General features: G+C 37.8%; 10 protein-coding genes, 3 long non-coding RNA genes and 5 pseudogenes across 88 annotated transcripts; 9 read left to right on the top strand and 9 right to left on the bottom strand.

The window, feature by feature from the left end:
* Positions 1 to 43,492: 43,492 nt before the first annotated feature.
* LOC453421 (E3 ubiquitin-protein ligase RLIM-like) lies at positions 43,493 to 46,381 on the bottom strand (annotated as a pseudogene).
* A 138,059-nt stretch (positions 46,382 to 184,440) lies between these two features.
* DTWD1 (DTW domain containing 1) lies at positions 184,441 to 212,500 on the bottom strand. 6 transcript variants are annotated; one of them, XM_001167630.5, is made up of 5 exons: positions 212,295 to 212,500; positions 207,979 to 208,297; positions 201,108 to 201,251; positions 198,631 to 198,889; positions 184,441 to 186,246 (listed from the first exon to the last, which is right to left on the bottom strand). In XM_001167630.5, exons 2-5 carry the CDS (start codon positions 208,240 to 208,242, stop codon positions 185,999 to 186,001), a joined length of 915 nt encoding a protein of 304 aa, XP_001167630.2. In that variant the 5' UTR covers positions 208,243 to 208,297; positions 212,295 to 212,500; the 3' UTR covers positions 184,441 to 185,998. The 6 variants fall into 6 exon arrangements, with proteins under 6 accessions (XP_001167630.2, XP_024204969.2, XP_016783686.2 ...); XM_024349201.3 differs by having other exon boundaries at positions 210,996 to 212,407; XM_016928197.4 differs by having other exon boundaries at positions 210,982 to 212,369.
* Positions 212,432 to 509,528, top strand: FAM227B (family with sequence similarity 227 member B). 6 transcript variants are annotated; one of them, XM_063794134.1, is made up of 18 exons: positions 212,470 to 212,716; positions 218,181 to 218,303; positions 222,149 to 222,202; positions 227,205 to 227,267; positions 243,408 to 243,639; positions 245,282 to 245,349; positions 255,700 to 255,735; positions 256,519 to 256,623; positions 258,257 to 258,355; positions 265,012 to 265,113; positions 289,598 to 289,724; positions 323,051 to 323,188; positions 461,398 to 461,495; positions 465,239 to 465,400; positions 497,357 to 497,433; positions 498,559 to 498,633; positions 506,194 to 506,263; positions 509,393 to 509,528. In XM_063794134.1, the coding sequence occupies exons 5-18, from the start codon at positions 243,552 to 243,554 to the stop codon at positions 509,489 to 509,491; spliced, it is 1,344 nt and encodes a 447-aa protein (XP_063650204.1). In that variant the 5' UTR covers positions 212,470 to 212,716; positions 218,181 to 218,303; positions 222,149 to 222,202; positions 227,205 to 227,267; positions 243,408 to 243,551; the 3' UTR covers positions 509,492 to 509,528. The 6 variants fall into 6 exon arrangements, with proteins under 6 accessions (XP_063650200.1, XP_063650201.1, XP_063650204.1 ...); XM_063794130.1 differs by lacking the exon at positions 227,205 to 227,267 and having other exon boundaries at positions 212,432 to 212,716; XM_016928182.4 differs by lacking the exons at positions 212,470 to 212,716; positions 227,205 to 227,267 and adding an exon at positions 215,280 to 215,477.
* On the bottom strand, positions 342,672 to 409,791 carry FGF7 (fibroblast growth factor 7). Its single transcript, XM_001167319.8, has 4 exons — positions 409,593 to 409,791; positions 408,446 to 408,997; positions 347,674 to 347,777; positions 342,672 to 346,618 (listed from the first exon to the last, which is right to left on the bottom strand). Exons 2-4 carry the CDS (start codon positions 408,729 to 408,731, stop codon positions 346,424 to 346,426), a joined length of 585 nt encoding a protein of 194 aa, XP_001167319.1. The 5' UTR covers positions 408,732 to 408,997; positions 409,593 to 409,791; the 3' UTR covers positions 342,672 to 346,423.
* Positions 466,025 to 467,807, top strand: LOC453418 (signal peptide peptidase-like 2A; annotated as a pseudogene).
* GALK2 (galactokinase 2) lies at positions 509,529 to 688,310 on the bottom strand. 50 transcript variants are annotated; one of them, XM_063794103.1, is made up of 15 exons: positions 687,939 to 688,190; positions 682,084 to 682,181; positions 673,561 to 673,941; positions 642,813 to 642,901; positions 625,837 to 625,960; positions 607,200 to 607,290; positions 603,778 to 603,924; positions 558,808 to 558,906; positions 557,174 to 557,326; positions 555,429 to 555,506; positions 545,458 to 545,668; positions 519,152 to 519,197; positions 518,969 to 519,039; positions 518,280 to 518,481; positions 509,529 to 510,107 (listed from the first exon to the last, which is right to left on the bottom strand). In XM_063794103.1, exons 3-15 carry the CDS (start codon positions 673,611 to 673,613, stop codon positions 509,900 to 509,902), a joined length of 1,572 nt encoding a protein of 523 aa, XP_063650173.1. In that variant the 5' UTR covers positions 673,614 to 673,941; positions 682,084 to 682,181; positions 687,939 to 688,190; the 3' UTR covers positions 509,529 to 509,899. The 50 variants fall into 50 exon arrangements, 43 of the variants coding, with proteins under 43 accessions (XP_063650173.1, XP_063650171.1, XP_063650175.1 ...); XM_063794101.1 differs by having other exon boundaries at positions 682,084 to 682,205; positions 687,939 to 688,164; XM_063794105.1 differs by lacking the exon at positions 682,084 to 682,181 and adding an exon at positions 648,837 to 648,966 and having other exon boundaries at positions 687,939 to 688,161.
* Positions 656,067 to 666,336, top strand: LOC112205567 (large ribosomal subunit protein eL15-like; annotated as a pseudogene).
* Positions 687,010 to 687,703, bottom strand: LOC134808448 (NADH dehydrogenase [ubiquinone] 1 alpha subcomplex assembly factor 4-like; annotated as a pseudogene).
* A 19-nt stretch (positions 688,311 to 688,329) lies between the features above and the next one.
* COPS2 (COP9 signalosome subunit 2) lies at positions 688,330 to 716,598 on the top strand. 2 transcript variants are annotated; one of them, XM_510388.8, is made up of 13 exons: positions 688,330 to 688,430; positions 698,865 to 698,978; positions 699,640 to 699,717; positions 704,293 to 704,418; positions 706,508 to 706,597; positions 706,718 to 706,795; positions 709,431 to 709,605; positions 709,837 to 710,015; positions 710,134 to 710,186; positions 713,124 to 713,221; positions 714,381 to 714,463; positions 715,184 to 715,242; positions 715,849 to 716,598. In XM_510388.8, the coding sequence occupies exons 1-13, from the start codon at positions 688,377 to 688,379 to the stop codon at positions 715,991 to 715,993; spliced, it is 1,332 nt and encodes a 443-aa protein (XP_510388.2). In that variant the 5' UTR covers positions 688,330 to 688,376; the 3' UTR covers positions 715,994 to 716,598. The 2 variants fall into 2 exon arrangements, with proteins under 2 accessions (XP_510388.2, XP_001166766.1); XM_001166766.7 differs by having other exon boundaries at positions 706,487 to 706,597.
* An 8,138-nt stretch (positions 716,599 to 724,736) lies between these two features.
* On the top strand, positions 724,737 to 737,747 carry LOC134808449 (uncharacterized). Its single transcript, XR_010151381.1, has 2 exons — positions 724,737 to 724,859; positions 737,501 to 737,747. It is a non-coding gene; the product is annotated as an uncharacterized LOC134808449 (long non-coding RNA).
* A 59,028-nt stretch (positions 737,748 to 796,775) lies between these two features.
* SECISBP2L (SECIS binding protein 2 like) lies at positions 796,776 to 854,684 on the top strand. Of its 2 annotated transcripts, XM_001166673.6 has the most exons (18): positions 796,776 to 797,371; positions 805,546 to 805,724; positions 807,643 to 807,967; positions 810,227 to 810,362; positions 814,625 to 814,854; positions 815,139 to 815,163; positions 815,825 to 815,940; positions 823,759 to 823,893; positions 825,679 to 825,759; positions 826,291 to 826,458; positions 826,605 to 826,746; positions 830,491 to 830,660; positions 831,446 to 831,578; positions 833,945 to 834,107; positions 842,215 to 842,435; positions 843,325 to 843,479; positions 846,733 to 846,952; positions 850,406 to 854,684. In XM_001166673.6, exons 1-18 carry the CDS (start codon positions 797,348 to 797,350, stop codon positions 851,086 to 851,088), a joined length of 3,306 nt encoding a protein of 1,101 aa, XP_001166673.2. In that variant the 5' UTR covers positions 796,776 to 797,347; the 3' UTR covers positions 851,089 to 854,684. The 2 variants fall into 2 exon arrangements, with proteins under 2 accessions (XP_001166673.2, XP_510387.3); XM_510387.7 differs by lacking the exon at positions 823,759 to 823,893 and having other exon boundaries at positions 796,786 to 797,371.
* A 7,929-nt stretch (positions 854,685 to 862,613) lies between these two features.
* Positions 862,614 to 863,344, top strand: LOC134808446 (uncharacterized). The gene is made up of 2 exons (XR_010151372.1): positions 862,614 to 862,673; positions 863,178 to 863,344. It is a non-coding gene; the product is annotated as an uncharacterized LOC134808446 (long non-coding RNA).
* Positions 863,345 to 868,600: 5,256 nt separating this feature from the next.
* LOC467677 (keratin, type II cytoskeletal 8-like) lies at positions 868,601 to 870,299 on the bottom strand (annotated as a pseudogene).
* SHC4 (SHC adaptor protein 4) lies at positions 869,759 to 1,016,822 on the top strand. Of its 2 annotated transcripts, XM_510385.8 has the most exons (14): positions 869,999 to 870,096; positions 873,200 to 873,430; positions 877,630 to 879,614; positions 917,304 to 917,374; positions 951,429 to 951,492; positions 957,875 to 957,994; positions 970,068 to 970,121; positions 974,369 to 974,420; positions 984,385 to 984,508; positions 986,093 to 986,264; positions 990,978 to 991,038; positions 998,638 to 998,817; positions 1,007,204 to 1,007,457; positions 1,016,106 to 1,016,822. In XM_510385.8, exons 3-14 carry the CDS (start codon positions 879,030 to 879,032, stop codon positions 1,016,259 to 1,016,261), a joined length of 1,893 nt encoding a protein of 630 aa, XP_510385.2. In that variant the 5' UTR covers positions 869,999 to 870,096; positions 873,200 to 873,430; positions 877,630 to 879,029; the 3' UTR covers positions 1,016,262 to 1,016,822. The 2 variants fall into 2 exon arrangements, with proteins under 2 accessions (XP_054522888.1, XP_510385.2); XM_054666913.1 differs by lacking the exons at positions 873,200 to 873,430; positions 877,630 to 879,614 and having other exon boundaries at positions 869,759 to 870,096.
* On the bottom strand, positions 962,413 to 964,085 carry EID1 (EP300 interacting inhibitor of differentiation 1). Its single transcript, NM_001246498.1, has one exon. It carries the CDS (start codon positions 964,040 to 964,042, stop codon positions 963,479 to 963,481), a length of 564 nt encoding a protein of 187 aa, NP_001233427.1. The 5' UTR covers positions 964,043 to 964,085; the 3' UTR covers positions 962,413 to 963,478.
* A 14,071-nt stretch (positions 1,016,823 to 1,030,893) lies between the features above and the next one.
* On the top strand, positions 1,030,894 to 1,103,848 carry CEP152 (centrosomal protein 152). Of its 14 annotated transcripts, none has more exons than XM_063794090.1 (28): positions 1,030,894 to 1,031,303; positions 1,036,460 to 1,036,553; positions 1,044,071 to 1,044,174; positions 1,044,392 to 1,044,461; positions 1,044,543 to 1,044,818; positions 1,045,946 to 1,046,099; positions 1,048,645 to 1,048,785; positions 1,050,726 to 1,050,865; positions 1,053,109 to 1,053,309; positions 1,057,976 to 1,058,123; positions 1,059,858 to 1,059,949; positions 1,060,729 to 1,060,892; positions 1,069,406 to 1,069,610; positions 1,073,015 to 1,073,140; positions 1,073,768 to 1,073,877; positions 1,074,633 to 1,074,761; positions 1,074,905 to 1,075,037; positions 1,077,384 to 1,077,569; positions 1,079,110 to 1,079,391; positions 1,081,520 to 1,081,651; positions 1,085,229 to 1,085,879; positions 1,089,310 to 1,089,430; positions 1,093,165 to 1,093,332; positions 1,096,796 to 1,096,892; positions 1,097,445 to 1,097,548; positions 1,099,689 to 1,099,842; positions 1,100,086 to 1,100,159; positions 1,102,498 to 1,103,848. In XM_063794090.1, exons 2-28 carry the CDS (start codon positions 1,036,467 to 1,036,469, stop codon positions 1,103,535 to 1,103,537), a joined length of 5,289 nt encoding a protein of 1,762 aa, XP_063650160.1. In that variant the 5' UTR covers positions 1,030,894 to 1,031,303; positions 1,036,460 to 1,036,466; the 3' UTR covers positions 1,103,538 to 1,103,848. The 14 variants fall into 14 exon arrangements, with proteins under 14 accessions (XP_063650160.1, XP_523070.2, XP_063650167.1 ...); XM_063794089.1 differs by having other exon boundaries at positions 1,030,956 to 1,032,046; positions 1,100,086 to 1,100,189; XM_523070.7 differs by lacking the exon at positions 1,077,384 to 1,077,569 and having other exon boundaries at positions 1,100,086 to 1,100,189.
* On the bottom strand, positions 1,057,927 to 1,058,790 carry LOC112205592 (uncharacterized). The gene is made up of 3 exons (XR_002939621.3): positions 1,058,716 to 1,058,790; positions 1,058,111 to 1,058,143; positions 1,057,927 to 1,058,014 (listed from the first exon to the last, which is right to left on the bottom strand). It is a non-coding gene; the product is annotated as an uncharacterized LOC112205592 (long non-coding RNA).
* A 13,197-nt stretch (positions 1,103,849 to 1,117,045) lies between the features above and the next one.
* Positions 1,117,046 to 1,117,633, bottom strand: LOC101057104 (oxidation resistance protein 1-like). Its single transcript, XM_003952649.5, has one exon. The coding sequence runs from the start codon at positions 1,117,631 to 1,117,633 to the stop codon at positions 1,117,142 to 1,117,144; it is 492 nt and encodes a 163-aa protein (XP_003952698.1). The 3' UTR covers positions 1,117,046 to 1,117,141.
* Positions 1,117,634 to 1,153,433: the final 35,800 nt, after the last annotated feature.

Below are 1,153,433 nucleotides of genomic sequence, written 5' to 3'. Positions count from 1 at the left end.
CAAACCTACATCTGATTGGTGTACCTGAAAGTGACGGGGAGAATGGAACCAAGTTGGAAAGCACTCTGCAGGATATTAGCCAGGAGAACTTCCCCAACCAAGCAAGGCAGGCCAACATTCAAATTCAGGAAATACAGAGAATGCCACAAAGATATTCCTCGAGAAGAGCAACTCCAGGACACATAATTGTCAGATTCACCAAAGTTGAAATGAAGGAAAAATGTTAAGGGCAGCCAGAGAGAAAGGTTGGGTTACCCACAAAGGGAAGCCCATCAGACTAACAGCGGATCTCTCGGCAGAAACTCTACAAGCCAGAAGAGAGTGGGGGCCAATATTCAACATTCTTAAAGAAAAGAATTTTCAACCAAGAATTTCATATCCAGCCAAACTAAGCTTCATAAGTGAAGGAGACATAAAATATTTTACAGACAAGCAAATGCTGAGAGATTTTATCACCACCAGGCCTGCCCTAAAAGAGCTCCTGAAGGAAGCACTAAACATGGAAAGGAAAAACCAGTACCAGCCACTGCAAAAACATGCCAAATTGTAAAGACCATCAAGGCTAGGAAGAAACTGCATCAACTAACGAGCAAAATAACCAGCTAACATCATAATGGCAGGATCAAATTCACACATAACAATGTTAACCTTAAATGTAAATGGACTAAATACTCCAATTAAAAGACACAGACTGGCAAATTGAATAAAGAGTCAAGACCCATCAGTGTGCTGTATTCAGGAAACCCATCTCACGTGCAAAGACACACATAGGCTCAAAATAAAAGGATGGAGGAAGATCTACCAAGCAAATGGAAAACAAAAAAAGGCAGGGGTTGCAATCCTAGTCTCTGATAAAACAGACTTTAAACCAATAAAGATCAAAAGAGACAAAGAAGGCCATTACATAATGGTAAAGGGATCAATTCAACAAGAAGAGCTAACTATCCTAAATATATATGCACCCAATACAGGAGCACCCAGATTCATAAGGCAAGTCTTTAGAGACCTACAAAGAGACTTAGACTCCCACACAATAACAATGGGAGACTTTAACACCCCACTGTCAACATTAGACAGATCAATGAGACAGAAAGTTAAAAAGGATATCCAGGAATTGAACTCAGCTCTGCACCAAGCAGACCTAATAGACATCTACAGAACTCTCCACCCCAAATCAACAGAATATACATTTTTCTCAGCACCACACCGCACTTATTCCAAAATTGACCACATACTTGGAAGTAAAGCACTCCTCAGCAAATGTAAAAGAACAGAAATTATAACAAACTGTCTCTCAGACCACAGCGCAATCAAACTAGGACTCAGGATTAAGAAACTCACACAAAACCGCTCAACTACATGGAAAATGAACAACCTGCTCCTGAATGACTACTGGGTACATAAGGAAATGAAGGCAGAAATAAAGATGTTCTTTGAAACCAACGAGAACAAAGACACAACATACCAGAATCTTTGGGACACATTCAAAGCAGTGGGTAGAGGGAAACTTATAGCACTAAATGCCCACAAGAGAAAGCAGGAAAGGTCTAAAATTGACACCCTAACATCACAATTAAAAGAACTAGAGAAGCAAGAGCAAACACATTCAAAAGCTAGCAGAAGGCAAGAAATAACTAAGATCAGAGCAGAACTGAAGGAAATAGAGACACAAAAAACCCTTCAAAAAATCAATGAATCCAGGAGCTGGTTTTTTGGAAAGATCAACAAAATTGATAGACCTCTAGCTAGACTAACAAAGAAGATAAGAGAGAAGAATCCAATAGATGCAATAAAAAATGATAAAGGGAGAGAAGGACTGTGTGGTAGATAGAGCTCCCTCTCCCCTCTCCCCTCTCCCCTCTCCCCTCCCCCCTCTCCCCTCTCCCCTCTTTCCACGGTCTCCCTCTGATGCCGAGCCGAAGCTGGACGGTACTGCTGCCATCTCAGCTCACTGCAACCTCCCTGCCCGATTCTCCTGCCTCAGCCTGCCGAGTGCCTGCGATTGCAGGCGTGCGCCGCCACGCCTGACTGGTTTTCGTATTTTTTTGGTGGAGACGGGGTTTCGATGTGTCGGCTGGGCTGGTCTCCAGCTCCTAACCGCGAGTGATCTGCCAGCCTCGGCCTCCCGAGGTGCCGGGATTGCAGACGGAGTCTCGTTAACTCAGTGCTCAATGGCGCCCAGGCTGGAGTGCAGTGGCGTGATCTCGGCTCGCTACAACCACCGCCCAGCCGCCTGCCTTGGCCTCCCTAAGTGCCGAGATTGCAGCCTCTGCCTGGCAGCCACCCCGTCTGGGAAGTGAGGAGCGTCTCCGCCTGACTGCCCATCGTCTGGGATGTGAGGAGCCCCTCTGCCTGGCTGCCCAGTCTGGAAAGTGAGGAGCGTCTCTGCCCGGCCGCCATCCCATCTAGGAAGTGAGGAGCGCCTCTTCCCGGCCGCCATCACATCTGGGAAGTGAGGAGCGTCTCTGCCCGGCCGCCCATCGTCTGAGATGTGGGGAGCACCTCTGCCCTGCCGCCCCGTCTGGGATGTGAGGAGTGTCTCTGCCCGGCCGCCCTGTCTGAGAAGTGAGGAGACCCTCTGCCTGGCAACCGCCCCGTCTGAGAAGTGAGGAGCCCCTCCGCCCGGCAGCCACCCCGTCTGAGAAGTGAGGAGCGTCCTCCCTCCTCGTCTGGGAGGGAGGTGGGGGGGTCAGCCCCCCGCCTGGCCAGCCGCCCCGTCCGGGAGGTGAGGGGCACCTCTGCCCGGCCGCCCCTACCGGGAAGTGAGGAGCCCCTCTGCCCGGCCAGCCGCCTCGTCCGGGAGGGAGGTGGGGGGGTCAGCCCCCCGCCTGGCCAGCCGCCCCGTCCGGGAGGCGAGGGGTGCCTCTGCCCGGCCGCCCCTACTGGGAAGTGAGGAGCCCCTCTGCCCGGCCAGCCGCCCCGTCCGGGAGGGAGGTGGGGGGGGTCAGCCCCCCTCCCGGCCAGCTGCCCTGTCCGGGAGGGAGGTGGGGGGGATCAGCCCCCCGCCTGGCCAGCCGCCCCGTCCGGGAGGGAGGTGGGGGGATCAGCCCCCTGCCCGGCCAGCCGCCCTGTCCAGGAGGTGGGGGGGGCGCCTCTGCCCGGCCGCCCCTACTGGGAAGTGAGGAGCCCCTCTGCCCGGCCAGCCGCTCTGTCCGGGAGGGAGGTGGGGGGGTCAGCCCCCCGCCCGGCCAGCCGCCCCGTCCGGGAGGGAGGTGGGGGGTCAGCCCCCCGCCCGGCCAGCCGCCCCGTCCGGGAGGGAGGTGGGGGGGTCAGCCCCCCGCCCGGCCAGCCGCCCCGTCCGGGAGGGAGGTGGGGGGGTCAGCCCCCCGCCCGGCCAGCCGCCCCGTCCGGGAGGGAGGTGGGGGGTCAGCCCCCCGCCCGGCCAGCCGCCCCGTCCGGGAGGGAGGTGGGGGGATCAGCCCCCCGCCCAGCCAGCCGCCCTGTCCGGGAGGTGAGGGGCGCCTCTGCCCGGCCGCCCCTACCGGGAAGTGAGGAGCCCCTCTGCCCGGCCAGCCGCCCCCTCCGGGAGGGAGGTGGGGGGGTCAGCCCCCCGCCAGGCCAGCCGCCCCGTCGGGGAAGTGAGGGGCGCCTCTGCCCGGCCGCCCCTACTGGGAAGTGAGGAGCCCCTCTGCCCGGCCAGCCGCCCTGTACGGGAGGGAGGTGGGGGGTCAGCCCCCCGCCCGGCCAGCCGCCCCGTCCGGGAGGGAGGTGGGGGGGGTCAGCCCCCCGCCCGGCCAGCCGCCCCGTCTGGGAGGTGAGGGGCGCTTCTGCCCGGCCGCCCCTACTGGGAAGTGAGGAGCTCCTCTGCCCGGCCACCACCCCATCTGGGAGGTGTACTCAACAGCTCATTGAGAACGGGCCATGAAGACAATGGCGGTTTTGTGGAATAGAAAGGGGGGAAAGGTGGGGAAAAGTTTGAGAAATCGGATGGTTGCTGTGTCTGTGTAGAAGGAGGTAGACATGGGAGACTTTTCATTTTGTTCTGTACTAAGAAAAATTCTTCTGCCTTGGGATCCTGTTGATCTGTGACCTTACCCCCAACCCTGTGCTCTCTGAAACATGTGCTGTATCCACTCAGGGTTGAATGGATTAAGGGCGGTGCAAGATGTGCTTTGTTAAACAGATGCTTGAAGGCAGCATGTTCGTTAAGAGTCATCACCACTCCTTAATCTCAAGTACCCAGGGACACAAACACTGCGGAAGGCCGCAGGGTCCTCTGCCTAGGAAAACCAGAGAACTTTGTTCACTTGTTTATCTGCTGACCTTCCCTCCACTATTGTCCTGTGACCCTGCCAAATCCCCCTCTGCGAGAAACACCCAAGAATGATCAATAAAAAAGAAAAAAAAAAAAAGAAAAAAGAAAAAAAAAAAAAAAAGAAAAAAAAATGTATTTGATTGATGTCTCATGCCTCCTTAAAATGTATAAAACCAAGCTGCACCCCAAGGACCTTGGGCACATGTTCTCAGGACCTCCTGGGGACTGTGTCATGGGCCATGGTCAGTCATATTTGGCTCAGAATAAATCTCTTCAAATATTTAAAAAAAAAAAAAATGATAAAGGGGATATCACCACCGATTCCACAGAAATACAAAGTACCATCAGATAATACTATAAACACCTCTACACAAATAAACTAGAAAATCTAGAAGAAATGGATACGTTCCTCAACACATACACCCTCCCAAGACTAAACCAGGAAGAAGTTGAATCTCTGAATAGACCAATAACAGGCTCTGAAATTGAGGCAATAATTAATAGCTTACCAACCAAAAAAAGTCCAGGACCAGATGTATTCACAGCTGAATTCTACCAGAGGTACAAGGAGGAGCTGGTCGCATTCCTTCTGAAACTATTCCAATCAATAGAAAAAGAGGGAATCCTCCCTAACTCATTTTATGAGGCCAGCATCATCCTGATACCAAAGCCTGGCAGAGACACAACGAAAAAAGAGAATTTTAGACCAATATCCCTGATGAACATCGATGCAAAAATCCTCAATAAAATACTGGCAAACCGAATCCAGCAGCACATCAAAAAGCTTATCCACCATGATCAAGTGGGCTTCATCCCTGGGATGCAGGGCTGGTTCAACATATGCAAATCAATAAACATAATCCAGCATATAAACAGAACCAATGACAAAAACCAAATGATTATCTCAATAGATGCAGAAAAGGCCTTTGATAAAATTCAACAACCTTCATGCTAAAAGCTATCAATAAATTAGGTATTGATGGGATGTATCTCAAAATAATAAGAGCTATCTATGACAAACCCACAGCCAATATCATACTGAATGGGCAAAAACTAGAAGCATTCCCTTTGAAAACTGGTACAAGACAGGGATGCTGTCTCTCACCACTCCTATTCAACATAGTGTTGGAAGTTCTGGCCAGGGCAATCAGGCAGGAGAAGGAAATAAAGGGTATTCAATTAAGAAAAGAGGAAGTCAAATTGTCCCTGTTTGCAGATGACATGACTGTATATCTAGAAAAGCCCATTGTCTCAGCCTGAAATCTCCTTAAGCTGATAGGCAACTTCACCGAAGTCTCAGGATACAAAATCAATGTGCAAAAGTCACAAGCATTCTTATACACCAGTAACAGACAAACAGAGAGCCAAATCATGAGTGAACTCCCATTCACAATTGCTTCAAAGAGAATAAAATACCTAGGAATCCAACTTACAAGGGATGTGAAGGACCTCTTCAAGGAGAACTACAAACCACTGCTCAATGAAATAAAAGAGGATACAAACAAGTGGAAGAACATTCCATGCTCATGGATAGGAAGAATCAATATCATGAAAATGGCCATACTGCCCAAGGTAATTTATAGATGCAATGCCATCCCCATCAAGCTACCAATGACTTTCTTCACAGAATTGGAAAAAACTACTTTAAAGTTCATATGGAACCATAAAAGAGCCCGCGTTGCCAAGTCAATCCTAAGCCAAAAGAACAAAGCTGGAGGCATCACGTTACCTGACTTCAAACTATACTACCAGGCTACAGTAACCAAAACAGGATGGTACTGGCACCAAAACAGAGATATAGACCAATGGAACAGAAAAAAGCCCTCAGAAATGATGCCGCATATCTACAACTATCTGATCTTTGACAAACCTGACAAAAACAAGAAATGGGGAAAGGATTCCCTATTTAATAAATGGTGCTGGGAAAACTGGCTAGCCACATGTAGAAAGCTGAAACTGGATCCCTTCCTTACACCTTATACAAAAATTAATTCAAGATGGGTTAAAGACTTACATGTTAGACCTAAAACCATAAAAACCCTAGAAGAAAACGTAGGCAATACTATTCAGGACACAGGCATGGGCAAGGACTTCATGTCTAAAACACCAAAAGCAATGGCAACAAAAGCCAAAATTGACAAATGGGATCTAATTAAACTAAAGAGCTTCTGCACAGCCAAAGAAACTACCATCAGAGTGAACAGGCAACCTACAGAATGGGCAAAAATTTTTGCAATCTACTCATCTGACAAAGGCCTAATATCCAGAATCTATGATGAACTCCAACAAATTTACAAGAAAAAAACAACCCCATCAACAAGTGGGCAAAGGATATGAACAGACACTTCGCAAAAGAAGACATTTATGCAGCCAAAAGACGCATGAAAAAATGCTCACCATCACTGGCGATCAGAGAAATGCAAATCAAAACCACAATGAGATACCATCTCACACCAGTTAGAATGGCAATCATTAAAAAGTCAGGAAACAACAGGTGCTGGAGAGGATGTGGAGAAATAGGAACACTCTTACACTGTTGGTAGGACTGTAAACTAGTTCAACCATTGTGGAAGTCAGTGTGGCGATTCCTCAGGGATCTAGAACTAGAAATACCATATGACCCAGCAAACCCATTACTGGGTATATACCCGAAGGATTATAAATCATGCTGCTATAAAGACACATGCACATGTATGTTTATTGCGGCACTATTAACAATAGCAAAGACTTGGAACCAAGCCAAATGTCCACCAATGATAGACTGAATTAAGAAAATGTGGCACATATATACCATGGAATACTATGCAGCCATAAAAAATGATGAGTTCATGTCCTTTGTAGGGACACGGATGAAGCTGGAAACCATCATTCTCAGCAAACTATCACAAGGACAAAAAACCAAACACCACATGTTCTCACTCATAGGTGGGAATTGAACAATGAGAACACATGGACACAGGAAGGGGAACATCACACACCGGGGCCTGTTGTGGGGTAGGGGGAGGGAGGAGGGATAGCATTTGGAGATATACCTAATGTTAAATGACGAGTTACTGGGTTCAGCATACTAACATGGCACATGTATACATACGTAACTAACCTGCATGTTGTGCACATGTACCCTAAAACTTAAAGTATAATTAAAAAAAAAAAAGATTTCTACCCACTTGTTCCCAGACCTCTATGTCTAGCATGCCTTCTTCCAGAACTATGGGTTATGGGAAAGTTTGCATTAGGTCCCTTAATTGAGCCTGTGAAACTGAGGCTCTGCTAGCTTTAAGCAGCTATTTCAATATTTTTATATACTGTTTCTGTTGAGCTGATAACTGTTGTCTCATGATGAAACCCTAACCTGAAAATTCCCTCAAACTTGGAAATCCTGAGTGGGCACCAATGACTTACTGACTGCACAGTCTCTTCACCTTCATTTTTGAAGGTTCCATTGTGATCTGTTGCAGCATTCCTCACATGGAGCACCAGCTGCAGGGTTTGTCCCACAGACCCTGGCTCAGCAACAGATGAAAGGAGTAGTCAGACACAGGTATCCCGTGAGAGCAGCTAGGGGACTGCCTGGCACTAGGTGGCGGAAGAGTCAGCAGCCCTGATAAGCCAGAGCTGCATGTATTTATTCAATACTGGTATAATGTCAAAGGCCTGGAACCAACACAATCTGTGAGTAATTAACATTGTTGTCCCCTCTTGCAGGGAGCAGTCTTGTGCGCGGATGATCAAAGGTTGGTCTCTGGATGACATAAGTAAATAAGCTTTTCTAGATAGATTTCTTTACACTCCCTTGTTACGGAGTCCTCGCTCTTAGCCTCAGGGTGAGAGAATTAGCTGCCTTCAGCTTTATTCTCTCCGGAAGCTTTTGCAAGACCTTCCCACCTTTCAAGAAGGTTTGCATCTTTCCTTATAGCTTCTCCTACCACTCTGACCGATCTCCTACACAACATGATGCTATGGAAGGAGCTAAGGACCTGGGACCAGAATGAAATCACATTCCTCCTACCCCAGTTAATTGCTTCCACATCTCACCCTAGTCATTTAACATTAGCAGAATCTCAGCTTCCTCATCTGCAAAATGGGAAGGTGGTAATCACCACAGAGGACTTGTAAGAATTTGTTCATATATTTTAACAGTTAAATGAATGGATTCTCAAGCCAGGCTGTCTGAGTTCAAACCTTCTTCTATCACATTTCAGCTCTGTGGCCCTGGGAAAGTTAATTCTTCTCTCCCTGCTTCAGTTTTCCTATCTGTAAAATGGTGATAATAATAGGATTCATCTCATGGGGTTGTCATAAGGATTAAATGAAATAATACTTGTAAAGCTCCTGGAATAGTGGCTGGTACAGAGTAAGCACTCAGTAACAGGAAGAGTTAACATTTACTGTGCATTATAGTCCTTAGCACAGTGGCTGGCATACCACACATGTTCAGTGACTGCTAGTTATTATGACTACTGGGACTTCCACTCAGCCGAGGGAAGGAATGCCTGTCCTCACTTTTCATTTCCTTCCTCTCGACGTCTGGTATGAATCAGATGTGAGTCCCCTGAGGTGTCATCCTGGCCCTGGGGGGAGGAGAAGGAGAGGCTGTGAAGCCAAGTGAACAGATCAGTGACATCAGGCGAGCATCCCAGGCTCCATGGGAGAGCTCAGGCCCAGGATCAACTGACCTTTCCACAGGAAGAGGAGAAACAACAGCAGCCCTCACTTTCCCTGGGTTTTCCCTGATTCATGATAAATCATGCTTCCTAGGTCCTGCCCTGTGAAGAAAGATGTTTCTTCAGAAGACAGGAGTGTGTGGCTAGGGTCCCAGGCTCTGAGCTCAGACAAGATGTTTTGATGATGTTGCCTGGGCCATGGTGAGAGGAGGTTTTAGCTTTGAAGGGGCCTCCAAGTCCCTGTGGTAATCACTGAAGAGGATGAGTACCTATCTCAGAGATGAATGTCCTCTTCAGGGGTCAGAAGCAGAGGTGACTAAGCAGTTTCTGGTTGGCTCTTTAGCATAATTGCTATTAATTTCTCTAAAATTAGTCCATGCCATATTCCTGGAATGGACAAATTGCCTGTACATCAAGGTAATTTCCAGAGAAAATTTCCTGAGAAGATAATTTCTCTGGAAATTACCTTGATGCACACTCATTTTTTCTATAAATATTGGAGGGGTCACCATATGCCAGGCACAGTGCTAGAGAATACCTTCAAAGAGGATTTCACAAAATCCTAAATGATAATTAATATTATATAATATTTTGCATATTAATATAAATGGGTTCAAAGTCCAATATGGGCATAGTGAATGGGTATATCACGCAAGGCTTTACAGATAAAATAACATTAGGGTTAAGCTGTTGGTTCCCAGAAATAGACTCACCTGAGTTAAAATTCTACCTCTGCTACTTACTCTGTATCTTGGAGAAGGTTTCTTAAACTTTCTGAGCTTTGGCTTCTCCATCTGTAAAATAAAGATAATAGTACCTTTTTAAAGGGCTCTGTATGTGGATTGAGTGAGATAATACATATAGAATGGTGTGCCAGGAACACAATTAACAAATGGTGGTTATTTTTATTAGTGAAAATCTGTACACGTCTAAAAATTCCATGTGGACAGTTTCCCAATATTATGGCATATTTGGAATTTACTCTTCAAGTTTTCATTCCATGGATGGTTGTGTTTGAGCCTAAAATCCTGCAGTCAGCGCTGCTGAAGACTGTCATGGTTGCTTAAGATCTATTGAAATTCTGAGTATTAAAGGCTGAGTTCAAGAGGGGGAAGGTAGGGCCAAATAGAGTTAAAGAGTAGAGAACTTTCCCTGAGGGGCTCACACACTGCCTCTTCTGCGCATACCTCCTAGCCTAACACAGGAAGTCTTGTGAGGCCATTCTCACTGGCTGGCTGCATTCCAAAGTTAGGGGAAAGAGGAGAGAGAAACAGAGCTCTAAGTCACCTTGAGTTCACAAACTATGCAATTCCTTCTGTGAAAACCTCTATCACCCCTATAGATTAAGGCATCGTGTACAATACATGACCCTTCCCCAAATGGTTCAAAATGTGTCTATTATGAGCATCAATTTGTGCCGGGCACAGAGGTCATATATGTTTGCCATCCTCTATCATTTCCATGTAACATGAGCAAAATGGCTGCAGCATCCCAAAGAGAACAGTAACTTTGAGCTATTCAGTACAGAGTTCTATAGAAGTATCCTTGGTTCCTTCTGCCCTTTCTGTCTTCCACCAGTTCCATGGGTCTTTGTTTCTATTTCTATTTTTTGAGATCTCTTTCTCTCTTCTCATGATCCAGACTGTGCCACAAGACATCTTTGAGAGGCCTGAGACTGGCTAGCCCAGGAGAGGCTTGAAAATGGCTTGGATGAAGCCAAGACCAAGTGGGATATACCCCTTACTCAGCTCCTTTTTCCCCCTAGGGTTATTTAAATTGGAGTTCTCTTACGGCATTTAGTTTATGACTTTGTGTGCAGCCGTGTTGTGATTCAGAGACTGTTAAGTTTTTTCCAAGGTTAGTCCCCTACTAGAACAGACACCTTTGTGGTCAAGGGCTGGGTCTTTTCATATTTTCATGGTCATGATTTCTTTTAATGGTGTCATCAAAAGAAGTTTCAAAAAGCAACTTCCTAACAGGGGGCCAATGAATATTTGAGACCTGCGTGGCTGGAGTGCTACGAAGAGGATGTAGTTGGAATGGAGAAATTTCTGGATAGTCCTGAATTTCCATTATTCAAAGTTGGCCTAGAATAAGACAGGCTCAGGTCTGGCCCTCACCCACTTATCCACTCATCTCACATCATATGTCCCTAGCCCTTTATCATCAAGACTCACTGGCTCTCTTTAAGAGCTGCAAACATTCCACTTTGCACATGATGGTCCCACTGTCTTGAGTGGTTCCATCCTCATCAACCCCCCAGCTCACTTTTACCAAGTTAACTCCCTTTATGCTCCTTTGAGAGCTTACTTCAGTCACCACTTTCTCAGGGAATCTCCTCTAATCTCCTTCATGTGATAAAATTCTTTTATTTCTAGTAGTCTTATAGCACCTTTACCTCCCCTTCAGGAAACTTAATACTTAACACATTTGCTCATGTAATTGACTGGTATCACTGTCACCCTCCCTCTAGATGATAAGCTCCATGAAGGCAGGGCTTGTGTCTATTTTTATTCACCACTGCATCCTTAGTGCCTACCACTTAATAGGTACTCAGTAAATATTTTGAATGAATAATTTGAAATTAATGTGGACATTTAAATACATTCACAATAATTTACTGAACATCTACTATGGGGAAAATGTGTGAGGCTTATGGAGAACAAGAAGAAAGGAAAATACTAGGAGTCACAAAGGTGCCAATAACATAAATGAGGTTGCGGGGTGAGGATTGCAGAGTAGACTAAGGAGCAGGCCAAGAGAATATGGAAATTGATTGATGTCATGAAACAATGCACATAGGATAGAATTGGCTTCATTAACAAGGGTGAAGGAATGCAGGTGGGGCTGATAAGATGAATTGATTTGTTGCAATGTCAAATTTGTGGCATAGTTTAGTAAGAGTCCATTAATTATCTATTGATGTATAACAAATCACTTTCAAACATAGTTTCTTAAAATAGTTATTACCCTATAATTTCAGTGAGCATGGATTCATTGGGTTCTTTGCTCTGGGTCTCTCACAAGGTTGAGTGCAATTTACTGAATACTTATGTCTCACCAAAATTCATATGTTGAAATTCTAACCCCCAAGGTAATGGTATTTGGAGATACAGACTTTGGGAGGTGATTAGTTCATAAGTGCAAAGCCCTCATGAGTGGGATTTGTGCCCTTACAAGAGATAACCTAGAGAGCTAGCAGTGCCTTTCGCCATGTGAGGACACTGCAAAAAAGCTCTGTCTGTGAACCAGAGAGCAGGCCCTTATCAGACACTGAATCTGCCATCACCTTGCTCTTGAACTTCTCAGCCTCTAGAACTATGAGAAATAAATTTGTGTTGTTTTCAGGCTACCCAATTTCTGGTATTTGTTATAGTAGCCTGAATGGACTAAGCTGCTGGGCTTATAGTCTCATCCGAAGACTTGACTGGAGAATTATCCATTTCTAAGCTCACATGGTTGGCAGGATTTAGTTCTCCTGAGCTTTGGATGAAGGCTTTGGTTGCCTACTGACTGATGGCCAGATGCTTCTTTCAGTTCCTTGCTGTGTGGGCCTCTTCATAGGGTAGTTCACAACATGGTAGCTGGCTTCAACAGAATGAGCAAGTGATAGGGCAAAGGAGAGTGCCAGTGAGGGAATGAGAGCAAGATAGAAGTCACAGCTTTTAACCCTTATCTTGGAAGTGACATCCTATCATTTTTTGCCATATTCTGTTAGTTAGAAGCAACTCACTAGATCCCAACCACACTCAAGGCGAGGAGATTATACAGCAGACAGAGATCACTGGGGGTCATTTCAGATTCTGCCCACCACAGTCTATGATTGCTATTGCCAGTTAGAATTGGAAAGAAGAGCAACATTTTTATATTTCAAGGGTTATGAATTGTGTTATTTTTAAGTAGCAGGCAAAAGGGACAAGGTAAATTGAGAGAGTATGGCCCACACTCTTATATATTGTGGAAAGAAAACTGCTGTGATAAAACACTACTTTCTGCTTGAATCTTGGCTTAGGAAGCCTCTCCCAGACAGGAGAGTAAATCATGATAAAGATGGAAATTTAGAGAAGAAAGGCAGGATTTTACATATAACTCATGTTCTGAGACCAGGGATAAGATGTTAGAACAAAGTTAAAAATTTCCTTGTTCCCAGCCCTCACAAGATTCCTCCCACACTCCAACACTCAGCAACTACTTGGCCCTTTTCCAGCCTCACCTGGAAGTCAAGAACTGTGTCGCATTAATGTTCATTTGGGTATTTGTTGTTTCCCAAAGACTGCAAGACATACCTCATTTTATTATGCTTTGGTTTATTGCACTTCACAGATATTGCTTTTTTCTTCTTCTTCTTCACAAATTAAAGGTTTATGGTAATCCTGTGTTGAGCAAGTCTATTGGAGTGATTTTTCCAACAACATGGGCTCATTTTGTGTCTATGTATCACATTTTTATAATTCTTGTAAGATTTCAAGCTTTTTCATTATTATTATATCTGTTATGGTGAATGTTATTGCTCATTGACAATGCACCTAGTCACTCAAGAGCTCTTATGGGGATGAACAAGAAAATGAATGTTGTTTTCATGCCTGCTAATGCAATATGCACTCCTCAGCCCATGGATCAAGGAGCAATTTTGACTTTCAAGTCTTCTTATTTAAGAGATACATTTCAAAGTTATAGCTGCCACAGATAGTGATTCTTCTGATGGATCTGAGCAAAGTAAATTTAAAACCTTCTGGAAAGGATTAAACATTGTCAATGACATTAAGAACATTCATGATTCATGGGAGGAGGTCAGAATACTAATATTAACAGGAGTTTGGAAGAAGTGGATTCCAACACTTATGATGAGTTTAAGTGGTTCAAGATTTCAGTGGAGGCAGTAATTGCTGATGTAGTAGAAATAGCAAAAGAACTAGTGGAGCCTGAAGATGTGACTGAATTGCTGCAATCTCATGATAAAACTTGAACAGGGGAAGAGTTGCTTCTTATGAATAAGCAAAGAAAGTGGTTTCTTGAGATGGGATCTATTCCTGGTTAAGAGGCTGTGAACATTGTTGATATGGCAACAAAAGATTTAGAATATTCCATAAATTAGTTGATAAAGCCATTGCAGAATTTGAGAGGATTGCCTCCAATTTAGAAAGACGTTCTACTGTGGGTAAAATGTTATCCAACAGCATTTCATGCTACAGATAAATCTTTCTGAAAGGAAGAGTCAATCAATATGGCGAACTTAATTGCTGTTTTATTTTAAGAAATGGACATGGATGAAGCTGGAAACCATCATCCTCAGCAAACTATCACAAAGACAGAAAACCAAACACCACATATTCTCACTCATAGGTGGGGATTGAACAATGAGAACACTTGGATACAGGGTGGGGAACATCACACACTGGGGCCTGTCGAGGAGTGGGGGGCTGGGGGAAGGATAGCATTAGGAGAAATACCTAATGTAAATGATGAGTTGATGGGTGCAGCAAACCAACATGGCACATGTATACCTAAGTACATGTGTACCTGCACGTTGTGCACATGCACCCTAGAACTTAGAGTATAATAATAATAATAATAATAAAAGAAATTGCCACAGCCACCCCACCCTTCAGCGACCACCACCCTGATCTATCAGCAGCCATCAACATCAAGGTAAGACCCTGTATCAGCAAAAAAGATGACAGTTCTCTGAAGGGTCAGATAATTGTTAGCATTTTTAAGCAATAAAGTATTTTAAAATTAAAGTGTGTACATTTTTTAGACACAACGCTATTGCACACTTAATAGACTATAATATAGTATAAACATAACTTTTATATGCACTGGGAAACCAAAAAGTTCATGTGACTTACTTTGTTGAGAAATTTATTTTATTGTGGTGGCTTCAAACTGAACCTGCAATATTTCTGAGGTATGTCTGTATTTCTGTTATCATCAAGGACTGTCTTAGTCCATTTGATCTGCTATAATAAAATACCACAAATTGGGTAGCTTGTAAACAACAGAAATTTATTTCTCAGCTTGGAAGCTTGGAAGTTCAAGATCAAGGCATTGGCAGAATTGGTGTCTGGTGATGGCCCACTCTAGTTCATAGAGCCTTCTCACTGTGTTCTCACATGGTGGAAGGGACTAGCTAGCTCTCAGGGGTCTCTTTTATGAGGGAGACCACTAATCCTATTCATGAGGGCTTTGCCCACCATGCTGCCCACCCCATGACCACCCAAAGGTCCCACCTCACCTCCTTAACACAACCTCCCTGGGGGTTAGGATTTCAACATGTAAGTTTTGGGGGTGCACAAACTCTCTACTAAACATATGTGATTAGGAACACAACATTGTGGCCGAGACTAAGAAGAACCACCTCAAAAAGACATCAGAAAACTCTTGGAAGAAAGCACAGTTGATTTGGTGGTGATTTTTTTCTACCTTGATTTCTTCTTGCTGTGGAAAGGAATTGTGTGTATAAATCTTTCTCCTCTAGCAGTGTTGTGGCTTCCCAGGGTTATCAGAGCTTAATCTGATTCAGATGAAATTGTATGCACTGCAGCTGCAAATGAACATCAAAGAAGGAATTCACAACGGTTGTAGGAAAATTGGGTTTCCTCCATTTGTCTGCCAGTGAATACATTGGCCCTATCCAAAGGACATGGATTCAACTCTGGAAGATGAGCTTGGGGATGAGAGACTGCACTCTGGCTTCTGTGATGAGTGGGTAGCCTGCAGGTTTTGAGAAGTGAACTAAGACCAAATTTATGGTTCACTTCACAAATTGTGGAGGCTCAGCCAGATCAAAGAGAAATCAACAGTCTGGAAGACCATGCCTCCTAGTTTTATAGCTTGAGGAATTCCATTTGTTTTTGTTTGTTTGTTTGTTTGTTTGTTTGTTTGTTTTTACAAGGAATTGGAACAATTCATATCCTGAATTCTGGTCCTCACCACGGACCAGGCCTGTATGTCTCTCTCAATATAGAACATACCAAACACCTGGATTTTTTAGAAGCCCTGGATTTGTCTAGACCCTTTGCCCTTCATTCTTCTCACCACAGTCCCTGAGGCTCTTAAGGACAAGAGTGTAGTATGGGGGAAGTGGCTAGGAGCTCTGAGATCTCATTTTAGCTCTACACCTATTTACATTGCAATCGTGGGCAAATGATTTATCCACTTTAAGTAATTCCTCATTCTGTAAAATGGGAAAAATAATATCTACTCTGCTCACCTCACAGAATTACTATAAAGATTAAATATCAACATTATAGGTAAAAACTACTTTATAAATTATAGTATGTAAGCAATACTTCCCCTTATCCCCATAGTCATCTTCAATTCTCTGGTTTCTTAGTCATTCATGTATTTGTCCAACCATTTATTTATATTATCTCACTTGCTCTGCTATTCCTCTAACTGGCATCTTAAAAAGCATTTTACTACTTCCTTCTCTCACATTCATATTTGCTTTTGTGTTTTCACTCTTCCTTATGTATTTTCTTTATGAATGAACTCTTTGTCCTCTTTATCACTCAGCCTCTCCTATCGTCTGTTCCGATGTCGTGGTTAATTCCTGCCCTCAATTCCCTTACTCTGTCCTGCATCCATCTCACTCCTTCGCAATGCCATAGCCCATCCCAAGTAGGCCAGAGGCTGATTCTTGTACTAGGAAACATCACTGAAGAGCCCTGTCCCAATGTCATGATGATGAGTTGTGCATCAGTTTCCTTGTCTGAGAAACGAGTATACTCACTAACAGATTATGATGCTATGACTTTATACCCGCTTTTTGCTGATGAAAAGACCTACCTTAACTATATTTGCTGAAAATGTGAGTTTAGTAAGTAATCATAGATAAACAATTATGGAACACTTACAATATGTAAACACAATTTAATTCACTTAATTATGTAAGTCCTGCACAGTAGATATTATTTGAAGCTTAAGTACAATAAACAAACTTCCCAAGATTATGCAGACAGAATTAAAAGCCAGGTGCGTCAGATTCTAAAGTCTGCTCTGTGCACTACATTCTTTCTATAGCCTTACCTCGAAAATTGTTATTTTTGTGATGGACAAGAAATCGTATGACAGGTGTGGGAACAGTGGCTACATAGATGAATCAATGACCCTGAGACAACTTGGGTTGCAAGAGCTGTAGGTGAAGAGGACTGATCTGTTTTTAGGAAGGTAAATGGACAACAGAGGATAAGCCCAAACTGGGATTTGTTTATCTTTCCCCGGGACTAAGGTTGTTAGATTTATAAAAATACAAGTTATCCAGTTAAATTTAAATTTGAGATAAAACAACAAATAATATTTAATATGAGTATATTCCATACAATATTTGGGATCTAACATATTAAAAAATTATTCAATACTTATTTGAAACTCAACTTTTAACTAGGCAGTCTGTGTTGAATCTGGCAACTCTACTATGTGCTCCAAAGCATTTTGCCTTTTCTGCTATTGCAGTGCTTGTTGTTCTTTGCACTATTGCTAGTTTTTCGCATATTTCCAAAGCCCTTACAAATCACATAGTAAGACTTAGGTTTTCTAACTATGACTAAAAAGACTTGATGCAATATAAGAAAATATTGATTAATTTGACTACTTAAAAGTAAAAGCCTTTTAAGTGGCAAAAAAAACAAAAAACAAAAAAAAACACCATAAACCAAGTCAAAAGACAAATGACAAACTAGGAGAAAATACTATAAAACGTATCATAGATGATAGATCTAGTTCATAAAGAACTTTTAAAAATTGAGGAAAACCACAAAATACTATAGTAAAAAGGGCAAAATACATAGATGATTCATAAGAGGAGTTTAAAAATGGCCTCTTACACATGTAAGAAAATGTTCAATTTCACTCATAATAAGTAAAATGCAAATTAAAACTACACTGACATTTTTACCTATCAGATTGGCAAATATTTTAAAGCTTGACAATTCACTGTTGGCAAGGCTGCAGGGAAATAGGTTCTCTCATACATTGCTGGTGGAATGTAAAATGGCACATGTTCCTATGGAGGAGAATTTCAAAACACGTACTAAAATTACATTGTGCATTCACCCTTCAACATAATGATGCTAATTCTAGGAATTTACTCTGAATATATACTTCCAACAATATAAAAAAAACATATGCACAAGGTTATTCCATGCAGCACTGCTTATAATTGCAAAGTATAGGAGCTACCTAACTATCTAAGCATAGAGGCCTAGTTAAAAGCTCCATTCACACAATGGAGTAATATACAGCTATAAAAAAGAATGAGGAGATCTCTGTTAACTGGATAAGGAGTAATTTCCAGGAGATAATATTAAGTGAATAAAGCAAAGAGCATATAGTATGTTACTTTTTGTGTGCTAAAGCAGGAAAAATAGTTTTTACTTAGGAAAGCATGCAAATATTCTACATATTCAACAATTAAAATTAAATCGATAAGAAAAGGAAGGAGGAAAAACATAAAAGCAGAAAGAAAAGAATAAACCTAATCATATTTCAGTAAATATGGTAACCATAGTGAAAGAAAATGAAGGAGGGAGGGAGGAAAGAATAAATAAATCTAAGTAACTTAGAAACACAATTTTTGACCATATACCCTCAATTTTGGCCAAGGTTGGGCATGAGCGGCGAGGGGAGAAGGATAGCAAACAAATCCTGAACTCTTAGTACTTTTTTTTTCAATTATATAAATATAGGCAAAGCAATTCTGAAACTATTTTAGATAAATTATAGGATTAAGTGAGTAAATGAGGTGGAAGGGAGTCAAAGTTCTCTCTATGGAAGAAGGAACATACAAATACAGCATGAGAAATCCCACTACTGGGATTCATACCCATTATACAAAAAAGATACTTGCACTTGCATGTTTGTAGTAGCACAATTCACAATTACAAAAATGTGGAACCAACCCAAATGCCCATCAATCAACGAGTGAATAAAGAAACTGTGATATATATGATGGAATACCACTCAGCCATAAAAAAGAATGAATTAATGGCATTCACAGCAACCTAACTGAGATTGGAGACTATTAAGTGAAGTAACTCAGGAATGGAAAACCAAACATCGTATGTTCTCACTCATAAGATGCAGCTAAGCTGTGAGCATACAAAGGCATAAGAATGACACAGTATACTTTGGGGACTCAGGGAGAAAGGGTGAGAAGCGGGTGAGGGATAAAAGACTACAAACTAGGTGCAGTGTATACTGCTCGAGTGATGGGTGCACTGAAATCTCACAAATCACCACTAAAGAACTTACTCATGTAACCAAACCCCACGTGTTCCTCAATAACCTATGGAAATAAAATTTAAAAAAATTATAAATGATTATTGATGGTAGTCACACTGTTGTGCTATCAAATACTAAACAACAACAACAACCACACACACACACACACACACACACAAAAACATATATAGCATGAGAGAAGGCAAGAAAGAACCCCATGGGCATGCATTGAAATTGTAGGTATCAGTGTGAACTGATGATTTCTAAATTATGTAAATGCATGTGATGTACACATGTAAGCAAACATGCATATGTTCATTTGTGTTTGTATGTATGTTCAATGTATGTTTGTATATATATTTTATATGTGTATATGTACAGGTATACATGTATGTATTTCCTAGGCCTGTTGTAAGAGTCAAGAATCAAAGACACTCCAGTAGCAATGATCCCACCTAAAACCTAAATCTTGGTCTCTAATACCATTCTCCACTAAAAGGAATCAAGGGTCTTTGATATGGCTGATTCAAGGGATGAGATAGGGTAGGTAAAAGATAAGCCTGGAACATCTTGTTATGCTGGAAAGTAAGAAAGCACTTTCAAAAAAATTATGGAGTCATGTCACAATTACCAAAGTGCTAGCTGGAAAGGGTTCTCATTGGCTAAATCTGGGACAATTTGAGGACCAAAATTCTTGAATACAGTGATAAACTATAAACAATTGAAAAAATAAAAAATCATGAGTCCATACTGATAATAAAAAGATAAATAAATGAATGAATGAGGGAGGATGGAGGGCTGTTGCATACAGTAGAATGCTGATAGCCAACTTGTGAATGTTGAGAAATTATGGGAGTTGAAAAATTATTATTTGGCAAATATTACAGTAAAGATTGCATCAGGGAAGAATCATCAATAATTGCTAAATCTGAAAGTTCTGATGAAGAGAAAAATATCCACATTGTCTTAAAGTATCTTCTGTGAAGAAGAAAAAAATAATAGTAATTCCATCGTGGAGAAATTGAACAATAACTTGACAGAGTAACCAAAATTCGTCGAAGTAGATGGACATGGTGTTCCTCCACATTATGTCCTGAGGATAACACACCATCATCTATGCAGTATTTGGGCTGAGAATACAGGACTTGAATACAGCCATAAACATGCATCAGAAAACCCAGAATAAGAAACACTCTACTGGCAAAAAGGAGAGAGAGTGTATTTTTTTTTTTTAAATGACAAAGAAAGGCTGTGGAAGTATTTTAGGTTAAAGGAGATTACAGAGACCTACCAACTAAATGCAATACATGTCCCTAGACTGGATCCTATACCAGAGGGGAAAATGCCATAAGGACATTAATAAGTCACCTGAGAAAACTGAAATACAAATGACAGATTAGATAAAATATTGTATCAAATTTAAATTTATTGGTACTGATGACTATACTGTGATTATGTACAAGACTATATCTATATACACCATATACTTGAGAAATACACACTGAAGTATTTAAAGCTCTATGATTTATGCAGCTTACCATAAAAGTTAAGAAAAATATTATATAGATAGAACAAGTGATAAAGCAAATGGGATAAAATGTTAACTACAGGTGACTCTGGGTCAAAGGCATGTGGGTATTTGTTGTACTGTTTCATAATTGCAACATTTCTGTAAATTTGAAAGTATTTTCAATTACCAGGTGATCAAAGTTAACATTGCCAGTAAGGAAGATGATCATCATGCCTCCAGAGCTGATACCTTGAGGATGCATCACCCATCCAGTATCGCAGTTGAGAATACACAACCTGAATCTAATCTCAAGGAAATGCAAAACACACTCTATTTTAAAAAGAAAGTTATTTTTTGTTTAGCGTAGTGAGATTTGCATTTTACATGGAGAGCTTCAGTGGCTGCATGGAGGAATGGGAGAAGTTTCACCCAGAAAAGACAGCTTTGTAACTGCTTTGACAGCACATGAGAGAAATTATGAGGAACACATTAGACAGGAATGTAGGTGTGAAAATCTTCAGATTTAGGAGGAGTTTCAAAGGTATAGCCAGCTCAGCTTGAACACCTATTCAATTAGGTGGCAAAGCATGGGGAAAAGTAAAAATAAGCACAAGGTTATTAGTTTGGCTTAATGTCGATAGATAGGCCATTTATTGAGATAAAGAATCTTTTAAAACAATAATTTCAACTTTTATTTTAGATTTGCGGGGGTGAATGTATGAGTTTGTTACCTGGGTATGTTGTGTGATGCTGAGGTTTGGGGTACAACAACTGAATCCTGTCACCCAGATACTGAGCATGGTTCCCAATAGTAAGTTGCTCCACACTTGCCCCTCTTCCTACCTCCCCACTCTAGTAGTCCCCAGTGTCTACTGTTGCCATCTTTATGTCCATGAATACCCGCTGTTTAGCCCTTACTTATAAGTGAAAATGTGCGGTCTTTGGTTTTGTGATCCTGTGTTAATTCTCTTAGGATAATGGCCTCTTTGCTGTATCTATGTTGCTGCAAAGGACATGATTTTGTTCTTTTTTATGGCTTCATTGTATTCCACGGTGTCTGTGTACTGTATTTTCTTTATCCAATCTACCATTGAGGGGCATGTAGATTAATTCCATGTCTTTGCTATCGTGAATAGTGCTGTGATAAACATACAGCTGCATGTGTCTGTATATACCCAATAATGGGGTTGCTGAGTTGAATGATAGTTCTGTTTTAAGTTCTTTAAGGAACCTCTAAATTGCTTTCCACAGTGGCTGAACTAATTTACATTCCCACCAACAGTGTATAAGTGTTCTCTTTTTTCCACAGCCTTGCCAGCATTTGTTGTTTTCTGACTTTCATAATAGCCATTCTAACTGGTGTAAGATGGTATCTCATTATGGTTTTGATTTGCCTTTCTCTTATGATTACTGATGTTGAGAATTTTTTCATGTTTATTGGCCACTTGTCTGTCTTCTTTTGAGAAGTGTCTGTTCATGTCTTTTGCTTACTTTTTAATGGGGTTGTTTGATTTTTGCTTATTCAATTCTGATTTTAGCTATTTTTTTTTCGCTAGCTTTGGGTTTAGTTTGTTCTTGTTTTCTAGTTCCTTGAGATAGAGAATTTTGAAGAAATAGTAGAGCTAAAGAAAGAAAACTTTCACTCTTATTATCTGGGGTCAAAAATACTGACCAAAATAAATGTGTTCCTCACTCTATTTCAGCCGTGATTTGTAAGCATTGAATACTTACTAGGTCCCAAGCATTGTGACAAACTATATACTGACATTATCTCTGTGATTCTCATCATGACACATTTTATAGATGAGAAAAACACTGCTCAGAGTTGTTGGAAAATTTTACCAGTTTCATACAGCTAATAAATGGAGGAGGCATTATTTGAACCACAAATTATGCTTTTCCCACTATGTCATTCCACCTTCCAAAAGAAAAGTATAATTCTTGAATAAAAGCACCCCACAGATTTTTTTTCTTGTTCCCCTTTCTTCCTAAGGGATATAGTAAAGGGCTGGAGTTGATATTGGATTTCCATAGTCAAGATGATAAAATTAAAACTATGATCTAATCATGATTTTAATTGGTTCTTTTTGGTTTACAAACCATGGTCCACCAACTGCTTACAGTCTCAAGGTGGAATTTCTAACTTTCTCCAGAAAGTAGTAATCATACAACAGAGAGATCCCTGAAGCTAGAAGACTGTATTCCATCCCTGACTCTGGAGTTTACTAGCTGTAAAATGGTACCTCACAGGACTATTTTAGGATTAAATGAGATGGTGTACATGTAAGCACATAGAGATGTAGGTGTAAGTACTATTTTACTTGTGTCTCTGTGCTCCTCAACTCTCCTCTGCCAAATAAATCCCTTGGCTTATTAAAAACAAAACAAACTTTAAAAACCAGGTCTGTGAAGAAAAAGACCAGTGAGATTCATTGACTCCCACTCCTTCCTCCATTGCCATGTCCAGAGTATTCCTTTCTCATTAGGAGTAAATGAACTGCAATTGGATCAATGATTCTAAAGTAGCACAAAGAATAAATGTGGTAGAGACTTGGTAGTCATTTTCTGTAAGGCCTACAATGCCAAACCTGGTGTGTTTAGTCTGCTTCAAGGACACAGTCTTCATCTTGTTCCTGTCACTAACCACCGCATGACCTAAGTCATCCCTCTCCCCTCCTTGACCTCAGATTCATCAAAATGAGTGGTAGGTGCTGAAATTCCTAAGTCGATGTTCATCATAGTCTTGCTTTTAAGTCACCTATAGCTGAATCAGCTGGGCTGCTTCTTAAAAGGTGAAGATTGCCCAGATCCCACTCACAGCTCCCTAATTAGAATCCTTGGGCAAAGGACCTGGGAATCTGCATTTTAACTCCTTTCCCCCAAGTAATTCTAATGCACACAAATTCGAGAATCACTAACCTAAATTCCCTTTCAGATAAATAATTCTATGGTGTAGGCCAGTGCTTTTTAAACTTCAATGAATTCCTTGGAAATGTCATTAAAATGTAGTTTCTGATTCAATTGGCTTGCAATGGGGTTTGATAATCTGCATTACTACCAAGCTCCTAGGTGCTGCTGCTGCTTTATGTGACACTACATGGTCACACAGTAGGTTGACTTACTTTTTGGGATGAAAATAATCTAGGCAATGGCTCAAGGGTCCATACACATGGATAAGGGAGAAGGGCACACACATGGATAGTGACCCAAAATATTTACTTGGCTTGAGTGAAGACTTAGCTGACTGATTACCTTTGGGTGACTTAGACCATTATTATAGAGAAGACACATATTTGGAGACAGCAGACTTCATTAAGCCCCCCAGTCTGCCACTTCCTAGCCCTGTGATCTGCAGAGTGAGTTAAACTTTTAGAGCCTTAAGTTCTGAATCGGCAAAACAGAGACAATAAAATATCCACCTCACAGAGTTGCTGTGAGCATTAAATGTAATCTCATATATAAAATTCCCAGCCCAGTGCAACAATATCAGTCCCCCTAGCTTTTCTGGGGACCCTTCCAAAGCTACTACTTAATTCCCTGAGGAGGACTACTTATTGGGACCTACCCCTCTCCCACAGACATCACCATGTGGAGGGCAACAGACTCTCCACCATAAGAAAATAAAAATCTTGATTTTCCCAGGCTATGGAGTGATTTACCACACAGTTGCTCTCCCAGACTTGGAAGGCTGGCAGCAACTCTGCCAGAGACAGATGGGAGAGCTGGAGTCCAGTCACTTGTCAACGATGTTCACTGAACACATTTATAAGGCTTTTCACAGTTTTCTGGCTCCTCCTGGATTAGCCATACACCAAAGGCAACCACATGCCAGGAAGGAAAGCTGCATGCACACGTGCTGGCCGAGGCCCGCAAGTGAAGTTTCATTTTTCTTTCCTGTCTGCTTTCATTACTCATTTATATGTGGTTGTGGTCAACATACCACGCAACTTTTCATGCTAAGTTCTTTTAGTTTTTTTTTTTTTTTGACAGTCATTACTGTCTTTCCTTTCCCCCTAAATAGTTCACTAAATAAGAAATGAGTTGCAATAGTATGAACTTAATGTGAAGAATTTTCAACTATTTTCATGGTCATTTGTAAAGGTTATCTACAAATATTTGGTTAGCAATTTCAGTGTGCTCAGCACCATCCCAGGTGCTTGAGGGATATATAATCAAATTATTTGTTAAGTCACTTGGTCAAGCTATAGGAAGCAAACAATGAAAGTGGTTTTCTTTTTCCTTTAGGACAGTTTCCTGTATGCAGCTCTGGCTGCATGTTGTAATCACCTTAGGGAGCTTTAAAAACATACTGATGCCTGCACCCAAACCCCAGAAATTCTGAGTTAATTGATCTGGGATGCAGCTTGGAGACTGAGAGTTTTAAAAGCAGCCAAGACTGAGGAACATTGCCTTAGAAATTAATAATGTCTACACATAATTTTTGCATATTGACTCAACTTTTAATCACTATTTATTTTCAAGACTACCCATTACAAAACCTTTTCACAGAAACAATCTATTTTAGCCTCAAAAACAACCCCATAAAGCAGTTAGTCAGAATTTGTATATTTGTGTGTTAGCCTCAATTTGTATACAGAAAAGTGGGTCTCTGAGAGGTTGAGTAACTTGCTCTGCAACACACTGCTGGTAAAGGCAGAAATAATCTTTGAACTCATGGATCCTGGTTCCACTATTTCTTCCACTACTTTGTAACTGCCTCAATTCAGTCTATCATTGAAAAACCATTCATTGGACCATAATACATCCTACTCTAGATTGTGTGAACTTTAAAAAAATTCTCTGATTTCTGTACTGGCAGATTTAAGTAATATTCATAAGAAAAGAAGGGCAGTGATAATGAGAAGATGGGTCCTTCCTGGTTTGGTGACACTTGACAAATACAATGTTATGTGTCAACAGACATTCAGTGCATGATGCTACTTATTAAAGAATTTGATGTATCCTGGCCAAAGGCTGGATACTCAAAGCTCATCTCTAAGAGCCATAAATCATCTCAGAAAACAGACCACATCCTTCTGTGATGAAAGACATTCTGAGTTCTCTGAAAGGCTGAGCAGATCCTTGCTTGAAGACAGAATCATCTGTTGATTCTCATAAATAGAGAGATTAGATAGAAGGATGACATATTTCTCAAGCTGGTGTGATAGTACACTGATGTGAAGCCTCCATCCCTGAGGTATTTTTCATGTCACAGGAAAAATACAAATTTTTTAAAAACTATATTAACTCTTGAGGACATGAAGTTACCACATTATCTACAACTTCTTTTATATATTATTAACCTCACCAGATGGAATGGGGAAAGATTGGCTGATAAAATGGATTCTCAGCAATCTCTTTGAACCTTATGAAGGAGCCTAGAGTTCAGGTGTCATGGTTCTGACTCAAGGCTGATTCCACAGCAAACGGGAAGGTGATGGTCAAAGGGTACCTACTGATCCGTGAGTGATCATGGGACAGCACATTAATTAGCATAGTGTTGCTCGTGGGGTTGGTCCAGTTAGGCTTCCACAATCATTTGTACTGCATAAAGACACCATCCAATCAAACCACTGATCATTCTGAAAACAGTTGTTTGAATTAATTCCAACATACAGTTTGCAACCATTCTCGTATTCTAGCATTTTTATATGTGTGGGCACCACCATAAATGAAGAAGAGTGTGTGCACATTAACCTCACAAATGGGATTATAAGAATTACTCATATCATCCTGAAAGCCCAAGAGTTTTGAACTTGAAAAAAAAAAAGACCCTAAAGGGTATCCCTTAACCAATCCTATCAAAATTATCCATTAATGGTATCCTTAAATGCAATTGAAATGTGATTTGTCTTTACAGTTTCTCAGTCTCAGAAACTCTGGAGATGGGTCTTCAAGTACAGAGTTTGCAAATCTGTTGAAATGATGACCTTTAGGCAGGACCAACTAGATAATTTATGAGACACAGTGCAACATGAAGGCACAGGGCCTTTTGTTTAAAAAGACTATTAAAAATTCCAGTATGGTGACAACAGAGCATTAAATCAAGCTCATGGCCCTGTGTGACTGCATAGATTGCACATTCATGTAGCTAGACAGCCCTGTCTTCAGGGCAGCAAGACCCCAATAGTGCTGTGTATTCCAGCTACCCATCTATTGAGTCATTGGAAGCAACTGACACTTTGTTGTGTGCTGCCAATTGTTATGTAGGCAGATGGCCCCAGCTGTCCATGGGACATTTGCAGAGATAGCAACAGAAGGAAAATATGATGAAGAGTGAAGCAAGTATGTCTGTCAGAAGTAACAGTGGAAGGACAAAGTTTTGGTACAGCTGTCAGGGAACTCAGAAAAAGGAGTTGACTACAGAAGATCCACCTGAACGCCAATAATGTCCAAGGGAGAGAGTACCCTGGGTATTCTCATACCTAGATGAGATTATGTGGCAGTGAAATATCATGAGATATTTCTCATATATCTCTATCAACCAATCTATCTGGATCTGCAAAAATCTATTAATTTTTTTTTGTATTTCTAGCTTTCCACCCTACCCCTGAGCTAATGGTTGGCTCTGTACACATTATCTCAAGGGAGAGACCTGCCAGCATAAAAAGAAGAAAGTATCCTAATTGTCATCTTGGATATAGGTCCACAAGCCTAAGTCCCAGAGATAAGAGTGAATTTGGGGCATAGAACTTGTCTTGGCCAGAACCATGAAATCAGAATTTTCCCCTGTCTAGAAGAATAATTTTCCTGGTCTTGGAAGGGAGAGTAAGAAGGCTTATGTGTCTCTAAGCAAGAGGATATATACCCCACATCCCAGACAGAACCATCTGGGAGGTAGTCCTAGCCCTACAGAGAGAATAGCTGTATAGGCAACTAGGCAGGTAGAATAACAGGTACCCTTGGCCCCAGGTAGGGCCTGAGAGCAGGGGCGGCAGGCAGCATACTGGAAAGGGACGGAGGATATCCCACTGGCAAATTAGATAGCCTGGTAACGGAGGATCAAGGACCACATGATATGCAATGTGCTCTCCCCACTCCCACTCTGACATGCATAACTTTGCACAGGATGGAGGAGAGAGAAGCAAGAAAATGACTGAAGCTATATTTTCTAATAGACTGGCAGGAAAAATATTAGAAATAAAAATTAAATCACAATGAATAATTTTTCTTATATACCTGTTTGTGCACTGGGATTCATTCTAACTATTCTGTGATGGTATTTTAGATAGTTAGAATATTCATTCTAACTATTCTGCTATGATGTTTTCTAAGCTCTTCCAATTCCCATTGGTCTTAACTCTGCTTTCACTGAGCAACTTAAGAAAGAAAAGACTTAATTAAAAAAAAAAAAAACCTTTTAGGTTCACAGCAAAATTAAGAGGAGGAGGAGGAAGGAGAAGAAAAGAAGAAGGAGGAAAAGAAGGAAGAGGAGGGGGAGGAGAGGGAGGAGAAGGAAGAGAAGCAACAGCAGTAGCAGCTATATTAGTATAATGTAATAGTGAAGAGTGTAAAGGCTATGGAATCAGATTGCCCAGGCTTATCAGATTCTGGCTTTGCCATTTATACAATGATTTTTAGCAAGTTCAGAAAAAATCTAATAGTATTGGTATGAAGAATAAAGATATTAACACATGTAAAACATTTTGACTAGTGGTTAAGTATATGTAAAGGACTATGTAAATGTTAGCTTCTGTTTCTAGTTTTATTGTTCTTATTTAAAGTATTCTTTTCCAACATATGTCCAATTGTACGAATATCTTCTCATGTTGCACATAATTTATTCTCATTTTAATCTAACTGCATTATGTCATACATATTTTATGTTTTTATGATCATTTTTAAAAGTTAGAATAATTTAACTCACTAAATATTTCAGCACTTAACTCAAAACTGATTATGCTATATGACAGAGACACTAAAATGAAATAAATTGGAAAAATTAGCAAAGGTGACAAATAGTTAAAACACCAAAAAGAAATATATATGGCCAAAGGAAAGGCTTACTCTAATAAGAGGTTGGTAAATGCTAATTAAAGCAATAGTTACTATTTTCACCTAGCAGATTGGAAACAAAATTTGATAATATCCACTTTAGATCAGGGCCTGGGACATTGGGTACTCCCCCTCCTCTGCTGGCAAACTGTAAGCTGGTACAGCCATTTAACTACTAACATTTAAACACATAGACCAGACCCTCTATATCCAACCATTTCACTCTTCTTTACATGCCCTCAAGAAACAGTCGTTAAAGTGCATCAGGAGACAGAAGCAAGAGTGTTCATCTAAACAACGTTTGTAATTATGAAAACTGAAAGCTACATCAATACCTACCAATACTTGGAATGGTTAAATAAGCTGTGATATATTCATCCTTAAATTAAAAACAGTGAGATATATCTATTAATACTGACATGAAAATCTTCCAAGGCATGTTGCTAAGTGAAAAAAAAAAAAAAAACAAATTGCAAAAAAACAAGTACAGCCAAGATAGCATTTTTGTAACATACAGTAAACAAAATAGATACCTCTATAGATATGTGTATGTAAGTGTACATATATATGTGTAAATGTATCTGTGGGTGTTTGTGTAAGTGTCTTGAAAAATGTCTCAGAGTGCACACCGAACTGTTAACAGTGGCAATTTTTAGATGGAAAACTAAAGTTGGTTAAGGAGAATTTTAGCTTTTTATTGCGTTAATTTTTTTATAATGACAATTTTTAAAAGTGTTCCTTGTATAATTAAGGTTGAACTTTAAAAAATTAAAAGATGAATAAGACAAGGTTCCTGAATTCCAAAGTTAATATTCTATATGGTGGATATGTAACAATTTACTTAGCCATTGACCTATATTTGACAGTTCTGGTTGTTTCCATTTTTTAATATAGATTTTTATATACTGAAGTTTCTTTTTCTTCTGTTGATTTATTTTTCTAGGATAAATTCCAAGAGTAGGATTACTGGATAAAATGGTACAAACATCTTTCTGGCTCTTGTTATATTTTTCCACACTGCTTTCCAAAAATGTTGTGCTTTTCCTTCCCTATCATTACTACAAAGTTTAAAAAAAAAAAATAGCTCTCCTACTACCTGGCACCAACCTGCTTTTCTGTTGCCATCTCCTGGTTCTCAGGAATGTGTACTTTTCATTTCAGTTTTCAAGCTGTGTTAGAACTGGAATCTCCTAGAGGACCTTCACTTCATAGTCTTTCTCTTATGCCTAGTGTATGTATATCCCTGGAAGATAGATATGATTAACATTTCCATTTTTACAGAGGAAAGCACTGAGGCTCACAGAGGTCAGGTAACTTGCCCAGGGTGCCATAGCTAAGGAGTAGCAGAGCCTATACTTTTGACTGTGTCTCTACTCTCTCCATATCTGGTATGGTTCTCCAACAATTTGGTATGAACAGAGTTGATTTGAACCTAAATACCTCTTGATTACTTACAGAGTCTCTATCTGTCATGGCTTTCCTACCCCATCTGGTCGCTTGGTACCAGCCCATGTCTGTGTCCTTACTACCTTTCTGCCTGGGCTCCTCTTCTTGGCCTAGTTCTCAGCTGGCCAGTTTGTTTCACATACTCAGACTTCTTCCCTATCTGCTTCATCTACCTTAACCAAGATGTTAGACCAGTGATTCTTAATCCTGTATACATGCCAGAATCACTGGGGAGCTTAAAACCAAGGAACCAAACACACTGGAGCCTGGATTTCATTCCCAGAAGTGTGAATTTAATTGATACGGGGTATAGTGTGTATGAGCTTGCTTCTGGGATTTTTTTTGAAGTTCCATAGAACTTTGGGATGAGAATCTCTACCTTAGATGCTATTCTTATCTTCCTCCTGGGTTTATTGAGCAACATGCCTTGTTTTTGTTTGTTTTGTTAGTAATAGCTTCCCTGCCTCCCTTGGCTGCCACCTCCACTTGCAGTGGTTTACCTATCTGCCCTGCTATCATTCTGCCTGTTCTGTTTTCTTCTGTTCCTCTGTGTCCTCTCTTAGCAAAAGCACATTGCTGATCTTACCTTCAAATCTTTGTCCTTGCTATTGTGGCTGCTTGTAATCACTCCTCTTTTCTCTATTGGAATCTTGTTGAACCAAAGTTTCGCCTTCTCCATGCAACTTTCTCTCATCACTGCCCACACAGCTGGCTGCTGCTTCTAAACGCCTGTTTGAATTCCTACCTGCATCATTCTAGTGGCTTTTCATTTAGCGACGAAAGGCAGTATGTGATTTTCATGTGTGGACAGGAAGCTCTTAACCACTGTTAAGAGCACAGGATTCAGAGTTGGGAAGATTGGTGTTTCAAATTCCAAGCTGCCACTACTTACCTACTCTAAGCCTCAGTTTTCTCATTTATAAGTTAAAGATAACAGTGTTGCATATTTCATAGAGCTTATCTGAAGCATGGAGAGCATTCAGCACAGTACCTGCTACATGGTAAAAGTTTGATACATGTAAACTACTGGAAACAGGATATATATGGTAATGAGACTGATTTCATTTAATTAAAGTGGTAGAAATTAGAATTTATGCATCCAAATTTCCCCTTATCATCTGCCCCCTAAATATTGGGCAGAGAAATGGAAGATACCCACTTATTGTGATGATGCTGTATTGCCCAGATCTTTTCTGGAAATACTCTTTTGGAATTGCTTACCGAGCCAGTTTATGTGTCAGAAAGAAAAAGGGCCCTATTACTCTACTCCCTATTTGTTTTTACCAAAAAAGGTAATACTCAGTTTCATTGCACATTGTATTCATCAGCTTTAGTGCCAAATGACCTTTGGCTTCTTTTTTTCCTTTTAACTTCAATCTACCCCAAGAGGATAAAGATGCCACTACTAAGAATATGTACAAAAAGTGTGATGGATTCTTAAGGGAATTTCAGAACAGAAGTTCCCAAAAAGTTCTACCCAGGAGACTGCAAATGCCTTGAGAATGGGGACCTTATCTACAAGCAGGCGTTCTTAACCTGGAGTTAACTAGACTTTCGCCTTACAACTTTTCTGGTTTAGAGGGTCTGTAGCTTTCTTAATATTTTCAAAGGGATAAAAAAATGACAAAAAGAGGGTAAGAATACTGTTTTAAAATATTTTATAGGTGCCAAGGCTCCTAGGAGAGGGCTATTTTGTTAATAATAAATTTAAACGTTTAAGGAATAAAAATGTATTATCTTTCAAATACTACAATAATAATATTCATCTATTATTATAGCACACATTGTTATTTTAACAGTGGGGGATGGATTTGAATAAAACAGTAAATATTCCCTCAACCACTCCCTGACTTCACTTGGGCATGTGTTCATGAAACAGCTGGCAGGGTTCTAGTGTGTGGAGTGTGACTGTGGAAATTTTTAGAAGTATTTTATAAAGTAGAGAGAGTCTAAAGGAAAACCCAGCTATCACATTTCAAAAACAACAATATCAGAATATGAAAACTGGGAGGAGGATTATTTTACCATTGTGTTTTTTTGTCCAGTGGTGTGCTGGTAAACCAGCTCTCTGGGAGAGGGGAAAAAAAAAACAAGCTCTGATTTGTAATGTTTGCCAATTTCTATGGTGTAAATACTCCCACCATGGCCAATTTCAAACTACCAGTATGAGATCACTGAATAGTATTGGGAAGAGATGCACAGAATTTGTTCTGTAAGCCAGTACAAGCTGTCTCTAGTACACCACTGCTTGTAACCCTTATAAACCTAGATGCCCAGGAGAAGGGTTTCTAGAGGAGGTTCATTTTACGGCAGTGTATTTTGTAAGAAGCATAATTTAAGAGCAAAAAAGGAATTGGAAAGGAATTCTATTGGAGGGTATTGAAGGAGATTGAAACACATAGTTTAAAACACATTTCCCAAACATTCTGTTAATATTCATCCTCCTCCACCCAACCCACTAAGGTTTTCTCTCCCATTTCTTCTTCCTCCTCTAATTATCCCAGTGTTTTTTGTTTGTTTGTTTGTTTTATTAGATTGACTAAATCTCCTAGTAGGAAAGAGTCCTATTTATGATCTGACTGCAGGTTTGGTGGGGAGAGATGGGCTACCCTTTGATGGACAGGGAAGGGGGAGCTGAGGTCTGGGAATAGTAAGATATTAATAATCCTTATTCTATCACATTATTTGCCCACTTTTTTATTTTCCCATTTTTTTAATTTGACCATTATTTTTATTTTCAAATAAAAAAATTTGAGGAGGAAAAAGTATACAAGTGAAACTACCTTCTCTTCAAGTTTGTGGCTTGTGAGTCAACAAATCTTTACAAACAGTATCCTTTAAAGAAGAAAAAGCAGTGTAAATATAAACCAAATCTTTTTATTTTTTTTTTCCATTTTCATATGGGTATTTCTTAACCTGTATGTACGTTTATAAACCAATTTGACTGATGAGCTTTGGGATAGTAAGTTAAAAGCCAAGCCAATTGTTTGTCTATCCCAGCTGATTTTATATTTGCTATCTGGTCAAACTTGCAATGTGACCATGAACAAGTCATTTGGCCTTTCTGAACTTGAGTTATATCATCTGACATTGGGATTGAACTGAATGGTGTTTAAATTGCTTTCTAGCCTTAAGAGCTTGTGGTACTTATGTTGCATTTAATAAGAAGCTTCACAATTTTTCTTTTATGAAATAGACTAATAATCTCTATGTTTAAAATGTCATAAGCCTGCTAGTTTGAATAAGTGGATTTATATCTAACTTGACTAGTTAACCAGAACTCTTCTGCCAATAGGAAGAAGAATTTTTGCTTGAGACTCCAGTTTTCTCTGCTCACATTTTTCTCTGCTGCCCTCTCTAGACTTCGAGGTTCACCAAACTCATCTGGAGGAAGAAACCCTCCTGAGGTTGGAAGGAATACTAAGGATAGATCAAGGATCCTCCTCTAATGGTCATCAGCAATTCAAACTCTGTCCCTAGATCATTCTGGATTTTCAGGATTCATATTTTTTAAATATACTTGATCTTCTATGTATTTCCTTCTCTTTCTATTTCCTGCTCCTTCACACCCATCTCAGGGCTTCTGGCCGAGGAAAAGGATACAGTGAGTGGGCAATAAGCATGTCTTTCTATCCTCTCTGGTATTATATCACTTGGCTCTTATCTATCAAATACCTGATGATTCACTTTGTTTAGGAGACTGCAGAAAGATAATTATGGCACTCACAATAGCTAATATTTATTGAATGCTTATATTTGCTAAGGACTTTACAGACATCTCATTTAGTTTCTAACAACATTAATTCTAGCCCCATTCTATACACAAGGAAACTAAAGCTGAAAATGGTTAACCCAAGGTCAGAACGAATGAGAGAAGCAAGACATGATGTACATTCCCAGAACTGCCTGGCCTAACTTTTGTGCTCTTGTGCTCCTAACCACTGACTCTTCTGTGGTTGTATCTGAAGCTGCTAAAACAAAGCTTGGAGTGAAAAGCAGAAGGCCAAGTAAAAGCTTTAAGATGGGGAGGATTAGATGGAAATTTGATTTCATGTTTTTCAAGCTAAAGAGAGGACTTGGGCTGCTCGGGTGAACACACACAGCTCTCAGGATCTGCTCCCTTTACTTGACTCTCTATCCCGCCCCTAGACTATCTGATGCAGGAAGTTACAGGCTTAGCCCCGAGCTCAGGTCATTCTGATTATCAAACCGAGGATGGGAAGTTAGTGGTGGGGGACAGGACTCTCAGCTCTATTATTTTAGTTTCCTGCCCATGTATCACTCATTCAGGTGCATGAAAACTCACCTTTTAATTAAACACTGGTGAAAGTTATCACAAAACTAGGCTGGACATGATGGCTCATGCCTGTGATCCCAGCACTTTGGGAGGCCGAGGTGGGCAGATCACTTGAGGCCAGGAGTTCGAGACCAGCCTGGCCAACATGGTGAAACCCAGTCTCTACCAGAAATACAAAAATCAGCTGGACATGATGGTGTGCACCTGTAGTCCCTGGTAGTCAGGAGGCTGAGGCATGAAAATCACTTGAACCTGAGAGGTGGAGGTTGCAGTGAGCAGAGATCATGCCACTGCACTCCAACCTGGGCAATAGAGTGAGACTGTCTCAAAAAAGTCATCACAAAACTAGTTATATAGTGCCTTCTCTACTGAGCAGAAAAACTAATCTTAAGATGATTGCTTTATGTTCATTACCAATGACTTTGGAACCTTAGTCCTAAGAAAATAAAGAAGACACGAGACATCGCAGAAAGTGTCCAGCTATTTTGGGGCTGCAAAAGCATTTATCTTAAATTCAGCCTCCCTGCATTTTTAGTCTTCCATTTGGAGACTGAAGGTCTTTTGCTTCATGGAGGAAGGCTAACAACTGTTCACTGGCATGACTTAACTCTCTACATTGAAGATGATGAAGTGACAGGGAGAAGCAAAAGGGATAAATTTTTTTCAATTTATAAGAAAACATGATGGCACATATAAATATGAAAGAAGAACTCAGGAAGAAAGAAAATATGCTTATATGGTTTGGCTGCATTCTCATTCATCTTGAATTGTAACTCTCACAATTCTCATGTGTCATGGGAGGAACCTGCTGGGAGGTGATTGAGTTATGGGAGCGGGTCTTTCCTGACCTGTTCTTCTGATGGTGAATGAGTCTCATGAGATCTGATGGTTTTAAAAACAGGAGTTTCCCTGCACAAGCACTCTCTTCTCTTGTCTGCTGCCATGTGAGATGTGCCTTTCACCTTTTGCCATGATTGTGAGGCCTCCCCAGCCATGTGGAACTGTAAGTCCAGTAAACCTCTTTGGTAAATTGCCCAGTCTCAGGTATGTCTTTATTAGCAGTGTGAAAATGGACTAATATAGTAAATTGGTACCAGTAGAGTGGGGTGCTGCTGAAAAGATACCCAAAAATGTGGAAGTGACTTTGGAACTGGGTAACAAGCAGAGGTTGGAACAGTTTGGAGGGCTCAGAAGAAGACAGGAAAATGTGGGAAAGTTTGGAATTGCCCAGAGACTTGTTGAATGGCTTTGACCAAAATGCTGATAATGATATGGACAGTGAAATCCAGGCTGAAGTGGTTTAAGATACAGCTGAGGAACTTGTTGGGAACTGGAGCAATGGTGACTCTTGTCGTGTTCTAGTGAAGAGACTGGCAGCATTTTGCCCCTGCCCTAGGGATTTGTGGAACTTTGAACTTGAGAGAGATAATTTAGGGTATCTGGTGGAAGAAATTTCTAAGCAGCAAAGCATTCAAGAAGTGACTTGGGTGCTGTTAAAGGCATTCAGTTTTATAAGAGAAACAGAATATAAAAGTTTGGAAAATTTGCAGCCAGACAACACAACAGAAAAGAAAATCCCATTTTCTGACAAGAAATTCAAGATGGATGCAAAAATTTGCATAAGTAGCAAAGACCCAAATGTTAATCCCCAAGACAATGAGGAAAATGTTTCCAGGGCATGTCAGAGGTCTTCACAGCAGCCTCTCCCATCACAGGCCCAGAGACCTGGGCCATAGCTTCAGAGGCTGCAAGCCTCAAGCCTTGGTAGCTTCCATGTGGTGTTGAGCCTGTGAGTGCACAGAAGTCAACAATTGAGGTTTGGGAACCTCTGCTTAAATTTCAGAGGATATATGAAAATGCCTGGATGGCCAGGCAGAAATTTGCTGCAGGGGTGGGACCCTCATGGAGAACCGCTGCTAGGGCAGTACAGAAGGGAAATGTGGGGTTGGAGCTCCTACACAGAGTCCCTACTGGAACACCACCTAGTGGAGCTGTGAGAAGAGGACCACTGTTCTCCAGACCCCAGAATGGTAGATCCACTGACAGCTTGCACCGTGCACTTGGAAAAGCCACAGACACTCAATGCCAGCTCATTAAAGCAGCAAGGAAGGGGGCTGTACCCCACAAAGCCATGAGGGTGGAGTTACCCAAGACCCTGGGAACCCACCTCTTGCATCAGCATGAGGCATGGAGTTAAAAAGAGATCATTTTGGAACTTTCAGATTCAACTGCCCTGCTGGATTTTGGACTTGCAGAGGGACTGTAGCCCCTTGTTTTGGCAAATTTATCCCATTTGGAACAGCTGTATTTACCCAATGCCTGTACCTCCATTGTATCTAGGAAGTAATTAACTTGCTTTTGATTTTACAGGATCATAGGTGGAAGACTTGCCTAGTCTCAGATGAGACTTTGGACTGTGGACATTTGAGTTAATGCTGAAATGAGTTAAGATTTTCGGGGACTGTTGGGAAGGCATGATTGGTTTTGAAATGTGAGGACATGAGATTTGGGAGGGGCCAGTGGTGGAATGATATGGTTTGGCTGTGTTCCCACCCAAATTTCATCTTGAATTGTAACTCCCACAATTCCCACATGTCATGGGAGGAACCGGGTGAAAGGTGATTGAATTACTGGGGTGGGTCTTTCCTGTGCTATTCTTGTGATAGCAAATGAGTCTCACAAGATCTGATGGTTTTAAAAATGGGAGTTTCCCTGCACAAACTCTCTTTTCTCTTGTCTGCTGCCATGCGAGATGTGCCTTTCACCTTCTGCCATGATTGTGAGGCCTTCCCAGCCACGTGGAACTGTAAGTCCAATAAACTTCTTTTGTAAATTGCCCAGTCTTGGGTATGTGTTTATCAGCAGCATGAAAAGAGAATAATACAGATGCCTTTAAAAACTGTTTTGATGAATTGTCCATTTGATAGACTCAAAGACAAGCAAGTTTGGTACTTCTTTAATCATATTTCGATTTTTAATGGAGTATTGGGTAAGAAAGGGTCCAGGGGTGAGTGGAGACCAAGGGCATATGTGGGCTTTTTGGGATCTGGATCTTGTACAATTTAGGGGAGGAATCGCAAGAAAAATAATACAAATACAAAATTAGAAATAGAGCCTTGGAATAAGCTCATGCAGGCGAAAAATCTTGAGATGATGCTTTATTCACTTTGTTTAAAAATCCTTGTATGGTTGAGATAAATTTTCTACATCCAGCTGGGAACACAGACACACCATACTGAGATATTCTGAACTGATAGACTACTGAAGGGTCAGGGAGAGAGATGAAAAGAGGAGGATACAAAGAGGTCAATAAAATGCTGAGGAATTACAGGGAGCTTACCAGGTGATGTTGTGCAATATTCAGAGAGAAAGTCATATGTGTACACAATTTTTACACACCAGGGTTGTCTTTAAGAAAGCACAGAGGTGCCCCGGGCTACATGGACTATCTATGTGGTTTTCTTGCCCAGAATTTGACAGGAGAGATAAGGATCAACAGCTTCACAGCTGAAGTTACTGTTTGTTCTCTCTTCTGGTTTTTACTAATTTTGTTTTGTTTAATATGCGTCTTCAGCATGGGCAACTCAAACAACCAACACAGTTCATTTGCTATCCACCTCCTTTCTTCTTTTTTTCCCCTAACAATATGGATTGATTTTTTTTGCTGTCAAAATAATAATTTATCTCAACACAGGAATCAAAAGACGTAAGACATGTAAAACATTTTAAACTTTGAAAACATTTTAACTATCATCAGATTTTTACAACTATTTTTAGATACCTCAAAATGTAGGGTTAAACTAAACTGATGATGTCTCTTTTAAATTTTGGGGCAATAGAGAAAAAGAAGGCCTGAGATAGTCCCAATTCTCCAGACTGACCAGGGCTGTGGAGAATCCTAATTTTATGGAGTGCAGATGATTTGGATGGTCTTGTTACTAGTCATGAGAATCTTAAACCATTCAGCAGCTGACAGACTGCATTTACATTGGAAAAGAAAAGTTGTCAGAAGCTTTTATGGTGACCACACAATCCAGGCACAAATTTCTCATTATAGAAAATATGATATCTTTATAGGAAGAATTAATGAAACTCACAAAGGAGCACCTAAAGAACAAATATCTAAGCTTTAAAATATTTTACCAGAAAACAAACAACAAAATATACTGCAGATCAGATACAGATGGGCGAGAGAGGAGGTTTTAAAAGCAGATTGGCAGGGGTGTTTGGGAGACATGGTAATAGGTTCTCTCTGTCCTGAAGGGAAGCCAGTGGAGGGTGAGAGGGCGAATTTCTCTGAATACTGGCACTCAACTCCTCACAATAATCAATAAAAGGAACGTTGGATGCCTAATATCTGGCCCCTGATATGTGCCTTAGGCCAAGATACTCATGCAGCAGGAAAGGAATATAAGAGGGGTGGGAATGCCTCTTGACATCTCTGTCCTAATGCTGGGGAGAAGCACTGTCTCTCAGTACACCTTCCAGTCAGCCCTCTTTCCACGTAGCCCAAACAGAGGTGAGTCCAGCCAGGGCAAGGGCATTTTCCAACATAATGGATACAGGTAGGACAATTTCAGCAGAAGAGGATTGAGCAGCATCCATAATTTTAGTTCACAAGGAGATTCAGTGACTCTGTATGTAGTGATTTGTACTTTTTGATGCTAAAATAGGAAGTAGCTTGCTTCCTTTCTTCTTTCTGTCTTCTGTTTACTTATTTATTTTTTGGATTCCAGGAAATTGCTCAATTTACACACACTGGATTCATGATTTTATAGAGTTAAGAGGCTTTTTCTTCATCATCATAGAGTAAAATTTACTTTTTTTTTTCCTTTTGGTATACAATTCTATGAATCTTAACATGTTGATTTGTGTTACCATGACCATAATCAGGATACAGATCAGTTTCATCTCCCCCAAAACTCCCTTGCATTATCTCTTTATAGCCTCCAATTATCTGCTCTTCCAGTTTTATGTAGGCAGATAGTTTGTCTCAAGTTAGAGGAGGTAGTCTGATTGTCCACTCATTCATTCCTTCTTTATGGACAGTCTTCTGGGCAGATGGTAGTATTTGTCAAAACATCATAAGACACAATTCCTGTCATTAAGGAAGGTATGGCCTAGTTCAAGGCTAAGATATCTCCATGGTAGCAATAAATTATCAAATGGCAAGTGAATGATACTGACAATATAGGAGATCACAAAGGGCTTAGAAAGGCCAGGAAAGGCTTAAAAAGAGAAAAGAAACTTGACCTATAGTCTAAATGGATGGAAGGAGTTTTGAATGTCATGTAGAAGGCAGGAAAAGCCTTTTGGGTAAAGCAAGGACATAGAGGCATGTATGTGTATGAACTTGGGAAAAGCCTTGTAGGAAGGGAAGTGGGACTTTCTTTGAGTGGTAAAGGAGACTAAGTGCAAAAATGGTCACAATTCTCTGTCCTTTCCCATATCCATACCCATTTCAATATGACTACAGCTCCTCTCATGAACAGATGGAATCTATTCCCTTACTCTTTGAATCTGGGTTTGCCTACTAATTGCACCGACTGACAGAATGAGGCAGAAGTAACGGACTGCCGATCTTGAGCCTAGACTCAAGAGTCTTTGAACCCCTTTTCGCTATCTTGGAACCCTGGAAAGCTGCCAGGTGAACAAGTCCAGCTAACATGTTGGAGGATAAGAGACCATATGGCAGAGAGCCACATGGTTGTTCTAGCCAATTCCATCCTAGAGCAGTGAAGAACCTGCAACCCCCAAACATGTGAGAGAACCTTGCCTATAGCAGCAGAGATGCCTAACTGACGCACAGCCAATATCTGATAGATGAGTGAGCCCTAAGGAAATGAAAAGTATCCAGCTGACCCATCAACTTGTGAGCAATAATAGATGCTCATTGCTTTATGCCACTAAATTTTGGGGGAAGTTTGTTACCTAGCAATAGCTAACTGATACAAGTGTCTAGGGATCTCTATCTTATAAGTAATGAAAGAGTTATTAGTAGGTATTGTGACCCAACAAAGAAGGTACATTAGGAAGTTTCCTATCAACATTATAGTAGTGGAGATTAGTGATAATTTTAGTCTATCTAAAATTCATTTTTATTTTTATAAAAACAATAAATGCATAGTTTAAAAGGTTAAACAGTACCATGAGGCTTATCAAGGAAAAATGTAGTCCCAAGCTATACCCTTACTCATGTCTCAGTATTGTTTCTTAGCTTTCTCTTCTGAAATCTCTCTTCATATTTGTAACTATTGTGTCTATACTCATCTTTATATTTACCTATTTTAGATATAATCTCTTGCCATCATGTTATTGCAGATGAGAATTTTTCTGTTCTCCCTACTTCTCTTCCATACCTTACACCCTTTTATTCCAATTTATCCATGTAATAATTGGTATTATCAATTTAATAGCACCATGTTTGTTAAATAAATATTCTACATTTGTGTTATAATGTCTATGTAAATATTCTTCACTATTAGGCAGGCAGAGTACTAAAATAGTTTCTTTTTATACAAATTTTGTTTTTCTTTATTATTACTTCATTCTTTTATTTGCTTAGTTTTCTATGTACCAGTATAAAATAGATGCATAATTTTCTCTAAATATAATGACAGATATGGAAAAAAAACCTCATTTTCATTCTATTTTTCACATAGCCAGATGCATTAGTTTGTTTGTTTGTTTACACAGGTCTCCATCCAGGAGTTCTTTTGTTTTAATCTTGACTGGTTTTCTTTTATCTTATTTTTTTTTAAAAAAGGTAAAATGTGTTACATTAGCACCATAACAGTGAAATCTGCTTATATTAAAAAAAAATAAGTGAAGCTTTGTTTGGACATGATTCCCTTGCAAGAGCAGTACATATCCTTAGTAAACAACTACCATATTTACAAGTTAATTTCCGTGATACTTAGGTAGGATTGAAAGCCAGGAGAAATCATGAAAGAGTGAGCTTTGAAATAAGCTTTACAGCTAAGCTGATAACAGTGAAGGTAGCCAGACAATTCCTAAAGCAGACTTGCTTATTTTGTAGAGTATTTGACTATGTCTGGGTAGCTAGCTTGCTTTTATAAAGGCCAAGGACAAGTTCAATCCCTATTTTGGCCTGTTAAAGCTTTTCCCAGAAGAACAAATATCTGCTGCATAGTCATTCTAATCCTAACCCCAACTAGCCTCAAAAAAGAAATTAGGCAAGAGGACTGGGGTTATCATGAAATTACTCTTACTACTAAGAAACCAACATAAAGTTCATGTCCATAGATAGCGAGTCAGCAGGTCTCATTTTCATATATGGGCAGCACAATTAAAATCTGAATTTCAAATAACCCAACATGACTCACTTTCGACGAAGGATAAAAATCCCTTAATCTTCAACTGGTCTTTAAATTCGAGATGTTAGGTCTGTGTTAGAGATAGTAACGAAATATTATCAAGTGTGCACTGGTACCTTAAATGTCAAATCTCAAAAACAACACAAATTCGAGACTTTCCTATTAACACACACATGTGTACCAACTGCAATTCATATGCTAAAAGTGGTTTTATGGTCTCTTTCATCCATCTTTTCATTTTTGAGGAGCAGACTTGTAAAAACATCAATTTAACTTGTGCTAGGTGGTAGTGGTTTGTTTTTCTTAAACCAAAACTCTGCCAAACTTGCCGATCTTCTGCTTCATCTACTGAGGTAGAATACCAGGTCAAGCTGCTGCTGTGGCTGCTCTCATGATATGAAAGCAGTTTGTGTCTGCATTATTACTGTCTTCAGGAAAACTTTAAATTCTTCAGAGCAGTTTTCTTTACTCCTCCCATCTTTCATTTCCGCCTAAATCCAAGTTAAATTATGCAGTTTCCACTGGTCTTCAACACAGTTTGATTCTGCACTGTCCTTTCCTTTGCCTGTCACAGTAGCTATTCACATACATTAAATCTTATAGATATGTTCTACTCTTGACATCCACACACTTACAAAAGCAGCTTTGTACTTTGTTTGGTGTGTTTGTTACTGTGTTGGTTCACAAAAAGCAGTTTTCTCAGTTCTAAGCATGGTACTTTACAATTTTTAATGCATTCATACAACAATCCATTGGACTTCTGCACAGCAAAAGAAACTACCATCAGAGTGAACAGGCAACCTACAAAATGGGAGAAAATTTTCGCAACCTTCTCATCTGACAAAGGGCTAATATCCAGAATCTACAATGAACTCAAACAAATTTACAAGAAAAAAACAAACAACCCCATCAAAAAGTGGGCGAAGGACATGAACAGACACTTCTCAAAAGAAGACATTTATGCAGCCAAAAAACACATGAAAAAATGCTCATCATCACTGGCCATCAGAGAAATGCAAATCAAAACCACAATGAGATACCATCTCACACCAGTTAGAATGGCAATCATTAAAAAGTCGGGAAACAACAGGTGCTGGAGAGGATGTGGAGAAATAGGAACACTTTTACACTGTTGGTGGGACTGTAAACTAGTTCAACCATTGTGGAAGTCAGTGTGGCGATTCCTCAGGGATCTAGAACTAGAAATACCATTTGACCCAGCCATCCCATTACTGGGTATATACCCAAAGGACTGTAAATCATGCTGCTATAAAGACACATGCACACATATGTTTATTGCGGCATTATTCACAATAGCAAAGACTTGGAACCAAGCCAAATGTCCAACAATGATAGACTGGATTAAGAAAATGTGGCACATATACACCATGGAATACTATGCAGCCATAAAAAATGATGAGTTCATGTCCTTTGTAGGGACATGGATGAAATTGGAAATCATCATTCTCAGTAAACTATCGCAAGAACAAAAAACCAAACACCGCATATTCTCACTCATAGGTGGGAATTGAACAATGAGAACACATGGACACAGGAAGGGGAACATCACACTCTGGGGCCTGTTGTGGGGTTGGGGGAGGGGGAGGGATAGCACTGGGAGATATACCTAATGCTAGATGACGAGTTAGTGGGTGCAGCACACCAGCATGGCACATGTATACATATGTAACTAACCTGCACATTGTGCACATATACCCTAAAACTTAAAGTATAATAATAGTAAAAAAAAAAAAAAAATGCATTGGAAAAGTACTGAGCCTCTACAAAATAGCTTTACATTTTTAAACAAATGAATGTGATTTTTTTCACTTACACAAGTATAGGCTTTTTAATATTTCCACGAGATAAATACCTCAATTAAACTATAAGCTCACTCTACAGCGTGCCACAGTGATGGGCTTAGGAGACAGTTATACACTTAGAAGATCCTAACCTTAGTGTTATTTACACTGACATGTCCAGTATTACAAAGTCTGAAAGGTGAACAAAAAATATTCAGAATGTGGCTGAATTTGTGTCAACTAATAACTGGGAATGGTATAGCTTTAATCACTTATGAAACACATACTGTAACTTAGTCTAAACTGGTAATTTCCTTTGCCCCTCTCTGTAGAGCGTGAGAAAATTTAAAGATCAACATGAAACAGGAGCCATTGCTAAGGCAGATCTTTTAAGATAACAAAGGAAAAATTGACAAGTGTATATGATAAACTATCAGTAACAGTGATGCTACCAATTTAACTGGTATGGAAATCAGATTTTTAGGTCCTAAAACGTGGCTTTTAAAATATTTCCTTTTATTCTGGAACAAAAACTGGAGAAAGGACAATGATTCCCTCAGAAAGCAATGACTCAATTCAGGTTGTTATTTTACATTTAAGTACCACTCAAAAAGTGGACATAAAAGCAAGTGATTCCTGTTTGCCCATCACTATGTCAGCTACATAGCTAAGAGTTCAGATCTTAATTACACAACACTTTCTCTGTTACCAGAAGCTAAGACTGCTCTGCGACAAATAGGACAGGTAGAATTCTCAGATAACCAGCGATCGATGCAGTCAGTGGACATGGTACTCATGGGAACAAGGTAGTTTACGAAGTTTGTTGCTTTCTGTATATTCTGTAATGCAAACACTACAGGTTTTTAATGCACCATTTTCACCAAAACTTCTCATTGCCAAGTTGTCAATCTGTTCTTTAGTGAGTCCTCTAGGTTGGTCATCATCATCCTCATTTAAGAGGAAAACTGAGCCAGGCTAGGAAGGGCAAAGAGCCACTTTAATGAAATATGACTGGGGCCGTATGTCGACCCTCTCGCCTGGCACCTGATGAGCCTGATGATGAGCTTCCTTCATTACTGCCTTCAAATAAATCTGAGCTAGTTTCTGAGCTTTCACCACCGGAACTGGAACTAGGACTGGAACTGGAACTGGAACTTGAACTGGAACTCGAACTGGAACCAGAACTACTACCACCACCAGAACCCCCTCTTCCACTCCGTGACTCTGCCCTTTCCATATTTTGATTTGGGACTGAGCCAGTAGGCTCTGAGTCGCTATCACTGTACATAAAATAGCTTATCTCACCAAAACCTGTCATTATCTGCCTTAACATCGTCTGAATTGCAACAGATGTAGTCTCACATAAACCAGTATTTAAGATTCTACAAATGGGGATTCTGGTGCTACTGACATAGGTTCTCACACCTGCCCACTCAGAACGTGAAAACATATGCCTGAAACCTCCTCGCTCACTTTCATAGGTGATAGTGTTGTTTGGCCTCTGAGACCTAGACCGAGTTCTGCTGGCTATGCTATCTCTCTGCCGATATTCTCCAGGACTAACTCTTTTTACTTGAAGATCAAGGACTATGGTTAGAGGTCTCTGTGCTGATCCTGTAGATTCACCATTGGCAGCTGTGTCTGAAGAACCTGCTGCTTGAGAGGCATTTCTTTTTCCAGAAGCTGCAAAAAGACCTCTACTTAGCAACTCAGGCCCAGATATTTGCTGTCTCAATGTCACACAGGGCCGGGTTCTAGAACTTCCCTCCATCTCATTTACCAAAGGATGTTCAAAAGTCTGAGATGAGATACTATGATGAGATCTTCGTGGAATTTCACTCATTGGATGCAGAGGTGACCTACTTCTCTCAGCTCTTGCTCTGGTTCTCCCACGGTCTGGGCTCCTGCTTCTTGCCCTCCCCGACCTCTGGTAGGTGGGACTTCTGTTAATGCTTCAGTTGAATTTCGTTCTGATCTAGATGGCCTTGCAGATGTTGATTCAGATCGTGGGTTTTCCACTTGCCTTTGGCTGTTGTTTTCCACATTTTCTCCACTAGAACGTCTTGCAGATGGCTCATTTTCATTCTCTGAATTTTGGCTCCCATTATTACTGTTAACATTTATCTCTAAACTGAATCTGAAATTACCGCTGTTTGGATTAGTCCGGCTCACTGCTCTCCAAGATTGGTTTCCTCTTTGCCCACTTCTTGTTGTATTTCCAGTTTGTCTGACAGAGTTAAGCCAGTCTATTATAGAGTCACCATTAGACACACCATCTGAAGAGTCTCCTTCTCTATTTTCACCTGAGTTTTGCAGTGGTGGGCCTTCTTTAGTTTGCTGTAGTCTTCTCAGCAACTCTTCCTCAGTACTTTCACCTGGGGTGCCTAGCAAATTATTATCTCCATAAGCCTATAATCTTCTTCACTCAGGTTATTTACAAATGGATAGAAAGCTTCTTCCCGATCCAATCGGTCCATCTGACTTCTGCACTGTGCTGAAGACTGATCACCACTTCCTTTGTCGTTAGAAACTGAGTTTTCCATATTAATGAACAAGTGGAAAATTACCAGGTTTGAGGGTCAGGGTCCGACTCGGTTGGTTCGGCCGCTGCCTCCGAAGCTGCTCCGCACCTCCCTGGCCGCAGCTCTCAAGCCCGCCTCCAATAAGTAGCTGGTTGAGACCCGCCTCTAGCCTAGCGCCTGCTCGGAGACGTTGCTCAGGCAGCCATTATCTTCCCCATTGTTACCAAGCAGCGACAGGAAAACTCTTGACTGGTTTTCTTTAGGCATTTCCCATGAACAGGCATTTTCTATGTCTCTGAGTATTTTCTCTAGGATTTCCTGTGCTGGAACCATTCTCACACCTTCCTCTGTCTTGGTGTAACCCCTTATTGTGATGAAGAATATCCTCCAGTATTATGTGGCTAAAACACCTTTATTCTATAGTATCTACTTCAAGCTTCATAGTCATGAATAGAAGATAACTTTCCCTCAGAATTTCTAATGCATTGCTTCACTGTTTTCTGGCTTTTAAAGTTTTATGCCTTTCTTATTCACAATCTTTGACTGTTGCCTGTTTTGGTTGTTGCTATTGTTCATTTGTTTAATTTATTTTTGAAATTTAAGCATTGAAAATTTCACTACGTTCCTTCATGAATCCTTTTTCCCATTTTCATTCAAAATTGTAGGTAACACAATAGACTCTTTCATTCTGGAAATTTGTGTCTGTCTATGGACTAAAAATAAAAAATTTGACCTGGTGCAGTGGCTCACATCTGTAATCCCAGCACTTCAAGAGGCTGAGGCAGGAGGATCGCTTGAGCCCAGGAGTTCAAGACCAGCCTGGGCAACATAATGAGACTCTGTCTCTATGAAAAATAGAAAGGAACATAGCTGGGTATGGTGGCATGCACCTGTAGTCCTCGTTACTTGGAGGCTGAGACAGGAAGATCACTTGAGCCCAGGAGTTCGAGGCTGCAGTGAGTTGTGATTGTACCACTGCACTCTAGCTTGGGTGACAGAATGAGGCCATGTGTCTAAAAAAATAAAAAATAAAAATTCTACATTGTCATTTTCTCTTTCTAAAATTCCTATTAGTCTTATGTTGGACCTCCCAGGTGATTCTTTAATTTTTTAAAAATGTTTTCTTTTCTTTTTTCTATCTCAGCTTTTTAAAATCCTGCTTTCTGGAAAATATCCTCAACTTCACATTCCAATACTTTATTGAGTTTTTCTTTTTTGTCCAAACTTTATTTTTCCTAAAAATTCTTTTATGTACTCTGATTTATCCTTGTTTGCTTTTTTTATTTAGCAAGTGATTTTTTGTTCTTTAGCCACAGTTCTCCCACATTTTTGCATTATCACATTTTTTCATATTTTTAAACATTAGATACATAATTTGTTAGAAATTTAAAAGGAAAGCACATTCTTTTTGCTAAATAATGTCACATATTTAACTTAAAGATTATTAACTTTTTGAATATCAAAAATTGAAGATGCTGGGAATCACATTTATTTGTAGGTCCCAAAATAGCCCTGAGGTCTGAATAGGAAAATATCTTTTATAATCTGTAACAAAACTCTTACCTCAAAATTAAACACTATAAAATTTACACAATTGTATCTGTACTCCGTATCTTTACAATATCCAGAAACCTACTGGAGTTTTAGAAATAACAATGCAAATAGGTTTACATTCAGAAAAGAGAGCTTATACTAAGAGAATATAACTTGAAACCAGGCATCCTGTACAGGAATCTGTTCAATCCTTAGACAGTCATAAAGTCATCTTTGTTAAAAGCACAGGTCCTTGGATATCCCCAAATGCCAGGTAGAATGAAGATAATTCCAGTACATTGGCTTTTACTGTTCATCTGAATGGGTTATGATTTTCAAATTACTGTTCCATGGATATAATATCTTCACTTATCTCTCTCTGAAGATATTAGTTATAGTTTCTTTACTCTGCATGTATTTTTTCAAGTTTTTTCCTTGTTTTGATTTTGATTTTTATTTTTCATGTTGAGGCTCATCTGATGATTTTCGATTGTCCATTCATATTTCAGAATGAGATCTAGAAAGCTGGTTGCATATTCTTTGTGTCTGTGCAGGGCTTGTTAACTTGTGGGCCTTATAGTAGGGTAATCAGAAAGTGACTAACTTTTTGGTTCAGGAACCCTAAAACATTGGTATCTGCAGGACTTTTCTCTGGGATTTCCAGTCTTTTCAGAGAAGAATCCTTAAATCTGCTGCAAAAAGCAGATACAATTGTCTAGAGTATTCTGGGAGCAGAGTAGAGGAAAGTGCTGCAGAGTTCCATTTATTGAATAGTCAGACTTTTGCTTAATTACTCATTTTACATTCTAACACTACCCTTGTTTTCTCAGTACGCAGAACACCCCTATCGATTTCTGTAGAAAATAAGTCTTCATTTTCTGCAATTTAGAAGAGAATCACTCATTTGACTGCACATAATAATAATTATTATTATTATGTTGCCTAGGCTGGACTTGAACTCATGGGTTCAAGCAATCCTCCTGCCTCAGCCTCCACATAATCATTATTTTAAGTAAGTATGCAATCATAATATTAATAAGTATATGAATAGCTATCTTTGGCCTAGGGATCCTGTTTTCAACCTGTGCCATCAATAGGCGAGTTTAATTATTATATCATGTTGCTGAAACAAAAATTAATTTCCAAAATGGAAATTTGGTGAATAACAGAGTTTAAACTGAAGGTTTGAGGCTTGACAAGTAAGATGATTCACATCACAGATGCCTCACACATTTTGCCATTACACATATCAGTTTCTCCAAATTTCCTCCAGTACAGACAGCTCTCTCATGTCTCTTCTTTTTCTCAATTTACAATTCCTTACCAAAGCCTATTGTGTGAGCATTTCAGTTCCAAGTCTTAACCCCAGCTTGCAGACCATACTCACCAGCCAAACAATAGGATTTTACTTGAGATGCAGAGCAAAAAAACAAACAAACAAAAACAAAAAAAACAGAATGGAATAAATTTTTCCCTAGCAAAAATAATTTAACTATTATTAAAAGTCATACTGATGAAACCTATCAGTAAATTCAGAATCACAGTAAAGCACTTAGTCACAATGATATTGTGCGTGATTTGTGATTTTATTTTCAGAAAATAAGAGAAGTTTAGTGTGAAGCCAGTGTGTGGTGATGGTTATGGTTATCTTTTCATGTACTCATCAGCACATGCATGTGAGAGAACTACCTAAGGCTAGGAATGTAACCACCAAAAGAATTAAAGGAAAGAATACTGAGTACTGCTCACACAGGTATAGGACTCGTTCCTGGATCCATCAACCAGATTATTAGTGGGGAATAATTAGCCCTATGATATGCACAGCTCTGGTCCCACCTTGTGAATCATAAAAGCAAGACCCAAAAGGATTAAATAGTTTCCAAGTGACTTAAATCCATCCTAGAATAAAGCTCAATAATTATAGGAATACAAAAATATCCAGAATCCAAGAAAGAAAATTTCCCCATGTCTAGAATACAATAAAAAACTACTAGGCATGAAAAAGAAGCAGAAAACTATAATCTTTGATAAGGAGAAAAAAATCAATTTCAACCAGCCAAGAACTGACACAAATATTAAAATTAAAAGACAAGGACATTAAAAACAGTTTTTATAACTACATTTCATATATTCAAAAAGTGAAGTATAGATATGAAAGATATAAAAAAGACTCAAAATTTCCAGAAATGAAAAGAACAATATCTGAGATAAATGGTACACTGAATGGAATTCACTACACATTGGAAATTTAAAAAGAAAAGGTAAAGGGACTCAAAGACAGTTTAATAGAAAACTATCCAAAATAAAACATTAAAAGATTTATTGTGGCACTATTCACAATAGCAAAGACTTGGAACCAACCCAAATGTCCAACAATGATAGACTGGATTAAGAAAATGTGGCACATATACACCATGGGATACTATGCAGCCATAAAAAATGATGAATTCGTGTCCTTTGTAGGGACATGGATGAAGCTGGAAACCATCATTCTCAGCAAACTATTGCAAGGACAAAAAACCAAACACTGCATGTTCTCACTCATAGGTGGGAATTGAACAATGAGAACACATGGACACAGGAAGGGGAACATCACACACCAGGGACTGTTGTGGGGTGGGGGGAGGGGGGAGAGATAGCATTAGGAGATATACCTAATGCTAAATGACGACTTAATGGGTGCAGCAGACCAACATGGCACATGTATACATATGTAACAAACCTGCACGTTGTGCACATGTATCCTAAAACTTAAAGTATAATAATAATAATAATAATAAAACATTAAAAGAAAAAATAAAATAAAATAAAATAAAATGAACAGATAATAACTGAGCTGTGGGATAATTCAAATGGTCTAATGTATTTGCAATTGGAGTAGTTTCATAAGGGGAGGGCAAAATATTTGCAGAAATAATGACCAAAAGTTTTCCAAATTTTATAAAACTAAACTCTATGGACCTAAGAAGCTAAATTAACCCCAAGCACATAAACATGAAGAAAACAATGCCAAGGAACATCATAATTAAATTGCTCAAAACAACTGATAAAGATAAAATCTTAAAAACAGCCACAGAAAAAGTAGAGGGATAATTATAAAGAATGACAGCAGATTTCTCATGAAAAACAATGCAGGTAAGAAGAAAATAGAACAATATCACAAAGTATAAAGTATTAAAGAGAAAAAAAAAACCCTGTAAATGTGGAATTCTGTATACCTAGCAACAATATCTTTGAAAATTAAAAGTAAAATAAAGATTATTTCAAACATACAAAAGCTGAAAGAATTAATCACTAGTAGACCCACACTATGGTAAGTATTGAAAGAAGTACTTCAATCAGAAGGAAAATGCTACCTGATGGAAATATGAATCTATACAAAGGCATGAAAAGCACAGGAAATGATACTACATGAGTAAATAATAATCTTATTATTTAAATCTTTTAAAAATATACTTAACTGTTTAAATAAAAATAATGACAATGTAGTATGGTATTAATAACATATATAAAAGTAAAATATGTGGCAACAATAAGATAAAGGCCAGGAAGGGCAAAATGGAATATATTGTTGCAAAGCTCTTATACTATACATCTATACCTAAAGTGGTATTTGGAGATAGACTGTGATAACTTAAAGATATATACTATAAACCCTAAAGCAACCAGTAAAAGACAAGAAAATAAGCACACCAACAAAGGAGATAAGTGGAATAACAAAAAATGATTTTATAATGCAGAAAAAGAAAAAAGGTAAAAGAATGATGGAGCAAATAGAAAACAAAGGGCAAGATAATAGTTGTAAACTTAACCATATTGGTAATCATAAAAAATGTAAATTTTCTAAACACCATAAAAGTCAGAGATTGTCAGAGTGGTTACAAAGGAAGACCCAACTATATGCTACCTACAAGAATGCCCTCTAAATATGAAGGCACAAAAAGGTTAAAAGTAAAAGAATGTAAAAATATACACCATTCTAACATGAGTCAAAGACAGCTAGGATGGCTATATTAATATCAGATTAAGTAGACTGCAAAGCAAAAAATGTTACCAGGATAAATAAGGTCATTTCATAAAAATAAAGAGGTTAACTCATCAAAGCAATCCTGAAAGTTTGTATATAAAAAAACAAAACTTTAAAACACATAAAGCAAAAACAGAACTATAAAGATAAGTAGACAAATCCCCAGTTAATGCAGGAGACTTTAGTACTTTTCTCTCAATAATTGATAGATAGGACAAGTAGACAGAATATCATTAAAGATATAGAACACTTAAATAGTATCATCAATCAAGTTGACCTAATTGACATTCATAGAACAGTCCACTTAAAAGTCTCAAAATATGTATTCTTTTTAAGGGCACAAAAAACATTTATCAAGATAAATCATATGATAGACCATATTTAGATCATAAAACAAGTCTCAATAGATTTGCAGGGATTCAAGCCATTTGAAGTATGTTTTCTGACAACCATGTAATTAAATTATAAATCAATAACAATGATCTCTGAAAAATCCCCAAATATTGAGAAATTATTAAATAAATTTGATTAGCTTAATACTCTTCTAAGCAGTCCAAGGGTTAAAGAATAAATCAAAAGGGCACTAAGAAAGTATTTTGGATAAAATTAAAATACAAATTCAATATATCAAATTTGATGCTACTAAAATGAGATGCTACAAAAAAGTAATTATGGAGACATTTATAGCACTAAACACATGTATTAGAGAAGAAGAATAACTTTATCAAAGATCTGTTTCCACATTAAGAAACTAAAAAAAGAAGAGCAAATTTCACCTAAATAGAAAAAAGAATTAAATAGAAAGAAAATATAGTAAGCAGAAGAAAGGAAATAATAGAATAGAAAGGAAAATAGAAAAAAGAAAATAGTAAACACTGGTTCTTTGAGAAGATCAAAAAATTATAAAACATCTAGCCAAACGAATCCGGAAAATAAAAGAGATAATATACACAAATTATCAATACCAAGAACAACAGAGGTGACATCACTGCAGATTCTACAGGGATTAAAAGGGTAATAAGGGAGTATTTTGAACAACTATAAATTCCTCAACATAGGTGAACAAATTTCTTAAAAGACACAAACTATTAAAGTTTATCTAAGAAGAAACAGGTAACATTAATAGTTTTATGAAATAAATTAAATTTGTAGTTAAAAACTTCTGACAAAGAAAAAAACCAGCTCCAAAATAGCTTTACTGGTGGAACTTTCAAATATTTACTGGAGAAATAATACCAAATCTACACAAACTGTTGCAGAAAATTGAATTAAGTAAGAGAAAGTATTTCCCAATTTATTCTATGAGGCCAGCATTAACTTGATGCCAAAACCACACAGACGCAACAAGAAAACTATAGATCAATATCCTTCATAAGCATAGATACAACAATTTGAAACAAAATTTTAACAGATTAAATCTGGCAACACATGAAAATGATAATATAATCAAGTGTTATTTGGTTTGTGGAAGAACTAGAACCCTCATATATTGCTGGTATGAATGTAAAGTGGTATAACCACTGTGGAACACTGCTTGATAGTTTCTTTAAAACTAATGCACACATCTATCATATAATCCATCAATTCCAGTTCCAGATATTTGCCCCAGACAAATGAAGGTATCTGTCCCTACAAAGACATGTCATGAATGTGTACAGAAGCTTTATTTGTAATAGCCAAAAACTTGAAACAACCTAAATGTTCATCACCTGGTGAATGGATAAACAAAGTGGAATGCCCACACAATGGAATGCCACTTAGCAAATAAAAGGAATAAACTACCAATACAATAAGAATATAGATGAATCTGAAATTAATTATGCTTAGTGAAAGACGCCAGACAAAAGAAAGAATATACATTTTTATTCCCATTACATAAAATTCTAGAAAATGCAAACTAAACTGATAGAAAGCAGTTTGGTTACTGCCTGGGGATTAAAAAAAGAGAAACAGGGAAAGATGGGAAGGAGAAATTTCAAAAAGGCTCAAGGAAAATTTGGACTAATAGATGTGTGCATCATCTCAATTGTGGTGATGACTTTACAGGTGTAAACAAACTGTACACTTAAATATATACACTCAATTGTATGTCAATCTTATCTCACTAAAACTGTTAAATATGTGGGTCACTACAGATTAATATCTATTTCTGAAAAAGCCTCAACAAAATATTACCAATTAAATCCAACAGTATATTAAAGGAGTTATATGCCATGACCAAGTGGGATTTGACCCAGGTGCGCAAGACTGGTTCAACATTTGAACACCAATTAATGTAATTCATTATATCAACAGGCTGAAAAAGAAAAATCACATGATCATATTAATAGAAAAGGAAAAAGCATTTGACAAAATCCAGTACCCATTTATGATTAAAAACTCTCAATAAACTAGGAATGGGGGGGACTTCCTTAATCTGATAAAGAATATCTGTAAAAGCATCTATAGTTAACATCATATTTAATGGTGAAAAACTAGTAGCTTTCTCACTAATATCAGAAACAAGGTAAGGATGTCTCCTTTCACCACTCCTTTACAACACTGTACTGGAAGTCTTAACTAATAAAATGAGACTGAAAAGAAAAAGGAAATAAGAAATATACAGATTGGGAAGAAAGAAATAAAACTGTCTTTGTTTGCAGATGACATGATCCTCTATGTAGAAAACCTGAAAACATAAACAACAAAAATCTAGGAACTAATCAAGGTTGCAGGATATAAAGTTAATATACAAAAGTTCATTATTTTCCTGTGTACCAGCAATAAACAAGTGGAATTGAAAATTAAAAATACAACACTATTTACAATAGTACCTACAAAATGCAATATGTGAGTATAAATTTAACAAAATGTGGACAAGATCTACATGAGGAAAAGCACAAAATTCTCATGAACAAAATTTTTAAAAATTACATAAATGAAGAGGCCGTCCATGTTCATGGATGGGAAGACTCAATATTGTTAAGATGTCAGTTCTTCCCAACTTTATCTATAGATTAAATGCAGTGACAATTACAATCCCAGCAAGTTACTTTTTAAGATATCAATAAATTAAATTTAAAGTTTATATGGAAAGGCAAAAAGTCCCAGAATAGCCAACACAATGTTGAAAGAGAAGAACAAATTTGGAGGACGGACACTACCCAACTTCAATACTTGCTACACTAATCAAGGCAGTGTGGTATTGATAAAAGACTAGACAAATAGATCAATGGAACTAAACAGAAAGCCTAGAGATAGACCCACATATAGTCAACTGATCTTTGACAAAGCAGAAAAGGCAAACAATGAAGTAAAGATAGTCTTTCAACAAATGAGTTTGAAACAACTGGACATCGACATGCAAAAAATTTAATCTAGACACAGATCTTACACCCTTCATAAAATTTAACTCAAAATGAATCATAGACCTAATGCAAAACACAAAACTAAAAAACTCCTGGAAGATAACATAGGAGAAAACCTAGATGATCTTGGATATGGTGATGACTTTTAGATACAACACTAAAGTCATGATCCACGAAAGAAATAATTGATAAGTTGGGCTTCATTAAAATTTAAAACTTCTGTTTTGCAAAAGATAATGTCAAAAGAATAAAAATGCAAGCCACGTATTTGCAAAAGACACATCTGATAAAGGATTGTTATTTAAAATATACAAAGAACTCTTTAAACAATTAAAAAACAAACAACCCAATTAAATGGGCCAAAGCCCTTAACAAACATCTCACCAAAGAAGATATACAGATGGCAAATAAGCATATAAAAAGATGCCCACAGGGAAATGCAAATTCCAACGAAAACAAGATACCACTATATACCTATTAGAATGGCTAAAATCTGGAACCGTGACAACACCGAATGTCGGTGAGGATGTGGAACAACAAGAAGAACTCGCACTTACTGCCAATGGGAATGCCACTTTGGAAGACAGTTTGACAGTTTCTTACAAAACTAAACATAGTCTTATCATATGATCCAGCAATTGCACTCCTTGATACCTACTCAAAGGAGTTGAAAACTTGATATCCACACAAAATTCTGCATAGATGTTTATAGCAACTTTATTGATAATTGTTAAAACATGGAAGCAACTAAGATATCTTTCAGCAGGTGAATGGATAACTAAACTGGTACAACCAGACAATGGAATATTATTCAGTGATAAAAAGAAATAAGCTATCAAACCTTCATTCCTCTGTGAACAAACATGGAGAAATCTTAAACACATATTATTAAGCGAAAGAAGGCAATCTGAAAAAGCCACATACTGTAAAATTTTAACTGTGATATTCTGGAAAAAGCAAAACTAAGAAGACAGTAAAAGATCACTGGTTCCCAGAGGTTTGGGGTGGGGGATACAGAGATGAATAGGCAGAGCAGAGAGGATGTTTAAGGCAGTGAAAATACTCCATATTATAGTATAATGGTAGATACTTGCTATTATACATTTGTCCAAGCCCATAGAATGTATAACACTTAGAGTTAAATCTAATAAACTATGGACTTCCAGTGATTATGATGTGCTAAAGGAGGTTCCTCAATTGTAACAAATGTACCACTTTGTGGGGAGATGTTAGTAATGGGGGAAGCTATGCATGTGTACGGGCATGTCCTGCTAGCAGTGGCTGTAGTAGAGATTTTGATTTAGTAAGTCTAAGGTGGAACTCAAGGATCTGTATATAACCTATGATTAGAAACAACTGCATTAGGCAAAATTAGCATGCAAGCAAGTATTTTACACTTGCCTCCAACAGAGCCCTCCATCATCAGGCTGCTGTCCTCTCGTCCTCTCACGCCATGTTAACTCCTCTCTCACTTGCCTAATTTCCACCTAAGCAAATAACGGTGATATTTTAGAACCCATTTAGAACCATCTCTTCTTACTTCATTTCTTCTCATCTGTCTTCAACCACTGTAGCCTTTCCAATCCCTGAGTCAAAATAACTTGAAGATCCCAGGCTAATACATAATACTCTCCTCTTGCTCCAGGTCAAGGATACTGAAGGAAACCGCTTCACTACATAGAATGAAAAGGGTTTCAAAATAAAGATTTATTTACAGCAAATGAGCTATTGTGGATCACACAAGTCACTGTATCAGGTTCTCTTACGTGCCAACAGTTTTTCTTTACTTACTCACTATATTGACTCTGTCTATGGACAACTAGTGCTATCCAATTTTGGTTTTAAGAAAAATTATTAAGGCTAAGAACAAAGTTGTTTATTTTTTGTCATCCAAGTTTCTGAGGAGATGTTTTAGATAAGCAATTCACCACTGTCTTTGATCTCAAACTATCAGCTTCAAAGTATAACATTTAAAAATAATAGTATGTGGTTTCTATTATTTTACCTGTTTTGCATGAACTGAGGATTATTTTAAGATGTCTTTTCTGGTTTTGAGCATTTTTGTAAGATGATCAAGCTAGATGTTTGTCCTCTGTGATAGAACTCAACTCCTTTATATAAATATCCCAGACTTTATTGATTATTGTATCAGACAGAGGTAACATGAATGCATGGCTCTTCTATGTATGACATTTAATGAAAGTTCAGTTGGCCAGGTGCGGTGGCTCATGCCTGTAATCCCAGCATTTTGGGAGGCCAAGGTGGGTGGATCACAAGGTCAGGAGAGTTCAAAACCAGCCTGGCCAACATGGTGAAACCCCATCTCTACTAAAAATACAGAAATTAGCCGGGCGTGGTAGTGGGTGCCTATAATCCCAGCTACTTGGGAGGCTGAGGCAGGAGAATCACTTGAAACTGGAAGGCGGAGTTTGCAGTGAGCCAAGATTGTACCACTGCACTCCAGCCTGGGCAAAAGAGCTAAACTCAGTCTCAAAAAAAAAAAAAAAAAAAAAAGTTCAGTTAATGCTCACTCCCAATCCTTCTGGAAGGGCTTTTGTTTTTCCTCTCTCCTTTGTAACTGCACTTAAAGAAAACATATTACACTTTGTGTATCTAATATATTTGGCTGGATGGGAGATGGTTAGCACTATTTCTTTTGCATGATGGTGGGTAAGCCTTTCTGTTCCTTTTGATCAGATCCAAGAAATAAATCTGTGTTATAGACAATATGTTGCAGAAGGGACATAAATATACCTGAAAGGTCTAATCAAGGGTACATAATTTTTTTTGTTTTCCCTGGTTTACGATGTAAGAAGCAGTATAATATAGTGAGCATAGTCGAGAAGCAGCAAGAGCACTAACTGTCTAAAATTAGAGAGGCTGTTTTCTAAATTCTGCTCTTCCACCTATGTGATCTTGGGCAACATTCTTTATTCTTGTGTTAATTCATTCATAAATCCCACAAATATGTCTTGAATATTTTCTATATGTCAGATATTGTGGAAATCACTGACAATGGAAGAGTAACACAGCCCTTGGTCTTATAAAGTGTGGCAGGTATGACAGTGTACCTCAGAGATCTCCAACTACAGGAGCAAAATTGATTGAGGGCCTCAGATTCTGAGCTCTGAAATCCAATGTAACATTTGCACCAGGCTATGCTTCCCATGGGCTGCTCCCCAAGAGTGACTGACGACAGTAGGGATAAGCAAGTTCATTCCTGGCAGACACAGCTGGAAAACTCAGTGATGGTCTTGTTGAGCATTCTTTGGACTGCACAGCAGTCTAGTTCACTTCAACCTAATTTTCCTCCCCTCTGTCCTTCACTCAGGATCCAGCTTCCAATACCTTTTCAGGGCTCTCTCAAACTTATGCTCCCTCCCTGTTTTCTCTCTCAGGCATTTCACCCGACAAAAATCCTGGCACATTTAATCCCATTTTAAATTTGTTTGCTTCTTAGAGAACCTAAGACTGACATATGGAGTACATTTTAGTGGAGGAGAGAAAACATAACAAGTAAATAATAAGGTAATTTCAGAGCGTGATAATTACTTAAGGTTAAAAAAAAAAAACTAGTATAGTGGAATAGAGCAGTGGCCATGGGTGGTGAGAGGAACAAAGCACATTGTTCTTTAGCTTGAATGGGCAGGGAAGATTTCTCTGAGAAGGTGACGTTCTAGTTGAAAGCTGAATGATGAGGTTTAAAGATGCTGAGAAAGAGCAGTCTGTGCAGTGTGAAGGGCTGCAGCCCAGCAGAAGCTGCGTGTTTGAAGAACGTGAAGACAGGGATTTCAGTAACAACCCGCCAGAAGAATATGGCAGCAGGTGAGGTCAGAAAGACAGATAAAGACCTGGTCATGGAAAGGAGTCTATATTTTATTCTAAGTGCAGTGAGGTCAGAAAGACAGATAAAGACCTGGTCATGGAAAGGAGTCTATATTTTATTCTAAGTGCAATGAGAAATTATTGGAGAGTGTAAGCAGAAGTGTAACAATTTGATTTATATTTTTGAAAGATGACGTTGGCTTCTGAGAGATGATGGACTGGGAGGGGGCAAGAGTGGAAACAGGTAGAGCAGTTAGAATACAGGTATCTAGGAGAGAGGTGGCATAGGCTTGGACTATGGTAGTGAGGATGCTGGTGAGAAAAATTAATGATCGATTCAAGATATGCTTCGTGTGTGTGTGTGTGTGTGTGTGTGTGTGTGTCTGTGATGGAATCTCTCTCTGTTGCCCAGGATAGAGTGCAGTGGTATGATCTTGGCTCACTGTGACCTCTGTCTCCCAGGTTCAAGCAATTCTCCTGCCTCAGCCTCCCAAGTAACTGGGACTACAGCCGTGCACCACCATGCCCAGCAAATTTTTGTATTTTTAGTAGAGATAGGTAGTACTCCTAATGGTATGAGTCATTGAATACACAGATGTGGAGAAGCAGGAAAGATAATTAAATGTTGATTTGACATATTCTCTGCCCTGCTCCTGAGAAATCTGTGAACTCAGGAAAGATCAGAAAAGGAATATGATAACTTAAGTATGAGGAGAAGGTATGACAGAGGTCTAAAAGAGCCCTTAAAAAAGAATGTTCAGTAACGTCATGGAATACTGAGAATAACCAAAGTTTCTCAGAGCCTCATAATGCCACAAAGTTCAACGCTACGGTTTTACCTTCCTGGGCTACCTATTCTTCCCTCACTGATTGGATGAGATCAATAATCTCAAAGGTCAGCCGTGCGGTGGCCCACACCTGTAATCCTAACACTTTGGGAGGCTAATCTTAAGCTCAGGGGTTTCAGATCAGCCTGGGCAACATGGCAAAACCCTGTCTCTACAAAAACTGCAAAAATTAGCCAGGTGTGGTGGCACGTGCCTATGGTCCCAGGTACTCATAAGGCTGAGGTGGGAGGATCACTTGAGCCCAGGAGGCAGAGGTTGCAGTGAGCCCAGATCATGCCAGTGCACCCTAGGCTAGGCAACAGAGTGAGACTCAATCCAAAAAAAAAAAAAATCTCAAAGGCCCCATACAGCTCTACTATTCCATGACCCTATAATCACCACCCCATCCCAATATTATACTGGTAAGAAACTGAGGCCATATCTTGAGCTTATGGTAGAATTGAAATAAAGCATAGATCTACTCTTTTCTACCCAGTACTCTTTTCACAATAAGAGGAGCTAATATTTATTGAATGTGCTGAGAATTTTACATATCATCTATCATTTAATCCTTAATATAACCTACTATAAGGTAGGTATTATTATTATTCCCATTTTATAAATGATAAAATTAAGGCACAGAAAATTAAGCAGTTTATCAGATCTTCCTTCAAAGCATATCTTGAGGCCAGGCACAGTGGCTCACACCTGTAATTCCAGCACTTTGAGAGGTCAAGGTGGGTGGATCACTTGAGGTCAGGAGTTTGAGACCAGCCTGGCCAACATGATGAAACCTGTCTCTATTAAAAATACAAAAATTAGCCGGGCATGGTGGCACATGCCTGTAATCCCAGCTACTCAGGAGGCTGAGGGAGGAGAATTGCTTGAACCCAGGAGGCGGAGGTTGCAGTGAGCTGAGATTGCGCCATTGCACCACAGCCTGGGTGACAGAGCAAGACTCTGTCTCAAAAAAAAAATACATAAATACATAAATAAATTACTCTTCAAAAGAACATGGTAGAATCCAGAGACTCTGCAATGTATAATGTATAATGTCCAGTTGCCATCAAAGATCACCGATACACAAAGACAACAAAAAATAATCTAGAGAAAAAAGGCATTCAATAGAAACTGACCCTGAGGAGGATCCAGGTAGTGGAAATTCCAGACAAGGACTTTAAAACAGCCATAATAAATATGTCCAAAGACTCAAAGAGAAATATACACACAATGAATGAAAAGAAGGGGAGAATTTCAGCAGAATTTGAGTCCTAGAATCCTTACCTGCTTAGGCTTTGATACCTCTTCTAAGCCAAGCATTGGGTTCTAATTTACTTTCACACAGTATTATGGAGCCATAATCAATACTGAGAAGCACCACATATTCCAGTTTAAGTGGGTATAATTGCAATTGGGAAGAGTGTGCATGGTAGTACTGGTGGTGTGGTGGTATTAATGATGTTGGTATAGTGGTGATAGACAGAACTGAAATTCTAACCAAATATCAGAATGTAGGAGGAAAGTATTCTAGATTTTTGTTCTAATTAAATGAAATTATACATCTGTGATATTTCCCATGAACTTTGTCATTTGATCATAGCTGAAATTATGTTTCTTCCAGTGTTTCTTGAGAAAGAGATGGATTTCCCCAACTAGTAATATCTAAGAGTAAGAAGACTTAGTTCTAGATTCTGATACTTATCAAATTTGGAAAAGTTAATTAATATCCCAGGAAACCCCAATTTTTTCTTCTTTAAAGCAAGAGGAAGATGGGGTAAAATAATCTTATTGTAGCTGTGACATTATATCATTTAATGAATCCTTGACTTGGATTGAGTCTTATTCAGTCCCTTTATCTTGGTAATAATAACACCTGTCCAGCTTACTACACAAAGCAGCTATGAAGAACAAATAAGATGATAATAACAACAATAACAATTGGTTACATTTATTGAGGGATTACTATTTTACAGGATGGATCTAAATGTTTTCTTTACATGTATTAGCTCATCTAATACAACGAGATGGGTACATTTTTTATTATTCCAACTCTACATAAAAGTAAACAGAGGTTGTTTTGCCTAGGTCTCTCAGTTAATAAGAAGTAGAAGTGGGATTTCATCCTGGCAGTCTGTAGTAAAGATGTTTGGAATCAAACTCTCTCAACCCCTACTTAGATAATGTAAATTAATACAATCACTAATTTGCTAACAGATAACAATTTAGATAACAGTTTTACCAAATTGATATCACTAATGGTTAACAATTTGGTAACAGTTGTACAACTAGTTGCTCACTCCTATGAACCTGGCACTCCACTCACGGATAGTCATCAAGAGAAATTCTTGTGTATGCACAGCAGAAGACAAGACAAAAATGTCCAACAAAACATTATTTGCAACAGGGAAAAATCTAACTTTGCATTATTATGTGAATGGTCCATCAATAAGTGAATGGGTAAATCTGTTATGGTAAATTATATATATATATATTTCTTTATTCTATATATGTAATTATATATAAATATAGATATTATTATATATATTTAACAATTAAGTGAATATATATCAATATGAATAGAACTAGAATTGTACCATCCAATATGGTAGCCACTAGCCATATAAAGCTATTCAGCACTTGAAATGTGGCTAAGGCCATACATTAAAATAATATTTTCTATATATTTGGTTAAATAAAATATATAATAAATTTGATTTTACCTGCTTCTTTTTACTTTTTGTGATGCAGCTACTAGAAAATTTAAAATTACATGTATGGTTTATATTATATTTTTATCAGCTCACACTGATCTACAAAATATAATTTGAGTGAAAATAAGCAACCTTAAAATGATACAGCACGAAAGAATCTGTAAACACTTCAAGGCATGCAAAGCATGTTTATGAAGACATACACATGCAATTCAAATACAAAAATGTGGACTGAAATGGTACCCTTCAAATTTATAATAATAGCTTCTCATAAAGAAAGAGATAAGGGGTTGGAACTTGAAGAAACAAAAGAAACTTGATTTCATTTATAATATTCTGTTTTACATATTTAAACAAAATATCTGAAGCAAAATGATTAAATAGTAACATGTGATCATCCTTGAGAGTGGGTTCTTTGTAGATTTTGGTATTTTATTTGAACATTTCAAAAATGAAACATAGCAAAAAAGTTCAAATTAGACTAATAACTTTACACACACACACACAGACACAGAGAGAGTGAGAAAGAAAGAGACAGAAAGGGAGAGAGAGAGCGAGAGAGAGAGAGAGAGAGAGAGATTTACAAATCTCCCAGTCATTAGGCACCATCATCCCCCAGAGAATTCGGCAAAGACCACCTTGGAGATATGCAGGTAAGTATGAGGAACTGAGTAGAGAGGCTAAAGTACATGCACTGTCGTAAGACAATTATGTGTGTGAATATTTGTAAAAATAATGACTTTTTGTGACTATAAAAGTAATTTGTGCTCATCATAGTGTTTTAGAATTTTTGAAAAATATAAAGCAAAAAATAATTTTCTATAAGCCCATCACTAAGAGAAAGTTACTGGATATTTTGGGTTATTTTCTTTCAGTCTCTGAGTATTTGTATTTTTCCTTTTGCTAATATCTAACAGATATTTTGAAACAAACCCCTGAATGAAATATAATTGTTTTGTCTTTGGTGAAAAGAAGCTTTGCCTTGGGGCTCCAGATTGGGCTTATGTCTTTCTTTAAAAAAAAAAAAATTAAAACAAAAATAAAGTCAATAGCTAATATTTACTAAAAGATGTACCATGCCGGGAAGCTGAGGCAGGAGAATGGCGTGAACCTGGGAGGTGGAGCTTGCAGTGAGCCAAGATTGCGCCACTGCACTCCAGCCTGGGCGACAGAGCGAGACTCTGTCTCAAAAAATAATAATAATAATAAAAAATAAAAAAAGATGTACCGTGCATGCCAGGCAAGTTACATGCCTCATATAATTTAAACGAATAGTAATAACTATTGTAATTCCCGTTTTACAAAGAGAAAAATGAAGCATAGAGAGGTTTAGTAGGTTGCTAAGGAGGAGTTAGGAAGAGGTAAGACTGTTAATCAAACTCAAAGAATTTGATAAATACCGAGCCAATATCCAACCAAGTCTCCATGGAAGACTCCCTAAGAGTGATTCTTTGGATTTATGTTAAATTTGGATATGTGTGTGTGCACACATGTATATGTGTGTAGGTGTGTGTGTTTGTGTGTGTGTTGGCTCACATACCTCCATTACTCTGACCTCAGAATAAAAGGTATACCTGGCCCCTTCTAGGTAAGTTCAAAGCTTGGATGGGACTAGTCCCAAGGCTAATGTGAATGTGCAATGGGGCTTAGGCTGTAAAAACATCATATCTTCATATCTTTGAGAGGAGGCAGTCGATTCATCCACTCAGACATGCCTTGTGTTTTTATAGATTCAGAGATTCTCTCTGCAGCCATTGTCTAACTTACTCAAGCCTCAACAGGCTGCAATTGGAACAAAGAACTCCAGAGTCCCAGAGTCATCAGTGTCTGAGTACATGTACTTCCTTCTGTATCTGAGCACATGAACAGGTATGAGTAAGCCAGGTGAATTTTGTTAATAAAAATACAATTTTATCTTACATTTACCATTTGCTGAGCCCTCATTATGTAATTTTCTCTAGACTAAGTACTTCATATGTTTTACAATGCATTATTTCCTATGAGGAAGGTTGTATTGGGATTCCCATTTCAGTGATCATAAAACTGAGGCAGAAAGAGGTTAAGGAACTTGCTTGGGTCAGAGATGGAAATAAGAATGATGGAGTTGCCCATGCTTTCAAACTGAGGACTAGACTACAAAGTACATCACCCATACTCTTTCTCCTTTAGCACTCCCCAACATTTAAAGGCTTTCTTATTTTCCTTTGCTAACTCATGTAATGCAACAACATTTAGGGCCAGTGGAGAGAACATATTTGATATAGAATCCACCAGATAATGATACAGCCAATCAGATGACTCTTATCTTTTGTAAGGACATTGTTTCCTTCAGTTTCTCCCACCAGTCATGCCAAATTTGGGTTGGATCTCTTTTGCCAACTCCTGGTTCCACCCAGTTGGTGTTCAGGAATGGTTTATGACCCAAAGAAGCAATGCTTTAACTGGCTTGTTTTTGCACTACATGTTGCAGTCCTAGGAGGAAACTTGAATGGTTACCAGTTTATAAAAATAAGGAAATGAAAACCATGCTTAATAGCAAAGAAGACTGCCAGTGATTGGAGTCAGCCATTAACCTTTCAAAATACGATGGGAGATGGGTGTGGGGCAAGGAATGGGTCAGGGGAAGGATGAATCAGAGTGTGAAGGCAGCTTAAGCCAAAGGATTGTCCAACAAACAGATTCTAGACACTTAATAAACTCTAGTAACTCCATAACAGAAGGAGAGGAAGATATCTTTGAGTTAATTTTTCTTTAATTCCTGTTCATTGGAAGCTGAGGTATAGTCATCATTGGGGGCTTTGATAATTGAAATGACATGCTAATTAGGACAGACCAAAGCGGGTCTGGAAGTGAATGCACCTGTTGCTGGGGGGACCCAGCCACTCCCTTGGCCTTAAACCAGCACTTCACTGTAATACCCTTCCTATTGTATTGTTGGTATGGCTTTCAAACAATGTGTTTGGGGTTTTTTCACTATTCCAGGTTCTACTAAAGGCCTGGATCTGCATAATATCGCAGACGCATGATGAGTAGGAGTTAGCAAGAGAATAATGTTGTTTATGATGAGATTGTAGAACACAGTCCCTAAGGAAAGGGAGCTAGTGAATTAATGGCAGAGGCAGGGAGGATAATACTCTAAGCACATTTCTGAGTCCTTGATTATTGATGCAGAGATAAAATGTGCACATAAAAAAAGAGAGTAAAATAAAAATGGAAGGGAATAAGTTCATAATTTTTTTGCCCTTAAGTTCTTTAACCTAGATTAAGGAATGGGTTTTAAGTGTGGTTTAAAAAAATTTTTGCTTTACCTTAATGTGTCTGTGATAATTCTCTCTTTTACCAAGGGATGGGTATTGCAGACAGAAGAATCATGTACTTTCTGGGAAATGATGCCAATGCACCATTTTTTCTTAAGTTAAAAGAAAAAATAATGACAAGGCAAGAAAAAATAATTTCATAGTAGTGCCTTTGAAATTCCTCTGCATATATTTTGTCAGGCTCTAAGGGCAACACTTGTCTGGGGAAGACAGCCCTGTCCTCGTACTCCATGTGTAGGCCTAAAATTAGTCTCCATAGTCACCCAAATATCACAAAATGCTGTTCTTGTTATTCCCACCCTTCACAAATGGGCCCATGTAACAGTGGAACTAAGCAGTCAATCTGAGACAGCTTTACCAGTTATGATGCTGACCTCTTTCTTGACAGGATCTGTTGGAACTTGCTGTGATTCCTTTTTATACAGACAGAAAAGTGGCACTGCACCTGTATCTCAGGCAAAACATTGTCATTGGCCAGGCTTCTAAGACTGTAAAACAAAACAACTAATAACCCCAAAGGGTATAAATCCTCAAAAAATAGGACTATTGGCCAAATTCAGAACTGAGTGTAAAGAGTACCAGCAGTTCCTCTCAGTGATAACGTGAATCTCCCAGAGCTTTGGTGGTGATTAGCTTAATAGGGAACATGTGTTTCTGGGCTGCTGGGGCACCCCTGGATTTACATTTCTAAAGAATTCATAGAGTCATTTTATATGTCAGAATAAATGGCACTGGGGATAAGAAGAATGGTGAGTTTTTGTAGCAGTCTAAGGCTGGGCTTTACTCAAAGTGTTTTCTTATGGGGAACTGTAGTCTGCACTAAACAACCAGACTTTCCACTCACGGTTTGCTGTTCAGTGCTGAAGTTTCATGGCCATTCCTTTTGCCTTTGTGTTTGGCATTGTTGTTCCTCCTGAACATCTCTGTAAGCAAACATAGGTTTTAATAACCTTGTCTCTCTGCTTTTATTAGTAAGATTATACATTTACATTTCAGAGGATTTAATTGTTTACTTATTGTCTTAAAAATCAAGCGAGGAGGAGTAACGTCAACAAGGTGGTGAAGTAGGAATTCGTAGCTCTTGTTCTTCCACAGAAACACCAATTTAATGATACATGGGCCAAAATACCTTTGTAAGAATGTTGAACTCTAGTTAAGACATTTCAGTACTCAAGGCAAGCACAAAGCAAAGAATAGCCACATTGAAACAGGTTAATAGGGCAATTTCCCTTTACCTACCCCCTTTCCCATGGAGAGACAGTCCTGGCTCACAACTTCTTTCTTGAAGGCAGGGATACCTGGTGGACTTTTCTGTCTCCCTTCATTCAAAGTGCTAATGAAACAGGTATAGTTTGAATGCCTGGAGGCAGCTATGAGACACATGAAGAAACAGGGAAACATGGCCCAAAGAAGGGAACAAAATACATACATAACTGATTGTAAAGAAACTGAGGTACATGAATTACTCAAAAAGAATTAAAAATAACTGTTATAAAAATGCTTTCTGAGCTAAAAAATATATGAACAAAATAAGAATATCAACAGAATTGGAAATATAAAAAAAGAACAAACCAAACAGAAACTGTGAACATGAAGAATACAATAACTGAACAGAAAAATTCACTAGAGGGATCAATAGCAGACATGATCAAGCAGAAGAATCAATAAGCTTGAAGAGAAGTCATTTGAAATTACACAGTCAGAAATCAAAAAATTTTTTAAAACTGGAAAAGAGTGAAGAAAGCTTAAGGGACTTATGAGATATCATCAAGCAAATCAATATATACATTTATACATTATGGGAATTTCAGAGGAAGGAAAAAAATAAGAAGAAAGTTTATTTAAATAAATAATGGCTGAAAACTTCCCAAATGGGAAGAAAATGGATATTCATATTCAGGGTCATTTTATTAAGAAAATTGGTCGATTCATTAAGAGGATATAACAGTTGAAAATATATATGCAACCATCATTTGAGCATCTGGATATATAAAGCAAATATTAAGAGAAATACAAGGAGAAATAGATAGCAATACAGTAATAGTAGAGCACATCAATACCCTACTTTTGACAATGAGTAGACCATCCAGACCAAATATCACTAATGAAATAGTGAACTTGAACAATACTTGAACAATATGATATAACAGACATATACAGAATATTTCATGTAACAATAGCAAAAAACACATTTTTCTCAAATGCACATGGAACATTGTCTGGGATTGATCATATGTTAGGCCATAAAACAAGCACTAACAAATGCCAAAAAGATTGTTATCATGTCAAGTATCTTTTCAAACCACAGTAGTATAAAACTAAAAGTCAATAACAGGATAAAAATTGGAAAATTCATAAATATGTGAAAATTAACTAACAGTCTCCTGAAATTAGAAAAGAAAATCTTAAGACATGTGAAAATGGACACATAACATACCAATATTATGGGATGCAGCAAAAGCAAGTCTAACAAGGCAATTTGTAGTGATAAATGCCTACATTAAGAAAAAGAAAGACCTCAGATACAACCTAACTTTACACCTCAAGGAACTATAAAAAGAGCAAACTAAGTTTAAATTTAGTAGAAGAACATAATAAATACCAGAGCATAAATAAATAAAACAGACTAGAAAAATTTTTAAAAATGCAACTAAAGGCTGATTTTTGGTTTTCTGAAAGATAAACAAAATTGACAAGTCTTTAGCTAGACCAACTAAGAAAAAAGATAAAAGACTCAAATAAATAAAATCAGAAATGCAATAGGGCCCATTACAACTGATGCTACAGAAATTAAAGGATTATAAGAGAGTACTAAGAACAGTTATATTGCCAACAAATTGTATAACCAACAGAAATGAATAAATTTCTAGGAATTTATTCCCCTACCTTATCACCTTACCAAGACAGGATTATGAATAAATAGAAAATATGAACAGACCTATAACTAGCAAAAAGATTAAATACATAATCAAAGAACCTCACAACAACAAAAAAAAGCCCAAGACCAGATGGTTTCACTGGTGAATTACTGCAAATACTTAAAGAAGAATTGCAGCTTTTCTCAAATTTCTTCTAAAAAATTTAAGAGGAAAGAATACTTCCAAACTAATTTTGAGGACAGAATTATCCTGATGGTGAAGAAAAGAAAACTAAAGGCCAATATTCCTGATGAATATAGATGCAAATATCTTCAACAAAATACAAGAAAACCAAATTCAACAGCACATTAAAAGTATCATACACTATGTCAATTGGGATTTATTTGTGGAATTCAAGGATGGTTCAGCATATGAAAATCAATCTGTAATATACCATGTTAACAGAATGAAATATAAAAACCACATGACCATCTCAATAGGTGTGTAAAAGGCACTTGACAAAATTAAACACTCATTAATGATTTAAAACCCACTTAAGTAACTACCTGTAGAAAGAAATTATATTGACCTCATAAAGTTTATATATGAAAAACTCATAGTTAGCTTCATATTCAATGCTGAAAAATGGAGAGCTTTTCCTCTAAGATCAGGAATAAGACAAGGATACTCACCCTCACCACTTCTAATCACCATAGTATTGGAAGTACTATCGGGAGCAATTAGGCGATAAGAAGAAATAAAATGCACCCAAGTTGGAAGGGAAGTAAAATTGTCCCTGTTCACAAATGACATGATCTTATATGTAGAAAATCATAAGGATTTCACAAAAACAAAAAACAAAAACAAGAATAAACTTCTTAGAACTAATAGCAAATTTATGAATAACAGGATACAAAATCAACATACAAAGATCAGTTGTATTTTTATATACCAACAATGAACAATCAAAGGGAAATTAAGAAAACAATTCCATTTAAAATAGCATCAATAAGAACAAAATATTTAGGAAAAAACTTAACCAAGGAGACAAAAGGCTTATACATTGAAAACTGCAAAACATTTCTGAAATAAATTAGAGAAGATACAAATAAATGGAAGACATCTAGTGCTCATGGATTTGAAGATGTAATATTGTTAAATTTAAAGACAAAAATAAAATAAATAAAATAAATGGAAATATATCCCATGTTCTTGGATTGGAAAGATTAATATTATTAAAATGGCCATACTATCCAAAGCAATCTAAAGATTCAATACATTCTCTATCAAAATCCCAGCGGCATTTTTTACAGAAATATAAAAACCATAAAGACATATGCATTTGTATGTTTATTATAGCACTTCACAATAGCAAAGACATGGAAGCAATCTAAATGCCCATCAACAGTAGACTGGATAAAGAAAACATGGTACATATACACCATGGAATATCTACACAGCCATAAAAAAGAACAAGATCATGTTCTTTGTTGAAACATGGGTGAAAGCAAATGCCATTATATTCAGCAAACTAATGAAGGATCAGAAAACCAAATAATACATGTTCTCACTTAACAGTGGGGGCTAAATAATGAGAACACATGGACAGAAAGAAGGGAACAACAGACACTGTGGCCTATTTAAGACTAAGAGGTGGGAAGTGGGAGAGGTTTGGGGAAAAAAAAACCTATCAGGTACTATGCTTAGTCCCTGGGTGACAAAATAATCTGTACAGAAAAACCCCTGAGTTATGAGTTTACCTATATAACCAACTTGCACATGTACCCATGAACCTAAAATAAAAGTTAAAATTTTTTTTAAAAATATGAAAACAATTCTACAGTTTATATGGAACCACAAGGATTCCAAATAGCCAAAACAACCTGGAGAAAGAAGAACAAAGATGGAAGCCCCACACTTCCTAATTTTAAAATATATTACAAACCTGCAGTAATCAAACGATATGATACTGTCATTAGTGACAGACCAACTATAGATCAGAATATGGAGAACAGAAATAGCTTACATATATATGGATTTATAAGTCATGGTTCTCCAGAAAAATAGTACCAGACAGATATTTATTATGAGGGATGGGCTCACTTGATTATGGGGGTTGAGAAATTTCATAATCTGCCATCTGCAAGCTGGAGGTCCATGAAAGCCAGTGGTATAGTGCCAGTTCAAACCCAAAGGCCTGAGAACCAGGAGAGCCAATGTTATAATTTCCAGTCCAAGTCCTAAGGCTCAAAAACCAGCAGTGCTGGCATCCCAGGGCAGGAGAAGATGGATGTTCCAGATCAAACAGAGAGCGAATTTGCCCTTCCTTCACCTTTCTGTTCTTTTCAGGAGCTAAAAGGATTAGATGATACCCATATTGGAAGAGTGATTTTTACTCAGTTTACTAAGGCAAGTGCTGATCTCTCCTGGAAATACACATACACACACACACTCAGAAATTATGTTTTACCAGTTTTGTGGGCATCCCTTAGCCCAGTCAAGTTGACAGATTAAAAGTAACCATCACAACAGTCAAACAATCTTCAATAATGGTGTTAAGACTACAAAATGGGGAAAGGATAGTCTCTTCAACAAATGACATTGAGAAAACTGGATATCCCCATGCAAAAGAATGAAAATGAACACCGACCTTACGCCATATACAAAAATCAACTAAAAATGAAAGAATTAAATGCAAGACCAGAAATAATAAAACTCCTAGAAGAACTTATAGGAGAAAATCCTCATAACATTGGTCTTGGCAATAATTTCTTGGATCTGACATCAAAAGCACAGGGAACAAAAGCAAAAGTAGACAACTGAAACTACATCAAACTAAAAACCTTCTGCACAGCAAAGGAAACCATCCAGAGAGTGAAAAGACAACCTATAAAATGAAAGAAAATATTTGAAAGCCATATATTTGATGAGACGTTAATATATAAGAAACTCCTATAGCTCGAAAGTTTAAAAACAGTAACTTGATTTTAAAATGAGCAAAGGACTTGAATAGACATTTCTCAAAAGAAAACAAACAATCAACAGGTATATAAAAAGATGCTCAACATCACTAATCATCAGGGAAATGCAAATAAAAACCACAATGAGGTATCACCTGACACCTGTTAGGATTTTCTTTAAAAAAACAAACAAACAAACAAAAAACAGAAAATAACAAGTATTGTGAATATGTGGACAAATTGGAACCCTTGTGGACCACTGATGGCAAAGTAAAATTGCTAAGTAAAACAGTATGGGGTTCCCCCCAAAATGAAAAATAGTATAGCAATATAATCCAGCAATTCCACTTCTGGGTGTTTATCTAAAAGAAATCAGGATCTTGAAGAGATGGTTGTATTCTCATACTCATTGTGGCATTATTTGCAACAGCCAGGAGCTGAAAATAATGTAAATACCCATCAATAGATAAATGCATAAAGAAAATATAATTGTGGTGTATATATATACATAAATATATATATATGCACACGTACACACACACACACACACACCCCGGATGTGCTTATCCAGCCATCAGAAAGAAATTCTGTCATTTGCTACAACACAGATGAACCTGGGGGACATTGTGCTGAAGGGGATAGGACAAATACTACATGATTTTACTTACATGAGATATCTAAAGTAGTCAAATTGATAAGTAAAGAACGTTGAATGGTGTTTGCTTGGGGCTACAAAAGAGGGTGAAATAAAGAGTTGCTGTTCAATGGGACTAGAGTTCTTGTCATGCAAGATAAATATAGAAATATTTCAAAGTATTTAAACCTTCCTTTTGAATTTTTCACAATGATTTTTTTATCTCTAAATTATGATATACAAAAATATACTTTGTATCTAGTAATACTACATACTAAATAATTTTTAATTATTGCATTTCTCACTCTATTAGTTTGTTTGTAATTTTTAAAACTTTCCTTTTGTTGTATACCCCAATTATTGCAACAGGCATCTTTGACTTATAAGAATTTAATGTCAATTAATAATTTTATAAACTTTCCATATCATGCAAAGACCTTGTAACACTTTAACTTCATTTAACTCTCTACTCGTTGTGATTTGGCTATTACGTATTTCAATTCTACATATACTTTAAAACCAACAGACATTGGTATTGGTTTTAAATAATATTTATTTATATTTTCCACTATAGTCACTCTTTCTTTTGTTTTTGTTCCTTCTTGCATTATTACACTTGTGTCTAGGATCATTTTTCTTCTGCCAAAAGAATCCCCTTTTGTATTTCTTTTAATGTAAATCTGATAGAGGTAAGTTATCAGAAGTTTGTTTTTGTCTTTGAAAAGTATTTATTTTGTCTTCGTTTTTCACTGATATTTTAATTGAGTATAGCATTCTCAATTGACACATATCTTTCACTATTTCAAAGATGTGATTCCATTTTTTAATGGCTTCTGTTGGTTCTGTTGAAAAGTTGGCTGTCATTACTGCTTATTTGAAGGTAATGTGTGTTTTTCCTTGCTGCTTTAACAATTTTTCTTGTCTTCCTTGGTTTTCAGCAGTTTTACTACGATGTGCCTATGTTTGGCTTTCTTTGAGTTTATTTTGTTTGAATCTATGACTCGATGTGTGGGGTTTTTGGGGTCAGTTTTGGAAAATTCTCAGGTAGTAGTTCTTCAAAATTGCTTCTTTTTCAATCTCACCTCCAATTACATTTATGTTAGACTTTTACATGGGTTCTCATATGTCTCTTATGATTTCTTTCAAAAATATTCTTTGTATTTTCTCCCTTTCTGGGCTGTATTCTGGACACTTTCTGCTGACCTATCTTCCAGTTCACTAATCCTCTCTTCTACTGTGTCTAATATGTGAAGTCCATTCTTTAAATTCTTAATTCAAACTTTTTCTAAAATTTCCCTTTGATTCTCTTTCACATATTCTATTTTAGTAAAATTCCCCATATTTGTATGCACTTGTCAAACATATTAATTATAATGATTTTAAGGTCTATATTTGATAATACCCATATCTAAACCACCTGTTGGCCTGTTTCTATTATCTATCTCTTCTCTTATTGTTCAGTCACTTGGGCGTTTGCTGTGTTGTGTTGTTTTGTTTGTTTTATGATATGCCGAGTAAAGTTTAATTGAATGCTTGACCTAATATCTGAAATGTTATAAGGGTTCTCTGAATAATATCATTATCTTAAATAAGAGGATTTAATTTTCTCCTGGCAGGCAGTTAATATATGTGCAGATCACCTTGATCTAGTCAAGGTTGGTATAATTTGATCTGCTCTTATTATTACATTATAGTCCTTTTAGAGATCTCTATTAAAAACCTGAGGTGATCCATCTACCTTTTCTACTTGAAGGATCTTGAACTCCAACTTTTATATCCCTAGCACCATGGATTACCAAAATCTCAGTTTAGCATTTTAGCCTGTTGGCAGCTGCTTTTTGCTTTGATTCTTGGTTTCTTATCTCACAGATGCACAGCTTAGGAGTTAAAAACACATCAAAACAAAAGTTGCCTGCAGAAAGTCAGCCACACTTTTATTTGGTTCACCTTTTATCCAGGAACTTGGCCCCTCAATCAAGTTCTGTAGCTTTTGTCTTTCCATGTCAGTGAGACTACTATAAGCACTAGGCCACCATTTTCTTCATGATTTCCCTGCCCCATGATTTGATTTGAAAATGCCCTGGGTTGGGGGAAAAAAACAGTGACAAATATGGGACTCTCTCAAGGCATGCCCCTGCTCTCTGGGATCCTGGCCCCTCAAATTCTGGTTGCCTTGGTTGCCCTCTTATCTGTACAAACTACTGTCTTATGATAGTTTGCCTGACTTTTATAACTGTTCTCAATTATTCTATGATAGTCAGAAGTGGAAATGCATATTCTGCCTGGAAGTACTGATTTAGAATTTTAGGATTTTGTTTAGAGAAAATGCCAAATTATTTTTATACAAAACCTGGCCCTGATGTCTGGTTTCAACTTTCCCTGAATGGCAACATAAACAAATTCTAGAATTACTCTTTATCTAAAGCTCCAAATAGATTCTTTTATCTTTTTATCTTTGAAGCTCTGAGAAAGGTTTTTGTACTAATTGTATCTGAGAAATATATACTTAATCCTTTGAATCACAACCCTATAGTTCCTTTAAAGGTGCTTATGGTTCCATCCTTCTATATATAAATAATATATATTAATAAGTGTATTACTTATTAATATGTGTATTATATTATTATAAGTGTATTATTAAATAATAATATAAATAAATAAGTGTATTGCTGTCACTCTTCCCTTCATCCTTACTCCTTTTCTAGCTTGAGACAACTGAAAAACAATTAGCCCCATATTCGGCACAAAATTGACGCAAAATAAATATTGATGAATGGCTGAATAAATGAATAAGCAAATGAAATTTCTTCATCCTGTAAAAACTGGTTGAGAAAGTTTTTTGATTCTTCACTTTTATTGTTATTCCACCCCTTATTTTAATGAAAACTAAAGTTTATAATAACTTGAGGCTACTTCTAAGGGTCAAAAGTTTTTGAGATACAAGGGACTGAATTTTACAGATTTTAATTCATACAAAGGTATGTCAATACGTTCATCCATTTGTTCTGAATCATTTATTTGCTTATCATGTAGGTGGTCACCCAGAAGTGATTTTTGACAAAAATCTTGGCTGCATGTACTTGACTAATCTTGACTAGTATAAACAGTTCTTGCCATGTGATTGCTATTTGGAGATACAGCTGGTGAGACATAGCTAGACTGATTCATTGCCTTGTCTCATTTTTAAAAGGGTCTCTCTTACAGTAAACTTAGAAATGGGAAGTCACTATGTTATGTACTGAATTTCTGTCAGGGCCTGCTCTGTCTGATTTCTCGGTCTTTGAACATTTTTTTTCTGATGCTTTCAATGTCCTCCTTTTTTCTTATCTAGTGAACTATACACTTCAGTGTTCAAAATGTTCCCTTTTGTAAAGTTTTACCTAATATCTCAACAACATCACATGCTTTCTCTTCTGGCTTCTCTTTGTTTTCTGATATTCTTCTATAGCGCTTGTCATTGCAGTGAATTATTTGTGTCTCTCTTCCTTACCAGACTCTCTCACAAGGGCACAAGCATGAGACATATCATCTAAAGAACATAAACGAATCATAATAGCTTCTTCCTTGGTTCAGATAGTTTATTAACAAAAAAAATTATGAGTTTGTAATGTAATGTGACCAGTACTCCCAGAAGTTTTCAAACAATGCCAGCAAGAGTCTATAGAATTTAATTGTGTAACAAAATAAGATAGTCATTAGGGGAAATGTACTTATACAGATTATTAAATCTGTATACGTCTGTCTTTTTTTCATTGGAAATGAACTCAACAAGGAGAAGTAAATATTGTTGTATGTTGGCTATGTATTTTAAGACAGCGTTGGTGTTTCACCTTTGACCTTCACCCAGAGCCACAGGTTGATAAAATGCAAGATTATTTGATCATGATCTTATGGCTTTAATTAGAATCCTACCAAATATGTGATATAAATCTCTTTTCAGCCATGCTTGCAACATATAGAAGTACGGAGTAATGCATGATATCCATTTCATTGTCTTGGCTTAAGTAGTTCATACAACTCACTTTGATATTTATAGAAACTAAAAATGGCAATTATTCTTTCTACATTTTAATGGCTTATTGAGACATTAAATAGTTCACACCCTAGTCATAAAATAGAGGTTTCTTCTGATATAGAAACTACTCTTCAGACCAAGTATTAAATATCTGGTATATGTCTAACTTGCCTATAATCTCCGGAATCCAACTAATCTCCTCCAAAGTTGTTTTATATCATTGTATCTCCTCCAAAGTTGTTTTATATCATTAAGAGTTTGTTATTGCTATAGAAGACAACCTGTTTTACACAGGGCCAAATTTGTTCCTTCAATTTTTTATGATAGCACTGATTATCACAAGACTGTGGTACCGTACTTGTACTGAGCCCTGCTGAATGTAGAACCCAGCTATTTTATGATTCTGTTTCATACAGATACAAACCCAGGCCTGGACTTGCTTTCCCTCTACGAATGAAAAGTGTAAGCAGAGCTGGAGACAAACCAGTCTCACTTTCTCCATTGCAGAGTCAGGATTAAATTTTACTATGAGTCACAAGCAGGGACAGGCTACACTCAGGATGAGTGACAGCTCTGTGCTCGCTGGCCTGGGACCATTAGATTGTCCAGTTACCAAAGCCTTCATCTGCTGAGTGCTGGATGTGCAAGGATCCTACTGCTGCTCCTCTCCTGGCCCTCCTGCATATGTCTACAGGGCTCCATGAAACATCCACCTAACCCATCATCATTCATAAATAGTCACAATTTGAATCAATTCAGATTTGGAAATGATTCCAGAGTCATTTGGACAAGGCACTCATTAAATGAAAATCATCTACGCTGGTTCATATTGCACCAATTATAGTCTGATACAAGCTACATGCTAATATGTTTTCAGGTTTGAATCGCTTCAGACTCTGAACAGATTCAACTTATTTAAAATATGAACTATCATCAAAGTATTTGGGGAATAACAAGAGATATCCTTTGCCGATCTTCTCCTTGATCCCACTCCCATGCCTGTCTCTCACAGGCTTTCAACACACGGCTATGTTATCTCAAGGACACTCTGAAGCTGGGTTTTTTGGCTGATCTGACCTATCCCCCTGAACACCAGCCCCACGCAGCCATCAACAAGGCACAAAGGAACCCCCATTAGTTATTGGCTTTCACAAGCATCTCTTACTGGAAGGCACCAGATTCCAATTTGTCTTTCCTTGGCTCTTGTTTGTGCATTTTCAAAGGCTGAAAGAATTCCAAGGCTTAAAGGACTTGAGAGGCGAAGGAAAGTCATGGACTCAGCCACTGGAAACTGAGCCACTCCAAAAAGCCCTGCTCTCCCCCGAGGTATATGCTTGGGAGAGGAATTGTCTCATTTATCTCACATTTGGAAGGCCTTTTTCATTTTAATCTGCTTTTTCTGCTGTATTCCATTCTTGGCTTAGAAGGACCAAGTTAGCCCTCCAAGTGAAAAGTGTTTGTAAGGATAAGTCCTTCTGATCACCGACCTTGTGATAAAATTGTGAGGAAGATGAAAGGCGCTTAAGGGCAGTGGTCCTCAAACTTGTTTGGCACATTGGCTCACTGAACTGTAGGTAGTATCCTTGGAAGAAGTTCTAGCATTTGCATTTTTATTGTTGGCAAGGGCAGCTTTCTTTAAGACCTATTCACACTGAAGAGAATGCTTACTCCCTTTCTCTTTGCAGCACCGACTCTCACCTTCCAAACAGACAAGATGGGCTCCACTCACATTCAGAAAAGCCAGAACTAGCTCTCTACAGCAACATGGAAATTGCAGAGACAGCTGTGCTACTGCTCCTAGTTTGTTCCAGACAGCACTGGGAGAGAACTCTGCCTGCTAAGGCTGCTTCATGGTTCCCTGGCCAGTAGCTGTGGCATACCGAGCTGGGATGATGCCACTGCTGGGATGGTATCCCAAAGGACAGACTTATCTTTCTTGCTTTGCTAGCTGTCCCTGACTGCACTCCAACTTCATAGTTTAGGATCTCACTGGTTTGTGCAAGATTCAAGTCTCAGTTATGCCAGCACAAAAAGGTTATGCACCTAAACTTTTTTTTTTCTTGGTCACTATGTAAGGAGCTGGGGGCGGGGGGGTGGGGGGCACAATAATTTATTCAAATGAAAGGAAAATTATATGCTCTTTGGAATCCTGAAAACAGAGTGTATTTCTATTATTGGCCATGCTAAATCCTTTCTTGCTTTTTGTAACATAATAGAAAAAAAAAAAAACAGCTGCATAGTCTTGGAAAGTGAAAGGCAAAGCAGAGAACCTGGCTGAAGTATCTTTGATCTTAGGTGCTTTCAGATATACTTGTCTTTTAAATCAGGTATAGGAAGAAGTCCAGTCCTGTTCTCTCTTGACTTGCCCTTTCAACTAAGTCTTCCAAGGTACTTAGTGCTAGTTGAGACATTGGTCTCCCAGGAACTGGAGAGAGTCCAGGGCTGAGCTCACCATGACTACAGGAAATTCAACTCATGCTAATGACTTATGGTGCCTGCCAACCTGAATTAGATGCAAGTCAGACTCAAGAAGCCAAGGATTCCATATTCCTTCCACTGTCCTCTGGAGTCATCTTCTTTCTGCTGTGCAGTTTCACTTGTTGGTTTCCAGACAGAGATAGCACATAGAACCTGAAGTCTTCAGCTAGACTTTAAGGTGAGACTGAGTTGGAGCATGTTGACCTAAATCTGGTATTCTCATCCCATACAATACCCTGCACATTGTCCCTTCATATCTCTCCATCTCTATCTGCATTCATTTTGCTTTCAGGTTATGGTGATTTCTTCTAAGAAAAGTCATCTGCAGGCTTCAAATCTCCTAGGACTGACCACAGCTTGTTGCTTTATGTCTAAGGCTCCTGACCCTGGCTTGGCATCAGAAATGTTTTATAATTCCTAGGTCTCACTTTGTACTACTATAGCAGAATCTTTGTGGTGGACCAGGTATCAGGGTTGCTTTCAGTATCCTAGGAGATTATGACATAATACTCCTAGTGCACTCCCACTAGACTAGTCATGACACAATTCATCTCTTTCTTGTTTGAGACTGAAAATTGGGTCTCCTAGCTTCTAATCCTTGATTGGCTTCTAAATTTTCTGCATGACCTTGCCCTAAGTCACTGGATTCTCATGGGCTTCAAGTTTTTATCTGTAAGGAGGTGAGAGTGGATGGGTGTTGGTCATAAACCATATCACTGTTTATCAAATCTAATTCCCCAATATGTTTGCTTGTAGAAATTTTGTATAATTTGGATCTAGTGGTCCAAATTCATTTCACTTCATTGCATCCTCCTCCAGCCTCTGTCATCCCACAAATCCTTTCTGAGGTTTCACACATTCTGAAGCTAGGATGACAGAAGGAGATAGGTGCCTTTTAGCATAATAATATATGGAAACCTTTCTTGCAGACATTAATTTTGACAGTGTAAAAGGTCTACTAGCCTTTTAAATAATCACCCTGATGCTAGAGAGTAAATGCTTCTTCAGAGCTTCATATCTGTCTCTCCTCCTTTCACAGTATCCAGAGCCCTCCCAGCTCAACCAGACAGAGATAAATGATTGAATTTGGATAGGAAGTAAAAGGAGGGTTGGCAAAACATATAAACTGAAGGGCCTTGCGAGAGGGGACATGAAAAAAGAGTGCCCAAAGAAAAGAGGTTTCTTTGCTGATCACAAGGCGGATGGCTACATGGGAGAGTAAGGGGTCGGGGGCACACCAGAATTAAGCCCCTGTATCTATTATTGAAGAAGATTGGAGTAGGGATATCCAGAATAGAGTGAGAAAAGCCATTCCAGACTCTCCACTGCTCTCTGTTGTTGCATGTATTAGAATGTCCCACTCAAATTCAGAGAGCTTTTTGTATAATCTTCTGGATACTGTGTAAATGAGGTAAGATCTTAAGTTTTTTTAATGATAGAATGTACAATCCACCTATAAGTGCTAGGGTACACATGTGATCACTCTTGGAGAGTCTGATTTAATAGATCTGGAGTGGTGCCCAGACATGCATATTTTTAAATATCCACAGGTGATGTGATACACAGCTAATGCTCAGATTTACTTTATTAAGTTAGTTTTTATGTTTTATTTTAACTTGTCCAATTTCTTACCACTCTCTCTCCCACCGCTCAAGTTCTTCCCTGCCTTTGTGGGAAAATGCACCCTTTACCCAAGTCTGAATCCTCCCTGCTTCAGGGCACACAGTTTGACAAGCAGAGCACAGGCTAGAATTAATTTCCTAATTGTCCCGTTGCCTGGGTGCTTTGTGGATGGCACAGCTTGCACGCTGTAACCAAAGGAGGAAAAAGAATATGGGCTTTGGACACAGCAGATCCGTGTTTCAGTCTCAACTCCACTTTCCAGCTGTCTCTACTTGGGCAAATTACTTAATCCATTTGAACCTCAATTTGATTGTATGTCAAAGAGGGATAAAGATGCTTACTCAAATGACCAAATTCAGTGGCACTAGTCAATCTACAATTATCAGGCCTCATTTGACCTACGTGCAGCATTTGCCATGTTTGATCATTTCCATCTTCTTGAGCCACTGCCTCTGTTTAGCTTCTGGGACATTACTTTAGACTTACTTTTCCTTGCCCCTGTGGCTATATTTTTACCAGCCACTTTTGCTGAATTCTTTGTGCCTTCTCAATTTCTAATCATTGGAGTGCCCAAGACTCAGTCAGCAGATCTTCTGTCACCTGTTTACAATTATTTCCTAGGGAACCTCATCCAATCCTATAACTTATTTGTTTGTTTCAGATGAAGTAAATTTTATTGATATAGTTTTGAAACAGACAAAAACAATTTAATATATAAAATAATAATGACCAGACTGGGAATGGTGGCTCATGCTTGCAATCCCAGCTCTTTGGGAGGCTGAGGCAGGAGGATTGCCTGAAGACAGGAGTTCGAGACCAGCCTGGCCAAGACAGTGAGGCCCCTTTCTAATTAAATACAAACATACACGTTATCAGAGGGACTGGTATTTCTGAAGCCTCATAAAGTTTTCAGGATAAAAGACTTTAAGGTAAAACTAAAATAATAATAACCCATCCAGTTCTATAACTTTAAATACCATTTTTATGCTGATGACCTTCAAATGTGTATCTCTAGCCCTAAACTTTCTCTGAATTCTAACACATATCAAATTGCCTACTCAATAACTCTACTTGCATATGTAATAGGCATTTCAAACTTAATATGTCCAAAGCAATCTTGTTTTCCTCCCCAAATTTGTCCTTTCCATAATCTTCCCTACCTAAATGAGTAACATCTCCATTTGTCTCATTTCTCATGACTAAACCCTCATTATCTCACTTCACACTTCCAATTGATTAGCAAATCTATTGGCTCTACCATAAACTATATCCAAATGTGGCCTCCACTACTGTTATTCTGTTCCAATCCTCTGTCTCTCTGAGCTATTGCAATAAAGGAGTAACTGGTTCCCTCAATACATCTTGCTCCATCATAGTCTGCATTCCACATGCTATCCAAAGAGGTCACTTCTCTGGTCAAAATCCTCACATGCCTTTGCCCCTCACTGAGAATTAAATCACAAGGTCTTTCCAAAGCCTTCCCGTGAGGGTTTATATGACATGCTTCTCCTTTATTATCCCTCTAATTCTCATAAATCACTCAGCATCTTGATCACTCCTTTCCAGACACAGTGGCCTCCATGTTGGGCCTCAAACATGCACATGAGCTCCTGCCTCAGAGCCTTTGTACTGCCTAGCCCTCTTCCAGGAATTCTCTCCTTCCACATATCTACAGTTCTTCAGGTTACTCTGTTTACTTTTTTTGTTCAAAAAACTACCTTATCACAAAGTGCCTCCTTGGTCCTTTATCTAAAATGGAACACTCCCAACTTCCATAACTCTTTATTTTCCTACCCACTTTTATTTTTCTTCATAAAATGTATTACCACTTGACATAATTATATATTTCTTTGTTATATTTTGTTTGTTGTCTGTCTCCTCTCACTTGAAATTAAGCATGTAAGAGTAGCTCTATCCTTAACATATGGAACAGTGGCTGACAGGTAGTATAGGGCTAATATTTGTTAAATAGACACATGAATAGATATGAGTGATACAATAAGTGAAATAATGCATGTGAAGGGTTTGGTACATGGCTGACACTTATTAGATATTTAGTAACTGGTCATTTCCTCTCCACTTCTAGCTTTCCTCTCTCCTTTCTCAAGGAGTCTGTTGAACTCCTACTACAAGCAACTCACTCTGCTGGATGATGGGGATACAAAATGTCTCAGCTACAAGGAGCTCATATGCTAGTAGGTGAAATAGAGATTTAAAGAACCACCAAACAATGTGGTTAAGAGCTCCAAAAGAGACAATATAGTATAAGAACACAGACAAGATGACAGAGGAGTCAGCTCTGTCCTCATAAGTTCAATTGTTTTAAATTTTAGCTCCCACAAATAAGTGAGAACATGTGAAGTTTGTTTTTCTATGCCTGGCTTGTTTCACTTAATGTAATGACCTCCAGTTCCATTCATGTTGTTCCAAATGACTGGATCTCATTCTTTTTTATGGCCAAATAGTACTCCATTTCATATATATATACCACCTTTTCTTTATCCATTCATTTGTTGATGACGTAGGTTGCTTTCAAATCTTGGCTATTATAAACAATGCTGCAGCAAACATAGGAGTGCAGATATCTCTTAGATATACTGATTTCCTTTCTTTTGGGTATATGCCCAGCAGAGAGATTGCTGGATCACACAGTAGCCCATTTTTAGTTTTTTTGAAGAATCTGCAAACTGTTCTCCATAGTGGTCGTACTAATGAACATCTCCACCAACAGTATACAAGGGTTCCCTTTTCTCCATATCCTTGCCACCATTTCTTATCGCCTGTACTGGGGTGAGATGATATGTCATTGTAGCTTTGATTTGCATTTATCTGATGATCAATGATACCGGGCACCTATTCATATACCTGTTTGCCATTTGTATATCTTCTTTTGAGAAATATCTATTCAGACCTTTTGCCCATTTGAAAATTGGATTAGGCCAGACATGGTGGCTCACACCTATAATCTCAGCACTTTGGGATGCTGAGGCAGATGGATCACTGGAGGTCAGGAGTTTGAAACCAGCCTGGCCAACATGGTGAAACCCCATCTCTACTAAAAATACAAAAATTAGCTGGTTGTGATGGCAGGTGCCTGTAATCCCAACTACTTGGGAGGCTGAGGCAGAAGAACTGCTTGAACCTGAGAGATGGAGGTTGCAGTGAGCGGAGATCGCGTCACTGCACTCCAGACTGGGTGACAAGAGCAAGACTCTGTCTCAAAAAAAATAAAATAAAATAAAGGATTATTAGATTTTTTTTCTTATAGAGTTGTTTGAGCTTTTTATACATTCTGGTTATTAATCCTTTGTGAGATGGGTAGTTTGCAAATATTTTCTCCCATTCTGTGGGTTGTTGCCTTTCTTGACAGTTTCCTTTGCTGGTAAAAAGCTTTTTAACTTTATGTGATCCCATTTGTCCATGTTTGCTTTGGTTTCCTGTGCTTGTGAGGTATTACTCAAGACATCTTTGCCCAGTACAATATCCTGGAAAGTTTCCCCAATGTTTTCTTGTAGTAGTTTCATGGTTTGAGGTCTTAGATTTAAATCTTTAATCCATTTTCATTTGATTTTTGTATGTGGTGAGAGATAGAAGTCTAGTTTCATTCTTCTGCATATGGATATCCAGTTTTCCCTGCACCATTTGTTGTAGATTGTCCTTTCTTCAATGTATGTTCTTGTCACCTTTGTCAAAAATTAGTTCACTGTAGATGTCCATACTTATTTCTGCATTCTGTATTCTGTTCCAATGGTCTAGGTGTCTGTTTTTATGACAGTACCATGCTGTTTTGGTTACTATAGATCTGTAGTATAATCTGAAGTCAGGTAATATGATTCCTCCAGTTTTGTTCTTTTTGCTTAGGATAGCCTTGGCTATTCTGGGTCTTTTGTGGTTTCATATAAATTTTAGGATTTTTTTTTCTATTTCTGTAAAAAAAAATGTTACTGGTATTTTGATATGGATTTAATTAAATCTGTAGATTGCTTTGGGTAGAGTGGACATTTTAACAATATTGATTCTTCAAACCCATGACCATAGAATACTGTTACATATTTTGTGTCCTCTTCAATTTTTTCAATCAGTGTTTTATAGTTTTCATTGTAGGGATCTTTCGCTTCTTTAGCTAATTCCTAGGTATTTAATTTTATTTGTAGCTATGGTAAAGGAGATTCCTTTCTTGATTTCTTTTTCAGATTGTTTGCTGTTGGCTTATAAGAAATGCTACTGATTTTAGTATGTGATTTTGTGTCCTGCAACTTTACTAAATTTGTTTATCAGTTTTGATAGTTTTTTGTGGCATCTTTAGGTTTTCCCAAATATAAGATCATATCATCTGCAAACAAGGATAATTTGACTTCTTTCTTTCCAATTTAGATGCCCTTTATTTCTTTCTCTTGCCTAATTGCTCTAGCTAGGACTTCCAGTACTATGTTGAGTAACAATTATGAAATTGGGCATTCTTGTCATAGTCCAAATCTTAGAGGAAAGGCATTTGGTTTTTCCCCATTCAGTATGATACTAGCTATGGGTCTTTCATATACAGCTTTTATTATGTTGAGATATATTCCTTCTATACCAAGACTTAAAAATTTTTTTTATCATGAAAGGATGTTAAATTCTACCAAATTATTTTTCAGTATCAGTTGAAATAGTCATATGGTTTCTGTCCTTCATTCTGTTGATACAATGTATTGCAGTGATTGATTTACATATGTTGAACAATGCTTGCATCCTTGTGATTTTACCCTTGGTCATGATGAATGATCTTTTTAATGTGTTGTTGAATTTGGTTTGCTGGTATTTTGTTGAGGATTTTTATATCAATGTTCATCAGGGATATTGACCTGCAGTTTTCTTTTTTTGATGTGTCTTTGTCTGCTTTTGGCCTCATAGAATGAGTTTGGAAGTAGTCCCTCCTCCTCTATTTTTTGGAATAGCTGGAGTAGGATTGATAGTAGTTCTTCCTTCAATGTTTGGTAGAATTCAGCTGTGAAGTCATCGAGTTCCAGGCTTGTCTTTGCTGGAAGACTATTTATTACAGCTTCAATATCGTTACTTGTTATTGGTCTGTTCAGGATTTGGATTTCTTCATGGTTCAATGTTAGTCGGTTGTATATGTCTAGGAATTTATCCATTTCTTCTGGATTCTCCAATTTATTGGCATATAATTGCTCACAGAAGCACTAATGATCCTTTGAATTTCTGTGGTATCAGTTATAATGTCTTCTTTTTCATCTCTGATTTTATTTATTCATGTCTTCTCTCTTTTTTTTTCTTAGTCTGGCTAAAGGTTCATCAATTTTGTTTACATTTTCAAAAAATAACTTTGTTTCATTAATCTTTTGTATTGTTTTCTTTATTTCAATTTCATTCATTTCTGCTGTCATTTTTATTATTTATCTTCTTTTACCAATTTGGGGTCTGGTTTGCTCTTGCTTTTTTTAATTCCTTAAAAAGCACCATTAGGTTGTTTATTTGAATTTTTTTCTTCTTTTTGATGTATATGGCTATAAACTTTTCTCTTAGTATTGCTTTTGCTGTATCCCATAGGTTTTGATATGTTATGTTTCTATTATTTGTTTCAAGAAATTTTTCAGTTTCCTTTTAAATTTCTTCATTGACCCACTAGTCACTTAGGAGCACATTGTTTAATTTCCAGATGCATGTATAGTTTTCAAAATTCCCCTTGTTAATAATTTTAGTTTTATTCTATTATGATCAGAGAAAATGCTTGATATTTCCATTTTTTTTAATGTTTTAAGACTTGTTTTATGACCTAACATGTGTTCTATCCTTAAGAATGATCACTGTGCTGAGGAAAAGAATGCATATTCTGCAGCTTTGGATGAAATGTTCTGTAAATGTCTATTCGGTCCTTTTGTTCCATAGCGCAGATTAATTCTGACAACATTCAATGTTATTATTGATAAGTAAGGACTTACTCCTGCCATTTTTTAATTTGTTTTCTGGTTATTATGTGGTCTTCTCTTCATTCTTTCCTTCCTTCCTATTTTTTAGTGAAGGTGATTTTCTCTGGTTATATGATTTAATTTCTTGGGTTTGTTTTTTATTTTTTGTGTATCTGTTGTATGATTTTTTATTTGAGTTTACCATGACACAAGCCCCACTGTGGCCACCACCGCTGGGACTGAGTTAGGTTAGACCTGAAGCCAAGATAGCACTGGGTGTCATCAAAGGCCCACTGTAACTACTATCTGACTACTGCTTATGTTGACTCAAGGCTCTAGTGCTCTACAATCAGCAGGTGAAGCCAGCTAGGCTTATGTCCTTCTTTTTAAGGCAGCAAGCTTCCCCAGGCTCCAAGTGGATCCACTGATGCCATCTGGGAGCCAGGAACTGGAGTCATAAACCATAGAAGACTACCTGGTATTCTACTAAAGTTTAGCTTGGCTGGCACTTAAACCATGAGACACAGCCCTTTCCACTCTTCCCTCCCCTTTCCACATGCAGAGGAGCCTCACCCTTTGGCCACCACCACAGGCCCATAGGGATCATTGCCAGGCTACAGCCAATTTTCACTTATGGCCCAAGTGCAGCTTGTGGTGAAGTCTGCCAGGCCTGGGACTCACCCTTCTGGACAGTGGACTTCCGTCTGGCCCAGGACAGATCCAGAAATGCCAACTGAGTCAACACTTGGAATCAGTAACTCTAAGTGCCTGCTTGGTGCTCTACTTCCCTGTGGCTGAGCTGGAAACTAACGTGCAAGTCAAAGTCCCCTTTTACTTTTCCCTTTGCCTTTCTCAGGCAAAAACAGTTTCTCACTGTAACCACCACAGCTGGGAATGTGCTGGGTCTCGTCTGAAGCCAGCATGTCTCAGTCTCACCCAAGGCCCACAGTGTAGTACCTGAGTATCACTGCTGGATATTCAAGGACCAAGGCCCCTTTAGTCAGCAGGTGATGGGTACTTCCTGGACTGGGTCTATCCCTGAAAGGCAGTGGGTTCTATTCTAGCCCTGTTTATGTCTAGAAATGTCATCCAGAAGCTAGAGCCTGCAATGGGGGTCTCATGACTCTGACTTATTCTTCTGTGGCTGAGCTGGTATGCAAGATGCAAGACAAAGTCCTGTTTACTCTTCCCCCTCCTCTCCTCAAGCAGAAGGAAGAGGTCTCTTTTAGAGCTACAAGCTACACTGCCTGGGGATGGGGGAGAGGTGGCACAAGAACACCCTTAGCTGTCCCAGCTGGTGTCTCAGTAGGTCACATGTCCCCCACATCCACTGGCTCTGAGCCCAGCTCAGCATTAGGACACACCTAGCAACTGCAGTCCTTGTGGCCTAGGCTGCCTTTCAAGTGTATTTAGTGCCCCAGAGCACTTTTGCTCACAATGGTGATGCTTGCTGGAACTCAAGTTCTGTCCAGTGGGAGGGACAATTCCCCTCTGACTAGGCCTGGACTAAATATTCCCTCCATAGGTGGGTGTCCGCTGAGTTCAGCCCGGATTTGCTTTCCACTGTGACAGGGCATAACTGAGTTCAATGCAAAGTCTCGCAATTCCTACACCCTCTCTCTCCCAAGAACACAGATTTTCTCTCTGTGCCAGATGGCCACTGCTGGGGCATGAGAGAAGAGTGGCATCAGCAATTCAAGACTGTCTTTCCTATTCTCTTCAATGGCTCTTTCAGTGATATGAAGCTAAAACCAGATTTTCTGACTGCTCTACTAATTTTTGGTTTGTATGAGGGTGCTTTTTCGCGTAGATAGTTAAATTTGGTGTTCCAGGTGGGAGGCGAGAGTGAATGGTGTAACCTTTTATTCAACCATTTACTCCATCCCTCTCCTGCCTTCTGTATCTAAGGATGTTGCTTTTTGTATTTTTTTAAAGTTCTATATTATTTTTGATACATAATAGTTGTACATATTTATGGGTTACTGTGTGATGTTTCAAATCATGTATACATTGTGTAATGATAAACAGGGTATTTACCACATCCATCATCTCAAACATTTGACATTTTCTTTTAAGTACATCAGAAACCCTCTTCAGTTATTTTGAAATATATGATATTGTTAACTATAACCACCTTACTGTGCAATAAAACACCATAACTTACTCCTCCTAACTAACTGTAATTTTCTACCCATTTACCAACTTCTCTCCATTGGCCTTTCCTCCTACCCTCCCCAGCTTCTGGTAACCACTATTGTACTCTGTACTTCTGTGAGATCACCTTTTGTTTGGTTTTACAAATAGCTGAGATCATGCAGTATTGCATTTCTGTGCTGGGCTTATGTCACTTAACATAATGTCCTTTAGGTGCATCCATGTTACTTCAAATGACAAGATTTCATTCTGTTTTATGATTGAATAGTATTCTACTCTGTTTACATACCACATTTTCTTTTTTTTTCATAATTTACTTTTATTGTAGGTTCGGGGGTATATATGCAGGTTTGTTACATGAGTATATTGCATGACGTGGAGGTTTGGGATACAAATGATCCCATCACCCAGGTAGGGAGCATACTACCCAGCAGTTAGTTTTTCAACCTTTGTCCCATTTCCCCACTTCCATCTCTTGTAGTCCCCAGTGTCTATTGTTGCCATCTCTATGGGCATTGAGTACCCAATCTTTAGCTCCCACTTACAAGTGAGAACATGCAACATTTGGTTGTCTGTTACTGAATTAATACATTTAGGATAATGACCTCCAGCTGCATCCATGTTGCCGCAAAGGGAGTGATTTCATTTTTTATGGCTCCATGGCATATATTTACTACATTTTCTTTATTCAGTCTACCAGTGATGGGCACCTAGGTTGATTCCATATCTTTACTATTGTGAATAGTGCTGTGATAAACATAGAAATGCATATATCTTTTTGGCAGGACAACTTATTTTATATTGGACATATACCCAGTAATGGGATTGCTAGGTCAAATGGTAGCTGTTTTAAGTTCTTTGGGACATCTCCAAACTGCTTTACACAGTGGCCAAGCTAATTTACATTCTCACCAACAGTGTATAAGCATTCCCTTTTCTTTGAAGCCTCACCATCATCTGTTGTTTTTTGACATTTTTTTGTAATAGCCATTCTAACTGGTGTAAGATGGTATCTCATTGTGGTTTTGATTTGCATTTCTCTGATGATTACTGATGTTGAGCATTTTTTCATGTTATTGGCTGTTTGTATTCTTTTGAGATGTGTCTGTTAAGGTCTTTTGTGTACTTTTTAATGGGGTTATTTGTATTTTACTTGTTCAATTGTTTGAGTTCCTTATGGATTCTGGATATTAGACCTTTGTCAGATGCACAGTTACAGAATATTTTCTATCATTTTGTAGGTTGTCTGCTTACTCTTTTGATAGCTTTCTTTGCTGTACAGAAGCTCTTCAGTTTAATCAGATCCACTTGTCAATTTTTGTTTTTGTTGTAATTGCTTTTATGAACTTAGTCATAAATTCTTTCCCAAGGCTGATGTCCAGAGTGGTGTTTCCTAGGTTTTCTTCCAGGATTCTTATAGTTTAAGGTCTTACATTTAAATCTTTAATCCATCTTGAGCTGATTTTTGTATATGGTGAAAGATAAGAGCCCAGTTTCATTCTTCCGCATATGGCCAGCCAGCTATCTCAGCACCATCCTTTACCCATTGCTTATTTGTGTCAATTTTATTAAAGATCACATGGCTATAGGTATCTGGCTTTACCTCTGGGTTCTCTATTCTGTTTCATTGGTCTATATGTCTGTTTTTGTTCCAGTATCATGCTGTTTGGGTTACTGTAACCTTACAGTGGTTTGAAGTCAGGTTATGTGATATCGTTAGCTTTGCTCTTTTTTTTACAATTGCTTTGGTTATTCAGGCTTCCTTTTTGTTCCATATGAATTTTAGAATAGTTTTTTTCCACTTCTGTGATAAATGAAGTTTGTAGTTTGATTGGAATAGCACTGAATCTGCAGATTGCTTTGGGAGGTATGGCCATCTTAATGATATTGATAATTCCAATCCATGAGCAGGAAATGTTCCTCCATTTGTTATGCCATCTCTATTTCTATCAGCAGTGTTTGTAGTTTTCTTCATAGAGATATTTCATCTCCCTGGCTAGGTTTGTTCTTAGGGTTTTTTTGTATGTGGCTATTGCCAGTGGGGTTGCATTCTTGGTTTGGCACTCAGCTTGAAATTTATTGGTGTATAGAAATGCTACTGATTTTTTTACTATGATTCTGTATCCTGAAAATTTGCTGATGTTGTTTATTAGAGCTAGGAGCTCTGGGGTAGCGACTATGGGGTTTTCTAGGCATATAATCATATTGTCTGCAAATAGAGATAGTTTGCCCATCTCTCTATTTGCATGTTTTTTATTTTTTTCTCTTAACTAATTGTTCTGGCTAAAACTTCTACTACTATGTTCACTAAGAGTGGTGAAAGTGGGCATTCTTGTCTTATTCTGGTTCTCAATGGGAATATTTCCAGCTTTTGCGTATGCACTATGATATTGGCTGTTTGCCGCAGATCTCTCTTACTAGATTTAGGTATGTTCCTTTGATGCTTAATTTGGTGAAGGCTTTTAATATGAATGGATGTTGAATTTTATTGAAAGCTTTTTCTGCATCTATTGAGATGATCATGTGGTTTTTGTTTATAGTTCTGTCCATGTGGTGACTCACATTTGTTGATTTGCATATGTTGAACCAACCTTACATCTCAGGATTAAAGCCTACTGATGATGGTAGGCTTTGATGTGCTGCTCAATTTGGTTTGCTACCATTTTGTTGAGGATTTTTGTGTCGATATTTATCAAGGATATTTGCCTGTAGTTTTCTTTTTTCATTGTGTTTTGCCAGGGTTTAGTTCAGGATGATGCTGGCCTCATGGAATGTGTTAGGGAGGAGTCCCTCCTTCTTCATTTGTTGGACTAGTTTCAGTAGGAATGGTATCAGCTGTTCTTTATATATGTCTGGTAGAATCTGGCTGTGAATTTCTCTGGTCTCGGGCTTTTTCTGGTTAGTAGGCTTTTTATTACTGATTCAGTTTTGGAATTCATTATTGGTCATTCAGGAATTTGACTTCTTCCTGGTTCAATCTTGAGAGGTTGTATGTTTCCAAGAATGTATCTATTTCTTCTGGCTTTTCTAGTTTTTGTGCATAGAGGTGTTCATAGCAGTCTCTGAGGGGTTTTTTTGTTTTGTTTTGTTTTTTTGTATTTCAGTGAGGTCTATGGTAATGTCCCAGTTTGTCATTTCTACTTGTTTATTTGGATCTTCTCTTTTTTTTCTTTATTAGTTTAGCTAGTAGTCTATCAATCTTATTATATTCTTTCAAAGAACCAATCTGTATATTTGCTGATCTTTTGTATGGTTTTTCATGTCTCAATTTCCTCCAGTTTAGCTCTGATTTTGGTCATTTCTTCTCTTCTGCTAGCTTTGGGGTTGGTTTGCTCTTGTTTCTGTACTTCCTCTAGGTGTGATGTTAGGTGTGATGTTAGGTTGTTAATTTGAGAGCTTTCTAACTTTGTGATGCGGGCATTAGCGCTATAAACTTCCATCCAAAACTGCTTTAGATGTGGCCCAGAGATTTTGGTATGTTGTATCTTTGTTACCATCAGCTTCAAATAAATTCTCAATTTTTGCCTTAATTTTATTATTTATCCAAAAGTCATTCAGGAGCAAGTGGTTTAATTTCCATGCAATAGTATGGTTTTGAGCAATTTTCTTAGTATTGATTTCTATTTTTATTTTGCTGTGGTCTGAGAATGTGTTTTGTATAATTTTGGTTTGTTCAAATGTGTTGAGGATTCTTTTATGAATGATTGTGTGGTCAGTTTTAGAGTATGTGGCATGTGCAGATAAGAAGAATGTACATTCTGTTGGTGTAGGGTGGAGATTTCTGTAGATATCTGTTAGGACCATTTAGTCCAATGTCAAATTCATGTCCTGAATATCTTTGTTAGTTTTCTGCTGCAGTGATCTGTTTAATACTGTCAGTGAGGGTGTTGTAGTCTCCCACTATTATTTTGTGGTTATCTAAGTATCTTCAGAGGTCTAATAACTTGCTTTATGAATCTTGGTGCTCCTGTATAGGGTACAGGTAAATTTAGGACTGTTAGGTCTCATTGAACTCAACCTGTTGCCATTATGTAATGCCCTTTATTGTCTTTTTTGATTGTTGTAGGTTTAAAGTCTGCTTTGACTGAAATTAGATTAGCAACCCCTGCTTTTTTCTGTTTTCCATTTGCTTGGTACATTTTTCTCCATTATTTTCCTTTGAGCTTACACATGTCATTGCATGTGAGATGGTTCTCTCGTGGATAGCTGGATATAGGCCCTCAATACAGTTGGGTCTTGCTTCTTTATTCATCTTGCCACTCTGTCCCTTTTAATTTGGGGCATTTAGCTCTCTTATATTCAAGGTTAATATTGATATGTGCAGGTTTGATTCTGTCATCATGTTTCTTACTGGTTATTACGTAGACTTGATCATGTGATTGTTTCATAGTGTGAATAGTCTATGTAGTTAAGTGTGTTACTGTGGTGACCAATAATGGTCTTTCCTGTCCATATTTAGCATTCCCTTAAGGATCTCTTTTAAGGTAGATCTAGTGGTAAGGAATTTCCTTAGCATTTGCTCATCTGAAAAGGATCTTATTTCTTCTTCCCTTATGAAGCTTCATTTGGCTGGACATAAAATTCTCTGTTGGGATTTCTTTTCTCTAAGAATGCTGGATATAGGCCCTCAATTTCTCTTGGATTGTAAGGTTTTTACTGCAGTGTCTGCTGTAAGCCTGATGGGCTTATACCCCTTGTAGGTGATATGCCCCTTCTTTCTAGCTGCCTTTATCATTTTTTCTTTCATTTCAGCCTTGGAAAATTTGATAACTTTTTTGCCTTGGTTGTGATTGTCTTGTATAGTATGTCACAGGCATTCTCTGCATTTACTTGATTTGAATGTTGGACTCTTTGGCTTGGTTGAAGAAATTTTCATGGATGATATTCTCAAATGTGTTTTCCAAGTTGCTTGCTTTTTCTCCCTCTCTTTCACCAATCTATGACACCAATGAGTCATAGATTTGGTCTCTTTACATTATCCCATATTTCTTGGAGATTTTGTTCATTCTTTTTTTTTATTATTTATATTTGTCTGATTGTGACAAAAGTCACAGTCTGCAGAACTGGTCTTTGACCTCTGAGATTTTTTTCATTAGCTTCGTCAATTCTACTATTAACACTTTCAATTATATTATGAAATTCTTGAAGCAAGTTTTTCAGCTCTGTCAGTTTGGTTTGGTTCTTTCTTAAAATGACCACTTTGTCTTTTATCTCCTGTATCATTTTATTATATTCTTTAGATTCCTTGGATTGAGTTTAAACTTTCTTCTGCATGTCAATGATCTTCATTCTATCCATAATCTGTATTTTATTTCCGACATTTCTGCCATTTCAGCCTGGGTAAGAATCATCGATAGGGAGCTAGTGCAGTCGTTTGGAGGTAAAAAGTCACTCTAGCTTTTTGAGCTGCCAGAATTCTTGTGTGGGTTCTTTCTCATCTGTGTTGGCTGACGTTCCTTTAATCTTTGAAGCTGCTGTTTTTTGGATGGCTGTTTTTGCTTTTATCTTCTTTGATGTCCTTTGAGGTTTGATTGTGGTGTGAGGTGGGTTGAGTCCACCGGCTTCAATTCTAGTCTGCTCCTGGGTCTTGAAGGAGCCCCTCCGATTACTGTTTCTATGCCCACATTACTTTTATGCATGGGGTTCTGGTCCATAGGCCTCCCTCAAACAGGGGCTGAAGATGGCAGACAGGCCATATCTTTGCCAGGTCTGCCCTAATCTGTTGTCTATGTGCTTTCCATAGCAACATGTGGTTGCACTTGCTTGCAGACTTCGGGCAGGAGCAGGACTGCTGTGTGGAAGTTCTAGCCAGTGTGGCCTGTCTGGATTTGAGAAGCAGGGGTTGATGGAGTTTCCCATCCTGTCTTCCAGGTGTTTCCTGGGCAACAAGAGGCTATGCCCCTCAGCAAATTTAGACAGAAGGAGGACTGCTGGTTTGGAAGTTCTAGCAAGTATTGTTCACCTGCTTGTGACAGCTGGGGGTGGGTAGAGTCACCCACTCTGCCATCTGGGTGTTTCTCAGAACAACAGGAGGCTGTACCCACTGGCTGAGTTCACATAGAAGCAGAAACACTGGGCTAGAAGCTCCAGTTGCCATTTCTTGCCTGGTGACCAGCAATGAGGGTGAGGGGGTGATATGGTTTGGCTTTGTGTTGCCACCAAAATCTCACCTCAAGTTATAATTCCCATAATCCCCATGTATCAAGCGTGGGACCAGGTGGAGGTAATTGGATCATGGAGGCGATTTCCCTGATGCTGTTCTCATGACATTGAGTGAGTCTCATGAGATCTGACGGTTTATCAGTGTCTGGTATTTCTCCTGCTTGCACTCACTCCTTCCTGCAACCGTGTAAAGAAGGCACCCACTTCTCCTTTGCCTTCCACAATGATTGTAAGTTTCCTGAGGCCTCCCCAGCAATGTGGAAATGTGAGTCAATTAAACCTCTTTCCTTTATAAATTACCTAGTCTCAGGTATTTTTTCATAGCAGGGTGCAAATCTACTAATACAGTAAATTGATACCAAAGTAGTAAGGTGCCGATATAAAGATACCTGAAAATGTAGAAGTGACTTTGGAACTGGGTAACAGGCAGAGGTTGGAACAGTTTGGAGGGCTCAGAAGAAGACAGGAAGATCCGGGAAAATTTGGAACTTCCTAGAGACTTATTGAATGTTTTTGACCAAAATGCTGATAGTGGTATGGACAATGAAGTCCAGGCTGAGGCAGTTTTAGATGTGCATGAGAAAGTTATTGGGAACTGGAGCAAAGGTGACTCTTACTGTGCTTTAGCAAACAGACTGATGGCATTTTGCCACTGTCAGGCCTCTGAGCCCAAGCCTGCAGGTATACATCCAGATGGCCTGAAGCAACTGAAGATCCACAAAAGAAGTGAAAATAGCTTTAGCTGATGACATTCCACCATTGTGATTTGTTTCTGCCCCACCCTAACTGATCGATGTACTTTGTAATCTCCCTCACCCTTAAGAAGGTTCTTTGTAATCTCCCCCACCCTTAAGAAAGTTCTTTGTAATCTCCCCCACCCTTAAGAAGATTCTTTGAAATTCTCCCCACCCGATAATGTACTTTGTGAGATCCACCCCCTGCCCACAAAACATTGCTCCTAACTCCACCACCTATCCCAAAACCTATAACAACTAATGATAATCCCACCACTCTTTGCTATCTTTTTGGACTCAGCCCACCTGCACCCAGGTGAAACAAAGAGCCTTGTTGCTCACACAAAGCCTGTTTGGTGGTCTCTTCACAGGGATGCGCGTGACAGCCACTACCCTAGAGATCTGTGCGCATGACAGCCACTACCCTAGAGATCTGTGGAACTTTGAACTTGAAAGAGTTGATATTAAGGTATCTGGGAGACATTTCTAAGAAATTTATAAGCAGCAAAGCATTCAAGAGCTGACAGAGCATAAAAGTTCGTAAAATTTGCAGCCTGATGAAGCAGTAGAAAAGAAAAACCCATTCTGGGCGAGAAATTCAAGCCAGCTGAAGAAATTTGCATAAATAATGAGGAGCCAAACGTAATCACCAAGACAATGGGGAAAACGTCTCCAGGGCATGTCAGAGACCTTGTGGCAGCCCCTCCCATCATAGACCCTGAGGCCTAAGAGGGAAAAAATGGTTTTCTGGGTCTGGCCCAGTGCTCCCCTGCTGTGTGCAGCCTAAGGACTTGGCACCCTGTGTCCCAGCCCCCCCCCCGGTAATGGCTAAAAAGGGCCAAGGTACAGCTCATGCTGTTGCTTCAGAGGGTTCAAGCCTCAAGCCTTGGCAGCTTACACATGGTGTTGGGCCTGCAGTACATACAAGTCAAGAATTGAGGTTGGGAACCTCCACCTAGATTTCAGAGGGTGTATGGAAATGCCTGGTTGTCCAGGCAAAAGTTTGCTGCAGGGGCAGAGCCATCATGGAGAACCTCTGCTAGGGCAGTGTGGAAGGGAAATGTGGGTCAGAGCCTCCACATCAAGTCTCCACTGGGGCACTGCCTAGTAGATCCTCCAGATCCCAGAATGTTAGATCCACCAACAGCTTTCACTGTGTGCCTGGAAAAGCCACAGACACTCAACACCAGCTCATGAAAGCAGCCAGGAGCAGGGCTGTACCCTGCAAAGCCACAGGGGCAGAGCTGCCCAAGGCCGTGGGAACACCCTTCTTGCATCAGCGTGATCTGGATTTGAAACATGGAGTCAAAGGAAATCATTTTGGAACTTAAAGATTTAATGACTGCCCTATTGGGTTTTGGACTTGTATGGGGCCTGTAGCCCCTTGGTTTTGGCCAATTTCTCCCATTTGAACAGCTTTATTTACGCAATGCCTGTACCCCCATTGTATCTATGAATTAACTAACTTGCTTTTGATTTCACAGGCTCATAGGCTGAATGGACTTGCCTTGTCTCAGATGAGACTTTGGACTGTGGACTTTTTATTAATGCTGAAATGGTTAAGACTTTGGGGGACTTTGGGGAAGGCATGATTGGTTTTGAAATGTGAAAAGATATGAGAGTTAAGAGAGGCTGGAACAGAATGATATGGTTTGGCTCTGTGTCCGCAGCCAAATCTCACCTTGAATTGTAATCCCCATTAAGGGAGGAGACCACCCGTTATATTGTCTTATGCCCAATTTCTGCCTGCAAAGAAAGAAGAAGTAAAAACTAAAAGGCAGAAATGAAATCCACAGGCAGACATCCCGGGGCCGCACCCTGGGCCTGGTAGTTAAAGATCGACCCCTGACCTAACTGGTTATGTTATCTATAGATTCCAGACATTGTATGGAAAAGCACTGTGAAAATCCCTGTCCTGTTTTGTTTTGTTCTGATTACCGGTGCATGCAGCCCCCAGTCACGTACCCTCTGCTTGCTTAATCGATCACAACCCTCTCATGTGGACCCCCTTAGAGGTGTGGGTCCTTAAAAGGGACAGGAATTGCTCACTCAGGGAGCTCGGCTCTTAAGACAGGAGGCTTGCCGATGCTCCCGGCCGAATAAACCCGTTCCTTAACTCGGTGTCTGAGGAGTTTTGTCTGCGGCTCGTCCTGCTACACCATAATCCCCACATGTCAAGGGTGTGACCATGTGGAGGTAATTGGATCATGCAGGTGGTTTCCCCAGTGCTGTTCCTATGATAGTGAATGAGTCTCATGAGATCTGATGGTTTTATAAGTGTCTGGCATTTCCCCTGCTTGCACTGACTTCATCCCGCCACCCTGTAAAGTAGGTGCCTGCTTCTCCTTTGCCTTCTGCTATGATTGTAAATTTCCTGAGGCCTCCCCAGCAATGCAAAACTGTGAGTCAATTAAACCTCTTTCCTTTATAAATTACCCAGTCTTGGGTATTTCTTCATTGCACTGTGAGAACAGACCAATACAGTGGGGTTACTGCCCTGCTGGGTATTTCCCAGGACAACAGTAGGCTGCTCCTGCTGGCTGAGTTCAGGCAGAAGTGGGACTGCTGGGCTGGAAGCTTAAATAGGAGTTGCCTCCCTACCAATGCAGGGTTGGGGGAGTGAGGTAGCCTGCCCTGCAATCTAGATGCTTACTGGGAAAACAGGAGGCTATATACATAAGCTGAGGCCCCAGAGAAACAAGACTGCTGGGCTGGAAACTCTAGCAGGCATTTCCTGCCGGCTACCAGTGATGGGAAGGGGTTGGGCCACTCACCCTTCCATCTGGGTGCTTCCCAGGACAACAAGAGGTTGCACCCTCTGGCTGAGTTCACACAGAAGCAGGACCACTGGGCCAGAAGCTCTAGCGGGTGTTGACTGCCTGGCTACCAGTGGTGGGTGAGGGTGGGATCACCCACTTTGCTATCTAGGTGTTTCCTGGGACAAGAGGCTGCACCTTCTGGCTGAGTTTACACAGAAGTGGGACTGCTGAGCCAGAACCTGGTACTGAGCACCACCTGGTGAGGGGGTGTGGAGCAATCTTACTGCTCCCAGGCACTGCAACTGTGGCCTCTACTGGGGCTATGGTATCTGTGCTGGTCTACTTCAGGGCCCAAGGCTTGTAGAGGTCCCCTTGGATTCAAGAGTTGCCCTTGGAAAATGTCTGTGTGGCTCTTTGCCTCAATCTAGAAGTGTGGTGAGGGTATGCAGTGAGGCCAGGGGCATTTTTCTGTTCCTGGTGTGCATAGGTTCCTGTGGAGAGTGTGAATCCCCCAAATGGGCTCTCATTCACTCACTCACTCACCCTCCCTTTTGCTTTTGGAGATGTTCTCCTGGCTCCATGCTGAGCCCAAACAGGCCAGTGCCAGCTTTGCTCCTCTCTGTTCTCTGTGTCCTTCTGCTGCCTCGATGGATCCTGATATGGTTTCTCAAATGATTGGCCTATAGGGTCAATGACTACTAGCCCTTTTATTTTCTCTCCGTGAGAGCCGTACACATGAGCTGCTTCTAGTCTGCTATCTTGACCTCCCCTCCCCAAATAATTTTTTAAATGAGCTGTTAAATTCAGCTTCCAAGTATTTTGTTGATTTTTGCATCTATGTTCATCAGGACCATTAGCCTATAGTTTTCTATTTTTTTGTTGTAGAGCCTTATAGAATGAATTTGGAAGAGTTCCCTCTTTAATTTTGGGGAGTTTTAGAATGATTGTTATTAGTTCTTTAAATGTTTGGTAGAATTCATCAGTGACTCCTTCCAGTCCTAGGCTTTTCTTTTTTGGGAGACATTTTATTATTGATTTAATCTCATTACTCAGTATTGGTCTGTTCAGATTTTCTATTTCTTATAATTCAATTTGTAAGATTGTATGTGTCCAGGAATTTAACCATTTTTCTAGGTTTTTTGATTTGTTGGCCTATTGTTATTTATAATAGTCTGTTATTTTAAATATTTCTGTTGTATCAGTTGTAATGTCTCCTTTTTCATCTCTGATTTTATGTATTTAAATTTTGTCTGTTTTTGCTTAGTCTGGCTTAAAGATTTGTCAATTTTGTTTATATTTTAGAAAAACCAACCCTTGTTTGGCTGATCTTTGCATTTTTTATGTCTATATTTGTATTTCTGTTCTGATCTTTATTATTTCATTCTACTTTTTTTTTTTTGGTTTTGAAACAAACACAGTTCTGCTCTGTCACACAGGCTGGAGTGCAGTGTGGCAATAATAGCTCACTGCAGCCTCAAACTCCTGGGTTCAAGTGATCCTCCTACCTCAGTCTCCTACCTTAGCTGAGTAGCTAATACTACAGGTGCATACCCCCACACCTGGTTAATTTTTTTTTTTTTTTTTTGTAGAGACATGGTCTCACCTTTTGCCTAAGCTGGTTTGAAACTTCTGGCTTCAAGTGATCCTTCTGTCTTGGCCTCCTGCAGCACTGGGATTACAGGCATAAACCATTGTGCCTGGCCTGTTCATGTTTATCTAATTTCTTGAGGTACAATATTAGGTTATTTAGGACCTTTCTAATTTTTTAATGTAAGTTTTTATTGCTATAAACTTCACTTTTAGAATTGCTTTTCCTGTATCTCATTGATTTTGGTATGTTGCATTCCCATTTTCATTTATCTCAAGAATATTTAAAATTTATTTAAAATTATTTATTGACCCATTTGTTGTTTAGGAGCATGTTGTTTAATTTCTATGTCTTTGTATAGTTTCCAGAGTTCCTCCTGTTATTGTTTTCTAGTTTTATTTCATTGCAGTAAAAAAAAATACTTGATACAATTTCGATTTTTAAAAATTTGTTGAGACTTGTTTTGTGAGCTAAAATATGATCTATCCTGGAGAAAGTTCCATGTGCTGATGAAAAGGATGTGTATTCTGCAGCTGTTGAGTGGAAATGTTCTGCAAATCTCAGATTCATTTGATCTAGAGTGCATTTTAAATCTCATGTTTCTTTGATGGATCTGTCTGGATGATCTGTCCATTGCTGAAAGTGGAATGCTAAGTCCCCTACAATTCTTATGTTGCAGTCTATCACTCCTTTTAGATAGAGTATTATTTGATTTCTATATTTAGGTGCTCTGGTTTTGAGTGCATATGTATTTACAATTATTATATCCTCTTGCTAAAATGACACCTTTATCATTATATAATGACCATCTTTGATTCTTTTTACAGTTTTTTTACTTAATGCCTATATTTATCTGACATAGGTATAGCTACTCCTGCTTTTTTTTATTTCCATTTACATGGGACATCATTTTCCATCTTTTTATTTTCAGTCTGTGAATGTCGTTACAGATAGAGTGAATGTCTTGTTTGCAGCACATAGTTGGATCTTATTTTTTAATTGAATAACTTAATCAAAAATATTCAGTTATTTTTCATAGGTAAGGATTTATTCCCACATAGTTGGATCTTATTTTTTAATTGAATAACTTAATCAAAAATATTCAAAGTTATTTTTCATAGGTATGGATTTATTCCCACCATTCTGCTAATTGTTTTCTGGTTATTTTGTAGATCTCTTGTTGATTTTTTCCTCTCTTGTTTACCTTTGTGGCTTGGTGGTTTTCTGTAATGATAAGCTTTGATTCCCTTCCCTTTCTAATTTGTGTCTCTGCTCTATTTTTTTTTTCTTTGTTGGTACCTTGGGGATTTCAAAAAACAAAACCTTATAGTTATGAAAGACTATTTTAAGCTGATAACTTTACATTGGTTGCATACAAATATTCTAGACTTTTACACTCCCCCTTACAATTTGTAATTTATTGCCTTTATCTTTTTACATTGTATATTTCTTAACAACTTTTTGTAGGTATGGTTATTGAACATTTTAAATTTTTTTTGTTCCCATTAATAATGTTTTCCTTTTAAAGAACTCAGCCCACTTGAGAAGAGAACAGTAAGATGGGAGCACAGAAATGAAATATAGACAAAAATTCAAAGATAAGATTGATTCCTGCACAATTTGGCTTGGAAACAGCCTGCAGATGATAGCCTTATTTCCCTTGTTTTCTTGGCTCCCTGAAGCTTATCTGCCCACTTACAAATCCCGCCCCCCACCCCCAACTCATTCCCAGTCTGTACTTCAGTTAATGCTAACTTGTAGACCCAGTTCCTAAACCCTGAATCATTTTGAGGGCTTCAGTAACAAGTCATAATTAATTTATTAAATCAACATTGAACATTGGCCTTGCCCTTAAAGAGCTCACAATTTCTTGGAAGAGACATTAAGAAAACAGAATAATTACTTTGAAACTACATATTTTGTCCTACTAGAGAATTATTTTCAAAGGGCTGATGGAACAAAGAGAAAATATTCAGCAATAATTAGTGGGCACTCTGAAATTAGAGGAGCCTGGCTTCAAATACAGATTCTGATGTTCTCTAGTGGGGAGTCCTTTTCTTTCCCCTTCAACTTTTAAGTTCCAGGGTACATGTACAGAATGTGCAGGTTTGTTACATAGGTAAAAGTGTGCCATGGTGGTTGTATTAGTCCATTTTCATGCTGTTTATAAAGACATACCCAAGACTGGGTAATTTATAAGGAAAAAGAAGTTTCATGAACTCACAGTTCCACGTAGCTGGGGAGGCCTCACAATTATGGCAAAAGGCGAAAGGCGCATCTTACGTGGTGGCAGATGAGAGAATGAGAGCCAAGCAAAAGGGGAAACTTCTTATAAAACCACCAGATCTCTTGAGACTTATTCACCACCACGAGAACAGTATGGGGGAAACCACCACCATGATTCAATTAACTCCCACCGGGTCCCTCCCACAACATGTGGGAATTATGAGAACTACAATTCAAGATGAGATTTGGGTGAGGACACACCCAAACCTACAGTGGTTTTCTGCACAGATCAACCCATCACCTAGGTATAAACTCCAGCATCCATTAGCTATTTTTTTCTGATGCTCTCCCTCCACACCCCCACAGGCCCCAGTGTGTGTTGTTCCACACCATGTGTCCATGTGTTCTCATCGTTCAGCTCCCACTTGTAAGTGAGAGTATGCGGTGTTTGGTTTTCTGTTCCTGTGTTAGTTTGCTGAGGATAACAGTTGCCACCTCCATCTATGTCCCTACAAAGGACATGATCTTGTTCCTTTTATAGCTGTATAGTACTCCATGGTGTCTGTGTACCACATTATCTGTATCCACTCTATCACTGATGAGCATTTGGGTTGATTCCATGTCTTTGCTATTGTAAAAAGTGCTGCAATGAACGTACAAACATTTAAAATTTTAGCCTTCATACTAAAGGTTTGAAAAACTATATACCACCTAAATTGTAGTAATGGAGTATTCTGAATTTTATTATGAGTTTACCTCTACCAATGAGTTATACTTTTATATGATTTCATGGTAGTAATTAATGTCCTTTCACTTCTGGTTGAGGCACTCCCTGAAGCATTTCTTATAAGGCTGGTCTAGTGCTGAAGTTCCTCAGGTTTTGTTTGTCTGGAAAAGACTTTATTTTTTCTTCATTTCTGAAGGATAGATTTTCTGGGTATAGTATTCTTGGCTAAAAGCTTCCCCCGCACTGCCCCCACTTTCAGCACTTTGAATATCTGAACCCAATCTCTCCTGGCCTGCAAAGTTTCTGCTGATAAATCTATTGATTGTCTAATGGAGATTCTCTTATATGTGACTTGACACTTTTGCTGCTTTTAGAATTCTCTTTGTCTTTGATTTTTGACAGACTGATTGCTATGTTCCTTAGAGAGGACCTCTTTGGTTTACATCTAGTTGAGGTTCTTGAGCTTCATGGATCTGGATGTGCATATCTCTATCAAGTCTTGGGAAGTTTTCAGCTATGATTTTGTTAAATAAGTTTTCTGTGCCCTTTTTCACCTCTTCTCCATGTATAATTACCATTATGTGAATTTTTTTTTATTAATGGTATCTCATAGGCCTTGTAGGTTTTCCTTGCTCTTTTTCATTCTTTTTTTTTTTTTTCTTTTCCTATGGCTGGGTTATTTCAAAAGACCTGTTTTCAAGTTCAGATTTTTTTTTCTTCTGCTTCATCTAGTCTGCTATTGAAGTTCTCAACTGTATTTTTTCGTTGTCTTCGATGTCTTCAGCCCCAAGATTTCTGTTTAATGATATCTATCTCTTGAATTTTTCATTCAGATCATGAATTGTTTTCCTAATTTCATTGAGTTTTTATCTATATTCTCTTGTATCTCATTGAGTTTCTTAAGGTATTTTGAGTTATTTTCTAGGCAATCTGTAAATTTCTGTGTCTTTGGGGTCAATTACTGGAGAGTTACTGTGTTTCTTTCATAGTGTCATTATCTTTGCTTTTTCATTGTGTACCTGCATTGACATCTGTGCATTTGGTGAAATAATCACCTCTTCCAATTTCACAGAATAGCTATTATAGAGAAAGATATTTTGCTTGCAGATGTGTCCTAGAGTGTCAGTTGGGTAGGGTGTGTAGGCTTTTGTTCTGGCTGGGTTCAGTAGTATGGTCTCTGTGCTGTTTCTTCAGCTACAGTCACTGTCAGCAATGCCTATGAATACTACAGTGGCTGAGGCTCAGGAGTCTGTGCAACTGCTCTGCTGGGTTGGGTGCATCCTCCCCACTGGGGACAGGGGTACCAGGCTGGTCCACATGTTATGGGTGCATGGGGGATGTTCTCCGAGGGTTGGGTGCAAGCTCTCAGCTGCAGGCAGGGGCACTGAGCTGCTCCATGCACTGTAGATACATAGGGGCTGCCTTACCATGGTTGGATGTGGCTTCTTTCCGGGGGAGGGGATACTGAGCTGTTTTGTGCACCATCGGTGTCTGTTCCTTGGGAGGTAGGGTGCCACGTGGGCTCAGGCACTGGAGTTACGGGTGTTTCACTGGGCCTAGGTTCCAAGTAGCCAAGTTGGGGTGCTGCAGCCACTGGGATGGAGAAGATGGATAGCTTCTTAGGCAGTCTATTCCCAGGGTGTAGGGATGTATAGTTGCTCCGTGGTGGAGTGGTACACTACCTTGTATTGGTGAAATGTAGTGGTGGCAGAACTTCAGAGATGAGCAGATGCAGTGGCTACTAGCCCCCAGAGCAGGACACACTTTAGTAGTCCTTGAGACTCTAGTCTCAAGATGGTGCTGTATAGTAGCAGCTTAGATCATGGTGAGGGAAGGGGCACAACATGTGCTCCTTCTTTGGAGTCATGCAGCTATGTGAACTCCAGGCAGCTCCCTAGACTGGTCTCAGGTACCAGAAGGACTTCAGCGTTCTCCAACAAAAAGACTATAGGTGCCCATAGTTTTAGTGGGGGATGCTGGGGGCCTCCTGCTTACCTTTTCTCTGCAGAGAGAATCCCTCCTGTTCCAAGCTGATCCTGACTGGGGAGATAGGGTGGTAAAGTCAGGGCATTTCATTCTTATCTTTATGTGGCCATCCTGAGTCTCTATGCTCCACAGGTTCTCTGCCCCTCCTCTGTTGTACTTGACTGCCCACCTTCAGATACTCTCCTTGAAATGTAGGTGTTTGTTGTTGTGTTCCTGTGTGTGTGTGTGTGGGCAGTTGGGGGGTGGGGTGGACAAGTGTTAGGTTTGTTTAGTCAGTTATCTTGCTGACATTGCGTTTTTCTTAATTGGCCATATCTAACTGCCATTTATTGAGAACTTATCCTACTATGCATCATGCTAAGTTTGTCACATATGTTATTACATCAGTTTTCACAACAATCGTATAGTAGGTGATATTGTTACTGTTTTTTTTATAAATGAGAAAAACTATCACTTTAATAGATTTTAAGTGCCTAATTTGTTAAAACTTAATTAAACAAAGAGGCAGTGCTAGGTTTTAGAATTAGGTTTATTTGATACCAATGCCCATGTTCTTTGAGATCTGTTACATTTCTGAAATGAGATCTAACCAAGCGTCCAAGTCCATTTGTCTATGTCTGCTTCCCGTGAGGTATCTATGCAGCAGGGTATGGCATTCTTGGCCTTGTACATATTATGCAGAATTGTTTACTCACTGGAAATTTCATCTCCCATTGTAATTTTATATCCATATTTATACATTTCTCTAGCCAAGTTATACCACATGTACTCATGTACTATTTTTCTGCTTTTGCTGTCATATAAGCAGGATCATATGAATCACTCTCATGTATCCAATTATAACACTGCTAGATAGGAAAAAATGACCACCAACGGTAAAGTTAGCCTAGTCAATATGATTAGTCTTTGTAAAACCATAAACAAAATCAGGAAGAACATTTTTTCAAGCATTTTGCTGACAGCTCTTTTATAATCCAATAATCATAAAAAGATGAAATATTTTCTTAATCTACATACATCCTTTCTTAGATGAAGAAAATATTAAAATCCTATTAACCATGAATTTTCTTTCGAATAGTTCCTTCTCCCCTGGTGAAGCTCAACTACGCCCTCTATTCATCAGGATTTGTGTGTGTGTGTGTGTGTGTGTGTGTGTAACTTTAGAGATGTGGTGGTGACTTATCTCCTGCCTCTAAAGACACTATTCGTCAATAGATTGGTTGATAGTATCCACAAGAAAGCAATTAGATTCCTTCTTTGAAGGAAATATACCAAATAGATGGAGACTTTATTAATTAAATAGAAGGACTAAGCCTTTTTCATAGTAGTGACTATGCCACGATCACTCTCCTTATCAAGAAAATCATTCTACACAGAGTTAACATCAAATGATGGATTCGTGGCCATCTCCAGTGGTCATAATGAAAACCACCCCAAATCCCAGATTCACCATGGATAAATTGCTACACTCTAAATAGTCCAATGCTACATAGGATCAGATCAATTTGGCTACAAATGGACTTCCTCCTCCCTTTCCTCTTTCTACTTTCTTTCTAGTGATAGTAAGAATAACAATCTTTATTGAGTCCTTACTACAAACCAAACATTATTCTAAGCTCCTAATACATATCATTTAATTCTCAAAAAAATCCTGTAACATAGCTATTACTGTGCCCCTTTTCTAAATCATAATTATGTTATCATTTTATAAAACATATACACTATAAAATTCCCTTCCTCCTTTGCCTGCCCTCACTTCCTAATATCCATCACTTAGGAGGTAAGAGAGAGAAAAACTTTCAAGGTCAGTGTGATTTTGTTCTTCAGCTCTGCCTCCCTGCTATCTTGTGCCAAGCAGGGTCTCTAAGGCAATATCATCCACTTCTGGGGCTGTTGCATGCATGTGGATATAATTTTTCTAATCCAAAGAATGCTGGACAGTCCCTTTGGAACTTTGATGCTCACTTTAATGGAAATCTGTGTCCTGCTGGAAGTCAGAAGCGAAGACATCATATGTCAATGCCTTTCCTCACTGCGATTTGAGTTACAAGTTGAAGTAGCCACTTTTTTCATAAAATAATGATTGACACACTGAGTCAGTTTGGGTGTTCAGGCTTGGGTTTTTGACAGCATCTTTTAAAAATGAATGAAATGAGCCTGCCCCATAAAAAAAATATGACTGACAATATTTGTTGACAGCAATCAAATTTAAGCTTTCAAGTGAAAATTAGAACTTTTGAAATCTTATGTCTACCACTGTGACTTGACGCCCTCTCAACACGTAAATACTTATCTGATAATACTGGTGTTGATTTTAACAAGCCTGATTTTTTTTATATGTCCTAATAAATTGTGTCAATACTTACAAGATTTGTACAACTCAATAAACCAATATTTTCCAAATGAACAATCAGGCATACTACAAAATCATATATGGGTTAAAAATTTCCTTCAAAATGCAGGGGAAGTGACTGGATTTTAAAGTAACAGAGTATTACCTTTAATAAACTAGCACTTATTGATCAAAGAATATATATAGAGTTATCCAGAAAGCTTTTAAAATAATTTACCTGTTACAACTGCAAATTGTTTGAGGCCAGATTTTCTTCAAATACTTTAATCAAAACAATATATAACAATAGAAGGAACATAGACTGAAATTCCAGCTGTCTTCTATTAAGCCAGACATAAAAGAGATTTGCAAAAATATAACACAACACAACACTTCTCATTATCTTTTCCTGTTTTGGAAAATATAATAACTATCTTTATTAAAATTTTAAGTTAACATGAAATGGGGTTATTTTAAAATAAATTAATACATTATTATTAAAAATACTTTTGTTTTTAATTTCTACTACAGTAAGCAGTATAGCTATAACTTATACTAGCAAAAGATCTTTGGGGTCCTCAATAATTTTTAAGAGTATAAACAAATCCTTAGAACAATAAATTTGAAGATCTTTGTGCTATGTGTGCAACATAGTAAAGTAAATGGTATGGGTGTGCAAAAGTAGAAGAAACAGTACGGGTTAGAATTGGCTTTGCTCCAGAGTGGGATGAGACCACAGACTGCTAAGATTTAGATGAAGGAACCAGAGAAGGAACAGTATGAGAAGGGCACAGTAGTAAGAACAGTCATGGTAGATTTGGAGTTCTCTGAGTCAATCGGTAGTGAATTAAGCAGTGAGAGTGCCTCTCATGCTCAAAATCTCTTCTTCCACTTCACCTCTCTGACCCTTCTTCCATTATCACCTTTTCTCTCCCTCCTTGCACTCCCTTTCTGTTTCTATCTCCACGTCTAGAAAAGGCTCCCTGCTTTGGAGAACATGTGATTATATTGGGTCCACCTGGGTAGTAAGCCCTAATCTTCCCAACTCAAGGTCCTTTACCTTAATCACATCAACAAAGGCCCTTTTCCATGTAGGGTAACATATTCACAGGTTCTGGGTATTGGAACATGGACATCTTTTAGGGTCCATTTACCACACCATGGGATAGTTTTTAGCAAGAAAGTGGCACAATAACAGTGGTATTGAGAAAACATTCTACAATAATTACCTAGTATGAACTGATCTGGCGCCAAGCTTAGAGCAGAGCTCTGCCTCTGTGGAAAACAGCTTCCATGTGTTTTTAGTACAATGCAGATGATGCATCCAAAAGGACATCTGCTGATATTCTGGTAGGCTTATCACTTTCTCATTGCCATCCTGCCCACATTTGTCATTCAGGTTACCAAGGGGACAAACATCCATAGCTTCTGGAAGCAGCTTCTTTGCTTCATTTCCTATCTCTAAAATATTACATGAATAGAAAGGGCGCAGACTTGCCATACTAGATCCTAGAAACTAACATTTCAGCATGGTAAGAAATTTTCCCCTCTCAGGCACTGGGATTTCAAGGGTGACCTTTCACATGAAGCATTTCATTAAAGAGTGTGGTTGGGTTACCAAATATTGAAGTGAGAGGCAACATTTAAATGACTATTTGTTGTGTTACCACCAGTACTCTGGAGAACAATAAGCTTAAGTGATTTTGAGTATTAATTTATCAGGATGGCTAAATTATAAAAGAATGCTTGAATTCGATTTTAAAAAACCCACAAGATGAATGTAGCTCAAATATTTTCCAACATAAGCTTCCTTTTGAAAGTAATTTAAATGTTTGTCTGCCCTCCCATCACATTTATGTGTGATATGTTTGGTAATTAAGCAAGGAGGAAAGAAAGGGAATCTCTGTGGTATAAATTCCAGAAACAACTATAGATTCATCCAAAGGTCGCTTATAAATCAGAACAAACCCAAATTCATAAGCTAGCCTCAAACAGAATCAACTATCTTATAAAAATGAGACAAAATGACAAAAGCAATTATTTTCACCCCTAAACATGTTTATAAAAAACAGGATGCTGTTTTTTTAGTCAGGCAAATAACTTACCCAGGGCATTCTTAACTATTGATGAATATTACAGCAGAAGAATGAACTTTGGCATTTGCAACTTGCATTGTGCAAAGCATATCATCTATTCAATTCTCTTGGGTGTGTGTAGCTCACTATTTTTGCCTACGCATGTTTTCTCAGGAAAAAAATGTTATAAAGTCAGAACCATTCTTAAACAGAACAGACAGCGTTTTCCCTAACACCTTCTCACTTTTATTTTGCAAGATTTTCTTCTCCTAAGGAAGTAATCACAGCCCTTCTCTCTGGAACCTACCGTAAATGGTCATGGACAGAACTTAGAATTCTGGACTCTCCTATTCCTAATCCATTGACATTTCTCTAAACTGTATCCCACCTTTTGGACCCAAGGTATTATCCAGCTAATTATAGACAGATGTAACCTAATGGACTGTTTTGTGAGAATGCTAGGTTCTCTTTCAGTAACATTGTAGCCTACACACCCACACCCCACCATAGTATTTTAGTTTGAAATTTGAGCAGGTTTAGTGATTAAGATGTGAAGTGGATAATGACATCCGAAAATTGGAAGGCCAGGGAAAAGTGCTAAATTTGGGAGCTTCTGGCATCCAACTGGGAGAATGCATGTACTATGGCTCCAGAAAATAGGTGTAAGGAGAGTAGACAGTTTTTAGGGGAAATTTAAACACATAAAAGGGAAATTATATCTACTTCACAAGTTTGCCTTTGCTTCTGGTCTGTGATTTGTGTGGGGTTTTTAGTGTCCAGCAATTGCACTGAGGAGACAGTTAGAGTCAGCCATGTGTCTAAATAATTTCTGCTCTATTCTAGGAATCATGAGTACTTGGGCAATTTCCTTTGAACTCCCAGTTTTGTTGGAGAGTTCAAGAGGGAGAAACAGCCGGGCGCGTTGGCTCACGCCTGTAATCCCAGCACTTCGGGAGGCCGAGGCGGGTGGATCATGATGTCAGGAGATTGAGACCATCCTGGCTAACACGGTGAAACCCCGTCTCTACTAAAAATACAAAAAATTAGCCGGGCGTGGTGGCGGGCGCCTGTAGACCCAGCTACTCGGGAGGCTCAGGCAGGAGAATGGCGTGAACCCGGGAGGCGGAGCTTGCTGTGAGCCCAGATGGCGCCACTGCACTCCAGCCTGGGCGACACAGTGAGATTCCGTCCAAAAAAAAAGAAAAAAAGAAAGAGAAACAATGAGCCTAGAGAGCTGCGAGTTTGTGTCATGTCACATCCATATAAGCTAAGGGAAATCTCCTGTTAAAATCCTTGGAATGCCCAACCTTGGAAATTCAGAAATGTTAGACTACTGCCTTAATGACTCTGGAGAGACTCGCCTTCCCAGGGTTAATCAATTCCTAGAGACAGTAAAGAAATTGCCCAGGAGCACACTGGCAACCAAACGAATCAATTGAAATGCAAACCAACCAATCAAGAGCCCACACCCCAAGCACTTCCTTTATTAGAGCTCTCATATTCTGAGCCTCTATCCACTCGCTCTAAGCACTCCAAGGCCAGGTACCAAACAAGCAAGGATAGTACCTATGCCCCAGAATCTGCTGAAATTATTCAAACTAGCTAATCCTAAATCTGTTTCCACTATGTCACTTGTTCCTTCCCACAGAAACAAAAATAATAATGTTCTTTCCTACAGTTCTCCACTCTCCGTCTGTCTCCTAACTGGCCCTGGTGCTTCCCCATGTGTGCTTGTGGCATGCCCCCTTCTCTTGGGATCTGTGAATATAACTATCTTTCTAATGGAAGTCATCTCCTAATCTTTTGGCCTTATCATACCTAATAGTAATAAAACCTGTATTAAACAATATGAAATAAAACCTCTCTGGCTCCCTGAAGTAGATGATCTCTAGAGTCTCTTCTAGCTCTAACACTCCTTTATCCTCTTACTTTAAATAGGAAAGCATTTTACCATCTTTACAATAGATATTTCAGTTATAATAAGGTCTTGAGCTTCTGAAGTTACTCAGTTTTTAATGCCAAGGGTTTTGTGAATCAGGACTTACATAAAGAGAAATTACACAGAAAGTCTTGTGTAAGAGTCATTGCTTAATCGGAAGCAAGGGAAAATGTTAGTTCTATTTTGAGAAACCTTTCATTTTCCTCTATTATAGCTGAAGAATAAAAATCATTCTAGTATGCTTTTTCTAGACTCCTGTTAGCTTTTCTACTTTCCTTTGCTTTTCTTTCTTCTTTGCCTTTGGATACAAAGTAGTATAAGGTTCCCTCCTGATGGTGTGATTGTATGAGTTTGGGATGCATGTTGGGAGAATCAGGAAAATATTGGGATAAAATTCTCCCTTTAAAAGGCACGCAGAGTATAAGGCAAAACACAAGAACTATATTCCAGTATATAAAGAATTAGATTAGTAATGGGAACATTACTGAATATTTACTGAACTAAATTCTCATCTAGCATAAACAGGGATTCCCTGTGTAGTCTTAATCCATCATCTCACCCTTCTTTGCCTTTACTTTCTGAGAGAAAAACAATTATTCCAAATCCTCCACAAATATAATTAGTAGGATTGTTATGAGGAATCATTTGACTTTCAAAATAAATCTGAAAATTGCTTTCAGTTACTAAAATAAATTGCAGAGGAGGATTATGTTCGAGACAAAATTATGTCTTGTGTAAGGGAATAAACAAGGAAGTGCACTTCGGTGAGAGAATGAACATTTTGGTTCACGTTGTGATAAAAGGGTACCATAATTATTTGAAATCAGGAAAACAATTTATGGGTTTTTTTCAAAAAATTTTGTGTGAATTAATTTTTGTTATTGTGTTTGTTTCTGAAAATGCACCCATTTATATAATCTCTGGGAAGTCAGACAAAACAGATGTATAGCTCTCTGCAATGGGCAGGACTCAAACTGAAGTACAGTTGGCTGGATATTTAAGAGTACAGTGAGGAAAAGTCTCGCCTTTCTACTCCACCTGAAGTTGTCAAATGAAACTTTCCAGATATTTTACAGAAACAAAATGCCTCTGGCTCACATTCTGTTTGCCTTTGAGTCTTGCTCAAAACATATTTTTTCAAATGAAAAAAGGAAGCATGAAGGAAACAGACTAAAAGTCAAGGAACTAATTTTGTGCAGAAGGAAAACAAAACTGTGGAATCTCTGGGTTCAAAAATTTGAAAAAAAAAATTCAACTTATTTAATGCCCTCTAATTTGAAGATGAAAGAATGGTTGGACTGAGTCGTTCCTTCAGAAAGAGCTCTTTCTCTGTGCCTCAGACATCTGAAAGATCACAAAACCTTCCTACAGAAAAATTTCTAAGGTCAGAGAAACTGCCTTCTTCTGCTTACTTCAAATCTCTCTGTCAATGTAAATTTAATACTCTCCACACAAAAATACTAGCTTCATATACATACGGACAAAAATATTCACAGAACTTTTCAGAGTTATGAGTTTGGCTGGTTTTGTCTTGCTTTAAAGTGAACCCAATACTGAAAATCTTAAAGACCTTTCCCTCAAATAATAAATACAGTGAGTAGCACTCTCCCTTGCCTCCAGAGCTATACTGATATCACCTCTAGGGTTAGGAATTGTGGGACATGAACGAACAGGTAAAAATAAAAATATTGGGTATACCATTAACTCTTCCATTTTGAAAATAAGGTAGCTGAGGTTCAGAGAGATAGAGGTGCACGCTGGAACTTATCCTGAGACCACTTCTGAAAGTAATTTGAATCAGGCCTGAGACACAGGCCTCACCCAAGGCCTTGTCCTTCCTCTTGCTACAGTGATCAGGGAACGGTGAATGTCTGCACTGGTCTTAGATTCCTTATCTGAGTGACCAAGTGTGACAGAAAGAGTTAGGGGGTCCTTATGGGCACCCCCTTCTATCCACACCTCTGCTCTATAGATTCTAAACCGCCAGAGGATTCTGGGTACAGGCCTTTGAGCAAGCTGTGAAGGTGGTAACTGAAAATGCAAGGTGAGGAGTCAGGACCTGGAATTCTCAAGGGCAAAACCAAATAATATAGCCTTTTCCTCCCCCATCTCCTATCCTTCATTTTTCTTTCCTTTTGAAAATGTTTTATTATGAGCAATACTCAATAACAAACAAAATATGAATCAGAGACATCTTCTTTGAGAATTTGGAAGCTATCATTTGGCATCTTCAGGTGTGGGAGAAAAGTGAACCTTACCCTCACTGAGTTCCTACATGTCCAGCCCATTGTACTTCAGCTTGAATAATGGCCCATTGTGGAAGACCCTGTGTATATATTTATTTTGCCTAACTGCCCAGGGATTTTGTGAGTGGATCTATTTTCAGAACCAAAATGAATTCTCTACAGCAATCCTCAAATTTTATTCTGAATGAAAATCACCAAGAAAGCTTGTTAAAATACAGACTACTGAGCCCCATCCCTACCTTCTAATTCAGTAGATCTAGGATGAAACAAATGCTAACAAGTTTCCAAGTGATACTTACGGCTAGTCTCAGGGTTCGGGGCTAAAAGCAATGGCTCTTTAGGACCCAGTCGTAGATATGATGCTGATCGCCTTATATGCTACCACACACTCTGATAAGCCCTCTCTTTTCCCTGACTCAGCAAAAGGCTATATCCCATGTAAGGAGGAGATGATGAAAATGATGCATTTCATCTTCTTTAGGAAGCTTGCTGGTTTTATTCCAACCTCTTTAATGATTATTTTACACCTCTTTTTAGGCTCATTTATTTTACCCCTCACACATAAATGACTACAAAATTCTATAGGTTCTGTATCCTAAATACCTGCAGAGGGTCTTCCTCTCCAGCCCTCTTCTCATCTCTTGATTCAGGTAACAATTATCTCTCACTCACAATTTTGCAAGAGCTTTCTATATTTGGTATTCTTTTCTTACCATCCTTCAACTCATTTTCATTCCACTATCACAGAAAGTTTCCTGAAAAAGAAATGTGATCCTAAAACTGTGCTGCTCAGAATTTCTCTAGTGTACCCTCTTGGCCTTCAGCAGAGAAGAAGAAGGGAGGTGAGGTCTCAGAGACATTAATTTTCACTTTCAGTCATCCTCTTCCTTCCTCCAACCACACCAATACTCATAGCATTCGAGACCAACCTTGGCAGAAGGAGGAAGAGGTGAAATTGGACAACTTTCTCTACTCAAAACTGCTACCTTTCATTTCAGTTTAATAGCATTTATAGGTACCTGCTATTTGCAATACTTTGTGCTTTTTCACCAATCCTCACAAAAATCAGGTGGTGTTACAGGGGGAAGGAATGAGACACAGCATGAAGGAGCTACCTAAGGTTATACCAAGCTAGTTAGATAAATGTGCCTGTACAGGTTGCTTGCCATTGAACATCACAACAGTCGGTTTGTTTTTCAAATATATGATTTAGGCAGTAGAGGTTAAGAACAGAAGCCCTAACTTCAGGCACTCTTGATTGGAAACCTGATTCTGCCATGAGGTAACCATGAGTAAGTTACTTATCCTTCTAATAATCCCCTTGTGATAATAGCAACCTAAAATAACCCCTGCAACCTCTGACTCCGTGTATTCATGCCTTTGTGAAACAATCTCCTCTTGAGTGTGGGCAGGACCTGTGACTTGCTAATAGGATGTGACCAAGGTGATGGGATATCACTGCCATGATTATACTGTGTTATAAGTGAAGGGATTTTGCAAGTGAAATTAAGTTAAGGTTCTAATCTGCAGAACCTCAGAACCCCTGTAGAACTTCTGTTCTGATCTCCCCTAATCAAGTAGTCCTTTAAAAGGGGGCTTATTCCTTCCCTGAGCTTAGAGATTCTGGATAGCAGACTCCCTCTTCTGTCAGCCCTAAAGAAGTAAGCCATTATTAATTTTACAGATGTACAGAAATAAATTTTGCCAGAATCCACATGGACTTGCAAGAGTACCCTGAGTCTCAGATAAGACTGCAGCCTCTTGAACATAGTCTTGTGAGACCCTAAGCAGAGGAGTCAGATAAGTTTTGCCCAGACTCCTGATCCATGGAAACTGTGAAATAATAAATGCATGTTGTTTTAAGCTGCTAAGTTTGCATTATTTATTTATTTATTTTTTATTACTCTTTAAGTTCTAGGATACATGTGCGGAACGTGCAGGTTTGTTACATAGGTATACATGTGCCACGGTGGTTTGCTGCACCCATCAACCCGTCATCTACATTAGGTATTTCTCCTAATGCTATCCCTCCCGGTGCCCCTCACCTCTCAACAGGCCCCGGTGTGTGATGTTCCCCTCCCGGTGTCCATGTGTTCTCATTGTTCAACTCCCACTTATGAGTGAGAACATGCGGTGTCTGGTTTTCTGTTCCTGTGTGAACTAATTTACACTCCCACAAACAGTGTAAAAGCATTCCTATTTCTCCACATCCTCTCCAGCATCTGTTGTTTCCTGACTTTTTAATGACTGCCATTCTAACTGACATGAGATGGTATCTCACTGTGGTTTTGATTTGCATTTCTCTAACGACCAGTGATGATGACAAGACATGGGCAAAGACTTCATAAAACATCAAAAGCAATGGCAACAAAAGCCAAAATTGACAAATGGGATCTAATTAATTTAAAGAGCTTCTGCACAACAAAGGAAACTATCATCAGAGTGAACAGGCAACCTACAGAACGGGAAAAAATTTTTGCAATCTATCCATCTGACAAAGGGCTAATATCCAGAATCTACAAGGAACTTAAACAAATTTGCAAGAAAAAAACAAAAAACCCCATCAAAAAGTGGGTGAAGGATATGAACACTTTTCAAAAGAAGACATTTATGCAGCCAACAAACATATGAAAAAAAGCATTCATTTTTTAATGCAGCAATGGTTAACTAACACATCCCTTCTTCCTGTATTTCACCACCAACAATCCTCCTCACACCCACCAAAAAAGGGAAAGTGGTAGAGGGAAGGCAGGGACCAAAGAGCACAATGTGTACTGGGCTGAGCTGGTTTGGGAGCAATCACATCTTTACTTATCCCCAACCCTGGACAGGCAGAATGGCTTCAGTAGTGCTGCTCTGAGGAACCAGATAAAATACCCTAGAGGAGTGTGGCCTACCAGAGGGCAGAGGAGTGATGGGATTGGACAAAAAGACACTCTTCTTCTTCCACTGTCCCCACAGTTCTGCTTATTTCTGGAACTCAAGGAGGTAAGAGCTGTGCCAAGAAAAGAGGGTAGAGCTGGCTCTGCTTCTCAGGCTTTAGGCAGCCAGGAGCAGTCAGCTGTGACCACTCAAGCACTAAAGCACCTGAATACCTAGGAGGTGTAAATCCCTAGGCTGTGGCTCTGTGGGGTTGGGGTTTGTATAAAGACAGGTGTGAAATGCTCTGCTCTTTAAGGCCTATAAAAACTGGTGGGTAGAACAACATTAACATATGGAGAAAGTTAAGTAATAAAGATGGCCACATCAAATGATTGGCACAGGCAGTAATGCATGGAGTGGAGAAACAGAGCTAGGCTTGATGACACAATACCCATAGTCATAGTTTGATTCTGCCACTAACTGCCTTGGGACTTAAGTCCGTCTCAACACATCTTTGGACTTGGGTTTCCTGGACTCTAATATAAAGAGCTTGTATGTTTGCTGGTTTGTAATTTATTCAGAAATATAGTGCCTTTCTCAAGTGAAATGAAGAAAACAGATGAAAAGCAGAGCTCTTCTAGCTAAAGCAAGGGAACAAGCATAAACACAACTGCAGGGGATGAGCCCTAAAGTCCCTTCTGACTTTAACATCTTCTGATGATGTGGTGGTTCTCCAGCAGAGACTGCCTGGGATATGAACTGGGAGGATGCATGCAGGTTTAAGCACCCTGCAACTATCATAAGGTCCTGCAAGTGTGGTAGTACTGGTGAGAAGAGGAGCCAATACAAGAGCATACACCCTCTACTCCTGCAGGGCTTCCAATGTATACATCAAGAACAGACACAGCCATTTGCTTTTAGCCATTCTTCTATTAGGCTTGCAGCAGTCAATGTCAGCCAGAACTTTCTGTAGTGCTCCAAAGACTGCTCTACTCTAAGTCCCAGCTAGAAAGGCTGAGGTATGTAAGTTCCATTCTTTTTATGTGAACTGTACCAGGGAAGTCAGTTTTACTATTTCGGGGAGACGCTGCATTTCAACTGTGTGTGGCATCAAATAGAAACTCTCACCCCACCCATGCTATTTTCTATTCACAAATTATACACCCCACAATCTCTACCAACCCTCACAGCCAGCATTATAAACACAAACAGTAGAAACAAGCCTTTCCTCAGATCTTGTAGTTTGGGCCCTGGCCAGTTCCTCGAAGAGCTTTTGTACTTGTGCATCAATAGCTGTCTCATATAGCTTCTGGTATTGTGTAGAGAAGACTAATAAATGAACAGGATATTTATTTTTCATCCAGTGCATTTACTGAACACCTACCATGTGTCTAGTACTGTCCCAGCCACTGTGGATACAGCAGTGAACTAGACAGACATCCCCTAGCACTAGAGGAATAAGTGCATCTATTCTTCAGGGGAATAAGTGTGGCATACTGCAGAATTCACTGTGCTTATAGATATTCTAGCTGACTCAATGGCAACCAGCCATCATTGAGACTCACTTGCCATAGGGATTTCTCTGCAGCTGATACCACAGCTATAAAGAGAAAATCATCTTGCTATTTTCCATGGGGAAATTTGGCTCAAAAAGATAAATGTATTTTAATTTTTTTTTTCTGAGATTGTTTAACAGTATACTAAAGTAAGCATTTTCAAGGTGTTCTCTGTTAGGCCTCCTGGCAAAGTTTCTGTGAGGGTGAAATAGACAAATTGCAAAAGATATGTGTCCTTGGTTGCTTGTGTGCTATCCAGGCTCTCACAACTGGCCATGCCCCTAGCATCCTGCTTTGCTGGATAGATTTCAGAGAAGGGTCTTCTGAAGGCCATGAAACCCAGTTTATGGCTCTGAGTGTAGACTAGGGTAAGGTCCAAAGAAAGGGCTTCAGATTCCATGCACAGCAGCTCATGTTCCTGTGAGGTTGTTTTATGACTCTGTGCAAATCCAGAATCCTGTCATTGGACAAAGTGGTCAAGTACAGGATCAGTATCAGAGGATAGAGGATGATGGGGTACATGGTCCTATTTTAGACAGGGAAGTTCAGAAAGGCCTCCATGAGAAGGTGATATTTGCATTCAAACTAGAATAAAGTAAGGGAATGAATTATAGATTTCTGGAAGTAGAAAATTCCAGAGAAAAAGAAGAAACTGTACAAACATACCAAGGGTAGATAATGTTCAAGTTACAGGAAGAAGATAAGTGCAACTGGACACAGTGAACAAAGGAAAGGTCAAAGGGCTAGATCCTGTGGGCCAGGTAAGCAGACTGAGGGAAGGACTTGGGATTGTTATTTGTGTGTGTGTGTGTGAAAGAGAAAGAGAGAAAGAGAGAGAGAGAGAGAGAGAGAGAGAGAGAGAGAGAAAGGGAGAGAAAGGGAGAGAAAGGGAGAGAAAGGGAGAGAAAGGGAGAGAAAGGGAGAGAAAGGGAGAGAAAGGGAGAGAAAGGGAGAGAAAGGGAGAGAAAGGGAGAGAAAGGGAGAGAAAGGGAGAGAAAGGGAGAGATGGGAAGTTATTAGAGAGTTCTAAGCAAGGGGTGATATAATCTAACATTGTGTGTTACAAGGCTCACTCTGACCAAGGCTAGCCCCCATGGACCCAGCTTCCAAGCCCACTACAGTGCCAGGCCAGCCATCATGGCCTCAGGTTCCAGGTCCACCCCAACATCAGGCTGGCTCCTGTAGCCATAGGCTCTAGACCAGTCCCTGAAGACCTAGCTTCTAGGCCTACCTCAGCACCAGGACAACTCTTATGGCCACAGGCTCCAGGTCCACCTAGTACCAGGCTGGCCCACCACTGTGGACACCAGCATCAGTCCCACCCCAGTGAACTCAGGCTCTGGGTTTCCTCCAGAGACAGTTTACCCCCTGTAGCCCCAGGCTCCAGGCCAGCCCTCATGGTTCAGGGATCCAGGTTGTCACCAGTGGACCTAGCCTCCAGACCTGCCCCATCACCAGGCTGACCTCACAGACAGCTTCCAGGCTGGCCCCTAGGGTCCTCAGCTCTATGGATCCAGGTACCAGGCCAGTCCCTGTGGACCCAGGCATTGGGATCACCTACCCACTGACCCAGGCACTATGCCAGCTGACTTGGAGACTTTCACAGCAAGCCTGCCTGCAGACCCTGCTGGCTACTCTGCTCAGAGTCTCTGGACAAGCTGACTGGTGAAGGCCTTTCACTGGAGATGTCAGTCTATAAAGACTGGAAAAGGTGCCCACTTATTCAAATGCAGACACTACTGCAAATCCACAAGGATCACAAATAATCAGGGAAACATGACACCACCAAAGGAAAAAAATAAAGTACCAATAACTGACTCTCAGAAATGAAGACCTATAAACTTCCTGACAAAGACTTCAAAATAATTATCTTAAAGAAGTTTAGTAAGCTACAAGAGAACACAGACAACTAAACGATATCAGAAAAACAATACATAAACACAATGACAAGTTCAATAAAGAAAAACAAAACAAAAACCAAATAGAAATTTGGAGCTGAAGAACATAATGACTATACTGAAAAATTCCATAGAGACCTTCAGCAGCAGACTTCATCAGACAGAAGAATCAAGGCACACAAAGATGTGTTTTTAAAAATTAGCCAGGCAGAAGAATAAAAAGAAAAAAAGTGAAGAAAGCCTATGCAACTTGGGACACCATCAAACAAATGAATATATGCCTTTTTTGCAGTACCAAAAGGAGAAGAGAAAGAGAAAGAAGCAGAAAGCTTATGTGAAGAAACAATGACAGAAGCATTTTCAAATCTAGAGAAGGAAATGAACATCTGTATCCAAGAAGCTCAATGAATCCCAATAGATTAAACATAATGAGATCTTGATTGAAACACATTGTTATACAATTCTTTAAAAAATAAAGAATTTTGAAAGCAGTAAGAGAAAAGCAACTCATCACTTACAACAGAACCACTACAAAACTATAGGTAGATATCTCAGAAGAAATCTTGCATGCCAGGAGATAGTAGGATAATCAAGTACTGAAAGAAAATATCCTGGCAACCAATAATACAATACTCAGCAAAACTGTCCTTCAGAAATGAAGTAGAGATAGAGACTGTCCCAGAAAAACAAAAGTTGAAGGAGTTATCACCACTAGATCTGCCTTACAAGAAATGCTTCATAAATTCACGTTGTAATGAAAAATGCTAACAACATGTAACAGTACAAAACTCATTGGAAAGGTGAGATATAGTCAAATTCACAATACTCTAATACTGTAACAATTGTGTGAAAATCACTTTTAACTCTAGCATAAAGTTAAAAAGAAAAAATCATTAAAAATAACTATAGCTACAATAATGTGTCAAGGAATACACAATATAGATAGATGTAATTTGTAATATCAGTAATATGTAAGGGAAGGAGAACTTAAAAAACAGAGTTTTTGTATGTTAAGTTGCTTATAGCCTAAAATAGCCTGTTATAATTTATGTAAGTCTCATTATAACCACAAAGAAAAAAACCTGTAGCAGATACCCAAAAGGAAATGATAAAGAAGTCAAAGTATACCGCTGCCAAAAAAAAAAAAAAAAAAAATCAAATCACAAAAGAAGAGAGGAAGAGAGGAATAAAGAAAAGAGCCCAAATAGCCAAGGCAATCCTAAGCAAAAAGAACAAAGCTGGAGGCATCACATTACCTAATTTCAAACTATACTACAGGGCTGCAGTCACCAAAACAGCATGGTACTGGTACAAAAACAGGCAGATAGATTAATGGAACAGAATAGAGAGCCCAGAAATAAGGCTGCACACCTATGACCACCTGATCTTTGACAAAGCTGACAAAAACAAGCAATGGGAAAAGATTCACTATTCAATAAATGATGCTGATAAAACTGGCTAGCCATATGCAGAAGAAGCTGGACCCCTTCCTTACACCATATACAAAAATCAACTCAAGATGTATTAAAGACTTAAATGTAAATCCCCAAACTATAAAAACCCTGGAAGACAACCTCGACAATACCATCCTGGACATAGGAACAGGCAAAGATTTCATGACAAAGACACCAAAAGCAATTGCAACAAAAGCAAAAATTGACAAGTGGGATCTAATTAAACTTAAGAGCTTCTGCACAGCAAAAGAAACTGTGAACAGAGTAAACATACAACCTACAGAATGAAAGAAAATATTTGCAAACTATGCATCTAATATTCAGGTGTATAAGGTCTAATATCCAGCATCTATAAGGAACTTAAACAAATTTACAAGAGAAAATAACCAACCCCATTAAAGTGGGCAGAGGAAATGAACAGACACTTTTCAAAAGAAGACATACATGTGGCCAAGAAGCATATGAAAAAGCAGCTCAATATCAGTGATTATTAGAGCAATGCAAATCAAAACCGCAATGAGATATCATCTCACACCAGTCAGAATGGCTATTATTAAAAAGCCAAAAATAACAGATGCTGGTGAGGTTGCAGAGAAAAGGGAGCCCTTATACACTGCTGATGGGAGTGTTAATTAATTCAACCATTGTGGAAAGCAGTATGATGATTACTCAATGAGCTAAAAGCAGAACTACCATTCAACCCAGCAATCCCATTACTGGTTGTATACCCAGAGAAATATAAACCATTCTACCATAAAGTCACATGCATGTGAATATTCATTGTAGCACTATTCACAATAGCAAAGACATGGAATCAACCTAAATGCCTATTAATGACAGATTGGACAAAGAAATTTTGGTACACAGACACCATGGAATACTATGCAGCCATGAAAAAATGAGATTACATCTTTTGTGGGAACATGGATGGAGTTACAGGCTGTTATCCTCAGCAAACTAACACAGGAAGAGAAAACCAAATACCACATGTTCTCGCTTACAAATGGGAGCTAAATGATGAGAATTTAGGAGCACAAAGAAGAAAACAAAGAAGAAACACTCTTCCCTTCACCCTGGTGGAGCAGAAGGGTGTGCAATTAATTTCTGGGCTATGAAGACACCAAGAATGAGCTTGCTCCCTAGATTTGGCAATTTTCAGTTATTTCTAAGCTGAAGCCTGGCAGGAGAGAACCCAAATTATTAATTACATTTGTTTCCAGTGTTCAAGACAGTTTCATGAGTGATATTCACTTCAGAGATATATTCTGCCAGTTTACTACAACCCCAAACTGCTTGCTTCAGAGTCTAGGAGCTCTACATGTCCTTTGGGCACAAGATCTGGGGCAGTTTCAGTCAATGAAAGTAAAATAAGGTTAGAAGCTGAAGTGAGGGTTGTTTCCCCCACTGACCCCAACCCCCTTCACTAGATTTACCATCCCCTGGCAAGAGCTTGAGGTTGACTTACGTTTGTCTCATCACTTGTAATGTGACTGTAACACACTGAACTATCAGAATCCCTTTATCTTTCACTTCTGTCTGCACGTTCAGGGAAAGAATGGGATATTTATGATCCCATCAATTTAATAGACCATGTCAATTTCTGCATCTCAGTCTGTAAAGCATACCCATGTGGATTTGAAAACTGCCTTTCAGACATGAACTTTATTTTTCATAATGAGGAACAGAGACATTATTGGGGAAGTGAAATGGGGAGAGAGGAAGGAAATAGTAATAAATCTTACCAAGGCAACTTCCAACCCTGGATTATGTCATTCAATTAGGATATGCTTATATAGATAAAGATACTAGTCAGTATTTGCTTTCTTGCCTTAGAAAATCCTTCGTGTCACATTAGCTCACACTGGTAGTCCATTTACCTCATAGAAAAAGCACAGAGGCAGAAATCTGTCCTAATTTTTTTAGGTATTTAAAAGATTATCTTATGTTTCATAAGAGTAACTTTTAGATTTATGTCTGCTACTGTTAAACTTCAGCAAGCAAATAGCCATACATGACTAGTAGCTATAGTTTGATGAGAGGCTACTAGCATTTCAAATCAATGGATTAAAAAGGTAGTAACACATTTTTTAAAAAAGTATAGTATTTTTAAAGCAATAAAAAGTTATTTTTGTTTCCCTAGCCTATTAAAAAAATCACACTTAGGCATTTAATGATCTTGGCTATTAAAATAGAACAGTGGTATATCAAAAGGGAATTAGGATGTAGTTAACCATGCCATGAATTGTTACCATGTATAACAATAATAACAGATGTGCTAGGGACTTTACATGTGTTATATTTAAATATATGAATGATTAAGTTCAATACCCTTAGAAAAAATTAAGACCTTCTGATTTTATTACATGATGAAGGGTTTGCAGCAGTTAATTTTTGAATGTTATTTTGCTTAATTTAAAAATTAGTTTGCAGTTCTAAGCATAAAGCTTATGGTGGGCACATTATCCTGAAACTTAGAATTGTTATCCTTCTTTCATTTAGTTAATGAGTATTTACTGAGCAACTACTTTGTAATAAAGTCTGGGATGAATCAAATAGAAATTTAATTCTAATAAAATGATAAACAAATGCGATTCAAATAAAAACATTTCATGGAAAAAATGTTTTTTTCATGGAACTCTTATAAGTTTACTTAAAATTTTGATGAAAAAACAAAAGGCCAAAAATTTCCAGGATTATTTTGCAAAAAGAGAACAAAGTAAGACATTTCTATCTACGAGACACCAGACTTATAATACAGACAGTTTGTATTAATACAGGGAAAAATAAGTAGTCCAATGGATCACAACAGGAAAACCAGAAACAGACATATAATATATATATATGTATATATATATATGTATATATATACATATATATATAGAACATATGTGAAAGCAAAGACAGTATATAGGTCAGCAAGGAAAAAACAGGCTATTCAATACATGATACTAGAGCAATTATTTATCTACATGAAAAGAATCAAATAAAATTCCTATTTCACACCCTCCACAAAAACCAATTTCAGGTGAATTAAAGGCCTAAACGTGAAAAGAAAATCTGTAAAACATGTAGAAAATAGTTAATACAGGACACTGTCTTTGTATTGTTAGAATTTCTTAAGAAATACAATAGTAAAATTCATTAAGTATATTCATCAATTGCTTACAATAAAATCTGGCTAAATTAGAAATTTTCTGAATGAAAAGACACCATAAACAGACGGAAACTACAAGCCTCAAAGTGGGACTAATAGGTACATGGAACACAGAAAGAACTCCGGCCGGTCAATAAGAAAACAATCCAATTGAAAATGGATGAAGGAAGAGGAAATCCAAATAGCCAGTAAGCTCTTGAAAAGATATTGAACTTCAACAATGGCAGATTAAACAAAGTGACACATTATATCACGACTATCAGAATGATAAATGCTTAAACCTGACAATATAAAATGTTAGCAAGGATACAATGAGAACTTTCATGTATTGCAGGTGGGGATTATACAGACTGCAGAGCAATGCAGCAATACCTAATAAAGTTCAATATGCACGTGCCCTGTGGCCTAGCAATTCCATGAGAAATTCTGTCACATTTGCACAAGAAAACATGTGTAAGAGTGTTCTTTACAGCATTACTTATAGGAGCAACAGATTGGAAACAATTCAAAAGTACATCAACAAGAAAATAGATAAATTATGAAATACACTACAGGAGTGAAAATGGACTAGAATGGTATCTTTCAATATGAGTAATTTTCACGAATATAACATTAGATTTTAAAGGCAAGTTTGATAAAGACACATAGAGTCTCCTTATGTTTTAAATGTATATAAATTTTGAGAGCATGTAAGAACATTATATGTTGTTATGGATTTATGCATATACATATAAAAGCATAAAAAATTAAATGAAATATTATACCTAAAATTTATGATAATTATTACCTCTGGGTGGTGGGGGGTGTCAGGCCTCTGAGCCCAAGCTAAGCCATCATATCTCCTGTGACCTGCACATATACATCCAGATGGCCTGTTCCTTGCCTTAACTGATGACATTCCACCACAAAAGAAGTGAAAATGGCCGGGCCTTGCCCTAAGTGATGACATTATCTTGTGAAATTCCTTCTCCTAGCTCATCCTGGCTCAAAAGCTCCCCTACTGAGCACCTTGTGACCCCCACTCCTGCCCGCCAGAGAACAACCCCTCTTTGACTGTAATTTTCCTTTACCTACCGAAATCTTATAAAATGGCCCTACTCTTATCTCCCTTCGCTGACTCTCTTTTCGGACTCAGCCCGCCTGCACCCAGGTGATTAAAAAGCTTTATTGCTCACACAAAGCCTGTTTGGTGGTCTCTTCACATGGACGTGAGTGAAATTTGGTGCCATGACTCGGATCGGGGGACCTCCCTTAGGAGATCAATCCCCTGTCCTCCTGCTCTTTGCTCCATGAGAAAGATCCACCTACAACCTCAGGTCCTCAGACCAAGCAGCCCAAGGAACATCTCACCAATTTTAAATCCGGTAAGCGGCCTCTTTTTACTCTCTTCTCCAACCTCTCTCACTATCCCTCAACCTCTTTCTCCTTTCAGTCTTGGTGCCACACTTCCATCTCTCCCTTCTCTGAATTTCAGTTCCTTTCCTTTCCTGGTAGACACGAAGGAGACGCGTTTTATCCGTGGACCCAAAACTCCGGCGCCAGTCCCGGACTCAGGAAGACAGTCTTCCCTTGGTGTTTAATCACGCGGGGACGCCTGCCTGATTATTCACCCACGTTTCAGAGGTGTCTGACCACGCGGGTACGCCTGCCTTGGTCCTTCAACCTTAGCGGCAAGTACCACTTTTCTAGGGGTCAAGAATCCCCCAACCCCTTCTCTCCGTGTCTCTATCCCTTCTCTGCTTTTCTGGGGGACAAGAACTCCCTAACCCCTTCTCCTTCACCCTTAGTGGCAAGTACCGCTTTTCTAAGGGGTAAGAACCCCCCGACCCCTTCTCTCCGTGTCTCTACCCCTTTTCCGCTTTTCTGGAGGGCAAGAACCCCCCAACCCCTTCTCTCCGTGTCTCTACTCTCTCTTTTTTCTGGGCTTGCCTCCTTCACTACGGGCAACCTTCCACCCTCCATTCCTCCCTCTTCTCCCTTAGCCTGTGTTCTCAAGAACTTAAAACCTCTTCAACTCACACCTGACCTAAACCTAAATGCCTTATTTTCTTCTGCAATGCCACTTGACCCCAGTACAAACTCGACAGCGGTTCCAAAGAGCCAGAAAACGGCACTTTCGATTTTTCCATCCTACAAGATCTAAATAATTCTTGTTGTAAAATAGGCAAACAGTCTGAGGTGCCTGACATCCAGGCATTCTTTTACACATTGTTCCCTACCTAGTCTCTGTTCGCAATGCGACTCGTCCCAAATCCTCCTTCTTTCCCTCTCACCTGTCCCCTCAGTCCCAACCCCAAGCGTCGCTGAGTCTTTCTAATCTTTCTTTTCTACAGACCCATCTGACCTCTCCCCTCCTCCGCAGGCTGCTCCTGGCCAGGACGAGCTAGGTCCCAATTCTTCCTCAGCCTCAGCTCCTCCACCCTATAATCTTTTTATCACCTCCCTTCCTCACACCTGGGCCGGCTTACAGTTTCGTTCTGTGACTAGCCCTCCCCGACCTGCCCAGCAATTTCCTCTTAAAAAGGTGGCTGGAGCTAAAGGCATAGTCTAGGTTAATGCTCCTTTTTCTTTATCCGACCTGTCCCAAATCAGTTAGCGTTTAGGCTCTTTTTCATCAAATATGAAAAACCCAGGCCAGTTCATGGCTCATTTGGCAGCAACTCTGAGACGCTTTACAGCCCTAGACCCTAAAAGGTCAAAAGGCCGTCTTATTCTCAATATACATTTTATTACCCAATCCGCTCCCGACTTTAAATAAAGCTCCAAAAATTAAATTCTGGCCCTCAAACCCCACCACAGGACTTAATTCACCTCGCCTTCAAGGTGTACAATAATAGAAAAAAGTTGCAATTCCTTGCCTCCACTGTGAGACAAACCCCAGCCACATCTCCAGCACACAAGAACTTCCAAATGCCTGAACTGCAGCGGCCAGGCGTTCCTCCAGAACCTTCTCCCCCAGGAGCTTGCTACACGTGCCGGAAATCTGGCCACCAGGCCAAGGAATGCCCGCAGCCCAGGATTCCTCCTAAGCCACATCCCATCTGTGTGGGACCGCACTGAAATTCGGACTGTTCAACTCACCTGGCAGCCACTCTCAGAGCCCCTGGAACTCTGGCCCAAGGCTCTCTGACTCCTTCCCAGATCTTCTTGGCTTAGCAGCTGAAGGCTGACACTGCCCGAATGCCTCAGAAGCCCACTAAACCATCAGGGACGCCGAGCTTCAGGTGACTCTCACAGTGGAAGGTAAGTCCATCCCCTTCTTAATCAATACGGAGGCTACCCACTCCACATTACCTGCTTTTCAAGGGCCTGTTTCCCTTGCCTCTATAACTGTTGTAGGTATTGACGGCCAGGCTTCTAAACATCTTAAAACTCCCCAACTCTGGTGCCGACTTAGACAATACTCTTTTAAGCACTCCTTTTAGTTATCCCCACCTGCCCAGTTCCCTTATTAGGCCGAGACACTTTAACTAAATTATCTGCTTCCCTGACTATTCCTGGGTTCTAGCCACACCTTATTGCCGCCTTTTCCCCCAGTTCAAAGCCTTCTTCACATCCTCCCCTTGTATCTCCCCACCTTAACCCACAAGTATAAGACCCCTCTACTCCCTCCTTAGCGACCGATCATGCAACCCTTACCATCCCATTAAAACCTAATCACTCTTACCCCGCTCAATGCCAATATCCCATCCCACAGCACACTTTAAAAGGATTAAAGTCTGTTATCACTGCCTGCTACAGCATGGCCTTTTAAAGCCTATAAACTCCTCTTACAATTCCCCCAATTATACCTGTCCTAAAACCAGACAAGGCTTACAGGTTAGTTCAGGATCTGTGCCTTATCAACCAAATTGTTTTGCCTATCTACCCTGTGGTGCCAAACCCATGTACTCTCCTATCCTCAATACCTCTCTCCACAACCCATTATTCTGTTCTAGATCTCAAACACGCTTTCTTTACTATTCCTTTGCACCCTTCATCCCAGCCTCTCTTCGCTTTCACTTAGACTGACCCTGACACCCACCAGGCTCAGTAAATTACCTAGGCTGTACTGCCGCAAGGCTTCACAGACAGCCCCCATTACTTCAGTCAAGCCCAGATTTCTTCCTCATCTGTTACCTATCTCGGCATAATTCTCATAAAAACACACGTGCTCTCCCTGCTGATCGTGTCTGGCTAATCTCCCAAACCCCAATCCCTTCTACAAAATAACAACTCCTTTCTTTCCTAGGCATGGTTAGTAAAGTCAGAATTCTTACACAAGAGCTGGGACCGCGTCCTGCAGCCTTTCTGTCCAAACAACTGGACCTTACTGTTTTAGCCTAGCCTTCATGTCTGCGTGCAGTGGCTGCCGCTGCCTTAATACTTTTAAAGGCCCTAAAAATCACAAACTGTGCTCAACTCACTCTACAGTTCTCATAACTTCCAAAATCTATTTTCTTCCTCACACCTGACATATATACTTTCTGCTCCCCGGCTCCTTCAGCTGTACTCACTCTTTGTTGAGTCTCCCACAATTACCATTGTTCCTGGCCCGGACTTCAATCTGGTCTCTCACAGTATTCCGGATACCACACCTGACCCCCATGACTGTATCTCTCTGATCCACCTGACATTCACCCCATTTCCCCATATTTCCATCTTTTCTGTTCTTCACTCTGAACACACTTGGCTTATTGATAGTAGTTCCACCAGGCCTAATCGCCACACACCAGCAAAGGCAGGCTATGCTATAGTACAAGCCAACAGTCCGCCTCTTAGAACTTCTCATTTCCTTTCCATTGTGCAAATCTGTCCTCAAGGAAATAACTTCTCAGTGTTCCATCTGCTATTCTACCACTCCTCAGGGATTATTCAGGCCCCCTCCCTTCCCTACACATCAAGCTCGAGGATTTTCCCTCGCCCAGGACTGGCAACTCTTAACTCCCTCTTAGAGTGGATAGATGATCTTTGCTGGCAGGGGACCCTCCGATAGTTTCACCCTGATGAAGTTCTATTCTTTACGTTTATACTCACTCTTATTGTCATTCCCATTCTTATGCCACCCTCTACCTCCCAGCTATCTCCACCACACAATCAATCTTACTCATTCTCTCCTAGCCGTTTCTAATCCCTCCTTAGCGAACAACCACTGGCTTTGCATTTCCCTTTCTTCCAGTGCCTACACAGCTGTCCCCGCCTTACATGCAGACTAGGCAACATCTCCTGTCTCCCTACACCTCTGTACTTCCTTTAACAGCCCTCACCTTTACCCTCCTGAAGAACTCATTTACTTTCTAGACAGGTCCAGCAAGACCTCCCCAGACATTTCACATCAGCAAGCTGCCGCCCTCCTCTGCACTTACTTAAAAAACCTTTCTCCTTATATCAACTCTACTCCCCCCATATTTAGACCTCTCACAACACAAACTACTATTCCTGTGGCCACTCTTTTATGTATCTCTCGGCAAAGACCCACTGGAATTCCCCTAGGTAACCTTTCAACTTCTCTATGTTCCTTTACTCTTCATCTCCAAAGTCCTCTTCTTGTTTACTTATACCCAGCCCCAAAAATAACAGTGAAAGCTTGCTCATAGACACTCAACATTTTCTCATACACCATGAAAATCGAACCTCCCCCTCTATGCAGTTACCTCATCAGTCCCCATTAAAACCTCCGACGGCTACCGCCCTAGCTGGATCCCTAGGAGTCCAGGTACAAGACACCCCTTTCAGCATTCCTTCTCATCTTTTTACTTTCATCTCTAGTTTTGCCTTGCACAAGGTCTCTTCTTCCTCTGTGGATCCTCTACCTATATGTGTCTACCTGCTAATTGGACAGGCACATAAACACTAGTTTTCCTTACTCCCAAAATTCAATTTGCAAATAGGACTGAAGAGCTCCCCGTTCCCCTCACGACACCAACATGACAAAAAAGAGTTATTCCACTAATTCCCTTGCTTGTCGGTTTAAGACTGTCTGCCTCCACTATTGCTCTCAGTACTGGAATAGCAGGCATTTCAACCTCTTTCATGACCTTCCATAGCCTCTCTAATGACTTCTCTGCTAGCATCATGGGCATATTGCAAACTTCAAGTTGACTCTTTAGCTGCAGTTGTCCTCCAAAACTGCCGTGGCCTTGACTTACTGCTGAAAAAGGATGACTCTGTATATTTTTTAATGAAGAGTGTTGTTTTTACCTAAATCAATCTGGCCTGGTGTATGACAACATAAAAAACGCAAGGATAGAGCCTAAAAACTTGCCAACCAAGCAATTATGCTGAACCCCCTTGGACACTCTCTAATTAGATGTCCTAGATCCTCCCAATTCTTAGTCCTTTAATACCTGTTTTTCTCCTTCTCTTATTAAATTTAGTTTTTTGATTCATACAAAACTATATCCAGGCCACCACCAATAATTCTACACGACAAATGTTTCTTCTAACAACCCCACAATATCACCCCTTACCACAAAATCTTCCTTCAGCTTAATCTCTCCCACTCTAGGTTCCCACGCTGCCCCTAATCCTGCTCGAAGAAGCCCTGAGAAACATTGCCCATTATCTCTCCATACCACCCCCAAAATTTTTGCCACCCCAACACTTCAACACTATTTTGTTTTATTTTTCTTATTAATATAAGAAGACAGGAATGTCAGGCCTCTGAGCCCAAGCTAAGCCATCTTATCCCCTGTGACCTGCACATATACATCCAGATGGCCTGTTCCTTGCCTTAACTGATGACATTCCACCACAAAAGAAGTGAAAATGGCCGGGCCTTGCCCTAAGTGATGACATTATCTTGTGAAATTCCTTCTCCTAGCTCATCCTGGCTCAAAAGCTCCCCTACTGAGCACCTTGTGACCCCTACTCCTGCCCGCCAGAGAACAACCCCTCTTTGACTGTAATTTTCCTTTACCTACCCAAATCTTATAAAATGGCCCTATCCTTATCTCCCTTTGCTGACTCTCTTTTTGGACTCAGCCCGCCTGCACCCAGGTGATTAAAAAGCTTTATTGCTCACACAAAGCCTGTTTGGTGTTCTCTTCACACAGATGCAAGTGAAAGGGGGCATCTCAGGTCAGGCCCCAAAACAGAGCCTAATACAGGGATAAATATTGGGAGATGTGATCTCAGGGCAGCAAGAGTGAAGGAAAGGCAAAATGAGACAGGAAAGGATAAGGAAGAGAAGTACAGCAATGTAACTGCACAGGCCGCACAAAGAACCATCCTCGGAACAGTCCATTAGAGAAAGGAAGGGAGAAGAAATGATTATTTTAGGTTCTTACAGTCTTCTTGCTCTCATCGGTCATAATTTACTGTCAGGAAACTAATTTTTCCACGCTTCCAGGTTCTCTCACCGGGCCTTTACACAACTGCTGTGGAAGGCATCTCCAGTGCTCTGTGGCATGATAGCTTCATTCAAATCTGGAAGTAGTAAGAAGATCTAGGGATTTCTAGTGCTTGCCTGCTGGAACTCATGCAGTGGAACCGCTGCCCTGAGTGTACTGCAGTGGCACTGGCAGCTCACATGGAACAGCCAAGGGTCAGGAGACATGTGAGGGAGAGAGAATCTGAAAGGTTATGTATAAAATACTCAATATAAAGGGAGATGTGACTGGGAGGTATAGGAGGATTCAGCTGCATTAATAATGTTTTATTCCTTAAGCTGAGTATTAGGTTCATAGCTGTTTGTTCTATTTATACCTTTCAGATAGATAGATAAGATATAGATACAGGTATACAATCATGTGTCACATCACAATGGGAATACATTCTGAGAAATGCATCATTAGGCAATTTTGTTGTGTGAACATCATAGGGCATACTTACACAAACCTGCTGTCCTCTCCTATGATAACAATACCTTCTTCTGGAATACCTCCCAAAGGACGAGTCTGAGGCTGTTTTACAGTTAACTTTTTTCTTTTCTAAATAGAAGGCACATACTCTAAAATAATGATATTTATAGTACACTAAAAAGTAACACACAAACCTAGATGGTATAATTTACTACATGCCCAAGCTATATGATATAGCCTATTGCTCCTAGGCTACAAATGTGTATAGCAGGTTACTGTACTATATATTGTAGGTGATTATAACACAGTGGTAAGTATTTGTGTATCTAAACATAGAAAAGGCACAGTAAAAATACAGTATAAAGGATAAAAACCTCCATAGGGCGCTTAACATGAATGGAGCTTGCAGAACTGGAAGTTGTACTGGGTGAGTCAGTGAGTAAGTGTTGAGTGAATGTGAAGGCCTGTGACATTACTGTACACCACTGTAGTTTTTATACACATTGTACACTTAGGCCACACTCATTTATAAAAAATATTTTCCTTCAATAATAAATTAACTTTAGCTTACTGTAACTTTTTCATTTTATAAACTTTTTAATTTTTAAAACTTTTTGAATGTTGTAATGACACAACTTTAAACACAAAAATGTACAACTCTGTGAAAATATTTTCTTTCCTTATATCTGTATTCTATAACTTTTTTCTGTTTTTAAGATTTTTTTTTACTTTATAAACTTTTTTGTTAAAAATGAAGACAAACACACATTAGCCTAGGCCTACACAGGGTCAGGATCATCAATATCACTATCTTCCACCTCCACATCTTGTCCCACTGGAAGGTCTTCAGGGGCAATGCATGATGCTGTCCTCTCCTATGATAACAATGCCTTCCTCTGGAATACATCCTGAAGGACTAGTCTAAGGCTGTTTTACAGTTAGCTTTTTTCTTTTCTAAATAGAAGGCATATATTCTAAAATAATGATATTTACAGTACAGTAAATAATAAACCAGTAGCATAGTTGTTTCTTATTATCAAGTATTATGTACTGTACAAAACTGTTTGTGCTAGACTTTTATATGAATAGCAGTGCAGTAGGTTTGTGCACACCAACATCACTGCAACCATGTGAGTAATGCGTTGTGCAATGACTTATAATGGCTACAACACCACTCAGTGATAGGAATTTTCCAGCTCATTATAATCCTATGGGACCACCATCATATTTGCAATCAGTCATTGACTGAAATGTTAAATACATGACTGTATATTACACATTAAACAACACCTCTAAAGATGTTTTGATCCAGTTCAAAGGGCTTTAAAGATGTTTAATGTATTAAATTGAGCTATGTTTTGAAACTTATAGAAACTAGTTTTTTTCCTACTCTTATGTTGGAAGTTGTGCTTAGTGTTTTTTTTTCTGTATACTTTTATGTTGGGAAGCACAGAGCTTGTGAGGAAGTATTGATCAATTATAAAAAAAATTTTATTTTCATGTTTGAGTGATGAGTAAGCTAATTTGTATCATTCCTATAATGGAGGTTTCATAGAAGAGGTGAATTTTAAAACTGGCCCTAAAGATAAGAAAATCTGGAAAAAAAGTTGATAGGGAAGAGCCTTTCATAAAAACAAACTGAGCATGGGATGTAGAAAACTAGCTCAGGGAACAAGGGAATAATTATTTGACCAGATCATGTGAAGGAAGAAATGGGATATATAATTGCAAAGATACAATAAAGCTAGAATGCAGAGGAACTTGAAATGCCTAGTAGTCTATATTTCACTGGCAAAAGATAAATTGAAAATTCTAAACTATATTTTCCAGCCTGTCAGAAGTTTGATATAGTCACATGTCTGAGTTTTGACCAACAGGACATGTAAGAATGGCTCTTCCAGGCCTGGTCCATGAAACCTTCCTTGCCTGCTAAACAGATAAAGAAAATCTGGTGGAGCTCTCTGAGGCCCCAAAAGATGGCAGAGTCACTCTGGAAGAAGCCTGGGTACCTGGATGACTATGTGAAGCAGAAACCCCACCATATCCTCTCTGTGTATCCCCAGTGGTTGGTGATATAATCAAATAATAAATCTTTGTTGTGTTAAAACACTGAAAATAACTCTGTTTGTTACAGCATTTAGCCTATTCTGACTAATATACTACATAATTGCATTTATATGCCTATCTCTTACTGCTAAACAGTGAGCTTTTTGGGGGGCAAAAACATATAGTTCTTAATTCACATTGACTAGCACAAAGATGATCAATAAGTATTTACTGAATTAATACATACTCAACTAAGGCAGGAGAAAGGACTAATATATTTTATAATGTTCTCCTTGTACCCACCTTTTCTCCTAAAGTGATTGTTGAAACAAACATGCAAAGAAAAAAAAGTTCTTAAACACAAGAAAAACAAAATAGCAAGCCAACAAGATTTCACCATTTCTCAAATATTCTGAGTATCTGACATTTGTTGCAGTAGAAAATAAAGGTTGGTTCTGAGGTTTCCAAAAGGGACAATCATACATCCTTCAAAGCAATAAGGGAAAGAAGGCTTTCCATCCATCATTCTCATCATGAAAAGAGCAAAATTCTCTACATTCTATAAGTCTAAAGTAATTTCTATCCCTAAGTTGTTACTTGTAACAAGGAAACTTGGAGTCAGTTTTGCAAGGCTATTTACTAGAAAGTCATTTTGACGCATTTACTTGGGGCAGCTATTTGTCATAGCTGAGTCAAAATGCATTAAAGTGGCTTGAAATGTGCAAGTTTTCCCCCTTTTTTATTACTAGGAAATATTTACAACACATTAACCCCAGGCAATCTTAGGAGACTTTCATTTTAAGGATATTGGCATATGTTTTTTGAGTGCTGAGAGAATCATTAAATATATAATTAAGAATTCCCCATGGAGATTGATGCTAAATTAGTAGATCAAATTACTATTACTCAAATATCCCCCCTTTCCCAAATTCCATATATATATATGTTTGTGTGTGTATGTGTGTGTATAAACACATTAGGAACCCCAAAATTTTCAAATTAAAAAAACAGCTATCATTATTAAGCAGAAATTCTATGTATTCTTTTAAAGTAAATGAATATGGCTATTATAACTTTAAAAGAGAAATCATGACACTTGGAGCATTCATTCATGTAAATTCCTAGAGAATGGGCAGATGCTTAAGTTAAGAATGACTGATGGTCTTTTGTGAAATGCGCGAGCTTGGTAAATACAGACCTCTTGGTTATCTGTAGTTTGTCTTTCAGATTGTGTCTAGGTGTCTCCTCATTCTTACTCTTCCCTGATCCTCAGCTCATGCCTTGCTCAGCCCTATGCCAACAGCAATAAGGTGCGGATGATTATATCACACATTTCTTAATACTAAAAACAGTTGATGAGGCTGGAGGATCACTTGAGCCAAGGAGTTAAAGTCCAGCCTGGGCAACATAGTGAGACTTCAACTTTAAAAATAAAAAAATTAAAATTAAAAAGTTGAAATTGCTATACCGTTTGTTTGGGAGTTGTGTGGAAAAAGTCCATACATGAAATTAACTGCCTTAAAAGAGCAACCTCAGACTGCCTTTATCCCCCACATCCTTATTCTGCCTAACTCCCACCATCCTGTCAACCTCTATTTTGCCTCAAAGCTTCATGCCAAAGCAACTTCTGGTACTCAGTTTGGTAATTTGGGTTCCTAGTTGTTGAACACCTTCTATTTCTGCACATGAATACAAGCACATACATCTCTTTAATATTCTCCCATGTACATTATTCATGTTGTGAACTTTGTTCATGATTTTTTTCTTGGGTAAAAACCAACCCCTCCTTCAATTATAATGAAAGTTTCAAGTTAAATTTCTCAGGGAAAGTAATAGGGAAATATTTTGAATTGAAGTGCTAAGAGGAAACTTAATGGCAAAGTACATCTCCAGTTCTGTTAACTGACAAGTTTAAACTCATGCTAAAGTCTCCAAAGTATTAACATAGCCATATAATTTTAAATTTTTCTAGTAATTCAAGACTAAGACATGGATTTTTAACATTTTTTCTAGGTCAGTGAGTTATGCAAATGTATCTGGTTTCCAAGATGCTGGGTTATGGATGTCACAAGAAAAAAAGTCAACAGTCCTAGTCACAAAAAGGCAATGAAAGCAAGGAAAGAAGTTCTCTAATTAGAAACTTGAATTAGATGCTAGATGCAGTGTGTTGAATTTAAAATGTCTGCAGAATCAAACCTGACTTTTTAAGAAAGAAATAGTTTTATCAGAGAAAGTCATAATAATGCCATTGCTGTTTGAATCAAGAGGAAAGTAATAAACATCAGAGAAGTAGCAGTGTTTTTTTCAGAGCCATTTCATGTCTGTTCACACAGTGCTTACGCATGAGAATGAAGCACATTATGGTTCAGAAGAAATGAAACAGCAAACAAAATACTATCATGACATATTCCATTTCAGAAGGCTTAATGATCTGTTGTTTTTATGAAGATTATTATGTTCTGAATATCCCTATTCAGAAATGTCCCCAAGAAAATATCGTAGCCTTGAACAAAATAGAGGAACAACTGCAATCCTAAAATAGCAGGGCAGGAGACAGTGGAAAGTAGAAAAGACCTCTCAGTGTGTTCCTTGATGAGATATGAAGACTGATGATAGATTGCTTTTACTATTTTCTCCCATGATTTATTTTTACAATTATTTGATGAGAAATAGCATTTTATCAGAAAAACACTGCTGTAATGTTGATAAAGCATTGTTCTGAAAGAGAGGGAGCTTCCCTGAAAAATTTAACAGGGTAGTCATTCAGCTCTTTCAATTCTCAATCTCTCTATGTGGCTCCATCTATGTCAATGTTTTTACACCATACAATAGCTCAAATTGTTAACTTGATAAATCCAGAATAGAGTTCTCTCTTGTTCTACAAACCCATACATCTATATATCCCTTCCTATTTGATATTTACTCCTGAACATCCTTCAGGAACTTCAAATCCACTGAACATATCTTCATCATCTTCACTGTAATTTGTGGTCCCTTTGAGAAGTGTCGCAATTACTGCTGCATTTGGAAACAGCTCATCCTTGACTTTCCCCATAAAGATTGAAAATCTCCTTGCATTAAGAGACATAAATTTCCAATTATTTTTAGTCTGTGTTTCTCACAGTGGGTTTTGTTCTTGCAGCAAAGAATAGTATAATCTTCTATAACTGCTATAGATATTAATGAATAAAATGTTACCAACTCTTCTGATCTTGTTGGCAAAAATTCTACCGGTGTGTTAGGACTATCTTCTTTTAGAAGCAGCATTTCTTTTGTGAATAGTTAGGTAGAGAATGGTTAGATAGGTGGATAAAGGGACAGACAGCTATACACATCAATGATTTATAACATAAAGGAATAAATGGAGGAATGAGTCACTGATTCTCAGTGGGGTGAAAAGTGACCCAGAATGAAGTGAGTGAATCCCTCTTCTGAGGGTTTTTTCTTGATCTGCTGTAAATATGGCTCGAATTTTAGAGATCAATCCTGTTTTCAAATATATTGCTCCATTTTGATACCACTTGTATCAATTTTGGCATTTGGGAAATATGGTCACCAAACTTATGGTAGAAAATGATAAATGTTTCTATCTCATATGTTTTCATTAGGGTTTTTAAAAATATTATGTAAGAGAAAATACATTAAATGTTCAACTGTAAGTATACTTCTATTTTTTAACTTTCCACTTTACTTTGGTCATTTCTCAGTCCTCATCTTTCTTGTTCTAACAGCAGCTTTCAATAAAATTGAACACTTCCTTTCTTGAATATTTTCTTTACTTGGCCTTAGTGTACCACTCTCTCTTAGTGTTCCCTTTACATCACTGGCTGTTCTCTCTCGTCTCCTTTGGTGGCTCCTTCACATACACTTGACCTCTAGACCTTGTCCCACCTCAGGGGTCAATCTTTGAACATTTTTATATATCTACAATTTCCTGTGGTCTCATGGCTTTTAAAAACTATGCTATCTTTTAAAAGCATCTACCACTGATGCTCAAAGCCTGGACCTGTCACCTGAAGTCCTTTCTGTCTATTCAAAATCTCCACAAGGATGTTTAATATTAGTTTAAAGTCAACATGTTTAAAACAGAACTCCTAATTTTTCCCTAAACTCTAATTGTCCTGCCTTCAGCTTCATCTCTACCAACAGCAATTCATCTATCCAGTTGCTTGGGCCAAAACCCCTGCACTTTTCTTTGATTCTTCTCTTTTTCTCATACCCCTCCACCAATCTTTCAGGAAATCTTGTTGGCTCCACCTTAAAAATATATCCATAATACTACTAATTATCATCATCTCTTTCTGTTCCAATTTATTTACCCACATCCACTGCTATGACTTTTGTCGAGATATCATCTCTTAGGCTGGGCACAGTGGCTCACGCCTGTAATCCTAACAGTTTGGGAGGCTGAGGTGGGTGGATCACCTGAGGTCAGGAGTTCAAGACCAGCCTGGCCAACATGGTGAAACCCCATCTCTACTAAAAATACAAAAATTAGCCAGGCATAGTGATGTGTACCTGTGGTCCCAGCTACTTGGTAAGGTGAGACAGGAGGATTGCTTGAACCTGGGAGGTGGAGGCTGCAGTGAGCTGAGATCACACCACTGCACTCCAGCCTGGGTGACAGAGCAAGACTGTCTCAAAAAAAAAAATATCATCTCTTACCTTGATTATTGCAATAACTTTCTGTTTTTTTCTCTCTTTTTGACTTCCCTATAGTCTATTCTCAATAGCCAGAGTGAGCCTTTTAAAACTTGAGTCAGGTCATGTCCTTCTTCTGCTCAAAATCTCCAAAGGTTTCCTATCTTTTTCAAAGTAAAAAGCCTATAGAGCCTTAAATGACTTGGTCCCCCAATAGCTCTTGTCCCCTCTTCTGTCACTCTTTTCCTTATTCATTGTGCTCTAGTCTTACTGGCTTTTTTGCTTTTCTTTGAATTCCTAGCACTCTGCCATCTCAGGGCCTTTGCTCTGGCTGTTCCCTTGATTAGAATAATTTTTCTCTAATACTTCCAAGTCTCACCCCTTATTTTATTCAATTATATGCTCAATTGTCACTTTATCAGAGATAACTTCTCTGACCACATTAACAAAGTAGCAACTTTCTGTCTCCCTAATCCTGGTTAATTTTCCTCCAGTGCATCTTAAAACTACCTCACATACTACATTTTTTGTTAGAAGGGAATGCCTATCCTGTGTTAGCAGGTATGGAGAGAATCTCCCAGGATATTATGACAGTCAGGAGGTAGCAGACTAAAAGAAGTAAGAAGGACTGGGCAGAGGCACTGAGGAAAGAGACTGTGGTTTGTAGAAAAGAGCTTTCTTTCTGTGGGCAGGGTTGATGCTGCTGTGCAATCAGCTCTCATGGATTCCATATTGTCTTAATGATCCTGGGAGAGATTAGTGGAAAGATAGAGATTGCAGGCATACATTGTTTGTACATGAGATACTAGAGGTGGAAATGTCACCATTGTTAGCATCAGTTTCCTCCAGTCTTTGCCATGTTGAAGTATATTCATGCTCCAACCGCAAGGTTTCCCATAATACAGCAGGTATCCCAATTATTTTGGTCAATTCCCTGATAAGGGTGACACTTCACATGGTCATATTTCTTATTCCTTTCTTTATTTTATTTATTTATTTTTTTTTTAAGTCAGAGTCTCGCTCTGTCGCCCAGGCTGGAGTGCAGTGGCAAGATCTAGGCTCACTGCAAGCTCCGCCTCCCGGGTTCACGCCATTCTCCTGCCTCAGCCACCAGAGTAGCTAGGACTACAGGCGCCCGCCACCACGCCCGGTTAATTTTTTGTATTTTTAGTAGAGATGGGATTTCACCGTGTTAGCCAGGATGGTCTCGATCTCCTGACCTCGTGATCCACCCACTTTGGCCTCCCAAAGTGCTGGGATTACAGGCATGAGCCACCGCGCCCGGCCTTCTTATTCCTTTCTTTAAAGGCAATGGTATCGATGACAGTGGTGAGTTGTTAATGCCACAAGACATCAGTTCAGGAGCTGGTGCCAGGCCTACCACGGCTCACCTCAAAATCCCTGACTTCCCTAAAACTACATGTCTGTACATGTCTGGTTCTAGGGTTATAAAAGCAACACTCTGGCAAAGACCACCTTGAAAATGTGCACCCAGACTGCATTTTTAGGTATTTGAGAAATCACAGAAATAGCTTCTTCTTTCCATTTTTAAAAGTGGAAAAATAGATGGCATTTTTAAGGATAAAGAGAAATTAAGTGACTAAGCCCTACTAACTGCCACCTAGGCCAATATTAACTGTCAAAATCCCCAGAGAGGATCACAAAGTAAGAGAAGTAAGTGTGTTTTGTGTATCCCTCCCTTCTGGGAGCCATCTTTCCCTGCCCTTCGATTTCCAACCAAAGGACAGTCATCTTGTGGTCTATGCATTTCAATTGTCATTCCCCTCCCTAGTCAAAAGCTTCTTTCAGAAAATAATCTGATATAAATCATTTATTCCTCAAATATAAGGCTACTTGCTTTGTTTTGCCTCTGTGAAATATGTTTCAGCTCTGCAGCAGGGTGAAGATCACTCACAGCTGTCAGGAAGATTGAAGTCAAAAGTTGGGGCAAACTTACTCAGGCACTGGGGAAATCAAGACCCGCCGGACAAAACTTTGTCGGTGAAACAAAACCAAGGCATGGATTGTACTGGAGTCAGAGCAAGAGGTAGTCATTTGAGGAAATGGCGTACACAAAAATTATTCTAAGATCAAAAAATGAATCCAGTCCCAGTGTGGGGAAAGGGTTGAATGTATTCTGTTTTTTAGTAAGGCTTAAGAAATAGGGCATATATGCAGTTGGTCTGGATAAATTCCCAGCCTTGTCAGGACAGGGAATGGGGAAGTGGGGAGTGTCGTTGGGGATGATTCTCTTTGGGAAAGTAAAGACTCTTGGGGGCAGAGCTGCACTTCCATTGTTCTTGAAGAGAGAACTAACATCTACTAAGCACTTTTTTGGTGATAGGCACTGTGCTAAGAGCTTTGCTTGCATTATCTTATTGAATTATTGCAACAACGTTATGATGCAAACACTGTGTTTATCTCCATCACTTGTTAAAGCTCTCAGAGTAATAAATGTTGAATTCAGGCTGTGAATGCAGCTCTGGCTGTTTCTGGAGACAACACCCACTCGGAACAGCCATATGGCCTCCATATGGTAGAATGTTGGACTAACACAGCCTGCATTTGATATACAGCAACACTCCCCAGTGTCTAAGAGAATGGAATGGGTCCTCCTCAAAACTTTCCCTCATATAATGCTGTTTCCCTGAGATTTCCAAAGATCCTGATGGTTCTCTGGGTTCAATGATGTTAATTTATGTGTTTTCACATCTCAAAATTTAATGAATTAGCAATGGCCTGCAGGATCTGGTCTCTGAATTACTAGCTTGAGATGGATCTCATATTCTTCTTGATCCAATCCAGATGTGCCTAATGGAGGCAGCCTTAAATAGGTATTATCATAAAGAAAATTCTTACAAAGGCGTGAGTGGTGACAATTATATTTTAAATTTTATCGTCACCTAACAACATGTCAGGCTGATTCAATTCTTCACTGGGATTTCTGATTCTCCAATAACTGTGGGCCAGGGGACACACTGCCCAAATCCCTGAAGGGAGTTCTCCTAATAATTGGAATATGCTGCCTAACTCAATTTCTAATTCCCTAAACTCTATTCTGGAATACATAGATATTGAATCAATACTTCCTTTGTGTCTCTCATCACAGGGACTCATGCACTAGCACACCATTTGTTGGCATTCATTCATTCAACACAGAATCACTAAGCATCTACTCTGGGCCATACTTTGAGACGACAGTGAACAGGACAGGCATTGTCCTTTGGGAATCTTATAGTCCAAAAGTAGAAACCACATTTTAGTGTAATCAGATATTATCCGTGAAGGAGTCCCACAGCACTTCCCAACAAGCTTCACTTTCTAGACATATTTTTAAATCTTAATAAAAATGCTATAGAGTTTTTGACTCAAGTTGAAACTGTTCTTGGGTCTCACTTAGATGAAGACAGTTCTTAAAAGACTTGAGCTTCCTGACCATAATATATTCCACTTCAAATATGGAGTAAATGTATTCCTGCTTCTGTATATTCTTGCTATGTATACAATTTGCCCTTCCTAGAAAACTTTTTGTTTCTACTTTGTTTATCTAATTCTTGCCTTCCTTCAAATCCCAGCTCAGGTTCCCATATTCTTTGAAACTTTCTCTGGCACAAGGGAGTTCTTTGCCTAAAAATTCCCAGGACATTCATTATCTTGTTGTCATGACTCCTTGGATTATTTGTTTCTTCTCATATCTACCCTCCAGGAGTTTTTGACTTTTTCACCTTTGCATCCTGTTGTTTAGAAAAGTGTGTAGCACATCACGGATACCCTGAAAATGTTTCTTAATGATAACACATATTTCTCTATTAACTTGATGATTATCAGGCCTAAAGAATAAACTTTTCCCAGGTAAACACTTTGTGACAATTAGCTTTTGGCCAGAGAAATTTACCCTTAGACTTAGGGTCTGCAGTTTTCTTTTAGGTTTCTGCATGGATTACAAGGCAAACTTTCTTTGTAATTAGTCCCAAACATGGTGGCGTATTATGGAAAGGAAGCAGAGAGCAAGAACTTGTGGTTTCCAAGACTGCTATAGTAGCTGATACTCTTAGGGAAGCAGCACTATGTTTGGCACCATTAATTATATAGGCACTATAAATAACATAGAATAAGAAATTGGATGAAAATCCCAGATAGACTACTAAGAATTAGGAGAACAAGATAAGACAATGGATTCAAATACTGAGAAATGTCAAAACGTAACAAAGAACAGGGTGACTCATTTGATTAATGTCCAGGGAAGTTGTTAAGTATCCAGATCACAGTCTAGGCAGTGAGGGAATCTGGAAACAAATCAAGCAATCTCAACATTAAGGGCCAGGAACCCCAGACAATTCAGGGCAATAACTCTACAGGGCACCTAGAGTAAATGTTCTATATTTGTCTCTCTAGCCCAGCGCTGTCTAATAGAAACATAATGTGAGTCACTTATATCAGTTTTAATTTACTATGGTCACATTAAAAAGTCAAAATTAGGCTGGGCGCTGTGGCTCTTGCCTGTAATCCCAGCACTTTGGGAGGCTGAGGCAGGAAGATCACTTGAGGTCAGAAGTTCAAGACCAGCCTGGCCAATATGCAAAACCTCGTCTCTACAAAAAATACAAAAATTAGCTGGACGTGATGGCACCCGCCTGTTATCCCAGCTACTCAGGAGGCTAAGGCATGAGAATCACCTGAACCCAGGTGGCAGAGTTTGCAGTGAGTTGAGATTGCGCCACTGCACTCCAGCCTGGGCAACAGAGCAAGACTCTGTCTCAAAAAAAAAAAAAAAAAAGTCAAAATTAAAAAGTGAAATTAATTAAACTACTATATTTTATCTAACCCAATAAATTCAATGTATCACCTATCTGTATATTCAATACGAAAGTCATATTCAATATAACTGATGTATAAATGACCTAGTTTACATTTTCTTCTTTTCATGGTAAGTCTTCAAAATCTGGTGTGCATTTTACACTAAGAACACAATTCAGTTCAGGCTAGCCACATTTCAAGTGCTGATAGTCAGGTATGGCTAGTTGCTACCATACTGGACAGCATAGTTCTAGCCTACTGGTGAGAGTTGATTCCTACGACTGCTAATCTTTGGGTTGCTTCACCATCATCCCTAGTTTTGCTTTTTATATACTAAATCACTTGTGGTAACCAATTCCCCAAATAAAAACTTCACTGTTATAAATATTTGAGGCAGTTTCTGTTTTTTTTTTTTAGATCAGAATATGGCTAAAACAAAAGTACAAACCAAAGAAAGAATACATACAGAAGGAAAATCAGAGGGTGTACCCTAGGAAGATAGAAAAGGAAGGTCACAAAAGCAAACTTTAGCAGCAAACACCAAAGCACTGTTAGAAGGGAGCGATTGTTGGCAATCAGACTTTTACAATTACAAGAATAACATTACTGGTTGTGCTGAAAAAGGGGGTCTCAAACTCTATTAGCAAACACTTGACATTCATCTCTTCCTCCTTTTATTCCCTTGCTCCATTGCTGTAATTCTATGCACACTATGTAATCCTCATTACAATTTGGTTTCTCATGCAGGTCTGTCTACCAGATAAGAAAGCCTTAGCTATGCAGATTAAAAAACTTGGTCTCTTTGGGACTTTATCCAACCCTTGCATAAAGGTGTCTCCACTTTTTAGTATCTTGCTGCACATGGCAGATCCTGGCAGGAGTTTCCTATATTGCTTTCAGTCAGAGACCTGATCTGGCAGGCCTTAACTCTGTTTTTGGGCCTCCATCAGCTCTCCCTCTGTGAAAGAAGAAGAGATGAATTCTATTCACCATTGTATGATCATAGAGAGCTGGAAGAACTTCTTGTCAGCTGGTCCAAACTCATAATTTTTACAAATGGGGAAAGTGAGACCGATGGGGATTAAAAAAATTGCTTAAGGTCATGCAGCAAGTTAGTAGCAGAATGGAGATTATGACCCATGTTTTCTGCTACAGTGCTCTTTATACTGTGTCATATATTAGATTATTACCTTAGATCACCCAATACTGATTTTGTGATTACAAATAAATTTTAGTAAGTAGGCAAAGTTACAAATACAGAATCCATGAAAGAAGACTGTGTGTGTGTGTGCATGTGCGTGTGTGTATGTGGGTATGTGTGTATAATGTGATATTCAGGCTCTGTGCCAAGCACTTTATGTGTATTGCCCTATTTAATCCTTGGAGTAACTCCATGAGATAGGTACTAGTTTTATGACAGTGTGCAAATTTCGGTTGAGTAACTTTCCCCAAATTTGAAAGGAGTAGAGCCAAAACTTCTGTCTTGGGGTCTCTGAATCCAAAGCCTATGTTCTTAGCCATTATGCTGAATTGCCTCCCTAAATGTGGTGCATCCCATGAGCTTTTCTTGACTTCAAAATTGCTTCCTTTTCTGGGTAGAGGTCAAGGGATGGTCTGTATTTCCAAAGCAACACTTTTTTGGTGAGTATAATCTAGAGCTGACTTATACTGTCAATCATAGCATTCTCTCTTTTCACTTAACCTGTATGGCTTAAAACACTGACTATCCATGAGTTGGCAAGATGTTTAGCCCAGATGTTTAGGTCTGAATTCTTTAATAGGAAGGGTGATCAATGCTATAAGAAATTCTTCTCAATTTAAGGTTAAGGGCTCCAAAGTTCAAATCCATGAAGTGTTTGGAGTTGTGGAATTGGATTTCCCACCCTCATTGAACCACAGACATCAATTTTAACATGATAGAGAATATAACATTGTTTTAGGAATATCAAAAATACATAATTATAAAAGCTATCACTTATTAAAATCTTATTTAATGATTGAATGACAACACAATTAACAAGGTACTCACTGCTAATATGTAAGTTGTATGGGAAAAGTAACAAATGCTTTCAAAGCTTCCAATATTTTGCTCCTTTCTCTCCACCAAGTGGATCTATAGCTCAATCCTTGAACAGCTTCCAAAATCATCTGCTATTGGCTTATTGATAGTGTTTTTTAATAGATTCTGCAACAAGCATTAGTTTCACGACTGAATGCAAAGCTTATAAAACTAAGCACTTCGAATACTTGTCTCCAGCAGCTCAGCGTTGTTTCTTTGCTGATTGTTCTGTATTCATCAAATATATTACATGTCAGTTCCAACTGCATGTAAATGGACCATAAGAGCATTAAGGAGTATGACATGAAACAGTGACTATACCCATCCCTCTCCTACTTTCTCAAAAGTGTATGGTGTTCACTGTTTATTGCTTAGAGGGATTTGCCAAGAACAATGGCTACTCAGGCCAGTAGCATTTATTCCAGTTATATCTTGAATTGATTAAAAACTCTTTCTCCATGCAATGATTATTTTTACCTTAAGCCAAAGGATGAGTTTTAATAAGGGATTTGTTGGAATCATCAGAGAAACAATGATATGGAAAGTGAGAATGAAATGATAGTTGTGTTTATCTTGTCAGTTATAACATGAATACTGAATGGAATTATTCAGGTTTGACTGAACCAAATAGCCAATTTATGACTTAAAGATGGAGACGTCACTTTTTTATCCATTGGATTTTAATATTCAAGAAAAATCTAAATACATTAATTGACAATAAAAATTGGGAGATTCATTTGTTAAGACTGGGCACTCTATGCTTTATTTTCAGTTTGTGGCTGAAAGAAAAGTAAGAAATGTTCCATTTCGGTACAACTAGCAATATTCTGGGATAATTTAAGAAAGTAACAGATAAAAAAGGAAGTACTAGTTTTGAGGAGTTGGGGAGGAGAAAGAGTATGTTGGCTATTTTGAAATAGTTTATTCATTCCAGGGAATGGATAACTGTTGGAGCTGAAATCAATTCCAAAGAAATAAAAACATCCCAGCTTAATTGACTGAGGAATAGGTATGCTTCAATAATACTAATATGCAGGAAAAGAGATACTTTGGTTACAGATTTCCTAACTACTCACATGGAAGACATGTGAATTTAGATGCCAACGAATGGATGAATGAGCAAAACACTGGGAAAAAAAACTTGAAGTAGGCATATTAAAAATTGTATGCTTTCACCTGTAAAAGAAAACTAGAAATTTTCCAATTCCTCATGAATATCTTTCATAAAGAACAGTCTTTCCTGAAAAGCCTAATTATCTAAGGGACTTTGTAAGGATGGTAGGAAGATTTTGTCCAAAGACAGGTGGGTTAGGGAAAATATGAAGTTGCAATTGATTACTGAATATCAGAGAGCTGGAGTTGCAACAGAGGGACAGGGGACTTTTTAATGAAACATTAAAAATTTAGCTTATACAGTACTCTGTGAATGTTACACATTCACATTATACATATGTTTCTAAGTATACATTATCACTTTATACATATGCACTAGTGTTACAGTTATGGCTTTTTGCTTAGCAATGTCACATGGCAGGATTGATAGGTTACTTATGAATTATCAGTCCTAATTCTCTCCTTGAAGATAGAGGGACAGGCCATTCTGAGTCCTTGGAAAAGAATGCCTTTAACCAAGGAATAACAAATCTAGTTTTAAAAATATTTGGCACCCTTATTCCTATTTTTAAAAATTTTAAATTGATACATAATACTTGTACGTTTTTATGGGGCACATGTGAATTTTGATAAGTGCATAGAATGTGTAACGATCAAGTCAGAGTATTTAGGATATCCATCACCTTGAGCATTTATCATTTCTTTGTGTTGGGAACACTTTAAATCCTCTCTTCTAGTTATTGTGAAACATGCAATACATTGTTGCTAACTATAGTTACCTTACTGTGTGACCAAACATTAGAACTTATTTCTTCTACATGACTGCATGGTTGTACCCATTAACCTACCTCTCTTTATTCCCCTCACCCCACAGGCACCCTTCCAAGCCTATGGTATGTACCATTCTACTCTCCACCCCCATGAGATCACCTTTTTAAGCTTCTATATGAGTGAGAACACGTGATATTTGTTTCTGTGTCTGGCTTATTCACTTAACATAATGACTTCCAGTTCCATCCATGTTGCTGCAAATGACAGGATTTCATTCGTTTTTATGGTGAATAGTATTCTCTTATGTATATTATATATGCCACATTTTCTTTATTCATTCATCTGTTGATGGACATTAAATTTGATTCCTTATTTCTGGAATTGTGAACAGTGATGTAATAAACATGGTGTGCAGGTTTGCCTTTGATATACGTTTTTCTTTCTCTTGGATAAATATCCAGGAGTGGGATTGCTGGATCGCATGGCAGTTCCATGGTTAGTTTTTTGAGTAATTGTTATACTGTTTTTCCTAATGCTTGAACTAATTTGCATTCCACTAAAAGCATAGAAAAGTTCTCTTTTCTTTGTATCCTTACCAGCGTCTGTTATTTTTTGTCTTTTTAATAACAGCCATTCTAACTGCAGTAAAATGGTAACTCATTGTGGTTTTGATTTGCATTACCCTGATGATTAGTGAGGTTGAGCATTTTGTCATATACCTGTTGGCCATTTATACGTCTTCTTTTGAAAAATGTCTATTCATTTTCTTTGCCTGCTTTTTAATGGGATTATTTGTTTTTTGCTGTTGAGTTGTTTGCGTACCTTGTAGATTCTGGATATTAGTCCCTTGTTGGATAGTTTGCAAATATTTTCTCTCATTTTACAGATTGTCTCTTCACTCTGTTTGTTGTTTTCTTTGCTGTGCAGAGCTTTTCAATTTAATATAGTCCCATTTGTCTATTTTGTTGTTGTTGTTGCTTGTGCTTCTGTAGTCTTAGCCATAAAATCTTTGCCTAGATCAATGTCCTGGAGTGTTTCCCTTATGTTTTCTTCTAGCAGTTTTATGGCTTCAGGTCTATACATTTAAGTCTTTAATCCATTTTGAGTTTATTTTTTTAATGGTGGGAGACAGGGAATTAGTTTCATTATTCTGAATACAGATATTTTATTTTCCCAGAACCATTTAATGAAGGTGTCCTTTCCCCAATGTATGTTCTTGGCACCTTTGTAAAAAAATCAGTTGACTGTAAATATGTGGAGTTATTTCTGAATTCTCTATTCTGTTCCATTTTAATACTTTCACTGCTCTTTCATAATAGTGAGAGCATTCCTCTGAGGAGCTTTAGGCTTGAATTAACTCTTTATAACTAATATTGGTATAATTATTATATTTGATAGAAACTTCTACATGACTCTGCATGTAGAATCAAGTGAAGTACATGCCAGGTACAGTGTAAGAATAAGCATTGGCAAGCCACAGTTCAAATATTTCATAAAAATAAGTGTTAAGGTCTTTATCTGCTACTCAGAAGGGAAAACACTAATTATAAACAAACTATTAGTTGATCATATGTTAAATCTTATTTAACCAGCTCACTTTAACCTCATAAAGAGTTTTGACTTCAGCCTTAACATATGAAATAAATTTCTGCATGTGTTCACCATACATTTCCAAAATACATAATACTACATTCTTACTCTTTAGAGAGACAAAGGTAAATTTTTTGTGCTTTATTTATGTTTTATCTCCAAATATATGACATGCCCTGAATTTGGTACTGGGGATATCCGTGGAAACTCCAGCCTGGTAGAGGAGATAAGCACAGACAGATATTTGTAATACAATGTGCTGATAGATGATGTGCTAAGTGCTATGAGAGCATAGAGAAGGGAATATCTAACTGTGCCTATGTTAGATAAGGAGAATGGTCCAGTGGATCAATGAATGCTTGAACTTGGTATTGGAAACTGAATAGCTTGGGCAGCTTCAAATAGGAATGATTTGGAAACCTGTTATACAAAGAGTCCAAGTGATCGGTAAGGATCTGAGGATGACACACAATTGAATTTATTTAACGAGAATTTACATAGTGCTAATGTGTCAAGCCATGATCTAAGCACTTTATAAATATTAACTCATCCTGTATAACTTATAACATCGCTATGAGGGTAAGTAGTATTATAATCATCCTCACTTTATGGATGAGGAGACCAAGTAACAAACGCCAAGACTTTTGCTTAAGTTAACAAAGCTCATGAATGATAAGGCTAAAATTTGAACCTAGGCAGTTTGGCTCTAGTCTCCTTCCTCTTAATCACTATACCACACTGCCTTTTTGTATTCCAGAGTAGGAGTTCATCCTTTGACTTGGGTAAATAGGTGAATGGCATCCCATTTATGGAGACTGGGAACACAGAAGGAGCAACAGATGTCTTTCAGACAAGTGTGGAGCTAATGAGTTCAGTTTCAGGTATGTTGAGTTTCAGATCCTTCTGCTCATTACTTTGCCTAGACCTGAATCACAAAAGATAATTGTTGACTGTAGCTGATTATTTCTAGAGCTCTAGAAAGTGGGCTAAGTGTCAGTGTCAATGCTGGCCTAAAGCTTCTTGGGATCCTGGCTGTGTAAGCTGAAAGCAGTGGCACACCACAGAAGGAGGCAGGACATGTGTACTCACGGTCCTTCTGCCTACTACCCAAATTCCCTTAAGTCAGACCCCGACATGGGGCAAATCACCGAGACCTGTACTACCCTGAGTTTTTTATATAAGTTTGGAAATCTGCAGTTCTTTTCTCCTTTTTGTCCCTCAAATCCACTGCAAAGGTAAAAGACCTTTTGCATTTTGTTGAGCATGTTTTGAACAACAGTCATAATCCAGAGGTCACTGAGTTAGGATCATTGTGACAGAAATGTCAAATAAGTAAGCATCTAGAAGATTTCACTTTAATTCATTTAAGACAAAGCAATGAAAGTAATATCTACTTAAGAGAACTAAACTCAGCCAAACTTCTGCCCAAACCCTCAGATTCAACTTTCATTGCTGTCAGTTGGAATTATTCAGAAATATTTTAAAAGAGGCAACTCAGTCTATGATGTATCATTTTGCAAGTGCTTTTTGTCTGTTGCTTATTGTTAGTTTTATTTTTTCTCACTTGCCAAGGTTTGGAATAGGGTACAAGATAAAACAAATTTTTGAAGCAGGTTTCAAAACTTTGGTGGTTGTCGAATTCCATTCCTTAATATTCTTGTCTCAGGAGAGGAAAGAAATAAAACAATTTCTCAACAAATAGGTAAAGTAAGTCTTGACATTTTGTCCTGTCATGAAACTAGGGGATGGGACAGGGAAAGGCAAATTGTTTTATATTCGAATAAGTGTTGTTTCATTTGCAATAGTTCCTCTGGGAATGTCTGTCTCTGAATTCATTCTCTGACTCTTAACTCTTCAATGTGCATACAGTTTTCTAAGTTTCCATGATGTAACACTCATTCAATAGTTTTCCCATTGTCCTAGAGCATAGTGAATTCTCCCTTAATTTCTCCCAGAAGTTCACAAGTCAGGAAGTCAGAAAACCAAAGCAGACAAACACTTCTAAGTGTTTGGCAGAGTTTGTAGATTATATCGGGGCATCTCTCTCCAAGTACGAGCTGTACCCATACAGAATGATAAGCATGTGAAGCTACTCAAAACAGTACTTCTAATACCAACACATGGGTTTATATTAAGATACTATATTATTATACTTGGAGAGTGTTAGTGACTTTTTATTTTAGGGACTCAGGACTTATATATCAGACTGCACATGAGTCATCTTTACTAGGATGTCATAGATACTTCAACCTCAACATACCTAGTATCTTCTCTTCAAGACAAATTCTTCCTCATAGAGTTTCTACTTCAGTTAGTGGCATCATCACATACCTAAACCAGGAAGCCAAGAGGACTTTCCAACTCCTACATTTCCCTGATTCTCCATACCTATCAACCAGCCTTGGCTTTATGTATGATATTCTAAATATCTCTGAAATACAATCTCTCTTCTCTATCACCATTGCCACAACCATTGCCTTATTTCAGGCCCATATTACCTATCCTCTGGACAATTGCAATTACCTTAAAACTAGTCTCAACCACTTCTAGTCTCTTTACCCATCCTATCTATTCTTCCTTCACCAAGCCATAAAAGCGAAATTTCTAAGTCATAATCTTATAATTCCCTTTCTTAACCCCATCTCCCAGTGGCATTTAAATTCTTATATATGAAAGTTCAAGCTCCCCAGCATGGCACCTAAGGCCCTTTATGATCTAGCCCTTTGAAACTGTGTTCTAGTTTTTCTTTATCCTCCAATAGTGAGGTATCTTGAACTTTCCAAGGCGTTTCATGCCTCTGTCCCTATTCAGACGGACTCAGTGCCTTCACAGCTACTATTTGAGTAACACTCAAAGCATCTATAAGGACCCCATGCAGCACATCCTAAATAGCTGTATGGGGTCTTTATGGATGCTTTGGGTGTTACTCAGGGAATTATCCAGGAGTGCCTCTTATCTAGGTTCCGTAACTGTCATCATGTTATACCTACATTTTCCTTCTCTGTCAAATTCCTTTGGTTCTCAGTAGAGTTCCATGACCTACTTAGCTTTTTACCTAGTTTCTCTTTAAAGCTTTCCTCTTGTTTTCTCACATCTGGTTCCAAGCAGGAAAGCCCTCAGGCAAGTGATACTCTATCCCTACATCCTATACCAAGTTCCTCATATTAGAGCCCAACAGGAGTCCATCTTGGTGGTGGAATGAGTTTCTGCCTTTGTACAACAATGCCATCTCTACCCTCTATTAATTACAGATGCCCTTCATTGTCCTTCAAAACCCAGCTCAAGCCAGGCATGGTGGTTCATGTCTATAATCCCAACACTTTGGGAGGCCAAGGTGGGAGATTGCTTGGGCCCAGGAGTTCAAGACCAGCTTGGGCAACACAGTGAGACCTCATCTCTACAAAAGTTAAAATAAAAATAAATTATCTAGGCATAGTGGCACGTGCCTGTAGTTCCAGCTACTTGGGAGGCTGAGATGGGAGGATCACTTGAGTCTGGGAGGTCAAGGCTACAGTAAGCTGTGATCACACCACTGCACTCCAGGAAAGGGCTAGATCCCATCTCAAACAAACAAACAAACAAATATCAGCTCAAATGTCACCAACTCTGAGAAGCTGTTCTTGTCTGGATTAAGATAGTCATCCCCGTTTATCTGCAGCTATATTCCTTGTACATATTTGTATGTCATTTATTCCTCTTTATTGGGTGATCTTGGGCAATACTTTTAAGTTTGCTGTGCCTGGTTCTGTAAAAATAGGATAAACTCTCACTGTTGCTATCATATTGTAGATAGTAAGTGTGTTCTAAGAGCTGGTAGAAAAAAATGCCTCTAACTAGGAATAGAAAACCATGTACACTCCATGGCTATTTTAGAGATCAGAAATAGCATTTCTATAATTGTAAGTTTCACTTATCCATGTATAAATAATTGTGGCCCTGAAAAATTGTGGCCCATTGGCATAAATGGGTCCTCAATTTCACAAAATGCCTTAGTGAACTTAAATAAAATTAGACAAAGAATGTTACTATTTGTTGACACAGATTATCTTTATATATCATAAGCAGTAATGAAGTATTTATTCACACACTGGTCTCCTAATATTAACTTACGAGTTGCCCTCGTTTGGTGAAGTGGTCTCTCATCTCTCATCTCTCCTCTGATGGTAAACTGAAGAGCTTATATTCATGATTTATAGATAGCATGCCTTTGCACAACTACATCCTTACATCAGGGCCTCCTATGTAACTCAAGTATCAGGGAATCACATGAGGACAGCCCTAAGAATAATTCTATTCTCTAAATGGAACAGATTCAAAAATAGGTTTTCAACCCTTATTAGATCATTCGGCATCCATTGAATGGTCACCAATGACACTCTCCTCATCTTTTTCTCAGTCTTTGTTCTTCTTGCCCTCTTTACACTATTTGTCATTCTTGAAACCCACCTTATTAAAATATTTTCCTCTTGGCTTCTACAATTCTCAATTCTCTTTTTGAAATCATGCCTCTTCTGATTTTTCATTTCTTCTGCCTATGACTGTGGGTGCTTTACTTGCTTTATATCTTGAGCTTCTGCTTTTCCTTCTCTCTATCCTCTCCTCTACACTTGGATGGGTGGATGACATCAAATCAATATCTTCAGTCCTGAATATCCCAAGACCCAGTTTGGAATTTCTTTCTCTCTGCTGGATATTTCCACGAAGATATGCCAACACCATTACTTTAAACTCAATACTCTGTATCCAAAGCCAATAATTGCAACCATCTCAAGAACAGATTCTCCTATCTCTGGTAGTGATGCCTCATGTTTCAGTCATACAGACATTTGATTAATGAACAAAAGTTAAAGAAATATTGGGAGTACATTTTTTTCCCTCTGCTCACATAGAAGGCAGATAAGATTAGAGTATGCATTTTTCATAACTTTTACTTTATTTTTGAAATTTCTATCAGCAACAGGGTTAAGCTTATGTAGAAGAATATTCAACTTAATAAATAGCTGTAAAAACATGTTTAAAGAAAATATATCTGGCTTTTTCTTCTTTAAGGGGAAAATGAAAATTAGAAGAAATAAGGCACAAAATTTTGTGCTTTTAGGTTTAGAATAGTATGTTTACACATTCCCTTTTTTTTTCTTTCTTGCTGTCAATTTTTTTTTATCAGTTAGGAATTCTTGGTTTACTAGGTCTCATTCTTAAGGAATAGCTTTTTGGGTTCCAAGATCTTTAACCAATGCCAATTTATAAATCAAGGTTTTCTAATACAAAGATCTCAAAGGTTCAGTTTTACAAAAATTTAAAAATAATTTCCCTTGGATCCATACTTGCTAAAAGAGTCAAACTCTCTCATCATTTTCTCCATGATGCCTAACAATACCCTACAAAGCTACTGTAAGAAGAGAAACTCCCTTTTTGCCCCTGCTGGTAGAGGTGAGTGTTCAGTTCTTCTGCTGCTCCTTAGGCCCATGAATATCAGATGTGTAAATAAAACTCACAATTGGCTGAACCTTCTCATCCTATTGTTTAAACCTCACCCATGAGATGATTCAGACTGTGTTTACTCAACTGCAAACTATTTTCTGATCTCAAACAGAAAATTAGTCAAGCCAGTTGTTGGGGTTACAAGAAGATAGGAAGCTCAGAGAAAGTCTACAGAAAGGAGGTAGAAAGAAGCAAGTTCTTTCCAGAATCCCAAAGTTCCATGAAATAAGGCTTTAAATTATGCAAATTAATAGATTTAGCACTACAAATGTACATGGTCTTAAAATGTTAAGCAAAGATGCCACGGTAACTGTAGAAGGTGATTATAGGCCTGACACAGAAAACTTTATTTTTCCTTCTTAAAAAAAAAAAAATGTTTTTCCTCCTGTTTTTCTCCTAACAATAAAAACAAAGGGGTCAAAAACATGCCAAAGAATGATGAATTGAAGGAGACAAGGCCATTTAGGGATCATTTAAATGTCTGTGTGGTCTTTCTGTTTTAATAATATTCAGATGCTCAACAATTTTCTTTTTCTTTCCTTGTAGATTTTAAAAATACAGCAGTAAAAGATGTAAGAAGCCATTGGGAAATCTGTCTGATGGTCAGAACTTAAGACTTCTACATTTGTTTTCTTCTTCTCTCTACTCCCCCTCCTTTTCTTTTGGTCTCAGGATTCTTTCAACATTTGCATAAAACAAATATTTTACAGTTCAGAGAAATTTTTAGTACAGTTTTCCTGTGCAAATTGCCAGAAAGCCTTGCCTGAGCAAACTGCTCAACCAAAAGTAGCACTATAGAGTGCTCTGGAATGTCAGTTACTGTGAGACAAGGTCATCTACATTAAGTCTGTGGTTTCGAATTCCACCTGAAATGGAGTTTGGGGTTGTTTGTTGATTTATTTGTTTTTGCGATTCTGGATCTATATTTTATTTTTAGCCTATGAAAGCATTCAGGGTTGGAAATTTTCTTGCTTCTATCCAAGTAACATGTGTGGCTATTTTTCCAAGAATGATTGATGCCGGATCAACTGAAGCAAGTCCATCAATAGTCAATCTCCATTTCGAGTATCAACATACCTTCTGATAAAGATTATCTGTACATTACTAAACCTCAGCTTCTTATTAGAACTAGGAGTACCACTGAATTACAGATTCAAAAAGCTCTATGGGAGGTTATTTCTTTCATTAACTGTTTGGACACAAGATTAGTCACAGAAGTTTGAGTCACTAGATTATTTGATTTTAGTACCTAATGCTATTCATTCATTTTGATTATTTTGTAGATTACCCCACTATGTCTTTATCAGGCATTTGAAACTCCTTAAAGCCTCAGGTATTTTGGTTTTCTAAAGTAAAAATAGTTAAAAGAGGCAATGTGTAGAATCTACAATTTAAAAAAGGAAAATGTTAAAGTTAAGCAAACGTATGTGCTACAGCTCCCAACTTACTCTTACTAAAGCCATCAGGCCAACTCAGAGACAGGAAGCACGCAAAGCTTGACACCTAGCAGGTTTCAGTATCCATCCGCCAAGTGAATAGAGGTTAGAATCTCAAATCCTAGAAATGAGAGTCATTTTTCTCCTCCTTAGCTTTTCGGAGTTTAAGAGTTGAAGCAGCCCTGAAAAGTACTGCTTAAGTAAGATAAAGCTATCAGAATTGAACTTTGATTTCTTCTGGGAAACTATATCTAGTTCATCTGAAGTGTTGTGTGAACTACAGAAAGGTTCCACTGCTGGAAACTTCTCCCATACTGTTGTGCCTTACTACTTAGAAGTGTCCGTGCCCTCTTCAGCTGTGACTCTACTGACCTCAGGAACTCACTGAACAAGGCATGTGGGGACCCTTGCAAGAGCCCTGGTAATGGTGAAATGATCCTATTGTTACACTATTTATGGAGCAACAACTTTGTACAGAGAATGACTTGCTTGGCCTCCAATGCTGAGAATGCTGCTGATGCCGCCACGTAATAGCATCATTTTAGGTGTCCTCAAGGACAGAACTTCCCTTTTGGGTAATGGAAATTAGAACAAAGAACTTCACAGGGGAATAAATATTAATGACTGATGTGACTTTCTTTAAGGAAGAAAAAAATATGCCAGTGTTTATTCTCTCCTGCATCATTTCCATAATTTGCTTTTTTACTGTGAATTTAGAGCAAATGTGTCATGCTGGTGTTTTGTCTTGCTTGTTTGTTTGATGCTGGGGGCTTTATGTGTTGTACACTTTACCCCTCACGTTGTGTAATTTGCATTAAACCTGCAGTAAACATCCTTTATTGGCATCTTAGAAAAAAAATGTGCTCTATCCAGATAAATATCAGTTGATGAAACTGACTTAACAAACCATGTCCAGAACCAATCAATATTTGTGAAATCCTTCGAAATTTTTTATTCTAATATACTGAGTTGGAGAACAAAATACCATACTAAATTATTTATCCCATGCAATATTTAGGATACACTTAAATACTTAAAAAATTGTTATTTATCTGAAATTCAAATTTAACAAGGCATCTTGTATTTTATCTGGCAATCTTAGCAAGTGGCAGGCAGAACACGTTGGAAGTGGCAAAGAGGGGACTGTGTCGGGGTGACTGCTGAAAATCAGCCCATGTACCATCTTCAATACTCAAATCTTGGTGACTGATTTCCTATCCATGTTGAGATAGATGTATAATACCTATTATTTATCAGTGTATAGACAATCTTATTTCTACAAATGTAAAGAACAACAAAAAAATAAGCACCACTCTGAAAAAAAGTGAATCATTTTGTCTCAGTAGAAATAGTTGAAATTATGGTGCCTTTCCCTCTGAACATATACAAGACAATTCTTTAAAAAACATTTTAATTTTTATTAAAGTGTTTGTTTTATATAGTTTGAGAAATCAAATAGCAGTAGAGTAATACATGGGATTGCCGTCCCTACTCTGCCTACAGTAATACAGGGGATTACCTTCGCTACTCAGAGTAGGGACACTGTCCCTACTGCCCTCCCCTACTGTGGAACCCCACTTCCCAGAGGCAACCCACTTTTAATTTTGTTTGTTTCTCCTGGAGTTTATTTCCATATTTCTAGGTTGCACACATTAAAATGTTATTACTAGACAATATCTGTTGATTTTTGTCTATAAAAATTATGATATAGCTCCTTACACAGACCAATGCCTTCCCCCAGCATACACACATTCTAAACTCCTTCTCTGAACTCCTACCCATTCTCTTAATGTAACAATCTTTGATTGAATAAAAAGGAACAGCATTATTAAGATATAAATATGGTTTATAGCAGAATCACATAGTATATGTTATCTTCCATGTACATCTTATGTTTTCCCCAGAGTTAATAACAGCTTAATTTTTCAAAGCTTATTCTTCTATGTACTAACTCTAATTTACCCCCAAATTCTTCTAAAGAATTCTAAAACTGTTTTCATGGTCAAAGTCAACAGAAAAGTTAGAAGTTCCATTCATCTTTTCATTAAAAGTAGCCTTTCCGAAGGCCTCTGTCCTCTTATTTTGATCTGGACTAGCTACTCTGCAGGCTTGCTACACATTGTTCTATGATTTTTGTTCAATATTCTCTTTTGGACTTCCCTAATGTTTCCTGTATTGACTTATCAAGATCCTAGATCCTCTGTATTCCTCTTTCTTTAATTAATTCCTTATATTGGTGAAGCATTTTTTTTTTAGAATTTTGGGAGGAAGGATGCATGGGTGGTGAACACAGACTCCTGAGTATCATGGAATTACATCATTCATCAAAAAAATCTGCACTGATTGTAAGTTTTTAGAGTTGGAAGAAATTTTTTAAACTACCCATCATTTCACCAATGAGGAAATCAAGACTGATATAGGTGAAGTAACTCTTGTTAAGGTTACACATTTATGAAACATATATAAGACTATTCAGGAAAATAATTTAACAAATTCTTTTTTAACTTTGAGAGGAAGCTTGCGACACCCTAAGCTACCAGGTTAAGCATGGGCAGAGGTGAGAAAGAAGATAAGCATAACTGTATCCCTATTAAAGCAATTCTTCCTAACCACTACTAGTACAGGGCGCTGGCTTATTAATAATGATCCTGAAATAAATGTATTTACTACATATTGCTGTAATTCACTGACCTCCATTGATTAATAACTAAAGAGAGCTTAAGACTTCTGATGGTTCCAACAAGCCCTTTCAATATCTTTGAAATCACTTAGAAAAGATATAAAATAAAAATTAAAAATAAAAATAAATACTGTATTCTTTTGAGGATTCACATGGCAAGGTTAAAGGGATCTCAAAGTTGCTCTCCTTTAAGCAGTAAAATACCTTCTTTTTTAACCTCTAACCTCCCTCTTTTAAGTACAGCTTTGGTATCCTAGAGCTTCTCCCAATATAAGAAACTTTTCAGGAAAACTGGGGGCCAGTCATTTCTAAGGATCACTCCATCTTTATGAAGGAAAGCCCTGACATTCATAGCAACAAAAATCGTCTCTATCACAGATAGGGAGCATAGAATGGGAATATTGTTTTGGTTGAGTCTAATGAAAATAATGTTGGACAGGCAAATGCCTTTGTAATTACACCACAGACTGGGCCTGGGTATGAAAGTGAAGGTTTTACCTTAAGGTAACAAAAGGCCTTTCATTGTTAAGCAATAATATCAAATTTAAATATCAAAGAATTTTCAAAATTGTCTAATACAACAGTCACAATTGATTCAGAGGACTATAAGATGGTCTGCACCTAGTTAATTAAAATAGAACCACTTTAGCAATGTTAATTTTGGCCTGCGCTGTTATGAAATCTTTTTTCATTGATTCTTGAAGTGTTCTTGCCTCCATAGAATTTTCCCCACGTCTGAAATCATGTGTCAAGTCATTTGTAATCTGTTAAAAGCTATTGGTGACCTTTCTTTAAGCTTAAAAAGAAATAACTCCATCTGTTGGTTTCATCACCAGGGAATTCTGGAAAAGAGAAATCTCAGAAGTAAAAAGAGAAGAAAGGCATTTTTATCTCCTGACCTTTGAAATTGTAATGTCATTTAATTTAATCTGATTTTTTTGTTAACAGCTATTTCATTGTAACATTTCTGGGAACTGTATTAAGTCAAATGTTCATAGACAAGCAGGTGTTTTCTCTCATGTTTGTGTGTGTTCATATTTTCCCTTTTTCTCTCTGAGTAATTCATTCTCATCATGTGCTCCTCATTTTTTACCTTGTGAATCTTCTTTAGTGAGAAGTTCTTTGTTTAACAAATATTTCTTGACTAAGTGGTAAATAGTTGAAGATCACAGTTTTCCCCCTAGTAAACACTATTTGTAGCTTTATCAGTAGTCATTTGAGCCACAAGACAAATTATGCTTATTTGTGAGATCCCCATATAAATATGGCCTTTGCATTTGCACTTTATTTTATTTTAAAATCTATAAAGTCAAAATGAGTCTATGTATTTTTTAAAAACTAAGAAAAATGCCTTTTAATCTTTATATGCCTTTTTATGTTTTAACCATTTCTTGGGATCTTTCTTTGTGTAGAGTAAAAGGAAAGGTGAGAGAAATGTCTTATGGCATTTAACATTCTAGGATTTTTTCTCAGTTGCCTTTGACAGTCTACTAGTGAATATTTTAAACTCCCTGTAAGATTTCAACTCCTTTGTCCCCTGTGAAGAAGCATTGACAATTATAGACCAATTAGTGAGTAAATAGACCAACTCTGCTTACTCAGAATGGGGTAGAGTGGGGCTGGGAAAGAGAAGCACCATACTGTGAAGCCTCTCAGAAACATTAAGCTCATCCTGGTTCCATCAGATAATTCAGCCATGTGCAAGAGCTGGCTAGAGGCCTTCAACAGCCAACTCAACCAACCTTTCTTAATAAGGTCAGATGCCCATTTTCAGAAGACAGCTCTTGGCAGGCACTTACCTGATGCAGTTTTGGTCCTAAGGGGCATCTTCCTGCAGCCCACATCCCTGTCCCAGGTTGTCCTCTTAGTATGATTGACACTGCCTCATGTCATCATACTCAGCCCCAGGCTAGCCTCCACTTCATGCCTTGTTACATGCTGGGACTCACATTCTCTGTCTGGATACAAAGAAACCTCGCTGGCTTTAAAGCATCACCCCCAGGGGTTGAAAGGAGTTTAGGAAGGTCTACACTTTTCCATTAATTCTGAGCACAGTCATATTTAGCTTACATTTTCAGATAAAATTTGCATATAATGTAATACACAGATGTCACATAAACAGTTAAATGTTTTGACAGTGTATGCCTGTGTAACCAGCTACTCCAATGAAGATATAAAACAAAAGTCCCCTTATGCCCCTTGGTAATCAACCCCTGATCTCTACTTTCTGAGGCAACCACTGTTTAAATTTTTCCCTATATTTTTGCCTGTTCTTGACCTCCTTAGAATAAAATCACATGGTATGTCAAAAAGAAACAACAAAACCCCTCAAACACTATGTGAGCAAGAAGCTAAAACCAAATGGTAAGCTGGGTGTGCTTTTTTTGAACCACAAAGAGTGAGTGGAACCAATCTTCAGGGTCACTGACGACTTGGTAGCCACAGTAAATCCTGTTCATTGTCTTAGGGAGAGTGTTGCAGGATTTCAGAAATGAAATGCTTCCCTGGAACATATTTATTCTAATTAATTGGGGTACTACAGGATTATCCAAGTGCAAATTTTTCTATAGGTTTTTTTTAAAATACTAAGCCTCTCTCAGGGTTTGTATGTCTCAAGAAGTTCAAGTAGAATCCCTTTATTTTTTCGTAAATCATTCCTTAAGAATTAAACCTCTAATGTAAATGGGTATAACACTGAGTAGCCAGTAAAGTTCCCCAAATGTTTATTTTATCCCCATTATCAATAGTTCAGTGATTATCAGGGTCCACAATAATTTTCTCGCTCACCTCCATTTTTATTTCCATGGCCTCAACTGAGGAATTAAAAGTAAATATGTATATTTTGGGAGACTGTTGATGCATTGTTTGTGGAATCTTCTTGTGGACTAAATTGTTTTAGCTGCTGTGTCATCCTGAAAAATAAATTAAATGTGCTTACAGCCTGGGATTTTTACAAAGCTGAGTGCTGGACATACTGTTATTTCATTTTGTTTGATTTTAGTCTGCGCTTCTAATGTCAGAATATTCTGTCATAGATATAAAACATGCTCTCACTGACTATACATTACTTTATATCTCCATTCCAGCATTTTTGATACTACAGGACACATTTTTTTTTTCTTCCCTTTTGGATGGTACTCAGGCATTTCAGCTTGGTGTAGGTAAATCCAAATGAGGCTCCTTGCAGAAAATATCTTTGTAATTAGCTATTGTGTTCTGGGGTGGGATCAAGGAGGTATGAAGCTATTATGAAAGAAAAGTTAAGAATAACAAACTTCTCTTCCTTTTAAAAGGAAGCACTTCAGAAACTAAAGTTTAGTTAAAGTCACAGAAGATCAATATCAGAGGAGAAAAGGTGAAGCTATTCAACTAACCCAGGTAAGTAGGCAGCACCTTGGAAAGACTGTGGTCTTGAAAGGTGAGCCAAGTGAAAGTGCCACCTCCATGAAGGCCTCTGAGCCAAACTCTACATCTGAAGTCTATGTGTTCTCAATTATCTGCTCAAGGTCTGTGGGCTGCAGTTCTATGAATAGATGCTGGAAATATGTTCATGAGAAGGATGCAGACCTAGAACCAACTGGAATGTCTACCTATAACACCTTCCTCAAACAAGTGTCTTATCCCTCTGGCCCTAGAGACAAACAGTTCATGCCTCTCAGTGCGTTGGCAATGTCATGTCCTACAACTACAAGAGTTTTAATGTCAAAATGTGGCAAAGGGGTGGAGGTAGGGAAATGGTCAGTTGTACTCCTCACCACTACTCTCAGGTCCAGTCTGTAGGAATATCTGCAGGAAGGGCTGCTCAGGATTTTTAGGCACATGGTGATAATAAAAAGCTGACCAACAACTTTTAGTTGGCTTTATTACTGTTTTCAAATTCTCTGCAGAAAATGCACCCTCTAATTGCCTGTACCCATTGCAGACTGCTCCCCCACAGATCCTCCCACCCTATAGCCTCCCTTGGGAAGCCACTGCTGGATTCTCACAATTGGGGTACCCCAGAAAACTCCACCATCCTCTTTCACCAAAAATTCCTCTCACAGACCTGCTAATTTTGTCTGCTACTTGAGGAAAGCTGAGAAATATAATGGTTTTCTGCCTGCAGGAGACCACAGGAGAGGGATGGGTATTGTTTCCTTGGTAGGAGGTTAGGCAGGATTCGTCAGGGAAAAGAGTTTAAGCATGAAGACTTTGATCAAGGTCAATAAAGTCCAAATGCTATGTCAATAATCATAGTATTTTATTGATTTAATGTCAAAAAGAAGGAACTGGACACAGTGATTGTTGACTTGGATGCAACACACTGACTTGTATAAAATAGAAATTCTACATCAGGAATCAGCAGATCTGGGTCCTAATCCTAGCATCACCACCGACTTTATTAGTTTGAACAGATTATTAATAATTATATGCCTCAAGCTTGTGGGGAAAGAGGAACACTTATACACTGTTGGTGGGAGTACAAATTACTTCAGCCATTGTGGAAGACAGTGTGGCAATTCCTCAAAGACCTAAAGCAGAACTACCATTTGACTCAGCAATCCCATTACTGGGTATATACCCAAAGGAATATAAATCATTCTACCATAAAGACACATGCATATGTATGTTCACTGCAGCACTATTCACAATAGCAACCTAAATGCCCATCAACAATAGACTGGATAAAGAAAATGTGGTACATATACAGCATGGAATATTACACACCATAAAAAAGAATGAGAGCATGTCCTTTGCAGGGACATGGAAGGAGCTGGAGGCTATTATCCTTAGCAAACTAATGTAGGAACAGAAAACCAAATACTGTATGTTCTCACTTACAAGTGGGAGCTAAATGATGAGAACACATAGACACCTAGAGGGGAACAACATACACTGGGGCCTATCAGTGGGGGAGGGTAGGAGGAGGGAGAGGATCAGAAAAGATAACTAATGGGAACTAGGCTTAATACCTGGGTGATGAAATAATCTGTACGACACACCCCCATGACACAAGTTTACCTATGTAACAAACCTGCACTTGTATCCCTGAACTTAAAATAAAAGTTAAAAAAAACTATGTGCCTCAGTCTCCTCTTTTTAAAAGTTAGGTTGATTATATCTGCTCTTTCTTTCCCAAAGGGTTGTTCAGTAATAACATGAAGATGACTGAAGAAGAACTGGGCAGTGGGCAACAAGAGCTGGAAAGAACCTTTCCAGCCTTTCTACTCACTGAGAAACAGGCCTCTTCAGCTGGTTTCTGGGTCTCCTGTTCCCAAAGTAAACAAATGACCTCTTACTAAAAGGTATATTCCACATACCTATACTGACTTTATAGTCTAGACATAGACTTACTGGTCTTTATAGTCTTTGTGAAGACTATAAACTGTTATCTAGCTGAAGACATAAACTCGTGTTTTGAACCAACACAAGACTGATATTTTGATTATCATAATCGTTATAATTGTTGTTTATTTTTATTGAAGTAATCATACGTACAGAAAAGTGTATAAATAATAAGGGTATAGCTCAATTTTTTTTTCATAGCTTGAGCACATTCATGTAACCAGCACCCAGATCAAGAAACAGAGCATAAGCAGCACCCCAGAAACCCGCCTTGTGCCTCCTTCCAATGCTTCCACTTAGTTACCACTATCCTGATTTCCACAGCCATAATTAGTTTTCCTAATAGCTCTTTAACAGGATAGATATGCTACATCCATGGAGATGCTAATACCTCTTAAACTGTTGTAGATCAGACACTCATTTTTTATCAAATGTGCTTCCCGATGAATTAATAAGGAATGGGGAAAAAGTGGGTAGAGTACAGGGGCAGATGCAGAAGAAAGGACTGGAAATTATCTTCTCCATAATTTGCTGGTTAAGACTAGTGTGTCATTTCCAGCAGGCATATGATCTTGTACTGTAATATTTTTGGAAAAGGAGAGGCTTAATTACATTGGAACTATTAGGTTTCTTTTGCCTCAGATAAATTGCAAAACACAATTTATAGAAATTTTTTAAGCATTCTCTGTGGCTTAACTCGATAATTGTCCATACTTGGTGAGAGTTTGAGACGTAGAATATAATATTGTCATCTTAGATTTTATTTTGAGGCCCTTTACCATGATATTCCCAACAGTACAGAATCCAATTGCCAGATCTTGGCAAGATCACCAATGTATTTCCTGGGTAGTGATGGGGCGTTGGGAACAGGATGCAGGGGCAGGGAAGGGCAGGGTCTATGCACCAACTGCCTTTGTGCAGAAAACCTTTCCTTTCCCCCATATCAAACCCTCAACTGCATTCCATCAGCTGCTGGGCTGGCCACAGCTGTAGCTGTTTCCAAAATGAAGATGGAATCTAGCCACATTTGGATTTAGTATTTAGTCTAGAACTGCTGTTCCTTTGGATATTATTTTGAGAAGTACAACATTGCATAGGGGTTTAGTTTTTCTAACTAGCTCGTGAAAAAAATTTACAAATCCTCTTCTCCCCTAAATATAAAAGATTGATGTAAAAATATTCTGTTTATTACATTTTCCTTTGGGGTATCCTTATTCAAATGAAAAAAGAGATGATTACTTGATCTAGCTTGATCTGCCTAAAAATCTTTTTTCTCCCCTAGAGCAGATACATTATATACCATATTAGTGACAACACAGCAGTGTAGTTGACATAAGAATCTACATCGTGAAAGACTGGTGACTTCTTGTTATATAAGCTGTTTGATTTAGATCAAACAATATTCTCTAAGAGCCTACACTGTACCAGGCACAATGTTAGATACACATGACAGAATGACAAAAAGACATTGACCCAGCCCACAAGGAGTTCACAGACCAGTGAGGAAACAAAAGCAAAACCAATGATAACCATATAACAATTGCTTATTATAATGAAAATACTATATACAATGTTTCTTGGAAGAACAAGTTATTAATTCTCACTGAATGCACGGTCAGGGAAGACATCACAGAGGAGGTGTTGCAGAATAATTGGCCAGCAGAGAAGAGAATCACACGACAGGCAGAAGGAATAAAAAATACAGAGGCATAGAGGAATGACATAGCCTAGTGTTCTTCAGAAACTCAAAAGAAATGAAAATTGTCTAAACAAAAGGTTAAGGTTGGCAGCTGGTGAGGCTAAAGCAGAAGTTTGGAATCAGATCATGGAGAGACTTCATCCCCTAAAATGTTTTAAGTAAAGGACCAATACAGTTACATTTGCAGCTTAAGGATTGACACTGGCATAGGAGCAGAAGCTCAATTTAAGGAGGGTGGTAAAGAAGACAAGAGGATGGATTAAAAAATAATGTTGTTTTCAGGCTTAAAATATACCAAGTCTTTAGTTTCATGCACACACTCATTCTCACCCTCACCCATTCTCTTGATCACCTCTCTCTCTTTTATTTTAATTACTGCCTTTCCTCCATACCTCTCTAACCCTTTCTTATATTTTATGTAATACTATACAAATTTTAGGGCAAATCCTTAAAAATATCCTGCATCATCCCATAGCCAAATGCCTAAGCTCCAAAACCAACTTATGAAAAAGTGAGAGGTTAATATGACCCATAGAAATACTACTTCATTTTCCATTATTATTAAGTATTTTGGAGAAGGCACCTGTTAAAGAATAGATGTGTCTGGTAGCCTCTCTGCTGGCTCTGATTAAATAATGGCAGAATTGGTAGCAGAGCCAAATATGGTTTCACTGCCATAATAAACAGCAAAGAAAGTTTTTCATTACTAGTGACCTGCTGGTGATGCCTACCGTTCCCGGGAGAACTTGCTTGGCCTTAGCCCTTGACCAATCAACCCTGACCTGTCACTAGTGTCCTCATGAGTTGTGACATAGATTTCTTTGCACACTTCTGCATGGGTTAGCTAGCTTTATGGCCTGCTCCCTTATGGAAGGCATGGGTTTACAGGGGAAAAGGAGAAGGTTATCTATGATGATGGAGACATTTCAGAGCATACACATGAGCCACAGTGTGACAAGTTAAGGTGAAAAAGACTTTGAGGAGAACAAGAAGACTGCCAAAGGATCTCCAGATGGGAAGATCTAGATGAATCTGGAAGGAGAAATGATTTGCACTTCCAACATGGGATGTCATCCTTAGGGAGTACACATGAAATTCAGGAGAGGGGGACATAAGAAATTTGAAAAAAAAAAAAATGACTATTTAAAACTTTTAAGTAAAAGTTTCATTTACTTATAAAATTTAAATGTAACAGAAGGAGAGTGTGGGATACTTATATTTGTGAACAGAGAATGTGGGTGTTTTTTTTTTTTCTTTAAGACTGGAAAATACTTCTCTAATCTACCCCTCTAACTCATGGAATAGAAGGAAGCAGGGAGGAGTGTGAGCGAAAAGTGAAGAAAAGCTCAAATTTGATACCTAATGCAGTGGTTTAAGATATTTTTTTCCTCATTATGCCTCAGTGTTTCCCTCTATAGTAAAAGGGAAGTAGCCCTTTGACTCCAAAGTTATTAACTTTTAAAAGAGATAGAAGGACATGTCTTTCAAAATTGGGTAGACTAGAAAACATATCTAAAGCCTGTTTCCAATGAGAAATTAAATAAAATATTTAATGTCTGTTTGCAAAGAACAAGAAAACTTGTACATTTCCTAAGTAGGTTTTGACTTTTCCTCTTTAAGCAAAAAATAGAATTTACTTGCAGCATAAGGGTAAACTTAGGATCAAGAATTATGTTTGCTGCATAATACCTAGCAGATTTTTAGACCTTTTAGGAGCTTTTCATGTTTCGTTGTGGCATAATGGAAACAATATCAACTGTACAGTCAGAAAAATCTGAGTTCAAAATCCGACTTAAACTTCTACTGCTGGCCAAGAGTAATCCCACTACAACCTATCTTTCCCATTGATTCTAGAACACTTGACTAACACTATCAACCAACCTGATCTAACTGTAAAGCAGACTCCAAACTTTTTTTTCAATTGAAAATGGATATTCATGAATATAGATAATATCCTGGACTATAACACAAATCCTAAAAAATTAAAAATAATTGAAATCATACAAAGTGTATTCTCTAATCAAATAGGTATTAAATTAGGAATCAATAACAAAAATTCTGGAAAATCCCCAAATACCTGGAAGTTAAGTGGCACACTTCTAAATAACCCATGGGTCAAAGGGGAAGTTTCAAATGAAATTGGAAATCATTTGGAACCGATTGAAAATGAAGATACAACATGTCAAAATTTGTGGGATGCAGCTACAGCTATGTACTTCTCAGCAGTGCTTAGAAGGAAATTTATAGTATTAAATGTTTATATTGAAAAAGCAGAAAAACCTCAAATCAATAATCTAAGTTTCAAACTTAAAACAGTAGGAAAAAAAGCTAATTAAACCCAAATCAAGCAAAAGAGGAAAAGATAAATAGAATAAATCAATACAACTGATAAAAAGTAAAGGAAACAAAAGGGAACAAAAAACTTGTTCTTTGAAATGATCAATAAAATTGATAAATCTCTACTTAGATTTATCAAGAAAAAATAGAAAACTATAGACCTTACAGGCATTAAAGGTAGAAGAAGGGAATCCTACAATCACTGCTTATAGATTCCACAGGTTAGATGAACTGAACCAATTCTTGAAAGAGACAAACTGACAAACTCACTCAAGAAAAAAGTTAACCTAAATGTTTCTATATCTGTTTCAAAAAATGAATTTTAAGTATAAAGTTTCCAAAAATAAAAAAGTCCAGGCTCTGATGGTTTCCCTGATTAATTCTACCAAACATTTAGGAAAGAAAGAATAAAAATCTGTAAATACAAAAATTGCAAGTCTTCAAGAAAACTGGAGATAACACTTCCCAACTCATTTTAGGAGGGTAGCAGTACCCTGATACTACAACTACAGAAACACAGCACAAGAAAACTATGCCCCAATATACCTCACAAACAGAAATGCAAAAATTCTCAACAAAGTATTAGCAAATCAAATGCAAAAACATAAAAATGATAATAAATAACCAAGCAAAGTCTATCCCAGGAATGCAAGATTGGTCCCAAATTAGAAAATACAATTAGAGAAATGTATTTTACCATATATGTATTTACCATATATGTATTTTCTGCATACATATATGCAGAAAAAATGATAAAGTTCAAATTCCATTCATTGTATATTTTTCAACAGACTCTCAGCAAACTAGGAACATAAGGGAACTTTCTTAATCCCATAATGGGTAGCATGTGCACACATGCACATGAACATGCACATACAACTTAAACCTAGCATACTTAATGGTGAAGGTTTAAATTCCCTCCCTCCATGATTGAGAACAAGGAAAGGATGTCTGTTCTTATACATCTATCCAATATTCAAGTCCTGGCCAATTCAATTGATCAAGAAAAAGAAATAAAAAGCATACTTACTGAAAAGGAAGAAATAAAACGTTGTCTATTCAGGGATGATGTGATTGTCTATATAGAAAATCCCAAGGAATCTAGCAAAATGTTCACAGAACTAATAAGTGAGTTTAGCAAATTCACAGGATACAAGGTCACTTTATAAAATAAATCACATTTTATAAAGAGATGGTCCCCAGCTTACAATAGTTTGACTTGTAATTTTTCTACTTTACAATAGTGCAAAAGTGATAGCATTCAGTAGGAACTGTACTTTGAATTTTGATCTTTTTCCAGGCTAGATATGCTGTAAGATGCTCACTCATGATGCTAGACAGTGGCAGCAAGCCGCAGCTCCCAGTCAGCCAGGAGATCAGGGGGGTAAACGTCCTATACTCTATAGTGTATTGTGTTGCTAGATGATTTTGTCCAACTATAGGCTAATGTAAGTGTTCTGAGCACGTTTAAGGTAGGCTAGACTAAGCTATGATGTTTGGTAGGTTATGTGTATTATTCACACTTTTGACTTAAGATTCTTTCAATTTACAGTGTGTTCATCAGGAATTAACTATAGTTAAGTGGAGGAGCATATGTACTAGCAATGAACATTTGGAAATAAAAAAATTTTAAAAACAGTCCCAAGCATGATAGATATATCTGGTATGTAGTGGATGCTCAATAAATATTTATTGAATGAGTAAGTATGCAATTGGACTTTCAAGTGTATTCTATTTTTGTTTTTCAATACACTTACATTTCAAGATATGTTCTTCTAGGTATTATTAACATGGTCTGATATCCTTGACAGTATAACAATTATTCATGGACAATAGCAGTGTAGAATAAGCTGTATAGCTAGAAGCAGCCAAACAGGCTTAAAACATTATATTGAATAATCTACCTTAATTTTGATTGAATTCCCTTTACCTGTGGTATTGAAATTGGTATTGTATCCTTCTTGTAAGATAAACTTCTACGAAAATGTTAGTTTCATGTACCTCTGTGATATGTTACACGCTCTGTACACTTGGGTTAATTAACATTTATCATTAAAAATTAAAAATTATATCTGCATAATCTTAGTGACCTTAATTACACTGAACTTATTCACCTTTCGATGCAAATGTAGAGGGACAAATCTCAAGACTAACATTTCTGAAAATGGCAGTCTCCAAATTAGTAACCAGGTCCCCGCAAATTAGTATTATACACCTATTTCCAACCCTAATTTTAGAATGAAAATCACAGACAAGTGGTATCTAGTCAGACAAGAGGTGTCTAGTCAGACAAGATACCTCTTTGGTAAAGTCAATACATACTGGTTATTTGTGATTAATTTTAGTTTGTTGCATTATTACATTCCTAAACTGTAGTTTTTTAATAGCTGGAGCAATGTTCTATGTTAGTGGGTGAAGTGGGAAAGTTTATTTGAGACACCAAAAGGGAAACATAGCCTTCATTTTAAAGCATTCAGTAATGAAACTATTTTTATCTAACTATTCAAACAGACAAATGGGCTCTAAATATATAAATTTGTTGTCTTTGCTTTGCTTTACTCATTTCTTTCTCCCCTCCCCTCCCCTCTTCTTTCCTTTTCTTTTCTTTTTAGACAGAGTCTCGCTCTGTTGCCTAGGCTGGAGTGCAGTGGTGTGATCTTGGCTCACTGAAACCTCCACCTCCCAAGTTCAAGCGATTCTCATGCCTCAGACTGCTGAGTAGCTGGGATTACAGTCATGCACCACCATGCCTGGCTAATTTTTGTATTTTTAGTAGAGGGTTTCTCTATGTTGGCCAGGCTGGTCTCAAACTCCTGGCCTCAAGTGATCTGCCCACTTTGGCCTCCCACAGTGCTGGAATTACAGGTGTGAACCACTGTGCCTAACCCTAAATATATAAATTTTTTAAAAGTAAGCTAAGAGCTTTAAAAAACTTCTAAATATATGACTGGCTCATCTCTTGACATAGAAAGAACCATTACTTTATGTATTAAAATTGTAGTCAAAGCAAAAATTTTTATAACTACCAAAATACTTATTTGGCCAATAATCTAAAATCAGAAGACTGATAGGAATACAAAAGATTTACTGGAAAAAAAAGATTGATTGCACTATATTCCTAGATTGAAAGAAAATGGAGTTTGTCATTATTCTAGCATGGACTGGAAAATTAGACTACAAATATGGATGCAGCAGAAGTGTTTCTAAGATGGAAGTTTAAATCAATAAACATTTACATCAAAAAGAAGCTAGATCTGAAACAAACAACCTAAAGTTACACCTCAAGTACTAGAGAAATAAGAACAAAGCCCAAGGTTAGCGGAAAGCAGGAAATAATAAAAATCAGAGCAGAAATAAATGAAATATAGATTATAAAAACAATAAAGATGATCAATGAAACCAAAAGTTGGTTTTTATAAAGATAAACAAAATGGACATATCTTTAGCTCAACTAAGAAAAAAAGAGAGAAGACTCAAATAAGAAAAATCAGAAACAAAAGAAGAGACATTACAACTGATCCTACAGAAACAAAGTATCATACAAGAAGACTACCGTGAACAATTATATGCCAATGATTTGAATTACCTACAAGAAATGGATAAATTCCTGGACACATACAACCTTCCAAGACTGAATCATGAAGAAATAGAAAATCCAAACAGACCAGTAACACATTAGGAGATTGAATCAATAATAAAAAGTCACCCATCAAGGAAAAGCCGAGGACCTGTTGGCTTCACTGCTGAATTCTACCAAATATTAAAAGAAGAACTAATACGAGTCCTTCTCAAACTCCTCAAAAATTTGAAGAACAGTGAATACTTCCAAAGCCAGACAAGAGCACTACAAGAAAAAAGAAACGACAGGCTGATATCCCTGATGAACACAGATGCAAAAATCCTCAACGAAATACTAGCAAACCAAATTCAACTAAAAGGGTCATTCACCATGACCAAGTGGGATTTATCCGAGGGATACAAGGATCATTCAACAAATGCAAATCTGTGAATGTGATACACCACATTAGCAAAATGAAGGAAAAAAACCATGATCATCTCAACAGATACAGAAAATGCGTTTGACAAAATTCAACATCCTTTCATAACAAAGCTCTCAACAAATTAAGGTATAGAAGAAGTGAACCTCAATATAATAAAGGCCATATGCAACAAACTGACAGCATATAATAGAATTAATGACTAGATAATGAAAAAAATCAGTCAACTACCTGGTTTCTTGATATGGTGCTTATCTGTTATTCAGATTAACTATTTTCAATAGTTGCTTCAAGTGATGTTAGCTGGGGTTGCTCTTATGGCTGAGTTCACCTGTTAGCTAAGCTGAACGAGCAAGTTCATGAAGGCTTCTCTTACCTGGCTGGGGCCTTGGTGTTGACTGGGGTACTTCAGTTATTTCCCTTCTTTCCTTGGTGTTAATGACTGGAGTACTTCAATTATTCTTTCTCTTTCCTATGTGGCCTTTCTTTCCTTGTAGTGTCTCCAGGGACTTGCCACATGGTCCTTCTCTCCAGCAGGATAGCCTAGATTTCTGAAGATGCCATCTTCCAGCTTTAAATATCTCTGTGCATTGATTTCATCTTAATTTACTTTTGGAATAGCTTCTTAATTCCCATTGTTCAAATAAACTGAGGTGTCCAAGCTTAAATTTGGAAAACATTTTTAACTTTCAAAAATAGTTTCCAAAAATAACAAAGACTTCTATCTTTTAAATACAAACAACATGTTTTCAGGGAAATGTGTCTTGGAAGAAAAAAAAGAAATTATTTTCCCTAAGATTACAAAACATTAGGCCACTTGGTTCAGCCAGGGTATTTGCTTCCTCTCTCCTTCCCTCCCTCCTTTCCCTTCCTTCCTCCATTTCTCACTCCCTCCCTCCCTTCTTTCATTCCCTTTTATCTCCCTCCCTGCTTTCTTCCCTTCTTGCCTTCTCCTTCCCTTCCATTTCCCTCCCTTCCTTCCTCCCTCCCTTCTTTTTTTCTTCCCTTCTTCCTTTCTTTCTTTCCTTCTTCCCTTCCCTCTGGACAAAGTGCATGAAAATCAGAATGTATTGTGCATTGAAGTATTAAAAATTTCTCTAGAGTTGCCTAAAATACTTGTGAAATATTTGCTTGAGAAACTGGAAGGGAAAAAAATGTTACAAAAGCAAATATTTAATAATACAAAAAGAGACAGGAATATATATCACTGTGACTGTGAAAAAATCCTCTATAATAAATGATAAGAATATTAGGTAATCTCTGAGAATATAATCAATCTAGATTTCCTTTAATTTTTGTTTTAGAATCCATTTTACTTGGACCTAAGAATCCTTGAAGGCAACAAACTAATTTATTTTTCAGAATCAGGGTGGTTATAAAATTTCAAAATATATGATCAATTAAAAAATAAATAATAATCAACAATTAGAAAAATTGATTCAATAATTTAGATTCTATTTGCAGCATTGCCAAATATGTATGTTTGTTTTTAAAAGTTGACATTGATAATAAAATTATAAACATTAAGGTCTTAGTGTTCAAGGTTAAAGAAAGAAATATTATTTTACAAATATTTGAATTTTTATTTAATTTACAGCAAAGAACCAGGTGCAATCAACACTTTCACATAGGACAAACATAAAGTATTTCTTGAGCTAACAGTTAGCCTTCACTTTTAAAAGTAAAACCAGAACTTTTATTCTTCTTTCTGCTTCAGAAATTAACAGCTGCTCATTAAATATTCATTGATGCTTGTTGTAATTGTACTGTATTTCACTAAATAAATGTTTATAACACATTTAACCACAAAATAGATATCACCTCTAAGTTTAACTTATATTCATACTAAAATGTAGTATTAATTTTTCAAAGATTTTTTGATGGGCCTAGAGAGGAAGGTAAAATATGTAGATGGCATATCTTCCCATAAACTTAGTGCATACCTAGAATACTCTTGAAGTATTCTCTACTGTTTTCTATTCCCAACTTCAGCCAGCAAAGTAATTTACACATCATAAATGATCTCAGGGAAAAGATGAGAAAAGCCGAACGTGCCAACAGTAAAACGTGGTCCCAGAGTGATAATAAAATCAAAGGCTGTAAGATCCTTTGTGAAGACTTTAGAATGACTTCAAGCTATACCTCATCGGCCCTGTAGGCTACATAATCTTTTGGGAATTATCTATAGCACCCCAATTCTTAGCCAAAGGTAGAAAGGGAATGTCTCAATATTTACAGAAGTTGCTTTTGTTCTAATGGGGTGGACTAATCTGATATAAAGGCTCACAGAGTTTTAAAGAAAATTGCATTGATGAGGATACCACCAGCATGGACTAAAAAAAACACGGCAGCATGAAAAAAAAATAGAGGTACGTAGGCCCGATTTTCTACAGGTCTTTTCTTCATAAGTCTTTCTTTCTTACCCCCTCTTCTACTAACGAAAAGACTGTTGTAACAGTTATCAATTGCTATGTAATAAACCACCCCAAAACTTAATTACCTAAATCAACCATTTTAAAATTTCTCATTTCTGTGTACTGGCTGGTGGTTCTTCAGCTCCAAATGGTGTTACCCAGGGTCACTTATGTGGTTGCATGCAGACAGTGGCTAAGCTGAGTTAGAAGGTTCAAGTTCTCTTTGTCTGAGGACTTGGTGCTTTCTATGCACTGAAATTCATATGTTGAAGCCCTAAACCTCAATGTGCTAGATTTGGAGGTGAGGACTTTGGGAAGTAATTTGGTTCCAAGAAGCCATGAGGTTGAAGACCCTCCATGATGAGACTGGTGCCCTTATAAGGGGACAAAGATACCAGAGTTCTCTCTCTCTCCATCATGTGAGGATATAGCAGGAAGATGGCTGTCTGCAAACCAGGAAGGGAGCGCCCACTAAACACCTAACCATGCTGAAACTCTGATCTTGGATTTTCATATTTTCAGTCTCCAGAAATGTAAGATATAAATTTCTGTTGTTTAAGTCACTCAATCTATGATATTTTTTGTTACAGTAGCTCCAACTGACTAAGGCAGTGCTATTGACTGGGACGTCTCAGTTCTTCCTTAGGTGGCCTTTCTCTCCACTCTTACTACACTGTATTTTCAGGTTCCACAATCTCATTTTTTTAAAGAAAAAAAGTCACTCAATCTATGATATTTCTGTTATACTAGCCCAAACTGACTAAGGCAGTGCTATTGACTGGGGCATCTCAGTTCTTCCCTAGGTGGCCTTTCCATGTGGTGTCTCTAGGGACTCACCATGTCCCTAGAGATATGGATATCTCTAGAAGGATATCCTGGAATTCTAATATGAAGATTCAGGAGAGTGAAAGTGAAAACTGCCAGACCTTACTTTTACCACATTTTATTGGTCAAAGTGAGTTAGAAGGCCAATCCAGATTAAAAGGAAAAGGAAATGGACTCTACCCTCTGGAGAGAGGAGTCCAAGGAAGGGAAGGAATTGTTTGAGGGACATCTTCGAAAACTATCACAGTCTGCCCCCGGCCACAGTTCTTGTCTCACTAACATGCAAAAATGTACTTACTCTGTACCCTAAGAGTCTCACTCCATTATGGCATAAGTTTAAGTTCAGAATCTTATCATCTAAACCATGTCCAGATATAATAAACTTCCTCAGTTACTGTTTCTCAAGTGAAGATGCTTGAGAGTAGCTTGTCCCAGTTAAGGTTTTCTAGGATAGGAACACCACATAGAGACTATCATTCAAAAAAGGAGACAAGGAAACAGGAAGCATAAAACTAAATTGTTTTCAGGGTCCCCCTACACCAAAGGAAGAGGCTATTCCTTGATTGTGGTTGAGTTCATCCCTCTGGTAGTGGTTTCCTAATCTATTGCTCTCCTTGCTTCTTGGCTCCTCCCTCTGGGATTTTGGCTCCATCTTCCATTTATTTTTCCTTTTCTATAAAAAAATGACAAGTACTAGGTTGAAAAATTTCCTCTAAATTCTGCTTTCAAATTGAACAGTTCCTTCTTTAGTTCACTCAGTAAATGTCTTCCTGTACATTATGAGATGCAGCCATAATAAGTTAATCAGTACTTTCAACATTCACCTGGAAATCTCCTTAAGACATCTACAAGCTATTAAGTTTCATTTTCTGTTCCACATTAAGACAAGCAAAATTATTGCTAAGCATTCTGTCAATGCATAACTCAATCCTCCATTTATTTCAATAATTCAATAATTTATTTACTGCCTTCCCATCCTCCAGTAAGAGTTTGTTCACTATTCTTCAAGGCTTAGCTGGCAGCTTCTTGCCACATGTATTATAGTGTGCTTAAGCAACACAATTTATTCTTATATAGTTCTGTAGAAGTCCAACACAAAAATCTCACTGATCTAAAATCAAGATGTTAGCTGAACTGCATTCCTTTCTGGACACTCTGGAAAGAATCTGTTTCTTTGCTTTTTCCAGCTTCCAGAGGCTGCTTGGGGCTTGTGGTTCCTATCACTCACCTGTAAAGCCACCAATAGCAGGTTGAGTCCTTCTCATTTCACATCATTCTGACATCCTCTCATGTATCCGTCTTCCACTTTTAAGGACTCATGCTTATATTGAGCCTACCTAGATAATTCAGGATAATCTCTACATTTCAAAGTGCTTAACTTAATGACAGAGGCAAAGTCCTTTTTACCATGTAAGGTTTAACCTTTTGTTATGGTAACACCCCACTCCTGATACCAATTTCTGTTATCTATTGCTGAATAACAAACTACTCCAAAATGTCATATGCTGAAAAAAAACTGATTTGGGATTTCTCAAAATTCTGTTTAAACTCTTTGATTTTTTGCTTCCCATGGGCATTAAGGTAACTTTGGCAGCTACATTCAGCTGGACTTCAGTCACCAGACATGGGAAGGGTATGACCTCAAGCACAGTGTCCTTCTGCAGTTGAAGCAGACTCTGAAGGAGCTGACAGTTGGAGGCTGCTGACCTCATTCCTTGCAACTGGGAGGTCAGTCCTTTCTTAAAGTGAATCAGGCAGTGTATCTCTTTGCTTATTACAATCCACCCTTTGCTCCACATAGATCTATGTCTCCCTGTATGTTTAGGGAGCAGTTCCTAAAGGAATCAAGAGACCTCTTTTCTTGACCTCTCAGAAATTTAGAAGATGGGAGATTAGTGGGACAAATTACAGTGCTTGCTGCTGCAGTGGGGCTTGGGAATGCAATAGAAGATGGAAGTAAACAGACCCAACAACAGTGCCTGCTGCTTCAGTCAGGCTCAGGAATGCCATCAATACTTGTCACATCCCCTCATCCTCCACTATCAATTCTAGATTTCCCTCAGCCTCTGCTACCACCTCTGCTGCTCCTGGTGGTTTATCTGGTATAATTCAGACCCACATTCCTTGAGAGGCCTGAGTTCCAGGCCATCATGCCCTTTTGAGGATGGCTTGCCACACCTACACATTAGTCTCAATTTGGTAGGTTTATCACTTGGGCACATTTATTACTTCTGCCCAGATTGTGTAACCAGGATTCCAATCTCCTCTTGATTAGGGTCAACTGATCTTGACTCCTTTTATTGGCTGCTGCTCCCTAGACAGACACAAGGAACCGAAAGTATCCAGGTAGCTGCTGCAGCTTATGTTTTTCAGTGAGATTTTTTATATATCTCTCGGCAAAACTGTGTCCCCTTGTGGGACCAAGACCTCTCACTGCAGAGTTCAGAGTTATGAAGAGGTGCAAAGTACCATATGGGTCATTAAAAGTGATGGCACGGAGGGGAGGCACCTCTTCTTCTACTCTCTTTGCATCTACCCCTAGGAATAAATGGGTTCCAAGACCCATCTATTCTTCATATTGGGGCACATGCTATATAAGGATAATTGATCCAGTACATACTCTGTATCTTGGAGTATGGCATCCTATCCTTGTAGAATTTGCCTATGAGCTGGTGTTCAGCTGTACCTTCAGCAGGTTGTTCCCACGTTCTATCAAGCTGACAAATTCCAAGTGGTGAAAAAAGTGATATTATTAGTGGATCCTGTGGATATGGGTCCACTCCTGCGCTTGCTTTTCCATAAAATAGGTTTCCCGATCTGATATGATAAAATGTGAGATCGCATGCTGGTCAATACAATACTAAGTAAACTCAAATGGTGATACTGACTGAGGCTCTGCAAACAGGAAAAGCAAACTCCTATCTGGAAATTGTGTCTATTTCTATGACAAGGAAATGCTGGTCCTTCCAGTATGGAAGGGGCCCAATGTAACCAACTTGATATTGAAGAATGGTATTATATCAGGGGTGCAGTATTGTCTGTGTTGCTTGTAGGTTGGACATTCAACAGCAGCAGCAGCTAAGGCAGCCTTGGTAAGTTGAAACTCAAGCTACTGAACCCTATGCTTAGTCTTCATCCTTTCCACAGTGGACATTCCATTCATGTGCCCACTGTGCTAGCACTGGGTGGCGAATAACTGAAGCAGGATGGATGACGTCAACTAGGCAATGTGTTTAGTTTGCTTTATTGTTTAGAGACTCTTCAGTACTGAATGCTCTCTGGTGGGCACTGCACGTAATACAGAGACCTTCACAGTTCATGTACATACTTGACACAAGTATGTCCATTCACATGCCTCTATTCTAGACTTTCTGTGCTTGATCTTCCAGTATTTATTCTTAAGGACAAATACCAGTTTGGCTACTTGGACTATTAAATTCTAGATGAGATTTGTATGCAACCAAAGAAGCCCTCTTTCTATAGAGCATTAGTGGCACTTGGCCATTCAATTCTGTTATTCTTAAATTTACTATTTCCTTCATGAGTCTCAAATACCTGATATACTGCACTTGCTGGCACATTCTCTTCCGTGGGTAAATCTTCTCATTTTACCACTAATAAAAGTTACCACCTTGAGCCATGGGCTTTTGTTCCATGTGCCACATGTGATGGGATTCTCATTGGCAGCTCAGATCACTCCTACTAACAATTACCACAGGTCGAGTCCTCTAAAGAGGAATGCTGAGATGGAGTTTGGGGTGTAAGATGTTTATTAGAAAGTGTCACCTTTCAGGGGAAGGGGAGGAAGCAGGATTGGGCAGAAGAAGAAATTAAGTTGTAATAGAGGGAGCTCTGAGGAAGGTTTTGCCTGACAGTGTAATAAATGAGGCTGAAGTAGCAAGGCCTTACATCTCCACTGAGGGCTGCCCTGAGATCTAAGACGAGGGTAACCTCAGGTGAAACTTTTTCTATAGCTGTTGCAGATGAAGTGCTGATACTGGTGGATTTCTGTTCTTCACACTCCCTGCAGCTAATTAGCAAGTCCTTCCTAGAAGGGGGATATAGGCAGCACATTTTCATATCTACCACAATGTCTAAACTATCTGCAAATACTGGCTCTACCTTAAAAATACATGCAGGATCTTGTCATTCTGTACCACTCGCCCATGATCACAACCCTTGTCCAGGCAAATATCATCTCTCAAATGGACTACTGAAATAGCATTCTAATTGGTCTTCCTATTTCTTACTCTCTTGCAGTCTATTTTTCACAAAGAAGCCAAATAATCCTTTAAAAATATAAGTCAGATCCTGTCACTCATTTGCTTAAATTCTCTGATGGCTTCCTATCTCATCACTCAGAGTAAAATCTTAACATCTTACCATGGCTCCACACCACTATTACTCCCTATGATGTCATCTTCTATCATTTTTTTCCCTCCCACACACTGTTCCAAACTAGTGTCCTTGTTATTCCTCAAACATGCCAAGTATACTGCTGCCTCAGTACCTTTGTGTGTATATATATATACACACACACATATTGTTCCCTATAATAAAAACATTATTCACTTAATTATTCGCATGGTTCACTCTCTCTCCTTTCATTTAGGTCTCTGCTCAGTTTTACCTTATCACAGGCTTTTCCATCTGACCATGCTATTTAAACTGGCACCCCTTTCCTGCACCAGTCACTATCAGTTCCTTACTCTGCTTTATTTTCTTCTTAGCACTTACTACCTTGGCATGCTATAGCCATCACCTAGACAATAATTTGACACATAGTATGCACTCAAAATTTTTTAGAATGGATGAATGAATCCTGAAACCCTGAAACTTCCCTTTGCTGACTTTTTATGTTTTTATTTATTTTTTTTGAGACGGAGTCTCACTCTGTCACCCAGGCTGGAGTGCAATGGCACCATCTCGGCTCACTACAACTTCTGCCTCCCAGGTTCTAAGTGATTCTCCTGCTTCAGCCTCCCGAGTAGCTGGGATTACAGACACATGCCATCACACCCGACTAATTTTTGTATTTTTAGTAGAGACAGAGTTTCGCCACGTTAGCCAGGCTGGTCTTAAACTCCAGACCTCAGGCGATCCACCTGCCTTGGCCTCCTAAAGTGCTGGGATTACAGGCGTGAGCCACCGCGCCTGGCCTGCTGACTTCTTAATGCTCTCTTTTTTGGTTTTTGGTTTTTGGTTTCCTTCTCCATTTTACTGGAAAACATCTTCAGTATTCTCCTAAGCATCTTTATCTCAAGAATATATGGGAGGTAATACCTTTGAGACCTTCTGTGTCTTTATACTATATACATACTTGATTAATTGCATGACTAAAAATAGAATCCAAATAGAAAACTATTTTCACTTAAAGTTCTAAAGGCATCACCCCATGTCTTCTAGTTTCCAATGTTGTTAAGAGGTCCTTTAATATCCTGATTATTGGTCGATATACGACCTATTTCTTCTGTTTGAAATCTTTTAGTATTTTCTATCCACAGTGTTCTGAAATTCCTTGATGATAAGCCTTAATGTACATCTTTTTTTTACTCTAATGACTTAATGTCCTCAATTTTAGAAATCACAAATTTTTTTCCACGCCTTTCCCATTCTGTTACTCCTATTATTCAAATGAAGGACCTCTTAGATTGGCCCTTAAATCTTAAGTTTTTTTCCTCCTATTTTCTTTGACTTTCTGAGAGATCTCTTCAAGTGAAAATAAACAAACTTCAAGCTGGGGTCAGAAATGACCTTTCGAAAGAAAGCCAAAATAAGGCCTCGTTGTTGGATTAGCTAGTAATAGTGGCAGAACTGCTGAATAAAGAGTGAGGTCATAGTAAATCAATCAGCTAATTGCTGGTATAAACATTACAGCACAGGTCAGTGAATTTTCTCCATCAAACAAAATATTCTGTAATATATAATGAGATAAATATGATTCACTATAACATATAAAATAAGACTATAGTTGTCAGTGCCTCAAGGGAATACAAAAAATGTCATAATTAAAAATAATTTAGGCTGGGTGTTGTGGCTCAGCCTGTTAATCCCAGCACTTTGGGAAGCAAAGGCAGGATCACTTGAAGTCAGGAGTTTGAGATAAGGCTGGCCAAACATGACAAAACTCCATCTCTACTAAAAATTCAAAAATTAGCGGGGTGTGGTGGCACATGCCTGTGATCCCAGCTACTTGGGGGGCTAAGGCATGAGAATTGCTTGAACTTGGGAGGTGGAGGTTGTAGTGAGCTGAGATAGCACCACTGCACTGCAGCCTGGGAGACAAGAGTGAGACTCTGTCTCAAAAATGAATAAATAATAATTTGGGGACAAGCGCTTTGGCTCATCTCTGCAATCCAGCTAGAAACTCAATATCATGATGATGATATGCAGTGTATATAGAGCTTAATATACAGTGTATGAATAGACTTTCATTCCATCTACCTAATGCTCATTATTTTTTGTAAACTTAAGTAGTTGGTATACAAATAATCTCCAACCTTCTCCTTTACAACCAAGGGTAATAGCTGTTACAAGCTCTATTGCCTTTCCCCTTAAGGTTTTTAATTAAATACAATGTAACATGTAGCCTATGGTTGCATTTACAACTTTTAACTAAGATTGGCCTTAGGTATTTGGAATTCAGAATTTTCTATTCTTATGCTATATTTTATCTTCAACTCTTATATTTAATTTTTATTTCAGCAATCACTTTTTAAATTTCTGAGATCTTTTTTATTGCTTGTTCTTTTTCACACTCTCCTATTCTTGTTTTGTGAATATAATATACTCTTATTTTGAAGACAGTTTTTTTTTTTTGTTGCCATTATTCTCCGTTTGTCTATTTCCTTTGGATTTTCTCCCCTCCTTTTCCCCTTTTATATTTGAAGGATTTCACCAAGTGTCTAGTGATGTTTGGCTCTTATGTATGGGTGGTGATTTTTGGCTGGTGGCCTTCAATGTAGGGTCAGTAAGTGTTTGGCTAAAGTTTTCACTAGGGTCTTTTAATTGTCAGTATTTGGAGATAAAAAGTTGCTATAATTAATGCTTCCAGTAACATGGAAGACAAAAAATATACCTAATGCATTCATGGTATTTGGTGATATTTCGAGGCTCTTAGGTACCTTATCTATTGTACTTAATAACAGTCAGCTTATTCTGTCAAAATGAGAAATGTAAGAAACAGACAAGCTCAAAATTAAGGCAATGGGTATGGAAATGGAACTGAAATGAAATACATAACCTAGGATATGCAGAACTGGAAAATAAAATTGTTTCTCATCAAATAAAATGTGATCATTAAAAACAGCCTAGTACAAAGACCAAATCAAGGGACTGCCATTAACATGGCCTCAAAGAAAAGAACAAATAAAAGGTGTGGCCATTTACTCCTATTTAAGACTTCTGAAGGGATTTAGGGGGACCTTCAGGATGAACCAAAGGGCTCCTAGAAAGATTAGAGGAATGAGACACTTGATATGCTTAAGATATACATGTTTCTACAAATGAAATCATGAGTACTTTGAGAATCTCCGGCTGACCTAGTTAGTCACTGCTTCTCTAAATCTCTCCTGCTGCAGCCTTCCAGACCTTTATTACCCCAGTAATTCTCACACTGGGGTAAACCTTAATTTCTTTACTAAACTTCTTTATTCATGTAATACTTGTAACGATGCTGCTTTTCTAACTAAATCCAGACTAAAACACCCGACTTCCCTAGAAAAAGAGACCCTAAAGGAAATATATCCACTACTTTATTAAAGGTACAATCCAGGCTGGTAAGAGCAAGGAAGAAAGGAAGTGAGGCTGGCAATAATGGGAGGCAAATGCAAACTGATAAATTACTGTGTAGCACTTGCTGCTGTTTCATGAAAAGCCATGAAGAGACACTGCCAATCATGTGGCAAGTACACTTGCTTGGCCACAGAGTACGCTTCTGGACAGGCAAGATGAAAAACAGTGTCTCTATACAGTCCATCAGAAGAAGAGCAACTTACCCAGCAGCTTTTTCTAGTCCATTGATCCAAGTTTTTCAGACAGTTAACTTCACAAACCTACCAGACTACATCACCTAGCCCTTTTAACAGTCATTGTGGCATGGGGTTTTTAAAGCACAGAAGTGTTGTTATAGGCCAGGGATTCTGAACATATGGCCAATTGATCTCAAGCAGAGGAATCATACAAACCTGCTGGTAATCTGTTACTATATGAGGTGGTAGCTAAGGCAAAGCAAGTGGTCAAGAGCCCAAGAAACATGAGACTGAGAATCTTCTAAGGTACTTGAAGAAGATGATCTGATAATGCATCCAAAGATGAGATATCTATAGCCACAATAAATAGCTATAAGACATTGGTGGCATTATAGACATTCCTTGCTCACATATTTGGAATCAGGTAGGTGTCAGTTAGATGACTCTGCTGATCTTGGCTGGAATCATTCACATATCTTGGGTTTGGCTGGCCATCAGCCAATCTAGACAAGATTCAGTGAGGGTGACCAGGGCAACCTGGCTCTGTTCCATGCAGTCTCATGCTCCAGCAGGCTAACTCAGCCATGCATATTCTTATGTCAACAGCAGAAGCACAAGTGTAAGTAAAAATGCACTAAATCTCTGAATGCAGATGACCCAGAATCACAGTGGGGGGAGTACTTCAAAGGAACCTGAAAAATGACCATGAATACAAGCAAGGATAAAGAATTAGGGCCACTGTTACATCTATCACACCAAAAAAACAAAAAACAAACAAAAAAAACTAAGACAAGTATAGTCAATTCATTGTTCTAACAGGTATTACTAACTTCTTTTGAAAAGAACCTGAGATTTTATCTGGCCTTAGCTGTAAATTAGGCTCTTATGAAGTACGTGGGTCATCTTTCTTATGCCAGCTGAGAGATGGAGGCAAATGAGTGATAGAATTGTTCTCTGTCTCTCGCTTTTTTTTTTCTTTTCCCTCTGAACTGTTATGTTTAGTTGGTTTGTAAAGCCAGTTAAATGCAATAGATTTTGGCTCAGGGAAGTCCAAATTTAGCCTAGAGAAATCCAACTTTGGCCCTGCTTAAATCAATTCAAGCCTTCCTCTATTCCCAGGGCCAAGTTCTAAACACGAAAAAAAAATCTATTTTAATTCCATTCTTGTAGAATAACTGCTAAAATAAGCAAGCCAGTTAGTTTATTTGGCTAAGACTGTAAGACTAATAATGTTCAAGCCTTATATAATCCACATTCCTTTTTATGAATAGCATAATATAATGGTGACCTTACTGAACCAAACCAAATCAGAAGTTCCAGATTCTAGAACAGGCTCTGCTACTAACTAGGTGTATGATCTATCAATAATTTACTTACCTCTTTAATTCTCAGTTGCCCCATGTATATTAATAGGAATTGTTCTTAATTACAATACTCCAAATGTCCTATTTCCATGGCATGTTAATAGGTGCTACATATTCAAGTAAGTTTAAGATATATCAGCTTAAATAAAGTTCAAAATGTTTATTTCAGGACTTTTCAGAACCTTTAATATGTTTTGCCTTCTGAATCCCTGGGAGGGAAACAACGTAATGTACAGCAAACTAATTTCACCAAGAACTCTTTCCCCCATAAAACATCATGTGTCCCACTGTATATACTTCAGGAAATGTGCTATTATTTCACCCAAACAGGTGAATTTATCAGAGTCCCCAAAAGAAATAGAAGGCTATTTCAAGTGGGGACATTTGAGAAGAGTGTAATAAAACAACTACAGTATTTACAAATGTATGAGCAGGGTTTAGGTAAAGCAACAAGTTGTAGTGAACTATACTGGGGCTAGTAATAACTGTAAGCTATTACCAACCCTAAGTGAAAAGGGGTAAAGGGAGGGAGCAGGAACTAAACCTAGTGAGGTAACTGGGGTAACTGCTTGGGAACAGAAGAGATAGGATTCCTGATAAGGTACTATTTAGTAGAGGAACACAGCCAACTGATGATGACATGGCAGGAAAGGAGCCAGGGAAATAAATAACATCATTTCATTTTCCTCTCAACTTCTAATCTCCCACTGGTGCTTCCCATTTGTTGAACCCAACCAAAAGCAAGAGAGCAAAGGAACCTACCTCACAGAGCAGGGAGCAGAACAGAAAAGCGCAGACAGAAGCTATTCAGCACAGTAGGGCTCTATTCACAAGCAGCTAGGTCTAGGTAAATAAATGATGTCATCAGGACTCAGTCTCTCTTTTTCTCTCCACTCTGCTTTCCTTTGCTGACTTCATTCTAAGTCAGGCTCTTTTCACCTGGCAGCAGAGATGGCCACTAGCAGGTAGGCTTCAATTATTATCAGTTCACAATTCCAAATAAAATAAAAAGAGTAAACATATATATAACACTTACTATATTTCAGGTACTGCTGAAAGCCCCTTAGATATTAACTCAGTTATTCCTATAAGGTAGTTGCTCAGTATTGCCTGCTTTGTACAAATGGAAGAAAATGACATGGCTGATAAGCAGAAAGGCTGAGATTTAGATTCAGGTAGTCTAGCTCCAGAGTCTCTGCTTTTAACAACCTTAGGACTTAAAGAAACAGCCCTAGATACCGGAATTCTAATTCTAGTTCTGCCTATGTTTGCTACTAACCTCAAGAAAAATCACTTATGACCTATTTTTCAGCCAGCAGATTGTAACCCCATTTACTTCTAAAGGTGGTCATGAGTACAGGTGAAAAGATATAAAGATGTTGAAATAAATAGCTAATTAGATCTAATGGAATATGTTGTATCTAATCACAGAGACATAACACACTATATTAAAATGTACTAATGAAACTGAGGTTTCACTGAGCAAATAACTTCTGAAGTAAGTTTTTAAATCAACAGTATCTCTGAAAAATTCCCCCAGATACAATTTCCTTCAAGAAATATGAAGTGATATACATGAAACTGGAATTTTTTCAAATGGTCTTACAGGCATTATATATGATTATTTCTTAAGAAAAAACAAAGCACAAATATAAGTTTATTAATGTTAGCAAAATAAAAAGACATAAGTGGCTTGTTAAAAACTAATGTGTAAGTTTTCCTGTTTCCTTATCTCCAGAGCATTTGGCATTCTTTATCAACTGGTACATAAAAGAATAGAAAAATAAAAGATTGTCATATTGCCCTCTGTATTTCTCTTTTAATATATCAGTATGGTAGTCTACCAGAAAGTAGTAAATGGCTTCAATTGTAGAAAGGAAAGTATCTGGCTTTCCTTTTTGATGGCGCCAAAAGCAAGTTTTTCTTGTTTTCAACTCAACTTGTAACAACCCTGTCAAAAAAAAAAAAAAAAAAAAAAAAAGAAAGAAAGAAAGAAAGAAAAAATATAAATATTTCTTCTTAACCACAGGCTTGGTACAATAATAATTTCTCTTAATTATTCTAAGAATTTTTTTTTAAAGACTGCAGATAACTTCCTTCAATCTCAGTTTGAAACAAGATATTTTCTTAAACACCTCAAGGTATATACAGAAGCAACATAAAACAAATAATAAAATCTTATACATGACAGTTAACACTGAGTCTTAGACCAATGAATTAAAAGTAGTTAACATTTAAGATATTCATGTCTTCCAATCTTCTATGTATCAGCATCTTCAAAAATCTAAATCTCTGACAGGACTGCATTCACCAATTTTCAGAAGGGTTTCATTTCCTTGACAAACTGACTTTTTTGTTTATTTAGAGATGAGGTCTCACTCTGTCACCCAGGCTAGACTGCAGCAGTGTGATCATAGCTCACAGTTACCTCAAACTCTGGACTCAGTGATCCTCCCAAATAGCTGGGACTACATGTGCACACCACCATATCCAGCTAAGATTTTTTATTTTTATTTTTTTTTAGAGACAGTGTCTTGCTATGTTGCCCAGGCTGGTCTCAAAATCCGGGGCTCAAGTGATCCTCCTGCCTTGGCCTCTGCCTCTCAAAGTGCTGGGATTATAGGCATGAGCTACAGTGCCCAGCCTAAACTAACTTTTAAAATATCATTCTGAAATTCACTGAGAGATAGGCAGCTTAATGTTCCTTAATACTGGTAAAAGTTTACTTCTTGATTATCATTTTCAGGCTATATTCATGAACAGAGTATCCTAAAGCTGTGTGGTTTCTTTTGTTTGCTTGTTTGTTTTAGCTCTGTCACATGTATGCTGCAGAGCTCAATAACACAGGTAGAATGCCTTGCTCTTGTACATTTAAAAAGGGAATAATTAATGCAGTCACACAACAGTACTCTCATTTGTTATAACTCAGCTGTCATCATACAAACCCAGAATGCTTTTAGCTCCTTAGGCCAGTAACTGGACTCATACTATATTTAATTTTTTGTTTTTGCAAATTTTACTTTAAAGTGAGAAATAAAAGAGAGAAAGTAGCATCAAAATTGGCCCAATGACCAACTGGAATTTCTAAGTCACTAATGATTTCCCACTGTCACATCCCACTTTTACTCAATGTAAAATGTAGCAGAGACAAGAAATAAATAATAAAAGAAATACAAAAATATTCAGAGATATGGAGGATCAAATGACTAACAGGAGTTCGAGGAAGAGAGAACAAAGAGAATGGAAGAGAGGGAGCAGTTAAAGAGATAATGACTATGACTTTTCCAGAAATTATTTTAAACTATAAAAAGCCACAGATACATGAAACATCATGTGTCTCGAGCAGGATAAATACAAACAAATCAGTGCCTAGTTCTATTACATATTTAACTGAAAAACACCAAAGATAAAGAGAAGATTTTAAAAGAAGCCATGGAGAAGGGACAGATCATATACAAAGAAAAGGTAATTAGAATGACCAAAGACCAAAGACAGAATATTGAAGACACTAGAATAATATCTTCCAAGTGTCAAACAAACAAACACAAAAACAGAACTGGCAACCTAAAATTGTGAACCCAGCAGAACAACCTATCAAGAAAAAAGTGATAAACATTTAATAGACAAATGAAAACTGAACATACGCCAACAAGAGACCAAATTAAAGGAATTCCTAAAGGATGTATTTGATAAAACACTGAGTAAAGAAAACGGTAAACATCTATGCAAATCCAGATAAATGTTGCCTGTATAAAACAAAAACAATAATAATGTCTAATTTGTAGACTGACAATAAACGACAGACAAAAATAATGATATTAACAATAACAATGTGAACCAGGAGGAGGCTGAATGAAGCTTCAGCATACAAAGTCCATACAATGTAAAAAAGGAGAGGTTAAACATTGTTTGGCTTTGAACTTTTTAAGTGATATGGGCAATTCTCTAAAATAACTGAAATAGGAATAAAAATAGAATAAGAAAAAACCTCAATCAAAAAAAGAAACAAAAATTATAAAAAAGGACAAATAGAAATAAAAATTAAGATGGTAGAAAGTAGATCCAATTATTTCAATACTCACAGCAATTGTAAATAAACTAAACTTACTATTTAAAAGACATAGATTATCAGATTGAAACCTGAGAAGGATGACCCCTACAATTAAATAACTGGCTTCAATTAAATATTGCATTAGAGGTCTTATTTAACATAGTAATAAAGAACAATAAATTAATTAGATGGATAAGAACTGGAAAGAAATACAATTGGCATTACTTACACAGAAAATACAAAAAACCTCAGGCAAATCATTAGCCATATAGTATCTTGCAGAAGAGAAGGATTCAAACAAGACACAAACATAGTGATAAATTCCACACTAAAAATTTTTTTCCTCAAAAGAAAAGAAATTGAAAAGATGAACCACAAACTGCAAGAAGATATTTTGCAACATTATCTATATTCTAGAATATACAAAGAATTTCTACAAATCAATTAAGATAAAACACAGAAAAATGGGCATAGATATTTCACAGAATAGGACACGTATATGGCCAAATAAACAAACAATGTAATTATCAATCCTATTAGTAATTAGAGAAAAGTAAATGAAGATGACAATGAGACACCATTTTAAAATACTAGGTTGGCAAAAATCAGACATTTGATAATACCAAGGTAGGAGAGATTATGGATCAATGGAGCGCTTATACATTAATGATGGAAATATTCCTTTGTATGTCCACTTTGAAAAACAATATGGCATTATCCTGTAAAGGTGAATATTCTCATACTCAACAACTCAGCAATGTGACTCCTAGGGATGTTTCCTAGAGGAGCTTGTACTTGCACAAGAATGTGTGTAGTAGCATTATTTGCAATAGGAAAAACTAGAAATAACCAAAGTGTTTCATTAGCAGGAAACCAGATAAACTGTAGTATATCACAGATATTATTCAGCAGTGAAATAGAATAAACTATAGCTACAGTGATATGACAATATATGTAAACCCTAGAAACAAAATGTGACTTTAGAAAGCAAGTCCCAAGAAAACGACACACAGGTCAAAATAAAGCAAAACTAAATCATATGTAGTTTATGAAAACATATATATAACACTATAATCTAAAAAAGCATAATTCAGGAAAATAACTGTCAGGGGAAGAAGGGGAATGGCACAAGGGAAAACATAGGTAAATGGAAGTTAGAAATACTGGTGCTTGAGTTCTTAATTGTTCATTATATCACTATGCTTTATAACTTAATGTTACATATACATGTGTGTGTGTATATATTATTTCATATGTATCACAATTTATTTAAAAATATAAAACAGTTAAAAACAAACAAACAAAACCTTTTTGCTTATTTAGTGAAGGAATTGGAGCTTGAAGTCATGTTCCAGCCCAATTCTTTCCATTAGACTTAAAATACAATCTAATCATGTCAATGACAAGCTTAAAAATTGTTTAATGATGCCACAGCACTATGGATAAAAGAACAAATGCCCAAGCATGCTGAATAAAATATGACATTCATAATTTGAATTTCTCCAGTCTCTTTTACCATTCTCATATATGTATGCATTCTAGACAACATTAAATATTTCAGTTTCTTGAATGCAAAATATTTTTTATACCCTAGTATTTCTAACAATCAGTAACTTTATAATAAAATTATAGTAAAAATCATAAACATTTTTTCTTGAGATGGGATTTTGCTCTGTTGTCCAGGCTGGAGTTCAGTGGCATGAGTGTAGCTCACCGCATCCTTGAACTCCTGGGCTCAAGCAATCCTCCTGCCTCAGTCTCCCAAGTACCTAAGACTACAGGTGCACACTACCACGCCTTGCTAATTACTTTATTTTTTGTTGAGATGTAGGCCTTGCTATGTTGCCTAGGCTAGTCTAGAACTCCTGTGTTCAAGTGATACTCCCACCTTCATCTCCCAAAGTGCTGGGATTATAGGAATGAGCCACTACACCTGGCTCAAAACTAGTAAAATATTTTAGCAGTAGAAACTTAAAGTAGATAATTACAAATGTCTTTTCCTTCCAAAAGTGCTGCCTCAGTTTCTTCAATTGCAAAGTGAGGGTGACATCCTTTACCTCATATATTTGATGTGAGGATTGAATAAGGTAGTATAGGACACAGCACTCACTGACAGGGAGTGTAGTTTAGGCAACGCTTATAATATGAACAAAGTTATCACTTTAAAAGTTGTATCAATACAGTCAAACTGAAGGGAAAGAGCTGGCTAATTTTTATAACAAATTACAGTATAATGCCATTTAAATATAATTTGGACTCACACCCAACAAAAAGAAACAATGTCTCCCCCTACATTCTGCCAAGGCTTCCTATGATAAATCTTTAAGAATGTTATATCATTCTTCACCTGTAGGTTTAGGTTTACCTTTTATAATTAAATTAGGCACTCTACCTTCAAGTGTTTTATTTTGACATTGGTAGAACACACAGAGCTATTTTTCTGTAAAAATTTGGCAAAACAGTAAGGTTTTACATTGTTAAAGGGATTCTTAACCTCAGCATTCATAGTAAAATAATGGAAACATAATTTCCAATACACCTGAGGGTTTAATTGAGGTATAGACTCAGTTTGTTCAGATTAATCTCACGAAATGACGAAGTTTTAAAGCCTAAAGCCAACAATTTATAAAAACCATGGATTGTTTCTTATGGAAGTCACTTGGTTTATTCAGAAATCAGTATTTCACATATACAGAGGTTATAGATATGTATAGAGCCCTAATTGTTTCCTGTGGTGCAATGAGGAGCCACAAAGGACAGGGGTTGAAGTAGGTCATGCAGAAAACTTGCCTTTAGAAATCTGTTCCTTTTATGATTTTAAAGAGATTAAGAAGCCCCTTTAAAAATTTTTGATCTAGCACAGAACTGAAATATATGATACTTTCCATGTGAATTGGGAAGGAATAACAAAAATCTTTTGTACAAATCTGATTTTAGGCAAGCCAAATTTGGACACTCTGAAAAGAGATTTTGAATAATACCACAATAATTCCTTTTATAGTTTTGTCAAAGGTTTTTACTTATGTTTTTTCATTTATCTTTTCAATTACCATATAAGGTAACTATAAAGAAAAATGGCTCAGAAAAATCTTCAAACTGGCAAGTAACCTGCTGCTGTAAACATCCACAGGAATGTGGCAGGCAGTGTTCCCTTTCTCTCTTTCAAAGAGCACAGCCTTAGGGCTTAGGCGTTTGTCTTTCTATCAAACATCAGCAACAAAATTTCTTAAAGATCTTATGCTCCGTAGTACCTGCCCTTCACTCTCTCCCACACACATAAGACACAAAGCGCACACAATTAGACTTTCAAAGCAACTTTACTAATGTGTATGAAGATCTCAGATGCATAAACTATATAAATTAAGCTCGTTAAATCTAGTGTTGTCACTCACTTCAGCTTGGAATTAATGAACACCAATCAGACTCCAAAAAGTGTCAAAATGTTCTTTTCTAGATAATGCACATTTTTAACACTAGCCTGAGAGAAGCTCTCCCAGTTTGAAATAAACTGTTTAAGCAACTGCCTAATATTAACTGAATAGCTTTCTTGCCTTCTAATCATACATGGACAAGTAAAGTAACTGTTTTAAATCACTATTATTAGGAACCAAGTTTTTCACTCTAAAAGAAATAAAAATCCTTATAATGTTAAATATGAATTGGAACTATCTGTGTGAACTCATGATACATAACTATGTATTTTTCCTGGCTCTATCCATTGAAGCAATGACATCCCAAAAGTAATGAATTTACCAGATCTTAGTTTCTAATACCATTTCCTACTAAAAGAAACTATAGCTTCTTAGAAAAACAATTGATTCCAGGTCTGAGACAGAAAAAAAGTACGAGTGAACTTGCCTGTTGCACCAAAAAGACAAATGAGGCCATGCCATGAAGTATTGAAGGGTTTCCACTGGCAAAATTTGAGAGAACTAGAGCATCAAAAAGATTATTATCAAAAAGATTAGCATCTTTATTGATGCTACACTATAATTTATTATAGCATATTGAATTAAAAAGAAAATCCATAAGATCATAGTGATCTCAAAAAGGGGTGGAAAGAGAAAGAAATAAAGAACAGGAGAAAAAGGAAAAGCTCTTCTTTACATAAGAATACTGGCTAACTAATGTAGGAAGAAATCATGTAATTAAAATTTCACTATTTTTCAATTCTCAATATAATTATTCGATTTATGCAGGGATCATCAATGAATACTAAAATCACTGGTGAAAAGTTTTTGGGAAACAGTCCACAGTCTGAAAACATCACCCCATAGATTACCACTACTTACAAAGAGAAAAAATAAACCTTTATAATGGAGAGATGGGGTAATCACCACTTTAATCAAGTAATGAAAGTTATCACAAATAATAGACAATTTGCATTATGTGCCTCCTAATTTGATGCAACAATAAAGTATGAATTCACCTATGAATTGGTTAGCCATACAATTTATCAGCTAAAAGGTTCATTTCTGAGAGTAAAATTACATGTTATTAATAATTATACCCAAACGATAGATATAAACTAGACATAGACAACCCTGGATTTATCCTTACCTGTAAGTATCCTAGGCAACATATTTAGACTGAAACTAATCACAATGAAACATTCAGACAATTGACCTGTCCTCTTCACAAAAGTCTAAGTCATGAAAAATAAAAACAGGACTACTCTAGATTAAAAGAGACTAAAGATACATAATAACGAAATAAACCATGACGAGTTTAAATGCTATATGGGGGGAAGCTACAAAAGGTATTTTTGGGTCAATTAGGGATATTTGAATATGGACAGTATATTAGATGATATTATGTAATTTTCATTAATTTTCTTAGGAGTGATAATGGTACTGTATTTATTATACAGGAGAACATCCTTTTTTTTTTTTTACACAAGTGTCATAGCAGCTTTATTTGAAATAGTAGAAAATGGGAAACAACCAGTGTAAATGTCCATCAACAGATAAATAGATAACACTAATTGTAGCATATCCATACAACGAAATACTACTTGGCAATAAATGTATGACCTATTGATACATGCTACAACAAAAATGAGTGTCAAGTTATTTATTTTGTGTGAGAAAGCCAAACCAAAAAAAGGAAAAGAGTACATACTATATGATTCAATTTATATAATATCCCAGAAAATGCATCTAATCTATAATGATTAGATATAGATCATTGATTAGAGATGGGGTTGTAGAGTGTGGAAGTGTGCTGTGGGGAAAGCTGGATGAGAAAGATTATAAAAGGTCAGGCATACTTTGTTCTTTCTCTAGTTCCGTACGTTTTTAAGTTGTTAATTTAAGATTTTTAAATTTAAGCATTTATACATACAAATTTTCCCTTAGCACTGTTTTTGCTGCATCATAAAAATTTCAGTGTGTTGTGTTTTAATTTTCATTTATCTCTAAGTATTTTTTTTTCTTTTCTTTTCTTTCTTTTTTATTTTTATTTTTATTTTTATTTTTTTTTATTTTTTTTTTATTATACTTTAAGTTTTAGGGTACATGTGCACATTGTGCAGGTTAGTTACATATGTATACATGTGCAAAGTAAGCACAAAGCTAGCAGAAGGAAGGAAAAATTGGAGTAGAGACAAATGAAATAGAAACTAAAAAAAAATAGAATGAACGAAGACAAAAATTGGTTTTCCAAAAATATTAGCAAAATTGGCAAATCTTTAACTAGATTGGCTAACAACAAAATAGACAATAATCAGATCACTACAATAAAATGTTGAAGTAGGCATATTACTAGTTTTTGTACATAAATAAAATGTTTACAAGAGAGTTCTATGGACAAATTATATGCCAACAAATTGGATAATCTGGATGAAATGACCAAGTTCGTAAAAACATAAAAACTACTGTAATAGTCTACTTGAGCTACTACAATAAAATACCATACATTGAGTGGTTTTAACAACAAAAATGTTTTTTGTAGTTCTGGAGGCTGGTCAATTGAAAATCAAGATGCTAACTGATTTAATTCCTGGTGATGGATTTTTTTTCTGGCTTGCAGGTGCAGCCTTCTCACTGTGTCCTCCTGTGATCTTTCCTCTTTGCTCAAAGGAGATCTCTCTCTCTCTCTCAATTCTTATAAGGCTGCTAATTCCATTAATGCACTAACCTCATTAGTACCCCATCATTGTGATCTCATTTAACTTTAATTATCTCCTAAAGGTCTTACCTCCAATTACAGTCACATCAAAGTTAGGGTTTCAACAAATGATTTTTTTTGGGGGGGGTGGGAGGGTGCATAATTCAATTCATAACACCTCTCAAGACTAAAGTACAAAGTAATAGAAACTATCAATAATAGGAGATTGAGCCAGTAATAAAAACATCTCCCAATAAACAAAAGCCCTGGTCCTGATGGCTTCATTGGTGAATTGTACCAAACACTTAAAAAAAATCAAATACCAATACTTCTCAAAATTTTTCAATATAACAAAGAGGAGAGAGCACTTCCTAATTAAATCTATAAGGCCAGCATTACCCTAACATCAAAGACAGACAAAGATACTACAAGAAAAGAAAACAGTAAACCAATGTCCCTTATAAAAATCGAAGCAAAAATCCTCAGCAAAATATTGTCAGACTAAATTCTACAGCATATTGAGAGGATTATACATTATAATCAACTGGGATTTATTTCTGGAATGAAAGGATGGTTCAACATATGAATACCAATCAATGTAATATATCAGATTAACAGAACGAAGAAAAGAAACCACATGATAATCTCATTTAATTCAGAAAAAGTATTTGTTAAAACTCAACACGCTTTCATGATAAAATACTCAAAACAATCAAAATAGAAAGAATCAACCATAACATACTAAAAGCTGTATATGAAAATTCCACAGCAAAGATCATACTCAATGTTGAAAGGCTGAAAGCTTTTGCTCTAGTATCAGGAACAAGACAATGATGGCTGCTTTCCCCACTTCTGTTCTATGTAGCATGAGAGTTCTAACCAGAGAAAATAGGTAAAAGAAATAAATTTGAAAAAAAAATACACCTAAATTAGAAAAGAAGTAAAATGAATATGTTTGCAGATGACATAATCTTATAAGTAGAAAATACTAAAGATTCCACACACAAAAAAAAACTGTTAGAACTAATAATGAATTCGGTGAAGTAGCAGAATACAAAGTCAACATATAAAAATTAGTTGCATTTCTATACATTCACAATGAACAACCTGAAAAGAAAATTAGAAAAATAGTTTAATTTATGATAGCATCAAATGTAATAAAACACTTAGGTATTAACCAAGGAGGTGAAAGACGTGTACAAAATCTACAAAACATTGCTAAAGGAAATTGTGGCTCACGCCTGTAACCCCAGCACTTTGGGAGACCAAAGCAGGTGGGTCACAAGGTCAAGAGATGGAGACCATCCTGGCCAACATGGTGAAACCCCGACTCTACTAAAAATACAAAAATTAGCTAGGCATGGTGGCACACAGCTGTAGTCCCAGCTACTTGGGAGGGTGAGGCAGGAGAATCACTTAAACCCAGGAGGTGGAGGTTGCAGTGAGCCGAGATCGTGCCACTGTACCCCAGTCTGGTGACAGAGTGAGACTCTGTCTAAAAAAAAAAAAAAAAATTAAAGAAGACATAAATAAATGGAAAGGCATCCCATGTTCATGGATTGGAAATGTAATACTGTTAAGATGTCATACAATGTGATCTTCAGATTCAATGCAATCTTTATCAAAATTTCAACGAAGTTTTTGCTGAAATAGACAAATTCATCCTGAAATTCATATGGAATCTTAAGTTAAACACTATAGCCAAAATAATCTTGAAAAAGAAGGACAAAGGCAGAGGACTCACACTTCCTGAATTCAAAACTTACTTTAAAGTAATGGTAATCAAAACAGCATGGTACTTGTATAAAGCCATACATATTGACCAATGGAATAGAGTAGAGATCCCAGAAATAAACCGTTGCCTACATGCAAGGGTTTATTTTCAACAAGAGTTCCAAGACCTTTCAATGGAGAAAGAACAGTCATGTTCTTTTCATGATTTTCAACAAGAGTTCCAAGACCTTTCAATGGAGAAAGAACAGTCTTTTCAACAAATGGTGTTGGGAAAATTGGACATTCACATGCAAAAGAATAACTTTGGCACCTTACCTAACCTGATGTATAGAAGTTAACTCAGGATGGATCAAAGACCTAAATATAAAGCTAAAATTATACAACCCTTAAGAGAAAAAAATAGGGCAAAATCTTCACAACATTAGATTTCACAAAGATTTCTTGGATATGATCCTAAAGGCACAGGCAACAAAAGCAAACATGGACACACTGGATGTCATAAAAACTGAAAACTTTTGTTAATCAAAGGACACTAACCATGTAGTAAAAAGGCAACCTACAGAATGAGAAATATATTTGGAAATCATATATCTGAGAAGGGATTAATATCCAGAACATATAGAGAACTCCCAAAACTCAACAACAGAAAACAAACAACCCAGTTTAAAAAATAGACAAAGGACTTATTCAAGAGTCTATTCAGACTTTTCTCCAAAAAAGATTTTTGAACGGATAATAAGCATATGAAAAGATGCAAAATATCACTATTCATTAGGACAATGCAAATTAAACCACAATGAGATACCTCCTCACATTCATTAGGAATATTACTATTAAATAAAGCAGAAGATAACAAGTGTTGGTGGGGATATGAAGAACGTATAGGACCCTTATGGACTGTTGGTGGGAATGTAAAATGACATATCAGTGTGGGAAACAGTATGACAGTTTCTCAAAAAATTAAAAACAGAATTACCATATGATCCAAATACCCAAAGAAATTGAAAACACGGTCTCCACAAGATATTTATATACCCATCTTCACATCAGAATTATTCAGAATTACTAAAGCATAGATGTAACCACTCAATAGATGAATAAATAAACCAAATGTGGTTCATACATACAATGAAATGTTATTCATCCTTCAAAAGGAAGAAAATGTTAACATATACTACAACATGGATCAACTTTGAGGACATTATGCCAAATGAAATAAACCATTTATAAAAGATAAAAAAATAAAAAATAAAAAAATAAAAAATAAAAAATAAAAGGTCAGGCAGAAACTTTGGCAGGGGATGGACAGGTTCATTTCCTAACTTGTAGTGATGGTCTCACAGCTGTACACATATGAGAAAACTTTAATACTCTGGAAACATGTAGTTTACTACATGTTAATTCTTACTCAAAAAAGTTATTTTTAAAAACTGTAAGGAAGGCTGCGCGCGGTGGCTCACACCTGTAATCCCAGCACTTTGGGAGGCCGGGGCAGGCAGATCACCTGAGGTCAGGAGTTAGAGACCAGCCTGGCCAACATGGTGAAACCCGTCTCTGTGAAAATACAAAAAAATTAGCCAGGCGTGGTGATGGTGTGCCTGTAATCCCAGCTACTAGCGAGGCTGAGGCAGGAGAATCGCCTGACCCCAGGAGGCAGAGGTTGCAGTGAGCTGAGATTGCACCACTGCCAGCCTGGGTAACAGAGCAAGACTCCCCCTCAAAAACAAACAAACAAACAACAACAAGAACAACAAAAAACCTGTAAGGCAAAAAACAAAAAAACAAAATAGAAGATCTAACTTCTTAGTAAATGTGTTCACCATTAGGGTGTTTATAAAAGAGATGTCATTCTTTATTAATATAGGAGAATATTCTTATTCTTAGAAAATGTACACTTAGGCCGGACGTGGTAGCTCATGCCTATAATCCCAGCACTTTGGGAGGCCAAGGCAGGAGGATCACCTGAGGTCAGGAGTTTGAGACCAGCCTGGCCAACATGATGAATCCCCGTCTCTACTAATAATACAAAATTTAGGCAGGTGTGGTGGTGGGCACCTGTAATCCCAGCTACCTGGGAGGCTGAGGTGGGAGGATCACTTGAACCCAGGAGGAGGAGGTTGCAGTGAGCCAAGATTGTGCCATTGCACTCCAGCCTGGGCAACAGAGTGGGACTGTCTCAAGAAAAAAAAAGGAAAATGTACACTTAATATTTAAGGGTGAAGTGTTACAAAGCCTGAAACTTACTTTCAATTGATCAACCAAAAAATATATAATATATAAATACACACTCACATATATAATAAAAAGAAATAGAGAAATAAAGTAAATATGGCAAAATGTATAGGTATTCAGTGTAACTCCTCTTTCAAATTATCTGTAAGTTTGAAGTTTTTTCGAAATAAATCTGAGGGAGGAGCAGTCCAAAAAAACATTTTTTTTTACCTTGAAGTCGCTCATCAGTGAATATTTTGTTTGTTTGGTTCCAGGTGCTATCTATAAATATAATTTTTTTCAGTGTTGTGCCTTTGCACTTGCTGTCATTCAAATCACAGAACTCTTGTTCTTCAGTTCTTTTGCGTTTAAAAGATGGCTTGTCAGGGTCATCATTTTTGCCTCTAACATTATTTTGAATCCTTTTTTGCAGATGAAAAGAAATATCTTTTATTGAGATAGACTGAGGTCCAGGGAAAATGAGTGCAACCTAAAACAAAGAAAATTGGGTTAGCAGTGTGCTACTATGATCTTCAAAATATATAAATTTTGATTGACTTAAAATTTTAAGAAAGATATGTTGAATATCTGAGAAATAAGCATTAGGTTGGTTCTATTGTATATGGTTCTTTAATATGTATGGTAAAGTTTTTGGCTCTCCCCTAGTAATTTATAATCATAATATAATAATTAAAACTATTATTTCAAAATAAGTTATTCACTGACTGACAGATGCCAAGTTAGTCATACTTGAAATAAAAAGACTAAATTATATAATTTTTCATAAGATAAAAAGCAAAGTACATGATACTTCGTAAAAGAACCACTGAAAACTGTTCAATGATTAAATGCCATTTTCATCTATATCATAAGCCAAAGATAAAACAAATGATACAGTGAATGCTGGTGAGGAAATGGTGGTTTGAGAGCAGGATTAAATAGCATAACTCTTCATGGAAGCAATTTGACCATTTAAATCAAGAGTCTTAAAATATTCATACCCTTTGGTTCAACGATCTCATTATGTGAATGTAATAAAATAATCCTAAACACAGACACTTACAATATCTAAGTATATTTATTACAGTGAAAAATTAAAATGAAAAAATCTAACCTTCCAGGAAAAATTACATAAATATGATACCACTTTTCTTTCCGCACATTTTTACTGAGATTTATATTGTTAGAGCTTCCAATGTCTGAACAGCTCCTGGCACAAAGCAGGCACCAAGTAAATATTTGTTAAATGAATAAATGTTGGAGAATCAAGGGAATTTTATCCCCATATGTTTCTCTATTTCCCAAATTTTCTTCAATGAGCACACAAATTTTTAAAATAAAAAGATAAAAACAAAATCACAATAAAATTAAATTATGAAACAAAAAATCTTGGCCGGGCACAGTGGCTCATACCTGTAATCCCGGCACTTTGGGAGGCCAAGGTGAGAGGATCACTTGAGCCCTAGGAGTTCGAGACCAGTCTGGGCAACATAGTGAGACCTGTCTCTACAAAGAATAAAAATATTAGCTGGGAGTAGTGGCGCACACCCATGGCCTCAGCTACTCGGGAGCCTGAGGTATGGGGATTGCTTGGGCCCAGAAATTTAAGGCTGCAGCAAGCTGTGATCATGCCAATGCATTCCAACCTGGGCAACAGAGCACGACTCTTAAAAAACAAAAACCTTGAATTTTATACATTTCAAAGTTGTAAAAGTTTTTAAATATTCATAATACATGTCTATATTTCCCCCTATATCCAGTTAGCAAAGTCCAGGGCTTCTGAATTTTCTTAAATTATAAGCATATCACATCTCCTTACAGAACATAGCACTACATTCTATTTAATCAACATAAATGGAGTCTAGCTGACCAAAGAAAGAAACATTTTCCTAGATCCAAAACTCAAATATTATTTACAAACATAATTTTTTATATAAACTCAACCAAAAAATACATATATATATATAGATATAAATAGGAAAGTAAAAATTTACCAAGTTCTTCCTGGAACAAATGAATGCACTAATTTTTAATTTTGTTTCTATACTAGCCACACCAACAAATGGCCTCCAAGAGACCAAAAGGCTTTTACATGCTTCTTTCAGTAACCAAGGCCTTAATTTTTTGAGACACATTGTAAAATTACTTTTCAGCAAGAAGACCCATAATATCTCACCAATGTGACAATTGCAACTGGGTGAAAACCAATTAAGAATCTAAAAATGAGCAAGGAAGGCCTCTGAGCAGCCAAAAGAAATGTTATAAAGGCTATGCACTAAAGCTCTTAATTTAGGAGGATTCCTGAATATCCTAACTCAGTCTTTCTTCTTTTAGAGAAATTCCAACAATATTTGTAATCTGGTTTCCCAGTTTGCATCAAATTAGATCATCTATATGTAGCACAAACAGGAGAAGGAGAGGAGAAAAGGTAAAAGCAGGCACAATAGTATTGGCAAGGAGTAAAAACCTGAAGAAATAAGGCAGAAGAGCTATAAAATGCAGAAAGACTCAAAAACGCATAGCAGTCTAGAAACATCTGATCTTTGAAGATATCAATGAAATAAACTGTATATAGTCTAACATTACCTGAGCATAATACTTTACTAAGAAAAATATTAAATTATGTTTGAGTAAGTTCAGAAAGGCAATGGAGGTTAAAATTCATTTTTATATCCAATGTGAAGAGTTATAAAAACTAAGTTGCCTACTTCATGGTCCTTTTCTTCATATTCTGGAATACAAGGATACGTGTAAATGTTTACAAATTCAGGTGCCAAGAGTTTTGCATGTATAGCAGTACTTTTGCCATCTGTTTCATTTGGATGTTTAATGATGTCAATCTTCAATGGAAGCTAAAGGTAAAAAAAGCACAAATAAAAAAATATATAAACATTTTAATTTTTATGTTAATAAAAAGGGTCTTTAAAGCTAAATAGGAAGCTCACAATAAACTCCTATAAATATGCATATGGTTTAAAAGATATACCAGAATATTAAGAATGGTGATTGTTACAAAACCAACCCAAATTTCTTCCTTGGCATTGTTATTCATGTATTAGGACAACTATTTTCAACTCATTTAACAGAGAATCTTCTCTTAAAGCAAAGCTCCAATATCATTTTCACTTAAGTTATATTAACTCCAATTCTTTGCATTTCACCATGTGTGCCAAGGACATTTTAATAAATCCTATAAACTTTAGGTTTGCCTATTTTATGCCATTTTATTTTATTTTTATTTATTTATCTTGAGATGGACTCTCACTGTGCCACCCAGGCTGCAGTGCAGTGGTGTGATCTCGGCTCACTGCAACCTCCGTCTCCTGGGTTAAGCAATTCTGCCTCAGCCTCCCAAGTAGCTGGCATTACAGGCACCTGCCACCATGCCCAGCTAATTGTTGTATTTTTTTAGTAGAGACAGGTTTTCACCATGTTGGCCAGGTTGGTCTTGAACTCCTGACCTCAAGCGATCTGCCTGCCTCAGCCTCCCAAAGTGCTGAGATTACCAGTGAGCCACCACACCTGGCCTCTTACGCTATTTTAAAAAGAAATGTAAGTTTGGGCAAAAAGCTTCAGATCTAAAATTCAAGTTGAAATTCTGTTCCTTAGACATACTTTCCAGTCAAAACTGTTATCCTTTGCAGGAAACATCATGATTTTCGGCATCACATTTTCAACAGCACAAATTAAATAATTATCAATTAAAAAATAGTAACAATAGACCGAAGAGGTGTAATCTTTATATCACAAAACTGTCTTCAAAATCATCTTGCCTAAATACTCCCCAATCTTTCTGGCACCAAGAAGGACTGGTTTCGTGGAAGACAATTTTTCCACAGACCAGGGTTGGGGGAGAGGGTTTGGGGATGATTCAAGCACATTACACTTATTGTGCACTTTATTTCTATTATTATTACATTATAATATATAATGAAATAATTATACAACTCACCATAATGTAAAATCAGCAGGATCCCTGAGCTGGTTTTCCTGCAACTTGATGGTCCCATCTAGGACATGGGAGACAGTGACAGATCTTCAGGCATTGGATTCTCCTAAGGAGCATGCAATCTAGGTCCCTTGTATGCACAGTTCACAATAGGGTTCATGCTCCTGTGAGAATCTAATGCTGCCGCTGATCTGACAGGAGGCAGAGCTCAGGTGGTAATGCGAGTGATGGGGAGCGGCTGTAAATACAGACGGAAGCTTCGCTTGCTCTCCAGCAGCTCACCTCTTGGTGTGCGGCCTGGTTCCTTAGGACCGGTACTGGTCTGTGGTCTGGGGATTGGGGACCCCTGTTGCCTAAGTATTTCCCTTGAAGTTTCATTATTTGTTATAGATGTTGTCTGTAACATGTCTCTATGCAAAAATAATATTCTCTTGGATTTTGTAAATTATATTTTTCTTATTTCACTTTGGCTTTTTTGGTTTAGCTCTCTTTGTAATGCTTATACAAGTACTGCATTCAGCCATGATTATGAAAAAAATGCCAAATCATATCTCCCTTACTATATATAAGAAACCCTCTGGAGATGTGTTCTTGACTTCAGCTTTTAAATGACCTTTTGTTTTATTTGGTAGTTCCCACCGTCTCCAAGTTCCCATCCCATGCTAAATAAGTAGGATTCTAGGAATTTACCCTGGGCACACTATTTTACCCTGGAGGACAAAACTATTTTTCTTATGTCTTAAACTGTACATATTTAAAGTGTACAATCTAATAAGTTTTAACATATGTTAAATTCTTGAATCCACTGCTACAGTCAAAATAATGATTTGCCACTATCAAAAGTCTTCTCATACCCTTCTTCCTTCTCCTCTCACCATCAACAATTGCCCTCCTCAGGCAAGCAGTAATCCACTGCCACTATAGTTTGTACTTTCTAGAATTTTATATAAATGAAATCATACAATATACCCTCTTCATTTGAATTTAGCTAAGAATAATTATTTTGAGGTTCTTCCATGTTGTGTGTGTGTGTGTGTCATTAGTTCCAAAACTATTTTTGAATGGAGCAGCTACTAAATAATTTCAATTTCAAATTTTTTTCTTCCTGGACAATTATGTTGGGGACAGAACAGTATAAATAATACACCCCAGGAGGACCTTGGCCTACAAATAAATTCCTCAAATAGTTTTCAATTAGGGTTTCAAATGCTGTATCTCCTACCCTCCCCACTTAGGCCTAGCAATCATTTATAAGTTAGGCCCAATGATCATTTATAAGTTAGGCCCAATTGCTTCTAATCATCAAACCAACTTCTAGTTATGGAAAATTTACCATTTAAGTAGGCAGTTCACAAATGATTTTACATCAGTCTACTTCTGGCTGAACACTACATCAGAGTTTCCTCATGACGCTCGGTCTCAGTTGAAACTACCTTCCCTCTCCCTAGGGTCTCTGAGCACCACATCAGTATTATCTTAGCCCAGGGAAGGTAGGAAGTAAGAAAAGAAAAAAAAGCAGATCATGACAAGAAAAGAAAAAGAAAGCAGATCATAAAAGTGAACTTCTTATATGGCTGATGAGTAAAGCTGAAAATTCCAAAAGTTATCAATATTTCTGATCAGCTAGCTATCTTGGAGGGTATCATTTATATCAAGAACACAGGAGTGTTACTGACAAATTTTATAAATCATGTGCCTAGCCTATTTTTTTAATTATATGATAAAAGAAAAAGCTTTATGAACTAAAGTCTGCAAGCATAATTATGCAAAACCTGTACACAATCCAAGGTATTGTTAGTTTTCCATGAGCGTGAGATCTCTCGCATCATAAAACCAAAGCACAGAAACAGATCAAATCATGGAAATCCATGTTTGTGTTCTAGTTCACACATGTTAAAAGAAGATTATTTCTTAAATAATGACAAGAGTACAGAGTAACAATAATAGTGTTGACCACACAGGAACAGAAAACCAAACAACGCATGTTCTCACTCATAAGTGGGAGTTGAACAAGGAGAACACATGGACACAGGGAGGGGAACATCACACACTGGAACCCCTCTGGGGGTGGGGAGCTAGGGGAGGGATAGCATTAGGAGCAATACCTAATGTAGATGATGGGTGCAGCAAACTACCAGGGCACGTGTGTAACAATGTAACAAACCTGCAAGTTCTGCACATGTATCCAAGAACTTAAAGTATAATTAAAAAAGAAAGAAAAAAAATTTGCTTTTTTACAAGCTACAAAAACATTTGCTCTGAGGCTTTGTATGGACATTAAAGCTTAACTGTGTTTAAAAAAAAAAAATAGTGTTGACCAGAGGGCAGTCTGAGTAGAGACATTCTGTTTTCAAACAAGTAAAGAATATCAATCTGCCCTCGAACACTTATGTTTTATAAAAGAGACTTACCACAAATCCTTCTGCCCAAGTTTATCAAAATGCTACTGACAAGGAGACCTAAGCATTTTCCCATGGGATTATCAACTTTCCCCAAGAGAGCCTTTTAAATTCTAGGCTCTAAATGCCTATGGCCTAGCGAAGTGTAACCATTGTAACATTGCACCATAGTGCAGTACTTATATGCTTGTGATGATGCTGATGTAAACAAACTTACTGCACTGCCAGTCATATAAAAGCATGCTATACAATAATGTTTAATAATGATAATATAAATCTGTTACTGGTTTATATATTTACTATACTACACTTAATTTTTTTAGTTTTAGAGTACACTCATCCTAATTAGAAAAAAGAAATGTTAACTGTAAAATAGCCTCAGGCAGGTCCTTAAAGAGGTATTCCAGAAGAAGGCATTGCTATCATAGGAGATGACAGCTCCATACATTACCCCTGAAGAGCTTCCAGTGGGACAAGATGTGGAGGTGGAAGAAGACAGTGATACTGATGATCCTGACACTGTGTAAGCCTAGGGTAATGTGTTTGTGTCTTGGTTTTCAACAAAAAAGTTTAAAAAGTAAAAATAAATAAATAATAAAAATAGGAATAAGGTTACAGAATAAGAGTATAAAGAAATATTTTTGTTCAGCTGTGCAATGTGTTTGTGTTTAAATCTAAGTGTTATCACAAGTTTTTAAAAAAGTTTATAAAGTAAAAAAGTCACAGTAAGCTAATTTATTGAAGAAAAATATTTTTCATAAATGTAGTGTACCCTAAGTATACAGTGTTTATAAAAACTACAGTAGTGTACAGTAACATCACAGGCCTTCACATTCACTTACAACTCACCACTGACTCACCAAGAACAACTTCCAGTCCTGCAAATTCCATTCATGCTAAGTGCCCATAAAGGATTACTATTTTTATACTGTACTTCTACTGTACTTTTCTATGCTTATATTTGTTTAGATACACTAATACCATTGTGTGTACAACTGTGTACAGTATGCAGTACAGTAACATGCTGTACAGATTTTGTAGGCTAGGAGCAATAGGTATTGCCCAGGTGTATAGTAGGCTATACTATGAAGGTTGTGTAAGTACATTCTATGATGTTTGCACAACAGTGAATTTGCCTAACGACTCATTTCTCAGGACACATTTCTCAGGATGTATCCCTGTCATTAGGAGACATATGACTATATTTATGAATGCATTCCCTAGACTAAAATTGGGAGGGAATTACTCATTATATTGTCATCCTCCTTTCCCAAGTAGGCTATCTAAAAGCAAATGCTGAATGATTTGTTAAAATAAAAATAAAGTAAAAATTGGAAAGGACATTTTGTAGAGCTGTTATTACCATTAATGTATATTAAAGTATCAAATTTTATACAAGGCCATTAAAATATAAACACTTTAGAAAACTCTGCACAGTCCAGACCATTGAGAGATGATCAAACACTAATGTCTTGAGTCATTTCTATTAAATGGTGTATATTAGACCACTGATTTGGAAAATACCCTCTATTATTAAATATCTATGAAAATATCAGCCCTGTAACTATATTACTGATTATTATTATTATAATATGCAATCCATTTTTTAATACAATACACCTTAGGATAAAACTTTTAATGGAATCCCTTCTTTATGTGGCTATGAGAGAAATGTAAAATAGAATAATTCTACGTATACTTCAAAAACCATACTTCAAAATGTAACATTCCTGTAAGATAATGGGAAACTTGAAAATAATTATTACCCTCAAGTTCTTGTTTTTTTCTGAGCAAACTGTGAAGCTCATATTAAATTCCACACTTACTTATTTTTGGCTAGTAAACTTTCCATTAGCCTATACATGTGATTTTAGATGCTGAGGAGACCATGGACTGGCCAAGATGATATAGGCTAAACTGAAATTCAAATAAAATATGAGTGTCAAAGTACTCTTCTTACTTCAAATTCAAATGAACTTTAAAATCATCAAAACAAATATTTTAAAATATAGCTACAACTTATTTTTTTTTTACTGGCAAGTTCTAATGAGTCCATGTGTAGAATTTAGTCTCTCTAAAGTCTTACACAGTCAAATTTTATACATTAATTGATTTATTCCTAAAGTTTGGGATAATGTTAGACAAGTTAACATATATATAATAAATTCTTTGATTATGTAGACATGACGTTCTACAGACCTTTTACCTATACAAAAGTAGTCTTGGTAAGCCCAAAAAGTATAAAGGTAAGCAATCAAATCGGGCTTAAAATCACTCTAATGATAACACAGCCCAGGGAATTGGTCTTAGTTTTTAAATTTTACTTTATTTTCATTTTGGTCAATGAAATCTGCTCCATCCCCATGTATAGGATAAGTCACAAAATCTTAGGTGAAAATCAACTCTAATTCTACTAGAATAGTATTTTCTCAAGGAGCAGTCCAAAGACATGAGTGTTTGGAGCTCCTTCAGGGTGTCTATAAACTTTTTTTTTAGTATTCATAAGTTTATATCACACATTTTTTCCCATGTTGTAAATAAATTAAAATCATTAATGAAAAATTAATTGGTTTCATTAAAAACACCATTTCAGACCCAGAGACAAGAAAAACAAAGAGGTTTAGTGGTCTGTAGGGCTAAATTTTCCATAAATACACTTGGTTTTCATGCTAGGAATGATAAATTCCTCTTCAAAATGTTTAATTGTGTGATGTTCTTGTTCTTTGTTCAGAAGCCCAAGCTCCTTGTACTCTCGTTTCCAGCATGCAAACAACCCTCCCACTCTTGTTGTGCCCTGACATGGCCAAACATGTCCAGACATGCCTTATACTATAGCGGACAAACCACTCTTAACCCCTCCTTTTACAAATCGTGCATTTACTCTATTTGGAAAAGTTTAAGTCTTAGCCAACTGGAATCAGTTTTGATTGTGTGGTCCAACCCTAGCCAATAAGGGAAGGACACAGGGACAGGAACTGCATTAGGGTTAAAAATCCCTTCCTTCCTTTGTTCAGTGTGCTCTTGCGATCAGGCGCAGCACCCTTCTGCAGAAGTAAATGTGCCCTGCTGAGAAATTTTCTGTCTAAGTGCTAGTTTTTCTTTGCAGCAACAAGCACTTGTTTCTAACAATAATAACATTATTTATTAAGTTTATCAATTAGAGTAGGTATACATGAGATGTTTTTAAAAAATCTATTTTCATACTTTCAAACAATTAAATTTCTTACTAACCTTCACAAGTGGAATCTGTTCAATAGGTACATTTTCAACTGGAACATAACATGTATAGCAGTAGAACATTCTGGAACCACCACATCTGAGACATTTTGATCTCCCACTTTGCTGAGCTTTTTGAAGAACTTCTTGAGATGCTAAACATAAGTTTTGAAGGGGATCTTCTGAAGCTATGGAAGTAGTTTGTGACTGTTTTGTTTCCACAAATTTTGAACTATTTTCTTCACTTCGTTTGAGAAATATAGGTGGATTGAGAGACATTCTTCATTCAAACCAAAGTTTAACGGCTATTTCTAAAACACATATCATAGGTGCACTGTAAAAAAAAAGTATCAAGAGAAGGAAAAATAAAAACAGAAAACATTTTACTCAGTCTACAAAGAAAATTACTCAATTTAAGTCACAATTGTGTGCTGTTTTAGTACTTATTAAACATGTTTTAAACCACCAAATTGGCACACTTTAAAACATAAGATTAAAAGCAATAAACTGAAAGTTATTTCAAATATAAAGTTCAGGTACTGAGAATCCATTTTTCAAGAACCCTTTTTTGTTCCAGAGATGGCAGTTTTGTTTTCCAGATATTAGGAATGCAATGGTTTCACGTTAATATCAGACAGGGATATATTCAACCCTGTTGGCTCTGACTTTGAATTGACATTAATGAAAAATAGAAGATTCTAGTGGAATTGGCAAAATTTAGTTGGTTATGTTCTAAAAGATATAACCCTCTCCAACTTAAAACACACACTACATATGTGTGAGTGTGTCTGTGTACATGTGTGCATATACATATAAAACTTCATATCCAATAAAAAATAAGAGGCATCTACTACTCATTACAATTTGTAAAATATCCCATAAGGTAAAATATATTATCCTATAAATTTTTAAAATTTACAGAGTAACATTAATGTCCACTTACTCTAAGAATTTGTTTTTTAAAAACATACATCATTCAGATTCTTTAGTACTAGAGAAAAATGGTAAAATAACTTTCCCACTTAATATTTTCTTCAAAGAAGGGTGATGGCTGCCAAAATTGCTATCTGCATACCCTGTAAGGAAGATATCTTTCAAGGGAGAAACAACACTGGTGCCCTATTGATTTGATATGCATTCCACAGCTGTAAAATAATTCTCTTATTATAAAGCCTTCTGGCATTGTGGTTTAACTACGAAGCTCCAGGCACTTTAAGTAGAAACAGCGACAAGAGAAATGCTGTGACTCCAGCAGGAAACATTTTGTGGTCTCCCAAACAGAAAGTGAACAAAAAGTCCAGAGAAACATAAAATACAACATAATTTGCTGAGAAGAAGTTAGTGGCACTAATTTAATTACTCATCAAATGAATTTTTCTTTTTCTTTTTTTTTTTTTTAAGATTGTAAGTCCCAGTGAGTTTGAGACACAAATAAAGAGATACAAAAACGCCGGTTATAGTAGAAAAAGGTACTTGCCAAATGTACCCAAGGGGAAAAACAAAATACAGTAAATATTTTTGCTGTGTACTGATTAGGCACAGATTTGCATTTTGGGTAAGAAAGCAGTATTTAAGAACAATGGTCCAATCCCTTGTTCCTGCCTCACAAATAGAAAATCTTACCTACTTCTGACTGCCACTCCAACTCACCTGCCTAAAAATGGCTTTGATCTTTGTGATCATGCCCTCAATGACTGAAAGTGCAGGATATTAAGATGCCCTCTTTTCTTGAGCCTCAGATTCTTTTAGGAATCACATGAAAATATTAAACCTCATCCCTAGAAAATGCATATACAGATACAATATTTTGCACACAATTTCAGGAGGTTTGGAGATCTCCTAGAGTCCATCTACGACCCAGGTAAGGAAGTTCCAAGCTTGGGAAGGGCCGGGCATGGTGGCTCATGCCTATAATACTAGCATTTGGGAGGTTAAGGTGGGAGGATTACTTGAGCACAAGAGTTTGAGAACAGTCTGGACAACAAAGTGAGATCCCATCTCTAAAACAGAGAAAAAAAAAAAGCTTGGGAAGAGATCCTAATAGTCCCCAGAAATGAGAGTTGCAAATGCTCTGTTGGCGTCTCTTTGCTGCACATACGAAGCTAAGTTTCACCCAAACTCTCTTTGGGTTTGTCCTGGTGTTGCCTGAGGTTCTTACAGAGAAACATTTTGAGGCTTTAATAGTCCTGAGTTATTCAGATGATGGGATTCATCCTAAAAAATGAAATTTGATTGGAGTAGCTCAACCTGACTTCATTTCCTTGGGTAATGGAGTAGCTATTTAGTGGGAATGCATGTACCACTCAAAGGCCCAGGCATAGTGGGACTGAAAAATGCAGTTCCTGTGGATGTCATGAAAGTTACTGTGGTTGCCTGACATTTAACAGAAAACTACTGGTGAGTTTTTGGAGTTATCCTAGGGCACTGAAAGTGCATTCCTCCTAGAGATACCTCAGAAATATCACTTTGCAGTTCATGGACCTGCTATCCACATAACTAAATGGATATTAGTGAAGCCTTATATAAATAACCTTCCTCTACAAAAATCAACCACCACAAATACCTGTAAGACAGTAAAAGAGAAATGTTTATGGCTCCACCTCTTAGTTCACCTATATACTCTCACTTATGGCTGAGGTGGCCACGTAGAAGAGGCCAGCAATTGTAAATCATGGGCAGCTCCCTCCAGTGGTCTCTGAAACTACATGATCAGGGCATCTGTCCTAACCGAGCCAACAGCCTGCCTCGACTGTGAGAAAATCATTGCAAATGATTTTATTGCAAATGGGGTTATTTAAAATTTTTAAAACATACTTGTTAACATCAAATATGTGCAAGGAAGTACAATTTGAGTCATGGGGGCTAAAAAGACTTAGAAAACATAAAGACTGTTCCTAAGGAACTAACAATTTTAACACCTTGATGGTGCGTCCATCATTCTGGAACTTAAGGCTAAAAATACATTAATTTTTTATTCCTCTTTCTACCCAATTTCCACCCCAAATTAATTATACTCACCAAGTTGCATCTACCTTGTATATAATCCTCTATCTTCACTCTCAAAGTCAGGATTCTAATTCAGTTCCTTATTAACTCATAGATGGGCCACAGCAATGTCTTAAACCTCTTTGAGTACTTATTATTAGTTCCACATATTTGACATGGAAAAATGCATTTATTGTGGAGGTACTTTAGTGAATCTATCCCCTCCAGCATTCAACTCTGTAAGAGCAGATTCCTTCCCTGATCTCACCTATTCCTGATTCTTATGCAACAGCAGGAACTCAACAAACACTTGTTAACTAAATCAAAACCATTCTGCAAAACACATCCAGTAAGCATCTCGCTACTGAAGTATCTGATAAACTACCTTTATGGGCCGTCTGCAGCCTAGCACAAGTGGCAGGCTGGCAATTTTTTTTTTCTCCAAAATAATAACAAAAAGCTTCTACCTCTTCCATTATTGTAAGCTGACTCACCTCCCAATGGAACACTATACAGACTCCCCTGTCCTATATTGTGGACCAATTCAGTATTAGAAAAAAACCACTTCCAATTTTCTTTAGAGTGTTTTTAAGAACTTGGTCACATAGGACTTACAGGTCCAACATTCATTTTTCATAATCCAAGGGAGTAGTACCCTTTTTCATATAGGATCAATGGCCTCTCCCACACCACCCGCCATATGGTAACAAACTGTCTTGCCTTCGTTTTCATGGTGCACTGGGTTAGTCCTTACATGCTGCGATCTAAAGTATTGATTTTACCATCCAACTTTGTGGGCCTGGCGACTGAAAATGTTAATATACTTCCTTATTTGTCCTACATTCCCAATAAATAATTTAGACGTAAGAAACAGGCTCTTTTGCTTATTATGTAACCACAACCTCAATATTTTAAATACACTGCATGGCATCACTAATTCTACGTCTGTACTACGCTTCCCCTTCCGTGATAACCAAACCCCCACAAACCACTCCAAATACTAAAAATAAAATAAAATAAAGTATGGGGTTCCTAGGGAACTGACTTTGCCAGGACATACTTTTCGTTGGGGCGGAATACACCGAAAATCATTGGTAGGAAAAATAATTTTTTTTTTTTTTGAGGAAAAATTTGGAAACCTTTTTCCCAAAGGGCCCGCAAGATCCTAAAAAAAGCAAGAGACCGCGCAGGAACCGAGGATCCCCCTCACAGGCGACACCCAGCGCGACCTCCGCTAGGGTCCTGACAAAGAATGTCCACTTCCCGCGGCCGCACCTCTGGGGCCAGACCACTGGTCTCCAGAGAGGCGCGGGGACCTCCACCAGGGATCGGAGTGGTACTCAGACCTGCACACCCGCGAGTCCTCGAACAGCTCCACACGTCTCCAGCTCCGCCCGAGCCCGAGCCACGCGCCGGGCCGTGATCGCGCACGGACCAGACGGAGCGCTTTCCGGGAGACACCAGAGGGAGGAGCCAGGCAGTTACTAGCGTCGTTGCTAAGGCAGGGGCCGCGCACACCGCACACCGCGCGGCTTAAGCAACAGGCTGGGACGACAGCGGGGCGGGGTTAGACGGGAAGTTCCGCCTCAGCCTCTCACTCAGCGGCGGTGTCGCACTTCTCCCGAGAGGCTCCGGCGAGGGGCAGGGCCGCGTTCGTCCGGGACCCGCCTCAAGCCTCGCAGCCTTTCACCCAGTTTCCTCCCGATTCTTGCTGGGACAACAAAATTGGGAAGCGGTTCTCGAAACATACTGTCAAGGCGTAGTTGCAGTGAGTTGTGAAGAAATGTTGATCCCAGAGAAAAGTTTGCATTTTGCCCACCTCAAAGATATTTTGGTTGTGAGAACTTGGCTACATTACTCTTTCGTGGCTATATCAATATCATTATTTCGTGTGCTGTGTGGTGATGAAACCTATTAGAAAAATCATTTGTATCTTTATGATTTAGTTTGCATAAAAACACGCATATAGAGTTAAGAGTACTTTGTGTTTTTCCACTTTGAAGTATAATATGTGGATAAGTTATTAGAACATTTGTCCGTGCCTCTCCCCAAACAATGCCCAAACGGAAGTGCACTCTAACAACTAAGATTTTAAAACACAATGGTCAAATGTTGAGCGATGTTTTATTGACTACTCTGAATTTATCAAGTGGTAGATAAAGGACATTACAATGCCCTAGAAGTGCTCACGATATCAAGTAAAGCATGTTAAATTCAAGTACAGAAAATGCAATATTCTTACTACTGAGATAAAAAATGGAATTTAATAAATTACAGGAATTTCAAGAAAGCTGAGAATGGAGTGGTCAATAAAGGCTTCTTTTTCGGACTTGGGTAAGGCCTTGAAGAATGATTTAGGTTTAGGACAGTGTTTTTCAACTGGAAAGGGGATTGTGTGGGACCCAATAGTGGAGGTCTTGACCCATTTGTAAGCAAGGAAATCTTTTTAAACTTAAAAAAAAAAAAAGAAACAATATAGATTGGAAATATCAGCGCATGTAAGTAAGTTTAGTGTTACTTAGTAAAGTACTGCTTTATGGAGCTTTTAATTGTATATATGCGTGTATGTGTGCACTAGGGCTTGTTTGTAAAATGTATTTCTTACTGTATTTCAAACCCTAAAAAGTTTGAAAGCCAGTGATTTAGGGAGAAAGGTGAATTTTCTGGGTAGGGAAAGTAGAATAGCAAAGTCTATAAGCCAAGAAGAATTCACAACCATTTTCCTTTTTAGTTTAACTCTAAATTTTATCAAAGTAGTTAAATTGCACAGATTAAAAAGCAAATAATACTACTTGTTAGATTGAGCATTGGGTTGCTATCGTATGTAATAAATTACTCCAAAATATGGTGGCTTAAAACAACCATTTTATTATGTTCACAGGTGGTGTTGTCAATAGGGCACAGTCATCAGCTTTTCTTTGGTAACTCAATTAGAAAGACTAGAGTGGGCATGCTAGCAGAGCTTCTGTAACTATATGGCCGGGGCTTCCTCACAGTATGGCAGCAAGGTAGTCAGACTTCTTAGCTTAAACTCAGAGCTCCAAAGGGAGTGTTGCAATGAACAAGGCAAAAATTGCCTGACCTTTTCTGACCTTGCCTCAAAAAGTAACGCGGTGCTACTTCCCTCACTTTCTTTTGCTTACAAATGTGTCAAAGTCCTGTTCCATTTTAGGAAAGGAGACATAGATCCCTCTTCTCAAAGGATTGGCAAAGAATTCTTGTCCATGTTTTAAAACCAGCATAGCGAGTTTACTTCTGTAACAGAAAACCCCAAAATATCGGTGGTTTAATACACTTTTTTTTTTCCTCACAAAAGATCCATTGTGGCTATTTCTAGTCAGACGAAATGTTAAATTCAAGGCCAGATGTTTTAATTTTTAATGGTTCTGCTGCCTTCTAGGACTAGCTTGTTTGACAAGAAAGAAAGTATGGCAAATTACCCAAGGTTAACTCTAAAAATGACATGTATCAATTTGGCCACATTCTGTTGGCCAGAATTTAGTCCCAAGGCCCCTACTTCAACTGCCGGGGATCCTGAGAAATGTAGAGAAACACACACATATTGGTGAGCACTAACAGTTTGCCACATTCTAGGTTAAAGAAAACCCTGTAGTACCCAACCCTTCTACTCTATTCTCAATTCTTCTCACCAAAGGAAAATTCAAGTCTTTTAAATATTTCATCTGTTACCCCCATGTCTAAATATACTTACATTGCAGTTTCTTGATTTTCCAATTTCAGACATTACCCACTGACTTTCTCCTATGGAAGGCAGTGATAAAGGTCTTTTGTAACACCACCACCTCCAAGTGTGTGAACATTCCCTCTCTACCTCATACACTCTTCTTGTCCCTTCACCTGTCAATAGTGATATCATAGGCTTTGGCTAAATCAACATTTAGTGTTATCACTACTGTCTAGGTAAATGTCATTCAACCCCAAGGCACATAGTATACTAAGATCGCATTAACTTTTAATACAACTTTTTACTTTCCTTTCTCTTAACTGCCATTTTTAATGTATTATTTATCTGTTCTCAAACACTGGCAAACTGCTAAAGCATCACAGTGAAATACATCAGTTAATCCAGTAGATTTTTTTTCCTTACAGATACTCTTCCTACAGCGTTACAACCTTTAGTTTATTTAGGATTGCTGGTTTCTCCAACATAATACTGCTCTCCTGTGTGTTAGATCTCTTGTTTCCTTTTTCTTTGTTTAATCCCTTTTTAAAAATGAACTACATTCTCTAATACCTTCTTGGAAAAAGGTAAATAGGAGTGTAGTAGATAGAATAATGGCCCCCAAAGATGTCTATATCCTTATCTCCAGAACCTGTTGATATTTTATATGGCAAAAGGAACTGCATATGTGATTAAGGAGATGGGCTAAATTACCCTGGATTGTCTGGGTGGCTGGACATAATCAAAGAGTTCTTATGAGAGGAAGACAAGATGTCAAGAGAGGGGAGAAGACTCTACACTGCTGGCTTTGAAGATAGAGGGAGGAGCTCTGAGCAAAGGATAGCAGGTGACTGCTAGAAGCCCCTTTTCTCACAAAAAGATCTTCTGGGAGAAAAAATTATGTGTATTAAGCCATTGATATTTTGTGTTTTTTTGTTACACAAGTAAATTTACTATGCTGGGCGACAAGAGTGAAACTCTGTCACACACACACACACACACACACAACATGAAAGGAGCATAGCCCTGCAGACCCATTTCAGATTCCTGACCTCTAGACCTGTGAAATAATAAACTTTGTGATTTTTTAAGCCACTTTGTTAGCTGTTTGTTACAGCAGCAATAAGAAACTAATATGAGATGAATTTTTTTTTTAGTATCTTGCAAATCTGAAAAATGCCACATTTAATTGATGCTCTGTTTATATTTAAATTTACAGATTGAAAGTCATTTTCTGGCATAATCCTCTAAATTATTGTTTTTTTATCCTCTGATTCTTGTTTACTTTAACATTTTTGTTCTAGTTTCTAGAAGATTTCTTCAGCTATTTTTCACTAGACTGTTGTTGAATAATTTATATCATATTTGTACTTTGCATTTTTTCTTATTCTGTATTCATTTATAACATGCAGTTTTGGCTTCAGGGATGCATTATCTTATTATAGCTCTCTATGAGTCTTAAAGACTTTTTTGAAGTTTCCTTCTGTTCCCCACATTGTCTGTATATGCCTAGATTTTATTTTTAGTCACTTGTTTGGATTTCCATTTTTAAAAAATATTTTTTATTTCACAATTAGTCCATAAATAATAATCTTTAGCTTTCTATCCATTTTGAAATACAAGGATTAAAATGGTGATAGAAAGCCTCATGGTGTCTGAACAGGAATTGTCAAGCATTCAGCTTCATAGTAGAGCAAGGTTTATCATTGGAAGTTTCTCAAACATTTAAAGAAGAAAAGGGACCAATAAAGATAAGAATAAATCAATGAAATTAAAAACAAATGTGCACTAAAGAAAAGCAACAAGGCCAAAACTGGTTCTTTGCAAAGATTAATAAAATTGATAAGCCTTTAGATAGACTGACCAAGATAAAGAAAAGTACAAATTTCAGAAATGAAAAATGAAACATCACCACAGACACTACAGATTGTAAAGATAATAAGAGGATATTAAGAATAAATATTTATATCAAAATACTTGACATTTCAATTTTTCTTGAAAGATAATTTACCAAAATTAAGAAGTAATCGAATAGCTGAATGATCCTATATTAATTTTGATAGCTTATATCTGTATTAGTCTACCTAGGATGCTGTAATAGAATACCACAGAGTAGATGACTTAAACAACAGTAGTTTATTTTCTCACAGTTTTAAAGGCCAGAAGTCCAAGACCAAGGTGCCATCAGTGTGAGTTTCTAGTGAGGCCTCTCTTCCTGGCTTGTAGACCACTGCCTTCTCACCTTGTCCTTACAAAGCCTCTTCTCTTATATAGACAGAGAATCAGTTAAGTGTGTGGCATTTTTCACATCTGCAAAATGCTAAAAAAAAAAATCACTCTTTCTCCTCATACTAGTTTCTTATTGCTGCTGTAACAAACAGCCAACAAGCAAAGTGGCTTAAAACAACACAAAGTTTATTATTTCACAGTTCTAGATATTTTCACAGATAAAATATCTGTGTGTATATGGAGAGAGAGTATAAGCAAGCAAGCTCTCTGGTGTCTGTTCTTATAATGACACCAATCATATTAGAGCCCTACTCTTTTAGTCTCTTTTAACCTTAATTGTCTCCTCAAAGGCTCCATCTGCAAATAAAGTCACATCTTGTTATAAGTGTTAGGGCTTGAACATATGAATTTGGGGTGGGGGCATGATTAGGTCCATAACAGTATCCTTAATTTAAAACTCCCCCATAATTTCAGGTGCGGGTTCAGGGAACATAACTAGCAGTGTCCACCAAACATTTAAGGAAGAAAGGAAGAAATAGTACTGATCTTTCAGATTTTAAATTCTTTCAGATAATAGAAAAAAATAGAGGCATTTCCCAACTCATTTTTTTTGAGACCATAATAGCCTTAATTCCAAATCTTCACATTATAAGATAGAAAAATTCAGGCCAATCTTTCTTATAAACATTATAATAGCTTATATTATTAGCCTTCCCTTGTCCATTTCTTGTTATATGCATGTCGTTTGTCATGTGATGTAGTAGAACCTCCAGCTTCATGAGCAGAATATATTTTCCAGCCCCTCCTCCCCTGCTGCTTTCTTGGTGCATTAGTCCGTTCTCACATTGCTATAAAGAACTACCAGAGACTGGGTAATTTTAAAGAAAAGAAGTTTAATTGACTCACAGTTCCACAGGCTGTACAGGAAGCATGGCTGGAGAGGCCTCAGGAAATTTACAATCATGGCAGAAGGTGAAGGGGAAGCAGATGCATCCTACATGAATGGAGCAGGAGGAAAAGGGTGAAGGGGGAGGTGCTACACACTTTTAAACAACCAGATCTCATGAGAAGTCTATCACAAAACAGCGCTAGGGGGATGTTGCAAAATCATTAGAAACCACCCCCATGATCCAATCACCTCCCACCAGGCCCCACCTCGCCAACACTGGGGATTCCAACAGTTCAATATGAGATTTGAGTGGAGATACAGAGCCAAACTATCTGACTTGGTAAAAGTCAGAAGTGAGGTTTGTGGGTGAGGGGAAAGGGATTGTTTGGCTGAGTCATTTATTTTTGCATTTGGGTGTCTTTCATACCCCAGTTTGGTCGCCCAACTCACATTGAAGCCTAAGACCCAGCTGATTTCTCTTCATTTCTGCAAAGTTACTGTACCATGGCAGGCCAACGAACATGTCAAAGGAGGAGCAGCAGAGCTGGCCCCAGGGTAAGGAAGCTTCCACAGCTTTATGTTCACTTACAAAGGTTATATTTCTCTTGGAATTTCAGGTAATCAGGGCTCCCAGGTAGAGCTGGCTTTGTCACTGAAACACGAAGGGTTTGGTCTAGGTCTTAATGCTCGCTGCACAGATGGCCAATCACTGAGATGAGTATTGCCAAGGAAGAAAGCTTTAATAGGGTGCTGCAGCCGAGGAGATGGGAGATCAGTCTCAAATCCATCTCCCTGACTGACTAAAATTAGGGTTTTATATAGCAAGGAAGAAATGTAACCATGTGTGGGAAAACAGAAATTAGGGAGTGGTGGTAAGAAGGAGGAGTTGGTTAACAAGAAACAGGTGGTCAGTTAGGCAATCATGATGGGTGATGGTGAGGAGTCTAGAGGCTAATTGTCAAGATATAGTGGTTTGGTATGTTTTAGTTCCTTGACACTATCTGGGAGGCCTGATGGTTAGTTTTCTGGGAAAGGAACTCAGATAAGACCAATGTAACTTTCTCAAGTTTTAAGACTAGAAGGATTAATTTCTATATTTATTTAAAGAAACCATAAACATTAGTTCTATGGGACAATTAGGCTTGTTTTTAGCTTCATGGGTTTACAACTTCTGCAGTTGCACAGGGCCTTATGCTGAGAAGTACATGCATTTGGTTTAATGCTCTGATGTTATTATCTTCAAACTCAATAATTTTGAACAAGGAACTCTGAATGTTTACAAGTTATTTAACTGGTCCTGCCTCCTGGCATTCACCACTTTTCACTAACCCCATAGAAAAATATGATTTTTTTTTTGTCCAAGTTTGTCTTATTATTATCATGGAAGTGTAGGTGTTTTATATCCTTCTACATCCTACCAAAAGTAGAAATCTGTTTAATTTATACCTTACCTTATTTTAATTTTACCCCAAAAGAAACATGGAATTTTTGAAATAAGTTAGAACTTCACTATGCAAGTTTCACTTTCTTCACTTTTCTAATTCCCTTTAATTTAAATGTGCATATTATTTTTGGTGCTTTGTACTTGGAGTGGTTTGACAGCCATTACAAGAAAAAAAAGTCAGTGCTTAAATTGTTTTCATTAAGTTTGATTCTGTATATTTGTAAATGTATTGTGAGTTCCTTCTAGCCAAATTGCTATACCCATGAAGCTAAAGATATTATATCATGAGTATTTTTCTGTCTGTAAGCCTTTTGCATGCACCATCTCTCATATCTCTCATTCTTTTCATTTTGACTAGCTCTAGAGTTCCCTGTTTCCCATAACATGTTCTTCACATCTCTATGCATCTTTGCTTCTGTCTAAACATTTGCTTTCCTTTTTTAAATTTTTATTTTTAATTTTTAAGGGTACATCATAAGTATATATATATTTATGGCATACATGAGATAATTTTTGATACATACAATATATAATAATTATATCAGAGTAAGTGGGGTATCCATCATTTCAAGCATTTATCACTTATTTATGTTGTAGACATTCCAATTATACTCTTTTATTTATTTTAAAATGTGCAGTAAATTATTGTTGACTATAGTTAGCCAGTTGTGCTATCAAATATTAGATCTTATTCATTCTCTCCAGCTGTTTTTATTTGTCCGTTTGTTTTTTAGAGAGAGTCTCGCTCTGTCACCCAGGCTGGAGTGTAGTGGCACAATCTTGGCTCACCACAACCTCCGCCTCTGGGGTTCAAGCGATTCTCTCACCTCAGCCTCTCGAGTAGCTGGGACACCTGGCTAGTTTTTTTGTATTTTTATAAGAGACTGGGGTTTTACCATGTTGGCCAGGCTGGTCTCTCATACTGTTGACCTCAAGCAATCCACCTGCCTTGGCCTCCCAAAGTGCTGGGATTACAGGCGTGAGCCACCATGCCTGGCCACTCTGTTTTGTTTTGTTTTGTTTTACCTTTTTTTAAAATTTTTTATGGAGATTGGCTCTTGCTGTGTTGCCCAACCTGGTCTCAAACTCTGGGCTCAAGCAGTGCTCCTGTCTTGGCCTCCCAAAGTGTGCTGGTATTATAGGCATGAGCCACTGTGCTTGACCCTAACCTATATTTTTGTACCCATTGACTATACCCACTTTCCCCTCACTTCCCACTACCCTTCTCGGCCTCTGGCAACCATCATTCTATCTCTATCTCCATGAGTTCAATTGTTTAATTTTTTGACTCTCACTAAATACTCATTTTCTATAATGGTTGTCACATACACTCTTTATCTTCTTCTTGTATTATCAGTTATATATTTTCTTATATTCATCATATATTTAGATGAATGAAATATCCCCCAATTCAAATATGTAATTATTTTTTAGCATTTTTTTCTAAAACATGAACTTGTGATTCTGTAATCTTGACCACTTTATATATTGATATGAAATATGTGTTTTAATAAATAAAAATGTAGTACAATCTTTTCAGTGATATCATCATGGATATTAGGATATTAGACTTCTGAATTCCTCTTACTTTTGCCTTCTCACTGGATTTTCATTCTCTAGAAGTATTTTTATTATTTTTCAAGTACCTATATATTTCTGACATTCATCTACTCATTTATGCTTTAATTTATGCACACTGCGAGTACTTATTATGCATTGACTATGAACCAGCCACTGTGTGAAATTTAGAAAATTCAGCCATGATTCACATATACACCATGGAATACTATGCAGCCATAAAAAATGATGAGTTCATGTCCTTTGTAGGGACATGGATGAAGCTGGAAACCATCATTCTCAGCAAACTATCGCAAGGACAAAAAACAAACACCGCATGTTCTCACTCATAGATGGGAATTGAACAATGAGAACACATGTACACAGGAAGGGGAACATCACACACTGGGGCCTGTTGTGGGGTGGGGACAGGTGGGAGGGATAGCATTAGGAGATATACCTAATGTTAAATGACGAGTTAATGGGTGCAGCACACCAACATGGCACATGTATACATATGTAAAAAACCTGCACGTTGTGCACATGTACGCTAAAACTTAAAGTATAATAAAAAAAATAGCCTTTCCAAGGAATTGGCCGGCTACAAAATAAACATACCAAATTAAAAAAAAAAAAAAGAAAATTCAGCCATGATTGCACCATAGTTTCTGTCCTCATAGAGATAATCTGCTGTATGTTACCACGGAGAAAACTTTGGGGGATAAGAAAAGCTTGATGGACAAAGTGACTTTTAATTTGTTATTTGAAGTAAGAGTTAAATAGGCCAAGAAAGGATTGAAAGAGGGTTTGGGAAAGGGAGACTTCTGGACAGAAGGAAGAATGTAGGCAAAGTCTCTAAGGCGAAAAGGAGAAAGTTGTGGTCTGGATTAAAATTAGTTTGTGTAATGTTGAATACATTTTGAAATCACAAAGAAACTACTAAAAAATGTGATTTTTATCTATTAGACTGAAATATCCAAACATTTAAATTTATTTTAACTATGTAACTAGTTAACTTTTTAAAATACTTTATCAGCAAGAACATATTATATTTTTGGCTCTGGATTTATTATAGAGGCTATCCATGATAGCCCAAAATATCTTGGAACTCTTTTAGGAATCTGAAATGAGGACCTAAAGCAAGATTCATGTGGAGTTTTTCTCTAGGGCTAGTGTATAAGAGGGAAGCCTATTACAAAATTTGGTTTGGAGGCAAAGAACTTAAACATTTATGTGTGTCCCTTTTCAAAGTGGAGGGATGGTATAAAGTGAGCATTTTATGGTATCTTACCGCTCTGAAAATGATAGAGTATCATTTTATTTAAGTAAATTATTTGTAAATATTATGAACAGTCTAGTGAGTTTATGCCAATGAACAATGTTGATATTACTTTATTAGAAAATGCAAGAACCTCCAAAGAGCATTGAAGAATTCTTAAAGTTTCAAAATTGGGTGAGTAAAGCATCTTATTTTATGTGCCATTACATCATTTTAAAATATCAGTTATGGAGATTTAGAAGGCTTAGAATAAACTTTAAGACTAGAAATTTCAGAAATATGTTTCAATGAGGAAAGTGTGTATATAAATACTTATGTCCTTTGAGTAGTCTCTATGTTGTAGTCTTCCCTCTTGTCAACATTCTATTCTCTTTTTCACATTAAAAAAATTCTAGCCCTATACAGACATTTCTATATACTTTTGTTATTGTTAAGATTTTTGTCTTATGTATTTACACCTTAAAGAATATCCAACAGTTATGCTTACTTATCTCATTTATTTATGCACCACACCTGAGACAGGTAATTTGTAGAGGTGTTACATCAATATTCCTTGATTATTGAATCAGAGTGAAAAATTCAAAATGTGTTTTCATGTTGAAAGTTCAGTTTCCATTGTTATGCAAAATTACTGACTTCGCCTGGGGTTATTGGACTTGCTAAGTCTTCCCTTGGATCCATGCACCTGCAAGTGTGAAGGTCATATTTGTTTTGCATTGAGGAATGTCAAGTAAGGGCCAGAAGAAAGATGTCAGTATAGAAAACAGAAAAAAAGGTGACTTTTTAATTAGATATGTTTGTATTTTGAGTGGATTGGAATATAAATAATTTACATTTATTTATGCTTAAATGTAAATAGTATTTGCTATGATTAAACTGCTAACAATGTAGTTTCAGAAATATCTACTTTTAAATATCTATCTTCTGTTTTTATATTTGTTTAGATAAGTTTTTTTTTTTTTTTTACTTTCAATGTTTTGGGAAAGGATTGCGCTCAGATGAAAACATTCTTAGTCATAAAAGTTTACTTCAGTCACATGGTGTATCTAAGTATGTTGAAATACTTTTGGAACAAACTTTTTGTAACTATTTTGATTTAAATAATGATGCAAATGTGCTGCAGCCTAATGACAATGTTTAAGGACTTTTTAATGTTTTAAGTTTTAAGTTAAAATTAAGCTAAATTCAGCAAATAATGGAGACTGTATTATTATACATGTTTGAGGACCTAGGATTTTAAATAAAAAATTCTAATTATTTGAAGTAGTAAATATGTTATCCCTTTGCTTAAATTGAGAATGATACCAATCAAATCAAGATAATGGGTTTATGCCAGCTCTTCACTAAATACAGGATAAAAATCAAATCAAACCATGTCTTATTAATAGTATGTCAGTAGTATCATCTTTGTATGCAAAGGATATATTTATATTTGTATTCAAAGGCTATATTTATAGCCTTCAAGTTTTATCAGGTAGCATTTGGTAAAACAACATATCCATTTGTATCATTTTGTCATTTATAGGTTTCTCTGTAAATCTTTTCATATTTTCTGAATTTCCCAACCAAATACTCATATTCTGTAGTTATTTTTTATGGTTTGACTATGTTTATACATTGCCAAACTATTGGATATTTGAAAATATTCAGGAATAAAATGACTAGATGTTTAATTTTTTGTTTGCTATACAAAGTCTTTGTCCAATAGACAATGGTAGAAAAGTAGTGACTGCCATGAATTCATTTAAGAAATATTTTTGAACACCTGCTGTGTGCCAGGCACATATCAGTGAATATTAGGATATATCAGTGAATAAAAACAAGCAAAGATGCCTGCCCTTATGGAGCTATTATTCTTTTAGAATTGAATCATGTTATTAATCCAAGCTCTGCTGTTAACTAGCATTATAATAGTACTTGCAACCTACATGTTAGCTACTTGTTTCTCTTGTCTTCTACTTAATCTTTTATCATATCATCTAAAGTCCTCTCTTTTTTGCCAGTTCCTACCATTTCTATCTTTTTTGGTAATTTTAATATTTTGTATCATCTACTCCTCTCTTTCACCTCTTCCTATCTCCTGTTGTACTTCTGTGTATCTTTTCATCTTCAATTGTTTTTATCCTCTCATTTCTCTATTGATCATTTCTCACATTCCCTTCACTCCATCACAGTTCTATTTCTAGTTTTATTTTTATAAAAATATTTTTATGTTTTTATAACATCTTCTTTTTCCACTATTGTTGTATCAGTGTCAGCTCTCTTACTTATCCTATTCATTCGCTCATTTAGTTATTTCTGTTCACTACCCACTATTTGCCAGATATTTTTCTGGGCACTGGAGTTACAGCAATGAACAAAGACAAAAGATTCTACTCTTAAGGAATCTACATTATCTTCCCCCTTTTTGTCTCATCTCTCTTTACTGTCACACTTTAAAAAATTCTTTTTGGTTCTTCAAGTACTAAAGTGTTGATTCCAATTTCTTCCATATTTATATATTATACTTTTGATTTTTCATGTTATTTATTTCTTATTACCTTTTCTCTGTGTCCATGCAACTTTTATCTGGTAGAACTTTAATTCATCTTCTCTTAGTTCATCAATGTTAATTTTTGTTAACAGGCCTGTTAGATTCGTAATCTGTATCTGGAGAGTACTCCATGATATGATTTTTCTTAGAGGATCAAAATTATTTTATGATAGAGAAAATAATAATTTCAATCCCATTCTCTTTTTTGAGGGAATAGCCTGATTTATTTGCTTATTTGTTTATTCATTTATTTATTCATTAATCCATTTAAATCCTTATATCAAAGCTTAATATAAAGGAAAAAGAGCTAAATAATAGTCACTTTTCTTACTAATTCTAGTCATGCTTCTTATTTCTTGCCTTCTGTTTGATACTTCAGCATTGTCTCTTGGGCTTTGGGACATGGGTGAAGACTTACCCATATATTCAATAAAAAAAAATTCCTCTCTAAACTCCACGAGAGCCCTTTTGTCTGTCTACTCTCCCTTCTCCATCTCTAGTTTTGTATTAGCATATAATAATTTGTGCTTCTGCCACTGCCAAAGTTAATTGCTATAATTAAAATAAACATGACAAATACATAGCCAATTCTTGCTTCACTGACCCTGTTTTAAATAAGATAAATGTTCTTCTTACTTATCACTAAGGACCACAGTGCTATAACGTAGAATTTAACTCCTTAGGGAAGAAAAACTTCTAGTCCAATTCTTTTGTTCTTTTGGGATTTGAATACATTTATTTACTTTTAATTAATATAATCACCATAGACTCTGGATGCTCATACTCTAGTAGTAGTGTTAGTAGTGTTGATTTTCTTTCTGGCAGTATGAACTGCCTGACAGCTAATCTGCCTGTTAGCTGCTAGTTGACTTGATTTGCCTTTTTAGGTCTGGCCACAAAATTTATTTTTTAGATAACACTCTATTCAAGAGGTATCTTATTGAAGGCAAAATATAAAGGAATAAGGAAGGAAAGTAATAGAGAAATGAGATGGGGAAAATAGATTATGATCTGCTACAAGATATGATCTACTCCAAGATAATCATCTGGTATCCATTTAATAATACAGCCACAAAGAATTAAAAGAATTTAAAAATCACCTTCTTTATATTAATGGCTTTGGGACACCAGTCTATCCCTTGATTACCTTGGTGATGTAGAGAAGACAGAGTCTCATCAGCCTTATGGAATTTTTGGAAACTTTATTCAGTTCATAATATTTCAATATCTTGGGGAAAAGGATTGTGGTATAACAAGTCTGACATAAAGAATACATTTTCATAAAGATTTGTACATATTATAACATCTTTTCAAATTCCTTTTAGCCTCTTCCTTCTCCCTCAACTCCCCTAACAATAGCAACACATAACTCATAAGGACTGTGTTTTCAAATGTGGCTGCCATTCTAAATTGACAGTGTTGGTCTTCAGGGATTTTACTCTGTGACCTTCTCTTATTCTTCAAAATCTTTTAAATTTTTGACACAGTTTTCCAGATTTCATTGCTGGAAAACTTTCCCAAGTGGCTATGCGTCTTATTTAAGATACACATTTACAGGATTTGGAAGAGGGCACTTAACGTATTTATATAGCACTCTTTTTTTTCAAAATGACAGGGGGACCTTTTTGGAAAAGTTTTGCAGTGTTAAGCACTGGGTATTATTTTCATATCTTACTATTAGCACAGTTAATAAATGAACACATGTATGATGAGTTTAGGATTGCTTTTAAAGGAAGAAAAAAGGAGATGGAACAGGCCAAGGTGGGTTTGAAATTTCTCATCTGCAGACCTCAGATTTCTTCCCCTTAAGCTAAGGCCCCAGTGTATTTTACCCAAATTCCATTGCAGAGTTTCATCCTACACAAGTCTCCCACCATCCCAAAAAGTATTCTCTTATTCATAAACTTTTAATTATGTTGACTAACTTTCTTTGTTTTGCTATTATTTGGTTATATTAAAAGATCTTGTATTTAGATTTGCAAATATTAATGTTGTGGTTCCACTTCCCTTCTCCTTCTCTTCATTTCCCTTGTTTCCTTTTCATTCCATCTGCTTCCTTTCCTAAACAATTTAGTATTAAAGCCCTTTGGTGGCCAAAACAAGGCAGGCTTCCACATTGAGAAAGAAGGGTTTGCTTGGTGGCCCAGAGCAAGATTTCTGAGCCCAACAATGGTGAGGAGGATGTCCATGTGACACCACAGGTATCAGAATCCAAGGGAATGATGATGATATTCACACATAAAGGGAGAAGAGGAAGGTAGCCTTCAGTCTGATGTGGGAGGTCAGAGATCAAGTGGGGGTAAGGAGGATGTCCTCACAGAATTGGCAACCTAACATGGGATATTAGAGCCCAAGTAGTATGAAAAGGATATCCACGTAGGGAAGAGTCTGGGAGCAAATATGAGAGATTGGTTACATAAAAGGATTGATCAAATAAGTAAATATATTAAAGATAATGGTATCTAGGTTTTTAATTGTTAGGGATGGCAATTATAATATGGAAAGAGAGAAAACTAGAATGGTTAGAATTGGAATTAGAGGCATCAGTGTGAACTCATGGCTTTGAATATATAAAAGTAAAAAAAAAATACTTAGGAGAAATGACTCCAGCAAGTTGGCAAAATAACCTTTATCCCTTTGCAGAAATATCAATTTGAACAACTATCCTTGCAAGAAAAATACCTTTACAAGAGCTAAGGAATCCAGGTGAGATATTACTAGTCTTCACTATATGGGAGTCCTAGGCATGGCACAGAAATAAGAAAAGATACCTTGAAGAGGTTAGGAAGGACATTTTCAAGTTACCAAGCAAGGGCAGAACAGTGTGGAGAGAGATACCTTTCATCTGGGAAAGGGAAAGGAGAATGAAGTGAGCACATAACTTTGCCGTGGACCGCAGCAAGAGGACTGTGCAAGCCCACCCTCCACAGCCCCAAGCTCCAGGCCAGCACCTGTAGACCCAGTCTCCAAGTCCACTCCAGTGGCAGGATAGCTCCCACAGCCCCAGGCTATCCCTCTCAGACTCAAACTCCAGCTCCATGCCAGCCCCTTGGATTTTTGATTTTAGGCTACCACATGAGGACCCAGGCTCCAGGCCCACTCCAGCACCAGGCTGCTGCAGGCTCCAGGCCATTTCCAGGGGAGGCAGGCTCCAGGGCAGTCAGACTTCAGGTCCACTCCAGTGTACTCAGGACCAGGTCTGCACAAGTAGACCCCAGCACCAGGCCAGCCCATGGACCCAGGCTCCAGGACTGCTCCTGAGACCCAGGCTTAAAGCCAAACCCCACAAGTCCAGGAACCAGGATATCCCCCCAAACAGATTCGAGGCCCACCCCAGCACCAGGCCAACCCCGACTCCAGTGTCAGGTTGGCCCCTGTGGACCCAGGCTTCAGTCCTGCCTCCACAGATTAAGTGTACAGGCTGCACCCAGTGGACTGCTGTGCCAGGTCAACATCCCTTGAGCCTAGGACTCAGGACCACTCCGGTGGACCCAAGAGGTAATACCACCTAAGGGAACCCAGAGGCCCAACCCCATAAACCAAACTACAAGGCTAGCCACTGTGGGCTCAGGTAACAGGCCTGCCCACATACTGAACCAGATACTAAGTCAGCTTACCTGACAATTCCAACAGGAAGTCCATGGACCCCACCAGCTGGCCTACCTACATTTTCTGGGTGGGCTGACAGGTGAAGGGCTTTTGTGCTGAAGCCAGCCCCCAGAAGAGGCGCCTGTTCTTCAGATGTGCAGACATCAAAACAAGGCCACAGAGGTCACAAATAGTCAGGGAAACATGACATCACCAAAGTAACAAATAGAAGCATCAGTTACCTAAAAAAATAGAGATCTACAAACTGCCTGATGAAGACTTAAAAATATCATCTTCAAGAAGCTTAGTAAACAAGAGAACACAAAGAAAATCAGGAAAACAATAAAGGAGCTAAAGTAGAGGCTTATAAAAGATAAAAAATCATGAAAAATCCACACACAGAAATTCTGGGAGCTGAAGAACATAATGATTAAACCAGAAAAATCCATAGAAAGCTTCAACAGCAGATGTGATCAAGCAGAAGAAAGAATAGGGGTACTCAAAAACAGATCATTTGAAACTGCTGTCAGAGGAACAAAAACATAGAATGAAAAATAGTGAATAAAGCCTATGAGACATGGGACATTGTCAAGTGAAACATATATACATAATAGGAATTCCAGAAGGAGAAGAGAAAGAGAAAAGGGTAGAAAGCTTATTTAAAGAAAGAATGATAGAAATATTCCTAAATTGAGAGAGCAAAATAAACAGCAGGATCCATGAAGCCCAAAAAGACTCCAGATAGATTAAGACAAAGAAGAAATCTTCCCCAAGATACATTATAATGAAATTCTCAAAAGTCAAAGATGAGATAATTTTGAAAGCAGCAAGAAGAAAGTTATTTATTATATACAGGTATAAGATTATAAGCAGATTTATCAGCAGATACCTTGAAATCCAGGAGAGAGTGGGATGATAATGAAGTGTTGAAAAAAAAAAAAACTGTCAACAAAGAATTTGATAACCTGGCAAGGCTCTCCTTCAAAAATGGAAGTCAAGATAACAAGTTTTGCACACATGGAAAAAGTGTTGGGAGTTTATCACCACTAGATGCTAAAGGGAGTTCTTCAAGTTCAAATGAAGAACACTAACAATATAAAAACATTAAAGTATAAAACTCACTATAAATGTAAGAATATAGTCAAAATCAGAATACTGTAATAGTGTATTGGTAGTATGTAAATTACTTTTAACTCTATTATAAGAGTTAAAAGGCAAAAATATTAAAAATAACTATACATCAAACTGAATTCAACAAAACATTAAAAGTATCATTCATCATGGCCAAGTGGGATTTATTCTAGGGATGCAGGGATGGTTCAACATACACAAATCAGTCAACGTGATATGTCATATCAACAGAATGAAGGACAAAACCCATATGATTTCCGCTGATGCTGAAAAAGCATTTAATAAAATCCAACATTCCTTCAAGATAAAAATCCTCAAAAAACTGGATATAGAAGGAATATACTTTAACATAATAAAAGCTATATATGACAGACCCACAGCTAGTAACACACTGAATGGAGAAGAGCTGAATGCCTTTCCTGTAAGATCAGGAACACAACAAGGATGCCCACTTTCGCCACTATTATTCTAACTTTCACCGCTATTATTCAACCATAGTACTGGAAGTCCTAGGTAGAGCAATCAGACAAAAGAAAGAAATAAATGGCATCTAAGTTGGAAAGGAAAAAGTCAAATTCTCCTTGTTTGCAGATGATATGATCTTATATTTGGAAAAACCTAAAGACTTCATCAAAAAACCCTCTAGAACTGGTAAAAAAATTCAGTAAGCCTGCAGGATACAAAACAACATACAAAAATCAGCATTTCTATATGCCAAGAGAGAAAAATCTGAAAAAGAAATTAAAAAGTAATCCCATGTATAGTAGCCAAAAATAAATGAAATACCTAGGAATTAAATTAACCAAAGAAGTGAAATATCTCTGCAATGAAAACTATCATGAAAGAAATTTAAGAGGACACCAAAACATGGAAAGATATTCCATGTTTATGGATTGGAATAATCAATATTGTTAAAATGTCCAAACTACCCAAAGCCATTTACAGATGTAATGCAATCCCTATCAAAATACCAGTGACATTCTTCACAGAAATAGAAAAGAAAATCCTAAAATTTATATGAAACCGCAAAAGACCCAGAATAGCCAAAGCTATTCTAAGCAAAAGATTAGAACAAGAGGAATCACATTACCTGACTTCAAATTATACTACAAGCTGCGTTAACCAAAACAGCATGGTACTGGCATAAAAACACATATACACTCATGGAACAAAATAAGAGAACCCAGAAACAAATCCACACACCTGCAGTGAACTCATTTTCAACAAAGGTGCTAAGTACATACATTGAATAAAGGACAGTTTCTTCAATAAATGGTGCTGGGAAAACTGGATATCCATATGCAGAAGAATGAAACTAGACCCCTATCTCTTGCCATATACAAAAATCAAATCAAAAGGGATTAAAGACTTAAATTTAGGACCTCAAACTATGAAACTACTACAAGAAAACACTGGGAAAGCTCTCCAGCACATTGGTCTGGGCAAAGATTTCTTCAGCAATATGCCACAAGCACAGGCAACCAAAGCAAACATGGACAAATGGGATCACATCAAGCTAAAAAGCTTCTGACCAGCAAAGGAGACCACCAGTAAAGTGAAGAGACAGCCCATAGAATGGGAGGAAATACTTGCAAATTACTCATCTGATAAGGGATGATTAATAACCAGAATATATAAGGAGCTTAAGCAACTCTATAGGAAAACTAATAATCTGATTAACAAATGGGCGAAATATTTGAATAGACATTTCTCAAAAGGAGACATACAAATGGCAAACAGTCATATGAAAAGGTGCTCAACATCACTGATCATCAGAGAAATGCAAATCTAAACTATAGTGACATACAATCTCACCCCAGTTAAAATGGCTTATATCCAAAAGACAGGCAATAACAAATGCTAGTGAGGATGTGGAGAAAAGGGAACCCTCGTACACTGTTGGTGGGGATGTAAGTTAGTACAACCACTACGGTGAACAATTTGAAGGTTCCTCAAAAATCTAAAGATAGAGCTACCATACAATCTAGCAGTCCCACTGCTGAGTGTATACCCCAGAGAAAAAAAATCAGTATGTCAAAGAGATATCTGCACTCCCAGGTTTGCTGCAGCACTGTTCACAATAGCTAAGATTAGGAAGCAATCTTAAGTGTCTATGAGCTGATGAATGTATAAAGAGAATGTGGTACCTTTACACATGGAGTACTATTCAGCCATAAAAAAGTGGGAGATCCTGTTATCCACACAACATAGATGGAACTGAAAATTTTTATGTTGAGTGAAATAAGCCAGGCACAGAAAGACAAACATTGCATTTCTCACTTATTTGTGGGTTCTAAAAATCAAAACAATTGAACTCATGGAAATAGAGAGCAGAAGGAGGGTTACCAGAAACTGGGAAAAGGAGTGGAAGGATTGTGGGGAGATGGGGATGGTTAATAGGTACAAAAATGTTAGTTAGAAAAAATGAGTAAGACCAAGTATTGATAGCACAATAAGGTGAGTGTAGTCAATAATGATTTAATTGTACATTTAAAATAACTAAAAGAGTATAATTGGATTATTTGTGACACATAGGATAAATGCTTGAGGGGATGGATACCCCATTTTTCATGACGTGATTATTATGCATTGCATGCCTATATCAAAACCTCTCATATACCCCATAAATATACCTACCATGCACCCACAAAATTAAAATTAAATTATTACAATAATTTGATAATGAATACACAATATATTTAAAATGTAAATAGTGAAATCAGTAGCATAAAATGTGAGAGTGGGAGTTAAAGTGTAGAGTTTTTGTATGTGGTACATATGAAGTTGTTATCATCCCAAAATATAACATAATAACTGTAAGATGTTTTATGTAAGCCTTATATAACCACAAGGAAAAACCTTGTGTACATACAGAAGAGATAAAGAGAAAGGAATAAAAGTGTACCATTATTTAAAAAATCATCAAATCACAAAGGAAGAGAGGAATAGAGGAAGAAGAGAATGAAGTTACTATTAGGTTGGAGCAAAAGTAATTGTGGTTTTTGCCATTAAAAGTGATGGCAAAAACCGCAATTACTTTTGCTCCAACCTAATACAAAACAATCAGAAAACAGTGAACAAAGTGGCAGTATTAAATTCTTTTTTTTTTTTTTTTTTTTTTGAGACGGAGTCTCGCTCTGTCGCCCAGGCTGGAGTGCAATGGCGTGATCTCCACTCACCGCAACCTCTGCCTCCTAGATTCAAGTGATTCTCCTGCTTCAGCCTCCGGTGTAGCTGGGATTACAGGCACACACCACCACACCCAGCTAATTTTTGGTATTTTTAGAAGAGATGGGGTTTCACCATGTTGGCAGGCTGGTCTTGAACTCCTGACCTGGTAATTCGCCCACCTCAACCTCCCAAAGTGCTGGGATTATAAGTGTGAGCCACCACGCCTGGCCTGGCAGTAGTAAATTATTCCATGTCAATAATTGCTTTAAATGTAAATGGGTTAAATTCTTTAATCAACAGATGTTAAGTGGCTGGCTGGATTTTTTTTTTTTTTTTTTTGAGATGCAGTCTTGCTCTGTCACCCAGGCTGGAGTGCAGTGGTGCGATCTCAGCTCACTGCAACCTCTCCCTCCCGGGTTCAAGAGATTCTCCCTGCCTCAGCCTCCTGAGTAGCTGGGACCACAGGCAGACACCACCACACCTGGGTAATTTTTGTATTTTTAGTAGAGATGGGGTTTCACCATATTGGTCAGGTGGGTCTCAAACTCCTAACCTCGGGTGACCCACCCGCCTTGGCCTCCCAAAGTGCTGAGATTACAGGCATGAGCCACCATGCCTGGCCGGATTTAAACAAAAAAAAAAAAGAAAGAAAGAAACAGCTATATGCTGCATACAAAAGACTCACTTTAGCTTTAAGGACACACATAGACTGAAGGTGAAGAGATGATTAAAATAAATTTATGCAATGGTAATAAAAGAGAACTAGGATAGCTCTACTTCTATCAGATTAAGTAAGCTTTAAAGTCAAAATCTTTTAAGAGAGACAAAGAGGGTATTCATATAATAATAAAAGGGTCAGTTTGCAAAGAGTGTCTAACAATTGTAAATATATATGCACCCAGTGTCAGAACACCTAAATATATGAAGCAAATATTAACAGAATTGAAGGGAGAAATAACAGCAATACATTAACAATAGGAGACTTTAAGGCCATATTTTCAAAAATGGATAGATCATATGGAGAGAAAATTAATACGGAAATAGAGGACTTGAACAACTCTCTAGACAAAATGGTCCTAACAGACACATACAGATCATTCTATCCAAAAGCAACAAAGTGCAAATTTTTCTCAAGTACACAAAGAAAATTCTCCAGGATGGATTATATATTGGGCCACAAAACAAGTCTTAACAAATTTTATAAGATTGAAGTCTTATCAAGTACCTCTTCTGACCACAATAATATTAAACTAGAAATCAGTAATAGGAGGAGAACTGGAAATTGAACAAAATGCTCTTGAATAGCCAGTAGGTCAAGGAATAAATCAAAAGGGAAATCAAATTATCTTGAGATAAATGAAAATGGAAATAATGTACCAAAACTTATGGAATGCAACAAAGGATTTCTAAGAGGGAAGTTTATAGCAATAAATGCCTACATTAAGAAAAACGCTCAAATAAACAATCTATCTTATATCTCAAGTAACTAGAACAAGCAGAACTAACTAAGCCCAAAGTCAGTAGAAGGAAGGAAATAACAAAGATCAGAGCAGAAATAAATGGAGAGACTGGAAAAACAATAGAGATGATCAACAAAACTGAATTGTGTTTTCTGAAAAGATTAACAAAACTGTCAAATCTCTAGCTAAACTAAGGGAAAAAGAAGAAAGATTCAAATAAATAGAATCAGAAATGAAAGAGGAGACATTGAAGTTGATACCACAGAAATATAAATAATTATAGTAGGCTACCGTGAGAAATTATATACAAATAAATTGAATAACCTAAAATAAATGAATAAATTCCTTGAAACATACAACCTACCTTGACTGGATCATGAAAAATAGAAAATCTGAACAGACCAATAATGAGTAAAGAGATTGAATCAGTAATTGAAAACCTCCCAATAAACAAAAGCCCGGGACCCTTTAACTTTACTCATGAATCCTACCAAACATTGAAAGAAGAATTAGTATCAATCTTTCTCAGACTCTTCTGAAAAATAGAAGAGGAAAGAATACTTTCAAATTTATTTTATGAGGCTAGGGTTACCCTGATACTACAAGGACATGACAAAAGAAGAAAACTGTGGACCGTTATCTCTTATGATGAATAGTAATGGCAAAATCCTCAACAAAAACAAGCGAACCCAATTCAACAGTACATTAAAAGGATCATATACCATGATCAAGTAGGATTTATTCATGGGATGCAAGGACGATTCAACATATACAAATCCATAAATGTGATAAACCACATTAGCAGAATAAAGAATAAAATTATTATCAGCTCAACAGATGAAGAAAAAGCATGTTAACAAAATTTAGCATTGCTTCATGATTTTAAAAACTCTCAGCAAATTAGGTGCAGAAGGAATGTACTTTGAGATTATAAGGACCGTATATGAAAGCCCACATCTAACATCATAATCAATAGTGAAAAATGGAAAGGTTTTCCTCTAAGAACAGAAACAACACAAGGATTCCCACTCAGCACTCCTATTCATTATGGTATTGAAAGTTCTCCTAGAGCAGTTAGAAAACAAAGAAACAAACCATCCAAATAGGAAAGGAAGAAGTGAAATTGTCTCTGCAGATAACATAATTTTGTATACACAAAACTCTAAAGATTCCAGAAACTGTTAGAAATACTGAATGAATTCAGTAAATTTGCACAACATGGAATCAACATTCAAAAATGAGTAGTATTTCTGGGTACTAGCAATTAACTATTAAATCAAGAAAACAATCTCTTTTACAATAACATGAAAAAATACTTATGGATAAATTTAAAGAAGGAGGTATTGGCATGTAGCTTTTTTTTGTTGTCTTTTCCTAGTTTTGGTATTAAGGTGATACTGGCTTCATAGAATGATTTAGGGAGGATTCCCTCCTTCTCTGTCTTTTGGAATAGTTTCAGTAGAATTGGTACCAATTCTTCTTTGAATATCTAATATAATTCAGCTGTGAATCCACCTTGTCCTGGACTTTTTTTTTGTTGGTAATTATTTATTACCATTTCAATATTACTGCTCATTATTTGTCTGTTCAGAGTTTCTATTTTTTTCCTGGTTTAATCTATGAGTGTTGTATATTTCCAGGAATTTATCCATCTCCTCTAGGTTTTCTAGTTTATGTGTGTGAAGATGTTCACAGTAGCCTTGAATAAACTTTTGTATCTCTATGTTATCAGTTGTAATATCTCCCCTTTCTTTCCTAATTGAGCTTATTTAGATCTTCTCTCTTTTCTTGCTTAATCTCGCTAATGGTCTGTCAATTTTGTTAATCTTTTCAAATAATTTAACAAGCTTTTTGTTTAGTTTATCTTTGTCTTGTCTTTGTTGCTTCAATTTCATTTAGTTCTGCTGTGATCTTATTTCTTTTCTTCAGCTGGGTTTGGGTTTGGTTTGGTTTCTGTTTTCTCTGGTTCCTTGAGGTGTCACCTTAGATTGTCTTCTTGTGCTCTTTCAGGCTTTTTGATGTAGGTATTCAATGCTGTGAACATTCCTCTTAGCACTGGTTTTGCTGTACCTTAGAGGTTTTGATAGGTTGTGTCAGTATTATTGTTCAGTTCAATTTTTAAATTTCCATCTTGATTTCATTGTTGACCCACCGACCATTCAGGAGCAGGTTATTTTATTTCCAGGTATTTGCATGGTTTTGAGGGTTCTTCCTGGAGTGGATTTCCAATTTTATTCAATTGTGGTCTGAAAGAGTACTTTATGTAATTTTGATTTTCTTGAATTTATTGAGACTTGTTTTGTGGCCTGTCTCATGGTCTGTCTTGGAGAATGTTTCATGAGCTGATGAATAGAATGTATATTCTGCATTTGTTGGCCAGTATGTTCTGTAAATATCTGTTAAGTCCATTTGTTGTAGGGTATAGTTTAAGTCCATAATTTCTTTGTTGACTTTCTCTTTTGATGACTTGTTTGGTGCTGTCAGTGGAGTATTGAAGTCCCCCACTATTATTGTGTTCCCATCTATCTCATTTCTTAGGTATAGTAGTAATTGTTTTGTAAATTTGGGAGCTCCAGTTTTAGGTGCATATATATTTAGGATTGTGATATTTTCCTGTTGGACTAGTCCTTTCATCATTATATAATGTCCCTCTTTGTCTTTTTTAACTCTTGTTACTTTAAAGTTTATTTTGTCTGATGCAAGAATAGCTACTCCTGCACTTTTGGTGTGAATTTGCATGGAATATCATTTTCCACCCCTTTACCTAAAGTTTATGTGAGTCTTTATGTGTTAGGTGAGTCTCTTGAAGATAACAGATACTGGGTTGATGAATTCTTATCCATTCTGCCATTCTGTATCTTCTAAGTGGAGCATTTAGGCCATTTACATCCAATGTATTGAGATATGAGGTACTGTTCTATTCATCATGCCAGTTGTTACTTTAATACCATGGTTTTTTTTCTTTGTGTTATTGTTTTATAGGCCCTGTGAGATTTATGCCTTAAGGATGTTCTATTTTGTTTTGTTTTGTTTTGTTTTCAAGATTTGTTTCAAGATTTAGAACTCCTTTTAGCAGTTCTTTTAGTGCTGGCTTGGTAGTGGCGAATTCTCTCATCATTTGTTTGTCTGAAGAGGACTTTATCTTGTCTTCATTTATGAATCTTAGTTTTGCTGGTTACAAAATTCTTAACTGATAATAATTTTGTTTAAGGAGGCTAAAGATAGGACCCCAGTCTCTTCTGGCTTATAATGTTTCTGCTGAAAAATCTGTTGTTAATCTGATAGGTTTTCCTCTATAGGTTACCTGATGCTTTTGCCTCATAGCTCTTAAAATTCTTTACTTTGTTTAGACTTTAGATAACCTAATGACTGTGTGCCTAGGTGATGATTATATTGCAATGAATTTCCTGGATGTCCATTGAGCTTCCTCTGTTTGCATGTCTAGATTTCTAGCAAGGCAGGGAAGTCTTTCTTGATTATTCCCTCAAGTAAGTTTTTGAAACTTTCAGATTTCCTCCTCAGGAATACCAGTTATTTTTAGGTTTGGTCATGTAACATAATCTCAAACTCCTTGGAGGCTTTGTTCATTTTTTAAAAAATTATTTTTCCTTTGTCTTTGTTGGACTGGGTCAATTCAAAAGCCTTCTTGATTTTGAGCTCTGAAGTTCTTTCTTCTACTTGTTTGATTCTATTGTTGAAACTTTTCAATGTCTTTTGTGTTTTTCTAAGTGTGTCTTTCATTCCAGAATTTGTGATTTTTATTTATGATATGTATTTCTCTGGAGTTTTTTTTGTGCATATTCTGTATTTATTTTTAATTCCCTCATGTTTGTTTTCCCCTTTCTCTGGTGCTTTCTTGAGTACAAAATTCAGCATCCCTTTATGATTAAAACCCTCAGCAAAATCAACATAGAAGGGACATACCTTAAGGTAATAAAAGCTATGTCAAACCCACAGCCAACATTATACTGAACAGGGAAATGTTTAAAACATTCCTTCTGAGAACTTGAACAAGACAAGTATGCCCACTTTCACCACTTGTATTCAACCCAGTACTGAAGTCCTAGCTAGAACAATCAGATAAGGGAAAGAAATAAGGGCATCCAAATAGGTAAAGAGTATGTCAAACTGTCACTGTTCACTGTTGATATGATTATATACCTAGAAGATGATAAAGACTAATTTGAAAAGCTCCTAGATCTGATAAATGATTTCAGTAAAGTCTCAGGATACAATATCAATGTATACAAATCAGTAGCACTGCTATATACAAATAACAACCAAGCTGAGAATCAAATCAGGAACTCCACCTCTTTTACAATTAAATTAAATTAATACAATATAAAATAAAATTAAAAATACTTAGGAGTATGTCTAACCAAGGAGATGAAAGACCTCTACAAGATAAACTATAAAACACTACTGAAAGAAATCATAGATGACACAAACAAATGGAAACACATCTCATGTTCATGGTGGGTAGAATCAATATCGTGAAAATGACCATACTGCCAAAAGCAATCTACAAATTCAGTGCAATTCCCATCAAAATAACATAATCATTCTTCACAGAACTAGAAAAAACAGTCCTAAAATTTGTATGTAACCAAAAAAATGCCTTCATGCCCAAAGCAAGACTAAGCAAAAAGAACAAATCTGGAGGCATTATAATACCCAACTTCAAACTACACTATAAGGCTGTAGTCACCAAAACAGCATGGTACTGGTATAAAAACAGGCATATAAACCAATGGACAGAACAGAGAACCTTTAAATAAAGTCAAATATTGACAGCCAACTGATCTTCAACAAAGCAAACAAAAGCATAAAGTGGGGGAAGGAAACCCTGTTCAACAAATGTTGGTGGGATAATTGGCAAGCCACATGTAAAAGGATGAAACTGGATCCTCATGTCTCACCATATACAATAACCAAATCAAGATGGATCAAAGACTTAAGTCTAAGACCTGAAACCATAACGATCTGAAGATAATATTGGAAAAACCCTTCTAGACATTGGCAGAGGCAAAGACTTCATGACCAAGAACCCCAAAACAAATGCAACAAAAACCAAGATAAATAGATGGGACTTAATTAAACTAAAAGTCTTCTGCACAGCAAAATAAATAATCAGCAGAGTAAACAGGCAACCCATAGAGTTGCAAAAAAGTCTTTGTAAACTGTGCATTGGACAAAGGACTAATATCCAGAGTCTACAAGGAACTCAAATCAGCAAGAAAAAAAAGAAATAATTCCATCAAAAAGTGGGCTAAGGATATGAATAGACAATTCTCAAAAGAAGATATACAAATGGCCAAAAAACCTATGAAAAAAATGCTCAACATCATTAATTATCAGGGAAATACAAATCAAAACTACAATGCAATACCACCTTACTCCTGCGAGAATTGCCAAAATTAAAAAATTATATATATATATATATAGGTGTGGATATGGTGGAAATGAAACACTTTTACTCTGTTGGTGTGAATGTAAAGTAGTACAATCACTATGGAAAACAGTATGGAGATTCCTTGAAGAACTAACAGTAGATCTACCATTTGATCCAGTAATCCCACTATTAGATATGTACCCAGAGGAAAAGAAGTCATTATATAAAAAAGACACTTGCACTCGCATGTTTATAGCTGCACAATTTGCATTTGCAAAAATATGGAACCAGCCCAAATGCCCAATCAACAAGTTGATAAAATGTGGTGTACATATACCATAGAATACTACTCAGCCATAAAAAGGAACCAAATAATGGCATTTGAAGCAACCTGGATGGAGTTGGAGCCATTATTCTAAGTGAAGTAACTTAAGAATGGAAAATCAAATATCATATGTTCTCACTTACAAGTGGCAGCTAAGCTATGAGGACACAAAAGCATAAGAACGATACAGTGGACTTTGGGGACTTGGGGGAAGGGTTCGGGGGGTGAGGTACAAAAGACTACACATTGGGTACAGTGTATACTGCTCGGGTGATAGGTGCACCAAAATCTCAGAAATCACCACTGAAGAACCTATTCATGTAACGAAAACCACCTGTTCCCCCAAAACTATTGAAATTAAAAAATAACAAAAATAAAAATAAAAAATAAAATGCAGATTCTGACAGCAAAAAAATTTTTTAAAATAAGAAGGTAAATGCTCTATATGCTGAAAACTGTAAAACATTGATGAAAGAAATTGAAGATGAGAGCAGTTCCAAAATGGCCGAATAGGAACAGCTCCAGTCTACAGCTCCCGTGTGATTGATGCAGAAGACGGGTGATTTCTGCATTTCCGACTGAGGTACCTGCTTCATCTCATTGGGACTGGTTGGACAGAGGGTGCAGCCCTCGGAGGTGAGCCAAAGCAGGGCGGGGCATCACCTCACCCAGGAAGTGCAAGGGGTCAGGGAATTTCCCTTTCCTAGTCAAGGGAAGCCGTGACAGACTATACCTGGAAAATCAGTACACTTCTGCCCAAATACTGTGCCTTTCCCACGGTGTTAGCAACTGGCAGACCAGGAGATTCTCTCCTGTGCCTGGCTCAGTGGGTCCCATGCCCATGGAACTTTGCTCACTGCTGGTGCAGCAGTCTGAGATCTGCGAGGCTGAAGCCTGGTGGGGGGAGGGGTGTCTACCATTCCTGAGGCTTGAGTAGGTAAACAAAGTGGGCAGGAAGCTTGAACTGGGTGGAGCCCACTGCAGCTCAGCAAGGCCTACTGCCTCTATATACTCCACCTCTGTGGGCAGGGCACAGCTGAACAAAAGGCAGCAGACAACTTCTGCAGACTTAAACGTCCCTATCTGACAGCTCTGAAGAGAGCAGTGGTTCTCCCAGCATGGTATTTGATCTCTGAGAATGGACAGACTGCCTCCTCAAGTGGATCCCTGACCACTGTGTAGCCTAACTGGGAGACAACTCCCAGTAGGGGCCAACAGACACCTCATACAGGCAAGTGCAACTCTGGGACGAAGCTTCCAGAGTAAGGATCGGACAACAATATTTTCTGTTCTTCAATATTTGCTGTTCTGCAGCCTCCGCTGGTGATACCCAGGCAAACAGGGTCTGGAGTGGACCACCAGCAAACTCCAACAGACCTGCAGTTGAGGGACCTGATTGTTAGAAGAAAAATGATGAAACAGAAAGGAATAGCATCAACATCCACAAAAAGGACATCCACACCAAAACCTCTTCTGTAGGTCACCAACATCAAAGACCAAAGTTAGATAAAACCACAAAGATGGGGAGAAACCAGAGCAGAAAATCTGAAAATTCTAAAAACCAGAGCACCTCTTCTCCAAAGGATCGCAGCCCCTTGCCAGCAATGGAACAAAGCTGGACAGAGAATGACTTTGATGAGTTGACAGAAGTAGGCTCTAGGAGGTCAGTAATAACAAACTTCTGTGAGCTAAAGGAACATGTTCTAACCCATCGCAAGGAAGCTAAAAACCTTGAAAAAAAGACAAATAGCTAACTAGAATAAACAGTGGAGAGAAGGGCTTAAATGACCTGATGGAGCAGAAAACCATGCCATGAGAACTTTATGACATGTGCACAAGCTTCAATAGCCAATTCGATCAAGTGGAAGAAAGATATGGAATCAACCTAAGTGCTTTTCAACATAAGAATGGAAAAAGAAAATGTGGTGTGTGTGTGTGGCTGTATATACATAGAACACATTTTCTTTGTGTGTGTGCATGTGCATACATGCACACATACACAAAATAGAATATTATTCAGCCTTAAGAAAGAGGCTGGGCACAGTGGCTCATGCCTGTAATCGCAGCATTTTGGGAGGCCGAGGCGAGCAGATCACAAGGTCAGGAGTTCAAGACCAGCCTGGCCAACATAGTGAAACCCCATCTCTATTAAAAAATACAAAAATTAGTTGGGCATGGTGGCGCGTGCCTGTAATCCCAGCTACTTGGGAGGCTGAGGCAGGAGAATCGCTTGAACCTGGGAGGCGGAGGTTGTGGCGAGCCAAGATCGTGCCACTGCACTCCAGCCTGGGCAACAGAGCAAGACTCCAAAAAAAAAAAAAAAAAGGAAGGAAGGGCCAGGTGCAGTGGCTCATGCCTGTAATCCCAGCACTTTGGGAGGCTGAGGAAGGACAGAAGGAGGGAAGGAAGGAAGGAGGGAGGGAGGGAAGGGAGGGAGGGAGGGAGGGCGCAGTGGCTCACACCTATAATCCCAGCACTTTGGGAGGCTGAGGCAGGCGGATTACGAGGTCAGGTGATTAAGACCATCCTGGATAACACAAACCCTGTCTCTACTAAAAATACAAAAAATTAGCCGGGCATGGTGGCGGGTGCCTGTAGTCCCAACTACTCGGGAGGCTGCGCCTGTAGTCCCAACTACTCGGGAGGCTGAGGCAGGAGAATGGCGTAAACCCAGGAGGCGGAGCTTGCAGTGAGCCAAGATCGCACCACTGCACTCCACCTGGGCGACAGAGCGAGACTCTGTCTCAAAAAACAAAAAAAAAAAAAGAGAAAGAGAAAGAAAAGAAGAGAGAGATCTCTCTATTTTTGACAATGTGGATGATCTTGGAGGACATGATGCTATGTAAAATAAGCCAGGCACAAAAAGGCAACTGTGGCATGATCTCACTTATAAGTGGAATGTATAAAAATGGAACTCATAGGAGCAGAGAGTAGAATGGAGTCTTACTGGGGCTTGTGAAAGAAAGGGAGAAATGGATTAAAGGGTGCAAAGTTTCAGACAGGAGAGATAAATTCTGGGGATCAATTGGTCAGCATGATGATTACAGTTAATAATAATGTATGGTGTACTTGAAAATTGCTAATAGAGTAGATCTTAAATGTTCTCAACACATAAACTCTGTGAGGTGATGGATATGTTAATTACCTTTTTGGCAGTCATTGTACAGTGTATACATTTATCGAAGCTTCACATTGTACATCATAAATATTTACAATTTTAATTTGTCAATTATACTTTAATAAAACTAGAAAAAAATGAAAATAAGTTAAAATTATCTCTTCTAATCTTCCCCCTTCCCTTCCCCACAGATATTATGGAACTGTCGTAGACTGAAAGGGACCAAAGAGACATGAAGCCAAAACTTAACATTTTTATTCTGAACTAGATTCTTTTGCTATAAAGGGCATAATTGGTTCCACTGAAACTTGAATAGAGTCTTTGTATTAAATATAAATAATGTATCAGTGCCAATTTCCTGATTCTAATGGTTGCATTTATTATGTAGGAGAATGTTTTTGGTTTTTGGAAATATACATTGAAGTTTTAAAGGATGATGGGCTATCATATAAGCAAATTATTCTCAAATGATTCAGGAAAATAGTTTTAGTAAAGGACTTGTAACTTTTCTGACGTTTGTGATTGTTTCAAATTTTTAAAAAGTGATAAAAAACAATGCCGTGGAATAAAATCTCAATTATAGCTCATTGGTTTTGAACTCTATTATTTAAATTCATTAAAAATGACTTAAGCTATATTCTCTCTTTCACGTTTTTTGCAGGATTATTGGCCAAGGGAAATCCATTTTAGAGATGATGATAAATGGTCATGCACTCTGAAAAAAATAAAAGAAGATAGTTCATTTGTTTCAATTTATACACACCTATGGGAAAATGTTCCTCGAATATCTGAAGCACTTTTGATCATGGAATCAAAATTAAATGAATATTCACTTATTTTGCAAAACCACACCTCTGAAATATTTAAGTGGAAAAGCATGATTTCTGAGACAAGTGAGCCTTATTTATTTTTATCTTTTATAGAAATGGAGTCTCACTATGTTTCCCAGGCTGGTCTCCAAATTTTGGCCTCAAGTGATCCTCCTGAGTCACCCTCCAAAAGTGTTGGAATTACAGGCATAAGCCAGTGCACCTGGCCAGTCCTTATTTTTTGTGTTAGTGAAGTAATGGTCAGTTGTCTGTGTGTGTGTGTGTGTGTGTGTGTGTGTGTGTGTGTGTGTAATCTCATAAAGAATGAAATTCTAAGGTACAAATATTAAAAATATTTTATTTTAAAACCTCTTCATTTCAAAATGGTTCAATACAGATTTTTTTAGTTGAACAGAAATATGTGGTTTCAAAGGAAGTATTACTAAAACAAAGCCTTAAAACAGTTGTTAAACTGTTAAGCTTTTGTTAAATTGGAGTGGAGGTACAGAGTATTAGGAAAACAGGAGAGCAAGATTGCATCAACTAATATTCTTACTAGAAACAAACATATCAGTAAGGGTCAGGATAGAACAGAAATATCTGAAACTGAAAGTAAAAGGGGTGATAGTTAACCTATATGGGCTCTCAGGCTAGTTTCTAGGGGTAGCTGGTATTCACTATGGAATAGCTGAATGAATGACAAAGCATACAGCAAGTAATGATAATTTTTACTTCTTTTCAATATTTGTATAACATTTTTCTTATCTAATTGTATTAACATTTCCAGAATAGTTTTAAATACTTATAATTATTCTTGTCTTATTCTTGATTTAATGGGCAAATTTGTCATATATATAAGTCTTGGAAATGATACTAATTGTACTTATAAAGTGTTTTTAGGTATTAGATTCATTATGTTATTTTGGTATTTAATATTCTTTTTTGAACTTAGATTTGTGTAATTCTGAAGATGTGTTTAAATACACTTCTATTAAATTAACTTTTTTAAAATTTTCATATTTAAACTGTAAATTTTTAAAAGTTTATATTTTTAATGTATAAAAGTTATATATAGCTTCTGTGTATGTATATATAAATACACACACATATATATAGCTTGCATACACACATACAGACACCCGTGTGTGTATAAATTCGTCTTGTAATGAAATAAAATACCCACAAGTAAACAAAGTATGAACATATCCTTTCATATCTTCCTTCTGTTTTTTAAAAAAGGTAATTTTATATATATATATATAGTCCTCAATATGTAGATATCAGAACTTGGATTCAAGTCTATCTAGGTTATCTGACTTCAGAGCCCCCCATATTGTCTCACTGTGCCCTGCTCCACAGTACTGCACTTTATTGAAATTAAGGTGACCATGAAACAACCAAGTGTAAGTGGCTGAGCTATTTGAAAAATGTGGATTTTTTTAGGAGAAGGGATTGACATAAAAGTTTAGACATAGGAGTAAGTGCCACAGACATGTTAGTTGGAACATGGTATTTCAGAAAAAGGAAACAGAAGATATACTTTATATAATAATTCCAGTTATTCATTCAGCTAACAGTGTGTATTAACATATACTTATCAAAATTGCTAGTTGATTTCATTGAATAATTTTGTATATAATTTGTTTAAAGTATTTAAAATTTTGTTTATTTTTAGAGGAGGTACATATGTATAATATATATACTGTGAATTCTTATTTTCTTAAAGGTTCTTATAGAAAATTGGAACGATATGGGGAATTTCTAAAGAAGTACCATAAGAAAAAAAAGATAATGGTATGGTATCTATGTTTTTATCATCCTTGAAAGTTGGATTTTCACAGAAAATATAAACACTACATTTCCACAGATGAGCACTAATAACACTTTTGTAAATGTCCTTTTAGTCTACTGTTACCAATCTATCTCTATGTTTTAAAGATAGCTGCACTTACTTTCTTTTCATACTCAATATTACTGAGTATTGGCATCTTCGCATAACTACAAGTTATTTGAAGACTTATTTCAAGGTATACTATTACATTTTTTGGTTATTTAATAATTTATAACATACTTAGTAGTGCAGGTCCTATATCAGTCCTCTTATTTTAGAAAATTAATAATTCTTTTTGATGACCTTTACTTTGCCAATTTTAAAAAATATTTTTGAGATTTTGATAAAAATGGCAAGTCTTTTGAATTACTTTCAGATACTTAGTCTTTTTAAAAATATGTTCTAAAATTATATAATGTTAGAGCTAGAAAAACTTTGTATCACCATTAGTCTAGCCACCTCATTTAATGCTTTATTTTTACAAATTTAACTTTTATTTTCAGTTCAGGGTTACATGTGCAGGTTTGTTATATAAATAAACTTGTGACATGCGGGTTTGCTGTACAGATTATTTTGTCACCCAGGTATTAAACTTAGTGCCCATTAGTTATTTTTCCTGATTTTCTCCCTCCTTCTGCCATCCACCCTTCAATAGGCCCCAGTGTCTGTTGTTCCCCTCTATGAGTTCATGTGTTCTCATAATTTAGCTCCCACTTAAAAGTGAGAACATGCAGTATTTGTTTTTCTGTTCCTGCGTTAGTTTGCTAAGGATAATGACCTCCAGCTGGATCCATATACCTGCAAAGGACATGATCTTGTTGTTTCTTAGGGCTGCATAGTATTCCGTGGTGTATATATACCACATTTTCTTTATGCAGTCAACCATTGATGGGCATTTAGGTTGATTCCATGCCTTTGCTATTGTGAATAGTGCTGCAGTGAACATATATTTGCATGTGTCTTTATGGTAGAATGATATGTATTCCTTTTGAGTTCTTTCAGAAATCATCAAACTGCTTCCCACAGTGGCTGAACTAATTTATATTCCCACCAGCTGTGTATTATAAGCATTCCCTTTTCTCTGCAACCTCGTCAGCTTCTGTTATTTTTTGACTTTTTAATAACAGTTATTCTGACTGATGTGAGATGGTATCTCATTGCGGTTTTGACTTGCACTTCTCTAATGATCAGTGATGTTGAGTTTTTTTCATGTTTGTTGGCTGCATATATGTTTTCTTTTGAAAAGTGTTTGTTCATGCCTTTTGCCCACTTTTTAATGGGGTTATGTGCTTTTATCTTATTAAGTTCCGTGTGAGTTGGATATTAGACCTTTGTAAGATGCGTAGTTTGCAAATATTTTCTCCCATTCTGTAGGTTGGTTGTTTACTCTGCTGGTAGTTTATTTTGCTATGCAGAAGCTCTTTAGTTCAATTGGATCCTATTTGTCATTTTTTGCTTTTGTTGCAATTGCATTTGCCATTTTTGTCATGAAATCTTTGCCCATACCTATGTCCAGAATGGTATTACCTAGGTTGTCTTCCAGGGTTTTCATAGTTTTGGGTTTTACATTTTGGTCTTTAATCTATCTTGAGTTAACTTTTGTATAAGGTGCAAGGAAAAGGTCCAGTTTCAATCTTCTGCATATGGCTAGCCAGTTATCCCAGCACTATTTATTGAATAGGGAGTCCTTTTCCCATTGCTGGTTTTTGTCAGCTTTATCAAAGATCAGATAGTTGTAGATGTGTGGCCTTATTTATGAGTTCTTTATTCTGTTCCATTGGTCTATGTGTCTCTTTTTGTACCAGTTCCATGCTGTTTGGGTGGCTGTAGCCCTGTAGTTTATAATAGTTTGAAGTTAAGTGGCATCATGCCCCCAACTTTGTTGTTTTTTTTACTTAGGATTGTCTTGGGTATTTTAGCTCTTTTTTTGGTTCCATATGAATTTAAAAATAGCCTTTTCTAGTTCTGTGAATAATGTGATTGGTAGTTTAATAGGAATAGCATTGAATCTACATATTGCTTTGGGAAGTTATGGTCATTTTAATGATATTGATTCTTCCTGTTCACGAGCATGGAACGTTTTTCCATTTGTTTGTATCATCTCTGATTTCTTTACAATTTAATTTAATTTTATTATTATACTTTAAGTTTTAGGGTACATTTGCACAATGTGCAGGTTAGTTACATATGTATACATGTGCCATGTTGGTGTGCTGCACCCATCAACTCGTCATTTAGCATTAGGTATATCTCCTAATGCTATCCCTCCCCCCTCCACCCACCCCACAACAGTCCCCGGTGTGTGATGTTCCCCTTCCTGTGTCCATGTGTTCTCATTGTTCAATTCCCACCTATAAGTGAGAACATGCAGTGTTTGGTTTTTTGTCCTTGAGATAGTTTGCTGCGAATGATGGTTTCCATCTTCATCCATGTCCCTACAAAGGACATGAACTCATCATTTTTTATGGCTGCATAGTATTCCATGGTGTATATGTGCCACATTTTCTTAATCCAGTCTATCATTGTTGGACATTTGGGTTGGTTCCAAGTCTTTGCTATTGTGAATAGTGCCGCAATAAGCATACGTATGCATGTGTCTTTATAGCAGCATGATTTATAATCCTTTGGGTATATACCCAGTAATGGGATGGCTGGGTCAAATGGTATTTCCAGTTCTAGATCTCTGAGGAATCGCCACATTGACTTCCACAATGGTTGAACTAGTTTACAGTCCCACCAACAGTGTAAAAGTGTTCCTATTTCTCCACATCCTCTCCAGCACCTGTTGTTTCCTGACTTTTTAATGATCGCCATTCTAACTGGTGTGAGATGGTATCTCATTGTGGTTTTGATTTGCATTTCTCTGATGGCCAGTGATGATGAGCATTTTTTCATGTGTTTTTTGGCTGCATAAATGTCTTCTTTAGAGAAGTGTCTGTTCATATCCTTCGCCCACTTGTTGATGGGGTTGTTTGTTTTTTTCTTGTAATTTGTTTGAGTTCATTGTAGATTCTGGATATTAGCCCTTTGTCAGATGAGTAGGTTGCAAAAATTTTCTCCCATTCTGTAGGTTGCCTGTTCACTCTGATGGTAGTTTCTTTTGCTGTGCAGAAGCTCTTTAGTTTAATTAGATCCGAGAAGTGTTTTGTAGTTCTTGTAGAGATCTTTCACCTCCCTGGTAAGCAGTATTCCTAGATATTTTTGTGTGTCTGTGGCAATCGTGAATGGGATTGTGTTTCTGATTTGGCTCTTGGCTTGAGTGTTTTTGGTATATAGGAGTACTAATGATTTTTATACATTAATTTTGTATCCTGAGACTTCGCTGAAGTTGTTTATCAGCTTAAGGAGCTTTTGAGACTATAGGGTTTCTAGGTATAGGATATTGTCATCTGAAAACAGGGTAGTATGACTTCCTTTCTTTCTATTTGGATGCCCTTTATTTCTTTCTCCTGCCTGATAGCTCTGACTAGGGCTTCCAATACTATGTTCAGTAGAAGTGGTGAGAGAGGGCATCCTTTTCTTGTGCCAGTTTTCAAGGGGAATTCTTCCAGCTTTTGCCTATTTATTATGACATTGGCTGTAAGTTTGTCATAGTTGGCTGTTATTATTTTGAGGTATGTACCTTCAATATGTAGTTTAATGAGAGTTTTTCACATGAAAGGATGTTGAATTTTATCGAAAGCCTTTTCTGCATCTATTGAGATAATCATGTCGTTTTTTTATTTTAGTTTTGTTTATGTGATGAATCACATTTATTGATTTGCATATATTGATCCAATTTTGCATCCCAGGGATAAAGCCTACTTGATTGTGGTGGATAAGCTTTTTGATGTACTGCTGGATTCAATTTGCCAGTATTTTGTTGAGGATTTTTGCATCAATGTTCATCAAGAGTATTGGCCTGTAGTTCTCTTTTTTTGTTGTTATCTCTGCCCGGTTTTAGTAACAGGATGATGCTGGCCTCATAGAATGAGTTAGGGAGGAGTCCTTCTTCCTTAAGTTTTTGGAATAGTTTCAGCAGGTATGGTACCAGCCCTTCTTTGTACATCTGGTAGAATTCAGTTGTGAATTTATCTGGTCCTGGGCTTTAATAGGTTGATAGGCTATTTATTACTGATTCAATTTCAGACCTCATTATTGGTCTGTTCAGGGATTCAATTTCTTTTCGGCTCAGTCTTGGGAGGGTATATGTGTCCAGGAATTTATCAGTTTCTTCCAGATTTTCTAGTTTATGTGCACAGAGGTGCTTATAGTATTCTCCGATGGTTGTATTTCTGTGGGGTCAGAGGTGATATCCCCCATATAATTTTTTTTTTTTTTTGCAAAGTGAAAGCAAGTTTATTAAGAAAGTAAAGGAATGAAAAAATGGCTACTCCATAGACAGAGGAGCCCCAAGGGCTGCTGGTTACCCATTTTTATGGTTATTTTTGATGATATGCTAAACAACGGGTGGATTATTCATGCCTCCCCTTTTTAGACCAAAAAGAGTAACCTCCTGACATTGTCATGTCATTTGTAAACTGTCATGGTGCTGGTGGGAGTGTAGCAGTGAGGATGACTTGAGGTCTCTCACTCTCGTTGCCATTTTGGTTTTGGTGGGTTTTGGCCGCCTCCTTTACTGCAACCTGTTTTATCAGCAAGGCCTTTATGATCTGTAAACTTTTGTGCTGACCTCCTATTCCCTTATCATTTCTGATTGTGTTTATTTGATTCTTCTCTGTTTTCCTCTTTATTAGTCTAGCTAGCAGTCTATTTTGTTAATTAAAAAAAAACAAAAATGGGAGTTGTCCTGGATTTGTTGATCTTCTGAATTTTTTTTGTGTCTCAGTCTCCTTCAGTTCAGCTCTGATTTTGGTTATTTTTTGTCTTCTGCTAGCTTTGGGTTTGGTTTTCTTTTGATTCCCTGGTTCTTTTAGTTGTGATGTTAGGTTGTTAACTTCAGATCTTTTTAACTTTTTGATGTTGGCATTTAGTGCTATAAATTTCCCTCTTAACACTGCCTTAGCTGTGTCCCAGAGATTCTGGTGTGTTATACCTTTGTTCTCATCAGTTCCAAAGGACTTCCTGATTTCTGCCTTAATTCCTTTTTTTTTTCCTGAAAGTCATTCAGTAGCAGGTTATTCAATTTCCATGTAATTGTATGGTTTTGAGTGAATTTCCTAGTCTTGATTTCTAATTTGATTGCTGCGTGGTCCAAGAGACTGTTATGAATTCAGTTCTTTTGCATTTGCTGAGGAGTGTTTTACTTCTGATTACGTGATCGAGTTTAGAGTATGTCCCATGTGGGCAATGAAAATGTGTATTCTGTTATTTTGGAGTGATGACTTCTGTAGATGTCTGCCAGGTCCGTTTGACCCAGTGCTGGGTTTAGGTCCTGAATAGCTTTGTTAATTTTCTGCCTCAATGATCTGTCCTAATATTGTCAGTGGTGTGTTAAAAGTCTTCCAGTATTACTGTGTGGGAGTCTAAGTCTCTTTGAAGGTCTCTAAGAACTTGCTTTATGCATCTGGGTTCTCCTGTGTTGAGTGCATATATATTTAGGATAGTTAGGTCTTCTTGTTGAATTGAGTCTTTTACCATTATGTAATTCCCTTGTCTTTTTTGATTTTTGTTGGTTTAAAGTCTGTTTTGTCTGAAATTAGGATTGCAACTCCTGCTTTTTTCTGTTTCTCAGTTTCTTGGTAAATTTTTTTCCATTTCTTTACTTTGAGCCTATGTGCGTCATTGCATGCAAGATGGGTCTCTTGAAGATAGCGTACTAATGGATCTTGGTTCTTTATCCAGGTTTCCACTCTGTGCCTTTTAACGGGGGCATTTAGCCCCCATTTACATTCAAAGTTAGTAGTGATATGTGTTGGTTTGATCCTGTCATCATGATGTTAGCTGGTTATTATGCAGATTTGTTTATGTGGTTGCTTTATAGTGTCACTGGTATGTGTACTGCAAGCAAGTACAGCCAGGCTGGGGCCCTGGGAGAGGCCAGCAGACCAAGGGGTGCCCAAGATGGACTGGCCCCATCTTTTGGGCAAGATGGCCTTCCGTAGTTCAGGTCTGACAGTTCCCCTAGGGCTGTCATCTTGTTGTTAGTTCGTTATTATGCAGACTTGATTGTGTAGGTACTTTTTAGTGTCACTGGTGTATGTACTTAAATATGTTTCTCTGGTGGCTAGTAACGGTCTTTGATTTCCGTATTTAGCACTCCCTGAAGGACCTCTTACAAAGCAGGTCTGTTGGTAATGAATTCCTTTAACATTTGCTTTTCTGAAAAAGATCTTATTTCTTCTTCACTTATGAAGCTTAGTTTGGCTAGATACGAAATTCTTAGTTGGAATTTCTTTTCTTTAAGAATACTGAATACATCTGGGTACGGTGGCTCACGCCTGTAATCCAGCACTTTGGGAGGCCGAGGCAGGTAGATCACATGAGGTCAAGAATTTGAGACCATCCTGACCAACATGGTGAAACCCCATCTCTACTAAAAATACAAAATTAGCCAGGCGCAATGGTGCATAATTCCAGCTACTTGGGAGGCTGAGGCAGGAGAACTTGAACCTGAGAGGGGGAAGTTGCAGTGAGCCAAGATTGTGCCACTGCACTGCAGCCTGGGCAACAAGAGCGAAACTCTGTCTCAAAAAAAAAAAAAAAAGAATACTGAATATAGGCCCCCAATCTCTTCTGGCTTGTAGGATTTTTGCTGAAAGGTCTGCTGTTAGCCTGGTGAGGTTCCCTTTGTAGGTTTACCTGCCCTTCTCTCTAGCCACATTTAATATTTTTTCTTTTGTGTCAACCTTGGAGAATCTGATAACTATGTGTTTTGTGGATGGTCATCTTGTATAGTATCTCACAAGGGTTCTCTCTGTGTTTCCTGAATTTGAATTTTGGCCTCTCTAACGAGATTTGGGAAATTATCATGGATGATGTCCTGAAATATGTTTTCCAAGTTCCTTTTCTCTCCCCCATTTTCAGGAACTCTAGTGAGTGTAGATTTGATTTCTTTACATAATCTCATATTTCTCAGAGGTTTTGTTCATTATTTTTTATTTATTTTTGTGTGACTGAGTTATTTCTGAGAAGCAATCTTTGAGGTCTGAGATTCATTCCTCAGCTTGGTCTATTCTGCTGTTAATACTTGTGATTGTATTATTAAATACTTTTAGTGTGTTTTTCAGCTCTGTCAGTTCAGTTTGGTTCTTTCTTAAAATTATCCTTTCAACTTTCAGCTCCTGTATTGTTTTATTGTAATCCTTAGATTCTTTGGAGTTGGTTTCAGTTTCTTCTGAATTTTCATGATCTTTATTTCTATCCATGTTCTGAATTCTTTGCCTGTCATTTCAGCCATTTCAACCTGGTTAAGCACCATTACTGGAACTAGTGCAGTCATTTGGAGGAAAAAGACACTTTGGCTTTTTGAATTGCCAGAGTTCTTGTGCTGATTCTCATCTGTGTGGGCTGATGTTCCTTTAACTGTGGTGTAGTTTGAGTGTAGTCAGTTGGCTTTGTTTCTGGTTGTTTTCAGAGGGCTGAGACTTTGTGTTGGGTCTTTTTTGTAGCTGAATTATTGTCCTTGGTTTTATCGGGGCATGTATTTGCAAAGTATTTTTAGTGTTGAAGTTTGGGATGTGATTCAGTAGATGGTGCTTAAGCATGCTGGTTAGTAGCTGGGCACTCGCTCAGCCAAGTGGCTCTTCTGTATTTCCTCACATTTACAAGGCATGCTCCTTTCAAAGAAGTTTTAAAGTTGTGACTACTTAGTTTTATCAAATGACTTTTCAAAATCTATTGAAATGGGCTTTAGGTAAATTATACTAACAAAAGTTTTAATAGTTATTCTTTTTGTTAAATATAAAAGTTTTATTGGATCTATCAATCAGAATTTTAACATGTATTTATATTTTTGTGGTCTCATTTTCAGGTTATATGACCAAAAACTATGTTTTCTGTTACTGCAACTCTGCTGCTTGAAAACTTCCTCTGTTTCTTTTCCTCCTGCAGAATAAAGCCAGGACTTGGAGATTAACCTTAACATTTAATTAAATCTGACTTCATCTTTTTTATTGATACATAATCATTGTACCTATTTACAGGGTACATGTGATATTTTGATTCATGCATGCAATGTGTAATGATCAAATCAGGTTATTTAGAATAGCTATCATTTTTTGTGTCAGGAACATTTCAAATATTCTTTTATAGCTATTTTGAAATATACAATACATTGTTGCTAACTATAGTTGCCCTACTATGCTATCAAACAGTAGAACTTAATCATTCTAAACTATATGGTTGTACACATTAACCAACCTCTCTTAATCTCCTCCACTCCCCAAACACCCTTCTCACAGCCTCTGGTAACCACCATTCTGCTCTATACCTCCATGAAATAAACTTTTTAAGTTCCCACATATGAGTAAGAACACATAATACTTGTCTTTCTGTGCCTTATTTCACTTAACAGACAACCTCCAGTTTTATCCATATTGCTGCAAATGACAGGATTTCATTCATTTAATGGCTAAATAGTATTCCATTGTGTATATACACCACATTTTATCTATTTATCCTTTGATGGAAACTTAGGTTGGTTCCATACCTTAGCTATCGTGAATAGTGTTCCAGTAAACCTGAGAGTGCAGGTATCCCTTTGATTTCCTTTCTTTTGGAGAGATACTGAGTAGTGGGATTGCTGGACTAATTGTATGACAGTTCTATTTTTAGTTTTTTGAGAAACCTCTGTACTGTTTTCCATGATAGCTGTACTAATTTACATTCCCACCAGTAGTATTATAAGAATTCTCTTTTCTCTTCATCCTTACTAGCATTTGTTGTCTTTTGATAATAGCCATTCTAATTTGGATAAGATGATATTTCATTGTGGGTTTGACTTGCATTTCTCTGATGATATGTGATGTTGAACGTTTTTCATAGGCCATTTATATGTCTTCTTTTGAGAAATGTATATTCAGATCCTTTGCCTACTTTTTCATGGTATTATTTGTGTTTATTTTTGCTGTTGAGTTGTTCCAGTGGCTTAAATACTAATATATTCTGGATATTTGTCTCTTGTTAAATAGATGGTTTGCAAATATTTTCTCCCATTACGAAGGTTGTGTCATCACTCTGTTAATTGTTTCCTTTGCTGTACAGCAGCCTATTTTAATATAGTCCCATTTCTGACCCCATCTTTATTGATCTATAGCTTTCAAGCATATAGCCTTCTTTCCAATCATATTTGATCTCATTTTTCCTAAAAAGTCTCTCTTTCTTATTCCTGTGTACACTTTAAAAAGTGAGAATAATATGATCCTCTTTCTGGAAGCAATACATCATTCTTTCCAATTTGTTTTATATGTCATATGTCATCTCCTTTCCAATATATGTGTATGTGTAATATGTGTGTATGTGTGGTATTGTGTGTGTAAAACTTACTTGTAAGCTTAGTTATTGTTGGAGTAATTAGGAATGTGGAAATTAACCTGCTATCTATCTATCTATCTATCTATCTATCTATGTCTGTCTATAGTATATATACATATTATGTATGTTATATATATATATATGTAAACATGACTAGATGATCAAAAACTAATCTATGTGTATAAAGCAGTGTAGTAGACATTAAAATTTGCCACCCAATTCCCTTTCAAAGAAGGATCTGTGCTCTAGGGCCTAAGAGTGCTGTTAAGGGACACCCTTCAACTGTCAGCCCCTTCATTGGTTTACTTACCTCCAGAGAACTTCCTCTTCTGAGGAAACATCTTTCCAGGAACCATCCAGTGACTGCTCAAGTTGGAGCAGAAAGGCTTGGCTATTTCAGTCCAATGCAGGACAGCTCTGATCGATACTTTCAGCTCTAGAACTCTTCTTTGAGCCAGTTGTGGCTATTAGGCCTCCATCATAACTAATTTCTCCATCTGCCCAATTCTGCCTCTTCCCTTGACTGCCAAAGGCATTGATTCCAAAAGGCATTGATTCCAAAAGCACTCACAACAAACATTCTGAACACTAAACTTCCCCAGAGAGTCTATTTCCCAGGGAACCAAACTGTAATAAGTAGTTTGTTTATTATAGCCCTTATATCTATTTGTTTTGTTTGTATATGTATCTGATTCCGTTTTTGAACCATAACTAGTTTGAGGGCAAAGGCCATCTTTGAATTTCCAATATCAAACACAGCAATAGTATTTTAGGCCTCTGTAGGATATATATACATGTATCTATATTTATCTATGCATACTAGTTAACTGAACAAATTTACTAAATGTAAAATTTCTTTAATTTAGAGTTTTAAAGAGTTTATTTAAAATGTTTTCCAGCTTTCAGATGAAATGGAGACAGAGAAGAATATAGAGGTACTTAAAATTTCTGTTCTGCCAGATTGTATATCAAGTGTATTATGTAGGACTAAAATAATGTTTACAACAATATAAACAAGGCTCTAAATATAGAGAGAGGTACCAGAGGAGAGAGTTGGAAACAGGTATAGAAGCTTTCTCTTTCTGCCTAGTCTTTATTTACTTATGTGTAGTCTAGCTAAAATTCTTGATCATTTGAGTTTATATCAAAATTAGTTCTGAAATATGATTTTGTTTTTATTTTAGATATGGCATATGAATGTGCTAGGGTTCTTAATTTCAAAGAAGCAGAAAATATGAAGGTTTTTCTTTTTTTGCAGGGGGTGTGGGGAATGGAGCCTCACTCTGTGGCCCAGGCTGGAGTGCAGTGGCGCAACCGTGGCTCACTGCAACCTCTGCCTCCCAGATTCAAGTGATTCTCCTGCCTCAGCCTCCCAAGTAGCTGTGATGACAGGCGCGTGCCACCACGCCCAGCTAATTTTTGTATTTTTAATAGAAACAGGGTTTCACCATGTTGTCCAGGCTGGTCTCGAACTCCCGACCTCAAGTGATCCACCCACTTCAGCCTCCCAGTGTGGTGGGATTACAGGCGTGAGCCACCGTGCATGGCCAAAGGTTTTTCTTAGATGGGTTATATAATTTTTAGTTAATTTAGTAAAAAGAAGTAAAGTAATTATGTTAGTGAGTGATAGTTAAATGTTGGTCTTCTGTAGTTATATGAGTCTACTATAGTGAGAAGAGTGAAATATTTACTCTCCTGTTACATTTTCCTCTTTCTAGGGTTGCAGCTTCACAGGATTCAAAGCAAATGAACTTACTCAGCTACCCAGACATTTGGATGCTGAACAAATTTATCTTTTTATTTTAAAAGCCCATAATTTTGATGTATGTAAATATTTCATTTTATTGTAGGATAGATTTTGACAGTATGATTTAATGAATCAGACCTTTACTTAAAGCTATGATAAATTAGGTGTTCAACAAGATTTGATCCTTTGGGCATTAAATTTGGCAGGAAAGACCAGTGATGTGTCTAACCCACTAATTACCAGAAAAGAATATATTAAACTCTGTGTTACTGCTTTGGGACCCTGAGGTTGCTAGCGTACACTGGCTTGGCATGTAACCGTAACAGGTGTTTTTTCCTTCTTGTCTGTTCCTGCTCTGTCAGCTCAGGATGTTTTAGCCTGCTCATTTTTGATCCTGAAATAAGTTGTGAGTGCCCTTCTTCACAACCCTTCTGGGTGTTTCTTTTGAGTCTTCAAGTGTCTGTGGGAATTTTGGGGTAGTATCCCTGTAGGGTAACCAAACAATGAAAAACTGCAGGTGTTGGGAGGTAATTAGATCAATAGCCAGTGAATACGAGGGCTAAAATGAGGGTGGGATGGTTACCTGGTAAAACTGGTCATTTTGCCCTCTATTTCAATTTTCTGCTCTTTGTGTTTATGTACATTACATATGTTCTTTTTCATTAAAAAGTATTAAATCCAAGTTGAAGCTGTTACCAGTGTACATCATACTATACTTAGTGGCCTATGAAAAAGATGTGTCCCCACAGAATACATAATAATTTTCTTGCCATGAGAGTTTATATGGTATCCTTTTTATAGACCTGTACTTGAAGAGGAATTCATACCTCTGGATGCACTTAAAAGAAATCTTGAATGTTACTCAATCTGGCATTAAAACATTTTGTGACTAAGAAGATAAAGTAATCTTATTGAATCTGCCTATTTAAACCAAAACTTATATTTTCTAGTAGTTACAGTAGACAAATTTAGCCGTTTATTCCAATTTTGATTAATTGTTTGTTTAGGAAGAATACTACACAGGCTCAGGATAGGGGCTTATTAGAATATAAGTCCATGATTGATTGTTGATATTTGTCCTCAGTGGAAAAGGGGGAAATAATGGCATGAATCTTACATTTTTGCTGTTCTTGGTGTCCTTTCAATATCTACTAGCCAAATATGATTATTGAGCATATGAAATATGACTAGTATGACTGAGGAGCTGAATTTTTTATTGTATTTCTTTTAACTACTTTATATATAAATCTAAAAACTATATTTGATTTAGTTATTAAAAAGCTTTTAATTATGTTTGGAAGAAAATTACAAACATGTATTCTATGAAGTCTAAATATTAATCTAGTACTTCTGATGAAAATGTAGTGTTCAAGTTGAGATATGCTATCAAAAATATATACCGTATTTCAAATGCCTAGTACTAAAAATAGAATCCAAAATATTTTAATAATTTTTATAAAAATTATGTTGAAATGATATTTTAAATATATTTGGTTAAATAAAATGTCACTAAAGTTAATTTCACTTTTTACTTTTTTAATGTGGCTACAAGAAAATTTCACATTATGTATGTGGCTCATGTTAAATTTCTGTTGGACAGTGCTGATCTATAAGCAATGAAAGCATACTCTTTATAAAGCCTATTTACATTAACATGTTTTGTAATATATTTTAATCTCCATGCATCTCTCTTTTGTTTTTTTCCATAGGAAAGAGTTTTTAAAATCTGGAAGACTCATTTTCTCTCAGAAGCCTCCATTGCTCTTTTGCATGACTCCTTTTGGTGGTGGTTTCTCCATAAATTTAGGGTATAGTGATTTTTAAAAATTTATTTTTTAAGTTGATTTTTGGCATAATTAATTTTTCAGTAGAGATAAGTCTAGTACAAAAATGCTTTTCTGCATGCAACTACAGAGATTAGTTTTTGAGCATTCCTTAGAAATCCTATATGATGTCTAGAGTTCTTTCAGAGGAGTTAAAACTTTAATATAGATTTCAAAAGATTCTGGATCTTTGAAATTAGACTTCATATATTATATCTATCATAATATATATCACATATTATATAATTAGAGTCTAAGCCAGATTTTTAATCAGAAGATCCAGAATTAGAAAGGTGAGAATTCTGATTAGGATTGAACAGATAAAGAAGGTGTATTAGTCTGTTTTCACACTGTTATAAAGAACCACCTAAGACTGAGCAATTTATGAAGGAAAGAGATTTAATTGACTCGTATTTCCGCATGGTTGTGGAGGCCTCAGGAAACTTACAATCATGGTGGAAGGCAAAAGGGAAGCAGGCACCTTCTTCACAGGAATGCAGGAAAGACAGAAAGGGAAGGGAAAGTGCCACACTTTTTAAGCCACAGATCTCATGAGAACTCACTGACTATTACGAGAACATCGTGGGGGAAACCATTCCCATGATTCAGTCACCTCCCTCCCGGTCCCTCCCTCGACATGTGGGGATTACAATTCAAGATGAGATTTGTTTGGGGACACAGAGCCAAACCATATCAGAGGGGGTATCTGGGAATCAATAAGAGAAGAAATAAACAGCACCTGAAACTGTGTTTTACTGGAAGAATTTCAGTAATAATATTATAATACCCTTAATATTTAAAAAAAATTGCTCTTGGGACCTTAACTACAAAAAAGACAAATACCTGGAAAGTGCATCATTCCCCTCTAAACAGCAACAAAAGGAAGGCATTTAACTTACAAAGTCAGTTTTTTTTTAATCCATCATACAAAGTAGATTTCAAAGCAATGTTGCCAGGGATAAAGAAAGTAATTTTATAATGTTGAAGTGGTCAATTCATCAACCTAACATAACAATTCCAAATATTTATGCACCTAATAAAAATGCTTCAAAACACATTTAATAAAAACTTTTAATGCTTCAAAGAGAAATACACAAATCAGTACGTATAGAGACTTCAGCCCCTTCTTTGAATAGTTGGTAGAATATACAGAAAATCAGTAAGGATACAGTATGATATAGAAGGCTTGAACAACACTGTCAAGCAACTTGACTAATTGACATTTATTAAACATCTCTCTTGTGTTAGTTGGTTTTGTGCTACAATAATAGAATGGTGATTTATAATGAACAGAATGAATTGGCTCACAGTAGGCTGGGAAGTCCAAGATAGAGGGACCGGCATGTGGTGAGGGCCTTTTTGCTGCATCATCCCTTGGCAGCAAGTAGAAGAGTGAGAGAGGGAACAAGCAAGAGGGCCCCTCCTATGATAACAAACCCACTTCTGTGATAATGGCATAATCTGTTCATGAGGGTAATGTCCCCAAGACCCAAACACCTCCCATTAGGCCTCATCTCCCAACACCACTGCATTGGGGATCAAGTTTTCAATATATGAACTTTGGGGGACACATTCAAATCATAGCACCTCCCAATAACAGCAGAATACACATTTTTCTCAAGTCCACATTAAACAGTTGCTAAGATTAACTACATTCTGAGCTAGGAAAATATCCTAATAAGTTTATAAGAATTTAAGTCAAACACAGTGTTTTCAGATCAACATGGAATTATATTACAAAATAATAACAGATATCTAGAAAATCCCCAAATATTTGGTAATGAACACAATTCTCAGTAACCATGGATCAAATCAGGAATCAATAAGGAAATCAAAAATTATTTTGAACTAAATGAAAATGAAAACATTAAAATGTGTGAGATATAACTAAAGCAGTATTTAGAGAGAAAATCATAGAATTAAAATCCCTACATTAGAAAAAAGAGAAAGTTCTCCAGAAAGAGAAAGTTCAGCTTCTACCTTAAGAAAGTGGAAAAAGAAAAAAAAAAGCCAAACCTATGGAAAGCAGAAGAAAATAAAATAATAAAGATCAGAGAGAAAATTAATAACATTAAAAAGAGAAAATAAAGAAACTCAATTAGGCCAAAAGTTGGTTATTTGAGAATTCTAAAAATGAGGTAGCACAAGAGCAAATTGAAGCCTGTGTTTCCCTGAGTGACCATAGAAGAAACAAAACCCAAATACAGCTCATTACTTGACTTGAGTCCAGCTCCTAAAGGCTTAGCAAAAGAAGAGGAATGCCTATTCCCAAGCATAAATATTATATACCTCAGTTTCTACAGGCCTATGAAAGTGCCCTGCTCTCAAACAGAAGGTATAAGACATATAAAGAAGGAAAGGAATTGTGGGTTGTTTGGTATGAAAATGATGAGCTTAATGAGAAAATGTCACATTGTTTTTCCAGGTGAATGTACAATTTTATACTCCCATTGTTAATATGTTGAGTTCCCATTGTTCCTGAACAACCAATGGGTCAAAGAACAAATCAAAAAGGAAATCAGAAAATACCTTGAGACAAATGAAAACAAAAACACAACATACCAAAACTTATGAGATGCAGCACAAGCAGTGCAAAGAGGGAAATTTATAGCTGTAAATTCTTACATTAAAAAAGAAGAAAGCCATAGCAATTAGGCCAGAGAAAGAAATAAAAGTATCCTAATAGAAAAGGAAGAAGTGAAATATCTCTGTTTGTAACAACATCTTATATACAGAAAATCCTAAAGATTCCACCAAAAAACTGTTAGAAATGTTGTATGAATTAAGTTGCAGGATACAAAATCAACATTCAAAAATTAGTAGCATTTCTGTACACTAACAATGAATTATACAAAAAAGAAATCAAGAAAACAATTCTGTTTAAAATAGTAATAACAAAAAGTAAAATACTTAGATTTAAACTTAACCAAGGAGGTGAGAGATCTGTATACTAGAAATATAAAATACTGATGAAAGAAATTGAAAATGACACAAATAAATGGAAAGATATCCTGTGTTTATAGATTGAAAGAATTAGTATTATTAAAATGTCTATACTACCCAAAGCAACCTACAGAATCAATGCAATCCCTAACAAAATTCCAGTGATGTTTAAACAGAGATAGAAAAAAACAGTCCTAAAATTTATATGGAACTGCAGAAGATCCTGAATAGTCTGAGCAATCTTGAGCAAAAAGAACAAAGCTTGAAGTATCACCCTACCTAACTTCAAAATATACTACAATGCTGTAGTAACCAAAAAAAGCAGAGTATTGGCATAAAAACAGACACATATACGCATAGAACAGAAAAGAGAGCCCCCAAATGAATCTACACGTTTACAACTAGTTGGTTTTCAACAAAGACGCCAAGAACACATAACAGAGAATGGACAGTCTTCAATAACTGTTGTTGGGATAACTGAGTATCCACATGCAGAAGACGGAAATTGAACCCTTATTTCACATCATATACAAAAGTCAGCATGAATTAAAGACTTAAATATCAGATCTGAAACTGTAAAACTACTAGAAGAAAACAGAGGAAAAGCTCCATGACGTTGGTTTGTACAGTGATTTTTTGAGTATGAAGCCAAATGTACAGGCAACAAAAGCAAAAAATAGACAAATGGAATTGCGTGAAACTAAAAAGCTTCAGCAGAGCAAAGCAAACAGTCAATAGATTGAAAAGAGAACCTGTAGAATGGGAGAAAATATTTGAAAACCATACATCTGATAAGGGGTTAATGTCCAAAATATATAAGCAATTTAAACAATTTAATAGCAGGAAAACAACCTGATTTTAAAAGGAACAAAGTAAATTAGTAGTCATTTTGGAAAATAGTATGAAGTTTCCACAAAAAAACTGAAAGTAGAATCACCGTAAGATCCAGCAATCCCATTTCTGTTTATATCCAAAGGAGTTTAAACTGCTGTGTTGAAAAGATTTGCATTTTCATGTTCATTTTAGTATTAATCGCAATAACCGAGATATGAAAGCAACCTGAATGTCCATCAATGGATGAATGGATAAAGAAGATTTGGTATATAATTATATATAATATATATTTAATATGTAATATTAAATATATTCATAATAATAAATTATATAAATACATAATATGTAATATTTAATATATATTTAAATATATTTATATATTATATATAATATAAAAATATATAGCCTTTAAAAAGAAGGATATCCTGTAATTTCCAACAACCTAGATGGAACTGGATGTTTTGCTAACTGAAATAAGCCAGTCACAGAAAGACAAATACTGTATGATCTCACTTACATGTGGAATTTAAAAAAGTCAATCTCATAGAAACAGCAGAAAGGTAGTTATCAGAGGCCGAGGGTGGGGAGAAATGGGGAAAGGTGAGATGATCAAAAGGTGCAAAGTTTCACTTACACCAGAGAAATAAGTTTTAATGATCTATTATACTGCATGGTGACCACAATAAATAATACATTTCAAATTTGATAAAATAATTTGATAAAATTTTTAAAATGGGCAGAGGCTCTAAACACTTCTCAAAGGAAGACATACAAATAGCTATGTGAACAGTATTTGAAAAAATGCTCAACATCACTAATCGTTAGGGGAATACAAACCAAAACCACCATGGGATGTCATCTCACACAACTGTTTGATGTGTGAGATTTTATCTCACATGACTGTTATCAAAAAGATGAAAGATAACAAGTTTTGGTGAGGTTATGGAGAAAAGGAAATGCTTGTATATGATTGGAAATATGAATTACTACAGCTAATATGGAAAACAGTATGGATTTCTCAAAAACTAAAAATAGAACTACCACATGCTCCAGTAATCCCACTTCTGGATATACATCCAAAGAAATTGAAATCAATATGTCAAATACATAACTCTATTTCCACGTTCATTGCAGCACAATAGCTAAGACAGGAAATCAACCTAAGTGTCCATCATGGAAATCAACCTAATTGTCAACGAATGAATGGATAATGTGGTGTAAGTACACAATAGAATATGCTTGGGCCTTGAAAAAAGGAAATCCTAACATTTGTGACAACCTGAATGAACCTGGAGAACATTTTGCTAAGTGGAATAAGCCAGGCTCATAAAGACAAACATCACATGATCTCACTTATATGTGGAACCTAAAAAAGTTGAACTCACAGAAGTAGAGAGCAGAGCAGTAGTTACAGAGGCTGGGCTGAGGGCTGGCAATGGGCACATGTTCAAAGGGTAAAGAGTTTCAGTGAGACAGGAGGAATAACTTTTTGAGATCCATTGCACAACATGGTCACTACAATTAATAGTACTATATTGTATACTTCAAAATTGCTAAGAAGGTAAATTTTAAATGTCTCACCTCAACAAATTATAAGTAACTGAGATAATGGATATATTAAGTAGCTTGATTTAATCATTTCACATTGTATACATTTATCAAAATGATACATTGTACCCTATAAATAAATACAATTATGATTTATAAGTTCAAAATAATAAAACATTAAAAATCAAAGAAGAAAGATCTGAAATCAACCACACCGTCTCACACATTAAGTAACCGGAAACAGAACAAATTAAATCCTAAGTTAACGGAAGGAAATAATAAATATTGCAGCAGAGATAAATGAAATAAAGAATAGAAAAACAGAAAAAAAATAAAACTAGAAGTTCTGTCTCTGAGAAGAACAAAATGGACAAACCTTTAGCTAGAATGACTATTAAAAAATAGGGAAGACTATAATTACTAAAATTATAAAAAAGTGGGGGCAATATTTTCAATTTTATGGAGGTTGAAAGGATTATAAGAGTGTTGTAAATGAATCTATGCCAACAAATTGGAATAATGTAGTTGAAATAGACAAATTCTTAGAAACATACAATCTAACAAGATGGAATCACAAAGAAATAGAAAATCTAGATTGTAACTATTAAGGAGATTAAATCAGTAATCAAAAACCTCCCATCAAAGAAAAGCCCTGTTCCAGATGGCGTCACTGGGGAATTCTACCAACATTTAAAGAAGAATAAACACCAGTCCTTCTGAAACTCTTTCAAAAAGTTGAAGAGGAAACATTTTCTAACTCAACCTGTAAGTTAGAAGGTATTACTCTGATACTAAAGCCCAAAAAGACACTGCAATAAAAAGAAACTACCAATATCTTTTATGGTGAATTTTGAGACAAAAATCCTCAACAAAACACTAGCAAATCAAAAGCAACAGCATATTAAAAGGATTATACACCATAACCAATGGGATTTATTCCTGGAATGTAAGGATAATTAACTCATCAAATGTTTGCATGCTTTTTGTTGCCAGGTACTGTGCTAAGGCCTTGAAATACAAAGTTACAAAAATATGATCCCTGTCCTTATTTAATTTTACTGCATGCCTTTAAGATAAGTATGTATTACCTACATTTGACAGATGAGAAACCTGGGACTTAATTAACTTGCCCGGGGTAATACAGCTAATGCATAACAGCCAGTGTTAAAATTTGGGTCTGCATTATGCGAAAACCCATGCTGATTCTCCTTTACCAATTGATCTGCTCATGAGAATAAATGAAATTGCTGTCATCATGTAAACAAATTCCAGTTTTAAATTGTAATATTGACTTTAATTTCACATATTTTTTTAAGCCTGACAGAGAAAACCAAGATTGCTTATTCGATAGAATTTCAGAAAGTTATGTGACACTTTTCATGAGCATACCTCTAAGTCGAAAGGATGCATTTTTTCAGGTAAGCATTGAAATTAACAGTTATGCTAATTATTTTTAAAGTGAATGAAATAGAAAAAATCGTTATTTTATTTAAACCCATATGAGAATATATTTTGTTACTTTTGAAAGCGAAGTTGGTGTAGAGTATTAGTAATATTTTGAAAGTTATGCTCTTATTAACCCCTCAAAATATTGTATTCCCTGGCATCAAGGTCTTACATAATCTCCTTAGTGACTACAGGTACTTTGTTTGCATATTAATAATTTTAAAACTACTGAGTCATTCTATGTATGTTCCTGTTTTTTTTTCTGTTTACCTACAAAATTATTTATGACTTTTCTTTTACTTTATAATGAATCTTGATCCATTTAAGCGGACTTTACAAGTTTATTTTATGCCCAAGGACTAAGCACCTGTTACAGTAAAGCACAATACATAAAATTATGAATCAAATGCTTGCTGTGCTTTTCTGTTATTGTACTAACTGATGGATAGGATTGATTCAAATAAGTAATGTCCCTGGGTAGTGTGAAATGAAGATGGTAGGAATCTCACTGGGTATTTTTAAGTTTAATATTTAGCATTTCAAAACACAAGTCATATTCAAATACTTTGTTGCATTAGCAATTTGTAAATCAGAAATCATAATAAATACTTTGGAGTTTGTAAATGTTTTCATGAGAAAGCCATACCCAAAATAAAAAGGTAAGTGTCTTTCATGATGAATATATAAACAAGCCTAAATTCACAAATTTGCCAAATATTTATATTTAATCTTGACCTATCTTACTCACAAACACATTTGTAAAGTTTGATAGAAAGAAACTACCACTAGCAGACTGGGAATAAGGATACTTGGCTTCATGTCCAGAATATGCTACCGATTACCTGGGTGATCTCAGCAAGCCACTCAGCCTCTCAGGTTGACAGCTGGGTTGTATATCACATGAAGAGGTTGATTAGATCTTGATTATTTTAAGACAGTGATTCTTAAATTGTTATCAAACAGTGATGTTCTGACAGGTTTTTTCTTATTTGCAGCAAAAAGTTAATGATTAGGCATGTTGCAATTAGATTGTCTAAAGATCACAAAAACAGCTGTTTCTGCTACCCATATTCTTTCAGTTAGCCTATTCTTCTATGGCTTTTATTTTAACTATTTACTGAGAGTGCCTAGTCCACCTACATGATTTTATGAAATCAAGCATGTTTTAGTACAGGGCCCTTAAGAAAAAGATAAGAGGCTTTTAAATATGGACAAAGAATAAAATGGTGGTAACATTGTGTATCCCCCATTCTTTAGTTTCTGTTTCTACTTTTATGATCCAAATGTTCTCACTTGTGATGGATGTGTCTTTTGATAAATCTTATACTTACAACTTCTCTCAAACCATGATTTGATTTTTTCTGGATTCTGATTTTCAGTAACTTTTTCTAAGAAATTAGAAGTTGTTTAATTAAGTTGCAAAGCCTCATTTGAGAACAGACAAGATGTACTTAATGATTAGACTCCTGGACTTGCACTAAGTCTTCCTTTAAAACTCCCTGTCCATGCATTTATATGTGAGAGCCACCTGCCTTCAGGATCTCATCTTTTATTGACCATAATTTCAATTATTTTTAACTAATTCAAATAAGTGAGGGTTTTATTACTATTAACTCATCTGATTTATATTTCCTAAGGAAGATAAATGTATTAATATTTAAGAAAGAAAAAAATTATCTTCCAGTCTACTATTTAGCACAAATTAATCTGAACCTAAATATGTTTTGTATGGCTTTTATTTTCCTTTCTTCCAACGTCACACAATGATATTCTCTCAGAAATTTTCCAAATAGTTTGACACTTAATCTCCTTCATCTCCTGAAGGCAGGATATTCATAGAAAATGTTTAGAAGTTCCCTTTATTCACCTTATTCAACATTTTAATTTTAACCATTGGTATAATTTGTGTACCACAAATAGAATATGTCATCATTTCTGGTAGAAAAAAATGCTCATGGCTCATTTAATAAAATTAAATATGTCAACATATTATAGAGTTTTTCCCTTTTCCCTTCACTTCCCAAGAAAAATCATGGAGATCTTAAAAGAATACCATCACTTACCAGCAAATTTGAGCACTAATAGATTAAGTGACTGTATTAGTCTCCTACTACTGTTGTAAAAATTATATATTTAGTGGCTTAAAGCAATAGAAATTAATTTTCTTAGCTGTGGAGGCCAGGAGCCCCAAATGAGTCTTACAGGGCTAAAATCAAGGTGTCAGCAGGACCAATGTCTTTAGGAGGGCCCAGAGGAGAATCTATTCCTTGCCTCTTCTGTCTTCTGGAGGTTGCCAGTATTCCTTAGCTTATGGTTGTATCACTCCAATCTCTGCTTCTGTTTTTGAATTGCTTTCTCATTTTCTATAGTCAAATTTCCCTCAGATGCCCTCTTACAAGGACACTTAGAGCCCATGGGATAATCTCCTTATTTTAAGTGGGGATTAAGTTAAGATCTTTAATCTTAACCCCCACCGAAGATCTTTAACTATCACATTTGCAATATGCTTTTGCCTTATAAGGTAACAGTTACAGGTTCCAGGGATTAGAACATGTATATATTTTGCACCAATATTCAGTCTATCACAATGACTTGTAAGAGACCTTCTAATTCTAAAATTTTACAAAGTGATGGGCTTAATATGTGATTATAAATACTTATCTGAATGCAGAGTATGCAAATAGTTGTATCAATTTGTCTTTAATATAAAAATATTGTGTTTTTCTATGTTGAATCACTCCCTGAGAGGAATTTAATAGTTTAGGGATTTGAAAGCTAACAGGGTACTGGTAGTCCCTTATATTTGTTGATTTCTGATTTTTTTTTTTTTTTTTTGAGATGGAGTCTCACTCTGTCACCCAGGCTGGAGTTCAGTGGCGCAATCATGGCTCACTGCAACCTCCGCCTCCCGGGTTCAAGCGATTCTTCTGCCTCAGCCTCCTGAGTAGCTGGGACTATAGGTGCCCATCACCACCCCTGGCTAATTTTTGTATTTTTAGTAGAGACGGGGTTTCACCATATTGGCCACACTGTTCTTGAACTCCTGACCTCGAGATCCGCCCACCTCAGCCTCCCAAAGTGCTGGGATTACAGGTGTGAACTACTGTGCCCGGCCTCTGATTATGGTTTTAATATTGAAATAGTACTGATTGCACTATATAAACTCATGCGAACAACCTACAGTTACTTAAAAATATACTTTTTATTGCTATGGCTCATATGCATCATTTACAAAAATTGCAACATTTACTTTAGGTTCAGGGAGTGCACATGCAGGTTCGTTACATGGGTATATTGTATGAAAGATCCTGTCATCCAGGTAGTAAGTATAGTATAGTGAGTTTTTCACTCCTCACCCCCAACACCTCCCTCTTCTATCTAGTAGTCCCCAGTGTCTATTGTTCTCATCTTTATATCTATATGTATTCAATGTTTAGCTCCCACTTATAAGTGAGAACATGTGGTATTTGGTTTTCTGTTTCTGTGTTAATTAGCTTAGATTAATGGCCTCCAGCTGCAACCACGTTGCTGCAAAGGACATGATTTTGTTCCTTTTTATAGCTGTATAGTATTCCATGTTGTATATGTACCACATTTTCTTCATCCAGTTCACCATTGATGGATAGTTAGGTTGATTCCATGTCTTTGCTATTGTGAACAGTGCTGTGATGAACATACAAGTGCATGTGTCTTTTTGATAGAACGGCTCATTTTCCTTTGGGTAAACATGCCTTGTTATGGGATTCCTGGGTCTAATGGTAGTTCTGTTTTTTAAGTTATTTGAGAAATCTCTAAACTGTTTTCCACAGTGGCTGAACTAATAAACATTTCCACCAACAGTGCATAAGCATTCTTTTTTCTCTGCAGCCTTGCCAGCATCCATTGTTTTTGACTCTTTAATAATGCACACTCAGATTGATGTGAGATAGTATGTCGTTGTGGTTTTGATTTGCATTTCTCTAATGATTGGTGATGTTGAGCATTTTTTCACATGTTTGTTTGCTGCGTGTATGTCTTCTTTTGAGAATTGGCTGTTCTTTTCCTTTATCCACATTTTAATGGGATTATTTCTTCTTTGTTGAATTGCTTAAATCTTAAGTTTATAGATTTTGGATATTGGGCCTTTGCTGGATGAATAGTTTGTGAATATTTTCTCCTATTCTGTAGGTTGCCTGTTTATGCTGTTGATAGTTTCCTATGTTGTGCAGAAGCTTTTTAATTTAATTAGATCCTGCTTGTCAATTTCTGTTTTTGTTGTAGTTGCTTTTGCAGACTTAGTCGTAAATTCTCTGCCAAGGCCAATGTCCAGAAAGGTACTTCCTAGGTTTTCTTCTAGGATTTTTATAGTATTACATCTTATATTTGTCTTTAATCCATCTCGAGTCAATCTTTGTATATGGTGATAGGTAGAAGTCCAGTTTTGTTCTTCAGCATATGGCTAGCCAGTTACCCCAGCACCATTTATTGAATAGAGAGTCCTTTCCTGATTGCTTGTTTTGTCTACTTGTTGAAGATCAGATGTTTATAAGTGTGCAGCTTTATTTTTGGCTTCTCTGTCCTGTTCTGTTTGTCTGTGTGTCTGCTGTTCAACCAGTACCATGCTGTTTTGGTTACTGTAACCTTATAGTATAGTCAGAAGTCAGGTAATGTGATGTCTCTGAATTTGTTCTTTTTGCTTGGGATTGCTTTGGCTATTTGGGCTCTTTTGTGTTTCCATATGAATTTTAGAATAGATTTTTCTACTTCTGTGAAAAATAGCATTGGTAGTTTGATAGGAATAGCATTAAATTTGTAGATTGCTTTGGGCAGTATGGCCATTTTTAACAATGTTGATTCTTCCATTCCATGAGTGTGGAATGTTTTTCCGTTTGTTCATGTCATCTATGATTTCTTTGAGCAGTGTTTTGTAGTTTTCCTTGTAAAGATCTTTCACCTCCCTGGTTAGCTGCATTCCTGGGTATTTTATTTTTGGCTTCTGTAAATATGATTGCATTCTTAATTTGGCTCTCAGCTTTAACATTATAGGTGTATAGAAATGCTACTGAGTTTTGTACATTGGTTTTGTATTCTGAAACTCTACTGGAGTTGTTTATCAGTCTTACAGACCTTTTGGCAGAGTCTTTAGGATGTTCTAGGTATAGAATTATATCATTAGTGAAGAGAGATAATTTGACTTCTTTTACTATTTGTATGCCTTTTGTTTCTTTTTCTTGCCTGATTGCTCTGGCTAGGACTTCCAGTACTAGTTAAATAGGAATGGTGAGTGTGGGCATCCTTGCCTTTTTTTGGTTCTTATGGGGAATGCTCCCAGCTTTTGCCCTTTTAGTATGATATTGGCTGTGGGTTTGTCATAGATGGCTCTTATTATTTTGAGGTATGTTCCTTCAGTGCCTACTTTTTTGAGGATTTTTATCATAAAGGGATGTTGAATTTTATCAAATGCTTTTTCTGCATCTATTGAGTTGATCATATTTTTTTAAAAAATTATATTTATGTGGTGAACCACGTTTGTTGATTTGTGTACGCTGAACCAACCTTGCATCACAGGAATAAAGCTTATTTGATCATGGTGAATTCACATTTTGATGTACTGCTGGATTTTGTTTGCTAGAATTTTGTTGAGAATTTTTGCCTCTGTGTTCATCAGGGATCTTGGCCTATAGTTTTTTTTTTCCTTTTGTCTTTTCCAGATTTTGGTATCAGAGTGATGTTGGTTTGGTAGAATATGTGAGGAGAAGCCCCACTAAGGTTCCTCAGTTTCTTTGAATAGTTTAACTAGGGTTGGTACCAGCTCTTCTTTGTTCAACTGGTAGATTTTACTATGAATCCATGTGGTACAGGGTTCTTTTTGGTACATAGGTTTTTATTATTATTATTACTGATTTAACTTCAGAATTTGATATTGGTCTGTTCAGGGTTTCAATTTCTTCCTGCTTCATTCATGGGAAGTTTTATATTTCTAGGAATTTATTATTTATTCTAGATTTTCTAACTTGTGTGTGTAGTGTTGTTCATAATAGTCTCTGAGAATCTATTGTATTTTTGTGGGATTGTTTGTAATATCTCCTTTGTCATTTCTGACCGTGTTTATTTGGATCTTCTCTTTTTTTCTCTTTATTAATCTAGCTAGTGGTCTATTGACATTGTTTATCCTCTCAAAGAATCAGCTTTTGGCTTGGATGATCCTTTTTATGGATTTCTGGGTCTCAACTTCATTAAGAACTGCTCTGATTTTAGTTACTTCTTGTCTTCTACTAGCTTTGGGGTTATATTGTTTTTATTTTTCTAGTTCCTTTAGGTGTAATATTATATTGTTAATTTGAGATCCTTGTAACTTCTCTATGTAGGTGTTTAGTGCTATAAACTTTGCTCTTAACATTGCTTTGGCTGCATACCAGAAATTTGGGTATGTCGTGTCTCTATTTTCATTTATTCCAAATATTTTGTTTATTTGTGTCTAACTTAGTTGTTTACCCAAAAATTATTTAGGAGCAAGTTGTGTAATTTTCATGTGATTTTCTGGTTTTGAGAGATCTTCTTGATATTGATTTGTGTTGTTATTCCACTGTGGTAGTATTTAACTTTTTTTGAATTTATTGAGACCTGCTTCATGGCTGAGCATGTGGTTGATCTTAGAGTATGTTCTATGTGAAGATGAGAATAATGCACATTTCTAGTTGATGGGTGGAGTGCTCTGTAGATATTTATTAGGTCCAACTGATCAAGTGTTGAATTTAAGTTCAGGACTTCTGTGTCAGTTTTCTGCCCTGATGATCTGTCTAATGTTGTCAGTGGGGTGTTGAAGTTTCCTACTAATATTGTGTGGCTAAGTCTTTTCATAGGTCCATAAGTACTTGTTTTATTAATCTGGGTGCTTCAATATTGGATGTGTATATATTTAAGAAAGTTAAGGCTTCTTGTTGAATTGAACCCTTTATCATTATGTAGGGCCTTCTTTGTCTTTTTTTACTGTTAGCAGTTAAATGTCTGTTTTATCTTATAAGAATAGCTACTGTTGCTCTTTTCTTGTTTTCCCTTTGCATGGTAGATCTTTCTCCAACCCTGAGGCTTTAGGTGTCATTATATGTGAGATGGGTCTCTTGAGGAAAGTAGATAGATAAGTCTTGTCTTTCAAGTCAACTTGCCACTCTGTTCCTTTTAAGTGGGGCATTAAGACAATATACATTCAAAGTAAGTATTGATATGTGAGATTTTGATTCTATTGTAAAGTTCTTAGCTTATTGTTTTCTATCTTCTATTATGTAATTGCTTTATTGGGTATGTGGGTTATATACTTAAGTTTAATTTTGTCTTAGTAGGTGTCATTTTTTTGTTTCTACATTTAGAACTCCCTTAATGATCTCTTATAAGGCTGGTATAGTGGTAATAAATTACCTTAGTGATTGCTTGTCTGAAAAATTTTCTATTTCTCCCTTACTTATGAAGCTTAGTTTAGTGGGATATGAAAATTCTTTGTGGGAATTTATTTTCTTTGACAGTGCTGAAAATAGACCTCCAATCTATTCTGGTTTGAAAGGTTTCTGCTGAGAGGTCTGCTGTAAGCCTGATGAGATTCCCTTCATACATAATCTGACCATTTTCTCTAGGTGGCTATAAGATACTTTTATTAGCATTGACCTTAGACACTCTGTTGACTATATGCCTTCATGGTATTCATTTTGTATGGTATCTGGCAGGTGTTCTCTTGAGTTTTTAAATCTGGATGTCTACCTCTCTAGCAAAATTAGGAAATTTTTCTTGAATTATTTTTTCAAATACGTTTTCCAGGTTGTGAACTTGTTCTCCTTCTCTTTCAGGAATACCAGTAATTCATAGGTTTGGTTGCTTTACATAATCCCATTTTTTTGATACTTTGTTCATTTTTCTTAATTATTTTTTATTTCTTTTTGTCTGACTGGATTAGTTCAAAATACTGATCTTCAAGCTCTGAAAATTTTTCTTCTGCTTAGTCTAGACTATTGATAAAACTTTCAGTGGTATTTTGAAATTTCTTTGTTGAGTTTTTTATTTCCAGTGCTCTAATTGATTTCTTTTCATGATGTTTAGCACTTCCTTCATTTCCTGGATTCCTTTAGAAGTTTCTTTGTGTTGATTTTTAATCTTTTCTTGAATCTCATTGAGCTTCCTTGCAATCCATGCTTTAAATTCTTACTTGTCATTTCTGAGTTTCTTTTTTGGTCAGGAACCATTGCGGAGGAACTAGAGTGATCTTTTGGTGGTGTTGCAACATTCAGACATTTTTGGTGTCAGAATTTTTTTTTTTTTGAGACAGTCTTGGAGTCTCGCTCTGTCGCCCAGGCTGGAGTGCAGTAGCGCAATCTCAGCTCAACTGCAGTCTCCGCCTTTCAGGTTCAAGTGATTCTCCTGCCTCAACCTCCTGAGTATCTGGGATTACAGGCACGTGCCACCACGCCCTGCTAATTTTTGTATTTTTAGTAGAGACGGGGTTTCACCATGTTGGTCAGGCTAGTCTCGAACTCCTGACCTCGTGATCTGCCTGCCTCAGCCTCCCAAAGTGCTGAGATTACAGACGTGAGCCACCACACCCGGCCTATAGTGTCAGAATTCTTATGCTAGTTCCTGCTTGTCTGGAGAGGAGTGGGTGGGTCTTTTGGCATTGCCTCTGTTGCCTTATGGTGTTTTGGCTTTGCTTCTATTGCCTTATGCACTTCTGTGGGCTGGTTTTATATTGAGCTGTGCAGTTTGACCTAGAAGTTGGTCAATGGTGCTCTCAGGTGAGAGCCAGTTGCAACATAAGCAGGTAGGTAGGTACCTGATCTTTGTTTATTGAGGTGCTCTCTGTTGTTTCAAGTGAAGGACTGGACATTGGAGTACCTGGTGCCATAAGTTTCCTGTTCTGTGGGGTTGGAGAGACACAGCTGGAGCCCCTTGCTTTCCCACAAATACCCAAATGGCAAGCACAGGCACCTGCCCTGATGAGGGTTAATGGGAGGAGTTCCTTATGAAGTGCACTAAAGACTCTGCAGGGAGTTGAGATGGTTGCACCAGCTTCCTATCCTACATAGGCAGGAACTTGATCTGTTTTCCTGTTACACAATTGTTCCAGGGCTCATGACTCCTAGTTTAGATTCATATTCTAGTCTATCTCCGGACTACAATGAGGTTGAGAGCCACAGTAAATGCCTGTTTTATGACTCTCTGTGGGAGTGGTTTCAGGGCATAATTTAATCTCTGAACCTGATACAGACAGTTTTATGGCTCACCTGTTTGCCAGTGTGACGGTACGGCTGCTGCTTGTAAATGGTGGGTGGGCGGGGGGTCTCCACCTTTGGGCCCACATGAGTGAGTTTTGGTTCTGGTGGTGGTGACTGGTTAGGTCAGCCTGACTTTGGGCCCTGGGGAAGTGGTCCAGTGCCTGTAGAGTTGGAACAGGGTAGGGGTAGGGTACGTAGGTAATTTCCAGGCTCCTAGATGGCTTGCAGAGCAATGGGTATGAGTCCTGAAAGGGCTGTGCCAGAATCAGGCTAACCCAGAGTTCAAGTGCTGGTTATGATGAAGAGTGGCGGGTTGGTCCCTGGGTCACTGGCCAAACTCTTAGGTGGCAGCAGGTAAAATGCTTAGATGGTGGAAACCAGGGGCAGGCAGAACACTTAGGTGGGGGGAACCAAAAGGAATATCACAAACCTGTGGGAGTTGGGTTTTCAGAATGGCTGTGGACTGCAGATGAAATGTTCAAGTAGGGTAAGGGTGGCTATGCAGTGGGCCTTTCACTGAGGAGGGGAAGATCCCTCAGCTGGAGCAATGGAGACTGGCAGCTGTGGGGCACATGGCACACTTGCACTTCACTTTTACCCAAGCAGTGCTAGACTTCACTGTCAGAACAATGCAAAGGTGCCAAGCCTTGTTTGTTACCTTTTGCAGTTTTGTCCCAGAGAAATGCAGAGCTGTGACTGACAACAGGTGTTTAGGTGGATCCAGGGCTGCTGCACTGGGAGCCCAGGTTGGCAAGCCCTGCCTTGCAAGGAGCAGTGTGGGTAGGGGTCACACGGTCTTTAGTCTGGGTGCTTTCTGGAGAAATGCAGAGGTGTGACCACCCACAGTATTCAGGCAAAGTTGGGGCTGCCACATTAGGAGCCCAAGTCAGCAAGCCCTGCCGGGTGAGGAGCAGTGGGGATAGGAGGTCACATAGTCTGCAGCCTGGGTGCTTCCTGGAGAAACTCAGAGCCATGACCACCCAGGTTCAGGTTGGGGTGGGGCCACTGTGCTGGAAACCCATGCTGGCAAGCCTTGCCTACTGAGGAGCAGTGGGGCAGTCTGGCTGCTTCTTAGCACCATGGCTGCAGCCTCTGTTGGGGCTACAGCAGATGGCACTGGACTACTCAGGGATTCAAGGCCTGTAGGGCCCCATGTGGGCTTCAATGGTTCTTCTGCAAAGACTCTAGGTGGCTCTCCATCTCAATCTGGAGGCTCCTGGGGGTCAGGAATATCTCTCATGTCCGGGATTGCAAAGGTCTATCACAAAAGTGTAGATCCCCTCAGGACTCTCACTCACTCACCTTTCCCTGCATGAGGGAGCTTCCCCCACTCTCCATCAGTTCTGGATGGACAGCTGCCTGGCTTCACTCCTCTTTGTTCTCTGTTGGTCCTGTTGCTTCTTTGGTGAATCTTCATGGGATCTCCTTGACAATCCACTTGAGGAACTAGTATTTACTCACCACTTTGTTTCATCTCCATGAGATCAGTGTATACTAGCTGCTTCCCATCTGTCGTTTTAAACTCCTCTGTACATGACTTTCTAAAAGAGGAAAGCAATAGCAAAGTTAAGTGAAATGAATAATTATGAAATCTTAATTGTTCATTTTATTCTCTATCTGAATTAAGTTTTTTTCCCAAAACATTGTCAGATTGACTGGATTTTCAACTCTTACTTGTTTATGTCCCTCAATTAAAGGTACAAAGAAGTAATAAAATGGCCAAAAGCAAGTTATAAGAAAAAAAAAGACATATATATTTCATAAAGTAAATAATAATTTCTAATGTGGCTGACTAGATGCAGCCAGGAGGAATATCTGCTACCAAGGGACTGGGACACTGGGAAGACTTGTGCACTCTGAGCATATCATCAGAGGGAAGGCACTGAGAGTGGATGGAGGGAGAACACACATACTGGGATGGACGGGGAGGAATATGGGAACTCTGCATGGGGCTACCATGCACAAGGACTTCTTCCTGGCCCCAGTGACTCCTGGGGAAGAGGTGAGATGAGCAGGTAAGGGGCAACCCACTCTCACCAGGGACCTCTGGAATCCTGGCATCAAAGGACCCATGACCCCTATGGACGCTTGAGCTAGCAGGGAGAGCTGGTTGGAGATATGTTGGAGCAGGACTGTAGCCTGTGCAGAGGCCAGAGGGATTAGTGCGGGAATGTCTGTGATGGAGCACAACCAGGAATACCCATACCTGAAGGCTTGCCATGCTACCCTAGGAGACTTTCATTTTAGGGGAACTGTCAGACCTGAACAGAGCAGGGTATCCTTGCCTCGGAGATGGGCCAGTCTGACCTAAGTGCCCCCCTGTCTGTCAGCCTCTCCTCGGGTCCAGCCTTTCCATGGTTGCTTGCAGTATGGCAATGGATGCCCAAATGGGCTGCCTCCCGGGGGCCTACATTAAAGCTCTTGCAGTGGCACACAGTGCCTGGCCATCAAGAGTTCCAACAGAATGGCCCCTGTCTGATGAAGTGCTTTTGCTGGCACCACACATCAGAATGTTGTGGCCTGTGGCCCAAGAACACTTTAGCCCACCAGCACAGCAGATTTCTAACCTCAAGGGGCCAGGGAACAAAGCTAGGGCAGGATACCAGCTCTCCAGAGTTAGAGCACCCTGCCCAGGAGTGCTGAGCTGAGCTGTATAGCCTTCTAATTTCTTTCAGAAACAAAGTCAGTAAACTGAAGCCACCTTATACCACAATTAAACCCCTGACAAAATCAAATAAGATAAAAGAAAAAAAAATCCAAAGAAAGCAACTTTAAAGATTGAAGAAACATCAGCTCATGAAGATGAGAAGGAACAAGTGCAAGAACTCTGGGAACTCAAAAAGATAGACTGCTTACCTCCAAATAACTGTACTAGTTCCCCAATAATGGTTCTTAATCAGGATGAAATGGTTCCCGGGTCACTTGTCAGACTCGATGAGCAGGTCAAATATGCATCGATAATAACCTAATTCTAGATACAGAATTTAGAATACAGATTAAAAAGAATTCATTGAAATTCAATCCAAGGATTCTAAGGAATACAATAAAATGATACAGGCGGTAGAAGACAAAATGGCCATTTTTAAAAAGAAGAAGCACTGATACAGCTGAAAAACGCACTTCAAGAATTTCAGAATGCAGTTGCAAGTATTAACGCAGTATAGACCAAGCTGAGGAAAGACTCTTCATGGCTCAAAGACTGATTCTCCAAAATCAACCAATCAGACAAATACAAAGAAAAAACAATGAACAAGAATGAACAAAACCTTCTAGAGATATGGGATTATGTAAAGAGACCAAATCTATGACTCATTGACATCCCTGAAAGAGGGAGAGAAAGCAAGCAGCATGGAAAACATTTCAGAATATTGTTTGTGAAAAATTACCCACCCTCACTAGAGAGGCCAACATTCAAATTCAGGAACTGTGAAGAACTGCAAAATACTATACAAGAAGACCATATCCAAGTCACATAGTCATCAGATTCTCCAAGGTTGACATGAAAGAAAAACATTAATGGCAGCTAGAGAGAAGAGGCAGTCACCTACAAAGGAAACCTCACCAATTTACCAGCAGACCTTCCAGCAAAAGCCCTACAACCCAGAAGAGACTGGCAGCCTATATTCAGCCTTCTTAAAAGAATTTCCAAACAAGAATTAATATCCAGCCAAACTAAACTTCATAAGTGAAAGAGAAATAAGATCCTTTTCAGATAAGCAAATGTTAAGGGAATTCACTACCAACAAATCTGCTTTATAAGAGGTCCTGAAGAGAGTGCTAAATATGGAAAGGAAAGATTTTTACTGGCCACTAAACCAACAACATTATAAAGCAATCACATAAAGAAGTCTGCATAATAACCAGCTAAAAACACAATGACTGGATGAAATCTGCATATATCTATAATAACCTTGAATGTAAATGGGCTAAATGCCTCAATTAAAAGGGACAGAGTGACAAGTTGAATAAAGAAGACCCAACTGTATGCTGTCTTTAAGAGACCAATCTCACATACAGTGATACCCATAGGCTCAAAGTAAAGGGATGGAGAAAAATCCACCTAGCAAACAGAAAAGAAGCAGAAGTTGCTATTCTAGTTTAAGATAAAACAGGCAGAGGCAGAGCACAATGGCAGAATAGAAACCTCACTGATTGTCCCCCCACAATAACACCTAGTTAACAACTATCTACACAGAAAAAAACACCTTCATAAAAAACAAAAATCAGGCCAAGTACTTATAGTGCCTAGTTTTAGCTTCATATCACTGAAAGAGGCACTGAAGAGATAGGAAAAGCAGTCTGGAATCACCAACACCACCCCTCCCCAACCCCCAGCAGTGGCAGTGTAGTGCAGAGAGCATTTCTGGGTGCTGGGGAAAGAACACAACATTGTGAGACAGTTAACTCAGTGCTGTCCTGTTAGAGCAGAAAGAAAACCGAACCAAACTCAGCTGATACCGGCCCACAGAGGGAGCATTTAAACCAGCCCTAGACAGGGGGGAATTGTGGATCCCAGCGGTCAGAACTTGAGAACCTGCAAACCTTGCCACAGAGGGCTACACATTCTGTGTCTCCAAGTAAATCTGAGAGTCTAGGCCATAAGGACTGCGACTCTTAAGCAAGACCTATTACTGAACGAGGTCCAGAGACAATGGACTGGAGTGTGCATGCAACATAGTGACACATCAGTAGGGGCAGCCAAGGGAGTACTGGCATCACCTCTCTCATAACCCCAGGCTGCACAGCTCACAGCTCCGAAAGAGACGCCTTCCTTCTGCTAGAGGAAAGGAGAGGGAAGAGTGGGGAGGACTTTGACTTGCATCTTGGATACCAGCTCAGCCCCAGCAGGATAGGGCATCAGACAGAGATGTGAGGCCCTTATTCCAGGCCCTAGTTTCCAGATGACATTTCTAGACACACCCTGGGCAAAAATGGAACACACTGCCTTGAAGGAAAGGGCCCAATCCTGGCAGCATTATCACCTGCTAACTGAAGAGCCCTTGAGCCCTGAATAACTAGCAGCAATACCCAAGTACTACATTGAGGGCCCTGGGTGATACTCTGAGACTTGCTGGCTTCAGGTACCAGCATCGCCACAGGTGGGGAGAGCATCAGCTGTGCTCTTGGGGTCCCCAATTCCAGGACTTGACTCTTGGGCAGCATTTCTGGACCTGCCCTGGGCCAGAGAGGAGCCCACTTCCCTGAAGGTTGTGTCCCAGGCCAGGCAGCATTCAACAAGAGCTGATTTAAGAGCCTGTGGCCCTTAAGGGAACATTGGCTGATAGTCTGGCAATATTCCGCATGGCATGGTGTGGCAGTGGCTACAGGGTGAGATGACTCTGCCTTTGGAAAGGGGAGGGAAGAGTAGGAAGGACTGCATCTTGTGATTTGAGTGCCAGCTCTAAGGTTTTTTTTCTTTAGTCTCTGGCTCCCAGGCAGCACACCTGGACCTACCAGGGGCCTGGGGAACCTCGCCACCCTGAAGGGAAGGACACAGGCCTGGCTGGCTTTGCCACTTGCTGATTGTAGAGCCCCAGGGCCTTGAGCAAACATATACAGTAGTTAGGGAGTGATTGCTGCAGGCCTTCAGTGAGACCCAGCATTGTTCTGGCTTCAGGTCTTACCCAAAGCAGTCATAATGGTGATAGCCACAGGAGTGCTTGTGTCACTCCACCTACATTTTTAGGTGTCAGAACAGAAAGAGAGATTCTGTATGTTTGGGATAAAGTAAGGGAGGAGAAAAAAAGTCTCTGCCTGGTAATTCAGAGAATAACCTCCACAAGTCTGCAAGAACCACAGTGTTACTGGGCTTGGGGTGTCCCTTAAAGTAGATACAGCTTATATCACAACACCCAAGCTCTTTCAGGTATCTGGAAAGCCTTCCCAAGTAGAACAGCTATAAATAAGCGCAGACAGTGAATATTACAATAAATACCTAACTCTTTAATGCCCAGACACCAAAGAAGATCAACTGGCATCAACACATCCAGGAAAAGACTTCAGCAATTAACTAAATAAGGCATCAGGGACCAGTCTTGGAGAAACAGAGATATGTGACCTTTGAAACAAAACTTAAAAATAGCTGTGTTGAGGAAACTCAAATAAATTCAGGATAACCCAGAGAAGGAATCTGAATTATATCAGATAAATTTAACAAAGAGATAGAAATAAAAAGAAGCAGAAATTCTGGAGCTGAAAATGCAGTTGGCACACTGCAGAATGCATCAGAGTCCTTAAATAGCAGAATGGATCAAGCAGAAGAAAGAATTAGTGAGCTTGAAGATAGGCTATTTGAAAACACAAGGAAATCAAAAGAAAAAAATAAAAACAATGAAACATGCCTACAGGATCTAGAAAATAGCCTCAAAAGGGCAAATATGAGTTGTTGGCCTTAAAAAGGAGGTAGAGAAAGAGATGGGGTAGATAGGTTATTGAAAGGGATAATAGGCAATTTCCTTAAACCTAAAGGAAAAATATCAATATCCAAGTACAAGAAGGTTATAGAACACTAAGCAGGTTTAACCCAAAGATTACTTAAGATGTTTAATAATCAGACTCCCAAAGGTCAAGGATAAAGAAAGGACCTGAGAGCGGCAAGATAAAAGAAAGAAACAACATACAATAATGCTCCAGTACATCTGGCAGCAGGCTTTTCAGTGGAAACCTTATAGGCCAGAAGAGAATGGAATGATATATTTAAAGTGCTGCAGAAACAAAAACATTTACCAAAAGTAGTATATCTGGCAAAAATATCCTTCAAACATGAAGGAGAGATAAAGATATTCCCACACAAAAGCTGAGGGATTTCAGCAATACTGGACCTATCCTACAAGAAATGCTAAAGGGAGGACTTCAATTAGAAAGAAAAAACATTAATGAGCAATAAGTAATCACTTACATTTACAAAACTCACTGGTAATAGTAAGTACACAGAAAAAACACAGAATATTAAAACACTGCAACTGTTGTGTGTAAAATACTCTTATCCTAAGTAGAAAGACTAAAGGAGGAACCACTCAAAAATTATAATTTCAACAACTTTTTAAGACATAATACAGTAAGATATAAATAGAAACAACAAAAAGTTAAAAAGTGGGGGGACAAATTTAAAACATTGAGTTTTTATTAGTTTGTTTATGGAAATAGTATTATGTTGTTACCAGGTTAAAATATGGGTTTTAAAATAGTGTTTGCAAGCCTCATGGTAACCTCAAACCAAAAAACATACAGTAGATACACAAAAAATACAAAGCAAGAAACTAAAGCATGTCACCAGAGAAAAATCACGTTCACTACAGTAAGACAGGAGCAAAGAAAGAAGGAAGAGAAGAACACAGAACAAGAAAACAAATAACAAAATCACAGAAGTAAGCCCTTACTTACCAATAATAATATTGAGTGTAAGTGGACTAAACTCTAATTAAAAGACTGGCTGAATGGATGAAAAAACAAGACTCATTGTTCTGTTGCCAACAAAAAACACACTTCACCTATAAAGATACACATAGACTGAAAATAAAGATATGAAGAAAGGTATTCTATGCCAATGGAAACCAAAAAAAGGAATTGCTATACTTGTATCAGACAAAATAGACTTAAATACAGAAACTATAAGAAGAAACAAAGAAGGTTATTACATAATAATAAAGGGGTCAATTCAGCAAGAGGATATAACAATTTAAAAATACATGTGCAAATCAACAACGAGAAGAAATTTTGAAAGTAAACATGTGGAAATTAAACAATATGCTCCTCATGACCAGTGGGTCAATGAAGAAATTAAGAAAGAATTTGAAAAATCTCTTTAAACAAATGACTGTGGAAACACAACATGCCAAAATCCATGGAATAGGGTGAAAGCAGTACTAAGAGGCATATTTATAGCTGTAAGTGCCTACATCAATAAAGAACAACTTCAAAGAAACAGTCTAACAATGTGTCTTAAAGAATTAGAAAAGCAAGAGCAAACCAAACCCAAAATTAGGAGAAGAAAATAAATAATAAATATCAGAGCAGAAGTAAATGAAATTGAAATGAAAACAAATGATAAGAAAGATTAATAAAACAAGTTTGTTTTTTGAAAAGTTAGAAAAAATTGACAAATCGTTAGCCAGACTAAGTAAAAAAGACAAGATACAAATCAGAAATGAAAAAGGAGACATTGCAACTGATACTGCAGAAAGTCAAAGGATTATTAGTTGCTACCATGAGCAACTGTATGCCAATAAATTAGAAAATCTAGAGGAAATTGACAGATTTCTAAATATTACCACCTCCCAAGATTGAACCAGGAACAAATTCAAATCCTGAACAAACCAAGTAATGAGATCAAAGCCATAATAAAAAGTACCCCAGTAAGGAAAAGCCCAGGACTTGCTGGCTTCACTGCTGAATTCTACCAAACATTCAAAGAAGAACTAATACCAATTCTACTCAAACTATTTCCAAAAAAGAGAGGAGGAGGGAATACTCCCAAACTCATTCTACAAGGCAGTATTATTTGGATACCAAAACTAGACAAAGGCACATCAAGAAAAGAAAAGAAAACTACAGACCAGTATCACTGATGGATATTGATGCAAAAATCCTCAACAAGATACTACAAACCAAATTCAACAATACGTGAGAAAGATCATTCATCAATACCAAGTGGCATTTATTCCTGAAGTGGAAGGATGGTTCAACATATGCAAATCAATCAATGTAATACATCGTATTAACAGAATGAAGGATAAAACCCATATGATCATTTCAATTGATGCTGAAAAAAAGCATTTGATAAAATTCCATATCCCTTCATAATGAAAATTATCAAAAAATTGGTGATATAAGGAATATACCTCAGCATAGTAAAAACCATGTATGACAGACTCAGAGCTAGTATCATGCTGAATGGGGAAAAACTGAAAGTTTTTCCTCTAAGATCTGGAACATGACAAGGATACACACTGTCACCAGTTGTTCAACATAGTACTGGAATTCCATCTGCTGATGAAGAGAATGTATATTCTGAAGTTGTTGGTAGACTATTCTGTAAATATCTGTTAAGTCCATTTGTTCTAGGGCATAATTTATGTCCATTATTTCTTTGTTGACTTTCCATCTTGATGACCTGTTTGGTGTCGTCAGTGGAGTATTGAAGTCCTCTACTATTATTGTGTTGCTGTATATCTAATTTCTTGTGCCTAGTAATAATTGTTTTACAAATCTGTGAGTTCCTATGTTAGATGCAGATAAATTTAGGATTGTGACATTTTCCTGTTGGACTGATTGCTTTATCATTATATAAATGTCTCTTTTTGTCTTTTTTAACTGCTGTTGCTTTAAAGTCTATTTTGTCTGATATAAGAATAGCTACTCCTTGTTGGTTTAAAGTCTGTTTTATCAGAGACTAGGATTGCAACCCCTGCCTTTTTTTGTTTTCCATTTGCTTGGTAGATCTTCTTCCATCCCTTTATTTTGAGCCTATGTGTGTCTCTGCACGTGAGATGGGTTTCCTGAATACAGCACACTGATGGGTCTTGACTCTTTATCCAATTTGCCAGTCTGTGTTTTTTAATTGGAGCATTTAGCCCATTTACATTTAAAGTTAATATTGTTATATGTGAATTTGATCCTGTCATTATGATGTTAGCTGGTTATTTTGCTCGTTAGTTGATGCAGTTTCTTCCTAGCCTTGATGGTCTTTACAATTTGGCATGTTTTTGCAGTGGCTGGTACTGGTTGTTCCTTTCCATGTTTAGTGCTTCCTTCAGGAGCTCTTCTAGGGCAGGCCTGGTGGTGACAAAATCTCTCAGCATTTGCTTGTCTATAAAGTATTTTATTTATCCTTCACTTATGAGGCTTAATTTGGCTGGATATGAGATTCTGGGCTGAAAATTCTTTTCTTTAAGAATGTTGAATATTGGTCCCCACTCTCTTCTGGCTTGTAGTTTCTGCCGAGAGATCCGCTGTTATTCTGATGGGCTTCCCTTTGTGGGTAACCCGACCTTTCTCTCTGGCTGCCCTTAACATTTTTTCCTTCATTTCAACTTTGGTGAATCTGACAATTATGTGTCTTGGACTTGCTCTTCTCAAGGAGTATCGTTGTGGCATTCTCTGTATTTCCTGAACTTGAATGTTGGCCTGCCTTGCTAGACTGGGGAGTTCTCCTGGATAATATCCTGCAGAGTGTTTTCTAACTTGGTTCTATTCTCTCCATCACTTTCAGGTACACCAATCAAACGTAGATTTGGTCTTTTCACATAGTCCCATATTTCTTGGAGGCTTTGTTTATTTCTTTTTATTCTTTTTCATCTAAACTTCTCTGCTCATCATCACTGGCCATCAGAGAAATGCAAATCCAAACCACAATGAGATACCATCTCATACCAGTTAGAATGGCGATCATTAAAAAGTTAGGAAACAAGAGGTGCTGGAGAAGATGTGGAGAAATAGGAACACTTTTACACTGTTTGTGGGACTGTAAACTAGTTCAACCATTGTGGAAGTCAGTGTGGTGATTCCTCAGGGATCTAGAACTAGAAATACCATTTGACCCAGCCATCCCATTACTGGGTATATACCCAAAGGATTATAAATCATGCTGCTATAAAGACACATGCACACGTATGTTTATTGCGGCACTATTCACAATAGCAAAGACTTGGAACCAACGTAAATGTCCAACAACGATGGACTGGATTAAGAAAATGTGGCACATATACACCATGGAATACTATGCAGCCATAAAAAATGATGAGTTCATGTCCTTTGTAGGGACATGGATGAAACTGGAAACCATCATTCTCAGCAAACTGTTGCAAGGACAAAAAACCAAACACCACATGTTCTCACTCATAGGTGGGAATTGAACAATGAGAACACATGGACACAGGAAGGGGAACATCACACACCGGGGCCTGTTGTGGGGTGAGGGGAGGGGGGACGGATAGCATTTGGAGATATACCTAATGCTAAATGACAAGTTAATGGGTGCAGCACACCAACATGGCACATGTATACATATGTAACTAACCTGCACATTGTGCACATGTACCCTAAAACTTAAAGTATAATAATAATAAAATTAAAAAAAAAAAGAATAGCTACTCCTGCTCCCTTCTGGTGAGATCATATGATAGGCCACAAAACAAGTCTTAATAAATTTAAGAAAATCAAAATTATATGAAGTACTCTTTCATACCACAGTAGAATAAAATTAGAAATTACTCCAAAAGGAACCCTCAAAATGATACCAATACATGGAAGTTAAATAATCTGCTCCTGAATGATCTTTGGGTGAACAATGAAATTAAGATGAAAATTTTAAAATTCTTTGAACTGAACAGTAATACTGACATGACCTATCTAAACCTCTGGGACACAGCAAAAGCCATGCTAAGAGGAAAGTTCATAGCATTACATGTCTATATCAAAAAGCCTAAAAAAGCACAAATAGACAATCTGAGGTCACATCTCAAGGAACTAGAGAAACAAGAACAAACCAATCCCAAACCCAGCTGAAGAAAATCAACAACAAAGATCAGAGCAGAGCTAAATGAAATTGAAACAAAAAACTATAAAAGACAAACAAAACAAAAAGTTGATTCTTTGAAAAGATTAACAAATTTGACACACCGTTAGCAAGATTAAGCAAGAAAATAGAAGATCCAAGTAAGCTCAATTAGAAACAAAATGGGAGACATTACAACCGATACCACAGAAATACAAAAGATCATTTAGGGCTACTATGAACACCTTTATGCACACAAATTACAAAATCTAGAGGAGATGGATAAATTCCAGGAAATATACAACTCTCCTAGATTATATCAGGAAGAAATAGAAACTCTGAATGGAGCAATAACAAGTAGTGAGATTGAAACAGTAATAAAAAAATTGCCAAAAAAAAGTTTGAGGATCAGATGAATTCACAGCTGAATTCTATCAGACATTTAAAGAAGAATTGGTACCAATTTTACTGAAACTATTCCAAAAGATGGTGAAAGAGGGACTCTTCCCTAATTCTATGAAGCCAGGATCACCCTAATACCAAAACCAGGAAAGAACATAACAAAAAAAGAAAACTACAGACCAATATTCTTGATGAACATAGATGCAAAAATCCTCAATGAAATACTAGCTAACCAATTCCAACAGCATATCAAAAATATCATACACCACGATCAAGTATGTTTCATAACAGGGATGCAGGGATGGTTTAACATACCATCAATATGTCAATAAATGTGATACATCACAAAAACAAAATTAAAATGCGTATGATTATCTCAATAGATGCAGAAAAATTATTTGACAAAATCCAGCATCACTTTATGATTAAAACCCTCAGCAAAATTGGCAAAGAGGAGACATACCTCAGGGTAATAAAGCCATCTATGACAAATACACAGCCAACATTATACTGAATGGGGAGAAGTTGAAAGCATTGCCCCCTGAGAACTGGAACAAGACAAGGATGCCCACTTTCACCACTTCTATTTAACATACTGGCAGTCCTAGCCAGAGCAATCAAAGAAGAGAATGAAATAAAGAGCATCCAGATGAGTAAAAAGGAAGTCATACTGTCACTGTTTTCTGATGATATGATTGTATACCTAGAAAACCCTAAAGTCTTCATCCAAAAAGCTCCTATATCTGACAAATTAATTCACTAAAGTTTCAGGATATGAAATCAGTGTACACAAATAAGTAGCACTGCTATACACCAACAACAACCAAGCTGAGAATCAAATGAAGAACTCAGTCTGTTTTACAACAGCTGCAAATATAAATAAATAAATAAATAACTTGGGAATATACCTAACCAAGGAGGTGAAAGACCTCTACAAGGAAAACTATAAAACACTGCTGAAACAAATCACACATGAGACAAACAAAAACACATCCCATGCTCACAGGTAGGTAGAATCAATATTGTGAAAATGATCATACTGCCAAAAGCAACCTACAAATTCAATGCAATTCCCATAAAAGTAACATCATCTTTCTGCACAGAACTAGAAAAAATTCTAAAATTCATATGGGACCAAAAATCCCACAAAGCCAAAGTAAGACTAAACAAAAAGAACAAATTTAGAGGCATCACATTACCCGACTTCAAACTATACTACAAGGCTATGTTACCAAAACACCATGGTACTAGTATAAAAATAGGCAAGTAGACAAATCAAAGAGCATAGAAAACACTGAAATAAAGCCAAATACTTACAGCCAACTGATCTTTGACAAAGCAAACAAAAACATAAAGTGGGAAAAGGAGACCCTATTTAACAAATGGTTCTGGGATAATTGGCAAACCACATGTAGAAGAATAAAGCTGGATACTTGTCTCTTACACAAAAGTCAACTGAAGATGGCTCAAAGACTTAAATCTAAGACCTGAAACCATAAAAATTCTAGAAGATAACATTGAAAAAACTCTTCTAGACATTGCTTTAGGCAAAGAGTTCATGACCAAAAAACCAAAAGCAAATTCAACAAAAGCAAAAACAAACAGATGGGACTTAATTAAACTAAAAAGCTTCTGCACAACAAAAGAGATAATCGTCAGAGTAAACAGCCTCCTGAGTCGGTGCAAATATTTGCAAGCTATGCATCCGACAAAGGACTAATATCCAGAATCTACAAGAAACTCAAACGAATCAGCAAGAAAAAAACAAATAATTCCATTAAAAAGTGGGCAAAGGACATGAATAGACAATTCTCAAAAGAAGATATACAAATGGCCAACAAACATATGAAAAAATGCACTACATCGCTGATTATTAGGGAAATACAAATCAAAACCACAATATGATACCATTTTACTCCTGCAAGAATTACCATAAGTAAAAAATCCAAAAATAATATATGTTGGCATGGGTGTGGTGAAAAGGGAACACTTTTACACTGCTGGTGGTAATGTAAACAAATAAAACAACTGTGGAAAACAGTATGAGGATTACTCAAAGAACTAAAAGTAGAACTACCGTTTGATCCAGCAATCCCACTACTGGGTATCTACCCAGAGGAAAAGAAGACATTATATGAAAAAGTCACTTGCACACGCATGTTTATAGCAGCACAATTTGCAATTGCAAAAATATGAAACCAGCCTAAATGCCTATCAACCAACAAGTGGATAAAGAAAATGTGGTATATATATATATATATATATATAAAGAAATGTTTATAAAAAGAAATAATCTGTTCACAAACCTCCTTCACATGTAATTTACCTATATAAGAAACCTGCACATGTCCCCTTGAATATAAAATAAAAGTTAAAAATATTAAATAAATGTATAACTAGTTTTAATTATATATATATATTTATATATAAAATGGAATACTACTCAGCCATTAGAAGGAATGAAATAATGGCATTCACAGCAACCTGGATGGAGCTGCAGACAATTATTCTAAGTGGAGTAACTCAAGAATGGAAAACCAAACATCATATGGTCTCACTTATACATGGGAGCTAAGCTATGAGGATGCAGAGGCATACATATAGTGGACTTTGGGGACTCAGGGGGAAGGATGGGAGGGGGATGGGAATGGGAGGGAGATGAGGGATAAAAGCCTACAAATTGGGTACTGTGTACGTTGCTCAGGTGGCGAGTGCACCAAAATCTCAGAAATCACCACTGAAGAACTTTTCCATGCAATCAGATACCACTTGTTCCCCCAAAACTATTGAAATCAAAATAAATTTTTAAAACAACAACAACAATCCAACCCAATAATTTCATCATCTCCCTCCACTGGCTGTGACTCAGACTTACTTTCTCAATAAGTTGTACTAATGTTTATAAAAAGAAATAATCTGTTCACAAAACCTTCTTAACATGCAATTTACCTATATAAGAAACCTGCACATGTACCCTTGAATATAAAATAAAAGTTAAAAATATTAAATAAATGTAAAACTAGTTTTAAAAACTAAAATTTAAAATCATAAGGAAACCAAAGAAATTTAATTTCCAGGTGGTTGGAGGGAGTGGAGAGGGTGGCATTGCTCCTTACTGAAACATATTCCAGTTCAAATTTAGCTTTCAGGCATAGTGATGTACATTAATTTATATAAATGTGATTTTAGAATTTAAAAAATGGCGAATTTTTATTCGGTTAATAAATTGCAAGGCAAATTTAAAAAATAATAATTTCTTTGGCAGCTGACATATATTAAAATTTAAAAATATAAAATTAATCTAATTTGATTTTATTTTGGTAGATATATCCTGATTGTTTGGCACAAGCCATATATGCAACGTTCCATGAAGCATTTCCAGAATCGAGTTACCTCTTTAATGATGAATTTAAAGAAGATCTAGGGAATAACATTTTTCTTTGGTGTTCAGGTATGAATATATCATTTAAATATTAATCATTGTTTTGGTTTCTAAAATTTTGGGGTTGCAGTATTTTATTTATTCCATCCAAAAATATTGGTAGTTCTTTTTCTTACAAAGCATGCCATAGCAGTACCCATGTGTTAAAATAAATGTTATTTATTTTCTTCTGAACATTTCATCATACCATAATTATTTACTTATTAAATTTAGAGCCAAATATCTTATAATCAATGGAATTATTATGGAAAACTGAAATGTCACAGAAATAAAGTCATACCATGTATGTACTATATTTGGACCATACATGTTTTAAACTGCTTTTAGAATACTACTTATATTTAATTAGCGAATAATATTATTTAGGATAAAATCTAGAAATAATTTAATTTCTCAGAGAACATTAATCAAGGAAAACCTGTTTGTGAATCACTGTGTGTGTGTAGGTGAAAATGGTAGGATTGAAAAGCTAAAGGAAAGCAAAACTCTATCCTAGAACATTTATCAAGAAATTTAAGTACTAGAGTTTAAAACTAAGGTATAGAAATATAGTTTCATGTTCCTAGAATGACCTCCCAGCATTTGTTATAAGATTATTATTATTAACCACCAGAAGCTATTAACTGTTTTCACATAGTTCTTGTAAATATTTCAATCTAAATGTTATTTGATTTTTAAAACTGCTTAATGTCAGTTTTTACTGACCAAATCACTTTTATAAGAAAATGTTTTATACTTTATGGAGGGAGCCTTTGAGAGGTAAAGACTTGAAAACAACCCTGAGAAACCACCTATGAATACACACGGGTAAGAATCTCCTGCCAGTTATATAAAAAATCAAATTAATTCAAACATAAGAAACAAAAACGAAATGACCACTGCATTCAAACAAAGATACTACAAGAAAAGGACATGATGAAGGGCAGAAGAATTTTCTACAGACCTGTTATGAACTGAATTGTATCTTCCCCAAAATTCATATGCTGAAGTAAATTCATCTCTACTACACCTCACAATGTGACTGTATTTGGAGGTGTGATATTTAAAGAAGTAATTAAGGTTAAATGGCATTACATGGGTGGGCTCTAATCCAATATGATTGGTGTCCTTATAAGAAGTGGGAGAGATAAATGATATGAGCAACACGGTGGATTAGGTTATACCAGCTTTTATCTCTCTCACACACACACAAAATAATTAGACAGCTACCCATGAACAAAAATAGTCCTAGAAGGGGTTAAGAGTCAAATTTAAAACCTACAGCAACACAGTACAGCAAAAACCAATAATTGCACAGAAAGGATTTCTGGGGAGATTGGCATATGTGAGACATCTGGATACAGCTAGGAACAAAGAAAGATGGGGAATATCAGAATCAGTCATGAGGCAGGTACCACTCTGGTCTCCAGTGGCCTGCTCTGCAAAGGATCCTAGCAACCTTTTCTACTAAGGACTTCAACAGTTCCTGAGGCAGCCACACACTCCCTGCAGCTTTCACATCAGATGTCCCCTTAGTGTTCATCCTTTCTGTCTTCAGGACACAGGACACTGCTGGCTCTTCCACTGAGATGGTTAACCAACAGCCATTGCTGTTTTGACCTCCTGGAGAGAGAGAGAGACACTGCTGTGCTCCAGCCTCAATAAGAAGCCACTGTTGTGCTACCCAGGGCCAGAACCTACTCACATCCAAAACCATGCATGCCACAGACTCCAGAGCCACAGACACTCTTTGCATACCCACATTCTAGGCCTCAGCTTTGTTGCAGGAGCATGCATGTCCATGTTTCATATTCCAAAGTCATTTTCACGACAAGCTAGCCTGCACCTGGGACCATGGAGCCACTTTTACTCCACACATGTCTTCACTTTAAATTCTAGCTCTGCAGCCACTCCATAAACACCTCCTATGGACACCAGAGCCACTGCTGCAGCATCTGCATCTGCATCTGCATTGTGGACTCTAGAGCAACAGTAAATTTGCACATGCCCATGCTCTGGACCCCAGATCCTAGGGCAACACCTGCACCCGTGACACTGGACCCACTGCAACACCACCTCAGATTCCTGAGCTCTGCCTGAATTTACTCTCCAGACCTTATTTTCTTGTTTCTCCAAAAGTTCCCATGTCCCACAAACCATTATTAATGCTGCTGCAGAGGGACCTGCACCACAGGCATCAATGTCCCTACTGCCCCAGACCCTGGAGCCACTGACTCTTCATGTGTACTCATTCTCCAAATCCTGGCACCATGGCCACTTTGTGGGCACCGAACATCAGACACTGATGCCACCACTACTACCACCACGAAGATGCCCACAAACTGAACCTGGCATTTTTAGGGATATCTGTGGTCATGAATTCCACTATGGGAGAAAAAGAGATTAGTAAGATCCCAGCAGCCTTTGTAGCTGAAGACGCTAACAACCCTCACAGCCATTGCAGACACCACTAGCCTTGGCGACTGAGGATGCTGCAATTTTCAGTGATGCTGACCTCATCTGACAGAGCTGCATGGGGAATGTAAGCTGTTGCATGCTCACCAAGCCAGAAACACTACACCTCACCTAGTCAATGCCTTCACACCCACCCATAGTTGAAGCTCTTTCCCCACCAAAACCAGCATGTAAATTCTGGAAGAGGTGACTGCACCATCAAATGTGCAGACATTAATGCAAGGCAAAAAGAAACAAGGAAAACAAACATGATACTGCCAAAAGAATGCAATAATTTTCTAGTAACTGACCCGAAATAAATGGATACTCAACAATTTCCTGATAAAGAATTCAAAATAATTAAGGAAACTAAGTTAACTAAAAAGAGAACACAGATAGACAACTAAACAATAGAAAAAGATACTTGAACACAATGAGGTCAATGAAGAAATAGGAATTTTAAAAACCAGAACTCTGGAGTTTAAGAATACAGTGAATGAAATGAAAAATGCAATAGACAGTGTCAACAGCAGACTTGATCAAGCAGAAGAAAGAATCTGTGAACTCTATGACAGGTCAATTGAAAGTATCCAGTCAGAGGAGCAAAAGGAAAAAAGAATGAAGAAAGTCTACAGGGTTTATAGGAAACCATTAAAAGAGTTAAATTTTACATTGCAACCTTTTCAGATGAAGAGAGAGAAAGGGCAGGACCTGAAGCCTTGACCCACTGGAGCATTTGCACCCCCTGGTACCCAAAGTGAAGTAGCACCTCACCCCCTGGGGACCCAAAGTCTCAGCCTACCAGAGCATCCTGCTTCTCCAGTGCCAAAGCTGAGTCAATGCTTTCACCTTCCAGGGACCCTAAGCTTAGGTCCCCCAGAGCAGTTGTGCCTTCTGCGGCCAAACTGATGAAGTGTTCCATGTTCCAGGGAATCAGAAGCTTGGCTGAGCTGTCCTTGTCATCTTCATGTTGAGTAGGCTGAGGAAAAGGAGGAAAAAGAGGGATTGGTCTTGGCGGTGGTAGAGGCAGATGAAAATCCATATGTAAGTGAACCCAAGTACTTCAATTTATATTCTTCAAGTGTCAACCGCATAATCAAATTCTCTCCTGGCTTGCAAAGTTTTTGTTGAAAAATCCACTGAAAGCCACCACACTCCCTTGTATGTGAGGAATTTTCTTTACCTTATTGCTTTCAAAATTTTCTGTCCATGATTCTTTTTTTAACAGTACAGTTTTATTAACTAGTACATTAATGTTGTACGTTAGATCTTTAGACTAGTTCATCCTACATGTCTGCTCCTTCATAGCCTCTAACCTTTATCATCCCATTCATGCTGTACCCCACCCACCTTGCCTGGTCCCGGTAACCAATATTTTATTCTTTATTTCTGTATCTTTGATTTTTCTTATTTTCCAAATATCAGTGAGATAATGAAATATTTTTATTTATGTGTCTGGCTTATTTCACTGGATTATTCCTTCCAGGTTCTACATTGTGGGGCAAATGGCAGGATCTCCTTTTTTAAAATGCTGAATAATATTCTGTTTTACATATATGCCAAAATATTTTTATCCATTCATCAATCAATAAGCACTTAGGCTGTTTCTATACCTTGGCTATTGTGAGGAATGCTGCAATGAACATGGGAGTGCAGATACACTTATGATATGGTGATTTCATTTCCTTTGGGTAATATACCCAAAAGTGAAATTGCTGGGTCACATGGTAGTTCTATTTTAAATTTCTTTAGGAACTCTCATACTGTTTTCCTCAATAGCTGCACCAGTCTACATTCTTACCAGTAGTGTACAAGGGTTCCCATTTATGCACACCCTTACCAATTTTTTTAATCTCTTGACTTTTTAATAGCCATTCTATGTGAGGTGATATTCATAGTGGTTTTAATTTGCATTTCCCTAAAAATTAATGATATTGAGCACCTTTTCATATACCTCTGTGTCTTTTCATATATTTGTATGTCTTCTTTGAAGGAATGTCTATTCAAGTCATTGGCTTATTTATTAATTGGGTTGTTTTCTACTTTGAGTTGTATGAATTCTTTATAAATTATAGATATTACAATTAATAGATAGTAGTAATATTATTTGTCAATATATTTTCCTAATTCATAGGTTGCCATTTCATTTTGTTGATTATTTTCTTTGACGTGCAGAAGACGTTTAGTTTGATGTCATCCCATTTGCTTATTTTTGCTATTGTAGCCCAAGCTATTGGTATGATATCCAAATATTCATCACATATGTCAGTGTCAAGAAGCTATTGCCCTATGTTCTCATTTAGAAGTTTTATGACTTTATGTCTTACATTTAGGTAGCCTATCCATTTTTTTTGTGGAGTTTCTGAGTGGCATAAAATAAGGGTCCATTTCATTCTTTTGCATGCAGAAATTCAGTTTTCCCAGCACCATTTATTGAAAAAACTATCTTTTCCTCATTGTGTTCTTTTGGTGCCCTTGTCAAAAATTAATTCACCACATATGTTTGTCATTTATTTCTGGGCCCTGTATTCTATACCTGATCTTTGTGTCGGTGTTCATGCCAATACCATAGTTTTTTAAAATTATTATTTCTATAGCTTTTTAATATAATTTTAAATCAAGAGGTTTAATGCCTACAACGTTTTTTTCCTCATAATTGCTTTGCCCTCTCAGGATCTTTTGTGGTTCTATACAAATTTTAGAATTGTTTATTCTATTTCTGTGAAGAATGTCATTAAGATTTTGTTAGAGATTGTGTTGACATTGTATATAGGTTTGGGTAGTATGGACATATTAACCATATTGATTCTTCTGATACATAGCATGGGATATCTTTATTGTTGTCGTCTTCAATTTCTTTCTTCAGTGTTTTACAGTGTTCAGTCTGCAGACTTTTTACCTCCTTAGTTAAATTTATTCTTAAATAGTTATTTTTGACCCTCTTATTAAATGGAATTTTTAAATATCTTTTTTGGATAGTTTGTTGTTAATATATAGAAATGTAATTGATTATTGTATATTGACTTAGTATCCTGTAACTTTGCAGAAATCACTTATCAGTTCTAACTTTTTTGTGAATGCTTTAGGATTTTCTACAGATACTATTATGTCATCTGTAAATACAGATAATTTTATGTATTTCCTTTCCCATTTTCAAGTTTTTTCTTTCTTTCTTTCTTTCTTTTTTTTTTTTTTTTTTTTGTCTGATTGCCCTTGCTAGTACTTCCAGCACTGTGTTAAAGAGAAATGCAAAGAGAGAGTATCCTTGTCTTGTACTGGATCTTAGTGGAAAAGTGTTCTGGTTTTTCCAATTGATTATAATGTTAGCCATGGGTTTTGCATAAATGGCCTTCATTATGTTTAGGAACTTTATTTCTACATCTAAACTGTTGAGAGTTTTTATCAAAAGAATGTTGAACTTTATCAAATGCTTTTTTTGCATCAATTAATATGATCATGAGGCTATCATAACTGATTGTGTTGGTATGATGTGTCACATTGATTGAATTGCATTTATTAAACCAGCCTTGCATGCTAGGGATAAAGCCTACTTAGTGATGATGTATAATCTTTTTCATGTGCTTTTAAATTTGGTTTGCTAATATCTTATTAAGGATTTTTACATCATTGTTCATCAGAGAAATTGACCTGTAGTTTTCTTGTAATATCTCTGTCTGGTTTCAGTACGAAGGTGATGCTGATCTCACTAAGTGTGTTTGGGAGTATTCTCTCTAGTTTTATTTCTAGAGTTTAAAGAGTACTGATATTAATTCTTCTTTATATGTTTGGTGGAATTCACCCATAAAGCCATCTGGTGTTGGGCTCTTCATTGTTGGGAGGTTTTTAATTACCTTTTCAATGTTTTTATTTGTTGTTGGTATGTTCCAGCTTCCTATTTCTTCCTGATTAATATTAATAGGTTGCATTTTTCTGGGTATTTGTCCATTCCATTTAGGTTTTTTCAATTTGATGGCATATAATTATTCATAATAGTCTCATAATTATTTTTATTTCAGAGGTATCTCTTGTAACGTCTCCACTTTCCTTTTTATTGTATTTATTTGAATATTCTCCCTTTTTTTAGTCTAGCTAAAGGTTTGTCCATTTTATTTCCTCAAAAAATGAACTCTTAGTTTTATTGATTTTTAAATGATTTTTCTATTTTCTATTTGCTTTGTTTCTGTTCTGTTTTTTGTTATTTCCTTCCTTCTGCTAACTTTGATTTTAATTTGCTCTTGTTATTCTAGTTCCTTAAGGCATAATGTTAGGTTATTTATTTGGGATTTTTTTTCATATAGGCATTCGTTGCTATACATTTCCAACTCAGAACTCCATTTGCTGCATCCCACAGGTTTTAGTATGTCATGTTTCCATTTTCCTTTGTTCCAATTTTTCTTTAACTTCCCTTTTGATTTCTTCTTTGACCCATTGGCCAGGATTACATTGATTTCCAGATGTTTTTTAATTTTCCCACATTCCTCATTATTAACTTGTAGTTTCTGGCCATTGTGGTTGAAAACAATACTAGATATGATTTCAAACTTCTTGAATTTGTTAAAAAATTTTTTGTGGCCTAACATATGGTCTATCCTAGAGAATGTCCCATTTGCATAAGACAGAAATGTGTGATCTACTGCTGTTGGATGGAATGGTCTGTATATGTCTGTTATCACAGTGCAATCCAGTAATTTCATTATTAATCTTCTGTCTTCTTAATTTATCCAGTGTTGAAAGCAGAGTGTTAAAGTCTCTTGTTATTATTGTATTGCTACCCATTTCTCATCTCATGTCAAATAATCTTTGGTTTATTTAGGCACTCTGATGTTGGGTGCATATATACTTTTAATTGTTACATCCTCTTGATAAATTGATCCATTTATCATTAAAAAATAATGTTATTTGTCCCTTGTGACAATTTTTGGCTTAAAGTCTACTTTGTTTTGCTATCATATGAGTGTTCTTGCCAAATTCATGTGGAACCTTATTTCTCAGCATGGTAATATTGAGAGGTGAAACTTTAAGTAGAGTTTATTGGGAGGTGTCTGAATCATTTGGGCTCTACCTGCAGAGGTGACTTGCTCTTGGTCTTAAGGTAGTGAGTTCTTGCTCTCATGTACCTGAAATGGTTCTCATGGGAAATGATTACTTCCTGTGAGTGTGTTATGATATCAAAATAGACTGTTGTAATTATAATAGGATTTATGTAAGTCACATGGTAACTACAAAGTAAAAACCTACAGTAGACCCACGAAAGATAGACAGAAAGGAAGCAAATTACACAGCCAGAGAAAATAATAAAATCGCAAAGGAAGACAGCAAGAAAGTAATAAATGAGCAAAGGATCTACAAAACAACCAGAAAATGAAAAACAAAATGGTAGGAGTAAGTCCTTACATTTCAATTACATTGAATTTAAATGGATTACAATCTCCAATCAAAAGATAGAGAGGGGCTGAATGGATTAAAAAACAACACCCAACTATATGCTGCCTACAAGAGACTTATTTCAGCTTTGAGGTTGCACTTAGAAAGTGACAAGAGGAAAACAGATAATCCATGCAAATGATAATAAAAGAGAGTGAGAAAAGCTCTACTTCTATCAGATAAAATGGACATTAAAACAAAAACTTAAAAAAAGAGACAAAGAGGTTATTCATATAATAAAGCAGTCAATTCATAAAGAGGATATAACAATAGTAAATATATATGCACTAGATGTTGGAGCACCTAAATATATAAAGCAAATATTAACAGAACTGAGGGAAGAAGTAGACTACAAAGCAATAATAATAGGAGACTATAGGACCCTATTTTCAAAAATTGATAGATTTCTACAGAGAAAACTAGTAGGGAAACAAAGGACTTGACAACACTGAAGACAAAATGGACCTAACAGACATATACAGAACATTCCATCCAAAGCAGCAGAATGCACATTTTTCTCACGTGCACACAAAACATTTTCCAGGATAGATCATATGTTGGGCCACAAAACAAGTCTTAACCACTTTAAGAAGGCTGAAATCGTATCAAGCATCTCTTCTGACCATGATGACATGAAATTAAAAATCAGTAATAGGAAGAGGAAAATTTATAAATATATAGAAACTGAACACCCATTGGGTCAAGAAAGAAATCAAAAGGAAAATCAAAATATCTTGAGGAAAAAATGAAAGTGGAAGCAACATATCAAAACTTATGGGATACAACAAAAGCAATTGGAGGATGTGCCATTGATGGAGCAGTGTGGGGGGGGGACACACAAAAATGTGCACCACAAACTGTTTTAAACATAAAAAATTTAGGGAGTTTTAGTCATACGAGCCTTTCTTAAGGACTTACAAGTGGCCATATGCTAGCCAATTAAAATATGAAAAAGATTGTATGGTTTCTACCTACAAATATTTGTAAAGATAAATGTAAATATTTTGGTGAATGAGCATAAGTAGTTTTTTCTTCTTATTTAACTTTGTAGTTAGAGCTGTGTGACTCTATGATCTTAGAAAAATCACATCATTTTCTTCATCTGTTTACTTTGTAAAGTTGTTCTGATTAAACAATAAAATGGTTTTTTGAGAATTCTAATATTTTAATAATATTGTTGAATATTAATTACGATTATAATTGGAAAAATTCTGTAAATGCTCTTTTTTAAGAAGATATGGCATACTTGATGCTTTTTGCATTATTCTGAAGCAATTTTCATTCCCGTTTTCTCTAGACTATTTTGTCTAATTTTCCACCAAAGAAACAATCATTTTATTTGCAATTTTTACTGGACAAAAATATTTGTCATTAATTTTGCTTGTATTGTCATTACTTTCTCTCAGTCTTTTTAAATGATTGTTTGCTGTTCTTTTTTAACTTACAGAGCTGAAAGTTTTGTACATTATTTTCATATTTATTGCTTAGTAATAAAAGATTCAAGGCTATGAGTTTCCCCTGAGTAAACCTTTATTTATATCTCATGATGCTTAACTATAATTTTTTCACCACAGGCTTTCTTCATTATATGATTCTAATCCCTAAAAATGTTTCAAATAGCAAATTTTCAAATAGTGGCAACTGACATTTGATAATTTAATTGAGAGGAATATCAGTGTGCTCCCAAGCTGTTCAAAAACCCCAACCAGCTTCCCTAAATATCTGTTATCATTTATCTATTATATATAGATAATCCCTTAAATATCTATATAATATTATGTATATTTTATATATAGATATTCCCTTAAATAGCTATATAATATTACGTATATTATATATAGATATTCCCTTAAATAGCTATATAGTAACCCACCAAGGATTTCTTCATAAGTCATTTAATAGACAAAGTAACTACCTGTTTATCTAGTAACAAGTTTATTAATGGATATGTTTTTTGGCAGTATTCAACAACAATGTACAATAATGGCCACAAATTATATTTGCCTTCTTAAGGAAATGAATAAGTGCTGAAATGTAAATGAACAATGAAATATGTAGTAAACATATTGAATATATTATCTAAATTGTGCCAGGGTTGCATGTTCTCTCAGGCGTTTGGCAGAGAGAAACACTGGGCCTCTTGGAGGACTAAACCCACAGTCTAAAGACAGGGAAGATGATGGGAGTAATGCACAATGCTTTTAAACAACAAAAGCATGAGACATGATCCTTTCTGGAAAATAGCTGATGTACAAGTGCAGCATTAGCTGTATCTTCTCGCCTAGGCTCCCAAGAAATCTAAACATTTTCACAATGAATGAGATATTTTGTGTTTTTATATTCAGAAATGGAATTTTGATTTTAAATATTTGCAAGTTGTTATAGAGAATATTCAAATCTTGAAGAATTCTGATAGAGATATCTTATTTCCCTACACTTTAAACATTTTATTACTGATTTTTAAATTTTTCTATGATTATTTGTTTTTAACATTATTTTATTGAAATCTAATATACATCCAGTACATTACACAAATCTGTAGGGTGTGCCTTGATACATAGTATATAATATATATAAGCATACACAATACATAATATATGTACACAGACATATATACATGAAATCAACATACACATCAAGGTATGGAACATTTCCAGCATGTAGTTGCAATTTTGGTTTGTATTTTTACCTAAGAATCTTTCAAAATAGTGCTTTTTAGTGGCAAAGAATTTCATGTTTATAATTTAATTATTAGTTTAAACTTTTTAATATTATCTTAAACACTGTGGCCTGTGTATTATCCTTGTATTTTAGAATGTATTGAGTTGTTCTTGTCATGTAATAATGCATAGTAAAACATTATAAATGGAATCTAATGACTTGAAAACAAAAGAATATTCTCTGTTGGAAATAGGATTCTATGTATTATATTTGTGATTCTATAGAATGCTGTACACTTGTGCTTCTGTAGGGTTTTCTTTATATTTATATTTCTTTATATTTACAGTTTTAATATGTGTTGCACTTTTAATTAATAAAAATATATTTTCTTCTATTAAAACTCAAATGAGTTTACAAATAAGGGAAATATTCTCTTTTTTGTCTAACATATATCTTACTTGAACAGTTTAGATACATTTGTTACTCTTCTTTTTACAATAAATAAGTTTTTGGTATATTAGCTACTAATAATTTAACATTGGAGCAATTTTAGAGATACATACAATTCAATTTTTTCTAGCCTTTCATTATAGTTCTATTACAACAGAGGCAAAGAAATTGATTTCACTTTTACCCAATGGTATCTCAAAAAATGTTAACTTTTTTTTCTTGCAGAAAGAATCTCTTAGTCATTTGCCATAACTATTTTGATATCTTCAGATTAATTCTACCAGTCATAACCTTATAAAACTTCCTGAAACAAGATCAGTTTTTGTTTACTTTAGTTAGAACTACCTATTCTGATATTTAAGTAGTATAGAGCATTTATATTAGTGTTCTTGCTAGGCAGTTTGTGTGTGGAATGATTTTATTGATGCTTTGAAGTATGCTTTGAAGACCCATAGGAGTGGCCTAAAGTAAACATTCCAAACTGAATTTACCACAGGATTTCAAAACCATTCTGTGTGAATCTCCTGGATAATTGATATTGCCTCATCTTCATCTGTTACATATATTGTTTTCTAAATACATAATAGGAATCAATTAAAAGCATAATAATTGCAAAGAAGCATTAAAATTGTATTTGTAGATGATATGATATATCCATGGAAAACTCTAGACAGTCAATAGTAAAACTAATTTGAACAAAAGGGTTTCAAAGATAGCCACATATAAAAACTTAAGGGCAAATGATTAAACAAACTATGGTGCATCTGTGCCATGGAAAACTACTCAGCAATAAAAAGGGAATGGATTATGGATATATGAAATGACTTGGATAAGTCTCTAAAGAATTATGCTGAGTGAATAAAGTCAATCCCAAAAGTTCATATACTATTTGATTTCATTTATATAACAATCTTCAAGTTACAAAATTACAGAAATTGGGAAAAGATTAGTACTAGCCAAGATTTAGAGATGAGAGAAGAAACTGGGAAGGAAAAAGAGTAGATGTGACTATAAGCAAGCAATTTGAGAGATACTTGTGATGGATCTGTTCTGTATCTTGACTCTATCAATATCAATGTCTGTATCCTAGTGTGATATTGCACTATAGTTTTACAAGGTGTTACCATTGTGGGAAACTGATTGAAAAGTACAGAGTATCTCCTTGTATTATTTCTTGCAACTCTATGTACATCTACAATTATCTCAAATAAGAAGTTTAATTTAAAAAAATCAAACCTACATTTTCTTTTGTGTGTATGTTTATTTTTAGATTATTTTAGATTATTTTTGATGCAGGTACATGTACAGGTTTGTTACATAGATATATTGTGCAATGGTGATATTTGGGCTTCTAGTAAACCCATCACCCAAATAGTAAACACAGTACCCAATAGTTCATTTTTTAACTCTGACCCTCCTCTCAACCTCCCCTCTTTTGGAGTCCTCAGTGTCTTTTTTTTTATCTTTATATCCATGTGTACCCATTGTTTAGTTCCCACTTATAAGTGAGAATATATGGTATTTGGTTTTCAGCTTCTGAGTTATTTCTCATAGAATAATGACATCCAGCTCCATCCATATTGCTGCAGAAACATGATTGTATTCCCTTTTATGGCTGCATAGTATTCCTTGGTGTGTATATTCCATATTTTCTTTATCTGATCATCCATTGATAGACACTTAGGTTTATTCCAAGACTTTGCTATTGTGAATAGTGTTGTGATAAACATACGAGTGCAGGTGTCTTTTTTGTATAGTGATTTGCTTTCCTTTGGGTTTATACCCAGTAGTAGGACTGCTGGGTTCAATTTTTAATTCTTTGAGAAATCTCCATGCTTTTTCCCATAGGAGTTACTGTATTATACATTCCCATAAATGGTGTGTAAGTTACCTTTTCTCCACATCCTCACCAGTATCTGTTATTTTTGACTTTTTGATAATAGCCATTCTGATTGGTTTGAGATGGTATCTCATTGTGGTTTTAATGTGCTTCTCTGATAATCAGTGATGTTGAGGATTTTTTCTTATGTTTGTTGGTTGCTTTTATGTTTTCTTTTGAGAAATGTCTGTTCATGTCCTTTGCCCACTTTTTAATGGAGTGTTTTTCTCTTGTTGTTTGTAGATTGTGAAAATTAGTCCTTTGTCAGAGGCACAATTTGCAAATACTTTTTCTCATTCTGTAGATTGTCTGTTTACTCTGTTTATTATTTCTTTTGCTGTGCAGACAGTTTTTAGGTTACGTCTCACTGGTCTGTTTTGTTTTCATTGCATTTGCCTTTGAAGTCTTAGTCATAAATTCTTTGCCCAAGACAATGTCAAGAAGAATTCTTCCTAGTTTTTTTTTCTGGAATTATTTTATAGTTTCAGTTCTTATATTTCAGTCTTTCATCTATCTTAGGTTAATTTTTGCATATGATGAGAGATAGGGGTCCAGTTTCATTTTCTGCATATGGCTATCCAGTTTTCCCAGCACCATTTATTGAATAGGTGTTCTTTCTCTATTGTTTATTTTTGTTGACTTAGTCAAAGATCAATTGGTTGCAGATATGTGGGTTTATTTATAGGTTCTCTATTTTGCTTCATTGATCTATGTGTCTATTGTACCAGCACTATGTTATTTGGGTTACTATAGCTTTGTAGTTTAACTTGAAGTCATGTGATGTGATACCTCCAACTTTGTTGTTTTTGCTGAATTGCTTTGGATACACAGACATTTTTTGATTCCATATTAATTTTAGGGTTGTTTTTTCTAATCCTGTCAAAAAAAGACATTAGTAATTTGATAGGAATTGCATTGAATCAGTAGATTGTTTTGGGCATCATGGTCATTTTAATGATATTGATTCTTACAACCGGTAAACATGGGATCTTTTTTGATTCATTTGTGTCTTCTGAGATTTCTTTCATCAGTGTTATGTAGTTCTCTTTTGTAGAGATCTTTCACTTTCTTAGTTAAATGTATTCCTAGGTATTTAATTTTTGTGTATATGTCTGTTGTAAATGGGACTGAGTTTTGGTTTGGTTTTAGCTTGAACATTATCAGTGTGTAGAAATGCTACTGATTTCTGTACACTGTTTTATTTCCTGAAACTTTACTGAAATAATTTATTAAATCTGTGAGTCTTTTGGAGGAATACTTAAAGTTTTCTAGGTAAAAGATCATGTCATAGCAAACAAATAATTTGACCTTTTTTCCAATTTGGGTGTCTTCTATTATTTCTCTCTTGCCTGAGTTTTCTGGACAAATTTACAGTACAGTGTTGAATAGGAGTGGTAAGAGCATGCATACATGTCTTATTTTGGTTCTCATGGGGAATGTTTCCAGCTTTTTCCCATTTAGTATGATGTTGGCTGTGTGTTTGATGGTTCTTACTATTTTGAGGTATGGTTCCTTTGATGACTGAAGGGATGTTGGATTTTGTTGAATGCTTATTCTGCATATATTGAGATGATTGGATGGTTTTTGTTTTTAATTCTGTTTATATAATATATCACATTATTGATTTTCATATCTTGAGCCATCCTTACATCCCTGGAATAAAACCCACTTGACCGTGATGCATTATCTTTTTGGATGTGCTGTTGGAATCAGTTTGCTGGTTGTGTTTTTGAAAATTTTTACATCCGTGTTCATCAGAGATATTGAACTGTAGTTTTCTTTTTTACAATGTCCTTACCTGATTTTGGTACTGGGTGATACTGGTTTTGTAGAATCAGTTAGATGAGATTCCCTCCTCCTTGATGTTTTGAAGTAGTTTCAATAAGATTGAAACTAGCTCTTCTTTGAACATCTGGTAACATTTGACTGTGAATTTGTCTGGTCCTGGACTTTTTTGTTGTTTTTTTAATTGATTCAATTTTATTAATCCTACTTGATCTGTTCAGAATTTCTGTTTCTTCCTGGTTCAATCATGGGAGGTTGTATATTCCACAAAATTTATCCATTTCTTCTAGGTTTTCTAGTTTGTACGCATAGAGATGTTCAAAATAGTCTCTGATGATCCTTTGTATTTCTCTGATATCAGTGGTAAGTCAGTTTTATCATTTCTGACTGTGCTTATTTGAATCTTCTTTCTTTTTTGCTTGGCAAATCTACCTAGTGGTCTATCAATCTTGTTTCTCCTTTCAAATAACCAACTTTTCATTAATGTTTTGTATCACTTTCTTAATCTCAATTACATTTACTTCTGCTCTTATCTTTGTTATTTATTTTCTTCTTGTAGCTTTGGGTTTAGTTTGTTCTTGTTTTTCTAGTTCCTTGGGGTAAATATTAGGTTGTTAATTTGAGATCTCGATATTTTTGATGTTGGCATTTAACACTGTAAACTTTACTCTCAGCACAGATTTTACCATATCTTAGATGTTTTGGTATATTATGTGTCTGCTTCATTGATTTCAAAATTTTTTTATTGCTGTCCAAATTTCATTTTTTACCCAAAAGTCCTTCAGGAGCAAGTTGTTTCGTTTCCCTGTACTTATGTAACTTTGAGAGTTCATTTTAGGATTGATTTTTAATTTTATTCCACTGTGGTCTGATAAGATACTTGATACAATTTCAGTTTTTGAAATTTATTGAGACTTGCTTTATTGCTAAGCATCTGGTCAGTTTTGGAGAATGTTCCATATGCTGATGAGAAAAATGTTTCTTTTGCAATTGTTGGGTAGAATCTTCTTTAAATGTCTATTAGGTTCATTTGATCTAGAGTCCAGTTTAAGTCCAGAGTTCCTTTCTTGATTTTCTACCTTGATGGTATCTAGGTCTGTCAGTGGGGTGTTGAAGTCCTCCACTATTACTGTATTGATGTCCATCTCTTTTCTAAGGTTTATTATTCTTTGTTTTATGCATCTTTGTGCTCCATTGTTGGCTTCATATATATTTAAGATCGTTAAATCTTGTTGAATTGAACCCTTCAATATCATATGATGTCCTTCTTTGCCTTTTTTTTTACCATTGTTTTAAAGTCTGCTTTATTTGATGTAAGAGTACTACTCCTGTTCATTTTTGTATTCTGTTTGTGATATATATATATATATATTTCTCCACCCTTTAACTTTGAGTCTCTAGGTATCTGTACACATTCGATGGGTCTGTTATAGGCAGGTCCTGTAGAACTGATCTAATGGTGACAAATTACTTTAGTGTTTTATTTCTCCTTCATTTAGGAAGCTCGATTTGGCAGCATATAAAATGATTGGCTGGTTTATTAGTCTGTTTTCATGCTGCTAATAAAGACATATCCAAGATCGGGTAATTCATACAGGAAAAAGGTTTAATGGACTTAAGTTTAATGGACTTACAGTTCCATATGGCTGTGGAGGCCTCACAATCATGGCAGAAGGCAAGGAGGAACAAGTCATGTCTTACATGGATGGCAGCAGGCGAAGAGAGAACTTTGCAGGGAAACTCCCATTTTTAAAACCATCAGATCTCATGAGACTTATTCACTATCCCAAGAACATCAGGGAAAAACCTGCCCCCATGATTCAATTACCTCCCGCTGGGTCCCTCCCATAACATGTGGGAATTCAAGATGAGATTTGGGTGGGGACACAGCCAAGCCATATCATTTTACCCCGATTCCCTCCCAAATCTCATGTCCTTACATTTCAAAACCAATAATGCCTTCCCAACAGTCCCTCAAAGTCTTAACTCATTTCAGCATTAACTCAAAAGTCCACAATCCAAAGTCTCATCTGAGACAAGGCAAGCCCCTTCTGCCTATGAGCCTGTGAAATCAAAAGCAAGTTAGTTACTTCCTAGATACAATTAGAGTACAGGCGTTGGGTAAATACAGCCATTCCAAATGGGAGAAATTGGCCAAAACAAAGGGGCCACGGACCCCATGCAAGTCTGAAATCTGGTGGGGGAGTCAAATCTCAAAGCTCCAAAATGATCTCCTTTGACTCCATGTCTCACATCCAGGTCACACTGATGCAAGAGGTGGACTTCCACAGGCTTGGGCACTTCCATACCTGTGGCTTTGCAGGGTATATCCCTCCTCCAGGCTGCTTTCACCAGCTGGCGTTGAGTGTCTGTGGCTTTTCCAGGTGCACAGTGAAGGCTGTCAGTGGATCTACCATTCTGGGGACTGGAGAGCAGTGGCCATCTTCTCACAGCTCCACTAGGCAGTGCCCCAATAGGGACTCTGTGGGGGCTCTGACCCCACATTTTCCTTCTGCACTGCCCTAGCAGAGGTTCTCCATGAGGGTCCCTCCCATGCAGCAAACTTCTGCCTGGGTATCGAGGCATTTCCATACATCCTATGAAATCTAGGCGGAGGTTCCCAAACCTCAATTCTTGACTTCTGTGCACCTGCAGGCTCAACACCACATGGAGGCTGCCAAGGCTTGGGGCTTCCACCCCCTGAACAAACCACTCGAGCCCCTTTTAGCTATGACTGGAGTGGCTGGAACACAGGAAACCAAGTCCCTAGGCTGCACAGAGCAGGGAGCCCTAGGCCCAGCCGACAAAACCATCTTTCCCTTCTAGGCCTCCAAGCCTGTGATGGGAGGGGCTGCCATGAAGACCTCTGACATGCCCTGATGACATTTTCCCCATTGTGTTGGGCATTAACATTCAGCTCTTCATTACTTATGCAAATTTTGCAGCTGCCTTGAATTTCTCCTCAGAAAATGGGATTTTCGTTTCTATCGCATAATCAGGCTGCATTTTTTTTAATCTTTTGTGCTCTGTTTCCCTTTAAAACTGAATGCTTTTAACAGCATCCAAGTCACATCTTGAATGCTTTGCTGCTTAGAAACTTCTTCTACCAAATAACCTAAATCATCTCTCTCAAGTTCAAAGTTCCACAGATCTCTAGGGCAGGGCCTAAATGCCACCAGTCTCTTTGCTAAAATATAACAAGAGTCACCTTTGCTCCAGTTTCCAACAAGTTCTTCATCTCCATCTGAGACCACTTCAGACTGGATTTCATTGTCCATATCACTATTAGCATAAAAATGCTGATAGTGAAAGCCATTCAACAAATTTCTAGGAAGTTCCAAACTTCCTCACATCTTCCTGTCTTCTGGGCCCTCCAAATTGTTCCAACCTCTGCCTGTTACCCAGTTCCAAAGTCTCTTCCACATTTTTTGGTATCTTTTTAGCAGCACCCCACTATACCTGTACCAATTTACTGAATTAGTCTGCTTTTGTGCTGCTAATAAAGACATATACGAGACTGGGTAATTTATACAGGAAAAAGATTTAATGGACTTAGGGTTCCACATGGCTGGGGAGGCCTCACAATCATGGTGGAAGGCAGGGAGAAGCAAGTCATTTCTTACATGGATGGCAGCAGGCAAAGAGAGAGCTTGTGCGGGGAAACTCCCATTTTTTAAACTATCAGATCTTGTGAGACTTATTCACCATCCCAAGAACAGCAGGGAAAAACCTGCCGTCATGATTCAATTACTTCCCACTGCAACCCTCCCACAACATGTGGGCATTGAAGATGAGATTTGGGTGGGGACACAGCCAAACCATATCAGCTGGCTTTTTGTTTTCTTTAAGAAGACTAACCCTAGGCTCACTCTTCTAGCGTCTCTGCTAGCTTCAAGGTTTCTGCTTAGAAGTCTGCTGTTGGTCTGATGAGATTTTCTTTATAGCTGATTTGCTGCTTCTCTACATCTGCTCTTAAGATTTTTTCTTTCACATTGAAGAGAGTAAAAGAAAGAGAGTCTGAGTACTGTATGGAGAGTAGAGATGGAGAGTCTGATTACTGTATGCTTTAGTGAAGCTTGTTTTGTATAGAATCTCCCAGGTGTCCTTGAATTTCTTGTATTTGGATGTGTTCATCTCTAGCAAGATCAGGGAAATTTTCCTGAATTATTCCCTCAAATGTGTTTTCAAATTCCTTTTTCTTCTTCTCCCTCAGAAATGTTTTTAAGTCATAGGTTTGGTTGCTTTACGTAATCCCGTATCTCTTAAAGACTTCTTTCATTTTAAAAAATTCTTTCTTTTTTTAATTTTTGTATGACTGGGTTAATTTGAAAGACTAGTTTTCAAGCTCTGAAATTTTTTTCTTCTACTTGGTCTAGTCTATTGTTAAAGCTTTAAACTGTATTTTGAAATTCTTTCAGAGAGTTTTTTATTTTTAGAAGTTCTGTTGGTTCCTTAAAATATATCGATTTCATCTTTCATGTTCTGAATTTTTTATCTGTGTTGTTTTTCAACTTTGTCTTGGGTCTTATTGAGCTTCCTTACAATCCATATTTTGAATTCTTTATGTGTCATTTTAGAATTTTCATTTGGTTCATATCCATTGCTAGAGAAATGACTGTGATTCCTTTGGGGATGTCAAAACACTCTGTCTTATTTGCTTCCAGAGTTTTTGCACAGAATCCTTCTCAACTGAAGAAGCTATCACTTCTTATTTTTAAATTTGCTATCATTTAGATGGGACTTCTAAATTTTTTATTCTTTTCTCCTTTGTGGGTCTGACTGTAGTGTATGTTGTGTATGATCATTTTGGTTTGTTCCTGGGTGATCTCCAGGGGCTAAGACACTGTTACGGGTTCCTTGCTTATAGATAGCTTTTGGACATGATTTTCTCAAATGGCTCTTGTTGTAGCTGTGTATTGGGTGTATGAGCTGACTCACTGTCTTCTGTGCGGCTGAGAGTGTGGACGTCTTAGGAAGCTTATCTCCTGCCCTAGCATGGTGTGTTTCAGCAGGTTATTTGGTGGTGCAGTTCAGTTCCTAGTACAGTAGGTGGTGCTTAAGACTGGAAGCCAGATCACCCTCCAATATCTTGATAATGAGTGGAAATGCCACCCTGATAGGGGTGGTGGAGGGAGTTCATGGTTGAATGTGCTGAGGTCTGGGGTGGAGAAATGACGTGGGGGCTGCACCATCTCCTCATCTTTGGCAGGTAGAAATATAATTTGCTTTCCTATCATGCCCCTGTCATAGGGCTTGCAAGCTTCAGTTAAAATAGATTCTGTTCTTTATCTGGAGACCACGATGTGACTAGGTCCATGGAAAACACCCATCTGGTAGCTACCAAAATGGCCTGGGGAAGAAACTCTCTCCCCAGCTCCAAACAGCTCTGCAGCTAGTCTGCACTCTTTTGCAGGAAGGGGAGATAAGCCCTCCCTTTGTGCAAGCTCAGGTGGCAGCAGGCACGCTTTCAGGGAGGTGTAACTGACACAAATAGCATAGGAAAGGCTGTCTCCAAGTTTGTTTGCTTTAGTTCCCAGTGGGGAAAGCCTTGGCTATGTCCACAGCTGTAGACAAGGGGAGTAAGAGATGAACCCCTCTCCATGTCCATTGTCAGCCACTAGTTGCTGCCCTTTTGCTAGGCAGAACAACATTGCCCCTTTCAGAGATCACCACACACCCATGTTTCCTTTGTTTCAAAGGGCACTTTAATGGGCTGCACTGCCCCTTTTCCTTGGGGCAGCCCATGCTAAGGGCTAGGTCTTCAGGAATCCCACAGCTCCCTAGGGTCTGGCTGGTCCCCTGTGATTGCCAAAGTCAGAGTGTGTTCCAGAGCATGTTTCCAGATGATCTGGTGATGCAACAACACAGGGCTAAGATTCCCTGGATGAGACAGTGTCCCATAACAAGAGTACAAGCAGTATGGCACCCACCACCTCAATTCAGGTTTGAGGGGAGCGTGAACACACATGCACAATCTGGCTGCCCTGTGCTGTACCCCCAGGAAGTTCCCATATCACTTCCAACAGCATTGCTTGTGCTCAGAAGGGAAGAGGGACTCTGACAATTCAGTGGTCAGTAGTCTGTCTTGGGGTGAGGGGAGCAAAGAAATATTTCCACCTATCCTTTCACTGGGACTTCAAGTTCTCCAGGCATCAATCTCTACCAGACTCTTGCTGTCTTCCTTTCCTGCAGCCCAGCTTCTTCCTGGGGGTTTGATATGGTTTGGCTGTGTCCCCACGCAAATCTCATCTTGAACTGTAGCTCCCATGTGTCGTGGAAGGGATTTGGTGGGAGGTAATTGAATCATGGGGATGAGTTTTTCCCACGCTGTTCTCATGATAGTAAATAAGTCTCACAAGATCTGATGGTTTTATAAAGGGCAGCTCCCCCTGCAAATGCTCTCTCTTGCCAGCCACCATGTAAGATGTGCCTTTGCTCCTCCTTTGCTTTCCACCATGATTGTGAGGTCTCCCCAGCTATGTGAAACTGTGAGTTTAATTACACCTCCTTTTTCTTTATAATTTACCCAGTCTTAGGTATTTCTTCACAGCAGTATGATAACAGACTAATACAGTAAATTGGCACCAGGAGAGCAGGGTACTATTAAGATACCCAAAAATGTGGAAGCAACTTTGGAACAGGATAACAGGCAGAGAGGTTGAAACAGTTTGGAGGGCTCAGAAGAAAACATAAACATGTGGAAAAGTTTGGAACTTCCTGGAGACTTGGAGGGCTCAGAAGACAGGAAGATGTGGGAAAGTTTGGAACTTCCTAGAGATTTGTTGAATGGCTTTAACTATCAGCATTTTGATGCTGATAGTGATATGGACAATAAAGTCCAGGATGAGGTGGTGTCAGACGGAGATGAGGAATTTATTGGAAACTGGAGCAAAAGTGTTCCTTGCTACGCTTTAGCAAAGAGACTAATGGCATTTTCCCCCTACCTTAGAGATCTGTGGAACTTTGAACTTGAGAGAGATGATTTAGAGTATCTGGCAGAAGAAATTTCTAAGCAGCAAAGCATTCAAGATGTGACTTGGGTGCTCTTAAATGCATTCAGCTTTATGTATTCACAAATATATGGTTTGGAATTGGAATTTATGTTTGAAAGGGAAGCCAAGCATAAAAGTTCAGAAAATTTGCAGCCCAATAATGCGACGGAAAAGAAAAGCCCATTTTCTGAGGGGAAATTCAAACCAGCTGCAGAAATTTGCATAAGTAATGAGGAGCCAACTGTTAATTGCCAGGACAATGGGGAAAATATCTCCAGGGCATGTCAGAGGTCTTCACAGCAGCCCCTCTCATCACAAGCTGGGAGGCCTAGGAAGAAAAAGTGGTTTTGTGGGCTGGGTCCAGGGCCTTGCTGCTTTGTGCAGTCTTGGGACTTGGTGCCCTGTGTCCCAGCCATGGATGAAATGGAGCCAACATACAATGTACAGATCAGGACATTGCTTCAGAGGGTGCAAGCCTTGGTGGCTTACACATGGTGTTGAGCCTGAGGGTGCACAGAAGTTAAGCATTGGGGTTTGGTACCTTCTGCCTAGAAATTAGAGGATGTATGGAAATGCCTGGATATCCAGGCAGAGGTGTGCTGCAGGGGTGGAACCCTCATGGAGAACCTCTGCAAGGGCAGTGTGAAAGGGAAATGTGGGGTAAGAGTCCCCACATAGAGTCCCCACAGGGGTACTGCCTAGTGGAGCTGTGAGAAGAGGGCCACTTTCCTCTAGACCCCAGAATTGTAGCTCCACGGACAGCTTGCACCATGTGCCTGTAAAAGCCACAGACACTCAATGCCAACCCATGAAAGCAGCCAAGAGGGAAGCTGTACCCTGCGAAGCCACAGGGGTGGAGCTGCCCAAGGCCATGGGAGCCCATCTCTTGCATCAGCATGATGTAGATGTGAGACATGGAGTCATAGGAGATCATTTTGAAGCTTTAAGATTTGACTGCCCTGCTGGATTTCAGACTTGCATGGGGCCTGTAGCCCCTTCACTTTGGTCAACTTCTCCCATTTGGAACAGGTATATTTACCAAATGCCTGTACCCGCATTTTATCTAGGAAGTAATTAAGTTGCTTTTGATATTACAGGCTCATAGTCAGAAGGGACTTGCTTTGTCTCAGATGAGATTTTGGACTGTAGACTTTTGAGTTAATGGTGGAATGAGTTGAGACTTTGGGGGACTGTTGCAAGGGCATGATTGTATTTTGAAATGTCAGGACATGAGTTTTGGGAGGGGCCAGGCATGGAATGATATGGTTTGGCTGTGTTCCCCACCCAAATCTCATCTTGAATTGTAGCACATAATCCCCATGTGTTATGGGAGGGACCCGGTGGAAAATAATTGAATCATGGGAGTGTTTTTTTTTCCATGCTGTTCTCATGATAGTGAATAAGTCTCATGAGATCTGAAGGTTTTATAAAGGGCTGTTCCCCTGAACATGATCATTCTTGTCTGCTGCCATGTAAGACCTAGTTTTGCTCCTCCTTTGCCTTCTGCCATGATTGTGCAGCCTCCCCAGCCGTGTGAAACTGTGAGTCCATTAAACCTCTTTTTTCTTTATAAATTACCCAGTCTGGGGTATTTTCTTCATAGCAGTATGAAAATGAACTAATACAGTGTTCTCCCAACAGTTTTGAGCATAATTCCCTTAGCTTTTCACTCAGGTCATGACCATCAACCTGTAACTTTAATCTTTCTGAGGAGTACTGGCATTCAACAACCGTAGGCAGCCATCTTAAAATCCTATAAAAACACAAACCTATATTTTTTAAGATAAAAGATAACCATGCTGGTGAGAGTGTAGGTTAATACAATCATTTTGGACAACTGCCAATATCTACTAAAGCTGAGCGTATGCATACTTTTGTCACAGAATATGTATGACTTCCAGGTACATGCCCTATAGAAATGTGCACATTTCTGTACACCGAAAAAAGAGCAAATTGTTCATATCAGGCCTGTCTATAATCATCAAGACAGAAACTGTAAAAGTGCCCATCAGTAATATGAAGTTTACGTAAATTGCAGAATATTCATACAATGAAATATTACCAGAAATAAGAGTGAACAAATTATATCTATATACAACAATATGGTTAAATCACACAAACTTAGTTAAACTAACAAAAAGAAAAAGCCAGATACAAGTGAGTAGATGCTGTATGAGTCTATTTATATAAAGGTCAACATCTATAAAACTAATCTATTGTGTTAGTAGTGAGACTAATAGTTACCCTTGGAATGGGTAGTAACTAGAACAGAGGACTCCTAGGTGCTGGTTATGTGAGCACTATATATTAAATTTGTAAAAAATTAATTGAGCTATACATTTATGATTTGTTCATTTTTTGAATATTTATATGAATTTACAAAAAGTTAAGTTGAAAACAAAGGCAATAGTAGCTGCAGTAAAGCCTCTATGATTTATTTAATCATTAATATGTTTGTATAGATTTTTCTTACACTGTTTTCTCTTACAGTTTATATCCATCAAGAATCACATGTTTTCTGAGTCTAATTCTCATGAATGATTTTCTCAACTTATATTTGTGACTCAAATAGATTTTTATCTTTTATTTGTGACTATTTTGCACTGGCAAAAGCACTTGTTGAAAGAATTTTATAAAACATATTTTTATTTCTTTGTTGAGGAAATGTTTGTATTATAGATCTAAAATACTAGATTCAATGTTCTCTTTAATGTATCATATATTCTTCTTCAGGATGAAGTAATCACTTTCTTAGGCTGTTTACAGTATACTGAGTTCCATTAATTTCATTAACAACTGGCTTTAGTTTTGGTTCATTTTTTCACAACTAAAATTTTCATTGCCTAAGTGACTTATACACAATAAGGGAAAAAAAGGATCATAAGAGGCTGTATTAGTTTTCTATTGCTGCTGTAACAAGTTGCCATTTAGTGATTATAACAACACAAATGTATATCTTACAGTTCTGGAAGTTAGAAGTCTAACTGGAGTAAAATCAAGATATTGACAGAGATATGTTCCTTTAGAGGCTTTTTGGGAGAATCTGTTTCTTTGTAGCTTCTAAAAGCTCTCTGTATTTGCCTTATAGCCCTTTTCCATTTTCAAAGTCATAAGTGTCTGATCTCATATCACATCACTTTGACACTGACTGCTTTGCCTCTCTCTTCCACATTTAAGGATTCTTGTGAATTCATTGAGCCTGCCTGAACAATATAATCACCCTATTTTATGGTCAGCCAATTAGCAAACTTAATTCTATCTTCTCCCTTAAGTCCCCTTCACCATATAACAAGACATATTCATAGTTTTGGGGGATTAGAACATGGGTGATTTTGAAGACTGCCTCTGCCCACCACAGAGACACATTAAGGTTTTGTATAACTGGCTAGACTATGTCACAACCTTTATGACTGAATTCCACCTCCCAGCCTTACAAAAAGTAAAATTAAAACCTGTGCCATTACTTATGGCTTCTGCCTAGGATTTAGATAGCTAAAAATACATTGCTCCCTCCCTTCTACCAAAAAACACTGAACTATCTGCAATTTCAAAACCTTTCCTGAACCCATCAGAAGTTGTAGGCACCAATCCAAAATCTATTTTTAAAAAGTAGCCACCAAGCAGAGAGGGGATGCAAGCCTTGTTTACCTGGAGGAGATGCAGTACTTTGCCATAAAATCAAGTAAGAACAATTTAGCAGAAATTTTTAGTGAATTGCTAAAAGCTGAGCATAGGTTAGTGTGCGGATAAAAGAGAAGTTGCCCTACATTTATGTTGTACACCACGGACCTCATAAGAAAGCTTAGGGATAGTGTGACAATCCTGAGAATGTCTGGGAGAATGGAAGAGCAGTCACTGAAGGAAAGGGATAAAGCCCCTACTCTATGTAAAAAATAACAATAAAAAAATTTTTTTAAGTCTTGGCATGGGGACAGCAAACCCTATTGTCCTTAAAGAACTGGTGAAGACCTGATTTACCTACAAGAAAGAAGCAGAGAAAAAACCCTCTACTTGTGAGGCCAGGACTACATACCAGATCCAAAATATTAGAGGTGTGCTACAGCTGGAGCAAGTCTGGATCATTGAGAAGACCCCATTCCAAGACACAGGAACATAGCCCATCACTGAGCTGATTCAGGGCAACGGAGGATATCCCATTGCCACCCATCTAACAAACATCAACTAACAAATATCAGCAGTTTATTTCTGAGAGAGGGGAAAGTAGTGTATAAAAATACTGTTTTTGAGAAGAAGGCACAAAGAGAAGATCTAAAGTTGATAGACAGACAAACACAACAAAACACTTCTGGAATAATAGTTCCCATCCTAAGAGGAATTTGAAGCATATCAGTACTAAAAGTAATAATAGCAACAAGAAAACATAAACACAGTTCATTCTAGACTAGATTTGGTCAGTTTCTCTCACTAAATTTGAGCAAAAGAAGAAGCCCATTTTCAGGCATGAAAACTACTTACCTCATCTTTACTACACTGCATAATATATTTGGGCTTCAACAAAAATTATAAGGTATGCAAAAAAGCCATAGAAAAAGAAAACACTGTCAAGCGAAAAAGCAATCAACAGAATCAGTTTCAGGTAAGGCTCATAGATTGGAATGTCAGACAGGAAATTTGAAATAACCATAATTAATATGTGAAAGGCTTTAGTGGAAAAGGTGCACAACATGCATACTTAGATGTGTAATTTCAGCAGAGACATTGAAAACTCTAAGAAAGGATCAAATGATAAACACGTGAACAGAGATGAAGAATGTCATTGACAAACTTATCGCATAAACTTGTCACACCCAAGGAAAGAATCCATTAACTTGAACATAGATCAGAGAAATTACCCAAACTGAAACACAGAGAGAAAAAAGAGTGAAAAATACAGAACGGAGCATCCAAGACCTGTAAGACAACCTCAAACTGTCAGGCATATATGTAATTGGAATCCCTAAAGGAGAAAAGAGAGAATATATTATAAAAGAAATATTTGAGAAGGTAATGGCTGAGATCTTCCTAAATGGAAAAGAGTGGTCTTTTCAAAAAATTGTCCTGGAGCTCGTGGATATTCATAAGTTGAAAAATAAACTTTGATTCAAATCTTCTAACCTATGCAAAAATTAACTGAAATGGATTATAGCCCTAAGTGTAAAACTTAAAACTATAAAACTTTTGGAAGAAAGCATGAAAGAAATTTTTGTGACAATAGATTAGGCACAATTTCTTAGCTAAGACATCAAAAGCATAGTGCATAACAGAAAAATCTTGACAAATTGGATTTAATCAAAATTAAGAACTTCTGTTACTCAGAAGGCACTGTTTATAGAAATGAAAAGAAAATTCACAGCCTGGAAGAAAACACTGGAGTATCATATTTATAATAAAAGATTGGTATCGAGACATATGAAGAGCTCAAAATTCACTGAAAAGAAATCAAACATCTCAGTTTAAAAATGGGTGAAATATTTAAATGGAATAGGAAGAGAGGAAGTCATATTATATCTGTTTGCAGATAACATGACCCTATATTTAGAAAACCACATAGTCTTAGCCCCAAAACTCCTTAAGCTGATAAGTAACTTCAGCAAAGTCTTAGAATACAAAATCAATATACAAACATCACAAGCATTCCTATACATTAACAATAGACAAGCAAAGAGCCAAATCATGAATAAACTCCCATTCACAACTGCTACAAAGATAATAAAATACCTAGGAATACAGCTAACAAGGGACATGAAAGACCTCTTCAAGGAGAGCTGCAAACCACTGCTCATGGAAATAAGAGAGGACACAAACAAATGGAAAAACATTCTGTCCTCATGGATAGGAAAAATCAATATTGTGAAAATGGCCATACTGCCCAAAGTAATTTATAAATTTAATTCTATTTCCATCAAACTACCATTGACATTCTTCACAGAATTAGCAAAAACTACTTTAAAATTCAGATGGAACCAAAAAAAGAGCCCACATAGCCAAGACCTTCCTAAGCAAAAAGAACAAAGCTGGAGGCATCACACTACCTGACTTCAAACTATCCTACAAGGTTACAGTAACCAAAACAGCAAGGTTCTGGTACCAAAACAGACATATAGACCAGTGGAACAGAATAGAGACCTCAGAAATAAGACCACACATCTACAACTATCTGATCTTTGGCAAATCTGACAAAAACGAGCAATGGGGAAAGGATTCCCTATTTAATAAGGTGCTGGGGAAACTGGCTAGCCATATGCAGAAAACTAAAACTGGACCCCTTCCTTATACCTTATATAAAAATATAATTCAAGATGGATTAAAGACTTAAACATAAAACCAAAAACCATAAAAACCCTAGAAGAAAACCTAGGTAATACCATTCAGGACATAGGCATGGGCAAAGATTTAATGATGAAATTGCCAAAAGCAATTGCAACAAAAGCTGAAATTGACAAATGGGATCTAATTAAACTAAAGAACTTCTGCACAGCAAGAATCATCAGAGCAAACAGGCAACCTACAGAATGGGAGAAAATTTTTGCAAGTTACCTATCTGACAAAGGTTTAATATCCAGAATGTACAAGGAACTTAAACAAATTTACAAGAAAAAAACAACCCTATCAAAAAGTGGGCAAAGGATATGAACAGACACTTCTCAAAAGAAGATATTTATGTGGCCAACAAATGTATCAAAAAAAGCTCAACATCACTGATCATTAGAGAAATGCAAATCAAAGCCACAGTAAAATACCATCTCACACCAGTCAGAATGGTGGTTATTAGAAAGTCAAGAAACAACAGATGTTGGTGAGGCCGTGGAGAAATAGGAACACTTTTTACATTGTTGGTGGGAATGGAAATTAGTTCAACCATTGTGGAAGACAGTGTGGCTGTTCCTCAAGGATCTAGAATCAGAAATACCATTTGATCCAGCAATTCCATTGCTAGATATATACCCAAAAGAATATAAATCATTCTATTATAAAGATACATGCACATGTATGTTTATTGCAGCACTATTCACAATATCGAAGACATGAAACCAACCCAAATGTCCATCCATGATAGACTGGATAAAGAAAATGTGTTACATATACACCATGGAATACTATGCAGCCACAAAAAAGAATCAGATCATGCCCTCTGCAGGGACATGGATGAAGCTAGAAGCCATCATCCTCAGCAAACTAACACAGGAATAGAAAACCAAGCAACTCATGTTCTCACTCATAAGTGGGAGTTGAACAATGAGAACACGTGGACACAGGGAGGAGAAAAACACACACAAGGGCCTGTCGAGTGGGGAGAGGGTGAGGCGAGAGAAGGCAGAGCATCAGGACAAATAGCTAATGCATGCAGGGCTTAAAACCTAGGTGACAGGTTCATAGGTGCAGCAAACCACCATGGCACATGTATACCTATGTAACAAACCTGCACATTCTGCACATGTATCCCAGAATGTAAAGTTAAATAAATAAATAATTTAAAAAATAAATATTTGAATAGGCACCTTATCGAAGAATTTGTATGAACCTAAGAACATCATCTCAATTATTGGCATAGCCATAATAATTCTGGAAGATTGTGGGTAATGATAAGGGACAAAAAATAATTCAGAAAGAAATGTACAACTCTTAGTAATTAATAGAAGAAGCAAGCAAAAAAATGAAACCTAGGACAGGTATAAACGATTTAAATAATATGATTAACAAACATGAAGTAATGTATACATATAGAACACTACAATTGAAAAATATACATTACTTTCAAACACAAAATATTTATAAAAATTCTTTTTATATTCAGCCAAAAATCAAATACTTCCAGCTTTCAAGAGATTTAAATCATATGGAATCATTCATTGAATGCAATGCAATACATTAGAAACTATGATAAAAAAATAGGAAGTCTTTATGTAAGTTGAAGATTAAAAATATGTGCCTACGTGTGTAAATATGTAACAAACCTGCACGTTCTGCACATGTACCCCAGAACTGAGAGTATAATAATAATAAAAAGAAATATGTGCCTAATAACATGCTCATCTATCTGAGCCCCCACCCAGTTCTGTTCCCTTGCTGGAGAGGCATTGTGCTCACTGGGTACATACCCAAAGAAATATAAATCATTCTATTATAAAGACATGTACATGTGTGTTCATTGCAGTACTGTTAACTATAGCAAAGACATAGAATCAACCCAAATGCTCATCAATGATAGGCGGGATAAAGGATATGCAGTACATATACACCATGGAATACTATGCAACCACAGAAAGGAACGAGATCGTGTCCTTTGCAAGGATATGGATGCATCGGGAAGCTATTTTCCTGAACTAACCCAGGAACAGAAAACCAAACACTGCATGTTCTCACTTATAAGTGGGAGCTGAACGATAAGAACACACGGACATATGCAGGGGAACAACAAACACTAGGGCCTATTGGGGATGCAGAGGGAGGGAGAGCATCAGGAAGAATAGCTAATGGATGCTGGGCTTAGTACCTAGGTGATGGGGATCTGTGCAGCAAATCATCATAGTACACGTTTATCTATATAACAAACCTGCACATCCACACATGTTCCCTGGAACTTAAAAGTTAATGAAAAAATAAAATAAGAAATATGTGCCTACTAACTCAATCTTCAAAGAAGATATCATAATGGAAATTAGAGAAACGGAAACTAGTTTGGAACAAGTTGACAAGAATAAATACTATGTCTCAAAATATATAAGATGATAGCTAAGGTTCTTGGAAGGTAATTTATGGCCTTTAATGTGTATTTTCAAAAAAGAATAAAGACTGAAGACCACAGTGATCTGTTTAAGCATCCATCTCAAATGGGAAGAAACTAACCCTTCAGAAGACTTTTTGTTTTTGACATCTCAATTCTCTATATTATATTCAAAAAGAGAAAACAGAGAGAAAGCAAAGAAATAATCAAAGAATTACTTCAAAAAGTTTTCCATGCTTGAAAAACTTGAGTTTCTAGTTTGAAAGAGGTTATCTAGTGCTTAGGACAATGGATAAAAATTGCTGTATGCCACAGTAAATTGTGAGTCCTCAGAACCCAGAGAACAAAAAGAAAATGCTAAAAAAAAAACTTCCAGAGAACAGAAAGATTAAGAAACAGAATTGTATCATCCCTCTTAACAGCAGCTTTGAAAGACAGAAGAGAATGGAACAATGTCTTACAAATTCTAAGGGAAAATTATTTATAACCTAGGACCCTAGACCCAACCAATTTGTCAGGTAAGTGTAAAGATGAACTAAAGACATTGTTAACTTATATACATCTTTCCTCATCAAGTTATTGGAGAAAAAAAAACCACCAAAATAAGGCGTAAATTAATGAAGAGGTTAAGATGAGAGTCAAGAAATGGAGGCTTTAACACATGAGACATGTAAATTGAATCTCCAAAATATTGGTGAAGGGAGCTCCCTAAATGATAACTGCACAGGCCTAATGAAAAAATTTGTTCAGATTCGAGCACATTGGCAGGCTTTGGGAGAGATGTCTCCAAGAATATTAAACTGAAAGCATCTCTAATGCATCTGAATGTATTCAAAGGCAATTTAGACAATAGTGGGGGGAGCAGTTTGGAGCTAAGTTAATTATAAGTACATAGAACATAAGAAAACAAAAACATCCAACAATTATTAACTTCAGATAAAGAAATTTTCTTAAGAAAATAAGTATAGCAGATTCATTTTTAAAGTCTCAATTGACCACATTATTCTCTATATTCAAAAGGAGAAAACTGGTTCAGCTGTCAACAAGATTTTACATAGTTATAATAATGTAAATGCTGATATTCACACAATGAAAATTATAACAGTTGATATTATGTAAAGAATAGAAAGTTAGCTTGTATGTGGTGATAATGGGATAGGATGGTGAAAGATCGTTAAATCTTTATCTTCCCTAGTTGGACGTCAATAGAATGCCTAAAATTAATACATCAAAATGTAACAATATAGCCCTTTTTTTGTGTGCTATGGTTATGGGTCCCAGATAAAGATAGTTGTTTCTGGGAAGCAAGATATGGTCTTGGGGATGTGTGAGGAACTATGGGACTTTGGAAATTAAACAAATAGTTTGACATATAGTTTCACTCTTTAAATTGTATGTCTGTATAAATTTTATAAAATGAAAAATGAAAATTAGAATATATGTAAGTTACCAAATAATTGCAAAGACATTTTAGGTTTTTAGCTCCTTTATTTTATGTGCCATTTGTTTCTAAATCCTGTAGGATAACAATTTCCTAGGAAATACTTGAATAGATCCTACTAGAGTTTAGTTTTTTAAAACTGGCAATGTGAAAGATAAATTTCGAGTGTTGTGGCTCTATATTAATGTCATTCTTTGGAACAATTCATGTTTTTGACCAGTTTGAATTAAAACTTGTAAATAATATTGGAATGTAGTCAGATATCAACCAGTGGCTAATTTGCAAAAAAAAAAAAAAAAAAAAAGTAACAGTGAAACTAACATATTAAGTGCTTACTAGGGATCAGGCACCATGTTAAATAATTTCACGTCTGCCTTGATGGCAGACAGGGACTAGATTGAAATGACTTTTGCGCCCCTTGTGTCAAGCACATAGTTTGGTACATAGTAATCCCTCTCTCTCTTTATATATCAGGACCAAGTAGGGTTTATGCAATACTGGACAGTATTAACCATGTATTTTATTTTCTATATTCTGATACTTTGACATCTGGTACCTTGATGACCCTAGAAGGACTGCACTTCCTAGGGTTAGTTAATTACTAGAGGCAAATTGCCCATGAGCATGTTTTTTAAATGCTTTTTGATTTTTAAACAAACCAACCAATTCAGAGGTCACACACAACCATTTCCTTTATTTGGCTGTTACACTCTGGGTCACTATCCACCTGCCCAAATCATCCCAGGACTAGGTACCAGATAGGGATAGCTCCTATGCACTAAAGCCTGCTGAAATTATTTAAAGTAGTCAATCATAGGCCTTCTTGCCTTGCCTCTTCCTTCCTAAGGAAAGCACAATAAAGACTCTCCCCCACAGTTCTCCCCTCTTTCTCTGCCTCCTGACTGGCCCCAGGGCTTGCCCATGTGGCCCCCTGTGGCATGACATCCCCCTACTCTTGGGAACTGTGAGTAATAAACCATCTTTATAAACGCAATCTGCTGATCTGTTGGCCTTACTATACTTCAATTTTTCTATTAATGCACAATATTTTAAAACATAGGCAATCTATCTAGAAGCACTCAAGTGAATCAAACTGAAGTCTGCTAAATAAGTGATAACTGTATCTAAAAACATTTAGAAAATTACAATTTGATGGCTCAGTCTAGTGAATAACCCTCATTGAACACTCACCGCTGAGAAAATATTGGCTACATTTATGAGCATGTTAGTTTATAGTCATAATTATTGTTAACATATAATATTAATAATAATATTAGTTCATATTTGTGTCGTACTTTCCCATTTACCAACACTGTAACATATATTTCAAAATAATTTATGTTATTCTCATTTTTATTGCTGAGGATACAGATGTTTAGAGTGGTTAGATGACTTATCTAATCCTACGCAGCTTAAAAGGAACAAAAAAGGAACTTTTTTGTTGTGAGGATGAAATGTATAATTATCATAAAAATGCTTTGACAAATTAAAAGGTATTTTCAAAATCCAAATTTATTTGGCTAAATATGTATTTTATATTAACAGGTTTAAAACCTCAAAAAGGCTTTTGGACCCACTGGAAACTGAAAGAACTCTCCACAACCACCATTCATGGTAGCAAAAAAGCACCTGCAAAATCAGTAAAGGAAAGAATTGCAGACAGTCAAGAACATATATCAACTAGTAAGTAAAGTTTTTGTATACTGCCAAATGGAATAGGTAGCAAAAATCAATTAATTTATATATTAGGCAGAATTTTCTAATGATTTATGTTTTTGGTGAGGGCCTTAAAATAACATTTGATTTATAGATTGATGTTATAGTGGTACACACTTAAGTCCTTTTTCCATTTGCCTGTTACAAAATAATGATTTTTTAAAATGTTTATCCTTTTTATCTTTATGTATACTACATATATTCTCACTTTTACTTGTATTGCTAACTGGTTAATCATGTATTGTCTCTATAGATAAATTTACCTTTTTTATTTTGTTCATTTAAATTATGTTTTATTTAGGGTTTCAGTTTTGTGGTGTCTTTGTCAAGACTTAACTAAGATTATAAAAATACCTACCTGTATTTTTCTAGTATTTTTAAATTTCCATATAAATTTAACTCTTTATTATAAACAGCATAGTTGTATTCCAATATGATGGTTTTTTTTTTCCAAATGATCCGTTTATTAAATAGTCCACTTAGAGCCTACTTGAAATACCAATTTATTTACATTTTAGTATTCTTTTCTGTTCCTTTGAGCCACGTCCAAATTCTTGTGCCAGGACCAAAGTCCTCAGTTACTCTACATTAATAAGCTTTGTAAGGTGAGTTTATTTCTCTCCTGTTTATGCTATTTCTTTAATACCAAACATAAGTCTAATGCTCAGGTCTCATGTATGACCAGTTAAATCAGAATCTAGGCTTAGTAATGTTTAAAGCTCCTCAGTGCCTCAGATGATTTCATGTGCAGGCAATGTTACAAACCACTAATGCAGAGGGAAATACCTTTCTAACCTATACCTTGATATAGGCCAAGGAAGAGGAGGAATTAACCTACCCAGCCTATTCTTTGGGAAGTTATTCTTTAGTTAATCTCTGATTCTAGAATTATTTAGTTAATTATTCTTCTTCAGATCTGAGAATTTTGAATTTAGAGCATCACCGTTTTAACTGTGGTTTTCTATATTCTTATCGCAGTATATATCATCCAATATGATTTCTATCTTTTATTAGTTACAGGAAATTTTCTTGTTTGCTGTCACCCTCAGTGTTTTACCAAAACTTCGTATATATTGTTATGGGGGCTGGGGGGCTATTTCTAGGGATTTCTAATAGAAAGAGTAATAGTCTACTATCTTGAGCCAATTTTGTTTATCTGTTTTGACTTCTCACCCTCACATATGAATAACTAAATTGAGAGTATTTTGTGAACTTTCCATTTTCTTTTTAAGTAACAGAAAAGTGGTAAGAATAGCATTCAGAACTCCCATATATCCTTTACCTACCAATTATTTATATTTTGCTTGTTCTTTAAATCATTCTCTTTCTTCTTTTTTCACATAAGCAATTAAAGATTAAATTTCCCTAAGCACTGCTTTAAGTGTGTTGTATTTAGATACGTTGTATTTTATCACTTAATTAAAAATTTTCTAACATTTACTGTAATTCCTACTTTGACCCATTAGTAGGTCAAAGTAGGGTTATTTAGAAAAGTATTGTTTAATTTCCAAATGTTTGGGACCTTTCTAGATATCTTAAAATTACTGATGTCTAATGAAAAAAAAAAACTACTGTGGTCTGAGGGCATACTCTGTATTATCTTTTGCAACGTGTTGAGACTTGTTTTATGGTTCAGAATGTGGTCTGTCTTGGTGAACATTCCATGTACACTTGAGAAGAATGTATATCTGCAGTTAAAAAAAATCTCAGTTAGATCAAGGTGGCTAATAGTATTATTCATATCTTCTGTATCGAGTCAGCTAACTGTAGCCTGTGGATTAAATCAGGTGTGTAGCATGTTTTTATACATTCTATGAACTTAGAATGGTTTTTGCATTTTTAAGGGTTGTAAAAAACAAAAACGTAAAACAAAACAAAGAATATGTGACAGAGACTACATTGGCCTGAAAATCCTACAATACTGACTTGCTTTTTATAGAAAAATTTTGCTCACCCTAGTTCTATGTCTTTATTGATATTTTATTTAGTTCTATTAATTACTCAGAGGGGATATTAAAATATAATTTTAGAATTATCTATTTCTCCCTTTAATGTTATTGATTTTTGCTGTATCCATTTTTAAATTATTGAGCAAATATACTTTTATTAGGTTTTTCCTTTAATCATTATAAAATGTTCCTTTGTAGCTATGATAATTCTCCTTTTTTTGAGTTCATTTTGTTTAATCTTAATATAGACACTTCAGTTTTCCTATGCTTATGGTTCACATCGTATCTTTTCTCATCATTTTACATATAACTAGTTCATATTCTTATATACTTTTTGTAAACAATCTGTAGTTGAGTCTTGTTTTTTTATTCAGGATGACAATCTCTTCACTTTAATTTGAAGTGTTACTTCACTTACATTTAATGTAATTATTGATATGATTAATCTTATTTCTACTAGTTTCTATTTGTTTTGAGATTTATCCCATCTGTTCTTTGTTTTCCCTGTCTTCTTTTGGTTAATTGAATATTTTTGTCATTCTATTTTAATTCCTCTATTGGCTATTTACCTATACCAGTTTTGTATTTTTTGAGGCTGCTTTAATGCTTGCAAAATGCATTCTTAAATTATCAAAATACTATCTAAAGTTAATATTGTCCTACTTAACTTAAAATGTAGGACCTTGGAGCAGTATAGTTACATATACACCCCCTTGTCTTTTTTGCTATTGTCAAATATATCTACATAAATAATAGCCTCACATTACATAGTGTCATGACTTTTGTTTCAAATAATTACATGTTTTTTCAGCTTTTTTGAGATCTAATTGGTGTACAATAAATTGCATATATTTAAAGTGTAAAATTTGATGAGTTTTGACATATGTATAAATCTGTAAAACCATTACAACTCGAGGTAAAAAACACATCTATCTCTCTCAAAAGTTCCTTATGCTTTTTTTGTAATTCCTTCTTGCCACCAACCCACAGGCAATCATTTATGTAATTTTTGTCACTATAGGTTAGAATGCAATTTTCTAGAATTTTACATAAATGAAATTATATAGAGTGCATGCTGTTTTTCAACTAACATTTTTTATTCCACATAATTATTCTGAGATTCATTCATGTTGTTACATGTATTAATAATCTCTTCCTTTGTGTTGCTGAATAGTAGTCCTCCATAGTAGGAATATAATATGATTTGTTTATCCATTCATCTTTTGGTGGCTATTTGTATTGTTCTCAGTATTTGGCTATTATAAATACAGCTGCTATGAACATTTATATACAAGTATTTGTTTGGATATAGGATTTTATTTCTCTTTGATAAACATCTAGTAGTGAGATGGCAGAGCAGCATGGTTATGTAATGTATTAGGTCATTCTTGCATTGCTATAAATAAATGAAAAAAGAGGCTTAATTGGCTCATGGTTCTGCAGGCTTTACAGAAAGCATGGTGTTGGTATCTGCTCAGCTTCTAGGAAGGCCTCAGGAAGTTTACAGTCATGGCAGAAAGCAAAGGGGGAGCAGGCACATCACATGGTGAAAGAAGAAGCAAGTGAGAGAAAATGGAAGGGAGGTGCCACACACTTTTTTTTTTTAAACTTTAACATGCACATGAATGACCTTTATTTTATTAAAAGTTTCTGTTCAGTGGGTCTGGGGTGGGACCTGGGATTTTGCATTTCTAGCAGTCTTCAGGGAATGCGAGTGTTGCTAGTTCCACACACTTTGAGTAACAAAGTTATAAACAATATATATCTGATCTTTTCTTTTTTTTATTATACTTTAAGTTTTAGGGTACATGTGCACAACGTGCAGGTTTGTTACATATGTATACATGTGCCATGTTGGTGTGCTGCACCCATTAACTCGTCATTTACATTGGGTATGTCTCCTAATGCTATCCGTCCCCCCTCCCCCCACCCCACAACAGGCCCCAGGGTGTGATGTTCCCCTTCCTGTGTCCATGTGTTCTCATTGTTCAATTCCCACCTATGAGTGAGAATATGCGGTGTTTGGTTTTTTGTCCTTGCGATAGTTTGCTGAGAATGATGGTTTCCGTCTTCATCCATGTCCCTACAAAGACATGAACTCATCATTTTTTATGGTTGCATAGTATTCCATGGTGTATATGTGCCACATTTTCTTAATCCAGTCTATCATTGTTGGACATTTGGCTTGGTTCCAAGTCTTTGCTATTGTGAATAGTGCTGCAGTAAACATACGTGTGCATGTGTCTTTATAGCAGCATGATTTATACTCCTTTGGGTATATACCCAGTAATGGGATGGCTGGGTCAAATGGTATTTCCAGTTCTAGGTCCCTGAGGAATCGCCACACTGACTTCCACAATGGTTGAACTAGTTTACAGTCCCACCAACAGTGTAAAAGTGTTTCTATTTCTCCACATCCTCTCCAGCACCTGTTGTTTCCTGACTTTTTAATGATCACCATTCTAACTGTTGTAAGATGATATCTCATTGTGGTTTGGATTTGCATTTCTCTGATGGCCAGTGATGATGAGCATTTTTTCATGTGTCTTTTGGCTGCATAAATGTCTTCTTTTGCGAAGTGTCTGTTCATATCCTTTGCCCACTTTTTGATGGGGTTGTTTGTTTTTTTCTTGTAAATTTGTTTGAGTTCTTTGTAGAGTCTGGATATTAGCCCTTTGTCAGATGAGTAGATTGCAAAAATTTTCTCCCATTCTGTAGGTTGCCTGTTCACTGTGATGGTAGTTTCTTTGGCTATGCAGAAGCTCTTTAGTTTAATTAGATCTCAATTGTCAATTCTGGCTTTTGTTGCCATTGCTTTTGGTGTTTTAGACATGAAGTCCTTGCCCATGCCTATGTCCTGAATGGTATTGCCTAGGTTTTCTTCTAGGGTTTTTATGGTTTTAGGTCTAACATTTAAGTCTTTAATCCATCTCGAATTAATTTTTGTATAAGGTGTAAGGAAGGGATCCAGTTTCAGCTTTCTACATTTGGCTAGCCAGTTTTCCCAGCACCATTTATTAAACAGGGAATCCTTTCCCCATTTCTTGTTTTTGTCAGGTTTGTCAAAGATCAGATAGTTGTAGATGTGTGGCATTATTTCTGAGGGCTCTGTTCTGTTCCATTGATCTATATCTCTGTTTTGGTACCAGGACCATGCTGTTTTGGTTACTGTAGCCTTGTAGTATAGTTTGAAGTCAGGTACCGTGATGCCTCCAGCTTTGTTCTTTTGGCTTAGGATTGACTTGGCAATACGGGGTGCCACACAGTTTTAAACAACCAGATTTTGTGTTAACTCAGAGTGAGAGCTTACTTATCACCAAGGGGATGTCCCAAGTCATTCATGAGGGCTCTGCCTTCATGATCCAACCACTTCCCACCAGACCCCACCTCCAACACTGGGGATTACATTTCAACATGAGATTTGTACAGGGACAAATATCCAAACTATATCATTTCACCACTGACCCCTCCCAAATCTTGTCCTTCTCACATTGCAAAATACAATCATGCCTTCCCAACAGTCCCCGAAAATCTTAACTCATTCCAGCATTAACTCAAAGGTCCAAAGTCTCATCTAAAACAAGGCAAGTCTCTTCCGCCTATGAGCCTGTAAGGTCAAAAACAAGTTACTTACTTCCAAAATACAATGGGAGTATAGGCATTGGGTAAACATTGCCATTCCAAAAGGGAGAAATCAGCCAAAAGAAAAGAACTGAAGGCCCAATGCAAGTTCAAACCTGGCAGAGCAGTCATTAAATCTTAAGGCTCCAAAATAACCTCCTTTGACTTTATGTCGCACATCTAGGGCACACTGGTGCAAAGGATGGGCACCAAACGCCTTGGGCAGCTTCACCCCTGTGGCTTTGTGGGGTTCTGCCTCCACAGCTGCTCTCACAGGTTATTGAGTGTCTGTGGCTTTTTCAGGTTCAGGGTGCAAGCTGCCAGTACATCTACCGTTCTCGGGTCTGAAGGGCAGTGGCCCCCTTCTCACAGTTCGACTAGGCAGTGCCCCAGTGGGTACTCTGTGTGGGGGCTCTTATCCTAAATTTTCGCTCTTTACTGCCCTAATAAAAGTTATCTATGAGGGCTCTGCCCCTGCAGCAGGCTTCTTCTTGGGCAACCAGGCTTTTTCATACATCCTCAAATCTAAGCAGAGGCTGCAAAACATTCTTCACTCTTGCATTCTGTGCACCTACAGGCTTAACACCATGAGGAAGCTGCCAAGTTTTATAGCTTGCATTCTCCAAAGTGGCAGCTCAAGCTGTACCTGGACCTTTTAAAGCCCCAGCTAGAACTGAAGCAGCTGGGATGCAGAGAGCAGTGGCCCAAGACTGTGCAGGGCAGCAGGTCCCTGGGCCTGACCCATAAAACCATTTAGTCTTCCTAGGCCTCAGGGCCTGTAACTAGAGGACCTGTGTCTTAGATTTCTGGGATGCCTTCAAGGCCTTTTTCCCATTAGCACTTGGCTCCCTTTTGTTATGCAAATTTCTCTGGCAAGTCATTGCTACAAAGCCTACTTGAATTATTCTTCCAAAAGAGCCTTTTCTTTCTCTGCCGCATGGCTAGGCTGCCAATTTTCTAAACTTTTATGTTATGCTTCCTGTTTAAATATAAGTTCCACATTTATCATTTATTTGCTCCTGCATCTGAGTGTCGTCTGTTGCAAGCAGCCAGGGTTACATCTTGAATACCCTGTTGCCTAGAAATTTCTTCCACCAGATACCCTAAATTATCACTCTGAAGTTCAAGCTTTCACAGATCCCTAGGGTAGGGAAACAATGCAGCCAAGTTCTTTGCTAAGGCACAACACAGATGACCTTTGCTCCAGTTCCCAATAAGTTTATTATTTCCATCTGAGACCTCATCAGCCTGGGCTTCACTGCCCATATCACTATCAGCATTTTGACCACAACCATTTAACTAGTTTCCAAGAAGTTCTGAACTTTCCCTCATCTTCCTATCTTCTTCTGAGCCTTCCACACTCTTCCAGCCTCTGCCCATTATGCAGTTCCAAATCTGCTTCTGCATTTTCAGGTATCTTTATAGCAATGCCCTACTCCCGATACCAACTTTCTGTATTAGTTCATGCTTGTATTGCTATAAAAGAATACCTGTGACCAGGTAATTTACGAGAAAAAGAGGTTTAATTGGCTCATGGTTCTGGACGCTTTACAGGAAGCACGGTGCTGGCATCTGCTCAGCTTCTAGAGAGGCCTTAGGAAGCTTACAATCATGGCAGAAGGTGAAGGGAGAGCAGTCATGTCACATGGCAAAAGCAGGATCAAGCAAGAGGGGGTCAGAGGTGCCACACAATTTTAAACAAGCAGACCTCATATGAACTCAGAGCAAGAGCTCACTTATCACCAAGGGAATGGCCCCAGCCATTCTTGAGGGATCTGCCCCCATGATCCAGCCACCTCCCACCAGGCCCCACATCCAACATTGGGGATTATATTTCAACATGAGATTTGGTTGGGGGTAGATATCCAAACTATATCATGTATGTATAACATTTTAAGAAATTGCCAATCTCTTATCCAAAATTTTACATTTCTACCAGTATACAACTTATATTTACTTCCTTACTAACACTTGTTATGGTCTTTTTAATTTTAGCTATTCTCGTGAGTTATATACTGGTATTTAGCTAGGTTTTATTTTAATTTCTCTGATGATCAATCATGATGAGCTTCTTTTCATGTGCTTATTTGCCATCCATGTATCTTAAAGCTCCAAAATAACCTCCTTTGACTTTATGTCCCACATCTAGGGCACACTGGTGCAAAGGATGGGCACCAAAGGCCTTGGGCAGCTTCACCCCTGTGGCTTTGTGGGGTTCTGCCCCCACAGCTGCTCTCACAGGTTATTGAGTGCCTGCTGAAGTGTCTGTTCAAATATCTTGGCCATTTTTATTTGAGTTGTTTGTCTTCTTATTGAGTTATAAGAGTTCTTTATACATTTTATGCTTATTTATTTAGTTAGTTCATTTTTAAAGACAGGATCTTGTTCTGTCGCCCAGGCTGGAGTACAGTGCCATGATCATAATTCACTGCAACCTAGAAAAAAGTTATTGATGTATTTAGAAACAGGTCCTTTTTCAGATATATATTTTACAAATATTTTCTCCCAGTATGTGGCTTGCCCTTTCATTTCTTAATAACATCTTTTAAAAAACAAAAGTTTATAATTAGAAGAAACCCATTTATCAATTTTTTTAATATAGTGTGTGCTTTTTGCATTCTATTTAATAATATTTGTGTACCCAATTTCACATAGAAATTTTATAGTATGTAGCTTTATAGTTTAGACTTGTAGCTCTTACTTTTAGGTCTCTAATTCATTTTGAGTAATTTTTCTTAATCATATGTATAAACATTAAGAATCACTTCTTTGCATATTGCTTTAGCACCATTTGTTGAAAAGATTATCCTCTCCTCATCGAATTATCTTGGAAATCAGTTGACCATACATATTGGTTTATGTCTGTTCTCTGTATTCTGTTCCACTGATGCCAATAACCAGCTACCTTTAAAACTGTAGTTTTATAATATATCTTGAAGTTAGGTACTATAAGTTCTCCAACTTTGTGCTTCTTTTACACAATTATTTTGGTTATTCTAGATTCTTGTCATTTCCATATAAATTTGAAAAACTGCTAGTCAGTTTCTAAAATATATACTCGGGCATCTTTATTTTAAATACATTGTATTGATCAATTTGGGGAGAATTGGTATCTTAACAAAGTGAGTTTGTCATTTCACAAACATAGAATATGCCTATATTTATAAAATACTTCTTTAATTTTTCTCAGCAATGTTTTCTAGCTTTTACTATACAGACACATCTTTTTCCAATTATACATGGCATTTTAAATTTTCAATTTTGATTATTCATGCTGCTATATAGGAAAAAACTTTTTATTTTGCATTTTTATTGGGTGCATGTATATTTAGGACAGTTAAGTCTTTTTGTTGTATTGAATACTTTATCATTATGTAATGCCCTTCTTTGTCCTTTTTGATTATTGTTGTTTTAAAGTCTGTTTTGTCTGATATAAGAATAGCAACCCTTGCTCTTTTTGTTTTCCATTTGGCTGACAGATCCTTTTCCATCCCTTTATTTTGAGTCTATGGGTGTCATTTCACGTGAGATGGGTCTCTTGAAGATAGCAGACTATTGGGTCTTGATTCTTTTTTCAACTTGGCACTCTGTGCCTTTTAAAAAGCTTGAAAGTGTATTATATATTTTATTTATCTCTAAATATTTGAAATACGCTTTTTATATCTGATGCTAAAACGTGACAAGATATTTTTGTTTCTGGATGAGATGGTCTAAGCTGTGGGAGCAAGGGCCAAGTTATAGTGGCTGTTTCTTTTAATTCATTGCTCAAATTTTAATTTAATAGTTCATGTTCAACCTGGGAAAATCTTCAGTTTGAAATATGTACTTGATAAAGTGTGTTAACTTAAGAGAGCTAAGGCTCTATTAACTGCCTTACTCTCATAAATGAGTAATCTTTTTATGTGACAGGTGACTTTTATTATCATCTTCATTTTTATAAGTGACAAAACCAAAATATAAGTTGATTAAGTAATTTTCCTAAAGCCACGTAACTGATCAGTGCTAGAATATAAATTGAAATTCAAGAAATTTTGGCCACAGAGTCTGAACTCATAACCACTTCACGTACTGTCTATCAGTCATTTGATTTTACAGGCTTATAATTAAATTAAGGCTTAAAATTATCATTGTAGAATAAGTATTGTAACTTATGAGAGTTACCATAGCCTTAATACTTCATTTATGGCAAATGTGAATGAGTTTTTAGGTCTTTTCCTGGATTAAATTTTAATAGATGAGGGTGAATGAGGAAAGATGCTAGTAGAAAGGCCAGAAAGGTAGCAGAAGACTGGACAAAAATTTACTTGTTTTCCAGTTTTGTGTACGAATTTCTCTAGAAATAGCAAGCAATGGTTAGGGGACTTGGAAAATTCACACTTTGGGGCCAAAGTGATGCAGAGGCACAATGGCAACAATGGGCCGGAATTTCTAAACCTCTAAAAGAAACACAGCCTCCATTGAGAATTACATGTCTACCACACACCACTGTTTTTGATGGTGGAATTAAAAGAGAAGTTGTTGTAACATTTCAAAGAGGTAAAGATCACTAAAGAGGTATTTTTTCTATAATCTTCTGCTTAGATTGTGACTACTAGGAAATCTACTTAAGAAAGAAGTTTGTTCAAATTTATGAGTTTCTTTTTTGAACTTTGAGCATCTCATATTTCTCCAGAGCTTTAATCTACTTTTAAAACTATCTTCTGTGTTTTTATATCAGTTAGTGGTCAGTGAGCTCCCCCAACTCATTGATTTTGTCCTTGATGGCAGAGCAGGGTATGGATTGACAGTGAGAAACTGAAACATTCCTATCCTATAGGAAATCATTGCAAAGGGACTTGGCTCATGGTATCTGAGAGCTTCCATATCCTGCTTGTTGCTTTACAGTTTCTGTGTACCTTACCCCCAGTCTGGACACAGTCATCATTGTGGAGAATTCTCTGAACATAAGATTCAGATCATGTATTTACTGGTGCCATAAGTATGTTTTTGTTTGGAGGCTTTCCTATGCTATAGTCCCTAATGTTTCATCTGCTCTAATGTATTCAACTTGCACATAAAGAACTTGAATGTCTTTGAGCAGGTCATACAACCCCTTTGAGCTTTATTTTTACAACTGAAAAATGAGGTGAGTAGAATATTTCTATATTCCCCTTTTCCAGCATTTTGTTCTTTAATGACTTCTATCCATAGGTGCTGAATAATCTTCCAAAGTGATTGCTGACTGTTCAGGTGTAATTAGTAATAGAGACTGGTGGTTTAGGATTCATGATTTGAGAACTCCTCCTTCTCTATAGCTGTGTGTGTGTGTGTGTGTGACTTTGTGTATACTAAAACCTTATTCTGTGTGCTGGAGGAAGGCTAAGGCAGATAAAGAGCAGAACTAGGGTAAAACATTAGTATATGTACATATGCATGCATATACATATATATGACTTAAAAGAAATATTCTGTATTCCATATATACTGCTGTCTTAGGATTGCTTCTTCTAATCTAAAACATATTTAAAACATAATTTTTTTCGACATTTGAGATGCTTATTGTAATGTGGAGTTAACTTTTTTCCAGAATTTTACAAAGAGGACTTTCTGTTTTGTTTTTAATGAAATAAACACACAGTGGATAGTTAAAATTTGCCTTCCAAACAAAATGTCATGATATCTCCCTTTTTAGGACTGGAATGTAAGCAGTTATAGAATTTCAGTATCTGGAATGACTCATGATTTATAAGCCAGCTCCTCTTAAACAGTGTATTGTTAGATTATTTACAAGACTATAATTTTAATGTTAATTTCTTTATTGTGGTACAATACCATTTAAGCTTTTGAACTCAAATAAAGATCATTTTTAAAAACTATTTTTATACCTCTCCCCCAGTTTCTAAATTCAATTTTTTCTCTTTGTCAGATTTTAAGGTTAAAACAATAATAAGTCTCATTCTTTTTATAAACTATAGCTTAAACCGCAAGCAATAAGAAAAATCCTTATATTCAACTATCATGTACTTTTATGTACCTAGTACACATTACTGTACTTGGCACTGTAAGGAGATAAAAAATAAAAAGAAACACAGTAGTTACTCATACACAAGTACTAGGTGATATTTAGCAAATGACATGTTACAGAAATATTTAAAGTAATAGCCAGATGCTTTAGGATTCCATATGTTATAAAGAGCTACTTGGATTTTATTATTTATTTATTTATTTTATTTATTTTATTTTTCAAGACAGAGTCTCGCTCTGTCACCCAGGCTGAAGTGCAGTGGTGGGATCTTGGCTCACTGCAACCTCTGCCTCCCGGGTTCAAGCAGTTCTTCTGCCTCAGTCTCCCAAGTAGCTGGGACTACAGGCATGCACCACGACACTCAGCTAATTTTTGTATTTTTAGTAGAGACAGGGATTCTCCATGTGGGCCAGACTGGTCCCAAACTCCTGACCCCAAGTGATTTGCCCACCTTTGCCTCCCAAAGTGCTGGGATTAAAGCACGAGCCACCATGCCTGGCCCGGATTTTAGTTTGCACCTCTAATTTTGCTACCTCTTCACTATTAGCAATGCTCAGGGATAATAAAAAAGAAACCATTAGAAGTAGGATATAAAATAGCACTTTGAGAACTAAGCCAGTAAAATTTCCACATTATGCTTTTCATTATACATCATTAAAAGAAAACCAAGAAATTTGCACAGCTAAGGAGTGAGGAAACCCCAGAAATATGCTATTAAGATGGTCAGACATACAAACTCCCAATGTGGTAGCAATTTGTTAAGTCGTATTGTTGTTAGTTGTATTTTATACTATGTAGAGGAAGACTATATGAACAGAAGCAGAGTGAATAACATAAGGCACAGAGTAGCCCAAAGAACTGGAAATTTGGTAGAAATTTAACAGAACTATTCAGATTATTATGAGTTAGATTTCATCATAACTTGGAGAATATGTATATTTCAAACCTGTTTTCTCTCCTTTTGCTTTGATGCCATGCTCACCAAGCAATTTCAAGTTATTTAACTTCCAAGATAATTTTCCATGTCTACCATAAGATCACCTGCAAATACCTCCCCCAGATATATTGGTCTCTTGGTTGGTAGCATTAGTCAGAGGGGCTGGGTTTAATTTTGAAACAGCAGGTTTCCATTATATTATGAAATGAATTATTAGCATATTATACTAAATGACATTAAAATGCTGTCTTATGGAGAAGTGAATGATAAGAGTTTGAATACCTGAGAGATTTAGTCATCAGTTTGCATAAAACAATGTGATGTATTTCTATTCATTTGCAACAATGACATTTGTATCATGCTTAGGTATTAGAATGACTCTTTGCAGTGAGGTGTGCTTATTATTCTGTCACTGAATTGGAATTGGTTTGTCCATTAGTTTAATAAATATTTGCTGAGTGCAATGAACATTTACTGAGTCCTTATATTTCCTGAGTATTAAATATATTTACTGAGTGCTTAACAGATGCTCTTAAAGGAGCTTCGGATACATAAGGGAACAAAACAGTATCCTTTTCCTTATGGAACTTATGGGCTAGTGAGGAGAGACAGACAATAACCAACAAGTGTGATTAAATAAGTTACATAGAATGTGTAGTAGGCATACATATACCTACCACACACCTCTAGACTGTGGTATGAATACTGTGTGAGGGAAAAAAAAAAGAGCGTCCAACTGAGAGGATTGCAGGGGAAGCAGTATCCTAAGAGGACAGCTAAGTTTTCATTAGAGTAAATCAGTGCAATGTATAAATCTAGCAAAATGTTAGGAAAAGTTTTCACTAATAAAGTCCGTCTTGTAACATGGACTTCCAGAACAATACTGGACCTTGTTAAACACAGAATGAAGTCAACCAGAAAGTTTACAACAAAAACAAAACTGAAATTGCAGTTTTTGACAATATACGTTTCTTTGTTCAACTGAATTTTTTGAATTTATTGCTGACTCTATGTTTAGGGTGTGTGTGTGTGTGTGTGTGTGTGTGTGTGTGTGTCTCCCACTAAGGCAATAGAGTTGATACTGGTTTGGCAGTTGTTTAATATATGCATATTTATATTTAAGACTCAAGCATTAAAATTGCTGTTAGGGTCAAAGCACAATGGTAACTTATACATGTGCTCTACAACTGACATGCTAAAGACTTATGAAGTTTTTTTCTTGACAGTCTGTCAGCTATCACTTATGGTTCTTAGTGGTTCCAAAGGCTCATTTGTTCCAAATCTGATCCTCATAAAATTGATTATATATCTATAGGTATGTAATTGTTTTAAATTTTGAAGCATGGATTTTATTAACACTATTACAGTGCCTGACACTGTACTATTTACACACATACACACACACACATATATATATACACATACATACATACACAGACCCCTTTATATATTTGTGTAACTGAAATAGATGTGGACATATATAACATAAGTGTGTGTATTTGTCTTGCTTAAGTAGATGAGTGTAGGTGGATGGATAGATAGACACACAGGTATGCCTAGTTGCTTAAGTAGATAAGTGTAGATGGATGGATAGATAGACATACAGGTATGCCTATCCATCCTCTATTGAGATAGAGATAAAAATTCTCTAAATGCTAGATTAATGGCGTAGATTGACGTGCAGTGGGAATTTATAGAAGAGAAAAATCATTGTAAGGCAGGACCAAGTCTGGTAATCATTAAAGAGGAGAATCTTGATTTTGTTCTTGATGGCAGAACAGGGTATGGATTGATAGTGAGAAGTTGAGACATTCTGGATGATAGAGACAATATAGAGAAATCCCAGAGACACAAGGAAGTATGGTGCGTGTACAAAATGACATGAGAACAATGGTCTAAGGATACTATGAAGTTTGTGAACATTGAGGAGATTGGAACAGATGGATGGAACCAATTTGTTGATGGTTTTGATTTCTAGTTTAAAGAATTTTACCCAAATTCAGTGAGCCCTAGAGAGACAACATGGGTTCTACAATTGGTAATTGACATAGTTTAAATGACATTTTAGGAATATTAGGTAACTAAACAGGAATTGAGACAATGAGGACTTGGAACAGAAAAACAAATAGGATGCTATTGCTAAACTTTAGGTACAATTTAATGAGGTCATGAAAGTAGTGAGGAAGAGATGAGACTGAGGGACATTAGGTAAGAAGAGTTGAGCAATCTTGGTGATTACTGGATAAAGGAACAGATTCAAGAAGAAGATTCAGGACACAGTCACCACTAAAATATGGTAACAATGACTACATTATTATGAAATTATGGAGTTTCGGTAAGTTTAGTTAATTGAATGAGATGAGCAATGTGGGTGCCAGGTTTGATCATTCATGTAGAAGACCATGCTATTTAATACATCAATGCGGCACCAACATCCCACTCTTCCAGCTCCATAAAAACTGAATGTGAAGATAATTTTTTAAACCACATTTGCTATTGTTATTCTGATTATAAAGATCATATATATTAATGTAGAAAATTTGAAAATGAAGTATTTAGAAGACAATAAAATATCACCTGTGATTTAACCTTAATAACATTAAGGCATGGTAAATATTTATCTTCTGAAAGGGAATAAAAATTCCAATATTTTTGAAACAGTGAATGGAGATAATTAGGAAGATTTATTAGCAAGAAAGTAACATTTTTCTTTTTTCATTATAGAGCAATATCATAAAAGTTGGACAAATGAATAGCTAGTTGAGTGACATGTACAATAAATGAGAAATATGAAAAATTAATAATTAACGCTGTAAACTATAGAAACTTAAAGTTGAATTGAGATAAGCACTGACACCTAGCAAAACAATAACAGACAGGAATAAAGAAAAGGGAGAAAAGCTGAAAAATGTTACATGATTCATTCTAAGAAGGCCTATGAGCGTGAACTGCTGAACACACTAAGCTTTCAAGGATAAGAGATGAAGTACTTCAAAAGCAAAAAGTTTTGATCTCTTGCTTTTCCTGATGGATTCTATTTAAATTGTATACAGGACTAGCTATCAAATATCTTGTGCTTTCAAACCTGTGACTGACAGAATTTTTTAAAAGTATAGATGTGTTTTTACCTCACATAGTGATTGCTGCATTTGTTAAATAAGTTATTTTTAAAAACAGATTCTAAAGGACTTGCCAATATATAACACAGACCTTTGTATGGCAATAGATAAGATTATGTAGGCATGATGACAAGACTGGAAAGATCTTTGTATATAAAATTTATTATATATTTTATCAATAGATTATTAATATGGATCAGTTAGTAAGCAAGTATTAATAGTATTAAGTACTTTTTGACGTTCTATTTCCTTACCAGATTCCATGGGGAATTTTAAAAAGGCAATAGTTACTTTTACTTTTATCACACTCAACATATATTTATCATACAGTGTTTGATACAAACATGGTAGAATTGTCAATATATGCTTGTTTAACTGAAGTAGACGAATACACATATACATAAACATTGCATATATGTGTGTGTGTGTGTGCATATGTGTGTGTGTGCAATCAATTACTATATTAGAGTGCAATAGGATTCAGAGAAGGAAAAAAATTGTTATAAGGCAGGGGCAAGTTTGGGAATAGCTCATTAAATTTGAGCTTTGTCCTTAAGAGCAGAGCAGGGTATGGATTGATTGACGGTAGGAAGTAGAGATATTCTAAGCAGTGGGGACAGTAAAGACAAAACTCAGAGGCAGAATCAATTTGCAACTTGTGTAAATCATGATAAATACAATGGACTAAAGAAACTATGAGGTGTATATTGAACAGTGAGAAGATTGGACAGTCGAGTTAGAGCCAATTGTTTGACAGCTTTGGGTGCTAGTTTAAGAGATTTAAACTAAACCCAACAGGCAAAAAAGAGCCAATATGGGTCTTCAATTGGCGACTGAAATAGTCAAAGTAGTATTATAGGAAGATTAAAGAATTAGGCAGTATATGAGATGGGAAGGAATTTGAAACAAGAAAGATTAAGGAGCTATTGCTAAATTCTAGGCATGAAGTAATAAAGCTGTAGGAGGATGAAGAAAGATGAATCTGAATGGATGTTGAGAAAGAAGTTAGCTGAGTGTTGGTGATTTACCATATTCACAGAGTCAAAGGGAAGGAGAGACAAGAATAAGAGCTGACTAAATTTTGAGTATAAAAATGAGAATATTTACTTCCGGCACTGCTGATTAGAATGTATTCTGGAAAAAACTTTCAGAAAATCAGTTTTTCAATTTTATTTCCTGTAATCGTCCTAAGAAAATCAGAAATATAAAGAAACATATATAAATTGTTCATATTTATCTTCGTAAAATAATTGAAATAACCAAAAATAATCAACAATCGGAGATATATAATAAAGAAGTGATAGTAAAGTAGAAGCCCTCTCATCTAGCCTGGTTGTATCTATTAATTGGTTGATTAATGGAAAAATTTCAGTCAAGTGGAGAATCATTAAGGTGATATGTACATGCCCTAAATATATTTACTTCAAACATAAAAAGGTACTTTCGTCATTTTTCGATGTAGAGCTATGCCCTTTCCTCTGAGTATGATTCTAATAATGATTATACCCATTAAATATTGTCTATAGTATCCAGTATCCGTTTCTTTAAAATGAACTAAGAATTCAGTGGTATCTGCCAAACAACTTAAGTGCATAATTTCTCTAGATTTTTATTACTTTTTCTTGTTGTTTTGCCCACCTAATTAAGCAGCAAAGTTTTTAATTACTCACCTTCTTCCATTGCCACTCCTTAGCCACTATAAGGACAGGCTCCTATTCTGAAGAATATGGAAAACAATTGCAATTTTAAACAGAGGATGCATGATCTGAAATATATTTTAATAGAATCACTATGGCTGCTCTGTTTGAGAATGGACTGTGGTGGGGGAGGGAGAACTTTTGTGCACTTTGTATTCCATAATCATTCTGATGCAAAAACAATTGTAACTCTCTTTCTAGTGTCTACATTTCCTGTGAGCCCCAGTTGTGAATAGCAGAAATATGGAGGCATCTAGGAAAACCTAGGGGCAGGAGGGGCTGGGAGGGAATAAGACCTTTCAAGGTGTTTAAAGAAGAGACAAAGATGAAGAAGCAGGCATAGTTTCTGAAGAGGTTTTTTGGTTTTTGTTGTTGTTTGCATTTACCTAATTAGTTCTCAACTGCAGAGGCTCATTAGAATCTTCTGGGGAATTTTTAAAATACCACTGCATGGGCCACCTGTCATATATACTGATGTAATTGGCCTGCGTTGGGGCCTAGGTGTCTCTCTCTCTCTCTCTCTCTGTCTCTCTCTCTCTGTCTCTCTCTCTCTCTATATATATATGTATATATAATATATATATATATATATCTCCTGTTCTGTATATATCTATATATCTATAGATATATACAGAACAGGGGATACTAGTGTGTACCTACCATTGAAATCAATTGTTTTCAAGTCTTTTTAGGTCTTATTCTCAGATGGTCTTGGGTAAATGGTGGTTGATTGCCTTCAGCATCTAGAACAAAACACTCTATGGCCTAGAGGAATTCCAGCTGGCATCTATGATCTTATTCTCTTGAGGCAGGGCAGCTAAAGGGAGGATTATCTTCATGTTGAGTCTGATGGCAGGGTAATTTGCTTCATGTGGAGGCAAAGGGATATTGTTAGTTTTGCGGCTACATTGGGAGTTCTAAGTAGCCACATCTCAGGCTAATAGGAAGTCCAGATTGGTTCAAACCTTTTGTTAATTATCCTGTGTAGGAATGGACCACGCAGTATCCCTCAAGGAAGAATCAAGAATGTTTCCACAGAGAATATACATATTTCATCTCTTTCTCTGCTGAATGGATGCCCACTGAAAGCCATGAATTACTCTTATTAGACCCTGTAGAATCCCAGTTTATGGCAGTGACGTTAAAAACATCTAGTTTATGACTTGGATCAGGCAGCCTGTAAAATGGCTTCCAGTGATCCCTGCTTTCTGGTATGTATGCCCTTGTATAATACCCTCCTCATGAGTGTAGGCAGAGGTAACATCGCTTTTGAAACTAGGCTATATATATTAAAATAAAAAAACAAACCTGTGGCTTCCATTTTGGGTACTTCATCTCACACTCTCCGATTTCTTGCTCCATGGGAAACAGACTGTAATGTTGTAAGCAGTGCTATGGAGAGGTCCATGTGGTAAGGAAGTGATAGGTCCTGATAAGAGCCAGTGAGGATCTAAGGTGGATCCCTTTCTGAGTTGAATATTGAGATAGATGACTACAGCCCTGGTCTACACCTTGATTGCAGCCTCATGAGGAATTCTGACCAAAAACACTGTGCTGAACCATGCCCAGGCTCCTGAGCCACATAAACTATGAGAAAACAAATATTTGTTTCAAGCTATTAAGTTTTAATTTGTTACACAGCAATAGATAACTAACACATGGAAGGATTCATCAAGAGAAGGGTTTTTTCATAAGTGAAATGTTATTTTCATCTCACATTTCAATTATTAGAATATAAATGAAAGAAAATAAATTTGGATAGGCTCTCATAAATTCAATGATAAGAACTTGGAAAATGCAACCACATGATAACCAGGAAGTAAAAGGAAAACATAAGAGGCATCTTCCCCGACGAGAGTAAATATCTGGTTCCTTGAGAAGTGTAGTTTGAGAATGGAGAAATCAGATGTTATTGGAAAGAGGCTAGGACTGTATTATTTCTTGCTTCCTGTCAAGTCTTTTCAACTCAAGAGAAAGTAAATTTTCTTGACAAACCATTCAAAATTAAAGGATAGGTGGGAGTATATGTGTCCCTGAAGGAACAAGTGACCTTCATTGAAAGCAGCAGCTTGGTTGAATAAATACTGTACAGAAGTGGAATAAAGAGTAGCTGACAACAATGCTGAAATAGTTACACATGAAGTTTTAATGAGCTATTTCATATTAAGATACATATTGAGAATTCAAACCAGAGAGACCAGTTAATAGATATTTTCCCAACTCTGTTTTAGGGTGATCATAGAAATGATACCCACAAGTTAGTCATAGTGGCCTGCATCCATTTCGATGTATCAGTGATGTATTCTGATTGGCCAGTAATCACCCATACTGACTGTTAAATATTTTTGTTATCACTCTTATGCGTGGTGAATTTGAGTTCTGGTTTTCTTTAGCCTTGTGTTATTTATGTGTAAAGTTGGATTATGGGAGGCAAATAATCTTTTGTGTCTCATTCACGCTCAAGTAAATGGCAGTGGGGTAGGGATGTAAACGAAACTGCATGATAAGCCCTGCAAGTCATTCTGATGTATCAATTTTGCTTACTGGTGTTTAATTGCAGACATTGTCATATTAACGCAACCACAAATATGTTATGGAGTAAGATGCAAAAATCACATGAGTCTTAAGAGAAAAGAAATGTTCTGTCTGTGGTGGGCCCCCTTTGCATTATTCTCTAACTTCTTATTTTACACCTCTACTATTAGAGAAATTTCAGTAGAAAATCATAAGGGGCACTGTTTTAGAGTTTTTCTTGTTATAGGATTGCTTTTACTACAGCTGGGTCCCCTCGTACATCTTTATGTTCTTTGGCAGTCTAGAGAACCAGAAGAGCAAACTCTATGAGATAGAAACCCTAAGAATTTACCTCCAGCATCCCTTCTTTTCTGTCATTAAATTGAATTTGTAGCCAACTCAAAGGCTGACAATTTATACTATGGTTTTTATATTTTTATATTATAATTTATATTATGGCTTATGTCAACATGTTTTGTTCACTGCTTTGAAAGTATGTTTTGTTTACTTTTGTTATCATTTCATGTTTTAATTTTTTCTTTTCTAATTGTTAGAAACTCATGTATTTAATTTTATCTTTCAAAGAACATTTTTAAAAGGCTTACTCTGCTTATATGTATATTTTGCACAAAGCTTTCCATTCATAAACAAAAGGTGAATAGAAATCAGAATTGAAAACTACATAATTTCTTTTCTCCTTTTGAGTCAAATCATCACAGTATAGATTAGTCATTGTGTATGAAGTGCATTGCCAAGACATAGTCACATTTGTGTGCAAATGTAAAGGCTATATCTCAACAGAAATAAAAAACAAAAACATGCCGAAGACCATTAGCTAATAATACTAATAATCGAAGAGTAGAAAGCATGTGCTAACTGATCTAGACTCTTGTGACAGCTGCATATCTACCCAGCTGCATGACCTTAGGTGTATCAAAATCTCAATTTCCTAGACTACAAATGAGTAAGAGGGATGGAGGCCCCTTACAGTTTTAAGATTCTAGGATTCTAAATGTGTGTAACTAGAGCAAATTTTATTTTCTAAAATTTGCATAATAAATTTAAAAATAGGAGAAAAACAAATAATTAAAGTACATATCTCTAGAAGTCTTTTTTAGGTGACTTATACTACCAGGAATGGATTTACCACTAAATATTGGTTTTGCCTAATTCAGCATTGCTATGTAATTTGATGGAAGTATAACTCCATAGACAAAGAGCATTTGGTCCTAACATAGCTTGTATTTTATATGTATATACACTATTTCTATTTAAATTTCTGATAGTCATGTTTTACCCTTTTAAAATGAAGATTAGTTTTAGTGTGTATTTTCTTTTGTCTATAAACATTCAGTGAATTCACACTGAAAACTGATTATGAACAGATAGTCTGCTAGGCACTAAGGAAACACATATGAAAAACTAAGTCCTCCTCTGCCCTCAATAGGCTCACAAGACTACAGTTACTGAAGCCTGACCTCAAAACCTAGCTAGCAAAGTCCTTGAATCAGGTGATAGTTCAGAATACCATTCATGCTCTCTCCCAAGAGTATATCTGAGGAAGGGCAGTTCTTTCTAGTTTTCTACATCCTGGTCATATAGGTCAACCACAGGAAAATTAAATGAATCTATTGTTTTTGTTGACCTAGCCTTTTCATATAACTCTCATCTATAAATGTATTACCAAATACTATTTATGTAAAGGGACTTGAATGACAAATATTTTGAAATTAAAACCACAATGGTTAGCATACCTTTTAAATTAGATAAATATTGACCTCCCATTGGTGAACATGTAAAGTGCTACCAAGATCTGCCAATGAAAGACTTTTGAAGTGGAAATTCATCTTTGTAATAATCCTGTTATCTGTAGGCTGACCTCAAGCCTTCATGACATTCAGGGCCCCTTATTCTTAACTGTATCTTCTATTTTGGGCATTGTGCTCTTGCCATCTAACAGGAAAACAACTTTCAGTGCTGCCACCTTTTGAACAGCAGAGATTTCTAGAGATTAGAAAATTACTAAATTTAAATATACATAGTTTTAAAATATGATACTTTTCTACCCATGCATTCAAATATATTCTAACTTTAAAATCCTGTAAATACTTATATTTGTAATGATTTTACTTATATGATCCAATTAATTGGCAAGAATATGTGGTGAAAGATTTTTTACATATTTGTATTGTTCTGTGTGAGACATCTATTGTAAGCATTGCTTCAGGCTCTTATTTTTGTCTGCCTTCCAGGATTTGCTGGCCCAAGTGCTGTGTGCTAGACTTAGTGTCAGTCAGAAAAGGGAGGGAAACTTGCAGTTGAGCCAGACAGTTTTGTTATTCCTTTAAAATTAAAAGCATATGAAACAGATACAGCTTATTAAGGTTTTTTTATAAATAACATAAACTTAAATAACAAAACAATAAAGTTCAAAAACAACTTAAAATAGAGTTTAATGCTGTAACCATAGGAAAAAAGCATGATTATTTGTGGGAAGAACATTATTAAAAGCCATATTCCCAAATATGAATTATACAAAGATAGATTATATTACTTGAAAAAAACTTAAAGATTTCTCAATTTTACTTTGAGGAATTATAAAATGTTATTTTGTGGCAAGTAAGATGAAGTACAGTATTATCATCAATCACTGTTGCTATCTTATATACAAGATTTTTGGAAACATCCTTTTAGCAATACCCTTTCCACTTGAGCAGCATTAGAAATTTTGTTCTTATTAATAGGTATAAGCATGTTCTAATCCTGTACTTTTGTTAAATTATCTATTTTATTGACTTTCATAGTAGTTTTTTTGAGAATTTTTTTTCTGATTAGAGTTTAAGTAGATTATAATTTTTCACTAGAAAGCATTTAAAATGCTGCTCATTTTCCATAGTTAATGTGGCTTGATTATCTGACAAATCCTGCCAGAAGCCTGTAGGTCTGATATACCTTATATAACATCATATGCATTATTATTATTATAGCAGCCATTTTATAAGCAGATAGGAATATTTAAATAATCATTATCAGATAATCAAATCTAACATACTCTTAAGGGTAAATTAATTTAAGAAAAAAATTACTATTACTAACATCATGATTGTACAACCAGTTTTACAATTTTTTACAACCTTTAGTTACTAAATCTGATTTTTGTGTATACTTTTCAAATCTTTCTTTAATGCAGTGTCTTAAAACAAACATAAATGCACAAGTCCAGCTTGATCAGTTTTTCAGTAGTTTTTCAGCCTTTCTTGATTACTAAAAAATAAAAGGAAAGAAAATTTTGAGAAGAAAGAAAACAGTCCACTTAAAGAAATCTCCCTGCTGGAACTGGTTCTTTATATACCATATGCAATTAAGTTATTGCCATAGGAAGAAAGTGGGCTGTTTTTTGTTCTTTCTTCGTTTTTTTTCCTCTTACAGGAATCCCCTTTTGATTTAAGGCAACAAACATTTCCCCTCCGTTGTGTGTCCATTTAGCTGATGCATATGTGTTGTAATGGTTTTCCAGAATTAGTTCTTTGAAGTTACAATCTTCATTGCATTCTTTCTGTTAAAACAAACAAACAAACAGACATTATCCAAATGATTTTTAGAGAGGCTCAATTAAACGAAGAGTAAGCAGGTAATATTTGGTAGAATTGAAACATACACAACTTTTTTTAACCCTCAGATTGAGCAGGCCTAATGTGGTTTATTAGCTATACTTATGTAGTATATTTGCATAAAAAGGTATCTTAAATTTGAAATAAAAACACCACATAATACACAGCTAGTTATGAAATATGTGTAGCTTTTTGGAAGTTCATGTCAACTATTCTTTAAATTAGGACCTATTTCCCCCTAAGTAACAGGCCTCATATTACTATTCCCACATCACTCATTCTTTAACCACTGGAAATTTGGTATAATTAGCAGAACCTCTGCCTCCCTCAGGTGAGAGACTTGTTTCACAACTTTTCTTTATTTACTTCTACATTGTCTTCAATGGTAACGGAAGATAAAAGGTTAATTTGTTCATCCATGCAACCATTTGTTCATTTAATTAAACCTGTATCATTATGCCTAGCTGTGGGAATACAAAGGAAAGCCAATTATATTTTATTATAGTGGGATGAACTGTTACATATTTTACATTGTAGTGAAGTGGGGACAATGTGAATAATTACATTTCAATGCCCATGATTGTGAGATTGATGTTGATGAATGAACTAAACATTTCAAGATTTTTTCCCAAGAATTTTCATGTCAGCAATGTGCAAATTGGGTGAACTTTAACAAAAAGAGCTTTAATACTGGCAAATGGAAATTTTGGATTTTAAATATCTAAAATGCACATGGAATTTTAGAGCTGGAAGGATCCTTAGAGGTCAGTTAATTCAACTCATTTTACAGATGAAGAAACCAAAATCCAAAGAACAAGCCATTTGTCCAAAGTCACACAGAAAGCATTTTTTCTTAACGTTTGAGTATAAAGTGTTTTAATAAAATCATTAAATTATACAGTTGGAGATAAATTAATTCCATTTTTACTTTTCAGAAAGGTGAGATATTTTGACAAAAATGAGTTTTAAAAATTAAGCCTAAGCAATCAATTATCAATACCTTTGCATAGAGTTTTCCTTCCTTGTTCATTGCAAGATAGAATTCACTTTCCACCCCTTTGATTGCCACAATTCCAACTGCCACTGTCCTGATTTCCATGATATCTGCAAGGAATCACAGAAAGACATGTCAAGTATTCGTTCAGCTTTGCAAATGATCCACGAATGGCCGTTTGTTCTTATTTCTGTTTTAATTGGAAGTTTTTAAAATTTTTAATGTGATTATTTACTCAGCCCAAGACCCCTGACCCACAACAGATACACACAAACACCAGGATAGTCATTATATAAGGGAAGTGCAAACCGATGGTTTTTTATTTTGTAGAAAATGTGTCTGTATCAAATAAATAGTTACATATTTGAGTTCAGCTTTTTATTCTCTAGAATTAAATTTCTAATTTACTATAATAATAATAGCTAATGTTTATTGAACTCATACCACATGCCAAGGATTATTGCATTGCTCTTATGTATTAACTCATTTACTCATAACCACAGATTGAGACAGGTAGTCTTGTTATCCCAGTTTTACAGATCAGGAAACTGAAGCACAGAGAAACTAAGAAATTTGCCCAAATTCTTATACCTGATAAGTAGCAGAACTGGAATTTGAACCCAGACATTCTGGCTCTTAATCATTATATAATTACTTTTCTATTTGGATAAAGTTTATCTTAAAAATTATTGCCAACAGAATATACTGAAAGTGAAGAAAATTCTAATTAAAGCAAGTGTAAATGATGGTAAACAGAGCCTACTGCCTTAAAAAAAAGATTGTTTTAAACTGATAGTATTTTGATACATTAAAAGACCATTTAAAACAAAATTATGAATCCTGTTTATATAATACTTCATAACTTTATACCTTTGTAATTAACTTTTAAATCTTTGTTGAAATAGTATTTACAAAATGTGTTTACACAAGAATGGTAACTTACTATTTTCCTTTATTATATATATGTTCCTTAAATCCTGTGTTTTAATGACACACTAAATAAAGTAAAATCTCAAGATATTTATTAAAATGATGTAAGAATTAAAATTTTAATGTACTTTTATGCGATTTGCTATTAATTACATTTTCTACATGAAGGTACAGTCCTGAGACATTCTTTTACCTATGTCTAACACAGTGCAAAGAAAAGTCAAAGTGTCAATTATCTGTGTGGTTGGGCCTTCAAAAACTATTTTCTAAAATATCGACTTAAAGAAAAAACTAGTTGTTTTGCCCCATACCTTCACTTCATTCTCTTATTTTTTTTTTACTTATTTTTGCTACCTGGATAATAAAATTTCTATTCATGTCATTGGGATTTAATGTAGCCCAGCTAGTATTTGTCATTTGCCTCACATATATGTTGCATATAGAAGCCCTTTTCCCAATATACTATACTTAACAGTAGTCAGAGCTCGTCCAGTTGAGAGTTTCACAGCTACTCATCTAGAAATTGGGTTTTATTAAGAAAATACAAATGAATGGATATTAATCTTTTTATATATTTATTAAGCATTATCACAATGCATACAACCCTACTGTGGTTTTAGGACACAAATTAAGAAAAACAGCCCTGGTTTCTGACCAGAAGTTAAAACCTAATAGAAACAGCAAACATGTCCATATATTTTGAAGAATTTTGAAGAACACAGGCCTGAATAGGCTAGAGAAAATTTTAATAATTGTTTACAAGCACATGAAGGATTATGATGTTGATGCATTCATGTAACGTTCAACACATCTTCACTGAGAGCCAATTCTATGCTAGGCTCAATTCACAGACAAGCCTTGCCCTTTTAGAGCACTCTATTTGGTAACTACAACTTCATTGCATTAAAGGAAGCACAAAGGGAAATAACATGCAGAAGAATACTATTAGGTTAAATTTGTACTAATAAAATGAAAAATACTGAAGAAATTCATTGATTCAACATATTTGCAATACCTCCAAAATGGAATAAATGTATCAGTTAGGTTGATGCAAAAGTAATTGTGGCTTTTGCCATTACTTTTATGACAAAAACTGTAACTACCTTTGCACCAACCTAATATTTAAAAGACATATGGAATAGTTGGTTTCTAAAGATCTTAGCATTGTAAAATATCATTAAGAAGTCAATATTTTCTTTTCCTTCAAGTCTCTTTACTCCTGCCATTCCTCCCTTTATTTAATATATTTTCTTTTAGATAAAAAGAGAATGCTGATGCACAAGCTTAGAGTGTCTTTCATGATCAGTTATTAGGGACTGGAATCTGTAATGTTTGCTGGCTTTTCTTTTACAGAACAATTGTAAAACATAAATGTTGACTGATAGAGTTATTATTAATTATGATAGGCAGACATCTTCCCTTTTCGGTCCAGTCATGACAATAAGTTCATATTGCCCCTCTCCCAAAACATTTTCCTCTATCCCCTGCCTGTCTATTGCCCACTATTTCTTTTTTTTTTTTTTTATACTTTAAGTTTTAGGGTACATGTGCACATTGTGCAGGTTAGTTACATATGTATACATGTGCCATGCTGGTGCGCTGCACCCACTAACTCGTCATCTAGCATTAGGTATATCTCCCAATGCTATCCCTCCCCCCTCCCCCCTCCCCACCACAGTCCCCAGAGTGTGATATTCCCCTTCCTGTGTCCATGTGATCTCATTGTTCAATTCCCACCTATGAGTGAGAATATGCGGTGTTTGGTTTTTTGTTCTTGCGATAGTTTACTGAGAATGATGGTTTCCAGTTTCATCCATGTCCCTACAAAGGACATGAACTCATCATTTTTTATGGCTGCATAGTATTCCATGGTGTATATGTGCCACATTTTCTTAATCCAGTCTATCATTGTTGGACGTTTGGGTTGGTTCCAAGTCTTTACTATTGTGAATAATGCTGCAATAAACATACGTGTGCATGTGTCTTTATAGCAGCATGATTTATAGTCATTTGGGTATATACCCAGTAATGGGATGGCTGGGTCAAATGGTATTTCTAGTTCTAGATCCCTGAGGAATCGCCACACTGACTTCCACAATGGTTGAACTAGTTTACAGTCCCACCAACAGTGTAAAAGTGTTCCTATTTCTCCACATCCTCTCCAGCACCTGTTGTTTCCTGACTTTTTAATGATTGCCATTCTAACTGGTGTGAGATGATATCTCATAGTGGTTTTGATTTGCATTTCTCTGATGGCCAGTGATGATGAGCATTTTTTCATGTGTTTTTTGGCTGCATAAATGTCTTCTTTTGAGAAGTGTCTGTTCATGTCCTTCGCCCACTTTTTGATGGGGTTGTTTGTTTTTTTCTTGTAAATTTGTTTGAGTTCATTATAGATTCTGGATATTAGCCCTTTGTCAGATGAGTAGGTTGCGAAAATTTTCTCCCATGTTGTAGGTTGCCTATTCACTCTGATGGTAGTTTCTTTTGCTGTGCAGAAGCTCTTTAGTTTAATTAGATCCCATTTGTCAATTTTGGCTTTTGTTGCCATTACTTTTGGTGTTTTGGACATGAAGTCCTTGCCCACACCTATGTCCTGAATGGTAATGCCTAGGTTTTCTTCTAGGGTTTTTATGGTTTTAGGTCTAACATTTAAATCTTTAATCCATCTTGAATTGATTTTTGTATAAGGTGTAAGGAAGGGATCCAGTTTCAGCTTTCTACATATGGCTAGCCAGTTTTCCCAGCACCATTTATTAAATAGGGAATCCTTTCCCCATTGCTTGTTTTTCTCAGGTTTGTCAAAGATCAGATAGTTGTAGGTAAGTGGCGTTATTGCTGAGGGCTCTGTTCTGTTCCATTGATCTATATCTCTGTTTTGGTACCAGTACCATGGAAGCATTCCCTTTGAAAACTGGCACAAGACAGGGATGCCCTCTCTCACCACTCCTATTCAACATAGTGTTGGAAGTTCTGGCCAGGGCAATCAGGCAGGAGAAGGAAATAAAGGGTATTCAATTTGGAAAAGAGGAAGTCAAATTGTCCCTGTTTGCAGACGACATGATTGTTTATCTAGAAAACCCCATCGTCTCAGCCCAAAATCTCCTTAAGCTGATAAGCAACTTCAGCAAAGTCTCAGGATACAAAATCAATGTACAAAAATCACAAGCATTCCTATACACCAACAACAGACAAACAGAGAGCCAAATCATGAGTGAACTCCCATTCACAATTGCTTCAAAGAGAATAAAATACCTAGGAATCCAACTTACAAGGGATGTGAAGGACCTCTTCAAGGAGAACTACAAACCACTGCTCAAGGAAATAAAAGAGGATACAAACAAATGGAAGAACATTCCATGCTCATGGGTAGGAAGAATCAATATCGTGAAAATGGCCATACTGCCCAAGGTAATTTACAGATTCAATGCCATCCCCATCAAGCTACCAATGACTTTCTTCACAGAATTGGAAAAAACTACTTTAAAGTTCATATGGAACCAAAAAAGAGCCCGCATCGCCAAGTCAATCCTAGGCCAAAAGAACAAAGCTGGAGGCATCACACTACCTGACTTCAAACTATACTACAAGGCTACAGTAACCAAAACAGCATGGTACTGGTGCCCACTATTTCTTTACTGCACTTTACAAGAGGTGATGGCTGGATGTGGTAGCTCACACCTGTAATCCCAGCACTTTGGGAGGCTGAGTCAGGCGGAACACTTGAGGTCAGGAGTTCAATACTAACCTGGCCAACATGGCGAAACCCTGTTTCTACTAAAAATACAAAAAATTATCCGGGTGTGGTGGCGGGTGCCTGTAATCCCAGCTACTCAGGAGGCTGAGGCAGGAGAATTGCATGAACCCAGAAGGCGGAGGCTGCAGTGAGCCAAAACGGCGCCACTGCCCTCTAGCCTAGGCAACAGAGTGAGACTCCGTCTCACCCAAAAAAAAAAAAAAAAAAAAAAATTAGTTGGGCATGGTGGTGCATTCCTATAATTCTAGCTACTTGAGAGGCTGAGGCAGGGGAATCACTTCAACTTGGGAGGCAGAGGTTGCAATGAGCCGAGGTCACACCACAGCACTCCAGTGTGGGTGGAGTGAGGCTCTGTCTCAAAATAATAGATAAATAAATAAATAAAAATAAGGTGACGAACATTTTTAATCTTATCCCTCCACATATTAGGGTTAAGGATACCAAAAATTCTTCGTAAAGATTCTACGTTTAACTGAGATGAGAATAGACTTATATTCTTAATTGCTTGACATATTTAAAAAATACCATTCACACTGGGAAATCAACATATCTAAAAGACAATTGCTTGGGGAGAGCATTAAGCAGTGTTGGCAGAATCAGTACCTTATCAACCCTATTTTCTAGTCTATTTTGTTCCATGTCCTACGACCCTCTTTTATTCAAGAAAAGCTCAAGAATAAAGAAATTAACATTACCACTCTTTTGTTCAGTTGCAGTGTGGGGAGTGATGTTCCTTTCAATATGCACAAATATTTACAGAAGTGTTAACTATGGGCGGGGCGCAGTGGCTCACTCCTGTAATCCCAGCACTTTGGGAGGCCAATGCGGGCGGATCACCTGAGGTCAGGAGTTCAAGACCAGCCTGGCAAATATGGTGAAACCCCATCTCTACTAAAAATACAAAAATTAGCCAGGCATGATGGTGGGTGTCTGTAATCCCAGTTACTCGGTAGTCTGAGTCAGGAGAATCATTTGAACCTGGGAGGCAGAGGTTGCAGTGAGCTGAGATTTCACCATTGCACTCCAGCCTGGACAACAAGAGCTAGACTCCATCTCACAAAAAAAAAAAAAAAAAAAAAAAGAGGTGTTAACTATGAAATCCTACCCTCCAAATCAGAAGCCACGAAGTTGCTCAGAAAACATAATAGAAAAATATGTAATATGCAGATATTAAGTTAGTTACCAATATAAGTTAATTATACTTGGTCTTTTTGTCTACAGTGTATCCGTTGCCTCACATAAAACAAATAGAAGAGGCTGTCTTTCTTTGTGGATTTACATTTGTGCTTAAGAGAAGTTTATTCACATTAAGTAGCACTCAGTAAATTTATTTCCAAAGATTTAAAGCATATTACATAGATGCATTAAATTGTTGACATAATGTCCATGATAGCATAATGGTAGAGTTCAAAAATACAAATAAAAGAGAGAGAGAGAATCAGCTCATGCAATAGAACATGAAAAACCAGGCAATATGTCAAGCACATTGACCATTTAGCCTTGTCAGCAATATTGTCAATAATAGCATAAATGTATTATTTAGGATGTCACCCTTACACACTAGAGACTATGCCCTAAATAGCTTCCCTGTTTTTTATCCTCTGGTTCAATAATTCATGAATTTATCTAAACCTTTTTGTCTGTTTATTATTTAAACCTGTATCACACTTGGAATGAAAAATGGGAAACTTTGATCTAAATTGCAATTACTTTTTTAAAAAATTCTCTAAAATCTTTCATAATTTTAGGTGTCCCTCTAATCTTGTATTTCAGAAATTGATACTAATTCTTTTTTTAATTACCAATAGCTTTGTGATTTTAAAGTGCTTTAACTTTCCTGTTTGAAAAATTACTTTTTAGTGTTTCACTACACAGAATCCATGCCCACCAATCTCAGCATCATTAATATTTCTTTTTCCTGAAACCTTTAAAGCTTTATATTTAAAGTTTTGAAGGGGTATATATTAATATGGCTGTGCTAGCATGATAACTAAATATTATTTTCAAGTTGGAAAAAAAGTGGAGGCAGTGGTTTGATGGTTAGCCAATCAGAACATTTAATCTTGTCCTTGATCAAATATACCCTCTTCGGCATGTTAAAACTAAGAACTAGTATCAACAAAGAAAAAAACATTTAAATTTAAATACATTTTATGATTTTCTGTCAAGCCTGGATTGTTGAGTGGGAAATCTTAACCATTATATATTTATATTATGTTTAAGGCTATAGATTCCATTCATTTTACATCACTAAAATACACCGACATATACATATATGCAAAAAATATATCAATATATCCAACATATACAAAAAACACTGAAAACACAACAATAAGAAAAAAAAAACCTAGTTAAAAAGTGGGCAAAATCTGGACACCTCACTAAAGATACACAAAGGGCAAATAAGCATATGAAAAGATGCTCAATATCATAGATCATTAAAGAATTGCAACATGGATGCAGCCGGAGGCTATTATCCTAAGCAAATTAACACAGGAACAGAAAACTAAATACTGCATGTTTTCACTTATAAGTGGGAGCTAAACACTGGGTACTTAGGGACATAAAGATGGCAACAACTGACACTGGGGACTACTGGCGGGGAGTAGATGAGGGAAGGGTTGAAAAACCATTAGGTACTACGCTCAGTACCTGGGTGATGGGAGCAGTCATACCTCAAACCTCAGTATCACACAATATACCCAGGTAACAGACCTGCACATGTACCCCAGAATCTAAAATAAAAGTTGAAATTATTTAAAAAGGAATTGCAAATTAAAACAACGAGATACCTCTGTACAACTATTAGCGTGACTAAACTCCAAAAAACTAACAGTGCTGTATGCTGGCAAGGATGCAAAGCAACCAAAACTCTTTCATTACTAGTGGGAATGCAAAATGGTGCAGTCACATGGGAAGACAGTTTGGCAGTTTCTTAAAAACTAAACATACTCTTACTATATAATCCAGCAGTCATGCCCCCAGGTTTTTGCCCAGTTGAATTGAAAACTATGTCCACACAAAAACCTGAACATGACTATTTATAGAAGCTTTATTCGTATCATCAAAAACCAGACGCAACCCACATATCCAATAGGTAAATGGATAAACAAACTATGGTACACGTATACATTGGAATATTATTTAGCAATAAAAAGGTATTGAGCTGTGAAGCCACAAAAAGACAAGGGGAACCTTAAGTACATATTGCTAAGTGAAAGAAACCGTCTGAAAAAGCCACATACTGTATGATTCCAGCCATATGACATTCTGGCAAAGGCAAAACTTTAGAGACAGTAGTATCGGTGGCAAGGGCCTTGAGGAGAGCAGAAAAAGGATGAAAAGCTGAATCACAGGGGATTTTTAAATCAGTGAAACTATTCTGCGTAATACTGTAATAGTGGATACATGATATACATTTGTCAGAACTCATAGAACTATACAAAGCAAAGCGTGGACCTTAGTATAAACTGATGGTATAAATAAATATTGGCTCATCTATTGTAATAAATGTGCCACATTAATGCAAGATATTTATAATGGAGGAACTGTAGGGGGAAATGGAGATTGTTTATGGGAACTCTATTATCTGCTCAATTTTTTTTTTTTTTTTTTCGAGACAGAGTCTCGCTCTGTCGCCCAGGCTGGAGTGCAGTGGCGGGATCTCCGCTCACTGCAAGCTCCGCCTCCCAGGTTTGCACCATTTCCCTGCCTCAGCCTCCCGAGTAGCTGGGACTACAGGCACCCGCCACCACGCCCGGCTAATTTTTTTGTATTTTTAGTAGAGACGAGGTTTCACCGTGTTAGCCAGGATGGTCTCAATCTCCTGACCTTGTGATCTGCCCACCTCGGCCTCCCAAAGTGCTGGGATTACAGGCGTGAGCCACCATGCCCGGCCTATCTGCTCAATTTTTTTTGTAAATCTAAAAGTGTTCTAAAATACAAAGTCTACTAATTTTTAAATGCAGCTGACTTTAATAATATAATATCATTGAGTGTAGAGAAACTATTTGTACCGACATTTTACGTTATTTATGTCCAAAATATATAGAACATATGTGATTTGTTATTAATTACTATTAAAAATGTCTTTGGTAATGGATTAAGATCTTCTTACCCAATGGATAACTCCTTTTTGTGAAATATGGACAGTAAAGAGGAGTAAGGTCATAATAAAAACACACTTTGGAAATTGTAGGATACAAATACTGGATATACAGACCACTGTTTCACTTGTTAAGTGTACAGTATCTCTCAGGTGTTTGGGAATGGAAAACAAGAGCCAGTAATATTTTAGAAACTTGATCTGATTACTTTAATTATGATATCCTATCTGGATATTAATAAATATATACAAAAATTCAGTTAGTATTTTCTCTTTCCACAGAAAAAATAAAATAAGTGATACCTAGCAGTATATGCCAAATGCAAAACAAAAAAAAAACAGGAAAATAAATAGGAATTCAGAAGAAAGAAGTGGTCAAGGGAGGATTTGAGGAATAGATAGAGCTTGAATTAGATCTTGATGGATGAATAGAGTTGACATAGGTAGAAAAGATGGAAACATGCTAATTGAGAGATAAAAGTACTATGTGCAAGGCCATGGAAGCAAAGATTCAAAAGTCATGTTCAGAAGATTGAAACTAGAGCTGTATGTCTGGAATAGGAAGTGTAACAAAATAGTGAGAGGGTGGAAAAAGAGTTAGGGCCAAATTGTCAAGGGTCTTGAACCTCCCAGGATCAAGCAATTCTTGTTCCTCAGCCTCCCTTGTAGCTGCAATTACAGGCATGTGCCACCATGACCGCCTAATTTTTGTAATTTTAGTAGAGACCCGGTTTTGCCATGTTGGCCAGGCTGGTCTCAAACTCCTGACCTCAGGTGATTCACCTGCCTCAGCCTCCCAAAGGGTTGGGATTACAGGTATAAGCTACCGTACCCACCCCAGCTGTAAATTTTCTGCAAATTGTGTACATTCTTGGGAATAGTTACAAAGTAAAAAAAAATCAAATTGTTTTTAGATGTTATGAAAAAAATTAATAAATTTAATAAATAATAAAGTTAGCATATTTTATTTGTTAAATATCTGCTAATCTGTATATTTTATTTTCAAATTTTACTGTCACTATCTTAATATTAAAGTTTAAATACATTTGCAAGCCTTTGAAATTTTCACAGGCTCCCATCTCTGTGCCTATAGGTCAAATGAATAAAATATCCCTGCCCTTAACTCTGAAATCTTTTCAAAGGACTACCCTGGTTCCTTTTCACTAGCACCAACTTTCTTGAACACGTAGCCAGAATCTGCTCATTTTTCTTCAATTTAACTTTTGCATCCTAACTTCTAATCTCTTTATTGGCGTTCTCTCTTCAAGCTCATGAATAAACTCCTAATTGCCAAATCCAAGAGTTCTTTCGGTAACGCTTTATTTTATGCACTGTTTGGCTCACTTCACACTCCTTGTTCTATTCCTAATTCTCATGTTTCACTAATCATACACTACTGGAGTGCAGGGTGAAAAAATTAATCAAACTGATCAATTTTTGTGTAACCAATTCTATAGATCTTTTGTGATAATTTATTATATTGTATCTATGCTTAAAAGTATGTTTTCCATACCATTGTCTGAAATATAGTTTATTCTAACTTTTATAGTTTGAATTTTAAATATAAATTCAAATTATCTTAAATTCATCTGGAATTAATTCTGGGGTATGGTGTGAGGTGATACTCTAAACCAACAGTCAGGGGATGGGAGCCTGGGGGAGGTTCAGGATGAAACTGTTCCACTTCAAATCGTCAGGCATTAGTGAGATTTTCGTAAGGAGCATGCAACCTAGATCCCTGGCATATGCAGTTCACAATAGGGTTCACGCTCCTATGAGATTCTAATGCCACAGCTAATCTGACGGGAGGTGGAATGCTTGCTCACCCGCCCTCATCTCCTGCTCTGCCGCCTAGTTCCTAACAGGCCATGGACCAGTACCGGTCCCCAGCCCAGGGGTTGGGGGCTCCTGCCGAAAACTGATATTTTATTCCTTCAAATAGCTATCTAGTTTTTTCAACATTATTTATTAAACATTCTATTCCTTTTTTACTGATGCCTCTCTTTTACCTTTTATTGACTGTTTTGTCCCATTGATTTACCTGTCTGTCAGCTATATAATCTCATTAATTTATTGTAGGTTACCAGTTTTCAGGTGGTTCATTACATTTACAAGTAGCTCTGATTGTGTTACCAATTATACGTGAATATATCCTCTGAAGCTATGCAGAATAAATCAATACCATTTCCACATAACAGCTCTTGAAAGAGGTGAAGACATTGATCGTGCTTCCCATTATCCTTAGTTTCTTTGGCCGTTTCTCATACGGTATGAATTCCAGACTCTTTACCAGCTACATTATTTACTAAAAATAAGTATCTCAGCAAGAACTGGGGTGATATAGATAGCCTAAGACAGAATAGTGTTCATTATTTTCCTTGATATAGACCATAAATGTATTTTACAGTAATACAATCTCACCATCTCCTTAAAAATATTTTTAATCCTGTCATTATTTTAGAGTTTGAATATAATAAAAAGTTCGCCTATCAAAAATACATTTTGTTTTAGGTTAGTATATTTTCCAAGGTTATATTATAAAGTTTGTTTATATATGTATTATATATAAAGGCAAATGTCAACTGTTCCCCTGCAACAAATGATGAATGTTCCTCATTTTCTTTAAATTAATTATGTTTTTAAAAACCTCATGATTTTTGAAAAAATACATTTTAAAATGACCTCATATAGCATGTATAGAATTAAAAGTGAGTTAAATAAATATATGTTGAAATATAAATGTTATAACATCAAAGATGACAAAATCTAGTTTTGGAATCTAATCATTAAAATTCTTTCTATGCTTTAAAAAAATTAGCTCACTTATTTTTACAATTTCTTTGGTTTCCAAATGTTGAAATAAGAGAAATAGTTTTATTCTTCTATTTGTAAATAGTGCTCCATAAATAAAATATTGCCGGAGTAGAGAGTCATTATACCCCTCCAAAACGTGAGACCAACTCCAATATGATTGTCACAATATTTTCTGTAACATACAAGTTATTTAACAAGTATTTATTGAGTGTTTATTGCCAGACCCGTTCTTGGCACTAGGACTGTAGTGATCTGAAGAAAATTATCTAAAAGTTAACTGTAAATTGTCAAATATACATCAATTTAAAAAATAAAATAAAAGCGAATTTTGGAGTTCTTTTATGCTTCTAATAACTTATATTTAACTCAATGTTCTTTATACTTTCTCTTGTTAACCAATGGTTTGTTAAGGTTATAAATTTAGCAGCATATGACAATGAATGAACTTATTTATATAATAGTGAACATCATCATGACTTCATTAAATGACAAAAGGATGAGTTAACTAAACTGCGAGTAAATCTGGCTCATCTTTCTAAATTCCTGGCATTCATATTTGATATGTTTGTGGAGGCACTCAAACCATTCTTTTCTAAATTGAAAAAATACAAAAATGTTTTTTAAAAATATTAAGTTGAAAAAAGATTACAGTATGCCTTTAGTTAAATTAATCCCCCAAGTACCTTTGGAAACATGAGTGGTCCACATACAATTGCTTAAGAAATGGTGAGTTTTAATTCACCCACTTTAATTCTGTTTATAATTTGGCATGGAATAAATCACAAATAACTGATACATGAGTATATTAAAATTTATGGTACCCAAAAAATTAGATACTCCTTTCTCTTATTTGTCATTGGCAAATTTGGGAAATGTCTTCATCTGTAATGTCATGTAACTTTTCCATCTACTATTTATCATTACATCTGTGCTTTTTCCCTACCCATTTGAAGTTACACGTTTTGATTCTGGCCCTTTTCTTATGAGGCATAATAAGCTTTCTATTCTCTTCTTGTCATATCTTTGCCCCTTAAGTCTTCAAGCTTATGACAGTATAATGTCATTCATTGTGATGTTCATTCCTTCAATCATATGTATGCATTTTTCTCCCCAACTTTCTGAGCAAAGACTTTTAATTGTTCCCAACTTTTATTCTCTCCTTTTTCCATAGCAATAGAATTTTTAGCTGACTGCACAAAATAAACTTTCCATTTCCCAGTCTTTTTTGCAGCTTAATGTGGCCATGTGACCAAGTTTTAGCTGATGTGATTTAACTGAGGTGTCCTATGGCAACTTCCAAAAGTCTTCCATAAGAGGTACCCAGCAGAAGCCCTTTATGCTCACTTTTAATCCCTTTATTCCACCTTCCTGCTGGAATTTGGATTCTACCTTGGGTTATGAGAACAAAGAGATTATGGAACAGTGAGCTAAATGGACTTGGAAACTTCCAGATGTTTTTGTGGAGCAGAATTGTCACTCCTCCAGATGTTTATTGCATGGAGAAATAAACAATTTTTTAAGCCAAACTGAATCTTAACTAATGCACCCCAATTTCACTTTACTTCAAATGCATTATTCATAAAATGTACATAAAACTCCAGGAGCCTATTTATTTTTTCAGTTATTCTAAGCTAACAGCCAGAAAGACAAGTCTTATTTTCAACACTGTTGTTAATGGCCAGGTGTTTACTTTCACAGCTTTTTTTTTTTTTTCACTTCTAAAGTCATGAGATAAAACTAGAAGAAAAAATGAAAACAACACCTGTGCTGTCATGTCTTTCACTTTCTTATCCAGAACTTCACTGTCACGAGGGATTCCAAGTTTCTTCTGGTGCTGTCATTTATTCCTACATGTGTCAGCATTTAGTTAGCTTGATACATCTTTTCTGGCTGCCCTTTAGATCTTGATACACGTGTCAGGAAGACCACAGCTCCCCACTCAGCAAACTGTCAAACCTGTGTTCAACTGCTTCCTAGCCAAGAAATTCCCTAATGTCAGCTAGCTTTTCTGGATGCTCATTATTGTTACATAAAGCATGAGATGCTGTTGTCACTCTCAAAAAGACCAGATTCGCCATTCTTGATTAGAAAATCATAACTTTCCATTTTTGAATAAAACATTGTGTTATTCAATGATTAATCAATAAGTCATTGATTACTTAACTATGTTCAATACTCTAATATCTGTCATCTTTCTTCTGTATATAAATTCATTACATTTGCCATATTATTATTATTATTATTATTTTGAGATAGAGTCTCACTCTGTAGCTCAGGCTATAGTGCAGTGGCGCCATCTAGGTGCACTACAACCTCCGCCTCTCAGGTTCAAGCAATTCTCCTCCCTCAGCCTCCTGAGTAGCTGTAATTACAGGTGTGTGCCACCACACCAGCTAATTTTTGTATTTTTAGTAGAGGAGGGGTTTTGCCATGTTAGCCAGGCTAGTCTCGAACTCCTGACCTCAGGTGATCCACCCACCTCGGCTTCCCAAAGTGCTGGGATTACAGGCACAAGTCACTGTATCCGGCCTCACATTTGCCATATTCTTAATGATGGTTTGGATTCCCTAGCCTCTTTAGAATTTTTCTTCTTGGCTTCCTTTCTGAATTAGTTTTTCTACTCCCTTTAAAAGTACTTATCTTTTCTAATAAGCTGTAGCATAGAAAAGAGTATCAACAAGACTTTTCACTTTCACATCTACTCAAGAAAAACAGTTTATATTATACGTGAATTGGTAACCATCTCAGGCACAAGATATGGAACAAACACAACAAATATGTTCCAGGTGGGCTGCAGTAGTTCCCTTGGTGTCCTTACATCCTGGAATTTCTCCCAGCAAGCTGTTTGAGTTCTTGGATGTATTTCTTTTCATTCTTTCTAGATGACACCCTTGTCACTGCATTTCTACTTCATTGATCTTCTAGAAAGTGATACATAATACTGGAATGTACCACCTTAATGTCAAACTTCAGCAAATATGATAGATCACAAATACTCATTTATACTTAACAGCAATGATCCAAATTATTTCTATCACATTTACACATTCCTCTTGCTATGCCCATTTTTTCAACTTCCAGGCCCAATGGATGTTGAGGCTAAAGCAAAAGAAGTTAGAGAAGTAAAATATCATTTCAAACACAGGTCATTTTGAGAATTAAGGTATCATAAAAGTTAAGGGGATGCTATTTTTACTAGGTGGGAGTGATAGTGTGTTGGAGTTTTTATGAAGATATTAAGTTTGAAGTGATAGTGGTTTTGTATATACTTGTCCTAAATTTGGCATAAGAAAATCACTTTGTGATCTAGATCCACAGTGAAATTGTAGCGGTACTAGATATGTAGGATCAACAGAATTGCTTATTGGTAATAAAAAAGAAATTTGCTCAGCACCAAAAAATTTCATATCTGACTTTTTAAAATATAGTGATAATGATAGTGTTTTAATTTTAAAAATATTTAATATGTACTCAGTGTTCCCAGTGTTAAAGAATTATAAGGTGCCACTTAAAGTATTCTCACATGTGGTTTTTCTATCCCTGTCTTCCTCTTTAATTTACAATCTACAGTAACATTTTAGAATTCCATCATTTTCCACGCTTTGATCATAATACCATGGTCGTCAAAAGATGGAGCAACATTAGAATGTCCCATTTTGATTATGGTTGTATGCAGGGCTTAAATTTTACCAGAGAATTAAGAAATATGTTAAAGCATAGCTACCATTTCTATTTAATGCCATCCTCTAATGAAAAGATGGAATCATTAAACTCTTAATTGTACTGTGAAGGTGAGAATTCTTTGGTTTGTTGTGGATTTACATTTCTCCATTCTCTTTATCACTATTTCTCATTTTGAGTTTGCTTATCATTATGACTTCTTAGAGTCGTAAAAAATTGAAAGGTAATGACAATATGTTTCAGCCAGTAGCTTCTCAATCACATTACTGCTATTATCAATCACTTTTAAAGGCATAACTTAGTTGTAACCAGTGTCTTGATAATGAAGATTATTTCATTCTCTGACAACTACTAATTAGTTCTTGCAAATGAAGTCCTTGGCTACTTTTTGTCTGCCTTATAGTAAAATCAAGGAATTTAAGTAAATACTTTATTGAATTATTTCAATTCAATACTTTATTGAAGCAACACCTGATAATTTAATTCATAAGCCACTGTTTTGGCCTTGACTACAGAAATAAATTTTTCTTGTTCTGACTCTAAGAAAGGGAGTAAAAATTGTGCTATGAAAAGCCAAGTGATTTGTTGTTCTGAGATTTCAGAATGAAGTAAAGATAGTGCTTATAAATCACATATAATGTATTAAAATTAAATATAATTGTAATGCTCCATATCCTTCAAGTAGAAATAGAATTAAATTTAATTTAATTTTAAGAGTATCCCTGGAATAAACAGCAGTTTTCTGTATAGACAGTATTCGATAAGTGGTATAATTATCTCTAACCAAGAAATGTTTCTCTAAAAGAAAATATGTTTGAAAGCAGAGTAATATAATTTTATATCAACTGTTATAGACAAATGTCTTATAAGAAAATAAATTACTCAAGTACCATTTTACATTTATTTCATTCAGTCTTACATTTATTTTACAGATGTTTTATGAGTCATTTATTTTCTTGTAAACAACTTGTATAAGTTACCTCCATCATGAACCAAGTCAAAATCATGTAAGATATATACATATACATAAAACATGTAGCTGTATTTTTTTAAGGTGTCAACCTGAAACATAAGCAAATGACCTTTAGTAATGTATGCATGTTATTCAAAATTGACTTTTTCAAAAGTGACAGTGAAATAGAAAAAGCCCAAATTATGAGCACTGAAGTTGAAATAAACTTGTTCCATCAGTTAAGCAGAGTGACTGCTTAACACGGAAGACAAACCTCTTTTGTCAGTGCTAGTATTGGGATAGGACCATTAACTGGATATGCTGTGCACATGTTGGCTTTGCTGCCTGGAGGGAATGATTCAATGTTTGAGTTAGGAAAGAATTGAGTTCACTTTCTCCACATTTCTTTATTGACTTTCACTTTGAAGGGGCAACACAAAGGACTCTGTGGAGGTAGTGACCTCCAGCAGGCTGGATACAGAACCTGCTTCCAGGTTCTTCTCTTTTCCCATGAACCCTGGAGTCCACTATTGTAAAAAAACACAATGATACATATGGTTGATAATACTAATCTTGTGGTTGGATCACTTTACCCTAAGAAAGCATGCCCTGTAGCTGTTAAATAACAGATTTAAGTCAGAACTTTGGAATACACTAAAAGAAATTAGAAAACTAATCGAAGCCTGCAAGAAAGAAACACAAGTGGATAAATTATTACTGAAACCCAGAAAGTATAATTCCCCTCAAATCAGCATGAAATTCAAAACAGTTCCACATGATTGCATAATTGCTGGTATCAAGTATAACTGAAATGTCCTGCAACAAGAGAACTGATTCCACATCATCCTCATTATTAGGGAATAAATCAAACATACTTCTTATTAATCCCATATATATTTTATAATGATGTCAAAAACCATTTAAATGACATGTCTGGTTAACCAAAAGTAATTATGCCATTCATTCAGGGATTTATTAAGAAAATAAAACATTAGAAAATCTTTAGAAAGTACATCAGCATGTGGTACAATTATAGCAATACTTTCTTTTGAAAGAATTTAAGTTGCAGCAGCTTGTTTCAGCAGCGTTAGAACTATATCAGAATTTGAAGCAAACTATTCGGTTGTGCAATATACAGTGTGATATTTATCCAGTAGCATATTACTGAAGAATGTCATGGGAACATCATTGAACTGTATTGCACAGACTTATATTTCTATACCAATTTACTGATCGTTTTCCTTATCATTTATGGCCTCTCAGGAATGCAACGGACCCACCTTTCTCCTTTGGGCCAGAGAAGATATATTCCCTGAATCAGACAGGAGGAAATACTCTTTGTTTACTCTCTAATCACTAAAGATTCTAAACTTTTATACAGAAAGAATTATTTGTCTGACAATGTAGACTATTTACATCTGCTAAATACAACACTGTGTTTTTTTTAAAATGGCTCCAAAATTATCAGAATAGGTGTGGATATTATAGTCCCAGAACATGTGAGAAAGTATCAGATTTTTATATGAAATGGAAATAGTTGAAGCAATCTATTCCCACCATCTAGAAAATCTCTTCCATTTTCTGGATTTTCCTAAAGTCTAAAATATCTTCAACAGGAAACCAGATTTTCATTACATAGGATGAGAGGTAAGTTTCAAAATACAAATGTACCAGGGAGGAGTTAACACCTATGCATAAATTTATACTGTGTATAAGTGACTATACCTTCTCTGAGAGCAGAATTTGATGGGGCTAGAAGGAAGTGATCACAAGGGCACTAAGAGTGAAATTGAAGGGGGAAAATGGTCAGAAAAAGAAGTTATAGAAACTTTCATTAACGTTTTGTTCATAGCTACATCTAGGAGTCACAAAGCATGTTATGCTACACTTTATCTAATTCAGAGACAGCCGCTTAGATGATAAACTACACATCCACTTTCTCCCTTTATTTTAAATACTAATATACTCCGTGAAATTTACCATCCAGTAGATATATAATGTAATCTTTCTTCCCTCCCTCTTTAACTTGTGTCTAAATGTTCTGCTACCCAGGCATAAGATAATTCTAAACATTTTGGTTTCAAATCATGCTGGTCATCAGCATGGAAAAATTAAAGCACAATTTAAAGTCATTTTGGTCATTGGCTTTCTTAGCACTTTTAAAGCATATGCTCTTTGCTAGCAGTCTAAACAAGGAATTCTTATGTGGAGTAGTTAATATTTTTTCACAGAAATGAAAGTGAAAGGAAAAAGAGGCAGAAATAAAAACATCTGAGTTTACTTAAAAAGATAATTAAAAAATTTAAAAAGGGTTAAAGACCCCCAAGCTCTTACCAGAAACAATTATGTTTCATCTCTATATTACCAATGTATATCCAGCCGTTCTCTTCCGTTTCCATTGCCATCACATTAGTCCAGGCCTTCATTTTCTTGTGCCTCAACTATTATTATAGTTTCTTAGCTAGATCTTTGCCTCCAGCCCTACTGACTTTAACCCTTTATGTATTCATAAGATATATGTTATAAAGGTTACTCTTCTGCTTCAAAAGTTTCAGTGGTATACTCTATTAAAAACAAAAGCAAACAAAAACCTCTTTTATTTACTATCCAAAGCTCTCCAAAATCTGACTCCAGCCTACATAATTTTCTCCCACTTTTCTTCTACAACTTAGAAGATCCCTTGACTTCAAACAGATTTACTAATTGTCTTCCTCTCCCATGCAAAATGTCAGTCTCTACCTGCTCTGCCTACCAGTTCCTGGAATTACATAGAATGCTCTACTCAAGTACTTCCCAAATATTGCCTCATGGACTGATTGCATGGAATCACAAGATGAACTCTAAAAGATTTTCAGGTTTCCAGTTCCCGTTCCTCAGAAAGTCTGATCCAATAGGTCTGAGGTGAAGCTTGATAATTAGTATTTTAACAGCTTCCACCTACCTGAGTACCCAAATTGAAATTCCAGTTTCTCCATAGTGATTAGTAGTTTTCTAATCTGTTGTCATCTATTTTACTTTAAGAACATACTGCTGTACTATTAATTAGCACCCACCTCTATTGTTCTCTTGTTATTTATAAATTTTGCCTGTTTTTAAATCTAGGTTGTAGACTATTTGAAGAGACTATCTTATGCTTCAGCTAACCCCCAGTACTTGGTACAGGGATTTGTATTTGACACATCCTCAATAAATGACAAAAACACCATATTAAGTAGTGTGTCAAATTATAAGTTGGCATATGATTGTTTTTATTCCAAGATTAAAGAATTAACAAGTTTTCTAATCATACTAAATGTCGAAAAACTAAGGTTAGATTGAATAACAAAAGTATTTGCTAAATTTCCTTCTAATTTTCATTACATTTTGGAGTTTAATTAAATAAGCACAAAATTCCTTGGTTAATTTAAATAATACTTTATCTCAGATTGTATTTTATGATGCCAACTCAAAAAAGTTGAGAGAACCCCAAATATCTCTGGTTTTTCAATCAATTATAGGTCTCTCTTTTCTGGTTTTGGCTAAATCTCTCTTGAATCTATTTATATTTTCAACATGCAACACTCATATTATGGGTAACAACTTACATATGTTTTCTATGTACTCTGTAAGATAGCATATATATTTATCTATCTTGCTCCTAACACATTAACACTTTAAGAAGTAGGCCGGGCATGGTGGCTCACGCCTGTAATCCCAGCACTTTGGGAGGCCAAGGTGGGCAGATCACTTGAGCTCAGGAGTTCGAGCAGCCTGGCCAACATGGTGAAACCCATCTCTACCAAAAAAAAAAGAAAAAGAAAAGCCAGACATGGTGGCAGGTGCCTGTAATCCCACCTACTTGGGAGGCTGAGGCAGGAGAATTGCTTTAACCTAGGAGGCAGAGGTTGCAGTGAGTTGAGATCGTGTCACTGCACTCTAGCCTGAGCAACAGTGCGAGACTCCATCTCAAAAAATAAAATAAAAATAAAATTAAGAAGGACATTCTAGTTCTAATATTTCATGAGTTATCCAAGCCTCTGTTCTTATCCATATTATGATTTTATATACATTGAATACAGTCCATTATAGTTTCTTAACTAGACATTTATAACATTATAGTTTCTTAATTAGAAACTAGTTAAGGTGTTTATTATCACCTTAATAAACATTTATTATTCTAGATGATAGCCAAAATGTTTTTTAGGTATGTCATGTATGTCTTACGTTATTCATTTATTCATTCTAATTGCAGGATGCTTCCATTGTACTGTATAGTTTTTATTAACGCTAAGCAAGGAGAATGGCATCTGTCTTCCAGATGTAGATACACCACACTGTTTACACGGAGATACTATGTGTTCTGTTTTGTGTCTTACATTCTTCCTGATAGTGTCCATTACTTTATTGGTCATTTGGGACCACTGCACATTAAGATAACATTTTTATGGGAACATCTGAAATGATTTATTGGTGTCATTTTTGCAAGAAAATCATTATTCAGTGACTTTTATCTTGTAAATATAATTTAAATTTTATTACAAAATTCAATACATTAAAAGTCATCTGCCAGTTTTTTGCCTACCTATATATAAATGTTCTGTCTTCCAGCATTTTATCATCATTAGCTTAGTTCATGAATTTAGAGATGTTAGCCCAACCTACAAACTTAGAATTTTCACTACACGTACATACTTTTAGATCATTTATAAAAATGTCAACTAAGTTGGATCATTTTAGAGGAATCTCACTGTTAACACATTTTTATTTAAAATATTAATTCAAACTAATTCCTTTTCTGTTTCTCTTTTAAGAACCAGTGATTCTCAACATGATAGACTAGAGGTGGGGGCAGAAATTGTTGGGCAAAAAATATCCTTCGGGAAATAAAGTGTCAGAATCACCGCTTTTTAAATCTACACATACTCTGTGGAGATTCTGATTACCTACCCTCCCTACACCCTCATTTAGAAAATCCATCCCCTGCCTAACCCATCCCTCATGAGGCTTATCACAGTAGTTAGCCAATGAAACTAATAGAATTATTGTCCATACAGCAGGTGTTTGGGGATGGAAAAAAAATCACAACTTATTCAAAGCCAGGTTTTAAAAAGTGTCTCACCTCCGCCAATGAAAAAGATCAGCTTTATCCTAGGATAAAAATAGTAACTCTAAAGCAAACAAACAAACAAAAAACAAACAAAAACCTTGTTTGTTGAGCCACATCAAATCAGTTTGAAGTAGTCTAAAAAACGATATTTCTGTGCTTATAAGAGCGTTAGCAAATACTTACAATTTTCCCCTTACAGAAGCTGCCTTGCCTTTCCTCAGAATCTATTCCATAAACATTATAAGTACTTTGTAGCAGCATAGTAGTGAAACAGAAAATCAGACAGAAGGAACTGTGTGAGAAAGGCACAGAAGCATAAAACACTGTGGCATTTGGGGGTTAACTTGGTGTGCTTGCAACTTATACACAGTGAACTTCCAGGAAAAGAAATAAGAAATATAGGCAGGGCTAGACCATTAAGAACTTATGCAGCTAGTTGAGTTTGGATTTTTTTTTTTTTTTTTTTTTTTTTTTGAGACAGAATCTCACTGTGTCGCCTAGGCTGGAGTGCAGTGGCACAATCTCAGCTCACTGAAACCTCTGCCTTCCGGGTTCCAGTGATTCTCCTGCGGCCTTTCAAGTAGCTGGGATTACAGGCGCCCATCACCACACCCAGGTAATTTTTGTATTTTTAGTAGAAGTGGGGTTTCACTATGTTGGCCAGGCTGGTCTTGAACCCCTGATTTCAGGTGATCCACCCACCTCAGCCTCCCAAAGTGCTGGGATTACAGATGTGAGCCACTGCGCCTGGCCGAATTTGAATTTTTATTCTATAGGGGATGGTAAGCCACTGAAAACTTTAGAAAAATACTTCTAGCAGCAGTGTGGGAGATAAATTGGCAAGAGGCAAGACCAGTGAAGAGATTGTGGTACTGATCTAAGCAGGAGCTGATGGAGGCCTACTCCAGGGCAAGAATCGTCAGGATTGGGAGAGAGTGAACTTGTTTCTTCAAACAGGTTATGTTTCCATAAATGGTTCATATAGATCCTGAATCTATTTTGAGTGATTTAAGACACAAACTCTTTAAAGACCTCAAAGTATTGTTGATATTTAGAGAATCCAATAATGCTATATTTATCATGACACAGTTCCATTCTGCCAAAATTGAATGTATAAAGTGCCTTAGGACCTAGAGAATAAAATGTATTTATTTATTTTGAATGTAATATCATTTATAATTTATCAATAATCTTTCAGAATACAGTCATCCTTTCTATACATGCCAAAGTCTTCACTAGTCTAAGCTGCTTTCATAATCTGATATATCATATCTTATCTTTCAAAGTTGTATTTTAACTTAATTGGAAGTAAAATAAATTGAATGAGAGAAAGAGGAAGGAAGAGCAGTCATAGAATCTGTGAGCAACAGTGAGTTAGCTTTCCTCTTCTTGGTAAGAGTTACTGTAGCCTACCCTTACCTCCCTACTCTATACTTTCCAGTTCTGTGCCAACGAAAGTGGATCATGCACAATGAATCAAAGATACAAAGTTAAAATAGAATCAGTAGAGACTTTTTAACAAATTATGTTAGAAATTATATTTGCCCATGCTGGAAAAGAGAATTATGAGACTGGACTAAAAATACTTCTGGACTAAGGCCAGCTCTCTAGTGAGTACAAGGGGAAAAAGCATTGTGATTAAGAAATATCATCCGAAAACTTCTAAATTTAGTAAATATATGTTAGGAGCTTACTATTTATCTTGCAAAATACATGTTTAGAAATTATTTTCTACAAGATATTTTAAATAATGAGACCACTTTCAGTGTACTCATATATGATTAAAGTACAAAAAAGCAATAATCAATCTTTTTTTCATCCCAGATCCTCCTAAGTCATCCCAGATCCTCACACATTTCTCCTTTCACCATGCTCTCATACTGCCTTTAAATACAATTTTTTTTTTTGAGATGGAGTCTCACTCTGTCACCCAGGCTGGAGTACAGTGGCACAATCTCAGCTCACTGCAACCGCCACCTGCCAGGTTCAAGCAATTTCTGACTAATTTTTGTATTTTTAGTAGAGATGGGGTTTTGCCATGTTGGCCAGGCTGGTCTCGAACTCCTTACCTCAAGTAATCTGCCTGCTTCGGCCTCCCAAAGTGCTAGGATTACAGAGCCACTGCCCCTGGGCAATAATCAGTCTTAAAGCTATGTGTATTAGATAAATGAGGTTACCCTAGTAACCATATGTAGATAGTGAGCTTGCAGTTGTTTAATTTGAAATTAAATCAGTACCATAATCAGCATAAGAAAATTCAACTTGAATTTCACATGGTATCTCTTTAAGTTTTAATGGAGTATAAAAATTTTTCCTCAAAAAAATAAGGATTGCTCTTATTCTTTTTGATGCTTTGAGAATGTACATATTGTACCTGCACTATCTGAATACATAGTGTACAACTTATTCTAGCCAGTATTTGCAGGGATTAACTTCATATGCCTAAATTAAACAGAAGTACGTGGCTCTTTCAAAGAGATAGACAAGACATCTAGCAGTAAGTAGGAGAAGTATAGAGCATGAAATATGCAGTTTCTCAGATTAGCTAAAGTCTGCATTGAAAAATAGACATGATGTCAGATAAGCCACTCCTCTTTTTATAGTTTGGATGATGGCCAAGGAATATGTATTTAATGTTTTTCAAATCTGCATAAAATGAAGCAGAGTTATTGACTGTATACCTACTCAGTATCTAACATTGTGCATGGATTTTTACAGGGAATACAAAAAATAAATTGTTAGCTCTCTATCTTTGAGGAACTAATTGCCTTTTGAGATAATGAGACCTGCAATTAGCCCAAATGACAAGGAAGACTCTAAGTGGCAAAGTAGTAAGGAAGAGAAAAGATCTGTCACTAGTCTAGTCGAGGAGGACTTCAACAGATAGGAAGAAGAAGTTCATCAGGATGGAAGAGATATTTAAGTCAGGGAGAAACATACTAGAAAGAAATAGACTAAGAAAAATGGCAGAGGTGGGATGAAGGGTAGTATTTTCAGGGGAAGGCTGGCCCCACAAGATGAATATCACTCATTCTTTATGGTCTACATGGATGCCAGCTATCAACACTGAGCTTTGACATAGTGGAATTTGGCTTGGACAGTATTCCTTTAAGAAAGAAAAATTAAAAACAAACCAAATGCATTCTGAAAAAGACAAAACAAAACATAATCAAACAAACAATGTTCTTCTTTGATATCTGTCTCACACACAAAGCTTTGCCCTCTAATATGTCTCTGCTAAGGACAGAAAATCATATTGCCAAAACAAAGAAGCTGCACAGTTTTTATAAGTGCCAGAGGGGTTTTAGATTGTTTAATTATTATATACATGACTGGTATCAAGAGTCCTATTTTTTTCAGACTATAATGAATACAATGTGTGTGGGTTAAAATATTTGTTTTATGACTTGGCTGTTGCTAGAACATTTTTGGGATTGGCCAGTACTCCCACCTCGAATATTTGGTAATGATCGCCTGAACTGTGAAGAAATGTCAAAATATAAGTAGTAAAAACAGTCCTTCAAAAGGAATCCTGGTACCACAGATTTAGAATTTGAGCTAATTTGAGCACATGCATTCAGACTTTGCAGTGGAATCAGAGATCATATATGGACACCCACTACACAACTAAAACACTTAAGTAAATTATATGTCATTCCACTAAAATCAAACTTCACCTTCCATAAGCATGGCTATATGTTTGTCTCAACATATTGTTATCTGTGGGTGGATCAGTACTTATGTACTATGTAAGTAATTGTGCAGCTTACCTACTTCTAGGGGCACTGAGTTTTTTGGACTTTTTTTTTAAGGCTTCAGAAGTAACTTTGGCAGGTACTAGGAAAAATAGTATCACTTTTCTTCCTCTCTTGGGGCTTGCCTCTTCCATGATACCTGATGCTCTGGCTTGACATTCCTTGCACAGGTTGTCACCGTGCTAACAAAAACATAAAGTTTGTTGTTGGTAGAGACAAACTAGGCAGTGGTGAGGTGTGGTGTCAAGGGAAGAAAGTGATAGCTGTGGAAATTTCGTCTACAGACAGTGTGTGGGTGGATAAAAATATTTAAGAACAGACTCTCCGGAAGAAAAGAAATGTCTCTAATGTGTGGCATTTGCCCATTTACATTGTGTAAATACCTCCACCATGGCCAGTTTTATGCCCATGTCAAGATACCAACATGGTATTGGGAAGAGATGAATGTGGAGTTGGAAAGAGATGCACACAGGAGCCAGGATGAGCCATCTCCAGCACACCACCAGCTACAAGTCTCAAGCACAGTTTATGTCATGAACTATAGCCTGGTTTTGGCCCCTGAAAATGTGTAAAATCATTTTTGAAAGCATAAAATAATAGTGTAGAGAACTATAGAAATACTAGTTTTAATTATTCCTCAAACTCTATAAATTTACATAAAAGCAATATTTGCAAAATATTGAAGAGATAAAACAAGAGGACTTTAAAATAATTAAGATAAAGATAGAGGATTGGAAAAGAAAAGCACTTAACACAATGCTGAAATGTAGGTTCATTTAAAAAATCTCTTTTCACTCTTATATCTCAAAAAAAAGAAAAGAAAGAAAACAGCACTGCAAGAATGTACAACACATGGACTAGGAGGTTCAGAAAATTCATGGAATAAACATACTAATTACAGGTGTTCTGATTCTAAGAGAGTTTTTGAATTTGTTGTAGGCATCACATGGTGTGCTGCTCCCCTAGAAAGCACCTAATGCAGAGAACCTATTGGGAGCCTACTCCTCCATGTTTGAAAGTAGTGAAATGTACAAATCTCTCCTCCTCTGGCCAGGACAGCTGACATCTGCACATCAATTACAATGTGGTGTGAGAAACATACACGCACACTCTTTCTCCTGGACAAAGATTCAAAGCATTTTGAAACTTTCTGGGAAACTCAGAAGATATTCAGTAATGTTTGTATTTATATCACTAGAGAAGGAAGATATATTAGTTGAGTATTAGTTATATGACAGTAGATTTTGTGTGTTTTTTAATAGAAATGAAGGACAATCAAATAAATTGCTTTATTGTTCTGGATAGCAGATCAATATTTTTATAAGCAGTGGTCATTTTTATCAACTAGTCTCGTAAAAAATAATTACTAAATAGAGTAGTAGATGTTGGTCAGTCTAGAAAAAATAGACAAAATACTGGTGCAGGGGAGAAATACTTTGAATTCATCTGCAAGACTTATTTTTTGTTTATAAATTGAATTTATAGAATAAATTTCTAAAAGACAGGATTTTAGGAACTTCAGAAATATCCACAACTGTAACTAATCCTATTGCTTTTAGGAAACATTATTATGAAGTTGATTTTGAGTTTTGTTTTCTGAAGTATTAGATTCCCATTTGTATGAAAGTCAGAAAATATGGGAACATAAAGTTCCCTCTGATTTCTATAAAGACAAGAGCTTGGCAATGGTAAAAAGCAATTTTTAGTCATCCTGTTCTTAAAGAGTTTCTTCTAGTGAGTATTATCTTAAAATGCAAAAGTGTGTTGAATCTTAAATTGGTAAAGAGGGAACAGGAAAATCTTGGATGAAAAATAATCCAAATAAAACCAAAACCTTTAAATGAGAATTAATTAGAAACACAAGTTAACTATGCTGGACGTGCATGTTTATGAGTTTAAGTGACCTTTAAAGATGACTCAAAGCCAAGTAATAGCTTATTTGTGGATTATGACTATTTAAATGTAGTATTTGGCAGGTGGGGGGGGGTTCTTTTTCTCCAGAGTATATTAATTCAGTATAAATGAATTAATATACATTCGAAATCTATTGTCATTGGTACCTGAGGACCACTTCAAAATTCCTGCTCTAAGATCATACTCATATCAATAATTTATGTTAGTGATTATAAATACCTTCACTTATCCATCTTATCAAGCTGAAGCCCTACCTCAGCACCTTTCACTAAGTTTTGAGAGAATTTTTACATGTTTTATGTCATTTGATCTCCCCAACAACAATCTTGCTATAAAGTGAATATTGTGCTTTTGGGGAAAAAATATTATCAATCAAGAAAGTGATGCCTAACGAAAGATAAATAACATCAGTAAAGGCTTAATTTTTCTAACATTAATTAAATGTTTAACTTGTGCTAAAATTAGCACAAAAATGATTAGATTCATTTAATTGTTTTTTATATCATTATGAACGCTTTCCAAAAGTATACCATTTAACTGATGGCTATAAAAATTCCTCTTCTCTAATATGATGTATTAATCAATTCTTTTAATTTTAAATATACTAACTAAAGCCTCAAAACTTGTCATCTATTTTCTAAATACTGAAGTAATAGACATTGGAAATCTATTGTCACTGGGACCTGGGACCACTTCAAAGATTCTGCTCTAAGATCATACTCATTTTATAGACTCATTTTTCAAGTCTGTACTCAAGTTTTCTTTCCTCTTGAGAAATGGAAGTAGAAAAGTTTCTGTTCTCTAAGGAATTTGATAATATAGTTACTCATAAAATGTTATAGATTTTTAAGAAAAAGTGACTCAAGTATTTATATTTTACTGAAAAGTTCAGTCCTCTTGATTTTCCTGTTTTAGTTAATGGCATCATAATTTTCCAAACCATTCAGCTTTGAAATTTGAATGCTTTTTAAAAAAGTTATCTCTCATAACCCATATCTAATTACCACTTTCTATGGATTCCACCTACATGGTAGTTTACACGCTGATTTGATTTTTTTCCATTTCTGCTACTAACACCATTGTTACCGCATTTGGAATATTATAGTATTAAACAAACTCTTCTCTCTTCGCCTACTTTCTCCTAATTCCAATCAATCCAATAAACTGCTTCCTGCTTTCCCAAAGAAAAAACACTGTTAAAAGTTTTAGTAGTTCTCTACTGTTCATGAAATGAAACCCAAACGTCTTGCTGTAAGTTATGGAGTCTTCCTATTTTGACAGGCATGGTGGTGTAGTAGTAAAAATGATACTGGCTTTGAGGCATGGCTTTAAATCTAGATTCATCCACTCACTAGCTCTGTGATTTTGAGCAAAATGACTAACTTTTTCAATTCTAAGTTCCCTTCTCTATAATATGAAGGTATCTTTTTAAAAATTAAATTGGATTGAATTGTAATGCACTTAACACAGTAAAAACAGTTGCCTGTCTTTTTCTGGTCTTATTTTTCATCAACAAAGTTGGACTGCCACTGATTCTCACAACTCTGTATCTTTTGTTTATTTGTGACTTCCCATCACCTGTCGATACCCTGTTCATCTTTCAAAGTGAGACTCAAGTTCCTTCCCTGATCCTTTCCCCTTTTTTCTTTTCAGAAATTCACAAAATATAGTATCTCTGACTCTTTTTAGAAAGAACACTTATCCTGCCTTATTTTGTAGTTACTATGTTAGTTATCTCTCCTTCTCAAACATTTATTCCTTGAGAAGAGAAAGGCAAAGGAAAAAAAGTAATTCTTGAATAGTCTTATTTTTATATATATCCAGTTGAATGCTTGCATATAGTAGAAATGCTGAATTTATTGAATAAATGGAAATATAATGGTTGAGAAATTTTACTTCAAGTATGTTACCCACATAGCATTACATTTTACATTAACCTTTCTTAACCCTGTCAAGAAATTTTAATTGGCAGAAATGACTTGTCATATAAGACACTGTCCAGCTGCTTTCCCTTTCCATTATTTCTTTCAACTTCTAAATAGAACTCTGCACTTTGTACTTCTTTCACAAAGCATTCTATTATGATCATCAAACACATTTTGGGAACTGGGGTAATAATTCAAGTCTCAGAGGGAAATAGGGTAAAAAATGAAATTCTAAAGAATTAATTCTGAAATATAGCATATCTGGAAAAAACTGAAAAAAATCTCAATCAAATGTGTTTAACAAAATTATAAGACAGAGTCTAGACTTACTTTTAACATTTTAGAATGTCTTATAAGTTAGTGAAAGGCAGAAGTGGCACCAATATGCGGTCACATTAAAGCATGTAACAGCATGTTGAGCTAGTTCTTATTTATGTCAATAGAAAGCTCTTCTAGAGTGTTTCTGATACTCCCCTAAACAACATAGCTCCCATTCTGTAGTAATTTCCAACACATTTTGAGCTCTAGAGTGAAAAATTAAGAGGAGCATATTTCTGGGTACAAAAAGAAAAAAAAAGAAAAAAGCCATGGTTCAATAATACCCAATAGTGATAAGATAAGCTACTTGAGACAAACTGAAAAATTTCTTCTATTGACTGTACCCAAAGTGGAGCACGTTTTATTTTCTCCACTTTAAGCAAGAAAATAGCATACATTTGATGTTTAAAACACCAAAATCACTTATTTAAGTGCTGCCATTTAAAAATATGTCTGTTTAGAAATATAGGACATTAGATTAAAAATTGTTAAAAATATTTCTTTAAAGACTTTTATCTAAATCCAAAAACTTTTTTATAACTGACGATGGACCTACCCAGAAATTCAGTAAAGAATATTTGTCTTATCTTTTTCAGAGTAGTGCAATTGAGCACCCGTATGGTATCATGCCCATTATTTTTAACATTGCCTTACTACAATTTTATTACTTAAGAAAACATACAATTTGTTTGAAAAATGCTGGGGTTTTATGCATTTTTCTGCACACAGTATTCATCATGAAGTAGATATTCTTAAAATGAAAGTTGTGTATAAATACAGATTGACCTTGATTTTCATGCTAGATGAATTCATAACAAATATAAGCGCTATACATTAGGGATACCATGGCCGCTTTGTTAACACTGTGTATTCACCACCTAGCAGAATGCCTGACACATAGGTGAACAGGAGTATCACCAGACTTGAGGTGCCTGTCACATTGCATGCATACAAATCACCTGAGACGCCAATTAACAGCAGAGATTTTGACTCAATAGGTGAGGGTTGAGGCCTAGAGAATATGCTTTAAAACAAGTAAAGTAGGTGATCCTAATACAGGTGATCCCCCAACTACACTTTAAATCATACTACTGTTTAGGGTCAAGGTACCTGTTTTCCATCCCACCTCACTAAAATCCCTGGAATTGGCTAATGGAACATGGTGAGACTGAAGGCCTGCAGAGAGTGCTTTAAGAATATATTATGGCTGGGTCCGGTGGCTCACACCTGTAATCCCAGCACTTTGGGAGGCCGAGGCGAGCGGATCACGAGGTCAGGAGATTGAGACCATCCTGGCTAACACAGTGGAAACCCTGTGTCTACTAAAAATACAAAAATTTAGTGGGGCATGGTGGCACGCGCCTATAATCCCAGCTACTTGGGAGGCTGAGGCAGGAGAATCGCTTGAATTCGGGAGGCAGAGGTTGCAGTGAGCTGAGATTGCTCCACTGCACTCCAGCCTGTGTGACAGAGCGAGACTTCATCTCAAAAAAATAAAATAATATAAAAAATAAAATAAATAAAGAGTATAATTATGGGGAATATCTAGATCTTGGAGACCTCTTCTAGTCTTAAAGTACAGATAAGTTAAGTGGAACCAATGTTTTCTCATTAGTAGGGAGTTCCACAGCAGAACTGAATTTACTTGAGGATATGCTGATAGGTAAATATTTTCTATAAACAGAGCAGGCACTCAATAAATATTAGCTCTTATTATTACCAGGATTTTTACCTAGGATGATATTAGTGTTTTTTTCCTTTACTTTATAAATGATGTATTTCTGGAATTAAACTGGAAAGGGGGAAAAGAGAAGAAAATGCACAAGAGAGACCTAACAAGTGCCCTGCCCCCTATGAAACTTCTGGAAATCCATGGTATATTTCAGGGATTCCAGTGCAATTTATTTAGTCTGTATTTCTGATGATAAAATGCTAACTATATAACCTTCAATATATCATTCACTCTGTATTTCTTTTATAAAAGTATGCCCCATCTATGTTGTACATTAACTAGAGGTAAAGCAGAGTTTCAAACCTACGCCTGTCTGACACATCTTTTCTATTACACCACACTGCCTCCCCAGCCATATAAACTTCCTAGGAGATTTGAGGATTCAGTTTAAGAGAATATTAAAATGTTCTATCACATTTCAAGTGATAGAATAGTAGGACTTGGTGATTAAAAATGGGAGCTAGAAGAGATGGAGGAATGCAAGGCTTCCACTTTGGTCAACTGAGTGATATCAGAACTCTTATGTAAAATGTATAAGGTAAGAGCAGGATTGAGGGGGAAGATCCTGAATTCAATTGGGAACGTGCTGAAATTGAATTTCCTGGAGGTCATCAGGAGAGCTATCTAGTGACCATTAGATACATGTAACAAGAGCTCAAGAAAAGGAAGAGACATGAAATTTCAGATTTCAGATTAAACAGCACATGGGTCATAATTGAAGTCATGAGTCTAGATACAATTACCTCGGAATGTATGAGTAGAAAAATATGGTTGTCATGAGCAGAGTAACACATGGTCCCTGACGGTTACATGGTCTACACTGAACTGTCCTGCATAAGAGCCACGTGCCACATGTGGCTACTGAACCCTTGCAATGTGAATAGTTGGAATTAAGGTGTGCTGTAAAGGAAAAACATGCATTGGATTTTGAAGGACCTGTACAAAAAGAAAGAATGTAAAATATCTCATTAATATTTTTATACTGGGCCAGGCACGGTGGCGCATGCCTGTAATCTCAACACTTCGGGAGGCGGAGGTGGGCAAATGGCTTGAGCTCAGGCATTTGAGACCAGCCTGGGTAACATGGTGAAATCCCATCTTAAAATAAAAAATAATAATAATGAAAATATGTATATATTTTTATACTGATTATGTGTTGAAATGACACATTAGATTAAACAGAACATATTCAAATTTTAAAAAAAGAAAAATACAGTTGTTATTACAGAGAATATAAAATGGGAACCAAACATGCTACTACCACTTTTTGTTGACCTCAATGCAATATTTTAGGATGATTACCTAAGATTATTTATAAAAATTACATTTCCACAGTGGTAAGAGAAAGGAGAAAAGTGATTATTATATTAGCAGTACAATTTTTAACTAGAGTAATTTTGTGAATTTGGGCCCTATGGAAGGAAAACCTTTTAAAGTGATAAAAATTTAAAGTGATAAATTCCTGACTTTGAAATATTTAAAATATTCAAAGAAATTTAGTTTTATCATCTTTTTGTTTATACCATAGTAAGCAAGGCATATAACAACTAACATTTGCTGAGTGCTTATATTATCCTGCACCCTGTGCTGTGATTCACATATACAGTATTCATTATTTTAATAATCTTGTAAGCACATAGATTAGATACTATCTCAGTCACCCAATAAAGAAACCAAGATTCAGAGAGATTGACTCATTTGCCCAGAAATAATAGGATTTCTCTCAAATCTCAGATTTGAACCCAAACTAAGGTCTCTTCATTATATTTCCTAAAGACTGCATCCAAAAGAGCTTTCTTTAGTTGCTTAAGTTAAATAAACAATAATAACTTGTAACTGCATTAAAAAATCTGCATAGATCTTTTTATGAAGAACCAGAAAATAACATCCAGTTTCTCTGGCAGCTTTTTACTTACTAATTTGTTTACCAAACATTTTTTCCCATAGCAAGTATAGAAATAGATGTTAACAAGGGTTCATTTTAATTTTCACAAATATGAAATAGTAAGGTAACTGGCGTTTAAAATTCTGGTTGGGGCCGGGTGCAGTGGCTCACACCTGTAATCCCAGAACAGTGGGAAGCCAAGGCAGGCAGATCACTTGAGGTCAGGAGTTCAAGACCATCCTGGCCAACACGGTGAAACCCCAGTCCAGTAATATTTGTACTAAAAATACAAAAATTAGCTGGGCATGGTGGCATGCGCCTGTAGTGCCAGATACTCAGGAAGCTGAGGCAGGAGAATTGCTTGAACCTAGAAGGCAGAGGCTGCAGTGAGCCAAGACCATGCCATTGCACTCCAGCCTGGGCAACAGAGCAAGACTCTATCTCAAAAAAAAAAAAAAATCTGGTTGGTATTGAATCAAATTTTGAATCTATGTCAAGTAGTGATATAAGATATCATATTGAGAGAAAGTTTCTCAAATAGCATTTTTTCACTAGTTATTAAACACAGTCTCTCAAATTCTGAGAGCATCCTGGATCCTGGACTTACTGGAAGAACCACATGTAAAATAATTCCTAAGAGATTACAAAGTGGGTCTTAGTTTTTTCCTCCTAGGTAAAAGATTTACTTGACCACTCTTGATTGCTATATAAGTATTACTTTTAAAACTTACTTAACAAGTGATTCTAAATAAAATTTAGGAGTATTAATCCCCAATAAAGGCTTCAAATTTAGAAGACATGTTTCATGATTTGAGACGTACATAAAAATTAGAGTTCAGTTTGGCTTGTGCTGTGTTTCACTTCATGTTTACTGAAATTATCAAGGTCAATGAATGTGTAGTCAGTACATTTAAAGGTGAATTGAAGATGAATTCTAACAAGATTTAGAAAAAAATATAAATACTAAAATTTTAGTAAAGTTGAGATTTCAGAATTTAATCTCATTGTTGATGTTATAATCTATATATACATATAGATTTAAGCAAACATATATACATATATGTCTGTCAGCAATGCATAGACTTCTCTGTAATTTTGAATGTTGCTTAAAAATATATACTATTCAACACTTTACAGAAGAAAAAATACTTTATCATTATGATACTAATTTTGTGCCTAATAAAACTTTTTTAGTTTTTATAATTTCTTCTCTCACAAAACCTTAGCCTCTATATATGCAATATATGTAGTTGTCACACTTTCTGTAGAAATTGGCAAGCTCTAATTGGTTAAAATTTTAAATGACCGTATTATTTATTTTATATGTAAGTATCCATATTCTTAGTTAATATTTTGGAAACAAATACATATAAACCCTAAAGGAAATTGGTTTTTGACATACTTTTTCTAGGTCATGGGATTATATCTGACTTAAAATTTTGATTGAATTAAACTGTCATTTAAAAAAAAAACCAGTTTTTAGACATATATTTCCCCACTCACACACATACAGATGGCACTGACCAGGGAAATATATTTTTGGGGGAAGGAGCATTCAAAGGAGTTGATTAGCTGTAGCTATACTAACTATATCTCTAGTTTAGTTTTTTTCCCAAATAGGTTCAGCCCACATGTGGAAAAGAATAACTGGGCAGCTTCAGACAAAAAACCTAAGCTATCCAATTGCCTGTAACAGATTTTACAGTAAAACAGATGAGGTTTATTTTTAAATGAACTATCATAACAAACGCAGTGTTATTAGTTTTGTTAAACTGGATTTAAAGATCAAGAACGTAATTGAAAACCTGTGATGTGGGAATCAAGAGGCATAAGGAAGTTTTTGTTCTCTGAAATGTCTTTCTTATCCAGACTCTTGCTGGCTGCAGCCCTTGAATTGTACCACTGGAAACTAGTTGCTCTACATTAAGCATCATATTTTCAGGGGCACATAACTAAAGAGTAAATATTTCTGAGAAAGTTTACACATTAAGCTATTAACCATTAATAATGTCAGTTTATAAAATGGCTCTCTAATGGTGTAGCTGGCTAAGAGGAGGGGCTTAAAAATGGCATTCAGGATGGTTTTGAAGGGTCAGTGTAAGGGAAAAAAAAATATCTTTAGCAACATAATCAGTGACATAGGCCAGAGAAATGAACTCTAGACAGTCAGGAACACAATAAAAATTCCAAGATTTGGAAGAAAGAGTTAGCTTGTATTGACAGGAAACTGCTAAAAGATGATGAGGAGGGAAATGAACACACTTCATCAGTTGTTCAATTGTTATTCTTCTGTCACTTGAGTCTTGATATAGAAACTAAATTCACTCTTCTGCCATTCTAATTCCATTATTGCAAATTTCTTTATAGTGAATTTCCCTGTAAGAAGGCATGTTTATTCCACAACTCTGTTTTAATTTGTTTCTTCTCAGTCTTATGGATTTATACAACTTTGGCACATGCATTGCTGATCCATTCCTTACGGGCTCATGCAACCACATTTGTATGAATGGCGCATCACAGTCTAGTTTGTGATTGAGCATGACATTTTCTTTGCATATGTCTGTGGAGTGTTCCCTCCATACATTTCTAAAAACCTGTTTTCCAACTCAGAAATTTTAACATTAGAATTCACAGGATGACAGTATCTCTAAAGTTAAGTAATCTTTATGGATATCTGATCTCGTTTACATGTATCTTTATTTATAATTGACTATGATATTGGGATGAAGCTAACAAAATTTAAGAAAGAGAAAAGCAAGGCACTGTAAATACAAAAAGCAATTGCACAAGTATAGAAGCAAAAGAGACTTAACTTGGCAGCAATTCATCTGAAAGGGACCTGGACAAGCTTAAGATGAGCCGACAGTATGGCATATTTGCCTTAAACTATATTAATGGGAAGGCAACCTTGGCTGCCTTAATAGAAGTATAAGGTTGCCAAGGAGGCAGTAATCTTGCTGATTCTGGCCCCACCCTGTGCAATTTGGAGCATTGCATTCTGGGTATCCTATTTTAGGTGGTATTCTTAGAGGACTGGTGGGTGGTGAAAATCTGAGAAATCATGTTTAAGTGTAATGGTTGAGTGAATGTACATTGCTTAGCCTAGAAAAGATAAGATTAAATAGAAATATAACTGTCTTTATGTACTAAAATCACTGTCCTATAGAGGACAATTTGTAGGTATAGAAGTAAAAAACATTTACAGATTTGTGGTCTTATTTTAGATTGATTTCATGATTGTTTTATTCCATATAAAAATAACTAGCAATAAATACTAGGAGCCCAATATGAGCCTATGCAGGTGGAAATTAGGTAAGAAGAAAAACTTAGACTTAGTAATGCAGTCTGAGATAGTGCTAGAGTGAGCAGTTCTCTACAGACTGAAGGTATCATTCAAGTCTCTGTTCGAATTCCTATCTGTAAGCCAGACCAGCATTTGAAATAGCCAAAAATTACTTATCAAGGGGATGAGTGCAGACAGAAAAGAATGTTATTTCTCCTATGAAAGTGTTTTTTTTAGTGGCATATCCATATTATTCATATGCAAAAAAAAGAGCATGAGGAAAGGGGCTTAAACTGAAGCAGGAGTAATTTCCCTAGATATGAGAAAGTATCCAATTGTTAGGGTAATATAATATTGGAATCGACTGCTAAAGAAAATTGTAGAGGGTTCATTCTTGGAGAGCTTCAAGAAAAGTTTTGCCAGTTATCTGTCTTGGGTTGCTTAGACTACTGGGTATTTGGGGGAGCCTTCCTTATCTTATCAGAGTGTGACTGAGAGGAAATTGACAGCCACATGTATTAAAAGCAACATAGTTTATTTTATATATATATATATGTACATATGTGGATGTTCATCAAAAAATAGTATATGCTCATCAAAGAATATTTGGAAATCACTGAAAAAAAGTGAAGAGAATAACCAGAAATATAACTATTGTAATCTAGTATATTTATTTTTAATCATTTTTCTGTGAATTTTGATTAACTTATGTTAGGAGTTTTTTAAAACAATAAATATACTCTTTTAAAATTGCTTTTTAAATTTAAGCACAAGGAATTTACCCAGTCACTTTAATGAACAATTAATATGCACTTCAGTTCTATATTGTGGTTAGTTAAAGCAAAGAAATAGAGAAAAGGAATTAAAAGAGTTAAATGGAAAGAAAGGAGAGAAGGGAAGAGAAAAAAGAATAAGGAAAAGAAAAGAGGGAGAAAAGGTAACAGGAAAGAAGACAAATTTGGAAGGAGATGTAGAAAAAACAGAAGAGTTGGGGGGACAACAATAGTGAAATGTTAGGGAGAAGGTTGAAAAGAAAGTTCTAGTAATTTATGATAGATATCCTGAGATAACCCTCATTCATCTGGCCCTCAAATATGTTATGTAAATAGGAGCATAATATGTTGCTTCATATTTCTGTCTTTTGAAGTTCTGATAAGTTTGTTATTTACTGATTATAAATCTGTATATGCTCTCGGACATTAAAATAATTTCAAACTCTCAAATCAAAAGATATCTGGAGCAGCTTTTGAATGATGAAGTTCTTCTCTGGTTGCAGAAGTAAAAGCTAGATCTTTAAAGGACACGAGCCTGAGGATTCTACCTCTACCTTATATTAATTGGCATGAAAAACAAAAGGCAAACCTATTGTTTATTCAATTCATTCTCGTTCTGTGAATCTTGGATTTTATGTTTTCATGTTTTCTCCATCATGTTAGTGACCAGTTAGTTGAATTAGTTTGGAGCAAGCAGTAATGAGGACAAAGTCATTCCACATAAAAATTTCCTCAAGTATTAACAATTATTCATGAATTGATTGCATGTTTTACCCAAATCATCTTCTTCAATAATGAAGGAGATAGCTTTGAAATCTATCAATTTGCATAAATTTACCAGAAAATTCACCCCAAGCAAATACACCACTGATGGTGAACATGTATTTTAAACCTGACAAACAATACATCAACGCATATGCTACCGAGACTTAGTAATTAAATCACATTAAGATTGAGAATCTCTTATTCTAGCATGATTTCTATACTAGCTGCCATATTTGACTCTTGTAATGCACATCTGGGTATCTAGAAACATATGTTCCAAATCTGACTCTATCACTAACTAGCTCTGTGATCTTTGCTTACTTCTTGTTAACCTCACAGAAGCTCAAAATGTATTTACCTCTAAGTAAAGTTCAAAGTGATAAGAGAGTATTTTGCCAACCATGTTACAGAGTTTCTTAGTTAATATTCTCAAGCTCTTACAAGTGTCAAAAGAAATAACAATATAGTGCAAGATTATTTACAATGGGCCTGGTGGATTATATAATAACACTTTGTCCACCTAAATTATTATTACAAGGAATACTTTTTGAAAGCCTTATATCAGTGTAGGAAACCACAGGCTTGCATATTTGACCTTTAACATGATTTTATTCAGTGTTTAGGGTAATGTTAGTAGAATCACAGTCCATTTATTCAGGATGAGTTCCCGCACCCCCAAATTCCAGTGAGTGTTCTGGTTATACCTGTCAAAATCTCTAGAAACTTCAGAACTTCCGGAGTATTTCTCTGCCTTTTATCTCTCCTGATTTCTTGATATATCTGTGTATTGCTTTTCCTTCTCTTTAGTGAGCACTCCTTCCTCACTTCTCCCCCTGCTTGTATCTTTCTCCATTTACTTCCTAACATCCTTCCTTTAATTCTGTCTCTCCCATTTATCCTTGTTTTGTGCTATCTTCTCTTTTTATAATATGAAGTTAAAATATGTTTTGAAGCATTTTATCTGTTCACTAGGTCTGTGTTACCACTTTCTTTGCATCATATTCTCCAGCTAGACAGGACAGAGATCCCCATTCCTCACTGTTGTCCTAATGCATCTGCACCTTTTTTTTCACATTTTGTTCTCTTCTTTAAAAAAGCTCTTTACCCTCTATGAAATCCTCCAACCAATCCTTCCTTCAAGCAAATGCACCTTTACCAGAAAATTTTCCTTTCCCAGTTCTTTACCTCCTTAGGTGCACCCAGAAATATTCTCTTTCAGTCTCCTTATCACTCCTTTGTTCATATGAAACTTACTAGCAACTATCGTAACTTACCAAATTATTTCCTATGGCAGTACATTAAGGGTAAAAGTCACATTGTTTACCTTTGTATCCATTATTACACAATGTCACCTGTACATCGAAGGTGCTCTATGAGTACTGAATTGAACTGCACTAATTTAAATCTTAATGAACTAGATCTAATTGCCCTTTGATTCCATGTAACATTCAGTTAAGATTTTCTAAGATGAGTGGCTCTTAACTTAAAAAGAAAAAAGTGTTCCCATATTTATCAGTGAGTGAAGCCTTCCTCAATGAAAATTGTTGTCAGCCTACTCCCAATTATAATACACTAATTACTTCATCTTTACTTAAAAGGTAGTGAATTATTTAAAAAAACATTGTTATTTAGAAATACACCATAGTTTTAATGTACAAGAAAACTAACATTGTAAATATATCTATTCCAGTAAGGAAAAAATTCATGAATTTATATAAAATTATAATGTAGATGGGGAAGTCTGATACTTGAGCATTTTTAACAAGAAGTTATTAATGATAGTATAGATATGTTTGTCTAGTAAACTTTCTAATTTCAAATAATCATACTAAATTTTAGTTTGAAATTATCTGATAATTGGAATCTGGTGATAAGAGAGTTTCAAATACACTCTTTTACTATTATTTCTTGGCTAACATGAGCAGGACTTTAAACAGATACCTGCAGTTTTTAAAAACTGGACAGCTATTATCATCTTAACTTGATGGATCATATACTTTTCTATATTTTATTTTTTTCTTTCAATTGACATAATAATTGTACATATTTATGGTGTACACAGTGATGTTTTCATATATACAGTGTATAGTGATCAGAGCAGGGTAATTAGTATGTCCGTGATCTAGACATTTATCTGAACCAAACTAGGAGAAAATTAACAAAATATGAAACAGCTTAAGCAAAAGGTCCGTTTGTTTTAGATAAAAATGTTCTAAAGAAAAAACAATAGAAAACTTACATTTCAAGTGGGAAAAATGTCTAGAGAGGAAAATTTAGCATGATAAAAATAAGTTTGCCACAGGAACAGAAAACCAAATACTGCATGTTTTCACTTATAAGTGAGAGCTAAACATTGAGTACTCATGGACTTAAAAATGGCAACAATACAAACTGGGAACTACTAGCAGGAGGTAGAGACGTAGGCAAGGGTTGAAAACTTAACTATTGGGTACTATGCTCAGTACCTGGGTAATGGGATCATACATACCCCAAACTTTAGCATCACACAATATACCCAAGTAACAAACCTACACATGTACTCCCTGAATCTAAAATAAAAGTTGAAAAAACACCAACCATTTTAAATTATGAAATTTTAGTCTGGAAAGAAAAAGATTACAGAGGATATGTCTGAAATCTATATAATAATTAGGACTTTAACCAAATGAATATGAATTCATATATGAATATATGAATATGAATCAGAATGAATATGAATACATGAATATTTGTTCTAAAGTATTTTATTTAAATTTACCCACAAAGCTTCTAATTACCAGTATTCTGAGATGTGATAAAAACAAAAAAAGAGAAGCTAAACTTTATGCATTAGGTTGTAAATTTATTTTTTTAGCTCAAAGTATATCACAAAAACATTGATTCAAGATGGCTTAAATTGATTCTTGAATGATAGATTCATGCAGAGTATTTAAAAAGCTGGAGATATTTGCAATTTATTTCTAGCCTTTGAGACAGACCACGGAACATACGCACAAAGGGTCCTTGGTCTGCAGTCAGCAGCAGAATATTAGGCTAAGAAGATTCCTGATTCAACTTAGATCTGCTTCATTAGGCTTCATTAGATACCAAGTTATTTCAGCTTGAGATAAACCTTATGTTCTCTCACACACATAGCGTTTTAACTGAATGTAATTAGACCCACGTACTACAATCTATTGATGTTTTGAAGCAGATAATTTCAATGTTATTTCTTTGTCTACTTACTTTTTATCCTAAAAAAGTTTTTAAAGACAAATATGTGATTATCTATATTCTTTTTTACTTTTTCATACTATAAAACATAATCTGTTACTGTTTAAACCAACTTTGGTTCCCTGCATTTTCAAATCTTTTCATAGTAGCATGTTTTACTGAAATGTTAAAATGTTAAAAAGAAGAAACACTGGGCTAAATAGCTGGATTGTGGCCTTCCATTCTCCGTTTTTTCATTGTCTTGAGAGCAATCATAAATCCTTATGAGGGAGAATGGATACTATAATGAAAAATTAAATAGTACATATGGTTCTCATTGATGAGTTTTCTGCTATCCCAGCAATGCCACTGCCTACCCCAGCATTGCTTCCAACACTGCCGTAAGATCCTTATAAGAAAGGTGACCTTGCATCCTTGTTTGCCCAGCACGATGTCAGTTTACACCTGCTATTCTGATGTGTTTATTTACAGCACAATCTTTTACTCTCAAAAGTGTTCCAGTTTGGATGATAGATTATATGTAGAAGCATGATGTAAATGTTTAACAACTGACTCTCAGGGAAAAAAAGTGTACATATATATGCACACATAGTTCATTACAAATTCTACTGATATAAAGGAAGCATAGCACACAAGCATATAAATAATAAAATATATTACTCACAAAATGCTTTCACTATTTCTGTTTTTCTCTGAAGCCAAACCATGGTTGTAATAGAGGAACAACTATAGTTCTGACAATAATATTTGTTGATGTTTTCATTTATGTTAATAAGTAAGAAGAAGGTAAATGAATGAAGATGTATATTGGAACTTCACTCACTTCTCAATGATATGAGTGACTTCTTTGCTGAATTAGATCATAGTTTTTAGAGATACTAGAAAACTATTTTCTCATTTTTGTTCTATTCACAATGAAACAGTTATAGACACAAAACCTTAAAGTTTAATCTACATTATTAACATTGTTGTATCATTCGCTTAAATGTAGACCGTCAACAAAATAGTGAATCAAGCCCTGATTTGTAGCATTGGCCAATTTATGTGGTGTAGGTGCTCTTATCATAGTTGGGTCCAAGCCACCAACAAAACATCACTGAACAGAGTTGGGAAGAAATATACAGACGCATACCATTATCTAGTATTTCCATCATATAAATACATTAGAAATAACCTCAAAAACATATATAATAGTAAAGAAATTCAGTAGTAAAGAGTTTTGAGTATTTATTACTTTTCTTTTAATGTAATTTATTTCATTCTAAGTTTATGTAATTAAATGTTTAATAATCGCTGTATTTAATAAGTTTACAAAATTTTTGAAAATTTAACAATTGGCTCTCATGGACCAGTACAAGGAGCTTCAGCAGACCACCGAATATGGTCACCCTACTTATAACTAATCCCATATATTCAAACATTCATTGGCTACATATTTTCAAACACTTAATATGTGCCAGGAATTGTGCTAGTTTTGTGAGATGCAATACAGCAGAGTTCGAGATAGAAACTATTTCTGCCTTCACACGATTTCCAACAGCCTTTGACTCTCCCACTTTCAATCTCTTTTTCCTAATCAACCTAATCATTAGTGGTGTGAGCAGCACATATTTGGTGAATTGTAGTGACTTAGTAGGTATATAGGTGTCGTGTGGAAGCACAAACAGGGAATTAAAAAGAAGAAAAGCCAGTGGTTGGGTATTTGAAGTGTCTAGTGTAAATAGTAACAAATTAGAACTGAGCTTTTTCTGTCAAATGTTTAAATAACCATGCTAGTAGATTTCCTTTACCTGCAGCTTTATAATGGCAGGCAACAATAAAAGACACTGCATTCATGTAATTAGTGAGTAACTACTCTATGCAAAGCACTATTCTAATGCTGAGATGGGAGTGAGGGATAAGGAAAGGGGAGAGAGTGACAAGGGAATTGGAAAAGAGGTGATACAATAGATGGAAAGACCTATAATACTTCCAACTCCTGGTTCTAAAGTCTAGGAGAATACAGTAATCTAAGGAGAAAATCATAACAGTAATGCCTTATATTTGTATACTGTTTTACAGTTCTCACATTTTACTCTCACAAGGTACTCAGCAGTGTGCAGGGGTGGACTGAAATGGCCAAGGGGAGCTTCATGGAGAGTTGAGACTTAATCTGGGCCCTGAAGAATGGGTAGCTACTGAGAAGAAAAATTCTAGTCAATATTGTCATGCAGAGTGAAAAAGTATGGATGTTTATAGTCTAGGAAAAATAGTGAATAGATTGGCTGGCTAGAATAGAATCTTTCCATTAGCAAACAGTAGAAAATAAGGTAAAAGAAAAAAACGAGCCAAATGATAAGAGTTTCTTAATGATGAGCTGAGAGAAGCCTTACAATACCTTTATTCACTGAAGTTTTTGTTGCTTCTTACTTAATTCAATTACTTGAACACATTATTTCCTAATGTGCTGGACACTATAATGGATCTTTTGATAAAAAGATGAAAAAGAAAAGTTCCCCGCCCTCAAGGAGCTCTAGCCAGACAGACATATACAAATAATTATAATACTTGAGTACTGCACAAAATGATAAAAATAAATGCATAAGTACAATGAGAAGGTTGCTCCCTCCTCCTTCTGACCACTGAGAAACACTGTATGCAATTAGTCATGTGACTGATAGGAATTCAATGAGATAATACATTTTCTTTAAAAACTTTACACAATACTGCTATTAAGAATAATAATTATGAAAATGTGTAATAAAGAATAAGAATTATGAATAAAATAAAATAGTATTATAATCATTATCATTGTTATTTGAGAGGCTGAACATATGAAATGATGTGGAGCCCCTGAGAAGTACTGCTGTGGTGAATCAGAAGAAAATTATACCATGTCATGAAATGCACTCTCCTTTTCTCTCTATATATGGAAATCCTAACTAATCTTTATGCCCCACTTTGTCTGTAATGCTTCCTGGTCTACTTTCCTGGTCTACTTCAATCCTCTGGAGCTCCTGTTGGAACTGTGGCCAATACCATATGATTTAGCGTTTAATGTCTCTCTAATTTTATTTTTATTTTACTTCATCTTGTGTTGATATTAGTTTTATTTCTAAAATTGGATTCTTAGGGGCTGAATCCAAGACATATGTTATGCTTTCTAATCGTTGTATCCCCTAATGAGCCTATAACACTGCAGACTTAAATTGATGCTAAATAAGTATGAATTGAGTGTTTAATTTGAAAATCTAAGTTGTGGGCACCCAGGCAACATTGGCAGTATTGTTTGGTGAGGCCTCTGACCTCCTTCTGCAGTCTCTTTCACTTCTGTATTCTCTTCTCCTTTTAAGGTAATCTCATGTTCTCTGTGTTCTACCCAATCAAATCCCACATTCAGGAAATTATCTTATTTACTCATTCATTTTAAAGTTGTAAGATATTCATAAGTATTTAAGTGTTATGTTTTGGTGGTAATTTACACTTTGAAAGATAAAACATTAAGCCAAAAAGAATGAATCTCTAAGCAGTAAGCAGGTTGAGTTTTCTTGTTACAGTTTTTTCAGTCTAAACCAACTTATAACCAGTATCATCTTGATAGAAAACTTAAAATGTTAAAATATTAGAATGTTTAATAATACCTCAGTAATCAACTTCAGAATGTTATATAACAAAACAACTCAATGGGTGGAAAGAGCATTGGCTTTTCATTTCTGTAGAGCCCTGAGTTCAGGTCCTGACTCTGTTGTTTACTAGAACCAAACCAGTCTCTGACTGTCAAACTGAGCCTCATTTTCCTCATTTATAAAATGGAATTAGATGAGAGAAATCATGTAAAGCACCAAGCGCTGTGCCTGACAAATAGTTAATACCCAATAAAGAGAAGTTTTTATTCTCCCATCTATTTGTTTAATAAATATTAATGCATTAATTTGGTTAATTTTATTTTAGCTATATGACTGTACAACAATATGTTCGTTTTAGATAATTTTATGTAAATAGGACATTAAGTAGTTTCAATTTCAGTTTCAATTAAGTATTTGGTTTTATATTATAGATGGCCAACTATAATCAATTTGCTGATCTCTTTTTCCTATATATATAAACACTGGCTTTTCACTATAAATACTTTGGAGCAATATTCTACCCCTCTATGATGACTCTTTTACTTATAAGAAATATATCAACTTTTTGACATTTGGTGGGAGAACAAAAGGGGAAATGATCCAAATTGTAAGAGTGTATAAACAGAAGGAAATCAGCTAAGCTTTTGGTATTACAAACCACAGTAATAATGCATATTGTTTACACAGTGGGTTTAACTAAAAGTATGCTGAACTAAAAACCAGAAGACTTCAATTCCAGTCCAAACCACCACTGCCACTAATTCGTGATGTCATTTTGAAAAGTTATCTTCTCGTGACTCAGTTCCCTCATTAAATAAAATAAGCATAATAGACTAGATCAGTGCTTCTTAAACTTTTATTGGAAACACAGATACTTTTGATAATGTGATAAACGCTTTGAATCCTGTCCCCAATATTTGTGCATATTTTTTCCTTTCCAGTTTCCCTGAGGGCTATCTGCAAACTTCATGTCAAAATCTCTGGACTCTATGATCTCATGGCTTCCTTCCAGACCTGTAATTCCAGAGTGGAGTTGTCTTTGTTTCACACAACCATTAGTGTGATTTTAAGCAAGCAAATCATCCAGTTTCTTTCTCAATGCTACGAAGTGGGGTATTAACACATGGTATAAGGTTTCTTCCCTCTGTCTGCAGTAAGAGAAGAGAGCCACGTTCCTCCTGAGGAGACCCTAACCCAGATTAGCAGTTCCAATAAGGAAAGCTATCTACTTCTCAGGCTTGTTCAGAAACAAGCTTATTCCACAAACTTATTGCTCTGTTTCTCTTCTATTGTTGCTTTAACTTAATTTTATGTGTACTTAGAATTTCAACTTGACTAAAAATTCTTCAGATGCAAAAACCATGCATGGTAGTTAGTCCGTGGTTTGGCCCCAATGATCCCTAACACTTAGTATTCACTATTCACACCCTTGGGTAGTTCCCTCCCCCCACGTTTTACTATTTTACTAGGGTTAGTCTGTGTGACCAATAAAATAAGGCAGAAATGATGGTACGTCACACTGCAATTTCCATCTTAAAGATTCTCTCTCTCTTTGCCTCCCTTTCTCTCTCTCTTTCTCCCTCCCTCTCTCTCTCTCTCTCCTACCCCTCTCATTGCTCAGTCTGAAGGAGGCCAGTTGTCATGTTATAAGGACACTCAGGAAGCCTGTCGAGAGGCCCACATAGCAAAGAGGAAGTTGCCGGCCAACAGCCTGATAGAAACAGAGGCCTGCCAACAACAATGTGAGAATGCTTTATATAGATCCTTCAGCCCCAGTCAAGACTTAAGAAGACTTCAGCCCTAGCTGACAGTTTGATTGCAACCTCGTAAGAGTCCCTAAGACCAACCCACTCAGCTAAGCTACTCCCAAATTCCTGACCCTCTGAAACTGCAAGATAATAAATACTGTTTTAAGCTGGTAAATTTTAGGTAACTTGTTATGCAACAATAGATAACTAATTTTCTCTCTCTCTCTTTTTTCTCCCTCTCTCTTATCTTTCCTTCTCTCACCTTACCACCCACTCTCTCTCTCTCTCAGTTGCTTAGCACTATTGGTAACATTTAACAACTGTAATCTATTCAAGAAATGTGGCCTACCTCTCTTCAATTTATATTTATAAAACAAATACAAAAACAAAAACTGAGGCCTAGGATAGTCAAGTATTTGCCCAAGGTCATTCAGTTAATTATTGGAAGAAAAAGGATTAACACCCAGGTTCCATAATATATGATACAGTATTATTTCCTTGTCCTCGTGCTCCCTCTCACTTTCTTATCAACTCAATCTACTCCTATGCTATATATAATGTGTATTAATATTTATACAAAATAATGCTATTGGTGTGATAAGCTAAGACTGATAACTCATTGGTGAATTTTCTAGCCTACTTTTCTCCCTTTTCGCTTCTGCAATTGACAATCTGGTCCATTTATAAATCCCTGTATCAAAGACTGGGTGGAACAAAGCAATGGATATTCATTATCACGAGTTAATTTCATTGCTTTGTGGGTAGTTCTGGTAAGAGGATTTGGTAAGAAAGGTTTAATTTTTAACAAAGTAATATTTGAGTTATTAATTGATATTAACTATCCAGGTCATTTTTGTGAATAATGTAAATGACTGTTTTTGATTAGTTAGTGCTTCTACTATTCTTCAATGGCTCCTTATAGCCTATGCGTAAAGCTTCATATTCCCTAAAACAACTTTCCAAGATATGAGACTTCCCTGCAGTCTTATCTCTTCCTACTTCCTATCTTGAACTTGGTACTCCTGAAACACTAATTCCCATACAAACCTACTGACACACAACTCAGCTTTTTCTTCATGTACTATTTTCCAGGAAGAGATACCCTTTCTTCTGACTCCCTTCCCCATTTCCTACCCTCTTCTCTAGCCTGATTCACTCCCACTGGCTCTTTGAGATGTGGTTAAAATATGTTTTTTGAGAGTCTTGCCCTTTCTCTCCCAGGTTCTGTTAGCTGGCCTCCACTAGAGTCCTCTAACTCCCTGAACATATCTTTATCACAGTACTTACTATATTCTACTGAAATTGACTCTTTGGTGTTGGTATCCACACATAGGCTGAATTTTTTCAATAGTGGGTGCTTGCATTGTGTATCTGTGCATACACAGTACATAATACGTAATATATGCTCAGTAAATATTGCAATAAATAGTATTCTAATTGCTGGAAAGAGCCACTGCAACTTTCAGAATACAAACCTTCTAAGATATTCTTAAGACACTGAAAGAACCTAAAGTTAATCAGGTCACAAATAATGCATGTCTGGTTTTCAGAAAAATATTGAGAAACAGAGATATGATTTACCCAGAATCACACCCCAAAAAAATCCTTAAAATAGAATTCCAGATACACTATCTTTGGATTAATTCATCATTTTTATTCCCTTTCTTTTGCCTCTTACTTTTTGTGGAGCACAGTCCTAAAAGGATTAAAAATAAACTAAGGACATGGACAAAAGAAAGAACCTATTTGCCAGTAAACTGTTTCTTTTTCACCATCCTTCAGACATGCTTGTTAAAACAAACTCTCTGCTGTTTCTTTTATTTGTTTTTGTGTTGCTTTGTATTTGGATTTAGTGGCTTTAGGGAAGGAAATTATCTTTAGGCATTCCTAAATATGACTAAATTATCTGAGATTATCTGAAATTAAACTGTATATATGCAGTTTAATATATATGTAGTGTCTGGATAATTATTATTATGCATTCTATAATAATTTTCCAGACCCTAAAGAACAGAAGTATAAATAGTTTTAATAAATGTCAGGAATGTGTTTAAAATACAACCAAGTTAAATTTTGTAGCATCTTAGCAATGTGTAAGCAAAATAAACTGAAGGTTGCTACGCCTTCTCAGGGGAAGACAGATGGATATATTTTGTACAAGGAAACTTGGAGTAAGTTTTTATTTAATAAGCTGAAGATAATGCCAAGTATTCATTAGGTCATATTACAGAGAAGAAAATTTCAGTTATTTGTATTTCTTCAGATGCAAATTATCCCACTGCTTGATACAAAGTAATATGCGATGTTTTAATAACACCAGGGACAGTATAGTGATACATGTGATGATACTAAAGCTGTGCTTTGGAGTTAAACCTACTTGCATTCACATCCCAACTTTGACAGTTACTAGCTATGTAACCTAGAGCAAGTTACTTAATTCTGTGAGCCAAATCTCCCCCATCTGCAAATGAGCATAAGTCTGCCCACCTAATAAGAGCCCTGTGAAGATTAAATTAAATAATGTATATAAAGTGTTTAACACAGTGCCAGACACATAGAAACCACTCACACATTTAATTTTTGTTGTAGTAGTCATTTTTGTTATCTTAATACTAATGGCCCATGTTTTCATTGAGGGAAAAAATTTACTTAAAAATGTCTCATTTTTCCTCTTCACAGTCTTAGTAACCAGCTTGTGTTGATAATAGGAAAGCTGGAAGGTTTAAAGCAAGATTCTATATGTGAACTTCTTGCTCCTTAATATACAATGATGTTAATCACACAATGGACTCATCAGACCTACTATGCAATATCTAATCTTTAACTGACTACTCAAATATTTTCAGAAAACAATCAACATTGTATGCAAAGGTTTTTGATAGGATCATCTGAAACACTGGCTAATTTTGAACACCAATCTTTCTTCACTAAAATGAACAACATCTAAATAGGAAGTAAAACAGGCCCATGTATAATTTTAAAACAGTTAGAATTTATATACCAGCAAACTTATTAAGCTGGCCAGTTTCCTGAGGGTCTTTTTTTTCTTCCGTGAAATGAAGTAACTGTGTAATTGCAAGCTTACAGCATGGAGATATTTTGAGAATTAATCAGAATGGAATAAAGTACTCTGTACCAATTTCAATATTGGCATATGTATTTTTAAAGAATTAACATTAATTATATACTTACATTTATTCACTCAATAAAAATGTTCCCAGTTGTACATTGTAAGATTTTGCAGACTAAATTAAAAGATTTATGTCAACAGTAACAGATTTACTTCTATACAGTGCAGTAATTTTAGTGGTAATATTAATTTGAATATCTAATAAACTACTAAATAGTACTTCAAAACATCAAAAATTTTAAATTACAACATAGCAACTATGATATAGATTTATGCTCATCTTCTTTGGGGTATCTATTATTATTCAATATCTGGCCATCTTCCAGCCAGTTAAGAGAAAATTTGAAGACCAAATTTGGCCAGAATCTTTTCAAAGCTGAAAGCACTTCTGTGTGCCTGTTAAACATCCAACATTATTTTATAACACATTATTTATACAAGAAGGGAGGTGAGCCTAATTTTGCAGAAACAAAGACATATCAGTAGTTTTATGAAAGTAGCATACTTCATGAATTAGAGGGCATAAAACTATGCACAGCTGCTTGACTACTGAGTGTCTTGATTACATAGTTGAAACAGGTGATCCAGTGCTCATGGTAGTAAAAGTATGTCTTATCTTAAAGAATGTGGTAGATAACCTTCATAATTTTGTCCTTACATGCCAAACATATGACTCAAAATTATTTTTCTCACATTTTAGAAACTGTTAGGGAAAAAAACTCCATAAAGATTACTTCGATTTTACAGTGATTATTTGTCAACAGCTGACATAGGTAAGTTACACTTATGGTCAAAGATTGAAAAGGCATTAAAAAGTAAAAAATATTTCATTCATTTTTTTCACACTTATGCCTTTTCCCCATGTACCCCCCTCTCACTTCATACACAATGATTTTAATGTATACCATTTTGTATGTGTTCGAAATGAACATTACTGTTTTGTATGAATGTATTTTTATTGTTGTAAAATACACACAACATACTGTTTATCATAAAAAAGTGAAAAATATGCAGTTATTCAGAAAAAATATATTATTCCAATTGAATTATGCCTTTAAAATTTCCCTTTAAAGGAAAAACATTGTATGAACTTTGAGAAATTGGTTCTCTTTTTATTAATTAATTAATTATTAATTAGTTTTTTATTAATTATTGATGTTTTCCCTTGCCAGATTGAGCATACACAGTGAACAAATTCACAGTCTATGTTTTTAGATTTAATTTAAGTTGCTGGTAGTTATGTTTTTAATAAACATAGCAATCATTCGAAGCATGCAAATTAATAAAGAGTAAATGTTCTTATATTTTTAATAGAAAAAAAACTTTTACCTTGGTGAGTTTAGCATTGATACTTGGAAAGATGTTAAATCACTTTTCATTTCCCAATCTTGCAGTACTGTTACTACCAAACATCTACAAAAAGCATTTCCTCTGAGGATAATACATCTGTCCTCTATCTTTTGTCCTTTCATTCTTCAGGCTATTTCCTCTCAGAAAAGATTTCCATGCCCTTCTCCTTGTGTTGGGTTCGACAACCTGCGATGTGCTCTAAACTTACTCACTCTGACTTGGAGTTCTCCCTTGACTCCCAACTGTTAATTCTGTAAAAGCATGGACTGTATATTTGCTTACTATTGTATTCTTAGTCTAGCAAAAGGAGGTATAAATAACTTGGTTGAATTAATTTAAAAAAAAAAGTCATTAGCCTTTAAAATTTTGCATATCTTCATTATTCATGCAAACAAAGGAGGAAACTATGTAACACCTACAAGTGACCTTCCTATGAGAGCTGCCTCAATATGAACCAGATAAACTAGGCCTATGGTCAGAAGTATAGTTAGAGACCCCGTAAGATACCAAAAGACTCCTGAAGATCAGGCTACTGGCACTAAAACGAATTGAGAGTGGATTCACCAACTTTCTTGACTTCTCCCCAGTTCTCTCTTCCTATGCATATGCCCTCTCCTCCCTTCAGTGCTGATCAGCAACTCCAGGATCAATATTAGTAGGCAGACCCCTGCCCCAAAATTATCAGTCCACTGCTTGTTTTCTAGTATAGCTCATGTAATTATTAAAGACTTTTTCTCTTTTTGTCTCTAATGCAGATATTCCTTAAACCAATATCAACTATGAATTACTGTTTTTTTCTGTTTATAGTTTTTGGCATGCATGGATTAGCTGGCAGTCAGGTGGGAACAAAAATGGGTGTCATGGAGGGCCACAGCTCCTCTGGAATTGGTCTTCACTATGCCCTGCCAATCAACCTTCCAGTGTCACCAGTGGTAACTGTGTCTGCTTATATAGTTGGCCTCTACAATAAACTAAATTTTCCACCAGTTCCTTGAAATCACCTAGAAAGACATTAAATCAAATTGGTTCTGGAGGCCATTTTTTTTTAGTGATAGAGAATGAGAGGGAAGTGAAGTGTATTTCTCTTTTATTTCAGCAAGGCTTTTAATTCTTGCCCACTTTAAATTTTCATGATAATTTAGTAATCTATTTCTTATTTACATCTAATTTTAAATGTGTAATAAATTAAAGGATAAATATATTGAGTGATCACCAATCTTTCTCCCCTCTTTTACCCTTTCACCTCTTACACTGGGCTAAGTGCTGCTGCTTCTACCACTGGAAGATTTAAAAAATAAAAAGTAAGATATGGTACTTATTTTCTCAGAACTGACATTCTAGTGACAGTGCCAAATGCAAACAGAAAGAATCATAAGACAAGGCAGATGTGCTGTGCACAGGTAGAAAAGCAATTGGGGCACAGAAAGAGAATAAGACCATTACTGGCTCTGTATTGAAAATCTCAAATAATTGATTTCTTTGAAGAATGTGGAGATTAATTCATTAAATTTGTAGTCCTTTCATCAGATTATGTTAAATTTCTAAATAATTTTTAGCCAGTAAATGAAACATTTCTTTATTGAAATAATTGAAATAGCAACAAATTTTGCTCCAACTACTTTTTTGAAAAGTAAAAATTTATTGTTTTAGATATATACAGTAAGAATTTTTCAATCATATTAGGATCCTAAAGCATTTTTAGGTTATAGCATAGGAAATGTTTTTGGTTAGTTTATCGGTGGCCCAAATAATAGCTGTTGGGCATCATTTCTTGTTACAGGAGGGTGTTCCTATAAATCTGCTCAGAACTCAGAAAGAATTTTAAATTAGGCTTAAATCCCATTGCAAATCCCTGGATTTCTGTCCAGTATTCATGCACGAAATATTACTCTAATAGTCCAAAATCATATATAATCTTCTGACTTTGGCATACATGCTTAGTTGGTCATTATTAAAATGTTGGTTCAGGTCAATTGTATAGTTTTTTTATTTGATTCAAACAATTTAGTGGCAACTTCGTTTGGTTCTCGACAACACCAAAGATAGATCCTTAGACAATAGCTCTCAAGTTGAAATTTAATAAAATTTAAATATTCCACCCAAACCAGGGACTAAGAATGGAGGTGAGGGAGAGGAGGAGTGTTATGTTGTCAAATAAGTTTAAGAAATCATGTATACTCTTTTCCTAGAGTTTTTAAAATTCTCATTAGTATAGTATAGACTCAGAGAAATTCTGCTGAAAAAAAATTGTTCAATTTTATTTAACCTAATATTTCTCAGCAGGTTAGTTAGAGAAGCTGTGCTACAGGAAACAGCCTTAATATCTCAGGGGGCACTAGTGTTATAAAGAAACACAGTTTGGAAATATTACCTTAAGAAAATTCTGCAAGCTGAGTTCATTCTGAATTTGGTCTCAAACTATTTTCTTAGCATTACTTACAGTTACATCTAAAGTTCAAGTAGCCAGATAAAATGGGAAATATTACAATAGAATATAACAAATGTGATATTTGAGGATATTGAAACATGTCTTATTTCTCTTACATTAATCTTAAAAATAAATTCAGTTTCAGAATAATTCTGATAAATAAGCAAAGATTATTACAGTTTTCGGCACAAAATCAACCAAGAGATTCAAACCTATTTGAGTAATACCTGTAATAATCTATTATCATTTCAACTCCTCTGTATTATTATCTGAAATTATTATTTCAATTTCTAGTTAAATCCAACCCCCAGCATTTTAGTGGTTTTGTTTCTTCCTTCTACTATCTTGTCATTCCATTGTCTCATTCTTTAAGTGCATCAAGAAAGTTAGTGAAGCTATATTTTATGAGAAACTTTGCTTCATTTTAAGTTTACAGAAGATTTAAAATCCAATAATTTTTATGTAAAGTCTTTTTCCTTTTCTCTTTTGCTCTTTTTCCTCCTGTTCACAAAGATATTTTCTTCCTCTTTATTTTTAGATGGACACTAGCTAATGACTCTATCAAGTACTCATGACCACTCCAGTAGAAGAGATTACTTTCTTCTGGAGGGAAGTTAAGCAACTGGAGAATCTCTAGAGCCAATTCTCCCCAGTATACATCAAATTTTTTTCCTCTGAGAATGATGTTGCCTGCCTAAAGACAAGGTTTACCTGGGCATGGGTACTGGATAATTCTCCTCTCTCACTCCCCATCTTAATCACTTTGTCTTTACATATTACTACACAAACCCTTTCATACACATAGTTAAGGAACTTTAATGACATTTTTGTTAGTGAATTTGACACGACTTCTCTACTAAAGATATGTCCAGATATAATCTCAAATGCAGATATAAAACTTGGTCCAAAAGCGGTTAAACATTCAGGAACTCTTTAACACAATTTTCCAAATCATGTGGAAGGCAGAGGATTTTCATTTGCAACCTATTTGAGGGGTAAAAATGTTAGATATTGTTTAGTAAAGGAGTTTATATTAAAGTCTATTTCATTGAACAAGAGTCATTTTTCTCCATATTACTTAAGTATACATAATTTTATTGTGAGATATATAAAATTTAAAAATGGAAAAGTATTGTATTCCAATAGTGATGTTAGAGAAGTTATTGTGCTACCAAAAATTGTGTGATACAAAGGAAGAAAGCTATGATCCTTAGAAAAAAAAAAAAAAAAAAGCTTTGCCCTAATGTTGTGCATCATTCCAGTCTTAAAAAGAGAACAGTCCTCTAGCTTTATGTCTTTTCTCTGATCTGGATAGACCCTTGCTATGGTTTGAATGTCCTCTCCAAAACTCATGTTGAAATTTAATTGCCATTGTGATGGTATTAAGAGATGGGACCATTGAGAGGTGATTAGGCCATGAAGCCTTCAACCTCCTGAATAGATTAATGTCATTTTCTCAGAAGTGAGTTATGAAGAGAATGGGTTGTTAGAAAAAATGATTTCAGCCCTGTCTGTCTCATACTCTCTTACTCTCATACATTCTTGCCCTTCTACCTTCCACCATGGAATGACACAGCAAGCAGGCCCTTGCTAGATGCCATTACCTTGATATTGGACTTCCCAGCCTCCAGAACTGTGAAGAATAAATTTCTTTTCTTTATAAATTATCCAATCTGCAGTATTCTCTTATATCAACACAAAGCAGACTAAGCCAACCCTCTAGAACTGTGGTTCTCTCCCCCTGGGTTTCCTAGGCTAGAGGTTGTCTCCTTAAACCTCTGCCTTTGAACTTGGTTGTGTGGCCATGAGAGGTGAGATCCTAATCTGGGAGCATCTGAGTTCATAGTCATAAGGTGGCTCATTTAAGTGCAGAATAAGCAGACATTGAGGCCTGTACTTCAAGTACTCTACTGCAACACCACTTTAAAGTGTCAGAAGAGATGCAGACCTGCCTGTCATTGTGAGGCTGTGGTACAGAACCTATTCTTCCCTGCAGCTAACTCATTCACCAAAGCAGTCTTCTTAACATAGTAGCTACAGAGCTATCATCACGTACATTTCCAGGCCAGTTCACCAAATGTTGGAGCCACTAAGATTTGTCAGAGAGGTCAGATGAGCCCAGAAGAACCCTCTTGGTGCATAATTCAGAGATTTATGCCTAATCAAGCCTATTTCAAAATCCTCTAGGGTTCAAGTTAACTTTGAATCCCTCTACAGGGTCTGAAACATTCCCAAGACCCCTGAGGTGGTCCAGGCTGAATTAGAATTCTTGTTCTCCATAAGCAGTGGTTTGCAACCTTAGCTGCACTTTAGAATCATTGGAGAACTTTAACAAATACTAATGCCTGGTCCTTCCCACCTTTGTGAGATTCTGACTTAATTCCCCAGTAATCTAATGTGATCCCCTTAGTCCAGTGGTTCTCATCCCTGGCAGCATGTCAGAATTATCTGGGGAAGCTTTTAAAATTCCTGATGCCCAGACTGTACCTCAGATCAATTTAATGAAAAATTTTTTGTGGTTGGAACCTGGCATCAGTATTTTTTTAAAGTTCCCCAGCTGATTGTAATATTTAGACAAGGTTGAGAGATAGAAAAATCTAGAAAAGGCAACCCTTTCAATATATCTAAGAGCTGACTTCTTCCATTCTCTGTAATTCACTTGGGCCTCTGAATGCTCTAGAACTGTAGGCTAAAGAGTTATTGTACAGCTGAGTCATAAGGGTCAGTCTAGATGAGGATTTACAAAAGAGAAAAGAGATGATAAGAGATGCACTCGTGGCAATGAATGAACTTATTAGCACTTCATAAGTGCCAGGCACATGTGATAGCCAAAAAGAAAAGATTATAAAATTAAAAACTAATCAAAGAATGGCTAATATTTTCAAATCTGCTCCCCAGCAGTTTATCCATTCTCCATAATTTAAAGCCCTAAGAAGTTACTTAAGGGAATGCGGGTCTCCAGTTCTACAAGATTCTACCTTGTCTATAATTGCTAGGATTTTGGTTCGACTGCATAGATATGTTACTTATTATCTATTTTTTTAAAGGCAGAGGTTGTCCTTACATTGCTATTTTTGATTCTGATAATGTGAATTATTGTTCTTTTAGATAACTTGCTAAGAACTGTTTAGAATATAAGCAAATTTACCATCTCCATATTCAGAGGCAATATGTGTATTTGCTAGCTTCTAACAGACATTATTGTTAAGTAGGAGCCTATCCAAAGAATTGTTGACAAATGAGTCGCTGAAGGTTTTGTAGCCAAAGTCAAATTCAGCAACGCTGTGTTTATTTGCCTTTTGCCAATTGTTAGGCCATATCCCATCACAGTCTAACAGTCCAAAAGAGAATATTGCCAAATCATTGGCCAGTTTTCAGAATGGCTAACCCTTTTCTTGCTATGGAACTAACAGTGCTTCATTATAATCAAGTGAGGCAATTTATGACAAGAAATTCTTAAAAGGAGTAGATGATATTGAATATTATTGGGAAGAGCACAACTTTTTAGTAATTGGATACCAAAAGCAAGAAAATTATACTGAGGGATTGGATTCTGTCTTCCACATCTGTCTCTCAAGGCGGTCACTGAGTGCCCAGTGCACTGCTGCTTTCTCTCACTCGGCACCTCAATACTCAGCTTAAAGAGCACTGTTATTTCTGTCAGGTGCAGAATGATAGCCTCTGTCTGCTGTTGGACTGCCTGGTGCAGCAGTAATCTAAATTCACCCTCTGATCTTGTCCCCATGGGGAGAGTTCTGACAACAAAAGTGGAAGTATTGACCATTCATTTCACCCTTTTATGATGTTCTCAATGCTCTTCTTCTTCTGCAGAGAAAATGAATATTTACTTCATTTTGAATGTGTACTTTGGAGGGACATTTTATGCTTTTAGTATTCTTATTATTAGTTAAGGTTAGATACTAGTTTCATCACCTGGAAACCCACTGTTAGGCTAAATGTGAAGCCACCAGAGAGATAAGTAAAGGGGAGAGACTTTCTGCCTCCTGGGTAACAGTAGTACACAATCCTTATGACCAGTTCTCTAGTAGCAGCTTCTGTCCCCTCAAGAGTCAGAAATATGGTCCAGTATCTCTTGGCCTCTCATGAATTCCCCCATCTTCATAGTTCTTATTTATATGTCTACTAATACAAGTCTTATTTCCCTTGGGTTCCTTGATGCACTCTTTCTGTAATATATTCATTCTAATCTAAACTTAAAATATTTTACAAAACAACACAGTAATTAAGGTAAGACTAAAGTAAGTGACAACCTCACAATCCAGGATAGCTTAAGTAATTTTTAAAAATTCCCTAAAGTTATGAGACATGAGCAGTCACATCCACTTGCCCACAACTCCCTTTTCTTTCTCCATGCCCTCCATCCATCTACCCGAGCCCAAAACATTGTGGAAGCAGAATTATACATCTAGATATTTTACTTCTCCTGCTAGCTCCAATCCATATTTACTAGTATCTTAAAAAACCACATTCCTGTGTGGAAGCATTGCTTCTGCTGGTGAAGTGAGTAGTCCTCTGAAGCCTATTGACATTCTCAGGTCAGTCATTCAAAAAAAAGTCATGAGAAAAGATTGGGGACTTTCTTTTGGTAACCAGAAGAATAATTATATTTTGCATAGCTGGTATATTACTTTTCATGTAAAATTTTATCTTCCAAGACACTAAAATCTATACTAACTTAAAAGACTCCAAAGAAAGGTGATTGACATGACAACCTGTTGAAAAAATTTAAGGCATCAAAACATTGAAAATGAAATTCTGAGTTTGATTCTGATCTTTAATCAGAATCCTGCTGCATTTCATTCTAGTAGACAATCCAATTACCTTTTTCTCTCATTTTAATGAAAATCGGAAGGAAACATTCTTTCATTCATTTATTTGTCCATTCATTCAATTAATGATTGAGGAATGTAAACAATCTTCAAATGTCATAATTTCAAGTTTCCATTCTTGTTATTTTAAACAAATTCTGAGCATTTTTTGAACCTAGATTTCCTAATATAGCAGCTTCAACTTCACATGTGTCAATTAGCACAATTGGACATTCACTCTTAAAATTATTATAGTAAGGCTACCCTTCAAATAATAGGAAATGGCTATCAGAATTTTCTTCTAACATGTTATTCTCCATATATTCTTCATTGTAGCATTTCCCTCTGTACCTAAGGACTTCCTATAGAAAAAAAAAGAGTGCCTTATCCTCTTTTTAACTTTGGAGAAATCTTACTGACTCCTTCTCCAATAAGATAGCCACATAACCTGACGACAGTTTTAGGGTTTACTTAAAGGATTCTGATGAAAGTTTCCCTTTCCAGGATAGTTAACGATATCAAGAAAGTATATCATATATACAGCCTATTAAAAAGTTTATAGAAGTAAAAATTATTTACATGATGTGTATCTTGTCTTTTTAGTACACTGGTATTGTGACATTCTAATTTATAACAATATAGGGCGACTTCCTTTTTTTTTCTTTTGTGCTATAGAATTGGTGTTAGAGGAGATGGTTTACAAAATTGGCTTTAGGGTTACTCAAAGTTAGCACTAAATTGCATTTCAAACTATAAAATAATTTTAGCATTTTATGCATGTGTACTACCTGAGTTTCATTGTTTCAAGAAATTTTAACACAAACAAAATAAAATTTACATATGCAAATGTATTCCAATTGAAGATATTGTTGATCCTAAATAATTATGCATACTATTCATTTTCACTGGATTTTACATCTACTTTTTTGCTTTTTCATTACTTGGTAAAAGGATTCAAAAGGAGTAGTCAGCATGTAGAATTCCACAGTTAAGGTTTGGTAACCTTATTGCTATAATTTGAAATTAGTTCTGACAGCTTATCCTATTACTTTCATCTCATTCGTTGTGTGAGATAATTATACAATGGGTATTTAGGTTTCTTTATATTTATGAAATATATTCTGTGGTTTAAAATAGAATAGACTATAAGAACTGGAAAGTATCATGGAAATCATCTGTACCTATCCCACATTTTATAGATGAAAAATTGAGGGTCAGAAAAACAAAGAAATTGTCCCCAGATCATTCGTAGACAGGGAGTTGCCCCATGTGTCATAATTTTTACCTAGGCTCTGTCGTCTCCACCAGGTTTTATTATCCATGATATTATTATTGATATATATTATCCATGATAATATATAATATTGTTATTATATCCATGATATTATCCATGATAAATCTGAGCAACTTTTAAATAAATTAATTATAAGCCAAATTCTGTTGCTCATGTAGAAGTAGATATCAAAAAAATTGTCTCCAAATAGTCATTTCCTTAGATAAACTTTAGTATAGTAAGAATGATCTTCTAGGACTAACATGATACCTTTATTAATCTCAGTAATAATAATAAATACTAATAATAAAACCATAACTGTCCAGTCATTAAAATGGCCTTAACATTCTATATCAATTATGGTTAAAAAGAAGGTCTTCTCATTTTCATATTGGAAACATAATTCTCTGAAATTCCCATTGATTGGTTGATTAGTTCAGAACCCTAAAAGTCATTCAGTAAACAGGCAACAAAAGTTTGAGTAATTGCTGCAAGCCTGGCACTGTGATTTGCACATGTTTACACCAGTCTCCCCATGCATTCTTTTTCAAATGACTTTAAAACAATTAATATGAAATTATATATTAATAACAATGTTGTCTGAGTGCTAGTAATATAAACAAAATTTATTTTTACTAAGTATTTTAAATCCTTAATGTATATGTTGAGGTGTGTATCTTATTCCATTACATTTAATACTATTGAAGTTGGTTATTCATCATAACCATTAAATGCAAAACACAACCCTGATATTTTAACATAAGAAGAATAACTGATTCTTGGGAAAAATGTAAGGCTTTAAATTGAAAAACATGGAATTACCATCTCTTCCAGCCCACTTTTTTCCCCTCACCTTTACATTTTTCTTAAGGTAGCACAGAACTTTTATGACATAAAAGATTTAGTTAAGGAAAACGTTAGGAGAGATCTGTTTTTCTGCCTAAGTTGATAAGTCATCAACTTAATACAAGCTCATTATGACTCAAATGAATAAGGATACCACAGATTCCCTTCTATTTTATCATTATACACAATTGCAAAGGAATGCATATCTTAGCACAGATTAAGTATTTTAATTTACATCATGAAAATATTATTTCAAAGAAAATCAAATTAATAAAAATAATTTCCCTACTCTTTAAACTAGTGATAAATAGCTTTTAGTGATAATTTATGAAGTTCTAAATTAGATAGCTTAATAAGTTTTGCTTAGACAATATTAAGTCACATTTTGGTGTGAATAATATTATTTACATTTTGCTTAACTTATGAGCATTTTCAGGACAAGGAGTATATATTTTCAAATTGGCTTGGATTATCAGGTCCAACTATAATGTAAGTAGATTTGCCCTGTTAAAAGAGATATTTTTAGGGGCATAGTTCAACATAGTTCAATTTAGAGAAATTAGGTGACATTTTATTTAATTTTTTTTCAAGAAGCAAAAGGAAGCTGAGAAAACATGTCACCTGAAAATTGATCCATTAACAGATTGCTAAGGTTCATAAGCAGTACTTAAAATTACTTACTGTAATTATTCTTCATCTCTTGGGTCCCTTTTACTTTGCCTCTTTTATCGATCCTCAGGTACCACTGTGTTCGACAGAAGAGTCTTCTCACTCTTATATCCCCTCCTTCCATGTAATCATAACTTCTTGTGTGTCGCTCAGGGCTGGAACAGTTCACATTTGTAGCCATTTGCTCTGGAGTCATGTCATTGCAAGCTAAAGATATAGTACCCACTAGACAGATAATGTGAAAGCATGATCTGTAGAGCAAAGTTGGCAGGATCCATGTCAGTATCCATTTGTGCATTATAGTGTAGTGCTCCGGGTGTTCATGAATAACATAATGAAAATGAATCTTGAGTTGATTGTTACTCCTAGGTCATTGACCTCTTCCTATCTGTGAATTGTAGATTGATTTAAGAAAGAGTAGTTGCTCTTTCCAAATTGTTAGCCTTATCCTTTTAGTTCCTGATAACAACACAGGATTCCTCCTTAAATAACTCTGTTGATAAATCCTCATAAAAACAGTTCGTAGTAAGTTCAGTTGCTGTGACGCTGTTTGCTATTTGACTTCTGTTTGCAATGAGAGATTAAGAATAGGGAGGGGAGGAGAGAGGAAGATAAAAAATTGTATGTGTAAATTTTAGTGGGTAAGTAGTAGTATTAGAATACAGTATAGGTTATTCTTTGAAGATACATTTAAAACAGCCTTCACAGAGGATGTCAAAATCTTTACCACTTTATGTGTAGATTTATAAAATTTATGCATGAGTAGAGACAAAACAGAATATGACTGTACCATTCATTCCAATTGCTATTTTGTGAGAACCATACTGCACTCAGAACTATTGATTTAAATTAAGTTTTTACAATTACTGCTAACAAAGTGTAACTGCTTTCTCCCTAGACTTCTTTATTATATGCTTTTACATTTGTGGTTAATCAATTATTTTCTCCTCAACTGCCCAGGTTTTTTAAGTTAAATGTCAGGATTGCTCTGGAGAACTTCAACCTTATCTTTATGTTCTACAGCATAATTACTATAGATAGTTACATGGCTCAAAAATCTTGTAACTTTACTTTCCTGCTCAGTACTAAAATCAGAAAAAGAGATAAACTTTTAGAAAACATTCAGCATTGTTTTTAAAGACAAATAACAGTAACTTACTTGTTTTGTTGATAACAGCTGGATATATAAGAATTCCATGTCTGTTGTCTGCCTGGTGCAACTTGAGCCTTTCTACTGTAGCTACAAACTATTTCTCAGCTGAAAAGTTCTCCAGCAGAATCATAATTGTTTCCATAAATCAACAGGCAGAAGGATTTTCTCTCTGTGTGTGAGCGCGTGTGTGCTTGTGTGTGTGTGTGAGCCTTTTATTCAGGGCTTTTCGATAAATACCTTTGCTGACCTCATTGGAAGCAATTAAAACTTAGCCAGTGAGCTGTTAGTTGAATACAACAGCGAGAATAAAAGGAGGCTTGTATAGTATTCAATGGTCATGAGAGGGAGCTATGAACATGTTTTATGCTTAAATCTACAAGTGGGTACCTACTTTGTAGAAACAGATCTCTGGTTCTGAAGCAGTTAGAAGGGGAAAGGGAATTTTTTAAACCTTCTTTGCAATATAGCAGTTGTATTATACTTGGAAAATTATTCATTTGAACATATATATAGGGTTTTTTAATACTTAGAAAATCTTTTCCATAACTTTATGATACATGCATTTCTTCAATTACTTCTTTGTGCTCAGAATGTTAGAACAAAACTGGTATGTGTTAACTAACATATGAGTGCCTTAAAGCACTGTGTAGATAAGTTGAATATTATCACATCATACAGAGACAATTCATTGAAAATGAATATAAGTACAATTTTTATGTATTATATTCCTAGGCTGAAAGTGAGAAGATCTAGATTCTTATTTGTGTTGGACCACTAATGACCAGTATGACTTTGGGCAAGTTACCTGCTGTTCCAGAGTCTCAGCTGCTACATTTGTAAAATTGGTGTATTGGTCTAATGCCTCTATGGTGCTTTACAATTCTGTGATCTGTGACTTATACTCACTACTAATATAAGGAACAGGGCACCTACTTTTAAAAGCTGTTATTCTTTAAAAAGGAGGAAATGGTTTCACATTGATTATCAGTGTTTGATTTTTGCCTCAATAAGAATATTGGAACAATAAATGTTAATTTAGAGATGGAATTATAATATGTATTGCTAAGGTAAATAAGTGAAAGCTATTTTACTTTCCAGCATGAGTTCTCTCCTTTACTTCCTGTTCTGTTATACATGAAGTAGTGCTCAAGTGTTGTATTAGATTCTTGGTGTAGAATAATTGTGTTGTCTATCTAAATCAGTATTAGGAAAGCATATTAAAATTATCTTTCTCATGTTATATACTCCTCAGAACACACACACGCGCGCGCGCGCACACACACACACACACTCTATGTGAAATGCACTACTTTACCACCAGGTGGTGCATGTAGACCAAATAGGAAAAGGAAATTAAATCTACTCAACTGGATTATAGTTTATGTGATTTCTCTTTGTATCTGTCCCTTTAGGGAACAGAATGAAGAGCACAGAATAGTTCAGATGTACCCAGTTACTCTTCATATGCCAAATGTTGAATGTTCCACATTTATTAAAGCAGAGGGGGACAGACTCTTTGATCATTGCATCTGTTGAAAGCTAGAAAGCTGAAAACATCCTATCATGTATTCTCTAAAAGGAGGAAGAGAAGGAGGAAAGAAAATATAATGTTATTGTGTTCTGAATCACACTCCGCTAGTTTGGGAGGTAACAATAATGAGCAGGCTCAGAATTCCTAGGACTTAGATATTGCTTCTAAAGAAATAAAAGTTATCAATAGTAAGTTTACAGTGTAAAGATATTCAAGAGCTACTAAATCCATTTGTTCCATACTGAACCCATGGATTTTAAACCAAGAAATCAGTAAGTGAGAAGTCCACATTTGCTAACTAAGTGCTAAATACTTAAATGAAAGAAATGGATAGTTTGTTAGCAAAGAGTGCTTAGTGCCTCCTTAATATCTGCTACATAGGATTAACTGTAAAATGGGAAACAAAAGAATAAAATTGTGATCTATGAAAGTGCATTAGATGCTATTACACTCTGTAATTTGGAAATATGATCCAAGTAATATTAATGAACAGATTAATATCAACAAGGGAACTGTATCAATGGTTTAAATTCTTTGATTATCATTTTTATTGGAGAATTATTAATTCAGGATGGGCCCACAATTCATTAGGACCACAGCTATAATGGAGAACCAAACTTAGATTTCACTGTGCCCTTATTATGCTTATGCTTCTAAATGAATTCTCCAGGAACTAAGAATAACTTTAGGCAACTGTAGATGGGGTAACCCTCTGGATGTTTTAAGTTATACATTGGCAACCGTTTGTTGCTCTTGTTTTAATAGACCTATAGTGATAGATTAAGCACAGGAATACTTTGAACTATTGTCTTTTTTTTGTTATTTGTAGATTGAATTTTCTTTTTTAACACACCATTGCTGGCTTCAAAGAATTAACTGGCCCAGCATGGTGGCTCACGCCTGTAATCCCAGCACTTTGGGAGGCCAAGGCGGATGGATCACAAAGTCAGGAGATCGAGACCATCCTGGCTAACACAGTGAAACCCCATCTCTACTAAAAATACAAAAAAATTAGCCGGGCATGGTAGCGGGCGCCTGTAGTCCCAGCTACTCGGGAGGCTGAGGCAGGAAAATGGTGTGAACCCGGGAAGCAGAGCTTGCAGTGAGCAGAGATCGCGCAACTGCACTCCAGCCTAGGCGACAAAGCGAGACTCCGTCTCAAAAAGAAAAACAAAACTTTGCCTCATTCATAATCATGTATAATATAATCAGTAGAAGGGAACATAATTAAATATTTTCATTACTTTTCATTCTTACATCTTATTCTGTTCCATATCCTCTCAGTTTTCATTCTTCCCCAAAACATAGATAATTCTTTTTATTAGTTTCTTGTGTATCTTTTCAGAGTTTCGCTATGCTTATACAGGCAAACTGGATACATATGTTTGTGTGTATATGTATATACACATACATATTATTTTTTACTTTTACCCTTTTTATACAAAAGGTAGCACATCATATGCATTTTTTGTATGTTTTTTTTAACAGAAAAATCTTCCTATCTCATTATTTAGGAAGCTTCTCACATTTTTGTTTTTGTTATAGCTACAGGGTATTCCACCGAATGGGTATATCACAGTGTATTTGAGCAGCCTCCTATTGAGGAACATTTAATTTTCTTCAGTACTTTTCTATTACCAAAGAAATGCTGTAATGAATAAAGACAAAATATGTCATTTTATACTATGAAAATAAATCTATAGGATCAATTTCCAGAAGTAGACTGCCTGGGACAAAAGGTATTAAAAAAAAGATATTGCCAACTTATCCTCCACAGAGGTTGTGCTAGTTTTATAATCCCACCAGCAGTAGGTAAGAGTACTCATTTATTTCAAAAAATTTATTGTGAAAACATTTGGAGTTTTGTTAGTCTGACAAGTGAAAATGCCATTAAATTGTAGTTATCCTTTGCATTTCTCTTCTTATGAGATAAGGTAACCATCATGGACAAGTGCTACAAAGAAAAGATACATAGTGCCATGAGTATCTATAATAAGTGGCAATATGTAAGCTTTCCCTGCAAGAATTCCACTAAAGCTGCAACTTTACAGCATGAATGGGAGTTAACCAGGTGAAGAGGTACTATACAAAAATAAAAAATAATAATAAAAAAAAACCCTGTCCTTTTCACAGTGAAACACAGGTTTGGTCCCAGTAGAGAGAATGAGAAGGGACTGTGGTGCATGAAGAGGTTGGAGAGGCAGGCAGGATCTCCATGTGTTTTATTAAGGCATATGATCTGTATTCCAGGAGCAATAGGAAGCCATTATAATATGGTAAGCAGAAGAGTGACATGATCAGAATTTTACTCTGCCTCTGTTCTGGTCAAAACTTAATTCCTATTGGCAGAATGGGCTTATGAAATATTAAACTGTGTTCATTTATCCCATTTTTTTCTGTTCTTCATATTTTCAAAAAGATATTGGAAAGGAAAAGTTGAGGGAAAAAAGTCATAAATGCTTCCTGACTAGGGTAAAACATGAATCCCTTTCAAAAGGTCATGCCAAGTGCACTGAAAATAAAGGAAGCACTAGAGTGCATTTGAGAAGCAGCCTAGGGAAGCTATCACAGAGTCCCATGGACCTGGGAGCATAGAGAAAATTTATGGCCCCCATATTTGGGGAGCCATGCTTGTATATTTATCTGTACACAGCACCACCGCACATAGCAGAGGCAGCAATACTCCAGAGAATCAGGGCTGCCTCATGTGTCTGAACAAATAGGTCCATAAGGACCCCTCATAAATATTTCCCATATTTTAAAATAATTCTGGAAGTAGGAGGGAGTTCAGAACTGTAGAAACTGTGTGAACAGAGTGAGTGAATACCCCAGAAGAGGAATCAGGGTAGACGAATGACTCAACACCCAGATGCCTTAGCTTTGGCCATGCATAAAACTCTTGAAATCTATCCCATCTTGAAACAGAAGAGGGAAACCCAAGAATAACTGAAGTTAAGTTTTTTACCAAACTGGAAGAGCAGAATTCTCAAAATTAAAGCTAGGTTGATTTATATTTATAAATATAAATTTATATGTTATTCTTTGCATATCTGAAATTGTGGTCCAACACATATTTCTTTTTTTTTCTTTTTTTTATCTTTTAGGTTCAGGGGTACATGTGCAGATTTGTTATACAGGTAAATTCATGTCACAAGGGTTCAGTGTACAGATTATCACCGAAGCACTAAGCATAGTACCTGATAGTTATATTTTCTCTTCCCTCCCTCCACCCTCAAGTGGACCCCAGTATCTGTTGTTCCTCTATTTGTGTCCATTTGTTCTCACTATTTAGCTCTATTTATAAGTGGGAGAATATGATATTTGATTTGCTGTTCCTGTGTTCGTTTGCTAAGGATAATGGCCTCCAGCTCCATCCACGTTCCTGCAAAGGACATGATGGCTGCAAAGTATTCCATAGTCTATATGTACCACATTTTCTTTATCCAGTCTACCATTGAGGGCATTTAGATTGATTCCATATCTTTGCTATTGTGAATAGTGCTGCAATGAACATACACATGCATGTGTCTTTATGGTAGAATGATTTATATTCCTTTGGGTACATACCCAGTAATAGGATTGCTGGGTCAAATGGTAATTGTGTCTTTAGTTCTTTGAGGAATTGCCACACTTCTTTCCATAATGGTTGAACTAATTTACACTCCTATCAGCAGTGTGTAAGTGTTCCCTTTTCTCTGCAAGCTTGCCAGCGTTTATTTTTTGACTTTTTAGTAATAGCCATTCTGACTGATCTGAGATAGTATCTCACTGTGTTTTTTATTTGCATTTCTCTAATGATTAGCAGTATTGAGCATTCTTTCATATGTTTTTTAGACACATGTATGTCTTTTCAAAATTGTTCATGTCCTTTGCCCACTTTTTAATGGGGCTGTTTGGTTTTGCTTATCAATTTGTTTAAGCTCCTTATAGATGTTGGATGTTAAATCTTTGTCAGATGCATTGTTTGCAAAAATTTTCTCCTGTTCTGTAGGTTGTCTGTTTACTTTGTTGATAATTTCCTTTGCTGTGCAGGAGCTCTTTAGCTTAATTAGATCCCATTTGTCAATTTTTGCTTTTGTTGCAATTGCTTTTGGCATGTTTGTCATGAAATCTTTGCTAGTTCCTATGTCCAGAATGGTATTTACTAGGTTATCTTCCAGGGTTTTTATAGTTTTAAGTTTTACATTTAAGTCTTTAATCCATCTTTAGTTTATTTTTGTACGTGGTGCAAGGAAGGGGTCCAGCTTCAGTCTGCTTCATATGACTAGCCAGTTATCCCAGCACCGTTTATTGAATAGGGAGTTATTTCTTCATTGCTTGTTTTTGTGAGATTTGTCAATGATCAGATAGTTGTGGGTGTGCAGCCTTATTTCTGGGCTCATTCTGTTCCATTGGTCTATGTGTCTCTTTCCGTACCAGTACCATACTGTTTTAGTACTGTAGCCTTATAGTATAGTTTGAAGTCAGGTAGCATGATGCCTCCAGCTTTGTCATTTTTTTAAGAGAGTCACCCAGACTGAAGTGCAGTGGCATAATCATGGCTTACTGCAGCCTCAAGTTTCTGGGCTCAGGTGATCCTCCCACCTCCTGAGTAGCTGGGACTACAGGCATGCATCACCATACCAGGCTATTTTTTTGTATTTTTTGCAAAGACAGGATTTTTCCTTGTTGCCCAGGCTGGTCTCAAACTCCTGGCCTCAAGCAGTCTGCCTACCTGGGCTTCCCAACATGCTGGGATTGCAGGTGTGAGCAACTGCACCCAACCAGCTATGTTCTTTTGGCCTAGGATTGCCTTGGATCTTCAGGCTCTTTTATGGTTCCATATGAATTTTAAACGAGTTTTCTTTAGTTCTGTGAAGAATGTCATTGGTAGTTTGATAGGAATAGCATTGAATCTATAAATTGCTTTAGGCAGTGTGGCCATTTTAATGATCTTGATTCTTCCTATCCATGAACATGGAATCTTTTTCCATGCATTTGTGTCATCTCTGATTTCTTTGAGCAATGTTTTATAATTTTCATTTTGGAGATCTTTCACCTCCCTGGTTAGATGTATTCCTAGGTATTTGTGTGTGTGTGTGTGTGTGTGTGTGTGTGTGTGTCTGTGTGTGTGTGGCAATTGTGGATGGGATTGTGTTCCTGATTTGGCTTTCAGCTTGACTGTTGGTGTATAAGAATGCTAGTGATTTTTGTACATTGATTTTGTGTCCTGAAACTTTGCTAAAGTTATTTATCAATTCAAAGAGCTTTTAGACAGAGACTATGCGATTTTCTACATAGAAAATCATGTCATCTGCAAACAGGGTAGTTTGACTTCTTCTCTTCCTATTTGGATGCCTTTTATTTCTTTCTCTTGCCTGATAGTTCTGACTCGGACTTCAAATACGATGCTGAATAGAAGTGGTGAGAGAGGGCATCTTTGTCCAAGACATATTTCTACTACATTCTCAGAGATGTCCTTACACTATGAATTTATCTTCCTCTTTTCTTCTGTCCACCCCATTCCATAAATCAGCTTGAACCCTGGGTGATGCCATATAACCAATCTTACTTATTTCCTTGATTCATCCATCTAACAAATATTTATCAAATAGTTACTCGGTGCCAGATGTTGTTCTGGCCTTTTGGAGATACAATGGTGAATATTCTGGAAGTGACCTCTGCCCTAACAGAGCATGCATTCCAGTGAGAGAACAAACATAAACAAGTAGATTGGTGGGGGGTGGGGGGTGGGGTGGATCTTGGTGTGTTCCAAGAACTGAATGAAGGCTAATATGAATGAAAAATGGAAAAAGTAGTGAGAGGTGAATGAACCTGAAGAGGTAGGCAGGGACCAGATCATAATGAACTTTGTAGGTCATGGTAATAGGAGATTGGGTTTATTCTAAGTATTAATATAAAAGGAGGCTGTAGTATGGACACGTCAACCCAAACTTGATGGGCCTGGTCAAAGACAGTAGTTTAAACTCTGGCATAAAATCCCAAAAGTAATTGAGCAAGCCTGAGGTCCCTATAAATCCTCAATTATGTAAACTTGTGCTTACCCTTGGCATAATGCCCTAACATTTTAAAACTAACTGTATATAAGATACAAAGTATGAGTCATATGTTCAAAATTGTGGTGTGCTGGTGACTCAAATATATAAATATCTCAGTTTACAAAAGTTACTTGACTCTTGTATCTCTGAGTCTATAAAAATTTATGCTTTAATTTTATATTTGTAAGAAGTTATCTGAAATGCTAATCTAAATTCAAAGTTCTTAAAATTATATTATGAATTTACTGAATTGTGATACAACTTTAGACCTAGAGCAAAATCTCTAGTTGGAGCTACTAGTTTGGGTTTTTTTTTCCACTTGTACATTTCTATATAATGAAAGCATATTATGTAATTCATTCTTGATTGTCTTGATTCCCCTTAAGTTACTGCTTAACTTTAGGAAACAATCAATTTCCTTGAGTAAGTGCTTTACATTGGTACCTAGTTTTGACAGCTTCATGCCATTCTAAATGTTGAAAAATGTTCTCACAGAGAGAATTTTGCTTCATCCGTAGAAGGACATCATGACAAACACAAAGACCTTGTGCAATTGAGGTTATTACATTGTTAGCTCTAAATTGTCATTATTTGGTTCTACATGAATTGTCTATGTAGCAAGGCAGCAAAATGAGGGGTAAAACTAGCAATAGCAATTTTTCTTTTAAAAATGTTTCCTGGATATCAATGTGTTAGTAGCAAAACTGGCTTAATTTTCAATTCATTAGCTTTCAAAGCATGTTCAAAAGTGAGAAAAAGAGGCAGAGTAAAAGTAATTATGATAGTAAAGAAGAAAAAGAAAGTTAGGGAGTCCACCACCTTAATTATAGAGCTACATCCATGAAAAGCCAAGTATTCAGTAAAAATTTGTATTTGTGTAAAACTGGTGGCTATCACAATAACTTATGCATGAGAAAGGAGGTTTATACTTCTGCTTAAGCTCCTCTTCAAGCTAAACGTTATTTCTATCCTCAGCTACAACTTATATTTTTCCCTCAATAGTTTTTAATATTAATTCAAACATAGTGAGTCCTCCTTATTCCTCTAATTAATTCCAAAAAATGTCAATTCTACCACAACTTCTTCTACACCTGTTTCTTCCTATCAATTATCACTTTCACATCCTAGATCAAGTTATTGTTATAGTTCACATTAATTCTATTCCTAATCCACCTCTTTGTATCTTCTCTCCCCAATCTCCAATCCATTTTAAATGTTGTTATGAGATTAATCTTTCTAAAATATAATTGCAACCATGTTATTTCTCTGCCCCAAAGTCATCAGTAACATCCCCATTTTTCCTAAATAAAACTCTATTTTTCTTTTTCCAATATGCAGACTACTGTTTCCAATGCCCTCTATGATCCTCAACATCCCCCAAACACTAGGCTCTCTCACTTGGTTTGGGGTGTAGGGAGATTTCCCCCCTCCCTCCCCCCACACACTTCTCCTCTTGGTAGAGAAGTGGACTAACAGAGAAGAAATCCCCCTCACAAATTCTCTCCCTCTCTACCTTCTCTCCTTATCTCCCCATCTCTTTCTCTTATATATTCAGTCTGCATGAGGGACCCAAGAGTTGTGTAACCAATTATCAGATATTTCCTTTGAAATTTTACATATTGAGTTTTTAATGATGCAATAAAGTCCTTGGTCCTAGTTAACTGATAACTCAGCTAATTATTTTAAATCAACACTTACTCTGTATTTGGATAGTGTGCATTATGACATACTGTTCAATAAGATAAGCAAGGTCCCTGACTTAGAGCTTAAATTATTGGAGGAGGGGGTGGATAATAGATATTAAAAATAACTCTGATGGCTATTTCAGGAGGAAATAAATAGGTTACTATGGTATCATTTAACACAGAAAGGAGAAGGATGTTTCAAATCTCATTACAAAATGTCTTTCTGTAGAATTGCTATTTAAGCTCAGATCTGATACATGAGAAGAAATCAGAAGTGGAGGTAGAGCATTCTAGATAAAGGTAACAGGAGCAAAAGTTCTGAGGTGAAAATGAGCTTGTTGTGTTCTAGAAACCAAAAGATAGTATAACTGGAGTATACTGAACAAAGGGAAAGTTGGGCAACACGAGACCAATGTACATAAGGTGTTGATACTAACATTAAAGACTTTGGATTTGATCCTAAGTATAATAGATTGTAATTAGCAAGTATAATGGGTATAATCATTCTGAAAACTTTTTGGAGAATGTTTGGGAGATGGCAAAAGTTGAAATAAGGAGACTGGTTGGGAGGCCATAATTGAAATACGGGTCAGAGATTATATCTTAGACTAATTATGGTAAGGGAGATGGAAAGGAGTAGTTAGATGTATGTTGGAGACTGTTATTAGTCTGTTCTTATGCTGTTGATAAAGTCATACCCGAGACTGGGCAATTTACAAAAGAAAGACGTTTAATCGACCCACAGTTCCACATGGTTGGGGAGGCCTCACAATCATGGTGGAAGACAAGGAGGAGCATGTCAGGTCTTACACAGATGGTAGCAGGTAAAGAGAGAGAATGAGAGAGAAGCAAAAGCTGAAACCCCTTACAAAACCATCAGATCTCTTAAGACTTATTCACTACCATGAGAACTGTATGGAGGAAACTGCCCCCATGATTCACTTATCTCCCACCAGGTCCCTCCCACAACATGTGGGAATTATGGGAGTACAATTCAAGATGAGATTTGGGTGAGGACACAGAGCCAAACCATATCAGAGACAAAGCCTTATTCAATGTAAGAGACAAAGAGGAGTCAAGGTTAAATTCCAGATGTCCAATATTTGTAACTGGATAAATGGTGATGTCATTTGCTGAGCTAAGGGAGACTGGGAGAAGACCAGGATTAGAGGGGAAAATCAGACAACTGGAAAGTTTGGCTGAGAGAAATGCTATCACCCAAGGGCCAATTCATTCTGGATCAGAGAGATCTGGACCTTTTTACTCCTTTGAATGAGAACCAAGAAGCATCTTGAAATTCAATTTCCACACAAGTGTGGAAGTAGAAACAAAATCTCTTTTTAAGGCTATCTGGTGCAAAAGGAAAGTTTTTGTTGTGCAGTATTGACTATGCATTTTAATGAAAATAATAAGGGCCATCCTCCCTCATTTTTCTAATTAAGGATGTCTCTGACAACCAGCATATCATAGGCCCCAGTAATATAATACATGATATCGGAAGTCAAACTATATTATGGGACCTTATTGTGAAAACCTAAAACTGATTTATTCTTTGATTTCAGCTATAAATGGGTTTCAAAGTTGCCAAAAAACAAGTCAATGTACTTAGTGTTCAAATCAATTCTTGTGACACTGAGAAAAAAAAATTTTAAGAATAACAGTGTTGATATTTTGAAAAAAATTAATCCTTAGTACCCTCTCTGGTTATTTTACCTGAAAGAAAATTGCTTTCATATTCCTGAAAGCTATACTTCTTTCCATAGAAGGATGTTAGCAGAGAAACATAGTAGTAGAGTTGCTCATATCAGATTATAACACCACCCTGTATTGCACAACAAAAAGAATATGTTAAAACTAAAATATTGTCTAATGCCAAGAAAAAATGGCTAATTTGGCAAAAATTATATTAATCATTTTATAGTGCCCAGAAGAACAACAAAATAAGACTGATTTTTTTCTAATATAATTTTTTGGCTACACATGATTATAGCTTTGATTTCTTAGCCTAAGTAGTTTGGAAGTTGGAAACATTGTAGCATGAGCTTAGAAAGCTGCTGAATAAGTAGAAATACAAAATTATAGCATGTTTTAGAAGAAATATTGCTTCTTAATGCCAAGTACTATGTGTGTAATAAATCAAACTGTCACCTGGTTTAATTGAATCAATAAAAGAATATGGAAATAGCTTATTAGGTTATCTGCAAATGAGGATGTAAAAGTACTGAAAGATGTTTGAAAATTGCTTTCTCTCTAAAATATTTAAAATTCCCCATAACAATTGATATGTCCTATTATTTGTGCACAATTTTGGAAATGTCTGCAAAGCAAAAAAGACAAGTTTGAATTCAAAGCCCAATTTGAATGGTAACAAATTCTGAATTGAGAGATTCCAAATATAAGAACTTTCGCCATATTTCAAATTATGCTAAGAATACATGGTTTATTAGGATAATATTTATTATTTTTGCCTTGAATAAATAAAATTAAAGGGGATAATTCTAGTTCTTAGTACAACCAAAGGATTAAGTAAAAGTCTGTTTCAAAAATGGTAATGAAATGTTTTATATGTACTCATCCTTTACCTTGGTTGCCTTCTTTATGCCTTCCATTCCATTTTATACCACTCAGCATGTCAACATATTGTGACAGTAAATATACTTTATTTCCAATGTCGTCAAATATAAAACCAGAATGCAAACTCAGAAGTATCAAAAATATCATTGTTCATTTTCTCTCTCAAAAAGGTGGACAAGAAAGAATGAAATATATAAAATTTTTGGATTATTTTACCATACCTAGAATATATTTTGATTTAAAAGGGGACTTTTTTTCTTTCAACAATGTTCCTCATCTCGTTAGTACTTAATTTATCCCTTTTAGAATGAGAAATCATCTTTTTTTCTGTTTTTCACTTCCTTGGTTTACAGATAAAATTATATTATGCTATTACCCTGGTGATACCAAATATTTACAAAGATTTGGGGATTTTTGGGGGGGTTCTATTTTCAATTCTGCAATTATTTTTTATCCTATCCAACCTCCTTCCCTTTCTCTGCATTTTTATTTTCCACTTTTTTATATTTTTTTCCTAGCTCCCTCTCTCATTTGCTTACTTTCACTCCCTCTCTCCCTGCCCACCCCCCCCACACACAGATACACACACACACATACACACACACACACACACACTCTCTCTCTCTCAAATGCTTTTTCTGTCATTTCCATGCTTCAGGTTTCTAGAAAACTCATTAGGTCATTCTTATATTAATTTTCTACTTGTTTATCATTTTTTCAATCTAGTCTTGAAAAACACATCTGGTTTCCATTCTAATCAGTATTCCTCTGAGAGTAGCATCATGTTATAGAAGTCAAAGAATTCTCAAATAATAACCCATAATGATGCAACTTCTGGTAATTTAAACTTTTATCCAGTAACTTTAAAAGAGCTATTCATGTAGTCTAACTTGGCAGCCTTTTTTTTAAGATAAAAGTTTATGGAGGTGGGGTTTGTGTGGGTAATCATTTAAAGAAACAATATTTGGAAACCTTTTTCAAAATGACAAATTTTTTAAACTAAACATGGAAAATGATTCGCTATTTTCAATAGCTATTTATTTCTGAGAGTTCACAATTGAAATGACACAACTTATGTGCTATGTAAATGAGGTGATAGTGAAGCCTATGTACTGAAAAAGGAAGACAAAAACATTAGAACTACTAAAAAAGAGCAAGTAGATGTTAAGTGAGAAATTATTGAAAACTACTTACAAAACATAAAGCTATGTGCATTATGAGAGGATATAGTATTCAGAGGCAGCATGAAACAACGTGGCCTATGGGGAGCTGTCAGGGTTCAAACGATTTGCAATCAGACATTCTGCATTTGAAATATTGTTCTTAATAATTGTGTGACATAGGCAAGTTATTTAACTTCTCTGAGTCCATCACATGTTACAAGAATAATAGAGGACAAATTTCCACTTGAAGAAGCCTAAAGGGCTGGAGAGTGGATGCAAAAAATAAATAGGGTGCTTTAGAAGATCCGAAGTGAGAGTACAGTTGTGAAAGAAGATAATTAGATAATTCTAGTGCCAGCATTATAGGTGAGATTGAGCAGAAACCTCGTGTGGGAAGGTGAGCCTGAAAAGAAATGAGAACAAGGGAAATACTAGAGCCTGAATGATCCTAATAAACAGTAAAAGCAGAGATGAATACAGTAGAAAACAGAAAGAGACTAATCTTCTGGCATACATCTCTATTTTATATATTAAAGCCTTACATAACACTTACTGCATGCCAGGCAGTTTTCTAAGCATTTTATAAAGTTAAATAATGCAGTCATATTAAGTTGGCATTATTTTTATCCTCATTTTGCAAGTGATGAAACTAGTCTTAGGTATAGTTTGCCAGAACAGGGAAAGAAGTGGAATAAAATTTGAGGTGACTTCAGTTCTCCAGCAAACATTGCTAGAAAGTTAAACGAGAGATAGTTTTGTCCAGGAAGAAAATAGTAATAACAATAATAATTACAACAACAGCATTTATTGAGCCTTTATTAAGTGCCAGCCACTGTTTCAAGTTTCTATATATCTCTCTTTTGGCATATATATATATTCCTATTTATATATACATATATATAAAAATATATATATAGAAAGAGAGAGAGAGAGAAGGAACAGTAATAAAAGAGTACAAGTACTCCTTTATCCTCATTTTCCAGATGAAGAAACAAGGCACAAGAGAATTTAAGTAACTTTCACAAGTTAATAAAGTTTGAAATAAATTGGAATATTGATACAGAAGGGCTAATCTGAAGCCTGAGCCTTTAGCCACTATTACTTTCAACATACGGTTTATTTTCATAAAGGGGGTGGGAAGGGTGTCCCTAGCATGCTTCACTTTTTCAAGTGTGCCGCATCTTAAAGTAGAATATGCTTGTTGACATGGTCAGTTCACATGTAAAGAACCCAAATAAGAAGCCCTCCAATACTGAAGTGAAACTTGCTAAGAAAGAAAACATACTCATCTCCAGAGGACTCTCATGCCAGCCATCCATAATACTAAACTCAATCTTTAATCATACATATGAACCAAAGATGACAAACATTTGGAGAAAAGAAGAAAGATCAAAGTGAAGGCACCAAGAAAACTGATCCTTCATAAAGGCAATCCAAGAAATATAAAATATGTATTTCAAATTCTTACTAGAATTTATATACTCATTCATTTTTAAAATATTCACTATACACCTCCTACTATGTATCAGACTCTGAATTGTGGTAGTAAATGCCATGGTGATATAACCCCACCCCTCCACCCCCAGAAAAAACCACCACAACAACACGTTACTTGCTCCCATGGAGCTTATTTGAAATTATATTGCGTTATTTTAAAAGCATAATCTGACAGAAAATGAAGCAGAAAAAAACAGGATTAGGTATCAAGACTATGATAGCAGAACAAATAATTTGGCAGAATGGTTAAGTAATAGACTGAATATGGCTAAAAAACAAATAAATTATTTGTAATGTCCAGCATTCAAAATTAGAACAAAAAACAGAGAGGCAGAAAATAGAGAAATGTTAAAGGATATGGAAGATCAATTTAGATAGTTTATCTTCACTTCAAAACGAATTCCAGGAAGAAAATATGAAGGAAAAGCGAGAGAGCAAAGAACACTTTACAAAATTGAATAAGAACTCAAGTGATCAATTGAAATGACCCACCAATGGCTAAGCATAATGAGTGAAGACCCATGTCATGGTGAAACCTCTGAACTCAAACAATAAGTAGAAAATATTGAAAGTTTCTAAAAATAAAATTTGCACAAGTTGCTTACAAAGGAACTAGAATCAGATTGGCATCAGATTATATCATTAGGCAGCACTTGATGCTAGAAGAAAGTACAGAATACCTACAAAGATTTGAGCAAAATGATATTAAGCTAAAATATATACCAGTTAAAATATTATTCAGATGCAAGTATAAATAAAAACGTTTTCTTGCAAATAAGAACTTCAAATGTTTCCCAACTTTAGACCCTCCCTGAAATAATTAGTGTGGCAAAATAAAAAATGTTTCCAAGAGGAAATGTGGGATACAAAACAAAAAGGATGAAATACTACTCAACAATAAAAATAAACTATTTACTGGTATGTAGAACATGTGCATGAATCTCAAATGCATTATGCTAAGTGAAAGAAGCCAGACCCAAAAGGCTACATGCTGTATGGTTCCATTTTACATTCTAGAAAGGCAAAAACTATAGGTACAGAAACAGATTGCCAGAGGATGTGGAGTGGGGATGAGAGATTGGCAACAACGGGGCATGAAAGGATTACTTGGGTGATGGAACAGTTCTATATCTTGATTGTGGGGGTAGTTACACAATCATGTACTTTTGGCAGAACTCACAAAACTAAAGGTGAAAATTACAGCATATAAATGATACCTCATATATAAATACATATTATATATATTAGTACTATATATAATTAATATCATAATATATAATATATATTAAATACATATATATTAGTACGAATGAGGGACAAAACAGTGGAGAGTAAAGAAACTAGTTAAATATATATTTGAATCTCAGTGTTAAAATTTTAAAAATAGGGGAGAGGGCAAGATGGCAGACTAGACAAAGCCAGGTGGAACAGCTGCCACCGAGGGACTGAGATGACTGGTGTATTCCTAACAGATCTTCAGAGGGAAGGCACCAAGTGTGGTCACAGGGAAAACTCAGAAGCTGGGCTGAAGTGGGAAAAAGCCAGGAACCCTGCCCTGGGCTATGGTGCACCAGGACTTATTCCTGGTTCCCAGCGACTCAAGGAGAATGGGCCAGTTGAACTGGCAAGGAGCAACCAGCTCTCACCATGGGCCTTAGTGCAGGAGGAGACTCCTAAACCACCACAGACACTCAAGTTGACAGGGAGAGCTGCTTAGAAAAGTGGTAGGGACAGCAAGCCAGCTGATGTGGAGCCCAGAGGGTTTGGCATGAGAGCATGTGTAGCAGAACACGGCCAGGGACAGCCATCCTCCTAGGCTTGGCTTGCTCCCATAGGAGACATTAGCCCCAGGAGAACTGTCGGATCTGAACTCTGCAGGTCAGTCTTGCCCATCAGACGGGGCCAGTCCAACCTGAGCACTTCTTGGTCTGCTGGCTTCTCCTGGGCCCCCAGCCTTGCCGCATCTGCTTGCAGGGGATCCTCGGGTGTTCTGGGGTCCTGCCTCATAACTCCTGCACTGGTGGATCATGCTTGACTGGTGGAGAGCGCCAGTGGGGCAGTCCCCATGGCCAGCCCAGCCGCTCTGCCTGCTCCCTCTCCACACTGTGTCTTCCCTCAGGCCCACAGCAAACCCCAAACATGTTACCGGCACACATGCATATGGGTGGGTTTTGCTTTCCTTGCCCTGCCAGTGTGTGTGTGTGCACGTCTCTGTGTATGCACCCTGCCCTGCCACTGCTGGGTCAGAAGTGCACTCCGCTCCCCCACGGCACTCCCCACCACTAACCATCATTGCAGTTGGAGCCTTGGCCGGCACTTAGCCAGCTAGCCAGCCCCACCCCGGCCAGCACCCCACCCTCCCGCCAAAGCTGCTGCTGTGGGAGTGAAGCTAAGCATGGAGAACAGCAGACCCTCCCCCACCCTGAGTGATCACGCCTGCCTGCAGTGCATAAATCACACATAGTCCTGTGCCCTCCAGCGCCCCAACACCGTGCCAACACTATCAACAGTGCAACCGCCTGCAGTCACCAGCAGGGATGCCCCCCAACCCATCAGTCCTGGAGCCATATTGCCTCTGCCACTGTGATGAATGCCCATATGAAAACAGGAACCCTGGCATCCACTAGCACCCTGCTTCAGCCAACGAGTGTGCACCCCACCACATTGCTATTGCTGCTGCTGCTGCTGCTGGCATGTGTGAACAAAAATGGATCCTGCTGTCACTGCGCTATGAAAAGCTTTGACCGACACCACCCATCAGAATGCAGTGACCAGTGGTCTGGGAGCAACTCAGCTCCCCCAGGACAGTGGATTTCTAACCTTGCGGAGCCAGAGAACAAAGTCAGGGCCCAATACAAGTCCCTCAGAGTTAGAGCTCGCAGTCCAGGAGTTGGGAGCTGAGCGTTGGCCCCCTAGAATCTTCCAGAAATGAAGCCAGTTGGTTAAATCTACCTTATACCACAATCAAACCTTCCGGGTCATCACATAGGATAAAAGAAATAACCATTCAAAGGTCAGCACTTCAAAGACTGAAGGAACATAAGCCCACAAAAATGAGAAAGAACCAGCTCAAGAACCCTGACAACTCAAAAAGCCAGAGTGCCTTCTTTGCTCCAAATGACTGCATCACTTCTCCAGCAAGGGTTCTGAACCAGGCTGAGATGGCTGAAATGACAGAAATAGAATTCAGAATATGGATAGAAATGAAGATCATTGAGATGCAGGAGTACATTGAAACCCAATCTAAGGAAGCTAAAATAAAATGATGTAAAAGCTGACAGACAGAATAGCCACTATAGAAAGGAACATAATCAACCTGATAGAGCTGAAAAACATGCTACAATAATTTTACAATGTGATCACAAGTGTTAATAACAGAATAGACCACATTGAAGAAAGCATCTCAGAGCTTGAAGACTGGCTTTCTGAAATAAGACAGTTGGACAAGAATAGAGAAAAAAGAATAAAAAGCAACAAACAAAATCTCTGAGAAATATGGGATTATTTAAAGAAACCAACTCTATGACTCATTGGTGTCCCCGAAAGAGATGGGGTGAGTACAAGCAACTTGGAAAACATATTTCAGGATATCATTCATAAGAACTTCCTCTACTTAGCTAAAGAGGTCAACATTCAAATTTGGGAAGGCAGAGAACCCCAGTAAGATATTTCACACAAGAAGATCATCCCAAGACACATAATCATCAGATTCTCTAAGGTTGAAATGAAAGAAAAAATGTTAAAGGCAGCTAGAGAGAAAGATCAGGTCACCTACAAAGGGAAGCCCATAAGACTAACAGAGGGCTTCTCAGCAGAAACCCTACAAGCCAGAAGAGATTGGGGGCCAATATTCAACATTATTAAAGAAAGTGAATTCCAACCCAGAATTTCATTTCTCATCAAACTAGCTCCATAAGTGAGGGAGAAATAATATCCTTTTCAGACAAGCAAATGCTGTGGGAATTAGTTACCACCAGAACTGCCTTACAAGAGCTCCTGAAGGAAGCACTAAATATGGACGGGAAAAACCATTGCCAGCCACTACAAAAACACACAGATCAGTGACACTATAAAACAACCACATAAACAAGCGCCCATACGAACCAGCTAACATCATGATGACAGGATCAAATCCACACACAATAATACTAACCATGAATGTAAATGGGATAAATGCCCCAATTAGAAGACATAGAGTGGCAAACTGGATAAAGAACCAAGACCCATTGGTATACTGTCTTCAAGAGATGCATCTCACATGCAATGACACCCATAGTCTTAAAGTAAAGGGATGGAGAAAAAACTACCAAGAAAATGGAAAAGTGAAAAAAATAGGAGTTGCAATCCTAATGTCAGACAAAACAAACTTTAAACCAACAAACATAAAAAAAAGACAAGGAAGGGTGTTACATAATGATAAAGGGTTCAATTCAGTAAGAAGACCTAACTATCCTAAATATATATGCACCCAACACAGGAGTACCCAGATTCATAAAGCAACTTCTTAGAGACCTTCAAAGAGACTTAGACTCTCATACAGTAATAGTGGGGGACTTTAACACCCCACTGACAGTATTAATACAGATCATTGAGGCAGAAAATTAACAAAGATACTCAAGACCTGAACTCAGCACTGGATCAAATGGACCTGATAGATATTTACAGAACTCTCCACCCAAAACAAGAGAATACACATTCTTTTCATTGCCACATGGTATATACTCTAAAATTGATCATATAATTGAACACAGAACATTCCTCAGCAAATGCAGAACTCAAATCATAACAACCAGTCTCTTGGACCACAGCACAATACAGTTAGAAATCAGGAATAAGAAATGCATTCAAAATCATACAATTACATGGAAATTGAATAACCTGCTCCCAAATAACTTTTGGGTAAATAATGAAATTAAGGAAGAAATTAAGAAGTTCTTTGAAATTAATGAGAACAAAGATGCAACGTAACAGAATCTCTGGGACACAGCTAAGGCAGTGTTAAGAGGGAAATGTATAGGACTAAATGCCCACATAAAACAGATAAAAAGATCTCAAGTTAACAACCTAACATCACAACTAAAAGAACTAGAGAACCAAGAGAAAACCAACCCCAAAGCTAGCAGAAAACAAGAAATAACCAAAATCAGAGCTAAACTGAAGGAGATTAAGACACGAAAAAGCATTCAAAAGATCAGTGAATCTAGCAGGTTTTTTTGAAAAAAATTAATAAACTAGATAGACTGCTAGCTAGACCAATAAAGAAAAGAGAGAAGATCCAAACAAACACAATCACAAAAGACAAAGGGGATATTACCCCTAGCTCACAGAAATACAAACAACCATCAGAGAATACTATAAACACCTCTGTGCATATAAACTAGAAAATCTAGAAGGAATGGATAAATTCCTGGACACATACACACACCCAAGACTGAACCAGGAAGAAATTGAATCCCTGAATAGATCAATAACATGTTCTGAAATTGAGGCAATAATAAATAGCCTACCAACCAATAAAAATGCAGGACCAGATTTATAGCTGAATTCTACCAAAAGGTACAAAGAAAAGCTGGACCATTTCTACTGAAACTATTCCAAAAAATTGCAAAGGAGGGACCCCTCCCTAGCTCATTCTATGAGGCCAGCATCATCCTGATACCAAGACCTGGTAGAGATACAACTTCAGGCCAATACCCTTGATGAACATAGATGCAAAAATCCTCAACCAAATACTGGCAAACTAAATCGAGCAGCACATCCAAAAGCTTATCCACCATGATCAAGTTGGTTTCATCCCTGGGATGCAAGGTTGGTTCAACATACACAAATCAGTAAATGTGATTCGTCACATAAACAGAACTAAAGACAAAAACCACATGATTATCTCAATAGATGCAGAAAAAAGGCCTTCAATAAAATTCAACATGCTTTCAAGTTAAAAACTCTCAATAAACTAGGTATTGAAGGAACATACCTCGAAATAAGAGCCATATATGACAGACCCACAGCCAATATCATACTGAATGGACAAAAGCGGGAAGCATTCCTATTGAAAATCGGCACAACACAAGGATATCCACTCTCACCACTCCTATTCAACATAGCATTGGAAGCTCTGGCCAGGGCAATCAGGCAAGAGAAAGAAAGAAAGAGTATTCGAATAGGAAGAGAGGAAGTCAAATTATCTTTCTGTGCAGATGACATGATCCTATATCTAGAAAACCCCATTGTCTCAGTCCAAAAGCTTCTTAAGCTGATAAACAACTTCAGCAAAGTCCCAGGATACAAAATCAATGTGCAAAAATTGCTATCATTCCTATACACAAACAATAGGTATAGAGAACCAAATCATGAATTGTGAATGAATTCCCACTCACAATTGCTATAATAAAAATAAAATGCCTAGGAATTACAGCCAGCAAGGGAAGTGAAGGACCTTTTCAGGGAGAACTACAAAAGACTGCTTAAAGAAATTGGAGGACACAAACAAATGGAAAAACCTTCCATGCTCATGGATAGACAGAATCAATATTGTGAAAATGGCCGTGTGGCCCAAAGTAATTTATAGATTCAATGACATTGACATTCTTCACAGAATTAGGAAAAACTTTTCCTAACAATTTATATGGAATCCAAAAAGAGCCCAAATAGCCCTTTCTCTGCAAAAACAAAGAAGAGCCGTATACACATCATCTCTGTGTCTTTCTATCATGCCCTTTGCTTGTCTTGCAGTATTTTATTGTACACCAAGCTTGTATACAAAAGAACTATAGAGTCTGAAGATGATGTTACTTGTCACCAGAGGTGGTTCTTCCTTTTCTCATTTAGGAAGAGGGACTGAGACTATGATTTAATCAGTGGTTGAGCTAGATCAGAGCTGGAATGCAGTTTTGGTAAGATTTTTTTTTCTTTTTTTTATTATACTTTAAGTTTTAGGGTACATGTGCACATTGTGCAGGTTAGTTACATATGTATACATGTGCCATGCTGGTGCGCTGCACCCACTAACTCGTCATCTAGCATTAGGTATATCTCCCAATGCTATCCCTCCCCCCTCCCCCCACCCCACAACAGTCCCCAGAGTGTGATATTCCCCTTCCTGTGTCCATGTGATCTCATTGTTCAATTCCCACCTATGAGTGAGAATATGTGGTGTTTGGTTTTTTGTTCTTGCGATAGTTTACTGAGAATGATGATTTCCAATTTCCTCCATGTCCCTACAAAGGACATGAACTCATCATTTTTTATGGCTGCATAGTATTCCATGGTGTATATGTGCCACATTTTCTTAATCCAGTCTATCATTGTTGGACATTTGGCTTGGTTCCAAGTCTTTGCTATTGTGAATAATGCCGCAATAAACATACGTGTGCATGTGTCTTTATAGCAGCATGATTTATAGTCCTTTGGGTATATACCCAGTAATGGGATGGCTGGGTCAAATGGTATTTCCAGTTCTAGGTCCCTGAGGAATCGCCACACTGACTTCCACAATGGTTGAACTAGTTTACAGTCCCACCAACAGTGTAAAAGTGTTCCTATTTCTCCACATCCTCTCCAGCACCTGTTGTTTCCTGACTTTTTAATGATTGCCATTCTAACTGGTGTGAAATGGTATCACATTGTGGTTTTGATTTGCATTTCTCTGATGGCCAGTGATGATGACCATTTTTTCATGTGTTTTTTGGCTGCATAAATGTCTTCTTTTGAGAAGTGTCTGTTCATATCCTTTGCCCACTTTTTGATGGGGTTGTTTTTTTCTTGTCAATTTGTTTGAGTTCATTGTAGATTCTGGATATCAGCCCTTTGTCAGATGAGTAGGTTGCGAAAATTTTCTCCCATTCTATAGGTTGCCTGTTCACTCTGATGATAGTTTCTTTTGCTGTGCAGAAGCTCTTTAGTTTAATTAGATCCCATTTGTCAATTTTGTCTTTTGTTGCCATTGCTTTTGGTGTTTTAGACATGAAGTCCTTGCCCATGCCTATGTCCTGAATGGTAATGCCTAGGTTTTCTTCTAGGGTTTTTATGGTTTTAGGTCTAACGTTTAAGTCTTTAATCCATCTTGAATTGATTTTTGTATAAGGTGTAAGGAAGGGATCCAGTTTCAGCTTTCTGCATATGGCTAGCCAGTTTTCCCAGCACCATTTATTAAATAGGGAATCCTTTCCCCATTGCTTGTTTTTCTCAGGTTTGTCAAAGATCAGATAGTTGTAGATATGCGGCGTTATTTCTGAGGGCTCTGTTCTGTTCCATTGATCTATATCTCTGTTTTGGTACCAGTACCATGCTGTTTTGGTTACTGTAGCCTTGTAGTATAGTTTGAAGTCAGGTAGTGTGATGCCACCAGCTTTGTTCTTTTGGCTTAGGACTGACTTGGCGATGCGGGCTCTTTTTTGGTTCCATATGAACTTTAAAGTAGTTTTTTCCAATTCTGTGAAGAAAGTCATTGGTAGCTTGATGGGGATGGCATTGAATCTGTAAATTACCTTGGGCAGTATGGCCATTTTCACGATATTGATTCTTCCTACCCATGAGCATGGAATGTTCTTCCATTTGTTTGTATCCTCTTTTATTTCCTTGAGCAGTGGTTTGTAGTTCTCCTTGAAGAGATCCTTCACATCCCTTGTAAGTTGGATTCCTAGGTATTTTATTCTCTTTGAAGCAATTGTGAATGGGAGTTCACTCATGATTTGGCTCTCTGTTTGTCTGTTGTTGGTGTATAAGAATGCATGTGATTTTTGTACATTGATTTTGTATCCTGAGACTTTGCTGAAGTTGCTTATCAGCTTAAGGAGATTTTGGGCTGAGACAATGGGGTTTTCTAGATATACAATCATGTCGTCTGCAAACAGGGACAATTTGACTTCCTCTTTTCCTAATTGAATACCCTTTATTTCCTTCTCCTGCCTAATTGCCCTGGCCAGAACTTCCAATACTATGTTGAATAGGAGTGGTGAGAGAGGGCATCCCTGTCTTGTGCCAGTTTTCAAAGGGAATGCTTCCAGTTTTTGCCCATTCAGTATGATATTGGCTGTGGGTTTGTCATAGATAGCTCTTATTATTTTGAAATACGTCCCATCAATACCTAATTTATTGAGAGTTTTTAGCATGAAGGGTTGTTGAATTTTGTCAAAGGCTTTTTCTGCATCTATTGAGATAATCATGTGGTTTTTGTCTTTGGCTCTGTTTATATGCTGGATTACATTGATTGATTTGTGTATATTGAACCAGCCTTGCATCCCAGGGATGAAGCCCACTTGATCATGGTGGATAAGCTTTTTGATGTGCTGCTGGATTTGTTTTGCCAGTATTTTATTGAGGATTTTTGCATCAATGTTCATCAAGGATATTGGTCTAAAATTCTCTTTTTTTGTTGTGTCTGTGCCTGGCTTTGGGATCAGAATGATGCTGGCCTCATAAAATGAGTTAGGGAGGATTCCCTCTTTTTCTATTGATTGGAATAGTTTCAGAAGGAATGGTACCAGTTCCTCCTTGTACCTCTGGTAGAATTCGGCTGTGAATCCATCTGGTCCTGGACTCTTTTTGGTTGGTAAGCTATTGATTATTGCTACAATTTCAGATCCTGTTATTGGTCTATTCAGAGATTCAACTTCTTCCTGGTTTAGTCTTGGGAGAGTGTGTGTGTCGAGGAATTTATCCATTTCTTCTAGATTTTCTAGTTTATTTGCATAGAGGTGTTTGTAGTATTCTCTGATGGTAGTTTGTATTTCTGTGGGATCGGTGGTGATATCCCCTTTATCATTTTTTATTGCGTCTATTTGATTCTTCTCTCTTTTTTTCTTTGTTAGTCTTGCTAGCGTTCTATCAATTTTGTTGATCCTTTCAAAAAACCAGCTCCTGGATTCATTAACTTTTTGAAGGGTTTTTTGTGTCTCTATTTCCTTGAGTTCTGTTCTGATTTTAGTTATTTCTTGCCTTCTGCTAGCTTTTGAATGTGTTTGCTCTTGCTTTTCTAGTTCTTTTAATTGTGATGTTAGGGTGTCAATTTTGGATCTTTCCTGCTTTCTCTTGTAGGCATTTAGTGCTATAAATTTCCCTCTACACACTGCTTTGAATGCGTCCCAGAGATTCTGGTATGTTGTGTCTTTGTTCTCGTTGGTTTCAAAGAACATCTTTATTTCTGCCTTCATTTCGTTATACACCCAGTAGTCATTCAGGAGCAGGTTGTTCAGTTTCCATATAGTGGAGCGGTTTTGAGTGAGATTCTTAATCCTGAGTGCTAGTTTGATTGCACTGTGGTCTGAGAGATAGTTTGTTATAATTTCTGTTCTTTTACATTTGCTGAGGAGAGCTTTACTTCCAAGTATGTGGTCAATTTTGGAATAGGTGTGGTGTGGTGCTGAAAAAAATGTATATTCTGTTGCTTTGGGGTGGAGAGTTCTGTAGATGTCTATTAGGTCCACTTGGTGCAGAGCTGATTTCAATTCCTGGGTATCCTTGTTGACTTTCTGTCTCGTTGATCTGTCTAATGTTGACAGTGGGGTGTTAAAGTCTCCCATTATTAATGTGTGGGAGTCTAAGTCTCTTTGTAGGTCACTCAGGACTTGCTTTATGAATCTGGGTGCTCCTGTATTGGGTGCATATATATTTAGGATAGTTAGCTCTTCTTGTTGAATTGATCCTTTTACCATTATGTAATGGCCTTCTTTGTCTCTTTTGATCTTTGTTGGTTTAAAGTCTGTTTTATCAGAGACTAGGATTGCAACCCCTGCCTTTTTTTGTTTTCCATTTGCTTGGTAGATCTTCCTCCATCCTTTTATTTTGAGCCTATGTGTGTCTCTGCACGTGAGATGGGTTTCCTGAATACAGCACACTGATGGGTCTTGACTCTTTATCCAATTTGCCAGTCTGTGTCTTTTAATTGGAGCATTTAGTCCATTTACATTTAAAGTTAATATTGTTATGTGTGAATTTGATCCTGTCATTATGATGTTAGCTGGTGATTTTGCTCGTTAGTTGATGCAGTTTCTTCCTAGTCTTGATGGTCTTTACATTTTGGCATGATTTTGCAGTGGCTGGTACCGGTTGTTCCTTTCCGTGTTTAGCGCTTCCTTCAGGAGCTCTTTTAGGGCAGGCCTGTTGGTGAGAAATTCTCAGCATTTGCTTGTCTGTAAAGTATTTTATTACTCCTTCATTTATGAAGCTTAGTTTGGCTGGATATGAAATTCTTGGTTGAAAATTCTTTTCTTTAAAATTTTGAATATTGGCCCCCACTCTCTTCTGGCTTGTAGGGTTTCTGCCGAGAGATCCACTGTTAGTCTGATGGGCTTCCCTTTGAGGGTGACCCGACCTTTCTCTCTAGCTGCCCTTAACATTTTTTCTTTCATTTCAACTTTGGTGAATCTGACAATTATGTGTCTTGGAGTTGCTCTTCTCGAGGAGTATCTTTGTGGTGTTCTCTGTATTTCCTGAATCTGAACGTTGGCCTGCCTTGCTAGATTGGGGAAGTTCTCCTGGATAATATCCTGCAGAGTGTTTTCCAACTTGGTTCCATTCTCCCCATCACTTTCAGGTACACCAGTCAGACGTAGATTTGGTCTTTTCACATAGCCCCATATTTCTTGGAGGCTTTGCTCATTTCCTTTTATTCTTTTTTCTCTAAACTTCCCTTCTCACTTCATTTCATTCATTTCATCTTCCATTGCTGATACCCTTTCTTCCAGTTGATCGCATCAGCTCCTGAGGCTTCTGCATTCTTCACGTAGTTCTCAAGCCTTGGTGTTCAGCTCCATCAGCTCCTTTAAGCACTTCTCTGTATTGGTTATTCTAATTATACATTCTTCTAAATTTTTTTCAAAGTTTTCAACTTCTTTGCCTTTGGTTTGAATGTCCTCCCTTAGCTCAGAGTAATTTGATCATCTGAAGCCTTCTTCTCTCAGCTCGTCAAAATCATTCTCCATCCAGCTTTGTTCCGTTGCTGGTGGGGAACTGCGTTCCTTTGAAGGAGGAGAGGCACTCTGCTTTTTAGAGTTTCCAGTTTTTCCGTTCTGTTTTTTCCCCATCTTTGTGGTTTTATCTACTTTTGGTCTTTGATAATGGTGATGTACAGATGGGTTTTTGGTGTGGATGTCCTTTCTGTTTGTTAGTTTTCCTTCTAACAGACAGGACCCTCAGCTGCAGGTCTGTTGGAGTACCCTGCTGTGTGAGGTGTCAGTGTGCCCCTGCTGGGGGGTGCCTCGCAGTTAGGCTGCTCGGGGGTCAGGGGTCAGGGACCCACTTGAGGAGGCAGTCTGCCCGTTCTCAGATCTCCAGCTGCGTGCTGGGAGAACCACTGCTCTCTTCAAAGCTGTCAGACAGGGACATTTAAGTCTGCAGAGGTTACTGCTGTCTTTTTGTTTGTCTGTGCCCTGCCCCCAGAGGTGGAGCCTACAGAGGCAGGCAGGCCTCCTTGAGCTGTGGTGGGCTCCACCCAGTTCGAGCTTCCAGGCTGCTTTGTTTACCTAATCAAGCCTGAGCAATGGCGGGCGCCCCTCCCCCAGCCTCGCTGCCGCCTTGCAGTTTGATTTCAGACTGCTGTGCTAGCAATCAGCGAGACTCTGTGGGCGTAGGACCCTCCGAGCCAGGTGTGGGATATAATCTCGTGGTACGCCGTTTTTTAAGCCGGTTGGAAAAGCGCAGTATTCACGTGGGAGTGACCCGATTTTCCAGGTGCCGTCCGTAACCCCTTTCTTTGACTCGGAAAGGGAACTCCCTGACCCCTTGCGCTTCCCAAGTGAGGTAATGCCTCGCCCTGCTTCGGCTCGCACACGGTGCGCGCACCCACTGACCTGCGCCCACTGTCTGGCACTCCCTAGTGAGATGAACCTGGTACCTCAGATGGAAATGCAGAAATCACCATCTTCTGAGTCGCTCACGCTGGGAGCTGTAGACCGGAGCTGTTCCTATTCGGCCATCTTGGCTCCTCGCCCCCAGTTTTGGTAAGATTAACCCACATTTTGTTCTCCTCTGTTCTTTGGACATGGCATTCATGGGCCTTAAATTAAGAACCTGGAAGTTTCTGAATCCTCAGCCATGAAAATTTAGAGAGATTCAGTTCTATCCTTTGAATGTGTTGAGTTTAACTCTTTAAACTTCGATACCACACATCTTCAAAATTTAATGTATGTCTTGATGAGAAGACCAACCAGGTATTTTCAAGACTGCCTCGTAGTCGCTGTAAGAACTGTAAAAGACATCATAGAGACTTCAGAAGTTTCTGACCCAGCCCTGCCTCAGCCTTTCAAAACACCACATAACTCAGCAAATATCCTGTGGTAAAAATTAGCTGCCATGTATGTGATGCTGCTTTAAATTTTTATAACTGCCTGCATAATTGTCCAAAGTTCAGATGGTTCATCTCTTCCATAGTAATGTACTTCTGCCTATGCTAACCCTGATTCTCAGCAGTACTCAGAATCTGTAGATGCTTTCAAGGGATGAAAATAACCGAGAGTGACAGCTCACATAGGACTCTTCCCTCTAGAATTTTAGCCTCTCCCTTGCCCGTTGTTTCCAGTGTCCTTAAAATAGCATTTTTGTAATATCTCTACTTTTTTCTCATTATTGAAGTGGAAACATTGCCTACAAGAACTACTATATCTTACTGAGAAGCAAAAGTGATTTTTTTAAACCGTCTTTATTCTTCTTACAAAAAAAAAACTTAAAACCCCCTAGAAAAGTTGAAAACAAAGCAATAGAAAAAGAAAATACCATGTAACTATTTACCAAAAGAAAGCTAACATGGTAATATTCATATAAATTAAAATTTAAGGAAGAAGACATTGGTAAGTATTAATATGTGTGTACCAAAAATATTGCCTAGAAATATATAAAGCAAAAATGTTCAGACTCTCATGGATTAACTGACAAATCCGTAACAACAATATAATATTTTAATCCTCCTGTCTTAAATAACAGTAGTTAACTCTGACAAAGAATTGTTAAAGAATATTTATTAGGAGAACATTTGTAAGTTTGGCATGCGTGTGTGTGTTTGTGTGTGTGTATTAGACACTGCATTCAACAGTCAAGACTATACATTCTTTTCAAGTGAAGGTACAAATGGAACAATCACAAACATTTTCCACATACTGTCATAAATGAAATCTCAGCAATATATAGACTTTATTACCTCCCTACTGCTCCTAACTCACTGAAGTCCTTTCTTCCTTACCTAAATTAAACATGGCTAATCATTATAGTTATTTATTTGCACTCACCTTCAACTCTTTTGCAATCCTTCCTTTTCAGTTCACTGAAAAAGCCACAAACCTAATTAAAGATAATTCTCCACACCTAAATTTGTGCAGCTAAATGTATACAGAAATTATACAACCATGCCGAATAGTCTCATTTTAAATTCATAATTATATAACTCAAATCGGCCTTAATTCTGTCAGACAATCCTACTGCATTCCCTATTACTTTTTTTCTCCCATGCACCTAGACAACTACTTCCACCTTTATTTCTCTTCAACTCTCCAGCACCACCTCCCCATCTTCAATCTCAGATGGTGACTTTGTTTTCTACTTCAATTAGAAATTTAAAGCAATGAGAACCTCCACGAATTCCCACCACCACATCTACCCAATTACCAGCATTATGTACCATATTCTCTGCTTTCCCTTTTTTGCTCCTACCTAAGGTCAACTTTTCCTAGCATTTCACAAATATATCTTCATTTACTCCTCCAATTATCCTATGAACTGGTGTTGATGGTATCATTTTACAGCTGGGGGGAAAGCTTCAAAGTCAAATCATTAGAGAAGGACTGTTCTAGCTCTGTGTTCTCTATCCCCTTGTTACTCAAAGGTGATTCCACAGATCAGTATCATCACCAATACCTGTGATGTTATTGGGCCCCAGACCTAATTAATCCAAAAAAGGGATGCATTTAAAAAAGATTCTCAAGTGTTTCTTATGCTGTTTGACATTTAAAGAACACTCCTGTATACCAGTCTGTCCTTCCCCATGCACATTCCACTATAGTATAGTGGCACCAATTATTTAAAAAATAAAATTGCTTCTTAGATTATGTTTTACTAGAACTCAGTCCTTCTCCAAGGTACTAATTCAAGCCCTCCATAAATTCTATTTGTTTCTTGCAAATGAAGTTTCTGATGGTGTTCCTTCTTTTGGTGTGATTGATTTGATTAAGTTTGGATTCAGTTAGTCGCTGTAGTCAGGGTAGGAGCTTGGTGGTAGCCAGATCAAAGAATTTGGAATGACCAGCCTTGTAAGAGCCAATCTTTATTGTATTCATTCATTTTAACTGTTAATTTCTCATTCACTGAGAAAGGACTTGGTTTAATTAACAACAGAACAAAATTTTGCAGATTTGATCTTGGTTTATGGACTTATTTTAAGGCATATTGTTAGTGGTGAAGATTGGGAACCCACCTGTGGAAAAAATTTGAGAGCCTATAATTTATTTTTTAAAATAATGGAATTAAATTTTAGTTTTTTGTTCAGTGCAGAAGTCTGACTTACAGTAAACATTCCGATGGAAATATTTTAGTGAAAGGGTAGGGAACTGACACTACGTCATTAAGACTTCTGCCAGCATTTTTCCCATTAGAGCACAATGGCTCCAAACAAAGAGGAAATGATATGGGTGAACCACAGCACCCTCCATTTACACTAAGAGGAAAACACATTGAACTCTCATGAAAGTTTTCTCTCTTTCACATTTGAGCCCTCTCCCCACATTTTGAAAGAAACCTGCATTTCAAATAAAGTGTACATACACTGACCTCACCAAAACATAAATTTTGTTATCACTTTGATTGCATTATTTCAAGGTTTTAAATGTTTAAATTAAAAATAGTCCACTTTATACTTCTCCAGTAACAGGTAACTATGTACTCCTTTGCTCCTCTTTTCTTCATGATTTTCATAGTGGTAGGATTGGTCCATTCCTGTTGCTATTACAAAAAACTACACTCAGCTAACAAAAAGTTTCAAGCAAGCCCTTGGCAAACATTTCAAAATTCTCTCTTCCAATTCAAAATCTTCCAATAGACTATCATGTTACCTTTCTCCATTACAAATAATCTGTGGGGAAATTAAGTCTATGACCATTTGAAATAATTAGGCTCATTAAGAGCTTATGACTTAAGGGGTAAAGCCACATCACTCATGTCGTTCATTAAGCAACTATAATATTTAAATGAACTTATAATTACCCACCAGTTATTTCAATCATCCTCAAAGATTTGAGTTCAATGCATTATTTCTTGACAGATGCATTTTTAAAAGCTTCTTACACTTGGATAACCACTCCATCTTAATGTCCTTTGCTCTTTGTCTTCTTCACGTTCTTAAAGTAAGGACACTCAGGGTGGTCTGTTCATTGTCTTGCCTTGTTACTCAACCTCACTTTTATATACACTCCACTGCCTGAATTCATTTTCGATGTTTGAACCCCTGCAAATCTAATCAGTTTTTAAGTAAGACCTCACTGACTACCTCATTGCATAGTCTCTTTTGCATCCTCATCGCACAGACATCTTTTGCAGGTCCTTCCCCATGCACATTCCACTGTAGTATAGTGGCACCTATTATTTAAAAAATAAAATCGATTCTTAGATTATGTTTTACTAGAACTCAATCCTTCTCCAAGGTACTAATTCAAGCCCTCCATAAATTCTGTTAGTTTCTCGCAAATGAAGTTTCTGATGGTGTTCAGTTCACAGTCTCTTTTGCATCCTAGAAGTTTCATTTCTGATGCAATATATTTGCCCCTTTATCTCATATTAAATTTATAATAGATGTTGAATTTTTCCACAAGTATGACCTGTAATATGTTTTATCAACTCATTTGGTCATAATTGACTGTTAAAGGCTGTATTCTTTACTTGTCTTGAAACTTGCAGTGTTTTTCTCGTTGTCTACGGTTACTAAACCACATGTGGGTCTGCTTGCCTGGCACAGTAAAGCCAAATACCCACACCAACGTTTGCAGTAAGAGTAAGGAGGGCATTTATTTGCAGGGTGCCAAGCAAGGAGAATTGGGCAGCTAATCCTTAAGAGCTGGCCTCCCCAATGGCCTATAAGCAAGGGCTCTTAAAAGCAGAGACACCTCTTTTTAGGAAAGCAGAAGTTACAGTCAAAATTGTAAATCAATACTTGGAGGTTATATTAATACATTGGTTTGGCCCAAAATGGCAGGCTATCTTGAAGTGGGGGCTTACAGGTCATAGGTGGATTCAGAGATTCTTTGATTTGCAATTGCTTAAGGAAGTCAAGGCTTTGTTTAAAAACTTGGGGTCATCAGAAGGGAATGTTGAGGTTTGACCTGTGGGCATTACTCTCTCCAGGCCCGTCAGGAAAAAATTTAGAACAAAGAAGAGCAATCAGATTTCATATTCCCTTTATCTGAAGTCTGTGTGACTGTGGTTGGCCTTTTCCATCTGATGGGGGTCTAGGTTTCTGAAAAACAACTCAGGGACATGTGTCATCTTTAGTTTCTATAGGGAACCAAACATCTTGTCCTTCTTGCTTATTGAGTTGCTGATTTACTTCTCAAGGCTAGCTATATGCCTGGAATTTCTCTTGAAGGGACTCAAGGCTTTTCCCTTATTTTCATGCTTGAGGTGTCCCAGCAGGCCCCTAAGAGGGGTCTCTGTTCTGTCTTGCTACAAGAGATATTTCTTAAAGAAATGTGTGAATAAATGAATAAATGGCAAATAGCTGATTTAGGCTGGAGAAATATTTGTGTTTTTTTTTCTGCTTAATAGAGGTAGATTAATTTGATCTATCTCCTCATGTCTTAATTCATATAATCTAAAATAAAGGACATAATTTGAATATAAATTAAATTTTTTGAAACGCCTCACTTCTACAAATGAAAAAGTTGAGACCCAATTGGAAAGTGAGTTGCCGGAAACTACATATATAGTCTGAAAAATTTAAACTAGAACTAGTCCTGAATCTTCATCCCATGGTCTTCCTAAGGACAGTTCTTTCCAATGGAGATACCAGGTTAATAGCAGTGTCTCGGTTGTTAGGCTGTTTCAAGGAAGGGATAACTGAAAGGTATGGCAAAGCACATAGGTCAGTTCATATTGGTTGTCACATGTTTCAAGTTTTTGTTAGTATTAAAAGAATGGACAGTATATTTGTATATGTATTTAATTATGTATATGCCCATTTTTTCACATAAGGTTTATTTTACATAGCTGTACATAAACATGTTGAATACAACAGCATAAAATAACATTTTAAATAAGCAGATAAGGAAAAGAGGATTTAAAAAGTGAGATAGGAGGGAAGATAAAAGCCTGAAATGAGGTTAGAATGTGAAATTCTGTTGAAAAACCTTTTACTTTTGCTAGACTTGGCCCATGAATTAGATTGGCTCTGAGCATTCTGTCTGTCAAGGCAGAGTAAATGACAATGCCACTTTGGATAATTGGGAAGTATCCAAAAACAAAACAATGTGCACATCAAGTACACCTATTCCTTATACTAAGAACAAATAGTGTTTTTTTCTTGTGGATCCCTATATCAAACAGGATAGACAGAATTATGCTATAGTGACAAACATTAGTAAAATCTTAGTGGCTTATGCTGACAAAGGCTTATTTTTCACTCACACTGTGTGTCCATTGCATATAAGATGGGGTCTCTATCTACCACAGTAACTCATACATACAAGCCAAAGGAGACTTCATCTCATTTATAATCAGTGCAGCAGGAGGAAGAGAATTGAGTGGCCCGTATAGTGGTTCTTAAAGCTTCCACTCGGAAAAGACACATTTCATTTGAGCTCAAATTTCTTCATTTCATTTCCCAGAGCAAGCCCCGTGTTCATATTTATCTTCAATGAACTTAAAGACAGTTTGCAGTCCAACCTTGTGCCTTGGAAGGATGAAAAGGTGAACAGCCCAACTGATTACCACACTCTCCATAGAGAAGCACTGTGTAAAGTAATGAGTTATGTTGACATAGAAAATACGGCCAGAACTGAGTCTATGACATTGCACGATGTTGACCAAGGGCATAAAGACAAGGCAAAAGCTGGTAAAAATGGTTCTACCAGTGGCTAGGAAAAATCAGTTCTGATACATAGCTCTTTATTGGTCTACCTTAATTCAGGAATTGTTTCAGCTTTCCTAAAGAAAGGGATAAAAGTTACTCCTAAATATATATTTCTTCTCTCAACAAAGCTTTTATCTGTATGAACTAATAGTGAGTTTGCATTTATATCCCTTAAGAAATAATATTAATAACAATACTTTTTTCTTCTTTTTAAAAATTCAATAGCTTTTGAGGTACAATGGTTTTTTTTTTACATGGATGGATGAATTACATAGTGCTGAATTCTGAGATTTTAGTGCACCCATCACCCAAGTAGCGTACATTTTACCTAATGTGTAGTTTTGTATCTCTAGCCCTCCTCTCACCCTCCCGGCTCTGAGTCTCTAAAATCTATTATATCACTCTGTATGCCTTTGCATACTGGTAGCTTAGCTCCCACTTAAAAGTGAGAACATATGGTTTTCAGTTTTCCACTCCTGTGTTACTTCACTTAGAATAATGGCCTCCAGCTCCATCTAAGTTGCTGCAAAAGAGGTAATTTCCTTTGAATGGCTGAGTAGTCCATGGTGTGTATGTGCCACATTTTCTTTATCCCATCATTAGTTGATGGGTACTTAGGTTGGTTCTACATCTTTGCAATTGTGAATTGTGCTGCTATAAACATACATGGGCAAGTGTCTTTTTCATATAATGACTTCTTTCTTTGGGTAGATACCCCACAGTGGGATTGCTGGATCAAATGGTAGTTCTATATTTAATTCCTCAAGGGACCTTCATTACAGTTTTCCATAGAGGTTGTACTAATTTACATTCCCACCAATAGTGAATAAGTGTTCCCTTTTTCCCACATCCATGCCAACCTCTATTGTTTTTTGACTTTTTATTAATAATGGCCATTCTTTCAGAATTCATTGTGATATCTCATTGTGGTTTTAATTTGCATTTCCCTGGTGATTACTGATGTTGAGGACTTTTTCATATATTTATTGACCATTTGTATATCTTCTTTTAAGAAATGTCTATTCATGTCCTTTGCCCACTTTTTAATGGAATTATTTGTATTTTTTCTTGGTAATTTGTTTGAGTTCCTTGTACATTCTGGATACTAGTCCTTTTTCGGATGTGTAGTTTGCAAATATTTTCTCCCATTCTGTGGGTTTTCTGTTTACTCTGTCAATTATTTCTTTTGTTGTGCAGAAGGTTTTTAGTTTAATTAGGTCTCATTTGTTTATTTTTGTTTTTGTTATATTTGCTTTTGGGATCTTTGTTATAAATTCTTTGCCTAGGTCAGTGTCTAGAAGAGTTTTTCCAATGTTGTCTTCTAGAATTTGTATAGTTTCAGGTCCTATATTTGAGTCATTGATTCATCTTGAGTTGATTTTTGTATAAGGTGAGAGATAGGAATCCAGTTTCATTCTTCAATGTGTGGCTTGTCAGTTTTCCTAGCACCATTTAATGTAATAAATGATATCAATTCCCTAACTTATGTTTTTGTGTACTTTATTGAAGATCAGTTGGCTGTAAGTATTTGGCTTGATTTCTGGGTTCTCTATTCTGTTCCTTTGGTCTAGGTGCCCACTTTTGTATCAGTATCATGCTGTTTTAGTAACTGCAGGCTTATAGTATAATTTGAAGTCCGGTAATGTGATGCCTCCAAATTTGTTCTTTTTGCTTAGGATTTCTATGGCTATTTGGGCTCTTTTTTGGTTCCATATGAATTTTAGGATTGTTCTTTCTAATTTTGTGAAAAACAATTTTGGTATTTTGATGGGAATTGTATTAAATCTGTAGATTCCTTTGGGCAGTATGATCATTTGCACAATATTGATTCTTCCAATCCATGAGCATGAAATGTGTTTTCATTTGTTTCTATCATCTATAATTTCTTTCAGCAGTGTTTTGTAGTCCTCCTTGTAGAGATATTTCACCTCCATAGTTAAATATATTCATAGGTATTTTATTTATTTTTTCTTTTTTGCAGCTCTTATATAAGAGATCACGTTCTTGATCTGATTCTCAGCTTGATGCTATACATCAACAATGATATTGTTGTACATTGACTTTGAAACCTGAGACTTTACTGAATTCGTTTATTAAATCTAAGAGTCTTTTGGAGGAGTACTTAGGATGTTCTAGGTACACAGTCATATCATCTGCAAACAGTGATAGTTGGACTTCCTCTTTTCCAGTTTCAATGTCCCTTATTTCTTTCTCTTGCCTGATTGGTCTGGATAGCACTTGCAGAACTATGTTGAACAGGAGTGGTGAAAGTGATCATCTTTGTCTTGTTTCTGTTCTCAGGGGAAATGCTTACAACTTTTCCCCATTCAATAAGATGTTGGCCATGGGTTTGTCATATATGGATTTTATTATTTTGAGATAGGTGCCTTCTATGCCTGGTTCTTAGAAAGGGATGCTGTAGTTTATCAAATGCTTTTTCTGCATCTATTGGGATAATAATATGGTTTTTGTTTTTAATTCTGTTTATGTGATGTATTACACTTACTGACTTGCGTATATTAAACCATCCCAGCATCCCTGGGATGAAACCCACTTGACCATGATGAATTACCTTTTTGATATCCTGTGGGATTTGTTTAGCTAGTATTTTGGGGGGGATTTTTGAATCTATGTTCATAAGGAAAATTGATCGGTAGTTTTCTTTTTTTGTTGTGTCTTTTCCTGGATTTGGTATCAGGATGATACTAGCTTCATAGAATGATTTAGGGAGGATTCCTTCCTTCTCAATCTTTTGGAATAGTTTCAGTAGGATTAGTACCAATTCTTTGAATGTCTGGTAGAATTCAGGTGTGAATCCATCTGGTCCTGGGCTTTTATTTTGTTGACAATTTTTAAATTACTGATTCAATCTCACTGCTTCTTATTAGTGTTTTCAAGGTTTCTATTCCTGATTTAATCTAGGAGGATTGTATGTTTCCAGGAATTCATCCATTTCCTCTAGGTTTTCTAGTTTGTGCACATAAAGGTGTTCATAATAGTCTTGAATGATTGTTTCTGTAATTCTGTGGTGTTGGTTGTAATGTCTCCAGTTTCATTTCTAATTGAGCTTATTTGGATCTTCCCTCTTCTTGGTTAATCTAGCTAATGGTCTATCAGTTTTATTTTTTTCAAAGAACCAGCTTTTTGTTTCATTGATCTTTTGTATTGTTTTGTTTATTTGAATTTTATTTAGTTCTGCTCTGATCTGTGTTATTTCTTTTCTTCTAGCTTCAGGTTTAGTCTGTTCTCATTTCTCTAGTTCCTTGAGGTGTGACATTAGGTCATCAATTTGGGCACTTTCAGACTTCTTGATGTAGGCATTTAGCACTATAAACTTTCCTCTAAGCACTGCTTTTGCTGTATTCCAGAGGTTTTGATAACTTGGGTCATTATCATCATTCAATTCAAATAATTTTTAAATTTCCATCTTGATTTCATTGTTAACCCAGATATCAGTCAGAAGCAGCTTATTTAATTTCCATGTATTTGTATAGTTTTGAGGGTTCCTTTTGGAGTTGATTTCTAGCTTTATTCCACTGTGGCCTGAGAAGATACTTGATATAACTTTGATTTTTTTTTAAATTTATTGAGATTTGTTTTATGGCCTATTATATGGTCTATCTTGGAGAATGTTCCACGTGCTCATGAGAAGAATGTGTATTCTGGAAATCTTGGGTAGCATGATCTGTAAATATCTTTAAGTTCATTTGTTCTAGCACGTCATTTAAGTCCACTGTTCCTCTGTTGACTTTCTGTGTTGAAGATCTGCTAGTGCTGTCAGTGGCACACTGAAGTCTCCCACTATTATTGTTTTGCTGTCAATCTCATTTCTTAGGTCTAACAGTGATTGTTTTATAAATGTAGATGCTTCAGTGTTTGGTACATATAAATTTAGGATTGTAATCTCTTCTTGTTGAATTGATCCTTTTATCAATATAATAGGGACTGTCTTTCTTTTTTTAGTGTTGTTGCTTTGAAGTCTATTTTGTCTGATAAAAGAATAGCTACTTCTGCTCACTTTTGGTTTCCATTTGCATGGAATACCTTTTTACACACTTTTACCTTGAGTTTATTTGAATCTTTCCATGTTAGGTGAGTCTCTTGAAGTAGATATTTCTATTGTGATTTTTTTATCCATTCTGCCATTCTGTATCTTTTAAGTGGAGTATTTAGGCCTTTTACAGTCAACATTAATATTGAGATGTAAGGTGCTGTTCTCTTCATCATGTTATTACCTAGTTTTTTTTTTTTCATTGTGTTACTGTTTTATAGGCCCAGTGAGTTTTAAGCTTTCAAGAGGTTCTATTTTGGTGCGTATTGGGCTTTTGTTTTAAGGCTTAGAACCCCTTTTATTAATAACAATATTGATTACCATTTATACAACCTTTACAATATGCCAGACACTGTGTTTTTGCATATATATTCTCATTTTATCCACTTACCAAGTTTATAAGGTAATTATTATAATCTCCAAATTATGTTTGAGGAAACAGGCTTAAAGGAATTAATTTGCCTAAGGTCACTTAATCAACAAATGGCAAAGCTGGCGTTTAAATTTGTGTCCGTCTGACTCCAAAGCCTATGTGCTTAACTAATATACTACTCTGCATCAGAAATGCAGGTTAAGGTTACATGAATGTACTTTAAACAATTGGTCAAGAGGGAGTTAGATCCACTCTCCTAATAAATAGGAGAGGAGAAAACCTGCCCTGATAACAAACCTTGCCAAACCTTTCTCCAAACCTCCAAAACCCTTGAGTGACATTGTCTTAGAAGATACCTTCAGAGAAGACTCAAATGCTATTAGAGCACGTTTTACAGGAAGAGCAAGGTCCTGAAATTCTCTGCCATTGGTGGGCCATTCACTTTGAATATAATTGAAATGTTTTTCATGGAAAAAAACTGGAGCCATGGTCTGAAAAATAGAATAGTATGTATTGAATCATACATATAAAATATTGTTCCAATAAATGTCCTAATCAATTAAAAATCTTGTCAAAGTAATTATAAAGAACGTATAAAACACAGCAAGAAAATAAGATAAGGAGAAATATTTAAGGGAATTATTAATACTTTAGTACATATTGTTGTCATTTTAAATCTTGGATCTATAATCTTAACTATTACTAGTCACAGCAGAACAGTTTATAAGGCATTTTTGTACCACAGCTTATTTATACTTTGAGTGGCAGAATGAAAACAGTGCCAATCTGGTATAATATGACTGTTTAATTCTGTTGGTAGGAAAGTCACACACACAAGAATGTTTTCCAATTCCTTGAAATTCCCAAGTGATCAACAACTAAGAGGATCGCTGTGTTCCTGTGGCACTTCCATATTTTTTTATGCTATAGAGCTATTATGTTGCATTGCAGCTACCTAAGAATACATCTGAGACTCGTCCCCACCCCATCCCCACAGACAGTGAGCCCTATCTTCATCCTTGTATTCCAGGCATTGAGCATAATTAACACTCAGTAGGCACTTTTGTAATGAATGAATATGGATAGAATGAGTGATAATATATAGCAGTTTTTGCTACTAGTGCTCAAAGAGTAAAATACCCTTGAGAAATTGAGGAGTTCATACAAGTTTCTTAGTCAAAGTTTTTTTGGTTGTAACACAAATCCGCTTGAACTGTGTAATGGATGTTAAAATGAGGCTGTTTCTGTTCTAGTTTCTTCTGAATTCTTAAAGGCTGATGACATTAATAGGTACATCCTAAAGAGAAGTCCTACCTTGCAGGATATTAACCCACCTTGAACCTATAAAACATGGCAAAGAGGAATGTTGAGGAATCAAGAGAATTCCTTAGGAGGACAGAAGTAACTTTGGAATACTTTTTCCCTCAGTCCCAGTGAGGAACACATTGGGATGTTAAAGAAACCAAGAAACAGAAGCTGCTGGCTCCTCATTCAAAGCCAGGTGTCTCCTGTATTTGGGGGGAGTATGACAAATGGTAGAGACAACTATGGCCCATCATTAGCACGTGAGATTATGAGTCTCAACAACCTGGCACATTATCTTTTTCTTTGTTTGTCTTTAAATAGCATATCAGCATTTCTTTGATTGCTTTAGTTTCTGGTGAAATTAAAAAATTATTTGCCAATCGTATTCCTTTTTTATAACTTACTTCTTATGTCCGTCATCTGTTATCTACTGAGGTTTTTGTTTCATCTGTCATTCTGTTAGAAATATTTTTTGCCAGTTTTCATTTTGTGGGACTGTACTTTTTGCCTAGCAGGACTTTTGAATTTTTACATAATAAAATATAGGCATACCTCAGAGATATTGCAGGCTTTGTGTAAGACCATTGCAATAAAACAAATATTGCAACAAAGTGAGTCATACAAATGTTTTGGTTTCCCAGTGTATATAAAAGTTATGTTTATACTATATTGTAGTCTCTTAAGGGTATAATAGCATTTTGTCTAATAAAAAGTACATACCTTAATTTAAAAATAGTTTACTGCTAAAAAATGCTGACACAGAGACAGGAAGTGAACACAGGTGTTGGAAAAATGGCAACAACAGACTTGCTCTACACAGAGTTCCGTGAACATTCCATTTGTAAAAAAGCAATATCTGTGAAGTACAATAAAGTGCAGTTAAACAAGATATGCCTGTATATTAATGTTTTACTGTGTAATCTCATCTTTTGTAGACTTCTCCACCACCTATACATATATTTTTTCTAGTTTATATATTGTTCTGCTTTTTTTAATCCAGATTTAATTTTCCAATCCATCAACTGTTTATTGTTTGTTAGGGAGCTAAGATTACACAAGAATGGAACACCTCAAAATGTTTCTGCATGACAGCACAAAATAGGAAAAAAAGACAAGAAGGAGATTGAAGTAAATGTTAAATGAACCGATTTACATTTCTACCACAATGAGAATTTAAACCTTGCTTCTGAGTTTAATGGCTTTTTAAAATTGTACTCAGCATCTACCTATGATTGTTGCTCTTTAAAAGGTTGTGAATTTCATTCTCGTTATGGTAAAGATATTCTCAAAACCTTTATCAGCTACCCATAGAGTCTTTTCTTTATAAGGCCTCCATAAAAAAGGAGAGCTCCATCTTACCCTAGTAACAAGAATAGCTAGCTGGGAATCTTCACAGTGATTGTTCTTTTTTATCTCATAGACACTGTGAAGAGTGTAATGAATAAGATGTCCTTGTTTATTAAGTTAGCTGTTAAAAACAATATGCATTTTGAGAATGATTCCTGGCCCATTTTATTGCCACTTCTGCTTTTCTCTGTCCTTTCATTACACTTTAATTGCATGCTACATTTGCAGTATTTAGGTACCTTTGTAAGTGGACAAGTCATTTCTACATGAATATGGGGAGAATAAGAAAAAAAGGGAAAGAAATTTCATTTCAATATGTGGTGCGGTAGAGATCAAATTTATTTTTTCCTAAACAGTTAACATTTGCCTTATTTCTTTTTATTCAATGATTCATCTTTTCTTAATGATTGGGAATGTCACATTTGCTAAATAGTAAACGCATTAATATTTGCTTGAAACTATAAATTATGTTACTCTTCCCTAATGATTGCAATACTTAATTTTATGTCCACACCATATTATTTCTATCATTATTGTTTTATACATTTTAATATCTGACAGTATAATTCTTCTATCTTGACTTTTTTCACTACTTCCTGCATATTGTACCTATACTAAAATTTTTAATTTGCACTTTAGAATAAGTTTGCCCTGTTCCCCTCCCCACCAAACAATCATATATAGATTGTTTAGAATTGTATTTAATATTTATAATTTATTTGGGGGAGAACTTATACCTTCATAATTTTTATTCTATACATTCAGAAATATCATGTGTATCTTTAGTTTGTAATGTTCTGCATCTAGGTCCGAAACATTTCTTAATTTCTTCCTACATATTTCACATATTTTAAAATTAGGCATGAGATTTTAAAATATTTTATTGTCTAACTGGTCAACTGCTGACATTTATAACAGTGATAAATTTTTATGTATTTGTAATTTGCAACTAAACTCTCCTACTTAACAACGCTTATTAAAATGATTATCTTGTGTTTGCTTGGAAGACCATAATATCACGTGTAAAAACAAAAAACAATTAGTGTTGTCTTCCTCATTCTAATATTTACACCTCCTTTTTATTTTTATTGGCTTACTGCATTGGTTAGGATTTACAGAGCAGTGTTAAATAACAGTTGTGATGGTGGGAATATCTACTAAAATTTCAGCTACTGGCAAATACAAAGTACCTTATAAATATCACTGAAGCAAGTAAAGAGTTAATATTTTACATAACAAAAAATAATTTTTACATGAGAAGAAATATAAAGGTAGCTATTACTTCTCATGGATGTCACCAAGGAACCATGTTTCTTATGTCCTCCTGCTTCAGCATCCTTAGCATGTTACTTTTATATTGTCACAAGATAATTGCTGTATCTCCTGGCATTCCAGCCACACAGGAGAAAAGAGAAAGGACACCAGGCATATAGTAAGCCTTTTCTTTATCAGGTTTTGCCTTTTTATTTAGGAAATAAAACCTTCCCCAGGGGTGATATGATTTGGATGTGTGTGCCCTCCAAATCTAATGTTGAGATATAATCCCCAGTGTTGGAGATGGGCCTAGAGGGAGATACTTGGACCAGGAGGCGGGGGCAGATCCTTCATGAATGGCTTACCACCATCCCTGTGGTGATGAGTGAGCTGTTGCTCTGAGTTCGTGTGAGATCGGTTGATCAGTTGTTTAAAAATGCATGACACCTCCCCTCCCCCTTGCTCTTGCTTCGTTTCTCACCAGATGACACATGGGCTCCTCCTTTGCCTTTTACCATGATTGTAAGCTCCCTGAGGCGTGCACCAGAAGCAGATGCTGGCACTATGTTTCTTGTACATCCCGCAGAACCATAATCCAATTAAACCTATTTTCTTTATTAGTTACCCAGCCTCAGGTGTTTCTTTACAGCAATGCAAGAATGGACTAACACAAGGGGCTTCTGCCGACATTTCATTGACCACAGCTGTGTCACAAGGGGCCAATTAAATCAAATCAAATCCAATTCAGAGGAGTTAAGTAGCTCAAGTGTTTAGCTTGAGTAGAAAAAAATAAAGGGCAGAAAAAAAATAAAGTGGAAAAAAAATAAAGGACTTTGAAGTGGATGTTAAATGAGCCAATTTACATAACTACCATAGAAAGAATCCAAACTTTGTCCCTGATTTTAATGGCATGCATCAAATTATTCTGCATTTAAGTAATATTTTGAATTTTTATTTCAAGATGATTTCTTTAGCATGTTAGAGACATAACCTTCTTTTATGGGTTTACTTAGTGTTTCATTTGGAATGAATATTACATTTTATTAAATATATATTTTTTAATCAATGCAAAACTCCTGCTTGAGAAAAGCAGAGGGAAAGGTAAAGAGGACTTTGTCTTCACCTTAGGTACCAGCAAAGCCATGGCAGGGCAGAGCACCACGTGGGCTCTTGGGGTCCCCAGTTCCAGGATTTGACTCTTGGACAGCATTTCTGGACCTGCCCTTGGACAGAGGGGAGCACGCCACCCTGAAGGGTGAGGCCCAGGCCAGGCAGCATTCACCACAAACTGACTGAAGAGCTTGTGGGCCTTAAGGGAACTTAGGTAGTAGTCTGGCAGTACTCCCCATGGCCTGGGGTGTCAGTGGCTATGGGGTGAGGCTCCTCTGCCTTTGGAAAGGGGAAGAAAGAGAGGTCCTGTGGTTTGAGTGCCAGCTCAGCTGTAATACAATAGAATGCCAGTTGGACTTCTAAGGTTTTTGACACTAGTTCCTGACTCCTGGATGGCACCTCTGGACCCACCCAGGGCCTGGGGTACCTCAACACCCTGAAGGGTAGGAAATAGGCCAGGATGGCTTTGCCACCAGCTGATTGTAAAGCCCTGGGGCCTTGAGCAAACATAGGCAGTAGCCAGGGAGTGGTTACAGCCAGCCTTGAGCAAGACCCAGTGCTGTGCCGGCTTCAGGTCTGACCCAGTACAATCATAGTGGTGGTGGCCACAGTGGTGCATGTGTCACTCCAGCTCCAGCTTCAGGTGGCTCAGAATGGAGAAAGAAACCCTGTTTGGGAGAAAGTAAGGGGTGAGAAAAGAGTCTCTACCTTGTAATCCAGAGGATTCTGCTGGATTATGTCTAAAATCATCAAAATACAAATAAATAAAATTAGAAATGAAAAAGGAAGCAATACAACTGATACCACAGAAACTGAAAGGATCATCAGTGGCTACTGTGAGCAAATATATGGCAATACATTGGAAAATCAAATTTCTAGACACATATAACCTACCAAGATTGAACCATAAATAAATCCAAAACCTCAACAGATGAATAACAAATATTGAGATCAAAGTCCTAACAAAAAGTCTCCTGGTAAAGAAAAGCCCAGGATCTCATAGCTGAATTCTAGCAAACGTTTAAAGAACTAACACCAATCCTACTCAAAATCAAAAACTAGAGAAGGAGGGAATACTTCCAAATTTACTCTACAAGGCCAGTATTACCCTGATACCAAAACCAGATAAAGACACATCAAAAAAAGAAAACTACAGACCAATATCTCTGATTAATATTGATGTGAAAACCCTGAAGAAAACACTAGCAAACAATACATTAGAAATTAAACAATACATTAGAAAGATTATTCATCAGATCCAAGTGGGATTTATTCCAGGGATGCAGGGATGGTTCAACATATGCAAATCGATCAATGTAATACATCATATCAACAAAATGAAAGATAAAAATGATATGATCCTTTCAATTGATGCTGAAAAAGCATTTGATAAAGTTTAACATCCCTTCATGATAAAAACCCTCAAAAAACTGGGAATAGCAGGAACATACCTCAACATAATAAAAGCCATATACAACAGACCCACATCTAGTATTATATTGAGTGAGGAAAAACTAAAAGCTCCAAGATCTAGAGCATGACAAGGATGCCCACTTTCACCTCTGTTATTCAACATAGTACTGGAAGTCCTAGCTAGAGCAATCAGACAAGAGAAAGAAATAAAGGGCATCCAAATTGGAAAGGAAGAAGTCAAATGATTGTTATCTGCAGATGAGTTTATCTTATATTTGGAAAAACCTAAAGACTCCACAAGAAAGCTATTAGAACTGATAAATTCAGTAAAGCTTCAGGATACAAAATCAACAAACAAAAATCAGTAGCACATCTATATGCCAACAGTGAACAATCTGAATAAGAAATCTTAAAAGTAACCCATTTACAATAGTCACACATAAAATTAAATACCTAGGAATTATCAAAGAAGTGAAAGAACTCTATAATGAAAACTATAAAACACTGATGAAATAAATTGAAGAGGACATCAAAAAATAGAAATATTGGAAAAATATTCAATGTTCACAGATTGGAATAATCAATATTGTTAACATGTTCATACTAACCAAAGCAATCTACAGATTCATTGCTATCCCTATCAAAATACCAATGATATTCTTTACAGAAATAGAAAAAAAAAATCCTAAAAGAACACCAAGAAAAACCAAAGCTATGCTAAGCAAAAAGAGCAAAACTAGAGGAACCAAAACAGCACGGTACTGGCATAAAAACAGACACACAGACCAATGGAACAGAATATAGAACCCAGAAACAAATGCACACACCTACAGTGAACTCATTTTTAACAAAAGTGCCAAGAACATACATTAGGGAAAAGACAGTCTCTTCAACAAGTGATGCTGAGAAAACTAGATCTCCATATTCAGAAGACTGAAACTACACCGCTATCTCTTGTCATAGACAAAATGAAATCAAAATGAAATAAAGACCTACATCTGAGACTTCAAACTACAAAACTACTGCAAGAAAACATCAGGGAAACTCTCCAGGACATTGGTCTAAGTGACATTTTTTTGAGCAACACCCCACAAACACAGACAATCAAAGGCAACATTGACAGATGTGATCACATCAAGTTAAAAAGCTTCTGTACAGCAGAGGATACAATCAACAAAGTGAAGAGACAACCCACAGAATGGCAGAAAATATTTGCAAACTACTTATCTGACAAGAGATTAATAACCAGGGTATATAAGGAGCTCAAGTAACTCTATGGGAAAAGAATTGAATAATCTAGTCAACAAATGAGCAAAAGACTTGAATAGACATTTCTCAAAAGAAGACGTACAAATGGCAAACAGGCATATGAAAAAGTGCTCAACATTATTGATCATCAGAGAAATGCAAATCAAAACTGCGAGATACCATCTCACCCCACTTGAAATGGTTTATTTCCAAAAGACAGGCAATAATAGGCAAGGATATGGAGAAAAGGGAACCCTCATACACTGTTTGTGGAAATGTAAATTAGTACAGCCACTATGGAAAACAGTTTGGAGTTTCCTCAAAAAACTAAAAATTGAGCTACCATATAATCTAGTAATCTCACTGCTGGATATGTACCCCCAAAAGAAAGGAAATCAGTATATCAAAGAAATATCTGTACTCCTGTATGTTGCAGCACTGTTCACAATAGCTAAGATTTGGAAGCAACCTAAATGTCCATCAATAGATGAAAGAATAAGAAAATGTGTACATATACACAATGGAGTACTATTCAGCCATAAAAAGAGTAAGGTCCAGGCATTTGCAACAACATGGAAGAAACTGGAGTGAAATAAGCCTGGCACAGAAAGACAAACATTGCATGTTCTCAATTATTTATGGGATCTAAAAATTAAAACAATTGAACTCATGGACATAGAGACTAGAAGGATGGTTACCAGAGGCTGGAAGGGTAGTGGCAGGCTGGGGAAGAAGTTGGGATGATTAATGGAGACAATAAAAAAAAGTAGCTAGAAAAAATGAATAAGACCTAGTATTTGATAGCACAACAGGGTGACTATAGTCAATAATAACTTAATTGTACATTTTTAATAGAAAAGAAAACCACCCCATTTACAATACCATAAAAACAAATAAGATACTTAGGAATAGATTAGCAAAAGTGGATAAGATAAGGCTTATCCACTGAAAATTACAAACCAGTATTGAAAGAAAGTATAGAAGACCTAAATGAATGAAAAAACTTCCCATGCTAATGTATTGGAAGATTTAATATTGTTAATACAATACTCCCCAAAATGGTCTACAAATGCAACACAATGCCTATTAAATTCTAGCTACCTGTTTTGAGAATGATATAGAAATTCATATGGAAATGCAAGGGAACAAGAATAACCAAATCACTGTTGAGAAAGGAAGAACAAGGTTGGAAGACTCAAAATTCCTGATCTCAAAACTTGCTACAAAGCCACATTAATCAAGACAATGTGGTACTGGCATAAGGGTAAACATATAGGTAAATGAAATAGACTGGAGAGTCCAGTAATAAATCTCACATTCATGGGTTATTGATTTTCTAGAAGAATGTTGAGACCATTCAATGTAAAAAGAATGATTTTTTCAGCACTGCTGTGACAACTGGGGTATTCACCTACAAAAGAATAAAGTTGGACTTGTACCTCACACAATATACAAAATTTAACTCAAAATGGATTATATATTTAAATATAATAGCTAAAAATATAAAAATCTCAGAGAAAACAGGAGTAACTCTTCCTGACCTTGATTTAGGAATGAGTCTTAGATATGACACCAAAAAAGCAACAAAATTAAAAATAAATAAATTGAACTTCATTTATCTCTCTTTTCACACAAAGTGTTGCAAATTTTCCTGGCCTTCTCTTTTATGGGACATTTTTAGATATGGAACTGTGGAAACATGGTTTCAATGAGGAACACATATCAATAATAAGTTCACACAATCACTAATACAAAGGAGGAACACATCAATAATAAGTTCAAACAATCACTAATACAAAGATGGTTAAGAATTTTTATGACAGTACCAGTCAAGACTGTCAAGGTTTGGTTATAAAATAAAGATAGTCTCAATTCCTTCTAATTTTATTATTCTCAATAAGCATAGTTTGTACTCCACATACAATTAAATTAGTCTCAATTTTATATCATCCTAAAAGTTCTTGTGTAGATAAATTTACATATCATGGGAAAAGTAATTTATCAGATGGTATGCTCTAAGTTTTGCCTGTGAACCCATTTAGTGGTGGATTTTTAAAAAATGTTTTTCATTCTATAGGAAAGATTTTTAAATGGGTCAATAAGTTTCTTCACCAGCACCTTTGATCAAATCTTAAGCTTAAAAGCTACTCTTTTATAAAACATATGTAATGTTTGGCTCCACAGAGCCTTAAATACATCAGTTTCTTATTCAGTTACTTGTCACTTTGGTTCTTATTAAAAAAAACAATAGAAATACTTTAAAAATAATAACTTGTGTCTTGCATCTATAACTTGCCTGAGCAATGATTTGGTCCTTAGAGATACAAATATAATTCATAGTAAGAAATAATGGATAAAAGTAACTCCCAAAAATGCCAAAATAAAGTAATAATAAGATGGCACTTTCCTTGGGAACCAAATGTGATATGAATCACTAATTTATTATAACATTAAAAATCTTCATGTTTTTGGATATACTAAATTTGGTGCAGAGTTAGTGAAACCTAAGGATGCTAGCGATCTACATAAGTATACACTTCATAGTTAACAAAGTATATGTATAAACACTTGGACTGTATAATCTCTCTGTGAAGTTATTTATAATTATGCATATTATGTTAACATTACTTGGAGAAGCAATTCTAATTTAGAGCATTGTGAAGGTCCTTAATCTTTCAGTTTGCCAATTTGAACCATGAATTTCACACAGAGAGGTGGGAGGATGGATCTGTAAGTAGGTATGTAGAGAGATATAACTCATTTGAGATTTAATATATATACAAACCAATGACTGGGCCTGCAGATGATCAGATTGAAAGGACTTGGAAGTATGCATATAAAGATCTGAAACAGTCAGAGAAGCATGATCAGAAAATACACACAATAAGACATTAAGAATATACTCATGAGGCCGGGCACGGTGGCTCACGCCTGTAATCCTACCACTTTGGGAAGCCAAGGTAGGATCTTTTGAGGTCAGGAGTTCGAGACCAGCCTGACCAACATGGTCAAACCCAGTCTCTACTAAAAATAGTAAAAATCAGCTGGCCATGGTGGTGAACACCTGTAATCTCAGTACTCAGGAGGCTGAGGCGGGAGAATCGCTTGAACCTGGGAGGCGGAGCCTAGATGGCACCACTGCACTCCAGCCTGGGCAACAGAGCGAGACTCAGTCTCAAAAACTCATGAATATGCAATATTTTATTTGAAATACTCATCATTTTCCTATATTATTGGACAAAATTGCATTCACATTTTATTTTTTATTTGCTAAGATCACATACATTTTGCCTAATGGATACCTATATTTTCTCTATTTCTCCTGGCATTTCTTTTCTCCAAGAAAATGTACCCCTCTCTCCAAGGTACATTCCAACTCTTGAGCTTCTAAAATTATTATTACTGTGCTATTTTGGTGCATTCTGTAGTTCTTATTTATGAGGCTTATTGGATTCCTTCCTAGACTTCATTAGAACAACTAAAAATCTCGGGAATTCTGACCATTTACAGGATTTAAAAGTCGACTGTAAAATTATATCAGGCTTGGGTCTCAGGTATTCTCTTTGTAAATGACTCTGAAAGATCTGATCTTGAAGTAATCTAGCCTCAAAAATTCTTGCTTTGATACCAACTATCTTTATAAAGTAGAGCTTTTATCTGGTGTGGTTGGTTAATGGAAAAACCAGTTACCCAAATCAGGAATCATGGAAAATGATACTTGTATCTTTTAGCATTTTAACTTAAAACAAGTTAAATATTGCATCATTTGTCTGTCTTTTAATGCAGGTATGAGGCCTTTTCTTGAATTAACTTGCATTTCAATACAAGATTAAAAGTCTCTTTCTGAGAGTAGTTCTGATTTTAATTACATATATTCTAAAGTGTATCTATCAGCAATACTTTTTCTGTTTGTATAGTTTAGTCAATTATTAATATTTGTGACCTACACTTGAGCTTTCTTTAATTTTTCCAACATATAGGAGTTATTTGCATTTCAGGAAGACTGTTAGAATAAAAACTGCAAAAGTGGATAGCAATAACCATACTTACTTACATGTCTCCCTTTTAGAGGGGATAACATCTCTAAAATAAATAGGGGATAATTATGGAAATGAAATTTTCCCAGTGCAAGTGGAGGAAGACTGGAACATTTTTTCACTAGTGAAATTTCTGGAGACTTAGTAAGAACAGTTAAGACATTTTATTATAGTTTTATCAGATAGAGTCATTTTTGGATTTTCAAGTAATATTCCCAAGCTTTCAGAGATGCTGAGAACAGAAGAAGCACTAAAACTATAATTTGGGGGGATATTAACATTTTTCCCTAAAACTAATCAATGGGTTAGAGGAAAAAAAGCTAATAAATATAGGCATTTTAATGTTATTGATCAGTCATCATATCTAGATGAGTTTCTTTGCAATTTTTATTTGACTGTTTTTCTCGTTAAATTGTTTTGCTTTACTATTTTGCCATTGCCTTACTCCCAGCTTAGATACCTTGCCTCATATTAATGTATACTACTATCTGTTAAGTAGCAATTCCACAATTAAGCTCAGGTGATTTGAAAAGTAAGCTTTTTATTGTGTGTACAGTGAACATGAAGGAGAGGTTCTTTTATTTTTTTAATGATACTGGTTCATAGAAGACTAGAAATTAAGTAATATCATATATATTAAGTATTATATGTGTATTTAAGAATTTTCAAAATTGAGCAAATTTTGAAGAAAAAAATATGGTTTATTACTTTTCTTGCCCATTCTAATTCTAAATCTAATATTCTTTCTACTCAAAATGTTTAAATGTAAGTTCCTTGCTAACCAATTCTTTAATCCCTGGTGGACATAAATGCTTACCTGCCTTTAGTATTTCAAGCTAATGCCTAATATTTCCTAATGTCTAATGTCAAAAATCAACCCAAGTAACTTTCTTTAACTCTTAAAAGGTTTGTCATCAACATTACAATCACTAGATCTGATTAGTCTACCTGGTAACTGATAATCAGTGCCAGAGTCTAGAACAAACCTCTCAGATCACCTTTTTTCTCGGATGTTAAGATACACTTAATACCTAGCTTCTGCTTTTAGGCTGATTGACATACCTGATTAAATCACATGGCTCTCTTTTCCTTTAAGAAGTGGCACGAATCCCTCTGTACCCTCATGCATATTCATGCTGGCTGAAAGGAAAGGTCACCAAGTCTCCTCTTATCTGGGTGTATTGTCAGAATATGGAAAAACAGGACTCTGACAGGCAGAGGCCCAGGTTGCTTATTGCATTTAATTAGAGGGTCATTGCTTTGGACTTAGAAGCAAAAGACCCAATTTATGTCCTCTCCTTCTACTACTTAGTAAATAGTAGCTTAAACAAGTCATAGAACTTGCACTTTAGTCTTCTCAACTGTAAATTATGGAAAATGTTTCTTAGCTCACTGAATGGTTTGCGAGGATGACATAATGTAAATAAATGAATTTTATTTCATTTATTAATGAATTTTATTTCATTTATTTATTAATGAATTTTATTTCATTTATCAATGAATTTTATTTCATTTATTTATTAATGAATTTTATTTCATTTATCAATGAATTTTATTTCATTTATTTATCAATGAATTTTATTTCATTTATTTATCAATGAATTTTATTTCATTTATTTATTAATGAATTTTATTTCATTTATTAATGAATTTTATTTCATTTATTTATCAATGAATTTTATTTCATTTATTTATCAATGAATTTTATTTCATTTATCAATGAATTTTATTTCATTTATTTATCAATGAATTTTATTTATTTATCAATGAATTTTATTTCATTTACTTATCAATGAATTTTATTTCATTTACTTATCAATGAATTTTATTTCATTTATTTATCAATGAATTTTATTTCATTTATTTATCAATGAATTTTATTTCATTTATTTATCAATGAATTTTATTTCATTTATTTATAAATGAATATTTACAATATATAAAGCCCTATTGAGTAAAAATATGAAATGTAATATTTATTTCCTCTTTGGGACAAGTTGTAACAATGTCTTAACACTCTTTATCCATGTTTGCCTTTCTCCATGTTTAGGGTGCATCGTTAAAAGGCGAAAGAGGTATCATGCTTTTTCTGTGAAGGAAAAAAATACCAGAATTTTAAAAAGTATTTTATTTTCTGTTTTAGGTATCGACTTCAATATTATAAAGATTCTAAACAACCCAAGAGCATATATGTTGCCCATATCCAAGGAAGAATCAAGATTATCAAGACTAGCAACAAAGGTTTGGAGTATAATAATTATGAAAAAATTTCTTACTTGTTTAATTTGCAATATATTTGCAATTGACTGTGCTGTACATAGGCAATGCTGGTTATTACATTCTTACCATATATTTTGGAAAAGAATTTAATGGTCAAAAGAGATTTGTTTGAGGTTTAATCTTAATATTAAAAAGTTTTATTTTCTTCTGAAAATATCCCCATTTCTAATGAAAAATATCATAATATTTATCTTTTTTCCTCACAACATGTCTTGTCACTGTTTCTCCTTTGGTTGACATACAAAGGCTCCATCTGGTGTTTGCACATGAATATGATCTTAATAAGCAGCAAAGCTGCAGGCAAAACTTCAAAGGAGTATCAACAATAGTTGACCTGTCCTTACTTCTTAAGCCATGGTCCTAGAATAATTGACCACATGTAGATACTGTTACTCTTGAGTCTTGAATGCTTAGTTTCTCGACATTCTTGAAGGTGCCTTGCAAGTAGAGATTTCATGTACTCACCACCATGTGTTGCCTTAGTCAAAATTTGATGAGATTATTGACCTGCAATTCTGAATTTGATATCTCAATTTGTTAGACAATTAGATTTTAAGTTGGTTACAGTCTTTATTGCTAAAATTTTGTCTACATCATCTTATCCAGTCTGATAAGATAATTTATTTAAAATTAAAAATTATGCCTATATAAACCTATATAAAAACTATATATGCCTATATAAACCTATATAAAAACTTTCTGAAAGTCAGTATTTATGTTTTTCCCGGTATTTAATAACCCAAGTTTAATAAAATATCTTCCTACTTTATTCTGACCTTCACAGTGAGGCTAAGGATGGTTTGCAGGCACTTCAGATATTAACTGGTGATGTATAGAAGTCAATTTTGAATCAATGACAATGTCACTCCATTTCCTTTGGGGCAATATTGCCAGATTTAGAAATCAGAGATAAGTAATAAAAATTGTATATCTCATCTTCAGCAAACACTAAAAATGGTCTCTCATACTTTGTTTAGTAGCTAACACATGGGTTTGTAACAGATTAAACAACCTTTTTCAGAGGATGCTGTTAACAGATAGAAATTGGAAATACATCTTTAGTAGTATAGCACATTGCTGCATTTTTTGCCCTGTCCCATTGTACTAGTCAGCTTGGACTGCCAGAACAAAATACCATGGACTGGGTAGCTTAAACAACAGAAATTCATTTCTCATAGTTCTGGAGTATGGGAAATCCAAGATCAAGGAGCCAGCCAATTTGGTTTTCTGGTGAAGGCTCTCTTCCTGCCTTGCAGATGGCCTCTTCCTTGTTGTGTCCTCATATGGCAGAGAGAGTGAGCTCTGGTCTCTTCTTCTTCTTATAAAGACTCCAATTCCATCATTGACAACCTCATCTAAACCTAATTACGAAGAGCTCTGAAAATCATATTGCTTCAGCAATGGCCAAACTATTTATAAGTATTTCTTCTGGAAGGAAAAGACTCTGAAGGCCATAATAACTGTTTTCAAATATGTAGAGAGCTACTGTAGGAAAGCAGAATTAGAGTTTTTCTGTATGGCTCCAAAAAAGTATAAGTTTTGCCAATAAATAAGTGAAAGATACAGGGATATAGATTTCAGCTCAAGATGAAAAATTTTCCAGGCACCGAAGTTGTCCACATGCTAAATGGGTGCCTGTGGGTTTCTAGTCCCTGAAAGTGACACTGGGTATGAGCATTGGCAGAACACATATTCAAGCCTCAAAAATCAATGTTTAGCTTTTTACTTATTGTAGCAATTATCCTTTAATAAATTTTCTGAGAAATTAGGTACCCAAATCACCCCTTGGACTTTCTATTTCATCCTTTATGATCATTCTTAAGTTTATGAAGTTGCTTGATTCTTTGAATTTAGGCTAGGTTGACTTGACAATAAAAGTCTTGTTTCATGGAATCTTAAAGTGCTCTGACAAATTTCTGCTATTATCTTTCATGGGATGAATGGAAACATTAGGGTTTCTGCTCATTGGTTTGGCTATTTGGAATGTCTCTAGCAAGAGGTTTTTGGTCAACTTGCGACATTCTGCTTTAAAAACCAAAACACCAGGCCGGGCGCAGTGGCTCACGCCTGTAATCCCAGCACTTTGGGAGGCCGAGGTGGGCGGATCTCGAGGTCAGGAGATCAAAACCATCCTGGCTAACATGGTGATACCCTGTCTCTACTAAAAATAAAAAAAAAATTAGCCAGGCGTGGTGGTGGACGCCTGTAGTCCCAGCTACTCGGAAGGCTGAGGCAGGAGAATGGCGTGAACCCGGGAGGCAGAGCTTGCAGTGAGCCAAGATCACGCTACTGCACTCCAGCCTGGGCGACAGAGCGAGACTCCGTCTCAAAAAAATAAAAACAAACAAACAAAAAACAAAAACAACAACACTGGATTGCATTTAATACCTATTTGCCTCTTACCTGGCTGAAGTACTCTTAAAAACCATGAATTCTTATAGAGGAAAAAGGGCTGCAAACTGTGATTTTCTTAACTTAATAACTGATAACTGCAGAAAAATAACAGAAATGTCTATTTCTAGAATTTTAGTAAGATAGAATGTTTATCTTATAGTACCCAAGAAAGAAACAGGAAGAGTGTTGCAAAACAACTATCTAGACAGGCAAATTTTTAAAAAATCTAAACTGAGCTTGGGCTAGTTTTGCATACATTTTGAAGATTGAGCTATACGTAACCCAATGTGAATTATCATGGGAGCTTAAAATGAAGGAGTGATTTACATCATAGAAAACATGTCTGATATTGACATTAACTTTTTACTAGCAAAGAATTGCTATTGATTATGATAGTCTCATTATTTGAAATGGTTCTGTAGCTGCTAGGAATTCTGAAACATATTTTTTGCAAAAACCTATAGAATAAAAAAGTGACCATAAGCAAAAGAAATTCAAGAGAACTTTATGTATCAATAAAAGCAAATGAAAACAAAATTTTATTTCCCCACAGTAAGTGGAATCAATAAAAAATCTTTCATAATGGTATTACAAAGATTGAGGAAAACTTAAAATATTAGTAGTTGCTATACTGACATTTCTCCCATAAGAAGGGAATAATAGAATCTTGGAGTAATTATATTTATGGTTATTGTATTCTTGACATAGAATTTTTGGTCAACAGGTTTTTTTTTTTCCATCAGCACCTCGATGCTATCCCACTGCCTTCTGGCCTGTTTTGTTATGATAAGAAGTTAGTTATTAATCCTTTTAAAGTTCCCCTATATATGAGTTGCTTACTCTTGCTGCTTTTGAGGTTTTTCTCCTTGTCTTTATTTTAAAAAACCTTGTCTGGGATGTGCTAGGTGTGAATTTATTCTACTTAGAAATTGCTGAACTTCTTGGATGTGTTTTTCATAAATTTTGAAAATTGAGACCATCATTTGTTCAGATATTTTTCCTATGCCTTTTCCTGGCTTTGTTCATTTTCTTCATTTTTTTTTTTTTCTGTTCTTAAGACTGAATAATGTCTATTGCCTATATGCAAGTCTGATGATAACTCAAAAGAGTAGAAGAGCCTTACTGCACGTACTTATAGACTCATACTTTGGTAAATTCCTCTAATTAAGAAGATGCTTTGTAGAATTTCCTTTATTTTAATATATCAAATGGTAACTTTATTTATGCTAAATATGAAGTTATATTTTATTCACAGTTTTTTAGAAACACAAAAGTAATCATTGTCTTGATTATTTTTTTCCCTCTTACAGTCGCACTATAGTAGTACTGGTCCAGAGTTTAATCGTGTTCTCTTCAATTTTGGAGGTCAGAGTCCATTGATTTTATATTATCTTAAGATGCATGAGCTGGCTGGTATTTCCAAAGCACCTAAGAAAACCAAGATTAAACTCACTAAGATATTCCAGGAACCATATCCTTTTTAAAGCTTTGCTTTAATATAATTTCTTTCAAAAATAATATTCAAAACATTTCACTGAATGTCTCACTTGAGAAACAAATTGAATGCATGTTTTATCAGTGCTTCTGTAGTATTAATATTTACTTATGCTTAAAACTTTGGTAGTATGTTTGGCTTTTCTTTATTAGATCTAATGCTATGATTTTGCATGTAAGAAAAATAAAACAAACATTAACCCAAAGAACTTTTAAAACTGGTATATTTGGTTCTCTGATAAAAGGCTATCTTTGCAACTTTACTGTTCAGTGACTGGTTTCAAACATTTGTCAGAATTATGAGGCATGGGCTTCTAGCCTTCTCCAAAGAGAGTTTTAGGCATGTTTTAGCTGTGGAATTCTTTGTTCAAATGAAAATTTATCAGAACATTTTTTACACATTAAAAAATTTATTTTTATGTGTAAAATAAAAAATAAATTAAAATCGGAGCTCTTTGGTTGAAGCAGGGGTAGGGCCCAGAGTTCTGTTTTTTACAGTCCTATCTTCAGTATAACTTTTCTTGGCCCAGTCCTCATTAAGGACTCAGATGAATCCCAAAGGAATTAGAACACTAGCCACTAAATTGGAGTGTGGGCTGCAGTGGCGGCCCCTGCAGCAGCGGCGATCCCAGCCTAGCCCGGCCGCCCCGGCCACGGAGGCAGCGCAGTGGCGGGACTCCCAGCCTACCCCGCCTAGTGAGCCGCGCTGCGCCACCCCACCTGCCACCCACCAGTCCGATGGGGCCGCAGCGGCGGCTGTCCCCTGCCACGGCCGCCCTGCTCTGGGGCTCCCTGCTCCAGCTGACAGCCGCTCAGGAAGCAATCTTGCATGCGTCTGGAAATGGCACATCCAAGGACTACTGCATGCTTTATAACCCCCATTGGTCAGCTCTTCCAAGTACCCTAGAAAATGCAACTTCCATTAGTTTGATGAATCTGACTTCCGCACCACTATGCAACCTTTCTGATGTTCCTCCTGTTGACATAAAGAACAAAGCAGTTGTGGTGCAATGGGGAAGCTGCCATTTTCTTGAAAACACCAGAATTGCACAGAAAAGAGGTGCTGAAGCAATGTTGGTTGTCAATAACAGTATCCTATTTCCTACCTCAGGTAACAGATCTGAATTTCCTGATGTGAAAATACTGATTGCATTTATAAGTGACAAAGACTTTATAGATATGAAGCAGACTCTAGGAAATAACATTACTGTGAAAATGTATTCTCCATCGTGGCCTAACTTTGATTATACTATGGTGGTTATTTTTGTAATTGCTGTGTTCACTGTGGCATTAGGTGGATACTGGAGTGGACTAGTTGAATTGGAAAACTTGAAAGCAGTGACAACTGAAGATAGATAAATGAGGGGAAAAAAAGGAAGAATATCTAACTTTTAGTCCTCTTACAGTTGTAATATTTGTGGTCATCTACTGTGTTATGATGGTCTTACTTTATTTCTTCCACAAATGGTTAGTTTATGTTATGATAGCAATTTTCTGCATAGTATCAGCAATGAGTCTGTACAACTCTCTTGCTGCACTAATTCATAAGACACCATATGGACAATGCACAATTGAGTGTCGCGGCAAAAGCATGGAAGTGAGACTTATTTTTCTCTCTGGACTGTGCATAGCAATAGCTATTGTTTGTGCTGTGTTTCAAAATGAAGACAGGTGGGCTTGGATTTTACAAGATATCTTGGAGATTGCTTTCTGTCTGAATTTAATTAAAACACTGAAGTTGCCCAGCTTCAAGTCATGTGTGATACTTCTAGGCCTTCTCCTCCTCTATGATGTATTTTTTGTTTTCATAACACCATTCATCACAAAGAATGGTGAGAGTATCATGGTTGAACTTGCAGCTGGACCTTTTGAAAATACTGAAACATTGCCAGTAGTCATCAGAGTACCAAAGCTGATCTGTTTCTCAGTAATGAGTGTGTGCATCATGCCTGTTTCAATATTGGGCTTTGGAGACATTATTGTACAGGCCTGTTGCTTGCGTACTGTAGAAGAGTTGATGTTTAGACTGGTTCTTCGTATATATACTATGTTTCCTCTACAGTTGCCTATGCTATTGGCATGATACTTAACATTTGTTGTTCTGGTGCTGATGAAAAAGGGGCAACCTGCTCTCCTCTATTTAGTAACTTGCACACTTATTATTGCCTCAGTTGTTGCCTGGAAATGTAAGGAAATGAAAAAGTTCTGGAAAGGTAACAGCTATCAGATGATGGACCATCTGTATTATGCAAAAAATGAAGAAAACCCTGTGATGTCTGGTGAACAGATTGTCCAGCAATAATATTATGTGGAACTGCTATAATGTGTCATTGATTTTCTACAAATAGACTTTGACTTTTTAAATTGATTTTTGAATTGACAATCCGAAAGTCTTCAATGATATGTTTGCAAATATATATTTTTATGAGCTGGTACTGACAGTTACATCATAAATAATTAAAATGCTTTGCTTTTAATGTTAAAGTTGTGCCTTCACATTAAATAAAAGGATATGGTCTGTGTAGTTTCCAAGATGTATTACATAGAGTATATTTTTCTTAAAAAAAAAAAAAAGGCCTTGACCCATCCCTATGCTTTTTTACTGAAATGTTTCTTCCAACTCTAATGGTAGATAAAAGTATTACTATCAAAGTGAGTTTCTGAATGGGTTTTACTGTAAATAATTATGCAAATTTTATCTGCTTTATAGAAATAACTGTTTAAGACCATGCAAGAAGGCAGTTCAACAGTGAAAATTTGGACCTTTTATCACTGCAGAGGTTAGAAATATAAAATTTTGGAATAAATGTAAGTGCATATTTTTGTAGTATGTTTTTTTAAAACCCAATCCTTTCATAAACTTGAGAACTGAAATTACTTCAGACTGCATGTGTATTAAGAACATTTTTTCAGGTGTAGAGAAACATAATATATAGAAATAAACACAATCAGAAATGACAAAGAAGACATTGCCACCAACCCCACAGAAATACAAAACAACCTCAAAGACTACTATGAACATCTCTATGCACACAAGCTAGAAAACCTACAAGAAATGGATAAATTCCTGGAACATACAACCTACTAAGATTGAACTAGGAATAAACTGAATCCCTGAACAGACCAATAACAAGTTCTGAAATTGTATCAGAAATAAAAAGCCTACCAACCAGAAAAAGCCCAGGACTAGATGGATTCACAGCTGAATTCCACCGGATATATAAAGAAGAGCTGGTACCATTCCTACTGAAACTATTCCAAAACATTGAGGAGGAGGGACTCTTTCCTAACTCATTCTGAGGTCAGCATCATCCTAATATCAAAACCTGGCATAGACACAATAAAAAAAGAAAACATCTGGCCAATATTCTTGATGAACATAGATGCAAAAATTCTCAACAAAATACTAGCGAACTGAATCCAGCAGCATGTCAAAAAGCAAATCCACCATGACAAAGTAGGCTTTACCTCTTGGACACAAGGTTCATGCAACATGTGCAAATCAATAAATGTGATTCATCACATTAAAGAGAACTAAAAACAGACCCATAAGATTATCTCAATACATGCAGAAAAGGCTTTTGATACAATTCAACATCCCTTCATGATAAAAAACCCTCAACAAACTAGACATTGAAGGAACATACTTCAAAATAATAAGAGCCATCTATGACAAACCCACAGCAAACATCATCAAAAGCTGGAAGTATTCACCTTGGAAACCAGAACAAGACAAGGATACCCACTCTCAACACTCCTATTCAACATAGTATTGGAAGTCCTGGCCAGAGCAATCAGACAAGAGAAAGAAGTAAAAGGCATTCAAATAAGAACAGAGGAAGTTAAACTATCCTTGTTTATAGGCAATATGATCCTACATGGAGCAAAACCAATAGTCTCTGCCCAAAAGCTCCTTAAGCTGATAAACAACTTCAGCAAAGTTTCAGGATACAAAATCAATGTACAAAAATCAATAGCATTCCCATATACCAACAACATCCAAGCTGAGAATCAAATCAAGTCTGCAATCCCAATGCCAATAGCCACAAAAAGAATAAAATACCTAGGAATACAGCTAACCATGTAAGCAAAAGATCTCTACAACAAGAATTACAAAACATTGCTCAAAGAAATCAGAGATGACACAAACAAGTGGAAAAACATTCAATGATTGTGGATATAAAGAATCAATACCATTTAAATGGCCATACTGCCCAAAGCAATTTACAGATTCAATGCTATTCCTATCAAACTACCAATGACATTCTTCACATAATTAGGAAAAACTATATTAAAATTTATGTTGAACCAAAAAAGAGCTTGAACAGCCAAGACAATCTTAAGCAAAAAGGACAAAGCTGGAGGAATCATGTTACCCAAATTCAGATTCCACTACAAGGCTACAGTAACCAAAACAGCATGGCACTGATATGAAAGCAGACACAAAGACGTATGGAACAGAAGAGACAGCTCAGAAATAATGCTGCACACCTACTACCATCTAACCTTTGACAAAGTTGACAAAACAAGTAATGGGGAAAGGACTCCCTATTCAATAAATGGTGCTGGGAAACTGGCTAGCTATATGCAGAAGATTGAAACTGGACCCCTTCCATACACGACATACAAAAATCAACTTAAGATGGATGAAAGACTTAAGTGTAAGACCTAAACCTATTTAAAAAACTCTGGAAGATAACCTAGGACATACCATTCTGAACGTAGGAAATGGCAAAGATTTCATGATAAAGATGCCAAAAGCAATTGCAAGAAAAACAAAAATTGACAGATGAAACCTAATTAAACTAAAGACCTTCTGCGCAGCAAAAGACCTATCAACAGAGTAAACAGACAGCCTACAGAATGGGTAGAAATATTTGCAAACTATACATGTGACAAAGATCCAATGTCCAGAATCTATAAGTGTATTAGTCGGTTTTCATGCTGCTATAAAGAACTACCTGAACCTGGGTAATTTATGAAGAAAAGAGATTTAACTGACTCACAGTTCTGCAGGTTTAACAGGAAGCATGACTGGGGAGCCTCAGGAAACTTACAATCACGGCAGAAGGTGAAGGGGAAGCAAGAACCTTCTTCACGTGGTGGTAGGAGAGTGAAGGGGGAAGTGCCATACACTTTTAAGCCAGCGTATCTCATGAGAACTTTCACTATCATGAAAACAGCAGGAGGGAAATCCACTCCCATGATCCAATCACCTCCCACCAGGACCCTCCCCCAACACATGGGGATTACAATTCAACATGGGATTTGGGTGGGGACACAGAGCCAAACTATGTTAATAAGGAACTTAAATCAACAAGCACAGAGCAAACAAACCCATTAAGAAGTGGGCAAAAGACATGAATGAACACATTTCAAAAGAAGACATACACGTAACCCACAAGCATATGAGAAAATGCTCAACATCATTAATCATAAGAGAAATGCAAATCAAAGCTACGATGAGATACCATCTCAGACCAGTTAGAATGGCTACTATGGAAAAGTCAAAAAATAACAGATCCTGGAGAGGTTGCAGAGAAAAGGAATGCTTATACACTGCTGGTGGGAATGTAAATTAGTTCAACCATTGTGGAAAGCAGTTTGGCAATTTCTCAAAGAACTGAAAGCAGAATTACCATTCAACTCAGCAATACTATTACTGAGTATATACCCAAAGGAATATAAATCTTTCTACCAGAAAGATACATTCACGCGTATGCTCATTGCAACACTATTCACAATAGCAAAGATAAGGAATTCAACCTAGATGCCCATGAACAGGACTAGGTAAAGAAAACGTGGTACATATACACCAAGGAATACTGTGCAGCCATAAAAATTAACAAGATCATGTCCTTTGCAGCAATATGAATGGAGCTGGAGGCCATTAACCTAAGTGAACTAATGCAGGGACAGAAAACTAAAACCACATGTTCTCACTAATAAGTAGGAGCTAAACATTGAGTACATGTGGACACAAAGAAGGGAATAACAGACACCAGGACCTACTTGAAGGAGGAGGGAAGAAGGAGGGTGAGGATCAAAAAACTGCCTACTGGGTATTATGCTTATTACCTGAGTGGTGAAATAATCAGTACAACAAATCCCTGTAACATCAATTTACCTATGTAACAAACCTCCACATGGACCCCTGAACCTAAAATAAAAGTTAAAAAAAAATTTACATCATAGGTAATATTTTTTACTTTAAGTTTTTTAAATTAATTTTTTAATTGACAAATTATAATTGTATATATTTATGGGGTAAAAAGTGATGTTATGATATATGTATACATTGTGGAATGACTGAATCAAGCTAACATATTCATCACCTTAAATACTTATCATTTATCCCTCCTAACTGAAACTTTGTCCTCTTTAACCAAAACCTCCCCATTCCACAACCCAACAGGTAATATTTCTATTGATAAGGAGTGATTTGCCCAAATCACAAGAGAGAGGATGACATTATTGTCTATGTGTAAGGATTCACATGTAAACACTGAGTAGATTGGAGGTATGTATGGAGAGGACTGGAGGGAGTCAATGAAATTTCACATCACAGGAGTGCTTATGTCTTCTGACATGATTTTAAATGTATATTTATTTATAAGGATCATAAACTTGTTTACTAGTTAAAGTACACTAATTCATTAGCAGAACATTTAAATATAATTTTTGGATGATCTTTGGAGTTTTATTAAAAACTTGATCACTTGATATTTGAATTATGAGTAAAACAGGAGAAAAACCTTGATGTCTAGGATTTAGAGCTGAATGCATGGTATATCTTTAAACTGCAGAATCTTGGATAAAATATATTTAGAGCTCCTAATTCTCCATTCATACTTTGTCTATGTTTTTATAAGCCCCCTCAAGCCCTTTATATGTTGAGACTAAGCTAACCAAAGAATACCCAAAAATTTAATAATTTTTTTAACATGCAAAATGCAAATTATTTAAAAAATTGAAAACTCAGAGCCAAAATGTTGGTGTAGTCTGTATGGTCTCATTAAAAAGAAAAGTGTATAAGCCATATCTGTATTTCTAACATGAGTTTTAAACATTCACATTTTGTTGCAGTTTAGAAAAATCTGAACTCAATGCAGTGTCATAATGAGTACAATGTTACTATAAACACATGCTCCCACTATCACACATGCGTACACAGACTTTTTTTTTTTTCCTTATACTGTAAGTTTTAGGGTACATGTGCACATTGTGCAGGTTAGTTACATATGTATACATGTGCCATGCTGGTGCGCTGAACCCACTAATTTGTCATCTAGCATTAGGTATATCTCCCGATGCTATCCCTCCCCCCTCCCCCCACCCCACAACAGTCCCCAGAGTGTGATATTCCCCTTCCTGTGTCCATGTGATCTCATTGTTCAATTCCCACCTATGAGTGAGAATATGCGGTGTTTGGTTTTTTGTTCTTGTGATAGTTTACTGAGAATGATGATTTCCAATTTCATCCATGTCCCCCTACAAAGGACATGAACTCATCATTTTTTATGGCTGCATAGTATTCCATGGTGTATATGTGCCACATTTTCTTAATCCAGTCTATCATTGTTGGACATTTGGCTTGGTTCCAAGTCTTTGCTATTGTGAATAATGCCGCAATAAACATACGTGTGCATGTGTCTTTATAGCAGCATGATTTATAGTCCTTTGGGTATATACCCAGTAATGGGATGGCGGGGTCAAATGGTATTTCCAGTTCTAGATCCCTGAGGAATCGCCACACTGACTTCCACAATGGTTGAACTAGTTTACAGTCCCACCAACAGTGTAAAAGTGTTCCTATTTCTCCACATCCTCTCCAGCACCTGTTGTTTCCTGACTTTTTAATGATTGCCATTCTAACTGGTGTGAGATGGTATCTCATTGTGGTTTTGATTTGCATTTCTCTGATGGCCAGTGATGATGAGCATTTTTTCATGTGTTTTTTGGCTGCATAAATGTCTTCTTTTGAGAAGTGTCTGTTCATGTCCTTTGCCCACTTTTTGATGGGGTTGTTTGTTTTTTTCTTGTCAATTTGTTTGAGTTCATTGTAGATTCTGGATATTAGCCCTTTGTCAGATGAGTAGCTTGCGAAAATTTTCTCCCATTTTGTAGGTTGCCTGTTCACTCTGATGGTAGTTTCTTTTGCTGTGCAGAAGCTCTTTAGTTTAATTAGATCCCATTTGTCAATTTTGTCTTTTGTTGCCATTGCTTTTGGTGTTTTAGACATGAAGTCCTTGCCCATGCCTATGTCCTGAATGGTAATGCCTAGGTTTTCTTCTAGGGTTTTTATGGTTTTAGGTCTAACGTTTAAGTCTTTAATCCATCTTGAATTGATTTTTGTATAAGGTGTAAGGAAGGGATCCAGTTTCAGCTTTCTACATATGGCTTGGCAGTTTTCCCAGCACCATTTATTAAATAGGGAATCCTTTCCCCATTGCTTGTTTTTCTCAGGTTTGTCAAAGATCAGATAGTTGTAGATATGCGGCGTTATTTCTGAGGGCTCTGTTCTGTTCCATTGATCTATATCTTTGTTTTGGTACCAGTACCATGCTGTTTTGGTTACTGTAGCCTTGTAGTATAGTTTGAAGTCAGGTAGTGTGATGTCTCCAGCTTTGTTCTTTTGGCTTAGGTTTGACTTGGCGATGCAGGCTCTTTTTTGGTTCCATATGAACTTTAAAGTAGTTTTTTCCAATTCTGTGAAGAAAGTCATTGGTAGCTTGATGGGGATGGCATTGAATCTGTAAATTACCTTGGGCAGTATGGCCATTTTCACGATATTGATTCTTCCTACCCATGAGCATGGAATGTTCTTCCATTTGTTTGTATCCTCTTTTATTTCCTTGAGCAGTGGTTTGTAGTTCTCCTTGAAGAGGTCCTTCACATCCCTTGTAAGTTGGATTCCTAGGTATTTTATTCTCTTTGAAGCAATTGTGAATGGGAGTTCACTCATGATTTGGCTCTCTGTTTGTCTGTTGTTGGTGTATAAGAATGCTTGTGATTTTTGTACATTGATTTTGTATCCTGAGACTTTGCTGAAGTTGCTTATCAGCTTAAGGAGATTTTGGGCTGAGACGATGGGGTTTTCTAGATATACAATCATGTCGTCTGCAAACAGGGACAATTTGACTTCCTCTTTTCCTAATTGAATACCCTTTATTTCCTTCTCCTGCCTAATTGCCCTGGCCAGAACTTCCAATACTATGTTGAATAGGAGTGGTGAGAGAGGGCATCCCTGTCTTGTGCCAGTTTTCAAAGGGAATGCTTCCAGTTTTTGCCCATTCAGTATGATATTGGCTGTGGGTTTGTCATAGATAGCTCTTATTATTTTGAAATACGTCCCATCAATACCTAATTTATTGATAGCTTTTAGCATGAAGGGTTGTTGAATTTTGTCAAAGGCTTTTTCTGCATCTATTGAGATAATCATGTGGTTTTTGTCTTTGGCTCTGTTTATATGCTGGATTACATTTATTGATTTGTGTATATTGAACCAGCCTTGCATCCCAGGGATGAAGCCCACTTGATCATGGTGGATAAGCTTTTTGATGGGCTGCTGGATTCGTTTTGCCAGTATTTTATTGAGGATTTTTGCATCAATGTTCATCAAGGATATTGGTCTAAAATTCTCTTTTTTGTTGTGTCTCTGCCTGGCTTTGGGATCAGAATGATGCTGGCCTCATAAATGAGTTAGGGAGGATTCCCTCTTTTTCTTTTGATTGGAATAGTTTCAGAAGGAATGGTACCAGTTCCTCCTTGTACCTCTGGTAGAATTCGGCTGTGAATCCATCTGGTCCTGGACTCTTTTTGGTTGGTAAGCTATTGATTATTGCCACAATTTCAGCTCCTGTTATTGGTCTATTCAGAGATTCAACTTCTTCCTGGTTTAGTCTTGGGAGAGTGTATGTGTCGAGGAATTTATGCATTTCTTCTAGATTTTCTAGTTTATTTGCGTAGAGGTGTTTGTAGTATTCTCTGATGGTAGTTTGTATTTCTGTGGGATCGGTGGTGATACCCCTTTATCATTTTTTATTGTGTCTATTTGATTCTTCTCTCTTTTTTTCTTTATTAGTCTTGCTAGCGGTCTATCAATTTTGTTGATCCTTTCAAAAAACCAGCTCCTGGATTCATTAATTTTTTGAAGGGTTTTTTGTGTCTCTATTTCCTTCAGTTCTGTTCTGATTTTAGTTATTTCTTGCCTTCTGCTAGCTTTTGAATGTGTTTGCTCTTGCTTTTCTAGTTCTTTTAATTGTGATGTTAGGGTGTCAATTTTGGATCTTTCCTGCTTTCTCTTGTGCGCATTTAGTGCTATAAATTTCCCTCTACACACTGCTTTGAATGCATCCCAGAGATTCTGGTATGTTGTGTCTTTGTTCTCGTTGGTTTCAAAGAACATCTTTATTTCTGCCTTCATTTTGTTATACACCCAGTGGTCATTCAGGAGCAGGTTGTTCAGTTTCCATGTAGTGGAGCGGTTTTGAGTGAGATTCATAATCCTGAGTTCTAGTTTGATTGCACTGTGGTCTGAGAGATAGTTTGTTATAATTTCTGTTCTTTTACATTTGCTGAGGAGAGCTTTACTTCCAAGTATGTGGTCAATTTTGGAATAGGTGTGATGTGGTGCTGAAAAAAATGTATATTCTGTTGATTTGGGGTGGAGAGTTCTGTAGATGTCTATTAGGTCCACTTGGTGCAGAGCTGAGTTCAATTCTTGGGTATCCTTGTTGACTTTCTGTCTCGTTGATCTGTCTAATGTTGACAGTGAGGTGTTAAAGTCTCCCATTATTAATGTGTGGGAGTCTAAGTCTCTTTGTAGGTCACTCAGGACTTGCTTTATGAATCTTGGTGCTCCTGTATTGAGTGCATATATATTTAGGATAGTTAGCTCTTCTTGTTGAATTGATCCCTTTAACATTATGTAATGGCCTTCTTTGTCTCTTTTGATCTTTGTTGGTTTAAAGTCTGTTTTATCAGAGACTAGGATTGCAACCCCTGCCTTTTTTTGTTTTCCATTTGCTTGGTAGATCTTCCTCCATCCTTTTATTTTGAGCCTATGTGTGTCTCTGCACGTGAGATGGGTTTCCTGAATACAGCACACTGATGGGTCTTGACTCTATCCAGTTTGCCAGTCTGTGTCTTTTAATTGGAGAATTTAGTCCATTTACATTTAAATTGTTATGTGTGAATTTGATCCTGTCATTATGATGTTAGCTGGTGATTTTGCTCGTTAGTTGATGCAGTTTCTTCCTAGTCTCGATGGTCTTTACATTTTGGCATGATTTTGCAGCGGCTGGTATCGGTTGTTCCTTTCCATGTTTAGTGCTTCCTTCAGGAGCTCTTGTAAGGCAGGCCTGTTGGTGAGAAAATCTCTCAGCATTTGCTTGTCTGTAAAGTATTTTATTTCTCCTTCACTTATGAAGCTTAGTTTGGCTGGATATGAAATTCTGGGTTGAAAATTCTTTCCTTTAAGAATGTTGAATATTGGCCCCCACTCTCTTCTGGCTTGTAGGGTTTCTGCCAAGAGATCCGCTGTTAGTCTGATGGGCTTCCCTTTGAGGGTGACCCGACCTTTCTCTCTAGCTGCCCTTAACATTTTTTCCTTTATTTCAACTTTGGTGAATCTGACAATTATGTGTCTTGGAGTTGCTCTTCTCGAGGAGTATCTTTGTGGCATTCTCTGTATTTCCTGAATCTGAACGTTGGCCTGCCTTGCTAGATTGGGGAAGTTCTCCTGGATAATATCCTGCAGAGTGTTTTCCAACTTGGTTCCATTCTCCACATCACTTTCAGGTACACCAGTCAGACGTAGATTTGGTCTTTTCACATAGCCCCATATTTCTTGGATGCTTTGCTCATTTCTTTTTATTCTTTTTTCTCTAAACTTCCCTTCTCGCTTCTTTTCATTCATTTCATCTTCCATCGCTGATACCCTTTCTTCCAGTTGATCGCATCGGCTCCTGAGGCTTCTGCATTCTTCACGTAGTTCTCGAGCCTTGGTTTTCAGCTCCATGAGCTCCTTTAGGCACTTCTCTGTATTGGTTATTCTAGTTATACATTCTTCTAAATTTTTTTCAAAGTTTTCAACTTCTTTGCCTTTGGTTTGAATGTCCTCCTGTAGCTCAGAGTAATTTGATAGTCTGAAGCCTTCTTCTCTGAGCTCGTCAAAGTCATTCTCCATCCAGCTTTGTTCCGTTGCTGGTGAGGAACTGCGTTCCTTTGGAGGAGGAGAGGCACTCTGCTTGTTAGAGTTTCCAGTTTTTCTGTTCTGTTTTTTCCCCATCTTTGTGGTTTTATCTACTTTTGGTCTTTGATGATGGTGATGTACAGATGGGTTTTTGGTGTGGATGTCCTTTCTGTTTGTTAGTTTTCCTTCTAACAGACAGGACCCTCAGCTGCAGGTCTGTTGGAGTACCCTGCCGTGTGAGGTGTCAGTGTGCCCCTGCTGGGGGGTGCCTCCCAGTTAGGCTGCTCGAGGGTCAGGGGTCAGCGACCCACTTGAGGAGGCAGTCTGCCCATTCTCAGATCTCCAGCTGTGTGCTGGGAGAACCACTGCTCTCTTCAAAGCTGTCAGACAGGGACATTTAAGTCTGCAGAGGTTACTGCTGTCTTTTTGTTTGTCTGTGCCCTGCCCCCAGAGGTGGAGCCTACAGAGGCAGGCAGGCCTCCTTGAGCTGTGGTGGGCTCCACCCAGTTCGAGCTTCCCGGCTGCTTTGTTTACCTAATCAAGCCTGGGCAATGGCGGGCGCCCTTCCCCCAGCCTCGCTGCCGCCTTGCAGTTTGTTCTCAGACTGCTGTGCTAGCAATCAGCGAGACTCCGTGGGCATAGGACCCTCCGAGCCAGGTGCGGGATATAATCTCGTGGTGCGCCGTTTTTTAAGCCGGTCGGAAAAGCGCAGTATTCAGGTGGGAGTGACCCGATTTTCCAGGTGCCGTCCGTCACCCCTTTCTTTGACTCGGAAAGGGAACTCCCTGACTCCTTGCACTTCCCAAGTGAGGCAATGCCTCGCCCTGCTTCGGCTCACGCACGGCGCGCGCACCCACTGACCTGCGCCCACTGTCTGGCACTCCCTAGTGAGATGAACCCGGTACCTCAGATGGAAATGCAGAAATCACCCGTCTTCTGCGTCGCTCACGCTGGGAGCTGTAGACCGGAGCTGTTCCTATTCGGCCATCTTGGCTCCTCCCCATACACAGACTTTTTAAACATGTAAATAGTGTTCAGGAATGACTTGTTTAAATTCAACAATTGAAAATAATGTGGGATATATCAGCATTTATCCTAGCATAAAAATAAAAGCTATATAAAGAAATAATCTGTTGTGAATTACCTGTGATGTGGGAGAAGAAAATTGTCAACAGCGAAAAAAAGAACTCTGAGACTCCAGAAGTGTCACCAGCTCTGTATTCTTTTTACCATTATTTATATAATGATTTGCAATAATCTTTATCACATGAACACACATTTTTCCCATTAACCAATATGTGAATAAGAAGTTGTAAGTTATTACTAAAGTAACTATCAATTGTATTTTTCATTTCAAGTCATTGACTACTTAATTAACATATGGTAAGAAACTAGTAATCACATTTTTAAAAGGATAAATTAGCTGAAATACAAATATCTGAAAAAAACAACTAATCCAGAACCCTCCCATCTAGTTATTTTTCCAATATATACAAGGTAAAATATCTTTTTTTCCTCAGTCCTTCTAAAATACTCTGGGCGAAGTGAATAGGAAAGCCTATACTGCAAGAAAGTTTGTTCCATTATTTATGAGATTTTACAAAAAAAAAAAAAAAACCCTTATTTTCCTTCAACTTCAAAAATTGGGTGTCAATGTCATAAAATTATCTGTTAATGAGATTTTCAGATAATGGAAAGCACACGTTAACTTGATGAAATGTGAGATATTTTAAATATATATTTTTGTTCAAAACATACAGGCCTAAAAATCCTGTGGCAACGTAGAGATAAAAGACTTCCTCTGCCAAAATATGATGGAGAATTGATATTTCCTCTAATTGTCTGAAAAGAGGAAAAACAGAGACACAGTGTGATCCCAAACAGGAGAAGGGAAGAGGAAGATGAGGATCAGAGAGGAAACATATAACCCTTGATTGCACTGAAGAGGACTCTTCAGCAGTATAGGAAAAAATTTTACTCTAATTTGAGCCCAAATTTGAGCCTCTTCTCCATTCATATTAAGCAGATGAATTGGACTAAATAAATTTCAAGTCCCTATGATTTTGTTGGAGGAATTTGACTTTCCACACTATCAGTGGCTGAATTGGCAACTATTTCCATTTTTCCCTGAAATGATGACGTTCTCATTTCATCAACTCATCATAGAACCAAGTTCTTCTGAAGCTACACTAAGAGAAAGAATGCTTAGACACTGTTTTTGCCATTGTCTGCTGCATAGTCCCCTAAAAGACTACCAGAATAACCTGTTGACCAAGCAAAGCTAAGTTTAATACACTGCAGTAAGACAGAACACCAATGTAACAGAGCTTTAGGAATGTCTCAAAACCAAGAAATTCCAGGAGGATATTATGGGGTGTTAAGGCCTGAGGTAGGTGATTTTTGAGGCAGGCTTTGCAAGATAGGGAACTGCTTGGGATTGGGTAGAGGTTTTGATATTATAATTTTGGATTGGAGGGAGCAGTGGACCAAGGGTCTTGAAGTGAGCTGTGATGAGCAAGCTATTTTAATTTGTTCACTGTCTTATCTTTAGGGAAAAGGATGTTCTGGAGCAAGTAACTAAGTTATTTTTGCTTACTCTCAATATTGTTAAACATAGGGACAAAAAAATTATGCATAACACAGAATAGGAAAATACATATGGTAGGCGCTCTGAAGCCTAGATAAAGAAAAATAAAAGACATCCTTCAGCTGCTGGGGTGGGATGATACTGAAGGCAGAAGGCCCTTGGCTACCAATACCCTACAAGGATTTCCTCAGCTGCTGATAGTGGACTTACTTAACATAAGTCCTATGGCAGATTATATTTTTCAAGAGGCCATAACAATATTGCCCTTCCCACATGCTCCTGTTACAATGTGACCTCACCAATTCTTCTATCAAGAGATAGCATCAATGTTCACTGCCCTTGAGTTTGAACAGTCTTTTGTAATTCCTCAACCATTAGAGTTTGACTTTGTGACTTTGAGACAAGGTAATAAATGGCTTTACAGCTTCTTCCTGTTTCACTCTTGCTTTTGGGATGCTTGCTCTTGGAACTAGCTGCTATATGAGTAAGAAGTTCAGACCATATGGAGAGTCTGTGTTCCAGTTAGCAGTCACAGCTGAGGATGAGCCACAGCAAGTATCAGCCCCAGACACATAAATGAGGAAATCTTTGAGATGGCTCCAGTCCCAGTCAACAACTGACCTCAACTACATGATAGACTCCATCTTAGAACAGCCTAGCTGAGCTCAGTCAACACCTAGAACTACAGAGGTAATAATATAAATTAGAGTTGTTTTATGCCCCTAAGTTTTTGAGGTTGTTTGTTATATAGCAATAGACAACTAAACCATATTCCCTTCCCAAGCTAGCCCACATCCACTGACTAAGGTGATGTACAAAGATCTGGCCCCTTAGCCCCAATTCAGAACAATTCTGAAGGGTCATCTGAGCTTCAGACCTCCCTATAGGGTCAGCTGAGACATCCATTGGGACTGTTATCACAGTTCTTTTCTGTCTGTCCAGTGTTACTTTATTCCCTTGAAACCACAGGTGTTGATTCCAAGAGCACTCAAATAAGCCTCCTGCACGCTGATCTTTGTCTTTTCCGCTTTCCGGAAAACCCAACTTGGGACGGTGTATGTGTTAGTTTCAGTTCTCACCATTACAGAGAAAACAATCCATTGATTGCTCACTACTTTTCTTGTAGATCTCCAATAGTCGATTAGATGGAAGCAAATTTTTAAAAACTATATGGGAATTACATGTTTTAGAAAAAAATCAACATTGTCCTATGGTAAGATCTCATTTGCTGTCATGACTCGGAGTTGCATGCTCCAGAGTTTGGGCGGAATTGGCCGTATCTTCTTTCCGTATCTTCCAGGAAAGACTTTAACATGATCTAAATGGAGTGGCTAAGTACTGAATTAAACTAACAATTCCATAGCTAGTAGTCATTTTTGCATTGTGTGGAAGACATTTGAAACTGAAAATATTTTATTTGTATAGAAGCACAGTGTATAATCACACACTGTGCCTATGCAGTTCTTATTTCTCTACTACATGAATTCAAATAAGTGCAAACAAGGCTAACAAAACTAAATGATCTACACAATGGATAGTTTATATAGGAAAGAATGAGAAAAATTCATTGATTATAGAGCTCAAACCAGAGCATATGGTTGAGTAGGTTATGCACTGGCCAGTGTGGTCCCTCTAAGAACTGTGTAGCATATATGTGCTCAGTGGTACATGGTGGCCTTAACAACGTGCTTTTAAGGGGGAATGTGACGCACACAGAGAAAGCTGTTCCATGCAGTGGATTAGGATGAGCCTATCAGCAGTCTCTCCTTTGTACTTATTCACTCCCATTTATCTCTACCATTGGCCCAGCTCACTTTGTCTTTGGCTCGCATATCTTAGACAGCACTGTTAGGAAAGGAAAAGTCATATTCACCTTGGAGCAAATAAGAGAGAAGCTTCCTGTGTGTTAGGGATTATAAAAAGCAAATGGTGCAGGAAGACCCACCAAGGTCAAAAATTAGATTACAGGAAAAGGCAAATCACAGTACCCTCATAGGGGTTCTGAATCTGTTGTTTTAAGAGATGAACCATTTGTTCTTACTTTTAAGCTCAGTTTTGTGGAACTAGCCCATAAAAGACAGTTTAAACTATTTGCTTTCCCCCCACTATTCTTATAACCTTGGTAGCATCTCCAAGTAAAAACTTAACAGTGTTTAATAGATCGAGAATTAGTATGTGACCCAGTCAGTGATACTTTTACATTACCCAAAATGCAATATAGATTATTTAGAGCAAAATTTAAAGAAATATAAGTATGTGCACACAGGTATTTATGATGTTTGTCATCATTCTAGACCTGCACTGTCCAGTATGGTAGCCACTAGCCATGTGTGGTCATTTAAATTAATGAAATTAAGTATAAGTAGAAATTCAGTTAATCTGATACACTCGCCACATTTTAAGTGCTCATTAACCATATGTGACTATTGGACAATGCAAATGTCAGACATTTCCATTGTCACAGAAAGTACTATGAACAACACTGCCTTGAGTAAGAAGAAAAGTTTAATTTATTTTATAGAACTTGATATACCACCTAGGGATATCAGAAAGCTAACACATACAGAACTGTATTTTACTTTGTCACGTGCAGCCTTCTAATTTTAGAAGTTTAGGGGCTTAAGAGTTTACATATTACCTTATTCATCCATCCAACAAAGTTACCAACAAAGTTAATTTCCCATCTAAATTCTTAAATTCTCCCTCTCATTTTGTTTTGGTTGGATTTTTTTCCCCTTTCATTCTAGTTTCGGGTTGTTTTGTGTTTTGTTTTGTTTTTTATCGTTTTTGCTTACAGAAAAATACTGTCAGCATCATGCAGAGTTTTGGTCCATACACATGGCTTCAACCCATAGAAAAAAGCTAGTCACTCTCTGTATAAGCCCAGAAGTCAGTAGAGGTCAATGACTATTGGTAACCTACCTCTGTATAAAAGTCTGCAATTGCCTTTTTACAGTTAGAATATTTCTGATCAGTGAATCTCTGCTCAATTCCCTTTGATGCTACCATATATCAAATACCTAAAATAACCTAATAACTGCCCTACTTGACTCCCAGGGATTCCATAAAGGAACCAATTTCAGATTTTTAAAAATACATTTAAAACTTATGTAATAGAGAATAAGCATAAAAATATTGGCAAGGCATAGTAAAATAAAGGATATATCAAGTATTTAAATTTTGCTCTTAGAAAAGAGAAAGACATTTTATTTTATTTTTGATGGCTTACACTTGAAGCTATTCTAAACTTTGATGAGTAAATTGCTAGTTTATTCCTTTTATAAACTCTGCCAGTTAAGAGGGGGAGGATGAGTTTTAAAATGAAAATGAAATTAATAATTTTTATAAGAACTTGATGAACAAAGGAGTTTTGTTTCACATGAATGAGTATGAGTATTGTAAGTATTGTCAGCCACCTTGAGCCAGAGACAATTAAAAAATTGTAATATCTGGCTATTTTTTCTTACAAACTCAGTTTAAGTTCTAGTTAGGGACTTTCTTTTAATAAAATATACAAGATACAGACTACAATTCACCAACTTGTTATTAACACTAACTAGTGAATTAAATAAAAGACTTCAGTTGCTTTAGGTAATCAGGTTCCAGGGAGTGAGTTACATCATTTTTTAAAGCACAATTTGGGCTTTAGATTATAAACATGACTCAACGGAAGAATAAGGGGGGAAATATGAATTCTCATTCTGGAGAGTTAGTAATAGGTTGGTTTGTTCAATTTAGGAGAAATGTGGTAAAGCCACATTTGTATCAAATAAGAGAAGAAAACTTCATTTTCAAATAGTTTAAGTGAATATCAAAGGCTGGGGTAAAAGCCTTCTTGCTATAAATATTGTTGGTCAATAAAATCAGGTGGAAAAGCCAAACCTTTTGAATGCTTGGAATTTAGGACTCAAAAGCAATACCTCAAGTAAATATTGATCAGATAATAATTTTGTGTTCACCCAACCTACTTCTCTCTTAGGAGGTGGGCAGGCAAAGGAGAAAGTAAACAAAACCTACTCTATTACCATGCATTTGCCCCACAAAAATCACTTCCAGCCTCTGGCTCCGAGTGATTCTGTGAGGTGCTCCAAAATTTCAGAAAGTAGAAACCTATATTCTAGTTTAGAGCTAAAGTCCTGTTTATTGAAGGAAAAACGAAATTGGCTCCTTTTGGTGGTTGCCTCACATGTGTCTGTTTTCTGTTTTTTTAGTGATATATCAAATTTCAAAGTGGGAGTTCCAGAAGTTCTATCTTTATATGAAGGACTTAGATATTCAATTAAGTTTCAAGCAGAGAGCTAGGGAACTTGTCTTGAACATGTATTTGCAAAGCAAACCCGAAGTTTGTATATTTATTTGGAATAGCTTTGTGGAGGGTAGAGGGGTGAATGAAAATAATGGGAATAGCCAAAGTCCTTCAAAGCAACCCTTGGAGCTGTCTCTGTTAAAGGACATAAATTATAAAAATGCTGGAATTTCTGTAAATCAACAACTTGTTTATCCAGCCTTATCAGGGAGTGACCTGTGGCCCATAATTAAATTTTCCAGATAACTAAAGCTGATCATTTGAAGCACTAACACTTTTTATGTTAGCCTTTTTTTTTTTTTTTTTTTTTTTTTTTTTTTTTTTGAGACAGAGTTTTGCTCTTGTCACCCAGGCTGGAGTGCAATGGTGCAATCTCAGCTCACTGCAGCCTCCACCTCCCAAGATCAAACAATTCTCCTGCCTCAGCCTCCCGAGTAGCTGGGACTACAGGCATCTGCCACCACGCCCAGCTAATTTGTATATTTTTAGTAGAGACGGGGTTTCACCATGTTGGCCAGACTGGTCTTGAACTCCTGACCTCAGGTGATCCACCCACCTTAGCCTCCCAAAGTGTTGAGATTACTGGCGTGAGCCACCATGCCTGGCCAATGTTATCCATTTTAATGGAAGTTTTCATTGAAGGTTATCAATACTTCTCTGACTTCTTTAACAAAGTAGCAAAAACTAATTAACTTTACGATAATAACTAAGCTTCTCAGGATGAAATCTATAACTCAACTGCACCTAGATACCAATAAGAATACTCGTTCAGTATGCAAAGAACAGTAAACATTTACTGTTTGTTTTACCAAATACCTGTTACATACCAGCACTGATACTAGTATGAGGGTGCTAAGCAATCTAATAGCAAAGACAGGGAAATAGGGTCATCAATAATCTGTCCTATACATAGAATGCTATAGTAGAAAGGAGAAGCACCTTCATCTACTTTTAAACAACCCTGCACTAAAAGCATAGATCACTAAGCTGTTACAGTCTTTATTCCTAAATTTTATAGTTCTTCTGTCTCCTACTTCAAAAATGTTGTCACTTCTTATTCTTACTAATTTCTTAAGGGCAAAACACCATGTCTCTACTTATTTTTGTGTCTCCATGCCTAATACAAGTCCTGGCAATTTTGTTGAATTATTTTACTTGAATAAGTGTTAATGTTTTCAATAGCCCTTCCCTCAATTTCCTGAGTATACTACAAAACTGCTGATAATGATGTATTAAATAGTGAAACTTACTAGAACTGCAATCCTATTTTACATATAATTCTAGGCCATTTAGAATCTGGGTAAGATTCCAACAATGATGTTATTTCCTATAGAGTAAGTCACATGTGCTTATAACCTTTTAAAAAATGTTTTTGATACATGGATGTTGGGTAAACTACAAATCTAACATTAAAATATTTTACTTATAGGCAAAGGTAAACATTAAACAGAATATAACTGCTCTAAGATCAGTTTAGGCCACATGCTAATAAGCTTATTTCAAGAATGTAGTTTTTAGGATTAAGAACTAAGTGCATTCTAGTGTATAAAGTAGGAGATTCTGGCCACAGCTTGCTGCCTAGCTTCCTTTTACTTGTTATACAATTAGCATTATGTGTATAATGGGCACTTTCGCCTTAAGCCTGAGATGCTCAGAAACAACTCTGAGGATAATCCAAAGACTATCTCTAAGGGATACAAGATAGACAGCAAAGCCTCCTGAAGCTTCATTCTGTTATCACCGAGGTCCAGGTCTGTTCTGCCCATGCACAGTGAATCAATCACTGTGACACAGGTTTTGCAAAAGAGAAAAGATTTACTGGCAAAGCTGCCAAGCAAGGAGGCAGGAGAACAGCTCTCACATCTACTTCCCCTAAAATAAGGCTTAGGGATATTTTTGGGTTAGGGAAATGGGGGTGGCCTTAGGTGTGGGGAAAGGTGATTGGCAATGGGGAAAATGAAGTAACAGGTTCATTCTGTGCAAGCATAGTCAGGCTTCATAGCATTTTGTAGGACATATGTATAGAAAATCGTGTTAGCACAACCTGAGGGTAGAGTTTTTGGCCCTCCATGGTCAAAAGGCCACTTGTTGCGCACTTGTGCAGGCCCAGCTCAAGGGCTGGTGGTCTCAACCAGTGTGAATTGGACCGGAGCTGGTCCAAGTTTCTGAAAAACAACGGAAGTGTTGTTTTGGTGAACTATGGATGGTATCTATCAAGTAGCCAGTAAAGGTTAAGTTTCGCGTTCAGCAGCATGGCTTTCAGCTTCATGGAAAAAGGAAAAAAAAATAACAAAAGCAAGTGACCAAAAGCAAGCAGGGCAGGCAGACCTGATCAAATTAACCTCTTGGTTTCAATTCTAGGACAATACTTTTGGCAGATAAGTACGAAATTTGCCCCTGGGCCATTCTTTTCCTGAGTCTCTCACACACACTCAATCTCTCAAAGGCAAGGTACTTCACTTCTAGAAGCTTCAGTTTCTTCATTTCTAATCTAATTAAATTGGATTCTACAATTTCCAAAACCCTTTGTTTCTCTAATATTCTGTGATTATAAAGGGAGATGAAAGACCCCAGAGTCCTGAGTTGAGAAGGTCTTAGTTTGTTACATCCCAACCACTGTTGTGAAGTCCCAGAAAAGGACTATTTTATTTGTCCCCAAATGAATCTTCCATTCAGTGGCTTACCATGTAGCAGTGCATGGGAATATAAAGTATGAGGCCAATTCAGATGGTGGAATTGAAAAACATGTTGCCACATTCATCCCCAAGGAGTAGAATATAACCATTGTTCATAATGGATATGGTCTAAGTATTCTGTTTTTTCTAATTCGGAAAAAATTTATAGTTATAAGTGTCTAAAAAGAATAAAAGTTAAGATATTCATTAACACACTTCAACAGAAATCTACTGAAAACCATCACCACTGAGTTGTACAAGAAAATGCTACGATTTCAGTCAACACCAACATCATGCAGCCCAGCACTTCATTATACAGCACAAATGTACAACCATGACCAAATTTTACAATTAGAATGACTTTATGAGGAACGTATGTCTACCCAGTTCATTTCAATAAAGTCATATGTTCAAAATTAATAATTTATAAGAAACAAAACATAATTCTTGATTTCAATACCAATAGTATATAATAAATGTACAAGTCAAAGAAAATCCAAAATTTGTTCAAAGTGACAAATACATCACCTCCCTCACAAATAATCATGGAAACGATACTCAAGAGAGCACAATAACTTTGTAGAAGAATAAAATCTTTGAAGTTCTAACAGGCACTCTGAGGAAGAAATTAAATAGTAGCAGGTAATAGCTGTATGCAAATAAAGTTTAAGCAGCTCAACACCATTTATACTTTAGAAAAAGTGTATCATTGGTTGTATTAATCATTCTACAAGAAGAATAATATTCAATTTTCTGCAACTTTTACTCAGAAAAGATTTTAGATGTTCAGTCACTTGATGTAGCAGGAGGGAGTTAAGACGGGTATTAAAAGTAACTTGATATCTTCAAGTTTCAGTCATTTCAGGAAGATTGCTGAACCTTTTATTTGAAGGCTGCCAGACTCCTTCACAGTCTGTGACAGCCAAAGTGGGGAAAAAAGCTAAAGATGGAAACCTGGCATAACTGAGATTGCAGACTTCTTGTTTATGTAATGAGCAGGACCACCACCTCTATTTTCAATTATGTGTATCGCTCCAAGTCCGAGCTAAGCAAGACCAGGGCTATCTTTCCTTCGAATTCAGAGGGATTTCAGATAAAAGAATTACAGTCCTCCCTCGCTAGGCTCTTGTGGGGAAAGTGTCATATTGGAACACACAATTGGGGATGAGAGGAGAAACTAGTGATTTCACATAAAGAAACACAACAAAGTTAGTACCATGCTATATTACCAGAGAAATAGAGCACCTTAGGTATGTACATTCAGTGTAACCTTTTGCAAACATTAAAATAATTATTATAAAACTTGAATGCATAAATTATGATAATATGTTGGGTAAAGAAAGCAACCATACCATTATAACAATATTGTAAAATATGTATTTGTATGTAACAGATGAAAAGACACAGAAAAATGAAAATAATTTTTATTTTTTGGAGAATGGGATTATGATAATTTTCTTTCTTTTGATTACATTAATGCTTCTATAATATTCTTTGTACAATCATATTTTTAAGTCATGCTGAAACATTCATCAATATGAGATTTCATAAGGTTTAGTTTTCGCTGCTTCAATTATTTAAAATGAGGCTTCCACTACTTTCCTTTTAGATTTGAGGACTAATGGGTTAATGTTGAATGTTTATTAAATGATAAAAAATATTACTATGCAGAATGAAATCTCAAAGCCAAAATTTGAAAGTAACCTGGATTCAGCCTAAGGATGTTTTATTTTTAAATAATACCATGCAGAATTAATTCATATCAGCAAAACTGTAGTTCATATGGACACTTATTCCAGCAATATCATGTAGGAGATTCCTGAATGCAGGGTAATTTGTGTAGTATGATCAGATCTCATGGATATCATGTGATGCCTGAAGACAATGCTGTCTTTCAGACTACAGGTTGCCAGAACAATAAGTTGAAAGCAGGAAATTCCAGTGGATAAATTGGCCATTCAGTTAGTTACTGTTTGAATACAACCTACATCACTATTACATTTCTCTCCTGGAGTAAAATGAGTTGCCCTCAGGAACACAATGGAAACAAATCTCATCCCAAAATGAGGCCTTAACTGGGAAGAAACTTCCTGGGATGGCCTCTGCCAGGCAACAAATAAAATCGTATTGGGTAGAGCTATTTTCATGTAAGTGAAAATACAGTCACTCTTCCATCTTGCTCAACAGCCTTAAACACAGGCACTAGAGTGTGTTGAAAGTCAACACAAAGGAACTCCTAAATCAATTCAGGAAATGAAGTAAGAAATACACATCTTAGGAAATCAATCAGAGCTTCTGGAATTCAAAAACTCAATTGAAATTTTCAAAACCCATTTGAAAGTTTTATCAATAGACTGTTCCAAGCAGAAGAAAAAACCTCAGAGCTTGAAGACCAGTCTTTCAAAATAACCAAGTCTGACAAAAAATTAAAAAAAGAATTAAGAAAAATAAACAAAATCTTTGAGAAATATGGGATTATGTAAAGTGACCAAACCTATAAATTATTGGCATTCCTGAGAGAGGAGAAAAAGTATACAACACAGAAAACATATTTGAAGGAATAATTCAAAAAGTGTCCCTAATCTTGTTATCTTGTTAGAGAGGTAGACAACCAGATTCAAGAAATTCAGAGAACACCTGTGAGATACTATACAAAATGAACATCACCAAGGCATATACTCACCAGACTTTCCAAGGTCAGTGCTAAAGAAAAAATCTTAAAAGCAGCTAGAGAAAAAGGCCAGATAAAGGGAACACCTTCAGGCTACAGCAGACTTCTCAGCAAAAACCTTATAAGCCAGGAGAGATTGGGGGCCTATTTTCAGCATTCTTAAAGAAAAGAAATTCTAACCAAGAATTTAATATCCCACCAAACTAAGCTTCATAAGCAAGGAGAAATAAAATCTTCCAGACACGCAAGCACTAAGGGAATTCATTGCCACTAGACCTGTCTCATAAGAGATCTTTAAGGGAGTTCTAAAAGGGAAGACAAAGGAGGATACCTTCTACCACAGAAACACCCTTGAATATATAGCCACAGATACTATAAACCAATGACACAATAGAAACTACAAAGCAACCAGCTAACAACTTCACGATAGCACCAAAGCCTCACATATTAATTATAACCTTGAATGTAAACAGTCTAAATGCTCCATTGAAAAGGCACAGAGTTGCAAGTTGGATAAAAGAACAAGATCAGTCCATCTGCTGTCTTCAAGAGACCCTTTTTACAAGTAACAACACCCACCCCTAGGCTCAAATTAAAGGACTGGAGAAAGTTCTATCACATAAATGGAAAACAAAAAAGAGCAGGAGTCACTATTCTTATACCAGATAAAACAGACTTTAAACCAACAACAGTCAAAAAAAGACAAAGGGTATTACATAATGATAAAAAGTTCAATTCAACCAGGAAACTTAACTATCCTAAATATATATGCACCCAACATTGGATCACCCAGATTCATAAAACAACTACTTTTACACATACAAAAAGAAATAGTCACACAATAATGGGACGGGGAACTTCAACACCGTACTGACAACATAATGCAGATCATCGAGGCAGAACCCAACAAAAAAACTCAGGACTTGATTTAGACACTTAACCAATAGGACATAAGAGATACCTACAAAATACTTCACCCATCAACCACAGAAAATACATTGCTATCATCTGCACACAGAACATGCTCTAATATCAACCACATGCTCGGCCATAAAGCAGTTTTGATAAATTCAAAAAAACCAAACTCTTATCAGCCATACTCTAGGAATAAAAATAGGTATCAATACCAAAAAGATTTCCCAAAACCACACAATTGAATGAAAATCAAACAAATTGCCCCTGCCTGACTGTAAACAATGAAATTAAGGCAGAAAGGAAAAAAATACTTAAATGAAAACAGAACCACAACATACCAAAATCTCTGGGATGCAGCAAAAACCATGTTAAGACAAAAGTTTATAGCATTAATGCTTACCTCAAAAAGTTAGAAAGATCTCAGCCAGACACAGTGGCTCAAGCCTGTAATCCCAGTACTTTGGGAGATTGAAGTAAGCAAATCAGTTGAGCTCAAGAGTTTGAGACCAGCCTGGGCAACATGGTGAAACCTCATCTCTACTAAAAATACAAAAATTAGGCATGGTGGCACACACCTGTAATCACAGGTACATCTAACCCAGGAGGTGCAAGATCTCTACAAAGAAAACTAGAAAACTCTGTGGAAAGAAATCATAGGTGACACAAACAAATGAAAAAACATCCTATGCTCATGGGTTGGAAGAATCAATATTGTTAAACTTGCCATACTACCCAAAGCAATTTACAGATTCAATGCTATTTCTATCCAATTACCAATGTAATTTTTCACAGAATTAGAAAAAAACTATTCTAAAATTCACATAAAACCAAAAAAGCCCAAATAGCCAAAAAAAATCCTAAGCAAAAAGAACAAAGCTGAAGGCATCATATTACCCAACTTCAAACTATACTACAAGGCTACAGTAACCCAAACAGCATGGTACTGGTACAACAACAGACACATAGACTGATGGAACAGAATAGAGAACTCAGAAATAAAGCCACACACCTATAACTATGTGATCTCCAAAAAAGTCAACAAAAACAAGCAATGGGGAAAGGACTTCCTACTCAATAAATGGTACTGGGATAGCTGGCCAGCCATATGCCAAAGATTGGAACTGGACCCTTTCCTTTCATCATATACAAAAATTAACTCAAAATGGATTAAATATTTAAATGTAAGACTTTACACTATAAGAATCCTAGAAGAAAACCTAGAAAACACCATTCTGTACATTGGCATTGAGAAATAATCTGTGACTAAGTCCCCAAAAACAAATGCAACAAAAACAAAAATTGACAAGTGGGACCTAATTAAACTAAAGAGCTTCTGCACAGCAAGATAAAACATCAACGTAGTCAATAAACAATCTACAGAATGGGAGAAAATATTCACAAACTATGCATCCAACAAAGGTCTTATATCCAGAATCTGTAAGGAACTTAAAGAACTGAACAAGCAAATAATAAATAGCCCCATTAAAAAGTGGGCAAGGACTTTGCTGGCAAGATGGCCTAATAGGAAAAGCGCTGGTCTGCAGCTTCCAGCAAGATTGACACAGAAGACAGGTGACTTCTGTATTTCCAACTGAGGTACCTGGTTCATCTCATTGGGACTGGTTGGACAGTGGGTGCAGCCCAAGGAGGGCGAGGCAAAGCGGGGGGGGGGCATTGCCTCACCCAGGAAGCACAAGGGGTCGGGGAACTCCCTCTCCCACCCAAGGGAAGCCATTAGGGACTGTACCGTGTACTCCAGCCCAGATACTGCGCTTTTCCCATGGTCTTCGCAACCTGCAGACCAGGAATCCCCTCTGGAGCCTACACCACCAGGGCCCTGGGTTTCCAGCACAAAACTGGGCGGCTGTTTGGGTAGACACCAAGCTAGCCACAGGAGTTTTCTTTCATACCCCAGTGGCACCTGGAACACCAGTGAGACAGAACAGTTCACTCCCCTGGAAAGGGGGCTGAAGCCAGGGAGCCAAGTGGTCTGGCTCAGCGGGTCCCACCCCCACTGAGCCCATCAAGTTAAGATCCACTGGCTTGAAATTCTCGTGCCAGCACAGCAGTCTGAGCTCGACCTGGGACCCTCAAGCTTGGTGGGGGGAGGGGTGTCCACCATTGCTGAGGCTTGAGTAGGCAGTTTTACCCTCACAGTGTAAACAAAGCCTCCAGGAAGTTCGAACTGGGTGGAGCCCACCGCAGCTCAGCAAGGCTGCTGCTGCCTCTCTAGATTCCTTCCTCTACGGGCAGGGCATCTCTGAAAAAAAGGCACCAGCCCCAATCAGGGACTTATAGATAAAACCCCCACCTACCTGGGACAGAGCACCTGGGGCAAGGGGCGGTTGTGGGCACAGCTTCAGCAAACTTAAACATCCATACTTGGAGCTCTGAAGACAGCAGCGGATCTCCCAGCACAGCGTTAGAGCTCTGATAAGGGACAGCCTGCCTTCTCAAGTGGGTCCCTGACACCTGGGTATCCTGACTGGGAGGCACCTCCCAGTAGGGGCCAACAGACACCTCCTACAGGAGAGCTCTGGCTGGCATCTGGCGGGTGCCCCTCTGGGATGAAGCTTCCAGAGGAAGGAACAGGCAGCAATCTTTAATGTTGTGTAGCCTCTGCCAGTGATACCCAGGCAAACAGGGTCTGGGGCGGACCTACAGCAGACCTGCAGCAGAGGGGCGTGACTGTTAGAACGAAAACTAACAAACAGAAAGGAATAATATCAACATCAACAAAAAGGATGTCCACTCAGAGACCCCATCCAAAGGTCACCAACTTCAAAGGCCAAAGGTACATAAATCCATGAAGATGGGGAGAAACCAGCGCAAAAAGACTGAAAATTCCAAAAACCAGAACGCCTCTTCTCTGCCAAAGAATCACAACTCCTTGCCAGCAAGGGAACAAAACTGGACAGAGAATAAGTTTGACAAACTGACAGAAGTAGGCTTCAGAAGGTGGGTAATAACAAACTCCTGCGAGCTAAAGGAGTATGTTCTGACCCAATGCAAGCAAGCTAAGAACCTTGAAAAAAGGTTAGATGAATTGCTAACTAGAACAACCAGTTTAGAGAAGAACATAAGTGACCTGACGGAGCTGAAAAACACAGCATGAGAACTTCGTGAAGCATACACAAGTATCAATAGCTGAATTGATCAAGCGGTAGAAAGGATATCAGAGACTGAAAATCAACTCAATGAAGTAAAGCAAGAAGACAAGATTAGAGAAAAAAAGAATGAAAAGAAATGAACAAAGCCTCCAACAAATATGGGACTATGTGAAAAGACCAAATCTATATTTGATTGGTGTACCTGAAAGTGATGGGGAGAATGGAACCAAGTTGGAAAACACTCTGCAGGATATTATCCAGGAGAACTTCCCCAACCTAGCAAGGCAGGCCAACATTCAAATTCAGGAAATACAGAGAACACCACAAAGATACTCCTCAAAAAGAGCAACCCCAAGACACATAATTGTCAGATTCACCAAGGTTGAAATGAAGGAAAAAATGTTAAGGGCAGCCAGAGAGAAAGGTTGGGGTTACCCACAAAGGGAAGCCCACCAGACTAACAGCGGATCTCTCTGCAGAAACCCTACAAACCAGAAGAGATTGGGAGCCAATATTCAACATTCTTAAAGAAAAGAATTTTCAACCCAGAATTTCATATCCAGCCAAACTAAGCTTCATAAGTGAAGGAGAAATAAAATCTTTACAGACAAGGAAATGCTGAGAGATTTTGTCACCACCAGACCTGCCCTCCAAGAGCTCCTGAAAGAAGCACTAAACGTGGAAAGGAACAACCGGTACCAGGCACTGCAAAAACATACCAAATTGTAAAGACCATCAATGCTATAAAGAAACTACATAATTAACGGGCAAAACAACCAGATAGCATCATAATGGCAGGATCCAGTTCACACATAACAATATTAACCTTAAATGTAAATGGGCTAAATGCCCCCAATTAAAAGACACAACAATGGAAGACAATGTGGCAATTCCTCAAGGCTCTAGAATGAGAAATACCATTTGACCCAGCAATCCCATTACTGGGTATATACACAAAGGATTATAAATCATTCTACTATAAAGACACATGCACACGTATGTTTATTGCAGCAGTGTTCACAATAGCGAAGACTTGGAACCAACCCAAATGTCCATCAGTGATAGACTGGGTAAAGAAAATGTGGCACATACACACCATGGAATACTATGCAGCCATAAAAAACATTGCAGGGACATGGATGAAGCTGGAAACCATCATTCTCAGCAAACTAACACAAGAACAGAAAACCAAACACTGCATGTTCTCACTCATAAGTGGGAATTGAACAATGAGAACACATGGATTCAGGGATGGGAACATCAGGGGGCCTGTTGAGGGGGTGGGGCTGTGGGAGGGATAGCATTAGGAGAAATACCTAATGTAGATGACAGGTTGATGGGTGCAGCAAACCACCATGGCACATGTATACCTATGTAACAAACCTGCATGTTCTGCACATGTATCCCAGAACTTAAAAGTGTAATACTAAAAAAAAAAAAAAAAAAAAAAGTGGGTAAATGATATGAACAGACATTTTTCAAACGAAGACATGCAAGTGTCCAACAAACATATGCAAAAATGCTTAGCATCACTCGTCAGCAGGGAAATGCAAACGAAAACCACAATGAGATATCATCTCACTCCAGTCAGGATGACTATTATTAAAAAGTCAAAAAACAATAGATGCTGATGGGGCTGCAGAGAAAAGGAAAGCTTATACATTGTTGGTGGGAACGTAAATTAGTTCAGCCACTGTCAAAAGTAGTTGAGATTTCTCAAAGAACTTAAAACAGAACTACCATTCAACCCAGCAGTCCCATTACTGGGTATATACTCAAAAGAAAAATAAATTATTCCACCAAAAAGACATATGTACTCATATGTTCATTGCAGCACTATTCACAATAGCAAAGACATGGAATCAACGTAGATCCCCATCAACAGCAGACTGGATAAAGAAAATGTGGTACATATACACCATGGAATTCTACATAGTCATAAATAAAGGACAAACTCATGTCCTTTGCAGCAACATGAATGCAGATGGAGGCCATTATCCTAAGTAAATAACACCAAATACCACATGTTCTAACTGTAAGTGGGAGCTAAATATTGGGTACTCATGGACATAAACGTGTCAACAATAGACACTGCATACTGTAAGAGAAGGGAAGGGAGGGGAGCAAGTGTTGAAAAACTATCTATCATGTTCTGTGCTCACTACCTGGATGACAGGATCATTCAGACCCCAAACCTCAACATCGTGAAATATACCCACGTATCAAACCTGCCCATGTAACCCCTGGATCTAAAATAAAAGTTGAAATTATTTTTTAGAAAGTACTTACCAAGGGAAAAATAAATAAATTATTTAAATAAATGAATAAAATACTTAGTGAAAAATAAATAAAATGAGCATCAGGAACAGCCTTGAAATGGAAAATAAAGTTTTCTAAAAATGGGCAAACTATATTCAGAGAAAGGTAATACTGAAGTTTGTTTCACAATGGGAGTGGGGCTGTAAGAGGACAGTTCATCCCCTATATCTTAGTGATGGCAGAGGTTTAAGAGCTCCTAGTGTAACACTGAGGCTAAGGTCTTCATTTAACACAAGCTGAGGAGCTGTCTCCTTGCTAATATTGGCCAATACTGGCCAATTGCCACTTCAAAGGGAAGTGTCTGCTTTGCCAGATCAGGCATGGGTTAAGGCCAAGGTTAGGACATATCCACAGACTGCACCAGAAATAGGACAGAGGAATCCAGCTTCATTAGCAACATACTTGGACATTCTGATTACCACCTTTCTTCTGGGAAGATAGCAGAAGCCAGGCTAACTGAGGCAGCCACGCATGCTGCCAGTTACCCCCAAAGCCTCTTAGAATTAAAGAGTCTTTAAGGTTCTCAGTATATGTAAAAATGAAAGCTGGGTGTGGTGGCTCACACCTGTAATCCCAATACTTTGGGAGGCCAAGGCAGGAGGATTGCTAGAGCCCAGGAGTTTGAAGTTCAAGACCAGTCTGGGCAAGATAGCGAGAAACTGTCTACTACTCAGGAAGCTGAGGCAGGAGGATTCCTTTGAGCCCAGGAGTTTGAGGTCACAGTGAACTATGATCATGTTACCACACTCCAGCCTGGGTGACAAAGCAAGACCCTGTCTCAAAAATGAATAAATAAGAAAAAAATGAATTTTGGTACATTTTTAATATTTTGGTAATTTTTAATATTTACATTTAACAAGTTGCTGCTTTTAAAACAAACACATACAAAAGGTAATTACAGGATTTATGAAACTATTAAATCATAGTGCCCTATGGTTGCTGTGGTTGAGATGATGGGACACAAGTTTAAAGTGATGTTGTCTTCTTTCAGTCCTCTGAGTGTAACTCCAGACATAATATTCATGTTTATACTTGAGACTCTTCATTACTGAAAAGTGAAGGTCACACGGTCCCCTTGGTTCCTCTGTGAAGGGTACTATTTACTTCCCAAATGTTCCTAATTGAAAATCATTCCTTAATAATAAGCCTAGCACACTACCTGCTCCAACATACCGTGATGTTATAAAGGAGGCAAAAAGACAATTTGCAAGGAACCAAAAGGATTTTAGGATGTAAGTTGATGCTATACTATTGTTAAATATAAAATAATACTTTTTTAGAACTGGAAACAATCAGAGAAGTCATCTAAACTAAGTTCCTTAATGATGAGGAGAGTCATGTCTGAACATCTTATAGACTCAGAGATTCTTTTCAGGTAAGTGTCAAGGGTGTATGTTGTAACCATGGAGCCATGGCAAGTGAGAGTGACAGAAGAAAGGAAGGAAGCTTTGCTTGGTGTGACTGGAGGGGCGCACCCCAACAGGAAGAGGCAAGAGCTCCAGGGAATGGAGACTGGAGTATCGTCCATTTACAAAGATAAGCCCTGGAAGACTAGCAGAAAAATTCCCTGCAGTGGAAGGAATTCCCTGGAGCTGGGGTGGCAGCTGGGCTGGTGTCAAGCAAGGAAATCAAGACAGCAAAGTCCTTCCTGAAATGTTTTCTTGGGGGAACATTTGCAGTTATTCATAATAATTTATAAAATAATTGCTTGTGGTCAGTCATGGTAATCTTATGTGCTAGGAAGCTAGGAATGGGTTAATGAGAGAATATCCATCAATTTTTACAAGAACAAATGGGCAGGGTCCAGTTCTTCTATCCATGCTGTCAAGGTTACTGCCTTGAGATGTCATTGCCTTTAAGGGGAGAAAGGATGATCCTCCCTTTTGGGTGCCTCCTGCTGTCCAAGGAGCACCTCCAAGAGAAGTAAATGGAGGACCACCAGTTATGTCCTATCCAGCGGGCAGATCTAAAAGCCTGTGCCCCGCTTTCCAAGTGTCCCCATTCCCGTCTCCTGCCCACCCACCCACAGACGCATGTGTACGTCCACACACACATATCCCTTAGACTTCCTGTGCTTAGTGGGAAAAACGGATGGACACCTTTCTAGAGGGCCCCTGTGGTAGCAGAAGGTGGAGTCCAGCTGTACTCAGGTGTTGTGGGTGATACCTTTGGCATATGTTTGTAACAGGGAATGTGCTGAGGGATTCTTTACACTAAATAGTGCATAGGGAGGGAATGAATTGGTTTGTAGAGGGCTTTTACTAACACGTGTATATCAGTAAATTGTTGATTTATTCTTTCCCAATTAGTAATGCCTGCATTATTTTAAAATTTAACTTCAAACTTTAACTTTATAGGGAAAACCTCAGAATTAATGAAGAAATAAAACTTCTAAAACAGCAGCAGGAAAGAATTGACAAGGAGCTTGACAGGTTTGTCTCTTTTTTTTGTTTGTTTGTTTGATTAATGTTTTTTGTTTTTTTTAAATTATACTTTAAGTTTTAGGGTACATGTGCACATTGTGCAGGTTAGTTACATATGTATACATGTGCCATGCTGGTGCGCTGCACCCACTAACTCATCATCTAGCATTAGGTATATCTCCCAATGCTATCCCTTCCCCCTCCCCCCACCCCACCACAGTCCCCAGAGTGTGATATTCCCCTTCCTGTGTCCATGTGATCTCATTGTTCAATTCCCACCTATGAGTGAGAATATGCGGTGTTTGGTTTTTTGTTCTTGCGATAGTTTACTGAGAATGATGATTTCCAATTTCATCCATGTCCCTACAAAGGACATGAACTCATCATTTTTTATGGCTGCATAGTATTCCATGGTGTATATGTGCCACATTTTCTTAATCCAGTCTATCATTGTTGGACATTTGGCTTGGTTCCAAGTCTTTGCTATTGTGAATAATGCCGCAATAAACATACGTGTGCATGTGTCTTTATAGCAGCACGATTTATAGTCCTTTGGGTATATACCCAGTAATGGGATGGCTGGGTCAAATGGTATTTCTAGTTCTAGATCCCTGAGGAATCACCACACTGACTTCCACAATGGTTGAACTAGTTTACAGTCCCACCAACAGTGTAAAAGTGTTCCTATTTCTCCACATCCTCTCCAGCATCTGTTGTTTCCTGACTTTTTAATGATTGCCATTCTAACTGGTGTAAGATGGTATCTCATAGTGGTTTTGATTTGCATTTCTCTGATGGCCAGTGATGATGAGCATTTTTTCATGTGTTTTTTGGCTGCATAAATGTCTTCTTTTGAGAAGTGTCTGTTCATGTCCTTTGCCCACTTTTTGATGGGGTTGTTTTTTTCTTGTAAATTTGTTTGAGTTCATTGTAGATTCTGGATATTAGCCCTTTGTCAGATGAGTAGGTTGCGAAAATTTTCTCCCATTTTGTAGGCTGCCTGTTCACTCTGATGGTAGTTTCTTTTGCTGTGCAGAAGCTCTTTAGTTTAATTAGATCCCATTTGTCAATTTTGTCTTTTGTTGCCATTGCTTTTGGTGTTTTAGACATGAAGTCCTTGCCCATGCCTATGTCCTGAATGGTAATGCCTAGGTTTTCTTCTAGGGCTTTTATGGTTTTAGGTCTAACGTTTAAGTCTTTAATCCATCTTGAATTGATTTTTGTATAAGGTGTAAGGAAGGGATCCAGTTTCAGCTTTCTGCATATGGCTAGCCAGTTTTCCCAGCACCATTTATTAAATAGGGAATTCTTTCCCCATTTCTTGTTTTTCTCAGGTTTGTCAAAGATCAGACAGTTGTAGGTATGAGGCGTTATTTCTGAGGGCTCTGTTCTGTTCCATTGATCTATATCTTTGTTTTGGTACCAGTACCATGCTGTTTTGGTTACTGTAGCCTTGTAGTATAGTGTGAAGTCAGGTAGTGTGATGCCTCCAGCTTTGTTCTTTTGGCTTAGGATTGACTTGGCGATGCGGGCTCTTTTTTGGTTCCATATGAACTTTAAAGTAGTTTTTTCCATTTCTGTGAAGAAAGTCATTGGTAGCTTGATGGGGATGGCATTGAATCTGTAAATTACCTTGGGCAGTATGGCCATTTTCACGATATTGATTCTTCCTACCCATGAGCATGGAATGTTCTTCCATTTGTTTGTATCCTCTTTTATTTCCTTGAGCAGTGGTTTGTAGTTCTCCTTGAAGAGGTCCTTCACATCCCTTGTAAGTTGGATTCCTAGGTATTTTATTCTCTTTGAAGCAATTGTGAATGGGAGTTCACTCATGATTTGGCTCTCTGTTTGTCTGTTGTTGGTGTATAAGAATGCTTGTGATTTTTGTACATTGATTTTGTATCCTGAGACTTTGCTGAAGTTGCTTATCAGCTTAAGGAGATTTTGGGCTGAGACGATGGGGTTTTCTAGATATACAATCATGTCGTCTGCAAACAGGGACAATTTGACTTCCTCTTTTCCTAATTGAATACCCTTTATTTCCTTCTCCTGCCTAATTGCCCTGACCAGAACTTCCAACACTATGTTGAATAGGAGTGGTGAGAGAGGGCATCCCTGTCTTGTGCCAGTTTTCAAAGGGAATGCTTCCAGTTTTTGCCCATTCAGTATGATATTGGCTGTGGGTTTGTCATAGATAGCTCTTATTATTTTGAAATACGTCCCATCAATACCTAATTTATTGAGAGTTTTTAGCATGAAGGGTTGTTGAATTTTGTCAAAGGCTTTTTCTGCATCTATTGAGATAATCATGTGGTTTTTGTCTTTGGCTCTGTTTATATGCTGGATTACATTTATTGATTTGCATATATTGAACCAGCCTTGCATCCCAGGGATGAAGCCCACTTGATCATGGTGGATAAGCTTTTTGATGTGCTGCTGGATTCGGTTTGCCAGTATTTTATTGAGGATTTTTGCATCAATGTTCATCAAGGATATTGGTCTAAAATTCTCTTTTTTTGTTGTGTCTGTGCCTGGCTTTGGTATCAGAATGATGCTGGCCTCATAAAATGAGTTAGGGAGGATTCCCTCTTTTTCTATTGATTGGAATAGTTTCAGAAGGAATGGTACCAGTTCCTCCTTGTACCTCTGGTAGAATTCGGCTGTGAATCCATCTGGTCCTGGACTCTTTTTGGTTGGTAAGCTATTGATTATTGCCACAATTTCAGCTCCTGTTATTGGTCTATTCAGAGATTCAACTTCTTCCTGGTTTAGTCTTGGGAGAGTGTATGTGTCGAGGAATTTATCCATTTCTTCTAGATTTTCTAGTTTATTTGCATAGAGGTGTTTGTAGTATTCTCTGATGGTAGTTTGTATTTCTGTGGGATCAGTGGTGATATCCCCTTTATCATTTTTTATTGTGTCTATTTGATTCTTCTCTCTTTTTTTCTTTATTAGTCTTGCTAGCGGTCTATCAATTTTGCTGATCCTTTCAAAAAACCAGCTCCTGGATTCATTGGTTCTTTGAAGGGTTTTTTGTGTCTCTATTTCCTTGAGTTCTGCTCTGATTTTAGTTATTTCTTGCCTTCTGCTAGCTTTTGAATGTGTTTGCTCTTGCTTTTCTAGTTCTTTTAATTGTGATGTTAGGGTGTCAATTTTGGATCTTCCCTGCTTTCTCTTGTAGGCATTTAGTGCTATAAATTTCCCTCTACACACTGCTTTGAATGCGTCCCAGAGATTCTGGTATGTTGTGTCTTTGTTCTCGTTGGTTTCAAAGAACATCTTTATTTCTGCCTTCATTTCGTTATGTACCCAGTAGTCATTCAGGAGCAGGTTGTTCAGTTTCCAAGTAGTTGAGCGGCTTTGAGTGAGATTCTTAATCCTGAGTTCTAGTTTGATTGCACTGTGGTCTGAGAGATAGTTTGTTATAATTTCTGTTCTTTTACATTTGCTGAGGAGAGCTTTACTTCCAACTATGTGGTCAATTTTGGAATAGGTGTGGTGTGGTGCTGAAAAAAATGTATATTCTGTTGATTTGGGGTGGAGAGTTCTGTAGATGTCTATTAGGTCTGCTTGGTGCAGAGCTGAGTTCAATTCCTGGGTATCCTTGTTGACTTTCTGTCTCGTTGATCTGTCTAATGTTGACAGTGGGGTGTTAAAGTCTCCCATTATTAATGTGTGGGAGTCTAAGTCTCTTTGTAGGTCACTCAGGACTTGCTTTATGAATCTGGTTGCTCCTGTATTGGGTGCATATATATTTAGGATAGTTGGCTCTTCTTGTTGAATTGATCCCTTTACCATTATGTAATGGCCTTCTTTGTCTCTTTTGATCTTTGTTGGTTTAAAGTCTGTTTTATCAGAGACTAGGATTGCAACCCCTGCCTTTTTTTGTTTTCCATTTGCTTGGTAGAGCTTCCTCCATCCTTTTATTTTGAGCCTATGTGTGTCTCTGCACGTGAGATGGGTTTCCTGAATACAGCACACTGATGGGTCTTGACTCTTTATCCAATTTGCCAGTCTGTGTCTTTTAATTGGAGAATTTAGTCCATTTACATTTAAAGTTAATATTGTTATGTGTGAATTTGATCCTGTCATTATGATGTTAGCTGGTTATTTTGCTCGTTAGTTGATGCAGTTTCTTCCTAGTCTCGATGGTCTTTACATTTTGGCATGATTTTGCAGTGGCTGGTACTGGTTGTTCCTTTCCATGTTTAGCGCTTCCTTCAGGAGCTCTTTTAGGGCAGGTCTGGTGGTGAGAAAATCTCTCAGCATTTGCTTGTCTGTAAAGTATTTTATTTCTCCTTCACTTATGAAGCTTAGCTTGGCTGGATGTGAAATTCTGGGTTGAAAATTCTTTTCTTTAAGAATGTTGAATATTGGCCCCCACTCTCTTCTGGCTTGTAGGGTTTCTGCCGAGAGATCAGCTGTTAGTCTGATGGGCTTCCCTTTGAGGGTAACCCGACCTTTCTCTCTGGCTGCCCTTAACATTTTTTCCTTCATTTCAACTTTGGTGAATCTGACAATTATGTGTCTTGGAGTTGCTCTTCTCGAGGAGTATCTTTGTGGCGTTCTCTGTATTTCCTGAATCTGAACGTTGGCCTGCCTTGCTAGATTGGGGAAGTTCTCCTGGATAATATCCTGCAGAGTGTTTTCCAACTTGGTTCCATTCTCCTCATCACTTTCAGGTACACCAATCAGACGTAGATTTGGTCTTTTCACATAGTCCCACACTTCTTGGAGGCTTTGCTCATTTCTTTTTATTCTTTTTTCTCTAAACTTCCCTTCTCGCTTCATTTCATTCATTTCATCTTCCATCACTGACACCCTTTCTTCCAGTTGATCGCATCAGCTCCTGAGGCTTCTGCATTCTTCACGTAGTTCTTGAGCCTTGGTTTTCAGCTCCATCAGCTCCTTTAAGCACTTCTCTGTATTGGTTATTCTAGTTATACATTCTTCTAAATTTTTTTCAAAGTTTTCAACTTCCTTGCCTTTGGTTTGAATATCCTCCCGTAGCTCAGAGTAATTTGATCGTCTGAAGCCTTCTTCTCTCAGCTCATCAAAGTCATTCTCCATCCAACTTTGTTCTGTTGCTGGTGAGGAGCTGCATTCCTCAGATGGAAATGCAGAAATCACCCGTCTTCTGTGTCGGTCACGCTGGGAGCTGTAGACCGGAGCTGTTCCTATTCGGCCATCTTGGCTCCAAGACTGATAGGTTTGTCTCTTATTCAGCTTGGTAGTGCTTAAGATCATCTTTAATTGAAGAGATGTTACATAAAACCACAAAACTGCAAAAGTTTTCTAGTTAACAGTTAATCTGGAGTAACATTTTAACTTTCTTTAATCACAAAATCATCTACTCTGCTAATTAATTGCTAAACATTATCATCATCTATTTTTACTCTCCAGCCATAGGACTTAAGCTCAAGTCCTTTTCAAAATAAACCTATAAGCCTGCCCCATCCTATGGAAGTTGTAAACTAGAAAAACAACAGATTTAGCTGGTCTCTATTGGGCTAGTTTTTTATTTCCCTTCTTCCTCTATGCATATAAACATTTTTCCTCAATGAAGCAAGCAAAATTGGGCTCATTTATTTTATAAATTAAACTATAGGAAGAACAACTATAAAGTATTGAGATTAACCTACTTCTTCCAACATACCCGCAAGCACGTGCAGAATAAGAAGTATCAGACAAGTCCAGCCCTTCAGACAAGCCCCCTAGGGAGACTATAACTTTGTGGCAGTCACACTTCACACTTCTAAATACTATTTTAGAACTTATAAAGCTAGTTTTCCAGTCACATCAGAAAATTTCAACCCACTACTTTAGGATCTTATCTCACTTTTCACCAAAAACTTTATCACCCAGCTTTCTGCTTCACAACACCTGTTACAAGGTTCCATTCCAGGTGACTCTTACAAGTTTCCAAAAATCAAATCCACATAGGACAAGAATTTTCACCACTGAGAATATGCAGAAGAATGTAGGACAATTCTTAGAGTAACTCACAAGAAGTATTCAAATATGATTAATGCAATGGCACATTGTTGAAACATACGTATTTGGATATATAAATCCCACGTGCTTGTTAAAGTTATAGGCACAATGTATGAGCTTCCATTTGTAATCTTCAAAAGAGATATTCATGAGAGGAAAGGCAATCAGAAAGAGGGAGGATTAGTAATGTTATAAAATTTCATGAATGTACTAAAACCACTGAACTGTACACTTTAATGGGTCAATTTTATGGTATGTAACATATGTCAATAAAACTTAATTTTTTTTAAAAAGGGGAGATTGTAAACTAAAAGAGTGACTTGGAAGAGGGAGTGATTTTAACTTAGTGAGATGAGACAGATTCTAAGGATACTGTGCAGTTCAAGGAGATTCTAAGAAGGTGTTACTGAGAAACTAAGAGCCAGATTTGAGACTGGCATGGAAGGAAAAATGTGAAGCCTAAAGAGCAATCAGCAAGGAGGAAACTCAGCTTGAGAAGACAAAACAAGCAGAGAGAGAATGAGTGAGGGGGCATGTACCAGTCACAGAGCACGAATGCAAGAGAACCTCCGACTAAGTAAACCCACTCTGCCTTCAGGGGTGCACTAGTCTAACTGCTGAAGAAACCTCGGCTAGGCCTGGCAAGGGGTTAAATAGCTCATCTAAACTTGCTGCTTCAGCAACGTGTATTTGGGATTTGCGGAAAATTTTACTTCCTGCCAATTTCATGGAAAAATAGTTTTTAAATATTTCACTTGAAAATTGCCAGTGAAATTAATAGTCTTATATATCCTTTATTCCGTTTCTCTTCCTCATCTGTATTACTTTTACTAATGTTTCTCCTTGTCTCAAGTTTCTTTCCTTCCTTGCCTAGCTACCATTGCTTCTCCCCTCATTCTTAGATCTCTGGAAAGGTTCCTGCTGCTTCCTGAATTCAACCATTCAAGTCCTTCATAAATATTTCTTGAATGAATACTTGGTGACAGATATCATGAGATTCCTGGATCCCTGCTCACAATGAGCTTACAGTCTAGTAAGCACTGTCACCCACTGGCCTTTTCCATCTCCCTCTCTTTCTTTCCTGTATCTCTACCTTGCCAGTCTCTTTTACTCTTCTCTCCCCACTGTCACTCCTTAAAGTCTGGGCTAGAGCCTTATGAGTGGAATCAGTTAAAGCAATACTGTGTAAACCATCTAACTGAAGAGGATGTGCCACTGCTGGGATGAGAACCACACAGTGGGTGGAACTGAAGGCTTGAGTCACAGTGCTTGGGTTCAGACTGTCTCCTTGCTAAGTGTATGACTCTTGTGGATGTGTGTGTGTGGGGGGGGGGGGGGCACGTGTGCACATGCAGCGGGGGTGGGTGTCTGAACCTATCTCAGCCTGTTTCCTCATTTATAAAATAGGATAATAGGAGTACCTACTTCAGAAGTTTTAAGGGTAATTGAATTAATATATGTAAAGTGCTTGACGAATGCCCAGCATATTAAATTCTTAATAAATGTTGGCTATTTAGATGGTGTCAATATAAGGACAATTAGTTTGGTTACTGATTTTCTTTATTCCATGATTAGACTCCAAGCAAAGGCTACCAAGAAACCTCATGAAGTGAAACAGGACTTTGAGAAGTTCCTACATAAACTGGTAGGTTTTCTTTCTGAAAATAATTGAGAATTCTCTCTCTAGCTTCTTTTATATAGACTGGACAATATTTCATAAGCAATGTATGGTGGCACACCCAAATTACAGTGGCAGGAGAGGATATATTCTTGTTACTTAATCATCTACATGCACATGTAAGAAAATCTGTTTTACATATTTAGTGACAACTCATGTTCACATTCCCCATTTCCAGCTTCTGACCAGGAACAGTTTATGTAACTGAAAAGCTCCAAATGCAGTTAGAATTACAAACTAATAATCACTGATGTTTAAAATTGTAAGTTTTTCATTAATAATTCAACAAAATCATATTGGGTACCAACAGCTGTGTTAGATGAATGGTCCCTGCCCTCAATTAATGGAAACACAAGGCAGAATATGATAAGGTTCTAAACAGGACTCAAGTATGAGAAAGAAAGAAAAGAAAGGAGCCTGTTCCATCTTTCTGATTTTCCTTGTCATCTTCTCTTTTGCTTCTCTTTACTTATGGGCATTCTTGTTAAGTCTGAAGGGCTTCTTCTCTCCCAACAGACAAGAACATGTAGAGACTAGTGTACAATATGTCTGAATGCTGGACAATTGGAGGTCCGGGATAGAGGAGAGCCTTTTATTTTCAGCATGTCAAGGCTTCCATTCAAAAATCTAGAGCAATCCCATTGGCTGCTAGTATAATGTCAAAAATGGATCAAATCAAATTCCTACATGGGGCAGAAAAGTGATAGAAAGAGTGAAACACCTGGGTGTTGTATAATATACAAACAGGACAGTATAATAAGCAAACAGGACTATTCTTTTTTGTTGTTGTTGTTGAAACAGGGTCTCACTCTGTCACCTGTCTCCCAGGCTGGAGTGCAGTGCTGCAGTCATGGCTCACTGTAGCTTTGAAGTCCTCAGCTCAAGTGATCCTCCTGCCTCAGCCTCCTGAGTAGCTGGGACAGCAGGCACATGCCACCACTCCCAGCTAAGGACTATTTTTTACATCCACACACAAAAATATTCATTCTTTCTCTCTTTTTTTTTTTTTTTTTTTTTTGGTCTATCTTCCCTACTATTGATAGGGACATGGGCACAGAGAAATACCTAATTAGAATAGGAAAACAACAGTGCAAGTGTCCTGATAAAGGGCAAGTGACCTCAGCTGGTAAGTGGTAAATGATTTGAGTGTCAGGGAAACTATTATACAAGCAGTTGTGGAAACTGTAGCGCACTGGATAGCCATGCCTAATCTAACAAGGCAGCTACTATCTCAGCCCTAGTTCATTGATGCCCTGTAGAAATGTTGGACAAGTAGTATCAGATATTCCACCACTCAGTAATCCAGATTCTGAGTAATGCAGAATATCTGATACTGCTTGTACAATCTCCTGATTTGGAGCCCAAGTTTTTAGTCATTCTGTGGGCCAAACTATATACATCTGCAGACCAGATGTGGCCCATGGGCTGCTGGGCTATAACCCCTGATCTAAATGCTGCCTGGATTTGACTCTTCAAAAGCTAGCTCCAGCCAGTGTAGTCAATCTTATTCTTCACTACATACCAAAGCAAAGCCTTCACTCTCACTGAGCCTCCTACACACACCATGTTTGCCTATACCCATAGGCTTTGCTTATCTGCAGTGTGCACTCCACAGCTTTTAAACTCTACTCATCCTTTAGGGCCATGCTCAAAGTCCATTTACTGCATGATCTTTTTTCTAATGGCCCCGGCCCTATCCCTTCCAGGTAAGTTTAGCATCTCTCATAATATCTAGATACCACATAGTGATAGTAAGACTGAAACATAGTTCTTTTTATCAAGAGAGAAATCAAAACAAATATAGAATAGATCCCTCGCTTAGAATGACCATGTGTGTCCCCCAAAGAAGAGTGCACATTGGAAATTTTTACTCACCTTTTGTGAAGAAGAAATCACCTGGTGAAAATTGTAAATGGAATAGCAAAACAATGACAAGTGCCTTTTTTTTTTTTTTTTTACACTGATCCAGGTATCTTTAAAGAATTATATACCAACCACAAATCCTTTGTGGAAAATGGCACGGTATTAAAAAATAAAGGATTATAAATTTAAATAAATTTAGGTTTCAGATTTTTGGATTTATAGAACTCAAAATTCTTTTAACAAATTTGACTCAAGCTTTCTCAAGCATTTACCTTTCTGCTAAGAATGAAAATGCATCAGAAGTTTATTTTTAAATAGAATATTGGCTTTCCTAGTATTCTATGTATGACTGTTATCCTTTAAGAAATAAAACTAGCTTTGCGCAGGCCTCCCTTAAACTGAAATTCTAGATGGTGATGCCCAATCTGTGAGTTAAACATTAATGAGCTAATGAAATCACAGAATAATAAGTAATTCTGATATTTTTCTGGATAATTCATGCCATAAAACCATTGCTATCTCAATTACCTGAGTATTTCAGCAAAATACTTTTTGGTCCAAATCATTACATAATTCAGAAAGTGCTTCCTATAGTCCATCCACAAGAGAAAGCCAGTCATTTGCCATCACCAGCCAAACATTTCTGCCCACTCTTGATATACATACAGAGATACCCATCAATACCATTACAAATCCCAGAATTCATTAAGTCAAGTCTTTTCATAGTCACTTTCACCCACATACCTGCATACCTGCTTTACAATGGGGTGCATATATACAAACAAGCTTTGCTAGACAAGCAAAAAAGGGATATAAGGAATGTGTGGGATTTCTTGGAAGTGCCTCTTGGATTAGAGAGGTATTTGAGAAAAAGTAGTAGAAAAAGAGTGATTGATAAGAAAGTAATTCTATGAACAAACTGAATTATCTGAATTATCATCTAGCTAATTCTTTATTTCAATGTGAATAGAAGAGTCTTAAAGTGCTTTTTATCTAAGTTTTTCTATTAAGTAATGGAGATAGCTCAGGGCCAAAAGAATTGAAAGTGGTTATTTATATATTATATGGTTTACAAATATTCAAATGAGTCTGAATTTTCTTCCTGTATCCTCCTTTTGTCAAAAAAAAAAAAAATCCTTAGTCTCTTGATAACTGGAGAAATCTCACATTCAAATTCAATTATACAATGTCCAAGAAGATCTGTGAAACTTTAATCATGTATTATTTTCATAGCGTTCTGAAGCTGAAATTGAGAGAGAATGTGTGGCATCGCTATCGTCATCATCACCATCATCAACAGACAACTACAACTTTGAGGAAGAAGAATACTAAGAGAAATCAGAAATGAACTCTATTCAAGAATAATGCATACAATTCAGTGGTATCAATTTAATTGTAACAATATATTTAATTCAAGTCCAATCCATGTAATCAGTATTAAGAGTGTGTTTTACCATTCATCTTTAAAATCTTCAAATCAATAAATCTCAGTAAATTATTCTTAAAAGATCTGTCCAAGCATGATCTTGGCTCTTAATAGTAAAACCATATTTTAAGATGGAAAAATAATCATTATGAAGCATAGAGAGCTTTCAACGATTTCTTTGAAAATATATCTTGATATAATAGCAACCGTTCATCATAATACAAAACAGAAGGAAGATTAATTTACTGTGGCACAGAAAGTCCTGCCAATTCCTAAGTGCCCTAAGTAGTTTCTCTCAGATTTTTTACATTTTTTCAGGCCTCAAGGAAAACCAAAGCCCCACCTCCAGGTTTGGTAGCAAACAAACTTTGCTTCTCCGGTGCTAAGCTTCCATCACTCCTCTGGTAATAAGCTTTGTGCACATTTGCTAGAAAGCTGGGCAGCTTGTCCGCAGGTACTATTGATACTGTGCAGCCTCCCCATCCTGCTCCAGTAAGTCGTGACCCTTGAGCCCCAAACTTCCTAAAACAATGAGGAAAAAAATATTAGAACCTATACATGAAAATACAAGTGATTTGCTTGGTGTTTGTAGAACACATAGCCTATCTAAGTTCTAAGAAGAAAATACATGCGGGGTTTTTAGGTGTCATCAAACATTTTAGGACATTAAGACATTTATACTGTTTCAGAGAGTGATTTGGAATTTTTTCATTCTATCTAAATCTAGTCCCTGGTTTTGACTCCAAGTGGTAAGTCAACAGTACTCCTCCCATTTCATGACTGGCAATAACCCACTGTAATATTGATTCCATAAAGTAGCCACTTGAAGAGTTGTATAGCAAGCTTACAGGTAAATCAGGAAGGAGGCGTTAAGATAAAACAGGCAATGGTAAAAGAAATGTAGGCAACCCTGAACCAGAAGGTCACTCCAAATGAGGACAAATCAAAATTTAAAATGTACAGTCTTATACAAGTTTTCCCCAATGGCTATTTCAGCTGCATTCTTAAGGCCAGGCTGTTTCACAAAGAAGAATCAGTCCCCTAGAACAGATAGCCTAGTTCACTGAATAAACTTACTTACTTATCAACAAAAAGCTTGTTATTAAACTCCAGGTTGGGTCGGTGGTTGGTTGAATCTCTAATGGAAAATTAACCAAGCCTTTCCACAAAGCGGAGGGCAGTCCCTAGAGGTCCACACCACCTTCCCTGTGCCTTCTGGAGCTAGTCTGATTATTGGACTCAGAAGTTGACATCAGATGAGATATATCTGATTGGGGTGGCAACAACTATATAAAGGACCACACAGCTAGAATTAATTTTAGTTACTGTAAACCAGGCACAGTTTCAAACCTAAGATTTCAACCAAAGTGAAAGGCCCTATCACAATGTACACAGATCACTTAGCTTTAAAAGATGCAATTTATCCTGACACGAAAGTTAACACGTACTTACAATTAATTCTTCTTAATAAAATTCACTCCAAATTACTAGTGGATTAAAGGCTCTATGATTAATTTAGCACAATTTTGTCTCTTTTTTTCAATCTAAATGAGATATTTTACTTCCTGGACATATCAATAGAATACTACCTCTACTCTAGAACATCAGAATTACTGCATGTCAGTAATTGATTTTCCTGTCAGTGATTCTTCTCAGTTGATTTCTTTTTATCATCTGCTTTATTATATATATTAAAATACGCTTTTCAAATGAACATAGGTATTTAAGAAAGAAAAAAAATGCTTACAAACAAATAAACATCACTGATCTCCTCCTATCCCTTTAACATTCAATTTATGGCCCAGTGACTAAGCCTGAAATCCCATCATCCAGGCTAAAAAATTTCTCTGACCTTGGGATCCTTGGATTATTCTAAATTTCTAGGTTGGCAAAGGGCCTGTTTGCAGTTTGTTGGATTTAAAAAATGGTTGTCATGCCGGGTGCAGTGGCTCACGCCTGTAATCCCAGCACTTTGGGAGGCCAAGGCGGGCGGATCATGAAGTCAGGAGTTTGAGACCAGCCTGACCAACATGGTGAAACCCCGTCTCTACTAAAAATACAAAAATTAGCCGGGTGCACACCTGTAATCCCAGCTACTCAGGAGGCTGAAGCAGAGAACTGCATGAACCCAGGAGGTGGAGGTTGCAGTGAGCCGAGATTGCACCACTGCACTCCAGCCTGCGTGACACAGTGAGACTCCATCTCAAAAAAAAAAAAAAAAAAAAAAAAATGGTTGTCATATGCAGTCATATCAAACTCTTACTGTGGAAGATGCTGGGGAAAACTGAGGTGTCACTGAAGTGTCTCTGGAAGACCCTAAAATATGGGCATTAAAGCCAGCCATGACATGGTCTAGAGAAGAATACTGTGCCTTCTTACTTGATTTTCTAAGATCTAAAATATGCCGTTTTGCTGGACTCAAGTTATCAAGTCTTTAAGGGTCCTCAATCCAACTTCTAAAAGGCATATTTTATTATACTTTCTCATTTGAACAGTTTTTGAAAGCTGTGGTTTTTCAAAATTGAACCTAAAGCAAACAGAGTATTATTTTTAATCTGGCTGTAAAACCTATAGGAACTGGGCCAGAGGTCTATTTTCCTGAGACTTTTACTAGTTTCCAGGGAGCAGAAGCTGGAAGTCTTTATAGGTAAAGATATTTGCTACTGAGTCTCCAGAGCTGCTCTGTCACCACCCTGCCTGCTACAGATGAAAATGGACTGAATTGCATCAATCACATGGTCTGAAATCAGGGCTCAAATTTCCCAAATAAAGAATGATAAGTGCTATTATAAATAGCCTTCTGACCCCAAGTCAGTGGCACATCTGATCACAAGTCAGGGCTGCCCCAGCAGCTGGTCAGCAGCCTGCCCAGCTGTATACACTTATAAAGGCAGAAAGGTCTGTCTGCAGTGTTCCCTGCTGGTACTTAATAGGCCCTTTGGCATATGCCATAGAAATTCTGAGAAGACCAAAAGTTAGACCGATATACTCTTTAAATTAAGAAAGAAAAGTAAGTGAACCAAGGGTGTTTAGTGAACTTTTCATGTTTGCACCTTTTTCTGGAAGAACAATAAAACATTAAAAATATATCTCCTGAGCTATTGCACATCAGAGAGGCAATACAAGAATTACAAAAACCAAAACCCTAAAATCCCTCGGATCCCACTTTGATGATTGTGATGACTAGATTGGGAATAATGTAGAAGGGTTTGTTAAAGCAACAAAGGCAGCCTCTACTTTATAAAGCATGATGGCAAAGGCTAGGGCAGACGAGGGATGGAGATTATGAGGAATGTTACTCTTTGATCCTTGTGTGTTCACAGAATTAACTATCCAGGCACCCAATATAGCCAAAGTCAAATTTCCTACTTTTAAGTGAACTAATTCGACCATAAAGCACTTACTAAGTTGCAAGATACAGAGCAATGGAGAGGGTGGGGAGGAGACCCAGGAGACCCAACTGCACTACACACTTGAAAAAGAGGGAAGGTAAGAAATTATGCCTTGTATTTAAATTCTGTGTCATTTCTTTCTAAATAAGTAAATATATATTATACAAATGGATATGAAATAAATTATTTCAGGAAATCTAGAATTTAGGAACAGGTCACATCCATCTCTCTGACCCCAGCCCAGCACAATTCTAGGAATTCTAGGTTCTAATAAATGGCTGCTGGACTACGATATTTCCCTTAAAATATTTTAAACATTATATATAATATAAGCAGTCAGCAGTGTATTTTTTTACTTGGGAAGACTTCTAGCTTCTGCTCTCTGGGAAATGGCAAGAGTCACAGGTAAGGGAACTTCTAGCAGTTTCTATGATTTTTACAGCCAGGTTAGACACCGTGCCTTCAAACTGCTTTACAGTCAAGAAACCACAGCCTTCAGTGTTCAAATGAGAAAGGATAAGAAAATATGCCCACATGTCTACTTTAGAAATGTAAGCCACTTAAAGGCCATTGAAGAGCAGTGGGTTTGGGTCCTGCAAATGGCATATATATTCATAAGTCAAAGAGGCCCAAAGAGAAGTGAACTCCTAAGGGGAGGTGAAATGGCTCCCTCCCTCTTTTTTTTTTTTTTTTTTTTTTGACAGGGTATGCATGTTAGCACTTAAGGTCATAGGGAAAGAGCATGCAACAATGGATTTGCACTTCATTCTTCCCCATTATGACCTTGTTAAAGAATGGATGCGAGAGGCTGAGCAGCCTCACCATGGAAAACATTGCAGAAAGACTTCTGAGGAAGACAAAGTAAATTAACTTTTGTAATCATAGTTGATCCACTAAAATTTGTCATTCATCTCCCTTAATAGCTTGGGTGATAATGCAGCAATTAATCCTCTCTAACTTCAACAAGTATCAAAACAAAAACAAAAGGCATTAACCATTTTGTCTTAAGTAAAACAAGGGAACCAATAGTGAATGAGCTGTCTCACATATAACTGACTTGGTTTCAAAATTGTTTTGTGTTCTCCAGTAAATTCTACTTAAAATTTAGTCATTTCTTTCTGTTTACATTTTGTTTGGCTACAAAAGATACTTTATAATTCAACAAACATTATCTTTTTCCTTCATTATTTACTTTGTTTCATATAATTTAAGTTCTAACATTAATTTAATTTTTTAAAAAAGCCTCACTCTGTAAGTATAGTTTCCTTCCTCCTCCCTGCTCCTTTCTTTAGATTCTAAACTGATTTTCTCTTGAAGAGCAGGAAAAGGTTCAACTGAAAAAGAGAGCTAGCAATGGTGCTCTTTCCCAACCCCCCTTCTCTCCACTTGGGTCACAAAGTTGTTCTATACATTGTCCTATATGCTAAGTAGGAGATGCCTTTTTAATTCAGTCTAGCTCAGATCACTCTAAGATTTTCTGCTTGTGTATAGCAACTTAGGTATTCTAGGTATTCAAGCCATTAATTTACTCACTCAATTAGTTGTCTTTTCATACAAATAGTTTCCAAGAAGCCCTTCAGAAACACTAAAGGAATTTTGAAGTGCCATAAGTGGACCAGGGAGGGTGATGTAAAGATTATTTTTGGCAGTGCTCCTCCTTGAACCCATTTCAGCTTCCCTCCTCCTCCCTCTTTTGGGGAAAACAAGCAACCTGCTCAGGCTGCCCAGTCTTAGTCACACCTTCCCTACTGATGTTAACATTTTTAATGGTGGCAGGGTAATTGTGGAGGTGGTGGTGGTTTTTAAACAAAGCAATACTTTGCCAGAGGTTGTGTCTGTGGCACCAGTGGCTCACACCAGGCCTTGCCAGGACCCCTTCCAGTATGTCCAACACCTTCTCTGCCTGACCCAGTGAGACAGTCACAAGGCTTCAGAAGGAACTAGGGCTTACAAGTAGCTCCACTGTTCATTTGAACCTTTCCCCATGTTACTACCTGCTACTCTTGTACCATCTGTCTTCCCCATCCTTTTTAACCATCCTTTATCCATCCTTTATCTTATTCCCACTAATTTCTGCATTCTTCTGAACCCCTCCTTCTTGCCTCATTACTTTCCAGACATCTTTTTTTTTTTTTTTTTTTTTTTTTACCTGAGACGGAGTCTTGCTCTGTCCCGCAGGCTGCAGGGCAGTGTTGCGATCTCGGCTCACTGCAAGCTCTGCCTCCCGGGTTCACGCCATTCTCCCGCCTCAGCCTCCCGAGTAGCTGGGACTACAGGCGCATGCCGCCACGCTTGGCTAATTTTTTGTATTTTTAATAGAGATGGGGTTTCACCGTGTTAGCCAGGATGATCTCGATCTCCTGACCTCATGATCTGCCCGCCTTGGCCTCCCAAAGTGCTGGGATTACAGGTGTGAGCAATTGGGCCCGGCAAGAGAAAGTCACAGCTTTTGAAAGTAGAGAATAGACTGCAATTTCACATGGTACAAAGATACCCATGTGAAAATATGTATTGATTGAAGGAGGGAAGGACATAATGCCTGCATCAACTTAATTCCCCTGGGGCTATCCTCCTCTGAGGTTGCTCTGCCACTTAGGACCTTTCAGTAACTTGCAACCAACTGAAACATTTGAAGAATATTATCTGCTGGTCACAGTGACAGCAAAGAAAAAATTAATTATATAAGAAGCTTTAAGGACCAGACAACTATTCTGGCCAACAAGCCAGAAGATAATCTTTCAATATGGAAAACTTGGACCCTATATGGTTATCGAATAAGTAGAAAATAACTTTGATACTTAGCAATTGGCTTTCCAAACAAAACAATCATGAAAAAGTGATGGAGCTCATGAATTTTTCACAGAACTGAATTTTTCTCAGAAAATAAATACAGCAAATGAAAATGAAACACTTTAGCTGCCATTAAGAAAGGATTTTCCAAAAACAAACAAAATGAAAAGATAAATAAAAGGTACTCTTCCAAACCCATTTAAGACATAGCCATAAGCTTTTTCACTAGAACCATATTTTTTAAATGTATAGGTCTGTAGACTGCTAGAACAGAAAAAGCCAATGGAGAACACAAAGCGAAGCAACAGTTCCAGCTCACAGAGCTCAGAATGAAAAGAGAGTCGGAATCCAAGCTTCCTCACTTCCAGCCCACTTTTCATCCTACTCTACACATTACGTTCCTGCTCAACATGACTTTGCTTAATGTTCAAATGCTGGAAACTATGACAACAAAGGCCTCCATCATAAAGCTTCAAAGCTAGGAGATGAAAATAGGTTACAAACACACACGTACACACACGTATGTATGACCCACATTTAAGTGTAATCACATCTTAGTATAACCCAAGGGGAGAGGCACGTGTGGCAAAATCATTGGATTGGGAGCCAGGCTTTCCAATGAACTCATATGTGAAACTTACTCAAATTATTTCATCTCTTAGTGCCTTCTTGGATCTCTAAGACCCCTTCCTGATCTAATATTTTATGGTACTCTAAGATAACTCTTACCTACAGTGGTGAAGTGTGCTTTTCAAAAATGTGGCTTTTAGAGGCACAAGGAAAGTTTCTCAGGACAAAAACCCAGGAGTCGTCTTGATTTCTCTCTTATACCCACACAGCAATTATCTAAGTCTTCCTTGCAGGCATATTTGGCATAGAATTGCCTAGCATTTCCATTGCCCCCTTTCTCTTCTCAAAGCCAGAAGCCTTCTGATGGCCTACACGGCCTATATGGTGTGGCTCCCCACTTCCTTCCTTACTTCATCTACTACCTCTCCTTCCTTCCTGGCCCTCTGCCATGCTGATCCTGCTGAGCCTCACACCTGACAGCCAAGTATCCACCTCAGGGCCTATGCATTTGCTGTTCTCATTTATTCACCTCCTTCAGGTCTCTGCTCAAAGATCTCTTCGTCAGAGTGACCTTCTTCAACCACTCCACAGAAAGAGTACCCACCCAAACCTGTAGTCTCTATTCCTTCTCATTTTTTTCCATAGAACTTATCACTACCATTCAAATTATTTTTAATTGTCATTTCTCTCTTTCCCCACGAGAATGTAAGCTCCATGAAAACAAGTACAGGTTGACCACTCTAGGAAGAGAAAGTTCATTAGAGAATTCCAGGAAGCTGGCAAATGCCCTTCCGCAGCTTTTCAGGTGGGATTCCAACCATCCCACTTCCTTCCAGGCAAAGACATTTCTTCCTGATCTCTGCAGAAATAATTCCACTTCCTCTTATTTCCAGAACTGAACAATATTTGTCCCTTCCATATACTAGGCCCTTGATATTTTCAGAAAAGGGTACTTAAAATGAAACACGCTGGGGAAGGCTTTTGGAAATGAGTGAGAAAACATGTCAGCAGAGTGATCTTCATCAATGCTGTGTTCAAGTCTTTTGACAAGCTGGATTACCCAGGCCATTTGTGATCACTGGAGTTACTTGGTTTAAACTTTTCAGGCTGGGAGTGTGGCAATGACTGAGGCAAGCCACAAGTGCCAAGTGGTTAATTACATTTCCATTACTAATTGTAGTGTAGCATTGTGTTCTCACAGTGAAGTAACATCTAGCGTTTGAGAGCTTTCCCAGTTTCAGTTCTCCCAGGGTCACTGAGCTCCTTCCTGGGTAAGAGGACTAACTCTGTTATCTCCATTCTTTCACAATTTTAGGGAAGTTGATTTTAGGCTTTGTGAAAGAGTTGTCCTCTTTACATTTCTGCCTCTATTAACCATGTATCACCTGGGCTTTCTTCAGCCTTTATTTCCTCAAACTGCCTAAACTAAACCTAGAAGGCAGGAAATGCTGGCTTTCTGGGGGATTCCTTCAGCAAATCTCCCCACATGCTCCCATCAAGCTTGAGATCCTCTGTCAGTTTTCTCCCTTCTTCTGAGTAGAACTACTAAACTTAATTAGGACACTGGACAGGAGTTTCTGGCAGAGCAGCAGTATAATAAAACATATCATGAGAAAGTTAACAGGGCCCAGCTCTGAGCAAAGTTACCATCCTGAAAGGCCTAATCATCCAAAGACAGAAAGGTCTTTCTCATGATGTAAAGAGCTGACTCCAAACTGACTCCAAACCCAGAGCCTCATAAAATCATGGAGCCAGGTAGCAAATCTTTCATCCTACAGGTATTTAGAAGGGAACAAGTGTAGCTCTGTATCATCAGAGACTCCTCATATAGGAAGTGGGGAATGATCTTCATTCCCGTAGATTATGAAATGTTGCATTTTTTTCCATTAATTTAAACAATATTATTTGATGGCATCCCTTGGCCCCCACCAGGCTGCCTCACCGACAGATGTCCACCAGCTGGTCCAGCTCGGGGCAGCTGCACTCATACATGTCCCGGCAGCTCATGTGGCTCTGGTTCATCAACTCTCCCAGCAGCTGGACCATGTTTTCAGGTGCTTCTTCACATATCTTCTTAAACTGGAGCACTCGCGCAGCCTCGCTGTACACATGCTTTGCCCGCTGATAGAGTTTGAAGATGAGCACTGAGGAAGGAAGGGGAGGGGGAAGGAGGTTAGGAATAGTTACTGGACAACCCAGTATAAAGAAAAATACACTTTTAAAGACTTTCATTTCTGTTTTCATTATCAGTATCTTAAACTTCAATACGTCTCTCTTGCTGAAAGGATTCTTTCAATTGAAATGTGTCTATCTGCAAGTCAGGTTTACTTTTTTCTTGATACTGAATAAAATCTTGTAACTATATTTCCTTCACTTCACTCAACACACATGTGCATATACTTGTGTGCAATCTAATGCATCCCAAATGAAGACAGACCTAACATGTATTGAGTACACCCTACATGCCAAACACTTTAAAATACTACTTTGTGTAGGCCAGGCGCAGTAGCTCACATCCGTAATCCCAGCACTTTGGGAGGCCGAGGCAGGTGGATCATCTGAGGTCAGGAGTTCAAGACCAGCCTGACCAACATGGTGAAAACCCATCTCTACTAAAAGTACAAAAATTACCTGGGCATGATGATGGTGGGTGCATGTAATCCCAGCTATTTGAGAGGCTGAAGCGGGAGAATTGCTTGAACCTGGGAGGCAGAGGTTGCAGTGAGCTGAGATCACGCCATTGCACTCCAGCCTGGGCGATAGAGCACGACGCCATCTCAAAAAAAAAAAAAAAGAAAGAAAGAAAAGTACTACCTCATAAAGTTCTCATCACAGCACTGAGGGATGTGCAGTATGATCCCTGTTAACAGAAAAGAGAAGGAGGCTCAATAGAGTGAAGTGACATGCTTAAGGACACACATCCAGAATGTGGCGGAAGCCAAACAGATCAGGGATGCCTGGCCCTAGAGCCATGTTCTTTCCACTCTGCCCCAACAGAAAGGACCACTGGAAATTCTTATGGTGGCAATTTTTTAAATAAAAATATTATATGTCCCAGATAAACACAATTATTTATATGGGATATATAATGTTTATATATGTACCTATATATATATATTGCAGCATTATTTATCATAGAATAAGAAACAAATATCTAATAACAGAGGACTTTTAAAAATTATGCTATATTCATTTTTGAAATATTACTGCTATCAAAACTCAGATTCTAAGGCAATTTGATATATAGGAAATTATTCATTATTAAGTGAAAAAACAACCTACAAAACTATATGTACAACTGATACTAATTTTGCATACACATATTTATGTATATTTTAATTTAAAAAACTGATAGGAAAGCACAAAAATGTTAATATTAGTTATCTCTGTGGTCCATTATGGGTGATTTTATTTTCCTTTTGACACATATATGTATTTTCCAGATTACCCACAGTGACACTGTAATTTCAGCTACAGAAACATGGTCTATTGCAATGGCTACGTCTATAATGCTTACACATTCCTGTGAATAACAACTGAGACTTCCTTACCATTTTCACCCATGCTGAACAGTTGCTGAGCTGGTGTGGTGGGTCTGGGAAAATTTTGGAAAATTTATGAAAATTCCCAGGCCTAGGGGAAAGACACAGGGCTGAAAATCAAAAAGTCTATAATTTTTTTTTTTAATTTTACTTTAAATTCTGGGATACATGTGCAGGTCGTGCAGGTTTGTTACATAGATATACCATGCCATGGTGGTTTGCTGCACCCATCAACCCGTCATCTCTATTAGGTATTTCTCCTAATGCTATCCCTCCCCTAGCTCCCAACCCACTGACAGGCCCCAGTATGTGTTGTTCCCCTTTCCCTGTGTCCATGTGTCCATTGTTCAACTCCCACTTATGAGTGAGAACATGTGGTGTTTGGTTTTCTGCTCCTGTGTTAGTTTGCTGAGAATGATAGTTTCCAGCTTCATCCATGTCCCTGTAAAGGACACGAACTCATCCTTTTTTATGGCTGCATATTATTCCATGGTGTGTGCCACATTTTCTTTATCCAATCTATCATTGATGGGCATTTGGGTTGGTTCCAAGTCTTTGCTATTGTGAATAGTGCTGCAATAAACATATGTGTGCATGTGTCTTTATAGTAGAATTATTTATAGTCCTTTGGGTATATACCCAGTAATGGGATTGCTGAGTCAAATGGTCTTTCTAGTTCAAGATCCTTGAGGAATCGCCACACTGTCTTCCACAATGGTTGAACTAATTTACATTCCCAACAACAGTGTAAAAGCATTCCTATTTCTCCACATCCTCTCCAGCATCTATTGCTTCCTGACTTTTTAATAACCACCTTTCTAACTGGTGTGAGATGGTATCTCATTGTGGTTTTGATTTGCATTTCTCTAATGACCAGTGATGATGCACTTTTTTTCACGTTATTTGGCCGCATAAATGTCTTCTTCTGAGAAGTGTCTGTTCATATCAAAAAGTCTGTAATTTCTTAACAGATCTGTGACAACTAGCTGTACACAAATTGCTACCTGTATAATGCTCCCTTTATTTCCTCACCTCTAAAATGAGGTTGAGAATCACTTCTCAGGATACTTCCAGCCCTAACATTTTATAATTCTATGAAGGGCTTCTTCCAAAAGTATCTATCCTTCAACATTCCCCCCATATTTTTATACTTTGTAAAGAAGATGCTGTTACTGGTAGCTTTTGTTTACACCCCAGTTCTACTCTCTGCCCTTTTCCACCCTACTATCAGCCCCAAAGGCTGACCTGTATAGACTACACCAGTGAGTCCCTTGCCATCTAGATTTGAGAGCAGGAAAAGATCAGCAATAGATGGGAGGGAAGAGAGTGAGGTCAGAGGATTTATTCCCCGGCTCCTCCCTTGCAGAGCCATTTAGAGCTGGCAGTGTCTTTCCACTGAAGGACACTGAACATCCTTCAAAATCTCCTTTTCTACATGGCTTTCTCTCCTCCTGGGTCTGCCTCTAGGTTCCTCTCCCCTAAACTATGATTACTTTTTCTGAAGCACTTTTACATTTCTACTAATGAACCAATAATTTTTTTTTTGCCCTTGATTTTTCTTATTTATTTATTTATTTTTATTATACTTTGAGCTCTAGGGTACATGTGCACAACCTGCAGGTTAGTTACATATGTATACATGTGCCATGTTGGTGTGCTGCACCCATTAACTCGTCATTTACATTAGGTATATCTCCTAATGCTATCCCTCCCCCCTCCCCCCACCCCACAACAGGCCCCCATGTGTGATGTTCCCCTCCCTGTGTCCATGTGTTCTCATTGTTCAATTCCCAGCTACGAGTGAGAACATGTGGTGTTTGAACCAACAAATCTTATTAAAGTTTCAGGTTTCATTTTTTCCCCTCCACAGCACTGTCCTTATAACTCTTACTTTCGTAGATAACCACTATATCATTATCACACCTAACAAATTTACCGTGGTTCCTTAATATTGCCTGATATTCAGTCCATATTTAAATTTTCCCAATTGTCCACCAGTTTACATTTCAACTGGTTTACACCAAGATCCAAACAAATTCCACACATTATATTCAGTTGTTATGTCTAATAAGTCTCTTTTAGTCAATCAAGAATTTAGTAGTTTAGTGATTTTTGATACTCTGGATTTTCAATATCCCATCCAAGCACATTTTAGGGCCATATCCTATAATAAAACTCAATATAGTCCATCAGGGAGAGTACACTTTGGTTTTCCTTTAGGATTACATATTTCTTTAGGATTAAATATTTTATTTTAGGATTAAATATTTTAAAATAGAAACTATCCAGAGAGATGTTTTCTATTAAACCCAGGACTGGTGCTTTGATTTTGACAAAAAGCATTCACAGTACACCCTGCAGACTACCAGAACCTCACAATCCTGGCACCTTCCTGAATCTGTTCTCTTCTTGCAGAGGAAGTGTGTCACAGCAGGACTTCTGAATAGGAATGTCTAACGAGGACTCTTGCTGGGCATTCTGAAGGTGCATGAGAGATTGCCATGGCTTGCAATCTCTTGAACGGTAGTAACTCAGACAACAAGGGAAAGGGCAGAAAGGGCATCTGTTTTCAATTGTGATATAAAAATCTTGCCAAAAGCTACAACAGATTTGGAGACCACCCTTTGGGTGGGAAAGCAGTTCTGTGTTGGCTGAATGTCACAAATGCTCTCTGGATCCAGGGTTCTGGCTTGTTATGTGCTGGCAACTCATCAGGTCTCTGTTATACAGATACCAAAAAATCCAAGAAAATCTGAAGCTTTATCCATAACAACTTTCTTCCCTGTCCAGCTAACATTATAGCTGGATGTTCCAGCTGTCTATAAGCTCTTGTAATCCTTGGGAGCAATTATTACATTAAAGGATGAAGGAAGCTGTTTCTTACTATGTTCATTGCATGCGTGATTACTTCCAAGGCAAATTCAATTTAAGAATATAACACTAGATGATATTTTCCTCCAATATTGTTAATGGCCTATCCTATTCAAGAGAAATCCAAAACTTCAAAGCGGGATATACGGCATAGTTTTCAGAACACTGATTTTCTCCAATGTGAATCTTAAATAATTACTGAATCTAGTCATGAAATCATGGCACAAATTCTGAAATCTAAATGTTCATGGCTATATATACTTAAACTGCAAAATAAATATTTCATTTTGTTGCTAATAATTTTGGCTTGTATAATAAATTATATTGGCTAAACTCCTTCTGCCCAGCCTCCGAGCTGTGCTTCCAGCACACCATGTGGCTCCTGTGACAGGCCCGTGGCAGTAGCTGTTTTGTTGTCCTGAAATGCTCTTCCCCAAGATTTTCACATGGCTGGTTCCTTTTTGTGGTTCAACACTCAGATGTCACAGCTTTGAAGAGACTCAACTCCAATCTGGAGTAGCCCACACACATACATATTTTCTCCATTCTATTTTATGCTCCCAACACCTATCACCATCCAATATTTTCCTGTGTGTTCATTTGTTCATTGGTTTGTGGTTGTCTCCCACCAATGGAAGCTCAGCTCCAAGAAAGCAAGGGCCTTGTCTAGTTTCTTCATAACTATCTCTAGCAGCTAAAATAGGATCTGGCACTTAGTAGGGGTTCAATAAATGTTTGTTGAATGCATGATTCAAATCCTTCTCCTTGTAACAAAACTGCACTGAAACTAGGCTAAATAAACAGTAGTGAGACAAGTACAATATGGAATATAAAGGAGACATACTGTTTTGACAATTTATACTCACTAGCATCCTCACCAAAAAGTGGGGAAAGTTTGCTAAAATAAAGTTTGGAAACAATTAGTAAACTTCAGTGCCCAAAGTATACCCTAATATTCATTATCACAGATGACTGAGAATTGTTTATATTGTATTTTGCTTTACAGATGTGAGAGAAAAGAGATTTCTAAAACAAAATATGTTTCAAATAAAAGAGAAAGAATATAAAAATGGATAATTGTAAACAGTTAAAATTAGTTTTTCTTTTAGGCAATCTTTATAACAAAGAGTTGCCTATTAACGTTTTCCTTTAAAAGATGGTTACATAGTTTATGATCAGAACCCATCTCTAATCAAGGAATCTAAATCAGGGCACACATAATTGGTTATTTTATTGGATCTCTGGTGGGAAATGGTGAGGGAAAGCCTTTGACAGGTGAGGCACATTGAGCGCCACTTTAAGCTCTGAGGACAGCAGGTCAACAGTAGATAGAGGACATGTCTATTTCATCTCTGAAAGAGTCCCACTGATTTAAATTTAACCTCTGCATGCAAGGGCTAGTGGCCTCTTCTTTATTACCTCATCTTCTGCTAAGAGCAATGCCAAAAGCACTGAGTCATCTGAAAGAGCTTCACTGATTTAATTTTAAGTTCTCCATGCAAGAGCTGGTGGCCTCTTCTTTATTACCTCATCTTCTACTAAGAGGGATGCCATAAGCACTGAGTATGATAGTCATCTAGCAAAAGTTAACCAACAGTTCTTATTGAGCACCTGCTATGCACCCAATACCATGCTCCAAATGACAGGAAAGCCACATGAAGTAGAACCTCTGCATTAAGGGAACTTATAACTTAGTTACACAGATAAGACAAACTATGACACTATTAGACAGTGAGCAATTGCAGCAGACATCTGAGTGCTGGAAATGCTGAAGGTGCACTAAAAAGACAGGGCTTGCTGGGGAAGGACCAGTAGTGGGAGATGTCACAGGAGAGGGGCCTGAGCCACACAGTGTCCCTTCTGTGAAGAGAGAATGGCCAAAGGCCCAAGGTGGGAACAGGCAGAGTGTGTTCATGGGCCTGAAGAGAGCAAGCTGACCAGAATCTGGCTCTCTAGAAAGCTATCCTCACATCTGAGGCTTTAGCATCCTCAGCTACATCCACTACACAAAGATTACAAACAACCCATGTGCCATAGCCAGCCACAGTGATGCCTTCTTGACTCAAATGTCTTTATATTGGAAGATTTACCTAAGAATCTGGATTTCTACTTACTTTTGGAAAACTGGAAGGTCTGACAGTGCTGGATCTGCATTACTGTCTAGCAACTGTTGGCTGGAGCTAAGGAGTACCTACCCCTTTGAGTCAGGGTACACACACTTTATTCCACACAGTTCTCACCATTCCCAACTATGTGACACTTAGCCTGCCTACTAGTTTATATGCCAGCCTGGTCCTTGCAGGTATGTGCTTGTGGTCCTTGTTCTATAAAACTTTCTATAATAGGACTTCTCAGCAGAAGAGTGGGCAAATATCTTCCCTGAGTGGGTCATCATGCCATAATGAGCCACTGTTACTGTTGCTATCAAATATCACCTCCCATAGGTGCACTGATAAACAATGTATTGAATTATAATCTGTCTTCCTGTAACTTCTACTCTTTGGTCTTGGTTCTGTTCCCCAGACATATGTAAACACAAGGTAACCCTTCAGATATCTGAAGACAGCTCTCATGCACTGTGCCTTTTACACATTGTTGAGGGTCCACTATGTACCTGCTTAGGGACCAATAATGAATAAGTGTACTAATCAGGGTTCTCCAGTGAGACAGAAACAACAGGATATATAGGTATACAAAAGAGGGAGAATTGGCTGATATAATCACAAGGAGAAGTCTCCTTGATAGGCTGTCTCCAAGCTGGGGAGGGAGAGAGGACAGTAGTATGACTCAGTCCAAGTCTGAGAACCTCAAAACCAGAGAAGCCAACAGTGCAGCCCTCAGTCTGAAGCCAAAGGCCCTAGGGCCCCCAGAAGGCTGCTGGTTTAAGTTCCAGATTCCAAGGCTGAAGAACATAGAATCTGATGTCCTTCCTGAGGAGAGGAAACAAGCATCTGACACAGGAAGAGAAAGAGAGCAAGAAGACTCAGCAAAACCTATCTCCCTTCTTCTACCTGCTTTGTTCTACCCATACTGGCAGCCAGTTGGATGGTGCCCACTCACATCACAATAAGATAAGCTGTTTACGCCCCACAAGTAATAGTCTACTAGAAAGAAATCATTAAATGAGATCAACAAAGGGCAAGAGATGCTAAAGCAGCATCTCACAGCTAAAATAGAGGCACACAGTCAAGAGGGTGTCTGGATCTAGATGCAACTGAGAGTAGAGCTTGAGATAAAGACTTGGATGCAGGGAGCAGTAATCTAGAAAGCAGGGGTGAAAGAGGAAGGAAAGTGATTCAGGAAAGCAAGCAAGCCAATAAAGGGGGCTTAATGAGCAGATTAACTGTGTGGACAGCCCCCGGCCCAATCTCTCAGGGATCTCTCTGAAGAGTCATGTCGAATGTGCCTACCATTGGCCCACAGGCAATGGGAAGGCTGGGGCATTGACCCATTCACATTCTCATTGTTTGAGTGTTTCCCCCTAGAAGGGTTAACTTCTCCACAAAGATGTGCCTGGGTAACACATCTGCCTTCAGTGACTTTGGAGAACGCACAATGGCTACAAAGAAGAGGCACTCATACAAGCTGCTAGCTTAACATGGGCTGCCAGCAATGCTGAAATCAGAATATAAAGTACAATACGGATATATCCAAGAGGATATAGCACAGTAATCATTACATCCACATAGGAATTAAACCAGTGAAGTCTAAATAGATGAGTAGGTGTTCAGCAAACCAATGAAATGGTGGGATAAGAAGCAAAGAAAAGGGTTGGGCAGAAAGAACGTTAAGAGCAAAGACGTAGAGATTATAAACCATTAGGTGCTTTTAGAGAAATAAAGTACTTTGACTACTGGAGCATGAAAAGAGGATAAAGAAATAGAAGCAACAGAGAATGTAACAGGAGAGAAAATCAAAGCAATGGGCTGAGGCCAGCCAGATAATGAGGACTTTGTATGTCATGCTAAGATATTTAAATTGTATCCTGCAGATAAGTGGTTCTTGGCCCTTTAGGGATTACAGAACCTTTTGAGAAGTAAATAAAACAATGGACTCTCTCCCCCATGTGAATGAACAAATAACCAAAATACTGCATATAACACAACGTACACACAGATTCCATAAAGCTATTGTTGAATCCTGGTTAAAAATTCCAGTTAGATTGAGGAAAGGATATGCTTGTCAATAAATGGTGCTAAGAAAACTGGATATTTATATGCAGAAGAAGACAAATAGACTCCTGTCTCTCACCGTATAAAAAAATCAACTTAAGATGGATTAAAGACCTAAATGTAAAACCCAAAACTATAAAACTACTAGAAGAGAACACAGGGGAAATGCTTCAGGACACTGGTATAGGCAAAGAACTTATGCGTAAGACAACAAAAATCACCAGTGACAATAACAAAAATAGACAAATAGGACAACATGAAACTAAAAAGATTCTACACAGCAAAGGAAACCTACCAACAGAGTGAAGAGACAACTTGCAGAATGGGAGAGAATACCTGCAAACTATTCATCTAACAAGGAACTAATATCCAGAATATACAAAGAACTCAAACAACTCAACAACAACAACAACAAAAAATCCAATTAAAAAATAGGCAAAGGGTCTGAATAGAGATTTCTCAAAAGAAGACATATAAATGGCCAACAGGAATATGAAAAAATGCTTAACATCACTAATCATCAGGGAAATGCAAATCAAAACCACCATGAGGTATCGTCTCACCCAGTTAGAACGGCTACTATCAAAAAGACAAAAAAATAACAAGTGATGGTGAGGATGCAGAGAAAAGGGAACTCTTCTACACTGTTGGTGCAAATGTAAATTAGTACAGCCATTATGGAAAACAGTATAGAGGTTTCTAAAAAAACTAAAAATAGAACTACCATATGATTCATCAATCTCATTACTGGGTATTTATCCAAAAGAAAGAAAATCAGTATATCAAAGGGCTATCTGTACCCCGTGTTTATTGCAGCACTATTCACAATAGCCAAGATATAGGATCAACCTAAATGTTCACCAACAGATGAATGAATAAAGAAAATGTGGCATGTACACATAATAGAGTACTATTGAACAATAAAAAAGAATGAAATCCTGTCATTAGCAGAAATATGGATAAACCTAGAAGGCATTATGTTATGTGAGATAAATCAGGCACAGAGAGATTAAAAACCACATGATCCTACCCATCTGCAGGAGCTAAAAATAACTGAGCTCATGGAAGTAGAGAATAGAATTATAGTTACTAGAGGCCAGGAAGGGTAGTGGGGGAAGGCAAGTAGGAAGAGAATGATTACAAAATTGTAGCTAGATAGGAGGAATAAGTTCTAGTGTCCTATAGCACTGTAGAGTGACTACAGTTAACAAGAATTTATTATGCATGTTCAAAAAAACTAGAAGAGGTCCGGCACAGTGGCTTATGCCTGTAATCCCAGCACTTTGGGTGGATCACCTGAGGTTGGGAGTTCGAGACCAGCCTGACCAACATGGAGAAACCTGTCTCTACTAAAAATACAAAATTAGCCGGGCGTCGTGGGGCATGCCTGTAATCCCAGCTACTCAGGAGGCCGAGGCATAAGAATTGCTTGAACCCGGGAAGCAGAGGTTGCAGGGAGCCAAGATCATGCCATTGCACTCCAGCCTGGGCAACAAGAATGAAACTCCATCTCAAAAAAAACAAAAAAAAAACCAAGCAACTAGAAAAGAGGATTCTGGATGTTCCCAACACAAAGACATGCTAAATGTTTGAGGTCATGTATAGCCTAATTATCTTGACTTGATCATTACACATTTGTATACCTATATTGAAATATCACTCTGTACCCTATAAATATGCACAATTGTCATATGTTAACTAAAAATTAAAGAAAAAATTCACTAAATAGTAAAAAATAAAATAATTCCAGTTAGAAATAAGAAATCATTATGTTTTTAGTAATTAGTCAGCATTCTTGTTTGTAAACAACAGAAACCTACACCAACTACCTTAAGCAAAAAAGAAACTTGTTTTGAAGACATTGAGAAGCTCACAAAATCTTTTAGGATTATATATTTCCATTCTCTATTAGAACGTGAAACCAGGTGGGAAGTGGTTAGAAGCTAAGGGAAGCAGCCAGTGAAGAACACTGCCAAAATCATTCCACAAGAGCAGTCTGGATATGACATTGGAATCTAGACACTTTATCAACTGACCTATGCCTGTTAGACTCAAAGCCCCAGCCATAAACAAGTGCCCGGACACCAGAAGAAGCCTAGTACCCTTGTCCACATGCAGATGTCAAGTGACTCAAAAGAGACAAATCTGACCCTTCAGCTTCTACCATAGAATGCAAGACCTTCTCCATCACCAACATACACACAGCAGACTTCCCTGAGATGGAAAAGGGGCCCAGATGCTAGGTAGCCAAAACTATGGCTGCTGCCATCTGCCCACTGCAGCAGTGAAATACCACAACTATTTGAGTCTTCTCTCCAGAGCAACCTTCCAAGTTCCAACATGATCAAATTTCCAGTCTCCTTCACCTGTTTATTCTTCCACATACACTTTAGTCTGTGTATGCCCTTCTTGAAGGGTGGTTCCCAGGCCTGAATGCAGTTCTGGATGTCAGCTGATGACTGCAAGGGAGAGCTGGACCATCATCTCCCTCATTCTTTATGCAGCGAGTTTCTCCACGTAGCCTCATATCACCAAACTGCATAAAGGTTTATAAATACAGAAGAATGCAGAGCATTGGTTTTCAGCTATCAAGCTAAAAAGCAATAAGTATTTTAAGAATATTTCATTACCTTGAATGAAGACTATCTCGGGATAATTAATCATAAAGAATAAATATGCTGGTCTGAGATAATTGGAAATCTTTATCATGTACGTGTATAATTAATCTTTCTGAGACTTTCATACCCTAGAATATTTTCCCACTGTTTGAGTGAGGGGCTAAAAGTAGTTGTGGCTGTAGCTGGCTATGCACAATCATATAACTACACATTACTGGTCAATTTCTCTAACAAATAGAAAGCTCCACTAGGCTAAACCAAAAGTTGGTTTCCAAGAAGAGCAATCCAGAGGTGGATGAGGAAAACCACTTCAGAACCCAGAACAGAGTCCTCTGTTTTCCTTTGCAGTGAAGTCGTAATAAAAAGTCCGTGCTCTGAGGCAAAGACTCTTTGGAGCATTTAAGCAATATAATTGAAAAACACTTGAATAATCCTCATTGAAGCTGGAATGTGGTTTCAAATTTATTTTCCTAGTAATAATATTTTTTAAAAATGTTAAACTTCTGAAATGGTCAAACCCACAAAAAATAAACTGCTGTTTTCAGCCACATTAGTATCCCATTCCCATGCTGCAAAGACTAAATTAAATTAGCATTTTACATTTAAAGGGAAAATATCTTTACCTGATTTTAAAAGCAAACTCGCTGATGAAAAAAAATGCACTTTCAACATAAAACACACTAATCCATGGAAAAGTACATTCCAAGAAGCATTTGTGAATATTTGAAAATCAACAGCATAATGCTGTTTTATGGAGAGTAACAGTGCTCCTCATGTTTATGGCTTCCCTTTCTCAGATTTCCCAAGTAGCAAGAGCCTTCAAGGTCTGTTCCATAGTACATTTTACTCCGCTCATCAAAACCTTTGCCTCACTCCACTGTAGTCACCCTCACCTGCATTTTACACGCTGGCATATGCTAAGCTTCTGTAAATAACTCCAGGGTCATACACATTACAAGACAGAGCCCATCACTCTCTTCTTTCCATTCTACCCTCTACCTTTGTAGTTTGGATTCTTATCATCCCATGTCTGTACCATTGCACTACCTTCTAACTGGTATTCCTCTCCCCTCTAATCAACCTGCTCATACATACCATAACAAACTTCCCAAATTGCCATTTTGATTGTGGCATTTGTGAATATTTCATTGCATCGAAATCTAGCATATTTTTCCATTGCCCAACAAATGAAAGCCCCCGTATTTCAATTCATCAAGAAACATCAACAGTCCCCCAAATGGTACGGTTGTGACACTGTCATCTCCCCGTTGACTTGAGATACCTGCCCTGCACCATCATTGCCTGTCCACTGGCAGCATGCAGAGTACCAGAATGAAGACGCTGCATCAGCATCCTACCCAGTCCGATTCTGCAATCCCCACATCTCTTTCAGTATCAGCCTGGATGCCACCTCTTTCACAAAACTCTCCAAAAACATAACAGTCAGAGGCATCCATACCTCCCATCTCGGCACACTTCTTTAATTACTTTGTGTTCCTTTCTAATTATAGTTACCATATACTGCTTCTGGAGGGCAGGGACTATGCCCTCTTTATCTTTATAGCCCCCTTGGAACCTAATAGAGTGTCTTGAATATGGCAGGTTCTCAATACACATCATCTTGCTCTCATCCTATTAGCAAGGGAAGAATCTGAAGCTGCTCCCTGGATGAGCCACATTTTTGTGTCTCACTCTCTTGAGGGAATTACTTTCCCATTAATTTTCCAGAACTTCCCTAAAACTTCATTCTTGCAAAATGTGAAAAGAGGAAACAATTTCAAGCCATTTAAAAAGGAACCTAGAGAGTTAAGAAGGAATCGTGGTCAATGCAGAGCTGCAAGAAGGACTATGAGAAACATGGTCATGCTTGCCTAGGGCTGGCCTGGCCTGGTATTTTTACATGAAAGGGAATAAGCTCTTATCCTAGATTTCTTCTATTAATTGAATTACAGGAAAAATACATAAGGGAATAAAAAGGGGTGAAAGAGAGGCAAAAGAAAAATTAGTGCTTACCTGTGAAATAAGCATATTTCTATTAGAACACTTTAGTTATTATTTTATTGTTGTCTTCCCACAAAATTAAATAAGAATAAGGATTATGCTGGCCTTACTGACTTCTAATACACAGTACCTAGCACAGTGCTTAAATAGTTGGTTCTCAAACATTTGTTGATAAAGGAATAAAAATCTACCTCTACTTATGTTATTTATTTCCCAAAATGATGAAAAAGTAGTCAGTGAACAGATTACGTCAACAGTTTAAGCAAGTATGAAACTATGCTATCTGGCATGTAAAATGGCCCTACTAGATTACATAGGCTGTTGTCCGGAGTTTGCTTTTGGAAGGTAGGTACTGGAGCAGAACAGGAAGAGTGACCTGGGGTGACTGAAAGTGAGGGAGCTCTGAATCATGTGCCAAATGTGGCCCTTCTCCGAATTTCCTATTGAAGGACAATACACCTACACTATACCTGAACTTTCCAAAATGCAGTGCAGCATTAAGAAGATAAAAATCTTTCACTTTCACAAACATCTAGAGATGTTCCTATTCTCAAGGTGTTTACACTATAACGGGCAATACCCTGAAAGAATGAATCAAGATGCTGCTATTTCACAGCACTCCATGATTACAAATGTGCTTATGTAGTTCTCCGGAAGCCAGTTGGGAAGTGAATGCACACAGGTGTGTTTGTTTGTGGTTTCTCTGCATTTGTGTTTATGTGCTTTTCCATAAGCAACCTTCCCCCCTTTATCAGATTCTCTTTCCTGTTTTCTTTATTCATATGACTCTTTCCCTTGTGATCTTCATCCTCTCTGTCCCCCTTCCCTTTTTAGGCTAAAATGGAGAAATGAAGCATGTATCTTGCTATTTCTTGTGTTCATTAAGTAGACTTTTATATTGCTTCTTCTTGGAACATTTTATAACTTCTCATTAAAAGACTAAATTATATTGCTTTCCTATGTAGGTGGTCTCTGGTCTTTTTTACTGTTCCATCAGTGGCCCTTGACAGAATAAGGGTTTCCCAATATTAGAGAAGTCCTAATGGACTAAGGGTGTTAATCTTTGTGGTCTCTCCCATTCTAATCCTTTCTAAAGACAAAACAAGAAACCATCTTCCTCAAACATTTTCTAAAAAACTATGGAGCGTCTCTACCCTGAATATAGAGTGGTGGCCTGTCATATTTTCGTCTGAAACCTGCCGCATGAATGATGATCAAATGAGATCTCATATGGTTAAACTGTTAGTGTCTATACACATACAATAGGTCATTATTTTTGTTGTCATTACTATTCATATTTGGCAATAACCTGCAAAAAGGTACTAGATCCATCCATAGTTACTCGCCTCAGCTGACTCTCCTGGAAACAAATGGCACAGTAGGTAGAAAGTAGCATACAATTTCTAATTTAGAAATTATTAGGAAACTTTCTTCCACCTGAAGCTAAGTACTTTGAAAGAGGACTACAGAAATTGAACAACTAATAAACAGAAGGAGATGTTTTCTTGAACTAGGATATTAGAATGACTGGCTCCTGAAAAGAGACCATGAACTCTGCAAGACAGGGAAGAAAGTGACAAGCCATCATTACCAAGTAAGCTTTCACCAGATCATGTGCAGATAAAATGCCTGTATGAGAGAAATGTGCAACATAAAAAGAGATCACAGTATGTCTGTCTAATTCTTAAATGAAAATAACTTGAAATTTGATCAAGAGCAATATTCATTGTCCCAGATGTTTGGAAAAAATGTCAACTTCATATTTGTATATGAGAAAGTAAATTGGTTCTCATTGGTATCACCAAGATTTGATGGGATGAAACTCATAGCCACTCAACATGGGAAAGTACAGTTGTCATTAGGCTGCTTCCAAATATTCCAGCTATCCTCACACATATTAAGACTGTACTACCTCACCCTCACTGAAGTTCATCACATCCATCTGACCGGCTTTGGCCAATCGAATGAGCATAGGGGTGATGCCAGTCACTCTGGCAGATGTTAAGAGCCAGAGAGCAATTAACAACATTACCTTCCTCCTGCCACGATTGTGGACAAACGTGTTGAGATGGAGCCCTCTGAGCCTAGCTCCATAAGTGTCTTAGATGAACAAACTCTTTTGCTGACTTATGTTAGATATAAAGAGTGAGTAAGAAATAAACTTTTGCTTGGTCAAGCCACTGAGACTTTGAAATTGTTACTGAAGCACAATCAGTTTGAGCTTACCAGTACAGGACAATCACTTTGACCAAAATAAATGAATTTCACCATAAGAAAAGCTGCTTTGTATACAAAGAGAACACTTACTTATGTGGAAACCTACAAAATGTAAAAATGAAAGCATAAGTAGCAAAAAAGGAAAATAGGATGGCAAGATGTTGGCCTCTTAGGTTGATGATGACTACAGAAGATGCTTTCCTATAGATGTTTCCAAACCAGCAGAGGAGTGACAGAGGAGACAATGAGATGTCCTTATATCTGCAGAAGCCTCATTCTACTCAAAACATAGTATCTAATAACTTCACAGCTGATTCTTTGATAATTTCACTCCTGAAAGACAGAGATACATCCACGATAAATTTAAGCAAAGGGAATACTGAGTAACATTTCCTTAGACTTAAATACATATATTTACAAGTTTAGAAATTATACATTTTCCTTTCCTTTTCTTCCCTTCCTTCCCCTTGAGGCAGCCACAAATGAGAAGACCAGCAAGGCTAGAGCCAAAGAAGCAGCTGGGGCTGAGGAGATGTACAGGAACTACAGGGTCAGAAACAAAGAGGCCTGCAAGGCTGGACCAAGGTGGTGGTCAGAGCTGAGGAGACCAAGGAGGCCAGTGGTGCCAAGGCCAAGGAGGCAGCTGGAGTGAAGAAGATAGTTGGCAGGGTCAGGAAACCAGGTACATACAGGGAAAATGAGCAAATAAGTAAATATACTAAGAATGATGAGAGACATGTATTTTTCATGCTTCAAAGGTCTACATAGGAGCAGCTGGTGCCACGGCAGTTCATGCACATTGTTACTTCTCTGCTGGCCTCAGAAGCCAGAACCATGGTCACCATTAGCCTTGTGGGACAAGAGGCACACTGTGAGTACTGACCTACCTACCAGCGGCTGAGAAGCTGACCAACACACAACACAAATCACTGGTGTGATTCCAACACATGTCCTAGGCTCTTCCTACAGAAGTTGCAAGTTTTATGATGCCGTGCCTTTAAAAATCCTACTTAATAAGGTATGTTCACATTCATTTTTAGTTTTGAAGGGGGAAGGTGAACCAATGAATAGGGACATATCATGCACACATCTGAAAGAGGAAGTGGAATTTCCTGGTTATCTGCGATATCAGGTAAGCCCATTTTTTTTCCCTAGGAAACAAGGTAGGAACCTTTATTCCTGGCATGAACCTGTCCTCCACAGCCAGACAACTGAGAAGTCAATAGAAGCTGATGGGCAAAAGGAAGTGACCAGGCAGAGAGAGAAAGAAAAAAGGACTAATGAAAGCAAATTTTCTGCAAACTTGACTTCCAAAACAACTTAAAGAATAATATCTTTTGTGTGAAAGAAAAATCATTATTATTTGATTTATTCTTTTATACTTTGTTTTACAACAGTCTATTATTTTTCTCATAAAAACAAAAACAATAGACAAAACCAAAGGACCCATTTTATTGGCTTTCTCATTAGAAGTCCATCTCACAGATTTTAAGGATTTCTGTTCAACCAACATCTGTAAACTCTAGAAGGGTCTAAAACTTCCTTTGGAGTTTCGTCTAGCTTTCTATAGAAAACTTTTCTTCCAAAACATTTACAAGAAGAACAATGGAATCTGTTGAGATCACAGAGTTTAGTGCTTGATATCTTATAAGCTACATTTAAATCAATTTCCTTCATAATTGAGAACCCTCAACTGGACATTTAAATTACTAAACAACTGACCCTTTTTACATTGTAAAGCACCTTTATACTTTTTATTAGATAAAAACAAACTACTCTCCTTAGACTTAACCAAGATAATCTATGAGAACTGCATTTTTATTAAACGTGAAAATTCCATAGCACTTCTCGTGGCTCTTCTAGAACACAACAGCTTATGCATATTATGGCCAAGTTGAGTTGTTCCTTAAATAAAGCAAGCTTCTAGATGCCACACAGTCTTATCTCTTCTAAGGCCAAAACACTAGAATGGGAAATAGCCATAAAGGAAACTCTTTGGACATAAAGCTACCTATCTTTATCATTACTCCTTAGTCTCAAGAAAAAATTAGAGCCAAGCAAAGTCAAAATACTGATATCACCTCCCGTAATTGGTGCAGGATTGCTAAGGGCAGCTTATAAGTGTGCCAAGATTTAAAAAGTGATGGCAGAAAAAGTACTGGATTAAGTTAGAAGACTAGGATTTGGAGTCTGGCTCCAGCTCGTACCACCTATGTGGTCTTGACAAATCACTAAATTCTCTCACCTCTGTTTCTTCATCTGTGAAATGCAGATAACCCTGTGCCCCAGGGTTGTTGTGAGATTCAAATTAGAAGGTGTGTGTAAATGGTCATGTGGGTACTATAAAGTGTATAACAAGTTGTTTTGTTCTTTTTTTCTTTACCATTGACTCTAGGTGTCTTCCTAAAAAGCAATCTACATCAGGGCTTTGTTCTTTATTAAAAGTCATGATTATCACCCATGACTCTGGAGATCATACAAGGCAAACAAATGAGTCAGGAACTGACCAGCACTTTGTCAGCATGTGGTCACAGGCAAAGTTGATAACTGAAGTAATGAAATTTGGGTCTACCCCAGCACAGTGTGGCTAAGCAGCTGGGCCACCCCAACCCAGAGCAGTTTGGACACTCCCAAAAGAAATGCTCCCAACAAATTCCTTTTTTTTTTTTAAGCTAGAATCTAAACCAACTGACCCATTCTCTCTACTTTACTGCACATTTACCTTCTCAGAAATTCTTCTGTCCTCCAGTGTGTGTTCTTGAGTTATATGCTTGATACGTGTGCCTATCTCTCCTTACCCTGACCACAGCTTCAAATTTTCTTCTTGGGTCACACCATGGGAAACATCCCTCCCAATTAAGTCTGGCCCCTGAGGCTCCAAGACTCCAGACCACTCTACCACACCCTTAGACAATTCCTACCTGTGGGTAAGGCCTGGCAAATAAGCCTGAAACTATTCCTAAAAGTTTCTAAACAACATCTAAAGGATTGAAGGATTTTGCTTTGTGTGTGTTTAATTTGAATGGCCACTGAGCATTTCTAAATCTAATTATTAGAAATTTGGAAACAGAAAATAAGAACTGCGCATGGGCCTTTGGAAGTCTGGCTGGTTTAACAGAAGCTTCAAGCCACTGCTTGATTTGAACATCTCTCTCTACACTGTCACCTCAAGGTTAACATCCTTAAAAAAAAGAAATTCCAACCAAGAGTTTCATATCCAGACAAACAAGTTTTGTAAGTGAAGAGGAAATAAAATCCTTTTCAGACAAGCAAAGCCTAAGGGAATTCATTACCGTCGGACCTGCCTTACAAAAGATCCTTAAGGAAGTGTTAAACATGGAAACAAAAAACGGGTACCTGCCACCACAAAACACATTTAAGTACATAGCCCACCAACACTATTGTATTAGTCCGTTCTCTTGCTGCCAATAAGGACATACCTGAGACTGAGTAATTTATAAAGGAAAGAGGTTTAATTGACAAAGTTCAGCATGGCTGGGGAGGCCTCAGGAACTTATAATCATGGCGGAATGAGAAGCAAACATGTCCTTCTTCACATGGTGGCAGCAAGGAGAAGTGCCAAGTGAAGGTTGGAAAAGCCCCTTATAAAACCATCAGTTCTCAAGAGAACTCACTCACAATCATGGAAACAGCAGCATGGGGATAACTGGCACCGTGATTCAATTACCTCCCAGGATCTCTCCCATGACGTGTCGGGATTATGGGAACTACAATTCAAGATAAGATTTGGGTGGGGACACAGCCAAACCATATCAACTATAAAGCAATTATATAATCAATGCTACAAAACAACCAGCTAACAAAGCAATGACAAGATCAAACCCTCAAATGTCAATATTAGCTTGGAATTTAAGCAGGTTAAATGCCCCACTTAAAAGACACAGAGTGATGAGTGGGATAAAGAAGCAAGAATCAACTGCATGCTGTCTTGAAGAGACTCATCTCACATGCAATGACACATGTAGGCTCGAAGTAAAGGGATGGAGAAAGATCTATCAAGCAAACAGAAGACAAAAAGAGCAGGGGTTGCTATTCTTATTTCAGACAAAACAGACTTAAAGCTAACAATGATCAAAAAGGTCAAAAATGGGCATTACATAATGATAAAGGGTTCAATTCAGCAAGATGACTTAACTATCCTAAATATATATTCACCCAACATTAGAGCACCCAGATTTATAAAACCAAGTTCTTAGAGACCCACAAAGAGACTTAGATAACCAAACAATAATAGTGGGAGACATTAACACACTACTGACAGATCATCCAGGCAGAAAACTAACAAAGATATTAGGGACTTAAACTCAGCACTTGACCAAATGGACCTAACAGATATCTATAGAATACTCCACCCAACAACAACAGAATATACATTCTTCTCATCTGCACATGGCACGTATTATAAGACTGACCACATGCCCAGCCATAAAGTAATTCTCAATAAATTAAAAAAAAATCATACCAATCACGCTCTCAGACTAAAGCACGAAAGAAAGAAAGAAAGAAAGAAAGAAAGAAAGAAAGAAAGAAAGAAAGCAAGCAAGCAAGCAAGCAATACCAAGAAGATCTCTCAAAACCATACAATCCCATGAAAACTAAACAACTTGCTCCTGAATAACTTTTAGGTAAAGAAGGATATTAAGGCAATGAAATTAATTCTGTAAAACTAATGAAAACAAAGATATATCAGAATTTGTAGGACACAGCTAAAGTAGTGTTAAGAGGAAATTTATAGCACTGAACACCTACATCAAAACATTAGAAAGATCTCAAATTAATAACCAAACATCACACCTAAAGGAACTAGGAAAACAATAGCAAACCAACCACAAAGCTAGCAGAAGAAAGGAAACAACCAAAATCAGAGCTGAACCAAATGAAATTGAGACATAAAAATCCATACAAAAGATCAACGAAACCAAAACTAGTTCTTTGAATGAATAAATAAGATTGACAGACTGCTGCCTAGTTAATAAAGAAAAAAGGGAGAAGATCCACATAAACATAATCAGAAATGACAAAGGTGATATTACCACTGAACTCAGAGAAATACAAAAAACCCTCAGACACTATTGTGGACACCTCTGTGCAGTCAAACTAGAAAACCTAAAAGAAATGGATAAACTCCAGGAACTGAACCAGGAAGAAACTGAATTCCTGAACAGACAAATAAAAAGTTCTAAAATTGAATCAATAATAAAAAATCTACCAACCAGAAAAAGCCCTGGAGCAGATGGATTCACAGCCAAATTCTACCAAACATATAAAGAAGACCTGTTAGCAATCCTACTGGAATTATTCCAAAAATTGAAGAAGAGGGACACCTGCATAACTCATTCTATAAGGCCAGCATGATTCCAATACCAAAACCTGGCAAAGACACAACAAAAAAAGAAAACTTCAGGCCAATATCCCTGATGAATATAGATGCAAAACTATTCAGCAAAAACTAGGAAATTGAATCCAGCAGTACATCACAAAGCTAGTCCACCACTATCAAGCAGCCTTCATTCCTTGGATGCAAGGTTAGTTCAACATAGGCAAATCAATAGGTGTGATTCACAACATAAACAGAATTAAACAAAAACCATATGATCATCTCAATAAAGACTTTCAATAAAATTCAAGAACTCCTTATGTTAAAAACTACCAACAAACTGGGCATCAAAGGAACATACCTCAAAATAATAAGAGCCATCTATAACAAACCCACAGTCAACATCATACTAAACAGGCAAAAGCTAGAGGCATTCCCCTGAGAACCAGAACAAAACAAGGATTCCCATTCTCACCTATTCAACATAGTATTGGAGGTCCTAGCCACAGCAATCAGGCAAGAGAAAGAAATAAAATGCATCCAAGTAGGAAAATAGGAAGTCAAACTATCTCTCTACACTGACAATATGATACTATACCTAGAAAACCCCATAGTCTCTGCCCAAAGGCTCATGGAACTGACAAATAACTTCAGTAAAGTTTCAGGATACAAAATCCATGTACAAAAATCAGTAGTATTTTTATACATCAGTAATGTCCAAGCTAAGAGCCAAATCAAGAACACAATACCATTCACAATAGCCACAAAAAGAATGAAATACTTAGGAATATAGTTAACCAAGGAGATGAAAGATCTCTACAATAAGAATTACAAAACATGGCTGAAAGAAATCAGAGACAACACAAACAAATGGGAAAACTTTCCATGCTCATGGGTTTGAAGAATCAATATTATCAAAATGGCCATACTGCCCAAGGCAATTTACAGATTCAATGCTTTTCCTATCAAACTACCAATGTCGTTTCTCACAGAATTAGGAAAAAAAAATTCAAAAATTCAAATAAAAAATGGGCCCAAATAGCCAAAGCAATCCTAAGGAAAAAGAACAGAGCTGGAGCCATTATACCACCCAACTTTAAACTATAATACAAGGCTACAGTAACCAAAACAGCATAAAACAACAGACACATAGACTGATGCAACAGAATAGAAAACTCAGAAATAAATCCATACACCTACAGCCATCTGATCTTTGACGAAGTCAACAAAAATAACCAATGGAGAAATGACTCCCTATTCAATAAATGGTACTGGGATAGGTGGCTATTCATACACAGAAAATGGAAACTGGACCCCTTCCTTTTACCATATACAAAAATCAACTCAAGGTAGATTAAAAACTTAAATGTGTGACTTAAAACTATAAAAATTCTAGAAAAAACAGCCAGTATATGCAGTTCTGAACATAGAACTTGACAAAGATTTCATGATGAAATCTCCAAAAGCAATTGCAACAAAAACAAAAATTGACAAGTGAGACATAAACTAAAGAGCTTCTGTACAGCAAAAGAAACTGTCAACAGAGTAAACAGACAACCTACAGAGATAGGATAAAATTTTTGCAAACTATGCATCTTACAAATGTCTAATATCCAGAATCTATAAAAAATGTAAACAAATCAACAAGCAAGAAACAAATAACTCCATTAAAAAATGGGCAAAGGACATGGACAGATACTTCTCAAAAAAAGACATACACATGGCCAACAAGCATATAAAAAATGCTCAATATCTAATCATTACAGAAATGCATATTAAAACCATAATGAGATATCATCTCACACCAGTCAGAATGGCTATTACTAAAAAGTCATAAAACAACAGATGTTGCCAAGTTTGCCAAGAAAAGGGAATGTTTATACACTGCTAGTGAGAACGTAAATTAATTCAGCCATTGTGGAAAACAGTTTGGAGATTTCTCAAAGAACTTAAAACAGAACTACCATTCAACTCAGCAATCCCATTACTGGGTATATACCCAAATGAATATAAATCATTCTACCAAAAAGACACATGTGGACAGGTGCAGTGGCTCACACCTGTAATCCCAACACTTTGAGAGGCCGAGGCGGGTGAATCACGAGGTCAGGAGTTCGAGACCAGCCTGGCCAACATGGTGAAACCCTGTCTCTACTAAAAATACAAAAAATTAGCTGGGCGTAGTGGCAGGTGCCTATAACCCCAGCTACTCGGGAGGCTGTGGCAGGAGAATCTCTTGAACCAGGGAGGCAGAGGTTTCAGTGAGCCAAGATCGCATCACTGTACTCCAGCCTAGGCTACAGAGTGAAACTCTGTCTTAAAAAAAAAAAGAAAAAGACACATGCACTTATATATTCACTGCAGCAATATTCACAATAGCAAAGATATGGAATCAAACTAGATGCCCAACAGTTGACTGGATAAAGAAAACGTGGTGCAAATACACTGTGGAATACTATGCTGCCATAAAAAGGAATGAAATAATGTCCTGTGTAGCAACATGGATGCAGCTGAGGGACATTATCCTAAACAAATTAATGCAGGAACAGAAAACAAAATACCATATGTTCTCAATTGTAAGTGGGAGGTAAACACTGAGTACATATGGTGACAAAGAAAGGAAAAGTACACACCAGGGCCTACTTGAGGATGGCCAGTGGGAGGAGAGTGAGAGTCAAAACACTACCCTTTGGATACTATGCTCACTACCTGGGTGATAAAATCATGTGTACACCAAACCCCAGAAACATGCAATTTACACATGTAAGAAACCTAGTGTGTATGCCCTGAACCTAAAATTAAGTTGAAAAAGAAAATAAATAAAAGTTCTGGAAAAAAAGAAATAAGATGAAGCATGCCTCATTTTTACAAAAACCATGAAGTCATTATTCTTCAGGAGGAAAAGCTTATGAATATATACATAGAGAGGCAGAGAGAGAGCAATACATGTTGTTTGATAAGCAAATTGTTCTTTGTATTTTCCAAAGCATTCTGGGAAATTTACTTATTCAAAAAAAATCTAAAAGAAAGGAAGACAGGCAGATGCAGAAAGAAAGGAAGATGGATACAGAGCAAGAGAATAGGTTGTGGATTAAGAAGCATAAGCAGAAGATAAGAATTATATTAAGCTTTTAGGACAGGTAGAAACTGCATTTCAGAAAAGGGAGAAAATTCATTTATAAAAGCACAGTGGTATTTAGGATTAAAAGCCCAGAGGGAAGACCAAGCTTCCAATTAGTAAGTGGAATGGTCCAACCAAGGTAACAATGTCCACACAGGCAAGTATGGGCTCAAAAGGGACACAGGACAGAACTTAGTTAAGACAGGACTAGAAGAGCTCAGGCAATTAGGTAATGGTAAGCCTCTGAAGGCTTCTGAACTAAGTGACACCATGAAATGACTCTTTTAAGATCATTTCATAGTCAACATTTTCAATGTCTATTAAGACTTTCTCACCTTTTCAACAATAACCCCCAAATCTAATTATTATATCATTTGGATCTTTACCTGTTTTACATCTCTATTTAGATATCTTGCTATCACACCAGACAAATTCAATGATAGATAGATGAATCTATCTATCTATCTATCTATCTATCTATCTATCTATCTATCTATCTATCTATAGAGAGAGAGAGAGAGAGAGAGAGAGAGAGAGAAATGAGCTTGTCATCTTACTGCCAAAATCACTTCAATACTATAATTTCCTAACTTTCCCAGTTATCCATACCTTGGACTTATTTACCTTATATTTCTTTTCTTCTTCCCTTCCTTTCTTCCTTCTTCCTCTCCCTCCTTCCCCTCCTTCTTCTCTTTCTTCTTTCCTTCACTCCTAGATACCAGCAATTGCCAATTGCAACTGAATTCTATTTTACAGTCTTGAGAATCTACCAGTTGAGCCATCTATCCTACTTCAGGCTCTTCTCATTCAGTATAGAGTATAGAGCAATAGTTTCCTAACTGGCATCCTTTTAGGCAGTCTTTTTGTCTTCTAACTCATACTGCACACAATACCTCTTGGTGCATGTTCTCCAGTACTCGACTCCTTGTGCTACTTTGTCTTCATTCAAGCTCTACTCTCCACCTGGAAAGGCTGGTAATCTCTAAGTCTAGGAAATTCATAACTTTCTCTAAGGATCCAGCTCAAAATTGAACCACCATCTACAGGACCTGAGCCACTTTTCCCTCCATACTCTTAGGGTTCTTGATAAATACCTTTATTATAGCAGGTATTATTTATTGTGATTGTTGTATGGCACTCTCCCCCAATTAGACACTAAGTCACTATAAAGTAGAGACTGTATCCTGATTATCTTTGTATCCCAGCATCTAGCACAATTTCCAGTCCACAGAAGTCAATACGATTTGTTAAAGAAATCAATATCTCAGGTCAAAGGAGAAAGGCAATTCCCCTGAACCTCTCCCTATCCAATACCTTACCCAACTTCTTCATTCAATAAATATTGATTACCTCCCACATTACCTATACAACACACACACACAAATTATTTAATAAGGCCTTTGGTGATCTGGGTCTGTCTACAACCTTGGCCTGATACTGTATCATTCTCTACTATGTACATTATTTTCAAGAAACACTCAACTATCTGTAGTTCCCTGGACATATAATCTTCTCTCACTTCTTTCTGCCTCTGTATCTACTGTTTTGTCAGACTGGAATTCTTTCTGACTGTTTGCCTACCTAGGAAATACCTATTTATTATTTAACTTTTGGCTGGTTGCTAACTCCTTAGTTAAGCTGGCTAGCTTGCTTGCTTGCTTATTTATTTATTTATTTATTTATTTGAGACAGGGTCTCCCCCTGAGTGCAGTGGCACAATGTCAGCTTACTGCAACCTCTGTCTCCTGGATTCAAAAAATTCTCATGCCTCAGCCACCTGACTAGCTGGGATTACAGGTGCTTGCCACCATGCCTGGCTTATTTTTGTGTTTCTGGTAGAGGCAGGGTTTTACTATGTTGGCCAGGCTGGTCTCGAACTCCTGGCCTCAAGTGATCCACCCACCTCAGCTTCCCAAAGTGCTGGAATTACAGGCATGAGCCCCTGTACCCGGCCTTAAGCTGGCTTTGACTTCTTTGTTTTCTGGTCTCCCTAGACCCAAGTACAACTCTCCATCACTACACTCATCACTCTATTAGTACCTCCGCTACCAAGCATTATTCTTAGCACATTATACAGATTATTCTTAGAAGCATTCCTGTTACGCCTATTTTCATGGCAAAACTAAGGTAAACTTTAGTCTACTGCCTTTCTGGAACGAGAGCCAGCAAACATTTCCTGCAAAGAACCAGATAGTAAATATTTTAGGTTTTGTGGACTATTTAATCTCTATCACAACTACTCAACTCTTATAGTGCAAAGGCAGCCATAGCTAATACATGGCCGTGTTGTAGTAAAAGTTTATTTTATAAAAACAGATGGCAGGCCTGATTTGGCCAGTATTTAGGCCATAGTTTGCTTATTCTGGTTCTAAAGACTCAATCAAGCTTCATCAAATTAAATTGGATCGGCAGTGTTAGAAACTAAAACCCAATCCTTACTTCCAAATGATTCCCTTATCTCATCCCAAAGTTTTCAGTACTTCCAGCCTTTAAGACATTACTTTGTGGGTAAATCTACAGTAGCAACTCAACAACCAATTGTAGAACTGAACTGAATGAGACAGAAATGGGTCCCTGAGGCTGATGTTTGTATTAATCTCCTACTCATCCCCCATAACCATCCGCTAAGGGCAACTGGATCTTAACTAGATGTCCTTGCCCCCAGTACTGATTTGTCACAAATAGATAACCTCTAGTCTAAGAGGAACAAGCCAGCCCAAGACTCCATCCTGTGCCTGCAACATTTACCTGGGCTTCATCTCAGTTTCTGATGTTATTGGTATAAAAATAAAGTTAATTGAAAGCAGACCACAAATAGAAATAAGCTTCCACACTAAAGTAGGCCACAAGTTTCAACCTAAGACGTGAACACTTTATAGTGTTCCGAGTATTGTTTCACAGAGTTAGAGCAGTTCTCTAACTTAGTCCATTTTTTATACAAGTAGCATAATAACCAGAAAAAAATGGATAAGGGAAAAAAAAGATAAAAAAGAGAAGCTTACTGAATTATAAGCCCCTGGAAGACAGGAATCATGTCTCATTCACCCTTGCCTACCCAGCATAGTGATGAATGAAAGAATGAATGAATACATTTATGAAGCTAAGATTCTAAATAATTAAGCTTGCCAAAACACAGTCTCCAAATTCCCTCAAGTATTCTCTAAAACCAGTGGAGAAATTGAAACCTTCCAGCTGTAAGTGAGGGAATAACATATATCTTACTTTCTCCAGCCAACTCACCATCTTGAGTGTTTGGACTCAGGATTTGGGTTCGGAGTTCCTCCAGGCTAATTCCCAGACACCTGCAGATCTCCTCAGGGTTATAGGGTTCAGGATGAAGGGCATCTTCTGTGACCAACAGCATTTCTTCTAGACTAATCCCTAGTTTAGCCTGCACCTCCTCCAGCCTCAGTACTTTGTCCCATTGCAAGCTTTTGTATTTAGCCAGGAGCTGCAAATTCAAATCAAGATAATGGTCAGTTTTGATTCAGAATTTGATGTGTACTATTTTAATTAGCCAGATTCAACTTTAAGCTGTTTTTTGTTTTGTTGTTGTTTTCCTTTCAACCTATCCAACTTTCCCACCATTACTTGGAAATGCATATTGGCTTCAGATGCCTGGAATTAAACATGTCTGTATTACACTCACAGACTAGGTAAGTATTTGTCCTGAAATACACACACACACACGCACGCACACACAACTAATCTCTCACTGATTTTTTTTTTGGCTTGTCACCACTTTCCCTCAGGGCTGTTTCTTTGAATAATTTTACTCTTTTATCCTTATTCAGTTCATGCCTACTGCATTCCTCCCTAGGAAGTCAAGAGAAAACTACTTAAATCTCATGTGACCTGGGTCCTGAGAGGATACTGTACATCCAATTAGGGTACTTCCTGTTTACTATATGTCTCTTTGAAAATGGCATTATATGGGCATTTGGGGTAAAGTCCTAAATTTGAAATGAAAACCTCATTGGTGACTTTATGGGAAGCACTTCATTAGGTCACTGGTGGTAGTAGAGCTATATGTTCCTCTACCCTCAAGAAAAAGAGTTTGGCTTCTAACTGCATCCTGAGGTACCTCCTCAATCTGACAGTGAGGGTTAAGTACAAACCAAATCTGTAACCACCCATGGGAACCCCAATCCAGAATATATTTCTGTCATTCTCCCCAAGCAATATCAGAGTAGGTGGCAATCAAAACAGTGAGGATTTCTCTTATCCTGAGGTCTACAATATTCATTGCCTGGGTGTGAAGACAGAGGGGCATTTTAAACAGCAAAAAGAAACAAGAGAAGGGGAAATCAGTCTTCAAGAAAATGTGCATCTGATTTACTCTTCCATTATGTTGATGATTTTCTTTCTTTTTGACAGGAAGCGGGGTTTACCAAAAGACTATTGTACTCTGGTTACGGCCACTGACTTCTGAAGAATGTTAATAACAGAAGTTCTTATATTAATTTAATCCTCTTTTTAAAACCCTGGCTCGTATATTTGAAATGAGTTAATGATTTTAAGGCCAAACTGGGAAACAAAACAATAGAACTATGATTTTCGGTTCAATTATTTCATGGAACATGGTGTCATTTAAAACAAAAAACAAAAAGCAAAAAAAAAAAAAAAAAATGGCAAAACCTTGTCTCTACTAAAAATACAAAAATTAGCTGGGCGTGGTGGCATGTGCCTGTCATCCCAGCTACTCAGGAGGCTGAGGAATGAAAATTGCTTGAACCCAGGAGGCAGAGGTTGCAGTGAGCGGAGGTCATGCCACTGTGCTCCGGCCTGGGTGATGAAGTGAGACTCGGTCTCAAAAAAACAAAACAAAACAAAAAAACAAAGTAACTCAACTAGTTAATAACAGAGTTGGAAACTGAATCCAGGTCTTATAACTCTTTCTTGCTGCCCCTAGGCCACGTTCTCAATGAGGTATGCATGATAACTATATCATGTTACCCACATGAATTAAAATCACCAATCAAGTCTTAGAAACGCATTTCAAAACACAAACCTAGATCTGTGCTAGAAGTGAACATTCCAGTAATTTAAAAACACTTTGATAAATGGGTTCCTTCCAAACAAAAAAAGAAAAACATCACAGAACTGCCCCCAAGAGATGACAGTGGGCTCTTCCTAAGAAGCTTTCAGTCCACAGTGATCTCCAAGTTCCCATTCCCATTCTCTCTTGAACCAGTCACATTGCCCCAGGCACTTGATCCAAGAAAACTAGGCCAGTGATGTGTGGGGAGAAAGTCTGCAAGGGATGGCTACAGCCCACAAGATTCAGTTTTCAAAGGCAGCCTCCTGATGTGCTCTTCTGCAGATTGAGGCACTAACATAGAGTTCACATTCACTCCAGCAATATCCCACTTTACTGTGACACCAGTTGTCCAGTGAGCCCTCAGCTGGAGAATCCACACAGCCAATTTGGTGTGTATTTCAATTAAGGATGAAATCTACCATATGCCCTCAATGACAGCTGCACAGCCCGTGAGCTGTTGAATTACACTACATTGAGGGAGTCAAATAGAAAAGCCTCTTAAGCCCTTTGAAATTTGGCTTGAAAAACAGAAAGATGACTTTCAGATGAAGGAAATGGGTGGATAAGATCACCGTTATTCAAAGACAGAGCTTCATGGAGGCACTTGTGGCCCAGGTGACTGGCCTCCTTCACATTTGTGAAGCAGGGCTATAAGTCAGGGCTATAGGTTATTTTGTCACAACTTTCTCACTCAGTAGTAGGGTGGGGAAATAAGAGAAGGCAGTTCTTTGTCCACATTCACCACTTTCTTTTCACCATGGCAAACATTAAGTATTCCTATCAGATACCACTTCTGAGAGGTTCCTGAGCTCTGTTCTATGCTCTGTGGACAAAAAAGCAGGCAACAAGTGCTTTGTCCACAGTCATGGAAAGAGGCACTGATAAATGGTGCTAAAACTCTGTTTTAGGTTGGTTTCTCTCAGACGCAGGCCCTGTGACAAAAATTTGAGGGTAAGAATTTGAGGGGAAGGTGATCCTAAGAAGCATTAAGAGAGGAATGGAAAGTGAGACAGGAAAAGAAGCCAATATGAGGTGTACTGATGTTGGCAGGTGAGTCTGGGCCCGCTGAGCTTCAAATCACAGGTTCTCAGGAACCTGTATGTGTAAAGCTCAGTCATGTCCCACCATGGGCAAGAAAGCCAAAGTATTTACCCAATAACTCCCAGTTACCACTGATTGAGGTGGCTCTCAAGGATATTAACTCCCTAGCACTTTCAGGTTGTCCCAGACACAAACAAAAATACTAAGCCCTCTGTTCTTGGTCTGAGACTCCCTGGGTCTTCTGGTAAGAGGGTATGGTAGAGAAAGTGTTAAGATATTCATGAAGAATTCTCATCATCTCCTACTTTTTAGTCAACTTCTAGTCCATCCTGCCTTCTCAAAACCTATCAATGGCAGCACTATGCTTTTCACCAACCATTGCACCTTGAAGCTGCAGCCCTTATTGACTCAACACCTTTTCTTCATTTCCTTCATTCATGTGCATCTGCTCACAGTGAGTGTCTACTGAGTGCCTATTACTTCCCAGGCTCCAGGTAGACAGCAGTGAGTAAGGCACACATGGCTCCTGACCACGTGCAGCTCACAGCCCACCAGAAAAGACAGAGGTTAAATTAAAACTACGTTTAACATAAAGAACTTAATCCAATTATGATAAACTGCTATAATAGAAAAATACAGGACATGGTAAGAGCACATAAAAGAGTGTTTCACCTAACTGAGGTCAGGAGGTAGTCAAGGAAAACTTCCTCAAAGTAATGAAGTATATGCCAGAAGGAAAACAAAAATCCAATCATAGAGAGCCTGTACCCAACCCTTACTAGGTCCAGTCAGAGCTTCTCTCACATCTCTCCCTTTTTATCCCATCCTCACTGATACTCCAGTACCTACTTCTCTTCAACCAAGGCAAAAGCTCCTGCTGTCATATTAATATTTCTAAAATACCTTGCTAACAACCACTGCTTTCAAAGCCAAGCCTGGGTAAGGCTGAGCATAGCACTGAAGGTCCTGCCACAATCTGGTTCCACTAAACACATTACCCCTATTCCCCAGTATGTATGTCCTCTGCCATGCAGCTCGGACTCACCATTGCCTGAATACTCCATGTCAGAGTCTTGGCAGAGTATGCACTATTGAATCAACTGGCTGCGTGAAATTGGCTACATTCTTGAGTATTTGGTTTTTCTCTGCTCAAATTCAAGGAAACTGCCAAAACCCTGAGACTATTATGCCAACTTCTCCTCCCATTCTATCACCAGACAAAGAATAAGTTTCATACCAACTACTAAATGAAAGAAGCTGAAAAACTGGGTGACTGATGGCCCCTGACCAGACAGGCCCTGTAAAGAATCACTGTAAATTTTCCTTGAAGTGTCAAAGGAACATATGAAACTCTCTCCTTCACTGCTTCTCATGTTGCCACAAGGAGCTCAGGGTATGCAAAAAGCAACAGTATAATTTCTCTTCCCTACCTGACTTCCCATAATACTTATCATGGGTATCACACATTTTATTCTTCAACATAACTAAGGGATACTGTATAAGAAAAGCACTTCTGGAAACATTTAAGCCCCAAATGTGTGTAAAATATGAAAAATGTTGTACCTACTAAAGATCCCTGGCTACTTTATCATAAAAATGTGCTTCATTAAGATATCATTTATACAAGTAGTAATTATAAATCTCGAGTTTGCTTTGAAAATTTTTTAATTTTAGTCAAATGCTCTACAAGGCTCTGACTTTTTATGAATTTGCATGAATTAGCTTTTGAAAGCTGATGGAGAGAGAGAAAGAGACAGAGACAGAGAAACAAGATGAGAAAGAAGTTGAGAATAGAAGAAATTGCTAGCATTAATGCAAAACAAAGAAAAATTGTCTTTACTGGTTTAGTGTACTTCTCTGTGTTAACTTGATTAAAAAAAGGTACTCATTTTCAAAAAAGGATCTGAGAAAAATAGGAAGAAAGGAAAAATAAATGTTCTTCATTACAACTTTGCCATGTGGAGCCCTAGCTGATCAGTCTCAGTCTAATTTTCAAAACTATCTTGATTAGCCATTCTTCAACTGACACTTCATTATTGTTGTTGGAAAACAGAAAGTTTGGTCAGATTGAGATTAGCTTTTTTTTAACCTTTTTACATGAGAGGTTATTTATTTAATGAGACCATCTTCAAACAATAATTATATTCATTCACATGTTGCCAAAAATGGAAGAATAGAACCATATTGCAAAGAAAATATGCTTAGTAGAATTCCAGCCTATATTCCTAAGCAAAAGCATATTCCTAATATCAATATCTCTGAGTAAAGTGCACATTAGCAGTTTTATCTTCATTTCCCTTTTGTATAAAACCTGGGATTTTAGTGATTTGCAGCAACATGATTTAGAAAACATTTTCCATCTTGATAAAGTCTTTCATTTTTCTTTCTTCCACATTTTAAAAGAGAAAAATTCAGAGTATTTAAAACAGTGTGTTTATCTACGTCAATTGGGAGGAGTGTGTAGCAAAAAGCCAAATTCAGATGCCAATTTTGCTGACCAAAGTACCTCTAAAATGCATATGGGGTTACGCAGTTAAACTGAGAAAACATCCTCAAGAACAGGAGGTTCTGCAGTGGATTAAGATCTTCAGCTACTACTGCTTCCAAAGGAGATGCCCTTTTTCTAGTTAACTCTCAAAAAACATTCCCACATCCCAATAACTTTTACTACAGAGACTCAGCACTACAATTTTATCCATCATTTTCTTCTTGTATCTTTGGGAGAGTAGTCACAACATGAACTGATTTTACATGTCTAATACTTGTTTCAGCTCACCTATGGATCTGGTAGAGGATATCTAATTTCGTGATAAAACTTTGAAAACAATGTTGTGTATGTTTGAGGTCTCCTTAGGAAGGCAACACTTACTCATCAACCTCAAGATAAAAGGTCAACAAGACTAAGCCCTCAAACAAATAAGACACTAATTTCTTCCATCTCCTGAAAAAGGAAGTGTGTTGTAAAAGAAAAAAAGTTCATTGAACCCTTGATATTAAAAAGTTTACAGCACTGTTTCTCTGCACATATGCACTGATCAAATACTATGAAGAGTTCAATGTTAAAGCACTTCTATTACATTATTTTTAGACATTATCTTAATAAGTAAATTAAAAATTCAAAACATTTAAATCATAATTTTTCAAAAAATGTATGCCCCCCAAATATTCCAGAAACAAAAAACTTTTATTTTCCTCGCTCGGTATATCTCTAATTTCCTGAATTTCCCAACCTCAGAGGATAGAAGTAAGAGGAGAAGTGCTAAGTCAGTAACAACGGAAAACTATACTTTACACACCTCCACAGGATCTAGGCCAGTGCTAAGCATACAATAGGAACTTGTAAAAAACTGTGAAATTGTGCAAAATAAACTACAGAGCAGGTGATACAGGGAGTTGTCATTCATCTATTCAACAAATGTTTATCCTGTGTCTCTTCAGCTTAAGCATCACATCAAGCATTAGGGATATAAGAGTTAACAAGACAAACACAGCCTCAGCTCTCAGGTAAAACTGAATCTGAAAGAAGAGACAGACATTAAATAAATGATTGTGATAAGTGCCATAACTGAAAAATGAAGTGCTTCAAAATATAAAGGGGGCTCTAACTTAGTCTAGGAGTAAGGAAGTCAGGGAAGGCTTCCTTGAGGGACATTTAGACTAAGACTTCAAAGAGGGCTGAAGGAAGAATGTCCTGGGCAGGTGCAAAGTCTCTGAGATGAGAATGAGTCTCATGGCTGGAGTGTAAGGAAAGCAGGTGATGCTAAGAGATGAAGAGGATGAGGTGCACAGGTCTCAGATATGGTGGCTCTCCAGGTGGTGATATGGGCCTTTTACTTTATTCCAACGAAATAGGAAGCTTTTGAAAGGTATTAAGCAGGGGAATTTAAATTGCTCAGATTTAAATTTCTAAGCCGTCATGCTGTTATTTAAAGAATGATTGGGAAAGAGATGAGCATGAATTTAAGGAACAGTGAGAAGGCTAATGTGATAGTCAATAAGTGATGATGGGACCGATGGAAAAATATAAGGTCTGTGAAAGACTGAGTTCAATTTCAACATGCTCAGTTTGAGAGGTCTATGATTCATTCAAGTAAAGATGGTCAATAAGGCATGGGATATAGAGGTTTGGAGCTCAACCAAGAAAGCCTTAGTTGAAGATGTTTATTAGGAAGTCATCATCATAGAGATGGAAGTTGAAGCTGAGGGCATGAGACCAACAGAAGACAGACCACTAGAAAGAAGAAGACGACCAAGGCCAAGGCCTTGAAGAACACCAACATTTAAACATCTGTGGGAGGAGGAGTGAATTCCTGCCATCCCTTCATCCCTGCCCAGGGTGGGTCGGTGGAGGGAATGGCTAAAACTAAAAAGAAATAGCAACAAAAATATAAGGGGGAAAAGAAAAAACAGGAAGTGAAGTATACTGGAAACCTAAGGAAGAGAATGTTTCAAGAGGGAAAGACTGGAAAACAACTGATTAAAAAATTGGAGAGCTCCCTCTCCCCTCTCCCCTCTCCCCTCCCCCCTCCCCCCTCCCCCCTCCCCCCTCCCCCCTCTCCCCTCTTTCCACGGTCTCCCTCTGATGCCGAGCCGAAGCTGGACGGTACTGCTGCCATCTCAGCTCACTGCAACCTCCCTGCCCGATTCTCCTGCCTCAGCCTGCCGAGTGCCTGCGATTGCAGGCGTGCGCCGCCACGCCTGACTGGTTTTCGTATTTTTTTGGTGGAGACGGGGTTTCAATGTGTCGGCTGGACTGGTCTCCAGCTCCTAACCGCGAGTGATCCGCCAGCCTCGGCCTCCCGAGGTGCTGGGATTGCAGACGGAGTCTCGTTAACTCAGTGCTCAATGGCGCCCAGGCTGGAGTGCAGTGGCGTGATCTCGGCTCGCTACAACCACCTCCCAGCCGCCTGCCTTGGCCTCCCTAAGTGCCGAGATTGCAGCCTCTGCCTGGCAGCCACCCCGTCTGGGAAGTGAGGAGCGTCTCCGCCTGACTGCCCATCGTCTGGGATGTGAGGAGCCCCTCTGCCTGGCTGCCCAGTCTGGAAAGTGAGGAGCGTCTCTGCCCGGCCGCCATCCCATCTAGGAAGTGAGGAGCGCCTCTTCCCGGCCGCCATCACATCTGGGAAGTGAGGAGCGTCTCTGCCCGGCCGCCCATCGTCTGAGATTTGGGGAGCACCTCTGCCCTGCCGCCCCGTCCAGGATGTGAAGAGTGTCTCTGCCCGGCCGCCCTGTCTGAGAAGTGAGGAGACCCTCTGCCTGGCAACCGCCCTGTCTGAGAAGTGAGGAGCGTCCTCCCTCCTTGTCTGGGAGGGAGGTGGGGGGGTCAGCCCCCCGCCCGGCCAGCCGCCCCGTCTGGGAGGTGAGGGGCACCTCTGCCCGGCCGCCCCTACCGGGAAGTGAGGAGCCCCTCTGCCCGGCCAGACGCCTCATCAGGGAGGGAGGTGGGGGGGTCAGCCCCCCGCCTGGCCAGCCGCCCCGTCCGGGAGGCGAGGGGTGCCTCTGCCCGGCCGCCCCTACTGGGAAGTGAGGAGCCCCTCTGCCCGGCCAGCCGCCCCGTCCGGGAGGGAGGTGGGGGGGTCAGCCCCCCTCCCGGCCAGCCGCCCCATCCGGGAGGGAGGTGGGGGGGTCAGCCCCCCGCCCGGCCAGCCGCCCCGTCCGGGAGGGAGGTGGGGGGATCAGCCCCCCGCCTGGCCAGCCGCCCCGTCCGGGAGGGAGGTGGGGGGATCAGCCCCCTGCCCGGCCAGCCGCCCTGTCCAGGAGGTGGGGGGGGCGCCTCTGCCCGGCCGCCCCTACTGGGAAGTGAGGAGCCCCTCTGCCCAGCCAGCCACTCTGTCTGGGAGGGAGGTGGGGGGGTCAGCCCCCGGCCCGGCCAGCCGCCCAGTCCGGGAGGGAGGTGGGGGGGTTAGCCCCCCGCCTGGCCAGCCGCCCCATCCGGGAGGTGAGGGGCGCCTCTGCCCGGCCGCCCCTTCTGGGAAGTGAGGAGCCCCTCTGCCCGGCCAGCCGCCCCGTCCGGGAGGGAGGTGGGGGGGTCAGCCCCCCGCCCGGCCAGCCGCCCCGTCCGGGAGGGAGGTGGGGGGGTCAGCCCCCCGCCCGGCCAGCCGCCCCGTCCGGGAGGGAGGTGGGGGGTCAGCCCCCCGCCCGGCCAGCCGCCCCGTCCGGGAGGGAGGTGGGGGGATCCGCCCCCCGCCCGGCCAGCTGCCCTGTCCGGGAGGTGAGGGGCACCTCTGCCCGGCCGCCCCTACCGGGAAGTGAGGAGCCCCTCTGCCCGGCCAGCCGCCCCCTCCGGGAGGGAGGTGGGGGGGTCAGCCCCCCACCGGGCCAGCCGCCCCGTCGGGGAAGTGAGGGGCGCCTCTGCCCGGCCGCCCCTACCGGGAAGTGAGGAGCCCCTCTGCCCGGCCAGCCGCCCTGTCCGGGAGGGAGGTGGGGGGTCAGCCCCCCGCCCGGCCAGCCGCCCCGTCCGGGAGGGAGGTGGGGGGGGTCAGCCCCCCGCCCGGCCAGCCGCCCCATCCGGGAGGTGAGGGGTGCTTCTGCCCGGCCGCCCCTACTGGGAAGTGAGGAGCTCCTCTGCCCGGCCACCACCCCATCTGGGAGGTGTACTCAACAGCTCATTGAGAACGGGCCATGAAGACAATGGCGGTTTTGTGGAATAGAAAGGGGGGAAAGGTGGGGAAAAGATTGAGAAATCGGATGGTTGCTGTGTCTGTGTAGAAAGAGGTAGACATGGGAGACTTTTCATTTTGTTCTGTACTAAGAAAAATTCTTCTGCCTTGGGATCCTGTTGATCTGTGACCTTACCCCCAACCCTGTGCTCTCTGAAACATGTGCTGTATCCACTCAGGGTTGAATGGATTAAGGGCGGTGCAAGATGTGCTTTGTTAAACAGATGCTTGAAGGCAGCATGTTCGTTAAGAGTCATCACCACTCCTTAATCTCAAGTACCCAGGGACACAAACACTGTGGAAGGCCGCAGGGTCCTCTGCCTAGGAAAACCAGAGAACTTTGTTCACTTGTTTATCTGCTGACCTTCCCTCCACTATTGTCCTGTGACCCTGCCAAATCCCCCTCTGCGAGAAACACCCAAGAATGATCAATAAAAAAGAAAAAAAAAAAAAAAAAATTGAACAGATACCTCACCAAATAAGATACACAGATGGCAAACCCCTGAATTCCAGCAACCAGTTTGAAGTCCCCCACAGAGGAACGGGATCTGCAAGAGAATACAGCTTCTTCATCTCCCTGTCCCGTGACTTCATCCTGTACTCTTTAACAAATAAACAATTGCCACACTTCGGCCCACTTCAAAACCCTTAAAAAAAAAAAAAAAAAAAAAAAAAAAGAGGGAAAGACTGGTTAACTCTGTTGAAAGATAAGAAATAACAATGAGAAATAAGATGAAGACTGAAAAGCATCCACTGGATTTACCAATGAAAAAACCTTTGGTGGCCTAAGAAAGAGCAAATTCAACATTGTGGAGAACGCAGAAGTGAGATTTTAGTAAATTAAGGAATAAGAGGGAGGTAGAGGAGTAAAGATAACATATATAAAGCAATTTTTGAGAAGTTTAGCTGTGAAGAGAATGAAAAAGTAGAAATAGAAATAGTAGATGGAGAGAGTTGTGAGGCTTAGGGTAGACTTTTCTAATACAAAATACTAGAATAGGTGGAGTCTGATAGAAAGGATTTAGTAGAGAAATAGAGGCGAGGAACAAGTTAAAGATGGAGTGAGTTCCCTGCAGCCACACATGGAAGGGCTGGCTTTGACAGGAGATGCAGATATAGAGAGACATGCAGATATGATGACAGGAAGCCAAAGTCTATGTGACCACATCTATTTCCAACATGAAATATGGGAGAAAATCACTTTTGGAAGTTAGGCTGAATCAAGTAATGGGTGTTTGAGAGAAGTAAAGAAGGTATGAAATTATTACTACTGAGAAAATAGATTTCAGGCTGTATTTAAGACCTGGTAAAGGTTGATCATAAGTCTTAGGTGATATCCATCAGTATCCATCAGGAGATCAAAGCAAGAGTGGAAGAAAGCACAGTGGAGCTCCTGACCCAGAATCCACTTCCTAGCCTCCAGCCTCAGTCCTCTCTCCAACTTTCTAGTCATATTATGAGCTATTCTGGATTATTTATAATATTTAATTACTGTGTCACTTGTTGGATCACTGGATTACTTACTATCTGATCACATATTAACCATTTCCTGTTTCATAATCCCTTAACTTGAACTCTTAACTCTACTGTCCACTCTCTCTAGTCCCATGTCCTATGTCCCTTTGTATATCTTCATGCCGCTAGAACTACAATAGCTAGTCAATGAATACTACCTAAATAGATTTAAGGTTTAACTGTGGCAGTTTTCTAAAGAGAGACTTCCAAGACTCCCTGCTGGTTTGTGTTTCCCTAGTAGACATGTAAAAATCTTCTTTCTGGGTACGGGGTCTGGGGGGACTGCACCAATCCTGTATTTTTGGAGTAACGAATGATAACCCAATAAAAAAACTGCATCTTAGAGGACCAGGAGGGGTGAGGCTGCCATCACTTTTGTTGAGGAAACAAGACCAGCTGTGGTCATTCCCATCAATTGTCCCCAACTATCTTTCTCCACCCATAGACCTAACCCATAATTCTGCTTCATATATATAAGCTGCCCTTTTCTTCCCAGTGCCACCCCAGAAGACTCAACTGGTTCATCTGTCTTCTGAGTTAGAAATCAGATTTCTCTGTACCCAAAGACCTTCAGTTGGAATGCTGCTGCAGTCAGAATGTTGCCCTAAAATTTGGGGAAAGAGATAAAGTAATAGAGAACAATGAAAATAAAGACAAGAAAAATCCTACTTCAAGTTTCACTAGCTTGCCAAGTTCATACCTTCGCAGCCAGCCGACACTCCATCACCCTGATATTGAAATGGGAAGTTGCTGCCTTATTCATCTCCACACAACTGTTGGCAATCACAAACACTGCTCCACTTGGGAGTTTTACATCGGTTGCCCTCAGAGGACTAAATTCTATCAACTTGGCCTGTTAGAAGACAAATGAAAGGAGAAATATAATTTATTAGAATGCAGAAAATGTTCAAGTGTTTATGTATTTATCTTAAAGTGTTTTGTCAAAAATGCATTCATTCATTCAAATATTACTTATTGACCTCCAGGCGCTGTACTAGGCACTGGAAATACAACAGTGAACAGGAAAGACACTGTCATTCCTCTCATAGAGCCCGCAATCAAGTGGGAAAGACAGTCTAGTAGACAGACAAATACCTTTCCAAGTTGTGTTACAATGGTAGCAAAGCACAGATGCTATATGGATACATAGCTGAAGCATCTCATCAGTACAGCCTACTGTAGGTTCCACTCAGTTGAAAAAGAGAAATCTAAACTGAGTCCTAAAAGATGAAAAAAGTAGGGCAGACAGAGGGTTTCTTTCCTCAAAAAGCATGTCAAGAAGAGGGAAGAACTTAGGCAAGTCCAGGGGCAAAAAACAACATGGAATGTTAATGGAGCTACGGGCATGGAAATTTGGTTAGAGCTTACAGTTTGAGGGGTGAGAAGTGGTGAGAGGTTAGGATAGAGGGGTAAAGCAGGGGTCAGATGGTGAAGTGTTTTGTAAGCCCAAAGAACTTAGACTGTGTTCAGACTCTATAGCTAACTTACATTAACATCAGGACTCTGGCCCTCATGTCTGCCTGTTGCGTCTCATCCAAAACACCCAAAGTATTTTCTTAGTATTAAAACAAATTTCCTCATGCCTCATGTCTTTGGCTTAGGGGAATCAATAACAAATATTCTTAATAAGAAGGAATCCAGGTGTTCTTGGAAAATAGCCAAGCCTGTAGGAATCTGATGAAAAACTAAGAAAATGTTTTAAAGAAATGTTTGCTCTATTTTGGAAATGAGCAGCTTATGAGCAACAACTAAAACCTCTGCTCTGCCTAAAGGAGTTGATAGCCAAGGGGAAGTGGTATCCAGCTAAGGAATTCATTCCTGGCTTACTGGCAACATTCTTTTTCCCACCACTGAAGCCCCAAAAATGTTGACAGGAAAAATGATACCAAAGAGTAAATTATAAAAAGAGGGACTGTGAATATATGTGGTAAGAGAACTATGATTTGGGTTTAAAACCAACAAGAGATTATAAAAATGCATGAGATGAAGTGATTTAGGATAGGAGCAGGAAATGAGGTTCCAATAACTAGGGAATTGAGAAAGCTCATCTTAACAATGAAGAAAAATAGAAGAGGGGAAAAAGCTAGACACATGAGAAAAACAGACCTGAGGTATCATTCTAGAAGCGTAAGAGAAAGGCAATCAACATGAAATAGAGTAGATTAACTGGTGGCAGCCTTGAATTACAAGCAGTTGGGAAATAATATCCTACAATAGAGCCTAATATAGTAGGCTGTCCATAACCAAGCATCCTGGGGCTCTCAGGGCCTTCTTCTCCATGTAAATTTTCCCACTAGAAATTTCCGAATGGCTCCTACTTGGAATGCTACCTACAGTTCCTTCTTCTGCAAGAAATGATATAGACTGGTCCATGCCTCCTCCTTCAGTGCCAATGTAACGCTCACTCTTGGCACAGATTTCTGCAAGTTCCACCTGGAAAGGTAAAAACTGATCTGTACTGTGAGTAGTCATAACCCATTTCTCATTCATTTCTTACTACAGGCATGACAAACAGGTTTGAATTCCAGCACCAACTCTGATCAACTAATAGTAGCCTGCCTGGAGCAATGCATTAAAAAGGGCTCCAGACTATAGGAAAATATACCAAAATCAATTAACAATGTCTGCTATGGGTATGGAATAAGATATTGACCGTGCACACTATGTTTTTGCCATCCCTAAAAGTCTCCACAGAGCAAGCAGTTTCTACCATCTTTCTATTTACTCTATCCTTCCCTAGACTGTTATCACTGAAAATCTCATATGGGCAATCATTCATTTTTGCCTCAGCTTCCTTTGTCTCCCAACAGTGAACTACTATTCCACAGTCTACCCATAACCAAAGTGGGGTCATTAAACTTTATTTTCCTGTCCAAAAGTAATGAAGTCTCTCTGGCATTTCCATTTAAATGTAAGAATCAGAACTGGTGTCATCTCATCAGGCTCATCTTCCTCCAACCAAGATGTTCTAACCCAAACTGAAAATCTTGAAATATCTGTTTAAGAATCTTTAATGGCTTCCTCTTGATTAAGAAATAAATCTAAACTCCTCAACCAGGCATTTCGAAGGCTTCCAAAATCTGGGACCATTATGTATATGAAATTGTATCATTTACCACTCTTATCCAGTTAGATTTGTCTCTTTGACCACTTCACACATGTTTATGCAACTTGGTATTACTTCCTGTCTTCTGTCCTGTATAAATTGTACTTTTGTCCAATATCCAGTTTATTGGCTAGCTACTATAGATAAATCCCTGGGCTGACCACTCAAATCTTTCTTCATGGCCCGGCACTGTGGCTTACGCCTGTAATCCCAGCACTTTGGGAGGCCGAGGTGGGCGGATCACGAGGTCAAGAGATCAAGACCATCCTGGCCAACATGGCGAAACCCCATCTCTACTAAAAATACAAAAATTAGCTGGGCATTGTGGTGCATGCCCGTAGTCCCAGCTACTCAGGAGGCTGAGGCAGGAGAGTCTCTTGAACCTGGGCAGCGGAGGTTGCAGTGAGCCGAGGTTGCACCACTGCACTCCAGCCTGGTGACAGACTGAGACCCCTTCTCAAAAAAAAATAAAAAAATAAAAAATCTTTCTTCATCATGCAGTCTTCTTCGAATATTATTCCCATCATGGTGTCCCCTTTTTCTAAACCCCTAAAACATTTAAGTTAGTATCGTCTAATACTCACACTACTATTCATTCATTCATCTATTCAGTTTAATTTATTGTAAGACTTTATTTGGGCCCTTATTTCTGTTTTACTATATGATGTTTCTAGAATAATTATTCTGAAAAACTGATACAATCATCTCTTGCCTGCTTGGTTGCCAACACCTTAATGCTCATACTCTACAGCATGGTACACAAGGTCTTTAATGACTTAACCCTAGTGCACTTCTCCAGCCTGCTCTCCCACCACTCCTCCTGTAAATCCTAAGCTCCAGCCATGAGGGATACTAAACAAATGCTGTTCTTTACTACCGCAGGCTCTTTCACATCTCATTGTCTTTACAAATATGATTTTCCATTCTCTTCACTCAATACTCCCCACCACATTCCCAACTAGTCAACAATTCAAGTAGCACCTTGCCATGGAACCTGCACCACCACCCATATGCACACATACCACATAACTCCTCCTCAGCACTCCCTGTTAATAACTCTATTATCATGTATTGAATATGCTTTAAGTGTGGGTCTACTTGTCTTTTTATCTACATGTCTGTGAATCACAGTGTTATTATTGCTCCTTAATTGTTAATTGTTTCATGTTTCTATCACATCTGTTTCTTGTGAGAGATGAATAAAGTATGCTGTTTCTTTTGTGTCCCCTACTTCACATAATGCCGAACACATAGTAAATATTAATAAACACCTGCTGCTTTCAATTTCTGAGAATAGCTGCCCAAACACCATCTGACAGATTCTGCAAGTGTCATATTCCTTCTTGGTCATGTGGATTCACTAACATTAACTTTTGTCTTGTGACATGAGGTAAACTTAGGATTTTGATGCAATAGGCATTGTTCATAGTCTGCTGACACACAGAGCCAGTGTCCATAATATGTACATTAAAAATAAATTAGTAACCAAAAGATCAAAACACTTGGATTTAAAATGTAGAGAAACAACATACCCAGATGAAGCAGTACATTCATCATTATGTAAGAGATGATGGAACCTGGGTGCCCAACTAACTGTGACCCTGGGCCAGTGTAAAAAGTCCCCTCCCCTCAACAGCAATAACAGCCACATTTACTGAGTCACAGTATGTGGTAAGTATACTAAGTACCTTGCATTATTTCTTTTGTAAGCATTATCTCCTTCAAACCTCCAAACAAAGTTCTGCTTATCCCCATTATAGACATGAGAAAAATGAGGTTTAGAGATATATAACCAGAAGTGGAAGTGCCAGAATTTGAACCTCACCTGACTCCAAAGCCTGTATTCTTTTCTCACTGGACTTCAACCAGTCCCTGCAAAATGGAGATGATGTAATCTATTTTTCACTACCTCAAAGGGATATGAAAAGACAAATGAGATTCACCAAAATTTAAGTATCCTCCCTCTTAAGAAGAAAAAACCAGAACACTGAGAAGTTTGAGAAATTTATGCTTATTAATTATTTTTTCCATGTATTCACATTCTATTAACAATGCTAATAGTTTTAGTAGTTAAGGTTTATTGAGCACTTATTATGTGCTAGGTAGTGTTCTAATTGCTTTGCCTGAATTATTTATTTCTCACACAACCCTATTGATATGGTTTGGCCGTGTCCCCACCCAAAAGCTCATCTTGAATTGTAATCCCCATAATCCCTACGTGTCAAGGGCAGGACCAGGTGGAGGTAATTGGATCACAGGGTTGGTTTCCCTCATGCTGTTCTCATGATAGTGAGTGAGTCTCGGGAGATCTGATGATTTTATAAGTGTCTGGCATTTCCCCTGCCTGCACTCACTCCGCCCTGCCGCCCTGTGAAGAAAGTACCTGCTTCTCCTTTGCCTTCTGCCATGATTGTAAGTTTCCTGAGGCTGCCCCAGCAATGTGGAACTGTGAGTCAATTACATCTCTTTCCTTTAAAAATTACCCAGTATCAAGTATTTCTTCATAGCAGTGTGATAACGGACTAATACACCTATAAAATAGGTCTCTGTGGCTTACAGATTAGGAAACTGAGTGGGTTTATTAGCTGAGACTAGGCTAGTAATTATTAAAGATATAATCCAAACTCAAATGATCTGACTCCAGCACCCATAATCTTAACCACCACCATATATTACCTCCTATCCATAATAAGGAGAAAAATACCCACCTCCCTAGCCACAGGATTATTGTAATGATCCAAGAAACTAAAGTTTAAAACTTCAAATAAAAGCACCTTATAGTGCTCTAAAGTACTACACAGTTGGTGTTATCTTTACATGATGAATAAGGAATCATCTGATTTACATAAAAAAGCAGCTAAGTCCCAAGCCAAATGTAAAGACAAGTTATAATTACTATAGAATACAAGACCATTTTTTAAGTGTTCAGGGAAAGAGAATTTAAAGAATCTGGATTCCTCTAAAACAGCCAATTCAACATTAAGGAGTAATGAAGCCTGAGGCAAACAGGAAAATATATGTCCAATTGTGTTTTGTTTTTGTTTTTGTTTTTTTGAGTCAGTGTCTAGCTCTGTCGCCCGGGCTGGAGTACAGTGGTGCGATCTCGGCTCACTGCAAGCTCCGCCTCCCGGGTTCACGCCATTCTCCTGCCTCAGCCTCCCCAGTAGCTGGGACTACAGGCGCCCGCCACCACGCCAGGCTAATTTTTGTATTTTTAGTAGAGACGGGGTTTCACCGTGTTAGCCAGGATGGTCTTGATCTCCTGACCTCGTGATCTGCCTGCCTTGGCCTCCCAAAGTGCTGGGATTACAGGCGTGAGCCACCGCACCCAGCCCTATGCCCGATTTAAAGCATTTGGGTCTACTTACAGGGGCAGGGAGTCTGTACTCACAAAATAAAACATGCCTGTAGTAAAATATTCAACTGCAGGCCCACCAGCTGGTTTCCCCAGCGGCCCTACCTCTTCACCCCAGTACCATAAGCAGAAAGGTCAAATCCTTTTTTGTTTGTTCGTTTGTTTGAGACGGAGTCTCACTCTGTCCGCAGGCTGGAGTGCAGTGGCTCAATCTCGGCTCACTGCAAGCTCCGCCTCCCGGGTTCACGCCATTCTCCTGCCTCAGCCACCCGAGTAGCTGGGACTACAGGCGCCCGCCAACACGCCCGGCTAATTTTTGTATTTTTAGTAGAGACGGGGTTTCACCGTGTTAGCCAGGATGGTCTCAATCTCCTGACCTCGTGATCCGCCCGCCTCGGCCTCCCAAAGTGCTGGGATAACAGGCGTGAGCCACCGCGCCCGGCCAGAAAGGTCAAATCCTAAATGGTTATGATATATAAAGAAACTAGAAACAGCTGGGTGCGGTGGCTCACGCCTGTCATCCCAGCACTTTGGGAGGCCGAGGCGGGCGGATCACGAGGTCAGGAGATTGAGACCATCCTGGCTAACACGGTGAAACCCCGTTTCTACTAAAAATACAAAAATTAGCCGGGCGTGTTGGCGGGCGCCCTACTCGGGTGGCTGAGGCAGGAGAATGGCATGAACCCAGGAGGCGGAGCTTGCAGTGAGCTGAGATTGCGCCACTGCACTCCAGCCTGCAGGCGGGACAGAGCGAGACTCCGTCTCAAAAAAAAAAAAGAAAAAAAAGAAAAAAAGAAACTAGAAACAAAAGGTTAAAAAAAAAAACCAAAAACAAAACAACAACAACAAAAAAAAACACCTCAGATTCTATTAAGAAAAAAGCTTGCATTCTTCTGATGGTAAACAAAAATTAGTTAGGCCCACAGAAATCAAAGAAATAATAAATAATTAATAAATAAATTACTTAGGCCCATGGCCTAAGCCACAGATAGCATGACCTGAACTCAGAGAACCATTAATGAAGGGATCTGGTGCCTTAACAGCACTACACTGTAAAAGGAAGCAGAGAATGCTGTCATTATGGATGATGTGAGGGAGACATGTGAGTGAGTCTATTCATGCTTTTTCTGTCTGTCCTTTGGGACACTGAAAATAGAACCATAAAATGTCCTCCAAGGATTATAATCAGACAGAGTGACTTGCAAAGACACTGAATCAATACTCCATACCTACTTAAATTATGTAAAATCTCAATAGATTTCACGAGAATATGGAGTAGCTATCAAAAGCACATTATCAAAAGCATAAAGAAAAGAAGCATACTGGAAGCTAACTTCATGGATAGATCAAAATGAATTCAGGAACACCATTCTCTTTAGCAAAGGACAAAGGCATATTTCTACCTGATGGCTAAGTGATTCTAAGGCTTTTCCACTGTACCCCACAAACACAAACACACAACCTGAAAACCCTCAAGCTAGATCAGCAAAGCTCTAATGAAGAAGGGGTTCACTCCCGTCTCTACCATGTATTTTCTTTTGCTCTTACACTTGAGCACCACAAGAACCCCAGGGACTTCCAAACTAGTCACTTGTGACATTTTGCTCTCTATCCCTTCTTTCAAAACCCTAATGACTGAGAATCATTAGGGAAGACAATTTGACTGCATGGGAAATTTTGCCAAAGTGTGTAACCAATAAGCTGGTGTCTATTCAGACTTCTGCCCTCTGGACAGTTAGGAGACACCTGACATTATTTACAGATCTTCTTTTAAAGCTACTAAAGATAGTTAATGAAGCTACTTTAGCCCTTTGTGTGGTTCTCTTGAAGCAGCCTGGGAAGGAAACAAAAGCCTTGTGGGCTTCCTAAATTAAAGTTTATCCATCTGCATGCCAGTGGAACTCCAGGTAAGAGGAGAAATGAAATAACAGGGTTCAATTTAATAGAGAATCTAATTAAATCTAACTGATTAGCACTGAGAAGGGCGAAAGATTCATGAATGTTATGCCTCGCTAAACCTGGATATCCACAAAAAAACAATAATAATAATACAAAAGACTCAAGATATTAATACAGTGACCTGTTTTTGTTTAGCAGTTTTAATAATGAGATTGTTAAAAGCTGAATTACACTGGAAGGAATGTTTCGCTGAGTTAGTTAACCATGCCTATGGGAAGCCTAACTATTCAGAACACAAGGCTCTAACCAAGACAAAATTATACTGTTATAGTCGGCTGCCATAAGTGCAAGTCAAGAGAAAGGAAGGAAATAAACAGACCCATTCATTCATTCAACAATCATTTAAATAGTGACCTAACAGATAAGTGAATAGGCCAGTGTCTGCCCTCAAGGAGCTCACAATATTGATAGTGTCTTTAGGTGAACAAGTCTTCCAAAAGAAAATGTAAACCTGGAGTGACAGCTTCTGTTTGTCTCTCCAGATCCATCCACTTGCCTTCATCCTGCTCTCTGCCCCAGAAGGCTGCCCAGGATGAACTACAGTCATGTGCTGCCCAAAAGCATTTTGGAGTGGTCTCATAAGAGTAAAACGGAACTGAACAATTCCTATCACCTAGTGACACCATAGCTCAGAGCTGTTGTAACATCACATTACATTTATGGTGATGTTGATGTAAACAAACCTACTGCACTGCCAGTCATATAAAAGTGTAGTATGTATGATTATGCACAGTACATAATACTTGATAATGGTAATAAATGACTATGCTACTGGTGTACATATTTATTATACTTTTTATCATTATTTTAGAGCATATGTCTTCTACTTACTAAAAAAAAAAGTTAACTGTAAAACAGTCTCAAGACAGGTCTTCGGGAGGTATGCCAGAAGAAGGCACTGTTATCACAGGAGATGACAGCTCCATCCATGTTATTGCCCCTGAAGACCTTCCAGTAGGACAAGAGGTCGAGGTGGAACACAGTGATATTGATGATCCTGACTCTGTTTTAGTTTTTAACAAAAAAACTAAAAGTTTAAAACGTTAAAAAATTAAAAATTTTTAAAAATAGAAAAGAGCTCACAGAATAAGGATATAAAGAAACACTTTGTACAGCTATACAATGTGTTTGTGTTTCAAGCTAAGTGTTATTACAAGAGTCAAAAATTTTTTAATTTTAAGTTTATAAAGTAAGAAAGTTACAGCAAGCTAAGGTTAGTTTATTACTGAAGGAAAACATTTTTATATAAATTTAGTGTAGCCTACGTGTACAGTGTTGATAAAGTCTACAGTAGTGTACAGTCATGTCCTGGGCCTTCACATTCACTCACCACTCACAGACTCACCCAGAGCAACTGCCAGTCCTGCAAGGTCCATTCATGATAAATGCCCAATATAACTGTATGATTTTTTCTTTTAAACCATATTTTTACTTTACCTTTTTTATGTTTAGCTACACAAATACTTACCATTGTGTTACAACTGCCTATAGTATTCAGTACAGTAATATGCTGTACTGGTTCTATAGCCTAGAAGCAATAGGCTGTACCATATAGACTAGGTGTGTAGTAGGCTACACCATCTAGGTTTGTGTTAGTACACTCTATGATGTTGACACAATGACGAAATCACCTAACAGCACATTTCTCAGTCCATTACCCCATTGTTAAGCAATGCATAATTGTGCATCAACAGGCTCCGGTGCTCTCTGCTTCCCATCAGGTTCTTCTAACAGAGGACTCTGGCAGGAAATGGGGAAGGGAGGGAGAGTAAAGTGATGTCTCTCCCTGTCGAGGGTACCTTCAGGCCCAAGGGCAGCAACAGCACAGCTACAACTAGTCCTGGGTGTCCCCTAAACCCACATCTTTGTAAACAGTCCTAGTGAAATAAACTGTCCTTCAGTATTGAGTGTGCCATCTGTTTTCTGTTACAACCCTGACTGTTTCATCTAGATAAAGTAAAAACATTAATGGCTCCTCTGACTTTACCTCAAATATTTTCTCTATTTTCTCCCTCTATAATCCTTCTCCACCCTAACTTTCAAAATTTCTAGGTTATTACCTGGGGCTATTTTCAAATTCTTCCCCAAGTTGGCAAACATATTAGGTAGAGCCCATCCAGGACAGAGAAGTTCTCCATGAAATGGCACCAAGATAACTCTAAAAGAGACTGAAGCAGACTTGCTTTGTTTTGAAACATGGCTGATGAACAAGCTCTAACTTACAGACACTTTGTAAGGGAAAAAAAAAAAAGCCTGTTCTAATATTTTTTTTTCAAGAAGGAGGCTATTATTTCTTCTTCACATCTCTAACTTAAGAGATGTAATGCAAAGGAATTAGCAACTTTCGCATTTTTTACTTCAAGAAAAGTTGCCTGAGGACAAAGACAGCCAATTCCCAAACTGGGCACAGCAGATGCAAATGACCCTGATGGTTCAGGCTGAAAAGTTCCTGTAAATAATACAGGAAAGAAAGGAAGGAGTTTAAATACCAAAACAAGCAGAAACTAGAAAAAAACAACAACAGTGAGGAGGTTTCTCCAAAGTCAATCTAAGAAATCTGCAAAAATGTAGAAACACCACAGAGTTTGCATTAAGCACTCAGAGTTTGCATTAAGCACTCATGCTTTTTTCACACATAGCTTGTTTTTAGTTCTTAGGGCTGGATATTCGTATGTTCCTATAAAAGCTCAATGGGCTCAGAAAGTGTGTATCACAAAAGGACAAAAGTACACTCTTCTATCTGTGTACAGTGGAGAGAACGTGATCTAATGAACCTGGAGAAAGCTAGTAGTTGGGACATGGGGCTCTAAAAATATCTCAGGTGCTCAGTGAGGGCAGAAGCACAGTCTTCCAGTGGCTCCCTCCAGACTTGTCAACAAGAGAAAGACAAAGACCACTTCCTTAACCTAACCCAGATTCTGAGAAGGGACCTTCAACAATCAGGCTGGAGCAAAGTATTTTATTCAAACACTTTGGGATCCTAGGCCCATGGGAATCCTGGGGAAATGTCTATGATAGGTTTCTTCTAGACCTCAACCATCACGGCCTGTACTGCATGAGGAGGAATCTTATTAGTACCTAACAATGTACAACCTTGGATATTTCTCCAGATGATGATTCTGGATGTGCAAATGTGTGTGGTAAAACTGTTAAAATATTAACATGAATCTAAAAGGTAATAATGAGATGCAAAGGGAGAAAAGAGTACAGTATACTCTGCTACTCCAAGTGCAGTCTTCACACGCAGCATTGATGTCACCCGGGAACTGGTTAAACGTGCACAATCTCATGCTCCATCCCAGACCTACTGAATCAGAATCTGCAACTTAACAAGATCCCCAGGTGATCTGCATGCATATTAAATCTGAAACAGCTCTTTAAATGATTTCCTACATGACAAGGCTTTCTTGATAAATTAAACAAATTGGGAAAGAATATTAACAAAAAAGTGAAGAAAGCTGACAAATACCAAATGTCTTCTAGGGCTAGACACTGTGCAGGGTATTTTGTACATCTTATTTAATTTACAAAACAACCCAGAAAAAGAATTATAACTTTTTATAGAATTGTAACTTCTCTATTTCATAGAGAAGGAAATTGAGGCTCAAAAAGGTCAATAAGCTGACCTAAAATAAGATTCAAAGCCAGAAAGGCCTGGCTCAAAAGTCCACCAAGCTACCTTGTCATTCTGCTTCAGGAAACAGGCTGTGCCCAAAATTGGGCCCTGTGAGCCAATGGAGCACAATTTATGCATATCTGAACTGAAACTCCTTTTCATTAGTATGAACAATTAAGTTGACCATAAGTTCTAGGAAGCAGACATTTCTGATTCATCAAAATGTTCCTCCATTTTCTCTTCAAGTTAAAAAACGTGTACGTTGCTGGATGGTCTGAGGCTTGGAGGGCTTTGCCGTTATCCATTTCCAAACACAATTCCCAAATAGTTTCCTCCCAAAGATCCCAATGTTCTTAATTGTTTCGCAACCCAGAGTGATCTCAATATAGGGCTAATAGCTTAGTATGATTTCTATAGCCCGATAATTGTAATGCCAGCTAACACAATGCCTCAGACACTGTTCTAAGCACTTTTTGTGTTCTATCTAGTTTCAAATCTGTGAGGGAGGGAGTTTCAAATCCATTTTATAATGAAGAAACTGAAGCACAGAGAGGTTAAATAAACTGCCCAAGATCATTCAGCTAGTAAGTGGCAAAGCCAGAATTTGAGCTCAGAGTCTTGGTTCTATGCTTTTAAGCATAATACTATACTTTATCTCTCAGGGAAAGGTTTCGGGAGTAGACCAGGATCCCAAAATTCAGGAGCCCCCAAAGCCTTCCCTGCATACTTATCTCTCACTAGCACAATTGACTGAATCCCTTTCATTGTTTAAATTCTTAGAAAACACAGGGTGGGAGTTGGAAGGAATAGTCAGCAAACACATACCAAAGTAACTACTACTGGGAAGAGGAGAAAAGGGGAGAAAAAACTGCCTAAAAAAAAGTTGTTGGGGAAAGCCAACAGGAGGCAGGAGCCTGGCCGGCCTGATGGAATCAGACAATAATATGACCCAAGTCACGGCTACTAATACCAGCGGGGCCTCCAATGCCTGTGGTAAAGGCTGGTGTCACTCCTTTGGCTGGCAGAATACTTATTTTGGCTCTAACCTTCTAAAAATGCTAAATAATGATAATAATGGATGGGCGGCAGGCTTACAATCTCTGTGGTTTGGCAAGCGTGTCCTGGAATTGCATGTTCCTTCCCATGGATAGAGGAACCCTCCTATTCCCTGGAGGAAGGGTTCCTTATACTGTGTTTTGAGCAGAACAGTCCTGTCCCACTCTTGAGGTCCTAACTGCAGGATTTCTAGTGGTAAACCAATCTGGACTCTCCTAGAGAATGACAAGAAGAGAGGGGCATTCGATGACTAGTTACTATTTCTTTCCCTAGCATAATAATAACTATGAGAATACTTGCTAATTTTCCTAATATGGATCTGATCATACAGATATAGATGTAAATGAAAGAGAAAGAAAGAACCTCTATGAATCATCATCCGAGTCAACCAAATACATATCTCAGTGTACACATTTGCCTTGGGGAAAGGGTTTTATGTATACAATAGTTAATTCGCAAACACTTTGACATGTAGTGGGAAGCATCTTTAGGGTCAGGAAATGCTGAGGGTGTTCCAAGAGTTGTTACATGAAATAAATTGATTTTACTGCACTGCGCTCAAATGTTATGCTCAGAGCATCTACTGAAGGTCATTATAAGAAAGAGTCATGTGAACACCACTCTTGCATTTGTTTTCAGACATTGCAGAGGTGATTTTCATTATATTTTATGTGCTCTAAAGAATCCATGTGAGAAATGCATTTCAGAATTTAGCACCCCCAGGGAAAATACTGCCTCTTCTGAAGAACTGGAATGATTCCTCTATTCTGATCATGAGACCTCTATAACTTACTATTGCCCTTTCACCTTGGCCTCCAGGAATCTTAGTAAGATTAAACAAAACAATTACATTAAGTAATTAAGAGTTGGTATGTTTTTATTCTTCTTTCTTTTGTCCTAGTTTTCTACTTCTAATTTATTAACCTTACTGAATATTTTGGATTGTATAATTCCTAGACACTTTAAACATAAAGAAAATAGGCACTTGGTACAAGTAGAATAAAAAACTGAGACATAGCAGATGGGAGGAATAGTTACGTTAGGGGAGCGATGATAAACAAGAGTACATTCTAAGAAGGGGGAGCAAGAATGGTGAGGAGGTCCAGTAGCCATATTCCATAAGGAATAGTTGAAACAACAGTGGATGTGTGGCTTAGAGAAAGAATAAGAGGACGCACAAGCGGTTCCTTCAAACTTCAAAGGATTCTAGTATCAAAAGGAGGAGACAATTGGGGATATATAGGTAGAAAGGGTAGAGTTTGATTAAATAGAAGGAAAATCTTTCCAATGATTAGAGTGGTCCAAGAATGAAAAGGGCTAATTTGTGAAGCAGTGAGATCACTATGGTAACAGAGGGTAGAAAATGATCTCCTATTAATATCTCAAGTTGGGAGGTGAGTGGAATAAAAATGCACATAGTGAGAGGGCCCCTGAGTTCTGGGGTTCAGAGACAGCAGCGTCTTAACTAACTACACTTCCTTGTCCTCCTCCAAATTTTAAAAATTTATAAATATTCTGTTCTACAAAAGATGAAAATGTATGTAGAAATGCTGAAACAAAAGGGTTAAATTCCTTGCTCTTTGCAAAATAGGAGAGGGAAGTAAAAGGAAAACTTCATGAAACAGTAGAGAATTTCCATTTTGTCCTGTCTTCCAAAATGTGGGTTCTTGGGCACAACTCTACTCCCCATGTTTATGAGGCCTATGCTGAGTTGAGACTACCACAAGAGCTCACCTTCACCCTCCATGCAATCTACCAGGCCCCTGACCTTGCACTGCACAATATACCCTATGGAAGAAGTACCTCAGGGGCAGATTCATTTGATCTCTTGTATAGCACTTTTTAAATATATATTTGCGGCTCTATGCTACACACCATGGGAGAACCAAAAGAAGTGTTGACAACCAATAACTTTCATGAACAATCTAATTACAAATCACAGCCCAAGTACACTCTAATCCATAAGGCAAAAAGCTGACCTAGAAAACCTATCCTTTGAAAAATAAATGATTGTAATCTCTTTCTCCGGATTTTCATTCCTTAAGTACCTATGTATAGTTACTCCTGACACTCCCCCAAATTATAAATGTTATAAATACTATGCTTAACAAAACTGAGATAAAAATAGAAACAATATTGCAGATGATGTTGCATAATCACTATCTTGGATGTAAATATAAAAATGTCATTTAGTTTAGCACACTATTGGTAGAAGGGCTCAAAGGAGAGGGAAGTAATTTCTAATGGAACAAAAACTAACCTAGACCAGGAGATGTACCCAATTGGTAAGGTAATTTGCTAGAAAATAAATCCATTTTACACACTGCCAATCCATGGAGCAAAAGATGCTAACATTGTCTAAAGAGAGACAGTAGAAGAAGGGGAGAAAAAGAAGATGATCATTTCTGATCATTTCTAAGGTATACCAGTAAGGATAGAACCCTGGCTGGCTGCTTTGCAAGGTGGATAATGGGCTCCCTGCTACTGGACCAAACAGCAGCCTGCAACATCAGCCACTGTCCTTACATTACACCACCTGTGCCTCAGACTGCAGCTCTGCTCGCTTTCTCTCTTACTTCATGATTCTTTCTATCCACATCTTTCAGTGGATATATTACTAATTTCTATAGCTGAAGTTTTAGCTCTGCAAAGCACTCTAGAACACTCTGCATTTTACATTGACGTATGACATAGTGACTTTAAAAAATGAGTAATTTTTGGCTTGTACCTGCAACTCAGCTTTTACATCTCAACTGACACCACAAAGCCTTTCCCAAAACTACTCTTCCCCATTTAAATTGGGTTCTCCCGTTATCTCTCATAATCTGTTTCCTTCATAACATTTATCACAATCTGTGTACAGATATTTGTGTATGTTTGTTTAATATTAGTCTTCCTCCATTAGTCTAAGCTCCATGAGGGGAGGAGTCACTCTGTTCACCTTGTATCTATAATACCTAAACTATTTGTTGATAAATGAATGCTGAATAAATGAATGAATGAACAAATGAATGTACAATGTCAACTCCCCATTTCCCTGCTAACCCACCATATTCAGAGACAAAAATCTTCCCCTGATAAATGAATATGTACCAAATTAAAATCCTGGAACTATGCAGTCATTATATGACACTGGCAAATCTTGGAGAGTGAAATATCACTTTCTTTTGCTTCATTCAGAGTTTTATAACAGAAAAACCTATCTCATTCTTCTTTATATGTTTATGTGCTGAGATACAGAAAAAAAATCTAGGAAATTCATTATAGTCAATATTTTCCAACTTCCTTCTTTGATAAAAATATGAAAGAAGTAAGGATTTTACTTCTTTCCATTTTTCTGATTTACTCAAGAAAAATATGCCAATAACTATCAAAACATCTATAATATGACCAACATGAAAAGGAGGAAATAAAGAACTAGAAAATTCCACTAAAATAGAAATAACATGTTATCACAGAAATGGCATTATGTGTAGAAGAAAAAGGGTTTAAGTGATAAAACCATCCAAGACATACCCAAACAGATTTCCCAGTCTGTTACTAGAAACACTGCTGCCATTATTGAAGGGATTGGTATTCCCCATTGGACTGAGACTCTGGAGACAGAAGACCTTGACAACGATTCTTTGCTTGCCCAAACTTCAGTCATGCTCCTGAACCAGCTACTAGGCCCATCTGTTCACCTTGCTAAATCAGTTTAGTGAGAACACCCCACCCTCAATATCTGATCACCCTTGATATCTGATAAGGTTCCTCATCTTCCAACATCCCCCAGGTAATGACTGATCACCTTGGCCTGCATTCAGCAAGAATCCTTTTAGGTCAGGTTAGCTGGAATCCTCATTACTCCTGATGTTTAATTTCCCATTCACTGGCTCCTACCCTGCTCCTTGGCTATAACTTCCCATTTGGCCATGCTGTATTCAGAGTTGAGCCCAATTTCTCTCTCCCATTGCAAAATCTCATCACAATGGTCCTTAAGAAAGCCTGCTTTGCCATGTTTTAACAAATATCATTGAATATTTTTTTCTTTAACACCCTTCACCCCTTTACTTGGCTCAAGTACCTCCCTTCCATACTGGTTTTTAGTTCATCATCTCTTGTTCCTCCCAGGTCCCAGCCACTACTCTCAATCCCCTGAAATTAATACAGTAGTTATAAAACTCACCGTAATGGACCCATGTGAGATGTCTAGCCACCCTCTTCCCATCTCTACACTTTTCTGGGGACACTGAACTCTTTTCCCTCCTTCTTAGCACTCTACCTCCAACTATTAATACCACAAGGTTATAACAATATAACTCATAATTGCCAGATTCACACACACACCCAATCTCCCATCCACCCAACAAAATGCTTTATCACCATTCATAGATCCAAGAGTGGGTACCTGGCTGAAGACACTAACCAGATTCCCTTCTAGAGTTCCTTCTTCAGAAAAATCTTCCCAATGGGGAAAGAGTCAGTTTTAAGCAATCTACGTCTATCTCATATGATCATAGAAGCTGTCAGCAGCCATATTTTCTAAAATGGAGACCAGAGAAGTAGAGGAAGCTGGTCTGAAGATTAAGAAGAATGAAACAGACAAGCAAAACAGAGAGCAAGACAAGTAAGAGAGGCAGTCTTAACGACACTTAGGTTTCTGGTTTCTGTGCATTCCTGAAACCCAGCTCCATTATATTAGACTGCAAAATGACCACAAATTCTTCCCCTCTCTGTTTCCGTTCCCTTGCAATGTGACTTTGCAGTTCCACCCATCAAAAGATGAAATCTGTTTCTCCACTCATTAAATCTGGGATAAAACTTGCTTTGCTCAATTTGGATAGAGGCATATGAGATATAAAGAGAAACTTGAAAAGCACTTGTACATTGGAGCTTGCCCTCCACCTGCTCTTGGAAGCTGGAGATCTCCATTTGGACAAGCCTGGACTAGCCTGGAGGATGATAAACATGTGGCCCGAGGCCTTCTATCATGTCGGCTGACAGCCAGCCAATCCAGAAGCAGAACTGCCAACTTGACCAGCAGCTGAGATCAGATGTCTTAATGAGTCCAGCCAAAATAGACACAATTATTGTCAAGCTGAACCCAGTCCAAGTGGTGGTAGACTTAAGCCACTATATTTCGAAAAAAATTGTTACACAGCAAAAGCTAACTGACATACCCTCCTTCGCATTTTAGGACACATACTTAAAGCAAACACTCCTTTTTTAATGAAGCTGGCTTGAGTGGGCTATTTTTCCTTGCTAGCAAGAATCTTAAAAACTCACAGGTGCTTTTGGAATATTTTATCTTCACAGAAGCCCAAAGAATATTCAAACATTCAAGCAATTTCAAACATTTTGTTCAATTCAGTTAAAAAAAAATGGAACTACTGGGGCAGGAGCAAAGATGGCCGAATAGGAACAGCTCCGCTCTACAGCTCCCAGCGTGAGCGACGCAGAAGACGGGTGATTTCTGCATTTCCATCTGAGGTACTGGGTTCATCTCCCTAGGGAGTGCCAGACAGTGGGCACAGGATAGTGGATGCAGCGCACTGTGCGTGAGACAAAAGAGGGCGAGGCATTGCCTCACTCGGGAAGCGCAATGGCTCAGGGAGTTCCCTTTCCTAGTCAAAGAAAGGGGTGACAGACAGCACCTGGAAAATCGCATCACTCCCAACCCAATACTGCGCTTTTCCGATGGGCTTAAAAAACGGCACACCAGGAGATTATATCCCGCACCTGGCTCAGAGGGTCCTATGCCCACGGAGCCTCGCTGATTGCTAGCACAGCAGTATGAGATCAAACTGCAAGGCGGCAGCAAGGCTGGGGGAGGGCGCCCGCCATTGCCCAGGCTTTCTTAGGTAAATAAAGCAGCCGGGAACCTAGAACTGGGTGGAGCCCACCACAGCTCAAGGAGGCCTGCCTGCCTCTGTAGGCTCCACCTCTGGGGGAAGTGCACAGACAAAAAGACAGCAGTAACCTCTGCAGACTTAAATGTCCCTGTCTGACAGCTTTGAAGAGAGCAGTGGTTCTCCCAGCAAGCAGCTGGAGATCTGAGAATGGGCAGACTGCCTCCTCAAGTGGGTCCCTGACCCCTGACCCCCAAGCAGCGTAACTGGGAGGCACCCCCCAGTAGGGGCACACTGACACCTCACACGCCCGGGTACTCCTCTGAGAAAAAACTACCAGAGGAACGATCAGACAGCAGCATTCACGGTTCACGAAAATCCGCTGTACTACAGCCACTGCTGCTGGTACCCAGGCAAACAGGGTCTGGAGTGGACCTCTAGCAAACTCCAACAGACCTGCAGCTGAGGGTCCTGTCTGTTAGAAGGAAAACTAACAAACAGAAAGGACATCCACACCAAAAACCCATCTGTACATCACCATCATCAAAGACCAAAAGTAGATAAAACCACAAAGATGGGGAAAAAACAGAACAGAAAAACTGGAAACTCTAAAAAGCAGAGCGCCTCTCCTCCTCCAAAGGAACGCAGTTCCTCACCAGCAATGGAACAAAGCTGGATGGAGAATGACTTTGACGAGCTGAGAGAAGAAGGCTTCAGACAATCAAATTACTCTGAGCTACGTTGGGAGGACATTCAAACCAAAGGCAAAGAAGTTGAAAACTTTGAAAAAAATTTAGACGAATGTATAACTAGAATAATCAATACAGAGAAGTGCTTAAAGGAGCTGATGGAGCTGAAAGCCAAGGCTTGAGAACTATGTGAAGAATGCAGAAGCCTCAGGAGCCGATGCGATCAACTGGAAGAAAGGGTAACAGCGATGGAAGATGAAATGAATGAAATAAGCGAGAAGGGAGGTTTAGAGAAAAAAGAATAAAAAGAAATGAGCAAAGCCTCCAAGAAATATGGGACTATGTGAAAAGACCAAATCTACGTCTGATTGGTGTACCTGAAAGTGATGGGGAGAATGGAACCAAGTTGGAAAACACTCTGCAGGATATTATCCAGGAGAACTTCCCCAATCTAGCAAGGCAGGCCAACGTTCAGATTCAGGAAATACAGAGAACGCCACAAAGATACTCCTCGAGAAGAGCAACTCCAAGACACATAATTGTCAGATTCACCAAAGTTGAAATGAAAGAAAAAATGTTAAGGGCAGCTAGAGAGAAAGGTCGGGTTACCCTCAAAGGGAAGCCCATCAGACTAACAGCAGATCTCTTGGCAGAAACCCTACAAGCCAGAAGAGAGTGGGGGCCAATATTCAACATTCTTAAAGAAAAGAATTTTCAACCCAGAATTTCATATCCAGCCAAACTAAGCTTCATAAGTGAAGGAGAAATAAAATACTTTACAGACAAGCAAATGCTAAGAGATTTTGTCACCACCAGGCCTGCCCTAAAAGAGCTCCTGAAGGAAGCACTAAACATGGAAAGGAACAACCAGTACCAGCCGCTGCAAAATCATGCCAAAATGTAAAGACCATCGAGACTAGGAAGAAACTGCATCAACTAACGAGCAAAATAACCAGCTAACATCATAATGACAGGATCAAATTCACACATAACAATATTAACTTTAAATGTAAATGGACTAAATTCTCCAATTAAAAGACACAGACTGGCAAATTGGATAAAGAGTCAAGACCCATCAGTGTGCTGTATTCAGGAAACCCATCTCACGTGCAGAGACACACATAGGCTCAAAATAAAAGGACGGAGGAAGATCTACCAAGCAAATGGAAAACAAAAAAAGGCAGGGGTTGCAATCCTAGTCTCTGATAAAACAGACTTTAAACCAACAAAGATCAAAAGAGACAAAGAAGGCCATTACATAATGGTAAAGGGATCAAGTCAACAAGAAGAGCTAACTATCCTAAATATATATGCACCCAATACAGGAGCACCAAGATTCATAAAGCAAGTCCTGAGTGACCTACAAAGAGACTTAGACTCCCACACATTAATAATAGGAGACTTTAACACCCCACTGTCAACATTAGACAGATCAACGAGACAGAAAGTCAACAAGGATACCCAGGAATTGAACTCAGCTCTGCACCAAGTGGACCTAATAGACATCTACAGAACTCTCCACCCCAAAGCAACAGAATATATATTTTTTTCAGCACCACACCACACCTATTCCAAAATTGACCACATAGTTGGAAGTAAAGCTCTCCTCAGCAAATGTAAAAGAACAGAAATTATAACAAACTATCTCTCAGACCACAGTGCAATCAAACTAGCACTCAGGATTAAGAATCTCACTCAAAACTGCTCAACTACATGGAAACTGAACAACCTGCTCCTGAATGACTACTGGGTACATAATGAAATGAAGGTAGAAATAAAGATGTTCTTTGAAACCAACGAGAACAAAGACACAACATACCAGAATCTCTGGGACGCATTCAAAGCAGTGTGTAGAGGGAAATTTATAGCACTAAATGCCCACAAGAGAAAGCAGGAAAGATCCAAAATTGACACCCTAACATCACAATTAAAAGAACTAGAAAAGCAAGAGCAAACACATTCAAAAGCTAGCAGAGGGCAAGAAATAACTAAAATCAGAGCAGAACTGAAGGAAATAGAGACACAAAAAACCCTTCAAAAAATTAATGAATCCAGGAGCTGGTTTTTTTGAAAGGATCAACAAAATTGACAGACCGCTAGCAAGACTAATAAAGAAGAAAACAGAGAAGAATCAATAGACGCAATAAAAAATGATAAAGGGGATATCACCACCGATCCCACAGAAATACAAACTACCATCAGAGAATACCACAAACACCTCTATGCAAATAAACTAGAAAATCTAGAAGAAATGGACAAATTCCTCGACACATACACCCTCCCAAGACTAAACCAGGAAGAAGTTGACTCTCTGAATAGACCAATAACAGGAGATGAAATTGTGGCAATAATCAATAGCTTACCAACCAAAAAGAGTCCAGGACCAGATGGATTCACAGCCGAATTCTACCAGAGGTACAAGGAGGAACTGGTACCAATCCTTCTGAAATTATTCCAATCAATAGAAAAAGAGGGAATCCTCCCTAACTCATTTTATGAGGCCAGCATCATCCTGATGTCAAAGCCGGGCAGAGACACAACAAAAAAAGAGAATTTTAGACCAATATCCTTGAAGAACATTGATGCAAAAATCCTCAGTAAAATACTGGCAAACTGAATCCAGCAGCACATCAAAAAGCTTACCCACCATGATCAAGTGGGCTTCATCCCTGGGATGCAAGGCTGGTTCAATATACACAAATCAATAAATGTAATCCAGCATATAAACAGAACCAAAGACAAAAACCACATGATTATCTCAATAGATGCAGAAGAAGCCTTTGACAAAATTCAACAACCCTTCATGCTAAAAACTCTCAATAAATTAGGTATTGATGGGACGTATCTCAAAATAATAAGAGCTATCTATGACAAACCCACAGCCAATATCATACTGAATGGGCAAAAACTGGAAGCATTCCCTTTGAAAACTGGCACAAGACAGGGATGCCCTCTCTCACCACTCCTATTCAACATAGTATTGGAAGTTCTGGCCAGGGCAATTAGGCAGGAGAAGGAAATAAAGGGTATTCAGTCAGGAAAAGAGGAAGTCAAATTGTCCCTGTTTGCGGATGACATGATTGTATATCTGGAAAACCCCATTGTCTCAGCCCAAAATCTCCTTAAGCTGATAAGCAATTTCAGCAAAGTCTCAGGATACAAAATCAATGTACAAAAATCACAAGCATTCTTATACACCAATAACAGACAAACAGAGAGCCAAATCATGAGTGAACTCCCATTCACAATTGCTTCAAAGAGAATAAAATACCTAGGAATCCAACTTACAAGGGATGTGAAGGACCTCTTCAAGGAGAACTACAAACCACTGCTCAAGGAAATAAAAGAGGACACAAACAAATGGAAGAACATTCCATGCTCATGGGTAGGAAGAATCAATATCGTGAAAATGGCCATACTGCCCAAGGTAATTTATAGATTCAATGCCATCCCCATCAAGCTACCAATGACTTTCTTCACAGAATTGGAAAAACTACTTTAAAGTTCATATGGAACCAAAAAAGAGCCCGCATTGCCAAGCCAATCCTAAGCCAAAAGAACAAAGCTGGAGGCATCACACTACCTGACTTCAAACTATACTACAAGGCTACAGTAACCAAAACAGCATGGTACTGGTACCAAAACAGACATATAGATCAATGGAACAGAACAGAGCCCTCAGAAATAACACCGCATATCTACAACTATCTGATCTTTGACAAACCTAAGAAAAACAAGCAATGGGGAAAGGATTCCCTATTTAATAAATGGTGCTGGGAGAACTGCCAAGCCATATGTAGAAAGCTGAAACTGGATCCCTTCCTTACACCTTATACAAAAATTAATTCAAGATGGATTAACGACTTAAACGTTAGACCTAAAACCATAAAAACCCTGGAAGAAAACCTAGGCATTACCATTCAGAACATAGGCATGGGCAAGGACTTCATGTCTAAAACACCAAAAGCAATGGCAACAAAAGACAAAATTGACAAATGGGATCTAATTAAACTAAAGAGCTTCTGCACAGCAAAAGAAACTACCATCAGAGTGAACAGGCAACCTACAACATGGGAGAAAATTTTCGCAACCTACTCATCTGACAAAGGGCTAATATCTAGAATCTACAATGAACTCAAACAAATTTACAAGAAAAAAACAAACAACCCCATCAAAAAGTGGGCAAAGGACATGAACAGACACTTCTCAAAAGAAGACATTTATGCAGCCAAAAAACACATGAAATTGGCCATCAGAGAAATGCAAATCAAAACCACAATGAGATACCATCTCACACCAGTTAGAATGGCAATCACTAAAAAGTCAGGAAACAACAGGTGCTGGAGAGGATGTGGAGAAATAGGAACACTTTTACACTGTTGGTGGGACTGTAAACTAGTTCAACCCTTCTGGAAGTCTGTGTGGCAATTCCTCAGGGATCTAGAACTAGAAATACCATTTGACCCAGCCATCCCATTACTGGGTATATACCCAAAGGACTATAAATCATGCTGCTATAAAGACACATGCACACGTATGTTTATTGCGGCACTATTCACAATAGCGAAGACTTGGAACCAACCCAAATGTCCAACAATGATAGACTGGATTAAGAAAATGTGGCACATATACACCATGGAATACTATGCAGTCATAAAAAATGATAAGTTCATATCCTTTGTAGGGACATGGATGAAACTGGAAATCATCATTCTCAGTAAACTATCGCAAGAACAAAAAAACCAAACACCGCATATTCTCACTCATAGGTGGGAATTGAACAATGAGAACATATGGACACAGGAAGGGGAATATCACACTCTGGGGACTGTGGTGGGGTTGGGGGAGGGGGGAGGGATAGCATTGGGAGATATACCTAATGCTAGATGACAAGTTAGTGGGTGCAGCGCACCAGCATGGCACATGTATACATATGTAACTAACCTGCACATTGTGCACATGTACCCTAAAACTTAAAGTATAATAATAATTAAAAAAAAAAAAGAAAATGTGGCACATATACACCATGGAGTACTATGCAGCCATAAAAAATGATGAGTTCATGTCCTTTGTAGGGACCTGGATGAAATTGGAAATCATCATTCTCAGTAAACTATCGCAAGAACAAATAACCAAACACCACATATTCTCACTCATAGGTGGGAACTGAACAATGAGAACACATGGACACAGGAAGGGGAACATCACTCTCTTCGGACTGTTGTGGGGTGGGGGGAGGGGGGAGGGATAGCTTTAGGAGATATACCTAATGCTAAATGATGAGTTAATGGGTGCAGCACAACAGTATGGCACATGTATACATATGTAACTAACCTGCACATTGTGCACATGTACCCTAAAACTTAAAGTATAATAATAATAAAATAAAATAAATAATGGAACTACTCACTTTATCCTTCCCTGAGGTCTATGATCATCTTCTCTATAGCTTATCAATTTTTAGTATACATATATATATATGTATACAAAATAGGAGAAAATTTTCACAACCTACTCATCTGACAAAGGGCTAATATCCAGAATCTACAATGAACTCAAACAAATTTACAAGAAAAAAACAACCCCATCAAAAAATGGGTGAAGGACATGAACAGACACTTCTCAAAAGAAGACATTTATGCAGCCAAAAAACACATGAAAAAATGCTCACCATCACTGGCCATCAGAGAAATGCAAATCAAAACCACAATGAGATACCATCTCTCTCTCTCTCTCTCACACACACACACACACACACACACACACACACACACATATATATATATATGCTTCCAAATAAATGTGCTTCTGGGGATATAGTAACAGGAGAAAACAGACCAGAATTCTAAACCCTTCTCATTTTCTACTTGCTCTTTCACTACAACTAAATTCAAGGAGCAACTCCTCTGGGGAACTTTTCCTGGCCTCCTGGGATCTGAGTTACATACTTTAACTCTCTGCTCTGTTACATCATGTGGGTGTATAGCACAGTGGTTAAAGCATATAAGTTTCCTTCTCTGCAAAATACAAATTATAATAATTACCTACTTCATTGTGTCACTGTTAGGATTTTAAAAGCCTAGTATATAGTTAGTGCATCAATATCCCACCACCTCAGGATCTTTATATCTACCATTCCTTCAGTCTGGAATGCCCTTATCCCAAAATCTCTGCTCAAACGTTACCTCATCAGACAGAACTTCCCTTACTTCCTTAAAATATACTAATACCCCCTGCCACTCTCCATCTCAAACCCTGCTTTTTCTTCAAGGCTTTTAACACTTTAGGTTATCTTTTCACTTATTTCTTTTCTATCACCCTTCTTTCCCCACTTAATTGTAAGCTCCATGAGAGCAGGCACTGCATTTCAGTAATTGCTCTACCCCAGTGCCAAGAATAGTGCCTGTCACAAAATAGATATGTTATTAAAAATTGTTAATTGAATCAACATATGAGCTAAATGTAGTCTCTTTGAGTTGTAATATTTAAAGATACAAAGATTTTATTTTCCTCACAATACTTAAGGTGACTGTGAGTCCAATATTTGGTTGTATAAGATTATGGATAATTTTAATTTCTAATTAAATAAAATGTTATTTTATTATAATTAAAATTAAATAAAATGTTATTTTATTACAATTATAATTAAAATTAAATAAAATAATCCATAATCTTATAAAACAGAATATACTGCTTTTACAGTTAAAAAAATTTTAAGGAACATATAATCATTTCTAATGAGATCAGGAAAAACCTAGGGTTATTAAGAAATATAGTTTCACCCATTTAAGATGTTGTGCTGTATTTCCCACTTCTACCCATGGCTTTGGGAACACCCAGCTCATGAACTAGCCCTCAGTGCTAAAACTCACACTTGAAAACTGTATTCTCACTGCCATTGTGTTCAGTCAATATTTATAATTTTTAACTACAACACTTTAATTAGAAAATATTTAATTGATCTTAAATTTCTGATAAACAAAAACTCTAACTTTACTAGTTATAATAGCTATGTAATGCCTATTCTTTACACTAAAGGAGAATACAATCAGGGATAAAAGAGAGGTTTCCACATGCATCCAGAGATATTTATGCCTTTAGAAACATCTCCATTTTGGGTAGCCAATTATATTATATGAGTGCATCCCATTTCTTTGCCTCTGTTGCTCCTTTACCACCTCCCTGTGTAATAACTCCTTCATCTGAGAATGTAAGAGGCAGGTGACAAAATTCAGCAAGTTCAAGTGTGACATCCAAGAGGAACAGTCTTTACTAGAACTGTTACTATGACAACTTTACTAATTCACATGCTTAAATTTATGGGATTTATGTCTGTATATAACAGACAAAGCCTATTAGCAACTAGGGGGAACCCAGCAACTAGCACAAATGCCTAAAACTAATAATGACAGTCACCAGCCAGTGTGGCAGAGACACCAACAACTCAGAATAGACATCAGCCATAAGAGAGGCAGGAGAGAGACCAGTGCATCAACCCTGCCTGGAACATAATAACTCCTCAGTCAATGTGGATAAATGAATAAATCCTCTGGATTAAACCAAATTGTAAAATTGATAGAATCTCAAGTTAAAACTCAAATAATTATTTATGTCATCACCAGGAAATTATGTTGCAAATGAGATTACATTTTTTAAAATTAATTCAGTTAGGCACCATACTGCCTGATCTAAATCAGTTGTGATTTGAGTCTATGGGGATCCAAACATTTAAAAAATAAATAGTCTCTATGCTTGAAAACCCCATGATGGTCTAGAGGGAAACATCTTTACAATACAAACTGAGAAGCGCTATAGTGAAGTTAAAAGTTAATAGGATATTGACATCTTACAGGCCAAGGAGCTTTAATCAAGGGGGCAACAGGGGAGAATCTATTTAACCAATTACATCTGGCTAAAGCTTGCAAATTGACACGGATGGTACTGAGTAAGCAAATATACGTGAATGGTTCAGTACCAGCAATACAACTATCTGTCTGCCTCCTATAGATGAGGAAAGGACTGTACTGTTTATCTTTTCTTTCTTCCAATGTGCTAACTACATGACTAGAGAAACCTGAAAAGATCAAATAACAATCAAATGATGGTTCCATCAACACCACCCATCTGGAAAGAAAGAAAAGGCTAAAACACACAAGAAAGCATGCACATGAAAGGCAGCTATCTGCCCATGTCAGGGCTCTCTTAAGTCCACCTGTTCCCTGCAGAAGCTCTGGCTTATACCAATTTATCTAGACGGGCTACAGTATCATTTTTACAGTTATATATACTACTGATCAGCCTCTTTTAATCTAACACAGAGCTCTAGAGAATTAAGCCTGTGTAGCATAAACCCCTTAAAAGATTACAATAATTACAGACACAAAGACATGTAAATATTTGTTAGTCAAACCAAATTCGCGTTGCTTGGTATTTTCTTTGGAGCCTGCCCATGTCATTATACTGAAATGTGATATATACAAACCCTAAGTGACTGCAAGTGAAATAATGTAACCCTATATACACAGTGGCAGTATAAAATTACATCTGCTTTGGTTATTTTTATGTTAGACATCTCAGTTTATTCCAAGCTTAGTACATTTTGTTTCCTAAACAAAACAATGAAGAATGTGAACAGACTTAAATAGCAGTGCAATAATGAATTGAAATTCCTTCACAAAATTGAGAATTTGTGATTTTTAAGTCATTGCTATTTTTCACTCATTTGACAAACATGCATTATTAATTAAAACATGTAATAGAAGACTATGTTATAGTCTCTATCATCACTTTTAATACACTTTTAAAGAACTTTTATTAACAAAAACTCCACCTTTATAAAAGGGAATTCATATGACATACCTAAACTATGGCATTATTTTGATAGGCAGCAGATCTCTACCTATCTCTGTGTATTAAATAATGTTAAGTACAATTGGAGAAACAGAAACCATGTGATGCAATTCACCAAGAAGGACATCCATCACCTATACAGTATTCTTGGGGCAAAAAACCTTAGTCACAATCTAATAATAAGGCAACCGTCTGACAAATCCAAATTCAGGAAATTTGAACAAAAAAATTTGGCCTGGACGCTTCAAAATTGTCAGTGTCATAAAAGACAAAAAAATGCTGGGGAACTGTTCTAAAATAAAGTAAACTAAAAAAAATGAAAAAAAAACTAAATGCAATGATGATATTAATTAAATCCAATTATTGGTAAAACTGAGTATTATTAACAGTAGTATTTAATTCCTTTCTTTTTAATTTTTCAGATCCAGAATGTATTCAATTATCTTGAATAAGTAAATTCTCAATCAGAAAAAATTAAAAGAAAGAAAGAAAAAGAACAAGAAAAAGAAGTTCTAAAGGACATTACTATTGAGACAATTGGGAAATTTGAATATGAACTGCATATTAGATAATAATATTACATCAATGTTAAATGTTCCAATGATATAGTGTGGCATGTTAAAGAATGCCTTGCTTTGAGGGGATGAATATTGATGTACTCAGAGGTGATGTCCGCAATTAATTCCCAAATGGCTCAGAAAAAAAAGTAGAGAGAAAGATAAAGCAAATGTGGCAAAATGTTTCCAAGGATCTATGTGAAAGACATATATGTTCATTGCCTATTCTTGCCTCTTCTATCCTTTTGAAATTTTCTCATAATTAAAAGTTGGAAAAAAATTTTAAGTGGTACATTAACAATACATCTAATCATGTGTGTGAGAGAGATGTAACATTGCTGTCAATAGGTAACAATATTATCCCAAATAATTGAAGAAAATCAATGAAAACTTCTAAATATAAAAGCACCCTGCATTAACACATAGGTTTCTGTGAACTATCCCTAAAAAATCTACATCTTTTAAATTTTTCCAATAAATTTCTTCCTTTATCACCAAATTTTCTTTTATCCAAATTCTCTGCTTTATCACCAAATTTAAACCATAGTGACATTTGAAGCACTATTTATAAAACCTGATGAGAATTAAAATATTTTGTCATGAAAATAAATATAAATACAAATTAAATTATAAAAATAAAAAGGAGCACTTTCATTACAATGAAAAGGTCTTGACAGCATAAAGAGTCCTGATTGCTTAGATTTTTGCTTATATTTTACAAAGCAATAACATAATTTTATCAGAAGAAGAAATAATCAGATAATCTCTGAATGCCTTTGTAACCACAGGACTCATCACCAATTTTACTTTCTCTGTAACTTACTTAAAATATAAGAGATTTATGGTCTTTGATGGTCACAAATAAATTCCACAGGGTCTTGCTTCACTTTAATTTATATAAATACAGTCAAAATTAACAACAAGTTGTTAATTCATCCAAATATAGTACTAACACTAGGGGAAAATGGCTGCTTTACAGATGAAGGTAGTTCACTAATTCAACCCAATCCAATTACTTGCCTCCTTTATGTCAGGCACTGTAAAGATGCTCATAAGAAAGTGATACAATCATCTCTCTTTAGGGAGAAAAGTTTTAAGGTTATTTACAATTTGCCAGACTAACTGCACTTCTTTTATTCTTAACAAATTTATATGTCCTTCAAGATTGAAAATTCATCCCTATTGTCAATACCAGTGGCTGACCCAAGATCCAGAAGGGCTGAATGAACCTAAGCCTATCCACCCAATGACTGTGCCCCTCAACAGTTTTGTGTAGTTGTTGTTGATGATGATGATGATGCTTGGTGTTTTAAGGTCCAAAGATGAAATGGGGACAATGTTAATATACTATAAAAGTGAAATCTTCCATATCTCTTTGATATAACATAAAGTCTAGAGTCCTAAGTAAATACTCCTATAGCTAGGCTCCAGGAAGTCTCTGAGAGGCAGGGCTCTGGTCTAAGAAGTTGGCAGTTGTACCTTACTTAACAGAGTTAAATGGCCTATCATATGGATCATGGTACAGTTCTTTGAAACTTTCCAAGTGCTAAACAGATGCTAAGTTACATTATTCATGATTCAAAAGTGTATGTCTTACTGCACAAATGCTATTGGAAAAAATATTCCTGCTGGCTGCTCTGCCTATGAAGTAATGATTCTTTTATTCCTTTAGTTGCTTAATAAACTTGCTTTCACTACAAAAAAAAAGAAAGAAAGAAAAAATATTCCTGCTTACAATGCAAATCAGTCGCAGTTTTGGTTCCTCTGAGTAAGTGTCTAAAGATAAAAGGTCACACCTGTAGCAGACAAGAGAACCCTGGGATCCATTTAGTGGAGATCTCCTGAGAGATGCTAAGTAAAATCCCTGAGTCTATGAGGCTCCCTGTGTCCAAGTACTTCAAAATGAAATGAGAGATTATAGAGTATTTTCAACTCAAGGAAGATAAAATTGAATGCACATATAATGATCCTATGCTATATGTGATTAAATATGACTAAAGTGACTTTTGCTTCACAATTGTTAGTTTAAAAGAAGTCAAACAGAAAATTAGTTTGAGCAGGGATAAATATTTGCAACATATAATAGATGAATGGTTAGCATATGAAGAGTTCTTATAAAGTAATAAGATGATTGATAAATACTCCAGGAGAAAATGAGCTGAGTTGATATACAGCCAAATCAAAAATTGCAAGTGATCAATAAAAGACATGGAAAAGATTAAACATTTAAACTATCTAATTAAACTATCTAATAATTAAAGAAATGGGCTCCCCCTCCCCCTCCCTCTCCCCATGGTCTCCCTCTCCCTCTCTTTCCACGGTCTCCCTCTCATGCCGAGCCAAGGCTGGACTGTGCTGCTGCCATCTCAGCTCGCTGCAGCCTCCCTGCCTGATTCTCCTGCCTCAGCCTGCGGAGTGCCTGCAATTGAAGGCGCGCGCCGCCATGCCTGACTGGTTTTCTTATTTTTTTGGTGGAGGTGGGGTTTCGCTGTGTTGGCCGGGCTGGTCTCCAGCTCCTAACCGCGAGTGATCCGCCAGCCTCGGCCTCCCGAGGTGCCAGGATTGCAGACAGAGTCTGGTTCACTCAGTGCTCAATGGCGCCCAGGCTGGAGTGCAGTGGCGTGATCTCGGCTCGCTACAACCTCCACCTCCCAGCCGCCTGCCTCGGCCTCCCAAAGTGCTGAGATTGCAGCCTCTGCCCGGCCGCCACCCCATCTGGGAAGTGAGGAGCCTCTCTGCCTGGCCGCCCAGTCTGGAAAGTGAGGAGCGTCTCTACCCAGCCGCCATCCCATCTGGGAAGTGAGGAGCGCCTCTTCCCGGCCGCCATCACATCTAGGAAGTGAGGAGCGTCTCTGCTCGGCCACCCATCGTCTGGGATGTGGAGAGCGCCTCTGCCCCGCCGCCCCGTCTGGGATGTGAGGAGCACCTCTGCCCGGCCGCCACCCCGTCTGGGAGGTGAGGAGCGTCTCTGCCTGGCTGCCCAGTCTGGAAAGTGAGGAGCGTCTCTACCCAGCCGCCATCCCATCTGGGAAGTGAGGAGCGCCTCTTCCCGGCCGCCATCACATCTAGGAAGTGAGAAGCGTCTCTGCCCGGCCGCCCATCGTCTGGGATGTGGGGAGCGCCTCTGCCCCGCCGCCCCGTCTGGGATGTGAGGAGCGCCTCTGCCCGGCCGCCACCCCGTCTGGGAGGTGAGGAGCGTCTCTGCCCAGCCGCCCCGTCTGAGAAGTGAGGAGACCCTCTGCCCGGCAGCCGCCCCATATGAGAAGTGAGGAGCCTCTCCGCCCGGCAGCCACCCCGTCTGAGAAGTGAGGAGCCTCTCCGCCCGGCAGCCACCCCGTCTGGGAAGTGAGGAGCGTCTCCGCCCAGCAGCCACCCCGTCCAGGAGGGAGGTGAGGGGGGTCAGCCCCCCGCCCGGCCAGCCGCCCCGTCCGGGAGGGAGGTGGGGGGGTCAGCCCCCCGCCCGGCCAGCCGCCCCGTCCGGGAGGGAGGTGGGGGGGTCAGCCCCCCGCCTGGCCAGCCGCCCAGTCCGGGAGGGAGGTGGGGGGATCAGCCCCCTGCCCGGCCAGCCGCCCCGGCCGGGAGGTGAGGGGCGCCTCTGCCCGGCCGCCCCTACTGGGAAGTGAGGAGCCCCTCTGCCCAGCCAGCCGCCCCGTCCGGGAGGGAGGTGGGGGGGTCAGCCCCCGGCCCGGCCAGCCGCCCTGTCCGGGAGGGAGGTGGGGGGGTCAGCCAGCCGCCCCATCCGGGAGGGAGGTGGGGGGGTCACCCCCCGCCCGGCCAGCCGCCCCGTCCGGGAGGGAGGTGGGGGGGTCAGCCCCCCGCCCGGCCAGCCGCCCAGTCCGGGAGGAAGGTTGGGGGGTCAGCCCCCCGCCCGGCCAGCCGCCCCGTCCGGGAGGTGAGGGGCGCCTCTGCCCGGCCGCCCCTACTGGGAAGTGAGGAGCCCCCCCGCCTGGCCAGCCACCCTGTCCGGGAGGTGAGGGGCGCCTCTGCCCGGCTGCCCCTACTGGGAAGTGAGGAGCCCCTCTGCCCGGCCAGCCGCCCCGTCTGGGAGGGAGGTGGGGGGGTCAGCCCCCCGCCCGGCCAGCCGCCCCAACCGGGAGGTGAGGGGCACCTCTGCCCGGCCGCCCCTACTGGGAAGTGAGGATCCCCTCTGCCCGGCCACCACCCCGTCTGGGAGGTGTGCCCAGCAGCTCATTGAGAACGGGCCAGGATGACAATGGCAGCTTTGTCGAATAGAAAGGGGGGAGAGGTGGGGAAAAGATTGAGAAATCGGATGGTTGCTGTGTCTGTGTAGAAAGAAGTAGACATGGGAGACTTTTCATTTTGTTCTGTACTAAGAAAAATTCTTCTGCCTTGGGATCCTGTTGATCTGTGACCTTACCCCCAACCCTGTGCTCTCTGAAACATGTGCTGTGTCCACTCAGGGTTAAATGGATTAAGGGCGGTGCAAGATGTGCTTTGTTAAACAGATGCTTGAAGGCAGCATGCTCATTAAGAGTCATCACCACTCCCTAATCTCAAGTACCCAGGGACACAAAAGCTGCGGAAGGCCGCAGGGTCCTCTGCCTAGGAAAACCAGAGACCTTTGTTCACTTGTTTATCTGCTGACCTTCCCTCCACTATTGTCCTATGACCCTGCCAAATCCCCCTCTGTGAGAAACACCCAAGAATGATCAATAAAATAAATAAATAAATAAATAAAAATAAATAAATAAAAAAATAAAAAGCTTCTGCATGGCAAAGAAAAAAATCAAAAAAAAAAAAGAAAAGAAAAGAAATGGCCATGACAACATCTTTCAGATTAGGAAAGATTTAAAAGATTGATAGAACTTCAGTAGTAGGGAAATAGATCCTCTCATGCAATGTTGCTGCATTGCTGGTAAAATCTTTCTGGATTGGGCAGTATATTTCAAAAGTAAAGTTATCATATCTTTTTAACCCAGTAACTTTATGTTCTGGGATTTATGCTAAATAAAAAAATGAATAAGTATGAAAATAATTGTCTACAAGAATATTCATCAGAGCCTTCTTCATAATAGTGGAAACTTGAAAACAACCTACATTTCCATCATAGAGGTCTAGTTAAATAAAGTATAGCATATCCTTATAAAGAAATATTATTGAGTATTAAAACTGATATTATACAAAACCCTGGAAACAACTGAAATGTCCAATAGTCAGGCCAATTTTAGAACATTACCATCACACCAAAATCTATAATTGGGCATTATAGTATGACCGTATATTAGAAAACAAGGCAGCCATTAAAGAGAATTCAGTATATGTAGATGTGCTGACATGGAATGATTCCCAATTTATGGTTTTAAGTGAAAAAGCAAAGCAAGGGGAAAGATGTGTGTGTATGTGTGTGTGTGTATAATTTTTTTTTTGAGACGAAGTCTTACTCTGTCACCTAGACTGGAGTGCAATGGTGCGATCTCGGCTCACTGCAACCTCTGCTTCCCGGGTTCAAGCAATCCTCCTGCCTCAGCCTCCTGATAGCTGGGATTACAGGTGCTCACCATCATACCCAGCTAATTTTTTGTATTTTTAGGAGAGACAGAGTTTCACCATGTTGGCCAGGGTGGTCTCAAACTCCTGACCTCAAGTGATCCACCCGCCTTTGCCTCCCAAAGTGCTGGGATTACAGGCATGAGGCACTGCACCTGGCCAATATATACATATATTTATATATAAAATTTTCCTGGGTGTTTTACAAAAAGGGCAAACATATGTATATATTACATTGGATAGAGTATTTCTGGAAGGATTCATTAAAAATCTTTTAACAGTGGTTGATCCTAGGGTTGAAGAAAGTCTTGCTATTTTTTATGTTTAGGAAGTACAGGACATAGAGAAAAGTATATAAAGCATAAAAATAAAGCTTAATAATTTGTCACAAAGGAAACATCCTCATAACCACCATCAAGGTTAAGAAATGAAGCACTTAGAATCAGAGTGGAATGATGGTTGCTGGTGCAGGGTGAGGTGGATGGGGAGTTACTAATCAACTGGCATAAAGCTTCAGTCAAACAAGCTGGACAAGCTCTAGAGATCTGCTCTACAACATTGCACCTATAGTCAATGATAATGTATTATACATTTAAAATTTTGTTAAGAGGGTAGATCTCATGTTAAGTGGTCTTGCCACAATAAAAGAAAAAGTAATGAACCTCTGCCAGCACTCTAGAAGGTCCCTTCATGTATCTACCTAATCATTTCTCTTCCCTAATTCCCAAAGGCAGTCATTATACTGAATTTTACTAATTTGCTAAGAGTTTTTATCATGAATGCATGATAAATCTTATCAAACTCTTTCCTTTATATATCAAGATGACATGTTTTATTGTTAATATGGTAAATAACACTGATTTTTAAATGATAAACCAACCTTAAATTCTTAGAATAAACTCATCTTGGCCACAATGTATTAGCCTATCATATTACCAGATTAAATTTGTGAACATTTTGTTCAGAATTTTTTGTATCCAATGTCATGAGAGAGATTGACCTGTAATTCTCTTTTCTTGTGATGTCCTTGTCAGGTTTGGTATCAAGCTATCACATTTGGTTTGGCAGAAAGGTTTTACTGGCCTCATAATACAAGTTGGGAAGTGTTCTTTGTTTTCGTATTCTTTGGAAGAATTTGTATATGCTACTTTTGCATGACATTTCCATTTTTATGTTAATCTAATCTCCCTACTGAAATTATAAACTTCTAAAGCCCAAAGACTGTATCTAAGTTTTCCTATATCCTGAGAATCCAACCGTTTGCTTTGGATATAGTAGGATTTCAAAAAAATATCATTATAACCTTGACAAAGAGTATAAAATCTGTCAACTTATTTAAAAAATCCAATTCACATTAATTATATACATGAAAATGTATAATTTACTTCCCTGTCTTTTAGGACATCAGAAGGATCACAGAATGTTAGGGCTGGACCTCATCTCCAGGGTTTTCCGATGTCTATGATACTGATTATATCAGACAATATGGTATAATTACATTATACCATAGGTAGCAGCATGGCTGAGTAGAAAAGTATCCATTTTGGATCAAAAATATGTGAGCTGGAATCCAGACAACTCCACTTACATGTGATTTGTCTTTGGTGACATTATACAAATTCTCTGAGCCTCATATTTTCCTCTGCAAAATTGAAATAGTAGTAAAACTTATTTACAAGACTACCACAAAGTTAAGAGTTGATGTGCATAAAACATCTAGGTGCTTAACAGTAATTTTTTAAAAAAGACATCTTTTACTCTCATGAAAATTCTAACATAAAACTTTAAAGTCATATTTTGCAGTAATAACCTCCAAATCTTTGTGTCTCCAATACTGCAGTGCATGCTTTAACCAGTCTCATTTATTAACCTTTTCTCTTTGAATCACTTTCTTCTCCACACAATATGATTTGGCTCCTTACTCTTCCCATGACCACTGTTAGAAATGCTTGTTCCCCGGTGCCATAAAGAAATAGCACTTGAACATAAATTTAATTTCCTCAGCAAGGCCATTTTTACTTTCTGCAGAAAGGGTACACTCGCCAGCAGTTTTACCACAAGAGTACACCGAACAAAGGAGACAGAGTCATTTATAACCTGACGCGTCCACCCTACTGCTACGTCCGGTTTCCATTGGCTAGAACGGGACCTCACATTCTGTATTTGTCCCAATTGGCTAGCAACTTAGAACTTTTTAAAAGAGGCACAGGCAGACGAGAACAAAGGAAGGAGGAAGTAACTTGTGGAATGCTGAGAAAGGTAAAAACACCTCCAAATAAGGAAGAGGAACAGGCTATAACCTAATGCCCGCTTGGACCAGTATAAGCATGCCAGGGCAAATATTTAGGCTAAATTGTGGGAGCTAAGAACATAAAGTACATTGATTTCTTTATTAGAGCTAGCAGATATTTAAGAATGTTAGCACAGCTCTTTGAATAAATTTTGCTTCTAAGAGAAGTACTATTTATTCCTAATTAGACAGGGAGGAGAGTCTCTTTGAAAAGGAACCTCTACTTTACTTTTTATACCACCAATACAGTCAACAAAACTTCATACAATTACAAAAACTTCCCTGACTACTAGTTTATTTTCCTACCTTATCTATTTTCTTGCTAAACTCTTTCCCTGAACTTCATCAAAATCTCCTATCAGGAAGGTCAGAGAACTGTAGGTATTAAGCCAGTTTAACTGAGTTATCCTTGTGAAGTTAAAGGAAGAACTATTCTCACCCTTATTTTAGAAACAGAAACTGAGGCATAGGGAAGTTATCACAAGTTACAGAGCAAATTGGCCACAGAGGGGACAAAGTTAAGTCAGTCTTTCATTGTCTTCCTTACTCTATCAAATATTAGTCTGGGAGTCAGCATAGGTAACTCTTGACCAAGATGGCTACCATAACCTCTGTGAAACAGAAATGCATGAAAATAAATGAGAAACACTTCTGAATTTGGTAGGGGGGTTATCTATCCTTGTATTTTCATCTTTAAGTTATGTTCAATGCACACAACTGATGTAGTAGGTAAAGGCTATGCACATATGTGTAGTACTTAATATCACTTGCATTGTTCCAGTTAATTATTTAAATACTGTATAAGACTTAACTTATTGTAGGGTGCAAGTCAAAATCTGGAGGCCTTGAAACACAGTCACTGAGTAATAACGATTTAAGGATCACAACAAAAGTTCAAAACACAACTAGGCATACATATTAATTTGTAGCAACAGTGGTTTCATTCGAAACCACTTGCAAACAGTGACACACACTCCTCAAATCTGCTGTTCCCTAATTATGCTTGTTTGCCTTCGTTTACGCTAAAGGTAAACAAGTATTTAGCCTAGGAAAGAAAATGGAAAAAAAACCCAGAAGTGACCCAAACAACGTCTGCAAAGACAAATAGCTTAGTGTCACATCACCCAAGTGAATCCAAACTACTCAAAATCATTAAAGAAATGATTCAGTCTCCAATCCTACTCCTAAAAAAGGATACAACCAGAGGATCCCTTTTAATTGACAAAACTACGTGAATGGTTTTGTATTTACATTATTAACCTAAAACTTAGAACACATTTAAACACAGGCCACCCAGAGCTAACACTATAGCTTCCTGGTTTTTGTACCAGTGAGCACATGGCTTCAGTCCATGTTCAACACCTAATTAAGAGATTCTTTTCAAAGCTTGTATTCTGGATTTACCATCTTTTCAGAGGCCATACTGCTGCAGTTCATTAGCACTCAACATCTGGCTGGAATGGTTTAAACTACTATTTTCCTTAACCATTATATGGATGAGGTTTCGTTATTCTAAGCAAACTGAAACAATGTCCTTATGTGGACTTCTAAGCATAATAATTAGTGACAGTGCAAATTGGTTTCTGATTTTTCTTATACCATGTAACAAACTATTAAAACATTCAAATCATAGTTTATATAATTTTGAGATCCTTTTCATTTTATAACATAGACATGTCTTTATTCTTTAGGCACAAGGTCTTATTCTGAAGGCCAAGAAATATTTCACTGAAATGCAGCTATATGTGAAGAAAAATACAGCCTTGTACTTTCTCAAGGAAACAGCACTTATAAACTCAGAAAAGTGAAAATGTGGACATATTTGGCACAGAACTTTGAACATTCCACTTACTCTGTTTATGAACCTTAGAGGTCTCCAGTACAGAGCGGGTTTCAAACTTCAAAAACACTCCCCTGAAAAGTGTATCAACCCATGTCTATATAACTAATTTGCCCCTGAAATGAAGTTAAGTAAATCTGTTCAGGGACTTAAGCAACTAGAAAGCATCCCTGTAGTCAAAAAGTTTTAAAAGGAATTTCATGAGGCTGCATGAGAATTTCTAGGCCTTGGCTGACACATATTTTAAGTCTGGCTCAGAGAACTGTTAAAATACACTTATGGGTTCACTCTGCCTGAAATGCCCTTGGGCCCCTCCCAGTGCTTTGTTTCCCAGCCTTTCCTTCCTTTAACATTTTCTTAGAACTCACCAATTACTTGAAACTGTCCCTGTTTAACTTCACCAAGGAGACATTATTTCAACCTCTTTATTCATTTACATATAAAATACCTTACACTTTGTATGAGATAGATGGTCAGTTAATAAATCTTCTGTTACTATTCCACTATATGCATTTAAGTTCCATAAGGGCATTGACCATTTGTCTTCCTTCCTTCTTTTCTTTTTTCTCTTCTCTTTTCTTTCTTATTGTTTCCTCTCTTGCCACTGTCAGGGGTATGGTATAATACTCCCAGGTAAAAGAACTTAATCCATGTAAATCATATCTTGCCATCCCCAGCTCACAGCCCTCCAAAGGTTTTCCATTACGCTTAGAATGAAAGCCAAAGAAGATGCTACACACCATGGCCCTTGATCAACTCTCTCAACTCACCTCCCACCTCTCCCCGCTTCTGTCTCACCATACCCCAACCACAGGGACCTCTTATTCCTGAGACATGACAAACTCTCTTTCACCTTAGGGCTTTTGCACTTGCTGTTCCCTCTGACACTCTTTCTCAGCTGCTCACTCCCTAAGGTCTCTGTTCAAATGTCCTCTTCTCGGAGAGAACTTCTCCTAACTCCCTAGATAAAATATACAATTTCCCTTAACTACGGCCTAGCTGATATTATATATTTATTTGTATAGCTCTTCATTATCTATCTCATACCATCACTTCTGCCAATATGGAAACTCCATAAAAGCAGGGGCACTTCACTGGTTTTATTCACAGTTGTATTTCCAGTGTCTAGAACAACGCATGGCATATAGTAGGTATTCAACAAATGCCACTGAATCACTGCTTTCAAGTGGTAGGTTAGGAAGTTTATACTGTCTTCTTCTCTTGAAAGCACTCCTCACAAATCCAGTATTATACATGTTATTCTGGGCTTCCCAATACAGGATTCTTGATGCCATCTAAGAGATTCCCCAGGTTCCCCGGTGAACTATAACTCTCAAAGGAAGGTTTTATGTCCAATTCATATTCTGGGTAACTCAGAATCATGTAAATTGTGTTTCTGACAAAATGCCAGAGATATCCACGTACAAGAATTCTCCCCTACCCCACTATTCCCAGCTGGCTCTTTCAGTCTTCATCAACCAAGATAATATGGGTTTTCTCTTCCTTAGACTTCAGTATGGGGGATGCAGCTCAACCCTATACTTCTCTACTGTACCTCCCAGATCCTCCAAAGTGGGTTTTCTGAATATCACCTGCTCAGTCTACAACCTCATGAATTCAAAATCTACTCCCAACCCCACACCAGCAGAGGGAGGAATTTGTGGATAGATGCTAGTCTAACACACCTTACTACCCAAGACTAGCTTTTAGAGTTGCAACCTGTTTCCCAAGTAGGCCAGCTATTTCTATTCTAAGATTCCTAAGAGGCACTTGGTCCTTTCTTCTTGGCCTCCAAGGACAACTCCAAGAACAGACAGAAACTGGACATCAGAGCAATCCAAATCCCATTCTTACAAAATACAGGCATATCTTGTAGAACACCTCAGCAACTAACATTTTCTTGGTGAAAGATTTTTGATACCCAAACTTCATAGAATGTTCATATCTCTCAAAACAACACTTTCTGAAAGGTGTTTATATAGGAAAACATACATATTTACACCCTAAAACCTAAACACAACATTGTTAACAAAATAGTATGCAGAGTACTGAAACACCAGGTGTCAATACAGAAGACATACCGGTATCACCATATAAAGTAACTGCTTGTTAACAACCATATTAATTGTTTAATGTTCAAGAAAATTGGTTTAAGCATTTTTCATGCTACTTCTGTGTGACTTATATAAAGAAAGCTTTACTGTATTTTTGTAACATTGTAGGAAATTAGTTAGAGGTTTTGAGTTGAGGAATAATGCATTATATTTTTTCCTATTTTAAAAAAATAGGCCCTCGCTGAATAATTTTGTGCAGAACATCTGATTTGTTGGAATGGACTACTGCCACTAAATGGAAGATGCCTGTATTTTCTTGGATTCTTCCACCCAAAACCCATCAACAGACCTCACCCTAGGCCATTGATTTGGTCACATTCGAACAGCTCATCTGTTCTCAATCTCTAGCCTTGACTCATTGAATCCCTTCTCATCTCTTCATCTTCCAGGTTCCCCCAGGTGTGGTCATACAGGTCATCTTACTTTTCATTCTATTTCCATTCTTATTTTTCATTCTATTCAGTTCTTCTCTCTATCTTTTATTTTACTTTCGCCAAAGTGATATTTGCATATAATCTAAAAGATTAAATAGAGGTAAAAGGCTTATAACAACAACAAAGGCAGCCCCTAGCTCACTCTGTCATCCCTATCCCCAATGCAATGTGTACAACGGCAAATACTTTCAGCTCTTTGCTTTTGCTTCCAATTCCAAATAACATTGGTAAATGTTATTGCCTGTTGTTTCATTTTAAACATTATTTATTGCTTTCCTATTATGATAAGTGAGGATTTTAGCTCTCTTACATCCACCTTTCCTTTACCCTCCTCCACCTTTCTCAATAAAGTTATGCCCAAAATTTTGCTTAAATTCATATTTGTTGTGTTAATTACTGAGATTATTGTTCACTTATGAGCAAAAAAAAATGGTTGATTTCATTTCTGTTACAAACTTTTTTGTTTTTCCTATATTTAATAATTGCCCCATTTCTTCATTTGCTTAGATTTGTATATCTAGCTGAGCTTTGTCATATCCTACAACAGCTCTGTGAAATTACTCTGAATCCATTTTCCACATAGTTGAACATATCAGATTAACCAGTTTTTTTGGCTTTTTTTTTGTTTTACTGATAAGATTTATAAGTTCCATCTTTCCCTCTCCTCATTTTAATCTGCACTGCTTTCTAAGCTGCTGGATATTATGGGTGTTATGTTGGAATTCCCCTTATGTTCTACAAATACCAATGTTCTATAAATACCCAACTCCTCTCTCATGTATTGGATTTCTCATTTCCTAGTTCCCATGCAATCTTCTTTCTTGGTTTACTCCCTAGTTTTGGTGGATTACATCCTCTAGACTTTTACACTTTACATGTTGAAAATGTTTTACTATACCCTCACATTTGATTAATTCATTTAAACAGATAGACTAAACTAAAATTTATTAATATTTTAGAGACATTTATCAACTGCCTTTATCTTTCAATACTGTTTTTGAGAAATTGATTTACATTTCTGATCCTTTGATTATGATTTCTTTCCGTTCTTTTCTCTTGCTCTGTCAACTAGCTTTTAGTGTCTTTTCTATAACACTCAAGTTTCAAAATTTCCAGATGATATTCTTTGGTTTGGCCTTTTACATTTATTATACCAAACACCCAGTGAGCCCTTCTAATCCGAATTCACATTTTCACTTTGGAGAAATATTATTTAAAAAAAAAAATCTCCTGGACAGACACAGTGGCTCACACCTATAATCCCAGAGCTTTGAGAGGCTGATGAGGGAGGATCACTTGAGGTCAGGAGTTTGAGACCAGCCTGGGCAACACAGAGAGGCCCCAACTCTATTTTTAATAATAATAATAATTTCTAATAACTGTTTTTTCTGTTTTTCCTTACTAGTTGGATGGATTTCTGGAATTGATCCATAAATTTTCCTGTTTTTCTCTCTTATTGTCCAGCTCTTTTATTCCCTACTATATCAGAGAGTTCTTCCAGTCTGTTCTCTTTTTTTGAGATAAGGTCTCACTGTGTTGCCCAGGCTGGTCTTGAACTCCTGGCCTCAAGCGATCCTCCTGCCTTAGCCTCCCAAACTGCTGAGATTGCAGGCATGAGCCACCATGCCCAGCTGTTTCCAATCTTTTTGCTAAATTTTGTCTTGTTGTCATATTTTTAATATGCAAAAGCTCTATCTTATCGTTGGTTCCTTTTTTAAAAAAGTAACACTATTATTTTTCAAGGACTTAACATTTTATCTCTCTGAGGACATCATGTCTTTGATTCTTCTGCTCTCAGCATTGTCTCTGTTTCCTCTAGTTTCCTGTTTTCTCTGTGTTTTTGTTTGTTTGGTTCATTTTGTAGGTTTTCTTCCAAAATCTTACTATACTTTGATGCCCTATCATATTTAAGAGTGAGTCACTAAAAAGCTTATTAGAAGCTTTGTAAATGGGCTTCTAACAAGGTCATAGAGGAGCTGGAGAAGGGGGTCACCAAATGTCAGTATCTGTATGAACCATCTCTGGGATGGTTAAGTTTCCTTTGAGAAGGATCCTCCAACATTCCTGCTGGAGTGTAGGGTGGTGAGGTTGCCAGTGTGCCAGTAATGACTAGAAGAATGGAGCTAAGAATTTCATTTTTCAGATGCAGAATGTCCTCTAATCTCCCAGTTTTCAAGTCTTTCTCGTCCTGCCTTTCTCAGTGCTCAGTGTCCCCAAGTACAAATGATCTCTGGTTGTTTCTCCAGAGACTCCTGCAAAGATAGGGGGAAATGGTCCAGGTGAAGAGAGGCCTTTTAGGGTCTAAATAGTCCTCACAAAGGCTTTCAGATAAATCCCCACCCACCATATTACCCTGCTTTCTTCCTAAGCCTTGCCAGAGAGCTGTGGGATGAGTCAGCTGCCTTTCCATCTGCAACTCCCTCCGCAGGCACTTGGCTCTGACCTTTCTCCATTCGCCTAAGTCATGTAACATTCCTCTATCCACTTTCCATCTTTGTATTTTGTGGTTTATGGTTATTTATGTCTCCTTGGCTTACCAAAGATAAAGCTTGTGCTTCCTTTTCTTATTTTCCCTATTGTTTGGAAATGATTTTTGAGAAAAGAAGATTAATTTAGGGACACAGAAAAAGAGTAGGTAAGTCTTATTCTGACGTGCTGAAATCAGAAGTCTCTAGATTTTCCTTTTTCATAGATCTTTTGCCACATCATACTCTCTTGTACCAGTAACATTCTGATTCATAATTTCTGGCTTCCAGATTCTCTGGGTGATTAGCCATATTGTTTTCCGGTTTCAGATATGCAACATTTAGTGTATTAATGAATTAACAAGTTCCACATCTACTTATTTTATCCCATCTGCAGTAATTGTTGTCTGCAACTGAATGGGGTTTACTGGATATGAAATAATAGGAAAGGCTTTAGTCACCAATCTGTTGTGGGACTTAGTGTCCTTATCAAACAGGCTGGTTATTTTCGGTTGTCCCTCTGTCCCTCTATTCTCACACTTCCCCTACCCCAAAAGGCTGACCTCTATGGTAAATTCCCCTCAACTATTCCCACTCATTGCCATTTTCACCTGTGTGATTCTTTCTCTGCCTTGCTGCATTTCTGGCAACATTACTCTATATCCACAGCTCCTAAAGTACAATGGCTTCCAGCTTCACAAGAGAACCCTTCCTAGTTAGTTCCCTTGACCTTACCCACATCTCTGTAAAAGTCTCTTTATTAAACTCTCTTCAGTTATACCTAACATGTCATTTGTTTCCTATGGTAACACTAATACATCAGTAAAAGGAGCATTTTGAACTAGCTCATCTCTAAAGTCCCTTGAATTCTTATATTCTGTGATTTTTACAAGAGTAAAATCACATGACATTTAAAGACTGAACAAATTACAGACTTCCTTTCATTCAAGATTCTGTCTCACTCCAGAAAAAAAAAAAACTCTCCAAATAATTATGCTCAGTCCTTAGAAAATATAAATATTGTTAGTACAACTTAGACTAGCTGAGAAAGCCAGGATATACATATTGTTCCCTTTTTGCTTAGGCACTGCAGTAAGATAGTTCTGATAAAAAATGTATTTGCTATTTCCGACTTTGAAAACAGACAATCAGAATTAATTCTAAGGGTTCAAGTGTTTCTCTTTATCTTCTTTCCTTCCTATTTCTTAGATATGTATATTATCAAAACACCAGAAAAATAGAAAAACTAAGTTTCACCAATCCTCCCATTAAAAGTGAAATGAATTCCTTGACTTCACGCCCTCCTCCAAATACCAAATTATCTTTTTCCATGCATCACCAGACTTTTTGTATCCACTGAACTTCACCACTTTCTTACCCCTTATAGACCCTTCAACCCATTTCCATCTAAAACTGCTCTTGTCAAAGTTTTGTACAACTTCTTTGTTGTGATATTCAATGGATACTTCTCAGAACTTGTGGTAACCTCTCAGAAGCATATGACAACACTACCACTCCTTTCATGAAACATTATCTTCCTTGTCTTTGCTGTTGCCTCACCTTTCTGGTTTTTCTCATACTTACTGGACTACTCCTCAATCCCTTCAGTGGACATCCCTTCCTATGCCCATTCCTCAAGTGTTCATGTTTCTTGGGGCTCTGTCCTAGTTTTCCTTATCTTTCCACCTATATTCCAACACCAGGTATCTTGATCCACTCCTATGGCTTCAAAAACAATGATAAACTAATGATTCTCAAATGTACCATCTCAAGTCCAGATCTCCTCCTGACCTTCATATTTTTTTCATAACTAAATACTAAATAACTCCATCAGTATGCCCACAGATTCCTCACACTCAACATTTCAGCTTCCACTCAAACCTATTTTTCCCCCATATCTCTTATTCCACTAAATCATACCAGCCAGACACCGATATAATCTTTGAGTCTTTGCTGTTCCCCATTCCCATGCCCAATCAATGACCAAGTCCTACTGATTCTGAGATCTTGAATCTATCTAATTCTAACCATTCTCATTGCCACTACTCTAAACCAAATCACCTCCCTACTGCTAAAACCCTGAAATGCAGACTTTGTAATATAGCCAGGGAGATCTTTCTAAAATACAGATATGATCACCTTACCCTCTTCCTAAAACCCTGCAATGGTTTCCCACTGCTATGAAGATGATGCCTAAATTGCTTAACAAAGTTTACAAGGCCCAGCAACTGATCTCCTGCTCTGTTATCCAAATTGCTGTATGCTTCAGCCATATTGAGACATTTTTTTTGTTACTCCAACAAGCCATGATTGCTTTTACTCTGGACATTTCCACATGATGTTCTCTCCACCCAATACATGCTTATCTGATGTCATCAGTGTTATCATGCCATCAATATCTACAACTCCTTTAATCTTTGTTGTCTCCATTTAGATGTCCTATGCTCTCTAAATCTGGGTTATATCTGCTCCCATAGAAAACTACTTATCCACTTACTATATTCTATTGCAGTTGCCTATTTACTTGTCTCTTTTCCCTTTTAGACTATAAGCATAGTGAAAGTTGAGACTATACTTATTATATCTCCAATGCCTTGAACATTATCTGGCACAAAATAGCCATTAAATAAATAATGGTTGAATGATGAACAAACAAATGAATAAATAAACAAATCAGATTGAAAATTGTACCAGGGGAAACACATTTTACACATGGACTTCCTGTCCCTTGCTTCTTCTCTTCTCAAAAAATAATAATAATATGTAAGCCCCCTTTCCCTCCCAACCAGTCATTGCTCACTAAGGGCTAATTAATGTACACTTACACAGGACAGCTAAAAAGAAGGATTCTGTCTGAACCTTTGCTTTCTCCTTCATTTCTGCCTTCCTCCTATACATAAAATTTTCAAACTGAAAGTTTAAACATGCTTAAAAGAGACTAAGCATGTGGCTGCCTTTCTCTTGATCTGTCCAAACCATCCGTAAACCTGGTAGTATATGTACATGGGGTAAAAAGAACCTATGATAACATTTTATTTGAACCAGAATGCTAAAGCATTAATTAAAGCTGAGCACACCTGCTCTAAACTGCAGAGTCAGAGATTTATGTGAACTTACAAACTTGAGGCTTTCTGACCTCTTGTACAATTTATATTTCCTTTAAATAAGCATTTCGTCTTGTAATGCAATATTTTAAAGTTTATTTCTGTGACTAATCTGCTGGCATATTCAGTTCCTTTATTACCTAGTCTTTACCCTTGTAACCCACTACTTGTCAAATTTTTAATTTAAGGTTTTGGGTGAAAATAAGCAGGCTCAACCATGAGAGGAAGAATTTCTTGCCCTAAATTTAACTTGTGAATGAGGTGATCTAAAATGATATCCATACATTCAAATCCCATATTTAATACAATGTATTTTTATACAGTTATTCACAGATCTATTCACTCACTATTTGGAGGGTATAAGCTACTTTATAGTGATTTATCACTTGTTAAGTTACAATGCTTGCCCACATGTGCAGTCCTTTTAGAGAAGACAGTTTTTCAATCAAGGAAGGCATTCTGATTTGAGATTTGGATGCTAATGATTATTAGGAGAGGGTTCTATGAGGTTTCCTATCACAGGTAGTTACCTTGGATAGATTCCTTCCCAGCACTGTGAGCGTCACCAAGCCAGCACAACAGACCAAAGCACTGGAGCTGGAGAGGCCAGAACTTGGTGGGATATTTCCATCTACCAGGCAGTTCATTCCAGTCAGGTTACTAAGACCAAAGTGTTCCTAAGAATATAAGGAAAAACAGCAACAGTAATTCAGTATTGAATTCAAGGAGTAGTGAAAGCTTCTTTCATTCCCCAGAGAACAAAAGTCTATCAATAGACTTATAATAGTTATAGAAACTACTTATGCAATTCAATTTAGTTGAGACTATATGTGACATTTTATTTAATGACTCTTAGCCGCAGGGTAATTCCCTTAAATGCCTTTAATTTTCTTGCCTTGAATGTTCTTTTTCTTGAATATTAATTGATTTGAATATGGAAAAAATATAAAATTGCCTTGAATGTTCTTTTTCTTGAGTATTAATTGATTTGAACAAATATGGAAAAAATATAAAACAATTATAATCCAATTTGTCAAGTAGCAGGACAAGAAATATACAATTATCTGTGAGGTAATTTAAATCTCCATGCAGCACAACTCCAGCATTCTGTTATTATAAAAGTCCAGCCCCCAAGCAGTGACTTGTTTCTAAGGAGTGCCTTACTTCAGAAGGTTCTCTGAAAAAAAGGAGTTCCAAACATTCTCAGTTCTGTTTTACTTATGAAAAAACCTAGGCACCAAGAGATGAAGAAACTTTCCCAAGATGACACACAGGGAGACGAGAGTAGGGCCCAGGTCTCTGAATCCTGTTTGAAAACTTTTCCACTGCAGTTAGAAACCTGAGCCAGCAAACCGTCATTGTGATTTAATATGCCAGCTATATGAGAAAATCCAGATGCTTACTACAGTTTATAGATACAGTTTAGCCATATGGTAGCTTTAAAGACAGTCAAATTAGAATTCAGCCACAAATGAGAATACAGACCCTAAACAAGTCGAGGAAACTCTATTTCTACAAATAGGAAAGCCCAAAGAAATAATCAGATTCTGATTTAAATATGGAAAGCTCTAGTATACTTACATTACTTTCTAACACTAGGACACTTTGGATGATATCATATCATAACTTTTGTGGTTTAAGTTTACAAATAAATTCAAGTCTACCTCCTTCTCAAGAAAAAGTACCATAGTCTTTGCAAATTACTCAAATGACTGAAGATTAACATATGAAATACTATTACCTAATTATGCATTTCATCATACCTATTATACAAGGGAGAATTTCAATAAGCTAGCTAGAATAACTAAAATAACAACAAAATTCTGCAAATAAAAGACCTTTTTCCTTAATTTTTTGTCTGTCTGTCCTAGCTAGCAAAATTCTCGCACCACAATAAGAAATTTAGCTGGGTGTACTTCTCTTCCGGATTTCAAGTCATCTAAAAATTTCCTTCCAGATATACAAACTATAAACTGAAACTCTACTGTTGCCAAGGCCCTTTCATACAGAATATCAGACAGCTTGTTTAAAAAAAAAATTGAAGAATACAATATATTTAATATAAACTGATCAAACACAGGTGTCTTGAGTGGGAATCACACTTAAGAACTTATCAGCCGGGCGCAGTGGCTCACACCTGCAATCCCAGCACTTTGGGAGGCCGAGGCGGGTGGGTCACGAAGTCAGGAGTTCAAGACCAGCCTGGCCAATATAGTGAAACCCCGTCTCTACTAAAAATACAAAAATTAGCCAGGCACGGTGGCAGGCACCTGTAATCCCAGCTACTAAGGAGGGTGAGGCAGGAGAATCGCTTGAACCCCGGGGGCAGAGGTTGCAGTGAGCCGAGATCACGCCACTACACTCCAGCCTGGGCGACAGAGCAAGACTCCGTCTCAAAAAACAAAAACAAAAGCAAAAGCAAAAACAAAAACAAAAACAAAAAACAACATATTATGCAATGTTTAAATGAAAATGTATAACGCATTCAAAATGCAAATGGGTATATGCCACATTCTGTAATAGCTCTATGCCAAAAGGATAACATGTTCAATGTAATATAAGCGAATTATTCTCTGAAACTTTCTAGTATTTGAATTTGAAAGTTTCTGAACAGGCTAGCATTTAAATTACCTTTCTGCCAAAAGTTCATTGTATAAGTTTGCTTTTGCACATAAATTGTCAAACCAAACAGGAAGGCTTTAAAACCTGAAATGCTCAAAAATAACACAAAGCAACATGCATTATTTAGGCCACTTTACCCATATGCTGCAAAAAGGCATGTTGTTACAAGGAAGATTAAAATTGCATTTGCCAGGCAAATGCTTCCAAATACTGTAATTCCCACTAATGCATATGATAAGCCAGATGATTTGAAGATTTAAAACCTGCCAATAACTTTTCCTGTAAGTTATTACCATGTGTCTGAGAGAAAGGAAAACACAAAAGAAAGAAAGAAATGAATTCATTAACTTTAAGAACAAAAACCACCACTGTTACAGTATAGGACTACACATTAGAAATAAATTTGATGTATTTCTGTAATGGATGTGCCACTAAGTCCTAGCTGCTCATTACAAAGTTTCAGATAGGACTGCCAGGCAGTAAGGAACACAAGCTCTCTAAAACATGGGTCAGTTTGTTTGTTTACTTTTAGCTCACAAAGGCAAAATTTACTTCTTATTGTCCTACTATGATTCTATACAAGTCACTACATCTAAAATAATTATTGCAATATAAAAGTGGCTCTAAAAACAGCAAATATCAATTTTCTTTTGGTCCTTGATACTTTTTCAATTATGAGAGTGAAAACATTTTATTTTCTTGTTCTTGTATGTAACATTAGAGATTTTCAAAGTAATTATTCAATGTTTCTTGGAAAATACTTATACTAATACATTTCATTATATCTTTTTTTAATCCCATCTGAAGTAGCAATAACAATACTAGCTACCATTTATTAAATGGCTACCATCAAGCTTTACGTAATTCTTTTAACAACTCTTTGTCAGGATAGCAATGACATCATTTTATGGATAAATCTGAGACTTAAGAGGTTAAATTACCACAGCTGAGAAGAGCCCAGATTCAAACCTGGGCTGACTCTAAATCCTATTACAGTATACCCCTATACATCCCAAGTATAAATGTAAATAATAGTATTAAAACATATCCTCAAAAGTATGTTTAAACAAAGATTTTAAAACCAGACAGATGTTTGTCAGATGCACCTATTTATGAACAGCCAGCTGTATAAAAACCACTACTGCCCCCTGTGAACACTACCCCAAAACAGTCATATCTTCCCCACTCTCTGAAACACAAACTAGCAAAATAGAACAGAAGCATCGGTTAGTACTGTAAGGAGATGAAAAAGATGTAGTAAATAAAATAAATCTGACAGAATACACATGATAATCTCAAATGGTAGTAAGTGCCTTATAAACCAATTTACCTGAATTCCTTTAAGTCCACATAAGAAATAGTTGTGCCACAAAGGCTTGGTTTTATCAATCTGGATGTTATTAGCACTAGTACTGAAGTCCCTGTGAAGACAAAAGACACCATTAATTTAAAATCTGTAGGCCTTGAGCTGCAAAATCAATGGCTGACTGCTGCCATCTTGTGCCAACACAGCGATACTGACTCTCCTTTCCCTTTTATGTTCAAACTGTGTGTCTACAGCAAAACATCTCCAGCTGCTAAGAGTTAAGAGAGGAAGTTGCAGTGGCCTTAGTGACTAAACTACCTCCAACTGACCCTTTTTATTTCCTGAAACACAGAGGAAACAATATATTTCAGAGTAATCTACAACTATTTTCTCTTTCATGTTGGTCCTTGTTAAACTGGTGTAAACCACATGAATGCTTATCCTCTGGGCCTGCTGTTTGGCACACCCCCAAACTGAAACAAGAGTACTCAAAGCCATCTCTGCCACCCATCCAATTTTACCATCTGCACAATTTAAGAAAAACAAACAAACAAACAAAATGATGATTTTGATGCATAATCAATTTAACAAAATAAGATTCCATGAGTCTATACTAATGTAAGTTAACAAATGAATACAAAGCTAAATGAAGAGGAAAGAAAAACTCTTTATTATGGTAAAATGCTAACTAATAGATATAGAAGGAATGATGTGAACAGAAAAGTCACTACATGGTAAACTGTATGATAATTTGTTTCAGGAAACAATCATCAATGGACTGTTAAACTTAATAAACTGGCTAAACTGGGCTAAACTTAGTAAAAATGTGATAAGAAGCAAGATATTTACAGTATTTCTCCACCAGACACTTATGAACTACAATGGAAAAACATAGTATCTGGGCCAGGCGCAGCAGCTCACACCTCTAATCTCAGCACTTTGGGAGGCCAAGGCAGGCGGATCACAAGTTCAGGAGTTCGAGACAAGCCTGGCCAATATGGTGAAACCCTGTCTCTACTAAAAACACAAAAATTATCTGGGTGTGGTGGTGGGAGCCTGTAGTCCCAGCTACTCGGGAGGCTGAGGCAGAAGAATCGCTTGAACCCAGGAGGTGGAGGTTGCAGTGAGCTGAGATCGTGCCACTGCACCCCAGCCTGGGCGACAGAGCGAGATTCCGTCTCAAAAAAAAAAAAAAAAAGTATCTGATATGGTTTGGCTGTGTCCCCACTCAAATCTCATCTTGAATTGTAGCTCCCATAATTCTCACACGTTGTGGGAGGGACCTGATGGTAGGTAACTGAATCATGGGGGTGGATCTTTCTTGTGCTTTTGTCATGATAGTCAATAAGTCTCATGGGATCTGCTGGTTTTACAAAGGGGAGTTCCCCTGCACATGCTCTCTTTGCCCGCTGCCATGTAAGATGTGACTTTGCTCCTCATTTGCTTTCTGCCATGATTGTGAGGCTTCCCCCGCCATATGGAACTGTGAGTCAATTAAACCTCTTTCCTTTATAATTACCCAGCCTAGGGTTTTTCTTTATTAACAGCATGAAATATAGTATCTTTATGGTAGAAAGATCTGACAGATGCCACCTTAATCAAATGATCAAAATTAACACCACCAGTAAAGGGATGTTTTGTGCCTCCTTGATACAATATACTAAGCATACATCCATGGAATGTGGGATTTCCTTATGCTATTCTTGTGTCTTCTTTGTAAGTCAAAAAAAATACTTCAAAATGAAAAATAGGTAGATAAATAAATAGGCTCCTAAAATCAGCCAAAGGACAATGTATGTGAAATGGGAGAATCAATTAAAGAGGAAGAAATGAAGCAAAATTCCCCATATTGACTGAGTGCTCTAATATAACTGACTAAATATCTACTATATGCCAATCATTGTAATAGATGCCTTCCATGGATTATTTTAACTCAATAACATGGATACATTATCTCTTTCAAAATATATTAAGTGGCTAACCACTTAAGCATACAAAGCATGCATGGGAATATAAAGGTAAAAGGCAGAAGGCTTGCCTTTTAAAAGTTCACAATCTAGCCAAGATGACATGAACATAAATAACTACCAAACAGTAATGGCATGTGATAATAATACTGGGTGGCATACGTGCCTGAGAGAGTATTATTTCTAAAAGTCCGCATTTGATAGAGAGAGGACGTCTTCCTGGAGGCTCAAAGAGGTATAGCTGCTTTCCAAAAATGCGTAGTCTGACTTCAGCTCATCAGAATTTTACTCTACTGTCACTCACAGAAGTTGAAAATATGTTGCTCACCATCAACAAGAGGTCACAGAATTTGAAAGCAGATACAGTTATGTTAGCATATCTGACAGGTTCTATTCCTAGTTAAGAGGACATCTTGAAAGTCACTAAGAAAAGAAAACCAGAAAGAGATTTTGAGAGGGGAATATGAACAGAGGGGGTAGGCAGTTATGAGGAGAAAAAGAGGAGGATAGTTGCACATATGTAGGAAGCTACATGAGCAACGTTCCAGAAAGAACTGTGATATAATTTGGATTTGCATCCCTGCCCAAATCTCATGCCAAGTTGTGATTCCCCAGTGTTGGAGGTGGGACCTGGTGGGAGGTGACTGGATCATGGGGGTGGATTTCCCCCTTTGGTATTGTTTTCATGATAGAGCTCTCACTAGATCTGGTTGTTTAAAAAGTCTGTGGCACTTCCCACCTCTCTCTCTTCCTCCTGGCTCTGGCCATGTAGACATGCCTGCTTCCCCTTTGCCTTCCACCATGTTTGTAAGTTTCCTGAGGCCTCCCTAGCCATGCTTCCTGTACACCTGTAGAATTGTGAGTCAATTAAACCTCTTTTCTTTATAAATTACTCAGTCTCAGGTATTTCTTTATAGCAGTGCAAGAATGAACTAATATGGAAAATTGGTAACAAGGAGAGGGGCATTGGTATAAAGATACCTGAAAATGTGAATTTGCGTTTGGAACTGGGTAACAGGTAGAGGTTGGACCAATTTGGAGGGCTGAGAAAAAGACAGGAAGATGAGGAAAATTTGTAACTTCCTAGAGACTTGTTGAATGGTTGTTTTGAAAATCCTGATAGTGATATGGACAATGAAATCCCAGCTAAGAAGGTCTCAGATGAAAATGAGGAACTTCTTGGGAACTAGTGTAAAGGTCATTTTTGTTATGCATTAACAAAGAGCCTGGAGGCATCTAGGGATATGTGGAATTTTGAACTTGAGAGTGATGGTTTAGGTTACTGACAGGAGAAATTTCTAAGCAGCAAAGCAGTCAAGATATAGCCTGCTGCTTCTAACAACCTATGTTCATATGCGTGAGCAAAGAAATGACCTGAAACTGAAACTTATATTTAAAAGGGAAGCAAAGTGTACGAGTTTGAAAAATTTGAAGCCTGGCCATGTGGTAGAAAAGAAAAGGCCTTTTTGGAGGAGGAGTTCAAGCCAGCTACAGAAATTTGCATACGTAAAGAATAGTCAAATGCTGATGGCCAAGACAAAGGGGAAAAGACTTTCAAAGCATTTCAGAAACCTTTGCAGCAGTTCCTTCCATCACAGGCATGTAGGTCTAAGAAGGAAGAATGGTTTCATGAACAGGGACCAGGGTCCCACTGCCCTGCACAGCCTCAAGACACTGCTCCCCATATCCTGACCCCTCTGCCTCCAGGGGTGGCTGAAAGGACTTCAGATACAGCTCAGGCTGCTGCTTCAGAATGTGCAAGCCATAAAACTTGGTGTTTCTACGAGGTGTTTAGCCTGCCAATGTTCAGAGTGCAAGAGTTAAGGCTTTGGGAGCCTCTGCCTAGATTTCAGAGGATGTGTAGAAAAGCCTAAATGTCTAGGCAGAACCCTGCTGCAGGAGCAGAGCTGTCATGGAGAATCTCTACTAGGGCAGTACTGAAGGGAAATCTGGGGTTGAATCCCCAACACAGAGCCCCACTGGGGCACTACCCAGTGGAGCTGTGAGAAGAGGGCCGTGGTCTTCGAGACTGCAGAATGGTAGATCAACCAGGAGCTTGTACCACGCACATGTAAAAGCCGCAGGTGCATGAACACTAGCCCATGAAAGCAGCCTCAGGGGCTTTACTTTGCAAAGCCTCAGAGGTGCAGCTTCCCAACCTTAGGAGCCCACCCCTTGCCCCAGTGTGCCCTGGAAGTGAGATGTGGAATCAAAGGAGATTATTTGGAGCTTTAAGATTTAATGACTCCCTTGCTGGGTTTCAAACTTACATGGGGCCTGTAGCCCCTTTCTTTTGGCTAATTTCTCCCTTTTGGAAAAGAAGTATTTACCCAGTGCCTGTACCCTCACTGTATGTTAGAAGTAATAACTAACCCATTTTTTGTTTTACAGGCTTATAGGCAGAAGGGACTTGCCTTGTCTCAGATGAGATTTTGGACTGTGGACTTGTAAGTTAATGCTGGAATGAGTTAAGACTCTGAGGACTGTTGAGAAGGGATGACTGAATTTTGGAATGTGAGTACATGAGACTTGGGAGGGGCCAGGGACAGAATAATATGGTTTGGATTTGTGTCTCTGCCCAAATCTCATGTCAAATTATAATCCCCAGTTTTGGAAGTGGGGTCTGGTGGAAAGTGATTGGATCACAGAGGTGGATTTCCCCCTTTGGTACTCTTCTCGTGATACAGTTCTCACTTGACTTGGTTGTGTAAAAAGTGTGTAGCTGCCCCCAGCCCTCTGCCTCCTGCTCCACTCATGTAAGACATGCCTGCTTCTCCTTTGCTTTCCACCATGTTTGTAATTTGCCTGAGGCCTCCGCAGCCATGCTTCCTGTATATCCTGTAGAGAATCATGAGCCAATTATACCTCTTTTATTTATAAATTACCCAGTCTCAGGTATTTCTTTATAGCAGTGTAAGAATGGACTAATACAAACTGAAAAGTGCCAGCTCCCACAGAATTAGAAGTATGGCTCAAGTCTGTCAGAAAAAAACAAAAAAAAACTGCTTTTTGATTAGTTATTGATCTTTGCTCTTTCCCACATCCCTATCTCACCTCTCTACCTAGCCTTTTCCTGAGGTTCAAAACCACTCATTTTCCCACCAATTCTCAACCCTGCATTACATTATCCATTTGCTTTCTCTACCCCCACTTCCATGTTTGTAGAATTCTGAGAAAAGAATCCTGAAAATGAGCAGACATGACCCATTATTACATTAATACTTTCCACTTACATATTTTATTCATTTACTTGTTCTTCAAAGAAACATCTGCCCAGTGTCTACCCTGTGTGTGTCTGGACCTGGGGTAGGTAGACCATTATAAGACACCTGTGTGTGTCTGGATCTGGGGTAGACCATTTATAATAAGAGTAGCATCAAAAAAAATATGAAGTTGGAGGCACAGAAGAATGCCTGTAGGCATCTGGTACTTGCCTCCTCCATAAAGAAGAACCAAAATAACAAGTTGACAATCATAGTTAGAATAGATCATGTAAGAGAGAACACTGAATTCAACAAGAAGTGACAAGGAACACCTAAGGCAAGGAAGGAGAGGAAATCAGGGCAGCCTGCTCAGCCAGAATCAGCTGGGAGCCTGGAGAGGCTCTTCAGTGTGGGTAAAGGGCAAGAGAAACACCCCAAGTGGTCCACATTACTATCAAGGACTCCTGCAATCCTAGCCATAGGAGAGCCCCTCAACCCTTTAGGACCATGCGGCTGACAGAGGAACTACTTGGAAATCACATGATGGCATTGCTCCAAAGAGGAAATTCATGCTGGGTTCCACACACCCTCAAGTCTTAAGCAACTTGCACATCACTATCCTGAGATCCCAGACTCTACTAGACCGCATCCTGCCATGGGGATCAACAGCTCCTGTCTCCACATCCTTGCAACCTCTCTGATGTCCCCTACCCACAGACACCACGAGTGCTAACTGCTGTTGTCAGAGCCAAAATGTAAGCCACTGGCAATAACTACAATACTCCCAGCAGTGGGACTGCTGTGTATTTTCACGAGCCCTAAATACAGACTCCCTCACTCACAGCAACTTCCATTGCACTGCTGAGGCCAAACCATGAGCCACTGGCAGAACCCTGGTATTCACAGCAGCAGAGCCACCATGGATTTTCAAGCGCCACGAGGAAAGGCTACCCCACCTGCAGCCACTACCTGGAGCCAAAGTGCATGCTCCCCAGCCAATTGTCTATGACTGCTGCCAGTAAAAGCAACCCCACTCTCCCCCGCAGCTGGGCCACATCACAGCCACTGCCACCACCACCTGGGCATTCCACAAGGTGGCTTGGTTCACTCTACTACTGCCTACCACTTGCATACACCACCAGGAGGCCTGAGGATAGGCCTGCCCTGCCAGTCTCCACCCCTATGCCTAAGCATACAATCCAGGGTACTAAGAATGGCTGTGTCCAATCTACCACCATTGGCACCTGAATACTCTCCCAGAGACCTAAAGATGAGCCCACCCAACCTACTACTACTACCACAGCTAGCTTCCACCTGCATGCAACACCTGTGGCACGGGGGACCAACTCACCCAGCCTAACACAGCCACCAACAACAATGCAGAATGCTTTGGAGCCAGAGGGTTGTTCTACTACTGCTACTGCCATCACACAGATGACACTAACTACCCAGGGGTCCAAGGACCCAGCCACTCACCCAGCTCACTGCTACAACTGCCAGGATCCACAGTCTCCAACAACAACCATATCCTAAGTCACTGAGGAAATCAGAGACCAGTGATACTGTTTATGGCCAAAGGAATTATACAGAGACTACAATACTACAAGTGCCAAGAATCAATGCCAACATGCCAACCCAACCAATATCATAGGTACATCTTTGAGAAAAAGTCACTGTCTATAAAAGCAAATTCAAAAACTTGGAAGAAGCAAAACAATTCACCAGCAACAGATTCCAATGACAAAGAAATTTATTAAATTCCAGAAATAGAATTCAAAGTAATGACATTTAAAAAGCTCAGTGAAGCTGGGCATAGTGGTTCACACCTGTAATCCCAGCACTTTGGAAGGCTGAAGCAGGCAGATCACTTGAGGTCAGGAATTTTAGACCAGCCCATCCAACATGGTGAAACACCATCTCTACTAAAAATACAAAAATCAGCCAGGTGTGGTGGTGGGTGCCTGTAATCCCAGCTACTCGGGAGGCTGAGGCATGAGAATCACTTGAACCCAGGATGCAGAGGCTGTAGTGAACCAACATCATGCCACTGCACTCCAGCCTGGGCAACAGATTGAGACTCCATCGCAAAAAAAAAAAAAAAATATATATATATATATATATATATATATATATATATATATATATATCAGTGAAAGACAAGAGAACACAGATACAAAGAAATCGGAAAAAAATTCTAGAATATGAAAAAGAAATTTAACAAATGGATATCATAAAATAAACAAAAATATTGGAACAGAACAATTCACTGAATGAAATAAAACATGCATTTGAAAGCCTCAACAATAAACTAGATCAAGCAGAAGAAAGAATTTCAGTACCTAAAGATAGCTCTTTTGAAATAACACAGTCAGACAAATATAAGGAAAAAATGATAAGAGAGAATGAAAAAACCTTATGTAACTTATGAAGCATCATAAAGCAACCAAATATTTGAATTTTTGGTGTTCAAGAAAGCAGAGAAAACCAAAAGGATAGAAAACCTACTTAACAAAATAATAGCTGAAAACTTCCCCAGTCCAGTAACAGATTTACATATTCTGATACAGGAAGCTCAGAGATCCCCAAACAAATATGACTTTAAAAGGTCTTCTCCATGGCACATTATAGCAAAGTGGTCAAAAGTCAAAGACAACAAGAAAATTCTTAAAGCAGCAAAAGAAAAGCATCTAGACACTTATAAAGGAGCCGCACCAAAACAACAGTGGATTTCTCAGCAGAAACCATACAGGCCCTGAGAAAATGGGATGATATATTCAAAGTGTAGATAGAAAAAGACTGGCAGCCAAGGATACTATACTCAACAAAATCATCCTTCATAAATGAAGGAGAACTGAAGTCTTTCCTAGAAAAACAAAAGCTGAGCACATTTATCATGAATGGGCTGAACCTACAAGCAATACTTAAGGGAGTACTATACCTGGAAGCAAAGGGATAATATATACACCAACAGGAAAACACATAAAAGTATAAAGCCCACTGGTAGAGCAAACTCATGAATAAGAAAGAGAAAGGACTCAAATGTTACCACTACAGAACACCACCAAACCAAAACAAACAAGAGAGAAATAAAAAAAAGAAAAAAGATATATAAAACAACCAGAAGTCAATTAACAAAATGACAGGAATAAGCCCTCCCATATAAATAATAACATTGAATGTAAAAAGATTAAATTTTCCAATTAAAAGATATAAACTAGGATAACTGATTTAAAAACATGACCCTATAATAAGCCCCCTACAAAAATAAAACCTCTTTTCATCTGAAAAAAACATATATATATTGAAAGTAAGAGAATGAAAAAAATATATTCCATGCAAACAGAAACCAAAAGCAAGCAGGAATAGCCATGCTTATATCAAATAAAATAGATTTTAAGTCAAAAAAAGTAAAAATAGACAAAGAGGGGTATTATATAATGACAAAGGGATCAAATTAGCAAAGGATATGACAACTCTAAACACATATACACTCAACAACAAAGCACCCAGATATATAAAGCAAATATTATTATGACTAAAGGGAGAAAGACAGCACCATACAATAATACTTGGGGACTTCAGCAGCCCACTCTCAACATTACAGAGATCATCACAACAGAAAATTTAAAAAGAAACACTGGATTTAGACTGCACTACTGACCAAATAGACCTAACAGAAATTTACAAAACATTTCATCCAGCAGCTACAGAATATACATTCTTCTCATCACCAGATGAAACATTCTCCAGGACAGACCATATGTTAGGACACATAACCAGCCTCAACAAATTTTTTAAAATGGAAATCATGTCAAATATCTTCTTAGATACAACAGAATAAAACTAGACAGTGTGTATCAAATATCTTCTTAGATACAATGGATTAAAATTAGATAGTAATAAAAAGAGGAACTTGTGATACTGTATAAATACAAGGAAATTTAACAGCATTATTCTGAATGACCACTAGCTCAAGGAAGAAATTAACATAGAAATCAAAAAGTTTATTCAAATAAATGAGAACTGAAACACAACATACCAAAATCTATGGAATATACTAAAAACACTGCCAACAGAGAAGATCATAGCAATGAATGCCTACATCTAGAAAGAAAGAGTTCAAATAAGCAACCTAATTATGCATCTCAGGGAATTAGAAAAGCAATAAGAAACAAAACCCAAAAATAGTAGAAGGAAAGAAATAATGAAGATCAGAATAGAAGTAAATAAAGTAGCTACTAAAAAAAAAACATAAAGAGTTAAAGCTTTTGGAGGGATAGCAGATAAGGTGGCTGACTAGACACAGCCAGGAAGCACCACTCCCACTGAACGAGACTAAAAATTAAGTAAACTAATAAACTTTGAGCAAATCTTAGACAGAAAACACCAAGAGTAGATAGAGAAGCAACACAGACACTGAGGCTGAAAAGAGAAGAAGCTGGGAACCTTGTGTGGGGTTGCTGAATGCTAGGGCTCATGCTCAGCCCTGAAAGCCTCCTGAGGGAGGGGTTAGTGAAGGGATAGTGGGGCAACCCACTCTTGCTGCAGATCTCCAATTCTAGGTACAAGAGATCCTATGACGCCCATAAACACTTAAACTGGCAAGGGGATCTGCCTGGAGAGTAGGCAGTAAAAGTACTCCAGCCTATATGGAATGGAGGTTTGGCACACATGACAGCCGCAGCAGAATACAGCCGTAGGTGCCCATCCCCCAAGGCTCCCCTTCTTCCTCTGAGTAACTCTAACCCCAGTTGACCACTGGGTCAAGAGAACAGGGCTGACTTTCCAGTGGGAATGGGGCATGTCTGTTCTGCAGGCACTCCTGCCCACCAGCCCCTTCCAAGGCCTCTGCCCAGCTGCTCTAACAGGAACATGAGTACAGTGCAGCCTCCACTGCCCAGTATGGGTGCTTTATCAAAAGGCCAGCCTGAGTACTTTCTCAGAGGTCTGGAAGCAGTTGGAATCCCCCAGCACAGATGGTGCTGTGCCAAAGGGAGCCAAAAGATGGAGCTGTGGGCCAGTCCCAACAGCTCAGGGCTGCAGCATGCAGCTTGGGAATCTTGAGCCAAGATCTGTAGCCAGTGCTAGAGCAGGGAAGGAGCCCACACCCTCAGAAGACAGAGAGGAGTGAAACACAGAGGCTTGTAAGCCAGCACCAGAGAAGGGCATCTCTCCCTCTACAGCAGCAGTCCCCAACCTTTTTAGCACAGGGACCAGTTTTGTGGAAGACAATTTTTCCATGGATGGTGTATGTTGGGGAGGAGGGGATGGTTTCAGGTTGAAACTGTTCTACCTCAGATCATCAGGCATTGGATTATCATAAGGAGCATGCAACCTAGATCCCTCCCACATGCAGTCCACAATAGGGTTCATGCTTCCATGACAGTCTAATGCCACTGCTGATCTGACGGGAGACCGAGCTCAGGTGGTAATAATGCTCACTCACCCACCACTCACCTCCTGCTGTGTGGCCCACTTCTGAACAGGCCATGAAGCAGTAACAGGGATTGGGGAACCCTGCTCTACAGGACCAGTCCAAGAATGGTGTGGCCTATCTGCAGGTCATAGCCTCTGCCTGAGGGAGCCCTGCAGCCCAGAAGACCTAATTAAAGAAAAAGACAGGATCAGTGCCAGTGATCAGAGGCGGCTTCCTCAAAGCTCAGGAACAGACCTGCTGAGAGGGTCATCTGTCTCCCCCTACCCCACTATAGAGCACTACTGCAAATGCACTGAAATACAAAAAAAGCTGTGAAGCTGATTAAGAGCCTATCTGCTGGCCACCACTCTTAAGCACCATTTACTGGATCACATCCCAAATTAAAACACCAAAAATAATCTGCCAATATACATCACTTGTGAAACCAGGGGCAAGAATCTAGCCACAAATAAAGATCCTGTACAGAGCCTTGGCCCTCTGAAAGCAACCAGAAATGAAGCCAATTGACTATCCTCCATTTAAACCACAGTTAAAAGAACACCAGTTCTGTCAGAGGAGAATCAGTGAAAAAACTAAAGTAAAAGGAAAAAAGTTGGAGTTATCACATTACCCAACTTCAAATTATACTACAAGGCTATAGTAACCAAAACAGCATAGTATTGGTACAAAAACAGATACACAGACATAGACTTATAGAACAGAATAGAAAACCCAGAAATAAAGCTGAACACCTACATCCATCTGATCTTCCACAAAGTCAACAAAAACAAGCAATGAAGGAAGGGCTCCCTATTCAATAAATGGTGCTGGTATAACTGGTTAGCCATATGCAGTAGAATGAAACTGGACCCCTATCTTTCAGCATATATAAAAATTTATTCAAGATGGATAAAAGATTTAAATATAAGACCTCAAGCTGTATGAATCCTAGAAGAAAACCTAGGAAATGCTTAGAATTTGGCAAAGATTTTATGGCTAAATCTCCAAAAGCAACTGTGATAAAAACAAAAATTGACAAGTGAGACCTAATTAAAGAGGTTCTGCACAGCAAAAGAAACTATCAACAGAGTAAACAGATAACTCACAAAATGAGAGAAAATATTCACAAACTATGCATCTGACAAAGGTCTAATATCAGAATCTGTAAAAATTGTAAACAAATCAACAAGCAAAAAACAAATAATCCCACTTAAAAATGGGCAAAGTATATGAACAAACACTTCTCAAAGGAAGACATACAAATGCAAATCAAAACCACAATGAGATACCATCTCACTCCAGTCAGAATGGCTATTATGTAAATGTCAACAAGAAACAGATGCTGGCAAGGCTGTGTAGAAAAAGGAATGCTTATACACTCTTGGTGGGAGTGTAAATTAGTTCAGCCACTGTGGAAAGCAGTTTGGAGTTTCCTCACAGAACTTAAAACAGAACTACCATTTAACCCAGCAATCCCATTACTGGGTATATACCCATAGGAAAATAAATTATTCTAAAAAAAAAAAGACACATGCACTCATATGTTCATTGAAGCACTATTTACCATAGCAAACACATGGAATCAACCCAGGTGCCCATCAATGGTGGGCTGGATAAAGAAACTGTGGTATACATACACCAGGGAATACTATGCAGCCATAAAAAGGATGAAATCATATCCTTTGCAACAACATGGATGCAGCTGGAGGCTATAGTCCTAAGCAAACTAACACAGGAAGAAAATCAAGTACTGCTGCATGTTCTCACTTATAAGTGGGAGCTAAACAGGGACATAAAGATGGGAACAATAGACACTGAGGACTAGTAAGCAATGGCGGGGGCAGTAGGGAGGCAGGAAGTGTGGGCTGAAAAACTGCCTATTGGCTGCTATGCTAACTACCTGGGTGATGGGATCATCTGTACCCCAAACATCACCATTGCAAAATGTATCCAAGTAACAAACCTGCACATGTAACCCCTGAATCTAAAATAAAAGTTGAAATTATTTTACTGAAAAAATACAAAGAATCAAGAAAATGGAAAGTGGATTATTTGAAAAGAAGAACAAAATTGATAAACTGCTAGCCAGATTAACCACGAAAAAAAGTGAGAAGACCCAAATAAACAAAATCAGAATCAAAAAAGGACATTACAACTGATACCATGGAAATACAAAAGCTTATCAGACACTGTTATGAACAACTATACTATACACAAACAAACCAGAAAACCTAAAGGAAATTGATAAATTCCTAAACACACAACATACCAAGATTAAATCAGGAAGAAACGAAAAACATAAACAGACTAGTAACAAGTACCAAGATTGAAACAGTAAAATGAAAAGGCTTCCAACAAAGAAAAGCCCAAGACTGGACAGCTTCACTGAAAAATTCTACCAAACTTACAAAGAACAAATACCAATCCTCTTCAAACAATTCCAATAAATTGAAGAGAAGGGAATTAACCTAGTCCCAAAAGGCAAGCATCACTCTGATGCTAAAATTAGACAAAGGTGTAACAAAAACCAAAACTGCAGGCCAAGATCCCTATTTACATATATGTAAAAATCTTCAACAAAATTGCCACAAACTGAATCCAACAGCACATCAAAAAGATAAAACACCATGATCAAGCGGGATTTATCCCAGGGATGCAAGGATTGTTCAAGAAACACAAATCACTAAATGTGACACATCGCATCAGTAGAATAAAGGACAGAAACCACATAATCATCTCAATAGACATAGAGAAAGCATGTAATAAAATTCAACATCCTTTCACGATAAAAACTCTCAATTATCAGGCATAGAATAAATATACCACAACACAATAAAAGTCTCATATGACAAACCCACAGCTAACATCATATCAAATAAAGTTGAAGCCTTTCCTGTAAAACCTGGAACCCAAAAAAGATGACCAATATCACTACTCCTAGTCAACATAATACTGGAAATTTTAGCCAGAATAATCAGGCAAGAATAAAAATAGAAGGATCCAAGTTGAAATGGAGGAAGTTAAATTGTCCTGTTTCACAGGTGACATGATTTTATATCCAGAAAAACCTAGACTCTAAAAAAAACTCTTACACCTAATAAATAAATTCAGTAAAGTTGCAGTATAAAAAACCAACATACAAAAATTTGCAGCATTTCAATACATCAATAATGAACTAGCTGAGAAAGAAATTAAGCCAGAAATGCTGTTTATAATAGCTACAAAAAAAAATACCTAAGAATAAATTTAACCAAGGAGATGAAAGATCTCTAAGGAAAACTAGAAAACACTGATGAATGAAATTGAAGAGGACACAAACAAATGAAAAGACATCCCATGTTCATGGATTGAAAAAAATTAATATTGTTAAAATGAACATACTGCCCAAAGCAGTCTACAAATTCAATGCAATCCCTATGAAAATGCTACTGTCATTTTCACAAAAATAGAAAAATATCCTAAAATATGTATAAAACCAAAAAAAGAGCCCAAATAGCCAAAGCACTCCTGAGGAAAAAGAACAAAGCAAGAGGGGTCACGTTATCTGACCTCAAAATATATTACAAGGCTATAAAAACCGAAACAGCAAGGTATTGGTATCAAAACAGACACAAGTAATAATGGGACAGAAGAGAGAACCCAGAAATACATCCATGTATGTACAGCAAACTCATTTTCTTTTTTTTTAAATTTTTTTATTTTTTTCGAGACAGAGATTTTGCTCTTGTTGCCCAGGCTGGAGTGCAGTGTCACAATCTCGGCTCACTGCAACCTCCACCTCCTGGGCTCAAGCAATTCTCCTGCCTCAGCCTCCTGAGTAGCTGGGATTATAGGCACGCACCACCACACCCAGCTAATTTTTTTTATTTTTAATAGAGACAGGGCTTCATCATGTTGGCCAGGCTGGTCTCAAACTCCTGACCTCAGGTGATCTGCCTGCCTCAGCCTCCCAAAGTGCAGGGATTATAGGCATGAGCCACCGCGCTCGGCCAGCAAACTCATTTTCAACAAAGGTAACAAGAAAATACATTCAGGAACGAACACCCTCTTGAATAAATGGTGCTGGGAAAACTCAATACCCATATGCAGAAGAATGAATTGAACCCCTATTTCTCACCATATACAAAATTCAACCCAAGATAGGTTAAAGACTTAAACATAACACCCACAACTATAAAACTACTAGAAAGAAATATAGGGGAAACACTTTAGGATATAGCCAAAGATTTTATGACTAAGATCTCAAAAGTACAGAAAAATAAAACAAAAATAGATAAATAAAACTATTTTAAACTAAAAAGCTTCTGCCCACATAGGAAGCAATCAACAGAGTGGGGAGACAACCTGTTGAATGGGAGAAAATATTTGCAAACTATTCATCCAACAAGGAACTAATATCCAAAATATACAAGGAACTCAAAACACTCGATAGTAAAAACTAGTAATAATCCCATTTAAAAGTGGACAAATAACATGAAGAGACATTTTTCCAAAGACATACATACAAATGGCAGATAGGTATATGAAAACTGCTTACCATCACTAATCATCAGCAAAATGGAAATCAAAACCACAATGAGACATCATCTTACCCAAGTTAGAATGGCTATTACTAATAAGACAAAAGAAAACAGATGCTGGTAAGGACACAGAAAAAAGGAAACACTTATACACTGTTGGTGAGAATGTAATTAGTGCAGCCATTATACAAAACAGTAGGGAGATTTCTCAGAGCACTAAAAACACAACTACCATATGATCCAGCAACCCTAATACTGCGTATTTATCCAAAGGAAAAGAAATCAGTATATCAAGGGGATACCTGCACTCCATGTTTATTCCAGTACCATTCACAATAGCAAAGATAGGGAATCAACCTAAGTGCCCACCAACAGATGAATAAATAAAGAAAATGTATATATACACAATGGAATACTACTCAGCCATAAAAAAAATAAAATCATGTCATTTGCAGCAATGTGGACGGAATAAGCCAGGTACAGAAAAACAAACATCAGATATTCTCACTCATATGTGGGAACTTAAAAAACTGATCTCATGAAGGTACAGGGTAGAATGATAGATAATAGAGGTGAGGAATGGTCAGTGAACGGGGGATAAAAAGAGGTTGGCAAATAGGTAAAAACATACGGTTAGATAGAAGGAATAAGTTCTAATGGTCTATAGCAGAGTAGGGGGACTATAGTTAACAACCATGTATTGTATATTTCAAAATACCTAGAAGAAAGGACCTGTAATGTCCCAACACAGAAATGACAGAACAAGACTCTGTCTCAAAAAAAAAAAAAAAAAAGACTTGTATCTATAAGAAACTCAAAAATAGGGAAATGATTTGAGAAGACGCTTCAACAAAGAATACATCTAGGTAGCAAATAAGTAGATGAAAAGATGTTCAACATCATTAATCAGAGAAATTTAAAAACTTGAAATATGCTACTACACATTTATGAGAATAGCTAAAATTTTAAGACATGTTAGTAACACCACTGGTGAAAATGTAAAATTATACAACTTTGGCAAGCAGAAAATATCTTTTTTTTTTTTTTTTTTTGAGACAGAGTCTCACTCTGTCACCCTGGCTGGAGCGCAGTGGCACAATCTTGGCTCACTGCAACCTCCACCTCCGAGGTTCAAGTGATTCTCCTGCCTCAGCTTCCTGAGTAGCTGGGATTACAGGTGCATGCCACAATACCCAACTAATTTTTTTGTATTCTTAGTGGAGATAAGCTTTTGACATGCTGCCCAGGCTGGTCTCGAACTCCCAGGCTCAAGAGATCCATCCACCTCAGCCTCCCAAAATGCTGGGATTACAGGCGTGAACCACCGTGCCCAGCCAGAAAATTTCTTTAAAAGGCTATATTAGTTCGTTTTCATGCTGCTGATAAAGACATACTTGAGACTGAGCAATTCACAAAAGCAAGAGATTTAATGAACTTACTGTTCCACATGGCTGCGGGAGCCTCACAATCATGGCAGAAGGCAAGGAGGAGCAAGTCACGTCTTATATCGATGGTGGCAGGCAAAAAGAGAGCTTGTGCAGGGAAACTCCCATTTTTAAAACCATCAGATCTCATGAGACTTATTCATTATCACAGGAGCAGCATGGGAAAGACCCGCCCCCATGATTCAATTACCTCCTACCAGGTTCCTCCCAGGACACGTGGGAATTGTGGGAGTTACAATTCAAGATGAGATTTGGGTGGGGACACCACCAAACCATATCAAAGGCAAACCAGGATGGATGCAGTAGCTCAAACCTGCAATCCCAGCACTTTGGGAGACTGATGCAGGTGGATCACTTGAGGTCAGTAGCTTAAGACCAGCCCGGTCAACATGGTGAAATCCCATCTCTACCAAAAAATACAAAAATTAGCCAGGTGTGACGGCATGTGCCTGTAGTCCCAGCTACTCCGGAGACTAAAGTGGGAGAATCTCTTGAACCTGGGAGGCAGAGGTTGAGTTGAGCTGAGATCGCCCCACTACACATCAGGCTGAGCAACAGGGTGAGACCCTGTCTCAATAAATAAATAAATGGCAAACCAGACACTCCAATCATAGGTATTTACCCAACAGAAATGAAACATATGTCCACACATATATTTGTACATAAATATTTGTAGCAGTATTATTCATACAGGCAAAAACTGGGAATGATCTAAATGTCCATTATTGGTAAACAAACAAATTAAGATATACTTACACAATGAATGCTAAAACAAATGGACAATTCTAGGAGGCATACTGCATGCTTCCTAGGGGTCCTGGTAGAATCAAGCCTCCTGCCTCTAGCAGGGACTATATGTCTTGATAATTCACCTCTAATTGCCCAACTCATTCTTCATGCTCTTTCCTACTGCTCCTGGGACCATTTCTCAAATATACTACCTTCATCCAGGTCTGTCTCAGGATCTACTTTTGTGAAAAACGAAACTGAAACCACATATTCATTATTGTGGGAATGATTAAGTAAATTTTACTAAATCAAGATGACAAAATATTATGCACCGATTTTTAAATGTTCATACACAATGACACGAAAATATGTTTGACATAATGTGAGCTTTTCAAGGGTCCAAAATGCACACAAGATATATTATCAAACATGCGAAATGAAAAGGAAAAACAGATCTTCTACAGTAAGTTCCATATAAAAGTAAAAAACTTCTACGTCTTGCACAAACTGGTATAGAGTCTTATCAAAAATATTTTCCGAATACATGAATGTTATTGCAGATAAACTAACCAATGAACAAGCCAAACATATAATATGCCAAATACAAGCCAAAATCTTTTTCTGTAATTATCAAGTCAAATCCATTATAATACATTAGAAGCAAGTAGAGTTTATCCCAGAAATGCAAAAAGGGCTCAACATTAGAAAATTCGTCAGACTAATTCACCATATTTTTAAAAAAACTGATCTTCAATTCTAAATAGACATTTAATTAAATTCAATACCCATTATTAAACTTTTTTAATCTTAGCAAACTAAGATTTTTTTTAAAGACTTTGTTAACTTGATAAAGCATATGTACTAGAAACTTACCTCTATTAGGCACCAGACTCTGTTTTATATGCTAGGGCATTGAAGAAGAGAGGCAACAATGCCTGAAGTCACAGAGTTTACAGTCTACTGGGTGACACAGGTAAATAAACAGATAATAATAATACAGCATAATAAGATGCTATGACAAGATACTTAGAAGGTGCCATAGTAACATAGGAAAACATCAGACCTGACTTTGCTGGAGATAATTAGATCAATAGATGATAAGTACCTATCGGACAAGGACAGAGTTATTTATCTTTGTATCACCTGGTATCTAAGACTATGTCTAGCACATGATAAGTCTTTGATAAATATTCCTTAAATGAACTGACAAATGAACAAAATGAACAAACAATAAATAATGGCCTTAGAATTTTTTTAATGTCAGGTACAAAATATCAATAAATTAAATGACCTGTTACAAATTTGATGTCTCCTAAAGAGTCCATTTGGGTACAAACAGAACCATACATACACACACACACTAGCAATTTTAAATACTCACGGATACAAGGGATTTGTATTGGCCAGTTGGAGAGCGTACGTTTTCACAGGTTCTACAGCTATTAGCACATCTTGTTCTACAGCCATAGGAAGAACAGAATATCCACAATAATCTATATGCTCGCCTAGAAAAAAGAGAAAGCTTTTTTAATCATTGCTAATATATAAAACAAAAGCACCTCAAGAAAGTTTACATACAGGAAAAAACTGACCATGAGCCAGGTTTTAACAGTAAATAAAAATAAAGGGAAGCAGAGCAAGATGGCCAAATAGAACCCTTCCATGATCTTACACCAAATTGAGCAACTACCTATGCAATAAACACCTTCATAAGAACCCAGAAAATTCAGGTGAGTACCTGAAAATCACAGTACCTGGTTTTAACATAACATCAGGGATAGAGGAATTGAAGAGGACAGGAAAGACAGTCTTGCATTGCCTACAGGATCCCTTCCAGCATGGACAGAGAAACTGTGTTTGGGGGAGGGAGGGTGAAGTGAGTGTGGGTCTTTGCACTGGAACTCAGTGCAGCCATGTTACAGAAAAACACAAAACAGCAGAACTCTGCTAGCACCCAAGGAGGGGGCATTTAGATCAGCCCTGGGCAAGACAGAATTCTCAATCTCAGCAGGAGGAACCTGAGTCCCAACCAACCTCACCTCTGGCTAACTAAACTGGCCTAGTGCCCAGAATAAGCTTAAGAGGCTGTCAGGCCGCAAGTACTGCAGTCCTCGGGCAAGCCCTGGTACTGCACCGGCCTTGGAGGCAGTAGACTTGGGATGTGTGACCAAGTGTGACACCAGCTGTGGCAGCCAGGGGAGTGCCTGATCGCATTGCACCCAACTCCAGGAAGTGCAGTTTGGGGAGAGATTCCTTTAGCTTAAGGAAAGAAGTGGGAAGAGTACAGAAGACTGTCTTGCAATTTGGGTACCAGCTCAGCCAAAGTAAAGCACCAAGGAGATTCCTGAAGCTGTCAATTCCAGGACTTAGTTCCTGGACCCACCCTCATTCAGAGGGAATCCACTGCCCTGAAGAGAAGAACCCAGTCTTGGCAGGATTCACCTGCTCACTAAAGATCCCTTGGGCCTTGAATAAACATCAGCAGTAACCAGGCAAGATCCAGTATTATACAGGCTTCAGGTGTGACCCAGCACAGTGCCAGCTGTGGAAGCCATGGAAGTGCTCTAGGCAGCCCAGTATGGAGACAGACTACTTCTGACTGGGAGGAGTAAAGGGAAGATATCAAGAGGACTTTGCCTGACAACCCAGGGAATTCTCCTTTACCTTACCCAAACTCATCAAGGCAGTGCCTCTAGATGTCAGGAAGAATTGCAGCATTCCTGGGCTTAGAGCACCTCCTTGTGCCGATATGCCCATACGGACCACAGGCTTAGAGCACAACACACTCAATCCCATTTGAATACATGAAAAGCCTTCTCAAGAATGAAGGGAACAAACAAGCCCAGACTACACAGACAAATAAATATCTAATTTGTCAATGCCCATAAGTGATGAATGTCCACAAGCATCAAGAGTATCCAGGAAAACATGACCTCATTAAATGAACTACAGAAGATACCAGTGACCAATCCCAGAAACATGGAGATGTATGTCCTTTCAGACAGAGAATTCAAAAGAACTGTCTTGAGGAAGCTCAACAAACTTAAAGATAACACAGGGAAGAAATTCATTATTCTACCAGAGAAATTTAACAACGAGATTAAAATAGTTTTTGAAATTTCAAACAGAAATTCTGCAGCTGAAAAATTCAACTGACAAACTCAAAAATGTCTCAGAGTCTCTCAACAGCAGAATCGATCAAGAAAAATAAATAGTGAACCTGAAGACAGGCTATATAAAAATACACAGTCAGAGGAGAGAAAAGAGAAATAATTTAAAAAGAATGAAGCCTCTCTACAAGATCTAGAAAATAGCTTAAAAGGGGCAAATCTAAGAGTTATTGGCTTTAAAGAGGATGTAGAGATAGAGAGATCAGGGTAGAAAGTTTATTCAGTGAAATACTGATAGAAAACTTTCCAAACCTAAGAAAAGATACAAATATTAAGGTATAAGAAGATCACACAACACCAAAAGGATTCAACCCAAATAAGACTAACTCAATTAATATATTAATCAAACTCTCAAAGGTCAAGGATAAAGAAAGTATCCTAAAAGCAGAAAAAGAAAAGAAGCAAAGAACATATAAAGGGGCTTCAATATGTCTAGTAGGAGACAACTCCGCAGGAAACTTAGAGGCCAAGAGAGAGGGGGAAGACATATTCAAAGTGTTGAAGAAAAACAACTTTTGAACTAGAATATTATTTCCAGTAAAATTATCCTTCAAACATGAAAGAGAAATACTTTCCCAGACAAACACAGCTGAGGGGTTTCAACAACACCAGACCTGTCTTGCAAAAAATGTTAAAGAGAGTTCTTCAATCTGAAAGAAAAGCACATTAATGTAAAAAAATATATATCACATGGTGGTACAGAACTCACTGGTAGTGGTAAATGAACAGATGAATACAGAATACTCTAACACTGTAACTATAGTGTTAAAACACTCGTATCTTAGTAGGAAGATTAAAAGACAAACCTATCAAAAATAGTAACTGAAACAGCTTTCTGAGCATAAAAAGATATAAACAGAGACAATCAAAAGTGACAAAGCAGCCGGGCATGGTGGCTCAAGCCTGTAATCCTAGCACTTTGGGAGGACAAGGCAGGAAGATCACGAGGTCAGGAGATCGAGACTATCCTGGCTAACATGGTGAAACCCCATCTCTACTAAAAATACAAAAAAAGAAAAAATAGCTGGGTGTGGTGGCAGGTGCCTGTAGTCCCAGCTACTTGGGAGGCTGAGGCAGGAGAATCGCTTGAACCCGGGAGGCAGAGGTTGAAGTGAGCCGAGATCACGCCACTGTATCCAGCCTGGGTGACAGAGTGAGACTCCATCTCAAAAAAAAAAAAAAAAAGTGACAAAGTGAAGAAATGGGGTTAAGGTAAAGTTTTGGGGGTTTTTTTTGTTTTCTTTTTGCTGATTTCTTTTTTATTTTCATTGTAATCAGAGTTAAGCTGTCATCTGCTTAAAATAATTGGTTATGTTATTTGCAAGCCTCACAGTAACCACAAAACAAAAACCTGTAACAGATACAAAAAAAGTTGGCTTTTTTTGTTTGTTTGTTTGTTTTTGAGACAGACTCTTGCTCGGTCGCCCAGGCTGGAGTGCAGTGGCATGATCTCAGCTCACTGCACGCTCCACCTCCCGGGTTCATGCCATTCTCCTGCCTCAGCCTCCTGAGTAGCTGGGACTACAGGCACCCGCCACCATGCCCAGCTAAATTTTTTTGTATTTTTTAGTAGAGATGGGGTTTCACCGTGTTAGCCATGATGGTCTCGATCTCCTGACCCCATTATCCACCCGCCTCCGCCTGCCAACGTGCTGGGATTACAGGCGTGAGGCACCATGCCCAGCCCAAAAAAAGTTTTAAATAATAAATTAAAACATTGTCAGAAAAAGTCACTTTTACACAAAGGAAGACAAGAAGGAAGGAAGAGAGGACCAACAAAACAACCAGAAAATAAATAACAAAATGGCAGTAGTAAGTCTGTACCTTATAACTATAACATCGAATATAAATGGACTAAATTCCCAATAAAAGACAAAGTGGATGAATGGATTAAAAAAACAAAAACAATAAGCTAACCTCATCAATAAAGACATGCAGACCAAAAAAAATAAAATAAAATAGAAAAAGATATTCCGGAACACACACCAGGGCCAATTGTGGGGTGAAGGGGAAGGGGAGGAAGAGCATTAGGACAAATAGCTAATGCATGCGGGGCTTAAAACCTAGACGATGGGTTGACAGGTGCAGCAAACCACCATGGCACATGTATACCTAGGTATCAAACCTACACATTCTGCATTTATATCCCAGAACTTAAAGTAAAATTTTTAAAAAAAGAAAAAGATACTCCATACAAATGAAAACCAAACGAGAGCAAGAGTAGTTATGCATAAATAAACAGGATTCAAGATAAAAACTATAAAAAGAGATGAAGGTCATTATATAATGTCAAAGGAGTCAGTTCAGCAACAGGATATAACAATTGTAAATATATGTGCACCCAATGCTGGAGCACTCAGATATGTAAAACAAATATTATTAAAACTAAAAAGAAGGATAGATGCCTATAGAATAATAGCTGGGGATTTCAAAACCTCACTTTCAGCCCTGGGGTATTTATCCAGGGAGAAAATCAACAAAGAAACATCAGACTTAATCTGCACTATAGAACAAATGGATATTTATAAAAACATTCCATCCAACAGCCCCAGAATACACATTCTTCTCATCAGTGCCCAGAATATTCTCCAGGATAGATCTTAAGTTAGACCACAAAACAAGTCTCAAAAAGTTCAAAAAAGTTAAAATAATATCAAGTAACTTCTCTGATCATAATGAAATAAAATTAGAAATAAACATGAAGAAAAACTTTGGAAACTAAGCAAACACTTGGAAAGTAAAAAATATGCTCCTGAATGACCAGTGGGCCAATGAAAAAATTAAGAAATTTTTAAATTTCATGAAACAATTGGGAGTGAAAAGACAACAGATCAAAATCTCCATGATACAGAAAAGAGCAGTACAAAAAAGCACATTTAAAACAATAAACACCTACATCAAAAAGGTAGAAATATGTCAAATAAGCAACCTAAAGATGCATCTTAACAAATGAGAAAGGCAAAAGCAAATGAAATGCAGAATTAGTAGAGGAAAAGAATTCGGATCAGAGCAAAAATAAGTGAAATTGAAATTTAAAACTACAAAAAAAAATCAATGAAATTAAAAGTGGGTGTTTTGCAAACATAAACTAAATCAAAAAACCTTTAGCCACACTAAGTAAAAAAGAGGCCAGGTGCACTGGCTCACACCTGTAATCCCAGCACTTTGGGAGGGGAGGCCAAGGTGGGCAGATCACAAGGCCAGACGTTCAAGACCAGCCTGGCCAACAGGGTGAAACCCCATCTCTACTAAAAATACAAAAATTATCCAGGCATGGTGGTGGACACCTGTAATCCCAGCTACTCGGGAGGCTGAGGCAGGACAATCACTTGAATCTGAGAAGTGGAGGTTGCAGTGAGTTGAGATAGCGCCACTGCACTCCAGCCTGAGCAACAGAGCGAGATTCCATTTCAAACAAAAAAGAAAAAGTAAAAAATAAAGAAGATTCAAATAAATAAAGTCAGAGAATTTTTTTTAAAGATATCATAACTGATAGCAGAGAGTCAAGGCATCATTAGAGACTATTATGAGCAACTATATACCAACAAATTAGAAAACCAAGAAGAAAGGGATCAACGCCTAGACCCATATGATATGGCTTGGATCTGTGTCCCCACCCAAATCTCATGTTGAAATGTAATACCTAATGCTGGAAGTGAAGCCTGGTGGGTGTTGATTGAATCATGGAGGTGGTTTCTAATGGCTTAACACAATCTCCTGAGTGTGGTTCTCATGATAGAGTTCTCACAAGATCTGATCGTTTAAAAGAGTACAGCACTTCCCCTCCCTCTCGTCCTCCTGCTCTAGCCATGTAAGGCGTGCCTCCTTCCCCTTTGTCTTCCACCATGCTTGTAAGTTTCCTGAGGCTTTCCCAGCCATGCTTCCTGTACAGCCTGCAAAATTGTGAGCCAATTAAACCTCTTTTTTTAAATAAATTATCCAGTCTCAGATACTTCTTTATAGCAGTGCAAGAGCAGATTAATACAGAAAATTGGTATCAGAAGTGGGGCATTGCTATAAAGATACCTGAAAATGTGAAAGCACCTTTGGAACTAGGTAAGTGGCAGAGGTTGGAACAGTTTGGAGGGCTCAGAAAAAAGATAGGACGATGAGGGAAAGTTTGGAACTTCCAAGAAACTTGTAGAATGGTTGTGTCCAAAATGCTGATAATAATATGAACAATGAAGTCCCAGCTAAAGAGGTCTCAGATGAAAATACAAAACTTTTTGAGAACTAGAGTAAAGGTCACTTTTGTTATGCTTTAGCAAAGAGTCTGGAGGCATTGTGCCCCTGCTCTGGGGACCTGTGGAACTTTGAACTTGAGAGTGATGATATCTGGTGAAAAAAATTTCTAAGCAGCAAAGCATTCAAGATGTAGTCTGGCTGCTTCTAACAACCTATGCTCTTATGCATAAGCAAAGAAATGACCTGAAACTGGAATTTATATTTAAAAGGGAAGCAGAGTGAACAAGTTTGAAAAATTTGAAGCCCAGCCATGTGGTAGAAATGAAAAGGCCGTGTGTGTGTGTGTGTGTGTGTGTGTGTGTGTGTGTGTGTGTGACGGCCAACATTGGGAAACCCTGTCTCTAGTACAAATACAAAAATTAGCCAGGCATGGTGGCACATGCCTGTAATCCCAGCTACTCAGGACGCTGAAGCGCAAGAATCACTTGAGTCCAGGAAGTGCAGGTTGCAGTGAGCCAAGATCGTGCCACTACACTCCAGCCTGGGCAACAGGGCGAGACTACATCTCGAAAGTTAAAAATAAAATAAAATAGGCCAGGCATGGTGACTCACGCCTGTAATCCTAACACTCTGGGAGGCCGAGGCGGGTGGATCACCTGAGGTCAGGAGTTCGCGACCAGCCTGGCCTTCGTGATGAAACCCTGTCTCTACTAAAAATACAAAAAATTAGCCAAGCATGGTGGTGGGTGCCTGTAATCCCAGCTACTTGGGAGGCTAAGGCAGGAAAATCACTTGAATCTGGGAGGCAGACATTGCAGTGAGCTGAGATCGCACCATTGCACTCCAGCTTGGGCAACAAGAGCAAAACTCCATCTCAAAAAAATAATAATAATAAAATAAAATAAAATAAATCCTCAGCCACTAAAAAAAAGGTAGAAATTTTGCATATAAACAACCTAATGGTACATCTCTAGCAAAAACAATCCAAATCCAAAATTAGTAGAAGGAAAGAAATAACAAAGATCGGAGCAGAAGTAAATTTGAGACAAAAATTAATGAAATGAAAAGGTAAACATAATAGCAAATCTTTAGCTAGACTGAGAAAAAGAGAACACACAAATAAATAAAATTAAAAAAACAGAAAAGGAGACATTACAAGTGACACCACAAAATACAAAGGATCATTAAAGCCTATTGTGAACAACTATTATGCCAACAAATTGCAAAACCTAAAGGACATGCATAAGTTCCTGGACACATAAAACCTAAGAAGATTGAACCAGGTAGAAATAGAAAACCTGAACGCACCAATAACAAGTAACAAGATTGAAGCAACAGTAAAAAGTCTCCCAACGAAGAAATGCTCAGGACCAGAGGGCTTCACCCATGAATTCTACCAAACCTTTAAAGAAGAACTAACACCAATTCTTTTCAGACTTGCAAAAAAATTGAAAGGCAGGGAATTCTTTGAAACTATTCTATGAGGCCAGCATTATTCTGATACCAAAACTGAACAAGGACACAACAGAAAAAGAAAACTACAGGACAATATCTCAGTTGAACATATAATCAAAAATCCTCAATAAAATGTTGGCAAAATGAACCCAAGAGCCCATAAAAAGATTATATACCATGATCAAGTGGGATTAATCCTAGAAATGCAAGGAAGGGGTTCAACATACACAAATCCAAAAATACGATATATCACATCAACAGAATGAAGGACAAAACCCATATAATCTTTACAATCAATTCAGAAAAAGCATTTGATAAAATTCAACATTCTTTCATGATAAAAACTCTTAACATACTAGGTACAGAAGGAACATGTCTCAATACACAATAAAGGCCATATATGACAAACCCATAGCTAATGTCATACCAAATGAGGAAAAATGGAAAGCTTTTTGTCTAAGCACTAGAACAAGACAAGCATACCCAATTTCACCACTCTTATTCAAAATAGTACTGGAAGTCTGAGCCAGAGCAATCAGGCAAGAGAAAAATGTAAAGGGCATCCAAATTGGAAAGGAGGAAGTCAGATGGTCTCTACTTGTACACAACATGATCTTATACGTAGAAAAACCTAAAGACCACAAAAAGCTTTTAGAGCTGATAAATTCAGTAAAGTCGCAAGATACAAAATCAGTATTAAAAATAGCTAGTGTTTCATTCAATGTAAATGGCCCAAATGCTCCACTTAAAAGATAGAGAACCGCAAAAAGGATAAGGACTAACCAACCAACTATCTGCTGCCTTCAGGAGACTCACCTAATACATAAGGACTCACATAAACTTAAAGTAAAGGGGTAGAAAAAGGCATATCATGCAAATGGACACCAAAGCGAGCAGGGGTAGCCATTCTTATATCAGACAAAACAAACTTCAAAGCAAGAGCAGTTAAAAGAGACAAAGAGGGATATTATACAATGGTAAAAAGGCTTTGTCCAACAGGAAAATATCACAATCCTAAAGATATATGCACCTAACACTAGAGCTCCCAAATTTATAAAACAATTACTAATACACCTAAGAAATGAGATAGACAGCAACACAATAATAGTGGGGGACTTCAATACTCCACTGACAGCACTAGACAGGTCATCAAGACAGAAAGTCAACAAAGAAACAATGGATTGAAACTATACCTTGGAACAAATGGACTTAACACATATATACAGAGCATTTCATCCAACAACCACAGAAAACACATCCTTTTCAACAGGGCATGGAACTTTCTCCAAGATAGACCATGTGATGGGCCACAAAACAAGCCTTAATAAATTTAAGAAAATTGAAATTATATCAAGCACTCTCTCAAACTACAATGAAATAAAACTGGAAATCAACTATAAAAGGAACCTTCAAAACCATGCAAATACATGGAAATTAAATAACCTGCTCCTAAATGAGCATTGAGTCAAAAATGAGATCCAGATGGAAATTTAAAACTTCTTTGAACTGAATGACAATAATGACACAACCTATCAAAACCTCTGGGATACAGCTAAGGCAGTGCTAAGAGGAAAGTTCATAGCCCTAAACACCTACATCAAAAAGTCTGAAAGAGCACAAACAGACAATCTAAGATCACACCTCAACAAACTAAAGAAACAAGAACAAATTAAACCCAAACACAGCAGAAGAAAGGAAATAACCAAGATCAGAGCAGAACTAAGTGAAATTGAAACAAACAAACAAACAAAATACAAAAGGTAAATGAAACAAAAAGATGGGTCTTTGAAAAGATAAAATTGGGCCGGCGCAGTGACTCACGCCTGTAATCCCAGCACTTTGGGAGGCTGAGGCAGGTGGACCACCTGAAGTCAGGAGTTCAAGACCAGCCTGACCAACATGGTGAAATCTCGTCTCTACTAAAAGTACAAAAATTAGCTGGGCATGGTGGTGGATGCCTGTAATCCTAGCTACTCAGGCGGAGGCAGGAGAAGCTTGAACCTGGGTGGTGGACATTGCAGTGAGCTGAGATCGCACCTCTGCACTCCAGCCTGGGTGACAAAAGCGAGACTCCGTCTCAAAAAAAGAAAAGAAAATTGATAGACCATTAGCAAGATTAACCCAAGAAAAGAAGAGAGAAAATCCAAATAACCTCACTAAGAAACAAAAGAGGAGATATTACAATTGATACCACTGAAATACAAAAGATCATTCAAGGCTACTATGAACACCTTTACATGAGTAAACTAGAAAACCTAGAATAGATGGATAAATTCCTGGAAAAATACAACCCTCCTAGCTTAAATCAGGAAGAATTAGATACCCTGAACAGACCAATCACAAGCAGCGAGATTTAAATGGTAATTTAAAAATTACCAACAAAAAAAAAGTACAGGACCAGACAGATTCACAGCAGAACTCTATCAGACATTCAAAGAAGAATTGAAACCAATCCTTTTCACAGTATTCCACAAGATAGAGAAAGAAGGAACCTTTCCGAATTCATTTTACAAATTCATTTTATGAAGCCAGCATCACCCTAATATCAAAACCAGGAAAGGACATAACCAAGAAAGAAAACTACAGTTCAATATCCTTGATGAACATAGATGCTAAAATCCTTAACAAAATCCCAGCTAACCAAATCCAACAACATATCAAAAAGTTAATCTACCATGATCAAGTGGGTTTCACACCAGGGATGCAGGGATGGTTTAACATAGGCAAGTCTATAAATGTGATACACCACATAAACAGAATTGAAAACAAAAATCACATGATCATCTCAATAGATGCAGAAAAAGCATTCGACAAAATCCAGCAAGCTTTATGATTAAGACTCTCAGCAAAATTGACATAAAAGGGACATACCTTAATGTAATAAAAGCCATCTATGACAGACCCAAAGCCAACATAATATTGAATGAGGTAAAGTTGAAAGCATTCCCTCTGAGAACTGGGACAAGACTAAGATGCCCACTCTCACCACTCCTTTTCAACATGGTACTGGAGGTCCTAGCCAGAGCAATCAGACAAGAGAAAGAAATATAAGGCATTCAAATTGGTAAAGAGGAAGTCAAATTGTCACTGTTTGCTGATGATACGATCGTTTACCTTGAAAACCCTATGGACTCCTTCAGAAAGCTCCTGGAACTGATAAAAGAATTCAGCAGTTTCCAGATACAAGATTAATGTACACAAATATAGCTCTTCTATATACCAACAGCGACCAGAGAATCAAATGAAGAACTCAACCCCTTTTACAATAGCTGCAAAAAAATAAATAAATAAAAAATAAAATAAAATACTCAGGAATATACCTAACAAAGGAGTCAAAAGACCTCTACAAGGAAAACTACAAAACACTGCTGAAAGAAATCATAGACAACACAAACAAATGGAAACACATCCCATGCTCATGGATGGGTAGAATCAATATTGTGAAAATGACCATACTGCCAAAAGCAATCTACAAATTCAATGCAGTCCCCATGAAAATACCACCATCATTCTTCACAGACTTAGAAAAAACAATTATAAAATTCATATGGAACCATACATATGTAACTAACCTGCACATTGTGCACATGTACCCTAAAAAAGTATAATAATAATAAATAAATAAATAAAAATTCATATGGAACCAAAAAAGAGCCTGCATAGCAAAAACAAGACTAAGCAAAAAGAAACAAATCTGGAGGCACCACACTACCTGATTTCAAACTATACCATTAGGCCATAGTCAACCAAAACAGCATGGTACTAGTATAAAAATAGGCACGTAGACCAATGGAACAAAATAGAGAACCCACAAATAAACCCAAATACTTATAGCCAACTGATCTTCAACAAAGCAAACAAAATCAAAAAGTGGGGAAAGGACACCCTTTTCAACAAATTGTGCGGGGATAATTGGCTAGCCACATGTGGGAGAATGAAACTGGATCCCCATCTCTCACCTTACACAAAAATCAACTCAAAATGGATTAAGGACTTAAACCTAAGATATGAAACTAAAAAAATTCTAGCAGATAACATTGGATAAACCCTTCTAGACATTGGCTTAGGCAAGGATTTCGTGACCAAGAACCCAAAAGCAAATGCAATAAAAGCAAAGATAAACAGCTGGGACCTAATTAAACTAAAGAGCTTTTGCATGGCAAAAGGAACAGTCAGCAGAGTAAAAAGACAACCTACAGAGTTGGAGAAAATCTTCACAATCTATACATCTGACAAAGGACTAATGTCCAGAATCTACAATGAACTCAAACAAATCAGTAAGAAAAAAACAAACCATCCCATTCAAAGAGTGGGCTAAGGACACGAATAGACAATTCTCAAAGGAAGATATAGAAATGGCCAACAAACATATGGAAAAATGCTCAACATCACTAATGATCAGGGAAATGCAAATCAAAACCACAATGTGATACCACCTCACTCCTGCAAGAATGGCCATAATCAAAAAATCAAAAAAGAGTAGATGTTGGTGTGGATGTGGTGAACAGGGAACACTTCTACACTGCTGTTGGGAATGTAAAGTAGTACAGCTGCTATGGAAAACAGTGTGGAGATTCCTTAAAGAACTAAAAGTAGAACTACCATTTGATCCAGCAATCCCACTAATGGGTATCTACTCAGAGGAAAAGAAGTCATTATTTGAAAAAGATATGTGCACGTGCATGTTTATAGTGGCACAATTCACAATTGCCACTATATGTCATTGGTATTATGGAACCAACCCAATCGTGGAACCAACCCAAATGCCCATCAATCAACGAGTGGATAAAGAAACTGTGGTATATATACAATGGAATACTATGCAGCCATAAAAAGGAATGAATTAACAGTATTTGCAGTGACCTGGATGAGACTGGAGACTATTATTCTAAGTTAAATAACTCAGAAATGGAAAACCAAACATTGTATGCTCTTACTGATATGTGGGGGCTAAGCTATGAGGATGCAAAAGCATAAGAATTAGGTAATGGACATCGGGGACTTGCGAGGAAGAGTGGGAGGGGAGCGCGGGATAGAAGACTACAAATACAGTGCAGTGTATGCTGCTTGGGTGATGGGTACACCAAAATCTCACAAATCACCACTAAAAAACGTATTCATGTAACCAAATACCACCTGTACCCCAATAACTTATGGAAAAATAAGATTTTAAAATAATAAATAAAAGTACTTTGAAAAAATTTTAAAAATCACTAGTGTTTCTATACACCAATAACAGACTACCTGAAAAAGAAATCAAGCAAGCAATCCCATTTGAAATAGCTAAAAAAAATGAATATCTAGGAATAAATTTAACCAAGGTGATAAAAGACCTGTACAATGAAAACAATAAAACACTGATGAAAGAAATTGAAGAGGATACAAAAAAATGGAAAGACATCCCACATTCTTGGACTGGAAGAATTAATATTGTTAAAATGACCATACTACTACAGATTCAATGCAATTCCTCGTATGATACCAATGACATTCTTCACAGAAATAAAAAAAAAATTCTAAAATTTGTATGGAACCACAAAAGACCCCAAATAACCAAAGCAATCCTGAGCCAAAAAAAAAAATAAAAGAAGAAGAAGAAGAAAAGAAAAGCTGGAGGCATCACACTACCTGACTTCAAATATACTACAAAGCTATAGTAATACTATGGTTTGGGCGTAAAAACAGACATACAGACCAATAGAACAGAATAGAGAACCCAGAGCTAAATCCATGTATTTACGGCCAACTGATTTTTTTTTTTTTTTTTTTTTTTTTTTTTTTTTTTTTTTGAGACAGAATCCTGCTGGAGTGCAGTAGTGGTTTGCTCTCGGCTCACTGCAGCCTCCGCCTCCCAGATTCAAGAGATTCTCGTGCCTCAGCCCCCTGCGTAGCTGGGATTACAGGTGTGTGCCACCACACCCAGCTAATTTTTGTATTTTTAGCAGAGACGAGGTTTCATGATGTTGGCCAGGCTGCTTTCAAACTCCTGACCTCAAGTGATCCACCCTCCTCGGCTTCCTAAAGTGCTGGGATTACAAGTGTGAGCCACCATGCCTGGCCAAGGCCAAATGATTTTCAACAAAGTTACTTTCATTCATAGGGAAAAGGACAATCTGTTTAATAAATGGTGATGGAAAAACTAGATATCCATATGCAAAAGAATAAAAATAGGCCCCAATATCTCACCATTTATAAAAATGAATTTAAAATGGATTAAAGACTTAAACATCAGAACTGAAACTATGAAACTACTAGAAGAAAACATAAAGGAAACACTTCAAGACATTGGTCTAGGCAAAGATTTTATGAATAAGACTATAAAAGCACAGGCAAAGAAACAAAAATAGACAAATAAAATTATATCAAACTAAAAAGCTTCTGCACAGCAAAGGAAACCTTCCAATAGAGTGAAGAGACAACCTGTTGAAAGGGATAAAATATTTGTAAACTATTCACCGAACAAGGAATTAATCTCCAGAATATATAAAAAACTTAACAGTAGTAAAACAAATATTCCAATTAAAAAATTGGCAAACGGTCTGGGTGTGGTGGCTCACACCTGTAATCCCAGCACTTTGGGAGGCCAAAGTGGGCAGATCATCTGAGGTCAGGAGTTCAAGACCATCCTGGCCAACATGGTGAAACCCCATCTCTACTAACAATACAAAAATTAGCTGGGCATGGTGGCACGTGCCTGTAGTCCCAGCTACTCGGGAGGCCGAGGTAGGAGAATTGCTCGAACCCAGGAGGTGGAGGTTGCAGTGAGCCCAGATCGTGCCACTGCACTCCAGCCTGGGCAACAGAGAGAGACTCTGTCTCAAAATAAATAAATTAATAAAATAAAATAAAATAAAAATTGGCAAATGATCTAAATAGACATTTCTAAAAAGAAGACATACAAATGACTTACAATCATAGAAAAATGCTCAACATCACTAATAATCAGGAAAATGGAAATCAAAACCACCAGGAGATATTATCTCATTTCAGTTAGGATGACTATTATCAAAAAGACAAAAAATAATAAGTGTTAGAGAGAATGCAGAGAAATAAGAATTCTTCTACACTGTTGGTGGGAAAGTAAATTAGTATAGCCATATGGAAAAACAGTATGAAGGCTCCTCAAAAAACTAAAAATAGAACCACCATATGATCCAGCAATCCCATTACTAGGTATATATCCAAAGAAAAGGACATCAGTATGTCAAAGAGATATGTGGCTCTCTTGTTTATTGCAAAACTATTCACAATAGTCAAGATACAGAATCAACATAAATGTCCATTCACAGATGAATGGATTTTTAAAATGTGGTGTATGTGTGCAATGGAATACTATTCAGCCACCTAAAAGAGTGAAATCCTGTTATTCACAGCAACATGGATGAGCTTAGAGGACATTATGTTAAGTGAAATAAGTCAGGCACAGAAAGATACATACCTCATGTTCTCACTCATATATGGAAGCTAAAAGAGTTGATCTCATAAAAATAGAGGATAAATTAATGGTTACTAGAGGCTGGGAAGGATAACATGTAGTGAGGGCAGGAAGGGCAGGTAGGGAGAGGTCAGTTAACAGACACAAGAGGCCAGGTGTGGAGGCTCACGCCTGTAATCTCAGCACTTTGGGAGGCCAAGGCAGGTGGATCACTTGAGGTCAGGAGTTCGAGACCAGTCGGGCCAATATGATGAGATCCCATCTCTACTAAAAATACAAAAATTAATCAGGTGTGGTGGTGCACACCTATAGTCCCAGCTACTTGGGAGGCTGAGGCAGGAGAACCACTTGAACCCAGGAGGCAGAGGTTGCAGTGAGCCGAGATGGAGCCACTGTACTGCAGCCTGGGTGACAGAACAAAACTCCATCTCAAAAAAAAAAAAAAAAAAGTCAAAACAGTCATAAGTTGAGCCATCATTAAGTCAGGGACCTTTACAAGCCTGTACTTGTAAGTTCAGTATCTTTTTGTGGAAAATGAGCAACTTACTAAATCTTACGAAAGGGAGTACATCCTCTATTCTACAACTTCTAGTTTCCATCCTTGAAAACAAACCAAAAAATTAATACTCATTGGAAATAATAAAATGATAAAATGAAACTAAGGTATCCTTTTTATGAAATTACCTGCTATAATAGTATAAACAAAAAGAGAAAATTGTTAAATAAATTCTATTAATTTAGTAAGCTATCATCAAGTCATTAAAATAATTATGAGCACTATACAGAACCACAGTGCTGTGGTTTGAATGTCTCCTCCAAAACTCATACTGAAATTTAATTGCCATTGTGACAATATTAAGAGGTGGGACCTTTAAGAGGTGATTAGATCATGAGAGCTCTCCCCTCAGGAACAGATTAATGCCACTATCTCTGGAGTGGGTTAGTGACCTCAGGAGTGGGTTCCTGATCGAAGGATGAAGTTCAGCACACATGGCTTTCTATGTCTTGCATGATCTCTTGCCCTCTTGCCCTTCCACCATAGAATAACTCAATAAGAAGGCCAGGCACGGTGGCTCATGCCTGTAATCCCAGCACTTTGGGAGGCTGAGGCAGGTGGATCACCTGAGATCGGGAGTTCGAGACCAGCCTGACCAACATGGAGAAACCCTGTCTCTACTAAAAATACAAAAAATTAGCCAGGCATGGTGGCACATGCCTGTAATCCCAGCTACTCGGGAGGCTGAGGCAGGAGAATCACTTGAACCCGGGAGGCAGAGGTTGCAGTGAGCCAAGACTGCACCATTGCACACCAGCCTGGGCAATAAGAGCAAAACTCCATCTCAGAAAAAAAAGAGAATAACACAGTAAGAAGGCCATCACCAGATGTGAGTACCATGATATTGAACTTCTCTGCCTCCAGAATCACGAGCCAAATAAACTTCTATTGTTGATAAATTACCCCATCTGTGGAATTCTGTTATACCAGCAGAAAATGGAAATAGATACATGGAAATATTTATGATATATTAAATGAAAAAAAGATACAAATGGTATGTAGTCTAAGTACAACTATGTCAATTATTATATATAAGGACATTGATAAAATGATAGTAAACAAAATGTTGAAAGGTTGTGTTATTTACCACTAAAAGGTAGTAAAATTCAAAGTACTTCACAGGATAAACAAAAGGAAAGATAAATTCATCTAGAAGGGCTGCAAATTCTGGACCACACTTTTAGTAGCAAGGAATTTTAAGGTTTCCCTGTGCTCCTCTAACCCAGTGAGTAAATATAAAACCATCAAAACTACTTACCACAGTCTAAAATTTTAACCTGTGGCCTAGAAAAATATTTTCATTTTTTATGAAAACAATATTAACAACTTGGTTTCAACAAATTAATACATTTAAAAAACAAATGAACAATACTAATAACATGGATTGGGAAAGATAAAAGTAAAGTGTGTTCCTTATGCAAAGGCACATCTTACTATTAGTAGATACATGTGAAATATTCTATTTTGGGAAAAATTAAGAAAGAAATATATTTTTAAAAATTTAGATCTTACCAAAGGATGAAGAAAAAAATTAAGAGAAGGAACTTTTGAAATACCTATTATGTTGACTCTTCCTGGTGCTCGAACATAAAACTTGGGAATAGATCCAAACTTGGAGTTAAACATCTCCTTTAGCTTCAGTAACCTGAAAATAAAAGTACAATATTTCAGAATATCATATAACAGAAAATCCGTAACATAACATACACACACATACATACACACACACACACACACACACACTCCATATGCCTGCCACCATTAATTATTCCTTAAAAGAATAAAAGCAAAATTTCCTAGTGACATACTTCCTTGAAAATCCCAAGATGAACAATACTGTAATCTCTAAATGGCACAAAAGTATAGCTAAGCACACTGAAGAATTTAAAAGTTAAGATTGATATACCCAACAGAAAAAGCTATTTTCTTCCCTTTTGAAGAATGTAGTTTCTGTATACTTTTTTGGTGACATTCAGGGAAGAATCTCTTTACATTAAAAGTGTACCATGCGGTAGTATATTTGGTTTCCTAAGGCTGTCATAACGAAGAACTATAAACTGGATGGCTTAACACAACAGAGATTTATAATCACAATTCTGCAGCCAGAAGTCTAAAATCAGAGGTCAGTAGTACCTCTGAAAGCTGTAGAGGAGAATCATTTCTTCCCTGCCTCTTTCTACCTTCTGGTAGCAGCCGTCAATCCTTGGTGTTCCTTGGCTTACAGCTTTATTACTCTAATCTCTGCCGTGTCATCACATGGCATTCTGTCTGTTTTTCCTTCTTGTAAGGACACCAGTCATATTGGATTAAAGTCCATCCACTCTAATTGAGTATGACCTCATCTTAATTCATTACATTTGCAAAGATGCTAGTCCAAATAAGGTCATATTCTGCAGTTTCAAGTAGATATGAATTTGGGGGGTTATACTGTCTAACTCAGAACATGTAGTCAAATGAAGACTAGACTGGGTATCAGGAAACCACAGTTCTAATTCTAATGAGACCTCTAATTCAATGTCAAAGTTCGGCAAATCATTTTCTCTTGGCCTCTCTTCTCTAAAATTTGAGAATTTGAACTAGATATTCCTCATAGGTCCCTTCCAGATCCAAAATTCTTGTAATATATTTAATAACTTGATACTCTCAAATTATCTCAAGTCAATTCTGTGAATAGCCCTCATTATTTGTAGTCCCACATCATATTGTATCTGGGTAATAACACCAGGATGATAAACATTTATTAAAGCCTAATATATTCAGGAAATTAATTAATTAAGAAACAGAGACCCACACCCAAAAAACCTCAAGAAAATGTAATAAAATAATAGAAAAATATGTTGAATATTGTTGGAAGTTATTCAAGCTCGTCTCTTGGGAATTGAATAGTCATCAGAAACTGTTTATACTAGTTTCTTTGGCTCTCTTCCTGCCTCATTCTCTTGTTGCTCCAAAGACACCATTATAAACTTCTCTCTGCTCAGTACTGGGCATTCCACCTACCTCTGTGAACCTCTTAGTTTCTGCTCCTCCATACCTTCAGTTTTCATGACACTGTGGCCTTGACTCTACAAGACTTAACAGCTCCAGCGTCCTATACTAACTGATTACGTTTCTGTGTCCTTTCGTTCAAATTCTCAAAAGATATAATCAGCTTGGCAGAGTTTAGGTCCTGTATCCATACAGGAAAGATAAATTCATCTGTGGCCAAAGGGTGAGGTCATTTAGTAAAAATAAGGTCACTTGTTTTAGTTACAAATATGGTCACTTGTGTTTACTCCTTCAGCAGAGGCTGTGGATGAGAACAAAAGATTGCAGCAGGGAGACAATAACTGATATCGCTAGCATATCACTCAAAATACATCTACTGGACTACCTGGTAGATGCGGCTGCCTAAATCTTTCTCTATACATCCTCAAAAAACAAAACAAGAACAAATAAAAGTATACAAAAACTTTGTCTTCAGTATAACTAGAAGACGAAATGCCAAACTTTAAGTTATCTATAATAGGGGGAAAAAAGAAGAAGGGAGAAAAGAAGACCATAGTGAACTACAAAACATTAGTGAACTACAAAACATAGTGAAACAAAAATTAAGCAAAAAAGCCGGACGCCCTGGGTGTGCCTATAGTTCCAGCTACTCTGGAGGCTAAGGCAGAAGGATCGCTTGAGCCTAGAAGTTCTGGGCTGTGGTGCGCTACGCTGTCCAGGTGTCTGCACTAAGTTGGGCTTCAGTAAGGTGACCTGTGGGGGCCAAGGGATTATCACGTTGCCTAAGGAGGAGTAAACCAACCTAGGAGGGAAATGGAGCAGGTCAAAACTGCCGCACTGATCAACGGCAAGATCCTGCCTGCGAGTAGCCACTGCACTCTAGCCTGGGCAACATGAGACCTTGTCTTTGGAAAAAAAGGAAAGAATGAAAGAGGAAGGAAGGAAGGGAGGGAGGGAGGGAGGGAGAGGGGAGGGGAAGAGGGGGAGGAAGGGAAAATTGAGTAAAATAAAGAGAAAAGAAGGGAGCCACCAAAACTAAGATTAATCTAAAACTACTACTAGAAAGAAAAAGTCCACCTATTAAAAAACGTGAAGTGTAGGAAAGAAAAAGAGGAAAGTAGAATAAGTTCATTGATTACTAAATAGGCAAGAGGTAAAAGTTAAAAGATACCAAAAAAAACTGACAAAGCAATGATTTTTTTTAAGTTATAGTACAGGCATATACAAGGATATTATTAAACAAACAAACAAAAACAAAGAACAGGGCCTGTGCAGTCAGGTAGACCTGGGCTTAAAACTGTTCTCTACACATGATGAAATTCATTAATCTCATTCACCTTTAAATAGGATAGAAACATGTATCCCATAGATTTGTTGGGAAGATTAATAAGGTCATTTGGAACAGTGTCCAGCCCGGCATTGGCATGAAGTATGTGTTTAATAAATGGTAGTTATGATTATATCTTAGTTCCTGGGTTCAATATCATTTCCAGTCTGTAGCAGGTGAATAAGAATACATCACAAGCTGGGATTACAGGCCCAGGTGGAGGTTGCAGTGAGCAGAGGCCACGCCATTGCACTCCAGCCTGGGCAACAAGAGCGAAACTCCATCTCAACAACAACAACAAAAAAGAATACATCACAAGCAATGAGAGATGGTAGGTAATTAAGTGTTTAGCTTGTGTCAGGAGAGTTAGTAATGTTAGTGCACTGGGTAATTTTAATGATGCTGTTGATAAATCTTGCTGCTCTCTGCCCAGCTTCTTCTATTTTATAGAGAAGTTTGTTGAAACAACTGAGGTTATTTGTCTGGATTTGAGATAGAATGACATAAAATATTAGTGCTTTTCAACAGCCACCACTGGGAAAAAAAAAACTGACAAAGCAGATAGTAGAAGTTAAATAAGAAAATATTCCCCTATTTTCTAAGGGTGTTTTAAAAATATAAGTACAAAGGTAACCAATAAAACAAAAATATAAATCTTCTTAAATACCACAGAAATTTCAAAACTAAAGGAGAAAAGAAAAATATCTGGTAGATAAAGAAAAACATAAAATGTATCATAGTATATAATTACAGGTTGAGCATCCCTAATTCAAAATTTCAAAATCCAAATCATTCCAACATTTGAAGCTTTTTAAACACAGACATGACGTTATAAGTGGAAAATTCCACATTTAAGTATTTAACACAAACTTTCATAAATAAAATTATTTAAAATATTGTATAAAACTACCTTCATGCTATGTGAATAAAGCGTATATGAAACAAATAAATTTCATGTTTAGATTTGGGTGCTATCCCCAAGATATCTCATTATGTATCTGTAAATATTCCAAAATCCAATAAATCTGAAATCTGAAAAACTTCTAGTCTCAAACATTTTGGATAAGGGATACTCAACCTGTATAAAATAATATGACAGAACTGAAATCAAACATATTAGTCACATTAATAAATGTGAATGAGCCTCAACTATTAAAACATAAAGATTTGCAATTTTGCTCCTAAAATAGGACTGAATGTATTATGCTGAATACTAGACACATAACTAAAACAAGGTGATTCCGAAAGACTAAATATCAAGAAATGGGCAAAGGTATTATAGGCAAATGAAAACAATAAGAAAACAAGTAGTAATCCTGATCAAAATTGTAGAATTTAAGCTTACACATTAAATGTGCATAGAAGGATACCTTTCTTTAGAGAGTGAGAGACAGGGACTCGCTCTGTTGCCCAGGCTAAAGTTCAATGGGCAGTGGCATGATCACAGCTCGCTGCAGCCTAGAACTCCTGGGCTCAGGCAATCCTGTGGTCTCAGCCTCAGCAGAACTACAGAGGCATGCTGCCATGCCTAGCTAAAATATTTTTTAATTTTTTGTAGAGGCATAGTCTCACTATGTTGCCTAGGCTGGTCTCAAACTTCTGGCTTCAAGTGATCCTCCTGCCTCAGCCTACCAGAAGGATATTTCTTAATGCTGAGAGCCACAAATCAAAATGAAGATATGGCAGTTAAGAAATATCCCAAATGAAACAGTAATTACTTGTATAAGGCAAAACTATAAGGCAATGTAAGGAAATACAGGTAGAAATACATTAATAATAAGAGATTATAAGACACCTTAGTAGATCAAGGAGTCCAAAAACACAGAGAAAAGACTCAATAAACTTGATAAAGTAAATTTTATGGATATATACATATATCAAACATTTTACCCTGATAATAGGCAATAAAACTTCTCAAGAGTACACGGAACATTCACAAATACTGATCATATATTTGGTTACAATGAAACATTAGTAAATTCCATAAAGTAGAAATAATACAAACAACACTCAATGCAATAGAACTAGAAATTATTAACAAGAAAAATAACAAAAAGGTCTTCCTACCTGCAAATTTCTTAAGTGTCTTTTAAACAACTCTTGGGTGAAAGGGGAAATGAAGTGAAAGATAGAATCTAAAAATAATGATAACATTAAAAGCTCTACTCATAAAAAATATATGGGATACACTTAAAGCAGTCAGAAAACTCCATAGCTCTAAACACTTTAGCAGTAAAAATGAAAAATGATAATAGAAAACTAAATTCTCAGCTCCATAAGCTAGAAAATAAACAAAAAGAATGACACAAAAAAGATAAGAACAGAAAGTAATGATATGGGGAGTAGAAAACAGCAGACCTAAAAATTCAAAGCCTGCGGTTTTAGGAAAAAAGTTAACAAAATAAGCCATTAGCTAATGAATTAATAATATGGGGGATAAAGCACAAATGTACAAAATAAAAAAATAACAAAGGGAAAATACTACTAAACAGAAGACTTTTTTTAAAATAAGAAATGACTTTGCAGACCTCTATCCAAATATATCAGAAACTATAATAGTCTGATTCCATTTTTGATGTTTGACTACTGCCAGCTTTTAGACCTTAACTCTCCCTCTTTCCCCTTTCTACCTAACATTAAGCAAAGGGATAAAAAAAAAAAGCCCCTCTCTTTTGCCACCAGCCAAACCACATGTAGAAATCCTCTCCCTGGCTCTACCCTCTAACCATCATAAAAACCCCAAGTCAGTCTCCTTTCCCTGCTCTTTCAAACCAGTTTTGGACCAGCTTAGGCAACCTGCCATGCTCCCCCAGAAAGCCTTATAATGTCAGTAGTAAATTTCTGGAAAACCACAGAGAAGTAATGATAAAACCAACTTGAATAATAAAAGAATTCACTAAGGTAACAGGATGTAAGATTAATATACAGAAATCAGTAGACTTCATATGCGAAAACAAAAACCAATTAGAGACTAGAATGGTAAAGAAAATATAATTAATGTTAGCACCAAAAAACACTAAATGCTTACAAACAAACTTAATAAACATGCAAAATCTATTTAAGAAAAGTTTTTAAACATTCTTGAAAGACAAATAGACTTAAAGAAACGGGCTGGGCACTGTGGCTCATGCCTGTAATCCCAGCACTTTGGGAGGCCGAGGCGGGTGGATCACGAGGTCAGGAGTTCCAGACCAGCCTTGCCAACATAGTGAAACACCATCTCTACTAAAAATACAAAAAATTAGCCCGGCATGGTGGCACGCACCTGTAATCCCAGCTACTCCGGAGGCTGAGGCAGGAGAATCACTTCAACCCAGGAGGCGGAGGTTGCAGTGAGCCAAGATCGTGCCACTTGCACTCTAGCCTCCAGCACAGGTGACAGAGCGAGACTCCACCTCAAATAAAATAAAAAAAAAAGAAATGAAAAGATATCCCTGTTTTGGATAAGATGATACAACATCATAAAGATGTAGTTCTCCCAAAGTTAATTTACAAATTCAACTAAATCTCCCAAAAAATACCAATAAGCTTTTCTTATGGAGATAGACAAGTTAGCTAAAAAGACCTTACGAAAAACAAATATGTAGCCAGGCACGGTGGCTTATGCCTGTAATCCAAGCATTTTGGGAAGCCAAGGCAGGCGGATCACCTGAGGGCGGGAGTTCAAGACCAGCCTGACCGACATGGAGAAACCCCGTATCTAGTATAAATACAAAATTAGCTGGGCATGGTGGCACATGCTTGTAATCCTAGCTACTCGGGAGGCTGAGGCAGGAGAATCGCTTAAACTTGGGAAGCAGAGGTTGCGGTGAGCCAAGATTGCACCATTCCACTCCAGCCCAGGCAATAACAGTGAAACTCCATCTCAAAAAAAAAGAAAAAAGAAAAGAAAAACAAATATGTAACAATAGTGGGCAAAACACTAAAAAAAGAAAAAACAAAAACAAAAAAACCCTGTTTTGAGAGAGGAGTAACCTTACCAAACATTAAAACATACTATATGGCCTCCGTAATGAAAACAGTGAGATATCAGTGCATAAATAGACTAGCAGACTTCAGTGGAATAATATCATGTCCAGAAACAGATTCAAATAGAAATTTAATATATGATGATGGTGGCATCTCAAATCATGACACAAACGTAAATTTTTTTTTTTTGAGACGTAGTCTCGCTCTGTTGCCTAGGCTGGAGCGCAGTGGCGGATCTCGACTCACTCCAACCTCCGCCTCCCTGGTTCAAGCAATTCTTCTGCCTCGGCCTCCCGAGTAGCTGCGACTACAGGTGCATGCCACCACGCCTGGATAATTTTTGTATTTTTAGTAGAGATGGGGTTTCACCATATTGGCCAGGCTGGTCTGGAACTCCTGACCACGTGATCTCCCCCACTCGGCCTCCCAAAGTGCTGGGATTACAGGCATGAGCCTCTGCACCCAGCCCACAAAGGTAAATTTTTAATAAAGAATGCTAGTACATCACACCTGTAATCCCAGCACATTTGGAGGCTGACGTGGGCGGATCACGAGGTCAAGAGATCGAGACCATCTGGCTAACACGGTGAAACCCCGTCTCTACTAAAAATACAAAAAATTAGCCGGGCGTGTTGGCACGTGCCTGTAATCCCAGCTACTTGGGAGGCTAAGCCAGAAGAGTCACTTGAACCCAGAAGGCACAGGTTGCCGTGAGCTGAGATTGCACCACTGCACTCCAGCCTGGGCAACAGAATGAGACTCCATCTCAAAAAAAAAATAAAAATAAAAATAAAAAAATAAAAAAACAGAGTGCTAGTACAATTGGTTAGACTTCTGGGAAAAGGTAAAATTAGATCCATATCTTACACCATACACAATAATAATCTCCAAATGGATCAGGAGTCTAAATGTAAAAAAGAAACTACAGAAAACTAGAAGAAAACACAAGTGAATTTCAATATAATGCAGGCTTAAGGGAAAGGTTTTCTAATATGACTCAAAATAGAGGCAAATTTTTTTAATTTGATAGAGTTGACTATATAAAAATGTTTTAAAACGTTTATGGCAAAAACACTACAAAATTTAAAAAACAACGCACAGAAAATAACATATATTGTAGATAAAGAGATAATATCCCTTACATTAAAAAAAAAAAGCCTCTTAAAAACCATGTGAAAAAAGACCAAAGCCTTGATAGAAAAATGTGTAAAAGGTATAAACAGGTCGGGCATGGTGGCTCGCGCCTGTAATCCCAGCACTTTGGGAGGCCAAGGCGAGTGGATTGCCTGAGGTCAGGAGTTCGAGACCAGCCTGGCTAACATGGTGAAACCCTGTCTCTACTAAAAATACAAAAATTAGCCAGGAGTGGTGGCACATGCCTGCAGTCCCAGCTACTTGGGAGGCTGAAGCAGGAGAATTGCTTGAACCCAGGAGGTGGAGGTTACAGTGAGCCAAGATTGTACCACTGCACTCCAGCCTGGGCAACAGAGCGAGATTCCGTCAAAAAAAAAAAAAAAAAGATATAAACAGAAAATTCATAACAAAAGATAGTTTCATAATGACCCTAGGCCAGGCACAGTGGCCCACACCTGTAATCCCAGTACTTGGGGATGCCAAGGCAGAAGGATTGCTTGAGGCCAGGAGTTAGAGACTAGCTTAGGCCACATAGGGTGACCTGTCTCTAAAAGAAAAAATTTTTAAAAGGCCCTTAAACATATGAAAAGATGTTCAGCCTTAACTTTTAGATAGAAATACAAATTAAAACTACACTGAGATACTATCAGATGGTTAAAATTAAAAAGTAACAATGCATTCTGATGTTGAGGTTCTGGGTAAACAGGCACTCTTCTATTATATACTGTTTTGTGAATACAAATTTGGTACAACACTTTCAGAGGGGAACTGGGCATTGTCTAACAAAAATACATAGGCATTAATTTTTACCTAGCAATCCACTATCTAAGAATTTGCCCTGAAGATACACCTCCAACCATATATATATATATAATATTCATTGCAGAATAGTTTATAATCGCAAAATACTGGAAACAATCTAAACACTCTTACATAGGAAAATGTTTGAATAAATTCTGACTTGTTTCCAAAATGAAGTGCAATGAAACTGTTTAAAAGAATATCATTTCTAGAAATGTTGATCTAGCGACTTCCAGAAATACTATGTTAAAAGAAAAAAGCAAAGTGCTTTATCTGCTGAGATGGCCTGGGATAATTACTATCATATTAGCAATAAGCATCTCTAATGCCCAGATCTTTATTTCAAAAGAAATTACAGTTCCTTAAAGAAATGGCTGATTCCAGAACTGGAAAGAAACAACACAATATAAACCTGAAACATCTTTCTATGCCAGAAAGTAAGGGAAGTGCTCAATGATAGTGACATGTCGCGATGACACAGAAACCCACCTGAAGAGGTTCCCATTGCCCAAATCTGACCCTGAAACAATTGAGCATCAAAATAAATACAAAAATAATGGAAACATTAGAATCCACAGAATAAAATAAAAACCCAAGTCCATAGTGATATAAAAGGAAGAAAAGGAAAAGCATTTCCTTACAGTAGAATGCCAATTAATAAATTAAAAGTATGGAAAAAAACACAGAAAATCACCACTTAGAGATCATTGTAGTAATAAGTGATTCAGGCAAGAATCAACAATGGATGCTAAAATCAGTAAATGAAAATTTGGTAAGAAATAGGATACCGATATATTCTCAAAGTTTTTCACCAAAAGATACTTATAAGTTACAGAAGAGAAAACAGTAACTGTACAGTGGAAAAACCAGCAGACACCTCCTTAAGTGATTTAGGTTAACAGAATTGGTGATGGGACATATACATCATGTGCCTTTTGATATGATGTACTAAAGAAACAAAATCACTTTTGTTGTATTCCTCCTAAAAATACATAAGCTGAATCTAACCATGAAGAAATATTACACAAACTCATTAAGGGAGAAATTTCTTTAAAGTATGTTAAATGAAAATTATAGGAGGCCATTGTTTTAGACTAAGCTGTTGCACTAGACCCAACAGACCAAACCAAAATGTAGTACTGGTACTAAAGTTCCACATCAGCAAACCAAAACTAAGTTGTTATCTGACTTTCCAAGAAATCAGGAGAGAGACAGAGAGAGACAATAGCCAAATTTCCCAAACAGACCAGTCTCAGTCAGCATAATAATAAAGTTCCCTCTGCCTTTAACAACAAAAAGTAACCTAAGTAGCCTGATGTTGACCAACCAGTTATTTTTGTATTATTTTTTTCCCTATTCCTCCCTTAATAGGAAATTAACATTAAAATGACCAATCCACTTTTTGTTCTTTTTTCTGCTTTTTTCAGCCCTTTGTCTATAAAACCAACCTCCGTTTAGCCCATTGGAACACTTATTCTATTTTATAGAATGAAGTGCTGCCCAATTCTAGAATTGCAAATAACACCAAGTAAGGTCTTTAAACTGTTAAAAGAAAAACTTCAGTCAAGTTAAATTTAAAGGGGTTTAACTGAGCAATGAATAATTCATGAATTGGACAGCCCCCAGAATCACAGTAGATTCAGAGAGACTCCAGGGATGCCTCATGGTCAGAACAAATTTATAGACAAAAAAAGGGAAGTAACACAGAAATCAGAAGTGACATACAGAAACAACTGAATTCCTTACAGTTCCACATTTGCCTTATTCGAACACAGTTTGAACACTCAGCAGTGTATGACTGGTTGAAGTACGGCTGCTGGGATTGGCCAAGAATCAACTACTGTTACAGGAGCATACTCTTAAGTTAGGTTTTCAGTCTTGCCTACCTTTTAAGTTAGGTTGCAGTTCATCCACAAGGACTCAAATATAGAAGTAGAGAGGCCTCCTCAGGCCATATTTAATTTGCTTTAACAAAACTAAATTTGTTGTGCTTTTGTCTTTTGACAAATATCATCATGACATATAAAATGAACATATGTTAAAGATTTTATTTATCTCAGTAATTAATGACAGAACTGGTAAGATGTTATAACCAATCAGAAAAAAGAATCCAAAGTCTCACCCATATACAGTAAAATAAGTAATGGCCAATATGCATTTAGAAATATATACAAAAAAAATTGAAAACATTAACAGCCAGGGGGCAATCAGTTGCATTCCACCAGACGCAATTTGCGATTTCTATGGAAAAAAAAAATCATTTGCATTGCTATCAGTTTTATATGACCTATAGAGTTGTAAAATACCATGAATCCATGAATACAATGAAAGCCTCAGAACTCACATAGAAATCGGATAATTTGAAAGGGTATACTAGAAAACTTCTAGTTTTCCTTTGAAGATACCTGATAATCTTTCGGTCCATTTCGAAGTTTTTCACAATTTTCCCTAAAACTCAAACTGAGGAATATTCTATAAAATAGCTGCTCATAAAACACATAGAAAGGCTGAGGAAGTATTCCACAATAAAAAAGATTAAAGAGGCAACAAGTAAGTATAGTATACATCCTAGATTGGATCTTGAAACACGAAAAAATATAGCAGTCCACCCTTATTTGTGGATTTGTTTTCTGTGGCTTCGGTTATCTGCTGTCAACCATGGTCTGAAAATATTAAATGGAAAAATACAGAAATAAACAACTCCTAAGTTTTGAATTGCACACCATTCTGAGTAGTATAATAAAATCTCACACTGTCCCATTTTGCCCTGCCCAGGACATGAGTCTTCCCTTTGTCCAGCATATCCACACTATATATGCTACCCACCCACTAGTCACTTGGTAGTCATCTCATTATCAGCTTGACTCTCTGTATTGTCTCTATATTGCAGTGCTTGTGTTCAAGTAACCATAATGTTACGTAATAATGACCCCAAAGCCTATGAGTAGTGATGTTGGCATACTGTTAAAATTGTTCTATTTTATTTCTAGTTATTATTGTTAATCTCTTGCTATGCCTAATTTATAAATTAAACTTTATCATAGGTATTTATATATAGGAAAAAAGCAAATAGTATATATAGGATTCGGTACTATTTGTGGTTTCAGGCATCTACTGAGGGGTCTTGGAATGTATCCACCAACGTATGCTGTATTTTGCTATAAAGAACATTAGTAGGATAACTGGTAACACTTCAGGTCTGTAATTAGAGAATACTGTTCTATCAATGTTAATTTCATAATTTTAATCATTATGCTCCGATTATATAAAAGAATGTCCTTGTGTTTAGGAAATACGCATTCAAGTATTTAAGGTTAAAAGAGCATGTTAAATAAAATTTATGGAAGACCATTGTTTTGGGCTGAGTTCCTCCACTAGGCCCCAGTAAGCCAAACCAAAATGGAGTCATTCATGCTAAAGTTCCACATCACCAAACCAAAACTAAATTATTTATCTGATCTATAAAAAAGCAGGGGATACATGGTAGCCAAATTCCTAAACAGGCCAGTTTTAGCCTGCATGGTAAGGAAGTCCCCTCTGTTTTAACCCTTACAAGAAAAAGAACCTTAAGTAATCTGATGTTAACATAATAATCTGCTTTTTATTATGCTGTTTCCTTGTGCTTCTTCAAGCTATTTTGTGAAAACCAACTGTTCTGCCATGCCTAGCCTAGCACCTCTCTATTTTTACATGCTGCCCAATTCAGGAATTGAAAATAATAATAAAAGCTGATTAGAGCATTTAATTAAATTAGTTGAGATTTTGTCTTCTACCAGGAATCAGGTCCTCAACTTAATCTCAAACTGTTCAGGAAAAAAATTATAAGGGGATAGGAGCAAGATAACCAAATAGAACCCTCTAGGGATCATCCTCCTGCACAAATACCAAGTTGAACATCTATCCACAGAAGAAAGCACCTTCTTAAGAACCCAAAATCAGGTGAGTAATCACAACATCTGGTTTTAAAATCATGTCAAGGAAAGAGATACCGAAGACGGTTGGAAAGATAGTCTTGAATCATTGACACCACCACTCTCTTAACCCCCAGCAATGGTGGTGGCCATGTAGCATGGAGAGAGAATCTGTGCACATGGAGGAGTACAGTGATTATGGGGCTTTGCTTTGGAATTCAGTGCTGTCCTGTAACAGTAGAAAGTAACACAGTGCAGAAATCAGCCAGTGCCCATGGAAGCAGCATTTAGACCAGCCCTAGCTAGAGGGAAATTGCCCATCCCAGCAGCCTGAAAGTAAGTTCTGGCTAGCCCAACCACCATGGGCTAAAGCACAACAGGTTCCTAAACAAATCTGAAAGGCACTCTAAGCCTTTATAAGGCTGTAAACCCTGACAACATTTCTACACATCCTGGACCAGAGGGGAATCTACTGCCTTGAAGAGAAAGAACTAGTCCTGGGAGAATTCATCACCTGCTGACTAAAGAGCTGTCAGACCTTGAATAACCATCAGTGGTTGCCAGGCAGTACTTGTCATAGGCCTTGGGTGACCCTGTGCATTCCCAGTGTGTTGGCCATGGAAAGAGACTCATTCTGCTTGAGGAAAGAAGGAAGATTAACGGGAACTTTGTCCTGAAGCATGGGTACCAGCCTGGTTACTGTGATGCAGACCACCCAAGGACTCCTGGGGTCCACAATTCTAGGACTTGGCTCCTGGATGGCATTTTTGGACTCATGCTGGACCAGAGAGGAGCTCACTACCCTGAAGGGAGCATCCCAGGCCCAGGAGCATGTACTACAAGCTGACAGAAGAGCCCTTGGGTAAATAGTGGGAGCCAGGCAGTAAACATCAGCAATAACCAGGCATTACTCACTACAGGCTGGGGGAGGTGGCCACAGGGAAATACTTCTGCTTAAGGAAAGAGGAGGGAAGAGTGGGAAAGACTTTCTCTTGCAGCTTGGGTGCCAGCTCAGCCACAGTGGAATAGAGCACCAAGTAGATTCCTAAGGTTCCTTACTCTATGCCCTGACTCCTAGACAGCATTTCTGGACCAATCCTGGGCTTAGGGGGAGCTCATCACCCTAAAGAGAAAGCCACAAGTCTGGCTGGGTTTGCCACCTGCTTGGGCCTTGAGGGAGCATCAGCGGTAACCATGACATGGTTTCTGCAGGCCTCAGGCAAGACCCAGTGCTGTGTGAACTTTGGGTCTGACCCAGTGCAGTCCCACTGACAGTGGCCACAAGTCTACTTGTGTCTCCCATCCCCTAACTCCAGGAAACTCAGTATGGAGAAAGAAATTCTCTTTGGGGGAAAATGATGGTAAAGAATTAAAGACTCTGCCTGGTAATCCAGGGAATTCTCCCAGATCTTACCCAACACCACCAAGGCAGTACCTCTACAAGAAGGCAAGAGACACAGTGTTACTGGGTGTGGGGTACCCCCTAATAAAGATATAGCTGCAGTGACCAAAGACTTAGATCGTAATACTCAATTCCCTTCAAATACCTAGAAAGCCTGCCCCAAAAGGATACAAATAAATCCAGACTGCAAAGACTACCATAATACTTGAGTCTTCAATGTCCAGACATCAGTGAACATCCACAAGCATCAAGACCATCAAGGAAAATATGACATCACCAAATCAACTAAATGAGGCACCAGTGGCCATTCCCAGAGTGGCAGGGACAAGTGACCTTTTATACAGAGAATTCAAAATAGCTGTTTTGAGGAAGCTCAACAAAATTCAGGATAATAGACCAGGCGCAGTGGCTCACACCTGTAATCCCAGCACTTCAGGAGGCCAAGGCGGGCGGATCATGAGGTCAAGAGATTGAGACCATCCTGGCCAACATGGTGAAACCCTGTCTCTACTAAAAATACAAAAATTAGCTGGGTGTGGTAGTGCACACCTGTAGTCCCAGCTACTCGGAGGTTGAGGCAGGAGAATCATTTGAACCCAGGAGGCGGATGTTGCAGTGAGCTGAGATTGCACCACTGCACTCCAGCCTGACGACAGAGTGAGACTCCATCTCAAAAAAAAAGAAAAAAGAAAAAAACTCAGGACAATACAGAGAAAAAATTCAGAATCCTATCAGATAAATTTAACAAATACATTAAAATAATTTAAAAGAATCAAACATAAATTCTAGAGTGAAACACTCAATTGAAATACTGAAGAATGGATCAGAGTCACTCAATAGCAGAATTGATCAAGTAGAAGAAAGAATTAGTGAGCTTGAAGACAGGGTATTTGAAAATACACAGTGAGAGGACACAAAAGAAAAAAGAATAAAAAAGAATATAGCATGCCGACAAGTTACAGAAAATAGCCTGTAAAGGGCAAGTCTAAGATTTATTGGCCTGAAAAAGCATAGAGAGTGAGAGAGACTGGGATAGGACGTTTATTCAAACGGATAATAAAAGAGAACTTTCTAAACCTAGAGAAATATATCAATATTCAAGTACAAGAAGGTTATGGAACACCAAGCAGATTTAACACAAATAAGACTACCTCAAGACATTTAATAACCAAACTCCCAAAGGTCAAGGATAAAGAAAGGATCCTAAAAGCAGGAAGAGAAGAGAAACCAGTAACATATAAAGGAGCTCCATTACAACTGTCAGCACACTTCTCAGTGGAAACCTTACAGGCTAGGAGAGAATGGCAAGACATACTTAAAGTGCTGAAAGAAAAAAATGTTTACCCTAGAATAGTATATCCAGCAAAAATATCCTTCAAACATGAAAAAGAAACAAAGATTTTCTGAGACAGACAAAAACTGCTATCACTGACAGCAGACATATCCTACAAGAAACGCTGAAGAAACTTCAAACTGAGAGAAAAGGTTGTTATTAAGCAATAAGAAATCATCTGAAGAAATGCAAATCAGAACCAAAACCACAATGAGATACCCACCTTACACTAGTCAGAATGGCTGTTACCAAAATGTGTCAAAAACTAACAGATGCTGATGAGGCTGCAGAGAAAAAGGGGACATTTATACACTGTTGATGGAAATGTAAATTAGCCAGTGTCTGGAGTTTCTTCAAAGAACTTAAAACAGACCTACCATTTGACCCAACAATCCCATTACTGGGTATACATCCAAAGGAAAATAAATCATTCTACCAAAAAGACAAATGTATTCATGTGTTCATTGCTGTGCTATTCACAATAAGAAAGACATGGAATCAAACCCAGGTGCCTATCAATGGTAGACTGGATAAAGAAAATGTGGCACGTAAACACCCTGTAATACTACACAGCCATAAAAAAGAGTAATACCATATTCTTTGCAGTAAAATGGTTGCAGTGGAAAGCCATTATCCTAAGCAAATAAACACATAAACAGAAAACAAAATATCACATGTTCTTACTTATGAGTAAGAGCTAAACATTGAGCACACATGGACATAAACATGGAAACAAAAGACACTCCAGACTACTAGAGAGAGGAGAGGAGGAGTGGGGTATGGGTTGAAAAACTATCGGGTACTATGCTTATTACCTGAATGACAGGATACAGGCCCCAAACCCCAGCATCACACAATATTCCCATATACCAAAGGTGCACATGTACCCACATATCAACAGTAAAAGTTAATTTTTTTAAAAAAGAAATCATCTGAAGATAGAAAATTCACTGGTAATAAGAAGGACACAAACACAGAACATTGTAACACTATAATTGTGGCAGGTATACTACTTATATCTTGAGTAGAAAGACTAAAACATGAACCCATCAAAAATAATAACTACAATAACTTCTCAAGACATAGACAATAAGATATGAATAAAAACAACAAAAAGTTAAAAAAGAAGGTAGATGAAGTTGAAGTGTTATTAGTTTTCTCTTTTCTCGTTTGTTTCTTTTTGTAATTGGTGTTAATATCAGTTTAAAACAATGGGTGATAAGATGTTATTTGCAAGCCTCATGGTAACCTCAAATAAAAAACACAAAACAGATACACAAAAAATAAAAAGCTAGAAATTAGAAACCAGAGAAAATCACCTTCACAAACAGCAAGACAGGAAGGAAGGAAGAGAAGACTACAAAACAACAAGAACACCATAATAAAATGGCAGAAAAGTCCTTACTTATCAACAATAACATTGAACGTAAATGGACTCAGCTCTCCAGTCAAAGGACATAGAATGGCTGAATGGATTAAAAACAAAACAAAATCCAATGATCTGTTGCCTACAAGTAACAAACTTCACCTCTAAAGACACACATAGAGTGAAAAAGAAAAAGGATGAAAAAAGATATTCCATGCCAATGGAAACCAAAAAGAGCAGGTGTAGCTATACTTATATCACACAAAATAGATTTCCAAAAAAAAAACTATAAGAAGAGAAAAAGAAGGTCATTATATAATGATAAAGGGGTCAATTCAGCAAGAGAATGTAACAATTGTAAATATATATGCACCTTATACTGGAGCATCCAAATATATAAAACAAATATTATCAGAGCTAAAAAGAGAGATAGGCCCCAAAACAATAATAGCTGGAGACTTCAACACTCCACTTTCAGCATTGGACAGATCATCCAGACAGAAAATCTACAAAGAAACATGAGATGTAATCTGCACTATAACAAATGGACCTAATAATAGTTATTTACAGAACATTTCATCCAACGGTGGCAGAATACACATTCCTCTCCTCAGCACATGGTTCATTCTCAAAAACAGACCATATGTTAGGCCACAAAACTAGTCCTTTTTTTTTTTTTTTTTTCTGAGACAAAGTTTCATTCTTGTTGCCCAGGCTGGAGTGCAATGGCGTGATCTTGGCTCACCGCAACCTCTGCCTCCCGGGTTCAAGCCATTCTCCTGCCTCAGCCTCCCAAGTAGCTGGGATTACAGGCATGTGCCACCACGCTTGGCTAATTTTGTATTTTTAGTAAAGTCAGGGTTTCTCCACGTTGGTCAGGCTGGTCTCAAACTCCCGACCTCAAGTGATCCGCCCGCCTTGGCCTCCCAAAGTGCTGGGATTACAGGCGTGAGCCACCACGCCCAGCCAAAACTAGTCTTTAAAAATTCAAAAAAATGAAATCATATCATGTATCTTTTCTGACAACAATGGAATAAAACTAGAAATCAATAAAAGGAACTTTAGAAACTATACAAACACAATTAAACAATATGTTCCTGAATGACCAGTAGGTCAATGAATAAGTTAAGAAGAAAATTTAAAAATTTCTTGAGACAAATAAAAATGGAAACACAACACAGCAAAACCTTTGGGTTACAGTGATGGAATGCTAAGAGAAAAGTTTATAGAAATAAATGCCCACATCAAAAAAGTAGAAAAACACCAAATAAATGACCTAATGACGCATCTAAACATGGAAAGACAAGAAAAAGCCAAACCCGAAATTAGTATAAGAAAAGAAATAATAAAGATGAGAGCAGAAATAAATGAAATTAAAGCAAAAAATACAAAAGATAAACAAAAGGAAAAGTTAGTATTTTGAAAAGATAGACAAAAAACATTGGGGAAACATCCAGGACATTGGTTTGAGCAAAGATTTTTTTTGTCTAATGTCCTAAAAGTAAAGGCTACCAAAGCAAAAATGGACAAATCAGATCACATCAAGTTAAAAAGCTTCTGCACAGCAAAGGGAAAAAATCAATGCAGTGAAGAGACAACCTACAGAATGAGAAAAAATATTTGCAAACTATCTGACTGGGATTAAAAACCAGAAAATGTAATGAGCTTAAACAATGTAATAGGAAAAAATGTAATAATTCAATTCAAAAGTGGGCAAAAGATCTGAATAAACATTTTTCAAAAGACATAAAAATGGCAAACAGGTATATGAAAAAGTGATTAACATCACTGATAATCAGAGAAATGCAAATTAAAACTGCAATAAGATATCATCTCACCCAAGCTACAATGGCTTTCATCCAAAAAAAAGATAATAGCAAATGCTGGTAAGGATGTGGAGAAAAGAGAACCCTCATACACTGTTGGTGAAAATGTGAATTAGTACAACCACTACCGATAACAGTTGAGAGGTTCTTCAAAAAATTAAAAATAGAACTACCTTATGATCCAGCAATCCCACTGCTAGGTATATATCCAAAAGGAAATCGGTGTATTGAAAAGACACCTGCACTCCATGTTTATTGCAGTACCATTTACAATAGCCAAGATTTGGAGGCAACCTAAGTGTCCAGCAACAGATAAATGAATAAAGAAATGTGGCATATACACACAATGGAGTACTACTCAGCCATAAAAAAGAATGAGATCCTGTCATTTGCAGCAACATGGATGGATCTGGGGGACATTATGTTAAGTGAAACAAGTCAGGCACAGAAATACAAACTTCATACGTTCTCACTCATCTGCAGGAGCTAAAAATTAAAACAATTGAACTCATGGAGAGAGTAGAATGATGGTTACCAGAGGCTGCGAAGGGTAGCACAGATGAGGGAGTGGGGATGGTTAATAGGTACAAAAATGAAGTTAGATAGAATGAATAAGATCTAGTATTTGACAGCATAACAGTTATTATAGTCAACAAAAATTTATTTTACATTTTATAATAACTAAAAGATTATCATTGGAAAGTTTATAACACAAAGAAATGGTAAATGCTTGAGGTGATGCATACCCTATTTACCCTGATGGGATTATTATACATTGTATGCCTGTATCAAAATATCTCATGTACCCCATAAATATATACATCTATATTATGTACCCATAAAAATTAAAAATTAAAAAAATTAAAACAGAGATAGAGAATGATAAAGCAAATGTGGTAAAATGTTAAGTTTGAGGAATTTGGGAGAGGAATATACAGTAATTTTTTCAATTATTATTTGATTTTTCTATAAGTCTAAAAATATTTCAAAATAAGAAACTATTTTTTTTAAATACAAAAATTAGCCAGGCATGGTGGCGGGCTCCTGTAATCCCAGCTACTCGGGAGGCTGAGGCACAAGAATCGCTTGAACCCAGGAGGTGGAGGCTACAGTGAGCCAAGATCGTGCCACAGCACCACTGCACTCCAGCCTGGGCAACAGAGTGAGACTCTGTTCCAAAAAAAAAAAAAAAAAGTCTTTTTTTTTAAAAAGAAACATTTACTGATGCTTTACTAAGTACTCTTTGAAAGGAGATGAATAAGAATCCTTGGCCTTAAGAAATTTAAAAGTTGGCCAGGTGCAGTGGCTCATGTATGTAATCCCAGCACTTTGGGAGGCCAAGGCAGATCACTTAAGCTCAGGAATTCCAGACCAGCCTGGGCAACAAGGCAAAACCCCATCTCTACAAAAAATACAAAAAATTAGCTGGGCACCATGGCACATGCATGCCTGTAGTCCTAGCTACTCAGGAGGCTGAAGTGGGAGAATCACCAGGAAGTCAAGGCTGCAGTGAGCCATAATTGTGCCACTGCACTTCATTCTGGGCAACAGAGTGAGACCCTGTCTCAAAAGAAAGAAGAGATGAGGGGAGGGGGGAGGGAAGAGGAAGGAAAGAAAAGGAAGGAAAGGGAGGGAGGGAGGGAAGGAAGGAAGGAAGGAAGGAAGGAAGGAAGGAAGGAAGGAAGGAAGGAAGGAAGGATCGGTCTAGCAAAAGAGGAAAATAGGTAAGCCAAAATTCACAATACAGGGGGACAATACAGAGTGATAAGTCGGCCAAATACAGTCCTTTGGGAGCACAGAGAAACATCATTTAGTCCCTGCTATGACAGAATATGATATGAGTCGTAAGATAAATCAAAAAGAGGGAAGGTACATTGAAGGATCCCCAAAGAGGTAATGTTTGAAATAAATTTTAAAGGATGATGTCAGACAGGTGGGGTAGGGTGAAGCATTCTAGGCAATTGACATGAAAAGGCCCAAGCATACAGCATTCAGAAAACTACAATTAGGTTTCTAAAAACATCAGAAGAGAAAAGGAGGGGAGGAGGTTGGAGGATATCAAGTCTCAGATCTTGAAGGGCCTTATGCCATATTGAGAAACCTGGCTTTTAACATACAGGCAATGGATGTGAACAGATGTTTAAAAATGAAGTAAATCATCAATTTTGCATTTGAAAAAGCTCACTGGGTAGTGTGTGGAATTCGGATTGTAGAAATAAAGAGATCTAATAGCAGTTCATTGTAATATATCTAGAGAGAAATGCTGAAAGTACTTCAAAGCTATAGGTAGAGAAGGGTGAAATTAAGGTGATATTTGAAATGTCAAATCCAAAGGAATTGGTACAATTAAATGTGGGAAAAAGAGCAATAAGTATAACTCCCACTTTGCTGGTTTAGATAATCCTGCTAGCCTTAATAGGGGTTAATGTTTCTGCCTGTGAAAATCATATACAGATGAAATTCAAGTTCTCCTGAACTTGAATCCTTATTAATTTGTTTTTATAAGGACTGCAAACACAAATAACATGAAGTGCTAACAGCAGAGTTAGAATAAGTCTCCTAAAATGTGTCTTAATGAAATTATTTTGAATTATAAAACTTTGTCATTTTCCTAGACTTCCTTGGGAAGGCAGTCTGTTCATGGCTTATAACTGCTTCAGTACCAAGAGGCTTACTATACAACATTCCTACCTTAGAAATTCAAATGCATGGAGGCTATAAAAGGAAACAAGGAAAGCATTTTTCTCTAAGAACAGAAAGAACTGAAGTGTACAGTGTTTTTCTAAACTTCATACCTAACCCTCTAATAACGAATGGTAGGGCTGTAATTGGGGGAAGTAGCTGTATTTTACCTCTAGGTGAGCTACCAACAAGACCTTGTGTCTTAATGCAGTCACTGAAAGTATGCCCCCCAAAAAATACAATGAGCATTTCAATATGAAAATAAGAGCTCCTACAAAGATCATACTGTCAAACGGGGAATTGGCCAAAGTATTGCAGCACAAATTGCTGACTCTGGTGCTCTGAATGCTCTTTTGACTTAAAATCTTAAAAAAAAAAAAAGAAACAAAGAAACAAAGAAAAAAGAACAGCAGTATTAGTAACAGAACTTGAGAAACAAAGCTATGACTGTTGTGAATGAAATGGACTTTAATAAAAGGACTGATTCTCTCAGACCGTGTGGCTAACTGCAGAAATGAATGAATTAAAATTTCAGGAGCTATGACATGTATTTTCAGTCTTCCACTGTGACCTTGGGCAAGTCCCCCATCCTGTCTGTGCTTGTTTTCTCTTCAATATCAGGATATCGAGTCATGGCATTATAGAAAATGTTAATTTTTAATACTAATTTAAGAACAATTGGTTATAACATGAATTTTTATGTTAATTTGTATGAGTTGCTCCATGCCTCAACTTTCCTCATCTACAAACTGAGGCTAATACTAGAACTCACTGCAAAGGTTTGTTTGAGGGTTTTATAAGTATAAAATAATTATTAGTTATTACTATTATTACTGTTATATTTGAGAATTTAATATATGTTAGAGATGGAATTTCAAAGATTGGTAATTACCATTGGGAAAGGAGGGTGAATTTGAATCTCTGTTTTGTTCCTTTCATCACAATAAATTTCTCCAAGATCAAAAATTAAACATAAAAACAAAATTATAATTATATTAGAGATCTTAGAAAACGAGGTTATGATGGTGAAAATAATAATAGTAGATAGGTTGAATAGAAGAATGAAAAGAGTTAAAGAGCAAATTAATGAGCAAGAAGCTGAAGGAAAGTGGAAATTAAGGCCACAGCTATAGCTATTTTGAAAATAATGAGAGGTCTACATATCAAAACCCATGAGGCACAACCGTAATAGCACTCAGAAAATTTTCTAGCCTTCTATTCATATAAGAAAATAAATAATGGGGGAGAAAGGCTCTTTCCTTTCCGTCTGGCAACAGCCATCAGGTAAGCCAAGATAACTGCATACAAGTACATTCAGGAGCTGTGGAGGAAGCAGCAGTCTGATACCATGCACTTTCTTCGGAGAGTCCCTGCTAGCAGTACTGACAGCTCTCTGCTCTACCGCAGGGCTCCACATCCCACCCAGCCCAAAAAAGTGCACCGACAGGGCTACAAGGCCAAGCAAGTTTACGTTATATATAGGATTCGTGTGCACCATGGTGGCCGAAAATGCCCAGTTCCTAAGGGTGCAGCTTATGGCAAGCCTGTCCACTGTGGTGTTAACCAGCTAAAGTATGCTTGAAGTCCATTGAAGACGAGAAAGCTGGACACCACTGTGGGGTTCTAAGAGTCCTGAATTCACATATATATATATATGTACATATATATACATGTATACATGATATACATGTACACATGTATATATGTACATACATATATGTGCATACATATATGTACATATGTATATATGATATACATGTACATATATTTTTATTTATACATATACAGACATATTTATACATTTTATTTCTATATATATATAGTATTTCTTTTTTGTTTTTTTTTTGAAACAGAGTCTTGCTCTGTCACCCAGGCTGGAGTGCAGTGGCACAATCTCACTCACTGCAACCTCTGCCTCCTGGGTTCAACCAATTCTCATGCCTCAGCCTCCCAAGTAGCTGGGATTATAGGTGTGCCAGGCTGGTCTCGAACTCCTGGCCTCAAGTGATCCACCCAACTTGGCCTCCCAAAGTGCTGGGATTACAGGTGTGAGCCACCATGCCCGGCTAAGAGTCCTGAGTTCTCACTTCGGTGAAGATTCAACATACAAAATGTTTGAAGTTATCCTCATTCATCCACTCCATAATGCTGTCAGAAAAAATCCTGCCACCCAGTGGATCACCAAACCAGTCCACAAGCAAAGGGTGATGCATGGGCTGACATCTGCAGGCCGAAAGATCCGTGGCCTTGGTAGGGTCATAAGTTCCACCACACTCCTGGTGATTCTCACTGTGCATCTTGGAAAAGGCACAATACTCTCCAACTCCACTGTTACCACTAATGTAAGTAGTGTTTGTAAAGTTGATACCTAAAAAACAATTCAGGACAGTCATGTCTGCTTACAAGTATTATTTGTCTGTTAAAACTAGTCTGTAGATTATTTCATGAATTATTTGTCAAATTATGAAAGTTAAAGTGCAATAATGTTTGAAAACTATAAGTGATGATGTATCTTGTTTCTAATAAGATAAACTTTTTTGTCTTTGCTTTATCTGATTAGGGAGTTATCTGGCAGTGTTTAAAACATACTGTGTGATATAATAGGTTTAACATAAATTATTTAAAAGAAAAAAGAAAATAAATAATGAAAATAAATAAAGTATGCATATAACATAGGAACCTAGCAAAAAGTAGTTAAATAAATTAGAAGAAGCAAATTAACAGATAAAAGCAAAATTTATTGAACCAGGGGAAAATAGCAGATTGGATAAAAAAATTACAAGGTGGTTCTTCAATTTAAAAAAATATATAGAAAAAGAACTTTGAGTGTCATTAAACATAATCAATACTAGAAATAATAGATAAACATAAATTTTAAAAAGATTTAAAAATTTTTAAATGGCTGATTTTTCTAGAAAAAATACAAATTTCTAAAATTGACACGAGAGTTTAAAAATAAAGAAATAGAAAAGTTGTCAGAAACAAAGCCCAAAAAGTGTTACAACAAGTTGGTTGGACCTTCAAGGAAAAAGTGGTATTTTCTTTTTATAAATGGTTCTAAATAATAGAAGCTGTGGAAAGTTTCCCATCTCATTTTAGGAGGCTGGTCTAACCCAGATGCTTACATTTGACAAGAATGGCCCTCAAAAGCAAACTATAGGCTAATCTCACTTGTGAAAATAGATAGAAAAACCCTAAATAAAATGTCGGTAAATTTAATGCAGTAATTACCTAAAATAACCTATGTGACCAAGCAGAGTTCATTCCAGGAATATGAAGGTAATCAGCACCAGAAATCTGTTGATTAAATGAACTATGCTAACAGAATAAAAAGAGGAAAATTCTATGACTTCATGATCCTTTCAAAAAATCCAAATAAGAAACAAATGTATTTTCATAGCCATTCCTTATTTTTTAAAATAAAATATAAAATTTTTTAAATCTCTGTCATGCGTTGATCTAAAGACAAAAAAAGTGAGGCAAACTTAATACAGAGTTTATTTGGGCCAAGTTTGAAGATTGCAACCCAGGAACATAGATTCAAGTTAATATGAATATACCCTCTGATTAGCAGTAGTTACTAGTGGTTTTTAAAGGGAAAAAATGGGGTGGTTCCTAACTTGTTTACCAAGAATTTACATTAAAATAGCATAACCTATTGATTGGTTGTACTTTGTATCACAGATTACAGGAACATCAAGATAACAGGGGAAGCAGGAACAGGGGAAGTCAGGAACAAAAGGTCTTTAAATGATTGCCCCCTGGCACATGGGTGCAAGGAGGGCGAGGGATGTGACTAAAGTGCCATATTCATGTCTCTCTGGGCCTGATAAATCTTTGCATATCTCACATTGTAGCAGGACAAGCCACAGACAAAACCCCTCAGACACCAAGTTAAAGAAGGAAGGGGTTTATTCAGCCGGGAGCATCAGCAAGACTCCTGTCTCAAGAGCTCCCCGAGTGAGCAATTCCTGTCCCTTTTAAGGGATCACAACTCTAAGGGGGTCCACATGACAGGGTCATGATCGATTGAGCAAGCAGGGGGTACGTGACTGGGGGATGCATACACTGGTAATTAGAAGGGAACAGAACAGGACAGGGATCTTCACAGTGCTTTTTTATGCAAGTAACTGATAAGGTCAGGGGTTGATCTTTAACTACCAGGCCCAGGGTGTGGCACTGGGCTGTCTGCTTGTGGATTTCATTTCTGCCTTTTAGTTTTTACTTCTTTTTTTGGAGGCAGAAATTGGGCATAAGACAATATGAGAGGTGGTCGCCTCCCTTAACATAGCTCAGACGGCTCAGAGCTATTTTTCTTTTCTCACCTACTAGAAAAGGGCATGTCCTTAATTTAATACAGGATGTTTACCAGAAACAGCAAACATCATATTTGATGGCAAAATATTAGAAGCATTCCCATTTGTGATCTGAGAAACTTAAGTAGATGTCCCTTTATCAAGTAAGGGGGACTCTAAAGTTAAGGTAACAAAAGTTACAGGTCGATGTGTGACAACTTCCTAAATTCTCATGGCTACAAGTAAAACCACACTCTTGCTAAACCCCCTAGCAATAGGAGCTATTGGACACCTCCTAACTCTGACTTATGATCCAGGCCACTACAACTCTGATTGGACAGAGGACCAGCCTTACAAACATTCTTTTCTGATAAACAACTGCAGACCTTAAGCTAGTTTCAGCCAGCCTATAAAGGCTGTGCACTAACTGTCTTTGTGTCCTATAGCTCACCTTGTTATGTGAGCCAAATTCCACCTCATTTTAATGCTAAAACCTGCCACGAAGGGAACATGGGATGTATGTTACATATATGTTTACCCACTGCGCATGTGCTTGGCTCCCCTCATAAATATGTATAGCTTTTCCCCAAAACCTACTGAATATGTATGACTCTATTGTATAAGACAGACTCTGTGGGGCCTAAAACCCAAACTTCCTCTTCCCTACTCGAAATTAGAACACCTTCAGTCCACACTGCAGACTCTCTCTTCTGGTCTACAAACTGATAGTGCCAATAAAGCTCTTCTTTCTACTATCTCACCATTCTGGTGGTCATTTGGATGACATATTAAAATAAGGGTGAAGACAAAGATGCTATCATCATTATTATTCAACATACTACAATGCATAAATTATAAAATGTCTACATAACAAAAGATGTCATAAAGTTAAACTAGAAACTATATTTATAATATATATAGAATAAATGGTTTCTATTAAAAATACATACAAATACAAAAATACACACATATAAAAAGAGTTTCTAAAAATAACAAGAAATAGGCCAAGTGCTGTGGCTCATGCCTGTAATCCCAGCACTTTGGGAGACCAAGGCAGGCAGATCACGAGGTCAGGAGTTCGAAACCAGCCTGGCCAACATAGTGAAACCCTGTCTCTACTAAAAATACAAAAATTAGCCTGGCGTGGTGGTGCGCACCTGTAGTCCCAGCTACTTGGGAGGCTGAGGCAGGAAAACTGCTTGAACCCGGCAAGTGGTGGTTGTGGTGAGCCGAGTTCACACCACTGCACTCCAGCCTGGGCAACAGAGTGAGACTGTCCCTTAAAAACAAAACAAACAAACAAAAAAGCAAGAAATAGGCAATCCAATAACATCTTTTTTGCAGGGCCATTTGACAGGAGCTATCAACATTTTAAATGTTTATTACCTTTGGCTCTGCTTCCATTTTCATAAATGAGCTTTAAAAAATTCACACGAATGCTCAGAGAATATATATACATATATGTACATATGTATATGTACACAAGGATGTTTGTTGCACCATTGTTTACAAGAGAGAAAAATTAGAAATCTAAGTGTACTAAATGTTGAGTGGTTAAATAAATAATGGTATTCATACTACAAAATACTCTCAGCCCTTAAAAACAGTGAAATAGTCCGGGGCACAGCGGCTCAGCCTGTAATCCCAGGGAGACCAAGGCGGGTGGATCACCTGAGGTCAGGAGTTCAAGACCAGCATGGCCAATATGGTGAAATCCTGTCTCTACTAAAAATACAAAAATTAGCCAGACATGGTGGCACATTCCTGTGATCCCAACTACTTGGAAGGCTGAGACAAGGAGAATCTCTTGAACCCAAGAGCGGAGGCTGCAGTGAGCCAAGATAGCGCCACTGCACTCCAGCCAACAGAGCGAGACTCTGTCTCAAAAAATAAAATGAAATAAGTAAAAATAGTGAAATATATCTGTATGAACTGATATACCAGATATCTGAGAAAGATTAAGTGAAAAAAAGTAAGTAAAAAATATATATATAATTATTGGACTTATGTGAATATATCATTTTTATAAAATATAGTAACAATGATATAAGGACACAATAATATTACAAGGATACAAACCAAATGAATAACTTCTAAGAAGAGAAGTAGAAATTGGCAGCCAAGGGTAGAAATCAGAGACAATCAGGAAAGAAACTGTGGGATTTTCAGGCTTCACTGAATATACTTTTAAATAATCCAAATTTTTAATATTAAAAATGTATTCAGTGTCACCCTGCTAGCTCAACTGGTAGAATAGAGACTCAAGAATGTGTTCATACAGCAGCATTATTCATAAGAGCCAAAAGATAGAAGCAACCCAAATGTCCATCAATTGTTGAATGTATAAACAAAATGTATATCCATAAACTAGAATATTATTTAACCATAAAAAGGAATGATATACTGATACATGTTAAATGATGTACTGATACATGAACCTTCAGAACATTATGCCACATGGAAGAAGCCAGTCACCAAAAAAACACACATTTTATATGATTCCATTCATTTGAAATGCCCAAAGTGACTAAATCTATAAATACAGAAAACAGAGCAGTAGTTGTTTAAGGCTAGGTGAGGGGAAAGGGAATGGAGTTCTGGGTTCTTTCTGAGAAGAAAACGTTCTAAATTTGATTATGGTGATGGTTGCATAGCTCTATGAATACACTAAACCCATTTAATTGCAAACTTTAAATGAATTAGTTATATGATACGTGAATGTCAATAAAACTGCTACAAAAATAACAATAATCCAACAAGTTTTAAAACTTAATCCAAAAGAGAAAGTAAAGATAAGAGATACAACTGCTAAGAATGCAAAGAAAGCCAGAACAGTGAAATTCAGAGTCTTACGGTACCGGTACCATGCAAGAGTGGGACACAGAAAGAAAATATTAGAACTTCAATTTCTATTTGATTTTTACATAAAAATAATAAAAATAAAATTAAGTTTTACTAAAATGTATGATATGGTTGACTAGTGCCTTTACTCAAAGGATCATGTGCCTTGTGAGGTTGAAGAGGCATCCTGGAAAAAGAATAAGAGTTCCACAAGAAGGCAGGCTGACCATTCATTCATTTTTTTTCCTTCTCAGCATATTGCAATACTTGACCGGTTAGGTGAATTTATAGATTATACTATTTAGATTTAATAAAATACATCCCTCCTAGAATGAGTAAGTGGCTGCAAAACATTCCTGCAAATAAAACATTGCTTGAAGCTAATAATTGCATTTTGTGCACAAATGAAAAACAAGAAAATGGCAGAGCTTATCTATTATGATCTCTTCTGTGGATAACACAGAATAAATATTAACAATAAATATTTGTTACATGAATGAATAATATAAAAATCATGAAAAGCAAGAAGGAAATTCAGTAAACAATTATTCACTTTTAGTACATGTACCTATACTTGTTACCACCATCCTCCCCCAAACAGGGTAAATGTAGATAGAAATGTTGATCTTTATTATTACAATCACATAAAATGGAAACACATTAGGAATTTACACATGGATATGTTTTATGTAGAAGATTAAACTATAGGCTTGGCACGGTGGCTCACGCCTGTAATCCCAGCAATTTGGGAGGCTGAGACGGGCGGATCACTTGAGGTCAGAAGTTGGAGACCAGCCTGGCCAACATGGCGAAACCCCATCTCTACCAAAAACACCCCGTCTCTACCAAAAACACAAAAAAAATAACGGGGCGTGGTGGCGGGCACTTGTAATCCCAGCTACTCTGGAGGCTGAGGCAGGAGAATGGATTGAACCTGGGAGGTGGAGGTTGCAGTGAGCGGAGACTGCGCCACTATACTCCAGCCTGGGCAAGAGAACAAGACTCTGTCTCAAAAAAAAAAAAAAAAAAAAAAAAGACTAAACTACAAGAGATCAAGTTATTTTCATGTAACAAATTTCTCATTAATCTTATTGGAAGCATGCCTTTAACAGTGTGTCTTAATTAATTCAAATATATGAGGGCAACAGTGCTATACAAGAACCTCTAGAGTATATTAAAACATTCAAAGACATTGAGAAGTAGTCCAAAGCTGTGCTGGACTCTATAATAAGAAATCATGCTTCTTTCTGGTAACTAAAGACACACTGTTGCTGGTTTAAGGATGAAAGAACATTTTCAAGTTGTAGTAAAGTATAATATCATCAACTGACACACGGTGGTAATAAACCACCAAGTAGGAAGAGCTTAAGGACTTGATGCCAGAGAAAAAAACTAACAGAAAAAAACTGAAAACAGCAAAGGCAGAGGGCCGGGCGCGATGGCTCACGTCTGTAATCCCAGCACTTTGGGAGGCCAGGGTGAGCGGATCACTTGAGCTCAGGAGCTCGAGACCAGCCTGACCAACATAGAGAAACCCCATCTCTGATAAAAATACAAAATTAGCCGGGTGTGGTGACGCCTGCCTGTAATCCCACCTACTCAGGAGGCTGAGACAGGAGAATCGCTTGAACCTGGGAGGCGGAGGTTGCGGTGAGCCAAGATGGCGCCATTGCACTCCAGCCTGGGCAACAAGAGCAAAACTCCGTCTCAAAAAAAAAAAAAAAAGAAAAGAAAAAGAAAAAAAGAAAGGAAGAAAGAAAAGAAAAGAAAAACAGCAAAGGCAGAGAGTCAGGAAAGCCCTTCGCTAATGTAGCAGGTGACAGACTTCATTTTATGAGACCTCAGCCCCATTAGTCAGAACGAAGTATTTCCACAAAGTACCTGTAACTGAAAAGATCCTCCCCGAGACATCACTAAACTATTAGTTACTCTGTAGCTAGGGACTGCCAGCAAATTAATTCCCTAAGTGACAGTTCAGAGATTCTTGTGTTTTTTGTTTTGTTTTGTTTTAAAGAGGATGCAGACACCAAGAAGGTTTTTGTGTTTGTTTTCAATGAATACTTAGAAAGAAGACTTTTAAAAAGCAGTATCAACTGGCATGCGAGACAAAGAGAGGAGTTCAGTGTGGATATGGGCATTTCTGCTGAAGCCCAGTAGAAAGAGTACACTAATTACAACAAGAAAAGGAAAAGAAGAATCTGCATGGATGAAGAAAAAAACATACAACCCTTCGTAGTAGTCAAGGTGGAATGTGTTTGCGGCGTGATCTTTTTTGCAAGCCCAGCCACGTGTCCTTATAGAATCCCAAGGGTTCCACTTGCTCCCCGGGACCAAAAGCAGCGCCCCAAGGGAGCAGCCAAGTGCTGTGGACCCGATCTACACGTAGCCAACCCAGCAGATCCCAAAGCCCGGCGTCTCCTCTCCCCCACCTGGGATGTTCTGCCACCTGGACCCGACGCGTAGCAGGGCTCTCTGTAGCCATATTTCGCTAGATCCTTCTTTCTTCTGTAGTTTCAAGTGTCCAAGCAAAGCTCCCAGAGCAATCACGAGACTTCTGTGACAGGAGCCGTTTTCTTCCGGGAGATAAACAGCTCCCGCCCTGCGGAAATCCTGCAGCTTCGCTGAGGTGGCTGCTTCCAATCGGCCCCGCCTCTGGCTCCTCCTCCCTGGACTCAGCCAGGGTTCCCTCCAAGCAGCAGTCAGGTACAGCCTCCGTCCTGCTCTTAGCTCCCAGGGAGGGACTAGGGCCTCGCAGGAGCCCCTGCGCAGAGCACGTGCGAAGCTGACTAGTGAGGTTTTCTTTTTGCGCCCTGTGGATGTCAGAGAACAGTGTCATAACCTGGCGCCCTACATACACCTAGTTTCTGATCTGTCTCGGGCTGCGTTTTTTTGTTTGTTTGTTTGTTTGTTTTTTAGTTATGGTTTTGGTCTTTATTGTTCAGCAGCTACTCCCCAAACAACACTAAAATGTTTAGCTATTGCTTCTTTGCGGATTACTTCCAAATCAAGCAACATAAAATTGATGTATCACTTGATTTAAATAGATTTGCATTTATTTACAGGTTAGAGGCATTGGTGGGCCTTCCTAGAACACAGTAGTGAAAAGATGGAAACACATGCCTTTTAATGTGCAAGACCCCTTAGCATCCAGTTAAACCTCTTCATTTTTCACTTATCTAGAGAAATCCTAGATGCCCTATCAAAAGTACACTATCCCTAGTACATCACTAACTTCTCCTTCCTTCATAGTTCTCCTATTTGCTTATGTATTTATTGTGTCTCTCACCACCTCCATCATCACTACCACTAGAAAGCAACTGGGGGCAGGCAGATTGGTTTTTAATGAATAGGTAAGATAAACTGAATGAACGACGAAAGGTGAAATGATGTGCCTGAGGTCACAGTGATCATTGGGAACAAAACTGGAATTAAAATTCAGATCTATTAACTCTCAATCTAGTGCACTTTGCACCTCAGAAATATTGAGATTAAACCCAAGCAAAGACAGCTAGCAATAAACCCATTCCAAAGTTTCCTGATTAAGGAAGTTTGAGCCAACATGCCCAACACACTAGGGGTAGTAGCATAACTCAGACAGATTTGATAAGTTGTATACATCAGTAAGTTACTGCTCCAGAATTTCTATATGTATATGCATACTTTGTCTCCATGTTTCCTTCCCCCTTCTGTATACATGTATACAGGAGGAAGGGGGAAGGAAACATGGAGACAAAGTGTGAATGGACAATAAAGCATAGCCAAAGAGTGGCAGCCCCTTGGCACCCCGTTGGGTTATTACTGTAAATGATACATCAAAGAAACAAAGTTACTCTGGTCTCAGGGCAGCTTTCTCACTATTATTTCAGTCCCTCTTTATCATTTTCAAATGAATGAATTATATCTTCTTGTTTCTGGGCCCCAATAAATCCCAGTTTGATGTTCATTTTGGTTTAATTTTGAGTAACAGGAGTCATCACTGTCACTTGTAAATAGTTTTAATAGGGAGATAACCTAAATTTTAAAAAAAATGTAAAATGTTTAGGGACATCAGTAAATACAGAAAAGAACAATCTTTTTTTTTTTTTTTTTAGATGGAGTTTCGCTCTTTGTTGCCCAGGCTGGAGTGCAATGGCATGATCTCTGTTCACTACAACCTCCACCTCCCAGGTTCAAACGATTCTCCTGTCTCAGCCTCCCAAGTAGCTGGGAATACAGGCAGCCGCCACCACACCAGCTAATTTTTGTATTTTTAGTAAAGACGGGGTTTCACCATGCTGGGCAGGCTGGTCTCGAGCTCCTGACCTCAGGTGATCAGCCCACCTCGGCCTTCCAAAATTCTGGGATTAAAGGTGTGAGCCACCATGCGCAGCCCAGAATCATTTTTTATTCAGATATTTCTAATATATTCTTTTGCATTAGTTGAAAAATAACAAATTTTAAAGTTTTGAATTTTTTTAACAGTCCAAAATAAACTCATTTTATACAGGGTTAAAAAAAATGACTGTAGAAACTGTTTCAAAAAAGAATACTTCCTAATGAATATGTACTTGATGACCAAACATTAACTTTGCTAAATGAAACCAGATGGCAAATCATTAGTTTGGACCTTGGATACATTGCTATTGCAGTCTCAACAAAACCGATGCAGACTAGAAAGCACCTTACAGAGCAATTAGTAAAGCATCCTTTTTTGAAATGATTGGCACAAAGTAAAACAGGATTAACAGAGCTAGAACTAAAACCTAGGTCTCTAGACTCCTAGCCTAGAGGCCATACTACTTCTGAATATGTGACTTTTGTTGAGACCCCAGTAAACTGTGCTTAAAAATAAATTATTGAAATGATTAGAATCCTTGTCCCAAAATAAAATGTGTACATTATAATTTTCATAAAGGATTACTCTTAAAATAACCTGTCCAAACTACTAGAAAACCCCAAATGGACACCAAAAACAAAACATTACTTTCTTATACTACCTTCCTTATACTAGGCATCTTGCTAAGTAAGCACTTTGCGTATATTATTGTCTCTTTAAACCTTTCCAACAATCCTTATGGGATAGAAAAATATTATTTCCTTTTCAATTTCAAGAAGATATTCCTTTAGTTCTTATTAGACATATCTAATAGTGAAAACATTTAAACATTTGGCTGGGCGTAGTGGCTCATGCCTATAATCCCAGCACTTTGGGAGGCCAAGGTGGGCAGATCACCTGAGGTCAGGAGTTCGAGAACGGCCTGGCCAACATGGTGAAACCCCATCTCTACTAAAACTACAAAAATATAGCCAGGTGTGGTGGCGGGCGCCTGTAATCCCAGCAGCTTGGGAGGCTGAGGTGGGAGAATCGCTTGAACCCAGGAGATGGAGACTGAGTAAGCCAAAATCACGCCATTGCACTCCAGCCTGGGCAACCAAGAGCGAAACTCCATCTCAAAAAAAAAGAAAAGAAAATATTTAAACATTTATATTTTACAGTATTTTTATTTTCACAAATCCTGAACCTCTTGGTTCTTTGCTTTTTGCAAGTAGGCACTCTTACAATAGGTTTAGAATCTGAATTATAAACTAATAAATGGTATATTATGATGGAGTCTTAAACAGAAACCTAATTAATAAACTTGAAATTGTTTCTCCTCAAAGGATATTAGTCTCCATTCAGATAAAATATTATAGCAAACTAAACGAAAACAAAACAAACACTAAAATGAAAGAAAACAAAAACTTGATCCAAAATATGAGTTAAAGCATGGGTGTTAGAGACTTACAGACCTGGCTAGTGCCTATTGATGTTTCTCAGCTTAGAAATCACTTCCTTCAGGAAGTTTTCCATGTTCTCTACCCAAAATTAAATGTCTAAGACCACAGAGGGATTGACCATTTATCTGAAATAATGTTATTTCTGTGGTTTAATCTGTTTGTGCAACCTCTGGAAAATATTTCCTATTTTGACTTACAATAAAAACTATTGTTCACAATTGGGAGAATCTACTTCGGTGACCTATTTTGGATATTTTCTCATTATAGTAAATAATATGTAATACTTGTTTATGTCTTCTTTATAATGATGTTACATTCCTTCTTTTTTGTTGTTGTTGTTGAGACCAAGTCTCGCTCTTGTTGCCCAGGCTGGAGTGCAATGGCGCGATCTCGGCTCACTGCAACCTCCGCCTTCCGGGTTCAAGTGATTCTCCTGCCTCAGCCTCCCGAGTAGCTAGGATTACAGGTGCCTGCCACTTATTTTTTGTATTTTTAGTAGAGATGGGGTTTCAACATGTTGGCCAGGCTGGTCTCAAACTCCTGAACTGAGGCCATCCACCTGCCTCGGCCTCCCAAAGTGCTGAGATTACAGGCGTGAGCTACTGCACCCGGCCCCTTATTCTTCTGTTCATAAAATAGATACTGCTCTCTAGTGTATATAATCATTAAATGGCAAAAGATAAACTCATGAATCAGAGAAATCTATATTTATGTAGTTATGGAGGAAATAAAAATCGTGCAAAAATGCTTTAACCGAACATAGATTGTTTTGTAGAGTGAAAAACAAAGCAAAACAAAACGAAGACTCTAAGCACCCTCTGCTTGCCCAGTCATACAAAGCATCACATCAGTACTCTAATTACTTGTTTTCTGTCTAGTCTAAATTTTTCTACTCAAAGTGTGGTCCTCAGAACAGCAGCATCAGCATCACTTGAAAGTTTTTAGAAATACATTATCTTGGGCCGGGCGCGGTGGCTCACACCTGTAATTCCAGCACTTTGGGAGGCCGAGGCGGGCAGATCACAAGGTCGGGAGATAGAGACCATCCTGGCTAACACAGTGAAACCCCATCTCTACTAAAAATACAAAAAATTAGCTGGGCGTGGTCGTGGGCGCCTGTAGTCCCAGCTACTCCGGAGGCTGAGGCAGGAGAATGGCGTGAACCTGGGAGGAGGAGCTTGCAGTGAGAGGAGATGGCACCACTGCACTCCAGCCTGGGTGACAGAGCAAGACTCCGTCTCAATAAAAAAAAAAAAAAAAGAAATACATTATCTTGGGCCCAGACCTACTGAATCAGAATCTACAATGCAAGTCAAACATGTCATTTTAAATTTTCTAGAAGCCACTTTCAAAACAATAAAAAGAAATGTTAAATTTAATAATATATTTTATCTAATACACCAAAATATCATTTTAAATATAATATTTTAAATTATTGACATTTTACTTTTTTAAATAAGTCTCCAAAATCCAGCATATCTCAATTACAGCATATCTCAATTATGATGAGAAACAAGTGGCTGCTATATTAGACAGCACAGAGCTAGATTATAAGCTCCCTGAAGGCAAAGACTGTTTTACTCTGATTTTATAGACTCTGGCTCAGTGTTGAGCAGGCACTCAAGGAATGTTTAATGAAGGAATAAATTAATGAAACCGGATTAGCGTGGTTCCACTACTTTGTGACCCTAGGCAAGTCTGAAATTCCTCTTCTAAAAAAGGGAGATAAAAATACCTACTTCATAGGGTTATTATGAAGATTTTAAAAACCATCCCAACATTCTCTCCAGTTATTCTCTATCACCTAAATCTGGTTTGCTGTCTTTAAGGCCATCTGAAATTACATTATTTATTGATTTTTATACTTATTACCTGTCACCTCCACTAAAATTCATATTCCATGTTTCATCCATTATTCTATCATTCATTCATTCATTTAACAAATGTTTCTCTGTGCTACTATGTTCTAAGCACTATTCTAGGCACTGGGGATACAACAATAAACATAAACAAAAAGCTCCTGCTATTATGGCAAATTAAAATTAGTTAAGTAAATAAATGAATATATTACAAAAATTGATGCAAACTCTGCATCTAGTATACATTCCATCATCAAAATGAAATCTGAGAGACAAAAATTTAGACTCTGAAATTAGAAGTTTGCATTTCAAGCTTACAGTGTACATTAGCCTGACCAAATTACAGATAAATTGCCCCAATTTAAAACTATATTTTGTTTTTTCCTTTTTATTTCTTTTTTTTTTTTTTTTTTTTTTTGAGACGGAGTTTTGCTCTTGTCATCCAGGCTGAGTGCAATGGCATGATCTCGGCTCAATGCAACCTCCGCCTGCTGGGTTCAAGCGATTCTCCTGCCTCAGCCTCCAAAGCATCTGGGATTACAGGCATGCGCCACCACGCTCAGCTAATTTTTGTATGATTAGTAGAGATGGGGTTTTACCATGTTGGCCAGGCTGATCTTGAACTCCTGACCTCAGGTGATCCACCTGCCTTGGCCTCCCAAAGTGCTGGGATTACAGGCGTGAGCCACCATGCCCAGCCTTCCTTTTTATTTCTTCACCTAGAAACTAAATATAGTACCAAGAATCTTCAAACTAGACAATTCTTTCCTCACCTTGTCATAACCATCCAATGTTGCCCACCTCAATGAGGAGCTGATTGTGGTTATTATCTTAAGCAATTTTTTTTTTTTTGGAATACATTTGCTAACGCTCTCCAGTGACTGACATAACTGCATCTACTGGTTGTCAATTGGCTTTGGCTCAAAATAATACTTAGGCCAAAGTAGCATATTTTGGGGTGGCATATTCTGAACCCCTTCAATGCTTAATCATACTGTATTAGCATATTCCTCCTATGTCAACTATAGAGATGAAAGATATAATTGCAGTCTGGAGCATTCTGAAGGCTTAGTATAAGTAGTTGTTGGTTCCCTTAACCCTGCCTCCATCTCTATAAATAGTCCCTTAATTAAATTTTCAGTTAACTTCCCTGAGTATGCCACGAGTTTTCTTTCCAGAACTTTACTAATACAAAAGGAGTCCTCTTTTTCTGCTCTTCTAACACACAGTGTTCAGTCTCCCCAAATTAATATAGTAAAAAAAAATTTTTAAGATGATTGGTCTGAAAGGATGCCAAATCATAAACCTGTTTGGTATGACTCAGCCAAGGCCTGTGAAGAGTCATGAATGCTAAAGTTTACTTAAACACATCACATTTTCATTGAGAATCTTCTATAAGCAAGGCATATGCTGCATTTCAGAGAATTCAGAAGTAAGAAAGACAGTTGTGTCCTCAAGGAGCTTTCTGTTTAATAATGAATAAATGGAAATAATTGTAATACAAGGTAGCATACAATTATGAAAAATATATTTTAAAAGGATCAAATTATGCTGACAATTAAACTGTCATTGGATTTTTGACAAAGGTGCCAAGACAACTCAATTGAAAAAGTGTGTCTTTTCAACAAATGATGCTGGAACAATTTGATATCCATATGCAAACTAATGAACCTCCACATTCATTCACACTATACTCGAAAATTAAATTTGAAATGGATCGCAGACCTAAATGTAAGAGGTAAAACTATATAAAACTTCCAGAAAAAAACATAAGTGAAAATCTCAGTGCCCTTAGGTATGACAAAGATGAATACAACACAAAAAGCATAAAGAACTCTTACAACTCAACAGTAATAAGATAAACAACCCAGTTTAAAAAATAGGCAAAATGTATTTAAAAACATTTCACCAAAGAAGATACATGGATGACAAATAAGCACACAAAAAATGTTCAACATTAGTTATTAAGTAAATGCAAATTAAAACTACAATAGTATACTGCTACATTCCTGCTAGAGTAGCTAAAGTTAAAAAGATTGACCACACTAAATGTTGGCAAGGATGTGGAGCAACTAGAACTCTTATGCACTGCTGTTGGATATGCAAAATGGTAAAACCACTTAGGAAAACAATTTGAGAGTTTCTTAAAAAGTTAAATATATACCTACCATATGACTCAACCATTTCACTACAAGATATTTACTAACTGCATTCACATCTATTCTGTGTAACAATATTACTACAAATGTAGTAGTATAAATAAATACACATTTATTATCTCACAATTTTCTATCCTGTTTTAAGGTCTCACAAAGGCTTATTTGAGGCTCAACTGGGGAAGGATTCACTTCCAAGAGCACATGGCTGTTAGCAGCATTCAGTTCCTTGTGGGCTGTCAGACTAAGACCATATTTTTTATTTTTTGGCTAGCTGCTAACCAGACGCCACCATCAGCTCCCTGTTGTGTTGTCCTTCCCAACATGGGCACTTGCCTTCCTCAAAGCCAGCACAGGAGATCATCTTTCCTGTCAGGATTGACTTAACAATCTTATATAATGTAATCATGTATATATAATCATGTATATCACCTTTGCTGTATCTTAGTTAGAAGCAAGTCACAGATCCCACTCACGCTCAAAAAGCAAAGAATTATTCAAGGAAATAGATAATGGGTAGCCACCAGAGTCTGTCTACCATAAATTACCCAAAAGAAACAAAACATACGTCCACACAAAAACTTGTGCACAAATGTTCTTAGCAGCTTCATTTATATTAGCCACAAACTGAAAAAAACTTAAAATATCTATCAACAGATAAATGGGTAAGATGAATTGTAATATATCCATGTAATGAATATTCAGCAATAAAAAGAAACAACCAACTGATACATGCAACAACCTGGACAAATCTCAACATAATTATACTAAGTGAAAGAAACCAGGAAAATGAGAGTACATATTGCATGATTCCATTTATATAAAATTCCTGAAAATGTAAACTAATCTATAGTGACAAAAAGTAGATCAGCAGTTACCTGGGAAAAGTTAAGGGGGGAGGAGAGAAATTTCTGCAAGGAATCTGAGAGGAAATTTTGCAGTGATAATATGTTCATTATCTTGTGTCGTGATAGTTTCACAGGTGTATACATATGTCAAAGTTCATTAAATTTTATACTTTAAGGCTGGGAGTGGTGGCTCATGCCTGTAGTCCCAGCACTTTGGGAGGCCAAGGCGAGTGGATCACCTGAGGTCAGGAGTTCGAGACCAGCCTGGCCAACATGGCGAAACCTCATCACTACTACAAACACAAAAATTAGCTGGGCGTGGTGGTGAGTACCTGTAATTCCAGCTTCTAGGGAGGCTGAGGCAGGAGAATCGCTTGAACCCAGGAGGTGGAGGTTGTAGTGAGCCGAGATCATGCCACTGCACTCTAGACTGGGCAACAAAGCAAGACTCCATCTCAAAAAATAAAATAAAATAAATAAATAAATTTTATACTTTAAGTATGTGCAGCTTAATTTACCTTATTGAGGTAAATGAAGCTACTGAATAATACCTCAATAATGCCATTTTATGAAAATATGTTTTAAAAACATAGGATCCACTTTCAACAATGGCAGCATGTCACACAAATACACTCTGTTAAAATTACAATTTTCTATTATTTACCATTGAATAAAATTAATGTCAAGAAAAAATAAAAGAGAGTATCTTAACGGTATAAAGTATTCAGGATAGGCTATGTGAATAAGGTCATATTTACATGGATTTTTAAGGACAGAAAAATATTTTGATGTGTGATACAGAAAGATTAATCTACTAACATTTTTATTTATCCAACTAGCACTTATTAGCACCTGTGTACTCAAGCAGCATGCTCAGCACAGTGAAGACCTTTTCAACTGCTGTTAGTAAATTTCCAGACTAGACTTAATAAATTTGGTCATGGCCAAGGAAATTATACTCAAAATTTAGCTGCCGTTCACCCAGTCTTCCTACTTATCAGCTTATTTGCATACTTATTTTCCCATTGTAGGAATAAGGCATTACATTTAAAAGCAGCAAATTATGTAATATATTTAAATGTAAATCAACATGCAGTTTCATATATGTGATCAGTATGCATTTGTTAAGCATATTATCCATTTTGCAACTGCTATCTTGAGTACAAAGTAAAACTATGAAACTTTGATTACTCTGAGCAAATAAACCTCTTAACTACCTCGGGATCCTATTTTCTCTTTTGAACAATTAAAAGTAGAGTAACCATGTGATTTACTGTCTAACTTCTGAAAGTGATGGGTGCTATTAATTTTTTTTTTTTTTGAGATGGAGTCTCACTGTATCACCAGGCTAGAGTGCAGTGGCACGATCTCAGCTCACTGCAACCTCCGCCTCCACCTCCCCGGTTCAAGCGATTCTCCTGCCTCAGCATCAGGTAGCTGGGACTACAGGCGCACACCACCACGCCCAGCTAATTTTTGTATTTTGTATTTTTAGTAGAGACGGGGTTTCACCATGTTCGCCAGGATGGTCTCGATCTCTTGACCTCGTGATCCACCCACCTCGGCCTCCCAAAGTGCTAGGATTCCAGGTGTGAGCCACCGCACCCGGCCTGGGTACTATTACTATTATGATGGGTCAACAGTAGTAAATGAGATCAGTCCCAGGAAAACTGGGATGTATACTCATCCCAGGTACAGGGAGGTTTGTTTTGTTGTAAAGTTACAAGTATAGGTTTCTGAATGCCACTCAGAACTACTGAATCAGAATCTCTACTGTGGGATTTGGGAAGCCTTATACTGTAAAGTGATATCATTAAAGGCTCTTCCAATTCTAAGTTATACATTTAATATGGTAATTTTGAATATAGACTGGATATTGAATGATAGGGAATTATTATTAATCTTTTTTTTTCTTTTTTGAGACAAACTCTCACTCTGTCGCCCAGGCTGGAGTACAGTGGCGCAATCTTGGCTCACTGCAACCCCGACCTCCCAGATGCAAGCAATTCTCCTGCCTAAGGTTTCCTGAGTATCTGAGATTACAGGCATGTGCCACCATGCCTGGATAATTTTTGTATTTTTAGTAGAGACAGGATTTCTCCATGTTGGCCAGGCTGGTCTCAAACTCCTAACCTCAGGTGATCCACCTACCTCAGCCTCCCAAAGTGCTGGGTTTACAGGCACGAGCCACCGTGCCTGGCCAGTATTATTAATCTTACATGTAATAATGATGTGATTACATAGGAGAATGTTCTTATTTTTAGGAAACAGACATAGCTGCATTTAGGGGTGATGTGTCATGATATCCGAATCCTTTCAACTGATACAGGGAACACACACATACATACAATCAAAGCTGATAATGGGTATATACATGTCCACTGTACTATTCTTTCAATTTTATGTATGCTTGAAATTTATCATAATAAAATATTGAGAAGAAGACTGTTAGGGAAAAACATTTGTATGTATAGGTGAGAACACATTATTGTCACAAATATAACTTAAAAGAACTATGACCAAAAAGGTGTCAATTCAAGTAATTACTAAAAAAGAATCAAGCCTGTAATTTCTCTTCTTGGAATTATTTATTTTATTTTATTTTATTTTATTTTTTGAGACAGAGTCTTGCTCTGTCGCCCAGGCTGGAGTGCAATGGTGCGATCTCGGCTCACTGCAACCTCTACCTCCCTGGTTCAAAAGATTCTCCTGCCTCAGCCTCCTGAGTAGCTGGAATTACAGGCACCTGCCACCATGCCTGGATAATTTTTTTTTTGTATTTTTAGCAGAGACAGGGTTTTGCCACGCTGGCCAGGCTGGTCTCAACCTCCTGACCTCAGGTGGTCCGCCTGCCTCGGCTTCCCAAAGTGCTGGGATTACAGGCGTGAGCCACCGTGCCAGCCGGAATTATTTTTTAAAGAATAAAATTTCAAAGATATTCACTGCAGAATTGCTTAAAATAGTGTTATTTCTGCAATACTCTGAATGTATAACAATAATGGCATGAATTATGGTGCACTGGTACATTCAACGAGGGATTATTACACAGCCACTAAAATAATTATTATTAGGAATATATTTTAAGACTGGGCAATGTGGTTCACACCTGTAATACCAGTGCTTTGGAAGGTTGAGGTGGGAGGATTGCAAGACCAGCCTGGGCAACATGGTGAGACCCCTGTCTCTACAAAAAAAATATTTTAAATTAGTCAGGAATGGTGGCATGTACCTGAAGTCCTAGCCACTGAGGAGGCTGAGATGGGAAGGTCACTTAAACCAAGGAGTTCGAGGCTGCAGTAAGCTATGATGGTGCCACTGCACTCCAGCCTGGGTGACAGAGCAAGATCTTGTCTCTAAATATAAACAAACAACCAAATATTGACCTATGCTGCTACACAGATGCAAAAATAATCCAAATCTATATGCTTAACTACATAACCATTTGTGGAGTCACGTGGACAGATCTGGAAGTTTACGTGGAAAATGCTACCTATTTGAAAAGCAGTTTTTCCCCTTTATTTCATTTTTTTCTTTATTTTGAATTCTGCCAATGATTTTGTGTAATAGTATTTTTTTAATGGTATGGGAAGAAATCTTTTATCATGTGATACCACATAACAGCTGCCTAACCACACAATGTAGATATGAATAAAGATGGCTCAGAAATAAGAGTGTACTAGTATTAGTGACTCAACTAGTTACCATTATGACAAATGGAATAAAGTTTTGACTGATTTACAGGAGTTTTAAAATGCATTTTATATTGAGTAGTTATTTCATGTTTTCTTAAAACAATTATTGTACTGAACTAAAAATAAACTAGGTAGTTTGTTCACCTAACCAATCTACATTCAAAGACATGCTTACAAATTTTCCACTTAGTTCATTTTTCTGTTCTCGGCATTACTACAAATGCCTCATTCCGTCATCTTGTTGAATTCTTTAGCATTTTCTGTATCATTTCCAGGGGCATCTCTGGGAAGTAGTGATGCCTATCTTCCCTCAGAAGCACACTGATAACCCCAATATACCCACAATTCACACTTATTCCCTTCTCTGAGGTGTGCTGCTTTTTGGCACATCAGAAAAAACACACTACTAGGATTTGAAAAACTAAGTTCTGGGCCTGGTTAGGTCATAAACTACAGAAACCTTAGGTCATATATTCTCCCCAGGCGTTTCTCCACTACAAAAAAAAAAAATTCATTATTTCCTTGGTCTTTTGTAGTCCTTTACTATTTATCTTCATGATAACCCTTAAATTTAAGTAAGGTAGCATTATGCTCATTTTATAGAAGAAATTCAATCTCAAAGAGGACATAGTCTCCCAAAGATCCCATAAGTAGTAATATATTAGGCAGAGCTAAACTCACACACTCTTACTCAAGATCCTAGTACTGGTACATGCCATGCTAATAAGTTCACTAAAATGGATAAAGCAGCAATTTCTCAGGTCCCTTCCAATGATCCTGTTCTCTGCTTCTACTTGCTATTTTTTCTCTCTTCTCTCAACTAGCATTAACTTCCAAAACTATATATAATCACCAAATTTCATTTACCATGGTTTTTTAATTTAATTATTCTTTAAATTTTTCTAGTTCCATGTTAAATCCAGAGAAATGTTACTTTTTCGAAAGTTTCTACTACTGCCTCTCTCTCTGAAGGCCATGGGACTTAACTATTTGTCGAAGCAGAAATTCCCAACATTTTGTAAACACCACTAATTACTTTTTATAACTGTAAAGACAATTATTCCATACTTAAAACCAATTCAAAATAAAATAAATCCTCAATACTTCTTATTCCCTGGGGTAGAAATTTTAATTAGATTTTATTGATTCTTTATTTTCTCCTATGTGCCTTTATTTGGGAAATACTGTTAGTCTACCTTACTATCGAGTCTCTTTCCCTAGCAAGAAAATGTCAGTCTTAAGAGTCAGGAAAGCTTTTACTTTCACTATCACATATGAAGAATGAACTAAACACCTAAATTGGATAGGAAAACTTAAATGAGGGATTCAGGACACTTCCCAAGGGGTCATATGACCAATTTAAAAGTTGGTATGATGTGTCTAAAATAACAAATTAACTCTTTTACTTATAATAAAGGTACAGATGTGCTGATTAGTCATGCTAACATGTACATATGAAATATGCCTAAACCAAATTAAAAGAAAACAAAATACAGTCTATGGCAATCTTGAAAATTCAGGGAGCTCAATAAATATTAAGAGGATGCTCTCACAATGAGAGCATTAAACACTTGGTAATTAACATAATTTAATATGCAAAAATAAGAAAATATACAGGATGAGGGATGAGGAGTACACATAGGAAATTTTTGTGATTTTCTTCATTTTGATTGTATTGCTTTCTTGTCTTCAGGAGGGAAGATTTTGACTTCAAAAGTAACAAAATATTTAAGAAGGGAATTCACATCTTTCTGTTCTAAATGATATTCTTGCGCTATTTTCTCAGCAGTTCATATTTCTGGATAAAGTTTATGATTATTGAAAAGTGTCAATGCTTCTACAGTGGAAATTTTGCATTTGGGAATGCTCTTAATATTTATCATATCAAAGTGATGGCCTTTCGGCAATCTGAATTTCTTTGGCTCCTGACGTGTTTCAGCAGCTTTCAGCTGCACGGAAGACACAGGATCTTTGGAATCAACATACACATATTTTAGAAATGACAGCAGCTTGTCATCTTTACGAGCAATCTCTCCCTTAATTTCTGGATAGAGACTAATCTGCTCTGGCAGGAGGCTGCTGGTAGAGGGGTGCCTGGGAGCGAGAGAGGGCTTCATGTTGCGGATTTCCCTTTCCGCTCGGTTCTCTTGAAATTCCTGATCCCGCGAGTCACCGCAGCCCCCATCTCCTTACAACATGATGCCCTCAGGTTCACAGCAATGTATTTTTTAAAAACCAGTCGTTGTTACCTTAATTTGGTCCCAAGGTCTGTAAAGGTCAGTTTACAACTCGTTGAACAACTGAGTAAGATTTAAGGCAACTCAACTGATAGCTGCATACCTAATTTAGGATATCCATAGAATTGTTTTGTCAACTACAAATATAACAAGCATTAAGTGTAAACTGTGTTGCTGAAAAGTACTCCAAGTATCTTAGGAACACCCACCGCAATGTGTGGGCTAAATGCACACGTACAATGATAGCAGAAATAATACCTGTCATATAGGACGGGCATGTCAGCCTTTTCTCCGCGAAAGGCTTCTGGTCCTAAGCTGTCCCTTACTTTCACCGGAATGAGATGCGTCCAGAGTCCCAAGCAAGGGAGGAGACTGCTCCCTTACCCAGGAGGCTGGAAACTGCTCGGTGCGAGCGCAGTTTCCGACGCCCTTCGGCTGAGACCTGCAGCACCTGACGATGTCCCAGTTGCCAGCTTTGGTTGCTAAAGCACCAACCGCTTCGGAGGAAACGGGGGGCGGTGCAGTCTCTTTTGGAGTCGTAGCGAATCAGCTACATGTCGAGATAATTAGTTCCGGCAGGAAACAGCTCCTCTAAGAGGGACTGGAAGGCGGAAAGAAGCTGAGAGTGACGCCTCTGAGCCGCGGAGGATTGTGGGAGGAGGTTGTCTCCAATTTCTCCTCCCCCTCCCGGCCAAGATGTCTGACATGGAGGATGATTTCATGTGCGATGATGAGGAGGACTACGACCTGGTGAGGCGCAGGGAATGGAACTCTGAGGGTGGTGATGTGTCTTGTTTTCGGGGTCCGGGCCGGGGCGCCCGCGGCCTCTCCCCGTAGAGCATGTGCCGTTTCCAGCCTCTCTCAGTGCGGTGACAGGACTGGTTTACCTCCTCCCCGTTCCCGCACTGGGCCCGGGCCCTGCTTCTCCAGCATGGGGGAAGGGAGGGCAAAGGAGGCAGCGAAGGGGGCCCCGGGCCTTGCCCTCCGAGTCTGAGCGCCTCTTCGGTTTACACGGATGCCCCTGGTCCCAGGCGTTCGGTTCTCTGTCTTCTGCCTCCCCACCGCGCTAGCCGCCTCGGTGACCATGCTGCGGTGTAGGCCCTGGCTTTGCCCTTTCGGGCCCAGCGTTCCGGGCCCCCACTTCTTCACACTGGAACTGAGCGGGTGCGAAATGCTAGGAGAAGTCAGAAAACGGGGGTGTCCTTACTGCTCCCAGGCCTGACTGCGAAACGCAACTTGTGAGTCTCCTGGAGACATAGCTTAAATAGTCTTGCCAGGGCCAGTTTTGGTCCGAGGTAAGTGTGTGGGGGAGAGTTCAGAGCAAAGATAACTGAAAAAAACGTAGTCGAACCACTTTTTCAGTTCTTTATAAAGAAAAGCTGGGGAGGAGGTTTTGCTTGTGGTGTTTTTGGAGGACGGGTGAAAGATAATTGAACCCATGGCTTTTCCCTTAGAAATTTCCCAGTATACAAAGTTTAAAACAGCAACAGCATAGAAATAAACGAATTTTTCTGACCGAATGGAGATTTTTAAAGATTCAAAGCTTCATTTATTAATGGATTTGCAAGTTTGAATAACGTTTGCTATTCAAAAACATCGTGTGGAAACTCAGAAAATTATCTTGATCCAGAATTAACGTCAATTTTGCTGTGTTTCTTTATTTTGGGGGTGTTTCATATGGTTCTTTTATGGTGATGCTGCATTATCATAAAGTTACGAAATAGATGTTTTGGGACGTCTGACTCATTTTAAGTGCCAGAGATTGTCAAAATATTAATACATTGTTTTGAATTAGTCTATAACTTTTTCGTATATATTTTCAGTTTTTTGCATTTTAAAATAAGGCACACTTTGCAAAAGGGAGAAAGGAAATTCTCGCTATTATTTGAAAGTCATAGTAGAGATTTTTATAATTTTTAAAGTTAAATGTAGTTTCGCTAATAGTTATGGTTTCTACCTTACATTTTAGTTTGTGCAAGCCAGTTGTAGGCAGTGACTTCAGTTCATTAAGAATATGTATCTGTCCATTTTTACTTATTACCTGTTTATTTATATTACAGATGTTTTGTTATCAAAATGTTTCTTTTATATGTGCTTGTATTTTTTTAATTGATTCATAGTATTTTGTACATATTTATGGGGGGTTTTGTTACATGCACAGGATATGTAGTGATCAAGTCGGTATTTAGGATATCCATCACCTTGTGTTTTTATCATTTCTGTGTCTAGGGAATATTTAAAGTCATCTCTTCTAGATATTTTGAAATATAAAATACGTTTTAACCATAGTCACCCTACTCCGCTGTCAAACGTTAGAACTTACTCCTTCTATCTAACTGTTGGTTTGTACATACCATTAACCAACTTCTCTTACTTCCCCACTCCTCTTCCCCCCACAACACCCTTCCTATCATTCTACTCTCTACCACCATGAAATCAACTTCTTTTGCTCCCACATCTGAGTGAGAACATGTGATATTTGTCTTTCTGTGCCTGGCTTATTTCACTTAACCTAAATCTCCAGATCCATGTTGCTGCAAACTGACAGAATTTCATTCTTTTTTATAGTCAAATAATATTCCATTATGTATATATACCACATTTTCTTCATCCGTTTATCCATTGATGGACACTTAGGTTGATTCCCTGTCTTTGCTGTTATGAATAATGCCGCAATGAACATGGAGTGCAGGTATTCCTTTAATAGACCGATTTTCTTTCCTTTGGATAAACCCAGGAGTGGATTGCAAGATCTTATGGTAGTTCTACTTATAGTTTTTGAGAAATCTCCATAATGGCTATACTAATTTACATCTCCATCAAAAGTGTAGAAGAGTTCTGTTTTCTCCACTTTCTTGCCAGCATTCTATTATTTTTTGTCTTTTTGATTAATAACCATTCTAATTGTGGTTTTGATTTGCATTTCTTTGGTAGTGATATTGAGCTTTTTTTTTTCATGTATGTGTTGGCCATTTGTATGTCTTCTTTATTTATTTACACATGTATATATTTTTAGAGATGGGATTTTGCTGTGTTACTCAGGCTGGGCCCAAACTCCTGGGCCCAACCAATCATCCCGCCTCAGCCTCTTAAGTAGCTGAGACTACTGGCACGTGCCACCGTGCCCAGCTGTATGTCATCTCTTGAGAAATTGCATTTGTATTATTAGTTTGTGTTTGTAAGTGTTTCTGCTTACCTCTTTCCTAAGCAATAGTCTGTTGGATACATAACTTATTAGCACTGTGATTAAGCTGACGATCATCTTTGAGAATGTAATGTAGCAATAGCAGTGAGAATCTTTTTGTCCCATGAAGTACTTGATTAACTTTTGCAAGATTTTTTATTAAACATACAGTGTTTTAACTTGGTCATGTTTTCCCAGCCTTTTAGGGCCTACGCTACATGAGCAGTAAAATGAAGTTGAATATGTAATTGCTTTAACTTTTTTTTTTGAAACAGAGTCTCACTCTGTTGCCCAGGCTGGAGTGCAGTGGCACAATCTCAGCTCACTGCAACCTCCGCCTCCCAGGTTCGAGCGATTCTCCTGCCTCAGCCTCCTTAGTAGCTGAGATTACAGGTGCCTGCCACCACACCTGACTAATTTTTTGTGTTTTTATTAGAGGCGGGGTTTCACCATGTTGGTCAGACTGGTCTTGAACTCCTGACCTCAAGTGATCTGCCCCTCCTCAGCCTTCCAAAGTGCTGGGATTACCGGTGTTAGTCACCACAACCAGCCTTGTTTTAACTTTTTTATTTCTTAAAGTAAGATTTTGCACTACCACATAATGAAATGAAATGTTGGAGTTTTCTGTTGGGTTTTTTGTTTTTCTTCCCATAGCGTTCTATTAAATAGCTCTTCCTCCCCTCATCTGTCTCTCATCAGGTGTCTAATTGTAAAATTATTTATGATCAATTTACTAACAGTTAAAACTTTTGGTGGCATAAAACTTATTTAGTAATTTGTTTTTCATTTCCTTAAATCATATATTTAAAAAAAAAAAGATTAATGAAGCAGGTTACCATTTCATGCTTACCTTTTGCCAAAAGAGTTTTTCTTTTTTTAAAATAGTTATTTTGTCTGGGATTTTCTTTTTTCTTTTTTTTCTGTTTCTTAGTATTTAAAAAATGTGCATAATTGACTTGCTTTCTCAAGATTTATTTTTATAAAAAATGTATTGTTTTTTGGAAAATTGGTCATCACCTCGTTTTAGTTAAAGTGTTAACTAAGAGCAATGAGTATTGCTGACCACAGTGAAACTCAGCATATCTTTATTGGTCGTCCAATGATATATTTTAACACCCTAAATCACTTTGTTCTTCCCCAATCTGGTAGAAATAGGTAGTTAGGATACCACCTGAAAAATTAAGTCTGTTTCTAAAACTGTACTGTTTTTACCCAAGAAAGTAAATAATGATTTCTGCCCAAGAAGAATCTAAAATAAAACAAACTTGTTATTTAAAAAAAAAAAAAAAGAAGAAACGAATGTAAAAGAAATTCAACATACATGCATGATCATGTATGTTCTAAGATCTGTTTGATTTTCATTAGAGGCAGAAGCAGGCATTTCTAAACATAGTAATCTGTGGTAGGTGATGGTGCTAGTAAATGACATTTAATGCAATGCTAATTTTACAGGTTTATAGATTATTTGCTGATCCAGTAACACTAAATAATAATCATAGTGCCATTCATTAAGTTGGTAAGGCCATTGATAAGCTAACTGTTTTAATTCCGCAGTCCAATCGTTCTACCGTGAAACTTCTAATAATCTTTTTAGAAAGAATTTAAGACCAATTGACTTTATTCCAAAAATTAGTCTTTAGTAAGTCCTGTTATATGTAGGATATTATATATTTGAATATAATTTTTTTTTTTTTTTGAGACAGAGTTGTGCTCTTTCGCCCAGGCTGGAGTGCAGTGGCATGATCTCGGCTCACTGCAACCTCCACCTCCTGGGTTCAAGCAATTCTCCTGCCTCAGCCTCCTGAATAGCTGGGACCACAGGCACCCACCACCATGCCCGGCTAATTTTTATATTTTAGTAGAGACAGGGTTTCACCATGTTGGCCAGGCTGGTCTCAAACTCCTGACCTTTGGTGATTGGCCTTCCTCGCCCTCCCAAAGTGCTGAGATTACAGACGTGAGCCACCATGCCTGGCCTATATTTGGATATAATTATTTAAATGTATTACAAGGAAAACATTGTCTAAAAGTTAGAATAATTCCATTTGGTTAAATATATGACCATATGACCAGCTGTGAGCCTCATTATATTCCCCTAGTCAAGCTCATAGTTGGGATTAGGGGATAAATGTTTTCTAGTATTGTTCTTCTTGTCTTAATATATAGCAGTTTTATTTATTTTTTTTAACTTTTAGGTTCAAGGGTACATGTGTAGGTTAGTTATATAGATAAGTTCGTATTACAAGGGTTTATTACACAGATTATTTCATCACCCAGGTACTAAGCCAAGTATCCAATAGTTATTTTTTCTGCTGCTCTCCCTCCTTCCACCCTTCTCTCTCAAGCAGGCCCTAGTGTCTGTTCCCTTCTTTGTGTTAATGAGTTCTCATCATTTAGTTCCCACTTATAACAGAGAACATGCAGTATTTGGTTTTCTGTTCCTGCATTAGTTGGGTAGGAAAAATGGCCTCCAGCTCCACCCATGTTGCCATTATTTCTTATGGTATAGCAGTTTTAATGCTCTACATTTTTACTTATTTGTCTATTTTTTTGTGTGCAGTGGGGAGGTAAATGAGTCTTAGCTACAGGATCTCTTACAGACTCTCGTATTTGTCATCCTTTTAATAAAAAGATCAGTAGAAAGATGATGGTCGATTGCCAGTGCTATGTACATAGTGAACATGTATTCAATATAAATGTTAAGTTCAAAAAATATCAAAGACGGTATAATCCATATTATTCCAATTTTGTTAGGTGGGAAAAATATAGAAAAATGTCTGCAAATAAATTATCAATGGTTTTATTTATTTATTTATTTATTTATATTATTATTATTTTTTTGAGATAGAGTCTTACTCTGTTGCCCAGGCTGGAGTGCAGTGGCGCGATTCTCATGCCTCAGCCTCCCAAGTGGCTGGGATTACAGGCATGCGCCACCATGCCCGGCTAATTTTTTGTATTTTAGTAGAGACAGGGTTTCTCCATGTTGGTCAGGCTGGTCTCGAACTCCTGGTGATCCACCTGCCTCCGCCTCCCAAAGTGCTGGGATTACAGGCATGAGCCACCGTGCCCAGCGGACAGTTTTTTTGTTTTGTTTTGTTTTTTAATTCTAATTTGCTCCATAGTTAACAAATCAGCACCCATTAACTTGTGTGAATTTTTTTAAATGGATAACTTTATCAGTAGGTAAACCATAAATGGCTACCTAGGATTTGAATCGTGTCTGGTTTTTAAGGATAATGAAACAACTGCCCTGTACCTCTTAGTGTGCCAACATATGGTACAGCTGTTAGACAAGACTCAGAAAGCATTGTTAATGGTGAGTATTGTTTTCCTAAAGTACATTTCTTAGGACTTCTATTGGCGGTAAATACAAGAGTAAGTAAATGAGCTATGGAACTGATCCTGTTCAGCAGTAGCGACATTCCAGATATAGTCAAAATTGACCCTGGCTGCTCTGTGTTGTGTTATTTTGGAATGTTTATCCACCTTTTATTTTAACTCACCAAACACTTACTAAGCGTTTTGTAATATCCCAGACTCTCAGAATACACAGATGAATAAGAAAGTTCCTGCTTCTGAGAAGTTCACAATTTGGACTGTTTTAACATACAAAGCTCTATGTTAGAGAGATGCATGTCATATGGAAGCATGACTGAGAAAAAAAATTTAGTTTGCTAAGAAGAGTGATGCTAAGATGAGTTGATGAACACATTTCCCAGCAGTATTAGGGCAGGGGAGTATCTTAGGAGAAAATCAGAAAGTTTGTTAGGAGGGAAAGTGGTTTAGAATTCTAGCAAAAAGAGTAGTTTATGCCAAAGCAGAGATTTAAAATTGTGTGGGATGTTTGAGAAAGAGTAGATTTTGGTTGTGTGGATGGATCACAAATTGTTTGGGGGAAATAACAGGACATGAGTAGGTTGGAACTATTATTGAACTTTAGGGGTTTTTTTTATTTTTAATCCCTTTTACAACTGTTCTTGTAAAACAAGTGCTTGATTATTTTTCATAATTTGCTTAACCTCTTCATTTGTTTTTAAAGCATTCTTTATATACTAGTTAAAATTTCACTTTCTCTTCTGTTAAAAAACATTTACACTTTTACAAATTATCTCTTTTTCATTTGACGTAACTAATTCAGTTTAGCAATACTTACTCAATACTTCTAGATTTCCTATTCTGTGTAATGGCATCATGTGTTACCAAGCCTTTGATAGTCATTATGGATAACTTTATTTTCCTTTATCTTGTGCCCATATGGGCACTTTTATTTTACATCCTTAACATTGTTTAACATCTTCTGTGTTTATTCCATCATTTATTGTGTCCCCTAACTTTTCTCCTTATTCTGCTTCTTGGAATCAGGCCTTCACAGCTCCTGGCCAGACTTTTAAGATTATCCAATGGGCTCTTCATTGCTTCCAGAAACACAAATCTGACTATTTCCTTGTAAAATCTTTTAGATGCTCTTTATTGGATCTAATCTCCTTGTAAGACTTCTGTTGTCCTGTTCCTCTGTTCAATACCAGTTCATCTTTCATCAACCCTTTACATAACATCCTGTGCTTCAGCCCAAACTATTCATACTGTTTCAAGCTTCCTTGCATTTGCATGTTAATTGCTTTATTTCAGCTGCCCTTCCTCATTGCTGGCGATTCCTATTCATACTTTTATACCTGACTTGGGCATCTTTTTCCTTCCTCTAACTCAGAAGTAGTGGATTACTCCTTTTTGAGATGCCAGTGGACTTAGTATGTGTGTCTGTTATTGCTTATATTATATTATATTACGGTTTTGTTTGCATATCTGTTCCTTAATAGACCATGAATACCTTGAGGGGAAGGGTTGTTAATTTGGATTTGTGTGAGCAATAATTAATTGCTGGCATATATTAAAGATTATGATTTTTGAGTATAAATAGTAGAAGCACCTAAACAATAGAATTGTTCTTCCAAAGACTTCAAAACATGAGTTTGAAAAATTATGCCTGTAATAACTGAAGAATAATTTGCAGTAGTGCACAGCTTGTGATAATTGATTCAGTGGGGTGCAAATGATGGGTTAGTGATGTCATGATGGCTGGTTCAAGCCTACGAACATGGCGTTGCAGATCATAACAAGGAACTGTCTATTTGTAGTCAATCAGTAGAACATCAGTTGTGCCGATTCTCATGTATTTATATATTTTAGCAATAACATTTGTTTAAGAGTTGAATTGCAGTTATGCAAAAACATTATACATGCCATTTCTTAATCCGTATGATATGAAAAACCAAAAGAATGTAGTCACAAAACGTAGAGGGCTGAATCAAATCTTTTCTCAGTCATCGTGATTTTTTTTTTTTTTTTTTTTTTGGAGTTGTAACATCTAAAGTTTAGAAATCTCTATCTGAAATCTATCAGGTCCCAGAAGTTACAGGTAACTACTCTTATTATAAGTATTCCGTGACTGAATGACAAGACACTGTGTGACATATGACAGGAAATGTCAAGGATCCTGTTTTTAACAATGTTATAATTGGTTCAGTAATTTCCAGATAATTGAAGTTAATCTCTTCCCTTTCTAAAATACTGTTTCTCATTTGCTGGGAAGCTCCAAAATCTAGTCCTACTGTTGTCATGTATACCTTTCAGCTTCTACTTTCCTCTTCTCAAAACCTGACCTAATTGTTTTTTCTAATTTGTTTTGAGCCAAGAAACCAAAAATAAATGGACTCTGAATTTTTACTTTGTGATCAATGTAAATCAGAAATACTTTTCATTTTACTTCCAGGTTCAAGGCTGCATTCTGAAGGTTTGGGTTGCAAAAAAAACTAATTCTCTGGTTCAGCAAGCTATTCCTCTATCTTATTCAACAGTGTTAAGTGAAGTTTTTATTTTAGTTATTGTATGATAAATCATATATGGTAAATCTGTTTATATTTGTTCCAACTTAATAAAACAATTAGAAAAGAGCTGATTTCCGAAGGCATAGAGTAGGTTTTATAGCTGTGATTCTTTACTCCAAGTCTTCCCTAAAGAATACCCTTAGGCTGAGATCTGAAATGATACGCAGTAGTTAACTAGATGAAGAGAGGTAGAGGTAGAGGTGGAAAGAGATAGAAATAGCACATAAAAGTGGGAGAATTTGGCACTTGTTGAGTTAAGGCCAGGATGGCTGCAGCAAAGTGAATGAGGGAGAACTTGATAGGAGATAAGGTTGGACACAGGAGTCAAGTTTTGCTGATTTTGCTCTCGATTTTAAGAGGAATAGGAACCATTTTTGAGGAGAGGAATAAGATAATTTACATTTTGTGAAAATTATTTCACCTGCTTAACCATGAGGATATTAGAACTTAAAAAGGAGAATGAGAAGGCTGTTAAAGTTTGTGGAGAGATGAAAGTAGTTGGGTAGGGTAGGGTGGTAGCAGGCAGGGGGTTCGGGAGTGGATAGATTTGAGATTTATTTTGAAGGTAGAGTCAATAAGGATTTTTATGTTCCAACAAATAGTTACCTTTCATTGTTTATGCTGTTACTACGTGTACTATTCTCTTTATCCTCTCCTGTTTTGTCTAGCGGGCAAACTTCCATTTATCTTTCAAAACCCAGGTTTAAAGCCATCACTGTCACAGCATCATTCTGTGTATGGTTGGCTTATTCATTCTTTACTAATTTCTCTTTTTTTTAGCTTGATCAGTTTCTTTGTAGTCAAGCCTAGATTACAAGGGTTAAGAAGTAAATGAATAATTATGAAACTTATTTACTACCTAGTTTCATCTTGTCCCTAAAAGAAGTGTTCCAAGTGATTTTCATATGTTAAACAGAATGGAATTCCAGGTCTTAAATCTGTAAGACTGACAGACTCAGGTCTTCACACGAGGAAGGAATTATCCTCCAGAGGGCGCACATTACAAAGCCACTCTTGATTATTGAAAAATTCATCTTGTGTTAATGTATTTTTGAGCTTTCGAGTAACTTATTATACACAGCATACCTTTCTTCACTCCTATGCTTTTATGAGACTGTAACAGAATTTTTCATAAATATCTCATAAAGAAATTTGTTACCTGTATTTGGATTTAGAAATAACTATAAAACTATTCTTGTCTTTTTGTGTTTGTTTCCAGGTACTATTCTTAATTTGATATAAACTTGCCCTTTGTAATGACTTAAAGCTGAGAAGGAAATAATCTTTATGTTATGACTCATAAGATAATAATTTCCATTATACCAATCCATGTGTATTTTGTAATCCTCATTATTAGATTGAATGTCCTGGAACTGTGTAACACTCTTGTTTATACTGCTCCACAAAATAGTTGTTTTATTCCAGTTTTCCCTTCTGCCTTGTTTTTTTTCCACTAAGAATTGAACTCATGTAATGGAAAGTCTCATAAAATTATATAAATCCATTTTGTTTTATTTATTTTGATTTGTTATAAAGCTGATTAAGTTAACATTAGTATAAACAGCTGTTGTATAGTGCACATAAGGAAAGTATTCTTATTAACATAATTATATTTAGTGCTAGATGACTTTGCCATGTGTAGATTACCATCCTAGCTAGTTTTAAACTGTGTTATAATATTGAAATTTAGACTTGGGGAATAGAAAAATTAGATTACAGAACCAAAGATTAATAATTAGAACACATCTACATTAGGTTTCCCTCAGATTTCATGACTAACGAAAGCTTAACAACTACAGAATTGGGGTCATTAACCAATATTAGGTTGCATTCTTCTTTTATGTTGATTCTATAGAAATTTTAGCTTTCATCTGAAAGAAAGTAATGATTATATTCTGCTATACACTTGATTTTGACTCCTCCTTCCTCCTCTCTTCAACCCCTGGTTTTATATAACAGTTGAATATCAGTGGCATTTTACGTATGTATTCAAGGTTGTTTTGTTTTGTAAAAATATGTGGTTTTTCTGTCTTAACAGCATTCACTTTTTACGTTGCTACGTGTGGGTTTCTTTTCTTTTTTTCTTTTAATATTTCTTTCTTTCCAACACAGGAATACTCTGAAGATAGTAACTCCGAGCCAAATGTGGATTTGGAAAATCAGTACTATAATTCCAAAGCATTAAAAGAAGATGACCCAAAAGCGGCATTAAGCAGTTTCCAAAAGGTTTATGTTCTTTTCCATTTGATTCTATGTGTTAATTTTTTTAATGATATGCTAGAACAAATAAGTCCCAGGTGATTTTATCTCAGAAATGTGTTTTGAATACTTAATTATCCTATCAGTTAGCATTAGGCAGCACAAGCAAGTGTTTCAAAACGGTTATCCTGATGTTTTTTCCAATCAAGCTGTCTATGGAGCAGGGCCATTGTCCTGAAAAACTAGGATGGTTCTGGCAGAAGAACCACCAACATGATGGTCAGTAGGTATTATCACTGCAATCTTGTTTCTTTTAGGGGTAAATCATACAGTTGTGGTTTCATTATTATGAATAGCTTGATTTCTTGACTTACTGATACACTTACGGATTATTTTTACCATAGGTTGGTTATTCAGGGGAAAAAAATATTTCAGAAACTATATAATAATCAAGAAGTGGCTCTTTATTTTGCTGATGAAGGAACTTTAAGCTTGCTTATCCTTATGTAGGCATCTTACAACTTGTTTTTTTTAAAGACTGAAAAATGACATTGAGAAATGGTAGTATCCTTGGGGAAATGTTTTTTATGCATATAGTGTAAAATTAATTCAATACTTACACATTGGGCATCATTAGAAAATAATGTGTTAATATTAAGATAAACTAAAAATTTCTTCCTCTTTTTAGGTTTTGGAACTTGAAGGTGAAAAAGGAGAATGGGGATTTAAAGCACTGAAACAAATGATTAAGATTAACTTCAAGTTGGTAAGATTTGTTTTGAGGGGAATTAAACTAATAAATTTTGTAGGTAAAAACCTCATCACGACAAAGTACTATTATATCTTCTTTTCTAAAGTACTTCTTTGGATGTGTTTTTATATTTAGTCTGCTCTGCAGTTGGGACTATAGTAATACTAAGTAAAAAAAAAAACAAATTCTTCATAGGATACAGAAGTTTTCTATTTAAGAAAACTTATTCTTTTAGATGCATTTACAGTATTTGCCTTTTTTTTTTTTCCCCGCTCTGTCACCCAGGCTGGAGTGCAATGGTGCAATCTTGGTTCACTGCAACCTCTGCCTCCTGGGTTCAAGCGATTCTCCTGCCTCAGCCTCCTGAGTAGCTGGAACTACAGGCACATGCCACCATGCCCAGCTAATTTTTTGTGTTTTTAGAAGAGATGGGCTTTCACCATGTTAGCCAGGATGGTCTCGATCTCCTGACCTCGTGATCTGCCCGCCTTGGCCTCCCAAAGTGCTAGGATTACAGGCGTGAGCCACCGCACCCTGCCAGGGCTGCATTATTAATAGATTGACTTTTCCACAAAGGATTAGTGTTTACTTTGGAGTTTTAAAATTCTCCTGTTTATTATAAAGAGTTTCTCTTCCATTGACTAGGGCCAAAACGTTAGCATTATGCTTAACTCTTCTCATTGTCTGTTACCCCACAAATAATCCATTGGCAAATCCACATGGCTTTACATCCAGTATGACTGTGCTTACCATTTCTACCTCTGCTACTCTGGTCCAAGGCACCATGATTTCTTACCTGGATTATTGAGATAGCCTCTTAACTGGTCTCCTTACTTTCATCCTTACCCTGCTACAGTTTTCCACAAGTAGCAGAGTGATCCTTTTAAAATGTAAGTCACATTATGCCATTCTTTTGCTCCATATCTTCTAGTGGTCCCCATCTCCCTCAGTAAAATCCAAAATTCTTACCATGACCTACAAGTCCCTATGTAAGCTCATCCTTTGCTGCTGTTTTTATTTGCTCCATCACTGGCCTTCTTGCTGTTCCTCAAGTCATCCCAAGCACAATCCTGAGTAAAGGCTTGCACCTGCTGTTTCCTCTGCCTCAGAAGCTCTTCTCTGATAACCATATGGATTTTTTCTTCATTTGATTCAGGTCTCTGCTCAATGGCACCACTTATCAGAATGGCCTTCCCATGACCACCTGATATAAAATAGCATTCTTCCCATCGTCACTTAAATTTCTTCTTTGCTCTTTTTCTTTGCATATGTCACCATGTGATCTATTATTTATTGCTCCTCTTCACACCACCCCTCCCCCCAAGTAAATTGTAAGCTCCATGAGAGCAGGACTTTGTTTTATTCGTTGTTATAATCTTAGAACCTATAATGGTGACTGTCATTTGGTTGGTGCTCAAATATTTTATTGAATGAACTCATAACTTATTCTAGAGAAACTGGAATTATGACATTATACTCAAAATGTCATTCCTCGGTTTCTTTAAACTGGTAAAGAATACAGGGTAGAAGTGGAGGGAAAAAGGATCAGATGATAGGACTAGGTACAAACATGAATCTTAGATCACTAAAGGAGAAGAACTTTTGAGAGAAAGATGAAGTTGAAGCTCAGATGAGCAGGGAGTGAAGCAGTTGGAAGGTTCCGGAACTATGGCAAATTGAAGAATAGCTGATATGTTACCACTTTCTTTTTCCCCTGTTTTTGTATTTCCCATATGATATGTTTCCTCCACCTCTCCATTAGCTTCTCTATCCCGTCTGACTAGTACTTGTATCCAGGTTAACTTCTACTAATCTTGTACCTCTTCTTTTTGAGGTACTGTCACTCTGGTATCGTTTATCTCACCTTTAATAGGAGGGGCACTCCATGGCATCTCCTACAGAAGCTGTTGACAAAATGTCTTTGTTCATTTCTTCCCCAAAATATATCAGAACAATTCAAAACATGTTAAATGTTATTAAGTATATTGTATATTGCACTTAAATCTAGTTAAAGAATGAAAATTATCTACATTATATTTACCCTTTCTACTCCTACTGCTTTGATACTCTCAAAACATTTCTATGTTGCCCAGAGCCCCATGCTTTCTTTCCATTTTCTGTTTGCAAGAATATTAAACACAAACATTTACTGTATCAGATTAATAACTTAGAAGGCTGTGGAAGAAGCACCAAGTGTTTCAAGGGACAGAAATTTGTGATTAAACAATTATAGTGCCATTAGGGGCTGAATGTTTAACTCGTAGGTTCTGTGATTTGAGATAATACCAAGAATCCCTATAGAAATCTGCTATTTTAACGTACTAGCAGTGGTTTCGAGTCCATTTGAACACTGTGCTACCCTTAAGACTTGGTTTTGCCATTTTACCTTAAGCAGAGTGGGAAGGAAGGGAGAGGGTTTTTTGCATTTTATGTTATTTTGTTTACCTTATCTACCTTTTGTTTGCTGTAGCAGCATCTGTGAATAAGTTATGGTTCACAAGAGTGATTTCAGCTTCTGTACCTGCCCCTCTCGTTTTCTGATTGGACTCAGAGTAGGAGCTATGTTGTGTGTGGTGATTTTATAGTAAAAAGTTGGAAGGGTTCACTATCAACTTCTCTGCGACCAATTTACCTACTCTTCCTTCAGTCTTTAATTAGAATGTAATTGTTTTTTAAATGAGCTATAAATTATTATAACATGAGATAAATTCAAAGCTAACTTTTTTTTTTTTTCTTTTGAGATGAAGTCTTGCTCTGTTGCCCAGGCTGGAGTGCAGTGGCGCAGTCTTGGTTCACTGCATCACTGCAACCTCTGCCTCCCGGGCTCAAGCTATTCTCCTCCCTCAGCCTCCAAGTAGCTGGGACTACAGGCGCATGCCACCACACCTGACTAATTTTTGTGTTTTTTGTAAAGACGGGGTTTCACCATGTTGCTCAGGCTGGTCTCAAACTCCTGGACTTAAGCAATGCTCACGGCCTCTCAAAGGGCTGGGATTACAGGAGCGAGCCACCAAGCCCAGCCAAAAACTGTAACTTTTTGCAAAACTCCTATTTCAGTGCCAAGATACAGCTTCAAAGTTAGGATAGTCGTATTTCTCTGATTTCCCTTTTGCTGCAAGATATGTACTGTAATGTGGATTTAGCAGCTCATTGACAGGATGTCACCTATCATTTACCCCCACATGAAACTTGGAAACAGAAGTGGTTTTATATATGTATATATTTCCATGGTTCTATCCTTTTTTTTTTGTCCCATCCACCTCTGCTGTTTTCTTTATTATAATTCAATTCTTGGTTAGGTTTCAGGGATTGTTCTCAAGTTTTCTTGTTCTTCGTGCTGTGCCTCAGGGCAGAATGTATTGTCATAAGCAAGATAATTGCAGCATTATTAGTTTATTCCTCACCCTAATAAATACATATGTTCAGTTAGTCAAGGAAAGAAGCATTTGTATCTGCCAATGCTTCATGTCTTTGATAAAAAAAAAAAAAAAGAAAATAGAACTCAGTAAAAAGAGAGGTTAACAGCAATTGCAGATTATGAGGATTGTGGATGCAGGTTATAAGGTTAGACTCATAAATTGACTTACAGGATATACTTAGGAATGGTAAACCTCTCCCAGAATAAGTCTCAGTACTCCTTTATTTTTTAGACCTTTCTTGTTTCCTGGAACAACCTCAATAGTACAAATACAAGGAATAACAACATTTACTATATCTATTTTTGAATAGAACCTTAGATGGGGGGTCTTTTCTTGACTTGAAACGAGTATTGAGGCTTGAAAAAATTGTTTAATTTCACATTTTTATATATAACCAGCCAGTTGTAGGGAGAAAAGAAACAGGTAACTCTTATTGCAGAGCTTCCTGAGGAAGGGATAAAATTACAGGAAAGTATATAGCTAATATCCTGCATAGCAGGTACCCAAGGCATTTGAAAGCTTGGATTTTGGCCGAGTGCAGTGGCTCACACCTGTAATTCCAGCACTTTGGGAGGCCAAGGCGGGCAGATCACCTGAGATCGGGAGTTCAAGACCAGCCTGACCAACATGGAGAAACCCTGTCCCTACTAAAAAAAAAAAAAATACAAAATCAACCGGGTGTGGTGGCACATGCCTGTAATCCCAGCTACTTGGAGGGCTGAGGCAGGAGAATCGCTTGAACCTGGGAGGCGGAGGTTGCGGTGAGTCAAGATCGCGCCATGCACTCCAGCCTGGGCAACAAGAGTGAAACTCTGTCTCAAAAAAAAAAGAAAAAACTTGGATTTTATTTGTATGTTTTGGCTTATGAATATTTTAGTAGGTTTTATGATTTAAATACGTTGTGCAATGACAATTTCTGAAATTTGGAAAATTTAGCAGTTGTACTTGTTTCATAAGCTAACTTTATACATTTGGTTTGAGTAATCTAGTCATTTCAAATTTAAGATAATTACAATGTTCCTGTCATACATAGTTCCTCTTTTTCAAAACTATATCAGGAGCTATATGAACTACATTTCATTATGTAGTAGTGTATTCTATAACCTTAATCATGTGTACATATTTTAGTACCTAAATTTGCATCTGATAATTCATTTTTCTTTTCTCACAGACAAACTTTCCAGAAATGATGAATAGATATAAGCAGCTATTGACCTATATTCGGAGTGCAGTCACAAGAAATTATTCTGAAAAATCCATTAATTCTATTCTTGATTATATCTCTACTTCTAAACAGGTTAGACTCAATTTTCCCCTCTTGGGACGATCAGTGTGTTTATTATTTATAGTAAGGGCTTTGTTCTTTATAGATGGAAAGGCCTAGAACTTCTATTTAAGTAGTTATGCTAGTTATTAGTATGCTTTAAAAATGATAAGTACTATTTTCCTGGTTATATTACTGATTATATAATAGTAAAAGGTAATAACTCCAGCTTGATCTCTTTAAATAATGCCTTCAGATGCTAAAATCTGTAAACAACTTTTCAGGCTTATGTTAGACTCCTGTACAGTTGCTACCACAGGTCCTTCTAATAAACTACATTAACACTTTAGCTAGCCATTCTGAGGTGTTAAATACACTGAATCACAGGTTATTTGTGTGGATTTGGTTATATTAAAATCTTTGAGAAGTGCCTGTGCTCTTATCAGTTAGTGTTTGGCATTACTCAACAGGTGCTCAGTAAATGCTTCTGCAAAGGATGGGTGGATAATGAAAGAAGAGCTACTGATGAAAGAAACTAAAGAAGGTATTGGGAGTGATAGTGCTTTCATTATGAGTCTAGATTTTGGTTATTAAGAAAACCAATGATTATTTTATATATATTTTTGCTAAGATAATTTTTAATTGGATCATTTGTCCTTATCCTTGTAAGCAGTATAGTCCTCAGTTTTAGTTTTTCGTCCTCTTACTCTGTGATACTTGAGTACAAGATATAGTCTCTATGTCATTTAGTATTTCTTAGAATATTTGATACTTTTTGTACTCGTAATCAAAGAATGTTCAGATCAGAATCAGCCTCATTTAATGTCTTTTCTACTAGATGTCATTTTTTTCAGGCAGTTTGTACTCTTTACATTTAAATTTTATGTAATGCCAATAGAGGAAGGTAAACTTACATGTTTTGTTAGAATATTAACACTTAACGACACTAATTCTAGAGTTAAGCTATATATCATGGAGCTTTCCTAAAGTGGGAAAATGTTTTCCAACTCTTAAAAACAAGTGTCATCAAAACATATTTTGTATACTGTTTATAAATATTATGCCAGTAATTGGAGCAGGGAGAGGGAATCGAGTGATTTTGAAACTTCAGGACTGCATGCTCTGTGTGTGGTTATATGTAAGGTTTTTGTCTTTTGAAAGTAACAACAGATATTGGGTGGGTGGTACTCTGTTCTATTCAATATGCCATCAGCAGTCATGCATAAATAGAGAGTGTTTTCTGAAAATGTGAAATTTTCCTGCTCTTAGTCCTCTTCTTGATCCTGTTAAGCAGAGAATTAGATATTCAAACAAAGGCAAAGCCAGAAGCGAGGGGGAAGAGGGTGGGCAGGGGAACTTAACAAGATGTAAAACAAATAATGATTTCCATGAAAAAATGCCACACAGATTGGTGATTTGGTGGTGATTAGACATAGCTAAAATTATACTAGACTTTTCTCTCCACCCACCTCCATGGTTTACCAGTGACTTAAAAGCTATGCAGTTGAGTTACTTAGTCACATTTATAGAAGAATTTTGAGGGAAGGAGCTTATTCTTTGTTTCTTCACCAGCATGCTTAGTGTTTGCCACATTGTAGGCTCCAAATAAGAGTTGAGTGAATAAGATATACACTGTTAGTAATAATACAACTAGTTCTATGTACATTTCATTTACTGCTGTTAATATGAAATGAGTGGCTGATCTGAGTGGAGTGGTATTTACAGCTAATTGAGCACAACCAGTTACAGATTACTTTGTTCCTTCTCCACTCCCACTGCTTCGCTTGAATAGCTTTTTAAAAAGTAAAATAAAATACAGAATGTATTATTAGATTGGGAAGGACAAACGTGTACTATTACAGCATGAGAAGTTACAGCACTATGTTTATATGGGGAAATATTTTCTGGGTTCTGTAAAACAACGCATCATGGCACTTGTAAATTTGGTCTGTATTTTGCTTCAGTTTGTTAATTTTTTGGACTGTAGAAGACAGTAAGATACAGATAGTGTATCTTATGTGTATTAAAGTTCAAAGATGCACTTTTAGTTTGTTCAAATTAACTTTATTAACAGGTACAAATTTGCTGTTTACAATTATAGAATTCTGATTTTTTATGTCAGATGGATTTACTGCAGGAATTCTATGAAACAACACTGGAAGCTTTGAAAGATGCTAAGAATGATAGACTGTGGTTTAAGACAAACACAAAGGTAACCGTTATAATACTTACACTTTTCTTTTGAAAAGTGGGTGGGTGTTTTTAATAAAGTCTCCTAAAGATGCACATCTTCTGTTGAAATCTTGATTTTAATAAATTTGCTTTCTTGCAGCTTGGAAAATTATATTTAGAACGAGAGGAATATGGAAAGCTTCAAAAAATTTTACGCCAGTTACATCAGTCGTGCCAGGTAGCTCTCCCTTATTTTTTTCTGAATATTTCTTCATAATAAAAAAAGTATAAGCAATAATTATATTCAAAATATTGTTTAGGGATGTTTTAGTTTAAGCATTATCTGAAAAATAAAATTTAGAAAACAAGTTATAAAATTATCTTTTTTTTTTTGAGAGGGAGGGTATGGCTCTGTCACCCAGGCTGGAGAGTGCAGTGGTGCGATCTTGGCTCACTGCAACCTTTGCCTCCTGGGCTGAAGCAGTCTTCCCACCTCAGCCTCCTAAGTAGCTGGGACTACAAGTGCACACCACCATGCCCAGCCAATTTTTTGTATTTTTTTGTAGAGTTGGGGTTTTGCCATGTTGCCCAGGGTAGTCTTGAACTCCTGAGCTCAGGCGATCACCGCCTCGGCCACCCGAAGTGCTGGGATTACAGGTGTGAGCCACCATGCCTGGCCCCTCAATCTTTATTCTTTGTCTAATGAGGTACCAGTATCAATAAACAAACAGGCCTATTGTAATACTTACTATTATATTGATATGTAGTTATATACCCTATGAAAACAGAGCCAGGATATTATAAACATGTGTAATAAAGATATTTTTATATTCCAATTTATATGAATCCTAGCAGCACTGTCCAACAGAACTTCAAGTGATACTGGGCATGTTCTATATCTGTTATCAAATATGGTAGCACCAGCTATGTGTAGCTATCAAGCATTTGAAGTATGGCTATTGTGACAGAGGTACTGAGTTCTTTATTTTCTGTAATTAATTACTTTAAATTTGAAAAGCCATATGGTCAGGAGAGAATGGCTCTATAACTTTTTAACCAGGCTTTCATTTTATATTCCCTTTTTTGTCTTAACCAAATACATCATTTAATACTAGTTTAAATTGAATGTGGAAATACTGCTTTAAATATTTTTAAACTCTTCCAATGCCATGTACTACTTTTTTTCAACCCCTCCCCACGCTTGCCACCATGTAGTATTATTTTAATGATATATGTGTCATTTCTGTGAATGGGAGAAACGATTAAGAAACTGTTCTAAATGAATCACCTGCAGATATTCAATAGTTTTGTTTTGTAAAGCAGATTAGTCACTTAGGAATTATTTCTTATCTACACATTGTTAGGATGCTTTAGTCTGATGCATAACCAACTGGAGGTTCAGTTCCCTATGAAATGGAAATGCTGGAGCAGCCATCTCTGAATGGTGGAGGGTCTTTCAGTATGTATATAAGGAATTTGAGAAAACCCTTTGAAGAAGTTTTGCTTTAAGAACATAAAAATGCTATCAGGATGGTAAATAGCATTATATTACTTAGTACTTTGATGGAAGTACGTTCAGGGAAAGATGCAGGATACTCTAGATGTATAAATTGTTTTGTATATTGTATGTTTTACTCTGGTTATGATTCATTAGTGAATAATTAAACAGAATTTTAAGTTTGAAGACCCAATAAATTTTGGCTTAGTGTATGTCAGTGTGAGATATTTATGAATATCTTCCTGTTGATCATATTGCTATTTTTCATGGCCCACATTGCATGGGCTGTTGGTCAACTTTAAAGTCATGCTCAAATGTCAGCACTTTTTTGTGATTCCTGTGACGTCCTCCAGGAAGGTTAGTCCCTATTTCATTCTCCTAGGCACTTGGTTTATGCTTCACCTAGTCATTGTCACTTATATTGTAATTTATCTACTGACAGATTAATCTTCTACTAGAGTGTGAACTTTTTGAGACCGAGAACCTTGGCTTTTTTAACTTTGTATTTCCCCATGACAGACCCAGTGCCTGGCATGTGGAAGGGACTTAGGAAGGGCTTTTTAATTGAATAAGTGGTTCTAAAGCAGTTGTGAAGATTTGGGGAAGACAATAATAAATCTCCTAGATAAAAACATAAACATTAAAACATTTCATACGTACAGCAGTCCTCCCAACCCTTATCCACAGATTGCTTTCTTCAATTTCAGTTTCCTGTGGTCAGCTTATTTCCTGTGGTCTGAAAATAAGATATTTTGAGAGAGAGAGATCACATTCACATAACTTTTATTATAGTATATTGTTATGTGTTCTATTTTATGATCAGTTATTGTTAATGTCTCACTGTACCTGATTTATAAATTAAACTTAATCATAGGTATGTCTGTATAGTAAGTTTTCACTTAACATTGTTAATAGGTTCTTAGAAACTGTGATTTAATGTTGTTTTGTTCAACACTACATTGATGAGGGGAAAAAATGATTTCATTGTACATTGTTTTGCTTAAGGCCATGGTTTCCAAGAACCTATCGACAGTGTTAAATGAGGACTTACTATATAGGAAAAAACATACTACTATACATAGTTTCAGGCATCCACTGGAGGTCTTGGAATATATTCCCTGTGGATAAGGAAGGACTACTATACAAAAAACCTTTGGCTACTTTTTCCTTATCTCATAACTAAAAAGTAGAAAGGATGTATTAGTTTCTTTTTGGCCATTACAAGTGGTATTCTTAGTACTGTAGCTCCCAATTAAAATTTGTATTGTGTTTTCACATGGAAATAGTATTGTAAATGTAAGATTTCCAGGCTAATGCAAATAAGAATTACTGTCTGAATTCTATCTTGTCTAAAGTTAAATATTTGCTTTCCTAGACTGATGATGGAGAAGATGATCTGAAAAAAGGTACACAGTTATTAGAAATATATGCTTTGGAAATTCAAATGTACACAGCACAGAAAAATAACAAAAAACTTAAAGCACTCTATGAGCAGTCACTTCACATCAAGTCTGCCATCCCTCATCCACTGATTATGGGAGTTATCAGAGGCAAGTTTGGTTTGGAGAGGGTGGGCAGTGGCATGGGGAGATATCAAAGTGTTTAATTAAACTCTTGCTTTTTAGAACTTCAGTGTATACCTTGGGGCCAGTAGTATTCAAGTTACAGAATTTAAAAACTGAAAGGCACTGAAATAGTTTTCATTTGGCATTTATGAGGTGGTCAGTTTTGTTATTACAGAACTGAAAATGTCCTATTTTCTCATGTCTTATTCTTCACAGAATGTGGTGGTAAAATGCACTTGAGGGAAGGTGAATTTGAAAAGGCACACACTGATTTTTTTGAAGCCTTCAAGAATTATGATGAATCTGGAAGTCCAAGACGAACCACTTGCTTAAAATATTTGGTCTTAGCAAATATGCTTATGAAATCGGGAATAAATCCATTTGACTCACAGGAGGTACATGTGTTTTAATTGTTTATTTCTCTTATCAGCTATCTGGAAATAAATGTTATTTCTTTTTTTAAAATGTTGTTTCTTTGTACATATACTTAATTTTTTTCTTTACTGTGTTTAGGCCAAGCCGTACAAAAATGATCCAGAAATTTTAGCAATGACGAATTTAGTAAGGTAAGATTTTGTATTTCAGTTAAGGTAAATTTCCTTAAAGCAGTTCATAAAGGAGAGAGAGAGAAAACTTTTCAGAACTCAGTTAATATTCAACATTTGCCCTTTTGTATTTTCTTAGAAAAGTTTGTAGAATTTTTATCTTCTGAGGTTATTTATTACGCTATTTTCTGTAGCCACAAGATTTTATAAAGTATCTACTACTTAGTTTTCCTATTATCCGTGTGTCTGTCTGTCTGTCTGCGCACGCACGCATGCACCTGTGTCTTTCAGTGGAAAACTGATTGTGGATGTCTTAAAACATTATTTCACAGTGATACTGCCTATACCTCTCTTAATCCAGAATGAAATTACGAACTAGTCCAAGATGAGTCAAGAATTTTCAGTAAGACAAGACAGCATAAGCATATTTTTTTACTCATATATTTTCTCAATGACAAGATGAAAGTATTTTTAAAAATGTTTACAATGGATAGGCTGGGCGTGGTGGCTCACGCCTGTCATCCCAGCACTTTGGGAGGCCAAGGCGGGTGGATCACGAGATCAGGAGATCAAGACCATCCTGGCTAACACGGTGAAACCCCGTCTCTACTAAAAATACAAAAAATTAGCCGGGCGTGGTGGCGGGCGCCTGTAGTCTCAGCTACTCGGGAGGCTGAGGCAGGAGAATGGCGTGAACCTGGGAGGCAGAGCTTGCAGTGAGCTGAGATTGCGCCACGGAACTCCAGCCTGGGTGATAGAGCAAGACTCCGTCTCAGAAAAAAAAAAAAAATGTTTACAATGGATAATTTTCTGAGGTGGAGTGTGGGGTGACAGAAGGGTCGTACTGGTAAGAAACCCAAGATTTATTGAATGATTCTGTGGAGGAAGATGTAATGATGGTTAACCACTGAAGAACCTACCATAGTCAATTAATATTCGACAAAATTATGGAAGATAAGACCAAACAAAAAACCTAGAAGAAAAGGCCCATTTTTGCAAAAGGAATTAGTGAGTAAGAGAAACTTTCCTCCAGGCATAGAATAAATGGAACCCAGGGTTTTTGTGGGTTTTATTCATTAAAAAAGTATAAGAAATTTACTAAATTTCTTCAGGTCTTTTATTTTAAGTTGTACAGCTGAGTTTTACCACAGCTGGAAAAATGTAGTTAGGGACATGAAGCAGGGCTTTTTTTTTTTTTTTTTTTTGCAGATATATGTAAATAATTTAGGTGACCAGAAGTTCTATTTATAGTACTTTTTCATTTAACAGAAAATACTATTAGACTGCACATTATGGGTCACCTACATATAAATTGTGTATACTTGGAGAAGATAGCTTATTTCATGATATTAAAGTTCCTGTGTAAAATGTCCTCATTTAACTTTTTTAAAAGAAACCTTAATTTTGGCTGTAAAAAAAAAAGCGTTTTTTTTTAGGGGGACTAAGAACAGTTTGGAATTAAAAAACTTAAGTTACCACATTAAATCAGTTTCTTTATTGTTTACTTCTTTATTTTAATTTGTTTGTTGAATTAGGTTGCTTTTCATTATTAAAGGAAACGTCATCTTTATTTCAGATAGTTTATTTCATTCACATTTGGTCACATTAAGAACCAAAGTTGTTTATAATGTTAAATTGCTAAGCAGCAGTTTACACTTTTAAAACTCTAAGAAATATTGAGGAAAAGCTTTACCCTAGACATTGATATTTTGTATAAATTAAATTGGCTAAGTACATTAAAATTGGTTAAAGGACTGATTTGTCAGACCTTTATCTGACCTATATCAGAATATATAATGACATTTATAAATTTATTATATCCAACTACTCCAGCGAAGCCACTGTATTAGAACTCAAAACTTATTTTAATGGTAAATTTTGACCCACATGATGTGATGCATGGTGTCCCACAATTTTGTATAAGATGTTTTTTTTGAAACCCCACTTAAGAAATGGAAGAATGTCTTACGGTTAAAATATGTATGTACACAAATATAAAACAAATGTTTGTGCAAGTGTTTTCAATGCTTAAATATGTCCTCCTATAGTATATTACAGCAGTGTATTTGGGGTAGGTAAGAGAGTAATGCTTCCTAATTTTGTCTTCCTAGTCAGTTGCCAGGAGACTAGAGGAAAATAATTCCTGTCAAAGCACTTGAATCACGTGCCCCTAACATGAGGTTACATTGGGACCCAACAGATGGAAGCACTAGCAGAGGGCGTGCAGTATAGCTGATGATAATGTCTTACGTATAAAGCAGACAATGGTGCCATATCCACAAGGTTGGATTCTTCCTTCTCAGCACCTTTAGCAATTCCCATAGAGCTTTACAGAATTATTTCAAGAGGAGATACTAGATACCTCAGAGAATTATGAATATAAATCAGTCTTTGGCCTTCTGCAACAGGGGATTGAGAAATGTTCCTTTTGAAAATTTTCACAGTTGCTGGTAGCTTTCTAGAAGATAAAAATTAAGAAGCTGCATTTTCTGAATAACCTACACAGAGGATATGCTTTCTCATTTGAAAGACGAGGCTACACCCCTTCATGTAGTGTACATGAAACCTGGTTCCTTTCATTATGAACAATTAGGAATTAAATGCACAATTTCATTTGAAAACATCAAACATTAAATAGTTGTTAAATGTTTTATTGCCAGCTTTTAAGAGAAGTAAGATATTGAGGTGATTTTAATTAACTTTGTATAAATATAGTATATAACCCCAAAAGAAGATTTATTTAATCTTTCTTTTAAAAAACCAAAAGCATGAAAAGGAAATTTATGTTTTTTTGGCAGAAGGTTATGTGTGCTTGTTTAACTGTGATTTCCATGACAGAAAGTGTAATATTATTTAGATTTTTGCATATGAAAATTGAGAAGCAGGGTCTTTGGATTATCTGATTTAATACATAACTTCTTCATGTTTGACATAATTTACACTTTGTTTTTCTATTAGTGCCTATCAGAATAATGACATCACTGAATTTGAAAAGATTCTAAAAACAAATCACAGCAACATCATGGATGATCCTTTCATAAGAGAACACATTGAAGGTATGTTCTTTCTGCCAACTGGATTCTATTACTTTCTTTGCCACTGTCAAAGAAATGCCACTTAATGAAGCTGCATGGCATTAAGCTGTTTTCTTTCTGTCTATTGCAAAGTATAGATATGTTTCTAAATGCTGTCATTGGATGGGATATTCCTTAAAATTATGAAGCTCTTTTAAAGAAATTGACCAATTTCATATTACTATAGTCAAGTTTATATATAATGTCCATTTTGTTTAAGGTAACTGTCCCTTTTTAAAAAAATCTAATATAGATGCTGTTGCATGTTTATTATTGATGCTTAGGTTCAAAGTTAATTTTTAAGGTTTATTTTTGACAAATAACAAAAGTTATGAAAATATCCTGCTATAGATAATGCTAAGATACATGTACTATGAAAGATAAGGTAACACTGTGAAGGTTTCATACCAGTAAGTGAATGAGGTTTTTAGCAAGTTATATTGAATTACCAAAGACTACAATCATCTCTTTGCTCTTGGACTTCTTTTATAGCTCCGATTTTCCCACCTATTATGGAGCTATTTGAAGGTTTTTAAATGACCATTTGGAACTAAATTTCAGATGCATCAGAAGTAATGTTCTGTTCCCCATCTTTCTTTCTCTTTTAATCAACAGACATTTTAAAAGTTCTTACATGAACCTGGAATGATACTGCAGTTTATAGTTATAGAAAAATGTAGAATCTTTGTACATGAATTTCAACCTGGTTTTAAAAATTTTTAAGAACTATTGTACAGACAAAACTGGAGGAAATTGTAAAAGCATTATATAAAATATAGTACTCTAGGTTTTGAGAGAGTCTAAAACAAGGAACTTGGCTGGCTGGTATAAATCACAGCTTCTTTAAAGATATTAACTGTTGAGGAAATGATAAGTAGTGTAATATTGAGAAGGCAAAATAATATTTTAGTAGAGTCTTAACGTCAACAAAATCAAGGAGGTGGGAACAGGAAATTATGGGATAGGCAGCAACTGATCATACTGTGCATCCATTGACCTAGGTATTTTAAAATCTAAACACTTTATATCCTTGCCAAGCAGGAAGATGTATTTTGAGAAGATAATTAGGAGTACATAATGATCCATAAAGATATCATACAAACTGTTAAATAAAATGTTATTTTAATTTTTTGTCTTTCAGAGCTTTTGCGAAACATCAGAACACAAGTGCTTATAAAATTAATTAAGCCTTACACAAGAATACATATTCCTTTTATTTCTAAGGTACTTATATTCATAGATTTTAATGATGTTTATAATTTATAGTTATAAATGCAGTATACCAGTCTTCCATTTAAGAGTCACTCTAACTTGGTAACATTTTATTATAATAATACATTTTTTAAATTAAACATAACTTAAGGGCTTTACTTTTAATTTTTTTTTTTTTTTTAAGAGACAGGGTCTTGCTGTATAGCCCAGGCTGGAGTACAGTGGCTATTCACAGGCACAGTGTGGCACACTGTAGTCTTGAACTCCTGACCTCAGGCAGTCCTCCTACCTCAGCCTCCTGAGTAGCTGGGACTGGGCTTTACTTTTAGTGTGAATTTTTCTGTTTTCTTGGCATAAATTGAGTTAACAGAAAAGAGCCTTAACATTGTAACAAAGAAATTAGGAATCACTAAATTTCTTTTTAAGGATTCTTTCACCCTCAGAGAAAATTGTAGGGGAAAGTAGTGGCTAAAATATGTAATTGATGAAGGGTTAACTTCAACCACAATAAAATTGTTGCAGGAATGTGCTTCAGAAGTTAAAAATTTAAGTCTTTATCATACCTGTGTTCTCGGATATATTTTGAAGTGATAATGAAATATGTTTAAAAATCTTATCTTCTCTTCACTAATTTTCCTTTAAGTGATAGAAATGAATTAAAATTAGAATGATTGTGTAAAATTATGAAGTCTTTAAAATGTTAATTGGTATATAACAAGTCTTTTGTCTTAGGAGTTAAACATAGATGTAGCTGATGTGGAGAGCTTGCTGGTGCAGTGCATATTGGATAAGTAAGTACTTTACTATTTTTCATCACGAAATATTTGGTACCATAAGTTTTGAATAATAGTGACAAAGGTAACAATTGGATTCTTGATTATTCATAAAAAGCACCCTTGGGTATGGTTTTCTATTAGAAGAGATATATATGTATGTGTGATGGTTTTTGATGAATGAGCATATTAAACACATCTCAGAAAAAGTTCTAAATGATTTTTCAGAAGGATTTCTTATTATATACAGCCAAAGAATTATTTAATGAATAGTATTTATGTATGTTTTTAAGTATAGGGTATGTGGTACATAACATTTTTGAAATTATATCTTACTTGAAAACAGTACATTGTTTAAAGCTTCACAGGTGATACTTGCCTTTGATTAATCGGATAAATCTATGCCTTATGGGTCTTTCAGTGAAACTGATGAAAAGTATCTGAAATCTGGTTTCTATCTAGAGTTTGAATAACACAGTGAAGTTAAAACTAACACTGAACTCATTTAATGTAGGCAGCTGCTTTTTTTTGGCATTTGTTGATACTGTATTTTATGAAACATTAATCCAGAAACTGTGCTTGATGAAAGTCTTTTGTAGACACATCTTATTTATTTATTTCTAGCACTATTCATGGCCGAATTGATCAAGTCAACCAACTCCTTGAACTGGATCATCAGAAGAGGGGTGGTGCACGATATACTGCACTAGATAAATGGACCAACCAACTAAATTCTCTCAACCAGGCTGTAGTCAGTAAACTGGCTTAACAGAGAACAAGCTTTTACAGACGTCCTTAAGGCAACAGTGCAGAGATGTAATCCTTAAAAGAACTGGGAATGGCAAAACTACTGTCGGTTGATGTGTCCTGAAAATTATTGGAGTTATGGCAGAAGTGCTTTTTTGATCAACTGGTTTGTGTTTTGCTGCTGCATTTATCCCAAGAAAAACAGCTTTAATCTCCAGAAGAAAACCAAAATACCATGGGATTTATGCTGTATTGACATCTTGCCCTAAACGTACAACATGATAGTAATTTGTCATGGGCAACATGACCAGAGAGAAGATTTTTGTCATGATTTTAAATACACTGACACGCTACTGTTGGTTAAATTTAAACATGTTTTACCTGCAGAAATTCTCTCACAAATAACCTGCAATAACTTGAAATGCATACCCTTTTGAACACTTCGTTTTCTCATGTATAAATTAAAATGTTTGCTGCATTTTGCAAAATGTCAATTCTCTAAAAATGTGTCCGTATATTTCTGTACCTGCAGTGTAGTAAAGGTTTAGACGAAACCCCATAATTATAGTGGCATACTGTCACTTAGGTTTCAAGCAGCAAAATAAACAGTGCAGCTCAGAAATTGTAGTTTGGTTCTTGATGTGTTTTTATTACATTTGGAGTTGTTTTGTTTTTTAGTACCTTCGAAATTTCAAATTATTTTATCTTCAGTTAATGATTTTAAAAAGCCTGGGGGCAAATAAGTTGGTTATTTGCTTTCAAGTTTTTAAAAGTAGTCTTTATTGATAGAGTAAGGAGAACTACTTTCTAACAAAACACGTGCATAGTTATGACAGTGATGCTTTAAAGGAATAAAATTCTTTTTTTTTTAAAGAGTGATATTCCTTTTCAAAAGAATACTAACTCTCAGAATGTTCACTTTAAACGAATATGCCAGAACATAGACAGCTAAATGAATGTTACTCTGCATAGTGATCATGCTGGAAGGTTATTTCCTAATGCCAGCAATCTACCATTGCCCAAAACCTGCTGAGTTTACTCTTTTAGAATTGCATTCAAAGTTAATTTGTCACACACACTAAACTTTATGATTATACATTGTTTTAAAAAATATAGTATTAGGAAGCTTGATTATTTTTAGTTACCATTACTTGGCACCAAATGAAAGTTTCCAAAACTTCCACCTAATTACCTTTGAGGTAATGCAGAAAGTATATAACTGGCTTTGAAGGCAATCCCAAAAGAGTTTTAAAGGTTTTTTGAGCAGTGGCAGTATACTTAGGAGAATGAACTGTGGCCTTCCAAGGTAACTACCTTAAAGGAACTCAGCTCATTTGAATGTATTGAGTTTTGGATGTATTTGTTTCATTTTTTAAAAAGTTCACGTTATTTTATAGTGTCGAAGAACTAAGATTAACATAATTTCTTCGGTTTTTCTATTGCTTGTTATTATTATGTAAAAACTGGGTGGCAGTTCAGAAGGAAGATTGTGGTTACAGAAGAGTGACAACCAAGAATTTTTTGATCATTAAATCAGATTTTATAAACAGTGGAAGGAGCATGGACTTAAAACAAGGCATGCTTATTCGGTTTTGTCAAAATTTTACGAAAATATGTGATATATATTTATACTAAAAATATATAATCCTTAGATTTAGAAAAGCAATCAGTTAATGTCTTTAGCAGACTAAAGCAGTATTAAACACAGGTACAAGTTGGAAATTGTAGAAAACGGAAAGAAAAGACAAAATGTCTATGGTAGGGAATAAAAGAGTTTAAGATATTATAAAATTATATGTATTTTCTCTTTTACATAAATCATTTGTGAAAAGTGTGCTAAACTTTTTTTACAAGAGTGATATTAATTAGGATTTATTTTTCAATATAATTTGGAGACCCTTTGTTATCCAAATAAAAATGATGAGTTTTTGTGCCTGTATTCAAATATGTATGCATGTGATAACCCTTGAAAGCTAAAGCCCTTCTTAACTTTTGAGTTGATGGAATTAGAATTCAAAGATTTGAATGAAATGATTTAACCTTTATCCTCCAATTCTTACAGTGCCCAGTTCTCCTGTGCTATCTTTGCTTTGTACAATAGTGCATCTTCCACTTTCTAGAGAGAAAGCATGCACTTGTTATTTGGAAAACTGGGCTAAATATATAACAGTATCCAAAGTTATACCATAATAATTTATTGTAATTGTGTATTACATAGCTTTGTTTACCCAGATATAGGTGCGTTCTTTTTTTTCTGTTAGTCATCTGTGACTTTTGTTCTGGAATACAGGTTTTTAAATATATCTTAACAGTCTGACTAACTTAAAATAATTTATTCTTCCCTTAAAACATTTTTCTGTGTTTTTGTGCATCAAATATTGTAGAGTTGAAATCTTAGAGATTGCTTATCGAAATACAAATTTAGGGGAAGTTAAAAATCAATTGGCAAATTTGTAGCATTTATTCACTGATTAAATCTTTTCCACTTTTGTGAAAACCATACCAGTGGTTTACATCATATTGTAATGTGTTCATCTCATTCTTCTTTTTATCCCTAAACCTAGCTAAAAGTTACTGCAAAGAAATCTTTGGCTGCCACAAGTAGATGCTGTCTACTACAAGAGCTGGATTTCCATTACTCACTCTTGCTCTTACATTAAAGTTGTTGATTAAATACTTTTTCTCTACATCTTAATGTAACATAACTGATTTCTTTTTAAAGATGAGTATATATGTACTAAGTAATGCTCTCATTACATGAGTCCCTTCTAACTACAGGCTGATACATCTTTCAGGAAAACTGAGAACCTAATATTTAAGTGAGGCCTATTTTAAATGAGCTATACTGTGGGTGGTAGTGTTTGTTACCTTACGTAAGACTTGGGTTTGTCTTAGACTGAAAAACTCTTATTCTTAATATTTAAAATATCCATGATGGTAGAAATTTTGTGAGAAATTTTCTTTTTTAATCAATAGTTACAGTTCTTCAGTAAACACAGGTATGTATGCTTTTGTGGTGTCAGTGTCAGTCTAAATCTATGGGTGAAGCAGTTAGTCCATAAGACAAAAAATTATTCGCCTAGTGGATTCCCTTTACCTCTTTTTAAGAAGCTCAGAGATCTGTAATCATTAATTTACTAAGGATTTTTTAAAATATTATTTTAGTCACTTTTAAACCTGAAAATTTCTCTTTTGATTTAGATTTTTGAAGTGAGGCTTGAGCATACACAAGTAAAGCTGGGAGTTTCATTCTTCATATGGGATTTATGACTAAATATTTCTAGCATTTTGAAGAAGATAAACATTTTGAACTGAAGTATATAACAAAAAAAGGAATTTGACATTTAACTATTTTGTATCAAAGTGTTTAAGAACACTATCCAGAACAAGAAATGGAGTATCAGGTTTCAGAATGTGACACAAAAGGCATCTGGTCTTCATTTATGTGACCAAAATTAAAATTTTCCTCTTTTTTTCTTTTTCTGGAGGTTTTCTTTTAGTTTTCATTGTTTTAGGGGTTTTTTTTCCCCCAAATCAGCATCCTATTTATATTTGTTTGATACGGTTTTTTTGTTTTTGTTTTTGCTTTTTTTGGAAACAGTTTCGCTCTTGTCACCCAGGCTGGAGTGCAGTGGCGCAATCTCGGTTCACTGCCACCTCCACCTCCTGGGTTCAAGCGATTCTCCTGCCTCAATCTCCCGAGTAGCTGGGATTACAGACACCCGCCACCACGCCCAGCTAATTTTTGTATTTTTAGTAGAGACAAGATTTCACCACGTTGGCCAGGCTGGTCTCAAACTCCTGACCTCAGGCGATCCACCGCTTTGGCCTCCCATAGTGCTGGGATTACAGGCGTGAGCCACCATGCCCAGCCTGATACAGTTTTAAGCAGGAATTTGGCAGAAATTTCGTAACGAAGACAAAATGGAGGTTCTCTTTAACTCAAGATTATTAAATTTATAGTAACTTCTTGGGCCATTAAAATGTGAGTTTAAATGCCATTTGGAGGATTTGTGTTATATTAAGCACCACAAATTTAAACTGTCAACTAGTGATTCTACATGTTTCTCAAAATGCTAAAATTTAGCATCACTTACTTGCTTTTGAATTTTAAGGAGATTCGTCTTAGGTAATGTCTCAGAAGAAACCAGTGTGTGGTTCTCTAAAATTTTACTTTTTTACTGTCATGTATAATAATATCTAAACTACCTGTAGTAGTTAAAAATATTACGGCATCAAAGGTATATGCCAAGTCTACCTTAAAACCCTGTGACAGGAAAAAAGAAAAAAATTATTTCTTAAGTACTTACTATTCGGGGGCAACTTTGTTCCGTGTTGGCAAAATTATAAACTTTGCTCAGAATTTCCACATGAATAGCTGACCAAAACTTTTTGTGTGCATATGTATACATATGTAATAAGTGAAACATACTTGTGGGAGTACAAAATTCATCACCAGTTTATCACAGTAATTTTCCAGTTTTCTATTTTACTTAATATCACTTATTTCTGACACAGGCAAATGTCATATGCCATGAAAAGAATTACCATTGTGCCAGTAACTTGCGTGTTATGTCTAGGTTTCATGTGGAAGACTGTCCAAATTTATATAATCTAGAGTAATTTTTTAATTCTGAAGTAAGGGCATTTTAAAATTAATTGCTAAAGGTTGTTTTATTGTACATCCATTTTATGGGAGTTTAGAGTTTAGAAAAAGTAATCTCTAGCGTCATCCCATGAAGTTGTCAAAAGTTTTGGTATGCTTATTAGCAACATATTAATGCCAAGTGTTGAGTATCTAATTTCTGTTCAAATGTTTGCCTATCCCTTACTCTTTACGACAGTAATAAATTTTTATGCATCTATTTTAAATAACACTGAAGAAAATTAAAATGTATTTCAAGAAATGGAGCAATGACATGGAAAATAGAAAGTTGTTTGGTTTTGCAATGTGTTACATAATTGGTTGCATTATAAATTTTCTCCATTTTGTTTATCATAAGCTAATATAAAAGGTAACAAATTCCTTGAGCTAACACTAGGTGGGAAGGAAGTAGTAGGTGATTAGGAATGTAACAGGATGTCTGCCTGAAATGGTCAGTTCCACCAATTAGTAATTGAGAACTGATTATATGTGCAGGATGTGTCATAAGATGCTGTAAGGCTTAAATACTCAAGGGTTTTTTTACTTATCTGGAAGTGCACATTCCTTATTGGTAATAAAAAATACGTAATCTACTTCTTAAGTATTTACTGTGTTACATTAGTTACAATGCTCAAGATCAGCACAGTAACTTTACAATATATATGCTTGATCTAGTACTTCAAAAATGTATACTTCTGTAAAATAGCTGTTGAATGTTTTAAGAATGCTTCTCTAAAGTACTGAAAATCTTGTTCATTTGGTTTGAAAGGATTTTAGTATTTTCCATGTTTAAGATTACCTTTTTAATTATGCTTTGAAGCATTCATGGAGGAGCTGTTCTCTCCTGAGCTGTTTAATTATCTGACCTGGAACAATTCACGTTGCAAACAAATGTCTCAGGAATTATTCCTTCAGTATAAAATTAAACACTTTAAAGCAGGAAATTAAGCCAAGGAAAGACGTGGGGTAAGAAATGTTCTCTCCCAAGCTTTGTAAGCCTTGTTATGGTGCTTTAAAATGAACTATTTAAGGACTGCAACATCTAAGAAACCACTTGTGAATTTATTATATATCTAAAAATAATGTTCTCAGATGTAACATTCACCTGGTGGAATGGACCACCCCAATCTCAAAGTACAGTGATAACACAATCAGACAGCTCTTGAAAGTCAAAAGAACTTTCAGACTAATAGCCGTATAACCAAGGTTCCAATGTAAGTGTCTAAAACTAATGTCACTGCAAATTGTCATTGCAAATCCTTTGGCCTTCCAAGTTGTGGGAGTAGAAGAGGAGTGAAACAGATTAGCTACTTCTATTTCAGCTGCATTTCACACAGCAGTGGTAGGTGGTATTATGTTGATAGCATTAGCCCAGCAAGAAACTACATAAGCAGTATACATCTGACATTTGAGTTATTTTATTTGTGGTACTTAATAGTTTTATATTCCCAACTCTCAATTTTTAGAGTAATGAATGGAATTTTTTTCTTTCTTTCCAGAAACCTATTTTAAGCTTCGGATTATGAACCACTGTAGGTTAGTGGTCTTCAACTGAAGAAGAGTTACCTAACTCAAAAAATAAGTTTTGTGGCCAGGCAAGGTGGCTCACTTCTGTAATCCCAGCACTTTGGGAGACCAAGGCGGGCAGATCACTTGAGCCCAGGAGTTTGAAACTAGCCTGGGCAACATGGTGAAACCCCATCTCTACAAAAAAATATAAAAATTAGCCAGCATGATGGTACGAGTCATAGTCCCAGCTTCTCCAGAGCTGTTGTGGGAGGATCACCTGAGCCCACGGAGGTTGAGGCTGTAGTGAGCCATGATCATGCCACTATAGTCCAGCCTGGGTGACAGACGTTGTCTCAAGTTTTGGGACTAAATATAGATGATAAACTAATGTACTAATTGGGTAAGGTAAGGTTGGTTGTTAAAACTTAAGTCACTGTCATTATTACCGTCTTTACCACCAACAGGTAAAGAAAGGAATTCAAACATGCTAGAATACTAAAAGGGTTATATCCTTTCTCTAACCGCTTAATCTGTTGAGACAGGTATTTATTGTGCCTACCATGTGCTAGGGACCATTCTAAAGTTGAAGAATGCCATATGGAATAAATTATCCTTGTGCTCAAAGAGCTTAGCTGTATGGGGAGAGGCAGATACACAAGTTGATTTTAGAGAAAAATTCTATCAATAAAAGTTTATTTCACACTTAAATGAGGAAAGAAGCTGGACATGCAGATCTAGAGGAAGAGCAGTTCAGGCAGAGGTTAAGTGCATATTCGTAGAGATGGGTATCTCAGATTCAAACGAGGCAGGGTATGATGTTAAGACTTTAGAAGTGGGCGGGGACCAGATTATGTGTAGTCTTAGAGGTAATTAGCTGAGATTTTACTCTGAATACACTGGGAAGACTGGAAATTTAAAAGATGATACTGGCTATTATGTGGAAAAATTACTGTATGGGGCAAAAGTGTGGGCCGAGAGACAGTAGGAGTCCATTGCAGAAGTCTGGATGAAAGATGATGGAGATTTTTGGACTAGGACAGGAGAAGTGGGTAAGATCAGGATAAGGCTGACAAGGATTTGCTTATGAGTTGAAATTGGGGGTTATGAAGGAGAGAAACATCAAGGATGGCTCTTGGATTTGTTACTGAGTAACTGGTAGACAGTGGTATGATTAAATGAAATGAGAAGACTAAGAAAGTATTTTTTGGTAAAAGAAACAGTGGACAAGGAGCTTGGAAATAAATGAGAGTGGTGTCACAGAAACAGGCATTTCAAACAGTAAGTATTAACTGAATGCTGCTGAGAGGTTAAATAAGGGCAGAGAAGGGCCCTAGGATTTAGCAAGATGCAAGTCTTTGGTAATGTTAATAAGCATTTTCAGTGGAATGATGAAGATGTTCCAGCTCTTCTATTTAACTATGAGTAATTTCATTTAAATAGTCATCCTTAATTTCTCACTATGAATTAAAGCTTTTTTGTTTGTTTTGTTTTGTTTTTTGAGACGAGTTTTGCTATTGTTGCCCAGTCTGGAGTGCAGCAGCGCGATCTTGGCTCACTGCAACCTCTTCCTCCCAGATTCAAACGATTCTCCTGCCTCAGCCTCCCGAGTAGCCGAGACTACAGCTGTGCATCACCACGCCCAGCTAATTTTTGTATTTTTAGTAGAGACGTGGTTTCTCCATGTTGACCAGGTTCTGCATATATGTATATAAATATATATGCATATATTTATAAGCATTTATATATAAGCACTGTATATTTATAAGCAGGTTCTGGCCAACATGGAGAAACCCCATCTCTACTAAAAATACAAAAATTAGCTGGGCGTGGTGATGCACAGCTGTAGTCTCGGCTACTCGGGAGGCTGAGGCAGGAGAATCGTTTGAATGCAGGAGGCAGAGGTTGCAGTGAGCCAAAATCGCGCTGCTGCACTCCAGACTGGGCAACAATAGCAAAACTCTGTCTCAAAAAACAAAACAAAACAAACCAAAAAACTTTATAGTGAGAAATTAAGGATGACTATTTAAATGAAATTACTCTCCTGACCTCGTGATCTGCCTGCCTCTGCCTCCGAAAGTGCTGGGACTATAGGCATGAGCCGCTGTGCCCGACCTAAAGGTTTTTTTTTAAGTCCTTTTTTTGGTGGTTGTGGTGGTAGTAAGAACACTAAACATGAGATTTTTAAGTGTACAATAGAGTATTGTTAACTACAGGCACAATGTTATGCAGCAGACCTCTAGAACTTTTTCATCTTGCATAACTGACTTTATACTAATTAATTAGCATCTCCCCATTTCCCCACCCCCCAGCCCCTGGTAACCATTTTATTCTTTGCTTCAGTGAGTTTGACTATTTTAGATACCTCACATAAATGATCATGCAGTATTTGTCCTTACCTGAAAGTTGATTCTTTTTTCCATCTTCTGAATGTTAAGTAGAATAACTTAGGAAATTTTGAAATAAAGCCAACTATAACTCCAGACATTAATAACAAACAGCTTTCTATAAAATGTCTCTTCCTAGAAAGTATTTTAAAACCAGTTTGTTTCCTTTCCAACACTGTGTGTGTGTGTGTATTTATATATATTTTATTATTATTATTATTTTTCAGATGGAGTCTCGCTCTTGTTGCCTAGGCTGAAGTGCAGTGGCACGATCTCGGCTCACTGCAGCCTCCGCCTCCCGGGTTCAAGCGATTCTCCTGCCTCAGCCTCCCAAGTGGCTGGAATTACAGGTGTGTGCCACCACGCCCAGCTAATTTTTTAATTTTTAGTAGAGACAGGGTTTTACCATGTTGGCCAGGCTTGTCTTGAACTCCTAGCCTCAGGTTATCTGCCTGGCTCAGCCTCCCAAAGTGCTGGGATTACAGGAGTGAGCCACTGTGCCTGGCCCAACACTGTATATTTATAAGCATTTAACTTTAAAGTTTTTCTTTGATGCCTATTAACTATAAAATTGTTGAAATCCATTGCTTTACCTAACATTTGTATGTCCCCACAAAAGCTGTCAATTTTTCCTTGTTGATGAAGAATGAATTTTTTATATGTAAACAAAGCCCTTTTGGTTTATCGATTTTTGAGATATCTCAGAATATCATTATAGCTAGATGTTAATATAAAAATCATGAATTATAGAAAAGTTTGGGTTTGTCTAGAAGAAACAAACCAGTTCAAATATAAACAACATTGAAAGATTGTATTTTGAGTAATCTCAAATTCACAGTGGAATAACAATACATCTAAAATTACCATGTTTTATTAGGTTGGTGCAAAAGTAATTGCAGGTTTTACTATTGAAGGTAATGGAAAAAACTGCAGTTACTTTTGTGCCAACCTAATATCTGAAAGTACATACTTGGCTTTACATATTTGAATGCTTATGAAGCAAGAATAATTAAATTTGCAGGCAATCATATCTCAGAAGTAATGGCTATTTCTCCTCAATAGAAAATCAGGAAACAGTTGAGTGAGATTGTGCTTCTGTGGAAAAAATAATGAATTCTAGCAATAGGTTGCTATCTTTTTTTTTTTTTTTTTTTGAAAGAGTCTTACTCCGTCACCCAGGCTGGAGTGCAGTGACACAATCTCGGCTCACTGCAACCTCCGCCTCCTGGATTCAAGCAAGTCTCCTGTCTCAGCCTCCCAAGTAGCTAGGATTATAGGCATCTGCCATCACACCCGGCTAATTTTTGTATTTTTAGTAGATATGGGGTTTCACCATGTTGGTCAGGCTGGTCTCGAACTCCTGACCTCAGGTGATCCACCCGCCTCGGCCTCCCAAAGTGCTGGGATTACAGTCGTGAGCCACTGTGCCCAAGGTTGCTATCTTAATAGATGCCACTTTCAGCTTCCCAGGAAAGAGGAGTGTGGTAGAGTAGAAAGACCTAGGAAACAGGCGACCTGCATTATATGGTTGACTAAGAATTGAGATCTTGCCACTTAATCTCTCTGGGCTTCATTTTTTTTTCTTGAGTGATTCTTTTTAACCTCAGGTATATAGAACAGAGAAAATCATTATCCTTGTCACCTGGCATAATAGCATGTCTTTTCAGTTTACTTTCCATGTATTTAGTTATGTGTATGTTTTGAAAAAATAATATACATATGCCTATTTTTAACTTTTTTTTGAGAAGGAGTCTGGCTGTCACGCAGGCTGGAGTGCAGTGGCACAATCTTGGCTCACTGCAACCTCCGCCTCCTGGGTTCAAGTGATTCTTCTACCTCAGCCTCCTGAGTAGCTGGGATTGCAGGCATCGGCCACCACACTAGGCTAATTTTTGCATTTTTAGTAGAGACGGGGTTTCACCCTGTTGGCCAGGTTGGTCTCGAACTCCTGACCTCAGGTGATCCGCCTGCCTCGGCCTCCCAAAGTGCTGGGATTACAGGCGTGAGCCACTGCGCCTGGCCTTTAATTTTTATAAATGACAAATTTTATTGATAAATAATACTAGTACATATTTATGGGGCATATGTAATATTTTTTACATGCATAGGATGTGTAAGGATCAAGTCTGGCTATGTAGGGTATCCTTCACCTTGAGAATTTATCATTTCTATGTGTTGGGAACATTTTCAGTCCTATCTTCTAGCTATTTTAAAATATACAATACATAGTCACACTACTCTGCTATCGAACATTAGAATTTATTCCTTCTAACTGTGTATGTATACCCATTAACCAACCTTTCTTCAACCACCCCACATACACACCTTTCTCAGCCTCTGGTATCTATCATTCTAATCTATCTCCATTACATCAACTTTTTTAGCCCTCACATGTGAGTAAGAACATGTGATATTTGTCTTTCTGTGCCTGGCTTATTTCACTTAACATAATGACCTCTGGTTCCATCCATGTTGTGGCAAATTGACAAGGATTTCATTATTTTCTATGGCTGAATAGTATTCGTGTGTGTGTGTACACACCACATTTTCTTTATTCGTTCATCTGTTGATAGACACGGGTTCTTTTCATATCTTTGCTGTTGTGAATCATTCTACAATAAACACAGGGTGCAAGTATCCCTTTGATATACTGATTTTTTTCCTTTTGATAAATATTCAGTAGTGGGATTGCTGGATCATATGATAGTTCTCTTTTTAGTTCTTTGAGAAATCACCATACTGTTTTCCATAATGGCTGTACTGACTCACATTCCTATCAACAGTGTATGAGTTCCTTTTTCTCCATCCTTCCCAGCATCTGTTATTTTTGTCTTTTTGATAACAACCATTTTAACTGGTGTAAGAAGATATGTCATTGTGGTTTTGATTTACATTTCTTTGATGTTTAGTGATGTTGCGCATTATTTCATGTACCTGTTGGCCATTTGAAAGTCTTTTAAGAAATGTCTATTCATATCCTTTGACTACTTTTTAATGGGATTTTTTTTTTGTACTGTTTAGTTGAGTTCCTTATATATTCTGGATATTAGTCCCTTGTTGGATGAATAGTTTGCATGTATTTTCTCCCATTCAACAAGTTGTCTTTTCACTCTGTTGATTGTTTCCTTGTCATGCAGAAGCTTCCTAGTTTAATATAATCCCATTTGTGTATTTTTGTTTTTGTTGCCTGTGCTTTCAAAGCCTTAACCATAAAATCTTTGCCTATGCCAATCCCCTGAAGCATTTCCCCTATGTTTTCCTCTAGTACTTTTATAATTGCATGTGGTATGTTTTAAGTCTTTAATCCATGTTGAGTAGATATTTGTGTATGGTGAGAGATAGAGGTCCAGTGTCATTCTTCTGCGTATGGATATCCAATTTTCCTGGCACCACTTGTTTAACAGAGTATTCTTTTCCCAACATGTGGATTTATTTCTGAGTTCCCTATTTTGTTTCGTTGGTCATTGTGTCTGTTTTTTACCAATGCCATGCTGCTTTGGTTGCTATAGCCTTGTAATATTTTTGAGGTCAGGTAGTATAATGCCTCTAGCTTTGGTGGTTTTTGTTTTTGCTCAGGATTGCTTTGGCTATTTGAGCTCTTTTTGGTTTCAAGTGAATGTTAGGATTGTTTTTTCTATTTCTGTGAAAATGACAGTGGCATTTTGATAAGGACTGCGTTGAATCTATAGGTGCTTTGTGTAGTATGGTCATTTTAACAATATTCTTTAATCCATAAGAATGGATGTCTTTCAATAAGTTCTTTCAATTTCTTTCATCAGTGTTTTGTAGTTTTCCTTGAAAAGGTCTTTCGCCTAGTTGGTTAAATTTATCCGTATGTATTTTATTTTATTTTATTTTATTTTTATACCTATTGTAAATAGGATTGCTTGGTTGATTTCTTTTTCAAAGAATTTGTTAGTGGTGTATAGAAACACTAGTGATTTTTAAAGTTCATTTTTTATCTTGCAACTTTACTAAATTCGTTTATCAGTTCTAAGAGTTTTCTGGTGGAGTCTTAAGTTTTTCTATGTATAATATGCTGTCTGCAAACAAGGACAAGTTGACTTCCTCTCTTTGAGTTTGGATATCTTTTATTTTTTTCTCTTGCCTAACAGCTGTGGTAAAACTTCTAGTACTATGTTGAATGACAGTGGTGAAAGTAGGCATGCTTATCGTGTTCCAGTTTTTAAATAAAAAACTTTCCATTTTTCCCCATTTAGTATGATGTAAGCTGTGGGTTTGTCATATATGGTCTATTATGTTGAGTTACTTTCCTTCTGTACCCAATTTCTTCAGAACTTTTGTCATAAAGGGATGTGAAATATTATCAAATGCTTTTTCTGTGTCTTTTGAGGTGATCGTATGGTTTTGTCCTTCATTCTGTTGATGTGATGTTTCACTCTTATGAATCTGCATATGTTATACCATCCTTTCATCCATGGGATAAACCCCATTTGCTAATCGTGTATTATCTTTTGGATGTGCTGTTGGATTTGGTTTGCTAGTATTTTCTTGAGGATTTTTGTGTCTGTGTTTATCAGGGATATTGGCCTGTAGTTTTCTTGTTTTGTTGTATCCTCTTCTGGTTGTAATATCAGGATGATGCTGGCCTCATAGAATGAGTTAAAAAGAATACCCTCCTCAGCCAGGCGTGGTGGCTCACGCTTGTAATCCCAACATTTTGGAAGGCCGAGGCGGGTGGATCACCTGAGGTTAGGAGTTTGAGACCAGCCTGGCCAACATGGTGAAACCCCATCTCTACTAAAAATTCAAATTAGCTGGGCGTGGCAGCATGTGCCAGTAATCCTAGCCACATGAGAGGCTGAGGCAGGAGGATTGCTTGAACCCAGGAGGCGGAGGCTGCAGTGAGCTGAGATCACACCATTTCACTCCAGCCTTGGTGACAGAGTAAGACTCCAGCTAAAAAAAAAAAATATATATATATATACACACACACACATATATACACACACACATATATAGACACGCACATACACACACATATATATACTCACACACACGCATATATATATATATATATATATATATATATATATATATATATATATAATCATGCCACTGTACTCCAGCCTGGGCAACAGAGCGAGATTTGGTCTCAAAAATAAATAAATAATAAATAAATAAGAATACCCTCCTAAAGTTTTTGGAATAGTTTGAAAAAAAATTGGTGTTCTTTTTTTGGAAATTTGGTAGAATTCAGCAATGAAGCCATTCAGTCATGGGCTTTTTTTTTTTGTTGGGAGACTTTTTATTACTGATTTATTACTCATTATCAGTCTATTCAGGTTTTCTATTTTTTCCTGATTCGATCTTGGTAGATTGTGTATGTCCAGGAATTTATCCATTTCCTCTATGTTTCCCAGTTTGTTCATGATAATCTCTGACAATCTTTTGCGTTTTTGTGGGTATCAGTTGTAATGTCTTCATTTTCTTTTCTAATTTTGTTTGAGTCTTCTGTCTTCCTTTTTTTTTTTCTTGATTAGTCTAGCTAATAGTGTATTGATTTTATCTTTTCAAAAAGTAAAATTTTTGTTTTATTGATTCTGTATATTTTTATGCTCTATTTTGTTTAGTTCTGTAATCTTTATTATTTCTCTCCTATTAACTTTTGGGTTTGCTTGTTCTTGCTTTTATAGTTCTTTGAGGTACATCATTGGATTGTTTATTGAAATCTTTCTTCTTTGATGTACACATTTATTGCTACAAAATTTCCTCTTGGCAGTGCTTTTGCTATATCCCATAGGTTTTGGTATGTTGTGTTCGATTTTCATCTGTTTCAAGAGCTTTTTAAATTTTTCTCCTTAATTTCTTTCTTGACCCAGTGGTCATTGAGGAGCATGTTGTTTAATTTTTATATATCTGTACAATTTTTAAAATTCATTTTGTTATTGATACCTGGTTTTATTTCACTGTGGTCTGAGAAAATACTTGATATGATTTCTATTTTTAAAAAATTGTGAAGACTTGCTTTGGGTCCTAGCGTGTGGTCTATCCTGAAAAATGTTCCATGTGCTGATGAGAGTGTATTCTAGAGCTGTTGGATGAATTGTTCTGTGTATGTCTGTTATGTCCATTTGGTCTATAGTGCACTTTAAATCCAATGTTTCTTTGTTAATTTTCTGTCTATATGATCTGGGTAATGCTGAGAGTGATGTGTTGATGTCTTCAACTGTTATTATATTAGAGTCTATCTCATCTCTCCTTTTAGATCTAATAATATTTGCTTTATATATGTGAGTGCTTAGGTGTTGGCTACATATATGTTTAGAATTGTCCTATCCTATTGCTGAATTGATCCCTTTGTCATTACATAATGACCTTCTTTGTCTCTTTTTACTATTTTTGACTTAAAGTCTTTTTTATTTGATATAAATAAATATAGCTACTTCTGCTTGCTTTTTTAACCCATTTGCATGGGTGGATATTTTTCTATCCTTTGACTTTTAGACTATATGTGCTTTTATAGATGAGATTAGTTTTTTGTAGGCAGCATATAATTAGGTCATGGTTTTTAAAAAAAAAAAAAAAATCCATTCAGCCATCTATATCTTTTAAGTGCAACATTTAATCTGTTCAAATTCAATGTTATTAATGTGTAAGAACTTATTCTTGTCATTTTATTGATTTCTGGTCATTTTATATATCCTTTGTACCTTTCTTCTACTCTTCTTGTTTGTCATTGTGGTTTGGTGGTTTTCTTTATTGGTAACTTTTGAGTCCTTGCTGTTCCTTATTTGTGTGTTTACCAGTTGATTTTATACATTTATGTGTTTCATGATAGTAGATAATATCCTTTCACTTCTAAGTGTAGGACCCTTCAGAGCACATCTTGTAGGACCAATCTAGTGGTGATGGATTCCCTCAGCTTTTGCTTGTCTGGGTAAGACTTTATTTTTCCTTCATTTATGAAGGATAACTTTGCTGGGTATAGTATCCTTGGCTGATGGTTTTTTTTTTTTTCTTCCAGCACTTACATATCATCCAATTTTCTCCCGGCCTGTAAGGTTACTGCTGAGAATCTACTGTTAGTCTGATGGAGATTCCCTCATAAGTGACCAGATGCTTTCTCTTGCTGCTTTTAGAATTATCTCATTGTTTTTCACTTTGACAGTTTGACTATAATGTATGGAGATTTTTTGAATTGTATCTGTTTGGGGATCTCTAAGCTTTCTGAATCTGTATGTGTAAATCTCTTGCTAGATGGGAAGTTTTTAGCTATTATCTTGTGAAATAGGTTTTGTATCCCTTTGGTTGACTCTTCACATCCTGGGACACTGAAATTTTGAATATTTGGTTGCTTTGTGGAGTCCCACGTGTCGTGTATGCTTTGTTCATTCTTTTTTATTCCTTAAAAAAATAAATTGGGTTATTTCAAAAGACTTGTCTTCAAGTTCTGAAATTCTTTCTTCTGCTTGTTCTAGTCTATTATGGAAGCTTTTAATTGTATTTTTTATTTCATTCAATGAATTCTGCAATAATTTTTGTTTAGTTCTTTTTTATGATACCTATCTCTTGGCTAAATTTCTCATTCATATCCTGAATTGTTTTTCTTATTCTTTATATTGTTTATCTGTGTCCCTCTGTATCTCACTGATACTTTTAATATCATCATTTTGAATTCTCTTTCTGGGATTTCATAAATTTCTTTTTCACTGGGATCTGTTGTTGGGTAATTATTACATTCCTTTGCAGGTGTCATATCTCTTTGCTTTTTCATGTTTCTGTGTCCTTACATTGATACCTGTGCATCTGGTATAATAGTCACTTCTTCCTCTTAGAGGAGGACTTTTTCCTGATGATATATCTATAATGTTTGTTGGGTAGGACACTTTGGCTTTGATTATGGGTGTGAGCAGTAGTATAGGGTCTGTATAATTTATTTGGCTATAAACAGCATCTGTGGTGTATGTATGTGATTTCCTCAGTGGCTTAGGGTTTGGTTGTTAGTGGAGGCTCTGGTGAAATTTTACTGGGAACAGAGACACCAGGTAGACTACTCCACTGGCCCCAGTGGTGGCCATGGAAGGCTGGACATGCCTGTCCTTGGGCCCCAGGACAGCATGCACTGGCACTTGTGTTAGTTGCTTCAGGTGGGTCATTCTTGGGCCTTCCGCCACCTTGCTTGGGTGCCAGCAGTGGCATTGGTGGCCTGGTGTGTGTGCAGGTTGTTGAGCTCCTGGGCAGTGGGTGGTACATGAACAATGGCAGTGGTAGTGACAGAACAACTCCCTGGCTCCCAAGTGGTTCACACTGGTGTTGGAGGTGGCTGCAACAGGTACTCAGGCCCTCAGGTGATGCATTCAGGTGGGTGCCAACTGTGGTGGTAGTGGCAGGTTGGGTGGTCCCATCCTTAGGACCCTGAGAAGAGTGCTCAGGTGCCAGTGATGATGGATGAGGCAGGGTGATCCCAGGCCCCAGATGACATTCTCAGGCACTGGCTAGAGGGTGGAGCTGGGCTGGGCAGACCTGTCCTCAGGTCCCTCAGTTGTACATGTGGGCATTGGCTATTTTTGGCAGAGGCAGAGTGATCCCCAGGCCCCTGTGGGGATGGCAGGGTTGCTTTCAGTGGTAGCCAGCAGAAAGCAGGTGGCTGGGTAGCACATGATTTGGCCTCAGAGTATGGCTGTGGATAGGATAGCCTGTCCTCATGGCACTCATAAATATGCCACAGCACTGCTTCTGGGGACAACAGGATTATTGGCATTGGCTCCCACTTCAGCCCTGGCAGCAGTAGCCAGCAGTGGCAGTGGCTGTAGGCAGGGCATGTCAGTGGGACTCCAGGAATGTGGAGATGCAGAGACTGTTGGGCCCCATGGCAGGAGGCAGTCTGGTGGAGACTGAGCTCTCAGTATCCTGCCATGTTGTAGCTACTTAGGACTCATAGGGATGCATGGGACCTAGCATGAGTTTCCTCTTTGGAGCAAGGGTGTTGTGTGGTATGGTCTCCAGGCAGTTCCCTATGTTAGTCTCAGGGCCTGTAAAGGTAAGGGACTCTTCCTTTGTCTAGGACTGTGGGAGTCCTCCATAGGAATGTGGACCACGGGTGGTCTCTCCGTCTCTCACTTACCCTTTCTCCACATTGAGCAGCCTCTTTAGGCTACCAGCCAATCCTAGCTGAGCAGGCTGCCTTGATTCCCTCTCCTTCTTTACCTTAGGTGTTTCCTGTTACTTCTCTGTTGAATTCTAGTTTTCTTTCTTAGATTATCCATTCAAAGTGTGATTATCTACTTGCTATTTTGGTTCTTCTTTGTGGAGGAGACAAGTATCAAATGCCTCTACTCAGTCCTTTTGAACCCGTCCTTTTAACACTCTCAGTACCTTTTTAAACTATGCTTTTATCCATGTTATTTTTAAATCTGGTTTATTACTTCTGACTGTTGTTTTGTCACTTATATCTCATATGCATGCCGCAATTTACATATTTATCCTGTGATAGACATCTATGGAGGTTCCTTCCAGATCCTTACTACATAAATAATTCTGTGATGAACACTTTATCCTTATCTCCTTATGTACCTGTGCAAAACTTATTCTGGCATGTGTATCTGGAAATACTGGGTCTTAGGGCATAGTACTTAATTTCACCAAGTACTGCCAGATAACTCATCAAAATGGCTGTATCATTTATGTTCCCACCAGTAGTGCATGAGGGTTCCAGTTTTCTTTTATCCTTGACAGCCCTTGATAATATCTAACTTCGGTATCTTATTGTTATTTTAAATGTACATTTTTATTACTAATGAGCTTGTACATCTCTTCATACATTTATTAGCCATTTAGTTGTCCCCTTCTATGGACTGTCTACTCTTCACAATCTGTTATTGGCTTATTTTTACTGATCTATGTCAGGTCATTTGTGTATTCTAGATATTAAACTCTTATCTGTCTTATTTTAGATTTGCAACTATTCTCCGAAGCATTGTCTCTTATGTCCTTATTGAACATAAAACTTTCATTCTAATGATAAGTCTATCCTTTTTCCTCCTCATCATCCATGCTTTTTAAGAACTCATTTAAGAAATCTTTTCCAATACAGAAGTGTTGTTTTATAGTTTCCCTTTTATATTTAAATCTTTATTTGGAGTTTATTATGGTATATGATTTGAGGTAAGCATCAAGCTTTTCATTTCTTTGTAATGAAGCACATTTTCTCAATTTCATCTACTAAATTATTATTCCCCACTGATTTGTGATGCTACCTTTTTAAACTACCACTTCTACAAAGGCAAGGGGTATATTTCTGGGTTCTGTAGTCTAGTTCTATTTGTTTCCTCACCAGTGCCACGTTGTGTTTTTATTACTGAGCTGAGTGATGTCTTCATTACAGGAGAATCTCTCCACCCAATTTTCTGCTCATTTTGGAATTTATTTTAGTATTCATGTATCTTTATCTTTATTTTTCTGTATCAATTTTGCCATCAGTTTGTCAAGTTTCTTTAAGGTACTGTGGAGTTTTAATTGGAATTACATTAAATTCAGAGATAGATTTGTTTCCTTTTATGTGACTCTTGTTTTTAGTTTTTTTCACTATAAAGATTTTGAGCATTCTTTGTTATATTAATTTCAAAATCTTTATAGCTTATGATCTGTTATTTTCTAAAATATTTTCTAGTTGGTTATTATTGAAATAGAAGAATGATATTGATAATTTGCATACTGGTTTTTATGTTTACCAACCTTGCTGAACCTTATTTATCAATAGTTGGTCTTTGATTCACGTGTGTATGTGTGTGTTTGAGACGGAGTCTCACTCTGTCGCCCGGGCTGGAGTGCAGTGGTGTGATCTTGGCTCACTGCAACCTCCGCCCCCTGGGTTCAAGCGATTCTCCTGCATCAGCCTCCCAAGTAGCTTGGATTACAGGCACGTGCCACCATGCCCAGCTAATTTTTTGTATTTTTAGTAGAGAAGGGGTTTTACCGTGTTAGCCAGGATGTTCTCGATCTCCTGACCTCGTGATCCGCCCACCTCAGCCTCCCAATCACCTGTGTTTTTAATGTGGATAGTCATGTCAAAAATACACACACACATTTATTTGTAAGCATCTCAAGTTTCTCCATTAGGCGTGAAATTCGTTATCAGTTTTGAGGAGTTAGCATTCTTTAAATTACAAAAATTCTCTTCTGTTTTTTGTCTTCTAAAACTCTTTAAAAATCATAAATAGGTTTTATGAAAATAGGTTTTATGAGCTATATAAAATATTCCTCGACCTAATAAGATGAACATGTGTGTTCATATAGTGGGTTACATGATGTTAAATCATCCCAACATTCTAGGATAAACTCAGACTGATGATTATATCTTCCTTTTCAATACAATTTTGCATTTAATAGCCAACATTTTATTTAGAGGTTTGCCACCTATGATTTTAAGTAAAATTGGGCTATAATTTTCTCTTCTTGGACCGTCTTTCATTGGTTTAGTTATCAAGGTTATTTTACATCATAAAATGAATAGGCAGCTTTCACTCTTTCTGTTTATTATAACAGTATATAATATACATTATTATATTACATATAATATGTAGCATATTATACACATACATTATATTATATGTATAATATATGTATATATGTATAATATATGTATACATATAATATGTATAATATATGTGTATATGTATAATATATATATACATATAATATGTATAATATGTTCTTGAAAGAACTCACTTGTAATGCTGTTTGGACTAAGACATTTCAGAGATAGTAAGATTTTTAAATTAATCTTGCAATTTCTTTAATGATTATTCATCCTTTCAAAAACTTATCTTGTGCTATTTTGGCATTTTATTTGTTTTCAGAAATATACCTGATTTATATCAGTCTTCAAATTTATCAGGATATAGTTTGTGATATTCTTTTTCTTTTTAATATCCATTATATTTATGATTATTCCCCTTTTTTGTTCTGTATTTGTTTATTATGTCTATCTTATTAGTCTTTCTAACTTTCCAGTTTGGGGCTCATCTTTATTATGTTTTTTGTTCTCTTACTGATTTTTGCCCTGATCTGTATGACTTCCTTTATTCTCATTTCTTTAAATATATATTCTGTGGCTCCTTTTCTAGCTTCTTGAATTGAATCATTTTTAAATTAAATTATAGTAAATTTGCTCAAAACTATATGAAAATCCTCTTTGGTATTTTCCTTATATAGATCTGCTGATAATAAATTCTTCTAGTACTTATTGGTCTGAAAATGTCTTTATTTCATCTTCATTTTTGAAGAATATTTTCACTGGGCATATAAATCTAAGTGTGCTATTATTTCCTTCCAGCACATCAAAATATTTTACTATCTTGTGGTTTTTATTGTTTCTTTTGAGGAGTCAACTGTCAATCTAATTGTTTTGCCTTTGAAAATTAACTGTCTTTTTATCTTTAGCTGCTTTGAAGATGTTCTCTTTGTCTTTGGTTTTCCACAATTTTACTGTGATGTACCTAGATGTGGACTTTTAAAAATGCATCCTCTTGGCATCCTTTGGGTCTCTTGAATCTACAGATTGATATCTCTCACCAGTTATAGCAGAATATCAGATATTGTCTCCTTGGGTATTGCTTCTGCCACATTTTCTCTCTTCTTTTTTTCTGAAACTCCAAATAAGCATATATTAGACCTTTTCATTGTATCCTATGTCTCTAACCTTAATTTTTTTCGTTTTTTTTTTTTTTTGCCTTTATATGCTTTATTTTGGATTTTCATTTGCCTTTTTTTAATATTGTCACTTAGCTATGTGTAATCCATTATTAAATTTATATTGGTTTTGTATTGTCACTTAGCTGTGTGTAATCCATTATTAAGCCCATTGTAGTGAGTTGAATAATGTCACCCCAAAATTCATGTATACTAAGACCTCAGAATGTGACCTCATTTGGAAGCAGCATCTTTGCAGATGTAATTAAAGATCTTAAGATGAAAGCATCCTGGTTTTAGGATGGGCTCTAAATTCAATGATTGGTTTCTTTATAAGAGAAAGGAGAGGAAGATTTGGACACAGACACACAGAGAAGAGGTCAAAGTGAAGACAGAACCAGAGATTGGAGTTTTGCTGCCATAAGCCAAGAAACCAAGAGCCAAGAAACACCAGAAGGTAGGAGAAAGGCAAGGAAGAACTTCCCCTCTAAAGCCTTCAAAGAAAATATAACCCTGCCAGCACCTTGATTTCAGACTTCTGGCTCCAGAACTGTGAGAGAATAAATGTCTGTTATTTTAAGCTACCAGGTTTGTGGTAGTTTGTTCTGGCAGTCCTAGGAAACAAATATCCCTATCCATGAAGTTATTTTCCAACATTTACGGGAAATTCCTTTGAGCCAATTTGTCAGTCAGTCGTACATACCTTTGTTTTGTATGTGTTTCTGTTTAAAAACAACTTATTTAATGTATATTATTGATTCATTAAGGTTGACCTCATGGCCAACAGCACTATAACTCATGCCTGAACATAGCTTACCTAACACACATATTTTCTCCATAAGATACAGCCTTCCTGCACTTAGGAACACTAGACAGCACTTCAGCACTATGTTTTGAGGGCCATTAAATAGCAAAGTCACCAACACAAAGCCCAAAAATGCAAAAACTGTGGCACTAAATAGGTTGCAAGAAGAACAGTTGTATATATTCTGAGAGCTGAAACTAGAAGACAGAGAATCAGTCCCAGCTCAGAATGTGCGCTTTGGGTTACTCACATTTTTCATTAGTCTTTGCAAATGTATGTTCATGAATGACTGTGAAAGCACCAGAAATATTGATTTTCTGGTTACAAATACATTTTAATGAGTAGGTGAATTCTCAAATATGAAATCTGCAAACAATGAGAGTCAAGTGTACAACTAATCCAGGTATGCATTAAACTTCCAGCTGGGAGCTGAAAGTCAGATTTTATATAATGTCAAATATGAAGCTATGGTACTATATGGAGTTTGAATACCATTCGTTGCAGAAAATGATGTAACATTTTCAACAAATTGACTTTCCATGGTTTCTCACAGCTAGCTGCCTAAAGCCCCCACTTTAATGCATCTTCTATATCGTGCTATCTGGTTTTTTGTTTGTTTTTGTTTTTTTGTTTTTTTGTTTTTTAAGACAGAGTTTTGCTCGTTGCCTAGGCTGGAGTGCAATGGCGTGATCTCAGCTCACCGCAACCTCCGCCTCCTGGATTCAAGTGATTCTCCTGCCTCAGCCTCCCGAATAGCTGGGATTACAGACATGCACCACCATGCCCGGCTAATTTTGTATTTATTTTTTTTTTTTAGTAGAGATGGGGTTTCTCCATGTTGGTCAGGCTGGTCTCGAACTCCCAACCTCAGATGATCCACCCGCCTTAGCCTCCCATAGTGCTGGGATTATAGGCGGGAGCCCCCGTGCCCAGCCTACATTGTGCTATCTTAACCCAAGTAAAAGGACACCTCCCTTCTTTCCTTACTTGTTTCTCACCTTTCCCTGATAGGCTATTCCCTTGCCCTGTTACACACTTTTCTTTAACAGAGTCCCAGCTCTCTCTCCTTGTCTCCAGTGACACAGGTTTGGGGTCTGCCATCACCACCACCATTATGCCTTATTTGCTTATAATGCAGCAAAAAAAAAAAAGGGGTGACTGCTGAGCAGATAGCTTGGCTTAGATGAAATCTGGAACATTTGTTATAATAGTCAAAAGCTAAAACTAATCCAAACAATTCAATAATCTTACCATGAGTCTTCTATCCTGTTTTTTCTCCAGGTACTTGTCAATAATGTGTATTTTATACTTGTGCCAGGGACAGAATCCAGACAGTTTCCTCTTTCCTGTTACTTTGAATCAATATATTTAAGGGTTTGATTTTTTTACTTCTTATTCTTTTTTTTTTTTTTTTTTTCCTTTGAGACAAGGTCTCACTCTGTTGCCCAGGCTGGAGTGCAGTGGCATGATCATGGCTCACTGTGACCTCGGCCTCCCAGCCTCAAGAAATCCTCCCAACTCAGTTTCCCGAGTAGCTGAAACTATAGGTGCACACCACCACACCTGGCTAGTGTTTGTATTTTTTTTTTTTTTTTTTTTTTTTTTTGTAGAGATGGGATCTCACTATGTTGCCCGGGCTGGTCTCAAACTCCTAGCCTCAAGCAATCCTCCCACCTCAGCCTTTCAAAGTGCTGAGATTATATGCTTGGGCCACCATGCCCAGTGCAAGGGTTTGGTTTTTTATAGTGCTTCTATTTGGGAAATCAGGCATAGAGGAATAGATTATAAGATGGTTTTGAAAAATACAAAGAAACCCAGATGAGACCTGCAGATTCACAGTGACAGAAGACATATTTTTGCAACTTCCTTTTGAATCTCCTTTGCAAAGAGTCCTGTCCTCATTTAGCCCAGACCATAAGAAAGGATATAACAGACACTGTCATGTTAGTTGAAAGCAGGAAATTTATATTGGCCAGTGATTTCTTCCTGTAAGCCTGAACAAAGTAAAGCTTCATGCTCCATAAACTCTTCTCATGCTACGAATATATATAGGTTCACTCACTGTCCATAGAGCAGTTAAAAATGATCGTTGTTTGGGCAGAGAAGCTACAAGTTTTTGGATTATTTTATTTTGTAGAGCAAAATATTTACTGAAGACACCTGCAGGGGAGGTTATAACAATCTCCATAACTTAGAGAGGACGCTGTCCATAAAATGGCATTTTGTCTTGTCTTCACCAAGACTCCTATTTTTGGAAGGTTTTTCCTTAATTTTTAGAATGCTTTTCTTAGTTTGAAGCTTTTGGGAGGTCTCTTAGTGACTTCATTCTCTGGTTTAGGTCACTTATGACTATAACCCCACATCAAGAGACTTCTTACCAAGATATTTTAATTTTTCACTAGTTAAATGTCCATTTTTGTGTAAGAGTCCATGACATTTAATTATGAGCAAGTTATTTGGCTTTTCTGTCATAATATCCAAGAGTCAGAGTGAGGGCACAGGACAAAAAGCAAAGTACTTAGAAATGTGCTTTCAGTCAATATAGGGATGGGGGTTCCATTACTACTATGATACAGCTACACCCCTAGAGTCATTATTCTGACTCAGTGAAGGAAAAGCACTAAGCAGAATTGGGTGTAGCAGCGTAGATACATCCAGATACTAAATGTGGCTAGAACCTCTGAGTCAGAAGTTTCTTCTGGATTGAGCTCCACTGGGTTACCTCATTTTAGTAAAAATGCTGTAGCTCAAACCCCCACATTTATGGAATAACCCTGGGAATACTTGGAGGTAATTCTTCATGGTATTACCCGTGAAGAGATCCTGGTTCTCTACATGAATTAGCCTGTAGGTGTCATAATGTGGTTTTTTTTGTTTTGTTTTTTGTTTTTTTTGTTTTTGAGACAGAGTTTCACTCTTGTTGCCTAGGCTGGAGTGCAATAGCACGATTTTGGCTCACCACAACCTCCGCTTCCCGGGTTCAAGCGATTCTCCTTCCTCAGCCTCCCGAGTAGCTGGGATTACAGGCATGTGCCACCACGCCCGGCTAATTTTGTATTTTTAGTAGAGACGGGGTTTCTGCATGTTTATCAGGCTGGTCTCGAACTCCTGACCTCAGGTGATCCACCCACCTCAGCCTCCCAAAGTGCTGGGATTACAGGCGTGAGCCACTGAGCCCAGTGTGTCATAATGTTTTAATAGTTACATTTAATAAATATATGTATTTTTTATCTGTTTTATGATATATATTTATTTTTTATCTGTTATGTTTGTCTTTTATCTTGAAAGACAATCTCAGATGACATTTCTTACTCCTTCTCCTTAAATTATTTCTATAGTTTTGAGGCCTACTATTAATCTGGCAGTGTAATTTTTTTTTCTGTGTGCATTTTCATATGGCTTAGAAAATTACTCTGCAAATAATACATGATCATTGGTAAAAAAACTCAAGGTACACAGGATACATCATGAAAAGCAAAAGAATCAGGCCAGGCGCGGTGGCTCACGCCTGTAAACCCAGCACTTTGGGAGGCTGAGGCAGATGGATCACCTGAGGTCGGGAGTTCGAGACCAACCTGAGCAACATGGAGAAACCCTGTCTCTGCTAAAAATACAAAATTAGCCAGGTGTGTATGCCTGTAATCCCAGCTACTCGGGAGGCTGAGGCAGGAGAATTGCTTGAACCCAGGAAGCGGAGGTTGCAGTGAGCCGAGATTGCGCCATCGAACTCCGGCCAGGGCAACAACAGTGAAACTCTGTCTCAAAAAACAAGAAAAAGTAAAAGAATCTTGACCTTAGAGATAATCATTATCAGTAGATTATTTCCTGTCCTTCCAGAAACTCTCTGTGCATATAAAAAAATACAATTTTTGCATAAGTGGGGTCCAACTAAATGTTCTGCCACTTGCTTTGTATCTAATGTGTATATTTTAAATTGATATAAAGAAGGCACAGCAAGACAGGGCCCATCATACAGTATGACATTTCACAACATTGTATTCTTTTATTCTTGACTACAACATAATGTGCCTTTAAAGTGACCTTTTGTTTTAGTATGTATGGAAGGAACACAAGAGTTTTACAATAAACAATATCTTACAATAATGACTCATTATTTGGAGGAAAAAAAACCTAGCAAATATCTTGGGAAAATGTCATCGTGCATCTGGTGGTCAGCAAAATTGGAGTGAGATTCCTGTCTAGTTCTGTGGCATTCCATATTCAGTCTCACAAAGAATGGGATTGTGAGAAAACTCATTTTACCAGTGGGATGTTTCACAAAAATTTTTTTGACCAAGATACTCCCACCATTCTCAAGACCTATAATCTAGTTATATTTGTAAATGGAAAGCTTAATGCTTATTATTTTTAGCACTGCAAATGTTTCCACTTTTGGCTTTTAGAAAAACAACTTCCACCAGTTAATTTTCAGGCCTACTGTGTGCCAAGCTATGATGAACGCTTTTGATATGTCATTTAATCTTCACTGCAACCTATGAGGTAAATACTGTTCTTTTCTGATTTCCTTTCTGTTAACAAAACAAAGGCACACAAAGGTTAAATAATGTGTTCAAGACCACATCACTAAGTGGAGAAGCTGAGCTTGAGACCAAGATTAGTGTAACTCCAGAGGCCGTATGCTAACCTCTGTGCTACCTAACTTCTCTTGTGCAGTATTTTGTCCCTTCTCTTCCCACCTATTGCCCTTGCACTGTTGGTGCACCCTACTCAGCACGTCTGCAGTGTTAGCTGAAACAGCATATTGCCTATACCTTTTATTTGTTTCTTTTGAATCTCCCTTCTAGAAAGCCCTGTCCTCGTTCAGCTCAGACCACCCTAGTACAAGAAGGGTCAGCAGACACTGCCTATTAAACTGAAAGCAGGGAGTTCACATCGGCCAGGTGGTCTCTTTCTGAAACTGGAACAAAGATAACCATCAAATGAATATCAACTCTGTATGCTACATATGCCTTTTTATAAAACACTGGCTTTTAGTATGACCTACATCCACAAAATAGTGGAAAATTAGTGTAACTCGGTAGTAGAATATGTTACAGAGAAATTCACTTTACCTGGTCATGAGTCTTCTCCTGGACTTCAGCAATCTGAATTTCAATTCTCTCTCTTAACTGTCATACTTCCGATTCTCCTTCCTATCTACCCAGTCTTTTCTCTCACAAACTTATGTTGTAAGCATGTTCTTTTTCTTCTGCATTTGCATCCTTGAAATACTGTTTCATAGATGCTCACAGGCATGTGCAAGTGGGGAAGGGTGAGTGAAAGTACATATAGTGGAGTGTCTTGGTGTGTATGTGTATGGATGAGCAAATGGTATATCTGTGTGCCCAATTCACTCTCTGATATATGCTCTGGCATATGTTCAATAAATATGATAAATAAGTGGAAATAAAGACACAAAATTCCTTTTCTATAACAGAAATGTGGTAGTAGAGCTAGGGAATTTCTCTAAGGCTCTCTCTGTCCCTCACTAGCTAACCTGTGCCCTAGTCAAGGCTTGCAACATCTCTTGTCTTGATCCTTACATAGAGCTTCCAGATTAGTCCCCTAAGCTTTCCTCTTTCAATTCATCCTAGTAGCCAATATCAGATTTGTCTCCCCAAAATTCTCTAATTGATAACCTACATATTATGAGCTGAATTATGTTGCTACCCCTACCCCCACCAAATTCATATGTTGAAGCCCTAACCCTTAATGGGAATGTACTTGGAGATAGGGTCTCTAAGAAGGTAATTAAGGTTAAATGAGGTAATAAGAGTGGGTTCCCAATAGTATCGGTGCCCTTGTAAGAAAAGAAAGACAGACCAGAGTTTTTTCTCTTTATGCCAGCACAGAGGAAAGGCCATGTGAGGACAAGCGAGAAGCAATTATCTATAAGCCAAGAAGAGAGCCTTCACCAGGGACTAAATTAGTTCATACCTTGATATGGAACTTCTAGCCTCCAGGACTGTGAAAAAATAAGTTTCTGTTGTTTAAAGCATCCAGTCTACGTTATTTTCTTGTGGCAACCCTACCAGACTAATATACTAGGGTAACTCCCTATTTTTCTGACTCTAGACTCCTTTACACCCCCTACCAAATCCAATCCTACCATAGTTGCCCATCATCTCCAACTTGGCATTCTCTGCAGTCAAGTATGGCTCTTCAGTGTTTCCCGAACACTACCTTTTGTTCATGGTGGCTCCTGCTTCAAAATAAGACCATGCCAATAGATTATTTCAACAGCCTCCCAGTTGGTCTCTGTGCCTTTCCCCTTCAGTTTATCTTCAGTCTACTCCTAGAACAGCTGCCAAGTGATTCTATTAAAGCATGTCCAAATATCTTACTCCCCTGTCCAAAACCTCCCACTGTATTCCCATCTCACTCAGAGTAGAAGATCATATTCTTAAAATGGCCCCCAAGGCCCTGCCCAAAAAGTTCTCCCATTGTCTTTCTGACCTGATCACCTACTACTTACTTTCTTGTTCATTTCGCCCCTGCCATATTCGTCTTCTTGCAGTTTCTCCAACCTGCCAGGCATATCCCTCCTCAGGCTGTTGCACTTGCTGTTTTCTGAGTCTGGAATACTATTTCCCCTGGACAGCCACATGACTGCTTCCTGCATTTCTTCAGCTGTTTGCTCATATATATCACCTTCTAAGAGACATGGTCCCTGACCAACCTATTTTAATTTGCACACACACATCCCACTTTCTGCTTTATTTTTCCATGGCCACCATCTGTCATACTATTTATTTTACTTTATTTTTTCTTATTTTCATGTCCTTAGAATGTAAGCTCTCTGAGGGTAGAGATTTTGTCAACTTTGTTCATTGCTATGTCTCCAGTGACTAGAACAGTGCCTGACTGTTCAAGAAAAACAAATTAAATGAATCCCAGGGCTTTTGCCTTCCTTTTCCTGTCTGATTTAATTTTTTCTGGTTTACTATCCCAAACCATAGTATCTGATCAGACATCAATTGTTCTGTTTAACATGTGCTTGTTTTTTTTTTTAATTTTCCCAGCCAAATTGTAACTTTCTTGAGGGCAAAGACAACATAGGATTAATTTTCTGCAATCCACAGCTCCTAGCAGAGTGCTGGGCATGTAGTCAACATTCATTAGATTCTTGATGATTAGATTCTATCTACAGTAAACTAGAGTCTTTCAAGGTGAGGCTGCCTATTGGATAACTATAAAAAATTTCCAAAGGGGCAGACAACTAGGCTAAAGGTATACTTCCTTCTTGAACACTCAAATTCTTTATTATAGAGATTTTCATAGCCCGGAAAAGCCAAGCAAAGGGTCCGTTGTTTATTGGGAGCTTAAGGAAATATGAAGGATGCACAAGAATCATCAATAATTTCTCAGGTGATGTCTTGGGCCAATACAAGTATGGTTATAACTTTTGTAATAGTCTGTCTCCTCAGTCACCAGCTAAATCTGCTGAGAAAAGGATGAAAAAGCCAGATCCAGCTGTCTATCTAAAGGCCGAGAGGCATACTTTAAGTTCTAGGGTGGAGTTCTAGAAGCTAATATATACTTACAGAAAAGGGCCAGAAAAAAATGTTAATGTAGCCACTTTGGAAAACAGTTTGGCAGTTTCTCAAAAAGTTAAACACAAAGTTGCTGTATGGCCCAGTGTTTCATACCTGAGTATCTACAAACAAGAGAAATGGAAACATATGTACATGCAGAAACTTGTACACAAATGTTCATAACAGTATTATTCATAATAGTCCCCAAATAGAAACAACCTAAATGTCCATCAATGGAGGAATGAATAGATAAAATGTAGTTTGTTCATATGTTAGAATACAGAGCGATAAAAGAAAATAAATTGATACATGCTACCTGGATGAACCTCAAAAACACTATGTTAAGTGAAATAAGCCAGACACAAATAACCACATGTATGAATCTATTACATAAAATGTTCAGAAAAGTAATAGAGACAGAAAGTAGATTAGTGGTTGCTTGGTGCTGTGGCTGAGGGGGAGGAGCATTAACTATAAATGAACATGAGGATTCTTACTGGGGTGAAGAGAATGTTATAAAACTGATTTATGATGATGGCTGTGCCACTTGGTAGAGTTATTAAAAACCATTGATTTGGCCAGGTGCAGTGGCTCACACCTGTAATCCCAGCATTTTGGGAAGCCAAGGCGGGCGGATCACTTGAGGTCAAAAATTCGAGACCAGCCTGGCTAACATGGTGAAACCTTGTCTCTACTAAAAATACAAAAAAAAATTAGCCAAAGGTCATGGTGTGCACCTGTAATCCCAGCTGCTCAGGAGGCTGAGGCACAAGAATCGCTTGAACCCAGGAGGTGAAGGGTGCAGTGAGCTGAGATGATGCCACTGCACTCCAACCTGGGTGACAGAGCAAGATTCTGTCTCCAAAAAAAAAAAAAAAACCAACAACATTGATTTCTACACTTGAAATGAGTGAATTTTATGATAGAGCCTCATTCTGTTGCCCAGGCTGGAATGCAATGGAGTGATCATAGCTCACTGTATCCCTGATCTCCTGGGCTCAAGCGAGCCTCCCGCTTCAGCCTCCCCAGTAGCTATAGGTGTGTGTCTGGCTAATTTGAAAAAAACTTTTTTTTTCTGTAGACAGGAGTCTTGCTATATTGCCTAGGCTGGTTTCCAAACACCTGGGCTCAAGCAGTCCTCCCACCTTGGCCTCCCAAAGCACTGGAATTACAGGTGTGAGTCATAATGCTTAGCCTAAAATAGTTTTTTTAAAAAGTTAATATTACCTCTTTTCTGCTTGTAAAAGGAATGCATTACTCAGAAAGTACAGAAAAGCATAGAAAAGAAAATAATCAATACCTATCTAGAGATTAAAAATTAGCTCTCTTTCTGGTCTTTTTTAAAAAAATGTGTGTGTTTTACATAGTTGATACCATTCTCTGTGCAATTTTATATCCTGATTTTCTGACTATTATACGATAAGCGTTTACCTTCTTCATCAAAGCCTTTTGATAAATATCAATTGCTGAGTAATATTTCATCATGGGGATGTATTATTCATTCAACTACCGTCTATTGCTGGACATTTCAATTTTATAAATAACACAAGCTGAATATATTTGTACCAAAAAAATCACTAAGGCTAAACTAGATTTTTCAATCTAGTTTATTTCTGGTTCTCAGTCTATCTTACAAGTCTTGAATTTAGAAACATGACCTTGGTAATAGGGGCTTCCTTATCTTCAGTTGGTGAAGTGAGCCCTGCTGAAGTGCAGAGAATCACTCATGATTTCAAAATAGGGCAAGGGTTACAATAGAATGAAACTGATTGGCTGGGCCTGCTTGCTCTGGTGAGAAGGCCACGCCAGTGTCAGGGACTGGGATCTGCAACAGAAGGTGAGGACTCCAGTGCAGCAAAAGGTCAGGAACAAGGCCAAGAGCCCTAGAAAAGGTGGCCAAGGCAATAAAGCAGGCTCCAGGGTGTCAGTGGGTCACCTGTAGTCAAGAGTGGGCTGGAGTCTGGAAGCCAAAGGGTCTGAAGCAGAAAGAAGTCACCAGCTCTCCCAGCTCCTGGCAGAAACAAAGGTAGATGAAAACACAGCACCAGGAACCAGAAGTGAACCCAGCCCTAGGACAAAGACTGTTTGCTAAATGCTCTCTCACATTTTGACCCTAAGGAACTGTGTGTTTTGGTATATAGGAACTCTAGTTAACCTTCCTACCTATCCAGAGGTAGGACTGGAGTTAGAGGGTGTTAACCCATCAGTCTTGGTGTGAGAAACGTCATTTAAAATAAACAATTGTATAAAGGTAATGAGTGGGTACTGATTTCAAATGCTATGTGAAATAAAGGTATTCACTTTCTCATCACTCATAGAAATTGACCATGAATGCTGTAAAATTGACTATGGTGATGGCTGCAGAAACTCAGTGACTATACTAGACATCACTGAATTGTGCCCTTTAAATAGGTGAATTGTATTATATGTGAATTATATCTCAATAAAGCTATTTTTAATTTTTAAAAAGAAAAGAGAAACTGACCATGATTGGCTACTCTTTAATATCTAGAGGATGGGGCCTATGAACTTCTCCCCATGTTCAAAATCTCTACCCCATCTGCCTCCCAGTGAACATAAGGTTTCAACAGTGAGAACTGATTGCTCCGTATCATTCTATTGCTTCATCTAACCGTCAAGTTACCCTGAGATACCCAACTCCCAGGGTTAAGAAAGAGAAATGGTGGTTAAGAAAACATGCTACTTGTCCCTGGAGGGTTTAGTGCATAGGCATTAAAGGCTGTGGAATGGCCGGGCGCGGTGGCTCACGCCTGTAATCCCAACAGTTCGGGAAGCTGAGGTGGGTGGATCACCTGAGGTCAGGAGTTCAGAACCAGCCTGGCCAACATGGTGAAACCCCGTCTCTACTTAAAATATAAAAATTAGCCAGGCATGGTGGCTAATCAGGAGGCTGAGGCACAAGAATCACGTGAACCCAGGAGGCAGAGGTTGCAGTGAGCTGAGATCGCACCACTGCACTCCAGCCTGGGTTACAGAGTGAGACTTCATCTCAAAAAAAAAAAAAAAAAAAAAGTCTGTGGAAAACCAAGTTGTGGAATCCATATATTATACACATAGAAAAAGCCTAAGCAAAGAAAAAAAGTTTAGCAGCAATTAAAATGCTAACAGCAGTGTAAGAGAAAGGGGAGAATGATTTTTCTCTAACAGTTTGTATTCTAATGTTTCTTTGCCTGTCAAGAGATGCCATTCTGTGGTTTTTAATGATGAATTATTCTGGAGAGACAACACATTCAGCTCAGCTCAGAGAACTTAGTCTGTGAGATGTGCTTTTTTCCTGTGACAAAAGGAATCCAGGGAAATATGAAAACTTAGGGTGCTGTAAGAGCTAAAAGAAGAGAAAAAAATAGCAGGGGCATAAGGGAGCAAATAAAGTTACCTTTTGTTGTTCTTGTTCAGAGTTTTTGTCTGTTTTTTCAATTATGTCAAAAAAAAGTCAATTGGAGATTATAGCTATGTAGGACAACCTGACTTATCTTCTCACATATTGGCCTCTTCTACTGGAAAATATTTTCTTTGTGAAAATACCAAATACAGCTGCTACTCTCTCCCTCTTAAAGGAATATCTTGTACCAAGTGAGCTGGAGTGAATTCAACAGTATCTTATCTGCAAGGAGAATAGCAAAATAATACAAATGCAAATAATACAGACACAAATAAAAACATTTATGTGGACGTAACCAGTTTAACATGAAGGACAAATGTTACCTTGTCCTCCAGCACTGGGAAAGGAGGTAGGGTCTGGTGTGGGGTGGTTTATTCAGTTCTGGCTCGGCAGGTAGATTTTGATCTGCTTGAATGATCAGATGGTACAATGGAAGGAGTCATGAAAACTGAACTGTCATTTTGCAAATGAAAAAACTAAATCCCAGAGAAGCGATGACTTATCCAAGGGCACATCAGTGGCAGAACCCGAATCAGACACCATGTCTTAGCCTTGTAGTCCAGCACCAGGCTTTTCAGAAGTAAACCGAAACCTGACTCTAGAGAAGACCTGGTTCTCATCTCTCCTCAAGATTCCTTTGAAACAAACTGGATCCTAATCTGGATTTCTTTTCCCAGAGATGCCTGGATTCAGAGGAGAACCAGGTCTGCCCTGCCCCTCTGGAGCCAGGCCAAAGCTGAGCAGCAGTTTGGGAGGGCCTGAGGGGTTAAGTACTTGGGCAGATCTAGCTAAGTAGTCTCTGGATCCTTCCACATTTCAGTTTTCAGGAGCAACAGCACCAACTCCCCTCGAAAGTAGCAAAGATGAATAGCTAAGGCACAGGTATAACACTAGTGGTCCCAAATCATTGTCACATTCATTAAATACCAGCATACTGGTCATTTGAGAGACAGAGCTGGGGAAGATCCTGGTCCACTCTCTGATGACAGCTTTGCGTCTGGGTATGATCCCAAGAAGGAAGCGTTCATTCAGGGAACACAAAGGGGGCCTGTGTGGAAGGTAGAACTGGAAGAAAGTAGCATTGTACCTAAGGAAGCTCTGGATGGCTTCTCTTGAGAGGCAGGCTCGAAGAGTGTAGGGAGGAGGAGTGCTTGGTGACAGAGTCTTGGAAAGAGAAGGTGAATGCTAACTTCTCTCTACTTCCTGCTATTTATCAAGCTAAGAGCTACAAAATGTTCTATAACTTCAGCAATATTTTTTCTAGCACATTTGAAGTGTGTCTTACAGTACAAAATCAAAATCAAATCATGACAAAAATCAAAATGTCTCTATCTGTTGTCTTTCTGAAGAACAGCAGGTCATGTATTACATTGAGAGTTTTAGCAGATTCTTCTGATATTTTGATAAGGTTTAACCAAGTATTCATAGATAACTAAGTTATTCATGTTGTAACAGAATTGTTTTCATATGAAAATTCCACAATCATCATTTAAAAGCATTTTTTAAAATAGAGTACACCAACTCTCCACTGAAAGTGTAGCTCAATTGATAAGAAAATATTTCTTTCTTTTTTTTTTTTTAACTAGAAGTGACCTTAGAGATTATGTAAGCTAATTCACTTATTTTAAAAGTGCTTCTGGCCAGGCACAGTGGCTCACACCTGTAATCCCAGCACTTTGAAAGACCAAGGCAGATGGATTGCTTGAGCTCAGGAGTTCAAGACCAGCCTGGCCAACATGGTGAAACCCCGTCTCTACAAAAAATACAAAAACTAACTGGTCATGATGGTGAGTGCCTGTAGTCCCAGCTACTCAGGAGGCTGAGGTGGGAGTATCATGTGAGCCTGGGAGGTCGAGGCTGCAGTGAGCCGAGATCACACCACTGCATTCCAGCCTGGGTGACAGAGTGAGACCCTGTCTAAAAAAAAAAAAAAAAGTATATTAGTATTGTTTGGAAAAATCCTAAAGCATACTCTTCACAACCTAAAGATAGATGGACTGGTCATAGTGGCTCACACCTGTAATCCTAACACTTTGGGAGATGGAGGCAGGAGGATCACTTGAGGCCAGGTGTTTGAGACCAGCCTGGTCAACTAGTGAGGCCTTGTCTCTAGGAAGGAAGGGAAGGGAAGGGGAGGGAAGGAGAGGGGAGGGGAGGGAAGGAGAGGGGAGGGGAGGGAAGGAGAGGGGAGGGGAGGGGAGGGGAGGGGGAAAAGCTAGAGGCTCGTGCCTCAGGAGTTCAAGGCTGTAGCAACCTATGATCGTGCTACTGCACTCCAGCCTCAGTGACAGAGCAAGACCATGACTCAAAAAAAAAATGGATGTGTGTGTGTATATATATATATAAATATATAAAATATATAATATATATAACATATATATTTGGAGGTTTATTTAAAGTCATAATATAGCATATTTCAAATTTGTATCACTGAAAAATTGAACTTATTTTATTATTTGACAAACCAAACTAATGTTTATGAAGTTACAAGAAATCATCTCTAATTCATGAGCTTAATCTGATTATTCTGGAAATATTTTTAGACAGTAAAACATCTGTCACTACTTATCTTATTAGAATAAAAAAATGTGTTTCAGATACTTAAAAAACAAAACACTTTTGCATATATATGACTTTTATGTGTCATTTAAAAATAAAAAATACTTCAGATGGGTTCACATGAGAAATGTTTATTTATTTATTTAAGACAGGATCTCACTCTGGCCATCAGGATGGAGTTCAGTGGACCAATCATGGCTCACTGCAGCCTTGAACTCCTGGGCTTAACCATCCTTCAGCCTCAACCTCCCAAGTAGCTGGGACTACAGGTATGCACTACCAAGTCCAGCTAATTTTTTTAATGTTTTGTAGAGATGGGGTCTCACTATGTTGACCAGGCTGGTCTCAAACTCCTGGCCTCAAGTGATTCTCTGGCCTTGGCCTTCCAAAGTGCTGGGATTACAGCCATGAGCCACCATGCCCAGCTGAGACATTTTTTAAATAGATTAAATAATTTTATCTTCACTATCCTATTTTTTTTTATTATTTTAAACTGGAAAAGAAAGATGACTCCTACTGTTAAAATTCTTAAATGTTTTCTCAGTATATTTCAAAGGCAGGAAGATAAACTTAGGTGTCTAATACACTGAATCTAGAATAAATATTTAAATATTTCCACAAAGTGGGCTAGCTGATGAAAGCAATAAAGTAAAATTTAGCAGTAATTGATATAAAATTTTATATTGGGTTCCAAAAATTTTTGCATCACTTGGAATTTTTAGTGTAGATGAGAGAAGACTTAGCGGGGAGAAAATAGCTGTTTTCAAGTATTTAAAATGGATTCAGAGAAAGAGAAATTGGCTTTGCAAGGTGTTGCTTTAAAAGTTAAAATTAGGAGCCCAGTGGGAAGTAGATATTGGGCTATAATGAGAAATAACTTATTTTAATTACTGCTATAGGCAGAGGAATGGGCTGCTCTGTAAATGACAACCTTTGCATAAAATATTTTTTTGGTAGCAGTTGTGTTACTATCTAACTCCCTATGATTTAAGGAAAATAAGCTAACCATTACCCCAGCACCCAACCCTGCTTTTCAAGGCCAGCATGGTGGCTTATATATAATAGACCCTCCACAAATATTTTTGAGTAAGTGAACTGATTATGGCCTAATTATTGCTACATATCAGTAAAATTATGGAAAATAACAAATTAAAATCAAAGTATGTAGTTAATCTGATGAAAGACATTTTAAAAAACTAATGAAGGCTGGGAGAGGGGGCTCACACTTGTAATCCCAGCACTTTGGGAGGCTGAGGCAGGCAGATCACTTGAGGTCAGGTGTTTGAGGCCAGCCTAGACAAAAGGGCAAAACCTCATCTCTGCTAAAAATACAAAAATTAGCCGGGTGTGGTGGCACACACTTGTAATCCCAGTTACTCGGGAGGCTGAAGCAGATCTTGCCACTGAACTCCAGCCTAGGTGACAGAGTGAGACCCCACCTCAAAAAAAAAAAAAAAAAAAAAAAAAAGGTTGAAACATTTATAATCTTTTTAACTTAAGCATTTCTTTTAATGTTGAAAAAAAAAATTTTTTTTTTTTTTTTGAGACAGGGTTTCGCTCTTGTTGCCCAGGCTGGAGTGCAACGGCACGATCTCAGCTCACTGCAACCTCTGCCTCCCGGGTTCAAGTGATTTTCCTACCTCAGCCTCTCGAGTAGCTGAGATTATAGGCTCCCACCACCACGCCCGGCTAATTTTTTGTATTTTTAGTAGAAACGGTTTCACCATATTGGCCAGGCTGGTCTCAAACTCCTGACCTCAGGTGACCCACCTGCCTCGGCCTTCCGAAGTTCTGGGACTACAGGCGTGAGCCACCACGCCTGGCCAATGTTGAAAATTTTTTTGACTTTTATTTATCCACGTTACTTTGAACTTAAGGTTGTGTGCAGATTATTAAATAAAAGCCTTACACGGCAAATGCCTGCTGGACTGTGAAAGAATCTGTTTTACAACAAAGCCATATTTAGTTTTAGCCCAGCTAAGAAACCAATCAACCCAGAGCATCACATGACACAGTTTAAGATACGCTGTAGCTAGGGATGGTATTTTTACTACTGGAAAAACATAACCATGGACATCATCTGTTTGATTTGTTTTTTTTTTTAGACAGTGTCTCGCTCCATTGCCCAGGCTGGAGTGCAGTGGTGCAAACATGGCTCACTGCAACCTTGACCCCCCAGGCTCAAGTGATCCTCCTGCCTCAGTCTCCCCTGCAGCTGGGGCCACAGGTGTACACCACAAAGCCTGGCTATTTTCTTTTTTTTTTTTTTAATGTAGAGATGTGGTGGGGGGTGTCTCAGTTTGTTGCCCAGGCTGGTCTCAAACTCCTGGGCTCAAGTGACCCTCCTGCCTCGACCTCCCAAAGTGTTGGGATTACAGGTGTGACCCCCCCATACTCAGCCCTGTTTGAATTTTTTTAAAGCAATCCTTTCCTTCCTGACCACAGAGGAGGGAAAGTAACTCAGGTTCACCAATACATACATTCTTAAATAAGTATCGGAACCATTAACTAAAATAAGAAAAAATAGCAAGTTAAGTTCTAGAATTCTTCCACCCAAAGCATATTCAAAACAAGCAAACAAAATATTCAGTTCTGACTCTTGCATCTTTTTAACCTATATTCTTGGTAAGGCCTTAGACATGATAAAAAGAAGCATTCTTTCCTTTTCCTTTAGTTCTTTGTCCTACATTATTAGGGTCTTCCTGACTTCATCCTCCATGCCACCTCTTTAAATTAAAAATTTGAAGGCATTTGTCCATCCTACTTGGATGTCATTGTTTAAAATTATAAACTGAGGATTTGCAAATTCCTTAAAGTGGAATTTAAGAAAATCTTTAACATTTCATAAGTCATATTGTAGTCAATGTCCTATTTTCAGGACATTGTCTGCTTTTTTCCAGAGCAGACAAATTCCCCAGAGTTATGCAGCGTGCCAGACCATCCTCCTTTTTATTTAATTATTTCGAAGGATGAAAAGCTTTTTCATAGCACCCCCACAAAATCTGTTATACCAAGCACCATAAGAAGTCACACATAGCATTGAGCTCAACACAATGCCTGTGATTGTAACTCCCCTCCTCGGCTTCTTGTCTCTCCACTCCTCAGGCCTGTAACTTGTACACGTTATCTCTTCTGAATGCAGGCTTAACACTAACATACCCAGCAACCACACACAGCTTCCTGCACCCACCTCAAAGTGGTGGGCTGTTGTTCCTTCAGCATGAGTATCCAGCTATGGAAGACAGGAGATTACATTTTCTTTGGTTGCCTATGAACTGGTTCTGTCATGAGATGCTAGGCAGGGCTATGCTTGCATAGCACTGCCAATTATTCCAAGGCCAAAGTGGTCCATTTTGGTAGCTATCTCTCAAAATACCACTGGCTGAAACTTAATAACTGCATTCAGCAAGGATTTCATTCAGATACCTACCCAGGGATACCTTTCACAAACAATTTAAAAGCTTCACCAACAAATCTATTGCTGATGGTTAGGTTTTCTATGGGTGTTTATGGAGAATTTTCTTATGTGTTCACTTTTGTAATTTGATAAAACTTGCTTTAAAAATGCTCCCAGCTGGGTGCAGTGGCTCACGCCTGTAATCCCAGCACTTTGGGAGGCCAAGGTGGGCGGATCACCTGAGGTCAGGAGTTTGAGACCAGCCTGGCCAACACAGTGAAACCCCTTCTCTACTAAAAATACAAAACAAAATTAGCTGTGCGTGGTGGCGGGCACCTGTAATCCCAGCTACTCAGGAGGCTGAGGCAGGAGAATCCTTGTCACCCAAATAATATCCTCCCTTGAACCCGGTAGGCGGAGGTTGCAGCAAGTTGAGATTGTACCATTGCATTCTAACCTGGGCGACAAAGCAAGACTTCGTCTCACAAAAAAGAAAAAAAAATGCTCCCCACCAGTGTTATCTCAGCTGTGCTGCCATGGCATAGAACATTTGGCCTTGGATCACTGACATGTCCCAATGTTGACTGAGGGTCACTCAGTCAGCCTATCACATCTGATTCAAGCGAAGTGTCAGCCTCCCAGGCAGATCTGAGTGGCTGTGTTTCACCAGTTTCTGTCTCACAGATCCTGTGAATCAGGTAACTGACTCTGGCCCCTCAATTGTAAGAAAGATCAGACTCACGTTTGTGACCCAGCTCTGGCAAGTATGTAGGACTTTAAGGCACATGTACTAATCTCATGGCAGGCTTTATTATTTTTTTCACTATATTTCTTTGTTACAACTCTGTCATGGGTATTTTATGTATTTTTGCAAACCACCTAAAATTCTGGTTTAAGTCAATAATGTAATCATTATTATACTTATTAGTAATCTGATCATTTTAAATCAATTAATTTATCATTCCATACTGAACAGAAAGAGTTCTGATTGAGTGCTGTCACATTGAAGAGCCATTCTTATTCATGGGCATCTGTTTAAAAGTTATATAGACTGGTCTGGCTCATGCCTGCAATCTCAGCACTTTGGGAGGCCGAGGTGGATGGATCACCTGAGGTCAAGGGTTCGAGACCAGCATGGCCAACATGGCGAAACTCTGTCTCTACTAAAAATACAAAAATTAGCCGGGTGTGGGTGTGCACTTGTGATCCCAGCTACTTGGAAGGCTGACACAGGAGAATCGCTTGAGTTCGGGAGGTGGAGTTTGCAGTGAGCTGAGACCACACCACTGCCCTCCAGTCTGGGCAACAGAGCAAGACTCCATCTCAAAAAAAAAAAAAAGAAAGAAAGAAATTATGTAGACTGCTGCTTTCTGGGATATTTAAAAGTCCATCATCAATTACCTCCTTCTGCTATTCATTTCTTACTTTCTGTTGAAGGAGAATTGAAAAGGCAATCAGGAGAGTCCATTTCAAAAGGAAAGAAAAGACTATATGAGGCACACGAACTCAAATTCATTTAAATGTTTTCAGAAATATGTCATGTATATTTAAAATAATATATACATTGTTTTACTGAACTAGGATTCTATTGTTCTGGGTGAATTACTAGAATTCTTACACAAGTTGATAGGAACTAGAGGCTGAGCAGACGTGATATGATATCTAGTAAATAAATTAAAGATATTAAATTATACAGAAGAAAGTAGGTTATGTCCTATATGAAATTTAATCTCAAATTATTTTCTCTTTTAATTGTCTAAGCCTTCTACAATATTATTTTGTTTGGTGAATGGCTTAAGAGTTTAGATCTGCTTTTGCTTAGGAAGTGACTGAGATGTTTAGTGGAGAAAGGAAGAAGAGTAACAGGTCATTGCTACTTGGTAGTAGAATAAAAGAATGGTGATGAGCTCATCACCATCAGGCATGTTTATATAGAAAAATCGGTCTTTTGTAAGATAATTTGCTAGCAAAATTATCATTGAAAAGAATTTCTTGTAGCTAGTTCAACAGAATGGTATTGTTGAAGACTCTCTAAAACTGTATTCTTTTGTATATAGAAGTGAACCTTTCTTATAATGTTGTGCAAATATATATTTTTTTCACAACATATTAATAATATATAATATATACTTCTATATATACAAATATATACTTAGCATTTCCTCACTTCTATTGATAAAGGCACAATAAGTTAAATAAAAACGGTGACAGTTTGGTGGAGAATAAAATTTCAAGGTGAATCTCAGTCTGTTTCCACCACAGCCTACCTTCCTGTGGGTCACCTTGAATGATGAGACCCTGGTGGGTTTGAATTTAAAATGAATTGACTCTCACCAATTGTTTTGAATGTTTATACTATCTTCAAACTTTTTTGATTAACTGACATGTATCTGGTCTTCATTGAGTAGATGTAGCAGAGCTAAGACTAGAATTTACCAATCTTGGTAGTTGTTTCTTTCTGTTCTTGATTGATTATCCAGGAGGAAACAAATCTTGATCTTTCACATTACTGTTTGTTAACTAACACTATATATTCAGCTTATCTCTAGTTTTCTATAATTTCTCTGGTCTAATTACTTTAGCTTTTCCCCTCATTCCTTGCTTAGAATTAAAAACTTTAACTTGGTTGTGTAAACTGGCATTGCACAATTTCTTCTATTTCACAAAATAAATTCTCTGTAATCTTACCTCGTTATCTATTGTAAACTTTGCTGAAGGTAAAATAAACATCTTAAAAAGTGCTTGAGTGCAATGCTCAGTCTTCTTATGCATTTTGGTACAATCTAATTTTATTAGAAGCTATTTTTCACACAAAATCTCAACTACTATTTCTCGCTCAAGAAACTCCAGTTATTCTTTCATCTACAGAGCCTGCGTTTACTTTTGATAAAAAGGCGGCATTTTGTTGGCTCTAATTAGGTTTGGCTCAACCCATTAGCTTTGCTAACAATAAACTAATTGTCGGTCAAACTTGTGTTTTATCTGTCACCCTCTCCCCTCCTCCATTTTCTAGCTTAGTGTAGTGACAGGAACAGGCGCAGCTGACTTGAAATGAATTATTTTGTCTTTCTGAGCCTTCATTTTCTCATTTGCAAATACACCCATCTTAGGATTGCTGAGCAAAATTGATCCAATTCCTCCAAAAGAATCAGCACTCAATAAATGTGAATGTCCTTGCCCTCAGAGAAGGATCTTGTAGGAAATTACACCAGCAAAGCAAAGTCACTGGAAAGCAGTAAGTCATCTCTTCATCTGAGTTTTACATCCAGGCTTTGACACACAATAGATGGTGGTGGTGGTGGTGGTGGTGGTGGTTGTTTTTTACTAGTCAAGTGCAGCAATGAGAGGTGGGGAAAGAGCAGAACAAGGAGTTCGAGTTGTAGCTGACTGCAAACAATCTACAGGACTCACTCCCTGTTTTACCTTTAGCCAACAATACATGTTTTGAAAAATCACTCTCCCAAACCATTTTCAAAAACTTAAAGAAGAAAGCCCACATTGAAGCCTGGGAAAAATTGTTTAAATTTGTCCCCTCATTTAAGATTAACCTCTAGCTCAATATTGTAATGATGATAAATTCATTCTCCAAGCATTTTGCACTTTTCCTTTATATTTATCACAACTATAACTAAATGCCTTGATCCCTGGTATTATGAACTCTATCTTGAAGGGAGGAACTGTGTCTGTCTTGGCAACTTCTATATCTCCATTTGACATACAATAGGTGATCTTAATAAACATTTGAAGAGTCAGTGAGTGAGTGCAGTAGTCTGTGTTTCTGTTTAAAGCAGTGCTTCTGAAAGGCTGTAGGTGAATCCACTTTAAATCCATTTTCCCCCCCAATAACTTGTGGTAAAATTATCACCAATGCCTTCTCCCCATTTCAGCCTGCTCTTCCCTTGACATTATCTCATTAAAAGAATCTGTTTCTCATTGATCTTCCTTCTGCTCTGTAAATAAATGCTTTGGGGAGATAGGCTAAAGGTCAGAGAAGAAATCTAAAGAAACGCTACTGCTGAATTATTTTATTAAGGCAAAATCTTTTCACATATGAAAAGTTTGTCCTTATATTTTTGTGTAATAATGTTAGATTTTCACTTGTTGCAACTTCATTAAAAAAAAAAAGCACTAATATCTACCTGGGACACTCCGTAAGGGTACTTAAACATTTTCCTAAAAGAGCACAAACCATATTTTTTGCCTAAATTTCATTTTAGCTTCTTTCTAATTCTAAGCAAAAAGAGTCTTTGCTACAACTATACTTCACATTTTTTACTCATTATTTAACTAAAAATTTATTGTAAAATCTGCCTTCAAATCCATCTGTAGAAAAGGAGAAAGGATTTAATATTTCTATAAAGCTGTGGAGTTGGAATGGAAAAAATGTATCATGAGTTTGAATTCTTCAACTGCTTATTTTTCTGGGGGAGGGCTGGAGGGAGTTACGGATGGGAGGCCTTACTCTGAGAGTTATTGTGATAGGATCTTTTGACAAAGGCAGCTCTTTTTAAATTGTTTTTCAGGCCCTTATGGGTTGGGAAAAGGACCTATGTGCTGGAACTTACGCAAACGGAACATTTAGGCTGGGGCTTTTTATATTTCCAGGACATTTCTGAAGAACATGAGAGTCTTTTGCTTTGCAAAACATAACATTTCAAAAACAGTCTTCTAAACCTGCATATGAGTAGTTCCCACCTTACCTCATTCTTTAAAACAAGATTTTCAACACACTTAAGAATTACCTTAGAGTTTGTGAAGAATGCAGATTCCATAGTTACGGAGCTGAGCTCCGGCATAGCATGTTAACCCACGGGTTATGAGATTCTTACGTACATGATCAATATAAACTATGCTTTGAAAAAAGGTTATTTTCAGATGGAAGTGGGCAACTGGGTTTCAATGACCTCCCCACTTTTCCTGTTTTTCCTTCTCCACTTCCATTCAGTCACTGCCTCAGATTACTTTCTTAGACATTCTCCTTCCACTTCTCAACAGAGAGGCAGCCTATCCAGAGAAGGTCCATGACAGAATTTGGTCTCCCACTCATCCTGTCCTCGATCCACACTCCCATCCTGCACTTCCTTTTTTAGCTCACTTGCTTATGACGGTTTCAGAATGGTTTTCTCTCCCACTTTGTTCCTTTGTCCACAGGCTCACCATTAATATTTCTCCGGGCATTTTGTTCTGGACCTCTGTGAACCACAATGACAATCTGAGAATGCATCTAGAGTGAGGTAATCATGGAAACCATATCCATAAGGCCCAGAAATGGGAACTAGGGTGTTTAGCTTAGAGGGAATGGATGTCTTATGTCTTATGTTAACTTAGAGGGAATGATGTCTTATGTCTTATGTTAATTTAGACTCATTCTGTGCGGTTCTATGAATCCTAACTACAACAACTGAGTAAAAGTTATGCAAAAGCAGATTTTGGCTGAGGATCAAGGAAAACTTCCTAATGAAATAGTAGCTTTGCAAAGTTATAAAAATCCAGTCACTATGAGTGTTCAAATAGAAGATGGAGAATTTCCCGTAAGCATTTGGGGAAGGAAAATATTCTATTAGTGAAGATCAGAACTATTCATTTGTTCATTACTCTATAAACATTTGTGTAGCACCCACTGTGTGGATGGTGCCCCAAACAGTGGTGATACAAAGATAAATAAGACTTATTTCATGTTTTGGAGGAGCTTAAGGTCTAGCAGAGAACCAGACATTTAAACAAAAACATTGCAATATAGTGTGTTGAGTGTAATAGTAGAAGAATGCACACAGCTGGCATCAATCACAGGCATGTGTGTGAGCAAGATTCAGAGATTCCAGCTCTCAGACTTTAAGCTGGAAGTCAGACTTTGTCACACTTTGACACCAAGTGGAGTAGCAATGAACTCCCCTCAACCCCTAAGCTTTGCCCAAGCTGCACATTTGGGAGCAAAATATATATTGTGGTTGTTTTAAGCACTAAATTGTAAGGTGGTTTGTTAAGAAGCAATAAATGACTGGAACAAGGATGAAATGAATTAATTTATATAAAGAGCATAGAACAGTTATCTAGCACATGGTAAGTACTCAATAAATATTAAGCTACTATGGTTATTGTTTTATTATTATCATTGTTACAAAAGTGGTATTATTTAAAAAGCATTAGTATCAAAATCTATATCAATTTATTCAGCTTTATCATGCCATAAACTGTCTGCTCATATTTCCTGCCATTTCCACATGCTTTTCCTCTTTCTTTTGCCACTTCTGCATTGCCCATAGCCACATGGAGTATGTCTACAAAGAGCTAAATATTTTGCATTTTCTATTTACCATACCTGGAATATAGCAATACTCTCCTCCCTGGTCAAGCCACTTTCAGATTGTCCCTTCTGATCCATTCACTTACATGACAGCCAGAGAGAGTTTTTTGGGTTTTTTTTCTTTTTTTTTCAATTCAAACCTGACCACATCAGTTGCCTACTTAATATCTTTCAATAGTTTCCCACTGTTCTTAGGACGCAGCCTCCAACCATAATTGTGGCTTCAAACCCTGTATGGTTTTCCCTCTGCTCACTCTCTCCCCTCTGAATCTTATCACCTTTACTCACTGTATTCCAACTAGCCTGGTCTGCCTGCACCTCCTCTCCTTTCTGCCTTAGGGTCTTGGAACACTGTTCCCTCTGGGCACTAGGCTCTTTAAAGAGCCTTTTTATTGAGTTAACTCCTCCTTGGCCTTCAGGCATCACCTTAAATTTTACTTTCTTATGGAAGATCCTGAGCTCCATAGCACTTCATCAGTGGTATATAAATAATAATAATTATTATTAATATTGTATAATTATTTGTTTAATGTCTGCCTCTACAAAGGCAGGGATGATTTCTCCACAGCCACATTCCCACCACCCTAGCACATAGGAAGCAAATGAGTGTCAAATTGACTCATTTCAGTGGGTTGTGCTTAGGTTCCTAACGTTTATACATATATTAGATATACAAAATATGTATACGGTCATGGACCACTTAATAGTAGGGATATGTTCTGCGAAATGCATTATTAGGTAATTTTTTTACTGTGCAAACAGCGTGGTGTGTACTTATACAAACCTAGATGGTATAGCCTACTACACTCCAGGGCTGTACGGTATAGCCTATTGCTCTTCGGCTACAAACCTATACAACATGTTACTGTTCTGAATACCGTAGGCAATCGTAACACGATGATAAGTATTTGTGTGTCTAAACATAGGAAAATACAGTAAAAATATGGTATAAAATATAAAAAATGATACACCTGTATAGGACACTTATTATGATTGGATCTAGGAGGGTGAGTCAGTAAGTGAGCAGTAAGTAAATGAGAAGGCCTAGGAAATTATTGTACACAACTATAGACTTTATAAACTACCGTACAGTTAGGCTACATTAAATTTACGCAAAATTTTTTCTTTCTTCAGTAATAAATTAACCTCAGCTCAATGTAAATTTTTTTATTTTATATAAAAACTAAACTTTTTTCAACTTTTTGACTCTTGTGTAATAACACTTATCTTAAAACACAAACATTGTATGGCTGTACAAAAATATTTTCTTTCTTTATATCTTTATTCTATAGGCTTTTTTCTACTTTTACATTTTTTAATTTTTTTAACTTTTTAAGCTTTTTCATTACAAACAAAGACATAAACATACACGTTAGCCTAGGCCTACACAGGGTCGGAATTATCAACATCACCATCTTCCACTTCCACGTCTTGTCCCACTGGATGGTCTTCAAGGGCAGATGACGCATGAAGCTGTCATCTCCTATGATAGCAATGCCTTACAGAATATCTCCTGGAGGACCTGCCTAAGGCTGTTTTACACTTATTATTTTTTTTTTTTTGTAAGTAGAAGTAAAGATTTTCCAAACAAAAAAATCAATGCACGTGATTTTATGGAAGTTAGAAAAAAGAAAAAAAAACATTTTTAAAAACCAGAACTGTGCTAAATGCTCCACTTATTTCATTGCATTTTGTCTTCACAATAATCTTGGCAGAAAAGCACTTTTAACTTAGGCACAGAGAATTCACTAAGCTCATAAGGAGCAAGTTGGCATTTGAACCCAGTGACTCTAGGTCTGCGCTGTGAGAGTAACCTTCAGAATCGGCGGTAATTCAGGCGAAGATAACAGTGGTCTGCCCTGAGACAAGGGCAGAGGGGTTGAGAACAGTGAACAGTGGACAGATTTGAAGACTATTAAGGAGATAGGAATGAAAGGACTTGGTGATGGGCTAAAAGAAGTGAGAAGAAAAGAAAGAGAAAGAAAGAAAGAGAGAGAGAGAAAGAGAAAGAGAGAAAGAAAGAGAAAGAAAGAAAGAGAAAAAGAAAGAAAGGGAAAGAAAAAGAAAGGAAGAGAGAGAGAGAAAGGGAAAGGGAGGAAGAGAGGAAGGGAGGAAGAGAAAAAGGGAGGGAGGGAGTATTAGTTAGGACGCTTTGCAGTGCAAGGAACAGAAGCTCAAGACCAGCCTGGACAACCGAGCAAGACCCTGTCTCTACAGAAAAATTTGAAAAGAAAATTAGCCTGGCATGGGGGAGAGGGCCTGTGGTTTAAGCTACACGGGAGGCTGAGGTGGGAGGATCGCTTGATCTCAGGAGTTTGAGGCTGCAGTGAGCTATGATCGTGTCACTGCACTCCAGCCTGGGTGACAGAGGGAGACTCAGACTCTAAAAACAAAACAAAATTGATATAAACCAGAGGCAAAGCTATTGGAAGGGAAGGTTTGGGGGATTCCAAGGTGTTTCTAAGGACAATTCTCAGCATGCTGGCAGTGCTGTGCCCCTCGTAGCCTCAGAATATCTGTTTCACTTTCTGGTGTCAGAAGCAGACTTTCTGCTCCTAAGTGTATAAGCAGAGCTCTCCCAAAACTTTCTCCACACGGTGCAGCAACCTGCGCCATTAGGGACCTTACACGCATGCGTATGGCCACCCTAGCGCATCTCCTCCTGCAATTGGCCACCGTCTGTGTCCAGGGATAAACACGCTAGCGGCGGGGCCTGCCGTCGGTCGGGGAAAGGACTGGAAGAGGCCCTCTGAGCCCCTGGCAGGGGTCGGGGCGATGAGCCTAAGGAGTTCTGCGTCCAGGGTACAAGGAGAGTGGTGTGGATGGGGGCCACAAGCTCCGCGTGGGAATGTCCCCTTGGTTCCAAGACACCACCCTTTACAGCGAAGGGCGCCGTTAGAGGAGTGCTAGGGAGTCCTTCTGCTACATCCCCTCGTGGCTTCCCAGAACCTCCCTCCCCACCCCTCACTCCCAGGGGAGGTGTCTTCAAGTCTCCGCAGCCAGGTGGAGCCACATGCCCTGGCCACAGATGCAAAGGGTTCTGGGAAAGCAAATGTCACCTTTTCCGCTTCTGCAGTGGAAGAGACAGTGCAAAGTAGGGGGTGGAATATGAGATGGTTGTTGGGAAGGCAGCCAACTAGGACTGCCACAAAAAGTCAAGAGTAACACCGAGAAGTTTCTTTAAAAGTTAACACAAAATCATACCTACCATGTGACATAGACATTCGGCTCCTGCAAATTTAACCAAGAGAAATGAAATCATATGTACATACCAAGGCTTGTACATGAAATAGTAGTTTTATTTGCAATAGCCAAAACCTAGAAATGACTCAAATGGCCATCACCAGGCAAATGAATAAACAAATTGTGGTATATCCATATAATGGTATGCTACATGCTAATAAAAAGGAATGAACTATTAATACACACATCAACATGGATGAATCTCAAAATAATTATGCTGAGTGAAAGAAACCAGACAAAAAAGTACATGCTACATGACTCCATTTATATGAAATTCTGAAAACTGTAAATCTATACTGACAGAAAAGCAAATCAGTAAATATGTGCAGTTTATTGTGGTCTATAATTTATACCTCAGTAAAGCTATTTAGAATAAAACAAAGCAAAATGTTGCCAGGGTGTTTGTTATTTGGGCAATTGGTGACTCACTGAAAGGACCACAGGTTGGGAGGAAGACAAAGAGCTCTGTTTGGATATACAGTGCTGAGTCTGAATAGAACCATAGAATATCCAAATAGAGAAGTCAGTGAGTTTTGAATACTAGAGTCTCTTTAAGGAGAAATATTTGGGCTAGAGCTGCTACTTTACACCTGAAATATGCACATGAAATTTTATGACAACAGCCATTAAGGTTGAATGGTGAGGACAGAGCCAGACTCCAGTAGATTGAGGCAGAAGCAAAGAAATGTAGAGAGAAAAATAGGTAACTCTTTTGGTAAGTTTGGCTGTTCTGGATAAAAGAAAAATCAAGCAATCGCTGGAGGAAGCGTCTGAGCTGAGGGGACGGGATGTTTATTTGATTTTTAATATGGAAGATAATTGAGTTATATTTAAAGTCTGAGTATAAAACTCCAGAGGAGAGGTAGACATTGATACAGGAGAGAAAGAGATAACTGATGTCACTAAGTGCATCAAAATGTAAGAAAGATTGGGATCCAGGGTGTTCTTCTACTGTAACCAAAAGGAACAAGACACATGTACCCAGGAGTTGGTGGCAGGTGTGACAGCTGTGCTGTGATCATTGGGAGAGCACCTGCTGCTGACCTGAAGTGTTTTTTTTTAATAATAATACAATCATTATTCTATTCCTTATAAATAAATATATGTGTATATTCAATATATTCATTATAAGCCCCCATGTACTTGAAAATGTTTTCATTTTCCCAGCCTCAGCAATGATCAACTGATGGCCTATCTTATTTCATCTCTACGCCAACTCTTCAACTCCCCGATCCAGATGATTTTGAAGCAAATCCTAGACTCTTTTAAAATAGACATATAATTAATATGCCATTATTCAAACTAAATAAAAATTAATTCCTTAATATCTTCCATTATTCAGTTGTTGTAGAACCAGATTATTGACCCCGCCTACTGATAGGTCATAGGTAGCGTCTTTTGGGAGAAAGAAACTAATAAAGGTTTGTGCTGAAATGCATACCCAGCTCCTTACCGCACTACTATCATGAGTGTCTTCCCAATTGAGACGTGGGCACAAAGTAGAGCCACAGTTATAGCCCTGGGTAGTCAAAAAGCTCAAGTCCTAGAGCATGAACTGTGGCAAATCCAGACATAAGAGCTGAAGCCTCAGCAGCATTTGATTCATCCATCTATTCATTTAATATTTTCTAAGTACCTATTCTGTGTCAGGCACCATTGAAGACACTGGGCATATAGAAGTAAGCACATTGGACATGGTCTCTGGCCTCATGGCTATTCCAGCCTACTGCAGTGGGCTCCCTTTACCCTTTATGGAGAATCCATCCTTCCCTCACTTCTTTAGTTAACCTAACATTGTTCTCTCTTCCAATTTGTATTTGTTGTTAAAACAATATTGTAACATTGGAGGAATTTTTTAAGAAAAAAATTTATCTAAAAAATAGCTAGATCTTTTCATAATTGTTTTTATTTTTCCACGTACCCTTCTAGTATTTGTTCATGTATTAAAATTGGACGTTGGCTGTAATTTCAACCCTTTGGGAGGCCGAGATGGACGGATCACTTGAGATCAGGAGTTTGAGACCAGCCTGGTTAAAATTAGCCAGGTGTGGTGGCAGGATCCTGTAGTCCCAGCTACTTGGGAGGGTGAGGTGGGAGAATCACTTGAACCTGGGAGGCAGAGGTTGCAGTGAGCCAAGAACACACCACTGCACTCCCACCTGGGTGACAGAGAGAGACTCCATCTCAAAAAAAGAAAAATGGAAGCAACCTAAATGTCCATGAGTATGGAATCATTAAATTCATACAACCATTAAAAATGAAGTAGATCTCTATACATGTGCATGTTACAAATATATAAACTCAAAGTTTGCCTAAGTCAGGGGTTCTTAAGTTTTAGCATGCACCAGGATCACCTGGAGGGCTTGTGGATGGCTTCGCAATCAGTAGGTCTATGGTGGGACCTGAGACCTTGAAATTCTACTGAGTTCCCAGGGGATGCCAATGCTGTTGGTTGGGGGACTATAAGAACCACTGCCTGATCATTTAATCTTGCTAAAGCAAGGACAAGTTGTAAAGTCTCTACAGGTGCTTTGTGCTGTTCAAGTGTAGTGTTCCAAAGCAAATGGCTATTTATTTACGAGGCCATTTTGGTGAGTACAAAAGTTGGCCAGTAGCAGACTTTGAGGTAGAAGCAAAAGGTACTGAGCTCTGCATAATAATAAAGTGGGAGGACATTTGAGTTCTGGGGAAAATTAGGGGAGAAAAAAATAGAAATGGGGAAGAAAAATGATTAGAGATAAGTGGACAAAAGGATTTTGGAGCACACTGAAATATTCAATTTTAAATTATTTGCTTTCCTTTTCTGCAATAGAAACCATTCAATTATCTCCAAGTATTCTGATACTGCTTAGTCAATAGTATTTTGCGAAGTGGAGATCAGAAATGTCCAACATGCGGTGATGTGGTACAGAAAAGGAGAAACACATACAGAAGGTGAGACCAAGAGCAAGAATCAATAATTCAGCAAAAGCAGGATGTCAGAAGAAGTGACTAGGAGAAATGAAAGCCCCAAGAGTCCGTGAGGAAGAAGAGAGATGAGAGATGGTGCTCAGAGCCATTTTTACTTGCTATTATGAAAATGGGTGTGCCCATAATGCTGGAGGACTTGCAATACTATCAGCTGATATCCAGCTAGGGACTGATATTGAGCATAGATGACAAGGTCAAGTGTGACAACACTTGTATGTTGCAAACAATGGGGGTAGAGTCATGGTTGTGGCAAAGAGTTGAGACAGAATGTAATTAAGAGACCATGTTTACTCTTAGAATAGAATCCCCCCAGAGCCTGTGGTGAGTTTAAGCTCTTAGAGTTTAGTCAGAAAGAATAACTCCCACAATACCAGCAAGGATTTCCTGGTCAGTAACTGTGTAGTTCCATTCAACAGGAAACATTATCTTTAGGAACAATCTGTACCTTAATGCCACATGGCATTGGTGTCCAAACAGAAAAAAGTAATGTAAGGAGAAACACCTAAGGTAACAGTGCTCTCTTTTTCTGATAATAAGTTAGCACAGTCTCTGAAGCCAACAACTGTTTCACATTCTAAAAAACATTGCTTTGTGATGCATAAAATTTGCTTTTCCACTAGCAATGCAATAACTTGTTATTTTGTGGAAGGCAGAGAGAGTGCAGATGCTCTTTCACTTGGAGTAGGGTTACATCCTAATCTATCCATCACGAGTACAGAATATTCTAAGTAAAAAATGCATTTAACATACCTAACCTCCTGAACATCATAGTTTAGCCCAGCCTGCCTTAAATGTGCTCAGAACACTTACATTAGTCTACAGTTGAGCATAATCATCTAACACAAAGCCTATTTTATAATAAAGTGTTGAATATCCCATGTAAGAGTATAATACTGATTATCACTAGCCAAGGAAAAGGTCAAAATTCAAAATTCAAAGGATGATTTCTGCTGAATCCCTATTGCTTTTGTGCTATCATAAAATCGAAAAGTCTTAAGTCGAACCATCATGTGTTGGGACCATCTGTATGAAGACTGTCCCTACAATTCATCCCGTGGGGCTGGATAGCTTCACATGTGCTCTCATGGCACCCTGGCGTCATTCAGTCACAGCACCTATTATATCACATTTTTAAAATTATTATTATACTTAATAATATAATTATTATATTAATACTTTATATTAATTAAGTATTATATTAATACTTAATAGTTCTCGGTTACATGTGCAAAACGTGCAGTTTTGTTGCATAGGTATACACATGCCATGGTGGTTTGCTGCACCCATCAACCCATCACCTACATTAGGTATTTCTCCTAATGTTATCCCTCCCCTACCCCCTCACCTCCCACAGGCCCCGATGTGTGATGTTCCCCTCCCTGTGTCCATGTGTTCTGATTGTTCAACACCCACTTATGAGTGAGAACATGCAGTGTTTGGTTTTCTGATCTTGTGATAGTTTGCTGAGAATGATGGTTTCCAGCTCCATTCATGTCCCTGCAAAGGACATGAACTCATCCATTTTTATGGCTGCATAGTATTCCACAGTGTGTATGTGCCACATTTTCTTAATTCAGTCTATCATTGATGGACATTTGGGTTGGTTCCAAGTCTTTGCTATTGTGAATAGTGTTGCAATAAACATACGTATGCATGTGTCTTTATCGTAGAATGATTTATAATCCTTTGGGTATATGCCCAGTAATGGGATTGCTGGGTCAAATGGTATTTCTAGTTCTAAATCCTTAAGAAACTGCCACACTGTCTTCCACAATGGTTGAACTAATTTACACTCCCACAAACAGTGTAAAAGCGTTCCTATTTTTCGACAACCTTTCCAGCATCTGTTGTTTCCTGACTTTTTAATGATCACCATTCGAACTGGCATGAGATGGTATCTCATTGTGGTTTTGATTTGCATTTCTCTAATGACCAGTGATGATGAGTATTTTTTCTTATGTCTATTGGCTACATAAATGTTTTCTTTTGAGAAGTGTCTGTTCATATCCTTTGCCAATTTTTTTGATGGGGTTGTTTGCTTTTTTCTTGTACATTTGTTTAAGTTCCTTGTAGATTCTGGATATTAGCCCTTTGTCAGATGAATAGATTGCAAAAATTTTCTCCCATTCTGTAGGTTGCCTGTTCACTCTGATGATAGTTTCTTTCGCTGTGCAGTTCTTTAGTTTAATTAGATCCCATTTGTCTATTTTGGCTTTTGTTGCCATTGCTTTTGCTGTTTTACACATGTAGTCTTTGCCCATGTCTATGTCCTGAATGGTATTGCCCAGGTTTTCTTCTTGGATTTTTTTTTTTTTTTAAGAGGCGCGATCTCTGCTCACTGCAAGCTCCGCCTCCCGGGTTCACACCATTCTCCTGCCTCAGTCTCCCAAGTAGCTGGACTACAAGCACTCACGACCACGCCCAGCTAATTTTTTTGTATTTTTAGTAGAGACGGGGTTTCACCATGTTAGCCAGGATGGTCTCAATCTCTTGACCTCGTAATCTGCCCACCTTGGCCTCCCAAAGTGCTGGGATTACAGGTGTGAGCCACCATGCCCGGCCTTATTCTAGGATTTTTATGGTCCTAGGTCTTACGTTTAAGTCTTTGATCCATCTTGAGTTGATTTTTGTGTAAGGTGTAAGGAAGGGGTTCAGTTTCAGTTTTCTGCATATGGCTAGCCTGCAAACAGAGACAATCTGTCTCTGCAGAGACAATTTGACTTCCTCTCTTCCTATTTGAATACTCTTTATTTCTTTCTCTTGCCATTTATTAAATAGCAACACCATTTATTAAATAGGGAATCTTCTCCCCATTGCTTGTGTGTGACAGGTTTGTCAAAGATCAGATGGTTGTAGGTGTGTGGCATTATTTATGAGGCATCCGTTCTGTTCCATTGGACTATATATCTGTTTTGGTACCAGTACCATGCTGTTTTGGTTACTGTAGCCTTGTAGTAAAGTTCGAAGTCAGGTAGCGTGATGCCTCCAGCCTTGTTCTTCTTGCCCAGAATCGTCTTGGCTATGGGGGCTCTTTTTTGGTTCCATATGAAGCGTAAAGTAGTTTTTTCCAATTCTGTGAAGAAAGTCAGTGGTAGCTTGATAGGGATAGCTTTGAATCTATAAATTACTTTGGGTAGTAAGGCCATTTTCATGATACTGATTCTTCCTGTCTATGAGCATGGAATGTTTTTCCATTTGTTTGTGTCCTCTCTTATTTCCTTGAGCAGTGGTTTGTAGTTCTCCTTGAAGAGGTCCTTCATATCCTTGGTAACTTTTATTCCTAGGTATTTTATTCTCTTTGTAGCAATTGTGAATGGGAGATCACTCATCATTTGGCTCTCTGTTTGTCTATTATTGGTGTATAGGAATGCTTGTGATTTTTGCACATTGATTTTGTATCCTGTGACTTTGTTGAAGTTGCTTATCAGCTTAAGGAGATTTGGTACTGAGACGATGGGGTTTTCTAAATATACAATCATGTCATCTGCAAACAGAGACAATTTGACTTCCTCTTTTCCTATTTGAATATCCTTTATTTCTTTCTCTTCCCTGATTGCTCTGGCTACAACTTCCAATACTATGTTGAATAGGAGCGGTGAGAGAGGGCATCCCTGTCTTGTGCCGGTTTTTAAAGGGAATGCTTCCAGCTTTTGCCCATTCAGTATGATATTGGCTGTGGGTTTGTCATAAATAACTCTTATTATGTTGAGATATGTTCCATCGATACCTATTTTATTGAGAGTTTTTATGCTGAATTTTGTTGAATGCCTCTTCTGCATCTATTGAGATAATCGTGTGGTTTTTGTTGTTTGTTCTGTTTATATGATGGATTACGTTTATTGATTTGCATATGTTGAACCAGCCTTGCATCCCAGGGATGAAGCCAACTTGATCTTGGTGGATAAGCTTTTTGATGTACTGCTGGATTCAGCTTGCCAGTGTTTTACTGAGGATTTTCGCATCGATGTTCATCAGGGATATTGGCCTGAATTTTTCTTTTTTCTTTTTGTTGTGCCTCTGCCAGGTTTTGGTATCAGAATGATGCTGGCCTCGTAAAATGAGTTAGGGAGGATTCCCTCTTTTTCTATTGATTGGAATAGTTTCAGAAGGAATGGTACCAGCTCCTCTTTGTACCTCTGGTAGAATTCAGCTGTGAATCCATCTGGTCCTGGACCTTTTTTGTTGGTAGGCTTTAATTATTCCCTCAATTTCAAAACCCGTTATTGGTCTATTCAGAGATTCAACTTCATCCTGATTTAGTCTTGGGAGGGTGTATGTGTCCAGGAATTTTTCCATTTCTTCTAGATTTTCTAGTTTATTTGCATAGAAGTGTTTCTAGTATTCTCTGATGGTGGTTTGTATTTCTGTGGGATCGGTAGTGATATCCCCTTTATCATTTTTTATTGCATCTAATTCTTCTCTCTTTTCTTCTTTATTAGTCTTGCTAGCGGTCTATCTATTTTGTTGATCTTTTCAAAAAACCAGCTCCTGGATTCATTGATTTTTTGAAAGGTTTTTTGTGTCTCTATCTCCTTCAGCTCTGCTCTGATCTTAGTTATTTCTTGCCTTCTGCTAGCTTTTGAATGTGTTTGCTCTTGCTGCTCTAGTTCTTTTAATTGTGATGTTAGGGTGTTGATTTTAGATCTCTCCTGCTTTCTCTTGTGGGCATTTAGTGCTATAAATTTCCCTCTACACACTACTTTAAATGTGTCCCAGAGATTCTGGTACGTCGTGTTTTTGTTCTCATTGGTTTCAAAGAACGTCTTTATTTGTGCCTTCATTTCGTTATTTACCCAGTAGTCATTCAGGAGCAGGTTGTTCAGTTTCCATGTAGTTCTGTGGTTTTGAGTGAGTTTCTTAATCCTGAGTTCTAGTTTGATTGCACTGTGGTCTGAGAGACAGTTTGTTGTGATTTCTGTTCTTTTACATTTGCTGAGGAGTGGCTTTACTTCCAACTATGTGGTCAATTTCTGAATGAGTGCAATGTGGTACTGAGAAGAATGTATATTCTGTTGATTTCAGGTGGAGAGTTCTGTAGATGTCTATTAGGTCCACTTGGTCCAGAGCTGAGTTCAAGTCCTGAATATCCTTGTTAATTTTCTGTCTTGTTGATCTGTCTAATATTGACAGTGTGGTATTAAAGTCCCCCATTATTATTTTGTGGGAGTCTAAGTCTTTTTGTAGATCTCTAAGAACTTGCTTTATGAATCAGGGTGCTCCTTATTGGGTGCATATATATTTAGGATAGTTAGCTCTTGTTTCATTGATTCCTTTACCATTATGAAATGGCCTTCTTTGTCTCTTTTGATCTTTCTTGGTTTAAAGTCTGTTTTATCAGAGACCAGGATTGCAACCCCTGCTTTTTTTTGTTTTCCATTTCCTTGGTAGATCTTCCTCCATCCCTTTAGTTTGAGCCTATGTGTGTCTTTGCACATGAGATGGGTCTCCTGAATACAGCACACTGATGGGTCTTGACTCTTTATCCATTTTGACAGTCTGTGTCTTTTAATTGGGGCATTTAGCCCATTTACATTTTGGGTTAATATTGTTATGTGTGAATTTGATCCTGTCATTATGATGCTAGCTGATTATTTCACCTGTTGATTAATGCAGTTTCTTCATAGCGTCGATGGTCTTTACAATTTGGCATGTTTTTACAGTGGCTGGTACCGGTTCTTCCTATCCATGTTTAGTGCTTCCTTCAGGAGCTCTTATAAGGCAGGCCTGGTGGAGACAAAATCTCTCAGCATTGCTTGTCTGTAAAGGATTTTATTTCTCCTTCACTTATGAAGCTTAGTTTGGCTGGATATGAAATTCTGGGTTGAAAATTCTTTTCTTTAAGGATGTTGAATATTGGCCCCCACTCTCTTCTTGCTTGTAGAGAGATCCACTGTTAGTCTGCAGAGAGATCCACTGTTAGTCTGATGGGCTTCCCTTTGTGGGTAACCCGACCTTTCTCTCTAGGTGCCTTTAACATTTTTTCCTTCATTTCAACCTTGGTGACTCTGAAGATTATGTGTGTTGGGGTTGCTCTTCTCAAGGAGTATCTTTGTGGTGTTCTCTATATTTTCTGAATTTGAATGTCAGCCTGTCCTGCTGCATTGGGGAAGTTCTGGACAATAGCCTGAAGAGTGTGTTCCAACTTGGTTCCACTCTCCCCAACACTTTCAGGTACACCAATCAAATGTAGATTAAGTGTTTTCACATAGTCCCATATTTCTTGGCGGTTTTGATTGTTTGTTCTCACTCTTTTTTCTCTAATCTTGTCTTCTCACTTTATTTCATTAATTTGATCTTCAATCCCTGATATCCTTTCTTCCACTTGATTGAATCGGCTATTGAAGCTTATATGTGCTTCACAAAGTACTTGTAGTGTGGCTTTCAGCTCCATCAGGTCATTTAAGCTCTTCTCTACACTGGTTATTCTAGGTAGCCATTCCTCTAACCTTTTTTCAAGGTTTTTAGCTTCCTTGCAATAGGTTAGAACATGCTCCTTTAGCTCAGAGGTTTGTTATTTCCGACCTTCTGAAGCCTACTTCTGTCAGCTTATCAAACTCATTTTCCATCCAGTTTTGTTCCCTTGCTGGCAAAGAATTGTGTTCTTTTGAAGGAGAAGAGACATTCTGGTTTTTGGAATTTTCAGCCTTTCTGCTCTGGTTTCTCCCCATCTTTGTCATTTTATCTACCTTTGGTCTTTGATGGTGGTGACCTACAAATGGGGTTTTGGTGTGGATGTGCTTATTGTTGATGTTGATGCTATTCCTTTCTGTTTGTTAGTTTTCCTTCTAACAGACAGGCCCCACAGCTGCAGGTCTGCTGGAGTTTGCTGGAGGTCCACTCCAGACCCTGTTTGCCTGGGTATCACCAGCAGAGGCTGCAGAACAGCAAATATTGCTGCCTGACCCTTCCTCTGGAAGCTTTGTCCCAGAGGGGTACCTGCCTGTATGAGGTGTCTGTTCACCCCTACTGGGAGGTGTCTCCCTGTCAGGCTACATGGGGGTAAGGGACCCACTTGAGGAGGCAATCTGTCCATTATTGGAGCTCAAACATCATGCTGGGAGAACCACTGCTCTCCTCAGAGCTGTCAGGCAGGGATGTTTAAGTGGAGAAGCTGTCTGCTGCCTTTTGTTCAGATATGCCCTGCTCCCAGAGATGGAATCTAGAGAGGCAGTAGGCCTTGCTGATCTGCAGTGAGCTCTGCCCAGTTTGAGCTTCCCTGCCACTTTGTTTACACTGTGAGCATAGAGCCACCTACTCAAGCCTCAACAATGGTGGACACCCCTCCCACCACCAAGTTCCCATATCCCAGGTTGATCTCAGACTGCTGCACTAGCAGTGAGTAAGGCTCCATGGGCATGGGACCTGCCATGCCAGGCACAGGAGGGGATCTCCTGGTCTGGTGGTTGCGAAGACCATGGGAAAAGTGCAGTATTTGGGAAAGAGTGTACTGCCTCTCCAGGTACAGTCACTTATGGCTTCCCTTGACTAGGAAAGGGAAATCCCCCGACCCCTTGCACTTCCTGGGTGAGGTGATGTCCCGCCCTGCTTCGGCTCACCCTCCATGGGCTGCACCCACTGTCCAGCCAGTTCCAATGAGATGAACCAGGTACCTCAGTTGGAAATGCAGAAATCACCCATCTTCTGCATTGATTTCACTGGGAGCTGTAGATCGGAGCTGTTCCTATTCAGCCATCTTGGAAGTGACCTCCCCATATTGCATTTTAATATCTGATCAATTGTCTTTTTCCTCCAGTGGACTATAGGCAGCTTGAAGTTGGGGACTGTGTCTTTCATTAGGCACTAGAACATTATACAACCTCATAAGAGGAACTTTTAAAAATAAGTGCATCAATGGTTGTATGTGTCTTACAGTAGCCAAAGAAAACAATATTATGCCTCAAAGTCCTTCTCTATAAAATGACAGGGTTGAACTGCATGATTGCCAAGATCTATAGATCTAAAGGTCATCATTTGTCTCAGATACTTGATATATTCAAATAATTTAGAACTGCCTGAAGCTTTCCCAAGAATCCATCCACTGTTGATTCAAGTACTTTATTAACAGAGGACAGAATCTGAGATCCTGGAGATCAGAGTCTCCATTAGAAGCACTGGAAAATTCCAGGCCTATCAGAGATGAAGGGATGGAGATTCTTTTGGGAGTCTGCAGCTTCATCTTTGATAATAAATCATTCTACATGAAAGAAGCCAGAAACGAAACGTTGCATATGGTATTACTCCATTTACATGAAATATCCAGAATAGGTAAATCCATGGAGACAGAAAGCAGTTTGGTGGTTGCCAGGGGTTTGGGAGAGACAGGAATGGAGAGTGACTGCTGAAAGGATAGGGGGTCTTCCTCAGGGGTGATGAAATTGGTCAGGAACTGGATAGTGATGATGGTTGCAAAACATTGTGAATGTGCTAAATGCTACTGAATTGTACACTTCAAAATGGTTAATTCTATTAGCCATGCACAGTGATGAATACCTGTAGTCCCAGCTATTTGGGAGGCTGAGGCAGGAGGATCACTTGAGCCTGGGAGGTTGAGGCTGCAGTGAACCATGATTGCGCCACCGCACTCCAGCCTGGGTGACAGAGCAAGACCCTGTCTCGAAAAAAAAGTTAATATTATGTTATGTGAATTTCACCTCAGTAAAAAAAAGTCACTGACAACCTTGAACTGGGCCAAGATTTATACTAAACTTCATTCTCTAAAATTACAAATAGTATAGTGTTAACTGACTGCAGAAACTTGATGAAGGGTCTGCTTAAGTATCTTATTTGTATTGGGTCTATAGTTCCAACAGTCTCTTTTCCAATGGGCTTTAAATTAATAATGTTCATCATTGTCATAATAATAGCTAACATTTATTGTGTTTACTATATTCTGGATACTCTACTAATCTTTCTGAAGGTATTAACTCAATTAATTCTCATAACAACATTATGAGGTTGGTACTGTTATCATTCTAATTTTACAGTAACTCAAGTTTACCCACCAGAGCAATAAGTGGCAGGCTGAATTCAAAACTCTAATCTCACTGATCGAAAGCCTATGCTTCTTGTTAATAATGCCAAGGACACAAATGACACAGTTCATGGTAGTACATGCAACTGATTTAAAGAGACCTTGTTTGATAAGATAAGCAAGACGTTTACATATTTTTCTAATTGCAGAGATATACCTGTCTAGTTTTCAAGTGAATGAGCACAATGACAGGGTCTTGCTGGTAAACAGCAACCTTGGTGGAGGAGATGCCAAACAGACTTGACCCAGTTAAAGGAGGCAAAGTCAGAGTCAGAGTGAGCCTTATAAGCTTTCAATGTCTGGAGAAATACCATGAGAAATCTACTGACACCTTCTTCAATCAGACTTTCTCATGGTACAGATGCTGTGTACCCAGGTCTCTATGTTCCTTCTCAAAAGGTGTTATCTCTAGAAAGGATAGGTGGTACTCTCTTCACAAAGGAGTCCTTGCAAGATCAGCTATGTGAGCATTATGATGTTAAAGGAGTTTTGGCTAATTTGGTAATTCTGGCAAAACATCTCATGAAAAAATATTGTGAGCAAAGCCTGTATTGATTATTGAAATGTCATGCTATGCTTCATTTATTCACTTATCCGGTTATATGTTCTAAAGTATCCTAAGGCATATATCCTCAATTTTTCTGAGTATGATGCAACTCTTGGATCTCAGTGCCCTGTCAAGAATCCAGATCATCATGTCAGGTGATGTGACCCTACCGCATAAGTTCCGGGCTTCCATCCATCAGCATTTGAATAGTATGCTCTTTTAAGGTAGGCCTTTCCTCATTCAGAATCAACACTCCATATCTTTAAATCTGTGACTCGCCACATCCTCTGAAATAGGTTAAGATGCCTGAAACTGATCTGCAGATATTATGGAACATGCATTCCTTGTGTTCAGCTGCCTCTGTTGTCCAGAGTTTCTGCCTAGGTTAGGGACAATATTTAAGAAGCACATAGCCTCACTAGTTCAGGCCCTTCTTTTTGTTGTTGTTGTTGTTGAGACAGGGTCCTACTCTGCTACACAGTCTGGAGTGCAGTGGCATGAACACAGCTCACTGCAGCCTCAACCTCCTTGGCTCATATGATCCTCCCACCTCAGCCTCCCAAGTAGCTGGGACTACAGGTGCTCATCACCATGCCTGGCTAATTTTTTTGGTATTTTTTGTAGAGATGAGGTTTCACCACATTACCCTGGCTGGTCTCCAAACTCTTGGTCTCAAGCCATCCACCCGCCTCAGCCTCCAAAACTGCTAGGATTACAAATGTAAGCCACCATGCCTGTCAAGGAGCCCTTCTTAAATGTCAGATTTTAATTGCTCAAGAGGCAGTATCAGAGGATACGATTGTGAACTCCATAAACCAGGTGATCCCTCGGCATCTCATCTAACCGTTCCTGACCTGTAGAATTGAAACAGAGAACAGGGCTCTGCCAGGTAGAGTGCAGTGCCCTCTCCAGGGGCTGAATTTATTTTGTGTTTTAGTTAGTAAATAGCACCTCTCAACGAGCTTCAGAATTGCTTTACAACTGCCTACTTGGCCTCTCCACTTGGATGTCTTAGGCCATCTCAAACTTAATATGTTCAACACTGAGCACTGGATTTACTACCTTCCTCCCAAACTTTTCCAATCTCAGTAAATGGCTCCATCGTTCACCTATTGCTCAGGCTAAAAACCTGGGGGTGACTTTGAATCTTCTCTTTCCCTGACACCCAAAGCATTCATCATATTTTTCTAATGCAGAAATATACCTGTCTAGTTTTCAAGTGAATGAGTGCAATGATGGGGTCTTGCTGGTGAACAGCAACCTTGGTGGAGGAGATGCCACAAGACTTGACCCAATTAAAGGAAACAAAGTCAGAGTGAGCCTCTTGTTTCTATTTATAAAATATATCCCAACCCTGACAGTTCCTATCCTCTCTTACTTTGGCTACTCTAACAGCCTTCCTGCTTCTCTCCCTGCTTTCCTGCTTCTCTCCCTGCACTCTTATGTCTATTATTTAATCAGAGGCCAGAGTAATCTTTATAAAACATAAAACAGATCATGTCATTCTCCTGCTCAAATCCTCCAGCGATTTCTCATCACATTTACAAGACATTCACAACTGTGAAATATAGCCTATCAGTCTCTGCATACCTTTGTGACGTCACAAGTACTGCTTTTTTCCTGAGTCTATTTTAACTTGACTGGCCCTCTTGCTATTCTTCAAACTCATCAAGCTCATTTCCGTCTCAGGGCCATAACATCTGCTGTTCTTTCTACCTGGAACATCACTCTTCCGCAGATGTTTTCATGGCTCACTACCTTACTGTTTTCAGGGCTCTATTTAAATGTTACTTTTTCAGGAAGGCCATCCCTGTCCACCTTATCTAAACTAGCCTCCCCTCCATTTTCTATCCCTTTACCATGTTTTATTTTTATTCATAGCATATATAACTTCTGATATATTTAAGTATGTGTCCAATGAATGAATGACTTCCTAATAGTGCTAGAAAGTGAATTTTCACCACCTAATGTTGTGCAACTTTATATATAAAGGCATTGCATCTTTTCCCTCTGAATATACTCCCTCAAAACATACTTTCCTCCGGCAGTAAAGAGATTTTCTTAATGATGTTGAAACTGAGTCCAAACTAATCACATCAATATATACAATTTCAAGAACATGAAAGTGCCCAAACACCAGCAAAGATCTCAGAAGAAATCAGTGTAACAGCACTGAATCACAGGTTCCCATTGCATGCAAACATCTTTCCCCTGCAGCGGTGGGATTGCAAAATGTTACATGTGATAAAGATCAAAGGCTGTCACAGAGAACTGGGTGGAGTAGACAAGGACTTCAGGACTGAGTTATACAATTGAAAGTGTTAGGATGTTTTCAAATTCTGACCTTGGACCTGACCTCAATGAGGATAAGGGGGCTGAATGCTTCGGACTTGCTTTATTTCACTCAGTCCATTTCCTAGTACAACAACATAGTAATGAGCCACACACCACAGCCAGGGCTAGCAGCTCTTTCAGTGCTGCCTGTTTCTGAGTTGAGCATTTACAGAGTGAGAAAATAGAGAAGAAAAAAGTAAATGATTGGGAGATGGAAAAGGGAAAGAGAGTGGCAAAATGGGGAAGGAAGAGCAGGAGAGAAAGAAGGAGAAACTTGATGGGCCGGGACAGAGCAGCAGAGAAGGGTCAGCATGTGAGTGATTCTATCTGAACACCTCCCTGGTGCTGGCGCTGCAGTCAGGCTTTGGCTGGTAACGGGTATGTTGAGAAACGAAGAGCTTCACACACAGGGCTCTGCCCTGTGTGGTCTCTCTTTTGTTTCCTCTCCCTTGTCGCTCTTATTTCTCCTCTCCTTTCTTTATTTCCTCTGCATATTCCTTGTCCCTGTGCTTTCCTCCTGACAAACACCCTGTCTTACCATCATTTGCAATGGACACATTTATTGCCTGCAAAGGAGACACTAGATTTTCTTGGGCCCTGGGAAAATATATGAACAGACATAGGGACATCTGTACCTGTGAAGCAGCTTTGCTGAAGCAGCGGCTGCTCTTCTCTAATCCCAGCTGATTGGGACATCCAAATCATTTCCTCATACTGTAATCGGGTTGCGAACCTGCCACAAGGACCTTTCCCCTGGAGGCTTAGTTCCCTTTTCTGTCCCAGACGGATCACTTTGATATGGAAGGGGGGTGGGGAAGTGCTGGGAAGGGAAGGGCAGGTCCCCGGCTAGGGCTCTGCCTACCTGCCGGTGGTCACAAACCTTGGTGAGGACAGGCACTCCTGCCTTCGTGCCCAAATGTTGCATTTCCCAAGACCACGCTGGCCCACCATGCCCCCATCCTGTGCCTATAATCTGTGTGACCTGGAGGTTCTCAGGCTTATTGTGCGATGGAGTGTCTGCCCATTCTCTAGAAATGGAGTAGGAAGAAGTCACTCTCCCCTGCTCTGGAGCCTGTAAAAATGAAGTGGGAAGCTTAGGAAGAGCCCTAAAATAGTCAAGGGGAATGTGAAAGATGAGGCCCAGGACAAGACCATAGCAGGCAGGCACACAAGCCGCTGGACGTCGAGAGGAACACGTTGTTTGAAGAAGACACAAGCAGCTGGACTGCGAGAGGACATGGAGGGGAGCGTGCTGGTGGAAGAGCACATGACAGACGGCACGTGGGCAGGCTATGGACTGGCAGAACGGGGAGGAGTTTGGCTGGGGCAGTCCGAGGAGAGCCGGGGCTGCCGAGTGGCCCAAATCCAGGGGAAAACCATCTCGCTTTTGGCTCTCCCATTTGCTGAGAGCTACTTCTACTCAATAAAACCTTGCACTAATTCTCCAAGCCCACACATGATCCAATTCTTCCGGTACACCAAAGCAAGAACGCTGGGATACAGAAAGCCCTCTGTTCTTGCCATAAGGCAGGGGTCTCATTGAGCTGACTAACACAAGCTGCCTATGGACAGCTAAACTAGAAGAGCACATGGTAACACACACCCACTGGGGCTTCGGCTGTAAATATTCACCCCTATACACTGCCGTGGGGTTGTAGCCCCACAGCCTGGCAGGCTGTATGCTCCCCTAAAGATTTGAGCAGGGGGGCACTGAAGAAGCGGGCCACACCCCCATCGCATGCCCTGCAAGGGGGACAAGGGAAATTTTCCCATTTCACCTTCACTAGGTTTGTGGTTATTTTCTACGCCAGAGCATTTCCTGCTGGCGTGAGGAGCAAACAGCATAACTCAGGGCACATGTGATGAGATGCACCATTTAGGAGGCCTTGCCCAGGACCTAATAGCCTGTGAGCTCCAAGCTCACTATGAGTGTCTCCTGTATTAGTCTCACCAACAGGAAGGAGTTGTTTCCTTATGTACAAGTTCTTTTGCTTGCTGTATTCAAATTCCAGCTCTGCCACTTCTATCTATACAGGAATTTTGTGTAAGCTAATTACCATATATACATGGTAATTATATCATGTATATAACATATATGTCTTAGTTTCTCCTTCTGGAGAAAAAAAGACAGTAGCTTTTCCCTCAAGGGTGCTTGTGAAGGTTGAATGAAATGTTTTCTGTAAAGGGCTCAGCACTGTTTCTGGAACAATCAGTGTAAGCTATTATTACTACTTGGTAAGAGGTCATTGTGAACAGCTTCTTATCATTCATTGTTCTTGATGGCCACGGGCTGTAGTTCCTATTATTTCTTTTAGAGACCTTGACCAGTTCAAAGACTGTGAATTATAACCTGTTAGAGTTTGGCACAGCTGGGAATCTGGAGACCCCATGGTCAGCTGGCGAGTGAATGGCCTGCCTGTTACAAGTCAATGTGAAGAAGCAGGGCAGGTCAGCCAGAAGCAACGAGACCAGGATTCCAACAGTTGTCTTCCTTAAGAGTTCTGCCAACTCTGATTAAGGATGGACTGGAGAAGAGTCTGGGGTTTTATAAGTAGGTATAGTTTCTGATTGACTTTGGTATTGACGGGTCTTTTGAGATTAAAACCCCACAGTATAGTATTGGTGCCCTTCTCTCTATCTCCAAAACAATTTTAGGGTTTTATATTATTCTAAATAATTTCTTATTTCCCTCAATGTTTATCTTATACTACCGTCTACCCGCAGGACCCAGATAACACAGGGCCTAGATAGTTTGGCAAGGGAGGATTGAGTTGATATAATTGTCAACAGGAAGATTCCAGCTATCCTTTAAATGGATGGAAATGATATTCTCATGGATATACCCTGTTCTGTTTTAGAGTCAGTGATGGATCTCCGGAGCTCCCACATGATGCATCAAGCCAAGTGATACATACCTTCAGGTTAGTTCTGGGCCTCATGTCTCACATTCCCCTTAACTATTTTAGGCTCTTCCTAAGCTTCCACACCTCATTTATACAGGCCCCAGAGCAGGGGCCAGTGATTTCTTCCTACCCTATTTCTAGAGAATGGGCAGACACTCCATTGCACAATAGGCCTGAGAACCTCCAGGTCACACAGATTAAAAATCATGTCACATGCACATAGATGAACAGAAACTAAGAAATATTTTTCTTATGTTAAAAAGTTAAGTTGGTGGATTCTCTTTCTTTTTATTGTACTATTTTTGCTCTGATGTTATTTTTGCAAAAACATTTAAAACTCTTTCTTTAAGAAAAAAAAACAAATTCTGTCATCTATAATGTATGCTTCCTGTCACGGTATTCTTTGAAGCAGGAATGTTTTCAGAGATGGTATCTCTGCTAGTTTTAGTTATTTAGCACCTGTTATTTTCCTTCTGAGACTGGCGATATCTTGCTTATCATTGGAAGCCTTAAGGAAACTTGATGGCACATCAAGGTTAACAAGAATTACACATTTACAGGTTGAGCTTCGTACATTTTGATTCTAAGAATCAGGGCCTGCTGATGAAGAAAGCGCCTACTGGTTCAAAAAGGACATTCCAGAAAGAATGTTAGGTTTGGGGAGCTGTGGATATGAGTCACTGACATGAAAAATCTAGATAGCTTGTTTGCAAAGATTTCTAAAGACAGAGTAAAAAAAAATTGTGTTTTTTTTTTTAATATTAAAAATAGAGACAGGGTTTCACCATGTTGGCCAGGCTGGTCTAGAGTTCCTGGCCTCAAGTGATCTGCCAGCCTAGGCCACCCAAAGTGCTGGGATTACAGGCATGAGCCACCATGCCTGGCCAGAAAACATTGAGTTTTGAAGGATATTTTTCAATTTCAGGTTGTATAGTCCTTCTAAATGAAGGGGGACTATCAAAGATTCATAGCTTTCACTATCATAAGACAGCATCCTCTAGAGAAAGATTGAGATTTGGAATAGTTCATGAAAATAATATGATAGGCCAGACACAGTGGCTCATACCTCTAATCCCAGCACTTTGAGGGGCCGAGGCTGGTGGATCACTTGAGCTCAGGAGTTTGAGACCGCCTGGGCAACATTACAAAACCCTGTCTTTACCAAAATACAAAATTTAGCCCAGTGTGGTGGCATGAGCCTGTAGTTCCAGCTACTGGGAAGCTGAGGCAGGAGAATCCATCGGGCCTAGGAGGTTGCAGTGAGCCAATCTTGGCTCACAGTCTTGAGCTAAGATTGTGCCACTGCACTCCAGCCTGGGTGACAGAATGAGACATTGTCTCAAAAATAAAAAAGAAAACCATCTTAAGGACATCATAATAAATCTGGGAAGTTATTTCCTGTTTTTATTTGGAATGGTCTGAAGACCTCACTGCCATAAAAATGAATGTCATGTCCAATTTTTATCTAGTTCTCCAAGTCCATTTATGCATTTATTCATTCTTTCTCAACTCACTCTTACCTAAACTAGATTGTTTACAAGACAGCTAATTATGTAGTTGATCTTACCATCCAAAAATCATTTTTTGATGTTATCGTCTTCTGTTTTCATTTTACTTACCTGCGTCTAATATTCTCAAAGGAGCTAGGGAGTTTTCTGTTTAAATCCACCATTTAATTACCTGTCTTCCTTTTTCTGGTAAACATCTGACTCAGCTCTAAAGGCAAGCTCATTTGTTCATTCAAAAAACACTGTTGAGTAATTTCTCAAGGAGTTTATGCTCTTAGAAAGGAAATAATTACATAAATAATTATACACAGTACACAAATAATTTCAGGCAGGATATGGCACAACAAGCTAGAGGAATTTTGAGGAGGATCTGTTTCATCCAGGAAATGGAGGAAATGATTTTCAATATAAAAAAAGACACACTAAGTAGAAAAAAAATGTGTGAACAAAGTCAGGGAGGTGGGAAAGCACAGAATACATTTGGGATAGGCAGTGAGCCATCAATGAAGTTTGTAGATTGAATAAGGTGCATGCTCAGAGCTTCCATTTGGAATAGCAATAATCAATGTGCTCTGAGGGCTTGCTATGTGCTAGGCAGTGTTCCAAGCACTGGAAACATCGAGCAGTGGGCACAACAAACAAAATCCCTGCCTTCATGGAGCTTATATTTGAGATAAAAATGACAGTCAATAAACAAAACAGACAAATATACAGCATTTTAGATGACGATAAGTGCTACGGAGAAAAAGCTGGAAAGGAGAGGCAGTGTGTGTGTTTGCTTGCTGTTTTTTTTTTTTTTCTTTTTTTCTTTTTTAAAAATTTCAATAGCTTTGAGGGGTACAAGTGGTTTTTGGTTACGTGGATGAATTATACAGTGGTGAAGCCTGAGATTTTAGTGCACACATCACCCAAGTAGTGTACATTATACCCAATATGTAGTTTTTTAAATCCCTCACCCCCTCTTCTACCTTCCTCCTTCTGAGTCTCCATAGTCCATTATATCGCTCTGTATTGCATCCTGCTTTAAAGAAGGTGGTCAGAAAAGGCCTCACTCCAAGGTCACATTTAAGAAAAGGCCTGAAGTGAGGGCTTGAGCCATGTGGGTTAACTGGGGGTAGGGAGTTCCTGCCAGTGGAAGCAGCAAGGCCAAGGGATCTCAAGATGAGAGTGTGCTTAGAATGACAAGGGAACAGCAAGGAGTGAGCAAGTGAATAGCAAGTGAGTGAGGAATAGGAATTAAGGCCAGAGGCATGGTAGGGGCTTGATCATAGGGACTTCAATGGCCCCTCTAAGGACTTGGGCTTTTACTCTGAGATGGGAAGCTCCACTGGAGCTCCTTGGAAGAGAGAAGTGACATGATCTGACTTAAAATTTTATGGCTGACTATGGCTGATTGTGAGATTATCTGCTCCAGAGATTCTGACTTAATCGGTCTAAGAGGGGACTGAATATTCTAGCTTTAAGAGTGCCACAGATTGAGAACCACTCCTCTAGGGCTTGCAATGTGTTCTTGCATTCGTTACCTCAACTCGAACCCCTCAACAATCCCATGCATTGTGCAGATGAGGAAACTGAGGCCCAGGGAAGCTTAAGCGACTTTTGAGGGCACATGGCCTGAAATGGGTATAGATAAAATTTAAACCCAAGTTATCAAGTCTTAGTCTAGTAGTGCTCTTTCCATCATAACACTTATATTATCAATGGAATCTTTTTTCTTATGAGTTTGCCACTAGTTTATAGGAATTTTGGTGGATTCATCTTATATGCTGAAAACATAAAGATATTATCTCTAGTAATTTTGATTCATACTATCTTTACTCAGGTTTGATTCCATGGTCTGTTCTGTCACCCTAACCACCCTCTTGCCATTAGATCATGTTACTTTCCTGCAAATAATGAGAGATACATACTCCAGTTCAGCTGTGCCCTGGCCTCAGCATTTGGCCAAAATTTGCTTTTCAGTTTCACCTTTAGCATTGGCCTTTGGAAGGTCATATTGTCAAATTTCTATTTCACCTTCTGGCAAGTCTAAACTGGGTATGGCCTCCCCATCAGGTGATCTTACTGGGTAACCATTATATCTAATCAGCATAACTATGTAAATTATAAGAGCAAAGTATGTTAGTCAGAGTTAGTGTTAATATATGGATATGCACTTTCAAATATAGGTAAGCATTTTGGATGTATTTCCTCTGTTGAAATTCTATTAATTGTTTAATATAAACTTCAGTAATAAAGGTAATTGTGAAAATTGTTAATTTTATGCAAAAATGTAGAACTTTCAAGTAGTTAGGTAAGAAAATAATTGAAAATTAATACAATTATACAAAAGATGGGCTACATAAATTTAGAAAGAAAATTACATCCTTTTGAACCACTAATATTCATACAATGTAATTAATAATAAAAGGCATGCAGAAATAAACGCATATTAGAAATTAAAATTTTAAATGAGAATAACAATCTTAGGTGTGCATCTGAAAATATCCACAAAGAATCTTCTTCAAGCACAGCACAAACTTCAGTTTCTAGGGGGCTTCAATGAAATGGAATCATGTCCATTGACCAAATCTTCAAGTCCAGCAGCAGAAAAGCAGATAAAACTTAGTTTCTATTAGAAAAGAAGGGAAGCTTAATAACAGATGATGACATCACTATCAGAAGTATCCTATACTAGCAGAGCTAGCCAAAAATAATCTTGTTCCTCATCTGACTTTGGTTAATAGTGGACTTTAATATTTAAAATTGCAATGTGCAGTATCATGACTGTAGGAACACTAGTAATGCTAAGAAATTGTTCCTGCATTATTTAAGCTTCTGAAGTTTGACTACTGCCAAATAAGAAATGATGTTTAACCTTCTCATGTTATATTTTTAGGGATATGTTATTAATATATGTTCTAAAATTGTATGAGACTCCTAAAATTCTGATATGTCTTGGTATATGTTATCAGTCATAGTTATAGTTAGTATATTTAATTATTGTAGGTCACAGAAATAACCAAATTTCCTTGTCAATTGTGTCTTTAACCGTGACCATTTTAAGTCTTGCTTCCAGTTAATTGCTTAATTCTGGTGCATTTTCTGAAAGCTATTTATAAGCGACTAAAATCCTAGAGTATTGTGCCTTCAAGGAGGCTCATGGAAAGGATGGAAAGGACCCTGAGAAGCACTCTTGAATACACGGTTCTGATAACTTTAGGATCATATAATTTGGACTGGGTAGGAATTCCTAGAACTCTCATGAAGAGACTGACTGATTCATAAAACTGCTAAACCAAGCAGGACAAGAATTGATTGAATATCAAGAAAAAATTTTGCCAAATGTTATGCAAAATGAGCCAGTACTGAAATTGTTAAGAACTTCAACTTAAATGAACTCCATGGCCCAAGGCAAATTACCTATGATAACAGATTTAACAAACAGTGCTGTGCAACAAAATCACTATTTAAGAATGATAAAAATCCAATGTTAAGTGTGGACTCATGGAGAGCCTGGATGGCTGCCTGGCCCTTCCTGAGTCCTTATAGCTTCCATTATTAAAAGCTGTATACCCTATGACTTATTAGGAAAGAGGTAAAATGATTCAAATTATATGTGTGTGTGTGTGTGTGTGTGGTGACTATTCTAAACTGCTAAAATGGCTTATGATCAATGTTTAGTTTGTCAAATTCATAATTAAGGGAAAATATCAAAATTTGGGGTATATTTCTGCTACATGAGGAGCCTTTTGGACATTTATGAGGGCATTTCATTCAATTGCCATTCTACGCATATTTTCTGATTGTATAGAAGCTTTCCCATGCAAGAAGGCCAATGCTATAACAGTAGCTAAAAGGTTATTTTAAAATGTGTTTCCCTCATGGGGAATTCTGAAGAAATCTCCAGTGATGGAGGTACTTGTTTCACTGGACAGGTTGTAGAACAGTTAAATAAAGTATTATAGCATTAGGCAAAGCTAAATGAATCGACTGGATTGCCTTGATCCAAAGTATTGAAGATTGATGGCAATCAGATCCACTTCCAGAGGAAAACATAAGTTGACCCCTTATGAAACAGTCACTGGAAGGCCTATCCCCCTAATAATAGAACATTATATCTCTTCCATTCCTGTACTCTGATATGACTAATTGCCGCAAGGCTTTAATGCATTATGCCAAAGTGTATTTTAGTCAGGCAAAGGAAATTTTAATGACCCATTGACTCAGGATAATTAAAACATTGATGATATAGAACCGAGATATTGGGTCTTCTGGAAGTGAAGAGAAAGACTGCCCTTGCCACACACACTGCAGCAAAACTTTGGAACCGCAAACCTTGTATCCATAGTCTCATAACTCTAAACAGCCCTTTCAGACTCAGGACTGTATACCAGGGGTCCCCCTAACAGGTACTTGTCCATGGCCTGTTAGGAACCAGGCTGTACAGCAGGAGGTGAGCAGTGGGCAAGCAAGTGAAGCTTCATCTGTATTTACAGCTGCTCCCCATCTCTGGCATTACCGCTTGAGCTCCACCTCCTGTCAGATCAGCAGCAGCATTAGATTCTCATAGGAGCGTGAACCCTATTGTGAACTGTGCACACGAGGGATCTAGGTTGCACGCTCCTTATGAGAATCTAATGCCTGATGATCTGTTACTGTCTCCCATCACCCCCAGATGGAACTGTCTAGTTCAATGGTCCCCAACCTTTTGGGCATCAGGGACTCGTTTCATGGAAGACAATTTTTCCATGGATGGGGGAGGAGAGGAAGGGGCAGATGGTTTTGAGATGAAACTGTTCCACCTCAGATCACCAGGCATTAGATTCTCATAAGGAGCATACAACCTAGATCCCTCCTGTGGGCAGTTCACAATAAGGTTCGCTCTGCTATGAGAATCTAATGCTGTTACTAATCTGAGCTTGCTTGTCTGCTGCTCACCTCCTGCTGTGCAGCCTGGTTCCTAACAGACCACAGACTGTACCTGTCCACAGCCTGGGGTTGGGGACCCCTGGTTTAGTTGCAGGAAAACAAGCTCAAGGCTCCCACTGATTCTATGTTATGGTGAGTTGTGTAATTATTTCATTATATATTACAATGTAATAATAACAGAAATAAAGTACACAATAAATGTAATGCACTTGAATTATCCCAAAATCATCCCCCACCCCCAGGTTCATGGAAAAATTGTCTTCCACAAAACCAGTCCCTGGTGCCAAAAAGGTTGGGGACTGCTACTGTATACCTATTGGAGACCTTAAGGTAAAGTTAACTGGGAATTTTCTCCCTGGAAGCAGACAGAATCCTAGACATGAACAAGTTTCTCAAGATCATGGGTCAAGGACTTGCCATCCTGTGACGCTTACATCTTCTTGCTTATGCCTCTATGAACAATAGAACTGGAAAAGGTGCTTTGGGTGTACCCATAGGGTATACATTTATGTGTGGAGGATTTTACAGCTAACCCTATACAGGGGAAACCTTATGCTTTAATGCAGTGGTCCCCAACCTTTTTGGCACCAGGGACTGGTTTCGTGGAAGACAATTTTTCCATGGACTGGGGGTGTTGGGTGGTAGTGGTGATGGTTTTGGAATGAAACTGCTCCACCCCAGATTATTGGGCATTCAGTTCTCATAAGGAGTGTGCAACCTAGATCCTTCGCATGCACAGTTCACAGTGCAGTTCTCATTCCTATGAGAATCTAATGCTGCCACTGACCTGATAGGAGGCGGAGCTCAGGCAGTAATGCCTGCTCACCCACTGCTCACTTCCTGCTGTGCGACCCAGTTTCTAACAGGCCCCTAGCTGGTACAAGTTCATGGTCCGGGGGTTGGGAACGCCTGCCTTAAAAAATGGAAGATGAGGGGCCACTGTGGCTAGGGATTTTTTTTTTTTAGAGACAGGGTCTCAGTCTGTCATCCATGCTGGAGTGGAGTGATGTAATCATAGCTTACTGCAGCCTTGACCTCCCAGGCTCAAGCAATCTTCCCACCTCAGCCTCCTGAGTACCTGGGACTACAGGCACGCATAAGTACACCTGGCTATTTTTTTTTAATTTTTTTCATTTATTTATTTTTTTGTAGAGGTGAGGTCTCACTATGTTGCCCAGGTTGATCTTCAACTACTTGGCTCAAGTGATCCTCATGCCTTGGCCTCCCCAAGTGCTGGGATTACAGGCATGAGCCACCGTGGCCAGCTGGACTAGGAATTTTAACGGTACCTTTGTTGCTCCACTAACAGTCAAAAACAGAACCGTGGTCCACTCTTAGCATACATCATAGGTTAAAGAGAACATTGCCAGGAGGACTTCACCTTTCTGGATGGGCATCATTGTTAGGTCTTCTTTTCTGTGGCATGCGGTAAATATAAATCAGACAATGATTAGAAATGTGTTCCTTGTAGTAGACTTTATAGAAGATTTTACTGCAAAGGCTATGGTTGCACAACAAACTTTTAAAAATTTTCTTGCTAAAGTTGTGCTAGATGACTGAATTACTCTAGATTATTTTTGACTGAACAGGGAAGGATCTGTGCAGTTCCTGACACTTCTTGTTGTATGAATACATCAGGTTTTATAAAGACTCACTTTCACGGGATTAACAAACAGGCTGGTTGGTTAAAACAAGATTCTTTATCAGGCTCATTCGTAGATCTATTTGATTTTAGTTGGCTTAGTTCATGAGGACCCTGGCCAGGGAGCATACTCCCAAATCTTGGTATTATCCTTCTGATAACCATAAGAGTAGTATCCCTGGTGCACTGTATTTTCTCCAAAATTATAAATGCTTGCATATAGCCATCTGTAGAATGTCAAATGATCTCCCTTTTGTTGGTATGACAAAAACTCAAAGAAATGAGTGATCATGAAGACGCTGTAACCTATGAATGATGTGCTGTGACTAGAAATCCAAAATGATGGCAACTGGGAGTAGTGCTAAACCCTAAATTTTGGTTACACTCACTTAGGTGAGAACTTGAGCGAAAGGGGGAAATTATTAGTCAAAATTATGGGAAACCAGTGTTCTAGACAGAGCTCCTGCAGTAGGCCCCAACAGACCAGACCAAACCAACATGGAGTTACTCATGCTAAATGCTACGTAATTAAAGTGAAACATTATGGAAGCAGATCGATCCCAAAACAGATCAGTTTTGTCTATACTGAGAGGGTCACCAAAAGGGTGAATTGTTAAATTAAGTTAAAGCTGCCTCCTTACACATATAGTAAACTGTCACCTAACTGGATGTGTAAACAGACTATAACTTACTCTTGTACTAATCACGCAGTTTCAGCCAATCATAAGTGGGCAACTGTTTAAACTGTATTCAAATAAGACAAGTACCAAGCTGTAACCAATCCAGCTGTTTCTGTACCCCGCTTTCATTTTCTGTACCTCACTTTCTATAAGTATGATTGGATCATGTGGGAGCCCCAGAGTCTCTCTGAGCTTATTCTGGTTCTGGGGACCTGCTCAATTGGCAGATCATTCTTTGCTTAATTAAATTCTTAAATTTAATTTGTCTACAGTTTCTCTTTGAACACTACTAAACCTTTTAATAATAAAATTGTAATAATAATCCAGTTTTTCAATAGTCATTTAGATGTGTTTTTCTATCCCAGAAGTATTAATTTTAACATTTTGCTATTCAGCATTCAGACAAAATGTGAATTCAATGCACTTCTTTAAAATTCTCCAAATGGCTTTTTGACTTAAAGTTAAATCCAAATTCTTTACCATGGCTTGCAAATTAGTACAAAATCTGGCCTGGTCTAGTCTTCCATTCTATCTATTGTCCATACTACTCTCCCCCTCCTACCATTCACTATTCACACTGGTCTCTCCTTTCTGTTTCCACAATTTAAGAGTTTCCCCTCCTGAGGCCTTTGCTTGTCTTTTCTCTATCTTTTTGTATGTCTCAAATCTCACATCAGATATCACCTCTTCAGTGGTCAACCATCTAAGGTAATCCATTTCTTCCTCCTAGGGACTTTGTGCCCTGCATCCTAGCCGCTCCAGCCATGGCTAAAAGGGACCAAGGTACAGCTCGAGCCATGGCTTCAGAGGGTGTAAGCCCCAAGATTTGGCAGCTTCCACGTGGTATTGAGCCTGCGGGTGAACAGGAGTCAAGAATTGAGTTTGGGAATCTCTACCTAGATTTCAGAGGATGTATGGAAATGCCTGGATGTCCAGGCAGAAGTTTGCTGCAGGGGTGGGGCACTCATGGAGAACCTCTGCTAGGGCAGTGTGGAAGGGAAATGTGGGGTGGGCACCCCCACACAGAGTCCCCACTGGGGTACTGCCTAGTGGAGCTATGAGAAGAGTGCCACCTTCCTCCAGACCCCCGAATGGTAGATCCACTGACAGCTTGCACTCTGTGTCTGGAAAAGCTGCAGACACAACACTAGCCCATGAAAGCAGCTGAGAGGGAGGCTGTACCCTGCAAAGCCACAGAGGAAGAGCTGCCCAAGACCATGGGAACCCACTTCTTCCATCAGCGTGACCTAGATGTGGGACATGGAGTCAAAGAAGATCATTTTGGAGTTTCAAGATTTGACTGCCCTGCTGGATTTCAGACTTGCATGAGACCTGTAGCCCCTTTGTTTTGGCCAATTTCTCCCACTTGGAATGGGTATATTTACCCAATGCCTGTACCCCCATTGTATCTAGGAAGTAACTAACTTGCTTTTGATTTTACAGGATCATAGGCAGAAAGGACTTGCCTTGTCTCAAATGAGACTTTGGACTGTGGACTTTTGAGTTAATGCTGAAATGAGTTAAGACTTTGGGGGACTGTTGGGAAGGCACAATTGGTTTTGAAATGTGAGGACATGAGATTTGGGAAAGGCTGGGGCAGAATGATATGGTTTGCTGTGTTCCCACCCAAATCTCATCTTGAATTGTAGCTCCCATAATTCCCTTGTGTTGTGGGAGGGACAAAGTGGGAGATAAATAAATTATGGGGCAGTTTCCCTCATACTGTTCTCATGGTAGTGAATAAGTCTCATGAGAGCTGATGGTTTTATAAGGGGAAACCCCGTTCACTTGGGTCTCATTCTGTTCTCTTGTCTGCCACTATGTGAGATGTGCCTTTCACCTTCCACTGTGATTGTGAGGCCTCCACAGCCAGGTGGAACTGCAAGTCCATTAAACCTCTTCCTTTTGTAAATTGCCCAGTCTCGGGTATGTCTTTATTAGCAGCATGAAAACAGACTAATACAATGACTCACGAAGGGTACTGTTCTGTATACCTTATACATACCCACACCTCCTATGGGCAAAAGGAGATGCTTCCCCTTACCTCAAGCTATGTGAGAGAAACTTTCTGGGAAACACTTGGAGAACTTGATACATGTTGCCTGGAGTGTGGTAGAATACAAGGACCTGAGAGAAACAGTGGGAACAAGCTGCATTTTTGCCTACTGTAGCTATATAAATTTTTCCCAGGGCAAAGTGTACTGAAGTCTGTAATCTACTTTGACATGCACCAAAAATAAGACAAATTAATAGCTGGATAAAGGGACGGAGGGATGGATAGCTACATGATAAATCAAGTGTAGGAAAATGATCCCAGGGATTGATGGGATCCCAGGAATTCTGCCTGAAGCCATTTTAAAAGGGAATCCAGCAAATAAGGCTGGCTTGCTCTTCCCCAAATTGATCAAGCTGAGATTTAAACCCTCAGAAGCACAAGGGCTGAGGGCTAGGGTCATAAGTGACTGCTCTGAGATGACTTTGCTGCATGTAAACATGCAGGAAAGTAGTAATTAAACATCTGAGAAGCTCTGCCATCCTCCCCCTCACAGTCCAAACCTAGAGAAATCTAAAAGCCTAATCTGAGTATTTAAGGTACAGGAGGTGGAGATATAAAATGTAGAAAACAAAACTGAAGTGGACCAAGCCACGTCCTTCACTGCAGGCTTCCAGCCTGAAGCAGGACTGAGCTGGGGAAAAGGAGAAGTTTTGACGTGGAATAAAGTTTGTGTGACCTTCATGAGATTTCATCCAAGGCAGAAAAAGAAATCATCTTCAGAGAATTTGAAGGTACAGGACAATAAATAATAATTCTACTTGCACCCTAGTGAATCCTGCTCCTTCAATAAAATGCACATGCCTAACAAAACCCCAACCCTGGATGAAAGAATCCTGATTTAATATAATATTACAGCTCATTTATTCAATAAATATTTGTGGAGCACCTGTTGCATGCTAGGCTTTGGTATAGGTAGTAAGAATAAGAACAATGTATAAGACAAGCATTTGATATAAGTAGAGAAGTTTTCAATGTCACTGGAGGTAATGGTGACATTCTATGTTTTGATAGAGATTTGAATTACATAGGTGTATGCGTTTGTTAAAGCTAGAATTCAATATTTGGTTATAGTTTTTTCTTTTGAGATAAAATGTACATATAATGACATGTACATAATTTAACTATATGTTTGCTGAATTTTGACAAGTGCCTAGTCACCACAACTCCACCTCTCTTTATTGTCAGCAGGTAACCTTGCCTCCTACATCACTGAGAAAACAGAAGCCATTAGGCATTCCCTCAACTTTTGGCACCAAACTTATAAATGTATATAATCTGTAGCCATATTGATCTTTTCTTCCTTTCTTCTGTTACAGTAGATAACATGCCCCTACTCCCATCAAAGGCCTCTTTCTTGCCCCTGGTATTTGTATCCTATCCCCTCCGAGCTTCTCAGAGGCCTTCATCTATTGGATTATCCGTCACATTCTGAACCCTCATCCCAAGGGATGAGCTTGTGTGAGTACTAAAGGCTGAATTTTCTCTTTCCTCAGAATGCTAACATGTGCCATTTCCTCTTCTTGAAACAATTTTCCTACTTCTTCTCCTTTACTGATCATAACTCCTACTCACCCTTCAGGTCTTTTTGTAGATGCTATTTACTCAAATACGCCTTCCCTGACCTTCCATCCCTTACCATGGTAGCACCTATTATACTTCCTTTTTCATTATACTCATCTCACTTATAAAGACTTCTCCTATGCATGTCTTGCCCACAAGACAAACATGGTCTCAGCCCTCAAGGTGTCTCATAAACTGCTGTACCTCTAGTATTTAGCATAGTACCTTGCACATTAAATATTTATTGCTGAATAAAATAATTTGCATTCACTTATATCATCTGTAAAATGTAGTATTTTTAATATGTCTTACTTTTTTTCACAGATTTTAATTTTTTATCTACTAGCTATTGCCATCTTTTTAAAGATTACATTAAATGAGAAGGGCATTGTGACATTTCTGTTCTCATAATTCTTATGATTCTGTTCTTATAATTTTAATGAATGTCTTGTACATAGAAGATTCTCAATGAAAACAATTTTACAGTCATAAAAATCCTACAATGTGGAAAGATCCTTGGGAATCCTATATTTAAATTTCCTCAGATCATTCCTCAGAAGAAGGAAGAAAAGCAAAAGTACTATAGTATTTTTATGAGTGCATTGCTATTATCTTTTTACTCAGATGAGGGTATATTATGGCTATAGACCACCAGTAGGAAGACAATCTGAAAATTCAGAGTTATTTTGTCTTTCAATTGTGAAGGAGGACGGTCATCTGTTAGTTTACATAACTACTCCTTATAAATAACTTAGTTTTTCTGAGCAACCAACCCTAAATTCATTCAGCATTCATTGAATCCCAGCTAGGTGTGTGATAGGCACTAGGGACCTAACATTACGTTAATTGCACATATATTTACAAATGTTACATAAATTTGCAGTTCAAATACACATGCATTTATATTAAATTTGAGGTGGCAGAAAATTTACTAAAATTAAATAAATATATTTAAATGTAAATATAAATGTGTAAATATAAATGTTTCTCCTTTCAAGATGTTTCTATTGCCAGCCTTGATATAAGTCTTGCTGACACAATATAGCTCCTTTCAGCAGGCCAATATATAATACAGGTTGAATGTCCCTTATCTGACATACTTGAAACCATAAGTGTTTCAGATTTTGGATTTTGGAAGATTTGCATTATACTTACTGGTTGAGCATCTCTAAACTGAAAGTCCAAAATCTGAAATGTTCCAGCGAACATTATCCTTAAATGTCATGTCTGTGCTCAGAAAGTTTCTAATTTTGGAACATTTGGGATTCAAGAGGGTTTGGAATTTCATAGTTTCCATTAGAGATACCCAACCTGTATCAACATAAGTACAGCAAGGGGCCTTCACATAACAAGCCTCATATTGGAGTCTAATAACCAGACTAATAACCTAGACTAACTGAAAAGGCAATTAGTCTTTACTGATATCTCCTGAAGCATGACAAAGCAAATTTCTTAAAATCTTTTTCCCATTCCTAGCTGTGGATCTCCACACCAGTGCCCTAAACAGCAGCCACCTCAACTCTACCTTCACTTAAGTGTAATTTAGCTTATACAGTTGTGCCTAAGTATCCCAGGGGGAATATTGGCTCCAGGATCCCTGCTGATACCAAAATCCATGAGTGCTAAAGATCCTTATATGAAATGGTGTAGTATTTGCATACAATCCATGCACATCCTCCCATATACTTTAAATCATCTCTAGATTACTTATAATACCTAATACAATGTAAATGCTGTATAAGCAGTTGTTAAACTGTATTACTTGTATTTTATTGTTGTACTTGATATTTCTTTTTTCCTCAAAATATTTCTATCCGCAGTTGGTTGAATCTTCACGGAGGGTGTGGGTGTTGGAGGGTGTGTCTGAGGAGATGCCCAGAAGAAATTTGCCATGCTAACGGTAGTGCCCAGTTTCAAGACAGTCTCTGCCCTTAAGGAGCTAAGGATCTGAAGATAAAATAATTACCCGTTGGGTGGTGTTATACAGATCCTGCATAAAATTAGGATTTCTGAGATGGGCGAGGTCAGCCTGGATGTGAGCCTAGAAGTGGGCATGAACCTGGATAATGAATTAACTCTCAATAAATATTTGTGGGGAGCTTCCTAGCGGGCCTCTTCCAGTCATTCTGTGTATGCGTTTTACATATGCATTTTTCTAGGGCAAGACTCCATTATTTTCAGAATATTCTCATTCCTTTATAGCCATGACTCCCTTTATTTGCGTAACATAAGGAAGGAGCAGATGTACGGTGGGCAGATGAAAGCTTTTCCAACATCACTAAGAGGTGGTTTCAGATCCTGAAGAGGTCTTTGAAGTCCCCGGAGACCTGGGTCCCAAGTGGTCTGACACTTCTCGTTTAACAGTCGCAGGGGTGGCGTGTGGTTCGGGGCACCTGCTCCCGGGCGCCTCCACCTGGCCTTAGCCTCCAGGCCAGGCAGGGTTCCTCCTACCTTTGCTGAGGCCATTTGCTGTCACTCCGCCCACTGCCCCTCTCTGCCTCCTCCCCACTCCTTTTCCTTCCGTGCGCCTCCATTTCTAACTACGCCTCCAGCCCATTCGGGCCCTCCTCGGCTTCCGTCCCAGATGATCCCTCCCCGAAGCTGCCACCGCCTCCTCCATCTCCCGGAGCTGGAGCCGCCTCCTCGGCCAGTGGCGTAGCCGAATCGGTGTCGCGGCAAGCCAGATAGGGGCGGAGGTCCGGAACCCAGTCTGGACCCGAGCGGGGGGCCATGGAGAAAGCGGCCCGAGGCGCTGTTTACACCGACTAGCGCGGGCCCGTTGCGGCTGCAGGCACCATGGACCGAGCCCCCACGGAGCAGGTACGCGGGTTTGGGCTGGGCCCGCCGAGCCGGGGGTTGGGGTCGCCGCTTCCTCACAGGCCAGGCCCAGTTCTCCGAACGTGGGGACCGGGGGCCGGTCCTGCGGCCGCAGACCCCCTCACCTGGGAGCCTGGCAGCTCCCAGCTCTCCTTCATTGTTCCAGCTGCTGCCTGGGACTTGGGGGCTTTTCCAACCCTGATTACTTCCCAGGCGGAGGGCTCGCCGTTGTCGCTTCTCCCCTGCTTGGTGAAGGGGTCAGAAGGCTCCAAGTTGTCCCTGCTCTCCTGGGAGGAGGGCTTATAACTTCCAGCAGTCTCCCCGCTTCCCCCATTCCCTTCAGCTCTGGAATGTGTTTTCAAGGTGGAAAGGCGTTTGAAGGCTTCTCACCCAGAAAGACTGTAAGAGAATGTGTGGTAACTACAGATGAAGGGAAGTCACGGGCCTTTTAGGTCTGTGTTCAATGGAGCGAAGCATTGTTTTTGCAGTGGTTTTACGGAGGTGTTTCTTTTAAGAAACGATACTACGATTTCCCCTTGTCCTTTTATCCAGTTATTTTGCAAAGAATTGTAATTAGTGGTTTTTTTTTTTTAAAGCTAGCTCCATTTTAAGGGTGTAAAGCATAAGCTTATTTTCGAACCCGTTTTCATATTCGCAAAGTAGTCCTATTAGTGTTCTATTTTGTTTTTATTTGCATCAAATTCCTGATTATGCATGCTAGTAGGTGGTAGCAGGCAGGGATGATAACAGTGTTAAAAGAAATCTAAAACAATAGTTTCCCCCCCAGTATTTTCCACTCTTAAGATCTCTGCGAAACGACTTAATTTGAAGTCCAAGTTTATTCACTCTCTATTCCCTTCTTCGAAGGCCTTGCCCATTGATGACTAGATGACGGAAGAAGAGAGGCTAGTAATTTCTGCCTATTAATTTTACAGTTGGATAACTAGCACCTGAATTAATGAGATAAGATTTCCCAAATTCCTGTATGTGTCTATATGTATTTGAAGCCGGTTTGTATTTTGAAATCGGACTCTTAGCAGGCAAAGCACAGCTTCCTAGTTGTGTATACTTGTTTTTACAGAAGACTTTTTTTTTAAAAGCTTTATGTGAATATAACTCTGAAGACACAAATGAGTTTTATAAAACAACACATGGAATTACCAAAGAGAAATTGATACAGAGTCTCTTGGCAAATACACTTAGGCATTTATGTGACCCAGAAGTATTCTGTATACAGCCTGTATCTAGTTTAATTTAAAAACATTTTTGAAGGTATCTATCATAAATACCTGAGATTTCAAAGCCTGACAAATGAATACGAATTTTCCTTGAATCATTTCCTTGTATGTGTGTTACTAATGAAAGGGTTCAACATTTTGTTCCTTCACTAGGATGCCAGGACTAAAACCAGTAATGCTACCTTATGTATACTTAGAGTTCCTTTCATCCTAGAGGAAATATAATTAACTATTTAGATGGTAATTTTTAGCATAGCTGTTTGTGATTATCCTAGCAGCTAGTGCTGTGAGCAAATTATTTAAACTAGAGAGCCTTTTCCCCTTTCCACATCTTTCCAAAGTCCACGACCTATTAAAACCTTGTAGAAATTTAAGAACTAGGAAAAAAACATGGAAGAAGGTTTTCTGTTGACTTTTTTTTCTTCCAATACTTCTTGCCTCTTCCCCAGCCTAACCCTAAATGAAAGAATAATTTGAAAATCCTCCACTTCCCTATACACTCAGAAAATATATATAGAAAAGTGATGTCTTCACCTCATTTATGCGATAGGCAGTTAATTCAGGGGTCCATGAATGACCTGGAAGGAGTATGCTTCTTTATATGCCTTTTTCTAGGGCAAGAATCCATTATTTTCATCGTATTCTCAAAGGACGGCTAAGAACCATTAACTTAATAGTAGATTGGGAACTGAGATTTCTCAATTTTGTGGAATTCTTGATTCTTTATACCATAGAGTCATGTAATGGCTTTTCCAGGATATTTGGATTATACTTTTGTATTTCTACTATTGAAGTGAATTTAGGTAGATTGAAGTCATTGAAAAGTATATGTAATATGTGTCAATTTCCATTTTTCCTCACAGAATGTTTTTTTCCCTTTAGACCAGTGTTGACATACTCAGAATTTCTCTAGATGCCTACAGCATTAAAACTTACTCATTATAGTATTGTGGTAGTTAGCAATTCATAGAAGTTTGGTTTTTAAAAAGTAGTACTTAATATAGACTTTCTGCATTTTATCTTAACCTAATTAAATCCTTGTGTACTTTACAAGTGTAACTTTAAAAAAAAAAACTTTTTTTTTGCCTGAAGGCATTCATGTTCTTGTTCTTGTGAATTACCTTTTTTTTAATATGTAAAATATTTTTATAGAAAAGGTAAATTGTATGTGTGCTGATCAAGATTGTAAAAAGTAATTTACTGGGAATACAGTGCTAGATGGATAATCTTAATTGCAATAATGATTATTTGAAAGAATGTTATAACTAGAAGAAAATCTTAGGAGTATCCTCTTTCAGCACTTTTTATAGAGTATTCTCTGTATTTAATCAAAATAGCTAGGTTAATTTTAACTGCCAGAGTTAAATATTCTAAGAATATGTGTTGCTTGGTATATAATGCATTTTTTCCCCTGAAAAAAAAAAACTTGCATTTTGAGATGTGAAGAATAAATCATGGAGTTCATTTTGTTTATAAAGGCTTACTGGTTCTATTTTTAGGAAATTTATTGAGATTTTTTAAAGTAAACAATGGGCTTAGAAGTGACAGAACACTTGAGGTTAACAGTCTCTTTTCTGTTATCACAAATAATTTAAATGTTGGCTTAATTTTTAGTACATTAGCATTAGATAGTTCTTTTCAAAGAATTTATAAGATTACTAGTTATTAATGTCTTTAATTTTTGGAAAAACTAATGAATACATATGATTTCATGCAACATGCTTTTTACCAATAAGGACAGAAAATTGTCTAGCTTTTCATTGTTTCCTGTAAATAATTTATAAACTTTAAGTAATGTCAGTACTCCAAATGAAATGTATTCTAAATAAGTTATTTTAAATGTTTATTATTCAGTAATATGTATAGTTGGCCCTTACGTAAGGATATAAGTAAATGAGCTGTCTTATCAGATTTAAAAAATAATATGTTCATAATAAAAAAGTATTAACATATACATTTAGGGAAAATAGCATTTGGAAATTTAAAAAGACATTTTCTGTTTTTTCTTTTTAAGACGGAGTCTCACTCTGTTGCCCAGGCTGGAGTGCAGTGGTACTGTCTCTCAGCTCACTACAACCTCGCCTTCCCAGTTCAAGCAGTTCTCCTGCCTCAGCCTCCTGAAGCTGGGATTACAGGTGTGCACCACCACACCCAGCTAATTTTTGTATTTTTAGTAGAGATGGGGTTTCACCATGTTGTCCAGGCTGGTCTCGAACTTCTGACCTCAGGTGATCCACCCACGTCGGCCTCCCAAAGTGCTGGGATTACAGGCATGAGCCACTGCACCTGGCCAAAAAGACATTTTCAAGCTCTTAGGTCAAAAAAGAATAAAAAATAGTATGATAGGTTATTAAAAATGTGTTAATAATAAAATACCACATATGAAAAACCTATGGGGCCCAGCATGGTGGTGTACACCTGTAGTCCCAGCTGCTAAGGAGGCTAAGGCAGGGGCATCGCTTGACCCTACCTAGGTGTTCTGGACTGTAGTGTGCTATGTGGATCAGGTATCTGCACTAAGTTCAGCATCAATATGATAACCTCCCTGGAGTGGGGAAACTCCAGGTTGCCTAAGGAAGGGTGAACTGGCCCAGGTCAGAAATGAAGCATGTAGAAACTCTGGTGCTGATCAGTAGTGAGATCACACCTGTGAATAGCCACTGTACTCCAGCCTGGACAACATAGTGGGACCCCATCTCTAAAACAAACAAACAAACAAAAAACCTATGGAATGTGGCTGAAGCTATACTCTGAGGCAAATGCATAGTCATAAATGCCTTCATTGTTAAACAGTTTACAAGGAGAATGAAAATTAAGCATCCAAGGCAAGAAGTTAGAGGGGAAACTCCATCAAATCAAAAGAGAAAATAAGTTAAAAACAAAGTAGTGGATAATTCAGAAACTAATATTAAATCTAGAAAGCTGGTTTTTAAAAAAAGTAACCATCAGATTTAAAAAACATTAGATTTGGTCTGTTTTTTAAAAAGGAAAAGTATGGGTAGCAAAGCATTCTGCCCAGTATGGGCAGAATCTAAGTTAAATACTTTGATTTGTCTTCCTCATTATTGTCTGGAGTCTGTGAAACTTACACATGTAAGTACTGTGTTTTGTTTTGGCATTTTAATCAAAAAAACAGCACAGCTAGTAGTTATCTCTTAAGCATTAATCATTTTTCCCTTCAGAGGACATTTATTTTATCTTTTGCCATGACATGTAAAATATCTTAAAGTTTGAGATATTCTATTTTTACCTTAACATAGAAAGAATATGGAGGGTTTCCATGGTCATATTTTTTCTGTGGGTGTGTGGTACATACTCTGGAGTTTCACTGTGGGAGAGTGTCTCGTTATGTTCCAACTTCAGTTTTGATTTTAAGTGGGTGTCAGTTTTTTATTGCTTAATCTGGGAAAATTATTTGCATTCATCTGGAGGTTCCATCTCTGAGGAATTTAGTGTACATTCTCTGCCGACGTGTGCTTTGTGGTAATGTTTGCCCATTTTCCCTAACCCAGTCCAGCACAGTGCTCTTTCCGGAATGTATGCTAAATGCACATTTGTTGAATTATATAGGCTCTCAATGATCTGAATACATTTGTCTAATAAACTCTTTTAAATAACATTTTTGTTTCATACTCTGACAGAGTCTTGAGCTTTCTAGATTATTTACATCAAAGGCATTTTGTTTATAGACATTTGCCTTAATGTACACAAAATAAAAAGTGAACATGAAACTGCTTAAATATTTTTACAAAGATGATTCTGGGACTATGATTTTTTTCATTAATTTGGAAAATTCTGAAATAATTTCTGAAAGATGAAGATAGTTTTGCTATGTAGATGGTTGTGCTTTTTTGTGAAGCAAATAATACAGGAATGATTAGACTTTGTTAAGTGTAGTTTACATTTATTCCATATTTATTTCCTTTATGAAGACAACTCTCTGCTATGAAAGTTCTTATTCCTAAAAAATAGATCTTGGCAAAAGTAGAGAGACTAAACACAGAAATTCAAACTGAGGAATAACGTTCTATAATGTATCTAGTCTAGTTTTTTCATACATTTTGTTGTTCACTATGCAAGGCTTTTTTTTTATTTGTATAATAATATAATTAAAACACTGCCAGAATTTGTTATTTATTTAACATGTTAATTTTATGGGCTTTATTATGTGGACTTTTGAGAATAGTTTGGGATCATAACACTCCTTTTCAGTCCTGAGAACAACAGATGCTGCATTTTGATGTATATTACTGAAGGACCCAAAGTCACAATAAACAGCTTTTGAAACCATACAGAGTTGTAGCTATAGGAGAAAGTTTGCCAGTCTGTTCCTACTAGTGACATCTTCTGTTTGTGCAGCTGTTGACTATAGCAGCTTCTCTCTCTCTCTCTTTTTTGTGTGTGCTAAAAACAAAGGATCATTTTAGTGTTTGTGAGTTTTATTGTTGAACTCTGATAACTAGAATTGCACTTAGAAACCAATACAAACTTTAATAAAGGCACATACTGTGTATATGTGCAGCCATTAGTTTTGAATTATACATAATACCTTTTAAACAGTAGGTTGCCTAAGTTCATAAAACTTTCTATAAAGTACGAATGAAGTGGGGTGTAAAAATTTTTTGCAACTTTTGACCTGAGCAAGAATTTGAATGTATTGCTACCAAAGTAATTTATGAGTTGATATGTTCTGGGGGGAGAGGTCAGAAAAAGTGTTATTTTAAAATTATTTATTTATGATTATGTTAGTATGGTTAAGATTGATAATTTGATGTACCCATATACCTTGCTGAAAAAAAACCCTGAATGTCTACTAGCTCAGATTTATAAAACCGCTCAGTGAGTTCTCATATGTCGTAAAGAACTTTTTGTTTTTTAAAAGAAATCCTGGCCAGGCTCACGCCTATAATCCCAGCACTTTGGGAAGCTGAGGTGGGAGGATCACTTGAGCCCAGGAGTTCAAGACCAGCCTGGGAAACGTGGCAAAACCCCATCTCTACATTAAAAAGTTTGCTGGGTATGGTGATGTGCACCTATAGTCCTAACTACTTGGGAGGCTGAGGTGGGAGGATCACTTGAGTCCAGGAGATTGAGGCTGCAATGAGCCATGATGACACCACTGCACCCCACCCCCACCTCCACCCCGTGACAGAGCGAGACCCTGTCTAAAAAAAAAAAAAAAAAAAAAAAAAGAAAGAAATCCTAAAAATTACATTTTTAGTGCAGTTAAACTGTGATTTCAGTTTCTTTTCTTATGCATGTATGTGTGAACTGTATAAAGCAAGCTTCCATTATCTTTGCATTATTGCTGTAAGTCGGCTTTTCTTTTTCCTAATTGGGGAAATATTTATTGTTTTGATATATTGTGTCCTATATAAGTGAGTTTGGGTTCTAATGAATATCACAGAGTGAAAATTACTAGCTTGTATCATTAGAGTTTGAAGATATTTTTGCCTCTTAAGTTAATCTTTAAGAAACCAACTTCAGTTCACTAATATTTGTATTATTATTATAGTATATCTACTTCTGATTTGGTTAATAGTACAAATGTAAACCTCAAATCAGGTAGGGAGGAAGGATACTGAATTAATACTGCTGGACAGTTCAGATTTTACCATCCCCGCCCCTTCCCTTTTAACAAGCATTTATAAATATTTACAGTGAACTTTTTAGAGAACTTAATTTTTCTGAAACAAATGAGCATATCTCATCTTCAGATTTTTTACTTGGATTCCTTACTAGCTGCTTTTGTGAGAAACATGAAATTTATTCTTACAACTATGTTTTGGTGGGAGCCTCTAATAAATATCACCCTAGTGGGTTTGTTGGGGAAAAGTTCTGGCTAGGACCATGGCTTTTAAGGTAATTTTTTACAGTAGTTAAAAACATTAGCTTGCATTTCACTTACTGGTTTCATTAAAACATGTTTCATATCATTTGATATTATAATATTCATATGATTTTTTACAGAATGTACTTAATGATTTCAAAAAATAATTTAAAATGTTAAATTTGTTGTTAACTATAACATATAGAAACTGCATAAAACCAATGTACAGCTTGATGAATTGTTACAGGACAAACACCTTGTAAATTTTATCCTGGTTAGGATATAGAACTTTGCCAGGCACCCTGGAAGCTCTCCAGATTCCTCTTAATCACAACTCTCTTTGCTAAGAATAATTCCTATCCTGACTTTTATGGATTTTATTTACTTTTCTTTATAGTTTTGTTGCCCATATGTGCATCCCTAAATACTACAGGGGTTTTTTTTTTTATGTCTTTTAAATCTCTATAGATTTCTTGTAAGAAAAGATACAAAGTAAACTAAAATGGATTACATATCTTGGATTACTTTAGTTTACTCACATGTGTACTGGGAAACTGAAGTACTCATATTTTCCCCAGTTTAACTGTGCAGATTTTTTCTTCTTAATGTTAAGTATTTTTTCATCTTAGACATTTTTTCTTTTAATGATACTGATCTAATTTCCAGAAATGGACAGAAATAGACAACTTTTAAGACTATTCAAACAAATATAGAGTAATAATTATCCTTCATAATTTTGTTCAATTTTTCCCCCAACAAAATGAGTTAAAAACACATTGTTTTGTCTGAAGAGCTACATCTCTTACTACCAACTTTACTTTTAGACCCTGAGGTATAACTTCTGTGTTCTCTTGATTGTTTTAACAGCTTTAATTACATTGAAATGTAACATTTGGTTTATTTTCCTTATTTGATGGCTTTGTCTAAATAACTTGATCATTATTCAGTTATTTTAAAATTGACATTGCTCTTCCTTTTGGATGTTTTATGAATGCTGAGAAGAGACCTAATTACTGTTTATAAGGACTGACTCTTCTGTTGTTAAATTTTGAATTTGTGGGAAGTTGCTTGCTCATTTGTTATTAATGTATTCTACTTTCTCTTTGAAGAATGTCAAGCTGTCAGCTGAGGTGGAGCCATTTATTCCCCAGAAGAAGAGTCCTGATACATTTATGATCCCTATGGCTCTCCCAAATGATAATGGAAGTGTTTCTGGTGTAGAACCAACTCCAATTCCCAGCTACCTGATTACTTGTTACCCATTTGTGCAGGAAAACCAGTCCAATAGGTAATTTGTTTATTTTTATTTTCTTTTTTGTGGGGGTGGCTATAAAAGCTGGCAAAGTGCACTTAATATTTTTCCTTTGCAACTTTTAGACTTTAACCATTTCTCTATTAAGAGGAGTAAATAAAATGATACTGAAATTTGGAAATTGTTGATATGGATTAGTTTCTCATTTTTTCTAAGAGAAAATTGAATTCTTAGGCTATGTCTCCTTCAGTAAGTCATTGAAATTTATTTGAAGTAAGTCAGCTCAAAGGGAGAAATAAAATATTCAGAGGTGAACAAAAACCTTTTTTTTTTTTTTTTTGAGATTGAACATCTAATCTCATAGTTGCCAAGACAGTCTCTGGTGTAAAAGAAAATACCAAGCAATAGTCCTTAGCTTTGAAGCTGTCATGGTTAGCATATATTAGTATTTCTAGACTCAGATTTTAGTTTAAATTTATGTCTGTGCTATAGTTACAGGATGATTTAGCAAAATTGCCCGCAATTAGGTCATGTGTAACCTAGTGGTTAGGGTGTTACTTATGATAGTCGTGATAGCCATTCTAACCCTGCTTATACTGTCTGAGTGATTAGCACTTCATTGGTATAGTTTATTTTATTGCTGTATAAAAGTACTTTCAGCCTTTTTCAAGTTATGTCACACAGAAAATTTCGTTTTTCTGGGACTGTAAATGGATGAGGCAGCTGTTAACTGGCTATAGGCTCTGTCATTCCTGAGGGCTGAATCAATCAATATTTCCACCCATCTATAAACCACTGTTGCACATTAGTGTGCCAGTGCACATTCTTTGAGAAATTGTGGATGTATGGTATATAAGGCCATTCAACTACTCAAATATTAAGTGTTCAAGTTAATGTTCTGAGGCTCTTAATCAAGAGTCTTGAGGGTTAGACAAATAGTAGAAACTAAGGAATCATTTTCAATTGAAGTTAGCATGATATTAAATATCTTTGCCTATATTGGATAATGTGCAAACTGATTCATGAAACTAAATTTAATAATACTATTTTTCTATTTGAAAAAATGGCCAAGTATACAGTATGATAAACTTAATTGATTTTCTTGGTTTACCAAATAATCTTTGTGAATTCATGAGTAAACCAGCCAACAGATTATTTAAAAAATATTTTTAAGAATATGGCCGTGAACATTTTACTATTTTGCTTTGTCATGGGAGTAATGAGGAAAAGCCCTATGCTTCAACTCCCTAGTCCTTAGGACCCCATATTGATTTGGTGAGGGGGCTGCTGGGACAGGAAGAATTTTGCTAGTGTTTTATATGAACTGCATTAGAAGAAGCTCCACTGCTGAAGATGTCAGTGGACAGATTTGCCTCTTCTCTTCTTTCCCTTGGACCCAGAGCCTGCTTCTATTGCCAGGAGGGGAGCCAGGAAAAGAGCTGGACTTGGCCAAGTGATTAGGGGAGTATGAGAGGAGGAGTAGGAGGCTCTGAGATTGAGCTGAAAATGAGGAATTAAATCACCCTATGTAAAAATCACCTTACACAGTGGTCACTTTACTCTGTTCTTTACAGAAGGCTGTCACAGTTGTGTACCTTGAATGGGAACTTTGGACTGCCATTGTTGGTAGATACAGTAGCTAGGTGTTTAACTTTTAGGCAGAAATATCTTGAGGAATTGGAAGGCAGAGTTACAGACAATGCTGGTATGTGGAATACTGTAAAACCATCAGGTTGGGTTCGTTTATACTGTTGTTTACATTGTTACTGCATGTACATAATGATCTCTATAGCAAAGAAATTTATAAGATGATGATAGTTTTGTCTCCTTTCCCAAAATTATCATGAAGCCACTGTTCTGTTTTGTCTTTTATTAGTGTAAGTTAAGAGATTTTGCTTTAGTGGTATTTTTAGACTTGTCAATAGATTTGTTCTTCTTTGATTTGGTTTTGCAGACAGTTTCCTTTATATAACAATGATATACGATGGCAACAACCCAATCCAAACCCTACTGGACCATACTTTGCCTATCCCATTATATCTGCTCAGCCGCCTGTTTCTACAGAGTATACATATTATCAGCTGATGCCAGCACCATGTGCCCAGGTTATGGGTTTCTATCATCCTTTTCCTACACCTTACTCCAACACCTTTCAGGCTGCAAATACTGTAAATGCTATCACCACAGAATGCACTGAGCGTCCAAGTCAGCTTGGACAGGTCTTCCCATTGTCCAGCCATCGAAGCAGAAACAGTAACAGAGGATCAGTGGTCCCAAAAGTAAGTGTCTGGTCTTGATTGGCTTTTAAATGTGATATTACTTATATTAGTATAAGCAATTTGCTACTTGGGTTGATTGACCATTAATGCTGAATTTACTATAAAACATATTGTTCACTATTGTAAAATGGTAAAGGGTATGTAATTCTTAAAATAATTTTTTTTGTGGTGTTTGTTCCTCATTCTTAATTGTGATATGATTTATAATCATTTTCACATTCCTTTAGAGAGTTTTACATAACATAAGGCAGAAATATTTACAAATAAATTTAGTGATAAAAATTGCATGGCGACACTAACATTTGTAAGTGATTAGCGTGGATCTTGTGCTAGCTGTGTTGAATGGCTAATGCACTTCAAGATATTTCAATGGGCCAGGTGCAGTGGCCACACCTATAATCCCAGCACTTTGGGAGGCCGAGGCAGGCTAGTCGCTTGAGCCCAAGAGTTTGAGACCAGTCTGGGCAACATGCGAAACCCCATCTCTACCAAAAATACAAAAATTAGCTGGGTATGTTAGTGCATGCCTGTAGCTCCAGCTACTTGGGGGCTGAGGTGGGAAGATGGCTTGAGCCCAGGAGGTCAAGACTGCAGTGAACTGAGATAGCACCACTACACTCCAGCGTAGGTGACAGAGTGACATCCTGTCTCAAAAAAAAAAAAAAAACCAAACCAAAAGATATACTTTCAATCTTCAAAAGTTAGCTGGAGACATTATGGAAAAGAACATTTGTGGTTCATTAGATCGCTTCAACTTTATTGTTTCTACTCTGTGAATTTTTAGTAGGAATAGCACTTTGTTATTTAAGAGGTGCTTTACTTTTATATGAACAAGGGTCTCCTAGGACTGAAGAAAATGGAAGATAAATATGTGAAACCACTTACTCAGTACGAGCCTTTTGACTAAGTAAAAAAAAAAAAAGAAAGAAAGAAATGAAGGATTTGAATCACAAGAGAATTAAGGTTTAATTTTAGTTAACTTTTTAACTTAAAAGGCTATTTTACAGTTGAAGCCTTATTGTCAAAGCTAATGGGAAGAAAGAATGTGTTTCTAGTTGGCACTTTTGAGCTGATAGAAGAGGGACATCTTAGACATACCTTATGAGTACATCATCAAGGAGTTGATGCTTTCCCTAGATTCCATTAGCCCAACTTCTTCAGTGAAGTCTTTGCTGCCTCCTCATATAATTTCTAAAAATTGAAATACAAGCAGCAGAGATTGCTTTAAAAAGCTTTTAGTTTTTGTTCATGGAAACTTTCTTGGTCAAGAAATATCTTTTCGGGAACTCAGAATGAAAAAAAAAGTGTTGGAAATAAGATAGTAGTATATAATTTACAGATGTTTAAGGAACATGATTTCTTAGAATACATTCCCAGCACTTCAATTTCAGACGTTCAAGAAGTTAAATAAATTCAGAGTTCTATTGTGTAAGTTGCTATTAAGTGATGAATACTTATATTTTTAAAAGTAAAGGAGGAGATCAATTTATTAATATTGATTGATTGATTGATTGATTGACAGGGTCGGTCTCTGTCAGCCACACTGGAGTACAGTAGAGCAATCATTGCTCACTGTAATCTCAAACTCCCGGGCTCAAGTGATCCTCCTGCCTTAGCTTCCTGGGTGGCTAAGACTACCGATGCCTTTGTTTTTTTGTTTGTTTGTTTGTTTTGTAGCGATTGGGGGTCTCTTGTGTTGCCCAGGCTGGTCCCAAACTCCTGACCTCAAGTGATCTTTCAGCCTAGGAGCCCAGGAGTTTGGGATTATAGGTGTGAACCACTGTGCCCTGCCAGGATCAGCTTTTTTATATTTTCGTTTTGAACTCTGAAGCAGAAACCATTTTTCATGTCATTGCTTTTCTGAAACTAAAATTTACTTTGGGATAGGTTACTACCCTTTTAAAGAAATTTACAACCCCTTGTATGACATTATTATACCCCTGCTATTAATTATTTTTTTGACTGAGAAAATAAAAAGTACAAGTAGCAGTTAAAAATGAATTCATTTATTAATCATACTTGTGTTAATTATTATTTGAAAAAGTGTATATATGTGTGTATAATACATTGTTTAGCCTCGTATGCTTTGCTGCAGGCATTTCATGAAACCCTAGTACTATTTCCCCATGGAAGCCAAGAATTTTGAACATACACTTAGGATGTGTATTTTATAATGTTTATTTTAGATGTGTATTTTATAATGTTTAGTACATTGAATAGTTGTGTGTTTTTTGTTTTTTTGTTTTTTTTTTTAATCAGCAACAGCTTTTACAACAGCACATAAAAAGCAAAAGGCCGCTGGTGAAAAATGTAGCTACTCAGAAAGAAACAAATGCAGCAGGTCCTGATAGTCGATCAAAAATTGTGCTTCTGGTAGATGCTTCACAGCAAACTGGTAAGGCAAGGGTTCTTACATGTGCATCACTGATTTTTATCTGTTTTCATTCATTCACTTTATAATTGTGGTCTGAACCACTTGTCAGAATTGTAGACTTTCATCCTTTCATTTGTCCTGCCACTTTGTGAAATTCTCTAGGAAGGATAAAGCAATCTATGTCCTTAATGTTCTTTCAATTTGCTTGCTGGCCTTATGTACAATTTTGGGCGGGTTTAAGATGTCCTTTCCTTTTGTAATAATGGAGCGGTTCAGAAATCAGAGATGGAATTTTGCAGATACTGTAGAAATTTGAGGAACTCATTTTGGTTAAAATTAAAATTGTACATGTTTTTATAACTAGATTAAAGCCCTTTATAAAACATCCTAATATCCTATATATCTTTGTAGAAAGAACTTAGGAAGTTTTCTATGCCATATTTTAGCATAGATCTGAACCAAACCTATGTATGTCATGTATATCCTGTTAAACAAGTACAAGTTTTGAACTAGTCAAATATCATTTTGTCAAAAAATTTTAGAGGACTGTACAGGCATTAAATAAAAAAGCTTTCACCTGGTAATAGACAAGAATTAGTATTCTTACAATGTGCTATTTTTTACAGTTTATATTTTGAAATTTCACTTTGTATCTTTGATCTCAGTACAGAAACTATCTGTAGAGTAGATGTTTATCTCCTCTCACCCATAGTTATTGACACTAGTAAAAAATCTTTGTTTGTGATCCAAGGCCAAGATCTGTTCAAAGGCAGAATTAGCTTTTTTATCTCTGTACAGCCTCCATTCAAATGAAGTCTGAGTTGAAATGAATAAGATGGCTTATACTTTTTTCATTTAGATTATACCCTTTCTTTTGGAGATCTATGTATCTTTTTACGGTTGCTTAGATCCATTAGGAGCAGAGAAAGGATCTGAAAATCAGTTTAAAAAGTCTTGTTGATAGTACAGTCATTGTGTGGTTAAAGCATAAAGGCACGAAGCTTTGAGATTAACAGACTGACAAATACTTGGAGTGGCTATGGAAAAGAATCATAATGTAATATATTACTAAGTTTTCTGGTTTGGTTGTCTCTAGTCATAGTGACCCATTTCTATGTGCTTTTAACCCTGGGAAGGCTTTAAAATATCCTTACTTCTTTACGTTGCTTATTATTTTAACCACAAAGACATTCTTTCTAAGGCACAGGAATTAGAAAATGAAAAGATGAAGGTGAAATTTGAATAGAATGTTATATATTATACATCCTATTAGTATTTTTATTTTTAGTTTTCAAATCCGAGGATTTTAATTCTGTCAGTATTTTTATTCTTCAGTTAAGTTTTTAATTTCTGAGGATTAATTGGTATCAATCAGAGATCGAATTAAATATTATAGTTCATTAGGAATGTCTTTCCATTTCTAACAGATTTTTACATTTGAACACAAGCTCATTATTTAATAAGAGTTTATAATAAGATAGCTGGATCTAATATAATATACAAAAGTTAATTGCATTTCAGTTTGCCACCCACAAAATTTAAAAAAAAGATGTCATTAACAATAACACTGAAAAAGAGAGTTTCTAGAAATCTTAGAGAAGACATATGGGATGTATAGGCAGAAAATGGTAAGAATAGGCTGAGCGCGGTGGCTCATGCCTGTAATCCCAGCATTTTGGGAGGCCGAGGCAGACAGATCACTTGAGGTCTGGAGTTCGAGACTACCCTGGCCAGTATGGTGAAACCCCATCTCTACTAAAAAATATAAAAATCAGCTCTGTGTGGTGGCACGTGCCTATAGTCTAGCTATCTGGGAGGCTGAGGTAGGTGAATCACTTGAACCTGGTAGGCGGAGGTTGCAGTGAGCCGAGATCACATCACTGCACTCCAGCCTGGCAACTGAGAAAGACTCTGTCTCAAAAGGAAAAAAAAAAAAAAAAGAAAATGATAAGTCTTTATTATGGGACATTAAGAAAAACCTAAATATCATGTTCAAAGTGATTTTGGGGAAACTTGATAAACTAATTCTAAAATAAAGGAACAGTGGTCTCAGAAGACCCAAGACATCCCTGGAAAAGAACTTTTCCTCTAGATATGGAAACTTGTAAAGCCATCTTAATTCCTATAGGTTTATTTTGTCAATGCAGTATACAAAAGTTGAACAGAACAGAGAGCCCAGAAACAGACCCCACATGTGTATGAAAACATGTATATGGAAGATGACAGAGATAGCATTACTGATTTATGCCCCATGCAAATCTATTTCAGATTGATTAAGGACTTAGGGAAACCCTATGGTAGAAGAAATATAGGCAGATAACTTTATGACTGCAGGGAGGGAACTATTTCTAAAATTAAGAATTTCTATTTATTAAAAGTAAGTGAAAGAATAATCCCCAACTTGGAAAAGACTTTTACCATGTATATAACTGACAAAGGATTAGCATGAGATATATAAAGAATTAATATGAATCAATAAGAGAATGATCCCACCCTGTCCTTGGGGCCCGTGGAACACTGTGCTAGCAGGCTAAACAATTTTGCGGGAATATGGGAATTTTTCTTTGGACGCAGTCATCTCATTCCTATGAATGTATCCAAATGGAGCCTCCCCCTAGAAAGAGAGGGGGTATTTGATTAAAGATGCATATTGCAGCAGTGCAGCAAAAGTACTGAAGCTTTCATAGTGTCCACTAGTAGCAGGTAACAAGTCCTGCTTGGATACTACTCTAAGTACAGGACACCCCCTCAATGGAATAATATGGAGTCATCTTATAATTATGAAGACTTGTCATGACATGACATCATATTAAGCAGAGCACAACTCAAAATTGTATCAGTGTTGTATAAAAATTATGAATCGGCAGAAATGTGGAAAAAGGAAAACTTGTAATTTGTTCAAAGAGAGTCTTGTTTTTTGTTTTTTTTTTGGACTGTCTTGGTACAGTTATGATTTGTGAAGTAAATAAGAAATACAACTCAGTTGAAAAATGGCAGAAGTCAGATAATTCAAAAGTAATATTAATAAAAATTTCTCAGAAGGGAAAACACTGTGGCTAAAAGTAAAAAAAAAAAAGATCAGCCTCATTATTAAGCAGGTACATACAAATTAAAACCCACAATGAGCCACCATTTTATAACCAACAGATTAAGTACAGTCTGGATGATAATGTAAAGTATTTAATGAATATGTGGATCATTGGGGGTATATACTACTGTTGGAGTATAACTGTCTATTAAGTACCTGTGAAAATGATTTGGCATCAAGTAAAGTTGGATATGTGCATCCCCTAAGTTCTTGCAGTATTTACCTTAGAGAAACTTACATATGCATATATGCATGTTCATGTGTCTGTGTATCAATGTCAACAGTACTATTGTTCTTAGTAGCAAAACTCCAAAACAACTCAGGTGTCTCATCAGTGGTACAAAGGATAAGTACACTGTGGTATATTCATGTAAAGGCATGAATCACATGCACCAGAATCTGAAAGCCAGTGTTGAGGTGTGGCAGGGGTGAGAAGTCACATGGATAAAGTGGCGTTTTAAAATAAAGTTAGAAACTGGAAAATTATATGATTTAGGTTTTAGAAATACAGAAATCCATGGCAAATGTGTAAAGAAAAGTGAGGGAATGATATGCACAGAATTCAGAATAGATTGTAAGCTCTGGGTAAGAAAATGGTATAGTAGTGGAGGGGAGCACACAGTGACCTTCAAAAGATTGACGATGTTCTCTTTCCTAAATGGTTGATGGTGGTTTTAGTATTTTAGTGATATATTTTATTCTATTTTCATAATAAAAACATATAGACTGGGCGAGGTAGCTCATGCCTGTAATCCCAGCATTTTGGGAGGTCAAGTCGGGTGGATCGCTTGAGCTCAGGAGTTTGAGACCAGCCTGGGCAACATGGCGAAACCCTGTCTCTACAAAAAATAACCCTGGTGTGGTGGTGGTGCGTGCCTGTAGTCCCGGCTACTTGGGAGGCTGAGGTAGAAGGATTACTTGAGCCTGGGAGGCAAAGGTTGCAGTGAGCCAAGATTGCACCACTGCCCTCCAGCCTGCGAAACAGACTGAGACCTTGCCTCAAGAAAAACAAAAAGCGTTATGAACCAACTTACCAGGAACATCTTACCTTTTAATGACCTTTTCAAAAAGTTGTCACCTATTTCTTCATTTATGAAGTTTGGTATCTATTTTCTTACAATCTTAATGATGATTTAATGAGAATTTATCAATTTGTTCATCACAAAGAATTGTCAAACTTTCCTTGCCTTTGTAGATTTCCCATCAGATATCGCTAACAAGTCTCTCTCAGAGACCACTGCAACAATGCTCTGGAAGTCCAAGGGCAGGAGAAGAAGAGCATCCCACCCTACTGCTGAATCTTCTAGTGAGCAGGGGGCTAGTGAAGCCGACATTGACAGTGATAGTGGTTACTGCAGTCCCAAACACAGCAACAACCAGCCTGCAGCAGGGGCTTTGAGAAATCCTGATTCTGGGACCATGAATGTATGTGACATCGTCTTGATTTCTTTATTGGTCATTGATATCAGTATTATTATTTTGCATCCTCTGCTAAACCTTAAGTATCTGTTTTCATTAGCAATTCCTGTAGTAATAGGATAGTTACAAATGTATTTTGTATTTTATTAATAAAAATATTCATTTATGAAGAAGTATGATAATATTGTGATATGCATGCTTCACACTAGGATAAATTATAAAACATTTAGCAAAGTACATAATGTTGGTTCTCAAGTAGAGTATAATTGTCTTTTTGTTTCTTTTTTTAGCATGTGGAATCATCTATGTGTGCAGGTACTTGTTTTCTGCATTGTGTTTTTGCTATACTTTCTACTTTGTCCATATCAGAGTTTTCCTTTTAAGCATGAGGCTTGCTGATACTGCAAAAAAAACTTAGAAGTCTTCCAGAGATTCAAGGTAATTTGGAAGTACAGTTTTGCTGATCAGCTTGAGGAAATGCCAGCTGGAGATATTCTGTAAGAGGACACTTGTATTACTAAGAGCTGTAGTACTGCTTAGAAGTTTATAGGGCCGGGTAAGGTGGCTCACGCCTCTAATCCCAGAACTTTGGGAGGCCGAGGTGGATGGATCACGAGGTCAGGAGTTCGAGACCAGCCTGGCCAACATGATGAAACCCAATCTCTAGTAAAAATACAAAAAAGTTAACTGGACGTGGTGGTGAGCGCCTGTAATCCCAGCTACTTGGGAGGCTAAGGAAGGAGAATTGCTTGAACCCGGGAGGCGGAGGTTGCAGTGAGCCAAGATCTCGCCACTGCACTCCAGCCTGGGCAAGAAGAGTGAAACTCTGTCTCAAAAAAAAAAAAAAAATAAGGTTTATAGAAAAATTTTCACTATTACATTTCTAGTGACTGAATTTCAGTATGTGAAGTCAGGTCAATTTAGGTTTTCCTACCTTTTATAAGTAAATTATAATTTAAAATTTCATTTGTTATAGGTGGTGTAAATTGGTCCAATGTAACTTGCCAGGCAACTCAGAAAAAACCTTGGATGGAAAAAAATCAGACATTTTCTAGAGGTGGAAGGCAAACTGAACAAAGAAATAATTCACAGGTAATTCGAATTAGGTTGGAGAAAATTGATTAGGTATGAGATGAGTCATTTTAGATTTGTTAGTTACAGTGGTGTAGTGGATATGCACATGGAGTGATTTGGAAGTGAACTATCATGTGTAACTTTAAAATGGCTTAGCTAATAAACTTACTTAAATAATAAAATGGCAAAGTGTTGAGTGGGTATATATGGTACCATTTTTCTACATTTCTGTATATTTAAATATTTTATATGTTAAAAAAGGATGCCCTTTAATCCTGTTTCATTTGCCATGTCTTTTTCCCACATAAAAATTCAAAAGCATTTTGTGCTTTAAATACTGATTCTTTGATCTTAAGGATTGTAGCCTTGTCCACGTGTCTTTACTTGACTGTAAATACCCTTTTGTGCTAATGGCAGTGCCATAGTGATGGCTTGCCATGAGGTAGTCAGACAGAGCAGTTTCCTGAGGCCCAGAGGAACAAGGTGTAACTGCAGTACAGTAGAGCAGGCTGTGCACTGCCATGAACTACCCATAACTGTATCTTCCTGCTTTGGTTGGCTGTAAAATCAGGGAGTTGTTTAATGGTCATTATTTTTCCTTTTCATTTTTCAGATGGCCTTCTTGGATTCCTTAACTCTATTTAAGGAATTAAAACTATCATATGACTATATGGACATGTTCATCTGTGAATAAACTTAAATAGGAGCAAGTTACTAATGGGTTAAATATACTAACTCTTTGCCTGTTCCTTTGCCTCCCTGGAATGAAATACAGGTTGAGCATCCAAGAAAAAAGTTTCAGATTTTAGAGCATTTTGGATTTGGGATTGGGATTTTAGAGCATCTGAAACTTTTTTCTTTCTAGTCGACACATGATAACTGTACATAGTTATAAAGTATAGTGTGATATATTGATATATGTATATAATGTGTAATGATCAAATCAGGGTGATTAACATATCCATCATCTCAAACATAGATCATTTCTTTGTTTTGGGAACATTCAGAATCCTGTCCCCTATTTGAAAATAAACATTAAATTATTGTTAACTGTAGTCACTCTACCAGGGCTATAGAACACTAGAATTTATTCCCTCTATGTAACTGTAATTTTGCATTTGTTGACCAACCTTTCCCTATCCCTCTCCCTCAACCCTTCTCAGCCTCTGGTAACCACTATTCTACTCTCTACTTGTAAGATCAACTTTTTTAGCTTCCACATGTAAGTGACAACGTGTGTTATTTATCTTTCTGTGCCTTGCTTATTTCACTTAACATATTGTCCTCTAGGCTCATCCATGTTGCTGTGAATGACAGGATTTTGTTCTTTTTATGGCTGAATAGTATTCCCTTGTTTATATATACCACATTTCTTCATCCATTCATCTGCTGATGGACACTTAAGTTGATTTCATATCTTGGCTATTGTGAATAATGCTGCAATAAAGAAGAGAGGCAGATATCTCTTTAACATACTGATGGCCTTTTCTTTGGATCTAGTAGTGGGATTGCTGGATCATATGGCAGTTCTTTTTTAGTTTTTGAGAAAACTTTATACTATTTTCTGTAGTGGTCATACTAATTTACATTCCCAAGATCAATGTGTATACGAGTTTCCTTTTCTCTGCATCCTCACCAGCATACCAGCATTTTTTTTTTTTTTTGTCTTTTTGAGAATAGGCATTCTGAGATGAGAAAATACCTCATTATGGTTTTGATATGCATTTCCCTGATGATTAGTGATGCTGAGCATTTTTTCATGTATGCCTTCTCTTGAGAAATGACTGTTCAAATCATTTGCCCATTTTTTAATTGAAAAATATGAAACTTTTTTAGTGCCATGATACCACAAGTAGAAAATTCTACACATAAGTACTTAACACAACTTTGTTTAATGCCTACAGTTATTTAAAATAATGTATGAAATTACCTTCTGGCTATGTGTATAAGGTGTATGTGAAACACAAGTGAATTTCGTGTTTAGTCTTGGATCCCATCCCCAAGGTACCTCAGTATGTATATGCAGATATTCCAGAATCTGAAAAAGTCTGAAATTCAAAACACTTCTGGTCCCAAGCGTTTCAGATAAGGAATAACTCAACCTGTACTTCATATGTACCTTAACATTAATTAGGCTGTCAAAAAAAAAAAAATTCACTCTTCCATGTGGTTATTGCAAAAATAAATCATTTATGGCAAGCTTGTGAGGCAGTCTAACTTCATTTGATTAAAAACAAAAGAGCTAAAAGGGGAATCATTTATGTAGATTAGATAAATGAATTCTACCTAATATTTACATACGGGCTGAAATTTTCTGTTGAGACTGTAATTGCTAGTCCTACCCATGTTTACAGTTTCAGTACTATTGGTTTTGGTATCAGTAGCTCACTAGAAAGGAAATAATACTGAGATGAAAAACATTTTATCTCTTTCTCAAAACTTGATGAGGAATGTTAAAAGAACAAAAAAGAAAACTTTGCAAATATATATGGCACCAAAGAACTGGAGCCACATGTTTGACAATGTATTTGCTTTCTACTTCTGATGCTTTGTTATCCTTGTACTTTACTTAAGTGTATTTGTTTGATTTTTGATTTGTTTGATTTTTGAGATGCAGAATCTTTTTAAGTCAAAATGTTTTTCCCTGTTTGCAATTTCTGATTGTTTTTAGGCTCTAAACATGTTTTAGAAATCAAATAAATATTGACCTGTATGTTCTGCTACTTTTTATAATATAATATTTCAGGGCATTTTTATCTGAGATTTATTTTGATCCATGGTAAAACAAAATTTTCAAAGTAGTTAACCAGTTATCCTAACATTCTTTCCCTGGTTTGTGTTTCCATTTTAGTGATTTGGTGATTTCTTTCTTTTTTTTTTTTTTTTTGAGACAGAGTCTTGCTCTTGTTGCCCGGGCTGGAATGCAGTGGCACCATCTTAGCTCACTGCAACCTCCGCCTCCCGGGTTCAAGTGATTGTCCTGCCTCAGCCTCCTGAGTAGCTGGGATTACAGGTGCCCGCCACCACATGTGGGTAATTTTTGTATTTTTAGTAGAAACAGGGTTTCACTATGTTGGCCAGGCTGGTCTCAAACTCCTGACCTCGTGATCCACCCACCTCGGCCTCCCAAAGTATTGGGATTACAGGGGTGAGCCATGGCACCCAGCCTACTGATTTCTTTTATGTTATTTTGGGGCTACTTGTTTTGTTCAGTTTATCATATTTTTGCACCTATACCATGCTGTTTAATTACAAGAGTTTTAAACATCCTTCCTGGTGTTTTAACATTGGGTAATATAGATCATTTCTTTAGTCTGGTATAGGTCTAATTTTAAATGATGTAAAGAATCCAAAAACTTGAAATCTTTTAAAACGGCTTTATTTTATGGAATAGGTTGAAAAGTAAAAGAGATTTTTAAAAAAAGATTATATACAATGTAAAAGTCTCATTTCACCTCTGCTTCTCCTTGACTTCTCCTCTCCCCCATACCTCTCCCACTTTGAGTAATTTCTTGTCTTCCAGAGTTTTTTCACTTCATTATAAGTAAATAGAAGTATATATCTTATTTTTGTTCTTTCTTTACATAAAAGAGCATATCTACTCTGTTCTCTGCTTTGCTCACTTAACAGTGTATCTTGGAGACATTTTCATAATTTCCATATTACTACGTAAAGGGCTTCCACACTTTTTCCTTTTAGACAACTCATAATATTGTGTGGATATAATCTTGTTGATTTCTGTAGTCTTACCAGTGGACACTTGAGTTGTTTGCAAACTGTTGCTGTTATAGACATGCTGCTGTGTCATTTAGAAATGTGTATGTATAGAATCAGTTTCTAGTTAGGGACTGCTGAGTCAGAAGGTAAATTCATCTGTTGTTTTGGTAAATATCACCAGATTGTATCAGTTTGCATCCTCAACAACAATGTGGAAAGTGCCTAGTTTCATACGGCTTCAGATATAGTGCGTTTTCAGGATGTGGGGTGTATGCCAGTTAGATAAAAATTATGTCTTAATGTAGTTGATCATTCTTCCATGTGTTTAAGGAGCATTTGTATTTACTTCTTTTCCTGTGAACTTACCTGGTCCTATCCTTTGCTCATTTTTTGAATCTTGATCTATTTCTTTCTTTTTTGGGGTACATTTTAAAATCAGTTTGATCAAGTTTTTATCAAATTCCTGAAGTTACTTGGAGTCTTTAATATGTAATACAAGTTGCAAATATTTTGCTAGGTTTTCCTTTTTATTTTTTACTTTGCTCATTGTTATCATGATTATTGCCATGCACAGTTTATTTTTAAAATAACATTAAGAAGTTTATATTTATAAATTGACTTTATTGGTCCTTTTTTTTTTGATGGCTTCTAAATGGTTTTAAATCATAGTTGGAAGAGCTTTGCCCCTGCTCTAAAGCTGTAAAGGAATTTGCTTGTTTTTTCCTCTAGTGTATTCATGGCCTTGCTTTTTACATTTAAATCTTTATTCCATTTGGAGTTTTTCTTGATATATGATGTGAGATATGATCCTACTTTGTAATTTCAAAGTGACTTTTTAAAATCTTCCAGCACCATTTGTTGAAAAGTTGATCTCTTCTTCACTGACTTTAATTACCTTTATCACTTATTAAATTTCCAAATATATTGGAATCCATTTCTGGACTTTCTATTCTGTTCCATTGGTGTTTAAATTAATCTATAAACTTAGAGAGAATCAGCTACCTTTATGATGTGTCACCTTTCTATGCAAAAACAGTATGTCTTCCTATTTTTGAATCTTTTTTTTTTTTTTTTTTTTTGAGACGGAGTCTTGCTCTGTTGCCCAGGCTGGAGTACAGTGGCACAATCTCAGCTCACTGCAACCTCCTCCTCCTGGGTTCAAATGATTCTCCTGCCTCAGCCTCCTCCCAAGTAGCTGAGATTACAGGTGCCTGCTACCACACGTGGCTAATTTTTGTATTTCAGTAGAGACCAGGTTTCACCATGTTGGCCAGACTGGTCTCGAACTCCTGACCTCAAGCGATCCATCCGCTTCAGCCTCCCAAAGTGCTGGGATTACAGGCATGAGCCACCGCACCTGGCTTGAATCGTTTTTTTGTGTTCTTTAGAAGTGGTGTAAGGCAGGCATGGTGGCATGCACCCATAGTCCTAGCTACTTGGGAGGCTGAGGTGGGAGGAGCGCTTGAGCCCAGGAGTTTGAGGTTACAGGAAGCTATGATGGCGCCACTGCACTCCAGCCTGGGTGACAGAATGAGACCCTGTCTCAGTTAAGCAGTTAGTCAATCAATCAAATAAATGGAAGTGTTGTAAAGTTCTCTTTAAATAAGTTTGTACATATTCTTAGTGGCAATTTCTAATATTTTTTTCCTTTTTATTGTAAATGGGGTATGAAAACTTTAAAATTTTTAAATTAATTTTGTGCTACTCATTTAAGAATCTTAATATATATTCAAAGCCGTAGCTTCTGCTTTGTTTTGTTCAGTATACTCTCTTTCTATCAACAAAACTCTTTCTTAGAAGAGCTGACAAAAAGTATTTCGACGTCCTGAGGTTATTGATTCATTCATGAGTTTATTGGAGTACTTGCACATTTGGCTCACATGAACTTTGTTGGGACCATTAGTTTGGGGGTTTTAATTTAATCCTGGTGCTTTATGTCTCGAAGTGTAAGAATCAGGTTGCGTTTGTTTTTAAAGAAAATTGTTTTACCGTTTGTAACACCGTTAATACATATATACTAATTCTGGTTTACAACAGCAAGCGTGAGAATTCAGGTGGTTCCAGGTCTTTGTGTGCATCTGTTTGACTTCAGAATCCAAGGCCTGCGTACCAGCACCTTCTCTCCAGGTCTGCTTCCAATTCGCAGTTGTTAGAATTTTGGAGTAGCTGTTACTAAAGATTATACTTTTCATATATTTTAAGTGTCCTGGTTAAGAGAGGCATTTACTGTTAGCTGCATTTGGTACTTAAGAGAGGTAACTTGAAATGTCTTAAGAGTCTTAGAATGCTTTATGTTTTTTTTCTTGCCCATATGACAGTTGAACATTTTGCATATTCGTTAATGGGATTTTTTGGTCTGTTTTGGCTGCTATAAGATAATGCTATAGACTCAGTGACTTATAAACAACAGAAGTTTATTTCTCTCAGTTCTGGAGGGTGGGAAGTCCAAGGCACTGGCAAATTCGATGTCTGGTAAGGGCCTGCTTTGTGGTTCATAGGTGCTGTCTTCTAGCTTTGTCCTTATGTAGTAGAAGGGGTGAAGGCGTCTCTGGGGTTTCTTATATGAGGTCACTAATCCCATTTGTGATGGCTCTGCCCTCATAACTTAATCACCTCCCAAAGGCCGCACTTTCAAATACCATCTCATGGGCGGAGGGCGTATTGGGATTTTAATACATGAATTTTAGGAGATGGAAACATTTTAGTCCATAACATACAATGATAATACTAATTTATGTGATTTAATAAAAGCTTATTCTCTTAAATCTTGGAAACAAGATTTGTATTAAATTATTCTCCTAATTGTTTTATCTGTTTTATAAAAAAATAAACTGCAAGTATCAGAAGACTTACAGTAGTTAAAGAGTAGCTGGGCACAGTGAATCATGCCTGTAATCCCAGCACTTTGGGAGGCGAGGCAGGAGGATCCCTTGAGCCCAGGAGTTCCAGACCAGCCTGGACAATATAGGTAGACCCTGCTTCTACAGAAAATAAAAAAAATTAGCTGGGTGTGGTGGTGCACACCTGTGGTCCTAGTTGTTTGGGAGGCTGAGGTGAAAGAATCACTTGTGCCTAGGAGGTTGAGGCTGCAGTGAGCTGTGATCACACTACTGCACTCCTGCCTGGGTGACAGAGTAAGATCCTAACTGAAAAAGTAATGTAAAAGGCCAGGCATGTGACTCATGCCTTAATCTCAGTACTTTGAGAGGCCAAGGTGGGAAGATTGCTTGAAGTCAGCAGTTTGAGACCAGCCTGGGCAACATAGCGAGACCCCTGTCTCTACAAAAATACAAATAAAACAATTAGCTGGGTGTGGTGGCATGTGCTTGTAGTCCCAGCTACTTGGGAGGCTGAGGCAAGAGAATCACTCGAGCCTAGGTGTTCAGGCTGTAGTGAGCTATGATCAAGCCACTGCACTCCAGCCTGGGCAACAGAGCAAGATCACGTCTCTAAAAAAAATAAGTAAGTAATATGCAGTTTCCCCCCTGTGGTAACATCTTGCAAAACTTAGTGCAATATCACACCCAGATATTGGCCTCGATACAGTCAAGATGCAGAACAGATCCATGATCACAAGGACCCTCCTGTTGGCTTTCATAGCCACACCAACTGCTCCTTATCCCCTAGAATCCACTGATCTATTCTCCCTTTCTAATTTTGTTGTTTCAATAATTTTGTATGCCTTCATACAGTCTTTTTGGGATTGGCCTTTTTCACTTCCATGGTTCTCTGGTGGTTGAGTTTATCAACTGTAGTTTATTCCTTTTTGTGGTTGATACAGACTTCTATACTATGATCTGGATATGCCACAGTTAGTTTAACTGTTCACCCACTGTAGAACATCTGGTTTGTTTCCTGTTTTCACTTTTGTGAATAAAGCTGCTAATAAATATTCATGTCGAGGGGAAAAAAGCAATGTGCATTAATTGTCTCATTTTTCTATTTTTCTTATAAGTACCTTACTTGTCAGAAACTTGATCTTTAAAATAAGTGATGCACTTGGTGAAAATTTATTGAGTTGTACACTTGTGTGTACTTTTCTGCCAGTATGTTATATATTTGAGTGAAACATTTATTTAAAAATAATTAGATTTTTTTTCCCCTCTGGGGTTTACTTAGGTTGGATTCAGATGCCGAGGACACAGTACTTCCTCAGAAAGAAGACAGAATTTGCAAAAGAGACCAGATAATAAGCATTTAAGCTCTAGTCAATCCCATAGAAGCGATCCAAATTCTGAGTCTTTATATTTTGAGGTATTTTTTTCAAACTCTATTTGTAAGCTGTTATAGGAAATGTTCCCATTAAGAAATTAATTTGTTACATTGTGAACATTGTGAGTACTTTTTATGTCTTAACATGTGATTCTAGTATTAAATTATAAATTACTCAGAAGTATTAACTCATTTTTGTCTTGGTTATATATATTTAATCTAACATTAATTTTACTGATGTTTATTTTTATAAATTTTTGTCCTGTGTGTTCATCATTTTGAGGTAATGTATAGAGGTAGAACTTGATTTCATGTGGACTTTATTTAGTATGGAGCTTTTTCACTTAATTTTTGTTGTTATTCAATCCATTTGAAAGGCTTTTCAGATTTGAGTAGTTCAGTCTAGTTAAGTTGTGCTGCCAGCCAGGAGAATTTTAGAGAAGGAAGAAAAATGTTTTACTTTATCTGATAGACAGTTTATATCCTAATTGCACTGTTATTCATCTAACAGATTCTTACTGGTGGTCTAGTATATGTGTGCAGTAAGGTGCTCTGAATGATACATTAAGGTGAATAGACCTGCTATCTTTGGGAAAGTTGCTGTGTAGTAGAAGAACATAGGCATATACACACCTAATACTTAGTTGAGTGTGGTTAGAGTTGAGCGCAGAGACAGGTCACTTTGGGTTTGTGGCAGGGTAGGTAACGTTTGAAATGAATTTAAAAAACAAGTAGAATTTGTATGTGTCAAGATGTTTTTCACCACACATCTCCGGTAACTCATTTGAGTAACTCATTTTGGTTGGATCATAAATTCTATTGAATGAGTTAATAGATGGGAGATTAAACTGGAAAACTTGCTTGAGGTCAGAGGATAGAAATCAATAATATGCTGGGCGTGGTGGCTAATGCCTGTAATCCCAGCACTTTGGGAGGCCAAGCGGATCACCTGAGGTCAGGATCACTTGAGGTCAGGAGTTCAAGACCAGCCTGGCCAACGTGGTGAAACCCCATCTCTACTAAAAATACAAAAAGTTAACTGGGCATGGTGGCGGGTCCCTGTAATCCCAGCTAACTGGGAGGCTGAGGCAGGAGAATTGCTTGAACCCAGGAGGTGGAGGTTGCAGTGAGCCGAGATTGTGCCATTGCACTCTATCCTGGGCAACAATAGTGAAACTCCATCTCAAAAAAAAAAAAATTCAATAATATGTTAGATAAGTTTAGTAATTGAGCCAAAGGACTTGAGAGTATATCTCAATTATTCTCTCAAGAATAGTTTCAATATATCCAGGTCTGGCAATTGTAGTACATGTACTCAACTGTACTATTGGTTCTATACTTATATTTAAAGATATTAGATATAATTTTCAGGATAAAGGAAGATATTAATAAATTAATTTCAATGGAAAAGATGTTTTTAACCTTATTGACAATCGTGTGGAGTAATGCAGAACAAGGAATATATTAATAAAGTTTACATGAAGCTGTCTGTTAAACACTTTTTCAAATTATCTGAATGTGATAAAACCCAGTTTGAATTTCTTTTCAATTACCCACCCATCTGAAGGTAGAATTATTAATAAAAATGAAATAGTAGGTGCAGAAATCCAAAAAATGGACATGTGTGGATACGCCCCCATCCTTGAATAATTAAATTGTTTATGTTTTAGCATGTGAGAAATGACATTTCCTCTTTAAGACCGACTTTGAATAATTCAGTAATAGAATACAAGAAATAACTTTCTCATTTTTCAATACTTCTAAGCATTATAAAAAGTTTAGGAGTTTGCCTTGAACTCTTTTTACTTAAAATGTGAAACATTTCAGGATGAAGATGGGTTTCAAGAACTAAATGAGAATGGAAATGCTAAGGATGAGAATATTCAACAAAAACTTTCTTCTAAAGTAGTAAGTAACTCTTTAAAAAGAAAAGCAAAATATAACATCTTTTGAACAATGGCTATGTTGAAGGGAAATATTAAAGATAAGTGTAAAGGCACATGGAGCAGCAGAGTGTGCAGGAGATGGTGTTTAGTACCTATCTTTAATGTTTCTTTCCAGCATAGCCTGAACAAAGATAATACCCTATGAAATCCACAGTTCTATTACTAAAATACCATTAACTAAATGATATCATCATACAACATACAGTCTGTACTGAAATTTTCCCAACTGTTGCAAAATTTTACTTTGGATGTATTTTGTTTTATTTCATTCAAGGATCCAGGCAGCCATCACCCACTGCATTAAGCTGTTTTGTCCCTTTGTTATTTCCCAGTCTGAAATGGTCCCACTGTCAAATCCTGTTCTTTATGACATTGAATTCTTTGAAGAGTCTAGTCCGGTTGTACTGCAGAACACCCCACATTCTGGATCCTTTTTCCTTATGATTGACTTTTATGGGATCACTAACAAATGTGTTTTTTCTGGTTATCATAGTTGGATGATTTACCTGAAAACTCACCAATCAATATAGTTCAGACTCCAATTCCTATTACCACCTCAGTTCCTAAACGTGCAAAAAGTCAGAAGAAGAAAGCTTTAGCAGCAGCCCTTGCCACAGCTCAAGAATATTCAGAAATAAGTATGGAGCAAAAAAAATTACAGGTACATATTCATTTTTATGAACAAATGTGATAGTTTACTTGCTAGGTTTGATGGGATAGATAGAAGGAGTGCTAAATGTAGTCACCTTAAAATGCCACAGTTTCATACTATAACAAAAAAATTAATTTTTTATATTTATTTTGTAGGAAGCTTTATCAAAAGCAGCTGGAAAAAAGAATAAAACACCTGTGCAGCTAGATTTAGGGGACATGTTAGCTGCTCTGGAAAAACAACAGCAAGCAATGAAAGCACGGCAAATTACTAACACCAGACCTCTGTCATATACAGGTGATATCATTAGTCTGAGCAATTTGCTGTTTGTCTCTGCTAATATATGTTAGATGTTGTTAATCGAAATTTTTAAAATTTTATATATGTATGTGTATATATATGTGTGTGTGTGTGTGTATATATGTATGTGTGTTTGTGTGTGTGTATTTTAAGTCAGCTTAAACCGCAAGCCTTGAAATTGTCCATGCTCCTTTCCACACCTAGTCCTTTAACACATCGTATCTGTCCTGCCTGCAAAACATATCCATACTCTTAACTACTCACCAGATTTCCTGCCACCACAGTAGCCCCCATTATTGTATCATACTAGACTGAGTAGCCTCCTTACTACTACCTGCTTTTCCCTCCCCACAACCCCTCGTCTGCGTTAAAAGGAGTGACCTTTTTAAAATGTAAGCTGGATTATATCACTTCACTGCTCAGAATCCTCTAATAGTGCTTCATTTCACTTGGCATGAAGCCAGACTCCTAACTAAAGCCATATTTTAGCTGACCGTATTACCTTTTTGCCTTCGTCACCATTCTCTCCTAACACACTCTGCTCTAGCTGCATTAGCAGTCCTCAGACACACCCAGCATGATCCTAGCTCAGTATCTGTGGGCTTGCTATTCCCTTTTCCTGGGATGCTCTTTCCCCAGGTATCAGCATAGTTTGCTTCCCTCAGGTTCTTTAGATCTCTGCATAAATGTCAGTTGATATGCATTTTGACTCACCCAAATTTTTTTCTTTTTCAAAGATTGAAATAAAAAAAATCACAAGTTATCTGGCTCTCTTAAATTATCCAGTTTAAAACTCAGTTGCATACAAGGGTTTTGATCAGATTGTGTGTGTGTGTATATGAGAAAATGATCTGGCTTTCTACTGAAACAGTAATTTCTATTTTAACAAACCTTGTCAGATTTAGAGCTCAGCTTTTCTGTGTTCCCTCATTTCTTTTCATAGTCTTTTTTTAGAGGGTGAGGAATAGAACAAAGGAACAGGAAAGGTACCAATGTACAGCACCAGCACCAATGTTGAGAGGCAAAATTGAATTTTGTGTTTCTTCTGATCCTATGTGAAGGGACTATTACTTATTAGACAGAAAGATAAATTACAGTGTATAATTTTAACCTGTGTGCAAAACGTTTAAACCTATCTAGTTACCAATCCACTATCAACCTCTGTTATTACAATAGTTATTTGTAATAACTATTATTACAAATAGTACTGAATGTATATAAAGCTTTAGAGTTGCATGTCGAGATGGGCAGAGTGGCAGTAATCTCTCACTTAAGAGTAAAAATAGGGAATAAAACTGAGAGTTAGCAGTGTTCTGGAGGCGGTATGCCCTGGTAGCTAAAAGCAGGGGCCCTGGAATCAAGTTGCCTTTGTTTGAATCCTGTTCTTCCATGTGTTTCATTGGCAAGTTACTTAACCTTCCTGTGCTTCAGTTTCCTCACATTAATATGAGAGTACCTACTTCAGGATTGTCTTGAGAATTAGATGAGATGATATATGTAAAGTGCTTATAGAGTATCTGGGTTATAATCACTCAATAAATGTTTAATATTATTATGGAGACGAGATTGTTAACCTGTGATACTTCAGATGGCTTATTGTTACAACTTCAATTAATTTAGCAACTGTTTATATATGTTTATATGTGTACATATATACAGTATATATAATGTCTATATTATATATATACAGTATATACTGCTAAATATATACGTTTATATATTTATACATATACTGTTAATATACGTAAATAAACATTTAGCAGTTGCTAAATGTTAATACGATTATATAATTACTATAAATTATATAACTATATATTGTTTTATATATAATTATATATCTTTTTAATATATATACACCCATATATACACATGTTCAAGAAAAGGATGAGACTGATCACGATGAAAAAGAATTATAGGGAAATGATGGATCTGGAAACAGGTCAGTGATGACTCCAGACTCTGTCTTGAATGACTGTGGTGGTGATAAGGGCTGCGATGTTACTACACAAGATAGGGATTATAGAAGAATTTTGTTGGGAAGAGCAGATGCTGCCTGTTGTATTTTAAATGCTAGCATGGGAGATTCTGGTGGTTCCTATTTAGCATATAGTTATGAATGTATAGTTTAGGTTACAAGTCAGTGAGTTTCAAATACAGATGATTGTTGAAGTTGTGGAAATCAGATTGTTGGAGGAAAGAAAAATTAGGAAAAAGATGTTCACAGACAAAGCCTTGTGGAATGCTCACATTTAAAGGATAAGAGGAAGAAGAACAAGAAACATAGATTTGAGAAAGAGTAAGAAAAATAAAGGAGTGTAATGTTACAGAAGGCAAGGATAGAATTTTGAGGAAGAGGATGTAGTCCTTGGTACCAAATGCTGAAGAAAATTAGAGTAGAGTGAAGAGTCAGAGAATTGTATTTGGCAATTGCAAGATTATGTGTGACCTTGACAGTACGTTTCAAGAGAATGGGTTGGGCAGAGGTCAAATTGTAATGATTTGAAAAGTGATAATGAGAGAAAAACTGTTTCGAAGTTTAATAGGGAAGGAAAGGGGAATGATGGCACCTTAGCTTGAAGGGAAGGGTTTAGTTGGTGTGCGTTTTTAAAAAACCCTTTCTTTTTTTTAGATAGAAGATTCTAGCATCTTATTAGGGGATCAAGAAAAAAGTCAAGGGTCAGGGAGGAACTTGAAAGATGCAAGGGTATAGGAATAGAGTTAGATCTTAGAGGAACTGAGATGGGATATTAAGAATAAAGACAGTTGGTGAGCCTTGGACAGGAGTAAGGATGTCTGCCACCTCCTTTCAGGTGGTTTGTAAGTTTATATTGGATAGCATCTTCTCAGGGAAGTGGCAGGAAAGCTCTGCTAGAGTGAGAGGATTGAGGTTGGGGATTTAGGTATAGTAAAGGATTGGAAGAAGCCAGTGGAAACTGAGGATATCAACCAGACATAAAAGAATTACTGAGGCCGGGTGTAGTGGCTCACGCCTGTAATCCCAGCACTTTGGGAGGCCAACGCGGGCGGATCACAAGGTCAAGAGATCGAGACCATCCTGGCCAACATGGTGAAACCCTGTCTCTACTAAAAATACCAAAATTAGCTGGGCGTGGTGGCACGTGCCTGTAATCCCAGCTACTCGGGAGGCTGAGGCAGGAGAATTGCTTGAACCCAGGAGGTGGAGGTTTCAGTGAGCCGAGATCGTGCCACTGCACTGCAGCTTGGGCGACAGAGTAGACTCCATCTCAAAATAAATAAATAAATAAATAAAAATAATTACTGAGTGAGGCTGAGTGCAGCTGAGTGGGTAAAATCATCATTCTTTACTGACCAACTGAAATAAGGAGAGAAGTGATAGATAAGATATCTTACATAAGGATAAATAGCAGATTCAGTAGGAATAAGAAGGGGTGCAGCATTGTGAAGTTTCAAAGGTAGAATGGTTCTGACTGAAGACCAGTTGCAAGGAATTGCCATGTTTGAGGGTTGTACAGGAGAGTAGAACTAATTATTTACCCCTTTAATGGACTTCTAAATTGGTTAATTGCATAGGCTTAGTCTCTAAAGGATAGGTAAAAGCTGTATCTGAGGGACACTGCCTAGCCATGTATAGTGCTCCTACTGTTATGATGTCGTTTTTTCCGTGGGAGGAGGATGTTCTTGTTTTTGTAGTTATTGGAAATTTTGAAAGTATGTGGGATTGGCCCTAATGGTGAAACTAATGTTCCTCTTTGTTTTTAGTGGTTACTGCAGCTTCTTTTCACACTAAAGACTCTACTAATAGAAAACCTTTAACCAAAAGTCAGCCCTGTTTGACATCCTTTAATTCTGTGGACATTGCTTCTTCTAAAGCAAAAAAAGGAAAAGAGAAGGAAATTGCAAAACTAAAACGACCCACAGCACTTAAAAAGGTAAACCAAAATCTGGTGGGATATTTATTTTATAGGCTGAATAAGGATTTTAATCTGTTTTGTAAAAGTAGGTTGTGGTGTCTTAGCCAACAGATTGTTGTGAGAAGTATTCATACACATGAATCTTGACGATAATGTGTTAATTTGAAGCTCAGGATATGATCAGTATCATGACTATCTTTCTGTGTAGAACGGGGCCCTGGAAAATGAATTATTTCTATAAGGTTAAAAAAAAGATAAATATGTAGTATCCCAAAACATTAGACTCCAGGAATCAGAAGCCCTGGATTTCAGTACTAACTTCAGTGCTTGCTATACATATCATTTTAGGCAACCATTTTACTCTCATCTTTCTCATCTATAAATTGGGGAGCATATTTGATTTAACTCACTATTGTTAAAAGGGTCAAAATGAGATAATTCGTGTCCAAATAATTGAAAACTGTAGAATGTCAATCAAATGTAACTGTATGACCTGGGTTCCAAACTTTTTAATTTACCCTTTTTTTTTTTTTGGAAACTCTAGTTTGCCACCTAGGATTTGAAGCATCAGATATGGTTTGATAGCTGTATATTTTATAACATAATTGCTTTTCTTTATTTTGTATGCAGTACTTCCTTCAACTTACAGTGTCTGAAATTACATTTGCCTTTTTGCCAGTTAGCCAAACTTCTCATGTTCATGTTTAAGTGAACTACCATACCTGTGTTATAATGTATATTGTCATCATTTGTACACAGTTGAAGAGTAATCTGTAATTAAAGACTAGTGTAATGACTTTTAGGTTATTTTAAAAGAAAGAGAGGAAAAGAAGGGTCGCTTAACTGTGGACCACAATCTTTTGGGATCCGAGGAACCAACAGAAATGCACTTAGATTTTATTGATGACTTGCCACAGGAGATTGTTTCCCAGGAAGGTAAGGAGCTCCCCCTTTCTCCTCTTCTCATGGAATGGTCTGAAATATTTTAATAGATACGTAAGCTATCACTAGTTAATGCTCCTGATTGGAAGACGTGCTCCATATTTTACATAAATCTCTTTATTCTTCAGAGTGGTTTCTTTTAAAGATGTTTTTGTAGGGAGATGGTTAAAGAGAAGGGGACAGGTATTATATAGTAGGCCTATGACATTTTTGAGGCTTAAATCCTGAATTTGTAGTGAATTCTCAAAATTAAGATGTCACGAATGCATGGGATCTCTGGAATTGTCACAAGTATTTTCATTTTGTTTTCTTTTACGTCCAAAATACTGTTGGCTATCTTTCTTTTTAGGGCTACTTTTCATTGAGTCATTTTTGTTGATTTTCTTGCTTTCATGGAATTAATACATATGTCACAATGAATGCAATTGCAAAGCAGAATCTAGTTGGTCAATAAGATTCAGTGTCATACAGTAAGTAGCAACACATATGATTCCAGTTGGTAACTCAGTAAAACCGCAGATTTCTTCTAATATTTATACCACCATAAAAGAAAGATTTTTCTGCTAGTATATCTTTATTGCCCAACTTTTTGCAACACATTTAAATCTGGTTTACACATAGATTAAGCAACAATGTTTCATTGTTTTTAGAAAAATGAGTTGATTTCTAAAGATTGTTCACTGGGGACATGTTTGTTTAGGGTTCTGTTTTATTCTCAATTTAATGATTCCCCATGTTTTTAGGTGTAATCATCCATCCATTCATTCAGCAAATGTTTATTGAATGCTTACCCCATGTATTTTAGTAACTAGAGTGGCAGGAGGACGTTGGGGAATGTAATAAAGATATATAGTAGACAGGTCCTGCTGTTGAAGAGCTTACAGCCCAGTAGGAAGGTAAGAAGATACACGTGGGCTGGGCGCAGTGGCTCACGCCTATAATCCTAACACTTTGGTAAGCCAAGATGGGCAGATCACTTGAGCTCAGGAGTTTGAGACCAGCCTGGGCAACAAGGCAAAACCCTGTCTCTACAAAAAAATACAAGAATTAGCTGGGCATGGTGGCTCATATTTATAGTCCAAGCTACGTGGGGGACTGAAGTGGGAGGATTGGTTGAGCCCAGGAGGTTGAGGCTGCAATGAGTGGAGATCATGCCACTGCACTCCAGCCCGGATGACAAAGTGAGACCCTGTGTCAAAAACAAACAAACAAAAAAAACAAAAAAAAACACCATGTGTAACTTTGCTAATTAATGGACTAGATATACAAATACAAACTAATTTCCTGAGTTTAGCTGTTTAGGAAAGAAGCAATAACTAAACGAAGGAGACAGTAGAGTCAAGAAATGGCGTTTAATAATGTGGCTTCTTGAACACAGAAGCAAAGACCAAATAAGAGAGAGACCGGGGTGGTACCTGGAGAATCAGGAGTGGTGTGGAGAGGGTGAGGTAGAATTTGTCATTGCCAGCAATAATGGGAAGTTTTAGATTGTTAAAAAAAAAAAGATTTCTAAGAAATAGATGGAAAACTAGAAATGAAGAAGTGAGTAATGTGATCTGGCAAGAGGTTGTGTGTGTGTGTGTGTGTGTGTGTGTGTGTGTGTGTGTGTGTGTCTGCCTCTGTTGTTGCCCAGGCTGGAGTGCAGTGGCGCCATCTTGGCTCACTGCAACCTCCACCTCCCGGGTTCAAGCGATTCTCCTGCCTTAGCCTCCCGAGTAGCTGGGACTACAGGCATGTGCCACCACGCCCGGCTAATTTATTTGTATTTTTAGTAGAGATGGGGTTTCACCATGTTGGCTAGACTGGTCTTGAACCCTGGACCTCAAGTAATCTTCTGCCTTGGCCTCCCAAAGTGCTGGGATTACAGGCATGAGCCACCATGCCCAGCCTAAGAGGTGCAGATTTTTTCTCTTTAATTTAAATTCTCTGGGAACACATGTTTTAGATAACGTATATTCTTCCTCATCCCTGTGGAGACTTCTGGGCTATGCTTAACTTTTGAGAGAGAGGGGGAATGTTTTTTTTTTAAAGAGATGGAAGTCTCACAACGTTTCTCAGGTTGACCTCAAACTCCCAGATTCAAGCGATTTTCTCGCCTCACCCTCCCGAGTAGCTGGGACCACAGGCATGCACCACCTCACCTGGCTAAGAATATACTTCAACAGACAATAGGAGAATTTAATTTTTGTAGTGTATGGAACATGTTTATTTGTGATATGAAAAATGCCCACCTTATTAGCTTCTGGAAAATTTGGAAATGACCCAAAAGACAATGGCCATTCTAAATTGCATTGATCAACGTAGAACTTTTCAGCATTTGAAGTTTCTAAATTTTTTCCCTTCACTCCACATCTCCACAGATACTGGACTAAGCATGCCCAGTGATACTTCACTCTCTCCAGCAAGTCAGAACTCTCCATACTGTATGACACCTGTGTCACAAGGCTCTCCTGCTAGTTCTGGAATAGGCAGTCCAATGGCATCTTCAACAATAACCAAAATCCACAGCAAAAGATTTAGAGAGTAAGTTTTATACTCATTATTGAGGTTGAATAGTTTAAGGATCTTGATTGTAGTTCTGAATTTAGTATTGTCATTGTTACTCAGTGAGTCAAGCAGACAAAAGACCAGAGATCTTTAACTCCTTTCGGATTTTGTTTAACAGCTGGGTTTATTATTTAAAGCATTGCCTTCTGTCAGCTGTTAGTATTCACGTGAGAGTGATCTGACAGTAAGTATATTCTCTTTATATCAGATAGTATTTCTATTCTAGAAATCTAGACTCTTAATATCTTATATATTAAATGTTGTACTATCAGTTTTCCTCCTACAAATGCTTTTGCTTTTTTGTTTATATTATTGGCCCTTCAAAAGATCACTCTAACCAATTAATAGGTTTCTAAGACCCTATTATATGAAGTGAACCTATTACATAAAGCTATTTGTGCAAGTATTTCTAAGTTCTTAAATTGAGATAACTGGGGGGATCACGGAATATTATACCCCATCTGTGAATAGCTTTAACAGTTATTGCTGTGAAGGATTTTAAGATTTTAACATTTATGTTGATGAATTAATTTTACCTTTAAAAATGACATATGAAAGAATCCCAGGGTGAAAGTATAATCTATGTGAGTCCAAATTACATTGGTTTATTCTGTTCCTTTTCCCTATACCATTGTTTTTGAGCAAATACTTCCTGCCTAGCTTTGGTAAGTTAATTAAATGTCAAATCACAGATGTGGAGCAAATGAAACACTTGGGGGATAAAATGTTACATATGTATGAAATGAACAGCTTGAAGGAAAAAGGGAAAAAAAGAATGCTTGAAGGAAAAAGGGAAAAAAAGAATGAAGAAAATTGCATTTTGGGATGTTCTAGTCTTTGATTGCATTCTTCAATTTGGCACACTTTGACAGTTAAATGTTCCTCAATCTCTGCGTTTATATATATTCTTCTGAAGTAGTGTCATTCTTGTACTTATTTAACTATTTTTGACAGAAATACAAAAAATTCCCCTGCAAACTTTTTTGCACTAAAGAAGAACAGGCACAGATTTTCCCACTACATAATATAAAAGTAGAAATTTGCTTGCCTTGGTTATTCCTAGATAAGAAACACCAATTCTCCCTATTAAGTACCTGCTTATGGTAGACATGAGGGGTGATTACTAGAAAAGATGGAAAGAGTATACAGGAGAAGTATATACTTAGATGACTTCTTTGTCCCAGAAATTAGGTACTGTAGTGGCCTCACGCTTCTGACTTTCCGTTTCTCACACTATAGTCATACATAATCTCAGAGAGCCCTACTCATTTGCTTTGTCTGATGTAAAGGCATGTGATTTTTACCTCAATGACCTCTTTGGTTTTGGCTTCAGTTTAATTATTGAGTTCATCCTCCATAGCCATAAATTTTCGGAGCTCTAGGCACTCTTGAGGCCATTTTACATAGCTCCTTACTTTTATGACTGAGAAAGCCAGTGCCCAGAAATCTATCCAAGCCCAGAGGAGGAATTGTTGGTAATAGGACATTCAGTTAGAAATTGTATATATTTCCTACTAGAAGCATCTTTAGTAACTCTTTACCAAAATCATTATGTTTGTTTTTATCTAATAGCAGGTTGTCATTTGGTTTATATCCTTAGGAATTTAATAATTAGTAATTCTGATAGTCTTTACCTTAGGTTAACTTATCCTTTACATAAAATCTATCTGAATCGAGCTCGGCAAAGCTGCTATAGCCAGACTGCCTCTTTAGATTCCTCCTCTCTGGGCAGGGCATCTCTGAAAGAAAGACAGCAGCCCTGGTCACGGGCTTACAGATAAAACTCCCATCTGCCTGGGACAGAGCATCTTGGGGAAGGGGCAGCTGTGGACGCAGCTTCAGCAGAGTTAAATGTTCCTGTCTGCTGGCTCTGAAAGGAGCAGTGGATCTCCCAGCACAGCGTTCAAGCTCTGCTAAGGGACAGACTGCCTCTTCAAGTGGGTCCCTGACCCCTGTGCCTCCTCAATAGGAGATACCTCCCAGCAGGGGTTGACAGACTCCTCATACAGGGCAGCTCCACTGGCATTTGGTGGGTACCCCTCTGGGATGAAGCTCCAGAGGAAGGAACAGGCAGGAATCTTTGCTGTTCTGTAGCCTCCGCTGGTGATACCCAGGCAAAAAGGGTCTGAAGTGGACCTCCAGCAAACTCCAGCAGACCTGCAGCAGAGGGACCTGACTGTTAGAAGGAAAACTAGCAAACAGAAAGGAATAGCATCAACATCAACAAAAAGGATGTCCACACAAAAACCCCACCGAAGGTCACCAATATCAAAGACCAAAGGTAGATAAATCCACGAAGATGAGGAAAAACCAGCGCAAAAAGGCTGAAAATTGCAAAAACCAGAATACCTCTTCTCCTCCAAAGGATCACAACTCCTCGCCAGCAAGGGAACAAAACTGGACGGAGAATGAGTTTGACAAATTGACGGAAGTAGGCTTCAGAAGGTGGGTAATAACAAACTCCTCCGAGCTAAAGGAGTATGTTCTAATTCAATGTTAACAAACTCCTCCGAGCTAAAGGAGTATGTTCTAATTCAATGCAGGGAAGCTAAGAACCTTGAAAAAAGGTTAGAGGAATTGCTAACTAGAATAACCAGTTTAAAGAATAACATAATAAATTACCTGATGGAGCTGAAAAACAGCACGAGAACTTCGTGAAGCATACACAAGTATCAATAGCTGAATCGATCAAGCGGAAGAAAGGATATCAGTGATTGAAGATCAAATTAATGAAATAAATCGTGAAGACAGGGTTAGAGAAAAAATAATGAAAAGAAATGAACAAAGCCTCCAAGAAATATGGGTCTATATGAAAAGACCAAACCTACGTTAGATTGGTGTACCTGAAAGTGACGAGGAGAATGGAACCAAGTTGGAAAACACTCTTCAGGATATTATCCAGGAGAACTTCCCCAACCTAGCAGGACAGGCCAACATTCAAATGCAGGTAATACAGAGAACACCACAAAGATACTCCTTGAGAAGAACAAACCCAAGAGACAAAGCATCAGATTCACCAAGGTTGAAATGAAGGAAAAAATGTTAAAGGCAGCCAGAGAGAAAGGTCGGGTTACCCAGAAAGGTAAGGCCATCAGTCTAACAGCGGGTCTCTCTGCAGAAACCCTACAAGCCAGAAGAGAGTGGGGCCAATATTCAACATTCTTAAAAGAATTTTCAATCCAGAATTTCAAATTCAGCCAAACTAAGCTTCATAAACAAAGGAGAAATAAAATCCTATACAGACAAGTAAATGCTGAGAGATTTTGTCACCACCATGCCTGCCTTACAAGAGCTCCTGAAGGAAGCACTAAATATGGAAAGGAAAAACCGGTACCAGCCACTGCAAAAACATACCAAATTGTAAAGACCATCAACACTATGAAGAAACTGCATCAACTGAGGGGCAAAATAACCAGCTAGCATCATAATGACAGGATCAGATTCACACATAACAATATTAATTGTAAATGTGAATGGGCTAAATGCCCCAATTAAAAGACACAGACTGTCAAATTGGATAAAGAGTCAAGACCCATTGGTGTCCTGTATTCAGGAGACCCATCTCACGTGCAAAGACACACATAGGCTCAAAATAAAAGGATGGAGGAATATTTACCAAGCAAATGGAAAGCAAAAAAAAAAAAAAAAAAAAAAAAAAAGCAGGGGTTGCAATTCTAGTCTCTGATAAAACAGACTTTAAACCAACAAAGATCAAGAGAGACAAAGAAGGGCATTACATAATGGTAAAGGGATCAGTGCATCAAGATGAGGTAACTATCCCAAATGTATATGCACCCAATACAAGAGCACCCAGATTCATAAAGCAAGTCCTTAGAGACCTACAGAGAGACTTAGACTCCTACACAACAATAGTGGGAGACTTTTTTTTTTTGAGATGGAGTCTGGGTCTGTCACCCAGGCTGGAGTGCAGTGGCGCAATCTTGGCTTATTGCAACCTCCACCTCCTGAGTTCAGGTGATTCTCTTGCTTCAGCCTCCTGAGTAGGTGGGACTACAGGCCTGTGCCACCATGCCTGGCTAATTTTTGTATTTTTAGTAGAGACAGGGTTTCGCCATGTTGGCCAGGCTGGTCTCAAAGTTCTGACCTCAGGTGAGCCACTGCGCCCAGCCAATAGTGGGAGACTTTAACACCCCACTGTCAATATTAGACATCAACGAGACAGAAAATTAATAAGGATATTCAGGATTTGAACTCAGCTCTGGATGAAGCAGACCTGTTAGACATCTACAGAACTCTCCACCCCAAATCACAGAATATACATTCTTCTCAGCACCACATTGCACTTATTCTAAAATTGACCACATAATTGGACATAAAACACTCCTCAGCAAATGCAGAAGAATGGAAATTCTAACAAACAGTCTCTCAAAACAAGTGCAATCAAATTAGAACTCAGGATTAAGAAACTCACTCAAAACTGCACAACTACGTGGAAACTGAGCAACCTGTTCCTGAATGACTACTGGGTAAATAACGAAATTAAGGCAGAGATAAATAAGTTCTTTGAAACCAATGAGAACAAAGACACAACGTACTAGAATCTCTGGGACACAGCTAAAGCAGTGTTTAGAGGGAAATTTATAGCACTAAATGCCCACAGGAGAAAGTGGGAAAGATCTAAAATCAACACCCTTACATCACAATTAAAAGAACTAGAGAAGCAAGAGCAAACACATTCAAAAGCTAGCAGAAGACAAGAAATAACTAAGATCAGAGCAGAACTGAAGGAGATAGAGACACAAAAAACCCTTCAAACAATCAATGAATCTAGGAGCTGGTTTTTTAAAAAGATTAACAAAATAGACCGCTAGCCAGACTAATAGAAAAGAGAGAAGAATCAAATAGACACAATAAAAAATGATAAAGGGGAGATCACAACTGATCCCACAGAAATACAAACTGCCATCAGAGAATACTATAAACAGCTCTATACAAATAAACAAGAAAATCTAGAAGAAATGGATAAATTCCTGGACACATACACCCTCCCAAGACTAAACCAGGAAGAAGTCGAATCCCTGAATAGAGCAATAACAAGTTCTGACATTGAGGCAGTAACTAATAGCCTACCAACCAAAAAAAGCCTAGAACCAGACACATTCACAGCCGAATTCTGCCACAGTTACAAAGAGGAGCTGGTACCATTCCTTCTGAAACTATTCCAAACAATAGAAAAAGAGGGACTCCTACCTAACTCATTTTATGAGGCCAGCATCATCCTGATACCAAAACCTGGCAGAGACACAACAAAAATAGAAAATTTCAGGCCAGTATCCCTGATGAACATCGATGTGGAAATCCTCAATAAAATACTGGCAAACCGAATCTAGCAGCACATCAAAAAGCTTATTGACCACGATCAAGTCGGCTTCATCTCTTGGATGCAAGGCTGGTTTACCATATGGAAATCAGTAAACGTAATCCATCACATAAACAGATCCAATGATAAAACTCACATGATTATCTCAATAGATGCAGAAGAGGCCCTCGATAAAATTCAACAGCCCTTCGTGCTAAAAACTCTCAATAAACTAGGTATTGATGGAATGTATCTCAAAATAATAAGAGCTATTTATGACAAACCCACAGCCAATATCATACTGAATGGGCAAAAGCTGGAAGCATTCCCTTTGAAAACCAGCACAAGACAAGGATGCCCTCTCTCACTGCTCCTATTCAACATAGTGTTGGAAGTTCTGGCCAGGGCAATCAGGCAAGAGAAAGAAATAAAGGGTATTCAAATAGAAAGAGAGGAAGTCAAATTGTCTCTGTTTGCAGATGACATGATTGTATATTTTGAAAACCCCATCGTCTCATCCCCAAATCTCCTTAAGCTGATAAGCAACTTCAGCAAAGTCTCAGGCTACAAAATCAATGTGCAAAAATCACAAGCATTCCTACACACCAATAATAGACAGCCAAATAATGAGTGAACTCCCATTCACAATTGCCACAAAGAGAATAAAATACCTAGGAATCCAACTTACAAGGGATGTGAAGGAACTCTTCAAGGAGAATTACAAACCAGTGCTCAAGGAAATAAGAGAGGACACAAACAAATTGAAAAACATTCCATGCTCACGGATAGGAAGAATCAATATTGTGAAAATGGCCATACTGCCCAAAGTAATTTATAGATTCAGTGCTATCCCCATCAAGCTACCATTGACTTTCTTCACAGAATTAGAAAAAACTACTTTAAACTTCATATGGAACCAAAAAAGAGCCCATATAGCCAAGACAATCCTAAGCAAAAAGAACAAAGCTGGAGGCATTACACTACCTGACTTCAAACTTTACAAGGCTACAGTAACCAAAACAGCATGGTACTGGTACCAAAACAGATACATAGACCGATGGAACAGACCAGAGGCCTCAGAAATAACTCCACACATCTACAACCATCTGATCTTTGACAAATCTGACAAAAACAAGCAATGGGGAAAGGATTCCTTATTTAATAAATGGTGTTGGGAAAACTGACTAGCCATATGTAGAAAACTGAAATGGGGCCCCTTTCTTACACCTTATACAAAAATTAAGATGAATTAATGGCTTAAAACATAAAACCTAAAACCATAAAAACCCTGGAAGAAAACCTAGGCAATACCATTCAGGACATAGGCATGGGGCAAAGAGTTCATGACTAAAACACCAAAAGCAATGGCAACAAAAGCCAAAATTGACAGATGGGATCTAGTTAAACTGAAGAGCTTCTGCACAGCAAAAGAAACTATCATCAGAGTGAATAGGCAACCTATACGATGGGAGAAAGTTTTTGCAATCTATCCATCTGACCAAGGGGTAATATCCAGAATCTACAAAGAACTTAAACAAATTTATAAGAAAAAAACAACCCCATCAAAAAGTGGGCGAAGGATACGAACAGACACTTCTCAAAAGAAGACGTTTATGCGGTCAAGAAACGTATGAAAAACTCATCATCACTGGTCATTAGAGAAATGCAAATCAAGACCACAATGAGATACCATCTCATGCCAGTTAGAATAGCAATCATTAAAAAGTCAGGAAACAAGAGACACTGGAGAGGATGCGGAGAAATAGGAATGCTTTTACACTTTTGGTGTGAGTGTAAATTAGTTCAACCATTGTGAAAGACAGTGTGTCGATTCCTCAAGGATCTAGAATCAGAACCATTTGACCCAGCAGTCCCATTACTGGGTATATACCCAAAGGATTCTAAAGCATGCTGCTATAAAGAGACATGCACACATATGTTTATTGCAGCACTATTCACAACAGCAAAGACTTGGAACCAACCCAAATGCTCATCAATGATAGACTGGATAAAGAAAATGTGGCACATACACACCATGGAATACTATATAGCCATAAAAAAGGATGAGTTCATGTTCTTTGCAGGGACATGGATGAAGCTGGAAACCATGATTCTCAGCAAACTAACACAGGAACAGAAAACCAAACACTGCATGTTTTCACGCATAAGTAGGAGTTGAACAATTAGAACACATGGACACAGGGAGGGGACCATCACACACCGGGGCCTGTCAGGGGGTGGGGGGCTAGGGGAAGGATAGCATTAGGAGAAATACCTAATGTAGATAACAGGTTGATGGGTGCAGCAAACCACCATGACACGTGTATACCTATGTAACAAACCTGCATGTTCTGCACCTGTATCCCAGAACTTAAAGGATAATTAAGAAAAAAAAAAAAAAGAATACAATATGGAAGACAACAAATATATTTGTTAATTTATCAGATATTTTTGAGTGTTTAGTATGTGCCTTTTTCTAGGTGATGGGGATAAAGTGATAAACCAGTATCATAATAAAAGCAAGCATTTGTTGAATACTTAAAAAAACTATTTGAAATGCAGAAACAAGGAATATCTGTATCACTCTTCTGTTTTTGTAAATGACTGAAGGATTTAAGAAGTTTTAAACACTTCTTTAAGAGACTTTTCATGAAAACTTCTTACCGTATATATTTTCTCTTAGAGATATTTTCTTAATGCAGTTTTATAACTATAGGGAAAAAAATTAGGATGGAGTTACCCATTTTGGTTTTTTTTTTACAGGTATTGTAATCAGGTTCTTTGTAAAGAGATTGATGAATGTGTGACTCTTCTTCTCCAAGAGCTTGTCAGTTTCCAGGAACGCATCTACCAAAAAGATCCTGTAAGAGCAAAAGCAAGGAGACGACTCGTTATGGGTCTAAGAGAAGTTACCAAACATATGAAGTTAAACAAGATCAAGTGTGTTATAATTTCTCCAAACTGTGAAAAAATCCAGTCAAAAGGTATGCGCTTTTTGCTTTTGAAGTGTTTTGATAGTATAGCTGTGGGATATACAGTGAATATAAAGTAGAAGCCATATGTCTTTCTCATCAGAGTTTAGGTATAAAACAATATTGGAGCATGAGAAAAGAAAATGCAGTCTTTCAATACCTGAAATTAAGTAGTAGAATTGAGACTGGATTGTAAATAAAATCCTCATTTATGAACACCAGTGGAAGATTTCAGTTTGGCCCACCAACTGTCCCTTCTGTTGTGATCAGATGGAGGTCTAGCCAGAATGCATTTCTTCTGCAAATATATTCTGCTTTTAAAATTTTATGGTGGTGATTTGTCTCTGAGAAACCAGCAGTTTCATTTAGAGGCACTTAGGCAAACCAGCACACAAGTACTTTGAACTACGTCATGCATCCTTATTTGTCCTTTTTGATGGGCAACTTTAGGTGACTGTAGTAGACAAAGCAGGTAGTAGTAGTAGGCATATGCATGGCGAGGAATATCAGTGAGACCAGTAATGTGTAATCGATCTCATTGCATTGTGAGAGATCTTTTCTTGAGCTGAAACATTTGCAAGTCAGCCACTATTAACAATTTTAATTAATTTCTTTATTATAAATATTTGTTGAATTGCAGTTTGATTGCTGCTGTGCTAATCCCTATGGAGAAAGAAAAATACTGGATTTGAGGGAATTTGGAATTTAATAGGGGAGAAAGAAAATACATATATACTTCCATATACTGTATAAAATTAAATAGGATAATGTGTAACAGCGTTAAGTGCTACAAGTGTTCATAGAATTCTTTGCTGCGACGTTTTATGCTTTAGCTATCGGGTGTGCAATTAGCTCCATGTAGGCAACAACTAAAGGCGTCTGCATGTGTTGATTTTCTCAGGTGGTCTGGATGAGGCTCTCTATAATGTTATAGCCATGGCACGGGAACAAGAAATTCCTTTTGTGTTTGCCCTTGGAAGGAAAGCTCTAGGACGCTGTGTGAACAAGCTGGTTCCTGTTAGCGTAGTGGGAATCTTCAACTACTTTGGTGCTGAGGTAAGAATTTAGAAGACACACACTCTTGCTCTCCAGCACATCCCCCAGATAGCACATTTTTCGATTGACATATGCCAGTGTTATGTTTAAGCATTTGAAGGAGTGAGTTGACAACCCTGAAAGAATAAATGGAAATTTTTTGAGTATTACATTTCCTTTTTTAGTGGTGGAAAAGATTTATGTAGATTAATCCTAAAGCATTTTGAAAAGGTTTTAGTTCGTATTTCTGCCAAAGTGGTTTTTTTCTTCCAGGCTCAACTGCATAGTACTTGGTAATTTATTTTACTGCTGGTTAAAGATATCTGATATTACGTAATGTAATTTCTTCAGTCTCTAGATGGGTATATTTTGTGCTACTAGGAATCAGGAGACAAAAGAATCCTTTAATTGGAAGGGATTTTCCTTTAGAAAATGAAATTTCTAAACCAGTTGTCACAATGATTGTACCCATGATACTATCAACCATCATCTCTTTGGCAATCTGCTAATATAGATCTTTATCTATAGGAGCTGATAATGTAATGGTTATCAATTTAGAGTAATGCTCATCAACTGTAGTGTTTAAGACTGTTTTTTAACAAAGTTGATTCTGAAGTACTTTGTGATATCAATGACAGACTACTTTTCCCAACCACACTATTTTTGTGTATGTGTCTATCCAGTCACCATGTTTGCATATCCTACATTCCCCTGTCCATTCTGTTTCTTTCCCACCACCCATGAAATTCTCTACCCACCTGCTCTATGAGCATATAAATAATATTTGTGCTCCCACAATAGCCTGTGCTTTTGTCACGTTTAGCATAGCACACTGCCTTGCTGTAGGTTACGTATGTTTCTTTCCCTTTAACTGTGAATTCCTTGGTGACAGGCCCCTTACCTTGTCTTTATATTCCTGACATCTTTCACATTACTTGAGTATAAGCAGGCAATATATGTTTGTTGAATGATAGTGTGAGATAGATGTATATCTGCCCACTATGCTAGACTGTATGTGAGAATTTCTTGGTAGCTCATGCCTGTTAGCCCAGTAACTCGGGAGGCTGAGGTGGGAGGAGTGCTTGAGGCCAGGAGTTCCAGACCAGCTTGGTATATTATCAAGTATGTCTATTCACAATGAATGGTAGTGCACCTGTTACTGTTACCATCTGATACAACTAATCTTGGAATTAAGCTTCCAATCTTTACCTCACATTCAAGGCTTTAATTCCTGGATCCTAGCATCTCTCTTCAGTTTTTCTTCTCTTTCCTTATATTCTTTTATTCCTAACAATTTCTTTCTTTCTTTTATATTGTAAAACCAATGTTAAACTCACATATCCATTTGCATATTTTCTTTTTATTGTTTTCACTTCAGTGCATGGTTTGTTAAACACTGAAAATATTTGTCAAGCCTGTTAAATGTAACCACATAGGGGCTATTGTTTTTTGTTTTTAACAGAATTTGTCCTTCCTTTTTAAAAATAATAAATCCTGATTATATTTTTTACACTACTAATAGGTAACACCCACCACTCTTCAAAAATCAATACAATTAGCAGCATCCTATATTATACCTGCTATTTTAAACAATTTAAAATGCAGCTGGATAAAGGATGCTACTTATATTTTTCCCTCTTGAGATGAATCTTCAGAGACTTATTATTCTACAGCAATGTAGCACTTTTTGCCATGCTTTCATCTCAAGGTTTGTACTTACTATAAAATTAAACAGATTCTCAAAAATGTCCAGGTTATGTTTAATTCTTTGAAATTCTTTACTTAATGTTGTGAGTATGTTGCATTGTGATACTAAATTGGACATTTAACAGGAATGGAATGCTATAGAATTATGGCATAACTAAAAGTCATATAGATTGGCCTTCTGGTGGCTGTAGAAACTTAAATCTTTGGACATCATTCGGTATCATGGTTATTGAAGTGCAACTTTAATGCTATATGTATTTTGCCATCTTATTATTTTTTTTTTGAGGCAGAGGTTCACTCTTGTTGCCCAGGCTGGAGTGCAATGGCATGATCTCGGCTCACCACAACCTCCCCCTCCCGGTTTCAAGTGATTCTCCTGCCTCAGCCTCCCGAGTAGCTGGGATTACAGGCATGCACCACCACGCCCAGCTAATTTTGTATTTTTAGTAGAGATGGTGTTTCTCCATGTTGGTCACGCTGGTCTCGAACTCCTGACCTCTCTTGCCTTGGCCTCCCAAAGTGCTGGGATTACAGGCATGAGCCACTGTGCCCAGCTGAATTTTGCCATCTCATTAGATGTGGATATGCTCAGTGTACCTACCACTTCACGGAAACTATTTATTTTGTTCCTATATTTGTTTCAGCAATGAAAGAACATCTGGTTTTTTAGCTCCATATTCTACTTCCAAGCTCTATATTCTAATTTGCATTTGGCCCAGTAGTCATGCTTTTCTATCTTGTGTTATCTTTTCATCATCTTCAAGGTCCTAGCTCTCCATATTATCACCAACTTACTTTTGGTCTTCGTCTAGTTATTCCAAAAAGTAAACATTACAGAAAAATTTAATTCCTATAGAGACTGCCATCTTCTTCTACATTCCTGAACATCACTCAGAATACACTCATTCCTTTATATTCTAACCCAGATAAAATCTTTACTGCTCCCCTAACAAGCCTTATACTTTTCTTATGTCTGTAGCTTTATTAATGATTTTGCATATTTGGCTTTGAAGGCCCTGATTTCACCCCTCAAAATTGTACCTTTTTCAAGGCCAGTGCTGATGTCATCTTCCCTTCATGACTTCCTCAGTGATGCCCAGCAGTTTAGAGTTGATGCCTCAACTAAAGCCATAACACTTTACACCTCTCTAGGCATGTAAGGTGTTATGCCTTGCATTATAGGTGTCTCTTACCATCTTTTTCTGCCACATAGAAGGTTCCTTGAGAGTAGAGTTGATGTTCAGTCATCTTTGTACCCTCTGTAGTGGCAGACACTAAAGGAAGAGTACACTTGTTGAATATTGTAAGAACTTTTAATATATCACATTTAGTGGCTAGTGTTGGAATCAAGAAATTTCCTCAGACTTGACTTGTGAGAATTAAATAAACAGTAAATGTAAGTTACAGAGTAATTTCATAAGGTTCTGTGGTTTGCATACCATTTGGATTTTGTCCTCATTGAAAGTGTGTCTGACCCTGAAACAAACAGTAGAGATATTTATTATCCATAATAGGAATAAAAAGTGTAACAAAAAATTGGATTAATCAAAATACTCTTTCTTTTCAGAGCCTGTTTAATAAATTAGTAGAACTCACTGAGGAGGCCAGGAAAGCATATAAAGATATGGTTGCAGCAATGGAACAGGAGCAGGCTGAGGAAGCCTTAAAGAATGTGAAGAAGGTACCACACCACATGGGACATTCTCGGAATCCCTCTGCAGCAAGTGCCATTTCTTTCTGCAGTGTTATTTCTGAACCGATCTCTGAAGTAAATGAAAAGGAATATGGTAAGTTGTTGAATACTATTTTAAATGACTTAAACCATGAGATGATTTAAATGACTTTCTATTCTACCTTTTATTTTTAATCTTTATTCTTGATTATTCAAATGTTGCTCGAAATTTGGTTTAAAACATTGCATTAAACATGTTCATTAAAAATCAGGAGAATATTTGGGACTGAGACTTCTTATGAGACCCCAGAATTTAATCACAGTTCCAAATCTTTATAAAAAGCCTCAGGGGCTTTAAAAAGCAAAACACACCATACTTGTGACCTATCACTAACTAAACATTAGGAAGTTTTATTCCAATACTTTATGCTCAGTTACTAAAATTTTATATTTCCTAAGGGCTGGTCTGAAGGTAGTGTGTTATCTAATTTGTTCACAGTCAGTTATAGATCAATCTCCTTGTTCTGCTCTTTCCCCCCTTTTCACTACTGCACTTGACTATAGTCTTAAAAAGAAAAAAATAAATTTAAAAAAACTTTAAATGTTGTATTTACTAAGTAAACTACAGACGTGAATAATATTCACTCTAGGCTTATAAAACCTAGCATGCTGTTTGCCTTAAGTAGTCTGATTGTAATCAAGAAGAGATACAGACTAAAAAATAGTATTTAATGTTTAACATTTATTTATTGAAGTCTACATCTCAGTAGTTTCTTTGCCTTATTTCTATAATACTTTGAGCTCTTGAGTTCTCTTTCTTGGTTTAGTTTATGATTTGTTTTCCCTATGTAACTTCCTTTCTTCTTTTTTTAAAATTTTAAATAGTATAGCCACCTTCTTTCATTTGGCTCTTTGTTCGTTCTTTTTTTCTTTTCTCTGGGAGGTTATCAGATAGCTTGTTGCCACCTAAAATTTAACGTGTAAAAAAAAACTGAGCCCTCATTTTCTTCCCGTATTCCCCTTCCTGGCCTCCCTGTCTGTGATTGTAGTTAGATGTTTGGAATGCTTTCAGTAAAGCTCCAGAGCAGAGGCAATTAACAAGCTGTTGTGGGCCATTAGGAAACTGTTGGCCAGGGATGGGTGATACTGGTTTAGAGGCAGACATGTTTCTTTTGCAGGAGTGATACTAGTTGAAAATTAAGAAGATAAAGGGAAAGTGCTAACATTGTAAATGAGCACGATCCTCTCTATATAGTGAAATGCCGCATCTCAAAGGCAAGCCATAAGAGAAACCTATAAAGCTGTGGGTTTGGACAGATGACAGAGTAACAAATAATATTCATATGGGCACATATAAACACAAGTAGTATAAAACGAAAGTCTCAGAGATTGAGGTGATGTTTTCAGAAAGCACCAGATTCAAAGTGTTCAAAGATTGAAGCCTTGGTTTTTCTATACTCTGCCTAAAGGTTTTAGGTGTAATCAGTTAATCTCGGGGTCTTGGATTTCTCCTTAGAAAAAAAAACTGTTGAAATGTTAATGTGCATCTAAAATTTTTAAACATTTTGTGCCTTTAAAATTTTTTTTCATAATTAAATATATGTGGGAAATTTTTCACTTACTAGACTGTTTTTTTGGTTTGTTTGTTTTTCCCAGCACTTACTATATACCAGTCATAGGGACACAGAGATGAGCTGGAGTGGAAGTGACGAGGGATGAGGAAGGTGAAACAGCAAACACAAAACAAGGCTTTTGACTGTATATGTAAAAAGTACTGTGGGAGTTCAGGTTAGCGATTGCCTGTCAGGAGTTAGGAAAAACTTCATGAAGGAACTAACATTTAAGAGTGGTTATCAAGATGAATAGGAGTCTGAAGGGGAAAGGAGGAAAACACATCTGCAGAAAGAGTACAGCTGATGTTCCAACTTTAGGGAACAGTGAGAATTTAGATGACACTGAGCATGGAGTGTGTGGCCTATGGCGCAGGGTCAGAATGCAGTAGGACCAGAATGATAGATAAGGGCCAGATCATGAAGGGCTTTGCTGTGCCACGCCAAGGATTTTGGATTCTATCCTAGGGTGATAAAAAGTCAGTTAGACAATGATATAATCAGTTCACAAAACCGGTTACGAAGATGTTACAAATGAACAGCAAGAAAAAGAAGGCCTGAGCTAAGGGAGTAGTAAACAGATTTAGTAGTTTTTGAGCTACAGGTGTCATGGTATAGTGATGAATTCAGTGGACTAAAGGGATATAATATTAATAAGAGAGAAAAGTAGGATCAAGTGTTACTATAAGGTGTCTTCTGCTTTGAGATTGTGTAAATGATAATGTCATTAGCTGAGAATGAGAATATAGGAGGAGGTGATTTTTTTTTTTCATAAGGTAGAAATGACAGTGGAAAGGACTCATTCTACACTAAAGTGGCTTCAGGAAAGAAATTTTTTCCCAAACAATGTATCCTGACTTGAAGTGCCCAAAACATGTTCTATATCAATATATAGGCCATAGATGGTGACCATATTGAACATACTAATGTGAATAGGTTTGCTACAACTTGATAAGAATATTATACCTATACCCTGCAAATAGTAGCTGTAATGTCAATATGATAGAATTTTTATTTTTTAAAACAATGTGAAAAAATACAGGGGTGAGAGATCTTTACTGATTCTTGGTACTTTTTTTGCCTTCAACTGATTTCCTATCATGAGAAATAATTTAGTTTGTCATCACTGTAGTATATAATACTTTTTTTGTCCTCCAAAATCACTTTGTAAGCCAAGCTATATATATATATATATTATAAAACAACCTTTCACAGATGTTAGAAATGCATGGATGGATTCTTTGCTTATAATTGGAAACACATGTCCCATTACAGGCCAAAAGATAATTTAAATAACTTGCTGAGTGAGCATGGTACAAACACATGAATCAGAACTATTATTGCTGGACATCTTGGCTCTTCTATCTCTTGGGTTGTGGGTCCTTGAGCCCATTACACCTCTAGGCTACCAAAAAGTTAGGCAGTTTATTGATTTTCATGAATATATGGATTTTATTTGTGAATGCCAGTGAGCTCCTATTGGTATAAGATCTCTTGCATTCTGAAGTGTTAATATACTTATTTTTACCTCCCTGTTTCTTTATCTTGAATGTACATTTTTGGGAATTATTTTCCCTTTATAACATTTAAATTAGGTTGGGCACAGTGGCTCACACCTGTAATCCCAGCATTTTGGGAGCCCAAGATAGGAGGATAGATTGAGCCCAGGAGGTCAAGGCTGCAGTGAGCCAAGATCATGTTGCTGCATTCCAGCCTAAAAGAGCAAGACCCCATCTGAAACACACACACACACAGACACACACACACACACACATACACACACTCTCTCTCTGTCTCAAACTAGTACTAAATAAACTAAATTTGTAGTTTTTCCAGTCAGTTTCTAAGCCAACAAATTTATATATTTTGTTGTTCTTTCTTTTTTGGGGGTTTTTAAAGAGTTGCATGATTTTGAAACAGTGTTCTGGTTTTTAAAAAAATCTGCTTGATACTTGTAGAAACAAATTGGAGAAACATGGTGGAAACTTCAGATGGACTGGAAGCATCAGAAAATGAGAAAGAGGTATCCTGTAAGCACAGCACTTCTGAAAAACCCAGTAAACTTCCATTTGACACACCCCCAATTGGTAAGCAGCCGTCATTAGTGGCTACAGGCAGTACTACCTCAGCTACAAGTGCTGGGAAATCCACAGCAAGTGATAAAGAGGAAGTGAAGCCAGATGACCTGGAATGGGCCTCACAGCAGAGTACAGAGACTGGCTCTTTGGATGGCAGTTGCCGAGATCTTTTGAATTCCTCCATCACCAGCACCACCAGCACTCTTGTACCTGGCATGCTTGAAGAAGAAGAAGATGAAGATGAGGAGGAGGAGGAAGATTATACTCATGAACCCATATCTGTAGAAGTGCAGCTCAATAGTAGAATTGAGTCTTGGGTCTCAGAGACCCAGAGAACTATGGAAACCCTTCAGCTTGGAAAAACCCTTAATGGTTCTGAGGAAGACAATGTAGAGCAAAGTGGAGAAGAGGAAGCAGAGGCGCCTGAGGTGCTGGAGCCAGGGATGGACAGTGAGACATGGACTGCTGACCAGCAGGCCAGTCCTGGGCAGCAGAAGTCCAGCAACTGCAGCTCACTCAACAAAGAGCACTCTGATTCTAATTACACAACGCAAACTACGTAACTCAGGAAATGTCGGCTCTCTATCTCCAGCTGTGGAAGGGTTGCAGCCATTACCTTTTATGCTTCATCTCAACATTTTGCACTGTCCAGTATTTAATATACGTATTTAATTCCCAACAAATATTTTTGTAGCTTTTACTTGTTATGATCTGTAGCTTAGCTTTTAATTAGTATCTAAGTGTCTTTCTAAGAACTGTGTGGAAAATTCAGATCTGTTTCAGCTTATTTTGTAATCAAAAACAGTGATAAAAAGAAGACCAGATCTTAAAGAAAATAAATTTCAAATGCTTACTTAAAAGTCATTTTGAAAGTTAAAGAACAAGGTTCTAAGGATAGAAGCAGTTATCAGTGTTTGCTTCAGGACTCCACCTCCTCTACTCTAATTTGACCAAAAAATTGTTTGGGCTTCTTTAAAAAAGAACTGGGGGTGGAGTCAGAAAATTAAATGAAAGGCTGAGGGTAACTAAGTCCACCAGTGTTGTATGTTAAAAAATCAGTGCAACTTTTATGTGGTCCACAAATGTTTAGTCAGAAGTCACTGATTATTGTAATTAATTAGTGTTGAGATGGGCTAAAACAGAGCCTTCAAAACTTCGGCTAGCAGTGGAGCCACCATCTTAGATTATAGCTAGCTAGCCTCATTTGTGGAAAGTGATAGATGCTGTCTATAATAGTGAACAGTCACCCATGATAGGACCTCCAGGTTCTGTCTCATATTTGCTTCTTACTTACCTCAGGAATGCTCTTGTACATAGACTTATTTACAAAAAGCTAGGCACATGTTGACAGGTGAATAACTGTAACCGATTGTATGACTGCTGCACTTACATGTAAACTCTTCAGAAACAAAGTCTTGTGTGTTCTCTTGCATGCTTCTGGTTCAGGACTCTTGATTTGAGATATGGATTTGATTGAGTATCCAAACTTGTCCTGAGTGCAAAACTGTTTCACCTTTTAAAAAATACCTATTTTGCACCTAGCCTTGAGCACCTTCCACATAGCAATGACCATAGTTACTGTCAGGAGGTCAAGGAAAGGAACTTTGCACAACTTGTGACATGTATCCTGATAATCAAGGCTTAGAGGAGGAAGTTTTAGAAGATAAGAGAAAGTTGTTCTAATTGTGCTGAAACTATTAGATGATTTAGAGTATACAGATATGTAGGTATTAATTCTCTATTCACTATTATTTATCTCTGCCCTTCTCTAGGAGTTTGTATACCTGCTTAGGAGACAATAAATGAGCTAAATGTTTTATTTGCTAGTCAGTCACCACCTGGACTTCAGTGACTTTACAAGTTTATGTAATGGTGGAAGAATGACAAACTATGTAATTTTTTTGTCTTCCATCCAACTCCCCACCACCCCCAACTGTCCCCCCCCACCCCCACACATGCACACATCCGTATGTGTGTGCGTTTTCCACTTACAAGCTTCCATAAGCAGGCACAAAACTGAGAAGGAAGGGGTATTTTCCCTGCCCTGATTATCTGGGGCAGGGCTTTGCCTCACAGAGGCAGGAGAGAAGAATTGGGCAGATTCTTTACTGAACTCATTGGGACTACTGTGCTAGTTTTGATGTTTTATAATGCTGGCATTTAATTACTGGAGAGATTGGATTCTTGGTTGATGATTTAGTATTTGTGAATTGTGAAAGTTTAGGAGCTGTGTAGAAAATGTTAGTCAATCAACTTTATTATTGTGCTAAAAGGGGACATTCTTATACTGTCCTGTCTAAACTGTTCTCCAGTATAGACTTCCTAGGCACTAAATATCCAATATTTAAAGGAACACAGCAGGTAAGGAATGAAGCCTCTGAAATAGTACTCATGGATTTATACATGGCAGATCTTACTGTCTCTACACATTTGGAAGTGTTCGTTGGTTTAAAGAAATGATAGAGGTTTTGAACTACTGACAGTCTTAAAAGTGAATTTAAAAACTGTTCATACTTTTTATGGTGTAAATTTCCTTTGCTCGATGTCAGTGATTCAGATAACTCTTGACCTTGAGATGATGGCTTTTCACAGGTTTCTTATATTTTATATCTCTTCTGAACATGAATTGTCATTTTAGATTTTTGACATTTGTATCAAAAGAGAAGTTGAGGAAATCTTCAGAACACTGGTAACTTTTAGTTTTGCTATAGACTTCAGAAGTGTTTATTTATATGTTCGGTAAATGCTCTCACATATGCAGTACCTCTTCTGCCAGCAAATCCAAGGGACCATAGCCTTTTTATGAGATAGGTCACCTCTAGAGGACAACCCAAGAATTATTAAAGGAAATGTTACCATTTTGAGAGCATGCTTAAATAAATATTAATAATGTCTTTATAACTTGTTTCCTTTAAATTTTGGAATATTGAATTACAGGCTTTGGAGGAGTTGTGAAAATTAGGAAAGTTTTAATATATTTTTTGAAGTGGGCATGGTTGGCTCTTTGAAGGACCTATAAAGAGATCCAGTGGGAAGAGTAAGGGTTGGTTCATCATCACAAGAAATAAAAAACATAGTGATTTTTTCTCTTAATGTGTAGAGGTGGTTTTACTGGCAATAATTAATAATAGATTTCTATTTCAGTATGTAAGCATATTAACTAAAATATGAATTACACTTCCAAAGTTAGATTTCTGCTTCAGTAGGTTTGTTTGCTGTGAAGATTACTTCTCAAAAGACAGATGTTCATATTAGCTTAATTTTTGGTTTAAATATGTTTGTAAATGATGTAATATATTTCTTTTGACTAAATGTGGAAAAGTAATGTGTGTTATACATTGAGAAGTTTTTACTGGCTTTGACTGGAGGTTGTTTTTGCAGAGATGGTATTTTATATGATTCCAGTATTTGGAAAAGAATTAGTCAAAAGGAATTCACATAGTTTAAATACTGAGAAATTAATATCCAAATATGTACTTGTCTGATTTCTAAATAAGCTGGGGGAGGAGGGAGGGGTGGGAATTGAAATGTGCAAATGAGTAGTGAATGCTACACTCATTTTCAACTCTTTAACATGAAACTGTTCAATCTTAACACATTGTTACTTTAATATATGTATAAAGAAGTATTACTGTTTGTAAAGCTGCTGTTTGCTTAAAAAAAAAAACACCCTTGTCATGTATTTTCTGTATGTTGGGCCAACAGGTTAGAACATCAACTCATTTAAAAATTTTTATCTTTTTTTGATTTAAAAAAATTCTGTGAAATAATTTATTTACAGACATCTTCCTCCTCCCTCATCCCTTCCAACCTTTACATACATCACAGAATCAACCAAACTGTTTGCCTAATCTGAAATCTGAATCCTAATGAGAAAAATTTAAATTTTGTTGGCACATCACACCTTGAAAGTATTTGTATTATTTTATAATTTAATTTCTAAATATACCACATAAGTTTATAATTTAATGTCTTAATTGTAATGCTCTAATAAAAAACTAACAAAATTAGTGTGAGTTATAACATGAAGGGATTTTCATCTTTTGCTGTATGAAGGATAATTGTTATATCACATTTGGGGGGTAATAACAGCTTTTTTGCACTATGTAAATACTAGTGGGGATTCTTCTGTACTAATAAAATGATTATTGAAATGAAATCTGTCCTTTCAGAAGAGATACTTCAAGAGTTCATGACTCCCCACAAGTAGAAAACAGAAAAATGAGTCCAGCTTGAGTATTGATTGGTGGTCATATGGAGTTGCCAGAAAAGGCTGTAAAATCGTCACGAAGGAGTTAAGAATAAAAATCTCCATCTGGGATGGTTGGTGTGATCTGCGGCATGGGCCCAGGCGTTTAGCCAGAGACCATCCTGGTTATTAGGAGAAGGCTTCTATAGATTCCTTCACCTTTTTATATTAGTTCCTCTGTGCTGGGCGCTGTTCTAAGTCTTTTCCCAGTATTAACTCACTTAATCCTTAAAACAGTCCTGTGAAGTAGATTTTGGTTACTATTTCTCACTTTTCAGATGATGGAAGAGTCATGGAGATGTTAACCCAGCCCCATACCAAAGCCCATGCCCCAATCACTGTACTTTGTTATGTCTTGGCATAAGGTGCACAGGGTGTGCAAGGCAAACATGCTTCCTTCACCTTCAGGCGTCTTTGGGAATGTGGAACAGGAGGACTGAAGAGGGCCTTGGGGACTAAAGTTATTGGGCCTCACCTCATCGCCCTTTCCCTAAGTAGCCCCAGGACTTCTCACTATGTCACAGTGAAATGTAGGGAATCTGAAAAAGTGCATTCATCTGTCAGAAAATAGGATACTAATTTTCATAACAAAGAAATGAACTTTTTGGTGATCACAAAGTGAAGGAGAATGCCTCATCAGTTGTATCAGATACTTCCTTTTTAACCAGTACATGTACCACTCCCTAATTTTTTCCAATAGTGATCAGTTTTTCTCCTAACTGACCAGAAGAGGGTGTGCATCGCACCTGAAAACAGTCAAAAGCTACATGTAATAATAATACTTTTTTAAAGCAGGAAACGGTGAAAGAGAAGTAACCTGAACTATGGGCCTTGCCATTAAAGGTGCTTAGTTGAGTCTAAGCTCAGAACTGGGAACCATGCCTATGGGTATCATTTCATTTTAGAGAGAATATTTAGACATGTTGAATAGGTCGTGAAATTTCTAGATTAGCAAGTCAGTCAGTACTTTTGGCTTGATTTGGGTTCTTCTGATGTTACTGTCATGGAATATTACACTTGGCTTATATATTAGGCATCAATGGCAGCCTTGTGGATTGCAGAGCCAGAGTATGGTTTGTGAAATGGGAGATGTTTCAGTTCTGGACCCAGTCTCAATCTCTGTATTTCTCTCTTCCCAGTCCTTCCATTTTGACACTTTGAGTAATTATTTAGCAATCATGTGGCAAGCAAGGTGACCCTTACTCTTGCAGAAATGGGTTGGATAATTGTGCAACTATAAACTGGCTGTACCTGTATCTAAGGTTTCAGTTGGAAGCAGAGGATTGGAGCAAATAAGATAATGAGCTGCATGAAATTTGGAGCTTCTGGCTGAGCATGATGTTCTTTATGTAATTGCTGAGGAACCAACCAAAGAATGGAATTGTGATCTGGTGTGCTATGGTTTTGGAGGCTGGCGTAATAGGTTTCTGTGGAAGGAATGAGTGCTTCATCTAGCCATGGCTTTGAATTACCCAGAGGGAACAGATAATAGCTACAGCATTCCCGTGGTAGGCCTCTGATGGGAGGCAGTGTCAGTTGCATCCTCATCTACCAGCGGATGAGTGATGTGAGTAAGGCTGTTCCTACTTCATTGTGCAGATTTCTCCAGGTAATTGTTTTCACCCTTTACTTCTCAGTCTTCTCTCTGTTTAACTGAGTTAGAGAATTTCATTGCCTTGTAAACCCTCAGCTTGAGAATGGAGTATTGAATTGAAATTAAAGCAGTTAATGTTTGTTAGCTCTGGATAAAGAGAAATGAGAGAAAACTTTTAAAATATTGGCTTCTCAATCACAGAAATATTAGAGGTCATCATCCCTCTCATTGTTCCTTTTCCTTGCTTCCCCCTTCTTAAAGCCAATATTGTAAGGAAAATGGTGAGCTTCTAACAAATCCTGTAACATCTGTAATTAGAAAGGTAAGAAATTACTGTATTCCTATTTTACAAATACTCAAACACCATGATGACCAAGAAAGATAAAACTATTTCCTTAATTTTCTCTTTTCCTAATAAAGTGTACCAATTAAATGATGTAATCTTTTAGATAAGGTGATCAGCAAACTATTGCCTTATAGCCTGTGGACCAACGTTGCCCAGCAGCCTCTTTTTGTAAACAAAGTTTTGTTAGAACACAGCCACACATTATTTACATATTGTCCATGGTTGCTTCAGTGCTACAATGCGGAGGTGAGAGACCATATGGCCTGCAAAGCCTGAAATATTTATTCTCTGGCCAACCTCTAAAATTGAGATGATGTCCAATATTTTACACTCACGTGATTTCCGCCCGCAGTTCTTTTATCTCCAGAGATGATACGTTTGTTGTGGTTTTACATACTAAAAAACGTACTAAGCTCTGCCCAGTGGTAGAAGGCATGCAGATGCATAGGAGGGGCACCACCAGAAGCAAGCCTGGATGCTTGGACAGTACCGGGGTTTGGGAAGGCCTGAATTCTTGTTTCTCTGTTCTCTAATATTGGGCAAGTCCCTGGTTCCTGATTTCCTCTTCTATCAGGGGATGTACTGGATGAATCAGAACTTGGCTCCTTAGAGAAACAGTGAAGCCATTTTTTGGTCAAGGATGGTCATAAGTTGGATGTGAGCTGGGCACTTTCTAAGGCTACCATAGCCAAAGACTGCCAGCACCCTCAAAGTGGCCTGGATGGGTCCTGTCCCCAGAATGGGTCATGGCAATTAGGCTGATCACCTTAGTTCTTCCCGCTTCACCCCTCCCCCCCCACCATCCCCCACTAAAATTTGAACTGGAGGCCAGAGAAAGCAGAGTGTCGCAGGTGTGCAGTATGCAGGTATGCAGAAAGTAGAGCGGCTATGAAAGTAACAAAGCAAGACTGACCACTTTGCATTTTTTTAGCCCATGCTGTGCTTTAATCAACACTACTTTTCCTTAATTGTATAGAGCTTTTTATGTACTTAAAATATTTTATAAGAATAACCAAAAGGAATGGGCCAACTAAAACGCAACTATTTTCTATCCCATAACTGACTTCCCAGATTTGGCACTGACTTCAATAAATTGACAAACAGAAAAAGTATTAGTAGTGTAAATGGAACTGGAAGCCAGATTTAAACCCCTATCTTGATTGATTTAGCAAATAACAACTATTTGTTAAATAGCCAAGAGCTACACATTTTATTTTCTTCCCACGAATGAAAAACTCTTCCTTCATCTTTTCCCTGGCCTAACCCTCCCCCAAGTAGTGAGAAATATGGGTTCCATCTATGACTCTCCCATCTGCTCTTTAGCTAGAGCAAAGTGCTTTAATCTTCCTAGAAAGTTCTAAGATTGTGTTAGCAACCCACTTATTTGGTTTCCTTAGCAACCAGAACACAGTATTTAAAGTAATGGCATTCCTTGCTCGGAATAGAAATTGAGTAAGCTGATCGTGGTGCCCCTGGTCTGCTCAGGGCTGCTTCACCTCTTCAAACACTATTTTTCACCTGCCAATTCATGGTAGCAAACCTATAAATGGTAGCACAGGGGCAACTATCTGGAATACAACATAGTGAAAGCTCTGGACCTGTATCCACCGCCAACTTCACCCTGGCCAGCTGCAGTGGCACCTACAGTAGCCCAGTCTGTGGAAATATTGACAAAACAAACTGTCTCTTTTAATTCCAGAATTTAAAAAATGTTTCCATGTACTTGTAACTTTTGCAGCAATTTAGGTTAGTTGCCACCAGCTTCCAAGAAATTTGAACACGAATCAAGATGATGAAGCTGCTCAGGCATTTAGAAAAAAAGCATAAAGAAAGAAAAAAGAACTTTGAAAGGAAATCAGTACTAAAGTATTATTAACTAGGCATCTGTTGTTTTGTCTGGTTAGTACATCCATTCTTTGGGGAACAACACTTTATGCCTCACACACCCACCAGCGATATAATCTCTTAATTGCAACAGGAGCAGGCAGTTAAATGACCCCGAAACCATTGATTAGTCTGGAAATCATGAAACAGTTGATCTGCGCCGGGCCAATGGGATTTTTCTTTGGGAATTTTGGACTTGGAATTGAGAGAGCTTGGCTCAAATGGTTTGGGGTGTCTGGCTTTTAAAAGAGGAATCTCTAAAGTCATTTTTGGCCAAGAAAAAGCAAAATCTGGGTCAGGCAGTGTTGAACAGGTTTCCTTACTGTCAGACATTTTACAGCCTCCAATATCCTAATGTATTTTGACTCTCCATGAAGGAAGGATTTATTATATATCAGGCTGCATTTCCTCAACATGTTGGACCATGGCACACACAGTTCTCCACATTTAGTCACAGAGCACTTTTTCTGTGCAGGAACTATAAACATCCTGGGGAACTAGTTTTTCATGTAATGTGCGACAAAATCTATGTTGCTTAAACTCTGAAGGTCCAGGAGGATGAGGCACATAAGGAATACCTGGACTGCTGTAACTCGCAGATTCTCAACCAGGGGCAATTTCACCCCCAGGGGACATTCGGTAACGTCTGGAAACAGTTTTGATTGTCACAACTGAAGAAGGGGCTACTTGTCATCTAGCAGGTGAAGACCAGAGATACGCTAAGCACCTTATGGTACACAAGAGAGCGACCCCACCCCACAAAAAAGAACTATTTGGCCTGAAATGTCAACAATGGAGAGGTTGAGAGGCCCTGCACTAACTCAATCCTGGGAGACTGCATTAGTCCCGTATAGGTTCATGGCCCCAAGAAGGTGGGCATGTGTTCATATGGTGAGTTATCAAATGCTCTTGACTTCTGTTTCTGTCACATGTTTATACCTTCTCTAATGTTCCAGAGTTGGCTTAGCCAGGGACATCCAGGTCTTCCTGATACAATAGGCCTTATTTTAAAAAAGTGGTTTTTTCAACCGCCTGGGGAAGAGAATGAAGAGAGTTTGACCTGGAGCTTCTGATCATGTGCCAGTACATCCTCCCATGTCTCCCACTTGTTTCCTCCCATCATGTGGGCAGGCGTGTGAGGAGCAAAAGGGCAGGGAGGCACCTCTGGCAAGGGCTGCTCAGTGAACACTCCAAGAAAAGCACAACTCAAGTGCGAACAGGAGGCCAGAGGAATTCGGTGGTCTGGCCGTATCACACAATTGAATCAAGCAAAGGTGGCGGGGACTGAGTTTTCTAAGACACTGTGACATGGAATCCAGCTGCCTGCCCTGCTGAGTAGCATCTCTGAAGCAGACACAAGAAAGCCTCTGCAGGATACTCCAGCAACCTCCCAGGGAATGGCTGCCCTGGAACCAAGTCCCTCAGCAGAATCACTGGACAGGGGCTTGGAAAGGGGCTTGGAAATGCCTGAGCAGCTCCTGTAATTCTGGAGAGAATGGAACACAAAGCTCCCGTCTACAAAGAAGAAGCTCCCTTCTTAAGATTACTGTTGAAAGACATAGGGAGACTTACTAAGCCACAAACTGAGGACCCTCTATTATATTTTAATCAAATCAGTGTTGGTTGATGCTGATTCTGGGCCACGGTTGAGTTAGTGCCCTGGCAGAGTTGACAGACACACAGGCTGCCCCATCTCACACATGGCTGTGTACTGAGAGTTCCTAAATTGCTTGAAACATGGAACATTATCCCAGAGTAGCCATATTAAAGTGCTCATTATATTCCCAAGCTAAGCCCTAGAAACCCTTAACCATAACTCATGTTGGAGCTGAAATGATAGGAAAAACCCACAGTTATAGGAAACTATGCGGCTACAAATGCATTTCAGCTTCATACACTGAAATTGTTGTTGAATTCCCCTTGTTTCTAGGAGAAAAGTGTATAATTCAGGAAAATAAGTACACATTTCCAATTACCTGGCCCCTTCTACTCACACATACACACACACACACACACACACACACACACACACACACACACAGAGTCTTTCTCTTACCCAAATTCCCCCCCAGTGGGGCAGTGTGAGAATCAAGGATCAAGGTTTCCCGGTGCAAAGGCAGGTCAGCAGCACTTTCCGCTGCTGGGGTGTTGATGTCTCAGAACAGACACTCTCCTGGCTATGGCCTCCAGATGCAACGACAGGGATAAGAAAACACAGCACACTCTGCAAGTCTGTCAAATAGAGACACAGGTCAGGCAGCATGTTTCCCCAACACAGAGGTCTCAGGTTAGGGGATCTTTAATATGGAGAGAATCATAAAGATGATTCAGTCTAAGCCCCTCATTTACAGATGGGGAAACTGAGGCCCAGGGAAGCAAAGGGATCTGGCCAAGGCCACTTAGCTTTGTGGAGGCATATTAGGGCTGGGATTCCAGATCCACCAATCCCCAGGCTGTGCTCTTGTCCCTGCATCCTGAGACTCAGAAACTAGAATTCCCCTCGGGCTCCTTCCAACGCCCAATTCTACTTTTGCGAAACACATTCTCTAAGAGAAGCTTTGTTTTCTGGCTAAAATAGCTGTGCTTGCTGAGTTGAGGTCATAGAACTCTTGAGGCAGAGATTGCCAAACTTTGCCACCCCACGATACTGCAGATGCTGCAGTTTCTCTGCACCTGGAATCTTCCTTCTCCCAAACAGAAATCAGCAATTGGCAGCACCACCAAACACCAGCACATGTCTCCCATCCTCACCATGTTTATCTCCACTCGTTGGAAAGGAGCTGCCCCGCCTCTGGCCATCTGACCAGAATGTTCTTAACTCTCAAGAGGAGAGAGACTGCTCTTTGTAGGTGTGCGATGGTGATGGAAGAGGAAATGCAAACACTTTGTCGAAAGATGTAGCACTAGTGCTCCATGGCCCTCTGTCCACAGATGTCTGATAAGCCTCCAAACCTCTTTTCTAACCTGGAAACACCCATTATCTTGCTCAAAGCCATGCTGCTCTTTACGAGGTCCTCAGGCTGCCAGAGTGGGTGGATCAAGGAATTGACCTTAATGATACCACTATGGTATAATAATGTATTCCATGTGCAAGGCTGTTCACACCTTGAAAAATGCTTTTGTGTAAATGATCTCATGTGGCCCTGTGAGGGAGGTAAGAGAAGTGATTCTTATACCCATTTTATGGACAAAGAAACTAAAAGTAAATCTGATTATTCTTCAAATGTATCCAGTGGCAGAGGCAAGATCAGAACCCGAGTCTCTTGGATCCAGTATCTTTTCCACCAAACATATAGCAGTCTTTTGAAAATTTTTTATTGTTCTTGAATAGACAATATCTACACACGGTTCATAATTCCAAAGATACCAAAAGATGTACAATGAAAAGCAAGTCCCTTTCCTGCTTCTCTGCTTCATTCCCCAAAGGCAGCTCCCTAAAGATGCAGCCTTCCAGAGCCCATCTATGCACATCCCAACAATAAATATGTGTATGGAAATACATCTATATGTGTGTATTTGTGCATGTGCATACACACAAATGAAAGACAGTTTTTATCCTCTTAAACATATGTATTTTCCACTTCAGCCCATGTGGAGCTGCATTCCGAAAGGATCAATAATGCTCATTCGGGTGGAAGGTGGGTGATGTATCTTACAGTTAAGTGCACAGGCACTCTGCAGTCAGGCAGATCTAGGACAGACTTACCATTGATCATGTACATGTGACAAAACCTCTCTGGGCTTTAGTTTTCTCATCTGACAAATGGACATAATGATTCCTAATACATAAGTGAGAGAGTGTCTGTGACATGTTTAGCACATAGCATGTCCAATAAATGGTGGCTACTTACTGTATGCCTACTATGTGCCAGATACTGTCCTGGGTACTGTAGAAAAGAGGTGTTGGCCCTTAAAATGTTTACAACTTAAGGTTGGAGAAGGAGATCTAAACAAACAAATTTATTTATTTTTATATTTATGTTATACTAAATATTTTTATATTTTATATTTATTACAGCAGAATGGTTGGGAAGTCGTTCACAAAGAGAGTAAGAGCATAGACTCCTACCTGCAGGTAAGACATTCTTGGGGTCCAATCTCATCTTGAATGAGTTATTCAACTTGCCGTGAGCATCAGCTTCCTCATCTGTAAAACAGGAATAATAATATAGAGTTGTGAGGATCACGTTGACATGCAGTGATGCCACGTGTTGGTCCCTTGTCAGACTCTGCCCAAGTTTCACCCTGTGACAAAGAGCCTCTTAGCTCCACATTCTTTACCAGGTAGAATTAGGCTGTGTCTTGAGGAAATAAGGTCCTCATGGCAGGTCTGGACTGCTCTCCTTCCCTATGTTCTAGTGACACTCCTCCCTCCCCACTTTGGCTCCTGTTATGAACTGAATTGTGTCCCCTGCCTCCATTCATATGTTTAAGCTCCCACCTCCAATGTAACTGTATGTGGAAATAGGCCCTTCAAGGAGATAATTAAGATTAAATGAGGTCATAAGGATGGAGCCCTAATATGACAGGACCGGTGTCCTTATAAGAGAAGGAGACACCAGAATTCTGTCTCTCTAAGCATGCTCAGAAGAAAGGTCATGTGAGGACACAGCCAGAAGGCAGCCATCTGCAAGCCAGGAAGAGAGGCCTCACCAGGAACCAGCGCTGGCACCTTGATCTTGGACTCCAGCCTCCAGAACAGTGAGAAAATGAATTTCTGTGATTAAAGCCACCCAGCCTGTGTCACTTTGTCATGGAAGTCTGAGCAGACTAATATAGCTACTATGTCCTAAATCTCCACCCTCCACCTTCACCTAAAGGCATTGAGCACAGGTATTTTACCCAAGACTTTCTTTCCGGGGTTCTCCTCAATTAACTGCTTAAATTAATCTCTCTTGCAGTGTTTATTTTCACAAAAACTTTCAAGAGAGATTTCCAAAGAAATAGTTTGTGACCCCGAGAAACAGGTTTGGCTTCATCAGTGAACAGCATGAATTATGAAACTGATCCTGTTCCCCTGTTTGACATGTTTGCTTGGGAGCTCAGAATTAAATTGACAGCCTAAACTTCTAGAAAGTTTACTTGCCCTTCTGTGAAACACTTTATATACTGTCACCACTGCTTTCACCTTAATTTCCTTCTTGTTTTTTTCTCATCAGTTGCTTCTTACATTTATTTCATAAGTTAATGGATGAATAATACATTCTTGTTGTAAATAATGAAAAGAACTCAGAAGTATACAGAACAAAACCTGAAAGCATTCATTTATTATGTCATAATACTCTCTGTATTTGTGTAAGTAGCCTCAAATCCATTTGGAACAATATTAGGAATAATCAAATTTTTTAAAACAAATAAAAGATACCTTTATCTGAAAAACAAATAAATAGGTACCTTTGTTTGAAAGCTTACTGCCATGCTAGGAATGTTCAGTATGCTTTCTCTTTTGATTGTCACAGCAACTCTATAAGGCAGATTTCATACGCTCATTTCACAAACTAACACAATTGAATGAGGTTAAGTTAGTTGTCCAAAGTCATAGTTAAGTGGTAAAGTCAGAATAAAACTCAGATCAAGAGTTCAAAGTTTGTGTGTTCAATAGCAAAGTCATGGAATCAACCTAAATGCCCATCAATGGTGGACTGGATAAAGAAAATGTGGTATATATACACCATGAAATACTACACAGCCATAAAAAAGAACGAGATCAGGTCCTTTGCAGCAACATGGACGAAGCTGAAGGCCATAATCCTAAAAGAACCAACGCAGGAACAGAAATAACAAATACTGCATGTTCTCACTTATAAGTGGGAGCTAAACATTGAGTACACATGGACATAAAGAAGGAAACAGGCCAGGCGCGCTGGCTCACACCTGTAATCCCAGTACTTTGGGACGCCGAGGTGGGCAGATCACAAGGTCAGGAGATCGAGACCATCCTGGCTAACATGGTGAAACCCCGTCTCTACTAAAAATACAAAAAAATTCGCCGGACGTGGTGGCGGGCACCTGTAGTCCCAGCTACTCTGGAGGCTGAGGCAGGAGAATGGCGTGAACCCGGGAGGCGGAGATTGCAGTGAGCCGAGATAGCGCCACTGCACTCCAGCCTGGGCGACAGAGCGAGACTCCGTCTCAAAAAACAAAACAAAACAAAAGAAAACAAAAAACGAAAGACACCAGGGCCTGCCTGAGGGTGGAGGGTGGGAAGCTGGGGAAGGGGTAGAAAATTTTAAAAAACTACCTATTGGGTACTATGCTTATTACCAGGGTGATGAAATAATCAGTACAGCAAACCCCATGACAAGCAATTTACCTATATAACAAACCTGCACATGTACTCTGGAAACTAAAATAAAAGTTGAAAAAAAAAAGTTTGTGTGTTAGTTTATTTGTTTGGTTTGGTTGTTTGTTGTTGTTGTTAACTATCTTGACCCTCTATAACAAAGAGAAGGATTAGGAAATTGATGTACAACTGGGTTGTGTGGATGTGCGTGTGTTGCAGGGCAGGGGTTGTGAATTGCTCTTCAATCACAGCTACTCCTCTGTCTTGTGCAAGCCATTGGCATTATTTAGGCAATTCAGCCAAGAGGCAGGTTTTGTTTTCCCTTAAGTGGCAATAGAGACCTGACCCCAGCCAGCCGATCTTGTGTCAACTCCAGGAGAAAACGGCCAAGGCCAAGTGTAAGGACCGTAGCCTAAGTCACCTTCCACCACTGATCAGTGGGCTGCTGCTATCAGCCAGAATACAGGGCGGCCTCTCTCTCTGGGGAAGAGGCAGTAGCGGAGTCTGGACAGCGGATAGTTGCTGGGAAGAAACTTGCCCACCTCCCACCCGCTACTTCTCCCCAACCAGGGCAAGTTCGCATTGCTGTACAACACGTGTGCATAGGCGCCTTCCGGACGGCTGGCTCCAGTAATTTGTACTGGCGTCCCCCTCCTCGTAGGTCCTGGCCAGAGGACTCAGCTCTCGATAGAAACACTGACCGCTGTCCCAGCTAGCAGGCAAGCCCATTTCTATTTTCATCTGAATTCCCAGCATCTTAGGGAAAGAACTTGGCCCTTCCTATCGACCAGACCCATGACGAGGGAGGAGAGCCTGCAGGCTCCTTCTTTAGCCTTCTTTGACTTGGACTCCGAAGACAAAGGTGAACTTGAGTGCTGCGGAGACACAGCTTCCCTTTATGCTCCCACTAGGCCCCCGGGCCGCTTAGTATCCAGCACTGAGGCCCTATTGTCCCGGCGGGGCACCCGGGGCCTGACTGCCCACACTGTGAAAGCGCAGTTCCAGCCCCCTCTCCCCTCCCCCCGAGTCGCTGTGCCTGGAGAAAGGCTTTGGAGTTTCACGGAATGCACACTGGCCCTTTTCTTCTCGGGGCGCCCGCAGCTTTGATGCTGTGCGCCTGGCAGCCTGGTGCTCCGCTGGTCTTTTTCAGGGAGACCGTGCGAAAGCGCGGACCAGACGCTCTCCCCGCCGCCCGGCCGGGCTTCTCGAGAAGGGCACAGCCCGGGGCGGCCGCGGAGCTGGCGGCCTGCAGCTCCCGCCGCCGCACCGAGGGGGCGCTGCGCCTGCCCGCGGGGAGCTCACGCAGCCGGCGCTCATCCGGGAAACTCATCCGCCGCCCGCCTTTCAGACGAAAAACAGGCAGCCCGGGGCCCGGCAATGCTACCTCTGGGAGCTCATTCTGAGAGCTCATTCTGAGATAATCAGACTGGGATCTGTGAGAGGATATGTCAAAAAAAACTTCTTCCTCCAAATCTATGAAAAATTGCAATCATGCTAAAAAGTTGGAAGAATGGTACAATATACACCTATATACCCGCTATCTGGCGTCTGCAATTAGCATTTTGTATGGAAGGATTTAGCAACAATGGCTATCACTGTCCTATTGTGTGTGTGTGTGTGTAGGAATCTAAATCCACCCCCTCTCCGATTTGCTAAATTATGCCACATTTGCACAATGGTACTATATAGCTGTTAAAGTAACATCGTCTATTCAGTGATATGGAGATTTTCTTTTGTTAAAAAAAAAGCAGGTGGAAAACCGTATGCACAATATTATGTTGTTTTTGTTTGAAAAAAAAAAAAAAAAAACGTATAGGGGAAAAGCAGCCTGAGGTGGTTTTTGTCGCTAAAATGTGAATAAGGATTGTGGCTAAATTAGGATATGGATGAATTTAGTTTTCATATCTGACTTATCTTTGTAACTTATCTATCAATGAAGTACTTCTATGCAAAATGAAAAAAAGAAGTTTAAAACATGTGGTCAGCTCAAGAAGCTGACCAGGCTCCGTGGGATTATTTCAGCACTATTTATCATGACAGAAGTCCTGGGCTGTCCCAGCCCACATACAAACACTACTGTGTTGCCCCTTCTGGCCATTTCCAGCTCCACCAGCCCCACACAGGTTCTCAAATTTGCGCTAGAGCCTCCCTTCTCTTATCCCTGCTTTCCTGCAGCAAACTGCATTCCTCCCTCTCATCACTTACTCAAGCCAGAGAGGTTCCTTAGTCTCTATAGAGAATCCTACCATGCTATTCACTTTTCCCACTAAAAGCAAAAGTCTTGTAAGATAAAATTCCTCTTCTTAAAAAGAAGTCTGGGGCTTAACCCAGAGGCAGACCCTGACCTGTCTCTCTGTGAGAGGCCTGTCCCAGTTAGTCTCCTGGGAAAAAGCATTTTTTTTTAGTGTGGGTTCTTTAGGCATCTTTAGGACCAGCTGGACGATATTTTCATCACTACACAAGCAACGGCACTTTGGGAGACTACAGTAATAATAGCTCACTTCGTACACGTATTTTTAGTTCACAAAGTAAATCCACAGACTCCCTTACAGTGATTCCCAGAGCATATCCAAAATCATTTGGAGATAGAAATAGGGCTGCTAACTTATGTTTTGCCAGGTAGAGCCATTTAAAAAGCTGCCTAGTATCCATGTTTGCCATTACTTCCTAACAGAAAAGACATTTTACCACACACAGAAAATAGGAAGGACAATCTCAAATTTTTTTTTTTTAAAGCACTGTTTAAATAGAACTTCACTATAAGGTCCTCCTTTTCCCCCATGTATTTTAAGATTATTACTATTTCTGTATAAACTGGAGAAAACATTTTTACAGATAATCTGTGGTTTGGGAACAGTGCTCCATTGTTTTTGATACTTAGAGTTACCCACTTGCAGGTGAGGAAGCCAAGGTTTAGAGACTATCAGCTGATGGAATGGCTAGAATCAAATTCAAGTCTGTCTGCTCCCAGTGGCTTTTTCTTATTGCAGATTGCCTCTGTCTAACCACCTTGCCAGTGTGATTCTACCCAGAGAAAACCTAACTGAAAAGCAAATGAAAGTCTTGGCTACACTTGGATCACCAGACTACACCCAGTTGGTCAAATTTTATTTTTGATTGAAAAATAACTGAGCTCGTCGGATGGAATTAGCCTTTCAGGAAAGTTCCTCTCTAATTTCATTATTTGCTTTATCAACAAAGCCATTCATATAGGTGGTTTCTAGGGGAGAATTATATATTAGAATGCTAATATATCTACTTGTATGTATCTATCCATATACATCTATTGACTGGTGGCTGAAATTCCCTCATTTTGGTCTCCTTTAGTGATAGGTTTCTAAACATCACTAAAAATTTAAGAATAAGGCAAAAAGGTAGACAGCATGTCCTTTCAGTGTAATACTGAAGCATTGTTTAACAAGCTTAGTCAATAATTTTTTTTAACTTTTATATTCGGGGGTACAGGTGCAGGCTCGTTATAAGGGTATATTGCACGATGTTAAGGTTTGGGGTACTAATGATCCCATCACCTAGGTACTGAGCATAGTACCCCATAGTTTTTTTATTTTTATTTTTATTTTTGCAGAGCTAGCTGAGGTTTTATTTTGGGGGGAAAAAAAATGGAATTGTTTTGTAATTGGAGGCATGGGCAAGGCAGGTCCCCCAGGCAGTAAACTTCCCCGCCGGTGGGCTGAGGGCCAGGGCTGAGCCTCAGGTGGGCCTCCTGTTCCCTGTGCTCCCCTGCACAGCGGCCTCCCTCTCAGGCCCTGAGGCAGCAGCAGGAGGGATAGGTTGGGCGGGGCTGCCGTGGCCATTCACTTGGGCAGAACATCAGAGGACTCGGACACCAGCTTCCCATCGCGGGTCTTGATCGTCTTCGCAACCACGGCCCTGATGGAGCCGGTGCGGCTGAAAGAGCTGGAGGCCCGGCCAGAGCCAAAGCTGGAGTCCCAGGCCTTAGCTGAGGTCAAGGCTTGTGACGCTCCGGTAGGCCGAGCTCAGCGCACGGGCATAGCCACCGGTGGTCTTCCTGTGGATACTCATATTCTGCATCCCAGATTCCAGCCGGCTCTCCTAGCCCTCCAGCAGCTTCGTGTAGGTGGCGATCTCGATGTCCAGGACCAGCTTGCCGTTCATCAGCTCCTGGTACTCAGGCAGCTGCCGTGCCATGTGCCATGTCCTGCTTGGCCCGCTGCTGGGCGGCCTCCAGCTCAGACAGCTTAGTCTTGGCGTCCTTAATGGCCAGCTCCCCGCGCTGCTCAGCATCTGCGATGGCGGACTCCAGGGAAGCTCTCTGCTCTGGCCTTTGAGGCAGGCCCTCAATCTCAGCCTGGAGCCGGCTGACGTTCCGGTTCATCTCAGAAATCTTCGTCTTTGTACGACGCCGGTCATCACAGTGCTTCCCAGCCAGTGTCTGCAGCTCCTCATACTTGATCTGGTACGTAATCTCAGCCTCGGGCCGGCTGCAGTTGGCGATTTCCTAGTACTGCGCCTTGACCTCCGCGATGATGCTGTCCATGTCCAGGGAGCGGCTGTTGTTAATGGACAGCACCACAAATGTGTCCAAGATCTGGGACTGCAGCTCTGGGATCTCCTCTTCATACAGCTGCCTGAGGAAGTTGATCTCGTCAGTCAGCCCCTCCAGGCGAAACTCTAGCTCTACCTTGTTCATGTAAGTGTCATCCACATCCTTCTTGATGAGGACAAATTCATTCTCCATCTCTGTAGGCTTATTGATCTCGTCCTCGTACTTTTTCTTGAAGTCCTCCTTCACGAAAAACATGCAGAGCCCCTGCATGTTGCCAAGCTCCGCCTCCAGTTTCAGCTTCTCCTGGCCCAGGATCTCTAGCTGTCGCAGAAGGTTGTTGATGTAGCTCTCGAACATGTTGTCCATGTTGCTCTGAGCCGGCTTCTGCTGCTGCAGGAGGCTCCAGTTGGTCTCCAGCATCTTGTTCTGCTGTTCCAGGAACAGTACCTTGTCAACGAAGGAGGCAGACTTGTTGAGGGTCTTGATCTGCTCTTTCTCCTGGGTGTGCATGCCCTGCATGTTGGGGTCCACTTCCAGGTTAAGGGGGCTCAGCACGTTCTGGTTGACTGTGACGTCTGTGATGCCTCCCATACGCTGGCCCCGCATAGCCTCCACACAGACCCATGCTGGTGCCCAGGACATCTCGGAAGCTGCTGCTGCCCACTCGGGAGAAGCTCAACAAGCTTAGTCAATAATTTTTTTTAACTTTTATATTCAGGGGGTACATGTGCAGGGTTGTTATAAGGGTATATTGCATGATGCTAAGGTTTGGGGTACTAATGATCCCATTAGGAGGCCCGGGGTCCAGAAGTGGACACCTTGTAGGACTTCTGGGTCACCCTGATGGACATGGTGGAGGCAGGAGTGGAGGCAGGCAGGCTGAACCACGCAGAGATTCGAGAAGGAACAGAGAAGCTACTTCTAGGTCCCGTAGTTAGTTTTTCAACCTTTGCTTCACTCCTGGCTTCTCCCCCAATGGTCTCCAGTATCTATTTTTGCCATATTTATGTCTGTGAGCACCCAATGTTTAGCTACCACTTATAAGTGAGAACATGCAGTATTTGGTTTTCTGTTCCTGAGTCAATTCACTTAGGAAAATGACCTCCAGTTTCACCTATGTCAACGCAAGGGACATGATTTTGTCTTTTTTGATGGCAGCATTATATTCCATGGTGTATTTGTATGACATTTTCTTTAATCTGCCATTGATGTGCACCTAGGTAGATTTAATGTCTTTGCTATGGACAAGTGGGACCTAGTTAAAGAAAACTAGGTTTGCTATGGTGAATAGTGCTGCAATGAAGATATGAGTGCATGTGTCTTTTTGGTAGAATGTTTTATTTTCTTTTGGATACATACCCGGTAAATGAGATTGCTGGATCAAATGGTAGTTCTGTTTAAAGTTCTTTGAGAAATCTCCAAACTGCTTTCCACAGTGGTTGAACTAATTTACATTCCTACCAACAGTATATAAGCATTCCCTTTTCTCTGCAGTCGTGCCAACATCTGTTGTTTTTTGACTTTTTAATAATAGCCATTCTGACTGGTATGAGTGGTATCTCATTGTGGTTTTGATTTGCATTTCTCTGATGATTAGTGATATTGAGCATCCTTTCATGTTTTTTGGCTGCTTGTATGTCTTCTTTTGAGAAATGTCTGTTAATATCTTTGCCCACTTTTTAATAGAGTTGTATGGATTTTTTTTTTGCTTGTTCAATTGCTTAAGTTATAGATTCTGCATATTAGACTTCTGTCAGATGCAGAGTTTTCAAATATCTTCTCCCATTCTGTAGGTTGTCTGTTTACTCTGTTGATAGTTTGTTTTGCTGTGCAGAAGCTCTTTAACTAGGTCCCACTTGTTCATCTTTCTTTTTGTTGCAATTGTTTTTGAGGGCTCAGTTATAAATTCTTTCCCAAGGTTGATGTCCAGAATGGTGTTTCCTAGGATGCTTATGGTTTGAAGTGTTAAATGTAAATCTTTAATCTATCTTGAGTTAATTTTTGTATGTGGTGAAAGGTAGGGGTCTAGTTTCTTTCTTCTGCTTATGGCTGGCCAGCTATACCAGCATCATTTATTGAACAGGGAGTCCTTTCCCCATTGCTTGTTTTTGTCAACTTTGTTAAAGATCAGATGGCTGTAGGTGTGTGGCTTTATTTCTGGATTCTCTATTCTGTTCCATTGATCTATGTGTGTGTTTTTGTACCAGTACCATGCTGTTTTGGTTACTGTAGTCTTATAGTATAGTTTGAAGTTGGGTAACTTTGTTCTTTTTGCTTAGGGTTGCTTGGCTATTTGGGCTCCTTTTTGGTTTCATATGAATTTTAGAATAGTTTTTTCTAATTCTGGGAAAAATGATGTTAGTAGTTTGATAGGAATAGCATTGAATCTATAGATTGCGTTGGGCAGTTTGGCTATTACAGTGATATTGATCTTAATTTAGCCTTTTCTGGTCATGCTCCTCAAAATTTTTCCAGCCACTGCCTGTTGCCCAGTTTTGAAACCACTTCACATTTTATATTTGTTATAGTAGTACTTCACTTGTGGTGCCAAAATCTGTATTAGTTTTCAATTGCTGCCATAATAAATTACCACCACCTTAGTTTAAACAACACACATTTATTATCTTGCTGCTGTAAGGGTTGGGGTAGACGTTTGACACAGGTCTCTCCGATCACCTGCTTAAATCAAAGTATTGGCAGGGCTACATTTCTTTCTGGAGACTTTAGAGAAGCATCTGGTTTCTTGCTTATTCAGACTTTAAGCAGAATTAAATTATTTACAGCTCTATGTCTGAGATCCCTGTTTCTTTGTTGGCTGTCAGCTGAGGACCCTGTCTTCATAGCGCCTTCCTCCATCTCCAAAGGCAGTAACAGTAGGGTGAATCCTTCTCACGCTTCAAATTTTTCCTCCATTTTTTTATATCTCAAATTTCCTAGCTCTTACCAGAACAAGGAAATGTTCTCTGCATTGAAGGACTTGTGTGTTTAGATTGGGCCCACGCAGATAATTCCCCCATCTCAAGGTCTGTAATCTTAATCACATCTGCAAAGTTTCTTTTGTCATGTTCCCGGGATTAGGGTATGGACATCTTTGGGAGTGCTTAGTCTGCTTACCATACTATCAACATCCAGAGTTGAAACCAGGTTGATCTGACTGCTTTTGGACTTTTCCCACCTGATTCTATAATCTCCTGTCATAACTGTGCTTCTCTCTCATACCTAGAGGCCCTGCTCTTCTTATGATCCTGTTCTTGCCACTGTATTTGTGTCAGGTAGCAATGTGTTGGGCTGTAAGTCATAAATAACAGCTAAGAGCTGCTTGAGTTGCTTGAATTATTGAGGTTAATTTTTGTCACATAACAAATCTAGAGGTGATTGCTGGTCTTGGTTCAGGGGTTCAATGATGTCAAATCATTGGCTTCATAATTTGGTTGGTCTTTCCTTCATGGTTGCAGTATGGCTACCATAACTCTAGCTATCATATCCACATTCAAGACAAGAAGACATGGGGTAAAGAGTGGGCTCCAGTTTTATCTGCCCTTTTAATTAGGAAGTAGATGTTTTCCCAGAAGTCCCCATCATATTTTCACTTGCATCTCATAGATCAGAACTGTATCAAATGCCCCTATTCCCTGCAGTTACAGGGAAGCCTGAGAAGGAGAGTATTTAGCTTTTCCTGGTGGGGGTGGGCAAAGGAAAAGAAAGTTGGAAATGAGGATTGGATTAGCCAATTCATAGTGTCAGAGTTTCAGCCTATCAGGACTCTATCTTTGCCTTTTTCTCTTGCCAGTCACAATTAGAGTGGAGATTCTGCTCCTGAATCAGCCACCTGATGATTGTACTTGGACCACTTTAACAGCCACTTACTCCTTATAAAATCTTCCTGGCCCCAATTAACTACTTGGCCTGCCATCTGACATGGCCTGGATGCACTTTCTGTTGCTTCTAGCTGCTGGCCCCTGGAAGCACCTGACCACCTTTCAGAGCCTAGAGACTCCATCAGTCCCCTGGCTCTGCAGAGGTAAGCTTCTATTCTGACAGGGCCTGTTTTTACATGGGTCATTTATAAGCATTGTGTGTGTGTGTGTGTGTGTTTGCATGTACAAAAAAGGGGGCAATTGGACCACATTGGCCGAGAACATTTTAATCCTATGCTAGGTTTAAATTTAATAAAGTAGAAGGTCTTCTAAAAATATTACCATGGCAGATAATATCTGTTTTTATCTTCTTCCCCCCAGTAACAGAACTGTGACTTTCTGTGCAGCAACCATGCACCCAGACAAAAGACTTTTTCATTCTCAGATGAAGAAGACTTTATCCTCTTTTACAGCTAGGTACAGCATGTGATTAAGTTCTGGCTAATGTGATATAAATTAAAACATTGTATGGGGTATCCAGAATGTTTCTTTAAAGAGAGAGGGCATATCGTTCTTTGTCCTTTCATCCGTTTTGCTGCCTGGAGTGCAGATGAAATATCTGGAGCTCCATCAGCTATTTTGGGCTATGAGGAGAAGGACTATACTTTAGGGATGGCCAAGAGCTGACACTGCCTCTGGATTTCCCACCTCCAGAGTAATAAACTTTCTATTTAATCTATTGTAATTTTTATTTTTTATCTTATTTTCAACTGAACATGACCCTAAGTAATTCATCTACTTTTCATCTGCATGCTAACTCTTTACATAGCCTTCCCAGGTACATTATTTTCTTTTCAACAGATAGGAAAATATCCGTTTTCCTGTTCATTTTTTTTAGCTGGTCCTAGTTCTAGGAGTGTGAGATCAACAGCAGCCATCAGAAAACTGTTGACCTACAGGGCTGGAGACTGTGAAAAAAACAGAAAACATTGGGTTCAGGAAGCAAAAGATGATTATTTCCAGAGTTAATGACAACTTTGGGGGATATGATTTTCGTGAGGCTAGGCCCTTACTCTCAGAGATACAACTCTTCTTCACCATCTCATTTCCCCATCCTGAAAATGATATTTTGGTCTCTACCAAGAACTTTATATAAATATTTTCTTGTGGAATTTTTTCCCCAAAATAGAGCTTCAGCAATGTTTTCATTCCCAGCTGATGGGCTGTTAGACTCATTGTGGGTATTGCTCAGTGAAAATCCTTCGCTAGTAGGCCTGCTTTATGGTAGAAATTGTAGTGGAGGGATGGAGTAACAGTCCTTGTGCTATAGCACTCAGATGCCACCTGCTCCACTTTGTTCCAAAGTAGCAATTGGCCTACAGCCCCCCAGAGTTATTATGTTTCTGCCTTGTTCTCTCTCCTCTTCCCCATATCCTCTAGCACAACCTTCCTCTACCCCGAATTCCATATTGGGTTATCTTCAAAAGCTGGGCTGGCATTTTTGCCAGGTTCTCTTCTCTCCTCCTCCTGGACCTGGCTAATTGTAGCACGGCCCAGCCTGACCCAGGTCTTCCTTGAAACTGCCTGTTCTACTCAAGAAGCTCAGCCAGCATAGGATGTCTCTTAAGAAGCTGACATGTTGTTTCCTAGCAGGTGCCTTTAGAGAGGGGATGTCTCAGAGTAAAGGAGGCATACTGCTGGGGTCTAAGCAGAACTCTGTTTTCCAAGGGCAATGATGAGGCGTTCATGGTTCTTAGATGATTTAATGACAATAATGGTTTTTCTTATCTCTTATTCATGTTGTTACTTGTGAGGTATTTAGGGTGAATTTTATAGGTATGCTTTCCAAGGAGGAGAAAGGAGCAAGAACTAACATTTATCGAGCATGCAGTAGGAGTTAGGTTCATATACACTGGATCATATCACAGTGGTTAAGGGCATAGTTTGGAGTGAGTCAGTGCTCGATTCTACACCACAACTACCACTCCCTGGTTATGTGACTTGGGCAAGTCAGTAAATGTCAGATAGCACATGCTGCATAGGCTTGCTGGGGGGCTTAAATGTGAAACACTTAGTTCAGGACCTGATCTAGAGTTAGTGCTCAGCAGATATTATTATTATTGTGCACATTTTACATATACAAAACCTAAGTCTCAGAGAGGTTAAATAACTTACTCAAAATCCCACAGCTGGTTCTGGAATTCCCAGATTAATGTTCATCCAATTACATTTTGCTGCTGAGTGCATACTGCTTGTAGGTAGTGGCCCAGTTACAAAGGTTTCCTGAGACATCTAGTCTAGTATTATCTTCTGATAAATGATCTTTGGGCTAAATACACTTTCCCTGGGGGTTTTGGAGGGGTAGATACAGGAAAACCATAGATTGGAAAATATTCTGCCAGCCCTGATCTCATTGATCTGTGAGGGCCAGCTCAGGGGTAGGCTTCCCAACAACCCTAGAATCTCCAAAAATCCCCAGCTCATCTTCCTGTCCAGTCATTTCTCAGAGCTTTAGGAAGCAGTAAGATGCCCTGTAGCCATCATAGGCCTGGAAACTAGACTTGAGCTCTCTGGTCCCCTGGGAGGCAGCAGAGTACAGTGGCTGCCAGCAGAGGCTTTGCAGTCAGGCCCAGAGAGATCCCAAGATCATTGCTCAACAGCTGGAACACCTTGAACAAGTCACTGCCCTTTCTCTCAGCCTCATTTTCATATCTGTAAGGCAGTGAGGAACATAATCCAAGCCTCCACAATTTGTTATAATAATTGAACCAGAATGTAGGTAAACTGTCAGGTGTTCCACAAATAGTAGCTCTTATTAATATTATTTTAAGCATGACTAATTGAAGAGGATGTTCTAATGCCCTGGAAAAAGCAAACCATCTGCCTTACCCACCCATCTACCTAGAATGAAAAGCAATTCAATCAACGAGCCTTCTCTTGGGCTGTTAGGACTGAGAGAGTGGTCCAGCTGGGCAGGCTCAGCCTAGAGGCTATTCCCCACTTCCCAGTTGCAGATCTGGTCTCTTTCACCCTCGTAAAACGCTGTAGCAGAGCTACCCAGGACAGCCAAGGTCTCTAGGCTTTGGGAAGAGAAGGAGCCCACAATGGCCATGACTGCTTTCTTACCTTACCTAGTCCCACTTCGCAACCCCCAACCCTCCCAGGACTCACACTTTCTGAGGCATGTAGGCTGGTCTGGGCTCCTGGAGTCTGGCCAGCATGGTGCCTACCTAGATGAGCTGGCTCCCCTGGACACCCCATCCTGCAGTCATGAGACCTCTGTAAGGATTCCTATCAGCCAGGCAGGCCCATGTCCTTTCCAGCCTTCTCCAGGCCCACCTGATTTAAAAAATTGTTTTCTTTGGACAATGTTGACTTTCTTAGCTTCTCCCACTTTGTACTAATTTTTCTTTTTAGTTGCCTAGAATGATGTAAACTCTGCAGTGTGAGGTTTAAGAATATGAGCTTCTAGGGGAGGTAGCTCTGGTTCCAATGGCCATTTTTTCATACTGCCCACATGTACTTAGTGAGATGGGCACTGTATGGAGCATTGGGCCTCGTAAGCCCTCATAACAACCCCATTAGATGGCTGCTGCCAACATATGAGGACATTCAGGCACGGAGAGGTAAAGTAACTTTCTAAAGGGAGCATATGATGAGGTCATCATAGCATAACAGAAGCAATGCAGGGACCCAGGGACCCAGGGGAAGGCAAGAAAAATGAGAGGAAGAAAGCAGATGAGGAATGAGGAGGAATGAGAGGTAAATATTCTTGCCCAGAGCCTGTCTCCTCAGCCCCAGGGATGTGGGGTCCAACTGATTTAGCTACTTCCCTCAGTTTTGCCAGGAGGAGATGTAGGGGAGGGAAAAGGAGATCAACAAGGATTGAAGGGAAGATTTATGAAGATGCAGAAAGGCCTTTCCAGGGAAAGAAATGTCTGAACAGGCTTGGCAGACAGGATGTGATGGGTGCTTTATTTCCCTGGGGGACCAGGGAGCTTGGGAGGAGGATGCCGCTTTCACTGGTCACTCTCAACCATTTAATTCAGAACCTGTGTTTGGATCCCAAGGGAGCTCAGGCTCCCAAAGTCATGAATATACATAAGCCTAATCCAGCATTAGGGTTAATAAGATAATGAAGGTGGCACCCTTGATTCCTTTGGTTGCCAGTTTGTCTTAATTTTTTAATTAATGAACAATTTCAGATGTCAAAGCCTTGAGACACGGAGTAATGCAATCTTTTCTGAGAGTTCTTCATCTCTTCCTATGTGTGATTTCCACCCCACCCCGACACCCCACACCCCCAGCGTTTCAGCAGTTTCCTCTTCTCCATTCCTGAAGAACCTGCATTTCCTTTTCCCAGCTCTGGTTTTGGCTTCCTGTGTGCTAAGCCTTTGCAGTTGTCATCATGTCTTCAGGATGCATTTGATAGGTACAGGAAGTCACACCAGACGGAAGATGGAACCAACAATCAATAAAAAAAGAACTATGTTTCTAAGAAAAATGCATCATGGCTTCCCACAGGAGTTGTGAACCATATGTCCTAATATCCCTGGAACAATGGGTCTAATTTTTAGCTCTTCTGCTCTGCCCTCCAGGCCATCTCAACAAGAAAGAAAATAGATCTTTTAACCTGCTGCTCCCCGGCTAATGATCTGTAGTAAAGATTGTCTTTCCTTTTAACTCATTCATCAGATACCACAAAATAAAATACGTCCCTCCTCTCCCGCTAGCTTTATTTCTCTCGGCTACTAGTTTAGTATATTTATGGTGTATGAGTCATCAAGCTGCCTCCTGATTGGATAAAAACCAAGCACCTCTGAGACCGTCAGTCAATTACAGCTATTCTCAGCTTCATTCACAGATTTATTAGCTTGCACACACACAGAGAAATTCATTCGGCAAAGTTCATTCATAAAAATTTCAACACGCTGCGTATCATCCTGCACATCTCAGCTTTCGGCTGCAAATGGGCTTCTGAAAAAAGCTCCGAGAGGAATCCAGGAGGGAGGGAAGCTCTGAGCGAGGGTAGGCAGGCTGGGAGGGGATCTGAGGAACACGGACCCATCACAAGTCAGTGAAACAATGCGGAGCAGCGCCCGTCAGTAGTACTCCTGGCTGGTGGCCCAGAACGGGATGCAAGACAAGATCTTCCAAGAGAGGGCAGCCTTTGGAATCAACGAACCCAGGCAAAAGGGCCTTTGGTTCATAGATACATTTTTTTTTTTCCTTTTTAAATGAACAATCACTGGAACAAATAAAGGGTTAATAGGCCAGTCATTTGCCCCGCCCTGTGAGAGCCGAAGGGAGCTGGTTCGAAAGTTCCTGTGTGCAGAACAGAAGGCTGGGGTGAGGGTGGGAGTCGGGTGCTAAATATTTCTACTAGGCTCCTGCAAGGCTAGTGATGCAGCGGGCCCCCCTGACCGGCTCTCGCCCGGGTTCTGCGCCTAAGAGTTGTCCGTGAGCGACCCGCGCCGCCGGGAGCCTGGGTCTAGGCTCTCCCGACAAGGATTCCAAGGCGAGAACACTGGTGCCTCTGCCTGGGCCAGGGAGGGACTGAAATCAGAGCAGGGGAGGCGTTTCCCCCATGGGCTGTCACCCTTAAGGGGCCGGGAGCCGAGGTGGGCGAGCTCGAGAGCAGAGTTGGAGAGGTGGCTGCTGCGAGTTGCATCGGGCGTTGAGGCATCTGATGTCTGCACCGTTTATCTACCAGACGACGAGGCGATTTATGCAACAGTATCCTGTTTCAGCACTGCCAAGGCTATGCGAGAACGCGGCCAGGACAGCCTGGCAGGACTCGTGCTGTATGTAGGACTCTTCGGGCACCCCGGGATGCTGCACAGGGCCAAGTACAGCCGCTTTCGGAACGAGTCGATCACGTCCTTGGACGAAGGTAGCTCCGGAGGCTCGGTCGGGAACAAGGGCTCGCCGCAGCCTCCCCACCCCGCCCTGCCACCTCACCTGCCGACTGAAGATGCCACCTTGCCGTCGCAGGAGAGCCCCACCCCACTGTGCACCTTGATCCCCCGCATGGCAAGCATGAAGCTGGCCAACCCGGCCACTTTGCTGAGTCTGAAAAACTTTTGCCTGGGTACCAAAGAGGTGCCTCGGCTGAAGCTCCAGGAAAGCCGGGACCCAGGTTCCAGCGGCCCCTCTTCCCCAGAAACCAGTTTAAGTAGGTCCGGGACTGCACCTCCACCGCAGCAGGACCTGGTGGGACACAGGGCAACCGCCCTAACCCCTGATTCGTGCCCGCTTCCTGGCCCTGGGGAGCCAACACTTAGGAGCAGGCAGGACAGGCACTTTCTACAGCACCTGTTGGGGATGGGCATGAACTACTGTGTGAGGGTAAGTCCATTTTCCTCTCTGCCCTCTAAGAACTTCCGTGGAAGGGGGCATCTTCTCTGCTTTCTGCAAGGGGTCTAACGTTACCTGCCTGGGTTCTGTGTTTGGACAGGACATGATTCAACTGGACCAAGGCGGAGGGGAGCTGGGTTTATATATGTCCCTGCAACTATCTGACTTGTACTGGAGTCAGGCAGCCTTTGGTTCAAGAACATGAACCGGTGCTAACTTGTAGGACATGAACTTGTGGGTACTTGGCAGGTGTAGAGGCAAGTTCTGATAGAGGCAGCTGATGGCACCACTTTGTCCCCACTGGACCTAGTATTCTGGCCAAAAAGAGTCAAGGACTTCAAATCTGATCAGTGATTGAGACCTGGTAGGTTATACTGGCCATTGTATTTTGGATGAATACAGTAAAGATTTCTGTGCTGTAGAAACACATGGTGTGTAAGGGGCTTGAATTATTCTTTAAAAATTTATTTCAGCATTTAACAAACACTTCTCAAAACACGTCCGAGTCTCTAACCTTGTGCCAGGAGCTAGTCTTAGCTCTCCAATGCACATTTATTGCCTTTACTGCCTACGCTGCAGCAAGTAGGCCTTGTCCATGAGCTATGGGCAAAATCAAGGTCCTTACTGGCCTTGTATCTGTCCTTGCTCGGTCAAGATTTGGGCAAATGAAGATTTGGCCTGTGCCCTTTTGCAGCTCAGATTTCAATGAGATCAATGAATACATGCGAAATACTAAGATAATAATACTTAGCAATAGATAGCTAATATGAGAATGCTGAGGGAATTCAGAAAAAAGGAAAGATTATGTGATCTGGGATTCATTCACATGGGGAACCCTCAGGAGAAGATGAATCTTGGAAGAAATGTCAGATCTGAGTTGGCAGAAAGGAGGGGATTCCTGGTAGGCCAAGAATAGGAGCAAAGTCACTGTGGTGGCTGCGGGGGAGCATCACACAGGCTGGGCCTTATGGAAGAGGAAGGGGAATGCTGGAGAATAGTGGGTGACTGAGGGAGGGGCTGGCTTGTAGTACTCAAACAAGTATGAGTTGAATAAAGACAAATAGAGATCACGGGTAGCTTGGGAGACCGAAGTTGACTGAAGCTCTTAAATGCCAAATGAGGAGATTGTAAATACTGTGATTGGTAAATGAGAATCCTCCTAGGTTTGTAGGGCATGACTTGCTGAAAGCAATTTTTAAAAGACCAGTCGGTTGATTTATTTGACATGGATTGAAGCAGGGAAAAATTAGAGACTTGGAGGACAGTAAGAAAGATACTCTGAGAGTTTAGGTATGAGGCAATGAGAACGCTGATTAAGGTGGAGAGGAGAGAAGGAGGTGAATGGTAAGGCATTCTGTGACAGAAGAATGAGAGAAGCCTCAACAACCCTGGGAGATTAAGCAGATCATTTCAGATCATAATATAACTAATAGAATAGTGAACATTTATGGAGCAGTGGGTAGATTGATTAGTTTGTTACCATTGTTGTTTATTGGGGTTGTGATTGATTATTGATGGAGGGTTGTAAAGGGTGAAAAAAAAAACTTTCAAATTGAAGTCTCAGAATGACATCAGTGATGCCAATGACTGAAGCAGAGTAAATTAGGAAATTGACTCATTTTAAGTTTGTTTTTGACATATTAAATTTAATGTAATGATTTCTAAATAATGCTAATATGTAGGTAGACAGTCATATAAAACTGGCACTCAGGTGAGATGTCTGATCTGAAGGTATACAGAGCTAGCCCAAGAACTGTATTACAGACAATTAGGATCTCAGTATTACAAACAGACAATTAGGATCTCAGGGAAGGTCAAATAATAAACACTGGAAGGGTTACAGAGAGAGCAGGCTTGGGCAGTCCTGGCAAATGGGTAACTAAAACCTCTAAAGCAGATAAATGTATGGGACATGCAGCTCTCACCCTCACCCACAGTGACATGGCACATAATGGAAATATTTTCATGTTTCTACTCAAAGTTCATGGGCATATTCTCATTTATCAAGATTAGGTGTGTGCCAGGCCCTCATGGGAAAACGAGCGACTCTCCAAACCTGGGCTCTCTGCACTTGCCTTACCATCACCTACACATCCTCTAGCCTCTGCCTCAGCTTTCCTTTCCTCTTGTACCTCCTGCAACCTCCCCATACCCACACACCTGTACAATTTTAAATGTGAAAAGAGTTGCTGTGTGATCTCCAGTTTCCCTAGGGAGTGCCTCCTCTGGCGTTTTAGATTTTTAACGGGGGCAACATCTGTCTTTTCATGGCAATAATCACTGACTCCAGAAAAAGTGCTGACCCCATGACCCAAATGAACCTCACAAGATTGCCAATATCCGTGATGTCCGATACAAGCTAATGACATCTCTTATGAAGTCAAAATACGTGAAAGAACTTACTTATTAAGTTTTATAGAATCCTAACTTTGAAAGATGGAAGACTCAGAAGTTATCAAGGTCAATTCCTTAATGGTGAAACCAAACCCCAGGTTTTTCAAAGGCCACACAGATGAGTTAAAGCAGAGTGAGATCTAGAGCCCAAATCTCCTGTGTGCCATTCTTATCTGTCTTCACCACAGGTTTCCATCCTGGTTGTTGTTCTGTTCCTCAGAATTCTTTTGAGATGTGAACCAATTTTGAAAAACGAAATGCTAAGCTATTAATTTACAGTAAAAATATCATACCAAATGAACCAAAGTTGTGAGCTCTGTATTCCCATCTGTAGGAAAAAGCACATAAAATATTTTAAATCAAACCTTGCTTGGTAATAATGGATTCATAGGAGAGAACTGAGAGAAAGATGATCTTAATGGCTAGTTGACACAGGGCTGGTGGATTTAGGGGCAAAGTTTACAGGAAAAAAGCTGCTTCATATTCTACCTTCTTATCCATATCATGTGACTGCTCCCCTCCCTGCCCCAACTTATTTGCTAATCCATTCATCCATTTATTCAACAAATATGTATTATGAATCAATTATGCAGCAGGAACTGTTCTAGGCACTGGGCATCCATGAACAAAACGAATCAGTTCTAAGCATCAGTAAACAAAAGAGACCAGGTCTGAATCATTGTGAAATATTTTAGTGAGCGGAGATAGGTTCAATTGAATAAATGAAAAAATATACTATTTCAGATGGCATTAAGTGCTATGGAGAGCAATAAAGTGGGGTAAGTGAAAAAGGCAGTAGCTTGGATGGGAATGGAAGGTATATTCCTCTTGGGTAAAAAGTGGGATTGTTATAGCTACTTTTTACTTTGTTTTCTTGCATATTTTCTTTTTATGATAGGGACTATATTTTTCATCTGTGCTAAGCTAGAGTTGACTTTGGGTTAAATATTCTTTTTAAAAAATGGTTCTTCATTTGGTCTTATGATGTAGAATAAATTATATAGCTGAAAACACTTTATGAATCCTGACCACCTGTTTTGAGTAACTTTAATTGAAGCTCAGACTTTGGACCACCTGAAGGTCTCTCAGGGAAGGGGGCCTAGCAAACCATTCTTTGAAAGATATTGAGCCAGAAATAGGACAGTGAGATCCCAGTCTGGGCAAAGTAGTGAGGTGGGCAAAGCCCATTAAATGGTGTCAAATGTGACTTCATTCTCCCCATAAGACTAAGTCTCTTTAGAGGCCTTTCCAAGTCCATTCATCCATCAGCAGACATTCACTTAAAGGTCTCCCAGGTGCCCCACATAGTGGGGAATGTGGAAAATCTACAACGTGACAGTGTTCTCCTCTTTAAAATGAGAGAATTGGCTTGAAAGCCCCCTCACAGCACCAGTATTTAATGAATGTAGGGTTCCTTTCTCACACGGGAGGTGTTGAAAATGTTAGTTTCCTTTCCAATTCTCAACTTGGCTCAAAGACTTAATAAAGCAGAGGCAAAGAAACCAACCTTGACGAGCTTTGGCAGGTAACTGCAGTGGCCCTCACCACAACCCCCTGAGGAAGGCCGTGTTCTCCAGGTGAGGACACTGAGAGCCCAGGTGTCTGTGATCCACAGGATACTTCACAACTAGTAAGTAGCAGACTGAGGATTCCTAACCAGGTGTGTCTCACTCCAATGTTCCTCCACTTCCCAACCTCTCACTTGCCTCCAAGCAAGACAGGCAGCCTCTGAAGTATGGGAATGGAGTAGCGTAGATGAGAGGCCACACTGTGCAGGATAGCCTCATCATAGGACCAGCCCATGAAACTTGCCTTGTGATATGCATTTGCATGATTTCAGTCTCTTCACTTCAGCCCAGCCCAGCCAACTGTTTCCCAGATCGCATTAGTTTCCTAGGGCTTCTGTAACAAGTCCCACAAACTGCATGGCTTACTACTATAGAAATCGATTCTCTCACAGTTCTTGAGGCTGGACGTCTGAAATCAAGATATCAGCCAAGTCACGCTGTCTCTAAAAGCTCCAGGGGAGGAATCTTAGAGCTCTTCCTTGTCTCTTCTAGCTTTTGGCAGTTGCCTGCAATTCTTGGTGCTCCTTGGCTTGTAGATGCATCACTCCAATCTCTGCCTCTGTCTTCACATGCATTCTCTCTGTGTGTCCATGGCCAAATTTCCCTCTTTTTTATAAGAACATCAGTCACTGGATTAGGGCTCACTCTCATCTAATATAATCTCATCTTTACTTGATGACATTTGCAAAGACCCTATTTCCAAAGAAGGACACACTCACAGGTTCTGAGGGTTAAGACTTGGGCATATCTTTTTTGGTGGACATAATTCAACCCAAAACAGTCCCCAAGAACATTTATTGCAATGTGTTTGCTCACATAGGCCTTCTTGGGTATCAAGCTCATCAGATTTGTGTGCAAATAGAAATTTGTGTTGAAAGATTTTCTTTACTTCCTTTATAAATCCCACAGTATACTCTTACTATCCATCTTCTCCTGTCTAAGGTATCTTATCACTGACCCAGTAAACTAGTATTGTCAATCATCTGTTGTCTAGACTAGATGTAGTCCACAGTACCACAATGTTACGTCTACCTCAAGTAGCTTTTCCATAGGAGAATACAGGTCTAGGAGTTTGGAGACGTGTATTAAAGTAACGGCTCTGACACTAAGCTGTGTGATCTTGGGTGGGTCACTTCACCTCTGTGGGCCTCATTTTCTCATATTTAAAAGAAGTTTCAGCCAGGCACAGTGGTTCATGCCTGTAACCCCAGCACTTAGGGAGGCTGAGGCACGCATATCACTTGAGGTCAGGAGTTCGAGACCAGCCGGGCCAACATGGTGAAACCTCATCTCTACTAGAAATACACAAATTAGCCGGGCATGTTTGCATGCACCTGTACTCCCAGCTACTTGGGAGGCTGAGGTGGGAGGATTGCTTGAACCTGGGAAGTGGAGATTGTAGTGAGCTGAGATCATGCCACTACACTGCAGCCTGGGTGACAGAGCGAGACTCTGTCTCAAAAAAAAGAAAGAAAGAAAAAGAAAAAAAGAAGAAGTTTGAACAAAATGCTGCTTAAAATCCTGAGACTCCAGGTCTTCTTTCCTACCTGTTTGAAACCCCTTACTATTAGGATCTCTTTTGGTTAGAAAGAGTTACCTTGAGGAAATAATGTTTATCCACTTTATGTTAGCAGAGAAGAGAAAGAATGTCCTTCAGGGATGCATTCACTTCTATTTTAGCACCCTCTTACTAACACTGAGCTGGCTTCACCAGTAAGGCAGAAAGGAGGGTGTTATACTGGCATGGGTGGAGGCAGTAAGTTTTAGAGAGATGGAGGGTGGTAGAACAGCATCCAAGAGTAGAATTCCAGGGAGGGGTGAAGGGTGGGCTAGTTTGGGGGCAGGCCAGGGTTGGAAGAGGTGAGCGATAGTGGATGGGATTGTGGGAACATGGCATTCCTCACATGTCTGGCCAGCTAGGTCTGACTGGACTTGGTGTCCAACAGGAGGACTGCAGAAGTGACAGAAATTAAGCCATCTCTATTTTCTCTGGACAAAAGAGCCAAGAGAAAAAGGCCTTGCCACACACATAGCCTGGTAACTCTAACCTTGAAAGAGGGAGATTTGTAACTCCAGGAGACTCCTGGAGAGACAGTCCCATGGTTTACACAATGAAGCCAGACCTGGGTCGCTCAGGTACCCACAGCAAAGAGACATGGCTTTCTGCCTTTGTAAATTTCCTTCTTTTCTAAGTTATTGGTGGTTGAGAGGGAGGTAGTATGGATGGGAGGAAATAATTCCAGCTAAAACTGATGACTTGGCATTGAGGGTATTATATTTTCCTTCCTATTTCTTTCTTGGAGTAGATGTGGAAGTAGATTCTGCTGGAACTTAGAGAAAGCCTGGCAGGTTTGACCCGTTCCCCTGTTCTTCTCTCTAGACCTTCACATATCCCTTGGTTGGTCCAGTCCTTTCATGCCCCTGGACACTAGAGCCTTAACTGCAAGAGTCTTAGAGATCAGTGAGTCCACACACTTCATTTTGCAGTTGAGGAAACTAAGGCTCAGACATGTGAACTGACTTGCCCCCAACCACACATCTACCAGTGGTGGAGCCCAGACAAGAGCTCCCAGTTCTGTGTACAGCACTCTATTTTCTACCTCCACCTTGCTTCATCTTCCCCCACTTCCTGAAATAAATGTGCTACACCAAATGCCTCTACATGATTAAAATGCTGCGTGTGCTTTTTAGAAAGATAATTATAAAAACTTCTTTCTAATGGGAAAATTGTCTTAAAATAGCAGTGAGAAGAAAAGAGGGAGCATAGAAGGGTGGCAAGGAGACCAAAGAGCACTGGCTTGGCCAGTTTCAACCTTTTGATTAAGGAGGTCCCTGCGGATGGCAGTGTGTCCATGTTGGGCCAGGACTTGTTACCACATGCATGGACTGGCTCCCATTTCATTCATTGCTGCAACCCTAATGACCTTAGGGTCATTTCCCCAATATGGTTTCCTCTCATTTCCATGTTCATATTACTCTGAAGCCAATACGGTGTTATCATATGGAGGGACCGAACCAAGCCTGGATCCCAATATGACAGTCCATCACCAGGAGAGTGATCTAAATGATGCACACAGGCTGCCCCACACCCCCCTCCTACCCAGCTTCACTCACTTACATCATCTGTCTACACCTGAAGGTGGCTAGGTTTGCACACCCACCCGTGGTATTGGAATGTGAAGACATTTCTAGTCCCTTTGTCTTTCATTTTCCCCTTCAGAATATGAGGGAAAGAAGCTTAGAATGTCCTCTTCCTGGGTAAACATACTGGGATGTCTTTCTTTTACGCAAAGGGACAGAGTACTGGGGGCTGCATGAGACCCAAGAGAGGGATCCTGCCTTCTCAACTCATGGAGCTTTTTCTCATTCTAACAATGTTGCAAAGAGTTTTTAAGGGTGGTAGAACTCTAGGATTAGTACAGGCTGTTCCCATTTCATGAAGAGATTGCGGGTGAAGAGTTAATTTGTACAGCAGTTCTTTGAGACTGAAATTTCTCAGAGAAATAAAACTAAAACTTGATAAGCCTTCTCATACAGTTAGGGACAGGATAAAATAACAAACTGTATGTACAAGGCTTAGCACAGAGCCTGTCTCACAGTAGGTCCCAAGTGGAGGGAAGAGAATGGATTTCAATAGCCTAGGGGTGCCTCTGGGCCGAAAACTCAGGATAGACTAAACTTGGTTTTGGCATTTCCCCACATTCCTTTGGCATACTTTCTCCCGGCCAGCAGCGCCACCCTGGCAGAACTTTCTTCCCTAAGTCTTGCCTTGTGCTGCTCACCAGGGAGGGCCTGCCTGCCTTCTTCTCTAAAGCTGCCTAATGTTTATCCGCTAGTCCCCTGCTCCTCCAGTGCAGCAAAGCGAAAAGCATCTGCATTTTGGAAAGATGTTTATTTACTTCATTGACTCTTCATTGTAGTGTTTCCCAAAGTTTGCTGAGGACCACCTGTATCAGTTAAAAATGCTTGTTAAAATGCAGATTCCCAGTCTCTATCTTGGACTTACTGGACCAGAATGTCTGAGGCTGGGGCCCAGAAACCTGCGTTTTTGGCAAACTGCTTATGTGATTCTGCGGCAGAGAAGATTTGGGAACCTCTGCTGAGTCCAGTCAGAGCAATGGTTCTCAACGGGGGATTATTTTGCCACTCAAGGGACATTTGGTAATGTCTGGAGACATTTTTAATTGTCATAGCTGGGAGGGGAGGTGAATGCTACTGGCCTTTAGTGGTTGGAGGGCAGGTTGCAGCTAAACAGCCTGCAAGGCCCAGGGCAGCTCCCACAACACAGAATTGTGAGGTCCAACACATCAGAAGTGCTGAGGCTGAGAAACCTTGAGCCAGTGGGATGAAGTGTATGAACCCGGGATGTAGATTAGGAGGCAATATTAAATGGAAAAATAAACAACTGCTCAGTGATTCCTGTAAATCGAATCTAAGCCACTTCTACATCTTCTCATTTTCTTCTTTCCCCTCTTTTAAATCTACAGATTCTCTAAAAATTATAGTTCACACCACTTTCCACCCAAACAATATTCCTGTGGCTTCCACATCATGATCTCAAGTCATGGGATGAGGGTGAGCCACATGAGCCATATGTTGCTATGAGCTACTCGTACATCAAGGATGTCCACATTAGGACAGATTCTACCTTAACCCAGGAGCACTCGGGCTAAATGACATTGACAGGCTAGCTTACTTTCTTTTTCTGTGGAGGGAGATGGAAATATGAGATTTTATTATAATTTATTTGGAAATATAGGAACATAACATCACATTCTCATTAACATAATAGCTATGATTTGTTGAGCTCTGTGTATGTTGCAGGAAGCTTGCATCAATTACCTCACAATGACCCTGTGGAGTGGGTAGATGATGGAGAGGAAACTGACACCAAGAGAGGCCCATTATCTGGCCTTGATGCTTATAAGTAGCAAGCATCAGTATTGAAATGGGAGTCCAACATGTCAACTCCACTACTGTAGTTTGCTTTACACAGTGTTTGGTTTTTTTTTAACTTTTATTTTAAGTTCAGGGGTACATGTTACATAGGTAAACTTGTGTCATGGGGGGTTGTTGTACAGATTATTTCATCACTCAGGTATTAAGCCTGGTACCCATTAGTTATTTTTCCTAATCCTCTCCCTCCTCTCATCCTCCACCCTCTGATAGGCCCCAATGTGTGTTGTTCCCCTCTATATGTCCATGTGTTCTCATCATTTAGTTCCCACCTTTAAGTGAGAACATGCAGTATTTGGTTTTCTGTTCATGCATTAGTTTGCTAAGGATAATGGCCTCCAGCTCCATCCATGTCCCTGCAAAGGACATGATCTCATTCGTTTTTATGGCTGCATAGTATTCCATGGTATATATGTACCACATTTTCTTTATCCAGTCTATCACTGATCTTCATTTAGGTTGATTCCATGTCTTTGCTGTTGTGAATAGTGCTGCAGTGAACATACATGTGCATGTGTCTTTATAATAGAACGATTTATATTCCTTTGGGTATATACCCAGTAATGGGATTGCTGGGTCAAATGGTATTTCTGTCTTTAGATCTTTGAAGAATTACCACACTGTCTTCCACAATGGTTGAACTATTTGCACTCCCACCAACAGTGTATAAGCATTCCCTTTTCTCCACAATCTCACCAGCATCTGTTATTTTTTGACATTTTAATAACCATTCTGACTGGTGTGAGATGGTATGTGGTTTTGATTTGCATTGTTCTAATGATCAGTGATGTTGAGCCTTTTTCATGTGATAGTTGGCCACATGGATGTCTTCTTTCGAGAAGTGTCTGTTCATGTCCTTTGCCCATTTTTCAATGGGTTTTTTTTCTTGTAAATTTGTTTAAGTTCCTTATAGATGGTGAGTACTAGACCTTTGTTGGATGCATAGTTTGCAAAACTTTTCTCCCATTCTGTAGGTTGTCTGTTTACTCTGTTGATAGTTTCTTTTGCTGTGCAGATAGCTTTGTATCTTAATCATGGTATCCTACTCTTACTAGTACCTTCATTTTCACAGGGAAATGCATTAAGATTTTTAACAACTAATTTACAAGTAAATTTTAAGAGCGGAGCCTGTCTTGGGGTTGAAAACTTCCTCTAGTTAGAGGGGTTGACACTCCAATTGAAAAACCTATGTGCTTTAAGGACAACCCCAGAGATTGGATTTTTACCCTTAATATCATCAGAAAATAATTTATTATATATCAATCATTTATTGGGAAGTGGTAAAATGCATAATTCAAACTTAATCTTTTTTAACCTAATGCCAATCCTAGCTCCTTGAAAGGCCATCGTGCCTCCCACATCCCTCTCAGCTTGGTTCCTTTAACCCTGGACTCAGAACTCATCTGATAGGTTAGACTACAAAGTTCTGTTTCATGGTGAGTTAAGCTCTCCAAGGTCACAGGGCTCATCGGCAGCAGCGCAAAGACAAAATTTCACATCTCCTTACTCCCAGGTCAGTGGTCTTTCCGCTACATTATGTGAATGAGACATAATTCTTGCATGAGGAGGTGTAGTAGGAAAGTAAAGCAAAGATGTCCACACACATTACTGTAATAAATGTTAGGTTATAATAAATGAAACCAAAGTGATACCAATGAAGAATTATGGGAGTTCAGAGAAGAAAGGGCACACCTTCCATTTGAGATGATTAGAGAAAGTTTCTTGGAGGAAGAGGTATCTTACCTAAGTTTTAAGAAATAGGTAGAGTTTCCATAGGCTGAGATGGAGAGAGAACATCCTAGGCAAAGTGAAGCCATGGAGGTGGGAAAGTGGAGGATGTATTTGGGGAGCAGTAAGTGATTTGACTTGGTTAAACAGTGCAAGAGGCATATGTAGGAAATCAGAAGGAAAATAAGATGGACTGATACAACAAGGTTGTATAGTACCTGAAAAGCTGGGTTTTCACCAGAAAGCCACTGGATTTTCTTTTAAATGGGGGAATGACAAATGCAGAGATATGCTTTAGGAAGATTACATGGGCTGCAATGCTCAGAGAGGATGCAAGAGGAGGGAGCCTGGAGAAAGGCAACCAGAAGAAACAGAGTGGTAACAAAGGCAGTGGCACTGGGAAGAGAGGGGAAAGATGGGACACCTAAGGGAGGAAGAAGCCACCAGCTTCTCACCCCTTTGGAAATGGGTCACAGGCAGGAAAGTGAGGGGGTAGGAAGGATGGGGCTGGGGATGAGTCCCATTGTACACCTGCTGTGTTCAAGGTGACCCCAAAAGCATCCAGGTGGAAATCTCCAGCAAAAAATAGAATAGTTAGGACTGGGGAGAAATTATTTTTGTTGTTATTGTCATCAAGGCCCGTGGCATGGACAAGGCTGCCACAAGGAGAGGGTAGAGCAGGATTTAGGATTTAGGTGTTCTATGGAAAGGGGAGGAAGGGAATGGGCAGTATGAGGAGCAGGATGAAGAGAGGACAGGTCACCTAGGGAGAGGGTGGAGAGAGTTTCCAGGAGAGAGAGGTTGGTCAAAACCATGTCAAAATCCATGGAGTGTTCAAGGAAGATGAGAACTGAGAAAGAACCTCAGGGCTTGGTCTTTTGTCTTCCTACTCCTACCCTCCTCCAGGATATTAACGCCAACCATCGCGACCCAAGCACACCAGTGGATATCCCACACCTCCACTGTCACCTCCGCCCACTCAGTGAATGGTGCCTCCCTGTTGTCCAAGTCAGAAGTCTGGGGGCATTCTAGACCACTCACTCTGTCTTGCTGCACGCAGCCTCCTCTTATCACAAACTGTCAATTCCACCTTTATGACATTTCTCACACACTCCCATTTCCCTCCATCCCCACTGCAGTTTCTAAGGTGGGCTCTAGTATGCACCATTTTAAAACTTATTAGATCAGCTTCTCATGGAGCTAATATTCTGTGAAACACAGGTTGGGAAACTCTGCTACTATAGCTTTCATTTGAAACTAGGAGATCAATAATCATAATACAAGGTAGAAAATGATATATGCCTATAGACACAGTCATATACATCAGTGTGATAAAGTAGATATGTCTTCTATCTGGTGGAGATGTCTTCTAGCTGAGTAATCAAGGAAAGCTTCCTAAGGAGATGGCCTCTGAGATGGTCCCTAATGATCGGTTAGAAGTTTAACCATAGGGAATATATATATATGTGATTTTATATATTATCTAAAATATATATGAAATTTAATAATATATAAATTTTATATATAATAATATAAATACAATTATATAATATAAAATTATAAATACAATTATATAATATAAAAATATAAATACAATTATATAATATAAAATATATACAATTATATAATATAAAATAAACACATATTATTATATAATTATGTATTTACTATATTATAAAAATATATTTTATATGTTTATTGTATGTTAATAAATATATTTATTGTATTATATTTATATTATTTATTAATAATAACTATTTTAATAATATTAACATATTATTTTATATATTATTTCATATTTCATATGTTAAAATTATATATAATATATAATCTGCATATTAATATATTATATAAATTATATGTATAATTTATAACTTGTATACATTATAAAATTATTAATATACTAATTATAATATATAAATATCACATAATTTATATATATTAATTTGTAATTATATATAATTATAAAATTATATTACTTTACATATATATAATTTTTTTAAGGTATTGTAGATGAGGGAACATAGATAAGGAATTATAGGTTATCCGCAAGGGAGGGCACCGATTTTAGTTGGGCCAGAGTAAAGGCTGCTGGAAAAGAATGGTGGGTAATAATGCTGAGATTCGATCCAGATTATAACAAGTCTTAAGCATCAGCCTAAGAAGTTTAGGTGTCTGAGCAGAGGCATGAGGATTTGCGCTGCCAAACAAAGTGCCTTGAGGTGGGGAAGCCCATTAGGAGGAGATTACAGCAATAGTCAAGGTGAGAAGTGTTTGTATCAAGGTCTTGATACAGGCAATGACGTAAAGACATAGAGAGATCGTGGAAGAATAATTTGATGAAGAGGGAAAGGGGAGAGGGTAGAATTCAGTCCAGCCTCCCTAAGGTTTTTTTTTTTTTTTTGAGACGGAGTCTCACTCTGTCACCCAGGCTGGAGTGCAGTGGCATGATCTAGGCTCACTGCAAGCTCTGCATCCTGGGTTAATGCCAGTCTCCTGCCTCAGCCTCCCAAGTAGCTGGGACTACAGGCACCCACCACCATGCCCAGCTAATTTTTTGTATTTTTAGTAGAGACGGAGTTTCACTGTGTTAGCCAGGATGGTCTCGATCTCCTGACCTCATGATCCACCCGCCTCAGCCTCCCAAAGTGCTGGGATTACAGGCGTGAGCCACCGCGCCTGGCCAGCCTGCCTAAGGTTTTGAGGTAAGTGGCCTAGGATGGGATGGGAGAGATGCCAGTGGAAGACACAGGACTACAGAAGGACAAGCAGTGTTGAGAGGGAACGGATGAGTTTCCATTCCCAACATGTTGAGTTTGAGGTGGCAGAGTCATCTAGATGAGAGGGAGGTGTGTGATTTTTCTTTTTTGAGACAAGGTCTCGCTCTGTCACCCAGGGTGGGATACAGTGGTGCAATCACGGCTCACTGCAGCCTCAACCTCCCAGGCTCAAGCCATCTCCCACCTAAGCCTCCCAAGTAGCTGGGACTCCAGGCAAACACCAACAGGCTTGGCTAATTTTTAAAATTTCTGTAGAGACTGGGCCTTGCTATGTTGCCCAGGCTGGTCTCAAACTCCAGGGCTCAAGTAATTCTCCTGCCTCGGCCTTCCAAAGTGTTGGGATTATAGGCGTGAGCCACTTCGCCCAGCCCAGTGTGTTTACTATCTGCTTAAATTATGTGATTTCAATAGCAGTTACAATTGCAATATACAGGTGCCATATACAGCAATTACAATGGCACAAACATAGCAGCGTTCTTGGTAAGCCCACAATTCAAATACTCACAGCCGAAAGTGTGGACATATTGGTAGCCTGTTGGCTTCATGCAGCAAGTTGTCAACTGGAGATCAGTCAGCAGAGTTTTATGGTATTGAAGTTTGTGTTAACAATTCAGCAACACGATTTGTTGGTATGTCTCACAATGCGTTTCCTATTTTTGTCATCACATGTAAATGCTTTGTTGTATAGCTTTAATCAATGAGCCCATTTTACATTCAATTGTTTTTCTACTAAACTTGACAACAACATCTTGCCCTTGAAGAGCAGAGAGCATTTAACGAATGCTGTTGTACTTACTCTCAAAATGGTTTCTGTTCAGGGAAAATGATATATAGAGAGTGTCCCAGGGCAACCTAGAAATAAAAAACACAGCTAGGAATACAACAGATATCTTGGCTGCCCATGCAGAATCCTATCCAAGACCCTGTGTATTCATGAGATGAAACTGAATCAGCAACGAGAAGGGTGTCTCTGGAGATGGAGGTTTAAATTTAGAAATTCATCTATGGCCTTTTCCTTTATAAAGAAAGCCAAAACATGTGAGTTTTGAGTTTCTCCCACTGTTGTCAACATTTTTATCAGCTGAAGACTGAGTGAAGATGCCTTGATTTTTGTTTTTATTGATAACAACATCAATCTTCTAGAGGGCCCTTTGCATCTCCATAGCATTCTGCAAACATTAAACAAATTATAATAAAGGGTGTTACAAAAGCAGGTGTAATTTTTTTCAATAGCTTTTGTTCGTCATTTGGAAAAAATACATATCTTTCTCAGGTGTGATGACGTTAACTATCAGAAATATGCTGGCAAAAACCAAGATACTTTATCCACAAAGTGGATATATTTTAGCTCTTATTTACCCAATGCTTCTAGGGACTCAAAGGCCTCCAGGATCCTGGTGAATGAGATTGTTCTCTCACTTGTATTTTTTAAATAGAGGAGTCAGGACAAGAAAAAAGGATGACAAGCAATGACTTTTTGAGGGGTAATTGCACTATTAACAGCTTCTTTTGTATTCTTTCAGACTTTTTTTCCTAAGTGTTGCATATTTGTGTATACACACAAATATAATTGTTGACACAGATGAAAATTATACTGTGCATGCTGGTCTGCAATGTGTGTGTTTTTTTCTCTCTTGTGGATTAGGGCACCCTTGCCTGTCAGTACCTGTTGATCCATCAGTGGCAGGAGAGTGTCTTGGGGAAGGGGTCACACTTCTAGCCATTCCTTTATTGAAAGACAAGACCCAGAGGTGCTGGATGACCCTGGCCAGAGGCTGGTCTGTTTTCATGCTGATTTTCTTTTGGCTTCTGAAATAATGTTAAAGATACTCATTTTGGCCAAATGAAGACATACTTAGAAATAGTTTTTGATTTGAAAAAATATGTATCTTGGAAATACTGACAGTTTGAAATAAAAGACTAAAACTTTTCAGAGTAGCTCTAACTGAAGCCTTATCCCCTAAACCCCCCTAGCATAAGCATTATATATAGCTCATAAGAGCTCACACAGCCTATTTACATAATACCGGACTCTCAGGACCTGTCTAAGTTATGTCAAGTGTCTCTTCTCAACCTTTTCAAATGCAGAGGTGAGTTTTAAAAAATGTTAATCCATCTGAAATAGATATCTGCTGTTCACTTAAAAACAAAGAAACTCTTATTCAACACCAAATCTTGAATTTTTTTATCTTTTATGACAAGCAGCAATAAGTTGCAAAGTTCTGTGAAATAAAGGCAAGTACCATATCATTGTGCCTAGTCCAGTGATAGGAATGTTCTGGGGAGAGAATGTTCCAAATGCGTTGCCCAGAGAGCAAGAAAGATAAGCAAGGAATGGGGAACAGCCATCCAGTGAAAAATCTCAACATGAAACAAGTGAAAGAGATTCTGGCCTGGGATGTGTGATAAATCTCCAAATTTCTCTTCAGAAAATGTAAGAATCCGATTTTACAACTAGGCTGTCACTTAAGAAAAGAAGGAGGAAGAGGAGAGGGAGAGGAAAGGGGGAGGAGAAAGAGAGGAGGGAGAAGGAAGAGGAAGGATGAGGAAGGACGTGGGCATTGCTGTGGGAGGCCCCTGGGCCCTGGCAAGGAGTGAGTATTGATTCTGGAGGCCTCCAGGAAGCATAATGTGCACAGTCATGGGTAATATATTTATTTATGATTTATACCCTGCTGACTTCCAAAAAGGTTTGAGGTGGCTCACCTGCTAGTGAGTTAATGCTTCCTACACACACTGAGCAACTCTAAGCAAGTGAAAGAGCAGAAACTCTGTGAGTCATCATCCAACTGTTTAAGTGATAAGAGGGAGAAGGGAGCTATTTCTTCTGAATAAGATGCCCACAGACATTGTCAACACTCACCAGTAAGAATCTTGACACAGTAAAGCTCATTTAGTTGACATCACTAGGCAATCATTGACTTTTTCAGATGATTGAAGCTTCTCCCTTTAGATGTCAGTCTTCTAAAAATGTAGTATTTTACATGGAAACCTCTGTATAATGAAGATTATATGCTTCCTTCTCTTCATAGACAGATGATACTGTTTGAAAAAAAATTTTGGGAGGTAAATGTCAGGTTTTTTTCTAGATCTATGGTTTATTTTTATAACAGTTTTATTGAGCTATAATTCACATACTGTAAAATTCACTTTAAGTGTACAATTCAATTGTTTTTCATATAGTCACAAAATTGTGCAACCATCACCATTGTCTAGTTTTAAAACATTTTTAGCACTCCAAAAATAAACCCTGTAACCATTAGCAGTCACTCCCTCTTCTTCCCCTCCAACCCCTGGCAGAGACTAATCTACTTTCTGTCTCTGTGGATTTGTGTTTTCTGGCTATTTCTTATAAATGGAATCATATAATATGTGGTCTTTTGTGTCTGGTTCCTGTCATTGAGCAAGTGTTTTCAAGATTCATCATGTTGTAGCATGTGTCAGTTCTTCCTTTCTTTTTATTCCAGTATAATAGTCCATTGTACGGCAATACCACATTTTGTTATCCATTCACCAGTTACTGGACCTTCGGGTTGTCTCTACTTTTGGGCTATTATGAATAGTGCTATAATGAACATTCATGGGTAAGTTTTTGTGCAGACATGTGTTTTCAACTTTCTTGGGTGTACACCCAGAAGTGGGTACTGATTGGAATTCAATCTCATTTTTTTTTTCTGATGGAAATGGAGCCTTCATTCTAACAGTCATGGAATGCAATGGTTGGTTGCCCCTGAAGTCTGGATTCCCAAGTGGTTGAGCTTTTTGAACTTATCTGACTATATTTTTATACTTTATCAGATTTCTTTTGTTCAGTCAGCTATGACTTTTTGCTTTTCAGAGTGAGTCTGTCTCTGGGAGGACCCAACATTTCAATCTGGGCTCTTGAGCTCTGGAGAGGACAACCTGTTACCACTGTTATCGAAAGCAAGGGTAAATGGGCTCTGAATGAAAGACTGGGTTGCTCTCCTAAGAGAAAAACATAAGCATAAACATTAGTGTTGACTTAGTAGTATTTTTAGATGTTTTTGGGTGCATATTTTTGTATTCTTAGCCATGCTTAGGACATTTGAAGTTGTTAGGTGTAATACTTTCAGTAAGGTGTTATTGTATAAAGACTCTACTTTCAGATGATGGGGATTAAAACGTTACTTTTGCTGACATATAGGAAAGTCTATTTAAGAGCTGCTGAACTGATTCGAGTAAGAAACCTTTTCACAGAGATCTTTTTTGGTAGGAAGGGGGCTGCAGAGGAACCCTGACTCCTCAGCTGCCATCTGAAAGCACAGTTTAAAAGATCCCCCTTATCACTTCAGATTATATCACTACAAAACTCAAATAACTGGAGTTTAAACAAGATAGAGGTTTCCCTTTTTGTTCATGTTAGGTAGGTTGGCCAGGGATTCAGTCATCAATAACCCAGGATCCTTCCAGCTTTCTGTTTGGCCATCCTTAACACATGGCTTCCATCTTTGGGCTCATTCAAGATTGCAACAAGGCTGCTAGAGCACCCAGCATCATACCCATTTTCCAAGCAGCAGGAAGAAGGAATGGCAAATACAAACGGTGTACCTCCTGGCTGAGTCAGCCCCCTTTTAAATAGTTTTCCTTGAAGTCCTACCCAATAACATCCTCTCACATCTCCTTGGGCTCCTGGCTTCCAGGGAAGCTGAGAAATGGCAGTTTTTAAACTAGGTACATTGGAGATCTGTTAGTAAGGAAGAATGAGGGAAAGGAAAAGGAACAAAAGATGTAGGTAGGGCACACAGAGTCTCTGCCCTGGCCACCTAGGCTCTCATGCTTTAAGATGGATGCAACAGAGGTGGACACCACATGGTGTTGCACACAGAGCTGGGCAGAGCTTTGCAAGAGCCCATCCCTTTACCACTTGAAAGTTTGTAGGCTTAGATTGTTGAAAAATAAATAGACCTTTTTCTGAAGAAGACATAAAAATGGCCAACAGCTATATAAAAAGTTGCTCGGCCAGGGCAGAGACTCTGGGTGTCCTACCTACACCTTATGTTCCTTTTCCTTTCCCTCTTTCTACCTTACTAACAGATCCCCAATGTACGCAGCTTAAAAACTGCCATTTCTCAGCTTCCCTGGAAGCCAGGGGCCCAAGGAGATGTGAGAGGATGTTATTGGGTAGGACTTCAAGGAAAACTATTACTGATCATCAGGGAAATGCAAATCAAAACTATATGGGATATCATCTCACACCTGTTAAGAGGGCTATTATCAAAAAGACAAGAGACAATAAGTGAAGGTGTGGAGAACAGGGAACTTGTGTGCACTCTTGGTGGGAATGTAAACTGGCACAATCATTATGGAAAACAATATGGAGGTTCTTCAAAAAATTCAAAGTAGAACTGTCATATGAGCCAGCAATCCTATTGCTGGGTATATACCCAAAGGAAATGAAATCAGCATTTTGTAGAGCTTTCTGCACCCCCGTGTTCATTGTAGCATTATTCACAGTAGTCAAGATATGGAAACAACCAAAGTATCCACTGATGGATAAATGGATAAAGAAATTGTGGTATATATACAATGAAATATTATTCAGCCTTAAAAAAGAAGGTAATCTTGTCATTTGTGACAACATGGATGAACCTAGAGAACATTATTCTAAGTGAAATAAGCCAGATATAGAAAGAAAACTACTGCATGATTTCACTTATATGTGGAATCTTGTAAAGGTGGAATATATAGAGGCAGAGAGTAGAACAGGGGTTACAAGGGCCAGGGAGCGGGAGAAAATGGTGAGGTATAGGTCAAGGGGCCCAAACTTGCAGTTACATAGGATGAATAGGTCTAGAGATCTAATGTGCAGCATGAGGACTATTGTTAGTAACATTGGATTGTAGATGGAAAATTTGCTAAGGGAGTAGAGGTTGGGTGTTTTTACCCACATACATAAAGATTATTGAGAGGAATGTTTTTGGTAATGGTTGAATTGTCTATCTCAGTTCTTCAGTGAGACTTTCTGGAGGATATGGGATTTCAGAAGAATGTTAAAGGAAGTGATGCTATCAGCAGACCCTCTTTAGGTATTATGGGAATGGCTGGCTTAGAGCCAGCATGGTATCACCTACACTTGGTTTCCATTGATGTACGCATGAATGCCATTGGTCAGGGGAATTCAGGGCAATGGTTGAAGGTTTGGTGTGTAGTCAGTGACTGGGCAAGAAAAGAAGCTGCCTAACTTCTATGAAAATCTCAAGCCTGAACTACACTTCTTATTAGCTATAACCAACTGACCTCTCCCTGCTCCTAGACTCTTACTTCAGCATTCCTAACTTTTTGATTACTTACATCAATCTATATCTCCTTCTAGAAAGTCATTACTTAATGTAATAACCAATGATAATAATTGATTATCATGAGATCTTCAAGCAATGTAAAAAAAATTGGATAATAATAACAAATAATTAATAATAATCCACTCATGCTAGCAGACTTTAAAGGAAAATAGAGATCTCCCTGTGCCCTTTTTTTCTCCTTAGCTAAAAATGCTGAGTTTTTTTTTTAAAGAATACAAGCTATAAAATAAGCAACTTGAATCTAGGATCCTATTTACATTGCATCCTGAAGGTGTCGGTTATTTAAGTTATAACAGCGTTATTTGAGTTTGATTCAAAAATCTATGTTCGATTTTAATGGGAACCTGATGTTTGTGATCGAATAGCTTAGCAAATTTCTATGCTTGCTTAGAGCTTTGTGCTGCGGGGTGATCTTGTTTAAGTCACTTAAATGCTTTGGAAATAAAGGGGTTGGGACAAATAGTGTCGTCCATCACAAAGTTTTTATGAATCTAGGCTTTTTGTTTTTTTAAAAAAATACTGACTAACAGGTCACCTCGTTCTAGCTCTGATCATGATGACCCTGTGATGTAATCCTGAAGCAACCCTACAGTTACTGAAGTCACAGGATCCTGCTGCTGTCCATCTTCACAGCATTGCCATTTACATAAAATTAGGCTCAATCCTGATTATTTATAAGAATATGACTCAAATACTGCATGTTCTCATTTATAAATGAGAATGAAATAATATGTACATGTGGGCATAGAGTTGAAATTGATAGACATTGGAGACTCAGAAGGGTGGGAGGGTGTGAAGGAGGTGAAGGATGAAAAATTACTTAATGAATCCAATGTGAACAATTTGAGTGATAGTTACAGTAAATGCCCAGACTTCACCACTACCCGGTATATCCATGAAACAAAACTGCACTTGTACCCCTTAAATTAACACCAAAAGAAGATTCCCAGAAAGGTATCCAGACATGAGAAAAGGGCAACTGTATCTTCAACTTTCAAAGTTACTTGATTTGAATGCTTGAGAGAATCTGATTCATAATTAAAATAATTTATTTGAATCAGGTCTTTCACATTTCATGGGTAGTCTTCACTCCTGCCTCCCCAGGGACTGTGATCTCGCCATTATTTCTCTTCTCTCCTGTTACTGTCAAACTTTCTATCAATAAACATGCTCAAATCTGTTCTACCCTTAAAATAACACCCTCCCCTAAGCTTGTCTTGCCCCTCTTGTTAAAATATCAATTTCTCAAAACAAAAACAAAAGTACTATGCTTACCGGTTCACTGCCTCATCTCCATATCAAATTTTAAATCTCTTGCTACCTGGCTTCTACGTTGACTACTCCACTGATAATGTTCCACAGAAGCCAACAGTTGCCAAACTCCTATGAACATTTTCCAGTTCCTTAGCCTATTGACCCTCTCCACTGCCCTGAATTCAGTCAACAACTTCTTCCTCCATGGAGCTCTGTGTACCCTTGACTGCTGCTGTCTTATACTCTTCTGATTCGCTTTGTACATCTCTGACTTTTGTGTCTTTAGTAGACTGTTCTCTGCCTTCCCTTTAAATGCTGAGTGACATCAGATAAGCCATTTAATTTTTTATCCACAAAAAGTAGAGGAGTTGGAATGGATCATCTCTAAGGTCCCTTCGAGCCCTGGTGTGCTTTTAGTCATATTATCAGGAGTCAGAATTCACTGCTCCAGGTACAGACAACTCTTGTGTTTCATGTAAAAAGAAGTATAATGAGAAATGATTAACATTTGAGCTGCATTTCCGCAAAGCCGTATTGTTGACTGCTGCTTTTTCAAAGAAGTCATAAAAGCTGAAAACTAATACAGCATAATTCAGCAGTTTATCACCATGTGGGAGAATGACTAATGTGAGTCATGGTTTCAGTATAACGAACACTGACCATTCATTTAGGACTTCAGTGCTGTGACATAGAGGGAGAATGACGTCAATGAGGTTCTTTGCCCACATGGTCTCCAGACATGACCACACATTGAACATGCAAAGTCCTAGAGCGCTGGGGTTTCTATGCTTGCTTAGAGCTTTGTGCTGCGGGGTGATCTTGTTCAAGTCACTTAAATGCTTTGGAAATAAAGGGGTTGGGACAAATAGTGTCGTCCATCACAAAGTTTTTATGAATCTAGGGTTTTTGTTTTTTTAAAAAAATACTGACTAACAGGTCACCTCGTTCTAGCTCTGATCATGATGACCCTGTGATGTAATCCTGAAGCAAGCCTACAGTTACTGAACTGTAACTGTGAATGAAACCACCCTCATACTGATGCTGCTACTAGGGACATCAACTTTGACCAGACATGGTAACTGATGACAAAAATTTTGGCCTTTGACACTGCTGAGTCAAACGGAAAATGGAGTAGAAGAAAGAATTTGATGGAGCTGCTGTTTGTCTACCTTGTAGTATTTGCAGATGCTCTCATTTGTGAATACACAGAGTTCCTCCAGTAAATATTTAATTAAATTGAAACTCGACATCCTAGGTACTGAAAGCTGAGTCAGATTTGTGTGATTTTAGGGTGTAGGATATAATTATTTAATTTTGTTGAGGAGCTGATAATTGAGAATGAAGGTCAAAATATCCCAAAAATGTTCAATTGTAAGTGGATTATGTGTTGGCAGGAGAGACCATAAACACAGTGTCACTATTAGGTTAGATCATATTCTCAACTTAACTAGACAAGAATACAAAATATAATTGGTAGGTCATTCACTAAACCATCCTGCAAGGGCATTGCCTTGGCTACAGCAGTAACCATAACCAACTTGATGGTGGACATGTTGGGCCACTGAGAAAATCGACAGGGCCCTGTGCTTAAGGTGTTCTTAGCAGACACCTAGAGCAACCTTGTCAGCATCTGTGTCTGGGCCCATCCTTCTGCTGCCCCATGATGGGTTGCACAGGGCTGCCGCCTCTTGGCTTCTCTGCCTAGGAGCCTTGGAATACCAGATGGGCTTCCAATGGCAGGCCTAGTCTTTAGATTAGCTTTGTCTGCACAGCTATGATCCTGGCTTTTTGCCTAACCTTTCAGAGCAAAGGACATCCAGCAAGACTCTCCTGGGAAGCAGATTAACTTCTGTGAGTCACTGCTCTTCCATCTCATTTATGATTCATGACCTGAGCTGTATTTTTAGCTTTTATTTATTTGGGTCTGAGAAGTGGGCTGGGTGGAAGTGTAGTTGGGAAACTCATGAAAGAATAAGAAGAAATTGGCATCACATCTAAGCGAGGGTGGCCTGAAACTTGGTTACAGTCCTCAGACATTCAACATAGTGTATTGAGAGCCTACTGTGTGTCACATATTGTGCTGGACTCCAAGAACAAAAGGGAAAATGAGAACCAGCTTCTGCCCTCTAAGAGCTCATTGAATTGTGTGGGCAGATGGTTAATTGGATGATTAATGTAATGTAGCCCCTGCTGATATCTCAGCCATATCCCTGGACATTAGTCATATTGAAGTATTTGGTATTTTTGGACCACCCCTTATTTTTGCCCTTACCTCTTGCACATGCTGTGCCCATTGTCTGGAAATTCCTCCACCATAATCTCTCATTGCCTGCCCTTCATAACTCGCCCCAGCATCCTTCCTCTGACCCTTCTTCCCTGATTCCCTGAGGCTGGTCTGGAGCCTCTCTGACACACTCCCATAGCCCCTTGCATCCAAGTGCTCATCACACTCCTATGGAGCGCCATTGATTAAGGTCCCTGCACAGTAATTGAGGCTTGTTTATCAGCTCCCCATACTAAGGCAGGTAGAACTGAAGACAATCAGGAACAGCAGTATAGTCATCCCACTGTAATGATGAACATATGCTGAGACCTTTGTATGTGCCAGTCACTGTGCTTAGCACCACACATGCATTACCTGATTGGATCCTCACAATAACCCTATGAAACACATAAACTATTGTTCTTGTTTTATGGATGAGGAAACTGAGGCTTTGAGAATTAAAGTTATTTGTCCAAGGTTTCACAGCCAGTACGTGTAAAGCTGAGATTCAAACCCAGGCCCTTCTGATTCTCAAAGCCCATGCTCCTAGACTCTATGCCATATTCCTTCTCCCCTCTCATGGTTATTGTATCAGTCAGGATAGGGCAGGTCATTCTATGTTAACAAGTAATGCCAACATCTCAGTGGCTTAGACAAAAAGGTTTACTTCTTGCTCATGTCATGGTCCGAGCACATTGGCTGGGGGCGTCTGCTGTATGTTATTCTCACTCAGCAAAAAGGCTGAAGGTGGCTTTCTCTCTGTGCCTCCCCAGTTGCAAGAGAAAGAACATGTGACAAATCACTCCCACAGTGATATCATTGGCCGAATCAGGTGCTGTACCCAACTTCAAAGGGGCAGGAGAAGTGCAATGCTGCTGTGTGCTGGGAAGATGAAGAATTGGAATATTTGTGGAACGGTACTAATGACTCCCACAATATAAAAGAAAGGAGTGAGGGAAATAGAGAAATGAAAATAATAGAGGATAAAGTGTTCAGAGGAATAAGGGCCTTCCAGGGAATAGGAGAAAGCTTGCCTTTTTAAACCATAGGTCTCCAGTTAAATGGCTGCTGGGATCAATTATTCAGTTGTTCTTCCTGTAAGTTGCATTGTTAAGGCTTCTTCTCTTCTGAATGTATTAATACTTTGACACAACCTGGGATTTTGCTGGATCTATCAGGAGAGAGTAGTCAATTGCTATTACAAAAGCATCTTAATCTGAGTAGGGTCAGCTTTTGCAAGCCAGTATTCCAATTCTCATTTTCATTATGGAGAACCAGTCCCACCAGGTTAAAGACTTTCTCCAACAACAGAGAGTAGCATTCCTGGTTTCCTAGGATTAGGCCTACATGGTGATAAAGATCTTAAAAGTCTCTTAGGAGGCTTGGCTACAGTGCCAACACTTGCTCCTCCCCGCAAAAGACTTGGGTTAAAGCTATTGGTTGCAACTTTTAGATCTCAATAACAACATTAAAATTGAATATAAAATACAAGCCCTCAAGGAATTTCTGCAAAGAATATATTGGGAATATTTTGGTCAAGGAGAATTCACCTTTGTACAAAGCAATTCCTGTTTTCAGAGAACACAGAATGGCTGACACAGTATAAAACTGAGCACAATACCTACTGTCTTAGGTATTGGATGCAGCAATCTTTTGTCAAGTCACTATAAGTTATTGGATAATGTAAAACATTTGCTACATACAGGGGGTGTCTGGCCTTACCACTCCTCTTTCTCTTCATGATATGGATAGATAGATCTATATGTGTATCATTTATATCTCTATCTATCTATCTATCTATCTATCTATCATCTATTTATCTGTGTGTCTGTGTGATAGAGTACTACCTTCTATATATAATATATGCAAGGCATGAGTCTCCCCTAGATGGTAAACTTCTTTAGGTCAGGATCGGAGAGATGACATGGAACAGCAGCTTTAAACATCAAAAGATCTGGGTTCTTCTCCATTAATCAGCCCTGTGACTCTTGAGCACAGCATTGAACCTCTGAGAATCAGTTTTTCCATCTGTAAAAAGGCATCAGGGCCAGGCGTGGTGGCTCAGACCTGTAATCCCAGGTTTTTGGGAGGCCAAGGTGAGAGAATTCACTTGAAGTGAGGAGTTTGAGATCACCTGGGCAACATAATGAGACCCCATCTCTACAAAAATAAAAATAAAAAAGGAGATCACCTACCTATTCAGGTCTCATCACAGTTTCATTATGAGGCTCAAATGATATAATACTTTTGTGACTAAACAGAATATACATCTCTATTTGTGCAAAGGCACATGATGAATCTCATAGCACAACTTTTCTGGCCATGCCCAGCAGCAGAAAGAGCCATTTGTGGCTCCCAACACATTGGTGTAAAGTTATTCCTAGGAGAAGTCATAGCTCTCCAAATGCTATCAGTATAGTTTTTGCTACAGGGATGACCTCCAGCTGGGTGACTTTGTCTGTGCTCAAGTCTGTAGGCAGAGATGAAACCTCTCTTAGTTCAAACAAATTCCCCTGTGTAAGGGATTTTCAATGGGAGTAGGACTGTTGGAATGAGACAGTATATAGCTGCCTCACGGGATGCAGATGGTTGTCATACTTTCCTTGCCCACAGATGACCAGTACTTTTTTCAGAGAAATTGAAAGATTTCTTTGGACAACTGTAGGCAGCTCATTTCCCAGTGTATTAGTCTGTTCTCACATTGTTATAAAGAACTACCCAAGACTGGGTCATTAATAAAGAAAAGAGGTTTAATTGACTCACAGTTCTGCAGGCTGTACAGGAGCCATGGCTGGGGAGGTCTCAGGAAACTTACAATCATGGTGGAAGGCAAAGGGGAAGCAGGCACAAGCTTGGTTCAGCTTACTTTAAGCGGACTGGGAATAGAATCTTGGGGATGGAGACAATGGAGACTCTCTCCATCTGCGGGGGTGGAGTCCACTTAGCAGGGAAAGACATCAAAGGAGATGGATTGGGCCAAGTGAAAGGCCTTGCTCACTTCACAACCCTGCCTTTTGACTTGGGCAGGAACCCTGGAGAAAGGAGATCTGCCTTTTGTAAGAGCAAACAGAACAACAACTTATGGTTAGAAGGTTCCATCGTTATAATGACTAATGACTTACAGGGTTGAAATTTCCTGGTTGTTGAGTCTCCAATGTGAATGACTGAACAAATCCAGATTTTCAGGCTTTTAAACCTGGAGCAGAAGGAGGAGTTTTCAGCAAAAATAGATGTTTGTATTTTAAAAATATATATTCAAATTCAATCAACCAAAATATATTTGGAGGGTCTACTATGTTCTAGGTGTTGGGGATACAAAACTCCCTGTTCTCTGCTACTAATCTTCTAGTAGGGGAGAGAGATAGCCAACAAATACATAATAATTTCAGCAGTAAGTGCTCTGTAGAAAAGCAAATAAAAGAGGACACAGAATAGTGAAGAAATGGAAAGTGTTAGCACCTTTATTCTCCTTGATGCTATAGATTATAATATACATATTATTATATAATGCTACTATTATAGCATTCAAAGGTGCTATCAATTATTCCTAAGAAAAGTCCGTTTTTCCAAGACCACTTGCACCTCCTCCTTAAAGTTGTGTTCCAAGCAGCTCATCTCTCTGTCCGTCTCACTGAGCTCTCTCTAAACTTGCTTCCCTATTCCAGGGCAGGAGATGCCCTACTCCCACTTCTTCAAAACCCTGCCCAGGTTTTCATTTGATTGGTGTTACACTAAAAGGGGAAGGATTTTCCATTCCCTTCTTACACGACCCACATTCCAACTCAAACCTGGCACAAGGAGGGCTTTGGCCAGCTTAACTTCAGGATTATTTTAATTGACAATATACCCCTTTAAGAAGGAACACATTACAAATGGTCCAGTTAGGATGCAGGTTATTTTGAGACTTCCTGAACATCACTTCTTGGCTAGTTCATTCAAATAAATCATTTAATTGCACTGTAAGAGGTGCTGGGCATAATGATGACTAAGACTCACTCCCTGCCCTTGAGAAGCCCATAGTCCAGCAGGAGGCATAGACATTGGAACAGATAAATTGCAGCACCACAGGGTGACTGCAACCTAGGGGTGTGACAAAGGTGTTCTGGGATCCCAAAGGAAGAGCAATGAACTCCACCTCAAGGCTACAGAATATTTCAAAAAACTGTAGTCACTGCTGATGCCTCATTCATTTATCCATTATTCATCCATTCATACATATTTCCTGAATAGTTTATATCAAGGATCACACACTGCCTGCAGATATTGCTTGTTTGGATTCCTTTTGTTGTTGTTGCTTCTTGGTAATTGCTTTATTGAGATGTAATTCACATACCATATAATTCACCCATTTAAAGTATACAATTCAATGGTTTTTTAGTATATTCACAGAGTTGTGCAACTATCACCAATTACAGAACATTTTTATCAACCCCCAAAGAAACCTTGTACCTGTTAGAGGTCACACTCCATTCCCCAAAAACCACATAGCCCTACTTTCTAGCTCTACAAATTTTTCTATTCTGGACATTTCACATAAATAAAATAAAATCAGTCTTTTATGATTGTCTTTTTTCACTTAGAATTAATATTTTCAAAGTTCATTCATGCTGCAGCATGTATCAATACTTGATCGCTTTTTATTGCCAAATACTATTCCATTGCATGATATACTACCTTTTATTTGTCCATTCATCAGTTGATGGACATTTGGGTTATTTCTACCTTTTGGCTATTATAAATAATGTTGCTATGAACATTTAGGTGCAAGTTTTTGTGTGGACATATGCTTTCAATTTTATTGGGTATATTTCTAGGAGTGGAATTGCTGGGTCATATGGGTAATTCTATGTTTAACTGTTTGAGAAACTGCCAAGCTGTTTCCCCTAGTGGTGTTACCATGTTGTATTCCCACCAGCAATGTATGATGGTTCCAGTTTCTCCACATCTTCACCAACATTTATTTTCAGTTTGCTGATTTGTATTTTAAATTATAGCCATTCCAGAGGGTGTGAAGTTGTACCTCACTGTGGCTTTGATTTGCATTCCAATGGTAAATTATATTGAACATCTTTTCATGTGCTTATTGTCTATTTGTATATATTTCTTGGAGAAATGTCTGTTCAGATCTTTTGTCCATTTTTAAATTGGGTTATTTGTCTTTTTATCATTGGGTTGTAAGAGTTTTTTAATGTATTTTAGATGCAAGTTTCTTAGCAGATATATCATTTGCAAATATTTTCTCCCATTCTCTGAGTGGTTTTTTCACTTTCTTCTTAGTGTCATTTGAAGCACAAAAGAATTTAATTTTTATGAAGTCCAACCTATATATTTATTTCCTTTGGTTGCTGGTGCTTTTGGTGTCATATCTAAGAAACCATTGCCTATTCTGAGGTCCTGTGATTATGACTGTTTTCTTTAAGGAGTTTTACAGTTTTAGCTCTTATATTTAGGTCTTGTAACCATTCTGAGTTTATGTTTTGCTTATGGTATGAGATAGAGATCCAACTTTTATATACAATTGCTCTGGTGCCATCGGTTGAAAACAATGTCATTTTTCCATTGAATTCTTTTGTCACCTTTGTCAAAATTCAATTGACAGTAAATTCAGGGGTTTACTTTTGGACTCAGTTCTATTCTACTAATCTATATGTCTATCATTATGCTAGTACCACATTATCTTGATTGTGTAGCTGAGCAGTAGGTTTTGAAATTGGGACATGCGGATTCTCTAACTTTGTTCTTTTTCAAGATTGTGCTGATTATTTTGAAATTACACATGAATGTTAGGAAATTACACATGAATTTGAAGTTAGACATGAATTTTAGGATCAGTTTGTCAATTTCTACAAAGAAGCCATCTGAGATTTTGATAGGGATTCTGCTGAAGTTCTAGATCAGCTTTTGGGAGTATTACTATCTTAACATTATTAAGTTTTCTGATCCATGAACATGGGATGTTTTTTCCATTTATTTCACTTTTCTTAAATTTCCTTCAACAATGTTTTTCAGTTTTCAAAGTGTAAGCTTATCCTATCAGATTTATTCATAAGTATTTTATTCTTTTTGATCACATATTGCAAATGAAATTATTTTCTTAATTTTGTTTTGGATTGTTCATTGTGACTTGCTGGAATTAAAAATCAGGAAAACTTACAAATAAAGTCTGATTTCTGACCTCTTTTGAAAAATCACAGGGTCTGGTTTCCCAAATGGTAATGAGGGACTGGAATGATTGGTTTGGGTCTTGTTCTTTTTGTAGGCCATATGATTCCAAGTTTGTCCTAATCTAGCTACTTTCTTATATCTAGTTTACTTTGCTCATTAATATATTTATTATTAAGCATTGAGTTTTTGGCCTTTATGATTATTCTTTTGGGAAATTTAAGTTAGATGAGATTCAATTTGAAAGAGCAGTTAATATTATTTAAGTCCTTAATGTGATTTTTTTATATGCATATCCCATTCTTTCTTAAAAGTTACCTCAAGCCATATCTTACTTGCTCATCTCAAGAATATTGTTGATCCAGGCTTTACACAGAGGATACAAAGAAGAAACAGACACCATTCTTGCTATAAAAGAGATACGGACACATTGACCAAGAAGTAGTTCCATATTAGCAAAGGAAGTTTTATTAAAGGTCTGCTAGAAGTTCATACAGAGTATAGAAGAGGGCCCAAAGAAGATCAAGGCTGCAGATAGGGATGGGGAAGAAGAGGAGAGATCTCATAAAAGAAGTGACTTTGCATTTCCTTGTGAATGATGAGTAGGTGTTAATAAGATGGACATGGATAAGAAGGACATTTCAAGAGGGAGGAGCAAAGGAAGGGGTTGTTCTGAATTTTGAAGCATGGTGAGTTCAGGCAAACGACCAGAGTGCAAAATGAGAGGGCAAAAGCGGGGAGGAAAAGGCTAAAGAGTTCAGCAAGAGCCAAATCATGAGAGGCCCTGTACATCATTCTAAGAAAGCTGGATCTTTTCCTGAAGACTAGTGTTTTCTCCAAAGTGTGATTCCTGGACAACCTGTAGTAGAAGGACCTGATTGCTTATTAAAATGCAGTTTCACAGTCTTACTGAAGAAGAATTTCTCAGAGCCTGGGAATTTTATTTTTAAAATCTGATTTGTAAGTTTCCCTGGTGATTCTTAAGTTCTCTAAAGTTTGGGAAGCTCTGCTTTAAGGATGGGGGTCTTGGGAGTGTTTTAAGTGAGAATGATTGGGGGATCAGACAGAATGATAACATGCCATATATGTGTTTTAGTAATGTGCTGGCTGCACTGGGAAAGGCAGATTCAAAAGGTGGGACACCAGAAACCCCATCTTAGGGAGGGCCATATTCTAAAGTCAACAGTAGAATAAAACTCAGAATAAAGAATACACTGGATCATCCTTGAAATCTCCAACTCCCACGCATCTGGACGATCAATTGTCAGAATCAATGTCTTGTGTTTCTGTTTGCATTTATGGAGAAATACTCTTTCTCTGGGGCAGAGTATGTCTCCAATAATGCAAACAGAAACACAAGACATTTATTATTGCAAACAGAAACACAAGACATTATTTAACTCTCCATAAATTCAGATACTCTTTCTCTGGGGCAGATAGTTACCCTACTCTCTGGCAAGTAGGGTTGAAAGACTGAGGAGATAACAAAGGGGCTAATCTCTCGCTTTCTGCCTGCCAAATGGATGCAGTTGAATTCATATGTTTTGCCCATGAATATGATGAGACCCCAGTACTGCAATTGAGAGAAAGAATGTGCCTAAACTTGGACAGTAAATGCTGGGGGTAGTGTGCAGAGTTCAGGGAAGAAGACAGGGAAGTTATGATGATGATAGGGAGATTGAAAGGATGTGGCTTACCTCTTGATTGGTTGATGGATTTGAAAAAAAAGTAAGAGTTGACTTTTCTGGTTTATGTAATTAGGTAGATAGTGATACTATTGGTTTAGATCAGAAATGTAAGCAGAGGAATAATTTGAATGTATTGAATTTGAGATGCAATTAGAATATTCATGTGCCAATACACATCTGAAGGTGGGAGAAAACCTGGGCTAAAAATGTGTGTGGCATGAGCATGAGGTAGTAATTGAAAGCAAAGGAGTGTACATGCTAGAGACTGATTTTATTAGACTAGAGTAGAACCTAGGAATCAGAATTTTTAATACTTCCCAAGTGATTCTAATATGCAGTCAGGGTTGAGAATCACTGGTATAGGGAGAGAAGGAACCATTGTTTTTAAAAAATAAGAAACTAGCAAAGGAGACTGAGAACGAATAGTCAGAGAAGATGAGGAATTGGAGAAAATGTTCTCAGGAAAGCTAAAGAAGAGAGCTCAGAGGAAAATGAAGGGATTGAGTAAAGGTCGACAGCGGTAGGTGACCCCAATAGGTGAGTAGGAAAACAAAAATCGTTCACTAAAGGAACTTTGAGGAAGTAGTTGGTGAGGCCAGAAACTTTACTATTGTGAGTTGAGGCATGAGTGAAAGGAAGAAAGTGAGACAGTGTTTCAAGGTTATGAAGGGAATGTCCCTGTTTCTTACTCTCCCATTTTTTTTAAATGGGAAAGACTAAAAATTATTTAAAGGTGGCAGAAATATCCTGCTGTGTTTTCCTGCCATTTTGGTGGTCTCTACCATTGTTGAACATTTATTGCATGAAGGTCAGACCCTCCTTATATCATAGTTGATTATATACTGTTCTTCAGTGTTTGTTTTTAATTCATTATTTATTTTTTATTTACAGACAGGGTCTCGCTCTGTCCCCCAGGCTGGAGTGCAATGGCACCATTGTAGCTGACTGCAGCCTTAAACTCCTGGGCTCAAGTGATCCTCCTGCCTCAGCCTCCCAAGTAGCTGGGAAGTGATTTTCTTCCTTGTCTTAGCACTCTTATTATAAACTTACCAAGTGCAGGGCCTGTGCCTTAAACTTCTCTTGAAAAATATTCTCCCATACTCCTAGCCAAGATGCAGGTATATTCTGAGAAAGGGAATAAGCCACGTATAAAAAGAGATTTCACCCTACTCAATAAAACTGTGGTTCTTATAGATGAAGTAGTGAGCTTTGCTTATTTTATTTTTCAAATCTAAACTAATACTACTACTTATTTTTAAAAATAAATATGTTTACACTTATTTGTATAAACAGTACAAAAGTATAAAGTAAAAAGTAAAAACCTGCCTCTCTCCCATTTCCAAAAGCAACCACTGTTAGTTTCTTATTATCTGCAGACCTTCTTTCTAAGAGTATAAGAATATGTATCTTTTTTTCTTTAGGTAGCGTGCTTGTAGTCATCATTCTGTAAGAGAGTTAGGATGAGACTTCCCATAAGTAACTATCATTCCTTTCCTCTGAAAATCCCAGTAATTTCTTCTCTGGAGAGCAAAGCCCAAGATACACATGGCCATAAATAGGCTGTTCACCTCTCCCTGGGAGCAAGTGGTTGAAGCTCAGACAGTACAAAAATATTATGACTGCCTTGGGGCATAAAGGGAGGAAGCGAGTTGGGAGTTAGGTAAATCTATGCTGGGGGCTGAATGGGCAGGTTGTCTGAGCAACGCTGAGCTCCGCTGCTTTCCCACTGTTCCTGTAAGGCTCCAAATAAAGGTCTTCAGTGTCCTCTCCTCACCACAGGGTGGGGAATTAGGGAGTGTCCTCTGTCTCACCTCCTGCAGTTCCCAGAGCAGTTTGGATTCACATCTGCTGTTACCATTGTGGTCCCCCGTCTCGACACTGTTCACCGTGTTCCTGGGTAGACCAAAGGGAGGGTAGTGGCAGCCAGCAGGATAACTCCTCTTTTCACTTTTTCTGTTACACAGGGTCCTAGCAATGGACTGCAGACTCTAGAATAAACCCTGATTCAGTACCAGTGAATAAATGAAACTGAGCCAGGCACTTCTCTTTAATAGGCTTCAATTTCCTCATCTCTTAAAGAAAGTTAGCAACAATGACTAATCTCATAAAAAGAAAAGATAGGTCATCTCTTTTCATGGTTGTCCTATCTGAATGGGGCCAGGTTTCTTAAGAACAGAGCCCATGTCTTATGCAGATCTGCATTTAATACGTGAATGAGAAGTATTGTCATCTCCAGTTTATAGCTAACAAACTAAACTTCTCCTCTCTCGGGCCTTGATATTCAGCCACTATCTGCTTATGCAGTCATCAAACACCTAAAGAAAGAAGTGGACAGAGTATTTTTATGCACCGCCCCCTCCCCGCTTCCTCACCACGGTGTTTTTTAAGTGAAATGGATTGTGTGAGTCAATGGGAAGACTCACTCCATTCTTGTCTTTGGGGTAATTGTGGCAAAAATCAGTTGTGGTTTTCTCAACACATGCCCACAGTGGAAGGGGACTTGTCCTCATTGTCAATCATCTCAGGCCATGACTCATGTTTTTCCAGAAACTTCTGTTCAAATGACACACCTTAGAGGCCCCCTCCTGCCACCCTTCATCTCAGCCCCTATTCATCACTGATTGATTATTGATTTACTTGTTAATTTGCTTGTCTAGTATCTCTTTTTATTCCCTTGGCTATAACCACCGTAAGAGTAAAGATCACAGTCACTGCCCTATTCCCTGCAACAGGGAGTCACCTGTGCCATAGCTGACAGACAAGTGTATGAATCAAAACAGAGGTTCACATGAAGGGAAGGGGATCCCGAAGCAATGCTTGGGCTTGCCTTAGTCCGAAGCAGATAAGGTGGTTATAACCATGAAGTGTGATTAAGAATGAAACCGTGGAGGAATTCCTCTCACCCCCAAGACACTAAAAATTCCTCTCCTCATTGATAACCAAAATGAATGGCAACTTATTTAATAACTGGGCTGAGAATAGCCTTCACTTTGACACTCTCCTCACGTGGGTCTCAAACTTGATCAGCCTTGGGTGTCCTTGTTCCAGCTGTTTCCGTTTGTCCCTTTGTCCCCCTCCTGTTCAGACATTTCTGTCTGAACAGAAATGTCTGTTTCTGTTCTGTACTCTCCTTTCCTTTTAAAGTTCCCACTGTCAACTCTATCATCCAGGGCTGTTCCCACCCACAGCTTATAGCCCGCCTGAGAAGTAGGGCACATTCTTGCCAGCTTCCCACTTCACTACAAAACCTCCTCGGTCTAGGTTGTGTGTTGCCACTCCAAAATGAAGAACAACAAAAATACCAAACATGAAGTACATTGCTGAGAAATCTAGAAACCTTGCAAAGACGTTGTTCTGGCCTGTAGCACCTGAGGCTGAGTCCTGGGTGCTCTTGTACTCCTGGGTGGAGAGACCAGCCAAGCCTTCACCTCCCTCCGTCCCTCGGCTCGCCCTAGCCCCCACTCATTGTAAAGGTACAATAGAATTGAACAAAAGATGCTTCATTCATTCTTTCAACAAGTGTTTATCGAGTGCCCACCAGATCCTAGGCACTGTTGCAGGGAATATGGCAGTGATTGTGATCTTTAATCTTATGGTGGTTATAGCCAAGGGAATAGAAAGAGGTACTAGACAAGCAAATTAACAAGTAAACCAATAATCAATCAGTGATGAATAGGGGCTGAGATGAAGGGTGGCAGGAGGGGGCCTCTGAGGTGTGTCATTTGAACTGAAACCTGAAAGATGAGAAGGGGTTTGTCCTGCAGAACAGTGTAGGAGAGCCAGGCAGACAGAATGTCAAGTGCAGGGAAGAGCTGGGGTGTATTTGAAGAGTAGAAAGGAGGCCAATGTGGCAGCAAAGTGTGTAAGGGGACAGTGACACAGATGAAGCTGAAGGGGTGAGCTGGGGCCAGGAACCCCAGGGTCTAGGGGTTTATAGTAACGAGCTTGTTTTGATCATAGATGCCAGGAGTTTCATGTGGTGGAGGAACATGATCTGATATAAAGCTTTGAAGAACCACCACAGCGGAGTGTGAAAAATGTAGGTGCTTGGTCACCTTTTCAAAAAGTGTGCACGGATGGGCCAGTTGGTATCACCTTGTCTTCAATCGGTGATTTACAGCTAAAGGGAAAGATGATACCCACCTCCTCACCAACAAGACCTCCTGGGGGTATTGGAGGGGATTCAGGCCTGCTCTCCAGCCTGTGTGGGGAGTCCACTCTTTCCAGAGCCAGGACTGCAGGATATAGGGACGAAGACCTAGGCTCTGGGGTGGAAGAGGGCGCTGGAAGCCACCAAAAGCCAGAGAAGTCAGTGAAGACATATGGACAATCTTTTCATGCCACCTGGACGTGGAGCTTGGATGCTTGGAATTTCCTTTCTTGACAATTCTGAGATGGGCTTTCTAACCTACTTCCTATATCTAGCTTTCTTCTCCTAATAACACTTACAGTTGAAGAGAAATCTCTAGACACAACTTCCTTAAGGTACCCAAGGCTTGGGAAGTTACGTGTGATGGGGACAGAGTAAAATATCCAAAATGTTTCTTACTAGTGTGATGGGGACAGAGTAAAATATCCAAAATGTTTCAGTACTAGAGATCCCAAGAGGAGTGTAACTGAGTGTGACTAACAGGAGTCTGGATGAGACTGGCAGGGTGATTGTCCCGGCCAGCATGCTCTTCCCAGCACCAGGCTCCAGGCAGCACTCGGTGCATCAAGGAGTTCTATCTGCACAATCTGCTCAGAAATACTATTATACAGCAGGACGCGGTGGCTCATGCCTGTAATCCCAGCACTTTGGGAGGCCGAAGTGGGCAGATCGCTTAAGGTCAGGAGTTTAAGACCAGCCTGGCCAACATGGTGAAACCCCGTCTCTACTAAAAATACAAAAATTAGCCAGGTGCAGTGGCATGCGCCTGTAATCCCAGCTACTCAAAAGGCTGAGGCAGGAGAATTGCTTGAATTTGGGAGGCAGCGGTTGCAGTGAGCCAAGATCGTGCCACTGCACGCCAGCCTGGGTGACAGAGTGAGACTCCATCTCAAAAGAAAAAAAAAAAAGAAATACTATTATACAAGAAGTGTTTGGGTAGGTGCCCCTCCCCACCAGCTCCTGACATCTTTTGACAGTGTTTTTGCCATTCCCAAGCATAGAGAGGCTGGAAAGCCTCCAAAGGAAAGCTAAACAGGGAGCATATCATTTCCAAGGAGACAACAGATCATTTTCAATTGGACCTCTTAGCTCTAATAACATTTCTAAGGCAATTCTCAAAGAAGCACTCTCCCTCCTCAACCAAAGCTCTTCTGGGAGGATTGACTCTCACAGCCTCACCTGGCAAAGCTACACAGAAGACTACTAAGTCCACGTCCCTAGGCTGAATCCTCTGAGGTCTCCAGAATCCAATTTTCAGCTGCCAGCCTGTTATTTCCCGGATACCCCACCAGTGCCTTAAGTCAACAGCTCCCAAACCAATTCATCATCTTCCCTTCTCCTGGCTTTCCTGTTTCTGTTGATGGCATCACTGTTCCCTCTGCTACCCTGGCTGGAAACATCTGAGTGAGTCATCCTTGACTCATCCTTCTCTCTTGTTCTCCGTATCAAATCAACTGCCGAATTCTGTAGTATCTGTTTCCATGATGTCACTTGAATCTGTCCCGTCCTTCCTATTGACACCATCCCTCTTCAGTGTGGGCTGTCATTACTTCCCTCTCCACAGGATCATCCTAACTTATTCCCTCACCATTAACCCACCTTCATACTGCCGCTGACTTAAGCCTCCTCCAACACAGATCTAATCGCATCACGCCTGCCATGGATCCTCACTGCTGCCACACTAAATATAAACCATCTTTCAGCTTTATAAGTCACAATTCCCTTTGCAATACATGGTGTTCGAGCTAACCATACTAATCACTGATGCAGCACATGACTTTTGTCCTGTCAAGAACCCCCTTAATATTTAAATCAGCTGCAAAGGATGATAAGATCTTATATTACTAAGTTTGGTATTCTATGCATTTATATGCTTGTTCTATCCACTTAGAAGATTTGACATTCCTGTATTCTTTATCTCACATTTATTTTTGCTTCCTCTACTATTTAGGCCTTTGTATGTACCAGGCGTTGTTCTAAAAGCTTTATTTATATGTAGGAAATAATTTCACTCTCCTAACAATTCCTATTGTATCCCCATTTTACCAATGACAAAACTGTGAGGCACAGAAGTTAACTTGCTGAGGTTCAGGTTCCATAACTAAGAAGTAGCAGAGCCAGGATGCAAATTCACATGATCTGGCCCCAGAGCCCATGATCTTAACCACTGAACCCACATTTGTCTTTGTTACTTGCGTTATCTATATTATGGTTTGGATTTAACTGGTGTTTTGTAATTGAATTGAACCTTTAGGCATGTGTCCATTAACAGTCAGAAATAACAATGGTAGGCAGAGGGTGCAAATGTAACTTGATAGCAGAAGCTGATTTTAGGTGCTTCCTGGGAAGTTGCTGTGAAGCTAAGAGACAGCTTCTTGGAATTTTTGTCCTACTTCTTTTTTTTCTTCTTATTGTAGTACATGGGCTGTATTGAAGTGCTGCAATCAATGAGATCACTGGATTTTGGAATGAGAACCCAAGTTACAAGGTAAGAAGCCAAAAATGGGAGGGGCTTTGAGGAGTATGGTTTAAAGTCACAATAATTTCTCCCACAGGAATTTTATGCAAACCTTCCAATTCATTATGCACTTTTATTCATGCGACTGGAGTGTAGAAGGCTCGCCCAGTGACCTTCAATGAGTGGCTTGATCTCATTGTGTGAAAGATTTCTCAACTGTGTGGCAGTGCATCTGTGTTTCATGTGAGGATGAATAAGATGATACAGTCTACAGAAATAGCTGGTTTCCCAGGTACCAAAAGTATTTAAAATTATGCCTGGCAGGAAGCCATTACAGAATCAGACCTGTCAAGGAAGTAGCAGAAAATAAGACCAAGTAAGACTTTCAACATGAGAAAGCCCAAGCTTTCCCCAAGCTCTTCCTGACGTGAAAAACTGCTTACTCCTTGTCTGGGTCTCCCTCCTCTATGTACAGTGAGCTAGATGGAACAGTGGAATCAGGGAAGTTTTACCCAGGGTGACCCCAGGGAGCTTAGGGGAAGAAATCAGAATCCCTGTTACGTGGAGCTCAAGTCAGAAGCAGAAATACAAGGCATGGTTCATTAAAGCTAAGCCCAAAGCAAGGACGGAAAGAAGGAGTCAGTGCAGATTGGCAGCTGGAAAAATTGTGAAGTGAGGGAGATGAGGTGAGAGGACTGGGTCGATATGAGTAGTTCAGAATGAAGACTTGGGCATCCATTGGATGTGGTGCCAAGGTGTGTCTCAGGGGCATGCCACAGTAGATCTGTGCTTGCAGGCCTCCTGTTCTGAAGGTGAATGTTGTCATGTAGAGAATAACTCTCCCTAATGCTCATCCCATGAAATTCTAGGCCTAGAAAAAGAAGTATCCTGTGGTCAAAAAATGTAGCGAAAGGAGCCACATCACTCTTTAGGAGACTACAGTATACAATAGTATATTGAAGACTCTGAGCCTGGTGCAGTGGCTCACGCTTGTAATCCCAGCAACTCAGAAGGCTGAGGTTGGAGGATTGCTTGAGGCCAAGAGTTTGAGACCAGCCAGGGCAACATAGTGAGACTCCATCTCTACAAAAGTAAAAAGAACATAGCCAGGCACGGTAGCACATGCCAGTAGCCCCAGCTACTCAGGAGGCTGAGGCTGGAGGATCACTTGAGCCCAGGAGTTCAAGGCTTCAGTGAGAGATGATTGTGCCAATACACTCCTGTGTGGGTGACAGCAAGACCCTGACTCTTAAAAAAAAAAAAAAAAAAAAAAAAAAAAAAAAAAAAAAAAAGACTGAGTAGTCCTGTGCTGCTATAGTTGAAAAAACTCTACCCCTCAAAATTTTCTTTTTCTTTTTTCTTTTTTCTTTTCTTTTTTTTTTTTTTTTTTTGAGACAGAGTCTCACTCTGTCTCCCAGGCTGGAGTGGTGCAATCTTGGCTCACTGCAACCTCCACCTCACATGTTCAAGCAATTCTCCTGCCTCCGCCTCCCGAGTAGCCGGGACTACAGGTGCCCGCCACCACACCCGGCTAATTTCATATTTTTAGTAGAGATGGGGTTTCACTATGTTGGCCAGGCTGGTCTTGAACTCCTGACCTCAGGTCATCCACCTGCCTTGGACTCCCAAAGTTCTGGGATTAAGGCATGAGCCACTACACCCAGCCTTACCTTAAGATTTTCTAAACTTATTGGGCCTTGGATCCTTTTCTCGTATAACAGAAATGTACATCCTAGGGTTCCATGAAATGTGCCTTAGGAAATGCTGATTGAGACTCTCTGCCTTATGATGCATTCAAATCTGCCTTTCCAAACCTCTCTCAACCTATCCTTGGTATTTCCTCTGGAGTCAAACATATTATATAATCCTGTTTTTTGTACTCTTGGTACCTACACTGGCACATGGCAGAGGCTCAGTGGATATTTATTGAATAAATTCATGGTTCCACCTGACTACAGTTCCAGTATTTGCAAGCAGCTACATTTCTTCTCCCCTTTAAATCTTCTCTTACACATTCTCAGTGCCTTCAATTACTCTTCAAGTGACATGGTATCTAGACTACTTTCCAAACTGTTAGCCCTACTTTGATGGACATATTTCAGGGTTTACTCCATTTTGAAGATTCTTAATCTTGAGACATTTTTTCTTCCAATCCTGAGCAGGCTACAGATGAGAGAAAGAGGGCTGATACCCCAGGTTGGCACAGGACAAAGGAATCCCCACTGTCCTAACCTGAGAGCTATGGTCTGAATATGTCCCCTCAACATTTATGTATTGAAACTTAATTCCCAGTGTGAAAGTATCAAGAGGCAGGGCCTTTAGGAGGGGATTAATTCATTGGCCAGAGCCCTCACGAGTGGGATTAGTGATCTTATAAAAGGTGCAAGGGAGCATGTGAGGATGCAGCAAGAAGAACCCGGCTGAGAAGCAGCGTGAGCCTTCATCACACACCAGATCTACTGGTGCCTTGATCTTGGACTTCTCAGCCTCAAGAAGTCTAAGAAATACATTTCTATTACTTATTCATTACCCAGTCTGGGGTATTTTGTTATAGCAGCAGGAATGGACTAAGACACTGAGGATGACTAATCTTCTGTTCATTCACCCATTCATTCATTGATTCTTTCTTTTTCACTCGAATGTTTATGGAGTATCCATAAAGTGCCTGAAACTGTTCAAGTGAATAAGACAAAGCCTCTACCCTCATGGAATTTACACTGTTGCTGGGGAAACAGACTATAGGCAAGGAAACAGGTAAATAAGCAATCTACTTTCAGATAGGAAGAAGTGCTTATTTACTGCATCAAAAAAGCAGGGAATGAGGATAGAGATTTAGGTGGCGGGTTTTTAAATTTTATTTTATTTTCTAGTTATAAAATATTGCATGTTTACTTAGAAGATTTGGAAAGTACAGAAAAGTATGAAAGAGAAAATTACTCAGAATCTTACCTAGAGAGGGTGTCTATTAACCGTCTGTGTTTTAAATCCATTTCCAGTATTTTTTTCTATACATGAGCTTACAAAGAATTTTACACAAAATCTGAACAATAGTATATACTAAGTCTCCCATATTGAGCAATTTCCTGTTGCTAAAGATTCTAAGGCATGTTTTATCATGGTAAAATACACATAACAAGATTTACTATTTTAATCATTTATAAGTGTATAGTTCAGTGGCATTAAGCACATTCACATTGTTGCGCAACTATCGTCACCATCCATCTGCAGAACTTTTTCATCTTCCCGAAGATGAAAAACTGTACGCATTAAACTCTGTACCCATTAAACAGTAACTTCTGGCCAGGCGTGGTGGCTCACGCCTGTAATCCCAGCACTGGGAGGCTGAGGCAGATGGATCACTTGAGGTCAGGGATTTGAGATCACCTGATCAACATGGTGAAACCCTGTTTCTACTAAAAAAATACAAAATTAGCCAGGCATTGTGGCACACACCTGTAATCCCAGCTACTTGGGAGGCTGAGGCAGGAGAATTGCTTGAACCCGGGAGGCGGAGGTTGCAGTGAGCCGAGATTGCACCATTGCACTCCAGACTGGGCAACAAGAGCAAAACTCCATCTCAAAGGAAAAAAAAAAACAACGATAACTTCCCATTTCCTCTTCCTCCCCAGCCCCTGGCAACCACTGTTCTACTTTTTGTGTCTATGGATTTGACTGGTCTAGTTACCTCATAAAAGTGGAAACATACAGTATTTGTCCTTTTCTGTCTGGCTTATTTCCTTTAGCACAATGTATTCAAGATTAATTCATCTTGTAGCATGTGTCAGAATTTCATTCCTTTTTAAGGCTCAATACTACTCTCTGTTGTATGTCTATACTACATTTTGTCTATTCACCCATCAGTCAATAGACAAATGGGTTGTTTTTCTAAAATTTTAATAACTGCATAACATTCTCTTCTCTTCCTCCACCTCTTCCTCCTCCTCCTCCTCCTCTTCTCCTTCTCCTTCTTCGTCACCTTCTTCTCCTTCTCTTTCTTCTCCTCCTTCTTCTTCATATATAGAGACAGGGTCTCAATATTTGGCCAAGCTGATCTTGAACTTCTGGGCTCATGGGATCCTCCCACCTCAGACTTCCAAAGTGCTGGGATTACAGGCATGCTCCACCATGCCTGGCCTCTTCTATTTTTCATCATTATAAGTAATGCTGTGATTAACATCATATATATATCTTGATTATATTTCCAAAGGACAAATTCTAGAATTAGGATCACTAGGTCAAACAATATAAATGTTTTAAAGGCTTTTGATATGTATTGCTGGATGGCTCTGCAGTCTATTTGTACTAATTGGTACCCCCTTTTCCCAGCCATTTATCTATTTTTATCTACTTAAAAAAATCTCTGGCCGGGCGCGGTGGCTCATGCCTGTAATCCCAGCATTTTGGGAGGCTGAGGCGGGCAGAATAATTTGTAGATTTTTATTTTTACATACAACTAGAAACCTACCAAGTAAGATATAGGAAGTTCCTAATGTTAAGAATTTGTAAATTAAAATGAGTGCATTATTCGGGTTTATCAAGAATGATCATTCATCACTTGGATGTGCAATATTACAAAGCTCCTGCTCATGCACAGTTGAAGGTAATTGGAATTCCCATGCCAGGCGCAGTGGCTCACGCCTGTAATCCCAGCACTTTGGGAGGCTGAGGCGGGCAGATCATGAGGTCAGGAGATCGAGACCATCCTGGCTAACACAGTGAAACCCCATCCCTACTAAAAATACAAAAAAAAAAAAAAAAATCAGCCAGGCGTGGTGGCAGGTGCCTGTAGTCCCAGCTACTCAGGAGGCTGAGGCAAGAGAATGGCGTGAACCTGGGAGGCGGAGCTTGCAGTGAGCCAAGATGGGGCCACTGCACTCCAGCCTGGGTGACAGAGCAAGACTCCGTCTCAGAAAAAACAAACAAACAAACTCCGTGAACTTGTAAGTCTATATTTCCCTATTATTTTGTAAATAGTAAAAGGTGAACTGTTTTTTTTTTCCCCCTCTGCTTCGAGGATTCAGTTATGTCTAACATACACACCAAGGGGAAGATATCTGGTATGGTATCTGGATATTGTTTCTTGTAGATGTGTCTATACATGATTCAGGCATGGCTGATTGTGTTCTAAGCAGTTATGGAAGCTCGAGTGTGATGGTCTTTTACTTTTAGATCTGGTGGTCAGGAAGTCCTATCTAAGGAGAGGACATTTGAGCTAGGGCCTGAATAAAGTAAGGGATCCAGCCATGAAAGTATCTGAGAGAAGAGAGCTGAAGGCAGAGGGAAGATGGCCATGGACATCATGGGTCCATGGTGGCAACATTTGGGCAGGGAGTTTGATAAAAATGTGAGAGAGGTCAGGCATGGTGGCTCACACCTGTAGTCCCAGCACTTTGGGAGACCAAGGTGAGAGAATCATTTGAGTCTTGGAGTTTGAGAACAGCCTGAGCAACAGAGTGAAATCCCATCTCTACCAAAAATAAAGCATGGTAGTGCAAGCCTGTAGTCCCAGATATGCTATAGGCCAAGGTGGGAGGATCACCTGAGCCTGGAAGGTCAAAGCTGCAGTGAATTGTGACCATACCACTGCACTCCAGCCCAGGTGACAGAGCAAGACCCCATCTCTACAAAAAAAAAAAAAAAAAAAAAATTAAAATAAATTTTTAAGAGTGTGAGAGGGTGTGCATCTTCTCCCAAGAGTGGATGCAAAAACATTCAACCGTCAACTCAGGAGAGGGAAAGGCTGACTGGAGGGGAGGATCAAATTTTTAAATGTCCTATGGTGTCAGGTGGTCCTACTTGAAGTCTGGAGATTCCAGCCACCAGTAGACTGGGGACCTTATCCAGGGGAGGTCTTGAAAGCAGTGAGGCTGATTTCCAAGTGCCAGGGCCAGACATCAGTCCCTTGCTTCAAAATCCTGTCCCCATCCCAGCTTCTTGAACTATTTCCCTGGGGCTTGTTGAATTTGAAATGCTGTGACTTGCAGCTACTTGGGTGTGACAGCAGACCTGGGAAGCCCTGACCCAGAAGGGAGAAGGAAAAACCCCGTCAAAGAAGGGTAAATTAAAAAAAAGAGAGAAGATATAAAATAGATTATCTCTCACTTTAAAGAATTAGCAAAAAATCAAAATTTGCTGAACAGAAAAATTATATTGCAGAATTCACCTCTGACTTCCTTTTAATGGTGAATTCCTTGGTGTTTCAAATAACGTTTTGTATGGAAATAAATTACTTTCACATTTTTTTCTCAGGAGCTCAAATATTGCTGAAAGAGAGGGTGATCTTTGAAACTCTTCTTTCAAACTCTAGGTCTTGAACTAAATAGGACTATGAGCTAAATGAAAAGACTTTATAAACATAAAAAAATTTAAAGAAAAAATGGAAATGATTCAATAGTAATGTTTAATGAGAACATCTAAGACAATCAGTAACAAAACAACCTGAATAGTGGTTGAACATCAAAAATACATTGCAGTTGAAAGAAGAGAGAATGACAAAAAAGGAAAAATTAGAAGGAAGAACAGTATTTGGGAGGTTGGGTGGGAAATAGAGGTTGTTGAGAAAGTGGTCCATATGGCCTTGAGAAACACACATTGTTGAATGAGCCAGTTTAAAGTCAAGGTGAGAGAATGTCCTACGGATACCACACTCAAATCAAATATTTCCATCCAGCTAACATATGGGGGAGTTGGGTGGGAGGGTGGTGGACGGGATCTTTTGTTGTGTTTTTTCAAAAAAAATTTCCATGGGCCAAGTTAGGATTTCACAAGAAAAAACTGTATTTTGTGTGATCATAGCTATCTTTAGACATTGACATACCACCAAACATAGAATAATTCAGGTGTGAATGCTGACAAACTGGTGTAAGTAATTACCGCTACAGATACAAACAACTGGAGGCTGATGTCTCACTCACTGTAAATATTTCACCATCTTTAGATTCCAAATATCAGGGAGACAGCAACATGAAATTCCTGGTAATAAAGGAGGAGCCATGATTAAGAGTCAGCCTTTGAAACAAAGGAGAAAGATGGAGCAGAATTCTTGTCTTTAGAGGGACCTTTCTGCCAACCATTTGAGGGCTGAATCCACAGACTTAGAACACAGAAAGTACTCAGATAAGAGCAGAGGAAAATAAAAGGACAAGAGGCCATTGACTTTCTCAGCCATTCCCCGGATGTCACCCCTTTCAAAGCTCTCATCTTGCTTCCCTACCTTGACTCTAGATTTAGTCCCTGGGGGAGCCACTTGAATGGCTTTTACTGTTGTTCCTCCACTAATTCTCACCCAGGCATTCATCCCCTTGGCTGATTCTGGACCAGATCTCCATTTTTAATAATAGAATATTCATGCAAAAGGGCAAAAGAGGAGGTTTTTACTGATAGTAAAGAGAAACAAGATCATTAGGAAAACAAAGGTTCCTAGCCACAGTTGTCTTTAAAATGTCCGGAACTGTATCAAAAGGAAACAAGGGAAGAGAGAAAATGAAGATCATGCTAAGAATGACATTGTTACTTAATCTTTCCTATAAAAATGTATTCCTTATGTTTTTAAAAACACAGTTAAAGAAAATAAAACAATAACAACAACAAAAACACCTGACCAAAATCAGGAATCTGACACACACACACACACACACACACACGAAATCAGGTCATTAAAACTTAAAGCTCAGCTTCCTTCCCTTAAGTAAGCATCCACATCAAGTAAAGAAGAAAAAAAATCTTCCTTCTCCTCTAAGGATGGCTACCTCTTTGTGTCTAGGTGGGAACCTGCATCAAACGCTGAAGGAGGAATAGACACATCAGGGTAAACCCAGTAAGTGGAGCTGGTGAGAAAGGGCTTGCCTTTCAACCCTGAAGAACAGAATACATTTTGATACCCAAGGAAATTGCAAAGGGAACATTTATTTCATCACCACAGTACATAATTCACCCCGAGGGGCGGAGCACACCATTGGCAGAAGGGACCTCCAGATCACTGTCTTACTACTCTGTACTTTTCTGATATTTAGTGCCTTACACATGTAACTTGTATTCAGTAATAAAATCAGCCAGGCTCCCAGCACAGGATCTGCCCAAGCCAGGCTTACAGGGCAACTAAGAAGCAGTGGCTTGGAGAGGGTTTTCCTCCTTTGTGTGATTGCCACCCTGGGGGTCTATGAAGGAAAATGGGGAACTGTTAAAGAATGGGTGGTGAGTGCTCCATTTTGAGGTCCTGGCTTCGGATTCATTTTCTCTAGCTGATCTCCACCTGTGCCTCGTGGTGTATCTGTCCCATTCCATTCTGTGAAGGAAGAAACCCTGAGTAGTGTTTTTTTTTTTTTTGAACTGATGCTATAGACAGTAAGGAGGTTCTCTGGGTGATTTGGTACTAGCTAAAGCAACAAGGAAACAGAGATCATCATTCAGAAGTTATTGTAATTGGATTAATTTCCTGTGTATGTTATTGCTCCTGAGCAGTGATTCTGCAAATTTCATTCACTATGTTGAAAATTTTTATTATTGGGCTTCAACAGGACATTAAAGGCAGTGACAAATGCCTTTAATGACAAATGCATACTTCTGGGTGTGTGTGTGTGTGTGTGTGTGTGAGCAACCATCAGCTGCAAAGCAGATTCAAGATGCAGCCCAACAATTACATAAAGTCCTGTACATGTGGTTTTCAATAAACGTCAACTCTAGAAGGAAAAGCATTCTGGAGAGGTCAAATATCTGTATATTAGGCAGCTAAATTAAGATATGTTTGAAAACAGTCTGGCATTTGTCTAAATTTTCTGAGGATTGCAGAACAGGATTAGTTACAGCAATGCATGGATAAGTGAGAGTATCTCTGCTAAGCCTTGGAGTAGTTGAACAGCATATGGTATGTGCAGTTAGGAGTAGGATTGCAGCCACGTGTCATGTGAAATAAAGATCACCAGAGAGGGGGATAAAAGGCCAAGTCTATTAATTTAGCAGACAAGGGAACATTCCCCAGTGAAAAAATTTACTGAGAAGAGTGCTAAGGAGAAAAAAATCAGGAGTTTTAAAGTTCTAATTTATAGTGATTATGCTAAGGATTGAAAACAAGCACTGTAGCTAAGGCAGAATGCCCACGGTTGATTAAAACAGGTTGCATTGTTCATTGGTCAGGAAAGGGTGTTAAGACCCCTGCAATGGTCTGCTGTCCAAGGGTCAAGGTTCATGGCCTTTATCAGCTGATTAGAACAATAAACCATGCAATCAAACATAACATCCAAAGTTGATCTCCCCTCAGCGAGCACTGGTGTCAGTGGAAGGATGATTTCCTTTCACACACGTGCAGATGTCAGGAAGCCTTTGCTGGAAGTCTGATGTTGTGTATGTGAGTGTGTGCACAGTGACCACCTCTTTTAGTTTCAGGTTTCACTGCTCTCCAGTTTTGCCCAATCTAAGATCTCACTTTTCAGATACTTGAGATAATTGAAATAGCCAACTAAATTCCTTTTAGAAGCCTTCAAAGATCTAGTCATTTAAAAAAAAATTTCCAATCAATTGGGAATGGTTCTGATAGCATGACAAAGTCAAATGCAGACAGAGAGGGTATGAAAGTCAATTGTACCTTTTTGCTCTGTCATTAGCACAATGTCTTTCACATAGCAGGCACATAGTTACTATTTGTTTGAATAAACAGGTGTAAAGTCAAGAAATATAGCTGCTAAGGCAACCGACGGAATGGGAAAAATATTTGAAAATCATATATCTGATAAGGGATTAATATCCATAATATGTAAAGAACTCCTATTACTCAACAAAAAATAAAGAACCCTATTGAAACAATGGGCAGAGGACTTGAACAGTTGTTTCTCTGAAGAAGATATACAATCATACGCATAATTTCTCTTATATGGGGTACCTACAGTAGTCAAATCCAAAGACAGGAAGTAGAATGGTAGCTGTCAGGCAGTAGGGGGAGTTACTGTTTAATGCTTATAGAGTTTCAGTTGGGGAAGATAGAAAAAGTTCTGTTCTGGAGATGGATGGTGGTGATAGTTGCACAACAATGTGAATCTGCTTAATGCCACTGAGCTGTATGCTTAAAAATTATTAAAATGGTAAATTTTGTATTACGTATATTTATTATATATATTTAAAACAGCAGTTACCAGATGACTTATATTTCTGGAGTACTGAAGTATTCAATATTGTATACATTTTATTCTTTAAAAAGGGTGAAAAGCAAATAAGAAAAGGATAATTGAGGCTTCGGGGCTTAAGTTTCTAGCACGTCATACAGCAAAGAGAATTTGGTAAGGAGTGTGTAGTGGCCTCTTCTAATTTCTTGACAGCAAATTCCAACCAAAAGCCACACTGGCAGAGAGGAGCTGTGGCAGAATAAGACGATGAAAGAGTAGCTAATAATAGCTTATGTTTGTTAACACTGCACAGAGCTTCTGCAACCACAAAATCACCTCGAAAGGAGTGATTTCCCCTTTTAAAGAAGGGAAAGTTGAGGCTCAGAGAGGTAAGTGGCCATTCTAAGACCACACAGCTGTTTTGCAGGGACTCAAACCCATGTACTCACACTCCAAATCCCTACCACACTTAATGTTTCCTTGTGAGATTGCTTTGGATTGAAACTAAGAAACAGTTCTTGTGGGCTGTGAATGAACTAATGTGGGAGACAATCAAGCGAAAGGCTCAAGTCTTTAAAACGCACAATGTCGCGCCGGGCGCGGTGGCTCATGTCTGTAATCCCAATACTTTGGGAGGCCAAGGCAGACAGTTCCCTTGAGCCCAGGAGTGTGAGACCAGCCTGGGCAACATGGTGAAACCCTGTCTCTACCAAAACTACAAGAATTGAAAACCAGCAATCCCGAGAGGACCCACAGACCCTCTGAAGGAAGCAGATTGCTCCTGCTGGACCCAGGAGAACCCCCAAAACTGTGAGTGCCCCAGATGAGGAAGTGGGAAAGGGAGACCCTCCTCTCCTGAACAAACACACCCACTGGAGAAGCTGAAGATCTGTTTGCGGGAGAAGTTTCCAACTTTACCTGGAGCTGAGTCAATTTGGAGAGCTGAACGAAATCCAAGGGTAGAGGAAGCAGTAGAAAGGCCCTGGGAGCTCGCTGGGTCCCCTAGCAGGCCATTCCTGCCTGGAACCACAGGGATCCATCGGGAGAGTGACCAGAGGAGCAGGGGTTAAAACTCCACAGGGAGAAGGAATCCTCTAGTTGAACTTTGTGACAATTTGAAGTGGGTGAGAAGCCTCCTGGCCAGAACCTGGGGGAGGGCACAAATCCTGTGCTCAGACTCCACATGTAGGGAAAGAACCAAGACCTTTGCTTTTGCAGCTGGGAGGCAGGTAGCCTGGAGCTGGGGCAGGTTTTCAAGCCCCTGTCGCTCTCCATCTAGAAATGGACTGGGGGCTATTGGGGAGAGCACGGTGGGAGTTACACCGGACCTTCGGTTTGCATGGGAGCTGGATGAGGCCTGTGACTGCCAGCTTTCCCTGACTTCCCTGACAACCAACATGACTCAGCAGAGGAAGCCATAATCCTTCTAGGTACACAGCTCCAGTGACCTGGGAACCCCACCCACATCCCCCACAGCAGCCACATCAAGACCTGCCCAAGGAGAGTCAGAGCTCAGACATGCCTAGCCCCACCCCCACCTGATGGTCCTTCCCTACCCACCCTGGTAGCAGAAGACAAAGGGCATATAATCTTGGGAGTTCTAGGGCCCCACACACTGAGGGCTCCTCTCCATACTACTATAGCTGATGCTCTCTGGAAAGTGCCATCTCCTGGCAGGAGGCCAACCAGCCCAAAAATAGAGCATCAAACCACCAAAACTAAGGACCCCCATGGAGTCCACTGCACCCGCCCCTGCCCCCCACCCCCTCCACTGGAACAGGCACTGGTATCCACAGCTGAGAGACCCATAGACAGTTCACATCACAGGACTCTGTGCAGACGACCCCCAGAACCAGCCCAGAGCCAGGTAGACTCACTGGGTGGCTAGACCAAGAAGAGACAACAATCACTGCAGTTCGGCTCACAGGAAGCCACATCCATAGGAAAATGGGGAGAGAACTACATCAAGGGAACACCCTGTGGGACAAAAGAATCTGAACAACAGCCTTCGGCCCTAGACCTTCCCTCTGACGGAGCCTACCCAAATAAGAAGGAACCAGAAAACCAACCCGGGTAATATGACAAAACAAGGCTCTTCAACACCACCCAAAAATCACACTAGTTCACCAGCAATGGATCCAAACGAAGAAGAAATCCATGATTTACCTGAAAAAGAATTCAGGATGTTAGTTATTAAGCTAATCAGGGAGGGACCAGAGAAGGGTGAAGCCCAATACAAGGAAATCCAGAAAATGACACAAGAAGTGAAGAGAGAAATATTCAAGGAAGTAGATAGCTTAAAGAAAAAGAAACAATAAAAAATTCAGGAAACTGTGGACACACTTTTAGAAATGTGAAATGCTCTGGAAAGTCTCAACAATAGAATTGAACAAGTAGAAGAAAGAAATTCAGAGCTCGAAGACAAGGTCTTCTAATTAACCCAATCCAACCAAGACACTGAAAAAAGAATAAGAAAATATGAGTGAAGCCTCCAAGAAGTCTGGGATTATGTTAAATGACCAAACCTAAGAATAATCAGTGTTCCTGAGGAAGAAGAGAATTCCAAAACTTGGAAGACATATTTGGGGGAATAATCAAGGAAAACTTCCCTGGTCTTGCTAGAGACCTAGACATCCAAATATAAGAAGCACAAAGAACACCTGGGAAATTAATCACAAAAACATCTTTGCCTAGGCACATTGTCAAAGTTAAGACGAAGGAAAGAATCTTAAGAGCTGTGAGACAGAAGCACCAGGTAACCTATAAAGGAAAACCTATTAGATTAACAGAAGATTTCTCAGCAGAAACCCTACAGGCTAGAAGGGATTGGGGCCCTATCTTCAGCCTCCTCAAACAAAACAATTATCAGCCAATAATTTTGTATCCAGTGAAACTAAGCATCATACATGAAGGAAAGATACAGTCTTTTTCAGACGAACAAATGCTGAGAGAATTTACCATTACCACATCACCACTACAAGGACTGCTAAAAAGAGCTCTAAATCTTGAAACAAATCCTGGAAACACATCAAAATAGAACTTCTTTAAAGCATAAATCACACAGGACCTATAAAACAAAAATACAAGTTAAAAAGCAAAAACAAACAAAAAAAAACTAAAGTACACAGGCAACAAACAGCACGATGAATGCTCTTCAATCTAAACCTCACATTTCAATACTAACATTGAATGTAAATGGCCTAAATGCTCCACTTAAAAGACACACAACTGCAGAATGGATAAGAACTCACCAACCAAATATCTGCTGCCTTTAGGAGACTCACCTAACATGTAAGGACTCACATAAAGTAAAGAGTAGGGTAGGAAAAAAGCATTTCATGCAAATGGATACCAAAAGTGAGCAGGGGTAGCTATTCTTATATCAGACAAAATAAACCTTAAAGCAACAGCAGTAAAAGAGACAATGAGGGACATTATGTAATGGTAAAAGGCCTTGTCCAACAGGAAAATAGCACAATCCTAAACATATATGAACCTAACACTGGAGCTCCCAAATTTATAAAACAATTACTAATAGACCTAAGAAATGAGATAAACAGCAACACAATAATAGTGGGAGACTTCAATACTCCACTGACAGCACTAGACAGGTCATCAAGACAGAGCGCCAACAAAGAAACAATGGATTTAAACTATATATTGGAACAAGTGGACTGAACAGATATATACAGAACATTTCATGCAGCAACTGCAGAATACACATTCTATTCAACAGCACATGGAATTTTCTCCAAGATAGACCATGAGATAGACCATAAAACAAGCCTCAAAAAATTTAAGAAAGTTGAAATTATATCAAGCACTCTCTCAGACCACAGTGGAATAAAACTGGAAATCAACTCCAAAAGGAACCTTCAAAACCCTGCAAATCCATGGAAATTAAATAACCTGCTCCTGCATGAGCATTTGGGTCAAAAACGAAATCAAGATGGAAATTTAAAAATTCTTTGAACTGAACAACAATAATGACACAATCTATCAAAACCTCTGGGATACAGCTAAGGCGGTGCTAAGAGGAAAGTTCATAGCCATAAACGTCTACATCAAAAAGACTGAAAGAGCACAAACGGACAATCTAAAGTCACACCTCAAGGAACTAGAGAAACAAGAACAAACCAAACCCAAACCCAGCAGAAGAAAGGAAATAACCAAGATCAGAGCAGAACTAAATGAAATTGAGACAAAGAAACAAAAAAACCAATACAAAAGATAAATGAAACAAAAAGATGGTTCTTTGAAAAGATAAATAAAATTGATAGACCATTAGCAAGATTAACCAAGAAAAGAAGAGAGAAAATCCAAATAACCTCACTAGCAAACAAAACAGGAGATATTACAGCTGACACCACTGAAATACAAAAGATCATTCAAGGCTACTGTGAACACCTTTACGCACATAAACTAGAAAACCTAGAAGAGATAGATACATTCCTGGAAAAATACAACCCTCCTAGCTTAAATCAGGAAGAATTAGATACCCTGAACAGACCAATAACAAGCAGCGAGATTGAAATGGTAACTTAAAAATTACCAACAACAAAAAAAACCTCCAGGACCAGATGGATTCACAGCAGAATTCTACCAGACATTTGAAGAAGAGTTGGTACCAATCCTTTTGACATTATTCCACAAGATAGAGAAAGAAGCATACCTCGTTAATTCATTCTATGAAGCCAGCATCACCCTAATACCAAAACCAGAAAAGAACATAACCAAAAAAGAAAACTACAGACCAGTATCCTTGATGAACATAGATGCTAAACTCCTTAACAAAATACTAGCTAACCGAATCCAACAACATATCAAAAAAGATAATCCACCATGATCAAATGGGTTTCATACCAGGGATGCGGGATAGTTTAACATACACAAGTCAATAAATGTGATACACCACACAAATAAAATTAAAAATAAAAATCACACGATCATTTCAATAGATGCAGAAAAGACATTTGTCAAAATGCAGCAACGCTTTATCATTAAAACTCTCAGCAAAATCGGCATACAAAGGACACAACTTAATTTAATAAAAGCCATCTATGACAAACCCACAGCCAACATAATACTGAATAGGGAAACTTTGAAAACATTCCCTCTGAGAACTGGAACAAGACAAACATGCCCACTCTCACCATTCCTCTTCAACATAGTAGTGGAAGTCCTAGCCAGAGCAATCAGACAAGAGAAAGAAATAAACAGCATCCAAATCAGTAAAGAGGAAGTCAAACTGTCACTGCTTGCTGACGATATGAGATATGATCGTTTACCTTGAAAACCTTAAAGACTCCTCCAGAAAGCTCCTAGAACTGATTAAAGAATTCAGCAAAGTTTCTGGATACAAGATTAATGTACACAGATCAGTAGCTCTTCTATGTATCAACAGTGACCAAGCAGAGAACTAAATCAAGAACTCAACCCCTTTTACAATAGTGCAAAAAAAAAAAAAAATCCTAGGAATATACCTAACAAAAGAGTCAAAAGACCTCTACAAGGAAGACTACAAAACAATGCTGAAAGAAATCATAGATGACACAAACAAATGGAAACACATCCCATGCTCATGGATGGGCAGAATCAGTATTGTGAAAATGACCATACTGCCAAAAGCAATCTACAAATTCAGTGCAGTTCCCATCAAAATACCACCATCATTCTTCACAGAATTAGAAAAAACAATTCTAAAATTCCTATGGAATGAAAAAAGAGCCCGCATAGCAAAAGCAAGACTAAACAAAAAGAACAAATCTAGAGGCATCACATTACCTGATTTCAAACTATACTATAGTGCCATAGTCACCAAAACAGTGTGGTACTGGTATAAAAATAGGCACATACACCAACGGAACAGAATAAACCCAGAAATAAATCCAAATACTTACAGCCAACTGATCTTCAACAAAGACATAAACAAAAACATAAAGTGGGGAAAGGACACCCTTTTAAACAAATGGTGCTGGGATAACTGGCTAGCCACATGTAGGAGAATGAAACTGGATCCTCATCACTCACCTTATATAAAAATCAACTCAAGATGGATTAAGGATTTAAACCTAAGGCCTGAAACTATAAAAATTCTAGAAGATAACATTGGAAAAACTCTTCTAAACATTGGCTTAGGCAAGGATTTCATGACCAAGAACACAAAAGCAAATGCAATAAAAACAAAGATAAATAGCTGGGACCTAATTAAACTAAAGAGCTTTTGCATGGCAAAAGGAACAGTCAGCAGAGTAAACAGATAACCCACAGATAGGAGAAAATCTTCACAATCTATACAACTGACAAAGGACTAATATCCAGAATCTACAACGAACTCAAACAAATTAGTAAGAAAGAAAACAAACAATCCCATCAAAAAGTGGGCTAAGGACATGAATAGACACTCCTCAAAAGAAGATATACAAATGGCCAACAAACATATGAAGAAATGCTCAACATCACTAATGATCAGGGAAATGCAAATCAAAGCCACAATGCAATACCACCTCACTCCTGCAAGAATGGCCATAATCAAAAAATCAAAAAACAGATGTTGGCGTGGATGTGGTGAAGAGGGAACATGTCTACACTGCTGGTGGGAATGTAAACTAGTACAGCCACTATGGAAAACAGTGTGGAGATTCCTTAAAGAACTAAAAGTAGAACTACCATTTGATCCAGCAATCCCACTACTGGGTATCTACTGGTGGTCTTAGAATGGCCACTTACATCTCTGAGCCTCAACTTTCCCTTCTATCTACCCAGAGGAAAATAAGTCATTATTCGAAAAAGATACTTGCATATACAGGTTTATAGCAGCACAACTGCAAAATCATGGAACCAAACCAAATGCCCATCAATCAACAAGTGGATAAAGAAACTGTGGTATATATATATATATATATATATATATATATATATATACACATATATATATACACACACACACACACATATTCATTCATTCCTTTTTGTGACTGTGTAGTATTCCATCATATATATATATTCCATCATATATATATATGATGGAATACTACACAGTCACAAAAAGGAATGAATTAACAGCATTTGCAGTGACCTGGATGAGACTGGGGACTATTATTCTAAGTGAAGTAACTCAGGAATGGAAAACCAAACATTGTATGTTCTCACTGATAAGTGGGAGCTAAGTTATGAGGACACAAAGGCATGAGAATGATGCAATGGACTTTGGGGAATTGGGGGGAAGAGTGGGAGGGGATGAGAGATAGAAGACTATAAGTATGGTGTAGTGTATACTGCTTGGGTGATGGGTGCATCGAAATCTCACAAACCACCACTAAAGACCCTACTCATGTAACCAAATACCACCTGTACCCCAATAACTTATGGGAAAAAAAACACAGACTTCAAAAAAAATACAAAAATTAGCTGGGCATGATGGTGCATGCCTGTAATCTCAGCTACTGGGAAGGCTGAGGGGAGAATCGCTTGAACCCAGGAGGCAGCGGTTGCAGTGAGCTGAGCTAGTGCCACTGCACTCCAGCCTGGGAGACAGAGCACAACTGTCTCGAAAAAAAAAGGAAAAGAAAAAAAAAAAGAAAGAAATCACACATCACCATGACCATTATCATTGGTAAGGTCAATCCTCTGGGCCATATCTAATTCTTAATTTTTTTTGCATTTCTTTTCTGATTATGAAAAGTAAATCTGGCTTATTGTAGAAATTGGTAAGTAGAATAAACTTTTAAAAGAGGCAAATCACTGGAGATAACCCGTAGTAACAGTCTGATGTATGGTTTTTCTAATCGCATGTTTAAAAACTAAAGTGAGATCCTGTGGTGCATACTAATTTGTAACATGCTTTTGCCACTTGTTGGGCACATTTTGTAGGTCATTGAGTCTGAGCAGTAATTGCTTTGATTTGAGCCTTAAGATAGAGGGAATAATTTTCAGTTCATCTGCTTGCCCTAGGCATATTTACTTCTGGGTTTTAAGTAACAGAAAATGAATGCCTAGCTTAAGCAACAAGGGGAATTCCTTGAAAGGGTATTGGGGCAGCTCATGGAAACTGAGGAGCAGTAAACAATCAAACTAATAAAGGACAGGGGCCAGGTCTTCTGAGGCCTTGGCAGCAGGAGTGCAGGGACACCCCCATCTCTGGTTCTCTTAGTTCCAAATACTAATTTCCACTAAATATGGCAATTGAGGCTTTACCCTGGACCAGACATCTTTAACCAGGACAGCACTGTATTGTGGCAATATGGTAGTTCCATGGTAATCCTGTATTGAGAAGGGGAGTGGGTATGGAAAAGGGGATGAGATGGGGGAGTAGGAGAGGGGAAGAGTAGGGGGAAATGGGGGAAGGACAAGGACAAGAAAAATCAGGTGGAAAAAGAAGCTTGTAAAATGAAGGTAGTAGATACAGTAAAAAATAGATTTCCACCTCAAAAGGAAAAGAAGACATTAGATCAATTTCTTTGGACTATTTAAATTATCCCTAAATATGCTCTACTAAAATCTAATATTTGCAAAATTGTTAATCAAATGTTTGATGTTACTATAGCAGTGAGTTAATTGTAGAACATAGTTCAATTGAGCTGTATTTTTATGTGGTGGTTGAACATTTCTAAACTTTGAGACTCCATGTATAGGTACTGTATATATTTAGGCCCCTTTTATAGGACTTAGGGCATTATTTTAGAGTTTTAGATATTTATAGGGGTATATAAAATAGTCATAGTTTTTGTTCCATGACAAGCTGTTGGCAGTTTCTATATTTCATTTGCTGAGGAGTCCTTGGTCAGGAATGAAACTCCCAATTATAGCATCTTTTCCATGGAAAATATGATCTACATTATGAAGTGGTTTCTAAAAATATGTTGTGGCTAAAAGCAGGGCCTGCTAATTTATCCATATAAATCTATAGAAACATACAGATGTGCAGATATTATTACACAAACACAGCTCCTCAATCAGGCGATACATACACATTCACTAGCCTAAGCAAGAATAGTTATATATCTGTCCATGTTGAAATATAGATGGTAATAGATGGCTTCAAGTGTTTGAAGAGAAACAAATTAATTCAGAGATTAAAACACATGAATGTGAAAGCCTATGCATGTGTATTTTTAGCTCTGATTGCCGAATGATATAGCTTTCTCCAGTGATTTCTTCCCAGGCCTTCTTTATCATGCAGAGTCAGATGACAATACATTCTAGTATCTCTGTTTGGTGGCCCCTTTTTGCTTTCCTTAAGCCTGGATTTCTAATTTTGATTTTGATAGATACAGTGGCCAGCCTGTAGTCTTAATCATTTTACAATGCAAGTAAGAATAGGCCTTTTGAACCATTGTTCTGGGAAGCACAGAAGCTGCAGTTGAATGGCAGCCTCCTGAGAAAGCTCAGAGTGTGCCCTGGAGGATGTCTGGCCTGGAAGGGATTGGTTTCCCTAAGGTCTTTTTTCAGTGGAGCAACCACAAGGGCTCCATCATCCATCATTTTTGGGCTTGAAGGTTTTCCTCAGAAGCCCAGTCCCTGGAGCTGGAAGGATTCAGAGCCACAGTTTCTAGAACGTAGTTGGGTTGATAATAATTTATCGAATAACGGAGAGGTTTCTAGGCTTCTCAGGCCTGGATCACAGATCGTGAGATGACCCTGGAGGTCTTGAACTTTCCATGGTCACTGCTGGTTAGAGAAAAGCAGAAAAGACCTAGAGAATCTAAAACATAGGATTTGACATGCTAAACCTGGCCAAATTCCAAAACAAGAAGCTCTTGGACAATTAGGTCAGGTCCCTGGCTCAACAGGAGAGTGTTTGGCTTATGGGTGCCATCCGTGTGTGTGTGTGTGTGTGTGTGTGTGTGTTTTGTGTCTCTGTGTGTGTGTGTGTGTGTGCGTGTGTGTCGTGTTTAGAGACAGGATCTCATACTGTAACCCAGATCCTGTAACCCAGGCTGGAGTGCAGTGGCATGATCAAAGCTCCTTGCAGTCTCAAACTCCTGGGCTCAAGTGATCCTCCTGCCTCAGCCTTCCAAGGAGCTAGGACCACAGTCATACACCACCACATCTGGCTAATTACATTTTTTTTTTTTTTTTGTGGAGATGAGGTCTTGCTATATTGCCCAGGCTGGTCTCAAACTCTAGGCCTCAAGCAATCCTCCCACCTTAGCCTCCCAAAGTGCTGGGATTACAGGTGTGAGCCACTGTGCCCAGACAGGTATATTTTTGAACAAAGGAATAAAACTAAATTTCGTGAAGATACTCATTTGGATCAGAGAGCCTTGGGGTCCACAAGTTGATTCAGATGAAGGGAAGGATTTCTCAATCACGTGGAACTGGATGAGCCTTAACCTCTTTCTAGGTGAAGAGATCAAACATGGTCTCAACTATTAGCAGGCTGTTGAAATAGCAGTTTATTATTAATTTATAGCAACTTATCAACTTTGTCATCACAAAATTTAACATTTATAAAATAGATATTACTATTAACCCTGTTTTGTCCATAAGAATATTGAGACTTAGAGAAATTTAAAAATTTACCAAGGTCATCTAGCAAGTCAATAGGTGGTAGAACTGGAAATCAGATCTGCCCTGCCTCTTGTGCATTATGGGTCAACCAAAGTGGAATAATTTTAAGGAACAAATCTTGGGGAAGTGCTGAAAGCCAGAAGGGTCAGAATAAGGAAATGTTTAATCCTGGGTTTAAGATGACAGGTTCCTTGTTTGTGAATTCTCTCTGGAAGGGCTTCATAAAGATACTCATAAATCTGTAGGAAAAGATACTTTAATGTCCTTTTGTGATTTCTAAGGAGAAAAAAAATGTGTGAGATAGTAGTTCTCAAACTTTAGTATGCAAAGGCTTCTTAAAACAGAGAATGTTAGCTGGGGGTGGTGGCATGCACCTGTAGTCCCTGCTACTTGGGAGGCTTAGATGGGAGGATCACTTGAGCTCAGGAGTTTGAGGCTGTAGTGTGTGATAATCACACACTTGTGAATAGCCACTGCACTCCAGCCTGGGCAACATAGTGAGCCCTTGTCTCTGAAACAAACAAACAAACAAACACGTAATATTGGACCCCAGCCCCAGAGTTTTTTGATTCAATAATTTGCATGTCTAATGAGTTCCAGGCGATGCTAATGCTGCTGGTCCGAGGACTGCACTTTGAGGCCCGCATGTGCAAGGGAAGCCTATCCAGTGATTTTAAAATGAGGTCTCCACGTAATTTGGACCACAGATTACATGGAGGCTCCTTATTTTTGAGCAGATGGTTCCCCAGAAAGTCCCCCAAAGCATCTGCAGGTTTTAATTGTTTTGTTTTTGCTTTTAAGAAAGGAAAATGGGAATATCAGGGAATGTGAGAACAGTGAGTTTTAACTATGCTACATCCTAAATAGCTAGAAAAAAAAAATGATATAATTCCTTTTGGGAAGAGTGAGCTAGACGGGAGGCACCCAAAACTCATCAAAAACTAATCTCATCCAGAGATAGTCTTTTCATTGGTAAAAGGAGAGCTTTGTGGCCAAAGTAAATGCAGGACAGTTGGTGCATCCCTCTACCTGCCAGGCAGATTTATTCCATTTCCTGCTCGTGTTCTCAGTAGGGAAGCTGAGAAATGCCTTATAGAGTAAGTGCACAGCTCTGGTCCCTTTAATTATATGTGATTGAGTTGTAGTTTTTGAGAGCTGCACTTACTTTAGGAAATGTGTACTGTAGTGTATGTTTGAACAATTAAAAAGTGGGTGTTTTTGATCCAGATCATCTGTGTCTCTTATGAGAAATTCTCTGAAAATGATTTTTTTCACTGTTGTCTGTGACAAAATAGGTTCTTGAAAGACATCATCTAGTTAAGTGTATGCAAGTTTAAGGGGGCATAACTCTGGCAGCAGCTTGTTAGCAGGTCTCAGGCTGGATATTGAAACATGTTCTGAGATGGAGAGTTGAATGCAAAAGGTTTACTAGGAGGGCTCTTGAAATCAACCGGGAGTGAGGGAAGCAGGGCCTGGCAGAGGGAGAGGCTGAAAAGCAATGAAGTCATAGCAGACTCCATGGGCAGTTCTGGAGCTAGGATGGCACTTCAGAGTCACCCCATATTGAGGTACGGGGACCAGGCCTTGGAACCCCATATTGACCAGTCAGGTCGTTGGATGCCTGCTGCTGCTGGGGAGGGATCATAACATGGGCAAGGCAACTTCCCCTAGAGAGCACAATTTCTGTGGAAGGAACTCAGCTATGATCCATGAGAAGTGAGCATCCCAGCAACTGGAGGAATGAGTACCTCTGTCCTGAAGGGGGATTGGATTTATATAGGGAGACAAGGGTTACACTTTGTTTTGATGACATAGCACTACCTAACATTCGTATGTTGAATACATTGTATTTCCAAGGCAGCCTACTAGGTACCATGCAATATCTGAAGAAAGCCAGACATGTATTCTGCCTTTATAGAAACTTATACCATCCGTTACTATACACATGATAGACATAGTTTGACCTACTATATAACATATTAACTATAGCATTCCAGTTATAACACAGAGAATACTTTGCTGGGTAATAGGTGTTGTACAAATTAGGTTAGACCCAGTTCTTTTTTTTTTTTTTTTTTTTTTTTCGAGACACGGTCTCACTTCCTGGCCCAGGCTGGAGTGCAGTGGCACAATCTCAGTTAATTGCAGCCTTGACCTCCCGGGCTCAAGCAATCCTCCCACCTCAGCCTCCCCAAGTAGCTGGGACTACAGGTGCAAGCAAACACACCTGGCTAACTTTTGTATTTTTTGTAGAGACAGGGTTTTGCCATGTTGCACAGGCTGCTCTCAAACTCCTGAGCTCAGGCAATCTGCCTGTCTCGGCCTCCCAAAGTGCTGGGATTACAGGCATGAGCCACTGCACCCGGCCTAGACCCAGTTCTTAAAGTAGATAGCCATTATAAGGATAAAGCAATAATAATGGCTAGCATTTACTGAGGTATTGTTCAAAGCACTATTATTATTCTTACTTTTTATATTTAAGGAATTGAGACATAGAGAGCTTTAAAAACTTGTTCAGGGTGACAGAGATTGTAAGAGACAGCTAGATTTTGAACTCTGGCTGTCTAACTGCAGAGTCTACCTAACTAGCTTTTCTTCACTTTCTATTATCATAAGAAAGTAGAGTTATAGATAAAGCCATCAAATTTTAACAGTTACTATAATTTTGCACTTTTGTTTATTTCTGTATTGCCTGCCCACTTTGCACTGTTTCATGTACATAGTATCACTTAATGAAGGTTAGATGATAATTAAAAGGAAAAACTAATTTGTTTCCATCTGCCTCTACTGAGTGCTGTTAGAATAAAAGAATGGAAAAACAATAATTTACAGCGTAAAGGGAGTCCCATAATTCTTATACTGACATAGGGAAAGACCCCTTTCTTATAATACCCAACTTCCTGTACCAAGAAACCGAACAAGACAAAGTTCAAAATATGTATAAACAATCCTTGCAAAAGATTACACTCTAATAAGCTTTGCACCATGCACAAGCTAATAACTGACCACGACCCCAAAGCCTCTTACATTTGTTTCTGGTTTGCTTTAGAGCAAGAGTCGGAGAACAACAGCCTGCAGGCCAAATCCCACCTGCTACCTGATTTCGATTTTGCCACCTTGTCAGCCAAGAATGGTTTTGACATTTTTTAAATGGTTGGAAAAAACACCCCAAAAGAATATTTTGTGACACATGAAAATCACATGGAATTCAAATTTCAGTGTCCATAAGTGTTACTGGCACACAAGCACATCCATTTGTTTATGGATTGCCTATGGCTGTTTTTCTAGCTACAACAGCAGAATTGAGTAGCTGTAACAGAAACTATATAACCTGCAAAGCCTGAAATATTTCCTACCTGGCCCTTTTCAGAAAAAGTTTGCCAACTGCTGCTAGAGTGATTCTCAACCTTAGCCTTGTTGGAAGCATTTGGAAGAGATCTTAAAACTTCTGACCCCCAAGCCCTGTCCTGCACCAATTAATTCAGAATCTCTGGAGCTGAGACCCAGTCTTCAGAACTTTGTAAAATTCTTGGTGGTGTAGTCCAATGTGCAGCCAAGGCTGAGAACCACTGCCTAGAGTGTTGAATGCATTTGAGGGGCAAATAGATTAGATCTTGCTGCCTCCAGGATGACCTTGCTGCCTCCAGATAAGAGAGAGAATGCAGGCCACTCTCTCACTGCTTGTGTGTGCAAGGGGTGATGTAAGCAAAGATGTTCAGGACCTCCATGTGCCCTCTGGTAAAAGCCCTTCTTCTTCTTCTTTTTTTTTTTTTGAGTTGGAATCTCACTCTGTAGCCCAGGCAGGAGTGCAGTAGCACGATCTCAGCTTACTGCAACCTCCACCTCCCAGGTTCAAGCGATTCTCCCGCCTCAGCCTCCCAAGTAGCTAGGACTACAGGTGCCCACCACCACTCCCGGCTACTTTTGTATTTTTAGTAGAGATGGGGTTTCACTATGTTGGCCAGGCTGGTCTTGAACTCCTGACCTCAGGTCATCCTCCCACCTAGCCCTTCCAAAGTGCTGGGATTACAGGTGTGAGCCACTGCGCCCAGCCATAAAGCCCGTCTTCTTTAAGAGATGAGAATGGGGAAGGCAGAGAGGAGAAGAGAGGATTATACCAAATATCTGTCCCAGAATATAGAGTGACTACATTGAAAACAAAATTCCCCAGAACGGAATATCATCAAACGTATAGGCAGTGTAACCTTCCCTAGCCTAGCCTCTAGGAATAGGTGACCTGATTCCTTAACACGCACTAACACAACCATCTGGTCTAAGCTATAGAGCACAGAACCTGTTACTCTATGCAACGAGTCCAAGTAGGTTTAATCAGCTGTGTGGTTCATGAACTCTGTGTCAGAATCACTTGGAAGGTTTGTTAAACTGTAGATTCCTAGGCCTCACCTCAGAATCAAAACCTCTAGGAACAGTCCTAGAAATCTGTATTTTAACCAGCACCCAGTTGATTCTTTAGAACTTTACAGTTTGATCACCACTTACCTAAATGGTGTACTCTCTGCGGATGTGCAAAATGAAGTTGTCCTACTATTATTTGTCAAGGTGGATTAACTGGCTAGGCCAGTTGTTCGTTCCTTCCAGAGGTGCACACACATTTAAAAAAATGGAATTCCCCCAAAAATTTACAACATATATGCCAAATAGCCTTTAAAAGAACCAGAGTTATTTAAAAAAAAAAAACAGTGGTAGAAGTAATATATTCATTACACCAATTGCTGTCTTGCTCAGTAGTATAGACACCTGTATGACAAACTGTTTTACTGTTTGTTTATTTATTTACTCATTTATTTATTTATTGAGACAGAGGGTTGCTCTGTCACCCAGGTTGGAGTGCAATGGCACAATCTTGGCTCATTGCAACCTCCACCTCCCGGTTCAAGCAATTCTCCTGCCTCAGCCTCCCTAGTAGCTGGGATTACAGGTGTGCACCACCATGCCCAGCTAATTTTTGTATTTTTACTAGAGATGGGGTTTCACGATGTTGGCCAGGCTGGTCTCAAACTCTTGACCTCAAGTGATCCGCCTACCTTGGCCTCCCAAAGTACAAAGATTACAGGTGTGAGCCACCACACCTGGCCAAACTGTTTTAAATATCTTTAAAATTCCAAGTATTCTCTGAAGAATTTTTGGAAGTAGATGTACATTGTTTAGAGTGAGCTTGAGTGAATAAAGTGGGTGACTAAGTAAGACCTGTTTTCGGGTTTTTTTTTTTTAAATGAGCTTTGGCTTTTAAGTGACCACATTATGCATTAGTGCACTCTTTAACTCCAAAAGACACACCTTCATAATATTTTGAATATTTTGTCAAAAACAAAGTTGTTTTAAAGAAGCCCAGTTTACCCTAAAGTAAAGGAGAACAATCTTTTGAATTTATAAATTCCCATGTATTTTATATGAAACCAACTCTATTTCTTATTGTCATTTCTTTAACCACTTATAAAGCCTATAAGCCATCAGTTTGTGGGTGTAGGTGTTTGAATTTTGAGATACATGATTGTATTACAGGAAATCTCTGTGGGCACAGGAAAAAGCCAGCACTTAATGTCCGTTAACTAGTGAGAGTTATAGGGGAGATGTGATACTCTAGACAAGAGGGTCCTTCACTTCATTCCAGTGTGATTAATGGGTTCGCATTTGCATCAGAGCCAAAGGGCAGAATCACGAAGTAGACAGACAAACCCATTTCCTATGGTTGCTGAGCTGGGTTGGCTAGCAAATGTACTTTAGAAACAGACTTTAAGTACAATTCAGGTGAACAGAGTGGGACACTAAGTCAGTGTGGGGATAAATGCTGGGGGCAGTACTCAAAGGTTTTATTTGACCATCCTGGGACCCGAGGTGCCTGTTTCTAAAGTGAAAGGATGTATTTTATGAGGCTGAGTTCACCCTCCTAGAGTACACGGGTGATGCCCCTTGATAATAGCACAAAGCAAGTCTGAGGCTTTCCATTTTCAACCGGTCTATGGGCACTGACTGCGTTCATTGTGTGCTTATCGCCACAGAGGCAGGCTCCTGTTCTAAAGTGTCCTGTCTGAGGGCTTTCACAAATTCTTGGATGTCTTTAATTTCACTAAGCTGGACAAAATTGAACACATAGATCACTGAGCCTTGCTGTCCTGGAGGCAAAGATTTAAAAAAAGATGGTACTGGCTTCCCTAGAACAATGAGAACAGCATGATACCACATGGATGTGCAGTCTGAATTACTCAGAGTCTCTTCATTCATAATAAGAAGGCAATCCAAGACATTTAGGGTGCAACATGTCCCTTAGACTTTGTTAACTGATTTCTTTAAGGACTTACGTTGGAGATGCAAAGTGAAAGAAAGACCTTTGGGAAATGCAGGTGAATTTGTTTTGGCTGAGTATCGTTGACTTTTTATTTTGGAAAGGCTCTTGCTGTGATTAAAATTTTATTCTCATTCCTATTTGCAGGGACAAAACTGGAACTACTCCTTCACTGCATATGTGACTATAGATGTGTGTGTTTGTGTGTGTGTGTGTGTGTGTGTGTGTCAGAAGGTGGGGGATGTGGGGATCATTGCCTTTAATCATTCCAGCTGGGCCCCTTTGCCTGGTTTCATGTTGCACATTTTCTGGCTTTCCTATTTACTGAAGAACTGCATCTTGACATTCACCAGAAAAAATCTGCCGCGCAGCCTCTCCTCCCATTAAATGCTCCCCTTTGTCTTGGATTGTGATATTGCCTTCCAAACTTAAAAAAAAAAAAAAGTGTGTGCGTGTGTGTGTGTGTGTGTGTGGCGACATTGCTTCCAGAGGAGCTTAACTGTTTAAGGGTTAAAGACACAGAAGAATTATAACTTAAGTGTTGTAGTGGCCAGGAGTTGGTGAAGAAAGGTGGCTTTGTTTGGATGATTAGTTTGGACTCTGTTAAGACAGACAAAATATCTTTTTTTGGTCTTATGGCGTAGGCAGGGTTTTATATGCTTAAAAGCAAATCTTCCACGGCATTCTCATTCTCTTACATCAGCCCACTTCTCCCCTTCTCTCTCATGTGGCGAAACAATAAACAAAGTGGCCACTGTTGGTGCTCTGGGGCGTTTCTCTTTCTTTCTAATACAGGCTCCCAGGATGGAAATCTTTAGCCACTGAAACCCCAAAATTTCTGCTCCTCTAAGAGCAGACACTTGCTGAATGTTTGCTAGCTGGAGAAAGTCTCACCGCCACTCAGCTCCAAAAAGGTTCTGCAGGAGCGCAGCTGCTTGGGCTGCAAGAATGGCGGGGACCCCCTGAGCCCCAGGAGAAATCGCTCTCAACTCTGTTTTCTTTTTCTTTCTCCTCGGCATTTGTAAAGTTGGCCCAAGGGTGTGGCTGAGACTCCAGAAAAGCACTGAAAGTACTATTTGTTCTTGAAAATGTTACAGTTAATGTCTTGGTCCCAGTAGCAGGGGAAGAAAAGATCTTTGTGAACAAAAGCAACAAAATGTAGGCATCTATCTGCCTGTCCTTGCTGGGATTTCAGGAGATTTGTTAACGCTGCTATCAGCAAGGCCAGCAGAATTTGAGAGGTTAATTTAAAGCAGTATTTCTTAACCTGGGATCTGTAATTTCTAAGAGGTCCACAGAATGTTTTGGGGAGCTTTGGGGTGAGGAGTGGACCTTCTTAAATGGAATAGAAAAGTTTGTACAGGCTAGGCGCGGTGGCTCATGTCTGTAATCCCAGCACTTTGAAAGGCCAGGCGGGCAGATCACCTGAGGTCAGGAGTTTGAGACCAGCCTGGCCAATGTGGCGAAATCCCATCTCTACTAAAAATACAAAAATTAGCCGGGCAAGGTGGCAGGCACCTGTAATTCCAGCTACTTGGGAGGCTGAGGCAGGAGAATTGCTTGAACCCTGGAGGCGGAGGTTGCAGTGAGCCGAGATCATGCCATTGAACTCCAGCCTGGCCGACAGAGTGAGACTCCGTCTCAAAAAAAAAAAAAAGAAAGAAAAGAAAGAGAGAGAGAGGGAGAGGGAGGGAGGGAGAGAGAGAGAGAGAGAGAGAAGGAGAGGGAGGGAGAGAGAGAGAGAGAAAGAGAGAGGGAGGGAGGGAGAGAGAGAGAGAAAGAAAGGAAGAAAGAAAGAAAGAAAAAGAAAGAAGGAAAGTTTGTACAAATAGGTCTTTTACTGGAGAGAGGCATGGCTCATCTTAGAGTCTCCAATTCAAAAAATTAATAACTACTATTTTTTTGAGACAGGGTCTTGCTCTGTCGCCCAGACTGGAGTGCAATAATGTGATCCTAACTCACTGCAGCCTTGAACTCCTAGGCTCAAGCAATCCTCCTGCATCGGGCTCCTGGGTAGCTGTGGCCACAGGTGTGCACTGCTGTGCCTGGCAATTTAAAAATATATATATTTTTGTGGACACAAGGACTCACTATGTTGTCCAGTTGGTCTCGAAGTCCTGGACTTGAGGGATACTCCTGCCTCGGCCTCCCTAAGTGGTGGGATTACAGGCATGAGCCACTGTGCCTGGCTAATTATTACTTTTTAAAGCAAGTTCATAAGCACAAGTTTTCCCCTTTTTTTCTTTTGAGCAGAGTTTTGTATATCAAGAGATTTTGGGCGCTCTGTAAAGCCTCACATGCCTCAAATATACAGTTCTGAGTGAGCGTGTGAGTGCACACTCATATGTGTTTGCCCAGGTGGGCAGAGCCTGGCTCCAGATGCTCGTTTCTTCCAGGAGGTGGCAGCCAGCGCATAGACAGCAGAGGGCTGGGGAAGGGCAGGGGCATCCGAGTAAGCCTTTTCTAGAGTCAGCCCCTACCACTTTGTCCTTTTGCCTGGGTAGTTTACCAGCCACGCGGGTGTTAACGATTGGCCAAAGAGCTGCACCTCACTATGTTAGGGGAGTGAACAAGGGAAGGACAGTCAATATACTACTTTCCCTAGTCTCTGGAGCCTAGGACTCCCTCCTTTTCATCCATCTGGCAATATGGTTCCTCCCCGGTGCTTGTGGGTTTTGAAGTCAGAACTGGATTTGCATTCTGTCTCTCTCACTGTCAATTGCGTTATTTGTACAGTTATTTAAATTATTTGAACTTTATTATCCTCATTGGTAAAATGAGGGTAAAGTCCATATCTTGGAATGGTACTGTTACGACTCAATGAAATGATGTACATAAGGTGCTCACTTCTGGGCCTGACCATAAAGAGTGCTCAGTAAATAGGGGCTGGCCAGGAGCTGTGGCTCACACCTCTAATCCCAGCACTTTGGGAGGCTGAGGTGGGAGACTCACTTGAGCCCAGGAGTTCAAGACCAACCCAGGCAACATAGGGAGACCCTGTCTCTACAAAAAATAAAAAAGGAAAAGAAAAAATTAGCTAATTGTGGCGGTGCTTGCCAGTTGCAGTGGTCCCAGCCACATGGGAGGTTGAGGTGGGAGGATTGCTTGAACCCAAGGAGGTTGAGGCTGCATTGAGCTATGATCCCACCACTGCACTCCAACCTGGGCAACAGAGTGAGACCCCCATCTCTACAAAAGCAAAATAATTAAATAAATAAATATAAATAGAGGCTGTTCTTTCACTGAAACTTGGGCTCCCTGCTACTGCAAGGTGCATCATTCTAAAAGGCTTTACTAAACGTGCTCAAGATTTTTTATCTTTATGAAACTTTTGGGAATAGAAACAGGTAACTCTACTTAAAAAACTGAAAAAGGAAATCTGGATTTAGTGGCTACAAAGATGGAGGGGTTAAAAGCTAAGCTGGAATGGGAGCAGAGAGAGAAATAAAGAACATCTGTTAGTATCCATAACAGGAACATTGTCTCGTCTCTCTATGGGTGTCACCTCTCCATTGGGACATCTTTGATGTGCCTTCACATCTCAACACCTTTGCCTCACACTAGCAAAACTCCTGCTGAAGGAACTTACTTTGCATTATTTTCAATATTTTAAAGGATTACTTATCCGATCAAGAGCACAATGAAAGTAAAACATAACATTGTTTACCTTGTTTATATCTAAACATCGGTAGAATCAGAAACAAAATGGCAAACCACAAAAAAAGCACCTAAAACCAAGCCATAGTTTACAAGCTCTTTCTGTATTACTATTGACACAGGATTAATTTTGTATAGCTGCTACCAATGTGTACATACTGTTGCAAGTTCTACTTTTTCACACTAATTTATATAGACTTCTTCATATTTCTATAGTCCGAGTGGCAATATTTATTTTGATATGTTTTATCTCTATATCACAAGAATTTGGGTTGGTTTCTTACTTGAAGTGTTTCTTTTACTTATATACTCAATGCTATCCCAATACAGGCTTCTCCCCACCTTGTCGAAGTTTGTAATAAGTTATTTAAACAAATTGTTTTTAGAGACAGGGTCTCACTCTGTCACCCAGGCGGGAGTGCAGTGGCACTGCAGCCTTGAACTCCTGGGCTCAAGCAATCCTTCCAAGTACCTGGGACTACAAGTATGTGCCACCACGCCCCACCTGTGCTCTGATAAATTTTGACATTTGTCAACTTTTACCAAATTACTCTCAGATTGTATTAATACTAACCAAGGCCCCTGGCAATGGATAAATATGCCTAAAGCAGAATATTTCCCATCTTTTCCAACACTGGGTTTTGTATCTTTTTTCCTAATTTAATATGAGTGAAGTATCTTGTTGTTTTAATTTTCAATTTTAAAATTATAATGAATGTGAATATTTTCCCGTCTTAAAAAGCCAAATGATTTCTCCCTCCTTTTGTGTGAATTATCGGATCCAGGGGTCAACAAACTATGGCCCATGGGCCAAATCTGGCCAGCCTTCAGTTTCTATAAATAAAGTTTTATTTGAACACAGCCATGCTCACTTGTCTACATATTGTCTAAGGCTGCTTTTTGTGCTACAATGGCAGAGTTGAGTACTTGCAAAAGAGCAAAGTCTGAAATATTTACCGTCTGGCACTTCACAGAAACAGTTTTTAGACTCTTATTTCTTAGTTAATATTCACTCTTGTACTACCATATGTTATGCTCCAGCAATATCAAAGTACCTGTAATTCCCCTCATATCATGATACTTTGTGTTTTGGTGTCTTCACCTATGTTCTTCTGTCTGTCTAGAATTTCCAATCTCCTCCCTGCCGGGAAGGTTCATCCTTTCAAAACCTCCTTGAGAGGTATTCATGCTGTAAAGTATTCCCTTCAGCTTCAATTCACTGCATTACTTTTTGTTAGAAGATATTGATAATTGGTGTGAGAATCAAGAAAACAAACGTGTGGGAAAACAGTTTGTGAAATTACAAGATGCTATAGAAAAGTGACAACTTCTAGTAAAAAGTTACTATATTTGGCATATAATTATTGTTATATTTTTATTATTGTTATTATATTTGGCAGCATCAATATCCACCTTTGTTTTTACTTTAAGTTCACATCATTTATAGTCAACTTTTTTTTTTTTTTTTGAGACGGAGTTTTGCTCTTTTTGCCCAGGCTGGAGTGCAATGGCGTGATCTCAGCTCACTGCAACCTCCGCCTCTCGGCTTCAAGAGATTCTCCTGCCTCAGCCTCCCAAGTAGCTGGGATTACTGGTGCCTGCCACCATGCCTGGCTAATTTTTTGTATTTTTAGACCAAAACATCCAAATCACTCTCATGGATTAAAGGATCTGCCCTATCTTATAATACCTCTTTATTAAATACTGTCAATAGAGTGGGGTGCCTGGACTAGCTATTTCGGCAGTATCAGTGCCAATTTGGATTAATAATATGAGTCTTATCAATTATTGAGTAGTCATTAAGATGACTCAAAATGTCAATCAACCAACCAAGCCAGAGGGCCCAACTATCTGTGTTATCCTTCTATTTGACTCCAGAGAACAAAGGATAGAATCCTAGAGAAACAATAAATATGAAATTCTGAGAATATATGCTAACCAAAGATCCATTCTATCCTTTGGTTGCAGATAATTATGCAAAAATCAGACAAGATAATACCTTGAAGAAGAGTTTCATTTATATAGAAAAAATGATCTGAGCTAAAACATACATTATAAGTGCAAAATAATGCCTAGAATCGTTGGGAATTCTGCTTATCTTTCAAAAGTATTTTCTAGAAGAACATCGCTCTGCACTACAAAATATCATAGCTGTAGTTTTAAAAATGGGTCTGCATGGCCGGGCGCGGTGGCTCACGCCTGTAGTCCCAACACTTTAGGAGGCCGAGGCGGGCGGATAACGAGGTCAGGAGATCCAGACCATCCTGGCTAACACGGAGAAACCCCATCTCTACTAAAAATACAAAAAAATTAACCGGGCGTGTTGGTGGGCGCCTGTTGTCCCAGCTACTCGGGAGGCTGAGGCAGGAGAATGGCGTGAACCTGGGAAGCGGAGCTTGCAGTGAGCTGAGATCGTGCCACTGCACTCCAGCCTGGGCGACAGAGCGAGACTCCGTCTCAAAACAAAAACAAAACAAAACAAAACAAAAATGGGTCTGCATTCCTCTCTCTGACCTCTCCCCACTTCCTTTGGGAATCGAAACTGTAGAAAATATTATTGTGAAATATAATATATATAAAAACTATAATACAATGTTGCATGTGTATGTGTATTGGTGTGTGTGTGAGAGAATATAGTTTATTAATTTAAACAATGATCTCTGGGGAATCCAGAAGAGATTTCCATTTGCCTTGTGAGAACTTTAATATATGTGTTCAAAGCCACAAGGCTAAGGTTCAAATTACACAGAGTGAAAGCTTGGGCAGTTATGAATGCTCAGAGTCCCAGAGACAAAAGCTTTTAGTTATAACTGCATTTCTGGAAAGGAGGGCGCCAGTTTCTTCACCACGTCCATTAAGGAGCAACTACTTATTTTAGCGGTGCCTTTCTCTCGGGAAGTGCAATATATAGGAAGGGCAGAAAAGTAAGCAAAGGAGGAAATTTGATATTGATTTCTTTTCTTCTGTGAAATTACATGAAAGCTCAATGGCTCGCAGCAGCAACCTAGTCAATAAAACTCCATTTGAGACCACCTTGAAGTTCAACGTTCTCCTGATCCTTTTAAATTTTCTCTAGTGTCAGGTTCTTTTTGTATTTTATTGTCTTTAGTTCTGAGATACTATGAAGCTTTTTATTCATAACATTACAGAGATGATTTTGCTAAAGATAAAACTGCGAAGTATTTCCAGATGACAATGCCCTGCCCCTCCTTTTTGGTTAAAAATCAACAACACAAAAAACAAAATCTGAAAACCCAAGGAAAAACGGAGATGAAAAAAGCGAATAGTAGAGCTCCTTGTTGTAAAGCAATTGCTCAGTATTAGGGTGCTGCTAGGTTTTCCTGCAGAAGGAGTAAGTACAGCATTTCCTTCTGTGGGGCTGGGAGAATACCATTTGTGTCAGACTCACTATTATGTATGTGTACTTTTTGGTCGTGATAATTTCTAACATTTCTTAAATACTTACTGTGTGGAGGTAGTATGCTAAGTCTTTATTTATATGGTTTCTGTTCTTTAGGGAAGCAATAAGTCGCCTGTGTGAAGCTGTCCCCGGGGCAAATGGAGCCATTAAAAAGCGAAAGGTAAATGTTGATGTGGTTTTCTTGTTTATGTTTCCCTAATTATGGCAAAGATAGCATGAAAATCGCTGTTAGTTCATCCCACCATATGAACCAAGGTCCAGCCTGGCCTTTATTAGGTGGCGTGATATCAGAGCTGCACTCAAAACTGCTCTTGTCCCTCAAATCTTTCCAAGTTGCCTGACACTGTCTGACGTGGTGATACCTCCAGCTGCAGAGGGGAGAAAGCCCTGGGCTTTATGTCAGAAATGTAGGGTGCCAGAGTTGGCTGTTACTGACCAGTGAGCATGGGATCTCATCTTGCTGAGACTGTTCTTATTTCCTGTGGAGTTAGGGAGTTGCACTAAATGGCCAGTTTAGTGCCTTCCAATTTCCACATTTTATAATGTATGTATTCTGCATTATAACATTTTAGACTTTTTAGGCTTCCTGGCCTATTTTCTAGTATAAATATGGATAGTGGTAAAGGTGAGGTAATAGCACATGGGTACAGTAGCTTTCCCTGTGGAAAGAAAGCAAAAGTTTTGATGTTAGACAGACTCGGATTAAAGTCCTGCCTCAGCCACCTACAAATGGTGTACTCTTGGACAAGTCACTTAACCTCTTGGATCCTTGGTTTACTCATCTGTAAAATGGGAGAAAATAGCACTTACTTTATAGAGTTATGTAAGAAATAAACGAAGTGATGTCTACATACTATCTACCACAGCGTCTGGCATCTATTACACTTTCTGTGTTAATGGTAGCTAGTATTATTGCTATTAAGCTATGAGCCCTAGAATATTTTGTTGGTTTGAAAAGTCCAAAGGGCCAATGCAAAAGCTCTTGAGATAACTATATAAATCATATAGAATTGCAGACTGTTTAAGGGAAGGGTTTTTTGGTTTTGTTTTGTTTTTTGTTTTTGAGACAGAGTCTCGCTCTGTTGCCCAGGTTGGAGTGCAATGGTGCAATCTCGGCTCACTGCAAGCTCCGCCTCCCGGATTCAAGCCATTCTCCTGCCTCAGCCCCCCGAGTAGCTGGGACCACAGGAGCCCGCCACCACACCCGGCTAATTTTTTGTATTTTTAGTAGAGACGGGGTTTCACTGTGTTAGCCAGGATGGTCTTGATCTCCTGACCTCATGATCCGCCTGCCTCGGCCTCCCAAAGTGCTGGGGCCACAGGCGTGAGCCACCGCACCCGGCGGAGAAGGGTTTTTTAAGAGATCTTCTGGTCTAACCTTTTCATTTTGCCAGCTACTAAACTGAGTCTGAGACAAGAGATGATATTTGCCTGAGTCACTAGGATGATTAAGGTCAGAGCCAGCTGTAGAAGCCAAGTCTTCAGATTCCCAGGTTAGGGCTCTATTTCTATACCATTCTGCCCCATTTTTGGTTATCATTCTTCATTATATTACATAGGGCTGAACCCAGTGTCACCTAGAGAATCCACACGGTATGAAACATTCTGACAAATGGCTCTTAAATTCCATCAAGGACTCCCTATGACTAGTTTCTTTCACAGAACCCATGGTTCCAAAGTAATCTCTAACCTCTTCCTGCTTCTCATAATTTTTGATTAGGATGCTTCAACTGGATGATTCCAGCTACCAGGCAAGATATTCTCATTTAAGGAGCAGGGATTCCCCATCCCAAAATAAAACAGAGCAAACCTGGCTATCATCTATCCAGAAAGTACACTTGCAGAGAAAAACAGAAAAGCAGCTAGTTTCCTTCAACAGCTAGCATGTATTGAGTACTTAATATGAGCCAGGGACTCTTTCCAGCACTTTAGGCTTTTTTCTTTTCTTTTCTCTCCACTTTATTGTGGTAAAATATCCATAACATAAAATTTACCATCTTAACTTTTTTTTTTTTTTTTTTTTTGAGACAGTTTCACTCTGTCACCCAGGCTGGAGTGCAGTGGCTCACTGCAACCTCTGCCTCCTGGGGGTTCAAACGATTCTCAATGCCTCAGCCTCCCGAGTATCTGGGATTGCAATCATGTGCCACCATGCCTGGCTGATTTTTGTATTTTTAGTAGAAATGAGGTTTTACCATTTTGGCCAGGCTGGTCTCTAACTCCCTGGCCTCAAGTGATCTGCCCATCTCAGCCTCCCAAAGTGCTGGGATCATAGGTGTGAGCTACCACTCCCAGCCTCATCTTAACCCTTTTTAAGTGTACAGTTCAGTGGTATTAAGTACATTCATATTTTTGTGCAGCCATCGCCATCATCCATCTTTAGAACTCTTTTGATCTTGCAAAACTGAAACTCTACACATTAAACAAGAACTCCCCAGTCCCCTATCGCCCCGGCCCCTGGCAACCACAATTCTACTTTCTGTCTCTATGATTTTGAGTACTCTAGGTACTTCATATGAGTGGAATCATACAGTATTGGTCCTTTTATGACTGGCTTAATTCACTTAGCATAATGTCCTCAAGGTTCATCCATGTCATAGCAGATGTCAGAATTTACTTCCTTTTTATGGCTGGATAATTTTGCATTGTATGTATATACCCATTTTGCTTATCTATTCATCTGTAGATGGACACCGGGTTGCTTCCACAGCTTAGCTATTATGAATAATGCTGCTATGAACATGAGTTACGAAATCTTTTAGAGACCTTCCTTTCAATTATTTTGGGTATATACCCAGAAGTAGAATGGCTGGATCATGTGGTTATTCTATTTTTTAATTTTTTTAGGAACTGCCATACTGTTTTCTACAGCAGCTGTATCATTTTACATTCCCACCAATAATGCACAAGGGTTCTAATTTCTCCATATTCTCACCAAGCCTATTCACATTTTCAGTTTCTTTATGATTTCATCTTGATAGGTATTCTAGGAATTTGTCCATTTCATCTAGATTCTCCAATTTGTTGGCATACAATTGTTCACAGTAGTCTCTTACAATCCTTTTTATTTCTGTAGAATTGGTAGTAATGTCTTCACTTTCATTTCTGATTTTAGTAATTTGAGTCTTTTCTCTTTTTTGCCTTAGTTCATCTAGCTAAAGGTTTGTCAGTTTTGTCGATCTTTTGGGAGAACCAACTTTTGGTTTAATTAATTTTATCTATTTTTCTATTTTCTATTTATTTTATCTGTGTTCTAATCTTTATGATTTCCTTTCTTCTGCTAGCTTTGGGTTTTGTTTTTTTCTAGTTCCTTAAGTTACAATGTTAGGTTTTTGACTTAAGACCTTTCTGCTTTTTAAATAAAAGTGTTTATATCTATGATTTTTCCTCCTAGCACTCACTGTTTTCACTGCATCCCATAAGTTTTGGTATGCGGTGGTTTTTATACTTTGTTAATCATCACAAAAAACCTAGCCACTAGTGTTATTATTTATCCCCATTTTACAGATGAGGAAACTGGGGCCCTGAGAGCTTAAGTAACTTGCTTAGTGACCCAGTCAGTGTATGGAGGAGCTAGGTCAAGCCCAGGCAGTCAGGCTCCAGCATTTACACACTTAATCATGATGTTATCTGCTTCCTTGCCAAGCATCTGCCCTGGGGGGAGGGAGCCAAAAACGATTTAGGACCAGTTGAATATAGTCAGATCTTTGTTTGATTTCTTTAGATCTGTTAGATACTGCATCATTAGCAGTTTGGAGTGCTAATGGAAAAATGATTTATTCATTTATGTGATCTCCCATGAGTTTTGAAGTCTAAAAGTTAATGAATAACCAAAAGAACTGGGGGTTCCTGAGAGACTATGCGACATAGAGTAAGAAGAGCTAGGCTGCTATGTCAGTACAAATAAATTGACCCAGATACAGTCAATTAATGTTTCCCTATCTTAATACTTTTCTCGTTTGTAAAATGTGGATAAGCACCTCTGCCAGGCCTGCCTCCACTCTTTAGTAAAAGTTGGTCAGTATCCCATCCTCAGCTCTCTTTCTGTTCCCTTCTCCTCTCATTCCCATAATGACCTCTCCCAAGGCCAGGGTCTGCAGTTTCTCTTTCTCGAAGGAGAAATCCTACAGCAAAATTGCCAAAATTCAGTTTAAAAGTAGTAATTATAATCACTACAGTTTGTTAGCACTTCGCTGTATACTATGCCTTTCCATATACTTTATTATTAATACTAAATTTGATTCTCCTAAGATTCCCATGGCTAGAGGTGGAAGAATGGAAGTGATAGTATTATTAATCCTGTTTGGTAAACAAAAACATTGAGGGGGTTCTGGAGTTGTCTAAGGTCCCTTGACAAGTTAGGATCAAACCTGGGACTTGAATTCCAGTTGCCTCACTGCCCATCCTGTGTGCTTTCCGCTCCTTTTTCTTCCATCGGTCTTTTAACTGTTAGGACATTTCTAATAATGGCATGAAAGACTTTGTCTCCTATATAATAAATACATTTTGGACATTTCTCACGAGATTAAGGTTATGGTGAGAACAAAATTAAGATGATTTACGTAAAAGTTCTTTACAGATAACAAAATGCTTTTCGACTATGAGACAGTGTTATAATTTAATTTGTATTTCATAATAATATATATATATTTTTTGAGACAGTCTTGCTCTGTCGCCCAGGCTGGAGTACAGTGGCCCAATCTTGGCTCACTGTGGCCTCCGCCTCCCAGGTTCAAGCGATTCTCCTACCTCAGCCTCCTCAGTAGCTGGGATTACAGGCATGCGCCACCACGCCTGGCTAATTTTTGTGTTTTTAGTAGAGACAGGGTTTCACCATGTTGGTCAGGCTGGTCTCGAACTCCTGACTTCATGATCTGCTCACCTCGGCCTCCCAGAGTGCTGGGATTACAGGCGTGAGCCACCGCACCCAGCCTCACAATAATATTTTTTAAACTAGCATGGAAAAGAAACTCTAGAGAAGCAAATGAGCAGGTTGCTGTTAAATAAAATCACTGTGGGAACACAAAATCCCTGAACTGTGTGGCTCGCTTTGCCCAGAGCCGTGTAAGAAGCAAAGAAAGTAGACCAAGAGTCAGCTTTATGATGTGGTGATAGCTGTGAGGTTTAGGGCTCCTTCCTCACATTGTTTGCACTACATTTTAGAATGTGCTTGGAATTAAAAATAAAACTGTACATTAAATTTCAACAGTGTGTGTTTAACAGTTTGGTATGGCTCCAGAATGAATCAAATGAGAGTAATATAAAAGCAAAACTAGGAAAGAAACAAATTGTGTTTTCATTGATTGCCTTAAAGTATTGATTCATATGCTGAGGAATTACTGATTTTCATCATCTGGTCCACTTTCCAGTAGAGGATTTCAGGACTTAATCCAAGCATCCATCAAAGCATTCAAATCTCTCAAATTATTTCTTAGAATTTTTAATGTTAGAAAGGGCAAAAATAAGTAATAATAATAATAATAACAGCTCTCATGTAACCAGCCAAATACTATGCTAAATGTTCTCTAGTTATTATTTAATCTTCACAACAGCCCTTATGAGGTGGCTACTGTTTTTCCCCCACATTTTATATAAAAGGAATTTGAGGCTTAGAAAGTTTATTTGTCTAAGGTCGTCAGTTGGTAAGTGGCATTTCTGCCTGAGGAAATCTGCCAGCCCAGCCTCTCGCCCCCCTGTTGGTACCTTTTTCCTGACATAGGACCCCAGTGCTTTTCTTTATAATTCCTGGGTACCCCCGCTCTCATGATTCTTCACCAAACCCCCACACGTCTTCTTGAGAAATGCCTGGTCCAGAATTTTGACTTTTATCAAAACATATCCCTTTCCTCAGGATCTTCCTCTAAATCTCTATTAGTAATTTCTGGTAAATCATCTTTATTAATGAGTTAATGTGGCATGGGCTAACCCCTTCCTAGTAATATTTGTTCATTTTAACAATTGGGACCTTCTGAAAACAATGGTTTAACCTAAAAGGGTGCCCAGTGGTAGAATTTCAGGCATCATGATTATCTGAAGGTAACAATTAGACTAGTAGAGAGGACTTTTTAACTCTGGGAAGGGAAAGATGAGGGAGGAACAGGGATGGCTTCAGAGAAGGAAGCAGTTACATAATTGGAGAGTTCATCAATGCCTTCTGTGGCATTAGATTCAGTGGATTGTCAAATTTTTCTTTTTTTAGATTTGTAGTATTGAAAAGGACTCAAGAGTTCAGCTGGTCTAAACTCTCACAGGAATTTGTTTACATTAAAGCAGGAGCCCACTCCCAGTACCTGGGGAGGAGAGAAACTATGAGAAAGTTCTGAGGGCCTAAATTTCACTACTTAATAAAGAATTCGCTGCATCCTAATTTTAAAAAAAAAGTTTATTTAACAAAAAACATTCCCTTTCATTTGATTTACGTAAAGTAAAATAGAGAGGAAGAGTTTGGACTTTGACTCATTTTTAACATTTAAAAAACATTAACATTTATTCTGTAACAAAATTCCTAACAGTGTTTTGTTTTTCTTCTTTAATTTTTAAAGCCTCCAGTTAAGTTCCTATCAACAGTTCTTGGCAAAAGTAATCTTCAGTTTTCAGGAATGAATATAAAACTGACCATCTCAACATGCAGTCTCACATTGATGAATCTTGACAACCAACAGGTAAGATCACAAATGTCATTTATAGATAAACATATCTATTTTTTCAGAGAAGTGTGGGGATAATGAAAAGAATAAAGTTTTAGACAGAGTATGCCTACAACTTAATACAGCACAAGGGAAAAATCTGCTGAAGATTTATGCATAACAATCATTAGAACAACAGCATTACTAATCTATCACTGGGGCATGTAACCACCTACATAGGTGTCCCTACCTAACTGGCTTTGAATGAAGAACTAAGATGCAAAGAACATAGAAAATATCATTTAGCAACTCATATCCTTGAATTGATCATTGATGTCTCCACCAACCCTCCCCAAATGGATAGCAATTCCGTTATCACAACTAACAGACTGTGTGTTGGGCCAGGGTACAGACGAGGGACAAAGGGGAAAGGTGATGTTGGGGTTAATGTTCTAGCGAACTGAAATTTAAGCAGAAAATATTTTCTTCCAATTCTTGTGGTTGAGAAGCTTTCTAAAATGTTATTGTATAAAAGGTAATGTTTTCTTCCTTAATAATTTATGATACCGTGGTGTGCCTGCGTTTTCATTGTGAACCTCATTTCTCAAAGAACAGCATTGCTGAAGCAAATGTAGAAGATACGTAGGCATTGGGCTAAATGTATACCTAAACCAGGACATTTTGTTTGGCTTGCTTTTAATTTTTTAAACTAAATTCCTTCTATCAGGTTATGTATGTGTGTTAGGATCTGATTTTCCTCTTTGTCTAATATGTTGTGATCCAAGTTTCTTTACACTTAAGGTTTTACTGTATGGAGTGCTGTTGATCAAGGTTTAATATGTACTTGGCAATAATAACATGCTAAAAGTCTGAGGTTACATATGGGTCGAAATGCTGGCTTTGCCACTTACTAGCAAATGACTCTACTACTCTGGGCTTCAGTTTTCCTCATCAGTGAAATGAGGATTATGGTACTTATTTATAAGGCTTCTGAGAGGATGGATTTTAAGTGTCTCATAGGGCTGTTTAGAGGATTAAATGAGATAATAGATGTAAATTATATAGCATGTGCCAGTCACATGATACCTATTATTATTTACTCAAATATTCTCAGAGACCTTTTCATATACTCAGTACTTAATAGGAAGAGCATATTATAATATTATAAAATTATCAGTAACATATAAGTACAGGTTTTGAGGTCTATCTTATTTTCTAAATTAAAAAAACAGAATAAAATACACTGTTTAAGCAGTAGTATACAACACCTTAGAGGAAAAGTGTTAATATGAAACAGTTACAAATAAGTTCTTGTCTAGTTGGGTCCTGACTGATCTTCCAAGAGTGGTGATACCATTGGTATCATGAGAGCATAACATTTTGGGCTGCACTTGGAAGACACATGTGGGTGGTGAAACATTCATTCAGTCATTCTGACATTTTGACTTCAATACATATGTAGATGCAAAATTTATTTTCAGTTTTCATTCACATGGATGGTACCACGCAAGCTCAATGCTTTTAGTTATGAGATCTCACTAAGTAAAGGAGCCCTCGGATTATCTCAGAGTTTTGTAAGGGAGGAAGAGTAGGCAAAGCTGAAGCCATCATAATGACAGCCTTTTGGGTAGAATATATGATCATTTTTTAAGATGGCCCTTTCTGTGGGGTGTCTGAAATGAATAAGGAATTTATGAATGGGATTGTGGTATATGTGGTGGGGCAGAGTTTATTCTCAGCCTCTCTTTCCCCTTCAGTACCCTTCTGTAGGGCAAAGTATTACTACCCATCCATAATCTTTCAGGCAAAACAGAGGTGAGGATAACGGGTGGTTTTCATTACCAGTAACTATAGTAATATGATGTGCCTTTGAAAGTAATCCATAGCTTTTCTGCACTGGTGGCATGGAATGGGGTTGTATTCAGCCCACTGCTAGAGTGGGGACCAAAGTTAAGATCTCATTTATCTCAGACCTGAGGGCTGATTTTTAATAACTATTTTGAGCTTTCCTGCAGGCCTAGGGGAAATGGCTGGGGGATATGGGGGAGAGATGTGCCACTGTAGAGGCCTCAACTCAAGAAGCTTTATTTCCCGTGAGAAAGGCAACTAAAATGTTTAAGAAATGAAGGCAGCAAAGATGAGAGACCTTGTGGATACAGCACCAGAAAAGGATTAATTAAATCCTTAATGCTACCACTGGAAGTTGTAAAATAAATACAAAGAAATACTAATGCCTTCCCCACCCCCACTTAATTTCTAAGATATGCTTTGGACTGAAAACAAAGGTTCAAATTTATGGATATATTCATAGATGATAGCATTTATGGAACGGATAGTTCACATTTATCTTTGGCCACTGAGAACATCAAGAATATAACAATTCATTCCCAGAAAATATTTTACAAACCTCCAGAGGCAGAAAATATTAAACATGCGATGCTTGCAATTTTTAAATATTACCATATTTCAGGATGGGAATACATTTTTGCAAGGGTAAGTTATAGGTATTTCCTTGTTTTAAAATTCAAGCAACAGACTTTATTGACATACTTTAATATAGTATTTTAGGGCCTCAAGCAAAGTCAGAGTCTCAGTTGCTCACACTCCCACTAATTCTTTACTGATTTCTACAACTCTAACAGGTACTGAATTCAGAAGGGTAATAGAGTTAAGGTAAAACAGGCAAAAATTGAGACATCCTTTAGTCTCTACAAGGAGAGGCAACTTGAGATATTTAGAGGCCAAGTAGGTAATGCAAGCTGTGCAAGCACAAGAAAAAACAATGGTGCAGGCCCAATGATAAATGTCAAGTGCTACCTGGCCTCTGTGTTGGGGAGACAACACTGAGGGACTTGGCAAACAGAATCTTCCTTATCTAAAGGTGAATCAGATGTTTTTTTTTTTTTTTGCTTTTTTTTTTGTTTGTTTGTTGGCTACATAGGTCTATAGGTCAAAGGCTCCCAGATCTTTTACTTAAAAAAAAAAAATAATAAAAAGGTAAGAATCTAGATTTTTAGCTGCTGTCTCTGTACTGAGATGTTGGTCTCTTAAAATTATAAGCATGAACCAAACAAAATAGATCTGTGGCCTGAAGACAGCCAACATGGGATATCTGATCTAAGCGAACATTTATAATATGTATGGATAAATTTGGAAAACTCTCCCTAATCACACTGTGTACTCAAAAGCTTCTTTAAATCCCCTACCTTGCAAAATCAGAATTTCCCCAGAACTCCTTTCTCTAGCTCCCTTAAATGAAGATACACACACACACGCACACTCTCACACACATCGTCATTTAGTCCTCACAATTTGTAAGGTACATCCAATTGTTCCTATTTTCAGTTTAGGACACGAGCCAGAGAGATTAATTTCCCAGTTACTGAGCTAATAAATAGTAGAACCCAAATTTTAACCAAGTAGTCTGGTTTGTCTGTGGCAACTGCATGTAAAAGAAACACAAATAATTTTACACCCCTAAAAGGGGTGTTAAAATGTTTTCTATCCTCAATAAATACAAGTAAGTATTTACAATTTTCATTGTCTCTCAGCTTACTGCCTATTTTTAAGACTGAAAAACAACCGAGTCAATTGCAGAGCCCAGGTTTTTCTCCCCAAGATGGGCCTTCAGATGGAATAGTGTTTCCCACCCCCACCTCTTTGCCCTACTCAGTCCCAGAGAGAAACAGAATCACAACCTTCTAGTTTGTGGACCGCAGATTTTTTTTTCCAAGAGTTTATCTTTCCTAGTAAAGATAAACTTTCCTGATAAAGATCTGGAGGTAAATACAACCAGCCAGTTTATTGTGCACTAGCATACCCCCACCCACACTAATTTACATCATGCATGCAATTAATTACCTATCCACACTCATCTGACCGTAGCTGCACACTAATTGAGAAAGCAGTGGAAGAGGCAGTAGGATTAAGTCTAAGCACCAACATTTTACTTCCACCATCTCTCCCTCCTAACCCAGCTAGTGTCTGAGCAATTCTGATCAGCCTTGTCACAGTCCTATCTTTTACAGATCTCTCTCCCCAAAAGACAGGATGACCATAAAATAAATAAGGCTCTGAATTGTCCTGTTGCATTGGATATTCGTTCTTTACTGCTATAATGGAGCAGAAGCATTTGGAACCTTTTTACTGATCATGATAAAACCTGCTGATACACTTATTTTGCTGAACCTAGCCTTCTGATGTAATCATTACTCTCCTAGAACTTCAGCATCTTAGTAAGGTAACCACGGCAACATACTCATTGATAGGGCAGGTTTTCCCAGACCAGCAAATTCTTATAGGCAAAAACTTAATTTACAAAGTTTAATTTCCAGAAATTAATTTGTGAATTAGATAGCTGAAGCTGGATCATTTTCCCTTAATACTGGTTAACACATACAATAGAAAGTAGTATACAGAGAAAGTATGTATGCAATACTATTAGCCAAACAAAATACACAGAACAAGAAATTTTATTATCTCCAATGCTGGTGCATAACAAATAACAAGCTTAATTAGAGGAGGAGACAGAGGGAAACTTCAGATACCAAGGTAATTTCTGGGCAGGTTTAAAACCTTTAAAAGTTGATAGAATAACTGTTCATAAAGTCTTTTTAGATATAGGGCTTTTTACTTGACAACTTTTATTAACAGTTCTTACAATATGAAGTTCAACTAAAGTCCTTCATCTGTCAAGTTAAAACAGCAAGCAAAACAAAATTTCTCTAGTATATAACAGCATAAGCAATGGTTTGTTTTCTTTGTACATTCACACACATTTAGTGTCTAGATTTGAAACTTTTTAATTAAGGATGTCTTAATTTTTGACTTTTAAAAATGGTTATGACAATGGATTTTCTTGATTTACAGATCACAGTGGCTTTATAAATGATCAAGATACATGTACAAACAAAATTTCAGATGCTCTTGGAAACACATCTTAAGATACAAAGCACACGTGATACATATTTGAGTTTACTCATCCATTTATCTTACACTGAAAATGTAGCCTTTGATAACTGTGGCTTGACTAGATCACAAAATAGAATTTTCCAAGTTTTCTTAAGCTTTCAGTCCAAATAACTCAAAAGATATGTGTCCTAGTTGGATACATTTTTTTTCTCATTATATAATTAGTATCAGTGGGCTTTTGTATTGGCACTTTATCTTGGTCATGACTTATTCTTGCAAAACCATCTTTACAGCAAACAAATATGAAAGATATTTTCCCCAATGCAAGGAAAATAATCTGGATCAATAACAAAGTCAAAGCCATAGGTGTTTTAGGACATTCTTGATAACTGATTTCAACGGTCTTAAAATCTTTTTTCTTTTTCTTTAATGATTCTCTTCCTTTTTCACAACTGTGCAGTCACTGTCCTATTGTCTTCTATTCTGAAAAACAAATTTTTTTGAAGGTCAAGTTTTTCAATGGCACAAAACTATTTGGAATGAACCCAAAAGATAGCGGAAAGTTGGGTCCCTCCTCAAGTAGTTTCCTCCTCTTTTAACAGCATCTAACTACTCTCTATCAATAATCTCATCACAGCCGAGTTCTTCGGTCAGACGATTGACAACCATCAGTGAAAAAAGCTCTTCGATAAAAGCTAACTGATCAAACGGGGTCTTCTCATAATGCATCTGAAACCCGCCATCCAGGGCTGGTTCTCTTGTTCTCAGAAACATCTTGTCGGCTTCTTCAAGAGCGGCTGATACTCTGTAGCCGGCACCACTAAGCTGCTCCTCTTCGGGATAGTCGTAGTCGTCCTCCCAGTCATCAAATTCCTCGCCCTCGTCCTCGCTCTCGAAGTCTGCGCCCGCCACCTGGCCTGGCTGCTCCCCAGCGTTGGGCCCGTTAGCAAGGCTCCGTTTCCCCTCTGGCGCCGCCATTGGCAGGGCCTCCTCCTCCTCCATTGGGCCTTCCTCCTCGAGCTGTTGGGCCCCGCTGCGGGAGGGACGCAGGGATAGCTCCCGGCTCCCGCTGCCTACCTCCATCTGCGGAAGGTCACCCTCGCCAGGCATCACATCCATCTGCAGGTCACTGCTCTCTTCATAGAGCTCGGACAACTCAGCCATTTCCGACATTGTGCAAACCGCTCAACCTCTAGGAAAAAGCTTCCAGCAAGACAGATGCTGCGCGGCCGTGCGTGCGTGCGCGTGCGCAAAGGCTGCGCGCTTGCGTAACCCCGCGCGCAGGCGGGGTCCTCAGGTACCGCCTCCTGCTTGGCGGGCCATTGTGGTTGGAGTAGCTCAGTGTTTTCTCTGGGGTGTTGGCGTCGCCTTTTGAGCTACGTTTCCATCGATTCGAACTTCGTATCTAGGGACCCTGCATGCAAGAGCGTAACAGTTTCTGTGTTACTTAACCCTACTGCTGCTTGTAATGCTGCAAACCGGAAAATAACCTTACATGGCCTTCGTAACATTTAATGCTCCTTCCCCCGCTTCCTCCTCCCCTGGGCAATTTACCGATGTACTGATGACTTGTAAATCCACGTCTCCAAACCAGACAACATCCATAACCACAGATCAGCATATTAAGAACTAATCCATTTTGTCCTTTTAGTGTTTTCATTTAAAAAGTTAAATTCACAAACAAGAGATATATTGTACTTTTTTTTTTTTTTAGTTATAGTGAAGAAATACTTGGTCCCATTTCTTTTCGCCTGGGAGGTATCTTTCCACTATTAGCAATGCGGTGTGTATTCTTTGAATTCTTTTTATTTGCATTTACATGTATCTTTATGTATTCATAGCAAAATACTATTTTGTGTGTTTTTTAAAAACATGTTTTACCTGTTTTTACCTTCAACTTAAAAGCCTCAGCTTTTAAGTTGTATATACTTATATGAATTATATGACTGTGTATACTTACAGGATTCAAGCACATTTCATTTATTCTGCACTTTATTATTATTACATTATAGTTATGTAGAATTATACAACTCACCATAATGTAGAATCAGTGGGAGCCCTGAGCTTGTTTTCCTGCAACTAGATGGTCCCATCTGGGGGTGATGAGACACAGTGACACCCGAGGTGTGTTCCTTATGTCCGGTCTATTCTGTAATCTCATTTTGGTTGCTGTTACTGTGGAAAATCCTGCCTCACAAAGATAGGATGTTGAAAATGGAAGGAGGCTTTTCAGTACTTTTGTGGCAATCTCAGGATGTTCCGCCTTGACTTTAATCGAGAACGTATGGAGATTTGAAGTTGTCTCAAACATACTTTTAAAGCCACCGTCATTTGCAGTATCAAGCAGTTGATCCTCTTCTAGCGTGGACAAAGTGGATTCACCTGGCTTATTCACAAATGGGTCACAGATCCATTCCGTCTTTTGTGGATGAGAAGTGTGATGGTTAATACTGAGTGTCAACTTGATTGGATTGAAGGATACAAGTATTGATCCTTGGTGTGTCTGTGAGGGTGTTGCCAAAGGAGATTAACATTTGAGTCAGTGGGCTGCGAAAGGCAGACCCACCCTTAATCTGGCTGGGCACAATCTAATCAGCTGCCAGCTTGGCTAGAATATAAGCAGGCAGAAAAATGTGAAAAGAGAGACTGGCCTAGCCTCCCAGCCTAAATCTTTCTCCTGTGTTGGATGCTTCCTGCCCTCGAACATTGGATTCCCAAGTTCTTCAGTTTCAGAACTCGGACTGGCTCTCCTCTCTCCTTAGCCTGCAGACAGCCTATTGTAGGACCTTGTGATCATGTGAGTTAATACTTAATGAACTCCCCTTTACATATATATACATATATATGTGTATATGTATGTGCGTATGTGTATATACGTGTGTGTGTGTGTATATATATATGTATATATCTATTCCATTAGTTCTGTGCTTCTAGAGAACCATGACTAATACAGGAAGTAATGCTCAAAATATTTTGAAAGCTGAGATAGGTGATCATGCACCAGCTGGGAGAAAGAAGAACCTGGCTCAGTCTCTTTCAAAATCTCTGCTAATGTTTGAAATGTCAGAAATCCCAGTGTTCATTTGTCACCCGCATGATTCCAGTTTGGCTTTGAATGCAGCCACCTTATCTGCCAAGTTGAACACAGTTGTTGTTCGTCCCTGAAGTGACAGAGTTCACTGAGCAGGTTGAATATGTCACACAAGTAAGCAAGTTTTTTTGTGACCCATTCTGTGTCACTGAAATGTGCCGCCAATGGTGACTGTTTTTCTACAAAGAAATCTCTGAAGCAGCTCTCTTAACTCAAAAACTCTGGCCAGTGATCTACCTTTAGAAAGCCATCTCACTTCTGTGTGTAAGAGAAGATGTGTGTGCTCTGCATCCATCTCCTCACAGAGCTGCACAAACAGATGTGAGTTAAGGGCATGTATAATATGGTTGATAATTTTAAGCACATATTGCAAAATGTTGTTAAGTTCAGGTGACATTTTCTGACTAGCCATCATTTCTCTATGGATGACACGGTGCATAGACTCACATTCAGAAGCGACCTCTTTGACCTGAGTAGTGAAACCAAAATGCCATCCAGTCATGGCAGCTGCTCCACCCGTGCATATACCGATGCAAAATGACTGATTCCACTTTCCTGATATGTAATCATTCAAAGACTTGAATAGTTCTGCATCTTTGGTGCTGGTTGGCAACAAAAGTGCATATAACATATCCTCATTCACATCCTCCTGCAAAATATATCACACAAAAAAAGCATTGTTCCTTTCTAACAATTGTGCCTCATTATCCTCTGATATTTCATCAGTTCATCTAGTTGCGGTGCTAGCCAAAAGAGGAACACATGCCACCTTTTGAACTGCAGCCTCTCCTGAAAGTTCATGACAAATGTCCTTAGAAGCAGGCAGGATCAACTCTTCACCAATAGTAAAGGACTTCTTAGCTTTAGCAATGTGGTTAGCCACTAAGAATGATGCTCTCAGTGCAAACACATCTGATGAAGTGGTGGCCTTCAATAATTGCTTCTATTCTTTGTGTTCACATTGTTTTCTTTTGAAAAACTCCAAAGGCTTAGTATTAATGCAGGGTGTGTGGTCTCCATGTGACAAAGCAGTTTAGAAGGCTTCATGGCTTTGTTAGCCACTTGCTACATGTTATGCAAAGCAAGCTTGGATAATGTGAATCACCTGTTGCAATGAACTGGTATTTTAAGTAGGACTCTTGGTATTTTCTTTTAAATGCAGCTTTCTTTTTGTTGGCAGTCTTAAAGTCTTCTGCAGTCTCATCACTGGATCTTTCCCCCTTTTCAAAGAACCTCTCCAGTGAAGTTTGTTTTTTACTCATTTTGGCTAGGGGTAGCTTATGGGCTTACCAAAACTGTGACCAAGAAAGTGCATGGTGCAGGAAAGAGACATGGATGGGAGTGGTAAATAAAATAATGGGCGGGCCAGGCACAAACTAAAATAGTCGGATTCAGACTTAAAGCCTGCCATCAGCTGCAGCTGTACAACTGAAGTACATCAACTCACTTGCCACTATGTAGCCTGCCACCAGATGCAACTTAAATGTCACTTGCTACTTACCGATAGGGTTTTGATATGAGTCTGCAAGCAATTGATTTATTATGGTCTCTGTGCAGTCAAACCTCTCTGCTATTGTTAATCTGTATTTGCAGCCACTCCCCAGCACTAGCATCACCACCTCAGCTCTACCTCAGGTCATCAAGCATTAGATTCTCATAAGGAGCATGCAACCTAGATCCCTCGTATGTGTAGTTCACAATAGGGTTCATTCTCCTATAAGAATCTAATGCCGCCGCTGATCTGACAGGAGACGGAACTCAGACAGTAATGTGAGCAACAGGGAGCAGCAGTACATACACATGAAGCTTCTCTTGCTCATCCACTGCTCACCTCCTGCTCTGCAGCCCAGTTCCTAACAGGCCACGGACTGGTACTGGTCTCTGGCCAGGGGAGTCGGGAGCCCCTGCTTTAGTTCTCCTCACCATGGACAAATGATTTCTGGCTGACTGCTGCTTGGTGTCAGATTTATCATAGACTAAAAGTTCTTAAATACATGAGTCTATTTTTAGACTTTGAATTCTTGTGACATTTCTACAGTTTTATATCTTGCTGTTTGATGAGGAATATTTTGTCTTTGTTCTTTAAAAAACTGCGCTAACTCTTCTTGTGCATTTATTCTTTCATATGAATTTAGGAGCATCTTGAATATGATATTATAATATTTCTTATTATCTGATAAGGGAATTCTTATGCATCTGTTCTTTTAAAATTTGCTTTAGCTCTTCTTGCACATTTATTCTTCCATATGAATTTTAGAAGCATTTTTATTGGAATTGCATGGAATTTGTAAATTAATCTGGGGTAGGATCGACACCTTTGTAATACCATCTTCTCATCCATGAAAGTGATATATATCTTTCTACTTGTTCAGATCTTATTTATACTCTTCAATGAAGTTTTCCAAAAAGCATTACATGATTCTTATTAGTTTTGTACTAAAGTACTCTTACAAAGTGTACCTTTCTCCCAAAAATACAGTGTCTAATTGGCTATTTTTCTTTTTTTTTTTTTTTTTTTTTGAGATGGAGTCACACTCTGTAGCCCAGGCTGGAGTGCGGTGGCATGATCTCGGCTCACTGCAAGCTCCGCCTCCCGGGTTCACACCATTCTCCTGCCTCAGCCTCCTGAGTAGCGGGGACTACAGGTGCCCACCACGCCCAGCTAATTTTTTGTATTTTTAGTAGAGATGGGGTTTCACTGTGTTAGCTAGGATGGTCTCAATCTCCTGACCTCATGATCCGCCCGCCACGGCCTCCCAAAGGGTTGGGATTACAGGTGTGAGCCACTGCGCCCGGCCGACTATTGTTGATATATGGGAATGACATTGATCTTTGTATATTGACTTTGTTTTTACTGAAATATAAATGTAGACAAGTACACAGATAATAAGTCCATAATAATTATCACAAAATGAACAGTTGTATAACCAATATTCAGATCAAGAAACTCCAGCAATCCCAGAAAATCTTTTGCCCCTTCTTCCTGTGCTCCAGAAATAACCACTGTTCTGATTTCAAATACCATAATTTTGCCTAGTTTTGAACTTCATATAAATTAAGCCATGCAGTATATATTCTTTGTGTTAGACTTCTTTTGCTCAGCAAACATGTTGCTGCTATATAGTATGCCACCATTTGAATATTACAATAGTCATCATTGGAATTGTTTCCAATTTAGGGCTGTTATGAACAGGGCAGTTATTGTCTTCTTTGAGAATATTTTTTGTTGCACATATTTACACAATTGTGTTGGATATACGTCTAGGAATAAAATTGCTGGTCATCTTATATAATCAGCTTTGGTAGATTCTGTCACACAATTTTGAAAGCAGGATTAGTCAATAGGTGCATAGTTGGTGTTTTAATGAACCTTCAAAATAGCATGACAAATATGTCTCTGCAAATGGTCATTACACTGTGGTTTGCAAACAAGCAATCCTAGACTCTCAAATAGAAGACAATCTTCTTAGCTAATTAATGCGGTTTACTTGGCGATTGTTACTCATATTAGAAGTCCTAATGTTAGTGCCTTACTCAGGATACATTTAGTAGTGAATGACTGAAATCAAATTCAAACTAACTTTTGCAAAAAGAAACAAAAATATAAAGGGAGAGGGTGAAATATATTGGTTAAAGTGATGGAACAAATGTTACCACCAGACTTTTTTCCTATTTTTAGTTCTCAGTTCCGATTTTCATCAGAAGAAAAGCTTCATATTCCAGCAGACTTTTCTCACATGGCAGCATAATATGGCCCCTAGAAGCTTTGGGCTTACATAGTTTTTAATGGCAGAGTGAGATGCTTTCTCTCCTATTATTCATTTCAGTTCTTCCCAAAATACATTGATTGGCTCTGCTGTATCCAGAGAGATGGTATTTTCTGATTGGCTAGCCCTAGATAATGTTCCACCTGGGTGGGCAGTGAGATGGGCATCACAAATCATCAGAATCTCATGGTTTAAATGAGATTATTATAGAGTGTAGGTTGGGTGTTTTTCAAAGGGATGCTGATCAGGCAAAAACCAAACAAATGTATGTCTATTACTGTTAGACTGTATATAACTAGAAATAACAATTTATATTAGCATACATGTTTATGTTTTTCAGATTATTGCAAATCATCATATGCAGTCTATTTCATTTGCCTCTGGAGGGGATCCTGTAAGTATGGATTCACAGAAGTTCTTTTTATGAGTTAAAATAACTTCTTGACATTTGGGGCTGGATGATAATAAAATAAAATAACTTTTACATAAACCATATTAGCCACTACATGTCTTTTCCTAACATACTATTACAGTCTGTGAATAGCTACATGTAGCAGATAATAAAATATTTGCTTTAGGCAAACATTTCCTATTATTAAATTTTAAAATACTTGGATTAGTAGATGAGCTAGTAGTGCTCCATTGTGTTATTAGCCATGGAGTTATCATCTAATAAGCTTCTTGTTGATAATATCTAGGTCATGAAAAGCAAGTATGTCATACATGTGTTGCTCAATCCTTCCTTAGAATTCTTCTCAACACAGAGTTTCTGGAACACTTTACTAATCAACTGGACTTGATATATCAACCAAGTCAACTAAGTCTAATCTGGAATGAGCAACCAGGTTTGCAGGAACTCATGGAGGAAATGCTGAGCTGGGGAGAGAGAACTTGTAGTTCTTCTCTACCAAGATGGGGTCATGTGATACTCACTTCCCAGAAATTGTACAGGATTTCTCCAAGCCTACTCTGCAGAATGGAGTGTCATTCCTTGACTCCCTACTGCACCATTTCTGGACCACAGCAAAAGGAGAGGGGCTTTGAAGCTAGGGAGCCTGCAACTGAGCAAGAAGCAAATCTGTTTAAACTGAGGGAGTAGAAGAATACTTTTGCCACTCTGTGACATTATTGGTCTTTTTATTGTACTCTTTCCTCTTCTAATCTTCCATATGTTTTGATGAAAGGTTAGAAGAGGATGGAGTATGACTTTCATAATGGTTAAACATCAGTCATGTCAAGAAAGCAGGGGGAACATACACAGACCTTGTTCTTACTCAGAATGTATTACCTTCTTTTCTGGAAAGCATTTTTTAAAGAAAAGATTATATCCTTCAGGAACGAACCAATACAATTCAGTTTAACCATTGATTGTTTTCTATCCACCACATTTAGTTTTCACCTGTAATTGAGGAATAAAATGTAGAGTCATAAATGATAGGACAGTAACCTAGAAACCCAAGAAAGATATAGAGGATGCTAAAAACTAAATCTGGCAGCTGATACCATGGTAGTTTTCATTTGTTTTAAACTTTTTGCTAAATATTCAATGGGGGAGAAATAATTGTATATCCTAAAAGGAAGTAAAGTTCTGAAGTTACTCTGTAATCATTGCTTCATTTACTGGCATCTAAAGTATTTAAGTAGGTTCTTCCTCTTGGGTGTTGGTGTAACTTACCTGTGTATAAAATATATAGCTAAATGTTATTTAAATTAGCCAATTCTTAAAAACACCTCAATAATTACTTGTCTTCACATTGGCTACCAATGACCCAAAGTATTTAAGCATGTCAAACCAAGACATGCTTTTTTATTTTTTTATTTTTATTTTTTTGAGATGGCGTCTTACTCTTGTCACTCAGGCTGGAGTGCAGTGGCACGATCTTGGCTCATGAAGCATATGGAAGAAAAGCAGCCTTTACAGGATTTCAAACCCTTGTTTTCTAATTAATGGATATTCAATTTCCCCTTTAAGCTTTACTACTTCCTCATCTTTTAGCCTGGGGTATAGTTATTTTCAAATAACTATTATATATTAGTTCCATGATGCTGCCATTTTTAAAAGTAAACCAAATGTTAAGAGTTCCACCTTTTCCCCAAGAAATTCCACAGATGCCTAATTGTGAATTCCCATTAGCAAACAAGGGACATACAAGGTGTCTGGTGCTTAGCAGCTGCTATCTGAGCCCAAGAGCCTATCTGGACTCTTTTCCATCCAGCCTTGTAATCTGGCCTCAATAGCAACACCAAGGATGGTGGCTGGCAGGGAGGGTCAACTGAATCCAGGCTGAAAAATACCAGCACTTTCTCTTCTTCCTAGCTCAGTCATCCATGAAGGAACTCAAATACTTTTCTTAAGAGATTTAAAGTAGTGTTTATACATGTAGTGTGAAAAATAATTATTGGCATTTGCCCTAAATTTCTCAAGGGTTGTCATCATGTTAGAATTGGTGCGCAAACACTCATTTACTCAAGGCATGCCCTGAATGATTTCTGTTATTGTTCTCCAGAATCTTAATTTTTTTCATACTCTCTTCATGTGCCTTTAGTTCTTTAAATTGACCAAACCACTGTTCCTATAAAAAACAAACATTAAATAATTTGTGGCCACTATGGGAAAGTTTGTACCTGCTGCATTGAGAGCACCTCTGTGCTCTCTAAAGCTGGTGAGAAAGCCTGTTGATTCTAATTTAAAGTAGAAATCTGGCGGCGGTGCCATGGCTTGGTTGGTTAAAGCACCTGTCTAGTAAAATAGAAGTCTGGAGCCACCCTAAGCATTGGCATTAGAAATCATCTCTATGAAGTTTTACCATCAGGTCAGGGAGGCAGTATTATGTACTGCCAGGCTTTGGAGTCAAGTAGACGTGACTTATTTAAACTCCCTAAACTCCAGAGTCCTCATATGTAAATGGAGGATAATCCCTATTGCCTGACAGTGTTGTGGGAATTAAGTGAAATGATACATGGTTAGTGTTAGCGCAGTTCCTGGCACACAGTCACAAGAAGTAACTACTACCACAATTGCTAACACATACCCATATTTGTTTTAGGATATTAACTGAGATCGTTTACAGCTTCACAGCGAACTGTGTACAAGGGTAGGAAGCTGACTTAAAAGTCCCTGAGGTCCAACATAGTAATCTTTCTACAAGATTTCCCCCAAAATTTCAAAAATAATGAATAGTCTTCTCATCTCTTGGCCTTTGCTCACCCTCATTTTTACTCTCTTTGCAAAAACAGTTGTTTTCCATCCGTCAGCCCTGAAAACAGTTGTTGGTAATGCCTCTATAACTATATATACTTTCTCCACTTAAAAAATGCATTGTGAGTATGTCAAAAATTAAATACATTTAAACATATTTTCCCCTGCTATTTGTGCTTTACTTTTAGCATTCTGTAAATTCTCCCAAATGTTTACAGCTATAGAATTTTAGAACTATGCCAATGTTGGAGGCTGTTTTGAAAATGAGAAAACTGAGGTCTGGAGAGGTCTCAGCCTCTTTCCCATAATTGGACCTACCAGACAGCATGGCTGGCATCAGACCACCTCTTCACTTGAATAAGAGTGGCAAAGTCCCCAGCAATTGTGGCTTTCCTTCTAAATTCATATAAAACAAAGCCCAAGGATATGGCCTTATTTATTTAGAGGATATTTAAAACCTTTTTTCTTTTTGCGTAAGAGAAATTTACTCAGGTATGTGTTATTATTTTCTTTAATTGCCCAAGACGAGTTATGCTGACCCTGAGATCCACTTCCTGTGTGATTCATTGTGGGTTATTAAGTGATTATCCTTGAGGGTATTACAAACATGGGCTTTTATTTCCTGCCAGTTGATTGCATCTTCCCTCTAGAGAGTCATACTTCTAATCTGCAAACGGCATTGTGTGTATTTTTTCCCGAGAACTTAGATAACAAAAAGCATCTTTAATTATTAAAACCTTATCATTCATCAGCTTACTGTTTTCAATAAAAGCTGGAATTACCAAGTAGCGTTTTGTTGGTTTGTTTTTACGAAGTCAGCAGTGCATCTCTTTTTGAACTTCTTAAGTTTTTCAGGGGTTCTCTTTTTTTTAAAATGATTTTTCTTTTCTGTATATTGATCAAATAAATTCCTTGTATTTTCACTTTATTATCCCTTAAGTTAACTTACACTGCATACAAGCAAGCTAACAACCACAAAATCCAACATGTCTCTTTAGTCAACTTACTTTCTGATGTATGTGGTATATGTTTGGACAACAGGAGATCATGATACCCTATCTTAGTTTATGTCACTTTTGTGATTGCATAATCCCTGATATTTCAACTTTCAACCTAGGACAGCATCATAGTCTCTAGCCATTTTTAAAGAATATGTCCTAACATGTTCCCTATCTGCTTTCTCTTTTATTCTTAATGACAGTCTGCCTCTAAATTTTTAATTTTCCAATTCTTTCCCCAAGGGACAGAGAACATGGACTCCATAATTGTTAAACTATATGGTGTATATTTGTTTATGTTCCCTTTTACAATGCTTTTCTTGTCTCTTTAAATAAAAAACATTTGTATTTAAGTCCTTGCCTCAGTATCATGTCCAAAATATATGTTTCTTTCAACAGTACAGTTCATCCGTTTTAAATACAGTAATTTTCCCTTTTTTATAGGATACTACAGACTATGTTGCCTACGTAGCTAAAGATCCAGTTAATCAACGAGGTATGGAAAGCAACTTACAGATTTTTTAAAGAGCTGGTATATACCAACTCTAAAAAGTAACCAACAGTTATTTTCAATGTACAGAGTGATGACTATCACTAGGGTGCTATACTGGATTCTAGAAATATTATGCAAATTTGAGTTGGAAATAAATTGCCCTGTTAGCAGAGCAAAGTAGAAAAACTATGTAGATGAAATTTAAATCATTTTAAAGATCCACAAACCAAAGGCTTAGCTATCAAAAGAGAAGCTATTATGGTTATGATAGAGGGGGCTGGCTGTCACATCCCCACTGGACAAATGAATTACATGTAAGATCAAAGCCAGTGAGGAGTGAGGTTATTGGCCTGCATTGGCTTTGGTGTGTGTGTGTGTCTGTGTGTGTGTCTGTGTGTCTGTGTACTTGCTGTTCAAGAGCCTGTATTATCTCTTTGAATGCTTGACTTCATCATATGGATTTCAGCTTAAATGCCTCTTCTTCAGAGACCTTCTTTGATAGCACCTCCTGTCTCCAGTAGCATTTCCTACCTTGCTGCATCACAACACTTATTTCTCTTTTCATTAACACTCCACATTTCTATTATAGGTTAGTGCAAAAGTAATCACAGTTTGCCATTGCTTTTAATGGCAAAAACTGCAATTACCTTTGCACCAACCTAATATTTTATTTACTCACATATTGCACTTGTTTGTATGTTTAATGTGTCCTTTCTACTAGGCTAAAATCTTCATGAGGGCAGGAACCTGTTTCTCTTACTCGCTGTTGTTCCCTAGCACTCACCATGATGCCTAGCATATAGGCGATACTCAAAAACTATTTTATTGAATGACTGAGTGAATGGAAGAGTGATTTGATGGGAATTCTTGTTTCAGGATTTAGCAAGGTCACATGGTTAGTATTGCTTCTCATCCCTAACGCTGGGACATTCAGACTCCTCTTAGGGAGAAGTGTTAGGTTCCTCCTTAACTAGAACGTATTGGTTGGGCCACATCCTCTGCTGTCCCAGGGATGGAGTTTGCCCCCAAACATTTATTAAGTGGACATGGAATAGGACTTGAAAATTTAGAGAGCTATAAGACACCGAGGTGGAAATGTACATGGGATGCTGGGGAGTAAATAAATAGAACACCCTGGACCTCACAATGTAAAAGCGTAAAAGGCATCTATAGGACAGACACGAGAGAGCTAATGAGTAGGGACTTAATCCCATGGGCAGATGGGTGGAGAGTACTGTTTACAAAGTAGAGTTTAGACAGATTGGTTTGGCAGCAGGATGTAGTAGATGGATTCAGGGAGAAACTTAAGGCAAGGATATCCATTTGGAAGCTATTGTGATTGTCAGAAATGAAATGATGAAGCCCAGCTGCTGGCACAGAGCCTGGCACATAGTAGATCCTCAGCAAATGTTTGCCAAAAGAATGTGGCAGCAAAAAGATGAAAAGGAAGGAACAGAGGATAAACAGTATGAAATACTCCATTAAAACTGACCCACTCTAAACTAAATAAGAAGAATGAATCATGGTCAAAGAGTGTGCAGGAGAGACAGGAACTAGTGAATGGGGCAGTGGGAATGTAGGAACAGGGCACAACAAAGGATACCAGAAAAGGGCAACTTCTTCTCATCCCTGCCTGAACGTCCCTAAATAATAACTGCTTGCTATTTCTGGGAAGGCCTCTGAACAACAACACTTTTTGTCTTAACATGGAAATGACAGGGTGAAAGGAAGAAAAAAATACATCAGGAAATCTAGATGTTTAGTAACTTTGCCATCAGTCACAGAATATCTCTGGGCATGTAAATGATGGTGAAGAGTTCAAAGATTAATGTTGTTGCTAAGGGTAATGGCCAAGAAGGATCCACATGCCTGCAAAGCTCTCCCTTTGCTTAAGTGAAACAGGAGAGGCAGAGAAAATTATGATGCAGCACATTCACTTTAAAGCCCCTGTTCTGGTGCCTGAGTCATTTGTCAGAGCTGAGCTGCTTGAAGAGGACCCCTGGGGATCCTGGCATGGGGATTTTGAGAAGGCATTCATGAGAACTGTTGAGCGAGGTCCTGGATGGGAGGTGAGGGACAGAAACAGTCCAAATCAAGGTTTCAGTTTTTTCTTTCTTTAGCCATCAGCCTGTGTATAGGAAATAAGATTGATGCTGGAGTCAGAAAGACTGGGTTGGAATCGTGATTATTTCATCATATCACTGTACGATGTGAGGCAGATTGTTTCACCACCTCAAACCTTGATTTCCTTATCTTTTAAGTGGGAATAATAACATCTGCGTAACACATGGGAAGCATAGTTTTCTTTCCTCCCGTATTACATCTTTCTTTCCTATAGGAAAATGGGTGTGTCCAAGAAGATAACTTAGTAACATAGGGCAGTTTTCTTGGCTTTAAAAGTTAATATGTCTCTGTCACCTCTTCCTCCTTTTCTGATCTCCTCGTTCTTTCTCATATAGCTTGGCTATAAAAATCCTGTGAGAAGACACTGTGTTCTCAACATACCTCCTCCTTGCACACAGTCCTCTAGTGCTAAATCTTTTCCCCTGACCTGAGCCCTTGGACTGACAGTGCCCGCAAAGAGGCGATGACACAGCTTTTGAATACACAAATAATTATTAATGATTATGGAAGGAAAATCCCACCATGGTATTATCATTTAGTAAGAGGGAGAAACATAATCCATAAGATGTGCATAGAGAAAGAGGGATGCCTAGAGAACAGTGCCTAAAACGTAGTAGATGCTTGGGATTTGTGGAGTAAGTCAAAAAAGACACAGGTGAAAGAGCAGTGTAATGAGAGCTTACAGCCAAGTGTTTGCAGGTTGTGTGAATGTGCGTGTAAAGGCGGGGTTGCAGAGAAAGGAAAGAGTGGAAGTAGGGGTCCCACAGCTGAAAAGATAGACCAGAGACAGATTGTGGGGGGACTTTGAATACTGGCCAGGAGGTCACTGGAGCCATCAAATATTTTGAGCTTTAAAAATATTATTATGTTTTGCTATTCTGAAATTACTAAATGATCATTTTTCTGGCAGTTGTGTCTTTAAAAGTGGTATTGGAGGCCGGGCGCAGTGGCTCACGCCTGTAATGCCAGCACTGTGGGAGGCCGAGGCGGGCGGATCACGAGGTCAGGAGATGGAGACCATCCTGGCTAACACGGTGAAACCCCGTCTCTACTAAAAATACAAAAAATTAGCTGGGTGTGGTGGTGGGCACCTGTAGTCCCAGCTACTCGGGAGGCTGAGGCAGGAGAATGGTGTGAACCCAGGAGGCGGAGCTTGCAGTGAGCCAAGATCACGCCACTGCACTCCAGCCTGGGCGACAGAGCAAGACTCTGTCTCAAAAAAAAAAGAAAGTGGTATTGGTATTGGAAAGCAGAAAAGCCACCTGGAATGATAGAATTCAATTTAGAGGACATCTCATTAGTCGCGGGCAGCAGTGTAATGTTCTAAATGGCACTGGAGGAGGAAGGAACAGTTTGGATCAAATTTGTGAACTAATAGTACTTGATGACTATTTAGATATTTAGATTGATGGAGAAATAGGAATCAGATGTTCCTGAGGATTTAATGAGATATCATATGCAATGCAAATATTTCAATACCTGGCTTATAGCACCTAGGCAATAAATGGTAGCTATTATTACTATTCTGTGTGATGTGGAGTGATGTTGCCACTAAAGAAACAGAAATTCTCATAAATAGAAGAAACAAACAAATAATCTAGTAAAAAAAATAGGCAAAGAAAAATGGCTACCATTTATTGCATGCTTACTATGTGCCGGGCATTTTCAGTACTCCATCTGCATTATCTCATTTCATCCTCACAGCAGCCCTAGGGAGTATGTAAACATATCATTCCTTTTTTTAAATAGAAGAAAACACTGGAGGTGAGAAAAATAAGGCGGTTTTCCTAAGATTACCCAGCCATTAAGTGGATGGACAGATTCTACGTCCTGAGCACACAAAAGAACATGGCAAGGCACCAAGAAACATTTGAAAAATAAAAAAGTTTAGCCTCACTAGCAATCAAAGACACACAAATTATAATTAGACATCATATTTCATCTCCAAATTTCAAACATTGAAAAAAGATAAAATGTGGTTTAGAGTAGTAGTTATTCTTGAACACTGCTGATAAAGAGTTTAGATTCAAACATTTTAAAGAGCAATTTGATCATTTGCATCAAACATCTTAAAAGTGTAAATGCCTTTGAACCAGTAGTTTTATTTCTGAGGAAATAATTAGGATATGTACAAAGATTAAGCAATATAGATCATTTTTGTATATTATTTATATCATAAGACAAAATTAATTTAGTATTCATAAGTAGCAAATTAAATAAACTCATAGAATGTACTATGGTGCAGCAATTAAAGCTAATAGTAGAAAAATAAGTAATTACATGGGAAAAATATTCACAATGCTGTTAATGCAAAAAACATTATGAAGATTGTGTATAGTATAATCCCAGGTGACTTTTCTGGGTAGATATGCATTATAAAAAGATAGGAAAGGCATATGGCAAAATGTTCCTAGTGGTTATTGAGATAACCACTGGATAGTGAAATTTTCTGTAATTTTTATTTCTTCTTGGTGCCTTTTTGTTTTCTAAAACTCTTACAGTGAATATTTATTACATTTATAAAAAGAAAAAATATCCAAAACCTTTGAATAAATGTTTTAAAATAATGAAATCAGAAAGATGATGTTATAAAATTAACTAGCAAGTTTGGTTCATCCAGGAGAAAATGGCAGACAAGAGAAGCCCAGAGAGTAGGTCTGGGGCTGGGGGTGGGGCTGGCAGGGAGGGGAGGGAGGCAGGCCAGGCCTGCAGGTGCAGAAAAAAACTGCAACTTCTTAGCAGAACCTAGAAAGAAGAGGGCTAAGGATGTCAGGGAGTGGGAGAAGCCACAGGAGACAGTGACTTGCCTAAGGAGTAGTCAGGGGACGGGAGGAAGTCAAGAAATGAGTATTACCTAACAGAGGGGAAGAGCAAGGTTCTTCTGAAGGAGACATCTCAGATGGTCACACACTGAAAAGGAGTTAAGGGGCATGAGGGTGGGAAGATGCTATTTCGCCCAGCAATTAACAGGCCACTGGTCACTCTGGAAAGCTCAATTTCTGTACACCTATAAAGGCAGGAGCCAGATTGCAGGGATGAGGAGGAGAGTATGGTTGACACGAAGTGGAGATGAGCAGAGGAGACTGGGCTTCATGCTGACAATCCTGAAGCTTCCCACTCTTCCTTTTGCTTGATTCGCTTTTAGCATTAGTGCATTTAAATCAGGGCAGTTTCCACTTTTTCCATCTTGGCTAGGACCCTTTAGTGAATTCTTCATTTTATCAAAGGCCTTTTCTATAGAAAAGGTTAAGCTCCAGTAAGAATGTTTTGAGTTTAGTTAGTGATTAATACACCCTGCTTCTGTAATTGCTGTAAATGAGGAAATCCACATTGTCTTACTCCAAATGTGTGGCAGTCCAGGAATGTTTTAATATTTTCCCTGAATCTAGTCTGTGAATGGGACTGGACTGCTTGGACCACCTGGATATAGGAAGGCCATGCTTCTGGGTCTCTGAAGAAAGTTAAAAAAAAAAAAAAAACCCAAAACCAGTAAAACCAACTTAAATTAATCCACTTATTTTTATTTATGTTTATAGTTATAAAGTATGCGTACGACTGTCCTGGTGGTATTAATTAGCTATGAACTGAATACTGGCTTGCCTCTTTGAGGTTGTTTCTTCCTAAAGTATGGAGGACTCCCTGCTTTGATCCCATAGCACCATCTGGTGGTTGACCTGAAAAGCTGAACTTTTGAATTTCTAGTTTTCTAAGTATAAAAGGAAAAGACAGAAAGAAAACAAAAAAACTGTTTATTAAAAACAAATATAAAAGTAGTAAAGAAGTGTCTGTTATCCTTTAATAATAGTTGTAATCCTCTTGTTTATGACTACCTAATTCAATAACCAAATAAAAAAGACAGATGAATATGTATCTCAGGTTCTTTTGAATCTTAGTGTAGTACTTGATACCCAGGGCTGGAAGTGTGAGCCCATCCTGCTACAGGTGGGATGAAAAAAATCCAGACTTTCATCTGATTCCAGACATGGGAAGCAAAGCTCAGGCCTTGGTAACAAAGTTACCATATCCCTGAAAAGGCACCCTCTTTTTTGTGACTTGGCTCTTTTTATATATAGTTACTTGTCTGTCTTCTTTCCCTTTAGCTGAAAATTGGGCAATTCTTGGCCAAGCTTTTGGAATTGGTTTTAATCCTGGGAAATGGGCATATTTATATGTGATTCAAGGCCCACCTCTATCCTGTCCCATGACCAACCTAAAAAAGACCATTTCCATAGAGCAACATAGCATGTCTATGAGAGGCAACAATGGAACTGTGAAAGTACATGTGCTCCCTGAAGGTGGTGAGACTGGGCAGAACATCTGCATGAGGTCAGTCTGTTTGTCTGCTGTTGCATCTTACCTGGAGACAGACAGACACCACTGTTTGTTCTTTTATTTTTGTCCAGTCTTCTCAAGCTGGGTGTGTTGGGGCATGCCTGTAGTCCCAGCTGCTCGGGAGGCTGAAGCAGGAGGATCACTTGAGCCCAGGAGTTCAAGTCCAGTCTGAGCAACGTAGTGAGACACCTGTCTCTATAATAAAGTAATATGGTAGTAATAGGCTAATCCAAAGAAAAGCAGAAAATTATGTTGATAGCATCAGCCTATGAACAGGACCCAAACCTCAAAGCATCAGAATCAGAAAAGTTGAGATAAATAAGACATTCTAGAGGTACGCCAGAAGCGTTAGAGGCTGGTTGATGTGTCTGATTGATTCATTCATTTCTGTGTACCTACGTGCCGCCCTGTTCCTCAGAGACTTTGAGCTTACGTGACAGAGGAAGAATAGGATTTCTATAAAACAAAAAGGGACTTCAAAGATGACTCAGGGCATTGTCTTGGCAGACGAGGACCTTGCCATAAAGTGACTTGTTCAAGGTCACATAAGTAGTGGCATAATTGGAACTTGAACTCAGATCTGAATCTTTTCACGGAGTTCTTTTAAACATCCTATTCTCTCATCGCCCTCACTGGAAGTACAATTTAGCTTTTCTTATTTATTTATTTAGGCTTAAGTATCCTGCTTCTCTCATTATCTTCCTCCTCTTCATCTCTCAACATCTCCTCAATCCTAAGAAAAAATAAAATCGCAAAAATTGTTGTTTCCATTTTGATATGACTTTCTATTTTGACTTCATTTTTATTTTTGTTTATTATTATTATTTTTATTTTTGAGATGGAGTTTCACTCGTCGCCCAGACTGGAGTGCAATGGCGCCATCTTGGCCCACTGCAACCTCTGCCTCCCAGGTTCAAGTGATTTTCCTGTCTCAGCCTCCCAAGTAACTGGGATTACAGGCACCTGCCACCATGCCCAGCCAATTTTTTTGTATTTTTAGTAGATACGGGGTTTCACCATGTTGGCCATGAACTCCTGACCTCAAGTGATCCACCTGCCTCAGCCTCCCAAAGTACTGGGATTACAGGTGTGAGCCACTGCACCTGGCCTTGACTTCATTTTTAATTGGACTGGGAATTTACGAGATTAAAAACAAAAGGATTACCTTTTCTTTAAAAAAAAAAAAAGTATTTATTTGGTTAGGTTGCTAGCATATTAGTGTTAGGAGATATTTTATCATTTAAGCCATACTTGATATTATGTAAGCTCTCTCTCTCTTTCTTCCTTTCTTTCTTTTTTAGAGACAGGGTCTTGCTATGTTGCCTAGGCTGGGGTGCAGTGGCTATTCACAGGTGTGATCACAGTACACTAGAGCCTGCAACCCCTGGCCTCAAGTGAACCTCTCTCCTCCCTCCTTTAAGCCTCCCAAGTATCTGGGACTAGTGAATTACCTTTTCTTATAATGTAACACAGCTTCTCATGGCTCAACTGGAGGATACATCTCCAAGGGTACTTCTTAGGTCTCAGGATATGAGGCCTGACTAGCAAGGAGGAGACTATTTCCACAAATCACCTAAGAAATAATTTATATCACCCAGTAGCTATAAGAACATGTCCCATTGCAGGGACTCACTGCAATTCTCACTTCAAAAAACTCAAAGACAATTTCATACAGTAGAACTATTCATATGATTCAGAGAAATCAGTATTTATTCATTCAACAAATATGTTTAGAGCATTTTCTATCTGTTGGTCACTATGTAAAGCTACTGTGGAGAAAGATGTAGGAACAATATACAATGGCAGTCTAAAGATAGACCAAATATTTTCCTTTGGTAGGAAAGATATAAATTTATAGATATTCTTAACTGGGTTTCAAAACTGGAATTAGCTCCTAAGTCTATTTCAGGATCCAATTTGTACTTTAAAGGGGCAACTTTATAAGAATGAAGATTTGACACCTTAGCATTGTTTGATTTAGTAATACCACCACACCACCATCACACACACACACACACACACCTTTCAAATGTGTTCAGACAAAATTTTTAAATAAAAGTCAAATTAGTTTTGGAATGAGAATATCTCAGATTCCTTGAGGTGATTATTAACATAAGGCTAAGAAACACTGTTATAGGTTCTGTTATAACTTACTGTTATCAGCTCTACAAATTCTGTTAGATGTGAATGTATCACCTTTTACTTCAAATAAATATGAATTTTTTCCAAGACAATGCAAAGCATAAAATCATGCTTCCAAGTTAGCATAGTTAAACCAGTCCATAAAGACGGTTGTCTCTCCTCTCCTCAGATATCCCTTTTAGTAATGTGTTCCAGGTTTGTTTTCAAAATGCTGAGACCCAAGATACTTTCCCTGGTATTTAATCTGATTCTCCATGCACTCCTTTAAGCCCATTGCGTCTCCCCTGCTTTCCATTTCTCAGAAAATAGGTGACAATTTTTACAACACTCTTGTGTATATTAAACTGTTATTGGACTTTTCCTCATCTCTCAATTCTTCTGGTTATCCCAATGTTCCTTTGTAAAAATTCGTCATGAGATTTATTGCCTCTGTCTTTAAGTCATCCTTAGGACTCTTTCTAGGTCACCATTAGGAAACTTCCATCAATTATATCTTCATATTGCAAGGCCATATTCTAACCAAGGCAGGAATGATGTTACATATGGTAGGGAGATTAATTTACAGTCCCTAACCACAAGCTCCTCCTTTCAGTGGCAGCAGCAGATTTGCTTACTCATTTGTGATAGTCGGATGCCTACCCGCACCCTAACTTGTTTATTTTTGTGTGAAAACTAGCGCCTTCCTGGTAACTGTGCCTCAGAAAAAGTATCTAATTTAAACTCTCATATCTTCTGGTAATGACACCTTCACCCAGTGCTGATTTTGATGCTTATTGAAGACACTTTTTTAGTGGGATTTCAAATATGGGGATTGCTGTGCTTTTCAGTGCTTTGTAATAGCAATGGCAGGGAAAAGGGGTGGCGGCGGGGTGGGGGGCGTATTCCAAAGCCCCTATCTTTACCAACAGCTCATTCCCCACTTTTGGAAGGGATTTGGAAAGTCGTATTTTTTCAATCTTCCCTAACATACCATGCAAAGATGACAAATATGAAACCTCAAACTTCGCCCTCAGTGTAGATTAGTGCCCTAAGCATAATCTATATTGAATTCAAGAGCTAGCAGTTAAACATTAGTCACATTATTAGTCAAATCAGTGTACTTTTATAAAAATGTGGCCCCCAAATCCCTGCCTTGAGCGCCCGGTTTGTAAGTGTTGGATATATTTTGATGTAAAATTTGAATCTTTCTTCTCTTTGATTCATGTGAAATGTGAAGCATTCTTTATACCATTTCATGGCTGCAGAGAGCTTGTAGTCCTGCTCCCTTTTATTCAATTATCAGTTCATGGTTTTGAAGTACTTTGATTTTATGTAATCTTCTCTTTCTAAAAATTTATTATAATATTATTTTTTGTATGTCCTCTTGCAGCCTGTCACATATTGGAATGCCACAATGGAATGGCCCAAGACGTCATAAGTACCATAGGGCAGGCTTTTGAACTCCGGTTTAAACAGTACTTGAAAAATCCTTCTTTGAATACTTCTTGTGAAAGGTCAGCCAAGAGTTTTATAATAATTTGACAATATATATATATGTGTGCGTTTATCTGTATATATTTATTTGTGTGTGTATATATAACATTAATGTGGCATTTTAAAATGAACTAATAAAATTAGTAATTTTTTTCTTACAAATAGACACAGTCTCAGTACAAAATAATATTTTCATTCCATTCATATTTATCCAGTTATATCCTCTTGCTTTGTAACAAGATTAAAAGAGATCCCTTCTCACTAAAAGTAAGAATAGATTATCTCTGTTATTCTAGCACTATAAAGAGCTTTGAATTAATTAATTGAAATCAAAATAATAAACATCAATAAACTTCTCAGATTTGTTTCAACCCCAGATCCTTTACATATCAGTTAAAAAAACAAAAACAGCAAGAACAAAGAGCAAAATAAGAATCAAATGTCTCTTGTAGAAATTCCTGTCAGTTGGTTTGCAATGTAAATAGATAGGCTTCAGCTAAACTGTGGTTAGAGTGGAACACGGTGGGACCCAAGGATTTGGTTGTTCTAAGGCACAGAAAGTCTGCAATGAAAGCTGAACCCTTTCAGGCCTGTCAGACTCCACCAAGTGTGGAATGCAGTGATGCCTCTGGCTCACACAATTCATGCCGGAGAAACAAAACTCTTGGGTACTTTAAAATGCATTTTCCTCTGGTATGTCACTTTGTGTATCAACAAATACTAGGTTTGGAGATCTCCTTTTATGAGGTAGTCTAGGGCAGCAAAGGAGAGGGTGTTACCAGGAGGCCTTGATGCTGAATTTTTCCCAGGATAGCACTTCTGTCTTAGTGCTATCATTTTATTGACATGTAATGAACCTAACAAAACTGTGTGAGTTGTCAGTTGAATCAGTTCAATCCAAATAGACTTGATTTATTCTTTTTTTTTTTTTTTTAGTAAGAAACTTTCCCTGATTCCAATTTGGAAGAAAAGTCTGTTTGTTTGTTTGTTTGTTTGTTTGTTTGTCTTGCCCTGTTTCAATTTTAAAAACAATTCCATGTTTATATAAATCTACCCACTTGCCACATATGGTTCTAATATTTCTTTATTAATCCCATGTACTCCTCCAGATCTGTGCAGACAAGATAGCTGGCCATAGCTCTCTTATTTTTTTTTTCTTCTTGGTTTAATAAACTGGGACAGGCCCTATACCCGAAGAACAATATTTAAATTTTATCTGGGCAAAACATTTCCAAAATGGAACAATCAAAGTGTGCTGGAGATACTCAAGAATACTTTGTATTTTTATGATCTTATGACAAAAATATCTTACATTTAGGAAGTTCATATATTGTTATTATCATTATTTTTATCACTGGAGGAGACACAAAAGCATCACCCTTGGCACTTTCTATTGGCTTACCCCGTTTTGTCTACAGAAAGCTAAACAACTCAACCATCTGACTGCTTCCATCCAGATGTTTAACATCACTTAAGCACAGCTATAAACTGAAAACATGAATGCAAAGTTTTTCAGGATGATTTGCTTGGTTCTGATCCCCTTGCATCCCTTACAGTATTTGAATTTTCTCCCAGCCTCTTGAGGATTCTTTTTTCCTTCACAGTGAGGAGGTGCATATTGATAGCCATGCCGAGGAGAGAGAAGATCATGAATATTACAATGAAATTCCAGGGAAGCAGCCACCAGTAGGTGGTGTTTCAGATATGCGGATCAAAGTTCAAGCCACGGAACAAATGGCTTACTGCCCCATACAGTGTGAAAAGTTGTGCTATTTGGTATGTAATGTTTTATTGTTGTTGGAACCAGCAATGCAATTCTGCCCTTATCACTAGAGCATTTACTTTGAGGATTTCCAAATGCTAGTTTAGAGAAAGTCCTGTCTTCCTCAAATACAGAGCCAGAGAGTGAATAACTGTCAGAGGCTACACTAGATCATTTTTACTCCTAATCCCCCAATTGTAGCCTCAGCAGATGATCTCATATCTCACTTCACTGGGAAGACTGAGGCGATCCAACATGTTATCCTCAGCTTCACCCCTCCACAGCTCTAAGTCTGCCCATGTTCTCCTTGCTTCTCTTCCTTAGCAACTATCTCCAAAGCTAATCTTTTCCCTGTGCTTCTCATCCAATCCTCTCCTGCCAACTCTGTGTCCTAGTTCTGTCCAGTAACGTCTGTCTCAATCTTCACTCTTTCTCTATTGGTTCCTTCTGCCTGCAAAAAACTTGGACTCCCTCAACCCAACCTAATAATGTTCCACCTCCTTGTCATCTTCCTTTCACCCACAAACTTCTAGAAAGCATTGTCCCTGTCTTTGTGTTAACATGTGCACTATACTGGAAGATCTGAACTCTGCTTGACAATCTGATGGAAGTTACTTTTACAATGGTCACCAGTGGTTTAATTGCTAAATCTATTTCCTTCTTCAGTATTCTGTATCTCTTTATAATGTTTGACCCCTCTTCTTTTTTGTTGTTGTTATTTTTGTAATTTCAACTTTTATTTTATTTTATTTTTGTTTTAGTTTTTTTCTTTCCACCTTTTATTTTAGGCTCAAGGGGTACATGTGTAGGTTTGTTAACAAGGGTAAATTGTTTATCATAGGGGTTTGGCATACAGATAATTTTGTCACCCAGGTAATCAGCATAACACCTGGTAGCTAGTTTTTAAATCCTCACCCTCCTCCCACCCTTCACTCTCACATAGGCCCCAGTGTGTCTATTGTTCACTTCTTTGCGTACATGTGTACTAAATTCAATTTTTATTTTAGATTGAGGGAGTATGTGTGCAGGTTTGTTACATCAACATATCGCATGATGCTGAGGTTTGAGATACAAATGATCCCATCAGCCAGGTAGTGAGCATAGTAACAGATAGCTTTTCAGCCTTTGCCCCCCTCTTTCCGTCCTCCTTTTAGTGGTCCCCAGTGTCAATTGTTGCCATCTTTATGTCTATGAGTACCCAATATTTAGCTCCTACTTATAAGTGAGAACATGTGGTATTTGGTTTTCTGTTCCTGTGTCAATTCACTTAGGATAATGGCCTCCAGCAGCATCCATGTTGTTGCAAAGGACATGATTTTATTCTTTTTTGTGGCTGCATAGTATTCCATGGTGTATATGTACCACATTCTCTTTATCCAATCCACCATTGATGGGCATCTAGATTGATTCCATGTCTTTGCTATTGTGAATAGTGCTGCAATGAACATAGAAATTCATGTGTCTTTTTGATAGAACAATTCATTTTCCTTTGGGTGTATACCCAGTAGTTGGGATTGCTGGGTCAAATGTTTGAGTGCTGTTTTAAGTTCTTTGAGAACTTTCCAAACTGCTTTTCACAGTGACTGGACTAGTTTACATTCCTACCAACAGTGTATGAGCATTCCCCTTTCTCTGCAGCCTTGCCAGCATCTGTATTTTTGCCTTTTTAATGATAGTCATTCTGATGTGATATGTGATATGTGATTGTGGTTTTGATTTGCACTTCTCTGATGATTAGTGATGTTGAGCATCTTTTCATATGTTTGTTGGCTGCTTGTATGTGTTCTTTTGAGAAATGTCTGTTCATGAAATTTGCCCACTTTTTAATGGGGTTGTTTTTTGCTTGTTGAATTAAGTTTCTTATAGATTCTACATATTAGACCTTTTTGGATGCGTAGTGTTTGTGAATATTTTCTCCCATTCTGTAGATTGTCTGTTTACTCTGTTGATAGTTTCTTTTGCTGTGCTTAGAAGCTCTTTATTTAGGTCCCATTTGTCCATTTTTATTTTTCTTGCAATTGCTTTTGAGGATGTAGTCACAAATTCTTTCCGAAGGCTGATGTCCAGAATAGATTTCCTAGGTTTTCTTCTAGGATTCTTACAATTTGAGGTCTTAACGTTTATATATTTAATCTATCTTGTATATGGTGAAAAGTAAGGGCCCAGTTTCATTCTTTTGCATATGGCTAGCCAGCTATCCCAGCACCATTTATTGAATAGGGAGTATTTTCCCTATTGCTTATTTTTGTTGACTTTGTCAAAGATCAAATGGCTGCAGGTGTGCAGCTTTATTTCTGGGTTCTCTATTCTGTTCCATTAGTCTATGTTTGTGATTTTGTGCCAGTACCATGCTGTTTTGGTTACTGTAGCCTTATAGTGTAGCTTGAAGTCAGATAATGTGATGCCTCTGGCTTTGTTCTTTTTACTTAGGATTGCTTTGGCTATTTGGGCTCATGTTTTGGTTCCATATGAACCAACTATTTTTGGGTATTTTTTTCTAATTCTGGGGAAAATGATGTTGGTGTTTTATTGGAATAGCACTGGATCTGTAGATTGCTTTGGCTAGTATGGCCATTTTTATGATATTGATTCTTCCAATCCATAAGCATGGAATGCTTTTTCATTTGTGTCATCTGTGATTTCTTTCAGCAGTGTTTTCTTGTTCTCCTTGTAGAGACTTTTAACCTCCTTAGTTAGATGTATTCCTAGGTATTTTATTTTATTATATTTTGGTGGCTATTGTAAGTGAAATTGTGTTCTTGATTTGGCTCTCAATTTGAATGTTACTGGTTTATAGAAATGCTAGATTTTTGTACATTGCTTTTGTGTCCCGAAACTTTATTGAAGTTTATCAGTTCCAGGAGCCTTTTGGCAGAGTCTAGTGTTTTCTAGGTATAGAATTATTATAGCCAGTGAAGAAAAATACTTATTCTTTTCCTATTTGTATGTTTTTTATCTCTTTCTCTTGCCTGATTGCTCTAAGACTTCCACCTCTAAATTTTATTTTTTATTTTTATTTTATTTATTTATTTATTTATTTATTTATTTATTTATTTATTTTTATATATTTTTTTGAGACAGAGTCTCACTCTGTCACCCAAGCTGGAGTGCAGTGGCGTGATCTCGGCTCACTGCAACCTCCGCCTCCCAGGTTCAAGCGATTCTCCTGCCTCAGGCTCCCAAGTAGCTGGGATTACAGGTGCATGCCACCATGCCCAGCTAATGTTTGTATTTTTAGTAGAGACAGGGTTTCCCCATGTTGGCCAGGCTGGTCTCAAACTCCTGACCTCAGGTGATCTGCCCACCTTGGCCTCCCAAATTGCTGAGATTACAAGCGTGAGCCATCACGCCTGGCCCTACCTCTTATTTTTTGAGAACTCTTCTGTAAGCTTCCAAAACATTTCCACCTTTTCATTCTCTTTCTGCATCTCTAGTTGCTGCTTTCCTTTCATTTTCTCACATTTTCCAACATTTTATTATGAGTATTTTTAAACATATAGACTATTTGAAAGAATTATACAATGAACACTCACATACCATCTCAATTCTACAATTAACATTTTATTATATTTGCTTTATTACATATGTAGCTGGTTATCATACATTGATCCATCTTATTTTTGATATGTTTCAAAGTAAGTCTTACCTTTTCTTTTTATGTTATCATTTATTTCATCTCCTCCAATAAAAACACAAGCCCTGCCCTACCACCACATTAGCACTCTCCTAGGCTCTACCCTTGGCCTTTATCTTGCTTCTGGCAGGCCACTTGTGTACACACTTCCTCTACCTTCTCTGTCTTTGGCTCTTATGTATCTCTCTAGCTGTAATGCCACATTGCACTACGTTGCTTATCTATATCAAGGTTGAACTCAGCATTTTCTCCCTGACTCCAAACTTGATTCTTGTACTGATTTACTCAGGTTTATCGATGGCACTGACAATCTTTCATTAATCTACAATCTTCTGTTTTTCTCACACTTTGGGCCCCATATCAGTTCAGTCTTCAAGACCTAGGATTCTACCATGAAAATATGTTTTGAGTCTATCCAAACTTTCCCGTTTCTACTGCCTCTTTCTAAGTCCTGGTCCTCACTTGCCTAGATGATTCTGAAAGACCATTTCCTGACTCCAATCTCATTCCCTCAAACCCTCTTGCACAGTGCTGCCAAACTAATCTTTCTAAAGACACTGCCCATCTCAAAGGCATCAAGTGGATCCCTCCCCCACAGTATATTGCTGACGAGAGTTGTATGTACAGGGATGATCGAAGTTCTTTGGATGAGATTTTCAAGGGTGAGACGTGAGCCTGGCATAAACCTGCGTAGAGTAGAGATCCAATCTACCAATTCAAAGTTAGACAGAGGTTGGCTACATGGCCAATGTTTATAGCAGTGTCCTGAAAATCACTTTCTGGCTGAGACTTGGATTGAGTTCTGGCATGTGACTTCTCAAGCAGAAGCAGTAACCCTCAGGACACAGGACACTGGTAGCCTTTAGAACCCCCCAGCCGAATCAGAACCAACTCTGCAGCTCCAAGGCGATGAACTATGAAGAGTGTACTCTGTTCACCCCAAATATCCATTTTCCTTTCTTACCTGTCAAACATTTCCTGTGTCAGAAAGTGAAGTCTGCTATATTCTTCTGGGATTATTATTAATTTTTTCTTTTAAGTTTATGAATGTGTACTATGTTTGTAAATGTTTCATAATTTGTTGTTCATGCAGCCTGGAAACTCCAAGTGCAGCAGTGTATATGAGAACTGTTTAGAACAAAGCAGGGCAATAGGTAGGTACAATGCCCTTCTCCATCTGCCACCCTCCTTATTCCTTGTAAGTCCTATGGACATATGTGGCCCTTGCTCTTAAATACTTCATTGAAAAGTCAGGTATCTACCACTAAACACATAATCCTTTGACTGTAGGCTTCTCAGATAGGCCCAGAATGTTGCATATGTGTCACTAGGAAGGCTCATGGTTCTCCCTTGCTCTTGTGTGATCTGCCATGATGATGGTTTTGCTTTATGGAGTCTTTTACTGCCTTGAAATCATGAAAGCTCTCTCTCTGGAAAGGTGCTTTCTCTGCTCGAAACCCAAGGGAGTTCCACTTCAAAGAAGATCAGGAGTAAGCTAATGTGAAAATTGATGCCTGTCAGATCCATTAGGATTAAGATAAAATCTTTATTCTGGCTTGGCAAAGGGAACGAAAGGATGTCTGAAATGTGAGAATCTCAATTAGGAGCTTGTCCACCCCATACTTGCCAGAGTATTAAATGTTTTATTACTGCATGTGATCATTGATGTTGGACAAAACTTTTCCACAACCTTGACTATCAGATTGGAAATATATTTTAATTAAAACATGTTATATTGTGAGTTAGTCATTTTAATTCCCATTAGTTGTTGAGCATATTTATTTCTTCAGGAAGGAAAGTTTTGCAGTTTTAGAGGGGGAGATGACTGAACTGTATAAATAATGCAGTGGAGAATACAGATGGATAACCATATTTAAGGACTCAAATTAGCAGGAACTTGCCATCTACAAGGTAGTCACTTCCAAGGATACTTTTTTATTTCTTATGGAATTACACCAATGTAATATATTAATTTTATTATTTTTTATATAGTGAAGGATACATGAAGATTTATTCTTTCTGGTATAGGTATGATTACCACCTTCCTCTATCTTGTAAACGGAGTAGTGAACTAAGGCAACATTTTATTTTAGTTTAGTTTAGTTTAGTTTATTTATTTATTTATATTTATTTATTTTTTATTTGAGACAAAGCCTCACTCTGTTGCTCAGGCTGGAGTGCAATGGCGCAACCTCGGCTCACTGCAACCTCAGCCTTCCGGGTTCAAGTGATTCTCCTGCCTCAGCCTCCTGAGTAGCTGAGATTACAGGCACCCGCCACCATGCCCAGCTAATGTTTGTAGTTTTAGTAGAAACGGGGTTTCGCCATGTTGGTCAGGCTGGCTTCAAACTCCTGACCTCAAGTGATCCACCTGCCTTGGCCTCCCAAAGTGCTGGGATCACAGGCGTGAGCCACCATGCTGGGCCTAAGGCAGTATTTTAAGTTCTGTAAAAATATGCCTTCTTATGATAGAAATTAAAATTCCATGCCATTCTTTAAAGTTATTTAAAATTCCAAACCAACCTTTAATAATATTACTAAACAAATTAAATTAATGGCAAGTATGAATCTCTTAAAAGTTATGCTCTCTGACAGCCATATTTCCTTTCTCTCTCCTTTCCGTCATCCTGGAGGTTCTTAACCTAAGGATTTAATAGTCAGGAACGTACCACGCATGCCTTGTGGTATTGCAACCATGTTCTCCCCTGTACTGAAGCTCACTTGGAAATACCTCCATGTCCTATTTTATCTCATTCATGTATTCTTCATTTATTCAACACTTTATTTAATGACTACTTACTGAAGACTTCCCATGGGTCAGGCACTGTGCTAGGTGCTAGAGCTAGAGGCACAACTGGCACTCTTGTAGTTTGCAGTTTAGCCAGGAAGACACACCTTAAACAAATGCCTACAAATATGAAGAGTGCTTCAAAGCCCAAGATGTTATAGGAACAAATCATGGGGAAACCTAACTTAATTTGGGAGGCTGTAGAGGCTCTCCCTAAGGAAGTGACAATCAAACCAAGGCCTGAAGGATGAGTGGGAATTATCCAGGCACAGAGAGGGAGGTAGGAAGGAAGTAGGAAAGGGACATAGGGAGAGAGGGAGAGAGAGCAGGGGAAAGAAGAGAGAGAAAATAAATGGGCACCAGAACTAAGCGTGCCAGGACCACTTCCCAGATCACTGGGACAGAGAGAGCTCAGAAGTAAAGAGAGAAAGATGAGTGTCGAACCTACAACAGCATCCTAAGGATCTTCAAAATGTTCAGTCCTGCCCAAATACCTCCCTTCCCAGCTTGTTTCTCTCCTCTCCATTAAATAGTCAGCATAGCCACATCCCTCCTGTCCTTAATAACCCAGCTTCTGAAGGGAACTCACTGAGTGAAAGTCTAGAAATGGACATTTCTAGAATTATGTTGAATTGGCTAAATCACAATACTACCACTAGAAAAAGGGGACATGGTTTCCCTTCTTCTTTTTCCCCTAAGAGTTCTCAACTTGATTAATTAAAAAAAAATTCTTAAAACACCCATCTCCAAAAACATAAATTTATGAAGGAATTAATGGATATGAAAGTATTTTAACGTTAATTCAAGATTTTTCTTTTTGTAAGTGTAGTCTTGCAGATTATCTTAGTTTTATTTCTTCTTTAAACCAACAAACAACATAATCCCTTATTCTTATTTACATATATATTTCCCTAAGCCACTATAAGAAGATTCAAATACATTAACAGACTTTAATAAAAGTTTGTTTGGAGCCTGGGATATATTTTTATAGAATTAATCCTAGCCATGATGGTTAACTCTTAGACAAGTATACTATATTCTACTATTCTAGTTTGCCTATATTGAAGCTTAAATGTATATTTTATAATGACAGATAAAACAATAGAAAGTTCTATTGGATACTCCCTTTGTTAATGGTGGCTGTAAGGTAATGATTGTAACTGGGAACTTCGGAATCTTGAGGAGGTGAGATGGTGTTTGCAGTTAAGAAAAGTCCTCCATCTAGATACTTTGCTCCCCCGTAAATCACTGAATTACAACATTGTTTCCATAAAAAAGCCATTTCTGAGTTCCGGTGAGGAACCAGAATGCTCAGAGGCTATCTCTCCAAACCTTAGCTACTAAAACCATGGTGGGATGGAAGGACTCAACCCATGTCCCAGTGGCCATGACAAGTAAGGTCCCTCCTACTGTGGCAGGAGAGAGTTTCCTACTAGTGTCCTTTCATCCCTAGGCACCTATAAATCAGGTAATCCTATCTTGAGACCTGTCTTTGATTACTTGGGCATATGTTTTTATGTTTTGTTTGTTTGTTTGTTTGTTTTTTAGACGGAGTTTTGCTCTTGTTGCTCGGGCTGGAGTGCAATGGCGCCATCTCGGCTCACTGCAATCTCTGCCTCCCGGGTTCAAGCGATTCTCCTGCCTCAGCCTCCTGAGTAGCTGGGATTACAGGCATGCGCCACCATGCCCGGCTAATTTTGTATTTTTAGTAGAGACGGGGTTTCTCCATGTTGGTCAGGTTGGTCTCGAACTCCCAACCTTAGGTGATCTGCCCGCCTTGGCCTCCCAAAGTGCTGGGATTACAGGCGTGACCCACCGCGCCTGGCCTACTTGGGCATATGTTTTTAAAGTAATCCGAAATTCTTGACCAATGAGCAATTTAATAGCAGTTGCCAGAATAGCAAATATGTAGTTTTTGTGGCTTTTCCCAGAGATTCATATATAGGCATTTGAGAGATACCTATAGAAATATTTTCAATAGCCTCCGAAGACATCCATTTATTCAAATATTGACTTCAAACTTGAATTCCAGTGTATTATAAATACTGCAGTAGCCTCTGGTTGTTGAAAGAGTTAATTGTATTTATCACTAGACATAGAAAAGATCCTTATCCTTCATACTTATGGAAAAATTCCCTCATGGAAAACAATAATTAGCAAAATAGAATAATGTTTCCCTGACCTTCCAGTTAAATTGAAATGTTGATATTTTTAATCAAAAAGACATTAAGTTCCCACAAACCATAAGGGCTTACACTTTAAAATGTTGTTACTTACAGTGTATATACTGTGTATATATTTATTTTCCTCTACAAATCTTCTCTTAGGAAAGTTGGAAAGGGTCTTGGAGTAATACTTGGCACAAAGAACTTTTGGAAGGCGTACTAGTTGGCATCTGTGTCTAAGCCCTCGTGAACCATACACTTCAGCCTAGAATGATTTTAAATTTGAGTCTGGGGTGGGCTTTTCTTTTTTTTTAATTTAAGGCAACATTACCCACTTAAATATAATGGCCCATATGAAAAAAAAAAGGGGATGGCAGTTTCCTTTCTTTCTTTTTTTTTTCAGTACTCTATTGTGCACTTAAAGGTGGCAGTTTTCAAGAGAGGCTAGATATAAACACCGATGTTTTTGGTGTCATCCTACGGGATGGTAAAATTGATGTGGTTAGCTCAGGCTAACGCTTTGTGAGGGGCAGATGCGTTAGCACCCTGTGCTGTGGGTTGATCCAGAGTCTTCAAAACGTGGTGGGGTTAAATATGCCAACAAAGGAAGATTGGATAGACATGCAGATATTTGTCCAATCAGCTGATAAACATTTTTCTTTTGAGCACCTGCTTCATCCCAAGCACTGAAGATGCAGAAGATACACAAATTGGATGCGTTCTAGTCTTTCCTCAAGGACACGAGGAATTTGCAGTCTCAAGGGGGAAGACAGAAGTAAACAGATTCTTGCAGTATATCATGAAGTGGCACCATTCCCCACCTTAGGGAGGGAAGGATTCAGGGGAAGGCTTCCTGAAAAAGATGGTTTCAGAGCAGAATCTTGAAGGACAAATAAGAATTAAGTAAAGTAAAGGAGGGGGAGGATATTGCTGTAAGAGATAAGCATCATGTATGGAGGCCCAGCATCAATAACTAAATAATAACTGAGCATCAGTGGGAACTATTTATCGAATACCTGCTATAAGGCAGGCACTATGCTCAGTGTCTCACCAACATTATTTCACTTAGTCCTCACAACAGTATTTTAAGCTAGGCACCCACATTTTACAGATATGAAAACTGAGTCTTAGAGAGGTTAATTAACTCATCCCAGACCGCTCAGATAGTAAGAGATACCCCAGGGATTTGAACTCAGGTCCATATGAATTTAAAAGCTGACCTCTAGCCAGGCCCGGTAGCTCACACCTGTAATCCCAGTGACTCCGGAGGCTGAGGCAGGAGGATCACTTTAACCTAGGAGTTCGAGGCTGCAGTAAGCTGTGTTTGCATCAATGCTCTTAAGCCTGGGTGACAGGGTGAGATGTCAACTTAAAAAAAAAAAAAACTGACTTAGCCACTTTCAAGCACTTTTGATTATATTTCACTTTCAGTAAATTTTTATGAGCAGGCACTCCTACATAAATGGTTATTTAATAATGTATAAGTTGTATACACATGTGCTAATATATTAATATGCATATATCATAAAACACAAATATAGGAAAATTTAAAGTTAGAGTAGATGATAAATAAACATTTTTTACAAAGACTTGCTAATTACAACAGCCGGATGCTATCATTAGATAATATCTCAAGGTCTAGTATGCATTTAGAGCATTTATTGAAAAAGAAAATAGATGTAAATCTACACTTAATTCCTGATAATTTGAACATTTGAGGGGCCAAAGCTCTGATCTGATTAGATCATTCTCGTTTATAAGCTCATAATGCAGCTAAGGAGGAGCTTGTACTAAAAGAATTATCCTTAATCCTTCATTTCTTTGCAGTAATTTTTTAGCCACTTTCCATTTGTAAAAGCAAGTTTAGTTTAAACTAGATAATATAACTTATAAATCCACTTAACTAAGCAAATGGAAACTATCTTATAGGTGGTAAAATGTACAAAACAGATGAGGCACCCTGTCAACTCCTCCCTCTGTAGAAACCTCACTCGTGTTTTAGGATACCCCACATACAGAGTATGACACATGACAAGATGACATGTAACAGCTGACAGACAAGGAGTAAAGGAGAAGCAGGTGGTAAGACTGCAGACTTCTGACTGGGCTTCTCCTGCTTGATGTATTCTTACTTTCCATACTATGAGTTACAAGTATCATAGCATTATTCACCCTGATGTGAAATTCAGTATGTGGTTGGTCCTTGGACCACACTGAAAAGGTTTAATGACTAAAGCAATAGAAGGACTAATGTTGTCTTACATTATGGCAATGGAATGTCACTAGTTCAGGTGCAGCCTTATGATGACCGTGAGCACATATGGCTAGCTATATGGCTAGCACATATTCTGTTTAACTAAATAATAGAATAGAACATAAATAACCGAATGAATTACTCTCATGACATGGACTTTGGAGGTTGTATTCATCTGTTCTCATGCTGCTAATAAAGACATACCCAAGACTGGGTAATTTATAAAGGAAAGAGGTTTAATGGATTCACATTTCCACATGGCTGGGGAGGCTTCACAATCATGGCAGAAGGCAAAGGAGAAGCAAAGGCACATCTTACATGGCAGCATGCAAAAGAGCTTGTGCAGTGGAACTCCCATTTATAAAACCATCAGATCTGAGACTCATTCACTACAAGGAGTATAGGGAAAACTGTCCCCATGATTCAGTTATCTCCACCTGGCCCTGCCCTTGACACATGAGGATTATTACAATTCAAGGTGAGATTTGGGTGGGGACACAGCCAAACCATATCAGAGGTCAAGTGCAAACTGCTAGGAAAGCAGAGATCTATTCTGGTCTGGAAGGTCAGGGAAGGCCTTCCTAAAGAAAGAGATGTTTAACATCTGAAGGATGACAGTGATGGAGAAAAGGAGTGAAGAGCATGTTAATTAGAGGAGACAGCCTTTTGATGTGGGATCATACTGCAGGAAGGCCAGTGTGACCCCAGACAGAGGCTGGGGAGGAGAGAGGAAGAAGGGTAGCTGGGTAGACAGAGCAAGGCCTACAGCTTGTTAAAGAGCATGGGAAGCAATTGAAGAGGTGTGAAACCTCTGAGAAATATGACCGGATTTGCAGTTTTTAAAAGATTATTTGGGCTACAATGTGTAGAATAGAATGGAAGGGGAGAGGACAGATTAATAGAGGAGGAGGAGATAACCTGAGGCTTGAGTTCTTTTCATTGAATAACAGAATTAAACATCAGCAATTGGTGCAAGGCTGAGGTTGGCAAGAGCAAACTTTGAGCACAGAGAGAAGCCAGACTTCCTACTCTTAAGAATTTTATGGTATTCATTCATTCATTTTTTATTTATAAATTAATTTAGTTCATGGGAAATAAGGATTTAAAATTAATCAGTTTTGAAAAGGAGTTTAATTATAGATAATCAAGTTCAATATGACATGTGTGTTTTCCTGATTCCTGGGCAACCCCTCTGAGCAGTGTTGAGTGCAGGTTTGTGCTGTTTGCTGAGACTATCAGCCCTCTTTCTTCCACGGCTGGTCAGTCCTCTTTGGATCTTCCTGCTTGTCTTCTGTCCGCTGTTGACGCAATTGGTCAGCTGAGGGCTGGGCCCGAGAAGGGAAAGAAGCCCAGTGAAAGGGTGGCTTTCCCTCAGAGACTCGTGCTTATTTTGATTTTCCAGGTCAAACCTAAAAGTTAAGTGTTCAATCATTGTATAGGGTGGGGCATGGCCTTTAGGTTTCTATCAATTCTAGACTCAAACATGATTTTATTTACTATTTACAAAGAAAAAACATAATGCATTGATCACTACTAATCACTACAGGTAATGTCCATCCAAGAGGGGTGCAGTCCCAGCGAGATACCTCATTATTGAAGCACACGTGCCGAGTGGATCTCTTCGATGACCCCTGCTACATTAATACACAGGCTCTTCAAAGTACACCTGGCTCTGCTGGAAATCAAAGTTCAGCCCAACCACTGGGGAGCCCATGGCACTGCAGAAGTAAGTAGCTACTCACTGTATTCATTTCTTAGGGCTGTTTTAACAAATTACCACAAACAGAAATTTATTCTTTCACAGTTCTGGAGGCCAGAAGTCCAAAATCAAAGTGTCAGCAGGGTTGGTTCCTTCTAGGACCTCTGGAAGAGAATCCATTTTATGCTTCTCTTCTAGCTTCTGGTGGCTGCTGGCAATTCTTGATGTCCCTTGGCTTGTAGACACATCACTCTAATCTCTGCAACTGTCTTCATATTGACTGCCCCTGTGTCTCTATTTCTTGATCTCCCTCTCCTTCCTCTTACAGGACAACAGTCACTGGATTTAGGAGGAGATGAAATGATTGTATGAGATGAGACTAATCTCATCTCAAGATCCTTAATTTAATTACATCTGTAAAGACCCTTTTGCCAAATTAGGTCATGTTCACAGGTCAGGGATTAGGGCTTGAATTTATCTTCTTCTTTTCTTTTTTTTTCTGAAGCAGGGTCTCATTGTGTCACCCAAGCTGGGGTACAGTGGCATGATCACGGGTCACTGCAACCTCTGCCTCCTGGGCTCAAGCGATCCTCTCATCAGCCTCCTGAGCAGCTGGGACTACAGGCACGCAACAACATGCCCAGCTAATTTTTGTATTTTTTGTAAACACAGGGTGTCATCTTGTTTGCCCAGGCTGGTCTCAAAACTCCTGGGCCCATGCCATCTGCCTGCCTCGGCCTCTCAAAGCATTGGGATTACAGGCACCACCATGCCCGGCCTTGAATTTATCTTTTTGAGGGCTACTGTTTACTAATTGTACTATCTCATATTTCAAGAAGGCTATTTTCTTGGTCTCATTTTCAGGGATTGAGTTTTCTTTCTTTACCTCCATCCTTCACCGTAGTTAATATCGATTAGAGCTTTGTGGAGTTGTTTTAGGTTTCAAGGTTTAGAAATGTTGATTTTGAATAATCCTTTCAAATACTTTAAATTTACTTCGAACTTTTGATTTCTACTACGTACTTTTGCTGAAAGAAGGGCTGTCAAGGCCAGGAGATAATTTTGAATTTGTTTATTTGCATGAGTCACAGTGGCTACTGTTTCTGTTAGGGATAGCATTAATTTTATTCATTTCAAAACCCCTTAATAAGTCGTCTATAAAGCACTAAAATAAGTTGGCTCCTTTCTTCACCCATGTACTGTGGGTAAAATACAATAAGACAAACATCTTTCCTGCCAAATTACTATCATAAACAGGAACATAAATAAAAATAAAACAAGCCAAAAGCCTATAATCAACTGAAAAATAAACAAACAAAAAATGCTTTTCATAAAATATTGAAGTTGTTTTGTTCAGAGATTGGCATGGTGTCAAATTTGGTTTGCTCCAATGATGGAGAGCCAGTCACTAAGAAAATCCTTTTAATAGTCCAGGAGATTTCTCCAGAACTGCCAAAGACAGCTTTCCAGTTAGTATGGCTACAATGCAAGACAAAATTTAAAAGATTTTGTTGAGCCTGGATCTCAGCAGACCATCTTAACTGTCTAGATTAAGAACCAGGGGTCCTTATTGTCAGCCAGGTGACAAGTGATCCCTCTTTATGCTATCACTCCTGACACCCTATTCAACCAAGCTGGATTCTCTGGAAGCAGATGCTAAGATGAAGCTTGGCAGGCAGGGTCTGTAAGAGGATCAATATCAGGAAGCAATGGAGAGGAAGTAGGATTGGCTGGAGTGGGAGATGGGACTACAACACAGGCCTGACAAAGCCTCAGCCAACACCAAAAAGCCCATGTGGTCTGTCGGAGTTGTCCTACATTGGGCCCAAATGGCTGAGCCTATATAGCCCCATTTATCTCAGTCTTGGGATGTGGGCCACACCAGGAAAGTCAAACCCTGGGCAGCTGAGGCAGAGCCAGAAGGGCTGGTCAGCTGCAGGCTGACTGCTGACACCTGGGGCAATGGTGCTTCCTTGAAGGGAGATCTGGGCAGTGCATCTCTGTGGCTACCACAGAGGACATCTTATGTGACGGATGATGAGATGTGAAACAAATTCAGATTTTTGCTGTTAAGCTTACTCAACTGTGCAATGGGAAATGTCCTGTGTGGATAGGTAATGTTTGTTACAACTTTTTGGAAAAAAACCCTTTCTGGACCTTAGATTTTATAAGAGTATATTCTTGATACCTTTCATTTCACGGACTTTTCAGAGCCACATGTATTATCAGAGAACTTATTTAGTGGGTGGCCCAAATTAGGTGATCTGGAATATTCTTTGATTCACAACTCCAGTTCCTTTATAATTTAGTCTTCAAAGTTAAAATTATTCATAATCCAAGCAAAGGAACTTTGCCTTTTGTCATAGGCAATTCAATAATATGAAATGGCAAAATTAATACATAACAAAATTTCTATCATTCATTGAAAGTAAATAAAGTCTGCCTTGTCCAAAATTGTAATGTCAAAATGTATTTTCTCTGACTCTAGCCTTTTTTCCTCACCTTTCTCCCTTTCCCTGCTTTGGTGGCAACATATTTAATAATTTAGGCCTTTGGTATGATCTCCCTCTTTATTTCCTATTAGGATTTGATGTACCATAGCGCTCTTGGGCTCCTTGCTGCCCTCTTGAGGTTAAATTCAACATTGCTCCCTCCAAAATAAATCCAACTCCAAAACCTTAAATTATGTTGATTTAAGAACATTTGATAAAGAGATGGGATGAGGCTTCGTGGCTTAGCTGGTTAAAGCACCTGTCTAGTAATAAAGAGATGGAGTGGGGATAGCTTTATACATACTTTTTAATAAAATGTCTTAACTGCACCTTTTACCTTCCCCCATAATGGATCCTTCTATTTTCTTCCTTCCTGCCTCAAAAATCCTCTTTAGCTTCTTTAGGCATACTTAGCCTCCCTTAGCCAGAAAAAAAAAGCTTTTGATAATTCAGTATAACCAAACCAAACAAAAACAAATCCAGAGTTACTAACCTAATGTCTCTCAGGCATGCTCGTAGGGCTCCTCAGTTCATCCTGTCACACTACCAACAGAAAAAAGTTCTGACACAATCTTTATTCTCACCAAACATGGCAGAAAGATTCCATGAGTTCTGGTACTAATTTTTGTTTTGATTTATTGTTAGTTTCTGTCTCAGTTGCCATAACAAATACCGCCCCCGCCACCCCGCCAAATGCTGTAGTGTAAAAAGGGCTGACATTTATTTCTTTTACCTAAAAGCTCAAAGATTAGTGCCACGGGATTGGTAGGGTAGCTTTGTCATTCTCAACATCTGGTTTCCATCTCTGGTCCAAAGTGGCTGCTTGGGCCCTCATCATCACATTTGCATTCAGCTAGTGGGAAAGGAGAAAAGCAAGAGGAGCACATATATATTTCTTTAAAGGATGTGACCCAGAAGTGGCAGACATCATTTCTTTTCACCTGCGATTGGCAGACCATAGACATGTGACCACACCTAGCTGCAAGGAAGGCTAGAAAAATTACTCTAGCTGGGTGCCCAGCTAAACTTAGGAGTTCTGTAATGTAATGAAAGGGAGGATAGATATTGGTAGATGACTGTCTCTGCCACAAATATTCGTGAACTTTTCTTTTCACATAGAACATATTTGCCTTCTCTCCAAGGAAGACATTGCAAGTACTTATACCATTACAGCATCTAAGATTAGATGAAGATCCTTATTATCTGCCAAGTTGTCTGCCACCCTCCATACCCCAAATTAGCGGGGGAAAAGGAATAAGGTAATTGCAGTAGAAACTCACATTCACAAAAGGGAGGAAGGCAACAGTGTGGGACAGCAGTCACTGGTCCACAACAGTGACCAAATCTGGCCAGGCTAGAGTTGTGAAGACTACATGAGCTGGAAGTGGAGAAAGCGATTTGCTTGGATCCTGGTTCAGCTTTAGGAAAGGACTTTTGGTGTCCACTGTCATCTGTGGATCCAGATGATGCCATCTGGGTTGTTCCTACCATTGTTCTTCATGTGCATACTTAAAGTAGATATTGGAGAAAGTGCCTTTCTTGGGGGCTTCGCCACTTTTACAGGCTATTTCCCACTGTGGTCATGAGAGATTAGAGTTCGCTTCAGGGGCCAAAAGCCATGGACTAGAAGGGATTGTGATTTCTTTGGCAATGTAGTTTCCTTGAAAACTTGGCAGGATTCCATTTTATTAGCTTAGAGGCAGTTCCGTATGAAGTTTTCCACAATATTCCTTTATTGTCTTTTTAGTGCCTAAAACATCCATAGTGATATCCCTTCTCTCTTTCCTGTTATTGGTAATTTTCACCTTTTTACTTGATCAGTCCTCTTTTAGGTTTATTAATTTTATTTATCTTTCCAATGTGCCCAGGTTTTGGTTTAATTTTCTCTGTTGTTTTTTGTTTTCAATTTCACTGATTTCCATTTTATTTTTATTATGTTTTCCTTCTACTTGCTTTGGATTAAATTTTCTCTTTTTTAACCAATATCTATTATATTTTTTAAATATTGGCTTCATAGTTTTATTTTCATAATAAAATATTTATTCCCCTTGACCTTTATAGATTATGTGAGGTTGGGGATCTAACTTAATTTTATCCATGTTTGTCAATTTTCCAAACACTATTGATTGAGTAGTCTCCTCTTTTCCCTGATGCTACTTTCTATTATATCAAGCTCTTAGTATATTTGTGAAGTTGTTTCTGGGATCTTTATTATGTTTTTTCTGTTGGACCACTTGCCTTTTCTCAACCAGCATCTTAATTACTATATACTAATTGCTATGCCTTTGTAACATGTCTCACAGACATTTAATTCTTCCTTTACATTACAAATAATTTTTCTCTGGGTACTATCTGAACCTCTCTCTCATTTATGCTTAACATTTCATGTTAACATCTTTTTCTACCAAATTTTCGGATACTTTGTGTAAATGAACATATTTTTCCTTTCAATGCAAATACATTTTTATTTTAGAGTTTTCATACACCCAGTAATCCATACTAATAAACAGTATACAGTCAATTATCATTATTCACAGATTCCATATTTGAGAATTAGCTTACTTGCTAAAATTTAGTTGTAACTCCAAAATCAATAGTCATGGTCCTTTCGTGTCATTTGTGGCCATGCACGGAGCAACAAAAATTTTCAATCACCCAATGTGCACATTCTCAGCTGATGTCAAACAAGACAACGCTCCGCTTTCTTGTTTCAGCTCTCAGTTATAATAATCCCCTTGTATACCTCCTTATTTTACTCTTCTCTTTTAGAAATTTGTCTGTATAAACATACAATCTTCACTATTTTAAATTGCTCTATAGTATTCTATTGTATGAGTGCATCATGATTTATGTAGTCAGTCCCTTATTGATGGACATATCAATTTTTCCAGTGCTTTGCTAAAATAATAATTAATACTATAAAAATTGTATACAGGTGCTTTTAAAAAATGGGATTCATCAGTGTGCCATCTTTACAGTTCATATTGGTTTCTTTAAATGTCTCATCCTTTCTTTCTCATTGAGATTACTTTCAATTATTTAATCCAGATTTTGCATGTTAGATTTTTTTCTCTTCCTTAAACTGTATTTTCCCTTTTAGAGGTTTTTGCCCATTAGATCCATTTGGGTGTGGATAGCCATATCTATACTGTGCTTTCTTGAAGGTCTGATTGTGAACAATATGTCTTTAAGTGCCAATAGGAACTCCAAGATGATATGATTACTATCTTCCATAAGTCCTATCACTTTTTTATGGTTTCAATTAAATCTAGATTGGCCTTCCTTATTACTTCCTTAACCTCCACTACTTCTTCTCAGAAAATATGATTATATCAATTCAGCAATTTATTAAATATTACACATAAATTATATATAAATAACCATATTTAGATTATAATTATTATTTTCAAAGTCAACTTATGCATTAGAAAAGGAGCAAGATAATAGATAATGTACCACAGTGTTAAGAGCGGTTTTATTTAGTGATGAGACCATAGGTGATTAATTTTATTTGTTTTTCTCTTTCCTAGATTTTAAAAAGCTAGTATGTGTGACTTTTAAAATTAAACAAAATAAACAAATTGTTATCTATTCTGGCAGAATCAGATTTTCAGCAAATGTTTGGATGATTGAAATCTCCCAGCGGAGTATCTTGTCCTTCTGCTAATTTGGGAAACTGTTAGGGAAACATTGTCCATTTCCTCTGGTTGGCCCACGATCCATTGCCTCTTTTCAAGATGATATAATGTCTGTTTTTCTATTGTTTTGTCTTTGTCGAAAAGCTCTTCACCATAACCTCAGAATAGACCAAAAGCCATCACGCATTAAGATGTGTATACCCACACACTGCGTGCATGCATTCCTCCCACACTCACACACTTTTTCACACACACAAACACACACATGGCTACTCATTAGAAGTTATCCATTGTGCCTGAAAGCAGGCAGCACTAAGGCCAGTTACAAGTATTATTCATCAAATCTGCATACATTTTATCAGGCTATTTCTGGCAACAATAGAAAGATTTGATTGTAGAAGAGAGTGTTTCCAGCCATTAGATTTAGATTAATGATATTTTTTAAAAGATCTGTTTGTGAATACTCATTATAACTGTGTGCAGAAAGAAGCCCTCAAGTAGGGACAAAACTATAACGTATTAACAGTAGAATTGAATTACGACTACAGGACACTGGTTGCCTACACCAGTGACTTCATGGGATGATCGTGTGTAAATTGTAGTCATACAAACTCATAGTCAAGATAATTTCTCATTTGCAAGACTCTTACCTAAGGACACATAAACACTTCTTTGTGTTTATGAAGATAAAGACTGGTTTCTATTTCAAAGACACTTTGTGTTTAAAAAAAAAAACAAAAAAAAAACAAACAAAGTCTAGTTTCTATGGTTATTTTCCTGGTAAATTTGCCTTATTAAACATACAAGTTTCAGACATAAGAACCTGGTTTCAGACATAAGAATTTTACATTATTAGTTCTGGAGATGCTGAAGGCTACCCCAAGTAAGATTAGCCTTGCTACCTGCTAGGGACCTCTGTGGGTACTACTAAAGCAGAGTGGCTAGATTCCACTAAAAGAAAGATTTTCACATCCAAGGCAAGGACCTTAGAGTTTAGTAATTAAGAATCTAGGCTTTGGAGTCAGATGACCTTGTTTCGAATTTCAGATCTACAACTATTAGCAGTGTAAATTTAAGTCCCTTAACCTTCCTTTTTGTTTGTTTGAGGCAGGGTCTCACTGTCGCCCAGGCTGGAGTGCAGTGGCGCGATCTTGGCTCATTGCAACCTCTGCCTCCCCGGTTTAAGCGATTCTCTTGTCTCAGCCCCCCAAGTAGCTGGGACTGCAGGCATGTGCCACTATGCCTGGCTTTTGTTTTTTGTTTTTTTTTTTTTTTGATTTTTTGTAGAGACAGGATTTCATCATGTTTCCCAGGCTGGTCTCGAACTCCTGAGCTCAGGTAATCCACCTGCCTCGGCCTCCCAAAGTGCTGGGATAACAGGCATGAGCCATCCTGTCTGGCCACCCTTTCTAAAGATTCATTTCCTTGCTGTCTAATTTTGAGAGTTAAACAACATAATGTATATAAAGCATTTAGCAGTTTCTATCACACTTGATAAATGAGAACTACGCAGTAACTATTATCACTATTATGAGTGTGGATAGTACTATAAACTGCTAACTGGAGGTCCCTTCCCATCCCCAGTGCTCTCAACTCTGGACAACACTTATTCAGCAGTGCCTTGGGGAGCTGCCTTGGGCTGTTCCTCCCTGATGATTTGTCTTCTTTTACCTCATCAACTCTTTTTGTCCAGGCAGGTGAATGACACAAACAACAAAGTAGTCCTTTAGTGGGAATGCTGTGAGGTTTAGCAAAGTTTTGAAGTTTTGGGTCAGAAGAATGACTAGACACACACTAATAATTTGGTTTTTAAAAGGTGGGACAAGAGCTAAATGCTAAAAAGTGGGGATGGCCTGAAGTTATTATAGCTATTTTCAAAGCGTTTGGAAACATTGTAGAAATTATTTGTAATCCAGGTATAGCATAAGCCTTTTTCTCTTTAACATGCAACCCCTAGGACATAAAGAGCCTCTCTCTGCAGTTATAAAAGCTGTTCTCATGGGTCTGTTCCATTTCCCATCTGAAAGAAAAACTCCTGCACCTGGGCAAGGCTTCCCTGGTAACAGAAGCCAAAGGCAATGTTTGGATCTACCATTAAATTAAAGCCTGTTGGGAGTTCTGAAAACAAAAACCTCATTTGTTCCCCAAGCAGTATTATTTAAACAATGGCTGGCACACAGTAGGACCTCAGGTTATATTTGCTGAGTGAATAAATGAATGAATGAATGAATGAATGGATGAAGAGGTAACTCAATGATGTCTCTCTTTGTGTTCTGACTTCAGAGGCACCAGAAACTGTTCAGCCGGGTGCCACAGCCCAGCCTGCCAGCTCACATTCTTTGCCACACATTAAGCAGCAGCTGTGGAGCGAAGAATGCTATCATGGCAAGCTGAGCAGGAAGGCGGCAGAGAGCCTCTTGGTAAAGGATGGGGACTTTTTGGTTCGAGAGAGTGCAACATCCCCTGGCCAATATGTGCTGAGTGGACTACAGGGAGGCCAAGCAAAACATCTTCTCCTGGTGGATCCTGAAGGCAAGGTATCATTGACTTCTCATTAGAGGTTTCACAGGATGTTGTTCTATTAAGCATACCCTGAATGATTTCCAAAACCTGGTATTGAATAGTGCTCAAGGCTAAGTATTTGCTTTTTCTGGAACCTTCCAGCTGGAGCAGGACATGCTAACTAGAGGGTAGTGGAGGGGTTAGAGTAGGAGGCCACCCTGGAGTATCAAGCAGAGGACAGCCTCTTTCTGCCCTTTTCAATTCAATTCAATGAATTAAATGAATACCTGCTATATAGAAATAAAGGAATTTGCGGCTGTTTGTTGTTCAGTATCACATACATAGTCCTTGCTCTCAGAGTGCTGATAATTTAATAAAACAAGTGCTTAAATAATTATAATATAAAGCTGAATGGGATAAGAATGGTTCAACCAAAGCATTATGGTGTTTCTCAGAACAGAGAGGTCATTCTGGTTGAGGCAAACTAAGAAGGTTTCTTATAGGGTCCATCATGTAAAGCAAACCTTGAAAGAAGGCAAGATTTCAAAAGGGGGACATTTGGAGTATAGAGAAGGAACCATAGGTGCAGACAGAGTAATAGAATGGTATTAAGCCAATAGAAGATGAATGACCGTAGCAAAGGATGCCTGTAGACAGAAAATTATCTTGGGAAAGGTAAGTTAGAGCCATCAATATGGGGTAGAAATGCCTAATTTGCCAGGCAGTGGGGAGGCATTGGCAGTTTTGAGACAAATGATGCAATCAAAGCCCATGTGAGTGGTGACATCAGCAAGATGGCAGAATAGGAAGTCCCAGCCCTTGTTCCCCCAAAAGAAACACAGAATTAACAACCCTATATTGACCAAAATACCTTTATGAGAACCACAGAATTCACTTCAAAAGTTGCAGTACCTCAGGTGAGCATAGAGCTGAAAACAGTCATGTCGAAACTGGTAAGAAGAACAATTTCACTTTATCTGTATCATCTCCTTCCCCAAATCAGCATAGCTCAGTGGCAGGAAGGAATTCCATGTCTCATGACCTCTCCCTTGGGGGAATGGGGGAAAGAGGAGAGTAGAGCTTGCATGCCATGTTCTGGCTTTTCAGTGGGTTGCCTGAGGGACTGGTTTCTGTCTCACTTCACATGGAGTGCTCATGGTACTGCCATATTTTGGATGCCAGGAGCCACTGAGAACAAAGAAGAGCACAGGATAGCTTGCTGCAGCTGGCACTCCTCAGTACAAATAGGAGAAAGCACACAACTTGAAGGTTCTCCTTCAGAAGGGAGGGAGGGGAGTGAAGTGTGTCCAGAATTGCAGCTTTTTGGAGGGATACCTGATAAACCAGTTATCTGTCCTGCCACTTGGGGCACTGAAAGGAAGCTGGCATACCTTGGATGCCTGTGACCATGGAGAACAAGGGACAGTGGGGTGGCTTGCTGCTATAGAACAAGAGAACTTGCAGTGCCACAGACATCAGAAGGAGAAAGAGATTACAAGTTCCTGAAAAACTGGCAAACCTCTGTAATTGAAAAATTGAACACACAGGCCCAGAAAAGTCACGTCCCCCCACAGAAGGTTTTGGAGACCCCCAGAATCTCTATTTGGGCTGGTTGGTGTGATTCTTCCCTTGTATGAAGCCAGTTTGTAAGGAAAGGGAGAGGTGGCTGTTTTTCAAATGCATAGATCCCAACACGAAGTTATGAAACTCAAAAAGAATCAGGGAAACATGGCCCAAACAAACAAACAAAATAAATATCTAGAAACAGATCCTAAAGAAACAGAGGCATATGAATTAACTGACAAAGAATTCAAAATAAGTATAATAAAGATGCTCTATGAGCTCAATAATACCATCCATGAACAAAGTCAGAATATCAACAGAGAGAAAGAAAATATTAAAAAGAGGCAGACAGAAATTTTGGACCTGAAGAATACAATAACTGAACTGAAAAAATCACTAGAGGGGTTCAGCAGCAGACTTGATTAAGCAGAAGAAAAAAACCAGCAAACTCAAAGAGAGGTCATTTGAAATTCTTCAGAAAAAGGAACAACAACAAAAATATTACTTTTAAAAAGTGAAGAAAGCCTAAGGGATTTGTGATACACCATCAAGCAGACCAGTTTATGCATTATTGGAATTCAAAAACAAGAGAGTGAAGGAGAAGAAGGAGAGGGAAAGGGGGCAGAAAGCTTATTTAAAGAAATAATGTCTGAATCTTCCCAAGTAAGGGATGAGAATGAACATCAGATTCAAGAAGACCAATGGACTCCAACTATGAGGAACCCTAAGACATTCACATCATGATACATTATAATCAAATTGTCAAAAACAGAGAATTTTGAAAGCAGCAAGAGAAGAGACTCATTATGTGCCAGAGAGCCTCCATAAGACTGTCAGCACATTTATCATAACCACCGTAAGACTATCAGTGGGTTCAATATATTCAAAATGCTAAAAGAAAAAAGACTGCCAACCAAGACTACTCCATCTGGCAAAACCATCCTTTCTTTTTTTCTTCTTCTTCTTTTGAGACCACGTTTCACTCTTGTCGCCCAGGCTGGAGTACAATGGCACCATCTCGGTTCACTGCAACCTCTGCCTCCTGGGTTCAAGTGATTCTCCTGCCTCAGCCTCCCAAGTAGCTAGGATTACAGGTGCCCGCCACCACACCTGGCTAATTTTTTGTATTTTGAGTAGAGACAGGGTTTTGCCATGTTGGCCAGGCTGGTCTTGAACTCCAGACCTCAGGTTATCCACCTGCCTTGGCCTCCCAAAGTGCTGGGATTATAGGCGTGAGCCACCATTCCTGGCCAAAACCATCCTTTAAAAATGAAAGAGAAATATAGACTTTCTGAGATAAACAAAAGATGAGGAGTTTGTTAGCACTAGATCTGCCTTTCAAGAAATGCTAAAGTCCTTCAAGTTGAAACAAAAGGATACCAAACAGTAACATGAAAGCATATGAAAGTACAAAGCTTGCTGGTAAAGGTAAATATATAGAAAAACACAGAATACTGTAATATTATAATGGCAGTGTGTAAATAACTTTTAATTCTGGTTATAGAAGTTAAAAGACAAAAATGTGAAAAATAAGTCATGTATCACTTAACAATGGGGAAATGTTATGAGAAATACATTGCTAGATGATTTTTTCATTGTGCAAACATTTTTGAATATATGTACACAAACCTAGATAGTATAGCCTACTACACACCTAGGCTATATGGTATAACCTATTGCTTGTAGGTTGCAAACCTATACAGCACGTTAGTGTACTGAATACTGTAGACAATTGTAACACAATGGTAAATATTTGTGTATGTAAACATAGAAAAGGTGCAGTGAAATAGGATATAAAAGATTTGAAATGGTATACCTATGTAGAACATTTACTGTGAATGAAGCTTGCAGGACTGGAAATTGCTCCAGATGAGCCTGCGAGTGAGTGGTGAGCGAATGTAAAGACCTAGGACATTACTGCACACTACTGCACACTTTATAAACACTATGCACTTAGACCACACTAAGTTTATTTTTTTAATTTTCTTTCTTCAATAATAAATTAACTTGAGTTTACTGTAATTTTTTTACTTTGTAAACATTTAAATTATTTTAATCTTTTGACTTTTTTGTAATAACACTTAGCTTAAAATATAGGTTATAGAGCTGTACAAAAATATCTTCTTTCTTTATATCCTTATTCTATATGGTTTTTCCTATTTTAAAATTTTTTATTTCTATTTTTTATTTTTAAACTTTTTTGTTATTGTTAAAAATAGAGACAGAAACACAGACATTAGGCTAGCACTAGACAGGGGCAGGATCATCAATATCACTGTCTTCTATCTCCACATATTGTTCCACAGTCTTTAAGGAGCAATAACTTGCATGGAGTTGTCATCTCCTATGATAACAATGCCTTATTCTAGAATGTCTCCTAAAGGACCTGCTTGAGTCTCTTGAGAAAGTGTCACTATTTTCAGAAATATGACCTTGGCGGTTTGCTTGCTTTGTTTCTTTTTTCATCATAGATTTGCTCGTATGCAGATAATGCAACATGAGCATTCTTTTCTATTAATGAAAACCTTTTGGTGTTGGGGATCCATGTTTTTAGTCTTTTCAAGAAGCTTGTTAAGGTCTGAAAAAGCTTCTGCTAAACTCTTTATTGTTAATTTTTTGGGGGGTTCTTCTTCTTTTTCTTTGCCTGCACTTTCCTTTCCTTTTGCCTCCTCTTCAGCTATGCCTTCCTGTTTCAGTTCCAACAACTCATTAGTCAATTCTTCAGGACAATTGCATTAGGCAATAGGAATTTTTCAGCTTCATTATAAGCTTATGGGATCACCATTGTATATGCAGTCTGTTGTTAACCAAAATGTTATTATGCAACAATAACTATGTAACTATAAAATATGTTAATGAATACACAAAATTTAAAAATGTAATTGGTGACATCAATAACATAAAATTGTGTGTGGAGAAATAACAGTGTAGAGTATTTGTATGTGATTGAAGTTAAGGTGTTATCAGTTTAAAATAGATTGTTATAGCTATGTTTTATGCGAGCCCCATGATAATCACAAAGAAAATACTTCTAGAAGATACACAAAACAAAATGATAAAGGAATTAAAGCCTATTCACTATGAAAAATCAATGAAACACAAAGGAAGACAGCAAGAAAGGAGAAACAGGACCAAAAAAAGCTTTAAGACAGAAAAAAATAGAATGGTAATAGTTCTTCTCTAGTATTAACTACTTTAAATGTAAATATATTAAATTCTGTAATCAAAAAGCATAGAGTGGCTGAATTGATTAAAAAAAAAAACAAGCTCCAACTACATGCTATCTATAAGAAACTCACTTTATTTTATTTATTTATTTTTTTGAGATGGAGTCTCGCTCTATTGTCCAGGCTGGATTGCAGTGGTACAATCTCAGCTCACTACAACCTCCACCTCCTGGGTTCAAGTGATTCTTCTGCCTCAGCCTCCCAAGTAGCTGGGACCACAAGGGTGCGCCACCATGCCCAGCTAATTTATATATTTTTAGTGGAGACGAGGTTTCACCATGTCCGCCAGTCTGGTCTCAAACTCCTGACCTCAGGTGATCCACCTGCTTGGCCTCCCAAAGTGTTGGGATTATAGGCGTGAGCCACCGTGCCTGGCAAGGACTCACTTTAGATTTAAGGACACACGTAGGTTGAAAGTGAAAGTTTAGAAAAAGATATTCCATGAAAATGATAACCAAAAAACGGCAGGAGTGGCCATACTTATATCGGACAAAATAAACTTTAAGTCAAAATATCAAGAGAGACAAAGAAGGACATGATATAATGATAAAAGGATCAATTCTTCAGGAAGATATAATAATTATAAATATATATGCACATCAGGGTACCCAAATATATGAAGCAAACATTGACAGAACTAAAGGGGGAAATAGACAGCAAAACAATAATAGTAGGGGATTTTAATGCTCCACTTTCAATAATGGATAGAACACCAGACAGATCAATGAGGAAAAAAAGAACTTGAACAACACTATGGACCAAGTGGATCTAACATACATATACAGGACATTCCATCCAACAGCAACAGAATACATATTCTTCTCAAGTGCACACAAAACATTCTCCAGAATAGATTATGTTAGATAACAAGACAAGTCTTGACAAATTTAAGAGGCTGACATCATATCAAGTATCAGTGGAATGAAACTAGAGGCAGAAGGAAAACTGGTATTTCCACAGGCAACAAAAGGGACACTAGAGAAGTGGCATTACATTAAACTAAAAAGCTTCTGCACAGCAAAGAAAACAATCAGCTTAGTGAAAAGGCAACCTACAGAATGAGAGAAACTATTTGCAAACAATGTATCTGATAAGGAGTTAATATCCAAAATATATAAGGAACGCCTACAACTCTATAGCAAAAAAATAAAAGCAACCAATGAAAACATAGGCAAAGGACTTGAATGAATAGAGATTTCTCCAAAAAGACCAAAAAATGACCAACTGGTATATGAAAACATGCTCAATCAACATCATTAATCATCAGGAAAATGCAAATCAAAACCACAGTGAGATAATACCTCACACTTGTTAAGATGGCCATTATTTTTTTAAAAAGAGGAAGAAAATAACAGGTGTTCGCAAGGATATGAAGAATTGGTGCCCTCGTGCACTATTGGTGGGTGTGTAAAATTGTACGGCCTCTATGGAACACAGTTTGGAGGTTTCTCGAAAAATTAAAAATAAAACTACCATATGATCTAGCAACCTCACTTCTGGGTAATTATCCAAAAGAACTGAAAGCAGGATCTTGAAAAGATGTTTGCACTCCCATGTTTATTGCAGCATTATTCACAATAGTCAAGAGGTGAAAACTAAGATCCACTAAACAATAAATGGATAAAGAAAATATGATATATCCATATAGTGGAACACCATAGAACAACCATAGAAAAGAGGGAAATCCTGTCCTATGCTACAGTGTTCTCAAGGAAATGGGTAGTTGCTGTTTGATGGGTATAAAGTTTCAGTCATGCAAGATGAAAAAGTTCCAGAGATCTGCTGTATAACGTTGTACTTAACAGTTAACAATATTGTACTGTACACTTAAAAATCTGTTAAGTGTATAGTACAGTATTAACTGTTACATAACAGATATACACACACACACACACACACACACACACACACATACATATGTGACAGATCTCATGTTATATGTTTCTTACCACAATGAAAAATCTTGTGTGGGTGAGGTTACAAACACAAGTGTCTGCAGGACTAGGCCAGTACTGTAAGTGAATAAAGCTGGGCAGGGGATAGTGCGAGCATAAGGTACAGTGGGCTGTGTTAAAAAAGGCACATACCCTGTGTAAGGGGGCAGTCACCACTCAGCTCCAACCAAATGCTGTCATGCAGAGCAGAGGCCTAGTGGGACCAGTTTTTAATTTTTTCAAATAAGTCATAAAACCAGAGTTTTATAGGAACTCTCCTTATTTTTAATTCAAAATAGTTGAAACTCTCTGTGCGTAACCTCCCCTCCCTATCCTAGCCCCTAGCAAACTAAAGCATACGGGGCATTCAGCCAGAGTGGCCTGCTTACAATCTCTGTACTTGAAAGATTAATTTCACACTTGTATACAGGATTGATTAAAGAGAAGGGGAAAGACCAGGGACAGAGAGAGTAATTAGAGGCTTCTAGGTAAAAAGTAGTGACAGCCTGAGGCAGAATGGAGGCAGAAGAAATACAAAGAAGAAGGCAGAGTGACTTGGCATTAAGAACATAGAATGGAAGGATTGGTCAGCTGATTTGGTGTGGGATGGGAATGAGATGGAGGAGAGGAAAACCTTTTTGAGGTTTGGAGCCATTTGAGAGCAAATTGGTGCCATTGTGTCCTCTTCTGTAAATCCTTGAATGTGTATTTCCTAAGAACAGAGATATTCTCTTCCATAGCCATAGTACAAAGATCAAAATCAGGAAACTTAACATTTGTACAATACTATCTAAGTCATAGTCCATATTCAAATTATATTAATTATTCCAGTAATTATGCATGATTTTAATACGGCAAAAACCAACATCTAGACAGAACTCCAAGAATCCCTTGTAGGAGAGCTGGCAGAAATACATAACGAGGTGCTGCCTTGTTGCATGCCTTCCCCTTTCCTGGATGGTTCCTAGCCATCCTCCAAACAGGAGCACTTGTATAACCAGGCCACCAAGCTTGTAGAGCCACAATGGATAGTAATGTACAGCTTCTGTCTATGCATAGGGTACTAGGAAGGGAATTCCATAGAAGGCATGCCATAAGAAAATTGAATTTCTTTGGCATGCCGACAGTAAGTTCCATGCAACAAATATCTGTGAATCAGCTACTATGAAGTCTGTGGGAAGGACACATGAATGCCTATTAGAAAGGTCTGAGGAGGCTTCTTGGAGAAGACAGGAATGCTGAGCCTCCAAAGAGAGATAGGAGGTAGGACTTCTCCAGAAAGGCCTGCTTCTGACAGAGACAAGGTGATATGGAAGCACTCTGGTTAACAGAAGATAATTACAATCCTGGGATTCATGTTTGTATACAAACCAGTTAAATAGTTATAGAGATAGTGACATAGAATATACCAAACAATAATGCTGCAAAGAGGCTGATTGCAAATTTGGATTGGGTGACAAGTGCCTACCATTTTCCTAACTTATGGGAATGGTTGCTTTAAAATGGTAATGAGGAATGAGAAAATTGTTGACTAGGGACTACAGAGTTTAAAAGCACCTTTTCTCCTAGCCCTTTGGGAAGCCAAGGTGGGCATTGGCGCTCAGGAGTTTGAGACTAGCCTGGGCAACACGGTGAAACGCCATCTCTACTAAAATAAAAAAAATTAGCCGGGCATGGTGGCACGTGCCTGTAGTCCCAGTTACTCGGGCTGAAGCACTAGAATTGCGTGAACCCAGGAGGTGGAGGTTGCAGTGAGTCGAGATCGTGCCACTACACTCTAACCTGGGCCACAGAGTGACACTCTGTCTCAAAAAAAAAAAAAAAAAAAAAAAGTACCTTTTCTTTTTTCAGCAAAGTATCTACTTTAGGGATATATCTGGCATTTTCCCGCTTATTATTTATATCTTTCAGGAGAACTACTATAATTTAACCTAAATATATTTGTACTTCTTTTTCAAGGTGAGGACCAAGGATCATGTATTTGATAATGTCGGCCACCTTATCAGATACCATATGGATAACAGTTTGCCAATCATCTCCTCTGGAAGCGAAGTAAGCCTTAAACAACCAGTGAGAAAAGATAATAATCCAGCACTTTTGCATTCCAACAAATGACAGTATTGAAGCACCATCACACTGATATTTCAAGAAACCCCATTTTGTATTAGGACACAAAGATAATTTAAACTTTGTTTGTAGATAAAATAGAGCACAAACTGTGAAGTGCATCTTTCCAAGACCATCATGGACCAGGTCCTCTATAAAATGAAGAACTAACAAAAATTGGTCTTCAGAAATGAAAATCAGAAAAGAGGAAGAGGGTTGGTCATTTTAAAAGAAATTATATGTATGCACGGATGTCACTTTTTAAGGCCATATTGCATTGATAACAAGCTAAAAGCACAACTAAAATTTCACATGCTAACGACAACTTGAATGAACTGCTGGGGCAGTGGTATGTGCCTTTCAACTTGATAATTTGGGGGACATTTTCATATTGGGAGATTAATTCTAAGTATCTTCATGTTCTATGACTATAGAACCATTTGCCAAAAAAAAAGCTTTTCTTGCTACAAAAAATAAGCAATTTTCTTGAGCCTTATTGACTTTATTACATTTTCTGTTTAGCAGCATTTTTCACTGCAATGTTAAAATAAATATGACATTGAATTCGAACTGTGTGTATGTCAGTGGAATCAAATCAAAAGCCACTAACATGGCTGTCTGTTTCATTGGACTGTCCCATTTGCTGGTTAAAAGGATTGGGGCCCAAATCCTCTGGCCTAGCATTTCTCAGTGTTTGCTATTCAGACTGTCTAAATACAGCATGTGACAAGCTGAAGAGGCCAAATCTATCAGTCATTTCTGATTTCATTATATTCTCCCCCTCTTCCTGCTAAAAAGACAAAAAACAAAAAACAAAAAAACAAAAAACAAAAAGAACCTCATGAGTGCATGGATTTAAAAGAGGGCAAACAAAACCAGTATTCTTCATATTTACTATTCAAATTGGTTTCATTCTTAGTAAAAGTACAGAATCTATTTGAAATTATAGGAAAATTTCTTCTTGATTGGCTGACACTGAATCATAGTTTCTCACCTACATATATCCTTAGCACCTTGTATAGATATGATCAGACAAAATGCAGAAGGAAAAAAAAAACATATTGAATGAAGCACTTGGAAAGATTTTCCACATGTAGACCAACTGGTAAACTAACAGAGTGATTAAGCATGGTATACAGAAAAGCATTACGCTGAGTCTTATCAGTGTGACCTTCAGCAAGTTGCTGAATCTGTTTGGGTTCCAGTTTCCTTGGCAATAAAATGAGCTAAATGGGCTAGGTGAATTTGGAGGACTACTTCAGTCCTAACTTATAGTATGAGTCTCTAAAAAGCAAGTTTTTCATTTGTTAGAGGTCGTTATTGATAACCAGTCTGTATAGTTAAGGTAAAAAATTAAGCTTTTCTTCTATAGTCTGTGTCCATACTCACAGAATGAATGGCACACCTGAGATCAACATTCACATAGTTTAGACTCCAAACCATTCAGTCTAAAATACTGAAACTTTGGAATATAGGGAATGATGATTAAAGTGGATTTGGTTTGAGTAGCAGAAAACTACTTATGTCCTTTTCTTGCCTTTGCAAGAAAAATGTTTTTTGTTTTTTTTTTTTAATCTTGAGTTATCTGGATATTGCCTTAACTCCATTTCATTTTGGCTATGTAGATACAACTTAGTCTTTGTGATTGTGATATATTTGCTAAGTTTTAAATAGAACTTCTTTTGGATAGAAATCATTAGAAACCAAGCATACTGAACTCTAATATTTTACTGTAAAGGCTTATGATTTTTATTTCTACTGCCATTAATTTTTTAGATGGATTTGTTTCCTCTTACACAACTAGAATTAATGTACTTTTCACCAGTTTTCCATATACCTTAGGTCTTGATCGTTTGTTCTTAAAAAGGGAATCAGCATGAGTATAGACAGTAGAAATGTATGGGTAGTCTAACCACTTTTATCAGAGACAGAGCAGGGCTGTGGTCTCACTCTAGCTGAGCAGAGTATTAACTTGGTAGCAAGAATTCCTGATACAAATAGATGCAATGACTGTAAATGGTGTCAGCAGTACACATGGATAATCAGTATTTGACTGTAATAGTATAGTAGTTAAATACAGCACTTAAAAATACCACAGACACAGTTAAAGCAAAAGGAAACAATAAAAGGAATGTCTGCATGCTATTTTAATCTCACATTCTTTATCTGTCTTAAAGTGGAAATCCATTTGCCTATAAATACCTGTAAACGACTTTAAAAAATAAATGATTATTGCTTTGTGACAATTGACAGAATATGTCTGATGTTTGGGATTTGGAAACTGTCATTTGTAAAATGTATCAGGGAAACACATTGGCTCAATCAAACTGGATAATTCAAGGTGAGTTTATTAAAGGGACTATTTACAAAGGTGTGGGCAGAGTTTAGGGAAATCAGGAGGGAGAATGCAGTGCCTTGGGGCCAATTAAGGGAGAAAGGGAAAGAACAGCTAACAGAATCTGGAGAGGGAGCTGTGTGCAAGGGCTGCCTTTTAGGAGCTGTGGCCTGTAGTGGAGGAATGCAATCAGCCCTGCTGACTCAACTAAGAGGCAGTGAGGGGCATTCATAACCCAACATTTTTCTGCTCCCCCTATCTGTCTCCTGCTGGGATTCTCCACTGGCCCAAGTAACTTGAAGACAGAGAGCAAGGGAGCTCCTTGATGCAGTTCTGGAGGTCAGCCTCCTGGGAACAGAGGGGGGTGGAAAAGACTAGAGGGGGAGATCTGGAAGGGCAAATAAATGGAGTACATCTAGCACAGAGGACTTTGAAGAGAGTCAAGCTTCTAAAAGCATTAGAGAGGCTTTGGGTTAGCCAGTAAGGCAAAGCTAATTTGCAGAGAAATAAGTCCAGATTCTCAGGTAACCATAAATGAATTACAGCAAAAATGTCAACTTGTTACTATTATTAAAACTCAAGCTATATTTTGAAGCATTGGTTATTTTGCTCAAGAACAACTTCAAATGCATTTCAATCTTACAGAGATACTTTTAATCCCACCTTCATGTTTCTTGCAATTCCTTCTACTAATTTTGCCATTTTATTACTTGTAATTATATATGGAAAAGTAATGAACCTGACCCTGTTACCTTTTATGATTGGAATTATAGACCGACAAAAATTATAATATGAAATCACTATGTCAAACATATGTGAAATATACCATCTGCATCTGTGGAAAATATTTAAGTATCGACATATTAGTGTTAAAAATGAATTGTCTGTAGTTTGCCATAGTCTTACTAATGGGACAAACGGTTTTAGTCTGTGAATGAAAGAGAATTTATCACTACAGACTCTGAAAACATCAAAAGAATAATAGGGGAATGCAACACACAGTTCTACACATATAAATTTGACAACAACTTGGATGAAATAGACCAGTTCCTCAAAAAGTACAAACTACCACAATTTAGCCAATATGAAATTGATCACTTGAATAACCTTATAACTATTATGAAAACTGAATTCACAATTACCTCCCCCAAAGAATTTCCAGGATCAGATGTTTCATTGGAGAATTCTATCATTTGAAGAAATAACATTAATGCTATACAATTGCTTCCAGAAAATGGAAGAGAAGGGAATACTTCTCAATTCATATTTTGAAGGTAAAATTACTCTGACATCAAAACCAGACAAAAACAGCACAAAAAAAGAAAACTACTGATGAAATCTCTGTGAATATGATCAAAAATCATTAACAAAATATTAGCAAGGATTATTCCCCAATATATAAAAAGAATTATGCACCGTAATATGACTAAGTAAGGTTAATTCCAGGAATACAAGGCTGGTTCAATGTTTGAAAATCAATCACTGTAATCCACTATATTAAGAAGCTAAAGAAGAAAAACCACATGATATCAATTGATGCAGAAAATGCATTTGATACAATTCAACATCGATTTATGATAAAAATTCTTAGTAAACTAAAAATAAATAAACACCAACTACAGAGGCCACACTTGGTGGCTCACACCCGTAATCCCAACAGTTTGGGAGGCCAAGGCAGGCAGTCGCTTGAGCTCAGGAGTTTGAGACCATCTTGGGCAGCATGGCAAAACCCCATCTCTGCAGAAAATTTTTAAAATATTAGCTGGGTGTGGTGATGTGCACCTGTAGTCCCAGCTACTCTGAAGGCAGACATGGGAAGATCACTTGAGCCTGGGAGGCTAAGGCTGCAGTGAGCCATAGCTGTGCCCTGGCACTCCAGCCTGGACAATAAAGTGAGACCATGTCTTAAAAAAAAAAAATCTACAAAGAACCTACAGCTAACTAACATTATACTTAAAGTCATGGCCTGAGTCATTTCCCCCTAAAATGAGGAGCAAGGCAATGACATCTATTACCACTATTCTTGTCAATATACTACTGGAAGTTCTAGATAGTGCAATAAGACAGGAAAAGGAAATAAAAGGTATTTTATTTAAAGATCAGAAAAGAAGAAATAAAACTGTCCCTATTTGCAGATAACATGATTGTTTATGTGCAAAAAATTCCAAGGATCTACAAAAACCCTCAAAATCCCCAAATCCAGAAAATGACCAAAAAAATCCCTCCTAGAACTAAGTTTAGCAAAGCTTAGAGGATACAAGATAAACATACAAAATTAAATTGCATTTCTATATATTAACAATGAACATATAGACACAAAATTTAAAATGCAATACTATTTACAGCTGCTAAAAAGGACATGCATGTAAACCTAACAAAATACGTACAAGATGCACACTGCAAACGACAGAATGCTGATGAAGGAAATCAAAGATCTAATAAATGGAGAGGCATACTGTGTTCATGCATTACAAACCTCAACATAAGAAAGATGTCAACTCTCCCCAAATTGGTACACAGACTTCATGCAATTCCTGTCAAACTTTCAGCAAGATTTTTGTAGATATAGACAAGATTATTCTAAAATGTATGTGGAAAGGCAGAGGAACTAGAATAGCTAAAACAATTTTTAAAAAGAACAAGGTGGGAGGAGTCATCTTACCTGATTTTAAGACTTATTATATCATTTTTTAAAGACTGTATTGATGTTGGTGGAGGAATAGATACATAGGCCAATGGAACAAGATGGAGAACCCAGAAACAGACCACTCAAATATGTCCAACTGATTTTTGACAAAGATGCAAAGCAACTCAATAGATAAAGGCTGGTCATTTCAACAAATGGCGCTTGTGATGGTTAATACTGAGTGTCAACTTGATTGGATTGAAGGATGAAAACTATCGTTCTTGGGTGTGTCTGTGAGAGTGTTGCCAAAGGAGATTAATATTTTAATCAGTGGACAGGGAGAGGCAGACCCACCCTCAATCTGGGTGGGCACCATTTAATCAACTGCCAGGCAGCTAGAATAAAGCAGACAGAAGAAGGTGGAAGGACTTGACTTGTTGAGTTTTCTGGCCTTCATCTTTTCTCCCATGCTGGATGCTTCCTGCCCTCGAACACCAGACTCCATGTTCTTCAGCTTTTGGACTTTTGGACTTACACCAGTAGTTTGCCAGGGGCTCGTGGGCCTTCGGCCACAGACTGAAGGCTGCACTGTCAGCTTCCCTACTTTTGAGATTTTGGGACGCGGACTGGCTTCCTTGCTCCTCAGCTTGCAGACGGCCTATCATGGTACTTCACCTTGTGATTGTGTGAGTCAATTCTCCTTAATAAACTCCCCTTCATGTATACACATATCCTATTAGTTCTGTCTCTTTAGAGAACCGTGACTAACACAGTGCTGGAATACTTGAGTATCTTTCAGTAAAATGAACCTCACACTTTATACAAACCTTAAGTAGATTGTGGACTTCAATGTAAGATGTAAAACTATAACACTTTTAGGAAAAAACCTAAAAGAAAATCTTCAGGATATAGGACTATGCAAAAACTTATTAGACTTAACATGATCCGTAAAAGGAAACACTAGTACAGTGGACTTCATCAAAATTACAGATTTTTGGCCTGGCACGGTGGCTCATGCCTAATCCTAGCACTTTAGGAGGCTGAGGTGGGCTGATTGCCTGAGCTCAGGAGTTGGAGACCAGCCTGGGCAACATGGCGAAACCCATCTCTACTAAAAATATAAAAAATTAGCCAGGCATGGTGGTGTGTGCCTGTAATCCCAGCTACTTGGGAGACTGAGGCATGAGAATCACTTGAACCTGGGAGGCAGAGGTTGCAGTGAGCCAAGATCACGCCACTGCACTCCAGCCTCAGCAAAAGAGCAAGACTCTGTCTCAAAAAAAAAAAAAAAATTACAGATTTTTGCTGCATGTAAAACTCTGTTGAGACGATGAAGGACAAACCATAGACTGAGAGAAAATATTTGCAAACCACATATCTGACAAAGAACAAAAATCTAGAATGTAGTTAAAAACTCTCAAAACTCAACAGTTAGAAAAAATACAACAGAGGCTGGGCACAGTGGCTCAGCCTGTGATCCCAACACTTTGGGAGGCCGAGGCGGGTGGATCATTTGAGGTCAGGAGTTCAAGACCAGCCTGGCCAACATGGTGAAACCCTGTCTCTACTAAAAATACAAAAATTAGCCAGGCATGGTGGTGCATGCCTGTAATTCCAGCTACTCTGGAGGCTGAGGCAGCAGAATCGCTTGAACCCAGGAAGCAGAGGTTGCAGTGAGCCGAGATCACACCACTGCACTCCAGCTTGGGCAACAGAGCAACACTTCGTCTCAAAAAAAAAAAGAAAAGAAAAGAAAAGAAAAAAGACAATAGAAAGTGGGCAAAATATATGAACACAGATTTCACTGAAGAAGGTATACAGGTGGCAAATAAGCACATAAAAATATGTTTGATATCATTTGCCAGTAAGGAAATTAAAACCATAATGAGATATCACCACACACCTATCAGAATGGGTAAAATGGAAAATATCAACACCACCAAATGCCAGCCATGAGAAGAGAAAGTAGATCACACGTACAATCCTGGTAGGGACATGAAATAGTACAGCCACTCTGGAAAAGTCTGGCAGTTTATTAAAAACCTGCACGTGCAACTAACGTTAACCAGCAACTGCACTCCTGGGTATTGATCACAAAAAAAATGAATCCCTATGTTCACACTAAAACTTGTACAGGAATGTTCATAACAGCTTTGTTCATAATAACCAAAAACTGGAGACAACCCAGATCCTTCCATGGGTGAATGATTAAACAAACTGTGGTGTATCCGTACCATGGAACACTATTCATCACTAAAAAGGAAGAAGCATTGAGAGACGCAACAACTTGGATGAATCTCCAGAGAATTAGAAGAGTGAAAAATGCCAGTCCCAAAAGGTTTTATTTTATACACACACACACACACACACACACACACACATATAAACATTTTGGAAACAATAAAATTATAGAAATAAAGAACAGATTGGGGTTGCTATGGTCTGAATGTTTGTATCCCCCTAAGATCCATATGCTGAAACCTAATCATCAATGTGATCATATTAGAAGGTGGGGCCTTTGTAAAGTAATTAAATTAGTGCCCCTATAAAAGAGGCCTCAGAGAGCTCCCTTAGCATTTCCGTCATGTGAGGACGCAGTAAGAAGGTGCCTTCTATGAGCCAATAAATGGGCCCCCATCAGACACCAAATCTGCTGGTGCCTTGATCTTGAACTTCCTACTCTCCAGAACTAGAAGAAATAAATTGCTGTTGTTTATAAGCCATTCAGTTTATGGTACTTTGTTATAGCAGCCCCAGCGGACTAAGACAGGGGTTAAGGAGGGAGTTAGTAGGTGGGAGGGAAGTGGGTACAATTATAAAAGGACAACATGAGGGATCCTTTTGGTGGCAGAATTGTTTTGTATCTTGACTGTATTAATATGGATATCCTGGTTATGATGTTGTAGTATAGTTTTGTAAGACATTATTGGTGGAAACTGGGTAAAGCTTACAGGAGATCTCATTTCTTCCATGTGAGTCTATAATTTTCCCAAAATAAAAAAGTTTAATAAAGTTTAGGGGTAAAACCTAGATATATCAAGAGACTTTAGGCAAATTTCTACTTTAACACTTGGCAGCTCCACTGAATATAGTATATCCACAGAACATGGTGATAAGATCATCTTGGTAGTCCTGGGTCCCATCATGCTAGGACTAGGAGGGTCAATTGGAGGAGCTGCATGAGGTTACATTCTTGAAGGGCCTCAAATGTAAATATCTGATATTATTTCCAGAGATACGCTGATAAGATCAAAGGATGGCAAACAAGGATGTTGTAGGAGATATAGCCAGTGCTTTGTCCAGACCCCCTGGAGTCCCTCAAAGCACTTCTGTCTACCCCTTCCTTGGCTTCTGTGTGTTTTGCTTCTGTGTCACTGTTCATTCTGAGAACAGATGCAGGCTAGTGAAGCTGCTTTGGGTCACCAAGAACCAGAACGGCCTGTGAGTTTACACCTCGCACCATCACTCGTACAAGAGTGCAAAAGCTCAGTTCCTTTGCATCTGTTACATTCCAGAGTTCAGGATCAGGGTGGGGGCTGGTACTTCTGAAATCATACCCTTACGTGGCCTCTTCTCCTAGCTTTACCCTTTTCTTCACTTCCTTACTGGTTTCTTCTGGAAGCCCTTAAAAAATCATCTGTATGACTTTTCTTCTGGGAATCCAACCTCAGATCAAATAACTTTCAACATGTATTCCATTATTGGACTAGTCTAAGTATTCAAATGCATTAAAATTTTTAATAAATATGAATGCATACAAATTTATAAATGTTAATAAATTATACATTTTCTTATGAATGGCATCATTATATTATGCTGTATTTTGTCAATATGGATTGAACACACTATGTAAGCATTTAAAATATACACCAATTTTATAATCTTGTTTTGGTACATCTTTCTTTTTTAATCTGCTGAATGTTTTAAGAAACAAAAATGGAATGGCCTGAGCATCTCTTGCCATTTGAATGGGTCTTAATTCCACATTCAAATATAATTATTGCAGCTTTGGCTCTTTAAAAATGGTCAGTATCACTTCTGACAGCTTTTACTGGTTTCTGATTAAAAGCCTGTGGTGATTAAAAGCCTGTGATTAAAAAGCCTAAACATGAAATCCAAGCCATTGGTGCTTACACTCTTTTGACCAAAGTAGCAAAAGACCTAACTTTCATCCAGCCCATCTCTTTCTTGGGCAGGGAGAAAAGAACTTGGTGACAACAGAGAACTGGAGAGGAACAATAGGAATTATTTACTTACTTACTTTTTTTTTTTTTTGAGACAGAGTCTTGCTCTGTCGCCCAGGCTGGAGTGCAGTGGCACGATCTTTGCTCACTGCTAGCTTCGCCTCCCAGGTTCACGCCATTCTCTTGCCGCAGCCTCCCGAGTAGCTGGGACTGCAGGTGCCTGCCACCACGCCCAGCTAATTTATTTTTATTTTTATTTTTTGTATTTTTAGTAGAGACAGGGTTTCACCGCATTAGCCAGGATGGTCTCGATCGCCTGACCTTGTGTTCCACCGTCCTCGGGCTCCCAAAGTGCTGGGATTACAGGCGTGAGCCACCGTGCCCGGCCTATTTACTTACTTTTAAGAGAGGAGTATGATCTCATTCATATGATTTTATATTCCTAAATACTGCCCTATTTTTCAAAAAACAAGTAATTTTTCACACTTGCCTTGATAAATATGTTATTTAAGCAGAAAAAATTCATAGCCAGCATATTTTCATAAAGTATAAGCAAATTTCAGAGGAATTACAAGTTGATTGTTTTAGTAATAAGAACTCGAACCTCTAAATGTCTATTATTTTATTTATTTATTTAGTTTTTTGAGACAGACTCTCGCTCTGTTGCCCAGGCTGGAGTGCAGTGGCTGACCTCAGCTCACTGCAGCCTCCACCTCCCAGGTTCAAGTGATTCTCCTCCCTCAGTCTCCCAAGTAGCTGGGACTACAGGCATGTGCCACCACGCCTTGCTAATTTTTATATTTTTGGTAGAGATGGGGTTTCGCCATGTTGCCTGGGTTGGTCTCAAACTCCTGACCTCAGGTGATCTGCCGGCCTTAGCCTCCCAAAGTGCTGGGATTACAGACATGAGCCATGGCGCCCCACCCAAATGTATATTATTTTAAAGTCGCTATAGAAAAAGTGAAAATATTTAAAGTAGTTAACACTACATAGAGTTGGTTTAATCAAACAACTCACAATAAGCTTACTTGATATTGATGAAGCCAAACATAGTTAATAAATAAACAGTAATAACAGCTCGTAAAGACCATGACTTCCTGGGGGAATGGTGCTATTAACATCCTCCTTCCAAAACTGAGAATTCCAATTACCTTCAACTGTGCATGAGCAAGAGCTTTGTAATATTGCACATCCAAATGATCATTCTTGATAAACCCGAAAAATGCACTCATTTTAATTTACAAATTCTTAACATTAGTAACTTCCTATATCTTACTTGGTGGATTTCTAATTGTATGTAAAAATAAAAATCTACAAATTATTTTCCTATGATAATTGAAGAAATGCCTTGGGCATTTGTATCATTTAATACAAATGAGGTATACCAGTGGACCATGGCCCTATTTGGAGTATCACTGGTCTAGACTTTTCAAATATAATCACTAAAAATGTATCTTAGTCATGAATGTTTGGTTGCCAAGAATGTAAACCTACCTTTATTAACTTCTTAGGGCTACTGTAACCAATACCGCAAACAACAGAAGTTTATTCTCTCACAGTTCTGGAAGATAGAAGTCTGAAATCAAGATGTGGTAGGGCCATGCTCCCTCCAAAGGCTCTAGGGAAAAATCCTTTCTTGTCTCTTCCAGCATCTGGTGGCCCCAGACGTTCCTTGGCCTACGGCAATCTAACCCCAATCACCACCTTTACCCTCACATGGCTGTCTTCTCCCTATGTGTCTCTTTGTGTCCTCTCTTCTTATAAAGACACCAGTCATTAGACTTAGGGCTGATAGCACTTTGCATAGCACTTCTGTGATGACATTGCTTTAACCTGATAGCTTTGACACCAAAAAAGAGGAAAAGGGAGAAATGATGGTTTAGCTTTACCTAAGTTTAATCCCGAATGAGCTCATATTAAACAATTGTATCAGCAAAAACCATATTTCCAAATAAAGTCACATTCTGAAGTTCTAGGTGGACATGAAATTTTAGGGAACATGATTCAACCTCTACAATGACCCAAGCCAGCTCAAGTCAAAAAGTTTTTAAGGTTTAGTTATCACAGAATGCAAGGAAAAGCTAAACTGTCTGGCTTTTCAAAGTACAGGAACCAGACAGATACATGGCTTTCAGTGGCAAAAGTTCATGATCTTCAGTCTAGGGTCTACCATGTATATGACACAGTTATGGAGGAAGCATATTTCCCATAAAATACAGGCAAGTGTAATAAAAGTCTGCTTCTCCTCTGTATGGCTACCACCTCGCTCAGTTTTGTGGAATCTTAGTTATCTGGGAAGGGAATACGATTGGCCCAGCTTGGGTCTAGTGTTCCCCTTTGATTCAGTCAAGTCTGGCCAGGACCGTGGGTGGTAGGATGGTGATGGTGGTGAGGTCATAATGACTGTGAGCAGGAGCAGATTCTGTGAGAAGGGACTTGAGCAGAGTGGGCATTTTGATCCACATGTCAATATTAAATGATCCCAGCACAGTGTTTGGCACAAAGTAGGTGTTCCCAAAATACTGTTGAATAAGTTGTAAATAATGGTCTGATCTTCCTTGGTTCTTTCCAAGTACTCCTGTTCCATCTCTAGCACTTCCTATTTTTGTCCTGTTCTCATGAAGCCATATCCTTTGTGTAGACTCTTTGTTTGTCCCATCCCATAAGCTCCTGTTGCCCTCGGCACACATTCACCCTTGTCTTTCTCTGCCATCCACTCCCAGAACAACTTCCTGGTTTTTCCTTACTACCTCAGCCCCCAGTGTGTACTCTAATCCAATAAGCCATAGTACATAGAAACACAATGGAAAATAATGTTTTTATATTTAAAAGCTGTTTCTCACAATCTCATCTCATTTTTTTTTTTGGCCACAATCCTGAGAAGTGGGTATTATCATCCCTATTTTCAGATAAGGACTTTGAGGCTTTTGAGTGTTAAATTGTTATGGACAATGCTAGTAGGTAGGAGAACTGGGACTTGAACTCAGATCTTCTTACTCTAAGTTCTGTGTTCCTTTGAGGATAGTACTCCTTGATGATAGCACTTTGGATAGCACTCCTGTGGTGACATTGCTTTGACCTGATAGCTTTGACACCAAAAAGGAGGAAAAAGGAGAAATAATGGTTTAGCTTTACCTTTATAAATGCTTGTTAGTGGGAGGGACCCCATCTCATCAACAATGTGACATTTTCTCTTGAAATGTCTCACCCAGCTCATAGGTGTGCGCATTTAAAACATGCAAGGTAAACATCGAGCCAACGTTTCACAGATAATCTTTTGTCCAGCATTTGAGATCTTTGGCAGTTTTACTTTCTTCTCCCACACTTGCCTTTCTTATCCCAGAATGCCTCTGTCTGCTTGTGTTTCTTTGGATGTTAGATTCATTCCTTGTGCACACCATTACCTGACCTCTGTAGAATGCCTTTCCTATTCTCCCAGGCTTAAAGCTCTTCTATGGACCACCTCCTTCCTGCCTTCTTCTCCAGACTTACCTCTAAATGTAAGATTCCTGCACTTTTGCTGGTCTGGCCTTTAAATTGCACTCATGCTAATCAACTGACCTGTTGAGCTCTCTCCTTCTCTTCTTCCTTGAACCTGCCTTGATAGATTCATCTTTAGGTGTTCACTTTCCCTAGAATTATTGCCTATTATACTCTTATTACACTTAGTAAACAATTTTTATTATTATTTATTTTTCTACGTAAGCATCTTGTAACTCAGAGTGTTGGTACCTTGAGCATAGGGGTCCTACCCTGCACCTAGGCCAGGACTTAAACAGGATAGGTGGTCAAAGAAATTCAGTTGAATATATCCATAACTCCACCAAAAACCATTTTTAGAGGCATGGCAGGATGGGAGGTTGATTTATTCTTTATTTTCCCTCTTTGTCACATATATGCTAGTCTCACTAAAATATTTTGTATGTAGTGATGAGCTCTGGGTTTGGAGATAAAGGACCTGGTTTCAGATTCTGTCTGCCTTGTATTAGCTGTGTAGCCTTGGACAAGTCATTTAATTTATTTTTATGTAAGTTTCTTCAACTGGAAAATGGGTAGGAATACCTGTCCTAACCCCCCACAGTGTTGTAGTGAGAACCAAATGAGATGATGCTTGTGAAAGAATTTACCAATCTGTAAAGCACTGTGTAATGGATTATAAACACTGCCTCCTCATGTGCTTCCCCTGACACGTTTTATGCTTTCATCCTTCTAAGAAGCAGTTGTTTGTGCATGGGGATCACATGGCATTCTTGCTGCAGCACTCCATCATAACCCTCAGCACAGAATGCAACATACAGTTTGCCAATCGACTTCAGTGGGATGTGAAAAGTGAAAAGTGCATTTAATTCTCACTAAGATGCCTTGGCTCAGATTCAACAAATGCCATTTACTTGAAGGCCTTTTATTTGCTTTTTCTGCCCGCCCCCCTGCCAAAATCTTCATCTATTTGTTCATTTATTCATTTACTCATTTAACATAATTGTTTTGAGTGCCTACCAGGGTTATGTTAGACACCCAAGAAGTAAAGTGAGTACTTCAAGATATTCACATTGTACTGAGTGTAACAGACACACAAAAACTTACAGTAGATATAAGAACTATAATAGGATATATAGGATACACTGTGTACAGAGGTAGGAAAGATCATTTTTGCAAAGTGAGGGAGTGTGTGTCATGAAAGGCTTCAAAGGAGGTGCTAGTCTGTCTTCAAAACTAAGTAGCAGGAGAAGTAAGGTAGAGGCGATGCAGGTGAAAGAAACAGCTTTCACAGCAGGTGAAAGAAAAAAAGCGCTCTGGGAACCATTGTTAGCTCAGCCTGTGATTTCATTCATTCTATTACAGTGGGTTAAATTACCTGTTGTTTGCCAAACCCTATACCAGTTTATGGGGTTACAGGGGTCAGTGTAGGCATCATGGGGGCGGACGGTGAAGTAGCAAAGGAAAACCAGCCACATTATGAAGAGCCTCGAACAACCATTTTACTCCGTGCCAGTACACATGGGAAAGGGTTGAAAGGATATGTGAACCTGCCGCCACCAATTCCTTGATTATTCACTGGAACCCTTTCAGCCAGAGAAGATAGACACAGTACTGGGCTTTACTGAGGACTGGGTGGCGCTGTCTTTAGGGGCAGGTTAATAATATACACCTAAGTGACAAGAACACTCACACCCGAGGAAATTAGAGTAGTAAATAGACACGTGGAAAAATGTGCCATCTTATCAGTAATTAAAGAATCAAAAATGTAAACAAAGCGGCACCTAGTAAGGTAGAAGACAAAGCAAAATATCTAAGGCTGTTAAATAATGGGGAAGCAGGCGCCTTAGAAAACAAGGGCAAATGTAAAAAACCTCTAAGGCAAGAGTTCGGTGGGGAATCTGCGGGATTCTGTGTGCTGAAGCGCAGGAGGCACGAGTCACCTTTGCAGTCTCCGGTACCAAACGGGCAAGGGGTCCCCGTAAGACTGCTGCACCCTGGCCGAAGGTAGCGGGTGAAGCGCCTCGGCGTCTCTAGGCAACCGATCAGCCCGCCCACTCCGGGGTAACTTCCTCGTAATTGGCTCTCGAATCCACCAATGGGCGCACAGGGGGAGCTTCCCGCCACCTCTGGCGCCCGCTTTCAAACAGCCGTACTTTGCAACTGCAGGCGGACTTCTCAACCAAGCTTGAGGAAGGCGGAGACTTCTGCCTCCTCGCTCTGCCCCGAGCCGGCACGGCTCCGCCCACCGGGCGAGCTTCTAGTCGGCGATTGAAGGAGGCGAGTGCTCCTTAAGGGCCTCCGCCCCGTGAGTTCGGTTGTGACTAGGAAGGAGCTAGTGGACTAGAGCCAGGGTAAGGGGATGGGCTAGAAGTTGGTCTTCCGCCAGGACTAGAGTTTCCTAGCGGTAACAGCCTCCGTGGCCTCCGGTAAGTTCTGATCCACGGGTGGGCTTGGACCTGGGGTTAGAGGAGTTGCGGGGTCCTCGGGATGCTGGCTGAGGGTTCCTGGGGGTGCTGACCTGCCCCCTCCCCAAATCCCGCGGTGGTGGACTGCCCGTATGTTGCGGGCTCAGCTTTTACCTTTAACGTGTCATTTAGACCTCTTCATTCCTCCAATATCCTACTTAGAAGTGACATATGGGAAGCCCGCCTCGTTTCCAGGCTGCTGGGGTCGCCCTGAGACCCTACTCTGCGGACCCCGCCTTGGTCACCCTGGCGTCACGCCTGGCTCACAGTAGGTGCTCTGTGCACGTGTGTTGACCGAGTACAAGTGACGCTGGCACCCGAAGCCAGCAGCCCCGGGCATCCTGGGCCCCGTGCGGCTTTGGTCATGTTTGTAGTGCCGTAGCTGACGCCAAACAGTTCCTCAAGGTCATTCGGTCAGCCTGTGGATGCTTATTGTGTGTTAGCATTACTCGCTCCGCTCTCTGGGCAACTTGAATCAATTTGTCCAAAGTGCTGTTATTAGCACTGATCACAAGATGTTGCGATCATTTGTTTATATGTCTATTTTCTTTCCCTCCATCGTGTCCTGTTAAACTTTGTAATCTTGAACAGTGCTTGGTAAATTGTCGAATGAATGAATAAGGTGCCTCCACCAGGTGTTGCAAGTCTAAACCGGGCTATGTGCTCTGGCTGTTTCCATTCTAGAAGGCGAGTTATGTCAGCAAGTAAGTAGAATTTCCCAACTCCCAGTGCAATTCTTAGAAACCCCTTTTGTGGGGGTTTATAACCCTTCCTATATCGTAGTCATGAACTCGAGTCTGATTTAAGCCTATTATCACCTTATACCTTCATAGTGCGTGACAATGAACATGCACTCCCTAGACAGGTGAATGCACTCAACTAAAGAGAAGCTGAAGTTGAAGCCATAAGAAAAGCATAAGAAATACAGTCTGAAAGTGCAAAGGAGTGGCCAGCTCCATGGGGGAACAGGCTTGGGAGGGCATCTTGAAGGAGGGTGGCATTTTTGTTCCATAGGAGGTTGCATTATTAGAAGTGACATTTCTCATAGGCTGCACATTCACCTTTTCTCAGATATGCGGAATCCTCTTTATTCCCTAAACCTCTTCGGTAGCTGGCAGACTCCTATTCGTCAGTAATAATGTCATAATAGTAATAAAACTACAATGTATTGATTGGCACATAGTGCTAATTACTTTACATGTAGTATCTTGTGAATCCTCAGAATCAATCTTTGAAGTGTTATTTTTACCCCCATTTCTTTAACGTAGAAGCAGAAACAGTTTGCTCAAGATTGCACTGCTGATAAATAGAAGAGCCAGAATTGAGCCCAGGTTGTCTGAATGAGTGCCCTCATTCTTAGAGCCACTTATAGCCATATTGTGTCCTTTAAGATTTATTTCTAATCTAAAAGCTCTTTTTTTTCTGTAAAACTTCTCTAAACTATCCTTTCTTCTTAGGAAAAGTTAGTTTGTGCTTTGTACTTTCATCTACTACGGAATTTATTACAATATGTTATTGTAACTGTTTATATCAGTGGCTCTAAGAGAGGGTGAGCAGAGACAGTGAGCTCCTCATGGCTGGTACCATGTCTTAGGTGCATCTAGGATATGATCTGGAACACAGTGGGTATTCAATAAAATTTTATTGAAGTAATGAATTCGTATAAGGTAACATGCCTATATCATATTCAGTCAACAAATATTTGTTATGTACCCACCATGTGCATGCAGGCAGATACATTTTAATTCTGCCTTCAGGGTGCTTATAGTTTATTAGATGAAGCAAAAACAATGCTACTTTTGCTTTGTAATCTTTTGTCCAAATACCCATTGGTTTTGTTGCAAGGAGGGCAGAGAAAACAACCGGGGACAACAAAAGGAATGCTGGGTCAGAGCATCCATCTGAGTGTAACAACAGGACATACTTTTTATAGTCTTGTTAAGGGTTCAGAAAAAGTTATCTAGGAAGAAAGTCTACCAGACTGCTATTGAAGAAGAAAACCAAAACATACTGTATACTTAATCTGCATCTTGATTTCTCAAGTGGTCAGCCTTGAGTCAATAGATATAGAAAATTTTCAGTATTTTTACTAGTGGCATAGTATTGACAAATTAATTCAAAATAATTTTACTAGTGTAAATGTTAATTTTCAATATATTAATATTGATAGTTTTCAAGATGGTTTAGCAGTTGATATTTTCACCAGCAACTCATGAGCCATACAAAATACAAAATAGTCACCACTGGGTGATAACAAGTTTTTTTTTTTGTTTTTGTTGTTTTTTCAATCTAGTGGTTGAAAATGGCATATTGTTTAAATGACACTTTTTGAAACATCACGAGCTTAAGCATCTTTTCAAACTAATTGATTTACACTTTTTAAAATAAATTGTCATGTCAGTCGCCCAATTTTATGTTGGATTGTCTTTTTCTCATTTCTTTTTAATAATTTTATATTGGGACTTTGTCAGGTGCTTTGCAAATATTTTTCTCATTCTTATTTTTCTTGACTTTGTTATTGATGTATTTTTTCATAAATAATATTTGACTCATTAATGTCTTTTGCCTTAAACAAAATTTTATTTTTTGTGGTTAGGTTTCCATCACATTTTTCTTTATGGCTTTTGGATTTACTATCTTGCTATTTTTTTTTTTTTTTTAAAGAAGTCTCTTTTGTTGTTCTGAATATTATACTAAAGTCTCTGGTAGCAGTGATAATGAGTGGTGATTAATAAGTTAAGGTATTAGCTCTTATTTTAAGTCTCATTTAAAATATGTATTACCTTTTTACTATATATACTTTTAACCACATTAAGTTGATCAGGTTTCCCTTTATGTCTGAAATCATTTCTTAAAGTCTTTTATAGTTTATAGTTCTGATAAGGAAAACTTATACCTTCTTCAGTGGGGGAGATTTTGGTCTTTTCAGGTATTTTTAGATGTCTTCTTTAATGACATGTTTTGGATTTAAAATAACATTAAAGATATATACTTTCATATTTTACATTCTCTTTACTTTAAAAACAAAACCGTAAGTATTCTCTATCTGAGAAAAAATAGCTCTCTATTTAAAATATTAGTAGCTACATTTTTAGCAATAGGCTCTTATAAATCTTAATGTTCTTTTTCAATAATCAACATCAGTTGATGGCAGGTTAGTAAAGGATTGGAACAAACCTCTCTTCTCTAACTTAATGAAGGAGAAAGTAACCCAAATTCCATATTTTGTCTTGTATTTATATTTGAATGAAAGAAAGGTAGAAGACACAGAATTCAGAAACAGAAAGGATTTCTTCTGCCTGGAGGATTCAGGAATTTCTTTAAGGTCCAGCTTAATTTCATCTCTTTTAAGGACATAGGATTTAATTGGGCTAGTATTTTCAATATATATAGTGTTCTGTAGAATATTAAGTCTATTTGCATAGTGGAAAAAAATCTAGAGACATGAGATTGTGTGTTTTACCCTCACCATTTCATGTTACAGGCTCTTTATCATATTCATATCTTCGTCTTCTGTTGACATACAGAAGGATTCTTATAGATAGACTTAGATTTATTTTCCTCGATATGCATGTCTCTTCCCCCCTTTAGCCCTGGCACAAGGGTAGAAAGGAGTAGGTGTGGTCTGAGAAGCAGAGGCTGGAGGGTTTTAAGTTGTGGTAAAGTCTGAGTTGATATGAGTTAAAAGGGACGGGTTGGGTGTAGGGACCAGAGAGGAAGGGATTAGAAGGTAGACTGCAAATTAGAGGTTGGCCAAGAAACATAACTCAGTCTTTGAAAAACAAAAACTTGTCATAGGGGGATTTTCACCACTGAAGTTCATATGTGTGTTAATCTTTAATACCATATTCATCTATTCTAGCTTGCGTATTTTCTTTTCACACTTTAATATCTACAACATAGACTGCGTCCTAAAATTAATGTTATGTCATAATTTGATTGGCTACATCTTGTTCCTACTGCTACAAATGGAACTGCGTCATAGAATCAAAGACATCTTAGATCTGATGAAATAGGATATTGTCTGCTCTAGAGCTATTGGCTTCCACAAAAGTTTGTGATATAGTTCGTATCTGTTAAGACGAGGGAGCTAAGTTCTCTATGGTAAAATGCATTTGGATTGCTGGGTCTCCATGCTTCTGATTTTACTTCCAATTTAATGACATTTTAGAGCTTGAAAGGTGTAGTGAATGAGTTGTGGCTCAGGCTCACATCCAAGTGCGTTTCATTGGCATGAACAACAGTGGACTGAATAGGGGGGAGTGTTAGGCCAGGTAATTGATGACACTTGCCTACTTTTTTGTTGTGATTGTTCAGAGCTTTGAAGTTCTGAGGAGTTTATGTATAGTGTCAGGATCCCTAAGTACAATTTAAATCAGCAGCAGCTTTTTTGAATGTAAGTAGTTGAAAACCCATTTCCTGCTGCTGCTTCTGCCGCAGCAGTGACTGCTCCCCAGGGAACTCTTGCTGTTGCTTTTGGAATTGGAAGTCCACAGTGGTGGAGCTTCACAGCCTTCACTTCTGTTTTTCCCGAGTATATTGCCAGAACCTGATTTTATCAAGCTTAAGAGGAGGACATTTAAGACTTATATTTTGTTGTGCACTCTATGGCATTTACTGAATTGTAAATGGTTTCTGGGTAGTAGTCATTCACTCATGATTTAGGGGCCTTCTTCTTGTAAAGCATGATATTTGGATTTCTGATATTTAAAAAAAATGAAGCAATAGGGTACTGCCTGTGCCATGTTTAATATATCACATTTGAAATTTTGTTTGAGCTTAAGAGTTTTACATTTGGCACATTTCTAGTTTATTATTATTGTCATCTGATTTTTCATGTCGGCAAAAATCTTACTGTTTTATACTTTTCAGACCACTAGAAAGGTCTATTCATAGCTTTATTACCTATTTGCATGTTTTCTTTTCCATGAATTGCTGTCATATAGCTATTTTCTATGAATCACCATTATTTTTATTGGCCATAACTGAGTTATACATATTTTCTCCCAGTCTGTTTCTGTCTTTTCACTTTGTGTATGTATGGCATCTCTTATGTAGTTTGTTCTGCGGAGATTTTATGTGGTGTTCAGAAACCAAACATCTTTCCCTTCCCACAGGAGGACCATGTCATTAGACTTTGGCAGTGTGGCACTACCAGTGCAAAATGAAGATGAAGAGTATGACAAAGAGGACTATGAAAGAGAGAAAGAGGTAAGTTGTTAAAAAAAAAAGAGCCACTAAACCCAATCTTTAACAAGTTTTATTTCTTGATCAAAATTATATCATCTTGTGTCATTTCGAAGGGATTTGGATTTTTTTTTTTAAAAAACGACCCTAAAATCTGCTTGCTATTTAGACTGAAAAGGTGAATAAGTGGAATGCTTCTGTTTTTGAGACAGGAATAAAACACAACTGTGAATAATACCATCAGATAAATGGTTAAATTTTTCTTTTCATTTAGGAGGTAATGGTTGGCTTTGGAAGTGGAAGGTTAGTTTCTAGGTGCTTGAAACATTGCCATGAACAAGTCTGACAAGGCTCTTTGCTTTGGGTAGTTTACATCCTAGTGGAGGCAGACAATAAACAAGTAAACAAGTGAGTAAAGTAATTTGAGTGAGTGATAATTTATCATTGATAAATGACAGGGAAACAAATTGGAGTGCTATGAAAGCAATTGGTAGGGGATTGCTGTAGATGGGCTGGTGAGGGAAGGTCTGTGGGAGGAGGCAATATTTGAGCGGAGACTTGACTCATGAGAAGGAACCAGCCATGCAGAAGCCTGAGGAAGAGCAGTCTAGGCCAAAACACCAATGAGTGTAAGCTGGGAAGTTGGGAAGAGACCCCGTGTATGCCACAGATCATGTGGAGTGGCCAGAAGGCCATGGTATTGGGTATATATGAGCCAGTGTTGGGTGGTGGATATGGGTGTCAGATCATGGAAAGCCATGATAAGGTGTTTGTATTTTATTCTAAGAGCAATGGGAAGCCAGTGGAGGATTTTAAGCAGGGAAAATTGATATCATATTTTTGAAGATCTTTCAGAAGGTTGCATGGTGAATAGAATATAGAAGGAAAGGAATAAAAGGGAGAGACCATATTATTTATATATAAAGTGTTTAGCAGAATTCTTGGCACATAGCAAATGTTCAGTAAATGGTGGCAATAGTAATAGCAGCAGTAATAGTGTTATTGGTGGAAGTGAATTTAGTTGTTTTGGTTGTTTTTAGTGTAAGTCAAATTTCTTGATTGTCTGTGATAAAAGGCTTCTTTTGTCCTGATGCTATTTTTTATATGACCCATTTTCTAACATGTAAATAAATCTTTTTTAATAGTTATTGCGGACCATGAGTATTAACAGGAAGCAAGGAATAGGGTCAGTTGACCATTGCTCATGTGGCTGGTGGTAGAATTAAGGCAGTGATAGAAAACTGGCAACTTGCTGAATTTGGTTCAGACAGGTATTGTTGGTTGCAGAGTGCTTTTAAAAAATTGAATCTGTATTTGAAGATGGGAAAATTTTATGCAGCACTGCAGAGTCTCTGGCTTATCTAAAAAACATCCAAAGCCCTGGCCACACCTGGCCTGTATTTGCACATGGCAGCAGGCGGGCTGGAACTGAGCGGTGGCTCTCCTTCCCCAGCTGGCCACAGTCCCCACTTCTCACACAGACATGGGCTTATGCACTCAGACCTGCCTGCTTCACTCTGGTAAATTCTCTGCCAGGGCCCTGAGGGCATTTGAGTTTATGACCCTGGTGAGGGTTTCCGGATTTTGGCAGGGCCCCTCACAACAATTGTTGTGGCAAGGATGGGAATGAGGATTTTCTGTTACTTTGAACTTGCAGCATGAGGTTTTCATGACTGGGCTTGGATAGTTGGCTGGGGTTTAGCCACTGGGATTCTTGAGAAGGTCAGTTTAAGTAATCACTACTGTAAAGAAGAAAAAATATTTTGACAGGTGATTTTTCATTGAGAAATATATTAGAGAGATAGGTAGGGTGTTAGAGAGAGCTTACTGCCAGTGTATTGTGTGGTTAAAATTTTAGAGGGGATACTAGTTAAGGAGGCAATTAATTCTAGATAATATAGAAAACAGCTATTTGGGATCACCTCTTTGATAGATTGTATGCTGGGATAGGGAATTTCAGGGGAAAAGTTGTTCTTGAAAGATCAAGTATCTAAGAATGAGTATTTCTAGCAGAGTGGAAGGATATATAGCTGAATTGACTCTAACATGATGATTATGGTTAAATTTGTAAAAAAAACTTCATGTTAATAAAAATATTTTTACTTTAAAAAATAATTGCTTCAAGGGAAAAAGTGAGATGAGAGGCTAGAGAGGTTCAAATTTTAGTAACAAACTTCGGAACTGTTCACAAATCTTCAGCTGTATGTATACTTTGTCACTACAAGTTAAAGTAATAAATTGGGTGGTCAAACCCAAGCTTGCATGCATATCTAGAAGGTTTTTTTTAACTGTCTCAGTCTTCCTGACCCAGCAATAGCCAAATGGTTCACAGCCTTAAGAGATTAAAGAAAAAAAGCTGTTTTATCCTGTCTACCTGGTTGGTAGCTTTGGGACTGCGGCTTTGGGATTGTGGCTAGGTTATAACTGTTAGCAGTGGGCTAATGCATATTGCTTTCTCTACTTAGTGAATCACTTTGTGTTCAAGTTGCTGATGTGGGAGGAATGCCTTTATCCCTGATGATGTGCTATAAGGCTTACCAGGCATACCACATCTGACTCATAGTCTACCCTGCTAAGGGTTTGTGAAAGCCTCTCTTGGTACATGGTTGGATAGTCCTGATTTTCACTGCCTGGGATGAAAGGCCAGTTGCTAATACAGCATGTTTTTCCAAGCTGTGTTTAATTTTGTTGTTTTGGTGCCAGTTGGGATTTTGTCCACATGTGCCCATATCCCAATGAATACACCATTCCAACCCTCATGCCATCCTAATGAGCAGCTTTACAATTATGATTTTGCTTTTTCCATTTCTATTCTCTCCATTGTTTGTATTGAAGGTCAAATGGAGAAAGTGCCTTTAACATTCAGAAAAAGGAAAGGATTTAGTAAATACTTTATTCAATATTTAGAGGATATTTAGACCAGTGGATCTCAAGCCAGAGACCATCACAAATATACCCATATTTTGGAAAAAAAAAAAGCAAGAATTTTATAGAAACGTCCTATAATCTATTTCTAAAGTGCTACAACTCTTAACGGTACATTAATAAAAGTTGGCTCACTGTGGGTCAAGGCATAAAGGCATAGTAGAGAGGTACATAAACCACAGCTTCTCACAGTGTTTCAACTGAAACTCTCATCTCTTAAAAATAGTCGACAGAGCAGATTAGGGTGTAGATCAGTGAGAGTGATGACATCATAGAGATATGTATCATGTCAGTTAATATCAATTAATTGTCACACATTACTTATGTTTCTCCTAACTAACTGGAGGACATTACTTTCTGATTGTGCCACTTGAGAGCTGCTGGTAATACTTGTCCTTGCTAAGAAGGAGATATCATCCAAAGCAAACTTTTCTTTATAAAGCTGTCCCAGAAAATAATTCAGAAGCTCTTGTATTAACTCATTCATAATGTAACAATATGACTTTGCAAAAATGCTTTTCACCTAAAGTCTCTATACTTGTGATTGCACAGTTGGATATTACAGAGATATAGTTCTTTTTTTTTTTTTTTTTGAGATGGAGTCTCGCTCTGTTGCCCATGCTGGAGTGCAATCGCGGGATCTTGGCTGACGCTGCCTCCCGGGTTCAAGCGATTCTCCTGCCTCAGCCTCCCAAGTAGCTGGGATTAGAGGCATGCGCCACCATGCCTGGCTAATTTTTTTTTGTATTTTTAGTAGAGACAGGGTTTTGCCATGTTGGCCAGGCTGGTCTTGAACTCCTGACTTCAGGTGATCCAACTGCCTCGGCCTCCCAAAGTGCTGTGATTACAGGTGTGAGCCACTGCACCCAGCCCCAGATAAAGGTCTTTTTGTAATAGGCCTGCTTGTTATAAGCCTCTCAGTTGTTGGTAAAGCCACAGCTTAAAGAAGATTGCCATTTTGGACTCTCACAGTCAGCTGGAGTAGACATGTACTTTCTGCAGTGTCACCAGAAGTAGCTCTGTGATTGTTGTTGGTTCTAGATAGTAAAATTATCTGTTTATGTGTGTATATATTCTGGAGCTGGTGATTTGGGGCAGAAATACTTGGTAATCTATGATATCAAGATAATATTTGCTGATGATGGATCATTTAGTGTTGACGGGTCATTTAGTGATGACATATTTGAAAATGATCTTGAGTAGAAAGTTAGATGGTTTAGGTAGCAGGTGGCAGATAGAAACTTGCACCTGGCAATACTGACTTGGTTTTTATAGTGGTACTCGTCTAATAGAATAATAAAGCTCCATTGAGCTCAGCATCATGTATTTTAGAGGCAAGGTTTCCATTGCATAGCCTTTCTTCCACTTTTTAACTGCCTTGTTTGATGTAATTGTGGAAGCATTTTGATATTTTGTTTCCACTAGAGGGAGTTGTAAAGCTAGTATTTGTTTACATTTAGCATGTATCCATGAAAGCATTATTTAATAATTCATATTTGAAAATATCAGAATCTTTTTAGAAGCATACTAAGAGGTCACTTGTTCAAAGGGAATATGACCGTTAGATATTCCATTTGCTACCCTTTCTCTTGGGAGAAGATTATTGTATGGTTTGTAACTTAAGGCCTCTTGCCTTCATGAATATTGAGGATTATAGGCTCTGAAGATAATCTGTTTAGTTAATTTAAGTTGAAAATCCTAACAAAAGGTTTATATGTTCTCTTTTACATTTGCCCCTGAATGTAGGCTTTTGTATGTTCTACATGGGTTATTGCAAAGTGTTTTGTTAGCAAAGTTCTTTGAGTAAAATGCTCTCTTTTTTTTTCTTTTTAAGAAAGAAACATGAAGTAGAAAAGGAGGGGAGTTTATAGAATGATTCTGAATTTATTTCAACTGAAGCCTTAGAGTGGCAAATTATCTTTCTTACAGGGAAGGTATCTGTTAAATTTTAAAACTCGGTTAATACACAGTAATATCCTATTGAGATTGCTGCTTGCTGCCAAAAAGCAGTCTGATGAATTTTAAATTAATGAGTGGTATTAAATCTTATCACTTATAAGGATTGTTATTTCTGTTCTTGAATCTGTATTTGGAAGTTTGATAGCTCTTTAATGAGGAAAATGTATAGTTTCTAAATTTCTCTATTTGGTAACATGCATATCTAGATATGGCAATTTTGTGTTTTATTGCACAGGGTTAGTGACCAAAGGGCAATTTGACAATGTATATAAGGAGGGCACACTTTGATCCTGGGAAATGGAAACACTGGAGGTGGAATTTTGTTCCTGAATGGCCTTATTTAGGAGGACTTCATTTAGCTTTTCTCTGCCCTGAAACTTAAAGAAGCCAGGGAATATGACCCAGCTATGCCAAAGAACTTGATGGATAAATTTTTTGAAGATCAATTTTAAAATGTTAGCATATATGTAAAATATCTTGCAAGACTCTGAATACTATAGGGATGATTTTGCTAGTTGATGTTTATGTATGTATCCAGAAGCATTTTGATTAGCTGATTGCTTATACTCAAATTAATTTTTCTCTGTGGTGTCACAAAGCTACAATAACTGCTGAATTATTATGTAGTTTTTTGTTTTTGTGGGGGGAAAACAATGTACTCTTCAGATGTCCCTGTCAAGGCGCCCCTGAATTTTAAGGCTATGTACTTGAACCTTACTGAAGGTTTACAAGAAAATATTCTTTCTGTTCAGGAGTCTTTACTTAATGTAAGTATAAAAGATTTGTTTTATCTTTCCTTGTGTAACATGTGGGGGTAGTCTTTTTCCTTAAAGCAGTGATGCATAATTATAGACAACAAGTGGTGCTACTTTTAAAAGACCTCATAGATGCAACTTTTTTCTCTAGTGCATTTGTGTCTTTGTAGAATTGCTTTGCTACCTTTCATTTGAGGCATGTCTTGTACAAATATGTTGATGTGTTCTGTTTTGTTTTTCATGTTGTGTCTTTTGTATTTCTTGTTTTTTATATCTCTCAGTCAACTCTGATATGGCTAATTCTCAAAATGATTTTTCAAGTACCTTGCATGTGGAGATGAGCATTTAATGAGGGTCTTGCGTGTTAATGTTAGCGTTAAACAGATTTAAAGATGAAGATAACTTTTGATTGAAGAAAATATCTTTCTCGTTGCATCTTTAGAAGACAAATGGATTGAGAAACGCTTAAAAAAAAAAACCCATCCAGTGAATATGAGAAATAAATATAGAGTGAGGAAGTATTCCCACCCACCTCCAACATACTCTGTTCCCATTCCCAAATTTTATTTCACCAAAGCTCAGTTAAGAATTTGGGGCATTCCTTTCAGACCTTCCATAAAATATATTTATTTAACTTTTACTATACATATTTTGTTTAAGAAACTTTTTTTTTTTGGTAATTCTTAACATAATACTCAGATATGTTTTATGGACACATTCCATTTCTTTTGTACTAATGACAGGTAAAGTGGAAAAAAAAATGCTATAGACCAGGGAGCATCTCATTTTTTTTTTCCTGAAAGGTTTTACAAAGTATTTAAGGTCTTTAAAATCCACTTGCACAATGTTATGGGGTTTGATTTATGTCCTTTGGAGGGATTTAATCAAGCTGTTAATTAAACTGGTGCTTAGTTTCTTAAAGAGAAGTAATTAGAAACAGTTTCCCTAAAAAGTATTTAGTAACATAATATTTGATCTTCTAATTGTTACATAATTTAAGAAATACATTATATTGGGATTTTTAGGGTAATATTATTATATTGGGTTTTGAAGAAAGACAATAGCAGACAGTTATTGAAATCCTAAATGTTATTGAATTATGTCTAACAGACTAGCTGATTTATTCATCTTTTTATCGCATTTGAAATTTGAATGAATTAATTTTGTCTATCTAGTTTATATAATAAGCAGAATGCTAAAACTGATTTTTTTCTAGAAAATAATAGGAGAGAGAAATCAAACATTTAATGTCAGATGTAGTGTCATGCTTTTGCATGTGCTATCTATAGAAAACAGTCTTCCAACTCTTCTTTTACTCAGATGTTGTATGAGAGCAGAGTATTATGTATCTTTTCATCTTTGGAATTAGATGGCTCTCCACTAATTAGTGACTCCCACGGGTTTCTACATTATCAGAGCATTTAAGGGCTTCTAGGCCACCTGCTGCTGCTGCTGTTCTCATCACCTGGCCAGAGTGCATCTGGCTACTCACATTCCCTGTGGGATGCCTAATTGTGAATTCCCCAAGGTCTGATTACTGGTAAAACAGGATTCTGAGACTTGGTCTGCCTGCCCTGTGATAACATAATGCATTGATTGTACCATTATTGTGACTTGCTGTGTTTCCATAAAAAAGTTTTTGAATTCTGCTCTATGTGTATTTAAATCTGAGATCTTCGTTAAAAAAAAAAAGCCTTCTGATATAAATCCTAAAATTATGTATTCCCTTTTCCCCAAGTGAAATGATGAATATAATTTGTGTGGAACTTAAGAAGTTAATTAAAGGAGGGAATTATGAACTTCTTTGACCTCTACAGTAAAAAACCACTCGTTCCAAGGCAGCTTTGGCTTGGTGTCTTGTGTTTAAGTTGGTATGATATTGATGCAGACCTTTTGACTCAGTTGCAGCAGTTACTCACAGACCTTCCCCATGAGATGCTGGATGACGACCTCTCCTCTCCAGAGCTCCAGTATTCGGACTGCAGCGAGGATGGCACAGACGGACAGTAAGCGCCTGAAGTCACTTTCACTTGTATATTGCAATTCTATAAGTCTTTTTCTTTTGATGAAGATTAATAATTACATGATTATAAAATTGTAAATTGATTCTTAAAATTTTGGGTGAAGATTGGAAGGAAAAATGTTAAAATCTTGGGGTTCTTTGTGTTATCTATGTACAAATAAATGATAGGCTTTAAATCGAAAGTATTCCTTTTTCTCGAGACCACATCATCCTGAGCAATTGGAGATGAGCTGGAATGAGCAAATGCTGCCCAAATCTCAAAGTGTAAATGTAAGTATCTGGTGTGATGATGACTTTGGTGAGGGTGGGACTGGATCTTCGTGCTTTTATTTTACTCTTTTTATCTAATAGGGCTATAATGAAATTCAGAGTTTATATGCTGGAGAAAAATGTGGTAATGTCTGGGAAAAAAATAGAAGTAAAACTGAAGACCGACATCCTGTGTACCATCCTGAAGGTGGAGATGAAGGTGGAAGTGGTTATAGTCCTCCAAGTAAATGTGAACAGACTGATTTATATCACCTTCCTGAAAACTTTAGGCCATATACCAATGGTCAGAAGCAGGAATTTAATAACCAAGCAACCAATGTAATTAAATTTTCAGATCCTCAATGGAACCATTTTCAGGTATTGTAAAAACTTGACTTTCAAGAACTTGTGTGTGTGCACACGCATTTGTGTGATGTTTGTGTGTGTTCAGGAAATGTATGTGAGTACAATGGTAAGATAATTTAACCACACGAAGTTCTGAGAGGGCACTTATTCAGGTTCATGGTGAATTAGTCATGGTATTTTCTGTTTACAGTCTAATACAATCATGATCTTAAGTCAGAAGTTTAAAATAGAGGCTCTTTGGACATAGTTGATTAAACATTAAAAGTTGAGTCTGCCAAAGAATAACTATCCTCATTTACTGCTGCTTCTACCACTGCACTGTGCTTCAATGAGAAGCTATGTTCAGGTCTCTTATTGTAGTTTTTAAAGCAGTAATTCTGTGTAGGTGGCAACATTTAATTTCCTCAGTTTTCTTGCTCACCACCCATAACAAATTTTAGGTTAAACATGTCAAAGCTGATATCTGTTTTGTATGGTGATATAACAGTAGACAGGATGAATGTGAAGGAAAAACCAAAAAACCTTGTTTTTCCTGGGGGGGAGTTTAATGAAGTAAGACCTCAGGATATAGTTAGTTGCTTCTTAGAATTTCTCGATGACAGCAAATACCTCAACAGCTAGTCTGTGTCACGCAATGACAGGATGGATTTTTTAGGCTGTTAAGTGGTTATTTTCTCTTAATTCTATCTCCGTAGAATGTTATTATTCATCCCATAAGAGTTACTATTTATTAGATATGAGGCACCATGGTCCATGTTCATGTTATTGGATATGTGCATTTTTATATTCCCAAGATGTTGGCATAATCTAAATCATTTGTAATAAAATATTTCTATATAGTCTTATTGGAATTCTTGGGTTTTATTTATAAAATTGCCTTCATTGTGTGCTCAAAAGTAGAATTCAGATGTCTATAAATTATGTATTGCAGACTTTCAATTAATAGTGTTAAATAACAATACGTGCTACTTTTGAGCAGATGTGTGTGTGTGTGTGTGTGTGTATATATATATATATAAAAACAACTTTGAACTGTACCAAAAGTAAGTTCTGTAACGTAACATTAATTTAGGTGTCTAATTCAGATAATTTTGGAAGAAAAGGCCAAATCTTAATGTCAGTTTCATTTGTTATCACAGGGTCCCAGTTGTCAAGGTTTGGAACCGTATAATAAAGTGACATATAAACCTTATCAGTCTTCTGCCCAGAATAATGATGGCTCACCAGCCCAGGAGATAACAGGAAGTGACACATTCGAAGGCCTGCAACAACAATTTTTAGGAGCTAATGAGAGTAGGTATCAAGTTTATATTTATTTTTTAATACCACATAATTGGGGAAATTTGAATACACAATGAATATTTGAGCACATTCAAGAATTATTATTTTGTAAGTATGACAATAGAATTGTGCTTGATATTTCAAAGAGCGCTTATTTTTAGAGATATATACTAGAGTATTTATGAATAAACTGACATGAAGTCTAGGATTTACTTTAAAATAATAGGCTGCTGAGGGGTAATGTTGGGTGGGAATATAGATGTGGCTGAATTGGCCATGAGTTCATAATTGTTGAATCTGGGAAATGGGTTCGTGGAGATTCATCATATTATTCCCTTTACTTTCTTATGTATTTGAAATTTTTCATAATGAAAAGTTAAAAGACATTTTCCCAACTTTATATTTCAGTCATTCTAGTTTGTTAAGCCTTTTCTTCTTATTTGTATAGTGTTAAGTATCCTTGCCTATCATACAGGATACCTGGACTTATTTGAAATTTAAAAAAATTTTAAAAGACTTTTTATGAACTTTATATATTTTTTTGACTGAAGCCTAATTTGGAAAATGAAACATAGTTTTCAATCTCAGATTTTTGACTATATAGAAGTGTAATTTAATACATCAGCACTATCATCAACTTTTTTCTTTTGATTTTACAGTTTTTAGTCAACTCTGATATAAATTACTTTATATTCAGAATTACTTAGATATCAGGTTCAGTCATGTGGCATTTGCCAGTTTTTTTTGTATAGTATGTATATAAATATGAGAATGAAAAAAGTGCTTATAGGTACTAGAGAATTCTGAGATGAAATGCTAGTATCAAAAAACAAAAATCCCAAAATATAAACCCATATAGTGACTGTACTGAATTACTCTTGTCATACTGTCTGGCATACTAAATAGCTTCTAATTATTGTGCATATTGAAGAGCCAGTGTAATTCTAGAGTGTGGCAGCAAGTGTTTTTGTTTTACTTTTTGTTTCCCTTTAATTATTAGGGGAAAGGTCATACTGGGTATTCTGGCTTACCTGGGCTATACCAAAGAGAAAACTGGACTTTTGGGTTGTGACTTCATGTTGTTGCTTCCATCGTACACTGGGACGGCAGGGTAGTTACAGGGGGAGGCCCAGAATTCATTTTCCCCTGAAGGAGTCAACAGCAAATATGAGGATGGCCTCTCTTTGTTCTTAAGTTTTTTGTGGAATGAGGAAGTGGACAGTGTATATGACATAACTGGTTTTAGGTTGAGTAAATGAACCTCACAGCAGTGGCCTGACATCTCCTTAGTGTTTACTCTTTCAGTTCCCTTGAAAAGTTGTATTTGTATCTCCTGGTCTTTCTGCATATAAAAACCTTTCCTTACCTTTCTTAACAGTCTGCACTTCTTCAAGTTGAGTCAGGTACACATTTGTCTAAATTTGACATTTGGAAGTTAATTAAATAACTTAATGGTAGCGCCAATTTAGTGATTATAGTTTCTTAGCAACAGTAGTTTAAAAAATTTGGAGATGGGGCTAGCTTTACTATAAGACCTATGAGGAGTTTGACTTGTATAAACTTTTCAGTCTTTAATTTTCTTTATTTAACCAGATCTCTTTTTAAAAAGAGGACAGAATTATTTAGTTAGCAAGTGGTTAAAACTCAGTAAATGCATTTATTTCTGATTGTAAGCTAACAGAAACATTGCTCTAGTAGTAAGTAGAATATTTATCATTATGTAGTTGAAGCATACCTACCAATCCTTTTTTCCATTTTTTTTTCTCTTTTTAAAGTGGTCCCCAAATGACTAATTGTTTCTAAAAGAAGACTTCAAAAAAATTTTTTTAAATTATGTATTGGTGGAGTAGATTTGCAGGTTTGTTATATGGGTATATTAAATAATGCTGGGGTTTGACTTCTAGTGAACCCATCACCCAAATAGTGAACATAGTACCCAATGGATAGTTTTTCAACCCTTCTCCCCTGCTCCCTCCCCAAAATTCTTGATTAATCTATTCACTAGCTAATTAATTCAGTTATGTGCCAGCATCAATATAAATATAATATTTTCCCCACTCCTGCCTAAAATAAAATATTTTGAGGCTGTCTAGAAATTTTCTTTAAAAATGATTTTATAGAAGCTGATGTACTTGTTTTGTTTTTAATTTTCTGACAGCATATTACTTTATTTCATTGCAGTTGTTATATACTGATTTTTAACTGGCTAAAATGGTAGTTAGTGATTCAGGGTTATAACTTAAACCAGTGACTTTCAAACTTTTCTAGCAGTGACCCACTGTAAGAACTATATTTTTTTACATTGTGATATGGTGTACAACATGTATCTATATGAACAGGTATATATAAATGAAACAAGTTTCACAAAATAAGACTGTTTCTTACTACATGATGCACTCTGATATATTCTCTCTTTTTTAATCCTAGTCACAATTCACTGAATTGATTTCATGATGCTCTAAAAAGTTGTAGTCACAGTTTGAAAAACACTGCTTTAAATGACTATAAATTTATATTTTGGTATGTTTTTATCTAATAAATTGTCTTTAATTCCCAGACTCTGCAGAAAATATGCAGATTATTCAACTTCAGGTTCTTAACAAAGCAAAAGAGAGACAACTAGAGAACTTAATTGAAAAGTTAAATGAAAGTGAACGTCAAATTCGATATCTGAATCACCAGCTTGTAATAATAAAAGGTAAGATGCTGGATGCTGTCATTTATGAGGTACACTGAGTTAGATATCTTGTTTCCAATAACCTCAGATTACATACGAAGCTTAGAGAGTAAAAACACTTGGTCAGAGGGCTCATAGTGAGTGAGGCATAGCAAAACAAAACCCAGGATTTCTGAGTGTTGGCCTTGGATTACTTCTCTTTGGAACACGCTGTTTTGGAGACCAGTCACGGTGGCTTACGCCTGTAATCCCAGCACTTTGGGAGGCTGAGGTGGGCGGATCACTTGAGATCAGGAGTTCAAAACCAGCCTGGCCAACATGGTGAAACCCTGTCTCTACTAAAAATACAAAAATTAGCGGGGCATAGTGGCAGGCACCTGTAATCCCATCTACTTGGGAGGCTGAAGCAGGAGAAGGAGAATCACCTGAACCTGCAGGCGGAGGTTGCAGTGAGCCGAGAAAGCGCCACTGCACTTCAGGCTGGGTGACAGAGTGAGACTCTGTCTCAAAAAAAAAAAAAAAGACACTCTATTTTGGAGTCCCTATATTTTCCTTTTCTCACTTAGGCTTTTAGAATCATTGAACATTATTTAACTGTACTGATGGCATTCTGTCCTAAAAAGTTGTTGATTCCTTATGTCTGATTCCTTATGTCATTACTCTGGATGAAGTATTCCAGCTTTCAGAGTGATTTGTGTTTAGTTTGCACTGCAGCGTTTTCTGAGGCTACAAATTAGCATAAACGTTTTAATCCAAATAAGAGTTAGTGATTGTGAAGTGCCATGTCTGAGATAAACACATAGAGTAAATACAGATTCAAATTATAATTGCTTACTCCTTGTGCTTTCTCTAGTTTTGGTCCACATTGAACTTTCATTTGCAGAATAATTTTGTGATTGAACTCTAGCTCATTTCAAATTTAATTGATGGTAAAAATGTCTCTTTCTGTAATGCTCATAACATTTATTTTGAGAGAAGAACTTGTGAGCTGTTATAGCAAAGTATGTGGGAAGAATTTAACATTAGGTGAATTTAAGAGTTCATTCCAAGTGGGTCGGGCACGGTGGCTCACTCCTGTAATCCCGGCACTTTGCGAGGTCAAGGAGGGCGGGTCACGAGGTCAGGAGATCGAGATCATCCTGGCTAACATGGTGAAACCCCATCTCTACTAAAAATACAAAAAATTAGCTGGGTGTGTGGTGGCGCCAGTAGTCCCAGCTACTCAGGAGGCTGAGGCAGGAGAATGGCGTGAACCTGGGAGGCGGAGCTTGCAGTGAGCCGAGATTGCTCCTCTGCCCTCCAGCTTGGCGACAGAGCGAGACTCCGTTTCAAAAAAAAGAGTTCATTGCAAGTATGTGTAGGATAATTAGTCCTCAGATAACTTCTTTGATTAGCAGGGATTTGTCCCCAAAAGGGATGCAATAATAGTTTTAAAGGAAGTAGTTCTGCTTCTCTAAAAAAATTTTTTTGGTATCAGGTTTGTTTTTTTTTTTAATTTTTAATTTTAAATAATTTATTTATTTGGGGCTGGGTGAGGTGGCTCACGCCTGTAATCCCAGCACTTTGGGAGGCCAAGGTGGGTGGATCACTTGAGGTTAGGAGTTCGAGACCAGCCTGGCCAATATAGTGAAACCCCATCTCTACTAAAAATATAAAAATTATCTGGGAGTGGTGGCAGGTGCCTGTAATCCCAGCTACTGGGGAGGCTGAGGTTGTAGTGAGCCAAGATTATGCCACTGTACTCCAGCCTGGGCGACGGAGTGAGACACTGTCTCAAAATAAATAAGTAAGTAAGTAATTTCTTTATTTGGTTTTCTCTAAATCAACTAAAGTTCATTTTTCTGAATTAAATTTAATTCAACAACATTTATATATGATACAGATGTGATATCTGATTGGGATTGTGACATTGGGGTCCCTCTACAGGAACATTATTTATATAAACATTTTTAATACCGTAGATGAAAAGGATGGTTTGACTCTCAGCCTTCGAGAATCACAGAAACTCTTTCAGAATGGAAAAGAAAGAGAGATACAGCTTGAAGCTCAAATAAAAGCACTGGAGACTCAGATACAAGCATTAAAAGTCAATGAAGAACAGGTACCTATTTTAACTTATGTATGGTAAAAAAGTTAAAAGTTTAGTTATTTAACAAAACTTTTTGTAGGGTAGGACTAAATTTAGAAGAACTTTGAAGTTATTGACAAAGCATTAGAACTTAAATTTCCTGACTGCAATAGTTTGCTTCAGAATTGGTATCCCGAGAAGCTTTTATTTTTATTTTTCCTGCTGCTTCTCCATTTGGAGAACTGTTCTTTAAACTTGAGTTTAAAGTGGTGACACATTCACATTCTTTGATTAATGAGCTAACCATTTGATTTTTGGAAATAGTCATAAGTCATTGGTAGCTAAGCCTGGTGGTGGTTGATTCATTTTTTGGCAGGGTGCAGGGTTAAAAATGAAAGTGATGACTGGGTGCAGTGGCTCACGCCTGTAATCCCAGCACTTTGGGAAGCCGAGGCGGTCGAATCACCTGAGGTCAGGAGTTCAAGACCAGCCTGGCCAACATTGTGAAACCCTGTCTCTATTAAAAGTACAAAAATTAGCGGGGCGTGGTGACAGATGCCTGTAATCCCAGCTACTCTGGAGGCTGAGACAGGAGAATCGCTTGAACCCAGGAGGCGGAGGTTGCAGTGAGCTGAGATTGCTCCATTGCACTCCAGCCTGGGGGACGAGAGCGAGACTTGTCTGAAGAAAAAAAAAATGAAAGTGACTATGAAATAATGAGCTTGGTTTTGAGTGAGACTTGTAGCTAAGTCTGAGGATGGTTTAATGAAAGAGTTTAAACAGTGTTTAAACAGTGTTGTCTCATGTCTGGCTCCTCCTCATCCTTCAGGTCTTAGCTAAAAACAATTACCTTTTCAGAGGACTTGCTATTCACTTTATATGTAAGGTAGCCCATAGCTCCATCCTCCAACTCACCTTCATCATGCCATATTCTATTACTCTATAACTATCTGAAATGATCTCATTTGTTTACTTGTTATTTATTGTCTCTTCCCACTAGAAAGTAGTAAGAGCTTAGACCTTTTCTGTTTGGTCATTATGTCCTTAGTGCTTAGAACCCTGCCTGGCACAAATTATCTGTGTCATTCAGTGGATGGATCTCTTAGCAATGAAAGCAGTATTGGAATAAATAGGCAATCTCTGGAATAGAATGAAGAATAATTCTCTTGAAATTTTAATTTTTGTATGTAATGTAGATTATTTTTAACTTTTTGAAAACCAATAGTTATTAGATTAAAAAGTTAAGTTGCCTTTGTGTAGTAAAAGGTTATAACTTTGTAATCTTTTTTATGTAAGCAACAGAATCACCAAGTGTATTAGTTTCCTATTGCTGCTGTAACAGATGACCACAAATTCAGTGGTTTAAAACAACACAAATTTATCTCACAGTTCTGGAGGTCAGAAGTCTGACATGGATCTCACTAGGCTAAAATCAGGGTGTCAACAAGGCTGCATTGCTTTCCGGAGGCTTTAGGGGAGAATCCATTTTCTTGCTATTTCCAACTTCTAGAGGCCACCTGTGTTCCTTAGCTTGTGGCCCATTTCCATCTTCAAAGCCAGCAATGAATGGCTGATTGAGTCTCTCTGGTTCTGACTTTTCTACCTTAGTTTTTCTCATTTATGGACCCTGTGGTTACATTGGGCCCACCTGGATAATCCAGGCTACTCACCTTATTTTAAGGCAATCTAATTAGCCATATTAATTCCACATACAATCTTAATTTTCCCTTGCCATGTAATATAACTGATTCACAGGTTTTGGGGATTAGGACATGGTCATTTTGGAGGGCTATGATTTTGCCTACAATACCAACTGTGCAGTTATAGCTTTGAAAACTTTGTTTTTAGTAAATGACCATTGGCAGGTTTCATCAGTCTTTCAAGGAACAGTTGTCATTTTTCTATGACCTAACAATTGGGTTACCCCACACTTTGGTCATAGAGCAATGCAAACAGCACTGGGGCCATCACGGCATCAGCAGATTCCGTGCCTGATAGCCACATCCATCATGCTGCGCAAAATCCTCTTTCACTCCCCTCAGGTATCTACCAAATGTATTTTCTCAGGGAACATTGTTTCCAACAACTATGGGCCTGGAGGGTCCCAGCTAGGGATGTTTTAAGGAGCTTGAGCCATGATGAGCGGAGACCCCTTCTCTACTCATTAAAACATGCTTGAGTTTTAGTTTATAGTAAAAGTAAAAGTTTATAGACAGCACAGAGCTAAAATACTCTGTGTATATTTTAAACATGGATATCCTGTGTGTATTTACTAGATGATCAAGAAGTCCAGAACAACTGAAATGGCTCTGGAAAGCTTGAAGCAGCAGCTGGTGGACCTTCATCATTCTGAATCACTTCAACGAGCTAGAGAACAGCATGAGAGCATTGTTATGGGCCTCACAAAGAAGTACGAAGAGCAAGTATTGTCCTTACAAAAGAATTTGGATGCCACAGTCACCGCACTTAAAGAACAGGTTGGGATGATTTCAAATGAGCAACTGTTATCAACAAGTAAAGCTGGTTATGTTTTGTAACTGATATTTTATGGTTCATCATATAGAAGTCTTGGATGTTTGTAGTAAATGTTAGATTGTGTGTGAGGTGAGTGAAACTTAAAAGCCAGTGATATTGGCTGGGCGCAATGGCTCACGCCTGTAACCCCAGCACTTTGGGAGGCCAAGGCAGGCGGGTCACCTGAGGTCAGGAGTTCAAGACCAGCCTGGCCAACTTGGTGAAACCCCGTCTCTACTAAAAATACAAAAAAAAAAAAAAAAAATTAGCCGGGCGCAGTGGTGCGTGCCTGTAATCCCAGCTACTCGGGAGGCTGAGGCAGGAGAATTGCTTGAACCCGGGAGGCAGAGGTTAACAGTGAGCTGAGATCGCACCACTGCACTCCACCCTGGGTGACAGAGCGAGACTCTGTCTCACCAAAAAAAAAAAAAAAAAAAGAAGCCAGTGATATTTTAATCTGAGAATACATCCTAAAGGTATACTTTTGGAAACCCTACTTCTTATACGATTATTAGTACTTTCTCAACTTTCACATTACTTGTCCTTTATTTGTAGGGTATTTGTGTATGTTGTTTATATGGTCCTAGAATAAATCCAGACCAAAACAAATGAGTCTGCCAGCGGCTGGCTAGAACTTGAGAGGTTACCTTGGAAGCTTAACCAGTAGAAAACCTTACTTGAGTCTCCCAGCATTTGGTAATTCACCTGTCAATACAGTCTGTTGAGAAATGATTCTTGGGAGGAGAGTAAATTTTGAGGACAGTATAATTTATAAAATAAGACAGTCTGATCTAGACTTAATGAGATTTGCATCTTGAGCATATTGCACAGTGAATTTTTATTATTTTCACTCAAGGGGGAATAAAATATTGAAAGCTAAATGTGAGTCAGGTGGTGAGTTTGCTTGTGCTCCATAACTCTAGGTAATCACTTGAGTGAATAACATTTCAGAATTTATTTTTCTTAATGTAATTTCAAAATTGATTTAACTTAAGGGAAGGAGAGAAGAAAAATCAGATGTGAGGGTATGGAAAATTTCACCACACTTAAAATTCATGCTGATTTGGGTTATTTCTGACCTATATAGCTGCCTCTAATTTTTCCATGCTTTTAGGTAGAACTATATAAGAGTGCATTACTGGCAATAATTGTTTATCATTTTATTTTATTTTTACATGTATTTATATGCGTTTTTATTATATCTATTTCATTATGTATTTATTTTATATAAAAAAATTGTGAATTTGATCAATGTGGAGGATATATAGGAGTAGGGAAAGATGAAGGCCAGTTACGGTGGCTCATGCCTGTAATCCCAGCACTTCGGGAGGTTGAGGCAGGTGGATCACTTGAGCCCATGAGTTCAAGACTAGCCTGGGCAAAATAGTGAATCCTTGTCTTTACGAAAAAAAAATAACAAATTAGCTGGGCATGGTGGCATGCGCCTGTAGTTCCAGCTACTTGGGAGGCTGAGGTGGGAGGATTGCTTGAGCTCAGGAGGTCGAGGCTGCAGTGAGCCATGATTGCACCATTGTGCTCCAGCCTGGGTAACAGAGTGAGACTCTTTTTCCAGAAAAAAAAAAAAAAAAATGAAGGCTATACCAAATTATTGAAAAGTCTACTTTATAGAATATTTAAACAAACAGAATTTGAGATGTAGCTTCATAAATTTTTATTTTATTTATTTTATTTTAAAGTTAGTTTTGGCCAAACACAGGGTAACATTGAAGTTAGTTGGACTTGGACAGTAGCCCTTCTTGGATGACTGGAGAAGAGTGGATCCTGGTGGCTTTTCCTTATTGGGTTGGGGGTCTCCATTCTCTGTTGACTTAAACACAGTTTAATTAGGGTTGGATTCGAAGGAATTTCTAGTGTTTTCTACCCCTGTGCCCACTGCATTCTCTGCTGTCCACTGCCCCACCCCCTTCAATAGAAGAACTCTACAGTAAAGTCAGAACAAATTCTTGATTCTGTGCTGGGTGGGCTTCAGACCCCTGAACCCATAAATTGAAGGCGTTAAGGTCTTTTCCCACTGTTACGTTCTTTGCCTATTTTTACTTTGTTTTATTATTTTTTTTTTAACAGAGCATGGCACTGATGTTAGGCTCTGCATATAATTGCATAGCTGCTTTGCAAAGTGGTGATTCCAAAGCGCCTAACAGAAGCCCAGACCTCGGCATCATGCCACATATCCATGTAACACACCTATACACATATCCCCTGAATCTAAAATTAAAAACAAAATGTCTGTAACTAGTATATTTTGAGAAATTTATGGATTGTAAAATTATTAGTGTTTTTCTTAAGACAGCAGCTTTTCTGGGTAGAAAAGATTGTATGCACTCACAACATATTATAATAGTTCTTTTTTTTTTGGCTGATTTTCCCTTGAATTTGTTTAGTGAGACAGAAAAGGTGAAAGAAATGGGCTTCTTGGAGCTCAGTGTTCCTCCAATGTCATAATTCTCTCCTGGTAAACTATCGCCTGGACTCTCTCCACCAAACTGACTTTTACCTCCTCCCATTCATGGAAGTGTCATGTTAAGATCTCTGATTATCTCCTTGTTGGTATATTACTTTTTTCCTTCTGTCTCCTTGAAAACTTCAGCTTTTGGTGAAGTCATGGACTTTGGTTTCTATGTCATAACCTTTTACCTTTTCTTTAATGTTGTATTTAAAGGCTCCACTTTGAACACTTTCTGTTGGCTTAGAGACTCCCACAGACTTCTCTGTGTGTGGTCCAGTCCTCATTTTCCTGTGTGCTAGAACCCTGTCCAGTTCTTTTCCCTCCCACAGATTCAGCTGTCATCTCTATCATCTCTCTGTCTCTCTCTCTCTTTTTTTTTTTTTTTGAGATGGAGTCTCGCTCTGTTGCCCAGGCTGGAGTTCAGCCGTCATCTCTTTATCATTACATTTGTCTCAGTCTTGAAAAATGTCTGCCCATATCAGTCTTGAACTACTCAAGCTAATCATGGCAAACAATGAGCTACTCAATCTTTTTTGATTTTTGGTATTAAAACTTTAAAGTTTTATGAGTATGATCTGTTTTCCTGAACTTGTCAATAGGATACACCATAGTTTAATTGATTGTTACATAAAATCAAATTATTGGCAGAGTCTGCCTTTTCTTTACAATTTTTTTATACCTACCTTTTCTTTAACTTTGTTTGCTAGTTCCCAGTCCCTTGTTAACACTATTGTGACCTCCCCAGAATATAAATATTAGCTGTCTCCCCACCCCTTCTTGCTGTCATTACTGTCATGCTGTCATTAATATGAGCTCATTCATTGTTTTTGCCACGTTACTTTGGCGCTTTAGAACCAGGTTTCTCAAGCTGGCCTGGAATTAGCAGCAGTGTGCCAGGAGGTTTGCAGTGCTGAATAAACATGGACTAGTTTCCAGAAGCTTCATTTTGCTCAAAAATTTAGTAGAAAAAATTTAAAGCAAACACAGCTTCATTATGAAATAGAATACAAAATTCACATGGATTTTTAAGCTAAAATGGGAGACTTCAGAGTCTCTTTGCTTCAAGGTACTTATGTATTAGTGCTCTTATGGGATGTACCTTGTGTTAGTATCCTTAAGGTGTTATTGGGCTTTAGGTTATACTACAGATCAGGCAGCAAAAGCCTAAGGCCTTTTCTCTACTTCAAAGCCCTTTCTCAGTATTCTTCTTATTTCTTATTTTCTTTAGGTTTTCTTGGGTAATTTCAATTAATCAACTTAATTCATTCCTCTGCCTCTCCCATGCTCTGCCATTTGCCTGGAATTCAGCCTGTGTAGCCTTTTTTGAAAGAGAGGTGATGATTTCGACAGTGTGTTTGTTCTACCTGGACTCAGGACTCCTGTGGTTTATTACACCCAAACATATTTTCTTTTGGAAGAAACTTGAGTATATTGCATACACACTCTATATTTTATGTAATCCCATATAGTTACGCACATGCACATACACATTTACCCTATTTTTCTTTGTCATTTATTTTTCAAGTGTTTCTTACAGCACTTGATATGTCTAAGGCACTGCCGAAGCACCTTCAAGGGGGCTATTAAGAGAAATAAGACATCTAAAAGGTGGATAAAGATAAGAAAGAAACAGATCAAGTTTAAAAGAATTTCAGAGGAGGGAAAGATTATTTTTGGCTGCTCTTAATGGAATGAACTTTTGGCTGCTTAGATTACAGTGAGTTTTCATGTGTTTATCTATATCCTTACTGTTTTGGGATACAAATTGCATGATTCAAAGTAGTCTGCCTAAATATGTATACATACACTTATACTGACAATATAAAATACGCATAGGAATGTAATACATTTTCTTTGGCTTGAATAAAATCTAATTTTTGAATAACTCATTGTCTTGTGAATATAGAGTTGAAGGAGACTTTAGAAGGCACCTAATTCAACCTTTATTAGCATAATTACAAAAGAAGAAACAGACTGAAGAGTTGAAGCTTCACCCAAGCTCTTGACTCCCAGTTCTGTGCACTTTACCTTGTAAAAGAGGTGATGCTCCCATGTGATGATCTTGTGTTTGACATCAAATCTAATTATGTATCATAATTTTTAGCTTACTCTTTATTAAAACTCTTTATGAAAATGACTTCCTGAACTTTTTTTCTATTTAGGAAGACATTTGCTCTCGTCTGAAAGATCACGTGAAACAACTGGAAAGGAATCAAGAAGCAATCAAGTTAGAAAAGACTGAGATCATTAATAGGTTGACAAGAAGTCTAGAGGAGAGTCAAAAGCAGTGTGCCCACTTGTTGCAGTCCGGTAGGTGTCTGGTAGGTCCACTGTCTCCCCAGAAGGTTGGTTCAATATGCAGAAAGAATGTAGTAGGATCCATGAATTGTAAAAATCCAGAAGGGACAGAAAACACAATCAGCAATAAATTTCTTTAGAAAAAGAAATATATATTTTTATATATATACAGAAGGCATATATATATATATATACACACATACACACATATATAAAAAAATATATATAAAGGTTTAGTTTGTTTTTATTAAATAATTTGGAAGCTGGAGACCAGTATAAAGTACCAAATAAAAATAACCGTAATTCTACTACTGAGATAATTATTGTTAGCATTTGAATGTATTTCCTTCAAATGAAATGAATGTACACACATAGACAATGTCCTGCTTCTTTATGTAATGCATTTCTGAAAACATACTAAAGCTGAACATGCAAAAATTGAACAATAAAATACATTATAAGGTAATTTCTATCCCTGAAAACTAAAAGTGATTATAAAATCTCATTATATTTTGCTTTTTTAGGCCCAATATTTGATCATATAGTTCTATCCTTTGTATAACTTCTTTCATATTTTTCCCCTCATAATGGAATAGTGACTTACCTAGTCAGTTGAGGCCAGAGAGTTACATTTTTGTCATGCTTCAGATTTCTAATATGGTCTTTATAGTATTAAGTTTGAGACATATGCTTCCTATCATTTTAGTTTCAGCAGTTGTTTTATTTCTTATTAATTTTTATAAAATGATATTAGAGCAAAGAACAATAAAATGATCACGTTTGTACAAACACCGCTATATAGACAAAACTTCCCTGTTTGCTGGTAAGTAGCTCACATTGTGAAAACAGGTCAACAGTTATTCATTAACTGATATATGAAAGTCACACTTTGGCATATGAAAGGTAATTTAGACTGTTGGTACAATATGTGAAAGGGTGGGCTATTCAAAAGCTGAAAATACTAAAGTCAAAGACTGCCTAAATGTATGTGTATATATGTCTTGATAGGGGGCAAAATTTGGATTATGCTTTATTAAGGGCCCCTCCCTGTTTAGTTTTATAGCCTTTGTTTTCATTTGGCATTACTTGGTGAGCCTTTTTCCTGGCTGTTAAATGCTTTGAAAATATTATTTTCTTTACGCCATCATTGCTTCACTTAATCATTTCCCAGATGGTCATTTTCTTTTGAAACCTAATAATGTCCCCTTTAAATTGGGAACAGTCCCCCCACCACCTTGCCCAGTACATTTAAAATATTAGGTTTCTAAAGTTTCAGAATTATAACCCTAATACACTTCATTTACATGTGGAGGTGGGGATGCTGGATAGAAAAGCATCTACAAAGAAGTTAAAGGCAGCACGGTATAGTTTTCTTATTGCAGGGTAGAAATGGGTTCCAAAGAATTTTTTCTTTGACTTACCATGAGTTGGAGTGTTACGCTCCTATTAAAGGACTTCCGGAATGTTAAGGTCTGTAAACGTGACTGATGTGATTCATAAAAAGGTCATAGTAGCCCATGCCTTTAACTGCCCAAGGTCATATGGGATGCCATACTAAATCTGGGAAATGTCTGGCCCAGACCTATGCCTTCTGGGTCCCACGGGCTCTATGTATTCTAAAGAGACAGTAGTAATAAAGCAGAACTTTACTTTCTGTAGCCTCAGTGGATTCAAGTCTTCTGTAGATCATAAGTACTTTGTCCCCTTACATTTTTTCAGTATATCCTGTGGTTCTTTCCTCTGCAGGGTCAGTACAAGAGGTGGCTCAGCTACAGTTCCAGCTGCAGCAAGCACAGAAGGCACATGCTATGAGTGCAAACATGAACAAGGCTTTGCAAGTGAGTGTTGCCACTTGGAAGAGGCTCTATGGGTATCTGAATTAGGCAGTAGTTACATCACCTTTTTGAATCTTGGGTTTCTCTGTATAATAGAGGTGGTTGGACCACCTTCAAACCAGCCCATGGGAGTTGTTCACCATCTCCTTCACACAGTTGGCAAGTCAAACTCAGGTCTGTCTAATTGCAGAGCCAAGGCCCTGCACTTCCTGCCAGCTTGCCTGCCACCTCCTTCAAGTGGCATGTCCTTTCATCTTTGGGTGTATCCCAGAGATCAGTTCATCTATGGGGGTGGGGAATGTTGAATTTTGCTGCAATTCTGTCATATCCTCCTCCAGTGCTATTTACATTTTCCACTGGAGGGGGAGGAAAATGTGGGAGAAGAGTTCCATTATTACCTCCACCTTTTCACCACTGGCAGGCTAAAGTACAACCCGTTCTTGGCAAACCAGCGTACTTTGTCCTGTACTCTAGTAAGCCAGAAAGCGCCACCATCAGCATTTAAGCCCAAGGAACACACCACTTTCCATGGAGGACAAAATCTAAGAGACAGAGATGTGAGAGGAAATCCTTATGTTTGTTTTCTCATTCATTTATTCATTTAGGCTTTACTTGAAAACCTGATATATGCCGACCTTTATAAAGTATAATGTGTACTAATAATATATTTGAAGAAGTTTTTTTGCCTCCTGTTGATCATTAAAACAAATTTTGAAACAGAATGACTGATTTCTTCATATAGGAAAATAGTGAAAATTATTTTTAATAATTTTGTGTTGTAGGAAGAATTAACAGAACTAAAAGATGAAATTTCTCTCTATGAATCTGCTGCAAAACTAGGAATACATCCAAGTGACTCAGAAGGAGAATTAAATATAGAACTCACTGAATCATATGTGGATTTGGGTATTAAAAAGGTCAACTGGAAAAAATCCAAAGTTACCAGGTATGGAAAGAATATTTTAGTTTACTGTAGAAGAACCAACATTAGTAATGCTGATGATGCATGGTATCTGTTTTAAGGTGAGAACGTATTATTTTCATATGTTAACACTGTATATTGAATGCAGATACCTTGCATTTATCAGTGATAATATAAAAAATATACATTAATTTTTCCTAGAAACCTTACTATGACTTTACTTTTAAAGTAGAGATTCTGTCTTTTATATTACTGCTTAATACAGATATTTTAGCAATCTCATAGTAGGAAATATTTTATCACTCCTGCTAGAGACTGACTGGGGAGGGAGTAGTGGTGGTTGTAGAAGGAGAATTAAACACTTAAAGGACTTTAGAAGCACTTGCTGCGTGGAAGGTGCTATACAAGGCTCTGGGAATAGAGTACAAAAGATGGGATAGGAACTGTCCTTCCCACAGGGAGCTTACGTGTTTTCTGGTCAGGGAGAAAGAAACATTGTTGGAAACAACTAAGTGCTATGCATTCAATGTTATGTTTGATGTATAGAGGTGGGATTTACACATTTCCTGTACTGGTTTTGGATAGGGAAGAGAGAGATACAGTGTTTGGAAAAGATTGTATTTAGGTTAAGAAAAGATTTTTGGATGCGTTTGGCCCTTACCACCACCCTTTTGTTTATAGTTTAAGACGGAGTTTGTCATCATTGTTGAATTATAGTTTCCTGAGAGTGTTTAATACATGTTGTATTTCAGGTATTACACAACTAAATACACATATATAAATGTCCTGAAAAGTTTGCTCTACGATAGGTTTTAGAAGTTACGTATTTTGAGACTGTGATCTCATTTTAAGAACAGTAAGATGAGATTCAGTAAGTAGAAATATAAAGTGATCAGGTGATACTGTGAAACTAGATGGTATTATTCTAGTTTAGTAAGGTTCCATTTATCTAGAGGTCTGTCTTCAGGGACTCTCATCCCTACAAATCACAGCACTGCTATCCAGAAGGAAGCAAAGAAGAAAATATCAGAATTGGATTATATGATATATTTAGTAGGAGCCACCTTCAAGTTCTTATCCCAGGACCATATTGACTTAGATTTATTTGTACTCCATGAATTGTCTCATTTCCTAACCAACTGCAGAGGGCTAGGGCAAGGGTTGGGAAAGACAGTATCCATCCTTTGGCCAGCAGCTCAGCCTTAGCAAGGAGAAAACTATGGAAACCCAACAGGCTAGAGTTGCTGAGTATCACAGCAAATAGCTCTACACATTTACGTGTGTTTGATCCACATCAAAATGTCCACAGTTATGATCCCAAGTTGTCAAAGAAAGGCTTCCAGTTTGGTTAGTAAATTAAAGCAAAAAACGAAGTGCATTATATCTTTTTTAGACAGATTTACATAAAATGTTAATATAGTCACCTGGAAAATTCACTGCTGTGAATGCCTCATTTCCTGCTAATGCCAGATTAATTCTAAGGGGCTAGTGGGAAGAGCATGGGCTTTAGATCCAGATTGTTTTGAATAATAGTTTTGCCATTTTATTACCAGCTTTGTGAGCTTGGGCAAATTTCTTAGCTTTTCTGAGCCTGTTTTCTTATCAAGCTTTAAATCCCTTGGAGGTTAAACTGAGGATTAAAATGATGAATATAAAAGCCTCATGTAACATGTTCTAACATATATTAGGCATCATTTGATAAATGATGGCTGTTACTATTGTTATACAGTAGATGGTTGATTAAAACATATCACTGATCAGATTTTATATTAAGTCACATGAATTTTATATTAATTCAACACATACTTTGTAAATGTTCTTGATTCTCAACCTTGTGAAAAATATCAAATCCACTATCAACATGTGAGAGTTGGAAAAACCAGAGTGAACTCCTTTGCTCAGCAAGGCAGACAATTAGTAGCAGAACCAGTACTTGAACCCAGACTCCTGAGAAAGGCTTGGTTGTCTGTCTGTTCATATTTACATGTCAGTTAAGCCTTTTTGCCTTAAACTCCTTTCTTCATGTCTTTTATTTTTGAGGATTAAAGATGTAGTTCATGCCAAAAAATATTTTTCTTCAATTTGTGATTACTTTTAGTTTCTGCTCTAGTTGGTCTGGGAATTGGATAAATAATACATTATGTATGTTTATGTTTTCAAATAGTTACTTCTTCATGATGTCTATTAAAACATATTCTGCTACCTTTACACTTTCTATTTACTTAGTGCTCATAGCCAAAATCCTGTACTCATCTTTTTTTTTTTTTTTGAGATGGAGTTTTGCTTTTGTTGCCCAGGCTGGAGTGCAATGGCATGATCTCGGCTCACTGCAACCTCCACCTCCCAGGTTTAAGCAATTCTCCTGCCTCAGCCTCCTGAGTAGCCGGGAATACAGGCATGTGCCACCATGCCCAGCTAATTTTGTATTTTTAGTAGAGACGGGGTTTCTCCATGTTGGTCAGGCTGGTCTTGAACTCCCGACTTCAGGTGATCCTCCCACCTCGGCCTCCCAAAGTGCTGGGATTACAGACTTCAGCCACCGCGCCCGGCCTCCTGTACTCATCTTAAAGCACATTCCTATAGATAATAAACCTGAGACACCACATCATTATTATAGTAAAAGGAATGATGGACGCATTCAGTGGGAAAGTGAAGAATAAAGCACAGTGTGATTAGTCACTGAGGCTCAGCAAAAAGACATCCAGTGAAGCACAAGATAAGCGAAGAAGCGTTTTGCTTGTAGTCATCCCACCCACCAGCAGTTTATTAGATGATATTTTGGCTTCGTGGAAAACTAAAAGCAATTATACTCAGATCAAATTGAAAGGAGATAAAGGAGAGAAGATATTTGTCTCTTTCCCCTGGTCTACTGTGATTCCTAGAATAAGAGGAAGCAATAATTTTCATGTGTTGGGAATTTTAGTTCTTTGTTGACTTGGGCTGCTTTCAAATCACTGACCCAAATATTGGTGGCTACAAGCTTTTATTACCAACTACCTCCTCCCTCAAGCTACTGCCTAGTAAATTTTAAGGGTTTAGCCTCAATGTTCTATTTTACGTTCATGGAATTTGAGTAGCTAAATCTGCATGCAACTTGCAGACAGCTTCCTCTCTCCCTTATTATAGTTGGCTGCTAAGCTCAAATAATAAACATTTAACAAGTGGAATGCCTTTTCCCTTTGGTCTTCTCAGCAGGCTTCATAAGGGACTACAGTTTATTTGGATTTAGGAGAACTGACTTCCATAGGACTCAGTAGTGAGCCTTTCAGGATTGGTCACCACCACTGATTTTTTTCCCCTTTGAGGAAAGAAGAGAAAATTATTTTAGCAAGCACTTTCTCTCTCTGACTTGGCTCCCTCTAGGAGTACAGGATGTGCTATTTCAGTGGTCAGCATTCAGTAAGAAAAGAAATTGGGGATGCATAATTTGTTAACCGAGCAAAATAATCATTCTGCTTAAAGTTAGTTCACCATGTCTTATAGCACAGGAAGTTATATTGTAAAATATTTTATATTTCTTATAATTTATATTTTCTACTTCAATGGAAATAGAAATGGTTTAAATGAGATCTATGTATATAGACAGACTACTTACACTATATATATATATATAACATATACAAAAGTTGCATTTTGTATTGCAAAAGCTCCTTTTATAACATTAAAAAGCCTACCTAATAGTTTGTTCATTTTCTCTGTCTCACACACCCATACACACAGACACACACACACACACACACACACAATATTCTAAGATTTTATTTGGAATCATCTAAAACTGAAGAACAGTAAACATTTTAACTCAGGTAGTATTTTTGTTTCTAATAAAGGTTTTTTAAGAATATATTTTTGGAACAGTTTTTAATTTACAGAAAAATTTGTATTATGCAGAGTTCCTATATACGATGTGCTGCACCCATTTTTCCCTACTAATACCTTATGTTAGTATGGTACATTTGTTACAATTAATGAGCCAATATTGGTATATTATTATTAATTAACATCCAGGGTTTATTTACATGCCCTTGGTTTTTATTTAACATACTTTTTCTGTTCTGGGATCCCAACCAGGCTACCCCATTACATTTAGGGGTCATGTTTCCTTAGATTTCTCTTGACTTTACTTGTTTTTGATGACCTTGACAGTCGTAAGGAATACTGGTCAAGTATTTTGTAGGAAGCTTGTCTATTGGAATATGACGTTTTTCTTATGATTATGTTTTTCTCATGGGTTTTGTGGAGAAAGACCACAGAGACTTTCATCACCTCATCTTAAGGGCAGATACTGTCAACTGTTTATTTCTTTTCAAAAGTAACTTAATCCTCCATTATGAAAAAATTAGAAAATACGGACTAAAAAAGAAGAAAATAGAAATCACCAATAATCTCACCTTACTTCCCATGAAGAAAACCACTTTTATATTTCAGTATAAAACTTCCACATCACCTGTTTTGTATGTTTCTAAAAGATAAAATAATATTGATAATATTTCTTTATAATGTCATTTTACTAGTATATTCTGAAATCTTTGAATATTAGTGAATATTTTTATAGATTACTTTTAGTGACTATGTAGATGAATGAACCAGTTTAGCTACTAAATCGCTGTTTAAAAGTTTTACTTATAAATAATGCAATATCATTGTTATAAGCATCCTTGTAGTCAAGTCTTTATTCACATCTTTGATTACTTCCTAAAGAAGTAGAATAATTGTCTTGCTAAAGGGTGTGCACTTATTTGAGGGCTTTGATGCATATTACTAAACAGCCCTAAAGTTTACATTATTACCCACGTCCTGAGGCTGTCCCTATTTCTTGGTAACCTAGCCAGTATTGAGAGTTATCACTTTTCCTGTTTATAATTTTTATATAGTTAGATCTGTCACTGTTTTCATTTATGGTTTCTTGATATTTAAAAATAAGGTATTTCTCTAGTACTTTCTATAGTTTTATTTTGCTTTTTAAATCTTTCAAATTATGAAATATACCATATAAAAAACATGGAACATAACTATATAGCTTAATGAATTATTTGAAAGTGAATATTCGTAGGACCACCACCCAGGTCAAGAAGTAAATATTGCCACGAGCTGCCCATATTCTTTCTTATTGTAACCTTGAGGCTAACTACTATCTTATCTATTAGGGCAATCATTTTCTGTTTTTTTTTTCCCTTAGCTTTTTAATACCCAGTTATTCACACCTAAGCACTACAGATTATTAGATTTGCCTTCATATGAAGGAAACTCATACGTTAGGTGTTTGGGTTTTCTTTTCTTTTTTTTTTTACTGTTTTATTGAGATATTATTTCACATACCATAAAAGCCACCCACTTAAAGAATACAGCTCAGTGGTTTTCCGTATATTCACAGAACTGTGCAGTGATCACCACACCTAATTTTACAGCATTTCAACATCCCCCCAAAGAAACTCCATGCCTATTACCAGTCATTCCCATTACCTCTTCCTGCCTCCACAGCTCCAGACAACTAATCTACTAATCTACTTCCTGTCTCTATGGATTTGACAGCTCTGTGCATTTCATATAAATAGAATCGTATAATATGATCTTCTGTGAATTTTCTTTACCATTTCTTCTCAAGCATGTCTGCTGCTGACAGAGTCTGTTTCCTTTTATGAAAATATCCTTATATTTGTTTATTATACAATTCTTGACCAATTGTTCTTCTATTTCAGCACATTAAAGCTATGTTGGTCCACTCTCTCTGGACTCAATGGTTTCTGTGAAGAAATTCATTGTTATTTGAATTAGTGTTTCTGTCAGTAATGTATAGTTTTTTCTCTTGCTGCTTTAAGAATTTTTTTCTTTATATTTAGTTTTTGGTACTTTATGATATGTTTAAGTGTGTTTTTCTTTAGTTTATCTCATTTTGGGTTCTCTGAGCTTCTTGAATATATAAATTTATTATGTCTTTTACCAAATTTGTGAAAATGTCAGCCATTAATTTCCTTAAATACCTTTTCTGTCTCTGTGTCTTTGTTCTCTCCTTTTGGGTCTCCAGTTACATGTATGTTAGATTTTTTGATATTATACTACAGTTTCTTGAGGCTCTGTTCATTTTTTTCTATAGTTTTTCCCTTTTTATTTTGCATAATTGCTACTGGGCTATTTTCAAGTTCACTCCTTCTTTTCTTGTCCTCTATACTCTATTGAGCCTATCTAGTGAAGGTTTTGTGTGTTTTTATTTTAACTTTTGTTTACTTAATAACATTTCTATTTTGTTCTTGTATCACTTTTCTTTCTCTGTTAAGAATTCCTGTTTTTTTTCATTCACTTCAGGTATCTTTTTCTTTACTTCATAAAGCAGAGATATAATAGCTACTTTAAACTTATAAAACTCTTTTAGTGACAGTTCCAGCATTTGGATCATTTGTTGATTGTCTTTTAAGAATTGGCCACATTTTTCTGGTTAGTTGCATGTCAAGTAATTTTAGATTATATACTAGACATTGTGAATTTGTCTGAGTGTTTTAAATCTCAGTTCGGTTCTCCAAGCCTTTGCCACATTGCTTTGAATCCAACCTGTGTATGCATCCCTTCGGGGTTAGTCATTGTGAGACTTGAATGGGTGGTTTAAATTTCAGTTAAGTTTTTAAAATCTTTGATATGCTGGTTTGAGGGTTGCCCTGTACTTGCATAGTTCAGGGCTTAGACTGAGGCTTGTACAAATTTATACACAGAATTCAGGATTCCTTTCTCTGGTTCTTTTCTCTCCGGGAGTCTTCCTACACTCTCTTTTTATCACTGGGTTTCAGCAATCTGACATTGGTGTGATGTATGCCGGTTTTCTTTGTGTTTATTCTGCTTGAGATTCACCAAACTTCTGGGTTTTGTGGGGTTTTCATTTTCATCAAATTAGGAAAAATTTGGCCATTATTTTTTCAAATATGTTTTCCATCCCTCTCCTCTTCTGGGAGTTCAGTTACGCATGTTGGAAAATGTAATATGTTCTGTGTATTTCTGTTTTAGTCTTTTTTATCTTTGTTTTTAATTATATAGTTTTATTGCTATATCTATGTGTTCACTGATCTTTTCTTCTGCAGTTTTAAATATGCTATTAACCCCATCCAGTATATTTTACATTTCAGATATTATAATTTTTTCTATAAGTTTAATTTGAGTCTTTTCTGTATCTTCCATTTTCCTCCACATATTCATATCTTCCTTAACCTTCTAGAACATATGAAATATATTAATTCTATTGTCTGTGTCATTGATGGGTTAGTTTCTATTGATTGGTTTTTCTCCTGGTATGGTTCATATTTTTTTTCTACTTCTTTGTATGCCTGATAAATTTTGATTGAATGCTAGACATTTTGAATTTTGTTTTGGATGCCAGATATTACTATATTTTTAAAAATACTGTTGTACTTTTTCTGTGACACACAAGTTACTTGGAATCAGTTTGATCCTTTCAAGGCTTTCTTTATAGGCTTTACTACATCAGGTTTAGAAAAGGCTTTAATCTGGGGCTAATTTCGCCCCACTACTAAGGTATTATTTGATGCCCTTTAAATTAGGAAGTCTTTGCATTATGGCTCATTGAAACATAACATATTCCCAGCCTTATTCATTTCCTATGTTTTTTTCCCTAGCCACACATACAGAACAGATCTCCAGAGCTCTTTTTCTGTGCAGCTTCTTTTTCCCCAGTATTTCTTCCCTTCATATTCTAGCCACTCTGGCCTCCCCAAATTCTGAATTCTTTCTCTGAAACTCAGTGAGATTACTGGGCTCTGTTTGGGTTTCATCTCCCTGTGCTATGGCCTGGACACTCTCCAGGCAGAAAGCTGGGGTAATCTTAGAGCTCACCTTGTTTGTTTTCCTTTTCTCAGGAATCCCTGGCCTGTGCTGCCTGTTGTCTAGTGATTGAAAACTATTATTTTATTTGCTTTATTTGGTTTGCTAGTTTTTTAAGGAGGAAGATAAAGGTTAGTCTTGTTAATTCATTACGGCAAGGAAGCAGATAATCTCTCAATCTTTAAATTTATTGAAACTAAAATTGGGTTTAAATTAGCATGGTTTTATTTTTGTGTTTTTCTAGTTACTCAGATATTCACCCAGACTTGTGTTTTAGTAAGTTGAAAAAAATAACAGAAATTGTTGGTTAGGATGGCTAGTGTTTAGTATTCTTTTCTTCCTTAATATTTATGTTGTTTCTGTTAGAGTCATAAAGGGCATGTATATACAGCATGCAGTTTTCCAATAACACAAATGTAAATTATGTCAAAGTTCACATTTCTAAGCTACTTACAGTGAGCAGCAGGACTAAGCTTGACAAGGCTCTTCCTGTGAATAAACGTATTTCTGTATATAGAGACATGGCAAAGGTGATGAGACATGGCAAAGGTGATAATCCTTGTGTATGACAACATTTAAAATTGTTTTGAAATACTAGTATATAATTGTATAGGTGACAAAACATGTTCACCACTGTGGTCAGTGCTTTTAGGGAATAACCATGTCTGATTTATTACTTGATTTAATGTTAAAAATCACAATTTCTCCATTAGCAGTGTACAAGAAGAAGACCCAAATGAAGAGCTTTCAAAAGATGAGTTCATTCTGAAGTTAAAGGCAGAAGTACAGCGTTTGCTGGGTAGCAACTCAATGAAGCGTCATCTGGTGTCTCAGTTACAAAATGACCTCAAAGACTGTCATAAGAAAATTGAAGATCTCCACCAAGTGAAGAAGGATGAAAAAAGCATTGAGGTTGAGGTCTGTAAAGCCTATAGAGTTAAAAAACCATTTTTAAAAGGCTCAATAAAGAAAACTTTTACACTTTTTTTTTTTTGAGACAGGGCATCACTCTGTCTTCCAGGCTGGAGGGCAGTGGTGGAAACATGGCTCCCTGTAGCCTCAACTCCCAGGCTAAAGCGATGCTCCCACCTCAGCCTCCTGAGTAGCTGGGACCACAGGCGCACGCCACTATGCCTGGCTAATTTTTAAATTTTTTGTAGAGACAGGTTCCCACAATGTTGCCCAGGCTGGTCTCAAACTCCTGGGCTCAAGCAATCCTCCCACCTCAATCTCTCAAGGTGTTGGATTACAGGTGTGAATCACCACATCCAGCCCTTTTACATGTTTTTAAATTAATAAACCTTTGGCTTTCAGGAGTTTGTTTGACATTTTTAGAAATAAAGTTTAAAGAAGGAAATACCATTTTTAAAGGGATACTGACAGTCCCTGACTTAGGATGGTTTGACTTACAATTTTTAGACTTTACAGTGGTGGAAAAGTTATGTGCATTCAGTAGAAACCATATTTCAAGTACCTGTAAAACAGTTCTGTTTTTTACTTTCAGTACAGTGTTCAATAAATTTCATGAGATATTCAACAGTTTATTATAAATGAAGCTTTGCATTAGATGACTTTGCATAACTGTTGGCTATTATAAGTGTTCTGAGCACATTTAAGGTAGGCCAGGCTAAGCTATGGTTTTAATAGGTTAGATGCATTAAATGCATTTTTGACTTAATGATATTTTCAACTTATAATGATTTCATTAGGTGATAAACCCATTGTAAGTTGAAAAGCATCTGTATGTTTTTTCTGGTTACTCTTGGCACCTAGTAAATGAGATACCAATTAGGTAAAATTCCTTTACCATAAATACAAGGAAGTATTCTCTGTAACAAGGAATCTGCATTTCTTTAAGATTGGCTTTTACCAATAGTGCTCTAAAATCTAGTTAAAATAAATCCTTCATAGAAATCCTGTAGTATTTTCTATGAGATTTTCCTGGCCCATGTTCTTAAAACAAAAGTCATTCTATATGAGGACATTAATTATATAGTGATGATGGTACAGATATTATATAGTGGTCGTGGTACTATGGGAAAGTACACAAAATCTGGTTATGTCAGTCATTGAAATCCACCTCTGTATTCTTCAGTTCGGAAAATGAAGCTGGAGCACTTTGTGACACTTTTGAATTTACAGAGCCAATTTCAGACAAATTGAAACTAAACACATGACTAAGTAAGTCAAAGATATTTCTGTAAGATCATGCTATCACAGATATCTTTAGGGCTGCTCTCCTTTATAGATCCTTTTTTTTTACCCTTCCATATTTCACAAATCATCAGCCATCTATACTCCCAATAGAAAATAATATATAAAACACCTAATAACTAAGAAAAGCAAAAGAAGAGGGAAAAGGAATGTGGGTAGTGTACTCCTTTTCCTCCTGGGTGGAGATAATTGTTTACTTCCTTCTTTAGTACTGTTTTATCTCCTATTCTTTTAAACTAGGAGTTGTGTTCATTAGAACAGTTCTGCTAAAGTATGTATAATATTCTGTGCTAATTATTGTGGAATTTTAATTGTGGTTAATTTTTATATTTCGGAAAAACAGTGTTTTTGCTATCAAAATCTTTTCCAGCCTGATTCCCTCTTCTGAGTAACTACATTTGATGACTAAAACATAGATTTTAATATTAACAACAAATGAGAGAGACTCCTCCCCGCCCTGCCCCCTGCACATTTAACATCTTTAAATCAAGCTGTTTTCATTGTTCCCCTACATTTCTTTAAAAGGATGGGAATGAAAGCTTGTTTCTCAATTTGTATTAAGACATTAGAGTTTATTAGTTTAAGCATTTTGGTGGGAGTGCTCTAGGATTTAGGATACTAGAAACCTGATTTTGAGTCTGAACCTTAGCTCAGATATCTTGGTGCTTTCTTTGTTCTGTATTAAACTTGCTAATGGCATTCGCTATACAGATACACTTTATCATGTGTAGCAGTAGATAGTGGTCATGCATTGTGCTGTTTTTTAGCCTTCCCATTTTCCTCTGTAGTCTGGTTGATCAATAGATCAAAGGAATAACTATCTCATCTTTGAGTATTCTTTTTGTCCAGCTACTCTATTGCCATAGTGAATTCTCGGTAGTGTACATCTAAACTCCAATTTTTCTCAAAGTTACTTCAGCTGTGGACTCAAGTGATCTGCCCACCTCCACCTCCCAAAGTGCTCGGATTACAAGGATGAGCCACTGTGTTGTGGCAGAGCTCAGAGTCCAGGTACACAACAAGTGAAACGGAGTAGATATATTTTTAAAATCTTTGTAACCCCCATCAATGAATAAAAAGAAAAGTAGATAAGGAAAACTCTCAGAGGAAAATATGCAAAGTTAAATGAACAGATAAATCTGGGAAGGTGGAAAAACAAATGAACAATGAAGGTATATAAGAGGTTCCACTTTGGTGGTGACACAAGAAATACAAATGAAAGCAATTGTTAGATATTCTTTTCCCATCAAAGATAATTATTTAAAGATAATCACTGCCATTGGAGGCAAAGAGAGATGGGCAGACCCATGTACTACCTGACAGTATACATTTGGATGACATTTCTGGAAGGCAATTCGCCAAAGTCTATCATGAGTCTTAAAAATCGTATGTATTGAATAAAATATATGTCCATGAGTGAATGCTGACATAAATGAATACATACAGAAATAGAATAAATGCTTGATCTTAGTAGGATAACATATGATGAGAAATAGGATATTTGTATTGTCTCAAAGTATCCTATAAGATACTTATCATTTATTATAAAACAAAAAATAGTAAGTTTACAATGGAGATGACAGATCCCACCTTCAATTGATTATTACCAGTGGTGAGACATAGTGATATCATGTGTCTCCTGCAAAGAGCACATATCAGTTCTTGACATGCATGCCAAAGATGCATAACCTGATTTTAATAAACCTAAAAACTCCAAATTGAGGAACATCCTACAAAATAACGGGTTAGTATTCTTAGAAAACATCATGGGTTTGAAAGACTGAAGAGCTGTCCTAGATTGGAGGAGACTAATGAAACATGACAACTAAATGCCACTCAGAATCATGGATTTGATCTTGGACCAGAAAACAGACATTTGGGGCAAATTGGAGACATTTGTATAAGGTCTGTAGATTACTTGATAGTATTGCATCTGTGTTAATTTACTAGTTTTGATGATTGTGCTGTAGTTATATTGGGGGAAGATGAGTAAAAGCTATATGGAGATTATTTGTACTGTTTGCAATTTTTTTAAAGTATGGAATTATTTCAAAGTGAAACTTAGAATTTTTTAAAACTTGTAAAACTTTTGACTTTTTAATATTCAGACTAAAACAGATACCTCAGAAAAACCAAAGAATCAATTATGGCCTGAGTCTTCTACTTCTGATGTTGTCAGAGATGATATTCTGCTGCTTAAAAATGAAATTCAAGTTTTACAACAACAAAATCAGGTGATTAAAAATATTTTTTATATTTTATGAGAATTTTTATTTCCTCATTAAATACAAAGGATATAATAGAGTTTTTGCAAATAAAGAGGCAATGTGAGTTAGTAGACAAGTATATTAGCAGATGCTTATGAGTTCCAGTTACTTCCCTTTGCTATTGAACTGTTGGTTAGTAGTTTCATTGGAAGGTAAGTTAGTGTAGTTCCAGTTCTCTTTCTCTATGGTAACATGGCTGACAGAGGTATTCTTTCCTCCTTAGCCAGCTCTTGACCCAGAAGTAAAACTTTGCTTATTTAGATGGTTGCTGAAGATTATTGAATTCTGAGACTTATTTTAAGGCATCAGCTAGCCAATACTTCTCTGGTTAAATATTTTCATTTTATATATTTCAAAGTAAATACAAAATTTAAACGTTTAGTCCTGTCAGAAAGCTACTTGTCAAATAAATGAATCTATGTTCTTATCAAAGCGTGAAGAGACTTTTTCTTTTGCAGAATTGTAAAAATAATATGTCAAATATTGTTATAGGGGAGAGAGAAAGCATAGAAAATATTAAAAAATAAGACAAAATCAATCAGTGAAAATGATGTGTATTTTCTGTAAGTACTAAGTATATTCTTTTGTGTCTAGGAACTTAAAGAAACTGAAGGAAAACTGAGAAATACAAATCAAGACTTATGTAATCAAATGAGACAAATGGTACAAGATTTTGACCATGACAAACAAGAAGCTGTGGATAGGTAAGGTCTATATAGATGCCTGACGACAGTCTCCTGGGTACCCTTCCCCTCTAAGTCCCTGCCCTTCCCTGTGACAAAAAGATTCAAAATGATTGAGTGAATTCTACCCTGTTGAGATCTTGGATTGGCAGAGATGAGTCCCTGGCTTCTCAAATTAGAATTTGGAACACATTTTCCATAGAAACAGTGTTATGTAGTGGGTTGGGTTCTATAGTATCATTGAAACTGTAGTTCACTGAAATATTATAGCTTAGTATTTTTTTAAAGACTCGTCTGGGAAACTATTCTTTGTAAAGAAAAAAGTCTGTGAGAGGGAATATGTCTTCCAAATACCAAATCATAAACTTGGAAACAGACTTCTGGAACATAACTTACTTGTGAGTTGGGGACTGCTAGTATTTGTGTTTAATATAGATGACTTGAAATTTTGGAGCCACACCCTCAATTATTGCCATTAATTTTTTATAAACAGAAGTCCTCAACATAGATTACTATCTCTATTTGAAGGACTGGGGCAGTCTCACATCCAAGTTTCTAATTGTTCTCTAGAAACATTTGAAGAAAGAAAATTTTGAAGATTCTCATAAGATTGTTGGTTATTAATTAATTATTACCACTTTCGGTTGGGGAAAAGTTATCTGACCTCAATTATAATTTGCATTAGAGGGAAGAGGTGAGGAGGAAGGAAGGAAACCAATTCATTTTGGTGTTCGTAGTGAGACTGGGCATTGCCTTTGATTCCGCTCTGTTTCCAGGTGTGAGAGGACTTACCAGCAGCACCATGAAGCCATGAAAACTCAAATACGTGAAAGCCTATTAGCAAAGCATGCTTTGGAGAAGCAGCAGCTCTTTGAGGCTTATGAGAGAACTCATTTGCAACTGAGGTGAGAATAAAGAGTTTAGCTGCCTTTTAAGCTGTAGAGACTACATTCCCCTATTCCATAATTTAGAGGAAAATTGTTTGTTATGCAGCTCTTGTATTTTTTTTGTGGTTAAATCATTTAGTTGCTGGTTTTGTGTATCCAAGGTCTGAGTTGGATAAGTTGAATAAGGAGATGACTGCTGTGCAGGAATGTTACCTAGAAGTGTGCAGAGAGAAGGATAATCTAGAATTGACTCTCAGGAAGACCACTGAAAAGGAGCAACAGACTCAGGAGAAGGTACAGTACAAGTTTATGTTGTATCGACATCCTTTCACTCTTCAAGCCTCAGTATTATCATTTAAACGAATACATTTGTTCTAGAGAAGTGAATGGAGAAGGTATTCATAGGTTCTCTTTACTTTTGGCTGTATCACACTCATATAGCTCACAAATAAAATACAGTAATTACTGAAATGATTATTAAAACCTTAGTGTACAATGGCATATAGATAGGAGAAAGTGATTTTTTTTTCTTGCAGATTTATTCTAAAGGGCAAGAAAAAAAAAAAAGGATCAGTGTCACTTTAAATCTGAAAATCACAGATCCTCATTTTCGGTGTTGACTGTTCAGGAAACCCAATGTAGTCCTGTGAGCGCTGCACGGAGCATTCGTTCAGAGCCCTTTTTCTCGGATCCATTTCTTTCTCACTACCTCATTGTCATTTTATTCTTCTGGGGAGAAGAGTAGGAATTTGAATGTTGGTCTCGTGATAGGGAAAGTGATGATATGGAGGATATGGACAGCAAGGTCAGCATCTTCGTATGACCTCCTTCAGGGAAGCTGGAGGGGCTAGAGTAGATTCTCCAACTCTGCCTGATTCTTCTGAGTCACTCTTGGTGAGTGTCCAGGAGTAAAATCACATGTAAACAGTCACACCTCCTCTTTTCTTCCCTGTCCTGGCCCAGTGCCTTAACAGGCCTGACTGTCCTTCACACTTTGGACCAGCGGCAAACCACAGTTTGAAAGCTATCTGCCTCAAGATTAGAAAATATTTTTAAATGCTTAAATAAATGTTCTATACAGAGGTTTTTGAAAAAGTTATGTTAAAGCAAGCTATTACTACCACACACTTAAAAAGAATAGTAAAGAGCAGGCGAGGAATTCAGTTCATTCAATATCTTGATTATTGTTGAATAGATTAATATGGTGAAAAATGTGCCATGTATACATATCATCTAGTAGAAAAAGAACTTCTAAAGGAAGCTGTTTTAGGTAGGGATGGCAGTATAAAAGTGAGAAAGGATCTTATATTACTTTGAAATTGAGGACTTAGCTTTCAGTAATGTTTTAAAAATTAAAATAGGGAAATCACTAGTGTGATTCTTTTATATGTATAAAAATTGGCAAGAACATAAGAGGAATTTTCTCAAAGAGGTCATTCCAGGAATATTTTCTGATACTTTTAATAGAATCAATTTGACTATAAAATTTGATCTCATATAATGGGTCAGTTACAATTAGTATCTGCTATTGACTGATATTTTGGCTCATGAGTGTTTGTACACAAGTCCAAGAAGAAAAGTTAAACTGCTATTTGATCCTTCAAAAAAAACCAAACTTAGAGGTTAAATTTTTCACGTGTATCCCAAAACTTAAAGTATAATTAAAAAAAAATTTTAATTGTTATACAGTAAAATTGACTTCCTCCCACCACTGGGCGTGTAGTTCTATAAACCTTCAACATGTTTATAGGTTTATCAGGATACAGAACAGTTTTATCACCCTAAAACGCTCCCTTTTGCTATCTTTTTGTGGTTACACTACTCCTCCAAACCCACCCCTCACTTAAAGGGCCAGTGTACTTAAAGCATTAGAAGTTTAATTTCTTCCCTCTCTGGGAATTCATTAGTTTTTTACTAGAGAATTATATAAGCCCTTAGTAGTATAAGCCAGTCAGAACTGAAACATCTTTATATTTAGGAGACTGTCTAATCTTCTCACATTTTTCAGAGGTAGGCAAAAATACACCTTTGTTTTTTTTTTAAAGGAAATGTTTCACATACATGGGAGAATCTTATTAAACTCTAGAACAAGTGAGGGCTCTTCTGGGGTAGCTCTTCCATGCAGGACATAAGCCATTTTACTGCAGTTTAGCTTTAGGTAGGGAACTTAGCCTGGATACAGAATATATGAGTCAGGTAACAATAAGAGTTAAAGGGTGTTTTTTTATGTTTCATGCATTGTTTTCTGAAACACTTGCTGAGTCAGGTTGCAGGTTAAATAGGAGCTCAATTCCAAGTTTTAAAGCTTTTAGTAGCACACAGAACTTTCCTCACATGTTAACCTGGCTCATTGAGAGAAAGGGGGAAAAAGTCATATACACAGAATCCTTCAGGTTGGGTAGTAATCAGTGAAGCCTATGAATTTGCAGACAAGGCAAAGATGGTCAACATTCCCATTCCTGATGCCATTTCTATGCACATTAAGGCTTATTTATACAATTGTAATATGAGTGAGGTAGGTGCATTTTAGAAGTTAGAGGGATTTTTTTTGCTATCCAAGCCACGCACAACAAGTTCATATGTTTTAACTTGGAGACTGTTAGTGTTGTAGAGAGATATTTATTTGAATTTTGTTTAAAGAGACAGCTGTTGGAGGAAAGAGAAGAATATGTAAGCAAACTGCAGGTGGAACTTGAAAAAAAGTACCAAGATACACTTATGATGGAAAAGAGCAAGTGGCTGAAAGATCAAGAAACTGATATTAAACAGCAAGTTGAAAGTGAAGTGATCTTAGCAAAAGCACATTGGGATAAGGAACAGCAAGAGGTGTGGATTAAAATTTCTTTCTGGTCACCACATTTTTAAAATGTGGTACTAACTTCAGAAGACAATTCTTCCTGAACCAGATACGTAATTTTTATTTGCCAGGCACTTACATAATCACCCATTTTACCTTTTGGAATTGAGCTATTAGCAGTTACCACACCAGTTTTATTTTTAGGAATTTAGCCACCTCTTGACTTTTCGACCCAACTCAGGATATAACAAGTTTTATGGGCACTTCTTTGATTCCTCAAAATGAAACCATGATCTGATTTCATATTGTGGAATGATTATAACTCTAGACTAATATTTATAACTAACAAATAAGCCATATCATGGATTAGAAACAAAGAAGTAATGGGCAGTCTCAGAAGCGCATAATTTGTTACCTCTATTACTTAAATAGCAAATGAGATTAGGAAATGCTAATAGTTCCCTAGCAAGTTAGGGAACAAAGTATGATCCTAAAAGCTTATTTAGAAATGAAAACAAAAAAGAATTCTCAAGCTTATTTAAACTAAATTTTTTTTTTCCTTTTTTGAGACGGAGCCTCGCTCTGTCTCCAGGCTGGAGTGCAGTGGTGTGATCTCGGCTCACTGCAACCTCCACCTCCCGAGTTCAAGCGATTCTCCTACCTCAGCCTCCTGAGTAGCTGGGATTGCAGGCAAGCGCCACCACACCCAGCTAATTTTTATATTTTTAGTAGAGATGGGGTTTCGCCATGTTGGCCAGTCTGGTCTTGAACTCCTGACCTCAGGTGATCTGCCTGCCTCAGCCTCCCAAAGTGCTGGGATTACAGGCATGAGCCACTGCACCTGGCCTCAACTAGATTCTTTTATCTACAAAATGGCTATTAATTGCTATTGATCTGGTAGCCAGGGAAACAGTTGGAGAACTTCAGATACCCAGGTGGTGAACAGAAAAAGGGAAAACCAAATTGTGCAGTTTCATAGTTTTGCCTAAGACTGTGTTTAGCTCCACCTCACTGTACTGTTAAAGTGGAAAAATCATTAAGATGTTCTTCCAATAATACTGCCTCCCTTTTGAATGTAGTCTACTTAGTAAAATTTAACATTATAACAAATAAGATTCTAATGTGTTCAAGTGAGTAAAACTATTTTTTAGATTGTTCAGGTTTTGGTTCGTTAATTAGATTTACTCAGTCCTTTGTGGAGAGCATGGTGTTGATGGCAAAACACATTAACTGTAATTTTTTTTTTTTTTTTTAATCCTGCCGTCTTTGTAGTGGCAATAGGAAAGATTCCAGAAGGTTGGATATTAAGAGCAAGATATCCTGACTTTACACAACATACTTAAATCTTTCATGTGATTTTTGTCATATAGTTAAGTTCAAAGAGTAACTTTCAAGTTTTACTTGAGAGTGTATTTTAATTGACTAAATTTCTAAACCTTTTATAATTACTACAACAATATCTAGATGGTTTTCAAACACAGCTGTGGTTGCTTTTCTGGCTAGCTTTTAATTCTAGTTTTTACTTATTTGAAAATTGTTCTTCTCCTATGATTTTTCTTCTGAAAACAGATCAAAGAAAAACTCATTCAACAGCTTGAAAAGGAGTGGCAGTCTAAGCTGGATCAAACTATAAAGGCAATGAAAAAGAAGACCTCAGATTGTGGCAGCCAAACTGACCAAGTAACCACCAGTGATGTTATTTCCAAGAAAGAGATGGCAATTATGATAGAAGAGCAGAAGTGCACAATCCAGCAAAACTTAGAACAAGAGAAGGACATAGCCATCAAGGGGGCTATGAAGAAACTCGAAATTGAATTGGAACTCAAACATTGTGAAAATATTACCAAACAGGTAAAAGGCAGATTTATTCTAGTAAATTTATTGGAACTGCCTGTCTCTTAATGAAAACCCATAAAATGCTATCATTGAACTCGTTCATAACTTTATACTTTTAAGATTTTGTGCATTTCTAGGATAGAAAACCTGTCATGTTCCTAAATTTTTCTTCATAATATTTCTGTCATAAAGCTGCCACCCCTCGGTTTTTCTGTATATTCTTTCGGTTTACAAAATATTTGCTCCTTTGAGATTAGTCTAAGCATTAAGATGCCCAAGGTTAAAGAGGGTGCTTTTTACGTCTGAATGAATCACAGTTTAATTATGAATCTTTCATATCTAATTTGATAGAAAATATTCCACTAAGGTGGTTATAGATAAGTGAACCTAAGCACATAAGGTATTTAACAACATTGTGTTGAGACTTGATGCGGTTGGATGTGCAGGCGTGCCCTTAAATGGAACTTTATCTATCATTCCCATCAGCTGCCCAAAAGTGGTGCCAATACCTTTCCTTTGAGGCACTCACAAAACTAGCTTTTAACTGACACAGTTACTTGATTTGAAAGAAATGTCATACTGAGAAAAGTACAGCCTATTGTGACAGAATAAAGATGAGTTGTCTGTTATATCTTTCTTACCTATTACAGTGATTCTCAAAATTTTTGGTCCCAGGACTCCTTTAGAATTTTAAAAATTGGGGACTCTAAAGAGCTTCTGTTTGTGTGGTTTATATTTACACTATTGGAAAATCTGAGAAATTTTTAAAAAACAAAAATACCCAGGCACACATTCCACTGACTGTCAGAACAATGACATGATCACAGCATGCAGCTTTTGGAGAACTGTGCTGTTTATGCATGAGAGAACAGCAATAAAACAGATAGTGTCTTAATATTATTTTGGAAAAAGTTTTGACCTCACAGACTACCTGACAGGGTTTCTAGCCTCAAGAGTTCCTTGGACTTTGATACATCCGTTATGTAGTTATTTTAATTTTATTACTTATTATAAACTCTTAAACAAGATAGCACTCAATGTAAAGTTTTTGAAAATACACTCTACTTTTGATAAATACTTGAAATTCTGCTTATTTGTTACATTGTTCTACGTGATTTTACAGGGCACCTTTAAAGTCTGGAAATACAGGCAAATATATGTAATGGTGCCAAGGATATCTTCAGTTAGTTTACCGAAATGTTTACTGAAGGGGGTGTCAAAAGAGTTAAGAAAACGTTCCACAGACAAAAAGTTGAGTTTAAAGGTGCTGCTTTGGTATTTATGAAGTTATTAATCTTAAATAGCATAATACAGCAGAAAGGAAATGTTTCATAATAACTTTTTAAGTAGATAAATTTCTACAGGAGCTTTATCTTTTCCCCATTTCTTAACTCCTTGGAGTTTGTATGTAGACAGAGTTTACACATTGACATATTTAGCACTTTAACGAGAAATACAGCCTCTTATATCAACCCTGCTTTTGTGTTGTATGTACGTATATATACATATATCTGCATATCTGTGTGTATTTTAAAATAAAGGAATAAGGTAAAATTATTTAACATAATCTTCTGGTAACTAGTGGCAGATTTACAACCAGATGACCCTCATAATTAATCAAGTCTTAATTTTTTCCCTTCAGAGGTATCACCCTCATTCTTTAGTATAAACTCATTTTCGACAGTAGGAAAGCTCGCAGGTGTAGGGCTCTAAACTAGATCAGTGTGTGTGTTCATGCACATGTGAAGAGCATGAGGAGTCAGGAAGGTGGTGGGTGTAGTGATTAGACAGCAGTTGGCACCAAGCAGTCCTCCAGGAGGCCTTCTCCTTTTTCCCAGGATAAATAGGAGTTGTTAGAAATGGTAATTGGTACCTCGTATGACACTTTCTAAGATAGTACTGGTCATCAAACATTCACAGATTCCCACTTCCTCTGTGGCATTTGTATGGGATGCTATGGGAAGTTTACAACAAAAGGATTAGAATCCACTGTTTGGGATAGGTAGGGTACTTGCATTCAGTTTGACTTTATTATGTAGTGATATACAGTATAAAATACTGAAATCATAATTGCTGTTTAAAAATGGGGTCTTTTTTAAGTTTTATACTCCCCTTTACCTCTTTCTTTTGCAATGTCCTACAGGTAGAAATAGCTGTGCAAAATGCTCGTCAGCGATGGCTGGGAGAACTACCAGAGCTGGCAGAGTATCAAGCACTTGTGAGGGCAGAACAGAAAAAGTGGAAAGAACAGCATGAAGTCTCTGTGAACAAAAGGGTAAGAGCTCTTCTGCAAAGACACTTCAGGAGGCTGTCTTGCCTGACCCCTTCTCTTATCTCAGTCCTTGGAATTTGTACCTACTCATAGAATTGTTGAAGGATAAACATGTTGATACATGTTAAGCAATAGCTCAAAGCCTAGCAAGTGTTCTTGTCATCATCAAGTTGTTCTTAGAGAAAGAATGTATCTTCCTATGAGGATAACTTAGAAACTATTTAATAACTCCCATTCTATCTTGCCCTATCTTTAGATGAAATTGAGAACAGGTATATATTTGTTTATTATTAGCTATACAATATCCTTTCACATGCTTAAAGATTGTTTTCTCTGTTGTGTTAGTAGTCTTGTAACATTCTTCTTGGTAAATAGCCAGTTCTCCTTTCCAGAAATGTCATGTTTCTTGACTGGAAAATATAGATATTATAACCATGTGTACTCTTCCAACTTAATTACTGGTTTAAACCAATTCTAATCAAAATGCCAACAAACTGAATGTATTTGAAGTTGACAAAATAATTCTATAAAATTTTTTTGGAAAAATAAAAGAACTAGATGTTTTTTAATGTTCTGGAAAAATTATAGTCAAGCCCTAACACATAATGGAATATATTGGAAAGCAACAACTCAGACTGTATTGAGTCACAAAAATAGAATTCATTTTAATTCAGTGCAATACAGATTTCAGAGGTAGGCCCTACTATAAATAAAAGCTTAATAAATTGTTTTAAAACAAGGGAATGAGGAATTATTTCATAATAGTCTTATGATAGCCAGGTAACACTTTGGAAAAATTAAGTTTACCCAACGTGTATCACAATAAACTCTAGGTTAATGAAGGAGTTAAACATTTTTAAATAAAAGTGTAGAAAAATTAAAAGAAAATTGAAGATTTCAGATCTGTACCATAATAACAACTCAATTTCGAGGCAACATATCCAATAGCAAAGATAAAGTAATAGGTTGAAATATGTTTTGTTTTTGTAGTAAAAAAGTAAAGGGAATAATAAAAATAAGAAAAATGGATAAAACATGATAAATTATAATCTATACTTTTTAGTATGTCTGAAATATTTTAAAAGGAAATTTAAGAGGGAGAGAGAGAAGAAACAATATGATTGTGAGGATATGTGTCTCAGAGCTCAGAAGTCAAGTAGAATAGTAAAGTTGAGTACAATGTAGAAAATAAAACAGGCCAAGAGATCTTTTCATAAGAACATACAAGGCTGTATGTTTGTGAATGCAGACATATAGAAATGAGAGAAAAGTGTTTTTGTTGCTTCTCAAACTTCAGAAGGCCTGAGAATCATTTGCAGGGTTTGTTAAAGCATAGCTATCTGGGCTTTCCTCCTAGAGATAATGAATTTACCTGGGAATTTGCCTTTTTTTTTTTTTTTTTTTTTTTGAGATGGAGTCTTGCTGTGTTTCCCAGGCTGGAGTGCAGTGGCACAATCTCAGCTCACTGCAACCTCTACCTCCTGGGTTCAAGCGATTCTCCTGCCTCTGCCTCCCAAGTAGCTGGGATTACAGGTGCCCGCTACCTCGCCTGGCTAATTTTTGTATTTTTAGTAGAGATGAGGTTTCACCATGTTGGCCAGGCTGGTCTTGAACTCCTGATCTCAGATGATCTTGCCCACCTCGGCCTCCCAAAGTGCTGGGATTACAGGTGGGAGTCACCGCACCTGGCTGGAATTTGCATTTCTAACAGGCTCCCAGCTGGTCTTTGGACTACACTTGGATGTAAGTAGCACTATTCCAGATAATTATATCAGCCACAAAAAATAATGTCAACATGTTGTGCATCCTTCCTCCAAACCAAAAGAGGTCCAGAAAGGGCCGGTTCCATAGCATTGGCTATAGAGTTATTTTAAGATTAGAGTGATTAGTTGAGATCTGTGACAGTGTGAAGACAGTTTCTAGAATTCAGAAGTAGTTAAGTTGGTTCAGTGGTTCCCAAACTTTGCTGCACATTGGAATAACTTGAGGATCTTTAAAAAATACTGTTGCCTGGCCCCTACCCTTAAACTTTGTTTTGTATGGGCCCTGGCCTGGGCATCAGGATTTTTAAAAGCTGCTCAGGTGATTCTAATGTGCAGCAAAGTTTGGGAAGCACTGAGTTGATGAATGCTGTCAAATTCTCTTTGTAAAACTTCACATGAGAAAATGCACATTTTGGTAAGGTTGGGCAGGTCATAAAAATTCTGTGGAATCCATCACCTCTATCCGAGTCACCTGGGAATGACTTCCAGGCATCCATTGCAACATGACCTGTTTTCTCTAAAAACACTATTTAAACATGTTTCAAATCACTACTGAATTATTCTGCTGGTAGCAAAGGAATTTTGCAGTGAATTCTTTTGTAAAGCTCACCTTAGATACTGGGTTCCTTTAGCAGAAAATTTATTTAGTAGATACTCTATCCCATCATCCCAGCCATATATATAGTATTGATTAATGGTAACCACCATTGTCTAGGCCAAGCCTTTGGAGATGCCCAATTCTGTCTTTTGACACTAGTGCGTCCTTGTGCCTTCTTTGAATTCAGTTAGGAATTCAGTCAGGAATATTAAAAGTGAAAGGGACTCAAGGCCATTATCTACTCTACTCCTTTATATAGGTGAAGATGTTAGTGCCAAAGAGATTAAGTGACTTTTGCAAGGCCATGCATCCAAAAGTAAAAACTACATAACATTTATTGAGTCCTTATCATCTGCCAGGCTCTGGGCTAAGTACTTTAAATGGATTATGTCCTTATGTCATTTAATCCTAAAGGATGCTATCAAATTGGCATTGTAATTATCCCCATTTTATAGATGAGGAAATTGAGGCTCAAAGAAGTTGAGGAATGGGCCTTTAGTTCTTCAGCTGGTAAGTTAATTCCAGCAGTTTGTCTCCAGATTCTGTTCTGTTAAGCATCTGTGCTAGGCTTCCTCTGCAAATTGGTGTCAGGATTGGAGCTTAGGTTTTTTGATTTCGCTATTACTTTTTAGTTATGTACTATCTGTTTTTTTCTGTGATCCACTAGTTCTATTATTCTGTCATACAAACAAATTAGACTAATGAAAAATGACTTTTTCTGTTTGGTATTGTCCTTTAATGAACTGTTCTAGCCACTAAAAGTGCATTAAAATACAGTTACACTTATCAGCAAGTAATTATGCAGGTGTGTGCTATATTCCTAAGTAATAGTAAAAAATCCTTATGAGTCCGCTTTTGCTTTAGGTAAAAGATACTTAATTTGTTGGGGGCACAGATAAAATTTGAGATTGTATCTGTATTAAGAAAACTAATATGAAATTTTTTCTCACATTAGTTTTGGCTAATTATATAATTATATGTGTGAGTGTTTATGTGTCTATACATACACATAAACACATATTTATGTATATATTTTGACCAGTTTAAGTATAGTGTAAGTATAGTTTTTAGAATAATGTCTTATCTAAAATCATGTTTCCTTTTAATTTTGATTTTACATTTCCTAGCTTCAGAGGTTAACCCAAATAGTTACCTTAATTTTTTTGCGAAGGAGGAGAATCATAAAGACTTTTAAAATGCATGTTGTTATGTTCTTTAGGTATCATTTGCTGTTTCTGAAGCTAAAGAGAAATGGAAGAGTGAGCTTGAAAATATGAGGAAAAATATACTTCCTGGAAAGGAATTGGAAGAGAAGATTCATTCTCTTCAGAGGGAACTCGAGTTAAAGAACGAAGAAGTCCCTGTGGTCATTAGGGCTGAGTTAGCTAAGGCTCGGAGTGAATGGAACAAAGAAAAGCAAGAAGAAATCCACAGAATCCAAGAACAAAATGAGCAAGATTACCGGCAATTTTTAGATGATCACCGAAATAAAATTAATGAGGTGCTTGCAGCAGCTAAAGAAGACTTTATGAAACAAAAAACTGAACTACTTCTTCAGAAGGAGACAGAATTACAAACTTGTCTAGACCAGAGTCTTAGAGAATGGACTATGCAGGAAGCCAAGCGGATCCAACTGGAAATCTATCAGTATGAGGAAGACATCCTGACTGTACTTGGGGTTCTTTTAAGTGATATCCAAAAGGAGCACATCAGTGATTCTGAGGACAAGCAGCTTTTGGAAATCATGTCGACTTGTTCTTCAAAATGGATGTCTCTGCAATATTTTGAAAAACTAAAGGGCTGCATACAGAAAGCATTTCAAGATACACTTCCTCTGCTTATAGAAAACACTGACCCAGAATGGAAAAAGGTACGTTTCTGAGAGTGAGACAAGGTATTGAACACCAAGAATGATTATAGAAGTTGTATATAGTGTTTTTTCCTTTTTTCGTTTTTAATTTTAGTAGATGTAAGTCTTATGTTTTTGTCAGTGGTTTAAAAAACTTTCTGTAGCGAAATCCAAAGGTTTGCATGTTTTGTTGCCAAAAACTTTACTACTTCATAGTGTCACAAATACAAGACAAGCTTTTAGCCTCTAAATATCTTTTTCCTAAAGAATATTTAGGACAAATACCTAATGCATGCGGGGCCTAAAACCTAGATGACAGGTTGATAGGTGCAGCAAACCACCATGGCACATGTATACCTATGCAGTAAACCTTCACGTTCAGCACATGTATCCCAGAACTTAAAATAAAATAAAGAATATATGCTGTTCTTTCTAAGGGCCTGAGATTTCAGAAACTGAACATTTTTTTTTCAAAATTCTGTTTTCTGGGCCTGACCACTTCATGAAATATGCATAATAAGAGTTTCTTAAAAGCTTGTAGAGAGTTTGGAAGCCTATTTATTGCCCTCAATAAATTTATGTCTCATTTAGGCAAAAAAATGCCAACCAAGTACAAAGGTATTGATATAGAAACAAGCAAATAAATATGACTCACTCGCATAAAACTCTGAAGCCCAGTTTCTGGATGTACTATATATGTGCATATAGAATTAATTATATTCTTTTAGTTATATAAGTACTCTCTGAGACCAGGTTTTAATTTGTATGAAAGTTTCAATAAAACCAAAGTCTTGCTACCTTATGATCAAAGCAATTAGGTATGCGTGAAAGATCCAGAATGATATTCTGAGCATGGTGATTAGCCAATTTCAACATTTGGGATTAGAGGCAGGAAAAAAAAAAGCCAGTATTATAAGGTTTGTCTAATAGAGTTGAGACTTAAGAGTGAAGTTCCATCAAAATATTGTGATTAAAGAGTTTCAAGGCCAGGATTGAGCATTTGGTATTAATACCTACTTGGGAGAGTTATAAACTAGAAAAAATAACCTTGAGTTTCAGTTCCATATTCGATGATAACTAGATTATTATATTGGGCAATCACATAGTTGCTCACTGGAAAAATAAAATACAAATCCCTGGCCTAATTCCTCGGGTTTGGGTAGGATATGCATGGCACAGCTTAGACTTTCTGGGTCCTGCATTTGAAACAGTATAGAATTTTAGAGCCAGAAGGGACCTGAAAGATCAGCTCACTCCATCCTACTTCACCCCAGTTGATATTTTTATCCTTGACCTCACAAAGATGTTGCTACTGAGTAGTTGCCTTCAATGTAAAAATTACTGGGCAAGATCACTTCCCATGAATACTGCTTCACACTTAATTGAGATTTTTTGGAGAAAATAATTAAAATAACTTGGAGAAAACATATAATTAAAAAATTATAGCAGATTTGGAGATGAGAAATGATGGGAAAATCATGTTTACATGCTTTCGTTTGTAAGCATGTTTCGATTTTTATAACAGTTATAAAATCTGTTATAAAAATCAAGAAACTATGACACCTTTCTCCTACCATTAATATATACATATAAAATCAACCCTGGAGTCTTTTTACAGGGCTTATAATTGTGCAAGCAGTATAAGATCATCTGTGTGACTTAATGAGGCTCATAAGTCTATGGAGACAGAATCACATAATCTGGCTAAGAATTTAGATGTTTACAGCTTTTGTTGGGTGGGTCAGATTCCATTCCTGAGAAAAGGATGGCTTTGAAATGCCTAATCTGGAATTTGTCATAGAAGTAATACTTGACCTTCTGCCGTTTTCGAGCTATCTTCACTCAGGACTTTGAGGTAAAGCTATGATTATAGAGCAGTGATTTTAAATTTGTTACATAGGTGCTGTAAATGTGAGGAACTATAATTTATAATTTATTAACTCTCTAGTTTTAAAAATTGTTCATGGAAATTAAAACAAAAGATGGTTTATCAATATATAAAAACAAGTCCTCATTAAAATAACTGAGACAATCAAAAGTTTTTTTAAATGGAGAGGATGCAATGAATGAAAAATATAGCTTTCAAGAAAATGAATGCCATATCAAAATATATTAATACAGTAGTTCATAACAGATAAAACAAATATCAAATGGAACAAAATTTTCAAGCAAACTTAAGGATGTGTGTTGTCTCTTTTACCATCAAAGTCAAGTTAAAACTGAGACAAAAAGGTTGTTGCTTTTCTCCCTTTTCTGTCATCTTGACTTTTCTTCCCCAGTTTTGAGTAAAAACTGGAAGCACTGACTGCATTTTGGTTCAGCTTTTCCTACTCCTTTTGACCTCAAACCCATAGCTTCTTGATTGCCTCTTCTCTATAATTGCTAACCTCTGCTTCTGTTGGACATTGTAAGTAGGTTTTCTGACAGTCAATTAAGTGGTTTCTCATAATCAAAATCAAGGCTTCTAGAATCAGGCATATATAGTATGTTTTAAATAATCAGTAAGACTACTTTCTCCGTACCACCTATTCTGTTCCTTTCCGATTTAGTAGTCATCTTAAATCTGAAAACATTACCATAAAAATCCATTGATTTGGCTGAGCGTGGTGGCTCACACCTGTAATCCCAGTACTTTGGGAGGCCAAAGCAGGCGGATCACGAGGGTTGAGGCAGGAGAATCGCTTGAACTGGGAGGTGGAGGTTGCAGTGAGCTGAGATCGCGCCAATGCCCTTCAGCCTGGCCGATAGAGGAGGACTCCATCTCAAAACAAAAACCAAAAATGAAAAATCCATTGATTTAGTAGCTGTATTGCTGTGACAAGGACTGGAACATAAAAACGTTCAGTAAATATTAGTGAAGAAATGGTCTTGTGCAAGATGTTTAATTTAGCTAAGCCTCAGTTTCTGTCCTTAACTTTGGCATTCAGCTGGCCTTCCTTACAAAATTACTGTGTATGTTAAAGTATTTAGAAGCATATGAAGTACTATATAAATTTAAAATGATTTTTAACTGTTATTTTCAATTCATAGGAGGCAGAGGGTTAGCATTATACTTGCTAATTAACTTGTTCCTTGCTGTAGTAAAAATGTTCTAGATTTTCAAGAACAATTCTGATTTTATATTGTCTTTCATGTGGTTTAATCACGTATACCACTGAAAAATCTCAAATTCACATGTATAATGTGCAAACCATATCTTCTGTCTGTCTCATAGCTGCCCACCAGTCGCCTGTCAGACAGTGTTCTAATTTGGAAAGTTTCATAGGAAGCTAGTTCCTAGGAGAGTGACAGTACTTATATAACACCCTAAGAAAAATATTGGCGATAGATAGTTCAGGCAAGATTTTTTTCCGGTAGTGTTTTCTCTTTGTATTTTTAATATTAGCATTTTAAATATAAAATTGTATAAAGATTTTTACTAAGCATTAACTTTGAAGATACTTTATTTCAGAGAAATATGGCCGAGCTCTCTAAGGATTCTGCCAGCCGGGGCACTGGCCAAGGAGACCCTGGACCTGCTGCTGGACACCATGCTCAGCCCTTGGCCTTACAAGCAACAGAAGCAGAAGCTGGTAATTGGATTTTGTTCCCACCAGTCTTTGTAGCATCCATAATCACCCTTCTGAAGGGTTGCTTTGAGGATAAAAGGAGATCATAAATGTGAACAAATGGGTAATAATCGTCTGACTTAATGTCCCCTCTTCCTAGATTTCATTTTGTATTTAGATAAGAGGGTTAATTTAGGCCCTCTTCTTCTATTTATGGTTTTCCCTTCATTCACAACTGATTCTTGTTACAAGGAGAATCATGAGAGTTTTAATGGAGAAGTCATGTTTTTATTCCCTGAAATCAAGGGTTTCACATCAGAGAATTGCCAAGTAATAGAGACTTTTTCATTCAAATTACTGAAACTAATTTCAATCACTTTTTAATGGAAATCTTTCTGAAATGTATTAGATGTTTTCTAATTGATTTGTGAGTTTTTCTGAGGGCCTGGGCAGTGTTTTTAATCTCTTCCTTTCCAACGTATGGCAGAGTGATGAATTAATAGTTTAACTTTTCCTTAATGACTTAGACTCTTCATCATGACAAAAGAATTCTTGTACTGTACTAGAGCCGCTTGTGTTCAGAGCTTACTGAGGAGTATAGGACTTATATTGCCTATTCATGGAGATTTCAGAGCTAGAAATTTGCAAATCCTTTATTAGCTCCCATCTCTTTTAGCTTCTTGACCCTTTGCAGCCTGCTCCTTTCCTCCCTACACAAACACAACAGCCTCTCTCTGCTGCTTATTTGCTGTTTCTAATGTAACCTGGAAAACAACTAATAATTGCCAAGGCCAGTCATACCTACTAAGTAAATAATCTCAGTTTCCACACATTTCTAATTCAGAAGGCAATGTTACCAGAATCTTAGAGAATCTCTGCCTATACCATCTCTGCCTTTCTCATTGTTCACAAACCCTTTTCCCCTACTTCTAGGTTCTAGGTGGCTGAGAATATCTTACTGCCAATTCAGTGGATGATAATATTACCTTAATTTGTATTTTGCATTGTACTTTTTATGCCCTGTTTGGAATAGCCTGAGAATTCTATCTTAATCTGTGAAATGAATGGGTAGAAACAAGTTTTGGATGTTACTTAGCTTTAGGAAGTCCTATAAATATAAAAGCATTAGTTTTGGCCAAAGAAAAATCAGACTATAAAAATATTTTTCTTTAGTCTTTTTTCCCTTAAAAACAAACACATTAATAAATTCATTAGAAAGGATTAAATAATACAAAACATGTATTAAGTGATAAAGTCCTTTAAAATCCTACCATCAGAGAGTACCACTGTTGGATGTTTGGTTATGTTATCCTAATATCTCATTATTATTTAAAGTACTTAAAACATTAATTATGAAATACTTAGTTCATTCAAAGAATATATGTATGCATCTGTAAGTTATGAAGCCTAGCAACCAGGAACCCATTATTCAGCTTAAGGTACAGAACATCACCAGTGCTGTTGACCACAGTTCTATACCTGCAACCTCTCCCCAGTCTGAGCTAACAAATATTCTGATTTTCAAAAATTACTGTCTTTTTTAATGTTTTAATTATGTGTATGTACCCTCAAAAAGTTGTTGCCTTTTTGTGTTTTAACATTATAAAAATAGTTTAATACTCTATATTCTTTGTAACTTGCTTTTTTCTCATTTAACAGCATGCTACTAAGATTTGTCTGTGTTGATGCAATAGCTCTAGTTCATTCATTTTCATTGCTACATAGTATTTCAGTGTATGAATATACTATGAGTTATCTGTTCTCTTGTTAGTGGTATTTGCACGAGTTCCAATTTTACAACAGTATCCTAGATGAAAAATATAAATGCAATTTATGGTACCATTGTGATGTTTCATTAATCCTTTAATGTTCATTAACATAAATGGTACCACTTAAATCAAACTAAAATGTCAGGAGAGAGCTAAGAATAATTTTGCTGGATCAATGACTTTACAGTAACATTTTGGCCCCTGAGCCTGTGCTAACTTGTATTCCTGCTTTATTATATCACTTATATTAATAGTCTACTTTTTAATCATTTTTGTATATTTTAATTTTATAAATTTTATGTATTACTAATGACAATGTCTGTTATTTATTGTGTACTTGCTCTGTGCCAGCTACTGTGCCGAACAGTTCTTATATATTTACGTCTTCTAAAAGTTTTAAATCATTTTTTAAACTTGGAAATAATTTCAAACATATAGAAAAATAGCAAAAAGAAAAATAGTTGCGAAGAACATTCACATACCCTTTAATGAGATACACCTATTATTAACATTTTACTCCATTTTGTGCTCTTATGTATATATGTGTGTGTGAATATTTCATTTTTTTATGAACCATTGGAGGGTAAGTTATATATACATTGTGACTTTTATGGCTAAGTACTTCAGACTGTATTTTCCAGGAATAGGAATATTTTCTTGTTTAACCTTAGTACAGTAAATTTAACATTAAAGTATTGTATTAATCTACTGTTGTATTCTAATTTTGTCAATTGACCCAATAATGTCTTATAGCATTTTTTTTTCTCTTCCAGTACAGACGTTTGTCTAGGGTCAGCTGTTACATTTAGTTGTAATGTATCTTTAGCCTCCTTTAATCTAGAACATTTCCACAGCCTCTCTTTGTCTTTCATGACATTGACATTTTTGAGAAATATTCTCTGCTTCCACCTTCACTTTTTTTTAACAGAACTTTTCTCATTTGGGGTTTGTCTGGTGTTTCTTCATGGTTGATTCAGGTTGTGTTTTCTCAGCTGGAGCACTGCAAGGGGTGATATGTTGTTACATCTAAAAATTGTGGTGTCCATATGTCTTATTGGTGAGGTTACTTTTCATTACCTAGTGAATATGTTGTCTAATTTCTTCACTATATAATTACTGGTTTTTTTTCACCCTTGCTTATCAGTTGATAAGCAATCTGTGGGAGACACTTTTTAAGACCATGCAAATATCTTCCTCTCATGAAAACCTTCTCTTATATTTGGCAACCGTTGATGATTCTTGCTTGATCCAGTCTTTACTATGGTGGTTGTGAAATTATAATTCTTCCAACTTCCTCCCTCTATTTATCCCAGTTGGCACTAAGCATGTTGAATCAAGAATCCTTTCCTCTCATTTGTGTATTTATTTTATCTCTCTGTCCATCGATCCATCTACCTACCTACTTACCAACCCACTTACCTACCTACCATTCATAAAATTATTGGTATGACTCATAAATTCCTATTTTTAATACTTTATAATTCATTACTGTATTTCATTAGTGCTCAAATTGTCCCAGATTCAGCTAGTGGAGCTCCTTCAAACTGGCTTCTATGTCCTTGTGACATGCCTGTATTTTTGAGTACTTTCTTACTTTCTGGCATAGGAAGATATTTCAGTCTTATTTTGTATATACCCTCCCCAGTACTGGAGTCAGCCATTTCTTAAAGATCCTTGACTCCTTTTAGTAGGGAATGGTATTCAATACCAAGATCCAGAGCAATAGGTTTCATGACTATTTTTAAAGTAGATGGTAGTATCCAGTAGTGCCTTAGACAAGTTAATTAATATGCTCCAAGTCACATAGCCAGTAAGCAGCAGAAACAATATGTAAACCCATGTCTCTCTATCTTAAGCATCACATTCTTTCAGTCGTGCTGTAGCCTTTAGTCATGAGTCATCTGCTTTTCTTTCTGTCTTTTTTTTTTTTTTAATGATAGTTCTTGGTCTAAACTGATATAAAAGTTTTCTGTCATTTAATTTTTGCAGATAAGAAAAAGGTCCTTGAAATTAAGGATTTATGCTGTGGACACTGCTTCCAAGAACTTGAAAAGGCAAAGCAGGAATGTCAAGATCTGAAAGGAAAACTGGAGAAATGCTGTAGGCATCTTCAGCATTTAGAAAGGAAGCACAAAGCTGTAGTGGAAAAAATTGGAGGTTAGCATTTAAAGTAGCACTGCTACCAATATGAATTTCTTTGATCCTTGTTGAAATGTTCAAATGTGACATTTTAGTTAATGTGTGCACTGATCCTCTTTTGGGATTAATATAAACTAATTTGGATCTTATTTTTACTAATCAAATTATTATTACAAAACTCAAAAGAGGAAGATTTCAGCTCTGATTAAAAGGTCACATTCCTTTCTTCCTTTCTTGATTAAACAGATATTGAGGGCCCAGTATACGTCAAGCAGGCTTCTAAGCACTGGAGATGCAGCAGTGAATAAATCATACAAAATTCCAGTTCTGGTGGAGATGTGTTCCCTTCCTTCAAGAAGCTTTTGGTTAAGTGAGGAGATCTAACAACAGATTAACAAATAATTAAACGTTGAATGCTGTTGGCAGTGTTTTCCTCAGAAAGAGGATTGTTAATTCTACCTCTTATTAAAGTTAAGAAAGGTTTGACTAAGCCTTGAAAAATAGAGGTGTTTGCCAAGGAGAACAACGTTTGAGATAGAGGGAAAAGGCATAAACAAGGGCGTGAGGGTCTGGACTGGCCTCCTTCTAGTCCATTCATCACAATGCTGTGAGACATTTGGAAAGGGAGATTTTCTACCATTTCCCAGTGCCCCTCTGAAGAAGGGAAGTTTTGGGGCTTAGATCGCTGCTCCCTCTTCTTACCTTTCACTATCGCTTATAGCCTATACGCTATACTCTACATTTGAAATGCTTCTGATTCCTGAGCTGGTCCTATTTCTTTTACTGCTGGACCTTCATTGCATATGATGTTTGTATTCTGTCCTGTACTTTTCCCCAACATTCTTTTTAGTCTTACTCTCGTCCTTTAGGATTCAACTCAGAAGATGCTTTATCTGCAAAGCCCTCCTTGATTTTCCCTAGTCAGGGTGAAGTGGGCTGCTCTTGTGCAGCCCTGTAGCATTGGCTCTTCCTCTATTATCACCATTACCATTCTGTATTGTAATTGTTTGGTCACTTGTCAGATACCTTCTCCAAATTCTCCAAGAATTTTCTGAGGAGAAGGAATATGCCATATCTTGTTCATCCTAATAGCCATGGTGCCCACCACATACCAGATAATAAATGTTTAAATGGACAAAAAACAAAATGCCAGGGTTCTAAATAATGGTGTCATTCAGAAAAGACCAGGTTAATCAGTTTATTTTGTACATCCACTTCTTTCTCTTGCCTGGACACTGGCAATAATTCCCTGACTCTTTATGCTTCTAGTCTAGCCCCTCTAATCCATTCTCCATAGGGTAGCTGGAGCAACCTTTTTAAAAAGTGAATTGAAACATGACACTCTTGTTTAAAGCTCTTCAGTGGCTTGCCATGGCCTTCAGTATAAAACCAAAAACACTTAGTTTAACGGGGTTTGAAAAGTTCTTGATCCAGCACCTGCCAGCCCCTTCAACCTTGTCTTCCCCCAGCTCTCTTAATTTCTCTCAGTAGAGCCATAGCATGGATTTCATTGTTTTCTCCCTTCGCCAAAACATCCTGATCTCATTTGGCTGGCTAACTCCTTCTCATCTTTTCCCCAATACATTACTTCCTCAGGGAGGCTTTCCTAACCACTGCAGACCTGTTTAGTCCTCCTGTTATACACTCCCCATAGTTCCTATGCTTTTTATAACATTCACCATCCTTGTAATCATTGCTGTCTGTACTTCCCTTTGGAGTGTAGTCTTTATAGCAATAAGGATCAAGTCCTGTTCCAGCACTTAGCACACCTGGCACCATAGCACAACTCGGGAAATACTGCTAAGAGAAGCCACCTGTAACTACCACCGACCGCTTATTACTAAGGCACTTATTACTCTTAGTACTTATTACTAAGAGATAGATAATGATTACTTTAAGACCAGAAAGGGTTTTAAGAATTTTGAGATTAAAAATTTAACAACTGCAATTCATTTTGCGATTACTTAGTTCTTTAGTAGAGGCCAGGAGAGTAAATGAGTTATTTGTCCAACTGTAGGTATATTTAAAACATAGATATGTTAAAATATGATGAAAACCAAGACAATTTGTTTTACAGAATATGGCGATAAGGGCAGTTGGATATGACTATTATTTATAAATAATAATATTTAGCACCATACCATTCTACACAGTGTTTTTTGAAGCTGATATCTTCTAAAACTCGTAGACTTGCAAATAATCGAAGAAAGTTGATATATCACTCAAAACAATGAGTTGATACAAAGGGTCTGGGTCAGAATTTAAGTCAATAGTTTAATTGAAATTTTTTCTTAATATAACTTTAGTAGGTTATTATATCTTTGCTATTGAGATTGCTTCTTTGTTTCTTAAATTCTATTTTTCCACTCTCTTGGTAGCGTTTATTGAAAAATAGATGGGGTGGGAGTGAGTTGTTTAAAACAAAAAGTTATATCCATCACCAGGGGGAATAGAGTAATTTTGTTCCTCAACTTACGGTGTGTTCAGAGGGTAGCATCATAGGAAACATGAGATGCCATGTTCACATTTATATTGGTATTTCCAGGCCTTGTGTAGGTGTTGTGCATTTGTTGTTTTATTTCTATTATAATCTGTAAGTTAACATGTGAAGAAAAGTTCAGAAAGGTTAATTTTTCCTAGGCTTATCAACCTTGTAAGCAGCAGAGTTAGAATGTAAACTGATGTCTCTGACTCTGAAATTCATGTGTTTTCCTTCATACCACATGGACTCTTATCAGTTTCCTCATCCTCTTTTTAAAAGTTCAAAGAATTGTAATCTCCCCCACCCTTAAGAAGGTTCTTTGTAATTCTCCCCACCCTTGAGAATGTACTTTGTGAGATCCACCCCCTGCCCCCAAAACATTGCTCTTAACTCCATCGCCTATCCCAAAACCTGTAAGAACTAATGATAATCCCATCACCCTTTGCTGACTCTCTTTTCGGACTCAGCCCGCCTGCACGCAGGTGAAATAAACAGCCTTGTTGCACACACACACACACACACACACACACACACACACAAAGTTCAAAGAATTGAAAATCTTACATTATTTCTGAAAAAGACACCTACTTAAGGTTAATTTTCTTTTTGTTTTATATCGAGGTGCATGTTCAATGATCGTTTATATGAGCATAAACTGTCTACCAGGATCCATAGGGAACATGGAATTAGAAAACCTAGTAGGTTTCTACAGAGCTTCAGCACAGTTGGAAAACAAAACACAGGCATCTGAAACAGTTGAAACCCAATTCCAGGACAGTGTGTAACCCAAAGCAAGAAGAAGATGGGATACAGATTTTAAGTGCTGAGAAAACAGAGCAAGGGAATGATCTGAGTAGGGTTTCTAAGGGAATGAACGTTACAGAAAAGCGACTGGAAATTGCACAGTCTCTTCTATAAACATTTGTATTGGGAACTTAAGGGAAAAGAAGGCTTAAAAAATTTTTAACTGTCTAATATACTATAAACTTTCTGTTATAGAAGAGAATAATAAAGTTGTTGAAGAATTAATAGAAGAAAACAACGACATGAAGAATAAATTGGAAGAATTGCGAACACTTTGTAAAACACCACCAAGGTATACTTTTACTATTTTAAAGTGCTATTTTAAAGAAATCTAAGTACAAGTATCTTTAAATTTTTTTAAGTATCAATTTTTTTTGTTATACAGCAAAAAGTATAAAAAAGAAGAAAATCCCCCAAAACCTTATTTCCTGAAGATACCCTCTAGTGACCTCTTGTTTTATATCATTTAAGCCTCTTTCTACACATACTCCACATGCACAATGTGTTTTTAAAATTGAGGCTATAGTATAAGGTATTTTATAACTTTTTATTAATATTACTAGATAAGCATTTCTCCATGTTATTAGATATTCTCCTACATATGTTTTTCAATACCTGCATAAATTTTCATGTGGATTTACTGTTATTTATTGAAGCAACCATAACATTTATGTTGTTTCCATTTTTCCCCTATTTTAAATAACTGTATAGTGGAGATTGTTCTAGATGAGATTTTTAGCACTTCTTAGTTAACTTTATTAGAGTATATGGATACATATATATTTTTCAAATGAAATTTTTCACTTACCATTTCTGTTTTTGTAATCTTTGGTTTGTTTTTTAGGTCATTGTCAGCAGGGGCCATTGAAAATGCTTGCCTGCCATGCAGTGGGGGAGCCTTGGAAGAACTTCGTGGGCAGTACATTAAAGCTGTAAAAAAAATTAAACGTAAGTTTAATTCTGAAGATTTTAAGGATGGCTTGGGCCTTTTTTATTATCACTGTTAAAGTAAACTCAGAGTTTACCAGCAGTAGTTCTTTTAGGGAATTTTCCAAATTACCTTTTTCTTCAATCTTAAAAGAGATTATTGATACCTTTTCAAAATTATGTAGTCATTGATCATTTTTCCCAAATAATATCTTTTGGAAGTGATGTGAGAATCGTCTTATGTTTATATTGTTGATTTTCTTGTTTCTTTTTGGACACTAGTATTAAACTGAAAAGTTAATAATCTTACAACTTAACTAATTTGTAGTAAAGAAAATGTCACATGGGTTTTAAATGAGCAATTAACTATTACTTCCTACCATAAACTTTTTTTTTTGAGACGGAATCTCACTCTGTCAACCAGGCTGGAATGCAGTGGTGCAGTCTCGGCTCACTGCAACCTCCGCCTCCTGGATTCAAGCAATTCTCCAGCCTCAGCCTCCTGAGTAGCTGGGATTACAGACATGCATCACCACACCCAGCTAATTTTTGTATTTTTAGTAGAGACAGGGTTTCACCGTGTTGGCCAGGCTGATCTCGAACTCCTGACCTCAGGTGATCCACCCGCTTCGGCCTCGCAAAGTGCTGGGATTACGGGCGTGAGCCACTGTGCCCGGCCTCCTACCATAAACTTTTAAGGACTGTGGAAGTGGATCTAGTTAGCAATTGTTCTGTTGTTTCTGGTTATTATTTCTCATAGCTATAAATTTATCAAGTCCTTGTCAGTACCAGGTTGTGCCAGCATATCCTGTAGAGCATTCTCCTGATGTGTGTTTTCCCTGTTTTGAATACTTCTTGGTTTCTAATTATAATATGCATAGAATGGATATATGTCCCAAAACAATAAGTAGTGTTTATATAGGAAAAATGTATATTAATTTCCTAAAATTACATTTCTTTTTAACAAAAAGAGCAGGTAAAGTCTGAAGTTTCAAATATAATTGGTAGATTCAGAATCACGTGTAGATGTTCTACAAAGCTCATTTGGTATTTATAAGGGAATTTGCTTCTCCGTTGTTACTGGTGCTAATAAAGGGCATATTGCTACAAGCAATGCAACTTTTTGTTAATAATGTATTAATTGGGAAGTGGAATTTTAAGCATGTTTTCATCCTAATGTGATAACTTGTATGTATGTGTGTATATTATGTTTTAGTTATTTTTTAGAAAGTTGGTTGGATGTTTTGTTTTGACATGTACTGCATTTCATTTTCCATTTCAAATAATGAAAAACAGTCTCCCAGTTAGTATTTTTGCATAGAACCACTAATTTTCAGATGCTTACTGACATTAAGAGGAAGATTCCTGTATGAATTGGTATCCTTAATATAACAGAGATGGTGAAATTCTAGATGTAGGATGTAGTCTTGGATTTATTAAAAAAAAAAAAAAAAAAGTTAGCCTTAGCTAATAGTAGTCCTAATCAAAGATATATTGAGTTAAAAAAAAAAACTTGAAAGCTGTGGGCTATGTTTATATGTAAATTTCAGAGGCCAACTATAAGTCCCATCACCCTCCTTGTAGTCTCATTTTGTACATATCTCTTATGAATTGTAATATTATATTTAGTTAGATGCTCAAAAAGTGCTGCTGAAAGAATTTTCAATAAATAATGGAACGTAAATTTTCAGAGCACGAGAGAAGAATGAGTCTCTCCAGCTCATACTGCCTCCTTTTCTTCTGTCTTTGTGTTTGCTTTTTCCTTTCTTTCTGCTTAACCTTTTCTCTATATTTTATTTTTCTCTTTTCCTAACTGGACATAATGTACAATTGAAATGCTAGTTTCTGTACCTCATATTTACAGTATTTTCTTCGCTAAGTGTTTTAGAATATGACAAAATTTAGCTGGGGAATATGCCATGTTTCCTTACTATATGTAGCTGTCATCATTCCGAAAGAACTTATAAGAATACTTCTCATTTGAGTCTTCCAAAATGATGATCTAAAATATTCCATTTTAATGACTGTGGAAAGTATAATGTTTAAACTATACTTAAAATCATTTCATCTACCAGAAAATTGATCTGAAGTCTGCCCCTCCTGTTTCTGAAAAAGTGCTAATAAACATACATTCTGTGGGCATTTTCTCACTTCCCTATAGATGACATGCTTCGTTATATTCAGGAGAGTAAGGAACGAGCTGCAGAAATGGTAAAAGCAGAGGTACTGCGAGAACGTCAAGAAACCGCCCGAAAGATGCGCAAATATTATTTGATTTGCCTCCAACAGATTTTGCAGGATGATGGAAAAGAAGGGTGAGTTCAGTCTGAACAATGTGTCCTGAGATTACCAGGACAACATGTTATCATTTTTAAAGCATTTTCTTTAACCACTAAATTTAACTATTTCTACATGATCAGCCATAGGGGGTTAAGAGAGGTTTATGGCTGTGCTACCCTAAATGTTGGCAGAGCCAATAGGAAAACAGAAACCATGGGGCTAAGGCAACTCATTTTTTCCTTTAAACTATATTTTTAATATTCTGGAATTCCCCACAGGGCTGAGAAAAAGATTATGAATGCTGCTAGCAAACTTGCTACAATGGCAAAATTACTGGAAACACCTATTTCTAGTAAGTCCCAGAGCAAAACTACACAGTCAGGTATGTCAAAGTGAGTCACCAAATGGTTTTTCTATCTCTTCTTCTTTAGCTATTTAATATTTTCAGTATGAAGAAGGCAGGGAAGGTAAGGAGTGAGAGTTAATTTGTGAAGTTTTGTATGTTTTACTTAAACTAGAAGTTTACGCAAAAAGGGTACACCGTTTCCAATTTAAGTAGGCAGACTGAGCAGGCCCATCAGCTTCCTATTGCTGCTTCCATCCCTTGAAATGATAGAAAAGATTTTAAACAGCAAATAAAGAATGAGAAAAAGAAGAAATTATAAGTGGGTTTTAAAAAGTTGCAGTGGGCCAGGCATGATGGCTCATACCTGTAATCCCAGCACTTTGGGAGGCTGAGGTGGGAGGATCCCTTGATCCCAGGAATTTGAGGTTGCAGTAAGCTATGATTGTGCCACTGTACTCCAGCCTGGGTGACAGAGTGAGGCCCTGTCTCAAAAAAAGAAAAAAAAAAAAAAGTTGCAGTGGATAGACCAGAAGCTACAAGAAATCCCTGAGAGAAAGAAGACAGTATAGGATGGAAGATGGAAACCTCAGTTCAAAACCACCAGGAGATGACAATTGCAATTAGGAGCAATATCAAAACTGTTCCACATATGAGGGTGATATGTTCCAGGAGAAATAGAGGGCCTAGGGGATATGAATGGGGTAATTAGTTGGTGTTCTAAACCAACAGCAACCAGGTGGGGTTAATCCTCTCTTTATTTCTTCTTCTCCCCTCCTTTCCCCAACCTCAATATTGAGCTGGGCAACAACAACAGGAACAAAGAATCTGGGAGCAGGGCAGTGCTCCAGGTGGCTAGCCATATCAAGCAGGAACTGGGAGCCGACATGCCTTGGGAGGCTGAGATGGGAGGATCACTTTAGTCCGGGAGGTCAAGGCTGCAGTGAGCTGTGATCGCACCACTGCGCTCCAGCCTGGGAAACAGAGCAGACCCTGTCTCAAAAAAAAAAAAAAAAAAAAAGTAAGAGTAACCAACAAAGACATAGAACGTATAACTTTAAAACTGGTAAAGGAAAAACTTGGAAAAAAACATTTTCAATCTAACAAAATCAGGAAAGAGGAAAAAAACCTAGAAAGCGTGGGTAAGTAGGACATAATAGTAGTTTGAAACATCAACAATCACACTAAATATAAGTAGGTTAAACTCATATAAGTTATTAAAAGACCACAACTTTCAAATAGGGTTTTTAAAAATGTGGTAATTTGCTATTTTTACAAGAAGAACATCTAAAATTAAAAATCAGGGGATGGAGAATGATATACCAAGCAAATGCAGTGTTGATATTAGATAAATTATAGAGGTAAATAAAAGATTAGATAAATTAGAGTTAGCATTAAAAGGGACAAAGCTGATAGTTCATAATGATAATGGAATAGTCTCCCAAGAAACTATAATCGTTTTCTTTCTGTAGATCATACAGCTTTATATAAAGCAAGAGCTGATAGAAATACATGAAAAAGACTGGTAAATTCCCAATCACACTGGGAGATTTTTAACATATCAGTGGGGAAATGGGGTTCTTGAACCTCTGGAAAACTTGAAGCTGAGATTGTTCAGGGGTCCATGAGTCTGATGTTGGTAAACATTCCTCATGTACAAGCCAAAGATTATTTGTATAAATTTTGGAATGGTGATGTGAACCTTAGGTATGAAAAGGCAGTAACATATAACAAGAAAATAATTTTCTAGATCTGGGGCAACAGTGTGCAAATAATGTCCCCGGTAGAGAAGCAAATCCTTTTCATGGACTCTAGGGCTTGCTACTCTGAGATACAATGCCTCTAATTTCATGCTATGTGGCTGCTTTGTCTTTGATCAGATTTTGTGTCTTAGGTAATTAAATCAGAAAGTCTATTTAGCTATTCTAGAAGTGTATGTGTAGGTATTGGGTGGGTGGGGTTCTTTGAGCGAACTTGTCAGAAACTCCATTCTTAACATCAGAATCAGGGCAGGATTGAAAACATTGTGGCTGGATCTTGAAATTGCTATAACATCTATTGCAGAAAATGATAGGTCAGATGGATAGCAATAATAATTATATGTCAGATCTTAGTAACAAAATTACCAAGCTTTATCTAGTGGATATATGTAAAAGAATATTTTTAAATGTCCAGTATTGATGTATTTTCTTTAAGAATTATTACAGTATATAAGCATTCTTTGGGAATACAGTATAAAAACATAAATTTTTTCTTATTTTTAATTTTTTTATTTTTTTGTTCAAGGATGAATCTTCCCTTTAAATATTAATTTTCTCTTAATTTCGTGTTTCCTTGCACATAATAGCACTGCCCCTAACTTCAGAGATGCTGATTGCAGTTAAAAAATCAAAAAGAAATGATGTGAATCAGAAAATACCATGTTGTATTGAAAGCAAATCAAACAGTGTAAACACCATCACCAGAAGTCTGTGCGAACAAGCTCCCAAGAGGAGGGCAGCTTGTAACTTACAAAGGCTGTTAGAGAACTCAGAGCATCAGAGCATAAAGCATGTGGGATCCAAAGAGACACATTTGGAATTCCAGTTTGGGGATGGTAGTTGCAAGCACCTAAACAGTTTGCCAAGGAATGTTTCTCCTGAGTTTGTTCCTTGTGAAGGTGAAGGAGGCTTTGGTTTGCACAAGAAGAAAGACCTACTCAGTGATAATGGTTCTGAATCACTTCCACATTCAGCTGCATACCCCTTTCTCGGAACCTTAGGAAATAAACCCTCACCTAGATGTACCCCTGGTCCTTCTGAATCAGGATGCATGCATATAACCTTTCGCGATTCTAATGAAAGACTTGGTTTAAAAGTATATAAATGCAATCCACTAATGGAAAGTGAAAATGCTGCATCTGAGAAAAGTCAAGGTTTGGATGTTCAGGAACCTCCAGTAAAAGATGGAGGGGACCTTAGTGACTGCTTGGGCTGGCCTTCCAGCAGTGCAACCTTATCCTTTGACAGTCGTGAAGCATCATTTGTACATGGTAGGCCACAAGGAACTTTGGAAATACCAAGTGAATCTGTTAAATCCAAACAGTTTTCACCATCCGGTTATCTTTCAGACACAGAGGAAAGTAATATGATTTGTCAAACAATGAAATGTCAGCGTGATCAAACTCCATACCTGTCAGAAGAAACCACGTATTTGGAGCCGGGAAAGATCAGTGTGAATTGTGGACACCCATCTCATCATAAGGCTGATAGATTAAAGTCAGATTTCAAAAAACTGAGCAGTACATTACCATCTTCAGTGTGTCAGCAGCCTTCAAGAAAATTAATTGTTCCGCTATCTAGCCAACAAGATAGTGGCTTTGATAGCCCATTTGTTAATCTAGACTAATTATGGTACAGTATTTAAGAAGAATCATTAATATATTAACAAAAATGGAAGGGAAGACCTCATACTGAAAAAAATTGTGAGCCCTGCCTCTTTTGAGATGTTTTAATAACATCTGTTATATAAGTAAAGCATTCTTCTAAAATTGCTTGAGATATTTATGTTGCCTTAATATTCCAAAGGCCTGATGGTGTATGTATAATCTGCTTTTGTGTGGTGCTTATTTTTGGTTTCTAAACCATCTATTTTTATACTTATAAATTGACTCACTCTGCAGTGTTAACTTATTTAAATAAACTTGCATATGGTCTGTAGAATTGTTATGAATTATTTTGTGGTTCAGAATACAGAAATGTCATATTGGCATCATGTTTGAAATTCACCCAGAAAAAAACATAAATTTTGATTATTTGTATGTATTAGTCAGATTTAGTTTTTGAAATTAGTCATGTTTAATGAGGCTATGAACTTAATCTACATAGACTTTTCCTAGCAATATCTACTCAAAAATTTGATCTTTTTTTCAGTTAGAGGTTTTCCAGGGTTTACTACAAAATACATAGCTATGTCCTGGTTTTATTATTTAAATATTAGTCTGAATTTTTTTAGTTCTTACTTCTATTATTTCAGATCATCTGTGACATCCAAAAACTTTGTCTCTTTTATGGCTTCACATTTGTTTTTTCATCTGAAATATGACCTTTTGAAAAATTGAAATAAGTTTTGTCATGTAGCCAAAAATGTAAAACAATTAGATTTTTACATTCATTTATAGTGCAGAACTGGCTAATTAATGCTCTAGGTTAAAGGTTATAATTCTAAACTGAAGAATACATGCAGAAATGAATGACTACCTAAATATCATTGTTTTTAGGTGAATTCTTTTTCAGATCCCTAGCGATGGGTATGAACATTTAGCTGTATGCAAGTGCTTCCGAAAACAGTTAACTATAGCTTTCTCTCACATCTCCCACACCTACTATATTATGGATTGTATTTGGGGGTTAATCTAGTGTATTTTTCCACTCAGAGCCAGATAACTTAGGTGGTGATGGGGAGACGGCAAGATGCATCCTCCTCCTCCTGATAACCATCTCTAAAAGCAGGAACCGAGAAGGAAAACTTTTTGGGCTTGGAAAGCTCTGTCACCTTAACTCTTGACCAGGGATAAATAAGTCTAAAAATTGGTCCTGGACTTCAGTGCTTGAATTCACATACAGCTGTAGTAAGGAACAAACCATCTTGTCAAAGTCTCACTTGTATTCCTGAAGATACAATGCTCCTTCTCCAACAGTTAGGCTGTCATCTCTCACTCTAGAAAAAAACTCTAAAACAGCCAAGTTTATGCTCCCTATGGATCTGGTTGGTGCTTGATCGTTTGAAGCCCTTGTTTTTAGTAAACTTAGAATCTAGGCTCTTTGCTCACCTACCTTTTCCACTTGGTTCAAAATCCATGTCAGTTATTTAAACTCTCAACATTAAGGTTGAAATTGGAAGTTCTCTTGCTTTCTGCTCCTTTTAGAGTATCCTTAATCTTTTTTGATACTCATAATCTCAATAGGATTAAGTTACTTTATGTCATACATCCTATATCCAATTGGTTGGAGATAGGGTGTGGTATAGGGTGTATGACAAGGTAACCTAATTCTATTATGATAAATATGAAGGTATCCACTTATTAGTGTGCAAATGAAGGGACTACACAGCCAAACTATGACTAGTGATGTACATTGGTTTGAAAGGTCATGGCAGAACAAAAGGGAGGCAGGAGCCCTGTAGATATCATGATCACATAAATCTCACTTTGTCATGATATTTAGCCCTTTTTTTAATGTTGCTGGATTTTTATTTTATTTTATACTTTGTTAAAGATTTTCATGTATATGTTCTTGAGAGATATTGGTCTCTTGTTTTCCCATGCTCTCTGTCTTGCTTTGGTAAAAGGGTAATACCAGTCCCATAGGGTGAGTTGGAAAGTGTTTCCTTGCCTGTGTTTTCTGAAAGAATTGGTGTAGCATTGGTATTACTTCTTCTTTATATATTGGATGGAGTTTACTAGGTGAAGGCATCTAGCCTGGGCTGGTGGTGGGGGTGGTGCAGAAGTGTGGATTTTAAGTAATGTATTTTCTTGTTATAGAGCTATTCATAATTTCCATTTTTTCTTTAGTCAGTTTTGGTAGTTTTTGGTTTTTGAGGAATTTGGCTATTTTATCTAAATTGTCTAATTTGTTGACACAGTTAGCCATAGTATTCTCATAATCCTTTAATTTCAGTAGGCTTGATAATGATGTCCCCCTTTCATTCCTGATTTTGGTATTCTGTGTCATCTCATTTTTTTCTTAGTCTATCTAAAGGTTTATCAGATTAGTTGATTTGTTTTCCCCCAAAGAACTTTTGGGTTCTTCTGTTTTCTCTTGTTTTTCTATTTCCAATTTCATTGATTTTTACCTCTTCCTTCTGTTTGCTTTATGTCTAATTAACTGTTCTTTGTTCTTTTTTTAAAAATTTATTTATTTTTGAGATGGAGACTTGCTCTGTCGCCAGGCTGGAGTGAAGTGGCGCGATCTTGGCTCATTGCAACCTCCGTCTCCCGGGTTCAAGCAATTCTCCTGCCTCAGCCTCCCGAGTAGCTGGGACTACAGGCGTGTGCCGCCATGCCCAGCTAATTTTTGTATTTTTAGTAGAGACATGGTTTCACCATACTGGCAAGGCTGTTCTTGAACTCCTGACCTCAAGTGATCCGCCCCCCTCCGCCTCCCAAAGTGCTGGGATTACAGGCATGAGCCACCACGCCTGGCCCTTCGTTGATTCTTAAAGTGAAAGTTTAGATTATTGATATGAAACTGTTCTCTATTGATATAGATGTATAAAGCTCTGAATTTCTCTCTAAGCACTGTTTAAGTTGCACCTCATATGTTTTGATATGTTGTATTGTTGTTTTCATTTAGTTCAAAATATTTTCAAACTTCCCTTGCGATTTTTCTTTTGACCCACAGATTATTTAGAAGTATGTTACTTCATTTCTAAGAATTGCAGATTTTCAAAGTTTCTTTCTTATTTATTTTTAATTTACTTGTTTTCAGATAATATACTTTGAATGATTTCCATCCTTTTAAATTTCTTGAGACTTGTTTTATGGCCTGGCATATGGCCTATCCTGGAATGTTTCACATGCACCTGAAAAGAATGTATATTCTGCTCTTTTTGGATGGAGTGTTCAAAAATGTCAGTTCAAGTTGGTTGATAGCATTGTTCAAGTCTGCTATAGCCTTGCTGATTTTATTCCTATTTGTTCAACTGGTTATTAAGAGTGAGATATTGTAATTTCTGGCTGTAATTGTTAAACTTTTTTCTTTCAATTCTGTCAGTTCTTGCTTCATGTATTTTGAAGCTTTGTTGTTAGGTGTATATACCTTTATATCTGTTATGCCTTTCAGATGAATTGGTCCTTTATTATTTTAAAATATCCCTCTTTGTATCTACTATATTTCTTGTTTTAAAAGTCCATTGTGTCTATAATTACTACAGCCACTGCAGCTGTCTTATGATTACTGTTTGCATGGCGTGTCTTTCTGTTTTTTTTCCTTTTAACCTATTTGTATCTTTTAATTTGAAGTGAGTCTCTGGAAGACAGTATAGTGCTGGATGTTGCTTTTTTTTTTTATCAGAGAAGCTTTGATTGGAGTTTTTAGGTGCATTAAAATTTACTACAATTTTGTTAGGTTTGCATTTTCCATTTTGCTATTTGGTTACTGTGTATCTTTCGTTATTGAATTGCTCTTTTATTGCCTTCTTCTGCATTAAACAGATATTTATGAGGGTACCATTTTAGTTTTTTTAACCTTTTTTTTTTTTTAGCTATTTTTCTAAGTGGTGTCTCTACTTATCATAGGTATCTTAACTTACTATGGCCTACTTCACATGAATATTGACTAACTTCTGGTACAATATAGCAACTTTGCCCCAGTTTAGCTTCATTTCCTTGCCCCTCCTTTGTGCTATTATGTCTTATATATGTATGTGTGTATATATATATATATATGTATGTATATATTACAGTGTTATAATTATTGCTTTATACAATAAAGCAATATGTCTTCTAAAGAATTTAATAGAAGAAATGTATATTTATAGTTCTTTATATTTACTGACATAGTAATCATTTCTGCTGCTCTTTCTTTGTTCCCATGGATTCTAGTTGCCAGGTCTGTTGTCATTTCCTTTCATCTATATTCCACTTCCTTTAGTATTCCAAGTAAGGCAAGTATGCCAGCAACAAATTCTCTCAGTCTTTGTGGATTTTGGAATATATTTCAAATTTATATATGAAGGACAGTATGTGATATATTTAGAGTTCTTGGTTGACTTTTTTCCTCCAGCATTTTGAATATGTCATTCCACTGCCTTATGGTCACCACTATTCATGATGAAAGGTCAACTGTTAATCCTGTTGTTCTTTATATATGATGAATTGTTTTTCTTATACTGTTTTTAAGATTTTCTCTTTGGCTTTCAACAGTCTGAGCATGGTGTGTCTAGGTCTGAATTTGTGTTTATCCTACTTAGAGTCTGTTGAGCTTCTAGGATTTCTAGATTTATCCTTTTAATAAAATTTAGGCAGTTTTTTGGCCACTATTTCTTCAATTATTTTTTTTTGTCCTTGTTTCCTCTTTCTGGGGCTTTCATATACATTAATATGCTTACCATTGTGTCACAGGTCTTTGAGGCACTGTGCATTCTTCTTTAATCATTATTGTTTTTCATATTGGATAATTTTATTAATCTATGTGCAAGTTTCCTGATCCTTCTGCCATCTCAATTCTGCTGTTTAGCCTATCTAGGAATTTTCATTTCAGCTATTGAACTTTCTGACTCTAGAATTTTCATTTGGCTCTTTTTAAATTGATGCATAGTAGTTGTACATATTTTGGGGATAGACATATTTTGATACGTGCATGCAATGTGTAATGATCGACCAGGGCAACTGGGACATCCATCACCCCAAACAGTCATCCCTTCTTTATATTGGGAAGCTGCCAATTCCTCCAGCAATTTTGAACTTTACAACAAATTATTGTTAACTATAGTTACCCTACTATACTAGAGTGGTTGGTTAATGGATACAAAAACATCATTTTATATATATATATGTATATATTTTAAGACAGTATATCACTCTGTCTCCCAGGCTGGAGTGCAGTGGTGCAGTCATGGCAGCCTTGAACTCCTGGGCTCAAGTGATCCTCCCCGCTCAGCCTCCCAAGTAGCTGGGACTACAGGTGTATGCCACCATGCCTGGCTAATTTTTAAAAAAAAATTTTAGGTAAGGGATCTCACCATGTTGCCCAGGCTGATCTCGAACTCCTGGCCTCCCAAAGTGCTGAAATTTTAAGCATGAGCCACCAGACCTGGCCACATTTGGCTCTTTAATAGTTACTTGTTTAAAAATAGCTACAAAGCAGCTATTACAAATGTGTTTTAAAAATTAAGGTAAAATGTTTAAAGAATTAAAAACATGACTTTTTTTTTAACCAGAGATTCATCATTGATCATGTATTCTTTTTTTTTCCTTTACTCTAAAAAAACAAAACAAAACAAAACAAAACAATGCATGTGCAGAACGTGCAGATTTGTTACCTAGGTATATGTGTGCCATGGTGGTTTGCTGCACCTATTGACACATCCTCTTAAGTTCCCTCCCCTCACCCCAAACCCCCAACAGGCCCTGGTGTGTGTTGTTCCACTCTCTGTGTCCATGTGTTCCCAATGTTCAGCTCCCAATGTTCTCACTCACTTATGAGTGAGAACATGCAGTGTTTTGTTTCCTGTTCCTGTGATAGTTTGCTGAGGATGATGGCTTCTAGCTTCATCCACATCCCTTGCAAAGGACATGATCTCATTCTTTTTTATGGCTGCATAGTATTCCATGGTGTGTATGTACCACATTTTCTTTATCTAGTCTATCATTAATGGGCATTTGAGTTGGTTCCATGTCTTTGCTATTGTAAATAGTGCTGCAGGAAACATACGTGTGCATGTGTATTTATAGCAGATTGATTCATAATCCTTTGACTATATACCCAGTAATGGGATTGCCTGGTCAGATGGTATTTCTGTTTCCAGATCCTTGAGGAATCGCCATACTGTCTTCCACAATGGTTGAACTAATTTACATTCCCACCAACAGTGGAAAAGCATTCCTATTTCTCCTCAACCTCGCCAGCAACTATTGTTTCCTGACTTTTTAATAATCACGTGAGATGATTGGTGTGAGATGGTATCTCATTGTGGTTTTGATTTGCATTTCTCTAATGACCAGTGATGTTGAGCTTTTTTCATATGTTTGTTGGTCACATAAATGTCTCCTTTTTAGAAGTGTCTGTTCATGTCCTTTGCCCACTTTTTGTTGGGGTTATTTGTTTGTTTCTTGTAAGTATGTTTAAGTTCCTTGTAAACCTGGATATTAGACCTTTGTCAGATGGGTAGATTGCAAAAGTTTTCTCCCATTCTGTAGGTTGCCTGTTCACTCTGATGATAGTTTATTTTGCTGTGCAGAAGCTCTTTAGCTTAATTAGATCCCATTTGTCAATTCTGGTTTTTGTTGCAATTGCTTTTGGCGTTTTTGTCATGAAGTCTTTGCCTATGCCTATGTCCTAAATGGTATTGCCTAGGTTTTCTTCTAGGGTTTTTATGGTTTTGGGTTTTACATTTAAGTCTTTAATCCATCTTGAGTTAATTTTTGTATAAGGTGTAAGGAAGGGGTCCAGTTTCAGTTGTCTGCATATGGCTAGCCAGTTCTCCCAGCACCATTTACTGAATAGGAGATCCTTTCCCCATTGCTCGTTTTCGTCAGGAAAAACATGACTATTTTAAAATAGCAACTATAATACAATATTCCCTGTTGAGTCATTGTCATCATATTTTCATCTTATTTTTTTCTTTTCCATATATTTTTCTGGTAAATATTTTTTGTCTGGTAAGAACACAGGAAGGTAAGATATACTCAACAAATTTTTAAGTGCACAATACAGTGTTGTTGACTATACATACAGTGTTTTACATCAGATCTCTAGAACGTTTTCATCTTGAGTAACTAAAACATTATACCTGTTGAACAGTAACTCCCCATTTCCCCTGACAGCCCCCCTTCTATTCTGTTTCTGTGAGTTTGACTGTTTTAGAAATCTCATGTAAGTGAAATCATGCAGTATTTGTCCTTTTGTGACTTTTAGTCTTTATTCAACATCCAAGCACATGCATAGTTTTTCTTGACAGCTTTTTTCTTTGATATAAATCAGACTTTCTGTTTCTTTACATACGCTATAAATTTGTTGAAAACTGGAAATTTTATGTAACATATTGTGGCAACTCCGGATTTGGTATTTGTTCCCCTGGGGGTTGTTATTGCTGGTTTATTATTATTGTTGTGTTGTTTCATTATTTGCTTAGACTTTATCTGCAAAATCCTCTATGGTGTGTGCCTGCTGATTTCTCCACTGTTGTTTTAATTTGCATTTCTAGTTTTTAGCTGGTCATTTTAGGGGATTTCTATGCATCTGTATTGCTTAATGATTATTCAATTATTGGTTGAAGGTTGTATTGAAAAACCTTGAGTCAGTAGGTCTTTATCCTATGCTGATGTGTCTGTGCATTCAATGTTCAGGCAATTTCCCAGTCTTCCTCCACTTTGCTTCCCTCTGAGCGCTTCCAGGTCTTCCTGCTCATGTGCACATCCTCATTAGTTCAGGGATATGTGGTGAGCATGGGCTTTCTTAGGTTTTCCCTACATATGCACACAGCCTCCCACTCCAGCAGAGATGTGCGGAGAGCTTATTTAGCCCCTCATTTCTAGACTTTCTTCCTGTTAATTTAAAAATTAGTCTGCCCATCTCTTGCCCCAAATGGGACTGCAGTCTCAGACTAGTGGAGCTATGCATCTTCCCTGTTTTTGTCCCTCTAACTTTACTGTTTTTAACTAACCCTACTACTGGGCATAGGCTCCTTTCCTTCTACTCCAAATCAAGTGAGCCCACTGTAGCAGAGAGGCTGCTAATGTTCACTGTCATTCCTACACTGTTAGCACTACCTCACTGATCAAGCTGGGGAGCGGAATGGGAGCAGCCCCTGGTAAGAACGCCTCAGAGTCTCACTGATCTTCCAAAGTTCAGCAGCTTCTCAATTTTGGTTGTTTCCCTTTGGTTGATTTTCGGAGCCCTGAAATGGTTGTTTTTCTTCTTTTTTCAGTTTTGTAGTAATTTTTTTGGGGGGTGGCCGGTGGGGAGCTTCTTCACTCCAGCATCACCAGAAATTTCCTTATTTTTATTTATTTGTTACGTACTGGAGTAATCTCTTTTCTGTGTATTTATTAATTTTTTCTTTATTTTCCCCAACTTTTTATATTGAAAATCTTCATAATCTGTAGAAAATAAACACCTATATACCCTGCATTTAGATTTACCAATTGTTTACTTTCTACATTTGTTTTATATTTGTCTGTAAATATACATACGTATGCATGTACATAGTATGTACATGTATATAAAAACATTTTTCCTTAACCATGAAGATTATTTGCAGACACCCTGAGTATTCCTTCCTAAATACTTCAGCATACATTTTCTAAGAACAAAAACATTTTATTTCTTAAATACAATTGTCATATTTAGGACATTGAATATTGATAAATATTTATATACATATACACTTAAAAATTTTTTTTTATTTAGGAGATGGGATCTTGCTCTGTCACCCAGGCTGGAGAGCAGTTGCTCAAATCACTGCAACTGAACCGAGACTTCAACTGTTGGGTTCAAGTGATCCTCCCCACTCAGCCTCTTGAATAGCTGGGACTACAGGTACACAGCACTGCACTTGGCTAATTTTTAAATATTTTTGTAGACACAGTGTCTCGCCATGTTGCCTGGGCTGGTCCCAAACTCCTGGGCTCAAGCAATCCTCCCACCTTAGCCTTCGAAAGTGTTGAGATTACAGGCGTGAGCCACTGTGCCCAGCCAACATACATACATTCTATATTCAAATTGCCCTAATTGTGACAATAATGTGTTATAACTTTTTTTTAGATCTTTGCTGTTCACCTTCAAGCTGAGGACTTACCACTTTTCTTCGATTATGAAAAATGCTCAGCCAATAGCTATTCATTAAACAAATATTTATAAGGTGTCAACAACTGATTGTTAATGTTCTAGGGTGATACAATGCTTATCAAAACATGAGTTTCTACCTTCATGGTTCACACTCTAGTCAGGGGAGACAGTAAATACACATAACTTATGTAGTATGTTAGAAGTTGGTAAGTGCTATGGAGAAAATAAGGGCAGGTAAGGGTAAAAAGAGGAGTAAAGAGGGAGTGGTTACAAATTTAAATAGAATAGTGAGGGTTGGTCACACTGAGATGGTAACATTTGGGTAAAGATTAGAAGGAAGCCACTCTAACTCCACCATTCCTTCTGTTTCCTGCTTCTGGAACTTCTCTTAGACATAGCCCCATCCTCGTTTCTCTTCATTGTTCTTTTGTATACTTTTATTTTTCTGTGCTACTTTGTGGAGGTCTTTTTTCACTGGAAGTACTATGTTCCAGTTTGCTAATTCTGTCTTTGTTTGTTTAATTTATTGAGTTTTGAAATTTCACTTCCGGGATTTCTAGTTGGTGTTTTTACACCTAGACTTTTTGTAAAATTTCTACCTGTTTAGTAATCTTGTTTTCTAATAGATTCTATTTATTTATATTTTTAAAGACTAAGAAATTCTTAAAGTTACTTCTAGAGTAATTTATCATGTCACTTGGGAGTGAGTTCATATCCAAATTGTTGCTTTTTGTTTGTTTGTTTTTGCCTTACACAGAATTAGTTTCCCCCACGTGTGTGGAATTTTGGCTTGCAGTCTAACTTGCAGTCTAACAGTGAAGAAGATTTTTTTTCTCCTTCTGAGTTCTCTCCCACCACTGTCTAGTTCTTTTGGTTGCCTCCATATGGGCTCCATATAGTACCCAGTCCAAGACTGGGTCTTACATAGGTGATTTCTGATCTAGTGGGGCTATTCTAAAGCTAGTCACTGAGCCAGCAGGCAGCTTGGCCCAGTTCCTGGCTGCAAAGCTCTGCCTTTAACCTCTAGGCTCTCTAGATACATAGTTTTAATATAACTTGTGGCCTCAGGTGGAGAGTGTAGCTTTTTCAGCCTCCCTGAGGTAAGGAACCCCTACCTGGACTACTGCTTTAGACAGCAAGCTTGTCCTTTGTTCCTTTCCTCAGTTGGATGCTTTTAGTCCTTATTATTCTGCAGAAACTCCTGGCCACCTTTACTACTTTTGTTTTTTTGTTTTTTTTTTTTTTTTAAATTATACTTTAAGTTTCAGGGTACATGTGCACATTGTGCAGGTTAGTTACATATGTATACATGTGCCATGCTGGTGCGCTGCACCCACTAACTCGTCATCTAGCATTAGGTATATCTCCCAATGCTATCCCTCCCCCCTCCCCACCACAGTCCCCAGAGTGTGATATTCCCCTTCCTGTGTCCATGTGATCTCATTGTTCAATTCCCACCTATGAGTGAGAATATGCGGTGTTTGGTTTTTTGTTCTTGCGATAGTTTACTGAGAATGATGGTTTCCAATTTCATCCATGTCCCTACAAAGGACATGAACTCATCATTTTTTATGGCTGCATAGTATTCCATGGTGTATATGTGCCACATTTTCTTAATCCAGTCTATCATTGTTGGACATTTGGGTTGGTTCCAAGTCTTTGCTATTGTGAATAATGCCGCAATAAACATACGTGTGCATGTGTCTTTATAGCAGCATGATTTATAGTCATTTGGGTATATACCCAGTAATGGGATGGCTGGGTCAAATGGTATTTCTAGTTCCAGATCCCTGAGGAATCGCCACACTGACTTCCACAATGGTTGAACTAGTTTACAGTCCCACCAACAGTGTAAAAGTGTTCCTATTTCTCCACATCCTCTCCAGCACCTGTTGTTTCCTGACTTTTTAATGATTGCCATTCTAACTGGTGTGAGATGATATCTCATAGTGGTTTTGATTTGCATTTCTCTGATGGCCAGTGATGATGAGCATTTTTTCATGTGTCTTTTGGCTGCATAAATGTCTTCTTTTGAGAAGTGTCTGTTCATGTCCTTCGCCCACTTTTTGATGGGGTTGTTTGTTTTTTTCTTGTAAATTTGTTTGAGTTCATTGTAGATTCTGGATATTAGCCCTTTGTCAGATGAGTAGGTTGCGAAAATTTTCTCCCATGTTGTAGGTTGCCTATTCACTCTGATGGTAGTTTCTTTTGCTGTGCAGAAGCTCTTTAGTTTAATTAGATCCCATTTGTCAATTTTGGCTTTTGTTGCCATTGCTTTTGGTGTTTTGGACATGAAGTCCTTGCCCACGCCTATGTCCTGAATGGTAATGCCTAGGTTTTCTTCTAGGGTTCTTATGGTTTTAGGTCTAACGTTTAAATCTTTAATCCATCTTGAATTGATTTGGTTTTTTTTTTTAAGCCGAGTCTCACTGTGTCGCCCAGGCTGGAGGGCAGTGACGCAGTCTTGGCTCACTGCAATCTCCACCTCCAGGTTCAAGCGATTCTCCTGCCTCAGCCTCCTGAGTGGCTGGGACTACAGGCACGCACCACCACTCCCGGCTAATTTTTGTATTTTTAGTAGGGATAGGGTTTCACCATATTGGCCAGGCTGGTCTCGAACTCCTGACCTCAAGTGATCCACCCACCTCAGCCTCCCAAAGTGCTAGGATTACAGGCATGAGCCACCGTACCAGGCCTACCTTTACTACATTTAGATACAGAACAGGTAGTACCTTACTTTTCAAGTCCTCAGGGACATTTTGTGTTTTAAAAGTCTTTTTTCTCTATATACTTTTTCCATCATTGTTATATGTTGGTAGATGTTGGGTCCTTCCAAAGTGTAAACTTAGAATGCCATCAAGGACCTAAAGTCTGCTTTGTCATTAGCTCTGTGTCTTAGCTGTTTCTGTAGCCTGTCTGGGCCTCGGTGTTTGCTATTATTAAGGTTTAGGCATATGATTACCTAAAGATTCAGGCAAACCAGATTTAAAAGTATGTGAAGGCCGGGCGCGGTGGCTCACGCCTGTAATCCCAGCACTTTGGGAGACTGAGGCGGGCCCATCACCTGAGGTCAGGAGTTCAAGACCAGCCTAGTCAACATGGTGAAACCCCGTTTCTACTAAAAATACAAAAATTAGACAGGCGTGGTGGTGGGCGCCTATAATCCCAGCTACTCGGGAGGCTGAGGCAGGAGAATTGCTTGAACCCGGGGGGCAGAGGTTGCAGTGAGCCGAGATTGTGTCATTGCACTCCAGCCTGGATAAAAAAGCGAAACTCCCTCTAAAAAAAAAAAATTAAAAAAAAAAAAGAGTACATGAAGAATAGTGAGATAGGTAAATTGAGGCTAGATCATGATCATGGATGGTCTTGGATGTCAAAGCCAAAGAATTCGAAATTTGGTTCATAGAAAAGGGAGAGTTGTTGAAGTTTTGGTAGCATGATTTAGAGAGATTAGGGAAGCCATATAATAGGAGGACTTGGAGGAACAGAGCAAACAGCCAAGGAACCAGGAGGACAATGTCCAAGGACAGTCAGGCAAGGAACAAGGCCAGAGCCAGGGTAGATGTGGTGGAAATGAAGAGGTGACAAGATTGAGAATATGACACACCCATGCTTCCAGGACCTACTGAGAAGGGATTTAGAGCCTGGGTGTTTGTGAAGATGACTCTGCTATCAACAGTACTGGAGAATCAAGACAGGGTGGATTGAAGGGACCACGCCCTCCCTTGAGTACTGAAGTGCACAGTCCTTTGGTGGGCACAGTCATGAGAACAACTGATTTACAGATGCTAACTTGATGATGAGCATTGTGCCAAGCACTTCACTAACTCCTTTAATCCTCACAACAGCTTTTTGAGTGAGGCTCTGTATAAGCACTTTATGGTTGGCTAAAATCAAGGCTTAGAGAAGATAAGTAATTTGTTCATGGTTAACACAAGCTTGCAGCAGGCAAAGCCAAAAGTTATACCCAAGTCTTTTTTTTTTTTTTTTTTGTCTATGAAGTATGTATTATTTTGGCAAGTGATCTTTTCCTTCCTAAGAATAAGATGAACATGTCCAAATGTTACCTGTGCCAACTTCACAGATACAGAAGTATCTAGTCTTCATTTCCTCAATGCCCCAATTAGATGGTTCTAGTAAACGAATCAATATAGTTAAAAAAAAAAAAATACAGGTTCAACAAAAGAGCACCATCCTATTAGGGAACTGAGTAACATGTGAAAATGAAGTTGTCATTATAATCAAAATGTTGCCCAAATTCTAACAAACCCAAGCTGTTATACTAGTACATGGACGCAGTCCATAGTGTTAACCTAAAGAACTCTGGGACAAGAACATGATTTGAAAAATAAACTCCAAAATTATACCTGTAATAAATGGTGAGACAGACCAATTTTAAAGCACAAGTGACATGTTACACTGTATTGCTTCTTGAACTTTCCAAACAATGCTTGTCCATTTCAGGTTTGGGCCATTCTCCTGCTAAGACAGAGAGCATTGTATTTATTCAAAAGCCCAGATTTCAATATCTTGGATAAAGAAATCTTCCTTCTTAGAAAGTGTACGATTCCCAAACGTTTTACAAGAATGGCTTCTTGCATGGTAGAGATCTCCATCAAGCCAAAGGGCAAATTCTCCTCCTCCACCACCGAAAGCTAGTGAATCCATGTCTCCTTTGATAAAAAACATGTTATCTCCTGTCCACTTAAAGACCTCAAACTCTGGACAGAATGTAAAAACAAAGGTCTCTCCAGTACCATAAAAGCCATCACTCACTTTAAATGGCTCAGCTGCTAACGCACCAAAAACCTGTCCATCACTGTCTTTAATCACCATCAGCACTGGGGTGTCTAAACCTGTCATTGTTCGATAAAGAGTTTTCAAGCTTGTGCCATGTTTTCCAGTACCATAAACAAGAGTCCGTGGATACCCAATTGTTCTTGGTGGAAGATGCTTGGTAAGCTTTTCAATTTGATCTGGCAGTAAACTTTTCATTTGAGAATAGGTTTAGGTTTACCAAAAAGTTGCAAAGATATACAGAGTCTCTATACCTCTCACCCAGATTCCTCTGTTGTTAATGTCTTACATCACTATGGTAACTTTTTCACAACTAAGGAACCAACATTACATTTAAATATAGATGTATTTTTTTTTTTTCTTGTGACGCTAGAGGCCATGGCTTTAATCCCTATACTGTCTTTGTTTGGTTTGGCTTACAGGTGAGCTGGAATTTATTTTAAAGGGGAAAGTCCTTTTCTTTTTCCGCTCCTTCCACTTCCCCTCCATGCTTCCAAGCAGGAAAATGAGTTCAGCAGGCTCCTCCACGTGTGAAATCAGTTTAACTTGCTTTCTCAGCAGGATGTAGACGAGCAATAGATCTTGCTCTTTAGCAGGGGTTTATAGAATATGACATTATATGAAGATTATGCTGCAGCTAGAAATTTACCAACACAACAGGAAAGCCTGTAATATTATAGAACCATCTTTTGTAATTTTAAAATTCAACGAGTAATGGTTCATCTTAAAAGAAAAAAGATATTTAGAAATTTTCTAGTAGTAAATATGTCATTTTTAAATCTCTTGATATAATTGTAACAACTTTTCCCCTTAAGGACCAGACCAGGAAATTAATTAGAAATCAAAATAGTAAAACATCATTAAATAGAAACTTTGTTATTTTCGAAAGTAAGATAAATGAATTGGCTTCTTCCACAAAGGTCAGCAATAATCTGGAAACTTTGAGAACATGTTAAATCTTGTGCTCTTAAAAATGTTGTCTGATGAGTAAATTAAGTAGAATCAACAAAACTTTTAAAACTTATTTTTGGTTTTGGTTCAGGCATAGCCCTTGTCTGAAATATTTCCTCATTTCATTTCATAATTTTATCAATCATGTTGTATATAGAATGTACTGGATGAAATTCTGCTTCTTATATTTTCTTGACCCTGTGCTCTTACAGAAACTGTTTCCCTAGGAACGGTTAATAAAAATTGAAACACCCTATTTCACCCTATTCAATAAAAGTTGAAATATCCTATCTGTGTAAGAGCACAGGGTGAACTCAATACATGTATTATCACAGTGACCCTGTAGATGTCAATGATTTCATTGGCTACCAATTAGTTTTCCTGGAAAAGTTTTTGAAAATGTAGTCCAGTGTCGCAATCTACTCTGCAAGGTCTTCAAGATTATTCATTAAACATGACAATGGATCAGTTATCATATTAAGCCCTATACCTACACTTTTGTCTTAATCCTTCCAACAGTTTTTCAAACTAGGTCTTATTATCCTCATTCTATAGATGAGAAAGAAGGGAAGGAACTTATGCAAAGAGTCTCATGTGGCTGAACAGGAGTCCAAGGAAGCCATAGAGTTACTGCAAGGTGAATATGAACTCATTTGCTGGCCATGCATTGTCTACAAATGAAAACAACAATATATCTCCAGCATCAATATGGCATCGTTTTCAAACATATGTAGATGCCGTTGCTATCATTAATAAGAGGACTTTATACTAAAAACATTTCGGAGTTGCTGCACTGTTCTGAAAAATATCCTGTTAAAATTGGATCAGACCTGTACTGAATAGTTCAGATCTAGTTAGTACAAAGCAGACTTCTCAGGTTAGAAGAGGTAGTGACTAGGATCAAACTTTGGCATCAAATATGTTGCATATCTTTATTCTATCACCTACTGGTGAGCCTAGATTCCACATCTGGAAAATGGGAACATATAGTGGACACTATTGGTTATCTATCCAACGTTATTACCTACTTCTTCCTTGCTGGCAGACCAAGGGGGGCATAGCTGTCACTTCCCCTCATGACTCAGTTTCAACTCTGTTGCTGACTCCTGTTTGGCCTGAGTAATCCCAGTGGCCTCAATTCCTGTTACCGTGACTTGGTTAGGGATGGGCATATGACTCAGTTCTGGACAATGCCATATAAGGGAGAGGCTGCAGGGCTTGTAGAAAATGTTTTTTTCTAAAAAGTATTTTCTTCCACACTGGAAAGAGCTGACTTTAAATGACAAATGTGCAACTTCTAGATCAGTGGTAAGAGCCATTTTTTAGATGTTACTGTGTCTGGTTGTAACACCTGGATTTGCAGCAACCATCTTGCAACACTGTCTTCCAAATGAATAGCTGTTATTAATGTTATTCACAGAAACATAAAAGGCCTCAGGCATCTGGGAAGGACTGGCCTCACACATCATTCATAAGTAAACTCTTTGCTGGCCTCCTATAAACAAGGACATGTCAATTGTTACTTTAGGTCTACCGTCTTAAGTCTAGCTCCTAAAACTAAAGCCGTTTGATTCCACACTGATTATGTTGCTTACAAGCTTATCTTCCAGATGCAGAGCAAGGACAAGACAACATCAGTCATCTCCTTCACCTATCAGAGACAACTGCATAATTGATTCATTCTTTTCTCCTTTCTTTCTCTTCAAACATTCATCTTATATCTGTAAAATGTAGATTTACTGGGCACTAACTAAAGTCTCAAGAGAATATAACCATGCGCCTTACCTTCTCCCCTTCCTGCATGCCTATCTCCCTTTAAAGAAATACATAAATTCTAAACCTCCTAAAAACCTCTTCAGGAAAACAGCCACAGATGTGCCTGTGGCTCATGTTTTCCCAAATGCGCCCTAAAACTGGTGTAATAAACCTCCATCAACTGAGACTTTTGCCTCAGTCTCTCATTTTGATTATCAGTTCAAATGAGAATTTTTGCAAAGGAACTTACACTAACTGAAAAATAGTATGGACTCAATAATCAATGTTAGCTCTGAGTGACAATGATAAGGTGGTGCTTTTAGTTTCTTCAAGCCCCTAAATCTGGTGTGAAATCTCCCCCACTAAACACTGTCATTTCTTCTATGTTGTTTAGTACTCAATAAAAATTGCACATGGATATATCAATCTAGGTCAATATAGGACAACACAAATTTGTGTTCCCAGAATGCTGGGAGGTTGAGAAACACCTAAAACCAAGTTTTAAGAAAGGCACATTCTTTTCTTCCCTTCAGATAAAAATATATTTGGCCCATTCCTCCAAAAACTAAGCAATATTCCCATCTGCAGAGAGAAAAAAGATCTCACCTATTGAAAGCAAATTATCTTCCTCAAGTCACTTCCTGAATATACTGTAGGAAGTTTACTTTCAAAGTTCTCTTCCCTGGAGCAAATCAGATTATTTACATGTATTTGCCTGCTCTGAAGAAAAAACACTTGAACACCAGAAGAAAGAAAATCTGTACTTGCTCAAAGTCAAAATACCAAAGAATAAAGAAAGAGGTCTCCTTAGGAGAAATGAAAAGTTTTGTTCTTCTTGGAAGAAGTCTTCAAAGATTTTAGAGCAAAATATATACAGGTATGAGTATTGGTATGGACACTAGAAGATTAAAAAAAGACCTCAAAAAATAAACATGTTTTGGCTTTAGTCCCTCAGAGTAATTAACATGTTGCTGTAGCTGACAAAATTTGTGGCCAGATAGAAACCTGCTAGTTGAAAAATTTGGAATCCTGTAGCCTCCGTCTCTGCCTAAGATCAAGGCCAAACATCTGCTCTCCTCCCACTTCCTGAGCCCTCAGCCTGTTTGGAGGAGTCGGGTCAGTTGTCTTGCAGAGAGGGTGCAAAGGTAAGTGGCAGAGGGGCCAAAGCCCAGTGCCAGGCTCAGCTTTCATAGTGTGCCCTGTGATGGATGCTCAGAGTTCCGAACACCCAGCTGGCCAGAGAGAGGCTTTTGGAAACAACAGAGGATTGACGTTCTTCAGTACTCATTTTCCAGCAAAGACAAATATCTGATTATATAATAGAGAAGTTATGTCTTCTGGCACCCAAAGAACTGACCTACAATGACAAATGTGCAACTTATTAAGCAAATTCCATTGAGCCTGCAACACATACTAGTTGTTTTCTCAAGACACGTAGTTGCTTTACCACCAAGAACCCTTTCCTCAATGGTTCCAGCTGGCAAAACTCACTGTCATTTCGATCTATTGCTTTGTAATCACACAAACCTTCTCCATGGGTTTTTCAAAATTAAACTAAGTTGATCTGCTCTGATTTCCCTTTGCTGCCACAATTCTAGAGACCATAGATAATTGTTTAAGCCCAAATCCATAAGGCGAGTTTCTGTTGGAGAAAAACCAGGGAAAGAGTCCTTCCGTGATGTATCTTGTATATGCTGGCTCCTCTGGGGTGGGTGCAACTTTGTTTGCTTAATCAGGATGCACACCCTAAGCAGAGATGCCTGGTTTTGATTTAAATGGGTACAAAATGTGTTCCCTTTGTTCTGGAGCTCTCACTAAAGCTAGTACAGAAACCTCGGCTCTATATGTTATTGGGGTTTCTCATTTTCCCACAAAGCACATGGGATGGGTGGTCATGGCAATGGTGAGCAGGATCATTGCGGCGCATTAAGTTAACTGGCACAAATCATTTGTTTGCTGAGGAGGAACAGAATCATATGTGGCAATACCTTCCCAGGGAGTGTTGCATCACTGTCATCACAGACTGAGCTTTGGAGAGACGTAGGAAAGGATAGCAGTGGCTGACTCCTCTATGTGTTTTACTTACATATAGGTGCAGCAGAGAGAATAATCAATATCTATGGTGACAATTCATAAGCAAGTCCACATTTAAAACATTAATATATAAAAAGCCCCTTTCCCAGCTCTGGTCCCAGTTGCCTAATTCTCCACCCTTGAAGCAGAGTTTGTTACTCAAAACCTATTTACATGAGTATAAATGAATAAATATCCCTTATTTTATATGAGTGGTAGCATAGTATACCTACTGTTCTGTACCTCGCTTATATCAAAAATTTTAAAGCAAGCATATGAATAACATTGTTATGCTTTTTAGTACTAAAAATTGAAGACCTGAAAATAGTGAAAACTGGAACAAAAAAAGATTAGCCACTTACACATATGGGGTGGTACTCCACAGATTATTTATAACTGAAGTGTGAGGCATCCTACTAGTGGAAACAGCCTTCCCTTTCCCAAGGAGGGGATGATGACAAAGGAGGACAAAGCTAAACACAGGTGTACCCTGCTAGTCTCCCTCTCCTTCCTACAACCTCACTTCTTCCCTTCCTCCAGATCTTCTCTCTGTACCTTTCCTAAACCACCCGTCCTGCTTCCCCACCAATCTTGTTCCTCTTCTCCTTCTCCTTCCTTCTGTCAATCAATCCTTCAGTTCTTTGCATCTACCTTTTTCACCTCCATCCCTTCTACCAGGTCATTCTTCTGGATTCCCTGACTTTGGCCCTTCCTTGCCTTCCAGGTCCTCTTTAATGGGAGTGGAGGAGCTGCCTGTGTCATTGGGGGTCAGAGAAGGACACGGGTCACAGAAAAACTGAGTCTGGAAAGGATGACACTGAGCTGGTGGGGGTGTGTAGGGGGCACAGGGACTGGAATGAGAACTGTTCCACTGCCTTCCCTGCCTGCCCACGTGTAAGAAGTAGTGTTATCAGTCAGGGTTCAAACAGAGAAGCAGAACCAGTAGGAGATAAAGATGACTAATATGGATAGATAGATACTAAGGAAGTTACGTATACAATTGTGGGGGCTGGGTAAGTGAGTCCAAAGTCTACAGAATAGGCAGTCAAGAAGGGAAGAGCACAAGCAAGCTGGGACCCCACGTGCACAGGTCAAAGCTACTGTTCACAGGCAGGGTCTCTGTTTCGTGTAGGGCCTTCCAACCAGTTAAGTCAGGCCCACACAGGATAATTTCCCTAATTAAGGATCACCTGATTAGGAACTTATTTATACCCACAAGTTCCTTCATCGCAGCACCTACATTCGTGTTCGATTGCATAACTGGCAGAAGCATGTGAATGCAACAAAATGGCTGCTATTTCCCTTCCATCCCCCAATTCTTGCAAGAGAATATCTCCTGTAGCCCAACCTGGGCAGAACCTATTAGCAAGGGAATTCTGGGGAATACAGTTTAACCCAAACAAGTTGAGCCACTACAAAGTAATCAGAAACAGTTACCGTAATGGGCAGCTGCTGGGCAAATGCCCCAGTCCTTGCCAGGCCAGACTCATCCTAGAGGAACCCGCAGCTATGGGCCACTGCACTGCTGCTTCTGCGGTGTTCCTTTATTGATTGCCCTTGAAGAATGGCATAGTAGAAATAGAACATTCCAATATGCCCTCCATGCTTCCCCAGAGCTCCCCAGACCTTCAAAGTAGCACTTCAAGGAGCACTTGCTGAAGGGGAAGATACTTCTGCTAATAATAATAATAATAAGCCTTTTCTCACATGTTAGAATTGGAACTGTAAGTCAAAGTGGAGATGTTACAGGAATAATTTTGCATCTGCTTGTCAACTGTTTGCTCCTCCAGACCCTCCCTTCATCTTCTCCACCCTGCTCTAGACTTTGGGGCTCTGACAGGTTTGAGCTGCATCAACAGTGCTTCCTCATCCTCTCTCCAGCTCCCAGTTGGGTTTGGTCACCGAGTAGCGCTGGCAGGAGATAGGAAGGAAGAAGAAAGTGAAGTCCAGCTGTTTAATTCCCTGGCTTTAACCCTGCAGATTACTTTGGGCTGCCCAAGTCCCTAAACTAAAGGGACTTCTTGCTTCAAGGCAGCCTCTGTCCACCAGCACTTCTCAAGCTATACATAGTGAAGGAACAAGTTTTGTTCTTTTGTTTTCATCACCATTTCCTTATGGACTTACAGTTGAAATCAACTAATTTATCTAGGATTTAAACTCTTGTCAGCTGACTCTAAAGTTAGTGATATCCATTCTTTATCATTCTGTAACTACTAGGAAAGTAAGAAATGTAGACACCCTCTAGAAATACAAATTAAAGAATGTGTGTGCCTGGATCGTCCTGATGCCTAGCCTTCTAAGCTGATTCTCCAGTGGAGCCTCAGTAGGGGCCACCTTCCTTCTCCTGCCCGTGTCCCCTCTTCTCTTTCCCTGAAAATGTCTCTCCCCGAGAACAAGAACCAGGGCCCAGATCTTCTTGGAAAACTTTGAAGAGGTGATGAATTTCCTATGTTAAAATTATATTTCTTTAAAGTGGAAGTAGTAAACCAATGGGCCAGGGTCTTTAATAATCTTAATGTGAGGGGACCCCCACCTAAGGACTCCTTCCTTCAGCTTTTGGAAATCAGCTTTTGGAGTGCAAAGAACTTGGAACAAAGAACTTGGAAATCAGCTTTTGGGGTGCAAAGAACTTGGAACAAAGACAATGTTCTGCAGTCTCTTTAAATATTGAACTACTCAAGGATCAGGAACACTGCAGTTGCTTTTGCCTTTCAGTGAGAATTAGTGCTCAGAAGGAAACTTCTCTTCTGAATTAAGGTTTAGGGAATCTTTTTGGTCACCATAACTTAGTTATAAATAAAAAGAAAACTAGAAATGGAATGGGCATGTGTATTGTTTTACGGAACTGCTCTTGTTCCATTAGTGAGTGGCTTTAAAGAGTACAAAGACTCCCTAGCCTTAGGCGTGGGGCTTTATTCCACAGAGCAGAAGACTTTCACATGGAATCAGTGATTCCCTCACATCTTTGGGTTTTAAAGCAATTAAGTGAGATTGATCAGAAACAATAGACATAAGGTAACAGTTGCAAATATAATTTATACAGGATACCCAACTTGAGTTGTTGTATGTTCTCACTTAATGTTTTACTCCCCTCTAGTGGATTTTTATATAGCACATGATACCCTGAGTGTGGTATAGGATAGCAGATGTTAGAGGAAAAAAATGATTTTGCAATATGTTTAAAGCATGTTGATGTTTTGTAGAATTTCTATACAAGTTTATATAATTTCGGAGATTAAAAAAAAGGTTGGCCGGGTGCGGTGGCTCACACCTGTAATCCCAGCACTTTGGGAGGCCAAGGCGGGCGGATCACAAGGTCAGGAGTTCGAGACCAGCCTGGCCAATATGGTGAAACCCCATCTCTATTAAAAATACAAAAATTAGCTGGGCATGGTGGCGTGCACCTGTAGTCCCAGCTACTCAGGAGGCTGAGGCAGGAGAATAGCTTGAACCCGGGAGGCGGAGGTTGCAGTGAGTCGAGATCGTACCACTGCACTCCAGCCTGGGCGACAGAGCAAGATTCCATCTTAAAAAAAAAAAAAACAAAAAACGGTTAAAGACCTGTTAGTTCACTTTCCCCATTTTGCAGGTGAAGAAGCTAAGTCTCAGAAAGATAACTCATCCAAGAGGACACAAGGATAAACCTGATACCCATGGCAGTAGAAAGCCTACACTTACCCACTCAGATGCTCATCAATGGAGGAGAGACTTATGCCTGGAGGAACTTGGAAATCAAACTCAGTAAGTGTATTATGTGTTGTTGATACTCTAGGAGGGGAGGGGTTTGCATCAGGAAGGGAAGGGTAAGTGTTAACAGGGACATGTAGAGATGAAAGTATTGACAATATAAACTCTGGGTTGCTTTCCTTCTTGCTACTGCCAATTGGTGCAGCACCTGCTTAGAGGTGTCCTTTGGCTTGGAGACCTCCTTAGTCTATATAGTCTGAATTCTTGCTGTGTAATTTTTAGTTCTCTTTCATTCTCCTTAAATTTTCACAACCATTCTCCAAAGAATTTCTACTTACCTCCACTCTCCTAAATAAATGTAAAGTTTTACTCTTTTGTATGAAAAATGTTCATCAGCATTCCTAAAGTTGATGGTTCACTTTAGGAATGCCTGATTAAGCTTCTGCTAGACTGGTCCTCCCACAGAAAACAACTATAACCTCTGGGCAAAATAAAAAACAAACAAAAATCTACCTGGAGGCAATGGAGCCTGAACAAAATGAAATTTATTCTGGAGGGAGGTTGGCATTTGGGAGAAGGGAATGGTAAAGGGTAGATTTCCTGTGTTTTAACAGCTCTTCGCCTGAAGGCAGACCACAGTTGGCAACATGTGGTAGCTGAAATGCCCATAGAAAATTGGGAGTCTTTCTGGTCTAAGGAATCAGAGCACAGAGTTCAAGGCAATTGTAGCTACTGGAAAGTGAAGGGGGAATCCTAGCAATCATAAAACCAGGAAAGGGAAACTAAAAATTGCTCAAATCTTTGTTGATCTGTGACTTCTTCATGGATGGACCAGATTCCAAGTAGCTTCCTTAAGAATAAAATAACTGGACTGAGATTTGGGTTATTGCCCAAGAGAGAAGAGTTTACAGTTTTGGTCTAACTAAGTCACTTGCCTGCTAAAACAAAACAAAATAAAAAGTAATACTCTTTGGAGGAATATAACCAAATCCAGAGTCTTCTCACATAATTTTCACAGTGTCTAGGATATAATCCAAAATTACTCAACATAATAGAAACAACAAAAAATGTGATCTATTCTCAAGAAAAATAATAGTCAACACAGACCAAACCTGAGATGATCCAACCGTTGAAAGTAACAGGCAAGAATTTTGAAGTAGCTCTTGTACACATGCACAGTGATGTAAAAGGAAATATGCTTACAATGAATGAAAAGATAGGAAATTTCAGCAAAGAAATAAACCATTAAAAGAACCAAATAGGGATTCTTGAACTAAAAATTAAATTATCTGAAATATAACATTCACCATGGGCTTAATGGCAGAAGGAGATGACAGAGGAAAGAGCCACTGAACTTGACAATAGAATCAATAGAATTATCTAATAGGCAATAGAGTGGTCAAAGAAACTTAACAAAGAAAGCAAGCAAGCATCAAGGATTTGTGGTACAAAGCCAAAAGGTTTAACATATGTATAATAAGAGGCCCAGAGGAGAGGAGAAAAAGAAAATTAAACAAAAGAAACATTTTAAGAGTTAATGGACAAAATTTCTCCCTTTTGTTTTTGTTTTTGTTTTTTTGTTTTTTGCTTTTTGTTTTTTTGAGACAGACTCTCGCTCTGTCACCCAGGCTGGAGTGCAGTGGCATGATCTCGGCCCACTGCAACCTCTGCCTCCCAGGTTCACACCATTCTCCTGCCTTAGCTCCCAGAGTAGCTGGGACTACAGGTGCCTGCCACCACACCTGGCTAATTTTTTGTATTTTTAGTAGAGATGGGGTTTCACCATGTTAGCCAGGATGGTCTCGATCTCCTGACCTCGTGATCCACCCGCCTTGGCCTGCCAAAGTGCTGGGATTACAGGCGTGAGCCACTGTGCCCAGCTCCCAATTTTTATATGAATTATAAATTTACAGTTTAAAAAAGCTCAGCAAACTCCAAGTCATAGCATAACCAAAGTGCTGAAAACCAAAGACAATGAGAAATTTCTGAAAGCAGGCAAAAAAAAAAAAAAAAAACCAAACTATATATAAGGGAACAATTATTTGATGACCACTGAAGTCTCATCAGAAACGATGAGACCAGAAAACAATTAACCAACATCTTTAAAAAGCTACAGAAAAAAAAAAAAAAAAAAAAAAAGGGAAAGGAAGAGAAGAGGAGAGGGGAAGGAAAGGAAAGGTGAGCATCAGAACTGGTAACTAGAAAATATTTTTTCTCTGTTTCTTTAAAAAATATATATATAACAATTTTAAGCAAAAATTATAACATTGTCTCATGTTTATAATGTATATAGATTTAATGCATATGACAATTATAGCATAAAATAAGGGACGGAGGTGGCTGATAAGTGGACTATATGATTGCAAGTGCTCTACAATTTACATGAAGTGATATAGTAATATATCTTGATAGCAGTTTGGATTACACAGATGTTTGCAATCATCAAAACTCAACAAATGTACACTTCAGGTTTGTACATTTTACTCAGGTTTTACCTTTTACTTCAGGTTTGTAAGTTTTACCTCAAAAGAAAAGTACTGCAGACAATGTTGAACTCTAAATATTAACAATACAGAAAATATTGAACTCTAAAATGCATGCTGAAACATTTAGAGGGAAGAGTATGGATGTCTGCTATTTATTTGGAAATACTAAAAAAAATAAGAGGGATTGATGTGGATAGAGGGATGGGTAGACGGGATAAAGCAAGTATAGTAAAATATTATTCATATATTCTAGGTGGTAGGTATACAATGGTTCACTGACAAATTATTTTAACTTTGCCATATGTTAGAAAATGTCTATAATAAGGCTGGGCATGGTGGCTCATGCCTGTAATCTCAGCACTTTGGGAGGCTGAGGCCAGAGGATTGCTTGAGCCCAGGAGTTCAAGACCAACCTGGGCAAAGTGGAGAAACCATGTCTCTACCAAAAATACAAAAATTAGTCACGTGTGATGGTGCATGCCTGTGATCCCAGCTACTTGGGAGGCAGAAGTGGGAGGATTGCTTGAGCCTGGGAGGCAGAGGTTGCAGTGCGCTGAGATTGCACCACTGCACTCCAGCCTGGGTGACAGAGTGAGAACTTGTCTTAAAAAAAAAAAAAAGAAAAGAAAAAAGTCTATAATAAAATGCCAGCAATATGAGGTTAAAACTTAAAACTGCATTTATAAAGATTTATAGTAATCTTCTCCTTTGCTTTTTTCCAATGTAATATTGATATTTATTACTGGCTCTAGGAAGACTTTAACATGGCATTAGGACACATTTTTCAAACCCAACTGTAAAAATAAACAGGTTTTAGAAATGTTTTTAATACAGAAGTTACTAAAAAGAAGAAACTCCCAAAATTTTATCACCCAGCAGCAGCACTTTTAATATTTTGGTGAATTAGTTTTCAGTATTTTAAAACATGAATATATAATCTCTTTCATCTTGGTGATTTTATTATGACATTAAATATTTTTATAAAATATAATTTTTTGTTTTGTTTTGTTTGAGACAGGGTCTCACTCTGTCACTCAGGCTGGAGTACAGTGGTGTGATCTCGCCTCACTGGAGCCTCCCCCTTTTTAATGGCTTAATTGTATACAGACATTATATTATTTGACCTGAATGAAAAGATAGAAATAAATAAACCTCTTATTTGACATATAAATTGTTTTCAGCCTTTCACATAAATATTTACATAAAAAGAGGTCATAGAACAAGAATTAAAAATTAGAAGGGGATCAGACTTCTCACTTGCAACCAATAAAATTAGAAAACAGTGGAACAGTGCTTTTACACTTCTGATGGAAAAAGACCTTCAATTCATAATCCAGTACTCAGCCTGCCAATTTAATAATAATGCAATGCCTTTAAAAATTTACTATTTCCAGGTACAATAGCTCACACCTGTAATCCCAGCACTTTGGGAGGCTAACGTGGGCAAATCACTTGAGCCCAGGAGTTCCCGACCAACCTGGGCAACATGGTGAAACCCCATTTCTACAAAAAAAAAAAAATACAAAAATTAGGTGGGCGTGATGGCGTGCACCTGCAGTCCCAGCTACTTGGGAGGCTGAGGCAGGAGGATCAATTGAGCCCAGGAGTTCAATGCTGCAGTGAGCCATGATCATGCCACTGCACTCCAGTCTGGGTGACAGAACAAGACCCTGTCTCTATTTAACAACAACAACAACAACAAAAATTACTCTTTTTTTAAACAAACAAACAAAAAACTATTTTGGGATGTGCTTTCCCAAAACAAGTTGGCAACAAAGAAAGTGGAAGACACAGGATCCAGGAAACAAGGATGGAATGCAACACAATGGAAAAAGGAAGGGAATTCCCAAGACAAAAAGGAAATTGCCAGGGTGGTTGTGAAGGGGAGTTCCAGCAGTACAGTGATTATGGAATGCAGCCCATCTAGAATCGTGGAAAAGAATGGAGATACTCATGAAAGAGAGTTCTTGAAGAAAAATGAAATGTGTAGAATACCCAGTGAGTTTAAACTTGAGAGAATAGTTTTAGTTCTGTTGGGAAACTGTGGATGAAATGATGAGAGGATGATGAAATGATGATGGATGAAGTTTTCTCAACTTAAAAAAAAAGTTGAAAAAATGTCAAAGGCAGTATTTTTTCCAGAGAAAGAGTTGTACATGGAAATAAATATTATCATTGTATGCTGTAGGCTTATCCCTGAACAATATTTATTTTATCATAATAATGTAAACATGTTACACTCCTTAAAAAAGAATAATAAAGCTATATTGAGATTATCAGGGAAGAAAAGTGTATGTATGTGGGTAGAAGCAGGGTATGTACGAGCAAACTCCTTATTTTCCACAGTTGAAAATAAATAGATAATATCTAAAACTAAAAAATATTAAGAAAAATCAGTATAAAGATGTTATTGAGAGGCCGGGTGTGGTGGCTCACACCTGTAATCCCAACAATTTGGGAGGCTGAGGCGGGAGGACTGCTTGAGCTCATGAGTCTGAGACCAGCCTGGGCAGCATGGCAAAACCCCATCTCTACAAAAAAAAAAAATTAGCTAGGCATGGTGGTACATGCCTGTAGTCACAGCTACTCAGGAGGCTGAGGTGGGAGGATGGCTTGAGCCCAGGAGGTTGAGGTTGCAATGAGCCAAGATGGCGCCACTGCACTCAAGCCTAGGCGGCAGAGCCAGACTTGCCTCAAAAACAACAGCAACAAAAAGATGTTATTTAGAAATTTGGAGCTAAGCATGTTCTCACTTGTAAGTGGGAGCTAAATGATGAGAACACAGGGACACATAGAGGGGAACAACACACACTGGGGCCTTTTGGAGGGTGGAGGGTGGAGGGTGGGAGGAGGGAGAAGATCAGGAAAAATAACTAATGGGTACCAGGCTTAATACCTGGTTGATGAAATAATCTGTACAACAAACCCTCATGACACAAGATTATCTGTGTAACAACAAACCTGAACTTGTACCCCTGAACTTTGAAAGTTAAAAAAAAAAAAAAAGACATTTGGAGGTAAATACTAGAAAACAGCTAAAGGGATTGAAAGTTGCCCTGGGGGACAATACATTGTTGCCCCGGGGGACGAGAATTTGGACTAGAAAAAGCTAGGCAATTTTGCTGTTTTTTCATTATGTCTGTTTTTTATTATGATTTTTTTAAACTCTCAATTATGGGAGAAGTGTATATATTCCACCAGTCCAAGCTAAGGCACTTCCAGGTTGCAAAATCCCCTGAGTAGGGCTTGCAAAGCTTAACCACATCATCCTGAAACTCCACATAGTTGCCCTGTGTTGTTATACAATAGCTTTTAGCAGGCACGGTCACCTAGACCTGACATCTGGGTTCTGCGTAGAATTTCTTACACCACGATTGCCCACAGTCCCTAAGATAATGACTAATTAGCTCAGATATACAGTTGAATTGCTGCTGTGAATTTGCAGGCATGCTAGCCAGTTAAAGGTTGGGAGAGGCTGAGAGGGCTGCCCTGGGACTATCACATTCCCCTTTGTGAAGAAATTTAAACAGAAGCTAGATAAAGGCTTGAGGAGGATGTTGTGGAGACTTGTAGATTCAGGATAGGGTTGGCATAGGTGGCTGTGAAGTCCCTCCACCCTGAGATTCTATGAAAGACTTTCTTCAGGCCTTGCTTAGAATTGCTCCCAGTTAGTATTTAGGGCAAGGATTAGAACCCAGGAAGAGATGTTAATTATCTCTTTACCTCTCTTAGTTTTTCTAACAGCCTTGAATACATTCAATATATTCCCACTGCCTTTCAAATGTTCCTAGTGTGTTTGAAAAGCATGTGTATTATCCATTGTTGGCAATCTATATTTTATATGTGATCATTTGATAAAACTTGATAAATGTGTTGTTCAAATTTTAATTTCTTGCCTGTTCAATCTGTCAATTGTTTTAAGAAGTATGTGAAACTCAGTTTCTCCTTGTAGTCATCTCAATTTTTCTTTATCTATTTTGAGCCTATCTTATGTTCATGTACATTTAGAATTCTTATTTCCTCCTGATTTATTAAAACTTTTGAAAACTATGTAGTGACCTTTGTTATCTTCACGAATATTCCCCTCTTTCATTTAAAATTAATACAGCTATGCCAGACTTTTTCATTAGTATTTTCCTGGTATATATTTTTCCATCCTTCTACTTTCAACCTTTCTGTCTTATGCTCATACCTTCCTTCTGGGGTTATTTTCTTTCTTTCTGAAGTACTTGAGAAGTTCCTTTCCCACTGTCAGCAATGGACAGATAATGTAGACAGAAAATCAACAAAGAAACATCAGACTTAAACTGCACCACAGACCAAATGGACCTAACAGTCATCTATAACACATGCTGCAGAATACACATTCTTCAGAACTGCACATGGAAGATTCTCCAGGATAGAACATGTTAGGCCACAAAACAAGTCTTTACAAATTTAAGAAGCTTGACATCGTATTGAGTATGTTTTATGGACAAAATGGTATAAATTAGAAATCCACAAGAAGGAAAACTTCAGAAACTTTACAAATACATAGAAATTAAACAATATGCTCCTAAATAACCAATCGGTTAATGAAGAAGTTAGGAGGGAAATTTAAAAATTTTTTGAGGCAAATGAGAATGGAAACATATCACACCAAAACCTATGGGACACAGCAAAAGCAGTTCTGAGAGGAAGTTTATAGCAATAAATACCTACATCAAAAAAAGAAGAAAGATTTTAATAAACAACATAATGATGCACCTGAAGAAACTAGTAAAGCAAGAATGAACTCAACCTAAAATTGGTAGGAGAAAGGAAGTAATAAAGCTCAGAGCAGAAATAAACAAAATAGAGACTGAAAAAAAAACAATTCAAAAGGTCAATGAAACAAATAGTCATTTTTTTAAAAGATAAAATCAATAAACCTTTAGCTAGACTCAAAAAAGACGAGTTAAATAGGTAGAATCAGAGATGAAAAATGAAACATTACAACTGATATCATAGAAATACAAAAAATTGGATGACAGAGCCTTGGCAGAAAATTAAATAAATAAATAAAAATTTAAAAAAATACAAAAGATCAGCTGGGTGCAGTGGCTTATGCTTGTAATCTCAGCATTTTGGAAGGCAGAGACAGGAGGATCACTTGAACACAGGAGTTTCAGACCAGCCTGGGCAACATGGTGAGACACCCCGCTTCCATCTCTACAAAAAATTAAAAAATTAGCCAGGCATGATGGCAGATGCCCATAGTCTTAGCTACTCGGGAAGTTGAGATAGGAGGATCCCTTAAGCCCAGGAGTTCCAGGCTGCAGTGAGCTATAACCATGCCACTGTACTCTAGCCTGGGTGACACAGTGAGACCCTTTCTCTCAAAAAAATTTTTTAAGGAATATAAAAGATCATAAGAGACTTCCCCCCCATTTTGCCATGCCTTTATAAAAATCACAGATCATAAGTGACTATTATGAACAACTATATGCCAACAAATTTGACAACATAGGAGAAACAGATACATTTCTGGACACATACAACTGTCAAGATTAAATAAAGAAGAAATAGAAAATCTAAACAGACCAATAATGAGTAGGGAAATCAAATCAGTCACAAAAAGTCTACCATCAAAGAAAAACCCAGGATCTGATGGCTTCACTGCTGAGTTCTAACAAACATTTAAAGAAGAAAGAATACCAATCCTCCTCAAACTATTCCACAAAATTGAAGAGGAGGGAATACTTCCAAACTCATTTTACAAGGCCAGCATTATTCTGATTCCAAAACCAGACAAGAACATAACAGAAAAAGAGGAAACTACAAGCTGTAGCCCTGATGAACACAAATGCAAAAATCCCCAAGATACTAGTAAACTGAATTCAACAGCACATTAAAAGGATCATTCACTATGATCAAGTGGGATTCATCCCAGAAATACAAAGATAGTTCAACACATGCAAATCAATAAATATGATGCACCAAATTAACACAAAGAAGGACAAAGCCATCTGATCATTTCAACAGCTGCAGAAAAAGCATTTGACAAAATCCAACATCCTCTCATGATAAAAACTTTCAACAAATTAGGTATAGTTAGAATGTACCTCAACAGAGTAAAGACCATATATGACAAACCCACAACTAACATCTTACTGAATGGAGCAAAGCTGAAAGTTTTTCCTCTAAAATCAGGAAAAAGACAAGGATGCCCACTTTTACCACTTCTATTTGATATAGTACTTAAAGTCCTAGCCAGAGCAATTTATACAACAGAAAGAAATAAAAGACATGCAAATTGGAAAAGAATTCAATTTGTCTGTTTGTGGGCAACATGATCTTATATATAGAAAGCTCTAAAGACTCCACCAAAAAACTATTAGAACTAATAAACAAATTAAATAAAATTGCAGGATATAAACCAACATACAAAATCAGTAGTATTTCTATACACTAATAGTGAACTATCTGAAAAAGAAATCAAGAAAATGATCCTATTTACAACAGTTACGAAAAAATGAGTTACGTAGGAATAAACTTAAGAAAGGTGAAATATCTCTACACTGGAAACTATAAAACAATGATGAAAGAAATTGTAAAAGGCACAAATAAATGCAAAGATATCCTGTGTTTATTGATTGGAAGAATAAATATTGTTAAAATGGCCACACTACCCAAAGCAATCTACGGATTTAATACAAACTATCAAAGTACCAATGAAATTATTCACAGAAATAAAAGAAACAATTCTAAAAGTCAAATGGAACTACAAAAGATACAAAATAGCTGAAGCAATCCTGAGCAAAAAGAACAAAGCTACAGGCATCACACTACCTGACTTTAAAATACATAAAGCTATAGAAACTGAAACAGCATGATACTGGCATAAAAGCAGATATATAGACCAAGGAAACAGAATAGAGAGCACCTTCGGGGAAAAGACAGTCTTTCCAATAACTGATGCTGGGAAAATTGGATATTCACATGTGGAAGAATGAGAATAGACCCCTACCTCTCATCATGTGCAAAAATCAACTCAAAATGCATTAAATACTTAAATGTAAACTTGAAACTCTGAATTTACTGGAAGAAAACATAGAGAAAATGCTTCATGACATTGGACTAGATAAAGATTTTTTAAATAAGACCTCAAAATAACAGTTAAAAGCAACAAAAGAAAAACATAGGCAAAGGGGGTTACATCAAACTAAAAAGCTTTTGCACAGCAAAGAAAAGAATAAACAGTGAAGAGGCAACCTACAGGATGGGAGAAAATATTTGCAAACCCTGTACATCTGACAAGAAGTCAATATCCAGAATAAATAATGAACTTAACAGCAAGATAAAAATAAAAATGCAGATAAAAATAAAAATGCAGATAAAAAATGAACCAAAGACCTGAATAGTCATTTCCCAAAAGAATATATACAAATGGATAACAAGTATGTGGAAAAATGTTCAACATCACTAATCATCAGGGAAATACAAATCAAAACCCTAATGAGAATGGTTATGAGTGCCTATTATAAAAAGTTAGAATGTCTGCTATAAAAAAGACAAAAGAAAACAAGTGTTGGCAATGATGTGGAGAAAAGGACAAACTTACTCACTGATGGTGGGATTATAAATTAATACAGCCATTATGAAAAACAGTATGGAGTTTCCTCTTTAAAAAAAAAAATAGAGCAACTGCATGATTCAGGAAGTCCACTACTGGGTTTATACCCAAAGAAAACTGAATCAGTATGTCAAGGAACTATGTACACTGCCATGTTTATTTCAGCACTATTTGTAATAGCCAACATATGGAATCAACCTAAATGTCCAACAAAGAATGAATGAGTAAAGAAAATGTTGCATATATAAACAATGGAATAATACTCAGCCTTGAAGAAGAATGAAATTCTATCATTTATGACAACGTGGGTGAACCTGGAGGACGTAATGTTAAGTGAAATAAGCCAGACACAGAAAGACAAATACCACATAATATCACTCATGTTGAATCTAAAATAAAAAGTTAATATCATAGAAGTAGAGAAAACAGTGGTTACCAGAGACTGGGGATAGGGGGACAAGGAAGGGAGAATGGTGAGAGGTTGATCAGTGGGTACAAAGTTACAATAAGATAGGGGAAATGAGATCTGATATTCTATTGCACAGTAAGGTGACTGGTTAGTACTAAGGTATTGTATATTACTAAATAGTCAGAAGACATGTTATTGAATATTCTTACCACAAAGAAATGATAAATTTATGAGGATGGATATGCTATTAATAACTACCTGGATTTGATCATTGTATGACATACACATATATTGAAATATCAAATTGTGTCCCATAACTATGTATAATTACAATGTGTCAATTTAAACATGAAAATAATAAAAATCCAAAAAATAAGAAGTTTTTCAAAGTAAATATACGTTGGAAGTTACTTCCTTCAGTTTGTTTGTCTGAAAAACTTTTTTAAGTTTATTTTTTACTTCACTCTTAAAAGATAACTATTCTGGGTATAGATTTATAAATTGGTGATTATTTTCTTTCAGTGTTTTGAGGCATTATTCCATTGTCCTGCTTTTATTGTTGTTGAGAAATCAGCCTTTGGTCTAAACATTCCTTTGAAAGTAAAGTAATCTGTTCTTTTTACTCTCTGTTGATTCTCTCTTTCTCTCTTTCTTTCTTTCTCTCTCTTTCTTTCTTTTTTGGAGGGGGAGTACTTTTAAAATCATTTCTTTAACTTGATGTTGTATATTCTCACTACAATGCATCTAGGTTAAGATTTGTTTGCATTTATGCTGCTTGAGATTCACTGGGTTTCCTGAATCTAAAGATTCATGAGTCTAACGGATTCTGGAAAAGTTTCAGCTATAATCTCTTCAAAATATTGCTTCTCCCCATTACCTCCTGCAACTCTCATTAGATGTAGTTCAAACTTCTCAAACTGTGCTCTATGGTTTTTGATTTCTATTTCATGTTTTCTATTTCTGTGTCTCTTGAGTTGCATTCTAGTTAATTCCTTCAGCCCTGTTATTCACTACACAAAGTTTCTTTTCAGCTGTGTCTAATCTGCTGTTTAAGCTGTCATTGAATTTCTAATTTTAGTCTCTAAATATTTAATGTAGTTTCAAAAAATGATTTCTATTTTTGATAACTCTTATACCTTGCCATGTTTTTGATAGCTCTCATTTTTTCTTTAATTATGTTAAACAGTTACATTAGTTTTTAATTGTTCTAATATACCCCATCTTTGTAAATATAATTCTGTAGTCTATTATTTTGTCTACCTCTAACTCATGATGGGTTGTTTTCTTTTTATGAGTATGGTGATGTTTTTTGTTTCTTTGTTTGTTTTTTAACTTTTATTTTAAGTTCAGGGGTAAAAGTTCATGTTTGTCACGTAGGCAAACTTGTGTCATAGGGGTTTGTTATACAGATTATTTCATCACCTAGGTATTAAGCCTAGTACCCATTAGTTATTTTTCCTGATCCTCTCCCTTTTCCCACTCTTCACCCTCTGAAAGGCCCCAGTGTGTGTTGTTCCCTTCTACGTGTCCGTGTGTTCTCAGGTGATATTTTTTGAATGACAGCTCGAGTACCTTGGAACTTTGTCCTTAGAAATTCACTGAAGCCTAGGTTTAATCAAGTTGTACTTCTCTGCAAAGAACTGTGCTCTGTGCTCACTTCCGTGACATGTCTAGAGGCCTTTCCAACCTGAGAATGCTTTAAATGCATTTTGTGTGTGTGTGTGTGTGTGTGTGTGTGTGTGTGCGCGCGTGCGCGCATGCGCGCCTTATAGAATTTCAACTCCAAACTATGATTTGGGTTGGGAATTTCAGGACATTTAATTTCTTTCTACCTGAGGCAAGTCTCATAATCTGCTTCTATGAGCCGTTTGTTTCTTTGTTCTGTATTTTGTTCACTAAGAGTGTTACCTTTCAGGGGTCTCACTTTACGTGGGGATCTTGACCTGACTCATCTTGTGTGGGACCTGTGCTTTTTCTCCTGTGCCCTTTTTTTCATAGGCCACCAGGGATTGACAGATGTGCAACCTTTGGCTTCAGTGCTTTCTCACACTCTCAATTCATGCTTTCTTGTTTTTTGATTTGAGGCTTCTGAGGATTTTTCTAATTTTCTTGCCGTATCAACTACTCGTTTGGTGACTGTGACTTTAATGAATATATATATATTTATATATATGAATATGTTTTAATATTTTAAAATATATTGTACCAGGATTAATTTTTGCCATTTAGTTTAGCATATTGAAGAAAACAGAAATGCCTTGCTTTCTTTCACTCTTGATTTCTTTCTTTTACTCCCTCTCTCCTTCTCTCCTCTTCTCTGTTTTCTTTGTTTTTTCTTTCTCATTATTTCATTTTTCTTTTTGTCATTCTATTTTTCTTTTCACATGCCCTTGATATTTTCTTTTTTCCCTCTTTCTTGTCCTCTTATTATTCTTGTTTGTTTTATCTTTCTTGCTCTTTATTTCATTTTCTTTTCTTTCCTTTTTCTATCATTCATGCCATTTTTCAAAGAAAAGCCCCCAAAATTGTTTTCAGTTTAATACAGAGTAATGTTTTAGTAATCTCTTTTTGTAAAATTAGTTTGACTATCACTAATTAGGACAATGAGGTTCTGTGTCATTGGAATGAAGTACTATTTATTGACTATAATGCTTTTCATATAATAAGTGCTCAATAAATGTTTTTGTTTTTGAATGAAACTTTATTCAATATTCTAACTCTGTTATGGTGAACACATTGTGAGATCCAAATGTTGCCAAGTAGACTGTACCTGTGACTCAGTCAAGCCTAACCCAAACTGACAGAGAAATTGATGGAATGTTAATTGATAGCAGCTGGATGACTGGCATGAGCGCAGCCACAGGAAAGGGCCAAGGATCTCTCAGTGAATATAAAACTTACATATATCAAAGGACCCAGAGGCTTTTTAATGAGAATGACCTCTGGTTAAAATTAGAGTGAAAGGGAAATAAAGATAATAACTTAGGGACTTTGGGTTCTAGCATATTTTCCACTTAATAGCCACTGACTTAGAAAATGAAACTCATGGAATTCTCATAATAGTGGTGACTTGGCTCTAATGATCCCGAAACCCCAGTAGGTGGGTTCATGACTTGTTGGTTGGCAACAATGGAAATTATACTAAGTGGAGAAAACAGGAATAAGTCCCCAAATTTGAAATATCATTATCAGTGTTTTGGCTGATAGAAAACAGGTTGTGGTTACTGAATTTGCCTCTTAGAGTGGGCTGAGCAGGGGTAGCTTATTCATTGGAATTGAAAACAACTCTAGATGGATTTGAGGGGAATAAGATCAGAGTTTTTGTGGATCACAAGCTGGCTGTACATCAGTAAAGACCTCCCATTATATGAAAAATTCTAAGTTAATACTGGAATAAGTTGACAAGGCTAAACCTATCATAGCTCCTAGGATGTGTTTTGGTGGGGACCCTCCAGGAAAATCTCCTTTTGGGGCTGGAGAGTTCCCCAGAGAAATTAGTGATCACCCTGTCCACTAAATGAGGTCTCTGGTCTCTTACTATAAAACTGGCTGATGCAACTTGATTGTAATATACTAGTTTGACTTTGGTTGTGTTCAAAATATTAAAGCATGACAGTGTTTAACTATATACTGATGAGTTGTTTTATCTATTTGCCCTCCCCAATACACAGCTTTATTTCTGTAGCATTTTAAAGCAAATTCCTGAAATTATTGCATTTTATCTGTAAATACTTTAGAATACTGGCTACCTCTGAGAAGGGTTAAGGTTATATCTGGTTGGTCCAATAGAGGATGCCACAAGACATGAGCCTGGTCCATGATACTTCTTCCTCATCTGCTAGTGCTAACATATGCATAGTAATTTCTAGATATGTGTCAGAAACATTTTAAGTGCTTCACATGTTTTAACACCCCTGACAAACTTGGAGGGAGTCCATTTTCTTGGGGTCCCACAGGCTATCAGAACAACTCTACCTACATATCCGTCAATATGTGCTCCACTCTATTAAAAGTGCTGAAAACTGCAACCCTTTGGATCTGTTTGGCTAGGGTTTCTCTTTTTTTCATTTTCACTGTGGCTCAGAGGATGAAGGTGACTTACTGCTTGCTTGTGTCTTACCTATACATGAAAAGTGTGTTTCTCTGGATAAAAGATCATTCATTCAGAAGACAAACAGCTGTTTTCATTCTTGGAAACTGAAAGGTATTTCTTTTCTTTCTTTTCTTTTTTTCTTTTTTGAGGCAGAGTCTTGCACTGTTGCCCGGGCTGGAGTGCAATGGTGTGATCTCGGCTCACTGCAACCTCTGCCTCCTGGGTTCAAGTAATTCTCTTGCCTTAGCCTCCCGAGCAGGCGGGATTACAGGTGCCCACCACCATGCCTGGCTAGTTTTTTGTATTTTTAGTAGAGACAGGGTTTCACTATGTTGGCCAGGCTAGTCTCAAACTCCTGACCTCGTAATCTGCCCGCCTCAGCCTCCCAAAGTGCTGGGATTACAGGCCTGAGCCACTGCGCCCGGCCAGAACCTGAAAGGTATTTCTTCATCAGATTCATATTTGAAGACATCTTTAATTTTTTTAACCATTAAACAGTGTTTACTTCAGTTGTGGGCTCTGCTTCTCTGGGATGATTATGAAGAAATGGAAGCTGGCATGTTGAACATGCAAACTTACTTTGGAATGTACCAGCTTGCTTTCCTTTGAAGGTGCAAGGAAAGTAAATCAGTAGGGTACATTACTATATCCATCTACTAGAAATTGTTACCTACTATGGTAATCTTTTAGGTTGGAATATTTTAGACTGGAAAATGAATCTTTTCCAACCTTGTAATCCAAGAAAGTTTGACCACTGGTGTTTTGACTCAAAAATAAATTTTGAGAGTTATTTGGATTTTTAAGAGAACAGATGAAGAAATGGTATAGTATTTTAAATATATTATTTTGTAGTTTAAAAATTATGAATATAAAGTCTGATCTCTTAGAATTCAGGTGTACAAAGAAGAGTTTTTCATTAGAAACCGGCCTTGAGCAGAGACCAAGCTATAGGAAAGACAACCCTGTGCTGCCTCCCTAGAAGGCAGGGACAATGTGGGGGACTATGTATTCTGACAGGTACCAATATCACACGCTACCACAATTCAGATAACTTTAAAATAAACTTTCATATCTGATAGATACACTTTTTTGCCCAGATACTTCCTGGCTATTATTGCATACTTTGTCCAGAAGAAAAATTTTAACCATTAGTTAAAATTTTTAAATGGCATTTGAATTCTATGGAATTTAGTATTAATTAGGTACAACTGACATTTTTGCATTGATGAATTTTTCAATTTGAGACATACTACATTTGTCCTTTTAATTATTTATGTTTTTAGACAAGTTTTCTTGTTGTATTGCTTTTGTTTTCTTTATATTGCTCCTGCATGTTCCTTAAGTTTATTTGTAGGTATTATACATTTTGTGTTATTTTCTACATTGCAATTTCTGGTGGACTAATATTGGTATTATAAGAAACCTATTGGCTGGGCATGGTGGCTCCAGCCTGTAATCCCAGCACTTTGGGGGGCTGAGGTGGGTGGATCACTCGAGCCCAGGATTTCGAGACCAGCCTGGCCAACATGGTGAAACCCTGTCTCTACCCAAAACACAAAAATTAGCTGGGCATGGTGACGTGTGCCTGTAATCCCAGCTACTCAGGAGGCTGAGGCAGAAGAATCACTTGAACCTGGGAGGTGGAGGTTGCGGTAAGCTGAGATCACCCCACTGCAATCCAGCCTGGGTGACAGAGCAAGGCCCTGTCTCCAAAAACAAAACAACAAAAAAAACCTATTGATTTTTATGTGTTAATTAGTACGATACTGGTTGCTTATTAGTTTTAATAGTGTTTCAGTTGTTTTTCTTGTTCTTCCAGAAAGGCAGTTATCAGAAGTAAATCATAATGATTTTTGCTTTTTCCTTTCCAAAATATATATTCCATGTTTTGTTAGCATATGTGATTATATTGGCTAGCATATATGTTGTATCTAGAGTGATATTAAATCATATGGTAAACAGGATTCATTCTTGCTTTATATCTGATTGAAAGAGAAATGTCTTTGCAGCAGTATTCTGAAAGTTCCTGAAAATACTGTTTAAAAAACAGTAGTCAAATATATTTTGGAAACACATATTAATATGTTAAAGGTTCTGAAATATCTGTAGTAAAGAGATTTGTTTACATGTGATTAATTTATTGTTACCATTTCCTAAATGTACTTAATAATTTAATAATAAACCATTAATCTATCCCTTCTTTTTTTTGAGACAGGGTCTTTGTCTTGCTCACGCTATAGTGCAGTGGTGTGATCATAGCTCACTGCAGCCTTAACCTCCCAGGCTCAAGTGATCTGACACCTCAGTCTCCCGAGTAGTTGGGACTACAGGGATGCACCATCATGCTCAGCTTTTTATTTTTTGTAGATACAGGATCTCACTATGTTGTCCAGGCTGGTCTCAAACTCCTGGTCTCAAGTGATCCTCCTGCCTTGGTTACCCAAGTTGCTGGGATTACAAGCATGAGCCACTGTGCCCGACCCCTTCTTTTTTTTCTTTTCTTTTTTTTTTTTTAACGCAATAACTGTAACCTTAGCTAACCAACACTCTATATATTGAAACATGCTATTGGATATTGGTTGGAAACAATTTTTTTTTTTTTGACATGGAGTTTCACTCTTGTTGCCTAGGCTGGAGTGCAATGGTGTGATCTCGGCTCACATTGACCTCTGCCTCCCAGGTTCAAGCGATTCTCCTTCCTCAACCTCCCGAGTAGCTGGGATTACAGGCATGCAGTACCACGCCTGGCTAATTTTGTATTTTTAGTAGAGAGGGTGTTTCTCCATGTTGGTCAGGCTGGTCTTGAACTCCTGACCTCAGGTGATCTGCCTGCCTCGGCCTCCCAAAGTGCTGCGATTACAGGCATGAGCCACCATGCCCAGCGGAAACAATTTTGAAGACCATTTTACATAAATTTATTTGATTCCTATTTTATTAGTAAATGCTAAATTTTACCAAATGAATTTTTAGTAATCAAGATGATTGAAATGTCTTTTTTCCTTTGATCAATGTGATGAATTATATTGATAGATTTTTTGATATTAAACTATTTTTGAATGTTTAAAAGAAACCATTTCAGCCAGGCGTGGTGGCTCACGCCTATAATCCCAGCACTTTGGGAGGCCGAGGTGGGTGGATCATGAGGTCAGGAGGTCAAGACCAGCCTGACCAACATGGTGAAACCCTGTCTCTACTAAAAATACAAAAATTAGCCAGGTGTGGTGGCACGTGTCTGTAATCTCAGCTACTCGGGAGGCTGAGGCAGGAGAATTGCTTGAACCCGGGAGGCAGAGGTTGCAGTGAGCCGAGATCGTGCCATTGCACTCCAGCCAGGGTGACAGAGTGAGACTCTGTCTCGGAAAAAAAAAAAAAGAAACCATTCTATGACCATGGGCTTTCATTCCTTTAATATTCTTCCATATTTCATTTGCTAATATTTTATTTAAGATTTTTAGGTCTATAGATCTTAACAATAACAGCCAAGCATTAATGATCTAGGGTACTTAGATAGAAGTAGCCTGCTAACTTTTTGTAATTATGTTACCAAAAGTAACCAAGACATTGGTACCTAAATCCAAAATACTGGGTTATATTCAAGTTATATTCTTGATATATATTAATATAATCCTACTTGATATTTTTGCTGTAATTCACATCTTTTCCAACAAAAGACTTGATGTGAAGTTTCACCAGAAAATAAAAGAGAATTTCAGTTATCTTCACTACCAATTACATAATTATATATTTTAAATCCCTGACATATAAAAATTACATATTTTGTCCAATTTTACTCAGTTTTAGAAATAAAGATTAGAAGAAGAGAGGGGAATTACTAATGGTTTGTTAATCAGCTGTGGCAAACCATGCTTGTCAAATGATGACTTAAATAAGTAAAAACATTCTGGGAGAAATAAGTGTATTATGTAACAGTAAGTCCTCACTAGATTCTGAAATAAACAGAAAATAAAATTATTCCAATATCTTTTTTGGAAGAAATACTTCTTTACACATTCACAGGGGAAGCCACGGGGGACCTAGTAGCATATCTGCTTGGTAAGTTGGCGTTTGAGATTCATATAGCTACCTCCTCCCATTATGTGATAGGATGCCAAGATCCCTTAATAACTGCCAATGTCAATTTTTTATTGTTTTGTTTTTTCTTGCTGTATGTCTACGATTAAGAAAAAAATGTCAACACATTTTAACAAAATCCTATACATGTGGTAAAAAAAAATTTAAAGCCCAAAGTGCTGAATCTAGGCCTTTGCTTAATAATAATCACATATATGATGAGAATTTTGGAAACATTTCAATTGCAGATTCCACTTGGATAGCATTATTAGTGCGTGTAATTATAACCTACATGCCAGTGAGCATAAATATGTAACCAATAACTTGTGAACTTCTGTTGCTGATTGTATCTGTTAAGGTTTGGTGCAAATAACAGAAATATCCCAACAGCAGAACACCCCATCCTCCGTGTTCCTCCTCCGTCCCCACAGATCACTTTTAATATTTCTGTGTGTCCTTCCCCCATTTTCTTTTTTTTTTTTTTTTTTTTTTTTTTTTTTTTTTTTTGAGACGGAGTCTCGCTCTGTCGCCCAGGCTGGAGTGCAGTGGCGCGATCTCGGCTCCCTGCAAGCTCCGCCTCCCGGGTTCACGCCATTCTCCTGCCTCAGCCTCCCGAGTAGCTGGGACTACAGGCGCCCGCTACCACGCCCGGCTAATTTTTTGTATTTTTAGTAGAGACGGGGTTTCACCGTGTTAGCCAGGATGGTCTCGATCTCCTGACCTCGTGATCCACCCGCCTCGGCCTCCCAAAGTGCTGGGATTACAGGCGTGAGCCTTCCCCCATTTTCTGTAGGTCTTTACTTTTAACCACCCACACCTCTCCAGAGGACTGCCCTTGGGTTCCTGGAGCCACTTTGTTTGCAAGCACAGGGCGTCTGCTGCACCCCACAGTATGGTTCATACCCAGTAACGACAGCGTGAGGGTTTGAAAGCCCAGCTGTCTTACCTCAATTTAGGACAACCTCTGAGCTGTAATTTCCCCTCCAGAGCACTTCTGAAGGATCTGGCTGGGTAGGCCTAAAATTGCACCCTCACTTAACTTTTTCCCTTTCCTAGTCCCACCTCCCTCATCTCCTGAGTGGTTTTTCCTGGAAGCACTTCCTTAATCAATCATTGGCACATAAATCTTCATCTCAGAGTCTGCTTCCAGGAAAACTGACCCAAGACACAGCATAAGTATTTTCTTTAGAAGAAAGGGATCTAATGCAGGGAATTGGGTGCTTATAAAATCATTGGAAGGGAGCAGGAATCAGAGGCCACCATTAAGCTTAAGAATATCCTGCCATAATCAGAGGGCCGGTGTATTAGTCCATTCTCACACTGCTATAAAGAAATACACAAGACTAGGTAATCTATGAAGGAGAGATGTTTAATTGACTGTCAGTTCCACATGGCTGAGGAGGCCTCAGGCAACTTACAATCATGGTGGAAGGTGAAAGGAAAGCAAGTACCCTCTTCACAAGGGCAGGAAAGAGAAGAGTGAGGAGTGAAGGGGGACGAGCCCCTTATAAAACCATCAGATCTCATCAGAGCTCACTCATTATCAGGAGAACAGCATGAGGGAACCACCCCCATGATCCAATCACCTCCCACCAGGTGTCTCCCTAGACACGTGGGGATTATGGGGATTACAATTCAAGATGAGATTTGGGTGGGGACACAGCCAAACCGTATCAGCAGGGAAGCTGCTGCCAGCATGGACACAACTACCTCTCAGTAGCCAAAGCTGGTGACTAGACACCAGAACACAGTGCCTGGCCACTATCTTGTAGAAGCTATGTCTTTAAGACCTTGATTCCAGCTATAACCCCTAGCATCCACAGTAAATTTGCATCTGACTCAGTTCCAGCTTCCTCATCTTGCAACTGCAGATAACTTGCTATTTTAAATGTAGAACCCAGCTGCAAGGGAGTATGGGAAATGTAGTTTTTATTTACCAGTCTCTGCAGCTTAGGAAGACACCCTAAATGGAAGATGGAAGCTGGTTGCCAATTGATCATAATCATAGCACTAGGGATAAGAGGAAATGAGTTAACATGCAGTCACTTCAGGGACCTTGGGCATAATGGTTTTTTGCCTGGAACATGTGTCTGCTACCCTCAATTCCTACTCTACCCCAGAGCTGGCTAACTGATATTTATCTTTAGTTTTAGATGAGTGTTTCTCAAACTGCAGATATCACTAATCAAAGGGTCATAAAATCAATATAGTAGGTATTTACCACCAAGATAGAAAAAAAGTATAGAATATAAATCATATTCCTTAGTGTAGGTCATGGTCAAAAGGCTTGAAAAACATTCCCTTGAATGTAATGCCTCAATTTCCTGGTATTTTAAGTCTGAGTGTGATGCCTTTCTTGGAAACACTGTAATTTACTCATAGTTCTTATCACACACACACATGTGTGTGTTTCGGTGTGTTAAATGTCTGTGCTCTTCATTAGACTCCAGCTCCCAGAGGTCAGGTACTGTGCTCATCTTGCTGTCTGTAACCTTGGCACCAGGTCTGTCACAGTTTTTATACTTTTTTTTTTTAACATATCTCTTGAATGAATAAAGGGGAAAAGGATTGTTACTAACTTTTGTATTACTTAGCCACTCTTGGGATTAATAAGTAGACTTAAGGTTCAGAGAAGACTTTGAGCAAGTGCATAAGCTAGAAATAAGATTAGTAATAGGGGCACTGAAGCAAAGTAAAAAAATATCCCAGCACAGATCAATCAGGTAATACAGAGCAAGAGCATCATGGAACCCACAAGGGAGAAACTCTAACCAGTCAGCATGGAAATCACTCCCCTAGCCTCACTGCAAAGGCTTGTTGCCTGCTTCTTAGCACTGCAGAATAGGAAGCATGAAGAAAACTCATTCCAAACACGTACGTATAGTTCATTGAATAGAGATTTCATTTGAGTGTGGGTTCAGTTTTTCTCAACAAGTCTTTATACAATTCTCAGTAAGTCTTGAATTAATGAATTCCTTAATGATAATTATGTGTAGATTCCTTTGCTGACACACCTATTTGACCAGAGAGTGAAGAATCTCATGAGTAAAGCCAGTAAACAGGCTCTTACCCCTTAGAGAATTCTGCTGGGGGAGGTGTGTATATAACTGCTGTGTTATTTAGTGAAAGGTACTGATGGCTAATTGAGCAATAGTATGATAATGTATTAAAAAATAATAAAGCCAGCAGAATTCTTACAACAACTCTGGAAGATTTTAGACACTTTTTGTAGATCAGAAAGCTCAGATACAGGGAGAGCAAGTAACTAACTTGCTCAAGGTAGTAGAGGTGGTGCACAGCAGTGAGGACTCAAACCCAGATCTGTCTCATTCCCAAACTATGCTCTCAACCACTCTGGCAGAGCAAGTGGTGACTAATTGTCTGATCCTTTTTCTAGCCCTTAATTATTGCTTTTTGCTTCTTTGTGGCATGAAATTTATTTTAATTTTTCCTGAGGTTGATGGCCCATGACATAAGATTCCACAGTCATATACTAAAATTGCAAAAATTGCATGGATGGCCAAGAAAAACTTCCCTTTCAGATTGCAATCACTTGGAAACATTTCCTTTACTGTCTTGGGTTTGCATTTATGGTTGGAATGCATAAGCATTCCTAGTTACTCTGCTTGTTCATTTCTTTAAAAAATGTGTTCTGTACTTAACTATGTCACAGGCAGAGTTCTAGACATTGGGGATATTGACAAAGTCCCTGCTCTCACAGAGTTTTCATTCTAGTTGGGGGAAATAGACAACTAAATTTAAATTTGAAATAGGTAACATGAAAAGTAGTCATAACTATAATAAAACAGCAATGTTGGGAGACAATGACAGCTGTTTATGTGTGTGAATGTGAATACATATTTTGTAGGGTAGTTGAGGAAGGCTTTTATGATAAGGTGGCTGCATTTGTGAGTTTTCACACTGCTATAAAGAACTACCTGAGACTGGGTAATTTATGAAGAAAAGAAGTTTAATTGACTACAGTTCTGCAGGCTTAATAGGAAGAGGCCTCAGGAAACTTACAATTATGGCAGAAGGTGAAGAGGAAGCAAGCACCTTCTTCACACGGTGGCAGGAGGTAGAGAGCAAAGGGGGAAGTGCCACACACTTTTAAACCATCAGATCTTGTGAGAACTCACTCACTAGCACGAGAACAGCATGGGGGAAATCTTCCCCTACAATCCAATCACTTCCAACCAGGTCCCTCCCCAAACATTCGGAATTACAATCCAACATGAGATTTGGGTGGGGATGCAGAGCCAAACCATATCAGTGACATTTGAACAGGGACCTGAAAAAAGTGAGAGAGAAGAGTCCTGTGGGTATATGGAGCAGCACTTTCCAGGCAGAAAGACCAGCAAGTGTAAAGGCCCTGGGGTAGAAGTGCACTTGGTTTGTTTGAGAAACAGCAAGGAGGCCTGTGTGATGACAGTGAAGTGAGTGGAGGGGAAAATAGTAGAGATGAAATAAGGGCAAGGTCGTATAGGGTCTTGTAGGCCCTGCTAAAGATTTTAGTCTTATTCAGAGTGAGACCTTATATTTAATAATGAGAAATAATATACTTTAAATTACTTTTCAGAAGGATCATTCCAGCTGCTGGGAGAAGAATCCAATACAGGGAAGCAAAGATGGGAGGTGGGAGCTAGATCTGAGAGGAGGCTATGGCAGTACCCTTGGATTGTCGTGGATTGGATTAGTATGGTAATGGAAGAGTTGGAGAAAAGAAGTGGTAATCTACATATAGTTTGAAGATAAGCTTATAGGAATTTCTTATGTATTCCTGTGATGTTAGATAAAGAGAGAAATCAATAATGACCAGGATGATTGCCCTGAGAATCTTGGAGAATGAAGCTGTCACTTACTGAGGAGAGGAAAACTATGGAATGAGCAATTCTTTTTTTTCCAGGGGCAGGGGAGGTAGTAGTGAAATCAAGAATTTGGTGTTGCTCATGTTAAATTTGAAATGTCTATTGCTGTCCAAAAGGAGCTTTAGATATGCAGTTCTGGTGAGTGAACAGGGCTGGAGAAATTTCAACTGGGAGTTGTCAGCATAGAAATGAGGCTGAATGAGATCATCTGGTAAGCAAATATAAATAGAGGAAGGATGAGAGTGTAAGATTGAGCTCTTGATACCACAGTCGGAAAGATGAGGATGAACCAGCCAATATTTCTGAGAAGGAGTAGACAGTGATGGAGGAGGAAACCCAGAAAGTGTAGCATCCTGAAAACTAAGTGAAGAAAGTGTTTCATGAGGACTGAGAGATTGAATAGAATGGGTTGGATGATTGAGGACTGACCATTGGATTTGAAAACACTGAAATTGTTGACAACTTTGATAAGAGCTATTTATGGGCATAGTGGCATTGAGAGAATGAGAGGAGGAGTGGAGATGGCAGGTAGAGATCGCTCTTTCTAGGAGTTTTCCAGAGAAACGGGCTGGAGAAAAATACTGATAGAGACTTTAATTTGCTTTTTAAAGACAAAAAATGTTTGCTTGTTAATGGTATTTATCTAGTAGACAGAAGAAATTTAGCCTTAGTTACAAGTATGAATTGTCTACCTTAAAAAATTTTTTTTTGGAGTTGGGGACTCACTCTGTCATCCAGGCTGGAGTGCAGTGTCATGATCATAGCTCACTGTAACCTCAAACTCCTGGCCTCAAGGAATCCTCCTACCTCACCATTCTGAGTAGCCGTGATTACAAGCATACAGCACCATGTTCAGGTACTTTAAAAAAACTTTATTTAGAGATGGGATTTCCCTGCGTTGTCCAGGCTGATTTTGAATTCCTAACCTCAAGTGATCCTCCCACCTTGGCATCCCAAAGTACTGATTACAGGTATAAGACACCCCACCTGGCCACTGGTTTTTAAATTCTACTTTTTGTAGTAACCCATAGCTGTTAAGAGTTATGGCTTATTTATGACTTGGTTCTTTCTCTAAGCTTGAGGAGAACATATCATTCCAAGTTATTTTAGTTGGATTAGGGCTTTGAGACCTATAGATAGTTTAAATTTACATGCTTAGCACACTCAGCTTCTGCTTTACCTGAAAGATTTTTGATGACCATAAACTTTTTCACTTTTCTAACCATAAAATTATCCATTTCCATCTATCATTTTGCATTGTAGCCTAAAAAAGTAATAAATATAGATTTCAGGTAATTTTTTTTTTTTTTTTTTGAGACGGAGTCTTGCTTTGTCACACAGGCTGGAGTGCAGTGGTGCAATCTCGGCTCACTGCAACCTCTGCCTCCTGGGTTCAAGTGATTCTCCTGCCTCAGCCTCCTAAGTAGCTGGGATTACAGGTGCCTGGCACCATGCCTGGCTAATTTTCATATTTTTAGTAGAGACAGGGTTTCGACATGTTGGCCAGGCTGGTCTCAAACTCAATTTCAGGTAAAATTTAAAGACATATCTACTCTAAGAATCCTCTTGCTCCTTTTCTAGTTATAAAAGGATGTTTTTCTCTTTAATACAAAATTATTTTGTTTTTCTCTATCATTAGATATTTAGCTGATAAGTGTCCACCAGTGGAATTCCTGAATCTGTATACAACTGGTATCCTTGCCAATAGTGAATGCAAGACTTCCAGATCACTTACAAATCAGGCTCTTTTAAAAGATCTTCCTCATTGTCTTTTATGGAAACATTTAAAAACCAGTTTAATCAGAACCAAAGACAGTTTTATTTTCTATTGAAAGAAAATTAACATTTCTTATCAATGTTAGTGGGTTGTGATAAGGATTCACTATCCCCACTGTTTTTCATTAATGGCCAAGTTTGTTTCTGACTTCTCTTTTGCTTAATCCCCTGTGGAATAGAGTCAAGTGCATTGTTTTTTAACATACAACTATTTTCTCTACACCCCAGGAAATGTGAACTGTGTGTCACATCCAGTAAAACATGGTGCCTCCAACCATGGAGTCTGCTTTATTTGAACATTTAATTTTTGCTTTTCAGAGTGTTATAATTTTACCTTTCTTGCTCAATCTAAGGCAGAATGAGTGGTTCTTTTGAGTCTCCTTATTCTAATGTTAGATTTCCCAAACTAAATTCTCTCTTTACTATGCACAATTCTAGATTTAAATATGATGTAAAAAATTCTACTGTCTTTGTATGCTGATTTAATGTATCTCCTGTGTTAAAAGCAAGATTGAAAACGGACATGCAGATGGATACAGCCAAAGAATCAATGAGCTTGAAGATATGGCAGTGGAAACTTCCCAAACTGAAATGGAAAGAGAAAAAAGAAGAATAATGCAAAAGTCAATATACTTTTAAAGGACCAGGATAAAAAACAAAACAAAACAAAAAAAACACCCAACCAGAACAGAACATCTAAAATCTGTGGGAACAGTATCAAGATGTGTATATGTGCAATCAGGAATACCAGAGGTACACCAAACCACAGGTTCCGAAGCACAGAAAATAACAAGCAGGATAAATAACAAAAGGCTACACTTACATATATTATAGTAAAACTGCGACAAAGAGAAAATCTGTCAAGAAGCCAGAGTAAAAAAAAAAAAAAAAACAAAACCCACCTCACCTACAGAGGAACAAGGATAAAAATTACAACAGGCTTCTCATCAGAAATTATGCAAGAACATGAAGTTTTTAAAGTGATGAAAGAAAAAATCCTCAGCAACCTGGAGTTCTTTTTCTTTTTTAACTTTTAATTTTTGTGGGTACATAGTAGGTATATATATTTATGGGGTGTTTGGGATATTTTGATACAGGCATATATGTGTAATAATCACATCTGGGTATATGGGTTTCCATCACCTCAAGCATGTATCCTTTGTGTTACAAACAATCCAGTTATATTCTTTAGTTATTTTTAAATTTACAATTAAATTATTACGTCACCATGTTGTGCTATCAAATACTAGATCTTACTCATTCTTTTTAAACTATTTTATATACCCATTAACCATCTCCATTTCCCTCCCACCACTCCTCAATGGCCCTTCCCAGCCTCTGGTAACCATCATTCTACTCTCCATGAGTTCAATTTAAAAAATTTTTAGTACTCACAAATAAATGAGAGCATGAGAAGTTTGTCTTTCTGTGCCTGGCTTCTTTCACTTAACATAAAGACCTCCAGTTTCATCCATGTTTTTGCAAATGATGGGATCTCTTTCTTTTTTCATGGCCAAATAGTACTCCATTGCAAATAAGTATCACATTTTCTTTGTCCATTCATCTGTTAACAGACATTTAGGTTGCTTCCAAATATTGGCTATTGTGAACAGTGCTTCAATAAACATGAGACTGTAGATATCACTTTGATATACTGATTCCCTTTCTTTTGTGTATATACCTACGAGTGGGATTGCTGGATCATATGGTAGCTCTATTTTCAATTCTTTCAGGAACCTCCAAACTGTTCTCCATAGTGCCTATATTAATTTACATCCCCACCAACAGTCTATGAGGTTCCCCTTTCTCCACATCCTCACCAGAACTGATTATTGTCTGTCTTTTGGATAAAAGCCATTTTAATTGGGATAAGATGGTATCTCATTATAATTTTGATTTTCATTTCTCTGATGATCAATGATGTCGAGCACCTTTTCATATAAATGTTTGCCATTTGTATGTCTTCTTTTGAAAAATGTCTAGTCAGATCTTTTGCCCATTTTTAATTATTTTATTGGATTTTTTTTCCTATAGATTTGTTTGCACTACTTATATATTCTGGTTATAAATCCCTTGTGAGATGGATAGTTTGCAAATATTTTCTCCCATTCTGTGGGTTTTCTCTTCACTTTGTTAATTGTTTCCTTCACTGTGCAAAAGCTTTTTAATTTGATCTGATCCCATTTGTCCCTTTGCTTTTTAACTTGATCTGATCCCATTTGTCCCTTTTTGCTC

This window comes from Pan troglodytes, chromosome 16 (assembly GCF_028858775.2).
Source record: "Pan troglodytes isolate AG18354 chromosome 16, NHGRI_mPanTro3-v2.0_pri, whole genome shotgun sequence".
Classification (NCBI taxonomy): Eukaryota; Metazoa; Chordata; class Mammalia; order Primates; family Hominidae; genus Pan; species Pan troglodytes.
The sequence above is the reverse complement of the archived record's forward strand: the minus strand, read 5'-3'. Positions and strand labels throughout refer to the sequence as shown.

Coding starts and splice junctions, on each gene's coding strand:
- DTWD1 (XM_001167630.5), bottom strand. CDS start 208,242: ATGTCTCTCAATCCACCTATATTTCTCAAACGAAGTGAAGAAAATAGT. Junction 198,890..201,107: donor ATGAAGAAAAGGACCATGAA/GTAGGCAACTTA, acceptor TCTTTGTTTTAG/GTTGCACTCATTTTCCCTGG. Junction 186,247..198,630: donor CACTGATGAGCGACTTCAAG/GTAAAAAAAAAT, acceptor TTTTTTTGACAG/GGTTGTTACAAGTTGAGTTG.
- FAM227B (XM_063794130.1), top strand. CDS start 218,253: ATGGCAGGCCAACGAACATGTCAAAGGAGGAGCAGCAGAGCTGGCCCC. Junction 255,736..256,518: donor AGACAGAGAAGAATATAGAG/GTACTTAAAATT, acceptor TCCTCTTTCTAG/GGTTGCAGCTTCACAGGATT. Junction 506,264..509,392: donor AGAAGTTCCTACATAAACTG/GTAGGTTTTCTT, acceptor TTATTTTCATAG/CGTTCTGAAGCTGAAATTGA.
- FGF7 (XM_001167319.8), bottom strand. CDS start 408,731: ATGCACAAATGGATACTGACATGGATCCTGCCAACTTTGCTCTACAGA. Junction 347,778..408,445: donor AGAGATGAAGAATAATTACA/GTAAGTAATTTT, acceptor GATTCCTTGCAG/ATATCATGGAAATCAGGACA. Junction 346,619..347,673: donor AAGGAAAACTCTATGCAAAG/GTATTGATAATT, acceptor TTGTTTTAACAG/AAAGAATGCAATGAAGATTG.
- GALK2 (XM_054666914.2), bottom strand. CDS start 682,205: ATGGAGTCTTGCTTTGTTGCCCAGTCTAGAGTGCAGTGGCATGATCTC. Junction 545,669..555,428: donor TGTGTATCTTATTTGGTGAG/GTATCTGTTCAA, acceptor TTGAATTTGCAG/CTCCTGGCTAAATACAAAAG. Junction 518,482..518,968: donor CCCACCATCATCATGCCCAG/GTAATTTTTGTA, acceptor TTCCTTCCTCAG/TGCTCATCTTCAAACTCTAT.
- COPS2 (XM_001166766.7), top strand. CDS start 688,377: ATGTCTGACATGGAGGATGATTTCATGTGCGATGATGAGGAGGACTAC. Junction 698,979..699,639: donor CATTAAGCAGTTTCCAAAAG/GTTTATGTTCTT, acceptor TCCTCTTTTTAG/GTTTTGGAACTTGAAGGTGA. Junction 714,464..715,183: donor ATATTCCTTTTATTTCTAAG/GTACTTATATTC, acceptor CTTTTGTCTTAG/GAGTTAAACATAGATGTAGC.
- SECISBP2L (XM_001166673.6), top strand. CDS start 797,348: ATGGACCGAGCCCCCACGGAGCAG. Junction 807,968..810,226: donor GAGGATCAGTGGTCCCAAAA/GTAAGTGTCTGG, acceptor TTTTTTAATCAG/CAACAGCTTTTACAACAGCA. Junction 814,855..815,138: donor CTGATTCTGGGACCATGAAT/GTATGTGACATC, acceptor TTCTTTTTTTAG/CATGTGGAATCATCTATGTG.
- SHC4 (XM_510385.8), top strand. CDS start 879,030: ATGCGAGAACGCGGCCAGGACAGCCTGGCAGGACTCGTGCTGTATGTA. Junction 957,995..970,067: donor TGAATCTTGACAACCAACAG/GTAAGATCACAA, acceptor TATGTTTTTCAG/ATTATTGCAAATCATCATAT. Junction 991,039..998,637: donor AGAACAAAGCAGGGCAATAG/GTAGGTACAATG, acceptor TAATCACTACAG/GTAATGTCCATCCAAGAGGG.
- EID1 (NM_001246498.1), bottom strand. CDS start 964,042: ATGTCGGAAATGGCTGAGTTGTCCGAGCTCTATGAAGAGAGCAGTGAC.
- CEP152 (XM_063794089.1), top strand. CDS start 1,036,467: ATGTCATTAGACTTTGGCAGTGTGGCACTACCAGTGCAAAATGAAGAT. Junction 1,093,333..1,096,795: donor TGTAGTGGAAAAAATTGGAG/GTTAGCATTTAA, acceptor TTTCTGTTATAG/AAGAGAATAATAAAGTTGTT. Junction 1,099,843..1,100,085: donor CAGGATGATGGAAAAGAAGG/GTGAGTTCAGTC, acceptor AATTCCCCACAG/GGCTGAGAAAAAGATTATGA.
- LOC101057104 (XM_003952649.5), bottom strand. CDS start 1,117,633: ATGAAAAGTTTACTGCCAGATCAAATTGAAAAGCTTACCAAGCATCTT.